The 1,153,433-nt window shown below is 40.8% G+C and overlaps 4 protein-coding genes across 9 annotated transcripts; 3 read left to right on the forward strand and 1 right to left on the reverse strand.

Annotated features, from left to right (window-relative positions):
* The first annotated feature begins 15,739 nt into the window (after positions 1-15,739).
* On the forward strand, positions 15,740-603,495 carry Cdk14 (cyclin dependent kinase 14). Of its 6 annotated transcripts, XM_052720087.1 has the most exons (15): positions 15,740-15,925; positions 22,977-23,008; positions 160,762-161,007; positions 181,306-181,400; positions 220,854-220,933; positions 285,089-285,183; positions 311,849-311,911; positions 322,933-323,056; positions 359,803-359,923; positions 389,322-389,415; positions 456,770-456,833; positions 480,535-480,583; positions 513,507-513,646; positions 519,095-519,238; positions 600,215-603,495. In XM_052720087.1, exons 1-14 carry the CDS (start codon positions 15,835-15,837, stop codon positions 519,208-519,210), a joined length of 1,410 nt encoding a protein of 469 aa, XP_052576047.1. In that variant the 5' UTR covers positions 15,740-15,834; the 3' UTR covers positions 519,211-519,238; positions 600,215-603,495. The 6 variants fall into 6 exon arrangements, with proteins under 6 accessions (XP_052576047.1, XP_052576046.1, XP_052576049.1 ...); XM_052720086.1 differs by lacking the exons at positions 15,740-15,925; positions 22,977-23,008 and adding an exon at positions 136,023-136,145; XM_052720089.1 differs by lacking the exons at positions 15,740-15,925; positions 22,977-23,008 and adding an exon at positions 136,345-136,493.
* A 41,789-nt stretch (positions 603,496-645,284) lies between these two features.
* Fzd1 (frizzled class receptor 1) lies at positions 645,285-649,149 on the forward strand. The gene has a single exon (XM_052721038.1). The coding sequence runs from the start codon at positions 645,410-645,412 to the stop codon at positions 647,336-647,338; it is 1,929 nt and encodes a 642-aa protein (XP_052576998.1). The 5' UTR covers positions 645,285-645,409; the 3' UTR covers positions 647,339-649,149.
* A 458,144-nt stretch (positions 649,150-1,107,293) lies between these two features.
* Positions 1,107,294-1,108,464, reverse strand: LOC128098677 (DNA/RNA-binding protein KIN17-like). Its single transcript, XM_052719997.1, is given in 2 exon segments — positions 1,107,294-1,108,206; positions 1,108,208-1,108,464. Coding segments are annotated over 2 exon segments (1,170 nt in total).
* A 4,140-nt stretch (positions 1,108,465-1,112,604) lies between these two features.
* On the forward strand, positions 1,112,605-1,119,989 carry LOC128098679 (uncharacterized). Its single transcript, XM_052720000.1, has 2 exons — positions 1,112,605-1,112,931; positions 1,118,107-1,119,989. Exon 2 carries the CDS (start codon positions 1,118,583-1,118,585, stop codon positions 1,119,987-1,119,989), a length of 1,407 nt encoding a protein of 468 aa, XP_052575960.1. The 5' UTR covers positions 1,112,605-1,112,931; positions 1,118,107-1,118,582.
* Positions 1,119,990-1,153,433: the final 33,444 nt, after the last annotated feature.

The following is a 1,153,433-nucleotide window of genomic DNA, read 5'->3' on the forward strand; positions in this document are numbered from 1 at the left end:
GTGAAAGTGTGTGTGTGTGTGTGTGTGTGTGTGTGTGTGTGTGTGTGTATGTGTCTGTGTGTTATAGACATAACATAAGCATTCTATAGACTCTTTCTACATTTGGCTCCTTGTGAGCATCTGCCTTAATTGCCAGCCACTGTACAGAGAGACTTCTCTGAGAACTATATTCTTAACATGGGCCACGCTTTAAAAATTGTGCTTCTAGGGACATAAAGAAGAGCAAGGAGGAATTAGAGTGGGTGGATGATTTCAGTAACTTTATCATCCCTATAGAAAAAATACACAAAACCACAACCCAGACTTTAACATTATCTTTGGCCTATAAGGAACCAGTACATTTTTTGGATGACTGTCATCTCAGTAATGTAAGTTATTGCATAATATGTTCTCATAAGACTTCTCAACAGCCCTACACACATTACTCTGTTTGTTGTTAAAGCTTTCTGAGATTGAGAACAACTCATCAACCAAGGGGAAGTTGTCCAGACTGGTTCTGACCAGTAGAAACAGAACTAGAGCCATATATTTAATTTCAAACTTGCTGAGAGCTACATCACACACACACACACACACACACACACACACACACACACACACACACACATACACACACACACACAGAGGGAGAGAGAGAGAAAGAGAGAGAAAGAATGGGTGAAATTACTTTCTATACTAAACGTAACATTGGTAAAATATTTTCATTTCAAACACATAACGAATATAAGCAACTGTTTAATTCTTTTTTTTTGTGCTGTCTTTGAAACCCTGTGTGCTCTGTATACATAAAGCACACTTCAGTTGGACCACTCACATTTCAAATGCTTAGAAGCCACATGACAAGCACATAGGGGCGAAGGTCACAGAATGTAAAGTCTGGACTCTACCACGGCTGGTAGAGTGAGTCACGGTTTATTACCACTCTGCACATAATCCTTCAAATACCCCCCACCATGGCGTGAATAATAACTCAAGTCTTAGAGATGGAAGGTGGTACAACCCTGCCTCCCTGGCTAATTTCATTGCCTTCCGATTTCACTCTTGTCTGCCCCTTCCCCAGACTTGCTCCTGAGACAAGTTCATTCTCACCTCAGGGTTAAGGTACTTCCTGTTCCTCGAGCCCGGATTCCATCTTCACAAGTCACAGACCTTCTGTGAGGCAGTCCTAGCATGGCTTGCGTCTCGAATCACCACTTGTCATCTCCCCGCTCACTTTCTTACCGTTCATTGCCTCAAGCATCGGCACTGCACACACGTTTTAAAGTTCGCTTGCTGATAACTCTTCCTCTGGAGAATCCCACAAAGTCAAGAGCTTTGCTTTGCTCTGCATGGCCAGTGTTTGGGTCAGGCCCTAGCACACAGTAGGCTTGCTGAACGAATGAGTGAGTTGTGTTATTTGGGGCAAATCATTTGGAAGATGAGTGCAATGTTCACGAATTTGTCCTCTGGGGTCAGATGTCATCTGCCCAGCTTTGCTCCTGTGAGCTGAGCCCTCCCTCCTCTGTTTCCTTATCTAAAAGTGTGGACAATAACAACAGCACGTATTTCACGAAAGAGGTTACTTCATGGATTAAATGAGGCAAAGTCTATAGCATCTGATCCACAAGAAGTTCTTGAAATATGTTACTACTCTCTGTGACCACAGTGGCTACTTACACACTCAGCTACCCCAGAACCCAGGCCAAGGTTCCTAAGACCCGTTCCTTTCTGCCTCCGTGCCTATCCCTGTCCCTGCTGGGCATCCCATGTACCTTCAGCACACATCTCTAACTCCATGGTGCACACAGTCTTACTCTCCACTTCTCCCAGGCCTGCCTGTCATTCCCCTTTCTTCCTCTTCCCTTTATACATAAAGGGTCTGTCTTGGATGTTGAGTTCTCTACAAGCTCCACCCCTACCCTTTTTTCCATTTTGTCAAAAATAAAATCAAACCTAACAAACACTTTCATGTGTAGGATTTAGTAGTATCAAATATGGCAATGTTGTACAATCATCATCATTATCTACCTTCATAACTCTTCATTCCATAAAATTCAAACTCTATACTTATTAAATACCTCCTCCAGGTTCCCTCCTGGCGCCCACATAGCTCTACTATTTATCTTTATGATTTTGATTACTCTAAGTACCTCATATATGTGGAATTAAACAGTATTTGTCTTTTTCTGATTTATTTATTGTACTCAGCATAATCTTCTTGTTATCAGTCACATTTTAGCACATATCAGCTTTCTTCTTTTAAAAGATCAATAGTTCTATCATGTATATATACCATCCTTGTGGGAGCCCGTTCTCGGGTTCCTCATGGCTTTACCCAGCAGGTCCACATAGAGGATGATTAGGACCACGGGCCTGAGTGCAGGTGTCTGAGATGGTCTGCACTTGGCTGTGCTGGGGGAGGAGGTCTTTTGCTCCACCCCTTGGCGTCTCTATAAAAACCCTGGGGCAGAGACAGTCGGGGCCCGTTGGAATAGGTTCCAGGCCCTCTCGAGGCTATCCTTTATTTTCTATCTGTTTATCTCCGAGATATTCTCCGCAATAAATCCTTCTATCTAATATTTCCTGCTGCTTGCACTCAAGAAAACTCTGGGGAACTGTGGGGGTGGTGGGTAAACGCCCCACACATCCTTTACGGAAAATACTGCTATGATCATTGAATGTATAGAAATCTCTTTGAACCTCTGTTTTCAGCTCTAGATAATAGATATGTAGACACTAATTTCTGTTTACATGACTCCCGGGGCAATCTCATGCACCTCGAGAACTTTAGCTGCCATTTCTTTTCTTTATTAAAAATTAAAATAAAAATATAATTTTCCCCAATTGCCCTCTGTCCTTCCTTTCTTGCTCCATCTTAAAATCATGACCTCTTTTTGTTATTGTTACACACACACACACTACACACACACACATATACAGCCTGCTCAGTCCCTGTAGTATACTTGTATATATGATTTTGGGGGCTGACCACTTGTCACTGGATAACCGCTTAGGAGCCTCATCCCTGGAAAAGACTATTTCTTCCACTCTCAGCATCCTCTAGTTGCTGTTGTTGTTTGTTTATGGGTGGAGCCCCATGAAATTCTCCCTTCCACACAGCATGTATTGGTACTGTACTTCTTCAGGTCTTATTTAGGTAGCCATATTGTTAAGGTATCATGGGAAAAAACTTGATTATCATTTCTAGAAGACACAATCTCACAGCAGATTTCCTGGTCCTCTAGTACTTACAATTTTTCTGCCTCTTCTTTCTCCATGTTTCCTGAGTTTTAGGTATGGGAGTTGCATTTTAGATGTATCTATGGGAACTAAGTACCAGTCTGACACATGTTCTCTACATTTTGACCAGTTGTGTTTTTTTAAAAATATGTTGCAAAGAGAAGTTTTGTTGATGAGTGGTGAGAGCTACATGTGTGGTTATAGAGATAAATATTTAGAATACCTTTAGGCACTATGTTGGTTTAGTAAAGTGGTGGTAGTAGGTTCTCTTGTAAGATCCATGACTTCACTAGTCCCAAGTGGTTGGCTAGGTTTCCAGTGACAGGTATAATTCCTTTGAGTGGGCCTTAAGTCCAACTAGAGAGCTGCTGGTTACTGCCAAGATATGACGGCCACTACTGCATCGTTAGGGTTGTTGTGCCATGCTGGTCATCATAGCAGTTCACAGGCATTGTGGCTGTGCAGGACTATTGGGTGTTTTCCTCCCTTCAAAGCTTGCATAGCATCTTCGAGTCCTGTGAATGCTAGTCCTCAAGGAGGAGCCTTTCAAGTCCAGTCCAGCTCAGGTTCTCTGGGTCTTGTGACCAAAGTGCGTAGTGTCTTCAGCAATGGGGACTTACTTTCAATCTCTAGGAAGGAACCAAGTGCAATAGCAATAGCTTAATTGTTCTGGGAGTGTTGCACCCACTTCCCAGACCAACAACTGGAAAGGTGGCTTCTTATGCCGGTATTGAGAGTTTTGTTAGGTAGTCTATGGTTGCCACTTCTCATGCTAATTCCAAATCCACTTCTTTAGCCTTGCTGTCTCTCTGCAGATACATTTTTGATGTCCTTGGATACCCAACTCTGAAATCATTTCCTCCAGACTATCCCCCTTCAGTATTCGTTGTCTAAATGAATAGCATGACTACCTACCCATTGTCCAACTCAGCATATGCAGTGACAATCCTGAGTCCCCTTTCTCCCATCCCATATTCCAGATAATCACAAATCTCCTTCATGTAACCCTGTCACCACACCCGAATTCAAGCCGATTATCACTTCATGCCCAGATTCCAGGCTCCTGACAACTAATGGCTTTCTTATATACACTTCAGCGCCCGTTTTCTCCTCCCTTTAATTCTTTGTAATGTCCTAGAGTAATTTTAAGAAAACCCAAATTAGATTGTTCCATCAGATGCTCTCAGTGCCTGGGCTTCTGAGGTAACAAGTAGCTTCCTAGTGCCTTTAGAATCATATTAATTGTGGAGGGAAGTAAATGCACACCACAAACACACAAAATAGCAACTATCCAACATATGCCCCTCACACCACTTTCCACCAGTTCTTATTTCTCAGCTCCTTGGAGACAATAATTTCCAAGTGTCTACCTGACTCCTTATAATTTGTCTTTTATGAGGAAGAGGCTGGCTCCAGCTTTGTTCCAATAGGGATAGCTTTCACTCCCTGTTGCTTCCCATCCCCACACATTTGGGCAACTGAGATACAAGAGCCGTGCAGGCTTTGTCTCTAAGAATCGGTGTGAATTTAAAGCTATTAGATTCGCAACCATAGTGGGAGAATTCCCCAATATTTTGACCTTTTGACCATAATTAAAAACAGCCACCTCAGCCCAGTGCTTACCTTCATGTTAGAAATGAAGAGCGCTCACTGCTGGGAACCTGTATGGGAACTAAATATACTCTATTTATATTCACTGCTGAGTCCATTGAGTTATCTAAGTAAAGTCCCGAGTGGGCAATTACGCCCACCTCTGGGTGAAGGGATCAGAAGAGCTTTCTGGTACTTACTAATATGCCCCCAGACTGTCCTCACCTCCAGCTTTGTAAATCTTCCCAGATGTGTTTTAAACACTGGTCACTCTATTACTGCCACATTTATTTTGGATGAGCTTTCTCCTAAGGTCATCTTCTCTGACCTTGTCCAGTGTCCTTCAGTGCTATGGTCCTGGGTTCTCTTGTTTCTCTCTCTGCCTTTCTTGTATATCAGAACCCTGGCTTTTGGATTCTATTTTCTCTTGTTTGAACAAATCTGCTAAAAGCTGTCTCAGAAATGGACCTGTGAGGTAACTTTGGTTACCTTTAGTGTGTGGAAACAGCTTTATTATTCTTTCGCTTGATGAATAATCTGTCTGGATGGGCATCTAGATTAAAAACCAATCCCTTGTCTTCCTTTCTGTCCTCTAGTGTTGCTGCTGAGAAGTGCAAAGCCATTCTGTATCCAGTTCTACTTAGACGCTTGTGTTTGTTTTTTTGAAAGCGTTTACAATATACTTTGTCTATGTGGTTGTGTGGTTTCATAATGATGTGTCTCAGTGTAGGATTGTTTCCATGCACTGTCTTAGAACTCAATAGGCCCTTTCACTTTGTAGAGTTATGTCCTGTCATTGCAGGAAATTTTTTTGAATTGTTTCTTTGATAATTTCCTCCTTCTGTTTTCCATTGTTTTCTTTCTGGAACTCCCATTATTCAGACACTGAACTTTCTGTACTAGACTGCACCTCTCTTGTGTTTTATTCTCTTGTTTTTTTAATGCTTTAGTCTTGTTTTGACTTATGGGTCAAAACAAGGTTTTTCTCATTACTTATAGTTTAAATTTTCATCTGAATTTTTTTAAACTAATAAGTTTATTATACAAGAGTTCACTTTTACCTTTCATAGCAATTTATAGTAAAACTTAAAAAGTTTTAGTATCTATGTATTGGTGAAATTATTAAGGTCACTCCACATAGTTAAAAGGGAGGTTTATTTAGTGGCATAACTTACAAGTGAAGGGATAGGTAGGTTGCAGGGTCTGGGAAAGGCGTGGCACAGTCTGGCAGTGTTCTCTGGAGAACTCTGCTCTGTCTACCTCCAGCGTTCAGGGTCCAGGAACCAAGAGAGAAGGCGCATCCGGATCTCAGGTCTTCAGGGTCCTCTCTTGGCCCCGCCTTGTAGGCATGACAGTTACAGAAGCCTCAATGGGGGTTGGAAGTTCCAGATCAAAGCTGGAATGGCTACCCACTACATCTCCCCCTTTTGTCTAAATAAGAAGGTTCTAACCTAATACAAGACTATATACAAAGGAATGGTTATCAAATATTGTCCAGGAGTAATGAGGGATAATGACCTAGATAAGATGGAACTACAATCAATGCAAACAATATCAAGCAAGAAACACATACTAAAATCCAGAGAAGTCTAGAGCGTAGGTAAATGGCATGTTACAAAGATCATTCCAAAAGGTGTCCTATCCTAAAGAACCTGAATCTAATACTTAATATGTTCTATCTAAGATTATATATATATACTAAGTTGTAACTATAACTGCTAGTCTTCAATCCCATCAAAGACCTGAGAAGGAATATAATGGTTCCTGAGAAATGGTAGATGGATGCAAGCAACTTTCGGGAATCTTGCAAGAGTAGACAGAGACAGCTGGCAGCCTGGACAGTCACCTAATGTTTTTCAGCATTGTTAGTACATTCAAATTGGCTACAGGTCTAGAGTATCTGACAGACCATTTTAAGAAGCAGAAATTCTGAAAGACCATCTTACCCTGTCTCGGCAGAGTTCAGAAGTCACTTTTCCTTGTGTCCCGCTTGTCCAGAAGGACAGCACTTGTATTGTCAGCAGTTGAGGCAAGGGCAGTTCTTTGTCCAGTAGACCATTTTGTGCCAAGAAGACAAACTTCCAACTGGAAATGTCTTAGAAGTCCAACATTCTCTCGGGATCAAATTGGTGCAGCCAATTTGTGTCTCACATCAACAGAATTCTAAGTTATTTAAATGCCATATTCTCTAGGTCTATGAAGTGTTTGAAGATTACCTGGCCATCTTATTTAGAGGCTATAATATAATATTTCAGTAGCTTTAAATCTTTGAAGATAGTAATAATAGTTTTATTTTCTTCCTCCTGAATAATCTTTACTGCTTTCTAGTTGATTTTCTGTGGTTAGTTTGTTTTGGCCTATATCTTCCTTATGAGGATACTCAACTCAGGGTCTGAAGATCCATGAATGTCTGCCAATATCCAGGAGAGAGGCAATCAAATGTCTCAAGGAAGCCTGACTGATACAGTTGGCTCTGCCATGGGATACACTGTGGAACTTCCTATTGACTAGGACCATGGGAAAGGTGTAAGAAAGACAGGCTGGGATCTCAATCATCACATCTTTCAGAAGGTTCCTCCTCAGCCTAGCCAGTGGCTAGCATAGAGTTTCAATTCTCCTGAGACTGATAATTCAGTTATTATGCAGCTGTTATTTTGTCTTTCAGCTTCCATAATGTTGTTGATTTATCTTTTACATATGTACTTTTAGTCCTTGGGAGGCAGAATCAGGGGGAATCACTGTAAGTTCAAGGCCAGCCTGGTTACATAGTTACCAATTTGAATAGAAAGGAGCCTCTTTCCAAAGTCAGGTGTATGTCTTTCAATATCACATCACACAAGCCACAGCTGTACAACAAGATCCTGTCTTTTAAAATAAAATAAATAAATCCAGTCACTGTATATTTTTTATGAGTTTCCAGAGGAATGTAAAGTACCATGCATGCAGTCTGGTATTTCTCGTAAGAATGAAGAATACACAACCTTTACTGCGTGACTGCCGAGTGCTTTCCACTGTGTGGCAGTGCTGCAGGAGGCACTTCCTGTGAAGGTGCCCCACGTCAGGCATGGAATATGTCTGCACCTTAATCTTGGCTTGGGCTTCCCATCCTCAGAACTGTGAGAAACAAATTCATATTATGCATAATCTGCATAGTATATAATATTTTTAAAGTAGCCCAAAGAAGAACCTGCCTCCATTTCCAGTGTTATTGTTTTATTTTTATTTATTGTTTTGGTCTCTATTGACTGTTACCTCTAGGTTTACAAAATAAAGATTTTTGTAATTCTGCTATAAGTCTCATATTATCAGTATCTGACTAGCTTTAAGTGATTAGTTTGATCTCTGTGGGTGTTAAATTTCTTACCTACAAAACTGAACAATAAAAGACACCTTAGAGAGTGTTAGGGAGATAAGAGGCAGAGCCCTTGGGTGCCTAACATGCAGCAATGACTTAAGTGATAACAAAAACATTTAGTTCATTTATAAGCACCAATTTGAGTAGAAAGGAGCCTCTTTCCAAAGTCAGGTGTATGTCTTTCAATATCATATTCATTTCCCATATGTGGGAAGAGCAATATAGAGTGTTATAATTTAGGAATTTTTAAATTTGACTAGTTACATGAATCCTTCTGTCATTCTATATAATAGGTACAACTATGTTTCAGGTATGGAAATGACATGCTCCATGCTACAAAGGTGGCCTGTCCAAAACTTTCTGGAAACTGAAAAGGTCTCAGTCTAAGACTGGCTTGATCATGTGATGATCTTGGATACTGTGGTGGTTTGAAAGAAAATGCCTCCATATGGAGTGGCACTATTGGGAGGTGTGGCTTTGTTGGAGGAAGTATGTCACTGTGGGGATGAGCTTGGAGGTCTCATATGCTTAAGCTACACTCAGTGACACAGTTCACTTCCTGCTGCCTGAGGATCAAGATGTAGAACTCTCAGCTCCTTCTCCAGTACCGTATCTGTCTGCATGCTGCCATGTCCCATTATGATGATAATGGACTAAACCGCTGAAACTGTGAGCCAGCCCCAATTAAATGTTTTCCTTTATAAGAGTTGCCGTGGTCATGGTGTCTCTTCACAACAATTGAAACCCTAAGACAGACACTTTCTCATGCGATCTTTAGGTCCATTTTCTATGTGTTCTATAGGGTTAATAATGGTTCTTGGAGTAGGATAGGTAAAGATTAAGATTAGAAGAAAATGAGTCCACCAATTCAGATTATAAAAGCATATATTACTTTAGTTACATTTTAAAGTTGTAAGTAGTAAGTCACCGTAGTTAGGGGATGTGTCATGTGAAGACACCATCACTAATTATTTTGTAGATAACCTCTTCTGGCTTGTAGGTCCTTGAATGGAATGGACATGTGAATGCAGACAAATTGTCATGCATCCTGGAAGGAATGACAGAATGTTGTTGAGAGATTTTTAAATTTAATTGCTCCTAAGAGGACTTGTCTTGACAGATAAAAAGGACTTAAGGTTTTAGTTCTTTGAGGCCGCAGCTTCTGACCATTTTCACATCCGTGTTCAGAGTTCAATTACAGGACTGGCTTCTGAAGCATGGTTCTCATGGATGCAACATGAGACACTGAAACTGATGACATTCATAAACAAGGACTCTTAGCTAATGACGCATCTATATACCACACGTGAGGAACACCAGAGGGTAGGACTGAACGAATTGTATCATTGTTAGAAATAGTGGTAGATATTTTCTCATGCAAATTTCTGTAAGATAAATTATTTTAACAATGAAAATTGGGACTAATATGGCAAATTATAATCTTTAAGTACATTTTAATAGAATAGGGGGATATTGCTAGTCTTCAACACATGCTTTGACTTGTGTGGCTTATTACTTTCAGACCCATTCTGAGCTAATTTATATGTAATGTCACTTAGATGCTCTGCTCTTCTGTCAGCTGTTTGCAGTAGGTCATTTTGCTTTGGCCACTGGAATTCTTCAACTCTAGAATGAAAAGCTCAGGACTGTCTATAAAATAATTAGGCAATACTAAATTTCTGAATAAATTTAGAGATTGAGTCAGCAAAGAGTGATTTCTGAAAACAAGAAAAGAATCCAAATAAGGAGTGGGCAGTTGATGGCTGGCAGAATGAGGAGGAAAGATGGGGGAAGATGAGAAGCCTCATTTTATAGAATTGTAGCTGCTCTAGCTTCTGCAACCACGATCCTCCCTTTTCTGGGTTCAAGGTTTCTTTCTTTCTTTCTTTCTTTCTTTCTTTCTTTCTTTCTTTCTTTCCTCCCTCCCTCCTTCCCTCCCTCCCTCCCTTCTTTCTTTCTTTCTTTTTTTTTTGTTTTTGTTTTTTCGAGACAGGGTTTCTCCGTGTAGCTTTGTGCCTTTCCAGGAACTCACTCTGTAGCCCAGGCTGGCCTTGAACTCACAGAGATCCACCTGGCTCTGCTGGGATTAAAGGTGTGCACCACCACCACCCAGCTCAAGGTTTTCTTCATCAAAAAAAAAAGAAAGAAAGAAAGAGGAAAAGGAAAAAGAAAAAGAAAGAAATGAGGAAGGAAGGGAGGAGGGGATGGAACTCTTATGAACCAACTCTATCCATCAGTAGGAATATAAGACAGCAGTAATAGTTAAGTGGTTTGAATTACATGTAGCAATTTCACTGATGACTCACAGACAAATTATACAAACTACCTAAACTGTGTGCTCTTTCATTTCCTGAACGTGTTCAGAAATGAATGATATTTGATCCTAAGAATAATTAACTGGAATAACATTTCAGAGTTCTTGGAGGATATTTAATTCCATAAAGTCCCTCCGCTTTAGTAATTATGCTGATTAGATGTCAATCTTTAAACTTTGACTATTTTATGAAATTTTACATTAATGAATATATCTATTTTTCTATCTCTGCAATCCGTGTCCTTGGCTTCCTGGTTCCATGGGTTTCTTTTCTCTGATTGTATCTTTGCATATTGTTTTGGGTCAGGGAGTCTACTTCACTGGTTCTTTGATCCTAATCAAATCCTGCATTTGCAGCTTATTTGGATTAGGATTTCTCTTCACATCTACTGGCAGCATATTAACCCATTTTATCTTATGCAGAAAAATATTTGTAATAAGACCCACAATATTTTATAACAAATGCTCAGTTTTTGTCTAATAATGGACATTAAATCACATGTAATTTTTGTCAATGGATCTTTGCCTTGTTCATCAATAAAGTGCTCTGTATCTTATATATCAACCGTCATATGTCAAAGGTTTATCAACCTTTAGTATGTAAGCTGAGAGTGGGGTAATTTTGCCTCTAAACTTAGAATCAGATTCTTGTAGCTAATGACCCCAGAGCTTATCAAGCTCAAACCTTTACTTCTACAGATAATGAAGTAGGCAGCTTACTCGTCTAAGGCTACACAGCACGTATTGATGGAGTAGGGAGGAAACTCATGAGCCCTGGCTGCACACTTACTTCTTCAGGCCTACCGCAGCTGCACTGTGAATTTGGTATGGGCCAACACTTGACGGGTAGGCCTTAGATATACACCTTGCACTCAGCTGTTGCACTCTTTTTTTTTTTTTTTCTCGAGACAGGGTTTCTCTGTGTAGCTTTGCGCCTTTCCTGGGACTCACTCTGTAGCCCAGGCTGGCCTCGAACTCACAGAGATCCGCCTGGCTCTGCCTCCCGAGTGCTGGGATTAAAGGCGTGCGCCACCACCGCCCGGCCAGCTGTTGCACTCTTAATCCAGGCCACCCCAAACTACAGCCTTGGGAACGGGAGGGAGGTGTAGACAGAGGGCTGGCACAGATCCATCCCCCCACTGAAAATACATACACCACATAGATGCTGGGTAATTATCTTTGTGTCTGTAAACAAACAACAGATCTTTTCATGGTGACAGCAATCCACTTACACTCTTGGATCAGCAATTAATCCTCTATGAAACGTGTACTGTGCTCTGCCCAGGTTAGGGTCTCAGGCCAGTGAAACCTAGAAGAGCAGACAAAGGCAATGTGAGCCATTTCACAGAGCCCAGTCCTCCTGACCAGTGAAATAGCTCAGCAGGTAAAAGCACTTGCAGGCACCCTGTGTTCAATTCCCAGATGCACAAGAGAGCATTCCAGAGCCAACTTTTGAGAGAGTTGATCTCTGACCACCACATGTGAACTATGGCACACACACACACACACACCACACACACATACACACACACACACACCACACACACACATACACACACACACCACACACAGGCACACACAGGCGCGCGCGCACACACACACACACACACCACACAGGCACACACACACCACACACACACACACACACACCACACACACACACACACAAACACCACATACCACACACACACCACACATACACACACCACACACATACACACACACACACCACACACACACCACACAGGCACACACAGACACACATAGGCACATACAGACTCATACCATACACACACCACACACACAGACACACATACACATACAGGCACACACACCACACACACACACCACACACCACACACACACACACACACACACACACACACACACACACCACAGACACACACACACCACACACATACACACACACACACACCACACACCACACACACCACACACACACACACCACACAGGCACACACACACACTACACACACACAGGCACACACACCACACAGTCACACACAGACACAGACACACACACACACCACACACACACACACACATACACCACACACTACACAGACACACCACACACCACACAGACACACACACACACCACACAGACACACAGACACACACCACACAGGCACACACAGACACACACACCACACAGGCACACATAGACACACACACACCACACAGACACACACACCACACAGGCACACACAGACACACACAGATAGGCACATACAGACTCATACCATACACACACCGCACACACATACACATGCAGATACACACACCACAGACAGACACACACACACACACCACACAGGCACACACACACACACCACACAGATACATACCACACACACCACACAGGCACACACACACACACCACACAGATACATACCACACACACGTACACACACACACACACACACCACACAGGCACACACAGGCGCGCGCACACACACACACACACACAAACACACACACCACACAGATACATACCACACACAGATACACACAGGCACACACAGACACACAGACACACACACACACATAGGCACATACAGACTCATACCATACACACACCACATACACAGACACACATACACATGCAGACATACACACCACATACACATACATACACACACACACACACACAGACACATACACACCACACAGACAGACAGAGAGACACACACACACATTGAATCCTTAAACAGAAGCCACATGTCTCAAAAGTATGAAGGTTATTTCCTTCACAAAAACTAGTTTGTAGTTTTATTGCAGAATTTGCTAGTGTAACACATACCCAAGAAAGGACACAGATAAACATAGAGCAGAGAGCTGGGTATTTGCAACTGCCAAGCTTCATTTGGCCTGTCCTTGGACACAGGTCTCACCCGCCAGATGTACTGTTCGGATTTGGTGAAGAGTTTTGCAGTTGAGGTGGTTGAAAGTTTGTAGTCAAGCAGGGAAAAGGAGGTAAATATCCATTCGTTATGTTGTTAGTATTTTGCTACATAAAACTGATGCATTTGGGCAGTAAAATACTCAGATTTGACTTTTCAGTATAAAGTGCAAAGACGAAGTTCTCTCCCATCTGGTAGATATTCCTGATTTTCCCCTTTTGTTTCCAGAAATTTTGTATCATATAGAAATGTATATATTTTTGCATGTTTTGCCACATTTTAATTTCAAATATGCATTTCTCTACTAACCCTAGACATACCCAGGCAAGTTTATGTTACTTAAAAAAAAATGGTCACATACAAAAGCTTTGTATGCATAGATGGTAATTTAAGCAGAAATTGGCTTTTTAAAAAAATCAGAAATATTGGAGAGGTAAAAGAGAGCACACATGCATGTGCAGGTACATACACACACATACACATAGACAAAGGTTTGAGGGCAAACACCACCGAGCCATGACACTGGGCCTGAGTACTGTAGTGAAACCAGGCATTTCCAAAGTGAACAACACCATAACCACACACAGCACTCTTTATTGGTCTATTTCTTCATCTTTGTTAAGTGGAAGAACCTACCTGTTTGGATAGCTGTCTCTCTGTCTCTGTCTCTCTTTGTGGCTCTCTCTGTATTTCTGTCTCTGTCTCTCTGTTCAGTTGTAACAGCTAACTTTCTAACCAATTTGAGGAAGTGGGAAATGTCAAAAGTCTTTCCTGTATGAGGCCACACTTGGTGCTTTCTGTAATATCGAGATACGGCTGTCGGGATCCAACATCCTCACGTTTAAGTTATCTTGACTTTCCTAATGAATTCCTGGCTCTCTCCTCTGCTGGGGGCTTGGCTTGACTAGCTGCCTTATATCGGTGGCAATCTACCAAAACCCTGTAATGTGCTCAGCACAGGGCGGAACAAATCAGTGTTCTACCTCACAATTTAAGGAAGGCAGGGGGCTAGTTTTTGTTTTAAGATAAAAATCTTTTGACAAAACACAAACTCCCCAAAACTTCCTTTAAACCAAACAGCATTGTCACACCCGCAAAGCTCCTGTTACTTACACAGCCAGATGACTCAAGATTACTAACGTTTCTATTCATAAGAACTTTGCTGGCCCGTAATCAGTACACCAGGCCTTCCCCCATCTTCCTTCACTCTCCCCCGGGAGGCTGACGTTTGGAGTACTACGCTTATTAAAAAAAAATACCCTGTGTTTTCTGCCGGAACTGTTTGTCCCGGGTTTTAGAAAAAGCCACCCTTAGTCATTTTTAGAGTTCCTTCGCTGAGGTGGGGAAAGGAGGTGTACAATGATTTTAGTCTCTAAGTCTTCCAATCCAGAAATGGGGCATTTGTAAAAATAGGTTTAGACCACGGACAGAGTACACTGTTTACCGGTGCCCGGGGTATTCTTCTGAGGAATCACCTACAGTGACACTCCTGAGTTAGGAGACAGGGCTGAGGAGGACGCAGGAGTCCTCTTCTGGGAGTCCCAGGGGCGGCTTCAGCTTTTGCACTTGACCTCAATGCAAACGGGGGGGGGGGGGCTCTCCTTCCTTTCGGAGCGTTCACTTTCTCTGTAAATTAAAACCAACCAAACCCACCAACTCTGTACTAAACCCCAACGGGTCCCCGAGGCCGGCGAGCCCCGGCTCGGACCCTGCCCAACCTTTCCGTCCCGGGGTGCCGCACGGAGCGCACCGGGTGGGCTGGGTGAGCCCAGCCCGCCCGTCCATCCATCCGTCCGTCCGTCCGTCCGTCCGCGGGCCGCGGTGGTGGAGCGCGCGGGAGGAGCGCGGCCGCGGCGGGCGGAGCGCGGGCGGCCGGGAGGGGGCGCGGCGGGTCCGGGAGGGCGGCGGAGGCCTCCGAGTCGGAGGCGGAGCGGGGTCGCGCCGGGGTCCCGCGCGCCAGGCCTCCGGCGACGAGCGGGGGGAGCCGAGGCTCTCCGTGCGGCCCCGCGCCCCGGGCTGGGAACTTGTCCCGCGCGCCTCTCCCGCGGCCGCCCGCCCTCGTCGGCCGCGCCACCCACCCACCCTGCGCCGGCCGCGGCCGCGCGGCTCTCGCTTACAAAGGAGGGCAAATGAGGCGGGCGGCGGCGGCGGCGGCGGCGCGGCGCGGGGGCCCCCGGGCGGCGGGGACGGCGGCCGCCCCCGGCACCACCTAAGACGCCCCCGCGCGCCCGGCCTCGGCCCAGGCCCGAGCCCCGCGGCGGCCACCCGCCCGCCCGCGCGAGCGCTGCGCGTCGCCCGCGGCCCGCGAGGAGGCGGAGGAGCAGGACGAGGCGCCGCCTTCCCCGCGCCGCGCGCCCTCGCCCGCCGCCGCCGTTGTCTGCGCCGCGCGCTGGACCAGTTTGGCGAAGTTGCCGGGGCCCCGCGCCGCCCAGATGTGCGACCTCATCGAGCCGCAGCCGAGCGAGAAGATCGGCAGGATGAAGAAGTTGAGGAGAACTTTGTCAGAGAGTTTCAGCCGCATCGGTGAGTGGGGTCTGCGGTCCCCCGTGCCCTGCCGCCCATTCCCGGGCTCGCTCCCTCGTCCCCGCGCCCCGATCCGTGCTCCGGGCACAAGCCAGGCAGGCAGCTGCCACCTCGGGGTGAGCTGCGGACCAGGGATGGAGGGGATGTCGCTGGGGACCCGGAGGAGGGCAGGGACCAGCGGGAGGGCCACCCCTCTCCTCCAGGATCTGGGCTTCATTCGTGGACGTCCCAAGCCTTTAATTGGGGTTCCTCCTCTCCACCCGCAGTGGACCCGTGAGGGGGGACACCCGGTCCTCACCGCCATCGGGTTCTGCGGCCACCCAGGTTACTTGTTATTTTTAAAGCGCTTTGGTATTAGGTGTTGAACCAGTAATTTAGCTTTGAGAATTGTCGAGACGTTGACATGTGCCTGATGTTGTTTAACGCAGTCAACCTAAAGGAAGTGGGACAGATACCTTGGGACCTTTTGTTCCGTACTTCGGGTCCTATAAATGGAGATTTGGGTGTTCAGTTCTTAGGAGTCTGAACCTTCCAGCTGCTGTAGAGAAATGTGAGCTGTGAAGTTGTGGGGACTTGATGAATCAGTCTCCTGAACTTGCTCTGTTAGCACAGTTCAGAGGCTATTGTCCTTTAAAAAGATCAACCAACTTAACAAAGAACAAACAAACAACAAAAGACATCAAGGCATGTAGGATACTTAAAAAATAAATCCGTGACATCGGGTACAGCAACAAGACGACAATGTCATACGGACTGGATTTGCTAACTTTTGAGTGTTACTGACAGAAAGCGCCTCTTAACCTGGCGGTGTAGCTGCCTCCTAAACTGTCATAACTTTCTTTGATACAGGTAACTGTGCAAGCCCTCAAACAAACCTAGGAGAGTGTCCAAGCATACCTTCTGGCCTCACTCAACAGCCTTTGGTTCGCTGTTATCATGTTAATGAAAGTGTTAATTAATTAATCATAAGCAAGCTAATTCCTTAAAATAAAACGCTGATGTGCCAGTGAGTGTCAGTGGTCTGTTCCATAGTTCATTGTCCATACATGCAAACTATCTTCAAGTGAGAGAAAACACCGGTAAACATTTAGTCAAGCTTATTATTATTAATTTTGTTTGACATTTTTTTCTGAGAGCACTATAAGTTATGTGCAGAAGCCAGATTAGTCCAGCCTTTACTTATTGCGTGTGTTGAGTGTACACAAACTCACTCTTCTGAGTTAGGCATTCGAATGTGGAGTCTTACATTTAAATGAAGTTTGAAGCCAAGAGGAGTGTGAGAGTGAGGTGTGGTGTCCTGTGCATTATTAACAAGGATGTTTCAGTGCTGGACCCAAAACACCACCCAGGCGGGTTCTGGAGTCCATTAGGGCCTGTTCTAAAGCACATTAACTAGATATTTACTAATGCTAATGATTCCGTTGGAGCCCCTCCAGTTTTGTGTTAAATAATTCATTGCAGTTGAGTCTCAGTAAGAAACCAAGGGCATTAATAGAAAAATCCTGTATGTTTAAATAATTTTAGGGTTTGATGGCCAATCAGTAAAATTTGGGTTAACTGCAGTGTTGGCAAATGGGTATTAGAGTTAATTGGGCTTCCTAGGTTACTGAGATTTAGTGATGTGAAAACCCCTTTTGACTTTAACTCTTCTCACAAATGCCTTCTGTGGTTATGTGGCTTTTCAGTCCGGACTTTAGGAAAGAGTACAGCTCGGTAGAGAAGGCTGGTCGTTTCTTGTATTGAAAGAAGACCATGACTCAGAAGAGTGGATCTTAGTGTGGTATTTTTGTGAAAGAAACTAGTGACATTTTTAAATGATTTTAGTTGTGTGTGCACCAAACCCAGGATATTTATTAGAAACAGTGCTGCTGAAAAACATCTTTCTTCTCTGCCTTCCTTCACAGTCAGAAGCACTGCTCATTTTGATGACTGAGGGTTTTTTTGAGGAGCTAGAGGCAACGGAATGAGATTTTTTGCAAGGAATGTGGTGTGTGTATCAGATGGGATTCCAGGTGTTGCTAGTCCTAGCATAGTGACCTTGGATAGATCACTCAACTTTTCTGAGTCTCAGTTTTTGACGTATCATTTAAAAAAATTTGTTAGCACTTAGTGAAGTAATGATTCGTGTGGTATGTGGCATGCAATGTAGACTCAGTAGAGGTTTGCAATGTGTTGTCATTATTAGGGATTAGATAATACTGCAGGACTATAGAAAGGAAGAAAAGAGAAGTGGCCACAGACTTGTAATATAACATCCTGAAAACAGGGTGGGTTTGGAATTGGACCTATCTGGGCCTGGCCCTCTCTTTTCCTGCTTGTCTTGGGCAACCAGTAATCCACTTAAACTCCTGCTTTCTCACCTGCATATATTTGTATGAGTGTTGTGGAGATTAAGCAAGAAAGAATAACACCATCTGATACATCTATTGCGTGGTGAAGATCGGTACCGGAAGCTCTTGCTAGTTCTTCTGATTTCAGTTTGTCCCCTCTTATCTGCTTTTTTTTTCATGGAGAGGTCGAAGAATAAATGGTTTATTCCTGTTGAACAATCCAACAGTACCATGCATTCCCTTCCATTTCCAGTCTAAGAGAGCCTTTTAAATATACATACTGACTTTATTTTCTTTTCTTAGCACGATTCAGGTGTAACGCTATATGGTAAAATGTCCATTATCATTGTTCAGTCATACAAAATCACTACTCATTTATCTAGAAAATGATGACAGTTCACACATGCATATGTTATTCAATAAATGATTATCATTAACAATAATTCTGAATACAAAAAGTAGGAATGCTTAATTTGTCACACATCATACATAGATCATGCTGACTTGGTCACCCTCACCCCAAATGTAACTCCTCTGAGATTACTGCATTATAAAAGGTCAAATAAAACACATTGAGTTTCAAGCCGCGGGGCTCTAATTTATGACATCTACAAGGCAGTGAGTACAGTATAGCTGTAGTTCCCTTATAAGATGAGTGTAATTGAATTTTAAAGTCAGCCATCCGTTTTCACGGTGAGTATTTACAGTTTCCTGCTCAATAGTGTCAGTGTGGTCCCTGTTTAGGAATCACTGTTCTTATCCTATACCTGATTCCTTTCCTTCCCCACTTAAAACTTTTAGGCTAGCCAAGTAAACAGGAACTTAATTGCTAAGTAGCTGAAATGAGCTGCAACCCAATTTCCCCCTGGATTTTACAGGAGCCTCAGGCAGATGAAGGCTGTGAGGTGTTTGTATGATGAAGTCCTGTGACATGTCTGTATGAGGAGGTCCTGTGACATGTCTGTATGAGGAGGTCCTGTGACATGTCTGTATGAGGAGGTCCTGTGACATGTCTGTCTGAGGAGGTCCTAGGACATGTCTGTATGAGGAGGTCCTAGGACATGTCTGTATGAGGAGGTCCTGTGACATGTCTGTATGAGGAGGTCCTGTGACATGTCTGTATGAGGAGGTCCTAGGACATGTCTGTATGAGGAGGTCCTGTGACATGTCTGTCTGAGGAGGTCCTGTGACATGTCTGTCTGAGGAGGTCCTGTGACATGTCTGTCTGAGGAGGTCCTGTGACATGTCTGTATGAGGAGGTCCTAGGACATGTCTGTATGAGGAGGTCCTGTGACATGTCTGTATGAGGAGGTCCTAGGACATGTCTGTATGAGGAGGTCCTAGGACATGTCTGTATGAGGAGGTCCTAGGACATGTCTGTATGAGGAGGTCCTGTGACATGTTTGTCTGTATGAGGAGGTCCTAGGACATGTCTGTATGAGGAGGTCCTATGATGACATTCCTTCATTTTGAATTCTTTCCTAGAGAAAGGAAGTTTGTGCTTGATATTTGAGGTGAACCCATGAGTCCCATTTCTTTAAAGGATGTGGTTGGTACAAAGAGGAAGCTGTGATTAGGCTGAATTCTTGTGGGTTTGTCTCTCTGCCGTAGGTGTGTATTTCTAGATTTGACTGTCATTCGTGAGGCCTTCTGTCAGGAGGGAGAAATGTAAGTTAAAGGCTCTGACACACAGTGTAACTGCTGCTCCATATTCTTTCCCAAAGCAGCTAGAAAAGCTTTTAATTTGGGGCTGGAAGTTTAGCTCAGTGGTGAGAGCTTGCCCAGTATGTGTGAGGCCCAGCTCTGTGCCTAGCATGAGAGAGGGGCAGAGGGGAGGGGATATTATGGTAATGGAATTTGTGTTTATGGTTCTTACATAAAATTGCACATGCCTTTCATTTGCCGAAACTCTAGTGTTTATCAAAATATGAGGTTCTCTCTCTTTGCCAGTGAGGTAGGACTCACTAACGCCACATATTACTGTGTCTCTTCTGGTGCTAGATTTTGTACTGGCACCAAGGGTTAGTGAGCAGTGTGGCTGGAAGACAGGCTAGTGAATGGGCATTGCCCAATGGCCAGTTCTGAAATGGAGATTAGTGAACTTGCCGTTGGAGGACACAGCAGGAGCTCACCTCCGTGCTGGGTGAGGACCTGGAAGCCTTGTAGGAGTGTCCTCTGAGCCGAGGACCAGATAGACTATCTGATCATAGTAAATGACTTAATAGTTATCCTTTTGTTAAGCCCGAGTAGCACAATCTGCCTGTTGTCGCACGATATCCTTGAGGACAATTGTGGTTTTACATTTACATAAATGATTAATGACAATCAGGGGACGTAATCAATAACAAGATGTTGTGTGCATGTTTAGGTCAGAGTTTATTCATCAGTGACCTGATAACTATCTGGCAAGGACACCTTGGTCTTTGTTATACTATTAACCGTGTTTTAGGGCAAGGATGCAGTATTGAGAAGAAACCGTGTCAGGTATCAATCTAACAATGAAAAGGTATCTGTTGAGTAATAGACTTTTTGGTCCAAATCTGTTCTTCCTTGTGGTACACAGGGCCTGAGCACTCCATGCAGAGGAGAGAGTCTGCCTTCCTTTGTTGCTTAGCAAATGCAACTAGAATTTTTTTCTTTATTTTCTTACTTTTCTGACTAATCTGAGACCCACCCTTTAGAGTTTAGGATGGTGGGAATTGTCAGAACTGAGAAGGGAAGAGTGGGCCAGTGTGAATAATTGAGAACCCCCACTCCCCCTCATTCATTCTTCATCTCCTTTCCTTGTTTCCAGTGCGAAGTGGGACAGCATCCGCTGCAGCACAGCTTTGCTGTTTCTAGAAAACACACGTCTAAACTTCCAGCACTTTTGCAATGTCCACGGTAGAGAAAATAGTTTTGAAAGTTTGTCTTCTGAATCACAAGTTTTGCAAGGGCTGTTGTGTGGCTGCGCTTCATTCACCCTTGCTAACTGATTGATGGATGCAGCTGTAATTCCGTGCTCACATTCTTCTACTTGGTGTTTGAAGTCACCGCTATTCTAAAACATTACTTTTTTGAAAAGTGGAGAAACTTGTTTATATTTATGTCACTAATGTTTGGTAATAGCCTCACCAGACAAGCATATTAATTCAAAGACTTTCATTGTTGACTAGGTGTGAGAGTTTCTAGATTAGAAGTTGAATTCTAGTGAAATTAGTAGAATCAACTAGGATCTTCTTCCTTTCCTTCAGGTTTTGTGTAAGTTAATAATTCTGTAATGAAAATATGCATGTGACTGATTTCAGGAGCAGCCGTTGAGGCCGGTACAAGGACTGTCTTTTAGTTTTCCATTCAGAGCGACTTGTTCTCCAGCACCAAAAGTGGACAGTCTGTTTTAGATCGGTGTTTTAGGCTAAAAGGGAAAGACTAAACTAACTGATAAGTGTTTTAGCTGCCTTAGCCTCCTGCACCCTGCTGGCTCACCACCACAGCCACAGACTTCTGGACCTTTGAGAAAGACAAATTTATGATCTGAAACAGAGAGAAAACCCTTTCAAGATTGCTGGAAAGCCAGGCATGGTGGCTCAAGCCTGTCCCAGCATTTGGGAAGCTGAAGCAGGAGGATTACTGTTAGTTCCAGGCCAGACTGGGTTACAGAGTAAGACCTTGTCTAAAAAACCACACCACACCACACCACCACACCACACCACCACACCATACACCCCACCACGCCACACCACACCACACCATACTACACCACACCACACCACATGAGTAGAATATATAAATTATTACTTAGGAGTTTCTGCTTAGACTCATTAATTTCTCAGAACTTAATTGCCAGAATAATTCACTTTCATTGCTTTTATCAGAGCATGACCTTTCAAGCAACAGATACCCCCACCTTTTCATCCATGCTAGGACTATCTAATATAGGCCTGTAAACACGTATGCAGGATTTTGTAGATCTGAAACATTTCTGCAAGTGCTTAGTTTCAGAGAAATTAGCTGTTTTGTGCCTTTTCATCACTATGAAACATTGTAACTGTAGGATTTAATGAACTGATATTTGACAACTACATATAATATTCCCTTTTTCTTTAGAGTGAGATAAAATTCCATTTCCAAGGTTAAGTGTATTTAAGATAAATCTGAGATATTTGTTAGCTCCTGCGAAACACATTTTCAGTGTGTTCTTTTTGGAACCACTTGACTATAAAATCCGTCATGTTAAATGTTTGAATTATGTTCATTTGATGATGCTTGCTTGGTCTTTATTAGCCCGCTCAAACTTTCCTGTGTACTAAAACATCACTTAAACACTGTGCAGAATGTATGTCATCCTAACAAGTGGCTTGGGAGGTCCACAAACCACACAGCAGGAAACACCAGGTGTTGGCGAGGAAACTTGTTTGAGATTACTTTGTGTTCCTTTTATACTTCCATTAAAACATGTTCTGCTGAAGAAGAGGTAGCGGAAGCTATGCGTGTTTCTCTTCCTTATTCTCGAGAATGCTTCATTTACATATTTATGAAAGTGTTTCACAGATGCATGCTGTGCTGTTCTTGCTCTGATTTGCAGTTTTTGTGTTTATATCATGACATTGTTATTCAGGTGGGGGTACAGTTTTGCTTTCTGAGATGAAAACACTGTACTGCGCCCCCCTTTCTGTCTTCTGGAACTTAGATTCTCTGGGATGCTTCACAATAACTGTTTCTTTTCTCTTTTTCTTTCATAGCTCTGAAGAAAGACGACACCACCTTTGATGAGGTAGGCTAAAATTTCTTGCTCTGATGTAAAGGTGTATTTATTTATGTTAGATAGAGTCCATAGGGGCCAACTTTGTGCTTAGAAACAGAAAAAAAATCTTAAGAAGAAAAGCCCCTAAGAAACAAGAGACAACATATGTTTACTTGGTTACCCTATATTAGTCTCCAATCTCAAATAGTCATTTGAATTTTATAGTGATCATCAGAAAAGTGTCTGATCCAATAAACAAAAGACACATGCAGGCCTTTGTGTTGTGCCTTCTTGCTAAGGGTGGTGCTTGAGAAGCCCACTGTGATGCGCATGTGTGGGGCAAGTCCAGAGCTGTTGATAAGTTGGACAGCGAGGCTCTTTTGCAGACCTTGCTGAATCAGGGTGTGATGTGCTGATACCACAGATTGTCTGCAAGGCTCCCAAAGGAGAAGGTGACTTTTTCTGTTCTAGTTTCCCTGTTCTTGGTGGATAAGATGGGTCTCTATTCACTAGCTACAAGGTGTTTAAAAAAAAATGCCTACATTCATATGTAACAAAGCATTCTGAATATGATTTTAAAATTGTACATTCCTGAGCTTTTGTTACTGTTTCCAGGGTGTTATAGAGGGAAGTATTTCATTGTATACATCTAAAGCCAGTTATATGGATGTTGGGAATTGGTTGTGTGTATACATTGTATGTAGTTACACATAAACAGAGATGTTTCTCCACCTTGTGCTTACCCCACAGCCTAATGAATGCATAACATGGTTGGCTTTGGTTGTTTAACAATCTCAAATTCCATGAAAGATGCTACCAATCCTCCCTCCACTGTGGTGAGGAAAGGACACTTGTGCTCATGATTCCCTTTGGCCCTGTGCTGATCCTGTTCCCCAGGGAGCGCCACTCAGGGCAAGCCTGCTGCAGGCTGGGATTTCTGGATGGGGCCAGCACCATTTGGCTCTCATGGTCTGCTGCTTCATCGCTGCACCTGTTCTAATGTTGCTGGTCCAAGCTCTGTAAAGCCGTGTTACTGGACTCCAAAGCACCCTTCCCAGGCAGCTTTCCTGTAGCATCCTCCTAAGCTTAAATCCTCTAGAATGAAGGAGTAGAAGAAAATTTCCTTTCCCATTCTAGTAGATGATACTGGTTTCCTCCAAACCTGTATTTCTGGAATTTCTACTGTTTTGTTACTAAGATATCTGTTTTCAAGAGAGTATTTTTTTTTTTTTTCAGGAGGAATCAGAGTGAGAATATTGGGCACCTTTTCTTTCTTTATAAAGAAAAATCTCCCCTATAATTATGGAAGTAATTTAAGTCTACATAAAGAGAGACTTAGAGAAAGGGAAAATAAAGCTCTTCAATCCTGCTATCCAGATATAACCACTGTTGAATAGTCTTGCTTCTTTCTCCAGGTTTTAAAACCATAACCCATCATTATACCCCTTTCCAACTGTAAACCATGACATATTCCTGCATGTCTTCATAGGCTCCTCCCAGTCATTGTAAGGAATTAAAAAACAAAGCAAATAAACAAGAAAATGCCTCCTTTCTTGCTTATGCACAATGTTGTATGTGCGTTAGTCTGTCTCACAGCTGTGTGTACATTTGTCTAAACCAGCACATAATACTGAGGCTGGACAGATAAGTGGGTAAGGAGTATAGAGGGACGTCACAAGCCCCTAATACTCCTCTAATCTTATTTCTGAAACTCTGTGCAACCAGAGTTTGGCCATTTGAAACAAAATCATCATCAGCTCTTACACCGCATTTTCCTTGTTCCATGGCACAGAGGTTTTTTTTTCAATATTATAAATCAGAAATTCACAGGATGCTAGACCTAGAAAAGTGGCAGAACCCATCATTTCCCTATCCTGGCGATTCACAGATGAGCACATTAAGATGCAGAGGGCCAGAGTAATTTTCAGCTAGTTAAGGAAAGCATGAGGTCTTGATCTGGGAGGGCAGCCGCAGTGCAGGCCTGCCTCGGGGGTAAATGCTAATGCACCTGCAGTTGAGCAAGGCTCCTCTTCCCACAGGTCTGCAAAATGGTGGTATCTTCCTTTTAGGTGACTTGAGCGGATTATATAAATTAGTATATCTAGAGCTTTCAGAAGAATAACTGGAATACGGGAACTGGCAGAGTTTGTGTTATCATCTCCATTTCGGTCTTCATTGATGTGCTAACCATGATAATCTACCTTCTCCAGTTGGTACAAGGGTGATGGAAGAATTCAATTAACAATTAAGGCTGTGGAGGAGATTTCATTTCAGATATACCACTAAACTTCCATATAAGGCTTTGTGTAATTTTCATATTAAGAGGGTGAAAATATTATCTAAAATCCACCCTTTTTTATCCTCTACAAGGGGATGCCACATTCACCCTTGTTACCCTCGGGCACACTGCATGTGGTTAACATTCCATAAGTGTCTGTTAAGTAAGAGCAACTGTCTGTTGCAGAGGAGCCGAGAGTGATGAGCGAGTGAAAGCAACATGGCTTCTCATTTGCTACTTCTTAGCTATTTGGGCAAGTTATTAACTGGTCTTGGTTTTCTCATTTCTAAGTCAGCCATTTAGACTGTGCTCTTCAAAATGCTTTGGGCTCTAGTATAGGATTCTAAGTAGCAAAGTTACCTTACATAAAAGTCTGCTGCAGGAGGTAGGGGGTGGGGAATGTGCCCTGGAGAGGTGGCTCAGTGGTTAAGAGCACTGGCTATTGTTCCAGAAGACCCAGGTTCAATTCCCAGCACCCACATGGCAGCTCACAACTGTCTGTAATTGTAACTCCAGGAGATCTGACACCTTCACACAGACACAATGCAGGCAAAACCACTAGTGTACATAAAGTAAAAAAAAATAAAATAGTTAATTAAAAGTCTACTGAGATCTCAGAGGAGCACTAGATTTGTGCCTGTGCTTATCTAAATGGGAAGTAACAGATTTTGAGGATCATTTTCAGATTGTCTAATAGAAGTTTTCTTGAACGTATGGTTTTCTGATTTTTTTCCTCTCCTTATGTTGGAATCCAATCTCTACAGTCTCTTGGAATTCACTTGAGACTGGAGTCTTGCAGCTTGAGGGCTAGGTCAGTTTCTTAGCTATGCGGCAGGGTGTGTCCACTCTCTCCTCACTCCGATTTTATGAGCTTCAGGCTCCTTATCGGAGGGAGTGCCAGAGGGTGCCTGGGCTGGAGTGTGGGTGCTACTCCAGGATTAGTGTGAAGATTCCTTTCAGGTGTGTGTGAATGTTTGACCTTGAACAGGGGAGGATTAGTTATTTACTTACTCTCTGACTGTGATACTCTGCTGATTTTTACAACAGCATGAAATTGTATTCAGGAACTATGTAAAGTAGATCGTGTGTGTGTGTGTGTGTGTGTGTGTGTGTGTGTGTGTGTGTGTGTTTACGTATGACTAGTTTGCAATTAAGTATAGAGGCCTTCAGGCATTTTGCAGTAATAGGTAGTGAATGTTGCTGAAGCTCCTCATTGTTGGAGAAAGGAATTTTTTTGGTTTTTTGAGACGGGTTTCTCTGTGTGGTTTTGGTGTCTGTCCTGGATCTCGCTCTGTAGACCAGGCTGGCCTCGAACTCACAGAGATCCGCCTGACTCGGCCTCCTGAGTGCTGGGATCAAAGGCGTGTGCCACGCTGTCGGCCTGGAGACAGGAACTTATAAGGATGATTATCAGTACTTCATTCACCGTGCATTTATTTGGACCCTGACTAAAATGGTGGCCAGTTTATGAACTGTGAGTTGAATCTGTAACTTTTGGATGGACTAATCAGTTTTAGGATTTCCAAAGAATTTTTCCCTCCGAGTTTTAAACTTACTTCCACAACCAGCTGAAGTTTGGATCTACAGGGTTTGGTGTAATCCGTGGCTAAAAGGAGGGAAGTAAGTAGTCAAATGCTGGGTGAACAATCTAGCTAGATAGAAGGTAAAAGAAAGTTGGTTTCTTATGCCTTTGTTTTTACTGGGCATGGTAGTAACACCAGGATGCCTCTCCATTCAGTGGAGGAGATTCTGCAGAACTTTCTGAATGGCTTGGTGGCCACATTCTTCCTTAGGCAGCAAAACTACACATGCCTTCATACTGACTCTCAGGCTTATATTTAATGATTTTTGGAATAATTATGATGCCTAATATATAAAAGACAAAAGAGTACAATTATTCTTCACTGATGTAAAACCACCATATACAAAGTCTTTTGCATGTTGGAGACAAAAGCTTCAGCAAATTTGAATGCATACACATAGAAAAAATTGGACACCTCTGAAGTTACAGCAATCCATAAATTAAATGAGAACTTAAACTGTAAAGTTCTGTTTTGTGCTGTTACAAAATGTTGACCCTCTTTGGCTTTTGGTGAGGAGTACAAAAACTTTAATGTTTGAAATAAATCTTTGAAATGTGAAGCGTTTCACTTGAGTATGGTATTAAATAATTCAGCTCTTATTTTGTGGTGAAAAAGCCTCCTAATATATGAGCTTTCTAGCCATGCTTGCTCTGGTCATGTTTCTAACCCCAAAGGATCTCCCACCTATTTCATTCTGAAATCCTAGGGAAATGTATGCAAAATATATTAAAATCTTTATTTAAAAAAATCTTATCTGGGAGTACTCAGAAATGTACTTTAGAGACAAACTTACAATGCATATTTACCTTAATAATTCTTGTAGATAGATGGGGACATCGTACACCTATTTTAGTTTTCAATCTAGAGCATGGCCCCTGTTACTCATATAATGACATAATGCTTGAGATACTGATTGCAGCAGTGATTGGTTTTATGAGACACTGGCTGGGGTGCAGGGATGATCTGGGACCCTGTTTTCCAGTCATTGCAATTGTCTCTCTCGTGGCCTCCCAGTGTCTGTGGGACTATACATAGCATTCAGTAGTCCACACTCAGGGTTCCCTCACTTCCGGAGCTCCAGCCCACCTCATGCTCATCAGGGTTCCAGAGGGATGGGGACCAGTCTTTCCTTTCCATTCTCTCATTTCTGCTGTTCTCACCCGTCTTTGCCAGTGCCTCTGCCCACCCATCCCACTGCCCTGGCTCTGCCAATTGCCTTTCTTTGTTTTCATTCACGACAGGGCCCTCAGTGGCGTACCCCTTTGCACATCATCTGTAGTCTCTGTCAGCATGGATTTTGACCTGCCATCTTTTCCTCTCACCCAGTGGCTGCCAGGAGCTGCTTGAGGAAATCCCTCTGCAAATAAATCTATCAGTTCCTGCTGTTGCTGCACCCTCAGGCGACAGAGCAGCTGTATCACTGGCCTGTGTGCTGCTGACCCCTTCCTGCGCCCCTCAAAACTGTTCCTTGTCTCTGGTAGATAACTTTCACTCTGTATTCATTTCCTAGGACTGTCAAAGTGCAGCAAATTGGGGGCTTCAGCAACACACACTTCTGGAGATGAGAAGTCTGAAATCTGAATGTTGACCAAAGCTAGTGCCTTCTACAAGCTGTGAGAGAAGGATCTCTCCTTAGCTCCCTCTCCTAGGCTTGTAGATGCTGGCTTCTTCCAGTTTCTTTATGTCATCTTCCTTCGGTGTGTCTGTTTATTGCTTTCCCTCCCTCCCTCCCTCCCTCCCTCCCTCCCTCCCTCCTTCCCTCCCTCCAAGACTATCCTTGGACTCAGGACCCTCTTACCTGTGCATAACAAGTGCTGGTACTAACTTTTTCCTTTTTTATCAGGGCATCTTTCAGATTGATGAGGTGCTCGATCACCTCCAGTGTAACCCCCTCTTAATTGAATTATGTCTGCAGCAATCCTTTTTCCTCCTTCCCAAGTAAGGTCGCCTCTGGAAGTATCGGAGTTAAAACTTAGACCTGTGAGTTCTTAGTGGACAGAGATCAACCAGCGCAGCCTTCCTTTTCTGAAAGCACTCATTAGGTCTTCACTGCCTTCCCACACATGCCTCCCACACCAGCCTTTCCCCTCCCCCTGACTTCAGAGGGCTATGCTCCTTTTCTCCTGCTTCAGGCCACTTTGTCTTCCTGTCCCCAGCCCCGTCTCCCACTCTTCTGTTCTGGAAGCTTGCAAAATGGATTCATGTCTATATTTCCCGTCGCTCCGTGTTCCTAGAACCTTCGCCGCAGGCTCTGACCGCACTTCACTCATCCTGGTCTTTTCTTCTGTAACAGCAGCCTCTGTCCTCTGAGATCATTTCGCATGTTCTCATTGAGTGTCTCGTCTGTGCCTTGCTTTTGGCTACCCTCTTATTAAAGTCACACCAGGGTGTCTGACTCAGCTTCCTATTCCAAACTCTGCTCTGGCTATCCAGCTACCCAGTCAGATGTTTCTGCCTTTGTAGCTCCAGTCATCCTGGTCTCACTGTACACAAAATATTAGTAATTCCTGTGGTTCCCAAACCAACACTTTCTCTCTTCTTTAACTTAGAAACTGGCTTTCCCAGCTGTGTGACTTCCAGGCTGGGAACCTGCTGTCATCTTAAATTCTCCAGCCCCTCATGCAGGCACTGGCTTGGCTCTTCTCCCTGTGTTCCCGTGATTCCCACCACTAATTCGGACACACAGTTTCGGCATCTCTTGCTTGGCCTTGTGGTTGTCTACTGACTGGCTATCCCGTCTATGGCTTCCTTCCCCTTCCGACTTGATGTAAGATCTCCCATACAAATTGCGTTCTTATGGTCTTTGTCATAAATTCAAGTTCACTCTCCTGGCTTGACTTTCAAGGCTTTTCACAGTCGATTCCGTTCTGGCCTCGCCGTGCCTGGCAGACATTTATCCAGTGTTGTGGTGCCCTCATTACCGTGGCCTCTGCTGCGTGTCTGTTCGGTGCTCGGTCACTGTCACTGCCTCATCTCAGCTCCTCTTTGGTCCCACGACTCCATTGTTCCTCCATTTCAGCCTTGCCCAAACATCGTTCTTGTCGTGATCTTCCCCTACGCACAGACTCACATTTCTAGTGCTTATGGATGCCTGTTTTCATGCCAGTCTCTGGATATGCGCTTAATCTGCTCTCCGTTTAGTTGGACTCAGAGAGGTAAATGTTGAATTGTTTATCAGGTGGCCTCCCATGGCATTTTTCAGTCTTATTCTGTCTTATAGGAGTATTCTGCATTATCTTGTTTGGTTTTCACTGTGGTCATGCCTGTGTAGACAGATTTTTCTTTGGACTGCCAGTTCACAAATAACGAAGCGGAGACTTATTAATTATGAAAGCTCGGCTGTAGCTTAGGCTTGTTCCACTAGCTCATATTATAACTTAAATTAAGCCAGTGTATAGTAATCTATGTTTTGCCTCATGGCTTTTTACCTTTCTTTCATTTTGTATGTCCAGCTCCTTCCAGGTCTCGTTGGTGTCTCCCTGCATCTTGATTATCTCCTCCAACTTCCTCTCTATGCCCGGAAGCCTGTCTGTACCTCCTGCCTAGCTATTGGCCATTCAACCTTTTATTACACCAGTCACAGCAATACATTTTCACACAGTGTACAAATATCCCACAACATGCCTGCTTACCTTTGATGCTGTGGATCACAGTGTGCTGGCTAGTTTTATGTCAACTTGAAACAGTGAGGGTCATTGGAGAGGAGGGAGCCCCAACTAAGAAAATGCCTCTATGAGATCAGGCTGCAGGCAAGTCTGTAGGGAATTTTCTTAATTAGTGATTGGTGGGGGAGGGCCCAGACCATTGTGGGTGGTGCCATCCCTAGGCTGGTGGTTCTGGGTACTATAAGAAAGCAGGCTGAGCAAGCCATGAGTAGCAAGATAATAAGTAGGACTCTTCCATGACCTCTGCATCAGCTCCTGTCTCCATTTCCTGCCCTGAATTCCTCAGTTGATGTGGAAGCATAAGCCAATAAACCCTTCTCTCCCCAAGTTTCTTTGGTCATGGTGTTTCATCCCAGCAATAGTAACCCTAGCTAAGACACACAGGAACCTACAAACTATTGTTTGATTATATTGGAAGTCTAGAAATCTTTGTATTGCATCAAATGTTGCATCATTTGAAAAAACCTCATTTCTCCTGAATTTTCTTGTTGGAAATTTAGTTTAAATTTTGCATGTCTAAAACTTTCTGTGTTCTTGGGGTTTCTATTCTAAAAATGTTTGATCAGATTTGCCATCTCCCTAATTATGGTAGACATAATTACCATAATTATGTCTCTTCCCGGCCAGTGGCTGGAATGTCTGGGTAGTGCTGTACAGACTCAGAGAGGAAGTACATGCCATGAAATGCAAAATGTATGACATTTGGGGGAATTAGTTACCTTCATTTTGACAAGACAAGAAAGCTAATAGAAATCGAAAGCCCAAGTAGCATCCTGTTTCTGCCTTGAGCACCATCATTCTGCCAGCAGGAGCACCAGACTGCAGCTGTGACTCCTGTGAGGGTGAGTGCTCCCTCCTGCCTCCCTTATTTGTGTGTGTGAATTCATTCGTGGAAAGCTGACCTCTGACATTGGAAGAGTTTCTGTGTTGCATAAGTACTTACATTTTTCTTCAGCAGGTAGAGTTTGAAATACCAATTTACAGAGTGTTAGGTGCCTTGGCTGTGGCTGGGGTAGTCTCTTAGCCGCAAACATGATGATTGGAATTGGCCAGTCAAGGGTGAGAAGTCCGAGGGTTTTCTCAGGTCTTGAATCTGTGATCTGCATTTGATATCTAAAACTAAAGAATTTGTGTCTTTTCTTATTCTTGATGTTTCACGTTCCTAAGGGTATAATAACAAACCATTTGAACTAGCAATTTTTTTTACAAACTTATTTTCTTAAGGCCATATCAATATTTTTAAGTTTCTTAAATGAGCATTTTTAACATTTTATGATAATAATAAAAGTAATACATTCCCCGGTGAGTCTGTTTTGTTTTACTTTTAATATATAGTTGTTTCTCATTTTTTCAATTCATTATTTAGGTTTAGCATTGTTTTTTCTCTTAATATTTATTTAGTTTTATTAACTATTTTGTTAACTACTTCTTTTTAAAGCATATAAGCCTAAGGATTTTTCTTAAATTTTTTTTCTGAATAATATGAAATAATGGAGCAGTAATATTTATTACACAGTAATTTTAAAATAAGGAGATACTTTTCTTTATATATTTTTGTTGTTTAAAGTTTATTTTTATTATTTTGTGATTATAAGTGTTTGCCTACATATATGCATGTGCATCATGTGTGTGCCTGGTGCCCAGAGGGGTCAGAAGAGGGCATTGGATCCCCTGGAACTGGAGTTACAGACAGTTGTGAGCCCCCATGTGGGTCTTGGGAATCAAACCCAGGTCCACTGGAAGAGCAACTGGTGCTCCGAGCTGCTGAGCCATCTCTCCAGCCCTTCACATATTTTTAAATACCTAATCCGAATGGTACAATATTAAGTCCTCTCTCTCTCTCTCTCTCTCTCTCTCTCTCTCTCTCTCTCTCTCTCTCTCTATATATATATATATATATATATATATATATATATAAATATAAAGAATGTATTAAAAATCTTTTTATGGTTTTTATGAGCAGATGGGAGAAAAATATCTCAACAATATGTGATTGTATTCCCAGGAAAGTTCATATTGGTTTTCTCAGTGGTAAAAATGCTTTTTTTCTTTTGTTTGGTTCTGCAACAAGGTCTTGCTGTATAGCCCTGGCTAGCGGTATTTGCTGTGTGGCTTAGGATGGCCTTGTATTCATAGTGTTCTTCCTGCTTCAGCTGCCCAAGTGCTGGGCTCACAGGCAGGCATGTCACAATCAGCTCACAAAAAATATAATCATTTCATGTAGGTGCTGAAAGAGGCAGAGAACTCAGGGATGCTCAGATGCTGGATTCTATGTCCTTATTTGTTCCTTTTCAGTTCTAGGACCTCCATATGTGAGATGTCTCTATGGTGTGAGGTTGGGATGGTATCTTCATAGTCAGGGTTCAGGAATCATAATACTAACCTACTATTCCTCAAATGTGTTATGTAGTTCTGTGTTCCAATCAGTTTAAGTGCTGAAGTGTGCAACTGATTTTCTTTAAAAACTATAGCAGATTGATGCCAATCTTTCAGTGTATTTTAATGGTTCTCTGGGAAGGGAAAGAAAGGGAGAGAGTTGTAATTAGAGTGCCACAAACTAGACACTTCTCGGGGTTTGCCAATGAGAACGTGTCAATCATGATCTTATCCTCCATAGCGTATGTTTTGGTGGAAGTGAACTAAAATATGTCTGTATAATTTAGTTCTTGCTTTAAGGCCAGGCAGTGACTATACCTTAGTTATCTCTGGGTATTTATTTATTTTGTTTTAAAAGAAGAAGATGGTACTGGTGCTATGAAGCAGCAGTGGCCCCTGGGAAAGGAGGAGAGAGTTTTCTACACATCCCCTGAGGATTAGGGTGTAGGCCTCTCAAGTCCTTGCTCTACTCATACCTTGCTGCTGGAGGTGGCCAGAGTCAGTGTTGGGGCTTTTCACATCCTTTAACTGTGTGCAAGTGATAAAAATGATCAGGAGCCCTCTTTAAAATTTCCCACTGCTGACATTGTTGGGGAGAAATTGAAGATGCGTATTGCTACATTCATGTGCAGCCTGAACTTTTTAGAATGGTTCAGTTTTAGAACACGATTTCTGAGTTTTGATTCAGAAAGTGGGGTTTTCTTAGTTCTACAATGTATACTTTTTGATACTAAATTAATATTCCAGGTACCTTAACCAAAAGAAAAGCTAAATCAGTTACACAGGAATTTTTAACAAAGGGAAATTATTCAATGACAGATAACATGAATTTTTGTTATTTTCTTGAGAGCTTTTTCATTAATCTAGATGGATGGTAGATAAAGAAGAAATAAAGATTGATGAGATAAACTTGTTTGTTAGAAATTGCCATTCAGAGCCTGAATTACAGATTCTTTTGTGTTACAGGTGCTCATTTATTTTCCATCTTCAGCGCCCTGGCTCTCTTAGATGGCTTTCAGGTGAATATGATGGAGAACGTCCCTAGTGCTCACTTTTCCCCTCTTAAAAGGCAGACTACTACATCTTACAAATGAGGATCCTTGGGTCATTAGATATTGGGGTTCAGGTGTGCAAAAGGCTGGATAACATATGGCCTGTGCCCAGATGCCTTAATTGAGTTTGGGACTTCCCCCAGGGGGTTTTCATGACTCTGTCTAAATGATGTGTTACATGTGCAACCAAAGGTGGTTTAGTCACAGCGAGAAAAAAAGCAAACATGTGCTTTGCAAAGCACACTGTGGATTTCTGAAGAGTTACTGGGGGATGAAAGCAGGAGAGCCTGTGTGGCTGACGTTACTGTGTGACCTCACCTTCGGCCGAGCCGTTCTGTGTCCTGCATTCCCTGTGTTTCTCTGACTACGTTGTCTGGAGTCCGCCTCTGGAGTAACATTTTACCTGGATGCCCTGCATGAGAAATACTGCATAGGTACCATGTGATAGATGGCATACAGACTGTGAAGGATACAAAGTTCTCACAGAGACTACCTATGTTTGGTAATAATCCTAGCCTTTGAGTAGCTTTTCCTAACAAGGCATAATGACACGGAGTATTACTTTGATTTTCATTTTTGTTTGTGTGGTTTTTTTTTTATTGTTTGTTTGTTTTAAGGAGAAAGAACATAAAGTTATGTGGTTGAGTTGGGATGTATTTAGTGGAAATTGGAAGGGAATACATGAGCAAAATATATTGTCTGAAAAAATTTCAATAAAAATGTTTTTTTTTAAAAAAAGAATGGATTCTGCAGTAAATAGGACATTAAAAAGCTTTCTTTCTTTCTTTCTTTCTTTCTTTCTTTCTTTCTTTCTTTCTTTCTTTCTTTCTTTCTTTCTTTCTTTCATCTCTATGTATATTTGCTTGAATATATGTGCGCCTTGTACATGCAGGAGCCTGAGGAGGCCAGAAGAGGGTGTTGGTACCCTGGAACTGCAGCATCTTGCAGTAGTGAGCTGCCATGTGGGTGCTGGGAAACAAACCCAGGTCCTCTGCAAGGGCATCAAGTGCTCTTAAACACTGAGCCCTCTCTCCAGCCCAAGCTACACCAAGCTTATTGAAAGAAAACCAAGGCCTAAGGACATCAAATAATTACATTAATAAAAATGAAATCAGAGAGAACTTGACTGATTAGTTATTGTGAAATCAAAGCGGTCTCTTCCCTTATTTACTCTTTCCATTTCAGATTCCAGTTTTAAATATATTTTAGACTATGTTCATATTGCTGTTTTTATCTGGATTTAAATGAGGATTATATAGAATTGTTTGGTGAGTCATGCTTGATTCTTTTAGTAATCTTTTTATTTGATAACATTTATGGCTGTGCTATAGAGCTCTGAAGATGGTGGAGGTTATGTTGGGTGGCAGTTGCATGATCTACAGATGGGGTCAAACTAGGAGGCTTGATGAGTGATGCCAGTGTGTGTTTTAATGGGCGAGTTCTGAAAGCAGCGTTGGAACATTTGACAGTGTGTGTAGATTGCCTTCATTGTACAAGGCAGAATGGTTAATATTGAATGTATTTTTCTTCAAGTCCTGAATATATACATGGATTCTTAACTTATGCATATGAAAGGACTTTGCCTTCATATTTATTTCATATCGTGGCAGCTGGAATCTTTGTGAAGGGGATAGCTATAGAGAAAATAAGCAGATATTTTGCAACATTTACATTTAGAAAGAAAGATGAAAGACTTCAGTAGGCAAAGAGGAGAGACATTGAATTCCTTTTTTTTTTTTTTGTTTTGTTTATTTTTTGGTAGCTGTGGGTGCTGAAGAAAGAAATAGACCTTTTTAAAATTTTTCTTCTCCTTTCTCTACCCACTTTCCCCCCCTGGCCCCAGGGTCACTTGGGTGGTCTTCTCTTTTGTTCTGAACACTGCCTGGCTTTGGTGACACACACCTCTGTCTCCTCCATGGCAGACTATAGAGCTGGTGGCTGCTGAGCTTCCTCTGTCCTGAACTCTAATGGGCCAGGCCTGTAGGCTGAAGATGAATGCACCAATGTTGCAGAGAAATCTTGGGTGATTGTCCAGGCAGCCAGCTGTTTCTGTCATAACTCACATTTTTTTGGAAGTCATTTGTTTGCACTTCCTGCTTTCTTAGGTAATATTATTTCCTTCTTGGGTCTTTGAGGGAGTCAAAGATTAGATAGTTATAGTTTTCTTTATTAAAATTCAGAAAAGAAACTCACTAAAGAGGTGTAAAGTGTGTAAGTTTGAAAGACATCAAAAGATAGTTTTTGGTTGGTAATACAAGTTAGGATAAAAAGTGAATTAGGTACAACATTTTGGACTCACCAAAATAGGAAAAATAATGGAGTATTTTCTCTGAATCTGTCAAATGTTTATAGACTGGACATTGTTAATGTAATTCTTGACTGTATGTATTGTATATACTTACTATACTTATTGTATGTAGTTTTTCTTATATTAGTTATAACCTTCTTTTATTATTTTAGACCAAAAAGGGAAAATATGGGATATATTGTGTACCCTAATAAACTTGCCTGAGAATCAGGACAGAGCCAGCTACTACATTAGACATAGAGGTCAGGCAGTGGTGGCACACACCTTTAATCCTAGCACTTGATATCTCAAGCCTTTAATCCCATGAAGTAATGTGGCAGGACACAGAAAGGTACATAAGGTGTGAAGAAACAGGAACTCTCTTTTTTTAGGCTGAGGATTTTGTAGAGGTAAGAACTAGTGGCTGGCTTCTGCTTTTTTTTTTTTTTTTTTTTTTTTTTTTCTGGTAGTGTTCTGCTTCTCTGATTTTTCAGCTTTCATCCTGATATCTGGCTTAGGGTTCCTTTTCTTTCTTTCTTTCTTTCTTTCTTTCTTTCTTTCTTTCTTTCTTTCTTTCTTTCTTTCTTTCTTCCTTCCTTCCTTCCTTCCTTCCTTCCTTCCTTCCTTCCTTCCTTCCTTCCTTCCTTTCTTTCTTTCTTTCTTTCTTTCTTTCTTTCTTTCTTTCTTTCTTTCTCTTTCTTATTAAAAGACCATCTAGCCGGGCGGTGGTGGCGCACGCCTTTAATCCCAGCACTCGGGAGGCAGAGGCAGGCGGATCTCTGTGAGTTCGAGGCCAGCCCAGGAAAGGCGCAAAGCTACACAGAGAAACCCTGTCTCGAAAAACCAAAAAAAAAAAAAAAAAAAAAAAAGACCATCTAATCTAAGATTGAACAGCAGGGCCAGGCACTGGGATGGTGATTTAGGATAGGGGCATTTTTAGTGCCATCCCTCATGGAGGCTAATGTAGTATTTTTGGGGGGGTGCACAATGGGTACAGGCTGAGGAAGAAGGGAGATGTTTCAGGCAGGAGATGGTGATGTTCTGTGATGCCCAGCTTCTGAAACCATATCTGGGCTGCCTTGCTGCTCCCTGCTGTGACCCTGAAGGGCTCCAGTGTGCATATCAGGCCATTTATGTTGTCTTTTGCTTTTGACAAAACACTGGGTGTGTTGAGAAGATGTGGGGGCACCCATATAAGGAATGAGTTAAGATTCTTCTTGGGACCATTTGGGCTCAGACATAGGATTCTTTATTTGTGGATTTATTTCTCCCCCCTCTTTTTGATGAGAAGGAGTAGGGAAGTAAAAAATCTCAAGAGAACAAAATCAGTTTTCCGGTTACCAGACTCATTAAGTTAATATTTACTTTCAAAATGAATGTATTTGCCGCCCTTCCTGCTGTTGTTTGGCGTGAATCTGACACCCACTTGAAAGCTCCAGCTACTTTGTACTTCCACTGGGCACTTGACTCTGAGGCTGGTGTGACGTCCTGGACACTGTTGTGATGTTGTCTTCTTTTTCCTGAAATTTCATGTATCTTGGGTTTCAGGGAAGAAATGAGACCGAGTCACATCTTTTTCCTTTTTCTCTGTGTCTGCTGCCCAGTCTTGGTCCAATGATGAAATGATGCCTTGTGCTTTTAAACCCATCTCTAATAACCCTGTTGAGATGGATATATGAAGAAATATATAAGGCTTCGGATTAAAGACCAACCTTGAGAAACTAAAGATCAGAGTTAAAAATTGTATATGTTTTTGTTATTAATTGCACTGGATCAGTCATGGAAAGATGAAAGCAAGATAGATGATATGGAAATACTGGAAGTTTAGGAAAAGTTTTCTGCTTGATAACAACTCATTTTTTCAGTATTTCATTAATTAGTAATTTAAGATTGATTTTCTTTTAAAATTATATGTATGTGTTTCTGTGCACATGAGTGCCAGTGCCCTTGGAGGCCAGAAGTAGGCATCAGAACCCACAGAGCCAGAGTTCCGTTCCGTTGTGAGCTACCCAATGTAAGTGTTGGGAACTGAGTCAGGTCCTCTGAAAGAGCAATTTGCACTCTTCACTGTGAGCAGTCTCTCCAGCTCTTCATTTTTAATATTTAAACAGAACATTGATTTCAGCCTACAGGTTTTAAAAAAATAAATATGATCGTGTCATAAAGGATTGTTCCTTCCTTAACCTTAGTGACAATTTACTCTCGAAAGTCTACCTTTGATTATTTTCAAGACAGTGTTTAATACATAAATAGTTAAGAGTCAGAACCAATTTTTATTAATTTATTTTGTATTTTGGTAATTTTACTCAATTTTACTGATTCCAGTCTTTTTCAGAGGTTTCCTAGGTAAGTAATCATGTTATCCACAAATTATTTTTTATGTTTTCTTTTTCTAGTGTCCTATGAAACTCATATTTTTAAAATTTTTTTTTTTTGATGCTGTAATTTTTCTTAATGGAAGCTGTTAATTTTCCTTAGGTCTCCGATGAGTATTTTATAGTATCACATTTTTAATGAACATAAAATATTGATTGTTTTAGCCTCTCTGCATTGTTAATGACACAAGCTCTTCAGATACAGTTCATAGCACCATAGATGAATTTTTAAAGCATGTTATGTCAGAGAACTGCCAATTATGTTTCATTAGTAGAGGCTGTTTTGAGGATTATGTCAAAGAAGAAAGCTGTCTGTGCTCAAATTCTCTGGCTGGCACCCCTTGTTCTTCCAAGTATGTGCATCAGCAAATGCATCCATTTTGAAAGCCGCAAGTATGTTCTGCAAGGGTTTGTAATTCCAGCATGTTATTTATGTATAGTTGGAAGTATGAGAAAGTTTTATGAACTGTATTTGGGACATACACTATCATTTGGGGAATTTGGAGGCAGCGACTATCTACAGGTATTATAGATTTAGCAGTCCGTTGGGTGAGGCATTTTCCTTTGAGATTTATTTCTGAGCTGTGCATGGATTGGCACCCACCTCTCAGGTTCTAAGTCTGGTGCTGCCTAGGCACTGGGAGCAATGTTGAGTTCTGAGTGGAAAGCTAGAGCAGGAGATATGGAGGCTTCCTCTTACCTTCTTCCAGACTCTGCAGAGCCTGTGGGAGCCTGCTTTTCCTTATCTGTCCAATAAGGATGGTGATCTCTGCCAGGAGAAGTTGTTGTGAAGCCTATAAATCCCTTCAAGGGTCTTGGCACAGAGCCGGCACCGCCACTTCCCAGAGCGAGCAGCACCCTTTACACTCGTGGTGTGATGTGCGTTTGATTGTGTGAGTCCTCACATCCAGGGACTCAGGTGGTGTGCGTTTGACTTTTGTAAACCCTCACATCTAGGGGCACAGGCTCAGGGCCGCATAATGCCTGCCTGCCTTCATCACAGGCCCCAGTGATCTCATTTTAGAAACTGCCTCATTTTAAAGACTACAGAACCGGTACTGTAAAATCCCAGTTGAGTCTTCCTTCCATTACTGCCTCAACTTCTGAAGTCACACACAGCCTTTTGTTGGTCATATGTTGACTGGCTCTAACTGTAAGGAATGTCTACCAGGTGGTTTTGGTGGATTAGAGTATGTCCAACCAGACAGGAGCCTTTGTGAGCACTACTAATCTTTGCTTTACAAAGAAACAAGGCTCGCATATGTCAATGTCACGTTTACAGTGTGCACGCAGTGACAGGAATTTCACAAAGATGGCGTTGATTATCCTTGATAGAGTGGGATGAAGATAATTCCCATTCTCTCCTGTTCCTTCTTGTGGTTTGAGGTCTCCCAGTATCGCCCTGTGTCTCTCTGGTTCTCTGTTTTTACTGACATTTTTCACTAGAACACATTCATTGTCTACAGAAGCCCTGTTTCCCCAGTTCCCTGGCTCCTGCATCCCTGGATTGAGTAACTGATCCACTTTCGCCATCAGGATATTCCTCTCTCCAGACTCTGTTCAGCACAGTCCTCTGCACTTGCAAACAGAAGAGACCGAAAGACTAGCCAGCCAACACTTTTGAGATCATTTTAGGGAGTTTGTATTATGTGGACTTTCTTCTCACACCCCACCCAGTAAGCCTACGGTGATGGGATAAATTATCTTACATTGTTTTCTTTCTGTATTTTATTTAATTCTTTCAATAATGTTTCCATTAATTTCGTTTTACAGATATGGAAGAATCTTAGTCGTAGAGTAGTTAAACAGCACAGAGCTAATGAAATTTCTAAACTAGGGGTGATTTAGATCCCAGCTTATTAAACTTTGTATTGGGGCCCTATGTCAGGCTGTTTTTATTGAATGTGGATCTTGTGGACAATTTGTTGGTGGCAAAAGATTTTAGAACACATGATGACCAAAAATTAATTCTGCATCAAATGTATGATGAAATCAACATCTTTTCAGCCATGCTTGTCCTTGTTGCATCGTGCAACTTGCTGCATCTTGGTTTTGAACACGTACCATATGCACCACACACCACTGTGTCATGCAGTGCCAAAGCCTTGTGTCAGATTCAGTGTTGTAGAATGTTAGTTACAGATGTGTTATAGTCTTTTATGCTGTGGAATATTTGTTTAATGATGCAAAGATGTGTTGCATTCTTTTATGTTGCATTTGTTTAACTCTGTGAAACTGTGTTAACTTTGCTTGTCTAAAATACCTGATTGGCCTAACAAAGAGCTGAACGGCCAGTAGCTAAGCAGGAGAGGGATAGGCGGGGCTGCCAGGCAGAGAATAAATAGAAGAAGAAAAGGAGAGGAGAGGAGAGAGAAAAGGGGAAGGATGGGAGGACTCTAGGGGCCAGCCACCCAGCTGCCATGGAGTAAGAAATAAAGAAAGGTATATAGAAAGATAAAAGCCCAGAGGCAAAAGGTAGATGGGATAATTTGTTAAGAGAAGCTGGCTAGAAATAAGCCAAGCTAAGGCTAGGCATTCATAAGTAAGAATAAGCCTCCCTGTATTTATTTGGGAGCTGGGCAGTGGGGCCCCAAAGGACAAAGAGTAAAACAGTTAAAAACCAACCAACCAACCAACCCCGACAGTACATGGCTGTGACATGCTTTGAATGAGAGCATTTTAACTGCACACTTAGACGTGGTGTAGTTACAGAAAACAAGGGTTTACTATCTTTGCATCGTCATTCCTCATTTAAGTATCGTATTCGGGTCACTTTGGATTGTGTTAAAATGTTTGATTTTAAAAAAAAAAAAGCTGACTTCAGTTTCATGAGAAACCATTAGAGGAACTTTGGTTTGGGATTAGGATGGAATTTCCAGCACTGTCTGGAATGGCTCTCAACGTAGCCCTCCCAGTTTGCTGTCACATGTGTCTGTGAAATGGTGTTCTCAGCACTGACAGTTATAACATAGAAACACAGGTCAGTTCTGAAAAAATGTGGAAGACACTGTAGGTCTTGCAGCGGTAAATATTTAGTCAAGTTTTCGTTCTTTATGTAGAAACAAGTACACATATCTCATCAGCATGCACATTTGCTTTCTTCTTCAATAAATGATAAAACTTATACATATATACCAAAATTTGTTTCAAAAACATTGCTTTTATTTAAAGTGTATATGTGTATGCCTGCTTGTCTCTACTATATCATGTGTGTGCAGGTGCCTGCAGAGACCAGAAGAGGACATTGGATTCCCTGGAATTGGAATTAAAGGTGGTTGTGAACTCCGGATGTGGGTCCTTTGCAACATCTCTCAGCCATGGTGTCTCTCTAGCCCCCAAACTGTTTTAAAATAAAACTCATAGGATTTATTGTCAGCAAATGTTTGACTCGTATACTCATTTTACGTCGGTGTATACCCAGGGTCACATAAAAATTTGTCACAGTAAAAGGAGTCATGAGTGGAAGGGAAAAGCCATGTTCTAGGTACACCTTAGCCTTAAACTCAGTAGCTCCTGAGAGAGGCTTGCTGGGTTGGCCTTTGGAAAGGAACATTGAAGATTCCTTGCTCTGAATGTTGATTGAATTGCATTTTCTGTTGAATTGTAACTTTCAAGTTGCAAATTAATGCTGAGAGCGTATTGGCTGTGGGACTAATTGAGGAACAAAGTACGAAACAAGAGTGCTGCATACAAATTGATTTTCCAACTGAGAGTACTTGCTATAAATTCTATGGCGTTTGCCTTAAGGAGACTTTCTTATCTAATTAAAAAGTACAGGCCAGATATGCATGCCAGGAACCCAGAACCAATGGCTGTTTTGCTCCTGTTTGTTTGGAAACAATTCAGAATTACCTGCTTATATTTTTTAAAACAAAATGACTGCATAATGAGCTAGTTCTTTTTAAAAGCCCAGTGTGTGAGAGTGTGTGTATCATCATTTGAGCTTTGGAGTTTTCTCTACCAGTCTTGACATTTGTAGAAAAATGGATACAATCTGACTACCATTCCCCAAAGCCCCCAGCTTGCAACTGGATTAAAAAGTCATGATTTTTAGGCACATATGTTGGGAGTAATTCCACTTGGATCAGGCTTTTCTACTTTGGTTCCAAGACATGTAAAAGTGAGCCCTAGAGATTGCTCCCTAGTGTACTGGACTTTTGTCTAGACTTGTCACTTGCGATAAGTGGGGAGGGGGGAGGGGCTGGGGGAGAGCCCAGTGATGGTATTAGTGACTTGGGAGATGTATTACCCTGTTCCCAACACTGCCCTGACTGTTGTGGCTGCAGCCCTTCCTGTCACACTGAGTAGTTTGTGCTGTTTATTTATTTACACAGCGTAAGGAAATTCTTTCTTTGTCCCTCCATCTTATCCTAGATCAAAGTTTCCACTCAGGGCCCTCATCTAAACAGCAGTGTCTGACTCTGCGTATTCTCTTTTCTTTCTAAAAAGTTCACTTTAGTTTGTTTTAGTAGTAATTGTTATTTTGTAGTGCTAGGATTGAATCTAGGGCTTGGCATGTCTCTGGAAAGGTGTATGCCAAAGTGGGATCTTAGGACTACAATTGTCTGAAATTAAAAAAAAAAAAAAAGCATACCAGAAAATGAAAATTCGTAGTGTTCTGAACATTGGAATTTAAGGTGCTAGGATTATTATTATGATGATGACTTTTTTCCCATTTGGCTTTGAAAAAGTAGAACACTTTTTGAGCTCTGAATCTGTCACTGCATTTCAAGTCACTTTATGGTACTGTTTTCCCATCTCATACTTGCTCAGAGCCTAGCAATTAGCACTTCCCTCAGCCTTCCTGGGAAGAGGTGATTAGGAAGGCAGCTGCTAGTACCAATGCCTCCCGGAGCTCTCAAGCCTTTCACTTAAATCAGTGCTTGTTATCTCTCAGGGTCCTTTAAAACAGCTCCCACACCAGCAAATCCAGGAAGGGTTTTATCTGGGAGGTTGAGTTGTTGGGTGTGTGGGATTAGAGTGACAGATATCTAATCATGGACAAATTGTCACTGTGTATTCATAACACATTTCATAGGCCTTTGGAATTTACAAAGTAATTTCTTTTATTTTTTTCTTTTGAACCACTGACTTCTTGTTACAACCCTGTGAAGTATTGCACTCACTTTTTCATCTCCATTTTGTACAGGAGGACACTGTGCCTACGCTTCCTGCCCTCACCCCTCACTCTGATTATTCTGCTTTACCTGGGAAAGCAAGGGCTTAAAGATTTCTATTTACTCTCACCTCAAAGGGTGATTCTGGAGCCAAATCTGAGTGTCCACGGCCCAGGAACACAGATTTAGATTTCATTTTCCAATGTGGAGGCAATTTCATCAAGTTTTTATAAGTAACAGAACAAAGAAAGTCATAAATCGAAACACTTTTCAAATACACTGTTGGAAACACCAGAGAGGTACAGCACGATGGAGAAATCTCCGCCATATGCCTCAGATCCTACCTGACGACATGCTTACTTAGCTTTTGGGTTTGGTGGAAGCTAGTGCACTGCTAAGTTAATGCGTTCCAAAGGAAAACTAGTGCTCTGCCTGTAAATTGGAAGTGATTTGCCTAATGTTTGCAAAGCTGTTAGGTTAGGTACAGAGGAGGGCGATCCATGGCTCCTGAGAGGCCTGAGGAGGCCAGAGATAACTTGCCTCTGCACTTGGAGCATTTGGAACTCTGCAGAGCATTGCAGTTCTGATAGGTAATCAGCCATACAGAGGGTTTGTTCTGGAATTTCTTATCCATAGTTCTCTCTGTTGGCCAAGCATCACATTTTCTGCATGCTGGGACCACATATTATTTATTATATAGTATAATCATGTTCTTCCTTGAGGGTCATTCTTAGATATAGATGAGACCGGGTAGGACAGCAGTCTATCGGAGAGAAGAGATGGCTGAAGCCGTTAAGAAAAACCTCCTGGATTATGAGAAAAACTATTAGCTATTGTATCTGACTTATTTTTCATTTCTTTTGTCCTGTGTATCTGTTGTAACATTTACATGAGACATAGAATAAGAATATTATACTCTAAGTTGAGATAATTGAGAACACTTGTTACTCAAGTGGAGTTAAGGTAACATGAAACAAACATTTTAAACAACCAATATTGACACATTAAAAAAAGGCTTGACTGACTGTATCCCCCACCCCCCGATTTACAGTTTTGGTGTACAATGAACTCTTACTTATATTTAGAGCACTTAAAAAATATATTATCTTTTAGTTTCAGGTTTGTTTTGTTTTGTTTTGTTTTGTTTTCTTCTGTTCAGCTTGACCTTATGCCTATAACATTATGTGGAGTGGCTATCTCTTGTTCTGAGGAAAAGAGGCTGCATTTAATATCTAAATGACCATAAGTCTTATTCGTGGATACTTACTGAATCTGTTTTATTCTGTTGCTATCATGCCAGATTTAGTTTTGAAAAGTAAATGGAAGGCCACACTATAGAAGAAATTAGATAACAACATAATATTCCTTAAAAAATGTTTTGAACAGTGTTATTTTTAAACGTACCATAACAATGTTATCTGTTAGAAATCATAATTTTTTCTTTTTTTTTTTTTGGTTTTTCGAGACAGGGTTTCTCTGTGTAGCTTTGCGCCTTTCCTGGGACTCACTTGGTAGTCCAGGCTGGCCTTGAACTCACAGAGATCCGCCTGGCTCTGCCTCCCGAGTGCTGGGATGAAATCATAATTTTATAGGATTTTTTGTGCTATAATTTTTAAAAATTATTTTGATGGTCAGAAATGGAAATGAATTCTAGAAAGGGTCACCATAGTGTTGTCCATTTTATTTTTATTAGCAAAATACAATACTTTAAAATTCATTTTTCTTTAATACTAGCTAGTTGTAATATAGGACACCTTAAATTCTCATTTAATTAAGAAACACCAGCACTTAAAGAATAAACCATCATGAATGTTGTGATACACACACACACACACACACATATATATATATATATATATATGTGATATCTATATCTATCTATCTATATATATCTTTTGTATAAGTTGGGGAAGAAGAGTTAGCCCAAATCTTTGAGTGTCTGTAGCTTCAGTAAATAGAGCTAAAGTTACTTTGCTGAAGTAACTGAGTATATTATGAGTCCTTTTAGTGTTTAATTTGTTGTATCTTAACAATTCAACGTAAGTAGAAACATAGTAATCTAATTGGTTAGACATACACACACATAGAATGTATTTTCTTAATAGGATAACATTTGTTTTGAAGAATTTGGTTTTAGGGCTGGAGAGATGACTCAGTGGTTGAGAGCACTTGCTGTGGACTCAGATTTGGTTCTTAGCACCCACATGGTGGCTCACAACTATCTGTAACTACAGTTCCAGGGGATTCCATGACGGCTTCTGACCTCTGCAGATACCAGGCATGCATGTGGTGAATAGAAATACATGCATGCAAAACACTCACACATATAAAAGAAGAAGTAAACCTTTAAAAGGGGGGTTTGGGTTTAAAATGTAGGTACCCCAAAATGAATTTCTGTTGGAAGATTTAAAATACGTTTTTGTCAGTTTAAAAAATAGATTTCTTCTATCCAAATTATACTGTATAATGAAAAAAAATTCTTCTTAGAGACAGTGAAAACACTTGAATCTCTGAAATAAACTATAATTATATTCAAGTAAGGTAGGGGTTTGGGGGCGAGCAAAATAGTTACAACAGCGTGATTAAGGAAATGAGATATATCATCCTCATTTTTAACTTCATTGAAAACAAGATTAGCATTATTTTATCACTAGGAATACACTAAGTGAAATGTTCATTAAACAGCATAGATAATTTTAGAAGTATCTATAAGAGAATTTAAGAAATAAAAGTGAGAGAAATGGCTAACTACTTGGGGACTTGATTGTCGGGTGGTTGGAGGTGAGCTTGATTGTCAGGGTGGTTGGAGGTGAGCTTGATTGTCAGGGTGGTTGGAGGTGAGTTCCCAGTGTTTTGAAGTCCCTGTGATGTGCTCTCTCATGAAGCTGGCACATGTTTAAGGTGAGAAGTTGGAGTTTCAGCATTCATCTCCTTGGGTTTTGAGTACGGCAGAGGTTAGTGGTACCTGGAGACAACTCCTTTTCCCTAGTCAGAATGGAATCTTGGATGTGATGTCCTTTCCTATCTTTTTTAGTTGCTGAAATCATCTGGCTTTCTTCATCCTTGAGAAAGACTCTGTAATTACATCTGAATTTTTATTACCATATTTAAGTTTTTGTTTGTCTAAGATACTTTTTGTAAACACCACAAAGAACAGATCAATACTTAAGAAAACCTTATTATTGTAAACAGAATGAAGCATTAATTTCCCCTCTGGGTATTGAATTTTACAGTAAATTTAATAACCCTTATATTAAAATCAACTAAAATTTAACTATATCTACTTTCTTTAACTTTATTTTCACAATCTCTCTTCAATGTACTTTACTCTTATAACATTATTGTCCTCCATTTTCATTTTGTAATAATCTTTATCTTACCATGCAATATCCTTTTCTTACAAAATCATTTTTCTTTTCTTTAACCTTCATTTTTAAACCAAAAATAATCGCATAGGGAGCAAGGGGAAGGTGTGAGAGGTGCTGTAGGGAAGGAAGCAAAGGGGGAACTAAAATATGTATCTTAAACCCAAAACTTTTATCTCCCTCTCTTGATATTTTTATCATCATCATTAATATTACTGTTTTTATTTTAATAAAATTTAAAAAATAGTTTTTTAATCAGATAATTTAAAAGGAGGACTCAGGAGGCTCTGTCTAAAACACAGAAAACGTATGTGGTATTTAGAATATCTAACAGTTATAAATTCAGTTAAAACCCTAATATTTTTGCGCTTTTTAAATAAAATATGAATTAATTATTTCTTAAAGATTTAAATAATTATAACAGACACTTGAAATTATTTTTGTTAACCCAGGATAGCTCAAACAATCCTGAATAATAAAAGAACTGCTAAAGGTATCACCAAACATGACCTCAAATTTTGCTACAGAGCTATAGTAATAAAAACAGCATGATATTGGCACAAAAACAGACACATTGATCAATGGAATGCATTTGAAGACCCAGACGTAAATCCACACACCTATGGACACCTGATCTTTCAAAAAGAAACCAAAATTACACACTGGAAAACAACATCTTTAACAAATGGTGCTGGTCAAACTTGATGGCTGTATTTAGATAAATGCAAATAGATCCACTTCCCACCCTGTGAAAAACTCAGCTTCATGTGGATCAAAGAAAGACCTGAACCTGACAGAGAGAAAGTGGGGAACAGCCTTGAACTCATTGGCACAGAAAGAGTCTTTCTGAACAGAACACCAATAGCACAGGCACAAAGATCAATAATTAATAAATGGGACCTCACGAAACTGAGAAGCTTCTGGAAAGCAAAGGACACCATCACTCAGACAAAGCAGCAGCCTACAGAATGGGAAAAGATTTTTACCAACTACACATCCAATAGAGGGCTAAAATCTAAAATATATAAAGAACTCAAAAAAACCGGGCATCAAGAAAACAACCCAATTAAAAATGGAATACAGATCTAAACAGGGAATTCTCAATAGAGGAAACTCAAATGGCTGAAAAGCACTTAGAGCAATGTTCAACATCCTTAGCCATCAGGGAAATGCAAATCAAAACTACTTTGAAACTTTTATCTTAAACCTGTCAGAATGGCCCAGATTAATAAAACAAATGACACCTCATGCTGGTGAGGATGTAGAGTAAGGGGGGCACACATCCATGGATCAGCCATGGCTGGTGCGACTGCCAGCGTTTGTACCTCTGTGTCTATGTATGTTTCTTCTGCTTTTTTTTTGACTTCTTGTTTTTCTGTTCATTTGTTTTTTATTTTATTTTATATAGATGCCCATTTGTTTTGTAGTGAGAGAGAGCAAGAAAGGATGTTGGTTTGGGTGGGAGGTGGGAAGGATCTGGGGAGGAGTAGGGGGCAGGGAACCATAATTAGAATATAATGTATGAAAAAAACTATTTTCAATTAAAAAACGATTGTTTTTGTTAAAAAAAAAAGGATTCAATTTCCATCAAAGTTTGTGAGACATTCAAAGCAGGATTAAGCTGACATTTTTTACTTTATTCCTTTTCAGCCACCACCTGTTTACTTTTTTATTAAGTATGTTAATTGTTTAATAAATATTTTATATAAACTATTTCTTTAAAACTAAAAATGATGAGTATTTATTCAAATGCTATTATGATATAACTCATTAAGATTATCTGTAAACTTTAGGGTGTTTTTGTAAACCTTGACACAGGATTTTAAAATGACCTATCTTCTGCCGTCTGCTACCCCCTCAAAAAATGTTTAGAGTTATATGTCTTACATTGGCTTGACAAAGATATGGATGTTGAAAAACCTAATTGTTTATTTGTTTGTTTCAAAGAGGCAGTAGTGGTAAAAAAATATCCTTAAAATCCTTGTATGTATACACATACTCACCTACAAGCAAAACACATCTAAAAGCATGGAGATAAATCATCCTAGGCCTTGGAATAAGAAATTAGCATCTCAGAGGAAAGGTTCTATCCAACAGGAAAATGTACCTTGGAGCAGAGGTAATCCTCTTAAAATTAATTTAAATCCTCAGACAATAGGGACCATGTCCTAGAGCCACAGTTGAGTCAAGGATCAAGGAGTTGCCATCTTGACCAGAATTGTATAATTATTGTTATCTTGTCTTAAAACAATAAGACTTCTTACATTTTAAATTAGAAAACTCATGTTACTTCTCTCAAAGGAAGATCTTGGACCGTTGGGGCCACCTCTGTTTGCTTCGGCACAGTGCCACGTGATTGAATGTCCCCTCTTGGTCTTCATTATTCTATTGTTCTATGTACTTGTAGCCAAGCTCACTTAGCTTTTGTGGAAGGTGGAGTTGGCACTTTTCCCTGAAGTTTTAGTTTTTGCACGAGCCTAAGGAACCTAGGCCAGATTGACAACTTTAGTTTACATACTTCCAAATACTCTGGCACTGAGTAAATGATATTTAAACAGTGTAAGTACACGGAGACAGTGCATAGATAAGATAGATTTTTTTTTTTTTTTTGGTTTTTTCGAGACAGGGTTTCTCTGTGTAGCTTTGCGCCTTTCCTGGATCTCACTCTGTAGCCCAGGTTGGCCTCGAACTCACAGAGATCCGCCTGGCTCTGCCTCCCGAGTGCTGGGATTAAAGGCGTGCGCCACCACTGCCCGGCGATAAGATAGATTTTTAAACCCCAAGATTCTGAATGCTGTTAGTCGAGGTTATCCCTCCTGTAATACTCTCATTGAAAAGGAAACTCAGCCGGGCGGTGGTGGCGCACGCCTTTAATCCCAGCACTCGGGAGGCAGAGCCAGGCGGATCTCTGTGAGTTCGAGGCCAGCCTGGACTACCAAGTGAGTTCCAGGAAAGGCGCAAAGCTACACAGAGAAACCCTGTCTCGAAAAACCAAAAAAAAAAAAAAAAAAAAAAAAAAAAAAAAAAAAAAAAAAAAATTCTAGAAGTCAGCCCCTTCTCAGAGCGCTCCAGGGAAGGAAACTGGCAGGTTCCCTTTGTTATTATTAGCTTCCCAGAAAGCTGGGCACAGGCTGAACCGCAAAGACTAGGGAGCATGGGTTGAGAGGGAGTGTGGGAGTGGTTATTCCCCTGGGGAAGGAGCTCCAAGGGGCTCTCCTGGTGGCCAGAGACTGCAGCCCTTCAGAAGCTTTGGAACCAGCTGTGGCTTTGGCCTGTGCTCAGGCACCTTCTCACTTTGTCCCCAGCAACACAGTTGCTGGGTCACAGGGCGCCTCAGTGTGGCCACCCTGAGCCAGGGTGATCTTCCTTGAGAGTGGGGGAAGTTCGTGGTGGGTATATTGAGGTCTCAGTGTCTAGCTTCTTTTTCTTCCATTCACACAGACGTTTGAGGCTAGTCTAATGAAGATAATTGAAAAGTGACTAGAATATCACATTTTACTGTTTGAGTCAGCTTTAATTCATGTACCGACTGGCCTTTTACACCTTGGATATTTTTACCCTATTAATCACTTTAAAACATTGTCTTATATCATGTCTAGGAAATTCATTATAAGCCTCTTTAAGAGAGAAGGCTTTGTGACAAAAGCCAGCTGCCCAGACATTTCCCCTCTCCTCACCCATCCCCCAGCAGGCTGCAGAAGCAGTGTGTTGGCATGGCTCCAGAGTTCCTGAGTGACAGAATTGTTCCCGGGCCAGGAATGAGAGGAATCTGCCCGCTTTGGAAGATGGCTTGAGCTGCTTTGCTGGCTTCCGATTTGAAACCTCCCTCCCAAACCGACTGAGATCCAGTCCTCTCCAGCATGGGGAGTGCTGCTTTAACGTGCAGAAGTCTTACTGTTAAACATGGTTCTTGAGTCTACTTCTTAATTTCAAGAAAGCCTTTCTGTTTTCTTTAACATGGAAGAACTGAGTTACTTTTAAGCTGTCGTCCCACTGATACAAATGAATACCAACCATTGATTTCTCACTGTTTCTCACCTGGAGCTGCTCCCAGGCTCTGAGGCTCGGCTCTTCCCTTCCTCCTGTACTTTGAGGTGGGAGAGTGTAGCCATTTGAAAGGCTTAGGCCAGGAAACGATTGGCCGGCCATTGTCGATGGAATTTGTTTATCTTTCCCACTCCTACATTCCTAGACTGTGAGAGAACTGGGCATCCCTGCGAGCACACTTGGGCTGTGGCAGCCCCTTTGCTGGCTTTCCTTTTATTCCAGGCTTTCTTCCTCCTTTGGCAAGGAATTCAGGGAGCCCCATACAAACATTTCTCAAGGGTTCTGCTACTTAACATTTGTTAAAATAAGTGTTGAGATAATTCTAATGAGCTTCCAGGCCATCACTGTCAACTAGAAGTGTAATGTAAGTGACATTTTTTCCCCCCTGTTAGTCAAATTTTAAAATAAAAGTAGATAAATTTATACACCCCCCCCCCCCAGTGGTTGGGATCAACCTCAGGGTCTTGCACATACACTGTGTCTCTGAGCAATGCTCTTAGTACTGTGTATTCTTAACCCTAAATATCACAGGTAGAATAATCAGAGCATAAAACGAATGTAGAAATTATCCTTTTGAATGTTTTCTTGTTTCTTTTATGTCTTCAAAAACTCACTTGTCTTAACCACCATGCAGGTGTCCTACTGGTCCACATAAAGCCAGTTGGTAACTTACACTGGTGATTACTTTCCTATCAAAGTGGTCCACGAAAGAGTCTGAGTCTGGACCTGAGTGTCCACAGATATGTAGAGAGATTTCTGACTTGTGATAAAAGATCCCTATGAATGAATTCCCACGTCGTGTGTGTGAGGTTACCAGAAGAGAAGTTGGCGGATGGAGTGTGCTCTCTCTGAGGCAAGGGTTGGCAGTGTGGACAAGAGCCAGCACCCAGCACAATTCCGGCTGCATTTGCTCACTCAGAAGCCCTGAAACCCACTGAGAACTGTGAATCTGTATTTGTTTGTGATTAGCACTTGGTTCTGTTTTTCTACCCAATTATTTTTCAAGGTCATATAGTTTTGTGAAATAGGATTGTTTTTTGATACTAGCTCATTGCCTCATGTTTCATATTGCACCTTGATTTTCCAGGTCCTTTCAGTTTTCTTCTTTGGTAAGATTATGAAGTGCTGAGGTCATTGCTGAGTCAGTGTAGGTGGTTGTGGAGGAATTTCAGCCATTGGAGGATTTCTGTGCTGTCTCTGTTCTAGACAGAGCATCTCAAGCTCTGATGTGGAGGTGACTCTGGGGGATCTGGTCAGTGGGTTCGATGCAGGAGGTTTGAGGTGAGCCTCAGCTTTTTCATTTCCCACAAACTCTCAGGGGATGTTATACTGCTGGTCCTCAATCCGCACTGGGAGCAGCAATGATAATGGTGCCATGGTAACAAAACTCTAGGTGCTTGTAGGTTTTCACCAACCTGCTACAAAAAAAGAGTAAAATAAGAATAATATAGTGAGATTTTCCCCCAGGCTAAAAGTACTCTTGTTTTATATCTTTTTAAAATTCAGAGATAATTTTTTCCCTGCCTTGTTACCATGGTTATTGTAAATGGTAGTTATTATTTTTTAAAATGACCTTTCATGGCAGAATTCAAAGCTAACAACACTTCATGCTCTATGTTAATAAAATAAAATAAGTACAGTGCATTATAAACTTGTAAAGTCTGATGTTATCCTCCCTTCTAAATTAGCAGTATGCTTGTCATTTCTTTTTAGGTATTTATAGCATTTTGTATTGATATAGTTACTTGGATAGTTGTTCAATGTCACTTTCTTCACTAGTACTAGGTTCCATTATTTATTATTGTTATTATTATTATTTTAAATCACTTTGTCCCTAGTGTTGTGAGTTAGGTCCTGATATCCATTGATTCGCAGTCAGATTGGACATTCAGGATGGCTTTATTCTGACTAGTTCTTGGTGGGAGGGGTGACATATTTGTAATATATAGAATACACAGACAAGTGAGGACTTATCTGCATTTTGTAAAATCTCAAAACACTCCTATTTGAGATTTAGTTAATGATGATCTCATCTCTGATTGGCCAGATCTAAGTCCATTTACAGTACAAACCTGTGCTGTGTGTGTGTGTATTTTCAATTTTACATTGAAAATTTATGAACTTCTGAGTACTTCAAATGTTGTACTTTTATATAGGTTAGTTTATAAAGACACTTCATTTAGGTAGATTCGGTTGAAATCACAGAATATTGTGACGTTGCATTATATGAACTGCACTAATACATAGCTGTAGGAGGTATGCTGGCTATGAATGTGTGTTTTTACTCATTCCTGCTAGGCCATATTTCCAATTAATCTGTAAGAAGTGTGGTAAATGTACTTTTATTTCTTTAAAACTTAAACTACTTAAAAAGTAATTGCAAACATCTTATGACGTCATTACATCACTTGGTGTAGTTAGACCTAAGCATTTGCATATATATATATGTTGTGGAATATTAGTTGAAGATGTGTTATATTCATTTATGCTGTGGGATATTTGTTTAATGAGGCAAAGATGTGTTGCATTCTTTTATGTTGCAATTTTTTTTAACTCTGTGAAGCTGTGTTATTTTGCCTGTCTAAAAAACCTAATGGGTCTAATAAAGAGCTGAATGGTCAATAGCAAGGCAGAAGAAAGGATAGGTGGGGCTGGCAGGCAGAGAGAATACATAGGAGGAGAAATTTGGGAAGAGAAGATTGAGGAGTGAGAAAAGGAGAAGAGGAGGACATCAGGGGCCCAGCCACCCAGCTACACAGCAAGCCATAGAATAAGAAGTAGAGAAATGTATATAGAATAGAGAAAGATAAACCCCAGAGGCAAAAGGTAGATGGGATAATTTAAGTTAAGAAAAGCTGGTTAGAAAAAAGCCAAGCTAAGGCTGGGCATTCATAAGAAAGAATCAGTCTCTGTGTGATTATTTGGGAGCTGGGTGGTAGGGCCCCCAAAAGAGCTAAGAGTAAAAAGTAAAAAGAAAAAAACCCAACTACATATATACATATATACAATTATTAAAGACAATACAAATTACTTCCTCTTATTTTGCATTTATTCATTAGTTTATGTATTTTACTGTTTTTCTCACTCTGTTTAGATATTGTCTCTGTAGATTACAACTCTCTGTTTTCAAAAGATGGAAGATTTGGGGCCAGCCTGGTCTACATGGTAAGTTCCAAGATAGCCAGGGCTACATAGAGAGACCCTGTCTCAAAAAACAAAACAAACATACAGAAAAAATTTGAGGAGCCTCTCATGTTTGGTAACAAATGCTAATCATGTATGCAGTTTATTTATATAGAATGTTCATTCAACTTCTGTTTACAAGGTCACCCACAATACTAGTGACAAGCTAACAAACTGCTGTGTGAAAAGTCATGGAGAGTGTTTCATGAGTGCCTCTGTGGCCAGGGCAATGTCTTGCCAGATGGCCTACAAGTCATACTCCTCAGGAAGGCCAAGCGTGCTACCTGGGCTGTGTGCTCTATGTCACATTTCTTGTTAGGGCTCACTGACCATCATGGAAGGAGGGGCTTGGCTGATGCAGTGGTGTGGAGAGGAGTGGTAGAGAGGTGAGGTAGAGTTCATGAGTAGAACCTGATACTGGTCAAGTGAATAGCATTACAGTGTGTTTGAACTTTCTAGGAAGAAGTTATGATCCCTAGACCAGGAATTAGTATTGCAAGAAGTTTCTGACAATTTCGTGTTTGCTGTTTAGAATGATTAAATATTGGCATTTATGGACCTACGAGAATGTCTTCCTCAGCATTTACCTTGGGGTTGGACCCAAAGCCCAGAGGCCAAAGGGGTGTGCATAGTGTGCACTTTCTGCATCAGAGAAGGTTCTTGGGGTTGAGTTGGGATAAATGCTAGTAGGTGCCAGAGCAGAAAGCTCCTTCAAGCACAAATAATTTCAGTCTGTTGGATGTAGCTAGAATATGGCTTATTAATTGGAACTGGAAAGACACTCAAGGGTAAGAATAAAAGGTCATTCAAAGTGAATCCACTTATTATGAAGATCAAAATTTCATGGCTACTATGCATAGAAAATTTGATTGAATTTGAGTCTTCTATGAAATAAATCTGTAACCATGAAAAGAAACCAATTCTCATTCTTTACTTGCAATTATTTTCTAATTCTTAGAAAAACAATGATATAAGGATTTGGGGGGCATTTTCTTATGAAAACCACATAACATAATTTGCTGTGCTTTCGCATAATTATAAAGTAAGTTTTATTATTCATTTTTATTTATAGGGTATTAAAAGAATTTTACACATGTGTTTTGATCTTAATGCTTACAACTGTGGATTCTTTTCCTCCCTAGTTGTGAATTACAGAGAATGCTGTCATTCTTATTTTCTGTGGTCTTATGTTATTTAGGCAGTTTCCCAATCACTATTTTCATTCTTGAGTCTTATATCTGTTTTTCAGTATTGCCATGGTCTACGATGTAGTCAGTATGGAGGGAGTATTTGTTGAACCAATTTTAGAAGTGTGCATTTTCTTGAATAATTTTGAATTATGACAATATTTGAGGATACAAATTTCATTGCAAATTTTCTTCATAGCTCTTGGATTTATAATGTATTTTGTGATGATCACAGTAGTTTGAAGGATAATGAACATTTATCTTTCACAGTTTGTATTACAAAGATCTTAAGCAAGGCAAATTTTTAAATACTTGATAGATGAAATTGTCAATATTATAAATTTATATCCCTCTATGATTTAGTATGATTTCTCTGAGTTTTGCAATGCTATCAATTATAAAATTTAGCTCAGTATTTTTTTTTGTTATATTTTATATGGTAATATTTCCATCTAATATGTGAATCATGGTTATTAGGTGTTTGCCTCAAAGAGAACTCTTTGTTCTTCGAAATTAATAGTAATTACAGAAAGCCTCCACACTGGATAGCATCTGTGCAGGGATCTTTCCCCTCAATGTTATGAGTAATTATCAATCATGGCCAAAGAGTCGGCTTGTAAATTATGAATATTCTGCAGACAATGAAGCATCCTTTTCTGATGCAGAGATAATGCTGGAGTTAATGGAAGCGCCATATGCCTAGAGGGAGATGTCATCAAGACAAACATTTAGTTTGTCAAAGTGACATTTAGATGACTATAAGCAATATTAATCCAGTCATAAGCTCCTGTCAAGCTTAGGTCTGATTTTAAAAGTATCTATTTTAGGCTTATTTGGTTATCACTGTCTAAGGGAGCACATGGTATAAAACCATCAAACCTTTAGGGTGGAAAGTAAAAGTGACATAAAATTCATTGGCATTTGGAAATCTTTTCACCAACTGTTGAGCACACTCTTTCTGCTTGATTGTTTTTTCTATTTTATTGTGATATATTAGAGAAAGTTCAATTTCTTTTCCTGTATGTTACTATTTCTGTCCTATGTAGGATGAGGTGTTAGCAAAGAGAAACTGTACAGTATATTAGGAGGTCATCATCTGTAGTCTTTTGATACAGTACAGTCATCTCTAAGGTCCTAAAAGCAGATCTCCTCCAGGGAGGAGCATGGTGTGCAAGAAGACCTTCCAGGAGCTGTGCCAGCCTGGTGGGTGGAAGAGAACTGATTTTTAGGCTGTCAACTTCTGTTCTACTCTTTCCTAAAGTTGAGTTACCTGAGAACATGCTTCTGCCGTGTCCTGACCTTGTGCAGGGACTTCTTCCCCACACTTTCTTCTGCTACACTGCTGTCCTATTTTACAGTGAAACAAACAAATTTGAACTATTTTTCTCTGCCCATGGTCATTTTCGGATATTGTATTTATTTTATATGTATGAGTATTTGCATGAATCTCTGGAATCCTCTTGTCTCTGTGTTTCCAGCACCTGGCTTTTTATGAGGGGGGCGGGTATCGGAACTCTGGTTCTTTTGCTTGCATGGCAGACACTTTACAGACCAAGCCTTCTCCCTAGCCTTACTATGACATACTGACTCAAGGTTTCAAAGCCCTGCTCATTAAATACCAGTCTGTAGTTTTAGCGTCAGGCACATCTTTAGGTCCCATAACCACTCTTCACCCCATCGATTGTGGTGTTTCACATGAAGCAGTACACTTACTATGTCTTGTTTAATTAGATTAGCTGAATACAAAAAAAACACTATTAAATGCAAGATTTTTATTTATTGTCACAGGAAATCAGGGGCATTTAATAACCTTTAAATTTGTGGCTAGATAGATTAAATTTGCTGCTCTTGCAGAGAACATAGGTTCAGGTCCCAGTACTCATGTCATGTGACTCACAATCACCTGTAACTCCAGTTCGAGGGAATTTGATGTGGTCTTCTGGCCTCTGTGGGCACTGCAACTGTGTGCGGGCACACACACAGGTATACATATATAAAATAAGTAAAATTTAAAAATTTAAAAACTGAAATATACACTTTTGTTGTTGTTGCAAAGAAACAGTGTATTTCAGTAAAAACGTTTCAAACATAAGTTTATTTCATTAGGGTAAAATTCAGAGGGAGAGGGAAATGAAATGTGGTTCAAAGACAAAATTATATGATATAAATATTCCACACTTCTCTACATATATTTTGTATGGTTTATGGTAGGAATGAAGTCTCTGTGATATGTAGAATTCTGTGGATACATACCAAAATTCATGAAGGGAGTGAGAAGACAGGCAATAGAATAGGAAACGTTTTTATAAATTATATATTTGTTAAGATGTTCATATCCAGAATAAAAAAAAAGCTATAGCTCAGATATGAAAGGTAACCCAATTTAAAAACAACAACAATAACAACAACTTGTGTGGTAGTTTGAATGTAATCGGCCCCATAATCTCATAGGGAGTGGAACCCTTAGAAGGTGTGGCTTTGTTGGAGTGGGTGTGGCTTTGTTGGAGGAAGTATGTCACTGTGGGGGTGGGGTTTGAGGTTTCCTATGCTCAGGATACCACCCAGTGTCTCAGTCGACTTCCTGTTGCCTGCAAGATGTAGGACTCCCAGCTACCTCTCTAGCACCATATTTGCCTGTACATTGCCACGCCCCCCACATGATGATAACAGACTGAGCCTCTGAAACTGTAAATGAGCCACCTCAATTAAATGTTTTTGTTTATAAGAGTTGCCATGTTCATGGTGTCTCTTCCCAGCAATAAAAACTCTAAGACACCTTATTAATAGATACTTTTATAAAGTAGACATATCGATGATCAGCCAACATACAGAAAGGTGTTGGAGAATAGTGGTCACCAGGGGATTCAGATCAAATCTGAAGTGGTACTTGGAGGACAGGAAATTCTGAGGTCTGGTGGTTGTGCAGAAGATTTGGACCCTTACACCCTGGGATGGAGAAGGTTCCCCTACTTTGTGGAAATAGTAGTTCCTCAAATTTGTGACCATATAATTACAACATGATATGTACACTCCTGATATGTAATCAGGAGAAATGAAAACTTATACCCACACAAAACATCTACATCAATGTTCACAGCAGCATTGTTCATGACAGTGTGGACAATCCAAATGTTCATCAGTGATCTATGGGTAAATGGTGTGTCTGTATGATGGAATATTACTCGTTCATAAAAGAATGAAATACTGCTGTCAAAACAAATGGACTGATCATGTTATGCTAAATGAAGGAAGTCAGATGAAGACAAGTACATGTTGTATGATTCCACTTGGAAAAGTTGTCTAAAATAGGCAAATCTGAGGAGGCAGAATGTAGACTAAAGGTCTCAGAGTTGATGGGTACACACACACACACACACACACACACACACACACACACACACACACGGCACATACACTCACACACACACACACACACACATATATATGGCACATACACACACAACGCACACACACACACACACACACACACACACACACACACATATATATGGCACATACACACACACACACACACACACACACACACACACACACACACACACACATGGGACAAAGGTGTGTTGGTGGCTAGGCCATCCACATACATTTCCTTTTTCAGGTAATCAGCATGTTCTGTGGCTGACTGCTGATGTTCGTAGCTCTATAAACACAATAAAACTCACGGAATTGTATACTCTAAGTGGGTATGGTATATATTATGCAAGTTATATCTGAAACTGCTTAAAGAAATAAAGTAATAGTTTTATCTTTAAAATAGAATGTTTATAAAAGCCCAAATGACATACATTGTGTCATCTAAATAAACTGGTGATGGACTGTTCAGACGTTAACTTGAAAAGTCTAAAGTATGCACCATAGTTCTGTGGTCTTAAATGATTACTTTCAGTGTTTGTACAGCATTTCATTGAGGAGGCAGAAGATGTTGCCCTTTCTTTTTCTCTGTAAGCACTTTGTACATTTTAATTGTTTTAAATAGTGATACTGTTTTTTTTTTATCATTTTATCATGATAATGATTAGTTTTCTTGTTTGCAAGAGCTCCACTTTACTCATAGGAGTTAGTAGCTTGCCAAAATTTCACCTACTTATTTTGTAATGATAGAAACAACCACGGCATGAAACTGAAGCTTCTGGAAGATCCACTTGTTCTTCTGTTGCTCCTTCACTTGACTTGGTGAAGTCAGAGCTACCTAGCTCAGAGCATTTGTTTTATGCATCCCATGGTAATATAAGTAGCAATGTTTTTTCTTTTTTTGTCATTTTTAAGACAAATATTTTCATGTAGTCTGTTCTCTCACTGTTTCTTTTAGTTACTTTACATCTAACTTTCATCCTGCGCACAGTGAGCTATGATGATTTGTTTCCGCATATACTATGTAGAAATTTTTAGTGTTTATAGCTTTATGGATTTCACTGGTCCAGAAGCAGCTTTGAATACGAATCTGGTTGGCCTTTTGCAGGTAGAAGAGTAAGGTTCTAGATCTTATAGAGCAGACATGTAGATTACGGGTTGTATGTATTCATTTTGTGTTTGTTTACACACACACACACACACACACACACACACACACACACACACACACACACACAGACGCACACTCAGTTTCAGTTGGAAGTACAGTATGTGTCTTTTGGGTCTTTGTTATTTTTCTTCATAACCAAGTCTTTAGTTTTCTTGAACAGTGCTGTTTTAACTGTGGAAAATGCCTGTAACTTATGATCGGCTTTTAATATGTCATTATAAAAATGAATCTTATTTTGAATTATTATTAACAAAAGATTTCCCTTTGGACGCCTTGAAAAATGGGTATCCCCTTTAAGAGGTTTTTAAAATCTGGACTTTCCAGGTCTGAATTAAAAGAGGTTTTGAGCGGCTGGAAGGTGTGGGCAAAGTGGTTTGGAGTGTTTTCTGTCTAGACTTGATAGTCTTGCTTTAAATAATTTGTGAGGAAAATTCCAGGTATTTTCTTTGCTTTTAAAGTAGACCTAACACATATTTGGTAGCACTTAAAATAAATGTTTTAGACAGCTACAGTTTACTTATAGGTGAACGGGAAAATGCTACATCTTCTGCCCAGTTCAATACCCAAGGGCCCATCCCATCGTTGACACGTTGGCCAGAAGAGAAAGGGAATGTTCTCTCTTGAAAGCATGTTGTCCTACTTTAATTTCCTTTCCATGTCATGCACACTGAGAGTAATTAACAGGCACTCACTAGACTCCTTTAAAGCAGCCGCATCTGGGACGTGCTCTCTCCATCTCAGAAAGGGTTTGGTCAGTGGAGAAGAAAATCAAAGCTGACATTTATGGGTGGAGTCAGGAGGCAGGAGCAGCCAGTTCTCTGACAGTCTTACTTCTGGGGCCCTGCAGAGAGTTAGTGAAGTGAAAACTGACTTCTTTTTATTTCTTTAACCTTGCCATTCTCCCTAAACACTCAGAGAAAGGCAATTCCATCACATCTCATGATTCGCCAGGCTTTGGCAGGAAGATGAGCAGCTCATGGGCATCTCCTGTTGTTGAGTTTACATTGAGACAGCATTCTGTCCTTAATTAGTGAGAGCACACTGACTGTGAAAGACCTTTTCCTCCAAATGGTGATTTTTAACGCTTGAATGTACACGTGAGTGTCTTAAGCCCAAAGCCAGGCCCTGGCTACTCTGAATTGATGGCCTTATAAATTAAAGAGTAACTCTAATGGAAGCCTGTATTTTTCCCTGTTCTAGTTTCTTTGTGAAGTCTTTTTTTGTTTTACTTTTAAAGCATTAAAAATATAGTTTAAAACAGCATATAATGAAAAATTTCTTGCTGTTTCCTAGTCTACAGCCCCTCTTCCCTACAGGTTACTATGAACAGCATTTTAACGAACACTGCTTCTGTACATTATTTTTTGCTTGTAAATCTCTTCCTCCCTCCTTTCCTGTCTTTTTCCTTTCCTTTCCTTTCCTTTCCTGTCCTGTCCTGTCCTTTCCTTTCTTTTCCTTCTTTTGTGTGTGTGTTTTAGAGATGTGGGACTTACTGTCTTTGATTTTCTTCCTGACAATGTTTGGAAAGATGCTTTATATTATTACATGCACAGAGGCAACCCGTTCAGTACTTAGCTGTTTTTTTTAAAGATTATTTTATATCACGTATATGGATGTTTTGCCTTTATGTAAGGGCACCACATAAGTACAGTGCCCATGGAGTCCAGAGGAAGTCATCAGACCCCTAGGACCTGGAGTTATAGTTGTTAACTGCCATGTGGGTGCTGGGAACCCAACCTGAGTCCTCTCCAAGACATCTCTCCAGCTCCAGCATGTAGCTTTTATATACATTTTGTCCTTACAAATGTAGGTGAGTGGATAGCTTTATTCACATTTATAAATACTGCGTCATGTGTGCTATGGGCATGTAAATTTTAAGGAAATCCCAAATCACTTAATGATAGGAACATTTCCCAAGAAATGCAGGGTGTTGTTAAGCAGTCTCATTGTTATGTGCCTTGCACAAACTCAGATGGCTGTGACATTACTGTGCAATTATAGTCTATGGGGCCACTGTTGTACATAGTCTGCCATTGATGAAAGGCCATTGTGTGCCAGGCACATGCTTGTGTATGCTACCAAAATTGCTTACTCCTACCCTCAATGTTCATTTTCCTAACTTTTCCTCTCCTGTTTTCTGAAACTTCAAGATTTCCCAATTAGACACACAGACACTTGTGATTTCCTAGTTGTTTCAAGGGTGAATTACTTTAGTAATGAAACTGAATGTCTTTCCTTTTTGTTTTTAAACCATTTCCTCCCCTGTGGACTCCAAACTACTTTTACTACTTATTTCTACTTGATAAGATGTGGTGTACAGCTTTGATGGGTAGGAGCATTGAGAGGCTTGTGTCTTCCAGCTCCCTGCTGCTAGGAGCTCTGGAGGTTATCTGTCCCCACCTTCCAGTTGGGTAAGAATGATCTGTGTGGCCCGATCTTTGATCATCTGCTGGAATGTGTCCAGCATTAAGGGGCTTAAAACCCCATGAGCATTTCATTCATGTTGGCTTCAACAGAGAGAGATTTCAAGGTCTATTACAAGAGTAGTTGAACAGATAGAGAGAGTGGAAGCAGCTGGCTTCCTTAAATAAACGACATTAGTGGAGCCATGAAATTCTTTCAGGTCCAACTGTGAGTTGAGGGCTGATGTACGTTTAATGAATCTCATTTAGTCAACTGAAGAACGAGAGAATATAATCACGCAGCACCCCTTGAGAGTACGTTAGTTATGTACTGAGACACGGTAGGAAAGTTATCCCCGAACGTAACGCCTTGAAGCAACTCTGACGTCTATTCTCTCACAGAATCCTGTGTAGCAGGAGTCTGAGAGTGCTCAGTCTAGTGTTTCTGGCTCTGGTGTCTCCCACAAGATGTCAGTTTGAGCTGTAGTGCTCTGAAGGCTGTGGCTGAGCCAGGACGACTGTCTGCTCAGTGACTCACCCATTGGCTGTTGGCAGAAGGCCCCAGTTCCTTGCCACATGGATGTCTCTAGCGGGCTGTCCAAGGATTCTATTGTGGTGGCTGGCTTCTCCCAGAGGGAGTAATCCAAGAGAGAAAGCCCAATGGGAACCATATGTCTTTATGACCTTGGAGATCATGTACTGTCATTTCTTCAATGTCCCCTTGGTCACACAGATGAGCTCTATTTAGGATGGAAGGGGACTCCTGTATCTACTAAATACCAGGAACAGTGTGATCCTGGGGGTTTTCCTGGAGAATGGCCACCATTTCTTCAAAGCCTCACATCTCTCCCGCCTGCCAGACAAAAAACTTACTTTGCTCAAGACACATGTTTAATCTCAGTAGAGTCCAGATCTTTAGAGGGATCAGGAGCTGGTTAAACAGGTTTTGATAACTAGGAATTCATTAAAAATTTTCCTTTGTTGGGAGAAATTGTTGGAATTTGGCAATGTTCTTACTTAGAAATTACATTCTGTCCTGTGGATTTTTTGGCCCGAATTAATAGAAAATATATTTATCATCATGGCAGAGGAATAGATGATTAGTGCAATATTTTAACTTTTAGTCAGAAAAAATGTATAACATTTGTTGGTTCTCAAATTTGTGGCTGAGGTTCTGGAAAACCCATATTGAAGGATTGTCAGGCCAGGGAGTTGGAACCCGTTGGGGAAATATGGACATCCAGCTGTGCTGGCTGGCCAGCTGTGGTTTTCCCTTCAGACCTGCCATTTTAGACTTTGTTGTGAGACTGGGGCTGGAGCTGTGCAGACTATGGTTTCCAGATCCCTCTGCCATCTGGATTCCTAGTCACTTCCAGTAGGACAAGGCACCCCATGAAGACTCAGAAGTAGAAGGAAGGGAACAACAGAGAGCAGACACAAATGCTTTCAGCTCCTGTTTGCATCTAGCTCAGAGCTTCTTTAGGAGCCAATGATATCTCGTCCCCTCACTAAGGTGTGAAAGGCTGCTACACTCTGTTTTGTTCCCACATTGAACACCTAGATCTTGTAATTCCATATCTTCCTTTGTGTTTCTTGAGCTTTGCAACTGCTTCTAGCAGCTGCTAGCATCTGGTGATCAGTGCCCCATTTTCACTTTTCAGTCCCCACACCCACGTGACCACTTTCCTCCGTTAAATGTCTACATTTACAATTGCCTGTCATGTGAGGTTTTTGCTTTCCCACACACCGGAGCAGGTATTGAGATTTCCAGACACATCATCCCTGACAACTGCAGAGGCATGGTTGGTCAGTGTTTCCTTTGTGTGTGTCTCCTGCAGCGGGCCTCCAGTCTCCTTCTGATGGCTCCGGAAATACAGGTGTTCTGTGATGCTGGGTAGCTTTGTTAAATCTATTTAATCCAGGAACCTGAAAAAAAGTCATCTTGCATCACCATGGACACATGAAATAAATTCTGTGTGCCACCAGCCCTGGCCTGAGGGCCTGCTGCTGGGCGTCTTCCTTGTGCTGCACAGTGGCCTCCGGCTCACCAGTGGGCAACTCCAGGCCAGACTCACTTCCTCTCTTCTTCTTTTATTTTCCCCGAGACACTTATCCCTGCTTTGCCATCTGCTTTATTTCCCCCTTCTGTTTGCAAACCCTAATTCCCTCTTTTTCTTATTGTCCCCAGTTGGAATGATTGATAGTTTGTGTATATTAAAATTGGAAGCACTTGCTGAGAAGGTATATCTGCCGAATGACTTGTGCTTTACATAAGGATAATGGCATGAGGAAGCATAATTATATCAACTCATGAATCAGATGAGTGCATTATAGACCCAAGGAAATAGCGCAATGTCATTAATGGTACTTCTGTTCTTCAGGTTAGTGGGTTGATGCAGCCTTTCTATGTCTACCAGAGGGGTTACATGTGTCTTTACTGTGTACTTACCTTTTTGCATGGTTTAAAAGACTCTATTTTAGGCAGGTACATTTTGGAACATGGCAGTGAAGTAAAATGGCCTGGAACTTGCCTGTCTTGAAAGACCTTACTGTGTAACTAGAGAGAGAGGAATCACATATAACATTGAAAAGGGATGAAAGTAAGTAAACCCTGATGTGATAATACTGTGTTTAGGTACATGCTGTAGGGAAGACAATGGTGCTTCCTATACATAGGCACTGGACACTTCATTGTTTTGTGTTTATACTGCAAGCTAATTGTATTTTACAAGTGATGAATCTGAGGCTAAAATGTCAACCATTTGCCCAAAGACAGAGCAATAGAAGTGGATTTTGCCTGGCCTTAGCATGAGGATTGTAGTGAAGATGCCTCCTACCCGTGGCTGCATTTGTTTCTGTGAGTGTTTTGAGATGGTCTGATGGCTTCTCTTTGTGCCTTTTCCATCCTGCTCTGAGCTCTGGGTGGCTAATCTACGTGGATTTCACCAATGAACACCAACGCATAATGTTTTGCAGCCAGATTTGACCAATGAGAAGCATTCAGGAGCTCAGGGGGCGAGTGCTCCTCTTTGTCAGTCCTGTTTTTTTTGCTCTATAGCTCTCCCTGTGTCCCTCTGTGTCCCACTCTCCCAGCTCTCTCCTTTATCACGGGCTTCTTACCTGGAGTAGTGGGCAGCCCATCTCTGACCTCAGCACTTGGGTAGCAGAAACGAGGGAAAGCTGGCTAGCTAGACCAGGCCAGTATCAACGAGCTCCAGGTTCAGCAAGAGACACTACCTCGATATGGAAGGTGGAGACAATCAAGGAAGACACACAGTGTGATCCTCAGGCTCCCATAGGCATGGCATATACACATGAGCATCTGGAAACACATGTAGCTGCACACTTGTACATCTACACACATGTAATACACATTTGCACACATGTGAATATGCACCATGCACATACCACACACATGCAAAAAAATCTAGTTTGTGACATTCGTTGATTACTTACTGGAAAATGCAGATGGGGTTCCTAAATTAATTGCTTACTTTTGCTAACATGTATATTAACTTTCACTTGGCTAAAATTTTGAAAAGTTCCTTTTCTTTGTTTAGGTTGATAAACTATCAAGGAGAATATAAGTTCTTTTAAAATGAAGCAACTAACTGCAGCTTGGTTTTCAGAACTAATTTCACTAGAAAAAAGTTTACCTTAAGTGGTAGCTACCAATAACACTCCTGATTGGCGATTCTGTATTTATGATTCATGAGTTTGTTTGTTTGTTTGTTTGTTTTAAAAAAAAACTTTAAGTGAGACAGGGTTTCTTTGTGTAGTCCTGGCTTTCCTGGAACTGACTTCATAGACCAGGCTGGCCTTGAACTCAGGGATCTGCCTGCCTCTTCCTCCCAAATTCTGGGATTAAAGGCATGTGCCATCAGGTCTGACTTAACTAGAGTTAATCTTTTGGAGCACTTTCAGGCTTATAGAAATTTTGAGCAGCAAATATAGCATTTTCCTATCATTCTTTCTACACCTCTTTCCCTGTGACTAATGTCTTAGTGTGGTACATTTATTTTTGATGAACCAGTATGGTCATTACTGTTAACTCCAGTTCACCTTAGGGTTCACTCTGTGCTGCATAGTTAGGGGTTTGAAAAATGCATGGCATGCCTCTCCCATTGCGGTCAACAGACTAGTTCAAGTGCCCTGGACAGTTCTTGGTGCTCCATCCCTTCCTTGTCCCTCACTCCTGCCCCTGAAGCCCTGCTGACAGCTGCTCTTTCTCTGGTCTCTATAGCTTTCCCTTTTCTAGAATGTTACATATTGTATATTTGAATATTATGGTATGTAGTCCTTTCAGACTAGCTTATTTCACCTAGTGAAAAGCATTTAAGTCCCTTCCATGTTTCTTTGTGGCTTGGCAGCTAACTACATTTTAAAAATAGAATCTCTAAGTGACATTCTTTTGTCTCTATGTTCCACAGTTCATTTATCTGCTCACCTATGGATTGACATCATGGTGGCTTCCAGGTTTGGGCAGTCATGAAAGAAGTGTCTATCAACATTCTTGTATAGGGTCGTGTGTGGACATGAGTTTTGGACTGATGTTCTAGATTTAAGGCGGAAGTGGAATTTGGAAAGGAGCATCAGTTTTTGTCTCTTCAGCTGTGATAGCGGCCTGGCTGGTTGGACAAGTCTAGCAGTGAGCCTACAGTGTAGTATCAGAAGGTAGCATGGGAAAGGAAGTATTTTTTGGAGCAAACTGCCTGTTTTCAGGTGAGAAGTACCATTTCCAATGCTGTAAAAGGGCTTTTTGATCTAGTAGTCAAGGCCATGGGCAGATACTGACTTACTTGCTAGCCACCCTTAAGCCTAATTAAGTTATTAACTAATCAGATATTTGTGTATAAGCTGAGAATTAGAGTTGAGACACATGCTGATTACCTGATATAAATCAGCATAAACGCTTACCTGCTTCCTAATCTTACATGAATCATTTACTTCATAGTGAGAGCTCTATGCGTATTTCACATGCATATCTGGAGTATGACCACATCTTTGGGATGCTAATGTGGCTCTTGCTTGCTGTGGAGCAGGCAAAAGGGCATTCATTCTTCATGATTTTCCGTGGCCATTAGTAATTCTGCCAAGGGGTGTGACATCCTGGGACTTTGCCAGCCCTTCTTCAGAGAGGTTGACTCATGTTGAGAGACCCTTGGAGTTCCTGTGGTCTGTTAAATCTTCTGGTTTGTTGCCTGTGGTTTGAGCCAGGACGTGTACATTCCCAATGGAAAACTCAGCCTGGAGTGGCATAACTCGTAAAACTACTTCAGCTTTTTGGATGTGAGAGAATCGCAAGCCCCTCTTGCTGCCTGGGAATCCTGAAAGCACAGATTAGCCCATCTCTTTAGAACTCTTAAAGTTCTCAGGGGAAAGTGCTTTGCAACCGCTAGACGTAGTTACTGGTATATTACACTGGAAGAAGGCAAACAAAGTGTGCCAACTTGAAAACCAAATGCTTACTCTTTTCTTCCAGGGCCGCCATTTGGTTCCTTCAGAGGGCTAATTCATTTTGAATGGGAAAGCGTTTGAGCTGCAATGGGGGAGTTTTAAAATTATTATCCAATGTTCCATCACAAGTCTGACCTTATTATTTTGGCATCTGAAGCTCAATCTGTCATATACAGTGGCCTAGAATCTTGCTGAACCTAAGATGAAGCAAATACGTTCTCATTCTAGTTTGTGGAGGGCTCTGAGCTTAGGCTGCTCCTGACAGTTCCTGGGAGCATTCTGGTGTTGAGTGCTGTCCGTGTGGCTGAGGGACAGTGAGTGGCAGCGAGGCACAACTTTCTGCTTCCTTGTACTTGCTCAAAGTCATAAACAGGAAGTGTTCTTATACTTATAACACAACTAGAAATAGTTGGGAAAGTCTATCTTGTAGACAAAGACGGGCTAAAAATGAAAGAATTTCATTGCTCTTGGAGCATTAAGCCTCCTGTTGACATCAACCAGGTCATGCCATACAGAAAGAGGTATTTCAAATTGTTTTCTAAGAAATTTATTGATAAAAATTGATGCCATAAACATTTGGTTATTAGAGATTGCTGCCTCTTGCTTACTTAACTTCATCTTGTAGAATGAAGAGACTATGGTAGTTTTACATGTTGACAGAGCTTATTCAGCAATCTGGATCATTAACGATGATTAAGACTTTGGTTGCAACTTTGTTTATTTTTGTTTTCTTGCTCCAAGTCCTCCCCTCCCCCTGTTTTTTTTTTTCTGATACTCTCAGTGAAATTTGTTAATTCAATCTTTTCTTTACATTTTTGTTTTCTTACATACCCTTCAGTAGGGGTGCTAGGAACTTAAGCTACAATAAAGGGCTTAAAGTGAGTATGACATGTGATAGTTAATTTGAGTATCTTCACTTCTCTTAGAGCAGTGATGGCAGAGATGTTCTGGATCCATGGCATTGATCAGACGATCTAGACCTGTGCTGTCTAATAGTGTAGCCCTTCTATGGTTCTTACTGCCCAGTCTATGACAGGTGGCTCTTGGTCTGAAGAACTGAACTTTTCATCTCCGTTCATTTAGGGAACCGCGTGCAGCCACTGGCAGCTTCATCCAACAGCAGAGCTCTGGGGAGTCATTTCCTTTCTCAAGAATGTATTGTCTCTCTAGTTACTTCATGCTAAGAATGTTTCATTTTTACCACAAATAAGAATACCCCGAGCTCCTGCTACACTGTAAGAAAACCAGGGCCCACAGAACGTAAGAAGCTTGGCCGCTGTAGAGCCAGTGTATGTCTTTGCTTTTGTTTTGTGACAGAGTCTAGTTTTTTTTTTTTTTTGGTTTTTCTGAGACAGGGTTTCTCTGTGTAGCTTTGCGCCTTTCCTGGAACTCACTTTGTAGACCAGACTGGCCTCGAACTCACAGAGATCCGCCTGCCTCAGCCTCCCGAGTGCTGGGATTAAAGGCGTGCGCCACTACCGCCCGGCTAGTTTTTTTCTTCCAATGACAGGATCACTTGTTAGCCACCATTAATTTATGCTTTTCTAATATTTTATGATTAGATTACAGTTTCCTGCTACTTTCATCACCCTAAAATGAAATGCCAGATCCGATGTCATTCCCCCCACCCCCTCCACTGGCAACTGTTTCCTTCATTTTTGGCTCTAAAGATTTCCTGGAGTTCACATAAATGACATCAGATTCTACCTTGGCTTCTCCAGGCTGGTGTCGCACAATACTCTATCCTGGTGTCTTAGAAGCATTGTGTATTTACTAGTAATAGTTCTTGAGGAGGTCTGAGATGGGGACATCAGCCTAGTGAAGGTCCAGTGAGGGTGCTATTCTAAGCTGCAGAACTCCTGACTTCCTACAGTGACCTGATACAAGGGATGCATTGCTCTCTATCCATCTAATAAATGCACCAGTGCCACTCATGAGGGTTCTACTCTCATGATTTAGTTACTTTCCAAAGGCCCCATTTCCTACTACCATCCCACCAGCGATTAGACTGAAATGTAACATATTTTGAAATCTATGCCATAAACCTTCAGACCATAGCATTCACTAAATGAGTTTTAATATGAGGTTGTATTCCTGTACCATAATTTCAAGGTTCATGTATGCCATTGCATATATCAGTCCTTCATTCCTTTAGATAGCTTACTAATACTCCTTGTATGGATATTCCATGTTTTATTCATTTATTACTTGATGGATATTGAAGTTGTCACCCTTTTCATGCTCTTAAGAATTGCTGCTATAGCTTCCTCCTGCAGCAGATGAGAATGAATATAGACACACACAGCCTGACATTATGCAGAAAGTGAGAGACCTTGGAAACACTCAGCCCTAAATGGGATGTCTCCATCAAATCCCTCTCCTCACAGCTCAGGGAACCCTACAGAATGGGAGGCAGAAAGAGTGTAAGAAGCAGAGGGGATGGAGGACACCAGGAGAACAGGCCCTCAGAATCCCTCCGCATGATCAAAGCTGATATGAACTCACAGAGACTGAGGCAGCATGTACAGGGCCTGCATGGGTCTGTACCAGGGCCTCTGCAGACATAGCAAGGCTTCCAGTTTAGTGTTTTTATCGAATTCCTGAGCATATGAATGAATGGGTCTCTGATTCTTGTGCCTTCTCTTTGGCTCTTTTTCTTCTGTTTGTCTTGTCCAACTCAGATGTGATAGTTTTTCTTTTATCTTACTTTGTTATTTTATTATTATCCCTTATAAGCCTGTGTTTTCTTTTTTATTATTATTAAGAGATTTTTCTATTCATTTTACATACCAACCACAAATTCCCCTTTCCTCCCTCCTCTTGCCCCCAGCCTTCCCACCCAACCCACCCCCCCATTCCCACCTCCTCCGAGGCAAGATCTCTCATGGGGAGTCCACAGAGCCTGGTTCATTCAGTTGAGGCAGGTCCAAGCCCCTCTTCCCTGCACCAAGGCTGCGCAAAGTGTCCACCATAGGCACTAGGCTCCAAAAAGCTGGCTCATGCACCAGGGACAGGTCCCGATCCCACTGCCTGGGGGCCCCCTAAACAGTTCAAGCTAAACAACTGTCCCACCTATTCAGAGGGCCTAGTCTAGTACCTTGGTGGCTTCTCAGCTATTGGTCCACAGTTCATGGGTTTCCACTAGTTTAAGCCTGTGTTTTCTAATGAGAGACAGAAAGGGAGTGGATCCAGATAGGAGGGCAGGTGGGGAGGAACTGAGCGGTAGAGGGTGGGGAAACAGTAATCAGGATATATTATGTGAGAAAATAAAATATTTTCAATAAAGGAAAAAGAATTGCTTCTGTAAACATACCCACATAGGTATTTATGGAGATTATAGTTTTATTTTGCTTAGTGTATGTATTGTATGTGACTCTTTAGTATTTCTGAGTCAGGGGTATGTTCTCTCTCATGCATGTTCCCACTCTAACAGTCTTATCTTAAGTAGCTTTGCCTGTCCTAGAACTTGCAATGTTGGGCATGCTGGCCTCAAACTCTTGGTGATCCTTGGAGTGCTGGTTATAAAAGTATGCCACCATACCTAGCCAGAGGTACTTTGATTCTGGTAAATGTGACTGTACCTTCTTTCCTTATGGTGACTCCTGTTCAGTGACAGATCAGGGGTGAAGCAAACTGTAGATTTAAGAGAAGAAAAAGAATCAATGACTAATTGAAGAGTACCAGTATCTCTCCATTAGTTCTGGTTAAATTTTGTGCTTTTAACAATCAACGCTTCTGGATTTGTAAGCCACTGTTAAACACTGGTAATTTAAGGAACTACATGACTACTTTCCTTGTGTATTTCTTCATCTTTATGTTTGCTGTATGTGCTGTTTGGATAAGTGACATCCTCACTGTGACATGGACAGCAGGAGTCTGTAGGGAGAATATCAGTTGAAATAACCAACTGCACTTTAGCCGTAAGTATTCGTGAAATCTGGAGGGAAGGAAATTGATGAGCTCAAAGCAGGATGAAAACCCTTGTTAGTTCCCAGCATTTCCCTGTGCCTTGCTCTGCCCTGCCCTGGGGATCAGGCCAAGGGCCTCCTGATGGTCTCTCTGCCACTCGAAGGCTGGCTAGCTTCTGTCTGGTCAACACATGGCCATCTGTTGCTGAAATGACAGAAATATGAAACTGCTTTTAAAAATAGCTTAATAATTCCTTGTGTATTTCCATAAATGATTTTGCTAAAACAAGGATATGATAAACTTAGCCCTATAAGGACATTACCCCAAATTGAAATACAGCTAGCTAAAAAGGGGGGAAAACCCTATACACTTGGATATTTTGATTTACCCTATCTTATCAGGGTTCATTAGTTATACACACAGTGAAATGAAGCAGAAATGAAGAAAAGTGGCCTGTAATGGAGCAGAGGGCTGTGGGAAAGTTCCAGTAGTTCAGAAGGGGCCTGGCTGTCTGAGGCCCTAAGAGGGGTACAATCTGGGGATGATGATGTGGGTGTGTGTGTGTATACATGTGTATTTGTATATGTTTATGTTTGTGTATAAATCTTTTGTATTTATTTTTAATGGTGAAAACAAAAATTTATAAATTAATAAATATGGAGTCTAAAAAGGAAATTCTTATGAAATGGATAAGGACTGAACTTAGAATTTCATAGTGAGAAATCTTTCGAGTCAAGACTAGAATTGATAAGATGCACATACAATTTCAAGAAGGACATTACTGGATTGACATACATGACCACATGCTGAATGTCCCACAGTGGACATTTATAGACTACAGAGATGGGGAAATAAGTGGCCATTCACTCCAAGAAGCTGGAAGCTTTGTCCAGGAAGATTAAGAGGGACTACTGGTGTAGCGCCAGTCTGAGGCTGAAGGATCCTGGAGAGATGCTGGTACAAATCCACATAGGAAGGCAGAACAATCTGGGATGTATTGTCTGTGAGTGGTGACAGCTAGAAAAGGCACCTGCTCGAAAGACATGGACCACGTGCATATGCACAGGCTTCCCTGGTTTTTCACTTTTCATCCGTCCAGGTTCCAGCCCACTGGCTCATGCCACACATGTTCTAGGTGAGTATTTGCTTCTCTTTGCTTATCCAGGTGCCATGTGTCTCTGGAAACAGCCTCACAGACATATCAAAAGTGCACTTTATCCTTATCTCTCAGCCCAGTCAGGTTGGCAACCAAGATTAACTACCACAGAAACTAATGGCATAAATAACATAGGTTCTTGGTGTGTTTAGGCAGAGATAATATTTGTAAGTTATTCTGCAATGAAGGATTGATGCATAATCATTGCAGACAATATAGGGAAAGTTAAGAAAGAATAATATCATGTTGGCTGGGAGCAGAGATTTTAGCATCAGACCTTGGTGTCATCTACCTGCCCTCTCAAGCCTCAGTTTCTCCTTTTGCAAAAACAGGATCAACAATTGTGACTCCTTCTTAGTATGACCATGAAGAATTGATTTGTTAATATACAAAAGAAATATTAGTACCTGGTACCTGATAATGCCTAGCAAATGGTAACTTATATCCCTAGTACTGTGGTACTGGCAATGGAAAGTTAAAAGAAAATTTCATGTGTCCAAATTCTTACACGTTAATAGATAAACAGCATGTACTAGTATATATGTACAACATCAGCAAAGTGCAGTACAAGGTGCATATTTTCTAAAAAAAAAAAAAAAATCATCCTTGCTAAATTCTGGTTGAGAAAGATTATCTGGGCCTTCGCTGTTCTTTTAGAAGAATGCTGAGTAGCGCCATGTAGAGCACAGGTCCAGGGGACACCTTTCACTGATGGCTAATGTAGATTGTGCTCCCTGGAACTGTGAAGCACACAGCCACACATGGAAGTCTGAGTCCTGAATTAAACTCTTTCATGCTCTTAGAACCTGCTATTACAACTTCTTTAGAATGTATGCTGGTCTTATTGATGAAATTGGACCTTTTACTGGACAAGATACTGAACTCCCAGTTTTCAAATAATCTATTTAACTGAGTGCCTATATCCAGTGGTGTTCCCTGAACTCCCACTGTTCACACCCAGGCTATTGTGACATACCTTATCAGCGTGAGTCACCTACAGACTAGTTGGAAGGATTTCTCACCCTCCTGAAAATCTTTCACATTTAAGCCTGGCTTTTGTTAACTACAGCCATAGTTGCTGGCAGTGATAAGCGATCCTCCTGCTGTCTCCTGAAGGTCTGGGAGCTTATGAATGTGTTGATGCTGGAGTTTAGGAGTCTGCTGCAGTGCAGTTTCCAGCAAGGCTGGCTGTTCGGCCAGCTGCTCCAGGCAGTTTCCAGCAACTCCAACCAGTTCTGAGGTCCAGAGACAGAATTCCATCCCCTGTGTGCCTGAAAGACTAAATATGCTGCTTGCTGGGCTCCCTGGCAGGGATCTGAGAGCACCTCAAGATGTAAAAACAATATTGGATTTCAACACAAGGCAAAGAAAATTGACACTGTCCCACAAGGCCACTTCCTCTGGGAGAAAAAGTTTATAAAGTGTATTATTTGCTTTAACTGAAAGCTCTAGGTACTCAGAAGAATACCTTCAGCTTGTGTGTCTTAACTTTGAGGTGAAAAATAACTAATGTCATGTCGGGGTGATTGTAACTTGTATGTGCTGCTTATGTAAGTTATGATTTTGTAAATTAGATGCTAATTGTTTATGCCCACAGTTATTTCTCCATGTTTGTTGGTTAGAAATAGAGGTGTGAAGCAAGTCTGATGATTTTCATCACAGGCATTTGGGATTGATACAGCTTATCTTGAGTTTCCTCTTTTACTGTGATGAAGCCAAAGCTTGTGAAACCAGCTAACTGGGAAATCAGAGTCTAGGCGGGAAGACATGATCCAGTGCCTTGGCAGTGGAGAATAGTGAAGAAAAGTGAAAAACAAATGTAAGTCCTGCTTTACTCTCTTGTTTCTGTCCTGAGCCAGGTGTCCTTGGAGAAGGTAGACTTGCTCAGGGAGTTTAGAATAGTCCTCTGTTTGGTTGGATTGGGTTCCACTTCTTCGCATGTGTGATGGAATGCTTCTAAAGTGCTTGTGACTTACCAGGGGAAGGACCTTTGGCCGTTAAGCTCTGTGCTGCTCTCTCCATTCCCATTTACTCCTCCAGAAGGTCAGGGATGTGGAAAGCTAACACTGGGACTCTCACCAACACTTGGCACACAGTGGTGCCAAACAACCGTGAGCTGGTAGGATTATCTGTTGAAAATTGCCTTTTTTATAAAATCCATATACAAGGGAAGAATTACCCGTGGAAAGGTGTAAGTAGTCGTCAACTTGTAGCCTTGCTTATATCTAGACTATCAAAAGGGGCTGGGCATCGTAGCACATACCCGTACCCCAGCCACTCTGAAAGTCTGAGGCTAGAAAAGCTCGGGCACAGTAGTGAGACCGGTGTCTCTGACAAACAAAGTGAAGGAATATGAAAATGGCAGCAGCTTATTTTGGCAGAGATAATCATGGGTCTGAATCTGAGTTCTGCTTTCCAGGTATGGCTGACATGCTAAGTATTCAGTTTGCACGTGTGTAGAGATGAGACTGTCGATCTCAGTGTGAAGATGGGGGAAGGGAGTGGAAGCCTGTTCTTTTGTCACGCAGGTTGCTTTACTCCCTTTCTACTGACTGTAATGTGACACACACTCTGAAGTGTTTAGAAGCTGAATGGAAACACACACACACACACACACACACACACACACACACACACACACACACACACACACATTCTGTTTCCTACCTAAAGCTCTTTCTAACCCTCATTACCCATCTCTGTGAACAGCAACACCATTTCTTGCATGTTTTCTTGAATTGCTTGACATCATTACTTGGCATTCCTTTCAGTTCTGTAGGCACTTGAGTACTCCTGAGAAGAAAGCAGTGCTTTGGTTACTCTGTGCACCTCTTCCTCACCGATGCTGGAGTCTTCAGGAGAAGCTTCTGACACCGCTGCAGGGCTCTCCTGCCAGTGTGTTCAGAACCCTGCTTTAGTATTAATCCCTTTTTATTAAGGGTGTCTGTTTTTGATCTCTGAGGAGCAGCGGTATTTCCCTTGTTTCCATATTTTCGGATTCAGTTCCTGGGCATTGAAGTATTATTAACCAAATCTGTGCTTAAAGCCTTTGGTCGTATTCTTCTGTTTAGTGCTTCTTTCAAAATCCATTGTACCCTCCAGTCACTTTTAACTTCAATAAAACAAAACCAAATTTCCAGTCAGGCTTATGGCTCAAGAGCTCCTTGGTAATGCTTGCATTTTACAGTACTTTCCCTCTGCAGAGGAGAAATTGTTTTGTAGAAAGTATGTTTACTGTTATAGAGTCTGAAGCCAGTGAAAATTATTTATAATATCAACAAGAACCTTTTAGTAGCTAATATTTGCTAAGGCTAATGTTTACATTCTACTTTTCACATTTTATTTAAAAAAATATTTTTTTTGTAAAATAATGAGTTTCATTATAATATTTTAATATAAATAAGTCATCATTGAACTTTGCTCATACTTGCTACCTTCTGCTTAAAACCTTTCTAAATTGACTTTTTCCCCTATTAACAGTATTTAAAAACATTCACTCTATGTTTGCTGTGCTCGGTGTGCAAGGTGCTGTCATGAGGTCTGGGGATAGGATGATGAATGGCACGGCCTTGGTTTTTACCCTCCAAGAGTTCACAGTGTAGTGGAAAATGGGTTAAAAAATAATGTTCAAGAAAGTATCAAGGTCAAAAGAAATTTCTAAATTTTGCTAGCTCCAAAACGAATGAATATTAACAAACACTATTTGAGATATGAAGGATTGTTGAACTGGGTCACGATGAATGCATTTTCCCCATGATTGTTTTCATTTACAAGAATTATAATACTTTATTTTCTAAATTTTTAAATGTGTCATTGAAATCAAAGGGACTTAGTCATTTTCTCATAGCCATTTGATATCTACCATGCATGCAAAGCCCTGAAACACAGGTTTTAAACTTTCGTGTGCAGCAAATCAAGAGAAAGGACAAAAAGCATTTCTTCTGTAAAATTTAAGATTTCAGGTAGAGACGAGGCTCTCCTCCCGTGTTCCCATGTGTTTTCATCAGCAAATGTCCAGCTCCACATGCAGTAACATGACCTGATGTAGCTTGAGTTTTCCTGACTGGCCCACAGTCAGGACAAATCTCTCTCACCTGCCAGTCCCACAGCCGTCAGACCCAACCAAGTAAACACAGAGACTTATATTGGTTACAAACTGTATGGCCGTGGCAGGCTTCTTGCTAACTGTTCTTATAGCTTAAATTAATCCATTTCTATACATCTATACCTTGCCACGTGGCTTATGGCTTACCGGTACTTTACATCTTCCTTGTCCTGACAGCGGCTGGCAGTGTCCCCCCCACCCAGCTTCCTGTTCTCTCAATTTTCCTCTCTGTTAGTCCCGCCTATACTTCCTGCCTGGCCACTGACCAATCAGTGATTTATTCATTGACCAATCAGCAACACATTTGACATACAGACCATCCCACAGCAACCTGATGTAAGCTGGCACCATGTACCCGGAGTTTATCCGATAGCAGAGATGCTAGGTCATTGCAGGAAGAATCTCCTTCTTAAAGGCAAAACACACAACTTGTAGCTCCTTCAAGCCCCCCACAGCCCATCCACAGTCTGATGCTGCCGTGAAAATTGTGCTCACACCCAGTGCAAAATGGTTTCCTTTTATATTTTTTAAAATTAAAGCAGGAAATGACTATTAGCAACTCAGTATCTTTGTCTTTCTAAAAATAATTTGGAAGCAAAAGCTAATCATTTGTTATCTTTAGAAGTTAGTGGCTTTTTACTTTATATTGGTTTTTAATTATTTTGTTGAGGCAGCAAACAATCTCATGGATTTTTTAGTGGCATTTTTGGATGTGCATTGTTATGCTTTGTTCTTGTTCCTCTCCCTCCTCACTCTCTTTCCTGTTCCCCTTTCTTCTTGCTGGGATTCCGCCTTCCTCCTGAGGCCACCTTTGGCTTTATGTCACTTGTATCTTTGACCATTCTTTTTCTCCACTCCTTTAAGAGCCTTCCTTCCTCCTTTCCTGTTACACACACACACACACACACACACACACACACACACACACACACACACCCGGGCCCTATACTCCGCACCTGAGAGAAACCGGATATCTGACGTTCTGAGCCTGGCTTTTGTTCTTTGACATAGTTCTTTGTGGCTAAATAAAGTTCCATCAGGTATGTATATCATGTTTTCTTTTCCATTCATCTGTTCATGGATATTTAGGCTGGCTCTGGATATTAGTTTTTGTGAGTAGTGTAGCAATAACATTGGTGTGCACGAATCGCTGTACAATACTGGTTTAGAGTCCTTTGGGCATATATCCAGGTGTGGTGTAGCTAGCTGGGTCACATGGTCATTATATTTTTAGGGTTTTGAGAAACCTCTACACTGACCTCCATAGTGGCTCTACCAGTTTACTGATTCCCACTGATGGTCTCAACGTTCCGATTTCCCCATCCTCCGAGCACTGTTGCCCTCTGTCCTCTTGGGGGTAGCCATTTTGACTGTGGTGAGATGGAATCTCAAAGCAGTTTTCATTTGGAAGGGGCAAGGAGGATTGACTATTGCGATAGATGTAGGTAAAGCAAGAGCTAGGAGAATTTAATACATTTGATAATTATTATGATGACCACACATGATTTATGGCTTTTCTTTTTTTCTTTCTTTTTTCCTTTTAAGACAATCTCACTATGTATCCTTAGCTTGCCAGAACTCTGTATGTAGATCAGGTGGTTTTGAACTCACATAGATTTGCCTGCATCTGTCTCTTGCAGGGCTGGAATTAAAGGCTTGAGTCACCATGCACAGCCAGTTTATGGCCTTTAGCTTCTAATGTATATGACCTACATGATAATCCACAGCAAGCCTGTAGCAATGTGGAGGCTCTTCTCTGCTTATAGAATCAGTAGCAATCGGAAGAGCAAATCAGATAGAAGCAGTTCTGCTGCCAAGGTTGGAAGGTTTTCTTGTAAATCTCAGATCTTGGTCAGCTCAGCCCTACCTTGGAACCTTGAAAGTTTTACTGGAAAAAATAACTTCACATTCTGTTTTTCTTTCAAAGCGCAGGATTCAACTGTGGCGAGTAATGTCAACTGCATATCTGGAAGTCCTCTTTGCTTGTTCCTTTTAATTGATTGGTGCTGGCTCATCAATTTTTATGTACATAAAATTTAGGTAAGCCTAATTCTCATTTAATAAAAATAAAATTAGCTGGGCAGTTGGTGGTGCACGCCTTTAATCCCAGCACTTGGGAAGCAGAGGCAGATGGATCTCTATGAGTTCGAGGCTAGCCTAGTCTACAGAGCAAGTTCCAGGATAGCCAGGACTACACAGAGAAACCCTGTCTCAAAAAACCAGATAAAATAAAATAAAAGTAAAATTGGCATCAGAACCAACATTAAATAATGTGGTGTGCTCTCTCTCTCTCTCTCTGCCTCTGCCCCCCCCCCCCCCCCCCCGTGTGTGTGTGTGTGTGTGTGTGTGTGTGTGTGTGTGTGTGTGCGCGCGCGCGCGCGCACCAGGCACATCTGGAAAGTCCATCTAAGGTAGAACATGCATGCGTTGAGGATAAGGAAGCTCTTTTTATCTCCAGCTTTTGTATCCTATTGTATTAAAACCTTAACATTGTCAGATATTCAAACTGTCCAGGAAGCCAAGAAACCCTGATTCCTATAGGTCTTTAAATGCGTTTACACACTTTTTCCTTAAGAGCTCAATGAAAGGCAGCAAACAAGTTGAGAAGCAGACCGGAGGACAGAGCAGGAGTGACTGTTAACCCGAGTCACAGTCTGAGCAATCCCAAGTGAGACACAAAGCACCGGCCGCACTTAGACAGTGACATGGAGTGAGGTGTGTTGGGGTCAGATGAGGGGAGCGGGTGGGGGAAATGAGGGCTAGGCATGATCACAATCCCACTGAATACATGAAGTAAAAATGCTAGAAAGTGCAGCTCAAATAGTGACAGGAGAAAAGCTTCTGAATGACGATGGGAAAGTCTTTCAGGTCTCAGGCTACCCTAGTTTTACCCTCCTTCTGGAAATGTTGCTGTAAGAAAGAAAAGTTAGGATTTCCGAAGTTATTTTAGGGTATGTGCACATATGTAATGATTCCCATACTCACAGCTTTTGCTGCAACATTGTGGAGCAGTCTTCCTTTGGGTCTGTGCCATCATCTGCCATCCCTCATCCCTTCATCTGGGTGCTCCTCCTTTTCTTTTCCTCTGTCAGTTCTTAAGTGCTCCCTGGGTCCTTCCACCTCAGATCCCTGGCCCCGCTATTTCCTTTGCCCTGAATGGAACATTGCAGAGTTCATTTCTAGACTTGGTTCAAATGTGTTTTCTCCATGGAAAAGCATTGTCTCTAAGAATTCCTGTCATAAACTCGGCTTTGGGAGGACTGAAGAGACAGACAAGAAAGAGCTGGGCATGCCCTCTTGTGGGAGACTGAGACAGGAGGATCACTATGAGTTCAAGGCTAGCCTGGGCTACGTATTGAGACCCCTGAGAGTAAAGGAGCATGAGAGAGTGCATAGGGGTGTCGTGGGGAGTTGTGTTCATATCAGCTGTGGAGGTGGTGCATATTCTCTGCTCTGGTTCTCTGAGAAATTACTTCATGAGCTTAATAGATAGGCTGGAGAAGGACGTGGACGCTCATGCTTCCCCATCGAGGCAGGCTGCATCTCATTTCCGGTCCTCACCATACTTGTGAGTGTATGAACGGCCTGAGAGTCAGTGTAACAAATTGCTAACTTTGATGCATTCTTTCCTGAACTTCTTTGATCACTGCTGTTGAAGAACATCTGTTTCTGTCTTGAGTATTGTTTGGTGTTGCACAAAATACAGTTTAGGAAACGTGATTTTAATTAATTAGAGGAAATGTCTTAGAAAGGAATGTTCTAGAAGTAATGAGAATAGCAAGCAAGCTTTGTCCATCTCTGAGTGGACTCCAGGACTTGGCTTCAATGTTTCAATATTTACTTTTTTTTTTTAGAGGATTTTCTTTAAAGCTGGGTCTAGCCTAATTGCCCTGTATGTAGTCCAAGCACATGAAATGCAATTTTTATGTCAGTTCTTAATAATTTTTATTTGAAAAATTTAAAATACATGTAAAAGTTAAGGCAATTCTATTATCCAAATTCAGCTGTTACCAAAATTGCATATTATTTACTACTTTTTTGCCAAACTATTTTTAAATCATAGTGAGAAATAATTTTGCTTTTGAGTGTCTTGAGTGTGCATACTTTTCTTGGGAGGACTTAGGGTATGGGAAATGGAGCAGGACCTTGTGAATTGTATACATGGATTTGCTGTGCCTCTGAACTGCTTGGTGTATTGTGTTCCCCGAAATATTGTGCATACTAATAAACTTATCTGGGGTCAGAGAACAGGACAGCCACAATATTAAACATAGAGGATAGGCAGTGGTAACACACGCCTTTAATCCTAGCATTCCAGAGGCAGAAATCCATGTGTTCAAGGATACAGCCAAGCATGGTGACTCACGCCTTTAATCTCAGAAAGCGAGCCTTTAATCCCAGGGAGTGATGATAGAAAGCAGAAAGGTATATAAGGCGTGAGAACCAAAAACTAGAAGCATTTGGCTGGTTAAGCTTTTAGGCTTTGAGCAGCACAGTTCAGCTGAGATTCATTCTGGATGAGGACTAGAAGCTTCCAGTCTGAGAAAACAGGATCAGCTGAGGAACTGGCGAGGTGAGGTAGCTGTGGCTTGTTCTGCTTCTCTGATCTTCCAGCTTCACCCTAATAACTGGCCTCAGGTTTGATTTTATTAATAAGACCATTTAAGATTCCTGCTACAGCTTGGTCCCAGATTCAGAAGCATCTTCATAAAGGCACGTTACTTTGTCTCATCTCAATGGTATTGCTGTGCCTACCAAGTTATAATTCCCAGGTAATTGTAATACCGTGTCAATATCCAAACTTGAAAAATCAGAAATGTAATCTTATACCATAAAATTTATTCTTCCATGTGCTGCTAGTCAGTGACTGGCTTTCATATAGTCATAAAAATATGTAATCGAAACACATGAACTATGAACCAATGGCTGAGGGGTCCCCACTGGATCAGGCCCTCCGAATGGGTGAGACAGTTGATTGGCTTGATCTGTTTGGGAGGCATACAGGCAGTGGGACCAGATCTTGTGCTCATTGCATGAGTTGGCTGTTTGAAACCTGGGGCCAATGCAGGATTGTTTGGCTCGGCCTGGGAGGAGGGGACTAGACCTACCTGGACTGAGTCTACCAGGTTGACCTCAGTCTGTGGGGAAGGCTTTGCCCTGGAGGAGATGGGAATGGGGGGGGGGTTGGGGGGAAGGTGAGGGGGACGGGAGGGGGGAGAACAAGGGAATCTGTGGCTGATATGTAGAACTGAATTGTATTGCAAAATAAATTAAAATAAATTAAAAAAAAAGAAAAAAAAACATTCATCAGTAACTTTGTGTTAACAAATGTTTTTATTTTTGGCATATATTAGAAAAATTGATCTTCTGGGACATTCCGAAACTGTATGTATAACTGCCAGTGGGACACTTTAAATCCCATCTGCAGTGTCAGGGAATTCTATTTTTTCACATCCTTTCTGATGTCTGTTATCTGATTGATGTTATCCATCACACTGGAGGGGAAGTGTATATATGGTCTAGACTGTCATTGCTGTAATGATCAGTGATTCAACACCTTTTTGTTTTGATATTTGCTGTTGTATATCTTCTGTGGAGAACTGTCTTTTCAAGCACTGGCTTCTCTCTCTGTCTCTGTCTCTCTTCCTTCCTTCCTTTCTCTTTCTGTCTTTCTGAGACAGGGTTTCTCTGTGTAGCTCTGGCTGTCTGAGAACTCACACTATAGACGGGCTGGCCTCGAACTCACAGAGACCTGCCATCCATCCTCTGCCTCCTGAGTGCTGGGGTTAAAGGTGTGCACCACCACATCTTGCTTAAGCACTGGCTTATACCTAGGTTGTTTTATATTATTGACTTGTACTGTGTCATGGGTCACTGAGTCTGGATGCTAGTCTTTCATCAGAGACACAAGCTGCCAAAATTCCTCCCAGTCTTTGGCTTGTCTTTTCATTTTTTTAAAATGTGCTCTGAAGCACTAACACTTAGACTTTGATTGGGTCCAGATTTCCATTGTTTTATTTAGATCTTTTGCTTTTTTTTTCCCCTTAGGTATAATTCATATCTAAGAAGCCATTACCAAATTTGGGATCTTGTACATCTACACTTTTGTTTTATTCTGAGAACTGACTAGTTCTAGCCTTTACATTTAGGACAGTGATCCATTTTGAGTTAATCTTTGTATATGATGCAAGGGAAAGCCACACTATTAAGAATAAAATTTGACTTCAGCTATAGGATGACCTAGACAGGTAGTTATTTTCTCCTTACCTCTATCTTGCCTTTGACCCCTGTCCCAAATCCTCCATTCTTAACTAATAATGACATCATCAACTGGTATTTGTGTAATTCGAAGTAGTAGAAATAGAATGTAAGGGAGGACAAAGTCTACTTATAAATGTGATTATATTGAACTAAACGACTAAGTCACAGTGGACATCTGCCTTTGTGCCTTTCTCCCCACTCTCTATTTCTCTGACAGTGAGACCTGGTCTGTCCCTGTGGATTTCCTTCCTGACCATTTGGTTTATAAATTGTCTTTGCCCAAAGAGTAGGTAGCTCAGAGATGGACACGGACAGAAAAAGGATAATGAGAAGTAACCATAATTGGTGTACAAGAAAACTGGCATAGACTGGAAATACAGATGCCTTACCACTCTAAATGGACATCTGTCTATTTATAAAGCCAACATGGAGATAAGTGGGCTAAGAGGCAGAGATGCACCTTTGGCTATCAGTCAGACATCTGAATCTGGCTGTGCCTGGAGCATAGACCCCCACTGGACATTCTGGATCTATGAGTCTGCACATTCCTGTTCAGGTCTGTTCCTGGAAGGGTTGTGACTGTTAACACAAGGGTAGGAGCTCAGGATACATACACTGTTTTCTGTCTTCATGGATTTGACCTTCCTTTGACCTTACTGTGTGAACTACACATGATTTTGTCAAACTCATCATTTCATAGAGACGAAAACTGGAGCCCAGTAGGCCATAGAATATGCCCCAAGTTGTGATCTCCTTATTCTTGGTTTATTATGTGATTCATGTAGCCAACATGAATTTATGGCTTCATGAATGATGGAAGTTCTTAGTGTTAAAGCAATGTTTTATTAATATGAAAAATGTCTACAGTTGCAATTATAAAAAGTTTTACATTGGTTTTTCCATGTTTTGTAGTATATATACATAACAGAAATGACATTTGAAATATTAGATTCATGTTTAAAACACAAATTATTATTTTACTTACAGATGTATAAACTCACCTACATTATTATATAAAAAAGCTTACACTGAGAAAAACCTGGGCACTATTAATCAAAAATTCACATCTATTAAGTCACAAAAGTATTAATTTCACCTCTTACTTACTGTATAGCATATTTAGATTTTTGTTTTCATGGCTTCCACTAATGATACCATTAAGATAACCAAATAGTATGAGAAATGTATTTTAAGTGTTTTGATACTCTAATTTATATCAAGGGTAGAACTTTTTTTTTTGTATAGATATCAAAGACCCAATAAACTGAGCTAACAGCTGGTGTCTCACTCCACATACACACTTGTACACTGTATCTAATGTTCTGTGTTGATGGCATTGAGGTGAGTGCGTTGCCATGGGAGCATCTGACATCTAGACACTTAACTTAGTTGGTTCTCTTGGACCCTTGCTTCATCTTGAGATAGCTTTATTGTTCATAATGCAGACAATATCAAATTGCACAGAAGTTTTGCATGAATTTTTATGGAAAGTCTGTGTCCAAAGTTTTAAAATCATAGTTGTTTTTAGCAAAAAATATAACGAAACATTTGGAACAAAGTCATTTATGACTAATGGAACCATGGGTCAGTTAGGATAGAGTTGGGAGGGGAGTATGTAGTGTGGAAGGTCTTGCTGGGTGAGGTAGCAGGAGATACTTGGTGGACTTGTCAGACCTTGAGTAACAAGTTTCAGCCTTTGTTTGTCTTATCAGTGTAGAGAGTAGATAGCCAGAGCTTGAGAAGGACCTTTGGCCACTAGAGAAGGTCTCTTAGGAAAGGCCAGTCCACTAGAGATTGTGAAGAGAGACTTTCTACAGATGTAGACATATACTAGATGAGAAGTGGAATGAGCCATAGGTGAACTCAGCAGCGTAATTTGCACCCATGATTATGGGAAAGTAAAACCAATTTTAGACTTTTAGATTTAGACATTTAGGGAAGATTCTCTTCTCAGAAGGATAAAAATTCATAAAGTGCATAATTATGGTTTGTGCAAGTATCTTTTCTGCAAACCATTTCATCTAGGCAACTTTAAAAATGGTGAGTAGAAACCACAGCTGCATGCTTGCTTTTCTTCAGAAAGCACAGCCTCTTCCACACTCTCAGTCCTTCCCTGGCTCTGCTGGGCCGGGTGGGCCACCAAAAGGCGCTCTCTTCTCTCCTAGTTCTGCCTGAAGGTGGAGTAGAGCCCTCAACATTTGAGATGTGGTGATGTATAACCCAGAAGGTTTAAATACTGCCTGCCTGCACCAGCAGTGCATTTTGGGAGCTTTTGTTGATTCTGATCCTTTCCTGTAATGTTACCATAGCTGAGGAGGAGGAGGAGGAGGCTCTCTGGAGGCTAACCCATAATGTATCAGGTTAGTTCAGGGACAGTTTAGGGTTGGAGATGGTTTTGAGAGAGTGCTCAGAGTCGTGTGGGTCTAGCTTTTCCTGTACATTGACTTTTTTCAGATAGATAGGGATCGTTTTCCTTAGGGCACCATCCCGCTTTCCATACACATTTCTCAGTGTGTATATCCTTGTGCAAAACTATTGTCTTATTCATTGCATCCTTGTAACTAACATGTTTGCAGACCTAGTATGCCCCTTGAATTCACTGTTTCCAAACCTGACTGTTTTCATCTATTTAAATGTTTTGCTTTAGAGGTCTGAAGATAATGCTTTGCCTTCCTAAATAAATGCTGGCATAGGCCATGTAAAACTTTCTTTTTGTTGTTGTTAAAATAAAGATTTGGCAGGTCTTAGCAAAGTCCCAGCAGTTAATTTGGGGTATTATGAAGCTGCAAAGAAGAAATGTACTCTGTCAGATAACCAACCAACTGTATCTCTGTTAAGCAGTTTATATGTATTACTTTAAACAGCACTTTCATGAATTTTGATCACAAATAGAATCAATTTAATGTACCTGTGTAATGTGTTCTTTCTACAAAGCAAGACGATATAAAGGCGGTCACCTATTTCCTATATTGATTAAATGTCAGCCTTCTTTCTGGAAATATCTTATATAAATAAGATCTTACAGTGATATGATCCAAAGATTGCAAAAACCTACAAAACTAAGATGGTCGATGCTTTCTGTGGTAGCCTTGACCTCGAGTCTGCTTATTGATTCCCTTAAACCCCACTTACTTTAATGAATGACTTTAGATTGCTTCTCATGAAAGCTCCATTTAACAAGACCTGAAGCTACGCAGGGAGGAAGAAGAAAACTAGAAGAGTATTGAAGACGGTGAGCAAGAGCTTTGGACTAGGCAGGGGCCTGTGAGGCAGAGTCAGCAGATCCTAGCTCATCAGGAAGGTACTGCAGCCCTAACCAACACAGTAGTTTTGCCCACTTATCAAGGAAATGTTGACTGAGCACCTGCCATATGCCTGGAACTCTGTGGGGCACAAGGTGTGCAGTGGTCAGCAGCACAGACACAATTCCCAGCCTTCGTCAACTTTGCATTTTAGTGAAGAGAGGTTGGGAAATGGTGCTGTGTGCTTAGTACATTAGTAGTCATCATTAAGAAGGAAGGGAAGATTAAGAAGAGACAGGTGGTGTTAGTGGTCCAGGACAGCATCCCTGAGAAGTGGATTTCAGCTAAATGTCCAAAGGCTGAGAAGAATGTAGGACTGTCAGAAGAGCATGCCCTGCAGAAGGGTCATCCAGAGCAAAGACCCTGATGTGCTGATGGAGTGAGTGAGGAGATAGTGACCAGATGACGTGATCTCTGCTTGCAGCTGAGGACCAGTCAGAGATACGCCAAGGTCTTTGAATCAAAAAGTATCAACACACAAATAAAACTAGTAAACCAGCCCTACCATCCTTTAAAAAATTCTCCCTCTAGTTGTGTATCAAGTTTGTTTTTCTTTTTAAATGTGCTTCAAGGTTCCAATATTTTAAAACATGAAGTAACAATAATGTGTTGAGGTACGTGTTTATCATTTCTTTTAATTTCTTAGAAGACATTGCAGGATGTGATTCTAAACGTGATGCATTGCTATTTAATTAGGAAGCAGGTAGCAGAAGTTCCCCTAGATCCACTGGTGTGACAAATCCTTAGACGCCCACTGTAACAGGATGAGATGGTGAACTTTGTCTTTTAATCATGTTCCAGCAGTTGAAGCTGCTTCTGCTGACCCCTGAAGCATCCTTCCCTGTGTCTGTCCACCCTGCACCCCAATGTTTTTTGTTTTTTGCCTTTTTTTTTTTTTTTTTTTTGGTTTTTCGAGACAGGGTTTCTTTCTGTGTAGTTTTGTGCCTGTCCTGGATCTTGCTCTGTAGACCAGGCTGGCCTCGAACTCACAAAGATCCACCTGCCTCTGCCTCCCGACTGCTGGGATTAAAGGCGTGTGCCACCACCTCCCGGCCCTGCACCCAATGTTATCAGTTCCTAAAAACTTATCGTGAAGCTTGGGCTGCTTGTAATGGGTAATGTCAGATTCACTCTAAATCTTACTGTTTTCTGGGCAAGTGTGCTTTGAAATCATGGTCCTGAAGTCCTGTGATCATTTTCAAAGTCTTATTGTGTTGTAAACTGTTTCTTATTTGCTTACTTAAAGATAATGGAATGCTGTTTTTAAGATCATGATTTCAGTTCTGTTGTGAATGTACAACCTGCTAGCCACTTAGTGGAGGTTTCTTTTTTATATTTGCTAAAGGGGAAACCACTGAGCGGCTCTGCCTTTGGTAGGTGATGGGAGAGAACACATAATGTGCTTTGCTGAGAGCTGCTCTTTTTAATAGCCCACCATCTGCGCTAGTGCATAGATGCATAGATAATCAAGCCTGTTTCCTCCAGAATCACTGCTAGTGCTTAAGACTGGGTGTTCTCCCATTTGTTTAACATTTGCAAATCTTATGCCTTTGTGTTATGGAAGCTGGGGATGGGACCAAGTATTGGGAAGGTCAGGTCTCTGTGAGTTATGCACCAGTGCCCTACTTCAGGTATTGTAATTGTTTTAGGTTGCCAGGGAAATGGGTTAGGAGGATGCCCACTGGTGCCAGCTGTGTGGCTGGCAGGCAGCTGGTCCCTGGGTGTCTCTGGGGCAGAGTCAACAGTTGGGTCAGAGTGGCTGTGACTCAGCGAGTGTAAACATTTGTTTAGTTTAAATGATTAGCGGAGCTTCTGCCTGGTTATTAGCTGATGATAAGGCTGATGTGGAGGCAAGCCACAGTTCTGTCCCTGCTGGAGAGCAGTGGTGGTGGATGCATTTGACCAGCTTCCAGGGAGCCCACTCATGTTTATAGAGTATCAGATGAAGCTGCAGTCTTATGAGGAAAGAAAGATCACAATGGGTACTAAGAGGGACCAGTAGAGGGGGAGGGGTGCAAGTTGTTTGCCTGACTCATGCTTTGGGAAGGTGAGGTTTGGCTGTTGAGCCCTCTTATCAGTCACACAGGTAGGCACAGGAACAAAAGAACCTGTCCCAAAGCTTGAGAAGAAAGGAAGAGGGAAGCATTACCATTTGTATCACTATTGGTTTGAGTTTCTGTCTCCCCCACTAGACTGTAGATGTCTATGCTTATTCATAACCACAGTATTATTAAAATGAGCTGAAAGACACACTGCATCTCTCTCTTTAATGTCCCTCTTCAAGTTGATGGGAAATTGTTACTTTGATATGTTTTAGGAGCCTTTCAGAGGTACAGGATGGGTATGGGACTTAATGGAGGATTGTAGAACAGTAGAAGCTCTCACTGGTTCCTCACACACTACTCCATCTAACTCATTCATCAGTCTGTGTGCTGGGTACTGCCTTTTATGTCCCAGTGCTCAGGATGCAAACACAGCTTAGTGCCTTGAGAAAGGCAGACAGACTCTGTATTCAAGATAAAAGGGGCAAGAGAATAACAGTCGCTTAGACACAAAGGTCTTGAAAGGAATTACATTAGGAGGAGTTGTAAACAGTTGGGAGCAGTTCTTTAGGGATGTGCCTCAGTGATATGTGATCAGCTCAAAATCTGTTAACTGATTGCAACTTGAATTAAAGTAAGTTGAGCTGTATAGTCAAACAGAATGTTTCAAAGTTTATTACTTCAAATAATTTTTTTTTCTTATAATTTACCTAAAGCATTTCTGTTTATGTTTTCTAATACTAATGGCTTGTTGGGGTAGGCAATATACTATCTCTTTACTGGCCTATAGTGGAGGTTATCCTCACTGAATAAATGTGCATTTTGTTAAATTGCTTAGCAGATATTTCTTCTGAGGACCTCCTGAAACACCAGTCTCCAGAACAGTTTACTTTACAGTAGTGTTATAGGTAAGACAAGTGTGATAGCATACACCTATAATCCTAACACTGTCTTAGTTAGGATTTCTATTGCTGTGACGAACTCCATGACCAAAAAGCAAGTCGGGAGGAAAGGGTTTATTTGGCTTACACTTCAGCATTGCTGTCCATCACTGAAGGAAGTCAGGACAGGAACTCTATCAGGGCAGGAACCTGGAGGCAGGAGCTGATGCAGAGGCCATGGAGGGTGCTGCTTGCTGGCTTGTTCCCCATGGCTTGCTCAGCCTGCTTTCTTTCTTTCTTTCTTTCTTTCTTTCTTTCTTTCTTTCTTTCTTTCTTTCTTTCTTTCTTTCTTTCTTTCTTTCTTTCTTTCTTTTCTCTCTCATTTGTTTTTGAATTATTTTTTCTTTTATTGAAAATAGATTTTTTTCCATATAATATATCCTGATTATGGTTTCCCCTCCTTCAGCTCTTTTTTTTTAAGTACCACTGATTTTTGATGCTTTTATTAATAAAATTGATTTCACTATCAGCCTGCCTTCTTATAGAACCCAGGACCAGCAGCCTAGGGATAGCACCACCTACCGTGTGCTAGCCACTCCCCCCATTGATCACTAATTGAGAAAATGCCTTACAGCTGGATGTCAGGGAGGCATTTTATCAACTGAAGCTCTTTCCTCTCTGATGACTCTAGCTTGTGTCAAGTTGACACACAAAACTAGCCAGTACAGCAGACAGACATGAAGATAGCAAGTTCAAGGCCAACCTGGGCTACATAATTCGTTCTAGACCAGCCTAGGCTGCGTACAGTGTTCTTGTCTCAAAAACTAGAAACCATATTGCAAAGAATGGGAACAATAGTCAACTGCTATAATTTTCTATTTTCTGCACACCGTGAGTGTCTAAGAAATACTCTTCAGTGAGCTAGTAGGTTTTAGGAATCAATTCATTTATTGGCAGCTGTGGTTTATTATTTTCTGTGCAAATCACTGAATCTCATTTTTTAAAAAAATAGTTTTTGGAATGAATTTTTTTTAAAAGTATAGATTCATAATCACTGTAGGCTACTACAGAGACCATTTTAGAATATTGAGGAAGGATATCTCTTACTGAGAGAAAGATTCAGCTCTGGGAATTTTGTTTCTATATATTAAAGATAATTCTGTTGTAAATGATAAGGGATTTATAAACTGATATTTTGTTCATTTATATTTGTGTATCTTTGTGAATATGTGTATGTATGTATATATGTATATGTGTGTATATGGACACATGTATGCTACACACATATATGAAACCTTTGAGGTAATTTAGTACTGAGTCAGAAAGTTTGTCCAGTAAAATAAGTGTATTGTGTAGCATCAGAGTGTTTTAATATTGTGAAATATTTCCTCAGCTAATAGCATTATATTATATATTATGTCTTCCTTAGATTTTGTGACAATCTCTTTCAGATGAAGTTATTAAATAATTTCCACTAAAAATACTCAGTTTATTTGAATGTTATGTTAGATTACCAAATACTCAATCTAATTAAATTTTGGTATCTGCAATACAATTGTGCATAGAAGAGCTCCGTATCTACATTGATTGAAGAAATAAAATACGTCGTGAGTAATAAATTTAGAACCACAGTATAGAAGAGGCTGTGTGAAGGCCGGGGGTCAGATGGAGTGAGTTTTTGTTTGGCACTCAGTGACATGGCACCACATTGGAAGTCTGTTGTATAGCTTAATCTGGCCCCTTCTGATGTTGCCTTGCATGTCTCCTTGTCACGTATTAGATGTGCACAGTGATCCACATCAGCTGCCGGAGTGTTTGCAGACTTCAGTTCCTGTGGGTCTTCGGTGGAGAAGAGCTGATATTATCACTGTTTATCTGCACATTTTTTTTTTTGTACTCTAAACACCATTGTGATCCCAAATTAGAAAACAAAAGAACTCATTTCTCATCATTTGAAACTTTGTGGGGCAAACCAAAACCTGGTTTCATATGTAGTTGTGTTTTAGAACGTGGTTTTGTATACAGTTCAGCATTTTACAAACGCTGTTGAAAAGTTAGTCTCTTTCATGGATTCCGTGAAGAGACAAACTGCATTGTTGTCATACACAGATTTGAAGATGTAGGGTTTTGTTTGTTTGTTTTACAAGAGAAGACAAGCCAGCTCTTAAATTTTCCTTTATTTTCTATCACTCCTTTTTGGTTTTCTTTTTCTTCAGTGCTGGGGATCAAACCCAAGGTACTACTGAGTTTTTAAGTGAAACAATATAACTAATACTTGACCATTTAGGACACACATTTCAAACTACTGTGCATTACTTCCTTTAAGACATTTCTGCCCTGTGGTATGGTGGGTATATAAGAAAACAGGGAGACTCTTAAGTTGAAACTGTTTGTAAATCTGATCAAATGTCACTTTAATCCCTGTGCACGTCTGCTCATCTGAGACAGTTCACAAAGTTCTTAGTAGCTGTTGAGACCAATGTTTTCAGCACATCCTAGGTATGACTCCATTTGGGTGTCTTCCAGTCTTGCTCCCTGTCTCCCCCAGCCCTGGAGACAGACTCTCATATTATAGTCCAGACTATCCTGGAACCCTGGGTGACCTTCCTACTTCAGCAGGTGTGAGCCACCATGTGGGGCTTTCCAAAGACTAAACTGAGCTTCCCTTCCCACACTCTTGGGACTGATAGACCTTCCTCTCCATTCTCTCTGAGAGCTCAGACTGTGATGTGAGTACCGGGGATGCCTTTGCACATCACCCCGTCCAGTAAGTAGCAAGTTTATGCATTATAGTTGCATTTGTAACAAGACTATACTATCACCTTTCACACAGCTCTGGTCAGCTTCAGGAAGGGTTAATTTTGGCTCCTAATTGAGGGGACAGTCCATTGTGGTAAGGAAGGCATGATGGCAGAGCAGTTTGCAGCTGTATTGGTGGGAACTTGCTCACATCTCATTTCATCGGGAAGAATAATACAGGTACTCAATTGGGTTTCTTCATTTTCCTTTGTATTTAGTCAAGACTGCATATACCATGGGGTGGTGTCACCTGCTGTGGGATGGTCTGTATGTCAAGTGTGTTGCTGATTGGTCAATAAATAAATCACTGATTGGCCATTGGCTAGGCAGGAAGTGTAGGCGGGACAAGGAGGAGAATAAAGCTGGGAAGTGGAAGGCTGAGTCAGAGAGACACTGCCAGTCACCACGATGAGAAACAGCATGTGAAGATGCCGGTAAGCCACGAGCTTCGTGGCAAGGTATAGATTTATAGAAATGGATTAATTTAAGCTATAAGAACAGTTAGCAAGAAGCCTGCCACGGCCATACAGTTTGTAAGCAATATAAGTCTCTGTGTTTACTTGGTCGGGTCTGAGCCGCTGTGGGATTGGCAGGTGAGAGAGATTTGTCCTGACTGTGGGCCAGGCAGGAAAACTCTAGCTACAGTCACCTACATTCACAGTGGGCTTTTCTGCTTCAGTTAATTCTGAGAACTCCCTCAAGGACACACATTAGGTGTATCTCTTAGGAGATTCTAAATCAAGTCAACTTGACAGGAAGATTAACTGTCACAGATATAAGTGAGTGATAAACAGATGAAATATTAGTGCTAAAGAGAGGATGTGATTGTTTCTGTGGAAATAAATGAGTTAGAAACATAGGATTCAGGAATGTTATGCAATTTATTTTCTTGTTGACTCAGTTGCAGAAGAGGCAACACTACAGACAGTACAGATTTCAAAGACTAATTTTTTTGTTCCCACTATAGTCTCGGTGTCTCCATGTGTGGTCCAGGCTGGCTCTGAGTACTGCAGCCCTAGAGCCTCAGCCCCAGGGACACTACAGAGCTGAGTTACTACACCTGGCCAGCCCATCCATCTTTAAAACTTCCCTTTTGAAAACTAAGACTGTAATTTATAGATGGTGGTTTATAATTATGGTTAAAATCGGAGGTAGGGGAGCCTAAATTCCTAGACTCTTTGCAGAGAAAAGCTGACCACCACAGAGAGACTGTCAGAGTCAAAGGTCGGAGAGGACTTGAGTGGAACAGTGTCCTTGGGACCTTTGCACTAATGAATTTGTGCAGCTGTGATTGTGGGAACAGGGTCTACATGGGGTCAAGTCAGTCAGCATTCTAGCATGGGAGGGGAAGGAGTCATGGTACAGGAGGGGAAGAGGTGATGAACCTCCACACTTAACTGAAGAACTATGAAGTTGATGCCTTCTTGGGGGTGGGGTCAGGCTTTTCTAAGGGTAAAGCTCCTCATAGGTCCATACTTCCAGTGGATGGCCCCATAGCATGAGCATGTGGGCAGCACAATTGGACTCTATGGGTTAAAAAAAAAGAAGACATGAAGGTTGGGAACAGAAAGAGGAGAGAGAATTTGCTGAGGGGAGCAGGGAGGAGAGGGTGGATTTGTTCAGGGGGACAGGGATGAGAGAAGATCTGTCTGGGGACAGGAGGAGAGGGGATCTGTTCTGGAAGGAATTGAAGAGGGGAAGAATTGGGGATGAATACGATCAAAATACATTATATGAAATTCTCAAGGAATAAAATATTTAAAAAGAAAGGTAAAATGTGATATAATATTTATAATATTCTTTTATTTATATAATTATTTTTTAAAGTATATTAAGCTCTTAAAGTAAAGAGATAAATTGTCATAAGCCCCTTGTGTGTTGCTGGGTCCTAACAGCGCCCTCAGGGGAGTGGTCATCAAGGACACAGACAATGGGAGTCAGGTGAAAGGCAAACAGCAGACGAGAGCCATATATACCCGTCTCCCAGCACCCAGGCTTCGTCCAGATCCAGTGACATTGCGTGGTCGCCCCTCATTGGCTAGGCACGATCAGGACCTCTGACAGTGCCTGTTGCTAGGCCCTCAGGCAGACTCCAGGTTGGCTCATGAGGAAGTATGTTATATGTATATCTTGGCAACTGATTTGAGTCTGCCTACACCTGTGGACAGAATAAAATTACTTATTCAAGTTAAAAAAAGGTAGTCCTTGAGGGAATTAAGTGAAATGAAACATTAAAAAGCATTTGCAACAATCTGGTTTTTAATGTCCACTTTAAATGATCTTTTTGTCTACTCACTACTGGCATTCACTATATTTGTAGTGTCTTATAACTTTATGCCTATACCAATTTGCCTGTAATCTGTTTTGTACTGACTTTATATTTGAGCCCCATTCATGTGTCATTTCTAATAATTCAGTTAGAAGCCTAGGATATTAAAGTTTACATTGACCTATCTAGCAAAAAAAACAAAACAAAACAAAAACCTAGAAAATGATAATGTAGAAAAGTCTTCAGGGGAAATATATGAGTTTTTGTTTTGTTTTGTGTTTTTGAGACAGGGTTTCAAGGATTTTTTTTTGTGTGTGTGTAATCCTGGCTGTCCTAGAACTTGCTCTCTAGACCAGGCTGGCCTTGAACTCAAAGATCTGCCTGCCTCTGCCTCCCAAAAGATGTGTGCCACCATCACCTGGCTTTTTCTTCTCTCTCGTCTCTTGTCTCTCTCTCTCTCTCTCTCTCTCTCTCTCTCTCTCTCTCTCTCTCTCTCTCTCATTTGTATTTGTAAAAGATGAATTTTCTTCCAAAAGTTTTAAGTATTTAAAATTTTTTCCACAAGTTATTTCAACTTGTAGAAAATTTTACAAAGAGCACTAAATTATCCCTTTTCATTGTCTTTTTCTGTTCGTTCTCATTTTTCTTTCCTCTCTTTAATTCCTTCATCTGTCTGCCTACCTGTCTATCATCATCATTGACATGTCTGTGTAATGTGTGTATGTACATAGGTAGACACATATACACACAGTCTTATGAACTGAGAGTATACTGTATATAAGATAGTATTTGTTTGTTAGGATGATTTCTTACATTGTCAACTTCAGTATACTTAACACTGATTCAATACTTTTGCTATTGAATCAATAATATATGGCTTATTTTCTAGTTTTTTTTTCTTCATTTGACCTAAAGAATAGTGTTGCATGGCATCGTTTCACCCCAGGGCAGACCCATGTCTAGAGTCATATATTGTATTTACTTGCTCTGTAGTTTTGGCTCCTTTGTTTTAATGCGGTTCTTTAGCCTTCTATATTTATGACACTGGCATTTCTAGGTGGAGTTTTTTTTTTAATAGAATGCTGCCACATGCCATGTTTGTGTACTGTTTCCTCCTATTTAGATTTAGTTTATGCATTTCCAGCAGAATGCCGTTACTGACATGGTCTTGTGCTTCTGCCTCTGCAGGCACGTGGTGCTCATCTGCACCTCAGACTTGATGCTCTTTGGCCATTCTGTAAAGGTATTCATCAGTGTCTGCAGTATGTGGGTGATAATTCAAAACAGATGCATTGGTCTCCATAAAAACATTTTCCCCAAACCTATACCTAGCATTCCCTGGTCATTACTTGGATGTTTACAAATTGGTGAGATTTACCCTCATACTGATAGAGGCTTCCTTTTTTCCTTTTATCTTTGTCCATTTTCTATTGCTGTGAACTTAGATATTACCACCCCTCAGGTTTATAATTCATTAAAATAATCCTGGCAATTCCAGCAGTCTGACTGACAATAGACTCTACTTAAACCTGGCCCCATGTCTTTGTTACATGACCCCAAATCTTGTTTAAACATTTTCTCATTTCATGGCAAACTAGAGGTTACAGGCTCACATCTTATGCTTTGGCCTCAGCATTTCACCAAGAAGCACCAATTTTTTTGAGTGGGTTGAGAGATTAGGAGATAGCTGTGTTCATTGTAACTATAGAAGCTGCTTTCTGGGCCTTTTAGCAGAGAGGGCTAGAAAATGTAGCCATGCCTGTATACATGTGTATTCATATATACGTCCATTCTTAGGGCTTTCTGTACATAGGTGCATATGTACACACACACCTTGCAACTATCAAATTCATATAAAACCTCAAATTGGATTCTCCCTATAGTGTTTCTGTCTTAATTTGACTATGGTGGGAACTCCAGCTCTCAATGACATCAGGATATTTATTCATTTACTAATATCTGTGGTATATCTGAAGCATTTTTCAGAATTGTGTGCTCCACCACTACAAAATCAAACTTAACAAAAACTGTGCATAGTTGCTTAAAGTCTCTGCCCCTTCTCACCAAGAATGTACTTTAACCAAGTATTATTCTCAAAAATGTATAAAGTTTGCTGTTCATGTTCTTCTGCTGTGTGTAGTTCATGCCATAACACAGTGCTTTGATTTATGTGTACCTAGTGTTTCCTAAGGTGTGTTACTCCCACAAGCAGTCAGCTAGTGAACAGATCAGTCGCCTACCACACACGGTCTTCAATGTTCCTTCTTGTAAAAGAGTGGCTGTATCACTCATTTTGAATCACAGCTTGTGTTTGATTCAGCTTCATTCTTCTTCCTTAACCTTTGAATTTTGATTTTTGAATGTTAGTAAAGTACTTCCAAAAGTAAAAATAACTAAGGAAATAAAAAGACACAGAAAGGCATGTTTAGGAAGTATTACTGTGTCCAGGGTATTTTCTGTTCTGCCCTTACCTTTCAGCCCCCAACCCACATGTAAGTAACGAAGCTCATAGTTTCCTGGATACAGAAAAGGGGAGGGGTGGGATTGGTTTTATGAAGGGAGGCATCAAAGAATTTAGGTATGTAATTTAAAACTAAAACTAAAAATTTAAAACTAAAATTATATTCCTTAGTAATTAACTTACCCATCCACCTACCCATCCATCCGTCCTTCCATCTGTCTCTCAGTCCATCCATCCACCCATCCATCCATCCATCCATCCATCCATCCATCCATCCATCCATCCATCCATCCTTCCATCTGTCTGTCAGTCCACCCACTCACCCACCCCTCCATCCATCTATTGGACAGTGCAAGTTTGCTTTCAAACTCTAGTCATAGTTATAGACAGAGGTATGTACACAATCATCTACATCTTTTAATGTGTTTTTTGTTTACATCATGTGCATATCCATATTAAAGATTCTGAGAAAATATTAAGGATCCTCAACTTGTCATTTCAAAATTACTTGACCATAAAACCCTCCCATTCTTTTCTAATGGTGTTCTGAGATGCTTATCCTCTCATACGACAGCCTTTTTCCTGGTGAGCATCTTCACGTGGAATTATTGGTACTGTTTTCTTAGAGTCTTTTCATTATGTTAAAAGCAAAGTGCTTCCTTTTCATGACTAGCTTACTTTTCTTTTCTCAGTGGGCAAGTGATGGATCCAGGCCTCATGGGCTGGTGCTCTGTGTCCTCCACAGAGCTGAACCCACAGCACAACTTACTTTGTTTTTAAAGTAACAGAACAGTTTGGAAAATTACCAAATGCTACTCTAGATGCTGTGATTTTTTCTGATTGACCTTTTACTATTCTACAGTACTTTATATATTTCCTGAATCTGAGTAACCTTGATCAAACAATCTCTATGTTAAACTTGATTGCTTGTATATTGTAACTTTTGTTTCTAATTAATTTATAATGAGGTTGAATTACAAGAGCAGACTAATCATTCATCATATGTGTGTGTAGTCTGTTTCTATCTTTTGCCAATTACTGTATTGAGAAAGTAATTTTTTTCTCTTGAGAGCCTGTTGTATTGCTAGGGACAATAATCTTTGTTATATACATGTATATAACAAATAATTTTTTCCATTTTTATCACATTTCTTTCCCATATATATGTTTTATATACACATTCTTTTTTCGAATTTATCTAATCTTTGAGTCTTATTATGATTTCTGGGGCTTGGCTTATGTGATAGAAGTTTTCCCTGTATGAGATGAGAACAATATCCAGCTATGTTTTCTTCTGATAGTTTCTTACCTATATTTACACTGTAAAATTTCTGAAATTTGTTATACTATAAAGATTGAGTAGGGAATTCATTTTCCTTTTCTTTCAAATAGATTTTCCCTTATTTTAGTAGCATTTATTGGAGTATCTATCTTTTCTTCAACTGCTTCAAATTGTTACAATTATATCTTACTAATATTCAAAATATGCTTGGGTTTTAACTTACTGATGATATTATTTTATCTTTTGCTGTGGAGTAATGCTTTTGTACACTGGTTTAATAAAACGCTGATTGGCCAGTAGCCAGGCAGGAAGTATAGGTGGGATAAGCAGACAAGGAGAATTCTGGGAAGAGGAAGGCTGAGTCAGGAGACACTAGCCCACCGTCCAGGGAGCAGCATGTACTGACACACAGATAAAGCCACGGAATGCATGGTAACACATAGATGAACAGAAATGGGCTGAGTTTAAGTGTAAGAGCTAGTCAGTGGTCGGCCTGAGCTAATGGCCCAGCAGTTTTAATTAATATAAGCCTCTGTGTGTTTACTTGGGTCTGAGAGGCTACAGGGCTGGGCGAGCACAGGAAAACTTTCAGCTACAGTTTTTTTTCTATGTCAATACTATTCTATTAATTGTGGCAGCATTATAATATGATCATCATACATATCTATCAGGATTTTGATTGATAGAAAATTAAATTTAAAACTTATTTTAGGGGGTTTGATTTATGTAGTAGTACATAGAAGTATTTTTTATTAAAATCACCTAATTGTTTTCTGTTTTTATTTGCATTTTTGGTTTTCATCATACAGATCATATAGATTTCTTATTAATATTTACTGCCTGGTATTTATTTTTTTTTCATATTTTTATTAATTTTACACCATATTTTGATCATATTTACTCCACCACTTCAAGTCCTTCCAGATTTCTCCTTTCCACCTGATCTCCCTCCCCACTTAACTTTGGGTCTTCCTCTTTCTCTTCCACCTCTTCCTCTTCCACCTCTTCCTCCTAAAGCCCACTGGTTCCCATTTCTATGGCATTAATCTGGGGAGTGTGGGGCCTGCCCCAGAGTGTGAGCAGCCTACAAGGGGTCACACCCTTAAAGCACAGTGACTGTCTCTTACTCAGACATTCCCAAATGCCAGTAGTTCCTCCGTGAGTGGTGGGATTTCCTGCCCACTCGTACTGCTGGAATTGTGTCTTGCTGGAGTTTGTCCCAGTCTTGTGTATGCTGTCACAGCTGCTGTGAGTTCGTATAGGCAGCTGCCTGTTGTATTCAGAAAACACTGTTTTCTTGAATTTACCCAAGATTCCTGGCTCTTTAACCTTTCTTCTCTTGTTTGAAGATTCCTGAGTCTTGTAGGGAGGGATGTGACATGCCCATCTCATTTAGGGTTGGACACTCCACAGTTTCCTAGTCTCTGCAGTCTGCCCAGGTGATGTTCTCTGTATTAATTGCCATCTCCTACAAGAAAAAGCTTCTCTGAACAGGATTGAGAGAGACCCTGGTGATTCTTCTTATTTAGTTTTATTTTCTTTTAAAAATATTTATACATAAGAAAGCATAGCATACTGTGTATCTTTGGGCAAATTACTTGTTCCATGGTTTGGCTTTTAAAATGAGTAAGATTATAGCTTTCTCACAGGGAGTGTGTAACACTCAGAGAAGACCCTATTTTAAAGATGTTAGTATGTAGCTCTCAGTTAATGAATAGCATCACTACCATTGAGATCTCCTAAGTGTCCATGAGCTGTTGAATTTTCTTATTGTGTTTAGCAGTGTTTTCAGTTGACTTTAGATATTCATCCATTCATCTCTAAATCAACCTTTGCCTTCTCTTTCCTCTCATATATGATTTTAAAGTACCTGTTAGTACTAGTTTAATTCAGAGAAAAGGTGTCTGGGGTCATTACTAATTTCAGTTACCATTGATGTACTGATCAAAATGTCACCTATGTCCTGATGTGAATGAACTTAGAAAATCAATGTTGAAATTAAATATGCAACAAGGTTGTATGGTCTATAAAGAAGATGTTTTGTTCAGAATGATATAGTCAGAGACAGAAATCCAACAGTGTATCATTAAAGACTCTGTTAGACTTCACAGTGTTTGCTACTTCCTTGTATAAATGCTGGTAAACATTGCCAAATAAATGAACTAACCATAAATTATATGGTGTATGTAAGACAAGACAGGTGTATACCTGTCATTATTTTCTAAAAATAAGATTCCAGAAAAATGATGAATCCAAGTTGCAACTTGGGGCCAGTAATCCTGAGATAAAAAATTTTTGAGATCATCAATAGAATTTTTTTTTGGTGTTGGATTTTCCTATACGTTCAACATTTTGATGTACTTAAGCTTAATTTTAAGTGAATAGTGCGGTTCCATGATAGTGTATGACCAAGAAAAGAGCAAAATCTCTAGCCAAAGAGTAATTTGCGAACTGTTCTTCATGGCAGAAGAAAGAATTAAAAATTCATTCATCATGGCAGTTTCTAAATGAGTGGTGGTCTAATTGTGAATGACTTTTTACAGGAGCAGCTGTGACATATGAAATTTAGAAATATCAGCTAGATCACACCATCAATTTTGCCATCTCCACTCCACAATCCGAGTGGGCTGCTGCAGAGTGCCACGTGAATATGAGAGGTGGGGTTGTTTAGGAGATGCCTAGAGTCAGAAATATTAGTTATGTTTCTACAAGTCAGTGTAGAAGATGGACTTGAGCCAGCCATGACTGACTGAATTAGGCCTGCGCAGAAGGTGTCAAGCAAGGTTCTTTTTTGGACAGAGGATAAGTGGGGATGTTATTACTGAAAGGAGAAATAATTATGAGATGCGGGGAGCAGAACTGCCCTTGATACATAGTGTACAAGGAGGTAGGAAAGGGAACAGGATGCGTTAGGTTGTGGAAGGTTTTGATACTCAGGCAGGAAAGTTTTACCCATGGCCCTTGGGGGCTAAGGGTCCCCTTACCTTTAAGAAGGCCCTTATTTGAAAAAAGGTATTACCTTTAAAAATAAGCTAACCTCATAACTGTAACCCACATTAAGAGGGCCTGGCAGTGGGATCAGGATTTATCCCAGGTGTGTGAAATGGCTTTTTGGAACACATTCCCTAGGGTGGGATACCTTGCTCAGCCTTGACACAGGGTGGGAGGGCTTGGTCTTGCCTCAACTTAGTGTGCCAAACTTTGTTGTTTCCCTAAGGGAGGCCTTACCCTCTCTGAGGAGTGGATGGGGGGTGGGATTGGAGGAGGTGGGGGGGCAGGAGAAGGGAAAAAAAGTAAAAAAAAAAAATAAATAAAAAAATAGCTACCCCCCTCCCCAAAGGAACTTAAACCAGAACAGAGTTATTAGTCCTGAAGAGGCTTAGGTATAACAGCAGTCTCAAGGCATCCTGAGGAATGCCCTTCTGAAGTGGTGGTGTTTTTTCTCCCACTGATGATGTGAACTAGGAACAATCACTGCAGCTCCAGCAATGGCAGCTGCTTCAGGACAAGATGAAGCAGCCAGTAAATACTGGTTTAAGTCTGCTGTCAGAGTTGACTGCTGAGCAATGTGACTTAGAATTATCATCTCTCTCTCTTTTTTCTCAGTCTCCCATAAATCAGTGCACACAGTATATGGATGACAAAATGTGAAGTGAACGTCCACGGCTTCTAGGAAACTCTGTGGAGTAAAGTTGAAGAGATGAAGGTTGGGTTGCAGTGGTCACAGCAGTCAGAGTCCCCAAGTACAAAACACCCCGTGACCCACCCCGCATTGAAAATGAGCGAAGAAAATGATTGCTTCAGAGATTTCCTGAGGAATCCAATATCTGGTTTTGACACCTGGGATCAGTCATAGACCAGTGAATACAGATTTCTAATGGAAGTCAGTAATGACACCTTATAAAAAAAGTAAGGGGTTAGAAAAATGAAAAGAAATAGCATGTCTTGCAATTATATTAAAAAACCTAACTTGAACACTTGGTTTGTTTCCCTAGGACACAATTAGCCTTCCATATATATCACTATTCAATTACACAGTTAAAAATCTGTTTACTTATTTCTGCCTGATAAAGAATTGTTTCTTATTATTTAAGGAATATGTGGAAATGACTTTACAGTCATGTATATTTAAGCCTGGGGTCAGTAATCCTTGGCAGTATAACTGATGTTAACAAAAAAATCCACAGCTAGTAGACTATTTATAAAAGTAAACTGGAAAATAAATGTATTTTTGTGCTGTATTTCAAGTGCCATGGTGTTCTGAATGTGTCTAACGGTGATTCAATAAAGACTCACCTTAGTGTCCCAGTGGGGTTGTGACCTAAACCGAGCTTTCTGGGACTGCACAGGTTTCGCTCTACACTGGTGTAATCAGTGCTGACTTCAGACAGTTTTAAATAGCATTCATGTGAGTAAACAAAGATGCTATCTCTCCATCAGCCCAGAGCCTGTAATGAACTGGCAATCTTTCCCTCTCTTTCCTTCATCCCACATACCCACAACCGTGCTTTTAAAATCTACCTGGCTGTTAAATATAAGACTGTCTCTGGCCTTCCCTCCTTCCCTTAGTGGAGCTTGATCTCTGCCGTCCTCCACTCTTTCCCCTCCAGGGCCTTAGCTCTCAGACAAGTCAGCTGACAGTTGGTGTACAGTACCGACACGAGCGTCTCAGCTATTTGTGTAATTATCTAGAATTCTGATGCTCAAAGACAACCATGTGGTTGGAGAAGTATATAGAGACTTGTGGGTATTCTCAGGACTATAGATGTTGCTGCTGGTGGGTTTCCTGATTACTTTAGCCTCAGAACTTAAGGGCTTTGCTTTTGATTGGATTACACCAGGCCTCATCACCAGCATCGCTTGTTATTTTGTGTATGGATCTAAGGGGTCATCTGGGAGGCTGGATGAGAATAGAGAACCCCTCACATTATTGAGCAAGAACCAGCAGAGTATGGAGAAACATTAGACTTGGAGCATGTGACTGAATGGCAGTGCTCTGTTAACTGAGCTGTGGTCGGTGAAGGCGTGGCTTCCTTTGTGAGAAGGACTTTGAAGGTGTTACAACCACTGTTCCTCATGCTGGCTCTGGAGGAGCTGTGGTGGGCAGTTTGGTTTGTTAACCTGGGATATGTGAGTTACTCTCTAGAAGCTTTCTTTGATTGTTGCGGGGAGATATTTTTTGTATATTCAAGAGTTTATAAAGTTGACCTCAAAATGACATCTGAAATATATATAAAATATGCTCAGGTTATTCTGAAAGCATTAAACATAATTATATACATTTGAATTATCATTTAAGAGGGTTCTATGAGTTTGTAATTGGTTGTTAAATGGATGAAAAAATTTACAAGTTGCTAATAAATTCAAAATAATTTTCTAATGACTCAATAGAAAGGGATGTTTTTAGTCTTTGAAGAAATGTTTATACATTTTAGTATTCCTGATTATCCTTAAGACTGATTTAAGCTGACTTATATAGCCACAGTTTTGATGCCTGAACCTACTTCTTAAAATTTTGCATTAAAAAAATTAAATAAAAATAATGTATTTTGTTTATACACACATGTACACACACAGAGAGACAGAGAGAGAGAGAGAGAGAGAGAGAGAGAGAGAGAGAGAGAGAGAGAGAGAGAGAGAATTAGAAGAATCTGATCATTTATCCCAAAGGATCTTAATTTCTGTTTTGTTGTTTCTGAGACTTGGTCTCACTGAGAAGCTCTGCTGCCTGACACTGTATATAGACTAGGCTGGCCTTGAACTCACAGAAATCTGATTGATTCTACCTCCCGATTGCTGGGATCAAAGGTTTGTGTCACCAAGCCCAGTTTCCAAGGATCTTAATTTCAAATAAAGTAATGTATCCCCCCAAATGTAAGTGTGTGGCTTTAGATTTCAAGTCAGATCCAGAAGTATGCTTTGGAAGGCAAAGTCACTGGTTAACTTGAAATGTGCTGTTTCAGAAAGGGAAAGTCATGGGACAGTGAGGAGTGTGAGCTCTGGGGTCAGGTGACATGGATTTGAATTGTAACTCTAACTGGTTCCTATTTAGATGGTTTTTCTTCTTACTGTCCTAGTTTCCTTATCTGCAAAATGGAATTAACAATAGTGCCTACCAAGCTCAAATAATTACTCTGTCTGTTCAGTATGGCAGTACATACAAAATGCATTCGGCAGTTCCAATTATTATTGGCAATAATTACTAAATATTATTATTTTCTTAAATTTCTGCAGTTTTAGTTTATGAAGAATTTACTAACTATACAAAATATCACAACTTAGTTTATTTTATCTTAAATAGAAGTCTCCTTAGAAACACTAACTACAGTGTCATAGTGTGACTTCTCTCACGCTGTAGCATTCTGTAACTTCAGAATTAGGACTCCTTAAAAACATTGCTTCAAATTGTAGCTGATCCAAAATTAAAACATTGATGCAGCAAATATATGGAATCATTTATATAGTTGTAATTAAACTGCTTTTGTATCCAGATACTTTTAAGAGCAAAAAAAATATTAAAATTATACTGATTGGGGCTCCTTTCACAAAGATCACTTTAGAAAGTGAGAAATAAAAACAAAAACAATTTGTAAATTATAAATATGAGCACTATTCCCTTGGCTCTCTGGTTACATTTAAGTACTCTATACTGTGAATTTTAAAAACTTAATTATAATTGCTTGAAGCTGTCTTTTTAAACTTTAAAATGTACTCTCATTTGACCACATGCAATCTAGTGATTTGAAGATCATTCACAAATGTCATAGTGTGTGTGTGTTTATCTCTATTCTGGACCATGAGGATGCAGCAGTGGGTGAACTTGATGAAAATCCCCCTCATGGAACTCCGCTGTGGCGTGAGGCAGGCAGTAACACCCAGCAGGACTCACAGAAGGGATACTTCTGGAGACAGGAGGCTAGGAGAGGTAAGGCATGCAGATAGATGCCTGTTAGATTAGGATTTCCAGCAGCAGCAGGGGGCCACTGGGAGTGGACCATGGTGAGTGAGGGGGAAGGTTGTAGGGATAAAATCAGAAATGTATCCTACACTGTACATATTTCAGGAAGCTATGAAACAGCATTAACTTAGGAGACAGGAACTGTGAGAAGGTTGGATTATAGCCCGCCCCTTTAAAAAAATGGTTACCCTTAGAAGTAAGACCCCAGAGCCTGGTAACTGTCAGGCCACTTCTCCCTCTACCTCCTGCAACACTTAAGGGACAAAGTTACGAGGCTTCCTGGGCTGTGGTTTTACAGCTCCTGATTTGTTTTCCTCACCAGTACTGGCTCTTCCATGTTCTTTTGTCAGATATGCTATCTGTCTTTATTAGGGTTTCTGTTGCTGCTAAGGGACACGATGACCATGGCAACTCTTTTTTTTTTTTTAATGTTTTTTAATTAGTTAAATTTTTTTTATTTGCATTGATGTTTGGCTTGAATGTGTGTCTGTGTGAGGGTATTAGATTCCCCTGGCACAGGAGTTCCAGGCAGTTGTGAACTGCCATGTAGGTGCTGGGAATTGAACCTGGATCCTCTGGAAGAATAGGGTCCTCTGGAAGAGCAGCCAGTACTCTTAACCACTGAGCCATTTCTCTAGTCCCCTCATGGCAACTCTTAATAAGGAAAACATTTAATTGGGGCTTGTAGTCAGACTTTTTGGTTGGGATTATCGGCTCCCCAATAATGACACAGAGACTTATTGTTAATTATAAAAGTGCAGCTGATAGCTTAGGCTTGTTACTAACTAACTCTTTCAACTTAAATTAACCCATTTTTATCAATCTACTTTTTGTCTTGTGGCTTTATTACTTACTCTGTACTGTCCATGCTGCTTCCTCTCCCTCAGACTAGCAACTTCCCCCTTCTTCCTAGTGTCCTGTGTGCCTGAATATCCCGCCTAACTTTGGCTGTTCAACTTTTTATTAAACCAATCAGAATGACACATGTTCACAATTTACAAAAAGATTATTCTACAACAGGGACTTGCTTACAGTTTCAGAGCTTTAGTTCATTAACATCATGGCAGGAAGCATGGTGCATAGGCAGACATGGTGCTGGAGAAGGAGCCGAGAGTTCTACATTTAGATCAGCAAGTAGCAGGAAAAGAGAACAACACTGGGCCCTAACCTTGGAGACCTCAGAGCCCCTCCCAGTGACACCCTTCCTCCAACAAGGTCACACCTCCTAATAGTGCCACTCTCTAAATGCCTATGGGGGCCATTTTCGTTCAAATCACCACACTATCCCAGGCAAAAATTACATGGTGTAAAACTCCTTCCTAGCCCCGAAAACTTATAGAAGCCAGATACTTTTCTTTGTTCATGGGATTCTTTTGAAGGCTCTTCTCTACTCCCATACACCTCACAGAGGCTTTATCTCTCAATGGCAGTCCTCCCAGGTTTTAAAGGTAAGTTTCCCCTTTAAGGCTGTTATGGTGTTTTTACTGTATTGTTACTCTTTCCACTGCTCTTCTGTCTTAAAACCTAGTCAGGGTCTTGTGGCTTCTTCCCTTGATAAAGCCCATTCCTGAAGTTCAGTTATGTGTCAACTCCATTCTGGAATCATACAATGGCTGCCATTCCATTTGTGTATCTAAGGTTTGGGGTTTTGAGTCAGGGTCAGTATAGCTTGGGTTGCCCTTGAACTTAAGGTCCTCCTGCCTGAGCCTCCTGAGTGCTGGGATGTCAGGTGTGAGCCTGCACACATAGCTGGTGACAGTTTGTGAGTGGCTGGAGAGATGGCACAGTGGTCATTTGCTGCCTGGCAGAACACCCAGGTTCAGTTCCCAGCACTTAAGTGGTAACTTCAGTCCTAGGGGAATCAGCACCGTCTTCTGGCCTCTGAGGGAACCAGAAACACATGTGGGACATATGCACGTATGCAGATAAAACACTCATACACCCTAACTAAAATAAATTTGAATAGAATGAAGTGGCTTCACATCTGTTTTAAAAGGACACTTTATCCGTTATGTTGAGAAAAGACAGCAATAGCAGGAAACCAGGTGATATGCTCCTGCAGACATCTTCCAGAACAATCTTGCAGTGATGTCATTATTGCCTCACAAGGGCAGCTGTCCCAGAGATCCTGAGAGATAATTAGAGTCGTTATTTTGTAAGCAGACTCAGTAAGTAAGAATCCAGAAGATGTAGGTGAGCCGCTTCCAGGGCTGTTGGGGGGCAGTAGAGAAATGTTCTGGTTCAGATGAGTTAGCATTGAGAGAACATGCAGTTTTCATGTCGCGCATGTCACATGGTGTATCTACAAAATAGAGATGAAGGAAACATGGTGTGCTTTGACCTGAGAAGTGTATGATGCATTTTGTGTTTAGAGTTGGTTTAAGGATGCATTTTATTGCAAATACTTGGGGATTTGTTTTGACTTCCCATTTTATGTTGCTGATCTGTCAGGACACTTATTGTGGAGGCCAAAAATGTACTTTTTTGTTTTATTGCTTCAGTTTTTAGAAGATACACACAGATATTCTATTATATGTCTATTTTTGAAGGCTTACTTTCAAATATAACCTATACTGAATAACCATGTTTTATTTGAAAATGGTGCCATGATTTCCCAAATACTTTTTTGAAAAGTTTCTCAAAGTTGATTTAAAATTTGCCTATAAACCATTATAAACTCATGACTTTGTTTTGGCACATGGTACATGGAGATACTCTTTTTTTTTTCATTTTTCTTTATTAAGAAATTTTCTACTCACTCCACATACCACCCACAGATCCCCCCTCCTCCCTCGGCCCACCCCCCAGCCCTCTCTCTGAAGCCACCCTGCATCTCCACATCCCCAAAATCAAGGTCTCCCATGGGGAGTCAGCAGACCCCGGCACACTGAGCCTAGGCAGGTCCAAGCCCCTTCCCACTGCTGCACAGAGATACTCTTAAGAGCCAACAGGTATACTGTAGCACATTGCCTTTCTTTTCAACTTTTTGTTTCGCTTGACTTAGTAAATAACTTTCCCATTTGCTTATTTGTCTATGTCCTTGTCTTCTTCCTCTCTTCAAAGTCATCCTTGTGACTGGATGCATGTAGGTACCTCTGTCCCACAATACCTGCTCTTCCAGATCTAGGCTCCCTGCTCACTTGTTCTTAGTCCTGAAGGACCTCCATCGTCCTGCAGACTCCTCTGTGCTCCTTCCTGTTTCAGCGAGAACTTATGCCTCCTGATCTCTAGGTTTGCCTTTTAAAACAGGATCTCACTCTGCAGCCTATGCTGATGGCAGACTCTTCCTACCTAGGTCTCTCAGGTGCCGTGATACAAGCATGAGTCACCATCCCTGGCTTGCTTCCTTATTTCGAAGAATGCTTAACCAGTGGTTTCCTAAGCACAGTAACAGAGGATGCCTTCTGCCCTTATTTCTATTCTTACATTCAATTGATATGTTGTCTTCATGTAGAATTGTAGTTGAAATATGTTCCCTGAAGAACTTTTAAATCATCACTCTGTTGTCTTCCAGGTCCCTTCATGTATTTTTTTCCTTTTTTCTTTGGTATTTTGAGACAGAATTTCATTATGTAGCTCAGAATAGCCTTGAACTTGCAGCTTTCCTTCTTTCTCCTCCTGAGCGTCGAGATTATAGGTGTGTGGCACCATAGCTAGCTGGTTTCTTACTTTTAAAGTGTTTTTCTGTTCTGTGTGATATCTGTTACATGTAGTCTACCTTTTCTCCTGCTGATCTGTATGCTGTTCTTACATGTTTGCAGCTGTTCGTAAGTGCATGATTTGCATGATTATCATATACTATCCAGTGTGTAAGGAAAAGTCTTGACATGCTCTTTGATTAGCCCTTCCCTATATGTGAAGCTTATTAGCAATTTGCTTTGCTTAATGGTAATGACACAGCAACCAAAATGGCTTCCTCATGAGAGTCAATTGTTGTTGGAGACATTTTTCTTTTGGATGGGAAAATCTGTGTGTGTGCGAACAGATCAAGAGTGTTGATGTGAGGGTCCTAGTGAGCATGGTATTCTGTTGTGAAATATTACTTTAACTATGTAAAGATGTGTTACATTTGTTTATGTTGCATTTCTTTAATTATGTAAAGATATGTTGCTGTTTTACATAGCCTGCATAAAGTACCTGATTGGTCTAATAAAAAGCTGAATAACCAATAGGTAAGTAGTAGAGGGATAGGCATGGCTGGTGGACAGAGAGAATAGGTAGGAGGAGGATTCTAGGAGAGAAGAGAATGAGAGGAAAGGACAAGGGAGAAAGAGGGAGACACTCAGGGTCAGCTAGCCAGGCAGCCACCAGCCAGCAGACATGGAGTAGGACAAACAGAAGGAAGGAAAGATAAAAAGCCCCAAGGCAAAACATAGATGAAGAGAAACAGATTAATTTGTTATGTGAGCTAGCAAGAAACAAGCCTAAGCTAAGGCCAAGCATTTATAGCTAATAATAAATCTCTGTGTCATGATTTGGGAGCTGGTTGGCATCCTAAAGAAAGCCTGCTACAATATTCAGTCCTTTGATTTTAGTGCTGGTCCTCAGTCTGTTTCCCCTTCATGGTGTCCCCCATTTTCAAGTGCATATGGCAGTATCTCCAGAGGACAACCGGGTACATTGGGTAAGGATGTCCAGGGACTTGGAGCTTTAAGTTGTGACCTGAGAGACTTTGCACAGCTCTCCAATTTCAGCATAGCTTCTTCAACCAAACATGGCATAACAAGTTTCAATAAGACCAGGCACATCCCTTATATGTATCTGCTTTTCATCATTAGAGAATTTGGGAAGAAGGCTGGAAGTCAGAATCAGTCTCTGGTGGTGTCTTCTGTGGGAAGGACTTCTCATGCATAAGCACATTTACATTTTCTTTGTTTCAATTGCATGAAAGAATTCTAAAGTCATAGATCTGATTCTTCACAGATACAAATCCAGGCTTCATATTCTAGCTTACAGAATTCATTTATGTTTTTCATTATATTTTGCATAGAGGTCATCACATATTTCTGATGAGAAAGAAAAAAAAACTGCTTTAAATTCGAGCCATTTTGTCTATCAAGCTAAAAATATTTTTCCCCCAGGGAAAAGCCTTTTGCCAGCAGAATTTTGTAGTTTATGGTCTAAACTAGGAAAAGGTGCATAAAAATGTGAAGCACATGAATGAAAGAACTGTACTTTTAGCCTGAGTATGAAAACCCGGATTCCCTTTTTTTGTGCTGTTATAGGAAGTATTTCAGATTTTGTACATATTTGCTCTTTCTCCATTTAAAGATGGTTGTGCTGTGTGTTCTTCGCAAAGGTATTTAAAATGTGACTACTTCTGTGGAATATAAATATTGAGGTCGATGTCTAAAGGTTGTTTTTAAAATTTAAAACATCTATGCTCCTTCATGCTTAAATATTTATTGAACAGAAGTTGTATAAGTCATGGGCACTGGTGGGGGACTCCTGACCTAGAATAGATCCTGGGTTGCGATGCCAACAAAGATTTGGTAGGAGCATACCAAGGTTAGTGTACATGAAGTATGTACTCCTCAAGCAGACAGCTTAGGAGTTTCCCCATTATTTTATAAGGAATCTTTATAAGGAATAGCTTATGTAGATACCTGTCTTTATGGCTCTCCCAGAAGTATTGCTCATTGAGTGTTGTGCTATGTGGAGCATCTAAGAAAGGCTCTCTCAGGGCAGTAGATGGGGAGAGCACTTATTAGTGAGTCTGTTGCAAAGAACAAATGCTGTGTTCCTTTGTCCCTCAGTGCCTGTGAAGAAGCCTCAGTGAAGGAAGATGGATTTTGTCATTGTTTTGAATATTCCACCCTTTTCATTTTAATGATTCTCTTTCCAGATTCCCTCTCTCTTGGCATTATTCATAAACTTGCTAATGAAACCTAGGGAAGTGATCTAAGAAGCTCTGGCATTATATGATGTTCATTTTCTAGTTATTCTGCTGCCCATTCTGCTGCTGGTGGTGGTATCCCTAACCCCATTTCCTTCTTTCCTCTTCTTCTTCCTTATTTTCTTTTGAAATAAGACTCTACACCATAGTCCAGGGTGATCTGAAACTCACTAAGTAGCCTAGGCTGGCCTAAAACGTCTATCAATCCTTCTGCTTGGCTTTTGGAGTTGGGATTATAGTCATGAGTTGCAACACACGTCACACTGCTCTGCTGATGTGGGATAATGCTTTTGTACACTGGTTTAATAAACCTTCCAGTAGCCAGGAAGTAAGTATAGGTGGGATAAGCAGACAATGAGAATTGTGGGAAAAGGAAGGCTGAGCAGGGAGACGCCAGCTTGCCATCCAGGGAGCAGCATGTAGTGGCACACAGGTAAAGCCATGGAACATGTGGCGACATATAGATTAACAGAAATGGGCTGAGTTTAAGTGCAAGAGCTAGTCAGTAGTAAGCCTGAGCTAATTAATGGCTGATCAGTTTTATTTAATATAAGCCTCTGTGTATTTACTTGGAACTGAATGGTTGCAGACTGGGCAGGACACAGGAAAACTTTCAGCTACACTCTGCTTTTCTGGATCAGTAGTGTAGAGATCAATGCAAAAAGGATCATTGAGGAAGAGCACACAGACCATTGGAATTAAGTCTTTTTGATAGGGAAATGAAAGCAAAGAAAAGTAAGCCCATACATTAGAAGAATCCACTTGCCACTGTGGATGCCCAAGAGATGGAAAGGAAGATAATCGGCTGGCTTCCTTGGGATCTTCTTCATAGGGTGATCTTAAACTTTGCTCCCTAGTGCTTGGCATTGTAACTAATGGATAGTAGGTGTTAACTACATTTTTGTGAAGCAGTTGAAGATGAAGTCACAGAAAATGGGGATATAGATAGTAACTATGAGGTATAATAGGAAGTTAGTGATTAAATTACTAATCTTAAGGATATAGAAGAAGCTTAGAAAAGAAGGGAGATATCTAAAACAAAATCCACCAAAAAAAATGCCCATTTCATTTTAATTGAAAGACATTTGACTAAAAAAGAAGAAATACTACACTAAGTATTCAACATTAATATTCTGTTAACTAGTAAATATTAAGACTAAACCTGCTTTTTTAATCTTACGTTGATTTTAATTTTAGTGTGAACATTAAAATGAGTTTCCATTGACTCTTTCCAATGAACACTTGAAAGTAAAGATGTATGGACAAAGGGGTTTACTGCTGCTTCCATGATGAGATTTTTTTTATTTTTTTCACCTCTTTTCTCTTAAATTTTATTTTATTTTGGAGGGCAGTGCAGAGGTGGAGGGCAGATGTGAAGGGATGAGGAAATGATTGAGATCAAGATACATGATGTAAAAGTCACATAGAATAAATAAAAAGAAAGTTAAAAACACAAGTTTAATTTAAAATTAGTATTTAGGATTTCTTATGCTTCTTGTCTAAGCCAACTGAAATTCCTTGCTTTCTTTTATTTTTTAATGGCATATATTATGCAAAATAATGATGCCATTGTGATATTTTCATAATGTCTTTAATGTTCTTAGAACACGGTCACTCTCTCTATCCCCTTTTATCTCCTTTCTTGCTGATCGACCTTCTTTCCCATTAATATTCTCTTTTTTTTGACCACCATCCTATTGCACATTAGAGAGTAAACAGGCTATATTTGTCTGTAAACTCTTAATTTAAGTTTGCAGTGGAGAAATTCTAGATTATTTTGGTGTTTTAATAATCAGATGCCAGTTACTTATGTGTATATATTTTTACAAATCAAGACAGCTGTAATTGAATTTTCTTCCTGAATATTTCACTACTGAAAGTAGAATTTATTAACATTTAATGTTATAAGTAAGTGAACTGATTGACTGTGCACACACAGGAAGCTATGCGTTAATTAAAGATTGTAGTGTAAGTGTTCTTGAGAAGCTAATTGATTACAAGCTGAACATATTTAAAGTAGAATGTGCTGAGGTTTATCATCATTCAACATTGCTTTCTGTCATGATAAACACCATGATCAAAAGCAATTTGGTGAGGAAAGAGTTTATTATAGCTTACAGGTTATGGTCCATCATCAAGGGATTCCAGGGCAGGAGCTCTAGGCGGGAACTGAAGTAGATAGAGAACAGAGTGGAACGCTGCTTACTGGCTTGCTTCCTCTGGCTTATCAGCTGGCTTTCTTGTGCAGTCCAGGCCCAAGGATGGCACCACCCACAGTGGGCTGGATCCTCCATCAATAGCATTAATTAATAATTAAGAAAATGCCTCATAGACATGTCCATAGGCCAGTTGGGTAGAGGTAATCCCTCAATTGAGGTTCCCTCTTCCAAAGTGTTGTCAAGTTAACAACTGAGCTAACTATGACAATCACTGAAAACTGATCAGCAAAAGATGTAACAAGACAGGATGACTGATACAGGGGTTAAATAATCATTCCTAGTTGATGACCTTATGTGTCTTTGTGCTTCTTTGGAATAGTTAGATTGCTATTTCAGTTACAGAACAAACATGATCATATGAGCTACGTAGTTTTATCTATTCATGATCTCTTTTCCCAGATGAAGTTCTGATTAGTGTTTTCCTGCTTGTGACACCCAAGTTGATGGATGCACAGTTCCAGTGCTTGCACAGGGCCTGGCATGATTTCTGTTTGTCCGACTCTCTACCTGTCCCAGCTTTCCTTTCCCAGCTGCACCCTTGCTTTGTTCTCTGGACTCTTCTCAGGTTTTCTTTTGAGAGCTCCCTGTATAGAAAGGATGCTGGAGTTTTTGTCTAGAGGATGGGTTTAACTGGAAGGCTGTTTTGAGATGGAGGAGTCTTGAGAAGAGGAGCAGGGTTTTCAAAGGTTAGGTACTCAGAAATTAAATTTTGGATTTGGTAAGTTGGAGATTTGTGCTCAATTTCTGAAGGGAGTTGTCACATAAATTGACCTGATTCATCTGGTCATTCTTCAGTGGCAGAGTCCTGAGAGAGAGGAGCAGGGGATCAGAAGATAAGGAGACAGGAAAAATTTGGGCCCAGGAGACCTTTCACAAACTATGTCTTATGCCAAGCAAGCTTATTAAGAAATGCAGCATCTTATATACTATTTTCAGAAAAAAATATCAAAGTCAACAAAAAAAAATCATACAATGGAATGAAATCAGTAAGAAGCTAACCAAATAATGCTGCACAAGGGGACAGAGGCTATCTTAAGGACATTAGAGACTAAGCATACAGTAGTCTTAGGACTGATAACCATAGCTCCCTGAAGCCCTGGCCCCAGACCCTTACTGACTTGGCCAAGCATGTTCCTGGTTCTAGAGAAGGAGCTGTGTTTCTTTTCTTCTCCATTCATCGGGGCCTACAGGAAAACCTTGGATAAGCTTAGCTCTCAAAAATAAATAGTGGAGTATATGAGTCTGAAGATGAGGGACAAGTAGGGCCTAGAGATGCAAACATGGACACCCCAAGTATACTGGTGCTGTCTGAATAATGGAGAAGGATGAGCTCACTTGTGGAGAGAGTGTAGATTGAGGCAGGGATAGGTCCAAGGTTCCAGTGCTGGGACATCTCAGTCTTCAGTTGGGAAGAAAGTGAGTTTGTAGCAATTGCAAAGAGACAGAGCTAGTCAAATAGGAAAGACCTAGGCTTGTGTAATTGGAGCCCTCATGAGGACCTGGGGAAGGAGGAGCTGCTCTGTTGTGCTAGGTGTTCCAAGAGGTTATGGTAAGGCTTAGCATTGGCCTATGGAGGCCAAGGATGACCTTGAGTGGATAGAGAAAATAGACCTGATTTTAATGAGTTAAAGAGTAAATGTAAAGAGGAGTTGAGAAAGGCCAAGTCCTCCTTTTAAAAAATTTGGTAGGCCTGGAGAAATGGCTCAGCAGTTAAGAGCACTGGTTGTACTTCCAGAGGACCTAGGTTCAATTCCCAGAGCCCACATGGCAGTTAACAACTGTCTGTAACTCCAGTTCCAGAGGATCCAACACCCTCATTTAGATATACGTGCAGGCAAAAAAACAATGAACATTAAAAAAAAATTGGTATAAAGAAAAAATAGAGAAATGGAGTTGGGATTAAGAAGATTTAAGGTAAAGGTGAACTATGGGATTTAAAATGGTTTCATTCCTCTCTGTCTTAACAAACAAAAAACAGTCCTTTGGGCCACAAGGCTGCGCTATAAACAGGAGAAAACTGTCACCGAACGAGGTGGAGCTCATTTTGTTCTCTGTGGTGCCAGCAGTCTTTATAGGGTGTCAGCCCCTGCTGTCACTGTGCTGCTTTCTTCTTTAGGTTATCGGTGTTAGATGGTGTCTTTGAGCTGCTGTAAAGCCGAACAGCCCTGCGTGAGATGTTCTATAAACCTAGAAATAATTTCAGTATAAAACTATTAGAGAGAGTTTCTAGTCAGAAGAAAAGTTGGTGCAAGCATTTAAATTCTTTTGAGATATTTAATGGGGTTAAAAGAATCAGCCATTATTTTTTAAGTAATAATTGCTTTAAAAGATACATTTTTTATGGACATGCCATATGCTTTTGGAAAGACAAGCTTAAGCACTGAGTGAAAATTAGTTGACACATGCTGCTTTATGTTTATCCCCATAGGTAGGGAAGGGGTGAGGAGTGAGAAAAGGAGGAGGAGGGGAGGACATCAGGGGCCAGCCACCCAGCCAGCCACAGAGTAAGAAGGAAAGAAAGATAGATAGAATAAAAAAGGTAAAAAGCCCAGAGGCAAAACATAGTCAAAGAGAAACGGTACGATTTAAGTTAGAAAAGCTGACTAGAAAAGCCGAGCTAAGGCTGGGTATTTACAAGTAAGAATAAGTCTCCATGTATTTATTTGCGAGCCGGGTTGTGGGCTGCCAAAGAGTAACAAACAAACAAACAAACAAAACCAACTACAGGGCACTGTCTTGGAGAAATGATTTCTGCAGAGTCTTGGGGTAGGGACATTTCACCTGTGCTTATGTACATTGCTTTTGCCAGTAATTGTCTTTTACTGGTGTTTCTATTGTCATTTTAATTTCCTATTAGTTGGAATGATAGTACATCAATAAGTTCTGCTTAACATTTCCTTACCTGTCATAAAAATGCAGGTTCTTAGTTGAAGCAGAACATTTTCATCCATGAGAGGAAGCTCAGCATTGCAGTGGGCGTTCCTCATTGAGATTTAACCCATGTGGGAAGTTCCTGTTTCTGCAGAGATCCATGCATCATGGATGATTCACCTGGTTTTAGTAGGAAGCCAGTTATTTGTGTATGCATTAAAAACCAATACTCATTATTTTAATCCTGCTATGCTCAGATAGAACATTTTTGTTTAGGACTATCTCAGAAGACAGAGTCTGGCTTTCTGAATGGTACCCTCTTTTTCTGAGAACACCCTCTTTTTTTTCTTTTTTTGAGAACTGTGTGCCTGTCAGTGTAAAACTGTTTATTTGAAAAGTTACTTGGCTGTTATTAGTGAAATTAATTCTTGATGAGTTATTTTTTTAATGTTCTCTCATTGAAAGTGTTTTGTGATAAGTACTCAGTTGTGAATACATTGTGCAGCTGATTTTCCTATTGGCAAATGTAAATTTCACCTCTTTTTTGTGTGAGTGTGTGTGGGGCACAGAGACAGGGTCTCTCTCCATAGCCCTGGCTGCCTGGACCTTACTATATAGATCAAGCTGGTCTCAAACTCTGGAAACTCTAGGTTTTCAGTTCTGACTTGAATCTTACACGCTGAAGCTTTGTAGTTAGTTACAATGGGGAAATACAAGGCTGAGAAACGACAGATGAGAGGAATGGGGACAAAGTATAGACTTAATATTGAATTATCAATAGGCATTCCATCTTTAGTCAAAGGAAATTGGAGCCTGTATCAATAAAGCCTGTAGAGACATCCTTATAGGTTTTTTAAAAGGTTTTCGATTTCTTGAAATAGTGTGAAAGGGAAATGCAGGGCAATGGAACAGAGATGTTGGGGAATAATCTGTAGAAACTGATGAAGTTGAGTGACTGAGAGAGAAACCTGGGAGGCCTTTAGCTCATACAGAAGGAAATGTGTAGGCTGAACTGAAGAAGGAGACTAAGACTGGTACCACATTGCATGCTGGAGCACAAGATCCAAGAGGCAGGACATCTGTGTGTTTAGTGCCTGGTTGTTCCTGAATACACATGATCACTAGAGTTGAAAATTGTGTTATTGAGCATTGTTGTTGCAGTTGTTCTTGTTCAGTTTTACAGGAGCCCTTTAAAGCATAGGAATTCGGATTGTTCCCATAAGTAAGGTATCTTACCGAAGGCCTTTGGTAGGAGCTTATCTTTCTCCCATTCTTGATCTTCCTTTCTCCATCTGACTGTTTTGCCTGAGTCTATGTTGGAGTTAGTAATCCAGTGTGCCTGTCTGTGTGGGTTCTATGAGGTTGCCTCCCCGCCCCCCCGCCCCGCCATTGAACTGGTTTGATCTCTTAAGAATTCTGAGCTACATAACCTTGCTTCGGTGTGTCAGTCAGGGTTTGTTTTCTGCAGCAAGGTAGATCTGGGCTGTGTATGGTTCCTTGAAGTCATTGGGTGGTCCAGTTGCAGTTCATTTAGAACTTGCCATAGAAAGTTTTGGTTTTGGTTGGATCTGTTTAGAAGCAGCTCTATGTTTTACATGAGTTGAATCTTCTTGAGTGAGTGGGGAATTAATTAAAGAAGTGGATGCTTTAGCAGTGGGTTGATAAAGCCAACATAATTGATTTGTCTTTTGTATTGTGGTAAGTGAAACCATAATTTTTTTCTGAATTAGAATCACTACTGGAGAGAGGAATTAGAGATGGAAAGATGGCTTCCAAGTTCTTTGAGTCAAACTATTACAATGGTAACCAAAGTTAAGTTTTCTTTAAAATATGGGGAAAAGCTTTGTGTCTGCATCCAGGGAAACTAGGAAAAAGCACATCTTTGAGTCATGGAGGTAGGCAGTGTGCTTGGAGACCCTGGAGTCCATCCCAGCGCTCTTCCACCAGAGGCTCAAAGAACCATTGTTTGTGAGGGTTTGAGTTACAGAACTTGTTTCACTCTTCTAAGCTTTGCCCCTGTGGAATTACAAAGCCTCATTGTACGTTATCAAGTTGCATTCAGATATAGATAACAATTCTTGTGTTAAGCGTGATCACTGCTAGTCTTTGGCTATACAGCTCCCACCTCACACCATCTTACCTATTGGGTTCTTTGTGATTCTAGTATTCAGAATTTGATTACCTAAGCTGGACATATGCCAGTGTTGCTTGATCCCTTTCTCTGAAACCTCCCTTAGCCTGAACTCTCAAAGTATCTTCTGTTATGAGCTCTATGGGAATTATTTTATTTGTTGTATTTATTTTGAGTATTTGTGAGGGCAGCAGTGGTGCCCCATTCATCTTTACCCCTGTGATATGGAATTCAAAACTCAATAAGTGGCTGTTAAAATAATGGAACACAGAGAGAAATATCTTAGGAGTGAAGCACACAAAACATAGTTCACTATAAATATCTTCTTAGCTTTTTCTTTTCATCCTACACATGTCTCTAGAGTACTTCTGTGGCTTTTTAAAGAGTCATATTGCTGTCATGGCTTTCAAAGGCTAGTATTGAGGCAACAGACTGACTTCCCTTTTGCAGTTTCTGTAAATTTGTTAGCTACTTATGAGTAGTAATATTTACCCCCAACATATAGATATTGGACCTCACATTTTTTTTTTTTTTTTTTTGGTTTTTCGAGACAGGGTTTCTCTGTGTAGCTTTGCGCCTTTCCTGGGACTCACTTGGTAGCCCAGGCTGGCCTCGAACTCACAGAGATCCGCCTGGCTCTGTCTCCCGAGTGCTGGGATTAAAGGCGTGCGCCACCACCGCCCAGCTGGACCTCACATTTTTTTTTTTTTTTTTTTTTTTTCAATGTTACTTTTTTTTTTATTAATTTATTTTGCAATACAATTCAGTTCTACATATCAGCCACGGATTCCCTTGTTCTCCCCCCTCCCGTCCCCCTCACCTTCCCCCCAACCCCCCCCCCATTCCCATCTCCTCCAGGGCAAAGCCTTCCCCACAGACTGAGGTCAACCTGGTAGACTCAGTCCAGGTAGGTCTAGTCCCCTCCTCCCAGGCCGAGCCAAACAATCCTGCATAGGCCCCAGGTTTCAAACAGCCAACTCATGCAATGAGCACAAGATCTGGTCCCACTGCCTGGGTGCCTCCCAAACAGATCAAGCCAATCAACTGTCTCATCCGTTCAGAGGGCCTGATCCAGTGGGGACCCCTCAGCCATTGGTTCATAGTTCATGTGTTTCCATTCATTTGGCTATTTGTCCCTGTGCTTTATCCAACCTTGGTCTCAACAATTCTCGCTCATATAAACCCTCCTCATTCTCGCTAATTGGACTCCCAGAGATCCACCCAGGGCCTAGTCATGGATCTCTGCATCCAGATTCCTCAGTAGTTGGATGAGGTTTCTAGCACAACAATTAGGGTGTTTGGCCATCCCATCACCAGAGTAGGTCAGTTCGGGCTGTCTCTCGACCACTGCCAGCAGTCTGTTGTGGGGGTATCTTTGTGGATTTCTGTGGGCCTCTCTAGCACTTTGCTTCTTCCTATTCTCATGTGGTCTTTATTTACCATGGTCTCCTATTCCTTATTCTCCCTCTCTGTTGTTGATCCAGCTGGGATCTCCCGCTCCCCCAAGCTCTCTTTCCCTCAACCCTCGCCTTTCATTAACCCCACTCATGTCCAGGCTGTTCATGTAGATCTTATTCCATTTCTCTGTCATTGGGTGATCCCTGTGTCTTTCTTGGGGTCCTGTTTTCCAGGTAGCCTCCCTGGTGATGTGAGTAGCAGACAAGTCATCCTTGTTTCATGTCTAGTATCCTGCTATGAGTGAGTACATACCATGTTTGTCTTTCTGAGTCTGGGTTACCTCACTCAGGATGATTTTTTCTAGATCCATCCATTTGTCTGCAAACCTCATGATGCCATTGTTTTTCTCTGCTGAGTAGTATTCCATTGTGTATATGTACCACATTTTGTTTATCCATTCTTCAGTTGAAGGGCATCTGGGTTGTTTCCATGTTCTGGCTATTACAAACAATGCTGATATGAACATAACTGAACAAGTGCTCTTATGGTGTGGTTGAGCATTTCTTGGGTATATGCCCAAGAGTGGTATAGCTGGATCTTGGGGGAGATGGATTCCCAATTTTCTAAGAAAGCGCCATATTGATTTCCAAAGTGGTTGTACAAGCTTGCATTCCCACCAGCAGTGGAGGAGAGTTCCCCTAGCTCCACATCCTCTCCAGCATAAGGTGTCTTCAGTGTTTTTGATCTTAGCCATTCTGACAGGCGTAAGGTGGTATCTCAGAGTTGTTTTGATTTGCATTTCCCTGATGATTAGGGATGTTGAGCAGTTCCTTAAATGTCTTTCGGCCATTTGAGTTTCCTCTGTTGAGAATTCTCTGTTTAGTTCTATAGCCCATTTCTTAATTGGACTGTTGGGCATTTTGATGTCTAATTTCTTGAATTCCTTATATATTCTGGATATCAGTCCTCTGTCAGATGTGGTGTTGGTGAAGATCTTTTCCCATTCTGTAGGCTGTCGCTTTGCCTTGGTGACCGTATCCTTTGCTCTACAAAAGCTTCTCAGTTTCAAGAGGTCCCATTGATTGATTGTTTGTCTCAGAGTCTGTGCTACTGGTGTTCTATTTAGGAAGCAGTCTCCTATACCAATGCGTTCAAGACTACTTCCTACTTTCTCTTCTAGCAGGTTCAGAGTAGCTGGATTTATGTTGAGGTCCTTGATCCACTTGGACTTAAGTTTTGTGCACGGTGATAGATATGGATCTATTTGCAGCCTTCTACATGTTGATATCCAGTTTTGCCAGCACCATTTGTTGAAGATGCTTTCTTTTTTCCATTGTGCACTTTTGGCTTCTTTGTCAAAAATTATATGTTCATAGGTGTGCGGATTAATGTCAGGGTCTTCAATTCGATTCCATTGGTCCACATGTCGGTTTTTATGCCAGTACCAAGCTGTTTTTATTACTGTAGCTCTATAGTAGAGCTTGAAGTCAGGGATCGTGATGCCTCCAGAAGTTGTGTTATTGTACAGGATTCCTTTGGCTATCCTGGGTTTTTTGTTTTTCCATATGAAGTTGAGTATTATTTTTTCCAGGTCTGTGAAGAATTGTGTTGGTATTTTGATGGGGATTGCATTGAATCTGTAGATTGCTTTTGGTAAGATTGCCATTTTTACTATGTTAGTCCTGCCTATCCATGAGCATGGGAGATCTTTCCATTTTCTGACATCTTCTTCAATTTCTTTTTTCAGGGACTTAAAGTTCTTGTCATATAGGTCCTTCACTTGCTTGGTTAGTGTTACCCCAAGGTATTTTATGTCATTTGTGGCTATAGTAAAGGGTGATGTATCTCTGATTTCCTTCTCCGCTTCTTTGTCCATTGTATATAGGAGGGCTACTGATTTTTTTGAGTTGATCTTGTATCCTGCTATGTTGCTGAAGGTGTTTATAAGCTGTATCAGTTCCTTGGTGGAATCTTTGGGGTCGCTCAAGTATACTATCATGTCATCTGCAAATAGGGAAAGCTTGACTTCTTCCTTTCCAATTTGTATCCCCTTAATCTCCTTATGTTGTCTTATTGCTCTGGCTAGAACTTCAAGTACTATATTGAATAAGTATGGGGAGAGTGGACAGCCTTGCCTCGTTCCTGATTTTAGTGGGATTGCTTTGAGTTTCTCTCCATTTAATTTGATGTTGGCTGTTGGCTTGCTGTAAATTGCCTTTATTATGTTTAGGTATGTTCCCTGTATTCCTGATCGCTCCAATACCTTTATCATGAAGGGGTGTTGGATTTTGTCAAATGCCTTTTCTGCATCCAGTGAGATGATCATATGGTTTTTTTCTTTGAGTTTGTTTATATGGTGTATTACATTGACGGACTTTCGTATGTTGAACCACCCTTGCATCCCTGGAATGAATCCTACTTGATCATGGTGGATAATTGTTTTGATGTGTTCTTGGAGTCTGTTTGCCAGTATTTTATTGAGTATTTTTGCATCAATGTTCATGAGGGAGATCGGTCTGTAGTTCTCTTTCTTTGTTGTATCCTTGTTTGGTTTAGGAATTAGGGTAATTGTAGCCTCATAGAAGGAGTTTGGTAATGTTCCTTCTGTTTCTATTGTGTGGAACAATTTAGAGAGTATTGGTATTAACTCTTCTTTGAAGATCTGGTAGAATTCTGCGCTGAAACCATCTGGTCCTGGGCTTTTTTTGGTTGGGAGACTTTTAATGACTGTTTCTATTTCATTAGGGGTTATTGGACTATTTAAATAGTTTATTTGGTCTTGATTTAACTTAGGTATGTGGTACCTATCCAGAAAGTTATCCATTTCTTTTAGGTTTTCCAGTTTTGTCGAATAGAGGTTTTTGAAGTATGACCTGATGATTCTCTGGATTTCCTCAATGTCTGTTGTTATGTCCCCCTTTTCATTTCTGATTTTGTTGATTTGGATGCTCTCTCTCTGTCTTTTGGTTAGTTTGGATAAGGGCTTGTCTATCTTGTTGATTTTCTCAAAGAACCAACTCTTTGTTTCATTAATTTTTTGTATTGTTCTCTTTGTTTCTATTTTATTGATTTCAGCTCTCACTTTGATAATTTCCTGGCGTCTATTTTTCCTGGGAGACTGTGCTTCTTCTTGTTCTAGAGCTTTCAGGTATTCTGTTAAGTCTCTAGTGTGAGATTTCTCCAACTTATTTATGTGGGCATTTAGTGCTATGAATTTCCCTCTTAGTACTGCTTTCATAGTGTCCCATAAATTTGGATATGTGGTGTCTTCATTTTCATTGATCTCTAGGAAGTCTTTAATTTCTTTCTTTATTTCTTCCTTAACCCATTGGTGATTCAGTTGGGTATTATTCAGTTTCCATGAGATTGCAGGTTTTCTGTAGTTTTTGTTGTTGTTGAAATCCAACTTTAGACCATGGTGGTCTGATAGAACACAGGAGGTTATTCCAATTGTTTTGTATCTGTTTAGATTTGTTTTGTGGCCAATTATGTGGTCAATTTTAGAGAAGGTTCCATGGGGTGCTGAGAAGAAGGTATATTCTTTTTTGTTAGGATGGAATGTTCTGTAGATATCGATTAAGTCCATTTGAGTCATGACATCAGTTAAGTCCTTTATTTCTCTGTTAAGTTTCAATTTGGGAGATCTGTCCAGTGGTGAAAGTGGGGTGTTGAGGTCTCCCACTATTAATGTGTGGGGTTTTATATGTGATTTAAGCTTTAGTAATGTTTCTTTTACATATGTGGGTGCCCTTGTGTTTGGGGCATAAATATTCAGAATTGAGACTTCATCTTGGTGGATCTTTCCTGTGATGAGTATGTAATGCCCTTCTTGATCTCTTTTGATTGATTTTAGTTTGAAGTCTATTTTGCTGGATATCAGGATGGCTACACCCGCTTGTTTCTTAAGACCGTTTGATTGGAAAGTCTTTTCCCAGCCTTTTATTTTTAGGTAGTGTCTATCTTTGAATTTGAGATGTGTTTCTTGTATGCAGCAGAAAGATGGGTCCTGCTTTCGTATCCATTCTGTAAGCCTATGTCTTTTTATAGGTGAATTAAGTCCATTGATATTGAGGGAAATTAATGACCAGTGATTGTTCATTCCTGTTATTTTTTGGTGGTGATGTGTGGGTACTTCTATACGTTGGGGTTTACTGCTGTGGCTTTATCTGTTGCCTGTGTTTTCGAGGGTGTATCTGACTTCCTTAGATTGGAATTTTCCTTCTAGTGCTTTCTGTAGGGCTGGGTTTGTGGATAAGTATTGTTTAAATCTGGCTTTGTCATGGAATGTCTTGTTCACTCCATCTATGGTGATTGAAAGTTTTGCTGGGTATATTAGTCTAGGTTGACATCCATGGTCTCTTAGTGTCTGCATTACATCTGTCCAGGTTCTTCTGGCTTTCAAAGTCTCCATTGAGAAATCGGGTGTTATTCTGATGGGTTTGCCTTTATATGTCACTTGGCCTTTTTCCTTTGCTGCTCTTAATATTCTTTCTTTATTCTGTACGTTTAGTTGTTTAACTATTATGTGGCGAGGGGACTTTTTTTGGGGGTCTAGTCTGTTTGGTGTTCTATAAGCTTCTTGTATCTTCATAGGCATTTCCTTCTTTAAGTTGGGAAAGTTTTCTTCTATGATCTTGTTGAATATATTTTCTGTGCCCTTGTGTTGGTATTCTTCTCCTTCTTCGACCCCTATTATTCTTAGGTTTGGTCTTTTCATGGTGTCCCAAATTTCTTGGACATTTTGGTTCATGACTTTGGTGGCTTTAGTGTTTTCTTTGACTGATGAATGTATTTCTTCTACTGTATCTTCAACGCTAGAGATCCTCTCTTCCATCTCTTGCATTCTGTTGATTATACTTGCATCTGAAGTTCCCAATCGTTTTCTCAGATTTTCTATTTCCAGCATTCCCTCTGTTTGTGTCTTCTTCATTTTTTCTATTTCCCTTTTCAGGTCTTGGACTGTTTCCTTCATTTGTTTCATTGATTTTTCTTGATTTTCTCTCAGTATTTTATTGTTTTCTTCCAGGACTTTATTGATTTCTTCTAATTTGTTTGCCCTTTCCTCTAGTTGTTTACAGCGTTCTTCACATTTTTTTGTCTTTTCCTCTACGCAAGCCTCTAGCTTCTTCATGATGTCATTCATAAGGCTGTTTTCTTCTGCTTCTTCCAATTTCTGATGTTCAGGTCTAGGTGTTGGAGGAGGGCTAGGGCCTGGTGATGCTGTATTGCTATTCATTTTGTTGTATATGTTTCTGCCTTGACGTCTGCCCATCTCCTTGTGGTTCGTTCTTGGCCTTATCCGCACACTTGGTTCAGACAGACCAGTGTTCCAAAAGGGAAGTCAGTGTTCCAAAAGGGAAGTCCGGAGCAAGATGGGAGCTGGGGGTCGGCCTCTAAGTCTCAGGAAGAGGCTTGGGGCTCAGGCGGATGGGCGTGGGGGCAGGGCGTGGAGACTGCAGGGTCTGCCAGGGGTCTTGGAGAAGGGGATCCTTCCCGGTGGGGCTAGCAGGGAACCTGCCCGGTGGCCAGAACCTGGGGCCGAGTTGGGCAGGTCTTCCCTGGAGTGGCTGGTGCCTAGGGATGGGGTCTGGGGCAAGGAAGGGTACTCACCAGTATTCCAAAAGGGAAGTCCGGAGCAAGATGGGATCTGGGGGCCGGCCTCTGAGTCTCAGGAAGAGGCTTGGGGCTCAGGCGGATGGGCGTGGGGGCAGGGCGTGGAGACTGCAGGGTCTGCCAGGGGTCTTGGAGAAGGGGATCCTTCCCGGTGGGGCTAGCAGGGAACCTGCCTGGTGGCCAGAACCTGGGGCCAAGTTGGGCAGGTCTTCCCTGGAGTGGCTGGTGCCCAGGGATGGGGTCTGGGGCAAGGAAGGGTACTCACCAGTATTCCAAAAGGGAAGTCCGGAGCAAGATGGGATCTGGGGGCCGGCCTCTGAGTCTCAGGAAGAGGCTTGGGGCTCAGGCGGATGGGCGTGGGGGCAGGGCGTGGAGACTGCAGAGTCTGCCAGGGGTCTTGGAGAAGGGGATCCTTCCCGGTGGCGCTAGCAGGGAACCTGCCCGGTGGCCAGAACCTGGGGCCAAGTTGGGCAGGTCTTCCCTGGAGTGGCTGGTGCCCAGGGATGGGGTCTGGGGCAAGGAAGGGTACTCACCAGTATTCCAAAAGGGAAGTCCGGAGCAAGATGGGAGCTGGGGACCGGCCTCTGAGTCTCAGGAAGAGGCTTGGGGCTCAGGCGGATGGGCGTGGGGGCAGGGCGTGGAGACTGCAGGGTCTGCCAGGGGTCTTGGAGAAGGGGATCCTTCCTGGTGCGGCTAGCAGGGAACCTGCCTGGTGGCCAGAACCTGGGGCCAAGTTGGGCAGGTCTTCCCTGGAGTGGCTGGTGCCTAGGGATGGGGTCTGGGGCAAGGAAGGGTACTCACCAGTCGGACCTCACATTTTAATGCGTGTTGTCACAGAAACTTGAATCCTGTCCAAAATAATTTGCCAAACTATCAGGCTTTCTAAAAATCCAGATAAGTGGTTAATAGTTATTGTTCCATGGCTTTCCCTTATAAGTTATAAATATAAATAACAAAAATTTTAATCTGATACTGAATTTAGTGAAGATTTACAGGATTTTACATATAACGTAGTTAGACCTATGAAGTAGTTTTGGAAAATACTTTGATTGGTATGCAGCCCATCTTTTCCTACTATTATCTCAGTCAATATGTCAATCATATATCCTCCTTTACTAGCTCTTAAAACAACACACCTGTTAAATTATTTAGTCCTATCTCTGATATTAGTGCTTCATAGCTCAGCACCCTTTATGTGTAGAGATGCTCATCTATACTAATACTCTGAGTTACAGGGGAGTGAAAGTCAGTTTAAAACATGTTAAGGAAAGAAGGAGATTCATTAGAATGGTAATTATGGCAAAATAGAAAGAAGAACTGATATACTGTGTTAGAGCCCCAGGAGGCCAGAATGCTGAGGTCCTAGGGCTAGAACCCATATTCCGTGTCACTGGCTCTGTCACGTTCTGCGTCTGCTCTCACTACTTGATAGAGTCAGGATCTCTGTCCAGCTCCTTGAAGCAGTTTGAGATACTGCCAGTGGACATTTCTAAGTAGATGCTTTCTCTGCTTCACCATCAAAGCAGAGGGATGCAGTGCAGTTGAGCATTTGCTGGAAGGGCTCAGGGAAGAAGGACTGGTCCAAGTTAGATTCCTTGTCTGGTCCTGGATGGGATGCATTCTTTCCTCGACTGCAGTGAATGGTGCCGAGTGGAGTCATTACCACGGAAGATGGAGTAGCTGTGTGAGCTACTCTAAGAAATCGACTTCTCTTTAGAAATGGGCATCTCTTCTATCTTAATAATCACTCAAGAACATTATACAGGAATGCCAAGAAGCATTCAGCCAGGGTTTGAGTTTGGCTGTTGTTGTATTACTACATTGCTATCCTTTCTCAACTTTCTCCTTTGTTTCAGTTCTTAGGGATAGAAAGTGGGTCAGTAGAGGTAAATCATTTAGTGACTAATTTTTATTTTAAAACTTTAAATGTAAACAAAGCCACATTTATTTATTTATTGTGTGTATGTTGGTGTGTGTGGGGGAGGGCACATATGTGCCATGGCACTGTGGAGGCCAAAGGGACAACTTTCTGGAGTTGGTTCTCTCTTCCGTCTGTTTTGAGGTGGGGTCTCTCATTTCTGATGCTGCACTGTATGCTGAGAGCCATCTGGTCTACAGACTTCTGGGGTTTCTCCTGTCTCTGATGTGTGCTAGCACATCCAGCTTTTTCATGTTGGTTCCAGAAGTGGAACTCAGGCGGGATAGGCTTGGTAGCAAGTGCCTTCACTCACAAAGCTATTTCTCCACACCCTTCCCTCATTTTAATACCTTAAATGGGAGATCAGTGACAGTTTTCTGGATTTAAAACTATCAAATGTAATTAAAAGTTACTTGTCTCTGTCTGTTTGGTATACTTCTGAGATGATTTTCTCCCTTTTGAGATTTTCCTAAATTTTGTTCTGTTTTAGAAACCTGGGATAATGTATCTAAAAGCAACAAAGTTAACTCATAACCCTGAGCTAGAATTTTACTTTGTCTTTTTTCACATTGCAAAAACTTAAGCAAGCTTAATAACAAACCAATGAGCAACAACAAAAAAACAAAATGAGCAGTGGCTCCTTAGGGAGCTGTGTGACAGTCATGGATTCATAGAATCCATTCTCACTTCAGCCCCACCCACAAAAGGAATCATTAGTCTCTTCTCAATGTGATTGGCTTTCCTTTTGCTCCGATCTCAGGAATTTGTACGTGACTTTGAAGTTTATAATTTAATTTTCATTTCTTGCACCCTTTTAGTTCTGAACATTTTGAACTCTAATATGGCTCTTTTGTGAAGATTGTTACAACAAAGTCACTTTTGCATCCAAGTTTTTACTATTGTATATACTTGGTGTATGGCATCACATCAGGACTCTGTGTGTTTCTGCTGCATCATAAATAGGGCAAAATGCACACAAAGCTCTTACATCACTCAAATAGATTTTAAGCGTATAAGTGCACATGCATGTGGATGTAGAAGCCATGTAAATAACAGGTATACAGAAAACTAACGTATTTCAAAAGCAAATACAAATTGGATATGATAAAGATTTAGCAAAGGGGAACAAAAACCGAGATGCAAGCACGTTGTTACCAGGGTAATTGAGGAGGTAATGGGTGAGGGTGGAAAAGGAGTGGACTAAAATCCAGGGAGAAGCATAACTGTCCTGGAGGGGATTGCAGAAAGCCAGGTGAAAATGAGAAAGGCCTGCTGTATTACTGCAGTCTGCACTGACTTGCTTTGTATTAACCAGCACTCCCCCCTTCTTGCTAGCCATAACCAACCAGAGTTCCTCTGCAACAGTTCTGTCTTCAGACTTTCAGTTCCCAGCTTAGATCAAGTTCATGGCTGAATACTTTCTCATGTGGACATGTTTTCTTCAACACAGATTAGTCTTTAGCCAAGAAGCAATGATGAAATCATCACATACAAACCCTATCTACACTGTAGGGAATGCAGATCTGCCTGTATTATGTCTAGGGGTTCCCTAGAAAGATATGAAGTCAACTTTTCAAAACAGTGTTTGTACTACATGCTCATTACAGCTCAACTTATAAAAGCTGAATTATGGAATCTACTTATGTGTAGATGTGTAGATGATAGATGAATGGATAAAGAAAGCATGATGTCAGAGCTTTTCTCCAGTGACTGATGGAAGCAGATGCAGTGATCCACAGCCAAACACCAGGCAGAGCTCCAGGAGTTCAGTCAAAGAGAGAGAAGAAGGATTCTGTGAGCAAGCACAGCAAGATCATGATGAGGAAACCTGCAGAGACGACCAAACCAAACTAGTGGGAACTCACGAAAGTTGGATCAATGGTTGTGGAGCCTGTATGAGATTGGTCTAGGCCCTCTGCATGGCGAGACAGTTGTGTAGCTTGATCTGTTTGGGGGGCCCCCTGGTGGTGGGATCAGACTTCATCCCTGGTGCATGAGCGGGCTTTTTGGAGCCCACTACCTATGATGGGACACCTCTGCAGTCTTGACACAGGGGGAAGGGCTTGGACTAGCCTCTACTGGATGTCCCTCCCCATGGGAGGCCTTGCCTCTTTGTGGGGAGGAGTGGGGGTTGGCTTAGGAGAGGGATGCTGGGGAGGTGGGAGGAGGGAAGAGGGGGATCTTTGATTGGCGTATAAAATGAATGGAAAATTTTTCTTAATAAAAAAATAAAAAAACGAAAGAAAGCGTGATGTACGTACACATTGGAATGGTATTTAGTCTTCATAAAGGAGGGAATTCTGTAATTTACAGCAATGATGGAGAACAGTATGTATAAGTTAAGTAAGCCAGGCATAGAAAGGAGAACACACACTATCATGCATGTGTGGAATCTAAAACAATTGAGCTAACAGAAGCAGAAAGTATAGTAGTGCTCAAAGAGGCTGAGGCATAGGGGCAATTATCAGTGGTGCTCATACAGTCTCAGGTAGGAAGTATAAGGCTTTCTTCTCTCTCTCTCTCTCTCTCTCTCTCTCTCTCTCTCTCTCTCTCTCATATCTTATTTTTAATCTTTTGCAAAGCCTAGTGAATATACTAAACTAATGTATAGTATACATTTTAAAATTGCTAATTCAGTAAATTTCATATGTTCTCACCACAAAAATTCTTATTTGAAGTGATAGATGTGTTACTTAGCTTGATTGAATGCTTTTACAAGTTGTTCATAAACCCTAACATCACTTTGTACTATATACCTACATGCTACATAAATCATCAGTTAAAAAGTTACATAGTTGATAAATTAAAAAAAAAGAAAAAAAAGAAGATAGGGACACTGTGAGTGTGTTTGTTAGAATTGCTGTGTTTTCTTTCCTGCTTGGAGTGCATAAATTCTGAGAGTGCCCTCCATCTTCCTTCCCTACCGTTTCCCTTCTGTAAGTTGAAATTTAACAGACTGATAAAGTTTTTCAAAAACAAATTTTCCATGTCATGATAGAATGAGGGGTGTTCATTGATAAAACTAGCCACACTTGTTTCCCCTCTAGAGTCCAGAGAATACTCAAAGATGAGAGAGTGAACAATTCTGATGTTCCCATGAAATGGTACCAGTGACATGCAATTGTTGGAGAGCATCTATGGAATGGCTTTTAAACAGTTATAGCTCCTTTGGAGTTGCAGGGTTTTGAGGAAGTTGTTTTTTTTTTTTTTTAATTCAAATATAGGAATTGTAGACACTGAATATCATTGACATAGAAGAATTGTGTTGTAAAATTTCCAGGTTTACTAAAAGGTTATGTTTATGTTTGGTAATATAACACCAACATTTACAAATCAGTCAATATAATGAGTATTTCATTGTAAATGCTTAATCATAATAATTGCTAGGGTTATATGGAATTGTAATCAGTTTTAACCCCATCTTCTATCACTTTTCAAAATAACACTAAAGTTTCTCTCATAGGTTTAATGAAATTAATTTGTAAAATGGGCAGAGTTATAATGCATTACGTAACCTTTTCTGGTACCCTCACCTAATCTTTAAACAGTTTTCTTAGTTGATGTTTTCTTTTCCTTTATTTTTTTAATGCATTCTTGCATTCCTATCTTCCATTACTTTGCTTCTTTCTTGTTTCATCCTCATGTTTCATCCTCTTCTGTGTCTGGGCTACCTCCAAGTCATGTGACATGCAACCAGGATATCAGGTTAGACAAGAACCACCACAGAGCTGGTAGGATAAAGACTATACACTGTCATCTCTGTTCCCAGCTCTGTCTTGAAGAGTCACACTTATCCTCTAGCCATGATATTTTCCCAATGCAAATGTGGCTGCCCTGAGACAGGGAGTGGGGATGTTAGAAGCAGCCTGCAGGAAAGTCTGGTGGACCAGAAAGAAGGAGTTTTGAGTGAAGCAGGGAAGCGCTTAGACATCAGATTATTGAGAGTGGGATTCACCTGTCCCTACATGCACACTGTAAAGCTGAATGCACTTCACTAATGTTCAACTGCATCCCATCACCAGCTGAAGTAATAGGAAGATTGTGCTTATAATCTAGTTTTTAAAATGAAGGAGCACAAGATACATTTCAGAATTGGAAAAAGCAATCTGATGTAAGGGTAAGTATTTCAGGGGATTAACTTTGGTTTCCTTGTGGAAATGAATTTACATAGATGCCAGATTCTAGCCATTTTAAAAAATGTCAGTCTCATTTCCCATTTTCCCTCAAATCCAATGAGATGTCTGTTTGCAAGACTTACTGCCTTTTTTCTTTGAATCTCGAACTACTTTTTAGCCTCTACTGTGCTCTAGTGATGTTTCATGTTGTTCACTTTTCTACGGGCTCACAGAACATCAAAATGTTGTTGTTTTCATTCCTTTGCGTGGCCTGCCACCCTGCTCTCAAATAAATCAGACACAGAGGCTTATTCTTAATTATAAATGCCTGGCCGTAGCTTGGCTTGTTTCTTGCCAGCTTTTCTTAACTTTAAGTTATCCCATCTCCCTTTGCCTCTGTGCTCTTTCCTTTTCTTATGTCTGTATATCCTACTTTCACTCTTACTCCGTGGCTGGCTGGGTGGCTGGGTGGCTGGGTGGCTGGGTGGCTGGCCCCTAACATTTTTTCTCTCCTTGTTCTCTTGTTCTTTCTTCCTTTCCTTCCAGATTTCTCCTTCTATTTATTCTCTCTGCCAGCTAGCCCTGCCTATCCTTTCTCCTGCCTCGCTATTGGCCATTCAGTTTTTTATTAGACCATCAGGTGTTTTAGACAGGCAGAGTAACACAGCTTTACAGGGTTAAACAAATGCAACATAAAGGAATGCAACACATCTTTGCATCATTAAATAAATGTTTCACAGCACAAACAAATGTAACACATCTGAAATTAATACTCTACAACAGTTTCAGATACATGTCACTGTTCCTCATAAAGACGTTCTTCATTGCATGAAAACAGTGATTAATTTCCTGATGTCTGGCCCCCACCACTGTCTTTACTGCTGTTTTGTGACCAGCTATACAGTTGTATTTGTTGACACCGTGTTTTTCTTTTCACATGTTCTCCAAGCTCCCTGTTCATTTCTACTCTACCCCGACACACAGACTTTGTTTGAACTCCTGTCACCAGCCCCTATTTATGGAGGTGGTGGGGAGACCCAGGACTAATGCAGAGAAGCCCCTGCTCCTGAGGGGTTTATAGTGAGGTTGGGTGTGAAAATAAACAAATAAATGAAAGAAATTAGTTTATAGAACCAGTGAAGTGTGGTGAGGAGGGAAGGGCCAGACTATGCTTAGGAGGTTGCTGAGGTCCAGTTGTGTAGAGCCAGGGCCAGCTGAATGACCCGGGGATTGGCTGGGCAAGACCATGGGAGACGGAGAGAAGAGCAAAGATCAATATGGCTGCAGCAGGTGTAAGCACTGAGGAAGTGGAAAATGGCCCACCTGACTGAACAGAACTCAGCAGGCTCTGCAAGTACCCCTCAGTTCTGCACAGTCAGTGGGGACCAGCCCTGCCTGGAGCCCTTGCTCTCCCGGCCCACTCAGTGGCTGCCTGCCTACCTGCCTGCTTGAGGTGGACTGATATTGGGTACAAGCATTTTATCTGTGACTGAATATTTCTTTATTTCTCCTTCTTTGTTCTGCTTTCTCCCTCTCTCCCTCCTCACTGAGAAAATACCCTCAAGAAGGTGGGTGGAGTAGTGTCTTGGTTTAGCCCGGATTAGGAAACTCTGACTCGAGGTGTATGAAAGGCAGCACTGTTGAGCATGTACATGTGCATAAGCCGGGACACAGCTTCCTCCCCTCCAGCTGCCTCCCCTCTCTGTCTGTCTGTCTGTTGTTGTTTATGACCCCACTTTCTCCCTGTCATACTGGAAGTCCAGAACTGCCCTAGGGTTTCATCTTTTTATGAGGCCCCCTGTTCACTCACTCAACAGGTAAATAACACACTTCTTTATCTCCCTGTCCCTAATTCCACTGCTTTCTTCAAGTCTTGTCTAAACATTTGTCCTTGCTTCCTGAACATCTTTCCCCTTTCCTCCTGTCCAGGTCCGTTTTCTATAGCATGTCCATGCTGAAAAATGAAAAACCCCATTCTGCCCACTTTCTGCTTTATAGTCCCATAGGACTTCCCTTTCAGATTCCATGGCAACTTCATGTGGGGTAAAATGGCTAACTCTTGGTATGCTTTACAAGACCCTTTATGCTCTGGCATTGAACCTTCTAGCCTTCACCCTGCACAGTTACTACCGCTCTGCTTGGCTATCTCCTCAACCAGCTTCCAACTGAGGCTTCACGCTGCCCCTCACATGCCCTCCCCATCCTGGGCCTCAGATTTATGTTGCTTCCTCTGTGGAGTCTCTTCTGAGCTACTGAAGGGAGGTTATTTGTACCTCAACATGTGCTCAAAAACTTGCTTCTTCGGGGATGCTTGTGTCTAGCACTCAGGAGACTGGGGTATGAGGATTAAATGTTTGAGGACAGCCTCATCGTCATAGACCACTGAAGGCCATCCTGGGTCACATAGTGGGACCCTGTCTTAAAACAACACCACTATACTTGTTTAATTGCATTATAATAACTTGTTTTTATTTCTTTAGCTTTGTCTTATGATAGGTTTTATTAAGTGTTTGAAATCATTATCTAAAGTTTGTTTTTGAGTTTGATCTAATCTGATCTACTTGCAAATTTAATTTTTCACAAACGTACACATTTGATATTTATAGATAATCTCATATCTTGCATGCCTGTGTTTAAATGTCTGTTTATAGTGTTAGCGTGTACTCAGGTCCTTGTGCATAGTAGGCGCTTTATTTCCAATCACTCATTTGGTTCTTTGGATGTAGAGAACAATGCAATATAAATACATACTTGTGGAATAAATAACTGGAAGAGTAAAGGAGAGGGTTTTTTTTTTTATTAACCCTTTGGTTTTTATGCAGAATACCTTTGTAAACAAGAATATATTTCCCACACAGTTTCAGGAAAAATAAACCATAGGGATATTATGGTGAAGTGACCAAGCTGACTTGAAACATGGATTATTTCAGGGAGCATTGAATGATGGGAAGGGAGTTTGCCTAAGATAATTTTAGACCCCAAATATGGAGTTGGGTAATTGATTAGTTATTTTAAGAATTTAATCAGTGTTTTTTAGATGCCTAGCTTTGTGTTATAGGGGAAAGAAAAAAGCCAGTGATTGGCATGGTTTGTACTGGAGGGCTTTAAAATAGGGACAATACCAATAATAAAAGAGTCCTTTATGAGACAGCATATAATTCAATCCTGACTGATTCAAATATGAAGCGATGTTGGCTTTGCCAAAGGGAGCGTTTGTGGGTAGGAGGGGACAACTTGGGCTGGGGAGCCAGCTCTGTCCTCAAATGTGTGCAATGCAAGCATGGGGACCTGAATCCAGTCCCAGAACCCATGTAAAATGCCAGACATGGTAGTCCGTTCTTATAACCCCAGCACTGGGAAGCAAGGTAGATTATTTGTGAGTTCCAGGTTGGTGAGAAACTGTCTCAGAAAATCAGGTGGATGGCTTCTGAAGAGTGACATCTGAACTTGACTTCTGACTTGCAAATACACATACATATGCATGCACTTAAACACGCCCCACCTCCTGAAAGTGTATAACTTATTTCTTAGCTTGATAAAGAAAGGAGTACACAATGTTTTTTTTTATTTTAAAACGTTTGTTTTGGGTAGGATTTTGCAGGGACTTTTCTTTTGTCTTGCAGAAAAAAAAATCAAGGTCATTATGTCTGAGGTGTCTTCAGAGTGATGAGGATGAACTAGCAGAAAGGCGAGGGAGTTCATTTGGGTTCGTTGGGATGGGACGGGCAAATTGTTCTTCCTCAGCCTTATAGACTCCAGCCCAGGCTTTGGGAGTATGACCCACTCACCATTAGCATAGTAGTTACCACCTCTCATAACTAAATTCATCATACAGTTGAACATTTATGAGGTGAGATTACCATGTCACTTTAAAATTTCTTTTGTAAATTATTTGCCAATTCTGTTGTGCCTTACTCTAATTTATGAACCTTAGTGGTTCTGTTTTCAGGCATAGGAAATCCTAAATATGGGGGATAGATCAGCCTCTCTCCTGTAGGGGGCGCTAAGAGAGTAGTAGTTTAGTACTCCTTTGCCACCCAGCACCTTCTGGCATGACTTGGCACAATTGACTTAAAGATTTTGTGCTCTGGTTTGTGTTGGTATTTTATTTTTAAGGGTGTCGTGGGTCCTAAGACCCCAGTAATTCTTCAGGCTCATAACTATGCATTCTATCAGTTTGGTTCAGTAAATGCTACACCTGTGAGATTTTTTTTTTTAACCTCATGTATTTGAGGCATGGTAATTTTAGAGTCCTCATTATGTCTCATTTACATAGGAGAAATGTATGCATATAGACACATTAAACCATTTTCCAAGCATTTGCAACATTAATGATGGTAGCCTAAACTTAGCCATTTATAGGACCTCAGATTATTATTTAATGGGATTGTCACTCAGGACACTTACTGGTTTTCTCTAGTGCTTTTAAAAAACAGAATTGTGCATAATAAGGTGCATCCCTTGATTAAATGTTTTTCTCATGTGCCATCACCATTAGCTGTTTGGCTTCCATTCTCTATGCTTTTGAGCAGCCCTGCATTGCAAATCAATATCTTTCTGGAGAGACAGTGTGCTGTGAATTGCCTGGACAGCGTATGCATGGTTACTTTGGCTGCAATGCTGCTGCAGAGCGCAGTTACTCTGCCTTCCTGGGAACTCCACAGGCAAGTCCATCGTGTTTGGAGGAAAAAAAATAGATTATTTTAGGGGAAAAAAAATGAACTGTTAAAGCTTTTGCTACTGAACATTAGCATGTCCTTTGTGCTCTTCTGATAGCATTTTTTGGTCCTGCTCCTCTGAGATCAGCTTCTCTGAGTGATTTCTGGATTTTCTTCCCCCCTGCTTATGCTTCCCCCTTTCTTGGTTGTAGTACGGCCGTACCATTTCAGCTTGCTAGTGCAGAAAGATGTGAATTCAGTTGCTGTGTGCGGCTGGCCTGGTGCAGACACATTGCTAGAGATATGTTAAAGAGTTCCAGGTGAATCCAGCTTGAGAGAGACAGCAGCAGAACGGTAAGACAGAGCATGCCTGGAATTAGAGCAAGGGCTTTTATTGGGAGCATCTCGGCAAGTCTGAATCCTGACTCACTCATTGACAACTTGAAAAGGATTCATTTTATGCATGTCATTTTACTCACCCCCTTCTATTTAACTGCCCAACCCATCAGAGATTGATAAAGGGTGTTTAAATTCAGGATCTGATGGGGTTACTCAGGGATCTCCGGAGGCTCCTGAGGATATTGCCTGTAGTTTGTAAACACCCGTAGCAGAGATGAGATGAAGAAAATGTTCAGTGACTGCTTCTTTGCCAGAGCTGAGTCTGATTTCTTTGGAAACTAGTCTTTTTTATTGCTTAAAGAGATCTTGCAGATGGTTTGCCTGGTTATGCTCGGCTGAATGCCCTCTGAGTCAAGCAACTGAAGGACGGGAGACCACTTTTCCTCTGGGTAAACTGATGTCTGTGAATTTAGCTGGATTGGATCTGAGTGGAATTGATATGTCTACTGTATTAGAGACTCGGGGCTGCTTCTCTGCCCGTCTCATCCCTCCCCTCCTTGAGCCCTGAACACACCTGGTTTAAGTGTGTGTTGCTGAGTAGAGGTCAGGGAGCTGCCATTTAGCACATTATATCTATAGTGGCTCTGCTTTTCTGCATAGAAGTGATAATTCTCCATTCAGTTCTGCCTCAAGTGCTAGCTCTACTAGTGGGCTGTTAGCGTTGTAGATGCTGATGGAGAACCCCTGCATGCTTGAAAGGCTGGGGTAGTAGACAGGCTACTCCAAAATGAGGCTTGCCTGCTCATGAAGAAGATGAAGAGCAAGGTTGGAATTTGACAAAGAATGAATTTCTATTTGTTTTATTAATTGGGGCATAGTATTAAGTAGTGAGGGGGTTTGAAGTTGAAGGATATATTTTCATATTGTTTACATTGAGACTAATGCATTAGATGAATGTGAATTTGTCTGGGTCCACCTTTTATGTAGGTGCTGAATATTAAGGATGTCGGCATTTGATATTTTGCTTTAAAGTATTTTACTCTGTATGCTTGAACATAGGATTTCTCTTGAAATGTCAATGTTGTAGTCAGTGAATATCTGTTGATCAAACCATCAGTAACTTGCATCTTGGCCAGAAACTAGATTTATATAATTTTGTGATAAAAAAATCTAAGAAAGAATACTTCGTTATTTTATCAGCTTATTGAGAAAAACATTGATGGAATTTAGGACTCGCAATAAGTGATTTATTGGAGGAGGAGCCTCTGTACTAACTAAAATTTAAGTGTAAAACTGGACTTTGATCTCTAGGAAAAAATATTTGGATTTTGTTCAAAGGAGAGTTGGAATTTTCTTATGTTTTGATCACTTATGATTTTCCAAAAGTAAATGGAAACATGAACGGTTATTTTTTTTTTATCTAATTCTATTGAGATGATGCACTGTTTGCTGTTTCTTTTTCTGAGAGTGATATGTTCTAGCTATTTATATTTTTACCTTTGCTTTGTATAAGCTGTGAGGTTTATTTTTTCATCCTATGACAGAAGGAATGGTACATCTGAAAAGAGTAATTTTAAAAAGGGGACTAGTAGAGCAGTAATTCGACATGATTTTACAACCCCACTTCTGTCTTCACCGTGCAAACATTAATTATCTCTAGACTGTGTATAAGACGTTGGGAGACACGCTTGCAGGAAGTAGAGAGGAGATGGAAGAGGCTTCTGGGTAGTAGCATTTCCATTTCCCCCTGCAATCTACATCATTGTGTTCTCTCTCAGAAAGTCACTTTGGAACTTTGCAAAGAGTGTGATGACTGCTGAGGAGCCATTCACCTACAAACATTTGAGCACAGTCTACTCCGTGACTGTGAACGAAACAGGTTAATCTGCTTCCAGTCCTCCTGAAACTTGGAATGTCATTCTAAAATCTGTTTTTAAGGGAAATTCTGTGGGAAATTTTTGTTGGCAATTATGAAAGAGATACTTTCTGTTTCGATTTTTAAAACTGTATTTAAAATGCACATTACACAGAACTCACCAGTTTCACCTTTTTTAGATTTACAGTATGGTGGCATTATTAAGTATATTCAGTATTTTGTAGTAATTACCCCTATCCTGTCCCAGAACTTCCCACCATCCCAAGCAGTTAAATAATAGTTAACATTCTCCCTTCCCTCTACACTTGATAACCTTGATTCTACTTTCTGTGCCTAAGAGTTGGCCTTTGCTAGGTACTGTGTTTCTTGTCAAGGTAAATGACATAGTATTTGCCTTATTTCACTTAGCATGCTTTCACAGTTCACTGATATAGTATCATACATTGGAATTTCATTCTGTGGAGGGTATGCTTTGATTTTAATATGGAAAAGATAGCAGTTTTCCTCCTGAGTATAGGGGTCACTAAATCAAGTTCCCATATGGACACTGTAGTAGATAACTTAGAGCTTCTAAAAATATTAGCCCATGGAGACAGCAAGGAATGGGGACTAGAAACACACCCAGGGAGCCACTGATGCTGAGGTTATTTACGTGCGCCGGTGATTGAGCACAGTACCTGGACTGCTAAGATTTTCTTGTCTATTCTTCGCTGATAAGGGAGTGATGTTCAGCTGGAATATTTATTGTGAAACTGGGTTGTGACTTTTGTCATCATTAACATTAAGATTTCACCTGCTGTGCTTCTCATGCATTGCTCATTCTATTAACAAAACATCACCCAGGTTTCCTATGTACTCTGTGAGCTACCTTCCGCCTCCAATCCTGTTTCTGGTGGACAGTCAACCAGAAACCCCTAGACAACCTCTGCATTAGTCACGAAGAACAGAGGGGGGGTATATGCTTGATACAACAGTAAACAGTTTTCATTAGATAGGCAAGCTTACCTTCATCATTAAAGTTTTTCTTTCTTGCTTCCTTTAAATCCAAGTTAGTTTTCTAATAGTTGATTCTGTTTTAAAAGATCATGTTATGGACCCACCCAGAGCCATCTCTCTGTTTGCCATCAACAGATTTGACAATTTTTGTACTGGATCCCTAGAAATTTTATATCTGCATCTATAACTAACTCACTGCTCAAGGCACCTAAACATATCCAGAGGAGCAATTCACCATAGCAATGTTTATTACCCGAGTCATCCCATCTCTCTAAGTAGCCTTTGTCTAACTCTTCTTGTTTTCTTTGGGGTAGAATCTCATGTTGTCACGCTCACCTTTTCAATATATAGCTGAGGCCTCCTGCCTCTGCTCCCCAAGTGCTGGGATTACAGATGCATGTAACCACACATGGCATCCTGTCCTTAATGATTCTTAATGCATTATTCTCTTCTGTTTTTTTTTTCCCTTTCTGTTATAGCCTGGCTTTTTATATGAGGCAGACTCAGAATTAGATTAATTAAATGAATGTTTACTTGGGTAGTGAGCTGGAAGAGAGGAAGGAAGGGCAGGCCAGAAAACCACATCCCAGTTACTCTGTGTTGCTTTGAATATGCTTTTTCTTTTGTATCAGGAGAGAGGAGGGAAAAAATGGACGGGCAGTATTGCAGGTGAGGCCTGTCCTTTGTTTATGTAGGATGTAGGTTTCCAGGGACATGTGCACAGTGGTCAAGAGCTTCTGCTCTGTAGTTTGGTCCTGCAATCAATCTCCACTCCTATGTTTACTCTCTGCATGGCCTTGGACAGGTTGCTTAGTTCATGTGTGTTTCAGTTTAATTACCTATGAAACTGAGATAATGATGCCCCTCTTGGGACTCTTGTAGAGACTGAGAAATTATGTTAAAGGTAGTTTTCATAGTAACTGTTACAGAAGAGTTACATAATAGCTAGCCATCAACCATTGTCACCTTATCTAGAAACCCTCAGTTTCCATCTCTGTTTTCTAACAACTGCATTTTTAGCAGGTCCCAGATCCTTCTCCAGGTTGCGTCATTAGAGGGCATAGATGAGCATCTCTTAATTTTACAGGATTGAGGAAGATGAACGGAGGTTATGAAGGTTGTTCCATTTTTTCTGCTTATCATCTGCCGGACTTTGGGAGGGTGTGTTCTAAAGATATTCTCTCTGTCCAGTTGACAACTCATTTCAACCAGCAGCCAGTTCCTCACCCAAATGACACCTTGCTGACAACATTGGCAGTGAGGTGCTTCTGGAAGCACTTGGTTTGTTTCAGGCAGCAGACAAACAGCAGGAGATTTACATCCCGCAGCTCTGCTCTGTTCACCTTGGCCAGCTTAGCCAGGAGTCACTGTTGACCCTTCTCTGTTGTGGGAAATGTATACAGAGCAGGTCTTCATGAAGTCAGGGGGCTTTATTATTAAAGGATCACTATCAGATTATTATTGCTGAAATTTTAGCTCTCCACAGTGGATGGACCAATTGTGAAGGCTGCATTGAAAGACACTTCCTTTTTTTTTTTTTTTTTTTTTTTCAAAGACTCATTGTTCCCTGCGTTTCTCTTCAGGAGCTCTGTGTGGTTAGTGACCCACATGTGATTCTCTGAAAATGGTACAAGCTTCAGAAGTCTGTCTTATATTCAGGGATGTCCTATATTTCTCAGAATTCTTTGCTCGGATTTGTATTTTAGATGGATTTTATTGGAAGATAAACATCACACTTTAAACAATGTAACATCACTCTTGGCCGTATTGCTAAGTTATTATCCAAGCACTAATAATGCATTACATTTTTTTTATTAGAAAAGATGTTTGATCCAGGTGAGATGATAGCAATTGTGTTCATTTTCTATATGTTTCAGAATAAGATGGTAGTATGGCATTTTATTCTTCTTCAGGGAAGAATTTTTAAAGCATTTATAATCTTTATTATTACATGTCATTCATATAGTTACCAGGTGAAAAGAATTTAGGTCCATATGGATCAGTCTTATCTCCAGTGGCGTTTTCTTTTCAGTTTCCATTGATTAATGTTATTGTACTTTCTGGATGCTTTATCTTGCATGAGGGACAGAATAGAGCGGTACTTGAGAGGTATACACGTGAAGACAGACCTAGCCTGGCTCAGCACAAACAAGCCAGGGGCGATTCAGTGAAGCTCAGAAGTGAAACAACAGGATTCAAATGGCACCTGGGACTGACCTTTGCACAGCCTTTCTGACAGATGACTGCTTCTGCAGTCTCTTATGATGTCTTTTAAAGAGTGAAATTCAAACAGTAGGCATTCCAGGATGGACACAAAGCCATCCTGGTTATGATATAGCATTGATTTCAATCTCAGCCTGTTTTATTTGCTCTTGGTACTTCTGAAATGGCACACAGTCTTCGTTTTTTAAATTGCTGTGGTTCATGTTAGTCTTCCTGGCCAGGTTACTTCAGTAATGCATAATGGAAGATCTTCTGAAAATATACAGTGACTCCCCCTTCCCTGGCAGGACCAAAGACAGGGCTTAATAAAAAGAAAGGCTGTATATAAACCTGTATATTCTTTAGAGAGGAGAAAAATGTCCTTTTATGCAGGAATAGGGTTTTTTGGTTTTTTTTTTTTTTTTAAAGCTTTAAGGAAACAGTGTCTTGATGAAGAAACTAATTAGCCATGCATTAAGAGCTGGTTTGTATGGCTTAATGTTTCGGTTTCGGTGAGAATGGGCATTCTACTTGTCGAGGTGTGGGGATTTTGTAGGTTGGTAGAGCCTTCACTTTGTGGAACAGCAGAGCAGAGAGACTCCTTGCCATGTGGAGATTCTCATCCTCACACATACTCCTTTTCTGGTCCCTCTGACTGTAGATGTGTGGTCATAGAGAAAATATAGGTATCAGTTCTGTTTCACCTCCCAACACTGGGTACTCATATGGCTATCTGGCGTGAATGCTATTTCCTTAACTCTTTTTTACATGGTGGTATTTTAACCAGACTACAATTGGGGGTATCAAGCAGGAGTCAGAGAATTTGTATATACCTTCTTTGACCATTTGGATTGCTTGATAAAATTTTACAGGGACCAGTGTTTGAAGGGTGTTCCATTCAGTCTTCCACAAAACAGGAATCAGAGCCCATGTACTTTTCCAGTCTAGAGAGGATCATTCCATTCTGCCATGATGCAGGCAGTGGGCTCTCTCCCAGTGGATGGCAGGGCTTATTGTAGGGTAGGTGCACAGTACTTTGTACACATCTATGTCTTGAAAATGTTATTTTCTAGATGTAGGAGTAACTTCTTTCTAAACTTTTCCCCTCCAAAGATGCCAAATAAACCTAGGTAAATAAGCAAAGCATAGTTTTGGATTCAATTCTCTTGAGAAAAGTGTTAATGACATTAAAAATATAGTCAAGATGGTTAATGTTGGAACCTTTACTAGAACATATAAATGTTCATTACTAGAAACATATAAATACATCAACCTAGAGGCATGAAGCATGCTGTAATAATCTGTGTGTTTTATTCATTCTTACCTTCATCTCATTGCTTTTGTTTTCAAATAGAGTACTTACATACACACTGGCTGTATATTGTTAGGAAACTTTATTTCGGTGTTCAAACTATCTAAAATTGCCATCATATTTTGTGGTAAGTTTGAGGAAGTTTTACTCCAAGATGGTGACATGCTTATCACCCCTGTGGTATGAAGAAACTGAAACAAAATTTGTTTCTTAAGGAATTGACTTCTCTCCTGTATTTGACCAAAACAGCAGAATATAACATTACATGGTCTAGGACATTGTGTTTCAAACATCAATCCAGAGGACATCTTGTTAAAATTCAGATTCTAATGTGGTAGTACTGTGGTGGCCTGACATCCTTGTAGGGCTATTCCTTCTGGTCTGTGAGCACCAAGAGAATTATAGAGTATCCTAGATGAAGGGTGAATCCCTAAACAGAATAGCATGATTAAGACCCCATGTAGGCCTCAAGTAATATTAGAGATGTTACTTTTACCCTTGCTATGAGTCATCATTAAACTTTACTTTAAATTTATCATTATAATTCAAAAATGAAGATACTAGAGTTTTGTAAGTAGATGCATATACCTTTATGAGCCTGTAGACAAAACTATATCTCATATAAACCCAGTACTATAATAAGTATTAGAGTAAAGAAAGCTACTTAGAATTATTCTGATTACAGATACTAAAACTTTAGCTGTGGGAAGCATATAAGCATATTCCCATTAGAAATAATAAAACAAATTGTCCAGCTTGTTGATAGGAAACATTGGAGCCCAGAAAGGTTATAACAGAACTACAGTCCCTGAGGCAATATGACATGATTCAACTTTGTCCATCTCCATTCAGCTTTGCTCATTAGTTGGTGAAGGAATTGTCAGATCCAAAGAAACAAGTCAGTAGAGACATACATGTTTTATTACCGTAAAGAAACCAAATGGTAACAAATCCTGGTGAGGATGAAGGAGAAAAGAAGTCATTATCTATGGTTGGTGCATCCATGATTGAAGTCAGTATAGGAATTCCTCAAACTCAAACCAGAACTTCATGTGATCCAGCTATATCATTCCTAGGCATGTACCTCTGGGAATCAAGGTAGGTAGCATTGCACAGAGATACAGGCACATCCATGATTATTGCATTACTGTATGAGAGATGAAGAAGCCTGTTGTGCGGGATCAGTCAATGAGTGGATGAAGACAATGTGGTAAATATATAGAAAGGAGGATTTTTTTAGCTACATAGAAGAAAGAAGTCATGTCATTTGCAGGAAAATGGATACAACTAGAGATCATTACTTTACGCGAAATAAGTCAGAACTACAAGTATCACATTTCTTCCCTTCATATGCAGAACCTAGATTAAGGGAGAAAAGATATGAAAGTAGACTATTTGGAAATAGAAAAGGGGTCAGCAGGAAGGGCGTGGGCAGGATGGGCAATAGAATGTGTGTAAATATGTGTATGAAAATGTGATAATGCAACCCATTATTTTCTATAACTAATATATACAAAAATGTAAAATAACATTTTAAAACACGATCACCTTAATGAACATTGAATTCTGGTGGGTAGAAACAGCTGTTGAAAGCATTTTCATTGACTAGAAAAGACCTCAACTCGGAGGGTGTGTTCTTTTAATGCAGTTTCTGAGGATGATTTTTAAGACAGCCTAATTTTAGTTAAAGGGAAAGACTTATCATTGAGTGATTATTAACATAGCATGTATTTCCTCTCCATAGTTTTATCTTTTTGGACACTGAAGAAACAGAAAACATGGTTTATATAATCAAGGTATTTAAGTTTGGGCCTGAAATATAATTAGTACATGGGAAAGATAACAACAACCAAACAAAACAAAGACAGACTTCCTGCTGCTCAGACAAATATATGAAAGCAGGCTAATTGTAGCTTATATGAGTGTATGGCAGCAGCAGTTATTTAGGATAGATTTTGAGATAGTCTAAAAGTGATATAGTTCATAGTAAGGGCATTTGTGGTTGCAGCAATGACATTGATCAGGGGCAGAGCTACTGTTCAACAGAGCCAAGGCTGCCAAATATCCTACAGTGTGAATTGCTGCACCATACTTTACATGATTGATTCCTTAGCCAGAAATGCTCATGCTGCTATCGCTGAGAAATGATTCTATGATCTCAGAGTTAATGAACATATGAGACCTGGAATACCAAGGTAAATGTTTATGGTGTGTACCACCTTCATCCTTTCTGAATCCTAAATTGCTGAGGTGGAATTGCTTATAAAATGAAACACAAAGAAGTAACTTTATTTGCCTGGCACTTGATCTACTTAAAATTATTCACCGGTTATAACCCGGGGCCCATATTTTCATACTAGAGGCAGGAAAGGTCAAAGGAACTGCTAAGGACAACGGCTGTGCTGTTTAGCAAATCAGAAGACAGACCTAGAGTGTTTAACAGGCTTATTGTAAGTTGTTCTGAGTTATGTATGTTAGCTAATGCTGTTATGAAGAGCTTTATTTTGGTAAAACAAAATGGTGAGTAATATAATGTTCATACATATGTCACCATAACTACATGCAGTTAACACATCCTATATCTTTGTTCCATGTGTTCACAGAACCATCTTTTTCTGCAAAGCTGCACAGACACATGGACATGCAAACACTCACTAATTGATGAGGAAAGAAACCACAGGCTACAACAAGGGAGTGGATAGGTTAAAATGACAGACAAACGTGGCTATCATGGGTATTATTCCAGTGGCCTTATAAATTTCTCATGTTCCCCCACAATTCTGTGCCTAGCTGTCTTTTTATAGCTGAAATTCCTTTTAAACGAGTAATAGTTTTGTTTATAATTTGTCAAATTCAGATATTTTGGAGGAGGTAATACTTTATCTATAAACTTGTAAATGACTAAAGGTGATTTTCAGTGGGAATAATTTTAAGAGAAATTGTTGATTAGGAAAACATACTTAGTCTTCCACGGAGGTAATGGACAATGCAAAAAACAAAACAGCAATAGTACAAATATATGATATTGTCAAGATTACGCTTATCTCATAGTTTGCACTGCCCTCATGAACATCAGAAGACCATGACCTAGTCCCTGCTACATGTGTGGGGCATATTTGACCCGGGTCGAGTTTGCATCCTTGAAAGCCCATCTTTTCTGGCAGCTGCCTTCCATATAAATGTGGGGTAAGCGAGTAGAAAAGGTCACTGCGGGAACGTAGAAACATGCCAATCACCAGAAAATGACTGATTCAAAGGGACAATTTTCAGCCTGAATGAATTAACTTTAAACGAATGCCAACCTTAACCGAATTAAGTTGTGTTCTTTCACATCTATTTATTGCTGAGGTTTCGGTAGACAGTTTTCTAGGTGTTACATAGCTGCAAACAAAAATCAGAGGTCAGACTCTGCCCTTTGCAGCCCCCAACAGTGTTTGAGTATCTAACTTTTCCTTTTTTCAAACCAAGTTAGGATCTACCAACAAATTAGCAAACTTCCCTTAAGGATGAACAGGCCAACTCTATGAGATAGAACATACACCTGATATCATTCATGAGGCTAAATAATTCATGGACCCAGTGAAGATCTACTACAATTATCCTGCTAAACTAACATAGCAGTAAAATGACTCCCAATGGTATTGCTGTACCCATAGAACAGTGCATTACTCAGCCCTCATCAGAGAAGCTTCTTATAGTATAGATGGCAGTTAACACAGAGGCTCACAACTGGACAATGTTCAGAGAGTGAGAAACTTAGAGTACTCAGCCCTGAATGTGATGTTCCTGTCACACTCTTCCCTTCAAGGCTCGGGGATCTATGTAGAAGGGGGTGGTAATGGGATGTCTCCATCACACTCTTCCCTTCAAGGCTCGGGGATCTATGTAGAAGGGGGTGGTAATGGGATGTCTCCATCACACTCTTCCCTTCAAGGCTCGGGGATCTATGTAGAAGGGGGTGGTAATGGGATTTCCTGTCACACTCTTCCCTCCAAGGCTCGGGGATCTATGTAGAAGGGGGTGGTGGGGGAAAGACTGTAAGAACTAGCAGTGCTGTTAGGAAACAGCATTTTCCAGACACAACAGGGCAGATCACATATGAACTCAGACTGTGACAGCGTGCACAGGACCTGCACAACCTCAAGCCGCATGAAATCCCAACATGAAGGAGGGGACGTGGGCACAGAGGCCACACCCATTCACAAATGACAGCTGCTGGGAGAGGAAAAGGCAGTTTTCTTCAGTTGAGTGACACTGGGTATGTCAACATACTCAGGAGTCTTTGGTCAACACAAATTAGACTTCAGCTTTTTAGTGACTTTTTTGTTATGTTTTTGGTTTTGTTTTTTATCTTATTAGAAAGAACATGAAGTTTATTGGAAGGGAAGCAGGGAGGAGATGGGAGAAGCTGGAGGATGGGAAAGAATATGATAAAATATATTCTATGAAATTCTCAAAGAACAAATAAAAAAGATAAGTGGGCCATACTTATGCAGATAAGTACCTCTGTGTGTGGTTTCATCTCTCACATAGATAAAAATTTTAAGTTCTGTTGAATTCACTGGAGGAAAAAAGAAGTTTATTCTGGTATTTGTGATGGTTTCTTTTTTTTCAGTGTTTTCATGAACCACAAGGCATCCCTGCTTATGTAATTCTTGTCACTTCTGTTTTTAAATGAAGTGTGAAAAACTGCAGCTGGGGAAAATAGACCCTTAGTTCCTATTAGTGTTTGCATGTCTTGTTCTCACACAGGGTGATAGTGTGCCTATCTACTGTGATTGGCCTTAGGCACGTGTACCCAAGATGTTTTTTCCTGGCCCCATGATTTGAGAAGAGCACTTTTAAACCATAGAAGCCTCCTGTTCCTCATGACTTTGTCAGCAAACATCTGCTAGATTCTTCAAGGGGACCTTTGAAGACAATGTGCTTTTGAGGGCTGTCAAATGAATATAAGACGAAGTCATTGGCCTGTGGAGGAGATAGATTGTTATGATTGTTAATTAAAAGGAAGCATTGCAATATAACTACACGAAATATAGCAGACTAAATGCAGCTATTGAAGGGACTCTTAATAAAGCTTGTTAAGTGCGATTGAATCATCAAGGGCCTCTGGAGGTAAGTTTTTAGCACAGTTGTGGCTTGCCTTGAAAGGAAGGCCCCTGACAACGTCTATGTAGCAAATGGTGAAAACTGATGATCTATGGAATGGTCTAAGTCTCCTGTGCTTGGAGCAGCTTTAGCCTGTATTCTTTGTACATGGCCAAGTACTCATGTTCTTAAAAGTGTATGTAGCTAATACAATCAATTAAGAATTAATTTGGGGCTGGAGAAATGGCTCAGTGATTAAGAGTGCTTATTGCTCTTGTATAGGGCCAGTGTTTGGTTTCCAGCACACATGTTGGGTGGCTCACAGCAGCCTGTAGCCAGCTTTGAGGTGTCTGGCCTGTGCTGGTACCCACATACTACATATGTGTTCTCATTCTCTGTCTCTCTGTCTCTCTGTCTCTCTCTCTCACACACACACACACACACACAAACACTTGCTCTATCTCTCATGCTCTCACAGTCTCTCTTTCATACTCTCACACACACACATATATAAATATTTAAATCCTTGAAAATTTTCTTGCTCGTTATTTAATCTCTGATTACTGACTTAATCAAATTGCCCAACTTTCACACACGAATTTTCATGATTCTGACATATTTCATATACTCTAAATAAAGAACATAAGAATGAATATGTTTGTTGCAAATATGATTGCTGCATTTATGTGTACCCTGTTCTAAAATACAACACTATGAGTTGGATTAGTTTTACTTTTTAAAGCCTTCCTAAGCATTATAGATCAACTCACTTAGCTTGCCTCCCCAGGAAGTGTGGTAATAATTCTTTCTTGTGTTTTCTTGGATTATGTTATCTTTACAGTTGCATAGTAGCATAGGTTATAGAATCTTAGTTATTGATCATTTGGGGGTCTTGGTTGTCTTGTTTAAATTAGTGACTCAGATTTGAATCATAGAATGGAAATCAAACTGAGTTTCCTTTTTAGGAGTCATTTCACATATACTGTTAAAAGCTAACTTATTTAAAGACTGCCTTCTGTAAGTGGGCATTTCTTTTTGCAGTCTGTTGTCTGTCCACCAGAGGTGCATTTTGGAGCACGTCACGTGGGGAACATCACCTGCCCCTCCGAATACTGCGCTCCTGCAGTGCCCTGTCCTGCCATCCCTGGAGCAGACCATGTTACTCTTGTTTCTACACTGGTACCACCCCGCCTCCCCCAGGTCCTGAACAGCCACCCAAGTCTTCAGTAAACTTCCTACTTGGTGTAGATCACTTGACTGCTCAACATTCTCTGTGTTAAGACTAGCCACGTTGTATTGCATTCATTCTTTCCTGTTGAAATTGCTATTCCTACTTGAGTAGCTTTTGTCATTTGAAATCATATTGAACTCATACTTTTTCAGTAACTCTTTTGATTTAAACACGGTATTATATTTCTTTTTGATAGTTGAATAAGCAACCAGTTCCATCAGTGGGAACACCGAGCACAATTCTCTTATCTTGCTAATATCCTTCCTCGTATTTTAAAAAGGTTCCCAGCTTCCCAATCAATAGCCATATGTCTCCTAGCCTTCATTTCTTTTCTTCTTCTTTGATTCTTTTCTCCAACCCACCCCTGACACTTATGTCCTGTGAACTGGAATCTATTTTTTTCAGTGGGAGGTATAACATCAGCCAGAATCTAGGCATGTAGTCAGGATGGATATACAAGTTGGAAATAGATAAAAGGGTTACTATTTATTGGCTAGAGAAATCACCTTTGTGAGGTACGGGGTTTTGTCTTTGAGCCTTCTTATTTATGAGGTTATATCTTTAACCACGATTCTTACTAACAGGTTATGGAGGGATTCACAGGGAGATGTGGGTGCAGGGGACTAGCACCTACATGTAATCTGTCTTCCAGGCCTCTCCTTCTGCTGGGTCTGCATCACTTCATGGTTTTATGCTAAGAGCTGCTAGAAATTACTGCTTCCAGCAAGAAGTGGACATGGCTATTATTTCACCTCACTGGATACTTTTCTGAACCAGAGTTCTTTAATTCAGGGTCTCCAGGAGAACTGTCACGTGAGTGTCAGGGCAGCAGAGCTGACTACAGGTATTTCAGGAGGACCCAGGCTTGGCTTTCTGTTGTTCTCACAGGCAGTAGATGTTGGCAGATCACATTAAGTCCCGTGTCCTAAATACTGGAAACATGAAACTGTCTAGAAGCGTTACTTCATGTTATGTGGAAAACTCAGTATACATTTCTTCCCTTGATGAAGATGCATGCACACAGGAGGTATGGATGCTGGTATAATCATAGCAGCCTGATTGTACTAGAGATGAGCCTAAATTGTATATAACCTTAATTGTATGGACACACTTGTTCATGAGCTTTAGAGTACTCCTGAAGTTATGGTTGATGGTACTCAATACATAGCCATTTATAGTGACAGCAGTTATGACAACCATTGCTTATTTTGGCCTGGATTTGATACAGTGTATCAAATTTGTTAGTGGTATATGCAGCGGTGTTTTTTAAGTTCTGCTCAGGTATCAGAGTGCTTCAAGCTGTTTCAGTAAAATGCACATATTAGATTTCTACTCTTGGGTAACATAGTACCACAGAGGCACAGGCTTATCGTTTCAACGTTTCAATGGCTTGAAAGTCTGGGTGTGGCCTAGGGTTGCTTTGTCCGGGATCATGCCAGGCTGAACTCAGGTTGCTGTCTCGGTGGCAGTTCTCACATGGAGCTCAAGGTCCTCTTACTTATCGACAGAACTAAGTTTTACTGTGTGTGCAGATATGTGGTTCCCATTTTCCTGACGGTTGTCAGGCAGAGATAGTGTTAAACTTATGGTCCGTAGCATACTCTCAGCATGGTCATGGCTGTGTCTCAAGACTGGTCAGCCTCCAGCTTTCTGACTTCTTTTTCCTGGTTTGGGAGGGCTCTCCGAGCTTTGTTTACCCACCAGGAAATGTTTGCATAGAGAACAACATAATTATATCACGTCATACTTGCATGGAAAAGGGAGGGAATTATTCAGACAAGTGATACTAGGAATTGTTTTAGAATCTACCTCTTAGAAACTTCAAAATTTGGTGATATCTATTCATAAGCATATATATTTATTATTTTTGTAGCAGCATGGCACTTTTTAAATAATAGCTTTTGGATGAAGGTCTCAAAGCCTCAGCTCTTTTGTGTAAAACATATGATGATTAATTATTTGGATGAATCATTTTGTATATGATTTATTACAAGAAGACTGAGCACAGCATTGTGGGAAAAGATACAATAACATAGTATGGCCCTTACATTCATGGACTTAGGTAAAGAATGGTTGAATCTCAGCTGCTGGAGGGAAGGCTCAGCAGTTAAGAGCACTTGCTGCCCTTGCAGGGGATCTGGGTTCTGTTCCCAGCATCTACTTGGCAGCTTACAAGTGTTTACAACTCCAGTTCCAGGGGCTCCAACACCATCTGCTGGGCTCTGTGGGCACCAAGCATGCGTGTGGTGCATATACATATATGCAGGCAAAATATGCATACATATAAACTAAAATAAAAAACCTTAAAAAGATAAGTAATGCCTCTCACATATGGTCTGCCGTAGGGTGCCTGAAAAACATATTACTGCAGAACTAGTATGGCATGCTGACTTATTTTAAATTCACCTCTGAACTGGAATCTAAATTGAAAGAAATATGCTTCTTTTCATTCCTTTGTCAGTCTACTTAGATGTTTGTCAACTTCTAACTTTGTGTTTTAATTTTTATTAATTTTCATTATTGTTTTCTATTTTATTTTCATTTTGATATTGAATTGTTATTTAATTTTATGCTTATTTTGGATTTCATCCACTCTTCTAAGTAAAGTATCTGAAGATTGACTCCAAGGTTATATCTTTATATCTTCTTTTCTGCATTCATTTAATGTTATATATTTATGTATATGTATATATTATATTTACATATATGTATACATATATTAGTATCATATGTTTATGAATTTGTCTTAGAACCTCTTGTGTTTAGGGTTCAGTGTCACTTAAGGCTCACAGGTCTATTGACTGACTCAGTGATGGTGACATTTTCTTATTTATTGCCTTCCGATCTTTAAAAAGAACACAAATCCTTAAAAATATGGAGTACATTTAGCATGCTTATGGTATATTATTAAGTTTTGATCATGAGTAGAAGATTCTATGTTGAATCTTTAAACAATATATATCTTCAGTGCCGGAGAAATGGCTCAGCAGTTAAGATTACTTGCTGCTCTTCTAGAGGCCCCAAGTTTGGTTCCCAGCATCTGTGTTGACAGTTTACAACCATTTGTAACTCAGCACCCTTTTCTGGCCTCTCAGGATACTACACAAATGTGGGGGCGCGCGCACACACACACACACACACACACACAGAGTCAGACAGACCATGCATATACAGAAGAAAAACAACAAGAAAACCCAAACTCTCAAACATCCTCAGCACTTCTGAGGTATGCTAAAAAGGATCTATCTCATTTGGTTTAATTATAATTCAACCTATACTTAACAATGGTGGCAAAGTCTTGAGACAGGATGGATGGTGAATATTGAATTAATTTTTTTCTCTGAGCTTTAAGTACTTGGCTTATTTTATACACACATTTTACTTGTTATTTCTTATCATATAAATTTGCATATTTATTACAAAATTTAAATAAAAGTTTATAAATTTAGTAATCTTACCTTTACTTGTGTCTACAGATATCTGATATTCTGCTTGATGTTTTTTCCCCCCACTGTGCTTATACACTCTGAAACATTGATGCCTACAGATGTGTCTGTGTCTATGTTTACATCAGTGTGTGCATCCATATACATAGATACATTTACTCTCCAGATGGACTCAACCTGTTATGTTATTCCAAAAGTTGATCTTCAAACTTTAGCAATATGAGCTCTTATTAAATGTTTTCCAGTTTTTCTCATTTGATAGCATATAGGGATGCAGAAACTGTTTACTTGAAGAAAACCTGTTAAAGCAATTTCATTCAGAATAATCATTTCTTTAGAGAGAAGAGTGAACTTGTGTGTAGTTTGTTTTCTGTTGCTATAACAAAGTGCCTGAGATGACCTGAAAGCAGGAGAGAGTTACTCATCTCAGCCTCACATCAGTTGACTGTTGTTCGGGGACTATGCTGAGGCAACACCACAGTTAAGGGGTATAGTAGAGCAAAGATGCTCATGTATGGTTGCTGTAAATCATATGGAAACAAGAGCAAGCTAGAGAGAGAGAAGTGGAGTAGGAGGGAGAGGGGAGAGAAGAAGGGGGGAGATTATGTTCTAGAGTCCAGAAGCTAAGGAAATGCACACAACCAATGGACTAACTTCCTTCTGCTGGGCCCCATCTGCTGATTCTTCCACCTTACAGTACTGTTCATGGTGGGGACCACCAAGCCTTTCACACATGGCCTTTGGGGGACACCCAAGATCCTTACACAAAAGCTAGAGATCGTGCAGTAGACTCCAGAGTTTCTAGAGGGTAGGGAGAATGAAAGAGTTGGAACACAGTGTGGTAAGTGTGGTTATTGTTGCTGTTGTATGTTTGTTTGTTTGTTTATGAAGTCGGGTTATCCACTCTTGATGATTTAAAAATATCCATTTGCAGTCAGATGATAAAACCTGAGACAGAGGCCAGAACCTTGTAGGATATGTGGCCTGAGCCATGATTTTTTGTTTGTTTGTTTTAGATAGATAAATTTTCTTTTCTTTTTTTATTTATTTTTTCTTTTTTCTTTTTTTTTAAATTTTATTTTATTTTACAATATAATTTAGTTCTACATATCAGCCACAGATTCCCTTGTTCTCCCCCCTCCCGCCCCCCTCCCCTTCTCCCAGCCCCCCCCCCCCCATTCCTACCTCCTCCAGGGCAAAGCCTCCCCTGCAGACTGAGATCAACCTGGTAGACTCAGTCCAGGCAGGTCCAGTCCCCTCCTCCCAGGCTGAGCCAAGCGTCCCTGCATAAGCCCCAGGTTTCAAACAGCCAACTCATGCACTGAGCACAGGACCCGGTCCCACTGCCTGGATGCCTCCCAAACAGATCAAGCCAATCAACTGTCTCACCTATTCAGAGGGCCTGATCCAGTTGGGGGCCCCTCAGCCATTGGTTCATAGTTCATGTGTTTCCATTCGTTTGGCTATTTGTCCCTGTGCTTTATCCAACCTTGGTCTCAAAAATTCTCGCTCATATAAACCCTCCTCTTTCTCGCTAATTGGACTCCCGGAGCTCCACCTGGGGCCTAGCCATGGCTCTCTGCATCCAGTTCCCTCAGTCGTTGGATGAGGTTTCTAGCACGACAATTAGGGTGTTTGGCCATCCCATCACCAGAGTAGGTCAGTTCGGGCTGTCTCTTGACCATTGCCAGCAGTCTGTTGTGGGGGTATCTTTGTGGATTTCTGTGGGCCTCTCTAGCACTTTGCTTCTTCCTAGTCTCATGTGGTCTTCATTTACCATGGTCTCCTATTCCTTGTTCTTCCTCTTTGTTCTTGATCCAGCTGGAATCTCCCGCTCCCCCAAGCACTCTTTCCCTCAACCTTCGCCCTTCATTATCCCCACTCATGTCCAGGCTGTTCATGTAGATCTCATTCCATTTCTCTGTCATTGGGCGATCCCCATGTCTTTCTTGGGGTCCTGTTTTCCAGGTAGTCTCCCTGGTGATGTGAGTAGCAGTCCAGTCATCCTTGTTCCATATCTAGTATTCTCCTATGAGTGAGTACATACCATGTTTGTCTTTCTGAGTCTGGGTTACCTCACTCAGGATGATTTTTTCTAGATCCATCCATTTGCCTGCAAACCTCATGATGTCATTGTTTATCTCTGCTGAGTAGTATTCCATTGTGTATATGTAGCACATTTTATTTATCCATTCTTCAGTTGAAGGGCATCTAGGTTGTTTCCAGGTTCTGGCTATTACAAACAATGCTGATATGAACATAGCTGAGCAAGTCCCCTTGTGGTAGGATTGATCATTCCTTGGGTATATGCCCAAGAGTGGTATAGGTGGATCTTGGGGGAGATTGATTCCCAATTTTCTAAGAAAGTGCCATATTGATTTCCAAAGTAGTTGTACAAGCTTGCATTCCCACCAGCAGTGGAGGAGAGTTCCCCTAGCTCCACATCCTCTCTAGCATAAGGTGTCTTCAGTGTTTTTTTTATCTTAGCCATTCTGACAGGTATAAGGTGGTATCTCAGAGTTGTTTTGATTTGCATTTCCCTGATGATTAGGGATGTTGAGCAATTCCTTAAATGTCTTTCGGCTATTTGAGTTTCCTCTGTTGAGAATTCTCTGTTTAGTTCTATAGCCCATTACTTAATTGGACTGCTGGGCATTTTGATGTCTAATTTCTTGAGTTCCTTATATATTCTGGATATCAGTCCTCTGTCAGATGTGGGGTTGGTGAAGACCTTTTCCCATTCTGTAGGCTGTCACTTTGCCTTGTTGACTGTATCCTTTGCTCTACAAAAGCTTCTCAGTTTCAAGAGGTCCCATTGATTGATTGTTTCTCTCAGTGTCTGTGCTACTGGTGTTATATTTAGGAAGTGATCACCTATGCCAATGTGTTCAAGACTACTTCCTATTTTCTCTTCTAGCAGGTTCAGAGTAGCTGGATTTATGTTGAGGTCCTTGATCTACTTGGACTTAAGTTTTGTGCACGGTGATAGATATGGATCTATTTGCAGCCTTCTACACGTTGATATCCAGTTATGTCAGCACCATTTGTTGAAGATGCTTTCTTTTTTCCATTGTGCACTTTTGGCTTCTTTGTCAAAAATTGTATGTTCATAGGTGTGCAGATTAATGTCAGGGTCTTCAATTCGATTCCATTGGTCCACATGTCGGTTTTTATGCCAGTACCAAGCTGTTTTTATTACTGTAGCTCTATAGTAGAGCTTGAAGTCAGGGATTGTGATACCTCCAGAGGTTGTTTTATTATACAGCATTCTTTTGGCTATCCTGGGTTTTTTGTTTTTCCCTATGAAGTTGAGTATTATTCTTTCCAGGTCTGTGAAGAATTGGGTTGGTATTTTGATGGGGATTGCATTGAATCTGTAGATTGATTTTGGTAAAATTGCCATTTTTACTATGTTAGTCCTGTCTATCCATGAGCATGGGAGATCTTTCCATTTTCTGACATCTTCAATTTCTTTTTTCAGGGATTTAAAGTTCTTGTCATATAGGTCCTTCACTTGCTTGGTTAGTGTTACGCCAAGGTATTTTATGTCATTTGTGGCTATTGTAAAGGGTGATGTATCTCTGATTTCCTTCTCAGCCTCTTTGTCAATTGTATATAGGAGGGCTGCTGATTTTTTTGAGTTGATCTTGTATCGTACTATGTTGCTGAAGGTGTTTATAACCTGTATCAGTTCCTTGGTGGAATCTTTGGGGTCACTCAAGTATACTATCATGTCATCTGCAAATAGGGAAGGCTTGACTTCTTCCTTTGCAATTTGTATCCCCTTAATCTCCTTATGTTGTCTTATTGCTCTGGCTAGAACTTCAAGTACTATATTGAATAAGTATGGGGAGAGTGGACAGCCTTGCCTCGTTCCTGATTTTAGTGGAATTGCTTTGAGTTTCTCTCCATTTAATTTGATGTTGGCTGTTGGCTTGCTGTAAATTGCCTTTATTATGTTTAGGTATGTTCCCTGTATTCCTGATCGCTCCAAGACCTTTATCATGAAGGGGTGTTGGATTTTGTCAAATGCCTTTTCTGCATCTAGTGAGATGATCATGTGGTTTTTTTCTTTGAGTTTGTTTATATGGTGTATTACATTGCCGGACTTTCGTATGTTGAACCAACCTTGCATCCCTGGGATGAAGCCTACTTGATCATGGTGGATAATTGTTTTGATGTGTTCTTGGAGTCTGTTTGCCAGTATTTTATTGAGTATTTTTGCATCAATGTTCATGAGGGAGATCAGTCTGTAGTTCTTTTTCTTTGTTGTATCCTTGTTTGGTTTAGGAATCAGGGTAATTGTAGCCTCATAGAAAGAGTTTGGTAATGTTCCTTCTGTTTCTATTGTGTGGAACAATTTAGAGAGTATTGGTATTAACTCTTTTTTGAAGATCTGGTAGAATTCTGTGCTGAAACCATCTGGTACTGGGCTTTTTTTGGTTGGGAAAATTTTAATGACTATTTCTATTTCCTTAGGGGTTATTGGACTATTTAAATAGTTTATCTGGTCTTGATTTAAGTTAGGTATGTGGTACCCATCCAGAAAATTATCCATTTCTTTTAGATTTTCCAGTTTTGTGGAGTAGAGTATGACCTGATGATTCTCTGGATTTCCTCAATGTCTGTTGTTATGTCCCCCTTTTCATTTCTGATTTTGTTAATTTGGATGCTCTCTGTCTTTTGGTTAGTTTGGATAAGGGCTTGTCTATCTTGTTGATTTTCTCAAAGAACCAACTCTTTGTTTCATTAATTTTTTGTATTGTTCTCTTTGTTTCTATTTTATTGATTTCAGCTCTCACTTGGATAATTTCCTTGCGTCTATTCTTCCTGGGAGACTTTGCTTCTTCTTGTTTTAGAGCTTTCAGGTGTGCTGTTAAGTCACTAGTGTGAGATTTCTCCAACTTCTTTATGTGGGCATTTAGTGCTATGAATTTCCCTCTTAGCACTGCTTTCATAGTGTCCCATAAGTTTGGGTATGTGGTGTCTTCATTTTCTTTGATCTCTAGGAAGTCTTTAATTTCTTTCTTTATTTGTTCCTTAACCCATTGGTGATTCAGTTGAGCATTATTCAGTTTCCATGAGATTGTAGGTTTTCTGTAGTTTTTGTTGTTGTTGAAATCCAACTTTAGACCATGGTGGTCTGATAGAACACAGGAGGTTATTCCAATTGTTTTGTATCTGTTGAGATTTGTTTTGTGGCCAAGTATGTGGTCGATTTTAGAGAAGGTTCCATGGGGTGCTGAGAAGAAGGTATATTCTTTTTTGTTAGGATGGAATGTTCTGTAGATATTGATTAAGTCCATTTGAGTCATGACATCAGTTAAATCCTTTATTTCTCTGTTAAGTTTCAATTTGGGAGATCTGTCCAGTGGTGAAAGTGGGGTGTTGAGGTCTCCCACTATTAATGTGTGGGGTTTTATATGTGATTTAAGCTTTAGTAATGTTTCTTTTACATATTTGGGTGCCCTTGTGTTTGGGGCATAAATGTTCAGAATTGAAACTTCATCTTGGTGGATCTTTCCTGTGATGAGTATGTAATGCCCTTCTTGATCTCTTTTGATTGATTTTAGTTTGAAGTCTATTTTGCTGGATATCAGGATGGCTACACCCGCTTGTTTCTTAAGACAGTTTGATTGGAAAGTCTTTTCCCAGCCTTTTATTTTTAGGTAGTGTCTATCTTTGAATTTGAGATGTGTTTCTTGTATGCAGCAGAAAGATGGGTCCTTCTTTCGTATCCATTCTATAAGCCTATGTCTTTTTATAGGTGAATTAAGTCCATTGATATTGAGGGAAATTAATGACCAGTGATTGTTCATTCCTGTTATTTTTTGGTGGTGATGTGTGTGTACTTCTCTTCATTGGGGTTCATCGCTGTGGCTTTATCTGTTGCCTGTGTTTTCGAGGGTGTATCTGACTTCCTTAGGTTGGAATTTTCCTTCTAGTGCTTTCTGTAGGGCTGGGTTTGTGGATAAGTATTGTTTAAATCTGGCTTTGTCATGGAATGTCTTGTTCACTCCATCTATGGTGATTGAAAGTTTTGCTGGGTATATTAGTCTAGGCTGACATCCATGGTCTCTTAGTGTCTGCATTACATCTGTCCAGGTCCTTCTGGCTTTCAAAGTCTCCATTGAGAAATCGGGTGTTATTCTGATGGGTTTGCCTTTATATGTCACTTGGCCTTTTTCCTTTGCTGCTCTTAATATTCTTTCTTTATTCTGTACGTTTAGTTGTTTAACTATTATGTGGCGAGGGGACTTTTTTGGGGGGTCTAGTCTGTTTGGTGTTCTATAAGCTTCTTGTATCTTCATAGGCATTTCCTTCTTTAAGTTGGGAAAGTTTTCTTCTATGATCTTGTTGAATATATTTTCTGTTCCTTTGAGTTGGAATTCTTCTCCTTCTTCTACCCCTATTATTCGTAGGTTTGGTCTTTTCATGGTGTCCGAAATTTCTTGGACATTTTGGGTCATGACTTTGTTGGCTTTAGTGTTTTCTTTGACTGATGAATCTATTTCTTCTACTGTATCTTCAACGCCAGAGATCCTCTCTTCCATCTCTTGCATTCTGTTGGTTATACTTGCATCTGAATTTCCTGATCATTTACTCAGATTTTCTATTTCCAGCATTCCCTCTGTTTGTGTCTTCTTCATTTTTTTCTATTTCCCTTTTCAGGTCTTGGACTGTTTCCTTCATCTCTTTATTGCTTTTTCATGATTTTCTTTCAGGGCTTTATTGTTTTCTTCTACTTTATTTGTCCCTTCCTCTAGTTTTTTATAGCATTCTTCCCATTTTTTTGTTTGTCTTTTCCTCTGTATAAGCCTCTACCTTCTTCATGATGTTATTCATAAGGCTGTTTTCTTCTGCTTCTTCCAATTTTTGATGTTCAGGTCTATATGTTGGAGGAGGGATAGGTTCTGGTGATGTTGTATTGCTCTTCATTTTGTTGTATGTACTTCTGCCTTGATGTCTGCCCATCTCCTTTTGGTTCGTTCTTGGTCTTATCAGCACACTTGGTCCAGACAGAGCTGACAGAGTCAGGAAGTCTCTCTCTCTTGTCCAGATTGGTGCTCTCTTGTCCAGATGGGAAGTCCGGGGCAGGATGGGAGCTCTTGACCAGACTGGAAGTCCGGGGCAGGATGGGCACTGGGGGCCGGTCTCTAAGTCTCAGGAAGTGGCTGGGGTCTCGGGGGGATGGGCATGGGTCAGTGCGTGGAGATTGCAGAGTGTGCCGGTGGTCTTTTAGAAGGGGAGCCTTCCTGGTAGGGCTAGAAGGGAACCTGCCCGGTGGCCACAACCTGGGGCCAAGTTGGGCAGGTCTTCCCTGGAGTGGCTGGTCCCCAGGGATGGGGTCTAGGCTGAGCCCAGGCACTCACCTCTTGTCCAGAAGGGAAGTCCGGGGCAGGATGGGAGCTGGGGACCGGTCTCTAAATCTCAGGAAGTGGCTGGGGTCTCGGGCAGATGGACGTGGGGGCAGGGCGTGGAGACTGCAGGGTCTGCCGTGGGTCTTGGAGAAGGGGAGCCTTCCTGGTGGGGCTAGAAGGGAACCTGCCCGGTGGCCAGAACCTGGGGCCAAGTTGGACAGGTCTTCCCTGGAGTGGCTGGTGCCCAGGGATGGGATCCAGGCCCAGCTAGGGCACTCACCTGTGCTCCAGAAGGGAAGTCCAGGGCAGGATGGGAGCTGGGGGCCGGCCTCTAAGTCTCAGGATGTGGCTGGGGTCTCGGGTGGATGGGCGTGGGGGCAGGGCGTGGAGACTGCAGGGTCTGCCAGGGGCCTTGGAGAAGGGGATCCTTCCCGGTGGGGCTAGAAGGGAACCTGCCCGGTGGCCAGAACCTGGGGCCAAGTTGGGCAGGTTTTCCCTGGAGTGGCTGGTGCCCAGGGATGGGGTCTAGGATGAGCCCAGGCACTCACCTCTTGTCCAGAACGGAAGTCCAGGGCAGCATGTATTTTTTTATTTTAAAGTGTAAGCCATGAGTTTATATAGAATAGTTATAAGGAAAATTGTGAGCATAGCTCATGAACGTGGGCTTTTTGGTTATTTCCTGAAATTGAAATGACACTGAAAAAATTAGTGTGTTTAGGGATCATGATGTTTCAGTGAAGTGTCCTCAAGTCATTCCTTTTTCTTTTCCAGATATGTGTCACAAAGATGTCTACACGGAACTGCCAGGGGATGGATTCAGTGATCAAGCACCTGGACACAATCCCTGAGGATAAAAAAGTCAGAGTTCAGAGGACACAGAGCACTTTTGACCCATTTGAGAAACCAGCCAATCAAGTAAAAAGGGTGCATTCTGAGAACAATGCTTGCATTAACTTTAAGTCCTCCTCTGCTGGCAAAGAGTCACCTAAAGTTCGAAGGCACTCCAGCCCCAGCTCGGTAAGCTCCGCCCCTTCCAATATATCACCGGGTAAACCCCAGGCCTAGCCTTCATCATAGCTGCACACTGTGAGGAAGAAGGCAGGTGGTGTTTGCAGTGAGTTTTTATGCATTTTCTCCCAGGGTGGTTGAATGTTTTGGAAGAGAGAAAGCTATTCACAGACTCTTGAGTTAAGAGTATCCAGCAAGCAAATGAATGAAATAATTTAACTTATTTTTAGAAAAAAGCAAACAAACACTTTTTTCTTCTTTTAAAAATAAGAGTGTTTGGATTTAGACAAATTGATCATTAAAAATCCTTTGTATTTCTCCCTCTTCGAGATGATTGTGAACTTTTCTGTGCTTGTGAGAAGTTTTCTAAGTTGGCAGATTCACAAAGCATTTCACTTCAAGAAGAGTGTTGTTCATGTGTGGTCCCACAGTTTGCTTCTGGTGGAAATATTTTAGAATTTAGCAGCAAGGCATTGATCCTCAAAGAAAAGCCCGTTCATTTTTAGGAAATCCTATGCTCTACACCAAGGCATTTCTTGCCTTTTGACCAAGGTACCTTCATTTGCATGTAACAGAATCCAGTAGACTGGGTGGCTTCAGAAAGAGAAATTTACTTTTCATCGTCATTCTAGAGCTGGGAAGTCCTTGCTTAGAATTCTGGCAGTGTGGTGCTGCATGTGGTCAGGACACTGGTCTCACTCATGAGGGTGACAACCAGATTAGCTTCTGTCTTCTCCAGATGTCTCCTCTGTCTAAGCACTGCTTCACTGAGATGGGGCATTTCCAGGACTCAGCTTTTAAAGGAGGCATTCTCATTCAGGATGCTTGCTGCTTTTCACTTACAAAATTGTAATTGGAACTCGTACTTTCAAGGCTGGTGCGCATTTAACATTGTAAAAATATCCTGTGATCTTTGGAAACTGAATAATTTTCAAACTTAACCGACACTTAATAATCTTTTGACATTGATGCCCTAAGAGTTTAAAAAGAGAGAGGGAAATATTAAGGGAACTTACATTCTGTTATCTTGCTAAAAACACATGTCATTTGACAAATTTGAGTTCAAAGTTTTTAATGGGAACAGATCCAGCAAAGCCACTGAACTGCTCCAATAGTATTGGCACTTAAGTTTAATTACACTTTATATTGTAGAATATTATTTTAAGATGTATTACATTTGTTTATGCTGTGGAACATTTGTTTTAATAATGCAAAAATGTGTTGCATTCTTTTATGTTGCATTTGTTTAACTCTGTAAAGCTTTGTTACTTTGCCTGTCTAAAACACCTGATTGGTGAAATAAAGAGCTGAATGACCAATAGTGAATCAGGAGAAAGGATAAGTGGGGATAGCAAGCAGAGAGAATAAATAGGAGGAGAAATCTGGGAAAAGAGGAGCAAGAGAACAAGGAGAGGAGGACGCTAGAGGCCAGCCACACAGCCACACAGCCAGACAAGGAGTAAGAGTGAAAGTAAGATATACAGACATAAGGAAAGGTAAAAGCCCAGAGGCAAAAGGTAGATGGGATAATTTAAGAAAAGCTGGCTAGAAACAAGCCAAGCTAAGGCCAGGCATTTATAAGTAATAATAAGCCTCCATGTGTGATTTATTTGGGAGCTGGGTGGCAGGCCCCCAAAAGAGCCAAAAGAGAAAAAGAGTGAAAGAGTAAAACAAGCAAACAAACAAAGCAAAAAAAAAAATACCCACAAGAAACAAAACCAATAACAGCTTTACGCTACGGAACAGATGCAATGTCAATAAAGCAGAAGTAAATGTTACTGCAACACCTTTGAAAGTTGGTTATATACCCCCAATCTTTGCCCATGATTGTTACATGTTACTGTAAGGTAGGACTTACCTGTGTCACAGCTCTACCATTGACTTCTCATGGAGCCTTCAAATTTAGTATTATGTAAAAGAAATTAAGAGTTGTTGAGAGTGATCAAGCTCCTACCATGTTAAGAGAATAATTGTGTGCATTTTACTCTGTAGTTATCTGGTATCATGTATGTCAGCCTATAATGGATTTGCAGAAATTATCATACTAGATATTACAAGGAGTTAATCTTACACTAAAATGTACAGTCTATCTGAGTTCATTCAAATGATCATCCTGTACGTTGTCTGGAATTCCTAGCTGTGGTGCATGGGTACAATATTCTTCTGGGATATTGTTCTAATTATTCCTATAGGTGTTGTTCTGATTATTCCTATAGGTACAAGCCTTTTAGGTTCTGGTTTTCATTTTAAACACATCCCCATTCCCTTGTTTTGAAAATTTCCATAATTTCTGATTCATGTAATAATCTTGGTTTATAATTATACTTTCTCTGCCTTTGATCTAGAATCAGCCATTTCTCTAGACAGCTCTCATCCTTCCCCTTGCCAATTGGAGAATGAAAATTGGAAACTAAGATGTGATTGCTGTGTGTGCTTATTTCTAATGGAGGTCATGTAGTTTTAAAAGTCAATGCACACATCATAATGTAAATATTAACAATGTACTTTGGATATTCATTTATAAATTTTAATAAGGAATTAGTTTTTTAAAAAATTTTATCAAGAAAAGCTGGGAGCCACCTGTTTGATATGTTTGGTACTTTTCTTTCCTCATGAAGTTTTTTGGTTATTGCAGTAGTATTGAACACTGCTTACAGGTCAAATATGATAGAATTAGGCAGATGGTAGTGCCATAGGTTTTGAAACCCACCGTATAATTAGAGAAACTAGTAGCGTAAAACTAAACCAGTAGATAATATCTCCAGTAAACACACAGCATCTCCATGAAGCTCAGGGTCATAGGGACTGGACAGATTTTGAACAGTATCAAGAACTAGACAGTATCAGGGAAGGGGAAGCTGAGGACCTAGACATTCTCACCTGGGACATGTGGCAGCTCACTGAGAATCCTGCACAGCACTGAAACCTCAAAGAGAAACTCAATGGCTCATGTGAGCAGGGAGAGCAGGGAGAGTTCAGGGAAGTCTCAAGGTATGTGGGTAGTCTCACGTCTTTCTTTTGGGACTTTTCTTTTTCTTTTTTCTTTTCCATTTTTCTTTATTAAGAAATTTTCTACTCACTCAACATACCACCCACAGATTCCACCTCCTCCCTCTTCCCATCTCCCAGCCCTCCCTCCCAAGCCACCCCACATCCCTACATCCCCAAAATCAAGGTCTCCCATGGGGAGTCAGCAGAGCCTGGCACACTGAGCCTAGGCAGGTCCAAGCCCCTTCCCACTGTACCAAGGCTGCGCAAGGTGCCACATCACAGGCACTGGATTTCTTTTGGGACTTTTCTAAAATGACAGATTGAGGCACTTTCTTGCCCTACGTAGAAAGCATTGGAAAAATTCTGCACGGGGTAGATTCAACAGATCCAAGGGAACAGGGAGGCCCAGGAAGAAGTGACATAGGGAAACAGAACTTAGGGATAACTAGGAATTTACGGGATAATAAGGAATACACAAAGAGAATTTTCTCTGTTATATTTGTATCTACAGACACACTTATCTAACATTTTAAGCTTACATTAATATGTATCATTTTATAATATATTATTCATACTACAGAAAGTATAGTATACTATGATTGAATTTCTAACTTTTATTTCTTGTAATTGCATTTTCTTTTCATTAGTCCCCAACTGGCGAGATTAGTAACACCATTTTGCCTTCAATAACAATGTGTTAGTTTGATTATTTTATACCTATGACAACCATAGGAAATCATGACCTATGAAAACCATTGGCACAGGGTTCCGTTATTTTTGGAAGCATTTGATGACATAGTGGTGATTGCTAAATCCAAGAGTACCCCTGCCCTGACACAGCAGCATTAATTTGTACCTTTATCTCATCCTTATTTTAAAATATTGGTTAGTTAGTATTGTCTGTAGGAGTAGAGTTGAGAAGAAAAGACAGCTTGATGAAGTTGGCAATACATCTACTATTATAATGAGGAAATGATTATTCATATACATGCTGTGGCAGAAACTATTTTAAATCGCCACCCCTTGGAATGGGGATGTAACTCAAGGGTAGAACCCCTGTCTATCACGGATATACAAGCCTTGTGTTCAATCTCCAGTATTGCATAAAAACAAAACACAACACGAAACCAGAAACTAAAAACTGAAAACCTTAATCACACCTCCATTTCTTGTACATGTGTGTGTGTGTGTGTGTGTGTGTGTATGTGTGTGTTTCCCAGGTATAGGTTGTTATATGTTAGGAACAGTGGCTGAAGTCCAAGAATCAATAGAAACTTGATATCAGTATCTATTATGCTAGTCCATATTTTTTTTTTCCCTTAGACCATGGTATGTTGAAATTCAGGGGTATTGTAAAGAATAAAATTCATAGTAATTAACATATTTTTAAAAGATATTTGATAGTTTGTTTCTAGCATTTTTTATTATCCACTTTTTTATAGTATTAGTAGTATTTAATGCTATTACTGACATGATAAGCACTCACTAGCCTTTCCTGTTGCCTTCAGCATAGCCCATCACCACACTCTTACTAGCTGTGGCTGTTGGGAGGACTGTAGGTAGATGCTTGTCTTGGTGGTCCAGGTTAGAAGGTATTTCATTGAGTTGGGCTGACATCTGCTGAGCCCAAACAGAGCTTATTTTCAGAAATTTCATATTTAGGTTAGTTTTCTCCATATATTCTCCAAACTGCTATAAATTTACGTCTTTCTATACCATGAACATCTTCATGTCATGATAGTAGTGTTAAATCTGGAGAGAGAGGAGGAAGGTCTGGATTTGCAATGAGAGTCACACATACTCATCCTGGGGTCATGTCTGCTTAGCATTGCTTCCTTTCTGGTGAGAGTGCAAAATCCTCACACAGAGCCAAGCCTCTTTGTCTGCTTGTTTCAATGGCTGGTATTTGGGTCTGTACCTTTGTCCAGCATTTAGATCCTCTTTGCAATTAAATTATCTGTTTACTGTGAATTGCCTTAATGATGGAGTAAAACTGCTGAGTGATAGATCCTGCTCTGGGGCTCAAGGAACAACAGAATGACTGGAGGCAATCTTGAATCTAAGTCTTTGTTTTGAGGTAACAGAATTCTGAGTGAACCCTTCCCTCCCTCAATCTAATACCCATGCAGAATGTAGAGTACTGCAGCCATCCTTAATTGTGGCTTTCTTGCAGTTAATGGAGATATGGTCCTGATCTTAAATGGCTGCCTGACTAAGGCTTCGTATTAAAGGCTTGGTTGCTATGCATGCCTCATGAAGTAGGACCCATAGGAGGGAAACTGGGTCGTGGGAGATGTGTCCTTAAGGAATATTATTTGGACTAACTCGCCTACTTCTTGTTTTCCTCGTCTCTCACTTTTCTGTCTCTTCTTCCTTTCCTTCTCTTTTTCCTTCTCCCTCTTTTCCTCCCTTCTCCCACCCCCATCCAAGCTGCTATGGGGTAACAAGGCCTTCTGTATGCTCCTGTCGTTTGGTACTGGACCATCACAGGCCAAAAGCAGTGGAGTCAGGTGACCATGGACTGAAACCATGAGTCCAAATGAACCCTTCCTCTTGTGAGTTGCGTGTCTTAGATATTTTGTCAGGGGGCATGGAACACTGATTGACACAGGGGCTCTCAGCTTTAAACAAGTAGTTCTTACTGACAATGAGAATGAGTCTTCAATAGAGTCAATGTGGAACTATGGCTGCATCATTGGGATGTACTTTCAGGATACTCATACAGTGCATAATGATACAGTTTAAACACCCATTCCTACTTCTAGGAATGAGATTTCAGCATAAGATAGAGCTAAGCACAATTTAATATTTCCCCCATTTGGGTGAAAGTTAACCCATGGGGACTATTTTACTAGGTTAGTAGTAATAAAGATTTTCAGTTCGCATCAATTTATTTTAATTCTAGTTCTGCTAGTAGCTACAGAATCTTTGGTAAGTTTTGTCATTTTTCCAGCCTTTACATTGTTCATGTCTAAATGGGATGAATAATAGAATCAATCTTATGATGGGTCTATTGGTTTTAAATTTAGATAATAAAGGCCAAAGGCCGGGAGTAAACCTTCAGTATTTGTGGTATTTATTACTGCTATTCAGACAGTGAAGTGGAGCTGTTAAGGTCCTGCCTTGTGGGTGGCAGGGTGACAAGCACTGTTCAGCTGCAGCACCCGCACTTTCCATTACCCAGATCCATGTTCCCCTCCAGTGAGCCAGACAATTGACGGCCCTTTGCGCTTCTATTCTGTTTTTAAAAATGTATTAACATTATCTCATTAAATTCAGTGTCTCCACGGAGTGTCTGTTAGCAATTGCACAGTAGCTGTCTGTATTTCCAAGTCACCATGGTGCTTTCGAGAGTGCATTCTAAGGAGAAAAGTGATAAGAAGAAAACAGTTGTCCCATAAGGCTCTTACCATCCATTCATGCACCTGAGGTCCCAGAGCCAAAGCTAATGTTCAGGGCTGACTGCATCTTGGTTTGTTGTAGTGTCTTCATTTAAACAGGAGAGTATAATAAAATTGTATGAAGAAAGGCAAATGAAAGACCTGAGCCCTAATTTTAAGGTAGGACCCCCCTCCTCTTGCATTATTCTTGGTTTTGTTCATTTGATTGGAGGGGTTTTACTCTTGTCCCCTTTAAATGCTTGGCATTTGGATTCCTTATTTATATGCATGGTAATTGCACAGCAGACTACTTTCCATGCTTAAAATAGGAGACTCGCTTTGTAAGAATCTAATCCTCAAAGCTTAGACTATCTCATACCGTCCATGTTCCAAAGAACCATTCTTTTATAGTCCAGAACTGTTTTTAGAGAGAAATCACATGCTTTTAATTTGTCTAAGGAAGACTGTATGATTGATCTGCAAATTACAGGGTATTTCCACAGTGTCTACATATCAGTTCCACAGGGCAAATAACTGATTGTTTTACTGTAAAACGTGGCAAAATATTAATTTTCTGTCATTGCAGTGTTAATAGAATATACTTTAACTGCAACAGTTAATACATCCAAATCCATTTAGTTAGAAAAATGGACCATATGTGTCATTATTATCTTCTCTTACTTGTTTTTGTCTTTCTTGTAAATAAAATGGAGATTGGTTCTTGTCACGTGAAAAGTTTCACATTTTTACAATTTCCTCTGTTCAGTTTTTAAGTAGTGTCACTATGTCTTATTTGGAAGCTGTTGCATATTCAAGGCAGATTATGAAGAGTGAAACATACAATGCTTAATCAGTTATTTGTGCCTCTCCTGAGAGAGGAAAGACTGCTGTCTTCCATTCTCCCATCAGTTTGTGCAGCTTGTCTTGCCTTCAGTATGTAGGAGCCAGGTAGTCTCTGATAGGAGCAAAGGGGTTGCCGTCTGTAGCTACCTTTTTTCTGTAGCTTAGATTCATTCTTAAAGGGGCACAAAAGCAGACGTGAAGATTTTTCACTCCAATTTAAAATAATTTAGAGAGGAACTGTGAACACAATATTTTCTCCATTGAAGATCATTTATACTAAGTTTAATATAGGTTTTAAAATTTCTATTTAGAACTTGGGCTCAGGAGGGTGATGGTGAAGCGTGACATTCGCAAGCTGTTTCCTGGCGATGAGAAATAAGTGAGAACATAACCCACACAGGACTAGTCATGCAGCTCGGAATGCAAATGCCCATTACATTTTCCTTGGTTCTGATGTAGTTTTTGAGGAAAAAAAGTAAAAAACTCCTCAGTGTAATGTGTAATTTAACATATGTGGAATCAAAATATCATTAAGAAAATCTTGGATCTCCTTTATACATTCCCTTCCTGTCTATGCCTGTCTATGTTAAAATTTGAAGTATATTTGTCTATCATCAAGCTGTCTCTTTTTCTGTGGCCTGCATTGCCCTGCTTCCCCCCACCCCCATCTCTATGTTGATATTCTAAACCACAGTACCTCACACCCTATTTGCAGATAAGATCCTTGAAGAGGTTACTAAGTTCAAATGCGTCACTGGGATGGTTCCTCTAGCTGATGTTCTTCTGAGCCTAGGGAGGAACACCACAGAGATAATTCAGGGAGAGAAGCAGGATGGGGACACCAGCCACAGAGAGCCCTCAGCAGAAACCAAAACCTGCTCTCACCACCATCTTGATATGCTGGCTTCCATAATTGGGAAATACCATTTTTTGTTGTTGATGCTACTGAGGCTTGAGCACTTTGACACCTCTAGCGAACTAATTCATATCTAGAAAACAATGCTTTGTTATTAGTTAGGGTGTTTTCTTAAAATATTGTTCATTACCAAATTTTGCTATTTTTCCCTCGTACTGCGTGCTGAATGGGAACATTAAACAGATGAGTTTTGCTTTGAGGAAAAATGTGTTTAATTAAAACTCAGCAGATAGTCTTGGGAAAGTCATCTTTCTGGGAGACTCTCCTATTTATACACTTAGACTAGCGTAAACGATGCTGAAGTGTTGTACAGCCCTAGTTATTTCTGATTTCTGTGAAGACGAGTTCTATTTTTGGTATATACTTCATTAAAAATTTAGCAACATGTAACTATGGAGCTTCGTGTGACTGTGTGGAATTGTCCTCTCATTGGATACTTTGTTGAAGAAATGGGTTACTATGGTGTTCAACTCCATGGCAGATTGAATAATTGACCCCAAAAGCTTCTTGCAGTCTTTGTTGCTGCCTTTGACTCATTCCTTCTGCCTATGAAGATGCTCAGTCAGCATCTAGAGATATGTGGGTTTAATAATTGGGACCAGAAAATAATTCTCTTTATGTCAGTATTGAAATTAGAAGCTGAGTTTGCCTGTCTTAACTTATTAAGTAGATTCATAACTCCAAGTTACCAACCATGCCATATACACTTGGAAAAGTTGACTTCATAATTGACAAACTGACCTTTTTCCTTTCATCACTGGAATTTTGTTGTTTTGTTTTGTTTTTTGTGACAGGGTCTCATTATGTAGCCCTGGCCATCCTGGAATTCACTCTATAGACCAGGTTGACCTCAAACTCACAGAGATCCCTCTGCCTCTGCCTCCCAAGAGCTGGGATTAAAGGTGTGGGCCACCACACCCAGCCTCTGTCATTGGAATTTTTATTGAGATTGCATTAAACTTGTAAATTCTAGGGAGCTGACACCTTGAGGTGACATTGGGCTGTTCCAACTAAAACAAAAGATGCCTTTTCATTATCAGGTATTTTGTGGTCTTATTTTTATTACTATTTACTTAGCATAAAGTAACAGTGTTCATTATAGCATTTTTGTGAATATTTCCTTTTGGATGAGACTCTTTTCTACTCTTCTCTCTCCCCTCCAGCACCCTATGCCTAGTCTGTTATTGTGTCCTATGTATCTATTATCGTCCACACCCTTTCTTAAAACCCTCTTCCCTGTCTCACGACCCCCTTTCTAGTCTCATGACTGTTAACCACACTGACTCCCATGTAAATATACATATATAAAAATTACAAGCCAGGATCTGCATGAGAGAGCATGTGGTTTTGTCTTTTGAGATTGGATCGACTTAGTTAATACAATAATTTCGAGATCCATCATTTTTCCTTTTGGATTTATAAAGTTCCATTGTATATATGTACCTCCATTTTCTTTATATTCATCAGTTGTTGGATGTCTCTGTTATTGTGTTTTCTTGCTATTGTAAATAGAGAAACAATGAACATGTTTATGCTAGTGTCTCCGTGCCAGTTATAGAATGCTTTGGGTGTAAACTGCAGTGGGGTAGCTGGGTCAAATAGTGGTGATACTTGTAATTTTTTGAGAATCTCCACTCTGATTTTACTACTGCTGAACTTTTTACATTCCCACCAGCAGTGAATAAGGGTTCCTCTTTTCCCATATCCTCACTAGCATTAAATGTCTTTTTCCTTGATGGTAACCATTCTGATTGGGGTGAGATGGAATCTTGTAATTACTTTAATTTGTATTTTTCTGATGGCTAAGGATGCTGAACCTTATTAAAAATATATATCTGTCATTTGTCATTTGTCTTACTCCTCTTTTTTCTTTTCTTTCTTTTTTTTTTAAATTTTGGTCTCCAAACATTTCAAACATGTATATAAAGCATTCTGGTTACTTCCTCCTCCTCATTTCCACCTCTGCAAGCCACCCCCCCCCCATTTCCTACACAGCTCTTTTTATGTATTCATTAATTTTTGTTTTGTGTCTGACAGACTTTGTGAACCTGGATTTGAAACTAGACATTAGAGACTGCTAAGCTCATCATTGGGTACAACTGGATACTGTGCCTCTCCTTCTCCAACAACTAACAGTAATTCACCACTAAGTGGTAGGGCCCTGTGAACACATTCTCTATGCATGGCTAACTGTTGAGTGGACCTGACTTGTATAGACCAATGCAGTGGGCACAAAGTTCGTATTGCCATGGCCTTGCCATGCTGAGAAGACCTCAGTTTGCAATTCTTTTCTTATCTTTCAGATCATATATTCTTTCAGATTCCTCTTCCAAAATATTTTTTGCACCTTAAAAGGGTGCTGTAAATGTCTTGATTATGGTCAATGCTTTAATCATTCAATATTCCTATATCTTGTGGAGCCATGGCTCTCTGCATCCACCTTCACTCACTACAAAGAAAGGCTTCTCTGATTAAGGGTGAGAGTAGCCTGTGCAAGTGGCTATAAATATAGATATTAAGAAGGGGGCTTGAGTCTGTGTCAATTCAGCTAAGTAGCAGAAGGTTTCTCCTCCTCCCAGTATCTAAGTCTTCTTCAGTCACAGGTTTTTGACCAGATTTACAGCATTAGGTCTGGATTTTCTCTTGTGGAGCACACATCAAATCCAATCAGGAAGTGGTCGGTTATCCCCCACAAGAGTTGTTTCACTGTAACATGAATTGCTAAACGGTCATATTAATAAAAAACCAGGAGCCAGGTATTGGCGTGAAAGATCAGAGGGATAGAACAAGCCACAGCCAACCTCACCTTACCAAGTCCTCAGCCTCCAGAGCACTACTTCCTGTATACTCACACCTATATCCTTTCTGTGCCCTGCCATCTCACTTCCTCTCCCTGCTCAGCTACATCACTTCCTCTTTTCGACCAGCTCTATTACTTCTTGTCTGTCTGTATACACCTCCAGTCCTGTATGGTTAACTAGTGCTGGGATTAAAGGCATGTGTCACCACTCCTGGCTCTGTCCCCAGTGTGGCCTTGAACTCACAGAGATCCAGATGAATCTCTGTCTCCCAAATGCTAGGATTAAAGCTGTGTGCTACCACTGCCTGACCTCTATGTTTAATATAGTGGGTGGCATTTTCCTCTGATCCCCAGGCAAGCTTTAGTTGTTAGAGCACAAATAAAATATCACCACATGCCACTCTTGTACTAATGGGTACATCTTGTCTAACAGGTTGGTTTTATGGTTCACAAAGTCCACAGCTGGGTAAGATCATTGATGCTCTTATTCTCTCAACACACTACATTGCCCTATCCAACACCCCTGAGAGCTAGTCAGCAGAAAGCAGGCTTGAAGCTCTGGATTTGGCATCCAAGCTGTGTGATGCCTTTAGCAGTAGGGTCTTAATCATTAGTTTTGTGGGCAACCAAGAGGAATGCCAAGAACCTCTATCCCATACTTGGTACTAAGGTTTTTGTTTAGTGGCCCGCTGTTCACAAGAATGGCAATGTCTGGTCTTGGAAAGTATTTGCTAAATCTTTTATGCTTTTAAATTGGGTTACCAGATGGTGGCTTTTATACCTCCCTTGTTTTGATTATTGCTCCCCCCTTGTCTCCCCACCCTCTGTTTGAACCCATCTGCTCCAGTGTCCACCATGTTCATTTGTGTCCTATTGCCCTCTTCCTGAAGGTGCCCTGTCCCCTGTGCAGTGTCTCCGTTCTGATTTTCTTGTTTCTGGAGGTACTCCTTGTTAAGACATGAAATTAAGGAGTGGAAGCTAGGACACACACGTGGGAAGAAATGTGGCTTTTGTTGTTTTGTACCTTGGTTACTTCTCTCAGTATAAAAATTTCAGGCTTCATATATTTTCATACCAATTTCATGACTTCAGTTTTGTATATAGCTGAATAAAATTCTGTTTTGTATGTATACTCTATTTTCCTTACCCATTCATCTGTTGATGGTCAACATTAACAAATGGGGCTGAGAATCCTAGATGTTAACATGTAAAGAACGAAACTAAATCCCTATATCTTACCCTGTACAAAACTCAATTCAAAATGGGTCGAAGACCTCAGTATATGACCTGATATTCTGAAACTGATAGAGAAAATAGTAGGAAGTACCCTTCAATATATAGACAAAGGTAAGGATATTCTGAAAGGTACTCTGTTAGCTCAGGAAATGAGACCAACAGTGCACAAAAAGGATCTAATGAAACCAAAAGGCTTCTGTAGAGCAAAGGTAACTGTTAATTGAGTGAAGAGGCAGCTCACAGAATAGAAGAAATTATTTCCCTGATATATTCCCTCTGATAGAGGACTAGTCACTAAATAAAACAAAACAAAACAGACTAAACTCCATGAAAACAAATCAACTAATAAAGAATGTGCTTTGGAACTAAACGGAGAGTTCTCAAAAGAAGAAATTCAAATGGCCAGGAAAAGCTTTAAAAAATATTTAACATACTTAATCATCACAAAAATTCAGATTTAAACCACTTGATGTCATATCGCCAAGGATACAAATGGCGGTTCCTGTTGATGTGGATGTGGGGAAAGGGGACCTTGTACAGTGATGGTGAGAGTGGAGCTAGTGTAGCCATTTTAGAAATCATTCTGTAGGCTCCTCAAAAAGCTGGAAATAGAACTACTGTGTAACCCAGCTATACCATCTGGGCATGTGCTCTGAGAAACTTACAGCCTATTCCAGAGGCATTTGTACATCTGAGTTCATCGCAGCTCTAGTCACGACAGCTGGGAAGCAGCACTGTGGTTCGTTTGCCCCGATTATTGACTGACAACTTTTTGGTGATAAGGTTTTGCTGTTCTTTATATATTCTAGCCCCCTGTCTGAAGTGGATGACAGGTTTTCTCTCATTCTTCAGGCTGTATTTTCATTCTGGTGATTGTTTCCTTTGTTCTGTAGATTCTTTTAATTTAATGTCATTCAATTTGTCAATTCCTGGGGATATTTTCCTGTGTTATTAGCATCCTATTCAAAAAGTTCTTGCCTATGCCTATATCTTGAAGTATTTTCTCTTAGCAGTTTAAATATTTCAGGTTTATTTTAAAGTCCTTGATGTGTTTTGAATTGATTTTTCTGCAGGGTGAGAAATAGGGATTTAATTTCATTCCTTGTACAATCATTTTTGCCAGTACCATTTGTTAACATTCAACAAAAAAAGCAAACAACACCTCTTTAGTTACATGTAGAAATTCTGATTTTTTTTTCTCATTGCATAGAATGAGCTTTTGTTAAGAAAGCAGCAATTTGAAAGCTTACTTGCAGGAGTTGATATTTAGTCTTGATAATATTCATGTACACACATACAGACTATACAAACACATCATAAACAGAAATACAGGTTGGGGATTTAGCTCAGTGGTAGAGCGCTAGTAGAGCGCTTGCCTAGCAAGCGCAAGGCCCTGGGTTCAATCTTCAGCTCAAAACAAACAAACAAACAAACAAACAAACCAAACACAAATACAAACAAACATCTGGGTAGATTTTCCCTTCTTTATTTTCAGATATACTCTTTTATTCTGCTTTTGAATTTTCTCAATAGCATATTGTTGATCCCCTCACATCACAATTACGTGAACTTTTATTTGCCAAAAGTGGTTCTTATGTTTATTGTAATCTTTGATATAGTTGAACTTAACTTCCTTCTTATTTGATTTACTCAGTATGCTTTTTTTTTTTTTTTTTTTTTTGTTTTTTGTTTTTTCGAGACAGGGTTTCTCTGTGTAGCTTTGCGCCTGTCCTGGAACTCACTTGGTAGCCCAGGCTGGCCTTGAACTCACGGAGATCCGCCTGGCTCTGCCTCCCGAGTGCTGGGATTAAAGGCGTGCGCCACCACCGCCCGGCTCAGTATGCTTTTTTTTTTTGAGAATCCCTTGTCTAAGTTCTCTTTCCTTATTCTCTTTCTCTCTTGCATTTCCCCTTCATTCCTCAGTTTATTTAAGATGTATACATTCTTACTTATAAAAATGTAGAAAATACTTTTTAAGGTATAAGAAAAATACTAAGATTTGTGACTTTGGAGTCAATCAGTGTCTATACTCTGTCCTAATTAATTCAGGAAATCTCAGCATGATTTTCTCTTTTCTTTGCCTTCTGGTACTTGCGTTAGTCCAGCCAAGCCTTGTGTTGAAGTACTATGGAAGTTAATACCTTGATTTATTTGCCTCAGGTGATAAAAGTTGCAGTGTATCCGTATCTCTCAGTGGGCACACTAACAAATACAGTAGTAGTGAAGTCGTTGTCTCTTTTTTTTTGAGACAGATTCTCTCTACACAGCTCTGACTGACCTGAAACTTACAATGTAGACTAGGCTGGCCTCAAACTCACAGAGATCCCTCTACCTCTGCCTCCAGAGTGCCGACCACACCCAGCCAAATCACTTCTTAACTTTACAAATATTGCTTGCCATTTTGCAGCCCTTGTTATCTTTGATTAACTTTACTATGTAGTCGCAATCTCTCCTTGAAGTTTCTGGTGAGAATTTTGTTCAAACCTGAGTTTATTGCTATTTCAGCTGTATCTTTTCTCCTATTCAGTACTCATTAAATGTTTTTATACTGTTTAAATATTGATCATACAATAACTTCAAAGTCATTTTTACCTTGGTACTGTTACTTCTGTTTCCAGTTTTAGTTCCTCTGCCCATGAAACTCTGCTTCTCTTTGATGGTTGCATCCTTGATGATTGTATGAACTGACTTGTGACTTTAGGATTTGTACTCCTGTTTTTATTTGAGAAACTGCTGTCAGCTTTTTCTGTTTCTGTCAATTGTGTCAAAAAGCCATGATGTAATTATATTTTGATTAAAATCAAACAATTAATAAAAAGCCATTGTTATAACCTTAGGAATAATTGCATTTTCCTGATGACTAAGGAGGTTGAATATTTTTTCAAATATTTATTGGCCATTTGTTTTTCTACATTACACTTTGTATAGATGTTGGCTAATTGAGTTTTTGCTTTGCCCTTGTAACCCAAAGACCACATTCTTAACTGTCTTTCCTGTTTTTATAAAATCAAGTCTCCCCTTACCTTTCTTGGAAAGACTTAGTGTTCTTGCTCTGTTGACCAGTCTAGTGTATACTTAAATGTTTCTGCTATTTTAATCTAATAGTTTTCTTATGAATTTAGGGCCATTTCTCTGAAATTCTATTCCTAATTACATTATACCATTCAAGATTCCTCAAAATGTATGATTAGATAATTTTTTCATGATCATGAATTGTTAGTTTTGAAGAATACAGTTTTAGTCACTATGTCACATTTGGGGTGGGCAGGAGACTAAAGAACATATTTAGTGTTTTCATTTTAAGTTAATTGTTATAGTTGGCATACAAGTAATGGGCTTCATTGTGACATTTCATTTGTCTATATCATTGTATTTTTTTCTTATTTATCCTGACCACTACTCTCCCCTATAATTTCAATGTACAACTTTCTCCCTGTAAATCATCTCCCCTCTGGTTTTATGTGTGTGTATAAGCAAATCTAGATTCTGCTTATGAGAGAAAATATTCGATATTGTGTTTTCTTCTTCCTTTTACTGCTCCCCCACCCCATCGCTGCCACATTTATCCCCTTTCTTTAGCTGGAGTTATCTCCAGTTCTGCTCAGGCCTGCAGCCACTCAGACCCTAATAAACACACAGACGCTTATATTATTTAAACTGTTTGGCCTAATGGCTCAGGCTTCTTGTTATCTAGTTCTTTTATCTTAAATTAACCCATTTCTATTCATCTATAAGTTGCCACGTGGCTTGTGACTTACCAGTACTTTACATCTTACTTCTCATGGCAGTGGCAGCTGGCAGCATCTCCTGACTCAGCCTTCCACTTTCCAGCATTCTCTTCTCTGCTTGTCCCACCTATACTTCCTGCCAGGCTATTGGCCAATCAGCATTTTATTTATCAACCAATCAGAGCAACACATTCACAGCATACAGAAGATATCCATAGCACTTCCCTTTTCTTTTTCTTCAAAAAGTAAGGTTCTAACTATAACATAGTAAAATTACATATAACAAAACAGTTATCAAGCAAGAATTACAGTTACAATATCTAGTCTATTTATAATATCTAGTCTATTTGTATTTGGAAAAATTAAAGAAGATATCCTATGTCCTGTATTTGTGAGTGTAAGGTTTTATATCTAACTTATCTTTTATCATAACTAAGGAAATTATAGCTATCTAGTCTTCAACTACATCAAAGACTTCATAAGGATATAATATTACCTAAGTAAAGAGGAAGAGCATTGTAAGCAACTTCCAAAAATCCAGAGTGACAGAGACAGCTGGCTGCCTGGATAGTCACCCAAATTTCTTCTGCAATGTTGGGATATCCACTTTTCAGCCTACAGGCGTAGACTCTCTCAGTCATTTCTCTCTGTGTCCTGTAGAATGTCTGGCAGTTTCCTCTGTGAAGCAGGAACCTGAAGGACCAGTTCGCCAGTCAAAGTTCAGTGGTCACCTTCCTATGGGTCCTGCATGTCCAGTCAATCAAGCAGTCCAGGCAAGAACAGTTTCTTGCCCAAATGGCTATTTTTGCCAAGAAGAAGATAAACTCCAAATAGAGTGTCTTCGATGCCCATCCTCCTCTCTGAAGTAAATCGGTGCTGCCAGGAGCAGACATGATTCACTATTCAGAAAGTCTAAATTTTTAAAACATTTTAAATGCCATATTTTGTAGGTCTTTGAAGTGTTTGAAGACTACCTATCTGTCTGAAATATATCTGTATATACCTAGAAAACTTAACTAACATGACTATAAGTTTGTTTATCATAGAAGACTAATTATTAATCTGTATTTTTAATTATCCATTACAATCTAAATGAGTTACATAAACATAATACCTCAAACGAAAATAGAAATATATATACAGTATAACAAAATTAAGTTTAAACTTGTATCAATAAACTAAAATCCATAGCAATGTAAAACATTTCTAAACAAGTTGTTGCTCTTTAAAAGTAGGTTACCCTTTTATCCTATCATATCTGTATCCCCTTTTCTTCTTTAGAAAGAGATTGCATTTATAATCAACCTGCTTTAAATAAAAATATTGGTTTTGCTCTGTCCCACACCAAAGGGTTCTTCTGATATGGGACACAAGAATCTCTCAACCTTTTCTTTTAGAAATATGCTTGGGTTTAGAGAAGGAGTGAGCCAGTTCCATCTCCAAAGCCAGCTTGGTATATTTGGGAATTTGGTTGTAGCTTCTCTTACTACTTCCTGCCAAATGAGGGTGCTGTATTCTTATGGGGACACAAAGAAAATTTTAGGATTATGGAGTAGTCCATGAGGCTATATTGTCTGAGCCAGTTGCCTTGAAACCGTTGTGGAAGTTGGATTATCTGGGTCATAGTGTCATTGGAGACCTTTCAGGGGCTCTTTTCTGGTCAAACCTGATATATCTTAATCTGGAACAAATTCATAGCCTCTTGCTTTCTGTGGAAACAAAAGCAGAGTCTCCTTTCCAAAGCAACATATCTTTAGATTCAAATATTGAAGTCAAGGTACCTTTAAAATATACATGTGTGTTTACCTGAGCAGTCTTTACAATCAAATGTCTTTCTGCAGTTAAAAATATCAAAGACAACACAATCCAAATTCTCTGTGTAACATCCATCTTTATGTGGCTTATTTTTTATATTACTTTTACTTTCTCTTTAAATACTTTATTTTTTATAACTATTTCTTTATATAACTTCATGTATTACTTTTTTTTCTCTCTTCCAAGCCTGCGTACATTTTTACACACACTGTAAAGCATTTAGAGGTTTATCCCATCTGAATCGGTCTTACTGTGAATCTGTTGCTTTAAACTGCAGTGGTTAGTACTGAATGACTCCGCCCACCTCAGCTTCCCAACATGGCGGTGGTATGTTTACCACCAGCTCTGGGTCTGGAAGCCATATGTACCATCAACTCTCAGAAACAGTGGGTCTATGCTTCTATCAAAGCAGCCTATAGCCCAGAAACCTCTCTTTTTTTCTCTCTCTCTCTTTTTTTTTATCTGTACTAGCAAAGGCTAAATCTACCATGCAGGGTAATGTGCGGCTTGCCTCATTCCCGCCATGCTGTAGGTCAAGTCCACACACCACGAACCTGCCATAGAGTAGCTCAAGCCCCCAGGCTGTAGCTAACTTGGTAGAGACAACTAGGAAGCTGTTTTTAGCTCCGTTTTAGAATCTTCTTTCTCAGGTTTTAGGTGGAAACTCTAGCTGTTGGGCACCATTTTTAGCTGGAGTTATCTCCAGTCCTGCCCAGGCCTGCAGCCACTCAGACCCAAATAAACACACAGACGCTTAGCTTATATTAATTAAACTGTTTGGCCTAATGGCTCAGGCTTCTTGTTATCTAGTTCTTATATCTTAAATTAACCCATTTCTATTGATCTATAAGTTGCCACGTGGCTTGTGGCTTACTGGTACTTTACATCTTACTTCTCATGGTGGTGGCGGCTGGCAGCATCTCCTGACTCAGCCTTCCACTTTCCAGCATTCTCTTCTCTGCTTGTCCCACCTATACTTCCTGCCAGGCTACTGGCCAATCAGCCTTTTATTTATCAACCAATCGGAGCAACACAGTCACAGCATACAGAACATATCCACAGTACCTTTCCTCCCTCATCGTAGTCTGTCTTCTTTCATGGTATCTGTACATGTCTTATATATGAATTTACACATACCTCACACACAGATAGATAGGTGTGTCCATATATGATAGAAAACATGGTTCATGTATTTCTGAGTCTGACTTGTGGTGGTTGTGTTATTGTCATTTTTACATAACTTTATCATGTTAGTGATAATCTCTATCAATTTTCCTGAAGATGCTATGAATTTCAGCTTCATTATGGCTGAATAAAATTCCACTGTGTGTATAAACCATAGTTTCATCAAGTTAATCTGCTGCTGATGCTCTTGGTGGGTCGCATGTCTTGTATATTGTGAGTTCCTCACTTCTATAGTAAAATTACTAAGTTACTTTCTCACCAGCATTGTATAATGGTTCTCAAGCATTCTCTGTCCCCCCTCTTTCTCTCTCTCTCTCTCTCTCTCTCTCTCTCCCTCCCCCCCCTCTGGTGATAACCATTCTCATTGTGGTGAGATAGCATCTCAATGTTGTTTTAATTTTCACTTTCTTGATAGCTAAGGATGTTGAAATATTTCCAGATACTGGCCATTTGTATTTCTACATTTGAGAAAGTTTCTATTTATTCACCTATTTATTGACTGGATGATTTTTCATGTCTAGTTTCTCCAGACCTTCCTTTTTTGTCTATGTCAGTCTTCTATGACATATCCACTTGGCAAAGATTTTCTCTCATTCTGTAGGCCATCTCTCCATGCTGATGCTTGTCTCCTCTGCAGTACAGACATCTTTGATTTCATGTGCTCTCATTGGTCACTCCTTAATGGTTTTTTCTGACCTATTAGAATCAAGATTAGAACGACCAGTTATCTCTAAATAGTGTACTTTATCTATTTGATTTACTGCTAAAATATGTTGGAGGAGTATTTTTTTGTGAGTGAATATTGTATACAGTCATGATTTACCATAAAAGTAACACAGTATTCCCAGAATTATCCGTTGTACAATTTATGTTTTAATTGCAGCTTTGTTATAACTAGAAAGTCGTAGATAAGATGGCCATTCTAATAAAACTGTGGATAGTAAAATGTGATTTTTGTACAACTTTCATGTCTTTTGTTTCCTCCCCAACTATTGAAACAAGGTAACAGTTATTCTACATACATGGGGTAGGCTATGTTTGACCTGCGTATAATAGATTATTAATGTCTAACTTAGAAGATTATGCCATAATATAGAAGATGTTCATATCACATTGAATATGAGAACACAGATCACAAAACGTATATTGAGTGCGACAACATCTATATAAAAAATCAATTTCCAGCAAGACAGCTTTGGGCGATGCTATATCAAAATATTTACAGTGCTCCCTTGGTTAGATTATGGGTAAATTTAATCCTACATGTGTTTGTTTTGTATGTTCTGAATTTGTACTATGACTGTTTATTGCGTTGTTTTAAAAATATTCTTATATCAGAAAAAGTTATTTATGCAGTGTCAGCAAATTAGTACATTGATACAATCTGTTTTGTTTTCCCTGTTTTATGTTTAGCCGACAAGTCCCAAGTTTGGAAAAGCTGACTCATATGAAAAACTGGAAAAGCTAGGGGAAGGATCTTATGCAACAGTATACAAAGGGAAAAGCAAGTAAGTTAAATGTTTTAAAGAATGTGTCATATGTGCAGGGTATCTGTGCTCTTACTATTAAATAACAGCATATTTAAATAACTCAAATTTACTACATAATAGATTTTCGTGCTGTTTGGTTCCATGACTCCTGTGAATCTGCTTCAAACAAACCTAAAAGCCAATGGAAATTGTTTTCCTGAGGCAAATGGCTCTGCAGACTTTTCTAACTTAGCTTACTATTTCTCAATGGAGCTGGAACCCCCAAATGGGAATTATTTCCCAGGTGAATGGTGGTTTAGTGTTTAATATTATTTTTTCCATTTTTCCCATTTATTGAAAATAGATTCTTTTCTCATACAATATATACTGCCTATATATACTCATGAGATCCACAGAAATACTGAGTTAAAAAGCTGTAATATACACACAGAGAACCTGGTACAGACCCATATAGGCCCTGTGCCTGCTGTTTCAGTCTCTGAGAGCTCAGGTGTTCCTTGCTTAGTTGATTCAGCAGACCTTTTTCTCCTGGCAGTCTCCATCTTCTCTGTCCTCTTCTTCCCCGGGGTTGCCTGAGCTCTGAGGGGAGGGATTAAATGGAGACATTACATTTAGACTTTCTCTCCAATAATGTCTGGCTGTGGGTCCCTGATCCTGTTCCCATCTGCTGTCAGAGGAAGTGTCTTTGCTGATGACTGAATAATGCACTGATCTGTGAGTATGGCAGAATATCATTTTATTGTTTGCTGTTTGTTAGTTTAGACCAGCAGTGTTTGGTTTTACCCTAGGTCTCTGGTTCTTGGCCACCCAAGCAGTGACAGTTATGGGTTCTATCTAGTGAAGTAGGCCTTAGTCAAATCAGACATTGGTTGGCTACTCCCACGAGTTCTGTGCCACTGATACCCTAGCATATAAGGACAGACTATAGGTCAAAGGTTTTATGTCAGGTTGGTATTTATGTTTCTCTTTTGCTAGCCTATAGAGTACCTTCCTGCATCTAAGACATCAAAGAATGTAGGAGTGAAGGCTCCATGTAGGCACCAGCTGGACCTCTCCATGTTCAATGAGTTGTATGGATGTTGTCCTCAGCAATGATGCCCCACTGTCAGATTGCAGAGAGTAATATATTATCTTAGCATCATCCTGGGTTGTTTGAAGATTTTCATGTGATTCCCTTAGTGAATAAGTCATTTGACTGCAACCCAGTCCCTGTACTGGAAGCCTTGTTTAGCAACAAGAGATGGCCAGTTGATTCCCTATCCTCCATTATTAGGAGACCTCATTATGATCACCTTCATATATTTTAGGAAGTTTCACTGCACTGGGTTTCTATACCCTCCCTCAAATGCCCCTCAGTTTCAGCTGTTTCTCCCTGCATTCTCTCCCACTCACCTCCCTACCCTCCCTCTCCCTATCTGATCCTCCTGTTCCTGCCCCACCTGCCCCTAGTTCACTGGTAAAATCTATTCTATTTGTCCCTCCCAGGGAAATCCATGTGCTCACCCTAGACCCTTTCTGTATACCTGACCTTTCTGGGTCTACAGACTGTAGTGTGGTTATCATATACTTAATGGCTAATCTCCATATAGAAGAGAATATATACTGTATTTACTTTTCTGGGTCTGGGTGACCTCATTCAGGATGATTTTTTTTTCTAGTTCCATCCATTTACCTTGAAATTTCATGATGTCATTATTTTAACAGCTGAGTAATACTCCATTGTATAAATTGTACCACGTTTTATCCATTCTGACATTGAGGGACATCTAGGGTTTAGAAAAAAGTATAAGTGATCTAAATCCAAACATACTGTCACTGTTGCATCCTTTTATATTAAACATTTATTCCACTTGCCCCAAGTCACTTGCTTTAAAACTGTAAACTCTCATTTCCTTCCCTTTTATTTGTCTACTTTGGCCTGTGCTTGCACACAGAGAAGCACTTCTTTCCCACAGTTCCTTTTCTCCATTGCTTTCTTGAGATTAAAGGACAGACTTTTTTTTTTTTTTTTGAGCCAGTGGCTTTATTAGGATAAGTTACAGGAGTTTGGGCAATAGATATTTGTTTTTGTTAAGGAACAAGGGTGCCTCAAAGGCAGCTCTATGACCGTCAGCCCCCTCCCCCAGCCTAGGTGACTCTGGAAAGCTGCCTCCCTGGAGGTCTCCAGCAGACTTGTAGTCAGCTGAACAGCTCAGCTCTTCTTCTGCCGAGGACTGTTTATGGCTTTCATCACTCTGTGGAGGAGCCCGGTGAAACAGTGTTTGAGGAGCTTCTGAAGACTTTTGGGTGCTTGAACTGAGTCTTGTGAAACTGCCTCTCCATCCAGAAGAGAATGTTTCAATTTGGATGAGTTTTCTACACAAATATCAGTGACTGAATAATGATACTATATTTTCTCAGATATCAAAGAATGCTTTTAGTCATTTTATATTATATTTTTTCTGTTTTATTGAAAATTTTTTCATATAATATAATTTGATTACTCCTTCCTCGACTTTTATTCCTCCCAAGTCCTCTCCAACTTCCCTATCATTTGGATCTACTCCCTTTCTGTTTCTCATCAGAAAATAAATAGACTTCTAAGAGATAGTAAAATAAAATATAAGATATACTCCCCCAAAATCAACAGCAACAACAACAGAAAAAAAACAAAAACAAAAAAATAAACCACCACACTGGAATAGGACAAAACAGTAGTAGAAGAGCCCAAGAAAAGGCACAGGAAACAGATATAGACACAGAGGCCCACTCATCAGCACACTAAAGAATCCCATAAGAACCCCAGATCAGAAGCCATAGTATATACATAAGGACCTGTAGGATAAAAAAAAACCAAAAAAAAACAGAAAAAATCTTAAAAGATAAAATTAACTAGAAATAAAAAAGGAAGGGAGGGAGAAAGAGAGAGACAGAGACAGAGACAGAGACAGAGATACAGAGACAGAGAGAGCATGAGCACCTGGAGAAAGATGGCCTAAGTTAGTTTTTCTGTTGGCCATCTACTGTTGAGCAGGAGGCCTACCCTTAAGAGTGGTTTGTCTCCCCAGTGAAATTCCCATGGAGAAAACTACATTTTCATTCACAAGTGGTTATCAATTGGAGATCGCTTCTAGCTTAGGGATGGGGGCATGTGTCCACTTCTCCTTTAAACTCTAGGACCCCATCTGGTGCAGACCTGTTCAGGCCCTGTGCATGCCTCCTCAGTCTCTGAGTTCATGTCTTGTAAATCTTGTTGATTTAGAGGGCTTTACTTTCTTGCTGTCCTCCATCACCTCTGGGTCTTACACTTTTTCTGCCTCCTCTTCTGTGGGGTTCCCTGAGCCCTGAGAAGAGGGATTTGATGGAGACATCTATTTTAGGGTGGTATGTTCCATGGTCTCTCACTTTCTGCAAAATGTCTCTATATTTATTCTCATCTGCTGCAGGAAGAAACTTCTCTGGTTCTCTGGTAATGGTTGAGCCAGGTGTTGATGTTTGGGGATAGCAGAATGCTATTTGGAGTCATTTTATTACTATTATTTTTTTAAGAACCATAATATTCGGTTTTACCTTAGGTCCCTGGGCTATCTAGTCTCTGGTTCTCGGTCACCCAAAGCTGTATAAGGTGTGGGCTACATCTTGTGGGGTGGGCCTTCAGTAAAATCACATATCGTTTTCTCACTCCCACAAGCTTTGTGCCACAATTGCACGAGCATATCTTTTTTTTTTTTTTTTTGGTTTTTCGAGACAGGGTTTCTCTGTGTAGCTTTGCGCCTTTCCTGGAACTCGCTTTGGAGACCAAGCTGACCTCAAACTCACAGAGATCTGCCTGCCTCTACCTCCCGAGTGCTGGGATTAAAGGCGTGCGCCACCACCGCCTGGCTGCACGAGCATATCTTGTAGACAGGGCATCATAGTAGAATGAAGGTTTGTAGCTGGGTTGGTGTTTTCATTTCTTCTGTGGTAGTGTGCGGAGGTACCTTCCTATACCCAAGATGCTTGCCTGTAGTCATGAAGGCGCTAGGCAGGCACCATCTAGACTTCTCCATGTTCAATGAATTGTGTAAGTGTTATTTTCAGGAAGGGGGCTGTGCTATCAGTTTGTGGAGAGCAGCTTATAATCTTAGCAACGGCCTGATTGTTTGGAGGTTCTGATGGGACCCCTCTGACCAACAGCTTAATTAGATGTAACCCATTCCTAGATGGCTAGTTGGGGCTATGTCTCACCCATTATTTGGTGTTTTCATTTAGATTGCTTTCATGTATGTATGTGGTGGTTTAAAAGAACATGGCCCCCATAGGCTCATAGGGAGTGACACTATTAGGAGGTGTGGCCTTGTTGGAGTAGGTGTGGGCTTGTTGGAGGAAGTGTGTCTCAGTCTCTTCCTGTGTATTTGGATCTGCATATAGAACTCCCAGCTACCTTTCCAGCACTACGTGTGCCTGTATGCCACCATGCTTCCCACCATGATGACAATGGACTAAGCATTTGAACTGTAAGACAGCCCCAAGTAAATGGTTTCCTTTGTAAGAGTTGCTGTCATCGTGTCTCTTCACAGGAGTAGCAACCCTAACCATGAGAACGTATATATTTTAGAAAGCTTCAGCTGTATTAGGTTTCCATGCTACCCCTCACATGGCCATTAGTTGTAGCTGTCTCTCCCTGTATTCCATCCCTCCCTCCCCTCCCCTTTGCTGCTTGATTCGCCTGTTCCAGCCTGTCCATCTATTCATAACTATCTATTTTTATTTTCTTCTCCTAATATCTGTTTATTTCCCCTAGTTCCTTACTCTATACCTAACCTCTGGCTCTATGGATTGTAGCTTGCTTATCATTGACTTAGCAGCTAATATCCACATACAAGTGAATGCATACCATATTTGTTTTTCTGAGGCTGTGTAACCTCACTTAGTGTGATTTTTTTCTGGTTCCATCCATGTACCTGCAAATTTCATTTTTTTAGATGGCTGAGTTATACTGTATTGTGTAAATGTACCATATTTTCTTTATCCAGTCCTCTGTTGAGCGATATCTAGGTTGTTTTCAATTTCTGGCTACTATGAATAGAGCAAAAATGCACATGGTTGACCAAATGTGTCTTTGGTAGGATGAAGTGTCCTTTGGGTATATATGCTCAAGAGTATTGTACTTAGATATTTGAGGTAATTCAAGTCCCATGTCCCTGAGGAACTGCCATACTGATTTCCATAGTGGGAGTGCAAACTTGTGCACTTTTCCATAGTGGCTGTACAAGTTTGCACTCCATCCTTGCTGTGTTATTGAGCTGTCACTTGGGTAAATTTTTTGTACCCATTTTGGCAGACATAAGATGAAATCTGAACGTAGTTTTGATATGCATTTTCCTGAAGGCTAAGGATGTTGAACATTTCTTTAAGTGTTTCTAAGCCATTTGAGTTCCCTTTTGAGAATTCTCTGTTTGGATCTGTACCCCATTTTTGATTAGGTTGCTTTCTTGATTTCTAGTTTCTTGACTCTTTTCTGTATTTTGGATATTAGCTCTTGTGTGGCTGGTTTTGTGTGTCAACTTGACACAAGCTAGAGTCACCGGAGAGGAAGGAGCCTCAGTTGCAGAAATGCCTCTATGGGATCCAGTGTTTTCTCAATTAGTGATTAATGGGGAAGGACCCAGCCCATTGTGGGTGGTGCCATCTCTGGGGTAGTGGTCTTGGGTTTTATAAGAAAGCAGGCTGAGCAAACTAGGCGAAGCGCATCAGCTCCTGCCTCCAGGATCCTGCCCTGTTTGAGTTCCTGTCCTGACTTCCTTCAGTGAAGAACAGCAATGTGCAAGCATAAGCTGAATAAACCCTTTCCTCCCCAACTTGCTTTTTGGTCATGGTGTTTCATTGCAGCAATAGAAACCCTAAGACAGCCCTCTATTGGATGTGTAGTTGGTAAACATCTTTTCCCATTCTGTAGGTTGCTGTTTTGTCTGAATGATGGTGTCCTCTGCCATGCAGAAACTTTTCAGTTTTGTGCTGTCCTATTAATCAATTATTGATCTTAGTGCCTGTGTTAATGGCTTTCTGTTCAGAAGTCTTTTCCTCTGCTAATGAGCTCAAGGATATTCCTTATTTTCTCCTCTCTATAGTTCATTGTATATGGTTTTATGTTGAGTTCTTTGGTCTATTTGGAGTTGAATTTTGTGCAGGGTGAAAAATACTCACCTATTTTGAATCTTTTACATACAGCTTTTGTTGGGTCTCTTTGTGGTTTGGATATCAGAGTAACTGTGGCCTCACACAGTGAATTGGGCAGTGCTCCTTCTGTTTCTATATTGTGGAATAATTTGAGGAGTATTGACATTAACTATTCTTTGAAAGTCTGGTAGAAATCTATGCCCAAACCATCTGGTCCTTGGGTTTTTTTGTTTGGGAGAATTTTATCAGCTAAGCTGCTTCTATTTCACTAGGAGTTATAGGTCTGTTTAAATTGCTTATCTGATCTTGAGTTAACTTTTGTAGGTGGTATGTATCTAGAAAACTATTCTTTTCTTTTAGATTTTTCAATTTGCTGGAGCACAGGTTTTTCCAGATTTGGATTTTTAAAAAACCTCCTAGACGTGTTTCTGAGGATCCCTTCTCCCACACTTTCCCATCTCTAAATGCTAGGGAGCAACTGTATTTAGTGACAAGAAGCTTGTAGGAAGCTTCTGTTTTAGGATAACTCAAGGCAAAAGCCTTGTTTCACCTTAATAATTTTATCAAATGATACTGAAAATAATTTTGCAAACCATCCCTGTTGTAACATCTTTATGAAATCTATGACAGAAAATTGAAGCAGAACATGTAATGGAAAATTTTGATTTATGTCTAATTTGGGATATAGAGAGAGCTTATTTTTCTTCAGAGTTTTTTGGAGAAAGAAGATTACACATTCCTTATAAAGATTATGTGCTAAGAAACACAGAAATATTCTATTAAAAGTAGTAATTGTGTTAACTCTGAGTGCTACTAGAGGGTTTATTTTTTCAATATGGCGTCAACATGATAGGGCATGGGAAAAAATGTAGAGCCAGATAACTATACTATTTTTGAAAAGATTTAATTTATAATGTATACAGTATTTTATCTGCATGTATGCTTGCAGGCCAGAAGAAGGGCCAGATCTTATTACAGATGGTTGTGAGCCACCATGTGGTTGCTGGGAATTGAACTCAGGACCTGTGGAAGAGCAGCCAGTGCTCTTAACTGCTGAGCCATCTCTCCAGCCCCAGATAATAATACTATTAATGATCTAAGCAGCTTGGGAGCATGGATGGCTAGAGTAATGCTTTGAATGCTGAAGCTAATGTTTACAGAGGTTGCATTCCAAGATTTGTATCTTTCCTAAAGAGAATTAGTAGTCATAATATAAAAACTACTTGTACATTTAAGATTAATAATGTGATGCTAACTTGCCATTATGCAACAATTATTCGGTGTAAACCACATTACTTACTTTTACGTCATTTAACTCTTGCAGTGACCTACATGATAGAGGTGTCACAGTCATCCCCACCTCACCCATCAGCAGCCTTGTTGCATGGACTTTCATCAACTTTTCATGCTCACACATGTAGTTAGTAGCAACACATGTTTAGCTCATGTCTTTTTGGCTGTACTACATTTTTCCCCTAATCACTACGCCATTCCTTCTTATTATACAAGCTGTAAAGCCTTGGAAAGATTTGGTCCTTGTTGAATAATCCAGATGGTTCTCACATATGCTCTGACTTGTTTCAATTGTGATTCAGACAAAAGCAAACATCCTATTTGATGATAAGGAAGCAAACCAAGAACTTAGAACTGCCTGCCACAAAAGGTGCGTTCTGCGAACGTGTAGGTTCATATCCATTGAATGTTTAACGTGCAGATTTACTTGAAAATCCTGGAGAGTGTTGAACGTTTTTCCATTTATTGTTCCTAGATATGAAAAGAGACTTCCCCAGTACCTTTACTCTTTGAGAAAGGTGATTCTGGACAATTGATAGCTTTCATTCCAGTAGGTTTTTGTTGTTGTTTTTTGATTTTTGTTTTTCGAGACAGGTTTTCTCTGTGTAGCTCTGTATCCTGTCCTGGAGCTCACTCTGTAGCCCAGGCTGGCCTTGAACTCACAGAGATCTACCTGCCTCTACCTCCCGAGTGCAGGGATTAAAGGCGTGCGCCGCTGCCGCCGCCGCCGCCGCCGCCGCCGCCGCCGCCGCCGCCGCCGCCGCCGCCGCCGCCGCCGCCGCCGCCGCCGCCGCCACCACCCAGCTCATTCCAGTAGTTTTAAAATGATCTTGTCAGCATTTCTTGAAGTCTCAAGCCTGCTGGTCACATGCAGATTTTTATTTCCTTCAGCAGGAGATGAATACCATTGCCCACTCACTGGATTTAAGAAATGATAGGCTGTCTGGACTCCCTTCCTTTTAGATATCAAGGTCTGGATAAGACAACAGCTATGCACTTGCCCTACAGAAGAATATGAGAGTTTGGTACATTCCTAGAGTGATGCATAATTACGGGAGCCTTTCAAACCATGGGAGCTTGTTTCTCTTCAACATTCTCTCGTAAATGTCAGCATCCCTTCCTCTCTCTTGAGACATTTGTTTAGCATCCTCCTCAGTTTTTCATTATCTTCCCAAAAAGCTGCTTGAACTTTGAGATTTCCGTGATTTCCCCATTTGTGAGGATTTCACACACGTGTTCATTGTATTGATGTATCAGTGTCATGTTTAGAGTTTATCACCACCTGGCCAGGGCTGGCAAAACAAAGAACCACAAATTTGGTGGTTAAATATCAGAATTTTGTTGTACCACAGTTCCGGAGCCGGAAGTGAAAGGTCTAGCTAGTGTTGCAGTAGGGCCTGCGCTACCACCACCATGTCCGAATGAGGGGCTGTGGATTAAAAAATAGAGACAAGAAACAGCGGGTCATTCGTCACAGCAGAATGCCGAATGCCATTTATTGAAGGAGGGAGGAAACCTTAAATACAGGCTTAAAGCACAATGGAGGATCCCCGGAGGGCAGAAGTTCGCTGTCCAATGTTCTACATTCTTGCATCTAAGTTGTTTACACCAAATGCAGGATACACAAACAAGGAACCTCCGGTGAGTGTTCAGGAAGAAGGAAACCTGCAGGGAATCAGCATAGGGAGGACATCTGGTCAAGGTTGGCAAGCAGGCAACAGTTTACTTAATATGGGGAGCCAGGGCCCTACAAGCTAGTTTTCCAGTATCAAGGTATAATTTTCCTCTTATTTAACAGGCCTTCACTCCAACCAGAGATCTGGTACCACCAAAGTATGAGTGCTTCTATTGCATCCTTATCCTGGTCATTGTTGTATTTCATAGGCACCATAGCTTGGTAGGACTGTTGGTTGTATCCCTCCTTGGAAGCTTGCCATGTACCTTCTGGTACCATGAAAGCTAGTTAGTACTCAGGTAGAAAGCTTTCAGGTCAGATCAAGCTCAGGTCCTCTAGGCCCCGTGTCTGAGATGCATGGTGTCTTCAGCAATAGACTAATTTTCTACTTCTGTGGGGCATCCAAGGATGTTATCAATAGCATATAATGTTTTGGGAGTCTCTTGGACAACTCTGACCAACAACTCAAAAGATGGCTTCTTATGCCGAGTTCTGGGGCTTATTAAGATAGTCTGTGGCTCTTGTGGGGGGTAGACAATGCATCTTCTTTTTTAAAGCTCTGAACTTAACCATTTTTCTCTTTTATTGAAAATAGATTCTTTTCTCATACAGTATATCCTGATTACAGTTGCCCCTCCTTCTTTCTCTTCCTCCCAGCCTGCTCCTCCATCCAGATTCACTCCCTTTCTGTCTCACTAGAAAAGAACAGGTGTTTAAGGGATAATAACAAAATGTAATACAGTAAAATATAATAAGAAAAAACAAAACCCACCATATCGAAGTTGGACAAGTCAAACCAACAGAAGGAAAAGAACGCAAGAGGAGGCATGAGAATCAGAGACCCATTTGTTCAGACTCTCAGGAGTCCATAAGAATACTAAGCTGGAAGCTGTACTATATATGTGGAAGACTTGGTGCAGACCAGAGTCAGCCCTGTGCTTGCTGCTTCAGTCTGTGTGAGCTCAAGTGAGCCTTGTTCAGTTGATTCAGAGGGCCTTGTCCTCCTGATGTCCTCCATTCCCCACCCCCTTCCTTTCTGTGGATTTCCCTGACCCTGAGAGGAGGCGTTTGATGGAGACATCCCATTTAGAGCTGAGTATTCCAAGGTCTCTCCTCCCACTGCCCCTCTGTAATGTCTGGTTGTGGGTCTCTGTATTTTGACCTTACCATGTTTAATTAGGTTTTTAAGTCAAGGCCTCACTGCTTAGTCTAGGCTGCTCTGGAACTTGCTATGTGGACCAGGCTGCCCTATACTTTCAGTAATCCTTGTGGCCTTTTGCTCACAAATGCTATGGATTTCAGTTGTGCACCACTTTCCTGGGCCAGGACTCATTAATATATCTTTTAAAATATTTGTTCATTTATTTTTGTGTGGCTGTGGCGTGTATGTGGAGGAGAACTTGTGGGGGGTAGTTCACTCTTTCCACCATGTGGGTCCTGAGATTAAACTCAGTCAGGCGTGGTGGCTATGGACTTTACCCACTGACCTATTTTGCTAGTCCTTGTTAATATTTTTAGAGTTTATTCTACCAATGTTTGTTGTGTTTATTTATAATTATCCCCTTGAGGGGATACAGCCACAGCCAGCCATGGCAGGAAATGGTCACATGGTGACAGTCAGGCAGCTGGGAACTGTGAATGCTGGCGCTCACCATGCTTTATTGTTCTTTTGTTTTTTTTTTTTTTAACTTAGTCTTGGATGTAAGCCCATGGGATGGTGCTGTCCACATTCTGGGTGGGCCTCCCCTTCTCAGAAAGACTCAGGCATACTTACCCAGAGCTGTGCCTTTTAGGTGATTCCAAGTCCAGTCAAGCTGCTAATGAAAGTAATGGTGTAGGAGAAAAGGACTAGATGTGGATTTGCCCTTAGGAAACTTAATATCATCATCATCATCATCATCATCACCGTCGTAGTGCTTTGACATTTTCATACATGTACATAATAGATTCTCATTATTCTCTCCCCAAACAGTTCACGTCCTCTGATTCCCTACGATACTCCTCTCCTCCTCCTGCCAGTCCCTCTCCTAGAGGCGTTACTTCCAATTTTGTTTTGTAACCAATTTGGTTTAGCCACTAGAAAAAGAGACTTCTTTGATCGAGACTGAGAGGAATATTTGTCTATGTGTATAAAGATAAATACTCATTCAGAAGGCAGTTTGATGTTGTGTCCGTTTAGCTGAGAAACAGTATTAAGTCCTTCTGATAGCGCCTATGGCCTCCCCGGCCATGGGATTTTGACTGGGTGTAAGGTAACAGGCATGGGTTTATATTTGTGGAGTGGCCTCAAATCTATTTTAAAGCAATTGGTTATCCCCACAACAGTCATGCTACTGCTGCAGCAGGTGACCACGTTTTGCCTGGCAGATAGGTGCCACAGCTCCTAGGATTCATAGCTCGGGGCACCAGCTGATGTTGTTGAGGACAAAGCTGCCAGCTCCTCCGTTCCATCCTGGTTGCTTTGTGGCACAGTCAAGGTGTAGGGTGTCTTCTCATCCTGAGATGTGTGACTTCTCAGAGAAATGGCAAGAGTCTGTATGACTTTGTGGCTTCTAGAGCCTCCCTGAGCAGCAGCTCATGAGGAGGTATACTGTACTTCGCCATCAGCCTTTTGTTTAGACTGATGGCTTTAGGGTAGAACTTGATCTTGAGGAGAGATGGTACAGGTGCATCAGTTATTTTATATAAGGTGAGATTTCTATGTCCTGTATAAACTAGCATGTAGTTAGACAGGTCTAGCTAAACTGGTGTGGTATTTCAAAAGGGAAAAACGAGAAAGGGTATTGTTGGCCACAGAATTTGAAGTGTGAAGCCATAGCTTCTGTGCTGGCAAACAAAGCCTGCCTCATCTCTGTGTTCCTTGTGGGATTCCTCAGGGTTCCCTCTTGTGGCCGATCTCAACTCCCCATGAAAATACAAGATTTTAATCTTTTGGTATAAGCCTAAATTTGTTGAACCCCGAAGGTCTCAAAATAAAAGCAAATGGATTTATTTTGATATTGTGCAGATTTTCACTAAGCAAAAGTAATTGAGTATTAAAGTGGAATTTGTTTTAAGCTAAGCAGTATAGTTTGGAAGGATTGATGTGGCTTGTGTGGGTACCCATGAATGCATGGTTATTGTAAATAGAGCTAAGGCCTCCTTGCTGTGGATATCATTCTGTATAAGTGAAACACTGATTGGCCAGTGGCCAGGCAGGAAGTATAGGCAGGACAAGCAGAGAAGAGAATTCTGGGAAGCGGAAGGCTGAGGAAGGGAGACACTGCCAGCCTCCGCCATGACAAGCAGCATGTGAAGATTCCAGTAAGCCACGAGCCATGTGGCAAGGTATAGATTTATAGAAATGGATTAATATAAGATATAAGAACAGTTAGCAAGAAGTCTGCCATGGCCATACAGTCTGTAAGCAATATAAGTCTCTGTGTGTTTACTTGGTTGGGTCTGAGCTGCTGTGGGACTGGCAGGTGAGAGAGATTTGTCCTGACTGTGGGCCAGGCAGGACCAGAAAAACTCTAGCTACACCTCCTACCACATCAGCTCCCCAAATGAGATGTGCGTATTCATATTCCGTTTGGTGCTGTTGTCAGAACGAACCTGAATTCTCCTTACACTTACATGTGGGATCCCAAGTGCATGGTAAAGTCATCAACCTCTGCTCTCTGCAACTGAGTAGGCAGGATGGTAAACAGGTAGGACTGTGATTGCTTCTGATCTTCCCAGACTTTGTGTGACATTCAGAGAAAGAACAACAACCTCTTTGTTCTACCTCTGGAACTGAAGTGTGGGGCTGATCTGTCTAAGTCACCCCACAGATGGTCATGATCACCAATCATTTTCTCAGCTTATCCTCAGTTTCTGTGGCTGTGAAGATGCCAAGGCCTCCCTCCTCAGGAGCTTGCTAAGCTGCTTCTGAGGAACCTGCCCACACTGGTTTGTGCCAGCAGTAAATTGTTATCTCAGAGGTCAATAAGAACAATGGAGGAATTTGCTCACTTTATGTAACGTGAGATTTATGTGATTGAAAGTGTCAATCTTCTTTAGCATTTCATTCTGCCAATTTGTGCTGAATAATTGAACTTGAAATTAAACGACCTCATAAATTGAGAGGGTAGCTAAACCCAGACTGATGTGTACTAAATGCATTTCAAAGAGCTCTTCAAAGCCCCAGGGAGAAACAGGGGGAAGGAATGCTTTAATTAAAACAAGCACAGGAAGAGAAAGGCAGCAGCAGCAGCTGACCACCTTTCCAGAATGTGTGAGATTACAGACAGAGTTCTTACTGCTTGCCCTCTGGGTCAACGCCATTGAAACACTATCAGGAGGAGTTGAAAGAACTATAAAAGTCAGAAATCCCTAGATGGAAAACACTGGGTTCCAGGTTTATTGGCATTCCAACCTTAGCTTTTTATACATCGATTGTCCCCAGCAGTTGCCTGTCCATAGATAGGAGCTCGGTGCAGAAGAAAGGCACATTGGATCACATCTTGAGGCTTGTTTGGGATGCTCCTGTCTGTTTTTAATTAAATCTGCCCTGATGCCTTTTAGATTTGGGGTCTATGGGCCTAAGTTGTCTGCAACTTGTTTCAAAGATCAAACTGGGACCAACCCTATTAGTTGTAGGGTATGAAAATGGCACTACAGCACACAACTGTGTATGTTTTGTGACTTAATGCACACAATATGGTATTACAGTGTACAATAGAAGAAATGGGATTTATATAGAGTAGCTATGTAATAAATGAGGTTTGTCATGTGATTTTAGTGTTCTTTGTGTATAGGGGAAAGTTGAAAAATAGGGCTCTTATTCTTACCTATTCCAAGGGGGATAACAGTCCACCCACTCACATCTGCTAATTTTATTTTTCAGAAACATTAAAGCTTTCTCGAATTGCAGATTCCAGCCCCAATTTCCTTTGGAAGAAGAATGCAGACATTAGAGTTTGGTTCATTGGTACAGCTGGTTTCATTTAACTTGCAGCAGATAAAACAAACAGTGCCTAATCTTTTTGACAAAAGCAACAGTAAGGTTATTGTTTAAGCAAGAAGCACGATTTCAATTATTAGAATAACATGAGCAGGAACAACTTTCTATTAGATAGTGCTTAAGTGCAGCGGCCTCTGTTAGCCTTTTTTGATTGGGTTCTTTGATCATTTCATTGGGACAGCCTCAAAACAATATACTGAAGTCAGTGTTAGTGTCTTCTCTAATTCTTTTTGAAAGATTAACTATGGAAAGTCTCGATTATTGAAATGATTACACTTCACAGTGTGAGGGTCCTAGAGTCTCTGTTTAGGGCCCATGAGAGTAAGAGGAAGGCTGCAATGCTGCGATTTGCTTCAGCCATCATCCCGAGTAGCATCCTTATTAGTTTGAATCAAGATGCTAGGTAGCAGCACCTTACTACTGGGAGCCAGTGACTCTCACTTGCCTGCCAGGATACATTTGATAGAGTCTGGAAGTTTATTGTGTTTTCATTGCTTGGGAAGTGGTAGTGGACACAAGACACTGCCATGAAATATCCCATAAATTAATAAGACCATCTCCTGTAATTAAGAAGTATTTGGCAATATGTCAGTAGTCCTGGGATTGATAAACCCTGCTCTAAACCATGGGATGCACAGAGACAGGATCTGTCTAAAAGAGCTCATTTCTCTGAGTTTCTGACTAAGTGTTTACTGTGTTCTGTGTACAATGGGGATATAGTGAACAAAACTCGTAGGCCCTCTTTTCATGGAGTCTGTCATCTAATGGGAGAAGGCAGGAATTACTGAATCAGTAGATAGGCATGTCTATACCTGCAAATAGTGTGAGGGAACTGTGAGCAATGAAAAAGAGTGAGGTGGGGAGGGAAGGCATGATATATATGGGCAGACATTGGGAACCTTGTTGAGAAGGGACATTATGCTGATGGTCTGAAAGAAAAAGGTTTTTTTTTTGTCTTTTTGTTTTCGTTTTTGCCAGCCAGTGTGGAAAAATGTATTTCAGACCAGACCTCAAGGTAGAAAAGCTCTTGGTGAAATAGAATTGGATATGTTCTGCAGACTAAGAGAAAGACTAAGAAAGAAATGTGGCAATGGCTGTGAAATAGTACAGGGCACTTTGAGAAGTCTACAGACCTTGAGTATTATCCTTGCATATTTGTGTTTATGTAACACAAATATCAATCATCCAAAATGAGTCTTAAAACAACTATCATCTATTATCATGTGCCTGCAGTTGGGAAATGGCTGGATATAGAAAGATCACTTCAGGTCATGTTGGTTGTTTGGTGCAGTTTGACTGGGATACAGGAGACCACTGGCATAGTGGTTTACTACGTGGCTGAACGCTGGTGCTGGTTCTTCACATGATCTGGGTTTTCTAATAGTACAGTGGGCATTCGAGGACATAGAGAGACTTAAGGTCTCATTGCTGCCAAGTAAAGAGCTTGAGCATTGTCCTTACAAAGAAAAACAGGCACCTAGAAGTGAGTGTCTTTTCTCACCTCTCAGATAACCAAGAGAACTGTCCCAGGACAAGCCACTGTCCTGATCTCTATAGAGAGAGATATGGGTGTTCAGTTGTTTGTACCAGCTTCTGCTTACTTACAGCACAATCACTGAAGCCATTAAGCCACTAGATAGTGAAATGGTAATATGGACAAGTGGAATGATTGCCATCAATCTTAGAAGGGGTAGGAGATAATAATGTAGTAGGAGATTCTCTGAAATTAGGTTTCTGTACAATATCTGATGTGATCCAGTTATATAAAAATGGCCTTAGATTGGTTAAAACCAGATGTTATACATTTTAGAGCAATCATTATAAAATTTTAAGAATGCATAAGATATGGGAAGGCATAAAATAGGATCATATAAAATTCCCAGTTAAAATCAGAAAGAGAAGAAACATCAGAAGGGCAAATACAATGGACAGAAAATAGTTCCAAACACAATAGATTTTCCTACAACTCAATCAAAATGACTTAATATGATTGGTCAAAATGCACCAATGAAAAGACTCTAAATGGACAAAACCAAAAGTCAGTTATATGTTGTCAAAGACAAATCCTCTGAATATAGAAGCTCAGATGAAAAGTGAATGGACAGAGTGAAAATTTACCTTGTTAACAAATAATAGAAAGATGAAGTAGCCATGTTAGTTTCAGCCTAAACAGAGTGTAGCTAGAGTTTTCCTGCCTGGCCCACAGTCAGGATAAATCTCTCTCACCTGCCAGTCCCACAGCCACTCAGACATGACCAAGTAAACACAGAGACTTATATTCCTTACAAACTGTATGGCCGTGGCAGGCTTCTTGCTAACTGTTCTTACAGCTTAAATTAATCCATTTCTATAAATCTATACCTTGCCACATGGCTCGTGGCTTACCGGCATCTTCACATGCTGTTTGTCATCTTGGCGGCTGGCAATGTCTCTGACTCAGCCTTCCACTTCCCAGCTTTATTCTCCTCCTTGTCCCGCCTATACTTCCTGCCTAGCCACTGGCCAATCAGTGATTTATTTATTGACCAATCAGCAACACACTTGACATACAGACCATCCCACAGCAACAGAGATTTTTTGGTAATTGAGAAGATTTTCATGGATGAAGGGACCATTACATAATGATAATAGGGCCAATTCCTCAAGAAATGTCTATGTGCCAGAAAACAAAATAAATAATATCAAAATATGGAAGGTGGGAATAGATGGAACTTTCAGAGGACAGAATAGTTTCCTGTTGTAGCGATCTTTGCTCTTTTGTCAGTGGTTCATTCCTCAAGCAGATGGAAAAATCAGTGAGGATTTGAACAGCACTGTTAACTGAGGTTGGCTGATAGTTTAATGTATGGTGCCCTGTTTACCCATTCTATTGATCAAATGTTCAAAGAGAGCATATTCATGGGTAGAGATCATAGGCTGCACTCAACGGGGAGCATGAATTAGCCTTGGGGCCATGTTTAAAAGCCTCATATGGATTTGGGTTTTATTTTAATCTGAATTCCAATCTTGCCTCTCCTCTTGCACAGTTTTCTTCTCTGAGCACTTATCCTTTGGGGATTAGCTCCATTAAGTTTTTAGATACTCTGTGTAGAAGAAGAAGAAGGGTCCATTTGCCAAAGATTTGTTGTTTGGAAAGGGACCTGTTTCCTGATTTGTTTGTTTGTTTGTTTGAGTCCTGATTTATGTTTATTGTCTTTGGTTACCAGTAGTCATCACTTCTTTTTTACTATAAATATTGTCTTCATTTGCATGAAAAAAATTATATGATAATCTTACTTATATAGTACTTAATGCTTCTTGAAAATTGGTAGAATATTTTTCCCTAAAACAAAATTGGACTAAAGTAGTTTGTTTATTTTAGGGTCAAATTGAAGATTCAAAGACATTCATTTCAATGACTCTGTAGAAGCATTTTGAATTATTTGTGATTGTCACTTACTGTTTAATTCAAACTTCTCAATTAGTTTGAAAAGTTTTCTTGTACATGGTATACATGCTCAACTTTATGATTTTTGTGAAAAATGACCAGGCTAAAATTCAAGTGACCTCTCATATCATTGATTACTCATAACTTAATGATGTGTCTCAAATAATTAAAGATAGCATCAATAGCTGGACATTTGAAATGAGAATTCCTGAGTAAGCTGAAGCTTAGCTGAACTAGGTGCTATTTGAGTCCATAGCCAATAAGGTGAACCATCAATGAATTCAGTCAAATGCTTACTATCTATTTAGCATGAACTCAAAACCACATATATGTGCTATTAGTAATAATGATAGAAAGATAAACAAGCCCCTGAAATTTCTAGTATTAGTATTTACATTGAATAATCAGTGTAACATTGTATTATGGACATTGTTTCCATCAGAGAATTTGAAATACAGAATATCCTAGTAGAGTAGACGATGAGAGAAGGGAGAGGCTTTAGAGAAAGGAATGACCCTTCTCCCAAGTGTGCATGGGTTTCCAGAGAAGTTCAACTTCAAGGCTGTGTTTGTCGTTTCATCCTGGAGCAATGGGAATGATATATATCTCTGTCTGTAGAATCTGAAAATGGGAAATGTGATATGAGCTTACTGGCTTTGAACCAACAAAATATCTGAGCTTAAAAAGTCTCAGACAGAAAGGAAATTGTTTGAAGATCTCAAGCATAAAACATTTGTCATTTTTTTTTATGGTTGATTCCTGAGCAACTATGTTCTTTCTTTCTAGCATTCCAAGGAAACAGACACTTCCCTGCATAAATGAGTCCTTTGAAGTTTATGAAAGCTAATGCAGTATCAAGTTCAGAATGGCCTCTTTGGGATTGATGTTTTCAGGGATTTAAATCCATGATCTTACAGATCTACAAGCATTGTCTCAGTTGAGGGAAACTGTAAACATTAGGCACTTGGGTTAATATTTGAAAGCCCTGTGTAATCCGGTAGGGAATACCATAGAAGTTGTTTCTAATTGGTCTGATGGGCTAGACTGGAGAATGAATTTAGAGTCAGCATAGAAGTCAGAATCTGGACAAAGGGACTAAAGAACCCCCGAAGAAGCAGAAGAGGAAGCAGAGACTTTTGTTGCATGTCTGATCAAATCTCTTAGGAGAAACACTGGAGAATTGAGATATTGAGAAAGCAAGTAGGTAGCATTACAAATGAAGCCTACTGGGATTCCTTAGCAATCAGAATTCCCAACGAGAAAGAGATACACTACACAGTGACACTTTTAAAAAAAGAAAACAACAATAACAAAGAATTAACTTCCGGATCTTAGGAAGTTTCAGTGCCAAACTCTAGAGGGTTCTGAGGGCACCTGGGAGTATGACCAACTTAAAAGCATAGTGGATTATCTAATTAAAATATTGTTTAATCTGTAAATGGAATAACAAGAGTGAAGTATCAGAGTAGTAAGGAGAGAAGCAGAGAATAGAGGGAACTTAGCAAGAGAGGAGAATGGGGGATCCTAAGTGGGTGAGCAAGTGTAAGAGAGATCTGATGATACAAGTAGTTTGTCAAAGGTTCAGAGGCATCTGAAGGGATGCCAGGACATTTGTCATTAAGAAAGTGTTTTTTAAGTGTGTGTAGGGGACCAGTGGGAATGGAGGTTGAGAATGTGAAAAGAAAATGGAGAGTAAAAGCCACTATTCCGAGGGATGAGACATGAAGACTGAGAGTTGATTCAGGGAGAGATTGAGAGCTGAGGCGTTCAGATCATTTTAGCTTCAAAGCAAATAGGAAAGAAATATAGAGAGAGACTAGAATGAAGGGGTTAGTAGAAAGGAGGGAAGACATGACTAATGAAACCCTTCAGATATATTCGTATATTCTTGATGGAAGAATTTGAACCCTATTTCTGTCAGTTGAACTTACTTCCACATGTCTCAGATAATTGGTCTTCCCTTCCTTGTTCTGACAGTTTGGGGATGTCAGCTTTATCTTATTTAGCATTTAGACCGTATGGAAATTATCCTCATATTTCTGCTGCCTTTGTATTTATGGTTGTTTAAGCAGCAGAGAGGCCATGGAGCCTTAGTGTGTGACTGCACTCTTGGCATTTCTCACATTAATGCTAGTGTGATTTGTTAAAGTATCGTCTACTTTTGTGTGAATCTTTAATCACACAAAAGTAGATGTTTTAACACTGGGTCATTCTTATAAAACTAGAAGACTATGGTTGACTGAGCACGTCTAGAGCGTTTAGAATGCTGTATCACCGTAGTACATGCCCAATGAATGCATTTTTTATTTATCATTAAAAAATCTTAGAAAATCTTTGAAATAAGACAATTTTCCACATTTTACTAAGAAAGAAACTGATGTCCAATTAGTGTCGAAAATCCACTATAACTAACTGACTCCACTATAAATTAGGACAAGTCAGTCCAACTCCAGATATGATATGACTTTTTTTTTTTTTAACATTTATCACTGTTAAGTCTGTGCTTATTCTACCTTCTTAAATTAACAACTTTGGTAATAGTCTCAAATGTTGCCCCTATGTTAATGGTGCAGTTTGTTTTTAGCCATTTACCTATATTTCCACTGCCCTAGGCAACTCTGCAATGACATCATAGCTATTTCCTCACTTATTCCATCCTGGTAATTTGTGAAATTTTGTGCACTGGGGTGGATGTGTGTGTGTGTGTGTGTGTGTGTGTGTGTGTGTGAGAGAGAGAGAGAGAGAGAGAGAGAGAGAGAGAGAGAGAGAGAGAGAGAGAGAGAGAGAGAGAGGGAGAGAGGGAGAGAGGGAGGGGGAGAGGGAGAGGGAGAGGGAGAGCGAGAGGGAGAGGGAGAGGGGAGAGGGAGAGGGAGGGAGAGGGAGAGGGAGAGGGAGAGGGAGAGGGAGAGAGCTGCTCGCTTCTCCTTTCTGGTGGGCTGTGTGTTTTAGAGAACAGTTTCCATTTTATTGCTGCCTTTTTATGTGAACCCCAGCTCAAAATTTCATGGCATCCATTTCTCCTACCGCTTTTCATTTGTTGCCATATGAGTAAATGGCAAACATAACTCCTGGCTCACCAGCACAGTTATGGCCCATTTATACTCCTCACAAATAGAGGAGAAATAGTAGCACAGCTATTCTTCAAAAATAAAAGTCTTTGAAATAGGATTTTGAGTAAATTAGAAATTCAGATTTTTTGACTCTCACCTGAAACATATCTCTGCTGTGTATTGTGACTGTAGTTAAGTGTTCTTTGAAAATGGCTGTGAGGAGAAAATGGCTCTCTGCCTCTATTGTGTGCCTTGAAACTCTTGCCAAAATTTCAAGGTCTTTCTTTTCACTTTTAGTCACTTCTTTGTGCTTTAAGTGGATATTTTTTTTGTAATATATTTATATAAACTGTCATATGGGTCTTTCTTTCTTAAGCTGCTAATTATTTTTTTGATGACTGCTGTGACTTCAACTGAATTAACATTGGTCTAAGAGGGGCTTATTTCATTGATAAGGCCCGAAGAGTACCAGTGTATGCGAGGTTATTTTGAGCAGTAAATGCTAGCAGTCACAAATGTCATTTTGAAGCCGGTGTGGCCAGGTTTCTGCTGAGAAATGCTAGCACCTTATAGCAGCCGTCCTGCATCGCTGTGATTCCTGCAGCACTCTTCAAACACGCTCCCATGTATGCTATGGAAGAGAGATACAGGAGAGGACGCAGAGGCGGTGGTGTTTGTAAGTTGGATAAGCACAGTTGGCAGGTTGAATGATGGGTCTGCATTTACACAGCTGATTGGCAACGACCCTGCCCTGCAAGTGACGTCTCCACTTTTTAATCTGCCTCTTTCTCACTGCACTTCAGAACTGGAGCCATTCCATCTACCGAAAATTTACAGACCCTTCTCTCCCTTTCAGATATATAATTCAGTCACATTGTCTGCTTAGTCACTCAAAATTAGTGGTCTTGTCATATTTTCAGCAGATATATTTATAATCTGACACACTTCCCCTCACTTTTGTAAAGTCAAATTCTGTAAGTTCAGTTGAGTAATTAGTACTCTGGATTTTAAGATCTTGGTAAAGAAAATAAATGGCATTTTCTTTAAAACCTGGGTTTTAAGAACAATCAGAAACATGCTAGAAATGTAGCTCAGTGCGTAGAGAGTGTCTGCCTAAAACCCAGAAAACAGGAAAGATAATCTAGACAGTATTATTTGTTTACCATAGACATAGAATCTTGGTTTTCATAGTATTCACTTGAATATAAAAACTAATAATTTTTATAAGACTGAATTCCATTTTAACAAGAAAAGCATAAAAGGAAATAATGAAGAGACAAAAAGCAGACAATTACTAACCAGTGTTTTAAAACTTTTTTAAACCTTTGCAAATACTTGACTTGAGAAAGTGTGTGTTTATGTGTGAGTGTGCACACGTGTGTGTGTGTGTGTGTGTGTGTGTGTGTGTGTGTGTGTGTGTGTATCTTCCCCGATTACCAACTTTCAGGTTCAATTTCTTTAAAAGAAAAACTCTTTAGTAGCAGGAGCTATGAAGCTATGTAGCCTCATTTTTATTTTTCTGGGCTGGATTTTCACATGGGCCAATAGTGGAAGGATTCCTCAGAGTGACCCCTGGGGATTTCCTTTCTGCTGTAAATGGAGTGTGTCATGACAATTGTACGAGTTACCCATTACATTTTTTTTTTTAAATGAGCAAATATCTAATTACTCTTGAATGTATTGAGCCCATGTGGCCAGAGAATTCTCCTTGATGCTCTCTTTCAACGTAAATGGAAACACCTCAGAATGCTTTCTGTTGGTGACTGTGAAGGCTGACACACACAAAGAGAGACGTTTTGGATAGCTGATTTTGTGACTTCTTAACTAAATGTCTTGTTCTGTGAGCAACAACAAAACAAAACTCTGTTGTAATCTGTCTTCTGAAGCGGTTTGCTATATAACTCTTACTTCAGATAGATGACTTCATTTCAATATTGAAGCTAGGTTGCAAGAAAGAAACCATACAACACGGATTTTTCTCATAGGGGCTAAGTTGTGCTATCGAACATGAAAAGAACTAAGATTTCTTAGTAGAAGCTAAATTTGGTAGCTAAAACTTCATGGAGAAGCTTTTGTGTAAGACCTTGTGGGTCTCCTTCACACTGTAACCCTGAAAGCACAGCAGAACAGCTCTGAGGAAAGCGATGTGGAGACCGTGAGCAGCATGGGTGTGCTTGCCCAGAAAACACCTGGGACAGAGCAGAGGAGAATTCAGAAAGTTGTGTGTTCACGTTTCTTTGTTGTAGTGATCACAATTACGATCAGATATTTTATATTGGATGTGTATAACCATGGTGTTGACATACTGGGGATTTATGTAATATTTTAGTGTGCTTCATTTATATTTATAAAGATATTAATTTTATGATTTGTTTAACCTAGACTCAGCACATAGTATGTTTGGTAGGTTTTTATGAATGTGGCTTATTATCTTTTATTGCTTAAGTTTCAAAATACATATTTAACTTCTTCAGATGGACATTACCTTGGTGGTTGATTCCATCCTCAGTTTACATACATACACACACACACACACACACACACACACACACACACACTCACTCACTCACTCACTCACTCACTCACACACACACACATCCACCCCTGATTGTTTTCTCTAGGCTCTCTGTCTCCACTTTTGAACCCTTGTTTGTGTTAGGATGCTCTCATGCCAGTATTTAAATGTCTTACCTCTCCTTTTAACATGTTTACACATTGTCCTTTTAACGTGTTTACACATTGTTCTTTTAACATGTTTACACATTGTCCTTTTAACATGTTTACACATTGTTCTTTTAACATGTTTACACATTGTTCTGTCTTAGAAGCGAATTTAAAGCAGACACACCATGAAAACCTTTATATATCTGAAATGATCTCTGTGTCAGGCTTCTTTAAGCCTTCTTGCTTCAGCTTTGATCTTGGCCCCCATCTTTCACATGCCCGCATAGGCCCGTTTTAGCGAGAATCCCTCCAAGCCAGTGCATGAGAGCACCCCTGTGCCTAGACAACCAGTCACCTGCTTGCCCTTCGTGTGAATCCTGCCAGGCCAGTTTAGCAAGCATCGTTAACTCCTCCTTTGGTGTCTTAGTATGTTTTCATGCTCTCACTGGCCTAGCCTGCTCCTGGCTGTGGTCCTTGCTGTCCCTGCTTGGAACTCAGCAGGGTTTGCAATGAGGGAGAGAACCTATCGTTAGAGTCTCATTTTCCACATGTGTCAGGATATTTAATACTTATGTCTGTTCCTGCTTTTCTTGGTGTCTCCTTTACTTCATCTGCATTAACTTATTCTTTAGCACCAGTCACAGTGCTATTAATAGTCCTTCAGCCAATAAATGTCACTCTATGGCAATGGAAGAAAATGTTTAGGTGTGCTTTGATCAGAAAGCGTGTGATGATGATGATGGCTTTTTGTCGCTGTGATAAAATACCAGGAATCAATGTGGAGAGGACTGGTTTATTTTGGCTTGTGTCTCAGAGGTTTCTGCCTTGTTCTCTTGGCCCACTTGCCTTTAGCCGAATGGTTGGAGGGAGTACATAATGGTAAAGCATCTGGTAGAAGAAACATGCTCAGCTTGTGTTAGCCAGGAAACAAAGAGAGTGAAGACAGGACTTGCAACAATGCACAATATACCACAATGACATCCTTCCTCCAAGGAGACCCCTGGTTTTCAACAGCCTTTTACCCGATAGATCCATAAATGGATACTTCATTGATGAAGTCAGAGTCTTTATGATCCAGTCACCTCCCAAAGGCCAAGCCATAACAACACAAGGCTCTGAATGATGGCTGTAGGGGATAGAACTTTAGAGCCAGGACACAGGAATTGTTTTTTTCAGCTGTACACTTGGATATTAAGCCTTGGTTTTCACAGGTCTCAAGTCATCTCTCTGTGTTCATGGAGTAAAATCTGCTAGCACATTTGTCCTGAAAATAATTTGATTTTTATTTACTGTCCCTGAGAATGTGATACTCCCATTAGAGTAATATCTAGCCAGGCCATTTCAGAGGCATGCAGTCTCACAGTTCTTGTCCCCACATGGTTGCCAGGCCCATACAGTACGTCCTTAGTCATTCCTTTAAGACTTGTCATGGGAATCCTCCGAAGCCTGTGAGATAGCCACTCAGTATCTGCCATGGTGAATAAGAGCCCTTGTCATAAACAGTGTGGAAGGCAAGGACCAATACCTAAGGTTACCCTTTGATCTCCACATGTATACCATGACATGTACATATCCTCCATACATGAACATACACATCGAGCTCAGACACACAAGCATGTGGGCGTACACACATACAAACACATACACACTCAAACACATAAAGATGAAATAATTTGGTCATGAGTATCTTGGGAAGAAATGGCTGGTAGAAGCAGTGTGCGTCTGATGAGTGAAGAGCTTTGAGTGCTCTTCAGACCTCCCTTGAGAGTTTTGATTATCACTTCCCCAAGTTTACAAGAGGACTGACCTAGATCCAAGGCTCAGAGCTGCACTCCCAATCCTCTGAGCCACTGTGTACCTCGTTTCCTCCAGAAAGTGAGCTCATAGTGTATCGATTATCGATTATTAATATATTATTGAGGGGTTGTAGGGAGGAAGTGAGATGATGGAAGCAGGACCTGCCGCTCTACAAAAGTTAGTGGTGCTTTATAAGTACATTACCAAGGGATTCAGGAACTCGGTGGTTTTTGAGTTGAAGACACTCCCCTCCTGGTTTAGCTTTGTCTTGTTTTTAGTGCTAGAGACAGAACTGGAAGCACACAGGTGCTAGGGAGTGTAGTATCCTGTACTGAGCTGAGCTGCACTACAGGACCTTTATTTCTTTCATTATCTATCTATCTTTCTTTCTTTCTATCTATCTATCTATCTATCTATCTATCTATCTATCTATCTATCTATCTATCTATCTATTTATCGTAACTTCTTGACTGTGTATGACACCAGTTCATCCCAAATCAGGCTAACTTTGTACTCTGGTCCTTTGCAAGGTTTTAGAAGTAAGACAAGCTTCTATCTTTCTTTTTTACCAATGATAGGCATCTTTATAATGGTCTTTCTTTATATCTTTTCAGCAATGTGTGAATTAAGATTAATCTCTGTCTTCAACAGGTGCAGGTAAATTTCTCAGCTTTAGGTTGACACCTAACTTGCTTCTAAACAAACCATTTTAAGGGACACTCTCTTTTAGCTTGAGGTCATTCATGGTGCTGAATAGCACTGTTGTGAAGTCCATTTACCATAAAAGATTTAAACCATAGCAAAAAAATGTGCCTGTACTGGATAGTATTTTAAATTTCAGTTTGAATATATTTAATGTTTTCCATCATAATTATGAAATCAGTGCCTTTTTATTGGAGAAAAGTTCCTCCTCCTCCAGTCCTCCTGGCTTACTCTAGTCTGAAGCCTTTTCACAAGGTTAATGTGAGGTTTCCTGTGCTAGTTTCCATGAGTCTTTGCAGGTAACCACCAGAAAGAAAATATTGGTTTTCTGTGTTGGTAGGAACGTAAACTGCAGGGCTATGTGTGTGTTTTGGTCTTTGTGAGAATGGGTAGAGGATACTCTGAACTCTGAATACCCTGTCATAATGACTCTTCAGGGCTGCATTAATTGCTTTATACCGTGGCTCTAAACTTCACTTAATTTTGTATGGTTCTTTTTGAATGGGAAAAGTAAGGTCTCTGTGGTGAACACCAGTTGGCAATGAGTATTAGGGGACTCTTCAGAACATTGCAATGAATCTGCGATGTGCTTTCTGGTGCATCTCATCTGCTTTCTGTGGGGAGGCTTTCATCCTGAGAGTGGGAACATGCCTTCACACTCAATGTGTGGGCCTGGGCCAGGGCCAGGACCAGGGCACACTATGGCTCTGTTAGATAGTTGGGACTGGGAGGCCAGAAGAGCTGTAAGGTTGAACATCAGGCTCTATCTGCTTCCTGTTAGCCCCAGCTCAGGTCATGGCTCACTATCGTTGTGAGACTGTAGTAATACTTTTCAAAAAGAAAATGATGGATGAATAGATTTGCCTTTCATTCTTTGATAGGATTGAGATGTGATTATTAAGAATTGGCCAGAGCAGAAGCAGCAGCCTAGGTTTGGGGAAGAGATAATATCATCAGGAAGTAGAACCATTTCTTTTGGCTCATTGGAAACATTTTCTGTCGGGGAGCGGGGAGGAATAAAAAAAACTGCTGAAGATGACAATCCGTTTAAAGTGGCCCCTTGACCTCAGAAAGAGAAAATGTGATTTCTCCAGAAGTGTGAAATGTGATGTGTTTCTCCAGACAAGTGTGCTTGAAAACAGGAAGAGGGCAAAACAAAAGAAAACAAAAAAACCCTATCTCTGCTTTTTTTTTTTTTTTCTCTGTATTTGGTGAATCTCTGACTTAGCTTCTCATCACTCTTATTTTTTGGTGTGCATGAGTCCATGTGTGTTGTGTTTTTATGAGTTAATATTGCACAGTAAGTTTCAGGTCTCACTTTGTGGGAATCCGTAAAGTTTCCTGATAAGAAACTATTTCTTTCTAATGAAATTAGACGTTTTCATCAGTCGTTATGGTCCTTTTCTGGTCCGTGGTGGACTCTAACTTATAAGCCAAATAAACCCTTTTTCCCCAAGTGGCTTTTGGTCCTAGTATTTATCACAGCAACAGAGACAAACTAAAATTGTTGCCTTTGTCCGTCATGTGTTTGGGTTGCTGGGTAGTGTCTCATCTCCCCTACTAGCTGGTAATCTTCTCAACAGCCATTTGTGGGTGCTTCTTGCTCTCCCAGAGGGGTTCCTTGGACCTCTGAGACACTTGTCCTCAGAGTCCTGAGAAGTTTACAGTCCTCTACCCCAATCCAGCAGAAAGTCATGTATCAAGGTAAATGATGACAGTCTCTTCAAACTCAACCAGAGCAGACGAGTCCAGATTGCCCTAGTCTGAGATCAGGAAGTCCTTTGAGGAGCTCAGGCCCCAAGTCCACTTACAGAAGATGCTGCTGCCGTAGAGAGGGCAAAGAACAGATGCAATTACTCACCTTTCCTTTTGCTTGTATCACTGCTACCGAGGAGTGTTTGACTCAGTCCTCAAGTGCACAGTAGACACAGGAGGAACTTGTACTGACAGATGTGTGCCGCACGGTGGTGCACAGTCAGATGTGTGCCACACGGTGGTGCTCTAAAGACTTGTTTTCAGACCAGAGATGACAGTTCTGTAGAATTTTAAAGAAGTCTGTACTTGAGATTTTTATTTAACTGTCAACTTTCTGTGGAAATTATGAAAAACTGCAAGATACTAGTAGTCTTGATGTGTTTGAATGTTCAGAACAATGGATCTTGTGAAACAGACCTGAGGTCATCAATCTGGCTTTTCTCCTGCATGCCCTCCTCGAACACTTGGAAAAGAATATTGTTTGGATGGTTTTGAACAATTCTCAAGTAAAATAGAGGTTAAGAGGTTGAAAAAATGGTGCTATACCTGAATAACTTTTTCTCTTGAGAGTGTTAAACTGTGTAGCGCTAATAGGCTAGTGAACTCATGTAGCTAGTAAACATATTTTCTTGCCTGTAATTGTTGATAGATGTATTTGATTATGTAGTGGTAGGAAAGAAAGTTCTGAGAAGTTGGATTTGCTGTAGGCAGGGTGTTTTGATAAAGGCTGGTTAAGTAACCGAAGAGCTGTAGAGACTCCAGTGTGTGCTATTTCAGCACCTCTTTTACAAAGTGAGCAATTGGCTCACTTGTTACTACTGAGCCCCAACTGTGAGTTAAATTGTGCTGTGCACAGATTTTCCTGAATAGTGTAGTAGCAGAGTAGAATATCAGTGTACTTATCGGTGACGGAGAGCTGAGGCCTGACTGTAATGGGAGCATGAACAAGGCCTGGATAGGAGCGTGAGCATCAAACATGATTGGGAAAGTGGAGTTGGGGGAGAGATGACAAAGAGACAGAGAGACACAGACACTTGAAGCCAAGGGCACTGAAATGAGGGTAGTTTGGGTCCAGAGTGCAGTGCCAGAAAGCACAGTGTTGGCCTCCCTGTGTTCAGTGTTTTATTCTTTTGAGGATGAGAACAGAGGACGCTAGGTGGCCAATGCCTGTCATAAGTAGGATTGAAATATAGAATCAATGCTTAGAGGCATGGGCACTGGGTACCTGTTAACAGGTTGAAGTTTATTAGAGAGAAAACATACTCCTGAATCCTACTTTAAAAGGTGAGAGATACTGTAATTTCAGGGTCCTTGAGGACAACTCAGAGGGTATACTCTTTGGTTCAATCAGTCTGAGTTTACAGTGTTCTGTGGCTGTCACAGTTCAATGAATGCTCAGGCTATGCTCAGTTTCTAGAATGGGGTAGGGAGTGTCCTGATCTGCTTAGCACTAATACAGCACATCTGGTAGTTTGTGCGTCCTGACAGCCAAGCTTGAGAAGGAGCAGGCAGCTGAGGGTTAGCAAGAAGCTTTCAGCTGAGGCACAGAGGGACTCACAATATCAGTACAGTTTTGTATGTTTATAGTGACAAGGAAACATCAGTGTAAGGGACGAGGCCAAGGAAGAGCAACTATGAGAAGCTTTTTTTCAGCTATGGTTAGACATTAAAATCACCAAAGGTATTTTTCAAAATACAGGTGCTTTTACCCCTTCCCCGAGCCCACACCGGTTACATCAGAGGTATGACTGGCCACTGTTGTGATGTAGCTCTGTGGTGGGTCTAATATGCAGTGAGGGCTGAGAAAATGTACTTAATCTATCAGCTGCAAAGACTGGCCCCATCCTACTGCATACCTTGCCTGCACACAGAGGGGTCAGCTGTGCTGTCAGTATCCTTAACAGTATCCTCATCCCCATGCTTCCAAGATACTTTCAGGATTGAGTCTCTTGCCTCACATCACTGTTACACCAGATTCCACCCAAGACCTAAATTTAACAGTCTTCCACTCTCAGAACCCATTCGTATTTCTTTGTGTACTCTAGTGGTACCTTCCCTCGCTCTTCAGGCCCTTCCAGATCAAGAACATTGCCCTCAGATCAGCAAATTCTTCCCTACTCCACATCTCTGTTCTAAGTGCTTTCTTAACTCAGAATCCTGGCTCTTCCCGTAGTATAAATGAATCACAAATTTATGTCTGGCTTAGAATTTTATATCAAGATCCAGACTTATAAATATCAGTGTGTCAGTTGCATCTCCATTTAATGTTTCCAGTTCAACATCTTACCAAATAAAATTCTTGGAACACATGTCCATCTATCCAAGTTTTAGTTCCGTTCATGTCAACAAATGGTACCTCTAAATCAGGAAATTAGAAATCATTCTTTTAATTTCCCAAGACTCAGTCCAGTTTGTCCTGACACCCTAGTGGTTTCGTCTTCAGAAGTTTGTTTCTTTTTTCCATTGTTCTTGCCCCAGTATGAATGCTACACATATGTGAAAGATGTTTCACCTAGACTACTACTTCAGCTTCCTGACCACCCTTCCTGTTGGGAGGTAACATATCGGAGCAATGACAGCTTATCAGCAGTTACCACCACTAAGAAATCTCCCCACCTCCTCCAGCAGCTAGTCATAGCCAATAGCTCGTGGGAGTGCAGTGGAGTCCAATAAGCCTCTCCCATCCATGGCGGAATGTTGATGGGTTCCATCTTGTGCAGATTCTGTGCAGATAATCACAGCTGCTATTAGTTCATGAAAATGGGAGCCATGTTATGTTCAGAAGACAGCATTTTATGGCACCCCTTACCATCCCAACTCTTTCCTTCTTTCTGTACCTCTTTGTGTGGAAAATAACTAGTAGAAGTCATAGTTGTAGTCAACCCTTGTCAACGTGTCGCATGGCTTTAAGCACTGTCAGCCCATATCTGATCTTGTTTTGTCGTTTAATTTCTTCTATTAGTTTTGAGAAAAACTCCAAATATAATTGTTTCACAGAATATTTATTATTTAAAAGATGGTGACTTTTTTATTAAAATATAACTATGGAACTGGAACTTAGAGCCTTTGCTGCTTCTGCAGAGCACCAGAGTTCAGTGCCTGTAACTCCAGCTCCAGGGATCTGATGCCCTCTTCTGAGGATATCTGAAGACACAGGACACACACACACACACACACACACACACACACACACACACACACACACACACCTATCATGTTCTAACATGACAACATTAAACAAATATTAATATCTTAATAGCATCTAGAGCTCAGGTAGTGTTACTTTGAAATTGCTTTGTTCAGGCTTATTCCTCCTACAATGTCAGATAGTTTGGAATTTTCAGATTATAACCCAGTGGGTATTATTTACTTTGTTGATTATATTCTCTCAGTAAGCACTTAAATCTAGGTATGGTCAGATTTGGATTGGATTTATTCTGCGAAAGCTTCCACCAGGAGGAACATGCTTTCCAGCAGCACTTCTTATGACCTCTGCAAAGGAAGCCCTTACTACAGCATCTTTCTTCTTTAACCAGATTTTATACTAAAGAGAGGACCACAGAGTACTCCATGTATGATCAGTTCGTTTCATTAGTTTTGTTATATAGCTATAGATTTAAGCATATGTGATGTCTTTCAGTTGCAGGTATTATTTTACAGATGGCCAAATTGAGCCAGTTGACAAGTGGGAGCCTGCTGACTTCCTCCCATTGTATCCCTCTCGTTTGATTTTTTGTCCTGGGCTGGACTCAAGAGCCTTGTGTGCAGGGATATATTATTACTTATTATTTATCCCAAGCACAAACTCGGAACCTCACAATTAGTATTTGTTGAATAAGAAATGAACATTTGAACTTTAATGGAGGGCTGGACCATGGGAGAGCCCTTGGTATTGTCTTTGTTGGTTCAGAACTTGAAGCAGAGAGTAAACTACAGGTGGCAGATTTTCTTTTTTCCTTCTGCAGCAGAAACAATGACCTAATTTGGATGTCTGTAGAGGGGTTTGAGTTCCACTAAGTCTTTGAAGGACTGCTTTGACCATGGCAGTGGGAGTCTAAGGACCCATGGCCAGTGAGGGGTTTGCTCTCTTCTTTGAAAGCTTCATTGTCACTGAAGTTTCTTCTGATAGCAATGTCACTGTTGCCAGATGTTTCCAGGTTATTGGCCTCTTATCTAAAGAGCTGAAAGTTTTCTTTGGAGCAAAGTTATAGTACAGATTCAAGATGGCTGTACTGTCAAACTTGATGGGCCGCATGAGTGAGGATGCTCAAAACCCCAATTATTGTTAGGGTATTCCCTTTATGGACTTGAAGAGAAGGAGAAGTCCTTGTTACTAAGGGACATAATTTGAGTGGTTTTCTATTTTGATTGGTAAGTTAAAAAAATAATTTTCCTATTGCATATGTTCTTCCCACAATATATTTAGTTTCAATCATATGCATGTCCAATTGTGAAGAGGCATAAGATGGTAAATAGGGGATTTCCTCTTAAAAGGTTACTAGAGGCCACTGTGGTTTTTCCAAGCACTCAAAATCAGTTCAGGCCAGGTTGACTCTTCTAGTCTTTAACTTAGATATGTTGGGGGATATACTTGAATAGAGATTGCCTGAATTTGATTGCTACTGGGATGAGAGACTCAAACTGTTGTTCAAGGATGGGTATATGTGGAGTCCATTGTAGATGGGGATTAAAGGGTGCTGATATTTCTTTCCTAGGTGCATTGTTTGGAGAGGGGTGTGTATGCATAGTATATCCAGGTGAAGGAGTTAGGCTGCCAGGTACAGAATTAAAAAACCCTGTGCATAACCCTAAACCAAACTGGAGGGGGGGACTGGGTCCCAGGGCACTTAACTATCTTCTGTGCTTGCCTTCCTTAATAAACTTGTAAAATCCTTTGTTAATTGATTCTAGTTTGGGAATGGTACAAAACTGATCAGCTTAAAATTGTGAAAATGTGCACAGTTCTGTTTTCTGCCATGAACATAATTGTTGTTTGGTTTTGTTCTTTTAGGGGGCCCGCCACCCAGCTGCCAAATAAATCACACACAGAGGCTTATTCTTAATTATGAATGCCCAGCCTTAGCTTGGCTTGTTTCTTGCCAGCTTTCCTTAACTTAAATTACCCTGTCTACCTTTTGCATCTGGGCTTTTTGTGGGGGCCCACAGGGGATCCCTAGTAAGACCTTACTCAGGGTCAGAGAATCTGAGCTTGCTTTACCCAGTAGGGCTGCATAATGGGATGATTTGGCCATGGGCATGGTTCCAAGGTATTTTGAAGGTCTACATTTGGCTGTATTTTGTGCTTTAATCTTGAAAGGGGGGAGGTCTTTTGCCTCTGTCTATCATTTCCTCATTCTTCTCTCCTCCCACCAAGAACTCTTTGACAAGTCAGAGCTGGACTCTGGCAGACTCCCACAGCTTTTACCATTTTTCTTTTTTCTTCTTTTTGTTTTACTTTTATAAATCTTACTCTTACTCCGTGACTTGCTGTGTAGCTATGTGACTGGGTGGCTGGCTCCTGGAGTCCTCCTCCTTCTCTGGCTACTTCTTCTCTCCTAGATTTCTCCTTCTATATATTCTCTCTGCCTGACAGTCCCACCTATCTCTCTCTCCTGCATCACTATTGGCCATTCAGTTCTTTATTTAGACCACCAGGTGTTTTAGACAGTCACAGTAACACAGCTTCACAGAGTTAAACAAATGCAACATAAACAAAAGTAACATACCTTAAAATAATATTCTACAACACATAATGATTCAAAGTGTCCAAACTAATTTTGTTTGAAAGTATCTTGAGACTATATGTTTGATAAAACATTTAAAATTATGAATTATGCTTTAGTAGCAACCATTTGTTTTTATGGGTAATAGTTGCTGATTGAATGTACTCTTTGCTCATTGTATTAAATCCTCATATTTTGTATTCTTAGTCACATCCTAGCAAGTAGACTTTATACTGTTATTTTATTAATCTTAGATTTTATTAAAAAAGAAATCAATTTAACAAGATTTAGTATGAGTCTTCTTCCAATTCTGTCCACATAATTTTAATACATATTACTGCAAGGGGCTGTTAGAGTTTACCTCAAAATTCTAATTATTCAAAATGTTTTCTCCCTTAGAGTAAGGTATGGGGGCTAACATTATCAGGATATGCCAGAAAACAGTGGTTAAGTAGTGCTGAGGTGGCTTCTCATTCACATCCCAATAAAAGATGGATTTAAAGACAGCAGTGCGGCCACAGAACAGCTACCTAACTTCTGAAGCTTTAATACTAGATACTGAACATTTGAACTACTTTTAAAAGAGGTTGTTAATAAATGAAGCCTGACTAGGATAATTTTCCAAATAGTTTTAGTAATTTGCCCCAAATTTATAAACTCAGCCCAAAACACTGCACTGGCTCTGCCATGGCTTGCTATGCCTCTGTGTCAACACAGCAAGGGACAAAAGCCTGTGCCTGGCTTCTCTGGCTGGTGTTTTCCTCAGCATTTTCCCTTGATACAAGGTCATAATGGATGAGGGAGACATTACATATTAAGTTTCCCAGATATATTAAATTTCTTCTAGGTATACTGCTTTAATTTCCTTTATATCATCCAGACATAATCTCTTCTAAGTGTGAACACATGAACAGTACTTTCCGAGATGACCTAGATAGTATTTTTATTTTGTTTTCTTGTCTAGTTTATCCTATTAATTTGAGGTAACTAATGGAAGAGAAGACTTCGCAGCTTTCCTTTGAGAATTACTTATGTGTATGGAAATTCTCTTTGAGCATCACTTTTTGAAACTGGAAACTGTGCCCTGAGCAAAGTGGGACGTCTATAGGTCTGGCAGAACTAGAAATAAACGAATCAAAGGATGGATAAAAAAACAAAACAAAACAGTAGGTTGTTGCTTCTGTTTAAAAATTCTGCACTTTAGGCAATCACAAAATCACAAAAGAATTTTGTATCTACAGGTGTCAAGTGGCACATGGAATTACGGACACAATTTCTGAGTTTAGAGTTTTGAAATTGTGGTCAGAATCTGTTTGAAGCTGGATTCTACTTGGATCTCACTACCTAGTGTCCCAGGGTCTCTATGACTGGACACTATTTATACAGCTCTGCCTTGTGCTGCATTTGGCAGCTCATTCCTTGTGACATACAGACCAGACTAGAACACTGAGTTACTCATCCTGGGGCTTAGATTGTATCTCACAGTGACGCCATGTTAGTAATGGCGGTTGTGTCTGAAGGAAAATGACTCCATGTGTAGGTTATAACAACTGGAGACAAAACTGGCTGTATCTTCAAAAGACTGTTCTACAGCAATATTAACACAAGTTAAAGCATATTTTTCTCACCATGTTATTTATCTGAATTAATGTTTCCACTGGCAATCAAACCTTGATTGCCTTTTATTCATTAGCTTTTGATTTAATTAATATGACTTGTTAAAGGAGAATCTCCAGTGTTTTTCTGTAAACAGCTCTGATTTATTGATTCAATTTGAATTTTGTGTTTATTTAAATCAGTGTTTGAATTACATGTTTTGAGCACTCAAAGTAGTTTGAAACTATAAGATAATTAGAAAATATGACTTTTTTGCTTTTTAATGGATGACATCTTAATTTGATACCCTTAAGAAGTGAAATACATGCATAGCTAGTACCTTAGAATTTTAAGTACTTCAGATAATAGTACTAAAATATGTATTACACAAATTAGAACATTAGACAGTTTCATAATATTATTCTTCCCAAAGATCCTTTTTGAACGGTTGAGCCTGTGACTTAACATTTTTACTGGACTTTGACACTGAAGGACTCAGCACTTGGTGAGTGTCCAGACATGCAGAGAAAATCTAATTAAGGAAGGAGAAAGTCACGGTGACTCAGGTTAAAGAGCAATGTGATGATCAATATGATTCCTTGTGGTAAACTGAGTGAAGCCATTGGCGGGAGAGGTGCTGGCTAGAGCTCTGTGCTTAGATTGTTAAAGGTTGTCAGTGCGTTGCAATGAGTCTTTTGGCTGTAAAAAGGTTAATTAAAGTATTCTACAAATTCTAAAACTTCCGCAAAATGAAAACTTGTCACCATATGCTAAGAATCAGAGAGACTTCACTTTTAATCTGGGGGTGGGGTGCAAAAAACCCACAAAAGACAAAAGGAAAATAAAGAAATCCTTAAGCCAAACATGAATGAAGACGCTGACAGTTTTATAAATTTTTTTATTTCTCTGAAAATTTTGGAAATAATAAGTTTTCTACCTTATTCTAGATTTATTTGGCATAGAGGAAGGGGAAAGTATCCATGAATTAAGTACATCAATACTCATTCTTTAAAAATATATACTGTGCCAGGAAGGTCCTGGATACTGGACATGTAGCAGTGAATGAAGCAGTCTCTTTTTCTCTGGAGCTTATAATATATGAACTTTAAAGACATTCTTAGTTTCCTTTGATATGATATCTAAAATATCAATGTCAGCAGCAACTGAATGATCATAGCCCACAAAATCCACTAACACTTGAGGCTGGAGAGGGGCCTCGGAACCTAAGAGCACTGACTCTTCCAGAAGACCTGAGTTGGATTCCCAGCACCCACACTGGCTCACAGCCATCTGTAGCTCCAGTTCCAGGGAATTTGACATCTCTCTCTGGCATCCTCAGACACGAGACACAGACATGATGAACAGACCTATATGTAGATTAAAAACTCATGCATATCAGACAAATAAAATTTAAACAAACAAATAGATACCTTAACACTTGGAGTTTCAGTTCATGGAAATTGCAGAATCATAATTCCATGAAATTGTCTCTTGTGTTTAGAGAAAGTAAATTCGAAGGAAATGTTTTTTTCATCACCACAGAATGATGTAGATTGATCTTTGAAAGTGCTCAGAGGGATTCTGACTGTCTTGGTCACTGTTCTGTTGCTGAGAGGAGACGTTATGACCAAGGAAACTCATAAAAGAAAGCATTTAACTGGGGGATTGCTTACAGTTTCAAAGAGTTAGTCCATTATTGTCATCATGGTGAAGGCATGGTGGCACTGGAGTAGTAGTTGACTGTTACATTCTGGTCTAGAAGCAGAGAGAGAGAGAGAGAGAAAGAGAGAGAGAGGGAGAGAGAGAGAGAGAGAGAGAGAGAGAGAGAGAGAGAGAGAGAGAGAGAGAGAGAGAGAGAGAGAGACAGAGAGACAGAGAGAGAGAAAGAAAAAGGGAGACAGAGAGAGAGACAGACAGAGACAGAGACAGAGAGAGAGACAGAGAAAGACAGAGCAAACAAGCGAGCGAGCGTGCACACCTGGGACTGGCATTGGTTTTTGAAACCTCAAAGTCCACTCCCAGCGACACACTTCTCCCAACAAGGCTACACCTCCTGATGCTTCTATACCTTTGAAACAGTTCCACTCCCTGATGACTAAGCATTCAAATATAGAAATTTATGGTGACCATTCTTATTCAAACCACCAGACTGACTTCAGTTGCATCTCAGGAATAAGTGTTAAGTCAAGTAAAGGCTCCATTGTTTTCCATGTGCTAAGGACTAGTCATATTTCATGGTCCCAGGGCCTGTTTGAAGTGCATGGCCTTTAGAAGTATGAGATTCTATATTCCAGAATTCCGTTCCTGGTACATACTGTTTAATGCTTCTCAAGGGAAGTGGAAAGCTTTGACGAAAGAAGGTGGTGTGTGTGTGTTTTATGGGTGAGAGGAAAATGTCTGTAAATGAGGGGAAAATTCCAAGGCGTTCCTGGAATCAGTTACTGCCTCCTGTGGGAGCCACTGATGAGCTCAACTGGGCTGAGAAGTCTGTGCAGATGTCAGTTCTGACTGCATCGTGGCCTCAATCCCTGCCAAAGCCTCGCTTAGTTCTCAAGCACTAAGTGAGGATCACAGACTGTGAAGCCAGCTGACCCCCACATGCAGGCATTTGTTGATGCTTGCACCTGGGTACCCAGAGCACAAACAGGCTTAGGAAAGTCAAGGTGACGCACTCAGGAGAGAAAATCGCTGGGCCTGCCTTCCCAGCTGAGATACAGGGAAAGGAGGAAGTCTTCCAGGAGGAAGACTGCACAAGATGTCTGTATCTCATTGCCATTGCCAGAAATGGAGTGTCAGTGGGCTCAGGGAGAAATGCCACCTGGCAGTTGGATTGTGATGAGGACTCTGGCTTCTGGGTTTCCCTTCTGGGGCAGTTTTTTGAACAAACATAAGTTCGTTAGATATTGTGATTTTTTAATTTTTCCTTATTTATTTTAAAGACATTAACATTCATTTTTCAAACTCAGACACAGGATTCTCTGGGTCACATGAGCTGTCTGTCCATTTTGGTTCCTCTGAAGATTTCTGGTAGCAATCACACTTATAATAAGAAACCATTTTGACCTATAAGATTAGCAAACCAAATGTTGGTAACATAGAGGAGACAGAGGAAAGGAATAGGAACTGTCATTGTTGCTATAGGAAAGGTAAATTGGTTTCTGCTTTATAGTATAAAATTTGAATTTTCATCAAAAATACTAATTAGAATTGTATATATTTTGATCTTGTCTTTTTTTTAAAGGAATTTGTTATTCACGTTTTTAAAAATAAGGGTAAAATATACAAGATATCGTATCACTGTAGTAGCAGAAAATTGTGAATAAGCTAGATGACTCTTAGTTGAAGACTAGTATGAAATTAGGAATATTATACAAGGGGTTGCAGTGCACTGTGTATCATATACCAACATTTCTGTATGTGGTTTTCTGCACTGTGCAGGTGTGTATGTATATATATGTCAATTTATATGACATAAACACATATACATAATTTATGTGTAAATATGGAGGACCTAAAGACCAGAGAGTATATCTGAGCAGTGGTCAATGTTGGCTTCAGGGGGTGGGAGCTAGGTGGTGGGAGGAGTATGGCAGGGTGGTTTGTTTTTCACTAACTATCTTTTGTACTTTTTACATTTAGTATCTCCTTTAAAACATTTTAGTGAACAAGGGAACCAAATAAAATATTCCATCAGGCCTAGTAAAAGTAGAAAATAAAGCAATCAAGAGGACCAGAATATATAGTTATACCTTTGATGTTGGTAGTAGCAGAATTGTCTGAATAAAGAATTATCTCCATAGTGTAATCTTACCTTAGAGACACACACACAATGTGTTTCAAAGAAGCATTTTCTTTGGGTATGTCTTTTGTAATTTGTAATTCATTTTTTTTAAGGTTTATTTATTTTTATTTTTTTTATGTGTATTGGTGTTTTGCCTTCGTGTATTCTGGGTGAGGGTGTCAGATCCCCTGGAACTGGAGTTACAGACTGTTGTTAGCTGCCATGTGAGTGCTGGGAATTGATCATGGTCCTCTGGAAGAGCATCCAGTGCTCTTTATTGCTGAGCCATCTCTCCAGCCCCCTATTCATCAAATTTTTGATGATATACAATAACACAAAACAACCAGATTAATTACAGTTTTCAGAAGCTCTTATTTTAAAAATGGGAAAGATGTGTGTGTGTGTGTGGGGGGGGTGTTGCCGAGAGAGAGAGAGAGAGAGAGAGAGAGAGAGAGAGAGAGAGAGAGAGAGAAAGGGAATGTGAGTGTCAACTTTCTGTCCTTGTAATTAAATGACCCTACCCAAGAGTGACAATGCAGTTTGAGAAACAAAGGAAAATATCCCTTTCACTGCTTTGCTTTGAATTAAACTGAGAATCATTGTCAAGTGGTTTTGTTGAACTCTAGTTTTACTGGATGGAAAAGACTAAATCATAGAAATATCAAATTCAATATTAGCCTATTGCAAGTGTATTTATAATGTGAATATTTACAGTGATCTAGGATTCCCAGCCTTGCTGAAACACATATGGCTGTGGCAGAATAATCGAGTCACTGACATTCTCAAGGAAGAACTGCATAGAACAGAAATTTTAGGGTGCATGATCAGAACCATAAAAGATGTAGAGCTCTGCAGAGTCACTCTCGCTGTCTTTGGTTTCCTGCAGGGTAAATGGGAAGCTGGTGGCTCTAAAGGTGATCAGGCTGCAGGAAGAAGAGGGGACACCTTTCACGGCCATCAGGGAAGGTAGGCATCCTGCCCTCTCTTTGATTCTGTATTTATGTGATGTTCATAGCATGGTAAGTATGCTGCATCTCCAGACATGCTAAGTTTTACAGTTTCACTACTAAATGTCTCATTTGATTGTGTAGACTCAAATAAAAAAAAATCAGTACCTTCTACGATCATATCAAGTCATGTTAAGCAAGACAAGACTATCTTTCTATATTCAGATTTGTGGGGGGAAATTCATGGTGGGGCTGTCTAGGCAAGTGGAGAATATTTTTATGTCTGATTCTATTTGCAGCACTACTAAAATACCTCTCTGAGTGTCATTATTCTACATTCATGATTTTTAAAGGAAATTCTTAAAAATGAAGGATTGTCCTTATCTTGTTGCTCCTTTGAATTTCTTTTTTCTTGTTTTTTTCTTTTTTCCTATTTTGTGTTGTTTTAATTCTTCTCTCATATATTACATTCTTGTAGCTTGAGTTTTCCTGCCTGACCCACAGTCAGGACAAATCTCTCTCACCTGCCAGTTCCACGGCTGCTCAGCCCCGACCAAGTAAACACAGAGACTTATATTGGTTACAAACTGTATGGCTGTGGCAGGCTTCTTGCTAACTGTTCTTACAGCTTAAATTAATCCATTTCCATTAATCTATACCTTGCCACGTGGCTCGTGGCTTACCGGCATCTTCACATGCTGTTTGTCATCATGGCGGCTGGCAGTGTCTCTCTGACTCAGCCTTCCACTTCCCAGCTTTATTCTCCTCCTTGTCCCGCCTACACTTCCTGCCTAGCCAATGGCCAATCAGTGTTTTATTTATTGACCAATCAGAGCAACACATTTGACATACAGAGCATCCCACAGCACATTCCAATCATGGTTTTCCACTCCCCTACTCCTCCAAGTCCCTCTTCCCGACATCTCCTCTCCCCCAGACCCATTCCTCCTCTGTTCCCCTTCAGAAAACTTCAGGCCTCCCAGGGATATCAACTGAACATTGCATAACAAATTACTATAAGACTAGGCACAAATGCTCCTATCAAGCCTAGACAAGGCAAGTCAGTAGGAGGGAAAGGGTCCCAAGAGCAGGCAGAAGAGTCAGAGATACCCCAATTCCACTGTGAGGAGTCCCACAAGAACAGCAAGCTATACAACCGTAACATACATGCAGAGATCCTAACTTAGACCATTACAGTCTCTCTGATTGTCACTTTAGTCTCTGTAAGCTCCTATGAGTGAGTCCTGATTAGTTGGTTCTGTGGGCCATGTTCTCTATGATGCCCTTGACACCTCTGGCTCCTACAGTCTCCCCCACCCACTTCTGTGGGTTTCTCTGAGCGCCACCTAATGTTTTGTTTTGGGTCTCAGCATCTGCTCCCATCAGTTACTGGATAATGCCTCTCTGATGATAATTGGGCTAGGCACCAATCTATGAGTATAGCAGAATATCATTACTAATCATTTCATTGACTTTGTGTGTGTGTGTGAGAGAGAGAGGGGGGGGGAGAGAGAGAGAGAGAGAGAGAGAGAGAGAGAGAGAGAGAGAGAGAGAGAGAGAGTGAGAGAGAGTGAGTCAGTCTCTGGACTGTCCAGTCTCTGGTTCCTAGTCATCCAGGCAATGACAGGCATTGGCTCCCTTTTGTGGTGTGGGCCTCAAGTTGGACCAGTGATTGGTTGGCCGCGCCCACAAGTTCTACACCACCATTGTTTTTATCCTTTAGTTTGCCTCGGTTGTCTCAATCCCTTTATACATTAGTATTATATTGTAATATTTTCCCCACTGTTATTTTTCTAAAAGTTCTCTCATAATGCAGTAGATTCTATGTATAAGGCTTTAATTTTATGAAATAAGGTTGAGCTGCCTTTTGCTTTGTTCATTTATGCATAGGAGGTTTTCTATTCTTAATGAAAACCATGTTATTCATGGGAATTTTTCAGTGCACTGTCACAACTCTTAGGATTAGTAGCTTCACTTCTACATCTTATAAAAATGCAAATTATCTTTACCTAAGACCTCAGTTCATTCTCCCATCAAAGGGACCGAAGCTACATCTTCTGCTGATCCAAATGATGTTTCAGTGTTTTGCGACCTACTTTTGTGAAGGTACTGACAAATTAAATATACTCTGTCATTATCTGGTTTGTTATTTGATAATGATGATGATGATGATGATGATGATGTTGTTGATGATGATGTTGATGACATTGATGATGTTGATGACATTGATGATGTTGATGATGATGATGATGTGCATCTTCCTTCTCCTCTTCCTCTTTCTGTTCTTCCTCTTTGTCTTATTTAGAGTTTCTATTGCTGTGATAAAACACCATGACCAAAGACAACTTGGGGAAAAAAGGACTTATTTTTCCTACACTTCCATATCACAGTTCATCGTTCAAGAGGGTTTGGCAAGGAACTAAACAGGGCAGAAACATGGAGGCAGGAGCTGATGCTGCTTACTGGCTCCTTGTGACTGGCTTATTTGCTTTCTGTTATACCCCTAGACCACCTGCCCAGGGTTGGCACCACCCCCAATTGTCTGGGCCCTTCCACCTCAATCATCAGTCAAGAAAATGTACCACAGGCTTGCTTACAGTCCAGTCTGGTAGGGGCATATTTCCAATTGAGGATCCCGCTTCCAAAACGACGCAGCTTGTGTCAGGTTGTCATTAAACCAGCCAGAACACTCTTGTTCTTCTACTTTCTCATCTCATTCCTCCTTTCAAGTCCTTTCAGTTTGACTTTTTTCACTACCATTTAGGTGAAACATCTTAGAAAATGTATCTGTTGCCTCTTTATTATATACCAAACCTTCCCTTTTGTGGGTTCTTTTTCTAACTTTAGCAGATTACACATGTGAAACAGTCTTTCCTGCAACATCAGAGACTCCAGGCAGGTCTGTTTTTCTACTTGCTTTATGCTGCCCTTTAGGTTTGTAGAACCTAAGGAGAGAAAAAAAAAAGCCACCTTTTCTCTAATAAGCACCCATTCCTGGATAATTTCATTCATTTTCTAAGTTTAAATAGCAGTTATAAGCTGTTGACTTCCATACATGTGTTTATTTAAGACTTTGTCTTTGGCCGGGCGGTGGTGGCGCACGCCTTTAATCCCAGCACTCGGGAGGCAGAGCCAGGCGGATCTCTGTGAGTTCGAGGCCAGCCTGGGCTACCAAGTGAGTCCCAGGAAAGGCGCAAAGCTACACAGAGAAACCCTGTCTTTGTGTCCATTTCGTACATCCATCTGCCTACTTGGGATTTCCCCTTGAATTCAACAACCTCTAAGAAGGATAATATATCACCACCAAGTAAGGGTGGTATAACAAATTACCTAAACCTTATATCCAAAGATAGTTCTGGTCCTTCACATCCCGTGCCGTATTCTCTGTACATGTATAATGGTAATGTCCAGCACTGCCTACTGAAATTACCCAAATATGGTTCTGCTGGTTACATCTCTAAAAGGTAGCTCATGTCTGTCCACAGCTGATAGGAGTCTCCTCACTATACTCCAGGAATCGCCAGTTCTTCTTGGATTGTTGTAGTAACTTTTACACTGTATTCTCTCCTTCTTTGTCATCCTTATTGTTTCTTCATTTTGAAACTATTATAATCTAAAAATGTAAGCCATGTTTTATTAATGCCCCCTTTAAAAACCTGTACCCAATACTCTGGCTGCTTTTCTTTCAATCGTTCCATAGTGTCCCATCTCAGGGCCCTCACATACACTCTGCCACTGTCTAGAAAGCTCTTTCCTGGCTGCTTTTAGGTACCAGCTATAAACTCCTATGTTCTCAGAGAAACTTCCTATGGCCATCCTGCCTAAATAGCAGCCAGCAATTATCTTACCCATCTTTGTGCAGCTCACCAGGCCAATAGCCCTTTTCATTTCCTTTACAGTTCCTACTGGAATGTGAAATGTCCTCCCTCCTGACTCAGTTCATATGTAGAATTTTAATGAGGGTTAGTGACCTTGTCTGACACCCTTCTTGTAACAGCTATTGAGTGAATTACAGAGTATCATTAAGCTAGAGTCAGTAAATAAGATGGAGTATTTGATACAGATGGTGCTCTTGAGGAATCTGTCATCCAGGTGGCAGGCAGAAGATTGAAATAATAAGTCAAAGAATAACATACCATGCCATATAAATGCCAAATCATTTCTGAAGTATTGTGAATTCTCAGGAAGGTTCTCCACTAGTGAAGTGTGCTAAGATCGTCTGGACCTTGAGCTAGAAATCAGATGATAAACTGTGGAGACTAGATAGAGAAGTTGCTGTCTAGACCAGAACAGAAAATGAGCAGAGGTCAAAACTCAGTGCCTTGGGCCCAGTGCAAGGAGCAGGGATGATTTTCATAAGGTGGTCTCAATGATTGGCCGGTCATGTGACAGTAGGTGGGTGTTGCTCCATAGCTGTGTTTTGTTTGTACATGTTGAGTCCTGAGTTCATGAGACATCTATATGAAAATATCTAATGATGTGAGGATGGAGCTCACAGAAGTTGAATATAAACAACATATTCAATGAGACCCTTAAAATAATAAACCTTCAGTTTTATTTTGTTAAATTTAGAACAGAGATTTACTTGGGTCAATATTCTGGAGCATGGAAAGTGTAAAAACCATGGCTGTGGCACCTGAGGGGCAGAAGTGTTGCAGTAGATGGTAGAGGAAGAACAAGTGTGAAAGAAAAGGCAAGTTTAATGTTTTTGAGGCCCAGAACTTCCCGTGCCAATGAGAGGTTGACAGCTAGTCAAGGTAATCTATAGAGTAGGCTTTGGAGTCTAGCATTCTGGCTTTTGACTGAGGCTTTGTCTTTCATCACTGTACAATATAAGACCAACCATGTCAGAAGGCTGCTGGGCTTCTATGACAGTGTATTACACAGGAGTAGTTACTGCCTCATAGCTTTGGAGACTGGAAGGCCAAAGCCAAGATACCATGACAACTTTTCTTACAGCTGAGAGAAATGATCTGTCCTAAGATTTCCTCCTTGGCTCATAGACAGGTGTCATGTCCCTCTGTCTCTGGGTTTTTATTCTGTGCCTGTCCATATACAAATATCTTCTTTCTCTAAGGACACTGGTCATACTGTATTACAGCCTACCCTAGAGACCTCATTTTGACTTAGTTACATCCATGCAGACTCACAGCCAGACATATACTAAAGTACTGAGGTTAAGACTTCAGCATACTATTTTTTCGTTGTTTTAGAGAAGGGTACATTTCAGCCTATAATACCACTTAATAGTTTTGGGCCCAAGAAACCTTATTTGCAGAAGGTAGGTGTTAACTCGTGTAATTAATTATGGATTTTCTATATTGACATGATTCTTCTGATTTCCTGAGGATTCTTGAAATTCCATTTTTTTGAATATTCCTATGATGGAAAGTGATGGAAGAATTGTTGAGGCCTGGGATGACCCATCACAAAATGACACTGTTTTCTTTAAATACAATATTTTGAAGTCTTTATAATAAAGCCTGACTTCTAAGTGATATTTTTAAAGTATTTATTTACATTTTATATGTATGAATCTTTGCTTACATATAGGTGTATGTATCATGTGAGTGATTAGTGACGATAGAGTCCCCAATGGAGTGTGAGTTCCTGATTGCAGGTCACAATGTGAGTGCTTGGAACTGAACTTGGGTCCTCTGTAAGAGCAACAAAGTGTTCTAAACCTCTGAGCTGTCTCTCTCTCTTTTTTTTTTAAAGATTTATTTATTTATTATGTACATAGAAGAGGGTGGCAGATTTCATTTTCATTACAGATGGTTGTGAACCACCATGTGGGTGCTGGGAATTGAACTCAGGACCTCTGGAAGAGCAGTCAGTGGTCTTAACCTCTGAGCCATCTCTCCAGCCCCCTGAGCTGTCTCTTTATCCCCTCTGTTGTTAGTAGAAGTAAAATGACATCATGATGATAATAAGAATGAAACAATGGGTCAGTTTTGGATGGATGTTCCTCTCTTGATTTCTCTTCCTGTCTTTCACGGTCTTTTTTTTTTTTTTGCTCTTTATGTATAGGAACAACAGCCTTAGAAGTACAAGTTGTATATGTATCAAGTGGTAGAGGGTGTGACACTTTGGGATAGGTTGATTTTCCATTGTGGAGGGAACATTATGGCTGGGTTAATGAGAGGGAGAGCTGGAATTTGAGTTTACCTCTATTCTGCTATTCTGGCCAATGCTTCATTCACAAAATGTCATCAGCATGAAGATTGAGTCGGGAGAGCACTGTGCTCGGGGAAGTGATTTCAAGTGCCTGCTTTCCACTTGTCGGATTACCTTGGAATTTGAGCATTAACACCATTTCACCAAAGTGGAATTGTTTAACAACTCTAATATTGCTTAGATTTGTGTCTCCAGATAGACTGAATTTTCTCTTGTTAAAATCAAGTACATACAGTGGCTTCTCTTAGGTTCAAGGACTTTGAAACTTACAGTGTCTTTGATGGCAGCCTAAAATAACTGTGGCAAAGGTCAGCTTTCCTGTTTTAATTTAGAATCCTTGTGTGGTGTCTTCACAGCTTGTGGTACCTCAGGTAGAGGGTCAGGAGCACAAGGAAAGGTTTGGAAGGGAGTGCATAAAATGTCTTAGGATATCCTACCTTTCAATACCTTCAGCGCATAGAAGTTCTTTTTCTCTGTATCACTTTGTATATCTAATATCATAAGTTTTTTCTCTGAGGTTTCTATCCATTATGGCAAGGGAAACAGTTGTCATTTCTATGGATTCTTGAATGTGGTTTTCAAAGGTAAACATAAACAGAAATCTAAATACTCTATAGACAAGACAAGCATAAGTTAAAATAGTAACAGTGTTTGGCAAGTATGGTGGCTCTTGTCTGTAATCCTAGCACTTGGGAGGGGAGACAGGTAAATCAGGAGTTCAAAGCTGTTCCTAGTGAGTTCAAAAGCAGGCTGGGCTACTCTTTACAGACACACACACACACACACACACACACACACACACACACACACACACACACACATACACACACTCACTCTCTCTCTCCATATATATTTTTTATTAATTATTCTATGAAAATCTTTTATATTTTTAATATCTAGTTATGATACCAGTAAGGAGAAGGTGGGTAGAAGTTGAGAAACAAATTGGGGGAAAAATGTGAGCACCTTTCATGTTAGATATTTGGAAATTGTTAGCCTGCTTATAAAGTGAGTAGCTAACTTTTGTAGTTAACCTTCAGACCTCTAATTAAATTCCCAATACTGCAGTAAATTTAGTACATGTGATAAGAGTTGTTATTTTATAAACTTGATAACATTATGAAACAGAAAATTAACCAAGCTATTAACAACTGTGGTGTAGTCAGATTTGGTTTTCTTCACATCTTTGTTGTAGAACATTTTAAAAAATATTTGTTACGTTTTTGTTATTTGTATCATTCTTTCACCTATAGACACCTGATATAATTTGCTTGTGAATAATGAATGTTAGTTTTGATATCTCATTGAGATATAATTAAATTAAAAATTAACAAAGCTAAATTTAGTATTTGTGCTGTTGCATTACTTTTGTATAGCTTCAGTTATAGAATACCACAAACTTACCACAATATATTAAACTAGGAGTATAAAATTAAAGCATCCACAAACCAGGCTCCTTGTGAAAGCTACAAGAAACACTTGCTGTTTGCTTGCTTTGGCTGGCTCTTGGCATCCCAGGGGTCATTTGATGTGTATATATGGTTCTCAGTCCTCTGCCTTTGTGTTTACATGGCCTCCTCCTCTGCATCTCACCCTCTTCTTAGAAAGATGCTAGTCATTGCACTTCGGGCCTACCTTAGTCCAGTGTGGGTTTATTTTATTTAATTACATTTATGTGGGTTATTTGCAAGTAAAGCCAATCTCCGAATTTCCAGATAGACAGGAGTTTGGAGAAACATTGTTCAACATACTCCAGACTTATATTCTTGTCATTTTAACAGAGACATTTGAAAGGGCTGCATTTTTCCTTCAAAAGCTTAGCAGAGAGATATGCTATGTAGTGGTGATAATATTTGCTGTTACTTCCTCTTAATAAAATGTGTGTGTGTGTGTGTGTGTGTGTGTGTGTGTGTGTGTGTGTGTGTGTGTGTGTACTAGATGAATGAATTCATTAACATTCTCGAAGGTGATTTGGCTATTTGTTAGTTTTCATTTTTTAAAGGAAAACATGATTTTCCTCTGTGACTAAATGACCTGAGGTCTGTGGCTTGTAAGGAGATGAATGGTGTCATGTCAGTGAGCATGATTAAGACATTGGTAGGTAGCTTGAAGTTGGAAGCAGGGAGAACTGATCAAAATACTACAATATATATGTAAAATGATATAGGTCTATTTGGCAGTTCCTCACATTGATAGTTGTGATTTCAGACATATTAATTCAAAAGATAGCATATGTTAAATCTTTGCTTCCCAGTCCATTCCACAAGAACCTGTTTTATCCAGGTAGAAAGTCTAATGAATATATACCTTCTCTGTTCGTGCAGGACTGGCCTGATATGTATTTAATTATCCTGTGTTATAACCTACATCATTTTGTCAAGTGGCTGGATGCTGGGGCACACCTTCTCCCATCATTCCCCCAGTGGAGAGAAAGCTTTCCACTCAGTCTCTCTGACACAAATGCTCTTGTGCTTGAGTTTCTAGAACTCCATGAGAGAGTGTGCACAGAGGGGAAGAGGGACTCCTGGGACAGTCTCCTTCTGTAACAGAACTGGAGGGCAGTACTGGAGAGGCCAGAGATGACTACTGTGGCTCCATATTTGTGTTTTTTGTCAGCCTTGGTGTTTTGAATTGTTCACTATCTTGTAGTGGTTTCATAATTAATAAGGCGATCATAAAGTGAAGTTTTAGCTGTTTTACTCCATATTAGTACAGCATTTAATATGTAGTAGGTAATAGAATAAATTGTCTCTCTCCTGTCTTAAGTTTAGTATTTACTGTGTCTGAGCTGAGCTTAGGCTACAATTAGCTGTTGTACCGACAGATTTTTTAAAGCCATAATTTGTGCTATGATTGTTTGAGGTTCAATAACCGTACGAGAACTAATTTGGAAGCTAAGCCACACCATAGAGATTACCTGTTCAGATGTTTCTCAGTTGTAGTTTGGTTGGACTCCAGCTTGCCTCTTAGGATTGATTTTAGTCAATGGGCCTAGTGACCAGCAAGAGGCAGATTCATCTAGTATTTTAGTATGAATTCTCAAACCTAACTGTATATATTCCTGTTTGCTTGGATCCCTGCCTGAGTGTATGATTTTGAGCAGGCCTTAAATTTTGCATGCCTCACTTTCCCCTTCTATAAAAGAGGATGAAAATAGTACTAATTTTAGTGAGCTTGGAATATGTATCCATTAAATTCATAATGCTATCAAATAAAAAGAATCATAGAATGAAAATTTCTTGGAAAAAATGCATTAGTACGAAAGAAAAATTCAAGAGAAGATTTGCATGGTGAATTTAAGAAAATTTCCAAGAGAAGGACCAAGAAGAGTTACTTTCTCTAATATCTCTGAGGGTAAATGATAGAAGTATGTGTTTTCTTCTGTATTAGCTGTTTTTGTCTCTTTCTGACTGGAAACATCTCTCAGCTGTCCTGAGATCTTAACTATTGACTTATATTTCAGAATCAGATGTCTTGATTGGCACCGATTGTTGTGTGCTGAGTTATGATGGGAATAAAGTGCACCCCCCACCCCCTGCCTTTTTGCCTCTCATCAGATACCAATTGTAGCCAGTCCTTCTGAAGGAGGCTTTGGTTTCCATGCGAAGGCTATTGACTCTCTGGCCTAGAGGATTTAAGTTTGCTGCTCACAGTGTGAGGTTAGCACGGGTAGCAGGGATTTCCTCTCCTTCAACAAGCAGAGTTATTCTCTTTCAATTTTTGGTTCAGATCATGTAGATGGTATAAGAGCGACTAGAAGGTAATGAAATACTTAGGGAAAAAAAAGTGCTGATTTTAGGAGATGGATGTGTGGTTCTGAAGAGGAACAACACGTAGGGTGAAGTGTGTGTTTAGACATGGAGCTCAGTGGGCATGGAGATCTTCAGGATGACATGCAAGGTTTTTCTTGGGACATGGGCTGGATTATAGAGCCTATGCTAAGAAAGAGCCTGTGAATAAGGATGGAGAATAAGAAAAATTTAGGGAGTTCAGACTCTCAAGTGTCAAATCTGAAACCTGGCATTCATGTGCCATTTGTTTACGTAAGGGCACTGTTGAGACCACAGATCAATTACACCCTAATTGAAGACCTTACTAGTAGTATTCAGATACACCATCTATTTTGTGTTCTGAGGAAGGTTGACTTCATCATCTTCATTTTATCAATTAAGAAGCTGGAGTCTCCAGATACTTTTGTCAAAAGACACCAACAATTAAATAGTGAAACAAGTCTAATGAACTGTCTGTTGCATAGTAGACCCTGAATACAATGACCAAGCATGAATACGTTCTGGATCCTGTCTGCATTGCTGTTGAGGCAGAAATCCATATGATCAAAACTGTACAGATTGTTGTAAGTCAGCTAAGGGAAAGATGAGATGAGACTTGAAACAACAGTGCACCGGTCGGTAAATGTTGGTCCTGTTGGAGGTGGTGCCACCAGCCCTGTGGTCGTGAGCAGACACTTGGCCCACTGCACCTTCAGTTTCTTCATTTCTGAAATGAACTTTCTTCTAAAGTGCATTGTCTTTGAATAAACCCTTCCGTAACAGCCTCCAGTTAAAAGTCTGTTTACTAGGAAAATGTCTTAAAGGACTGTTTATTTATCCTAAGCCTCAACTTCCTTATCTGCACCTTAGAGATAATTCTTATCTGTTTATTAACATGGGATTGTTGTGAGAAGTACATGAGGTTAGAATCTTTAATAGCTTAGCAAGGTAAAACCGAGGAAGTCTTCAGAGAATTTTCAGCAATTAGAAATGCATGCAGGTGGGGATTGATATCTAATCCTTCTTAAATTGTCTTAAACACAAATGCATCATATCTTAACTTACATTACTGGTTGACAAAACAAGATGAAATATAATACTTTTTCAAATTTAACCAGCCAAGAAAGCAGCTGCTTGATTAAAAGACAAACTTTAATCTTCAAAATTAACAAAATGAAAGAAACCTACTATTTTCATAGGTTTTAAAGCCACGTGATCCAACAGCTTTCAATTTTTTGTTGATATTAGCTGGCAGACACCCATTGCATTCCTCAGACTCACAAAGAATTACAATTGGGTCAATTTACATAAACTTACTTAGAATCACAGTCTAGACTCATGGATTTTTTTCCTTCCATTACAAAATTTTGCCTGTCAATTGTAAAAGGCTCTATAGCAATTCATGTTAATTTTTGCAGTGACAGACATAAATGAATATTATTAATGGTTTAAAAGAATTATTTTAGTACAATAAACCCATGTCTCATTATAGCATGTGTGTGTGTAAAGAACACTGATGATACAATTATGGGTTTTTCCAGCTGGTAAAAGATTGAGGCTAGTACTATTATTGCAAATAAAAGTCTCTGAATACTTAAAATTGACTAACAATTCCTCTGTACATCTTCAGTTCTTACCTGGCCATGCTGTTTAACATTCTACCTTGCTGTGGATATCACTATATGTAAATAAACTCTGATTGGCCAATAGCTAGACAGGAAGTATAGGCAGAACTAACAGAGAGGAGAATTGAGAAAGGAGGAAGGAAGAGAGACTGCCTGGAGCCGCCGCCAGGACAAGGAAGATGTAAAGTACTGGTAAGCCATGAGCCACATGGCAAAGTAAAGATTAATAGAAATGGGCTAAATATAAGAGTAAGAGGTAGACAATGACAGGCCTGAGCTAATGGCCAAACAGTTTAAATAATGTAAGAGTCTGTGTATTTATTTTATAAGTGGGATCTGGGACTGGCGGGACTTGGTGGCGGGAGCTGGAGAGAAATTCTCCAGCTACACTACCTCATATATTTCCCTCAACAATTCTGAGTTAATATGTCAGTACAAATGTCTCTAAGCTACAGAGAGGGAGATGAGGCCTAGAGATAAATAAATTGCCTTTGTCGTGCATTTTGCTAGGAAACAAAGGTTTTAACTGAAGTGTTTGTTCATAGATAATGCATTCTTCACTTAAAAGTTTCTTGGCTAATTTAAAAAATATTACATAAATTTACATTAATAAATTTTTATACATAGAAACTTATATTTATTGATTATATGATAGTTGTTAGCAAAGCTAGATTGCTTTAAAATTATTACCATACATTTATTACTTCTTAATATTTGAGAAGCCATTACATTGTTGTGCTATATACCATGTATAATGCCTAGTAATAGAAATAGTCAAAAGATAAATGAACTGTGAACAGAAATTCATGGCCAATGTCATGCTTACTGACAGAATTTGGTGTTTTAAGCATCTTCAGGCTCCATATTAAGTTATATTTTCTTATATGTTCAATGTGTACTCAATGAAGATACCAAATAATGTGACTTTTTTAGTGGTCCTTTTGGAAAAAACAGGTGCATCATGTATATTGGAAAGAGGAGAAAACATTGGGCAAAGCATGATTATAAAATCCCCATAAAATTCCATGACTGCAAACATGTCAGTAGATTACAATTAAAAGAAGCACAAAAAGATCCACTGGTAGATTTATGAAAGTAAAATTGCATAAAGAAAAAGACCAATGGAAATCTCCAAGGTTAGGAAGAGGCAAGCAACTCATTATAGCAGAGAAAACTGTACTAAAAAGATGACCTTTCATCTAACTGCCAGATGTAGGAAGGCAAGGTACTGACATATTCCAAAAAAAAAAAACAAAAGAAAAGAAAATGAAAACCTGTCAATTAAAATTCCACTTCTAACAAAACTATCCTTTAGAAAAGAAGGCCAGAGCCATGTTGAAATCAGGAAATTGAGTGAAATACTAATGGAAACATGTCAGGCTGGATGCCAGTGGCACCAAAACCACTTTTTAGTGGAAAAAATAATAGAATGTTGAAAATGGTAATATGTAAGTAGGTATAAGCAATTTTATAAAGATATTATTCTTTCTTATCTCTTAATCTATAAAACATTAGACTGTTTAGAATAACGACTATAATGTTATTAGATATATGACATTATTAGATATAGATCACATTATTAGATGTAGATGTAATGTCTGTGAAGGAGAGAAAAAGATACATTTTATAAATATTAATTTTATAAATATTAAGCCAATATTAGCTTGGATTAGTGATTAAGTTATAATCACTAAGAAAGTAATATGATTAAAAGTCAACAAAATATGGTTATATTTCCAAGTACATTAAAAAAGACTAATGCAAGTACATTAAAAAAGACTAATGCAAGAGGGCAGTAAGGGGGAACCCAGGAATCATGTGAAGCAACCCTGAAAAAATGCAATGGACAAAGTTAAACTCTACCATACCTGAACTTTGGACTCCAGAGACAAAGTTTTTCAGGCTTGGTAGAAAGAGAAGAGGCAACACTCTACTTCCTGTAAGAGACAAGCTATAGTTCTAGTGACTCAAGGATATGTAAACAGGAACCATAAGAAACCTGGCAAGATAAAAACTACAGTGAACATTAGCAGACACCTTTGTATTTTTCCCACAGACAAAGAGAGGCATTTTATGATGATGAATAAGCACATGCAGATGATTTCACAGTTAGTAATACATAAACCTAACATTAGAGTTCAAATATATAGGAAATATAAACTTGTGGAATTAATAGAAAAAGAGACATTTCATCAATTAATGTTAATCCACAACTATTGGTAGATCGGTTGGAAACAGCCAACTAAGATATGGAAGACAGGAGTTCTATGGTAACCACCTTGGCACATAGACTGCTGTTCACCCAGCTTCAGTAGAGTGCACATTCAGTCTAAAAGCAAACTGAATACTCTTGAAGGTACATCTCAGTGAAACCTTAACACACGCCTGATTGTGCATAAAAGGACTGACATATTTCCAGGTGTGTTTCTGTTTGCTGAGCTATTCCATTGAAAACAAAGTGCAAAGCTAAAATTGGGGAAATTGAGAATTAACAACACATTTCTGGGTAATCTATAGATCGGAGAAAATGAAATTTGATATTTTGATCTCAGTGAATATAAAAATGTTGTGAGAATTTGTGGGATGCAGATAAGCGAGTGTTTGAGAGAAATGCTGAGCTGGAAACATGCATTTTAGAAAAGAAAAAATGTGATCTCAATTTATAAAAATCTAATCTTTTACCTTAAGCCTATTGAGAAAGAGCAACAACTTTATCTTCCAGAAAACAGAGGGAGAATAAAGATCACAGTGGAGATCAGTGGACTAGAAAACAGAAAAGCAATCGAGAAGCCAGTGAAACAGAAAGCTGCTTTGAGTATATTAATTAACATTCAGCCGACTGACCGGGATGAAAAGGGCACAAGTTACCACAACACCTGTGAGAGAGCATCACTATTGACCTTAGAGAAATTATAGGACTTTAAAGAAATATTATGAGCCACTTAAAGTCAACAAATGAAGACAGTTGATCTCAAGTGGACAAATGATAATTTTTACAAAAATTGTTGCTCTGACAATTAGATGTCTGAGTGCAAAATAGATTAATACTTAACTTACACCAAATACAAATTTCAAATCAAACTTTATGTATTCAGTATAAAAACTATAGGACTTTTGGGCATAAACCTGCAGGAAAGCTTTCATGATTTTTGGACTAGAGATTAGCAGAATTTGTGGAACAAGATAGCTCATAAATTAAAGTTGCGATCTTTGAACACAGGCCTAGAAAAACAAAGAGACAAGTTAAAAAAAAGAAAGTATTGCCAAATAATATATTTGATAGAGGATTGATATCTAAAACATATAAAAGAGGCCCAAATTAAATAATGAGAAAACTCATATGTTATAGATTCTAATACAGGGTTACACGTACAAAGCTTGTTGAAGAGTGAGGTAGAAACCATTGGCAGCAAGTCAGGGTCTTTTGGGTGAGCAGCATCTAGAAGTGGTGATTACAAGTCTGCACCTTCAGGCCCAGATGCTGCCAGTTTTTGACAAGCAGATATAATCACAACATACTATTTGTTCATTGCAAGAAAGTAGCTCAATATGAGCAAAAAAAAATCATTATATTTAACTTGTACAACCAAGAAGCTTATTGTTTGGGGCAACTGACAGGTTGAAGTTTTATGGCTTGCTAGGGGAAAAGCAGCCAGAGGAAGCATGTGTTGAGGGGAGGAAGGAATGCAGGTGCCTTTCCCAGGCCTGTGTCCTCCCAGCCCCCAACTGAAGTGTCTTAAGACCTCCTTAAATACTGCCCCTTTCCTGACATTCTCTTGCCTTTCAGAGTGATAGTCCCTTTCCTTTTCCTCCTTTTTTGTTCTTTGCAGTTTGTGGTGTTTGCTTGTATCCGTATATTTCAGTGCTTGACTACATTAAGCTTTCTGGTCAGATGTGCTCAATTGTGACCTGTTAGTAACCTCCTGGTGCTTTAGAGCTTGTGGTATGGAACAAGGACTCCTCAGATGCCCATGATTCCCCTCCTGCTATCAAAATGGAGCTAACCCAGAGTGCAGCTAGTGATTTAATAAAATTTAGGCAGCAGTAAATTGGGCCATGATTGTTTCAGAATTAAGAGTGGCAGGAATCACTGGCATAGTCATAGGATACACAGGAGTTGGTCTGAGAAGTGGGCAGAGGGGACTTGTTGCTAAGTAGCTGAAGTAGAAATATTCCCCCTGCCACCTAACCCCACCAGTTTGCCTGCCTGGAGGGAATTCTACCTCATGACAGTGGGATGTAGGTTGTTCAGAACTTTTCTAATGCAACTTGGCCTATTCTTGTGTCCACCGTAATTCTTTCAAAATGTGAACCTGTGTATTGTTCTCATCAACATCTTAGTTTTTATATTACCATTATGTTTGGGATCTACATGAAGACTCTAAAATTTCAGAAAAAAGGAGGTAGAACTGGGTGTTGAATGCATCCATTTCAGGGGCATTAATGAATAAGGAGAGCTTGACATTGATAGATAGAATCCCTTTAAATTGTATGGTCAAAGTTACTGAATTCATGCTATATTTTATTAAACCTGAGAGCTCAAGACATTTGTCCCCTGAAGGGACTTAATCCTGGCTTGTGAAGGCTGTGAAGAGCACTAGAGATTATGTAATCTACTCCTGTATTTACAAAAGATCAACTCAGTCCTGAGGAGAAATGTTAAAATGATCAAGATCAGATCCGTGCGTTCAGACCTGGAGTGAAGTTCTCTGAGTCGTCCCTGCAGAGAAGACAGACCTGGCAGGGACTCCGCTCTCGAGCATTCTGCTCTCGCCTCACTTTGGATCCCATCTTTGTGTGAAGTGCCAAAAAAATAGGCCATTCAGATTTCTCTGCATTTCTCATTTTCTTGTGACATTTTAGAATGCAATGGAACTCTTCATAAAACCATCAAATAATAATTCCTATCTTAATTAATAAAAAAATCTTAATTAATAGCATATGTGGGAGAAAATACCATATAGAACATCGTGGGAAGTTCAGAAGTGCAAAGTTAAAGGATCTAGTGTGGGATATTTATATTTTTTGGATACATGCCATCTCAGTCAGTTCTCTGAGAGTACCCAAGAGCATTTAGTTGATAGTAGTTCTTTTAAAGAAGCCCTAACGTTTTGAACGGGACCCAACAAAAAGAATTAAAGGAAATACTCAGCAAAAACTTGGCAGTTGTCCTGTTATCTGTGAGCCTCTGTGTGTGTGTGTGTGTGTGTGTGTGTGTGTGTGTGTGTGTGTGTGTGTGTGTGTATCCTGTAGCTTAGGACTAGTGTGAGCAGGATCCAGCAGCAAGGGTCACTTACTGATGATGAATTGGTTTTACAGAAGTATTTATGGTTTATGGTTATAAACTTTTCTTGATAGAAACAGAGATTGTTTTTTCAGTGTACTGGGGCTTTTTTTTTTTTTGTCACCAGAGAATTATGTCAATTTCCATGATAAGTAGAAAAATAGTGACTTAAACTTTTGTTTGTTTAAGCTGACTGTGTAAATCTTTGAAAAAGCTAAATCTAGTCAATAAGTGGTTGTCTGTGACCTCCCTCCTATTTTCCTTTGCTCCTCCCTCCCTCACAGGTTCTTATTATCTAGCTGGTCTTGAACTCACAGCAGTCCTCCTACCTTGCCCTCTTAAACTGAGATACCAGCATGGCCAGGAAACCAGGCCTCTTTTCTGTCCCCTTCCCTTTCTGTCTGTTTTGCAAGGGTTTCCTATGTAGCTCAGACTGTCATCAATCTCTCATTTCTTTTGTCTCAGGCCTCGAATGTGGGGTTATAGATACACACCACCATACCTTGATCTCACCCTGTCATCTAAATGCCTTTGATAACTGTGAAGAGCGCAAGCCAGTGAGGAGCAGTCAGCATTTCCACTGTTGTGTGGCCTTCCAGGATCTGGAGTTTGTCTTTCCTTCTGCTCCCCTCATGTTAATATGTTTTGAATACTGCAGATGGTTTGATAGTGGTGACGGCAAATGACTTATAACTCTATAGAATTGATGACCAGTGGACTCACTTCAACGTCCATCTCACTTAACAGCGGGACATGTGGTTTCACTAAAGTGAAGTCCCAAGCAAAGGTGAAGTTGATCTGTACCATGCTTTGTTGCTCTCTCAGTCAGGAGATGCAGACCAATACCTGGCCCCAGTCTGATATACACAGCCCTCACTATAGGATCAGGACTGTTAGAAAACAACCAAGGTTTGCCTGGCAGGAGTTCACTCATCCCCAATTAAATATTGGAATAATGGATTAGCCAATATCAAAACTCTTGTTATTTTATAAGTCAATTAATATGGCAGAACATACTTACTGTGTTTATGGTGGAACAATTTGGGCAAAAGAAATTTGAGAACTAAACTACATTGAACATGGGAAGACAAGACAGTACAGCTGCTGTATTACAGCTTTGTTTTCAAAGGCATGCTTCATTCAGTGTTTTCAAAATTGAAAATCTGGCAGTTTATCTACAATTTGAGCACCTTACTTCTAGATGGTTCTTATATTTCCTGACGATTTCTGCCTCAGTGGTACCTTATTGAAAACAATTGGGAAACAAGTCCATGCATAATTTTAGTTTTCATATTTACCTAAACTGTTAAAGTCACAAAAACATTCTGATCAAGAAATTAATAATAAACTTGGTTTGTTACTTTGATGTGAAAATTTAGAAGAATGTTGGAAAAATGATCATCATTCATTGAATTTGCAGTACTTATCAGATACCCTGCTTTCTTTAAGTAAAATAGTAATCTAAAAATGTTTTGAGCAAGAAATAATTGAAACCTACAAAGAGCAAATGGCAATTTTTTTATATACATTAACATGCACAATTTTCACCCCAACTTTTATTTGCTGCTACAATGCTGTGTGTGTGTTTCTGTACTTGGAGCAGAATATGATCAGGAAATCACGGGCATACTATTTTAATGACTCGTTAAACCTGTATACTGTTTGGGGACTTTGTGAAGCATGTAGGCAAATCTTCAAGTTCAGGGTCATATTGTGTAGGTTTATGTGTAGAGTTGTTGGTGTAAGCTTTATGTGTCATTGGAGGGCAGTTTGTCGCTTTTCATCCTTCAGAGATGAAATATAGTGCAAAAGCTAAATTAAGGCGGCAGTCACAGTGGAGACTGTCCAAACCTTTGGACTTTTCATACAAGGAATATTTACAGTTGCCATTGCAAGGATGTATGTGAAGTGATTTGTTTTGTGGATGTGGCTCACAGGGAGGCCAGGAAACTTTCCTTAAGGCTTACATTTCCAATAGATGGTACTGTGCGCATATGTGCACATTAATACAGTCAATATATCCCTGAAAGTGTAATGCTTATTTTAGACAACTCATTCTTTGTAGCTGCATTCTGTGTTTTACATTTTCCTGCTGAAAAAGATGTCCTTTACAAATTTCACAGTAATAAATATGAGGGAAACCTTTTAGTTGCTGTGGGCCCTTTAAACTGATACCTAGTCATTAGAGAAGAAGAAGTACATACTTTAAAAATTTTTGAATGATTACCTAAAATGCATATATTAATTTAGAAATCCAACATTTTGAGGACTCCCAGTTTTGTGAGGCAGTCTGTTGACTTCACCCTTAGAAAGAGGAGCATTTGCAGTGCCTGACATTTGTCCTTTTATGGGTGGGTAACAGAATTCTCTTTGAGATGATTTTCATAAAAGAACAACAAGAAGTCACTACATTAAGACAAACACAGCAATTCATGCATGAAGACTAATCTTTTGTAGGATTTTATAAATAAAAATCAGAGTGTTTCCCTAGAAGGTTATAAGAACCCATGACCTCAATTTTTTTTTTATTCTTTCTAACTTTGTTGAATTTGACACCATTTTCCACTGTCATTTACAGTTGTTTTTCCCCTGGGATGCCATTCATGTCAATGCCAAGTATTCCTGAAGATATCCCTCCCCCAACCCCAGTCACCAGGTAAAATATGAGGGCCAGTTCAGATGAACAGTGAACCCTTTTGAGCAAAAGGATGACCTTTAAAGGATACCTAGGCATCCTATATTCATATTTTCCAGTTGGCCATCTTAATTCTGCCTTCCTCTCTGTGGTGATCATCTTTGGCCATCCAGAAATCTGTTGCCTTGTCAAGCTACACTTTCTTATGCAAGTAAATTAGTTTCATGGAACCACCCATTACCTCTCTGTGATGATTCCCAATCCTCTTGGTGATAACTTCCCAATCCACATCTCTACCTTTGAATTTCAGATAGTGAAGTTGAATGTACTGTTTTCTCCATCTTGACACTATTCCAACTCTATTCCAGGTGCCTCAGACCATGTTCTCCACATTGCCTTCAGGGTTAGTATTTTCACTGTCTATTGTGTTGTCAGGACCAGGGTCTCGTTAGATTTCTCTTTCTCCACTTAAGTAATCTCTAAACTTGTTTGTAGAATGATCACCAATATAGCTACTTCTCTGTCTTTTTCAGTGGCAATGATCCCAGATAGAAAGTGGTGATGAGTGTTGAAATGCTATCTATCCTTTCTGAGCCCCCTTTGTTTGTATGTTCCTTCTTTCTGATTCTCCTACATCCTGTCACAAGGGTCAGACTCTTAAAATATGGTCTTAGATCAACCCTGTAACACTCAAGACAGAATCACATGCTGTGATTTTTTGGGGAGGGGGTGGGAAATGACAGTTGGAAGGAAGTCAAGTTGGAAGGGATAGGCAAGGAGAGACACTGACACACAACTGAGTTGTACCTGACGTCTCATCTGATCCTGGATATTCTGAAATTAGGGTAGACCTTCTAAGTAGACAAAAGGCCAGGTGATGATACCATCCCTTGTTCTCCCGAGTGGCTTTGAGCTGATAGGTCAAAGGCCCTCTAATTAACCTCCTTCATGGTTGTTTTTGCTCTGTAACTCATATATTAATTCCTCCCTTTTCCTACCTCAAGTGCCTGAATTTGAGAAAGTCATCCACTCAGAGAAAACATAGAATGGGAACAGGCTATGTCTACAGTCAGAAGCTGTTCCTGCCAAATGGCACAGCTGGGGGGCAGCTGAGGGATATAGATGTTGCTGCTGCTACTGCCCCCATCCCATCCATCCCATCCACTCCCACCAACATCATTATGTTACTTTCCTGTTGGAACCAAAGGTAGTTCCATCAACCACATTATCAAGGTAAACGTTACACTCAGACTTTAAGGGTTCTTCTGTTGTCTCACTCTTATTTGTCACTGTGGAAACCTTTCCTATAGTGTCTGCCCTACTGTCAAGGAAGAATTATCCTTCCCCAGTGGTCCTCTTTTGTGCCTTCAAGCCACTTACCTATATGTTTGCTTCAGGCCTTTGCTTCAGATGTCTTCTTCCTAGGGTGTCCCTCTTTTTTCAGTGTTGACAATGATGAAATAAGATGGAGGGTCTTTCTAGATTGTGTTTGAGTAAAGGAGCAAAATTTCCTGAGTTTCAAACTTATGGGTTTCTATGTTTCAATGGCTCCTGTGTGGGTCTAATGTAGGATCTGATCTCAAAGTACCTGCTGTTTTCTTTTCCTCATTTCCCAGTTCACTCTTGCACATGGAACTGGGCTACGTGTACACTTGGACTTGCTTCCCTGCAATTCCACCCTACATTCAGTAACCCTTTGTGTCTTGACACCCTCCACTATTTCCCTTCCTCACTTTCTCATCAGTGAAAATTCATCCCTTATGCACAGAGAGGCTCCCCTGAGCCCTGATTCCTGCTTTTCCTTTACACACACACACACACACACACACACACACACACACACACACACACATCCCTATGTGAGGGAACTCCATTCACAAATATAAAAACATAATGTTGGTTGAAAGAAGGAAGACCACAGAAGAACACATGATTTCTACAAAATATGAGGAGAAACTTATGTATGATGTTTAAATCAGTGCATTGGTAACTCAGCAATGATATTTAGAAGGGGTTATTTGTAAGGACTTTTAGAATGATAGGAATCTTTCATTTTTTGATGTGATCATGTAGACTTTACATGAATGTAAGCTTGTGATTTATACCCACCTGTGTGTGTGTGTGTGTGTGTGTGTGTGTGTGTGTGTGTGTGTGTGTGTGATATACTCTGATAAAAGTAGTTAAAATGATCACTCTGCTATATAGGCTGAGCCCTTCTGTGAAAGAGGTTAGTGTACTGCTCCTCTCCAAAGCATTGGTTTATAGATGGAATGATGATCATAAGCTTGGGCACCTTTTTTCACCTTCTTCATGGTGATTCTCAGAGAGAAGTTGGAGGACATGGAGTCCATTTTTTCTGCTGAATGTGGTAGTTTGAGCCTATAGCCTTACAGACTTGAATGTTAAGAAAATCCTCATTAGCTCCTCCAGAATATCTAGCAGATGGGGCATGTAGATTTACGTTGAGGCAGAAGAGAAGTTCTTACTCTGTTTTTCCTCTATTTTATTCAGTTCAGATATGCATTTTTATGATGGCGTTGCTTCTAATAACAGTAGGCCCTATTGGGCCTTGTAATCTGCTTGTGTGGGCATTCGTTTGATCACACCTATGCAGTCTTGTGTTAAACTGGCCTTGTTTCTCGTCTGGGTCCCAGCACTTAGTAGGAGTGTGATGTTGGGCAGAATATTTATCCTGTCCTCTAGTAGGCAGGAATAGTGTGTTCTTCCTGTGTGAGGTTCTTGTGAAGATCAGAGAAGTTTCATGTCCCATGATGGTCACTACCATGGTAATGTGAACTTGGGACTGAGAGGTCACATTCTTCCAGATTGTCATTTCAAACATACAGTGCCATGATATAGATGCCAGTTAGCAAGTGCCTTTTGTTTTTTGGGGGGAGTGAAAATAGGAAACATTTCTTGCTCATGGAAAGCAACATTTTGTGAAATAACTAAAAATGTTATGCTATGTGTTAGCCAGTCCAAGACCTTTCATAAATACAAAGGGACTCTATAGCGAGCAAAGATTCTTGTGATCTGTGTCTGGAAGGGATATATACTGGCAGATAGAGGTGTGCCTCTAGCTGAGTTTTGGGAAATTAAGCATAAGGGTAATACACAATATTGCCTTTGCAAAGATGATAAGCCAGGTGTTTGATTTCCTACTTTAGATTCATTATCTCAGCAGATCTACATAGCTGCCCTGTAAAGTGTATCTATTGGCATTATCCCCAGTATATATGAGGAGGACAAAGTTTTCAGGGAAAGGATGTAACTTAGCCACATAATTCCTGAAAGAGTGGGTAGGTGTTTCTGTCCAAAGCTCTTGTGGCCAACTTCATCATCCTGAGTTGGAATGGTGTTGGTAGGGGATGGTGCCAAAATAGTTTTGAAAACAACTGCTCTTAGGGGAGATGTGAGTCAATGACTCTGTTCTAGTGCACAAGGGAATGGTATCCTGTAGCAGGAATCTTAAAAGTTCTTATTAATAAAAACAAACCCAGGGCCAAGTATTGGGGTGAACGCTGAATGATCAGAGAAACAGAAAAAGCCACAGCCACCTCACCTCACCTAATCCTGTTTCCTCAGACTGGATGTCTCTCAGATGAACTGTGCTGCTCAAAAATCTAAAAGCTTAACCAGGCTAGTTCCTGGTCTTCACGCCTTATATACCTTTCTGCCTCCTGCCATTATTTCCTGGGATTAAAGGCTTGATTCATCCATGCCTGCCTGTTTCCAGTGTGGCTTTAAATTCACAGAGATCCAGAGGGATCTCTGCCTCTGGAATGCTAGGATTAAGGGTGTGTGTGCCACCATTTTCTGGCTTCTATATCTAGTGGCTGTTCTGTTCTCTGACCCCAGATAAGTTTATTAGGTTGCACAATATTTTGGGGACCACACTACCACCACAGTATACTTTACTAAAAGATCCCACTGTCTAGTGTAAGGGGTGGGGCTGTGTAGTGAGAACTGGCTTCAAATGGTGTGCTGTGGAGAAGTTACTCAACAGAGTTGGGCTTCTGTCTGCTTCACAAGAAGGGAGTTCAAGAAACTGCTGTTTTCTTTTTGTGCTGTTGAACTATTATACTAACAGGTTGGGTTTGTGAAATTCTCAAAGTCCTAAAAAGCAAATTCTTTTTGTTAATTATCTATTAATATACATTATGATTGTGATATAATCCCAATAATTTGTTGTTTAAATGTAATGAAAATAGACTATGATACTTTAGAATGGCATGACCACACAAGGATTAAATTGCCCTTTACTGGCAATATTTCAGATATTTGCTGATTAAGTTGTTTTTGTTAGATTTTACAGTTCATGTTCTTTTTGGCTCAAAGAAGCAATTAAGTTATCTTCAGGAAATTGTAGAAGGTTACCTTGGGGTGTGCAGCCCATGCTGCCAGAGTTCTGGTTTCAGCTCCAGATTCATGAACAAGTTAACATGTGAATCACTGGGGTCTCTTCATGAACAATGGGTTTATGCCCACAACCAAACCTTACCCACACAGCTGATGGGAGCTTGAATTTAACAATATAGCAGGGGCAAGAGACTTCATCTCTTCTCCTATTCGCTCTGACCTGCTCTGTGTCTGTGGTAGTGTTCATACCTGAGTGTGTATCTGGCTAAATCGGAGTACATCTATTTGCACCTGGGACTTTTAAGGGCCCCAGAGAGCCTCCCAGGAAAAAATCTTCTGTAAGTGACAGAGACAGTAGCCTCATATCAGTCATTTGCAATTCTTCTATTTGAGAAAAGTGCCCCTGAGTATAACTGACAACACAGAACGACTCTCTCTAAACTCTAAATTCAAATGCTCTTCTTTGGGATCTAGCTTCCGAGTCAGGAGGCACTGCAGCCATTGCTCCTCTCTGACTTGTTGTAGTCATGAAGTGAAGATGTGTATGTATAAATCGCTACCCCGAAAGTGATTGTTTTTATCTTTTACTGAAAAAATTTTTTGAAGCAAGATTTTGCTACACAATTTAGACTGGCCTCAGATTCATGGTCACTTTCAAGACTGTCTGATCCAGCAGAAGTGATTGTTTTTATGTAAACTCTTTTTGGGATAATGCTATTTTAGAAAAGGATAGTCTTGTATGCATGTTGTAACAGATTCAGTTTCTCTCTATTTTTTTTTTTTTCTGGTAGAAGGAGCCTGAATATCAGGAACTTGGCAGTTACTTTAACAGACTCTTTTGCTAAGATGACTAACTAGGATTGACATGATTCCTGTACCATGAGTCTGTCATTGTTTACAGATGCTATTACTCACGCTTTGGGAAGGACTCTTCAATGACATATGAATGTAAAAATGACCACATAGAGTGTTTATCCCTCTCCCAGTTAAAAGTCATAGCAGTTTTATTTTTTAAATTAAAGACTTGATTAGTCATCTGGATAGAAATTTCAGAAACTGCTTTTGCAATTACAGTTATCTATCAAGAATTCCTCCCAGAGAAATTTAGTAAGAATGCTAATTAATTCCAGCTGTTGGAGTGAATTACATGTGAGAGTCTGAGTTCAGCTTCCAAAAACTTAGGGGAAAGCTCTTAAGTGCTATAATTAGCAATGACAAAAAAAGCCTTGTAGGCTATTAATCTATTCACTTTGAATTCTTCAATGAAACTTGACTGTTTAAGAACGCAGTGTTCTGGCCTCTTGGCTGTCTCTGTAGAAATAGTGGTGGTAGGAAAGCAAGACCAAAGGGAGATTTTTTTTAAGGGTTACTTTTAAATTTTGAATTTCTCATTATTTTTAAACTTTAATTTTCAATAAAAGTCCATATACAGTTACATGTGTTTTAAAAATTAAAACTATTTTTGACTGATTTAAAGATTGTAGAAAAATGTGTTCAAAGCCCACAGTTTCCACAAACCTCTCTGCTTTGCCATGATACTCGTTAGAAGTGATGAAGAAATACTGGCATGTCATTATTAATTGAAACCATAGTCTATATTCTGCTGTTTGTAGAAGTGATGTCCTATATCCATCATTACTGTATCACACAGAATACTTTCACAGCTTTAAATTTTCCTCTGCCCTATTTATTCAACCTCTCACATTCATTCAGCCTTCGTCAACTCTTGATCTTATTTGCTATTGCTGTAGTTTTCCTCTTCCAGCATATGGCATAGTTAGAACCAGAGAACTGAGCCTTTGATAACTGCTTCTCCTCTCAGCGATATGCAGTTAAAGGCTATGCATGCTGTTTTGTGGATAGGTAGCTCATTTAAGATGGAAGAGTATCACATTGTATGAGTGTGTCATAAGTTATCTACTTGTCTACTCTCAAGTTTCTTTGTTGATTTAAGTTTAGGCAGTTGTGAACAAAGTGGATATGGATATTCTTATTTTTTTAAGATACATTTATATTTATTTTAGATGTATGGATGTTTTGCCTGCACATGTGTAAATATGCCACATGCATGCTTGGTTTCTGTGGAGGTCATAACTGTAGTTACAGACAATTAGGAGCCACTACATGGGTGCTGGAACCCAAACCCAGGTCCTCTACCAGAGCAGTAAGCATTGTTAAGCCCTGAGTCAAATCTCCAGCTATATGCATTCTTATACAAGTTTTTAGATGAACATAAAGTTTCAGTTCATTTGGTACTGTATTAAACTTCATTACTGTCACACTAACTTAATGGAAAAAATATCAAGGAGGAAACTTGTATTTTAGCTCATGGTTTAAAAGTTTTGGTCTGTAATAGTAGTAGAAAGGCATGATGGGTGAAAGCTACTTGCCTTGTGGGAACCTAGAAGCAGACAGGACAGACAGAAAGGGTAGAGGGACAGATAGACTCTTTAAAGGTACAGCCTAGTGACCTTTTTCTTTCAGCAAGTCTTCACCTCCTAAAGTCTCCTGTACTTCCCAGTGTCCCAATAGTGTCACCCACTGAAAATAATCCTTCAGCACAGGAATCTCTAGGGTGTATTTCCAATCCAAACCATAACAGGTACCTACTTTCTTTTATCTGTCACTGAAATGAGACAGACATTGAGTGTGTATGTTAGGGTCAAAACCCAAGCAACACCCCTCCCATGAGCAGATTAGTGCCTATTGAATGTATAAAGATGTGTTAGTAGAACATAGGAATAACCTGGAAGAACATTAAAAAATAACTCTATGTTTGTTTGTTTATTTTTATGTATGTGTATGTTTGTGTGTGTGAACATATGCAATATCACATGTGTGGAGGGCAGAGGACAGCTTGTAGAAGTTGGTTAACTCCTTCCACCATGTGGATCCTGAAGACTTGAGCTTAGATTTTCAGGCTTGACCCTATATGCTGAGCCAGCTCACCAGCCCTGGACAGACATTTTATTAACATTAACAAAGTAGCCTAGAGAAGTACCAACTAATACTTAAGTCCTATTTTAAGTTTCCTTATTTCAATAGCTAAAAACTTTGTAAAAAATAATTTTTTAGTTACATGATTTATGTACTTGTCCATGTTTCTCTCTCTCTCTCTCTCTCTCTCTCTCTCTCTCTCTCTCTCTCTCTCTCTCTCTCTCTCTCTCTCTCTCTCTCTGTGCATGCCAAGTGTGTACAGGTGACCATAGAGGCCAGAAGAGAGCCAGATCCTCATACATTAATGGAGGATTGTATCGGAGGTTATGAACCACCTGGCATAGGTTCAGGGAACCTAAATAGGGTCTTCTGGAAGACTGACAAGCATTCTTCACCACTGAGTTCTCTCCAAGTCTCTATAAACACTTCAAATACTTTGATAAATTTAATATGCTTGGTTCTTTTTAAGCATTCAAATGTTGTAATTTTATAACCAGTACTTCTTCAAGTACCTCTCCTTATAAACCTAGTAAAACATATTTTAAATGTAGGTCATCTAAAGCATTTCAATATTTGTGGGAAACTATTAAAAATTTCCCATATGTTTTCATTTATATAAAGGTTAACATAAATTAAAATTGCAAGCATAGTTTGTTGACATACGAAACTTAATCATAATAAATACATTATCAACTAATTATTAAATTCTGTCCATATGATTATGCCTTGTGGTAGTATGAATGTAATTGACCACCATAACCTCATAGTGAATGGCACTATTGAGAGGTATGGCTTTGTTGGAGTAGGTGTGGTCTTGTTGGAAGAAGTGTATCACTGTGGAGGCATATTTGAGGTCTTATATATGCTCAAGCCATGCCTAGTATCTCAGACCACTTCCTGTTGCCTGTGGATCAAAGATGTAGAATTCTCAGCTGCTTCTCTAGCATCATATCTGCCTACATGCCCCCGTGTCCCACCATGATAATAATAGGAGTTAATTTCTGAACTGTAAGCAACCCAGTTAAATGATTTACTTTGTAAGACTTGCCATGATCATGGTGTCTCTTTGCAGCAATAGAAGCCCTAACTAAAACATACATTGATTCTTAAACTTAGCATCAACGGTTTCAAATATCATGGTTTTGATTTGAAATTGTGATGTTGCTCTTTATAACTAAATATTAACTGTGTTCTGAAACCCATGGTGATCTAGAGTGACCATTACCAGTAATGGTGTCCTTGCTTTATTGTCAGGACTAGCCGACCTGTCAAACAACACCTAAATAGGGGAGTGAGGATTAAGAAAAGACAGAGGCAGAAGATAGAATCAGGAGGGCTCTGCAGCATCCCCAAATTTATTTCTCAAAGCAAGAGGTCATAAAGGCTTCCTTACCATCGTTCCAGGAACAGACAAATGTAAACACCTCCTGTTATTCAGCCTTGAGGAGCAAAAACAAGCTTGAACTCTCTGACCTTATGTCAAGATGGAATCAAACCACAAGATGGAGTTGCTGTGAGCTCCCACAACTCCCCCCCCCTTTTTTTTATTTTTTAAATGTCCCCCCAGACACCACAGATGACTGTGCCTGTCTTAGGTTGAAAGGTGGTAAAAAGCACTTATCCATCTTTGACTACCAGCCTCTGGAAAATCTCAAGGGAGAGTGTGGAGCTTAACTCTATGCAGCTCTGTACCAACTTTCCACACTGAGAGTTCACAAGTAACTTGATAATCATAGGCAAGCAAATAATGCCTAACAATACACATGCTCCTATGGCTACAATACCTCCTAATAAGGGAGTAAAGGATGACCAATTTTAAAATTGGTCCAGGATGTCTTCAGTTTTAGCCATATCAAAATCCAACTTTGCCTTTTTTAAAGCAGTAATTTCCTAATGCAGCTGCATCAAATCTAAGGATTCATTAGTATTATACCAAATTCCTGTCAGAGGAGCTCTAATCTTTTCCCATCCAGTAACACTTTCATGGTAAACAGAAGAGTTTACACACACCCAGTTATATTTAGCACGACACTTAAATGAGCTCTTATCTTTAACCCTTGAATCTCATCTCCTAACAACTGTACTACTTCATCATACCATGGTTCACTAACATTAACAGATTAACACCATAATTCTAGTATGATTGTTAACAATGGACACGCAATTGGTTAAATTGCATTTCTCATAACTTACATTAAAAACAAGGTGCATTAACACAAGATAACACTGATCCATTAAAGGGGCAAAATGTTTTTATGGCGGGTGTGGTAGGAATAACTCCATAATTCTAAACCTTTCTTTTTCCTCTCCTATAATCCAATGAATTGCTGCCACCAACTTCCAAAGCTACATTTGAGCTGCTCCAGTCCCCAAGTATCAAATACCAGCAGCAAAACCTTTATCCCACTCCTCCTCATCAGTTTGGGGGGCCTCTTCAGTACCTCCAGTTTGGTTTCCTGACCAGTCTAGCACATCTCTCTGAATTCCAGTGATATTATACTGAGGGGAGGCTTTAGCCACACATTGCCTCCATAATAGTGTTTGATTGCTCCCATGAGTCTCTTTCTCACAGGAGGGAGATCTCTGAGGCACCTGTTCTCTGGGCCTTCTATTTCAACAGCAGATGAACACTATACTGGCAGAGGTGACCTCTGTGTCCTAAGATATAATGTGGATAAATGGCCAAACACCCAGTCATAGATTCATTTTTGGAAAAACAGGCATTCCTTGGCCGGATCCAGAATAATTAGAACTCACAGAGGTCTGGGAAATTTGTGCAGCTTCTTCTATCAAGAAGCCAGGAATCATTAAGCATCATCATAATCTCCTTCCTTTCCAAGACTGCAGTATGTAATATTGAAGGATCAGGAACATAGGTCCAGTAAAACTCACTCCAACTCCTCTGGGAGATGCATCAGCAGCCACAATATCATCAGGGCCAGCATTCCTCTGCTGTGATGCCCAGGCTGCAGAGCCAGGGCTAAGTCATCCCTCCTTCCTGGAGGCAGGGCATGTGACCTGACATTCCCTGTGCATACCCGAGGGGATGCCCTGCTGCCTACCAGGAGTATCAGCACCAGGGTTTCCACTCCCGTGGGATTCATTTCCCCTCCATTCACCTCCAGAGTGAGAAGCAGCAAAAGAAATGGGCAGTACATGCAGCGCTCCAGGCAGAAAGTGCACTGCCACCACACTCTAACTCCCTAGCTCCAGCCGCTGCTCAGCCTCTTGCAGTACTGGAGCTTGCTGGCAGTGGCCATGACCATTACTGCAGTGTTGGGATTAAAGGCATGCTAGTTCTAATGACTTACTGAAAAAGCAGTGACCATGCACATTATGCATTAAGGAATGACAAATTATGTCTTCTCAGAGCCTATGAGTTATTATGTAACACCTGTATTGTAAATGAGTGACTCTTCTAAGTGCCAGAGTGACTTTGAAATAGAAATACAGCCTTTCAATAACGTTTTCTTCTGGAAAACAACTTTTGGATTGGATTGGTACAGCTGATTGGCTTCTTTCAACTGCCATGTCTAGACTATCATTGAATTCTGTTGGCCTCACCTTAGGAACAAACCTAAAATCTGAAAACACTTTACCAGATTCATGGCTACTATCGTCTTCAGTTTGGGCTCAACAGTTAAAAAGCTCTTGACTGTTTCTTCTCTGTAGCCTTTCTGCTATATTACAGTTGTCATTCTTGAGACATAAGTCAGAATGTTATTCTGTCAATATTGTCCCTCCAGTGGCTTTAATCATGGGGGACTAAATTAGAAATTCTTTGCCTGTATTTCTAGATCACAGGCTTCTCTCTGGCTTCGTATCCTGTCAGTGTGTGTGTCTTTAGCTAGACTATCCTAAGTATTGTTTTGGATCACTAAGCTCTGCTCAGTCCCTGCCTCAGGACCTTTGGACATATGTTGCCCCATCGCCCTCCTCTCTGCCGTCACAGGTTGGAATGACCCTCTCACACACGTCAGTTACATCTGTGCTTAAGGTTCACTTATTCAGAGTTGTCCTCTGACCGTCTTTTCTGAGTTATGCTCCCTCTTGTTCTCTACTGTCTTTCTGCCCCACTCCCTGTCACTTGGAGATCTCTCCAGTAGTAAATTGTGTCATGACCAAGTACTGGTCTTCTCCCACATTTTAATTTATTCATTGTTACAAGTGCATTGCAGTAACTTGGGCTCCTCGAATACTTCCTGGCACTAATGTGTTCAGCAGCATATGTGGCAGATGTACACACAGAGTGGAGGAATGGAATGGCTCCTGTTCAGAAAGGAAGCTCATTGGAAAGGCAGAGGCGTTCCCTATCTGGTTCATAGCTGCATCGCAGTGCCCCAACAATACCAAGCCCCAATAAATCTAACTGAATGAATGATTAACAGTTTTCAGTTCAGATCTCTGGGTGGCATTCCAAATTCTGGTCTTAGATTCTCTTTCATGCTTTCCTGCATCTGGATAACTGCACTTTCATCTCCCCAGTCCTATTGATGGCAAGTTACACAAGGACAGCTGAGTTAAAATAACCGATCACGCCCTTAGCTTGTTGACGTGATTTTTCTTCTGTCTTACATTTTTATGTCAAGGAAAGCCAGAAGACAGTTAATGTAAGCACAAAGCCAAGAATAAGATGGAATGCTTGAAATGATTGGAAGACTTATAGTTGCTAAAGTAACTTGTCATCTCTGGCAAAGAATTGACATTAAACACTGCCATTTATAAAACCATTTTATGTACAGTATAATTTATAGTAAAATTCACAGTATTTAAAGTAAGATAAGTATGTTCAAGAGCAATAGACCTGAAAATCCCCTAAGTAAGATTGCATTTAAAAAAAAAAAACAAAAAACCCCACTGCTCCAAATTGAAGTGTCATTTAGGATGAAATAAACCCTTATGTATGAAGAGCTATTCAGGGCATGAAGCACTTACCCCATTATCGTTAGCATGTGTGGAAGTGAGCTCATATTTAATAAGAATTCTTAAACTTGTGGGGTTGGTCAGGTCTTCCCTGGGTAAAGACACTTGTTGCCAAGCTTAATGACTTTTAAGTTACATCCCCGAACCCAAGTGTGCCATGGCAGTCATCTCTCCTCTCTAGCCCTCACCTTATCTTTAACCTTCTTGTGCTTCTGCTGGTCCATGCCTTTGTCTTCAGAAGAAACACAAAAGTGAGATTGTGGCGTTCAGAATCACCAGGCCTGATACGGTATTAGTTCCATCACATGCTCTCACATGGTCCACTTTCATTTTGAATCTCCCTCATGTTCTTTAAAGATGAGTGCTTGCAACTGTTTGTTGTCATTGCCAACCACCTCTTTGCTCAAGTTGGAGAGTCATTTACCAAATGTTTCCTATGATCTGAGAAATGTACAGCTCTGAGGTTGCATCTTGGGAACATATTGGTATTACCAGAGTCCTCAGATTCCATGATGGTGTTAACTGTTAGCTTGACAGGAATCTAGAATTATTGAGGAGTCCAGGCTGTGGGAAATTATTTTGATTAGGTTAATTGAGTTGGGAAGGCTCTTCCACTATGGGTGAGTGACAGCATTTCCTGGGCTAAGATCCTGGACGGTATAATAAAAAAAGAGATGTTGAGCAAAGCACATGCATTCATTTCTCCCTGCTTTTTTACTGTGGCAACAATGTGACCAGCTCCTTCAAGCTCCTTTGCTGTGACCTCCCTGCCATGATGGACTATAACTGTAAACTGTGAGCCAAATAAACCCTTTCGCCCTTAAGTTGCATTTGTTGATGTATTTTAGCACAGCAACAAGAAAAGTAACTGAGAGACCAGACAACGTTGGGAGGATTCATAAATGTACATGGATCCACAAATGTACATGGATTCATAAATGTACATGAAGGATTCATAAATGTACATTGTTATTCAAAAATAACAATGAGTCAAAATCCTGTGTCTGAGATTCAAGGATCTCATTTTTCAAGTTTCTCAGGGATTCTGGGAATGTTTTCATGTTTGAGATCATTCCTTTAGGAGATACAACAGTTTTAAGTTTCTGCCTTTGAAACTCTTCCATATAGTTAGAAAAGGAAAACGAACACAAAAGCTACAATTAGACAATGTGTTGGTTTGTGTGCATGATCTAAATGTAGGGTAGTCTAGGTAAGGCAGCACAGGGTCAAAGCCTTGGTTTACTGCTGGCTATAGCATCAGAAGGAATGGCTGGGGTAGTGAGGCTCAGCTGAGTGTGCCAGTCACTAGTGCAGCTTCTTTGTGACCTCCTGGTTTATAGGTGACAAGATTTTTCAAGAAGGGCCTCAAAAGAAACCCTGACCTTTTGGTCTAGTTATTTTTCACTGTAATAGTAAAAGCACCCCTCCTTCTGTAAAATGAACTAGCGTTCCTTACCAAGTTCTTTCAAGAATAAATCTGGATATTGTATGGAAGTCCTCATAATCTTTGTTACAGTTCAAAGCTAGGTAGACCAACTTACCTAATTACCTTGTTAGAAAACTATTCTAGCTGCAGTCAAGATGCCTTGGTGGTGATGAAATAAGTTAGCTCTTGTCTTCTTACATGATTATAAGTACAAAAATCAGTGACTTTTAGAAACTTTATTGTAGGGATTTCTATAAGTAAGTGATCTGAAATTAAGATGGACTCCATTATAGACCATTTTTCTCTATTTTTTTGCCCTTCTTCTAGCATACATAATTAATGTGGCTTCCTGGAATTACTTAAAGGTGATTTTAATCAGCATTGCTAATAGGTGTTCTGTGAGAATAATGCCATGGTATCTCATAAATCCAGTCTTTTATAACAGTGGAACTACAGCAGGCATTAAGATTGCATTACATGATGATCAGTGAAAAGCAAGTGAAGCTGGAGGCATAAACTGAGAAGGGAGTGTAGTGAAGAGTAAATCTTCCTGTGTAAATAAGTCACTTTTATTTAGTGTTAGAAGATGCCTTTGCAGTAATTGGGAGGAAACTGGAGGATTATTCGTTTGTTTGTAAAACAATATTATAATCTGATTTAAATTTTAAAAGGCTATTTTGAATTTGGATTTTCAGTAAGCCAGGAAGACTTGTTGATACTTTGAATTAGAATAATCCTGTGGAGATGGGGAAAGTAAAGGGTGTCAAGGTATGGTTTTGGTGACACTACCGCTGGAACTTACTGTGGGACTGACCTGGGAGAAGAGCAGTGGGAATCAAGGTCAGCTTCAGGAGTTTATTTGTAAGCCTCTAGGGAAGTATGAGACATTGTCTTAGGAACAGTTCTGGGACAGATCTTGGGAAGATTAAAGGTTCTTTTTAAGACTAATATCATTCATCCATTTCTAGCTGCCTGCCTGCTGCATATATAAGGCTGGTAGTACCCCAGATAGAGGGAAAATCTGGAGAATTGTCAATGAATTTGGCTAGCTAGTGCTAAAAAAAATTGGAGAATGGGGGGTGGGGAAGGGCACAGCAATAGTGACTGGCAAGTGTTTTAAAGGGACAGGATGATGTGAGGATAGCGGCACTCAAGAAATGGAGACCGACATCTCAGATGTATTTAAAAGACAGAATTGACTGATAGATTGAGAGGGGTGCCAGGTTAGAGTGGGCTGCATACAGATCAGCAGATGACCAAAGGGATAATGTGTGTTGGGCACCCACAGAAAGACAACAGAGGAAGCTGAGAATTGCTAAGGGTGGCAGGTGAGGCATGGAGAATTTGAAGCCAAGACAGAGCCTCTTAAGATTCTGGTAGGAAATACTTGAGAGTGGTTCAGTACAGAGGAAGGCTCTGGAGGGATCAGGTACTAAATGGAAGGCAGTGAAGGGACAGGTGAATGAGGAGCAAGGAGGTCAGAAAGTGCCCAAAAATGTCAGTGCTGTGTGCACCACTGTGTAGACGATAGTGAGGATTGAGGTCAAAGTGCACTGCCAATGTAAACTCTGGATAAATTTGTGATCTATCGTTCTTCAAGTACTTCCTCTATTACTGCTTGCTTTCTTCTTCATATTTTTCATATTGTGTCATATAATTATGACAATACTAGTGTGTGTGTGTGTGTGGGGGGGTATTTGTGGTCTCTGTTTCCTTTTCTTCCAACCACAAAGAAGAATATTTAATTCTTTGGGGCCAAAGATTCTTTTAGAATCCCAATAAACAGTAGACCTTCCCTTTCTCTTCAGGGAAATACAATATCCCAAAAAGTAGCATACCTATTGAACAACTGTTGAATGTAGTCATTTTCAAGATGAGCCAGAATGTGGTAGTGATAAACTAATTAAAATTCGCTTTGAGGCAAGAAATTTGTTCATGGACATTGAGAACGTCTTGTAGAAAATTTGAACAGTAAAAACATTAAGACTTGTCTTAACTATGTACTTAAGAGGTGAAGATGCAAATCAAGTCCCCGAGGTTAGTTAATTGGCTTAACCATGGTTATGTAGTAAACAGCAAAGAACTGAGACTATAGCTCATAGCCTAGTGTTTTTTCCTGTTTGGCTTATATGTCTTAATCTATGCAAATTAGTTAATTAGCCAGAATAAGCAGTTATGTGTTTTCTTTCTTTTTAAAAATAAGTATTTATTTGCTTATATGTGTATGGTATGTTGGCAGCATGTATGCCTACATAACATGTGCATTCTTGGCATCTGTGGAGGCCACAAGAGGGCATCATATGCCCTGGAACTTGAGCTATACAGATGGTTGTAAGTTGTTATGTGGGGGCTGGAAATTGAACCCTGGTTCTCTGGCAGAGCAACCAGTGCACTTAAATGTTGAGCTATCTGTCCAGTTCTGATTTCAGTGTCGAAATCCCAGCAGTATAGCTTTCTGGTCTCTGGTTAATCTTGAAAGCCCTTCCCTCCCTCCCTCCCTCTGCCGAACCTTAATTACAGTATTTTAATGTTCTCCCTTTGCTGCTATGTGTTTGTTTTTTTTCAAGATTCAGAAACAGGGTAAATTTATGGCTCAGAAGTTGTAAAACAGACTCTTGGAAGCCACATATTGCAAGGAAGAAGCAAATAATTATATTTTTTAGTTAAGTTCTCAGACTTCCGAGTGGCATTATTGATATTATGCTTGTCTCCTGTTCCAATATGAACTGTTGGTTATATAAATATTATTTTTATGAGAAATTGAATTTCATGTGCAGTGCTTATTCAGAAGCAAAGTAGAATTGTTTAGTGAGTCTTTATTTTCTTTTTGAAATTACTTCTTAGCACCATGAGGTCCTATATACTTTCTTCCTTCCTGTCCTGACATAGGTGAGTTACTAGAACATCCAGTTTAGCATTTACTGAATGCCTAGTATGTAGATATGAACAAAGGGTGAGACTTGAGCCAGTTGCCCTTTGAACTTTGAGTTGGGAGGGTGACAGCGTGGAAATACCCACTTCAGAGGTCAGATCAACTATGTCTTCCTTCCGAGAGGAACTGGCTCTCTTCTTTCCTTGTCACTGACAGCAGAAACTGCTGGCCAGACTTTTGAGCCCACTTCATTTTAAATGAGTGAGAAGTGAGTGTGCTTTTCTCATTGAGGAGATTGGCAGAGTGATTTTAAGGAACCAGATGATGAACAGAGTTCATCTTATCCCTTGAGATGTGAAGTTGTGAAAATTAATGATCCATAAAGGTAACAACATATGGTTCTATATCAGTTTTCTTTAAATAGAACAACCAGGATATGATTTGGTCCTTAAACTAAGTGTGACACTTCGGTTTGCAGGGAGGAGATTGGAAATATCTCTTTGTGTGTGTAATGGTGGTCTTCGCCATCCATTGCTTTGCTGGGTAGATTTGGTGGGTGGGAACCTGGAAATGTTGAAGTTTCTGGACTGGAGCATGTGGATGTGCTTGAATTCTAACTCAGAAATCATCCACAGCACAATCTCCTCACTCCCCTCTTATTTTACTAACTTGGGTGTTGGTGCTTTTTCTGATATCAAATAACTGAGCTTTATTTTTGGCAGTAAAAGATGAGACAGGTCACTTCCCATAGATATTCATGTACAGAGGAATTAGTCTCCATCAAAACACTTAACAAACAGTACATTTGTGGAAATTCTAGGGGTCTACCTTTTCATCAGTTCAGATCAATAAAGATACCAGAAAGCACACACACACAGACACACACAGGCCCGTACACACACACACACACACACACACACACACACACACACACACACACACACACACACACACACAGAGCCATCAGGTTACATCCATTGTGGACTTGCGAATAGGGAAATAACACTGGCTAGAGGCTGAACTATGGTTTCCTGTCAGCTAGGTTAGAATACACTTTCCTATGTATCTCTTACTTTTACCTTTAAAAATGGTAAACTGTTTCTGAGTAAGCATTTTTTTTTCACAATTAGGTCAAAATCTACCATTTCTGTCTAAAAGAAAAGCTGCTGAGGATTTTTAAGATATTAATTCTGTTACATGATAATGGTGGTCACATCTCATATTTTCCACAACCCACACAATGTACAATATTGACAGTGAACATAAGCTGTGGACTTCAGTAAAAATGATTAACTTATTCATTAGTTCATCAACTGTAGCAAATGTGGTTCAGTAATGCAAGATGTTAATAGTAAGGGAGAATGGAAAGGAGAAGCATTACACTGCTCTAAAGCCAAAAATCTATTAGTTTTCAAGTGGAAGGCACACCGACGGTCGTTAAATTCGCAGTGGTGACACAATGTGTTACTTGGCTGCCTTTGCAGAGACTTCATCACACTGCTTCTGGTGTCATGGCATTTTCTTTGTGTGTCTAGTGACATCCACGTCTCTAGTGGAACATAGGTGAGCTGGGAGGATGGGAAGATGAATTGTGGTTAATTACATGTAGTTCTTATTTTGTTTTTATTTTATCAGTGTGTATTCATTGTCCACAGCAGTGGGATTTGGTATGATGTTGCACATGTATAGAGCATATGCAGGTCAATTCAGGAGAGTGAGCATTTTTCCTCTCCTTGTCGTGTATGGTTTTGGCCTGGAACATCTTTCTCCTGGGTCTGTGCAGATTGTGGAATTGGTTTCTTGACAGCAGTCATTCCTCTATGCTGTTAAACACCAGCATGTGTTCTTTTGGCCCAGCTCTGTTTTGCTACCCCACCATCAGCCTCCCTTTAGACTCCAAAGCTGGCAGTGTCTTTCCTAATTCCTGACAGTTCCACTCACTTACGGTAAAGAGGACGTGGCTTTTTGTGGATCTCCCACTGTCTCTGGGCGCTGGCCGTTTCATTTGCACTCATGTAGCCTTTGTATGTCACTTGTCATATAAGCTCTGTCCTCTTGGATGAGGGAAAACCTGAGCAGGGAAGGTTAGTAGCCTTCAGCAGCAGTGCCTGAAACTCACACAAATGTGACCCTATCTTCTTTTTACTTTTCTCAGGCCATGCATGGTATTGCATACCTTTAGTCCCAGCACTAGGGAAGCAGAGGCATGCAGATCTCTGTGAGTTCAAGGCCAGCCTGGTTTACATAGTCTTGGTCACCTGGAGATACACAGTGAGACTATGTCTCCAAAAAAGTGTCTATGTCTTCAAAAAAGTGTTATGTATTAGTCAGCTTATTATATTATTTTGTGTATTTTCCAAAAAGATACTATTTTGATCCTATGAAACTATCATTTGGCATGTTGCCAATGATTTTTTTAAAATTTTTTCATTTATTTTACATACCAACCACAATTTCCCTTCCTCTTTTCTTCCCATTCCCTCCCCTCCACCTCCCATTTATTCCCCCTATCTACTCCTCCTCCATTCAGAAAAGGGCATGCCATATCAAAGGGGCATGCCATATATCAACAAAGCATATCATATCACTTTGAGCCAGGACCAAGCTCCTGTCCCCTGCATCAAGGCCGGGCAAGGCATCCCTGCATGAGGAATAGGTTCCAAAAAGTCAGCTCATGTGCCAAGGACAGGTCCTATTCCTACTGCTAAGGGCCCCACAAACAGACCAAGCTACACAACTCTCATCCACATGCAGAGGGCCTAGAATGGTCCCATGCAGGCTTCCTAGCTGTGAGTTCAGAGTCTGTGAGCTCCTACAAGCTCAGGTCAGCTGTCCCTATGGGTTTCCCCATCATGGTCTTGATCCCCCCTTGCTCATACAATCCCTCCTCCCTCTTGTAAACTGGACTCCCTGAGCGTGGCCCAGTGCTTGGCTGTGGATCTCTGCATCTGCTTCCATCTGTTACTAGATGTAGGCTCTCTGATGACCATTAGGGTAGTCTCCAATCTGATTACAGGAGAAGGCCAGTTCAGGCACCCTCTCCACTATTGCTAGGAGTCTTAATTGACATCATTTTTGTGGATTCCTGGGAGTTTTCCTAGCACCAGGTTTCTCCCAAACCCCCAAATGCTCCCCTCTATTAAGATATCTCTGTCATTACTGTCTGCCTCCACCCAGTCCCCAAGTTGACCAACCAGATCCCTCATGTTCCCCTCTCTCAATCCCCTCCCCCCACCCCCAGTTTACCCAGGAGATCTCTTCTATTTCCCCTTTCCAGGGAAGTATATGCATCCCTCTTAGGGTCCTTCCTCTTTGTTACCTAGCTTCTCTGTGGCTGTGGACTGTAGTCTGGTTATCCTTTGCTTTACTTCTAATATCCACTTATGAGTGAATACATACCATGTTTGTCTTACTGGGTCTGGGTTTCCTCACTCAGGATGATTTTTTTTTTCTGGTTCCGTCCATTTGCCTACAAACCTCATGATGTCATCACTTTTACCATTGAGTGGAATACTCCATTGTGTACATATACCACATTTTCTTTATCCATTCTTCAGTTGAGGGGCATCTAGGTTGTTTCCAGGTCCTGGCTATTATGAATAATGCTGCTATGAATATAACTGAGCAAGTGTTCTTGTGGTATGATTGAGCATCTTTTGGGTAAATGCCCAAGATTGGTATAGCTGGGTCTTCAGGCAGATTGAGTCCCAATTTTCTTAGAAACTGACATACTGATTTCCAAAGTCATTGTACAAGTTTGCACTCCCACCAGCAGTGGAGGAATATTCCCCTTACTCCATATCCTCTCCAACATAGGCTATCCTTAGCATTTTTGATCTTAGCCATTCTCACAGGTGTAAGATGATATCAGAGGCATTTTGATTTGCATTTCCCTGATAGCTAAGGATGTTGAACAAGTCTTCAAGTGTTTCTAGGCCATTTGAGATTCTTCTGTTAGGAATTCTCTGTTTAAATCCATACCCCATTTTAAAATTGGATTATTTGTTATTTTGAAGTCTAGTTTCTTGAGTTCTTTATATATTTTGGAGATCAGCCCTCTGCCAGATATGGGGTTGGTGAAGATCTTTTCTCATTCTATACACTGCTGCTTTGTCTTGACAGTGTCCTTTGCCTTATAGAAGCTTTTCAGTTTTAGGAGGTCCCATTTATTAATTGTTGATCTCAGTGTCTGTGCTACTTTTGTTATATTCAGGAAGTTGTTTTCTGTGCCAATGCAGTCAAGACTACTTTCCACTTTCTCTTCTATCAGGTTCAGTGTAATTGGATTTATGTTGAGGTCTTTGATCCATTTGGACTTGAGTTTTGTGCAGGGTGATAGGTATGTATCTATTTGCAATCTTCTACATGTTGACATCCATTTATGCCAGCACTATTTGTTGAAGATACTTTCTTTTTTCTATTGTATAATTTTGGCTTCTTTGACAAAAATCAGGTATTCATAGTATGTGGATTTATGTCAGGGTCTTTGATTCGATTCCATTGATCCACCTTCTGTTTTTATGCCAGTACCAAGCTGTTTTTATTACTATTGCTCTATAGTAGAGCTTTACATCCGGGATGGTGATACCTCTGGAAGTTCCATTATTATAAAGGATTGTTTTAGCTATCCTGGGTCTTTTGTTTTTCCATATGAAGTTGAGTATTGTTTTGAGGTCTGTGAAGAATTGTGTTGGGACTTTGATGGGGATTACATTGAATCTGTAGATTGCTTTTGGTGAGATTGCCATTTTTACTATATTAATCCTACCTATCCATGAGCATGGGAAATCTCATTTTCTTATATCTTCTTCATTTTCTTTCTTCAAAGACTTAAAGTTCTTGTCATACAGGTCTTTCACTTGTTTGGTTAGAGTTACCCCAAGATATTTTATATTATTTGTGGCTATTGTAAAGGGTGATGTTTCTTTGATTTCTCTCTGAGCCCATTTATCATTTGTATATTGAAGGACTATTGATTATTTTTTTAAGTTAATCTTATATCCCACCACATTGCCACATTACTGAAGGTGTTTATCAGATGTAGGAGTTTCCTGGTAGAATTTCTGGGGTCACTTATGTATATCGTCATATTATCTGCTAATAGAGAAAATTTGACTTCTTCCTTTCCAATTTGCATCCCCTTGATCTCCTTTTGTTGCCTTATTGCTCTAGCTAGAACTTTGAGTACTACGTTGAATAGATAAGGAGAGAGTGACAGCCTTGTCTTGTTCCTGATTTTAGTGGAAACGCTTTCAGTTTCTCTCCATTTAATTTGATGTTTGCTGTCAGCTTGCTGTATATTGCTTTTACTTTGTTTAGGTATGTTCCTTGTATCCCTGATCTCTCCAGACCCTTTATCATGAAGGGGTGCTGGATTTTGTCACAAGTTTTCTCAGCATCTAATGAAAGGATCATGTGGATAAATTTCTTTCAGTTTGTTTATGTGGTGGATTACATTGACAGATTTTTGTATGTTGAGCATCCCTGCATCTCTGGGATGAAGCCTACTTGACCATGGTGGATGATTTTTTTTTTATGTGTTCTTAGATTCCATTTGCCAGTATTTTATTGAGTATTTTTTCATCCATGTTCATGAGGGAGATTGGTCTGTAATTCTCTTTCTTTGATGTATTTTTGTGTGGTTGAGTTATCAGGGTAACTCTGGTCTCATAAAAAGAATTTGGCAATTTCTTTGAAGTTCTGATAGAATTCTGTGCTGAAACCAGGTGGTTCTGGACTTTTTCTGGTTGTGATAATTTTAATGACTGCTTCTATTTCCTTAGGGGTTATAGGTCTATTTAAATTGCTTATCTGGTCTTGATTTAATTTTGGTATGTGGTAACTATTCAGAAAATTGTCCATTTCTGTTAGATTTTCCAATTTTGTAGAGTACAGGTTTTTGAAGTATGAGCTGATGATTCTCTGAATTTCCTCATTGTCTGTTACTATGTCTCCCTTTTCATTTCTGATTTTGTTAATTTAAATATTCTCTTCTGCCTTTTGGTTAGTTTGGATAAGGGTTTGTCTATCTTGTTGATTTTCTCGAAGAACCAACTCTTTATTTCATTGATTCTTTGTATTGTTCTCTTTGTTTCTGTTTTATTGATTTCAGCCCTCAGTTTGATTATTTCCTGGCATCTACTCTTCCTGGGTGTGTTTACTTCTTTTTGTTCTAGAGCTTTCAGGTGTGCCATTAAGTCTCTAGTGTGAGATTTCTCCGGATTCTTTTTGTAGGCACTTAGTGCTATGAATTTTCCTCTTATCACTGCTTTCATAGTGTCCCATAATTTTGGGTATGTTGTGGATTCATTTTCATTGAATTCTAGGAAGTCTTTAATTTCTTTCCTTATTTCTTCCTTCACCCAGTGGTGAGTCAATTGAGAGTTGTTCAGTTTCCATGAGTTAGTATGCTTTCTGTGGTTTGTGTTGTTTTTGAACTCTAACTTTAACCCATGGTGATCTGATCAGATACAAGGGATGATTCCAGGTTTATTGATTGATTGATTGATTTATTACTTATTTATTTGTGTGTGTGTGTGTGTGTGTGTGTGTGTGTGTGTGTGTGTGTGTGTGTTGAGATTTGCCTTATGACCAAGTACATGAGCAATTTTAGAGAAGGGTCCATGAGGTGCTGAGAGGAAGGTATGTACTTTGGTGTTTGGGTAGAATGTTCTGTAGATGTCTATTAAGTTCATTTGAATCATAATATCTGTTAATTCCCTTATTTCTCTGTTAAGTTTCTCTCTGGCAGACCTGTCCATTGGTAAGAGTGGGCTGTTGAAGTCTACCACTGTTAATGTGTGCAGTTTGATGTGTGGTTTAAGCTTTAGTCATGTTTCTTTTACATACATGGGTGCCTTTGTATTTGGGGCATAAATGTTTAGAATCAAGACTTTGTCCTTCAATAAATAAGAAATGTCCTTCTCCATCTCTTCTGATTAATTTTAGTTCGAAGTCTATTTTGTTAGATATTAGGATAGCCACACTTACATTGGCTTTCTTCTTACATTCATTTGATTGGAAAATATTTTCCTAACCCTTTACTCTGAGGTATTGTCTGTCTTCGAAGTTGAGGTGTTTCTTGTATGCAGCAGAAGGATGGATCCTGTTTTCACATCCATTCTGCTAGGCTGTGTCTTTTTATTGGCGAATTGAGTCCATTGATATTAAGAGATATTAATGACCAATGATTGTTAATTCCTGTTATTTTTGGTTTTGTTAGTGGTGGTGGTAGTGTGTGTGTTTCCTTCTTTGGGTTTTGCTGGTGTGAGATTATCTATTGCCTGTGTTTCCGTGAATGTAGCTAGCTTCCTTGGGTTGGAGTTTTCCTTCTAGTACTTTCTGTAGGGCTGGATTTGTAGATAGGTTTTTTTTTTTTTTTTTTTTTTTGGTTTTTCGAGACAGGGTTTCTCTGTGTAGCTTTGCGCCTTTCCTGGAACTCACTTGGTAGCCCAGGCTGGCCTCGAACTCACAGAGATCCGCCTGGCTCTGCCTCCCGAGTGCTGGGATTAAAGGCGTGCGCCACCACCGCCCGGCTGTAGATAGGTATTTTTAAATCAGGTTTTGTCCTGAAATATCTTTTTTCTTTGTCTATGGTGATTGAAAGTTTTGCTGGGTACAGTAGTCTGGGCTGGCATCCTTGATCCTTTAGTGTCTGCAAAACATCTGTATAGGACTTTGTGGCTTTTACAGTCTCCATTGAGATGTTGGGTATAATTCTGATAGGTCTGCCTTTATGTGTTCCTTGGTCCTTTTCCTTTGCAGCTCTTAATATTCTTTCTTTATTCTATTTCTTTAGTGTTTTGACTACTATGTGATGAGGGGATTTTTTTTTTTTTTTTGGTCCAACCTATTTGTTGTTCTGTAAGCTTCTTGTACTTCATAGTCATGTCCTTTTTTAGGTTGGGAAAGTTTTCTTCTATGATTTTGTTGAATATGTTTTCTGTGCCTTTGAGCTGGGATTCTTCTCTTTTTGCTTTCCCTATTATTCTTAAGTTTGGTCTTTTCATGGTGTCCCAGATTTCCTGGATGTTTTGTGTAGCTGGAGTTTTCCGGGTCCCGCCAAGCCCCGGCAGTCCCTTAGCCCACTTATAAAATAAACATACAGACGCTTATATTATTTAAATTGCTTGGCCATTAGCTCAGGCCTATCATTATCTAGCTCTTACTCTTATATTCAGCCCATTTCTGTTAATCTATACTTTGCCATGTGGCTTGTGGCTTACTGGTACCTTACATCTTCCTTGTCCTGGCGGTGGCTGCAGGCAGTCTCCCCCTTCCCTTCCTGTTCCCTCAATTCTCCTCTCTGTTAGTCCCGCCTATACTTCCTGCCTGGCTACTGGCCAATCAGTGTTTTATTTATCAGAACATCCCACAGCCCTTCCCCTTTTCTTTTTTTTTTAAAGGAAAGTTTTAACTTTTACATAGTAAAATTACAGATAACAAAACAATTATCAAGCAAGAATTACAGTTATAATATCTAGTCTATTTATAATAACTAGTCTATTTGGCAAAATTAAAGAAGACATCCTATCTATCTTGTATTTGTGAGTCTAAGGTTTCATATCTAACTTATCTTTTATCATAACTAAGGAAAATTGTATATAGCTTCAACTACATCAAAGACCTCAGAAGGAAGTGTCTTTCATGTGGAAATGCCATTTATTAATGAACTGTGTGTGTAGCTGGATATTCCTGTGTCCACCCAGCTCCTGCATCCATGCATTTCCGCAGCTGCTCAGACCCAAATAAACATACACAGGCTAATATTATTTAAAACTGCTTGGCCATTAGCTCAGGCCTACCACTAACTAGCTCTTACACTTAAACTCAGCCCATTTCTGTTAATCTAGATGTTGCCACATGTTTTGTGGCTTTACCTATGTGCCTGTTACATGCTGCTCCCTGAATGGCCGGCTGGTGTTTCCTAACTCAGCCTTCCTCTTCCACAATTCTCTTCTCTGTTTGTCCTGCCTATACTTTCTGCCTGGCTACTGGCCAGTCAGCATTTTATTTATGTAGAGAGATATCCATAGCATGTGTGAAAGATGACAGTGATGCTATATTCTGGAAAAGTTTGGTCCTACAACTTGGGAAATTGAAGACAAGAAGAAAGGGGGTTAGGTACAAGTAACACAGATTAGGGAAGGCAAACATCACTGGATATCATTTCTGAAACAAAAGGATATTGTTTTCTCAGAATCACCAGAGTATATTAGAAAAAAATCCAGAAGTTGAACATTCATGTGAATGTCCATATTTGCACTCATCTACATATCCACACATATACATATGCTTATCTTTGCATATATCCACATTCCCATACATATACATGTTTCCATTTATACACACATACATAAACATGTGTTTATATATGAATACATTAATCTGTATCCACATGTGTCTATATATGTCCACATACACACATACATACATACACATGTGTCCACTTAAACACACACACCCATACACACTCACACATGCATGTCCATACACACACACACATACATACACATATACAGATGGCATCATTGCTTGCACACACTGGTGCACAGTTCACAGTGCATGGTAATAGCTGGTAATGAGTACTGTGGGTAATGAGATCATGTTAAAACCCAGAGTTGTTGTTGTTGTTGTTGTTGGTCTTCTTCTTCTTCTTCTTCTTCTTCTTCTTCTTCCTTCTTCTTCTTCTTCTTCTTCCTCCTCCTCCTCCTCCTCCTCCTCCTCCTCTTCTTCCTCCTCCTCCTCCTTCTTCTTCTTCTCCTTCTTCCTTCTTATTCTTCTCTTTTTTTTTCTTTCAAGACAGAGTTTCTCTGTGTAGTTTAGGTTCCTGTCCTGGAACTCACTTGGTAGCCCAGGCTGGCCTCGAACTCACAGAGATCCACTTGGCTCTGCCTCCCGAGTGCTGGGATTAAAGGCGTGCGCCACCACTGCTTGACTCCAGAGCCCTTCTTTATGAAACTCTTTATCAGTCTTTCTCTTGGAGTTAAATAAGGGTCTGAATATGCAAATGAAGAATGGCCTGGCATTTCTTAATGTGTCCTACAGATCTTCCCCTACAGATCTTCCATGGGTATACCAAGCACTTTGGTGCCATTGCTGCTTTTGTTGGAGAGATTCACAGTGTGGTAGGAATTGTCCCACTTGGATATGTTGGGACCCAGGCAGAACTAGTTACTGGTGAAGAATATGCTGCTGTTAAGTTTTTAATTTATTTATTTTAAGTCAGTGAGGGGAGTTCAGAAGTTCCTTAAGAATGGGAGCTAATGACATTTGTATGAGGTCATGTGAATGTGGTATACAAGAAGAAACTTGCCCTAGTAGCACTATTTATCTTTTAATCTAACATTTCAGCTCACCATTCTGTTAGTCTCTGTTTTTCCCTTCAAGAATTGCATATGGCTCAGTGTGACTCATGGACTTGTCCCATCGTGAAATACACATTTCAATTTTAAACAGACTGATTCATCTTCTTTAGATCAATTTTGTGCTTTACCAGAAAGTTGACTAATGACTGGATTAATTTAACTGTTAGAATTAGGTGATGGTGTTACCACTTATGCCACTGAGAATTAACTCTGTCTGCTTTAGTGGGTTAGCATTCTGTATGTGAAAGATGTCAAAGACCTCAAGATCTTAAGATAATGGCCATTAGCAGAAACATCAGATTTAGTCATATTGTTGAATAAAATGCATCCTAAGTGACTGAGGTCTGGCCTGTTTAGTATTGTGGTTGCAGTGGGTTTTCTGGCCTTAGGCCCAGGGCAAGTCTGTCTGGGGCAGAAGCCTTTTACTAAGAAATGATCAACAATACCACAGTGCATAAGGGCCCTAAGGGCAACCTGCAGAGAATTTTCTGTTCTGGAAGTCAATGCTTACTTCCTGATTGGAGGGAGAGAAATCTTTTTGTATGGATGTGGGAGGGGACAGTGCCAAGGATTGAATCCAGGGCCCTGTCTGCGCACGTGAAGCAAATACTTTCCCATTGAGCTGCAGCCCCAGGACTAAGGGAGTTAAACCTTCATAAACATATTGTACACTGGAGTTTAATAGCCTGGGTTGAACTCAGATGGCTTTTGTGTTGTTTCTGCCCTAGGTAGTGAAGTTCTTGATCTGATTTATGTAGTCTAGTGTAGTTTTTCCCGTTATATCCTACCATGATTTATCACTAATACCTTGAACATTTTGCTAGGAAAACGGTAAGGGTTTCTGGTACATTTTTATAGAGATGCTGCATTATGATTTTAGTTTTATAGTTAAAAAGTTGCCATTGCTCCTTGGAGTGCCCTTAGTCTGAGGCATACAACAGAGCAATAAGAGGCTCTACAAAGTTCAGAAAGATTTTGAAAAATTAGCAAAGCACTTTAGTAGCTAATTGCATATGAATACTGGCGCCCAGAGGGAGGTGATCCATGGAAATGTAGTTCTGTCTGGAAATCAGAATACAATCTGCTTTGTAGAAACCTTGACTCTGGCCAAATAACTCCTTGGCATTTCAGGTGATTTTGTGAAGAGGTTAAGTGGGAAATGAAGCAAATTTTAGTCCACAAAGGAAGGGCCTGTGTCAGATAGTCTGCAGGCTTCTTTTTGTTTCCTGTTGTCTTATCTCAGAGCAGATGGTAAAGAGAACCTGGCCACAGACTCAGAAAGTAGTGCTTGTAAATCCCAGTTCTAGGTCTATTCTGTCTTAAAATAAAGGTAGATTATTTTCCTAGACCTTCCAGATAAAAAACTATCTATTTCTGTCTTTGGCTCATCTTTCAGTTTTGTAGGCTAGAAGAGGATGGCAGAGATAATTGGCTTTCCTTTCTAAGCCCCAGGTTTATGATCAATGTGATCTGAAGATTTGAAAAGAACCAAGGAAAAATGGGATCATCTCACCACCATGTGGAATAGCACATCTTTAGCTGCAAGTATTGGAGGTCCTTCTCAAAAATTATTTAGAGGCAAAAGAAAATGTATTGTCTTACAATTAGAAGTCTACCTGAAAGGTGTGTTCCTTCCTCAGCTCTGCAGTCTTACCTGAGTGTTGGGGCTAAAATTGTAAACTTCGGGCAACCGCAAGATAGAAGCCTCAGTCACAGCAGCTCTTGGTTTTCCTCTTAGGCACTTACTATGGTTGCAACAAAGTACATGTTGATTTCTCTGTATATCCCTGGCTGTCTTAGAACTCACTCTATAGACCAGGCTGGCCTCAAACTCACAGAGATCCACCTGCCTCTGCCTCCTGAGTGCTGGGATTAAAGGGGGGGGGGTGCCCCACCACCTGGCTAGAAGGACAGGGTTTTGTTTTCATTTAATATAAACAAGTATTGCCTTGCAATATCTCCAAGCTTTAAATCTGAATCACCTGTTTTTGAGGGTTATCAATCATGGGAAATACTCTAAGTAATTTTGGGTAAATAGTCTTGAACATCAGTATATTTATTTCTCTGGTTTAATATTTCAATTCATTCTTCTTCTTTTTTCCCATTAAGTCAAGAGCTTACACTGTAGACCAAGCTGTCTACTATTTTGTTCTGTAACCCAGGCCAGCCTGAAATTTGTGATCCTCCTGCTCGGCCTCCTACACAGTGAGAATGTAGGTGTATGCCACAACACAGGCATGGCTGGTTTCCCTGTCATCATGAATTTGTCAAAGGAGAGCCATTTTTATTAAAATTTCCTTTAGAAAATCGATTATGTCCCTTATTTAAATTCCTCTTGTAACTCATCTTATTCAAACGAAATAGTAATTTAAAACCAGAATTATAGAAAATGTCTAACTTTGAAATCACTGTATCTCAGGAAGAAAAAAAAATTCCTTTTTAGGGTGGGTTTTAGCGCTCTTTTCCAGGGCCACTCAAGTTTGAATATGTATCTCACAGGCCTTCTCGAAGACATGTAGTAAAGTATATTATTCACGTGACAAGAAACAGGCACAACTCCATGCTAACTTTTTATTGGACAAACACATTTTTATGTGAGTTAATATCATCTGTGTGTGTTTTTCTGAAAGAAGTAAAAGGAGGAAATTGCTTTCTTTTCCCCTCAGTGGCAGTGTTACATCCCTGAGCTAGGACGCCAGCTGCGAGTCTGATTGTCAGCATTCATGGCTATCGAAGGCTGTCTCACAGAAGCGCATTCAGGCTGTTTCATGCACCAACAGTCTGTGCTGTGAGCCTCCCTTGGATGCCTCTCTAGGCACTCATGCCTTGTTCATAGTCTTGACGAGGTGACAAGCTCAGCAGACTGGACATTGTCCTCGGAACCCAAATGGCACACAGTAGGGTTGGAACCCAACCTTCTGGTGGGTCCCCTGGTGTTTCCACTTCCTGTGTCCCCTCACCCTTGTGTGGGGCAGCTGGGTTTTCTGGTTGGTTGACTTATACAGAATATATAGTCAGAAGGAAGAAAAATGCTACGTTATTTCTCACTGCCTTTTTTTTCCCCTCTCTAAAACCCATCAGAAGAATTTTGGTGTGGCAGAAATACTGACTTACTTTTCTTTTAACTGCTTTATCTTACTTAGGGAAGCAGAGCTTGCCATTGTACTTACCAGAATATTTCGCGGCAAGATAAACCAAACAAATCACCTGAAATTGTTCCTGGGTGCTTTCGGCATAGCTACCCTATGTGTAGTATTCCTTATTAATGTGTTCTAAGAGGACTAAACTCCTTTTAAAACCATTATTTTACTTTGAGTGTATGTGTGAGTGTGTATGCTGAGGGTGGGCTGTTTGCAGCTGTACTCAGGAGACAGAAGTGTTGAATCCCTTGGAGCTGGTAGTTGTGAGCAGTCTGATGTGGGTGCTCCTTCCAGCCACAGACATGAATAATACTCTTAAAAGGAACCCCAGCATTTGCTGTACCTTTTCACATTTTTCAAGGCTAGATAGTCACAAATTTAGTATATTTTTAATCAAATTCAATTACATCATTTCCCCCTTTCCTCTCTCCAATCCCTCCCATATTCCTACCTGCCACCTTCTTCTCAAACTGATAGCCTCTTTTTCTTTGGCTATTATTGTTTCATATGTGTGTGTGTGTGTGTGTGTGTGTGTGTGTGTGTGTGTGTGTGTGTGTGTGTATGTGTGTGTATTTATATATATGTGTGTGTATATAAGTATACATGTGTATTTGTGTGTGTACACATGCTATATATACATATATACACGTGTATATGAATCAATATGTATACATATATATGTATAAGTATATAAATACAATTTGCTGTGTCCATTTTTTGTTGTTTGTATGTATATGATTTCAGGGCTGACCACTTTGTATGGGGTAACCAGTTAGGGGGCTCCACCTTAGGAGAGTCTAATTCTTACCTTCTTGCCAGTACTCAGTTTCCTGCAGTTCTTTGTCTCAGGCTAGAACTCCCTAAGATCTTCCCCCTTCTACATTAATGTGTTTGCTGATACTGTTATCATTCAGGTCTTGCTTAGGCAGACATTTCTAGGAGTCATATTCTCATAACAGACTTGGTGGTTCTTTGGCTCTTAGACTCTTTTGATTCCCCTCTTCCATGGTATTCCCTGAGTCTTATATGCAGGAATTGTGTTGGAAGACCTATCTCTTTCGTTCGGTTGTTGTTTTCCATAAGGGTCACTATTTGCTGTAAAGAAAAATCTACATTTGTCTGTGTATAAGGATAAGATTTAGAATACAGTTAGGAGATATGCTGGTCTAGTAAAGTGCAGCAATAAATTCCCTTCTAAGAGCCATGATCTTACTAGCCCTGGGTAGTTGGCTAAGTTTTAGGATCAGCCATGATTCTCCCTCTTAAGTGGACCTTATGTCTAGTTGGATGACTGTTGGTTACTGCTAAGTTATGAGTACCTAGTTGGACATTTAGGGATATCTTGCCATGTTGGTCAGTGTTGTGGTTCTTAAGCATCACAGCTGGATAGAACTATTAATTGCTTCTCTCCCTTGGCAACTTGCTTTGATTGCTTCCTCACTTGGTACCGTGGGGACTAACCTGCAGGAAGGAGCCTTTCAGGTTAGATCCAGCACAAACCTTCTGTATCTTGTTTCCTAAGCTTGAAGCATCTTCAGCAACAGGGACTAACATTCAGCTCCTGAGAGGCAACCAAACAGCAATGGCCTATATTGTTTTGGGAGTCACATGGACTGTTCTGGCAAACAACTTGGGTGAAGGTTTCTCATGCCCAGTACTTGGGTTTTTGAACATCTATAGCTCTTGTGGGAAGCATTATCAGTCCAAGTGTTATAGCTTCATTTAAGCTCTATGTGTATACACAAATACATACACACAGTATATAAGTTTAGATAAACATAAAATAAAATGACTCCTTGAAGCTTTATCAAACAACTTTGGTGTTATTTGTCTCTACCCACTCCATGATTATGCTGCTCACCATGTTTGATATGCTAAATTGTCTAGGGAAACAAAAAAAATGAAAATAATCCCCATGCTACCACAATTCAACCCCTATTCTCTGTCTTTGCACACAGGTAAGCTTTGTTTACAGGATCTAGAGTAGTCCACCCCTTCCTCAATCTATTGTGTTCTAGGTTTCTTCCTCCACCTAATGTATCTTATAAATGTTGCAATATTAGTGCTTTTAGAATTGTTGCACACTGTTAAGTTTCTAGACAGTGTTTCTATTATATGTATCTGCCATACTTTATTAAATAGAACACAATGAATGGTAAATTTGATTATCTTCACTACTTATGAAAAACCTTATAGTGAACATTCTTGTTAATCTAGAGGATAGAGTCCTTGGAGAACTACTGCCTCAAGGGCTATGAACCATATTTTAGTTTTGATAGATGTTGATGAATCTTTTCTCCTATGCCAGTCATACCTTCAATACCATGAGGGTAGTTTGAATCTTAGTCAACGTGATTCTTAGACAATAGCTTTTTGTTTCATTGACTCTGTGCTTGGTCCATTAGTGTTCTTCTCTGATGACTACCTTCTGCATCCTTCTCCTCCTGTGTCTGCTGGGGTGGGGTCTGTCTGGCCATCGTAAGCATTGCCTGTTACTTTCTGAAATGGAAGCTGCAGCTTCAGAAGGTCTTGGAACCAAAGCGTGGCTGCTGACCCAGGTTGACTGTTGGCTTTTTGTTGCTGCCTTGAATTAAGTCCATTTTGTTTCTTTGTTCCTCATTTTCTTGGGGGACTAGTATCAGAATTTTAATGTCTACCTTTTCAAAATCTATGAGAAAAAAATCAGAGAATCAGAGGGCCAGAGAAGGGAAGAGATTTCTGACTATAATGGTTTTCAATACTCTCTGGCCAATGGGAAAGTACATTATTTTAGATCTGTCAGTCAAGGACTCTATATTTAGAGTGAAAAATGAAAGCTAATCAAATCCAGTAAATTCCTGTGCTAGCAACACCAAGAGGCTGGCTCTTCTACTGAGGGGAAGACTCTTGGACTTTGAGTAATGAATGGTCATACTTTTGTTTCTGACTTTTTTGGCAGGAATTATGACCACATTGTAATAGCATCTCCCATATTCTTCCTGTTTTGTTTCTTGTTCTCTTTATGTATTTGTGGGCTTATAAAACTTTATTATGCATTGACTAACCCTGGGTTCTTCATAATTGTTACTTTATCATGGATAGTCAAAATGTTGGTGGACTTTTATGTAACATTCAGATATTCAGTCATGTATCACAGATTAAGCAGTCTGGTGAACACAAGGTACAGTAGTCTTTGTTGCCTGGGGAAGGGGGTGTTGAAAGCTGTGGCAATGATGAGTATTTCAAGGTCAACTATGGAAGGTTTACCTATATCATAAGGCCTGGGTGGCCAAGCTTTTCTAGAAAAAGCCAGAGTTTAACAACTTACATGTAATCCTCAGATCTTTAAGCACTTAACAAAAAAAAAAATTGAAATGTTGTATACTCTAAACAAACTGATCCTTCCTACCTGACTCTCCTGTAATCAATGTGTGGTCAGAATGTCTTCCTTTTCTTGGCTGCCATCTTGTCAATGAGTTTTATCTCCTGCTGGGCAAAATGTCAGGATGATATTCTAGTTTCTGGCAGGAGTTTTAAAAAATAAATGGTATTCTCCATGCTAATGTTTTACTATTTTTTTTATAATTTTAACTTTGAGTAGAAAGAAAATAATCCATTTTTAGTGACTATAGTGGTTTGAATGAGAATTGCCCCCATAGGCAAATTTTTGAATTCTTGGACCCTGACTGGTGGAACTGTTGGAGAAGGATTAGGAGATGTGGCCTTGTTGGAGAGGTTTGTCACTGGTGGTGGGCTTGAGGTTTCCAAAACCCTGGCAACATTCCCTGAGAGCCTTATCTGCCTCCTGCTTGTGGATTAAGATGTGAGTCCTTATCTGTTCCTGCCACAATGCCTTTTTTTCCTCTGCCATCATGTATTACAACCCTCTGAAATGTAAGCCCAAATAAACACTTTCCACACATTGCATCGGTCATGGTGTTTTATTACAATAGAAAAGTACTTAATATAGTGACCATTAGGTGCAGCATTTTCCAGTTCGTGAAAGGAGCACTCCTGTCATTATAGGAGGTTTCTTCTATTTCAGTACAATACATAACTGCATTGTGCTTGCCAACTAATATCAAACTGACCACAAACTTATTTAATCAGCATATCTAGGCTGAATCAAATGCAGTGTACTAAAATGACCAATCTACAGCAGAAAGTAATATCCCTGTTGCTCGCAATGAGAGACCTTCTTTTTCTTACTCATGTCTGTTATTCAAGCAGTACTTCATAGGCATATTCTGTAAGTTTAACTCCAGCACAAGTCTCAGATAGAACAAGTAGATAGAGACTGATCAGGTTGACACTTTGAAGCAGGTCATCAGGTAATTATGATACACTGACAGGGCAGCACAGTGTCAAATAATTGGTAGAAAATGCTTCTGACTTAAAGTGTGTGGGCCAGAGAAGGCTTCCAAATGAAATGGCTAAGTTAAGATCTGAACCTGTGGAGGGAATTTATAAGATCCAGAGGTAATGAGACAGAGGGCATAGGGATAGCTTACCAGAAGTCTGAGAGGCCACATGAGTTGGAGAACCCAGAGAAGCCCTGCAAGTTGGGCACCCACAGCTGGGAGAACTGTGGGAGTGCAGGGAGAGCTCCATTAAGGGCCTCTTGTGCCTCTTATGAGCTCTGGTGAGAGACTGTTGAAAGGCTTTACAAAGAGAAGGGAATTTGATCAGATAAAAGCAATTTTCCCTTCAGTGCTCTTCTTTTCTTCTTATTATCTCTTAAAAAGTCTTTCCTGCAATGGGAATGATACAAGTGAAGTTTTCACAACAATCAAGATACATCGTCATCTTAGCTCGAGGACTTTCTGCCCTCAGCAGAAATCTGGAAACACCTGAAGTTAAAGGGAATCCAAGGCCACAGTGGGGAAGGTCTAGGAACAAAGATGGGAAAATGAAGGCAGGGAGAAGCAGACAATGCTTAATTGGATTCCAAAAGCACCATTATATTGCATCGGGACAGAGAAGGCTGGAGTTTGAGACCTGTGGCCCCATTTCTCAGTTTCAGTGATTGTAACTGTCAAACAAAGGGCTGAATTCAGACGTCTGGGAGGTGCCATTCGCCCGTATAATTTGGGGACGATTACTGTGTTGATTCAGTCAACTTCCTAGAAGCCAAATTATGGATGAATTTAACACAGTATGTATATAATATGCATGAAACATGGTAACACATTTTAGAAAGGGAAATGCAAGTCCATGTAAGTTAGATGCATTTGCACAGGTGGTATTGATGTTAATGAGTGAAGGGTTGCCATGTTTCTCAGCAGCTGTCTCTCAGGTATGTGAAGGCAGGTAGTATGGTTGGTACCAGCCACCAAGCGTAGACTCTGGGATAACCCCACTTCCTCCACTCTAATTGAGACTCACAGTACACAGTAGGGTTATTTTTACCTGGGAAACCAGATATACTTTCAATTCTTCTGTTGCCAGTGGTAGAGACAGAGATGCAAAATTTCTGGAAATTTTGAATTTGTAGCAGATAAACCTATTTTTTGTCTGTCTGATTTCTTGAATAGCTGTGATTCTCTTAAGCTCTCACAAAGTGAATTTATGTTGTGAATTCAAAATCATAAAATATGTAATGTGCAACTTTTTACTCCTGTGGTTCTCATAGTAAATCATACCTTCAAATGTCTTGAGTTAAGCATTTGTAGAGCATTTGTGTGAAATCTAGCACCAGTGTTGGCAGCTTCTGATGAGGAGAAAATGGTTTCTAATGGGAAAATAGGCGCCCCCAATGCAAGCTTTTAGAGTGGCTATTATTGTTTGTAACCAAGTAGATTGCTAGTGGTAACGAGATTTAGAGAATTCTTTTCTGAATAAGTCAGGATCAGCATCTCCCCAAAGCCATTAAATAAGATTTTGCTCTCTGTGTCTTGACATAAACAAGAATTATTTTTTATTGCTGCAGCCTCTGAATGTTGCATTAACAAGAGAGAAATGCAAGCAAAGAGAGCCTGGCACTCTGTAGTCTTTCCCGCCGTGTTTAGAGGGCCAGGCCGAAGCCATTAATGCTCTTATTAGATTCAATGTCTTGTAAAGATCTTGCACATCCTGGTCTGGTGAAAGTGGGCCAAATGTTGCATCATCCGCAGCTGGTTATCTGTGGTCATTGAAAAGGAGGGTGTGTGTAGGTGATGGCGAACCTGATTAGGTTTTGCATGCTAGTAACCTTGCAGTAAGTCACTGGGGCTAGTTGGGGGATTAGGTAAGTGTGGCCTTTCTAGGCCTAGGTACCTTTCATGATGTCTTCCCAGGTCCTGAGTTAGGGGCGATGGTGGTGGGACTGCTGGGAAGTGAGTAGTTTATGAGCTGCACGCTTCAGGACAGTGCACTTTGACCTGAATTGTGCTGTAGTGTGTAGCTTCTTCCTATGGGCGTGTTCTTCAGTCAAATGAAGTGCTGGTGTGCTTGGAATCTGTTTGGCCCCAACCAAAGTCAGCGTTTGGTTTTCATTGTCCTCTCTTCTCCTGTCTGGGCTGCTGATCTGTTGGCGCTGTCTCCAGACAGTGAGGTGTCTGTTTCCCCAAAGTGATGGTCCTGTGGCATTTGACAGCACAGCTTCCAGTTTCCCTGACCTTGGAAATTGTGGTGTGATTTAAGGGCCATATATCCACGATCTTATTAATGTATTATTCACATTGAGATTCTGTAAGTTGACTTTTTTGCCTTTTTGAGCTGAACACAACAGAACTATATGCCAAAATACTATTAAAAGTATAGAACGAAGAATTTCTTCTTCCATCTTGCTCAGGATTTTAACTTTCATTTTGAGTTTGTTACCATGGTCTGTTCTGTCTTTCTTTTTCCCATCTCTGTCTGTCTCTTTCTCCGTGTGTGTGTGTGTGTGTGTGTGTGTGTATGTGTGTGTGTGTGTGTGTGTGTGTGTGTTGGACCATGCTGCACCTCTTGACTGTCTTGCATGCATTCCTTCAGGCTTAGGAACAGGTAATCACCACCAATGAGGTATTGGCCTTGAACTTTTATTTGCTTGTTTGAAAGAATATTAACTACTTTTTAGTTTCTTTTCTTGTTGCTGTGATAAAATTTCCTGACAGAAGCAACTTAAGGGGGAACGGCTTATTCTGGTTCACAGTTCCAGGTTAACTCCCATCCCTGAAAGGAAGTCACTATGGTGGGAGCATGACAGAGCTAGTCATGTTACATTCACAGTCAGGAACAGAAAGCAGTAAATGCGTACTGCTCAGCTTGCTTCTCCAGTTTATACAGCTCTCAGTCCCCAGCTCATGGGGTAGTCTCACTCACAATAAAGGTGGTCTTCCTGCATTGATTAAAATAGTGAAGATCATCCCTCATGGACATTTTCAGAGGCAGTTTAGACAATTGCTCACACAGGTGCCTAGGTGTCAATTTGACAATTAATGTTATCCATTAGAAGCTATTAATGTCTTTTTATATAAAAAGAAGTTGATTTAATTCATGGCCAACAATAACATCATATACAATCTAAATGTTTGTTCTCAGTCAAAAGACATAAGGAGCTTGGTAACCAACAATAACTACATATATGTTATAAATGTTCATTCTTCTCAGTCAGAAGACATAAGGAGACACACAGCCTCCTTATGACATGCTTTGCAGGGTAGTACTCACTGAATTTGTAAAACTTGCATAATAAAGCCTGAAATAAATAAAATGGAATGAACTCCTAAAGCCATTAAAAGTAGCCTTTATAGCCAGATAAAAGCCAACCAACCAACTATCGCATCATCAAGCCTTCTAGAATCCCTATTCCAAATAGCTTCTTTTTGCCGGAAGCCGGTGTCCTGAGCACAGTCACTGTTACTCTCACCCCATTGCTGTGCACGTGGAGTTTCTGCAGAAGTTCTTAGTGACATGTTCACACTGGAGAAGAATTACATTCTCAACATTTATGTACTTCCTGCCTTTGAGTGGCTCATTCCTGTGGCACATGGGAACAAGGTTAACTAGAGTGTGACAGGCCAGCTGATAGGAGATTTATAGGCTGAACTGACCGTAGTCTATAGCAGGAGCTGGTGTTTTGCAATTAATTATAACTTCAGGAAAATCAGTCTTTAGAAAAGGGATGCTTGCAACAATTCATGTGGTGTGAGGAGCAAGCATAATTTCCTATGGGCCCTCAGTGTTCTTGAGTTGAAGGAGTGAAGCCTCCTTACTCTGATCTTGCTAGTTCTGTAGTACAGAGGCTGAGTGGTAAAGACTATCGATTCAGTTACAATGCTTCACTTCTGTAATTGTCCTGTAGTCGCACAGTGATTATGAGTTAAGCATCTGAATGCTTCTTATTTTAGTCAGTCTGCTGAAAGTAAAGAATTTTCCAGAAACATTTTAAATTAGGAAAATAATGCTTCTTTGTCACAAGTAAGTCAAATGGTACAGAAAAGTACACGTAGAAATTTAAATTATTTCTTCTCAGTCAGAGAATTGGTTCAGTGAGTACTTTCCCTTTTTTGTAGTCAATTCTTTGCGCTTTCACAGCAGCTTGGTTGATTTCAATATTAATGGTGGAAAAAGTAGCAATGCATTTGTGAAGATTCTTTAGACACTTTGAGTCAGCTAGACTTCATTAGGTTATACTATGCAGCATTGCTTCATATGTTAACAGTTCTCATGGTTAAGCCACACTAATAGAGGGATCTGTCCTTTGAAGTGATCCAGTAGATAGTCAGTATTGTGTGTGCGGCTGCACTGTGGAAATAACTCCTAGATGACTGATCTTTGCAGGTAGTCAAGTGATGGATAAGTGGGTTATGGATGTTAAAGGGGTAGATGGGAGCTGCAAAGACCAATAGTGTGTTCCACTTTTGTGTCATTGGGGAAATCAGAGAGACCGAGCAGTTGGCATGTGCAGGAGGATTGAATTTTTGCCCATGTCCCTATAGGAAAACAAGGCTAAAAAGCAAATAAAACAGTATATAGACTTTGGGGGCCAAAGCAAATATTATTAAAAGTATTCCTAAACTAGCATTACCTTTTTACATTTGAAGGACATCTGTGAAGCAAAAACATTATTATTAAGCCTGTGTGGGATTTAAGTCTATGTGATGTCATATTTACTTTAGCCTGTGTTTTGGATAAGCTATGATTTCTCCTCCACTTAACTCAGAGAATATGTGTATAGAAACTGCAAAAGCAGGCTGGGGAGATGGCTTAATACAGGAACAGGAAACCTTGAGTCCAATTCCCCCAGAACCTATTTAAAAAAGAAAATCTAGCAATTTAGTGTGCCCGTGGTCCCAGTGCAACGAGACAGAAGGGTGTCTGAGGCTGGCCAGCCAGTCTGACCAAAATGGCCAACTCCTCAAAAACTAAGAAGAACAAAGGAAGATACTCAGTGTTGACCTTTGGACTCCACGCATGTGCGTACACATTCATGTTAACTGGTACACACACATACACACACACACACACACACACACACACACACACACACACACACACACGTACATGTATAAAAGACAAATACAGATTTGAAGATATAATCACACTTTTTAATTAGTCTGAGGTTCTCTGTCTCTTTCTCTGTGTTTATAATATTGGATATCATTAAGGAAAGAACCAGAAATGAGTAGAACTATGACAGGTATAATTATTCTTCAAGCTTGTGTCCAGGTAGGCAGCATGCATTACAGAATGTGGGTGGAGTGTGAGGAGCCATCCACCAGTCTCCAGGGTACATGCTTGCTCTCATTCTGTGTGAATCATGTCTCAACCACAGACACACGAAAACAATGAGTCATCCCCCACCTATTTCCCCCAGTTCATCCTCAAGATTTTCTCATTCAAAATATTTTAGCTTAGAAAATATTCAGAATCAACAAACAAGTCAGATAGGAGCTCTTCGTTGAAAGTTGTTACTGTTTATAGTAAACAGTTTCATTAGAGTGGAGGCTGAAAAAATTGTATCTGTTGTTTGTAGATTGAGATATGACTGGATCCTTAGGCTTTACGGACACTAATTATTATTGTCTGGGAAAAGTCAGATTATCAACTTCTTTATCTCACTCACTGTCAAAGAACACACAGTTGTTCTTTGATGACAGGAAATGGTAAATGCCCTATTTCTTTCCAAACATTGACATTACAGAGAATATGTGTTATGTGTCTTCGGTCTTTTCTTTCCTAGGAGAATTTGACATTTTTAAATTCTAAAGGTGGGTTCCTTTCCTTGTTATAAACAGTTTTTAATCCATTAGATTGAGGATTTAATCAAATGAACCTACTTTAATTATATGTATTGATTCAGATTCTCTTTTTATCATGATGGGATCAAATTGTGGATAAAATTCACCCCCTTTCAATCAGAGTGGAGACTATCTGCATTCTCAAAGTGGGAGATCCTGATATGACTGATGCTGTGTATAAAGTCTACCGCTTGATGTTGGAGGTCCCTGCATCCCATAGTTACCTTTTGAATGGACAGCCTTCCATCGTATTGTGATGTCAGAACCCCAAAACTATGATTTTCACCTTCAATTCTAATTCAAAATGTTTTATCATCCTCAATTATGTCATTTCAAACCTTCCTGAAGAACTGAATTTGAAATGTTGTTGGATGGTTGGCTACACTTTGTACAGAAAGGAAGTCTACTGTGTAACCAATGCAAATGCTTCAGAATTGCATTTGTTTGCAAACTACGAGAAAATAACACATGGTATACTTATGATATAGTTAAGTCTTCGAGGGTGTTATTATGACAGTGTTCCTTGTAGAAAAGGACAGACAGCTCCAGAGCTCACTGCTGTGGGTCCCTGGATGGGCTTGGCACTCAAGAGACTTGTTTGCCTTGATGGCAGCAGGAACTGCAGCCTTGGGCACCTGCTACAACAGTGACTGCTGGGTTGGCAGCCGCAAGTGGGTCCTGTCTGTCACCTGTCCTCGTGTTGGTAGCGTGCTGGCTGTTTTCCACTGGCAAATGCCGTTTTTCTGTCATCACCTTTGGAAATTGTGGCTCTGTCCTTTTCCAGTTACAGACTCATTACGTTAATCTCAAAAAGAGCACTTACTTTCAAATATTGATACTTATTTAGCTGCCAGTGTGTTGAGAAAGCATACGTGAATATATTCTGGAATCTACAACCTGTCAAAATTGAGACCTATGTAAAAGATATTTCGAGGCTTTTAAACATCACATGATATTGGTCAAATTACAGAAATATTTATTTCTGTGACATTTGAGTTTTTCAAGGGAAAAAAAACCGCTTTTCCCCAAGATGAAAATTAACAGACATTTGTTGTTGCTGGCATTGTGAGGAGAGCACAGTGGCACTTCATGGGTGGGAAGGTATTATTCGGAGGAAGCAGTGAAGAAAGAGAGGCAATAATGGGAGAAGTGGGGAAGAAGAAACCAAGCCTGAGGTCCCCCGAGCGTGGGGTTCTTAATGCAGTGAAAGCCTCAGTTCTTTTTTAGAGTTTTATCCATACCGATGGGTCGTCTCTAAACTTGACAACATAAGAGAGGATGAAAAATGAAATTGGACAAGATTACAAATAATGTTACATAATATGTTTCTGAAGGCTGCCTCACACAGTCAGGATCCTTTTGTACATTGTGATTTCCCTAGGTCCTTCATTTGTTTCCTTTGGAGATACTCCTTCTCAGATAGGTGTTAAGCACTGTCCTGGCCATCAACTTCAAATACCCTGCTGTGATTCAAGATAACAGCCTCTTCTGAAGTCAGCCTCAGAAGAAACAGCCGAGGACCACCAGCAAATGTGCATTTGTTCTACAGATTAATAACCAAGTCCTACAATTAAGGCTCTAATTGTAGAAAGCTGATGAGAGAGTTGAATAATTAAAAGACAGATTATAAATTACTAGGATGAACAATAATGATGTAGTTGGATTTTTTTTTTTATAATTTCAAACCATTGCCATATAACAAAAGTTTTAAAAGGAACTACAAGGTCAAATTCATAAGTATATTTACATGTCGTTACATGTGAAATCTAAAGATTGCCTTTAGTCTTAAATGTTTCTAATTACATGAGACAGTAAAGGAATCAGGGCTAGGGAGATGGCCCAGAAGTAGAGTATACACTGCTCCTAGAAATGAATGACAGGTAGTAAATGTGGGTTCCTCCTATGTGCCAGGCCTTGTGTCCAGTAGGGATGCACCGAGAGGAGAAATGTCCTGTTCCTTGTGGAGCAGGAGGTTGGCAGCCTACTCTCCCTTCATCTCCCCAACTCTCCCCCAAAGCACAGGTGACCTGTGCCTTCAGGATCAGTAGAAACCGTAGCAGGCTTTTAAGTGTAGAGAGCAGTGCTGGGGAGGCCTGAGAGAGGGTTGGGGACTGAGAAGGGACAGAGGAGTTGACTCTTTTTGAAGCTCTGGAGAGAAGGAGTCTAGACTCAGTGCACCTGACAGCACTGTCTACAGCCAAGGGGGTCGAGCTGCGAGGCTGCAGGAGTGTTGGTCCTGGAGAACACCCCTTCTGTGCTGCTGATGTCATACAAAGAAAGAGCAGTCCACCTTGAGTGATGCCGGGAAGGAAGAAGGAAGGACGGGGCTAAGAAGGATCATGTGGGATGGAAAAGGACCCCTCACCTCTCAGCTACCGACACACCGATATAAAGGGGGGTGAAAGTGTCAGGAGAGAGGACTCTCAAACTAGGACTCCAGTCCACTAAATAAGCGAGGAAAGGACAAAGGAGTGTGCATCTACAAAACATGAGAAAATAAGAATCTGCACTTCAGCTAATCATACGAACCAGAAACCCACCGTGAAACTAGAGAAAAACATAGAATACTGTGATATGAATTAATTTTTTTTTCTTCAGCCCTTTGGACATATGAAACAATCAAACAGAAAGCCTCATTGGGTTGAAAATACCAAAGCACAGCAGAAAATATGTAAAAAGAAAAGAGAAAAAGAAATAAAGTGAGTGTTAATTGAACTCTTGAGAAATATAGGCGATAAAAAAAACCAAAATAAATGAAAGCTAAATCGCAAGGTGTCCAGGGGAAATTAAAACGGTAGGCAACTGCACATTTAATACCTATAATAAATGTAAGTGGCCTATTCCCATCAAGTAAAAACAAGACATTGGCAGGACGGGATTTTAAAACATATGGTCCAGTTATATGCTGTTTGTAAAACTTCACCTCATTATGGTAGTATTGGTAAGATAGACGAAAAAGGACCATAAAAGTTCCACTGTGTAAACAATCACTTTCAAACTGGATGAGCCATACAAGGTTAACAGCAGAGCAGTAAATACTTCCAATAACAAAGCAATATACAGCCATAAAAGGGTTTAATTCACAAAAATCAAAGCATGATAAAGGTGTGTGCAATGAACATCAGCACTTCAAGGGCTTAGGGAAGCCGGGCTGCCGAGATGTTGCATTAGACAAAAGGCATATGCCCTCAAGCCTGGCGTTATGAGCTCAGCACCTGGGAGCCATGCGGTGGAAAGAACTGCCTCCTGCAGGAAGGCACCCCACCTACACATAAACGCTCGTGTACTTGTGCATACACCCTGGTTTGTTGTCCATTGCTGGGATGAACACTATGCCCAGAAGCACATTCTGTGGGAAGGGCTTTCTTCCATCTTATGGGTATAGGTCCATAACAGATGGAAGTCAGAGGAGAAACTCCAGCAAGGCAGGAACTTGAAGAAGTCACCATGGAGAAATGCTGCTTACTGGCTTGTCCCTGGCATCTGCTCGCCCAGCTTTCTTAATGAGCCCAGCAACACCCGTGTAGGAATGGCACCACTGGCAGGGGGCTGGGCCCTCCTCTGTCGGTTAGCAATTAGGAAAATGCTCCACAGACATGCCCACAGTCCAGTTTGACTGAAGCGACCCCCTAACTGAGATCCCTCAGATAACTGTGGGCTATGTCAGGTTGACAGCTGAGGCTAATTAGAACATAAACACACAAAGTAAATAGGTGTAAAAAAAATATAAGAAGCAAAAGGAAAAGAACACCTAGAGATCCCAAAAGATACTTTGATTTCGCCACCATTGTAGTTAGGGACATTAACATTACACTCTCAGTAATTGTTAGAACTATTATTCTATTCAGAAAGTCAATAAGGATTTAGAAAAACTCAATTATATTGTGAAGCAATATGGTTTAGTTGATATTTACAGGACTTCCTATCCAGTACTAGTAGACTACGTGGAACATATGTTATGGTAAACCATGTTGATAGTAAATAATCCTCATTTAAAACAAACTTCAAGCATGTAAAAGAATTGAGGACTGGTGAGAAGGCTCAGTGGGCAGAAGCACTTGCTGCCAGGTCTGATGGCTGAATTCTGTCCCACAACCTACTTGGTAGAAGGAGAGAGCCAACTCCTGCAGATTGTCCTTGGACCTCCACACTTGTACTCTACACATACATGCACTCACATACACAAATACATTGTAATTCTTTTCATTGGAAAGAATCGACACCACAGTAGGCATGTACTCTGCACTCGGTGGAACCTATCCAGAGACTACTAATGATGGACAGTTGAAGTAAGTAGTTGGGAGAGTTTCATCTAAATGAAAATCGTGTTCTTCCACCCATTATTCTGAATTGTTATTGGCTGAGAACGTGGGAAATGGATATCTTTCATCTGACAATGACCACATGGATAATGAAACATGCTGTTTGGTGGGAACTGATGGTAAATTGTTTCTCTGTCCACTTTTATTTTACAGCTTCTCTATTGAAAGGATTAAAGCACGCAAACATTGTGCTGCTCCATGACATCATCCACACCAAGGAGACACTGACGCTTGTCTTTGAATATGTGGTAAGTGAAATAAATAAGATTTTAGGCTAGCTAAATAGAAATAAAATACAGTGATAGGAGTTGATTTCTAAATTGCTGTACCGAAATGAGTGATTTTTCTGAATATGTGCAGTATTGCTTTGCATAAAATAATGGCCCTGTGAGAGTTTTTTTTAATATGTTCTCTTAAAGAACACCCAGAAAAATGTTAAGCTCCATTTTGTTAGGTATATGATTTATTTATAGCCTACTTGTTACCAGTGTGCTTAAGTTGTGATTTTTAGGCATATCGAAAAGGATGGTGACTATCAAAGGAATTCAGAGGCAACACAATATATTTTCCTTGGGATTTCCAAGTTTTCCTCCCCAGTTATTTTGGCCATGAACTAAAGCTTCCAATTTGTATCACATACCATGTAACAATCTTCTGTGTTGAGGGTGTCACTGCTGGAAGACCTGAACTTCAACTGGTGATTAATCTTTCTTCATTTTCCTCAACTAAAACATATGGTGTTTGTGTAGCACCGTCTCAGCATTTAACTGTGGAATCATGAAATGTAACCATGATAATTAGCATCCCAGTTTTCACAGATGGATCTGAGAACATGTAATTTATAATATACAAATGACACCGGTGCCGACTTTTTAGTGTGAAGAATAGCTACCGGGATTTTGAAGATTAAGTAAGGTCTCATTTTTATAATTACCACACTAGTTTTTTTTATTGAAATAATTCCCATTTTTCCTTAAAAGTGTAAAAGAATGAATATTTGAATCATTTTTGTCTTCTTAATGTCTGCCTGTGTCTGTTTATCATTTGAAAATTGTTGTCACATGAAGAAGCCATTCATCTTGTCTATTTACATATAAATGATAGATACATTTGAATAATATGGTAATGTGGCTACAAGGACAGCTACTACTAGCGAGTTGCATATATTACATGCTACGAAGAATGGAAGCAGATTCACACATCAATGCAAATATAATTTCTTTTGTTTCCTCCATCATTTGGAGTCAATAACGTATTGAGCTGACTTAGGCTTGGAATTTTCCATTCATGTTTTCTAGTATGTCTGATTTACATATTTCAATAAAACCTAGATTTTTCTATTTTTATTCACTATTTCCCATAATGCTTTACAGAAAGAGTATTTAATGATGTACTTATTCTCTCCCTCAAATTGAGCAACTAAACTAAAAGAAAAAAGCAATGTTTGGGGCACCTAAATTAACACACTTCATGTTTATTTCCCTGTACAGTTCACTGGTGTGTAGTTAAACACACACATATGTATATGTTAATTAAATTAATATATACATATATGCATAGATGTACACATAAACATGTGGCTTTTTGGTATGTTCTGAAATCAATATCAAACATTGCAATCGAAACATTCCCAAGCTTTATAATATTACCATTAAAATATAAATATTTTATACCATTAAAATACCATATAAAATCATTTATAATGATTTTAAAGTTGATGATATAAACTTATTTTCTAATCAGCATTAATTCTGTTGCTCCATGTCACTAATAGTATTTCTTGCTGGTCCTGGCGGCACATATCAGTATTCCCAATTTCTCAGGAGACTGAGGCAGGAGAGTCATAAATACCTGGCCTGCCTGTACTAGAGAGCAAATTAAAGGCCAGCCTGGTCAACTTAGCAAGACCCTGTGTCCAAGGGAGTGATATGGAGAAATGCAGCTCTGGGGCAGAGGACTGTGTCCATTACTGCTCTGTTGCTATGATAGTGTACGATAACCAAAGCAATGTATGGAAGGGTTTATTTTGACTTAGGATTCCCGAAAGGGTGAGTCCATCCCGGGGTGAAGCAAGACAATTTGACAGTTTTTGAGACACTAGTGTGTCTTTGCTTTAATAGTAGAATTCCATTTTTAGTTGGGGAGGCATGGCAGCAAGCAGCAAGCACAGCGGCAGGAGCAGGAAGCTGAGGGCTCAGACCATGAACTACAAGCCCAAAGGTGAAGCAAATTGGAGTTGTGGTGAGACCATGAACTCCCACAGCCTGTCATTAGTGATGGACTTCCTCCAGTCAGGCCCCAGTGCTCCATAACCTCTCCAATCAGCGCCACCAGCCGGGGTCCACATGTTCCAATCTGTGAGCCTGTGGGGGGCATTTGTCATTCAGACTACCACAAGTTCATGCTTCCTCAGTAAAAGACCTTGGACTCAATCTCCACTGCCACCTAAACAAACATACAAAAACCAGAAGAAAACAAAACTTTTTTGAAAGGACGTAAGTTATGCAATGTAGGAAAAATCAATATGCCATACTCTTAAAATCCTAAATGTAAAGATAAAGAAAGACAGTTTGACAATTTTTTGGACACTATTCTATCTTATAATGTTATAACATAAATGTTAAAATTGTTTTCAGTGGCTTTCTGAGGTATGCCTATGAGCCTCACTATGCACATATAATGTATTCTGCCCTTGTCTTTGACAGAGAACTCTAATCCTTGCTCTTTTGTTTTATTCCCACAAATGACATTTTAGGTTTCTGAAAGCCTTCTGAGGGCCAGAATAATGAAATAAGTGACTAATTGTTAGTGATATGGAAAAATACTCAAGGAAATGGCTTTGGAGATAATTAGCCCAGGAATTCAGGATAATAGAACTCGGTTGATCCTCTCAAGTACCATGAAAAGTTTCTAAATCATTCTGAAACTGAGTTTCCTACTTACTGTCAAGGTGTGCATATGGAATGATCTGGAAACTTCAAGGCTAGGGCTTGTTGGCCACGGGCTTCCCAGGTGGCTTCTATCTCAGCAGCAGGTCACATGGGCCTCTGAGATGTGTGCTTCTGGAACTGCCTTCATCCAGGAGATGAGAGATGTACAGGGGAAGGATAAGCAGGCTTGGAAAGGAAGCTGCTTCTTAATGGTCTACGATACCGGTGTAGCTCTCCATATTTCAGGTGTGGGTTTAAACTTGAAAGAGGGAGACAATAGCGTTTAGAATCATTGGCTCCAGAATACTTGTAGCTTTGATAATGCTAACAAAATTGTTCTTCTACTTTAACAGAAAGCTTAAGCAATTTAGTTTTTTATGCTCCTTTGTTGTTGTCAAAGACAAATGGGTGCCACATTGTGTTTAACAGTATGATGAAAAATGTGAGACATATTCCATAAGTGGAAATAAGAATATTAATAGTAAACACAATTATATAAATGTATGTTGCCATTAATTTCATAACTATTGTGTTTTGCCTTAAATTGCAAAAGAGCAAGCCATCTGGAGCATCATTTTTCATTGCATATTTAATAATCGTCTACAAAAAGAAGCAAAAGCCAGGCATGGTGGAAAATGCCTTTAAACCCAGCGCTTGGGAAGCAGAGGCAGGCAGAGCTCTCTATCAGCTCAAAGTCACTTGGTCTACATAGAGAGTTCCAGGCCAGCTAAGGCCACTTAGTAAGATCCTGTTAAAAATAAAGAAATAAATCATAAAATTGAATGAGGTTACCAGACATAGACAAAGTTTCGATTTTACAAGATATATAGGTTATAGAGGTTAATGTACAACATGGTGCCTAAAGTTAGCAATATGATATTGTTGGCTTATAGGATTTGGTAGGAGACCAGATATTACCTCAACTATTCTTGCCACCAAAACATGAATGAGCAAATGATGCAAGGATGTAGGAGATGGCCATGTCTATTACCTTCATTGCCTTTTTGTGGTGATGGTAACATGGATATGTACGGGTGTCCTGAGTCCTCAAAATGTGTGTGTGTGGTGGTATAAATAAAGTTGCCTGGGGTCAGAGCTATTAGAGCCATAGCAAGTGCGTGGCAGTGGTGGCGTACGCCTTTAAGGACCTGGAGGGTGGTACATACAGGCAGTGACGAGGCAGTCACATGATTGGGTTTACAACCAATGAGAAGCCAGAACAAGGAGACTATAGAGACAGACACACAGGAAGTAGGGCTCTCTTTCGGAGAGCTCTCTGGGCTGAGGAGGATCCCTGAATCAGGAAGGGTGAGGCTCTTGACTCTGACCTCTTGGCTTTCTTCTCTGAATCGGCTCTGTGTTTCTTGTTTGATAAAACCGTTGGCTACATCTACACTGAATTACATCTACGTGTGTGTGTGTGTGTGTGTGTGTGTGTGTGTGTAAATGTTAGTATATGAGTTAGTGCTCAGAAAGCTGCCAGTGAAAGGAGAAAAGCCTAGAAATTCATAATGAATCACAATAAATTAGATGTGGTCATTTTATTTCTCCTACTATGATGTAAACCACTGAAATAATCCAAACTATTATGGAACATATTTTAAAACTTAAAAATATAAGATTTCTCCTCATGAGAAAAAGACGATGTAACCAAAAATCATGTAAGATGATTGAAAGATGACCAAAAATACCATGATGTGTTTTCATAACTCTATTAATTTTATGAAACACTCTCATAAGTGTTGTCCACTTAAATTGTGAGATTTTGATGGTTGTTACTTTAACATCCTAAGTCTTGGCATAGTTTTTCATGCATTAGTCATTAACTAGGACTCGGGTATAAATTAATGTAGACTGCAGAATAGAGATCCATGAATGAAAACTAGGACATAGCCCACTTCAATGGTCACAGTGCTGAGGACACACCCTTGTATGAAATTCATCCTGATTCTAAGTGAGCCAAGTTAAGGCAGTGACTACCTCTCTAGTGCACACCAGACTACCTGACACATCAGAAATCTAATTAAATGTTTTTGTGTACACACACACACACACACACACACACACACACACACACACACACAGAGAGAGAGAGAGAGAGAGACAGAGAGAGATACAGAGAGACAAAGAGAGACAGAGAGAGAGGAGGGAAAATTTTTATCACTAACTCATAAATCATCATTTAACTCATATTTTGTTTTTCTGCCTAGTTGATCTACATTCCAGCTGTATTCCCTATGTTTAAACATTTTTTTTCTACCAAAGCAAATGTTCTTCTAAGTAGAAAATAGAGAATGAGTGTGATGCTTGAGCAGTTAGAGCAGCTATAGACAACGCATGGCTACAGATTCATAGTTGTGTCCGGGGAATTAAAGAAACTCTCTGTTCAAAATGAACGTGCCAGTCAGAGCTCCCTATTGCAAAACAGAACTTCTCCTTGGCTGACTCAGAAAGGCAGGGCTTGTAGCTGGTATTGTGGCTAGCAGCCCTGATGATTGGACTTTAAAAACAAGAAAGATGTCAGGTGACTCTGGCCAGTGAGAACCAGAGCAAGAACTATGGCAGGGAGGTATGCACTGAGCACCTGCTGCCATCACAAGTGTTAAAAACAGACTCATCTCTCAATTGCTTGCTTCCCCGGCTTCCCCGGGTTAATAGATATCACTGCTTTGCTAATGATGTCAAAATAACCTCTGCAGCCTCATTGCTTCTTTGGGTTGTTTTCATCCAATGATGAGCTAGAATTGTTTCTATAGAGTTGGCTGAAATGAAGTCACATGTCATGTTTTGACTGTACAGGACCCCACAGGACTGTGTCCAATGTTTATAAGGGCAGACAGGTCCTGTTTCTCATGAAGATTCACAGAATAGGCTGATCATAGTGGTGCATGCTTTTAATTTTAGCACTCATGGTGACATAGACAGAGATCTCTGTGAGTTCCAGCCAGTCAGTGCTATATACTGAAACCCTATCTAAAAAAATAAGTAAGTAAATTTACAAAGCACAGCAGTAGTTTTCCCAGCACACAGAGTGCGTTCCAATATAGAACATACTTCCCTTGGCTCCCTGAACCATCTCATAAGCAGACATTAGTTTAACTTTATCACGCAGTTACAGATAAGAATATGAGGTGAACACAGGTGACATACTCACATATCCTCCCTTTATGACCTTTGAGTGATTATCTAAATTGGAGATAGTTGAGAGTGAATCTAGTTTTTAAAATGTGCCTTAAAATAGGTCTCTGCATCTATAGGTATACAGGATAATAAGACCATTGGCAGAATTCCAAACTGTATTTTGAAATTGTTTTGATCATCTTCGTTCTCATTACGTATTATTTGATTGTCCTAGGATTTGATTTGATTGTTCTAAGAGCTCTAATGAGATCTGAACAAATAGAATGGCCATGAAACCTGCTTGTCAGATCACCATGCTTTTCTGTTTATGTCACTTCAACAGCTTTGCCCAAACCTATTGATTAATGCATTGGCATGATTGAGGAGTAAAGTCAATTGGGGAGTGCTAGAGGGGACTGTTCTTGACCTCATTCTCCTTATGTCTGAGTTAGAGATTCTGATAAAGAAGTGATAATGATGTGCTTGACCAATCTGTGTCTGTCATAGGTAGTACCCATAATTAACAGAGTGATGTAATCAAGGGTCAGAAAATAGTCTGATGAAATTATGAGTCCATCTTTCAAGGTAGATTCTGTGTAAAACAGTGTACTTGGCTATTTCCTAAAGGACAGTTTGGCTATATGTAGAAAAAGACAGTGCAAGCACATTTACTTACAAATGATTCATGTAGAACAAGACTGGTAATTTCTTTGCTCCAGTGTGAGCTGGCACCGAGATGTGACAGCAGACGATAGCCAGTGTAGGGTGTGTGTGTGTTGACAGGACCTGGAGCAAAGCAGAGCTGACACCGGTCGACTAATGAGATGACAAGGCAGCAGCAGTAAGAGTGATGGGAACCACGCAGAAAGGAGAGGGGAACAGTGCCTGTGCTCCAGAGAGGCTACAGAAGCCAAGTATTAGACTTCCAGGAGGCCCGTTATAGCTTCATTTTGGAAAGAATATTCCTGTGCTCTGTTTCTAGTAAACTAAACTTGTTGTTTTAGAGTGTAAGGGACACTTTATCACTAAATGTGTTCATTCAACAGGATGAATAGAACCACATCTGAAATTTAGTGTGGGTTGGGGTATGTGTTTCCTAACCTGTCCTGCATGCATTGCACTAAAATTTTATTGAGTGTCTTAGTACATGGAAGTCATGGTCCTACTGGAACCTTGGAGTACTCATAAGATCCCTCTGTTTTGCTGATAAAGAAAACCAGGTTCATTCATGTACTTCCTGCGCTTTCCAGTAGCTGTTTCCTGTCATCTTTCGAGTCTGTATAATGATAGACAGGGCCTACTTGCCATCAAGATTCACGAAGCAGGCTTGTTGCAGTGTTAATCCAGGCATCTCCAAGTTAGTTAGCAAAGGACCAAGTTTCACAACTTTTATGTAAATTTGTCTCATTTGGCACCACCATTTTTCATAAGCAAACTAAAATTTTTATGGTCCTTCACTTGAACAGTGATTAGTTGATTTGTCCTATAGCTTAAATGGGCTGTCTTGACAGACCCTTCTCTTTTGAGTCTAGAGATACAAATACCCAGCCCTTTATCACCCTAGCGTGATGGTACACACTCCGAGCACTTGGGAGCATGATACAAGAGGACCACAGATTGAACGCCACTATGGACTCTATGGCAAGAGCCTCTAAACAACAACAACAGCAAAACCCATACAGAGTAAACAAAATGCATGTTTGTGTCTGCAGTAAGCCTGGTGATCTTACGCTAGGTGATGTAGGTCCACAAGCCATTTGAGTTTAAAATTGCAGCCACACTTCTCCATATTGTGGTAGGACTATGGCATTTTGGCAACTTGGTGAAAACAGTTGACAGCCTGCCTTGGACTCAAAGACTTTCCTTTATAAAAGATTTTAAGGAAGTTTTTATTTTATATATGGAGAACTAGTTATGCTAGTGATTACATATTCTGGCCGGAAAAGCTGTCACTCAGAAGGGAGTTCCGAATGTGGAAGAACAGATGCGGGCCTTGTGGCTGGCCGACTGCAGGCAGTGTGAGATGCAAGGATGGGAACCACAAGGAGAAATTGAGGAAATGAAAGGCATCAAGCTAGCTTTCAATCAGTGCTCTCTGATGAACTCCTGTTTTCTCTAATTGGTAAAACAAAGTCAATTAACTTCTATTCTTTCCTTCCCCTGGTGCCTTTTCTCATCTAATAAACCATTGTAGTTTCTTTCAGTCATTGTCAGCTGTGTGTTCACTGTCGTGCTGGATGTTGGGATTGTAGTGCTTTTTCTTTGTTCTTGTGTCACACGTTCTGCATGGTGGTGTCCTTTCATGTGGTTGCCAGCTGTATTGCATGCCCTCAATCCTAATTCGGGATCTTAGGTTCTATGGTCTAAGATGGAAGTGAATGTCTGATTATCTACAAACAGTTATATGCATATTCCACCATATTTCAAACCATTTTCTTTGAATACATTCTGCCTCTGTAGATGTTTTGTTTTCATTTTGAATTCTCATTTTATTTTATAATTCTATCATTTAAACCACAGGCATTTAGTAGTGGAGAAATCACAGGGAAGATAAGAGCTATATTAAAAAAAAAAAAGAGGGTTTCTTGGGAAAGAAAACAGTTTTAATTTTCTTTTCCTTACCAGAAATACTGTTTTCTCTCTCTCTCTCTCTCTCTCTCTCTCTCTCTCTCTCTCTCTCTCTCTCTCTCTCTCTCTCTCTCTCTCTCTCTCTCCTTCCTTCCTTTCTTTCTTTTTGATTAAGAGATTTTCTATTGATTTTACATATCAACCACAGATTACCCTGTCCTCCCTCCTCCCACCCCCCAGCCTTGCCCCCCCAACTCACCCCCCATTCCCACCTCCTCCAAGGCAAGGTCTCCCCTGGGTAGTCAGCAGAGCCTGGTATATTCAGATGAGACAGGTCCAAGCCCCTCCTCTCTGCACCAAGGCTGAGCAAAGTGTCTCAGCAGAGGCTCTAGGTTCCAAAAAGCTGGCTCATGCACTAAGGACAGGTCCCTGTCTCACTGCCTGAGGTCCCCCTAAACAGTTCAAGCTAAACAACTGTCTCACTTATCCAGAGGGCCTGGTCCTGTACCATGGGGGCTCCTCAGCTATTGGTTCACAGTTCATGTGTGTCCGCTAGTTTGGCTAGTTGTCAAGTACATTTTCCAATCATGGTCTTGATGTCTCTTGCTCATATAATCCCTCCTCTATCTCTTCGATTGGACTCCTGGAGCTCCGCCTGGGGCTTTGCTGTGGATCTCTGCATCTACTTCCATTAGTCACTGGATGAGGGTTCCATCATGACAGTTAGGGTATTCGGCCATCAGATCACCAGAGCAGGTCAGCTCAGGCACCCTCTCGACCATTGCCATTAGTCTGTAGTGGAGTCATCTCTGTGGATTCCTGGACACCTCTCTAGCACTATGCTTCTTCCTATTCCCATGGTGTCTTCATTTATCATGGTATCTCTTTCCTTGTTTTCCCACTCTGTTCCTGATCCAGCTAGGACCTCTCACTCTGCTAAACTCTCTTTCCCCGACCCTTGCCCTCCATTACTCCCCCACTCCCAGTTTGCTCATGTGGATCGCATCCATTTCTCTGTCGCTGTGCCAGCCCTGTGTCTTTCCTAGGGTTGTCTTTACTAGCTAGCCTCCCTGGAGCTGTGAGTTGTAGTCTGGTTATCCTTTGCTTTATATCTAGTATCCACTTATGAGTGAGGACATATCATGTTTGTCTTTCTAAGTCTAGGTTACCCCACTCAGGATGATATTTTCTAGTTCCATCCATTTGCCTGCAAACCTCATGATGTCATTGTTTTTCTCTGCTGCGTAGTATTCCATTGTGTATATGTACCACATTTTCTTTATCCATTCTTCAGCTGAAGGGCATCTAGGTTGTTTCCAGGTTCTCGCTGTTACAAATAATGCTGCTATGAACATAGTTGAGCATGTGCCTTATGGTATGATTGATCATTCCTGGGTATATGCCCAAGAGTGGAATAGCTGGGTCTTGAGGGAAATTAATTCCAAATTTTCTGAGAAAGTGCCATACTGATTTCCAAAGTGGCTGTACAAGTTTACATTCCCACCAACAGTATAGGAGTGTTCCCCTTGCTCCACATCCTCTCCAACATAAGCTGTCTTCAGTGTTTTTGACCTTAGCCATTCTGACAGGTGTAAGATGGTATCTCACAGTCGTTTTGATTTGCATTTCCCTGATGACTAAGGATGTTGAGCAATTCCTTAATGTCTTTTTTGTCATTTGAGATTCTTCTGTTGAGAATTCTCTGTTTAGCTCTATAGCCCATTTTTTAATTGGACTGTTAGGTATTTTGATGTCTAGTTTCTTGAGTTCTTTATATATTCTGGAGATCAGCCCTCTGTCAGATGTGGGGTTGGTGAAGATCTTTTCCCATTCTGTAGGCTGTCATTTTGTCTTATTGACCGTGTCCTTTGCCCTACAAAAGCTTCTCAGTTTCAAGAGGTACCATTTATTAATTGTTGCTCTCAGTGTCTGTGCTGCTGGTTTTATATTTAGGAAGTGATCTCCTGTGCCAATGCATTCAAGACCACTTCCTGCTTTCTCTTCTATCAGGTTCAGAGTAACTGGATTTATGTTGAGGTCTTTGATCTACTTGGACTTATATTTCTTAAGAAAATAACAAGCTTATGTGACTGTGCATGTTAAGGTGTGGGAAGGCAGGAAAGTGACATACTAAGTAGAATAAAACTATCAAAAATGGGAACTAGAGAAAGTATTATTTATAAGTACAAGAAATTTTTTTTTTTTACTGAATGTGCCCAAGATCTTCATGATAAAGATAATCAATGGTTCCAGTTACCTTTGAATTAGGTCAGTAAATACCTGGAGGAAGCATCATTAGCAAATTGTAAGTGGGAATGTGCACATTGCTATATAACACACAAAATGAAGTGGAAATAACATTCCACAAATTTTCACAGTAACTTGAGAAATTTGTATAATTTTAATGTGTACTTCCTTCATCTTGTTTACTATGTATGCATGTGCATGTGTTCCTGTATGTGTGTGAATGTGTGCATGCATTTGTGTGTGTATGTGTTTGCATATGTGCATGTATGAATGCATTTGTGCTTGTGTGTGTATGTGCATGTGTTTGTGCACGTCTCTATGTGTGCACAAGTGTGTGTGTGTGTGTGTGTGTGTGTGTGTGTGTGTGTGTGTGTGTGTGTGTCTGTGTTGACACAAAATCTCCTGTTGCAGGGGCTGTTCTTGAACTGCCGATCCTTCTGCCTCTGCCTCCTAAACCCTGGGATTGCAGGCATATATCACAGTGCCTGGATTTCCTTGTTTAAAAGTAGTTATTTCTTGTTTCTTGTGTGAATATTTAGCTCAGGTCACATAGCATTTTAAATTAGTGTGCAGTCCTTGCTGTGGTAAAGGTGTGTATTTGCCACGCTAGATGTCAGGCATGTATTTGTGGTGACATCATTGTCACACTTGCATGGAGATTAGAGTCCTTTGGTTTTAAGTTCATTAGGGAAACAGAGATCTTCACCTTGTACCTTTTACATTAAGAAAACCAGTTCTGTTCTTTCTAAACATACAATGAAACTTTTTTGTTGTCTCTTAAATATGTCTTTTCAAAAGTTTTATTAAAGGTATTTGTGTGCATGTGTATGTAGGTGTAGTGTGTATACAGTGCCCAGAGAGGTCCTACTGTGGATGATATCTGATCTTAATTTGATTTCTCAGTTGACATACCCTTTCTGTATTCAAGAAGAGGGTCTGTCTGCAAACAGCTAGGACAGGGATCTAAGGACTGAGTAGCTACTGAGGACTTCCAGTTAACCTCTATATGTAGACTTCCTGTGTCTGAATGTCACTGTCCCCACTGACACTTCTGTATGTAAGCAGTATTGCTTCTAGACTTTCCTCACTGACACTGTGATATTTGTGCCTCTGTGTCTTACTGTGGTAATCTAGTTACTGTTTATTTTGGAGCATCTACAATGTGATGATATGTGGCTTTGACAGAATATAAAGTAGATATATATTCTGTTTGTCATCTTTATCTTGGAATCTTAAAAAGTTTAATTATGAATTATTCTTAAGCTTGTGATTATATAAATCACTGCATAATTTGTTAGTTTTGTTCACATTAATGCTGTGAAGCATGTACCATTTTGGTATTCATCAATTGTTACGTTTATTAAATGTGACAAAGGTCACATGAGTGAAGATACTCAAATTAACAGTGATTACATTACCATCAAATCCTTAAAATTTTAGAGACATAAAAAAATCTGAAGTGTGTCTTTTTAGGATTTTTTATTTCGGTAGAAATATTTATCTTCGCTAATTGTTGTTTGTTATGACTTGTCTTAATGGTTGCGGTGGTGGTGTACACGGCAATATGCATTCATGTTGTAGAAAACTGGCTGGTGGCCTGAATTCAAAACAATTATTCAGACTATAGACCCTTTGGGTTTTGCATTTACATCACTAAATCCTCATTTTTTTTTTTTTTGAGACAGAGCTTCAGTATTGTGAGTTAAATTCCAGGTTCAGTGAGTAATTTACACTCTTTTCTAGCTCTCTCTCTCTGACACACACACACACACACACACACACACACACACACACACACACACACACACTCCAGTTTTAAATCCTCAACAGATGCCCATGCTTCATCTCCATTTCATAATCCAGGAACTAAAAAGCTAATTAGTCATGGCAACTATTTGCTAAGTAAGAACTTTCCATATGGGGGATTTTTCATTTTTCCTTGATATGTGACCTGCTTTCTAGCTTGGAGCCCCAGTTAGCCATCTCTGTTTCAGCCGCGATCGGGGTGTCTGGAAGCTCAAGTTGATTCTCTTTTCTCCCCCTTCTAGTTCATTATCTGGTTTACTTGGATAAGGAGCAGAAGCAGTGAGGACAGTGTTAGTAATGTAGATAGAAATTTGAGAATATGTTGAAGGAAGCCATCTAAATCTGACAATAAGACAAAGTCACCATTGCAAGAGGAAAGAGCTATGGGGAGAATATGATTATTCACAGAGTATTTATTAGAAGAAAACGAAAGACCAATGATCTTTATTTATAAAAACAAATCAGATTTCAGCCCACTGAACAGTACTGTGAATTGACAGGCAAATTGTAAAGGGGTCGAAGGACACTTGACCATTCTTTTTTGATAATAGTATCTGTAACAGGTAAATGGGCAGCTTTTCATCCCAAGGGCTACAGCAAGATTCTCATTTTATGTGCCGCATACTAACATTGTAGCAGGCATTTTCCAGTTTCATTTCAACGTTCCACAGAACAGCAGTGTAAATGTGTCTGTGAACATGTGTGTATGTATGTATGCACATGTGTTTCAGAGTACAGTAATCCTTCACTAAACTACCTTAGAGAGTATGTCAGATACAGAGAGAAGGTGACCATATCCTTTTTTAAGTTAGCACTTGTCTAGCTACTGTAAATAATACCTGGAGCTGTTACCACCTCCAAGATTCGTCCCAGCTGCTGAGCCCCTCACTCTAATGGCCGCGCTGTTCCCTTTGTCTGGAGGCCAGGGATCAGGAGGGTTAAAGCCCTGACTGTGTTGGTGCATTGAAAGGCAGCTCTGTGCATTGGACACCAGTGGAGTTGACTTCCTGTATCCAGGCCCATCTCTTTCTCTTTTAGTTGGGTTCCAGTTTTCCTTTTATATTATTTTGTTCGGAATATACTTTATTACTTTCTATATAATAAACCTAGTATTCTTCTATTTTTGGAAGAACCTATCCTTGGCAAAGAACTATGAATGTTAATTTATAAATAGATGTTAACCCTTCATTTTCCAAGGGTGTGATAACTTTTGTTTTTAAAGATTTATTTATTTATTATGTATACAGTGTTCTGTCTGCATGAGTGCCTGTACCCAGATCTCATTGTTGGTGATTGTGAGCCACCATGTGGTTGCTGGGAATTGAACTCAGGACCTCTGGAAGAACAGCCAATGTTCTTAAACTCTGAGCCATCTCTCCAGCCCGTAATAACCTTTTAAGATATAATTAGTATATGGATTTCAGGTTTAAGTATCCAAAAATGTGACATGATACCGAAAAGGCCAAATATAGCAAGAATTGAAGGAAAGTTAATTTTGAAAAAAAAATCTAATAAAATATAGCATTCTCTTAAAGTTACTGAATTTTTATAGTTTTTAAAAATCTAATTCAAATATATACATACAGATTTAATAGCCTTCCTATGTTTTACCATATTACTAGTGAACAAAATATTGAGTAGGATTTGCCTAGTGTCAAATACTTTATTACTCTTTTCAGGAAGAGTATATGCCCTTTCCTATCTAACTTGGGCATGACATATTCCTTGCTTAGTTAATGAATTATCACTTGCTTTTGTGTAACTTGGTCAATGCTTACTATCATGTCCTGTCCATCACCCCAGAGATTACAGTGCTGTGTGGTATTGTCTTTGAAGACATGTGATTTATTCTCACATACATGTAATCTATGGATGTTTATGCATGTACGTTTTTATATATATTCTTATTATGTGTTACCTGTGCTTTTAAATTGTTTTGGACACACAGATTCAAGATCAGTAAATATGATTCTGTACTGCCCATTCTCATTTTTAAATGAACACACCCTGTGCATTAACATAAAAATCCCATAATTGTCTTTGATGTTGTTTCAAATTTCGCATAAATGTGCAATTCTAAATAAAATAAATCTGAGTGATGATCGTTTTCCGACCTTTTTAGTAGTCCCTTGTTTCTACCCTTATTTTAACTTTCCGTAACCTCGTTTTCTCACTGGGGGCTGTGACTTTGCTTTTGTTAGCATGGGCTTTTGTATCATGGGTGGTATCAAGTGTTCACTGTGTGTGCGGTCACCTTCTTTGCCAAATGTGTCTTATGCTCATCTCCTTGGTAGAAATTATAGCCAGTTTCAGATTATGAGTATGGTAATTGTGTGCCAAGCCCACTAATTAGTTAGATGTAAATATTGAGAGATATTTTACTCAAAACTCTCTAGTGTGACTGTATGAGATTATTTTTGGTATAATTGATTCAAGTTTGAATGCCAGTGCTGCCTTTTAAAAATTGGCTGAGGCAAATTTTCAAACGTTATGTTCACCCTAGAATCAGGAAAGTACAACCTGAATTCTTCTGTAACTGAGCAGTGAAGTTTCATTCTTTTCCTTGCAACTTGTTTTCAACAACCTTTTTTTTTTTTTTTTTTTTTGGCAAATTGTACCAATCAAGAAAAGGGAGGGGTATTGTGAACTCCGATTCACTGACTAGATGTTGGCATTAGAACCAAAAGCGTGTTATGGTGCGAAATAGCAGTGGTCTATGCTTCTAGAAACCTCGAGGTTCATACTTAAAGTACCAAGTATTCCTGCTAAATATGTCATGTGCCTGGGAAAAGTTTTATTGTTGGAAGTGTTAAAGTGTCTAAACTTTAAGGAAAAAAAGAATGAAATTGTTGTTTCACTGTATTTGTGCCCTGCCTCAAGCAACACACACACACACACACACACACACACACACACACACACACACACACACACACACACACAAAAAAAAAAAAAAAAAAACCAAAAAAAAAAACAAAGAATGTGAGGGGAGAGGTAAGAGATCTTTACCTACAAGGCAGTATGCTTCATGTACACCGTAGGGACAGCTGTAAGTTCCCTCTACCATGGCCATAACAGACATTTTGCAGACCTTAGTGCTTGAGAAGCCTTTCTCTAAACATGTGCTATTGTACATTGTGTGTTAGTCCAGCCAGGAGAAAGCGTTTCTAACCATGTTTTTCCCAGAGATCTCTCATTCAAGAGAGTTTTGATTGGTACTATTTTGGAGTTTGTGGCTCACAGGCATTCTTCCCCAGACAATCAGGTTTCATAACTAGACAGAAGTATTTAGGAAAATTTTAATATCATTGCTTCTCATACACCCTTCCCTGTTGTCTTGGGAAAGCTTGCCGAAAGTGCTGTAAGCAGGGAAAGGATCTGAGCGAGATTCTGTTTCCTTTTAATTGCACAGAGGAAGAATGCTGTGGCACATGATTGATTTCATTTGTATTTCTCTCAGAGTTGTTAGCAAATTCCTATGTAGTGAAGATGTTTTATTCATCCTTATGACTTTTATAATCTTTCACTCGTTTATAATGCCCTGGAAGATTGATACAGACTTTCAGGTGACTTACCAAAAAAAAAAAAAAAAATCAAACCAAACAAACAAAAAGAAAAGAAACAAAAAACTGAAATGGATCAACAATGTCTAATATTTTCTTTTTCTCATAATGTGTCCTAAAATTAATATGTTTAAAATTAAAAATTATATACACTTGAAGGTTCCTGCAATATAGTTCATTTTCTAAGTCACATGTCTCTTGTATGGCCAGCTCTGGTATGAGTACTATTTTACCCTCAGTGAAAGCTAATGAAGAGGCCCTCCGGTCATCCTTCCATACATGCTGGGCACGCTAGCCAGGTACTGTCACCCCAGTCCTTGAGAAGGTGAAGCCAGCCTAGACTATACGGAGAGTTCCAAGCCAGCCTGAACACAGTGTGATATCTTTTCTCCCCACAACCCCCAACAACTACAAATCCAAACCAAACAACCAAACCAAAATGATTCTAGACTAGTCATGTTATTTACTGCTGTCTTCTTTCTGGTCTTGATCTCTTCTTTCCACCTCCTGATCTCTCCCTGTTTCAAATTCCTTTTGCTTATTGTTGCCCTCACGCCATAATTTTATGGTCTTCCATATTTCTGAGAGGGTGGCTGCAAAAAGTGATTTCAGAATTAAGATATCCTTGAGTACTATTCCAGACCCTTTTGTTTCGTATGTGTATGTGTGTGTACATGTGTTTGCATGTGTGGGCATATCTGTGTGGGGATACATGTGCAACATACGTGAATATGCATTTGGAGGCCAGAGGTTGTCTCCATCAGTGGTTTATTTACTAAGTCAGTGTGTCTCACTGAACCCAGAGTTAGCCAGAGCTGCTCGTCTAAACAGCCTGCTTGCTCCAGGATCCCGTCTCTGCTTCCCATATTGGTACTGGAGATAGGTTTCCAGGCTCCCCTGACTTTGTGTGTGGGTGCTGGTGATTGAGTTCAGGTCCACATGCTTACGTGGTAAACACTTTGTCCACTGAACTGTCTCCTCCTCTTCTGTTTGGTGGTACTTGCAGGGGAGCTGGTCAGGCAAGAGATACATGGCTTGGAAAGTGAACTGTACTGCAGTGAGCTTCAAGTATGTATAATTTTTAATTTTGAGAATAATTCATTTTAGTACACACTATGACAAAAAATATTAAACAATTTTAACTTCTTTTTGTTTTTCAAATTCTTCTGGTAATTCACTGTTTAGTATATTCCATTCTCTATATCCTTCTGTTTTTATTTTTCTTTCAAAACTCAACCTTGTCTCAAAGTACCATGAACGTTTTGAAAAGTGATTACTTGAAGCTGATACTGTTCGCTCTTCTTATGTGGTTTAGGCTTGTGAGTGGTTTGCTGTATGACATCTGAACCACACTAGGTAGCCCTGTCCTCCCTTGACTTTGGAGAGCACATTCAATACAGCTATAAATGAGCTGTAGAATATCTCATAGGTTTCCACAGATTTCCAGAATTGTCTCCAAATTATACATTGAATTTGCTTAATTTCAAAAGGGAAGACTACTTGTTCCCCTTCAGAAGTTTCCTAAGACTCCTGTAGATGTAAATGCATTTGAGTTTAAGAATTAGCGTCCGCAATATTGAAACTACTAGAGACACAAAGTATTGGAGCATGAATGTCTGCATTCCTTTTATGAGTTTGACTCCTTTTGTGGGGCTGTCAAATCCTTCTCTATATGATGTTATTCCCAGAAGTCAAATAGCAAGTATTTTGTTTTAATGGAAGGGATATTTAAGGTTGCTGGTTTTGCATGATGGGAATGTGGTTGGAAATGTCTCCTGCATGCTCACCAGCCCCAGGCTGCTCGTGCATCTTGGATTGAGAAATGACAGCTGCAAGCATTTAGGCAGAATTATGGACAGCCACACATAGGTTTATTATTACCACAAAGGAGGAGAAAATGTTAAATGATTAAAAAGAAATGTGTAATTCATTTAGAAGTAAACTGTTCCATACTGGTTATTGCAGAAGAATTTTTGTGTAGCATAATCTACTTTTGTCTTAATTACTTTTACCCTCCCTAGGGAATATGTGTGTGGTTTATTGAGAGAATTTCAAACATTTCCTGTGTGGTTTAAAACCAGATAAAAATAAAATAGTCTAGAAATAGGCTTTGTAATATTTGAAATAAGTTTGTTTAGAAATAGTGAAATATTTGAGAATAATATCATTGCTTGTGTTAGGATATATAGATTGAAGACTATGTTGTCTCTTGTAGTATCAGAAGCACAATACTTCAGTTATAATTGGAACCTCAGAGGAAAGAGGTGGCACCTCTGTGCTAGTTTAGAAATGCTTGTTTTTGTTAAAGATGCTGGGGAGTTATAATGCATTGGCATTGTAGCCTGAATAACAGTTGATTGCTTGCTTAAAGTTGACCTAACACCGCAGTTTAAAAAAAATAGTTCTTTCTTATATATCCTAGATGCAAACTCCCTACATTAGTTGCCTGGAATGCCTGTGATTTTTGTCTTAAATGCTGTGGGTGGAGCTTTCTTTTCATTTCTCTTCATTAATGAATGATTCTCATATTTTGGAACTTGCAACATTATGATTTGATTAGTTGTGATTTAGGACTGAAATAGGTGAGTGCTGTTAAACTTCACAGGGAAAAATACAATGTCAAAGTCAATTTAAACCTGTGGGCTGCATGTAAGAGCAGTTTGAACATAACTGCTCAGTAATTTGATGTTTTAATTTTTGTAGCAATCTGGGTTGTTTAAAATCAAGCTTTTACCTTGAGGGAAATGCCTGTGATTGCTGTAGAAGAAAGGAGTGTTCAGCTTCTATAAGCTTTCTTCCCCTCTCTGGAGCAGTGACAGTTCCCTGGGGAATTGTGTGATGGTAATGAACTAAGGTTAGATAGATTTAAAAGGTTAGATAGTCTTCCAAAGTTCATAGTCACTATGAAAGTACTGTTTTAATATGATACTGACCTTCTGATGGCGTGCCAAAAAATGTAATCTATCATGTTCTTTTCCTATTGTTGTGAACAAATATCTGTTAGGAAGCAACTTACAGGACAGAAGTATTTATTTTGCAACACAGTTGAAGAGATGCAGTTCCTCTATGGCAGGAAGACATAGCAGGTCTGTGAGGTGCTGATCATAGTGCCTCTCCAGTCAGAAAAGCAGAGAGAAGTGGATGGTAGTGTTCACCTGACTTCCTCTTTTTACCATTTTTTTGTTTAGTTAAAACATCATCCCAAGGTATGGTACCACCCACTTTCAGGATGGTTCTCTGGAAACACGTTCATAACCGTGTCAGGGTATGAGTTTCACAGAGGATTCCTATTCTTATCAACTGACAATGATAATTAATCATCACAGTTTAAAAAAAGTTACATGTGTCATGTCCTAGACATGGTACAATGTTAATAAAGGTAACCTTAGTCAGTTGCTACAGTTACCACCTTTTTCACATTCAGAGTTATTGTTATTGCCATAAATTTGTGACCACATGAGATACCCCTGAAGAGTGAATAATGGCTCTTTTCCTTTAGAAAATTACAGTGTTTTTATTTGCAGTGTTTTGATCTCTTATAATCCAGATTACCATTTAAAGGTTCTCTATAATGGTTATCTTGCCTGGATGAAGAGGGGATACCTAGAATCAAACTGGATTGTGTAGTAAGAGGATTTTCAAACAATCCAAGGGCAGTGAGGGCCTAATATTTGGATGCTTCAATTTATCTCTCTTAGCAGCTAGTTCCTAACATTTAACATATACCATGTTTTTTTTTTACTGTATACTTCAATGTACTTTTGTTCATAAGTTATATTTCATTAATTTCATAATAAAATTATAGCTGAGCTTTGGTGTTTAAACATAAAATTAGCGCAGGTATTAAGAACATAGAAATTGTGAATTAGTTTTTAGTCTCTGTATTATCTCCACATTCTTATGCTTAAGGCTCAGGTTGTTTTTCTTCTCACTATTATAAAATTTTTACTAAGTGTGAGCATATTGTCTTTCCTCTCTCTGTCAAGTGGAAAATTAAATCAACAATGTAAAGACTATGGAGGCTTTTCATAGTAATTTCAAAATGATGGGTTTTGTTGGTTATCCTCTCTAGGATCTTTATTTTTAGCCTAGATGCTTAAAAATAGGACTGTGCTATTTTCATTCCCATATTTTGGCAGTGCTTCTGAAGAACATCAGACGTAACTCAGCTGTGGACATCATACTTAACATTACAAGTGAACAGAAACAGATACATACGTTTGGGAAGGGACTTTGTTTGTCTGATTAGGAAAGTCCCTTCTATAAGCCTAGGACATTCAAAAGCAAAATTACCCCAAGGAACTTGATGATTTTTAAATAGCAAGTTTGATTATTTGGAGCCAACCACTGAAACCTGAGTTGATGAAGAATAAGATAGGCTAAAAGATCCACAAATATATAATGAGTGCTGGGCCATACCTCACAATTGAATAGAATCATTTCTGCCAGTGGAAAATGGGCAAACCTTCATGTCCAAGAGGTTGGCAGAGTTTCAATAATTTTCTCAGCCGCAGTGTTCTGTGGAAGTGTGTTGTTTCTGTCTAAAAAAAAAAAAAAACCAGAAAGTTGAATTTGCCATCCAGCCCTTGCCTGTCTTCCCTTCTGTTGCTGGTCTACCCTTCTCTCACCCCCCTGCCCCTCTGCCCTCTCCCCTCCCTCCCTCTTTCCCCTGGTTCTCTTTTTAAGAGCTATTTTTGCATGGACCTGTTTTAATATTGCCATGCTGTGGTTTTTCATTCATGTCTTGCTGGTTAAGCCTCATGACTGACCGGCACGTGACTGCTGGTGGTCACTGTGGTTTGAAAGCCTGCATGTGACTTAAACTCTCCAAGACTCTACTTTGCTAAAGTATTTATGGGGATGAGGTCTTTTCATTTTCTGTGGTTTCTCCATGCCTTGCACTTTACAAAGCCACGATCCTCTCCTGCCTTCTAATATGATCCAGCCAATAAGAAATTCCACCAGGATGACCAGCAGGTTCAGGACCGTACAGACTCTTTTGTTGTGAATATTTAGTCTTCAGTGGGCTCTCATTTCAGGCATCTCCCCAGACTCCTCCTTCCCCTAGCAATGTTCCCTGAGCAATCAGCAGTAAGGAAGGAACAGATAGCCAGGTGGGGCCGAATCGTTAGAGCCAGGCTTCCTTCCTCTGTTTCTGTGTGGTCTATCAATCTAGCCACACTTGGATCCACCTACTCCAAGGAAGATTGATTTGAAGTTCCTAGGCATCAAATATAAACCCGTCAGACAGAAGCATCTGTAGTTCTTCTAAATGACATTACCCTGAAGACAAACAGCAGTGGTGTGGTGAGTGTGAGGGGGAGAGGTGGGCCCATCAGGGGAGGAAAGAAGAGAGGCCAGTGCACACAACTCTGGAGACTTCAGAGGGTGAGCTGCTTGAAATGCAGTCTTCAGGGAGCTGTGCTGTAAGTACTGCTTCAGGATTAGAAGAAATTGCCAGAGATGAATCCGGACGGATCTGAGAGGATCTGTCCATCACACAGGAAAGTGATCTGTTTGTCACTTGCCACAGAACCTTCTGCTCAAAACTGAACCCAGATTCACATTGAAAAATGGAAGGATCAAGGTACCTTGTGATATCATTGTTTAGCCCCTTATTTCCACACTAGTCCAAATCATAAGGGACACACGATCCAGAACTGAGGAAAGAAGTTAAAGAAAGATTGAATGAAACTTGTAAGTTTGCTGCATCTGATTCAGACCAAGGCAGAATGCTCTGTTTAAGGGGGGGAGGGGCTGTCTCTGTCTGTCTGTCTTTTTTTTTTTTTAAACTACAGTAATAGGAAGAAATCGTTAGAAAACAGGAAGGGGAAACAAACAGCTTTTAGTGTGGGTAGAATTGTTTGTGGAACACCAGTACTATACTGGACAGCAAAGTCTGGCCTTGCACTCCTGTTTGCCCCTCCTGCACCCAAGATTCTTCAGACTCTTGATCCCGAACACTCAGAACAATCTGAGGCCCGTGGTGTATATGCTGGGTCCCTCTTAGTGGTTGAGCATAGAGAGCAGTATAATGTGAAGAGGATGTGTATGAAGATAGGCCTCACGTGGAACCATGAAATGCTGCCACCTAGGAAAGGCTTTTTTCCCCTCTCACTAGATTTTTAGTCTCATTTTTTATTTCAATTCTTCCAAATATTCCTCCCTAATTTAAAAACAAGACAGAACATCATCATCATCATCTCTATTATCTAATGTGCACTGGCATTCTGGAAGTAGTATTAATTTTCACAAATGGACATCTGAGGTGAGTGTGCTGATTGTCAGTCATTACACAAATGAAGCTGATGTAACAGTGAGAGGTGTGACCTACACAAGGTGACAGAGCTGCCACCAGCTCTGTTTGAATCTGGATGGTGTCCCTGCACACATGACCACAAACCATGTGTAAAGAAACATGGAGTCAAACATTTAAAGCCTTGATCAAAATACCAAAGATATATATTGTTTAAAATGTGAAGTAAATATAAAGGCTTGACTTGAAAAGATCTCATTTCCTAAGACATGTCTCTGGGAAACCTCTCTGCTGCAGGTCATGATGCTGGGTCACAGGGCAGACATTAAGCAGGTCATTGGCCTCCCTCAAGAATCAGGACTTTTTGCTTCATTTTTATTATGTTTTTTTTTTCTCCCAGCTTTGTTTTTTTTTTTCAACAACATGCATAAATACTTTATTTTTGAAAAGATGAAAACAATTCAGAAGTAATATACTATCCACAAGAGTTAAACAATGTTAGAGCAAAGACTTTGTTATATTTTTAGTACAAAATCATCATGTGTTGTATATGTAATGTCATAAGAGTTCTTTCTTATCATCCAACACCCCATCCCTTTCCTTGTTGATTTTGGAGGTGCATGTTAACAGATGCTTAGCTCTTCCTTCATTCCTAGGAGTTTTCATGTTTGATCTTACTTTGTGAGTTGGTCATCTCACAAAGTATGATAATTTGTGGAAGTATATTTGTGACTGTAGAGTTTAGTTTCCCCTTCCTTGCCTCTGTCTGGGTTGACCCTGTCCCTTGGAGACTAGATGGATAGCATCTCATCCTTTCCTGTGTCCTGTGGTAATTTGCATATCTTACTTTAACATTTGAAGGACTTTCCATCAAAGTCATCTGAATTTACTTTTTTTTTTCCTTTGGCAGTGGGGGCATGGTTATAGCTCTTTAGTTCTCATTTATAGAATAAAATGTAGTAATTAGCTGGTTTTAGAAAAAAATTATTTTTATCTAGATATCAAATATATTGAATAAATGATGTTTGTAGTAATTGGTCTGTTGTGCTACTGCTGTGGTATATTTTAAAATCACTGCATCTTTGACTTACATAATTTTTCTCTTTTCCGTTTTAAAGAAGGCATTGCTATCTAGTCCAAGCTTGCCTCCCATTGTTCATCCTCCTGCCTTAGTCTCTAAGTGAGGTGGTAGGAATATCATAGGATGCCATCATATGCAGTTCTCCTTTTGTGTCTTATTCTCAGTGTTAATTATATCTTGACCAAGTCCTCTACTTTAAAAGAAGTCCAGTTCTCCAAGGTTGATTTGCTTCGTTGTGTTACTCAGGAACCAGGTTTATTGTCTCATACTTTCAGGGGTGCAAGTACAAACAGCACAGTGCTGCCTCTGGCTAGGACTCTTCTGGCTGCACTACATCGTGACGGATGAGGCCAGGGTGGGGGCACGAAAGATCCTATAGCAATACTGAGCGCCATGAGGAATTCAGTGTCTCCTGTGACAGCTTGTGTCTCCCAGACATGAGGGCAGGTGTTTGTCATTCCAGCACTTTAGAGAATTTCTAACTCAAATCCAGTGTAGGCTACATAGTGTCTCAAACAAAATGAAAAAACCAACCAAAATCTCTCTTGAAAAATTACTCGGGGCCCTACAAGAACTAGTTTTATCCCTTCCAGTGACACACCCCCAATGACCTGATAACCTCCCACTAGACTCCACCTCTTTGAAATCTCAACAGTTTAGCACCATGTCCTTTGAAGCAAACTTCTAACACAGGAGTCTTTTGGTGAGAAGGAATACTGAAAAGACATCCCAACCACAGCAGACACTATTAGTATGATTGGACATATCTTCTGTGCATCATTTTGCTTGTTGTGTGTTAAATATTAAGCCACTTAGCTATCGTTCTTGTCCTATGTATCTATCTTATATCAAACATACCCAGACACAGAGGCACAGACACACACAATGCATGTATTACCTTACACATTAAAAGTTTTCATATACAATTTTATTTGTTCTTCAAAAATAAATGTTCTTAAATACTTATTTGTTCCTTTCTGAAGTTGATGTTAACATAGCTACATTTGAAAGAATGGGAAAGTAAATAATACAAGCTATCAGTTTTAGATCAAAGTGAATCCCTCAGTTGCTTAAATGCTTGAAATAAAACTTTCATATAGTTACTCGGGAAAAGCCCCTGGACCCACTGTACTTATATTTTAAGTTTGTTTTAATGACCTTATCTTATATGTAAAACTCTATACATTTATGTCAGCTGTCTGGTCTCATAGATCTTAATTTTCAAATTAAACAGTTCCAACAGTATGGAGTTTGACTGATTCTTTTTTATTTATTTAATTTTTTTTTCATTTTACATACCAACCACAGTTCCCTCTCCCTCCCATCCTTCCAATTCCTCCCTCCCCACCACATCAAGGCTGAGCAGAGTATCCCACCATAGGGAATGGGCTCCAAAAAGCCAGTTCATGTAAGCGGGTAAATCCTGCTCCCACTGCCAGAGGCCCCACAAACAGATCAAGCCACACAACTGTCACCCACATTCAGAGGGCTTAGGTTGGTCCCAAACATCAATCCAAAGTCTGTGGGCTCCCACTAGCTCAGGTCAGCTGTCTCTGTGGTTTTCCCCATCATGGTCTTGACTTCTCTTGCTCCTATAATAGCTCCTCCTTCTCTTCAACCACACTCCAGGAGCTCAGCCCAATGCTTGGCTGAGGGTTCCTGCATCTGCTTCTATCAGTTGCTGGATGTAGATTCTATGATGACAATTAGGGTAGTCACCAATCTCATTATAGGTTATCCTTTTCTTTGAGTCTAATATCCACTTATGAGTGAATACATACCATGTTTGTCTTTCTGGGTCTGGGTTACCTCACTCAGGATGACTTTTTTCTAGTTCTACTCATTTACCTACAAATTTCATTATGTCATTGGTTTTTGTTTTTTGGGTTTTTTTTAAACTACTGAGTAATACTCCATTATATAAGTAAATGTACCACATTTTCTTTATTCATTCTTCAGTTGAGGGGCATGTGGCCACTTGAGATTCTTCTGTTGAGAATTCTGTTTTGATCTCTAGCCCATTTTTTAAATTGGATTGTTTGTTATTTTGATGTCTAGTTTCTTGAGTTCTTTATATATTTGGAGATCAGCCCTCTGTCAGATGTGGGGCTGGTAAAGATCTTTTCCTATTCTGTAGGCTGCCATTTAGTTTGACTGATTCTTATCCCCTGAGTGGTTCTAGATAAAGGACAGTGCTGTCAGAACATATATGGACCAGCTCTTCTGTCCATTTTAATTTGTCCTTGGACGGGCTAAGCTTTCTCAGAACTGATTTCTCCTGCAGACTTTCTGAGGTGTTGAGAGGACATTCTGCCCCTTGCAGAGCTAGTGCTCCTTACAGGTGCTGTTACAGGATGCTCTCCATGCTGCTGTGATACCTGGCACTCCCAATCCGTAGCTGTGTCAGACCTTCCAATCTCCTCAGAGAGTGACCTGTGTGTAGTGTATCATATGGGCAGCAAAAGCTCATCATGAAGGATGAGGCTATGCTCAGCCATGTGTCATCAGCAGTTGCCATGTGTTGTACAATCAAGTCCCAGGAACAGAATTTGAGCTGTGGACATGATGGTTACAGCAAAGTCCTTGAATGCTTTGTAAAACTTGCATGCCCTCAGTCACCCAGGCCCAATAGACACAGAAACACTTGATCATACATTTTGTCTTATAAATTATGCGATTCCTTACAATAAGAGAACAAAACTTTGGACTAAACTACTGCTTTAAGAAACCTTTGGGTCATTCACCGTATAAACAAAAGTCAGTCAAGGAAAGATACTATTATTGGCATATTAACTTCTCATGCTTGAAAAGTAACTGCATATTACTGTTTTAATTCATAACTGTCTGTCTTTTTTAAGTTCTTACTTTGAATATGTTTTTATCAATTTATAATTTATATTTAAATATAGTCAGTTCTTAAACTAAAAAATATTTGTGTGTTTGCATGTGAAAAATTCCAATTATTAATTTCATTATCATATGGTTTCAGATGTTTCCAACTCACATAAAGTAAACAAGAACTTAAATTCATTCATGGAAAACTTGTGATTGGAGTTTTGTAATGTATCAGAATATATATTCAATGAGGACGTTGATACTGAGCAAACTATAGACGTGTATTCCCTTTAATACATGTGTTTGACATCAAACCTAAAGGTGGAGGGGGTTCTGTTCTGGTTAAAAATGGGGAATGGTGGAGCTTGCAACTGCATACACTAAAATCCACCCCCATGTCCTGTATTTGTTTTGTCCAGAAGGTAATAGTGACTTTGAAGTAGAAAAATATTGATTCATCATGCTATAGCCAGAGGGATATTAATACATTTCCACTCTTTTTTCCAGCACACTGATTTATGTCAGTACATGGACAAGCACCCTGGAGGACTCCATCCAGACAATGTGAAGGTAGGAAAGGGGATTTAAAAGCCAAGGGTTCACATTCTTCATATGTACTTTTGAGCCTAAGATTAACATCTCTATGATCATTTACAAGTTTTAAAAAATCTTTTGTATAAAGGATATCAAATTTAAAAGAACCAGTTTTTATTTTAATTGGTAGAAATTATGGTGTTTTATCATTAAGTAGTTTTACTATAGAAATATTTAGATTTTTTTTCTGTACTTTGTGGTAGCTTTTACATCATATATTTTATACAATACTGTAAATGATAATTTCAGATAACTGAGTTAAAAGAGCATTTGTAATGTATAATAAGCTGAGAGCATTTTCTCAAGTTTTAGCAAAAAATATACAATTTGTTTTTCTATAGATATTTACTATATCCTATTTCTCTTGAGTTTTTCATCTTTGTTTAAAGGATGTTTTCATGAAAAACTAAAGGAAGATAAGAAAAAAACTGACTAGAATTTGTTTATTGTTATGGTCACACATTGATAACTGTGTATTTTGCCCCCATTGCAAGGATTCAATCATTTATACATGAGATTCCTGCTGTACTTAAGAGTTTTATTAATTTATATGACATGTTTTCAACATTGTACTAAAATAAAATGTCAGATTACTACAGAAAAAAAAAAAAGGAAGGAAGAAAGTGCCATGCCAGCAAAAGGGAGATGGTGAATGGTGGTGGAATAACATTTTGAAAATTTTGATGCAAAACTATTTCCAACCTGGCATCACATACGGACCATCAAGTGAAGACTGGGGATAAATTGTATTTGTGCCCATTATAATGACAGCATCACAGAGACGTGGTCTCTTCAGGACCCACATTTCACAGAAAATAAACATCAGAATTTCTGAGAGTGAGACACTTCATGAAGGACCTTGGCCCTCTGTTCAATGTTAACTTCCCTATGCTATGAACTACATTAAATTACTGTGGTCAGCTGTATTATGACTTCATAAGCAACTGGTCACATGAGTTTATTCCCATTTTCATATTGAAGATAGTAAGTAATCTTTTCTCTGACGTTACAAATAATTGGAAACTAGACACAGTGAGTTTGAATACCCTGTGTTTGACATCTGACTTGCAGACCGTGGATACTGACAGCCCCATCTCCTTGGGAGCCACTCCCCTATTTATATGTTGCCTTTTCCTCACTGTTTGCTAAGAGGAAAGTCACTCCTCCATGGTAACATTTAGCATTTTCACTGCAGGTGAAACTATTCTCAAAGATGTCTGACAATGACATAGTGACAGATGTCCCATAGGTATTTCTGTTTGATATGTTAACATATTTTTTCATGTGGTCGTATTTATTGTCACTTAAATCTATGAATACAATGAAGAACATAATGATATTTACTAAATTAACAACTGTTCATGTGCTGTGTTAGATATTGATTAAAAGGAAACCAGTTGAGCTAAAAAGAAGACATTGAACAGTTCTATGTTTTAAGAAGATTTGAAAATCAGGTGAAATGAGTATGCCCTGGGCTGTCAATGGTTCAGTGGGTCAAAGCACTCATCACACACAGAGTTGATGACCTACTTAGAGTCACAGGATCCTGCATTGGAAGGACGGCACCCACTCCAAAGTCTGTCTTCCTCAGTCACGCTGTGACATACATGTGCCCACATTCACATACAAATCACACACAATGATAATGAAATATTTAAATGAGAGCATGTATTAAAAGGCTGTGTCTTTGTCACTCATCTAATGCTCAGTGTTTGGCTAAACATGCCAGATATCATCAAATGGTCATAAGATAATGCTCAATAATTATTATGGTTAAAAGAAAGAAAAGTGAAATGATCAAATTCTTTTGCATACAGATTTGTCTGTTTTGAGAACTAGTTTTCTCAATATACATCTTGACAATGTGCAGAAATAACATTTTAAACATTTATCTTGAATTCACATATTTTCTTTGTTTTTAGTTCATACATACTTGTTTATTATAAACCGTCATCAGAGTAGGGAGATGGCTCCATGGATAAAAGTCCTTGTCACCCTAGGACCCACATGGTATAAGGAGAGAGCAAACTCCCACAGGTTGTCCCCTGACACACAATGTCACACATGTCACCCCCTATAAACATACAGACAAATAATATAATTGATAAAGTCAATGTACTTGTGACTTAAAGGCAGTTTTTAAGTTTGATTTGGGCAGAACTTGATTTCAAGTTCCACAAATATAATGTATCCTGGGAGATTAGAGAGAAAGAAGGCACCTGGACCACCCTGTGGCCTCTGACTCTGCAGGAGCATTTGAAACCTTTTAAGTTAATTTGGTACTAATTTTGGGCAAAATATTTGTGAAAGTTTTATTATTTTTGTGTAGCATTCCTGGGAAGTACTAGAATAAGCTAAAGGAAATTAGTCAGTGTTAACTAAATTTCCCAAACCATGCTGCTACTTTAATTGCTTACCGAATGTGTCTGTTATTCATATGGCATTCTGAAATAAATATTAACTCTTAACTAATAATTCATTTCTAAGTGTTATGTACATTTTTGACAAATGAGTGATTTCAGCAATTAGTTACTTAGAGGACGACATGAAGGCCTGAAGACAGGCCTTATTATAAATATTTATGAGGATTAAAGACATAGCAACCCATTTCTACAGCATGAAAACTGGTGTTTAGGAACCTGCTTAGCTTTCTTGGAGACTACTTGTTTTTCCACATTTTTAAATACTATCTAATTTAAAGCATGTTAGAGTTTGGTCACAATTGGATCACACACAAAACTTGTATCAGTTTGTGATCTTATACCTATTAGTGAGTTGTAGATTGGCTATTGAATTTTTTAAACAACTGAAACAGTTTAAATGTTCCCCTTTATTCAGGTTTCATGTATTTAAAAATTGATAAGCTTGAAAGAATGGAAATTAAGGTTCATGGGGAAAAAAGGAAAGATTAATTGATGCTGTCTCTAGCTGACAGACATAGATGTAGATGATGGTATCCTATTATCATGATGAGATTGAGTCTTCCTGTGTTTTATGTAATGTATTTCCATTTCTGTGGTAGAATGACTTTTCTAGATGATTCTTTGCAAAATTATATTTCCCATTTAAAAAAAAAAACCTAAAAATGACCAGAGTAATTTTGAACTTGCTGCTTTATTCCCTGAAGTATCTGCAATCCTACTGGTATAAAAACTAACTCCAGGTTTTCATTTCAGATAAAAATATGAGGTTTATTATGGTTGAAAAGTTGCTATCTTTCTTTCATAGTTCAGAGAACAAGCAGGTGTATAACAGATAAAATAATGTTATGCCAAATTAAGACTGTCTTCTACAGATGGCACTGAGAATTGATTCCTAAGTGAGACTCTGATGTTTAGAGAGAAAACCAAATGGCACCTGATTTTCTCCACAGTCTTCATTAGAGCTCTCATTGAGCTAGTAATGATGCCCTCTGATGCATTGCCAGGAATATTACAGAGCTTTTCCTAATTCTGTATGTTAGGAAATAAGATTTTTTTCATGAGCCCATTAAATAGTGTTGTTTTTTTTTTTTTTTTTAAATTCTACATTCATTCTTAGTGCCTGACCAGGAATCTCCTGAAAATTTTTATCCTAAGAAAAAATAGTCCTTGTTTAGAAATTCAAGAATTGATGATAAAATTATAGTAAAATTGTGTATATCAGTCCATATTGTATTGACATACAAGGGGCAGCTAAGCAGTGAATTTTAGGATTAGCATGTGGGGCCAGCATTCAGTGGGATCATTTGCTGATATACTTGTTAACTGCTTGGATCTGCCAGAGGAATCAAGGCCAGCTAATTAAACAGTACATTCCTCAACTGTAGTGTTTTAAAACTCATATTTAAAGGATGATAGGATGCAGTCATTGGAGGCATGTTATATGTAGTTGTAAGGCAGAAGCACCCACCTGGAAGTGCCCATTGGGAACAGGGAGATGTCATCTTGGGATTCAGACTTTAAACTAGCTTATTCTCCCCACCTCTTTCCATTCAGCCTTGGATGTTGCACTGGACACCAGTGTTTTATGTTTATCAAGACAGACAGGGATACCCATAAGGGAAATCAGCAGGTGCAGTAGAGTTGCACACTTGCACACTCTACTTATGACTTTTCTGATTGTCTTGGCTGAGCATGGCTTTTGTGTGACAGCTAGGTATTATAATAGGTATTATCTCATCGCTGTGTAAATTTGTATTACTTCACACACCTCTGGGAGGTTATTGAGAGAAATGCATTGGTCATATATACCCAAACTCGCAAGTCTTTGATTATTACATTTCACTTGAAATTATTTTTTTCTCTTTGGTGTAGCTTCCTTTGATGTATATTCTCCAAGAATTTTAGACTTGATTCATTATTTGTCAGCCTTTCAGATTTCAGATTGTATCTTTATCTCTTTCTTAAACAAATTCACATTGCCCTTCTTGATTCATATCAAGATATTTTATGCTGCTTTTTGTCTCTAAGATATTGTTATGGACACAAAAAAAATCATTGAAATATAAATGCTTGTTCATTTTCATTGTGTGAGAAAGGAATTTCTGCTAAGTTTTTAAGTTTGGACTGATTATTTCATTAAACAGAATCCCTGTGTTCTGGTAAGTTTCATGTCAATGTGACACTAGCTACAATCATTTGGGAACATTTCTTAATTGAAAAAATGCCTCCGTAAGATTATCCTATAGGCAAACCTGACCAACTCCTTGATTAATGATTGATATGCGAAGGTCCAGCCCACTGTGGGTGGTGCTGCTCCCTAGGCAGGTGGTCCTGGTTTGTGTGAGAAAGCAGGCTGAGCAAGCCATGAATGAGCAAGCTTTGAGTTCTTGTTCTGACTTCCTTTCATGATGAATTGTGATATGCAACTGGTAACTGAAATAAATCATGACCTCCCCAAGTTATGTCTTGCAAACACACCTGTTCTAGATCTTGCAGCTTCAACCGGCTTACTCTGGGCGTTTCTGTCCAAGAGCATTGTATTGCCTGGTGTCCACCATTATGCTGAACTGTGAAGGAAGGTGGGTGGAAAGCAATTGATCTGATGAGCCCAACTTTTGAATAATATGAAGGCAGTTATTCCCACAAGAGCATGCCACATACCTCAAAATCTCATCTTTAAAAACTATTTCTGTTCAGAAAGCTTTTATCTTTGGGAAAAACTTAGTGTTCCACAATCTTAGAAATGTAAATTAATTTTTATAGTATCTAGGAATTCTGAAATATGGTATTTATCTTTCTCAAGACATTATAGGAGTACTAAAGAAAAGTAGAAAGTAAAGTAGAAAAACCCATGGGCATGGATGTAGTGAGTTTCTACCATGCATGTTTCTTTAAAACTGGATGTAATGCAGTGCAGAAAATGCGTCCATGTAGCCTGATGCGCTGACATGGATCCCTGTGTATTTCACTGTCTGAACAGTGCACTAAATGCTTTCAAGTACATGCAGAGTGACACGTCAAGGAGTAGCTAGTGACTTATGTTATTGAACAGCCAGGTTTTTTTAAAAATCCATTTCACTTGTTATCCTTGTATAACCTTCTTACTATTGCTTAAAATCTGACACATCAAATTCCAGTGATGCTTTGTAAAGTAAAACTATTTGGACATAATTGAATATATTAAAAATTAGGACTCAATATTTACATTAGAATTTTCAAGCTTAATTAAGTGGAATGAGTCATGATGAATCATTCTATAGATTCTCCCAAACTGACGAACTAGCTTTTCAAGAAAAATATTATCTGATACAAGTTATAGAATATTTTGTCAATGTTTCTAGTTATTTTTCTAGAACGATGGACATGTAACAACATCTAGAACAATGTGCACCATAATAAGGTCTCAATAAGTGGTTAATACTGCAGTCATTTTCTTTAGCATCGGTTCCATTGTTATTCATAGAATTGTGAAATGATATAATTAATGGTTCACATAGCTGTTAAAGGTATCTATCCAAGACTCAAGCAGTCCTTCTTAAAATGAGAAACATAAGATACAGAAATATTAAACAGCCTCCAGATGACAGCAAAGTAGATTAGCTTTCTTTGTAGGAAACTACTGGCAGGCCATGGGGTTGTGCCCTGTTGCCCATAGCTCTTATTGTTATATTTGATATTCTTTTTTATTTTATAATTAATTTAATTTTATATATCAGCCATGGATTCCCCTGTCCTCCCTCCTCCCAACTCCCAGTCTTCCCCCCACAACCCTCCCCCCATTCCTGACTCCTCCAAGGCAAGGTCTTATATAATCTCTAATAAACCCTAAATTTACTCCTTAAAGGAAAATTTTTCACACCTTGGAAATTTGCACAATGTTCACCATGCTTAATCCTGTATTAAGGAGAACCTTGTATATTAAAGAATCCTTGTATCCCTGGTTACTCATAGAACCTGATGACTAGACAGTAAGATAAAGTGCGCCTGAAGTTACATCTTAGACACTGGTGCAAGGAGTTACTTTCAAAGCTCGCTGCTGTGTCTCTAATGTGTCTGAAGAATTAATGTAGCATATTAAGTTCCATAATGTATAGCTTTACAAACTCACTTTCAAAGTTATGATTAAAATACCTGCTTTTTATCCTTCTAAAACTTGTTTGACAAGTTTCAAAATGGAATAACATATTAAAAGACACTTTTAAATGAAATTTGTTAAGTTTTATCTTCTTTTTCTTATACATATACAGCAAGGTGATTCTGTATATTAGTAAGTGTTGCATTAATAAAGAACAAAAAAAGGGGGGTATTTCTAGGAAGTATATGCCATGGCACTGAGATTGTGAATTGTTCCCTGCAGAGAATGACAAGATGTGGGGGCTAGAGGTCTGCTCCTGACAGAGTGGTCCCCATTCATCATATCATTGTTTAAGGCCCGTCTCATTTGGTATTTCAATTACAGAAATTGAACATACTCATACTGGGGTGTAACCCTTCAGAGAATGTGAAGATCGGTTTGGAAGAAACTTTTCAGAAGGATTAAGTAGGATATTCCATGACCAGGTGTTCTTGGGAAGACCTCCCGTACACTGCTGTAGAGAGATAGGAATGTGACTCCAAATATAATCTATCAATCTTGCCCATGGTACTGTCTGCTGCCATAGTATTTATTTCTAGGAAGATTTTTTGAATAGAAAAAGGAGACTTGAGAACCTTGAATTCATTATATGCTAATTGGTTCTTTTATGAAGTTGAGTTCATTTAATAATGAAAGCACGTTGGTATCTGTTCAGCCATGCTTGTAGTAAGCATCAGAAGTATGACTGACTACATTAGGGATAATGTGATGTGGTCACGTTCACAAGCATTGTGAGAACTTTGAGGAGGCTTGCTGCAGACTTTCCTTTTTTGTATTCCTTTATCAGAAATGCAGACTTTGAGATCAAAGGGATTAAATAATATAGGTAACAGTACTTGGAGCGACGTTAGCAAGCAGTAAGTCTTTATTCCTTTTCATCTGTACGGTTCCACTGGCATTTTACTCATTTTAATAACCAAGTTGATCTGATTCTTTCTCTTGGCCTGTGTGGGTCACTCTGGTGGTCCTTTCCCCCTTAACATCCTTTATTGTTTTGTAGAAGGTCCTGTGAGAGCTAAATTGTGGTATAGTTTTACAACATCTGAGAGACCTGGCATTCCCAGAAATTTAAATGAGAAAGTTAGGTCCTTGCCTGATTGTGCATAAGGAGAACTCCCCCATGACTGAGTATGGTTACTGTCAGTTAATGTCAGTGACCGTGGTTAATACCCCCGAGTATTGCTGAGGAGTGGCACATAGGGTGTTCTACTTAGCTCACCCAGGGGCAGAGTTCTTAGTGCTTCCACCCTGCCTACCAGCTCCTAGACTGTCAGCCACTGGAAGATGGTATTTGTAAAACATCTACTCTTCTCCCTGCCCTTTTTTCTTTTCCTCCTCCTCCTTTCTCTTCCTGCTTTCCTCTTCTTTACCTTCCCTTTCCTCCCTCCATCCCTTCTCCTTCTTTCCTTCCTTCCTTTCATTTGTTTTTTTGACAGGATCTCATTATATAGCTCAGGCTGGCCTGGAACTTGCCATCCTCCTGTCTCAGTCTTGAGTGCAGGGATTCCAGATGTGCAGTAAACACCTCAGCTTTGGTGAAGTTTGATATTGTCATCTTGACACACTTACATCTATGACACTTTGTTGGAAATTTTACAGTTTTGTACATTATCTTCTTTTTTTATTCTGAATTTGTTATGCTTGTGGCCATGGCCTCAAGTTTTCTCCCCAGAGTAGCGGCAGTTTATCACACCATTATTTCAGTTTCTGTGGCCAGGGAATACATAGCCTAATCTCCTATCACATATTCAGAGTGGTGAATTTCCTGAGTTGTTTTCTTCTCACAGGTAATCTTCATATAACAGCAGCGTCAGCTCTGTTACTTTTTTATTGCTAGATTGTCCTTCCTTGGACCTGCAGGATACTGAGTGTGAACTGTAGTGTGAAGGTCTCCTAAGGGGCAGGGATCTGTTCGTGTAACTGTCGATCTTTCTTTGCATGATGGTTCCTGGCAGTGTACATTTGCTGTCTTGATTTTATGTTTTTTTGGGGTCATGTTAGCCCCCAGATTTTAGAGCCTTTGTGCATTTGAAGCTGAGTGTGTGATCTCTTCCTTCCCTAATACTGGTTTTAATCTTCTTCAGCATGATATCCTAGTTGAATAGCTTCTGGATTAACACAAGGATTATATATTTTCACTAGTTACTGAGGGTATTAGAAGAGGAACCCTTTGGTCCTGCTTAATCTGCCCACTTCTGTTCTTAGCTGTTTGAGAATCCTATTCCAGGACTTACTATCTGTGATCTTTTTTATCTGTCCCTATCCAGATGTCTCTAAATCCATTTGGTAATACCATTAGAATTGCCAACTGTGTATCCAGTTTATGATGAGGCATAAGGGATACAGTCTGTGGGAGCTGGGGTACATTCTGTACTGCGGGTGATATGTTCAGAAACTACACTGGGAATATAGAGTGGGAGTGCTTTATCCAGAGCAGAGGGGCTGGGAAGGTGATGGGAAGATAGTCAGGGAAGGCAGCAAGGACCAGGGTTCAGAGTGGAAAACCAGCACGCCTGTGAGTATGATGTTGCAAGATCTCTTAGAGCTGGGGAATAGAAAATCGTAATGACTGAGCACCTGGCTGAAAGCAGAGTTCAGATCAATAGGTTCAGAGGCCATAATCTTGGATGTTCATATGCTGTCCTATCAGTTTGAGGAAGCAGCTTCTATATCAGCATTCCTACATGTGTTGATCCTTGTCCATAGTTGCCATAGTAGATTAGCAATCGAGCAGTCTTGGCTTGTGCACTGGCTCTTCCACTTAATTGATGAGAAATCTTGAGAAACTACACTGTTTCCTCATCACTGTGATGGGGATAATGATAGGGTGTACTTTGTGTTATTCCTGTCAAGTTGGAAGCATGGCCATAGTTAAACAGCCAAATCCTCAGTCCTATAGTTACTAAGCAATGCCTAGCATCTTGGGCAATGCCAAATTTTTCTTAACAAAATGTTTATTTTTAAAATTTAGTATATGCTGTCTACATACATGTATCTCTTAAAGATATTTAAACTCATTGCATTTTAATTCACCTACTTGGCTTCCTTCTAAACTAAAGAACTAAGGAATTTCATAGAAATCATAAGCCTTAATTAAGTCCTAGGATAAGGAGGGATTAGAAGTGAAGAGTGATGCTAGTGATCATCAACTCTTTCCATCTTCGACATCAGAAGAGGTGAGAGGAGGCAACCTCTGGAAAGATGCTTGTTTTCTTGAGTCTTTACGCCAGAAGTCTCATGTGTTCTATCTCAGAATAGATGTCCACATCTATCTACTTGCACTCTGGAAATAGTAAGCCAAGGCCTTCTCTTGCCCATGCATAGTTATCACTGATAAAGATTTTTTGAGGTGAACTAATTGTACTGTCATTTCAACATGTTATGTCAGTAGACAAGTGTGCTTGGATCTCATAGCCCTGGTTAGTGGGAGCATTCCAGAAATGCTAGCTTCCAATGCCCTCAAGGAGTTGCTAATCATTTCCACTTGAATATTTCAGAGTGATTCAAGCTTTGGTCTTTTAACTCATGTTAGATTTCCTTGGCACAGCCTTTTGATACTACCTGGATTTATGAGCAGGATGTACTTGGTGCATAAATGTAAAAGCATGTTTGTTTGAGTTTTGTTTTGGGAGATTCACTGTTTAAATACTAGGTCAGTGAGAGTGACTTTGGCTAGCAAATTATTTAAAACTAACTTTTCACAAGTGGGCCTTTGGGATACCAAGTGAATCATACTTTTGTTATCAAAATAGAAGCATTCGTTTGATACGAAACTCCAAAGCAAAGGCCACTAGTAATTTTATAAATTATTTGTCACATCCAAACTATTGCTCTTGAAGCCTTGCTGCCTGTGCTAGGCTAGGTTAGCTCTACAATTAGTGAAGGTACACATCTATCTTCAGACAATAGCTAATCTCTACAGCCATATGTATAAAGGCATCCTGATCGCAATTTGCTATTAATTGGACCACGTGACTTTTGTTTTCATTGTCTTAAATCATGTTATCTTTTCATTCCTTAAACATGTTAGTGGGTGGATCCATGGATGTCGATTTTTATAGACTCAAATAGGAATAAATGTTTATCTTTTATAGTGTTATAGATTGCTTTGCTCTCTTAGACATCATTTTAGTCTAGAGAGATCGATACTATAAAACTGTAACCACCCTATCTTTCATATTCTCTGTCATTTATAGAAAGTAGATTATAGAGCTCTGTGGCTGAGGACATGTCTTGATTGACACCATGAAGTTTTAGAAATTCTACAACTTCTTAAAGAACTAGTGGTTGATATGCTAACGTTGCACATTTTGCTTAATCATTGGTAGGAAATTTAGAGGTGTTGCCCATTCTCACTGATGTATTTGGCAGACTGTGTATATGAACTGGCATTTATCTGAATTTGGATTATAACTCTCCTCCCCCTCCTGTCTTTCCAGTTATTTTTATTTCAGTTGCTGCGAGGGCTGTCTTACATCCACCAGCGGTATATTCTGCACAGAGACCTGAAACCACAGAACCTCCTCATCAGTGACACGGGGGAGTTAAAGCTGGCAGATTTCGGTAGGAAAGCAGTTAATTACTGGTTTATTTGTCACACTGTGAGAACGCCAGGCAGATGGCGGCTCTGCCTTTGTTAGGTGCAGTTCTTCTGTCATCGTGGATCATGGTAATTTTTTTTTTCCGGAACAAAGAAATTATTTCCATCCTTTGAAAAATGATGAAGTAAAACATAATGATTGGTGGATTTTTATGAAGTAGAAGGCTGTTTACTGGTCTTCCTTACATGATCACAAGATCTTCACACATGACATCAAACAATATCTCAGTAAAATTTGAACATAGAATATACTCAAGGAAATCTTTTTTTTATTTTCTTAGTTTTTATTATGAAAATAATCTAAAGCAAAATGACAGTATAGCCCACCACACAACTCCAAGAAGTCTAAACATTTTATTAAACTTGAAGAGCTGTGAAGTGAAATCTTGGTACCACTTTTAGGCATCGTGGGCTGGACAGTGTTCAAAAGTGTACGTTACTCTAAGGATATAATAATGTAGGAAAAGTAGTGTAACCTTACCAGAAGTGACTATTATTTTTGGTATTCCTCATAGCTGTAAATGAGAATGCTTTTTAAATTCTAGCTCCTAGAGCAGGCCTTTTAAAAGATGTTCTTAGAAATTTGAAACTTGGCCTTTCACATATTTGCGATTCCAAAGGAGGCAAAACTGGCGTCTCTCCCTCCTGACAGTGTGCTGTGGCTCCGTGGGTTCCCAGCAGTGGGGAATGACACTTGATGGCAGTGTGACGTGTTGACACTTCACTGCCTCAATTATTTTTGAATACATATTCAGATTAGAAATTTGTTCCATTAAGAATGGAATGAAAATATTACCCTTGGGATGTAAACATGCCTGAGGTTGAAGCAGCCTTTTGAGGAAACTAATTATTTTCCCCATTCCAACCCCTAATAAATAAAAGAGAGAAGGGAGTGGGTGTTTATTTCAAGGTCAGGTAGCTGAGTATCACTGGACACATTTACTTTGCTAGCTTTTATGTGTTCCTTTCTTCCAAGGAGGAAATGAAGCAAAAGTTAGCATGTTTAGTGATGAATGTTATAAAACACATTTCCTGATAAGTTACTTTAATATAAATAGTGAAACTTTGCATGATTTCATGCATGTTGTTTATGGCCAGATTTGGCAACAAGATCATATGAGGTAGCTAGATATAAATAAGAAAATGCAGATATATAGACATAAATACAGAAAATAAGTAATGGAGGGGGGAATGGTAGAGAAGAATTGTGTAGTTCTTCAAAGTCAAGGTAATAGCTTTGCGGCAGACATTTTGTAGTTTGTCACTGTCAATAACTTTAAAAGAATTTACATTTTAACGGTGATTTTTTTAAAATCATAGTTTGCTAGTGTAAGATAATCTGTTGAAATACATTATTGTGTTGAACATTTAACCGAACTGAGCTTGTTCCTTAAATTTTGTGTTGAGTATGTCAATAATTACCTGTTTGCACAATTAAAGATACCATAGAATTGTATGATGTACTTTATAATTAGTCTTACATTTTAAGATGTTATTATTATTATAGCAAGGTGAGCTCGTCTTAAAAGACTCTTAAGACTTTCAGTTGTCCAATATCAAACGGTTAGCCCTGAAACTATACATATAGCTAACATTATATGGACTCACAGGCTATATTTAGGAATATATATTTACAAACAGAACACTAGCGTTTATATCAGATTCAGTAATAAATTGGATAGAAGTCTTAAAACCTGAAGTGATATTTTTTAAATTTAGAAAATTTAGGAAAATGAGTAACTCAAATTATATTTTAACCTTTTAATGTATTTTCTCTGTGTCTGTTTTGTACATCTTGTTTCGCTTTCCTTTTACATATCCTCAAAAAAGATACATACTGTTTTATAAGTCTTTGTCTAAAAAGAATGTGTCTTTAATGTTTATTCATGTTAAGAAGTATGACAAAATCATTTGTATCAGCTGGGATTTTTCTATTATTGGCTAAAATACCATTTCTGTTCAAGCCTTTGTCAAGGATGTTTTTATTTTCCTAATTATCTACAATTATGCACATTCCTGAATGTATGTATCTCTCTCTTTGTAGTGAAAGAAAGATGTATGAGAGGTGCGGTGGTGTTTGAAAGTGATCATTTCTTTGGTCCAGGCTGATCTGCAGAGGATGGCCCCGTGTGCTCTCACTGTCCCAGTCAGTTGTCTAGCTAGGAATGTGCAGTTGGCATACGTCCTATGCATAGAGTGTAATGAGTGAAGCTCATTCACCAATTGACAATTTCCCCCCAATTAATTGTGCATTATTTTGTATTTTAATTTAAGACATGCAGTTAACTGTGATTTACTGTGTTTGGGCAGGAGTGTGTGAGAGATGAAGGAAAGGCATGGGAAGGTACAGTGAAGCTGAATAGTCAGAACGGGACAGTTCCAGGCAGCAGGACAGTTACACACTGGTCTGCTTTCAGAGTCTGACACTTGAAGAGCTTTGGAAACCATTTCTTTGTCTTACCTTTCTCTCTTATGTGAACAAATGCCATAAACGTCTGAATAAAAGAGGCAAATGTGTTCTAAATGACTCTATTCCCTATACTATAAATGCTGCTTCCTTACTAGAAAAAAATATCAGCGGATAAAAGCACTAGCATTTATCAGGTTTATTCTGTGTTCTGTATATGCATAAGTCATTTCTTGTTTCCTTACATAAATAAGCTTATAAGCAAGTAACCCAAGTTTTTGAGAGAAGTGTGAAATTTGGAATGAAGTAGACCTTAGGAGCCTGGGCCGTACAGGTGTCTGGTCACAAAGCTGGGATATCAGGTGCCTCTTTCTTTATTTTTATAGACACAGACATTTCCCTTTGGGTAAATTGCTGCGTAATTCTTTAAAAAATTCTTTAGTAAAGTCTTGATCATTATGTGAATGCTGTATATGGATGTGTGTAGATATATTCTACATACAATAAATATACCATTCCTATGTATATAGATCACACTAATAAAATACATTTCAGAATTTACAGAACATTTTTTTCATTTAACTAATTTAACAGTAATTGTTGAATTGGATTTTAATACTAGGGTGATTTTTAGCCTTGGGATAGACAAACCAGGTGTTGCTGTATTTATAGATCCTTCACCTGGGAGCAGAACATAGTTGAACTGTCTTCAGTAAGCCAAGTCCTGCTTACTCTCACCTGAGCATTATTTTCTACATGTTTTTAGAATGAATATATTGTAGTGGTTTAACCTCGACCTTCCTGTTGCAGAGGTTTACTCGGTTTTTATGTGGTCAAATTGAGGGCGACATTTGGACTCATTTCTATTTGTCTTCGCATTATCTATAGGGAAAATATTAATGCAGCCTATGTCCTTACCACCTTGGTGCTGCTGGTATACTGTGGAGCAACAAAATCCCCAACCTGTCCGCTCACCACAGATGCTCATCTTCCTGCTCCCCGTGTAGCTGTCCTTTTCTTTCTCTCTTTCTTTCTTTCTTTCTTTCTTTCTTTCTTTCTTTCTTTCTTTCTTTCTTTCTTTCTTTCTTTCTTTCTTCCTTCCTTCCTTCCTTCCTTCCTTCCTTCCTTCCTTCCTTCCTTCCTTCCTTCCTTCCTTCCTTCCTTCCTTTCTTTCTTTCTTTCTTTCTTTCTTTCTTTCTTTCTTTCTTTCTTTCTTCCTTTTTTTATAGAAGGATAGTTCATGTTACCCTGCCCAGAATAGGACCGTTCTCAGTACTGTCACTAATTTAGCAACTTCAGTCACATTTCTAATGCATTGAAGGTCACTTTTTTTTTTTATTTTTTGCTTCAGCTACTTCTCTTGCTCACTATTATCTGTACTATGTGCACAACCCTACAGTAGAGACTAAACACAAAATATTAATAACAAATTTTGGCTGACTGGATAAAAATGCATGAGTTATCATCTGAAGAATAAGACTCACTTGAATTTACTAATTTCTGTTTCTTCTTTGGAAAACTAGCTATTTATAAAACAACTGTCTGTTTATCAGAGTTGTCCCAGCTCTTGATAGTCAAGAGTACAGGTGGAATTGCTGGGTGAGGTAGTGTGGAGTCTTAGGTTCTTTTGAGTCTCTCACACATGGGCTTCACACAGTGCTTGGTATTACAAGGTCTAACAAGTTGAACTGTTATCAATTGCAGAGTGTATCAGACATTGAATTAAGAAATCATTACTGAATTTAACTTGTGGTTGTTGAAGAAGTCATTCATGTTTTTTGAGCCTTATGCTTGGTGTGTGAAATGAAAGACCACTGGACAAATATATTCCAAAGTCCTATTAGTGTTGATGGATTGTGTTGTACATTTTTTAACGTATTTAACCTGTTTTCTAATGACTAGGGACTTGCTGGAAATTAAAAATCTGTTCACTAAATCTGAGTCAGTGCTCTGACATTCCTCCCAGGAATCTAAATATCTAAATATCAGTTTTTTTCCCTCCTCCTCCTCATCTTCTTTCTCCTCCTCTTCTTCTTCTTCCTCCTCCTCCTTCACCTCCTCTTCCTCCTCCTCTTCCTCCTATTCATTCTCCTCCTCCTCTTCTTCCTCCTCCTCCTCTTCTTCCTCCTCCTCCTCTTCTTCCTCCTCCTCCTCCACCTCCTCTTCCTCCTCCTCTTCCTTCTCCTCCACTCCTCTTCCTTCTCCTCTCCCTCCTCCACCTCCTCCTCCTCTTCCTCCACTCCTCTTCCTTCTCCTCTTCCTCCTCCTCCTCTTCCTCCTCCTCCTCCTCCTCTTCCTCCTATTCATTCTCCTCCTCCTCCTCTTCCTCCTCCTCTTCCTTCTCCTCCACTCCTCTTCCTTCTCCTCTCCCTCCACCTCCTCCTCCTCTTCCCCTTCCACTCCTCCTCCTCCTCCTCCTTTTGTGATTAAGATAATCCCATCATTTCCCCCCTTCCCTTCTTCCTGCTCCTAACTCATCTCATATGTGCCTTCCACACCCTCACTCTCATTCAGATGCATGGCCTCATTTTCTTTAATTATTGTTGCATACATATGTATATGTGTGTGTTTATCTCCAAATATGTAAATATAACCTGCGAAAGTCCATATAATGTTATTTATATGTATATGTCTTCAATAGTTTGGAATTCAAACAGATGAGTATGGTCATACTTTCATGATGTATGGAGTACAATAAAAGAAAAGAATTGAAGCATGGATAGCAAATGCATGAATTCATCAAGACTTAAAAGTTTATTTACTATTTAGTAGTATAAGAACTCAAAGTATTTTCCATCTAAATTCAATTAGAGCAAAGTGGACTATAGATTTCCAATTTTGTGCAGTTTTTGCAAGAGGATGTGGAATCATCCAGGTTTCTTTTGTTTTTAAAGTCACAGTCTAACTATATTGAAAGACATTTAGGTTAGGTTTATGCCTGGGGGTGAAAAGAGATCACCAAGAAGTCTCTAATAAGCATTTGAAATCATAGTTTATTTTACTGGCTAGTCAGTGGAGGAATGAAGTTAAACAGCTCTGTGGTTTTAATCAAGGAAAATCACTTTGTTTTCTTCCTACCATAGGCCTAGAACATAACCTTCCTAGGGTCAATAGTTCTCACCGAGATTTTTAGGGAACTTTTGTAAATCAATTTTAGATTAATTTAAGGGACATACTAGAAATGTGTCTTTGTAGAGGACATATTAAGTGCACAATTGTTCTGTGCTTCTCAGAATTCACATAGGAAATGGTAGAACACAAAGAAATAAAATTTCAGATGCAAAGATTCAGTTGGTTTGATAGATATGAAGTCTCTAGATAAAAGTCTGGTATTCTCAAAGGTATAGATGTCTACCTCTTTTGTATTGTTCACAAATGAACATTAGAGCTATAACAATAAATTTAAAGTTGAACTTCACCAATTTGTCATGGCCTGCAGGATTCTATTTTACTGTGTCTTTCTTGAAGCACATAGTTTGTAATAATAAATGGCTTTATTACTCAATGAAGTATCACTATTTTTAAAAGGCCCTTAGAACATTAAACACGTAAACAATTTTAATGCAAAGTTTAGGCAGTTGCTTTTATGTAGCTCTGCAAACAGGTAATATATTTAGAATTAGCTGCTCCACTCTAGAATGTGGAGAGGGCTATGGGCATATCCTTGCCCTTCCTCTCTCAACATCTGGCACTAAAGTCATGCACCTATGTGGTGAGCTCACACTGATACATTAGCATCACTCAGGTTAGAGACGGGTATCCACCCTTACAATATACCAGAGGAGTTTCATTGGGGAAATCTCTCCTGGAAAGCAACCAACAGGTGGTATTGGATGTGGGAACTTTACTTAGACCAGCCTTGAAGTGATAGAATGGAGTACTGGGGGTGAATGAGGTCAAGAGCCAGCTAAATTGAGAGTCCTCGTTATGAGATGGGCCAATAGATGAAAGAGCAGGAAAAAAGTAGAAAATTCCAGGTCCATGTGATTTTGATGGTTTATGAATAGATAACATTAAACTCTCAAAATACTTAAAATTAGCTGGTAGCATCATAAGAATCACTGATTCTTGTGACTGGAGTTACAAGAAAACTACAAAACAAATGTGATCTGTAGGTACAGAGCGTGGTTTTGTTGTTAATGTCAACATCCAGCTGCCAGTAGACTCAGATCATTGGGAATCTTGTGCTTTGACCTGATCAAAATAGAGGCACCAAATCTATGAGGGAAAAGGAAGGCAAATCAGTTATAAATCTGTAAGAGAAAGGGAAAATCTTTTACGTTCACAGTTTCAGGATTTTTAATGTGCTGTGTTCCCCTGTGGCACTTAAACCCAGGCTCTAACGCACATCAAGCAAGTGTTCTACCACTGTGTTATACCCCTAACCCCTCTCTGCATTTTGATGGAAGTTCAGAGATTATATAAGAGATTCCATAGACTTAGTACTCCAGTGATGGAAATAAACTAGCAGTATGATAGCTAAATCAAGAAGTGATGCCTTAGCTACTATTGGCCCTGCCTTATGACCAACGTCTTCGGTGAAGCACCAAGTAGACAAGTTATTTAACCCATTTATGATCTGTTTCCCAACCACATAGAAGGTAAGAGTGTTAACAAGGTGTCCCTGTCATAATAGTTTTTGCTGATATGGTGACCTGGGTCAAGTTGAGTAGTAAGGTCCCTGTTGAAATATGGGATCCAGAATGTTAGATGTCACTCTGTATGACCCACAAGAGCCAACCGTGTATCCCAAGGAAACTGTAAGAAGAGAGAAAGGAGACATTTCTTACAGATCTAGAGGTCTTACTGGAGTTACCGATTGGGATTGGAGCCTCAGTAACTTTACATTCGTGATATGAATTAAAGCATTGAAAAACCCTATAGGCAATGGAAGGCTGAATTTTTGTTAGCAGTATTCCTGTTACCATTCGGCCATGCTGGGCTCTAACTGAGTAAATGCCAGTGAATCCTCATGGGTGTAGTTTTCTAGTACCTCTCTCTTCTATGGTACTGAACTTCCTTTTACTCCCAACACTCCTAGCACCCACTTTGGGCTATTGCTGCATCTCAATAAACAATTTGCCAAAACCCAAGATAGTGGCTGGTTTTCTGAAGATTCAGTTCAGCTCTGACACTAACTGTGTGAGCACAGTCACTAAAGATTAAAAGCTGAATGTCACATGACTGCTCATACTTCAGCTGCCAATCACAAACCCTTAAATTCTAACCAGATACCTATTAATAGGAGTTCCCACAACTTCCTCCTTAGGTTAAATATGCTAAAATGACTTGCACACAAAACTAAAAGCACTTAGATTTACTAGTTGACTGTCAAAGGTACAATTTGGAAACAGCCAACTGAAAGAAATGCAAAGGGAGAGAGTAGGGCAGAAATGTGTGCAGAGGGGGAGTGCAGAGCTCCCAGCCTTCACACTGGTCCAGGCATGCCAGCTCCACAGCACTTCAGAGTTTCACCAACCAGAAAGCTCTCTCCAGCCCATCATTCAGCTTGGGGCTCCAGTCATCATCAGTCATCTCCTCAGTGTACAAGTAAGATAGTCCTACAGTTGAGAGATTTCAGGGGTTTTACGAGGACTTGTGTCAAGACCTGGAGACTAAGACCAAATATCATTATGATTAAACATGGTCTTTTCTGTAGGAAATCTGCAGAGTATGTTAGGAACCTTACTAGGACCAAAGGCATCACAGTTCTTCCATCATAATGCCACATGCTGGTGAGAGATAATCATGCCCACCTCTAGGCAGAGATATAGCTCTAATAGGTCAAACAAGTGATACAAAAGAGAGAAGGTCTTACACAGATGCAAACACACGAGTATGCGAAGTTAAGATGGAGTAAAGCCTCCCCAAATACAGATTCTGGGGCCAGATGTCAGGGTTTGAGTCCTCCTCTATTGCTTATAAGTGGTGCATCATTTGGTGGGTTACTGAAATTCTGTCTCATCAATGTATTTTTAAATGTGTGTGCTTTACAAAATTGTTACAAGAATTTAAATGGTTTAGTGCTTGTAGTTTATCTCATAACAGTTTCTAGGTTAAAATATAAAAAATATAAATTTCTTTTATTTTTTTTTTCAAGACAGGGTTTCTCTATGTAATTTTGGTGCCTGTCCTGGATCTTACTCTGTAGACCAGGCTGGCCTTGAACTCACAGAGATCTGCCTGGCTCTGGGATTAAAGGCTTGTGCAACCACTGCCCAGCAAAATATAAATTTCATATTTATTATTAACCTATGAGATAATTAAAGTGGTATTTAGTTCAATGTGATATTTTTTTCTAATCTTTGCTCCTATGCAGATAGATTCAGATTTACTCCTTTTGATTTAGTATTTCTGCTGCCTCCACCCAGAGTGGTGTATTGTTTCCTTTCTGCTCTGTGTGACATTATGATGTAATACATATCTTTTGGTCTTCATCACTGGTCCTTACTGACTTCTCAAACCTTGGTAATGAATAGAGTCAGCAAGTTTGCCGCTTGAAAGAGACATGAATACCCCAAGCAGAGGCACATCCTTCCTGCTTCTGCTCTTATGCCCTTTTCCAGCCTTGACATCACTCTTGAATACCAGTTATTATATTTACAGAGATGCCCCTGAGAACTAATGAGCTTTTCCTAAATGGTTGCACTTTTACATCGTTATCTTCCATATTATATGATATAAAATTATTGACTATTTTTAAATGTAATTACTTGGCAAGGGGAGACCTTTTAAAACTTGCGCAGTAATGTTGGCTTTCTGATGTTTGTACTTCCCACCATACTTCCTCCGTCTGACTTCTCTAAGGAGAAGGACTAACAACACCGGGACATGCTGTGGTGGCATCTGTACGACAGATTTGTATCACTGTGCCTTGCTTTCAGAGTAGATGCTCCATGCTAATTCCTTTAAGAGACAGAACACTTCTTAGCTAAGCAAGAGGTCACTTAGCTTTTACACATTCATGTCCTGTGATATGTGGGACCCTGTCAGATGTTTTCCTGAGGAGTGACTTATGACTTGAGTAAATTCTAAAGATCATGAGGAAAACTTGTTCTGAGAAAAGTAGCATTATACAGTTAGATCTTCAGAATGTGTATAATTTTACCTTCCTGTCTCCTGGTTTTACATCCGAGATTCAACCATCCATGAATGAAACAAGTAGGAAAATTTTTTATAGTAAATCATAAAGTTATTAAATTTGAGACAATCCTTTGGTATTCATGTGATTTTACCATGTATCAAAGAAGAGATTAAATTTATATACTGAGATAAACTTTTAAATGAAGAATTATATCTTGACTGAATATTTGATACTGCAAAATGTAGAGTGTCTTCAAAAATTTTTAGAGTTGATCAGTGTTTGATTTTTATAATCATCAATGCTGGGAAAACAAGCTTCATATACATATATAGCCTGAAATGACAGAAGTTTTCTGTCATTATTTGTAGCCAAGTTGCATTCAATGGTTTTTTAAATCAAACTTAAGTCAACAACTCAAATAGCCACTTTTCTAATTAAATATTCTAATGCAACACAATCCAGAGAAATACTGCCTTGATTATTTATATGATGAGGAATGATGATAGGAAAATATTAAGACTTTGCCTTTTTGTAATTAAACCATGATGTTTCTATAAGAACAGAAATAGAATTCTTTTCTATTGAAAATAGATATTTTTCATACAATATATTCTGATTACAGTTCTTCCCCTCTCAGATCCTCCTCACCTCCCTACCGATCCAAAACAGCTCACTCTCATTAGAAAACATACAGGCATGTAAAATAATAATAAATAATAATAATAATGATATAAAAACAAACCAGAAAGGACAAAACAAAAAAAGGAGCAAAGAAAAATCATAAGAAATACATACTGATACAAACACACACACACATTCACACACAGAGAAATCTCATAAAAACAAAACCAGAAGCCATAATATATAGGCAAAAGACCTGTAGGGGGAAATTGCCCAGATGAAGCATTATGAGACGTACACACACACACACACACACACACACACACACACACACACACACACACACTCACACTCACACACACACGCACACACATACACGGGGCCGGGGGGGGGGGGGGGGGGGGGGACGACACCATGGAGTTTGTTTGTGTTGGTCAGCTGTTGCTGACCATGGAGTCTGTTCCAATGTGTGGCTTGAATACCCAGTAAGACACCATTGGGAAAACAAAAAAAACCAACTAATTTTTCTTGTGTGAGGGATTTTCAACTGGGGATAGCTTCTGGGTTAGGGATGAGAGCTCTGGCCTCCTTCCCCTCTCCTGCCTGGACTCCATCTGGTTTAGAGTTGTGCTCGCCCTGTGCACCCTGCCACAGACTCCGTGAATTCACATGTGCGTGATCCTGGTGTTTCTAGAAGACCTTGTTTCTTTGGTGTCTTCCATTCCCACTGGTGCCTAGAACCTCTTGGCGTCCTCTTCTGCAGCTCCCTGATCCCAGAAGGGAGAGATTTGGTGGAGACATCCCTTTTAGGACTGTTTCAAGGTCTTACTTTCGGCATGTGGTCTAGTTGTGGGTCTCTGTTTTGGTTCCTGTCTGCTGCAGAAGCTGAGCAAGACACTGGTCTGTGAGTGCCACAGAATGTCATTAGGAGTCATTTCAATGCTGCATTCCTTTAGCAGAACACTAGTGTTTGGTTTATCTTAGGTCCCTCGCCCATCTAGTTTCAGGTTCTTGACCGCCCAAGCAGTATTGGAGGTGGATTCCATCTCATGGTGTGAGCCTTAAATCCAATCAGATATGGCTTGGTTAGTCCCACCTTCTGGTGCCATGAGCACCAGTCTGTAGAGATGGAGGCTCTAGTTCGGCACCAGTTCGGCTTCCCCACCTTCAATGAGTTATATAGGTGTTGTCGTCTGCAATAGGTAGGGCCTTACCATCAGTCTGTGGGGAGCAAACAATAGCCCTGGCAATAACCTGCATTGTTTGGGGTGTCCAGAGGTCCCCCTTATCCAACAGCTCAATTAGATGTAACTCCATTTGTGCCATGGAGGTTTCACTTGGAGGTGACAGATACCTATGTGGGGTATCATCTCCTCATTATTTGGTGATTCAATTCAGATTCCTTTCATATGTGTATATATTTTGGGAAGCTTCTACTGTATTGGATTTCATAAACCAAACCGGTAACGAACATGGGAGCACAAATCAGTGATCCCAGAACATGAATGCCTGAGTACCAGAAACGGCTAAGAATTCTAGACCAGGTTTAGGTGTAAAGTGAGACCCTGCTTGTCTCAGAGAGAGAGAGAGAGAGAGAGAGAGAGAGAGAGAGAGAGAGAGAGAGAGAGAGAGAGAGAGAGAAAGGGAAAAAAGAAAGAAATATTTACAGTTTTCTCTTATTCTGTAAACAATAATCATACAAATATTTACACAATTGGATGTTATAAGTAACCTAGAGCTTGTTTCAATTATAGAGAAGAATGTATGTAGATTATATGCAAATAGTAGGGCATTTTATGTGACACAGAGCATGCTCAGATTTTGATCCTTGGGGATTCTAGAAAACTACATTGGGGATGTGAGGGGGTGCTAAAGAGTTTTGTTTTTGTTTTTAAATGAGGAAGTCCTTTAGAAGCACACCACTCATTCTACTCCTCACATTCAAGGTTTGTGATGTATTAGGCATAAATCCTGCTGCAGTCCATGTCAGTTGTTCAATAATTTGAAGTGTAATTGCATGTTGACTTCTAATCATCCTTAGTGATTGGCTACACAGTAAAACAGTGAAATAAGTTTAGCTGAGAGCAATGTGAAGAGCATTCTAACTTGTTTTTTAGAACTTTTTAAGGGCCGTTTGTTTCATAATTAAATCTAATTAATTTTGAAAGTTTATTTGACCAATCTTTTTAAACCTCAAGAATAAAGATATATAACTAGAAACATTCATAATTTGGAAAGGCCCATGCTATCTTTAAGAAAAAGTAGATAAAATGTCAAAATGAATGATTTGAAATAGTGGTTGATGGATGATTTCACAAGTTTATAAACCAAGTCATCTGTGTCTTGTACACGTCTCTGCAGTATAAATAGCAGCGTCCTGCAGATTTTCATCCCTGGCTTGGACAGCAAGCAGTGTCACTTCAATGGTGTGCTTTGTCTGTCTGACCGTCTATGTGAATGGCGTGGCTGTGGGCATCTGGGCTGTGCAGTTGAAACAAAGAACGAGCACTTTGCCTGGTACGTGATGGAGAAACCAGCCTGGATTGAGTGTTGTTTCTTCTGAGTATTGACTCCAGTGTTTGGAAGCATCCTCATTATTGAATCCTAAAGACATTTGATCTGCAGCAGTTGACACTAGATTGCTTTTAGGACAGAACAGTGACTCATTCAGTTCAGTTCTTTCTAATAGCAATGATGGCCCTTTTTACATTTTATAAAGTACTTTCATTGCTCATTATTTTATTCTCTATGAAGACAATAGTACCATTCTAATTGTTCTGTTTCAATGAGACAACATCGATACATGCTTGCCATTATTAGCTCAATTTGGGCGTCAAAATGAACAATATTTTAAATGAACTTTTCTGCTGAGTCTGCAGGATAGATGATAATTCATCTTGAAATAATCTTATAAGATCATTTGATTGCTTTCATATGTTTCAGGTAACATGAACAATCTTCATATAGTGCCGAGTCATGTTATGATCAGTGATCTTATAAATATAAAATTATAGCTAAATGAATTTTGCAGTCAACTTACCACTTAATTTTTATACCAATTGAATAACTGCCAATGGGGTCTTTGATCTCCCCCTGTGTTAAGCTTTATACTGCCAATTAGAATCAGTGACTTCAAATTCAATTGTAGTATCAATTTACTTAGCACTGTACCCAAATACAGAAGTTTTGATGCAGACTTGGAATTTTTTGAATCACTGAAGGAAGGGCAGAATAAACATATAATTTTTTTACTCATTAGCTCTAAAGTTTTATCAAGAATTAAAATCCTCCAAAATCTATAAAGGGTTATCTGTTAATTGAACACAATAATGTTGAAGGCACTGAGGCATTCATATTTGCCCTGACTTATCTTTTCTTTGCCAAAAATAAACATGTTTTTGTAGCAATCGGGAAGATTTTTTTTTATCATTTTTCTAAGTGACACTATAATGTCAAGCAGGATGCTCATTATACTTTATTTCCACCTTTTTCTCCCTCTCAGCAAGTTCTTCTGTCTCATCCCAGTCCATAGACCTTGTCAGTGCTGCTGGGAAATTATTTCTACCAGATGATGGTGGCAGGGAGGGGGCAATGAAGAGGAATTACTGTTTTGTGTTGTTTGTAGGTATAAATTGTTTTGTTGAGAAATACAAGTACATAATTTATTTTGCTAACAAAAATACCGTATTTCCTAGTAGAAGATAAAAGACCAGAAATGACTATGGAAATACTTTAAATGAACTTTTCCATCCTTGTATGACTTGGAGGAGGAGTAGGGCAGTCCCCCCGGTTATTTGGATGATGGTTATCTCCTTTGATATCTTTGGATATCTGTGTCTCTTAAACTTACAATTAAAATCTAAAATGTTATTTCTAAAACAGGCATGTACACTAACAAAAAATAGTTTTAGAACAGGATGTGTAGCCTAGTTGGTAGAGTGCTTGACTGACATGTGCAAAGCCGTGGTTTCAATCCCCAGTACCGCAGCATGCAGGTGTGTAGCAGATACCTGTGTTCCCCAGTGGAGGCAAGAGGTTCAGAAGTTGGAGGTTATCCTGGTCTACACAGTCATTTTGAGGTCAACCTGCAATACATGAAACTTCTTCATAGAACAAAACATCTTAAAAATTAAAAAAAAAAATATTACCTTGGTCAAATTTATTTAAGGAGTAAGTTGCATGTGTGTATCCCCTAGCCCAGCACCTTCTTTCTATGGAAATAAAAATGTAAATTAGCTAAAGATTTCAGGCTCCTGACTTTTTTTTTTTTTAATTTAGAGTAAAATGTACCATAGCATTTCCTAGGTTTATTAAGCAAGGATAGATTTGAGACTCTCTTGGACATTAATTTAGAGACTGTTGTATGAGCTATCTATTGTTCTGTGATAAATTTCTACAAATTAACCTACCTAAAAAGGCATGCATTATTGTGTCTGAGTTTCTATGGGATGGGGCCCAGGCATGGATTAACTAGGGTCTCTGTTTCAGGGGCTTTTCAAGCTGCAGTCAATCAGAATCATCATACTGGGGAAGTGGCTGATCTCCACTTACTTGGCTGATGGCAGTTTTAGCTCTGAGTGCTTCTGTGAGGGAGACAGTAGTTGAGTCACAACCACGCTCAGTTGATACCTACACAAACCTGGCTAACAAATGCAGAGGTCAAGGCTGAAAAGAACAAGCCTGAGTTGAATTGTCCCTTCCTCTGAACATGCTGAATCTCATAGCCAAGCTTGACCAGCAAAGACTGATGCTGAGTCATTAAGAGTTGTGTTTCCTCCAGAAGCCTCGCTTTCTCGCAAGGTTGACAGCCCCAAAGTCAGACTCATTTAGCAGTGAAATTTAGTTAAAATAAAACATGATAGCAAGAAATAGAAGAAATGTTTGTTTTAACTTTGACACTAATCAGCTGAGTGACCTAAGACAAGTCACTCAACAAGCTTGATGTCTGTAAATTAAAGAGATTTCAATGATCTCTAAGTTTGAAGTTCTGACTTGCAATATTTTGAAATGTTTCTTAAAATCTAGTTCTTGTGTTGGGACAACAGCTCAGTAAAGCATTTGACTCCCAAGTATGAGTAACTGAATTTGGATCCCTAGAAGCCAGGGAAGATGCTGGATAAGATGATGTGCATGTAGAACCCCAGTGATGGCAGGATGGTGTGCACATAGAACACGTGATGGCAAGATGGAACCTGGAGACAGGCAGCTCTCTGGAGGTCATTGGCCAGTTAACCTCGCTACCTGCAGAGGCCCAGGCAAGTGAGAGATCCTATCTCAAGCAAAAGATGGAAGAAATGTAAGGAGAGATAACCAAATTATCCTCTGTCTTCCACCTACATGAACACACATGTGGGTGTATACATCTACACCCATATTCACTTGCATATGTGCATAGATATATACACATATACATGCACACACACATACACAACTACACATGCAAAATTGTCTCTAAAATAAGCTTATTCCATTGCCTACCAGATGTATATACATTATACATTTTCTGGTCATTTCCCCAAGCATGCTTTTGCCAACTGGAAAGTACTTCTATATTGCTCAGGGGAAAAAATGAAAGAAATATGACAAATATAGACTTATTGTGACTGCCAGCTTCATTTGGAATGAAGATCTCTGTATTTTCAGTGACATTTTTCCAGTCCATTTTGTGTTGCTCTAATAGAATACCCAAATTGTGCAATTTATGAAGAACAGACGTTTACTTCTTCATAGTCATGATTTTAGAAAGTCTATGAAGAACAGACGTTTACTTCTTCATAGTCATGATTTTAGAAAGTCTAAGATCAAGCTCAAGATTGCCAGCATCTCCTGAAGGCCTGTGGTGTAAAATAGAAAGGAGAGTGGTGTGCACATATGTATGTGTTTGAATGTATGTACGTGTGTGCATATTTGTACATGTGTGTATGAATGTGTGTAGGGGTGTGTGTGTGTGTGTTTGTTTCACACCAAGCAGGAAACTGAACTTGTTGCTTCATACTGAACCCACCCCCTTTAACAATGGTATCAGTTCACTCTTGTAGTGTTCTCAGGACCTAATCATCTCATCCTGTTCTAGTGGCTCTTACATGAACCTTGGTGGTCATCATCCAGTCACTGCCACTCCGTAAAAAGAGAAGGAATGGGGAACTTTTGATCCTTTCCTAAAGTGTTATATAAGTGAACAGCGTATTTCCCCCTCTTGGGTGCTGGGAGTTCAGTCAAAGACCTTGGGTGTGATAGACAAGCTTTTGTCCATGAGCCACATCCCTCAGCCTCTGTAGACAATGAAAAGTGTCTTTTCATACACTAAAAGGCAGCATGTAACCCTTCCTCTTTTTCTCCATATTTATTCGTCTTCATAAATATTGAGAATAAAATAATACCCAATAAGAATAATTGAAGAGCCCTTGCTCATTGTCCAGTAAGCAGGCATATGGGAACATTTTATTGCTTTTCAGTACCTTCAATTCTTTGATACTTTCAGACATATCCTGACAAAGTGGCAACTATGCTATTGATAACATAGATTCTGATTTTCCCTAACACAGCAGAAGGTTTTTTATATATTAGTTTTTAAAGCTGTAAATAATGTTTTAAACTAGGAGTTATTAAAGAAGAAAACAGCTACGTTTTACCCCATCCCTAAGATAACATCTGTTAAAATATTTCTCAGCTTTACTGTGAGAATACACGATGATGTATTTTTCTTTTAACATTACCTTTCCACCACTTTTGCAAAATGTCTGTGAACACCTATTTGAAAAGATGAAAGGACCAGGTGTGTTTGTTGGTGCGTGTCTGTGATCTCAGCACAGGAGATGTTGATGCAGGAGGACCGAACTTCAAGGCTGTCCTGGGGACTTGCTAAGTTCAAAAGAAGCCTGGGATGTGTGAGACTCTGACTCGGACCAACAGCAACAATAACAACAACAACAAAAGTGGAGGAACGATTTACTCATGAGGTCTGAGTCTTCAGTCCTGGGTTGGTTGGTTTGTTCAGTTTGGGGGCCTGTGGCAGGGCAGAATGTCATGGTGGGAACTGTGTGGTCTCTGTAGTCTGCTTCCTCCATGGTGACTGTGAATCAAAGAGAAAGGAAGGGATCCAAATACGCTCCAGAGCCACCCGCCCAGAGACCTGATTTTCCCATACTAGACTCTACCTCCCAACTACACAACAGGTTAGTGTCCATGTCCTTAACACATGAACCTGTGGAGCTGTTTATGATCCAAACTACAGCACTAACAGGTACTGCTACCTCTAAGGCCACAGGATGTTTCCATCTGGTAGTCACCAAGTAGCCTGTCCCAAATGTAGCTCATAAAGTCAAGATTTGTGTAAGATGCCAGAAACACTGTCAGAAACAGGAGAAACGTTTTTCTAGAAAGTGGCAACAGTATTGATACAGAAGTCCAGCAACACTGTATTCCAAGGTCAATACTCTGTTGCTCTTTTTAATCTCAATATTGAATGTGTAGTGCAATTTCTCATACCAAGCAAGCTGGAGCTGGGGAAAGCTACATAGTCTATATTAGTCCTATTTCTTTCTTTTCTTTTCCTTGTTTTGTTTTTGGGGTTTTTGTTTGTTTGGTTGGTTGGTTGGTTTTTGTCCTTTGAACTCTATAGTCATTCAATTCTCTTAAGTAATAAATGTTTTCAGAATTGTTGAATGGTTATTGCTTTAATTTCTAAGGTGTCTAAAGCCAAATAATTTGTTTAGATTCTTCTAAAACTTCAGCTTTTATGCCTTCAGATTTAGTGTTTTTATTGTGCTCTATTTTACACACACACACACACACACACACACACACACACACACACACACGCACACACGCAGACACACATACATACACATATGTTTTAGCACCTATATGTGTTAAAATTCAGTGACTTCTTAAATTGCCATTAAAATTAGCTCCACAACCATGTAATTTTTTTAGAACCACTCAAGTTTTAGATTGCTTTATTGCGTCAGAAATATCCCATTGCCTGTTGCATTCCAATAAAGAATATTTTATTGATTCAAATTTGTTATGAAGAAGGAAGTTTCTCTATTTGAAAATATCTTAAACTTCATTGTGAGGTGTCAAATATAGCTTTATTAGAGAAAGATAAGTGATTTAAAGGACAAATTATTTGGCCTGACAAGCTGTGAATATTTCAAACATACTTAACAGGTTCAGGAGAAGTAAGATGTGCCTCAGATGTTAGCTTTCTGTGAGTAGTTTTTTAGAGATAGGACAGCTGTCTGCAATAGTACAGCATGAGCTTCTGTCTTTTTGTTGACAGCTCTCTCAGAACCAGAACTCTGTTCTGAGAACACGCTGGGCCCCCTAAACTTAGCGTGTGTGATGTTTTCTGACAAGTGAGGAAACAGGACCTGTCAGGTTGCTGATTCTGTGTCGGAACTTCTCAGAGTCTCCCATCTATATTGCTATGTCCAGTGGTGGTGTTTGGTTATTTAGAACACTAAGTCTGGATGTAGAAGTGAACCTTTCCTGCCCTGTGTGATATGAATGGACATAAAAAAAAAATACTCCGAGCTGTTTCAAAAACTTTAACACTTTAATCATCTTAGAGAAATTTATTGTAATTTCATACAAGTAAATTTCCCTTTAAGGCAGATTTTATCTGCATGATTCCGATAGTTCCTGCAAACTTATCTCTGGCTTTAAGAGCAAACCTGGCTATTATGCAGAAAGTGAGGTTTGGAAAGCAGCTTGTTTGTACTGGTGAAGATATTTGGATCTTTTCTTTTGACTTCTTCCACCCAGTCGTTAACTCACTTCTGCAGGCTCTAGTCCCACTGTCCAGCCAAGGAAGCCTGCCATTCACAGCGAAGAACGACCACTTTAGGACTGTTGCATCGAGAGAAAAGGCTGGAATCTTGGGGGGGGGGGGGGGGTTACTGAGACTTCCCAGAACTGGGTGAGGAGGATTCATTGATCTTTTCACTTTTTCTATCTAAAACCAGTTATTTTTAAAAATAGATAACATGCACCCAGAGTGATAAAACGAAAGAATAGTGAAAACTAGATTCCCTCTCCCTCCCGGTTAGTCCTCATTGTCCATGGATAGCCTTGTACACTTACTCGTTTCTCTTCCCCAGATAAAATGTGCACATAGAAATTCATAACATGCTCTTACTCCATGCTTTGCTATTTCCCTTCACAGTGTATTATTATTATTATTGGCTTCATATTAGTATTTAAAAATGTATTGGCCTCACTCTCATTTTAAGTACATACCATAATTTGTTCAGACAATTTTCTCCTATACTTTTAAGGCCATTGCAGTCTTTTCCTACAGTGTCACAATCAATGCCCAGACACTTAAGTCTTTGTGTTTACAAACATGTAGATGAACACCTGAAGTTACCATTGGTAACTCCCTGAAACTTTGGAAACATAAGCAGTGACTTCTAAGTAGTTCACTGTCATTCACTGTATTGCTTCTGTGAAGTTCTTGTGTGTGTGTGTGTGTGTGTGTGTGTGTGTGTGTGTGTGTGTGTGTGTGTGTGTTGGGGGGGATTCCCAGGTTCAGACAATCCCCTGCATTAAGTAGGTTAGTTCTACTCTCCAGTGACTCATCCATCAAGGTAGAGTGCTAGATGACAAATCAGATCTGCAGATGAATCTTTTACAGTGACTTGTGACACCGGAATTAAGATTAGGGGAAATTTGAATGGTTTGGCATTGAAATGAGCTATGGAACCTGGTGGAAAAAGGTAAGCAGGAAGGATGCCCAGAAGCATAGGTGCCCCAGAGTACAAGCATGGCACTATAACTCCATCAAATGGGCCTCTCACCAGGTGCAGGGCAGCTTCTGTTTGAGCACATGAGCTCCCAAAACCAAGGCTTGGGAGAAATGATGTTTCTGTTTCTTGAGACCCTATGACTCCTGAGGGGTCCACAATCAGATCTCATGGATCACCCCTTCTCCAAGCCACGAGACAGATGTCTCCATCATACCCAATATTTAAATGAGAATGCAACAAATACCCCAGCATCTGCACTCTTGTGAAATTTAGACTTAATTGAAAGCACACTCCGGATTTACTGGGCTTGTCCTTTGGAGAGTAGAGACTAGCTCTCACTATGTCCCGTTTCTTCAGTTCTCAGGGTTCTGAAAACCTGTCATGAGGAGCTTGAGAAAGCATCCTTGCTATTTTCCTGAGGCAAACATCTTTCTCCAGGAAACCACAATGCTTCAGAAACAGCTCTGCCAGAAGCTGCCCTGAGTTTACCCTAACCCTTTTCCTCCCTGTCAAACAGCAAAATGTAGGTCACTTTCACAGCCTGCTCCAGAACAGTGATGCGGGCTTCCCTTTACATTTACATAACAGGAATTAAGTTAGTTTTCCTGGAACAAACAAACCGTTTTGAAGGTAAGGTCAGGTCTCTTTCTTCAGTGAAACTGAACAGCTGGAGGCTTTGAAATGAATGTTTTATAATTCTGCCCGTCCGTGTTGTCTAAAAACAACAAAACACAACACTTGGTTAACAATTTGTGAGGCAGCTAAGCAAGGCCTGGAAGAATCAGGGAGGCTGCTAATGCTGCTGTTGAGACCTTAGCTCATTAAATACATCTGAGTAGTATGGTTTGTAGCCTGTGAGCCTCCTGACAGGAACACTGATGCCCTTCTTGAACATTCTTTTGACAGACTGGGCATTATGTAAGCTCTGTGTTTTCTAAAGGTCTGCTATTACATTGGAACACAGAAGGTCTAGGTACAGGAGGTCGGAAGTGAGGTAATTACAAGAAATGTCATTATTCCTAGGGGTCTTATACTGTAGGTAGGGAGATAAGCAAAAATTGAATATAGGAACTAAAACAGTTTTAGTTAACGACCTCTGAGAAAATGAGAGGGAATAAAAATCTTTAAGGAAAGATTAATTTTTGAGGTTTTATTTACGCAATCGTGGCTTTTCTCTGGTTATGTTGGGCTTCCTCACTTGTCTGTAAAGGCTGGCTCCCTGCCATTTGGCTACCTGACGCTATATGGTGGACCTCCACGCCAGTAACCAAACATGACTTTTGTCCTTCTCTATTCCCCTCCTTTAGACTATTGATGAGATTTGCCTGTCTTGGGAAATTTTTCTTTATAAAGTCTAATAAAATTGTTCTCCAGCTTCCATTTGAATCATTCTGAACCTTTTATTAATTAGACTAAGAATCCCAAGAGGTAACCCTGGTTTCTCTAGTATCATGTGGCAACCATAAAAAGACTCCCCCAAATTTCAGGAATACAAGAAGTCAAGAGACAGCCTGACCATGAAGCAACACAATAGGCTCCTAAGCTATATTTTCTGTGGGAACCCCTGCTTCCTGTGGATACCCCAACTCTGCCACATGGAGCTGAAATCCCTTCAGAGCCTACTATGATGCTGTCTACATGTCTATGGCATCAATAACTTTTCTAATAACCTATTACCCCAAACAAAAACCTGCCTCAGTGTGCCCCTTGAACCTTAAACTGAAATCTTTAATATTTGGGTTTTTTCTTTCTCCAGGAAGGGATCTTGACTATTTATGAAATTGGACTTTAGTCACAATAGGGACTTGAACAGTTTTATTTGAAACCTCCATTGTGAAACAGGTGCCGGATGAGGTGCCCTGGATGAGATGTGTTGGGTCTTCTTCTCTGTTTGACAGAATGTATGCTTAAGCTTCTACAAAGGACCTAGTATTTCAGACACTCAGGCTGGGTAGCTGCTCCTGCTACATGTGTAAGGCCAATAGTAGACTCCCTGTGGACCAGATACTATGGCATAACTGTCAGAAGCTGGGGCTGCAAGGCAAGCGAGAAGTGGTCCCAACCGATCTTAAGAGGCGGTCTTAGAAATGAGTGACTTGGGTCATCTTGTGCAAACACAGGACCTGAGTCATTCAAAGAACAGTTCTTTGCATGGAGGAGGAGGGGAGGGGATTCATCAGAGCTTCTAGAGGACTCTTTTTCAATAGTTTTTATGGACAAGTTAGGTAGGAGTTGGTCAGTTAAATAAGGCACTGCAGGACATGAGACCATGTTGTGCCACTAAAGTAAAGTAAAGTAAAAAATAGGCAGCTTCATTATTTGCTCAAAATGGGCCTAAACACAAAGGCTACAGGAATAGTGTGGCTTTTATTCCTTAGAATTTACACTTTTACAATACACTCAAAGGATTCATTAAGAGGAATGACTGGGTGTGTGTGAGAGGATATGCTGTTCATAGTATTTGCCAGGAAGCATTGAGTACTTACTTGGGTCAGCTGCACAATTAAGTGTTTGCAATGCTTCCTCTTGTTTAGTCCTCAGGAATGCAGACTGGGTCAGGTGCAGCCGTAGTATCAGGATCCTAAAAGGAGATAAAGGGAGACTCAAGCGGGCAATTGGAGAGTTTAATGAAGTGTTTATGAAACTGGGTGGTTAAGGAGGTGAAACATTTCCAGGCTAGCAACAAGTGCAGTTTTTCCATATCTCTGCCATGCGGTTACAGCAGAGTGGTGTGGGAGCCCCCTGAGCACCATGGCTGCATCCATCTGGGAAGAAGGAAGGGAAGTAAGCAAAGGAACCTTGGTTTTCTCCTTCCCTCTCATTTTGGTCAGTGTATCTCCCTTGACCCAACCTGACTTGAAACCAGGGGTCTCCATTGGAGATCCTTCAGTACAGCCTCTGGGGAGCATACAGTAGGGTGAGGAAGCATACAGAAAGCACATAGGGTAGGTGGATATCCAGGAGAGCTGCCATATGCATTTTCTCGATGACATGTCAGAGGAGCCAATAAGCTGTGTTTGACCACAAATCACATTGATAGTAGTGGTCTCGAGAAGGTGAAACACACACCATAAAGCTGCTGCTTTATCTATGGAAGGAAAAGGAGACTGCGCCTTGTGACTGACAGACCAACCAGGAGCTCTTAAGGCTCAGAACTGAAAAGTAAGGGGTGGAGTGGCATGTGGACAGAAAGATGGGGATGAATTGGGAACAGTGGATGCAGATGGGACCTCAGTGATAATGTTGAAGAAGACACAGGGCTATTTACATCCCATCCAGAATGAAGACTGTGGATTCTTCTCTGCAGTGGTGGTGAGACTTGTATATTTATGCAGTTTTGAAAATATTTCCCCAATTCTTAGTTTTACAGATTTGAAATTGTGACTATTTTTTCTGTATTAGCAACATCCAATCCTACTTTCAGGATAAACAGGATAGTCAAAATAAAGTAAACCTGTATTTTTCTTAGTAGAGGTTTTCTTGTAATTATTCTAAAATCTTGTGTTGAGTGCAGTGTTGGGACACCAATGTATGATTTGACCTCTCCTCAAAAAGTATGATATGGAAAAAGCAAAACTAGTGGATCTCTGTGAGTTCAAGGCCAGCCTGGTCTACACAGATAGTTCCAGGACAGCCAGGGCTGTCAGAAAGGTTGGGGAGCACCAGTAAAATTAAAAAGTACTTTACTCATTCAGTTGCACAAACTTTTCTCCCTTAAATTGCCTCAATAGTTGCCTTATTAATTTGCAAGTAGTTTAGATGGGTGTTTACTGTTATAAAAACATCTTAGTTCATTTAGAGATTATTGGCTGTTTACATCTCATATAACATTTACAAAGTTTAGTCAAAGTATGTCAAAGAACGTTGACTTTCCATGCTGTTGGTTTTATCTTCTTTTGATTGGCATTCACTCCCAGGCTCGAAGTGTCTACAAATAATCCTGTAAGATAAACAAGGCCCACTGTTCTCCTGGAAAGGATCAGGGGCTCAGGTCATTGCTTAGTATGTGTGAGGCCCTGGGGTCAACCAACTCCTGGTAGGGATTTATGTGAACACATGTGTGCTTTGGTGTGTGTGTGTATGTGTGTGTGTGTGTGTGTGTGTGTGTGTGTGTGTGTGTGTGTGTGTGTGTGTGTGTGTTCTGATTCTAGCAAATTAATACTCTCCAAAGCCTTCACAGCTATGAAACAAAACAGCAGACAAAGCAGGTAATAACCACGCACAGCTGACAGTCTGGCTTGCAGGTCCACGAGCATTTCCCAAGAGAAATCCCTTGGTCAGTTTCTCTTCTTGAGGGTGTTTTGGGATTGCTCTGCAGCTCTCTGGGCAATTCAGACGTTTGTTGTAGTCCGTTCAGATCTGTAGCGGGGAGGAAGGGGCAGGGTCTCACTGTGCTTCCTCCTTCTTCCTCCTTTGCCTTCCTTTCCCCGGACTCCTTTCTTCTTTCCCTCACCAGAAAATCCTCTCCAGACCACACACCGTGCACAGGTTCCCAAGCTTCTGGCTTCATGGGAAAAAGGTCACACGGGGCCTTCGAAGCCTGGCATGGCCACTTACTACCTTGTGACCTGAAGCTCATTATTTTCTCAGGGTATTATTTTTTTTCATGATTGGGACACTAGTAATCTCACTAAAATTTTAACTTTTAATTCTTTCTTTTTTTTTTTTTTTGAGATTATATTGCTCATCCCCCCTGCCCTTTTTCCATCTCAATCCTCCTATGTACCTTTCCCCATAGTCCTTCAAATTCATGTCCTCTTTTTCTATTACTTTTTGTTATATATATACATACCCATATATTCACATGTATTCCAAAATACATAAGTACAACCTGCTCAGTTTGTATGTTGTTACTTGTGTGTATGTTTCCAGGTATTTGATATTGGATAACAATTAGTGTGTTCTTCCCTGTGGAGGACTATTTCTCTTACTCCCAGCATTCCTTAGCTTTTTGTAGTTCTTTGTGTAGGGTTGAGGTCTTATGGACTTACCCCTGTTCATTTTAGCATGTCTGTATTTGATATCCTTATTCAGCTCGTGTTTAGGCAGCCAATCATTGTGGTGGAACTTTATGGGTGTAGCTTCGGATGTTCCTAAGAGACACAATCTCATAGAAAGCTCCCGATGCTCTGATTCGTACAGTCTTTCTGTCCCTTCTGCTGCAGGAAGTGCAGGAGTGTGTTGTAGATGTCTCATTGAGCCTGAACTTCACAAGTCTGCATTTTTATTGGTTGTGATTTTCTGTAATGGTCTGTCTGTGCAGTTTCCTTGATGAAGCTTTAGGATAACACTCATCTGTGTGTATAAAGACAAGTATTTAGAATGTAGACACAGAGTATGATGGTTTAGTAAAGTGGCTTCCATAGGTTCTCCTCTGAGATAGTCACTAACCCTGGGCAGACTTGGCTGACCAGTATCAGGCATGATTTCTCTCTTGTTGAGTGAGTCTTAACTCCAGTTAGAAAGCTGTTTATTATTTTCAGAGTGTGCATGCCACTACTGTACCCTTAGGGTTATTACACTGTGCTGGTCACTTTTTTTTATTACAACCATTAAAAAATATAATGCATTCAAACTCCTAAGAATACCCACGTGATTATATATAATTGTTTTATAAGTTCTTAACAGTTCTGCTTGTATAGTATAAACACTAACGTATTCAGTGACTTTTATAATTTGAATTATCTATAATAAGGCCCAGTAAGAACTTAGTCATGATTTGAATGTATTCCTCAAGAGCTAAAACCTTTGGTATTAATCCTCACGTTTCTGTTAGTGTTAGGACCTGGTACTGCCTGGAGGTAATTAGGACTAGATGAGGTCATGAGGGTTCAGCCTCCATGATGTTTTAGCATCTTCTTAAGAGGAAAGGACAGGAACCAAAATTACATATTTTCTCTGTTTTGTCGTGTGATGCTCTTTGGTCTGTTGTGATTCACTGTACAAAGCCCTTACTAGATGCCTAGCTAATTCTAGCATCGTATTCTTTTTTTTTTTTTAATTTCTCTCTCATACATTACATCCCAACCACGGTTCTTCCCCTAGCCTCTGTTAAGGTCCAAGAGAAGCCACCAAAAAAGACCATCAGTCACGTATGAAATTAGCAAGAGCATTTATTATTTCCAACATGTTGGGGTGGCAAATAGCAACCCCAAAGAGAGGTCACAAGCTACTTTTAAGCTTAGGAGAATTCCGGGGAGGAGGGATTAATCTGGTGCTGATTGGTGGAAGAAAGATTAGTCTGCGGGCTGATTGGTAGGAGGCTCTAGTGGTTAGGGACCTTCTAGCTGCAGGGTAGGAAAAGCTATCTTTAGCTAGCAGAAGGCTGTGGGTCTCCTGCTGAGCCAGCAGAAAGCTGTGGGGTGCCTGCTGATTGGTTGCCCCTGAGTTGTGGTCTTCTGGAGAACTGCTTGATCAGCTCCAGCCAGTTCCAGTAAACCGAACCCAAGGCTCAGTCCCTGGCAGGGCTGTTAGAAACCTATCATGGCTCTGGTCTGGCTCCCTGGCCCTCTTCTCCTCCCCTTCAGTCTATTGCCCTACCTTCCTTCTTCCCCTCTCCCATAGATCTACCCCCACTCTGCCTCCCCTTTAAAAAGAGCAGGCCTCCTAGGAACACCCATGAAACAGGGCAAAACAAGCTATGGTAAGACCAGGTACATACTATTATATCAAGGATGGATGAGGCAACCCAGTAGGAGGATCTGGCAAGTAGGCAAGAGTTGGAGACAGTCCCTTTTTGCAGTACTACTAATCCCACAAGCACACCAAGCTATTCAGCCATAGCATATATGCAGAGGACCAAGGTCAGACCCCTACAGGCTCCCTGATTATCTGTGAGCTCTGATGAGTGCTGGTTAGTTGATTCTGTGGGCCATAATCTTATGGTGCCCCTGATTCCTCTGGTTTCTCCAATCCTTCCTCCCCCTCCTCTGTAGGGCTCCCTGAGCTCCACCTAATGTTTGGCTGTGGGACTTGGCATCTGCTCCTGTTAGTCCAGCATCATACTCATGAACTCCTCAGCCATCAAACTTCTATTCTTTGTAAATTAATAAGTCACAGGTATGTTGTTATTGTAACTGAAAACAAGAGCATTGTTTTCCTCTGCTTTAAAAAGAAAGCATTTCAGGAAATAAGTAAAAATGATTCTCTCATAAATTTGTCTTAATTTTTTTACTTCTTTTAAAAGCTAAAAATGAATATATTAATAACTACATACAACATTTCAAGTAAGATAGATAGATAGATAGATAGATAGATAGATAGATAGATGTTTCCCTTGTGTGAAAATCATGCCTTTGGCATAAAATTATACCTTTTTAAAACCTATAGTTATAATTATTTCAATAAATATCTTTTTAAAATTTTCCCCTTTTATTAAAAATATATTATTTTCTCATACTATGTATCCTGATTACAGTTTCCCCTCCCTCTACTCCTCCCAGTTCCTCCTCACTTCCCCTCCCATCCAGATCCATTCTCTTTCCATCTCTCATTAGAAAAGAACAGGCATCTAAGAGATAACAACAAAATATAACAAAATAAAATACATCAAGATAAAACAAAAACCATCCTGTCAAAGTTGGACAAGGCAAACCAACAGAAGGAAAAGAGCCCCAAGAGAAGGCACAAGAATCACCAGTTCAACTTCTCCGTGTTCAATGAGTTGTGTGGGTGTTGTCTTCATCGTTGGGGTCTTGCTATCATTTGTGGAGAGCAGCCTATTGTCTTTGCCAACAGCCTGAGTTGTTGGGGGGTTTCCATTGCACCCCTTTGTCCAACAATTCAATTGGATGTAATCCAGTCTCAGAACTGGAAGCCTCATTTGGTGCCAAGAGATGGCCAGTTGGGACTCTGTCTCTCTCATTATTTGGGGATTTCACTAGGATCATCTTTATATATTTTAGGAAGTATCCACTGCACTAGGTTTCCATACCACCCCTCAAATGTCCCTCAGTTCTAGCTGCCTCTCCCTGCATTCCCTCCCTCAACTTCATATCCCCTCCCCGTCTACACCTGATCCTCCCATTCTAGTCCCCCTGCACTCAGCTCATTCATGAAATCTGTTAAATTCACCGTCCCCTAAAGAGATCAGTGTGTCACCCCCAGTCCCTTTCACTATACCTAATCTCTGTGGGTCTACAGATTGTAGCGTGGTTATCATTTAATAGCTAATATCTACATATACATGAATACATACCATATTTATCTTTCTGAGTCTGTTACATCACTCACGATGTTATTTTCTAGTTCCATCCATTTGCCTGCAAACCTCATGATGTCATCTTTTTTTAACAGCAGAGTAATTCTTCATTGTGTAAATGTACCACACTTTCTTTATCCGTACTTCTGTTGAGGGCCATCTAGGTTGTTTCCAGGTTCTGGCTGTTATGACTAGAGCATTGTGAATATGGTTGAGCAAGTGTCCTTGTGGTAGGACAGAATACCTTTGGATATATGTTAGAGCTGGATCTTGAAGTAGATCGATTTCTACCTTTCAGAGAAACACTGTACAGTTTGTTATCAGAAATGAATGAGTGTTCCCTTTGCTCCACATCCTCACCAGCATAAGCTGTGACTTGTTTATTGATCTTAGCCATTCTTATGGGTATAAGATGAAATCTCAAAGTTGTTTTGATTTGCATTTCCCTAATGACTAAGTATGGTGGTTTGAAAGTAAATAGCCCCCATAGGGAATGGCACTATTAGGAGGTGTGGCCTTTTTGAAGTAAGTGTAGCCTTGCTGGAAGAAGTGTGCCATGGTAGGGGTAGAATTTGAAGTCTCTTGTGCTCAAGCTTTTCTCAGTGTGACAGTCTACTCCCTATTGCCTGCATATCAACATGTAGAAGCTCCTTCTCCAGCACCCTGTCTACGTGCATGCCGCCATGCTCCCTGACATGCTGATAATGGACTAAACATCTGAAACTGTAAACTGCCACCTTAATTAAATATTTTCCTTTTAAAAAATTGTTATGGTCATGGTGTCTCTTCACAGCAATAGAAATCCTAACTAAGACACTAAGTATGTTGAACATTTGAGATTACTCTTTTATGAATTCTCTATTTAGATCTGTACTTCATTTTTAATTGGATTATTTGGTTTTTTGATATCTAGTTTCTTGAGTTTATTCCCCTCTTTCTCTTCTATCAGGTTCAATGTGTCTGGTTTTATGTTGAGGTCTTTGATCCATTTAGAGTTGAGTTTTATACAGGAGGATAAGTATGAATCTATTTGGATTCTTCTACAAGCAGACATCCAGTTTGGCCAGCACCATTAGCTGAAGATTCTGTCTTTTTTTCAGTGTGTATTTCTGGCTTCTTTATCAGAAATCATGTGTCCATAGATGTGTGGATTTATGTCTGGGACTTCAATTCCCTTGATCAATGTGTTTGCTTTTATGCCAACACCATGTTATTTTTATTACTTAGTTTTCTAGTTCAACTTGAAATTGGGAGTGGTGTAACCTCCAGAGGTTTTTATTGTTCAGGATTGTTTAGCTATCCTGGGTTTTGGGTTTTTTTCCCCCCATATGAAGCTGAGAATTGTCTTTTCAAGTTCTGTAAAGAATTGTGTTGGAATATTGATGGTGATTGCATTGAATCTGTATATTGATTTCGGTAGGATGGTGATTTTTTTTTTTAACTATGTTAAATCCCATGAGCATAAGAGATCATTCCATCTTCTGATATAGTTTTCAATTTATTTCTCCGAAGACTTAAAGTTTTTATTATACAAATCTTTCACTTGCTTGGCTAGAGTTACCCCCAACTATTTTATTATATTTGGGGCTATTGTGAAAGGTGGTGTAGTTTCCTTGATTTTTTTTTCTCAGTTTGTATATAGGAGGCTTCTGATTTTTGTGAATTAATTTTGTAACCAGATACTTTGCTGAAAGTGTTTATCAGTTGTAGGATTTCCTGGTGAACGTTTTAGGATCACTTTTGTATATTACCATATCATCTTCAAATGAAGATGCTTTGACTTCTTCCTTTCTGATCTGTATTCCCACTTTTTTACCTTACAACTGTAATTATTTCAATAAATATCTTTTAAAACATGTACGTGTGTGTGTGTGTGTGTGTGTGTGTGTGTGTGTGTGTGAGAGAGAGAGAGAGAGAGAGAGAGAGAGAGAGAGAGAGAGAGAGAGAGAGAGAGAGAATGTGTGTATGTGCATGCACACTAGAGTACTGCATGTGCCAGAGTTGTTTTTTCACCATGTGATTTCTGGGAATCAAACTCAGGTCATCAGTCCTGTAAGCAAGTGCTCTTACCAGGTGAGCCATCCCCTTCTTATTAATAAATATCCTTTGTTCAATATACTCACATGCATACTCAATGATGTTTTAGATAATATTATTAATTAATACCCTTTATAAGCCAGTGCCTCAAAAGTTGTGAGTACTATGTTGTAACATGAATTGCAAAAGGTCCTATTAATAAAAACAAACCTGGAGCTAGGTATTGGGGTATTGGGGTGAACACTGAAAGATCAGAGAAACAGAACAAGCCACATCCAACCTCACCTTGCCAATTCCTCAGCTGATCTTGTTTCCTCAGACTGAAAGTTTCTGAGTCCTCACACAAATGGATCTCAGATGAACTGCTGCTAAAAGCCTAACATATACCTTATATACCTTTCTGCTTCCTGCCATCACTCCTTGGGATTAAAGGCATGTGTCACCATGCCTGGCTATTTCCAGTGTGACTTTGAACTCAGAGATCCAGATGGATCTCTGCCTCCTGAATGCTAGGATTAAAGGCTTGTGATACCACTGCCTAAACCTATGTTTAATATAGTGGCTGTTCTGTTCTCTGACCCCCAGATAAGTTTATTGGGGTACACAATATATCAACCACACTATGTCTTAATTTAAAACTTAGATTTTTAAGACAAGCTTTGTGTTTTTTACATTTAATTTAAAAATGGTAATGAGTGTAGATCAAATCAGATGGTAGGGTACTATTTAGTTCATGAGGCCCTGCGTTTGATCCACAACATCCAATAAGCCAATTCCATGTGTAACTCCAGCACTCAGGAGGTGGAGGCCATAGACCAGAAATTCAAGTTCAGCCTCAGCTACATAGCAAGTTCATGTCCAGTCTAAAATCTTATCTTAAAAAACTAACAATAATAAAAGTTGGTATCAAGCCAGTGTGGACATGGCAATCCATCAGAATTGCCAATCTGCTCAGGTCAAGGCATTCATTTGCTGTGTGGTGCTGTCATCTGGAATTAGAATAATACATCGGGTTTCATGAACTGAGAAGCAGAAACTAGAAACATAAGCCAGTGAGCTGTGAAATGGTGGCATATTAACTCATGCCCCATTGAAAATGCTTCTACACCCTCTGCTCATGCAGATGGGACAGGATCAGTGATGCAGAACTGCTTAGGTGAAAGCTTTGAAGGAACTGGGGTGTATATGATTTTTATACATCTAATGAAGATTTTTTAGGATTACATCTGTAGGATTACTGAAATTGGTTACTTAATGAGCACTAAAATTAGTCTGTCCCAAGTATCAGGAGACCTTTCTTACTCAGTATGTCAGATTCTAAGTAAAGTTGTTTTCTGGGTCACAGAGCATCTGCCAGCTACTCTGTTTAGCTGTTTAGTACAAATACAGCCGTTCTCACATGTGAATAACTGGATCTAGCTGCTTTCCAAAAGAATTTATTTAGAATGACAGGTGCCCATCTATTAGTCCAATTTATGGACCTAAGACTTCCTATCCCTCATTTAAAAAACAAAAAACAAGCCAAAAAACAAACAGACAAACAAAACAAAACAGAAAACATAAACAAAACAGGCTAGAGAACCCTAGGAGCTTGTGCAGATGTAACTACCTGGGTGATTCTGGAACCAACATCAGGCGATTTGCTGTGGCATGTCCGCTGAAGCTTCATTTAATACACAGGCTAACCCACAACAAGGAGTTTGTCAAACAGTATTTAGCCCAATCATTCTAAGTGGCCTCACTATATCTATTAATTTCATTTCAATAAACATCTCTCAGAGAAGCATGTATTTTTATTTTCTATACAAGAGTAAAAATTTATAAGTCCTCTAAATAAAACTCAATGACATGAGCATTTTCTTTTTCTTTGGAAATTGTCCTAGTTTGCTTTATGTAGCTTGGTAAAATACCATGACCAAAGCAACTTCAGAAGGAAAGGGTTTATTTTATGTACAGTGTCAGGTAACAATCCATCACTGAAGGAAGACCAGGCAAGAAGCCAAGCAGGGCAGGGACCTGGAGGCAGGACCCAAAACAGAGACCATGGAGGAAGACTGCTTACTGACTTGGTCCCCATGACTTGCTCAGCCTTCTTTTTTTATACAACCCGGGCCACCTGACCAGAGGTATGTGGGAGCCCGCTCCCACATTTTGAAGGGTTCTTAGGTGGAGAGAAAGGAATTAAGAAATAATAGATAGAAAGAGAGACCTAGCTGACGAGAAGAAAGACAGAAACACAGGATAACTTTGGGAGGGCCTGGATCAATACCCAACAGCCACTTTGTTTATTCAAAAGGGTTTGTTTGTTTGTTTGTTTGTTTAACAATGCCAAGGGGCAGGGCAAAAGACCTCCCCCTGGCAAGATCAAAGCACACCATATAGCCAAGTGTAGACCCTTTCAAACACCTAGTAAACACGCCCATGGTCAAATCATCTGGTTATGCAGCCCTGCTGGGTAAAAGCAAGCTCAAATTCTCAGACCCTGAGTAATTTCTCACTAGGAAGCCTCTGTGAACTCCCACAGTGGTGTCCTTGAATCAATCCATTATCAGGTCAAAGCTCTCATGAGCCAAACTCTTCCTAAAAGCTTTGCTTCCATGCATTGCATTACACACCCAGTGTTTAATGCATGAATTTCCAAATTAGATGCTACTGATTTAAATGTATAGCCCATACAAAACCAGTATGAGACAAATAAGATAAGGTCACAGAGGCATGTCATGTCATTCCTGGTAAACTATTCTGTAGGCGAGAAGTAAAGGAAGAAATTTAAAATAAGGAAAGTAATCAGCAGGGTGTAACTCACTAGGGAGAACAATCAAAGTAAGAGCTGGAGAATGTCCATTGTTTGGTGTTGAAGGTCTCACCTGTCTAGACAAATGTTGAGAATATAGTCCTGGGATTTTGTCTTTGTCCATGCTGGAGGATGGGACCAAACTCAAGGTGGCAGCAGATATTATCTATGAGTTACTTATGTTATAGACATGGGGAAAGGAATTCTTTCATTGGAAAATTGTAAGCTACAAAACTTCTTTGCTTCTGGAAATCTAAGATTCTATCCAGGAATAGTGGTAGCCCAACTCTGAACTGTCTGTCAGCAGTAGTTGTTAATAGCAGGACCTCTCCTCCCAGGTCTGCCCTCATTAGAAGCGGCAACACTAAAGCTGTGTACATCCATTTGTTCGGAAAGCGCTTCTAGGGGCCCACGGGCACCTGCACCCTCTCGGTGCACCAGCTTAGCCGTGCTGCACCGTGCAGACAAGCTGCCCTCATCTGGTGTGTGTCTCACTTTTCTTTTCCACTTTCAATTCAGACTGAACATTAATATCAGAAGTTTTGATAATCGCCCATGAACTTCATGTTTTTTAAAAGGTAGTGTAGCTCTCTTCCTGTAGTGTAACCATAGCAACTGACAGGAACAGAGAGAGAGAAAGCTTTCACACATGCTGTGCTAATTAATCCTGTCCTACAGTTTCCCTTCAGCTGGAAGATGCAGTTTAATAAATTTTGCATGAGTAAGCAGGTTTTGATTTGTGAACTTTACAAAAACATAGTGTTGTCTTTACCAAAAAGATTGGGAAATGGCACTAGAATATCATATTTCAAGGTATTCTTTTAAAAAAGCCATTGTTTAAGTAATTTGGTGTTTTCTGGAAAAAATAGGGTTTACTTTTCTTATTAAATGAATATAAATATCCTTAGAGTGAACACCTTTTTGTTCATTGATGTATGGTACACCTTCAAAACTAACAGCTTTTAACTGACCATATCCCCTCAAGAGATGGAGAAAACCGTATTCTGAAATTAAAGATCCTTATTTTCTATATGACATATCTATGTGCAAACCCTCTTAAAAATAACTCTTTTTAAAAAACTTGGAAAACTCATCCTCATTGCTCTTTTGGGAAGTATTGTCGCCCAGCTGAATGAAGCTGTGGCTCTCTTTGACCTAAGTATGTGAGACCCAAGAAAATAGTGTAGACTAGGAACTTATATTTGTATTTTCCACAAATACTTAACCAACGTAACAACTCACATTTGGTCTGCAATCACATGTAATAGTTGATTTCACATGTAATCTTATTTAGGGCATTCTGAAGTTTCTTTTTTTTTTCAACTTAGACTATCACTTTCTATTTAATAACTAGCCTGATTGTCTGAACTGTCAAAGAAAATCTCACGTTTTTCCATTTTCCTATCTCAGTTTCAGCTGTCTGACAATAAGGCCTCAGGAAAAGCTGGAGGATCCAGCTCGTGTGCTCTGGCATCCCATTTGACTTGACAGCCACATATGGGATGAGTCAGAACCTATTTCCAGACCTGTCCTTGGCTCTTTGGTTTCTATATGGAAATGTAGTCGTGTGGGGAGCAGACCTTTGATGAGATTGCCAATTCCTGCAGACACTTTCCCTGACTTATTGTCAGATTAATAATACAGTTTTGTCAGAACTGAGAGAGGATTAAACCTTGCCGAGTAAAGAACATGCTACATGGAATCCGTGGTTGAACACAGTTCTATTTGTATGTAGAACATTAGGTGTAGTAACGAGTATTTTTGTATTTTTTTTATATCTATACATTTTTGTATGGGATATATGTGAGCTTTAATGAATTCTGTATGTCATCACTTTATTTTAAAAACTAAAGTGTAGAAAAATGACTATAATGATAATTGAATTAATTATCAACTTTTTGTCCTACTAGCTACCCTATTAATTACAAAATTTACATATAACCCAGAAGATTAACAGCTATGGCTAAAAAACAGGAAGAAGTGATGTTCCTAAACATCTCTGATAATTTTAATATATCATTGAAATGAACATGCTTAAAAGTAGCTCCACAGCAAAACTTTGCATTATATTATATTAAGTGTAATACTGATAAGCAATCCTTCATACTTGTGGTGTTGATTTGTTTCATAACTGTGAAAAAGTGCCAGAGGTATTGGTGAAGGAATGGTTTCTTTTTGCTCATGGTCCCAGAAGTTTTAGTCAACACTGGGCTGGTACTGTTGGTTTTGGATGTATGATAAGACAGAATAGCATAGTAAAAAAGCCCATGTTGGAACAAAGCCCATGTCACCTTGTAGCTGTCAGGGAGCAAGGAGAGAAAGACTGTCACCCTGACATCTCCTTCAAGAGCATGACCCAGTGAACCAACTTCCTTCTACCAGGCCTCATCTCCTGGAAAGTTCCATCAACTCCCAGTACCACTGTGGGCCACTGAAAGAGTCTCTAACAAATGGGCCATGAGGGTCCATTTCAGATCTAAAATATTGCATTAATCATTAATGACATAGCCAGATGGTCTGATATGATTTGTTTTACTTTCAAAGCAACATTGTGAGATGTATGACTTTTAAAAGAAGTAGAAGGGTGGGGGGAGATGGCTCAGTGGTTTAGAATGCTTACTGCTCCTGCAGAAGACCTGAGTTCAGTTCTCAGCACCCAAATCAGGCAGATCACAACTACCTGTAACTCCACCCCAGGGAATTCAATGCCCTCTTCTTGCCTCCACAGGCACTCACATGCATGTCAACATAGCACATGCATGTACGTATATATGTATGTGCACACACACACAATTAAAAATAAAAATAAATCTTTTTAAAAAGGAATTAGACTGGGGACATAGCTTGTTGACAGTATGCTTCCTTACCATGTTTGGGGTGGGTATGTTCAATTCTTACAATCCAATGTAAATGCAGTTAAACCGTTTTCAAAAAAGAATTAGTCATCACATACAAACTGGGGGAAAACACTCAGGAAAACTTACTAAATTATGAAAGGGGCAGGGCTTGATGGATGAATCAGCTAGTAAGAGCATATGCTAACATACAGCACCACAGAGGACCATGGCTGCCTTCCAGTGTCCACACCAGGCAGCTCACAGACACATGTAACTCCTGCTCTAGATTTGACCCCCTCTTCTGGCCTCTGTGGGCTGCCATACTCTTGTGCATGTACCACCATACACATAAGTAAAAGTAAAATAAATCTTTTAAAAAATGGATAATCACACATACCAGAGGTAAACCATGCAGGACATACATGAATACATGTTTTGTTTTGCTGTCTGTGTGTGAATATTTTTGATTTCTAGGTCAAATTGCATATTTTCAATTAAAGTAATTTTGCCACTTTTTCCCCATTACAGTTGATGTCAGCTTTCATCATCTATCTGTTCCAGTTTGCTTATTGCTTTATAATTATGTAGCTCATGAGTTTTCAGATAAACCTCCCCAGTGTGTGTCTACTTATGAGTCTTTGAGAAACACTCACCATAAGAATGTTTTTGGCAACTTATTGAGAAAAGTATTGCAATTTCTTCTTATAGATTCAATAGATGTATAAACATTGGTAGCACTGATTGTTTGTAGAGCTGGGAGACGGTAGCTTTCTTAATATATCTTTTCTGCAAGTTATTTGCCCAAACAACATAGAGACTACATATGTTCTCCTCAAACTTTGTGTTAACCTTGACATTGTATTCATGAATCTGAATTACATTAGTGCTGTGTAACCTTTTAAAATGGAACATTTGAATTTAAAGCATGTGTTTTTTTCAAGCCCATTTAACCTCTTTATGTTTCCCATAACCTACAGGTCTTGCAAGAGCAAAATCCGTCCCTAGCCACACGTACTCCAATGAAGTGGTTACCTTGTGGTACAGACCTCCAGATGTTCTCCTGGGCTCTACAGAGTACTCCACCTGCCTTGACATGTGGTGAGAAATGAACACTTCAGCTAATCTGTGTGCCATGCTTGGTCTGGGCCAAACCTAGACAAACGTCTAACAGTTTTGAGGGAGATCAGTTGTGCAGGAGTGTTGCCTGTGTGTGGCAGTAAAAAACCTCTTAAAACCTGCTTGGGAGTGGTATCTCATCAGAGTCTGCTCCAGGTGGAACCTTCTAAGCATTCTTGATGAACAAGGTCAAGGGTTTTTGTTTTGTTTTGTTTTTTCATCAGTACTGTAATTTTCTGTGTAAGGTCGTAATTTATTGTTTTATTTTATAACAAGGAAGTGTGTCTCTCCAAAGAGCAGTAGATTAAGAAGTAACATGTAATGAGTTTATACTTAATACATAGCTCTGGTAATTGGTTTGATTGAAAGTTATTGATAACATTTGTCCAAAATGAAATGCCTTGTGTTTTTAAAAATATGGAATCATTTCAGGAGAGTATCATTTCGTGCAGTAGTTCACCAGCTGCTAAAATATTTTTAGTGTATTAGAAAAATTAGTAACATTTGTTGCATACTTGTTAATACTGACAAACTACTCTGCATTCCCAATTATGTGAGATTTAAATGTCATAATCATCAAAGGGAATGAATCTCATTCTTAATACTCTGGAGAGAGTCACACATGGCCATTGAGCATGGCTTTTCCTTTTCTGGATTCACGATTAGGTTTGAAGTAAAATAATTCTTGTGGTTTGTGTCTGTTTTATAAAAGGGCCATCATTCTTGAAAGATTATGCCCCTGTATTTAGAATTTAGCTACATGATCATATAATGTTTATGGCTTCAGTAAAACTTCAGTATGTATCATTTATCTTCCTCCTGTGTAGTTACTTCTTGGTTCTACCCCCTCAGAAATCTTGGCTCTTAAAAATTAGGGACTTTATTAATGTGCGTTTCAGATACCCCTAGCTGTAGGATTTGATGTTCTGTGTAGCCACTGACATCACCTGCAGCATCTCATGTACATGTAGCTGTCACTGTAGGGTGGAGATATATAGCTTTCAATAAAACTGTAAGAATCTAGGCCATCAACCACCCAAAGACTGGTTATCATAAATTTGTACGCCTTAACATAAATCTAATAACATTTCAAAGATTTTCTAAAATCCCAAGAATAAATATCACTATCTATTGCTGAGTGGCTGAGTTGATCCATCTCTTCATCACACTTCTTGGCCTTGGCTTTTTAATGGCTATTTATTCTTTCCATAGTTAATATCTTTCCCTAAGGATAGGCCTATCTTTGGGCAACATAGATACTTAGATCCTTAATTATAATGAGGGAAAGTTAGAGATAGAGGCCAGTGCACACACTAGGGTACCAGTTAGTTGCCTTCTTAATCACTTCCTACTTTCTGCTGTTAGTTGAGAGTTGCCTATGCAAATAATAATTATATCACCATCTTTTTCTATTAATTTCGCATATGGAAATTCTTGGTTGTCTTTCAATGAGTTCAGCTCAGGTCTCTACTAATAAAATGTGTTTTGAAATATTTGTGGTGTGGAGCCATTTTTGTCTCAGTTGCTTGGCAGTTTAGTCAAGACTGTACCCTCCTCACCACAAGAAGCTCTTCTTCCTGTGCCTCAATGTTGGCAAAAAACAAAAAAAAAAAAAAATGTTTCTAAGGGACTAGGGACATGGCCCAGGTATGAAATGCTTGCAAGTGTGATGACCTAAGTTTAGCATAGTAGTTCATGCATGTAACACATCAGGGAGGATGAGGAGGCAGGCAGAATACTGTGGCTTAACTTAGCCAAGTCAGTGATTTCCAAACTCAGGGGGAGACCTTGTCTCAAAACTTAAGGTAAACAGCAAGGACACCATTGACCTTGATACACATATATGTACCAACACTCATACATACACACACTCACTCGTGTACAGCACACTAACATAATGATGTTTAATAGATTGTGCTTAATGCTTAGTTGGATGGCCTGAATTCAGTCCCCCAAACCAATGTACAGTTGTGAAAATGCTGGGCAGGCAGACCCCTGGGTCGCACTGTCCAGTCAGCCTTATTTACTTGGAGAACTCCAAGCCAGGGAGAGAACTGCCGTTCTCCTGCAAAGGTAGGGAGCTTCCGGAGAAACAACACTCAAAGTTGACCTCTGACCTCCATATGCATACATACTCACACACAGATCAGTACACACGTACATCTATACACATGTGTGCACACTCAGGTTAGGGTAGAGGAAAATGCTCTTTTTTTTTTTTTTTTTTTTGGTTTTTTGAGACAGGGTTTCTCTGTGTAGCTCTGCGCCTTTTCCTGGAACTCGCTTTGGAGACCAGGCTGGCCTCGAATTCACAGAGATCCGCCTGGCTCTGCCTCCCAAGTGCTGGGATTAAAGGCGTGCGCCACCACCGCCCGGCAGGAAAATGCTCTTTATAGTACCAAGTACAGGACGGGCTCTGACTTTGTAATATGTTTGTTTCTGGCATACACTGTTTTCTCATCTGCCCTGCTTCACCCTACCCTGTAGAGGGAAGTTTCTCCAGTCCTGCCTGGCCCAAGGTCTGGACAAATCTCTCCCACCCTTGGTCCCGCAGCCGCTTATAAAGTAATCACTGTATGGCATATGGCTTCAGCTTCTTGCTAGCTAGTTCTTTCATCTTAAATTAACCTGTTCCTATTAATCTATATGTTGCCACGTGGCCATGGCATTACCAGTCTGCTGGCATCTTGTTGCTCCTTCAGTGGTGGCTGGCATCTCTCCCGACTCCACCCTTCTTCTCTCTGTATCTCTGCTTGGAGTTTCCACCTGGCTATAAGCTTTCTTGTCATAGGCCAAACCAGCTTTATTTACTATCCAGTGGAGCCACACATGTTCACAGCATACAGAAAGACATCCCACAGTACCACCCCATGTGTGTGAGAGATGGTTTGGTCACTTGCTGCCAATTTGCTTTGAACAGAGACATAATAGAAGTGTCTGAAGAAGCCTGTTACTTGAGAGGAAGGGGAAATCTGATAGAAAACAGTGGACCCCAAATGCCCTTTTGTCTCCATGCCGACAGTATTCATTGCCAGACACAAATAGCAAATGTGTTAGGTTTGTGCTTCCTGTGCTTATTTTCAGTTTACTTCCAAGCCCTAAAATCTATGTTATGTCTATGCTATGCCTGTCATTCTGAATCTGATTTCATTCCAAGCAATTTTCTAAAAGCTGTTTTGCTATTTTGCAATCAGGTAAAAATGTATGTGTCTTTCCCACGAGAGGGATGTTCACAGGGCACTGATTTTTGCATAATCAATGGCATCGATGCAGGATATGCAGACACCTGGAAATGGGATTGTAATTGAGTCATGGCTCAGCTGCACCAAAAAGAAATACAAATATTAACCCAGAGATAGCAGCAGGGAGGCAGGTGGCAGGAGTTTCGGGCTATTTTTACAGTTCATTTACTGTCCTGGGGCTGGAGTAACTAAAAACTGATGATCCCTACACAGTGTTCAGTAGCCACAGGCACTAAACATATTAATGAAGACACATATGCAATAACACTGTCAGCGTGTGATGAAAATCAGAGCTGGCACTGTTTGGAGCTTCTCCTGGAGGTCGCCAGCACCGTGGCGATGTGTGAATGCAAAGTGCGACTTAAGAACTCACCGAGGTCGTTTTGATACCTTTGTTTCCCTTCATAAATGAAGATTAAATTGAACATTGACTCTTGTAAAACATCTATTAATGCTTGGATGTTGTAGCTCCTTGAAAGTCAAAGCATGGAAAAGCATTGCTAAGTTTCTAGGTCAGAGAGACTTAGGGGGTTCTGAAGAGCACAGGAAGGGAAGCATGGATATGGAGGCAGTGTATCTGTGTAGCTCTTCACTTGCTAGAGACTGCTGCTCTTTCTGCAGAGCTGGTATTTTAAATAAAATTATCTTCCTTTCTACATGCTCAGAGCTGTGTTTGCAGCTGCACACATCTCTAAAGCAGAACATTGTTGAGGATTATTTTACAGGATTAATTTTTAATATCAGGTAACTAAATTATCTGTTGTTAATAAATGATTATCTCATCAAAGGCATTGTGCTTTAGAGGGGGCCTGTGATATCAGCTACAGTGCCCCCCAACACAGTATGCGAAGAATGATGGTATGTCAAGTGCTTCCTATCATCATCTTTTTTAAAGCTAATTAACATATTAACTATGCTTGTCAAAATGTGGGGCAGATAATTTATAAATAAGCCTGTCAAACATAATGAGATTGCATATTAAATCACCCCATCTCTATTACATCTCTGATTTAAGATTAAAATTAATTTATTTAACATTGTAGCAGCTGGGTGGTTAGGAAAAAAATCTGTGCTAGTCATAATGTATAGGAAAATGTCTGCATCAAAATTGATTTTTAATATATTAGAAAGAATATTGCCCATTTATTAAGTATCATAAAGCCATTTGGCATTGCTTCATATTACATAAGCTTAATGGCCATACATACTGGCGACATCCAGTGTTCTGCCATCATCTTTACTGATCTTTCTGTCTTGAACTAAAGCAATTTATACAAAAAAAATTTCTTAAGACTAGGGTTTATTTACCATTGTTTTAAGAGAAAGAACCATAAGTGAACCTTCCTATACCTGCCACCCTGAACATAAGTTTATTCTATGTGAGGTCTATTTTAATTTGAAAACTTGAATAATAATAATAATAGTAATAGTAGATACTTTTATTGACCATAAACTGTATCTAAGCCCTGCTATGCTTTTAAATTAGTTCCCTATTATACAACACAATAAAAAGCACTCACAGAGTGACGTAACCAAGGTCACATGGTGAGTAAAAAGCCAGTATGCAGTCTAGGGCAGGATTCTCAGCACCCTTCCTTACAACAGTCTGTACTGTCTCATAAGATGATATGTAAGGAATTGCTCTTCTTTTACTGCTAATGTAACTTTGAAACACAAACGAAGTACTTGATAATATATCCTGCTTTGATCCATGTTAGATCAGATATTTTGGGTGCCTCTGGTTCTCACACCTGAGCCTGTGTCCTAGCCTGGCTCTCCTGACAGCTTTATTCCAATAGCTTCTACTATATAATTTTATTCAAGGGAGACTTTTTTAAAAAAAAAAAAAAGCCAAGACATGAATCATTGAATTGTACATTTTCATGGTACTGCTATCTACGCTGACATACATTTTCCCAGCTCCTAGTCATTTATCACTTCTGCTAAAGTGAATACATCCATTTTTTAAAGGAGTGCTAAGTAAGAGTGAGAATTGGAATTCCTGAGCTACAACAGAGTCATCTCTCTGTCAGTGTTGCTTGCATGTTTTCTAATTATTACAGTCATAAGGCAAGGAAGATATGAAACAGTCATTGTTAAATTTAATAGTTCTCTAGTAGTTCTTAAGCAATGCTCAAATAATGCATGATCTGACTGACTTGCTGTATCCACTAACAGTGGGATGCAGTGGAACAGAAGAACTGGGATAACCACAAAGATCCACATGTTCTTGGTGGGCAATTCTGAGCTCATTGCAACTAATGAGGCCTCTTAAATTTGTCACATTGTAACTCATCAACATACAATGACACTTTTAAGAGTTAATAATTCTGCAAGGATAATAGGTATGGAGGATCTAACTGTGCCATGTGACTTAGAATACACTACAGCAAAAATTGGTCCTTCATTTCAGTCAGAAGAGATTTGCTAGTGTTTAAATCAAACCTAAGGACCGACTGCTGGCTACAAAAACTTCTTACAGAAAATTTATCATTGCCTATGAGTTTTCTTGGTCAATACAGCCTCTAGCCCTGTCTGGTTGTAAAACTGTGGGTTGCCTGCCAACACACCAAACCCAGAGCTGCCTCTGGAATGGTCAAGGGAAGCAGTTATTATTAAAAATGTGTGGTTATAGTTTTTACATCTCATTGTTTATCAGTGTGTGTTGGTAAAACAAAGAGTGTATTTCAGTCAAGATATTTGGCCACTTAGTAGTAATGATAATATATAGAATGAATCATCTAATGTAGACCTCCCTGCTAAATATTTCTAAAACAAATTAAATTTCACCTAATTTCTTTTTAATCAACATTAGCAAAGTAATTGGCTACCCACAAATGGATTTCTGAATGATTTCAAAATAGCCAGTCACAGAGACTAAGTTTCATGACATTATTATACCTTGGTACACTCCACTGACTCACTATATTGTGAGAATAGAAAGAGATAATCAAAAGAAATTTGGGCAAAGTATAAAATTATATAAATGTTGAAAGCAGTATTCATATTGTCTTTTGGGATTATCAGTCAACCAAATTAAATATCTTGTGTTTCTGTTGGGTTATAGCATCCAAGAGGGCTGTGGAATACGACAGTGAAATGGAGATGCTGTATTTGATTTTCAGGAAACAAACATAGAGGTTCTATCTTTGGAATTAGAGTTTTTGACTCGGGAGAGTCTTACATGGGAGAGTGGGGCATGGGTAGAATATAGTTCTGTGTTTTAATCTAGAAATATGTAAATTAAGGAATATGGCATGTAAGTTAGTACCTTTTTTTTTTTTTTTGGTGTGTGTGGTGTATGTGTTCATCTGTCCAGGCATGCTTGTACATGTGTGAAAGCCAAAGATCATTGTTGAGACATAATTCTGTATCACTCTTCAACCTATTCACTCATTCATTCATTCATTCATTCATTCTTTATTGCTTCATCAAGGCTTCTTTGCCAGTGAGTTCCAGGGTCCTACCTGTCTCCACCTCCCAGCTCTGGGGCTACAGATGTATGCCCTATGCCTGGCTTTTTATGCACAGGCTGGGGATCCATTCCCCACAAGCACTATGTAACTGAGCCATTTCCCCATCCCCCCTTTTATGTTTTAAGATATATATATATATATATATATATATATATTCATATATTTATATTCACATAGAAATCATCTCTGAACATGCAATGCTTTCCTATTTAAAGAAGAGGCTATGTTTAACAAAAACCATACTGAAGCCCACGTCCACTTCCTTCTCCCACTGTTTCCAACTTAGTTAACCAAAGCTTTCAACTATTATTTTCAGTTTCCAGAGAGAAAACTGTGGCAATTTCAAGCATAGCTGGTTAACTAACATCTACCACAGTAGTGTCAACAGCAGGATCAGAGATCCACACACGGCTACTCTCTAATTTCTCAGGAGTGACTGGCCTTTCCAACCCTTCTGGCAACACTATATATCTCATAGGTTCTACATAACTGTTTGTCTTATTATCTATCAATTTATTCTATTGACTGATTTACATTGCTAGAGAGCTAATCTATGGCTTTGTTCCTTCAAGCACTGTTGATATACTTTTTTAGACACTATACTTAGTGGGTATTATGATTGATGAAGACTATTCTCTCCTACCAATTTTGTCCCACTCCACTTTTACCTCATTATCCCTGTGTAGAATCTGCTTTATATTTTTATGCATGAGTGTGTGAAAATTACTAAAAATTAATAAGTCAGATAGTATTCATTATACTCCCTTTATTTTTTATATAACCTTTTGTTTCCTGGATTTTCTAATTATATTTTATTTTTTTAGTTTCATTGCCTTTATTCATATGTTAATTATTTAAAGTTTAAAAACATAAAGTTATGAAACATATTTGAAAAATGTTTTCCAAATGCTCAAATAATATCACCAAATATGTGTCATATATATTAGTTTCTAAGATTGCATTTTAATTACAACACTTCTCCCTTACCTTTCCTCCCTCCAGCCTTCCCATATCTCCCTCCCTGCTCTCCTTCAAATTCATGGCCTCGTGTTTTCACTAATTGTTATTGCATTCATATATGTATACACACATATGTATATTCCTAAATATAATTTGTGGAGTCCATACAGTGTTACTTGTATGTGCATTTTCAGCGCTGACTGTAGGCAATAGACAACCAATTGCTGTGCTCTTCCCTGGGGAGGACCACCTCTTCTTCCAGCTTTACTTATCTATGGTTCTTTATGTAGTATTGAAACCTCTGTTTCTTTCCTCCATTCAGTTTGCCATGTCCCTTGGTGTCGTCCTTTTTCAGGTCACCTCTGGACAGTCATGCTGGTGAGACTTTATGAGTATAACTTCTGATGTTACTAGGAGACACAATCTCACAGCAAAGTCCCTGATGGTCCTTACCCTCTCCCTCTTCCACAATGATCCCTGAGCCTTAAATGTGGTACTGTTTTCTTGTGTACCCATAGAATTTTTTAAGTTTGTCGTCTTTAAGGAATACGTTGTGTTAAATCTTTGTGTGTATACATTTTAAAGACTTATTTATTTTTAATCTCTGTGTATGTGTCGATGTGAGGATATGCCATGGATATGTAGATGCATATAGAGGCCAGAAGATGTTATCAGATCTCCTGGAACTAGAGTTAGAGGCAGTTGTGAGCCACCTGCTGTGAATACTGGAGAGCAAAGTAGGGTCCTTTGGAAGAGCAGGAAGTGCTTTAACAGCTGAGCCATATCCAGCCCCAGTATGCCATGTATAGTAATCAAATCAGGAAACCAACAGTGCCATCTGTATTTGTTACTATCCTTAATGCTGTGGCCAAATCCCTGACAAGAAGCAACTTAAGAGAAAGGGGGTTTATGTCAATCATACAGTCTATCCCAAGAGGAAGTCTGGGCAGCAGGGGCATAAGGTCACATTCCAACTATAGTCAGGAAGCAGAGAGTGACAGATGCGGATGCTCAGCCTGAGTCCTCGGTCCATGACGTTGTGGACACATTTAGGATGGTCTTTCTCATCTCACTTCAACTAATCTAGATAATCCCTCACAGATGGGGCCAGAGATCTGTCTCCAAGGTGATTGTAGATACTGTCAAGTTGACAATCAGTGTTAACCACAAGTCTACTCCTTGTCAACTTGACACTTTGGCATGCATGTAATGAAGTGATATATGAGCATGTATATCATAATATATGTTATATGATAGTATAATTTATAGATGAAATATATATTTTATATAATTGATCATGCCTTCTTTCCTTCTGATTTCAAATGGAAGCTTTCTTCAAGTGTGAGAATAAGAGGGATACTTGGCCCTTTGCTTATTTTTGTAAATATGTTATTATGATTGGAGAGACCAGTTGACCCTTTGGTTCTTCATCTATCGTTGAAGCTTAATCTTCCTTGTAAATTTGACTAGATCTGGGGTCATTCAACAAACACACTTCTGGGCATGTCTTGGAGGTACTTTCCAGAGAAGTTTCACTGAGGAGGGAAGACCCACCCTGAATATGGGTAGTGCCATCCCGTGGGGTGGGGACCTGAAGTGAATATAAAAAGAAAGGAACCCAGTGCTAGCATTCTGTGCTCTGAGGTGAAGAGTCAAGGCCTGGAGCTCCTCTGCCATCATGCCTTCCCTGTCATGATGGATGGCAACCTCTAACCATGAGCCCACATGTCCTCTTCCTTACTGAAGATGCTTCTCGTCCAGTACAGATCATAGTAATCAGAAAAGTTACTAATGAGGAACTGTGTGGGTAAAGCCTGGACTTTCCTGTGTGAAATCCTACAAAATCAGTATTGGAGACCTATTCTTGGTACTTCCTCAGAAGCTGATGATGGTAGATGTCATCCTCAGATCAGGGTAAATTGAGAGCCAATGATCTCACAGACCAATTCACACACTTTTCAATAGATTCCTCTTTGTTCCTCTCAACACCTCCCCATTTTCTGCTCCAAATTTCACCATAAGTCTGAAGCTGTGTTTGTTCAGTTTAACGTATTCTGCTGGTGTGTGTCTAAGAAGAGGAGGTGGGTGGTCAGAAGAAGCCTACTTGGCAGTTAATCTTTTTACAAATTCCTAATCCTGCACCCTATTTCCGTCTGTCAGATCCATCTTCACAATGTTTAAAGCCTGTGTCTCCATGTGCTTAGCCTTTGCTAAGTTGCTAAATGAAAAAGCTCTCACTGTAACTTGGAATTGTTGCTGTCTGTAGTCTGCGAAGATCACCAGAGATTCACGCACGTCTGAAAACAGGTTATCTCTCACCCACATCTCTCACCCACATTTCTCACCCACGTGTGCCTTCTTTTGTGTGTGTATTTAATTTTATTTTTCCTATTCAGATTCATTGGTTTCCTTGGAGAGAAAAGAAGAACTGTACATTTTACTGTATGCCATTCTCTTTTTGATAATTCAATACTCATTGCTTTAACCATGAAAAGTTGGCTGCTAGAGTCCTTGCCCGTGGATAATTGTTAAGGTGGCCCTGGGTCCAAACCAGTGAAACAACATAGCATTGGAGGAAACTTTGTGAATGCCGGCCTCTGGGTGTAATGGCAAAAATGGATAATCCTTACTACTTAATTGTTAGTGAAATAAAAATAACTTTATATAAGTAAGTAAACTTTACAAGAAAACCATATTTTGACTTTTGAGCCAGTTATGAAAGGAAATAAAATGTAAATTCATAGTTTTTAAAAGATAAATATTTTCTGTGAATATAAAGAATCTATTGCAGAGGATGGTCCTTTGGATTTATATCATGTACGAATCCAATATGAACTTGCTGTTTGAACAAGCAAAACTTTCCAAGGATGTAGCTCAGTTGGCAGAGTGCTTCCTAGCATGCATGATGCCCTAGACCTGATCCTGGTGCCATATAAACACAGGTGTGGAAGTGTATAGCTGCTGTCCCAGGCCTTGAGATGTTGAAACAGGAGAATCAGAAGTTCATTCTCTTTTTTTTTTTGTATAATTTCCTTTTATTACTGCTAAGCAATGCCATTAGAAGAATAAGGAAAATAATGCAATAATTCTTCAAGGTTTATTTTGTTTTATGTATATGAGTGTTTGCATACCAATATGTATATGTATCACATGTGTGCCTATTGCCTGCAGAGGTTGGGAGAGAGCATTTGATTCCCTGGAAGTGGAGTTAACAGATGATTGTGGTGTGGGTTCTGGGCATCTCTGCAAAAATATCAACTGTTCTTAACCACGGAGACATGTCTCTAACCCCAAAGCAACAATTTAAAAGAATTGAAGAAAACTTATCTAAAATAACCTACCAGTGGTCAAGAAATAGCTTGCTAAACTCCATTAAAATACTCAGAACTTGGGGTATGTGTTGGGCACTTAGTGATTCCCAGAGGCGGGGTCTGAGTAGTGTTTTCTGGGGTGCATGTGGGTAGTTAATCTTTGGAATGACATTTTGTATTCTTTGTATTCCCATGTGAGATGAGAGATTCAGTGAGTGAGATGCTTATCTAATTACATTTCCTACAGAGCCCAGCAAGGCTTTTTATCATTCTTTCTGATTGATAGTTCAAACAGTTCCTCCTTTATTCCTAGCTTTTACCGTATTTGCTTTTAGAAATTGAATGCATTCATAACCTAATGAAAATTCAACAGATTAAAACTTTATTATAGCAACTATATAAACTTATAAATTTGTCATGTTGAATTTAACACATTTAGCTTAGAAGGTGCTTCTGAGTTAAGAAGCACCGTGAAATCAATTTATAATTTTAGTGTTGTTTTATGACCATTTTGGACCCCCACCCCCATCTGGAGATGTTTGGTTATGTTTCTCACACTGTTTGATGGTGGTACAGAAACAAAACAGAATACAAAAGACAAAAGCATCTCTATGATCCCAGGGTAGCCCCACTCCCATGAAGATCTCCATTCTACATGCGTGAATCTACCCATTCATTCATTCGTTTTGAATGATACTTGACAGAATAGTCAAGAGTGTAAGGAAGTTGACCCTGCTTGTAAACAGCACCCTCCTGCTTAGTCTGTTGTCCCCTGCCAGGTCCCCTCAGCCAATTGCTAGTCTGCATAAATGTCCAGGGGAAATGCTGGGCAATGCTCCAAAAATCTCACAGCTTTTTCAAAAAAAAAGTGGACCGTGACACTTAGTGAAAAGGATTCTTGACTTCATATTTTGTATGTATTTTGTGAATTACTAAATGATTCTTAAATATCAGCTGCCCTGTCACATAAATTAGTATGGCACCATTGTAATATTCATAATCAGAGTGTATTAAAATTCAGCCATGCCATTTGATGAAGGTGCCTACATATCAATATAACATACAACATAAATTGAAGTTCAGCATTCTCCTTGTAGAAGAATAGTTTCCATGAAATTTTTAGTAATTTCCCTTTGTGATATACTAGATACAGTTTCATAAAAAAAAGAGGCTTAAACATGTCATTTGCTTGGATCTTTAAGATGCCCATGAAGAGCCCTCCTGCCCACCCACCCACCCCCATTGCTGTAACTTCCTGTTTTATTGCACAGGAGTTAAAGCATTTGCCGAGAGAAGCCTTTAAAAAATAGCTTCCTTGAAATGGAAGAGATCTACATGAACAGCCTGGACATGAGTGGGGTTAATGAAGGGCTAGGGTCGAGGGAAAGAGAGCTTGGGGGAATGGGAGATCCCAGCTGGATCAACAACAGAGAGGGAGAACAAGGAATAGGAGACCATGGTAAATGCAGACCACATGAGAATAGGAAGAAGCAAAGTGCTAGAGAGGCCCACAGAAATCCACAAAGATACCCCCACAACAGACTGCTGGCAGTGGTCGAGAGACAGCCCAAACTGACCTACTCTGGTGATGGGATGGCCAAACACCCTAATTGTCATGCTAGAAACCCCATCCAACGACTGAGGGATCTGGATGCAGAGATCCATGGCTAGGTACCGGGTGGAGCTCTGAGAGTCCAATTAGCAAGAAAGAGGAGGGTTTATATGAGCGAGAATTGTTGAGACCAAGGTTGGATAAAGCACAGGGACAAATAGCCAAACGAATGGAAACACATGAACTATGAACCAATGGCTGAGGGGTCCCCAACTGGATCAGGCCCTCTGAATGGGTGAGACAGTTGATTGGCTTGATCTGTTTGGGAGGCATCCAGGCAGTGGGACTGGGTCCTGTGCTCATTGCATGAGTTGGCTGTTTGAAACCTGGGGCCTATGCAGGGTCTCTTGGCTCAGCCTGGGAGGAGGGCACTGGATCCGCCTGGACTGAGTCTACCAGGTTGATCTCAGTCCTCGGGGGAGACTTTGCCATGGAGGAGGTGGGAATGGGGGGTGGGCTAGGGGGAAGGTGAGGGGGGTAGGAGGGGGGAGAACAAGGGAATCCGTGGCTGATATGTAGAACTGAATTGTATTGCAAAATAAAAAATTTAAAAATTAAATTAAATTAAAAAAATGGGAAAAAATAGCTTCCTTATTCTTCATCAGCCATAAATGAAGCAGAAGTCAAAGACATTCAGGCTTCATGATTGATTTTTCTTGTTCTGCCTGGTTTCTGCTTAATCCTTTGAGGAACACCATTGTTGGTTGTGTTTTAAATGACTTCCTTCATTAATTGCTCTAAAATACAACATGTATTTCCTTGCTGTTTGATGTAAGGTTTTGCATTTTCTGACTTGCTTTCCTCAGAGTAGGCTGTAATTGGGGCATTTCCCACTCACTGTAAAAGGTTACTGGTTATCAGCAGTCCGATGTCCCTGGTTATCTCTGTGGGTAACCATCATCCATACTCATCTTCTTCAAATACTCAGTCACTGTGGTATGCTGAGGGTACTTCCAGTGGTGGTACACATTATTTTCTAGGCTAATTGTTTTACACTCTCTGCCCCAAACTCTAATTCTGAACGCTTGATTTCAGCTCTGTTTTTATCTAGCTATCATTATGTCACCTGGATAGAAAACAGAATTCTCATCTTAATATCCTTTTGTCTGACTCTGGTGAGCTAATCAAGACATACTGTTCTAACTGGGGTGGCAGCAGAGAATAATGAAGTGATCATCCACCCAGGACTCAGGAGTGAAGCTCCCAGGCCTCACACTGGAACTGGACATGTACTTAGAAAATGCAATTCCTTTATAAGTCAAAGACAATTAATTGTTTGAGGCATTGCTAAAGTTCTTGTATCTCTAAGTTTTAGCTTTCAAGTAATTCTGATTATTAAATGAGAGGTTTCCATGGCAACTGTTGGAGTTCCTTTGGGGTATCTTATAAAGAAAATTGGAGTGGTGGTGGTATTTTGGGAGAAATTTTTTAAACTTTTTATCCTATACTGTAATGTTATCAATCAGACATCTACTGTAGATGTATCCAACCTTCTTATTAAATAAGAAACACAGAACCAATGCAAAGAAGAAAGCCAAGAGGTCAGAGCTAAGAGCTAAAACCTTACCCTTCCTCCTGCGGTGGTCCTACCTCTCCGAACCAGAGCTACCCCTGTGTTAAAGTCTTTATATAGAGTTCCTGTCCTGCCTTCTCATTGGTTGTAAACCCAACCACATGACCGCCTCCTCACAGCCTGTCTGTATAGGCCTCCAGGTTTTCCATGATTGGTATTAAGATTAAAGGCATGTGTATCCAATAATGGCTGTATCCCTGAACACACAGAAACTTACCCAGCTCTGCCTACCAAGTGCTGGAATTACAAGCGTACGCTACCACTGCCCTGCTTTCCTATGGCTTGCTAATAGCTCTGACCCCCGGGCAACTTTATTTATTAACATACAAATAACATTTTAATACAAATAAAATATCACCATAATCTCCTTTGTCTCTTCAGACTCATTTATGTCATTGATTGACTCATCGATCAACTCACTCTTTTTAAAAAGCATTTTCTGAATGTTTTACTAGTCCATGTGCTGGCCTCACAAATGAGGAACGTCCACCTTGCATTCAAGATCATGCATTATTACACAAGAATGTAGTTGGCACAGTGGTAATTCTGAAGGAAAGGGTAAAAAATCTATCCTTGGAGAGTGCTCAGAAGTGGAGGCACAAAGGCATTGCCCAGTGGTCATCCCCAGCTTAACTTAAGAAAGCTGTCTATCTGAGTTAGGTTACTATTGCTGTGATGAATCAACAGAACCAAAAGGCAAGTTGTGGAGGAAAGGGTTAGAAAGTCAGAACAGGAACTCACACAGGGCAGAAACCTGGAGACAGGAGCTGATGCAGAGGCCATGGAGGGGTGCTGCTTGCTAGCATACTTCCCCTGGCTTGCTCAGCCTTCCTTCTTATAGAGCTTAGGACCACAGCCCAGGGATGGCACCACCCACAATGGGCTGGGCCCTCCAACATTGATCACTAATTAAGAAACGGCCCTACTCCTGGATCTCATGGAGGCATTTTCTCAATTGAGGTTCCCTCCTTTGAGATGACTCTAGCTTGTATCAAGTAGACATAAAACTGTCCCGCACACCATCCTTCTAAGTTGGCAATGCTGGGTGCTTACCTGGAAGAAGGAATCACTAGGACATAAAGTGCTAGCTCTTGTGGATAGACATGTCAGGTAGCAACCTAGAAACTAGTGGGGGAAAAGGAGGACAGAGAAGGAAGAGCAAGTGCCCAGAGTTAAGAAGAATTCTCGGACTAGAACAACTGAGAGCTTGACTGTTTCCCAGGACAGGCAAGGTTTTCAGTGATTTTTGGATTTATGGCTGGGAACTCTGAGATGCTAAACAGAAAACTAAAAAGAAACAAGAAAACCAAAATATTTTTTTCACTTGATTAAAAATACTACTGATAAAATACAGACATGTACATGTTCTTGAACATATATGAGGGAAGTTGTCGTTGGAGCATATGGAGCACGTGGCACTTGGGTGCGATGGGGCCCTTGTTTCTTGTTGCTCTTAACTGCATATGTGGACTCTGGTCTGAGACCCACAAAACCCCTCCAGGGTCGACCTGAAACTCCACTCTTCAGAACCCATTCTTTACTTTTGCTTAATTCTTATTCTGATTTGCTTAATATGTAAATACATCTTGTTAGAGGCATAATTTTATTAAATGTTTGGAAATGTAATGCCAAGTTGTCCTTTTTACTAAAACTCTATTGTATGGAATTGAATTTTTCACACAGAGATTTTCCTCACAGTCTAGGGCTTTTTATTTCCATGGCCTGAGAGCTAAGTTTTCCATAGAAGTATTTGACAAAGATATATTGTGCCTTTCGGTGCCTAATGAAGCGCTAACCACAGTAAATGGTGAGTGACACTTTAATCAATTCAGTCCCATAGTACCCACCAAGGGCATGGTGAAGTGTCATTTTTTAATCTTTCACTTTTCAACGACAGAATGCCAAGATGAAAAGATCACATCTGTGATGTATAAGAAATTTTCTTCTTACAGGGTATAATAAAAATAAGTTGATTTTTCCCCTTTTTCTTTTTGGCCTTTTATAAGCTGGTCTTCTGGAGAGCAGAAGTTGGCCCGTTTTGCAAGTAGATACATTTCTTCAGAGAAAAGTGGGATAAATATATGGTCACCTTGGTGCATAAAATAAACCCAGCTTTTATTGGATAATGGTATATTTCAGCGAACCGTAGCTAAATAAAATTACCTGCTAGGTTAATTAACGAGGAAGCTTTCTGGGTTAGTGTTGAATTTAGATTGCTTCACATTTAACCTAATTTAGTTTACTAGTCCATTGTTTGTTGTTTCTTCAGCCACAGCTCTAATACATGTTCACAGGATGTATAGACTCACCCAAACTGCTTTCAAAACAGAATTATGAAGATTATTTTAGATTCTTGCTTTTCGGTGTCTGACTTGAAGAACCACCCCTCATCACTTAGGAGTTTGTTAGAAATTCAGAATCTCACCTCAGCCCTCACCTGGTAAGCCAGAATCCAGGTTCTGATAGGATCCCAAGACCAACATACACATTTGACAAAGCTTCTTCCCATGATGCTTTGGATGGACATATGGGCTAAGGGTGCTGACATGATGTTGAAAAGCAGAAAGGCAAGACGATAAAGTTGCACTGAATTCTGGGCTTGTTCATCTGCTTGCCTCCTTGTCTTGGTCTGAAGTGCTTTTCCCAAAGGTTTGAAGCCGTAGATCATTCTAGATTGCTGTGAATAAGTATCTGGACCGATTTGGGGGCCTCCTGCAGCTTGCAGTTGGAAAAGCCCACATGCAAAGGTGCAGCTTCTCCCTGCTGTGACATGGCGGTTCAGTGGGTCCCCAAGGCCTCTGCACAGAAAAGGCACAGGCCCTGCTTGGTCAGGATTCCTCTTGGCCTTGGCAGATAAACCCAGCCACATGACACTGAAATCTTCACTTCTCCTTTAAAGATCCCCCACATAAGAAATATCAATGTTTGCTAATAGATAAAAGTAGAAACAAAATATGTAACATTTTCAATTCTGAATTAGACCATACTGTAAAATGTTAAAGTCTTTCTGATTGTTTACTGAGATTGAATCAAATACTTGATTTGAAATTTATTGAAGGGGAAAACACTGTTTTAGTTTTTTAACTGTTTGTGCTAATATCAAAATTAGATTAATGTAAAGTAGAGAAATAATAATGTATAAGTACTATGTTTCCTTTCTTTCAGAGATTACCATTTATATTATGCTAGGAATCAAATATGCTGGGTGACAAATATGATTAGGTAGTCCTACCTAATTTTTTCCTTTGTTTTGGGATAGGGTCTCATCGTGTAGCCTAGACTGGACTTGAACTCATGATCCTCCCGGATCAGCCTTGCAAGTGCAGGGAGTGTAGGCCTATGCCACCACATACAACATAAAATCTAATCAGTGCTTTAATAAACAGGTATTTCAGAATGCATATCAGTAGGTGGTTTGGGTAACCTCACTCTATTCCATCCAGTTTTGGAATTTGGTTATATAATTAAACACAAGGATCAAGAGAGACAAAGATGCTCAGGGACAGAATGCAACCTACCCAAGTATAGCTATGAGCTCCTCAAGTGAGAATTGCAGCTTAGTAACAAATATGTTTTTTAACAGAGTTTAAACATGAGAGTTAAGAGAAATGGAAGAATGTGACATAGGCAAGGGTGTGGGCTCCTCCACAGTTGAAAGTGTCTGAGCATTAGTTATAGATGTCATTGCGTAGCTTTCAGTTACATCTCAATAGGTTGCTGAGAAGCGCCCCCCCTCTCCGGTCTTGTCCTTCTTGTTCTGATGGGCAGAGCATTTTGGATCAGATTGTAATCTGATAAAATAAAACCAGAAGCTGTTGAGGTTGCACAAGGGATTGCTGGTGGGATTTCTAGAAAACTTAAGGGTTTTGGCTTGGAAGCATGGCCCTAAGCAGTTGTTTACTGTGCTGGAATTCCTACTTAGCAGCTGTTGAGAGGTCTCTAACCAGACCCTAGGGTCTTTCCTTCTCATATCCCCCTACTTTCCCATCTTCTTCTCTTGCTTCACTATGAGATGATGCAGCCAAGGTCAGGGTCCCTCTCTAGAACTTGTACCTGTTGTTTGGACTTTTAACTTCCCTAACTGGGAGGTAAATAAATCTCTCTCTCTCTCGTTTTTTTATAAGGCTAGTCTACTTTGTGTATTTCATGATAGGACAAAAATAGCAAAAGGGCTGTATATGTTTCCAGTCTCCAGTATTTAGTACAAGGAGGAAAAGTCGTAAGGTATAGTATAAAAACAATGGACCCCCCTTATCAACACAAAGGGTCAGTGATGGAGGGTATAGGCATAGTATAGGCAGATAGAAAAAAAAAAAAACTCGCCGGGCGGTGGTGGCGCACGCCTTTAATCCCAGCACTCGGGAGGCAGAGCCAGGCAGATCTCTGTGAGTTCGAGGCCAGCCTGGACTACCAAGTGAGTTCCAGGAAAAGGCGCAAAGCTACACAGAGAAACCCTGTCTCGAAAAACCAAAAAAAAAAAAAAAAAAAAAAAAAAAACTCTCCTGGAATCGTAGATCCCAGAAATTGTACATTTACAAACAAAATTCAATTTAATAGATGCCTCTCAGCATTTATGTTATAAAATAAATACTAATGTTTTCAAGAAGTGAGATATTTTTCTCCCCACATCTTCTAAACAGAAAACAAAAACTCTTTGTAACAATAATAGGTCATGGAGAAAAAGTCTTTTCTCACTCCTAACCAACTCCGAAGCCTACCATTTTGAGATGAAATCTTCACAAAACTGGTTTTTGAAGCGCATCCCTCTTTGTATTTTCTCTGTTCCTCAGCTGTTAGTAATTTACTCATCTTTAACCAAGGGATGTTGATCAAGGATGCACAGTGACAGAGAGGTGTGATCCAGAGACCTCTCCACTAACATGGTGATGGGTTGATGGCACTACAGTGGATTACTGAGGAATACTGAGTGTAAATATCAAGTTTTCTCACCACGGAAATAGGTGTGTGAAATAATACAGATGTAGATTAGCTAGATTTTGCTATTACACACACCTATTTCAGAGCATCATGTCATATATGTGTATGTGTATATCATATATAACGTATAATGTACAATAAACAATATAATATATAACACATTATAGATATATAATATTTATCATATTATTTATGTATTATCTTTATATATCATCTATAATTATATATTATTATATGTTTTAATATACCAAGAAAGTAAATAAATCTGTGAGGAAATTAAATGGTTCCTTTTCTCAGAAACCACATGAAAATCCACAGCACGCAAGAGTTGGCACATGGGCCTTTACATTATTTTATATACACATACCCTAGCCCCACCCATCCAGACAAGGAGCCCACACTGTCCTCACTGAAATTGTTCTAGAACTGAGAAAAGTGAGGTGAAGTAACAACTAGTGATTGTAATGGGATCTCCCTTGAAAGTTATGTCATTTATTTCCTTTTAAATTTTAATTTATTTGTTTATTTTGTTTTTATTCATATGGATATTTTGCCTGCATGGATGTCTGTGCAGCTCATGTATACAGTGCCTGTGGAAGCCAGAGGAAGGTATCAGATCCTCTGGAACTGGAGTTAACAGACAGTTGTGAGCTGTCATTTGGTTGCTGGGAGTAGAACCCTGATTCCTCTGGCACCTGGATCCCCTGGAAAAGCAGCCAATGCTCTTAACCACTGGGCCATGGCTTCAGCCCCTCTGTGATTTCTTAATTAGCACAAATTGAATATCTGTTGATATGTCCAACTGTCAAGTTTCTTCCTCTGAGAGTAGTAGAAGAAGGGGGAGGAGTTTCTAGCTGAGGAGTGAAACAAAAATGTTGTAGAAATAAATTTGACCTCTGGAAGCATGAACCTAATTAGTCTTATCCATAAAAACCAGGAGTCACATATCAGATAATAACCTGAAAGATCAGAGAAGCAGAGGAGCAGCCACTAGAGACTTCTCACCTCTATGAATCTTTAGACCAAAAGGGCAGAGGTCCTGTCTCTACCCACCTTATCATTTCCTGTCTCCATCTCCCAAGTGTTGGGATTGAAGACATGAGCCTCCCAAGTGCTGGGTTAAAGGTATGAGCTACCACCGCTCAGCTTTTATGGTTAACTAGTAGCTAACTCCGCCCTCTGATCTCCAGGCAAGCTGTATTTGTCAGAACACAAAGAAAATATCACACAGCATTTCTCCCTTTTTGTCTAAATAAAAAGCGAAGGTTTTAACCAACATAGAAAAACTATATACAATAAATACAATGACTATATTAAAGTATATAAGGAAATAATTACATTAACAATGTCTAGTCCATTAGCATTTGACAAATTCAGAGAAAATACTTCATTATCTCTCCTATCTTGGTGAGTCCAAAGTATTATACCTAATTCACTTTCTATCTTAACTTGCAGTACCAACCCTAAGTTTTTATGTCTCTCAACCTTATACACTCTTCACCTCTTTAGTGACTTTCTTTTCTGAGACTGGTAACAAGGAAAACCATAACTATCTAGTCTTCAACTCCATCAGAGACCTGAGAAGGATATATTACCTGAATAAACAGGAAGTGCAGAGAAAACAACTTCCAAAATTAAGAAATGACAGAAACTGCTGGCTGCATAGACAGTCACTCAAGGTTCTGCAACATTGGAACATCCATCTTTGCCCTGCAGGCCTGGAATACCTGACAAAGTTTTCTGTGGAGCAGAATTTTTGAAGGGCTGTCCTGCCTTGTCTTGGCAAAGTTCAGCAGTCACTTTCTTTTCTGTCTTCCTCATCCAATTTGGACACCATACTGTCAGCAGTCAAGGCAAGTGGAGTTTCTTGCCCAGTGGCTATCTTTTGCCACAAAGAAAGTAAACTCCATATGAAGTTTCTTCGATGCCCATCATCTTCTCTGAAGTAGGTTGGTACTGCCAGGAAAAGACATGTCTCATTTCATAAAATAAACAAACACAAACTTTATGTTATTAAAACATCTTGCCGGGTGGTGGTGGCGCACGCCTTTAATCCCAGCACTCGGGAGGCAGAGCCAGGCGGATCTCTGTGAGTTCGAGGCCAGCCTGGGCTACCAAGTGAGTCCCAGGAAAGGCGCAAAGCTACACAGAGAAACCCTGTCTCAAAAAAAACAAAACAAACAAACAAAAAAACATCTTAAATACCATATTCTGTAGGTTTCTGAAGTATTTGAAGACCACCTGCCTATCTAAAATATATCTTTGACCTTGAAAACATTCTTAACATGACTCCAAGTTTGTACAATATGTTCTAACAAAAATAACCTTAAATGTGTATCAAGATACAAAAATCCATATCAATGTAAAATATTTAAAACTAGTAGTTGCTTTTTTAATTTAAACATAGATTCAATAATCACTTTTTTATCCTATCATTTCTATTATATATATATATGTATATATATATATACATATATATATATATATAGTATGACAAAAATAACCTCAAATTTGTATCAATATACAAAAACCCAAACCAATGTAAAATATTTAGGACTAGCAGTTGCTATTTTGGTTTAAAAGTAGATTCAATAATCTACCCTTTTATTCTATTTCTATTACCACCCCCCCATTTTTTTAGAACAAGATCCCTGAATCTAATCTCCTTTGCTCAGCTTTTTTCCTGACTATACCAATAACAACTTGTAACCAACCCTCCTATAGCTTATAACCAACTCCCCTAAATGGTAAACAAATATCCATAACCCACTGAATGACCAAAAACTGCCCACCCCACCTCTTGGGAATATAGGTGTCATGTTCTTAAAATTACTTCCTGCTGTCTGGGGGTGGTAGCATCTTTTGGAGATCCTAAAAAAAAAAAAAAGAGAGGTAATTGTCAAGTCCTGGGAGAGCTAGTTGTTTTATTTTTTTATCCAGTCTTTGTGTAATGGGAAAGTCCTGGCTAGACTAGTCTCTGAAGCTGGATGATCTCGGCTAGCTACCTTGAAATTGTCCTGAGCAGTTTGTACTCCAAAGCTGTTCTTTAGGTTGTATGGGTCAGGTTAGTGGTGTTACTGTAGTGTAGATAGAATTGCCGTATGGGGCCCCATCCTGCTTTTGGAGACTTCAAAGTTCACTGTTAGGTATGGTCATGATTCACTGCAAAAAACTTAAACATTTTAAATGTCATATGCAGCAGATCTCAAAGATGTTAAAGGACCATAATTTGCTATTTACGTCCAGAACCTCTGGCTGTTTCTATCCCCTTTCTTCCACTTTTCCACACAGAGCGATATCAACAGCACTTAGTTTTCTCAAGATTCCCCACTTACTAGATTCTGTTTCCTCTGCCTGGAATGCCCCATGCCCAAACCCATGTTGTTCCTGTATCCCATAATCCAACAGGCTCAAACTCTGTAGCCCTTCTAACCTTCAGGCTCCAGCTCCTCTAGCCTTCCACACCGAGTGTAGTATGTCCTCAGATACTGTTCTACATCATCCTATGGAGCTGTGTAACATATGCTATAGTAAAACTGTCATGTTTGTGTATGGGAATGTGATATAATTTTCCTAAAATTGCCAATGATCCTTAAATTTTATTTGACCTTACCTATGAGTAGTGAAGTGGAAAAAAAAAACACTTTTTTTCTTAAACTATTAAAGAAATTAATGTCACATGATAGAGAAAAGTATAAATCATCTTTTTATTATCTTATTATAAAGAGATATTACTGGATCAGAGTAGATTTCAGTAGTAGAACACTTGCTTAGCATGTGAAAGACTCTGGGTTTGATCTGTAGCACCAAATTGGATGAGAGAAGAAAGGGTATTGGGCTGGGGTATATCTCAGAGATAGTCCATTTGCCTGATAAATACCAGGGCTTGACTTTGAACCCAGCACTATCAAAAACAAACAAAAAAGGAAGGAAGAGAAGAAAGGGGAAATGGATTTTTTAAAGATGTTTAAAGGTATTATGAATTTACTGTAGATTACCCAATCAAACTGGAGAGAGGAATAGAGCAGTTTTTCTTTGACAGTTCAAGATTAATGCTGATTATTCCCACACTGTAGATTAGTTTTCAGCATCTAAAATCATGTAATTTTTTTTGACTAAGTTTATTTGAGTTCATTTTTATACTCTATTTTTATGCCTAATTTCGCATTCCTTCTTCACAGTGAATACTACCAAATTATATCCAGGCCTGAAAGGATACTTTCATTGCTCATTATGGCAAAGAATGATCAATTATGTTTTAATTCCTATTTTAAATTTTTAAAATATATTTTGTTTCTAGTTAGTGTATGTGGGGGTGGGAGTGCCTATACACATGAGCATAGTGCCTGTGGAAACCAGAGGCTTCAGGTGCCCCTGGAGCTGTAGTTACAGGCAGCGGTGAGCCAGACAGTTTGGGTGATGCAACCAAATGCAGGTCCCCTAAATAAACAGTATGTTCCCTTAACTGCTGGGGCTGGAGCCCCAGCCCCCATGTATTTTGGGTAGTGATGTTAACTAGAATCTACTATTTTGCATTTTTGTTGTTGTTGTTGTTTTGAGACAGGGTTTCTCTGTGTAGCTTTGTGCCTTTCCTGGATCTTGCTCTGTAGCCCAGGCTGGCCTGGAGCTCACAAAGATCCGCCTGCCTCTGCCTCCCAAGTACTGGGATTAAAGGCGTGCGCCACCACCGCCCCGCCTATTTTGCATTGTAACTCAAAAAAAGCATCCACATACTGATGACTTAAATTAAATTTGTAAAACATGAGTATCAAAAATTTGAAAGCTGTGTGTTGAGACCTGGTTGACTGTGTCAAGTTACCTTAACCCGTTTTCTGAAACCCGTAATCCTAAAGTCGGGTTTCAGTAAATTGAATCGTGTGAAACCTATTAGCTGAGCCTTTGTCACCAAACTGTGCTTCCCAAATTACCACACAGAGGCTTACATTAATTGTAAATGCTTCACCAGTAACTCAGGCTTACTACTAATTAGCTCTTACACATAAATTAACCCATAACTCTTATCTATGTTTACCCATGTGACTTGCAACCTTTTCTAACTACAACATTCTCAGCCTTCTTCCTGTGAGTCTGGCTGGTGACTCCTGATTCTGCCGTTCCTCTTACCAACATTCTTAGTTCAGTCGCCCTGTCTATACTTCCTGCCTGGCTACTGGCCTATCAGCGTTTTATTAAACTAATTTGAGTGACAAATTTTTACAGTGTACATGAGAATTATTCCACAGCATTTCCCCTTTTTGTCTAATTAAAAAGGAAGGTTTTAACTTAAACACAGTAAGATTATATACAACAAAAACAGTTATTAAGTAATAATTACAGTAACACTATCTAATCCATTTGCATTTGGCAAAAATAGAGAAAATACTTAATTATCTATCTTGGTGAGTTTAAAGTTTTGTATCTAACTTACATTCTATTATAAATAAGGAAAACTGTAACTATTTAGTCTTCAACTCCATCAAAGACCCAAGAAGGGGAAATGTTACCTAATGACAGGGACCTCAAGGTGAGTGCCTAGGCAGTCCCGCAAAATTCCTCTTCAATATTGGGGCATCCAACTCTGACCTACAGGCCTAGCATGTCTGACAGACTTTACTATTGAAGCAGGAAATTTTGAAGGACTGTCTTACCTTGTCTTGGCAAAGTTCAGCAGTCACTTTTCTTGCATTCTGCTGGCCCAGTTTGGACAGTAACTATCAGTAATTAAGGCAAGGACAGTTTGTTTGCCCATATGACTAGCTTTTACCATAAAGAAAATAAATTCCATATGGAGTTTTTTCAATGCCCATCATCTTCTCTGAAATAGATTGGTGCTTCTAGGAGCAGATGTGTCTCACTATCATGAAAAGCCTTAGGTTATTAAACATATCAAATGTCATAATCTATATATCTTTGAAGTGTCTGAAGATCATCTGTCTAAATATATCTGTGTATGACCTTGAAAACATACTTAACATGACTATAAGTTTGACTGCTATAGATGACTATTAATCTATTTCTTAATTATATGTTACATTTTTAAATAAGTTGCATAAACCTAATATCTTAAACAAGAGTAGAAATATACATGTGGTATAACAAAATTAACTTTAAATTTTTATCGATAAACTGAAATCCATACTAATGTAAAATATTTAAGATTAATAGTTGCTTTTTGGATTAAAGAAGATTCAATAACTTACCCTTTTATCCTACCATTTTTATATTCCCCCTTTTTCTTTTCAGAATAAGATCTCTGAATCTAATCTCCTTTGTTTAGCTTTTTTTCCTGACCATTATCCATAACAACTTGTAACCACCACCCCCCAAATGATGACAAACATTCATAATTTATTTTTGGGAATCTGGGCATAGTTCTTTAGACTACTTCTTACTGATTGGGGGCACTGGTAATCTTTGGAGGACCCTGAGAGAATTTAGGATTATGGTCAAGTCCTGGCTGGAGTATTCTGTGAGGCTGGATCATCTCAGCCAGCTGCCTTGAAGCTGCTCTGGATGCAGAACTCAGAGGAAACTGCAACAGAGGCACTCTGAAATGTTGAGTCATCTGTGCCATCCTCTCCCACTGGAGATTTTTCAGGGGCTCTTCCTTGACTTTTCGTAACCCAGAATGAATCCATAGCCTCTCATTTCCTGTGGAAATAAAAGCAGAACCTTTTCCCCAACACAACATATCCCTTGACTTAAATTTTGAAGTCAGGACATTTTTTAAATATATAGGTTGGTTTAATATAGCAGTTTTCATAATTGAATGTCTCTCAGCAGTTATCATTTGCTCATTAGCAGTCAAAATATTTAAAGACAACATAATAACTTACAGTATCCAGACTCTTTGTATATTTTTCATCTTTATGTGGCCTTTTTTTATATTACTTTACTCACTCTTTTAGGACTTTATTATTTTAAAACTGTGTATCTCTTTTTTGACTGTTCATACCTTCTCTTTTCTCTCCCAAGCCTCTGTATATTTTTAAGCACATTGTAAACCTTTTAGAGGTGTTTTTTTTCTTCTAAATCTGTCTTTACTGCATATCTCTATATTTTTCTGACCACATGAGTCTTTAAACTTCTAAGCAGGCTAAGACTAAAGTGTAAGCTTTGGTGGCTGTCTCTGCCCCAATCCTTGGCTTCCTGAGAGTCTAGTTTTATGGCAGAGGTACCTGCAAGAGTCATGCTTAATGTCTCAACTTTGGGAAGCTGTTGGGTCCATCCTGCCACCAAGTAGTATGCAGCCCTCTGCCCACAAACCCCATTTAAGTACTCCATAGCAGGACCTCCCAAAAGAGCTGGCCATGCACGAACCAGGAAGCCGTGTCTTAAAGGAGTCATGCCTCTGCTTGCCACTAGCAAACAGAGCCTACCCAAGAAAATGCTGCTACCAAGAAGCTGTGCTTGACTCTGTTCTTTTGTGTGTTTAGAATTCTCTTTTTTTAACATTTTCCTCAGGTTTTATGTGGAAATTCTTGTTGAACGTTTGGACACCAGACTGTGTTCTTTCTTTGTAGTGTGTATGTGTCTTCATGTGCTGTGTGTGCATGTATACAGGTGCACCTCCCTGTGGAGACTGGAGGAGGACATTGGGTGAAACAGGGTCTCTCACATAACCTGGAGCTAGACTGCTGACCAACAAGCGCTAACAACAACAAGCAATCCTCCTTCTGTCTCAGCCCCAACAGTGCTAGGCTTACAGGAATGCATGGCCATGCCCGAGTTTGTATATGTATGCTGGCGATTTAAACTCATGTCTTCATGCATGCAGAATAAATACTATGAGCCATCTCCCTGGTATTGCCTATCTTATTCTTAATGAAGAATTTAGACTCAGTAGGTAATCATTATAAGAACTGGCAAAGAGGACCATTATCCCTATACAGCATCATTTCTTAAGTGTGATGGTTAACCTCAGCAGACCATTTGGTGCAGCAAGCTTGCTCAGCCTGTTGAAGGGTCACAGAACTAATGGAGCAGAGAATGAGAAGGGCACACAGAGTGGTTCGTTCATGTAAAATTGAAGGACTTTTGTTACTGGTTGGCAGTTTCAGTAAAAACAAATTCCTCTGCATTAGTAATACTAATACACTGCGTAATTCAATTTTTTATTTTCTTGTGCATTCTCTTTCTATATGGTCACTAAGTATAATTGTGTAATTCTATTGTGTAATTCTATTTTGTGCATTATAATTTCTATATGGTTACTAAGTATAATTGTCTAATTCTATTGTGTAATTCTATTTTTTATTTTCTTGTGCACTATAATTTTTATATGGCCACTAAGTATAATTCTTTCAACGTCATTAGCGTACCCTTCAGTGTCTTTGAGAAAGATGATGTCATCAGATATATCCTTTAGGAATGAAAGTCCAAATCCCTTAGCCAGCCAAGTGGTTAAAAGCCTACAGAGTAACTGTATCATTTTGTTCCAACTGAATAGAACTGGAGTGTAGTTTTATCTTCTAAGTATCATATTTTGGAGATGATGTAAACTAAGAAAAGTAGCTGTAAAAGAAATTCTGTAGGCAGTTCTGACAGAGTAACTGTTACCTCCCCATCCCACCAGCCAGCTCAGTTCTGCACAGATAGAATGTTGTTAGCTTCTGCTGAAACTCCTCATAGTCAGTGTTGCAGGGTATGGGGGCAATATGAAAGACAAAGGCAGAGAACAGAGAGTTTATTCTTATGTACAAGCAGGAAGGTGTGGATATTCCAAATCCACAATGTGTAATGTGAGTTTAAATAAGAAGACAATGGAAACTCAGGTCAATATTCTTGGAAAGAATTCTCGACAGAAAAATTTTAGAAAACCACCATACTAACATTTTAAGTAGAAGTAATCAGACATCTGAACTCCATCTGTCTAGAATGATACGAAACAAATTCTCATTCCCCAAGTGAAATTGTTTTAATGATGTAATGTGGGATTTTGTGCAGTCATTTTGGCAGCATATATCCTTATGTGTGTGTTTAAGCTAAAGTTATGTGGCATGCATTGTGGGAAAGGCATTCCTACTAGCATTTGACTTTAACTCAGAACAGCGTTGGTCACAACTGTGATAACAACTGGAGCAGCTGGACAGAAGTGAGTCACTGGTCTGTCTCTTACCCCAAGGGATTCTGACGTAGGTTAAAGATCCCATTGTTTGCTTGCCCTAGATGGAAGTAAATGCAGCATTTGAAAAAAATGACATGGTATGGTGAGTCAGGGAACCTAAAGATGTTCAAGGTAGAGGCATTGCAAATCATAGAGAATGATCATGAAGTAGAGAGAGCTGTCTGCACATCCTGGTCTCCTGCAGGCAGGAACCAGGTTAGGTCAGAGGTGCAGGAATGAGAGTTCTGTACTAGTTCTTTGCCATTAGTGTGACTTCTCTGGTTTATTCCAGTTTCCATCTTCTTCCAAATGACTTGTTCTCCCAAATCTCAGCACAGCATTTGACTAGCTGTTTGCCTGTACTATGGATAGGTGCTGTGAGCACGGCAATTCAGGTAGGTGGCAAGGTTGAGCTCATTGGATGATGGATGCATTAAGAAAGGGTATGACTAGTAAGCTCATGGGGGGGGGGAACTGTCTTGTCTGCTAGGAAGTCTATGGAAGGCTTCCTGGAGGAGATGACATTGACCCAGGATTACAGAGGCTGAATTGGATTTAGCACTCAAGAGCAAATAGGTAAAGAGACGATGTTTTAGGTAGTGAAGCAATATGAGCATTTCTCTTTGACAGTCGATAAATCTAGCTCAGCAACTCTGTGTGTAGATGCCCTGAACCATCTCAGTAGCCTAGGCAGAAGCTTTGGGGTTTGTGGTCAGAGCATTTGTGGGTTTTAAAAGTTTCCCAGATGATGCTGATTCAGAGTGCACTGAGAACCACCAGCAGCTGAAAGTACAGGCCATTATGAGTTGTGAAAACATCAGGGAAGGGAACTGGAAAAGGACCACAGAGGCTTCCTTCCCTATGTTAAGCCAAGGACTTTCTCACCTGTGACCTGCAAGTATAAGGGGACCACTGAAGCCTGCTTCTTGATTGGTTTCTATCATTTTCAGAGTCAGGGTGGCTGCACATGTTTAGAGTCCTTTCGGAGCAGTAGAAAAAGTGGGGTGCAGAGTGTGGGTCTAGGTGTTGCCTCACTGCTTTGGTTGATCATGGAGAGTGTTGTTTATTCATTGCCTCTTCCTGGGGTGGGGACATTTTAATCTCTGCTTTGTGTTTCTAAACAGAGTTATTGAAGTTTTTCTAATGATTCTTTTCTCTTCAGGGGAGTTGGCTGCATCTTTGTTGAGATGATCCAAGGAGTTGCTGCATTTCCAGGAATGAAAGACATTCAGGATCAACTTGAACGAATATTTCTGGTAAGTTCTGTATAAAGTGCTTCTCAGAAAAACATGTTTCTAATTAGTTACTTAATGATCTGCTGGAAATATTTTAAAACATAGTTGTCCATTGTTGTCACATCTAATTATAACATTTTTTTGCCTTTAAGTGGCAAGGAATTATTCATTGACAAGTGTGCCTTTAAATTATCATATGTGAATAAAATGATAACGTAGTAAGAATGAGAGAGATAAGAGAAGTAGTGTAGAATAATGGGCTGTAATTAACATCCAGGCATAATGGTTCCAAATAAAGTATGTAGAGATTGGGCAACTTCCAAGAAGATGGAGCTCATCTAGACACTTCCCTCCATGCCTGCACAGTAGGCTTCCACTGATAACTGTCATCTGTAATATTGAATGTGGAGAATGGGAAGTGCAGGGGACATGGTGACCTTGCAGAGGAAACAGCCAGGCAAAAGTCACCTCAGTCAGGTCTGTGAGACTGTTCTAGTCTATGAGAAGTCACATGGTGGCATGTTTCCTTGAGATGATGTGAGGAAGATGATGTGTCGCTCCCATCATCTTCTTCCTCAAACTGTAAGTCCACTCTGGCTATGAAACCAAAATGCAAGACATTCTGCAAAATTCCCTACTCATACTCTTCAAAACTTGTCATTGTCATAAAAAACAAGGGAAGTCTGAAAAACTCTTATAATCCAGGGGGAAGCTAGGAGCATGTGACAGCACAGAGTGATATGGTCTCATGGATGGATCCCTGGATCAGCAGAACACAATAGAGAAAACCAGTGAAACCCGAATGAAGTATGGGGTTTAGTAATGTCCTTGGACCGATGTGGATTTTTATTTGGTACAAATGCACTGGGTAGAGCTTAAACAAGAGAAGCTGAGGGAAGGCTGTACCAGAACTCTCACTAATATTTTGGCAATCTTCCTATAATTTTAATTTCTTGTTAAAAAAAAAAAAGTTGTATCTTGAGTTTTGGCAAAATTGTTGTGTTGAAGCAGCTTGTCTGTATCTATCCTGTACTGTCTTGTTTTATCTTGGTGGCTTTGGACAGGGTATTACTCACTTTCTGAAGCTGTTCCCTCAAAGATGAGAGAGGAATTCTTCTCGAAGGTCACTTTGAGGAATCACTGACTTAGGAATAAGAAATGCTTCTAAATGCCTAGCACACAGTAAGCATGGGTTGTTCTCATTACATCCTTTTCATATCAAGTTCTTTCATTCAGTGGGATTTTTGTCAGTAGTCAGAAGTACGTTATTTAAAACCCAAAATAATATCTAGAAAAAGTATTTAAACTAAGCACATTCTGATAACTCCTATTTCCATACTTCTCCTTACTTACAAAACTCTCTTGTGAAACCACTGAGGTGGATTTTAGTGTAGACTGTGTCGGGAGATGCATTGTCATTCATTCTAGAGATGTGGGCTCTCCTTTTCAATAGAAGAATGACAGGGGGGGTGCTGTGCATAGATTGAGACTGTCACTGTTGTGTTCCCCTCCATGTCAGCTGTGAAATGATGAGAAAAGACTATGGTTCCCTCACGCAGTGTCCCCTATCACATAGCTGCTGTACGATGGCAGATGGACGAATAGAAGAGTCACTGACTGAGTCTTCAAAGAGTTGTGGTGTTGGATTTTCTCTTTCTCCTGGAGGTTATCTTTATCTGTTTCTTTCAATTGTATTAGAAGTTATGGCTGCAATGCTGAAATGGACTCTCGTGATTACAAAATAATGCATTTTCATAATGGAAAATCCCCATACTGTTCAAAGGTACAGAAGCTGAGTGTTACCTCCATGCCGCCATGACATGACTCACACAAAATCACTTTAGTGTTTTGGTATATATATGCCATTGAATTTTTATATGTGCTCTAAGAATTTAATCATGTATTGTCTACCATTTGTAGGTCCCATTTTCATTTCATAATATATAACTAAGACTTCATTGGAGAAAATTCAGAACCATGTCATCATTTTTAATGACAGAATGTTTCACTATATGGATGAGACGCTATTTACATATCTAATCCATTATTTTTTAAAAGGCTACTAGAAACTACATTGTATCCCTATTAAGACTAATTATTAGAATTGAAAAAACCTTAATGTAATAAAGTCAAATTTCATAAATTTGTTGACTATTCTTATATATCCATTGCTTTATCTAAACACACAAAGCTCCTCATCCCTTTTTACTCAATAAAATCTCTTATATTTTTCATTTCACTGGATTAGGCCTGTAGATTATGTAGGAAACAAATTATATAATATTGAGCTTTTGGGGTGGTATTTATTTTAAGTGTATGAGTGTTTTGCTTGCATGTCTGTCTGTGCACCATGTGATTTCCTGGTGCCCATAGAGGTCACAAGAGAGTGTTGGATTCCTTGGGACTGGATTTCTGGATAGTTGTAAGCTGCTATGTAGATGCTGGGAATCAAACCTGAATCCTCTAGAATAGGTGTTTTCAACCACTTATTGTCTCTCCAGCCCAGTTAGTTTTGTTGTTGTTACTGTTTTAGGTTTTATAGCCTCAAAATCTTCATGTAGATGAGAATGACCTTGACCTTCTGATCTTCTTGCCCCATCTCTCAAGTGCTGGAGTGATAGATGTGGCCTACCATGCCTAGTTTATGCAACACTGGGATGGAGTCTAGGGCTTCATGTGTTGGTCGATTACTCTACCAACTGAGCTATGCATTCATTACCAGCCACATGTATAATTTTTATAAATATATTTTTATTTCCTTTTTCTATACTCTTCACTTTCGTTGAATTATTTTAGACAGTATATCCATAAGAATTCTTTTCCTTTTATTCCTTTTGTCTGTTTATAAATATGATGTGTGTGCATATTCACATGTGTGAGGATGCTTGAGTGTGCATGTGTATGTATACATGCTAGATGTACTCATTTCAGTGTGGAGGGCCAGATTTGATATTGGAGTCTTTCTGGATTTCTGTTCCATCTTATTCTTTTGAGGCAGGTTGCTTTAACCAAACCCAGAACTCACCAGTAAGGCTAGTCTGGATGCCCTGACTCCATTTTCTGAGACTGGAGTTATAAGAATGCCAGTGTGCCTGTCTGATGTTTAGATGGTTTCTGGAAACCTAAACTTAAGTAGTTCATGTAGCAAATCTTTTCACTGAGCCATTTCTCCATGAGCATTTCTACATACTTTGTAATTGTATAAAACAATTGAAAAAATCATTTTAAAGATGTATAGTTTATATATTATCTATATCATGCTAAATCATATCTAAATAATTAGCTGTCAGATTTGTTTAATACCCAAGTATAGTCATTATATCACTCAGTTATATTTTGAGACTAATTTCTTACATTTCTAGTTAGCTTTTAATACTGAATCCTTTCAAACAATAATTATATAACCTTTCCAAATTTTTTAATTAGTTTCATGTTAAAAAATACTTTCTTATATTTAAAATAAGAAAGTCAGGTGTATAACCTTGAACCTCAGCACTTGGGAGGCAGAAACAGAAGAATCAGGATTTCAAGGCCAGCCTTGGCAATGTAGCAAGTTCAAGACCAGTCTGTTACGCAAGACCCTATCTCAAAAACCAATAAATAAATAAATAAATGAGAAAACATAAAAAGGATTAGTTTCTTTTTGTATATTCAGGATGAGTTTAGAAAACCTGAATAGTGATATGAATGAGTTATATGTTATATCAATAGAACTAAGAAAATGAGTTTCACAAAGCAATTCTTCCTGGAAATGTTTGTGTAATGCAAATAATTTATATCAGAGAGCATTTGTTGGCTCTCTTCCTGTATGGATATTTAGCTCCTATTTCTTAATTTTATGGCAATGCTTTTCTAATTTTATGGGTATCCAGAGACTTTGAGCCCTGGCTAGGCTTTTAATAAGACAGGGAAATAAATCATTACAAATTTCCCATGGGATTATTGATGTACCAAGACATGATTCGCTCTTCTTAGAGCACAGAGACCTGTGAATGCAGATAACCATTGTGACTCCTGACAATAATTGTTTCATTTCCCATAGATACTTGATGTACATAATGCTCTTTAAGATAAAATGCCCTTTGATCGTTAAGAGCTGAAGATCATTTTCTGTGGAAGATTGCTGCTTCAGAATTGAATGACCAAACACTTTGCCCTGAAAAATTAGTCAAAATCAAACTAACATCTAGGAACTTCGGTTGTCAAATGTTATAATCTTAAATATTTTATAATCTCCTCTGGATTGTTGTTATTTGCCAGTGGGTTTGTATAACATGCTAAGAAGCCACTTTCAAGACTTAGTGATCACTCAGAGCTTTGTGATCTACTCTCAGGACTTAATGATCACTCAGAACTTTGTGATCTACTCTTTGGACTTAGTGATCACTCAGAACTTTGTGATCCACTCTCAGGATATTGGACAAATTCAGTATGGTTGAATCAATGCGGAAAATGCTTTTCCTCAGTGACCTTTCATATCTGGCCTAAATAAGAAGGCTATTAAATGGGGATTAAATCTACTAGAAACTGCCAAACCTCTTTTCTGAAGTGGCAGTTGTATATGTGGGCTCTAGTAAAGCATTGCCAAGCAGACAATCAACTTTGAAAGTCATGAAACATGAGATTATTTGGTTTGTTTAGTATCTTAATTCTGAGATTAAGTACATTCATTTTTTCCTGTAAACTGTGTATACAAAAGTGGTTAATAACCTTGAAGCATTAAATTAATAACTTGTAACCTAAAATTTAATTAGTTCACACATACCATATCTTTATTAAAAATGTGCAAGGCAGCGAAGACCAGCTAGTGAACGCCTTTCTATTTTTTTTCCTTTGTACTTCCCTTTTTTGGTAGGAGAAAGCTGGTTACATTTTAAACAAGTGTAATTAATTTGTTTTCAGAGCACTATAACCATGTTGGTATACAAAGTGAGCTGCTGTTGCTACAATCTGCAATTTCAAATCGAATCATTTTCCTTGCATTCATGATGCCCATATGCAAGACACAAAGGTGGTAGCATTTGTTGGAGAGCTATTCAAACCAAGTGAGGTTGCATGGGACTAAAGAGCAAGTTCTCTAAGGAGCAGCTTGCTCTGCTGATAGACAGGCAGAGTGATTTGTTTTCATTCTCCAGCATTGCCTGTTTTCAAATATAACATGGTGTGCTCTGTTCACCTCCATTAGCTGCAAAACATAAGCAGAAGATACGTTCATTTAGGTGGGTGAGAAAAATCAGAACTAATAAAAAGAATTTGTATTCTGAACACATTGTTCCGGCTTGAAAAAGAAGCCCACACAGTAGAGCCCTGGGAATATGCGTCTCTCACTTCAAAACAGCTGAGCAAATGGCAGAGGGTACATGCACAGCTGTCAGAAACTTGGGCAGATGCTCCAGGGTTTATGTGGCTCCTGGCCCAGAGTACAGCAGTGGTGACAGAGGGGCACATGGTTCTGTTTTCCAGGCCTGTTCTTTGTCTCCCCTCTTTGAATGCTGATGAACCCGAAAGGCTCCCTCACCTCTGCCTGCTAGGGCTCCTGGCCGGCAGCGGAATTTCACCTCCTAGTTGTCAACCTACTTTACGTTGTTTGATGGGTACATTGATTAAAATATTCCCCTTCACCAGCATATGTGCCATTCAGGATTCAAGTGTGTGTGTGTGTGTGTGTGTGTGTGTGTGTGTGTGTGTGTGTGTGTGTGTGTGTGTGTGTGTGTGTGTGTATGTCACAGGGCACATGTGGAGGTCAGAGGACAACTTTTTGGAGTCAATTCTTTCTGCTGTGTATGACCATCACGCTTGGTGTTAAATGCATTTACCTCTTGTTGACCAAAATTTTTAATTCTAAAAATATATGATATTATAAGAATAGGCCTCAGGCTTGTGGATGTTTAAAGAAGACATTTCTAGGAGAGGTTTTATTGTATATTGAAGGAAGAACAAGGGCTGAAGATAGACATGGAAACAAGGGGGTGGGCATGTGGAGAAAGACAGGAGGTGATGGCTTAGCTCTAGGGTAGGGTGCTGGGTGAAATTTCATTCCCACAAGAGAAGATCATCCGTAAGGAAACAAGCAGATCTATCTTTCATTGCTGCTGTGAGAGACACTGGCTTTCTCACCATGTTCAGGTGCTGTCTATGAAGATGGCACTTATTGACTGGAGGTAGTGGGCGGAAGGCATAAAGATGCTAGGGATGTGAGTATTGAAGGCCGAAGGAATAGCTCATGACCACAGCATTAAAATGAAAGTTCTCAAGAACAAGTCTGTTAAATTAAGGCCATTCTTCCTCATAATCCAGTGAGTCCAGACACTCTTACTGCTTTGACCTGCTTTACTAAAGTGTTTTCCCCTCAGGATGTTTGCTGTGTGTGAATCCCTCGGGTCTTGTATAGATTATTATCAAACATGAAACCGAATCAACAAAGAGACTTTGCAAAGCTGAAATTATGAGAAGCTTGGCCGTAAGGGCTTCTGAGTTAGCTCACCGTGAGAGCTAGCATGGAGAGAAGGAAGTGAGAGATGTTTCTGTCTGGGAGAACAGATGACGGATGCCCAGAGCAGAGCAAGCCTGAGCTCACTGTGCCAGAACTAGAACCTGAAGGGTTTCCCCTGTCTCCAGTCTACATTGAGGTTAATGAAGCTGCTAAAGAAGGCCATGTTTGTAGCTTCTGAGCAAATACTTCTATGATGCTAGAGTGATAAAGCCAGGTTACAGGGGAATTATTATGTGAGTAGACTATAAAAAATTGAAAAAGATAGCCATCTCTGAGAGATGGGTCAGTAGAGAGGGTTGATGTTACCCTATAGGTACTTTTAAGTCAATATTCATGTGTTTTATGATACATCATAAATATTTTTCCTTTTATTGAAAATAAACTTTTTTCTCATAAAATATATACTGATTATGGTTTCCCCACCCTCTACTTCTACCAGTTCCAACCCACTGACCCTCCCATCCAGATCCACTCCCTTTCTGTCTCTCATTATAAAAAAGCAGGCTTTAAGGGACAATAACAAAGTAAAATAGAAACTATCACATTAGAATAGGGCAACACAAAGAAAAGGAAAAGAGCCCAAGAGAAGGCACAAGAACGGGACCCACGCATTCACACACTCAGGAATCCCGGAAAACACCATAAACTGGAACCCATAATATATCCACAAAGTACTTGTATGTCAAAAAGAGAGGAAAATATATGTATAATAAAATAAAATATTATATATTAAAATAAAATTTTAAAATAAAATAAAATTTAAAATAAAAAAGAAAAAGTCTTGACATGACATTGAGACAAGGAACCTTCACAGATGCTGCTGAGTTCATTTTCATACTGGCCGTTTACTGCTGGGCACACAGCTACCCTTAAGTGCAGTTTGTTTCCCCAGTGAGACTCCCTTGGAGGAAACCAAATTTTCATTTGTAAGTTGTTATTAATTGGAGATTGCTCTTGGGTTAGGGATGGGGCATGTGTCTACTTCTGTGTTCAGCTCTAGGACCCCATCTGGTGCAGACCCGTGCAGGCCCTGTGCATGCTGCCTGGGTCGCTGTGAGTTCATATGTGTGTGTCAGTCTTGTTGATTTCAAGGGTCATGTTTCCTTGGTGTCCTCCATCCCTTCTGGATTTTTACACTCTTTCTGCCTCCTCTTCCATGAAGTTCCCTGAGCCCTTTGGGGGAAGAATTTCATGGAGACATCCTGTGTAGGGCTGAATGTTCCAAGGTCTCTCACTCTCGGCATAACATTTGGCTCTGGGTCTCGGTATTTGTTCCCATCTGCTGCAGGAAGAAGCTTCTCTGGTGATGGCTGAGCAAGGCCCTGACCTGCTTCCCTGGCTGAGGTGACATCATCACTATTTTTAAATGATGTAGGTTAGGGTGTTTGTAAATGACGCTGAAGATCAAGGAAGGCATAGTTGATAAAGCACGGCCTCACAAAAAGCCAGAGAGAGTGGGGAGCGGAGACGGTGCCCAGAAAGGAAGATGCTGATGCTGTAGAGAACAGTGAAAAATGCAGTACAGTCTCAGGTTCCTAGAAATGAAGGGAGGGGTGTGGGGCTAGCAGGCCGTGTGAACTGGGGCGACGCTGACAGGGTGTCTAAGACTCTCTCACTGTAGGGACAGTAACAGGTGATAATTTGTGACTATGAAGTGACCAAGGGAGGACACAGTTGCTGGCCACTTTTTGAGGTCCTTTATTGATTTGAGTTATTGTTATAGAAACAGAAATGGTTTTATTTCCAATTTCTAAATAATAGCTTGTTTACTTTCTTATTAATATGGTCATTTTTATAACTGTGATCGCCCCCTTGCCTGCTTGTAGTTCCTGGCTGTGGTTAGTGTGGGGAACCTGCACCTACCTTTTTACCCAGGGTACTCTTGAGGAGTGAGGAATCAGAGATTTAGATAGGATAGAGGGGAGAGAAAAATGACAGAAACACAGGATATCCTTGGGAGGGTCTGGATCCTTATCCACCGGCCCAGAACTTTATTCAAAAGGCTTTTTATAACAGTGCCAAGGGGAGGGGCAAAAGACCTCCCCCTTGCTAGACACAGCCATGTGTAGACCCTTCCAAACAGCTGGTACCCAGGCCCATCATCCAATCATCCTCTTACGCAGCCCTGCCAGGTAAAGCAGGCTCAGATCTCACTAGGAAACCTCTGTGGGCTCCCACAGGTTAGTAGTATTTAACAATGATTTTTTAGTTTAAACTAATATATTCCCATTTTATATTACATATAAATATAATATATAGTAAATATATTAATATAAAATAATGAATATGTTACCATTTTGTCAATACAGGGATATATTGTTGGTGTGAAGCTACCTCACTATTCCAATTGTGTCTCATCATGCAACCAACCTAAAACTGTGTTTCAATACTTAGTTTTAATTAATACTAATAATTTCATAGATGCATCTTTCCTATTTTGGGGTAAGTAATTCAGTGAGGGCTTGCCTGGGAAGTTCTGGGATTTGATAGAAGTCATGGCTAGTGCTGGACTGAGCAGAGGTTGGAGCAGGTAGACTGGCCAAACCCTTCTGTCTCTCTTTGTGGTCTTGGGTAGCTCCAAGGTTCTCTACCTCTGGACTAGCTTGGGCATCCTCACACACGGTGCTTGGGCTCTGAGAGTGTTTTTGTGTGGGGGGTGGGGTGGGGTGGGGGGGTGGTAATCACCAAAGAAGCAAATGAAGCTACTGCCTCTCTCTTACTCGGCCTCAGAAGTCACAGAGTAACTCTCTACTGGGCAAAGCAGTCATATACATCCTTCCCAAAGTCCAGAAGACCCTAATTCCAGGAGGGAGGAGTAGTGGAAATAATCAGACCACTTTTTAGGATTGCCACTCTGGCTGTCTCACTTTTCCTTAAATCCTGTGAGGCTGGTAAACAACTTGGTCAGGAGACATATTCTGCCAACAGTCTGTTCAGACTCCTATTTTTTATTTCCCTTTTGTCAAAGCTCATTGTAGCCCCCACAGTGCTGTTTGCCATGATGAATGTGAAAGTGTGAATTGTCACATGATTTTTTTCAGGCCTTTGGGTGCTTCCTTTGCTCACCCTCCTTTCTTCCCCTTGCACTAGCAAGTTCACAGATGTGTCAGACTGAAAAACTGGTTACATACTGCTGTAGCGTAACAGATCTGAGGCACGTGAGGAGGTGATGACACCTTTTCAGGGTATTAATGGGTTGTCATATGACTGAAATTCTGCCTGTTTTGAAGCCTTTCTTTCATTTGTAAATGTATGTCCACAGATAAGAAAAAGGAGCATTCCTAAGAATAGAACCTCCTTTCTGTGTGTCGGCAGCATCTGAGATGCCTCCCCTTCCCCCCCTTGGGGAACTGGCTTGGATGTAATGAGTTGCTTCTAATAATTAGAATATGGAGATGTGTATCAGTTCTCAGACAAAGCCACAAAAGATTATTACTTCCGAGGCTGGAGAAATGACTCAGCAGTTTGGAGCACTTGTTGCTCTTACAGAGGACCAGGGTTCTGTTCTCAGCATCCATATGAGGGCTCACACCCATCCTAACTCCAGTTCCGGGGGATCTGCGGCCTTCTTCTGACCTCCAATTGCACCCAGCATGCATCTGGTACACATACATGTAGGTAAAATATTCGTACACATAAAATTAAACCAATTTTTAAAATTAATCTCTTTTAGAAGTTGTCACTTTTCCTTTAATGCTATTCTAAAGCTAGTATCATGCAAACAAGGAAATGCAGATCTGTAATCAGCCTGTCCCAGCACCATAACTTCTGATCTCTGGCATTACGTGATTAATAATGTGTTTCCCACACTGATTTTGCAACTCCCTTTCTCTTACACTCCCGAAAAGCTTACCCTTCAGAGTGAGTCTGTCTTGGCTATTAATCTTTTTGTGAAGAACAGCTTCACTTCAAAAGGGACCTTCAATCATCGCCTGCCCAAGCCTCTGTAAGGAAACAAATCTTCCTCAGAATATTTTCTTCTCACTTGATCTCTCAAGTCTCATTATTACGTATCTTGATAAAAGTCTGTCGCTGTTTGATTAAAATTCATCTTATAAAACAATCTCCCAAGGCATCAGAGCATGTCCCTTAGAGAACAGTTTCTAAGTCAAGCTAACAGCTATCTGACCTTGGAAGTGATTCATCCTCCATCTCTCTTATCTTCAGACAATGATGGGCTTACATTCTCCAGGCTGTGTGGAGGCCATGGCAATTTGTATTCTTTCCAAACTCTCTTTGTTTGTAAGTTTACTAGTACTGGAAAAGTGTTAAGTGTATAGCATCAATGTGCCATTCAATATTTTTTCTCTTAGCGTAGTAAGTGATCTAAACAAAGGTTTCTATGGATTTTTTTTTTTTTTTTTTTTTTTGGTTTTTCGAGACAGGGTTTCTCTGTGTAGCTTTGCGCCTTTCCTGGGACTCACTTGGTAGCCCAGGCTGGCCTCGAACTCACAGAGATCCGCCTGGCTCTGCCTCCCGAGTGCTGGGTTTTTTAATAACTGTTTGCATACAATGTGTCCCTGGTTGTCAGTCTCTGCTTGGGAATTCATCATCTCCCAAGACAAGAGCAAAGGTCAGGATTCCACTTTATCATTCATGTTCACCAGGCCCTGGTGACCATGCAAGAAATGGTTAAAGGACTGTATTAGTTACTTTTCTGCTGCTGTAATAAAAATGACCAAAAGCAACTTATAGAAAAGAGATTTTATTTTGGCTTGTGGTTCCAAATGGAGCTCCCATAATAATCAGAAGGAGCAGATAGCTGGTCAGCTGATTATATTTCATCCACACAGACAGAGCAGAGTGGGGAGGGGATGGGGCAATGGAGAGGATGGTACAAGGGTGAAGCTTTAAACCCCAAAATCCCATCCCAGTGACAGATTTCCTCTAGCAAGGCTCTACCTCCTAAAGGTTTCATAACTTCCCCAAACAGAGACACCAACTGGAACCAAGTCTTCAAACAATGCCCCACTGGGAGAGGGACAGTCCTCGTTCACACTATCACAGGTATACATCCTGTGCTATCCAGTCTTTGTGCTTAACACTTACATATTTGTCTAAACATAATTCGCCATTCTAAATACTAGCAATGGCCCCTGTCCCATGGTGGAGTTCCCTGAATCCCCAGCTGGAATTCCCTCTCCTTTCTCACCTCTAGTGTCTGCATTAGCCTGTCTGTTACTTCCCTTCGATTTCAACCCTGCACTGCAGTTAGGACTACTGTTTCTGTTCACTTTCTGGGGTATAGGACTCAGTGGTAGGGCGTAGAAAGGAGAGGGGTACTTTGTGCATTGCAGGCACTGGTGCACACTGCGTCCATAGTAACTCTTAATGAATCGATGCGTGTAGTGGCCATGGGAGTTCCTTTAACTCATTTTCCAGACTTCTGATTGTTTGTGTGACGCTCCATGGCCTCACTCTATAAGATTTAACTGTATAGCCCGTTGCTGTCTCAGACTCAGGTCATCCTCCTACCTAATCTCTTAAGTAGTGGAATTAAAGGTTTGCACTCCTGTATTTGGTGCCCACCTTTATTCGCTCTCCTTGAAATACATACTTTGGAGAATTATGTGGGAATGACTTTAGGAAGCACATAAAAATTTAAAGGTATTTCTTTCTTTCTGCATTAGAAAAATAGATGTGTTTTTGTTTTCCCATTCGTCATTCTTGGTTCTAATAACATCTAATCACAAATAGATTCGATATAGAATAGATAAATTATCATTCAGATGCAGAGTTCATTCACTGAAGTTCAGTGGGACAAATTACTATCAATTTACTCTAAGCAAACTCCAGTATTAAAAATGTTTCCAGTTTGCCAGGTGGAAGGCAGACAGCTGAAAGGTGTTGATGAATCTTTTCGAGGAGCAACATTAGACTCAGTTCTTGAATCTCCTGCCACTTATGACAAAACGAGCATAGTGCTTACATCTCATACAGAATGGTGATGTGTGCACATCTGATCTTGTGCGCTTCTGGCATTAGACTCAATTCATTTATCATGGAGAGGATGCTACTCTGAAGGAATGAAGAAGTTATAATTATGGGGATACTACATATGACTATATATTATTTATAAATTTTCTTACAGTAAAACTTCATTCTAAAGCTACATAATCAGGAAGTGTAGAAAATGGCCCATCTCATAATTCTGATCTTCCCAATATACCATGGTGCTGAACTGGATACAAAATGTTAACAGTATTTACTTTAGGGAAATTACAATCACCTTCCTCACATATCTAAGCAAATGTAAGAGGATGTGTGTTCTTTCCAAATGCTAAGTTCAGTTTTTGCAATATATTTAAAAATAATATTTATGGGGACTCTCTATACCTTCCACTTAGTTTTCTTGTGACCTTAAAACTATACTCAAAGGGAAAGGGATATTACCCATAATAAATTGCAGAAAAATACAGTTCACAGAATTCATTATCTTCTGAGCTGATGTTATCTTCTGTCAGTGAGACATGATATGGAAGGGAGTAGATGCTCTGCCAGTAAAAATAGTTTTTCATGCTAATAACAGCTATGGTAAGGGGGTGCTGTGGGATGTTCTGTATGGCAAATGTGTTGCTCTGATTGGTCAATAAATAAAACACTGATTGGCCATTGGCTAGGCAGAAGTATAGGCGGGACAAGGAGGAGAATAAAGCTGGGAAGTGGAAGGCTGAGTCAGAGAGACACTGCCAGCCGCCATGATGAGAAACAGCATGTGAAGATGCCGGTAAGCCACGAGCCATGTGGCAAGGTATAGGTTAATGGAAATGGATTAATTTAAGCTGTAAGAACAGTTAGCAAGAAGCCTGCCATGGCCATACAGTTTGTAACCAATATAAGTCTCTGTGTTTACTTGGTTGGGTCTGATGGCTGTGAGACTGACAGGTGAGAGAGATTTGTCCTGACTGTGGGCCAGACAGGAAAACTCTAGCTACAAGGGGGTGGGAAGGGAAGGACCATAAGTACCAAGCTCTGGAACAAAGGAACGGAGAGTGTAGTTATGAGTACAAATCAAGGCATTCTCCTGTGCTCAGGGTCAGTGAGATGGTTCTAGCTCCAAGCCCAAAGACCTGAGTGTGATCTCCTAGACCCACATAGGGTGGTGTGGAGCAAAAAAATCACACATGCCTTGTGTGTTCATGTCCCCCCTCCCTTTGGTACACACTAAATAAATGAATGCAATAATAATAATACTATTATAATAATCAGCAATCCTATTCTCTGTGTACTGGGGCATGCTTGGGATGGGAGGATATTACTGATGATAATTCTTCTGTGATTCAGTTGGTATGAATTGGTCAAAAGAGAACATTGGTTTATTTGCCCCAATCTGTATCATCCTTACTTCCAACAGAGGAAGAGATGCTCAACCACACTGTCCCTCACACAAAACTCGGTGATATTAATAGAAAATTGTATCTTGCCTTTGAGTTTTAAGATCAGAATGGTCTATTTGTGCAAACATGAGTAGTTTGTGACCCTTATAGATATTGAGCTATCATTGTTACCACTAAAACATTGTATCTTGGCCATTGTTTTAGTGTTTAATTTTTTTTCTTTTTTTTTTTTTTTTTTTTTTTTTTGGTTTTTTGAGACAGGATTTCTCTGTGTAGCTTTTCGCCTTTTCCTGGATCTCGCTCTGTATGTAGACCAGGCTGGCCTTGAACTCACAAAGATCCACCTGCCTTTGCCTCCCGAGTGCTGGGATTAAAGGCGTGCGCCACCACCGTCCGGCTAGTGTTTAATTTTTGTTGTTGTTTTGTTTTGAGACAGAATCTCAGGTATAGCAGGCTGACCACCAACTGGACTTCTGATTGTCCTGCCTCCATATTCCAAATACTGGGTCTGCAGTTCTGTACCACAGATTACTCTTTTAGCATTTAAAATCTAATAGTGCACCACACTACTCAGATCACTTTGATTTCCCTACAATGAATTGCTTTGACTTCTGCTTTCCAAAGTCGTCATTTTGCTCATGAAAATGCTGTTAAAAAAAAAGCTGGAGGGCTGATGGGGGGAGCATTGTTTCAATAAGCCAACTGCTTGCTGTCAATCCTCTCAGAAAATTAGCAAGCTGAATAGTGTGAGAACTGCCTTTGACCCACTTGTGTAGCACGAATCTTAAAAGGTCTTGTTAAATAAAAAACACGGGAGCCAGATATTGGGGTGAATGCTGAAAGATCAGAGAAACAGAATAAGCCACATTTAACCTCACCTTGCCAACTTCTCAGCCAATCCTGATTCCAAGAATCCTCAGACTGGAAGCCTCTGAGTCCTCTCCTCACCTGAATGGATCTCAGCTGAACTGCTGCTAAAAGCCTAAAAGCTTAAAAGGTTCTAGTTACTGGTCTTCATGCGTTGTATACCTTTCTTCTTCCTGCCACCACTTCCTGGGGTTAAAGGCGTGTGTCTTTCCCAAGCTAGACATGAGATCTCAAGTGCTGGGATTAAAGGTGTGTGTTACCATGCCTGGCTCTTTCCAATGTGGCCTTGAGCTCACAGAGATCCAGATGTATCTCTGCCTCTGGAATGCTAGGATTAAAGGCTTGTACTACCACTGCCTAACCTCTATGTTTAACATAGTGGCTGTTCTGTTCTCTGACCCTCAGATAAGTTTATTGGGGTACACAATATATCAACCACATTTCCCCTTTTTTTTGTTTAAAATAAAAAAGTTATAACTAATATAAGAAAAAGTATATATAATATATACAGTCAAGAATTACATTAACAATGTCAAGTCCATTAACATTTGACAGATTCAGACAAAAAATTTCATTACTTATCTTATTTTGATGAGTCCAAAATTTATATACAATATACAAAAGTCCAATCCAATGTAAAATATTTAAAACAAGTAGTTCCTTTTTAAAAGTAGATTCAATAATCTACCTTTTTATCTTATATCCATATTCTTTCTTTTTTTTTCTTTTCTGAGTAGATTCAAAAATCTACCTTTTATCTTATCATTGCTATATCTTCCCTGTTTTCTTTTCAGAGTAGATTCAATATTCTACCCTTTTATCCTATTTTTCTATATCTCCCTTTTTTTTCAGAGTAGATTCAATAATCTACCTCTTATTTTGCATGTTAGGCCCACAGCTCAAGATGTGAGTTTGACAAATACAGAGACTCCCAGTCAAGGATTTTTGTGTTGAGTGTTCAGGGCCTCACATCCAAATCAAAGGAATGTCTTCAGTAGATTACTGCTGCCTCCACATCAGTGTCTTCCCATCTTTTCTCATGTCATCTTCCCAGAAAGCAGCTATGTTGTGCTTCTCCATGTTCTGCTCCCTCATTCTATCATGTTTCCACTGCTGTCACTGGGCCTGGTGTGCCAGGATTTGTGCCTCCAGCCCTGAGATGACATCCAGGAAAGCTTTAGAAAGGCCAGAGTGTTGAGATTCATAACTGTCACTCATTCTTAAGATGTTGCTATCGTGACAGAATTATTTATTCCTTCCACATCACCTGAGTGATACTATGGCAGTGTTCCTGAGCTTCAAGACAGCCTTTGGCCATACTTAGGGCAAGTTTTAGAAAGAAAAAATAAAAAATGAAAAATTCTTCTAAGAGTCTTTCTCCTAAAGTTACTGGCATTTTTCTGCTAAAGGCACAGTAGCTCTGTATGCCTAACAGGCTCAGACAGGCTTCTGCAGCAGGCTAATTAAGAGATGAGTAATTGTAGAAATCTAGAGGAGAGAGTTAATCAATGTGGTCACACTGAGAAGAGGGACAGATGAGGGGGTCCAGCAGCCACAAGTCATTCTTCCAGGCATTGACACGATCTTGGGTTGAAGGGGAGAGAATTGGGGCAGAGCAAAGATGAATGCTTAGCTTAGCAATCCTGATCATGGTATGTTCTAATTGATGTCTCCCTCTGTCTGGCTCTGCAAAGTGCTCCCCAGGAGTCAGCCTATGTCTGGCTCTGCGGAATGCTCCCCAGAAGTCAGCCCTGGCATATCTGTTTCTCATGAGGTGGTTACTTCCACTCCACAGTGCAGCCTTATGGTGATGAATGCTTGCCTCCGGGCTCCTATTGCTTGGGGACAGTTTGAGCCCCAAGTTATAAACATGTTTATTCATCAGCCTGTCGTTTCTGGAACTGAAGGTAACTCAGGAGGAGCCAGGCTGTGATGCATACCATTAATGTCAACTCTCACTCTGGAGGCAGAGGCAGCAGAATCTCTGTGTGTTCCAGGCCAGCCTGGTCTACATAACAAGTTCCAGGCCAACCAAGGATACTTAATGAGATCCTGTCTTAAAAAAATAAAAAGTAATTTTTAAAAAGGTTGAGGGAACACGGAGCCAGAGAGAGATAAAATAATGTAAGCTTGGTAGGGAATCAGCACCTTCAAAACCCTGAAAACGGCTAACATTTCCAGAGGGGCCGCCATGTTTGGTGATATCTTTTAAAGAACCACACTTACTGACCCAGCAGGCTGCTGTATGCTTCAGGAAGCCATCAGGTCAGCATATCAACCGATTACACATTGAAAAATCAATGGGTTTCTACATCTCTTAACCCAGATTTTTTCAGAATATGTAACTGAATCAGCAAGCAAAATTATTGCTTCAGTCAGTTGGTTGTTATAGATTTTCCTTTTAGTCTTGTGACCTGAAAACTCTTCAGATTAATATTTCCCTTCATGCTCTTCAGCAAGTTTTGGTTAAAAATGTTTCCTTTTCACTCCCTTTTCTTTTGTTCTAGTTCATCTCTTTATGACAAAATTGTATCACAGTGAAATTGGCTTTTAAATATCGTGGAGAAACAGTACACTGTCTAGGATGACAGATTAATTACCTCCTTTCCCCCCATGGGAGCCTGGAAAGAATCTGAAGGCATATCTTGGCTGATAGCTTACCCCTAAGGTCTGTGTGTTCTACCAAAAATAATGAAAAAAGGAAATTTACCCCTGTTACTGCCTCTCAGGGTACATAGCTTTGATAAGACCAGCCTGTCATTTTGTATGATAAGATATAACATTTGCTCAGGAAGAAAAGAAGAAAGGAAATGATGAACTTCTCTTCCTGGTGTGTTGTAGTCAAACCTGCTGGATAAATGATCTAATGGTAATGAAGACAGGACTTGAAGGAACATTCCAATAATAGCCCAACTTTTCTCTCTCTCTCTCTCTCTCTCTCTCTCTCTCTCTCTCTCTCTCTCTCTCTCTCTCGCTTTTGTTGGGAAAGGCAGTATTTTTCTCAGAAATGTGCATAGCGACTATCTTTTTATCTTGTTACTCTCTTTATCTCCTATTAGTATGTAATTCTACTAAACACTCAAGAAGAAAATCAGGATATACTTAGTATATTGTGTATTTATCTCCTGGCCATGTTCATGGAGCAAAGTTGGCTGCCTTGAATATAGTGAGTTATCTCTATTCAAGTAACTCTTGTCATAATATTCCATCCTGCAGAGCTTAAACCAGATAGAGGTATTGAAAGCTCCTTCTCTGTGTTATACCATGTTAAAGCCCAGGGAAAAAAATACTGATGCAATTTAACCATTTATTTTAAAGGTGTGACGATCATGGTTCCAGGAGATGAAAACTGGTAAATGTGGTCCGAAGCATTTTTAAAGAGAAATTCTTGAACAGAATAGCAGGGGTTCACTTTCTTCACCTATAAAATGAAGTTATAGTATCCACAGCTTTCAAAGAAAAACTCTTCAGTAGTGTAGCTCCTTTTTGAAATAAAATTTCACCAATAATCTTAAGTGACTCCTGCCCCTGCAATGCAGCCTTCTGATTTCCTTTAGTTATTAATTATTCAAATTATTTGTGCTACATAGTAGGTATTTTAATCCTATAGTATTGCATTTCACAGTTCATAGCTTGGCATTTATTTTACTAATTCTTAATTGTAAGCCAAATAACAAATATTTACTCAACGTCTACCTCAGGTTATTTCTTGTGATGCAAAGATAAATAAAACATTGTTCCTTTATCCCAGGACCTCATAGTATGGCCAGGGAGAAGAACCAGGAGTGTGTTACTGTAACATGTTATAACAAAACCTCATGTCTGTAGCCTACTTAGTAATCCATCCAGTTAACGTCTAATAGAAATATCAGATGTAACCAATCTCAATCTTGTTTCTTGATGTATCACACACAAAATAACTCACATTTGTTCTCCACATATTCTTCTTTTAGTAAATAGTAGTACCTTTTGAAACCAAAGCCAGCAACCATTCTAAATTCTCATCCTTTCCTTTTCCTAATCTAACAAATAGTTATTCTATATAGATAGTTCTACTCACTCTAGTCCTAAAACAGATACTGATTTGGCCCCCATTTTACAATACCTTTCTCTAAGTGTAGGGAAAGGGGGCTGGCTAAAGAAGCCCACCCTGACCCTAGAGCCTACAACTAGGGAATGATGGCTCAGATCAGGGCAGAAAGAAACACAGTTTGACTCAGTCAGATCAGAGCTATCTCTGCCCCTGGCCAACTGACTTGTGAAACCAACCAATCACAGAGCAGGACAGTAGAACCCTGGGCCCCAAGTCAACCCCTGGTTGACTCCACTCCCAAGACATCCTGTGTAAACCGCCCTGCCTGGTCAGTTAGAAAAAAAAGACTATTCTCTCCACCCTGGTAGAGGCAGCTACTCTCCTGGACTCCTCCTTCCCAAAAAAATCTCTTTCTCAAAAAGAGTTTTGGGTGTGAAGATCTTCATTCACTGGCGTAGAGAAGATCCTTGCTGAGACATCAATCCCTCAGTGGACAAAACAAGGGAGAGCTGAAAGAGCAGAGCAAGGAGGAGCTGAACAGAAGATCTTTGCTGAGATGTCCCTCAGTGGACAGAGCAAGAGAGTGTTGGAAAAGTAACAGTTTTCTCTGAAGCCAGAGGAGATTGCTACATTTCTGCAGGGGTTTCCCCTTTTGCAGAGAGAAGCAGAAGAAGCAACATTTTAGGCCAGAGAAACAGAGCTCTGCTGGTAAGCCCCCTTAAAGGGGGACTGAGCAAAGGCTCTCCAGGAGAGGAGCAGGATTGCTATATCCTGCGGGGAGACCATTCCCCATCACTTTCCCAAACAGTCAGGATACCCTTCCCTGCTGAAGCAGTTCCAGGCCTGACTTTCCCAAGAAGTCAAAAAAATTTCCCTTCCAGGGTTGGGCTGCTTCTTTGTAGTTCCAGCAGCTGTGCTCCAGGTGTCCAGGACACCTTCAGGGCAGAGCTGTTATTCTGAGCAGCTCCAGGTGTCTGGGATACCTCGCCCTCCAGGGCTGAACTGTCTCCTTGCAGTTCAGCCATCAGAGGTGTCCTAAGCAGTCAAGGTGTTGCCTGACTCCCCAGGTAGTCTGACACCTTTCCCCAGAGTTGCAAAACTCATGTTTTGGTGCCAAAATCCGGGACCAAACCCAGAGTTGTTGCAACCAATTTACTTACACTAAAACCCCATTATACCTCCATTGGTTGTTTTGGAATGTCATTCTCTATACTATGAATATGTGTTGCTGTGATTAGTTGATAAATAAAATGCTGATTAGCCAGTAGCCAGGCAGGAAGTATAGGCAGGGTAAGAAGAAGAGGAGTCAGGAGTAGCCAGCCAGACACAGAGGAAGCAAGATGACAAGGCAGAACTGAGGAAAGGTACCAAGCCACGTGGCTAAACATAAATAAAAATTATGGGTTAATTTAAGCATAAGAGCTAGTCAGTATTAAGCCTGAGCTAGTTGCCGAGCAGTGATAATTAATATAAGCTTCTTAGTGATTATTATATAAGTGGGCCATGGGACTGTGGGGGGTTGGTGGGATGCAAGAAAACTTCTAACTACAATTGGTCACTACCACAGCTCCCATCTTGCCTTCATCCTGGACAACACTCTTCTCATTTTCACCAGCAACCAGAATGTATTATCTTATTAGCTTGTATACTTCAGAAGAAACTGTTGGTTATGCCGCCGAGCTGCCCCTCGTGGCTGGTCACCACCCGCGGCGGCCATGCCCGCGGAGGAGCGTGCTGATTGAAAGAATCTTAGCCATGGTTACCTTTTTAGAGCTTTATTGCGGGGGGGGGGGGGGGGGGGGGAGACAAAGAAAGACAGAAAAAGACAGAGAGAGAGAGAGAGAAAGAGAGAGAGAGAGAGAGAGAGAGAGACAAGGGGGGGAGGGAGAGAGGGGGACCGACGGGGGGAAGGAGCGCAAAGGAGAGGGGACAGAGAGAGCCCACAGAGGGCCCAACCGCTTTTTAGGCTGGGAAGCCGGCGAAGGCTGATGACGTAATTAAAGGACGTAAATAAGGACCAAAACCTTACAGAAACAACAATGGTGCATCCTGGGAAATGTGTGATTTATTTCTTCTGTGTGATGCAAACAGGCTATGCTCCATGAGTTATCCAGCCTTGGCATCTTTTATATCCACAGCCTCTTGCTCTGTGGGGTTGGCCATTGTCCACCTAGTTGAAGTACACTAACTAATGCAGCATTGAGGAGCCTTTTCTTAAGGGCATGGCCTAGAAGTTGCTTGCTTTCTTTCCTAAGTTTTGTCTAGAGTCCTGCAATGTGATAAGATACAGAAGCATGATAAAATACTACCACATGTTCAAAAAAAAATTCCAGAAGATTGACTGCTAGTAAAGGAAATAGACAATGGTTATAAATAAACTTTCACATGGTGTGGATATTCAGAGTGACAAATCATATTAAGGCTTTAATAACTTTGTGTTGCACTGGATTAAAATATCAAACAGGTTCTTCCAAATACAACACATCAGAATGTGTGGCAGTCAGCTAAAGCAGTGCTTTGAAGTATTTTATGGCATAAAAGCTTACACTAGGAAATGGAAAAGTTTGACATCAATGATTTATGTGTTTATTCTATGAAGTAGTAGAACAGAAGCGAATTAAATCAAAGCCAACCAGAAAGAAAACAATAATAAACGTCAAAGAAGAGAGATGAAATTGAAAGCAAAACCAATTGAAAACATCAACAAAGTCAAGAGCGGTTAGCACTTAGACTCACTGTTCAAGAAATAAAAGAGAGGTATTGCCAGAACTGGGAAAGAAAAAGCAAGGGGCTGGACGGCAGACAGACGATTGGCCGGAGCTGGTCCACAACTGCAGGTCAGAGACAGGTGGCCAGGAGTCACAGGCCTCTGTCCTTGAGCCCAGGCTAGCTTCTGGCAGGCTGAAGCTGGCAGGCGAGAAATAATGCTGGAGAGGCCTGCAAGGCTGCAGGGAAAGCATCACTAGGTGACCAGTACACTGCTAGGGTCTCCTGGCCCTGCCTAGATCAGGCCAAGATCCTCCCTCCTCCAGAGTCCCTTCCACATCCTTGACCTGACAAAACTGACCAATGGCATGACTTCTGGAAAGAGGGAAATAACACAGGGAGGCGCTTGGCACTTACTGGCATTGCCTTGACAGGAGGGACAGTTGGTAATGTCCACGAAAGTTCACTGAAAATTTCAAAAACTTTTTTCATTTTCAGACACATGAGTATGTATAATGTTATTATTGACTAATGGGTGACAAAATTGGACTTACATACCATGAATTAATGGTGACAATTCCATGTCAGGAAAGATTACAACTCCAGTTCAATGCATTTGTGGTCAGGAAGCCCTGGAATATAAATAATTTAAACTGAATTTGTTGCACTTGGATGAAATGACACATTTTGGGAGAACTCTAAGGTTTAGGATTTCACATTCCAGGGTGTGGCTGCAGTACCATTCTGACACAGAATTAGCATCTCTAATTAATGTTATGTAAAACAGAGGCTGGGGAAACAGAGCATCAGGGACTGTTCCTTGTAAGGCAAATAGTATTTTTAGGACCAAAGTGGATTTTTCTTTTCATCCACATGGCACTCAACAGATGGTGATGTGGGCGGCTGTGGTTTAAGATCTGAAGTAGTTCATAAAGACATCCAGTCTTATCCTTGTCCCACCCAGCTACAGGCCAGTCCAGACAGCTCTACCCAAGATCAAGCCACCCATTCCTGTGGGTGGACCCAGCTGGACCCCGCAGACAGGCAGTACCCTGGAGAGGAGGATGGCTGGAGACTGCTTGTTTCTGCTTGCTGGCTGTGCTCAGAATAAGCATAGCCAGGCCGATTTCAATGTGAAAAAGAATGTGGAGTTTTCCTTCCCATGGCATTCCTTAATTCATAAAAATAAATTCTAATACTGAAATCATAGTTACTTAGAAGATCCCACTTTGAATTATTTTTAATATTTCATTCCACCTGCTATTTATGCTGCATCTGTCCGGAGTCTCAGACTCTCACTGGGCAGGTAAAAGAAGTAGGGGTAGAAAGCCACTTAGCATGTGGTCTTACTTATACCAGAAAGATTACATATTCCCCTTGATAAGAATTTCTTACGACCGACACTTGTATCTCCAAATTCACTCTCTTAAATTTGTCATATCCTATTGTTGTTAATTGTTCTCTGAATCAGTAACCTGATCCACTTAATTTGATTTAATCCTGTCCTGTCTTTTGTTTATTGTAGCCCCCACTGGCCTGGACCGTGCTATGTAGACCAGGCCAGGCAGGCTGGAACTCATGATCAATGATCCTCCAGCCTCAGCCTTCTGAGAAATGAGATTTCAAACACTCAGCACCGTGCCCTGCAGATCTTGTCTTCTTTTATGACTTTCTAAATTAAAACGTACTCCAGTCCCACTAGATTTTGGAAGTTTGTAAGTTGAGATGCCAAGCTTCTCCAGCACTGCTCTAACTGTAGGAGCTCCGATTAAAATGCCATCCTGTCCTTGTTCTTACTCCTGAGTGGTCACTTCCTAAACAGGATGTATTTGAAAGTGGTGTATGTTTCGATTTTTTAAAATGTTATAAACATTATTCCAACTTGTTTTATTTTTTTCAACATAATTCAGTCATGAACAGTTTTCTTACTCATTTCATATAAACCTTAATTTTGTTTTAGCTGCTACATGTCAATCCAATCTATGTGGGTACATAGTTATCCCTGTTTCTCCTGCAGATTTAGATTGTTCTTCAATATCTCACTATCATGAAAGGACAAGCCCACTGGGTCAGCTCCTATATAATTCCCAGAGCTTTCTACACTTACATTTCCTTTGCAGAAATCAATTCTTGAGAGAAATAACTCTCTCAAAGCATGAGCTTCCCTGCACCCCATCTGCATACACTCTCCCCCCCCACCCCGGTGCCAGCATGCTGACTGACGCCGTGTGAGTCAGTAGTCCTGCACGGCCCAGTTTTCTTTTCCAACATGCACTGCGCCCACTTCTGCAGAAGCTTCTTTATGTCTCAGATAATTTGCCATGGTAGCATGATTCCCCGGAGAACAGTGTTCAAGCAGCCCTTCCTGGGACTTAGTTCATCACACACTGTTCTCTAGTGAAGTGTGGGCTACATACTCAATTAAACAGGGTCAGTCTTCTTCATCCTGTGGAATAGGATATTAAGCTATGATAAGCATTTTCTAAATAGACAGAACATGCTAGACACATTTATAAAATGTATAACAACCAGATAACTGTTACCAGTAATTGGCAGTCAAACAAATCCGCCTCAGCTACAACCACCCACCACAGGAGCAAAATAAATGTTATTTTCCCCCACTTTCTCCCAGATGAATAGAAGCTTCAGATTCATTTCAGCTGGATGGAATGAAAAAGCCTTCAAGCTACCACCTGTCAATAATTCTTTTTTTTATTCTATAAAGACAGTATAGCATCAATAAAGATAGTCTGGAGAAACAGGAGAGAGAAAAACAAAACTCCTGACAACTTCTTTATTATCATTTTTACATCTGGTTTTCTAATTTATTGCCATCTGTCAGTATTTTCACGTGTTTAATGTCTCCATGAATATAGTTTTACATTCCGATTTGTTTGTTAATTCCAAGCATTGCATTTTGTTAGACACTCCATGTAATGGTCTCAGCCTGACCCTCTGTGAGTCAGGGATGGGGGTGGCCTCCTCAGAAGAGACTTTCAACTTCCTCATCTGTCCTGTTAGGATTTCAGTTGCCCCTTCTTAGCACAGCTCAGCCTTACAGAGCATCCGAGGCCATGAGCAAGGCTGGGGAGAAGGGCAGAACCATGTGGAACCTTGGAACACACTGGTGGCAGTCCTTCCCCTCAGGAGTCTGGCCTCTGGCATTTCACAGAGCTCTGTTGATTAGAGGTGCAGCCAACAAATGACCTGAAATTGGGAGTGGGATCCTCAGAATAATCAAGGGTGAGAGAAAGACAGGCAGGTGAGGAAAATGAACACATAGTGACCTGTGCAAGCATCACAGCTTTTGTGCTAAGTTTAGAACAAAGGCCAGATGCGAACACTTGAAGGCAGCCTGCATGTAGGTCATTCTTTGAGTTCCTCTTGTATTGTTGTTAGTCCTGCTTCCTCCCCTCCCCTCCCCCTTCCCTCCTCCCCTCCCCCTTCCCTCCTCCCCTCCCCACCTCTTTCATTCCTCTCTCTTTTCTTCTTTCCTCCCTTCCATATGCACTGTGGCCCTCAGATGCCTACTTGACAACATTCCCCCTAAAACCAAGGCTTTTTCTACAGTGAGCAGAAGAGAACTTACAAATACAAAAGCCCCTTTGATTATTTTTCTTCTTTGTTTTCCTGAGCCAGGATGCTGATTCTATAGATGACAGGAGTGTTTTACGGGTAAGACATGGCACTGAGTTTATTGAAGTATATGAAACGCTCTTGAACAAGCATGTAGAGCTGTATTTTATGCTAAATTTTCTCCATTTTAAAGCTATCCCTGTTTTGTAAATTTTAATTGCTTTATTGAAGTATAATTGTCATATTGTAAATTAAATGACTGTGTGAATGTGTATGTGTGTATGTATGTATGTATATATACAATTAAATGACTGTGTGTGGATGTATACCTAATCATTTAATGTACAATATATAATTAAATGATGCAATATAATTTACAATAGTGTGTGTATATACACACACACATATATCCATAAAACATACTCATATTTAAGACAGTATCTATCATCTCCCCAAAGCCATGTGCCTCCTGATCATTTCCACATCCTTTCTCTTTTCCTCCTCCCCTCTCCTGTATTTCAGGCAGCCTGTTGTCACTGCGGATTAATTTACATATTCTAAACCTATAGAAAGACAGCCTATATGTTGTCACTACGGATTAATTTACATATTCTAAACCCTATAGAAAGACAGCCTATCTGTTCTCACTGCAGATTAATTTACATATTCTAAACCTATAGAAATACAGCCTATATGTTGTCACTACGGATTAATTTACATATTCTACATGTTCTCTTGTGGTGGGGAGTTTTGCTCTTTCAGAGAATCTATTTTGACATTCATCTTGTTTTAACTCTTGTCAGTATTTAATTTTTTTTTTGTATGGATAGACCACTTTTTAAAACACTTATGCACACTGTTAGATATTTAAGTTGATTCTAGTTTTATTGTTTCTAGCTATTACACATCAAACTAATATTAATAGTCAAATGTCTATGTAAAATAATTTATGTGGGCCCATTTCCTTTTCTTTGAATAGATATGTAAGATTAAAAAGGCTAGATCACATGACTCAGAGGATAAAGGTTCTTTATTTTTTTTTTCTGGTTTTTTGAGACAGGGTTTCTCCGTGTAGTTTTGGTGCCTGTCCTGGAACTCTCTCTGTAGACCAGGCTGGCCTTGAACTCACAGATATTTGCCTGGCTCTGCCTCCTGAGTGCTGGGATTAAAGGCATGTGCCACTACCACCCGGATGGATAAAGGTTCTTACAGGACCCATGTGGTACATGGAAAGAACTAACTCTTTCAAGTTGTCCTTTGAATTCCACATGTGCAGTTTGGCATGTGCATACCCACACATAAAATTTAAAAAATCCTGACTGTTCATTCTCTAAAGTCATTATGCCTTTCTACATGGTGTAGCTAGAGTTTTCCTTCCTGGCCCACAGTCAGGACAAATCTCTGTCACCCACCAGTCCCACAGCTGCTCAGACCTAACCAAGTAAACACAGAGACTTATATTGCTTACAAACTGTATGGCCGTGGCAGGCTTCTTGCTAACTGTTCTTATATCTTAAATTAATCCATTTCTATAAATCTATACCTTGCCATGTGTCTTGTGGCTTACCGGCATCTTCACATGCTGCTTGTCATGGCAGTGGCTGGCAGTGCCCCCGCCCCCCGTCTCCCCCCCACCCCGCCTTCCTCTTCTCTCAATTCTCCTCTCTGTTAGTCCCGCCTATACTTCCTGTCTGGCCACTGGCCAATCAGTGTTTTATTTATTGACCAATCAGAGCAACTTGACATACAAACCATCCCACAGTAACATGGCCATGAGAAGTGTATGAAAGAGAGTTGTAGTCTACATAATCATCAGCAGTATGTAAGAGTTACAGTCTACCTGTCCATCAGCAGTTTATGACTGTTACAGTCTACCTGTCCATCAGCAGGGTATGACTGTTACAGTCTACCTGTCCATCAGCAGTTTATGACTGTTACAGTCTACCTGTCCATCAGCAGTGTATGACTGTTACAGTCTACCTGTCCATCAGTAGTGTATGACTGTTACCGTCTACCTGGCCATTAGCGGTGTATGATAGTCACAGTCTACCTGGCTCTCAGAAGTATCTATAAGTTATAGCTATTGCACCTCTAATTTTAGAAAACAGGTATTTCTATTTAATAGTGACATTCATTTACATTTTCCTAGGGATTAAAGATGTTAAACAGCTCTTTGTGCCTATATTTGTCAACCATATATCCTCTTTGCTGAAGTTTCTGTTCAGATAATTTTTGTCTCTTTTTTATTGGATATTTGTTTTCTAATCATTGGGTTTTGAGTCTCTATGTGCTCTGGGTAGCGAGCTGCATTGGCTATATAGCTTGAAAATGGCCTTTCCAGTCCCTTCGTTGCTTAATAGCTACTTTTGGAGAGCAAAGGACATAATTATGGTAAATACATATTAAACTACCTATAAATATACACACTTACGTGCACACACACACACACACACACACAGACAAGTTTTGGGATAGGGTGAGTGAGGTGGCTTAGTGGATTAAGATGCTTGCCACTAAGCCTGAATCCCTGAGTTTAATTCCCCATACCCACATGACTCTTGGAATTTGTTCTTACATGTGTACTGTGGCATGCCCCACTCCAGACACATACAAATATTTATGTTTTTGTATATTCACATAAAAATCAGCTTTCTGGGGCTTGGAGAAATGACTTAGAAGTTAAGAGGTCTGCTTGCTTTTCCAGAGGACCAGGTACAATTCCCAGTGCCTACAGGGTGGCTCATTAATATCTGTAACTCTAGTCCCAAGGAATCCAACTCCCTCCTCTGGCCTCTTTCCACACGTCATGCACATAATAAAGTGACACATAATAAAGTGGGCAAAACCCATACACATAAAAATAAAAAATAAAGGTTAATTTTTTAAATTTAACTTTCCATTTCTAGTATATGAAAATACAATGATTTTTGTATGTTCATATTATATCCTATAACCTTAATAAAATCAATTTATTATGGTAGCTTTTTTAAAAGTTTTTATGGGGCTGGAAAGCTGGCTTAATAGTTAAAAACACTTGCTCTAGTGGAGGACCTGGGTTTGGTTCCTGGCACCCACATGGTCACCCACAACTGTGTGTAATTCCAGTTTAGAGGATCTAGGACCTCTTCTGGGCACCAGACGCACATGTGGTATACAGGCATACATACATGCAGGTAAAAACACCTGCACATGTAAAATAAAAGTAAAGCTTTAAAAACATTTTATGAATAAAAATAGGGTTATTTTTCCCTCCTTTCAATGGTTTTGCTCTTTTCTCTCTTTCTTCACTTACTTTACAGATTATAACCTCAATTATAATATTGAATAGAAGTGTTCAGTGTGGGCATCTTTGTCTTGTTCATTTTAGGAGATGATATGGCCTCTAGTCATTAAACCTGCTTTTAGCTTTGCAGTTGGTTGTTGTTTGCAGGTTCCCTTTGTCTAGCTGAGGAAAACTTTCTGTTCTTAGTTCCTGAGTAGCTGCCTTTAAAATGTGTTCTTATCATTGGTTTTACATGGCCTTACTGTAATTTGTTGAGAGGTATTTCCCACCATGCCCTTATTCTTGGTGTTTTCTCAACTTCTTGGATGTTCATGGTTTTCATGAAGTTTGAAACCTTTTAGGTCGTGGATTTCTACTCCACTCCCAGCCCCACTTCATTTCACTCCTGTAGTCGGAAGGTTTCTCCAGTCCCATCCAGCCCCACAGTCTGCAGCTACTTATGAAATAATCATTTAGAAGCTTAATTATCAGTTGCATGGCCTATGGCAGGCTTCTTGCTAGCTAGCTCTTATGACTTTACCCATTTCTAGTAATGTATAAGTTGGCACATGATCGTGGCTTACCGGTACTTTCACATCTTGCTTCTCCTGGTGGCAGCTCTTGTCTCTCTAGACCCCGCCTTTCTCTTTCCTGTCTCTCTCCTTGGATTTCCCACCTGCCTCTAAGCTGCCCTGCCATAGGCCAAAGCAGCTTATTTATTAACCAATCGGAACAACATCTATTCACAGCATACAGAAAGATACCCCCCAGACTCCCCTACAAAAGTTTCAGTGACTGTTGGGTCTTTCGATTCACTGGTTGTCACACAAGTCACTGATACTTTAATTTCCTTTTTACTTTTTGCTTTCCCTCTGATGTCTCCCTAGTGTGTATCTGTCATTGTGTCTTCAGGGGAATTATGCTTTTCTTCTCCAGTGTCTAACTCAATGTTATCTTCATCCAGTGTATTGTTCTTCTCATACATCAGAAGTTTTCTTTCTAGAAGTTTATTTTGTGTCTTCCTTGTGGAAATCTCTTCTATACTTCTACTTAACATGGATAGTGTTTCCTGTAGCTTTTTAAAGTATAGAATGTCTGTAATTTTCCTTTCCACAAATTCTTTTATTTTTTTGTCTTTTCTGAATTGGTATAATTAATTCAGTTTAATTTTCTCTTATTTATTGTATTTTCTTTCTTCTTCAAATGCTGAATCAGTTACTTTGGCATCCTCAGGACTAAACACCCAAGAGAAACAAGTCAAGGTGAGAGGACTTTCTTTTGACTCATTAGCTCAGAGGTTTTAAACATACTTTCTGGTTCTCTGCACTAGGGTGCACATCAGAGCAGCAGGGTGTGTGTGCCAGAGCCTTTTCTCTACCTCTAGATGAACAGAGTCAAAGAGCAAAGAGAATACAGAAAGGACCTAGCTGAGATGTAGTCCAGTGGTATAGCCCCTACAACCTGCTTGGTCTCACTTCTTCCCTGTCATTAACTCCCAATAATGGTGTCATCATATTATAAATCCATCAAAGAACTAACATGTTGTTTAGGTAGAACCCTTACAATCAGATTGGCTCTTAAGACAAAACAAGAGTCTCAAAACAAGTGGGATTTGGGCTGATCCAGAACATTGAGACTGGCCCTTTAAGAAGGACAGGTTCTTTGCTCCAGGGTTGTGCCACTACCCTGCTCCCCCCGTCCCCCGCCATCCCCCCCTCCCCAGGATATTGCAACTGTTACAAAATGGCCTGTGTAGAGAAAAGGAGCCTATTCAAGGGAGGGTACTTTTTCCAGGACCAATCAGGAAGGAAAGGGAATCAGAGGAGAGGACCCCTAGAAGCTGTAAAGTCAGACCCAGAGGTGCATTCCCCCATTCTCACCTCTGGAACCCAACCCCCAGAATGTGAGCTGTTTGTTCTAACAAAAGTTTGTAGATGGATTTCTAAACAGTCTTATTAAATAAGAAACACAGAGCCAAATACAGAGGTAATAGCCAAAGAGATCAGAGAACTAGCGAAGAACCATGACTGCCTTATCTTACCACCATGCTGCCATTGCTTCCCCAGAGAGAACTTCTTCCTGTGTAACCTGTGTTTTTATTGCCTTTCTGTTCTGCTTTCTCATTCATTAGCTCTAAGCCCAGGCACATGACTTCCTCATCACTGCCTGTCTATACAGACCTCCAGGTCTCTATGGTTGGTACTGGAATTAAAGTCTCATGTCACCACGCTTGGCTGTGTCCTTGACCACACAGAGACTCTGCCTGCCATGTGATCGGATTAAGGGCATGTGCTACCACCGCCGGACTTCTGCTTATGGCTCGCTATGTGACCTTGCTATGTGACCTCTGATCTCCAGGCAAACTTTATTTATTAACATACAAATAAAATCACATTTCAGCACAATTAAAATATCACCACATTTCCCTCTTTTATTCTAATAAAAAGAAAAAAAGCTATAACTAATATAAGAAAAACTATATACAATAAGTACAATAACTTTATACAATATATACAAGCAATAAATACCTCAACAATGTCTAGTCCATTTGCATCTGACAAACTCAGAGAAAATACTCCATTATCTATCCTATTTTGGTAAGTCCCAAAATGTACCTGATTTACTTTCTATCCTATCTTATATTACTAACAGAGAACTGTCTTATAATGTCTTTCAAATTTATACACTTACACCTCTTTAGTGAGTTTCTTTTCTGAAATTCTTAACAAGGAAAACTATAACTATCTAATCTTCAACTAACTATAACTATCTAATTTTCAACTAACTATAACTATAACCATAACTATCTAATCTTCAACTCCCTCAGAGACCCAAGAAGGAAATAATATTACCTAATAAAACAGGAAGTGCACACAAGCAGCTTCCAAAAAAAAATGCGAGTTGACACAAACAGCCAGCTTCCTGGACAGTCACCCAAGGTTTTTCCACAATGTTGGGGCATCATCTTCAGCCTATAGGCTTATCGTATCTGACAGACTCATTTGTGAAGTAGGATGTACACAAGGCCTACAGTTCGACCTCACATTTGGTGAGAGTAGTCCATGTACCAGAAACACCTGAATTCCACTAGTGCCCTGTCATGATTCAGGATTTTAAATTCTGGAAATTGTTGATGTTTTTGGAATTCAGCTGTCCATTCTTCTTGGCTTGTGGGTGGCTTCATCTCTTTTTTTTTTTTGGTTTTTCGAGACAGGGTTTCTCTGTGTAGCTTTGCGCCTTTCCTGGAACTCGCTTGGTAGCCCAGGCTGGCCTCGAACTCACAGAGATCCGCCTGGCTCTGCCTCCCGAGAGCTGGGATTAAAGGCGTGCGCCACCACCGCCCGGCCGGCTTCATCTCTTTTATTGAATGCCAGTCTACCATTGAGAAGTTAGACTCTGTCAGCCTAGTTACTCTTTCAAGAATAACTGTTTCAGCAACTGTTCCACTGCCCACCAGAAGCCATCAATTCACTGTACCATATAGTTATAGTTTTCCTTGTTAAGAATTTCAGAAAAGAAACTCACTAAAGAGGTGTAAGTGTATAAATTTGAATGACATTATAAGATAGTTCTCTGTTAGTAATATAAGATAAGATAGAAAGTAAATCAGGTACATTTTGGACTTACCAAAATAGGATAGATAATGGAATATTTTCTTTAATTTTGCCAAATGTAATGTACTGGATATTATAACTGTAATTCTTGCTTCATTACTGTTTTGTTATATGTAATTTTACTATGTTAAAGTTAAACCCTCCTTTTTGATTAGACAGAAAAGGGGAGGTGCTGTGTAATGTTCTGTATGCTGTGAATATGTTGCTCTGATTGGTTGATAAATAAAATACTGATTGACCAGTAGCCAGGCAGGAAGTATAGGTGGGATAAACAGACAAGGAGAATTCTGGGAAGTGGAAGGCTGAGTCAGGAGATGCCAGCCCACCGTCCAGGGAGCAGCATGTAACAGCACACAGGTAAAGCCACAGAACATGTGGTGATACATAGATTAATAGTTATGGGCTAATCTAAGATATAGAGCTAGCTACCTAAAAGCTTGAGCCATGGCATTGCAGTTATAATTAATATAAGCCTCTGTGTGTTTACTTGGGGGACTCGAGTGAGAGAGATTTGTGTCCCAGCAGGCTGGGTGGGACACAGGAAAAGTTCTAGTTACAAAAGTTATTTTTTTCCCTCAGTGCCTGCAGAATCTGTAACTGTTACCTTGTGTCCCAGACCCACAGAACCTCTACTTTTTGCTGGGGTTGGGTATTAGCATAGAAGCTAGTCCTACCTCAGTCTCTGTTACTTTCTATCTAGGACCCTCAGATTATCTCCCTGCTGGCTGCAGCATTAGTATCCCCTGACCCTCAGATTTCAAATTTTCACTTTGTGTCCAGGACCCTAGGTCACTTCCTGTGCTCTCCAGGGGCTGCCATTTTGGTTCCCTCCCTTAGCTGTTACTTTCTGTTCAGTGATCTGCTCATCTCTGCTGCCTTCACTCCCTGGGAGTCTCATCCCTGGCAGTTTTCACACCCCCTGCCTCTTGCTCTCAGGCGGTCAGGGGTCCCTCACTTTCTAATGGTGCCTTCTCTCTGGGTGTGTCTTCTGTCCAAGACTCCTGTTCCCGTGGAATGAACTCAGCAGTACCTCTGGATGACTACCCTCCACCCAAGACACTGGTAACAGACACAGGGAAAGGTTCGCTTCACTACTTCCATGGTTGTTTCTTAGCTGACAATCAGAATTAACTGCCACAAATCCCCAATCATTTTTTATGCAGTGACATAGATCACGAATATTTTCTTATCATATTCTGCTTATTTTGAACCCCACTCAGCTATTCTATGACAAGTTCAAATCATGCCTGAGAGTTTTATCTTTTTAGCCTTGTTTTGCAGCTCTGGAAAATGGGAACTAAGACGCATTTAGTGCAGTGGTTCTCAACTTTCCTGATGCTGCGACCTTTAATACAGTTCCGCACGTTGTGATGGCGCCAACCGTAAAGTTATTTTCGTTCCTACTTCATCACTGTAATTCAATTTTTGCTACTGTTATGAATCATAGTGTAAATATCTGTGTTTTCCGATGGTCTTAGGTAATTCCTGTGAAAAGGGTCATTCAACCTCCAAAAGGGTTGCAACCCACAGGTGAGAACAATTGGTCTAGACTAAGTAAATTCTTCTTTAGTACTGAGCCAAGACCCTCCTAGCTATTTAAGCAATGTCCTGTGAATCCATGGAGTTTTACCTCTTTTCTTTGAAAGGGTCACTTTGGCATTGAAAATATCTGAGCAATCTGGGTGGAGACCTGTTTTCTATGCTGTTTCACTGATGCCAGTAAAAAGAGATCATTCTATTGACCACACAGAGTCTCATTATCCTCATGGGGTATTTTGCTTTGTCCCCTAAATTTATCTTGAAATAAAATAAATTAATAGAATTTAAAAAGTAAAAAAATAACAATAATTAAAAACAATAACAAAAGTTGGTTGGTTCTGAGTTCAGAAAATCTCAGTGTCTGTCATAATCACAGACTTCATGTAACAGGATTATTTGAGGTAACAGGTAATTAAGACACAGTCTACAGTGGTGTATTAGCTTTGTACGTTAGAGAATACAGCAGAGGCTTTCCATCCTGCATGACTCTGTGACTGATGAAAAACTGTTCAGAATGAGCAAATCCAACTACAAAGTAGGTGACCTCATTTTATTATCCTTTATAATTACAGATGTGTCCAGAGTGTTGCACCCAAACGCTGGTGTTAAAGCTGATGGTTTTTTTTTTTTTTTAAGTTGCTAAGGTATTAAGACATCACACAGGATGACAGTGTCTTTTTGTTGTCTCTATCACCAGGCTTCACCTTCAATTTATTTTAATAGCCCAATGATGGTTATTTTCTTGTTCTGAAGACATTCATTAGAAAACCACAGTTCTAATGTGGAATAAGGAAACAAAATTTAACTGCAAAGTAAACTTCCTTTTGCTTGTATTAAACTGTCCACTATTTTTCCCCCTAGCTTTCCCAAATTAGTTTATATTTAGGGATTTCCTCTTTTGCGATGCAACACTTTATTTAGACATGGAAATCTGAAACACAAAGACATCTAGAATAGAAATCAAGAATGCTGTGTGTGAATGTCTCTCTAAGAGTCAAAACATGAGAGCATCTTTAAAATAATAGTCAACCCCATCTTTTTCCTAATCTTTTTGCCAAACATTACAAATTCTTCAGCATGTATTGATAATAACTTCCCCTTATTCCTATCAGGAGACCATATATTGCTACCAGGCCAAATGTGTAAGGAATAGACAAGTTATTACTTTAAACAACCTTACCAGAAGTTAATTGTCATTAAGATGCAGTAGTTGCTGTCTGTGTTGCTTCTAATTGGTACTCTTTGATTTAAGATATGGTCCTTAGTATGTGCCCAGAATGGGTGAGGAACCTGGGTGTGGGGAGCATCTCAACTTCCAGAACCCAAATGACCAGCTATATAAACCCACCATTTGTAAGATACCTGGTTTTCTGGGACAACAGTGAAAGCCCTTTCCATCTCCAAGTCTATGATTAATTGCTTGTCCACATAGAAACCTTTATTCCTTTAGAACTAGTTTTTCACACCTGATGTCAGCTGTCACTCATCTCTTATTCACATACTAAGACCATTCTCCTCCTGTGTCACTGTCTTTATCCACCAGGGCATATCATGCACAATGTGTTCTTTCTTACCGGGGTCTACTCTGCTTCCCCTTGCTACCCTTTAGCTTTAGACGAAGGCCTGACACTGGTCTCTTTGACTCCACCTCACACACCCATTGTTTTTCTTCACCAAATCTAATCTTTCCCCTTAATAACCAAACTCCTTATATTTTTCATTTATTGAGCCCTGGCCCTTTCCTGAAGGCACTCTATATTTTCTGTTTGCCCATGTGCTTTCTGTTTTGCACCACCACTGCTGTGGTGACTGCAGCCTCAGCAAGCTTTCTTAGAAGTAATTGCCCTTTCATTGGCAATTCACACAGGTTGTCTTCATCCCATTTGCTATCTGGGCCGATTATTGCACACAATTGCATGGACACCCTGCAACATTCATCTTCTAACAGGTTTACTCTTTCCTAATATAGCATGGCTTGATTCTCATAACTGCTTCACAGAATATAGGTCAGGTTCAGTTTGGTATATATACATAGATTAAAAGTATCTGATCACACCACAGGACACTTTTTTGGATTTCAAGATACATTTTTAAAAGACAGCTGGTGACTTATATTTTAGAAAACTATGTTTGAAATACATTTCAGAAAATCAATGGAGCATACCAAAATAGTTTCTACTTCAAGTCATAGGGAGTAGGCTCACAGCATCCCCACTTTGTCTTTCTAGAAACTGTTGACCTAAAGTGAACAATGTCTGTCCCACCCTGCTTCTGTCACTGGATGATTTTGTGTGGAGCTGTAGATAGCTGCTCATGAGAAATGTAGCCCATGACTAGTAGGCGCTACAGAACAATGCCTGTAGGTTCGGGATTCTTCTCTTGTGAACTTTGATGGGAGAATATTTGAAAGCCAGTGTGTTTCCTCTGATGGCAGAAACCTAGTGCTCCACCATGTTTCCACCAGTCACCCTTTACACGTGCCTCCTTTGTCAGGGTTTCCAGCAGCCTTTCAAGTGTAGCAGACTTAACTTTGTGTTGCCTGAACTTAAAGGCAGACTGTTCCAAACATGCACATGAGTGTTGTGAAAGCCATCTACCCAGTTTCCCTCAGCAGTACAGTCAGTTAGGTGAACATTCCCATGCACTTTTACTGTCTGTAGACTGTTCTCTTAATTGCCTGATGTCTGCTTAGGGTCCCACCTTGAACTTCAACCGCTTTTGAGAACGAAGCACACTCTTCTGCCTTTCCCTCTTCCTCCCTAGCAGACCCTTTCGAGCCTGCATTCTCATTAGTGTTCAGTGAGTACCTGGAAGGGAGTTGAAGTCTAGGTCAGAAGCTGGTTCAAGGGTGCATCTGAAACTTAAGGAAAGTATCATCTTCCTTGAGCCTTTCCATGGCAAAGCCAAAGAACCTATGTTGCCAGGTGCCTTTCATAGACATTATCTACAGAGAGCCTTACAATTTTAGAAACCAGATTCTTTTGGAGGGATAGGGGAGATAGGAGTGGTTTTTTTCTCCCCTCTATTGAACTTTCAAGCAAAACTAAGCAAATCACTGTCAATGGTAACATCACATGTACTAGTACTACAGAGGAATAGAAGATGGCCTGAACAAGACTTCTGTTAAAGCCTGCCAGGCTTCAGTATACCTACCACGCCTATTCACAAAAGAGGAGCAGGAAATAAGGAACAAAACTATCACATCAAGTCCTGGCACTCCTAGGATGCTCCTTGTTTGTCTGTTCTTAGGTCTCTGGTGATGTCTCTTTTCTTCACTTCCTCTGTTGGGATCCATCGTAATGAGCAAAAATGTTTTAAGGACATAGGTCTATTTTCTCTGAAGTTAATACTTCTTATGGAGGCATATTCCTCTTTTTCAAAAGAAACTGACCTATGACAGTCTCCTGCTGTTTCCTCCAGTATGGAAAGATTTTTTTAAGATATGTAAAAGAAGAAAAAGCTAAATACAAGCTGGGTCTCTGTGCCTTCAGTAGGAGAAGGAGGAAGGGGGCTGAACAGATGGACATGATGTGATGTCCAGGGATGATGGTATGGAGAGTTTCCTGTCGCTCTCCTCCTACAGCACTCACCGTAGAGCCTGTGCCAATAGAAACTCTTTCAATTGAAAACATTTAGGAACTTTTCATTATTATTTTGGTCTTGCAATGCCCTTCCTAGAGACTTTTCAGAGGTCTCCTTTTAAAACAAGGATCTCTTGGTCAGCATTGATGTAAGCTTTTGGCTCTCCAGGAAGTGAGATACTGGAGTTTTGTAGCGCTATTGCTGATCCTTTCTAATGCCAGAAGAATAGGTGTTGTGCCGGACATTAGCAGGGCAAATGGGCAATGCTTTACACCGGATGACTGTCTGAGCTTCTGGAGGACTTGGCATGCACAGCGTTCTGAAAGGAAGGCTCACCATGCATTCTATCAATCACTGCTCTTGTTCTGTGAGTAGCTGCATTTGCCCACAGAGATAAGGTATTTTGAATTACAGGGCCACAAGGGTGTAAGTACACACCAGCCTTCCAGATTATTTCCATAACTAAAGGATGGTGGTGGTGTTAACCACCTTCATGCAATTGCAAGGCTTGAGTGGAATCAAATTAGATTGGCTTTGCATCAACCAGAGATTATGATGGCAAACAGCAGACAAATGAGGCCATGTTTCCTAAAAGAAAAAAGGAGGCATTGGTATTTCTGATAAAATGTTTTATTTAATCCATGGCATTGATGGTGAATAGAGAAAAACTGAATAAATTTGAAATCTTCAAAAGAAAGAAAGCAGAAAGAACCTGAAAGGAAGGGAAGCCACCAGCGTGCTCTCATCAGGGCCTCTGTTCTGTTCTGTCCTCTGCAGTTTAGCTGCTGCTTGTCCAAGTACAGTGAACCACACTGTTGGAGCTTTGTATGTTGTGAACAGGAAGGGACCATCTTGGTCTGTCCCCTGTGTTTGCTGCAACAGAACCCTGTGAAGTGAATAGCACGAACACTAGAACTTGTTCCCCAGAGTCCAGGGGGCTAGGAAGTCCCTGATCAAGGTACCGCTGGCATGCTTGGTGCCTCTGTTCCTCACAAAAGAAATCTTCGCCCTGAATCATCACATAGTGGATGGCAGAACCATGATTTCCTTAGCCACTTCTGAAGACATCATCCGACCATCACGGTGCAGTCTTTACAAGCTCACCACAGCCTCACCCTCCATGTCCTAATACATTAGCACTGGCGTGTGGGCTTCAACATATGAAACTGGGGGACAAGTGTAGGGAATTGAGGAACATAAACACAGCTGGTGTGTGACTTGTTAGCATCTTTGTGATGACTGAAGATAACACAGAGTTTAGCAGAGAGAAGGGATGGGGCAGAGGCTCTAGCAAGCTCCAGTAAACAAGAATAATGTTGTGTTGTTACTGGCAGAAGTAGCAGCCCCATGCTGAGCTGGCTTCCATTTGCAGCATCTCCACAGCAGCCTGGTGAGCATGACTGCCTCTGTATGGACAACTCCATCTGACTCGTAGCTCCATGGGACTTTCATGTCTATAATATTAAGCTTTAACACTCCTGCTACCTCTTTGCCCAGAGAAAATTACACCAAATAGATCTGACTTTGATCTATTTTCAATTTTGGCTGAATTATGGACAATAATACACTATTTTCAAGTAGTTAGAAACTCCAGGCTACAAAAGATCCAAAACCTTTTTAGCCTTTTCAGATCTTGAAAGCAGATGATTAACCATTGTCAGCTCTGCATTGGCTTGAGCTTTCTTTCTGTTGAACTCCTGGCTCCAACTCACACTTCAATTTTTCCTTTAATCTTATATAATACAGTTTTTTGTAATGCCTTAATTTCAGAAGTGGATATTTTTGCATTGGCTTTGTTATTTTATCAAAACCATAAGTTTTGCAATATTCTATTCTAAAGATGCTTTTAACCTAGTGGTTGCAAAGCATCTTATCGTACACAAAAGGACTATCAAGCACTGATTATACCTGCCTATACCATTTAGAACTTCCCCATTGTGTCAGTGCAATGAAATTCGATGGCGATAGGTCTCTGATGAACTAGAAGCCCAGAGAACTCATCCTACTCTGTGCTAATGTTGTATTGGCACGCTGCTGCAGAACTTACTCAGATTGCTCAAGGCAATTGTTCTTGTTCGGGTGCTCATGCACGGGTTGAGGTTGGCAAATCCAAGTTTGCTCATTAACTATAGGTTGAGACCAGCATTGCTCTGCATATTTTTCATCCTCCTTGGGCCAGCAGGCTAGTTAAGGCCATTCTTCTCTTATTGTGGCAGGACAGCAAGAAATGTGAATGGAAATGTGATGCCTCCTAAGTCGTGGGTATATAACTGCCCTTTCCCTTCCAGCCCCGTTCCATTGGTCGAGTGAGTGAAATTGCCACTATGGAAATACATAATCCCACAACAGAAAATGACAGTTATGGAAAATGGTAAAGAATGGGCATCTTCAACATGAATAATACAACTGACCACATCTGGCTTTCCCACTCCACTAATTGTCGAGGGACTCGGAGCCGTCACCAAGCCTCAGCTTTTCAGTGATTACTTACTCCATTTCATCTATCCCACATTGCTTTTTAACATGTGATGGTTTGTGTTTTCAATTTTACAGACTATGGAATCACATAGGCCTCTGGGTATGCCTGTGGGAGATTATCTTGATTACATTAATTGAAGTAAAAGATCCATCTGTCGTGTGTGGCACTGTTCTTAGGCTGAGATCCTGGACTTGGTGAATGAGGAAAGAGAACTGGGCAGTGTGGTGATATATTGTATATCAAATAAAGCTTGCCTGCAGATCAGAGGACAGAGCAGCCACTAGATTAAACATAGAGGCCAGGCAGTGGTGGCACACACCCTTAATCCTAGCGCTCTGGAGGCAGAGATCCCTCTGGATCTCTGTGAGTTCAAAGCCACCCTGGACTATATGAGATTGACTCAGTATAGGAGAGAAACAAAGCCAAGCAGTGGTGGCACACACCTTTAATTCCAGTACTTGAGAGCTCATGCCTTTGCTACCAGTATTTGGGAAGCACACGCGCGATTAATCCCAGCACTAGGAAGGAAGTGATGGCTGGGCGGAGAAAGGTATATAAGGCATGAGGAGACAGGAGCTAGAGCCTTTTGGCTGAGGACTCAGAGGCTTTGAGTCAGGATTCGTGGAGTTGGTGAGGTGAGAAGTGGCTGTGGCTTGTTCCTTTGTCTCTCTGATTTTTCAGTGTTTACCCCAATATCTGACTCCAGGATTTTTATTAGAAGCCCATTTAAGATTCGAGCAACAGGGCAGCAGATATTCACTGATGACTTTTTGCCTCCTGTTTATGGATGTGATGTGACCACTTGCTTCAGGCCATTGCTGCCTTGACTTCCTGGCCAAGGTGGACTTTAACTGTGAGCCAGAGTAAATTCTTTCTGCCTTAAGTTACTTTCATCAGAGTATTTTGTCACAGCGAGAGAAAACAGCACAGCTACCTACCCAGTGCCAGGCCTTTTGCTGAAGTGATGACGGTATTCTAGTGAGCAGGGTTGTCAGAAATCTTTGCTCACTTGGATCACATATTCTAGTCAGAGAGAGAAAGAATGAATTAATAATGTGACATGTGCACCTACATGCATGAGTGTGTAATAAAGATGGAAAATGCAACGCAAAAAGCGGAGCAAGGAGATAGTTCCCGTTGCTCTGCTGCAGAAGTTATTAATGTGTTTTTACTTAGGGCTGAAGGGATGGCAGAACTTAAAAACTGACCATTGGCATTTAAATACTTTTCCTTCTAGATTCTTTGTGATCTTAGATCATTTAGATATATCTTAATGCTTCTATTGAGGCATAAAAAAAATTACAAGAGACTCGGTGTCTTAAAGTCACATGCATTTATCATGGCAGTGTCTGTGAGTAAAGTGTCCAGGCAAAGCTTAGCTAGGCCCTGGCCTCAGGATCTCCCAAGGCTACGGTCTGTGGATTGCATCCCTTTCTGGAAGTTGGCCTTCTCTTCCAGTCTAATGTGGTTTGGTGGATCTTAATTCTTCATGACCAAAGAACTGAAGTCCTCCCCACCCCTTCCTCCTTCCCTCCCCTCCCCTCCCTCCCCTCCCCTCCCCTCCCTCCCCTCCCTCCCTTCCTCCCTCCCTCCCTTCCTTTTTTTCTTTCTTTCTTTTCTGGCTGCTTTTTTCTCCTCAAGCTATTACTGCCAGTCAGCAGGAGAAGACCTCCAGTTTATTGAGTTCTAGTATGCTAGAGCCGTATAGGAGGAAACGCCGCTGTCACTGTCCTGTGCTGTGGACTGGACGGCGTTAGAGTTTCAGCCTGCATGGAATGGCGGAGGCCCGGGCACGGGCATGGCCCATTTGTAGTCTTAGTGTCTGACTGCCACACACAGTGTTTAATCTCTTGTGTTGTGCCCCGATTTTTCTCCTCAGTAAAAGAGATCTTGTTCTCAACCTCGTGGGGTAGTTTTGAGAAGTAAGAGCACTAGATTAAGTAAAGCACTTAGGATACTACCTGACAGCAGAAATCCCTGCATGTTCTCTGCTTTGTCGCCTCTGGCAGGTAAGGACTCTGCTGCAGGACTTTAAAGATCTCTTACACCTCAAATCTCATAGTTTTTGTTTTTTGTACATTAGAATACACAAATGAACAAATAATAGGAAATCCGCTTAGAAAAGAAAGAGCAAGGGAAGGAGGGCGTGACCTGTGGAAGTTAGCCTCCCAGCCCTGCGTCAAGCAAGCAGGATTCACTCCTCCTCCACGCTGCTGTCAGTAGTGCCTCCCAGGGTGTTTCCTGGTTCGATATTTGGGGGAATATCAAGTGTCTGCTTTGTAGCTAAAGCATTCAAATAAATGCTGCTTTGTCAGAATCTATTCTCCTTTGGTTATTATACGTTCCTGAATTGATTGAGGCCTGAAGTCTTGAATAAACCACTGGCAGATGCCACTGGCTTATAATGTAATCGGTTGAGCACAGGTGCCAACGCTTTGTCTGGACTGTGCAAGTGTGAATGGCTTTTGCCACTTTTAAACATGACTACCTGGGGCAGCCCCATCCCTGCATGAACTTGACTGACCACGAAGGTCCACAGGAGAGGGCTCTGTGGTCACCTCCCTGAGGTCTGTGAGGCAATACAGTGAGTCCAGTGCTTGCTGCCCCTGCCGTCCTGTGGAGAGCTGCTGATGGCAGCTGTCCCTTCTGGGGTGTGGAATGTGCTGGAAACGACTGAGAGGGCCATCTGCAGGGTCAGGTGCTTCCACTCCTGTCTCAGTGAATGATAGGCTCTGTCTGGAGCAGGGGGGCAGCCTTGGTTGTTGTTTGTGTTGTCCTGGCTGCACAGGCCCATCATTTAGAGGTTTTTTAACAGCGGTGATTTGCCCTTTGGATCTGCCTCACTCTGTGGTGTGGGGTTGTCATGTGCATGCATGCAGTATGTGTAACAGTAACCCCAGTTTCTTGTCTTTGGTTGCCAGTAGCCCTCCCTACCCTAAACCCAAGCTATGACAATCAGCAGTGTCTAAACATTGCCAGATATCCAAGTGCATTTTCTATTTTATAAATAACATCTTTTTAGTGAATTTTAAAATATGCCATGCATACTCTTAATAAATTCAAGCAGTACAGAAGGGCAATCGTGAATTATGTGTCTTTTACTCCAAACACCCGAGTGACATTCTTCCCCTCCAGAGACAAAAATGCTGTCATCCTTTAGTTTACAAATGTTCAGCAATTGTACTGGAATTTATGGAAATTCACATATGGGCATAGACTTTTAATACACAGGTGTATATTTTTTATTTTTTATTAGCAACTTTTTACATTTCTGTTTAGTATGGCTTGAAATAAAATGGTCAGAATAAATCTGCTTTAGTTTGTTCATATTTCTGTATTGAAATATGAATCTCAAGGATGATTTTGCACATGATGGAGGATCTGCCTCCCTTCCCTGCACTTGCTCAGCTTCTGGAGCCTTGCCTCATGGTCTGTCTTAAGACTGATGCCACAGGGCTGTGAGGAGGAGCTCTTTGGGCCATCAATATTTTAAGCTTTTGAAGTATGCATTTTTCATCTAACCAAACAACCGAATCCTTCAAAAACCCTAACAGCTAGTTTTTTGTTGGGAGTACAGGAACTTTGGTTTTTATTGATTTCCTGGTGTTACCAAGGACACTACATCCATGATAATGCTATATTTTTTTTTACATCAGAGCACCACTTACAATAAAATATGTTGCACATAACAATATGTTCATTTATCAACATGTGTGATTTACTGCTTTTCATAATACATTCATTGCCATTCCATAAATGTATTTTTTATGTTATAGTACCAGAAAACATATAGTTGGGTTTGGTGGGGGTGGGGGTGTTTTTAGTTTGGTTTAGTTTTGTTTGGCTTTTGGGTTTGTTTGGTGATGATAAAGGCAGTGGTATTCTTCATATAAAGTTGATGTCCTTGACTTTTAACAAGATATACAATTATTCAAGGATGTTCTTTCAAAGTGACACCTTCCACGCTTAGAGATGAGCACAGCAGTGCTCCTGACATGATTGTGAGGGAATACAGCGACTCCACAGAATCAATTAGTTTTTGAGTATTCACATAATATGATTCAGAAACTGGATGTCTCAGAATTGCTAAATAATCACAAGGACCTAAGACCTCTAAGTAGAAACGGTGGTGTATAGGGGATAAGTCCATTGGTTTATTGTTAATATTACTATTTCTAGCAGCTAAAAATTTCATGCTAAGCATTTCCATACTTTATCTCATTGTCTCATGATGCTATGAAATGTGTGCATTGCTAGCCCGTCTTCTGTAAATGGAGTGTGTTTCTTAAAGAGGCTGGGCAGTGGGGATGTAGCTCAGTTGGTAGAGTGCTTGCCTAGCATATACTAAGTCCTAGGTTTGATTTCCAGCATTGCATAAACCAGATGTGGGAATAAGCCCAGCACTTGGAATGTAGAGACAGAAGATCAGCAGGTTAAGGCCATCCTCCGTGACATACTGAGTTCAAGAGCAGCCTGGGACCACGGTGCTAACTCTGACGATAGTGATGATGATGATTGTAGCTAAATATTACTGAGTATCATTTCATATCTCACCTTGTTCTCAGCACTTTACATATATTACTTTATTCAGTCTCCTCACCAAATCCCAATGAGTTATCCCTTTTTGCCAAACTGGGAACTGAGATCTAGGGAAGTTAACTAAAATAAAGTAAAATTACAGGGTCCCAAACATTCAAGTTCAGATTGATAGGTAGACTGATTTTGGAAGCCACCACTTTATCATGATTTCTAATGCCATGATTGTGTGAGTGGTGGTGAGTTGCAGTCCCAAACCCAAGTCTAGACATTCTCTATCCACTGAGAGAACTAATGAAAACAGCTCATTCCTTCTGATAGAATGTCATGTAGTGTGGGGTGTGAGTGCTCGTCCTCTTCAGTACCACACGTAATAATTATGTGTCATAAAGTAGTTATTGCAGGTGAAGAAGATTCCTTCTCAGCCTTTTAGCTGAGGCCAGATGCAGAGATGCTGAAGGAATGTGAGGCTGTGCATCACTTTAGGATTGCCCCCACACTTCCGGTACCGCTGGGATGTCTTGGTGGCTTCCCAATCAAGATTCCTAAAAATGCCTTCGCTAAAATAGACAGTTTCGCCCTAGAAGATACAGCCCGAGCTTCAAACTCGGCAACAGTGTCATATTGAACTCAAACTTGCCTTTGAGAGGGCTGGGGAGATAGCTCAGTCAGTCAAGTGCCTGCCATACAAGCACGAAGATCTGAGTTCAGAACACATGTAAAACGTTGAGCACAGTGGGTCACATCTGTAACTAGCACTAGAGTGAGTGTGTATGTTCGGGGGTAGGGAGCTGAGGGACACCGGACCTACTGAGACAGATCCCCAGAGCTCTCTAGCCAATCAGTGAGTGCTGTGAGTGCCAGGTTCAGTGAGAGACTTTGTTTCAAAAATATGGAGAGATAAAGAGAATACCTGGAATGGACTTCTGACCCCCACAGGGGCATGCCTGCCTATAGCCATAGGCATGTCACACACACACACACACACACACACACACACACACACACACACACACACACACGAATTCACGAATCAGCTTTCAAAAGGAGGAAATTTTGTCTCTTGTAACAACATGTATCAACTTGGAGAACTTACCCTAAGTAAACAGGGCACAGAAATACCATAGTTCTCATTTGTATGTGGAATGTAAACCAAACGAATTAATAGAAGCAGGGAAGAGACTGGTGATTACTGTATTTCTGTTCTTTTTGAGATTGAACCCACGGCCTTAAATGTTTTAGGAAAGGACTGAACCACAGAACTATGCCCCTTCCTCTACACATTTATCTGTTGATTGACATTTTTTTCCAATTTGTAGCTGTTTTAATGTTTCAGTGAACATACTGATTTCATGTCCTTATGCTATATACCTAGAAATGGAATTACTGGGTCATCTGGTGATTCTAGTTCAGTTTTGCAAAGGGCCTCTAGACATTTTTCTACTAATATACATTCCCACCAATAATAACAGACCCTCCTCTAAGTCCTGCTTCTTGAGTCTACTTACCCTCAGCCAAATCCCACCATCTGCATCTGCAATGTGGAAGAATCTGGCCTACTTAGATTATTGTAGGGATTGAATGAGGTGCATGGTGGCATGGCAGAGTACCTCCTTCCCCTTAGCCCGTGCTCCCCAGCACATCTTCCTTCCCTAGTAACTCCTCCCATGCACCTAACACCGTGTCTTACAGCTTCCCTGAAGTCTAGCATCCTGAACTTTCTGTGTTCCCAGCTGTGAGTTTTCAACCTTCCTCACAGCTCCAACCTGCCCTTGAATGCAGATGATGCTGAATAACCTTAAATCATCATGGGAACTGGGAGCTATGTCTGTGGGAATCTTTAATCACCTCCCTTCTGCCACTAGAGTTATCTAAAACATGAGGACTTTTTTGGGTGGGGTGGGAGAGGCTGTATATTTTCAATATTAGCTTCTAATCTGGCCACATATCATGTCATAGTACATGTTCATGGCTGCATGTGTGTATGTTCTGTAGTAAGCTCACGTCACCATAAAGCTTCATTGCCATACCCTGCTATAGTTGGACCTGTCTCTTTGTTCAGATCTCTTAATTCTGAAGTCTGCTGTGAAGAGCCTGCTAAGAAAGAGATAGATTCCTCCCCGGGGAATTGTGCAAAGATAGAAATGAAAGTTTTAAAAGGCATCTTGGGGAAACCCTGACGGTCAGTTCAAGTAGGAGGAGGTTAATTCAGGAGCAGCCCAGGAAGGTTTATGACTTCCGCCTCATTAAATGGTGTGCACACATGCATGGAAAGCAGTACGGGAGGGCGATGAGAAGAGGGTGCCTATTCTTGGACTCGGGTCTAATAATTTAAGGGACCGTGGGTGACCTTGATCATATGGTTTCTCTCTCCGGGGACAAGGCTAGTCAGAGAAGGAAGACACAAATGACTGTTTTAATTTCACCATGGTCTGAAAAGGCACCGTTTGTGATGTCGATGCTGCTCTTGTGAAAGCAAGAGTGAGTGCCAACTGCCTGTGCAGTCACTCCAGCTGCGTGGAAAAGTGGTAGAAGAATAAGTCCCTGGGATTTTTTAACAATGAGATGATTGCAAGTAAATCCTTATTTGGGGCAGAAGTGGATACTGGACTTATGTGCATGGATGTAGCATATGTGTGTGGAGGTCAAAGGTCAACTTCAGGGGTCTTTTCTCCATAACTGTCCTGTTTGTTTCTGGGACAGTATCTTTTCACTGGGATGGAACTTCCTGAATAGACTAGACCGGCTGAGTAGGGATCTCCCGCCTCTGCCTCTCGAGTCCCGGGACCACAAGCATTCACCACCATCAAGTCTATTTTTACACAGATTCCAAGGATCCAGCTCAGGTCCTCATGACAGCCCAGTCCTGACAATTCATCTTCCAAACATTCCTCCTCCACACCATCTCCAGTCCTCAACTTGTTTCAGTGAGCAACAGAACTGAAGAGGCAGAAAACTCAGAATCTGGGCAAACTTGTTTGAAGGGGAGACTTGCTGGCTTTTCTGGGAGCTTAGAGCACCAGGAGCCCCTGAGCCCTGGCAGGACTGGCCTCGGCTCCTTTTGCTGATGGTCATCTGTCCCTGTGACCTGTGGAGGGGAGTGCAGTGGAGACAGAGTGAGCCACAGGTTGCCTTCTGCAGCGGTGAGGAGCAGCAGTGAGCAGCAGCAGTGAGGAGCAGCAGCTGAGCTGTGGCCCGGCCGGCCGAGCTGTTGGCTGCCCAGATCCTAACTCTGGGGAAACTATCCCTTACAGAACATGATATGCCAGCTTGGGAGTGTTGTGTGACTGGCTGGTCATCCCAAGAGCAATCAGCTTTTCAAGAAATAACAAGGCAGACTGGTCCTGTGGAGGTGTGATAGAAAGTATCCTGCGAATAAGCTGAGGCTCTTTATCTCCAACTCATCCTGAGAGTGAGGGCAAATTCTCTGTCCAAGGTCAGCATGTGTGTTTAAGTTATTTTTCTGGTGTAATCTAATGGGAATGTCCCCAGAGTTCAGAAACCATCTGCTCTCCCTTCCCCGACCAGTAACCATTAGCCTGTGTAACCTTTGGCAAGTCACTCTGCCTGTCTCAGATACCGTGAGTGTATGTCAGCATAAATCAGGCTTAGGGTTTATTGTTCATCTTGTCCCATTTCATAGCCACATGTGATGAAGCCCTCTCCCCCACCCTCTTTAGAAACTGTCCACATTCTCCTGGTATAGGAGAAGTTAAAAACTGTGTGCCTCTTACCAGAGACACATTTAGGCCAGGTTCCCACTTTCTTTTCCATGGTGTCTTTAAGTAGGTAGAGAGGTCTGTTGGCTGCTTTCCCCATCAGTGTTCAAAGGTATTAGCCGAAAGATAAGGAAGAATGAATATGTATCAACTTAAGCGTCAGCTGCTTAGCTGGTGCATCTGTAATCTGCAATGTGCTGTTACAATTTCTAGCTATTTGAAAATAATTGAGTTATTGATACAGAAGTGCTTCAAAGTATACCATGAAGTTATCTGGGTGTGGTGATACATTTACAATCCCAGCACTCAGGAGGCAGAGGCAAGAGTGTAATGCACTAAGCCAGACCTGTCTCAAACAAGCAATGCATATAGGTAGGTAGGTAGATAGATAGATAGATAGATAGATAGATAGATAGATAGATAGATAGGGATGGAGGAAGAGAGAGAGAGAGAGAGAGAGAGAGAGAGAGAGAGAGAGAGAGAGAGAGAGAGGTGTATTCCTATATATTATTAAACTTAATCAAAAAGCTTATATATAGCTTACAGTAGTAGGATGCAGTGATGTGTCACTTAGCATGGAGAAACACAGCAACTTCAAGCTGCAGCCTAGGCATCATAATAGTGGTGTGAACCTGGACCTCAGCATTGTCCAGAGAACTGCAGAAACCCTGAAATCCAGGTGCCAGTGACTGTGGGGAGCGGCCCATGCTGTCATTCCTGGGAATGCCTCCTCTTACAGTTTAACTTGATTAGTCTTAGATTATGAGTCACAAAACTAAATGCCAGTTCCTGACCCTCTGCTAGGAGCCAGCAACCCACTGAAGGGACCATAGGTAAAGCGGGAAGTGAGTGGCCAGGACAGCATCACACTATGTGTAGAAGTCGGTTCTGGACAAGAACACACCCCTTGGTCCTGGAGTTTATGATTCGTGTCACACACCTAGGCTCTGGCTTTTTCATAGTTAAGACCTAGCTGAGCATGGTCACTGGCAAAAATAGACTCTTGTAAATTAGTGATAAATAAATAAAAATTTAATACTATACATATACTGTTAAAATATTTCAGATACAGCACTTTTTATAAAAAAAAATGGCATGCACAGTGCTAGATTTCATTCTTGTATTTTCAAACCATTTGTCCTCTCTGATTCTCCCCCCTTCTCTTCTTGTCCATCTGTTTGAACCCCCTAGACCCTTCTACATCCCCATACCATCCTTTCAGCTTTCATGTCTCAAGTGTCCTGTTGCTCTCCCCGTTCTCAAGACCTCTTTCCCACTTCTGCTTGTCTTTCTTCCCACAGCCCAGGCACATACTAATCCCCAGTTACACACATACAAGAACCCCATAAGCTAGGATCTACATGCGGGAACATAGAATTGAAGTACATTTTAATAAATGTTTTTAATAAAACTACTGTTGGCATAGATTCCTTCAGCGATTTCCTGCCAGTATGCCTACCATAGGCTTGACGGTAATTCATTCAGCACTGTATACCCCATTCAAAGCTCTAAAAATAACAGCCTCATTTTTTAGAGTGCGTAAATGTATGGATTTTCTTTCCAAACGCAGGCCTTGTCCTACATTTTTGCAGCATAGAAGCAGCCTTTAAAGAGCAGAGCTTGCCTCCTGGGATAGCCCCCAGGCCCCTTCTGCTTTCTGCTGTTCCTTCTGCTCCCAGGAACACCACAGTACAGAGAAAGTGCCCCCTTTCTATATACCTACCTCTCTCAAGAGCCCCATGTTCTGTCTCTCAAATGCCCCATCCCATGTATAAGTAGATGCCCCTATAAAAGACAGGATAGGAAATTTGGAAAAGAGGGAAGGACCCCAAGCCTGTCACCTGCTGGAGATGCATGCTCACAGCCTCCTTGGCCCACCTCGCCATTGGTCCTGGACCTGGTACTAAAAATCCAGGGGTGGGGATGGGAGGGTTGCCTTTGAACACTTTCTCATCCCTTCCACGGTAGCCTTTGCTCCTTCTACATAACAGACCTTTTAGTTCTGGGCCTCTGCCTTTATTAATCTTAGATTATGAGTAACAGAACTAAATACCAGTTCCTGACCCACTACTGCTGCTAGAACTAGTAACCCATTTAAGGAAGCATAGGTAAAGTGTTAGGGTTGAGTTAGGGTTAGAGTTGGGCTTGAAGGTTGGGGTTAGGGTTAGAGGTAGAAGGTTGGGGTCAGAGGGTTGGGTTAAAGGGATGGGGTTAGGGTTAGGGTTACTGTTGGAATCTGTTGCTGGTTAGAGGTGGCAATCTGCCGTAGTCTAGCCGCTTTCTCTCTAAGCTCGGCCATATGGAAACTCCCTCTCTCCCCAGCAAGGCTTCCTGCTCTCTATCTACCCTTATCTGGAGAATGTCCCTGGACCCGCAGGACTGACCTTATCTAAAAGCTGTCTCTAACCCAGATGCCTGTCTCTAAAACCAGATGCCTGATTTATCTTTAACTTGACCCTTGGCACAGATCCCTGCTAAGAAGGCTTGTGCTAGGAGCTCTGCTATAGGACCCTACTGCCACATACCAAGCCTTGTGATAGGAGTTTGCCACTTAATGCAGATTAGGGTTTGTCTCCAGGTTCCCCAATCCTATATATTCCTCATATTCTGAAATAAAGTTGAGCTGATTCCCCGAAGTCTGTCTCCCAGAGGCCTGCCCCTGTCTGTGCTCATGGCTCCGTACAAAGTTTTCTGTCGGTCCTTCTGCCTCTTTCCCCTCTTGACCTGATGGCCAACAGGACGAGGGAAAGAGGACCCCTAGAGGTTAGGGTTGGGTTAGGGTTAGAGCTGAGTTAGAGGGGTGGGGATAGGGTTATTGTTAGGGTTAGAGTTGGGCTAGAGGGTTAGAGTTGGTTAGGGTTTGGGTTGGATTAGAGGGATGAGGTTAAGGTTAGGGTTAGGGTCACCGTGCAAACATTTCCTTCCTCTAAGAGGTCAGTCCATGCTATTGTTCCTCCTTGTGACAATGTTTGCTTCCCATCTCTAGCTTGGAGAAGGGTCCTGGAGTTATGTCCTTCTGCCTGGCTGCCTGCCTCTGAGGAGCACAGAGATGTCCATGGCAGATAGAGTCTTATCCAAAAGACTTTTATACCAGAACACATGATCTTAAGTTTTCTTAAAAAAAAATTTTTTTTCTGTGAATTCAGCCATTTTGTGCACTGGCCTGGAGATTTACTAACATGCAGAGGATTTGATTTTCTGTTTTGTTTATTCTTTCATAAGGTGAGGGGTTTATTATGAGTCTCTCACAGCTTTCTGACTCTGGAAATTCAACTCCAGATGGGTGTCAGTATTTTGCTTTTGCATTAATAGTATATTCTATTAATAGTATATGAGGTCTCCTGGAGCTTTCTGCTGCCAGTTTCTCATGGGATACTTTTTCTTCCTGTAACAGTGTAGAAACCTATCTGAAGTGATTGTGCCCATGATCAGGAGACTGGATGAACCATATTTCATTTACATAATAATGATACCAGGGTTGGGGGAAATTCAGCAATATAACAATAAGTGAAAACAATCTACAAGGTTAGCTATAGTATTATATCTTGTGTAGAAACCTTAAAATAAATGATAGAAAATATTACATATCCTTCATAAAAACAAATTTATTTTAATGAAAGACAATAATTAACATGATTTAGGTGGAGTTCATTTCAGGTGGAAAGCATAGGGCCAGATATGTGGTATCTAATGGCCTAGTTCTTGCCTAAGTGAGTACTTACTAAGTTAATTTAAACAAAATTCCGTGTGTCCAGTCCAAGGAAAGAAATGGATAATGAATACAGTCTTTTTCTCCTTGGTTTAAGCAGAAACGTTTCTATATACAATTTCCAGGTCAAATGAGAATGGATCACAAACGTGGTTTTCTGGGAATACCATATGGGAATGTCACCCTTAACTTTGAAACCAAAGGAAGCATGTCCAGGAGATCCACAGAATGTCAGCAGCTCCTGCAGAGAGGGACAGACGGGGTCACTTAGCTGAGAGGTCGTCTGGCTAGCCACTCAGCTTCAGTCCGCTGGTCTTGACTGTTCTTGCATGCATATCCTGCTTGCTGCAAGTCAGCTGAGGCAAATTACAGTCATATTAATAATGTCTGCCCAATTAAGTCTGGGTGCTGAGATGGGAAGAGACTGAGAGATCAGGGACTATAGATCCAAGCAGGGTCCTGATGCTGTGTGTGACTCTTGCCTAGGGCACTTAAAGGGTGAAGTCTTCTCTTGGCATTCTCCATTATTGTGCCATTTCACTAGGTTGTTATAGAACACATGAAATAATATGTGTAAACTTGCAAGCACCAAGGCAGCCTCTCTCAAGTTACTGCAGCCAAGTAGATGTGTTTCCACAGCCTCTTCTGTTGAGTTCATGTGTTTATAGTCTTCACTTGGAGGATCATTTATAAGGAATACTTTAGAAATGGTGATATTTCACTCTGTTGTAGGCTAAATAACAAATACCCAAGATATTAGATGGAACCTTAATTTTACCTTGTTTGGAAAATGGATGTTTGTTAATGGTATTAATGGCCTTGAAAAGGAGAGTATACCATTGAGTTTCCAGACAGGCCATCAGTTCTGTCATATGAAAGAAATGTATGGAGATTAGAAACACAAGGCAGTATGAAGATGGAGGAAAAACTGGCTTGATGTGACCACACCCCAAGGAATGTCAGGCCTCATCAAAAACGTTCAAACAGGCCGAAAATGGATCTTCCGTGGATCCTGTCCAGGGAGTGAAGCCCTGCTGAAATCTCCTTTTCAGCTCACTGAAACTGTTACTGGCTTCAGGCCCCCAAACTGGGAGGGAATACATTGGTCTTGTTCCAAGGTACCAAATATGTATTTTCATAGTCAGAAGGAAGGAATCTATTCAGGTTTACATACTTTTGATTTTAATATGGTATTATAATGGTTTATTTGGGTCTTCTGGTTCTAAAGGGGTAGGAGGCCATCCCCACCATAGCAGGGAAGCAGGGCAGCAGGCAGGCAGGCACGGCCCTGGAGCAGCCACCAAGAACTTAACAAGAAGTACACAGAGCTCACTGGGAACAACACGTGGCTTTGAAAACCTCAAAGCCTGCCCCCAGTGACATACTTCCTCCAGCAAGACTATACCTCCTAGTGGTCGCCTAGCAGCCACCAACTGCCCAAGGATTCTGGAGGACATGTCATTCGAATCATCACAGATGTATTATTTTACATACTAGTCTTGAGGACGTTGCTGTTTCATAGTTGGTAACTTTGTCCTGTTGGATTTTGAGGTGATCCAAATCAATATGAACTTTTATCATTTAACTAGTCTTAAGTTTCAGTGGGTGGACAATATCACCATTTGTTTCCAAAAGTGGTAGGGTGCGCTGCTTCATAAGAGACTCCAGCTGTGAGACAGTCCAGTGGGGAAAGGAAGAAGTGTGGCGAGCTCTGATGTACAAAGCTCAGAGCCAGTTCATTCTTAAGTCCTCCTCATCGGAGATGCCCATGGCCCTGAACTCCAGCTTGCCTCTACCCCTCGTTTCCAGGTGCTGTCTGAACAAATGTTCATATGTTGGTTCTTCAGAGGAAGGTGAACCCGTGGTCAGGACTTCCTCTGTGTTGCTCAAGCTTTTAAGGTTAAGGGTGGGAGGTCATTAGAATGAGTCTTGCAACAGTGGTTCTCACACCAACATGCTCAAGACCCATTGGAGTTCTTGCTGCGGTGGCTCCTGACTCAGCTCCAGAGCCATCCTGATGCTGCTAATTGAAGGGACACACACTGAGCAGCAGCTCTCCGTCTGCTGCTGCTGTCCCCAGATCCCTCTCTCGGGTTTCTTGAAGCTCTGCTGTGGTCTCCAGTGGGCAAGTTGCATTTGCATGAAGCATTATGAGTGCCCCCACCCCATGCAGCTGTCCCAATAGCTGTTGCCTGCTCCTCTCATGGCCTTGGCTCCTGGGGTGCACAGTTGGGGACTGACAGTCTGAGGCCCTGTCACAATAACTCACTGACTCTGAAAAGTCCCTGAGAAGAGAGTGAGAGGAATGAGGGAATCGGGTTTGGGCAGACAGGGAAGCAAAGCAATGGGAGAAAAGAGAGATGGAGAGCATGAAAAAATCTGAGGGAAAGCGTTTGAAATGAGCTGTTCTCACTGTAGGACTTTCTAGTTCTCCAGAGCATTTTCTGGAATAATTTTAAAGTTGTTTTTTGTTTCTCCTCAAATTTTTCCAATAACTGTTGTTTCTGCAAATCTTTTGTGGCCTCTGGACCCAGGCTGAAAGCAAACAAGTCACTTATCGGAGGAGCCTCTAAGGGTTGTCTAGTTAGACTGGACTGAGCCCTACCCTAGCTGTACATCTGTGCGCTTTAGAATAGTTTGCATATCTTTGCTCTCCTTTGGGCCAGTTAAAGTGACTCTTTGGGGTGGGAATGTCTCAGTCATTATTTCGTGTGTGTGTGTGTGCGTGTGTGTGTGTGTGTGCGCATGCACACTCACGCACAAGTGCACACGTATCAGATTGTACATTGGTACACATGCATGTGTATTCTTGTACACGAGGAAGCCAGAGGAGACCCTCAAGCGTTGTTCCTCAGGCATCTTCCACCTTGGTTTTTTGAGACAGAGTCTCTCGCTAATCTGGAATTCAGCAAGCCCAGGGGTCCTTCTGTCCCTGCTTCCCTAGTGCAGAGGTTATACACATGGAACTACCACATCCAGCTGGGTTCTGGGGTCAGACCCACGTCCTCATGCATAACAAGCACTTTGCTTACTGAGAAAATCCCTCAGCTCTCCTTATTTTCTCTTTGTGTGTGCACATGTGCGTGATTGCCGGTGTACATGTGTGTGAAGGACAAAGGTCTATGTTGAGTGTCACTGCTCTGTTAGTCTCTACCTTGTATTTTGAGACAGGATCTCTCACTAAAACGAGCTCGCCGGTGCAGCTGTACTGGTCAGCAACGCTCAGGGGTTATGTGTCTCTGCCTCCCCAGCTCTGGGTGACAGGTGCACCGCACTGCCTGGCTTTTACATGATACTGCACTCAAGTCCTCGCACTTGCTTACATGGCTGTTGTCCTAGTCTCCTTCTTGTGTTGGTGAATATTTTCTGTTATAGAGGAGTCCCTTGCGTGGCCAGCACCACTGAACCAGACTACTGCTATCTGAATTTGTGCGGAACACTTTCCAAAAGCTGTCCTACTTATTTGGGCTCCTTTTCATCCAAACGTTGGCCATGCTAAAACCACTGCAAATATTTGGAAACAGCCTCTCTTTCAGTCCAGTACTTGCAGTTGAGCAGCCAATTAAATATTCCAGTCCCTTTCTCAGGCAGCTTTTACTTTCTTGGTCTATAGGCTCCCCCTGCTGGCCTTTTCTATGTAATGCGGGTGGCTCTACAAACCACAACCAGAATCCTGGCATTTTAAGAGTCCTGTTTCCTTTTGATTTTAAAGAGACATCATCTCACCTTATCCCTACTTTTTCTTAGTTAACGTTTTTAAAGTTGGCATGAAAAGTAATGGACTTCATTATGCATCTTCCTGGGTACACGTGATGATACTTTGTTCTAATCACTCCCATCCCTTATGTCCTCTACCTCTGGATGGTTCCCTCCTCCTCCCAAATGCTCATCCATTCCACTTAAAGCAGTCTTTATGAAATCCCACATCCAGCCCGCATGCCATTGCCACAGTGGATAGTCAAAACATTACATCATTATCTGTGGTAGTTTAAGTAGGACTCACAGATGAAAGAAGAGAACTGTAAATATATATGCAGCTGGGTAGACACACACATGCACACACACACACATATATACACACCTATATAAGGTAAATAAGTGTACATACAAACACAATTTCTTGCTTATCTGGCTTCCATAAAATATTCTAAGAATATTCACATGATTTGCTGGTCCCCTGCAAGATAATTAGCTTTATTATTCTGTTTAGCAAATGAAGAAGGAATGCCTTTGTGATTAACTTCTCTACCTTTTTTTAATTAGTCATACATGTTTCTTAACTCACGTTTGTCTGTATTTCAAGTTTAATTATAGCCAAATAAAAACAATAGACATATCATCCAGACTCTCTGCCATAGTATTATATCTTGGCCGTTCCATTCTGAGGGCAGAATTTGATCTTTACTCTGTGTGAATGCAAACTGTGATCATGCAACCCTTAGCACTCTGAACTCTCAGAAGTGTGCTTATTGCATTTTACACAGCTTTCCTCATTTCTTCGTTATGAATATCCTACTCCATTGATTCTGGTTTTGATCTGCCTTGGCACAGTGTAACATCTCCTCTGGGGTACAAGGCAGGTTTTCATCTTTAGAGATAAGAGCCCAAACCATTCTTTTTCAACAAGGGTAAACACTTCCAGATGCCTCCATGAGATGCAGGCCCACCATCCTCTGGCCTTTCAGGGTTCTTTCCATTGAAGACTGCCTTATTTTTTTCTAGCCATTTTCATGTGCAGTATCTGCTCCTGGCATAGTAACCCTCACGCCAGCCCCAGCAGAAGCTGCTTGTTGCTGTGTAAGAGTGTTGCCAGGAACTCACCAAGTCAGCGCATGTTTACCACCTCAACATTTCTGTGGGTTGGGAGTTTCCAGAGTTGGACAAGATGGTTGCTCTGCTTCCTGGTCTCACAGGGATGCAATCAAGGACAGAAGTTTAAATAAGGTAACTAGATGAGGATAGACATCCAAGTTCATGTGGTTGTTGGAAAGAGTTTCTTGTTTGCTATTGAACTGATGCCTGACTAGCCGGGTTTTTTTGCTGGTTATTGGCTTAGATCAACCACAGCCTCTTGTCTCTAAACCCTCCCACCATGGCTGTTGGCTTCCAAAAAGCCAGGAAGGGCTTGAGTCTTCCAGCACAGTAGGAGTTAACAAGGGACACAGCATAGTCACAGAAGCAATATCTTACCTTTCTTATATTCCTTTGTTCAGAACAAGTCCCTGGCCACTCGCATTTCCCAGGGTGTGGATACCAAGTGGTGGGCATCAGAGGGCTCCGCAGTGGGTTTTTAAATGTCACTTACTGTCTGCTGGCTCTTTTCCATCGTGAACAATTCAGTAGAACCTGAGTCCTGACCTTTATTCTTACTGCTGCCAGCTTTCTCTGCATTAGGTAGACAGTTGTTTCTGCTTCACTAAATAGTAAGCATCTTCACCACTTTTGGGGGTGCTTAGGATTGAAACTTGGGTCTTTTGCGTGCTGAGCACATACTGTGCACCCTGAGCTACGTCCCTGGCCCCACCCATCTCTTCCTGTTGTGTTTCACCTAAAAGTGTAAGACAGTTCCTCTATGTCTCTGTCAAGTCACGAATTAAAATGTTGAAGAGGATGCTGGTATGCATATATGGCCACACCTACGCTGTATATACATGCACAGACACATTTGCACATTTGCTTGTGTGTGTGTGTGTGTGTGTGTGTGTGTGTGTGTGTGTAGAGGGGGAAAGAATGACAAAAACTGTGTTCCTAAGACTCTGAACTTCATGACTCCCTGGTCCTCTGGGAGCTCCTAAGACCCTTGCCTATCTAGTCAAGTGATCAGTTTTTGGATTGATCCATTTTCTTACTCAGCAACTTTAACCTGTGTTTTCCAGGGGCGATAAGTCACATCAGTGAATAACAACTAATTTTGCTAATGCCTGGCTAAAGTTAACATGCACTGCATAAATTCAGTGTGGCCCCTCTTCTCTGAGTTCAGAACATAGACCCATTTCATTTTCATTTTGTATAAAATTTGAATCAGTAATCTTGCACAGAAACTTGAACGTCATCAAGTTTAGAGTAATTTCATTGGAACTCTTGGCTTCATCTAGTCCCTTATTAAAGGGAAATCTTGGTGGTACTGTCCTGCGGTCCACATGGCTTTGACAGCTGCATAATTGGTGTTCTATGGACAGGTGTGCACATATCAAACCTTCCTTCTTACATCCCTGTACACAACCTCTTACAGCCATCTGGCTGCCTGGCTCCTAGATAAAATTTGAGCATGCATTCCTGTTCTTTAGAAATAGAGTTAAATAGTATAGAAAATATATACCTTGATTATGTGAGACACAGCTTCTACTTTGAAGAATATTAAGAATAACTTTCTTTAATTCAGTCATTGGCTCCCTCTGATACCCGTTAGTCATTCATAAGGATCCTTCAAGTCTATGTAATTTATTCAACAAATATTAAGTGCCTACTTTTTGCCATAGAGTTTGATGGGTAAAAGGAAAAGAAAGCAAAAGAGGAAACAAAGAAGTCATTGAATGTGAAGTAAATATTTACTAAAATTTCAACTGTGACAGTTGCTATGAAGCCCGTGGTGATGCAGTTGCATCTTACAGGAATCCTGACGCAGGTCGTGGGACTTGACCTGAGGATAAGTTGCAACACAGAGCTGAGAAATTAATCAGCAGCTCATTACATGGAGAGGGCACAGATGTCCAGGCTTCAGAAGGGCGTGTGGGAAAATTGTGGTTGGCGAGAGAATGTGCCAAACACAGGCACTGAAGCTCAGGGCACAAAGGGAAAAGAATGTGTGAACAACTAGAGAACAGGGAAAAGAAGTCTGTAGGCCTCAGCCAGGCACGACTTACAGCCAGATGAGGTTTATCCACAGTGAGAAGCCTGTGAACCATCAAAGAATTTTCCTCACAGAGTAACACTTGCTCAAATCTGATTTTGCAGAGACCAGTCAGGAGTTTGAATATATTACTTGAAAGAAGGTAAGAATCCTAAGATCACGGGGAGAGTGCTGGGCTTAGCGAGAGATGGGACCCTGGTGTAGCATGGGTGTGCCAAGAGAAGGAGAAAACGAATGAATTTAAGACCATCCAGGGAAATTAAAATCAGAAACTATAATGAAAAACAGCATTAGCATGGTTGAGACGTGTAAAAATAGCAAGCAAAGAAGTTAGAAATGTTTTAGGTAATCATGTTGCATCTTTATATCCAGCTGCTCTGCCCTGGGGACAGTCCTGAGGAGTCCCCGGTCACTTGCTTTTTACTATTAATGGAGGGTAGGTCCAAATGTGCCCCTTCCTGGCATTTAGTCCTGAAAACAGCTACCCTGTGGCACTTCCTAGGGGTCTCCTTGACACCCTTCAATACTGTATTGCCCTCCCCAGCTAAGACAGTGAATCCCCAAATCAGCTTTTCTGTCTCCATTTCTGAGACCTCTGCTGCAGCACCATGGCCTATTCTCCGTGGTTTAATATTATCCCTTCAATCAACTCATTTCAAGTCATTTTGCTTGTTCATATCACTACAGAAAGCAGAAATCTCTTAAGAGTTCACATAATAGAAAATAAAGTAAAATAAAATCAATGAAAATAAGTAAGGAGTATTATTAAGTTTAGTCTCGCCCACCAGGGATTCTGAACCTAAGGCCCACTTCCCCTTCAGAGGAATGGGAGCCAAGTGCTTGGGAGGTTGTAAAAACAAACACCAAGATGCAAGATGAGATTTTTTTTCTTAATGTTCTCAAAAGAATTGAAAGATAGCCAAAAAAGGAATGACTTTTTCATTAAGAGAGTAAATATCGTGTCATGTTCTATTTGTCAAATAAGCCGTTTGTATCTGGGGTTTCACATCTGCCATTGTTGGGAAGGCTGCCCTAGACCATGGATTATCCCACCACTGGCATTAGAACAGGAAGTTGGGGAGTGAGCTCAGGAAATGGCTCAATGGCTGGGAGTGTTTGTGGCTCAAATGTGAGGACCTGAGTTCCAATCCCAAGCATCCACATAAAAGCCAGGCACGCTCATCGGTGCCAGAACCAGGGAGTGAAGATAACATGTGACGTAAAGGGAAGAGTCTGGCAAGTGAGAACTGAACACAGCTGCTTTAGCTGCTCCCAGTGGTTGTCGTGTAGACCTCCTGTGCACCAGATAAGAGCCCCTTCCTCAGTCTCCTCCTGTGGCCACTTTATGCATCTCCCAATTTCTGGTCTACCATGTCCACATGAGTCTCCAGGAGTTTGATGAGGCACAAATCTGGTGTCATTATGCCTCCACTTTTAGTATTTATCAGAGATGGCCATGTTGTCAGCACTTAGTATGTTTCTATTTATTTTATGCATGGTGTCTTAATTACTGTTCTATTGCTGTAAAAAGACACCTGTAAACAAGACAACTCTTAAGTGTATGTGTGGGAGGGGAATGCTCACAGTTTTAGAGGGTAGTCCATGATCGTCATGGTGGGGAGCAGAAAGACGTAGCATTGGAGCAATAGCTGAGAGTTTTATATCTCATCCATAGGCAGCAAACGGGGGCGTGGGGGCGGGGGGACAGACAGAGACAGCGAGACAGAAAGAGAGAGAGACTGATGTGGACTTTTGAAAGCTCGAAGAGCACCCCCAGTGACACACCTCCTCCAACAAGGCCACACCTCCTAATCCTTCCCAAACAGTAAAACTGGGGACCATGTACTCAAACATAGGAGCCTATGGAAGCCGTTCTCATCCAACCACCACAGGTGATACATTAGCTACTTGTCTTATTGCTATGGCAACTTAAGGAAGGAATTATTTACCACAGCATCATGAGCTTGAGGTGTCTGGTCACAGCACATCCACAGTCTGGAAGCAGAGAGCTATGAACCCTGGTACTGAGCTTTCTTCTTTTTATGCAGCTAGAACTCCAGCCCAGGGAGTGGTACCACCCACATTTAGAGTGGGTCTTCCTTCCTCGACTAACCTGCTCTTAGACAATGCCTTACAGTTAGGAAACCATAATTCATGTGTGAAGAGGTACCGAGTGTGGCCCACAGTTAAAGAGATACAAACATATCTGGTGAAGAGTGAGATTTTTCTGCCTTATTCAGTCCCCCGTCCCAGTGCACGCAGACATTTCTGTTTTGACTCAGTACTCTATAGAAATCCTATGACAGCTTAAGAAGTTACATAGATAAATAGAGAATGGCTGTTTTAGATTCTTTTATTAGTCTGACAAAGATTCCTGTCAGAGCAACTTAAGGACAGAAAGACTTATGTTGGTTCATGGTTTTAGAGGTGGTTGAGAAAGCATGGTAGCTGGAACAGCGTTATCTGTAGGTAGCAGTGTGAGGCTAACCTGGTGACTTACCAGGAAGCAGAGATCTAGACTGGAGCCAGATCCTGGGCTCCATGCCCACAGCTTCCATAACCTTTCAAAGTAGCAGCACCCACTGGAGACCCAAGACTGGGGAAGCTCCTTATTCAAACTGTAGTACTAACTGATTTAAGTGTGTAGTATACATTTCTAAATATTTCCATACAGAAATTTGCCTGTAGTATTTCCTCCTGTTCCAGGCCATCTTTGACTTCCTGCTGGTTGCAGATTTCCCCTTCTTCTCAGCTTAATCCATCTTATAATTGTCTTTGCTAACCCTGCCTGCCATGTATCCTCTTAAGATTTCCATCTTACCACCCTCCTTGAGGCCAGGAGATTTCTGAATCTTTGCTTCTCACCTTCCATCTTCTCCATCCAAGGTACAAAACTGTGTGCAGTTCTGGGCAATATGAGGTGTTCTGCATTCCCACTTGACCATTATTCTAGATGGACAGTACACTATTCAGATAAGTTTTAAATGATCAGCTTTCTTTGACTTTTTTCATTCTTCAGCATCTCTTCCAGAGTGTGGTGTATGATAATCCCATTGAGTTTTGCTGAGCTGGACCACGACTATCCTCAGGATTTCCCAGTGAGGAGCCAGAAACAGTCATGAACCAAGAGTACTATAGCCATGAAGCAGTGTTCTTTTAGAGATGTTTTATACAAGGGTTTTCACAGATTCAGATGAAAAAGCATTATTTGGTCTCTGTTCATCTGGGGTTCATAGCTATACCAGCTTATAGTCATTAGTCCTACTGTGGTCATGGTCATGAAGCCTGAAAACATGATGCAAGAGCCCAGCATTTCTGCCTCCCTTCATTAGTTCACACCCCATAGACCAGAATCACCCTGTGCTGGAGTTTCTGTTAGGGACTTCTAGATCCTATCAAGCTAGGGAGGACTTCTGGTTGTCCTTGTTCTCCTGAAGCCCTGGGTTTTCTTGGTGAGGAAGCCCATAAGCTCCATGTTAGCAGACAGATGCAAGGCTCATGCAGCTACAAGACTGGAAAAGCATAAGCATTCTTGTGATTGTTCATAGACAGTTATTTTCTTCTCTTACTTATAAAACAGATATGTCTTCTTATGCCTGACAAGAGAGGCTGGCGTAGCAAGATTGGTGCAGTACTGTCAGGGCCTAGCCCAGAAAAGCGAGTCTAGTACGACTGTGTTGATCCCCACAGACCTCCTGATAGGGACGGGCTCGGCTCACGTTTGACTTGACAGATGCCAGCCCTCCAGCGTGTCACAGAGACACAGCTCTGGCATGTGTGGGAGCATAGGAAACTGAGACCATTTTGTAACTTGTATTTGACATTTGCTTTCAATTACCACATCCATGCTGAGGAGTTCCAAATAGTTCTTCCTGTCTGAAATTCTTCCCCACGACCCATATCTGATTTCAGTTGCCCTGCACACAACCTCCCTCATGACCTGAAGGCATTCCTAACATTTAACAGGCTCAGAGCTAAGTCCATTGCCCTTCAGCCTAAACTTCTTTTATCTCTTGCATTCTTGATTTATGCTTTTAGCTTCTTGTTAGAAGAAGAATTGGCTTTTAACCAGCTAGATAAACATTTTTTTGCATCATGACTCACTGTATGCACACACAGTTATAACTTGAATATATGCTTCAAAAACTGTTATGTTTTACTGTTGATAACTCTCTGATATTTACTGTCTTTCTCTTTGGATAATGGCTGGCATATATTTAACTATTAATTTATTGGTTTACCCCACCATTTGATCAGCAAGTGTTATGTTCGTCCCAGAAAGTAGTGGGTGAACTTGCACCCTGCCTTGAGAGACTATTCCAACTCTCTACCTAAAATTTACATTTTCACAATGGGTGCTAAAACCCTGAAACAGATAAATACAACCTCCTTGGAAGATTCATTACCTGATCTTAGTCTGAGGCCAGCCTGCAGTCGGAACTTAATTATGTCGTCCAGACACACCATCCATCCATCATCTATCCATCTTCTATTCATCCATCATCCATCTACCATCCATCCATCATCCATCCTTCCATCCCCCATCTATCATCTATCCATCCATTTATCTATCCACCCATCCATCCTCCACCCAATCGTCCATCATCTATCCATCCATCCATCCATCCATTCATCCATCCATCTATCCATCCATCCAGTCAGTCAGTAGTTCAACATTTTCCAAATCTATATCCAGTACTAGACACATGGTGAGCACTAAGACTCTAAGGGTAAACATGGTCTCTACTCTGAGACTTGTAGTCCAATTGGAAAACAAGTCATCTGCCAACCACCGGGTATTCTGTAAGTAGAAGTCTACAGGAAGTGCTCTGGGCTCACAGAGAAGCAACATGGGGCTTGAACTAGATTGTCCAGAGACTCTCTCAGGTAAAGGTGGCCCAAGCACTGAAGCTAGAAGCAGAGGTGGGAGTTCATTTCGGGAATGAACCACCAATAGAGCGCACTGCAGGGCAGTCCAGCAGCTTTGAGAAATGAAATGCTGCAGTTGTTACCGCTGTTGTCTGCTGGTGCTCCCATGCCTTATTGGCACTGCCTCGGTACTCAGTACTCAGTACTCAGTACTCCCTGTCTCACTAACTTCCACTGCACTGAGTTTTTCCCCTCCCCAGGGGAGCCAAGCATAGTGTCCTCTGTGCTCTTAACCCTCCCCCACACCTACCCCAATGTCCTGTAGAGACCCTTTGTCGTTCTGAAGGAAGCTAATGTCTCCTCTATTCACCTCCCTCAGTAGGCCAGGGGTGCCTCCAAGAGAGTCCCAGGCTTTGCATCTTTTGTGGGAAGCTGGGAGGTACACAGGCTTCTTGGGCAGATTTAAAGTGAAGCCAAATAAATGAATGTGTAAAAGGCCCCAGAGCTGACCATTTGGTGTTGGTGTGCTCTTTCCCTGGGAAGACTGTTTGTCCTCTCAACATTGCTTAGTTCCTTGTAGTTCTTTGTGTAGGGTTGAGGCCTCCCAGGCTTCCCCATCCACTTCAGCATATCTGTTGTTGTTACTGTCCTTGTTCAGCTCGTGTTCAGATAGTCATGTTGGTGAGACTTTATGATGTAGTGCTCACCCTGTGTCTACACATTACAGTCTCACAGCAAACTCCTCGGTCCCCTCTGGCTCCAGAGTCTCTCCATTCCCTCTTCTGCAATGATCCCTGAGCCTTCAGTGTAGGAGATGTATTTTAAGACATAATGGTTGGGACTGTGCTCCACAACTCTGCCCTTTGATTGATTGTAGTTTTCTGTAGTGATGTGTTTGTGCAGAGAGTTTTAATAATGAGGGATGAGAACTGCACTCATCTGTGGGTCTAAGGACTAGTGTTTAGAATGGAGTTAGGGATTGTGCTGGTTTAGTGAAGTGGCAGTTGTGAGTTCTCCTCCAAGATCCATGACTTCATTAGCCCTGGGTAGCTGAATAGATTTCCAGCACCAGGCATGATTCCTTCTTCTTCAGAAGTTCTTAAATCCAATTAGAGAGCTGTTGGTTACTGCCAAGGCATGTGTAACCATTAGGGTTATTGCGACATGCTGGTCATTGGTGTGATTCTAGATGTTAAGCCCTGAAAACATACCTGTAACTAAGGTTATACAGACTGAGCATGTAGTACTGAGGTATTTAGGAATACACACATACACACACACACACACACACACACACACACACACACACGTAACAGCAATTAATGAAAAAAGAGACTATGAGTTTGAAAGAGAACAAGGAGAAGTATATGAAAAGGTTCGGAGTGAGGAAAAGGAAGTGGGAAATTTTATTATAACTCTAAAAGAAAAAGTTAAAAAAGACCTCCCAACTCTTGTGACATGTTAGTTAAAGATGGCAGGGCTTCACACACTATAAACTCATTTACTTACGTGTGTAAGACTCTCAAACTCTGATAGCACAAATTCAATTTTCTTTTTCATATTTTATTCACAAAAGATTGTTTCTGACTTTTAGGCAATATTCTTTTGCTAACTTTGAAATGTCTTCTTACCATTGGAACTTATTAATTTGTGCAAATGAAAATCTGACCCAGAGACAAGGCACACACTTTCCCTAGTACACAGATGCCTGTCCTTGCCCGTCATCCACTTAACCCACGCTGCCCCTTCTGAAAAGCCTTTTACTGGAATCAGAATTAATTTTTAATTCTCGCTTTCCTTTGTGAACGTTGTGCGCACTTTGCATTTCCTGAGCAAAGGCTCCAAGAGTGTCTACAGAAGAAATGGAGTCCAGGACCTGATCTCCAAGTCTGTCACCAAAGGACAGTCTTGTGGGTTTTTCGGTCCTGTGAACTTTCATGTGAAAGCTGTACTGTTTACAACTCTCCATGAAACAGAGCACTGTACGAGGATGAAGGTGATGCCTAGGAAAAGGGTTTGCTGATACAGGCATTATGGGAGCATTGACCAGGCCACCAGGACAGTAGTCATTTTTCAGCAAGATTGAGACCCTGCTGAACTTTTGTTTCTAGAACTTCCACAGGCCCATATGTGCTGCAGACTGTGTCCATGTCACAATTTTAGTTGAACGTGCCTCTCTTCAGTAGTTAAAGTTAGTGTTGATGAACTTCTTTGTCCTACATGCAAAATCCAACCAGTGTGAGAACAAAGAGGAGTATCATCCCAGACAGCCGTGTGTGTGTGTGTGTGTGTGTGTGTGTGTGTGTGTGTGTGTGTGTTTGTGTGTGTATATGCGCATCTGTGTGTTTCTGTGTATGTGAGTGATGCCTGAAAACTTGGAAAAATGACTTTCATAGAGACATTGTTACCAGACTTCTTTATTCAGTGCTCTTTGTCTTTCTTCCCTCTGGCCCCCTTGTCTGTCTCCCTCCCTCTCTCCACATAGCACATCAATTATGTAACTTTGTTTATATAGCTCTGTGGTGGTTTGAATGAGAATGTTACCCATGAGCTCATATGTTTGAATATTTGGTCCCCAGTTGGTTGAACTGTTTGGGAAAGACTGGGAGGCATGGCCTTGTTGGAGGAGGTGTGTCACTTGGGGTGGGCTTTGAAGTTTCCAAAGCCCATAACATTTTCACAGTTAGGTCCCTCTGCCCATGCTTATGTAAAAGTGTGAACTCTCAGCAATTGTCCCAGCACCATGCCTTCCTGCCTGCTGCCATGGTCTCTACCATGATGGCCACGTACTCTTACCCTCTGAAACTGTAAGCCCTAAATAAGCACTGTCTTCTGTAAGTCTCTTCATCGTGGTGTCTTATCACAGCAATAGAAAAGTGACTAAGACAAGGTCTGTTTTATTAGTGTCTTCAAAATTAACCAACTGTGATTTCAAAGAAGAATTTTATCATCTTGTGTGTTGATTTAATATCTCAGTGAGGACATGATGCATGTGCTTGATACTGACTCACCAGAGCAGGAAATGTGAGTAAAACACTCACTGTGTGTGCCACCCTTGGCCAATGCAGCTCTGTAACCCTGCACCAGTGACCACAGCTCTTTATTGCCTTCTACCTAGTAGTGCCTGCTAATCCTCAGACAGAATGGTGTATGACTTCCTTGTCTCTGAGGTACCCAGCCCTCTACCTTCCTCACAGTTCTCCAGCCTTGTGTCTCACCCCTCTCACTTGCTGGCTGTCCATGCTTGCCCAGGATCATTTGAATGACAGCATCTGGCTCTGGCTCCCCTGCTATTCAAAAAGGATACCATCTCCAAGTCCACCACATCCCAGAGCCAATCCAGTTTTCTATGGGTACTTATCTGATATTATTAATTTATTGAATGCCATGGAGTATTCTCCACACAGATGGCACAGCGTTTGTCACTCTCTGATTTATAAATGTGGAAAATGAAGCCCCAAGAGGCTCCTTTCTGCCCAAGTTTCCATGATGAGAGGAGAGCAGCAAGGATGTAAACCCAGTGAGCTTGTCTTCACGGCTCTTAACTCGTCAATGCCACACTTTCAATCTGAACTACTGGGTTGTGTTGCCATGATCATTAAGAGCACTGACCACTTTAGTGGAATGTCGGAGCCCTAACTGTCCTTGAATTCCTTTGGCAAGAGCAAAAGTAGGTGAGGAAGAAACAGAAATACAAACAAAGAGGAGACTGCATGCAGAAGACCCTTTGATGAGAAGAAACTGTAAATCACAGTGATGAAAACTGAAGTGTACTGAGAGAATTTGAACATGTTAAACTGTGACTCTTGAGCCTTTGATGATGCTGAGACAGAGGGCATGGGGAAGAAATGTCAGAACTCCCATAACTGGAGTGACATGCTGTGACAGTGCAGTGAAGGACAGCCACTCACCAAAGAGTCGTGAGGGGCACGCTTTATTCAGTTCCATGAGGATGACTGTACTGTGTGATTCTCCACCTACTTATTAAGTTTGAGCTTGATAAAATATAGCAGACTTAACATGTCCCATTCAGCTGCATTTGTTAGAAGCCAGTGTTGCTTTTATTGAAATGAAAACCCTGGCTGGATGATAATGGGGGAAACATCCAGAATTCCATACCATACAGTGTACTGTTTTCTGCACTTGAGAATTTTGAGTGGTTTGGAAATAATGTCTGTTTTCACAATTTCCTGTTCTCTGCTAGGTTCTTGGAACACCAAATGAGGACACATGGCCTGGAGTTCATTCTTTACCACATTTTAAGCCAGGTATGTTTCATTAATTGCCTTTGTTAAGTGCTTCCGGTCTGTAAAACCTGACTCTATAAATGTCCACGTTCAAGCAACATACAGCCTTGAAACGTTATACAAACCTTTGCCAGTGTGTGTTTTATGTATTAATGGAGAGGTCCTTGTATTTGCACAATTCATTTTTTAAACAGAGTTCACTGCCCATCCACCATGAGAGAGTTTCCCATGTAAACTATGTTTGATTCATCTAAATGATCTTGTAGTAACTATTAATTTCATTATCCATGTCCCTGCTTATAGAAGCAAAATTTAGCTGGAGAGATGGCAAAGCATCAGTGAAAGAACCTGGGTCCAAATTCCCAGCATCCATGAGAAAGCTGGTTGTGGTGACTGGTGCCATAATCCCGGTCCTGGGTAAACAGAGACAGGCTGCAGTGGGGAGCCATTCCAGCTTTGACCTGGAAGTTCCAACCCCCATTGAGGCTTGGGTAACGGTCACGCCTACAAGGCAGGGCTGAGAGAGGACGATGAAGACCCAAGATCCAGATGTGCGGGCTCTCTTGGTTCCTGGACCCTGCACACTGGAGGTAGACTGAGCAGAGTTCTCTAGAGAATACCGCCGGACTGCGCTACACCTTTCCCAGACCCTGTAAACTATCCCTTCACTTGTAAGTTACCCCACAAAATAAACCTCCCTTTTAACTACGTGGAGTGGCCATAATAATTTCATCAATAACAGACAGGTTCCTGGGAACATGCTGACAAGGTAAGTCTAGATGAATCTGTCAGTTCCAGGTTCAGTGAGAGACCCTGCCTCAAAAACAGAGGTGGGGAGAAATTGAAGAAGAGACCAATATCAACACACAAACACACATACACATACACACACACACACACACACGCACGCACGCACGCACGCACACACACACGAGCAAAATTTAAACTGAACACAATTCAAACATATCACTACTTTTGAATAATACTAAGAAATTGTAGTAAATTATAAAAAAAGAAAACTTGCATTTTTCCTTTCTTGATTTATGCTAGTAATATATGGTCAGATAATTTGAGTTTAATTATATAAATTGTCCTGATTCTCCAATTGTGTAGCAGTTGACATTTCAGTGGAAATTATTTAGTCCTCTAAACTGGAGGCCTTTGAAAATGTAGTATTTCATGAATGAGAATTGTTGAGACCAAGGTTGGATAAAGCACTGGGACAAATAGCCAAACGAATGGAAACACATGAACTATGAACCAATGGCTGAGGGGCCCCCAACTGGATCAGGCCCTCTGAATGGGTGAGACAGTTGATTGGCTTGATCTGTTTGGGAGGCAGCCAGGCAGTGGGACCGGGTCCTGTACTCAGTACATGAGTTGGCTGTTTGAAACCTGGGGCTTATGCAGGGACACTTGGCTCAGCCTGGGAGGAGGGGACTGGACCTGCCTGGACTGAATCTACCAGGTTGAACTCAATCCTCAGGGGAGTCTTTGCCCTGGAGGAGATGGGAATGGGGGGTGGGCTGGGGGAGAAGGCTGGGGGGGAGGGGGGAGAACAAGGGAATCCGTGGCTGATATGTAAAATTAAATTAAATTATAAAATAAAAAAAGACCTAAAAAAATTATAAAGAAGAAAATGTAGTATTTCAAAAATAAGTTGTCATCTTTTCACTCACCAGTAGATGGCAGCCATGAAATTTTCAGTTTTAATAGTGACAAGAAAATCTGACATGATGTGCCTAATTTTTATTGAAGGGGTGAAAGATTTGCAGTTGGAAATTGACTAAAATCAGGAAAATGAATTATTGTAGAGTAATTCTCTTGTTTTTCTTTTTGAGTTACAAAATGGGGTTCATGAGATGTAGGTCCACCCTAGAGTTCCCAGAGGAATTTCACAGAGGATCCAACATAGCTGTCCTGTCAGGGGAGAGCTCTGAGTAACTTCGGAGGGGAGCCAAGTGTGTTCTGCTCCGCCTCTTCCCCTCGTTGGAGACTCCGGGAATAAATTACCAATTTCAAAGAATGACTGGGTTGGGAAACTATTTTTATTCTTCATATTTTTCCTGAAATTGTACAGTGTACTGAGAATTCTTTTATCTTTTTCGGAAGCCCCAAAGGCTTTTTGTACTTTTACTGAAAATTATAAATGAGTTCTATGTTTGGAAAAAGTTTAGAAACACAGCAACTTATTATAATTGATTTTTTTTAATTAAGCAAGAAGCATCTAGTAAACCAGTGTACTTATTCCTTATGGAGTTTAAATTAATAAGACAGCTCTTTATAAGTGTGATGGCCTCTTATGATTAGTGATCTTGTTAGGATATACAATTTTAAGACCCAAGAAATAAAACAGAAGAGCCTGAGAGGCTGAAGTGTAGCTCACTGCAGAACCCTGTCCTGGTATTCAAAACAAACAAACAAATAAGGTTTGAAATGAATAAAGTTATATACATAAAGGACCAATTCATAGAGTAATTTCACCGGCCAAGGGTCTGGACTAGAAAATATGGGGTAATTTGGTGTGAATGGAGCTTATTTTCATCAAGAATACATGCAAGCATTTAAGAGTTTCTAGAGAGTGTATGATGTAGTCCAAATCAACATAGCAGATTATGAATTTCAGACCAGGGACCATGCACAGTACATATCTGGCATTCAAAACTTAGCTCTTGCTCTAAGTTATGTTGTATATTTAAAAGCAGTATTATTCATGAGACTCCTCTGGTAGAAATATATAAATTAGAGTAGATATAGTAATTACTGTGTAAGCTCTGCAACAGACACATAGTCATATTGGGAGTCCAGAAGAACAACACATGTAGATGGTATAAGGCTAGACTAGGAGAGACAAGATTATAAATTGAGGGGAGACAGAGCCCTGAGGACTTCCACACAGTGCCCAACCAGATCATCGAGGAATCTTAGTCTCTGACTTCATAGCCCTTATACTCCAAGGAAGAAAACAGGGATCCCAAAGGACACTAGCAGTCTAGGGATCACCTGTCCTGCCCTACCTCCCACCTCCAAAGGCTACAGAGATTCTGAAAGGGGAGAAGGAAAGCTACAAGGGCATGTTTCTTTAATGCTAAAAGAATGTGTGTGTGTGTGTGTGTGTGTGTGTGTGTGTGTGTGTGTGTGAACATGCCGTGGTGCACATGTGGAGACCAGAGGGAAACTTGCAGATATTTGCTTTCTCCTTCACCATGTGGGTTGCAGAGGCTGGACTCAGCTCATCAGTCTTGGTGGCAAGTGCTTTTACCCACTGAGCCATCTCCTCGGCTCTTTTCTTTAACAGAATCAATTTAAGCATTTTGGAAGTGAAACAATACCATAGTGCAAAGCTTTCTCCTTGCCCCATCTCCCATCTGCCAGCTTCCCCAGAAACCACTGCCCTCCCTGACACCAGGCTCCTCTCTGACAGTAGCTATTTGTGTTTCTTTCCCTTGGGTAAATGTAACAAATTATGAACATGTATGTATACATGTATATGTATGTGTATATATGTTGTATTTTTCCTGCACAAACTACAGTTGTATCCTGTTTTTCTCACTAGTCTGTACTCTAGGATTTACATGTCACACATGTCACTGCACCTGTCAGTGAAGTCAGTGTGGCTACACTGACTCTGAATGCTACATCATGTTCTGCTCTACAGATTTCACTTGCTTCCTAACCTGGGCATTTGGGCTGTCTTCAGTATGTCACTGTTAGAAGTGTTAATGCAGCGACAGCCATATCTAAACAGCAAATTGAGAGAAACTGGTTCAGGAGTCAACAAGTATCAACGGTTGTGACTGTTAACGCCTCTATCAGTCTGAAGCGGTGGTCTCTTGTCTGTGTGTCCGCAGTGTGTGCTATGCTTCCCCAAGCCTGCTCTGCTCTGGAGTGTGTGGCCAGACTCAACCCGTCACCTGCTGAGAGGAATTTCACTCTAACGTTGGTTTGCATGCTTCCTCTGATGCGAGGCTGGGCAGCTGTTCACCTGTTTCAGCTTTTCCTTACTAGGAGCTATTCATGGCTTTTGCTCAATTTATAGTTGGAAAGTTGTAAGCCATCTCCCTATTGATTCTAGGAGTTTTTATAATTTAGAGTAATTTCTCTTTTACCTATGAAAGCCTTTTGCTTCTCTGGATTTACTGCATAAGAGTATTTTCTAAAGTTTTATTAACTTCATTACCAAAAATGTTGTGCAAAAAAAAAAAAAAAAAAAAACACCATACACTGAAATTAACCAGACCTAAGGACTATATAATTCAGTAAATACAGTTAGACTAGCTATTCAGGATAGACACTGTGAAGCTTCTTGATACTGGATTTTATACTCACTATCAAAACATTTTTATGCACTTATCTACTACCAAAACCAAAAATTCCATGAGAACTAGAAAAACATTTACCTCATATCCCTTTCATAACTCCTATTCATCGCCTACATTAGTCTTTCCTCACCCTCTAATATTCACCTTTCTTGTCCTCTTTTCCACATGTTAGACTCTACCCATATGTGCATATGTATGTGGATATATACATGTATATATTTGACTAGATTCCACATGTGTTCTTTTCTTTCTGATATGTATTATCTAGCTTATTAGTATACATTCTAAGTCCATTTCATTTTCCTGAAAATTTTGTGAGTACATTTTTCTTTAGCACTAAATAATATTTATACACACACACACACACACACACACACACACACACACACACACACACAGACACACACACAGAGACAGAGAGACAGACAGACAGATAGATAGATAGATAGATAGATAGATAGATAGATAGATAGATAGATAGATGGGCCAAATTTTCATTATCCATTCATCTGTTGACTGACAACTAGGCTGATTCCAGTTGTTTTCTATAGTGCATACAGCAGCGGTAAACCTGGGTGCTAATATCTCTACAGGAGGATATGTAGTTCTCTGGCTATGTGCCCAGGTGTGAAATAGTGGAGTAAAATAAGCTAGTTCTATTTTGAATTTTCTGAGAAATCTCCAGACTGACTTCTCCAATGGCTATATTCCCTTGCACCTCCATCTAAAATGAATACGGGTCCTGAAGTGACCACTGACACCTCAGAAACTCTACACCCATCATGACTTCAAAGACCACTAGAACCAATGCCCCAGACTTTCACAGAACACTGAGCACACTGGAGCTGAAGCATGGGCCCGGCACTGAGGAATGAGGCCACTGGACTAGAATTCTGGTCACAGGGTGCTCGCTGGTCTTGCAGAAGCCCGAGCCCTCTAAAATTTAGCAAAGTTGACCATAGTCTTTACTATTAGGTTGTGTCTTTTCTGACTCTCTCAACAATAAAGTTTGTCTTAGGAAAAAAAAAAATCACATGACATTTGTAGAATAGTGCAGGCTTGATTTTTAATACCAAATCCTGTTATACACACACACACACACACACACACACACACACACACAATTTGTGTCTGTATTCATATGAGGGCACTTTGGGTTTTCAAATTATTTTACTGTTGTGTTCTAGGCCATACATAAATCTAGACAGCTACACCTCTTAGAGAAAATTTCATGTCTGTATTTTTCAGATATGTACAAAAACCCTGAACTAATTCTGTACAAAATGGCTTCCTACTCAAATTGCATGTAGACCCCACGTATGGTGCTTTCCTCCAGCCCTTAGACTCTCCCAACAAAGGGGCATTCAGTAGTGGTTAATGATGGATTATTATTCAGAAGCTCAGACAGGAAGACACTGTAAAGTTCAAGGAGGAAACAGCATTGCCAGACTGGAAAGCAATGAGAAGTAATGAAATTTCAAAGAAAATGGTCCTATTTTCCAAAATCAAGCACGGGGCAGGCACATCTAAAGGGGTTGCATTGTTTCTCAGGAAAAGTGAGTCATCCGATGGGAGAGGTTGTTCAATTGAAGAAACACTGATGAAGATGGGATGTCTTTCATGAAAGAATTCACCAGTGAAGAAGAAGGAAAAGTGAGGAATGGTGACATTTTAAACATATTGTACCCCAGACCAAGCATGCAGACATTTGAGTCAGCATTTACATGTGGACTTGGTTACACTAAGTGTTTGTGATGAAGTGAAAATTTTCTTCTTAAGCCCTGCTTTGTCACAGACAGGGCTTCCCAACCCAAGTAGATGCAGGCTTCTGTTTTCAAAGGAAGAAGTAAATGCTTTCAGACTTGTGCCTTGATACCTTACCACTCAGTGGTATCTCTACTTACAAAACAATTTAACCTTATCTCATTTGATATTCACACTGAGTCTTGAGTTACTATACTATCTTCTTAATATTGCAGTCCCATTTTACAGACAGGAATACCAAACTCTGAGTGTCAGCCCCAAACCTGCTACCTCTCTTGAAGAGGGCTTGCCTGTTGTAGCTAGAGCTGTGAAGGACTGTGTCTTATCAAAAAACTGTCTCCCTACAGTACATTTCACCACCCATCACCTGCTCTTCTAATAAGTTGTCAATTCTAAATATATATATATATACATATACATATATATATATATATACATATACATATATATATATATTTCAGATGATTTACTCTCCAATATTTCTTTTGAAAAGTGGTGCAATGAGTATGTTCACTGGGACAATGGCCATGACCCAGGACTACCCTCGAGTGATTAGAACATGATCTTTCCATGTATTGTTCACTTCCAAGCTTCTTTAGTCACATATAATGTAGGAATAAGAACAGACTCTGAGCCAGACACAATCTCTGCTCTGCTGGCAAATACCAGAGCTGGACATATCGTGTAACACAACGTCCACTGCCAGTGCCCAGTCTGGGGCTGCAGTCCTCAGCACCCGGGATAGGAAATGCCACTTTGTCCTTTCCACACCCAAGGAGGTTTGGGTGCTTGGCTGTAGTCACACTCCCAGGTCTTCTCAAGTTTTCTATAAGGTGCTGGGAAAGCTTTGGAGGCAACAAGAATTCCGTGGTGGGATATGCCGTGCAGGAAGACTAGAGGGGGCATCTTGTCCTGGCATCAGAAGATGCCTTTTGATAAAGCCACAACCACACTTGTCTTGGCAAGAATCGGTAGTCCTTTGTTTTGTGTCCTGTCTGTCCATTTTGTCCTGTTTGTCAGCAGTCGATTCGAGGATACTTTGTTGTCCAGTGGCTAACTTTTGCCACAATGAAAGTTAACTCCATATGCAGTTTCTTCAATGCCCATATTTTCTCTAAAGTAGATTGGTACTGCCAGGAGCCGATATGTGTCATAGTCATAACAAAAAAGAAAAATTTTCTGTCTAAACTATATCTGCTCAATCTTGAAAACATATCTAATGTGACTACAAGTTCTATTGTAATGTCTAACTACTAACTTTCATTTCTTTTTATCCTAATAATTGGTAATAACATTCAAGAATCAGCAAATTGCATTACATTGTTAAATGAATGGTATAAGTACAATATCTTGAACAAAATTAGAAATATACATATTATTTTCTAACAATATCAATTTCAATATATATGATTTGTATACAACATTAAAAAAATCCAATCCAATGTAAAGTATTTAAAACTAGTAATTGTCTTTAAAAAAAAAAAAAAGAACCTTAAATCTAACCTCCTTTGCTTAGCCCTTTTCCTAACCCTTAACAACAACTTGTAACCAACCCTTCTAAACAATGAAAATTATCCCAGACCCAAAACCCATTAAAAGACAAAAAAACCACCTGCCCCACACCACCTCTTTGGGGATGTGGGTGTCGTATTCTTAAAATTGCTTCCTGCTGGGTATGGGCAAAGGTATCTTTATTCTGAAAAGAAAAATTTTGGGTTAATTGTCAAATTCTAGGAAAGGTAGCTATATCCTTTGTTGTCCAGTTTGAGCATAATGCCAAAGTTCAGGGTTTATATCAAGTCCTTATTCAAGTAGTCTTTGAGACTGGATCATCTCAGCTAGCCATCTCAAAATTGCTCTGAGCAGTTTGTAGTCCAAAGTTGATCTATAGATGATGTTTGTCAGCTTAGTGATATTATTATTGTCCACGTGGAGTTGTTGTTGTGGGGCCCCATCTTCTTCCTGGAGACTTCAGTTGATGTTAGGCCTGGCCGTGATTTCCTGCAGAAAACTGATGAGACTCAAACACAAAGACATGTATAGGCAGCTAATTGAAGCCTTTTATCTAGAATTAGTTAGTACTCTATATGGCCATTAATATCTTAACAAAGTTTAAAATATATATATATATATATATATATATATATATATACATATATATCAATCTTGTAAATTTTGATATAAAATTCATACTTTAAGAAAAGTTTAAAGAATCAGAATAGAATCAAAGAATTGAGATTAGTAGTAATAGAATAGTCCCTTAATTAATTTGGTTTTTCTCCTGTCCCATGTCAGAAGATGGCTCTTCCTTTTGGCATGATACAGGGAGTTTGCATTTTCCTTTTAACAACATGCTTGGGTTTAAAGAAGGAGAGAGCCATTCTCCAACTCCAAAGTCAGCTTCAAATTTTAATTGAACTGTGACTACAAGAAGACCAATAGTGTTAAATTTCTTTAGAGAAGAGCAGAAACAAACATTTAGGAAGACTTATGAAATTTTATAGATGATATACCAATAGGCCATTTTACTCTTTTTCCTGGGACAGATGATTTGTCCTTTTTCTTCAGTTGTCTCATTTGTCCAGTGCTCTTCAGATTCCTTAGCCTTCATTCTCCTAAAAGACAAAAACAAAAACCTTTCACCAAGACTAATTTTGGGGAGGTTCCCTTTTGGCAAGTTATTATCGGATTAAATGAAAATGCATGTGTTACTGGTATAAGTTAGTTTAAATTGGATGGTCATGCTGGTTGATGAACTATCACCTCTTCTAATTAAGAGGTCTCTCTTGTTCAAATCAAATCTTTATCAATTTTGATGGTACCCACAGCTTATCTTCTCCTGTAGAAAGAAAAGCAAAACCTTGTCCCCAACGTAACACATATTCTAGTTTCCATTCTGAAGACAGCACATCCTTAAAGTATATAGGCTGATTTAATTCTGTAGTTTTTTTCTATTATCCAATGTCTCTCTGCAGCTGTTGTTCCTTTCTCATTGGCACTGAGAAAATTCAAAGTTAATAGAGCATTATGCAGTCTATTTCTGGGGGTTTTTGTTACCCCTTTCTGTTTATTTAGCATATCCTTTAGAGTTCTGTTTGATCTTTCTATAACTTCTTGGCCTGTAGGATTATGTGGTATACCTTTAATATGCTTTATATTGTAATAAGCAAAAAACTGTTTCATTTTAACAGAGACATAGGCTGGAGCATTGTCAGTTTTAATTTGTTCAGGTATACCCATGATGGCCATAACTTCTAGCAAATGAGTGATTACAGAATCAGCTTTTTCAGAACTCAAAGCAGTTGCCCATTGAAATCCTGAATAAATATCAATGGTATGGTGTACATATTTCAATTTTCCAAATTCTGCAAAGTGAAACACATCCATCTTCCAGATTTCATTCCTCTGAGTACCCTTTGGGTTACATCCTGCTGGTAATGGAGTCTGATTGTAAAAGGAACAAGTAGGACATTTTCTTATAATTTCCTTGGCTTGTTGCCAGGTTATGGAAAAATCCTTTTTTAAACCTTTACTTTTGACATAATGTTTTTTATGAAATTCTGAGGCCTCCAGCACATTTCCTATCAATAATTTATCAATCTCATCATTACCTTGTGCTACAGGGCCTGGCAGACCAGTATGGGATCAGATGTGAGCTATATATAAAGGATGACTCCTTTTCCTGATTGTATCTTATATATGGTGATATTTTATTTGTACTGAAATGTGATTTTATTTGTATGTTAATAAATAAAGTTGCCTGGGGGTCAGACCTGATAGCAAGCCATAGCAGAAGCCAGGCAGTGGTAGCACACGCCCTTAATCCTGATCACATGACAGGCAGATCTCTGTGTGTTCAGGGATACAGCTAGCATGGAGACACACACCTTTAATCTCAGTACCAACCATAGAAGACCTGGAGGTCTGTATAGATGGGCAGTGACGAGGAGGTCATGTGGTTGGGTTTACAACCAATGAGAAGGCAGAACAGAAAGTCTATAAAAAGACAGATACACAGGAAGTAGTGCTCTTGCTGAGAGAAAGGACAGCAGCGGCAGCGAAGGGTAAGCTCAGCTCTCAGCTACTGCTCTGACCTCTTGGGCTTTTAACTCTGCAATTGGCTCTGTGTTTCTTATTTAATAAGACCGTTCATCTACAGGTCTATCAGCAGACATTAATGTTACATGGTAATTGAATTAATTTTGACATTTTCATACATGCATACAACATATTTTGATCAAATTCAGCCCCACCCTCTTTTATCTCCCTCACAATATCCTCCCCCCTCGTGTGTGTGTGTGTGTGTGTGTGTGTGTGTGTGTGTGTGTGTGTGTGTGTGTGAACCAATGAACTTAATTGAGATTGTTTACAGGAATGTGGGTCCTGAAGGGTTTTTTCTAGGAGGACAGACAACACAGGAGTGGTTACACTACTGAAGAAAATGTCTCTTCCCTCTGATAGCAACCGGTGACTTCCTGTAGCTGCCAGAGGAAGCATGGGGATTGTGTGAACTTTGTAGAGAAGGAGAATTTAAAAAAATGCAGAAGTGACAGGAAGGACAGACAGACTTGTCTTAATGTTCTGACTGTGGGCAGTCTTACTGGAGGTCACTAGTGAGTATAAATGGAGAGTGAATGCTAAGCTGAGCATCTGTTAATCGAGAAGTAGCTGTGCTTTGCATGTTCATGTGCTCAGGTGTCTGCACTGTTGGTGAGTGCTCACCTGGTCCTGCAGACACAGGTGTGAACCAGGCTTCACATGTGCTCAGGTGTCTGCACTGTTGGTGAGTGCTCACTGGGTCCTGCAGACACAGGTGTGAACCAGGCTTCACATGTGCTCAGGTGTCTGCACTGTTGGTGAGTGCTCACCAGGTCCTGCAGACACAGGTGTGAACCAGGCAGACAAACCTCTCCCTGAGCAGCTCACAAGCCAAAGAGAAAATAGAGAATGACAGATGCCAAGCCCCAAGAGTGGCTGCAGAAATGTGACCACAGGGAAGCAGCAAGAGGCACTTTGAGGGCCCAGGCTTTGGAAGACCATGGGAGGAGTTGAGATTTCATTTGAAGTGTGAGAAATAGTAGAGAGCTCTGAGCAGGGAAGGAAATGGATGTTTCACGATCTCCAAAGGGCCCACTGGCTACACAATGTCACAGACCTAATTCAGAGCTGGAAAAAGGTTTTGTGTCCTGTGGATTTTTCTTGATTTTCTTTCTGTTGGCAGCCCTGGGGGGAGAGTGTCTATAAAGTCTGTCCTGACGCAGAGGGAAATTACTGTCACACCAGTGAGCAGTGACATCACTAACATCTTCCCCCATGTGTCTGCTGCTGGACAAGGATTTGATATGGTATGTCAGGGGTTTAGTCAGTGGTATAAAAATAAATAGAAAGGAGCTCGGTGTCTTGGTAAGCACCAAAATATAATTATCTCCAGGAGAAGATGCTGTCTGTGCGGGTGGTAGCAGTCATTCTATGCAAGCAGAGGCTGTGTGTACCCACTTCCTCCTGTCTGCTTAAAGAATGTCTCGTTTGCTTCCACCAGTAGTATCAATAATGATGGAAACTAACTGTATGTCCAGAAAGCATCAGAAAAAAATGAAATAATAAATTCTTAAGGGGAAGTGAGCTTCTTAAAAGATTATTATTTTTTTAATTCCAAAGAAACTTGGGAATTTTGTAATTGTCAGCATAGGTATTAATCTCATTTCACCTCACCAATTGGAATACAGGGTGTATAACTATTGAGCTGGAGAAGGGCTAAGTGGGTAAAGTACTCACCTGATAAGCATGAAAACCTCAGTCCAGATCCCAGAACCCACATTAAACTGGTTGTGGTAGCACATGTCTGTGATTACAGCACTCCTTTAGTAAGACGGGAGCCAGAGACAGGAAAATTCCCAGAAGCTCATAGACCATCTAGTCTGGTGTTTCTCTGTCTTCCACATGCTCACCACAGCACTCACGCATCTGTACACACACATACACATACACATGAATCATACACATGGAGAATATTTTTTAAATTATTATTATGCTACCACATGGATAAAAGAAAAATGTAGGCTTCCATTATTTATAGCACAGGTAGTGTTTTACTCCCCAAATGTTCTAGTTAGGTCAGTACACGGACAGTAATGGTAGGTGATGTAGTTGGTTTATTTTTTTTGGGGGGGGGGGGCACTACCCAGCTCTCAAATAAATACACAGAGACTTATTCTTACTTATATGAATGCCCAGCCTCAGTTTGGCTTGTTTCTTGCCAGCTTTTCTAACTTAAATTATCCTGTTTCTCTTTAACTATGTTTTGCCTCTGGGCTTTTTACCTTAATTCTATATATCTCTCTTTCCTTCTCTTTTTCTCATCTGTCACTCTTCTCTCTTCTCATGAGCCTAGATTTGGTAGAGCACTCACTAAACATGCTCAAGGCCTTGGTTCAATCCTCATCACCTCCCAAAAGAAAAAAAGCCACAAAATTATATATCAGGAATTAGAAGAACACAAACATGTTCATGGTATTTATTTATTTATTGTTTATTGTTTCAAAATGCAGTTTAACATAGATCATTTTCTCTCTGGAGTAATATCTGCTTTATAATACTGAATGTCTCCCAGACACATACATAGTTGGTTGTAAGATGGTCAATTTTTAAGGCATATTATTAATAATAATAATAATAGCAGTCATGGCTAAGAAGTATAGAGTATTACTGTGTTTATTATTAACTCTGGAGATAGATTTTCTTACTATACATTTTCAGTGTCTCTATAACATAAAAACTGCTAGTATCCTAAACTGTGATCTGGGGGACACTGAGGCACAGGAAGTTTAAATAATATGTCCAAGAATTGTAGAATACTAAAAGTCAAAAGTTATTTCATATTTCCTATGAGCATGAGGAATGTTTGTTCTACCCATAGTAGGGTTAGGTAGTTGGGAGGCAGGTAGACGGTATTGTAGATGAGAAAAGGTAACAGGGTTGCTTATACTCAGGTTTTCTATTGTTGCTGAAGGAGCTTTGATCTGGCTTTGTGACTTCATGATAAAACTTCAAATATCTCAAAACCACGCCACACCTCATGGCATAATGACTGGATCATAGACTTCAACTCTGGACAGCACGTTCAGAGCCCAGCTTTGTTTGTGAGCTGAGTTATGCACAGGTTCCCCAGGGTCTGTGCATCAGTTTCCACCTGTGTAAAATACAGTGCTGCCCCCTGCTCTGGCGCATTGTGAGTGGTAAAAACAAGTTTCTATTTGGAGGCCACATAGGAGGTGTGAGTGTCCTCCGCTCTTTGGTAACAAGAGACTGGAGCACAAAGTCCCACCTCAGCCTCTGCTGCTTGCCTACATCTCAGGCAGCACAGTTCCTGCTCCTCTGTGCTTGTTTGTAAGATGAAGGGGTTAGCGTGCTTGCACATCCCCTGTGCTACTGCAGTCCTGCAGACTGCGTGGATCACCCCTCCCGCTGCTCTCTGCCACTATGGAACCGTCTGCTTTCTTTCTCTCGCCTTCTTTTAGAGGAGTTGTAAGTTGGTTATCTGTAAAGAGTACGCTTTGAAGCTTTCATAAATGCCCTCCAGAAAGAACCGTCGGATGGAAAGAGAAGTGTTCTGTCTTGTGTGGGTGGAGGAAGTATAGATAGGGGGGACACCTCCTCCAGAGATGTTCATGAACCCTCGTGTGCATGTGTACCAGTGAAGGTAGAAATGTTTCATAAATAGAGTGGAATGCTTGAGTCTAGAAGTTTCTTAGAGATTACTGATTTGAAAAAGCATAGCAATGGGAACTGGAGGATGATTGTGGTAACCAGGCAGATGCTGTGTCTCTGTCTGGGGTCTGAGGATGGTTTTCCAGCATTTCACATAGTGCTCTGGGGACGGTCAGGTTCAGAATGCATGTGCCGTGTGAAAGCCTCTAGGTGCTCCAGCTGGGGACCTGTCAACTCTCAACCATGATATATTGGGGGATTTCAAATCGTTTAAAGATATGAATCATACTTACACAGCAAAGATGGTGTTTCTAGAATGCCTGTTGTGATCACTGTGGTATTTTGGCATTAACACAACTAAAATCCTCAGAGTTTGGAATAGACTGGCCCTTTCTATTCAAAGTGAGCTCTCTTCTGGTCTATGTGAATTTTCCTATACTTGTGCTCCAAAGACGGTGGAATCTAGCTTTAAAATAGCTGTATCGGAACCCTAACTGAAATATTCATGTCTTGCTTGGTTTTCCTGATAAATACCAGAACGTAGAATAGTCGTTGTGACTCTCATGAACATTTGTGAGGACAGTTTTCTCCTTTGGAACCCACCATGTTGCTTTGGGTGAGTGCCTGTAGGTGACTCATGTTTATAGCTGTTTTGTTCCTTGCTGTACATGTAGCACCTGACGCACGGTAGACCTACGCTATGTGTTTGTGGAGCGACTGAAAATGAATGGGTCTATGCAAAGGAATTTGAGGGTATTGTCTGTTATATAAACATACAACTAGGAATGTAACCAGAGTGATTCATGACTCGGGGATTATTCACTCTTACAAAGGCCAAGCCATTTCCCTCCACTGAAGCCATCCCAAGAGAAGCACCGGATCACTGTACGCCTCCATACCTCTGTCAGATGAGAGGGTCCTCTAGGATGACCGTTTCTTTCCTTAAGTGCTGGCCACTTTGTTACCAGATTAATGAATGCACTTATTAAAATGTAAAGTAATTCTGAATTCAAATTGTGGAGAGTTGAATAGTCTCAGTTCTAAAGAATGACTAGCACAACAGATGTAGCAGTTTGGACATAATTTTTAAATTATTACTTTTTTCTTTTTGAAATTATAACATAATTACATCATTTCTCCCTTTCTTTCCCTGTCTTCAAACTCTCTCATGCACCTACTCCTTGCTCACTTTCAAATTCATTGCCTTTTTTTCTTTTTAATTTGTGTTTAATTTTCTTCTGTTTTTCTTTATGTTTAATTGGGACTGGGATATATATATATACATATATATATATATATATATATGTATATATATGTATATATATATATATATTGCTTATAACTCATTTACATCGACTTATAAGCAAATTGTCATTCCGTGGTGCTAATATGTTACACAATATCAAATCCACTCCTGAGACTTTTTTATGATCTCTGTGCTCCCCTCCTTGTTCAACCTTTCCAAGAGAAAAATATCCACATTCCCCCTTCTTATCCTTTGCACATACCAGAGGTTTTTTTTTTTTTTAATTAGTTGGTTGTTTTTACTCAATATGTCCTTGTGTTATTGAAGTCCTAAACCCTGCAGTGTCTTGTAAGTTACAGAAGTGTGGGTGAGAAGAGAAAGAGAAGAACAGAATTGAAAATTAGCTGCTGGATAACACAACGTGAACCTATGAGCACATGCATAAAATCCAGTTGAGGCTTTGTCTTCGGGAGCGCTGCAGTTTGCTTCAAGCATGTCAGGTCAGGTGCTTTTAAGCAGTAAAACTTTACATATGTAGCCTCTCCAGTTGCTTTCCTGTGGAATGTCGGGGAGTTGCAGGGCAAAGGCACTGGGTTGGAGAGAGACCTTTCCAGCCTTCTGTCCCCTGAGTCATGTCGCCTAGCAAGTAATTTCTTCTCTGCAGGCTCTTCCCATCTCCTGCTGTGCTGCGATCATCCTCTGCAATGTCCCTGCAATAAGAGGAGAAGGTGAAAGTCAGCCTGCAGGTTTAAATTAATTGCACTCCTTGGTGAAGCTTTAAGGACACTCTAAACCCCTGGTTTAAACATGATGGGGAAGAGAGATCTGACATGACAGAAGCACGTGAGAGAACACTCAGCTGAAGGTGAACAGTGCACCACATGCATATGCAAATGCTCGGGTAGTCAGATACTGTTCTATGCACAGGTAGTGTACTGCTGTAAAGTACACCGGGTTCTGATTCTGGGCATTCATTTAAAGTTTCTGGATACTAGGTATGCTTGCCCTTACAGCTGTGCGTCTCGTTAGTTAAGAAGATATGGGGTGCAGGAAATCCTGTGTGTCCCTGGATTAGCTACAGATTCTTGGGCTTGTTTTGTCTTCATGTGGAAAAGTGATACCTCCGTTTAGTCAGTCTTACTTTAGGAGTTTTGTCTGTATCCATGTGGCAGCGTTTCCTACCCTATATCTGTAATTTTGCACTTACACACATGGGTATGAACTGTAATTAGTTCTGTGTGCCCAGTACATCACCTGACAGGAAAGTACATAGGGAATATTTGCTGACAGAATGGAGATTTCATATACATGGTGATGGAAATGTAACAGGGAAACTTCATATTTTTATTGTTTTTACCCCATGTCATGTGACATGTTTTATTTTCACTGTGTCTCTTATGTACACAGCTGAAAATGACATGTTTCTAAAAAATCCTATTTGCATATCTTGTCAAGCACTAAATGGAGGCTTTGCTTAGAACTAACATTTATGTGTAGTCATTAATTGGTAAGAATAATCATTTACTTAGAAATTCGAGATTGTGTTGGTTTTGTCTGTGATAGAATTCTTGTTCATCTTGAATGATAGCAAATTATTCAAATTGCTTTGTAGGGACTACAAAGTTAAGAGAATCAAATTTGTTTTACAAGGACATTTGATGCCATTAACTTTTGAAATATGTCTTGCTTTCCTAATGTCAGACTTTAGATAATATTTTTCTAAAAACCTTAACAAAGAACTGTTATTTCCATTTCTCCTTTTCTTGTCATTTCATTCTCAAACATAGAGTAATCCTTTAATTGGTTCTACTACACTAACTGCCTGAATTCCACTGTACCTTATAATGCTGTCCAGGAAAGAATAAATCAGAAATTATACACTCTGTTGAAATGAATAGATACTGTTAAGGAGCAGGCCTTCAGGACAATGAATATCGACAATTAGATGGATGGTTGGCTCTGCATACCACTGTAACTTAATGTCTTGTTCCTGTTCTCTTTCTCCTCACCTGTGCCTGACACACTATAAAATGCTGTCAGGTGCCCTGGTTTGAATAATAACTCTGAAACCCCACGAACACTACACTTTAACTACCTTGTGAATCATTACACAAAGATAAACTTATTCTCAAAGCACTGCTTAAGTTGTGCATGAAATGCCAACGTCTTCAAAACCTGCAAAGTTCAGAACAGGTAGGTGCTTTGCCAGTCATCTTGACTCCTGCTTTTCTGTGGCACAACCATGCAAGGCATCAGTAAGCCGTCCTGGCCTTCCCTTCAGAGTGGTTTAGATTCTGACCCCTGTTTTCACTGCATTCAAATCATAACCATAGCCCAAGTCATGTGCTCTCACTCCCAGACAGTTGTGTTCTCACTCTCTAAATGCAAGAATTGAGTGGCCTGTGTAGTCTTTAAAAGAATCAGATCTACCCTTCTTCCTCTTCTCCAGCATTCTTTGCTTCTGCTGCCCTGGCCTCCAGCCCACTCCAGCTTTGCACACCTACCCTGGAGTGCCAGGTCCTGCAAGCAGAAAGCCTTTCTGTTTGGTTCCCTTCTGTATCCTCAGTCCCAAGAAGTCTGCCTGACTCTCCATATGTTATATAAGGGAGTAGCAGTTTATATAAGACAAATGCTAATAAGAAAAAGATGCTTTTTATAGAAAACATGAGGTACTATGGTTACAGAATATGTGGGTGGATGGGTAGGTGAAAAGGTGGCTGGCTAGATGGATGGATGGATGGATGGATGGTTGGATGGATGGATGGATGGATGGATGGATGGCCAAGTGTGTGGATGTATATATGTATGTATGTATGAGTGGATGGGTGGATGTAACATGAATCTTAAAAGGTCTTATAATAAAAAACCCACAGCCAGATGTCAGGGTGAAAGCTGAAAGATCAGAGAAGCAGAAAAGCCAGCCACTAGCTTACCTCTACAAAATCCTCAGCCTCAAGAGAGCAAGTTTCTGTCTTCTCATGCCTTATATACCTTTCTGTGTGCTGCCATATTACTTCCTGGGATCAAAGGCGTGTGTTACCACTGCCTGGTTCTGTTTTTCTCATGTAGCCCAAGGTGGCCTTGAACTCATAGAGATCCAGACCGGTCTTTGCCTCCTGAGTGATAAAATTAAAGATGTGTGCCACCACTGCCTGACCTCTGTGTCTAATTTAGTGACTGGCTCTGTCCTCTCATCCAAAGGTAAACTTTATTGAGGTACACAATATATCACCACAGGCGGATGCGTGGATGAGAGGGTAGCTGGATAGATGGATGGATGGATGGATGGATGGATGGATGGATGGATGGATGGGTGGGTGGATGGGTGGGTGGGTGTGTATGTATGTATGAATGGGTGGCTAGGTGGTTAGATAGATGGATGTGTAGATGGATGGGTAGATGACTGCATGCTGTTTGCAGTCACTCCTTTTTAGTACACTCTAGAGACAGAAAGCTTTTTTTTTTTTTACTGTATTTATTTGCTTTTCTAATCTGATAATATTCTTAGGCATGGAATATCCTATAACAAAAGCAGTATAAGTCATTTAAATTTCCTCCATCACAGCTTATAAGTAAAAGCAGACAATACTGACAAGATAGTACCAGCAAAGGCATCAACTGATGTTAAGCTAAATTAAACCTATTCAATATGAGTCATTAAAAAGAAATCAGTCAGTTCAGAACAATAACTCGTGTGATGTTTCTGAATGATGTGCACATGAACACAGCCAAATGAAGAAGGATTACATATTATCCTAGAACAATACACCCTAGTGGGATTCCATAAAGATTTCCAGTGGGAACTCAGCGTATTTGGCTGGTTCAGTATTTGGTGTAAGCCTGGCCTGCCTTCGGGTGTGCACTCAATTCTGCAGGTCCTTGTTTGACTTAGCGTGTTCATTTTCTTGGTGGCAGTGTTGGTGGTAGTGAAAGACAATGTTGGCATTTAACTGCCCATTTGTCTTGAGCTAGAGGAAATGTAAGATCTAGGAGAAACGATGTCTTGTTTTGCTCATTTCCTGTGTTCTGAGCATCAGAGCCATCTGTGGAAAGTGAGGTGGAGCTGACGATAAAGAAATGTTCAGAGTTTGTCTGATAACTTTTTCTTACTGTAACTCAGGCTCCAGTGTGTGTTTTTGTTACTGTGGTGTTGGTGCCTGTCATGGAACTATTTGAATGAACTTGGGGTGTATAGCTCATAACAACATGGAATCATTTCCTCTGTCTATATCTAGAACGTTTTATCACCCCAAGAGGAAGTTCTGTGCAGTCAGTCCACACCCCCACTCTGCACGGGCTGGAAATGTCCCTCTTCTTTCTGCCTTCACTGATCACCCTAGGAACCTCTTACCCTTTAGACTCATTTTGGCATAATTTCTATGGTTGAAGTAAAGTAGTTGCTTAAGTATTTCATAGCACTTGGAAAACAAGTCAGGATGTGTTTTAACAATAGACCATTTACATATCTAAACTCAAATGACACTTAACATAATTTCAAAAGCAATTGCCTTTGTAAAACATACTTGATACATTATGTAGTTATTTAATACGACATTTAGTGTTAAACTAAGAATGCAGGGAATAATTTTATTTTATCGACACTAATATAAGGTAGTAGCCATTTACATAAGACAAATGCTAATAAGAAAAAGAAGCTTTTAAAAGAAAACATGAGGTACTGTGGTTAAGATAATACAGCACTAACATAAACAGATGAACATGAAAGAATCGGACTCTGGTGTATTTTAGACCTTAGCATAGTGTAAAGGAGTAATTATTCAAATTATTGGAGAATGATTGATAACAGTTAGTGAATAACACATACCTAGCATCATAGTTTGTCATCTTGGAACAAACAAATCAAGAACTGTGCAATGTTTGAAATTTAGTTATAGATCTATACATTTTAATTTATACACATGCAAACACATTCATGTTTAACTACAATAGTATGTTTTGAGAAAAGGTTAGGCAATTTTTGTTGTTATTTTTGCATGACCATCATGGAGTGTTCTTACGTAGACCTAGACAGATAACTTTCTATGACTGGACTATGTGGTGTGGCATATTGCTGCTAGGCTGCACACCTGTTACAGTATGTTACCATACTGAGCACTGCCGGTGATTATAACACAGTATGTGTGTATCTAAGTATACAACACAGAAAACTATAGCAAAAAAATAATATAAAAAATAATAAGTGATGTGCACCTGTGTAGAACACTTTCTGTAAATGAAGTTTGCCAGACTGAACTCTGTTCTACGTGAGTCAGTGAGTAAATGGGGGTGAGTGTGAAGGCTGGTGGTATGATAGTCCACAGTTGTGGACTCACAATACTCTGCACTTAGACTGCACTAATAGAGAGTGAGTGTGAAGGCTGGTGGTGTGATAGTCCACTGTTGTGGACTCACAATACTCTGTACTTAGGCTGCACTAATGGAGAGTGAGTGTGAAGGCTGGTGGTGTGATAGTCCACTGTTGTGGACTCACAATACTCTGTACTTAGGCTGCACTAATTTATAAGAACTAGTTTTCATTTATCAAGAGTAAGTTTTCTTAGCTTATTATAGCTTTCATACTTTAAATTTTTAACTTTTAAAACTTTTAGAATTATAGTAATAGTTAGCTTAAGACATAAGACATCTCCTTACCTTCCAAGCTTTTTTCCTGTTATTTTGTTTGTAATAAAAGTCCCACGTATCCTCGTCTGGCACTGAAATCAGTAGCCTAGAATGACTTTAAACTACTGACTCTCTTCTTACATCTCTCTGCGAATGTAACAGGCATGTGCCCACTGTGCCTGGATTATGCAGTATTGGGAATTGAACCCAAGGCTTTGTGCAATCCAGATAAGCACTGTACCAACTGAACTGTATCCTCAACTAAGAGCTTTTGTCTATTTTGCCTATTTAAAAACATATGTGTTTGGGTAGGGGCATGTGCTGTACACCTTTAATCCCAGCATTCAAGAGGCAGAGGCATGTGGATCTCTGTGAGTTCAAGGCCAGCCTAGTCTACAGAGTGAGTTCCAGGACAACCTAGCCCTGTAGAGAGAAACTTTCTTAATAAGCAAACAAGCATACATACATTTTTGTTTAGGGTATGTGTGGGGAAGGGGTGGAGCACGCTTATGAAGTCCAGCAATGTTCCTCAAGTACCATCTGCCTTTTTTTTTTTTTTTTTTAGATGTAGTTTCTCTCTGGCCTGGAACTCGTCAACTAGGCTTGACTGACCAACCATTTAGCCCCAGGAATCTGCCTGTCTCCGCCTCCCTAGTGAAGGGTTTGCAATTTGGGGCCACCACACCCACACCCAGCTTTTCTTATGTGGGTTCTGGGAATCATTCCCTCAGCCCTAAAAGTCGTTTCATCTTGTTTTGTTGCTTTTCAAGTGTTTCTTTTATGAATTAAGACATGAACATTAACACGGGGCTATACAGGGGCAGGACCATCAATATGACTATCTTCAGCACCACACCCTGTCCCACTGCACAGTCTTGAGAGGCCATAACATTCAAGGCGCTGTAACCTATGATCACAATGCCTGGAATATTTCTTTCTTAATTAGGGTTTCTGTTACTGTGTTGAAATACTGCGACCAAAAGCAACTTGGAAGGAAAAGATTTATTTCATTTTGTACTTCTAGGTAACAGTCCACCAATGAGGAAAGTCAGGGGGGAACTCAGGCAGGGCAGGAGCTGATGCAGAGGCCGTGGAGGAGTACTGCTTACTGGTTTGCTGCTCAAGCCTTGTTCAGCCTGCTTTCTTAAATATCCCAGGACCACCCTCACAGAGGTGGCCACATGCTGGAGCCTCCCACATCAGTTCATCACAGGCTTTCCCACGGGCCAGTCTGGTGGTGTCATTTCCCCCAGTGAGTCTCCATCTTCCCAAATGACTCTAGCTTGTGTCAGTTTATATAAAACTAGCCAGTGCAATTCCCTAGAGATCTGCGTGGATGGACACACAAGCAAGACTGCGGAAGCGGGGCATAAGGGAGGGAGGACTCCACAGTAACCATTGAAAGCACGCCATAGTAAATACATAAACTAATAACACCGTTATTACTACTATTGTTACTGTTACTGCCATCGTCCAGTATTCTGCACCTTATGTAATATATGTGCAGTGTTTTATGAACCGTTAGCACAGTTGGTTTGTGTGCACAGGGTCGTCACAGGTATATGAGTGACAGATACATTGCACTATGGTGTTACATTGCAGCACTGCCAGGTCATAGGAATGTTTCACCTCTACTATAAGTTGACAAGACCACCACTGTATACGTGTGCACAGTCCACTCTTGACCAAATCACCATTATTCATATAGGACTCTGTGTGTATGTGTATATGGGACAACCTGACTTACCTTAAAAAAGCATCTCTAGACTGATAAAGAACGAGTGTCCCCCAACTAAAATCGGCACCAACTAAGATAAGTGAAATTTGTGAAACAGTGTTTGGGCAATAGTATGAAAGCCTGGTAACAGCTAGTACTGAGAAGCGTCGAGAGGACGAGGCATTCTTCCTCACTGCTGGTGGGAGTGGAAAGTAATGCTTCAGTTTCTACTAAAATGTAAGGCATGAGCCCCACATGCCACACAGCCTTATGCAATATGTCTAACAAATGAAATTGCCCTATATAAAGGTAGGTGTCCAGTGGGCCCAATGAAGCATCATGTGTAATGGGCAACTACCTCAGACTTCAACAGATAGGTTGTGGCTCTTTATCCTCTGGAGGGCTACACAGGTTTGAAACAATTATGTGTATATTTTCTTCATTGAAAACTACCCATTTGGTGTGACCAAAATGCCAAACATGTTTGAAGTATTTAGTGCACATCCTATTTTAAAAGTTAGAAACACACACACACACACACACACACACACACACACACGAGAGAGAGAGAGAGAGAGAGAGAGAGAGAGAGAGAGAGAGAGAGAGAGAGAGAGAGAGAGAGAGAGGTGGAAAGGGACATAATCAAATCTAACAATGGTTATATTATCAGGAGTGAAAAAAGAGGGAGTAGTTGAAATTACTAAAATGAATTCTATATCCATTGTTTAACTTGGTATAATTTTTAATTGAAAAAAATGTCATAATTGATTGTGCATGAATGTCCACACCATTGGACACAGCGGTCTGGCTTTGACCATGCGTGAGTACCATGTATCCTAAGATTGGAGACTCAGCATTACTACATTTGGTCAAAGATACTGGCATAGAACCATCAGCAAGTTTCTCTTGTCCAGTGTGCTGATATTGTCTGTAAAGCTACATGTACGGTTCTGAAATTGTACCTTTTACTTCCTTTTTCACTTCAAGTCATTAATAATTAGTAAACAAACTAGATTGTGAAAGAAATAACAGTATTTCATTATTGTCAGCCTTCTGTTCATCCTGTTTCACTATTTTTAAACCACTTGATCTGAGGAGTATGGTCCTTCTAGGCTTATGTCTAGCTACAGTCAAATCAAACACTGTCTCCTGAACAAACTGGATTCCCTTGAGTGTGGTGGTACATGGCCATGGACTCTGAACTTGGGAGGCAGAGGGGGGAGGATTGCTGCCAGCTTGCTACATAGTGAGACTGTCCTTTAAAAACAAGTTATTTTCTTCAATAAACTTGTGATATATACATTTGATACAAAGATTGTTTATCATTTTTCTCTTTTATTTCAGAACGCTTTACCGTGTACAGCTCTAAAAGCCTCAGACAAGCATGGAATAAGTAAGTGTACACAGATGGTGCTCATTCTCTCTCTCTCTTTCTGTTTCTGTTTCTCTCTCTCTCTCTCTCTCTCTCTCTCTCTCTCTCTCTCTCTCTCTCTGCAATTCGCTGAGTGAGTTTGTCACAGCATGCTTTCATTCACTGATGTTGTACCCATCCATTAATTTAAACACAAATTAACCCTTACTGAGGGTTTAGACATGTTCATCTACCATGTTCAGACAGAGCCAGTGTGGGTTCAGGTTCTTAGAGCAATGTGACATTGTATGAGAATTGTGAATTCTAGAATCTGCTGTGGCCCTTCTTGTAACTAAGTTCTGGGAAGTATTTAGTATTAGCAGAATAATACAAAACACACGATAGTAATGGACTTCCTAACAAATGGCATGGATTGCTATTACTGAGTTAGATAAAATGGATGTTTCTTTTTTCTTTTTTTCCAATTTACCTACTTTTCCCCTCTAAACCACACTGGGGAGATAGGTAAATTTATCACTTGAAATATATGTATATATATACACACACACACTCTTTTTCATTTCTCTCATTCCATCTGATCTTACTGTATGAAGGTTGGTGTGGTGGTCTGAAAGGTTGCCACACTGTCCTGACACCTATCATGACCCACATACATGATAGTAACAAATAAATCAAATGGGTTTATTGGTTTGAAAAGTTGACAAGGAGAACTTGTGGAGTCTTCATTGCATTCCAGCCTGTTAGCAGAACACCATAAGTTGGAACACAGGCTGAGTCATCTCTTGTTAGCTTTGCCGTCACATTTCAAATACCACACTGCAGAAAACGTAACTGTGGCTCCTTTGATTAAGTCAGCTCTCATTCATTCCAACATGTTGTCTGTGGAGAATCTGGTGTGACAATCTTTGTACTGTTGTGACATTTTAATTTGGGGTATTGTTGGTTATGACAAGTAAGAAAACTTTTATATAAGAATGTTTCTCATCCATGCTGTCAGCAGACATGGCTGGCAGCTGATAGTGAGACACTCTTAGGATGAATATATTACATTCTCTAATAATTTGAAGGATTGAACCATTTTTAAAATTATGTATTTAGAAAAATAACTGATATGATTATTTTTTCCTTCTACAAGGCATTTCTTAAAAAGGAATGCATGTAGCTCTTTAAATTACTGGGATATGTTCATTGTACAAAGTGATGAATTTCATGATACTGTTCTTAAAATGTATCATGTACTGTGTACTTTATTCTGTTCATTATCCATGGATAAATAAAGCTCCAATGTATGTGTATACCACATTTTCTTTATCTCATCACATATTGATGGACACCAAGGTCCATGTCTTAAGCTGGCTGTTATGGGCCATGCCCTGCTAATCACAGCAGATCAAGCAACTGTGTAGTGGGCTGACTTAGATTCTGTTGTGTGTGTTCCTAAGAGCAGTAGAGCTGGGGCAGTAGAGCTGGATCAGTAGAGCTGGGTCAGTAGAGCTGGGTCAGTAGAGCTGGGTCATACCCTGGCTGTTCGCGCCATTTGAAGGATCAGTCAGTTCCCTGGGAGGCACACCCTCTGCACACTGCATTCTGAAGTTAGTCCTTTTGCAGGAAGATGGGTGGAACTGGGAACATCATACTAAGCAAAATACATTAAAGTCAGAGTGATAAATATGGCACGTTTTCTGTTATATACAGAATCTAGATTTTGTACACACACACACACACACACACACACACACACACACACTCACAAATAACATAAAAATAGAAATGTGACCATTCAGGAAGAAGAAAGTACTACCATATGGGTAAATAGGAGAGGATAATGTAGGTGTATAAGGTAAAGTACATGATATATTTTAATGAAAGTTCACAAAATCCAATCACATTATATAATGCATATATGCTAATAACTTTTTAAGTTGTAGATTTTTTTAATTTGTAACATAATTATTAAACTGAAGTAATTGGTGAAATATCTTGTACTCTAGTAATAGATTCAAAATAATTTCCAAGAATTCAAATTATTTGGTTAATATATGGTGGTAAGGTAATCCAAAAACAAAAACAAAAATAAGTTGCTGTTCAAAATTAAGTAACAGTATTAACAAAGTTAAGTTTCAAAATTAAGTTACAATACCTTTAAAGGTAGGCATTATCTAAGCCCTGGAAACTATGGGGGTTGTTAGCCTGCCAAAGAGAACAGGGATTTCTTGAGAAAGCTAACCTTTAGTCTAAATAGCTATCACAAGTAATCCAGCTCATGTGTGAACCACATCTCTAAGTTACACCAGTGAAAACTACCACTTCTGCCCTGCGTTACACCAGTGAAAACTACCACATCTGCTCTGGGTTACACCAGTGAAAACTACCACATCTGCCCTGCGTTACACCAGTTAAAACTACCACATCTGCCCTGGCTTTCACCAGTGAAAACTACCACATCTGCCCTGGGTTACACCAGTGAAAACTACCACATCTGCCCTGGGTTACACCAATGAAAAACTCACCTGATTTCACTTATATTAATAACCATGAGTATATTTTGGGGGGACTTTATTTCCAGACAGGGTCTCTCTATGTAACAGCTCCAGCTGTCCTGGATCTCGCTCTGTAGATCAGGCTGGCCTCTAGCTCACAGAGATCCTCCCCCCTCTGCCTCCGAGTGCCCCCATGCCCAGTTCCATGAACATAATTTTATCTTCTGCAGTTTTGTAATATTCTATAACAATAGAGCAGTGGTAGAGGAGGATGTCAAAAGATGCAGTAGATATCAAAACGGAAAAGCCTAACATAAAGAAAAATATTATCAGTTTGAAAATAAAAAATTATCATCACTAAAGAAAAGTAAGCCCTTTTCTTCCTTCATACTAAAAAATGCATGATCCAGGAAGCTCTTCCTGCATAAAGGGGATTTGGGGCTAAATGGAGACAAATCTGAATTTCATAAAATATGTCTTGTTTTTTACTGCCTTCAAAATAGTCCATTTTATTTCATTGGAATTATGAACACTCATTCTATTTCTCTTGTAAATCTCTCTATTTATAGTTGTCTGACATTGGCATGTATGTGCAATCCACCAAGAATTTCAGCCACTTAAAAGATCTTTTATTATTTTGGCTGGGGAAAAGGCCTTAGTGTATATTCTCCAGTAGAGAGAAGGGGGAGATTCCAAGAACACATTTGCTTGCTTTGGAACTTTTTAACAGCTGAACCATTTGGGAGGTTTGGAAGTTTTGAAATAAGAACTGAGGATAAACCACTAAGTCACAGAAGACACATCTGGAAAATCCAGCTCATGGTTGGTAAAACGAGGCCCACGCACATCAAATGGGGTCCGGCCAGGCTCGTCCCCGCCCTTCTCTGAGGCCGTTCCTGTGAGCAATCCATCTGCTCGTTAAGCACAACTGGATTTCTCCTAAGAATGCATATACTTGGTATTTTTAAATGTGCAGTAAATGCAAAGGCACTGATGAAGCCACCTTTGGGCATGAGAAGATAGAAAAGAAGCATCCTTGCTGTGCTCTATGTTCTAACACATCCACAAGCCCTAATTTGGAAAATTTAGAAATAACCCAATTTTGTGCACTTGAGCTTTGCTTAAATATGTTATCCAATTCCATGTTTAGCCTCCAGAGCGTATTTTAAAAATGACCTGCTTGTTGTACTCTATATGCATAAAGCATGAAATAGGAGGTAAAGTAATGTTGGAGGAACAGACTTTCACTTTGTGTATTTCTACTGTTTTTCTTGTCATCGTATCTGATGTGGATCATTAATACTTAGATGAACACCTTCTCACGAAACAGAAACATTCCACTCTTCTATGTTCAAAGTTGATTTAAAATTACCTGATAAGAAAATACAGTATAAAGTAGGTTAGAGATTTACATTTCTTCGCCAGCATAGAAACATGATGAAGTTAAGAACACTGTTGATACACTAGGGGGAGCAGTTGAGTCAAGCAGATCTTAAAGTCGTCCACTTGCCCATTTTGTTCACTGTTGATGATTTTTGTTATAATTCTATTTACTTCAAAGTAGCAGTTTTAATTTATTTAGTGCCTGGAGACTTCCTTTCATAATATTTTCAAAGAAATTATTCCCTGCATCATTGATTGGCTTTGGGGAGGGGGGTTGCTTATTGGGGTGATCAGCTCTAAACCAGACATTTTGGAATCCCATCCTCTTAATTTGAGGACGAGCTGCGATTGCCAGCTGCCGATCTCTGTGGATTTGGTTACATCAATAGAAGGATATGTGGAGTGTAGTTCCTCACCACATTCTGTTCCCTTGAAAATGTCAATCTTCAGCACATGAGCAGGCAGGTCTCTTGTTTGGCCTTGGACACACACATGTGATATGGTTTCAAGGCCCAGAAGGCTCCCCTGGTTGCTCAAAGGCAGGTTAGAGCGGTTTCTGGGGACGTTTGTTTTCATACTAATGAATCATTAGTTCAGTTCCTCAAAGCCTTGTGTGGGTGTTTGTTAGGCAGATCCAGTCAGCCCCTTGACACCTTGGAGTTTGCAGATGGGGAGTCCAGAAAAGAAAGGAAGGAGGGCCGAAAAGAAGGATGCTGTGTGGGTCCTGGCAGGTGTCCTAGAACCTCATAAAAGGTAGAATTAAGGTACATGGAAACACACAGTTGGGGCAGTTTCCAAAGAGAAATAGCTAACGGATTTGCCAATTACTGATCAGTAATGGCAATATAAAAACAGGATGGGTAGAGGCGAGTGATCCATGCAATTGAAAAATCACAGCTTAGAATGTATGCCCCGGTGAGTTTTGTGAAAGGACCGTCAGTCCAGTAGTCAGATGGACTTAGGAATAACCCGGTTCTATGTATTCTTAGCACATCTTTGGGTAAAAAGATCTCTTCCAAAACTGATGTCCTTCTCAGTCTGGGCTTCATACAGCAGACGGAGCAGGGTAGAGTGCTGGGGTACACAGTCTGCCAGCTCATGCCTTCTTTGTACCATTACTGGGGAGTGTCCTGTGGTGGGAGGAAGGTTGGACTTAGAACAGCTAAGCTCAGAGGTTAACAGCTCTGCCAACCACCCACTTACTTCCTGCAGATGAAATTCCTTACCTACTCCACAAGTCCTCGCTGCCCTAAGGGACTTACCCCATCGCTCTGTGTCATAGCCAGATTTCTCGTCTGTCTCTTTTTTGGAGGTAGCAAAGATCCGTTGACATTAACTGCTCCTGTGGTGGCCCAGGACAGGCCCCATGCTGTCCGCTCTCTGCCAGGTGGCAGGTTTTGTTCCTCTGACAGACAGGAAGAGCCATCTCCCCTCTTGCTAATTGGCAGTACGTGCCAGGCTTGGGAGTTGGCAGTAGTCATTGTTTTTCATCCTTTGGATTATATGTTGGCCTCTTCATCCAAAAGTACACAGGCCTCTGGTGTGGCTAATGCCGTCCTTCTGCTGGGCAGCTCATTAAGGAGGAAAACACAGCAGCAGTTTCTGAAGCAGCCCGGAGCTCCCAGGGGCAGGTGGGCTGCCAGGAGAGGCCTTTCTTGAACTGTGCCCCGAGCAGATTCCAGCAGGGCAGTTCTGCTTCCGCCAGCACGAAGCGGGTATTTGTGTTTTGTAACCACTGGTTCAAGGGACTATGGATGTATCTATAAATGTTATCTCACACTTCTGTGGGGAAGAAATCTGGATATAACCAGCTTGTTTCTTTGCTTGGAGTCACAGAAGGCAAAAATCACAAATGAACGGGTTTGGGCTCCCACCTAGAGGATCTTGTGGAAAATTTTCTTTCAGGCTCCTTCAGGACATTAGCAGCTAAGTTCCTTGTGGGTAGAGAGCTAAGGCCTCCATCTTTCCTGTTATCAGATGGGAGCCTCAAACAGCTCTTTAAGACTTCCTGCCTGCTTCATCCCACTGCCGCCTCCTCCCGATCAGCTTCAGGTCTCACTCACTTTGCCTTCTGCTACATCTCTCTTCTGGCTCCAGTGGGGAGAAAGTCCTCTGCTTTGAAATGTTTCTATTATTAGGTTGAGACCACCTAGGAAACCCAGGTTTATCTCTCTGAGGTAAGGTGGGTGACTTTGGTCACAGTGGCAAGGTCTGTCTACTGTGGTAAGAAGCCTATTGACAACCTAGAGGATATTACTAATAAAGAGGACATCTTGGGAAGCCATTCTGTTTACATGGAGGTAAAGGATTCCCTATGTAGTCACAAGCCCTGGGTAAAGCAGAGCAAACCCAGCCCTAGCCAGCTCAGACATAATCCACTTTGCCTGGTTCAGAGGAGATACGTTCAAAATTATGCATGAGGAAGGAATCACTGTCTGTTCTTAGCCGAGAGTTTTAAAAGAGATTATGCTCAGGAAGCCTGATAATAACTGAAAGTTTGACTTGACATTTCTAAACCTACTGTCGGAACCATTAGAATGTATGGGTTGGGAACTCAACTTCAATTTAATTTGAATTTACTTAATTGATATGTAAAGAGCCACATGTAGTTAGTGGCTACCATAGTGAACAACACAGCTGTAAATCTGTATGTGAATATTCATTTATTAAATGCATATCAGAGTTACACAAGCAAGATATTATATCTAAAAGACGTTGCATTTTGTACCTAAATGTCTGGAGATCTTTCTTTTTTTCTTTTTCTTTTCTCCTCCATCTTTCGCTTGTAAACACTCCAAGAAGACAGTAGCTCTGGCATGCCCAATGAGTGCTATAAATCTGCAGGGGAAAGAGAATCAAGAAGACATCCTTACCCACCTCTTCTCCCTTCAGGTGCCATGCTGTGCCATCCCCTCCTCCCTCACCCCCACCCAGAGGCCCTGCCTATTGCAAGTGCTGTTTTCCACTCTCCTCCTGTGCCCCCCACCCCCGTTGGGAACTGGTAGGGTTAGACACACAGCTCTCTACCCTTCTTGAACTCCCTGAAGAACTCACCTCTCCGCTGCTATTCTGATTCCCTTGATCTCCTTTCACTCTGCTCAGAAAATATGGCAGAAGCCAGCTTCCTGCTCACCACATAGGAAATGCTATGAAAGAGGGCTCCATTTTCCAAATAAACCCCCTAAATCAAGTGCCAGGTTCCTCTCACTGTGCCGTCTGGATGCATGTATTCATATGTCAGCTTTCAAATGCCGAGAATTACCACTTTTTATAATGGCACACATAAACAGAAATGCGGTAGTTTTTTTAATTACTTTATTTAGAAGCTCCTATAATTTGATTCCTTTCCTCAATACTTATTGGCATACTTTTCTGTTGATTAAGAAGTGTTTATGAATTTAGTGAATTTTCTATCTCAAAATGATTATGAATATGGAAAAAGATGATTTTAAACAGCAGTATTATCTTCTGTAATCACTGGCACCCACACACCCCTTTTTGCCCTAGTTGGCTGTGATGAAACATGGTGGCCCCCCCATTGGGGGACTTTCTCTGGCAGTTCTATAGGGTTCATCTCCCACTTACAGTGAGGATACAGCTACTAGACTGTTCGTGCTGATACAGGTGTCTAGCATCATTGTGTGCGTGGTGGTCCTACTCACCTGAGAGTATACCGTCAACAACTGTTATTAATACGAACCAAGAGGAAGCAGAAAAGAGGAACGGAAGGCTATGTATCCAAGTTTTGGCACAAATGGCAAGAAAATGCCTGGAACCAAGATCACCCTTGGTCTCCTCCATCCTCTACGAGCCTTGTGACGTTCAGGAGGCTCACTGGCCTCTCTGAAGTCTGCTGCTGCAGGTTTGAGTATAAATTACCCAATACCTTAACATCCTTAGTCCCTTGCACACCCTTGTTACCTCCCATTATGCCTTTCAGCACTCCCTGTCCGCCCTACCAGTCAGTTTAATTTAGTTCCAAATAAGCAATTTTCCTTGAACATAAAGGCTACTTTTATACAGGTCCCCGGGCAGCTAGAATGTCCTTCCACCTTCCCAGGGGCACGTGCTGAGCTGCCGGAGCACCATTTTGTTTTTCTTGTAAATACTTGCAGGGAACAAGATTCTATCTCCCCCAACAATTCTTTCCTAAGAGTGATATGTTAACAAATAGCATTGTACATAATTAATGAAAAACTGTGATTTATCCCAAATCTTGAAACACATCTTCTAAACAGTGTTCCCAATTAGACTGAAAGAGACACACATACAAATCACTGTTACCAAGTTCAAATGCCTAGTAGACTTTTTCTATGGTCCCCTGAATACACAAAGAGATGGGTGACCTCAAGTCAGATGTAAAGGTCCTGGGTGTCCTCACGTGATCTGTTATTTCAGTCTTGAAACTGAAAATAATTGTCTTTGTTTCAAATGTTTAAAATGCAGAGAGTAGGTGACTTGGATCTTACAACACATAGAATAATGGCTGGGAGTATGGCTCTGCTGCCTTTGTCATCACTGGAGAGGCAAGCAGACGGGATTCCCAAGGCAACTGGCCTTTCTCATCAGACACTGAGCCAAGTCCATACCCTTAGGCACCAATCCTGTTCTTGGTTTCTTATATCCACCATGCTAATGACTTTATTGGTAGATTCTGTGTCTTTACCACCACCAACAACAAAATACCTTATACACATATATTGCTTTCCAGTTCATTCTGTTTTGTTTTGCTTAGGAGCATCTATATATAATTTCAGCATTTGGAGGATGTCAGAACAATTTACTTGGGGTGTACAATTGATGTCTCGGTGTGTGTGTGTGTGTGTGTGTGTGTGTGTGTGTGTGTGTGTGTGTGTGTGTGTTCTTACTCATTCTGCAAACAGCATGTACGTGAAAAAGGAGTGTAATGGGGAGAGATTGGTGCCTGGCCCTCCCCTCGCTGCATCGCGGCTTATCTTTGTCTGTCTGCATATGAAATCTTTGCCAGTCCTCAGCTGCATTTAATCCCTGAAGACTTGATATACAAACATCATGCCAAACAGAGAACTTCCCTTAAATTATTCAAATCTCCCCATAAGTGATTTCCCACTCTTCCTGAAGTGAAAAACATTTGATCATAAATTCAATTAAATCAGCCATCATCTTTGTGATGTTTGTCCAGATAAATCCTTTAGTGGCTAAACTAATAACTACACCAGCTGTGGGGCGTGGGGAGGGAGGGAGAGGGGGAGGGTAGGAGGAAGAGGGAGAGATGGAGGGGGGGGGGGAGAGAGAGAGAGAGAGAGAGAGAGAGAGAGAGAGAGAGAGAGAGAGAGAGAGCGAGCACATGTATATGGCATGGCTGTTGGAGAAGGATCAATTTAAGGTAGAGGAAGGACTGATCTCCTTTCTTAGGCCAGATTTTCATCACCTTTTGCATATGGGCTTAAAAGCTGAGACACTGAAGGGTGAGGTTATGTTTGTTGCTTTAGATTAATTTGTTTTATGTCCCCATTTAGAGCTGAATTTTAGATCAAAACAGACATTGATACTTTGGAGATGTTAGTACCCACTGTAAAACCATATCAACCACCCTTCCTCTTTTTTCTTGCACCCCATCCTTCCTATTTAAAACAATGGCAGGAATGGCCGTCAACATGCTTACAAGTCTTCTTAAGAAAAAGTCCATGGGACTGTAGCGCTGCTTATGACTTCTCTTACATATGTCAGCTGAAGATGTGAGTTTTTTTTTTTAAGCTTTACAGTCTATGTTGATTGCTTCTCATCTTGTTCCTAAAAGCCTGAAGACATGCAGATACAACCACTCCACCCCCTTTTTTCCATCTTACCTTTACAAATGAGTCCAATTAATTTGGCTCCTGCTGAACCTTATGTGTGTTCATATGGCCTGCAGAGGGCAGCATGTTCTGAGGAAACAAAGCAAAACCATACCAAACACCACAGGGCGACTACTGAATTATCTATGTAAAATAAGAGGGAAATAGCTTTTTTTTCTCTACCAAAATGGTTAAAATTTCTCCAGTATAGAATCCAGGTGACCACCTGCTTAGATTGTCTGCCTTTATTTCCCTAACCCAGCTCTACTGTTCATCTAAAGAGCCCAGGTGTGACAGAGCAGGAACCACCCAGTTCCTTTGAGGAAATTTGGAAATTTCTAGAAGTTGCATCAAGTATTTAAAAAAACTAGAGTGGTCCTGTCTAGTGGGTCCTTATACCCTGATGAAAACACTGTGTATCTCCACATCATGTGGTAGCCACGAGCCACATATAACTATTAGGTAGTTTAAAATGTGACTGGGGTCATTGATCTGAGTGTTTTGTGAGATTTAATTGTTGTTAATTTCAATATTTATGAGTAGTGAGAGTGGTTACTACATTGGATGGTAGACCACAACATAACTTCTGATCAGCTCATAGTAAATGTTTAGAATATATTCGGTGGTGGATTAAGTTTTTCAGCAAGAAAACTACTACCCAGGTTTTTATTTTCCTACTTACTAATATCTCACATAGCTGCAGACTTAAATCCAAATCCCTGACTCTGCCCCAGGATTTAGTTTCTCTCAGAACATCTGAGAGATTTTCATATTTCAAATTCTTCAATTTTGTTGAATATTGAATGTATTTCTCTTGGGTACCTGGAATGGAGTTTCAGAGCGTGGACCCTAACCACACTGACTCTGGGGGTGCTGACTGATTTGCAATCTAAGCTTCATCACCTATTTGTGTCTAGGCTTCCAAAGATAAAACAGAACTTAGAGAATGTGGTAAAATGTGCATAGATGCTTGACATACATTAGCATATTTTATAAGTTGGTTGTGTGTTTATTATGAAACAGCTATTTACAGTGACTATACATAAGGCCTGCTTGTGTATGATTCTGATAGAATTTCAATATTCTCTTGGAAATTTTCTTGCGAGTTCCCGAGTAATCAGATAACATTTTCTTCCATCACATTTTCAAACGCTCCCACACCTTTACAGAAGAGCTGAAAGTGCATTTCTTCAGGTGCCTCCCTTGTGCTGACACTGTGGGCCTTAAGACTTGGATAGACCTTTGGAGCTATGGTGGATGGCATGCCACCGTCTCCTGCCTCGGTAAAAGATGGGCTTCCCTTCAAACATTGTCTCAGCCTATTCTGTGCTCCCCATCTAACCACCCTTTGTAGGTCCTGTACCCTCAGTTTCTCAGTCTGCTCCATGAGAGGACTGCAGGCTTGGCTGGTAGCAAGATTCTGCTTCAGTAAATCTGTGTAGCCCCTTACACAAGCCGTGGCTGAGTGAGGAGGGGAACGATGGGACCCCTGTTTTTCTGGAATAATGGCCTGTCAGGCTGGCCTTCCCTGTGCAGAGCCAGACAGCTACCGTCTGAAGGTTGGTAGGCTTTCTGTTCAGAACGAAGGTCATCTGCAGAAACATCATTCTGTGAAAGTCTCTATGATGTAACAACCACTTCTGTGTTGGGAACAGCATTTTGTAAGCTCTAGTACTTTAGGAACTTGATATTAATGGTGCAGTCAGCTGACGGTTCATAAAGTGAGACCTGAATAGACAAAGATTTGAAATCGGCAGGACAGAAGGTACCAATTCTTGGTGCTTCTCCATAGGGTGGGATTAGAACAGACTCTATAGATATGTTGCCAAAACGGACACCTTAAATTACAGCCTTGTCTTGGTTTTTATTGTTCTGGGAGTGCTTGTAAAATAAATAAATAAATAAATAAATAAATAAATAAATAAATAAATAAATAAATAAATAAATAAATAATAAGATAAGATAAGATAAAGACATTTCTATACAAAATCTTTAGCTCCATTTCTTTTTTGATTGTTTGAGAATTTCACACATGCACATAATGTGTTTTGACAAAATCTGTGCTCCATTCCCTGCCCTTTAGTGTCTCCCAGTCTCCCTACCACTTTTCTCCCCAATTTTATATAATATTTTATGGATACAGTTATTTCTATTTCAACCCTCTTAATTTTGTTTTTAGTTTTATAACACATGTTTGTTTAGTGTGTGTGTTTGTGTGTGTGTGTGTGTGTGTGTGTGTGTGTGCGTGCGTGCACGCACACACATGCTAGGGCATACGTGCAGAGGTCAGAAAATAACTTGTAAGGATTAATTTTCTTGGAACATCTGAGTCCTAGGGATGGAACTCAGGTCACCAGGTTTGGTGGCCAGCATCTTTATCTGCTGATCCATCTTTCTAGCCCTCTGCTTTATTTTGTTTTTTTTTTCCATATTAATTGTAAATTGTCCAGTGAGTTGGCTCCTGTCAAATTACTTCTAGGGAAGTATTATGATTTGAGTAAAATGCTACAGCCCTAAAATACTCTTCTTATATTGTTAGAGGAGCCAACTGAATTTTGTGCATCTGTAAGTATAGTGGAGAGCAGCAGTCCCATAGTGTTGAGATCCATGGCGGCCTTGGGCTGTGGTGGGAGTGGCTTGGGCCTCACGCAGCTATACCTCACAGCACAAACTTTGTCTGAGCACCTCACTTAATTCTGGAAACAACTTTCCAGTGTTTTCCTCATAGACACATCTAAGCCCCTTTTACAAATTTTATTTTTCTGTCTTCAATTATTTTATAGCCCCAAGAACAGATTTCTAATAGATTTCTCATTTGCTGTCTTAGATATGGCAGAACTGAGGCATATAAGACCCTTACTGAGGCTTCAGAATATAAAACGGTATACATGATATAACAGTGGCCAAGATATAACATTTGACTGAAGTGACTTTTAAGCAATTGAACATTTTTAGACTTACCTGGCATGTACAGGGAGCTGGTTTTCCCAGGGTGAGGCTTCGGATGTGCTGACCCCTGCAAGTTCCCCAAGTGCACAAAGCTCGACTGCATAATTTGTGGTAGTGAGGGACTGAATGGCATTTTCCTGGGGGGGGGGGGGGGGGGCGGGGAGATGAACTTTGTGTGTTTTCTGTGCTTTCTACTGAACTACAGCTTTATTAGCTCCACTGCCAGAACTACAACCCTTCTCAAAACCTCCAATTCTGCGGAGGTGGTGGAGAACTAGGCCCATTTAATTCCTGTGTGTGGCCCTGGGGAATGGTAAATGACGCAAAAAACAGTAAGGAAGTGAATTGGAGGCCATGGTTATGTTACAGCACATTTAATTAATTATAGTTATCACTACCTGCATGTGGTTGGGAATATTTAGGAAGGTTCCTGCTCTTTTAGATGTGACCTTCTGGAACAGTAGTTGTCAACCTGTAAGTCGTGACCCCATGGGTTCCCATATCAGATGTCCTGCATACCAGATATTTACATTACAATTCATAACAGTAGCAAAATTATAGTTATGAAGTAGCAATGAAATAATTTTATGACTGAGAGTCACCACAACATGAGGAGCTGTATTAAAGGGTCGCAGCGTTAGGAAGGTTGAGAACCACTGCTCTAGAGTAACACACAGTAATAAAATAAGGTGAGTTCGGAGGGGGATTGGTACACAGTCAAGCGGACAGGCAGTGGAATTAGAAGGACGCACACTGACAGACTGCCGTGAGAAGGCACTGGTAGCAGAGCCTAGCACATAAGGAACTCAGTAACTACGAATTGAAGAAGAGAGATGGCCATAGAGTTAAGGCGGTAGGAGAGGGGGATGGTGGTCAGTGAAAAGAGGGCCAGGTAGGGAATGGCCTCAAGGGTAGTCATTTGGGATTTTAGCTTACTCACCAGGAGGTCTTGGAAGTTGTGTTTTGTCTCAGTAATTTTCCTCCTTGAGTGTTTCTCTTAAGGAAATAAGTAAGTGAAGACTGGTGGCCCAAGACTCTCCTGAGCATTTTGTAGATTAGTGTTTTTAAAAAGACTTGGATCTGGACCAGTGAGATTGCTCATCGTGGAAAGATATCAGCTCCCAAGCCCCATCCTGAGCCCACATGGTGGAAGGAGACAACTGACGCTTGAAAGTTGTTTGTTCACCCCATACCCACCCCATCAGATAAATAAGTGAAATATAATAAACAGTTTTAAAGACATCACACTAGCTTGACCAAGATTAAGAGGATAGGGATATAGGTTTAATATGCCATAACTTATGAGCCCAATTGAATATTATAAAGCATTGCTAGGATAATATGTATAAAAACACAAAAGCAATTTCTCTTTAGGTTTCCAAAAATGACCAAAATAAGAAAGTGCATGCACATTACCATAATAACTGTTATAATGTCTTTGGGCTATCACTAAAATGTTATTTACAGTGAACAAAGTTTTGTCATGATGGTAGAATTCTGAGGGATTTAGTTTATGACTTGTAAAAATTATTTTTATTTTTGTCATTTGTAAGTACAGTATCTTTTTTTTTAACTAGTATAGAGGTTTTGTTCAGGTGGATGTAATGGTTTGGGAAATAACTATTAGAGTGGTTGATTGATACTGTAATTTTAGTACTGCAGTTTTGGACATTTACACATGGTCCAAATGGCAATTTTAGGAGCTATGTGTACACACACACACACACACACACACACACACACACACACACACACACACACAGAGAGAGAGAGAGAGAGAGAGAGAGAGAGAGAGAGAGGCACACACACACAGAGGCACATACATAGAGGGAGACACAGACAGACAGACAGACAATATATCTGGCCACATATCTTGGACAATTATCAAGGAGGTCAGTAGCCTCCATGGTGGCTCTCAGTGACCCCATGGATTTCCTGATCTCCTCACCTGCCATAGTTGGTCCCGCATCATACCACATCACCAAGGGTTGGTCTTGGTGGCCAATAGTGTGCACTGGAAGTTGACTGAATACTAATTCCAAGCTTAGGCCATAAAGGATTTTATCTCCCATGGACTCTGGCTCATCTCTCTCTCTCTCTGTGCTCAGTGGCTCTGGAGAAGCTGGCTGCCGCATCACATGGCCAGACCTGTAGGGAGGCCCTAATGGTGACAAAGGCCTTTGCCATGTAAAGGAGCTACATTGGAACTAGGACAGACAATCTTTCAGGTCATCAGCTTGACCACGGCCTTCTGAGAGACCGAGTCTGAGCCATCCAGATAAGCTGCTCCCAGATTTCCAACCCTCAGAGCCTATGTGACATAACATATGTTTGTTGTTGTGTGTGATGCAATGCCTTCAGCAAACACGGTGACATTGTGTAAAGGGTGGAGAGACTTGTCTTCTGAGTGAGCATACTATACTAACGTGCCTTTTGCCTTACGGGTTTCCAATCCCGCATCTTCCTTACTGTCTTGGGCCATGCGGTCTGTAAAGGGATAAAGATGAAGAGAGGGTTGTGCGAGTGTTAACTGCTGCCTGTTTTTCCTCCTTTTGTCATGCCCAAGAGTCACCAAAATTGATATCAATTTAGCATGCCCACTTTAGAGGACTGCGGCAAAGCATGCCTCCTGCAGGAGTCAGCCTGTGGACGGTGATTTCCTTTCACTCCATTTGGGTTAAGCCTGTAAAAGGCATTAAGTGAAAAATCTGATATATTTGTTAGGGCATTTATTGTACTACTGAGTTATACTTTCTGTTCTCAGTGAACGGTTTATTGAGAACATAAACTTTGAAGAGGTTTTGTTGAGGATTAGAGTTTTTTTTTTTTCCCTTCTCTTTTGGTGAAATAATACCCCACAAAATGAGGCCTTTCAGGGGCTATTTTGAGCCCTGTTTACAGCGAAGGACATGCTGTTCCCTTCTGGTGAGGCAGGTTTCTGCCTACAGAAACTCCTCTGCAGGTGAGGTTTGTGACTTGCAGGGTTTCAGAAGTGGCTACCATTGCAGTGCACTCTTTACCTCAAGCAGATGCACCACTAAATCGCTCGGTTTCTGCAGAGCCTCTCACGATGGAAATGTTCACGCCAACCACGTGATCTGAGCTAAATATTTACAGCTGATCTACCCGAAACAGAAGCCATTTCTAAAGTTCAGTATGGATTGATTATTTTTCATAAATGAACATTTAGATTTGAATTCTCAGTTCTATCTTATTAAAAGTGCTTTAATCAGGTACTTTGAATTCATAGGAATTGGCTAATCTGGTGTAAATACCAAGAACAGCACATGGTTTCACATGCACTGGCAATGTATTTATTCCTTTAAGGGCTGGCGAGATAGGTGAAACAATAAGACATCTGAAATCGATGTAAGCAAGTTAAAGAGAAGAAAATGTCGATCTTTACAGCAAGTCTGTGAAGTGCGAGAAAGCTATTAATCCCGTATTGACTGTATCCAGACGATGGGAAGGTTGTGAGTCCCTTGACGTCCTTGAGGTAGCAGCAGAAGGCCATGTAGTTATGAAGGTCTAGTGTTTATGTTTCAGTATAGAGGTGGTAGATGACTAAAGAAACAGCATTGTCCAAATAGAGTGTCACCAAGTATATGAATCAAACTCGAGAGCAGGCCCCATACACATAGGAGTGGTTGGCTAATACAAAATAAACTATATTTTGTGTGTGTTTTTGTTTTCGTTTGGTAATTTTTTTCTTTGCTTTTTTAAAAGTTGTTTTCATTTGTTTTTTTTTTTTTTTTGAGAGAGAGAGAACATGAAATTGAGAGGGCAGGAAGATATGGAGGATCTAAGAGATATTGAGGGAGGGAACACAACGTGATCAAATGATCAAAATATACTGCATGGAAAAATTTTAATAACAAAAGGACTGGAAATTTGGAAAACAATTCTCTTGCATACACTTCTGTGGTTTTGAGTATCTTCTAAGTTTAGAATTTCCATCTAAGTATTCTACAAGTTTTAACTTTCTGATTATAGAGTTACTATCATATAAAATATATATTATTAAAGCATTTTTTTCTTTTGTGTCCTCCAGTCACAGGATTAAAAAAAAAAATCTTTCAGTGGCTTCTGCTGTTAACTACACTGTTAAAATACTTAACAAAAATTATAGAAGCACACTGGGCTGTGGTGGTGGCGCACACCTTTAATCCCAGCACTCCAGAGGCAAAGCCAGGCGGATCTCTGTGAGTTCGAGGCCAGCCTGGTCTACAGAGCAAGATCCAGGACAGGCACCAAAACTACACAGAGAAACCCTGTCTCAAACCCCACCCTCCAAAAAAGTAAAAGAAAATTATAGAAGCACATAGCTATTAGCCTTAAATCCAGGACCCTCTTTTAAACATTTCTTGAGACACAAGTATATTGTTTGAGAGGTTGGTATTGTCTTATGAAAGAAAAACATTAACACATGGTAAGCTCTATAAATTAATAGTATAACTTAAAATATATTATTTTGGCACTGTAGATGTAGAACTATACTTGAAGTGTATTTAAGTGTTTTGTATATTATTACCCTATATGTTATATACATATATGTAATATGTATCATATGTATGTAATATATATAAAATACACACTCTCTATAGACATATACATACAGTGTTATGTAAAACTTCACAACTCAAAGAAGGCATTTCCACTTGGATTAAAGATGGGGAGAGAAATTAAAATGGATTCCCTGCAAAATCAATGTAAGAAAATGGTAAACAAGTGACTATCCTAAGTGGATAGACTAGTGTGTAATCAACGTTCACGGTAGTTAAGTAAAATTAGTTTAAAACAAAAGGGCCCTTACTGAAAACAATGTAACAAAAATCTGTGTACCTCTGTGGGGTTTGTGAAATGTAACTGTGAGAATAGCTACATACTTGTTCTTGGGAAAGACTAGTTAGTATATTATGTCATAGGATAAGCGGGTTTTTATTCTGTAGTGAACTTAAGCATTTGAAGACCCTTCTTTTTCCAGGAAAAATTACCATTTAAAAATCAATACTCTAAAGTTTGGGATAAGGTTTAATAATTTCCTTTGTCCAGTTCACTGTTGAGCAATGTAGCATAGCTTTAGGAATGCTAGTGTGAGCATTTTAAAGTTTTGATTCATGCAGACCCCACTGAGAATCTTCAGCACTTTCTCTACATTTCCTCCAGGGAGAGTGTAAGGGCCTCTGTGTGCCACGTATGGGCTACATTTGGAGCCTGTGCCCAGCACTGTGGACTCACACACCTAGCTCTGGGGATTGTTCATCTTATCCGTGTTAAGACTAGATTCTTCCTGTTGTTAAACCAGACTCTGCCTATTATTAAATGTATGACAGTCGAGGTGTTCACATTAGAGAAAGAATATCTCTACAGCAACAGAAATAGAGTTAAAGGTAAAGAGAAATAAAGGGAAATATGTCTTTAAGAACTTAATATTAACTCAATAATCTCATTACTATCTGAGTGATGTACAGCTTGCTGAGTTCATATTTTAGCAGTAAATATTTTGCAAGGCATGCAGTAGACATAATGATATAAGAATCAAAAATCTGATGGCAACTCTATTTTATATGAATAAGCCCCTGTTTTAAGATATGTATATACATTTTTTACCCATCCGTCACCTTCCCTCATCCACTTGCAATTCTCAGTGAATCCCTTCTTCCCAACATGTCCCCTTACTATTTTCATGTCTTTTTAAAAATGTTGTTCTTGTTTTGTACACACTGAATTCGAGATTGCTCACGTGAGTAGGGTAGGGTGTATCCACAGAGCAGTGAGCACACCACTGAAAACCAGTGCTTCCCTTCCCCAGCAACCGTTAACTTCCAGTGGCTACTCTGGCTCAGGGAAGGCCTCAACGAAGAAAGAATGTTGGCGGGCCCCACCAGGTGGGTCTCCTGCAGGTAACAGCTCTAGGGAGTCCATGGATGTGATGGTCATGTCATGTCACTGCATTCCTCCCTGAATAGATCTGATCAGAATAACCCTTTGATCATCTGAATCAATACAATGATATTGGTAAAAACAGTTGCGAGACTCCAGATCTTCCTGGGATAACATTGCCATTATAGACACCTATAGTAAAGAGCATTAGTTTTTATAGGGACAAGCATTTGCAAGGAGATTGTCATTAGAATAAACGAGTGAGACGCAAACAATTTTCTGTGCACTAAAACCTGACTTACTTCTGGAAACTACTGTTAACAATGTTGCCTGTTTACCTGGAGGGGAGGAATCTTACTGTACCTTGCTATAAGTATAGCATCAGCAAAGGACGTGTGCTCTCTGTGCCGGACAGCCCTGTGTCTTTGCTATTAATTTGATTAGGATTGCCCCCTGTTCTACTGCAGAGCCTCCCGCCTTGGATTTACTGCACAGCCTGTATTTCCTGTGTATTAGTCTATTTTCTTCTAGGATTTGTCCCAGCATCACAGATTCCATCGAGTCATAGTTGATCAATCATCAAACCCTCTTTAGAAAATAAATTAACTTCAACTCAATTCCTAAAACTAAGGGCCTTTTCAAAAACCCAAAGGAGACTTGTGAGGATGGTTCCCTCCAACAGAAGCTCTGATGGGAAGTGGTACATGAATGCTTTGCTTCTGATGTGCAGACAAGATGGAGAGCTACATCCCACAGTTCTGTTTGGTGCTGAGAAGCACAGAAAGATTGGTCATTGTGGTTAGATCATGAGAGCAGTTTTAAGAGGTCAGGTATTTAACTCACTGGCTACTACCCATGTTGGCATCTTCCAAAGAGCCAGCGTGCACACTGTCAGTTGAGAGGATCCATGCCCTGTGACACTGCTTTGTGGATAGTACGCAGTATGTTCCTAGTGGGCATAAACCTCTTCACATTACTCCAGATAGTTATGCAATGTATGAACCAAACCATGGTAATTGTGCTTCAGACATAGGCTCATAGTTTATGGACTTCTATCCCAAAACTGTATGCAATGCAAGTGAAGAATATTCTAGAACTTTCTGTTCTGATCTATGTCATCTTAAGCTTTTGCGTGAAAATTAGTTCTTTATTGAATTCTGAAGTTAATAAATTATGCCTAATATAACTCACTATATCCAGCTTTCATGAGCAGAAGCATCCAGATATTCCAATGAAGATTAGTATATTACATGTATTAATTATATTAAAAATTACTAATTGATATTATATATTACAACATATATTTTCAAGTCAACTCTAGAGGACAAAATGGAACTTTCCTTCATCATTCTATAAGCAGATCTTTCATAAGTTTTGGAGGGAAGACCCTTTTGGAACCAGAGTGTAAGGCATAAACAAAAACACCCGTTTCTGCTTTATAAGATGACATTAAAAAAACAGGGACTGGACTAGGGGTTGGAGAGATAGCTCAGCAGTTAAGAGCACTGGCTGCTCTTCCAGAGGACCTGGGTTCAATTCCCAACACCCATATGGCAGCTCACCACTGTCTGTGACTCCAAGATCTAACACCCTCACACAGACATACATGCAAGCAAAACATCAATGCACATAAAATAAAAATAAATAAATTTTTTAAAAAGATAAAAATGATTCTTTGAAAAAACAAAAAAGCAAGCAAACAAACCAATAAACAGAGACTGATTTCAATCCCAGTTGGAAAAGAAAAAATAAGGTGTGAAATAACATTCCTCTGAGAATACATATTTTGAAGAGGTACTTAAAGAGCTAGGACTTGACCTTAGAGTTTTTGCTGTTGTTTAAAAATAAACGTTTATTTTTTAAGTTCTTCTTTCTAAGATTACAATGAAACCTTTGTAGGTATAACCTACATTGATATGCTCAGTCCTGACCAAACATTCAGTCATTTCTCTTGGGTAGTCTTCTTTAGGGTGATGGTGGATTCTGGATTTGTCCTGCTCCCTATTTTCAAGAAGGTGCAGTCCCGGCTAGCTTTGCAGCAGATGGGTGCAAGGGCCAATGGAGAGAAACAAAGGCACTGTTTGATCTGTTCCTGGGAGGCAAGGGGAGTTCTGTGGGTCACTCCGGCAGGCCAGCGCTAACCCCATTGCCTCTACTTTATAATCAAGCTCTTCTCAGATTCAAGGTTATGTGATGTTACAACTGGAGCATTGATAAATGTCTGTCCCACTTCTCAGTCTTGTTTCTGAGGCACAAAATTACCCCATGCAACAAAGAGAGAAAACGCTGCCTGTTCTTGATGGTCCAAGTCTAAGGCTGTTTTCACTTCCCAGGTTATCATCTTCTATGATTAGAAAATTTTGGGCCGGGCGGTGGTGGCGCACGCCTTTAATCCCAGCACTCGGGAGGCAGAGCCAGGTGGATCTCTGTGAGTTCGTGGCCAGCCTGGTCTCCAAAGCGAGTTCCAGGAAAGGCGCAAAGCTACACAGAGAAACCCTGTCTCGAAAAACCAAAAAGAAAAAAAAAAAAAAAGAAAATTCAAGGGGAGAGAGAGAGAGAGAGAGAAAGAGAGAGAGTGAGTTAAGAGGAATGCAGAGCATTCAGAATGACCTATATAGCAGCATAGCATGATTTTCAACGAACTTAAGACAATTTGTTTGAAAATTACTCACCATATAAGATTCTGTTCACACACACACACACACACACACACACACACAAACTCTAGATCTAATAATAATTATTTTTCATCCTTTTAACTTATGGTTTTTCAATTCCTAAGATTTTTTCCCCCAAAGAATTCCTACAAACAGCAGTGTCTCTTCCCCTTTTAGAAATATGAATATGTATTGGCCAGCAAAATGACAAGATGGGTAAAGGCTCTTGCTGCCAAGCTTGAGGACCTGAGTTTGATCCCTGGGACCCACAGGGTGGAAGGAGAGACCTAATTCCAGCAGGCTGTCTTTTGACCACCAAACATGTCCTAAGGGTATCTTGGTACCAAGTACCCAACCTCCTGTTCATCCATCCATCCATCCATCCATCCATCCATCCATCCATCAATGTTAAGAATGAACATTGCTCACATACTTCCTAGGTTTCTCTGATCCTTCATAAGCATAGAGTCTCACTGAGTACAGCCTCATTAGCCTGATAGATAGAATGGTCTCCATCAGCCAGAGGTAGATGGAGAGGTCAAGCACCACTAAGGAAATAAAATGCTGCATATAAGAACACACACACACACACACACACACACACACACACACACACACACACACACAAACTCCAGATCTAATAATAATTATTTTTCATCCTTTTAACTTATGGTTTTTCAATTCCTAAGATTTTTTCCCCCAAAGAATTCCTACAAACAGCAGTGTCTCTTCCCCTTTTAGAAATATGAATATGTATTGGCCAGCAAAATGACAAGATGAGTAAAGGCTCTTGCTGCCAAGCTTGAGGACCTGAGTTTGATCCCTGGGACCCACAGGGTGGAAGGAGAGACCTAATTCCAGCAGGCTGTCTTTTGACCACCAAACATGTCCTAAGGGTATCTTGGTACCAAGTACCCAACCTCCTGTTCATCCATCCATCCATCCATCCATCCATCCATCAATGTTAAGAATGAACATTGCTCACATACTTCCTAGGTTTCTCTGATCCTTCATAAGCATAGAGTCTCACTGAGTACAGCCTCATTAGCCTGATAGATAGAATGGTCTCCATCAGTCAGAGGTAGATGGAGAGGTCAAGCACCACTAAGGAAATAAAATGCTGCATGGTAAAAGAAGAGCAGCTCAAGTCAACTTCACATGGCCAGCTAGAGACCCTACATAAAGGAGACCTAAAAGACCTGATTGAAAAGAGGAAGTGGAGGCACAAGGAAACACCTGCTTAGTGATTATTCCATGGAGAAGGATGTAAAACTTACAACTATAGAAGACTCTATGGTGAATAATAAAACTGTGACTGGGGAGTGTGTGTGTATTTATGTGTATGTGTCTACATGACTGGGAGTTCTCTTTACTAACATTAGAAGTTACCTGCAATGCTACCTAAGGTACATCCTTTCAAATTCACAGGTTCATCAAGAAATGCAATCTCTGGCAGGACAAAGAATGAAGGGAAAAAGGAGACCAGAGTAACGAAGTTGCAGTTTCCTTGGAGTCATTGTCTAAAGTAGAAAACGCTGCTGTGGGCCCCAGAAAGATAGCACATGGGATTGAGAGTCCCTACATAGAGTTCTCAAAACACAGGAATGGGCTTTAGAAATCTAATTCAGCTTCAGCCATAGACGGCATTTTTTAATTTTAAAAACAACAACAACAAAAGCCTGCTTCTAGAAAAGAGAGACTGCAAGAAAAAACTTTTCATAGTTTTCTCTCTAGATACAGATGAGAAAATCTCCCCTGAGAATTCCTGCAGATTTGGCCTAAATTTACACAATTTAAGGGGTTTCAAAAGCCAGCAACACAAATCTGGAAAGTCCCTGGGTCCTGGGAGAGCCCTGGGGCTCCTGAGAAGAGTCAAAAGAAAATCCCCATGGAGAAACACATTCTCAATCCCTGCTCCCCAGGGACCCCACTGATCACTAGCACACAAGCCTGAGCTCAAGGACCAGAATTACAAGCAATTAGAGAAAGATCATTTGGACTGAGAATCAGTAGCAAAAGAAACTGGATTAAACTCTCTCCTGACTCACAACTTCAGTTATTGAGAATTGTCAGATATGTTCATATCTGACAAATATATCTATCCAAAAATATAATGAAAGAAAAGGTCAAATCTGAAAGTTGACTAGGAAGCCATAAACTTGAACAGGGAAAACAGTATATTAGATGCAAATAGCTATCGAATGGAATGAAAAGTGGCTCTGAGGTGATTACCTAGCCTGGAATTCAGGGAGCAACAGATGAAAAATAGGAATGAATGAATACAGGCGTTGAAAATTTAGTGAGGTGGCATTGTACAACAGTTACAAAGGAGGAAAGAGAATTCTATAAGGGTTAAAACTGTGGCAGGTTTTCTACAGTTGATGGACATGAACTTCAGAAAACAGTGAAAGCTAAGAGCATACATCAAGCTCATGTAATAAATAAATACATAGGTAAAGCAACCATGAGACTTTTTTAAGGTAGCAAGGAAAGTCTGAAATATGAGGAGGAAAGGGATTTAATAAATTAGTAAGCATAGATAAAGTAATAACATAATAGCAACAGCAGCAATAATAGCATCTAATGTGCATCTTTTTAAGAAAGTAGAAAGTGAAAGCAGATATCAGACAATTATTTTCAAGACGAGACTCGTGCCGTTAGAATTAGTGTATTCTCGTTTCTTTTGAATTATTTGGCAGGCAAGTAAAGATTGCTCTAAACCTTAATTTACAGTCAGATTTCCCCAATTTACAGTCAAAGTTAAATGCGTCAAAGCTAAGGAATGGTGAAGTTTCTTCTGATACTTCTTTGATGGTAAAAGCCAGTCTTTCCCAGCCATTTGGTTGCTGTAGTTTGGGTGGTTCTGAGGCATTTGGTTACAGGTTTGGGGAGTACCTGAAGACCAATGGAAACTGTTGCCAGGCATAGAGCAGGACTCCAATGCCAAAACGTGCCCTATGGAAACCCCTTACTATCTCATCCAGAAGCACTATGGCGGGGGTGAGGGGCACTAACTAGGACACCTGAGAATGGAATTAAAGGCAGGAACAATCTTTCCAAGAGTTCTGACGAGATGGATATACCTGCAGAGTGTGCTCTCTGTTGCTGTTTACTGGATTAAAGAATCACTGCTATGACCTATTAGAATTACACCCAACTTCTCACAGAGACTCTCAAAGTCAAAAGGAACTGGACTGATGTCTTGTAGGCTCTAAGAGACAGTGGATGCCAGACCAGACTACTATAGCCAGCAAAACTTTCAATCACCAGAGAAAGAGAAAATTAGATATTTCATGACAAAGTCAAATTTAAACAATATCTATCCACAAATCCAGCCCTACAGAAGGTACTAGAAGAAAAACTCCAACCCAAGTAAGTTAACTACACCCAGGAAAACACAAGCAATAAATAATCTCACACCAGCAAAACCCGAGGAAGGGAAACACACACACTACAACCACCACCACCACCACCAACAACAACAACAAAATAACAGGAATTAACAATCATTGGTCATTAATATCTCTCAATATTAATGGACTCAACTCCCCAATTTAAAAGAGATGGACATTTCATATTCATCAAAGGAAAAACCCATCTAGATGATGTTTCAACTCTCTTGAGTAATTTTGGTTGGAAGTCAATTTTGTTAGATATTAGGATTTTGTTAGATATTGCTCTACCAGCTTGCTTCTTGGGTCCATTTGCTTGAAAAATCTTTTTCCAACACTTTGCTCTGAGGTCATGTTTGTCTTTGTCATTGAGGCGTGTTTCATGTATGTAGCAGAATGTTGGATCCTGTTTTTTTATGCCTTCTGTTAGCTTGTGTTTTTTTTTAAATTGGGGAACTGTAGTGATAAAAAAAATATGGTATTGGTATAAAAATAGACATGTTGATCAATGAAATTGAAACCTAGGTATAAATCTACACACCTCTGGACACTTGATTTTTTTATAAAGAATCTAGAAATATATAATGGAGAAAAAGAACCATCTTCAACACATGGTTCTAGTCTAAGTGAATGTTGGTATGTAGAAGAATACAAATAGAATGATATCTATCATCCTGCACAAAACTCAAGCCAAAGTGGATCAAAGACCTCAACATAAAACCTGATAGAAGAGAAAGTGGGGAACAGCCTTGAATGCATTGGCACAGGAGACATATTCCTGAACAGAACACCAATGGGGCAAGCACCAAGATCAACAATTAATAAATGGGCCCTCATGAAACTGAAAAACTTCTGTAAGGCAATGGATGCCATCACTAAGACAAAACGACAGCCTCCAGAATGGGAAAAGATTTTCACCAACTGCACATCAGACAGGGGACTGATATCCAAAATGTATAAAGAACTCAAGAAACTAGGCATCAAAAAACAACAAATAATATAAAAATGGGAGAAATGACTGGAATTGTGGGGTGGGCAGGGGGATGTGAGATAGGGTGGAAACCTAGTTCAATGGAAATTCCGTGGAATCCAAGACAGTAACCCTAGCAAAGACGCCTAGTAATAGGGGACATGGAGACTGAACCAGCCATCTTATGTAACCAGGCAAGGCCTCAAGTGGAGGAATTGGGACACCAACCCAGCCACAAAAACTTCGACCTACAGTTTGTCCTGCCTGCAGAGTGTTCTGGAACCAGAACTTAGCAGAATCATCATCAAGAGGACGGAGAAACTACATCCAGCAGCTGACAGGAGCAGATGCAGAGTCCTGCAGCTAAACAAACATTAGGTGGAGCTTGGGAAGTCCTTTAGGGGAGGGAGACAGAGGATCAGTAGATGCAGAGGGGTCAGAGACACCAGGAGAACATGGCCAACAGATTCAAGTGACCTGGACTAATGGGGGCTTGCAGAGGTCAGGGAGCCTGTAGGAGTCTGAGCTAGGTCCTCTGCATATGTTATGGCTGAGTAGCTTGATGTTCTTGTGGGACTCCTAACAGTGGGAGCGGGCTACCTCTGACTCTTTTGCCTACTTAATGGAACCCTTTGCCTCCTGCTAGGTTGCCTCATCCAGCCTTGATGTGATGGTTTGTGCCTGGTCTTATGGCAGCTTACTTTGCCATGTTTGGTTGATGTCCCTGGGAGGTCTGCTCTTTTCAGAGGGGAGGCAGCAGGATCTGAGGGAGAGGGGAGGTGGGAGGAGAGAGGGGAAAGTGTGGTCAGGATGTAGTATGTGAGAGAAGAAGAAAAAAATTAAATTTAAAAAATCCTAGAATCAAACCCAAATTGCATCATTTAATTGAACTAAACATTTTTTTTTTTTTTTAAGAATCATTGCTGCCTTTGGACATTCAGTCTCTTCCTGTTAATTCAACTTTACAGGCTCCAAGGATTTGTTATATTAAGGTTTCTTTACAATACTCCTGCATACTCTATTCAGACTTCTTTTCTAAATGTCCCCCTTGAGAGTTCTTTCACATGACAAGTCACAGCTTGTGAAGTCATACACAGGACAATCCGGTCACTGTGACCTTAAATAAACTTACAGAAAACTGAAAAAGCATGGTGCTGCCATGTAGTGATATATTGTGTACCCTAATAAACTTTCCTGGGGATGGGGGGACAGAGTCAGCCACTATATTAGATGTGGAGGCTAGACAGTGATGGCATACACCCTTAATCCTATCACTTGGGGGACAGAGATCTGGATCTCTGTGAGTTTAAGGCCACACTGGGAACAGAACCAGGAGTGGTAGCACACACCTTTAATCCCAGGAAGTCAGATGGCAGGGCAGAGAAAGGTATATAAGGCATGAGGAAACAGGATCTCACTGTCTCGAGGCTGAGGATTTCGTAGAGGTAAGAACATGGCTGGCTTGTTCTGTTTCTCTGATCTTTCAGCTTTCACCCCAATATCTGGCTCTGTTTTTTTTTTAATTTTTTATTAATAAGACTGTTTAGCAATTCGTGTTACACTACCATGATGTGAGAATGTAAGAAACAAGTGCTAAGGCTGCTTTCCTGAGAGGGAAGGCGCCCAGTTCAGGACTGGCCTTTGATCAGATGGATGATGGCAGGCCGTGACATAGAAAACTGGTTGTCGTCTTGCTGTTGGGGTCGCAGACCTTGGGAGGGTTTCACTGTTTGCTACTCCAGTGTTAACTGAAGGTGGAGTGAAGTTCTGGATATTAAGGAGGATTGGAACTTAACATTTGCAGTAGTAGAAGTACTGTCCTAAAGGGCACCTGCACACTTAGATACAGTTGGCACAGAAAAAAAGTATGGGAGCCAACAAAACTGCCTTCTTCTGCCTTTGAAATGAAAGGAGACAGGGTCAACTTCATCACACGCTGTGAGTAAGCCCAACAGAGCGTCTGTGGGCTGTTGATAGGCCGTGTTGCAGGCCTAAAGCTCGAAGGAATTCCAGCTCAGCAAGTACGCTCCCTTCCTGTCCAGCATCGAAGGTGTGCTTGCCGTTTGTATCAGCTGACTCTCATCTCTGAAGCTGTTCCCCGTCAGAATCTTGTCACTGTAGGAGCCACTTAGAGAGATTAGGTGAATGAGTGCTGAGCAGCATCCTTGAGTTTTCATCATCACTCAGAACTGCAGCTGTGGAATGTGAACAGTGGTCTAGACCGCCAGCTCCCCTCAGTCACGTCAGACGCCGGCAGTAGGGTCTGTACTGGCGCTCTCCCTTTTGTTCTTCCTTCTTGTCTCCCATGTTTAAAGCACAACAGAACTGTTTAGCCATTGATTTCGTTGGCTAAGGTCCAAGTCTTATGGTTTCTTAATGTCTTTCTATAAATTTTATTTTGTGCTGTTGTAAAAACCACTATTTTGAAAAATCACAAATCTCTAGTTAAAAGTTCATGTTAAGTCCACATTATTATTTACTATTTCAGGCAAAAAAAATATAAATTCGTGTAATGTTTGCCCTTTGGGGCTGAAGAAAGAGTTGGAGTGAGTTACTAAGTATTTTTAGCAAAATATATTTGATTTTCCAGGACATATGACTTTGAGTTTTAAGTGTTTTCTAAAGGTGGGCATATTCAGTGGTTGTATGTATTTGTTTTGAAACAGGATTTCACCTGGCCTGCCTGGAACTCACATAGAGACCAGGCTTGCCTCCAACCCACAGAGATCTACCTACCTCTGCCTCTCAACTACTGGGATTAAAAATGTGTACCCCCATACCCAGCTTGTTTTTAAAGTATAGCTCAGGCTGGCCTTGTGCTCCTGCCTCTGCCTCTTTGGTATAGCCTGCCCTCCATGGGATGTGTCACCACAACCAGCATAATTCTTAACCATAAAAAAATTATTAAGTTCTATGAAATATTTTTCATACCTATTGAAAGTTGTTTGCCAAATATCTTTGTGGCAAATGTGCTTTCTTTTCTTCTCTTTACAACCTCATTTGTAAAAAAGAGGAGATTCTGCTAATGAATTAAGAATACATTTAATACTTTATATGCCAGAAGATCTGCATAACTTGATATATTTTATAAATTACATAATCAATAAAATTGTAACATATACTGATGTCACTTCAGTCACAGATGTGTGGTTATAGTCAGGTTCTTTGGTATTTTTCATCTTATGAAAATTTACTGCAGTATCTTAAACATCTGAGGAAATAATGGCACTTTTTTTTTAAAGAGAAAAAGAGATGAGAGTAACCACTAGTACACAGAAGAGCATTTAAATATTTTATATCACAATAAAGCAGAGGGTAGAAGACGCTGAATTTTCAAATTCAATTTGAAAGAAGGTAGGAAAAGAAAAAGGCATAGGAAGATAAGATTCAATGCAAAATTACCCTGACAGCAGCAATTTTAAATTTACCAATACTTTAAAAAATATGAATGGATTAAACTCTTCTTAAAACAAAAAAATATGAATGGACTAAACTCTTCTTAAAACACAGGTATTGCTTGAGTGCATGAAATCTAAGCCTAGCTGTATAATATATATATAAAAAGTAGGCAGATCACAGAAGGTGTCAGAGATTACTAATCCGAAGGCACATGCAGTCATTAAATTAATGAGAGGAAAATGTAACTGTAGCTTAGAATGTCTTAATTAAATGTAGAAAAAAAATCATATGAGGCTGAAAGTCTTACTTTATGTGTGAGGTGTAACATTGCTAGAATGTTATACATTTAATAACCAGCCTTGTACAGCATAAAATAAAAAAATTAAGGGTTTGTAGGAAGATATGAAAAATATGCCATCATAATAGAAGATCAATAGCCACAGTCATAACACTCTGATAAGGTAAACAGATGGCTTCAGGTAAAACTTATTCCCCAAAGAATGATCTCCCACACAACCCAGAAGAGCCAGTGACCAAACCTGTGGTACTAAAAATGCATAGGGAAAACTGGGACACAGCCTACTCTTGAAATACAATAGAGAAAGTAATAAAATGTCCATGCCAGAATTTTACTTATGCATTTAACTTCGTGCATAAGTTTGATATCACAACCAAAATTTATTTCATAGACATTATTAAAAATACAGTCAACTTAGATGGGAAGAATGAGATTGTCTTAAATGTGTGTATTCCTTACATTTAGGTACAATTCATCATATCTAAATGTAATCAACAATCTTCTGCAAAAACAAAGGCACAATTGTCAGCACATAATTCTCCACAGCAGTAAGCCATACTCAAGTACTACATAGAGCTCTCGGAAGTGGGGGACTGCCAACTCACATGGCTCATCCATTTTATTCCTTAGATGAGATCATTAAGATCAGAAATCATGTGTGAAGCCAGTCATGGTAGTTCATGTCTCATGTAATGTAATCTCAGCACTTTGGGAAGCTGAAGCAGGAGGATGATCATGAGTTCAAGACCAGCATTGGCTGCATAAGTGAATGACAAACCAGCCTGGACTGCAAAATGAGATCCTATCTTAGAAAACCAGAAAGAGGAAGAAATGGTGTGCATTGCTCTATATTTTACACATTTACAGTCATGAATTTAGTGTTGGCTACTGGCATACCAAATATTGTTATCACCAGTTTATGTATACAAAATATAGTAACATAGGGTTTGGGGTAATTGACAGCATTCTTTCTTCTTTTAATAAATGTTATTTATTTGATTTGTACGAAATTGTGTCAGGCCCCAAACTCAGATCTGATTCCAATGTGGCTTGATTGCTATATTTTATCAAAGTGATATAAAATTGATGCGAATGGAATGTTTGCTGTGGTAACATGTAAACAGTACTTTCAATAAAATTGTGTCTTGATTGCGAAGTCTGTCTATTTCAGACTTGACTTTTAGAAATATTAATGGCAACTTTGTAAGCATGAGAAGGTCTTGAGACAGGAAGATACAGGTTGGTGACTTGGACTGTCTGTAAGGGGGAGAAGAAGGGCTTTAAGAATGCCTCCTTTTATCTAGAAAAAATCATCCTGAGTGAGGTAACCCAGACTCAGAAAGACAAACATGGTATGTACTCACTCATAGCAGGATACTAGACATGAAACAAGGATGACTTGTCTGCTACTCACATCACCAGGGAGGCTACCCGGAAAACAGGACCCCAAGAAAGACACAGGGATCGCCCAATGACAGAGAAATGGAATGAGATCTGCATGAACAGCCTGGACATGAGTGGGGGTAATGAAAGGCGAGGGTCGAGGGAAAGAGAGCTTGGGGGAGCGGGAGATCCCAGCTGGATCAACAACAGAGAGGGAGAACAAGGAATAGGAGACCATGGTAAATGAAGACCACATGAGAACAGGAAGAAGCAAAGTGCTAGAGAGGCCCACAGAAATCCACAAAGATACCCACACAACAGACTGCTGGCAATGGTCGAGAGACAGCCCGAACTGACCTACTCTGGTGATGGGATGGCCAAACACCCTAATTGTTGTGCTAGAAACCTCATCCAACTACTGAGGGATCTGGATGCAGAGATCCATGACTAGGCCCTGGGTGGATCTCTGGGAGTCCAATTAACGAGAATGAGGAGGGTTTATATGAGCGAGAATTGTTGAGACCAAGGTTGGATAAAGCACAGGGACAAATAGCCAAATGAATGGAAACATATGAACTATGAACCAATGGCTGAGGGGTCCACACTGGATCAGGCCCTCCGAATGGGTGAGACAGTTGATTGGCTTGATCTGTTTGGGAGGCATCCAGGCAGTGGGACCAGATCTTGTGCTCATTGCATGAGTTGGCTGTTTGAAACCTGGGGCCTATGCAGGATTGTTTGGCTCGGCCTGGGAGGAGGGGACTAGACCTACCTGGACTGAGTCTACCAGGTTGACCTCAGTCTGTGGGGAAGGCTTTGCCCTGGAGGAGATGGGAATGGGGGGGGGGGGGGCGTTGGGGGGAAGGTGAGGGGGACGGGAGGGGGGGAGAACAAGGGAATCCGTGACCGATATGTAGAACTGAATTGTATTGCAAAATAAATTAAAAAAAAAAAAAAAAAAAAAAAAAAGAATGCCTCCTTTTCTTACGGGCAAATGTCTCTCAGCCAAAGACACTTAAAACCAGTCCAAGGATCTATCTGTAAATGAAAGAAACAAAGAGACAAACGAACAGCCATTGCAGCAGCAGATCCATTCCTGAAACCTCCGGATAGGAAGGTTTAGCGAGGTCGCATAGAGCTGTCATGTCCTGCTGTTTGCTCTCCGACATCTATCACCCCCTGTCCCCTTCCACAGCCCCCTCCTAGCAGCTTCGCCTTCTGACCACAGAGATACTTCAGAGCCATGCTAGTGCTTAGGGAAGGGCATCTCTCTGCTAATGGCATGCTTGGCACCTTCAAGACTTTGAAAAATATTCCGAAAGCAACTTGGCCCTGAGCCTCGCCTGGCTGCCTCTGAAAGTCAGTGCAGTTAGAAACACAGGGATCCGTGGCTAAAAGCCTTTGGAGAACATGGATTGCTTCACTGAGCATTCCACCACCATTTCCTACCTACTCTCCACACTGTCAAATGGGGGTGGTTTCCTTGTTGGGCTGTAAATACGAGAATGGGAAAGTGCCTGACATATGTTCTCCTCTCTGTAAGGGGGTATCATCAGTGTTATGTTAATTATCCATGTCTGATTGCTCTGACCAGCAGAATAGTTTCCATGGAAAGCAAAGCTGGGCTGACTGAGCATGGCTGCCACCCGTTGGAAGGCTTATACCACATCAAAGGCTGTGCTTCTATCCTTTTCTCCAATAATCTTGAGACACATATCCTCTGTCTACTGTTGTTTTAAAGGTCATCTTGAATTGATTCTGCCCCATATCATTTAGGCATATCTGTTTGTTAACCTGGAGGCTCGTATCAGAGAGTGGCTGGCATTTGGCAGGACACTCGCTTCAGTAATTCTATAGTTCAGGCAAGAAAATATGAATTCTTCGAGGAAAAGTCATTTTAGTAACTAGAGAATTTAATAGCAGCTCTATTTTAATTCTCCTAGTTATTTGGTATTAATTTCCTATAAATGCATCCATATGTGCATGCTGTACAAAGATTCTCTGAGTAAGTGCTGGCAGCGACTTGATAAACTGCCTTCTCTAATTTTCTACTCCTGGACTCACTTTTATCCATTCTGAAATAATCAGTACTTTGCTTACAGTCAAAATATTCTCAGTCAACAATACTTAGGCTATACAGAGAAAAAGGTCAGTTTAATGTAACAGATACTGGAAGGACCCATATGCAGTTGGTGTGTTTATTTCAGCAGGTAATTGAAGTTGTTTTTCTGGCCAGGAGTCACCTCAAGTACATAAAACATGGCATAAGCCTGAGGTCCTGTTTAGTGGGTTTCTTCTTTGGTCTGACTTCTCTGTTTCTACCTGTGTTTTTAGGCTCAGCTATGTAAACCATGCCGAAGATCTGGCTTCCAAGCTTCTACAGTGTTCCCCAAAGAACAGGCTGTCTGCACAGGCCGCCTTGAGCCACGAGTATTTCAGCGATCTCCCCCCGCGGCTATGGGAGCTGACTGATAGTGAGTAGGACACATCTGTAGCGTCCAATCAAAGCACTTTGTCATCAATATGTAGCATGCATATAGACAGATGGGCGCTTTCATGTGTGCATAAACATAAGGTTATGTATGTGTGTGTGTTATGAGTGTGTGTATGTGTGTGTGTGTGTGTGTGTGTGTGTGTGTGTGTGTGTGTGTGTGAGAGAGAGAGAGAGAGAGAGAGAGAGAGAGAGAGAGAGAGAGAGAGAGAGAGAGAGATCCTGTGTATATATATTTATTGGAGTCCTGCCATTCAATTGCTAGCTTACCAGACACAGAAAGAAAATGGATTCATTTTTTGCTATCTCTACTCTGCAGTCTGCAGCTGCACGTCTTTGTATTTGATTATGTGTGTGTCCAAAAAATGATCTGAGCAGTCATAAAGGCAAAGGAAAATATGATTTACATATTTAGTGCTTTCTGCATACAGTGCTATTTTAACTGGCTACAGTACACAGAGGAAAAATGATTCATTTCTGTTTGATTTTCAGAGGCCATCTTGGTTGTGACAATAGCCTTAAAGAGCACGGTTAGGCAGTGAGCTGGAGAACAGAGCTGGCAATCGGCTAATGCACTGAGCTGACATGTAAGAACTGAAGACATGCAATTCATTTTAACGACACATGCTCGTTGTATTTGTACAGACAGCTCTTCTCTAGATCTTTTTAAAACAAAACCATTCCTGGGTGGGTTTTGTTTTGTTTTTACAGAACTGCTCATATTTGCACAGGCTTCTTCAATTACATTTAAAGTATTTGGGGAAGGATTTATGGCTGGGTGGATCTCAGCTTTCTTCCCAAGTGTGAAACAGAATGCTTGTGAAATTTTGAAAAACACTGTGGCAGCAGTAGGAATATTTTTATTCAGTGGTGATATGTTCTTTCCAAAGACCCATTAGAGATATTTCTTAACATATTTTCCTGATTGCCTTAAAAATAGCATACTGCATAGATGCATAAATATTTATAATGCACTTATTAATTCTTGTACATACATCACTTAGAGTAGACATGAAGTTACTTCCTTTGTCTCTAGGAGTTTTTGATTATCCCTGCAGTATTGGATTCTCTATAGCAAGAGTCACAGTCACCCTTTATTTTGGAACTAAATCCAACTCCCTTGAGCCTTCTTAACCTACATTTTATACATATATATATATACATATGTAAAATATGTATATATACTATCTATGTGGGTAGATAGGTAGATATCACTTATTTCTATCCATTTTCTTGTTGCCCTAAGGTAACTATAGATGTTATTGATCTGACACTTTCCTTATGCTTACAGGTCTTCGTTAATATCTCAATTATTCCAAGTCTATATTTCCTTTATCATCCATCTTACTTCCTTTCTGAAGATCGACCACCTATTATAGCAGTGATTCCAAACTTTAAAAGAAATTAAAACCTGTGAAAAAACAAAACAAAACAATGAATGGATCATGCATACCCCTATACTGGAAAAAACAAAAAGTACAAAGGGGGTATTAGTCTATGGCTCCCTGAACTTCTCACCTGGGGTTTGTTCTCCCATGCAGTCTAACTTGCACCTTGATCTCACCCCTCCTTGGCAACATCTCAATCCCAGTCGACTTGATGACTGAGTTTAAGCCAGATTTTGAGGGTCTATGAATTCTGAATTCTGTAGTAGTACTTTCCTGTTAATATGGACTTATTACCCACTTGCCACTTAGTTTATCAGCCAGTGGTTAAATCCAGTTTCTGTTAGGGAGTAAATGCCTACACATTATCACTGAGCAACAGACTGCCAACCGAGACAGCCTTGTCTCCGTCATTAACAAGTACAATGTATGCAGAACACCAGAGGGGAATTAAAACCACAAAAAATACCTCAGGGTGGTATTTTTAATATGAGAATTTAATTTGTAATTTCACAGATTAAGAATTTTGGCTGCATTAATCCCTTTATCAGCTCACAGCAGGCTATTTGCAGAAGCATAACCATAAGGCGATATTCATTGGCAGAAACACGTCTCTGCATAACGTTAAACATCAGGAGCAGTGAAACCTTTTGAAGGGGGGAGAATAAAGATGAAAAATCATTATATTTTTAAAGCGAGATTCTACTAAATGCCTCCGGTAACAATTTTGAGTTACAGAAATGCTATTTCTGTGTCTAGAAGATAATCATTATGAAGGATAAATCCATTCGCAAGAAAGGACAATCCCAGTATTAAATACTATAGTCATTTCCATTTAGAACAACGTGGCTGCCCTTGTAAACATGTTTGCAAAACAAAGAATCCCCAGACTTCTGTGACTTTGGGAATTAGGCTGTGTGACTCTTGTCTGAGTTAGCATTCGGCTGACTGTACTCAGAAATTCTCAAGATTCTTCAAATTGAACTCCAGATTAGTGCAGATTTTTGTAAAATTCACTGTCTGGCAAAAGGCAGAATGTGTGGCAGCAACAGAACCCTCATGCCTTCCCTTTCAAGGGAATTCCAAGGAAGTACTGAGCACCAACAGAAGGATGTGTCCACAAGTGGTGGTGCTGGCCCACCACTGCCAGGCAGCACCTCGATGCCCTGCTCAACTCCCATTGTCAGGAGGAAATAGCTTAGGGTGGGAGGCTGAGACGATAGATATTTATTCTCATAGTTCCAGGGATGACAATTGAAGATGCAGGTGCTGGCTGATTCTGATCCTGGTAAAGGCTGTCCTCACGACTGGCAGAGGCCCACGCTGCTTGGTCATCACAGAGCAGAGAAAACATTTCTCTGTTCTTCTTCTTATAAAGCTACTAATCCCTTCATGAGGACCACCCACTTCCTGAGCTCACCTAAGCCTCATCACTCCCAAAGGTCCCATTCCCTGACACCAACACAGTGAGGCTGGGGCACTAACATCAGCTTGGAATGGGACACAATTCATGCCACAAAGCTCTTAGTCTGTGAAGGCTCATAGCACTTTTTAGAGGAATGCCCACAGAATAGATAGATAGATAGATAGATAGATAGATAGATAGATAGATAGATAGATAGATACTTGAGGCAGAAAGTGAAGTCAAGTTAAAAGGGGAATATTGGTCTCCAGCCTTGACGTGCTCGTGCTTTGATTAATCAGACCCCATGGGTGTACAGTCTACATGGGTGTGGAAATCAATGAAATCAGTGGAGCTGGTTGGGCCTCATAGGGAAATAACCACCAGAGAGCAGATAATATGGCTTATAAGGCTGATCTGGATTCACCAGGTAGGAAGTGTCTAAGTGACCATGTGCTGTGGTTGGCCAAGCCCTGATGGTGGTGTGAGAAAACTCAGCTGACTTCTCAAATAGTCACTGAAGTACATTCGAACATTTATTGTAGTTATGTAATAAGAAAATGCAGAGGTGAAGTATCTGTGTCACCAAAGTAGGAAACAGAATAAACACATCAAGCAAAAGTAATTGTACGATTACCTAGGGATCTGTCTGGCAGTTAAAGCTGACCGAGGATGGTGACAGTGTCATTTCCCTCATATTCCCAAACCCCAACAGCCTTGCTCTACTTCTTCACAGAGATTTAATTGCAGGAAATAAATAGAGGGTTGATTTAGAAGAAATTCATTACTTTCCCCAAGCACACCATGGGGCATTCTCCTGTGTATACTATCAAGTTACATAAATAATTGAAGCTGAACTATCCTTGTCAAAGTAAATGAACAAAATATACTTCACAGCACAGAGTCCTTGATTTTATTACATTCATTTGCTAATTTATAAAACTCAAATCTCCTAAAAGAAGGCCAGCAAATTGGTCCAGTGTGGTGATCTCAGAGCTGGGAACCAGACCCCCAGACTGTAAGCTCAGCTCCACAGGTCCTGGCCAGGCAACTGTGGACCTTTGCCTTCATCCCTCTGTGCTTCCAACTTCTGATTCGGAGAGCAAACTGAGGACAGCATGGTAGTCCTGAAGGACCTTTTCAGATCTAATATTTGTAGCTTTACCCTCATGGCCCTCTATAGCACCTTTACAACGTAACATAATATGCTATTATGTAGTATCATTGCCATCCTCTTATGAATGTAGAAAGCACACCAATTTTTTATTTTATTAATTAATAAATGTATTTATTTTGAGACAAGGTTTCACTATATAGACTGACCTTGAACTCATAGAGCTCCCTGCCTGCCTCAGCCCTCCTAGTGCTGGGATGAAGCTCTTGCATCGCCGTGCTGGCTGGCCAGTACACCCATTTTAAACAGCTTTGCTGCTTCCTTTTCCTGTTGTGTCTTGAATGTTTCCCACCTAGGCAGCCATAACTCTTGCTGTCTTTGGGGGTTTTCCTGGCTGTCACCTTGACCTGTCAGCGGAATTGAACATGGTTGTCTGCCATCTCTTCCTGCTAACACTTCCTTCACTTGGTTTCCTGGACAAGATTCCTTCAGGGTTTACTTTCACCTCCTAGAACTTCCCTTTGCAAACTCTTCTCTCCTGCCAGGCCGGCGTGAAGGCACACGGTCAGTGTTCCGGTGCATCCTCCCCGGACCTTCCTGTCTGGCTCACTTCCCAGAGCTGGGTAATTCCATCCAGTCTCGAGATTTCAATATCATCCAAACACAGCTCCTAAGGTCCCGTGCCTCGTCCCAGCACCCCTGAGTCTCATATTCAGTCATAGACGCTGAAAATTTAGAATTAATAGACTCAGACTCATAACCTTTCATCCCGACTTGCTCCTTCTGAACTGCCCTTGAGAATAAATGGCGGCACCGTCTTTCTGGGTGATCTTTGTGTCCTCTGCTTTTGTCTCACACTTCCACAGAGTCACTCAGTCCTCTGCTCACTTGTCACTCTCCCCCAGTGTTCACGACGGCAGTCTAGCTGGTTTGGCCCCTTCTTTTGCCTTCCTAGAGTCAGCTCTGGCTTTTCCTCTTCACGTATTTTTGAGGTGGCTTTCCTCAGGTTTACCTGCCCTCTCCTGCACGTGGCTGATCAAACAGTCCTTCTCTACCTGGGACGGCTCTGACCTTCTCCCTCCAACCTCCAGTTTTCCTTCTCTACTTCTTCGTAACTTTTACCGTTAATATTAGATTGATTTGGTTGTTTATTTTGTCTCCCCCAGTCAGAAGGTCCCAAGGCAAGCATTTCCTTCTACTCTGATGTGCGTGATGCAGGATTCTGCAATTCCCAGGAAAAGTGAGAGTAAAAAACTACTCCTGTCATGAGTGACTTGTCTCGTGCAAGTGTGTGTGTGTGTGTGTGTGTGTGTGTGTGTGTGTGTGTGTGTGTACACGTGTGTATGCCGCATGGAATATATATAGCTGTGTGTGCGCATTTGACCACTGGCATTTCAAACGCCAACACATACCACAGTGTTCCACATGCTGGACATGCAGACTGCTTTGCAATCTCCATTTTCTTTTTAAATAAAATGTTGTCAACATGTGTATAGCGATGTAAGCAGAACTTTTTCGTTCTCTCTCCAGTGTCTTCTATTTTTACCGTCCCAAATGTGAGATTGCAACCTGAAGCTGGAGAGAGTATGAGGGCCTTTGGAAAAAACAGTAGTTATGGCAAAAGTCTGTCGAACACCAAGCACTGACTGGCCTGGCATTCTCGGGAGAGCACAGGTAAGGGGCCCTGCTTAACTGGGAAGCAATGTTCATAATAGACGTGGAGTAGACCTACTCACTGAAACATTTCAGCCTCATTTCCCCGAAAACTGTCTTGAGTCACATGGGCTATTCTGGCATTTATCAAACATTCTGCTGCGGTAGAGGACAATCAGGAATTTCAGTGTTTTCCGGCACCTCCTAGGCTCTAAGCAAAGTTCCGCTGCATCATGTAGTTAGTGATGCAGTCACATGCAAACCACTGAGTCTTGGGCATCTGTCTTAACTGCTCTTGAATTCATCATTGAAGTTAGGAATGCTCCACTTTGAGCTGCACCTAAACCACAGACCTGTTTTTTTGTTTGGTTGGTTGGTTTTTTGTTGGTGGTGTTGTTGCTGTTTTGGGGGCAATATTTGTTTTTTAATTATTTGCTGTCATTTTAAATTAGGATATTTCACATAAAAGTCTAGATTTCTAGCTTCTCATGAATTATTGGCAACTCCTACAATTCTCCACTTCTGTCCCATCAGAAGATTTTATGTGTGATAAGAGAGAATGCCCAGTCCCCATTTTAAGATAAGCTGGCCATTGGGCCCTCCGGGTTTCTGACTCCTCTCTGGCTCTGGCAGACTTGTCATGGTAAAGTCTTGGGTTTTACAGTTTAGCTCTTCGACCTCTACTGTTTTGCAGGTAGGAACTGTAAACAACCTTGGTGATGTCCAGGCATGTCATTCTATCAAGTCATCGCACATGCCCAGTGACAAGTGTAAGACAGCAATGTCTGAAGGCTGTGTCTTTCTCGGTTACCCGAAAGCAATGTCTGGATTTCTGTGACATCTCACCCTGTTTGTTTGTTTGTTTGTTTGTTTGTTATTTCAAGTAAAGGTTTCTGTGTAGCACTAGCTGTCCTGGAACTCCCTCTGTAGACCAGGCTGGCCTCAAACTCAGAGATCCACCTTCCTCTGCCTCCTGAGTGTTGGGATTAAAGGTGTGCATCACCACCGCCCACATCTGGCTCCTAAGCAAATGGAGAATGAACTTCCCTTGTGAGGAAGCCTTTTTTGTGCTGGTTTCTATAAAGCATGTTCATTTCTTCTCTGTGTTCCATAACTGTCGAGTGGAGTGAGCTGAATGATGTGTACAATAAGAACTGTTCATGTGTGTGTCTGTGGGGGGTGGAAAGAGGAGTATCAGCCGGAGATTTATATCAAGTGCCTCCCTCAATCTCTGTCCACCTTATTTTTTAAGACAGGGTCTTTCACTGAACCTGGAACTCTCTGATTCAGATAGACCAGCTGTCCAGCAAACCTCAGAGATCCTCCTGTCTCTGCCTCCCTAGCATTAAGATTACAAGTATGCCATGCTTGGTTTTTTGTTTTTTGTTTTTGTTTTTCATGTGTTCTGGGGAATGGCCTGGATTTCTCCTTTTTGGAAATTTGGTAAGAAACTAAGTGGGCAGATGGCAAAGACTGCAAATTCAAATGTACACCCAGCCCTGGGAAAAACCTGTCAGCGATTTCAGAACTCAGCTTTTCATGCTCTCAGCATGGAGTTTCATTTTGCTGGCCTAGAACACAGTAGAGATTTATGTTGATTTGGAAGGGGTAAAAAAATAGATTCCTAGTTAAAATACAGCTTGTAAAGGCTGATCAGGAGCTACTGCTCTTAAATCTGCATCTCCACAGGAGAGTACAGCTCTCCCTTTGGGCCACTGGGTGGGTGGTTACCTAAAGGGAACTTGACCTCAGTGGCATCCGGGACCCACTCCCAGTAGCAACTGGTCAGATAGACTGGGGCTATGATTCTGACCAGTTTCTGACCAGGAGCCTCGTGTTTCTGAGAATGGTTTGATTCGTTCATGAAAGTTGTATGTAGCATGCACATTTAAAAGCATTTAGCTCCCAAGTTACAAACTCCTTAGCTGATTTGGTGGAATGAGAACAGGAAGTGGGCTGTTTCCTTGATTCACACACACAAGCAAACCTGAGTTTCCATCACAGGACCGTGTGTGTCCTTTGTTCTTGGCTCTTCTGAATGCTCCGATCTACACAGTCAAAGCTGCAATGATTTGTTTAAGATCAGCTTATTCTTGTACAATCAAGAGCTGACTGGGCAGAGCATTGCCCAGAAAGATTAAAACTTGCTAGTTGCAAAGAGGTTTACAAAGGTGCTTGAGACTGCAGCCTGCAGTGCTCATAAGGCTTGCAGTGTGCTTCCTTATACTGGATCCAGAGTCAGAGCTTCAGTGGATGATTCTCTCTAGAAGTGTTTGATAACAATACAAATGTTTTCCCTGTGCGTGTTGTCCTTATCACGTCGACTTTGAAGGCTTCAGTATTACTGTTACTCCAGCTATCACATCTGAGTCAGTAGGCCACTAAAGAAAGATCTCAATTCTTTTCAGAAAAGCTGCAGGAAAGCTGGATTCTAACATGTTTCTGTCAACAGAAAAAGAAATCATCTTAGTTTCTTACTTTTGAAAGTTAAACTACCAAATATTCCCATGTTAGAGATCAAATAACATAGCCTGTTTATTGGTCCCTACAGCACATGGCATGGCGTTTTTTCTGACCAGTAAATGAATTTCAAACTAGAGACATTATGAAGCTAAAAGCCACGTTAGTAAATGATTCTCAGAAAAAAAAAGATAGAATCCTCTAGTCTTTGGTTTTCTGATTTTTTATTTGTTTGTCACCTGTTCAGAGCAGTCTGTGGCATTATTAAATTTCACTGTAATATCTCAGTTTTTATAATACCCATAGTGATTGGGAAGGAGAAGGAGGGGACGAGCCTAGGGGCTGAGGGAGCCTGAGTCCAGGCTAGAGTTTTAGCCCCTCCCTCTGGTGATGAGCAGGGCTCTCAGTGTGGAACTTGCATTGTGCCGTGCTGTTTTTGAAATGAAAGGGCCTGGGCAGGCAGGAATGCTTCAAGTCCTAATATTTCTCCTATACCTCAATGCCACATTATTTCTTCCCTTGCAAACTAAGGTCACTTCAATTATTTAGTTAATAATGTTGGATTTACATAAATTGGCCTTAGTGGGAAAGCTAATGAGATGCATTTTGCTTTGCAGAAGAAAGCAATTTGGGTTTTAGAGTCTTGTAGCAAAATTAAATGAAAAGAAAATTGCAAGTGCCTGGGTTAAGAATAGGGATATCTGCCAGTGTTGATGGAAGCCCTGAGTTCCCTACACTTTTTTATTCTCTAGAGAAATCCCCCAGCTGGTTCATAGCTTGTTCCCACTCACTTGGTCACCATCGAAGAGTTGAGTAAAATCTAAGGGAGTCCCAAATGCACATAGAAAATGTTCCTTTAGGAGAATACCAGGGACAGTATTGAATACTCACATCCATTAGTAACACTTATATTTGCATAAGGTGATACTGACCATAAGCCTGTGCTGAGCTTCATTTTTCAGTCATTCAAAATTGGCATAGAAAGTGTGTGTCACTGTCTACTTTTACAAAATATAGAGATAAGAGATTCCTTTTCAGTGAATCAGTTGGTCTTTATACTTCATTAAACTCATTGTAAACTTAAAATAGCTTGTCTAGTGTGTGAAGTAATACTGTTTGGTCCAATTGCAAGTGGTTAACTCTGCAAACTTTGGTGATCTTCTGTTTCCGCATGTTATCATTCTGAGTCCACATTATTTAAGGATTACATGGCAATGAAGCCGTGGTTACTCTCGATATGCTTACCGCAGTCAGTAAACAGTTAGTTCCTAACAGTGATCTGGTAGGTAAAGAGATTAGCGTTAATTGCTTGAGGAACTTTCATTGAATAGGATCAAGGGTTTTGTTTTATTTGGTATTTTGCTTATTAGCCATATTCTCTTCATGACCCAGTGTGCTGATGCCACACCCTCTGAAAGTAGGCACCTCACATTCTGGGATACCAAACGCTTGCAGACTTCTCAACACAATTTCTGGGGCCCGTGAATCTGTATTTTAACAAACTCCAGGGGTCATTAATTGATAAATGAGAGAGGGAGAATCAGCCTTCCCCTGGGATGAGCTCCCTGGTTGGTTACAAAATACCTAGTGATCACCCCTAAACACAGATATGTAGGAGCAAAACTAAATGGACTCAGTAGGTTGTATTTATATATTTATTAGGGTGGGATGTGTGTGTATGTAACAATAATAATTAAAGAGGTCATAAATTGGCAGAGCAGGGTACTGGATGGATTGGAAAGAGGAAAAGGAGAGATAAAATGACATAAGAACAATATTCATACATGAAATTATTAAAAAATTTAAGAACTTGAGGGGACCATGGATAGTGAAATCTTCACCAGCTATTCAGGGATTATATATTTATATGGTAAAATAACCAATTACTTGAGTCAGGACAGAGTAAAGATAAACTAGGAAAATAGCATTCCATCACATGACCAAAAATAACTTAATTATCCTTCTCTTCATCCCTCCCTTTCTCCTTTCCTCCTTTTCATAAGAAAGAATGGTGTCATGGTATATAATACAGTAGCTGTGTGCCCATTTAAAATTATCTTTAATTAATTTCAATTGGTCTTAAATGTCTCTTCCTTGGTAGAATTTCGAGTGCTCTATAGTTGAAGCGTGTGGTCATCATGTCTCATGAGACTGGGCAGACACAGAGCTCTCCAGCATGATGCCCCCCCCCCGCCCCCAGACACTAGTGAGGGGTTGCACTTCTCCCATTCACCTCCTTAATGAGAAATCAGGAAATGTGAGCTGGAGTTGGTGCAGTAGAGTGGGTTTCATGCTGGATTAAAATAACTTGAAAAGAAGACTGTGTTCAAGAGAGGGAGGGCCCATGCCAAAGCAAGAGCCAGAGAGTCACAGCCAGGTGACTGAGAGTGATACGAAAGCCTGGTGTCCACGGGAACAAAGATGAAGAGACGCTAGCAAGGGCATCCCTCCACAGTGGCTTCCTCGGTTAGCGGTGGTGTGCAAGAGGAAGGACAGATTGACAGTCTGTATAACTGCACAGACAAGCTTCACAAAGACTGGCCTGTCGGACAGAAGCCAGCAGTAGCCTTAGTCTATCTGCCATATTGACTCTGGAAACCGCTCTAGGTTATGGAGCCACCCATGGCTCTCCTCCGTGCTGTGACATTGTCATGGCTCACTTTTTTGGTGTGTGTCAACTCACACTGTCTTCATCTTCCCTTCGCTTTGTGGCTTCTGCTGCCTGGCTTCTGGTTGCTTGTGGATCCACCTTCCTCTCCCTTCCCGTTGTCCTACTTCTGGAGGACTCTGCTGCTGGACTCTTATTGCCTTGGGTTCTAAAACCCTCCTAGAGAGCAGCTCTGATTTTTATACTTTATAGCCATCATCAAGAAGTAGAGAGTAAAACTATTGGGTCAACCACCCCTTTATGAGCTACAGCCTGATTCCAGGCCACTTCGAGGTCAGGACTGAGCCTGGTTCAGTCCCCTTAGCTGTCAATCAGGTGGCTACCCACTTCATAAGGACCCTTCAAAATGCAGCTCTGATTTTGTCTGTCTCAAAAGCTTCTATGAAGCAAGCTATGTCCCTAGAGTGTGCGTTACCCTGGCTGTGTTAGACAGGGTTAAAATACCGTGCGATATTTCAGATCCTCACTGTGAGATATGTGGGGCTGATGGCTTAAGGTTTTGTTTTTGTTGTTGTTAAGTCCTGTTGCACTTTCTCAACTACGGTTGCAGAGGGAGAGAATGGCTATTGGGATGTATCACCGTCTCTATCCGAGTGGTAACTCTAGGTCTCTTTCAGGAGAAGGAGGAGCGCGTCTCTCTTCTCGTTGCCAGGACTGTTATTCTCTGCATGATCCAACAAATGCTTCTTCTCAAGCAACTGCAGTTTCATTGTTTCTTTTGTCTTGGGTAGTTGTTGATAACAGCTGTGGAAATAGCGGGAACAGAGGAAGGAGCACAGGCTGTATCTCAGGAGAGCCCTGGTTGTTGTCATTGTTCCCGCTGGACTGGAAAACCGAGACAACTCTACATCTGTTCTGTAAAGTTGTGTCATGCCTGATGCATGCTATAAGCACCTAACTGAGAAGATGCTGCAGCCTTGCTCAGTTTCCCACCCACCCACCTCCACGCCCCTTACTGTAATGGGGTGACCACGTGAATTCCAGCACAGCGGGACCACAGTCTGACAAATGTGTAGACCACAGCCACTGTGGCAGTGTCAGAAGGTTGGACAGCCCTGCAGACTTGCCTCTTTCCCATGCTGAGGAGTCCTTTTCCTAAAGGGCTGCAGAAAGGCTGTAGAAGTTTCTCTTCTGTTCCCTCTTCCTCCTTCCTTTTCTTGGGACACCTCTAACCTGCACTCTGCATCATTACCCCCCCAGCTCCACACGTGGGCGAGCAAAGACTCAGCCCTCGACTATCTGAAGCAGAATGAAAGACTCCTCGTGTGTTTCAGGAGAGCATCTGTAAACCACTTCGTTTTGTTCTGAAATAATAGACTTACAGAAAATTTAGGAGAGCAGTATAAAGGTCCATTCTCTCACTTTCCTAAATACCACTCTCTTTTTCTACCCCATCTCTGCCACATATAAATGTGAGCAAACATTTTATTTTTCTAAACTGTGTGTTATTCACCTGGTGACCCTTTATGTTTAAATAATACATTGCATTTATCTTTAAAAACAAGCAATTTGGAGTGAGTTTTAATGTTAAAAGTAACAGTAGCCTTTTGATCTTGCTTTTCTGTATTTCATCCTCTGATTTGTTTTGGGTATTTGTTTGTTTGCGGTTTTGTTTTAGGAATGGCTAAAAGAAAAGAAACTGGTTTGATACTCCACAAACTGGCTCATTAGCCCATGGATCCTAACACAAATTGTCTCTATTTGTGTGATGTGATGTGTGTGTGTGTGTGTGTGTGTGTGTGTGTGTGTGTTTCAGCATTTCCAGATTAGAAGATTTTCAAACTATGAGTTGGACAGAGAAAGTAACACTGGTGCTTGCATCTTCTGGCGCTTCAAAGCCCAGATCAATTTTTTAGGGACTTTGTGTCAACAGCATAATCTGAATAAAGCTTTTGCACAGATAGAGGCACAGATGTGAGTAACTAATAACCAAACTATATTTTACAGTGTGTGGCCCCACCTGTGGCTGGGGTTATCAACAGCTCAGGAACTCTAATTTTCCTTTTCATGTAATGTTGATTCTTATGGATTTGGGGGTACAGAAGGAATTGTCTATGCCCTAAGTGTACCATATTGTATTATTAATACCAGGAGAGTGAGCAGCTGAGTCCCACCAGACCGTCTTTGTGGTCTGTTGGCACTCTAGGAAGTGTCTGAGCATAAAAGGAGGCTGTTTGAGCTGAAGTGGGCTGATGGTCTGAGCTGACATTTTAATGCATGGAGGACAATGTATAAATGACAGTGTTGAGAGGGAGAGGCAGAAAGGAGCTCAAAACCACACCCATTGTCCCACAGATCACCCTCATCCCTCCCTCTGAGATAGTCCTCTCATGCAAGCTTTGTCTGCCTGGGGAGTGGGATCAAAAGGGTTAGACATTGGGGCTCGGGCACAAAACGAGGGCCTTAAGCAGATTAAAATTCTAGCAAATGTAGTGAAAACCTCACCCAAAATGTATTCCAATAAGCAAAGTTAAACATTTTAGCTAAATTATTACAAGTATAATTAACAAAATGTTTGCATTACTATGAGATGCTTCTATGGATAAAGCTTTTAAGAACATGAAATTGGTTGTGCAAATGAATAATTTACTGAGTCTCTTTTGGAACTTAGAATGGCTGCTGTTTCTACCAACTCTCTCTCTCTCTCTCTCTCTCTCTCTCTCTCTCTCTCTCTCTCTCTCTCTCTCTCTCTCTCTCTCAGTGCTACACATCAAAGTCTAATTTTTCAGTAGTCCTATAGTGTTGAAGTAACAATATATAGATTAAAGCCTTACTTTCCACCTCTGGAAATACTGTACAAGGTCTAGAAAAAACTAAAACAATATAAAGTTAGAGAATTTGATGGTGGAAATTTATCTCATAGCTAATATCACCATATAAACTGAATATTGTTCCGTTAGCTCCCATACTTGTGTGAAATTTTTCATTGTGACTTAGCACCATTGTTTTAAAGTAGTTTGTGTTCTGTGTAGTGCCCTTGGAATTTTTAATTGCTCTGGATTATAATTTTCAATGCAATTAGTAAAATGCCCTCAATTACATGATTATTGTAAATGAGGCTATTGGCTTAATTGCTATAAATGGGAAAGATGTGTGATTATCATGTGCAACTAGATCATGTACAGTACTTATTTTATTTTATTACATACAGTGGTGTAATGATAACACATAATTATGTTGTATCTTCCCTTGGCCAACAAATCTCCATAGTGAGGTGCACAGAGTTTTGATCCTTTGACAATAAGCCACCCACTGGACCCTTCTTTGTGAAGTAATTGGGTTATTCTGTGAGTGTAATTGAATACACTGATTCTGTGCAAGCTGGACACATCCAAATGTGAAAAAAAAAAAAACAACTTTACCTCATTGATTTAAAATGCTCCAATTACTAAGTTCTGTGAGTTTGGGGAATTTAATCCTTCCTAAGTGCAATGCCGAGTCCCTTCGTACCTGTTTGCTTTTGTGTTCACACGTCTCGAGCACCATCCGTAGGTAGCACTAGCAGCATTAAAATATGCCCGAGGAGAAAAGAGGGCTTGTCTTGGCTGGGACAAACATGATAATCATCCTTGGTTTACAGATGCACACTTAACAAGCTTATAGCACGTAATTAATTCTGCAAAGGCTGCTGTTCGACAGAGTGGGATTATGAGAATTGCATATTGATAGTGGCAGGAGAAAATGAATCTATTTTCTCTGGGTAAGGTGGGGTATTATTGTGTTCTTTAGAAACTGGCTCATCTCAGAGGTGTTGCTCTCAAAATGATCTCGGGATGGAAAGAGATCAGTAATTACGGAGCCAGGCATTCAGTTGTGTCCTAATTTTCCCACCAGCTTTTCAGCGGTTCAGCTGCCTCACAGACTTAAAGTATTCTCATTAGGTAGCAGCAGAGGCAGCAGCCTCACGGACTCCCTCATCCTCTCACTCCCCTTTCTTTCTCTCCCCCCTTCCATTCCTGCCTTGGGAGTGACTGTGAAGATCATTTGCTGGAATGATTGGCAGGTTAGAGGATTCGATCAGATGAGTTCCTCTTAGTGCAGGTCAAAAAGTCTAGTTAGCAGGAGCTGTCGAAAAATGCCAGCAGCATTCGAAATGGGAAATGTCATGACTTCCAGGCAGGGGGTGCCACCTGGAACAGAAAGCCCTCAGCTCATTAGCTAGTTACAGGATGCAGGCTTAACTGGAGGGAGCAAGGAAGGGAAGATAATACCCAATAGGGACAATGATTGTGAAGTGGAATTGATTTCATGTATAATTTGTTTATCACTAGAGGGGACAAACGCTGTCCTTCTGACATGAGCGGAGGACTGTGGACTATGAATGAAGCAACTTAGCATAATCTGCAGATTGAGCTTTGGGTTTACAGAACGCAAACTTCTTTATTCTTAACTGTGAAAATGATCAGGTCATGTTACGTTAATTAAAGCTGACGGACTCTAAAATGTTTTATCTGTGCAGTTGTGGCGACTCCACAGAAACAGATAGAGATGGACAACTTTAGAAGAGTGTGGTGTGGAGGACTAGCTTAGCTGCATACTGAAGCATGAGGGGCTGCTGTGTTTATGCCCACTGTTCAGTAACACTGCACAAACCAAACCAGGGTTCTCCATTTACACGCAGCTTCGTTGAACAGGAGACCCAATGGCTTCTGAGATATTTACATCTGACCTACGTTAAAAAAAAGGTACACTAGACGATGACTGCATCATATTTTGGTACATGGTTAAATTTTTAATCCTTGCTTTTCTTAAAGGGGAAGCTCCCAATTTCCCTACAGCCTAGATGTCAGTTCACCTAGAATTGATCTACAAACAGAACTAAACAATAAGGCAAATTAACCTACAAGTTTAAAATCAAAGAGGAGAGTGACCAAGCAGAGGATGGTATTTCCTGACTGCACTCCTGTACTAGGCCCTGAATGAAAACACCCAGTGGTTTTTACAATGAATTAAATAGGTCTTAGTGTGGAGTCTTTGCCTACATGCATTCTATTAGAAAGTGTATTTTCTTTTGATAAGAAGTTTCATGCTATCATTCATCTTCTGCTTAGAGATCATTATCTTGGTGTTTTTGTCACAAGGGCCTCAGCTGCAGATCTTCCGGCTGAATACTGACGGTGCTTACTCAATGTCCACATTCTGCCGAGGACATATGTGTTCGAATGGCTTTGCCCCCGGTTTCTCTTCCTCCTTCAGTGCTGAGACAATTTATGAGGCCATTATTAAGCAGCCAGTACTATTTTATCAAGAAGCCTCAGACTGCTGTCTACTGTGAATAGCACTCTTAAACCCTCCCCATCAAAACACCAGGGCAAAATTCATTCCCTTCTGTATCTCACATAAAAGCTTAGCGTTAAGCTACTGTCTGTAGCTGTCGAGTTGTGCTGCATTAGTTCTTTCAAATCAAAAAACTGAAACATCAGTGAGAATCTATTCATCTCTCTATTGGAGAGGTTTATTATATAGTCCAGGAACTGGCCTTGAAGGGAATATATAAATATATGTTTTTCATATTTCTGTATGAGAAATGGTTCACCTAAAATGAACATCATTTATCACAGTAATTCAGTTTGTTAATAACTGGCAGATTTATTAGAAAAATGAATTTTTTTAATTGGGGACTGGAGGTGTGTCTCAGATCTACGAGTTTTGTGGGGATAGATCTTGTATTGTTTTGTATTGTTTTGCTTTTCCCCAGTGCTATGCACAAACCACCACAAAGTAAACAAATAGATAAACAAGCAAATAAATACCTATTTTACATGGTTGGTTGCCTACAGTGGGTTTCTCAGGCTGTCATTCTCTTTTAGGCAGGAAGGCCTAACTTTAGAGGTGGCTGTTGTAGATGGAGGAGATGCGCATGCCTGGTCTCAGTGCCTTACAGCGTCCCCTCACCTCAGTGCTGCCAAGTCACTCTGTGTTCACTGCCTTTGTGGACCCTGGTATTTGAGTTCTGGTCGAGCTTGGCATCCCTATATTGATCATTCCCTTCGTTGAGCCTTTCCAAACTCTATGGACTGGGCGAGCTTTGCTGAAGTCTTACCTTCAGGTTTGATGATTTTTCTCAGACAAGGTCCCTCTGGGTTTCAGGAAAGGAAGTGGCACCCTGTGATTGTCCTCCGTGGAAACAGACATCCCTCGACATGTGGTCCATTTACCACACAGGTCCCCACAGAATCAAAATGGTTTTCCTGCAAGTCCTCAGATGTTGCCTTTCCACCTGTCTTGGCCCTCACACCAGGGAGCTCAGGGTCCAGTAGGTAGCCCTGCTGGCTTCTGGCCATGCCGTGAATCAAGTCAGTGGCCACAGCAGACGACCGCCAGGAGTTCTGTTCTTCACTGCCACCAATTACAACTTTTTAAAGGCTAGTTCCCTTCAATACTGTTCTTAATGAAGAAATGAAAGTTATTTGTTAGTATATTATTTTTATCAAGTCCCTACCCTTGGGTAAACATTTTAAGAATATTCTGCAGTAATCAATGACACATTTGCATAAATCCTGGCTACCGCATCCGTAGGTGCCATGCTTGTCTCAGGAAGGAGGTCACAAGTACTTGTTTGGGGTACACACTGATCTAGATGTTTTGATTTCCAGAATCTAGATTTTAGTTGAAACAAACTTACAAACTATGGTTATTCAAACTTGGGTAGGCATTTGGCTATGCTTTCTCATAAATGGGGGGAAAAAAAAGAGTTTGCCATTCATGGAAAACAGCATTCGTGGAAGGTAGCCAAGAATAGCTGTTGCTGTAGATAAAATTGGAGGTCTTGATAGAAAACTAGAATTTGAGAAAAGTATGAAAAACTTTGATTTGCCATTGTGAGCTAGACAGTTCTCCAAAATCTTTTCAAGCAAGATTGGTGGTACTAGAAGTCAGCGAGGTTTTCTTTTTTGATTCTGTTTGTAGTATGGTGTCCTAATGTTTGAAAAGTCTTCAGGAAGCTTTGTTTGTTTTGTTGTGATTAAAGAGTACCGGCAGCTATCTAGAAAAGCTTCTAAAATGTGTCCTTCCTTAGTTATGTATCTCTGCGAGGCAAGCACACATTTTTATCATTTTCTTCAGCCAAAACAGCATATCATAGCAGATTAATTAAATGCAGAATCAGTTATGAGAATCCAGCCAATGTTTTATTCAGTTAAACATTAGAAAACTTTAAATAATTTTATAGGTTGGTTTTGTTTTGTACAATGGTTACAGTTTTTCCTGGTTTTGGAGACCAATCTCACTGTATAGCCCAGACTGGCCTCAACCTTGTAATTACTCCTAGCACTGCCTCTGAAGGCTGGGATTATAGCTGTGTGTCTCTATATTTCAGTAAAGAGTGTGCCACCTTCTCGCCTGCTCTGTTTGGAAAACACAGTTATTTTTATTAAAATAGCATTTTGATGATATTTTAGTGAGTGAAATGGTGTATGTATGCATATGCATGCTCATGTGCCTATGCTTTTGCGTTCATGTGTGCGTGCCTGTGTGTGTGTGTGTGTGTGTGTGTGTGTGTGTGTGTGTGTGTGTGTGTGTGTGTGATGGTGGGTGGAGGTCAGAGAAGGACTTTATGGAGTCATTTCTCTCCTTCTACTTTTACTCGGGTGCTGGGAAGATTGAACTTAGGTTACCAGATTTGCATGGAAAGAACCTTTACTCAATGAATTAAATATTTTTAAGTAAACAGTCTTAACTTTGAATGTGACAGATATCACTACTACAGTCAATGTAAGACCTTCTTGGGCATCTTACATTTTTAGAGCACAGAGGAGTTCCTAGACCATAAATTAAGAGCTGCTGTGTGAGTAGTGATATGTGTCTACTGTAATGTGCTGTTTATTTTGCTTATATTTTTCCCTTAAAGAATTTACTGTTCTCTGCAAAATTCTTTTTGCCATATAAAATTACTCTAATTCTATCAATTTAATTTTGTCTCTTATTTTCCCTGGGTACAACAAATAAGTATGTGTTCACATAGCTATTACCTGAAAAGTCATGGTAGTGTCATCTTAAATATTTTCATGGTGAGTGGACAGATTCTTAAAGATGTTTGCTGTCCATTCGGTTTTGAGGGCTGTGCCATAGCTCATGGAGATATGGGTACATTTAGAATTCAGAATCCAAAATAGCTGATCATGAGGAGTACTCAGTGTAGGGTTGTAATTTTTTAATTCAGTATTTTAAATACTTCTATATTTATAATGTTGTAAAACAATCCAGTACCCCTCCTTATGGCTTCCTTTATAACCATAGTGCATTTGCCTTGGTATGAAGTTAGCCTGTGTACCATACTATGTACCATACTATTCACGGCACTACAGCTTTGTTTGGAGTTTGTCAATTTTTGCCCTCGTGACCTTCTTTTGCTTCAGCACCCCATCCAGGGCATGCTGCATTTGGTCTCCATGCATCCTTAGTCTCCTCTGGCTGTCGTATTTTCTCAAGCCTTCCCTTTTATGATCTTAATGGATTTGAGGATAATACTTGGTTGTTTTGTAGAATGTCTGTTAGGGTGTTTGTTCATGATTAGACCAGGATTCTGAATTTGGGGGAAGACTGGCATTAAGATGAAGCATCTCAGGACATCTGTCGATTTGCTTGTCTTTTCCATTACAATCCAAACCTCAGAGTAGTGCTAGCATTTCACTGCTTCTCCATCTCTTCCCATAGCAGGAATTCATTTTTTAACATTTTACTGTCAGTCGGTAGCCATCATATTGATTATTTGAGCAAATATTTCTCAAGCCAGCATGGTATTGGTCCTGCACTGGGCAGTAGTAAAGGAGACATTCAGAGGTCTGGGGCACAAATGTGGTCATTTAAATTGGAGAGGATAACGGGTTCGGTAGAAGTTTGCATAAACCCGTACAGGGAACAAATGAGGGAGGAATCAATTTTCCAGAGGGTTTTGCACAAGCCGTGCCAGAGGGAGAGACTTGGAGCAGAGGAAGAGTTGGAATTGCATAGTCATGAAGGAAAGGAATGGTGTTTCTCTCTATTGTTGTAAGTTAAATTTGTTCTTCGACTATTTTATGCATTTATATCATGCGTTCTGATTATTCTTGCCCTTCCCTCTCTTATCTTTCTCCCATTCCTGTCAGACCTGTTTCTTCCCTACAAATATATTTCCCATATTCATGTCTTGTTGTTTTGTTTTGTGACCCACGGAGTTTAACCAGGACCATCTAAGTAATCATGGGTTTTGAACTATTGGAGCCCAGCAGGCGCACCAGTGAGAACACAGCTGAAGACAGTGATTCCCCATCAACCAGACTGTCGGCAGGGAGGAGTAGGGCTGCCTGGTCCCATTCCCCATTCATGACTGACCGTCAACAGGGCCAGTCTGGTGCAGACCTAGTGCAGGTAACTGCAGCTACTGTGAGTTCCTGGTCACGGTGACTGTCATAGCGAGAAGATGGCATTTTAGAGCCCTTGTCCCTGTCTCCCAGCTCTTAAGTTCTTTCTGCCCCCTCTTCCATGAAGAGGAATGGTACTTTAAAACAAAGGAAGCAAACCTCAAAACAAAGCCCTCATGCAAAGTTCAACTCATTTTAAGAGTGTTCTGGAAGAAGGTGGGAAGTTAGAGTAAACTGCAGCAGCTAGCTGGATCCAGGTGGTGAAGGATCTTTTTGTCCCCTAGAACAATCTAGAAAAACTAGGGGACAAAAATTAAATAGTTCTTGGCTGGTGGAAAGTTTTTCAGGTAAATAATGTTCTTACCAGCTCACCTCATCCTACATGTCTCCTGATGGTAGTGTGGTTGGTCTGCCTGCACAAACATAAACAGTGTCAAATGGACAACCACCTACTTGCCAGGACCTGAAACTATTAGTGAGCAGTAAGAAATTTAGATCCATGACCTTATTTCTAGCTTGTCTGCATGTTAAGGATGAGAGATAAAGTCATTGTCTTTTGATTGTACCAGCTATTTGTAGTACACATTGAAACTTAATATTGAGAAGAATCAAACATTAAGAAAATTAATTTGATTAGATGGCTGGCTTTTCTTGGGGTGTCCTTGACCCTCTGGTTCCTACTGTCCTTTCTCCCCCACTTCTGCAGGATTCCCCAAGCTTCACCTAATGTTTGCCTATGGGTCTGCATCTGTTTCCATCAGTTGCTGGATGAAGCCTAACCTGGCTTCATAGGGGCTCACAGAAACTGAACAGACAACCCGGGAGCGTGCATGGGACTGACACAGGCAATCTGCATATATGTTACAGCTGTGTAGCTTGAGCTCTTTGTGGGATTCATAACAGTGGGAGCAGGGGCTGTCTCCAAATCTTTTACTGGTTTTTGGGACCCCTCCTCATACTGAGTCACCTTGCCCAACCTTAATACAAGGGGAGGTGCCTAGTCTTACTGAAACTTGATAGGCCATGGTTTTGGTTGATACCATGGGAGTCTTGTCCTTTCCGGAACTGAAACACAGGAGATGTGGATTGGGGGGGGGGGGCGGGTAGTGACTGGAAGGAGAGCAGGGAGGGGAAACTGCAACTGGGATATAAGATAAATAAAATTTTTAAAAATGTATCCAATCAAAAAGAAAGAAAATGAATTTGTAGAATTTCTGTCTGCAGAGACCAAACATGTTCTACTTACATGGCTGTTTCACATAAATGTATTCATGATTGTGTGTGTGTGTGTGTGTGTGTGTGTGTGTGTGTGTGTGTGTGTGTATGTGTGTGTGTGTGTTTATATGTCTCTGTATTTTGCCAACAAAAAACACTTTGCGTTACTTTAAAATCCCTTTTAGCCTCTTTGTGACTTTTCACCATTCAGTATGTTGCCTTTTGAACGGCCTGTTTTCCTTTAGTTTCCAGTTTCCAACTTCATTCCACCTTTTCATTTGAAATGTTACCAAGGAGGAGCCAAAAAAGAAAGGGTATGTGAGCAAGGAGTCAGAGGGAAGAGGTTGCTGAGGGGCAGAAGATTTAACTGAGAAATGGATGAATGTTTCATTTGTTGGCTTTTAGCACGTTTGCCATACCTTCAGAAATATGCATGGAATAATTAATTAGGACTAAATGAGCCCCTTTTAGAGGAGGTGGCAGGCAGGCCAGGGGTCTGACTGTCAGAGGTGTCAAAGATGCAGAATTGGAAGGCTGGTCTCCAGTCAGGCCATGCAGGGTCTGCTGGGGGAGCCAGACAGAAAAGATACCTCGGGAAGAACAGGCTCAAACAAGTGCCTCTGTGGCATTTGCATATTTTCCTGCAAAGGAGTTTTAATTCAAAGAGAGGAGATTTTAGTATTGTGGGTCTACCTTTGTTCGGGGTGAAGAGCAGAGGGAAATCAGCTCAAGAGGCCTTTCTCCAAGCCTTGGGCTCAGCCTTGAGGCTGTTCCAGTGAAGGTATGTTCTGGAGGGATGTTTGCTCACCATTGTCTCACCATTTGGAGATCTTCTAAACCCAAAGGTCTCAAAGTCTCCCCTTCTATCAGCACACACACAAAAAAAGAAAATCTGTGTGGTGGAGATGGCTGGTGTTGCAGCCTGCACCCAAGCCCTCTCTGTTCTTAGGCAGAATACTCTGAAGCACTGATTGGGCCAGGCCGAATGGCCCCACCGTCCCTTCTTTGCTGACCACAAACAAGGCAAAACCAGCCCACACTCAAGCCTTTCTTTGCCAGCACAATGGAGCTCTCGGCTCACCAAAAATAGGCTCCCCTCCTCAAAATGGGCAACAGATAAAAAGCAGTTCTGATTCGCATGGATCATTTGCTTCCTTACAGGATTTACCAGACTTGTAGGGTCACATCCAAAGCTGAGAGGCACAGTTTGTGCCACCCTAAAATGCAGTTTGTCTTACACTTAACTGGCCTCATCTTAATCTGGTGCGATGGGCTTATGGTTTGAGTCTGTGTCCAGTTTTCAGAATGATGCCTTCCTTTCAAAAATGAAATGTGCTGTGTGGCGTGGCGTGGTCTGTTCTCCACTGTAAGTGTGTGTCCTAATCTACACATTTGTAGTGAGGTGTGTGTTTCTGCAGTCCTTCCCATCCCAGTACTCATGGACCAGGAGTCAAGACTTGTTTCAACTTCCCTAGTGTTTTTGAACCTAAATGGTCATAATCCCTATAAGTTAGGAAAATATGTACTAAAAACCTATGCTCTGAGTCTTATTTTTTCAATCTCTGTATTTGTTCGTAAGAGTAATATGAGCAATTGTGACTACCTTTTAAATTGATGATTTTCCACATAGAGCTTAATGAATAAGTAAAGAAATCTTTATCTGAGTGTGTGTGTGTGTGTGTGTGTGTGTGTGTGTGTGTGTGTGTGTAAAATTTACAACATGTGAACTAAACATTCCTTGTAACTGATCAAGTAGGATAGAAAATAAAACTTGACATTGAAAGTTGGAAAAAAAAAAGACACGCATTGTTTTATGGCACCAAATATAACTTAAGTCTTTCTTTCCTAAGGCTGTTGCCTTATCAGTATCTTTTTAGTTGTTGATGTTTAAGCTAGATTTTTGGCTCACTTTAAACTTTCTTGGAAGACCACATACAAATATAAAATGAAAAATGTTTCCGTATCTCTGTGAAAAGAAAATGTCTGTCTGACATCCACAATCAAGGCAGAGCTGATAGCATGTAAGGAGAGAGATTCACAAACTCTAGCTTGGAGGAAGGCTATGGACTCAGTGGCAGAGAAACACGGGACCTTTCATCAGGAAGGCCCTGTCTGGGGGCTTCTGCTGCTGCTCTGGAGCTAGTGAGAACCGTCGGAGGAGAGGCCCGGAGTTGAGACATTGGCCATGGCCAGTAGGAGCTTTCTGAAGTTCTAAGTGGGAGGATGAAACGGCGCTTGCAACTTGGTTAACTATGTCAGTTTGGTTATGGTGGGGCTGTCTCTGATCTCAGTGAACTCTCTTTGCTGGAAGTAGCGCATTCTGTCTCCTGCTTTGCATTTCCCTGTGAGAAGCATGTCTGAATTGGGGGGGACTTGAATATACCTCTTTGTGCTGAGCTTGTCAAGCATGGCGCTGTGTTCTCTTTCCCACCAGGAAGGTCAGGTCGCTGGGGGCCAATCTGTTTTCTGAAATGAACCCTCCTGCCTGTCCCTGGTGTCTGACAGACTGAAACAGTTGTCTGTATTGCTGTGCTTTCAATGGTGTCTAAGTGTGTTTCTTTCTGGGAAAAAGGTAACAACATGTAGGCTATGTTGAAGAAAAGAAAACCTTCTTAAGGATTCGACTTCGGATGTTAATATTTATCTAAATGGCAAATTTAATTAACTTTCTAAGAACATATTTACAGATCCAGGAAGTTAACTGTATGTACTGCGCACACGCGCGCACACACACATACACACACACACACACACACACACACACACACACGAAGATAAGCCTTCACTCTGGCTCTGCTTCTAAAGGCTGTATGTTTAATGGGAGTAATAAAATTATGAAGTGTGGAACTGTTTCTGTGGTGGACTTGCAGAGGTAAGGCTTTTGTTCACTCAGACTTCAGTTTTGTGTTTTTGAATCAGAGATATGTATAAAGCCTGAAGAAATTTGTACTGTGCTGAGCTTCGCTTCAATACTCTCCAGATAATTGAGCTAATTAAATCTTTACCAACATTAACACAACTCCGGCATTCCTTGGACAGTGGATAATTATTGCATGAACATGGCGAGCTTAAACTAAACAGATGAAAATAGAGTTCTGTGGAATGGGTATTGAGTTTATTCCTTATTCATCTTTTGATAAGGTTTAATTAAAACTGCCTCTCTCCATTGTGGCAAGAATGAATGTGCTTGTTTTCTTAGTGAAAAGCAAATTATTCACTTCAGCCATGGTTCAGTAATCAAAGCCCTTGCAAAGTTGTGGGTTATAGTGTAGCTGTGGGGATATAATTGCTGCAATTCTGTATGAAGGCTTTATCTTTTTTTTTATTACTTAGTCTTATTTATTTTTGTAGGACATAGTTTATAAAGCCCGTTTTATAATGTGGTGTGGAAGCACAGGCGTTTGAAGTCGGTTACACACTCACTGTGTGTGGAGTTTTTAACAAGTGCATTTCTTAGAACCCCTTGTTGACATTGGAGGTGACAAGGGACAGACATTTAAATAGATGACATTTGTTTGTTTGTCTTTTTTTTATTATTATTTTTACATTAGTGAGAAAAATGCAGTAAAACCTTTAAATCCAGTGACTATCTCTGGACCCTGAGAGAAGCAACAGGTACTGGGAATTCTTTTGGATTCTCTTTAATGTTCTGTCAATCCATCAGAAGTATTTTCTACACTCCCCCACAGCGTTGGTGATGATTTGTAGTGAAGTGGATTTGATGTACACTGATGGCAGTCTTATCAACTTTGTCGTGACTGTAGTGGTTTCTTCTCTTTATTAAATGAGACAAGGGGTCACAAGGATGTAGGACACTGTGGAACCAAAGCAGAAGTGAATGGAGATGATGGGCCTGCTGCACATGTGAGGTCTCTCTGGCACCATCATCCTGCGTTCTCGGTTCTGGTTTCCCTGCTTTTCTCATTCATGGGATAGGAACCATGTGAGCTTGACCTGTGATTGGTCAAAGAAGGAACCAGACATGACTGCAAGCATCCCTCCAGCAGGATGGAAGTCCCACCTACCACCTCTTGCTGCATTTTGCCCTTAGTGCTGGTGGAACTGCAGACCAAGCCGTGTTCTTCATCTATAGAATTATTCCGAGTATTGAATGCAATGCTTTTAATTCCCTTAATGGAGCATGATATCACTTTGGTCGACTGAAAATGGTGCAACGGAGTAAATAGGAAAGAAAAGCTGCCTGAGCTGATCACACGTAGGAGTCAGTTAGGTTTCATGAAATGATTCTTTCATGTGCATTCTTGTGTGTGTGTGTGTGTGTGTGCGCGCGTGTTTGCCATACTATACACTAAGTCACTTAATAAAATGCATTTTCTTTCACATTGAGCTGTGGCCAAAACAACTTTCAAAGCAGTGACTGCTCCTCAGATCCCCTTCACTGCTTCTCCTGGGAGGCAGGGGGAGGGGAGTGTTGGGCAGACCTCCAGCCCCTGAACTCGCCCATCAAAGTACCTCCACTTTAATCTGCTTTACACTTTATGCTTCTACCTAAGATGTTTTTTAAACAAAGGATGCAATGGCCAGAAGATTGAAGGAATGGTTTCTCAGGTTCCTCTAAGTACAGTACCCATTATGTTGTTTCTCTGTTTTAGAAAGGATTAGGGAAACCAGCTGGACCTCAGTGTTTGGTGCTTCAGCCTCTCTCTCTCTCTCTCTCTCTCTCTCTCTCTCTCTCTCTCTCTCTCTCTCTCTCTCTCTCTCTCCTCCCCTCCCTCTCTCCAAGTTGAATGTTCTTTCTCTAATTAATCCCATTTTTGAAAAAAGCTCTGCACAACACTAAATATGAGTAGACTGTAAGCAGCTGTAAAACTGAATAAAGAGAAAAGCCATTAGTCCTCCTGTGTTCTCTTCTGTTCTGAGCTTAGATAGAATCAAGCAGTAGTGACTAGTGACGTGAGCGTGGAGGACTTGGGAGCTTCTTCACATGCTCAAATGAGGTCCTTAGAGAGCTGAGGATCGTGGAGATAGAGATTCCTCAACAGAGATAAATACAAAGAGAACAAAGACCCAAGAACAAAACAAGCTGACTTTCTGACTTTCCTCAAAGTGTATTTTATATGACTTCCTTTGCAAAGTTGAAATAGATTTCGAGATTGTTTGTTTGTTTGTTTTTTTCTGCCCTTGACATTGAATGAGGAGATCTGTGTGACACAGACTGCCCCAAAGCCAGACCCTTCAATGGAGCTCTTCTGTTTAATGATGAGTTTTTTCAGCACTTATTCGACAAAAGCCTTTATAAGCTTCTTCCGTATTTACCTGCTCATAGTGAGCCTTTTGTTAGTCAGTTATAATCAGTCCTGTCTGTGGACTTCACTAAGTTGCAGCAGCTTTCTGGAACTGGGGAAGTGCTGGGGAGGCTTATGCCTGGCTTACACTAGCAGCCAGGCCTCTGGGACCTCACCGTATGACTTATAAGCTTGGTGTCCTGGGCTAAGTGAGCTCTTGTGAACCGTGGCTTTCCCAGCAATGAAGTGGGAATAAGAAAGGGACCTAGCTCATCAGCTTGTGGGGATCCAGCAGAATGTAGACTGTAAAGCATTAGGTCCAGTGCTTGGGCAGTCCAAAAAGAGTGCTCAGTAACTAAAATATTCTTCGAGAATTTAGTGGCATTTGTGATAAGCACAAGAGATTTCTTCGAGATCTTTCATGCCAGTTGTGGTCTTTCTGCTCTCTGCTTCCTTTATCTAAAATGAAAATAAAAGATAGACAACCCTTCCAATGCTCCACATCAGTTGCCACAAAAGATAGGATGACAAACGGGGATGGGAAGATCAGAGCTTGGGCTGCTATGAGCTCTCAAAGGATGGAGAAATGAGCTCCATAGCAATTGGGAAAAGACAGTCAAGATCTTTCTCCTTAGCAACAAGGAAGTAGAAATGAAGGGTGGGATGCAGAAGATGGCTAAGGTATGCTCGTGCGAAGCAGAGAAAGTAATAAAGAGGAAACAGTCATTGAAAATGATATTATAACTTTATCCCTAGTGGCCATTGCAAAGAAGTCACCAATGTGGCATGGTCATATGATTGAAATGGGGAGCAATAGGCAGGAGACTAATTAAAATCGTGCCCAAGTGATGAGAGTCGCTCACTGGCCACATGGCCCCCACACAGGTGTCCTCCCGGAACTCAAGAGGGGTGAGCTGTGAAGGACCACTTGGCCAAGTCTGGGAGTGTAAAATTGAACCCGTTAGCAGCAGCCTGAGGCCAGGAATTCAAAGCAAGACTGAAGATTTACTCCTTCCAGACATGAGAGAGCTCTGATGAGATAAACATGAGTGTTTGAAAGCTAGGTTGCTGTTGCTGAGCTGTGGGTCAGCACTGACAAGAAAAAGCATAAGGTCAGACCAGAGGACAGAGAGAAGTGCCAGGTATGTGCCAGCTGCCTGTCTCCTGGACGACCAGCCAGGGCACCCTACCCTGTAACTGTAATGATCTTTCTCTTAGTGTAGAAACACATGTGTAGAACCTGGAAACATGTAATTGCTACTGTTCTCATCCATGTAGCATCTGCCTAAGTTAGTGTTTTAAAATCTTTAAGATTTTAGTCAGTCTGATTTCATGTAAAAATGCAGATTTGCTGCAGTTCATTAAAAAAATGAAAGAAAACAAAACTAGCGGTGTCTGCTTTCACTGGGAGGGCTAGGAGTGAAGCCCCCCATGTCCCAGGTCTCCCCCCCATTGCCCTGGGTCTCCCTGCCACTAGGGCCTTTGTCCTTTGGCTCTTGTTTACTTTGTGGCTGCAGAAAAGAAGAGGCATCTTTCTTGCCTGTTTCTTCCTGGTAATAACCTAGGCACATCTCTCACGTCAGCCATCTTCCAGGCCCTGACTGGGGCTCATCTGAGACGTGGCTCTAATGTTCTGACAGTTGATGATGTTTATTATTACAAAATCTCTTTGAGGTAAACTTACCTGTTCCTTGGCACATGGCAGAATGCTACCCACAAAGTGAAAGATTTACATATGGTTTCTGGGGATCCAGGAGTGAAGGGAGTTTCCAAGGAAGAAGGATCTTCATGGGAACTAGTGGTACAAAGGAGTGAGAGCCAGAAGACAAACCAGCAAACATGTGTCAGATGTCAACAGATCACAGAGATTCCCTGCGAGACACAGGCATGTAGGAGACAGCTCCTGAGTTCCACAGTTTCATAGTAGGTGACCTTCTGTCCATTCCATGTTCAAAGTGAAATGTACTGTCCAGCACAATAATAACTAAAATGAAGCCTCACAGCAGAAACAAACTTCCGGGAGCAGTGACCAGGGAGAAGGTGGCATCTGAGAGAGAGTTGGGACATCAGACCTGGTACTTACAATCAACAACCCATTCCAGGAATGTGTGTCCAGCCCAGAAAGGCTGATGGCCAGAGTATATTTGGAGGTGGAGATGTAATAGCTTTGACAGGAGGTTCTGTAAGGGTTATAGGTTCCAGAAAACTTATCAGAAGAAGCACAAACCACCTTCCATAAATGCTGCTTAACTCCAGAGACTCTGCTGTGCCATATAACCCAATAAGATTAGTAGGAACAATGGTGATAACATCACTTTGTTTCCTCAGTGCTGGGGATGGAGCCCAGAGCCCTGCACATGCTAGGCAAGCACTCTCCCACTGAATCATATCCTGATCCCTTATCTCACTCACAGAGTGCTTGGTGTGTGCTGCAGCCACATGGAGCACTCGGCATGAACCAGCTTCCTGAGTCTTCACCACAGCATGCTCTGGGGTGTCTTTAAACCTATTCTGCAGAGGTGGAGACTGGGGCAGAAGCTCAGAAGCAGTGACTTGCATTTGTAAACTAGTAGTGTATCATGACTGCCTTTATCACTGTCTTGTTATTCTGCTTCCGACAAGCCTGCTTTATTTTAGATGTTTCAATCATAATCAGTCTAGGCCTATGCAATTACTTCATTGCTAATATCTAAAGGAATGCCAGCTACCTCTGGAGATAAAATTAGAGATTCAAGAACTACAGTGCTCCTCAAACCCTGTCCAAATTGAGTTAATTAATCTGTAACTTGAACACCCTAAAGGCCCTATTTAAATACAATTTCACTATGAGTGAGAAGCCCGGGGAACCTTGATTAAAACTGAATGCAGTCAGAAAAAAAAAAAGTGTGAATCTGTCTTTAATCTAAAATTCTCAACATGAAAATGTGGCAGAAGTGTCATTGTTTCAGTTGGTTCTTCAAATATATATCACAGTTGGTTATTAATAAAATGATAATGTTCCATGTAAATTTCATGAAAGCACATTGGTCTGAAAGCACCTGAGATTCCTGCATAAGCATTTGGTGTTTTAAGAAACACGTGTATTAGATATTGTCACTATGGGCCATATTTGGATGGCACTGGCATCTCATAAATATTTCTTTCAGGATAAAAATACAGTTGGAGCAGCAGAGTTCAGTGGAAGCCTTAGTCACTGACAGGTTCTTATGGGTCAGGCGGCTCTCCCTATGTGTGTAGGGAGAATGACCAAAAGAGCAGAAGTCACGTGGTTTGCGGTACTTTGCTCCAGCTGTACTATAATAGTGATTTTTAGCATAATCACCTGATAGGAAAATTAATTTTCATTTTTTAAAATACTAATCGATAACTCCAGACCACCTCGATGCCTTGGAGCCTCTGACAACTGACAGAGGGCTTTTTAAAAATTATTTTAAAAAAAGAAAAAAGAAAAGAAAAGCAAGGTAAAGAATCAAACTAAAATACGCAAAGACAGAAATGATCAAAAGGAAAGCCATAAGCTCTCTAGCACTTGCTTTGCACCCCAAGACTTTAATTGTATACTAAAGATAGCTGTTAGAGATTGCAAAAGACAGGGGATCCTCTGCCACTCTGGTCTAAGCTCCGAACACTCACACTCACTTTCCTTCACTTGTATAAAGAATGACTGAAGCTTGAGCAACCAGAGCCATTGCTGTCTGCTGCCCAGATACAAAGTATTCTCAGAAACGGAGTGCTCACGTACCCCAGGAACTGCACGCCAGAGAAGGGGCAACCTATTATTCTCCTCCATATTTGGGGATTTCAAGTTGATGTAGTAACCCCTGAATTCGCGAAGACCTGTTCTGATCAAGAAGCATTGCTGCACTTCGTAGAGTGCCTTATTTCTCTAGACATAGCGTTTTAGAGGGCTGAAATGTAAATTAGTAAACCAGCCAGGGCTGCAAGCTGACATGTCTTGAAAGCTAACCAGGATTTATTGGTCTGCAGCCTACAAGCTGTCCTATGCCATGCTGCACACAAGAGAGCCGGCCTTTAAAGCTGCCAACAATTGTTTTTAATTACCTCCAGAAAGATCTTTTACATCTTTAGACAGTACTGTTGTTGGTCTGTAACCTGCTCCCCTCCACTCCTCATCTCCCAAATTAGGTCATTAGTGGCTGGTGTTGACAACAGTCGTGGCTAATACAACACTCATGATCACATTCCATTTTCAGAGTTAGTGAAGGGGAAGGAAGAGATGGCTTACCAGGCTAGCCACACCTCATCCCCTGTCCATGAGAAAGTTCAAGACTGTCTTGAGGATAGTTCTGAAAGGTGGAGACAGCTAGACAGTCCTGTTTCCAGGATGGAACCTTCCTTAATTTCCCAAGGTCATCGAGCCTGGTCCAGTGTCTTGAATGGCACCAGATGTGTATATCTGGGTCCTTCCTATCATGTATCCAAAAGAGCCTTTAAGTTTCGAGGGCATTTTTGCCTGGCTTTACTGTGAGATAGTGTACATAACGATGCCTGCTCATTTCCTCTGTGATTTTACAAACTCTCTACCTCTTGTTCCTAACTTCCGTTTTGTCATGTTAAAACACCTTCATTTCCTATCTTCTGTGTGCCAATGTTTTTCTTTTATCACACGAACACACATGCAATTAAACACAACCAATAAAGCTCTTCTCCCTCTATTTAAAAAATAATATTTACAGTATTTTATTTCCCTGTTTCGTTGGTTTATTTTAGCATTGTCTGCTGTTTTTAGCTTTCTCAAAAGTCCCACTGAGAGAGAGAGAGAGAGAGAGAGAGAGAGAGAGAGAGAGAGAGAGAGAGAGAGAGAGAGAAAGACCCATGTTTGGGGGTATCTTACTGTCAGAAAAAGGCAGATGGCAGATGGACCCTGCAGATTTCTCTTTTTATCCCCAGTGAGCTCACTTTGAAGATAATTTCTGTGTTGAGTAGAAAACCCAGCTAATGCTTACATATGAGAAAATACTTTCTCCTAACTCCATGTTAACTGTATTTATAAAGCATTTTTGATGTAGAAATTTGTCAAGGGCTTCTCAAAAGTTTAAAATAAATTATATGCACTGCTTATTTGCCCTCTCAAATAACTCAAAATTATTGGTGCACCATCCTCTCTCTATATATAAACCATATAATCTTTGTCCTAGCAGACAGTGTTTGCATATGTGACAGTTACCGTACACATAACTGTAAATATCCCCAGCATGCATCTATGATGTGAGTTTGTGAGTCTCAGGATCAAAACCATTCTTTGTGGTTCCCCCACACACACATAAAAAAAACTGAATAGGGCCATAAATAATCCAGCATAGCAACAAACTGAAATTATTCCTCTTTGGTATGATAATGCTTATTCTTCTAATCAATGATTCTAATTATGTTTGATCTTCACATTAGCATATTTTAACATTCAAATCATCATCAAGGAATTAGTCAAGAAGCAAATAGAGATCTAGGATTAAAGTCTATATGTGTGCACCTGTCTGTCCACACACGCATGTGTATAAATCTTCACAGACACACGTTTTGCAATAGTTACCTTAAAACTCCAAGTAACATAAATAGTGAAAATAAAAGCTCATTTTTAAAGGTAATCTCCAATCCAAATAATGGTATACATACAAAACTACATTTCATTCATATAAAAAAAATTGCCGTCCACTGTTTCTGGAAGATGTACTGGTAACTTCTTTAGGGACTGTGAAGTTTGTGAGTTAATAGTTAACACCAGTGCTGTAGAGTAGAAAGTGCAGTGACCTTATAAACATAGCCCTGTCCTGGATGTGTAGGCTATGAAGTCTAGAGAACCAGAGTGCCTGCTCCTAAAGACATAGCATTCTTTTTGGAAAGACAGACAGCAGTAAGTCTGCTCTCAAACTTGTAGTAAGACTCTTGGGAGAACTGTGAAGAAGATATAATTAGAGGGTGGCTTATCATCCTTACATGTGTTATTTTATGATTTTATTTCCTTTCTATCAGTATGTGTCAATAAATGCTGGTCTGTTTCTTTCTGTTACCAGGCACAGTATAAAACAAGATAATAGCATCTACCTATAAGCATATCCTACAGGCTAACAGCAACGATTCTTGAAATTTATACAAAAAACACAATGGACCATAGGGGAAAATGTGTGCACCTGCCTCAAAGACCTTATGCTTTAGAACCCTCTGGATAGGCCAGTAGTCTTAGCTTATTTTTTAATTAGTAATTAAAAAATTAATTAAATAATAATTTAATTATTTTTTAATCTTCATTTAGCACTCTGATTATTGCCATAAAATATTATTTCCCTCTGGAAGAACTATTCTATGAATATAAGCAAAAGGGTTGTCTCAAGACACCGAGCACAGAGCTGTCAAAGGAGGGAAATTTCAACAGATATGGAATGCTAGAAAACATCTCCCTACCTGATGAGGTGGTGAGAAACACTAAGAACTTTATTTCAAAACATTTACTTGCCCTTCTGAAACCCTTTGCCGAGCATCCTGGCTTTCAAGTTTTAAAAGCATCCCTTTTGTTACAGTCTCCTTCCTCTTCCCATTTTGACCTTTTACCTTTCTTAAGCACAGACACATACCAATGTGCAGGAGTCTAGGTGTGACGGGGAACTGCTGATGGCCCACAAGTGACAGTCTAATAGTGTTTAGCACTTCAAGCTCTCTTCCCTTAGCATGCAGCTAATGCCTAACATGTTAATACTCCTTCAAAAGAACATACGTTACAACCCCAGTGCCTTGTCAGACACATTCTAATCTGTTAGCAATCTTAGGCTGACAGAAGCTTGTTCTTGTCCATACATCTGTCTTTACAGTTCTCTCCATTATATATCCTGTGCAAGTTCAAAGTCTGATGATGACATTGAAAACACATGTCTTGCTTTTATTAGCCAGCTCAGAACAATTTTATGTGAAGACACTAATCTCTCCATATGGAATTAAATATGCCATGTGGATATGTTACGGCTGCCCTGATACATTCATTGTATTCCACCACGTCGTCTCCTCTCTTTATGGACCCTGTGTATCCAGATCTATAATGGGGGAAAAATTGATTGACTCAGAAAGTGCAGGATCGCGGTGTAGTGATTTCACGCTCAGTTGTTGGCTAACAAGGCACCATAGTCTTTATTTAGTGAGGCCTGGTGGTCGGAGAAGAATGATGTAGGTCCAGCTGGCACTGTTACAGAGCAAGCAGCTTAAAGGGCTGCAGGGTTCCAAGTGTGAGGGAATTGTCTCTTCCCAGCAGGTATGGGTTAGATCTAGACAGGGCCCGTTGTCTTCAGGTTGCTGACTGGCCTGCTAGTTCATAAACCCAAAAAACCTACAAGATCCTTCATCCTAGAGGGCATGGGAGGGATAATAGTAGTTTATTTAGACACTTTTAATGTCACAGTGTGTTATCTCTTGCTTAATGGCTGTTTACAAGAGGTTGGTTTTATGTTTAAAACATTTTGTGTAATTCTCTTTCTATGTCTCCTTTCAATTAAAGTATATTACATCAACCAATTAATAATATCTGTTGAATGAAATCTCCTCAGACAATCCACTTACTTTTGCTCTTCATGTGTGTGTACATTGTTTTTCACACATTGGGAGATTTTTTTTTTTCATGTCATTCTTAAAGAATGAGAAAGACCTAAAGCCTACATACTGTCTGAGTATACAGGTGTATGTGTGTGTGTGTGTGTGTGTGTGTGTGTGTGTGTATGTGTATGTGTGTGTGTGTGTGTGTGTGTGTGTGTGTGTGAGAGAGAGAGAGAGAGAGAGAGAGAGAGAGAGAGATCACTGGTCAGTTCATACAGTTCTTAACGCATTTAAACTTCAGTATGTAACAATTGTTAATAAGTAAAATGGCTTGGTGAATTTGACCTTAAGTCTGTCTCTGAAAAGTAGTTTGTTAAACTTACTCTGAAGAAAAGCACAAAGGCTGGACTTTTTAAGCAAACTGGTTTCCAGTATGGTAGAACTATCATTAATATGCCAACTCCAAGTGGCCCATGGAGGACCGCAGCTTGAAGGGTAGCCTACATCCTGTGTATATTTAAAGAGAGTACAATTTAGATTTTGATTCAGATAAAATTTTTAGGCCATTAATTTAAATTGATTAGGTTTTACTACAATAAATACAAGATTTATTTTTTAAAATGTTTGTCTCAATGCATAAAGTATTTTAATGTGTTAATGTGAAGAACTCTCTATACAGGAGTAATTATTAATATTTCCCATCAAAATCAACAATGTTCTGAGATTGTATATCCCCTGAAGTAGACATCTTTAAATCCAGAGGCCCTTTTTGCTTCTGCTACAGGGCAGTGTCTTTCTCTGTTTGCTCTGTGGCCACACCCCAGCAGGCAGGCTGTCTTATGATTTGAGACTGAGGACACAAAGTCCCATTTTCAAAGTGAGTGTGGTTTGCTAATAGTTGTAAGTCAGACAGGAGCATCTTCATTACAGAATCAGGAACGCGATGGAGAATAGCCTATTACAAATGGCTTAGTGTTTAAATCCAGGCAACTACAAACCTTATCAGGCCCTTAGTCTTTGCAAGACATAACTACACCCATTGGAAGGTTGAGGAAATGTAGCTAGCCTACAGAATGGGATGAAGGGGTCAAATTTCCCCGATTCCAGCATCAGATAGGATTCCACTTACAACTGGGCATTTTATGAAGCTTTGATGTTATTTCTCTGAATTCTTTAAAATGCTATTTAAAATAATGCCGCCTATGATTTTAAGCACTCCACATAAAAACTGGTTTTGAAGAAGCTATATCAGCTGAGACTGACTGACTGGCTTGAATTTCAGTATTGTGTAGAGACTGGAATGTTGCAGCAGGTCCCACATCTCGGGCTAGTTCTAGCCCTGCAGAACGGCCGCCAGCCCTTGCCCACCTCTTGGGAACTGACATCTCATGACTAATGAATACAAACCTTTTGCAACTCATTAACTTAGCTGAATGCTAGCTTCCACCATCCCAAAAGCTGAGAGTGCCATCAGATAGAATTTGGGGCCTTTGGACAAGCTTTCTCCATCTCCCTGTTCCTGCCTCTCTGATATACCCACCAATGTGTTTTTAACTTGCCTTGATTTATGACTTTCTTTTGTTCTGTAAAACTATAAAATTTCATGAAACTGGTTCACATTGAAGCAGAATTTGGGGTAACCTATATCTGTGTTCCCAGGCCATGCTTACTCAAAATGGCTTCAGATAAACTCTTACTCTCTTCAAAACAAAACAAAAAAGCTGGTTTTAAACAACCTCCCTCATTCATTGAATTCTAAAGTAGGTTCTATAAAGTCACTTTTGTTCAGTACCCAGTAGTACATAAGAGTGCTTCCCTTTTCTCTGTGTATGCTCCCTTGGGTCCAGTTTTACACCCAGGTGGATGAAAATGTCACTGGCCACTAGGTAACACATCATGTCACTAAGATGGCAAGGCATCTCAAGTTTGCCCATTTGTGATGGATGTAAGGATCTGGCCTACATGCTCAAAAGAAAGATGTGAAGTCCTTTATGGAAATGAAAACCAAAGCCGACATAAGAGAGTAGTCATTGCGGTATGCAGGCAGAGTTTGACCCATGCATTATGTATAACCAAACCTGTGTGTTGGCATTCTGGTATCCTTAATTGCAACCAGTGGACTTTGCTGGCCATGTATACCCATCACACTCTCCTTGAGTGGTTATAACTTCTCCAGAGCCCCACAGAAAAATTATAGCTCCCCAAAAGACCACTGATTCATACAACACTGAGTCTCATGAGTCATAGTAGACCCTTCTGGTCACCATAGACACATAATAACTTAAGAGTAACTTAGGAATAGTGCGGAAATACCAACTTTGAGAATCATAGTCATTAAAGTTGTTTCTTCCCTCTCCCTTCACCCATCTTATCACTGAATCATAACCTTATAAAACATTAATATGGTGGATGGAAATCCTACTGTATTGAGTTTTTAGGTTTATTTGTATACATATCAACAAAACAAAAGTGAATCTAGACATTTCTTTTAACTATAATATTCCTTTATCTCATTAATCAAATTTTTTTTCTGGTGCCAGTGGTTTGTTCTGTTTATAAGTCATGTGAAACTTGTTTCTAGAATTTTCCCTAAGCAACTTATTTTACATAGGAAGTTATATACTTCCTTTAATACAAAATTTATTACTAAAATGTTTTTTAAGCGAACACTGTGTGCTCTGTGCTGGAGCTAGTAAATTAAATTAAATTAGATATACTGTTGTGCTTAAGGAACTGGCCACTGGGCATGTAAATATACCAGTATAATATAGATAGGGAGTGTTGTTCAGGTGTGAACAATATGTTGTAGAAGACAGAGTAACAACCAAGAGCAACATGTAAATATGTAAAGTACAGCACATAAGTGTGAGAAGCGCCTGTGACCCCATCTACCTGTGACAATGACCTTTGTAGTAAATGCACAACCCATGGGCTCAGTGCCATTTGACACGTGTCAAAATTAAACAGAAGCACCAACCAGTTTGTAAAGAAATCCAAGGTGTGCTCTGAAGTCCCAGTGAGGGGTTGGTGCATCTGTAGCCATGATCTGAGAATGACAGGCAGAGCTCCGACTGCCCTCTACCTGCTGCAAGGCTCGTGGGGCCTGGGAAAGAAAGCCTGACTGGTACATTTGTAGTTAAAGCCTCTCCTGAAAGACACTGAGATTGGGAATGAGGAACCAATAGGACCTCGACAGAGGGGCTTGAATTCAAGTTCAAGAAGAAGTGAGATTCAGTGCTGCTTGAAATAATGTTTATCATGGTGGAGAGTCTGATCTTATGTATCATATAGTCATTGGGAAAAATTGGGAACACATGAAAATAAATCCCTTAGTTTCAAGCCCCAATGCCTCAGAAACAGTTTTGGCTAATATTTAAGTATAAATAGGTATATATCTTCTGGTTTTGTTAATATTTTCATATACATCTTCTGGTTTGGTTAATATTTATGTCTATATCTTCTGGTTTGGTTAATATTTTTGTATATATATCTTTTGGTTAATATTTAGGTATATGTCTTCTGTTTTGGTTAATATTTTGGTATATATCTTCTATTTTGGTTAATATTTTGTTATGTATCTTCTGTTTTGGTTAATATTTTGGTATATATCTTCTGGTTTGGTTAATATTTTGTTATGTATCTTCTGGTTTGGTTAATATTTTGGTATATATCTTCCGGTTTTGGTTAAAATTTAGGTATATATCTTTGGTTAAAAATTTTAGGTATATATCTTCTGGTTTGTTTAATATTTAGGTGAATAATCTGGTTTGGTTAACATTTTGGTAGGTATCTTCTGGCTTGGCTAATATTTTGCTATATATTTCCTCCTTAGTACATTTGAACATTTTCCCTTATGATAGACTTTTCTGCAGTCAGGCTCGATGCCATGATCTCTCCCAACAGTGGATCACAGTATCTTTTACCAGCCTTTGCAAACTAAAGTTATTTCTAATTTTGCCCTTTTATGATTCTTGTATTTCCTTAAGGTAAGTTTTCAAAAATTTTGACTAAATAGGTTTCAAGCCGCAAGTGTGGTTAGTTAATGTTATTTCCATACTTAAAACACTATTTAGGAAAATTAAGTGATGTAGTATGGAGTGGGGCTTGGATAGGAAATTCTGTGAGATTTCAAGATAGCCCTAAATAGCTAAATGGCTTGAGTTCAAATCTTGACTCCTTTTGCTGCAACTAGGTAACTCCCATGAAGCAGTTAGGGCTGTGCCTGGCACATCAAACCTTATGTTGTCCAACTAGTGAAGTGAGTACACAGAGAGAAACCTGGGGTGAGCCAGCAGATCCTGTGACTCATTGGCTGTCTTGGGAAAAGGAGAGAGAGAGAGACCTTAAAAGTGTGGCCAAGTTTTCAGGCCTGCAGGAAGAACTGTTTGGGTGGTGGAGATGGCCTCTGGTTTTAACTATGCTGAAGTAGACGGCAGGAAATGGACACCAGCTGCTGCTGCTGCATGAGGATTTCAGGGCAAAGAGTGAGGAAGGGCGGTGTGCATTTGGGAATGAGAATTGATCTCTGGGCATCAAAGGAGATACGCTGAAAGGGCAGTTCTGAGAATCCTGAGCACAGGAGGAAAGTGAAGGGAGGGAGGGCCAGTGAGGAAGACAGAGAAGAGGCCATCCCTGAGGACAGCCACAGGAAGAGTGGGGCCGATCATAGGAGAGTGGACAGTCAGCTGTGCCAGGCGGCAGAGGCTTCAGAGGCCCCTGGAAGAAGACAGCCTCTGCCTCTAGTTAAGAAAAGCTACAGAGTTGGGATGCTCTTGGAGTTTTCTGTGACAACTCTTCTGTTAGTTTTCCTTCTAGCTTAATTTTCTTAATTTTAATCACTATGTTTCCCTGGGTTGTTTTCAAACACAGCCTAGATACCCTTGCAATGCAGCTCTATTTTAAGGCAGCTTGTGAAGCAGTCCACCCAGTCTCTTGCTTGCTACAGATCTTTGTTTCTCATTCGTTATCGTCTTCAGTATAGTTGCCGAAGCATTTGGTTCATGTAACCCTTAAAAACGCATGAACAAAAATGCTGTAGAATAAACAAGGCTGCAATGTTTTATGCAATAACCACTTGCCAAGTCTTCCCTTTGAAACTGGAGCCATTTTTATGTCATTGGAGTGTAGTAGAATGATCTATAAACAAGATTTCTGTTGAGTTTACATATTAAAACAGATGAAATCATTTTAAATAAAATGTTAAAAAACATTTACTTCCTAGCTCAGACAAAGCTTGGTCCAAAAACATTTAAAAAAAAATCATCGTTCACCCAAAATTCTAAAAAGGAAAGAAGGAAGGAAGGAAGGAAGGAAGGAAGGAAGGAAGGAAGGAAGGAAGGAAGGAAGGAAGGAAGGAAGGAAGGGAGGAAGGAAACTAAGTGTTGATCCTCAGTTCATTTGCTACCTAAACCTGGAAGAATATTTTTAAGATCTAAAACCTCAATCATGGGCATTAATCATTTCTTTCATTCCACTTCATGCAAGTTACCATTTCCCTGTGTTTATGTTTTGGGCTTAGCTTATGAACACTCATTTTTCACCTTCTAGCTTTCTGTGTAACTCTTCTCTGGAAAGGGCTGCCAGGCCACTTGGCACTACTGCTGCTATTAGCATTTCCCGCTGCCTTTAGTGCTCAGTTTGTTCTGTTGGTTTTTAAATTTAGCCAAGTATAATTTCTGTTTCCCTGCTCTACCTGACTCTGCATTAAATTATTCAGAAATTAGAGAGACTGATTTTCTCCCAGAATATGTAGCCAGGTGATTTTTAAATCTCTACAGTAGAATTAACTGGATCCCCCCCCTCCCACTCTCTATTATTTCGTGGGTTCCCTGCACAGCACTGAGCCCAGATGGATTCTTTGTGAGCACTGTTTGACAAGGATTTGGAGGAGGGCGGGAGAAGAGCCTTTTTTCCTCTTTGCCTACAGCTGCTCTCAACATGGCTCCTCATGACTGAAAGGAAATGAATAAAGATGAGTTATCTGAACTGAAAATCAGCCACAGAGCAGAAGCGGTTCACACTCCCCAACCCATGCGTGAATTTCACAAGGAAAAGGAAGCGTCGCCATCATTGATTTATTTGTACATTAATATTTGGGAGGGTTATTTTTTCAATCTTGTACCTTTGAACATTTGGAGCATTTGTGAAAAGCCATATGGTTTTCTGGGAGATTCACCTCACATCCTGTGTGTTGGAAGCTCTTTACACCACACCTATTGGCACGATCCACACTGAGCACCGAACAGAGCTATGAAAATACCATAGACACAGCTGAGAACATGCAAGTAGCATTAAAGGAAATGTGGGCGGTTTGAAATTGCATTTTTGGATCAGCCTTCATTTGGATGGTACAGCCTATGTTTTATTTTAAGTTGCAATTGTTTCCATATTTTGTGTATTATATGTCTCTGGTGATTGATTTCTATCCTTGAAACCTAGATATCTTAAGTGCCCAAAACAATTTAAGCCCTGAAGCATATGAAAAGAGAATTTTGAATTTGGATTCATATTAGGGTAAGGGATAAAGTTCACAAGAAAGGTTGTTTTATCGTATGGTATGTGTTCCCTCTTTCTATACAAGGAGAATGAACATATAAGTCTGAAAGTCAAAATTTAACTAAAATTATCTATTGTTGCCTGAGGTGCTGGTTTACAAGTACATGAACTCTGACCACGGTCAGCTTTTGTCTGCGATGCTCAAGAGGCCTCCTGTGGTTTGTCTGCTATAGACCCCATACTGCTTCTAGCCATGCTTTATATTCACACAGATCTGGGTTCAAATCCCAGCAACATCATTTCTTACTGTATACCCATGGTCAAGTGGTTGAGCATCTCCAAGGCTCAGAGTCTTCATTTCCAACTACTAGTAATACTGCTCTTACAAAGCTGTTGTTGTCAGCTAATGACAGCATTGTAATATTTGGTACATATGAGATTTATATTGTATAGTATATGCCGTTGGCATATCTTAGAGCTTCAGTTACTTAAGAAGCATTGAGGCTCTGTAGCCTGCCCTTTGATAGTTTTGCTTCCAGAATGAACTTTCTGGGTTTGAACATTAGCTCTGAAGCATTGATTTTTGTGGCCTTGGGAATGTCTTATCTAGACTGCAAGGGGCTTCAGATTTATAATCTACAGCTTATGCTGAGAAGTTACTGATGCAACGTCTTCAAACATGTACACTAGTACCTGCTAGATATATACAAAGTGCTCATCACTTTTATTTGCTGAACTTAAAGGGTTGTCGGCAGGTAATATTGATATCTGTGATTTCTGGCATGCTTTTTATAGACAATAAGTGGAGTACTTTTCTGTGAGGAGTAGTCTCTTTCCTCCTTACATATATGTGTAAGAACATATATGTGAAGATACATGTGCATGTACATGTGCACATGCATGGGGGACAAAAGGTCAACCTCAGGTGAGTTCCTCAGATGTTGTCTCCCTCCATTGAGGCAAGGTCTCTCTTTAGGCTGGAGCTTACCAGGTAGACTAGGCTGGCTGACCAGCAAGCCCCAGGTTTCTGCTGTCTTCTCAGTGCTCGTATTTCAAACATTCTCCATCATGTCCAGCTTTTTCACATGTGTTCTAGAGATCGAACTCAGTTCCTCATGCCTGTGTGGTAAGCCCTTGACCAGCTCAGTTATCTCCCCGGCCCCTATCAGAAATATTCTTTTTTATTATTATTAATTTTTAAAATTTATTTTACATACCAACCACAGTTTCCCTCCTTCCTCTCCTCCTGTTCCCTCCCCTACACCTCCTTTCTACTCTGCCCCTACCCAGTACTCAGAAAGGGTAAGGCCTCCCATGGGAGTCAACAACACATGGCATATGGAGTTGAGGCAGGACCAAGCTCCTCCCCCTGCATCAAGGCTGAGCGAGGAGAGGAATCCCACCATAGGGAATAGGTTCTAAAAAGCCAGCTCATACACCAGGGACAGATCCTGGTCCCACTGTTAGGGGGACCCACAAATAGACGAAGCTACACAACTGTTACCCACATGCAGAGGGCCTAGATCCATCCCATGCAGGCTCCCTAGCTGTTGGTCTAGAGTCAGAAAGCTCCGACAAGCTCAGGTTAGCTGTCTGTGTGGGTTTCCCCATCATGATCTTGACCTCCCCCCCCCCCCCCCCCCCCCCCCCCCCCCCCGGCTCCTACAATTCTTCCTCCCTCTCTTCAGCAGGACTCCCGGAACTTGGCCCAATGTTTGGCTGTGGCTCTCTGCATCTGCTTCCATCAGTTACTGGATGAAGGCTCTATGATGACAGTTAGGGTATTCACCAATCTGATTACAGGGGAAGGTCAGTTCAGGCACCCTCTCCACTATTGCTAGGAGTCTTAGCTGGGGTCATCCTTGTGGATTCCTGGGATTTTCTCTGGTACCAGGTTTCTTCCTAACCCCATAATGGCCCAGTCTATCAAGACATCTCTTTCATTGCTCTCCCTCTCCATCCCTCCCTCAACTTGACCATCCTGGTCCCTCATGTTCTCATCCCCTACCCCATCCCTTCTACCCTCTCCCCCGACACCCTCAATTTACCCAGGAGTTCTCATCTATTTCCCCAGGGTGATCCATGCATCCCTCTTAGGGTCCTCCTTATTACCTAGTTTGAGGCATATTCTTAATTAGAAACCCGTGGTTCATCAGCTCTTCAAAGCATCTAAACTGGCTCTTAGTGTATGCTGCTGTTGTACATCCCCAAAGCCATAAAGAGTTCAAAACTCCCAAGAACCTTTATTTCTTATGATGTCCATTTGCCAACCAGAGAATTTTTGACTTTAGGTTAGGCTGTCACATTTCCAGATCCATTAGTGGAGATGCAAAATGGTCACAAGGCATATGTTAGTAGAATTTGAAACATTCTCTAATTTCCTAATGTCCTTCCTAAGATAGAATAAGTTACATGAAAAACTGCTGTAGAAAGGGAAGTCTGTGAGTGCCCATCCAAGTGATCCTGCCACAATGGCAGGCACAAAGAACTGGGCAAAGAGGTGGCATCTTTCCCAGTTTAGACAGTCAGGTAGCAGGGGCTTTTCTATGCCCTGCATGTCTAAAGACAAGTCAGAAATGTTAGGTTCTTAAACACCAGTGTCCCAAAGAGAGGAGAGATCCTGTTGAGTTACGGTGGCATGCCTTGGACAGGGGAGAAGACTTTACAGCTGTGAATACTTTATTCAAGATCATGCCAACAAGTGTGGCATGATCCTGCCATTAAAAAAAAGGAAAAGAAAAGAAAAAAGGCCTATGCCAATTTTGTGGATGTGGAACAATACTTGATACTTAGGTAACCAGACTCTACAGATGCCCTTGTAATGAAAAGTACTGCTTGGGCAAATATTTTCTGGCATCTTTATATTTCCTGTAACTGAGACTAGAGAAGGGTGTTATTGTTGTTCCTAACTGAAAACAAGTTGTAGAGACAATCTTACCAGGAAGAAGTATGCAAAGAACAGAGGGAACTGAGTGCTTCTGGTTGCCCACATATAACTACACTATGACCATAGACTGCTCTACTAAGGACTCTCCATGGTGATGCCCTTATCTGTTGTTATGCTCCAAGATAACACAGCATCCTCTTTCTCTGTATTACCTGCATGGTGAAGATGACAGCATCCTGAGGAGAGGAATAGCAGGAGAGTTATGGACACCAGAAAACTAGAGGTGATGCCTGAAATCTGAAATAAATATGATTACCAGTTCCCATGGCCAGTTTCCATTCAGATTCCATATTACCTGAAGCATCCCTCCACACTTGCTGTTGTAACAGCCCAGAGTAGAGACGTGGAACAGGCCCATAGGCTGCAGAGCATGGTGTTCTCAGTGAGAGGACGAAGGTGTCGAAACTGGGCAGGAGGCAGCAGTGTGAGTTGTACACCTCAGCCAAGAGCGTCAGAAAGCGGGTGACCGTAAAGCTGGTTCTGTCCTTGGGCCAGCTGGAATGGAAGTGTGACTTATGAGAGATTCTGGGATATGTCCATAGTTCTGTTTTCAGGCACTGGCATCTTCAGTCACAGATAATGAGTGAGCTCAGAGATACACCAACAGGTCTGATAAGTTGTGGTAAGCTCTTGCTGTCCAGGTTGTTGATCATGTACCACGTTTGGGAAATATGAGTATACTGACACTTTTACACTGTTTAATAGACAAAATCAGAATTCCCCTCAAGGAAGAGAATGTGTTACCTGAGTAAATGTTTTTCTGTGGATTTAGAAATGAGACTTTCCTTCCCTAGGGCAGAGAATGGGATGTTTTCCTGTAGGAAATCTGAAGTCCTTTTCCTAGAAGGGAGATAATAAAGACAATAGAAAGTGAAAGATAATAGAAAAAAAGCCATCTGGCTGGCAAAGACCACGTGTCTTTGGCTGTGTCTATTTGAAATCTTCATCAAATTACTTTGGTGTAGCATACTGGCAGTTTGGTCTTCATGGCCCTGCTTGAAAGTAGGGGGAAGACGGAAGCTCTCGGCGCATGAGTAGTGTTCCACTTGGAATTTGCAAAGATTTGGGGGACAGTGAATGCCCGTGGGCTAAGGAATTGGCAGAGTCCCCACCAATTTTATCCATACTTAAAGGGCAGAAAAATCCTCAGCCACAACCTGTGTGTAGTATGTGTATAAATAGTTTACTATGAAAGGAAGCAGAAATAACTTCTTAATATATAATCAACTCTCAGAATATAAGTACATTTATGGAGGTGGTAAATTTAGTAGATGTATGGTCAGAATCTAGTCTGTATCTATATGTTGATTTTAATTGCTCAAGTTTAAAGATAGTCAAGCATTTAATATATAGCATATGAATTTTTTGTAAGTACACACATTAAAATTTAATAACAAATCAAAGAAAATAAATTCAAGTCAACTTAAAGAGCACTCCAAGACAAGAAAATGAGACAAGGTGTTTAGAATGCCCCACCCATTTCAGGGACAGCCGATCGCCATAGCCAGTAACACACAGTTTTGGGTAGCATATGTATTTTCAGAGCTTTGTATCTGTTTCAAACTCCTTACTGTATTCCTTGTTTTCTTTTTTGTTTACTTTATGATAGTATATTTACCAACATTGCTTATGGTGTTCACAGAGTACAAGATGTCACAACACAATAACGTAAGTGTCCTTAGGGATCACCAGGAGCCATCTACATTTGTTCTACATTGGCCTCCTTGTAGCTTTATGTGATTGCACTGCAGCCCACTTACCATGTGGTTGAGGGAGACTCACAAAGTCATGAAAATGGAAGCACAGTGTCACCCATCTCTGGAGTCTCGGACCTCCTGGAGTGTCTGGTTGTGGCAAAAGCCATAGAAAGACAGGTAAAGAGAAAAGAATGAGGAGAGATTCAGGCAATCAGGCAGAATTCTAAACCAGGAGACCTTGGCTCTGGCTTGGCCTATTGCCCCTGGAGGTGGCCTTTGAGTTGACTTTGTGCATGGTGATAGGATTGTGGCTACTGTGAGTGGACAGAGAGTCCAGCAAGAGCTACCCACACAGAATCATTGGTGTGATCTCCTAAATTGGTCAGAAAGAATGGGTGTAAAGCTGAATGCCTGAGTTGAAACCTAGGCATTCTCTATATAATTTACAGCATGTATTGAGAAAACCAACTGGGTGGTGTTCCTAAAATGCATGGTGTACTGCTCAGAACAGTACATGTCTCCATAATGCCAGAGCAAACATAACTGTGCTTTGATATGAGGTAACAGCACATGCTATTTCCACACTAGGCTGATCCTGAAATAGGCTGTGAAGTGAAGGTACCAAAATCATTAAGTCACAAACCTCTTCATTACTCCATCTGAGCATCCTTGTTAATATACCCTTAAATTCCTCAGGCGAGCTGGCTCAGTAGTAAAGCTACTTGCTGCCAAACTTGATGACCTGACTTTTGTCTCTGGAAACCATATAATAGAAGGAAAGAACCGATTCCAGAAGGTTATCCTCTTACCACCACAAAGTGCACAAATACATAAACAATAAGTAAATAAATACATGAAAATTAAAACATAAATCCCTTGACATTTTAAAAACCTTGAGGAGGACAACATCTTTGTATTAAATAAAACTCAATGAATCAAAATTTATTTTGAATTGTTTTTATTATACTTATTATTATTATTATTTGTGTGTGTATGTGTGTGTGTGTGTGTGTGTGTAGGTCAGGGGAAAATTTGACAGAGGTCAAATAGTTCTTTATTTCTACCATGTGGGTTCTGGGAATCAAACTCAGCTCTTCAAGCTTGGAGGTAAGTGCCTTTACCTGCTGAGCCACTCACTGGCCCTAAAAATGGCTTTTAAATCTAAGGTACAGTTGCAAAATAAAATACTGTGAACTACTGAAACATAGAAATTCTTCTTAGCATTCAGCACATGGAATAAACATAATAAATAAAATATTAGTTTCCTCCTCAACTTGAGTCAATAATTTGTATTAACAGTTTGTAAAATGGCATGTCAACATGAAATCTAAGTACATGTTTTGTATAACACTAATGTAATAAAATCTTCAAAGAAGTCAAGATAGCAGATTAACTATTCTGCGTTCCCTGAGCTTGATGCTTAGAAAATACTCACTATCCTCTTGAGAAGTCAAATGTTTGTTGTTTTCTAAACCTGTGAAAGAGAGGTACAAACATCAGAACAGTTACTGCCTTCTTGGGTAGGCCAGTGGCCTTGGCATGGACAGACTGGAAAACCCCTCAGGAGAGGACTGTGTATTATCTGGAATGTCACATTATATAAATATGGTGATGCTGGCCTCCTTTCAGAAGAGCATCCTCTTAAAAGAAACACATTATCTTTAGTTTGCACAACACTTTTTTTTTTTTTTGTAGAGTGCTTGCTACAGTCCCAAATAGACCTCACTTGTCCAGTCAAGTAACGTGTTTTTATTTATTGGCTCTTTTGTTTAAGATAGTATAGGGATGCTGTGATCTCTTTAAGTAATACATTTTTTCCAGAAGTATTTTATTTACATTCATGTATACTTTTTCATTTATTTATATTAAATATTTCTTCTTCTGGTATTCTTAGTTGTCATTTAAGCTTTTTGTTGAAAGAAAGTGATTGTTTAGTGATAAGTGTGAGTTCTTTTCACTTTCACAAGAGTATTGTGACAGAGTAGGAAGGCCATCTGAAAGTGGAAGAGATAGGTGAGAGATTTGACTGGCCTGTCAGACTGGGGAGAGGCTCTATGGAGGCACCAGTTTGAGGAGCAAATGGAAAGGATGAATGGAAGCAAATGTCCGTGCTTTAGGTGTGGGAAGAGAGGAACCAAGGACACTTCCGGGCTTAGGACCCTGGGGAAAGCAGAGGTCTTCCAGCCAGGCTGCTGGAGTCAGACACCAGTACTCACAAAGTGATGTGGGGGACATACTGTGTCAGTCAGCTTTTTGTTGGTGTTGTTGTTGTTTTTCCAGACAGGGTTGTTCTGTGTAGCTTTGTGCCTTTCCTGGAACTCACTCTGTAGTCCAGGCTGGCCTCGAACTCACAGAGATCCGCCTGCCTCTGCCTCCCGAGTGCTGGGATTAAAGGCATGTGCCACCACCGCCCAGCGACGGTCAGCTTTTTGCTGCTGGAACAAAAAAGGATGAGAAAATGAACAAGCCAGCTTTAAGGAGGGAAGGTCTATCTTGGCTCACCGTTTCAGAGGCTTAAGCCTCTGCTTGATTGGTCCATTCCTTTGGGACCCAAGGTAAACCAAAATGAGACTTGTGGTGGAGTAAAGCTACTCACCACATGGCATCCAGGAAGCAAAGAGAGAAGAGGATGGGGCCAAGCTATTCCCTGGGCACTGCCCCAGTTCTCGACATCTTTCAACCAGGACCAATTAATGCCATCCAGTTATGACCCTCTCAGTGGGCACCTACTGATGATGACAAAGCCCTCATGATCCCTTTGCTTCCCAAATGTTTATCAGCTAGCTATCAGTCCTTCAACACATGTACCACAACAGGACATTTCACATTCAAACCATAACAGTTTCCCTGTCTGCAGCTTAATTCCTTATTTATCAAACTGAGAAAATTATAGCAATAATGATTATATCTACATCACATGATTATTATAAGGATGAAATTAATATATCTAAAATGTTTAGAATGTTGTCAAACACATACTAAGTAATCAGTAAACTTCAGCTATCATTATTAGTAGTGTTCTTGTTATTGTAGGTCTCTTTGGAGAAGGAACATGCAATCAGAATAGATAGTCTCAGCTTGAATGTGTGACATTATCCCTTTCTCTTGGAACACTAGTGATCTCCAAATTCATAATGCTATGAAACATGAATTTAGGATACTTAACGTAGTGTTGTCTCAGTTAACATCTCTATCTATATATTTAAAAACTGTCTTAATGTCCCTAAAATTATCACCTGTGTGGTTTGTTCATACTATTTCCAAAGATGATAACAGAATGTGCCCCTGACCAATAAGGTGTTTAGCCAGATTTTACTAACTGGGCTAGCCAAGCCTGTAGCAGATGTTAAAACAACAAGCTAGACCTTCTTGCAATGCTGACATGGAATGCTTGACCTCAACAAGAGGTCAAAGATTTTAAACTGAGGAGTTGGTGGAGGGAGGGTCTAAGGAAAAATACCACTGAAATTAGTTTAAATTATTTTCTAAATTATTTGAATTGAAAAATTATAATTATGTCCGCTTAGGGATTTGATGTATGTGTACAATGAGATGAATAAGTCAGGCTAAGTCACTTACCTGTAATTTCTTCATAATGAGACATTTAAGATCGACTCCTAGTTATTTTGAAATATACAATATGCTGCTATTGACTGTAGTTGCCCTATATATAACATATCTAAATGTTCCCCTTGCCTAATGGAAAGTTTGTGCCCTTTGATCAGGAACACCTCCTCACTCTCCCTCCTGAGTTACTGAGAAGTGAGATAATCCACATGAGAAAAAAAATGTATGTACATAGCCTTTGTGAATTTGTATACACAGACTGAGTACCATTATAGCCATTGTTGTAAGAAGATGGCCCGAGAATAGACGAGAGAGCCCAAAGCACAGGGCTGTTTCATATAATGCTTACTGGCTGTGTGGTTACTTAACCATCATGTTTATATTGTCTAAATCTTAGTTTAATCATTTAAAAATTGTGAGGCGAATTAGTATCTACCTCCAGGGGGAAGCTTTTGATTCCTGGAAGTGACAGATATTGTACAGTGTTTACATAGTAGAACATTGGGAACAAACTGTGTCTAGTAATAGAATTGACAAATAAATTATAATGTAACCATACAATGTTCAAGGGTTTAATAAGCTCTTTACTCATTGATGTAAAAGAAATCACTGCCACCTGATACCCAAAACTACAAGGAAGTCTTAATGCTGTGTAGTGGAAATAATAATTATAACAAGTACTGTTTATATAACATCCTGAGCTCTTTATAAATCCTGAACATATTACTTATTAAAACTTCACAACATTCCTCAGAGAGACCTACCATTATTACTCCTCTTTACACATGAGTCTGTCAGGACAAAATAACACTAAGAAATGTGTCCTTGTAGCAAGTTGTCAGGTCTATAATCATTTGAAGAAACTGGGGATTTTGTGACCAGATAAAGAGAGAGTCAGGTCAATGAAAGATCTCCCACCAAACTCTGTGATTTCCTAGGCAAGCATAGGTAGACTTAGCTGTGCTGCTGCTGAAGATTAAAAAACACTTACTATACTAGTGGCATAATCTGATCCACAATGCAAATGGAAACCATCATACTCAGTCGATTGCCAGTCAGGCACCAAGACTGGCTGCACATAACCCTTCTCATCCCACATCCAATCACAGACCATTTCTGCCTCCCTGTTCTATACTGCCTGCCTTATTGAACACAAGCCGTGATGCACTGAAGGAATCCACGATAAATTTGTAAAACATCATGTCAGGCCCTTTCTAGTCCCAGCATCCCCTGGTGATCCATGGTTGGGGTCTAAAGAAACAGAACCACACAGAGGAGAAGCAGACACCAACTTTCCACGGCTGCGTGTTGAGTGAAGCAGACGTTTTTGTTTAAAAGACAGACAGCTGAGAAACAGTTATTTGATCCCTGCTGCTCGAGGGACAGAGGGAAAGACAGGTATTTTTGTAATCGCTCTTCGGTGTTCCCTATGAAGCCTAGTTCATACAGTCACAACAAGAACCCAAGCTCTAATAATACATTGCAGCCGACCACAGATATGTTACAAGCATTATGCACCGTTGTAACTAGCATTCAGCTTCCTTTTGATTACTTCCAGGCCTGTGACATTTAGATTACTACACAGTTCTTCCAACCTCAGACAACTTCCCAGAGTTAGCAGCACACACATCTAATAATCAAATACCAACATAGAAGCTGCAAGCGCTTGGTGTCCTGTCTTCCATCACATTTGTTGTGATGGAGTGAACCAGCACCTTATTATGAATCCAAAGACAAAGGATATAGACTAAATTTAACCTTGCCACCAATTTGCTGTGACCTTGAGAATGTCGCTTAAACTCTGTGAGCCCTTTTTTCTTTTTCTTTTTTTCCCTTTATTTTGAGAAAGAGGCTCCGTGAAGAGCCCAACCTGGCCTCATACTCACCCCATAGTCCAGTCTTCTCTCAAACACTTCATAACCCTTCCTCAGGTCCAGAGCGCTGGCATCCCCTACACCATCAAGCCTGGCCCTCAACTCCCTGTCTGTGAATAAGAATGGAGTTTCACGTTGCCAGGACACCTTTCCCCTCCAGTGTCCTCACTGAGTTCTGCTTCCTAACAGTCCCAAGAGTCTAATGCTCCCAGAAGCGAGAGGATTGTGGTTACAATCCTTCCTTCTGCATTTAAGCCTTGTATAACTTTTCTGAAAGGGAAGCAAGAATGTTTGCTTGGGTGTATTAGAGATGATTTGTCATATATACAAGTAATCTTTATGTTGTTAACACTATCGAAGTTTGTCTTTCTTGTCATTATCAGAAATATAAACACAATTTCTAACTCTCACCTAAGCCTTCCTTTTGCTAAATTTTATTGGATTTGCAGCTAGCTTAAAAATAGTTATTTATAGCCGGGTGGTGGTGGTGGTGCATACCTTTAATCCCAGTACTTGGGAGGCAGAGGCAGGCAGATCTTTGTAAGTTCAAAGCCAGCCTGGGCTACAGAGTGAGTTCCAGAAAAGGCACAAAGCTACGCAGAGAAACCCTGTCTCGACAAACCAAAAAAAAAAAAAAAAAAAAAAAAAAAAAAAAAAAAAAAAATTGTGGCTTGGTCAGCAAACACATACTTTTTGAGTCCACTAACAGGTTATGAGAAAACTGTTTTCAGTGTTTCTACCTACTTATATCTGTGGGTGCCCTTCACTGTTATCGACACCAAACTGCAGAAAACCAACCGTCACTAGTGGACTGTTTGCCGAATGCCTGTTTTCCCAATACTGGCAGCCTTGGGTGTAGAAGGTCTCATGTAGACAGCCTAGTGAAATGCCTATCTGGATTTCTATAGATTTTTCCACAAAAGTCTAACAAATCCATGCAGTCATATCTTGATACAGGAAGTGTATTTGGTAGCTCTGGCCTGCTGTCCTTACAGGCTCTATGTGTCTTCTGTGAAAGGCCAAATACCATCCCAGTGGACCTGACCTAGTTAAATATAAATACACCATTGAGGAGCAACTGACTTCTGAATTAATAAAAGTTATAAATGAATTGGATGCCTTGTGAAGAGGCTGAACTTGAAGTGCCTTTTAATTAATTATTCTGAAAGCAGTACAGAAGCCTATAGCTGCCCATGTATGCAGAGATCTATGAAATGAAGCTGGATAATCCACACTTTTCATGATTAGAAAAATCTAATCAACCTACAGTGGAATTAAGGAAGAGAAAGAAATGAAAACAACCTAATAAAGAAAAAAATGCTGTTCACTTGCCAACGCTGAGATTCCATTCATGGAAACATAAAGGCTTCATCAAAGATCTATTACAACTGAAAGTCAAAGTCAGTAAAGTTGCGTGTTTCAAAACCAGCATACAAAAACCACTCGTGTTTCTATATACAAGTAACAAACTGTCTGAAAGGGAAATGGAGAGAACAATCTTTTATTTGCATACTGAAAACTATAAAACACCAATGAAAGAATTTTAAAAAAATCCAAATGGCAAGGTAGTACATGTTCATGAATTAAAATTAATATTGTAAAAATGGCCAAACTGCCGATAGTGGTCAGCAGATTCAGTGCAGGCCCAGTACAAATTCCAATGTCCTTTTTTTAGAAATGAGAGGGGGAACTCAACAAATCAGTTCTGAAATGCACATGAAACCTCTCCCCAAAGACCTTGAATAGTGAAAACAATCTTGAATAGAAATAACAAAACTGTGGACAACACACATACCCAAAACATATTTTAAGTGATAATACATATGTAACAATAATAATTACAGAAGAAAAACATCATAAATTTGAGAGAGAAAGTGGAGTTAGAAGGGACAGAGGAATGGGTGAAAATGCTACGTATTTATGTATGAGATTCTCAAAAAAATTAAAAATTTAAATATAAAAATTATAGTCAGAACAACAATAGCACTGACATAAAAATCACATGCTTTGGGCAGTGAAACAGGGTAGAAAACCCAGAAATAAATGATTGCATATATGCTCGATTGATTTTTAAGATAATGTGTGTGTGTGTGTGTGTGTGTGTGTGTGTGTGTGTGTGTGTGTGTGTGTGATGTATGTGTGGATGCATGTGCTACAGTTTGCGTATGGAGGTCAGGGATCAACTTTGTGCAGTAGGCTCTCTTTCCACATTTAGGTGGGTTCCAGGCATCAGACTAGGGTCCTCAGCCATACACAGCAGGCTCCTTTCCCTGCTGAGCCACCTCACTGGCCCCATGCTCAGTTGATTTTTCACCAGAGTACCAACAACACAGTGGGAAGAATGGTTTCTTAAATAATGTTGGGAAAACTGGATGTTCATATGCAAAGAATAAAACTAGACCCTTACTACACATCATATCCAAAAAAAAATCAATTCAAAAATGGATTGGAGACTTCAGTTTCACTCTAAGCCCCAAAGCTATTCAACTGTTAGAAGGAAACATGGCAGGCAAAAAGGCTCCACAGCTAAGTCTGGGCAGTGTTTTTTGGGGGAATACAGCTCAGAAAGAATGGACCACAGAAGCAAAGATAGACAAGGGAGATTGTACCAAGTTAAAAAGAGTCTACATCATAAAGGAAATACATGCAAAAAGAAGAGACCGTCCACAGAATATGGAAGAAAATATTTGCAAGAAACACAACTGATAGGTGTCAGCATCCAAAATATATAAAGAGCTCAAGCAATCCAGTAGCAGGAGAGAAAAATAACCCAAATACGAAAAGAGCTAGAACAGACAATTCTCTAAATAAAATATACAAATGGCTGTAGACACATGAAAGAAATGCATCCAGCATCTCTAATTAGCTAGCCCCTGGTGCCAATCGGTGGTCGTTGTAAAGATAAAACATGAGTGATGGAGACTTTGGGAAAGGGGAAACTGTAGCTAGAGTTTTCCTGCCTGGCCCACAGTCAGGACAAATCTCTGTCACCCACCAGTCCCACAGCCACTCAGACCCAACCAAGTAAATACAGAGACTTATATTGCTTACAAACTGTATGGCCGTGGGAGGCTTCTTGCTAACTGTTCTTATAGCTTAAATTAATCCATTTCCATAAATCTATACCTTGCCACGTGGCTCGTGGCTTACCGGCATCTTCACATGCTGCTTGTCATGGCGGAAGCTGGCAGTGTCTCCCTCACCTTCCACTTCCCAGAATTCTCCTCTCTCCTTGTCCCACCTATACTTCCTGCCTGGCCACTGGCCAATCAGTGTTCGATTTATACAGAACGATATCCACAGCACTTCCCCTTTTCTTTTCTTTCAAAGAGGAAGGTTTTAACCTTAACAAAGTAAAATTACATATAATTTGGGAATTTGGGCGTAGCTTCTCTTACTACTTCCTGCTGGAGGGGGGCGCTGTATCTTATGGGGACACAAAGAAAATTTTAGGATTATGGAGTAGTCCATGAGGCTGTATTGTCTGAGCCAGTTGCCTTTAAACCATTCTGGATGTTGGATCATCTGGGCCATGGTGTCATCGGAGACCTTTCAGGGGGTCTTGGCTGGTCAAACCTGATGTATCTTAATCTGGAACAAATCCAAAGCCTCTAGCTTTCTGTGGAAATAAAAGCAGAGCCTCCTTTCCAAAGCAACATATCCTTACATCCAAATTTTGAAGTCAAGGTACCTTTAAAGTATACATTTTGGCATAACTCAACAGCTTTTACAATCAAATGTTTTTCTTTATATACGAATATCAAAGACAACATAATCCAGATTCTCTGTGTGATATCTTTACGTGGCTTATTACCTTTACTGTTTCTTTAAAGACTTTATTTTTAAAAACTATCTATTTGTTTATAAAACTGTATATATTCATTTTTCTCTCTCTTTTAAGCCTATGTACATTTTTACATACATTGTAAACTATTCCATCTGAATCAGTCTTATTGTGAACCTATTGCTTTAAACTGCAGCCTTCTAAGACTGAAACAGCGCTGTGGCTGCTGGCTCTGCCCACTTCAGCTTCCCAACATGATGGTGGTACATTTTCCGCCAGCTCTGGGAACCCTCAACTCTCAGAAATAGTGGGTCTATGCTTTTATCAAAGCAGCGTGTAGCCCAGAAACCTCTTTTTTTTGTTTTGTACTAGCAAAGACTAAATCTACCATGCAGCTTAATGTGTCACTTGCAGAGGCCTCATTCCCGCCATACTGCAGGTGGAGCACGCATGTCAGGAACCCCCCATAGTAGCTCAAACCAGCAGGCTGCCGCTAACTTGAGAGAGACAACTAGGAAGCTGTTTTTACCTCCATTTTAGTATCTTTTTACTCAGGTTTTAGGTAGAAACTCTTGCCAACACGTTGGGCGCCATTTGTAGCTAGAGTTTTCCTGCCTGGCCCACAGTCAGGACAAATCTTTGTCACCCACTAGTCCCACAGCCTCTCAGACCCAACCAAGTAAATACAGAGACTTATATTGCTTACAAACTGTATGGCCGTGGGAGGCTTCATGCTAACTGTTCTTATAGCTTAAATTAATCCATTTCCATAAATCTATACCTTGCCACGTGGCTCGTGGCTTACCGGCATCTTCACATGCTGCTTGTCATGGCGGAAGCTGGCAGTGTCTCCCTCACCTTCCACTTCCCAGAATTCTCCTCTCTCCTTGTCCTGCCTATACTTCCTGCCTGGCCACTGGCCAATCAGTGTTTTATTTATACAGAATGATATCCACAGCAGGAACCCTTGTACTTGCTGATGATAATCTAATTGTGGAAGATCCTTGTACAACAGAACCATGATGCGAACCAGTGGTCCTGCTCTGAGCCTTCATCTACAGGAACTGAAATCGATATGCCAAAGGACACCTGCTCTTCCCTGTTCATTGCCACACAATTCACATTCCCCAAGGCATGGAATCCACCTAAGTGTCCATCAGCTGATGTTTGGGGAAGGAATCTATAGTCTGTTTACACAATGGAATACTGTCAGCCTTAAAGAGAGGGAATCTGTCATTGTGTCCACATGGATGAATCTGGAAGACAGTGCACTAAGGGAAATAAGTCAAGCTCAGAGAGAAAAATATGGTTTAACTTATTTAGCTCATATGAAGAATCTAATAAAATTGACCTTGTGAAATTAGAAAATAGGACAATGGTTATCAGAGGCTCTGTGTGTGTGTGTGTGTGTGTGTGTGTGTGTGTGTGTGTGTGTGTGTGTGTATAGGTGAAATGGAAAGTTTCAGATAGACAGGAGGAAAGAAGTTAGTTCTGAGATCAATTGGACAATGGAGTGACTATAATTGGCAATGATTTAGATATTTCACTGTCACTAAAAAAGTAAATTTCAAATGTCTCACCATGAAAATAAGTAAATGGAGATGATGGATATATTCATTATGATTGGTTTACTCATGCCTCATATAAAATATTATATTATATACAATATATTGTTTACAACTTTGATTTTTCAAGCAGAATATTAGTAAAACATCTTTGTATACTAACGGCTAATAACTTTTCTTCTCAGGTTGAAAATATATAAAAAATTTAAACCCTACAGTGGGATCATGCACAGATCCTTGCATTTTTCTTATGATGCTAACCTAGCCCAGAAGTGAAGTGTTGGGGCTGTTTGCCATCCAAGTAATTTCGCATCTCTGCTTTTTATTCATAAGGTCTGAATATGGGTGAGTGTTGTTACAAATGCATCTCCATTTCCATTTTGTTATTCATGGAGTGTATGCAGTGGTCCTCTGACCAGTCCCGACAGTGTGCTCAATCTGTCTGAATTAATCCCTGTTAGAGGCCAGAGCTGGGCAGTGTTTGTTCCAGTGCCTGCTGGCAAGTTCCTTAGGAATCAGCCACCAGTGGAAGCAACTATGCTCAGAGCTGGGAAGGAGCTCCTGGGCCTCACCACACTTGATAATGTTATCCAGAAAAGAGCAATCTTTTTCAGTTCTTGCTCACCTAAGCTGAATTTTGAGAAGTAACTATAAAGGATGAGACTGAGCATTATAATTGGGTCTTCTGATTTTTTATTTTAAATCCTCCCTTAAAGGTCACTGGATACAAAGACAATCTGTGCATTTATTGAAGGCAAAGCCACAAGCTGCTCCGTGAAGCTCTGTCTGTGCTTGTTTCTGCTATTTCATACCCTCTTTGTCACCCAATAACAGACAAAGGGAAATTTAATCTATGAATTTCTTCTCTGTCTTTTAAAGGTTTCCTTCAAGGACTTATTTCCAAATGATGACAAATATTTCTAATTTAGGAAAAAAAGATAAAGGCCCCGTATTTACTTTATTACACTTCTTTTCTCTAAGCACAACAGTGAGTGTCAGAAAAGCTTTGTGAGGTGCAGTCCACCTAGAAGGATGTACATGTGAGCCCAGAATTCAACTTTCTGGCTCCCTCCCTGGGAAGGTACAGTCTTGACATGACAGATGTTTCTGCATCCACACTAAAAATCCTGCCAACCAATGCCTTGTACTGTAGAAGACAGGGCCAGGGCTCCAATATGAATTTTACTCCTTGTCATGTTGCTTGATTGGCCTATTTTCTGGGTTATTCATTAGATCTTAATTTAGCATTTCAGTTAGGATTTCTAAATAGGCCAAGTAGACATTGCGACACTGACCATAGACAATAATGGGCGTCAGACCTGCTTATGCACAAAGAGGAGGCTATCCAGTGTGGTCAGAACCAGACTTCCCGGGGGCAGGTCCTACACCCACTGCTTGGTTGCTGTGCACTTTGCTTAACCTCTCATCTAAAAAACTGGAAAAAGAATCGTTTCAAGCCCTGCCCCCAAATTCGTTTTGTAGAAAATAGTTGGCTTATTCACATTTTACAAGATTAGAGAAAGTACCTAACTCAACTTGGGACTGTAATGCATTCTTATTTTTATAAACTAATGATCCGTGCTGGGCATAGTGGCTCTTGCCTGTAATCCCCACACTCAGGAGGTTGAAGTAGGAGAGTTGCTATGAATCAAAGACAGTATGGACGATACAGTGAGATCTTGTCTCAAATAAAACTAGCAAATGTAATGTAGGCTAAAAGCTAATTACCGTAGTCATGATATGTATGGTTATGCTAAATAAGTAAATTTTTATAAAGTGATCAGAACTGTGTCTAACTATTGTTTCTAATATAAATTAAGGTGCATACCACAATCAAGAAGTTCCTTGCGTAAATAATAGTAAGGAGCTAAAATGTAAAAATGTTTAAACTTTTTAATATTTTGCTTTCTTTGTCAGACCTGATGCCTTCCACATTATCTATATTTACCATTTTAAAGATCATATTATACCTTGTGAAATATGAATTTTACTAAAAATTGAACAGTAAGAATTTAGAGCAAGTGTTTTTATTTACATGTATACCAAATATGACTTAGCACTAGTTACATTTCAATTTTTGGTTTCTTAAATATCAAACTTGATTTCCAATTTCCACTATAACCTCATACTAAGTTCCTTCTAAACTTTTGAAAGTCCTTTTTTACTTAAAAATTCATTTTTCCCCCTTGAGGGGAGGAAGAGAAGAGTGATATTATTTCTAGTTTATAAATATGCACATTGAAGTTCTGTGAAACTAGGGCAAAGGAAACATCCAGGATTCTGAAGCGGGTCCAGGACAACAGCTGGGTCAGGCACTTTTTCCCTACTCTGGACTGGGTGGAGGGTTTGTGTGCTTCATCACAGGCAGTTTCCAAGAGCTGAATAAAACCACCAGCCCCGCATGCTTTCCACAGCTACCTATTGTGCCCCTGTTCTTCATTCATCTTGTGGATAGTAAATCCATCCATTTAAAGACAAGAAGAATTCAGTGTTCAGCTGTGGTCTGCTGCACACATGTCCACTTTCCTTACACTTCCTTTGAACAGAACACAGTCAAATCTATTGTACAGCTCACCGGCATGATATTGCTTTGATAGACACCAAGTGACCTAATATACACACTCCAGTGTACTCTAATCTGTGGTCTCCCAGCTCCCACTCGGCAGGAATTCTGAGATGTTGATGGAACCCCGTGATTTAACAGAGCAGCCAGACTGCCCTTTGACCCCTCACACTGGTTCTGACAGCTGCCTGCCATGTGTAGAGAAAACCTCACAGGCTGAAACCCCGCCACAGAGGAAAGGGCCCTAGATAAACATACAAGTGAGAGCATGCTGCTACTTTAGAATTAGATTGTTTTTATAAACTGAATTTTCTGTAGGGACATTTAATAGCTAAGGGGCTGGAAGCCCCCAAGGTGTGCCAGATACCTTCCTTAGTTAAAAATAAGATAAGCCAGGCTTGGTGGTACATGCCAATCACCCCAGCACTTGAGAATGTCTAAGTGCCAGGCCAGCCTGGGCTACAGGGTATGACCCTGTCTCCCCCAAATAAAACAAAATCAATTAGTAAATAATCAAATAAAACAGAATGACACACACACAATAAGACTGGACTTGCCCACTCATTTGAGGCACCAGTCTTTCTCTTTTGGATTAAACCAATTTACCCATGCTTGGGGATCGTACTCTCATTTGATGGTACAGAGATGTGCAGCAGCATCTCCTGGGTTGCTTAGGAAACTCCATTTGTGTTTAAGCTGTCAATTTAATCCACTCTGCCTTTTTACTTTTATCAGGATATTCTTCAGGTAGAAAAGAATGGAAGCTTTAGGCATGACTATCATCCTAAATATAAAGTTGGTTAAGGGGGAAAAAAAAATCCCTCTTCGGCCCAAATAGCATTGTGCTTTATAATTCATTCTTTTCACATACAGTACGGCGTGTTATCATGGCTAATGTTCTCCCGCCGAGCTGCCGTCATCTTTTGTGGAACTGTCAGGGTATTAAATTGATGCACCTTCCACATTTGGATAGAGGTCATTATCCTGTCGCCTGGTTGCATTGCCTCTGCTGTGCAGGTTAACTGCTTGAGGTCTTTCATCTAGATAAATGTTTCGCCAGCACTTTTGCTGTGTGATGACATGAGCCATCCTTGGAGGTCGCACAGTGATGCTATGATAAGGTGTCCCCTGTGTGTTCACAGAGCCGGAATGGGCTGGAGCCCCAACTTCACAATAGGCCTAAAAATAAGGGCAAATGCTCTTACTTGAGCAGATGTTTCTAGATTTGGGTCTCTCTGTTAAAAAGTTTCTTTTCCTTTTGGGAGGCTAGGGGTGGCGGGGTCATATGTATCCCAGGCTGGCCTCATACTACTTATGTAGTTCAGGCTGGCATTGAATTCCTGCACCTCCTTCCTGAGTGTTGGGCTTACAGGTGTATACCACTGTACCTTGTTTAAAAAGGAAAACTTTTGCTTTTAAATGTTTTTTTTTAAATATTAGTGTTCTGAATGATCTTACTAAGTTTGTCTGAATCTACCCTTCAGAAATCAGTGTGTCTGTTCAATCAGTAGTTTAATGTGACATGGTAAATGGCTTTGCAATATTAGTATCTTGAGCAACTCAAAGGCCACAGCATTAGTCACTTTAGTACTGCTTTCCACATAGGAAGATGGATTTTAAATAGAGATTCACTTAAGCCCTTTCCCTTCAGTGACAGTTGATTGATTAATTTTAAAAATAATTCCAGATGCTTGTACTGGATTATTTCTGAGGAGTAATATACCAAATAAAGAGGAAATAATTTTAAGTGTTCTTATTTAACCAGGTAAGTTTTATAACAAATTATTTTGAAATCTCAATTTTTGCTCAGTTTTTAAATAATTTTCTAATTGGTGCAGATACCATGTCCGTGTCTACCATCAGTGTCATCATAGGACCTGAAAGATGCTTTTATGAGGATATTTAAGATTTTATAAACCGTTGTCTCTTCTAACATTTAAACGTACACCTAATGCCCCAAGGAACTAAATCTCATGATACTGTATAACTTGAAGCCAAGCAGCATAATTTTAACATTTGATCACCATGTTTCTATTAGGTAACATCTTTTTTAAATGCACACAATAATTTTCAACAGTTGACTAGATTTCCAATTGCTAGTTGTGAATGAAGATCACCTGTGTATAATCCTCCAATTTTTATCATAAAACAAAATTTAAATCCTGCTTAGAGAGTGCTGTCTTCTTGGATTGGAGCTAGAGAGCTCAAACGGAGTGAAGGGTTTATCCATTCCCATAGTGTCTGTTAGTTTGTGCAGAAACAAGCTTGAGTGAGGCAGTGGGTCTTCCCTTCGCTGGTGGATTTTCTGTGCCTTTCTTGAATTACGCGATCATCAACACATTGCCCAACCTAGAAAGCTCAGCATCTGCCATGACCTCCGACCTCCCTGTCTTCTTGACCTGACACCAAGAAGAAGGCACCAAGGCCTGACACTCTGCCTTCCAAACATCATCTTTAGCTCCAGTTTTCTCTTCTCTACTCCGCACCCTCTTCTTGCTTGGAGATCCTTTTTGTCTCTTCTGCTTCCTCGGTTGTTCCCGTTCCTGGTGACTCCTGTTCCTTACCATCATCCCTCCCTTTCACCGTTAAAAGAAGCTTCTTTGTCTGGCATCCATCAGGTGGGTGGATTCCTACTTAGACATAGTCTACTTGCCTCCATTTGCTAGAAGGTTAGAGAATTCCAAGTCCTAGGTAACTGGCTATGAGTCGTCTTTCCTGCTAGTTCCTGAAACTTAGTCTGTGCTCTGGTGAAGGAAGGGCTTGAAGCATTGAACATGCCTGCTGTCCCATTTCTCACACATCTGGAAATGTCTCATTCCCTTGGACTTATTTCTTCAAGGAGTCTTTTTTAAGTTTCCATGAAGAGGTAACTTTTTCTTCGTCTCTTACCTTGCAACTTGCTATTTCATATACACCACATTTTTCTTTAATTTTATGTCTACACTATGAAAGTATGAGCCATATGAGCCTTGAGATAATAAAATAAAAAATTGAATCCACTTATTGGTGCCCAGAAAACCTCCCCCTGCACACATCTAGGTCCATTCTCTTGATGGATACTGTTCTTCCCAGGAGACATCAGCCCACCTGGAAAACAGGCCAACCCACCCTCATCTACCTCACTAGAAGGATGCACTTTCAGGAAAAGTTTAGTTTCATTTTCAATTATTATTTTCTATTTTGAAACATGTTTGATAAGTAATAAATTCTGTTTATAAATGGTAATTCAACCCAGAAGAAAATTTTACTTTGTGTGTGTGCATGTTGCAAAGTGTATATATGGATATTAGAGGATAATTTATAGGAAAAAGTATGTTCTCTCTCCTACACCGTGGGTCCATGGATGGAACACTGGGCATCAGGCTTGACAGCAAGCACCTTTAACTACTAAGCCATTTGCTAGCCCTTTCTTGGAAATTTTTAGTTGGTTTTAAGTTCATGTACACATTTATGATATGGATTATAATAATAATGATTAATTGTATTGCACAGTATCTCCCCATCCATGGTTTTATTTACCTGAAGTCAACTACAGCCACAAAAATATTAAAGAGAATATTCCAAAGTCCTCTGTATTCTTTAAGTTGCATGCTGTTCTGAGAAGTATGATAAAGCCGCATGGCCTCCCACTACCTCTTGCCCATGATGTGAATTGGCCTTTTGCAGTGTTCTCACATTGTATAGACTCCACCCAGTATTCTCTTATCACCCAATTCCACTGTCAGCTCAACTCTGTGGTGTCGGAGTGCTTGTGTTCATATAACACCTCTTTCACTTAACAATGTGACCTAAGCACAAGAGCAGTAATGCTAGCATTCTCATCACAGTGTGTTGTAGTAGTTAATCTCTGTGTCTCATTTTGTATGGAACATTATAGATGTATGTGTAGTAGGAATATATATCTATATATCTATATATATTATGCATATTACATATATGATATATCTATGTATACATATATATCAGATCTGGTACTATTCAAAACTCTAGGCATTCCCTGGGTGTCTTAGAATGTGTCTCTACAGATCAGGAGGGTTGTTATGTTAGGATACAATTCTGTTAAGGGATATGTATTGATAGTATTAATTGAAAGAATATGTGATATAGGTTTTTCAATAAAATAATTTACTCATGTACTTAAAAAAAATGGTGCTGAACATCAAACATGGAGCCTCACACATACCGGACAAGCCCTTTACCACTGAGCTTTTTCCCCAGCCTGGCTACAACTTTTAATATTGGTTTGAATAAAATGTAGGCAGCTCTCTCTTGTTCTTGTAAAACACGGATTTCAATGTTTCACTGTTGAGTGTGTTGACAGCTGGGGCCTTGTTATATATGGCCTCTCTTATGTTAAGACACACTCCTTTTGTACTGAAATTGTCGGGAGTTATCATGACAGGATGTTGAACACTGTTAAATTCTTAAATAATTTTGGGAGGTTTATTTGTTTATATTGTTATGAATTTGGGTGTTTTGTCTGCATGTGTGTCTGTGCACCATGTGCATGTGGTTTCCACAGAGGTAAGAAGAAGCATTGCATCCTTTTGGAACTGGTGTTAGAGACAGTTGTCAGCCACCATGTGGGTGTTGGAACTTGAACCCAGGTCCTCAGGAAGCATAGTCAGTGCTCTTAACCACTGAGCCAGCTCTCCAGCCTGCTGCTAAATTCTTTTTCTTCTCTTTCTATAATAAGGATATGTTTTTTCTTTCACATGTGGTGTGCTGGGACTTTAGGCATGAGCCACCATATAAGTCTATTCATGAGCCTTCTCCTTCTTCTCCTTCTCCTTCTCCTTCTCCTTCTCCTCCTTCTCCTTCTCCTTCTTCTTCTTCTCTCTCTCTCTCTCTCTCTCTCTCTCTCTCTCTCTCTCTCTCTCTCTCTCTCTCTCTCTCTCTCAGACAGACAGGATCTCACTATGTAGCCCTGGCTAACTTGAAATGCGGTATGTGGACAAAACTGGCATCAAACTCACAGAGATCCTCCTACCTCTGTCTCCTGAGTTTTGAGATTAATGGCATGAATGACCATGACCAGCTACTCATACACTTTTAAAATAGAGGAGAATGAATCAAATTTTCTATTACACCTATTTTAAAGAAGTATATAAAAATCTTTGTTTTAAAGTACCAATGTTTTCAATAAACCAAAACTTTACAGTCTTTGCTATTTTACAACTATGATTTTTTAAAATCCTGTTTTAACTAGAAAATATACAGGTACTTAAATAGATGTCTAACAGATTAACAAAAATGTGCACAAAATAGTAAACAATAAAGAATGAGAACTATTAAATGATCAAATTCTAACCCTGGAAGTGCTGGACAGATGTGAGAAATGTTTATCCTCGGTATCCTTTGATTTTAGTGCTATAGATGGATAAGGAGACAGAATTACTCTTTTTTCCCTGAAGTATCAAACCATGCATAGCTAAAGGCTGACCAGTGTCCGACCCCACAGGACTCAAGGCTTCTGTAACTGCGTAACTGCCTGCAAGGCAAAGGGCCTGCTTAATCTCAAGTGGTAGCAAATTTTAGGACTTCTCACCAAAGTATAAACCCTCCTCTTTCTTGCTTTGTTGTTTACTAGAAGATCTAAGCGTGAAAAAAAGCTAGGTCAAGAGGCCAGTGTTCGTAGACTTTGGAATCCTATCACTGATAAATCGGTGACAGCCCGCACCATCCACAGACATGCAAATTTCTGCTCCTGAATTCTTGCTCTTGTACTCTAATACTAAAAGCTTGTGGACATTGTGTTAAATGAACAAGGTTGCTTTTAGTGGATCCAGACTTACCTGAGTACAACTGTATGATTAACACAACAAAGATACCACTCCACCTTGTGTGTGTGTGTGTGTGTGTGTGTGTGTGTGTGTGTGTGTGTGTGTTGTATGCATATTCATGTGAGAGAGCAGAAGTGTGTGTGGATACACACTTGTGTCTGTGCCTCTGGAGGCCAGAGGTCAGTGTTGAGTGTCTTCCTGGTTGCTATCCCACTTTGTGTACTGAGGCATCATCTTTTGCTGACTCGGAGCTCTCCGACTTGTGTGGTCTAGCTAGCCAGCTTTGCCCTAGGGATCTCCTGTCTCAGCCTGCTGAGCTGAGCTGGGATTGTGAGTGGGCTACCATGCTCACCTGGATTTTTTATATGGGTGCTGGGAATCCAGACTTCAATACTCATGCTTGCACAGTCACTGAGCCATCTCCCCAGCCTCCACATTTTTTATTGTAGAAAAACTTTATCCATACAGAAACTTAGAGGAATGGAACCCTGTATACCCAATGTCAATGCTTTCTCCCTATGGCCGTCACCCACTGTCCCCATTCTACTCCAGATGATTTCAGCAAGTGCAAGTCAACTGTGTTTCATTTTAAACTATTTTGCTGTATGTTTTTATGCACAGTTACCCTTTTATTATGAGTAAGGGTATGTGCATGTGAGTGGAGGTGCCCATGAGGCCAGAGCATTAGGACCCACCTACAGCTAGAGTTAAAGGTAGCTGTAAGTTGCCTGATGTGTGTGCTGGAAACAGGACTCAGCTCCCCTGCAAAAGCAGTGTTCATCCTTAACCTCTGAGCATCTCTCTAAGCCTGATACTCACCATCTTACAACATAATCAAACCACAGCAACTGCTCCCGATTTCATCCTAGTCGCATTGAACATTTAACTGGCTTTTACTCTTCTGAATCTGTCCTGTGTATCAGCCTTTAATTTACTCAAATCAGATTTCTTTCTCTCTCCTCTGCCTCCCCCACCTTCCCCTTTCTTATCTTTTCTGTTTGACATTTGTCTGAATAAACAAGCTGATGGTTCTGCAGGGTTTCCCAAGTTGGTTTTGCTGTTTGCATTCTTGTGTCCTTTAAAATATTCCCCTCTCTCATGTTTTTATAAACTGCTACTGAGTTTTGATCAGACACCGATTTAATGTTTTAGCAAAATGCTTGGAGATAATGATATGGTTTTCTTCCATAGCGGTTTGTAATCATCTGGCATTGCAAAATAATGGTATTGTAAGTTCATAATTTCTTACTAGTTCATTAACAAAAATATTTCCATAAATAAAAATTTCTCTTTGTTGATCATTTTGCCACCCTAAGGAACACTTAATATAGAAAAGACAAAAGCGTGCTTCTTTCTCTTCGCAATGAATTACAATGTAGACATGGTGACATACAACCTTAACCTCAGCACTTGGAACACAGAGGCAGATGGATATCTGTGAATTTGCGGCCAGCCTGATCTTATATATATAGTGAGTTCCAGGCCAGCCATGGATACATAGTAAGACCTTGTCTCAAAGTGAAACAAACAAAGCAAAGCAAAACACATGTCTTCCCAGGGTGATCAACATGTTTTGATTTGACCTTGAGGCAATGGGAGAGTCTTTCCAGGCTGTTTTTCACTTATTGTAACAAGACGCTGATTTCCAGTGGCTCCTTTCTTTATTGTAGGACAAGATATCCCAGCCTCATGCTTCTCTTGCATCAGGCCTGGAATCAGCCTTTGAGTTTGGAAGATCCGCATTAACCCTGCGCTGGTCAGGACACAGATCATGATGTGCTTGTGTGTGTTTTGAACGTGAAACAGTGATTGTACCAATAGTTTCCTTCTGACTTCACCTTGCAGACTTTGGGGTGTTCTGTCCTTTCTACATGCTAAATTATAGACAAAGTGCTGCTTACCCACTCATCCCACACTGCAGGGTAGCCTTGTAATAACAATGTGACTCTTACAGATGGCTTAACACTTTCACTTCCTTCATCCCTCATATTATAGTTATTTGTTTTAATTCAGACACACAAACAGAACATACACTTCACAGACAGGTTGTTTGTAGCACAACTGTCAAATTTTTATGTTTTAAAATAATTTGGAACAATTTCCCCTCTATGTTGCCAACTGCATCAACAAGTTTATTAACATTTTTATGATTGCCTTTTATTATTTTTGTTGGCTATTGTGATAGTTTCTCCTTATCCATGGTTTCAGTTTCCCATGGTCAACCATAATCCCCAAACACAGTATTAAATGGAACATTCCAGAAATGATTCCTAAGTGTTAATTCATGTGTCTTGCTGACCAGTATGGTAACATTTTGCACCTGAATTATTTTCTCTCTCATGTTTTACATGGTGACTGCCTTTGTGTAACATTTGTTACAGGTTCAACAGTTGCTCGGTTATCAATCCAATAACTAATTCTTGCTTTACATAAAGTGGTCACAAAACGCAAATGTAGTGAGACACTGTAGTATTAGAGATAACAGAAAAGATGTTAATCCCACCATAAATGGCAAGGCTATCAGAAACAGGACAAATTCTGGTATGTTTAGAATTTAATTGGATCTATAATTTCAGGCATCCACTGGAAGTCTTGCAAACTATCCCTCTTGGGAGGAGGAGATTTCTGTGTGGTGAAATACATTTATATTCTTGAAATCAGAACTATGAAACCAGATAGATTCAGAAAGTCTCTTCATCCCTGGCTCTCCCTTTCCTGTACACTTTTCTTAGATTTTTGTGACATACCTTCCATTAAGTAATACATTCATGATATACCTTCTACTAAGCCATGGATTGTGTTAAAGTTATAGAAGGAATGGAGGGACAAGGAAGGAGTTGGACTTCTTCATTAGAACAGGTCCACCCATCTGTATTTATAACTTTTGCTTAGATAGTTATATGTGTCAGCATGCTTCTGTCCCTGACACAAGAGCACCAACCAACAGCCGCACCACTTTAAGAAGAATTTGAAAAAGGGCGGGGGAGTAGATGGAAATCACTTTTATCTTTGAGGAAATATAAGATTCAGATTGGAAAACCTAACTTTGCATTGAGAGGTTCACCAAAGATTTAGTTTTTGCTAACTTTTTAACCAACACCAATTTGCATGAAAATATTGAGGGATATTTTTTGCCCTGGAGAGAGAGAAGCAGGCCTGTGCTCACCGCCCTTGATGGAGGAGAGCGCTTTAGAGTTCACCAGTTTACAGGCAACAAGTGAAGATGCTAGCCCTAAGACTCATGCCACCAACCTCTACTGCCTAGTTGACTTCTGAAGAATTCCGTCTAGTTACAAGACAGAAGACTCAAAGCTTTAAAAAAAAAAAAAAAAAAAAAAAAATTTAAGAAAAGTCCTTTCTATTGCAAGAAGAAAACAGATTGTTTCCATTAATTTTACGAGTGATTTTATTTGCATTGGCTAAAAACTGGGTATGGTTGGGGTGGCGCACAGTGGGAGGGAGGCCTGCCGAGAAGAGTACAGTCTGTGTCACAGGCGTGCCTCACGTTAGTGTCTCTGCTGCGGCCACAGGGCACACTCAGAGCTGATCTCTTCCTGCACTTCATCTGGCCTCTCTGCCTCTCTCCCCTCACTCCTGTCCCACTGGGCTCTCAGGGGCCCTGCTGCTCCATTCTTCTGCAGTTCTGATTAGCATCCAGGGCTCACCCATCAGCCTCCTGAATCCCTGCTCTGCTCTACATTCTGACATCTCCCTCCTGGATTCCTGTAGAGTTTCTCCAAACTAACTGAACAGCTGATACTGACTCTCAGGTGACTGCAGGCTCTCCTTTGCCCTCTTGTGCCTGAATGGTGGGTGGCACATGAGTCTTCCAAAGTGCTGTTCACATAACGTTGTCCCTTTCCAGAATATGAAAGTAACCCCTCATCTGTCTGACTTCATACCTTTCACAAGCTGAATCTGTTCTAATATTATTTACTCTGCAAAGTCCCACTTCCTCTGCTCAGGCCAAATTCTGTCTCTCTGACTATCATTACCTGAAGTTTATTCAGATTCAAATTATAGGAAGTTCAACTGTTTTTTAATGGATTGCTATAATCCTTCCTATTGCTAGAGGGAAGAAACAAAATAAGATGTCATGGCAGATATAAAGAGTATAGAAGTAGTCTCTTGCTTTGCAAAAATGAAACCTCTTAGCCACATAGTATGAGTTGGCTGGCATCATATTCAAGTAGAAAAAGTAGAATCTGGGACAATAAAATGGGAATGTAAGTCACCGCTTTGTCACTTATGAGAAGTGGGGTCTGAAGGACACTCTGTGATGTCCACTTGTATCTTCCATTAGATTAAAAAGTAGACAGTTACAACACTAGTTGACTTAAAGAGTATGGAAGAAGATGCAACTCTTTCTCTACGAATTTATGAACCCAGTCAGTCATAGTGGGTATTGAATCATTCAGGCAGCCTCGTTTTTGCTTGGCGATGAGTCATTGGTCTATAGTACTCACTGTTTACTAGGAGACGCAGCCACCTCAGGCTCCACCTTCACCGAGTGCTGCCATTGTCCCCTGGGAATGAGATTTACCACTATAGATAGAGCTAACTCTGTCTTGTGTATAAACGCATTTCACTAGGAGGTCCTGTCAGTGTCTACTGCTTCATTTCCGAAAGATGTGGGGAAGGCATTCTGCCAGAAGCCAGAGGACAGATATCTGGGAATTACTGAATGTCATTACTGACCGCCAAGCCATTGCATGGCTTCCAGGGATCTGACCTGACTGGAGTATCGAGGAAAATAAATAAATAGGCAGGTAGGTAGATAGATAGATAGATAGATAGATAGATAGATAGATAGATAGATAGACAGACAAACACACATGGGGATAAATGGACAGAAGATCTGGGTTGGGTGGCCTCGGCTCTCTTCTGGGGAAACCATAGCACTCCAGAATGTCAGTGTGTTTGTTATACACAGTTGAATAGGGAGACAAGGTTTTTACATACAGCTGAACAAGGAGGTAGGGCTATTACAAACAGATGAACAAGGAGGCAGAGTTATTATGTACAGCTGTACAAGGAGGTGGGCAGGACTAGGCCATCTTGGTAAGGAACAGTCTCTGTGGAGAGCAGTCTTCAGCAGTAAATATCTGAGGGGAAAAGTCTATTGTAGACGTAGCTTTCTACACATTCACCGTTCACACTCAGACCCCCGTGGAAGGCTTTGCCATCCCTCTGAGCCCCACTCACAGAAGTCTTTGTGACGCTCATGCGGCTGAGGCATTGGGGGTCTTGGCATGGCTGCGCCCATGTCACACAATACATGCTTACTCCGTGCTTGCTCTGCTCCCCACAACTGACAAGCACAGAACTGTGAGCAGGGATTAGAGATGATATCATGTTTTTCTAGAGATGAGTAGAAAGCCATTCTTTGTTATTTTCTATGATCTCAGAGAGGTCAAGAAAGATTTCCAAGAGAGGAAGACAAATCTGGAGACCAAACCATTAGACTCATGTTCAGGCGTGGAAAAGAAAAGAGCCCACAGATGTCAGTAAAAACAGAAGTGAGAACGGGCAGGATGGCAGCGTAGTTCAGTGAGCAGCAGCCTAAGTGACCTCATCCTCAGGTAGCTGTGGACATCAGAGGTAGGAGTCCCCCCACTTATGTAACCCAGAAGCCTCTTTGACCCACCTTTTGCTCAGTTCCCAGTATTGCCTCTTGTATCTGGTGTCTTGTGTCACATCAGCACTGGGGTGGAAGATGCTTTGAGCCTGTATGGCATCTGGTGCTTCTTCATCATGACCCAAGCCAAGGATACGGAAGCCATGACTGTCAGACTGTACAAACCACTAAAGCAACCAGAGTAAAGTTTTGTGTCCATTCTCCTCCACCCCCGTGCCAGAACGTCTAAAGAGAATGCTGTTTTCCTCTAGGGTTTTGTTTTGTTTTTTAAAACTAAGCCTCCTTCATCATGTAAACGAAAGGCAAGAAAGATGTAGAAAGTTTAGATTTCATTGTGCAAAGTCCATTTCTTTCCTTGGGCTTAATTGTAGAAGGGATTAAAGAGGCCCCTATCTCCATATTTAAACTCTTTCTTCAGAGTATTTCCTCAACAGATCACAAACTTGTTCAGATGACGGGCATGTAGAAATGACTGTCAGTGTTTCAAAGCAAAGGAGGAGGAGGAAGCGTCAAGAAAGACAAATGAGCCTTGGATTTGCTGCATTTCAATTGGGGAAAAATGCTCAGAATCTTCCATATGCTGTGGTTCTGAGAACTCTTAGTCTAATGTTCAAGAGAAGGGCATGAGATAAATTTTTTAAGAAACTGTGGATCAGTGAACTAAAGCAAGTCTGTGTAAATTACCTTGGACACCCAAGCAAGGCGATGGGCAGGAGGGACAAGGTAGGGAAGCACTTAGGTGTGGTTGCTATGGCAACCATATGCTGATTGAAATGTTTGGGAACTCCTGATTCATAGCTGGCTCCACATTCTCCTCCTTCTTGCCTGGCTCCTGAAGGTTTGAGGTCCTTGGAGTCTTGATGTTATCGAGTCACCTCACAGAGAGATGCCATGAGTCCAGAAGTAGCTGTCTCCTAACTAGGAAGGCACAAACAGTACCTGTGCCTGAGAGGAACAGGGTAAGGTGTAGATAAAGTTTATGAGGGAAGTGAAAGTGAACAAGGGTGATCCAGATGCCAAACTTCCCAGCCACATCCTGATACGCCACAGCTCTGGCGTGACAGAACCAATGTAAGACCCTGAAAACCAGCCAAGCCTCTGGAGGCAGATGGGGACCAGAATCTGGGTTTACAAAGGGCAGAGGAAGCCCTGGTGGTGGTGACTGAGACAGAATGTCAGGAGGAGGCATGGGAGCACTTCTCAACTTACATTGAAGCTTTCTGCTTTCTCAGCTACAGGATGGATTAAAAATACCTACCCTGCAGGGTTGCCTGAGGCCTGGAGACACATTCAGCTCTCCCCAAGCCCTCAGATTAGCTGTGTCCACATGCCTCTCTGTGAGGAGGAAAAAGATGGGTGGCCAGATTCAGAACAACTGAAAGGTTTTGGCTAATGTTGAGTCTACCAAAAAAAAAATTGGAAAGTAACAGTTCAAGGTCATTGGCAAATTATGCAAAGCCTTTTATTTTCATAACCATGTAGTACAAAATACAGTTTGCTAAAGAGAGTAATGAAATTTAACATTAGTAAGGACTAATTTCCACTTCTCTTTCATCACTGATACTGATATTAATAAGGAAGAAAAAGAAGGGTGAATGGGGTTCCACTTGAGGAAAGGTGTTTTCTCAGCTTCTGACCTAGGATCGTGTGAACAGGGACCTGTACCACCCATGTAGTGTCCCCGTTTGCTGTTGCCTTCACTGGATAGAATGTTCTAGACTTCTCCTCTCTAGAAGAAAAATGTGCTACACAGCCTGGGATTTTTAAAAATTGCTTTTCCTTGTCTTTGTATGATTTATCATAAGAGAGGGGTGTCCCTAGAGTGTTCCCTTCGTTCTTTCATGTACTTTTCATGGGTGGCATTTCCCTGGCACTGTGCCGTGGGCTGATGTCTAGTAGGAGGGAGGCTGCTTGGTGCTACAGCAGGCTGACATCCTGGCAGAGATCCTTGGCCCGTGGTCCACAGAGAAGGCAGAAGGTCTATGAACTGACCGAAATTGTGTGAAATATTCTGCATGTAGCTGAGCGCACTGCTTTCTGGAGAAAACTGTCTTGTGCTCCTCTGGCTCTCGTGATTGTCATTAACTGAGAGGGTGAGGGACTCCTGAGGCTGAGAGCCCTTCCTCACTACTGGCAGTTTTACTCATCAGTTTATTGCCAGCTGAGGCTCTGGTGACAGTAGAAAAAGGGAGTGATGTTCAAGAATTAAGTTTCACAATTTGGATATGTATTCATCCAATTTGGAAGCAATTTATGACTGGAGGTTAAGTCTGTATATGCTTGGATTTCAGTAGCAAAGAATTTATTGTCCAGAGACTGTTGTGGCACAGGTATGTCCTTAGCATAATAGCCCTCCAAATAGTCACCATGATGGGCTATTTTGTTGGGGTCGTAGTGTTTGTACAATCCCATTGAATGTTCTCCTCACATAAAGCTGTTCTTTCTGTTGTTTCTGAAGCACCTGTATTTCTTTTTCTGCTTGCACGAACTGTTGCTCAGAGCAATGCCCTGACGTTGATTCCTTCTCTTACCTGAACCACTGTCTCTGTCAGTTCCCAGAGGTCTAGGGAAAGTCGCCATTTTCTCCTTCACATTTTACCCAACATAAATCAGAGTCTAAAAACCAGCCTTATTAGAGTTGCTCTTGATAAGGAAGTACTGAGAAGGACAAATTAAACTTTATTCTATTAGTCTAAATACATGTGGTTTATATCCTGTTTGGCCAAAAATACTCCAAAATTGATTATGAGAATTCTATTGACTGCAGCACTGAAACATGGGAGGTTCATTATTAAAATGTTCGAGTTTCTGAGCTGGGATTTCATGCCCAGGTTCATTGCCGTGTGGCTCATGCAGGACAACTGACTCCAGTATTTGCCAAAGGAATAAAACCAATGTGGCTCCCGAAGCTTATTGGGCTCATCCTCTTTTTAATCAATAGACTTTATACAATATACTGCCTGTTTAATCATTATTTTTAAACAGAGCTGTGATGATTTTTCCCTGTGATAACATGAAACAACCAAGCGACTAGGTTCTTTTTCCTTTAATTCCAAATGACACCAAGTATTGAAAAGCTAGAGCTTTTGAAAAGGACTTAACAGAAAGTCATGAGACGTGATAGGTGCTGAGGGTGCAATTTTAATGCCAGCAGACTGGAAAACAAACAGCACAACCCAGACAAGACCTGACTTTGTTCTTTAGCATCTCTGTGAAGAGGAAATAAGATCTTTCTGGGATGTGCTTCCCGCTCACAGGTGTGAAAGACAAAATGTCACATTCTTGCCCCCCAGCTTTGTATGGGGTGCTGGTGTGGGGCAAAGCGAAGGGGCACCGCATCGAGTCTCATAATATACGCTCCATTCAGTTAATGTGCTTGGGGCTTTTGTTTCAGCCTGCCGCTGGTGGACGGTACAAAAGCATGGAGCATCCCTTAATCCACCCCACCAGCCTGGAGCACGCTGGCTCCTCTCACTGCATTCTCCATCCAGCTCTGTTGCTAGTGGAAGTGAGAAATTGACCCCAGGCCTGCAAAGGCTCTTCTTTGCTCTGGCACTCAACCACAGAGTTGCTGGCGTGTCCATTGTTTTATCCCAGGAGGAAACCAGTTGTGCTAATGTGAATGTCTTATTCATCAGACATTACAGGCTTCACATTTGTAATGAGCGGCAACTCCTCGTGCAAGATGCACGACCACAGTGAATCAAGACAAGTGACGATGTTTTCTAATTTAGTACAGTTGCTCTTTCAAGGGTTTGATGGCATTTCAGTACGCCAAATTCTGCAACTGGAAAGTCTGTCTGAGGTTGTGTGTTAATCAAAAACAGCCGATCATGTCTGAATTCTAAAGGACAGCACAGCAATAAAGGGTGGAGTTATTCTTGCATTTTCTGCCTTCTAACTAGACAGACAAATGTAAAGACACGAATGAACAAGCTATTTACCAAGCACCTAATGCATCCTCCCAGGGCATGAAAATCTCCAAATTGTTCCCAAGGGCTAGGTTCTGCAAATTATGGTCCTTGTGAGGAAGCTTAATTTCTATGTCCTCATTCATCCCTGACTGAATATTTCTCATGGGTAAAATAAAGCATTTCAGCATTTAACATTACAAAACCTGGTATTTAGTACTTGCAGTGGTCATTGGAAAAAGCAACTTAACTGTCCGATTTGATGACATCTTAAAGAGAACACCAGTTGCCTACAGCCCTTACAGCAGCACCTCAAGACATCAGAAGTGTGAGGAGCATGTGTCTTTCCCTGGGGTGGGACATGAGACTACCCTGCTCAAAGCACCACTTCGCTGGACGTAGCATAAAGCCTCAACTCCTAAGCAAGAGCTTCTCCTCTGCCCAACTGGTCAGCCTCTCAGCTTCCCTGCATCCACAGGCTGGCGTGCAAGCACACACCTGCTGCAGTACACACACCTGCTGCAGTAGTCACGTGCTGCCTCCCAGTCCTGGATTGGCAAGATCAACCCCTTCCTCTTTCTCTGGACATTGTGTCTGGACTTACCTTTCTTTCTTATTTTTTATGTGTATGTATATGTGTGGTGTGTCTATATGTGTATACATGTTCACGTGTGTGTACACAGATGTAGACACATGTAGATGTTTTCATTAATTGCTGTCTACTTTGTTTTTGCTGAGACAGGGCCTCACACTGAACCCAGAGCTTGCCAATTTCAGCTACTCTAACTAGCTGACTTGATCCAGTGATCCTTGTCTTTGCTCCCCAAGCACTGGGATAACAAGCAGCTTCCACACCTACTCACATTTCACGGGAGCTTTAGGGCTCTCAAGTCCAGACTTGTGCTTCTGTGGCAAGCACTTCATCTGCTGTGCTGTCTTCCTGTCCCCAGTCTTCTTGCCGGAGACCCACTCTGGTGGGGTTCAGGTACCAAAGAGGAGGTGTGCAGTCAGCAGGGGAGAGAGGAGACTGACCGGATCTGAGGGATGACTGCCCATTTCTTGAAAAGAGAATACACCTTTTATACTCTGCAGTTGTATGTAGGATTAAAGGGAGTGTGAGCTGAGGTGTGGCTTGAGATAAGGAGTTGAGGAAGCCGGCATTGACTTTGACAAGTTAATATGTTAATGGAGGGCCACAAGTTCCTCTTGCCAGAGATAAGAATGGCCCTTGTTAGCAAGCAGGAACTTTCTTTAAGCCCCTGAGGGAATGGAGACTTTTGTCTAAATGCCTGATCTTGGAAAAAGGGCTTTCTTGGAGGATCTGACAATTGATTATAGAATATTGTAGTTTTGTAAATGGCTTAATTTATTCAAATAGCTAAAGCTTAAAGCGAACAAAGATGAAGCTAGGCAGTATTACCGTGACCCTGAGTAGACCTTAGGAACTTATAAATTTTGATTATCAAATATACCTTATCTATCAAGTCTGTGTGGCTTCCCTAAATTTTCTATAGGTTTGATGTTAACTTGTTTGGGAGTTGGCAGTTATCATGATCTATGGTTCCACAGTGGCGGGATTTTTTTCCAAAGAATTATTTTGTTTAAAGAGGCTGCCATTGTATCTGTTTTCATCCTTCAAAGCCTGCACAAGATTTCCCAAAGGGAAAGGCATAAGAATGAAAATAAAAGCTGGAGAATTGTGGTTGACAAAGTCGAAGTGCTGGAACTTTGTCGAGCAGCACTGGTCACCATGTAGTACACACCACCTTCTCATGCATAATTGTGTCCACAAGTCCTAGGGTAACACTTGCACATCCTGTTTTGACATGGGGACAGTCCTTGTCCTGGTCAAACTCTAAGGCTCTTTAAGTACCAAACAGCTCTCGTACATGTTTGACAGTCTTGAAAAAACAAGGGAGTCTTGTTTGGCCCTGCTTGACTCTGTCCTGTGTGTAATGTGAAGGGAGAGTACCTAACAACCATTTCTGGAAATGTGAGCTCTGACTCTCTCCTACCAGTTCAAGTGTATGTGCATGTTTCAGATCACCACTGGGACTTGGCTTTACTGGCAAGTCCTGGCATTATTCTGCCCTCTTACACTTTAAGACTCTACTGCACTGAAAACAGGTGCCCAGAGCAGGGTGGTTCCTGTTTGTAGTCCCAGCATTCTGAATGGTGAGGAGGGAGGGACACAAAGTGATACATTTTTTTGTCATGAAAAGTAGATGCTATGGTGGTTTGAGAGAAAATGGCCCCCAAAGGGAGTGGCATTAGTAGTGGGTGTGGCCTTGTAAGAGTAAGTGTGCCTTTGTTGGAGGAAGTGTGTCACTGTGGGGTGGGCTTTGAGGTCTCATATATGCTCAAGCCACACCTAGTGTGACAGACCACTTCCTGTTGTGAGTCAAGATGTAGAACTCTCAGCTCTTTCTCTAGCACCATGTCTGCCTGCATACTGCTTTGCTTTCTACCTTGATAATGGACCAAACCTCTGAAGTGTAAGCCACCCCAATGTTTTCCTTTATAAGAGTTGCCGTGGTCATGGTGTTTCTTCACAGCAATAGACACCCTAACTAAGACAGTATTTCCTCTGTGATTTGGGGTGAGAGTCAGATGGTGGCACTCCCCTGCCACCCCCCTCAGCAGACTCCTCTCCATAGCGTGATCTGGGATCATTTTGTATTTCTTGCCAGTTAAGGGTGGTGTCTGTCCTGTCTGTGCGGCACACCGCACGGACACTCATGAACTCCAGGATATGTGTCTATGGGAAGTGCATCTGTGGACCTGTGGTGAGGCATACGTTCATGACCATGCCTTCAACAGCCTGGGACAGAATGTATGTGACCCATTACAGCCCCAGTAAAAAGAGATGACTTCAGAAACACAGAGTCGAGGTTGGGTCTCTTCTGAGGAGACGAGTGAAGACTCAGTTACATCTGGTGGCTTGGGACGGAGGAAGGCTGTGGAGTCAGTTCCCGTTGTCTTACCGCTGATCTTTTGCTCTTTTCTTTATATTTTTGCCTCATGTTTTTAGGTGGAGACAGCAGCATGTTTCTTATTTTCATAGAATAAAGTACCAATCTTGCCATCTCTCTTTTTCTAATAAACTTGGAGGCTACCACATATTAACCCTGTTGCTCTTGCCCAGGTCCCCAGCTAATTCTGGCTTGCCTCAGTTTTAAAACCAAACCTCGGCCGGGTGGTGGTGGCGCACACCTTTAATCCCAGCACATGGGAGGAAGAGCCAGGCGGATCTCTGTGAGTTCGAGGACAGCCTGCTTTACAGAGCGAGATCCAGGACAGGCACCAAAACTACACAGAGAAACCCTGTCTCGAAAAAAGAAAACAAAGCAAAACAAAAAAGCCAAACCTCACTTTGGTTCCTGGAGAGGTGTGAGTCCTGCTGTCAGTGTTCTGAGTATTTAAACCTGTAACAGGCTTTCTCAGGCAATCTTCTAGAAGGTACTGAGCTGATGAGTAAAGGATCAGAACTTCTGTTTTAAAAACTCAAGTTTATGGAAGCTTTTTCTCCCACCGGTCTTAGTTTCAGATGCTTTCACTAGAATAAATGGAAGAAGAATTTGATAGGAGAGAATGCCATGTGAGTACAAAAAGCTAGTGTTTATTTTTCACGGTCCAAAATTACATATTTTATAGTTTGTCTTGAATCATGAAACTGTAGCAACTAATTGCGCAAAATATTAAAACACTTGAACAATTAAACCTAACAGCTTGTGACTTTGTGGGGAGTGAACTCTGGAGGAGTTTGCAGTTCATGGCTGAGGCTTCCACATACCAGCATTCAGTGGTCTGCCTTGGATGGAGGAAGTGTTCATTGCTACTGCTGCAAAGTAGTTTCATGGTGCAAAATTGGGGAGCTTAGTGACCTGTCCAACGTCCACAGCCCTAAGCAGGGGACCAGCCTTCATCTCTATAGACAGTTCCTGGTTGGGAAAAAAAAAAAGTGCTATAAAGCATTTTGTGACAGTGTCAGAGTGTGCTCCCATAAGAATAGACATATGTAGTATAATGTGATATTCATGTTCCTGTTAAGGAAAATTCTACAGTAAAAGTTATAGGGCCTATGGAGGGGGTGAGGAAGAGGCAGACCATTATATATTTACACAACTTGACTGACAGCACAATGCTCGGTCACAACAGGGACAAACGAGTTTGAGGCCAACCTGGTCTATAGAGTGAGCTCCAGGAAAGGCACAAAACTACACAGAGAAACCCTGTCTCAAAAAACCAAAACAACAACAACAAAAGACAAGTGAAAGGTGCTTGAAGTTGAGGTACCAAAATTGGTACAGAAGGGGGAATACCAGAGGACTCGGGCACATGGGACAATTAACAGTTCATCCCAAGACAGAGCCTCTGGCCAAAGCAAACAGAAACGAAGCATGTGGGCTAAGAGGGTTGTGTGGACAGTGCCATGTGCCTCTTTGGCTGGGTTGCAGCTTTTCTTATGTAGTCTGCACATGGTCGTTGTTACGTCATACTTCACAAGTATAGAATTAGAAAGATAGCCCCCATGATGCCTGTGTACTGACATCATTCTCTGTGGACCAATTATATGTTATCTTGGATGCTACAGAAATTAATTTTAGCTTCACAAGTTTTACTAAATATAATAGTTCATTAAGTGGGTTCAAAATTATAGGTGTTCATACATACTAAATTCAGAACCCTAAGCATGAAAACATTTTTGGACAATAATGCTGTGTGAGCACTTTAAAAAAAAAATGGGTTTACCCAAAATGGGTGCCAAACCTCCTCTCAAATATTTTAATTAAAATTCAACGTGAACTTTTGAGCTTGTCTGACTGATAAATACTATAAGCAGTCTTATGGGATTTGTGTATGTGCCCGTTGTAAGTTGTGAAAAATGCCCACATTGCTGAATTCCATGGTGTTGTATTTAATTTATTTAAATATATCGTAATAGGTCTGTAATGTATAAGGAAGGTTTAAGCATCAGAATCCTGTCTAATTAACTTATACTCGCTTGGGAGCCAGTTACTTGTAAAGGTATGCTGAGCAAATTACAAAGCTTCAAATAATAAGAAATCCTGGAAAAGAATTAGCCACCATTGAAGACTTTTCTATTCGCTTTGTCATTAAAATGGTTCCAGTGATATATTTTAGGCCTCACAGGATTTTATATATTTTACATTTTACATACATACAATTATACTTTAATGTATATGTAATATTTATACTTATAAGTATGTGTATTTAAGACATGAATCGTGTCTTGGTTCTGAGGAGACCGTCAAGAGCTGCTCTGTGCCCCCCTGGCACTCATTAAGGTGGGCAGCCATCCCACAACTGTCAATCTTTTGTCTATATGTGTCTAAAATATGACCAGTGTTTGACATTTGCATAAACTTGATTTAATAAACAGTCACACCATTAAAATAGCACAGTCTTTTCAATCAATACTAATTATACATCATATAATGCCTGGCCTTTAATGAGGACTTCAATAAATGTTTGTTGATAATGATGATTATTAAAATGATATGTTAAACCCATCTCCTCATTTGAAAAATGCTTTGTTTCGAGACGTCAGACTTATAGCTTCGCCTGAAGTTTTTCTAATTAAAATCACCACTTTGGCGCAAAAGCTTAAAATGTGCAGTTGCTGCAATTAGTGAATTGTGCGTCCATATGGATGTTACCAAACAGCTTTCAACTTAAAGGATTTGGGCTATTTTGAATGATGGGCCTTCTGGTAAGCTTAAAACAAAGCCTGTCTTTCTCTGTATTCATTTTAATTAATAGTATCTTGCTGGTCTCAAAGATGTCTTCTCTTCTGGAGGGAAGAAACATGATTGTCAGAAACCAGAAATAAATTACTGAAGTAGGTTAACTAAGTTCATGCTTCTGTCTGTTTTATACACTCTCTCTCACCCCTAAAGAGTCAGTACAGGGCTAGAGAAGCTGGGAAACACTGATTTCAGATGTTCTGAAAGAAAACCTGTAATTCTAGCTAAATCATACAAACTCACTCAAAAAGATAGTAATTTAAACTGTCAGCATATTTTCTGAACTGATTCCAACACTGATAAAAAATGTTCAGAATAAAAGCTGTCCATGTGGTGTGTACGTGCACACAAATGAGAATGTGTTTATATGTGTGTGTGATATCTGGGCCTACCCTGGGGTACATAGCAATTATTGTCTTATTTGTACATTTAATTCTGTGCAATAGCAAATTCTTATTGAAGATGAATTGGGTACATAGATTTACTGTTTTTCTTGGTGCTTTAAACAAATTGACACAGATAGAGCCTTAGAGACCGGTCAGTGGGCGTTCCCAGACAATAGACACCTTTCATGTGAAATCTTATAGACAAGAAAGTCAAGGGAACGATTCTGAACTTTCTTCTCTACAGAACTAGGATAAGTTCCACAGACAGTTATGCCCTGTAATAAAGGCTCTAATTTCCAAGTATTTTCACACCCGTCTCTCAGTACCTTTAGAAAAACAGTCTGGTGGCCATAAGACCCCACTGATGGGAACCCAGATAGTTCCAGTTTTAAATACTGGTTTAAAAGCCATGCAGGTAAAGCAGTTTCTTAGAAATTAGTCATTGAGTAGTTAGGAATTAAATGAACATTAAAAAAAATGACAGTTATTATAATTTCCCAGAGCATATAGGAAAATGAATTTGTACGGCAGTGAGTGGGAAGGCCTCAGTTCAGTGGGTCCTCCAAGGAAGCCGCACCACAGCATGTCCCCTTTGCCTTGGTTTTTTTCCTTTGTCCGTCATGGAAACCCGTGGCCTGAGTCCTCTAGATGTGACACAAAGCCACCCAAGTTTTCCGTATTACAGGGATTGTTTATTTCCTTTTTCCAAGCATGTAATTAAATACTTACCTTTAAATGCCCCCTATGTGCCTCTACTTGGGTCTCTCCATCTGAGAGGGAGTTTAGCATTAGTTTTACTTTAACTTGGAATCAGATCAAACTATACTTGATGAAATGATATTCCATTGCTAAAAGAGAACTTGTTTGATAAATCCTATAGTGGATTTATTGTATGACGGAGCTTCCTTTCTGTCAAAAGTTAGTGTTCCTCCTCAGTTAAGTAGAGCCTTCTTCAGGAATCCCTGTAATGGAGGAAATGAGACACTTACCCCTCAGCCACACCTACACCCCAAGAACATCCTGTTCATAACTCAGGTGGTTAAAGGAAAACACATAGCTGTTTTAATTTTGAACAAAATAACTGCTTTTCTCTGGTAAGGCTGAGAGGGGAATGTGTTTGAAAATGTCTTTCTGTAGAGAAAAGAATACTTTGAGGAAGGACGGTGGGCAGACAAGGGTGGGGTGGTGGGGTTAGGAGAACCCACAATAAAAATAAACACAGCACCGTGGAGAGGCTGAACAGGCCAGCATGAAACACGGCCCATCTGATCACATGGCAACACCCAGATCTGGGGCCTCAGTTCTGCTCTGCCTCCGGCATGTAAACGGCATGCATGTGTGTAGTGGTGTGTGTCTGTACACACAAAGATTTACCAGAGAGCACAGAGGGAATTAGAAAGAGCCTGGCCTGTCTTTAATTCAAGTCTGTTTGCTTGCATTTAGCACTTAAGGGCTTCTACATTCAGCTTGCTCCAAAGAGTGATGGAGCACTCCTTGCTTATGCCTCAAATCAGAAATGCATGAAGTGCAGCTGCGGAGATAATACATTTTCCCCAAAGGCTTTGGCTGAGCAAATTAGGTGTCAATGGGGTGCCCGCGCAGGCAGTACTCTCTCTAATTAGTCTCTTGAGCCTAGTTGGTGGCGGGTATGAGATGATCTAATCAATTGGTCTGTGTCTGATGGTTGGTGTAAAAATCCTACCAGGCAGACTCTCTCCCACAGGTCATCCACCTGCACAGCAGGACTCCTCATTTTCATTTCTCATCTCTTCCATCACATGATGCTGACAGTTGGTTTTAAGAAAATTGAATCCAAAAAATATCTAGTTCATAGGGCACATGGGTCAGAACAAAGTTGCATTATGGGTACCAGTGATCCAATTAATTAATATTTATAGCTGAGAAACTCTATGTAGATACTTCTGAATAAGGATTTTATCAATCGAATCCAATTTCTTCTTTAAAACATTCATTTTAGAGAAAGCTCATTGTGAAAACTGAAAACTAGATAAAAATGGCGCCCACCTGTCTTAGGATTTACATACCTACGAGCAGCTGTGCGCGCCGACCATTCAGCTTACAGTTTGTGTTCACTGTTCATTTGTATTGTGCCTGTGACGTCCTTTAAGTAACAATCAAATGTAAGAGGGAGATTTACATTGGCATCATAGTTTACTTGCCTGTCAAAGCGTATCTTCACTCCTTCAGCCTAAATCCCCCACCCATGAAATACTTGATTGCACTTAGATTTCTAAAAATGTTTTAGGTGCTTTCAGTTAATGATTCCCAAGGTAGGAGGATGAGCATCCTGTGCTCTGTAAAAGCATCAGGCAGGGAAGATGGTACAGTATGAGCTTTTCAGAGTCATCTCACAGAGGTGGGAGGCGTACTGTCATTGGCACTTCCTCTATTTTCTTCTTATTAGGTTCTTCCACTAAATGTCAGACCCCAAAACTAAGTGACAGATTTGCCGTAACCACTGCATTCACCACTTACTAGACAGTTATTGCTAGTGTTTACGGCCCTTAATATTTAATTCTGCTGTACCTTAGGTTAAGCATGTATGATTCTCCTACAGATTGCAGTCAGAATCAGGACAACCCAAGGCCAAATAAATAGTATCAGTGTGTAGAAAACATCTTTAATGAACTTGAGAGGATAGTAAAGTATATGGTGTCAACATAACTTATTGTTATGTGAAGTTACACATATTGTAAATCAAAACATTCTTTTTTAATATAATGTAATGGAGTAAAAAATATATTTTTCCTATACCAAAAAATAAATCCTTCCCACCATTCTTGACTGGTGCTGTGTCTGTCAATAACTTTCTTCTCTATACCAATTGGGCAATGTGGCTGAAATAGCTGCTTATAGTTCCAACTGTCCCAGCCACAAGAAAAATCTGTTTAGCTTCAGTGAATGTGCCATTCCTACCCATCCCTGTGCTTTTGGATCCTTCCTTTTTATTTTCTGTTCCTTCCTCAACTACTTTCTGTGTACCTGAGCTGTGCCTGTGTCCTGTTAGGGATAAGACTTGGTTTAGTCAGTAATTTAATTATTCCACACGCATCTTTAACTTGCTTCCTCAAAGGAAATATATCCAGGGGAACTAAGTGCCTGGTTTAACAAGTCAGCTTGGGCACCAGGTCTCCCTTCTGTTGGTTACAGTGGTAAGAGCGAGGAGAACCAAGGAAAGACTGCATCGTTTGGGGAGAGTCATAAGGGTCCCATGCCTAAACAGCGAACACACACAGCTCTTCTGGATGGAGGGGTAGTCTCCCTGGAAGAGTTGGGACCTCATTCGGCTTCAGCTTCATGATATAAAAAGGACATCTCTGTCATCTGCTTAATAAAATGGTCAAAATTGGTGGTGAGATGGGGACTGGACAAGGATGATTGAAATAGAAAGTGCTGTGGAAATACTGTAGGGACAAGTGTTCTCTCTCCTTGATCTCAAGGACCTTAGAAAGAATTTTCATGTATAGCTCAGAATGTGTGCAAAGTGCAATTTCTTTCTTTTTCTGCAAGAAAGGGGTAGAGGTGGAGCTCTAGGGGTTGTTCCATGTTCTTGCTTGTGCTATGCTTGTGACTTCTTCTAGAAGAGATTTAATAAAGGTGTCTTTGGGGCAGAGGTGAGGGATAGATTCCTGTGGATAGAGATTGCTACCCAGAGCAGCAAACATTTAAAATAACAATGGATGAGTTAGGATTTGGAGGTAGCAAAGGGTTTATGTGCAGTATCTCTCCAGACCAAGACTTCTCCAGGAAACATGATCAGAGGCTTTGATTTACATCCCATCCAGTCAGGTGGCAGAGAAGTCTCAAGAATAGAAGGTGATACCTCCTTCATGCCATAACCAAAATGCATGAAATGGATGAAAGAACCAAAACTATAGGAAATCATAGAAGAAAACATAGGATCAAATCTTTAGATTTCGCTGTGCATTTTTAAATGTGACACCAAAAGCATAAGCAATGAAATAAAAATATTAAATTGAATTTCATCAAAATCCAAAGAATGTTCTCACTGGCAGTCCATATTAGAAAGTTATTTTCAAGTTGTATATTTGATGAGAAATTAATGTCCCAAGTGCACAAAGAACTGCAACTCAGCAGCAACAACAAAATGAATTGAATAGATATTTCTCTGAAGAAGCATTTCCATATGACAAATAAGATCATTAAAAACATGTTCAACACCACTAACTGTTAGGAAAAGGCAGATCAATAGAAGTAAGTCAGTTCACCATAACAGAATAACTATAGTTAAAAAACAAAGAAAAAACAAACAAGTGTTGACCAGGGTGTGGTGAAATTTGAATACTTCTTCATTGTAAGCAAGGAGCTAAACAGTGCTCTCACTATGGAAAGTTTTGTCAGTTCCCCAAAACTTTAAAAGTAGAGTTTCCATTTGACCTGGGAATTACACCTGCAGGTATATAACCAAAAGATTCAAATCAGGCATTGGAGCAAACACTTGCCACTTGCCACATCAGTTTTACTACTGTAAAACTACTACCACAGGGTAATACAATTCAAGCATAAATTAACTGATGGATAAGGATCATGCAATATAGCCATATAATGAGACATTTGTAGCTGGAGTCTCCAGTCCCATCTGGGCCGCAGCCACTCAGACCCAAATAAACACACAGATGCTTATATTATTTAAACTGTTCAGCCTAATGGCTCAAGCTTCTTGCTATCTAGTTCTTATATCTTAAATTAACCCATTTCTATAAATCTATACCTTGCCATGTGGCTCATGGCTTACCGCTACTTTGCATCTTGCTTCTCATGGCAGCGGCTGACAGCGTGTCGTCACCCAGCCTCCCACTTCCCAGAATTCTCCTCTCTCTTTGTCCCACCTATACTTTCTGCCTGGCTACTGGCTAATCAACACTTTATTTATTAACCAATCAGACAGAGCAACCCATTCACAGCATGCAGATATCCACAGCAGACATTACTCAAACATTTCATAAGATAATGAAGTACTGATACATACTACAACATGGTGAACCTTAAAAAAATTATGGTAGTTGAGAGCTGCCAAATGTAGCAGCTCACACATTGTGTGGCTCCCCTTAGATGAACTACTCAGAATAGGTAATACCATAGAGAAAGGAAGATAGTTGGTGCTAGTCAGTGGGTAGGACAAAGGACCATGAGAATGACTACCGTGAATGGTGTCATCTCCTTTGAAAGTGCTGAAATGTTTTGAAACTGGATAGAGATGACTATATAGAATTGTGATTGGACTGAGTACCACCCAAATATACACCTTGAAATGGTTGATTTTGTGTTACATGAATTTCACCTCCATTGAAAAAAAAAGAACTGAAGGTGGGGGTAAAATTCTAAAAATTCATCAGAGTAAGTGATGATCAGTAGAGGGTAGGGATGATGATGTTCTAATGTGTCTTAAGTATAAGAATGGAACGTTTTGTACTCTTGGTTCATGCACTGCTAGTTCACTCCCAGGCAGGGAATGTCCTCAATGCTGCAGCCCATGAGAGCAGTGTCAAGGCAAGTGGATAAGGACTCTGAAATAGTCAAATCTATGGGAGAGCTTTGGCCAACATCTCTTCTTCGGCCAGCAGGATGACAAGATGGTCCTGTAGATGATGGCAGGCAGGCCTGTAGATGATGATGGTCCTGTAGATGATGGCAGGCAGCCCTGTAGATGATGATGGTCCTGTAGATGATGGCAGGCAGCCCTGTAGATGATGATGGCCCTACCGATGATGACTAAGCAGTGACCAGGAACAAGCTTCTAAGCCTAGTTGTCAAGTGGGTTCTGGGATGAAGTGGAACTAATTCATCAACTCCTTCAACCGTGGGACGTGAACTTGGGAGTTCCACACTTCATGCAACTAGACGTTCTCTTTCCTACCCCAAGGTTCAACAAAGACGAATAAGAGCTTTTTTAAAAAGTATAGAAAGATGTACAAGGATTCCCTACATTCTCACTGGTACCCTTACTACATTTTCAAGCCGGGGTCTTTGGAAGCATGGAGGCTTGTGCAGAATGTTGGGAAGGAGGTACCACGCTGGCCAGCTTTCATTCTGGTGATATAATATAACTGATAATAGGCAACCAAGGCAACCATGGCTGGTTTTTAAAAGCATGTGTGCGATCCACTTTTCTCTTTCTCATCCATACAAGCAAATGTGATGATCTGTCCTTCTAATGCTCTGGTGCTCCGGGCACTTAAGACCAGCATTGCTTTAATAGGTTAGGGAAGGAATTTAGCTGGGTGTATTTTTCTCTAAATAGTCTAGGAGGAATTTAGTCCATTTAAATTCACAGAGTTACAGTATTTCAAGGGAAGAAAATGTAGTCGGGACATTTGTTTATCGTATTTAAGAAATGTTTTCATAAAGGAAATTATTCTACCTCCTCCGCTGCGTGTGCCCCGTGTAGCTGTGGATAACAGTGGTGGGCTCAATTTAGCCTGACCAATTTTAGTGTCTCAAGTAATTTAGTAAAAATGAATGATGTCAGTTTTTTTCTTAATGTAACAATTTTCTCTTTTCCTCCTTCCAGGATTAAGTTGTCATCATTCTGGGAAGAAAAAGAAGAAAAAATACAAAAATTAAAAAAAAAAAAAACACTAATGAAGTGGCCAACAGTGCCGGGCTCCTGGATCAGTTCCCTTCTGCCCCCTGTGGTGGATTTCACTTACAAGAAAATTGAAGCTGGCAAGACCCTGTTTTCTCTGCAATTTATTTAAAACCTTGCACGCATTTGGATACCTTGTGATTTCCAAGAACTATGTGAAGATTAAGCTTTGCTTACTGATACATGGCATGTATTCTTTTCAGTCTTTTGTGTTTGATTCTGTTTGATTTCCCTCTGCTGCACAGTGTCTCTGTGAAGCTTTTCATGTTTTCACCAGCCATGTCTTAAATACATGAAGACAACACATTTGGTGTTCACACTTCCTCAGTAATGTCTGCACTTGAAAGCACACAGTGGCATGAGACAATGTGTGTTTTCTTTGGAACAGAGTGCATTCTTCAACCACCAGGAAGGATATTCTTATTGCTAAAACAAACCCCATGCTTTCTGACTGACTAGACACCATGGTCCCAGACAGTGGGGCTCGACCTGTTGCTTACTTTTGAGGACGTTTGGAAATGTCCCCATATTTATAGGAGCCCAGAATCTGCTTAGTATTCCCAATAGTTTCTGAGCAGGTTGTGGGTAGAAAAACAAGCACCAAGAACAAAGACAGGAATGAAGGCTATTTGTTTGTTTGGTTTTTTTTTTTTTTTTTTTTTTGAGTGTTTTTCCTTTTAACCTGTAGAAAGCAAGTCAACTTTTACATGTATTCTGGGTCTTGTCAACATTTTATTTTTTCCATTAGCTCTGTTATGCTCTTTATTTTTTAACTGGAGAAAATAGTGAGGAATATCTTTCTTAAAACTTGGGTGCAAAAAAAAAAAATCTGTCGGGGTGAGTCCTGGAAGCCATCTTGACTGATTAATGCTTAAAAGGCAAATTTAAAAATTATCTACAGTTAAAATTTTTTGCTCACTTACAGCAAAGCACCTTTGAATTGATTGTTCAGAAACATTCCAAGCCATTCAGAAGGCATCACTGGGTACCAGACTTTAAACCACTCTCCCGTAATAACTGTTCAAATTCAGTTCTTAAAAGCAATTCGGGAATTTTGCTTTAAAAAAAGAAGTGGCAAAGGAAGGTCTGGCTTCCCTTGTTTTAAGGAGCTCTGGGACCTTGGAAAGTTTGTGTCACAGGGAGAGAGGACTCTGGCATACACTGCACCTTGATCTGGGGGAGTTGCCCGGTGCCGGCCTCTTCCATAAGCAGCCTCACCACAGAATCCCAGGAAAGCTGGGCCCAAGGGGCAGTAAGGAAACTTCACATAAAGCGTGCCCTTTGCACTTCCTGACACAAATCCCCATGGAATCACATCTGTACACATTGTTTTATGTTTTACTGTTCCTGAGAAAAGAGGAAAAACTAAGAGCTTGAAAGGTGTCACAGTTTTAGGATCAGGACTGGGAATTATGATCCCCTTTGACAAGGGCTTTCTGATTCTTGAATGAGGGGTGGGCTTCTTTGTAGTCAAACCCAGTGTGTCCCTGGAAGTAGAGCCAGCTTCCTAAACTTTCAAAGGCATTGCCTCTGAGTAATAAGCATAGCCCACCCTCTAGCCTATCCAGAGGGAGCAGGAACTGCGATCTTGAAAACACTGAGCAAGAAATTGCTTCCTGTGAATGGTTTGGAAGAAGGCAAAAGTGTCACGCAAGGTGACAGTGTTTACTGTTTGCTGCCCGGGAATAATTTTCATCCCTCTTTCATACATTCCTTCCATGGGAAGTCTTTACAGGTATTTTGATTTAAAGTATAATTAAATTGGGAGTTCTTTAAGTGGGGAGAAAACTTTATGTATAATTAAAAACAGCCTCCCCTGTGATTTGCTTAGAATCCTCCATTCATCTGGGGGGGTGGAGCATCATGTTTATATTTCACTAAGTATAAGTCAGGAGCCCCATGCTAATGTTAAAAGGTTTCAAGTAAGAAGGTAAAGGCAACTAGAGATCCATGTCCTTGTCTAGACAGCTTCTCCTGGGAAGTAAGACATAACACTGCTCGGTGTGGGGTCTGCCTCAAGTCAGGCACCTCTCAGGTTAGAAGGGTTCCAGTTCCCATCCTTGTCATCAAGGAAGGAAATCCAAAGTGTCTGCCCCCCTTCCAGCCTAGCACAGTCACATCCCCCTCCCCTGCTTTTCTCTCCTGCCCTCTCTGAGGGCATCATGAAAATCAGTACAGACCACATTCATTAACCTGTTATTATACTATTGAGAAAGCGCTGGAATGCTTGGTGAGATTATTTTTCTATGAAGGAATAGCTTGAGTTTAGACAGCTGGTAAGAATAGCACGGACACCTTGGCATGGCGATTGTATCCACTCCCCCTCACTGCACACAGTATTTGGAAAGGAAGTATGGTACTTAGTTTCTATCTTCTTAAGGGGATCCGTTTAATTCATTAAGAAATACAAGATACATAGGACGCAAAAATGTGTTTGCTGTACTAGCCAAAAAATTAGAGGTATAAGTCAGGGGGAGCTGCCATGTAAGGATGAGAATGTATTTCTAGCTCTCAAGTGACTAGAAAAGCTTCCAAGGGAGCCTGTGGGGATTTAGGAAAGCCAAGACCTCTTGGTACCCTTCCCTCTCTGTATGTGACAGCCACTATAATCAGTACCCTGTGTATGCGTACGGGGCAGACACGCATCTGTGAATATTATGGTTTGTAATCTTCTGTTATATAAGAGGATGTTTAGGTTGTACATACCGGGGTAGATTGTTGCCTGCCCCTATACATAGAAATATGCTGCATAATTGTGCATAACTTCCTTCTCCTTTCCTGGCTTGTACACAGAGGAAACTGTATGTTAGCCTTCCGTTTCCTCGTACGCCAAACTGAAAATTTTTAAATCTCAAATGAAATAAGCGATTTCCTGTTCTCACTACCCCCTTTCACAGCAGCATATATTAGAGGCACATATAAAATCTACATTCTTTGTGAGTGGACTTTCCATTTTTCCTTGTTTCCTTTTTTTTCTTCCCCCCTTTGTTTCTATGATGCACTGAGTTGTGTACTTTTTAATGGGGTTAGTACCTCAGATACTCATTATGCTTCAACATGACACATAGCAAGGAGAATGGAATACTACATGTTGCCTATGTGTTGCCAATTGTATTTTGTCTGTATTATGAAGAATGTAATGGTTTGTCAGCTGTCATTGTTGTTTTCTGTAACATGATATGGAATAAAGTATAGCCGAATCTGCATATATCATCTTGGTACATATTCATGTGTGTCCAATATAGCTTAAGACTGACCACAGTTCTGAAAGAGTAACATAAGAGACCAGATGCACAGTTTATGGGAATAAGTGGGTTCCTGGAGGGTTCTTGAACTCCTGTCCTTTCTTTCTTTGCTGTGGAAACACAGGGGCCCTGTCAGCCAAAGCTGTGAGCCACGGGGCTTCCCCTGGCCCTATGCTCAGGTTCCCACATGTTCTACCTAGCTCAGATACATTTGGAGCCTCTCCGTTTGTTAACTGCAGTCATATTTTTTCCTCACTCTTCTCTGGCCCTACACACATCCCCATATGAGGTGAGTGGCTGGCCTCCCGGTGCATCTGTGACCCCTTCTAGAGGGCACCTGTGCCCAAGCGAGCAGGATAGTGCTGGGAGCCCTCATGTGGGTATTGACAGCTTGGGAGACACTTCCTTTTCCTTGTGTCACCTTGTTGGAGCTGTCACACCCCAAACACACCCACATGGTTTCACAAGTCATTAATAAGGGTCATGACAAATATAGCTTTCAGTGTACAGAGGATATTTGCTGATTTGAAACTGTTTGCAAGGCTACATTCCGTTTATGAAGCCTCAGGCACCTGGCTTCCTCTCTGTAGATCCCTTCACACCAAGAGCAGCCAGCTCTCCTTCCTTTGTTCTTCTGCAGCCACTGGATTTTCTGTTTTTAAGTCCTCTGCAAAGCCGCATTTCCATAGTTAAATAAAACGGTTCTTAGCCTATGTGTATTCCACATAAAAACAGCTCATGTGAGCCACTGGTCCTCAGTCCCCAGCTGCTTCACTGTGGTCTGTAAAGCACAGAGGTACCTGTGCTAAGGGCAAATTCATTTTGAGACAGTTGCTACATCATCACCTCTGTATGTTGAGATAGGGGACTGTATACAGGTGGCCTTCACAATAACCAAAGTAGCAATAGTTTGCAAAATTGGGCATCCATAAGCCACTGTGGAAAGCAACCAAAGTCACATAAGTGTAAAAAATAACTTGTTCTGGGAAGGTGTTTCAAAGAAGCAAAACCTAGGGTCATCCTTCACTTCCAAACAGCCATGTGGCCTCTGTTGGGAGTCATTCCCAGCAGCCTCAGCAGCTAGCGTACATTGCAGAGCTTGACTGCATGCCACCGTTGGTTTAATGACATGAGCTCTTAATAAACCAAAGGGAGATGGAGGACTGGAATCTACAAAAGGCAAAGAAATACATCTGAGAAATATTTTTAACTTTCTTAAAGTGGTGGCAAAGATGTCAAGCACCCTCTGAGTTCCATAATTACCCAGCATTCCTTCTTTTTCAGCAGGGGCTACTCCACCTCTGGCGGGATGTGATGTGTGCTGTCTGAGCCAGGCAGTTAATCTGGAGGACAGCACTCCTGTCGCTGCTGTTGGCCCCAGAGTGTAGAGGAACCAGAGGGCAAGGTGTTGGAGCAACCTTATGCCACTGGGTTAGCACGTACAGTTGCTGCATAATGGCAGGCATTGTAAATAACCTCAGTGAGAGCCCCACAGTGGCCCAGCAGCCTGCTGCTACCAGTGGGTGGTGGCGTTATGGGCATTAGCTTTGAGCAGCTTATATAGCAGAGGGGCTAGGATAAAGGACACAAATCAGGGAAAAACTGACAAGATTAAAAAAAAAAAATCCAAGGCCCCGTATTTACCGTTCATCCCCCCATGCTCTCTGTGTGCTGTATTGTCTGCATTGAGTCGTGCTGAGAAGGAGCCAGGCACAATAATAGCTCAGAGCAGCCTCGCAGCCCCATAACCATCCTGTGCCAGTGGTGCTGACAGAGCTAGCTGAGAATGGGATTCTGATAGAGTTGTCTTTTCCCCACTTCCCTGTGAGACCACCAATTATTATAGAAGGCATACTGCAAAGACATAGTAAGGGTCGCCTGTTGGGGTGTATCCTGAAAAGTGACCCAGCAGGGATTCCTGCAAAGGTGTGTGCTATGCAGCCCAAGGGGGCCTGCCTGACACGTGTACATAGTCCAGAGAAGTCCGGGGACTTGTCTGAACTGCCAGTTCAAGGGCAGAGAGAAGCTCAGAACTGAGCTTTATAAATAACACTATGGAGAGAAACAATAATTTCTCTCTCTCCTTCAGCCTCAGTAACTGCCTTGCTTTCTCCAAAGAAAGGCTGCAGTTCACTATGCTCCAAGCAGACACAGGTCTGTGACTATCTTGCCCAACCCTTGAGAAATTCCGAACCTCATGCAGTCATTCACTAATCCAGCGGCTTTCAGACCTGACTCTTGTTGGAATTACCAGGAAGTTTTAAAAACACCTCCGCCCCAAACCAATTCATTCCAGAACTATCGAGGGCGGGGACCTGGCACTGATTTGTTTTGGGAACTCAACAGGTGATTTATTGTGCAGCCAGCGTGGGAACTGCTCCACTGTCTTTCCTCCTGCCTGTGGTCCACTGTAGACACAGGTAGCACCTTCTCTGCATGGGCCAGAGAGGAAGAACTTTGACTTGTCAGTTCTATTCAATATGCCACAGCTACCCACTTTACCATTGTTGTGTGAAAGTGGCCATTCACACCACACACACACACACACACACACACACACACACACACACACACACACACACACACGTGCAGTGTTCTGATGAGACAGTTTGCACATTCAGACTTGGGTTTCATGTAATTTTCACATGCAAGAAATATTGTCTTGATTTTTAAAAGGTATTTATAAGTATAAAAATAGGGCCTAGAGAGATAGCTCAGTAATAAAGAGCAATTGCTGTTCTTGCAGAGGACAGGTCCCCAGCACCCACATGGAGGCTCACAACCATCTGTAACTCCAGTTCCAGGGGATGTGACATTCTTCTGGCCTCTGTGGGTATCAGGTATTTACAATGTGCACATATATACATGCAAGTAAAACAAAAGAAATGTTGAACTCTTGGTTTAGGCTGGAGTTAATTTTCTCATTCAGCGGAATAACTGTGAGTCTCCCCGTTTGTACTTGGTGTAGAACATATTAGTTAAACAAGGGCTTCCTAAACCCTTTTCATTTGCCATCCCTTTCTGTGTGAGAAAGTTTTACAGTGCCCTGGATATATAAGTATGTAAAATAGATACACAAATCAAACATTTGCTAATTGTACATCGTTAGCTTATTTTAGGGCTGCAGAGGTGGCCCAGCTGATAAAAGTACATGCAGCCAAACCTGACAACCTGAACTCAATCCTTGGAACTCACAGTGTGGAAGGAGAGAGTCAACTTCCTGAAGTTGTCCTCTGACCTCCAAATGTGGCCCATGGTTCATGCTATTGCACACACATAAACAATAAATGGATGTCAAGTTTTTTTAGTTAAAACAATTTCTAGGTATGAAAATAATTTTACCTTTTACTAAAAACAAAAGGAAATTAGCATGCTATTGAGGTAGGTGTGTTTAGTTATTTTTACAGAGAGAATTAAATTTTGGCAGGATATTTAATACTATGGAACACAGCATCTTCAATGATTTTCAGATCTCAGTGTTTTGATTTTACTATTGCCAATGCTAAGAAAGAGCCAGCTCAGAAAGGGAAAATCTGCCCTAACCCCAAGGCAAAATTTAGCCATTATTCTTGAAACTCAAATTAGCTATGTGGACTGCAACTGTCAAAATCAAACATTCTTAACACAATGCATTCTAAATGTACTCTTTTAATACATACATGTTGGAGAATCATGGCAGGAAATGATTAAAAGTCTTTTTAAAATTTTTTATTTTATGTATATGGCTGCTTTGCTGCATGCATCTGTGCACCATGGGTATGCAGTTCCCAAGAAGACAGAAGAGGGTGCCAGGTGTTCTGGAACTAGAGTTACAAACAGTTGTTGACTACCATATAGATGCTGGGAACCAAACCTGGTCTGCTGGAAAAAACAATACGTGCTCTTAACCACTAAGCCATCTCCCAGCTCTTTAAAAGTATCCTTTCCAAAATGAAATCATGTGGCTGTAAAAACAGCAGAAAGTTTTCTGTGTATAGTAAAAACAGTATAGTTTGTTGTATACATGTGTCTCAAGACATCAGTCATTAGAAGTGGGGGCATAGCGGCATATGCCATACAAAGTGCACATGCATCCATAACAAAGGCTATAGTGGTGTATAGTACAACACAGATGAGCACTGCCAGAAATATCTTGGAGTCACTGAATGTTTTTGACATAATTGTTGGTCATACACTCAGAAAACTAATGCTATTACCAAGTTTAAAGGACCCTACATTTAGTTACAAGATCCCAACTGGAGTTACAGACTGTTAAAGAAGCTGGGATTTAGACGTCAGCCCTGGTATGGGGACAGAGAAGGACTACTTCTAACATTTTCAAGACCTAGGATTGGAGTGAAAATGAAGATCCATGTTTCTAAGTCCTGAAAATACAAACCCAGCTAATGAAATTATTTGTTCCAGACCGTCACTTTGAAATATGTCTTCATAATGACCAAGAAGACCAGATTCTCACTTAGCGTTCTTGGACCTGGAGTTTCTCACCAAAACACAGCACTTCCTCCTCTCATGCCCCACATCATTTCAAAAATTATAGTATTGAGGTTTCTTTTTAATCTTTATGTCCTTCTGACTGAAAATGGTGCCCAGGATATAGCAGATGGTTAAAAGATAGTGTAGCTTAATTAAGACTGAAATGGGGATATCATTTCTCTTTCTATGAAAGGGGAAACTTCAAAGAATGTTAGTGTACTAAATGGATAATATATGCAGTAATAGAGGATTTTATGCAAGGCATTTCCTGGCTATAAGAACTGATCTTTGTGGTACTAAGACCATGTTGGAAGCCATATGGTTAAGAAGAAAGGGCAACATAGAACAATAAAATAATCAAAAAGATCTTTTAGGGACTTTAAACAAGACATAAATATGAACTAGCTGGAAAAAGTAAAAGAGTATACTATAGCAATGTATTTGATAAATAGCAATTAGTGTCTACCATGTATCATGAATGTTCTGAGTGTTGGAAATGGGTTCTGAACAATACTTTAAACATAATGCTTAAAAATACAAAACATGGGAGTTGGAGGGCACATTGCTCAGTGGCAGAATGAATACACAAGGTCACATTTTTTATCTCATATACTGCAAACATATAAAAATACAGGAAACAGTTTTAACCACGGATGGGTGGTGAAAAGGCAAAGTCTGGGCATCCCTACTGTTGCACTGTTTCCATTTTATTATCACTACCTCTTCCTGTGTCCACATGTTCAACTCCACTTTAATGGTGAGTTCTAGTCCTTTTTCACCTCCCCATGTCTACATCCTTGAGTGACTCTTGACCCAGCCTAAGTTTTCAATAAATGTTGTTGAATAAATGAATTCACAAGAGTAAGACAGCAGGGTGATGAAACAGAATCCAAAGAAAGAAAATAAGAAAGGAGGGAACCCTGCTACCGGAAGTACCTGGGAAGACTTCCTGAAGGATGTGTATCCAAACCGATCTTCAGCAAGGGACTACCGTCTTAACAGGAGCTGCTGAGGTAGTACAGAAAGTCATGTAAGCTGAAGAAAACACAGAATTCCAAACACTAGGAGTGCAGGGTACTTGGGGAAACATTAAGGAGCTCAGCTGAGGCAATGTGGAATAGATGATAATCGGGGTACTGAAAGGTAGGAATTTAATCTTGGATTGCCCAGCAAAGACATGACATGATCATGACTCTTCTTCAAAAACTGTCACCTGGCCAAGGTTGCTCAGTGTTACTCCTTCTTCCAAACATCTCTCAAATGCCTCCTGGGAGTCAGACAGTGAACGGGACTCAGCAGGCAATGAAATGGGGAGACACTGTCCTGCCTTCAGTCTCCATGGGAAAAACAACTGCACATATATTGGGTGCCTGCAGTAAGAACAGGAATCAAAGTGCCAGAGAAGATCTGACACCTTTCCTAGGTTCCAGAGCTGGGACTGGGGCTGGGAAAAGGGAGACTGCCTTGGAAAAGACGCAGAGTCTCCAAGGAAACAGAGACAGGGTTTTCTGGCAGAAAGAAAAAGTAAACACAGAGCAGTGCGAGATGCCATGACTTCTTTCACTGCTGTTAATTCAGCCCCAACTCCGGAATTCTGTAGAAGAAACACTGAGGTTTCTGAATTTTCTCTGCCAAAGCTAAGTGTTATAATTCAATGTGACTCTCAATTTTTAAAATAACAAATCTACCCAGGGCCTCCTGCACAGGCCCTCCCCATATCCACTCTACACACACACACACACACACACACACACACACACACACACACACACATCTCTTGTCCTCTAGACCAGTACTTTTCTGATGTTCCTCAGGAAACCAAGCTCCTGAAGGAGTTCACCTAGACTTACCCATTCCATTTCTGTAGCTTGTACCCAGCACAATTCTGTGCTTCCCGGATAGTTGCAGTGCGGAGAATTTTGCATAGGCACACAGGAAACACACAGAGAGGAGCGAGCCTATTGGCAAGGGCCTTCCCGGTATCTTCACAACGCCAAACAAAAAATATAGCTCCCAATTCTCTCTCATTTTCTATGAAGAAATGGCAGCACTACTCAAACTTCAGGCCTCTGCTCTGAACATCATAGTTACATGTATGTTTTGGTACATTAACTTTGCTGGAGCCCTGGACGAAAGCTGTGCCTGGGGAGAGGGACTGAATCCTCCTCCGTGCAGGTGAGGCTTCATGCATTCAGTCACTAGCAAACTAGTGAACCAATGCAGTGTTCTATCAAAGACTATTTAAGGATTCCCATTCCTGACCATCCTGTGTCAGTCAATGCTTGAGTTTTAGCCACATGTTTATTAGGATATTCAGCCCATGCTGTCCTGCAGTTGCGTGTGGACTAAGCTGGTGCTCTTTTTCCTTTGAGGCTCTGACCACCAGCTGCAGTTTTGCTGGAAGGGAGGGCTCACTGGAAAGCCAGGCGCATGCCCACACTCTAAGCCTACATGAGGGCCCGAGCAATGAATTAGTAAGTTCAAGGTCACCATGCTAGTATGTGGTGCAGCTGGCATCTCAGTCTGGTCTTTTGGGGTTAGGCTGCACCATAGAAATGTAATGCAAATGCTGCCACTGCAGCCACAAAATAAATCCCTGAGCTACTAATGACAATGATGTCAGCTTCACATTCAAACTCTGGGACAGAGACTATGAATGGGCACCTTTGTGTTGGTGGCTTAACTCAGGGAAATTATCTACCCTCTGAGGGTTACTTCGAGGCTCCAGGAGGCCTTATTAGAACAGTAATGCTTTTCAGAGATGACAATGGAGTGCTTCCAAATTTAACAGCAGTGGGAAAAAGTGGAAATCAAGCAGCAGTTTCTCAGAGTTGCAGCAACAATAAGCTGTACACTTGAAGATTCACCATCGCACCCGCCTCCCCCAACCATGAGGACAATCCGTCTCTAGCTAAGTTGTCTTAATGATTTCAGAGAGCACTAGACACAGAGCTTACCCCTCGTCTTTGTGGGTGGCATCATCAGGACAGCAGTGCCCGGGCCCTGCACTGCGGAGAGCCCTAATCTAGCTCTCCTGCCACCTGCCCCTCCCCACATTGTGGGTTTTGAAAGTCAAAGTTAAGAGTCCTCCCCAAGTTTGTGAAAGTATCTATGTAAGCCTCATTCCCATCTTTCTGAAAATACACTGTATTTGTTCCCATTATGTACAGCCTGAAGAGCAGAGGAGAGGCGGGCCGCTGCATCAAGGAAAATGGAGCCTGTTGGTAGGGTTGGCAGGGTGCCCTGAGTCCCTACAGTCAGAAGACCTGAGGATGGAAAGATATGGTCTTGTGAGGCCAAAATGTGCCTGTACAAACATCAGGGAAAGTCCAGAAAGATCTAGACTCTCCAAAGAGATTAGCAAATGCAAAGGTCCCAGATTACTGGAGTCGAATCTAAAGCATTGGTGTCAGAGGAAGTACGGCCTGGAGTCCAGTGGAAGTCTCCAAATAGGACAGGAGGAGCCTGAATGAAGCCTGCAGGTGTTGAATGGAATCCACACTGAGCTTCTCTGAGCTCCAAGGTTCTTCACTCCCACAGAATGAAGGATAGTGCTTTGTTTGTTTGGCAATCCATTTCTGTGATAGATCACCTCCCACATTTAGTGTCTTACAACAGACATTTATTATCTTCTACTTTCCATGGGTTCAGAGGGACTGTATCTTGATGGTTGTGACTTGCAACACTTAATAAAATCAGACTGCCATCTGATGGTGGCTAAGGCTGTGCTATTATTTGTACCTGATCTTAGAAGGTCACTGAGTTGACCTTCAAAAACCGAGCACTTGCAGTAATCAGCAGTCTGTGCAGGGGATATTGCCTGTTCCTTAATTAGGGCTCAACAATCCCATGGCTTTTGGCTCCATCTTCTAGGCTCTTGGTTTCTTCCTCTGAGGTTTCCTTCCTTTCCTATTAGTGTACCCCAATATTATGGCTGAATGATTTCTCAGAGGAAGCCCCTCTTCATTTTATACAAACTCTGTTATCATTAGTGTTAATTGGCAATGTTTGGGGGAGTAGCATCACTTTAAAACTCTGTGTTTCCTGACAGTCTTATTGGGAGTCTCTCTCTCCCATGAAAGCCTTAGTCAGCTCCTCCTCCTGATACTCTTTTCTCTGCCTTAGGACCTTCAAAGGCTCCTGTGGGATTGTGGCCCTAATTTAGATTCTCAGAAACATTTTTGCCTAATGGACACGTCTGATGGCCATATCCTTACATTTTTAGAGGAGCTTCCAGCTATTTGAAAACCCATGAGGCACCATCTTCAGCCCAGCTGGGGTAATGGATTCTAGGGTCACACTATTGCATTCATCTTTGTTTTAGTCTCATTTGCCACCTGGAGAGGATGATGTTAAGACATAATCTACTTTTTGAATCACCAAAGTCTTGGCTCTTTCATATTAATTAATGCTTATTTTGGTCTGTCTCTTTTCTCTCCTAATTTAGTAGATCAGCCAGATGAACCAGGGAACACCTTTATCATCCTACCCAGAAGTCTCCTCACTCAATCTTGACTCTTTCATTCTGTCCTTTTCTCTTTTCCATGACACCATAGAAGACACTGGTGTTAGACTTGGCACCTCTTCTCCATCAAGATCTCCTTTACCCTAACTTCAGATATATTTTATTTTCCCCTAATCTCTCATCCACAGCCTCTTCAAAGCCCTCCAGCCCTGACCCTCCACTGGCCCCCAAATCACTGATAGATGGTTTACATTTCCTCATGGCAGTAGCTCACATAGGTAATAAAACAGTTACTTATTGTAAAACAACACCTACAAAATTAACAGCCTATAACATCCAGCACTCAGCTGCTCCTCTACATCTGTTGCTGTCTGATACTGCCAGGATCGGAACCAATGCAAACCTTCTGCCCCATTGGCATATGGGCAGCAATAACTCAAACAGCCAGGGCCAGAACTGCCGAGTCCTTTCTGGCAGTTCTCTGTCTATGTGGTGTAGACAGAGTTTTCTTTGGGCTGCCAGCTTTTTATACCCAATGCCAATGCTTCATATCTAACCATTTTTTTTTTATTATAACTTGTATTACTATCTTAAAATTAGCCTCTAGGACTTAGCACATTTTCTTAGATAAACAACTTAAGTGTGTTTTTGTTTGTTTGTTTTTGTTGTTGTTTTGGTTTTCTGAGACAGGGTTTCTCTGTGTAGTTTTGGTGCCTGTCTTGGATCTGGCTCTGTAGACCAGGCTAGCCTTGAACTCACAGATGTCTGCCTGGCTCTGCCTCCTGAGTGCTGGAATTAAAGGCGTGTGACACCACCACCTGGTGCACAACTTAAGTTTTTATGGCTCTCAACCTTATACACTTTATACTGCTTTTGTGAGTTTTTTTCCTGAATTTAGTAACAAGGAAAACTATAACTATTTAGTCTTAAACCCCATCAGAGACCTGAGAAGGATAAAATATTACCTGACTAAAAGAAAATGCAGAGCAAACATCTTCCAAAACTAAGAATTGACAGAAACAGCTGGCTGCCTGGACAATTACTCAAGGTTCCTCATAATGTTGGAGCATCCATCTTTGGCCTGTAGGCCTAGAATATCTGACAGCTTTTTCTGTGAAACAGGAATTTTGAAGGACTGTCCTACCTTGTCTTGGCAAAGTTTGGCAGTCACTTTCTTTTATGTCCTGCTTGTCTAGTTTGGACAACATTCTGTCAGCAGTCAAGGCAAAGTCAGTTTTTTGCCCAGTAACTAACTTTGTCACAATAAAAACAAACTCTATATGGAGGTTCTTCAATGCCCATCATACTTTTTTGAAGTAGATAGATGCTGCCAGAAGCAAACATGTCTCACTGTCATGAAAAGCCTTATGTTATTAAAACATTTTAAATGTAACATTCTGTAGGTCTTGAAGTGTTTGAAGACCATCTATCTATTTAAAATATATCTCTATTTGACCTTGAAAATATACCTAACATAATTATAAGTTTGATTGTTACAGATGACTAGCTTCTAACCTGTACTTCTCTATTATCCTAAATAGCTCTTAAGGACTAGAAATTTACATTACATTGTTAAATGTACAGTGAAAATTTAGGTGCATAGTTACAATGCCTTAAATGTGAGTAGAAACATATTTACAGTATAACAATAATAGCCTTACATTTGTATCAATATACAAAAATCCATACAAATGTAAAATATTTGAGACTAGTAGTTGTTTTTTAGTTCAAAAGTAGACTCAACAATCCATGCTTTTATCCCATCATTTCTATACTATAGCCCCCTTTTTTCCTTCAGAAAGAGATCCTTAAATCTAATCTCCTTTGTTTAGCTTTTTTCCTGACCATGACCAATAGCAACTTGTAACCACCGCCCCCCTCAATGATGACAACATTCATAACCCACTGAATGACCAAAAACCACCCACTCCACCTCTTGGGAAGATGGGCATCATGTTCTCTAGACTGCATCCTGGTGTCTGGTGGTGACAGCATCTTTTGGGAACCCTGAGAAAATTGAGGTAATGGTCAAGTCCTGAGAAAACTAGTTGTAACATTCATTGTCTAGTCTCTGTGTAATGGGAAAAAGTCTTGGCTGGATAGTCTATGAGGCTGGACCATCTCAGCTAGCAGCTTTGAAGTTGTTCTGGATGCAGAATTTTGAGGTAACTGCAACAGAGCCATTCTGAGAGGCCAGATCACCTGGGCTACTTGTCTTCATTGGTGTCTGGTTCATTTTTTTCTGAAAACACAAACTTTTAAAGGTAACATATATAACTTCATTAACATAAGTATAGAATTATAGGGTGCACAAATCAGTTAAAGATAATTTTTTGTTTTATGTTTGAGCAGATAAAAGGCTTCTGTTAACTTTATAAGTTTGTTTAGATTGTATAACCAATCCTCTATCCATGCCATATGAAAGGATAGCATGAAATAATTAGTCATCAGGACTCTGTAGCCAACAATGTGGTCTCTCAGTCTATGATTTTCTATTATGTGGTTTCCATATTCCAAAGGAATATATGAGTGTGTGTGTGGGAGAGAGAGAGAGAGAGAGAGAGAGAGAGAGAGAGAGAGAGAGAGAGAGAGAGAAGCCACTAGCTTTGATGTCTTCTATAACTAACCTTGAAAGCCACATAGAATTATTTCTATTCCTTCTCTATATTAGAATTGAGTCACCAAGTAAGCTCAACCCCTTGATGAGCAGCATTTTGGAGAATTTACAGATCAGTTCATTTGCAGCACCACACAGCCACATTGAACAAAAATGTACATTATTACCCTTTAAGATGAACTGTGCCAGACTGATGAGAACAAAGCAGATGGAGGTATTCTTGTGCTTTTGGAGGATATGTCTCAAGACTTTCAAATTATCTGCAATTGTTATTCTCCATCATAATTACCTAGTAAACCTTTGCCTGTCTTACTGCTCTTGAATCCTGACATGTAACTGCCTGGTGTTCCACTTGTTTCACAATCAACCAAGTGTTATACCGGGGAGTTCTACCCTCTGTCCTTCTTTGATTCCCAAAGCCAAGTAGCCCCACTATCCCAAAGCAAAAATAATCCTTCCCATAAACTGTGATCACTCTATCTCTAGTCTCTGAGACTTGTTAATAATGCTTGGATTTGCTTAGACTAGGCAAGGAGCTTTCGAGACAAATTCTTAAAAGCACTGCTTGCCAGAGAATTAAACAAGACATCATCTAGCTTTAAACACAGGGCACTAATATAACATCTTTTTGGACAGACAATCAAGTGTCTAACCCCATCCTATCCAAGGCAGTGAAATCCTTATCTATCAGGTGTTGATACTAGGGAATGTACATTTTGTAGCCATTACTACGATAGTAAGAAATAAATCTTCCCTGTATGAAGAAACTCTGGGTATGCAGAGATACTTATTTGCTGACTGACAAATAACAGTGTGTCTCTGAGCATAGGGATGGTTCAAAGGAAGGAAATATTCGACCATGGAAGGTGATTGGCATCTCCTTTTCTATATTTAGACTATGTCTTGGAGTTCAAAGAAATGTATTACATGTTCTTCTCCCCCTTAGACCAGTTTCTCTCTGTCTCCCTTTCTCCAAGCTCTACTTATTTATGTTTAAAAATAAGAGCCATATGTGATTCATTCCTCAAGCTTAAGACTTATTCCTCACAACTTGCTCAAACACAAATCCCATTGTTTGACTTATGAGGGAGAGAAAGTTACTTTGGAGGGGAAAAGAAAAGTAGAGATTTTGTTTACATTTTTGACCCAGTGAATAATTTATACTATTAAAATAAATTGTGCAAAAAAACGTGAACAATCTTTGAATTATCCAAAGATACTGTATTTCAGAACAGAAGGGAAATGACTGAAATGCACAGCTTTGGAGGTAGCTATGAGGGGAAATATACTACGTTCAGAGTGCTTTGGTTAACACTGTCATCGTTGTTTCAGATGCTGAGTACCTGTTATCCTGTTCCAGGGGAGTCCTCCACCTCTCCCCCACTGTGGTGTGTCCTCACTGGTGTGGAGTCCACAAAGCTTTGATAGACACGCAGGCCTGGTAGATTCCAGAGATCGTTTCTTTAGAAGAGCCGGAGAACCAACATGAGAGGAGGAAGCAGGACAGTGGGTTGTGGTGACAAAGCTTCATGTTGAGTCAGGTCAACTTCCGAGTCTCAGTTTCTTCACATCTTTTCTTCCTGAGTATCAACAATATTACTGCTAAAATCCTATAGCTAATAGTATCATCAATGGCAACAAGTATTTCATTTGCTGTTGTTATGTGGTGAGTGGGATATTAGAAGCAATTTTCCACAAAGGTGGAAAGTTATTGTTGTTATTTGTTTGTTTTTTTTCATCTCCCAGAAGTAAAATATTTGGGATTTGATAGTTAAAATTCTTGGAATTGAGCTAGGCAATGGTTGTGAATGCCTTTATTTCCAGCACTTGGGAGGCAGAGGCAGGTGGATCTCTGTGAGTTTGAGGCCAGCCTGGTCTACAAAAAGAGTTCCAGGATAGGCTTCAAAGCTACACAGAGAAACCCTGTCTCAAAAAAACCAATAAATAAATAAATAAATTCTTGGACTTGGAACAGCCAGGGAAGACTCATTCACACTTGTAGGAAAGTCACAGTCACCAACCTCACCACTTCCTTTCTGCTCAGCTGCCAGGATAACACATGAGCACGAGCATGTCACAACTGCTGCCCCCTCTCTCTAAAGCTTTGTTCATGATGGCACCATTTGAAGAGGCTAATGTGTCACCTAATTACAGCAAGAGGAAGACCAGTGGCCAAAGCTTGTCTTTGATCAGGAAATTTTAAAGAATGTTTTGAATCTATGAGTGTGCACTTAACAAAATACCTTTTTCTGAGTAGTCTTGACTTCTGCAATGTCCCATTTTCCTCTTCTATGGTAACCTTTCTTCAGGTTGATTGATCATCATTAAATACATTATGATAGTAACATAATATGATATTATTTTACATTTCACATATTTTACATTTTACATTATATTTACAACACCCATTGGGGTTGATTTTTAAAAAGTAAGTCTACTATCTTCACTAATTATTAATGAATTACCTCACTCCGCCTATCATGAGAGATTCTAAAACCATCACTCGTGTAAAGTGGCTCCATGACTTGATCTCTGATACCAGAATGTTTATAGCTGTTGAACTGTCAGTAAAGACAACAGGGAGCAGATCTACCTACATTGTCATAGGAGAGAGAACAGAGGAAATCCTAGAGTCAATCATGTTACACACACAAAGAAGGGCCAGAATAGACTTCTGACACTGGAAGAGTGTGGGACTGAGGAATAGAGATGGAGATTTAGAAAAGACTGAGTTCCCTAATCCTTGACTAAAGCCTCTTCCTCATCAACTAAATGATGGAACAAATATCTTCTAACTGCAGAAGAGCCCCAACTGAATTTGAACATACCCAAAGAAGTTGTTTTGTTTTGTTTTAATTTTGTGGTGCTAGAGTTGGAACCCAAAATTTTGCATGTGCTGCCTTCAAGGATATCACACAAGCCTCTGAGGATCTGAAAGGAGTCACTGTAGGACCAGCATGCCACACGCTGTGTGGAGAAAGGTAGCTGAAGCTTTCTAGAGATGGAACCAGGTAAATCAAAACACTTGTGTCTCACAGGACACCAAGTATATCCATCATCTCTGAAAGACACAAATTTCAACCCTACCCTCAAATTTTGCTCCATGATGGAGCCAAGAGCACCTCTGGAGGCCAACTCCTGACACCTGCCAGCCCCAAATGGTGTCTTCTGTATTCAGAACCTGTTTTTCCTAAAAACAACAGAGAGATGTTTGTCTCTCATCTGCATCTTAGGTTTATTTTTTAATTTCCCCACTTTTCATGTGTGTGTGCTGCATGATTTAAATGTGTGTGGGCACAGTGTGTATGAATGCATGTATACATGCATGTAGAAGCCCAAGGTTCAGGTTGGGAATCTTCAGTCACTCTTCTACCTTTTCACTGAGGCAGGATCTCTCAACCAAATGTAGGGCTTGCCTATATGTCTAGTCTGGCTTGCCAGCTTGCCCTGGGGATCAGCTATCTCCATCCTCCAAGGCTGGAATTACAGGTGGATTGTTCTGCCCACCCAATATGGATGTGGGGTTTGGAGGATCTGAATTTTAGTCCTGAAACTTGCATGGTAAGTACTTGAACCATGAAGCCATCTACCCAGCTCTTGTACCTTGGGTTTTTGTGTCTGTTTGTTTTGTGTGTACATTTTTTTTTTACCCATCTTTCACAAGGCAGTGGTAGACACACAAACACATGTATTTTAAACTTTAAAATGATGATGTAAAGTGGATTTTTGTAAATAAACAAAGATAAATGAGAGATGGTTTTGCATTGATTCATTCCATCACTCATTCATTCCTTTTATTCATTCCTGAAATATTTTGCATGCAAGGCCTATGTGTACAGAAAATGTGTGGGAAAGAAACAGCTGTAATGCAGTCACATCATTTAAGAGCTGTGGGTGTGCAGCTCTTCTTTCTCTCACCTTCTAACTTAGGTCCTTGTGGACATGTGTTTATTAAGTTAAGAAATACTTATAGAGTGTTAACTCTGTGCTAAGACCTCTGATGGGTATTGAAGACTCAGACATGAACGTAAGTTCACTCACCCAGCATGAAACTTGGGTTTTAATAGAGAATTCACAGAATTTGAAACAGACTCAAAGTGCAACTGAGGAAACAGGAGGTCACAGTGAGAAGGCCTAGCAGGGAGCCTCATCTGGAGGTTTGGATAAACTTCCTTAGGGGGCAGTCTTTTCTCTGAGCTCTAACTGCTGGGAGGAGGTGGACATAAATTGGATGAAGCCAGTATTGAAGTAGAATGGACTAGAGACCCAAGCTGATGAAGCTGAGGAGCTGGGGTGATTTGGCTTATATTATATTTGAAATGTTAAATGAGAATATCATTAACTCATGTTTATACTTTAATGCTATGCACCATCCATCAAGTTGTTGAATTTGAAGGCTGCATCGTACTAATTTTTCCATCTCTTACTTCATCCTGCTGCATGCAGAGTGGCATGGCCATTAACAGGCTGGTAAGAGTGATGTACTGTGGGATGGTCTGTATGTCAAATTGCTCTGATTGGTAAATAAATGAAACACTGATTGGCCAGTGGCCAGGCAGGAAGTATAGGCGGGACTAACAGAGAGGAGAATTGAGAGAACAGGAAGGTGGAGGGAGTCACTGCCAGCCGCCGCCATGACAAGCAGCATGTGAAGATGCTGGTAAGCCACGAGTCATGAGACAAGGTATAGATTTATAGAAATGGATTAATTTAAGATATAAGAACAGTTAGCAAGAAGCCTGTCATGGCCATACAGTTTGTAAGCAATATAAGTCTCTGTGTGTTTACTTGGTTGGGTCTGAGCAGCTGTGGGACTGGCGGGTGACAGAGATTTGACCTGACTGTGGGCAAGGCAGGAAAGCTCTAGCTACAGTGATGGATTTGGTTCAGTGGACATTAGTAACCCCAAACCAGGAGGTGACCCCTAGAATACCAAGTGATTTCTTGTTGACCTTGCAGACCACAGATGAAGAGACAAGGACACTATCATTTTCACTCAACAAGCATTTTAGTTTAGATAATTTTGTAGAAGATAAAGAGTTCTTAGATATCCCCCTTGACTAGATTCTTAGAAGGAAAATCACTAGTCAGACACAATCTTGATTACAAATATCATTGAGCATTCTTCGAATGATTGGTGGGAGGGAGTGGGGTGTTATGGTTTGAAAATAATGTGTCCCTCTAAAAGCCATATATGTTAAAGGTTTGGGCCCCAGCTGGTGACATTGTTGGCATGTGATTGGATCATGGGGATATTTGCTTTTTTAATAAATGAGCAAAACCCATTGGTAACTTTATAATGAACAAGATATTAAGAGGTGGAGTCTAACTAAAAGATGCATGTTACTGGAAGTTTGCCTTCCTCTGAAGGATGCATTTTGTCACTATCCCTTTTCCCATCCCTCTCTCCTAACATCTGTCTAATACACAGTGAGCCAGATGCTCCATGGGAGATGCCCTGCTCTACTGTACATGGGCCCAGAAGAGATGGAACCAAGTACTGTTGGATTCAGATGGATTCTGTCAAAGTATTCTCTCTCTCTCTCTCTCTCTCTCTCTCTCTCTCTCTCTCTCGTATTTTGTTATAGTTCGAGAATAGAACATGGCAGCGAGAAGTGGATTCTTACTTGCCTGATTCCTTATGCTTCTTTTCTTTTACTCAGACAATCTTTGGTCTGCGACTTGGGGCTCTAAATTCGCTGGCTTGGCTCTTTCACATGCTGGTGCCTTTGCTGCTCATTATTTGATCATCAACCACAGGATGCTGAGTGGAATTACAAGGTGTCCTCTTGAATTCTGATTTCTGTGGCATTGCTTTCTTTACTATATTGGGGTAGGGTTCAGGAAATGATAGATGCACCTATTATCTGGCAGAGAAAATGTTACTCACGAGGTCAACTAAAGATGCATCTACTACCTTCTTTAAATACAAAAGGAAAGGCTTTTGGAATAAGAATAAACTGGCCTAAATAGAGGAGACTCTTTGTATTAAGCAATGCCTGCTTTAAAAATGGAACTCGATTTCAAAAATCATTGTCTCCAGAGAAGCTCTTTATCCCTCTGAGTAGACGGTGTGCTAATATGACAACATAGAGCAGTGATGGCAAGACCTGATCACACATCGAATCATTTGATGCCGGCCGTGATCTCACTGTGAAAGCCAGTGGGAAACACGGTTAAGAGCCAAACCACTGACACCTTTTTAAACAGCCTGCCCGTCTGTCCCCTTGTGCCGCCTTAGATGCATCCTTGGACTCAGAGACTCCACGAGGCCAGCGGCTGGACACATGAATACTAAAGACCTGGTTTCCCTAGTAACAATAACCATGAGGCAGGCTCCAAACGTCCTGCCTTTCTGTCTGTCGGACTTTGTTTTCTTTCTATTGATCACATGGAAAAGGCCCCCAACCAAGCTTGCCCATCAAGCGTACCTGTAAGTCTTATAGCTCATAAGCAGGAAGAAGGCTTGGACCCACTGATTTTATATCTTGTTTCTTAATGTGCTCTGTTCTATGTGGTTGAGGCTAAGGCTGTCACCCTCAGAGGTCTGTAGAGTATTTCACACTTTCTTTCATTATGGTGAAAAGTTTGTATGATTTGGGGCACATCACCAAGACGTCCCTTTCACAATCAGTCACCAAGGTTGGATTTTACAAAAGTGAACACATCCTTTCCACAATATTTCAAATTAGAGAAAGATGTTAATGGAGTAGAGAATGATCTGTGGATTTCCAGGTCTTTTATGACTGCCTTTTTGTAGTGATAAATTGTTCAGTTTTTTTCCTCTTGTCTCAATTCTAGAAAGGATGAATCAAGAGACCCTCCAGAGGGACCAGAGGCAGATGCTGCCTGGGGAATCATAGGCTTACTGCCAAGTGCATAAGTCTGCAACCTATTGCCCAGGCTCCTTTGATAGAATTCTGTAGTCTGATCACCTGGTTACATACTGGTCATACACCTGAACCTCTGTAAGTCTGTCACCTCCCTGGATTCCCAGTGGTGGCTTTGGAAGCATCCCTTCCTATGCCAAGTGCAAGTGTGCTCTTCCTTGTCTCCATTGTCTTCTCAAGGGGAGCCATAAAACAGAAGTCAGGCAATGGTAGCACATGCCCTTAATCTGATCACATGGCAGGCAGAGTCTCTGTGTTGTCAAGGACACAGCCAAGCGTGGTGATACTCGCCTTTAATTCCAGTACCAATCATAGAGACCTGGAGGTCTGTATAGACAGGCAGTGATGAGGAAGTGATGCGGCTGGGCTTAGAGCCAATGAGAAGGCAGAACAGGAAGGCAATAAAAGTGCAGGTTAGACAGGAAGAAGCTCTTTCTGGGGAAGCTATGGTGTGGTGGTAAGCTAAGGTTAGTCACTGGGTCTTCGCTAATTCTCTGACCTCTTCGGCTCTTACCCCTGTAAGTGGCTCTGTGTTTCTTATTTAATAAGACTGTTTTAGAAATTTGTCTACACTATCTTTAGGAGGGTCACAGCTGAAGCTTTGCTTTGAGTGGAGCTCAAATATCATAGAACTATATGATAGGCACTACACCCAGATTAAAGATCACTTGAGAAGATTGTTTAATAGGGCTCGTAAAATTGGAGACAAGAATAAGAAAACTTCCTGCAAACTTAGGCCTGATAATGTCTTAGAAACAGATAACAATAATAAAGTAGTCAAATATGTTGCCAACTTCCTATATGTACTGGGGGCTGTATATTTTGTACATTCATTGTTAACTTTCCACAAGAATCCACCGATTGTAGACAATCTGCCTTTCGAGGACTGAGGCTTTGGGTTGCAAACTCACCCCACAGATTGTTCAGGAGCCAGAAGGAAAAGTGGAGGATCAAAGCACTGTGGTATGATGCTGCACGGAGAAGAGGAGTGCCTTGCCGAGTGGGAGGTGTGGTGAAGTATTCAAAGAAGCAGGCAGCGCCTGCTCCTGGAAGCCTTCCTCAGGAGCTTCTCTGTGGTTCTCAGGCAAAAGTGACAACATGAGGAAATTGCCTGGTTTGTCTTTTTCACCCCAGCTGTTATGAGAGTGGGTTTGAGAGGCTGGAACTGGAGGCAAAGAGCCAGTTAGAAGCCCATTGCTGTCAGTAGTTCTCTTATGAGGCAATTTGGGTTTGATTTTGGGCATCATCAATAAGGACAGAAAGAAAGGGACTTCCTAGGACACTCTCCCATATAGTACCAGCTAAGAAAGCTCTGTCATCAAGCACACCTTTAGCTCAGGTCCTGGAGCCAGGGTCTCTTCTCTGATGCCCAGGTTCACAGATATTTTTCAGATCTATCAAGAATTACATACCTCACACATCTTCTACTGCAGTCCATGTTCTTTTCAAGTCCCAGAGCCTAGGACAGCATCAGGACTCAGCAAAGAATACCACATGGAAAAATGAATGAATCTGCAGCTGAGCTTGGGGATGCATGCATGTCATCCCCACACTCGGGAGACTGAGACAGGAGGATGTTGAGGGAGGTCAGCCTGGGCTATATAAATACGACTCTTTCTCCATTTAAAATAATAACAAGAAAAATGAATGGGTTGCAATTGCATCTAATTTTAGTTCCACTTCATTTTACACAATATCCTGACCACAGGAGTCCCATAGCTGCCCTCATCTAAAGGTGACAGGAAACCTGGGAAGGTGCTGTCATCAAACACAAGAAGTGAACAGCCTGGCTGTCACCATGCAGCCACTATTGATAGATATGTAGTATCATTTCCTCTGTCTTAGAAATGACAGGAAGAACAAAGAGGAGCACATGGCAAACTATTTCCCATAAACCCTGCAGCTAGAAAACAGAACTGGCTGGGTTAATTCTGTGCAGTTACTGTACTCCCTTAAAGCAGCCCAGATGGGCTTTCTGTCTCTGCCCAACTTCCTGAACAGTTCAAACCAGGCTAGGCTCTGCCGGCATGGTCCCAGGTTGAATTGTGTATGCACACAGAGACAGACCCTGGAACACTGAGATCACATGAGGACCTCCGGTGTGGGGGTTTGCAGGCACACAGTTCACAGATAGTAATTTTCACAGCTTCTTGCAGATGATAATATTCCTTTGCCCTGGTCCTTGCAGCAGTAAAAATGTTGAAAAGATGAGCAACTGGAAGCAGCGACTGTGGAGTAAAGTTTAGTAACATCAACTGTGGTGCGATGAAGGGCATAGTAACAAGTAACCCAGGGCTTTCCACTCTTTGTACTATCCTCGTAGAAAAATGTGTATGCCTCGTTTTCATTGGAAAAACCTGTGTATATTCCATTCAGATTTTTGTTGGTTGTATTGGCATCTGTTTTAGATACACAGTTAAATGCTTAGTAAACTGGCAGAAACGTACAACTAACTACCAGACCCACTTAAAAATATTTCCATTCCATTTTTTTCTGAAATATTTCAATTTTAAATATTTTCATCAAAAATCCAAAATGAGATTAATTTTGTTGATTAGAAGTGGAAAGAATTAAACTTTTAATATCAACTGGATTATAACTGGAATGATAAATCAATATGATTTGAAAAAAGTAAACCTAGTCTATGTGATATGCTTTAAATCTGAAATAATTTATGTGAGATTGTATTGAAGATTCAGGGTCATAGCCCTTGAAACAGGGTTCAGCATGAGATGAGCAACACATGAATGATGTTAAGAGAGTGCTGGGTGGCAGGGGCGCCTGCCTGCTTGGGTGCCACAGTTATCTTCTTGTTGCATCTATACCACAGACTCTAAGAGGATCCTATCCATAGTCCCATTTTACAGATTGACAGAGATTGAGGACTTTGCCAAAGGTCAGTAAGCTTGAGGTCACAGTCACCTGCAGTCTATCCCAGCCTCCCCGCTGTGGCCCCTGAGGGCAGTGCTGCTGGACAGAAGGCATTGCTGAGGGCTGTGGCACTTGGATTGATGGCCCATCCATTGCCTCTCTTTTCCTGGTTCCATTACTTTTCCTGTACCCGCCACCAGATTTACCACAGAGTGCCAAATTGGGAATATCTAACCAGAAAGGCAGCTATTCCTGCCTGAGGGCACTGGCTTCTGACAAGTGGATCCTGACCTTTAGCAAGGGCACCTTAACAATTGTTGTATATCATGTAAGAGAAACCCAGGAGCTTGGGACTCAGCACAGAGCTGGGCTGAAATGATCAGAAGATTCAGGGTCCCAACTTCTGGGGAACTTTATTCACGTTTTCATGACAAGATTTCCTGTTAGAAAAAACGAGAGTCTACAAGTAAATGCCAGCAGGAGAAATTACTATAGCTGTCATAGTCTATGATGAGGATGAGTTTTATGGCCGCTGACTCAACACCCAAAGGCAACACATCACCAATGACTGAAAGACACACTGGGAAACACAACTTGTTTTTCCAAAACCATACAATATCAATTATCATATTTTAGCATATGGTTCCACACTGAATTATTCTGCAGCTATAATTAGGTTGTTAATGCGATGCAGGATAGGACTGAGTGTTAATCTGGCATATATTTTATCTAATATGATGGACATGCAACAATTAGAGAGCCTTCTCTTTTGAAATAAGCCATGAATATGGACTTCCTTAACTTAAGAACTTTAAGATTATGTATCACATTCCTTTTCTACTATTTTCTACTATTTCTATTTATTTTTAGGATTTTGGGGAGAGAGAGAGAGACAGAGACAGAGACAGAGACAGAGACAGAACGGTTCCACCTCCAATTGTAAGCACAGGCTGAACAGTTCAGATCTCTCTAGCTTTAATTTGGGATTCTCTTTTGTATTTGGCCTTTGGTGAATGAAAACTGAATTTTCTTCTCTAGGACAAGCCTCTGTTGCAGTCATAGTAAATATCAATTTCATTTCCATCCTATTATTTTTCCAATAAAATATGTGTCATGCAGAAGGAGACCCGAGGTGCCCGCACTTTCTCTTATGTAGAGTGCTCAGTTATGCTAACAGATCTGGGATGGCATCCTGCAAGGTGCTGTGAGAAGAAATCAGGGAAGTAATAAAACAAACTACACTTCCTAGGACTTCTTCCTTTCTTTTCTCCTTAACTTGCCTCAAAGGTTGATATTGATCTCTCCCATCATGAGGGGTGTGTACACAATTACCATCCCTTGATAAGGAGAATAAGTATGGCAGTCATCTAAATTTTTCGGAAGGTTAAACATAGACCCTTGTTTCATATCCCCACGGTTCCCCGCCCCCTTTCCCTTCTCTGTTCATATTTATCAAAACCTATACTTCCAGCCCCGATGAATGCATTCTTAGCTCAGATTGTCTCAGAACAAAGCAGGAATATGCCAGGAGGACAACCTTATATTTCTTGAAAATTCTTTCTTCCTTCTTATGACAAAGCCCAAGGGGATAGTCTCTGTGCAAGGAGAATTTATTTTCTGAACCCTTTGAACAGAAAGCTTTTCCATTTTCTGGAGTAAAATATTTTTCCAAATGTTTATAATCATACCTATGTTTAAACACATACTATATTTTGCATATTTACATATGTCTGTATTCATATTTTATCTGTGTATTTGTTCTAAAAATATTAGGTTTTAATTTTCAGTTATTTGAGAAGGGGCCCTTATGTATTTTCTCAAATTGCTACTCTGCCTTGTCGTGTGTGTGTGTGTGTGTGTGTGTGTGTGTGTGTGTGTGTGTGTGTGTGTGTATACACACGTGCTGGGGTACAGAGAGCTATTAGTTGAATGTCACTGTAACTATGGATTGAGCTGATGTTGTTGTGATGGCCCCTCCCTAATCCCCCTCACTGGGCTAGTGTACCCTCCCCCCAGCTGTTTTGAATGTAGCCTGCCAAAGACTTACCAAATGTCCCTGATTCTGGGAAACTAGCCCTGGGCAATTAGAGCCGCCATCTCACCCTGCAAGCTAGTAGGGGCAGACACAACTAATGACCAACTGATACATATTAGAAAAGCCTGAGCCTCTGACCTCAACAAATGGTAATTCTGTGGTATAGTAAATGGGGGCTTCATGGCTCCCTCCAGGATTCAGGCCAAGGCTGGACTTCCCTGGGGCCACATTCTTCCCCTGCCTTCTACAGCCTGGAAATGCAGCCCATGAATGTACATGTGGGTGTACAAAGAGTTAAGCAGGTCTCCATTGGTTTCAGCAAACAGTTCTCTACGTTGTGGAAACCACTCAGCATATGATTCTTTTCCCTAAACAACATTACAGCATGTGCAGACTGAGCTTCTTTGCCTGCTTGCTATTGCACAATATTTCAAAGACAGTAAATCTGTTTCTCTGTCTACTAAACAGCAACAACTACTCTTGACCTGACAATAACTGAAAGCATGTAAAAGTTTTTCCCAAACAGTGGCGATTGGTCCAGATGGAAGAAATCATTTTCCTCTAACTTCTGCTCTAGGGTCTAAATCCCACACTCAGAAATTCGAAAACTTAAAACGGATGTTCTCATTATTCCAAGATGATGTGTCCTTAACTTTAGTTATAATTTCTATTATTGTTAATTGCCTGGTTTCTTATTCCAAAACCATTTTTTCACTAGCAAACGTCTTCTTCAAGTCCAAACTTGAATCTAAGTAATTTTATCTATGAATGTGTAGTTTTATGTACTATATTTAGCTTTTATATGCACACTTATTCAGCTATGTATTGCATAAAATATTTATCTGTGTGTCACCTAAAATCACCTGGCTTATCTGTATTGTTTCGTGTGTAGCAGTTTTTGGAGATTCTGTCCCCCAGAAGTGGTAAAATTTCTTAGGAAGATACATATCTCAGCTTATTAACATCCACAAGCATTTATCAGCTGCTATGCACCCCAGAAAAACATAGGATAGTCAGATTATTAAAGTCATGAGTTCCACTGCACGTGGAGCAGTGTAAGTGGCTAATGAACTCCAGGTAGGAAACTCACTATTCAAATCTTCTGACTATGTTCCTGTGGATTGCATCACAGACAGAAACCCGAGGGAGCCATATTTGGGGAAGTAGTAGACTGGCTTCTCAGGCTGGAACCAAGCAGAAAGCATTGGTGCTGCTCCATGGGAGTCCTGTGGCGCCTTCCCAACCACTTTCCTGCAAAAGGCTGTCTGGCACCATGGTCCTAATGATCCAACCCCCAACATCGTAATTTCTAAGATTGGCTTTAGTCATTTAATAAGATAATAATGTGCGAAGCAGCCTCCAGTGGGATATGAGATGTTGTTAATAATTACAATTTGCATTAGATGGCGCCTCTCCTGGCAAACACTCAGAATTTATGAACGTTATCTCATTTTCATCTTATGACTTCCTTGTCAAGCCAGCATTTTTTTATTGCATTTCTTCAGAAGGCAGCTGAGGCATGGAGAGTTAAATGGTTTGTCTAAACTGAGATCAGATCTGAGATCCCAGACTTTCAAACTAGCATGATGTTGCCTAAAGAAAGCATTTGTGAAGTACTTAGGTGTGGCTTTACACTAAATGCTAAGTGTGCCTCTGAAAGTTTTACATTTGGGTCTATAAATTCAAAGGCCCTTTAAACCTTGTATTCAGCACAAAATTCATAGTGTACACCTTCTTTAATAAGCAAACACGGAGGCTTCACTTCAGAGTCTAGTGCACTAGCCAGCATCCGACAAATAACTCATGAATGAATCCTTATGTAGAATTTGCATGCACACAGTTTCAAGTGTTTTGAAATATTAACTAATTAAATCCCCATAAAAATCCTGGGAAGGAGGCACCTCTACATTCCTCCTCCGTATATAGTAAAGAAACGAAGCACAGAGAAGTTATGAAACGTGCCTAAGATCTCACAGTTGTTAAGTGGCATATGCTGAGACTCAAATCCAGACTCCGGTTCCTGAGTTCATTCCTTTAACAAACATTTTGTAGCCATTAAGTTTTTAAAACTTGCTTGTTGAAAATGTACTATTTCTCTCTTCCTCAGGCTAGCCAAGGGCTTTCCGCTACACCTGTGATGGTTGGAGAGGTGTCTGTTTCCATTCTTAGGAGAAACTTTCCATTCAATTTCTATTTCTATTCTATTTCTAATCTTGCCCATGTTGGGGATTTTTACAGTCTAGTTGATGGCTAGCTAGGATTCTCATAGCATGACTGGGTGGTTTTCAGAGGCCAACAAAAGCTCAGTAATTTCTGGCTTTCCCACTCAGACTCCAACAAAACACCTCTAGAAAGGAAATTATTTCCTTATTCTCAATTTGAAAAAAAAAAAAACTTTGAATTGCAAAGTTCTTCTACCAGTTTGCCCTGTAATTGGGATGAGCTGTCCAAGTGAGCAGAGGTATTTTTCACAAGTGACTTATGCAATGTCCTCAGAGTCGGGAGGGTAGTTTCACTGTAACTTATATTCATTATGTCATTTGATCCTTACACAACTACCCAGTGAGGTCACCGGGGAAGCTATTTTCATAACAGCCATTTCACAGACAAGAAGAGTGAGGTTCAGCCTCACTAAGTAAGCTTTGCCCCAGTCACCCACATAATGAGATGCAGACACAGACCATGTTCCGTGTCATATGTTAATGAAGCCTGTAAATTGCCTCATCTCATATTAAGCTTAATAGCTTCTGGTGATATCATTGCTAAGCTCAAACACTTAAACAAATAAAGTCAGAACGAGTCCTCTTCAAGTCTGTAGACACCCCAGAACTTTCGAGAGCATCCAATGATGTTTGGGTCCAGTTTCCTTTTCCCGTGAGAAAACAGAAAATAGACTGTAGAGAGCCATGAAATAAAGGGCTTCCAGAAGCTCTTCTCTCACACCCAGGGCTTGAAATCGCCTGCTTACTCACAATCAAGCTCACAAGCTCACTGCCTGAATGCAGGGAAGCCCGAGGTTTCAACAAAAGACATCTCCTCTGTGCCAGAAGTGTGTCCCTTCTGTCTGGGTTATAAACCTTGTGCTGGAGAATTCATTCCAGCAAAGAAGGAATAAAAAGGCACTTCTCAGGGATGAATAATGGATGAGTTAGACCATGACCCCTACGGGTCAGAGCCAACCACTTTCACTTCCTTACTAAATGCTTTCCATAAGAAAATTGGTTCTTATTCTCTTCTAGGTGCAGGACAATTGCAGTGAATTAAGATATAATTTATAGATATTTTTATACATAATCTACCCACTTCCACAGGCAACCTGGCATTCCTCCACACAAGTTGTTATTACAAGCACTGACTTTCTTTCCTGTCTCCACTTGACTAAAATTCAATAGTCTGATGTAAACTTCTTTCCTCTCCATCCAGCCCACTTAGGATGCCTGGGTTTTCTCCTCCAGGCTCTTTCCGTGGAGAAGTGGTCTCGTTCATCCTCAGCATCTTCTGTATTCACTAGACTTTCTCACTTGGTGATTTATCTAGTTACACTATTATACTTTTGTGTCTGGTGAAATAGTTGCTTAGCAAGTTTTTGAAACAACAGACCAATTCCTTTTTAGAATAACTAAATAAAATGTAATGGAAATCTAAACTTAAAAAAATGCAGATAAATCAATAAATCCAGATGGCTAATCATTATGAGCAAAAATCTAATGCTTACTTAATGAGGGCATTAATTCACTGCATATATTCATAGACTGAATGAGTTTTCGAAATGGCCGGACTCTTCTGTTGATGCTGAAGGTGGATTTTTTCCAACTAACATCTATCAGTGGTGGGGATGGATGCACACTGATTTTTAACATGACACCATTAATATGTCTCATTTCAAATTTCAGTCTTATTCTTTTTTGTTTCAGCTTTATTTTTAGTGAGAAGACCATAAAATCCTTCTCATTAGCTCAAAGATGAAACAATTATGTTCCATGTCATCAGTATTGGTGAATATTCTTCTGAAAATACTAGCACATACAGGAAGAGTGAAAGAATTAAAATATAAAATAACAATAGGAAGGAGGAAATTATAATTGTCAGAAAATCTTAAGAAAAAACTGCAAAACTACAGCCAACCAAGATGGATTTTGGGGGGGGAATATTTTAACCATGGTGCATTGATGTAAGCACTCTCTCCTTTTGCTAGAAGGTGTTTAATTTAGTACACTTCAGCTGAAAGATTTGGTTTCTGCTATGAAATTAAAAATGGGCATAGCCTTTGGCCCAACAATTTTATTTGTAATATTAGACTCATGTACTTGCAAATATACAAAATGATGAACAAATACATTTGTTACAGCTTTGCTTATTTGTTGTTTTGTTTGGTTGAAACATAATTTCAACTATGAAATTCAAGCTAATCTCAAACACATAATGGTCTTGCCTTTACATCTAGAGTGCTGGGATTACAGACATGTGTCACTATGCTCTGCTACAGTTTATGTATAACAGTGGGATTAGAAGCAAACAGCAATACATAGGAGACCCACTAGATAAATTAGGGTTGGTTGTGCAACAGAATATGATGTGATCATTTTTTAAAGTGAGGCAACTTTCTGTAAATCAAATGTGGAGCTACCTCCTAAGTATATTAGTGAATAAAGAGGTATATAACCAAATGAAAAAAAGGTGATGCGTATGTTTGTGCTTATACTCAAATACCAAGTCTGGTGTGATGGCACATCCCTATAATCCCATCTCTTAGGGAGCAGAGGCAGGAAAGTCAGGAGTCTGGGGCCAGCTTAGGCTACAGTGAGATTCCATCTCAAAACAACAAAACAAAAGCAACTTCCAATAGTGGTCATCCCTGGAAGTAGAACTGACTGACAGAGTAAGAGGAAGGCATTTTGTTTTCTATAAAATTTCTGGTAATAATTGTCAGGAGCAAACGCTTCAAGTATTAAATAAATTTTTAAGGCACAAAATAAAGAAAATAACAATTAGAAATTTAATCTTTCTAAAGAAATGGAAAGGAAACCCACACTGGAGCTTGCTGACGCATTTACTGTTTCGTAACAAGCCACTCGAAGTTAAACAGCTTCTATTAAGAAAACCTTAGCATGTCTGGCCATTCCGCGGGTGGACTGGGCCCATGTGGGCAGTTCTGCACCACAGGATGTGTCTGAGTTCCTGCAGGAACTCCGCTCAGCTGGAAGAGTTTGGCTGGCACTGGGACTCACAAGATAGCACCCCTGCTGTAGGACTTACCGTGCCCCCTTTCTGGGTCAGTAGGCCCTTGGAGATTCTTGACAGTATGACAGCTGTCTTTCAGGACACAAGCATGGGCTCTGCCTTCCTTATGGAGACTCAGGCATGGATCCAGGCCAGCATCGCTTCTCCCTCATTCTCCAGATGCACAACACAGACCTTAACCCCAACCTTCGTTCAAGAGGATGGGAAATAAACCACCTCAGCTTAGAAGAAATGGCAAGAATAGTTTGATCCTATTTACTTCACCTCTGACATCCTGGTGTTCTCAGTTCCAATCACTGCAGCTATCGCCATATCTATTTGGAATTATTCTTTACAGCACTAATAATTATGGGTCAGATTCTCATCTCATATGACTCCTGGTAATTACCATTTCTCCAAAAGAACAAAATGGCTCAATCTCTGGTCTTAGATTAGTAGAAAGCTAATTTTAGGAATTGGAAAGCTGCTTGACAACCATTTACAATTCAGTTGGAATTTATATAGGTCTGCTTTTTAGATAGGGCAGGTAAAACCTCGAGAAAGAAGGTGAAATAAGTTTTAACCAATCTTTTCTTCCCCTACCCACCCCAAAAGAAAAGGCAATATATTTCTTCAAGAAAGTGAGTGTTTCTGGAAGGTAAAAACAGACTATGAATCAAAGCTGTCAACTAACTTCTTCACTAACAATAAAGCAGAGCCAGCTCCAGGTGCCCAGCCCAGGAACTCAGGATTCCCACAGGCCTTCAGAGACAGCAGATGGCAAGGAATTGAGGTTTGAGGCAAGACCACTAGCCTCTAGTATTAAGCCATTGACCAACAGCCTTCTGCTGAGTCCCTCTCTTGCCTCTGAGATTTTGCAGACACCATTTCTGCTTTTCATGGTGTCCTGCTTTTTCGCTGTCGCCCGTGTTTCCTTTTGACTTAGCTAATTCCTCTTCCTCCTTTGGGTTGCAAGATTACCTTTCTCACACATAGTGAAACTTTGACACCACCCTCTTCTCAAAACTCGGGCAGATGCTCTTGAGACAATTCCTCCTCTTCTTGTATAAATAATTTTCCAGAGGCTGCTCGACTCCTCAACCCAGAGGCAGACCCAGACAACCACATTGTCCTCTAAAACTATTACCCCAGCTTACATTAATTAGTCCAAGGGCAGACACTACACTCAAGGGAGACAGATGAAGTCCCCTTATTAATGGCAAGATTTGGAGTTGTTGATAACGAAGTCACATTAATGAAGCATATCAAAAGGAAGAGTCATAAACTACTGTCGAAGAAATTCAGCCAATTTGGCTCTTGAACTTTGTTCTTTCTTTTTTGGATCCTGTTAGACAAGGCCATGTCATTCCCATGCATGCCTTCTTTGATGAAAATATCTAGAGCCATCGATAATTCCCAGCCAAAAGACTTAATTGTGGTGATATTATGTTCCCCAAAATATTGTGCATCCTAATAAACTTATCTGGGGTCAGAGATCAGAACAGCTACTAGATAAAAAGGCTAGAAAATGGTGGCACACACGCCTTTAATCCTAGCATTCCAGAGGCAGAGATCCATCTGGACCTCTGTGAGTTCAAAGCCACACTGGAAACAGCCAGGCATGGTGACACACACCTTTTATCCCAGGAAGTGATGGCAGGAAGCAGAAAGGTATTTAAGGCTTGAGGACAAGGAACTAGAGCTTAGTTAAGCTTTCAGGCTTCTGAGAAGCAGTTCAGCTGAGATCCATTTGGATGAAGACACAGAGGCTTCCAGTCTGTGGAAACAGGATCAGCTGAGGAATTGGCAAGGCGAGGTGGCTGTGGCTTGTTCTGCTTCTCTGATCTTGCAGCATTCACCCCAATACCCAGCTCCGGGTTTGTTTTTATTGATAAGACCTTCTCACAATTCGTGCTACACTTAATACAACTTATATAGATGGGAATGGATTTATGTGTGTGTCAATAAATAGTACAGCTATTTTTGTTTGTTTGTTTATTTTCCTGTGTCATTTGATACAATGAAAGCTCTGTGAAGACAGGAAAGTAACTTATTGTCTGGCATTATTTTTGAAGCACTAAATGGTTGTTGAATGAATGAATGAATATTATGGAAATATGGGACAGTGATAGCTCTTTGGAAGGTTCCTGGGAAAGAATGAGACTTCATGTTGTCTGTTAGAAGAATTAAGGGGACAATGTGGGTTTGGATTTGATGATGGTGAGTAACACTTTGAAATGAAATTTTTCATTAACTCAATTATCAGTTAGACATTGAATTCACTATCTGGGAAACATCCCAAAGGCAGAAAGTCAAGTAGGTAAACCCTGTAGATCTTGGCATAACAAGAATGGCTGAAGGAGTTGGCTTACTGAGTCAGGAAAGGTCTCTAAATTTAGGCAGTACAGAGGCAGGAGACGGTAGCTCTGGGAAGCAGTGAATACCGAAGAGTTGTGTCTTAGTTTGGTTTCTACTGTTGTGATAAGACACCATGATCAAAAGCAACTTGTGGAGGAAATGGTTTCTTTCAGCTTACAACTTTCAGGTCACATTCCATCAGGGCAGGAACTCAAGACAGGAATCTGGAGGCAAGAACTGATGGAGAGACCATGGAGGAATGCTGCTTACTAGCTTGTTCTTCATGGCTTGCTCAGACTATTTCTTATATAACCAAGGACCACTTGTAGGGGGTAGAAGGAAGCTGTACTGACCCTGGTGAGCTGGGCCCTCCCACGTCAATCACTAATTAAGAAAATGCCCGATACTTCTGCTGCAGGTAAACCTGTAAAGGCGTGTTCTCAGTTGAGGTCCTCTTCCTGGACAACTCTAGCTTGTGTCAAGTTGACAAAGAAAACCTAACCAGGACAAGTTGTGACTGACCACAGGAATAGTGTAAGGACAGCCAGGATTTCCTGTGGTCTCTAACGGTGCTAATGTGGGATGGCCAGAGCAGCCATGACAGCCACTTGTAGCAGGGAGAAATGCTTAGAGGTGTATTGGGGTAAAGGGATCAGAGAAATGCCATTTCTTGTCTAAACCAATCCCATATACTAGGAAAATGTGGGAAAAGGCCTGTGGGTTGAAATTTTGGCACCTAAATTGGTTCTAAAGCCGTGAAGCTCCCAGAATGCCATTGTTCTCCAGTCCTAGCCCTTGCATGGCTGGCATCACAAGGGCTATTGTACTAATTCTGCCTGCAAGGTATTTTAGTAAAAAGCAGCCTCCTTCAGAACATGGGCTTTTAATTTATCAATAAATGTGTTTATTTGTGATTTTATGTTTTTGGTAGAAAGTGAACTTGTTAGATAGATAACTTAGTCTGATGTGTGAAATTTGAGTTTGAGAATGGGACTTTGTAATTCTACATGTTAGCTATCTGTTTTCTAATTGCCCCAAAATGTGCAATGACTTTGCCTTCAAATATGTCTCAATAAGAGGCTAATTCTGGATACAAGCCGTCTCTGGACTATGGAATGATATCCAACTAAGAGTCAAGGACAAAAGCCAGAGTTCCCAGCAGTCGCAGGCCAGCAAGCCTCCAGCCTGGTGACTCATCTCATTCTTCTGGGGAAGGGTTCAGCTCCATCAGTTTGAGCTTGCCCAGTCCTGTCGGAAAACCCCTGCCAAAGTACAGGTGTCGGTGTAGAGGTGAGGTGCTTTTGTTTAGTTGTTGTGGGCCCAAAGCCACTAAATCTGTTTTCGTAAGAATTTTATTCAATATTTCTCTTAATAAAGACAGCCGTATCTATAAATTTTTTGAGCAGCTCTTTAATCTAGCTAGCTGAGGAGAAATGTTTCAGCCTACAAAAACTTGGTCGAGCTCCTTTATGCTCTAATCAGGGCTTGTTCTCACTGTCCCTGTTCATCAGGGTGTGGCCAGTTCCTCAGCCTCCCCATGCTTCGCTTTCCTATTCTATGAGATGGTGATAACAAACATTTGGTTAAAAGTTGATAACAACAACACAGTGAGCAATTGACATATCACCACTACAACTGTCTTGAACTCTATCGGATAGTATAATTGTATACTGTAAATCTGGAGTTCTTGGTACTGCAGATTTTCATCACTGCTATCCATCCTACATACACGGTGTTCCCACTGACATGGGATGCATTCCCTGCACCTGCCTTTGCATGGTCATGAGAATGCTTTTGAAGCAACACTATGCAATTTCCAAGCCTCGGTTGTGAAAGAACACACAGCTCCCCCTTGTCTGCTGAACCCCCGAGCTGCTGTGCAGGAAGCACTGGGGTGGCCATGCCGGTGAGGTTACCGGAACTCTCTGGATGACTGTCCCAGGAGAGTTCATGTGGGAAGTGGATCCTGAAACCCCCACCCCGACTCCCGTCCTTCTTCGCTTGAACCCACAACTTCCTAAGACACTCCTCGGCTATTAGTGTCCTCTCAGTTGAGTTTCCAGTAATTTCTGGGTCTCTGTCTACACTACTAATCTCAGCTATTATGAACTATATGAATGGATGCACTGTTTTACTACTAAATTTGGAGCATTTTTCTGGAAAACAGTGGAGAACATTTGAAAACTAATGATCGTGGGGCAATAATGAGATTAAAGAGAAAATTTCAGCATATCAGAGCACCAGGACAAACCTTTACATGTATGCACACTTCTCGATCCATGTGCATTTGGTAATAATTGCAGCTTATTTTCTGTCTAAGCTAAATGGTCTGTCTAAGCCAAATCTGAAAAGCCCAAAGCACACAGTGCCACATGACCTGAGAGGCCTTTCTCAGAAACACCGTCAGAGTTCTCTTACTTCTGTGCCCCAGAGAACTGAGTGGAAATGAAAGCACTTGGTTTAAACAGAGCTCTTATTGCATTTAATCTTATCAGACCAACAATATAGAGAAATTCCTGAAATCAGAAAGCCACAAGTATTCTAGCACATGCAGTTGCCTGTTCAGTAATATTCTGATTTCCAAATGTGAACACACAGACCTTTTTGCTATGAAAGCTAGAAGATAAACAATGCCCACTGAGTTACACATGAAGAAACAGAGGCTGAATGAAACATGGCAGGCTCACCATGATGGAAGACTGCATGCCTCTTACCCAGCATTGAGGATTCTCTACTGTATAGTCCTTTCTTTCAACGTAGAATTAGATGTGAGAACGGAGACAGAGTACCTAAAGGTCTGCCCTCGGCAAATACTGTTCCCGGGAAAACTCTATATTGAACTTACTGTTTTATCTCCTTACAGACACACTCTCTCAAGCTGAGATTGACTCAGTATGGTAGGCTGGTTGTTACCATGGCCATGTGTAATGGCCTTCTGACTCTGCCCTTATCGTCTTGCTATCATTATACTAAAGATTCAAATGACTGTCTCAGAGCTATGTTCTTAGAAGAATTTTTTATTTCCTAATGAGCTTTTTGAAATTAGGCTCCAAAGGCCACGGAATGCATTAGTTTCCTTGGTATGCAGCTGCGGTCAGTGCATGTGATAACATTTGAATCCTTGTTCTAGCTTCTGAAGCTGCAGGTCTCCACCTTGAGTGAGGGTGGTCATCCTGCAACAGACTTGGGAAGACAAAGTCAGACTCTTAGGAACCCTTTCACGGGAGAGTTTCCTTTTTCATTCTCTACTTCTACCCTTTTTAGTACTAGAAAATCTTTACTGTCTCGTAAAGCACAGATAGGCCAGTGCTTTTCTCATAGCGGCCAAAGATCTTTCATATCTGAAATGCAAATGTCTAGCTACACACCCCCTTCACTTTTAATCATAATTCAATCGTAAGATGTCAAGAATTTGCACCAACATTTTAGAAAATGGATTAACTTCCTGTTTACCTTGAGCAAGACAAAGCAAGAAACTACAAATCAAGAAACAGTAAACGATTCATTGGACTACGATTTTTAAAAAAATGTACAAAATTATTTACCCAATAAACTACTAATAGAAGCCAAGTGGTCCAGAGGGAGAGCAGAATGTTCGTTCACAGAAGCATATGTTTTCCTTGTTCTCTTATTTTCTTTCTGTACCAAATGATTGCAAACCCAGCTCCCCACATCTTAACCACCCAGACAGGCCTCTTCAAGCATGTTAGGCATAAGGTTTTAATTTATGAGCTCTCATCTGCATTTCTAGGCTGGAGCCTCACAAAAGACTACAGTATAAATCCAGTAGAAATGCTGGATGTCGTGGGGGAAGTTTTGTCATTTAGTACACACTATTTCTAACTGTACAGTGACAACTGATTTCAGTGGGAGGAGGAGTGAGTAGCCGCTTCAGAGTTGGTCCTTTACAGAATGGCGACACGCACTCAGCAAAAAATCTTACTTGGTAGCTTTATCTCTGAATGCCAAGAAAATCTGAAGTAATTATGGGTTTACTTTGTTGGTGAAAATTCAGTGTGATTTTTACCCTTTCATATTTCATATTTCTATCTTAAAATGTCCTGTGATACTTGTGTGAAACGATTCACACTTAGACCAAACGTACATACCATCTAAACTGATGATCTTACCATATTTAAAATATAAATAGTAATAAGTTATGGATGACTTAAGTGATAAGTTGGTTTAAGATCTTACTATGAATCAACTATGAGTATGCTATGAGGTAAAAGTTATGACAATCTCCTTTGTTTTATCTTGATTTTATTAGTGGGTGTCAGTGCGATATTTCAATGCATGTAGTGTGCACTGACTTATCGAATCCAGGCATCTTTTTCTGCCTTCCCCTTCATTTCCTAACCTTAGTATTCCCTATTCTACATTTAGGTAAAGTTTGTTTATTTGTTTGTTTGTTTAGTTAGTGAATTTTAACTTCCACATATGAGAAAAAGCATACTGTACCTAAAAATCTCTTTTACTAAGTTGTTTTAGGGAAAACTGTGTGTGTATTTATGTTTAAAGAAGGGAATTTTCAAAGAGAGTTATAAACTGAAGTTCTGAGTGTGAATGAATGCAAGAAGCATCTCAATCAATGTTAAAAATGCTGCGTAAAGATGAAAATAGAAGAGATGGTTATTTTTAGAAATGCTGCAAAAATGTACAGATGTTTTGGGGTTGAGGAGATGACTCAGTCAGTAAAGTGCTTGCCATACAAGCATGACGTCTAGAGTTTGGATCCTGGTATCCACACAAAAAACCAGCTTGGTGGCGTGTGTCTGTAATAGACATGTGTCTGTAATGTAGACATGGGGTTCTCTGGTGCTTACTATCCATCTAGTCTGGATGAATCATTATGCTCCAGGTAGAGTGAGAGGTCCTGCCTCAAAAATCCAAGGAGGATAGTGATGAAAGAGGAGAGCCAGCATCAACATCTGGCTTCCACTTGCATGTGCACACATGTGTGCATATATGTATACATATATAATACTTTGAACACACACACACACACACACACACACATATACACACACACACTGTCCATACAGAATAGAGATGTTTTAGTAGATAATTATTCGCTTATGCAGCTGGGTGTATTGGCCCATGTCTGTTATCCCAATACTTAGAAGGTTGAAATAGGTGGATCATGAGTTTGAGGTCAGTCTGGGCTATATAGAAAAATCTCAAAATAAAAATCAAGTTCCAAAATAAAACAACAACAAAAGGCAAAAGGGTCATATGCAGAAATTTCTGGGGTTGGAAATCAATAGGAAATTAGATGGAAATCTATAGTAAGAGGTTAAGTACATTTAAGCTTAGTCTATCTCTTGAAAGATAGTGGAGGGAACTCCTATGTGCTGCTACCCCAAAGAGAGGAGAGCATCCAGTGAGCTCCTGTACACTGTCGCTCCTTAACCAATCAGCATGCTCATCTAGGGCTCCAAAGCACAATGGAGCACGTTTTCTCCTTCTCCTCCTGACACACCTGAGTGATACAGAAGTAAGAATCTAAGCTGATACAACTTTATAATACATAGGCCCACTCCAGCTTTTCTCAAACAGTGTTTTAGAGAGTGTTAATGTCAAGCAGAATATTGATATGATCCCTTTCTGTCTCTCTGTCTCTCTCTGTCTCTGTCTTTGTCTCTGTCTGTCTGTCTGTCTGTCTGTCTCTCTCTCTCTCTCTCTCTCTCTCTCTGTGTGTGTGTGTGTGTGTGTGTGTGTGTGTGTGTGTGTGTGTGTAAAATGCTGAATAGGACAAAGTTTAAAGTGATATTTATTTATTTATTTACTTTAGCATGTCTCAAAGACTTTAGACTATCATAAATCTCCCATAAGGACATAGAGTATATTTTTTTTCAAATTTCTTTGAACAAACTTACTTTACAGAACACCCTTAGGAAGGATCATGTATTACACAGAAGACAATTTAGAAAGTGTTGGTCTAACTCAACAGTGAATCTGTGTTTCACCTCACATGTATCCCAGTATGGGAAACTATGTTAAAGACTAAAGAGTCACCATGATCCTCACCTAGAAACTGTGTTTTCTTCTGTGATGTTTTAGGAGTGGGCATGTTCGCAGATTGCACTCAGTGGAAAACTATGACTTCAGTCAGACTCAAGGCCTACTCTGGTGCTTGCTGTCATTGGGAATTTAGAATTGTTAAGTACTATGAGACTTAGCTTTACCTGTTAAAGGGGATTTAATAATTAATATCCATAAAAAATCACAGTTCAAGCAACACAATGTAGGTGAAGCAATGTCAAGAAAGTATCCAAGGTACAGTCTCAAAAGGATAGTCTTAATCCATGATATAATTTCTGTTATTCTACGGAGGCCATCCAAGCCTGTCATCCAAAAGTAACAAGAAAACAAATCCTTAAACCTGAGTCCCTCGGCTTGTACTTGAAGCATCTTCCTAACTCTTGAGCCCCTATAGGGAACAGCAACCGACATTAGATCGCTACCCCTAGTAACTAACCATCTACATTCAATTGGCATAATCAGTTTGAGAATCTTCGTGCTATTTAAGAAAGATCTGCTAAAATCAGATCTTTGAAATTTAAAAAGAAATGCAGCTGATTCTGATGCCTGCCAAAGCAGTATTAAGGAGGAATCAGATGATATTTATTAGGTTATATTGGAGCAGCTGAAATGTTTTATTACCAAGTCCATAACAGTTCATACTCATTTAGTAATTTTTTGTTTTTGTTTTTTGTTTTTTGAGACAGGGTTTCTCTGTGTAGCTTTGTGCCTTTCCTGGAACTCACTCTGTAGCCCAGGCTGGCCTCGAACTCACAGAGACCCGCCTGCCTCTTCATTTAGTATTTTTTAATCTGTTGATCTCAAAGCTTTCCATGTTCCCAGAAAATAACGCTTTAAATACAGTACTCAAATTTCTCTTCTGATTTTTTTCTTTATTTACGCCTGCATCACAAGCCTGATGGACTTCTTCTATAGTATGAGTTGGTGCTGGTAGCCATGGTACACCATGTATTGATTGTTTGCTTTCAAAAACTTACCTTTTTTTTTTTAAACTTTAGTAGATACTTCTGTGTTACATCTGCTTAGTACATGAAACCTATTGGCACAACAAATAAACAGACTTAATGGACTTAACATTGAAAGGCAGCTCCCAGAAAATGATTTCTTTTAGAATTTTGCATAGCCTTTCCTATGTGATCTTTTTAGAGAAATAATCTATTTTAAAAAATTGACTTTAAAAACAATACCAAGAATTATAGTTACTTGAAAGATTGAAGAAACAGATGAAAACCAAGCCAAACAATCCATTAACCTGAAGCATACACATCCCTTAAATCTGGACCCAGTGTTCCTAATTGTAAACTGGAGAAAAATCTAGTTTTTAGATGATATCTTTGGCAGCCTATGGTTCCATGATATGATAGGAATGGCCTGTTTTCCCTGTAGATGGGAACCCTGGCTGCTGTTCTCAGCCTCCTTTCTAGTTAATCTCACCGCTAGGTAGGAGATGAAAATTCAGGAATTTCATCAGAACAACTTTGGAAACGGAGCTGTTTCTCACTCGGTGAAACAGAACCAAGCCCTCTGCACTGTTCTGTGCTTTGCCTTATTCCTTTGAGGAGAAAGCGAGGCTGTAGGGTGATGGTGGTGGGAAACAATTTGTTTTTTCCATTTATTTATTTATATGAAGAATTTTTTTTATCCATTTTACATACCAACCACAGATCCCCCTCTCATTCCCCCACCACACCAACCCACTCATCCCCTCCTCTGAAGAGGTAAGGCCTCCCTCCCATGGGGAGTCAGCAAAGTCTGGTACATTTAGTTGAGGCAGGTCCAAGCCCCTCCCTCCTGCATGAAGGTTGTTCCAGGTGTCCCACCATAGGTAATGGGCCAAAAAAAAAAAAAAAAACAACAACAAAACAAAAAAACAAACAAACAAACAAAAAAAAAAACCCGAAGCCAGCTCATGCACCAGGGATAGATCCTGATCCCATTATGAACTTTAGACCAACAGCTGTGAAGCTTGCACGGGACTGAACTAGGCTCTCTGCAAAAGCTAGACAGTTGTGTAGCTTGGTCTGTTTAAGGAAATGCTTAATTTATATGATGCTTCTCGGTAGCTAATGTATTTGAATACATTCACCTCTCACCTAGCACAGTCAGCTAAAGAACCTTAAGAGGACGAAACACAAGACAGCTACGTCTTTATAAGGGATGTCTAAGAGAAGGGAGATGGCTTAGCAAAGCCCCTAAGAGTGGGCTTAGCAGAGATGAGCGATATCAGAGCAGAAGGGTAGAGAAACAGTCCCTGCGAGCCTATGGATCAGGAAGCTCTTAGGAAGGTGAAATGAACAGTGAATATGAGTGTTCAAAAGGCCGCAGAGAGAACCTGTGCTCCCTCACCTCCTTCTCACTATGAAAATGTGCCATGAGTTACATTCAGCACTTTCTGACCCCACAACACCTGTTACCTGAGTGTGTGTTTAGTACCTGTTGCTCTTTAAAAATGCTAGGAATCTAAAAAATACCTTTTGCCCTTCAAAAACACTTGAAAACACACCAGACATAGAGACATAGTGGTATGTACCTATGATCCAAGCTTCTCGGGAGGCTGAAGCAAGGGAATAGTAAGTTTCATGAGAGCTTCCATGCAAAGACCCCAAACGAACTTTAAAGTGACTATTACAGTTTCTATGAACATTTAAAAAATAATGACAGTAAATCTATGAGACAAATGGATGCCACTCTGATTTAACAGATAAAGCTGTGGCTGCAGGTTCCCTCAGACACCAACATAGTGACAGACTTCCCAGTGCCTGTTCGTATGTAGACAAGTCTCATCTTGAGTGGTGATCTATATGTGTAGAGGAATGTTGAGGTTTCCTCATGACAGCTTGAGCCCCGGTCCCCTGTCAGTCAGCCTGGAACCACTTCCTGCTTCTGTGGGGGGAAAGCCTCCTGCAGTAGCTCCCTATTGTTTGAACACTTTGGCTCCTGCTAGTTTGTAGGGGCTAAAGAGCCCTTTCTTTCCCCTCATGCCCAGGGCATGCACACTCTCCTTTCCTGCCCTTCAGAAACTTAAGCAGTTTGGAGTTTCTGTCTTCTGCATTTGGCATCTGGCTCTCCTTAGGACCCTCCCACTCCTTGTGGCCTGTGTTAGTTGGCCATTTGTCTCCTGTGTGCCCTTTTGATCGTGGGTGGACACTGCCATCACTGGTCGACATTCCTGTGCCCACTGTACTATGCCCTCCTTAAAATGCACCGGGGCTTCATCTGTGTCCCCTGCCTCCTGAGGCCGTGCCCACTGTAGAATGGCTGTCTGGTAAGTTATCTACTGAACCAATGAATATGTAAACCATAGAAAATAATCAGGGAGTGTCTCTCGAGATAAGGCTAATCAAGAGGAGAAAATCTCGATAGAATTAGTAAAACACAATGGCACTTTATTGATAAATCTGAGTCACACACGTTCTTTAAAATAATCTTTCAAGGAAAACAAGCCAGTGTATCTACTGAGACAGACTGTCTCTTTTCTGAAGTTAGGGAGTGTGGTTGGCCCTTTGCTTTCAGACTCGATTTGGGGAGTGTGTTTCGGATTTCAAACTAATACCATCAACTATGAGCACCTCCACTGAGGAACTTAAATACCGTACAGGGCAGTGTCCGGAGTTCAAAGGGGGGCCCCTAAGGGTTTGGATTGCCCCTCCGTCTGTTGTACAGCTCCTCTGTCTGACACTGGGCACCCAGCCCTTTGCTCTAGCAGCTCATGGACAGCTAGCTTTCCTTTGCTTCTGCTTCTGAGTCCATCAAAAAGAAGGGGTAAAGTATGCCTACAGGAACCACACTACGCATCCGAGCTTACATTTTCCATCCCACCAAACTTTGTGTTCTGTTGTTTTCATTTGACAGTGATCCAGGGAAATGGCGCGTCCAAAAGCCCGCCCAGCCCAGCCCGCGAGCTCCAAGGTTTATTGGAGTCATATTTTAAACAAAACCTCGACAGACTTAGACTCAAAGGAAACCCGACTCTCAAGTCAGGGCTATGCATTCAGAACCAGCGCTCAAAGTAGCTGTTTGTGACCAGAGTCAAGGGTAGGATTTTTAACACATGAAAGTAGATAAAAAGCAAAGCAGAGCTAAATCCCGCGGCCCGCCGACTCCTATTCATTATCTCCAGCAGCATATGGGACCATTCTCTTACTTGTCCTCGCCCTTTCTTCCGCAAAAGCAAAAGTAACCAAGCCTGTCCCGCTTCAGAGCTACTCTTTGTGCCTGAGCGGTGCCTCTGCCACCACCACCACCACCACCAGCAGCAGCACTTCCTCCTCCTCCTCCCCGCCTGCTGCGGGTTCCAGCTCAGGCTTGGGAGGGAAAGGGCTCCCTTTGCGCTGGGAAGCGGGTGCTGCGATTGGGCGACGCTCCCTGAGCCTCCAGCTCCGCGTCGGTTTCAAGGCTCCTCCCTCTCGGTGAAAGACAGACTGCGGGGCGCCTAGAAACCGGTTGGAGGGCGCGCGAGGGAGAGGAGAGGCAGCGAGTTGAGGGATTGACACAAATGGTCAGGCGGCGGCCGAGGAGGAGGAGGCGGAGGCGCAGGGGGGACCCGCGGCGGCGAGGCTGCCGAGAGTTGCCCGCTCCTCTCCCCGGCTGCGGCCACTAGCGCGGCGCCGCGGGCCGAGAGCCACCAGCCCGCCGAGGCCCGGGAAGGAGGGACGCGACCCCGGCGCGCCGGGACCCCTCGCGCTCTCCCTGCCGCCCGCGCTTCATGAACCGCAAGTTTCTGCGGCGGCGGCGGCGGCTGCGGGACTCCGAGCAGAATCCGGGGGAGCCGGCGGAGCGCGACCGCAGCCCGACGGAGGGCACGGGCGGGGACCAGATCTCCCCGAGCACAGTGGGAGCCGCCACCCGCCGCGCCGCTGCCTGCCCCAGCCGACCGGCGCCGAGGAGGGAGCCCAAAAAGTATGGCTGAGGAGGCGGCGCCTAGCGAGTCCCCGGCCGCCGGCCGGCCGAGCTGGGAACTTTGTGCCGGGGCTCTCCGGGGCCGGCGGGAGGCGGTGGGGCGCGGGGACACGACCGGCCCCCGCCGCCCCCGGGCTGACCCCCGGCGCTGGCCTAGTGGGCTGCTGCTGCTGCTGCTTTGGCTGCTGGAGGCTCCGCTGCTGTTGGGGGTCCGAGCGCAGGCGGCGGGCCAGGTACCCGGGCCGGGCCAGCAAGCCCCGCCGCCGCCCCAGCAGCAGCAGAGCGGGCAGCAGTACAACGGCGAACGGGGCATCTCCATCCCGGACCACGGCTACTGCCAGCCCATATCCATCCCTCTGTGCACGGACATCGCGTACAACCAGACCATCATGCCCAACCTGCTGGGCCACACGAATCAGGAGGACGCGGGCCTGGAGGTGCACCAGTTCTACCCGCTGGTGAAGGTGCAGTGCTCCGCCGAGCTCAAGTTCTTCCTGTGCTCCATGTATGCGCCTGTGTGCACCGTGCTGGAGCAGGCGCTGCCGCCCTGCCGCTCCCTGTGCGAGCGCGCACGCCAGGGTTGCGAGGCGCTCATGAACAAGTTCGGCTTCCAGTGGCCAGACACGCTCAAGTGCGAGAAGTTCCCGGTGCATGGCGCAGGAGAGCTGTGCGTGGGCCAGAACACGTCCGACAAAGGTACCCCGACTCCCTCCTTGCTGCCGGAGTTCTGGACCAGTAATCCGCAGCACGGCGGCGGTTATCGCGGCGGCTACCCGGGGGGCGCCGGCCCGGTGGAGCGGGGCAAGTTCTCCTGCCCGCGCGCACTCAGGGTGCCCTCCTACCTCAACTACCACTTTCTAGGGGAGAAGGACTGCGGCGCGCCCTGCGAACCCACTAAGGTATACGGGCTCATGTACTTTGGGCCGGAGGAGCTGCGCTTCTCGCGCACCTGGATTGGCATCTGGTCCGTGCTGTGCTGCGCCTCCACGCTCTTCACGGTACTCACGTACCTGGTGGACATGCGGCGCTTCAGCTACCCGGAACGGCCCATCATTTTCCTGTCCGGCTGTTACACAGCGGTGGCCGTGGCCTACATCGCTGGCTTTCTGCTGGAGGACCGGGTGGTGTGTAACGACAAGTTTGCAGAGGACGGGGCGCGCACGGTGGCGCAGGGCACTAAGAAGGAGGGCTGCACCATCCTCTTTATGATGCTCTACTTCTTCAGCATGGCCAGCTCCATCTGGTGGGTGATCCTGTCCCTCACCTGGTTCCTGGCAGCCGGCATGAAGTGGGGCCACGAAGCCATCGAGGCCAACTCACAGTATTTTCACCTAGCCGCCTGGGCTGTGCCAGCCATCAAAACTATAACCATCCTGGCGTTGGGCCAGGTGGACGGCGATGTACTGAGTGGAGTGTGTTTTGTAGGGCTTAACAACGTGGACGCGCTGCGTGGCTTTGTGCTGGCGCCGCTCTTCGTCTATCTGTTCATCGGCACCTCTTTCCTGCTGGCCGGTTTCGTGTCGCTCTTCCGCATCCGCACCATCATGAAGCACGATGGCACCAAGACCGAGAAGCTGGAGAAGCTCATGGTGCGCATCGGAGTCTTCAGCGTGCTCTACACCGTGCCGGCCACCATCGTCATCGCCTGCTACTTCTACGAGCAGGCCTTCCGGGACCAGTGGGAACGCAGCTGGGTGGCCCAGAGCTGCAAGAGTTATGCCATCCCCTGCCCTCACCTCCAGGGGGGTGGAGGCGTCCCACCGCACCCGCCCATGACTCCCGACTTTACCGTCTTCATGATCAAGTATCTCATGACGCTGATCGTGGGCATCACGTCGGGCTTCTGGATCTGGTCTGGCAAGACACTGAACTCCTGGAGGAAGTTCTACACGAGGCTTACCAACAGCAAACAGGGGGAGACTACCGTCTGAGACCCGAACTCTGCCTTCCCTGCTTCTTGGTCGGATCCCAGCCCTGGCCCCGAAAGCTGGCCCCAAGGAACTCCTGCCAAGCCTCGCCACTCCGGGCTTCCTTGCTAGACACTCACCTTTTGCAGGCTCCTTTCAACAAACAGCACAGCTCCTGCAAAAGCTTCCGTCCCAGGGGTAAAGGAAAGAGAGGGCCCAACTGCCAGAGGGGTGTGTGTGTGGACCTATCTCTCTAGCCCTAGCTCTGATACCAGGACTGTACGCTTTTATGATTGTAAATAGCCTGTGTAAGATTTTTGTAAGTATATTTGTATTTAAAGACTACCGAACAACGCGAATTTTTTTCTTTTTAAAAATGTTTAATTATTTAGGGCGGTTTAAGCATTTGAAGCTTTTCTCACTTGCCTTTTTCGGAAGACTGCAGAGGAGGTAAAACCGAGCACACTTGCTGAGTGCTCTGCCCTGCGCCCTTAGCCCAGTCGTGGGAGCATGGGCCTGGCTATCACACTGCGGGCTGTGACATGGGTTGCCTCTCCAGGGTCATTTCCCACCGCTTCCTTCAGCTTCCCCCCACCTCCCCGCCCCTTGCTTGCGTGGAAACTTTTAAGGTGCAGAACTCCACAAAGTTTCCCCGCTCCCGAGGTGGGCCCCGCCCATTCCAGTCCCCTCCCCCTTTCAGAGGCAGAGTGTGAGGCTTGTCCCTGTGACTTCCAGATGCTGGTTTTTTCAGAACCACCTTCCAGCTTTATAGGGGCCCGCGGGGTGATGATCACTGCCTGTTGACCCAACCTCCCTCTACCCTGATGTTCTCCGCCCAGATGTTCCTACCTAAATTGGTCAGAGAGTAAGTGCGGTAACCAATGCCTAACTTTGGAAAGGCTGACTTTTTATGGGTGAGCTCGTTTACTTTAGTGACTAAAACCTGCTATGGGTTTGGCCATTAGTGAGACTGTGGAAGAGCTTTGTGTGGGTTGGAAGAAACGAAAGAAGGAGATTATAAAGTGTTCTAATTACATTTTGATGGCTGGCAACCTGCTCCCCACCCCCAACCCCTCCTGTGAGGCTGCCTGCTTTTAGATTTTATCCTATGAAATGGAGACTTTGAGGTCGCCTGGAAAGCTTAGTGAAGGAGCTGATCTTTGCTTTCCTTAACAGGATAGCAGAGAATACAGAAAATATGAAAAACTGAAGGAGATCTCAGTGGAGTGGACTTCCTCAAAATGAAATGCTGTTTCCTGGTTTTAATCAAATTATAATTAGACTTATATCAACTTTACAACGGAGAAGTTGTACACTATGAACACGTTATGATTACTCAGCAACACATTCTGAGGGAGGAACCATCCACACCCCCAGGAGTAGCCTGGTATACTTCAGAAGGCACAGGAGGTAAACTAATTGATGGGTGAGAGAAACAAATACAATCTGGGCATGCATGCTGAATCGGAAGTGTGTACATCCCTATTGCATCCTACCGTGTGTGCTCCTGTTTGGATTTACGGCAGTGTGTCAAGTGTAAATCTCTCAAAGCCATTTACAAACATTCACTTTAGTTCTCTATGAAGAGGAGAAAAGCAATCCTCCTGATTGTAGTGTTTAAACTTTTAAGAGTTTATCAAAAATGCCGGCACCTAAGACCTAAATTTATCTATGGCTGTCATTTCCAAAAATGACATTGGTTTTTGAATTTGGTATGCATTTATTCTGTTCATTTATCACAAAACCATTTATATTTATAGAGGAATAGAAGTTTATATATATAAAATGCCATATTTTTAATTTCACAAATAAAAAAGTGAAAGTTTTGTACGAAATTACATTGTTTTGTGCCTGAAAATAATAGACCTATCTGAACTGTCTTCTCAGTTTATAATGCCTCAAACCAGCCCCACAATATCAAAGCCTAAAGAACGGAAGAGAAAGTCTAGTCCAAAGAATACCCAGTCTGCCTTCCTTCTGAGTGGCATCTATGAAGTCCCACGCAAAGACTGTTTTCTTCACAGCAAAGAACAGAAGGCTTCAATGTTGTTTTGAATAATAATAATATCAAACGATATTATTATTAAAAGATAACTCTAATTTTTAACATTGAAGCTTTTCTTTCCCCAAGGGATGCATTTACATGACTTTTATTATGTGGAGGTTTATCATTCAGTCTTCGCCTTTGTGATGTTCTATGAGGTATTGTCTTACCTTACCATTACCTTGCACATTCCAAAAACATAAACAGGCAATCCGTAAGCAGCCACTGACTTGGGTCATAAGCATCTTAAGACAGCAGTAGACTATGGAAGTCTTTTTTGTTTACATCTGAAGATTGCATTTTCATATTGTTCAAAAAGCCTTTCCCTGAGGAATTTCCTAGTTGACCTACTCATCCTCAGAATTTACGTGTATGTGTGTGTATGTACCTGTACACATACATGTGACTATATATACATTAAATTCTAAAATAGAAATACACAATTTATATTTTATAATATGGAAATGGTATGAGAAAGGAACACTACTGGAAAACTTCAAATATCTGGAGATTAAAAATACTTTTACTATATTTTCCCATTACTTTTAAAAATAAAAGGACAAAGGGCTAAGAGAAGACCATCAATACAGTAGCGTGACCTTCATGATTGTCAGAAAATTGTGTTGTAAGTCTCAATTCATTTTAAGACATTTAAGTGTTAATTTAATGGAAAACATATCATTTTAATTAGCAAGAAACAATATTTTCATTTTTTGCAATAATTGAAAAGGTGGTATTTGAGAAGCTTTTATATATAGATACACATGAAAAACAATAATTCTGTAACTGAATTAGAACATGTCTCATTAGGTAATTATGTAACTTCTGGGAGAAAATTTCAAGACAATTCATTAATTTTTGTCCTAGGATTAAATGTCAAAACCAGTCTTATTGTGGGTGTCCTTAAAATGCTGCAGATGTGAACCTGACACAGAAAGGTTTGAGATTCTGTAGTCAAACGTTCAAACAGTATTTTAAAATCACTGTCAGGCTTTGTTTTCCAGAAGTAATTTATTTTAAGGCATAGGAGATACATAAAACCAGGGCGGTTTTTGTTTGATTTGGCTTGGCTTTGCTTCATTCAGTGTTGATGGCAAAATAGAACTTACCTGGGAAACCATAAAGCCACTGATGATATGATCCCATTAGAATGCTGTTTCCATGACAAACCCTATTTTCAAATGATTTGATTTGCTTGGATGTGTGTGTGTGTGTGTGTGTGTGTGTGTGTGTGTGTGTGTGTGTATTAGCCAGCTTTCTATTGGAGTCAATCCCCCCACACACACATACAGTGTACTTGATTTAGCTTTTACAGTAAATGTGATTGTAACATGAAAACCTCTGACGCTCCTATTATTTTTTTCACCGAAATTTTATTTTGGTGAAAAGAATTTATTTAGGAGACAAAGAATTGTATTTTTCATCTCAGAGGCAGGAGTACCAAGCATATGCAAAGGAAGCAGAGGCTCCATTTCAGCTGTTCTGCAATGGTCTCCTGTTAGCCTCAGTTTAGAGCCCTGGTCCTTTTGTCTCCACTGGGAGCACTGAAGCCTTCTGCCGTACATACATGATTATTAAAGAGCCAGCATTTAACTAGGAAAGGAGGGTGGCATGACATTGAAACCCTCGATATATTTCAGATGATGATTTTTTTTTTTATGTAACTGCAGTCCAAAGAATTAAAAACAGAACAAGATCACTGCATATGTCTACATGAGGACACTAGTGACATGGTCATGGAATACTTTTAAAACACACCAGTCTCAAAGTCTTGCAGGATTGACCTGTGGGAGCAGAAATAAGGCATGGGCTTCATGAGAATTTGACGCTTTGTAACATTACCTACATTCAAAACCATTATGTTGAGGCCTTTACATTTGCAATAGTGTCTTAGAAGGGACTTGCCACACCTCCAAAAAGGGAAAATCACTGAGCTTCCTCGTGGCTCAAAATTTCCTTAAAATTTAGGATTGAGGGGATTGAACATTTCTGTGCATGCAGACCACACTTTTTTTTTTTTTTAGCAGACATGTCAAGTTGTAGCAATTATTGCAACAAAGCAGTTTGTTTAGAACCTGACAATAAAAGCATAATCTCTACAATAATTTTCCTTGAGTTTTTATCAAGGTGGAAAGTGTCTTTCTGCCATTGTAGAGTCAAGTTGCTTTATAATAATTTTGTCTCTAGATCAATATGGTACCTTAATAACAGGTTAAATATGAAGGCTTTCTCACAGAAATCTTTCATGTGATAGATTCAGTAAATTTAAGTAGAATCTGTAACCATGTGAACATATGATGTTTTGTGCATCAAAATTAGTTTTAGATTCTAAAGTTCCTTGAAAAAAATAAGGTGCCACTTCGAATAGAAATGAATTTCTTTAAGATATTTATATTCTAGAGAAACAGTTGAGGGTAGATCTCAAGTAATATTGAGCTTTCTTCGTGTTAATATTGGAATACTAATTTGAAAGGAATATGAAGTATTCAAATAGAATTGATTTGCACACATACTTTTTTAAAAAAAGGTGAACTTAACACATGAGAACAATTTTTAAGTTTTAATATTTGTAATATGTATAGTTCATATAACAATCCCAAGAAATTTCATCCACAGTGTAGATTTTCAAAACATGTTCATAGTAATGTAGTGATTAACATCAAAAGACCTGCTGGTGCTGCTTTGAGATAGTTCTTTGTGGCCTGGATTTCTTTTCTTTCCTTTAAGAATACCAAGTATCCATCTAATTTGTAGATATCTCCATGTTTCAGATCTCAGTACCCATTTGAATTAAATTTTCAGGGAAATAACGGCAGCATCCCCTATAGACAAAGGGTGGTCTTTATTGCCTTTCAAGGTGGCAGCATGTCCTTGCTTACACGCAGTGCTCTGAGATACACTGTGCTCTTGTCCTTGGAAATCCTTGTCTTCACAACTGTAACCGCAGTACCCAGAAGTCATACAGTCTGGCTGATACCCTTTCCACATGCCATGTGCTATTCCAGTGTTAGGAGTATGTTTTTCTTTAGAAGTAGATGGGACATGGTGGCATATAACTACAACCCCAGCACTTGGAAGGTAGTATTAGGAATATTATAAATTCCAGATCACTCTGGGTTACATAGTGAGACCCTATCTAAATAATAAACAGTAGCTTTAGAGACTATTCTTGACCTTACATTTCCATCTCTTGATGAATATTTTTAAATGTTAATTTTAATAAAATCCCTGTCAAAAACTTGTAGTTGCTCCAGTAGGATATCCAACCATCCAGATTCCCTCAGGACAGAGAGGTTGCAGTAGAAAAATCAAAAAAGTTCTGAACAAATGGGTAGTTGGAACTCTGTGTCATGGACTAAACTGCCCTCCCATAAAAGCAAAGTACAATGGCAATATATAATAAAAATAAATTTTTGCATTTTTAAAAAAAGCTCATATGCTGGTCACAACATTCAAAGTGTGCCACTGTGACTGTAGTGTTTTTTCACGACCAGATGGAAAGCCAGTGAGTTCAGGCCTTTGTAACATGTCTTCACAGTAAGTGCCAATCAACAGAAGTTGAGTGGAATGAGGAGCTATGATGGAACAAACCACAATAAACACACTGGACAATGAAGAGATGGTGTATGGATGCAGGAGTCTAACCAGACACTGAACCTTGGTCTTGCTAGTCATAAGATCTGGTTAAACATCTATTTTTCGTGAAAGAATCTCATATGTATTCTATTGGAATGCTTTTTGAAATGTTATTAACATTTAGCAGAGTGTGGGGAACTGTTAAGCTTTTGCATGTTTACATTTATTTTATTTTTCTTTATTATAAAAAGCAGTCCATTGGGGTAAGATCACACACTCCAATGGAAATCACTCCTAATGGTTACATACTTCTACACCAATTTACCTGTCTTAACTTTTTCCCTAGAGATATGTAGGTTTAGTACTCATACTTTCCCCAAATTCAAAACCATTTCTGCAAGGAGGAAAAGAGTCAGCTAGGTCTTAGGACTCCACTGCGATTATTGACAGTTGTAGAACACAATGTATGGCTATGCCATCTAGGGCATTCACATTTCCACATAAAGCTCTTCAATCAGAACTGGTCCACCCCCACCCCCAATTTTTATTTCAATGTCATCCTTCATGTAATAAATGTCACATAAAATGTCACTGGCTTTGTTGAAATCAGGACACTACTATCACTATTTCTTAATATAACTCAACATAAATGAAGTTAAAAACATGCACGTTGATGTAAGTATTCCAGAACACATACTGGGTTCTATAACTGATTCTCGGCAGGAGACGCTTTGCTGCCAGGAGATGCTGGACAGTATCTGGACACATATTTGATTATCGTGACTGGGAAGGCAAGTGATAGAGCATGTAGTGTGTGGACACCACAGATACCAATGCACTGAAAAGCACAAGTATCTAATCCACAACCACAAATATCTAATTCAAAGTTTCAAAGCAGAGACTCTTTGCTCCAGATGAATCATTAAAATTGTGAAATATACGATTTTAAAACAGTGAAATAGTTCACATTTATTTAAAATTTTTGAAAAAAAATGTGGATGATGTTGGTATGTCGCAGCACAGTCCTTACTTTTGACATGTAAAAATTTTAAGTTGATGAAAAGCTAGATTATATTGCATGCTAGTCAATGTCTTTCAAACCACCATAATATAGCACAACCAATTTGGTGCTGTAAACACTTTTATTTTCACATTCCTGAAGGCTGAGGAGCCCAGCATTGAGGTACTAGTCATCCGGCTCCTGGTGAAGCTTACTCCCACAGCCTTTCCTCAGTGCAGTTAGGTAGAGAGGAGTTTCTTTGCATTTCTTTTCTTAGAAATATACAATGAAGGCCCCTTCCCATACCTTCACATAGATCTAATTGCTTCTCAGAAAACCTCATCTTCAAATACAACTCTGTTGTAGATTAGGGCTTCAATATGTAAATACAGGAAAACAACAACAACAACAAAAACAAAACAAAGCTATTGAGTCCATCACAGTCAATAAAGTAAAACTACTTTATTATTTAAATCTATGTAGGAATATACAAGATCACAATTTCAGGAGGAAAAATTCTGAATATTAAAGAGTAATGAAAAGGTTCTCCTATGCTTATATTCTCCATTGGCCTTTTCCTTCATGCATTTCACTTCATTGTGGGAGGTGTGCCAATCAGGAAGCCAGAAAACCTGCCTTCTACTTCTTGATTCACTATGTTAAGAGACAATGATCTGAATCATTAAGAGACAATGATCTGAATCATAGAGTCTAAATTTTCAAAAGTGGTGATACTAAAGAAATAACAGATGTGCATACTGTCTTAGTCAGGGTTTCCATTGCTGTGAAGAGACACCATGACCACAGCACCTCTTATAAAGGAAAGCCATTTAATTGAGGTAGGCTACATTTTCAGAGGTTTGGTCCATTATCATCATGGTGTGACATGGTGGCCTGCAGGCAGATGTGGTGCTAGAGAAGGGCCTGAGATTCCTACAGTTTGACCTGCAGGCAACAGGAAGTGGTCTGGGTCACTGGTAGTGGCTTCAGTATATATGAGACTTCAAAGCCCATCTCTACAATGTCACATGTTCTCCAAGCAGGCCATACCTACTCCAACAAAGCCACACCTCCTAATAGTGTCACTCCCTTTGGGGGCCCTTTTCTTTCAAAGCAGCACACACTATTTTACAAAGAGTGAAGTATGAATATGAAGCACTGTCCTTTGTGTTCACATGAGTGTGATTAAAGAAGGTAATTGGTCTGTGTAGCTGGAGAGTTTTCTCTCTGGGACCCGCCAAGCCCCACCAGTTCCTTAGCCCACTTATAAAATAGGCATACAGATGATTATATTATTTAAACTGCTTGGCCATTAGCTGAGGCCTATCATGGTCTAGCTCTTACTCTTATATTCAGCCCATTTCTATTAATCTATACTTTGCCACGTGGCTCATGGCTTACCGGTACCTTACATCTTCCTTGTCCTGGCGGTGGCTGCAGACAGTCTCCCCTTTACCTTCCTGTTCCCTCAAGTATCCTCTCTGTTAGTCCCACCTATACTTCCTGTCTGGCTATTGGCCAATCAGTGTTTTATTTATTAACACATTTGCCATACAGAACATCGCACAGCAGGTCTGAAGGCTTCCGCTCAGCTACAGCTATTGCCTCTCCTTTGGGGAGAAATGCTCCAGCCACTGAAGGGTGCCTTTGAGTCTTTCTGTAGTTTTCATAGCTCCCTAGCCTCTGACCTACCAACACTCTTGGCTTCTGGACATACCCAGGCAAGTTTCCATTTTGGAATTTTTCCAAACTCTATTTCAGTTGAAGGTGAGTTGGCCTGGTATCCAACTGTTGCAATATTTTAGTGGAGTTGAACACTACTTAGAAGGAAGAGGTCTCTGTCTTAGACAGCTGATGTGACAAGATCCTGGTTACATAGGGCTTTGGAGCTAGAGATAGTGGAGGATGGGGGCTGAGAAATATGTTCTAGGTCCAGATGTGGCAAATTCACAGGCAGATATTCTGGGCTGAGCATCCTCATAGCATAGTAAAGGTGACTAAGACTGGTTGTTGTCCATTTGTTCATGGGTGAGTTGGGGTAGATACAAAAAGCAGCTTGTGGATGGTTATGTCCTGAAGATAGGCAGCTGTGATCATTTGTGATCAAGGGAGATGAGAAGGGGTGTTGTAAAAAAACAGTATCAACAATGCTGTCCTTGAGCTGGTCCTGGTGGGAATGGAATGGAAACACCTCTGAAACAGGGTCATAACCCTTGATTGGAAATACGACTTTCTTTCCTCCTCTTCTTCTTCTTTTAAACCAATTCAATTTCAAGATAATAAGGAATTATAGAGGGGAATTGAATGTCATCTTGGAAAGAATGTTGGATTTGTAGGATCTGGATTGTATCCCAACCAGTTCTTAGCTTTAGATCCATTTATCTAAAATGTTAATAATAGCAATTTTTTCTAATTCACATAGCTATTGAGGAGATTACAAAATAAAGTATAAAATGGTACTCTGAGTACTAGAGTCATTACAATCTTAGAATTCTTCTCCACCCTGCATTTTTCTTTTCTCTCTTCTTCACCCTATTCTCCTCTTCTTTTCCCCACATACCTTTGCTCCTTTTTTCTTCTTTCTTTCCAGCTTCCCTTCTCTTCTCTCCACCCTCCTTCTATAGCCCACTGTTATCACTGATGGAAACTGAAAAGGCATGATGTAACTTGATGCCATCTATTTTTCCCTACATCACATTTTTGTAAGCTAAGCATGTTTTCTAAGACTTGGTCACACAAAGATTAAGTTAATGGGCAATCTTAAAGTTAAATGACACAAATAATGCACCATATCAATCAACTAGAGAAATTGCTCTCTCACGGGCACTTCCGCGTACTTATGCATGCTTTGGGATACACTATTTCAACACAATTTCTCTATGTCTGCTGACAATTCTGACCTAATTGGTAGGTTGCACACTAGGGTAACATAGCGACAGCTCTTTGAGGCCATGCTAAGTCACAACCAGGATAAGAACTATAATTTCCTCTGAGAAACATGGCTCTCTACTCTGCTGATAACCAGTTAAACAACTTCAAGGGCTCTTTGCTTGTCCTTGTTGACTATATTGCCCAGTGGAACTCATTCATTGGCAGTTACGGATAGTGTTCCTTTGTTGCTGTTGTTTTCTTTTTTATATAGAAAGAGCAGCTAAGCATCAGGGTATCTGACTCACCTCCAGGGTCTAGTGTATTAGTTCCCTATTGCTGCTGTATCAAATCACTCTCAATTTGAAATGCCTAAATTTATCACATTATCCCCCTACACATTAGAAGACTGACACTGGTCCCCCTGGGCTAAGATTGAGGTGGTGCCTTGTCCCAATTCTTCTTGGAGACTCTAAGGAAGAATTCATTTCATTTTCTAGTTTCTAGGGCCCACTCCAATGGCTCACAGCAATACTCATCTCTCTGGATTCCCATTCTCTCTGTGTCTCAGAAATAGGTCAGAAAAAGATGGCAATGTGCTGGCGTCAACTGTCTTCCCTCATGGTGACCCCACTGTTTTGGTGCAGCTGTAGATGGATACAGAACTGTGTGGTCCTCTTCAAAAATACATCTGTCAGCTAATGTGACTTTGCCCTTTGATACAGGGCTGAATGTGAGAGATAACCGACACATTTCCTCTCATCTCTTACTAACCTAACATGTACTTCTTGCATTGACTCCATATTTTAAATCTGTATGAAGTTGGCATCCTGTTTATAGAGGAAAGTTGTTCTCCTATTTAAACATGTTGTCAACAAAGAATTCCAATTGCCTGGGTTGCATTTTATACAAATTCAGATAATGAATTTGCCTGCCCTAGTTTAAAATGTTACATTGACATTTTTGGAGAAGAAATTTTTCTAGCATTACAAACCTATCCTTAAAATAGTCTCTAAAATGTAATTTTTGACCTATACTAGAAATCAACTTAAAACTTTTTTCTATCTAGACTGCTGTGGCCAGCAGCATATTTTCCCTTCCCACGCACATTTAAATCAGTCTGGAAAAAAAAAACAGTCAGAAGCTATTTAAGAAGGCCCTTGAATGTTCTTATTAACCCCCATACACTCATTCTTTTCACAGGTGAATTTGAAAAGATTATGGAGTTGTAACAAACTTTCTAGTAATGAGCCACAGTTAGTGAGGACAAAGTTACCTCTACCACAGCTAGGATTTATCTTCCTTGTAGCTTCTCTCATGCCTGAAGTAGAGAGAATCCCGGAACAGACTAAAGGTTACATGAATGGAGTAATGCCTCTGTAAAGACGGGTTTTGATAATACACAGCTTGATTAGGGCAAATTTAAATTAATACAGGAGATATAAGGAATGCTTGGAGATCTAGGAGAAGGCAGGCTATAATGGATCTCCATCAAATGCTTTGAAATAAAGCAGATGACCTTCAAAATAAATAGTTTTTACCAGAGATAGTAATGTCACCAGGAATTCTTAAATTTGGGTGTGTATAAAACGTACATCAGGGATTTGTTAAGTAAGAGAATTTCTGGATTTAATCTTTAGAGATTCTGATTGTGTTGGCGAGGAAAAATGATAGTGTTTTTGAGTTGTTCTGAAAAACAGGAATAGAACAAACTTCAGGAAAACCGCTTGCAATGGCTCCCTTGCCAACCAGGTCCCATGACACATTGCATAACCATAAGGACTCCTGCTCAAAACCTTCAGAACGGGGCGGGTTGTGCTCCCCGCCATCTTGGCCTCTTTGTCTCTAAAAGATTAATTCAGAAACAGCCAGGCTCTGGCCTGACAAACTCCTCTCCAGTATTCTGTGTGGTTTGCCTGGATCCATGCTTTTGGCTCTATTTATTTGTTTTTAAGAGGATTGTTTAATTCTGCAAGTAAAGGTTAGCTTAGAATTCTTTCTTGACTGTAAAGACCGCCAGAATAGAATTAGTCTACCCCATCATCAGGTAGAGATAGAAAGGATGCAGATGCCCTCCTAATTAGAAGGGCTTCCAGCTCTGGGCAGCAGGTGTGGGCAGGATGAGACTGCTGAGGAGAGACCCAGAGGGCTCCTGGCTTCTCTTGAGGTGAGGATGCCTTGGGCAGAACAGAGCTCGAATGCTTCCCAGAAAGCTCAGTCTTCCCACCCAGTCAGAGCATTTATTTGCTTTGTTTAGCTTTTAAATACAGCAGGACTTCTTACAAGGACTTTCCTTCCCAGGGAATTCACTAATCAAGGTACAAGTCTATTTATTTACATAAACAAATCTTTATGAAAGAGCAATTCATTCATTAACTAAGAAATGTGATCATTTCCACTGTTGTGCCAGGACTTCCAAGCACCTTCTGCTGTTGCATCAATTAAGCCAGGCAAGTGGGAACCGCAAGTAAGACAGACCAAGATAGATCCCAACTGACTTCCCGAGATAGCAACATCAAACCCAAACTTCAGATGTTTAAACTTGTGTTGTCTTAAGCATTTTAAGAATGCCAGTTCTTTGCAGGAATCACAATAGAAAGGGATCGACTACTGAATCTTTTTAGAATTCAGGAGTTTCAGTTCATAGAAGTAACCTCTTTGTACAGTGGGATACTCTGGAAGGCGGTAGCTCCTCTGGGCACAAAGGGTGCACAACACCAATGTAGCTAGGGAATGTGGAGAATGATTCTTGACATTTAAAACAGGAAAATGTTTGTGTAAACATTATTTGCATATTATTTACATAGGTATGCCAATAAATATGGAAACAAGGTAACCTAAGTAAAGATGGATGGTGAGTTTCAAAGATTAGAATTTATTAGTATTAATTACTAGTGTAATATTTATAATTACTTTGACGACATAGCCTTAATACACAGGACAGACAGTTCAGTCACCTACTAGATTGTCACTTAGCAGTCATTTCTCCTATATATTTCAGCTATACTTCTGAATAACAAACTACAGATTTCCAGGTTGTTAAGCACATTTTTTTAAATGAAGTTTGTAATGAAAGTTGCAGCAGAAAGCATTTGAAGTCATTAGACATGATTGAAGCAATAGTGTAGCAAAATTCCTTGCAGGAAAATCTTCTGCCCACTCCACCTGATCAACTAACTTTTGCAATGATTTCTACTGATGTATATTAATCTTAATAAGTTATAATTCATATTCCATAAAAGCCAGTCTTTTAAATATTAAGATTCAGCATATTTTAGTATTTCATAAATCTATACAATTTTCACAACTTCCTAATCCCAGATAATTTTATTACACAAAAAAGAAACCCCAGCCATTGACAAATCCTTCTTCCTAGACCCTAATAATGATTAATTTACTTTCTGTTAGTATGAAAGGGACTACGCACGAATGTAACTTTTATGTGTCCCTTCATTTAGAATAATTTTTTTCCAAGTTCATCCATACTTTAGTGTATGTCCGTGTGGTATTTCCTTTTACTGATTAAATGACATTCCATTGTGTAAATGCTCTGCCTTTGCTTCCCTATCCATCAATTAATGGATAACTGAGCTGTCAATTTGGAGCTATTCTTAACCATGTTGCTATGAACATTCATGTTTAAAATTTTGTGGACATGGGATCTTGATTCTTTTAAGTATATTCTTAGAGTGGTGCTGGCCCACATAGTAACTCTATTTAATTGACTAATTATTTACAATTCCAACAACATCTGGTGGCTCCATTTCCTCCATATCCATGCAAACACTTGTTATTGCATGTCTTTTGACTGCAGACATTTTAATGCATGTGAAATGGCACATTGGTTTTTACTTGTATTCATTATTTTGAATTCATTCTCTTGTGGAAAGTCAGTGAAGCCCGTGGTGGCCTTTATACCTGTGAATAACAGAAAAAAAGAAGGTGGGGGCTGGGGTGATGGCTCAGTGAGGAAAGTACTTGCTTCATGAGCATAAATACCTGAGTCTGAACCATCAGAGTCATGTGAAGCTATGGGGGATCTGGGCACATCTGTAACGACTCTGGTGCTCCTGTGGTGAGATGGAAGATGGAGTGAGAGATTCCACAGAGGCAGGAGAGCTGGAGAACGTGGTGTGTGCAGCAGCAAAGGAATAAAGAACCTTCTTTAATCAAGGTGGAAAGTGACAACCAACATCTGGGGTTGGATGTCCTCCAACCTTCCCAACCTTCCCACCAGCACTGTGGCATGTCCACCTGTGCTCACAAACGTGAATAGACACACACATGAACACACACCCAGGAAAGTGGTTTTAGGATAAGATTAAAAGCTTATTCATTTATTTATTCATATACTACTCAATTAACAGAAGGATTTGTATGTCTTATCAAAATGTATAATGCGACATAAATGTGGAGAATATAAGATTATGGGTGAGCAAGAAATACAGGTAAAATAGTTTAGAGAGTTGTCTTGGTTAGGGTTCCTATTGCTGTGAGGAGACACCATGACCCCGGCAACTCTTACAAAGAAAACATGTAACTGAGGTGAACGGCTTACAGTTTCAGAGGTTCATGGCGGAGAGCATGGTTCTGGCTACATCTTGACCAGAAGGCAGCAGGAAGTCGACTGACACACTGGGTCGTATCCTGAATATTTGAAACTTCCAAGCCTGGCCCCACCATGACACACTTCTTCCACAAGGCCATATCCACTCCAACAAAGCCACCCCTCCTAATAATGCCACTCCCTATGAGATTATGGGATTATGGGGGTCAGTTACATTCAAACTACCACAAGGGTTGCAGTTTGCTGCTGTTGAATTTCCTAGGAGACAAAGTGACACAGTGAAAAATTCACAATGTATACAAGATTAAAAACAATCAGAGCCCTCTGCTGGTAGGTCTCCACTCTCGATATGAGCCCACCAGTATCAAGGGGATTTTCAAACCTTGAAGCATTTCTTCACACCACTGACAATCCCAGACAACAGAAAAGCTAAAGGCAGCCCCCTCACTTCCATCTATTATTGTATGTCCACTCTTTAGAATTGCCCATTTAGCATCAGTGCAACCATTTGGAGTACACACAAAGCTCTGTGTATCTCAAAGCTGAACATTCACTCTTCTTATGACCACCTGATGGTTCTCATCTCCAAGAGACTCGAGGAGAAACTCACCAGCCTGGACTGACTCTCTACCCCACAGTTCCTCTCAGTTCCTGCTACATCTTGGCAGGCCAGCTTCAGTATTCATTGGCCTGGCAAAGCCTTGTCTACCTCTTCCATCTCTTTCCCTCTTACTGCTAAGAACATGTGAGCTCTGTCCTTCAAGGTCAAACTTAGGCCACATCATTTTGATAGGCTCTTAATACTCCCAGCAGAATCAATTTTTTCCTTTCTGTGCTACCGCTGCTTGTAGGGTTTATCATAGTGATTTGTTTGTGCCTGTCTTCTCCAGTGAACTGTAACTGATTTCACATAAGAGTACCCATTTTTTTTTTTAATGTCATCAGTGCCCAGCACAGAGCTGGTGTCCAAAAGCATAGATTAATATCCCGATCTCATTCACTTCTGCAAACACATGTGAGTTTGCCCCTGTCCTTCTTTAAAAGTGAACACCAGAATGGAAAAACATTGCCCCATCCTAAATAGGCCCCCCCTCTGGAAATCGTATATTATGAATGCCATCTCCCCCTGCACAGCTTTTCTTCACAGACACATTCACTCTAGCACCCAAGAAAATGGAAATAAACACTGTGATTTCTTTTTAACAAACCACTACCAGACCAAGCTTTGTCCTGCTCCCACTTTCTCATCTAAATGCAAACCTTCTGTATCCCAGAAAAGATAACTTCACCTCCACTACCTAAAATGATAAATCTCATCTGAAATTCTGTCCACTGTCACAGCCCCTCTGTCTTCCAGCTTTATGCCAACTGTCTTTGGGAGGATAAAGTGAAATGTGCTCAGTTGCTTTTTCAGTGTTGTTCTCTCTCTAGTGCTAAAGGAACAACCGGTGCACATAATCATGGGGGTGGGGTCTTATTGTTCTTCCAATTCAAGATTCTAAAATGCCACATTCCTTCTCTCAAACATGACCAAACCTTCTAAGAATGGTTGAAGATTCTATTTAGATTGCTATAGGAAAAAAATGGCATTATATATGTTTCATCTGCCTGATGTCCCCACCCCAATGAAGCTATCGTGTCCTGTACCCTTGCTATTTGCTCCTATGGTGTCCTATCCTACCATTTAGACACTGTGTGATCATGTCTGTAATTGTCTCTCTTTTCACATCCTTCAATTTCTATGCCACTCATGTCTTAATAGTTCAGTACATTGTCTAATTGGAGGTACATTCATCTTAGAAGAATCACCCAATGTCTACAGATACTATATTTGTTTGTATGATTAACATTGATTCAATAACCAAAAAGAGAAACTCCCGATGTCTCAAAGGAGAATGGACACTATTTGTTCCAGGGAAAGGCAAGAGTCTCAACAAAGCTAGTTATTTCTCAGATAGAATCATTTCCACTGCACTGAAAACTAATTAAATAATGACTGACAGAAAATTTTTGAATCTCTCAAAATGCAGAGCACTGTATAATAATCTGTAATGAAACAAAGTATCAATCAAATCATTCTCAATTGTTATTATTGCTATTGTCCTATTACCTGAGTTGCAAAGCTGAATCAGTTGGGGGCATTGGAGACACTCTTCAGGCTGCTTCTTTCCTAAAGCCCTAAAAGGGTCTTGTTAGAAGTCACTCAAACCCGAAGGGGGTCCCACAGCAGGGAGCCCAAGGAGAGCATTACCGTGAGAATCCGCTATAATTTAGTTTTTTAAAATTCTACTGTGCAAGGCATTCCCATGGTATACATATTCCTAATTAGCAGAGACTTTTGGTTCCCTCATACAAAATGCTGCAATGAAACTTAAGGCTGCTTAACATTATCTAAACTCGTCCCATTTGGCAAACTAAGCCAGGGTCTTAGTGAGCTGTGGAGTTGTCGTCTGCAGGAACATGGACAGGTTTAGGACCTCCCGCCGGTCCCTGAGGGCCTTTTTGTTGCCCTGACAACATAATCTCATATCTGTTTGTACTATCAGGGTGCAGGAGCCAATGCCTGGCTTATTAGCAAGGGGAACTTCTGAACCACAAAGGCATAAAATGGAAAGAACTGGAGGCAAGATGTAATTTGCTGTCCAAATGAAGATGCCTTTATGACTGAAGACTTTGCTACTAATAGTTATGCCGAGATGACACACATAAACTGCTTCCTAGACAAACTGCAATGCATGGGAACACCACTAGAACCATCACTCTCAACTCTGTTTGGCTGGTTTTGCTGGTTTTGCGTTTTTATTCCACACATGCATTGTTTTTAATAGAATAATACATGCAACTACGAGTCTTACCTGGAGAGAAAAGAATTGGGATGCTATAAAAGTTGCAAGACAAAAAAGGTAACATTTACACACTGATTTGGTGGCCCTCCCATACCCCATATCTCCTCTAGAACTGGAGCTCTCTAAACTACTCGTTGTCCACTGGAAGCCCAAAGCACTTCTCTCCCCATCTTGCTTAGCACGGTTGTACCAATGCTCAGTTCTGCGGTGTCCTGTGTTAGTCACTTGATTTCACTCTCCACCTTGCCTTGCATCCAAGATAGTCGTCTCCCAAGATCTAAAGAGACGTTCTTCTACTGCAAGCCTGGGGTGAGGATTAGAAACACAAGGCTTCCTCGTCACAGCTGGCTACGTCAGTCCTGCCAAGGCTGATGTTGGGGTGCTTCTTTTAAGTAGAGTACCCAATGAGAAAGAGATGTTACTTTAAGGGGCTCCTAAATTATCGAAGAGATGTTGTTCTTTTTCCAGAAAGGGAGTTGAACTTTTGTCTTTGGTGAATTTTAATTCACCTAGAAGCTTCCATTGCAAAGTGCACTTGTTTTATCATGAGCATTGCATGTGGTCCCTAAGTAAAGACTCAGCTTCAGACCACTTCTCTTGTTCATTGGGTGGGTACAGAGAGAATATGGATTCTTCATGCATTATCATAGTACTGTTCTTTGAGCTTTTGTGAGACACCAGACTCAGCTTGTAGTGTCCACTAGGGAATAAGTACAGTAGAACAGGTGTCCTCTGAGAGCAGACAGGCACCATCCCAGTGACTACAGCTTTGATGTTCGCCTAGCAGAAGTAGTTGCTGTCCCGCCTACAGTCTTCCTGTATTCTAGTTGTCGAAGCTCTGGGAGGATGGAGATTCTGCTCATGGGTCTATTCTCAAAGGCTAGAAAAGGACTGGTCCTTTTCTTGTTGCAGTGACAGAAAGTCTGACAAAAGGGAATGTAAAATTCATTTCTAATTAAAATAGAATTATGTTACTTTCCCTATTCCTTTTCCTCCTTCCAGCCCCTCCCGCGTACTCCCTGTCCAATCCTCCCATGTCCCCCACTCTCAAATTAATAGTCTCTTTTTTATCATTATTGTTACCCTCCCCATAACCATATGTGTATGAATGCACAGATATATAAATTATATATATATATATACAGTCTACTGAGTTTGTTTTTGTTTCTAGTGTGTATGTGGTTTCAGGACTGATCACCTTATATTGGAGAAGTATCCTGGGAGAGGTTAATTCTCCCCCTCTCAGCCATCAATGTTGGCCTATAGTTCTTTGTTTAGGGCTGGGACTCAATAAAATTGCCCCTTCCACATTAGTCTGCCTATTGATGTTGCCATTGTTCTGGTCTTGTTTATGTTGTCATTTCTAAGACAGACTTTCACCACAGACCCTCTGATATTCTGACTCTTAAAATCTTCCATGTTGTTCCCAAAGCCATAGACTATGCGATGTAGATGTGTCTATTGGGACTGGGCTCTCCTGTGATCTGGTGTTTAAGGGAGGATGAGGAAGAAACTGGAAAAAAGATGTATTATATCTCAATGTCTAATAGTGGGAAATTCCTGATGGTAGAGGTGTGTAGTAATTTGCTCATTGGGGAGAGGGAGAGAGCAGGGCTGGCTATAACTGTCTAGTGTCACTCCTAGGGCCTTATGTCCACCAGAATAAGACCCATGTCTAAAAGACTCCACAACCTCTTAAAATGGCATGGAACAACATGAACCAAGTATTCAGGCACAGAAGACTACAGGGGCTAGATCACATTAAAATTAAAGTTACAGGCATAGAGTTTCAGCTCAAAAATATTTGTTTAATAAAACAAATTCCCTTAGAACAATAAAAAGAAAGGCCTAATCGGGGCTAGAGAGATGGCTCACCAGTTGACAAGTTTGGATCCCAGCACCTGTGTGGGGCGGCTCTCAATTGCCCCCTCTGCCTTTCTTACATGTCATTCAATGTCATAGAGTTGTGAATGAGGATTGCATAAACATGAAAGCCTTCAGGATGGACCCTGACACCTGGTAAATGGTTAACAGTCATCAGTTGCCATTAGTTTTAAATCCATTCTGAATCTAAGAAGTAATGAACAGTGGTTGGTGCTTAATCCCCACTTGGACAGCTTGCCAAGAATGCCGAAATCCTTGGTTTGTGATCCCAGTTCTGAACTTAACTAAAGGGTGGGGTGAGAACTCAGAAAAGTAGGTACAGTACACCCAAGGTTAATGCCAATTGCCCTCCCTGCTGGGAGCTTGCTTACAACTGAACTCGAGTTGGTTATTCCTTGGGCAGTAGATAGTAGCTCCAGGTCTGTGTTCATTCAGTGGTACTATTCATGCAGGGATAATGCTTTGTAGCTGAGGAGACAGGAAAAGTGTGCAAGAATGTGTCACTGGACAGGTAAGTGGTAACAAAGTGGATAGGTCATCAAGCATGGGACAGTGAACAGCTGAATCCTGCCAAAGAGCACTGTGGTACAGGGAGCCTCAGGTAGCTAAGGAGCAGGATGTGAGCACAATGTGACCAACAGGCCTGTCATCTAGGAATAAATTGTGTTAGAAACATGAGAAGCTCAACTTTGTTGTGAGAATGTATTTTTAATGTAATTTCCCTATTCTTTTCCCTAATGAGAATCTTCATCAATCCAAGATACCCAGTACCTGGCAATCTTTGGATACATTTATTAGTATCTAACAGTTGGACTTAGATTGAATTATAGTTTATACTTGTTGTGCATTGGCAACAACTTATGTTTCAAATTTGTAAAGTGTATTATATGTAATATGGCACAAGCAGATCATTTAAAATCTATAACTACACGTAAATATCATAGCATACTATATATACAACACATAAATATATATAATCTGCTTTGTTACCACATACAATTTGTATCTGTGCAATCTATTTAGGCACAATAACTCTGAAAGGTATAAAGGACATACAGTACTAACTATATTTAATATATGAAACAAATAAGGTAAAAACCATTAAGATGTTGAGTGTAATGAAATAAGTCCCTGGGAAAGCTGGGCATGGTGGCAAGGTGGTGACAGCCTACAATCCTAGCCCATGGGAAAATGAGGTAGGAAGATAGCCAGGAGTTCAAGGCCAGCCTAAAACACACAATGAGTTTCAAGCCAATCTGGGCTACAGAGTAAGACCTTGTCAAACCAACAAACCAAAAAGTTTCCAGGAGTGATACAATGACATTTTGTTGACTGTCAGAGCAGCATGCTGGCTTTCTTATTTCCCATTCCAAAGAACTCTTGTGTTTCAAACTTAGCTTGTTCACCACCACAAATTAATTGAAATGTTCTGCCATTTTCTTCTCTACTAAATACAGTAACTAGAGCAAAATTAGCTTTATCTATAATCTAATAGTTCCAGAGGCTACAAGTAATCTGTTGGGACATGAGAAGAAAGTATTACAGCTTTCCATTTTGTGTTTTGTGTGTACTTAAATGTAGATAAACATCACTGCAGTGGACCTTAATACTTATATACGTGTATAGCAATAAATGTACATAACTTATAACAATGTTCTTTTGCAAATATTTCATTCCATTCTTCTGATCATGTTTATTTTAAACACAGGGCTACAGGCTCAGAAACGCCTAGAGACCATTGATCCAAGTAGCAACTACTTTCCCTCAGATGTCATTTGCAGCTAAGTATACTTCTTTTGTTTCACCTTATGCTACTGCAAGAGTATGGCAGGAGGCTGCTGTTCCCAGAATAACAGAAGCTTGGAGCCAGAAGGGCCTGCGGGGATCAGTTCTCCCAGCTCCTCATTTGACAGGGGAAGAAACTGAGGCTTAGAGGGGTTAAGGGATTTACCCAAGCTGACAAGCCAAGGTTGAGCTCAACAATATGGGAAACGGATGGAAAATCCAGTTAATGCTTAGCTAGCCATGGTAATGTGTCATGGGACTGGCTTGCAGAAATTAAATCCGTTAATAATCCCCAAACCTTATTTTAGCCAGAAGTTTTAAATGCCTTACCTATCAAACCTTTCACTCAAGATGACAATGTAATGGCTTTGTTTCTCTGGGCACCCAAGGATGTCTGTATTGAGCAAAAATGCCACATATAGGGCAGCGTGACTACCTGATAACAATATAAATGTGGGTGACACACATAGCTCTCAACAATATACATTAATTGACCCAAACAAGCAGATTTAAGGGAATATACTTCCTATATGCTTAAGAAAATGGGAGAAACTTACAATAGTTTCTGATGGGCAGAAGATTACTTAGAATTTATTTATTGATTGGTTCACTTATTTATATGTGTGTGGATAGATGCCATGTGAATGTGGGCACCTGCAAAGAGCAGAAGAGAAAAGGAGTTAGAGGTGTTTGTCAGCCACCTGATGTGGGTTTAGTTCCGAATGTAAGGCCAGACCAGCACTGGGCTATTTGTTATATGCTAAATTCTAGTAAATATTCAAATTTATTTCTGGACTCGATCTTGTCTTCCACTGATTTAGCCAAGTTTAGTTGCCAATGTTTAGAGGTATTTACTGAAATTTATGCAGTTAGGAATAAGTACTCTCATATTACTTTCCCACATTGAAAAATTAAATCTCATTACACTGAACTTTAGATTTATTTGCCCATTCAAAAGCAAAGAAGAGCAGACAAAGTCCATCAAACTATCACCATCAACTAAATGCATGAAGATTAACGCCCTATTGTGAAATTCATAAAAATATATATTGAGTTAAGAAGAATTGATTTTTTATGCTAAATCACCTGCCCTGTCAATTAGAATATCTTTCCATTTGATTAGACATTTACGTTCGATTCACAAGTGAATTTTGTTTTGTTTTGTTGGCATTCTATTGTTTTCTGATTGCACATTATATCTAAGGCAAGTTTGACTATTTATTTTCAGGCCACATAATTAGTTATCTTAGTGAATTTTCTTGTTTATAGCCAAGTTGTCAGTTGACTCACTTCCACAGATACATGTCTCTCATTTGTGAATGGTGATACAGTCAATTCTGTCCAATTTTTATGTTCCTCTTTTTATTCATTTGCATAACTATTAACTAGACTTTTAGAGCAGTTACTAATGATTCCTAAATTACAGATCACTCAGGGCTTCTTGACATTCTAGAAATACAGCAGTGAACATGTCTTCAAAAATCAAGTCTAACATAGAAAAGTAAGCTTACTTCCTAAATCACCTGATAACCAGTTTAGAGGTGGAATTCAAGTGTGTTGCAGTGGATCGCCGCATTGCTTACTCTACCTGAGTCAGCCCTACTCCCTTGTCTCATCATTCACATTCTAAATGCCCCTGAGACTGGTCATTTTTACATCTGAACTTCTGTGGATTCCTCAGTGTCCGTCCCCTCTGTCAGGCCCTCACTCAGGACCTTGTGCTTTCTCTTCACTCCCTCGCACCATGTAATGCCAACTAACTGATCTGACTGCTTCAAACCCATCTCTCTTGCTACCCAGAACTCTTTAATGACTAGAAGATTGGGGACACCACCATCTATTTCTCCACCAGTTTCTTCCCCTTCTTCCCCACCCCACCCCAGCCCACCCCCCCCCCCTTTTTTTTCTTTTTTTGGTTTTTCGAGACAGGGTTTCCCTGTGTAGTTTTGATGCCTGTCCTGGATCTCACTCTGTAGACCAGGCTGGCCTTGAACTCACAGAGATCCACCTGGCTCTGCCTCTTGAGTGCTGGGATTAAAGGAAACGCACCACCACCGCCCAGCCCCCACCCCCTTATTAAACTCTGACCCCCGGAGATCACTTTTTGGTGCTCTGGCGTCTATACTGTTTTTGCATGTACCACACAACTGCATGGACTGTCTTCCTTAGCAACTGGGATTCCTCAGCTCCGTGTACCTACAAAATTCCATTTATTTCTTTAAGAACCAACTCAAGGACCACCTTCTTGGTGAAACAGACCCCAGTGTGCCCTCACCCCACCCATACTTACCAAAGGAGGGCTGCCCATTGGAGTACGGAACTATTCTGGGACTTATTTTTACGTTCAGTTGCTGAGGTTCTAATATAAGTAGAACGGAGATTGAACGGAATTGGCACTGCCTGGCATTCTCCCACTTTTGGTGAACCGGATTTGCTTAATGTGACTTGAAGGTTATTCCTACAAATCTTTTTCCGTCAGGATAAACACAAACTTGGCCCTGCAGAAGGGGCCTCTAGCTCGAGGGATGTTTAAAAGGGAAGCGTCAAGTCTGCTTCTCCCCACGTCTCACGCCTCGGGCGCTTGCCTGCTCGACTGCTAATGATCACCTTAGGTCCTGAAGCGCGATGATTTGAAGCCCCCAGTGACTATCTCAACTTCAGACAAAGCTTCTGGTTTCTACTTTTCTTTCTTATTAAATTTTTTGAGGGAGAGATTCAGCATATCTGTAAAATAGTTTGATAGAAAAGCAAAATCTTAGAACGCCGGGAAGGGTGTGTGTGTGTGTGTGTCAGTCCATCATGTAATCCAGATCTTTGCTTCCAGAAAGATCCGAGGAACATACAGCCCCTCCTGTTTCTAAAGGTCTATGGGAATGAAACTTCTTCACTGAAGGCAGCATTTGTCAACCAAGTCTCACTTCCTAGCCTGTTGCTGCTTATCTCGTCTCCTCTAGGTTCATGTCCTGGGACCAGGGAGACAAGGTGGTCAGCGGCCTCCAGGGTTTAACAGCGCTGGTGTGCCAGGATTCTAGAGAGCAACAGCTTACTCTGAATAAAGAGCTTTCTCTGGATAAAATGTGTCACCTCGCTGGTGTCTAATATGACCCAGAAGAGCCTTTTTCTGGGTCCTGCTCGGCTAATATGGGTGAGGGAAGAGCGGTCAGCGTCCACTCTGCACTCATGACTTATTGTGGAAAGGGATAGGGTGGCCCTGCCACACACTGAGGGGTGAGGCTTGCCTTCCATAGCACAGCTGCCCACTCCAAACTGCTCCAGAGCAGACCAAAGCACTCCAGGTTTTACCACCACATCTGTTAATATCCAGGGAGAGGTGCAAAGCCAGTTAGTTACCCATGTACGAGTTAGAGTGTACTTTCCCTTCCATCCACGGTGAGAGAGTCAAAACTGCTAACATCTGTTTCTGTTGCTAGTCCTCAGCCTTATCACAGCTAGAAACTGTAGAAAATCAATTATGTGCTTTGAATCACTCCCCTTCCTGGCACAAAACCCCTTTTTCATTCTTGCGAGATAGTGAACACTTTGCAACATCTACTGCTAACAGCCTGTTAGACTTCTCTGCTAAATGGATGTAGTACAAATAAACCAAACAGAAGGCGCGTGGAATGCTAACCATCTTTTCTGTTCTCTGTTGTGGCCTCCGTGTAGCTTGGGACCGTTCTGCCTTGCCGCTGCAACATCTGGCCAGCATTCCAGGTTGTTTCTCAAGGACACAATCGTGCACCTCCGGTGAATTTCAACTTTCAACATCTCTCTGTCTCTAATCTATATTTAATGTTTCATGACTGGTAGTCAAAGACGCTCCAGCTAAATATCAGATTGGAATGAAAATGATCTTTGGGAGAACATTTGCTTCCAGCATACGCCAGCAAAGTGTCTGTGACAGAGCCTTTCCCTAGAGACTTGTTGCCCATTCTCTAGCAGTAATAATAATTATGCCCTATGATTGCTGTGCCCACATAATCACAGATCACTTCATCAATGCAATCCCGAGGGGAAGCCGCCTCTATTCCTCACTGGATGTCAGTCACAGAGAGCTGCACCCCTAGGGATCCCCAATCTTTCTCTTGCCCTTTTCAGGGCTGTGTTGTTAGCATTGTGTTTCTTCCTATTCTTCCTGATGCAAATGATGTGTAAATCATGCCCTCCAGAAGGCACATGTGGTGAGAGGGAGAGGGGGAAAAGGGGCGAGAAGCCGGGGTATTCTTCTCCCTTGCCCCCTCCCCAATCTACCACAGGGATTTCTCACATGGAACATAATTACATCTGTGCCATATGGGCTCATTTATATTCTATTACAGGTTAAGCTAATACGACTCAGAAATATGCTAAAAATACCTCAAAGTATTCTAGAGCTGTCAAAAACGCCTGCCACTTCTGGCTCATTCGTTTGATTGCTAGTGTTTTTATTTTTGTTGGGAGATTCAGAGAGCTAGGAAAACGTGCTGGCATGCTGCTGTCCAGTCTGTAAATGTGCTTTAATTTCCTGTATTATTGCAATCTTTGGGTGTGTAAAGAAAAGAACATCTTTAAAATCCTGGAATGGCCCCAAGACATGGGCACTGAAGCCCCTACACTTGTGGATTTTAATTTCCCAAGAGATGGAAAATACAGATTTCAGATGTATGGTTTTGTCAGCTTTAGACTATTTCTTGTCTTTGTTTGTTGTAATTATTCACCATAATCGAGGAGCACCTGCAGCCGGCTGCCACACCAGAGAGGCCCGCTGCTTGAGTCAGAAGATGTTGTTTGGATGCCAGACAAATCTTGTCAAGATTTTACGTGTGGTGTGGTAACGAGGAGCACAATCCATAATGAGTAATGAGTTCAGCAATGATTCACAGGGGTGCATGGGTTGCTTTTATGCAGTGGTTAAAGTCCATCCACCCACTCATTTCTACCATCAGTTTGCAAAATTGGTAAGTCATGCTTATGTAGACTTTTCGTCTAAAGGCTTGTTCATGCAATTAACTTTCCCCCATCATCTCTATCTTAACATGTTCATGGAATTTAAAAAATTAGTCTTGGAAACAGAAGAGTAAGCACAAATATTTCCATTCTCCATGCTTGACAGGCAACATTTCCAAGGCTGATAAGGTGATAATCACATTAGCCATCAGTTGTGTGCAAGACCATTTAGATGAGAACTGCATTCACATGGAGGCATACTTTTCTCATTTACTAGTAACTTCAATACGCTATCAGGTTGATGGAGTGGTTAATTCTGCCTCGGTTCTAGTTGTAGCTTAGCCGTTCAACACCTTGCTGTCTTGGAAATTTTATCATTTTTCCCAATGCTCACCTCTCTCACTTATAAAATCAGCCTAGTGTCAGCAACTATCCTCATGGGGGTGTTGAATTAAAAAGATGATTTGGGGAATGGAGAGCTGTCTCAGTGGTTAAGAGCACTTGCTGCTCTTGCCCAGGACCCCGGTTCAGTTTCCAGTACCACATGGTAGCTGACAACCATCCTCACCTCCAATTCCAGGAGACCTGACCTCTTCTGACCTCCAAGGCAAAACACTTATGCATATAAAGTAAAATATATCTAAAACTTAAAAAAAGAACGTAATATTGAAAACTAGCAGGCATGGTCTCTGTCATGTATCAATTACTTGGTAAGTAGTATTTATTTTGATGGGTGTTTATTTTAGTTAGTTAGTTTGTTCGTTTTTTGTTGTTGTTTTTAGAGGCAGGGTTTCTCTGTGTAACAGCCCTGGCTGTTCTGGAACTTGCTTTGTAGACCAGGCTGGCCTCAAACTCACAGAGATCTGCCTGCTTCTGTCTCCTGAATGCTGGGATTAAAGGCCTGCACCACCATGCCTGGCTGGTTTTAGTTTTAACCCCAGTAGTTTCTTTATATAACTATACTACTAATTTTTAATATTTTTTTTGTTTAAGTCATACTAATTGCACAGATTCTGCAGACCAAAGACTTCAGCATTTTTGGACAACATCACTAAGTTCTTAATTTATTTAGAATCCATACAGACTTTAAGAACACTTATGGAAAGAAATTGAAAATCCAAAGTAAATGTCATTAAAACTTTTTCCCCCATTAAACATGTAATTCTGAAATATTTGTACATTTAGTATTATTTAGGATACAAAGTATCTGTACATCCACAATTGAAATGTCACAATGAGATAAGTAGGAATTTCAGTCTATAGGAAGCAAACAATTGAGCCAATAACTATAGTCAAAATTTAAATTTTACTTCTTTATAGAGGTGTGTGTGATGTATGTGTACATGTGTTTGTGTGTCTACCTGAAGCTTTGGAGGTGTGTACACCCCTGTAGATGTGCAAATGTGCCTATGTAAAAGGGAGAGAATCACTATTCTCTCTCTCTATCTCTCTGTCTCTCTCTCTCTGTGAGTGTGTGTGTGTGTGTGTGTGTGTGTGTGTGTGTGTGTGTGTGTGTGTGTAAAAGAGGTTCTAATTTTAAGTTATTTGAGTGTTCCTGCATGGCCCCAGTACTTGGCTGGTGTGTGTGCCTTCCTAGTCTGCAATACTATTCTCTAGACTACCTCTCTGAGTTTCCTATCACCCTTGGAGTCCATTATATTATGGACTATACTAGTCTATGAAAGTGGAATGGATTTCCATATTATCACATATGCTAGGCATTGCCTAGACACTTCAAAGTTTCTGTATGTCAGTGATTAGAAGGCATTTTTTCCTTTACCTCATCTTGGCCTTAGGGTTAGAGAGAGAGGCAATGACAGCAGGAGATAGGCACAACCTTTTATCGATGAGCATCCCCATCATCCTCTGGCTAGGTAGAAGGTACTAGATTTTCAGGCAAGGATGCTCAAGACAAGTTGACAGTACTCAAGGAAGTAGCAGAGTGACTTAGGGAATTTCATACTTAAAAGGGAGTTTTTTCTAGCTTTTTAGAAAACATGTTCTTTTTCTTTGCTGAATCACTCTAGAGACCTTCTATAGAGATTAGACAAACAAGCTTCCCATAGTTCAAGTTCAATCATACTTTCTCTTTTAGCTTTCAAATATATTGTATATAAATGGCTTTCAAACAAAAATAAGTTTTCCTCTCTAACCTTACATGTTAAAAATGAAAAGTGGCCAGGGGAATTTGTCCTTGGAGTAGGTCAACACAAGGTTAATGCTTTTCTAAGTGTTTCTACAGTGATAATATTGACTCAAATATCATGTGACTCAATCTGAAATCTTTTCTTCTATCTTCACTCGCCTAGTCTTCTATGGAGTAATCCTACAGAGGGTTTTAGAGACAAGGGCTTACAGAAACCAACTGGGCTGAGAGTCAGGAGGGGCTCTTTTGACTTTGCCACCCATACAATATCCCTGAAAAGAACGGAAAAATTTAAGAAAAATATGGAAGGAAAAACAAAGCGACCTAAGACAAACAACAGGTTCACAAATACAAACATATGTACTTTATTCTTGGGGCAAAGGGGGAGTGTGTGCATGTATGTGCTTGTATGTCTGTGTCTGTATGTTTGTGTGTGTGTGTGTGTGTGTGTGTGTGTGTGTGTGTGTGTGTGTGTGTATGTGAGAGAGAGAGAGAGAGAGAGAGAGAGAGAGAGAGAGAGAGAGAGAACTTTTGCTTGAATTATTCTTAATTATAAATTGAGAATTGACTATCAAGGAGGCACCCTCCTGCAGCAGATGGGAACAAAAAATAGAGACCCACAGCCAGACATCACACAGAGAGCGAGAAACCTTGAAACTCCCAGCCCTAAAGGGGACATTGCCATCAGATCCCTCCTATCAGAGCTCAGGGAATCCTGTGGAAGAGAAGGCAGAGAAAAGAGCCAGAGGAGATGGAGGACACCAAGAAAACAAGGCCCTCTAAATCAACATGAGCAAAGCTCATATGAACTTACAGAGACTGAAGTACCAAGCACAGGGCCTGCACAGGTCTCTACCAGGTCCTTTGAGTATATATTATGTTTTTAAGTTGACTGGTTTTGTGGGATTCCTGAGTTTTTGTGCCTTCTCTTGGGCTCTTTTCCTTCTGTTGGTTTGTCTTGTCCAATTCTGAAGACATAGTTTTTTTTTTTTGGTTTTTTCGAGACAGGGTTTCTCTGTGTAGCTTTGCACCTTTCCTGGGACTCACTTGGTAGCCCAGGCTGGCCTCGAACTCACAGAGATCCGCCTGGCTCTGCCTCCCGAGTGCTGGGATTAAAGGCGTGCGCCACCACCGCCCGGCCTGAAGACATAGTTTTAATTTCATCTTATTATTTCATCTCATGTTTGGCGGTGGTTTTTGGCTTGTTTGTTTCTTTCTCTTTGTGTGTTTTTAAATTTTCTTTTATTGGTTTTGGGGCAAGTTTGTTGTTGCATTGGGTTTTGGTTTGTTGAGAAAGAGCTTAGAGTTGGGGGGGGTAGGGACGGGGAGAGTATCTAGAGGAACCTGAGGGAGGGCAAGAGTAGGATCAAAATACATTTAAATTTAAAATTGTTTTAAACGTAATAAAAAGAAAAAAATAAATAAAAAATTTTTTGTAAGTTTTATAAAAATTAAAATAGAATTAACTACCATATATTTGTGTATACACACATATATGTAAAAAATATAATCAGAGAAAAAGATACTATCAACTTGAGAGTGGGAGAGAGCATGGGAGGAGTTCAGGGATAGTAACAGGGAGGGGATGGAGGAAGGAAAAGAGGGAGGAGTGATGTAGTTCTATTTCAATTAAAAGAAGGAATTAACTAGCACCATTCTCTTTAAACTTACCTGGTCAGAATGTGGCTCACTAACAGACAAAGACACCCCACAATGGAAGTCCTGATCTTCTGAAGTAAGCCCCAAAGGTAGCAATTAAGCCAGGGTTCTCCACACCAGACCCAAATGTCCCAGGTTCTCCACACCCGACCCAGATGTCCCAGGTTTATTCTCAGAACTGCGGTTTCTGTTGTCCTTCTGGAAAGGGCATGCAGCCTCTCTAGAAGGAAAGAGTCCTTCAAATTTGAACAGTTGTTTACATTACTGTTGGATAAAAAGCAAGTTCCTGGGGTCCTATCCTATTGACTAAAAAGTGAAACAAAAACAAAAGACTTCATGGTTTATATAAAATATTCTTTGAAGACAAAAGACAGTTTAAAACTTAGCCACAACATCATGCCACATTTTATTCAAATTGAGTAATGTATCATGAAGAAGACAATGGAAACTGACAGTGAAAATATTATGTAGTGAAATACGTTTATATGAATAGTACATATAAATATATATGTATATATATTATAAATGCTTTTAGGAAATTTAATGCACTAGAAATAATTTAAAGTTTAATGTGGTACTCTCTGCTGCATTTTGTCAATTTTTTCTCCTTTTTGAGGGAATTTAGAGGATGACAAAAGACGCAAAAGCTAAAAATGCATTTTACTTACAGGTGAGCCCCATTAGCCATTTTGTTTTCTTTCCTTCTAGGTCTTTCTCTGCGCATAAGATATTTTTAAGGTAATGAGATTGACACTGTATATAGAATTATAAATCTTGGATCCTCCCTCTTTAACCATCCCTTCATGTCCCTCCCAGAGTCATGTACCCACTCGGACCATCCTTTCCTGACATGCCCCGCACCTTTCCCAGTCCCAGCTCTCTGACTCTGCTAGGACCTTAGCTCTTCTACCACCCTGCCCCCACCCCTCACCACCCTGCCCCCACCCCTCACCACCCTGCACATGCTGATGCCCCTCTGTTTCCAGCTGGATTCCATTCCCAGAAACCATCTTCAACCTCACACACCTTCTATTTCTTTGTCTGTCTCCTCCTTTATCAACTCTGTCTAATGGCATCTGACACAGTGCAGGAGAAAAGAACATGACCATCTTCTAGTACCTTCTGTACTTCATTTCTTCAATGTTTTAATATTTTCACAGTAGACATCTATAGTGGTTTGAATGAAAATAGGCTCATAGGGAGTGGCACTCTTAGTAGGTGTGGCCTCATTGGAGGAAATGTGTCACTTGGGGTGGGCTTTGAGGTTTCAGAAGCTCAAGCCAGGCCTAGTGTCACTCTCTCTTCCTGCCGCCTGTCCATCCAGGTGTAGAACTCTTGACTCTCCCTTCAGTCCCATGTCTGCTTGTGTGCCGCCATGCTTCCTGTCATGATGATAATGGACTGAACCTCTGAAACTGTAATCGAGCCCCAATTAAATGTTTCCCTTTATAAGAGTTGCTGTGGTATCTCTTCACAGCAATAGAAACCCTAACTAAGACAGAAGTTGGTACCTGGAGTGGGGTATTGCTGTGATAGGCTGGACCATGTTTTTGTTTAGAGGAATGTGGACTTTGGATTAGAAAAGCAGCTGGATGCTTTAAGCGGAATTTAATGGGCCATAATAGAAGGAGCATGAAAGAGAGCAGCGCTGAGGGATGATCTGAACTGTGAGGGCCTGGCTCACGAGGTTTCAGAGGAAAAGAATATTAGTATGTAGCCTAGAGATTGTTCTTGTGATATTTGGTGACGAACAAGGCTACTTTCTGCCCTTGTCCAAAAAATCTGCCTGAAGCTAAATTAAAAAATTATGGATTTAGCAGAGTACATTTCAAAACAACCTAGCATTGATCATGTTGCATGGCTATTAGTGGGAAGTCTTATGCAGATCTATAATGAAAAGGCAACAGGCTGATTAAGGAAAAATACAAAATGTACAGTTGGAGGAGAAAAGGAGCACCAGGAAGTATAAACAGAGAAAATAAAAGCCTGATGTTAAGTAGAATAAAAGGAATGGTGCCTCTGAGCAATACCCCACCCAACTAAGCTTCCAACTTGTAAAAAAGAATTAAAGAAAAGCTTAGGGCCTTGCATGGTTGTACATACCTTTAATCCCATTACTCAGAAGGCAGAGGCTGTCAGATCTCTAGTTCAAGGTCAGCCTGGTCTACAGAGTGAGTTTCAGAATTTCAAAGCTTAGGCAGCAAAGGAAACCATAGAAAACAGAAAGATGATGGAAATTCAGTTGAAGGAGGAGACCATGTTCCAGCCCCAGCAAGCAGAAGAACTTGGCAGCTTGGGCTACATGGTTTTGGCTTTAGAATCAAGCATACAAGAAAGGGGCTGTGGAATCTCCCTCTGTGACTAAGGAAAGCTATTGAGGCCAAGTATGGGTCAGGGGTGTTCTTGCATGGAGGCCTAGAGAGGCCACTATGGGAAGCTGTAAAGGTCTGAACCCCAAAATGTTGGAGATGTCAGAGCTGTGGGATACCTGCCCAGGAAAGCTGCAGATTGGGTATGGAACCAGCCCAAGAGAAAGAAGTGTGTGTCAGTCAACAAAGATGAAAGGAGTTGGAGATCTGAAGAGTGTTTTAACATCAGACATGGAGAAACAGAGCTTTGAGTTTGCCCAGCTGTTTTTTGGTCTTGTTTCAGTCCAGCATTTCCTCATCATCCTTCATTTCTTCCCTTTTGGAACAGTAATACATATTCTGTGCCATTGTATGTTGGAAGTATGTGGTCTGCTTTTCAATTTTGATTTTACAGGGGATCACAGTTAAGAGATTGCATGTGTCTCAAGAAGAGACTTTGATATTTGAACTTTTAAACAGGGTTCAGACTGATAGACTATGGGGACTTTTGAAGTTGGGCTGAATGCATTTCTGCATTATGATATGGCCACAAGCCTATGCCAGGGAATGGAATATGGTGGTTTGAAAGAAAATGGCTCCCATAGGCTCATAGGGAGTGACACTACTAGAAGGTGTGGCCTTGTTGGAGTAGGTGTGGCCTTATTAGAGGAAGTGTGTCACTGGGAGTGGGCTTTGTGGTTTTAGAAGCTCAAGCCAGACCCAGTGTCATTCTCTCTCCCTACTGCCTACAGATCCAGATGTACTCTTGGCTCCTTCTCCAGCACCATGTCTGCTTGCTTCCTGATAACAATGTCAGGCCTAGTTAGGCCTCTAAACTGTTAAGCTATCCCCAAGTAAATGTTTTCCTTTATAAGAGTTGTCATGGTCATGGTGTCTCTTCACAGCAATAGAAACTTAACTAAGACAACATCATTCATTTTGTTGGCTAGATTAATTCTTTTGTATATGTTTTAAGCTATCTTAATTGAGATTTTCAACTGACTTCTCTTTGTATGTGTCCTTAGCTGGTTTTAGCATCAGGAGAGTGCTGCTGAGTTTGGAAGTGTTCTTTCCCTTTTTGTTTTATGGAAGCTTGAAGAGTTAGCTCTTCTTTAAATGTTCTAACAGAAGTCAGCCAGGAGTTCCTCTGGGGCCTTTTTTTGTTTTTGTAGGAATACAAGCCACAGAGGTGCTTCCTACAGATTCCCATGACATTCGATAGAGAATACTTGAAAACTTGCATACACAAACACACACACACACACACACACACACACACACACACACACACACACACACACCCCTGGGAAACCCAGAAGAATATCATAAATTCTTAGACACTTATGACCTATCAAAATTAAATCAAGAGAATATAAACAGCTTAGACAGATCCACGACAATGGAAGTGAAGCAGCCATGAAAATTCTCCCAAATTTTTAATTATACCTTTTTATCAGGTTATTTTTAAACTGAAATTTTACCAGGTTACTTCTCTCTCAAGAGTTTTTTCAGTCTCCTTTGCTCACTCCAAGTCATTTCAATGCCCAGTGGCATGTGTGTTCTGATCCTTCTCTTGCTTCCTGGAAGGTCCACTCCATGTTGGCCTTTTTCTGGTTCCTTCATTATGCTTGGCAAACTACTCTCCAAGCCTTTGTACTAGATGTTTCTGTAGCCTAAAAGACTTTTTTTGTTTTAATGGAAATGTTCTCATCTGTCCTGGCTGCCTTGTAGTAAACTGAACCTCGACAATTCTGTTCTCTTGATTCTCCCAATCTTTTCTCTTCCTTCCCCTTATCACTTGGGAGAGCTTCTGATGTCACATGGGGCTCTCCTACCAAGCACAGAAGTTAATATTATTATGTCTATTACCATCATTTCTTCCTGAGATAAAGCTATCAGTACTGACACCTTCATTGTTATCTCCAAGTGCTGAAAATGATGTCTGGCATGTGGTGGGTAGATGCTAAGTAAATATTTATTTAAAAAGCAATAAATAATCCTACTCAAAGGGAAAGACACACATTTTAAAATTACATTAATCTTATTCCAGTATTTGTTTTGAAAACCCTGCTTTCTGAATTCAAGTGTGATCCCTAAGTTTGGTTCCTGTCAACTTACTTGAAACTTTACCTTTCATCCTTTGGAGAAGATAATGTTCAAAAACGTGTTGATGGACAAAGTGAGATGAGATAGCCAAGCACACTGAGAACAAAGGATCACCACAAACACTGCAGTGAAGCCACAGGAGTTCTGGTAGTAAGTCCCTGTCTTCTGGAGGAATAGCAACCCAGCAGAAACACTGGAGTTTCTGGATGGCAGATGGGTGGAGATGGGTTGGAACAGGCACAGTGGGGGATTGGCAGTGAGAAGGAAGTAGATAGTGACAGGAAATGGCTATGCTAGAAAACCAACAAATGCCAACCCTTACACATACTGTAGCAGACTGAGAAAACTGTCATGAATACTTGCTACACAGTATGAAAAGGGTGATATTTACACTCAAGTCTGCAATGTGGTTCCATCACTAGCTTGCTCAGATTTTAAGTCATGATGAAAACTAAACAGAGAAACAGTGAAAAAAATCTCTCTATAAACCAGAGACTGAGATCATGCAACTAACTCCAAATATGCTCATCTGTTCCAAGGGGTCAAGGTTGATTTCTTTTTACATTTTTAATTGAATTAATTGTCCGTGTGTGTGTGTGTGTGTGTGTGTGTGTGTGTGTGTGTGTGTGTGCATATGTGTACAAGCATGCATGCATGCAGGTGGGTGGGCAGATGGGCAGTGGTGGTGAAAGCTTTTGCTAAGGAGACCACCACCCCCAGTAGCTGAGGGACCAAGACTGCCTCATAGGAAGCCAGTCATGCATGCATGCGCACACAATTTTGTAGCCAATTTGATCATTTTATGTTGATCTGCTTTAATTGGGGTTTCCAAATATTTTTCCCCATCTGGCTTCCAATGTTTGAAAAAAAATTGAAAATAACAGTGAGGGTGGTGAGTGAGGAGGAAATTAAGCAAAGTAACTACCCCACTTCCTTAATAATGCCAACTTTGTTTTCTTTTCTTTTCCCACTTTGGGAGAAGTAACATGAAAGAGAAGTATTTCACTATAGCCCAACAAGGATACTCAGGGGAATGGGTAGGCAAGAGAGAAGGGTATAGACTCCATAAGAGAACAGAGGTACTAGCAACTGAAGGAAGGGAGATGGGGAGTGTGAAGATGGGGGGTGTTAGTGGGGTACCCCTATTATTGCTAATAAATGTCCAAAAACATTTGATTAAGAAGGACTATTCGAGCCAAGTCCTAAAGAGAGTGAAATCTTGAGTGGTGAGCAGCAAAGACTCTGGAATGGGAACACCATGGTGGTTTTGAAGATTATCAAGGATATTATGTAGTAGTGCCCTGTTTGCTTCTCTTCATAGTGTCCAGTACTTCCAAATATGTTTGTTGTCTGCATTTCCAGCTGCCCAGACAGCACCTGGCACATAGTAGGCTCTATGCAGTGTGATGCTTTGTCACTCAGGCCCCGCTTCAGAACGGAAACACTGCATCTCTGCATGGTTTCAGGCACTTCCCTTGCCTGGGGTGGCCAGGGAATGAAGAAAAGACACACACACACACACACACACACACACACACACACACACACACACACACACACACACACACACACACAGAGGGGGGCTGGTTCACACGGAACAGCTGGCATCAGGTGGGCTGGGTTCTTGCATGGAGAAACCACAGCACCTCTCAGTGCGCGTGTCGTATATAGCTGAACAGAGAGACAGGGTGATTGCAGGAAGCTGAACAAGGAGGCGGGGTTGTTACCTACAGAGAGGGTTTGTGGTACAGAGATGGGTCAAGGAGACAGGTTTAGCTAATCTCTGTACAACTGGTGACAGGCTGTAGAGAGGGGAAAGCTATGATGGACATTTTCTGCACACACTATCAACATCCGTACATGGGCCAGAGAAATGAGTTGGCGCCACTCTGAGCGGCAGCCTGTGGGTAAGGCTTTGCTGTTTGGGGTCGAGCTATGGCCCTTGATATGACCATGCTCATGTCCACAGCACACTTCATTCACTCAGGGCCTCCATTCCCCACAATGAAGGTTTCTTGGAGTGCTACCAAAAGACAGTTCTCACTTACCTGCTCTCATTGGAGATTATCTATGAACAACCAAAGTACACAATGCCACCCTTTGTTTCATTCCCAAAGACTGACCACGCAAGAGCATAAAAGTCAGGCTTCTATGCCCCCAACTTGGGAGAAACCCGAAGGGCCACCTGAGTTCCAGAGCTTTCCACGTGGTGACCTAACCATTCATTGGGAAACTCCAGGGCTCAGCTTTCCCTTCTGGTCCATTTTCTTCCAATTCTTCCCCAAATGCTGATTTTCAGAGCACTATTTATTACTCTTTGTCTCTAAATCTGTTCCCCACAGACACCCAACTGACCGTGTCAGGAGGAGTACTGAGAAAATATGCTGAAGTGGGGTTTTGGAATGATCACTCCACATTTAAAATCAAGTTTGGAGGCTCAGGGGCCTTCATGGGAACATACTGCTTTCTGTGAGAGGGCACATAAAACTGAGGAACAGACTCAAGATATGCTCATAAGAGGAGACAAGATCTGAAGAATAGGAAACTCTGGTTATTCAATATCAAGTGATTAACCATAAAAACATGCACATAGAAGCAACACTCAACATATTGTAATATATATATGAGTGTGTGTGTGTGTGTGTGTGTGTGTGTGTGTGTGTGTGTGTGTGTGTGTAAGAATAACAATTAAAGAGAAAGAGGCATGGGGGTATGGGAGCAGTTGGAGAATGAAGAGGGAGGAGAAAATGATGTAATTATATTTTAACTAAAAATAAAGTAAATTTGGGCGGGAGTGGGGAGAACAAGGGAATCCATGGCTGATATGTAGAATTAAATTATATTGTAAAATAAAATAAAATTAAATTACAAAAATAAAATAAAGTAAATTTTAAAAGTTTTTCCTATGACTAAATACAGTAGCATTCTCTTTGTTTAGAATCCAATATACTTACTGGACACACTTAATTTTAGTCCATGTTGTTGTTTGTTGTCCTGTATTTTCTTTTCTTTCTTTTTAAGTAATTCTATTTATTTTACATCTCTGCCACAGTTTCCCCTTCCTCCTCTCCTCCCAGTCCCTCCCCCACCCCCTTCTGTTCCCATACCCCAATCCACTCCTCCTCCATTTCTGTTCAGGAAAGGGCAGGCTTCCCATGAGTATCAACAAAACATGGCATATCACGTTGCACTAAGACTAAACACCTCCCTGTGTATTAAAGCTGGGCCAGGTGACCCAGTATGAGGAATAGGGTCCCAAAACCAGTAAAAGAGTCAGAGATAGGCCCGGTGCTCACTGTTAGGAGTCCAAGAGAACCAAGCCACACAACTGCCACGTATATGCACAGTGCCTAACCAAGCTCTGATCTGTGGTGACCTCTAATTTTAACGGGGCAGGGCCTACCACCACGGTCCACTCAAAGCTACCGATATTATAACACTGAACACAGAGATGAGGAGGTCCACTCAATAGCATGCCAGTGTGTGACATTTCCTCCACACTGATGGGATCAATGGGAACAACTCCAGGAAAAAAAAAAAAAAACCAAAATGAAGTGTCCAAGTTTTTGGTATGAAGTTTGTCTTATTTTCAATTTAATTGTAACTTCACATTATTTTATTATGATAACAACTGCTTTTACAATCCAGTCACAGATTTTCTGAAGTTCAGCAATCAACTTTGAAGAGCCAGACCAAACTGGTATAGAACTCTAAGGAGCACATTCCAGAGGACACAGTATGACATTAACTTGCAAAAACTTGTTGGGAGGACTGGACTGCAGCTCCATTGGCAGAGTGCTTATCTAGCAGGACAGAGCCCTGGGTTGGATCCCCAGTGCTGTGTAAACACAGTAGCACGGGTCTGTAATCCCAGCACTTAGTAAGCTGAGGAAGGAGGATCAGAAATTCAAGATCCTCATTGGCTACATAGGGAGTTCAAGGCCAGCCTCAAATACTGAGACTATCTTACACACACACACACACACACACACACACACACACACACACACACAATTCCATAACCCAATCATCAACAACAAAACCATAATTAGGATCTAAAGTAGGACTATGCAATTTCTTTGTGTAATCAACATTGTGTTGCTGTGGATATCGCTCTGTATAAATAAAACACTGATTGGCCAGTAGCCAAGCAGGAAGTATAGGCAGACAAGGAGAGAGGAGAATTCTGGGAAGTGGAAGGCTGAGGAGAGAGACACTGCCAGACACCACTGTGAGGAGAAGCAACATGTTAAGATAACGGTAAGCCACAAGCCACGTGGCAACTTATAGATTAATAAAAATGGGTTAATTTAAGATATAAGAACAGATAGCAAGAAGCCTGCTACAGCCATACAGTTTGTAAGCAATATAAGCATCTGTGTGTTTATTTTATAAGTGGGCTGTCAGACTGCCGGGGCTTGGCGGACCTGGAGAGAAAACCCCAGCTACATTGTGTCAATGCAAAAGTAAGTTATAAAGATGAGTAAGTTATTTTAAAAACACCATTTTTATCAACATTGGTTTGGAAATCAAGTGTTTAGACCTTCACACAGTATTTTCTTGACATATTAGCATATACAAGGGTCCAACCAGTTCCCTTAAGCAAACACACACAACTATTATCCTCCTGTTCTATGTTTTGCCAATAATGCTTTCTGAGGAGCAGAAACCTCACAGTTGGTGAGGGATTATTTTACAGTGTGACAAGGACTACAATATAAAATTTGTTCCAATTAACATTCTTACAATTTTTGACTGCTGGAGGGAGAACTATGATTGTTTTCTTTCTCTTTTCTTTTCTTTAAATTGGTATGGTCTTTCTTTTAACATGTTCTCATAGTTTAAACCTCCTGTCTCAGCTCAGTGGAGCAGTCCCTAAATAGAGTGGGATGGAGCCAGGAAGTTTTGAAGATGACAGATGTTACCACGGCCATTCCTTGAGCTTGTAAAAACTCCATCTTTTAAAGTGAACACTGGGGTTATTTACTATCACTATATTTTACTTTAACATTCCTTCACTGAGCTACACATAGAATTACCCATTAGATTAATCAGCACTTCGTTCCTCTAACAAATATCGGCAGAAAGCCAACAAGATGTGGTATCACAGATCTAAAACCAGTTTAAAATGAGAATACCTACTCAGCAGCTTCTGGCTGCATGTCTTTCTGCTCTCAGAAGTACAGCCAGGACAAGAAAAAAAAATGCAGTAGAGGTCATTACTCACATTTTCTTCTTTTTAAAAGATGTTTTCCATTTTGGTTTTTGAGACCAGGTTACCATATGTAGCTCAAGCTGGCCTTCCATCCTCCTGCCTCAGCTTCCTGAGTGCTGCTGGGATTCTATACGGGACAAGTCCACTCCTGGCTCCTATTTCCCACTTCTGCCTGGGTCGGGAGGTCTCCAGGAAAGAGCTCCAAGAAGGAGGTTTATCTAAAGGATAAGAAAGAGGAGAGGATGCTGTGGGCTCTTTTTCCTTTGTGACAAAAGGTGATTTGGCGCAGCACAAGTATCAGTGTGGTGTCTGCATACACTTTCCCAGGGTTTCAGGCTCAACCCTTGACACCACAGTTTCATTTGTTTTTCTTTTTTTCAAAACTGTATTATTTCCAAATACTGAGACACAATCTTTCCCCTAACCTCTACATAACCTAGAATATAAGAATACAGTAACTACCACGAGTCTTGAGCTTGTCCTGGCCTCTCTCCCTGGTGAGAGAGTGAAAGCTGGATTTATTACTAACTAGGGGTAAAAGGTGCCACGTGAGGAGCTGACTTTTGTGGCCACATCACACCCAGGGCATGGGCGTTGGAGCTTCTTCCCCGTCGCCTTCCTCAGTATGTTAGCTCGCTGACAGGAGCAGACATCCGGACCATGCTCCAGCACAGCACCCTTCCTTAGCTTCTCTGTAGTCAGGATGGTTTCTCCAGATTCATTTGTTCGTTTTGTTTGCATGTTGAATTTTGTGTCTTGTCTCTTAACCAACTGACAAGAAAACAGGTTTCTTTGAAATTTTATTTATGTATGTATTTAGTTAGTTTTAAATTAGCATGAACAATGTTAGGTTTCATTATGACATTCTCAAACAAAATTTGTTTTTGTTAGTTCTCTTCCTTATCTTTCCTCCCCATCCACTTTCACCAAGTAGTCCCCCCCCCCTTACTGGTCATGAACTTCTTTCTGCTCTGTGTCTCATGAGTCCTATTGCTCTACCCTGATTCCTCCTCACCCCTCTTTCTCTTCTGTCTAGTTTTATAGCCTGCATTCACAATCACTTCAACTTAAATACACATACCTAAAAATTATAAGTTCCTATCTGCCTACGAGAGACACATGTGACTATTGTCTGAATCTACTTAATCTACTACTTTGCAGTCCATCCTGAATCTGCCTTTATTCACTACTCTGTCTTTGTGCATGGCTGCCATGTAGTAGGGGCCTCATCATCTTTAATTGAACATATAAGTGACTAGTTGTGCTTTATTGCTTTGGCGTTCTGGGTCGTGATCTCAGGTGGGAATGCCATGTTGCAGTGTAGGATGTTTGGCTCTCTACATTGTCAATGTGGAGTTAGCTCCTTGTCGTGGTTCATTTGAAAACATTATTTCTATGACTAGATTTGTTTTAGACTTTAATAGGTCAAGATTTTCATTAAATAGTACCTCTGCTAGTTCAGAACATTTATAGACTTTACTGGTACTTAGCACTTATTTGGACTGATAAATTAGAAACTCTATCTTATATAGCTATTTATCTGGTATATAGTTTAGGTTCCATATTTTATGACTGAATGAGTGATAAGTGATACAAGTGACCACTAACTATGTGACTTAAGCTTCTTGTGGGGATGCTAATCTTGTGTTCAAATAAATGCCTGTGGGCTCAGAGGCCCAGGAAGCCACTATGTTTAATCTAATCTCTAACAGAGAAATTATAATTATTCTTATTATTACTGGTGGGAAAACTGCTTGAATTAAACAAACACTAATTATACCTTGCTTCACCAGGATAGAGAATAAATATTACTCAAATGTGATAGCTCAAAGAGTAGACCATACTTGTCTAGCAGAAAACCAGTGTTGACTAGTGTCAACTTAAAATGCTCCTAAACCCCTGAGAATACTCATGAGTTCCACATCCAACCTTACTATGTGTCTTAGTTAGGGTTTCTATTTCTGTGAAGAAATATGACCATGGCGACTCTTATGAAGGAAAACATTTAATTGGGGCTGACTTCTAGTTTCAAAGGGTTAGTCAATTATCATCAGGGCAGGAGATGGCTACGTGCAGGCAGATCTAGGACTTCAGAAGGAGCTAAGAGTTCTACATCTTGATCTGTATGGAGAAGGAGGAGACTGTGTACTATACTAGTTATAGCTTGAGCATATGAGACCCCAAAGCCCACCCCCACAGTGACATACTTCCTCCAACAAGGCCACACCTCCTTCAACAAAGCCACATCTACTCCAATAAAGCCACACCTCCTAATGGTGCCACTGCCTATGGGCCAAGCATTCAAACACATGAATCTATGGCCGCCATACTTATTCAAACTTCCACACTGTGGCTTGCTTTTGTGGACACAGTGTTATTACAGAAGAGTTCTAACATTTTCCCCAAACTATCTGGTGTATGTGATGCTCCTGATTTTCCTTTGCTTATGGTCTTCTCTTAACATCAGCAAGCTCAGCTGCTGTCAAGTAGTTTGTAAATGCCACTGAAGAATTGGCAATAACAGAATGACCCCAGCATCTCTCTCATTCATCCCACCTCTTACTACATCGTGATAACCGTTTACTCTCCCCTATAGGCATATCTTCTTCCCATCTCTCAAAACTCTACTTTGTGGTCTACCAGGGGAACTGCAACCTCAACTCCTTCCTCAGTTTCAAATACATTTCAATGAAGACCTTTCTGGAGTTTGGTGGACTTAATTATTGTACCCAACTCTTCAACTCTTCCTATGTTCATGCATTTTGCCTTGGATGTTTGTATGCTCTCCCTTTGAACTCAGAGTACCCTTCCCTATCGTTTGACTTTGGCCTTGGCCATGTGTTTTGCTTTGGCTGATGGGATATTAGCAGATGTGTAGCAAAAGGTAGCTTGAAATGTGTGTGGGAGGGTGTGTTCACCTCTGGTTGTGCCTTGGCCATCACCCCGGGGAAGAATGTGCCTTGAATAGCCTGGTGGGACCAAAGAGAATGAAAGAGCTGCCAGGAGACCTGACCTGCAGACTTGCAGTAAAGTGAAACCAGGCCAGCTGACTCATAGATCTGTGAGAGAAAAAAAGTATTGGTTTCAGTCACTAAGTTTTGAGGTTGCTTTTTATATACACACCGTTATTATGGCCAAAGCTAATTGATACAAGATGCATCTTTTTCCATAGAACACTAAAATTTTTACATCTATGCAAAGCAGTTTATCATAGAGCTGCTTATTGTCTGGATGTCTTTATTCTCAGAGTAGCATTTTGGCTCTCTTGTTGCACAATAAAATGCATGTTAGAAAGTTGTTGTGCAACAAGAAGAGTCTTCATAGAAAGGTGAATATTCCCTCTGTCTACGGACAAAGAAAGCCAGCAACTATATGCAATATACTGTCATATTTCCATCACTGTAAAATATATTAAAGTCCAGCTGGATGTTTTACACAAAAAGTAGATTTATCAAGAAAACAAACAAAAATCCCACATAACTTAATGATTGGTTTTGTTTCTGGTGAAGTATTTTTCTGCAAATATCCCTTTCCTTCATAAAAAAATAATCCCTTGGAATTATAATTCTTCGTATGCTATCTATTCCTGTACTTTCTGAGAGTGGACTGCATCTTCTTCCCTGTATGTCTCTAGCAGGAATTCCAGTGCCTGGCTTGTTACGATCATTGACTATTTTATAACTAAATGGAGATCCTGTAACAACTCACATGAATAGGAAAAACCCAAGGACCAGACTGACTTTAGGAAAGGTCCAGAGATGTAATGTAAATGGTGATCCTGAAAGACTGCACAGGATTTGAGGTATCAGAGGAGTCATGGGAAAGTACTTTAAGGAGCAAAATAAGATGTGGTGATGGGTAAGCAAAAGCATGAAAGTCATTCAGAACCCATTTGTGTAGTCATGGTACCAGGGCTGAACCTATGGCTTTGTTCATGTTAGACAGGTGCTTAACCATTGAGTCAGCTGTCTTTGGGTTTCTATTGCTGTGAAGAGACACCATAACCAAGGCAACTCTTATAAAGGAAAATATTTAATTGGGACTGGCTTACAGTTCAGAGGTTTAGTCCATTATCATCACGGCAGGAAGCATGGTGGCCTGCAGGCAGACATGGTGCTGGAAAAGGAGCTGAGAGTTCTACATCTGGATCAACAGGCAATAGAAAGAAACAGTTTACCACACTGGCAATACCTTGAGCTTCTGAAACCTCAAAGCTCACCCCCCAGTGACATACTTCTTTCAATAAGACCACACCAACTCCAACAAGGCCACACTTCCTAATTGTGCCACTCCCTATGGGCCTGTGGGGACCATTTTTCATTCAAACTACCACACACATAAGCCCTCCTTCTTGGTTTGTTTTTACAAATACTGTTAAATATAAATGTAAAGATGTTACATATAACATCTGTTATACAAAGTGTAGATCTCTGTGGTGAAGTAAAAAGCCAATGAATGGTAATAGTGCTTTTTCAAGGCACTGAAAAAAAAATTGTAAGTTCCATAGAGCTTTGCAAACAAACCAAACTAAAAAAAAACCCTAGGTATTTCCTTTTCATTGGAATTTTGAAAATTTTGACTTCAGTTCTGCTCCGACCCTAATCCTGTTGCTTCCAGTTATTCCCAAATATGAGAGAGAGCTTTGCCTCAGTCTCCATCGTCATTATGAAGTTATTCTTCTTCACTGCTTAGATATATTCTGAAGCACAGCTGGACCAAATGGGTCCAGGATAGTCACGCCATCTGCCATTTGTCCTTCAGCCTGCCACAGTGACAGGCAGGCACAACACATTGCTGTTGTCACTATTTAAGTAGTAACTTTCTTGTGAGCAGTTCCTGCGTGAGTAATAGCTAGTCATATTGGTGCATTATCTCACTTGAACTGTTGAAACTGGCACAGAACCTGTCATTTTTTTGCTGAGGAAACTGAGGCTTAAAGAGATTAAGTGATTAAGAGATTAAGTACCAAGTCACACTGAGAGTGGCACACCGTGATTCAAGTTCAGATCTGCCCAACACCAACATCATGCTATTTTTGATGGAACTGACACAGACATCTCAGAAGACCACACGAAAGCTTCCATATTTCATTCCTATTTTCTACCTCAGCCCTTGGCAAGACAATCACTGCAATGCAAAGTGATGTGCTCTTTGAATTATGTGAACCCACCTGCAAATGTGTGTGTCTCACCTCTCAGGGATGAAGTTTGCAGAAAACTGTTTTCAAGGGGCACCAATGACACAGTTGCTTTTCCCAGAATGCTCACTGATCTCTTCTCCTCAGTGTGCTTGTTGACAGGCTAGTGAGCCCATGGGTGACACCTGAAGGTCAAGCGCTTGAAGAACCACATCAAAATTGAAATTCTTATCCATATCTAGGCTTGTGAAGAAATTTTCCCACAATCTGCAGTACCTAAGAATGCACTATACTGCGTTTAAATCACTACGAGCGAACACTCGTGTGGTTTCCCAGCTGCAGGGAGAGTCAGAGCAAGCCCTTCCCCATGCAAACTCGAAAGGCTCAGTAATGGTGACACCTCTGCTAGCAACGAAAGCTGGCATATCCTCTGCCCAGAGAGTTAACTAAATCTTTTCATTTTATTTCTCAAATAGAAATGAAGATTTCTTCAGGACACGCTCACTAACCGAGGTAAAATACAAATGTTCCCAAATAGAACTGAGATACTGCATACCCCTAAATGATGCCTTCTCATGGGGAGAGATGAGGCCTGGAATGACGCCACATTAGACAAGGTTTAATGTGATACTAAAGTTGAGTCAGCATTAATCCACAATGGGTATTTTAAGCAAATTCGTTCATAGAAATCCTCAGAGAAGCCACTGAGAGAATACTTCTTAAAACACATTATAAAATAAACAAGGGGATGGAAATTTTACCTATAAAATATCTCACAGAAAGGAAAGAAATAGCCAAATAAAGAATAAGCGAACATAACACAGAGCAAACACATAGAAAGTGGGAGCTATAAATCCTACCTTTTCAGTCATTATATTAAATGTAAACATTAAACTTTTCAGTTAAAAATCACAGATTGCTCATGGTTGGGCAGTCATGTTACTGAGACTTTATGGATGTAGCTTCTGATATTGCTAGGAGACAAAATCTCCTAGGAGACTCCCTAATCTCTGTCTCTAACAATCATGCCAACTCCTCTTCTTCCATGTTCCCTGAGCCTTTAGGTTAAGGAGTGCTTTGTAGATGCGTCTACTGGGACTGAGCTCAAGAGCTCTGCGTTTTGATTGGTTGTGGTTTTCTGTAGTGGTCTCTGTGTTGCAAAGAGAAGTTTCCTTGATGAGGGGAGCTGAACAAGGATCACATCAACAGACATGCCAAACTGGATGGGGAAAAGTCCATGAGGACTCAGAGAACTACAGGCAACTGAGGAAAGCCGAGGGTAAGAGAGGAAAAGTCTTCCACAGAAAAGAGCACACCACATTGGTTGTCCAGCGCCAAATGGTCAGCCTTGAGAACATACATACAAGCAACATTATATGGAATGACTTGAAGTATGAGTCTAATTAATCTTAATCAATAAAAACCTGGAGTCAGATATCAAGGGTGAAAGCTGAAATATCAGAGCAGCAGAGCAGCAGCCACTAGAGACTTCTTACCTCTATGAAATCTCAGACCGAATGGCAGATCCTGTCTCTACAAATCCTCTGACTGAATAGGGGTAAGATCCTGTCTCCACCTACTGAGTGCTGGAATTAAAGGTGTGTGCCACCACTGCATGGCCTCTATGGTTACTAGTGGCTAGCTCTACCCTCTGATCTCCAGGCAAGCTTTATTTGTTAGAGCACAAACAAAGTATCATACGACACTGAACATGTTATATTTAGGAATATATATGTATCTGTATATACCTATATGCACGCAATAACAATTAGTGAAAAAGAATTTGAATTTGAAGGAGAATGGGGAGGGGTTATGGGAGGATTTGGAGGGAGGAAAGGGAAGAAAGAATTTTTTTTTTTTTTTTTTTTTTTTTGGTTTTTCGAGACAGGGTTTCTCTGTGTAGTTTTGCGCCTTTCCTGGAACTCGCTTTGTAGCCCAGGCTGGCCTCGAACTCACAGAGATCCGCCTGCCTCTGCCTCCCGAGTGCTGGGATTAAAGGCGTGCGCCACCACCGCCCGGCAAGAAAGAATTTTTAATTATATTCTAATCTCAAAAATAAAATAATCACAGATTAGGCTATACTTCTAAAAAATTGTCTAATTACTTGCTGTCTAAAAAAGACATACTTTAAAAAATGATAAATAGGCCAAAATTAGATAGATGCTCCTGTTTGACTATGAAATGTCTCCAACAAATTTCTATGTTAAATGTTTGGGCCCTAGCTGGTGGTGCTCTTCTGGGGGGCTCTGGAAACTTTGGAGGTATGGCTCAGCAAAAGGAAATCAGTCACTAAGGGCCTTGGAAGGCCACAGCTGTCCTCCTTTTCCATTCTCTTTCTTGTTGACTATTCAGTGAATGGACTCCTTTTCCCACATTTCCTGCTACCATGATGTTGTCCCTCATCCAAGGCCCAGAATCAATGTATCCAAAGACTATGAACTGAAATCTCTGAAACCACAGCCTCCATTATCCTCACTGAAGTGTTTTTCTCAGGTACTTCCTCAGAGCAGTGCAAAAGTAACTAATCCAGAATGAAAGAGGTATACTATGCAAATAATAATAATAACAATAACCAGAGGAAAGTTGGAATGGCTGGACTAACATCAGATAAAAACTAATTTCAGGCAAAAATTGTTAATAGAAACAAGGGTTATTTTGTAATGGCAAAGGGATTTATCTACCACTTTAATAATCTACCCTTGTGCATAAATCTATACACATTTGATAATAAAATCCCAAATTCCATAAAGTAAAACCCTATAGAATTGAAGAAAACAGAAAATTCAATAAAAATAGAGATTTCAATAGCCTATATTCAATAAATGATGCAATGGACCAAAATAAAAATCATCTTGATCAATACTATAAACCAACCTGATATAATTAACATCTATTAAACACCCCAATTAATATTAACCAAAGAGCAAGTCTCAATGTGTTTAAATGGACTACAATTACTCAAAGTATATTATATAACAACAATGGAATTAAACTAGGAAAAATACCAGAAAAAAATTTGGAAAATTAAAGCATATTATTCAAAATAACCAATAGGCCAATACAGGAAGTTTTGGTGCAAATAAGAATGTGTTCTGAGTATGGGCCTTATTAAAATTATAAGCTACAGTTGGATCAGTGCTGAAAGGGAACATCACTAAGGAACCAAGTTGGAAAACTTCAAACCAACCATTAACTTTCCATCTTAATAAAGAAAAGAAAAAGGGGAAAGCTGTACCCAAACCAAGCAGAAGGCAGAGTGAAAAGCAGATCATTCTCTAAATGTTGAAGAAATTGGTGGTTCTTCTACCTAAAAATATTGTAATTGAAAGGTAAGAGCACACTTAATTGTAAAATTATAAAATCAATACGAGTTTGCTACAGAAAATTAGAAATTGCCAAATTGTGTTTAAAAAAATCTAAAGGATGCATTAAAAAGATCATCCACTATGATCAAGTGGGTTTCATCAGAGATGCATGCACAAATGGTTCAACACACAAAAATCTGTCAGTGTAACCCACCATATAAACAAGATGAAAGAAAAATATCACATGATCATTTCATTAGATGCTGAAAAAACTTTGACAAAATCTAACACCCCAGCCGGGTGATGGCACACCTGTAATCCTAGCACTTGGGAGGAAGAGGCAGGTGGATCTCTATGAGTTTGAGGCCAGCCTGGTCTACAAAGTAAGTTCCAGGACAACCAGAGCTACACAGATAAACCCTGTCTCAAAAAACAAAAAGAAAAGCAAAAAATCCAACACCCCTTCATGATAAAAGTCTTGGAGAAATCAGGGATACAAGGAACATACCTAAATATAATAAAAACAATATATAGCAAGCCAATAGCCAACATCAAATTAAATAGAGAGAAACTCAAAGCAATTCCACTAAAATCAGAAACAAGACAAGGCTGTCCACTCTCTTCATATCTATTTAACACAGTACCTGAGTTCTAGCTAGAGCAACAAGATGACAAAAGGAGATCAAGAGGATAAAAATTGGAAAAACTGTGGTTTCAGGGCCAGGGTGGGTTTCTTTGGCTGGTCCCTTTTCCCTATAGCTATAGTAATAAAAACAGCTTGGTGTTGGCATAAAAACAGACATGTTGATCAATGGAATCAAATTGAAGACCCAGACATAAATCCATACATCTATGGACAACTTTTTTTTCCACAAAGAAGCCAAAATTATACAATGGAAAAAAGAAAGCATCTTCAACAAATGGTGCTGGCATAACTGGATGTCAGTGTGTAGAAGATTGCAAATAGATCCATATCTATCACCCTGCACAGAACTCAAGTCCAAGTGGATCAAAGACCTCAACATAAATCCAGATACACTGAAATTGATAGAAGAGAAAGTGGGAAGTAGACCTGAATGCATTGGCACAGGAGAGCACTTCCTAAATATAACACCAGTAGCACAGACACTGAGAGCAACAATTAATAAATGGGACCTCCTGAAACTGAAAAGCTTCTGTAAGGCAAAGGACCCTGTCAATAGAAAAAAATGTCAGCCTACAGAATGGGAAAAAATCTTCACCAACCCCGCATCTGACAGAGGGCTGATTTCCAAAATATATAAAGAACTCAAGAAACTAGACATCTAAAAAATCCAAATAATCTAATTTAAAAATGGAGTACAAATCTAAACAGAGAATTTGCAACAGAACAATCTCAAATGGGAGAGAAACACTTAAAGAAATGTTCAACATCCTTACCCATCAGGGAAATGCAAATCAAATCAACTCTGAGATCCCATTTTACACCTATCAGAATGACTAAGATCAAAAACACAAGTGACAGCTCATGCTGGAAAGGATGTGGAGCAAGGGGAACACTTCTTCACTGCTGGAGGAGTGCAAACTTAAACAGCTCCTTTGGAAATCAATATGACAGTTTCTCAGAAAATTGGGAATCAATCTACCTCAAGACCCAGCTATACTACACCTGGCCATATACCCAAAGGATGCTCAACCATACCACAAGGACACTTACTCAACTATGTTCATAGCAGCTTTATTTGTAATAGCCAGAACCTGGAAACAACCTTGATGCCCCTCAACTGAAAAATGGATAAAGAAAATGTGGTACCTATGCACAATGCAGTACTACTCAGCTGTTAAAAACAGGGACAACATGAAATTTCCTTGCACATGGATGGAACCAGAAAAAAAATCATCCTGAGTGACTGATGGGGTCTGGAAGATTATGCAGTAGATTCCAGCTGACATTTAGAAGGCCAACCCACCAGAAATATATGTATCTGATGGAGGACAAATTCATACACAGGGCTACGAGGGTTACTGCCATTTAAATAGATGGCTGCTTCTTACTGTAAATTTTTTGTGTGAGGCTTTCACCCCATGCCCACAAGCTTAGCCATGTATTCCTCATTTTCCAGGCACAATTATTCCTGTATGCCATTAGAAGGATGACCTCTACCCACACTGTGTAATTCTGGTGAGAAAAACAAGTCACACAGTCAGATCTTTGTTCCACATTCTGATAAAAACTTAGAAGTCTGTTCTCTATAACTATCTTTATGACAGAACAATAAGGAGACATGACCGGAACAGCAGGCATGTGAGTTATTCTGTATCCCCTCAGATTAAAAATTCCTTTTGCTATGCTGCAGCTTCTGACCTAAACCCTGGAGGTAGCCTTGCAGAGCTGGGCTCTGAGGCTGCCAATAAGTGAGGTAACCCAGATCCAGAAAGACAAACATGGTATGTACTCACTCATAATTGGAAATTAATGGTAAAGGATAGCCATGCTACAATCCACAGACCCAGAGAGGCTAGGTAATAAGGAGGGTCCAAGGGAGTACTCATAGATCTCCCTGGGAAGGGAAAATAGAAGAGATTTCCTGGATGGAATGGGGATTGGGTGGGAATGGGAACTTGAGAGATTGGGTTGGGGGATCAGTGGAGGTAGAGAGTACTGAAAGAGATGACTGGAAAGGAGGGGCATTTCGGGGTCAGGTAGAAACCTGATGAATGGGAAACTCCCGTGAATCTACAAGGATGACCTCAACTAAGACTCCTAGCAGTAGTGGATACATAGCCTGAACTGGCCATTTCCTGTGATCAGATTGGTGGCCATCTCAATTGTCATCAGAGAGCCTTCCTCCAGTAACTGATGGAAACAGACACAGAGATCTATATGCAAGCATAAATCTGAGCTCAGGGAATCCTGCTGAAGAGTGGGAGGAAGGATTGTAGGAGTCAGAGGGGTCAAGGACGTCATAAGAAAACCCTTAGAAACAACTAATCTGGCTTTTAGGAACTTACAGAGTATGAACCAACAACCAGGGAGCCTGCATGAGACCAACCTAGGGCCTCTACATGTATGTGACAGTTGTGTAGCTTAGTCTATTTTTGAGACTCCTAACAATGGGAGCATGGGCTGTCCCTAAGGTTTTGGCTGGCTTTTGGGAACTCCTCATACTGGATTGCCTTGCTCAGCCTTAATACAGGGGAGGTGCTTAGTTTTATTGCAATTTGAAATGCCATGCTTTATTGGTACCCATGGGACTTCTGTCCCTTCTGAACAGAAACAGGAGGAGTGAGGTGGGGGGGGCGTGCAAAGAGAAGGTTGGGGAGGGAATGGGAAGAGAGGAGGAAGTGGAGACTACAGTTGGGATGTTAAATAAATTTAAAATACTCTAAAACCTAGAGTTGTCCTTCCAATCTAAATAATTTTGGAGGTAGGGGAGAAGCTTGAAACATTGTCTCATGTAGCCCCAAATGAAAGCAAAAATGACTTTGAGCTCTTTTTAAACAGTATTTTTATTAATTCTTAAAGATTGTCATATTCACCCTTTCCCTAAGTCCTCCAACAGTGCCCTCCAACCTTCCCACACTTCCCACTCCACTTAAGAGTTTTCTTCTTCCCTTACCTCACTGAACGTGTTGCTCTCCACAGCTCCTCTGACTAGTGGTGGGGTTTTTGTCAGTGTAGGCCCCACTCCCAAGACTAGTGGGGTCTCCACTGGCAAATGGCAGACCTACCAGGAATTATATCAAAACTGACCCTCCCCTTCCTAGCAGCTATTAAAAGCCAATAGTTTCTCAGCTAGTGGTGGGATTTTGCCAGTGTAGGCCCCACTCCCAAGACTAGTGGGGTCTCCACTGACAAATGGCCGACCTACCAGGAGTTATATCAAAACTGACCCTCCCCTTCCTAGCAGCTATTAAAAGCCAATAGTTCCTCAGCTAGTGGTGGAATTTTGTGTCCACTTTCCCCTCTCTATGCTGGTGTTTAGTCTGGCTGGAGCTTGAGCATGTCTTGTGAACGCTGTCACAAACATTGTGCATTCATTTGTTCAATCTCCCTCTGTGTCTAGAAAACATGGCTTCCTCGGTGCTACTCACCACTTCTGGCTCTTACAATCATTCTCCTCCCCCACTTGTATAAGATTTCCGAGCTTTGGGGTGAGGGGTGTGATGTGTACATCCCATATAGGGCTGAGCTTCCCACTGTCTTATTTTCTGCACATTGAGTAGTTGGGAATCTCTGTGTTGATTGCCATGGGCTTCAAGAAGCTTCTTTGATAGGGCTTGGAGATGCTCTGATCTACAGAGATGGCAACATCATTGAGAGTCCTTTTAATACTGCGTGACTTTGCTCTTGATCTTCCTTTTCCTACCAAGTACTAGTCTGCAGGTATGCACCGCCGTGCCCTGCCCTTCTTCCCAACATGTAGGCTCACATGCATGAAATCTATACAGAAGACAGGAAATGAGTAAATTTTTCTATACTTTAAACTCAATATTTACCTGTTTAATTCCTCGGTTTATTAACAGTTTTGTTATTTTTAAATGACGGTATAATGATGCCCCCTGCATATAAAGATTCATCTTTGAAGCCTTTTTCTTCTTTTTGGACATTCAGAGTACTTCAGATACTTTTCTGAGAAGAAATTTCTAGATGGGAGATGACTAGATCAATGACTGAGCTGCTGGCAACCCTTTCTCCTGTTGGGACGCCTCACTGTTCAGAAAAGCTGTGTCAATTTACATTAATACCAATGGTGCTTGGGAACCCCTGTAGAGAAAATAGTATCTGAATTCAAACTGAGTCATACAATTTAATGAATACTAATACATGGAGACAATAAAAATTATTTAAATATAGAATGGAATTTAGAATCCCTATGTCTAACACCTCAGTTTTACATAGTATTTAACTAATGCTATGAGGGACAAATTGTATAGCTCAAGTCACAAAACTTTGTTCATATCTTTGAGTTCAGAATACTTTATTTTTCCAGATACTTTAATATTAAGTGAGACAATATGTGGATAAAATTGTAAAATTTTAGATATTGTAGCTCCATATAAATCTACAGATAATAAATCAAATGTAAGCATATTTAATATATTTAAATATACAAGTACATGCATAGAGATACAATAAACAAACATACAAATGTAAAATAATATTTTACCATTGCTGTTATACAACACTTAACAGCAACATGAAGGAAGGAAGGATTTACTTTGGTTCTTGGTTTTAGAGACTTTGGTTCCACCGATTCTGGACCATGGTAAGACAGACATCATGGGAGTGGGAATAAGTAAAAGAGGGGGCTGTTTACCTCATGGCAGTCAGCCAGGAGATATCCTGAGGCAGGGACTGCGGGCCAGACAGTCATCTTCAGAGGTACCTCTCCCCCAGTGACCTACTTCCTCCAACTAAGCCCTACTCCTAAATTTTCCAGGACCTCCCCAACTAGTACCCCCAGGTGGAGATAAGGCATTCAACACATGAATCTGTTGGGGACATTTTATATTCACACTATAACACTTCACCTTTGCCCCAAAATGTTCATAGTGCAAACTGCATTCAGTCCATCTCCAGAAATGGTACCTGTAGAGTCTTAGCATTTCCAATGCTATTCAAAGGCCCGAGTTCAAAGATTCTTCTGAGATTCATGGTAGACTCTTAGCTGTGAGCCCGTGTAAGGAAAAAGGAAAGCTACATGTTCCAATATAAAATGGCAGAGTAAGCATTCACAGTCTAGTTGGGGAAAATTCAGTGAAAAAGGAAGCAGCTGACCAAAGCTAATGACCAAACATTAGCTCTTACAGGTTCGAGTCTGACATCCAGGTCATGGGGTGTTAATGGGTAAGGTCCAACAGGCTTGAGCGTTCCTGTCCTTGCACTTTGTAGACCAAATAGCTTCTCTCTTGGGCAGTCTCCATTACTGACTGTTGTGTTCCTTGGCACATTTTTTATTTTTTTTATATTTTTACTTAAATATCATTTATTTTCATTTATTTTACATACTGACCTCAATTTCCCCTTCCATTCCAGTCCCCTCCCCCGCTTCCCATCTACTTTCTTCCCCTTCCTTCTTCTCCATTCAGAAAGGGGCAGATCTCCCATGGGACTGAGCAAAGCATGGCACATCAAGTTGAGGCAGGATTGGGCTTCTCCCCTTGTCAAGGCTGGGCGGGGTAATCCAGCATGGGGAACAGGTTTCCAAAGGCCAACTAAATCTTCGGCACATTTTTTTAAACATCCAACACTATTGGGCCTCCATTAGAATTTAGAAATTAGAATTTAGGATTCATCATTGCAGCTTCAGAACTGTCTGAACCCTTTAAGAACTGTCTGAATGAACTCCAACCTTGTCACACATTGCCTGACTTAGACCTCTAGGTGGACTCCTCCTTGACCCCGCATCTTTTGAAGCATGAATGTCTGCAAGACCAGCAACATATGACTAATACAAGATTTTTTGCCTCATTCATGTAGTAGTCAGACCTTCTTGGACTATGGCAACAGGAAGGGTCTAGCAGAAGAGGTAGTTATTGTTGTTGTTTTTAATTATTTGATTAACTAGACATCAGGACATCAGTGTGTTATCAGTCCTGATAGGTCTATCAGCTGATAACTAAAATAGTGAATGATGTCCGGGAAATCCATTCCACTAGGATCTTATTTATTCTATAATTTGCAAAATAAATCTTACAGTCATCAACAACAAATACAAGAGCTTTTTGTAGTTCCTATTTGGTTAATCTGAATTTGTGGAATCCAGATGATGAGTTTAACCACTAGCTCTTACACTCTTCATTTGTCTCTGATATACTTTTCCCATGGAAGACCATCAGGCCAAGAGCAGCAGACAGAGTCACTTCGGCCTTCTGGGGAAAACAATTCTAAGGATAGTTTCAGCCTATTCAGAAGGTGTCACATGCACAAGTGCTGAGGTCTGCAGCATAGCCACCAGGTTGGCCCTGCTGTGGAATCCCTTCTGGAGGCTTCCCCAGGACAAGCTCACATAGAGTCATTACTGTACTCACCCAGGGTCCATTCCTTCCTTTACGGATCTTGTACATCCCAATTTGCTCACAGCTAAGATCCGGTTAGTTGTTTTTTTTTTTTTGTTTGTTTTTTTAAAAAAAATCCTCTTCAGTATATTTCCAGAAGAAATTTACCATTAACCACTTCATTACCAAGAAATACATAACCACATTAGGACCAAATAATAATAGAGAGGGAGAGGAAAGAAGAGGAAGAGAGTGAGAGAGATGAAGAGAGATAGAGGAAGAAAGATGGAGAGGGAGATGGAGATGGACAGGACAGGGGAGGGGGAGGCTCCTGCAAGTCTTAAAAGGTGCCTGCTGAGAAGGGGGCTGTAGGACTTGGAAGCTGCTTGTTCATTGGAAACCCAAATCCTACAGTCCTAGTAACTGTGTTTTAAGTTGTAATGGTATTTCAGTCTTCAAACCAGTTGCTATTAAAGCTGTCGAGTAGGCAGCAAACATAGACTGATATCAGAACCTTTTCCTCTGGGGAGGCCCCACGCCTAGTCTGTGTCCTAACTGTTCTGCATTCTCCAAAATGCAAATAGGAGTTCCATTGGCTAGTGGGAGTGATCCTGACCTCCAGAGAGCACTCTAGAGTGTCCAGGTCCTCCCTGGGGTTCCTTCCAGAACTAGCTGGAAAGTTTCTCTTGCTTGTAGAGGTCATTCTATTTGTAACAGCTGAAGTTAGCTTGCCAGTGGCCACATTATTTTAGCTTTAGGAAGGAGGCAGCTGTATGGAATGAAAAGGAATGAGGACAAAACCCAGGAGGAAGCAGTATCAGTAGAGAGAGAGAGAGAGTGCTACACACAGCATTGGAAGCCTCAGGATCCTGGGACTCTTGAGCCAACCCCACCTATGGGCTCCCACCACATGAGACAAAATATCTCTTTTAACAGAAGCCGGTTTCTGTGGGTTCTATTACTTTTAAGTGAGGCTTTTTGGTAAGATGCTCATCTTTGTATATGCCAAACACCTCTATCCTCTTTCTCCTTTACAAATTAGGATCATTCTGTGTTCACTGCTTTGTGACTTGCTCTTTATTGAATGTCATTGACGTTTTTCCAGGTAGCATTTGTGAGGCAACCTCATTCTGTTTTAGAAAGAGCAGATCAAGCTGGATGAGAGGGCACCATTCCTCTACTTATTTTTAAAGTACCAATTGGTTGAGTAGACAATCTGTTGGGTTCTCAGTTTTTGATATTACAGCACAGTTTGAAGTGTACACCTTGTAAAAATATCTTCAGGCATTTGGGCAAGTGTTTTTAGAAGATAAACGTATGGCAATGCCATTTCTGGGTCAACAATTTCATGGAATTCTTCACAGACATTTTATAGAAATGGGTAAATTGCCTTCCAGGATTAGCAGGGTCAACACCAAGCTTGCAGGAGTTGTGTGTTAGAAAAGGCACCTTCCTCATCCTAACCAATGTGCGGTATTGTGACTTTTAGATTTTGTAATGTGAGAGGCAAACACACACTTTATTGTTCTAAGATGTGAACAATAGATACATTTGTATATCTATATGCATATATACACATACAGAAAGCTATGTAGAGAGACTGAGTTGAGAGCCTTCCCTTCTGTTTATGTTTCTTCTCCTGGGACATGCTTGCACATATTCCTTGCCTGTTTTTCTCTCCTGAGTTGTTCATGTTTCTCCGGGTCATGTGTAATAACTTCATATAGATTAAGTGTGTAAGTGTGCTCTGTGCCATCACCTGTTATTCACCCCCCTGACCTTTCTCATTTTAAAAATTCTGGAGGTAGCAAGTATCTCGGGATGGAGGTTAATGGCGCCTAGGTGATGGGCTCTGCAGAAAGCCGGTGGGTGGCAAGGAGCAGAGCAGGGAAGGATCTCACAAAATCAAAAAGGCATTTGAAGTGTCTGCCATGAGGCAGGTGACACTGTGGATCTGGGGGAGTCGGCAACAATGGGGATGCCCTCAGAATGCAGGCATGGAAAGCAGAGCCATGTGCTCTGACCGCAGAGGCAGAAGAACCTGCCACAGCTGTTGGACTTGAAATGTTTTTCCAGTGATTACTGAAGCAGTCCTGGAAAGAAGATATGTAATTCCAGAAGATGTCCTTTAAGATTTTGAAGCTTTAGATCAAGGTAAGTGTCCTAGTAAGGAACAACTGGTAAGATAAATTACTCAGAGATGAGCCTTTCCCTCGAGAAGAAGCAGAAGACATGTCTGCTCCATTCAGTTCAGTTCCTGACAAGAGCTATAGAACGACAGAGATGACTAAAAGGTGTCTGCAGCCAGCTCCTAATTGAGAGAACTTTAAAGCATTACCGTCCTGCTACTATTTTATCTTGTATTTTCTGTACCTGCATGCCCTGTTGCATACCTGTTATAAGATACTTTGTTTGTAAAGGATGATAATGGTATAAAACAAATATATTTAGTATGTCTAGTCATAAGGACCAACAAATTGCTAATTAGTTAAAAACTATTCTTAAAACATTAAACAATTCTTATTGATATCTTGTTTGCCATGTTGAAAATGTAATTTTCACATACATGTAATATACATATATATATTTTACAAATATGAATATTTTCCTCTTCTTTCATTTAAAAAATTAGTGATGTTATGAAGCTACTTCTAACATCTACTCTTCAAAGTTTTATTTTATTTTATTTCTTCTCTTTGGTGACAGGGTCTCCCTATGTATCCATGGCTGGCCTGAAGCTCCTTACGTAGACCAGGCTAGCCTCAAATTCACAGAGCTCTGCCTGCCTCTGCCTCTTAAGTGCTGGGATTAAAGGCGTGCTCCCCTCTTTCTTTTTCTTCTTCAATGTTTTGCATTTGCTTTCCAGTAATACTTTAACACCTATCTATAAAAATTTCAGTTCTGGCTGGCTTATGATTGCAGCGTTTGGAGAGTGGAGACAGGAGCGTCAGGAACTCAAGGTCATCCTTGCTTACATAGTAAGTTAGAGTTCGGCCTAGTCCTCCTTGACCCTGTCTCAAACACACAGATAATTCAGGTTTTGGGCGGGGGGCGGGCGGGTAGAAGAGAGTATGTTAACCCCTTCAGGTTGCTAAATGTAACTAACAATAATTCTGTGAGGAAATCTACTTTTTTCTTTTAGTACTGTGCTATGTTAAGCACACAGTGATTTTTGACTCTGCACAAACGTTGGTAACCCACCCTTCAACTAAATAATGATTGGCAGCAGTTGAGGGGATGTCCTGCAAGGCCACCTCTTACATCACTTTGGTGAATGGTCTGGCATGAATCAGAGAAGTTCCCCAGGTTTCTTTACCCCATCTTAGAAAAAACATTGGAGATAATAAGCTCTAAGAACTCTTCTAACAGCAAATGTTCCAGAATCTATGAATTCTTTGCTCACATTTTCATTTATTTAAATCTTACACTCAGTGACATATCATTTTATATTTCACTAGTATAAATGCAAATGTATTATGTTTTAAAAGACAGTTTGGGGGTTAATGATGTTGGGTGGAAATTATATTTACTAAGTTTCTATCAGGTCCCAGGCTCTGTATATATATATTATTTTATTTTATTTGATCTCTACAAGAAACTTTTGTAGTGCCTTGTTTCAGATGTGTGAATTTCAGTTTACTGAGGTTTAGTGACATTTCTGGAATTATACATTGGAATGGAGTTGGCTGGGATATCATGTAATCTTCATGTTGTTTGATTGGAGTATTGTAAGATTATTTTCATTAAATACAGGCTTACAGCACAATGGGAGAACCCTGGAGGGCAGAAGTTCGCTATCGATGTTTTACAATCTTGCATCTAAGCTGTTAATGCCCATTATGCAAGATACACAGGCAAGGAACTTCCCTTAAGCATTCAGGAGGGTGGAACCAGCAGGGAATTAGCATAGGGAGGAAATCAAGGTCAAGGTCAGCAAGCAAGGCAACAGTTACCCAAAACGGGGCCCAGGAACCTACAGGTCCCCCTTTTACTAAAAAATGAGCTTCTGACTTAGGTTATGTGGGAAGTCAGCAGGTCACCTTACCTGTCATGGAGACGCCTGCCTAGGCCACACAGGCGCTACATCATTGCCAAATAGTATAAATGTGTTTAAATGTCAGAGTCTTAACATTGCAATACATTTTAATTATACGTAGCAAAAAAAAAAAAAAGCCAAGTTACAACGCAGTAACCAGACTTCATGGGAGAATCCACAACACCCAGCCAGACCTCCTTCAAAAATATAGAAAGTATTCAACATTAGGTAAAACCCTGTAACAATGCAGGATTTTTTTCCTTTTGTTCTTTCTCTGTTGTAGAGTATTATTTTAAGGTGTGTTACTTTTGTTTATATTGCATTTGTTTAACTCTGTGAAGCTGTGATACTGTGTCTGTCTAAAACACCTGATGGTCTAATAAAGAACTGAATGGCCAATAAAAAAAATTATTTTCCTTAAATATTTTTGTTCACAAACAAAATATAAATATTTTGGATTATATAAACTATTCCTATGGCTTACAAATAAGAAAGCATAAAAAAGATACAAAGTAGCATATAGGTGTTTTTTTTTTAACTCTTTGCTCTTTGAGGGCCTGCCACCCACCACCCAAATAAATACAGGGGGTCTTATTCTTCTGGCCTTAGCTTGGCTTTTCTTAAATTATCCCATCTACCTTTTGTCTCTGGGCTTTTACCTTTCTCTATTCTGTATACCTTTCTTTCTTCCGTACTCTCTGGCTGGCTGTGTGGCTGGAGGCCTCCTCTCCTCCTTTTCTTGCTCCTCCATTCATCTATCCCTCTCCTGCCTACCTATTGGCTGTTCATCTCTTTATTAGACCAATTAGGCAGGCAAAGTAATACAACTTTACAGAGTTAAACAAATGCAACATAAAAGAATGCAACACATCTTTGCATCATTAAACAAATATTCTACAGCATAAATAAATGTAACATATTTTAAAATAATATTCCATAACAGTAGCAGGTCAGTATTTTATTTTATTTACTCTGTGGCATTAACTGTTATTTTCTTCTTTTTTATTTTAAGATGGTATTTTAATTACATTTCTCCCTTCCCTTTCTTCACTCTAAACCCTCCCATAGACCTTCACTCTCCTTCAAAATCAGTCTCTCTCTTCACTAATTGTTATCAAATGTATATATGTGTATTTATATACACACACATATACATATACATATACATATACACATACACATACACATACACATACACATACACATACATATACATATACATATATACTCCCAAATATAACTTGTTAAGTCCATACAGTGTTACTTGTATGTATTTCAGGGCTAATGGTTTGGCACCGGACAACAAATTGTGTGCTCTTCCATGGGGAGCACCACCTCTCCAGCTCCCAGCTTTACTCAGTTACTTGTAATTCTTGTGTAGGATCGAAGCCTCATGGACATTTCCCTGTGGAGTATGGCATGTTCATTGGTGTCCTCCTTGTTCAGCTCACCTTTGGGTGGTCACGTTGGTGAGACTTTACAGGTATAGCTTCCGATGTTACTAGGATACACAATCTCAGAGCAAAGCCCCTGATCCTCTGGTTCTTGCAATCTTTTCTTGCAATCTTTTGTCCCCTCTTTTGAATGTTCCCTGAGTCTTAGGTATGGGGTGGTTTGTAGATGTATTCACTGGGACAGGGTTCGACAGTTCTGCATATTGATTGGTTGTGGATTTCTGTAGTGGTCTCCATCTGTTGTGAAGAGAAGTTTCCTTGATGAGGACTGAAGAGTACAGCTGTCCGTGGGTTTAAAGACAAATGTTTGCAGATTGTTGTTAGGGATGATGCTACGTTAGGAAATAAGTGGTTGTAGATTCTCCTACAATAACCATGATTTCACTAGCCCTGGTGAATTAGCTAGGTGACCAGTACCAGGCATGGTATCCTCCTTGTTGAGCAGGTCTTAAGTCCAAATATCCAATTAGAGAGCTATCAGTTATTGCACACATCCTAAATGGTCTTATAATAAAAACCTGGAGCCAGATATCAGGGTGAAAGCCAAAAGATCAGAGTAGCAGAGCAAGCCATAACCACCACCTCTTACCTCACCAACTCCTCAGCCTGAAAGAGCATGAATTCCTGTTCCCCACCACCCCCATGCCTTATATTCCTTTCTCTGCCCAGCCATATCACTTCCTGTGTCAACCTTCTTAGTGCTGAGACTAAAGGTGTGTGATCCCAAGTGCTAGGATTAAAGGTGTGTGCCACCACAGCCTGACCTCTATGGCTAACTCTGTGGCTGGCTCTGGCCTGTGGTCTTCAGGTAAACTTCATTTGCTAAGAGTACAAATAAAATATCACCCCAGTCAGTTACTATCAAGGTAGGTACATCACTTTTGCACTGGTAGAGTTATGGTGCCATGCTGACCTTTGATGCAGTTCATAGGTGTTACAGTTGGTTGCTTCCCTCCTCTGGAAACTTGCATGGCACCTTCCGGTACCATGAAAGCTGGTCCTTAGGGAGGGAGTGTTTGGGTCAGTCTAGCTGAGGAGCCTCTAGGCCCTGTTTCTGAAGTGCACGGTGACTTCAGCAACAGGGACTTCTGACTCTGGAGAGGTAGCCAAGGGCAACAGCAATAGGCGGTATGTTTTGGGAGTCTCTTACACAGCTCTGGCCAACAATTCAAAAGATGGCTTTTCATGCTGGTGTTGAGGTTTTTAGATAGTCTTTGGCTCTTGAGGGGAGTACCACTAGCCCAGATGAGAAAACTACATATGTATATTTATAAACAGAATTATGTACATTATAGGGTATTTGATAAACAGGTAATATCTGATTCCTTGTGGCTTTTTCAGTCATCCATGTTGCTGTTTTATCTACCTCCCTCCTTCTTCTCTGAAGAGCCCCTCTTTTCTCTGTCCCTGTCAGATCAACCATATACTATTTCCTTTACCCCTCCCACCTTCTTCTGGATTAGCCTTCCTCCCCCTCCCTAGGGAGCCCCCTTTTCCCGTTTGTCTGATCACATCCCTTGTGCCTTGTGATTACCCCTCTACTGTTTCCCAGTCTCCCTGTCCTGGCAATGGCCATGTTTTGCTTCCCAGTCTCTGTAGTCCTACAGGCTGTGTGTTCACATCTGAAGACCCAGAGCTCGGAACCTCCAATAAAGGAGAACATGGGGCGTATGTCTTTCTGGGTCTGGGTTACCTCACTCAATATATCTTTTGTACTTCCATTCATTTACCTGAAAGGTTCATGACTTCATTTCTCTTTACTGCGGAATAGTATTCTGTACTGAACATACCACATTTTCATTAGCCACCATTAGTTGTAGGACATTTGGGTTACTTCCATTTCCTACCTATTGTGAATAGAGCAGCAATGAACACGGCTGAGCAAGTATCTATGGAGTATGATGTAGAGTCCTTTGGCATATTCCGAGGCATGATGAAAGTAGACCGATGGTAGATTTATTTTTCATTTCCATAGTGGCAGGAGCAGTTTGCAGTCCCACAACAGTGAAGGAGGGTTCCCTTCCCTCTTGTCCCTTAGCATTTTTTTGGTTCTTCCGTTGATCCCTGCCATTCTGACTTGGGTAAGATGAAATCTCAAAGTTGTTTTATTTTACATTTCCCCAATTGCTAGGGTCGATGAACTGTTTTTTAAAATGTATTTCTTAGTTATTCTTTTTTTTTTCTTCTTCTTCTAAGAACTCCCTATTCAGGTCCTATGCCCAGTTTTTGAATGGGCCATTTTTTAACTGCATTTTTTGAGTTTTTTTATATTTGAATATTAAGCCTCTGACAGATATATAGCTAGCAAAGACTCTTTCCCCCTCTGTGGGCCTCCCCTTCACAGGACTGTTGCTGTTGCTGTGCAGAAGCATTTTACTTTCATGAGGTCCTGCTTGTCGGTTGTTGGTCTTAACTCTTGGAGTAAATAGAGCCCTGTTCAGGAAATCCTTTCTTACACCTGTATCATGTGGAATACTTCTGTGTTTCTTTTTAGCTGTTTCAGTGTTTCTGTTTCAGGTTTAGGTCTTTGATCCATTTGGAGTTAATTTTTGTGTAAGGTGATAAATATGGGTCTAATTTCATTCTTCTGCATGTACATATCCAGTTTTCCCAGGACCATTTGTTGAAGATGCTGTCTTTTTTTCCGTGCATGGTTTTGGCATTTTTGTCAAATATTAAGTGGCTAAAGTTATGTGTGCTCATGTTTGGGTCTTCTATTTTGTTCCATTGGTCTGTTTTTGTGCTGATATCATATTGTTTCTATTGCTATGACTCTGTAATATATCTTAAGATATGTAATTATAATTCCTCCAGCATTTTTGTTTGTTTGATTATTTTTTGTTTTTCCTTCAAAATAATTTTGGCTATCTATGGTGATATTTTATTTGTATTAAAATGTTATTTGTATGTTAATAAATAAAGTTGCCCAGGGGTCAGAGCTATTAGCAAGCCATAGGAAAGCAGGGCAGTGGTGGCGTACGCTTGTAATCTCAGCACTTGGTAGGCAGAGCTAGGTAAGTCTCTGTGTGTTCAGGGATACAGCCAGTATTGGATACACATGCCTTTAATTTCAATACCAATCATACAAAACCTGGAGGCCTATACAGACAGGCCATGACGAGGCGGTCATGTGGTTGGGTTTACAACCAATGAGAAGGCAGAACAGGAACTCTATATAAAGACTTTAACACAGGGGTAGCTCTGGTTCGGAGAGGTAGGACCACCTCAGGAGGAAGGGTAAGGTTTTAGCTCTTAGCTCTGACCTCTTGGCTTTCTTCTTTGCATTGGTTCTGTGTTTCTTATTTAATAAGAAGGTTGGTTACATCTACAGCTATCCTTTGTCTTTTGTTGTTCTGTGTGAATTTTAGGATAGGTTTTTCATTCTTTCTTTTTCTTTTTCTATTTCTGCCAAGAATGAGATGGGGATTTCCACTGAGATTACACTGAATCTATAAATAGCTTTTGGTAAATGGTCATTTTTACAATGTTAATTCTACCAATCCATGAGTATGAAGTGTCTTTCTATTTTCTAAAACTTTCTCTCTTTCATCAGAGGTTTGAAGTTTTCATTGTAGAAGTTCTTTATTTATTTAGTTAGGTTTGTTCTTAGAGATTTTATTTTCTTTGAGGTTATTGTGAATGGGAGTGTGTACATGATCACCTCTGTGTATTTATTGTTGGTGTATAAAAATTATTCTACAAATTGATTCCATCTATACCCTGCCATATTGCTGAATTTGTTTATCATTTCTAGTATCTTATTATCTGCAAATAGGGATAATTTGACTTCTTTTTCTCCTATTTCTATCAATTTAATAATTTAACTTCCTTCTTGTCTTAGGGTTTTGTTGCCATGAAGGAACACCATGACCACAGCAACTCTTATAAAGGAAAACATTTAATTGGGGCTGGCTTACAGTCTCAGAAGTGTAGTCCATTATTGTCATGGTGTGACATGGTGATGTGCAGGCAGACATAGTGCTTGAGAAGGAGCTGAGAGTTCTACATGTTGATCCACAGGCCTCAGAAGGAAACTATGTGCCACACTGGGCATAGCTTGAGCATATAAGACCTCAAGCCTGCCTCCACAGTGGCACACTTCTTCCAACAAGGCCATACCTATGCCAACAAGGCCACATCTCCTAATAGTGCCACTCCCTGTGGGCCAAGCATTCACACACATGAGCCTATGGTGGCCATATCTATTCAAACCACCGCACTGCTCTTGCCTTATAACTCCAGCTGCACTTCGAGGACAATGTTGAAAAGGAGTGGGAATCATCCCCGTCTCATTCCTGGCTTTAGTTTGAGTGCCTTAAGCTTTCCTCCCCTTAGGATGACGTTGGCTGTGGTCTTCTTGTATATAACTTGTATTGTGTTGAAGTATGTTCCCTCTACCTTTGTTCTATAAGACTTTTATCATAAAGCCATGTAGGATTTTGTCAAAGGCTTTATCTGCATCTAATGACATGATCATGTGATTTTTGTCTTTAAGTCCATATTATATGACCTATTACATTTATTGACTTGCATATGTTAAACCATCCTTGCATTTCAGGGATAAAACCAACTTGGTCCTGGTGTGTATTCTTTTTGATGTATGTTTGTTTTCTGTTTGCAAGTAGTTATTGAATATTTTTATAGTTCATTAGGGATATTGGCCTGTAGTGGTTTTTTTTATTGTGTCTTTACCTGATTTGGGTATTAGGGTGATACTGGCTTCATAGAAGAAACTTGGGAGGTTCCTTCTGTTTCTACTTTTTAATAGTTTAAAAGGGACTCATTTTAGAGCTACTTTGAATGTCTGGTAGAATTCTGCTGTGGATTCATCTGGCTCTGGGCTTTTCTTAGCTGGAAGGCTTTTTATTACTATTTCAATCTCCTCATTTGTTATGGGTCTGCTTAGATTGTCTTCTTAGTTTAATTTTAGTGGTTTGGATGAATCTAGAAAATAATCTACTTATTTTAGGTTTTCCAGCCTCATGGAGTACAGATTTTAAACATATTCTGTTATACTATTCTGAATTTCTTTGGTTTCTATTGTAATGTTTCCATGATCATTTCTGATTCTATCAATTTGGATTCTTTCTTTCTTTCTTCCTTCCTTCCTTCCTTCCTTCCTTCCTTCCTTCCTTCCTTCCTTTCTTTCTTTCTTTCTTTCTTTCTTTCTTTCTTTCTTTCTTTCTTTCTTTCTTTCTTTCTTTCTTTCGGTTATGTGGGCCAAAGGTCTGTTAATTTTGTTCATCTTCCAAAGAACCATCTCTCAGATTTGTTGATTCTTTTTTTAAAAATTATTTTATTCATTTCAGCTCTGGTTTTTATTATTTCTTGCTGTTGACTGGGTTTCAATTTGGCTTGTCCTAGTTTTTTTTTCAACTTTTTGAGTTGCATTATTAAGCTATTTGCTTGTGTTTTTTCTGATTTTTTAATGTAGGGACTTAGAGCTATAAATTTCCCCCAGGACTGTTTTTAAATGTCGCTGAGGTTTTATTGTACAGTGTTTTCATTTTCAGGAATTCCAGGCAGTTTTTTTTTTTATTTCTTGATTTCTTTCTTGATCTGATCAATGTCTTATTGATTCTCTAACCATTTATCTCAGTGTTAACAATGTACCTGGAAACTCAGCTCACTATGGGAAAAGGTTTATGTTGTCTCACAGTCTCAGAGGTTTCAGTCTGTGTTCAGCTGGCTTCTTTGGGGGGCAGTGGCAAGACAGCATTTCCTGGTAGCAGAGGAAATTGCTCATTCTATGATAGCCAAGAGGCAGACAACCACTGGCAGGAGGCAGAAATCATTGCAGGGGTAGAGTTACATTATCCTCTTCCAGGGCACAGCCTATTGACCTAACTTCCTCCCACTAGGCCTAACATCTTAAAGATTCATCATCTTGTGGTAGGGTGCAGTCTGGCAACTAAGTCTTTAAACCACGAGACTTTCTGGTACATCAAAACCACAGCACCACAGTCTCTAGCTTTTATTTGTTCTTCTGGAGGTTTTCTATGCACATACATGTAAACATGATTGTTTATCTCAGTTTTGTTTCAACAATAGCATATTTTATAATGGGTACACTTTTAAAATTTAATGTTATTCCTGGGAAAACTTTTCTTCATTTTAACAGGGCAGATTCTGTCATAATACTTTTTAATACTTATTCTTTGAAAAAAATTACATATGCCTACAAGGTAACTTGATCATATCTACCCTTCACTTCCCCCATCCAACTCTCTACAGAACCCCCATCTCATATCCTGTCCAACTTCGTGTCCTCTTTTTATAATTTATTTATTTATTTTGAACCCACTGAATCCAATTAAGGCTGTATATATATATATACATATGTCTGATTATCTACTGGGGAAAGGGGAACCTACCAGTGGCCACACTCATAAGAAAGTCGCTCCCCCCTCCCATAGCAGCCATCAACTGCCATAGCTCCTTAGCTGGATGTGATAATGGCCCCCTCCCCATGCTCTAGCTTTCTCACTGGTTTGATATTGTGCAGACCTTGTGTATGTAATCACTGCTGTTGTGAGTTCGTGTGTATAGCAGCCATGTTCCAACCAGAGGACAGCTTTTCACAGCACTCCTCCCTATCCTCTGGCTCTGAAATTCTATGAGCCTCCTCCTCCACAATGCTCCTTGAGCCTTAGGGTGGGTGGACAGTGTAAATATAGATGTCTTGTCTCTGGCTGAGCACTCACAGTTACTGATTCTTAGCAGTATGAACATTGATGAGTCTCTGTATTAACCATTACCCACTGCAATAAGAAGCTACTCTAACCAGGGCTGAGAACAGCACAAATCTATGGATATAAATATAAATGTCTAGATGAGAGTCTGACAACATGATCATTTAAAAAAACAACAAACAAGTCAGTAAGTTCTCTCTTGAGGCCTATGGCATCATCCATAGTCATGAGTTGTGACCAAGTTTATAAGTACCAAACACACAATCCTTCAAATCCAGAGAATAGAAGTTATCCACAGAAGCAGTCTTTGTACCAGAAGGCACACCTTTCCTGACAGGTCAGTGTTATATGTGGGGTCCAGCCCTGGATAAAACCATCAATACCATTTCCTACCTCAGCGCTCTGAAAGCTAGACAGCAGAAAGTTTCCTAATCAGTTCAAGACTGAATTGTCTGTGTTCTGCAAACACAGGACATGCTGTCTTCAGCAGCAAGGTCTTGCTATCTACTTTTCTTGGACAACCAAGATCAGTGGCAATAGCCTATGTTTGTTTTATGTATCTCTGCTCAACACACAGTTAACATGTTATGAGGAACCTAAGGACCACACGGAGAAGTCAAATGTAAGAGTTCCAGGTTACAATCCTAGACATAGATGTAGAAGAATTTGAAGAGGGATTAAGAGGGATTGAGAATCCCCAGTCATAGGAGAGAACAAAGGGTTGTCCTCACTTGTTCCATAGGCTGAGCAAGCATGAACACATCTGCATTTCAAAAACAGAGTGTAGAGCCAATTTCTCTGGGTGGGGGGATTTATAAGCTGTCTCACACAGTGTTTGACTATTGGGATATACAGTACTGAGTCTTAAGTGGCTCTGAACTCTAGGATCACTCTTATAGACATCAAGTTGTCCAGCCTTCTCATTGGAAAGGGACATAGATCATCTCTCTATAACTGATAAAACTCTATGGCATAAGCCATTCACTTGCTTGGACAACCGCTTAGCATTTTTTAAGATGTATATGGCTGGGCGGTGGTGGCGCACGCCTTTAATCCCAGCACTCGGGAGGCAGAGGCAGGCGGATCTCTGTGAGTTCGAGGCCAGCCTGGGCTACCAAGTGAGTCCCAGGAAAGGCGCAAAGCTACACAGAGAAACCCTGTCTCAAAAAACCAAAAAAAAAAAAAAAAAGATGTATATGTATTATTTTAAATGTGTGTGCACGCAATGCTATATGTGCATATTAGAGCAGGTATCCATGGAGTTCAGAAGAAAGTGTTGGATCCCCTAGAGCTGGAGTTGCAGGCAGGTGTGAGTCACCTGACACAGGTGCTGGGAACTGAACTCTGGTAGGCCCTCTGCAAAAGTAATGTCTGCTCTCAACCACTGAACCACCTCTCCAAGCCCTCATTAAACCATTGAAAAATGTTGGCTGATCTCACCTAAAGGGAATCCATTATACCCTCCTACACAGAAATAAGTCTCTGCCACGGACCCCTGCCCACTCTCTCTCAACAGCTCACCTTCCCTAATTTTCCTGATTTCAGCCACTGCCTTTGTTTGAGGAATTCTCATGGAAAATATTCCTGGAATGAAAGAGAGAAAAGAAGAAAAAGGGTAGAGATGAAATTGTGGGCAGCCATAGAAAATAGAACCTCCACACTGATCCTGTGTTAAGAAAGGGGCCAGGGAAGATTTGCAAGGCAGCTGTGATTAACAGTGTTTACTATTTTAGTGAAGATCTGGGAGTCAAGGAAAGACAACACAGATTGTGTTGGTGGTCTTTCAGAGCATAATAGTGACAGGTTTCCTTTGCAAGGCACTTTTCATGGGGTCAGGAGCCCTTTCCTGTCTTCTTTATTGCCATAACTTCAGCATCTAGAATGTTTCATGTTCATAGATATCCTTAGTTAAGCAGGGTGATGAGGGTTAGCTTGTTAAAAAGGACTTGGCATATTTCCCCATAAAGGTGAGTAGAAAAGAACATGAAGGAAATGTGATGTTTTGAGGTGAACAGGAGAAATTTTGGTAGAAAATCCATAAAAGACAGATACACACAATAACCTGGATGAATATAAAATAAGTATTTGGGGTAAAGGAAGGCAGTATTATGATTATATTGGCATGAAACTATATTAAAAGAATACACTGAAAGGTTGGGAAGAGAGGTTATGAATGGGATGGGGGCATTCTGGAGTTGATGGCTGATTTCAATTCATTATGGTGTAAGTTTCATAGATATTTATCTGGCAAAGCATTAAGTGATACATTTAAATATTTTCATCTTATTTAAAGTCCATTATAACCACCAGGTTATAAAAACAAAATATTTATATACATCCAGAACTTGTTTTTATTTCCTTGATACATAAACATATGCTACTAATATAAAGACAAGTAGGACTCAACTTCTTTTAAAACAACTTGGCCAAGTTTTTAAGTTCCCCCCATCCTTGCTCTGGGGATAAAATCCAGTGTTTCATGCATGCTGGGCAAGTGTTCTAATCCCAAGCCACACCTCTAACATCACCTCTTCCGAAGCCTTTTTGTGGATAACTTCATATAAAGAAAGCACTTACTTAATCATGACATGTATATATCAGTTTCACTGTAATGCACATTGTTCTCATTATTTTAATTAACCTTTGAATGACCTCATTAATATCATGAAGAATTGAGACGCTAATCTTCTAGGTATAGAGAGGAAGGTTGGTGGGTACAATTCTATTTTAATCCAGGAACAAAAAACACCAAAGAGTCTTTGCCCAGATGTGATCTTAGAGTAATTTCATTCTAATAATATTCAGGGGAAAATGGTTTCATTTTTCTTAAAAGAAAAAAGCCGCTAAACTTGTGATAGTCAGATATTCTGAACATGCATTCTTCCCACTCTGCTCTTAAGCTGAGAATTTGCAAGGAACTAGTTCATTATCCTTAAGTTCACATGAGAGTCAAAGCAATCAATGTGAGGACACCAGTATTGTGCCTTGTCCTGCTAGCAATCTTTCTCTAAACGTTTTCTTTTTAAAAATGTATTTAATGTATCCATTATGTGTGTGCTTGTGTGTAATATACTCTTGCCACAGCAGATGTGTAGAAGTCAGAGGACAACTTGCAGGAGTCAGTTCTCTCCTTCAGCCATGTGGGTCCTGGGGATCAAACACTGGTTGCTGTGTTTGATAGCAGGCACCTTTACCTGCTGAGCCACCTCACGGGTCCTCCCTGAACATTCTCAAGCTTTGACCTTGCTGGAGCCATTTCAGTACTAGAATAAGATTGACATTCTTTATCATAGTTACAAATACCTCTGAGTGTTGTTGCCAAGTTTGATAAACCATTTTGTCTCCTAGACTTGACTCCATACCATTTCAGACTATTTCTAAATTCTTCTATGTTAATACCCTCAAAACTGGCAATATTTTTTGGGGGAAATCTACCTTTATTTTACTAATAGGTTCTCTGACCAATTCCCTTGTACAAAGATATTTTTAAATTTTCATAAAGAAAGCATTTTGTTACATTTAAAGTCATCATAAAAATATTGCATGTTTTTCATATGTATAGAATACATATGATCATTTAATGTATGTTAATGACAAACATTCCAGGAAATAAACTATAAATCAATGTCATTCAAAACATTATGTAGACTAATTTCTCACCATTTTATGTGACACAGATTATTCTGGGGTTAATAAAAAAATAGCTTAGTGCAAAAGGTGTATGTTATGAGAAAACCAGTACATAAGCACCATGGTTATGCAGATATTTTATTTACACATATTTGTCTGTTAAAAACTTTAGAAAAGAGCTTAAGTATGTGGCAAATCATGACCCAAAATCTTGAGACCCTATATTTGATCGTGAGTACAGAAGAAAGAAACAAACAAGCATGTAGTTGGAAGTTTTTCTGTGTCCTGCCCAGTCCCACGGTTGCTCAGATCCAAATAAACATACAGAGGCTTATATTAATTATAACTGCTTTGCCATTAGCCCAGGCTTATTACTGACTAGCTCTTACACTTAAATTAACCCATGATTCTTATTTATGTTTAGCCACGTGGCTTGGTACCTTTTCTCAGTTCTGCCTTGACATCTTGCTTCCTCTGTGTCTGACTGGTGACCCCTGACTCAGCCTTTTTCTTCCCAGAATTCTCATTATCTGCTTATCCTGCCTATACTTCCTGCCTGGTTACTGGCCAATCAGCATTTTATTTATCAACCAATCAGAGCAACACATATTCACAGCATACAGAACATCCCACATCACAAACAAACAAAAAAAAATGGAGACACTAAAGATTCTGAACAATCAACACAGTCCTAGTAAACAGGGCAATGCCCTACGTATCAGAAGACTGGATCTGAAGTTCCAGCACAGAGCTGTAGTTATAAAGGGGCATGTAGACCCATGGAGGATGGTTAAAGAGCCAGGGTCTCACCCACCCACCATATCTACCCAGTCTCTTGACAACACTGCCCAAAGCATATATTGGAGAAAAGGCAAACTTTTCTGCAAGTAACGCCATGAAAACTAGACACCCACATGCAGAAGAACACAGATCCCCACTTCTCACCTGGTACAAAATCAGTCCAAAATGCATCATAGACCATAACCTTAAACTCTAAAATGACAAGAGGGAAACATTTCAACGTGAAGACATAGACCATGAATTTTTTAAAAAAGACACCAATTACTTAGGACATCACAGGAAGAATGAACAAAAGAAGCTGCGTAAAATCCAGTCACTGCTGCACAGACAAGTAAGCAGTGAGCCAAGTGAAGAGGTGGCCTACAGGACAGGAAGAAGTCCTCTTTTACAGCTGTGCCTTCACAGGCACTCTGGGTACCCATGTCTAGAGTATGTAAGGACTCAAAAAAAAAAAAAATCCAAAATTCCAGTCACTTGATGAGAAAACAGAATGAGCAGACAGTCCCCCACCCAAATGAAGTACAAATGGCCTCTAAATATACGAAAAAATGTTCAATAGCCTTAGCTAGAAACTTGGCACTGGAGATGGTGTGATTCAGTCCTCAAATCTCCGATCTTCTCCAGAGAGGATTCAGGGTGATCACAGCGAGCCCCTCCTGCCTCCCTCGCTCACCTCATCACAGCCAGTAGGCAGTGAATGTAGGCAGTGTTGCACCTGGGCTCTTCTCCAAGCTCTGTTTCCTCAGGATTGTACCTGGTCACCTTCTAATCCTAGCAGTGACACTTCATTAGCATTTGATGTTAGTAAATATGTATTTTATGCTGAATGAATATGGCACTGGTGACGAGGCTCATTTTTAAGGTGTGTGTATGTGGGGATGGGTGGGAGAGGTTATTGTAGATCAAGCAGTTTCTCAAAGCACTTACCTAAAATTTAGCCTGAATGTGTAAATGCATGTATAATTTGATGGGCCCACTGAATCTTTTTTTAGAATCTTCAGGCCCCAAAAGTCCCAAACCAGGAGACTCCCAGAGACTGCCACCTTCACCAGAATTCTCCAATCTTTATATTATGGATATGAGGAAACAAGGCTATCAGAGCTGTTTCCTGAATGACTGTGTTCTGAGAAATGGCTAGGCACACTTGTTGCTGCCTCTCCCCTTTCCCATGCCAGTTCCCTGATGTCCTCTGGTCGTACTTAGCATCACCACATAGAAGAATAATGACCCTGATAAGATGCTCCTCTGCCCTGAAACAATTTCAAGTGTAGTTTAATGGAGACCAGAGTCTAAAGGGTCTCATTTGTTCCTGCTTATTTTTCTATTCCTCTCTACCCTACCGAAGCCCGTGTGTGTGTGTGTGTGTGTGTGTGTGTGTGTGTGTGTGTGTGTGTGTGTACCAGCATAAACATCAGCATGTTTTACAGCACCTTGCTTCTGTGTCTCCCAGCCTGAGTGGGCCGGACTCAAATGACAGAATAGCCCTTTGGCCACACTCTTGAACCTCTGGGCTTTTCTTGTCAATGTTGTGACAGGGAAATGCCTCAGGTCATGTACCTGAATAGTAAATGGAGCTGCATTCTGCTGACATTGCTCTCTTGCATCTTGTAATTGCAAAATGAAACTTGCTGTGCTCCTAATACAGAGCAGCAACTGAAATGTTTTTTCTGTCTCTGTCAAGTGCCCTGTTAGTGTCATATTCGATTATATGATAATGGGGGAGAGGGTAAAACCGTTGATGAGTTATACCCACCACACTGCACAGTGTATAGTAAGTAAAGCAGAAAGAAGCGAGAGGATTGAATCCATGAACCATGTTCAGTTAAAGGATTGCTTCTGCTGTCCAGTTTAGCATGGCCTCCTACTGAGGGAGCATGCGCAGTATGAGCCAAGCCCATTCCACCCATTCAGACTGAATGTGTAGTTGATTTGTCTCTCTTAAAAAAAAAAAACCACACAATTATGAGGAAATAACTTTATTATTTGCTACCACTGGGAAGATTTTTCCCCACAATGCCACCTCCACTCTTTGTGTCACTCTCAGAGTTTTGTGAAAACTTCAGACAGGGACCTGATGATACTTTTATTCACTTCATGATGACCTATGTTTATTGCCAACAGAACTAGCCTTGGCCAGCACTCTCAAACGGGACTGGTTATATAGAAACAATGCTGAGTTTGGGGATGGAAAGCCTAGGCTCAAATCCACCTACTTTGTGAGCTCTCTAGGCCTCACATGCCCATTATACTACCCTCCTTGGAAAGTAGCAATCAAGGGAGATAGTTTATATGTAGGAAAAGATATAGCAAAACACATGGTATTGTCATCCACCAGTATAGTAGTTCATAATTCGACTGATCATTACCAGTGAGTGTCTAGGAAGCTTACTAAAAATACAAATATGAACCCTTAAGTGAACCTACCAAGTTATCTTTTCTGTAAGTCAGGCCTGTATACCTGTACTTCTAGAGATTTCTGATAATTCTGATGACTATTCAGGCCTAGCAATCACAGAAGATGGATGTTTTTTTAATCTTGACATTTAGAAACCTATGCATCTATCACATGATATGTATATGAGTGACCAGATATTCATTACACATGTATTTACAAAGGCCCCACTGTGTGCTGTATATAATGAATGAATGACCAGATATTCATTACACATGTATTTACTAAGGCCCCACTGTGTGCTGTATATAATGAATGAATGACCAGATATTCGTTCCACATGTATTTACTAAGGACCCACTGTGTGCTGTATATAATGAATGAATGACCAGATATTCATTCCACATGTATTTACAAAGGCCCCACTGTGTGCTGTATATAATGAATGAATGACCAGACATTCATTCCACATGTATTTACAAAGGCCCCACTGTGTGCTGAACACTGTATCAGCCACCAGGGAGATGCACAGTACCACAACCTAAGTACTTGTTACAATGTAGGCATGATAACTTCAATGCCATGTGCTGAATGCTGTCACCGAGGTCAGCCATTGAAGGAATTTGAACAGTTCTTTGATATGATCTGATGTTGTCTTCTCTTTTGTTTGATGTCTGAGAATACTCTATTTTCAATGTTCTGTTACCAGGTATGTTTCTTGCTGAAAATAGCATGAAACTTTAATACAAGCATTTTGTGGATTTTCCCATCAGTCAGATTTCTTGTTTCTTCATAGTCAGGGGTCTTGGGCACACGGAGTATGTTCATTTTCCTTGTGGGAGGAAAATGCTAGCGGAGAGAGAAAGTCTAATCACCATAGGCGGGAAACCAAAGATGCCACAGGACACGTCATGAAACAGGAGGATGGGAAAGTAGACCCTGCGGGGGGGGCGCGAAATGAGATTTTAAACTGTAAAAGACTATGAGAAGTGAAGTTAAACTCCAGTATCTGTATGGAGATAGGAACTGAGAGATGCTCGTGGTTCACCCCCAACGTGGCCAGCTGACCGCAGTGTCTGGCTGACCCACGTTTTTGCCCAGCCCTTGAACTGAACTTGAACCTTATGAAAGCTTTGATGTCATTAGGAAAATTATTTGAAAATATCTTCCTCTCTTTGTTTCCTGCCTTGCTGAGACTGCTCTGAGAAGGCAAGACAAAGGAGAGAGCTCAGTTATCTTCTGTTGATGAGCACTTTTATGATCATTTCCCCCACAAATATTGGCTCACAAGGAAATGGTAAGACTTGAGAGACTCCTTGAAGTGTGCATGGTGGTGGGAGCAAGGCAATTTCCCACTAACTCGATGTAGTAGGAGATGTGGGAGACTCAGCAGTCACAGCTCAGGTGTTCTACCCTGAGTCGCCATTCTAAACACGCTGCTGGGTGGCTGGAATGAACAAATAAAAGAATGCCAGAGAGTTGTCACTAAGACACCTTACCAAACATGAGAGTAAACTGCAGCAGTAACAAAAAGCAGGAATTGGAAGAATACCACTTCGGAACTGTAAATGCTTCCCAGATGTTTGGCAAGAAGCACATTCTTAAGGCACAGCTCTTGATGGGTTTTCACAGTCTGTTTACCAGGCAGTAAATTCTGACCCACATAGGCACTCAGAGAAGGAGAGGTCTGGAATTGGATTCTGCATGAAGGAGGACCTAGGACTAAGCTGACAAAGAGAGAAGGATGTTTGGGTAGGCAGAAGACAGGGATGGATCAATAGTAACAGGCTAAGAAACGACACAGATGTAGTTTGAATCGTGATGTTTGTGAAGTTCGGTTGCCTAAGACCACTGAAAACAGCCCTGGGAGTGACAGAGAAGTGGGTTGGTGCTCTTGAAGTGAACAAGAAACAAGGACTCAATATGGGAGGCAATATGGAACCTGACAGGCTAAAGAATGATATTCTGGGTGGCTAGTCCGGCAGCAGGAATATCTCTCCACCCACATCTTGGAAAACTCTTTGTCAATGAACCACATCCAAGATAAGCTGGAAATTCAGTTAGCGTTTCTGCTCTCCCAGGTGAACAGATCTGCAGCTGTGCGGCTGCAAACCCTTCACACATTCCAGAGTCTGAAAGCCAACCAACGTAATGGACTCTACATCACAAGCTTTCCAAAACAAACCAACTCCCTCTTCCCCCTAATAGGACCTGTCAGATGACAGATGATGCCGATCCCTGTCATTAGCTAGATACTTTAATTGATTTTCAGTGGCACTAATAAGTAACTGGAGTTCAAGCTTGCAGAATTTCCTTCCTAATTGTCGCTGTTAAACTACTCATTATAGGGATAAATAACACCCCACTTTATTTAAACCATTTCCTCCATCCGTGTAAATTCCAGTGGAAGTATCCCAGCATTTGCTGGCTCCTGGGAGGGCTCAGCGCTCAGTAGTGAAGCAGAGAGAAAGCTGCTCAAGCCCCTTGGCTGTTTTGTTTGAATAAGGAAGCCACAAGATCCCAACCCTGACGCACTTCCCAGGGCTTCGGATTTAAAAGCCTGTAGAAAGGATAATTGACCACAGCTTGTCAGCATGAGAGATTTCCTGTCATTAGCACAAATTCAGATGAATTGCTTTAATATCACGGAATATAAAAAATGGTCAGATAGTTTCCTTTCTCGGGACATTAAGGAGGCTTAACCAGCTTTTCACAGTTCACTTCTGCAATTGGATAGAAAGAAAGGAGGAAAGCATAAAAGACCCAGGGTAGAGAGGTAAGGAGTGAGATTAACTTGGGAGAGGTAGGCAAAGGCAGATCTCAAATTCTCAAACCTAATACAAGTGATCAGACATCTTGTGTTTCTTGTTTGCGGGAAGGTACAAAAATAAAATTAAAAAACTCCAGTATTGTTTTCTGCTTTCCAGTGTAGAACTAGAAAAGTCTATGGGTTCTTTGTATTTTTGACTCGTTTGTAGAGAACCAGTCATACTTCAAGGCTGATTCAAAAGCTTTGGTTTAACTATACTTATCACCTTTGGGATCTAATTGTTTCATTAAGACTGGCCAGTGGTTTCTGCTTGCTTTGAACCAACCATTTGTCTGAGGATTGTATATGAGAGGTCCGTGCCCAGACACAAGGAATGCTTATAATCAAGAGCAATTTCATTTCATTTTGCTTCTCTTTTGGGGGAAATATTTGTCTCCCAGCACTTAGAACCCAGTGCAGGTTGCCACTAATAATTCATCTCGATTTTGAGGAGGAAGTCTGCATTCCTTTTTGATTATTAAATCTAGACTTCCTTTGAGATCTGTACATTCCACTAAGATACAAATATATGAGTATGGCTCCCACTGATATTATAACTAAGTGGAACTAATCTCACCTGTTTCTACATGGCTCAGCACTGTGACTTACATCTGGTGATACTGTGGCCAGTTGTTTCTGCTCTATTTGTTCATTTCCGGTGCACGCTGTTTGCTGTTTGGGGGGTTATTTCCCCCTTTTATTTCTCGGGCAAACTTGATGTAACTGAAAGGCTAAAGTCACAGGATTTCCATTCTGAAAAGTAGAGAGAAAGTCTTTAAACTCAACAGTCTGTTTAGTTTGTGTCCACAGAAGGACATGAATATTTCATAAGATAACATCATCAGTGGCCATGTTGTTCACAACACATAAATAATAGCAATAACAAGTGGCACCACAGGCTGAGGCCCCTCCCTTCTCTGGTCCTCATGTCCCATGACTGAAATGGCGTGGACTGGATGACTGAATTCCTGAGACCTGGGGCTACAGCTTCTCCTGAAAGTAAATTGTTGCCCTGCCGTCCCTCACCTTAGTCTGATGATATCCCTTCACCTCTAAGTGCCATAGATTGAGTTTGTTGATTCTATTGTCAAAATTCAAATAGAGCAAAGACTTGGCTCACAGCTGTTCATCCCAACTTCATATTTTTGTGTGTCACAGAGAAAGATATTCTACTTATAGATTAATAGAAAAGAAAGGCATGTAGAAGACAGACTAAGGGGAGATCTGAAGAAGTTGAAACTGAGTTATAAAGTGCCTTCTTTTTTTCCCTCTCCCTACAAGAGAGGCTGTAACAGAACTACCTGTATCATTGCAAAATGTGTGTGAAATGATGACAACCTTCACATGAGGAAAAAGAAAATGGCGAGAAATAACAGTGTACCTGACTTGGCTATATTAGCATAAGATGACTAGTTGTTGCAGCCAAGGGTTCTTTCATGTTCTCCAACAAAGCCTGGATCCAGGCCTGCACAGGATAACAACATTTCCTCTTGAACGGACAGCTATGTATCCTTGAAAATAAAGTCTGCACATGCTGCCTCTGTCATGCAGCTTTAACTGGCCCATTATATGCCTGGTGGAGGGAATCCAAGGCAGACTGGAAATGAGGCGGCACATCAGACAGGAGATGCTTGCAGCTCGCTGGAAGGACCAGACAGTGGAACTGGACATGGGAGGGGGAAGGGAGCTTTTCAATTTAAACGTGCCAGCCTGCCACTTAGGAAGCTCCGTTCACTTCTTTCTCCAGGAATTGCTTGGTCCATATGGCAAAGTATAATGAGTTTTAGAAGAGAGAGAGGAAGGGAGTGAGGGAGACAGAGAGAGAGAGAGACAGAAAGAGGAGGGAAGCAAACTGTTGGATTTCCTCTCTGTGCCTGTTTAAGTCCCTACAGAGGAATGTTAAGTGGCTTGTATTGGCTGTTTCACTTGGCTATTTTCTAACTAGTAAATGTATTTCTGTAGCAGGCAAATGCTTTCATCTGCCTGGTGGAACATGCCCTTCATCCCTTTCACCTTGATTCTCTTGACAGCTCAACATCTCTTGCTGGCGTTGGCGAGACCACCAATATCCAAAACCTCTGCATCCACTGGGGAAAGTGAGAACAAAGAGCAGCAAATTAGACGAAGTGATGTGGGGAACCTTCGGGTCTTCTCTGCAATCACGGTTTCCTGTCTTCACCATCGCACTTAGATGAGCACAGATGGGCTATATAATAACCTCATGGGATCCCAGAAATAATATACATGCTTATGCTATAAATGTCGATTGTTGACCATCAGTTGCCCCATAGTGTTCATGCAAGATTAACTCCATGACAAACCCTACCTAAGGATACCAAAAGATACTCAAACCCATTACATAAAATGTAGTCTTTGCAAATATTCTACACATATCCTCTACATTCACAGTCTTCAAATCATCTCTAGAGTACATAGAATCCCCAATAAAATACAAATGCTATATAAATACATGGTATTGTCTAGGAAATACTGACAAGAATCAGTGTGTAAATATTCAGTAAAGATGAATTTTCTGAATTTTCAATGCAGAACTGGTTGAATCTGTGGATAAAGAACCCAATACAAAAATCTAGTAGACTATATGATTAAATTAGGCATAAATATCTGTATGTCCCTGTATCGTTTATATTGCTTGTCAGTTTGACAGACTCTAGGATCACCTAGGAGATAAACTTCCGGATATATCTGTGAGGAATTATCTATATTAAATTAATTGAGACGGAAGATCCACCCTGAATGTGGGCAGCACTATTCCATGATCTGGGGTCCTAGACTGCACAAAAAAGGTAAAAGATGGCCAAGTTAAAATGTTTATCATTCTCTGGGTTTCTACTTCCTGCCTATGACTACAATGTGACCAGCTGCCTGAAGCTCCTGACCTGCCATCATGATGGACTGCCATCATGATTTCCCTGGACTTGATGGACTATATTCCTGAGCTGTGAGTCAAGTTGAACATTTTTCCCCTGAAGTTGCTTCTTGTTTGCCCCAAGAATGGAAAATGAAAACAGAAAATTGGTACCAAGAAGTGAAGCCATGACTGAGTTAAACCTAAGCATTCTTAGACCATTGGAATTTGTCTGTGGGAGGACTTGTAGAACAATTTGGCTCTTTGGACTAGAAAATCTCTTGAATACTGTAAACAGAGCTTAACAAGCTATTCAGATGGGAGATATGAAGAGCAAAAGGCTGAGAGAAATGGGGACAGTGGAGGCCTTGCTCATAAGGTTTAAGAGGGTAGTGTGGACTATGTCAAAAATTTTGACAAAAAGGCCATTTCGATTATATTTTGGTAAATAGTCTAAATGCATTCATTATTCTAGGGAACTTAGGTGAGGTTGACTTTAAAAGTAATGAACTGATGTTTGATGAAAGAAATTTCAAGACAGGCTAACATTCAGGCTGTAGCATGGTTATTCTGGGTCTACAGTCAAAAATAGCAGAGGGCAGTGCAGTTTGTAGGAAAAGAGCTCAAACAAGTTTACCACTGCAGTCAAGATATATGCTGAAAAAGAGCCTGTGATTATTGGGAAAACATCTCTTGTTCTGCACTGTAACAATAGAACAGGTGTCCCAAGGACGGGACAACATCCATCAAAGTCCCCAACTAGTGAAAATACAAATTCATTTCAAAGGAGCAGGCTTAACTGTATTACTGAAAGGGTTCTGTGGTGATATTGTGTTCACCAATATATCGTGCACTCTAATAAATTTATCTGGGGTCAGAGAACAGTACAGCCACTAGACAGACAGAGGCCAGAAAATGGTGGCACTCATACCTTTGATCCTAGCATTTCGAAGGCAGAGATCCATCTGGATCTCTGTGAGTTCAAGGCCACACTGGGAACAGCCAGGCATGGTGACACATGCCTTTAATCCCAGGAAGGGATGGCAGAAAGCAGAACAGTATTTAAGGCGTGAGGACCAGGAACTAGAGCTGGTTAAGCTTTTAGGGTTTGAGCAGCACAGTTCAGCTGAGAGGCATCCAGTCTGAGGAAACAGGATCACCTGAAGAATTGGCAAGGTGAGGAAGCTGTGGCCTGTTCTGCTTCTCTGATCTTCCAGCATTCACCCCAGTACCTGGCTCCAGGTTTGTTTCTATTAATAAGACTATTTAAGATTCATGCTACAGGGTTCCCTACTCATTGAAAACAATTGCCTAGGAAGTGTTTTCCAAGGGTCAGCAAACAGAAGCAGATCCAACTGTGATCTAAGGAGATCAGGCTCCATCCCGAGCTGGTAGCATTAACTTGGCAGCATTGTCCATGTAGTTTTGCCAAAATGAAAGTTGCAAGATCCGGGGGGCGGGGGTGTCACAAAATCGTGTGCCATCATTCCACAGATGTAGGAAATGTGAGGTAGATTCAGAGTTCCTGCAAGAAGGCCCTGAGAGAGCATTGACTGAAGCTGTAAAGGTAAACTCTGAAAATCGCTTGAGATCCCAGGATGGTGGAGATACCAGAACCATGGAAGAAAAGTGCATGAACGGAGTGAATCCAGCTCAAGAGAAATGTGTGTGTTGCTGGTAATACAACTGGAGAAGAGAGGCTGTGTAATCCCTTTGAAGTCCAGATAATTCCATATGGGCCCTAGATGCCAGATATAGAACTTTAGGATTGGGGTTCAGCCTGCTAAGTTTTGGCTTTGCTTTGATCTGAGCTTGCCTCACTGTGTCCCTATCCCTCCCTTTTGGAATGGAAATGATGATTCTGTATCAGTGTATACTGGGTGTAACTTTTATTTTTTGTTTTTTTTTTGTTTTTTTTTTTTTGGTTTTTCGAGACAGGGTTTCTCTGTGTAGCTTTGCGCCTTTCCTGGAACTCACTTGGTAGTCCAGGCTGGCCTCGAACTCACAGAGATCCACCTGGCTCTGCCTCCCGAGTGCTGGGATTAAAGGCGTGCACCACCACCGCCCGGCAACTTTTATTTTTATTGTGCAAGGGATCCCCATTGCCTGAGTCTCAGAGATGATTCTACACTTAAACTTTTGAACCTGTTGGATCTGTTAAAGATGGTGGGGAGTTGAAAAGCTAGAGTACATGCATTTTGCATTATGAGGTATTCATGAGCCTATGGAAGCACAGGATATGTGAGTATGGCTTAAAAGTGATGTATTTGGGTGTCACATTAACATGGGGGTGGATTTGGATGATTTATATTGATTGTCAACTTGATAATATCTAGAATCAGCTTGCATGCCTCCAAATAGCCTGTGAAGGATGATCTAGATTAGGTTAGCCTCTTCAGTGAGAGGAGAAGACCCACCTAGATCTTGGGCAGCACCATTCCATATGCTAGAGTCCTGGGCTGCATAAAAAGGGAAAGCTAGCTGAGTAAGAGAGTTCATCACTTTCTGCTTCCTGACCACCGATGAAATGTGACTGGTTGCCTCAAGTTCCTGCAGTCATGACCTCCCAAACATGATGAACTATTTGATGGCTATTCTTGGTTGTCAACTTGATTACATCTGGAATTGACTAAAACCCAAATGACTGGGCATACCTATGAGGGATTTCTTTCTTTCTTTCTTTCTTTCTTTCTTTCTTTCTTTCTTTCCTTTTCTTTTTTCTTTTTTTTTTTTTTTTTGAGACAGGGTTTCTCTGTATAGCCTTGGTTGTCCTGGAACACACTCTGTAGACCAGGCTGGCCTCGAAATCACAGAAATCTGCCTGCCTCTGCCCCTGAGTGCTGGGGTTAAAGTCATTCCCCACCACTACCCTGCTGATTTTTTTTCTTAATTGAATCATTTGAAGTGAGAAGACCAACTTTTAATCCAGATCTTTGAGGTGTGAAGATCCACTTTTAATGTGGGCCACACCATCTGCTGGCAGCCTACATAAAGGGCAAGAAGATGGAAGCTTCCCCTCTCTGCCTACTTGCTCTTGCCCTCGCTAGAAAATCCATTTCTTCACTGACATTAGAGCCTACTTCTTTGGGGTTCTGGTATATACAGAAGACCAGCTGAGACACCCAGACTTGTGGACTGAACAACTACTGGATTCTTGGACCTTCCATTGGTAGATAGCCATTGTTGGATTAGCTGGACCACAGTCTGTAAGCCATTCTATTAAATCTTGTGTGTGTGTGTGTGTGTGTGTGTGTGTGTGTGTGTGTGAATGAAATATATAAATAAATATAAATGTACATTAATAAATACAAAATATAAATATATATATTTATAAATATATAAATACATATTAATAAATACATTTTTATTTTTATAAATATCATTCATGTTGTTTTCATTCTACAAGTTCTGTCCTCTAGTGAATCCTGACTAATACAGACTGCATCCATGAACTGTGAGCTAAAATCAGCCCGTATCCCCTTAAGTTGCTTCTTGTCAGGACAATGAAAACAGTAACTAAAACACTCCTTATTTTTTGTGTTTTCTCTCAATTTAAACAACTTAAGTTTTATCAAAAAGGCATAAGTGAAAATCACTTCTAATCTTACCTCTCAGTGATAATCCACTTAATATTTTGTTAAATATCTTTTAAGGTGTTTTTCTATGTGTGTTTATATGTAAGAGCCACATGAAGATTAAAAAAAAGCAAGCAGAAGTCCTTCAAAAAAGAAATCTCTTTTTCACTTGGAAATGTATTCTGACGCCCATTTCCATGTCCTTCATCATTCTCTCAAATGGTTTCTTGCAATGTTTTCTCAAACACAATTGTATCATATTTTGTTGTTATAAATAAGTGTGAAGTGTACAAATTTCCAAATACATCTTTGCATAATTTTATGATATCTTTAGGATAAAAATCTAGAAGTGGCCTCATTGAATTAAAGATAATATATTTGAAATTGAGATGTGTGTTCTTATGTTTTCTTAGAAGGCAACATAAGCTACAGGATGCATTTATGGCAGGGCTCTATTTCCCTGTCCACTTCCAATCTTTTCTTTTCAACTAATGTTTTAATTTCATATTTCATTTAGTTTTCCAGTCACACACATATGTACACACACTTGATATATATAAAATACAATTTATTTTATTCATTATTTGAGAATTTTATGTACACCTACAATATGTTTTGATTAAATGAATTCCTCATCCCCCCCTTCAAGTCTCTCAGATTCCTTCCACTTTATCATCCTTTCAACGTCTCACTCTATTTTCATAGCCCACTGAGTCCAATCAGTGACACTCTTAGGTGTATGGGTGTAGGGCCATGCACTGAAGTGCCATCATTTTAACAGAGGCCACGTTTATGGTGATATTTTATTTGTATTAAAATGTTATTTGTATGTTAATAAATAAAGTTGCCCGGGGGTCAGAGCTATTAGCAAGCCATAGGAAAGCAGGGCAGTGGTAGCGTACGCTTGTAATTCCAGCACTTAGTAGGCAGAGCTGGGTAAGTCTCTGTGTGTTCAGGGATACAGCCATTATTGGATACACATGCCTTTAATCTTAATACCAATCATGGAAAACCTGGAGGCCTATACAGACAGGCTGTGAGGAGGCGGTCATGTGGTTGGGTTTACAACCAATGAGAAGGCAGGACAGGAACTCTATATAAAGACTTTAACAGAGGGGTAGCTCTGGTTCGGAGAGGTAGGACCACTGCAGGAGGAAGGGTAAGGTTTTGGCTCTTGGCTCTGACCTCTTGGCTTTCTTCTTTGCATTGGTTCTGTGTTTATTGTTTGATGGGAAGGTTGGATACATCTACATTTGGCGCCCAACGTGACAAGAATTCATTAAAAACCGATTGGCTTGGCTTGGCGGCAGGTCCGGTTTCCAGCCTGGGCGGCCCGGCTGCCTAGCTTGGGCCCAGGCCTGACTGACCCGCAGCTGGAACTGCTACAAACAACTCAGACCTGCCCCGCTGAACAGGGCCCCTGCCTGTAAAGCCAAGGCTTGACTCGGCTCAAGCGGCTACACTTTCTCTTTCTCTCTCTCTCTCTCTCTCTCTCTCTCTCTCTCTCTCTCTCTCTCTCGCTGGATTCACACCTCGAACACCAGGTGGCTGTGAAATTCCCTGGGATTCTACTGTTCTACCCAGACTTGGTAAGTCAATTAACATATCTATTTAAAAGAGAATTTTTTTCTACATTAAAAAAAAAAATGGGCTTTATGTGTACATTGGAAGAAAATTGGGCTTTGTTTGAAATTTTAGGCACTCTGACAATGGAACAACTATATGAAAAGATTAATATTGATCGAATTATTCAGTTTATTACTTTTCTTATCCTCATTTTACTATTTAAAAAGATCGTCAACTTAAGTGCCAGGATAACAGTCTTAGAAAAACTTGTTAAACCGGTAAAAATGAATTATAGAGAAATTCAAATTCAGACAGAAGAAATAAATAGTGAAGTTGTTTCAAAATTGGATCGTAAGGTTACAGAAAGAAAGCCAGTTTTCACACAATCACCCTTAATTTATCCAGTAGCCGTACAGCAGCTACCTGATGAAGAGAATGAACAAAATACTTGGGTTCCAGTTGAAATGTTAGACTTACGAAGATTTAAGGAGGCAATAGCATCTTATGGCATGCACTCCCCATATGTAAAGCAAATGTTAAACACCTGGTCAACTTGTAATAGGATTCTACCAAAGGACTGGCGGGAATTGGCACAGGCTGTTCTTGAACCCGGACAAAATCTCCAGTGGAAAATGTGGTTCAGTAATGAGGCTAAAAATATAGAAAGACAATGGAGGGATAGCGGAATACAAGTCTGCCAGGATCAGCTTATTGGCGAAGGCCAATATGCTTCAGTACAAACACAATGTTCATATGATGTCCAAACCCTACTTCTATGTAAAACGGCAGCTTTGAATGCATGGGACAGAGTTGAAGAACCAGGAAAAAAAACTGAGTCATTTACAAAGGTTATACAGGGCCCCAAAGAATCTTTCACAGACTTCTTACAAAGATTGACTTCAGCAGTACAAAAAATGGTCCCGAATTCAGAGGCTAGTCAGATAATAATTGAATCTTTAGCCTTTGAGAATGCAAATGCAGCGTGCAAAAGAATAATTAGGCCGTTAAAGGCAAGATCTGCACCTTTGGAAGATTGGATTAGAGATACAGTTAATGTAGAGGCTTATGACCATGATGATATGTGGGTAGGAAAAGCAATTTCAAAAGGTTTGAGCAATGTTAGATGTTTTGGATGTGGAAAGCAAGGACATTTGAAAAGGGATTGTAAACAGGTCATTCCTAGAAATAATGTTTCTTCAAGGAACACTGGCAACAGAATGCCCCTTCCTTCTGGAGTATGCAGAAGGTGTGGTAAGGGAAAACACTGGACCAACGAATGTAGATCAACAAGGGACAGACAGGGTAACCCTCTGCCTCGAGCTTCGGGAAACTCCCAGAGGGGCCTCAGGCAGGCCCCCACAGTAAATCCAGTTCAAACCTTTCCTGCAGTTGTAGAGGAAACCCCTACTCAAAGCAACTAAATAACCAAATGTCTATTGGAATAAATCATGTTAGTCGAGATGATGAAACAGAGAAAATAGGAAATACAGGAAAAAACGTAAAGAAAATTTTTTGGCAAACTTCTATTAATGAACAAAGACCAAAACTAACAATAAAAATAAATGGTGTTTTGTTGTCTGGTCTGGTAGACACAGGTGCTGACATTACCATAATTGCACCAGAATTTTGGCATCCAACTTGGCCTCTTCAGGAGGTAAACATTCAACTCTTAGGAATTGGGACATTATCTAGAGTGAAACAAAGTGTAAGATGGCTTGAATGTATAGGTCCAGAAGGACAGAAAGGAAAATTAAAACCATATATGGCTAACATAGCTATGAACCTGTGGGGTCGAGACTTGTTACAACAGTGGAATACTCAGATTAATATCCCTCCAATCTCAGAAACAAATCATAAATTAGTACATGTTTCTGAGAGAAATATTAAAAGATATTATTCTAATGAGTGCTCACCAGCCATCCATGTCATACAAGAACAGGGCACAACAACTGATAATCTTCCAAAAACATTAACAGCTCTACCTTTAAAATGGTCAACAGACAAGCCTGTATGGGTTCAGCAATGGCCTTTAACAACAGAGAAACTCCAGGCTTTACAAGAGCTGGTGGAAGAACAGTTAAATGCTCATCATATTGAAGAATCAACCAGCCCTTGGAATTCTCCTGTATTTGTTATAAAAAAAAAATCTGGTAAATGGAGAATGGTAACAGACCTTAGAGCAATTAACAAAGTAATTCAGCCAATGGGCTCTTTACAATCTGGAATTCCTTTACCTACTCTGTTACCAAAAGGCTGGCCTCTCATAGTTATTGATTTAAAAGACTGTTTCTTTTCAATACCCTTACAAGAAAAAGACAGAGAAAGATTTGCTTTCACAGTGCCTACTTATAATAATTCTCAACCGGTTAAAAGATTTCAATGGAGGGTTCTCCCACAGGGAATGTTGAATAGCCCAACTTTGTGCCAATATTTTGTAAAACAGCCATTAGAAGTGGTACGTAAAAAATTTCCTAAATCTATAATTTATCATTATATGGATGACATTTTATTAGCTGATTCAAATGCAGATACTTTAGAAAGAATGTTTGAAAAAGTAAAGAAAATTTTGCCTTGCTGGGGATTACAAATTGCTTTAGAAAAGGTACAAAGAGGAGATTCTATTAATTATTTAGGATATAAAATAGAACTTCAAAAAATTAGACCTCAAAAAGTGCAAATTAGGAGAGATCGACTACAGACTCTTAATGACTTTCAAAGATTATTTGGAGACATTTCTCATCTAAGAACTATTGTTGGGGTAAAAAATGATGAACTGAATAATTTGTTTAAAACCTTAGAAGGTGATAAGGACTTAAATAGTCCAAGAGAATTATCACCTGAAGCTGAGAAAGAATTGGCCTTGGTAGAAAAGAAAGTACATGAAGGGCACGTAGATCGTATTGATCCAAAGCTGGATTGCATTTTGGTTATTTTACCTTCTAGGCATTCCCCAACAGGAATATTAATGCAAAGGGAAGATATTATATTGGAATGGATATTTTTACCAAATAAACCAAATAAAAAATTAAAAACTTATGTGGAAAAAATCTCTGACTTGATTTGGAAAGGAAAATTGAGACTTCGTCAATTAGCAGGAATAGACCCAGCAGAAATTGTCGTACCTTTAACTAAGGAGGACATTGAAAAATTATGGATAGAAAATGAAGCTTGGCAAAAAGCTTGTAGTAATTTTTTGGGAGAAATTAACAGCAAATATCCCAAAAGCAATAGAATTGATCTTATAAAGAGAGCTGATTGGATCTTGCCTCAAATTGTGAGGAAAAAACCCATATCTGGAGTTCGTACATTTTATACAGATGCCAACAAACAAGGAAAGGCAGGTTACAAATCAGAAAATTTAAGTAAAGTGGTTCAAAGTCCTTATAATTCAGTTCAAAAATCAGAATTGTATGCTATTCTGTTGGTATTAATGGATTTTTCAGAACCTCTCAATATAGTAACTGACTCTCAGTATGCTGAAAGAGTAGTATTACATATTGAGACTGCAGAATTTATCCACGATGCTTCAGAATTAACTTCATTATTTATTCAATTACAAGATACAATCAGAAAACGGAGTCATCCTTTATATATAACTCACATCCGATCCCATACTGGTCTGCCAGGCCCTCTAGCACAAGGCAATGATGAGATTGATAAATTATTGATAGGAAATGTGCTGGAGGCCTCAGAATTTCATAAAAAACATCATGTAAATAGTAAAGGTTTAAAAAAGGATTTTTCCATAACCTGGCAACAAGCCAAAGAAATAGTAAAGAAATGTCCTACTTGTTCCTTCTACAATCAAACACCATTACCAGCAGGATGTAACCCAAAGGGTACTCAGAGGAATGAAATCTGGCAGATGGACGTGTTTCACTTTGCAGAATTTGGAAAACTGAAATATGTACACCACACTATCGATACTTATTCAGGATTTCAATGGGCAACTGCTTTGAGTTCTGAAAAAGCTGATTCTGTAATCACTCATTTGCTAGAAGTTATGGCCATTATGGGTATACCTGCACAAATCAAAACTGATAATGCTCCATCATATGTCTCTGTTAAAATGAAACAGTTTTTTGCTTATTATAATATAAACCATGTTACAGGTATACCACATAATCCTACAGGTCAAGCAGTTATAGAAAGATCAAACAGAACTCTAAAGGATATGCTAAATAAACAAAAAGGAGTAACAAAAACCCCCAGAAATAGACTACATAATGCTCTATTAACTTTGAATTTTCTCAATGCCAATGAGAAAGGAACAACAGCTGCAGAGAGACATTGGATAATAGAAAAAACTACAGAATTAAATCAACCTATATACTTTAAGGATGTGCTGACCTCAGAATGGAAACCAGGGTATGTGTTACATTGGGGACGAGGTTTTGCTTTTATTTCTACAGGAGAAGATAAGCTGTGGGTACCATCAAAATTGATAAAGGTTCGATTTGAACAAGAGAGACCTCTTAATTACAGGAGGTGATAGTTCATCAACTATCGTAAACATCCAATTTAAACTAACTTACACCAGTAACACATGCCTTTTCATTTAATCAGATAACTTGTCAAAAAGGAACATCCCCAAAAAACCTTGGGGAAAGGTTTTTGTTTTTGTCTTTTAGGAGAATGAAGGTTAACGAATTTGAAGAACACTGGACAAATGAGACAACTGAAGAAAAGGAACAAATCATCTATCCTAAGAAACAGAGTGAAATGGCGTATGGGTATGTTATCTAAAAAAATTTTATGTCTTCCTAAATGTTTGTTTCTGCTTTTCTTTAAAGATTTAACACTATTTAACTTCTAATAGTCCCAGTTCAATTAAAATTTAAAGCTGACTTTGGAGTTGGAGAATGGCTCTCTCCTTCTTTAAACTCAAGCATGTTGTTAAAAGGAAAATGCAAACTCCCTGTATCATGCCAGAGGAAAAGAGCCATCTTCTGCTATGGGACAGGAGAAAAGCCAAATTAATTAAGGGACTATTCTATTACGAATCTCAACTCTTTGATTCTATTCTGATTCTTTAAACTTTTCTTAAAGTATGAATTTTATATCAAAATTTACAAGATCAATATATATAGATATATATACATTTTAAACTTTGTTAAGATATAAATGGTCATATAGAGTACTAACTAATTCTAAAAAGTCGCATATATAGTCTTTGTGTTCGAGTCTCTTATCAGTTTTTTGCAGGAAATCACGGTTAGGCCTAACATCAACTGAAGTCTCCAGGAAGAAGATGGGGCCCCACAACAACAACAATTCCACGTGGACAATAATAACATCACTAAGCTGACAAACATCATCTACAGATCAGCTTTGAACTACAAAGTGCTCAGAGCAATTTTGAGAAGAGCTAGCTGAGATGATCCAGTCTCAAAGACTACTTGAATAAGGATTTGAGATAAACCCTGAATTTTGGCATTATACACAGACTGGATAACGAAGGATATATTTTCCTTTCCTAGAATTTGACAATTAACCTAAAATTTTTCTTTCAGGATAAAGATACCTTCGCCCATACCCAGCAGGAAGCAATTTCAAGAATACGACGCCCACATTCCCAAAGAGGTGGTGTGGGGCGGTTGGTTTTTTTGGTCTTTTAATGGGTTTTGGGTCTGGGATAATTTTCATTGATTAGGGGGGTTGGATACAAGTTGTTGTCAAGGGTTAGGAAAAAGGCTAAGCAAAGGAGATTAGATTTAAGGTTCTTATTAAAAAAAAAAAGAAAGAAAGAAAAGAAAAATGTAAATACTTTACATTGGATTGGATTGTTTTATATTGTATACAAATTATATATATTGAAATTGATATTGTTAGAAAATGTTATATATATTTTTCTAATTGTACCGTTCATCTAACAATGTAATGCAATTTTCTGATCCTTGAATGTTATTACCAACTATTAGGATATAAAGAAATGAAAGTTAGTAGTTAGATATTATAATAGAACTTGTAGTTATATTAGGTATGTTTTCAAGATTGAGTAGATATATTTTAGATAGACAGGTTATCTTCAAACCCTTCAGAGATCTACAGAATATGGCATTTAAAATGTTTTAATAACTTAGAAAATTTTTCTTTTTTGTTATGACTATGAGACATGTCGGCTCCTGGCAGTACCAATCTACTTCAGAGAAAATATGGGCATTGAAGAAACTGCATATGGAGTTAACTTTCATTGTGGCAAAAGTTAGCCACTGGACAACAAAGTATCCTCGAATCAACAGGACAAAATGGACAAACAGGACATAAAACAAAGGATTACTGATTCTTGCCAAAACAAGTGTGGTTATGGCTTTATCAAAAGGCATCTTCAGAGGCCAGGACAATATGGCACCATCCCTGAAGTGGCCTTCGCAATTCGAAAAAGGTACAGTGCCCTTTTCTTCGAAGGCAGCTGAACAGGCAGTGGGCCGATGGCCTCTGATGTGCAATGGAACAGCAGCTGAAACAGTTATTCTTGAAGAGTAACTAAGCTCACGCCTCTCAATAGTAGACTGGCATTTGATGGAGGGATATGGAGAAGAATGGGATGCTGAGATGAAGCCATATATACACAGCCAGGAAGAATGGACAGCTGAGTTGGAAAACCATCATCAATTTCCAGAATTTGAAATCCTGAATCATGACATGACACTGGTGGAATTCAGGTGTTTCTGGTACATGGACTACTCTCACTCAATGTGAGGTTGAACTGTTGACCTTGTGTACATCCTGCTTCACAAATGAGTCTGTCGGATATGCTGGGCCTATAGGCTGAAGATGATGCCCCAGCACTGCGGAGAAACCTCAGGTGACTGTCCAAACAGCTGTCTGTTTCTGTCAACTCACAAATTTTTTGGAGGTTGCTTATGTGCACTTCCTGTTTTTATTTTTGTTAGCTAATATTATTTCCTTCTTGGGTCTCTGAGGGAGTTGAAGATTAGTTAGTTATAGTTGAAGGTTAGTTAGTTATAGTTGAAGATTAATTAGGATACATTTTGGACTTACAAAAATAGGATAGATAATGAAATTATTTTCTCTGAATTTGTCAAATACAAATGGACTAGACATTGTTTAGGTATTTATTACTTGTATATATTGTATATAGTTATTGTCCTTTTGTATATAGTTTTTCTTATATTAGTTATAAGCTTTTTCTTTTTTTTCCTTTTTATTAAAATAGAAAAGGGGAAATATGGTGATATTTTATTTGTATTAAAATGTTATTTGTATGTTAATAAATAAAGTTGCCCGGGGGTCAGAGCTATTAGCAAGCCATAGGAAAGCAGGGCAGTGGTAGCGTACGCTTGTAATTCCAGCACTTAGTAGGCAGAGCTGGGTAAGTCTCTGTGTGTTCAGGGATACAGCCATTATTGGATACACATGCCTTTAATCTTAATACCAATCATGGAAAACCTGGAGGCCTATACAGACAGGCTGTGAGGAGGCGGTCATGTGGTTGGGTTTACAACCAATGAGAAGGCAGGACAGGAACTCTATATAAAGACTTTAACAGAGGGGTAGCTCTGGTTCGGAGAGGTAGGACCACTGCAGGAGGAAGGGTAAGGTTTTGGCTCTTGGCTCTGACCTCTTGGCTTTCTTCTTTGCATTGGTTCTGTGTTTATTGTTTGATGGGAAGGTTGGATACATCTACACACGTTCCTGAAGAAAACTGGTCCCCCTACCCCAGCAGCTTTCAATTGTCGAAACTCCTCAGCTAGGGTGGGACTTCATGAGCCCCTCTCCCCTTTGTGCTGACACTGTGTCTGGCTTGGCCTTGTTTAGGTTGTATGCAGGTAACCACAGCCACTATGAGTTCCTGAGTGCAATGGCCCCTCTTTTATAATGTTCCCTGAGCCATGTGGGAGGTGGCATGATATAGACAACTCATTTAGGGAAGAGTACTCCACAGTAACTCATCCTCTGCACACTGACTAGCTACAGGTCTTTGAGTCAATTGCTATCCACTGAAAATGCAGTTTATCTGATGAGAACAGAAAGCCGCACTAATCTATGGATATTTAAATAAGTTTTTAGAAGACAGTTTTATGCTGCCATCTAGGAAAATAATAACAGGTTCTCCCATAGGGTCTCTAACCTCCTCAGTCATGGGTTCTTGTTCAGGGGTAAAGTACCATGCATGAATACCATCTCATCCCCTTTGTAATATCTAGACCACTGTTGTACCAGTGGGCATATCTTAGCAGGCTGGTCATTGCTGGAGTGCTTAGTGTTCATGGCTAGGTAATGCTGCTGATCGGTTTCCTCCAATATCACTTTTAGTACTAGAACACTAGTCATCAGGAAGAAACTTGACAGGTTAGTTCCAGCTTGCTTTCTCCATGTCCTGTGATCCAAGTGTGTGCTGGCCTCAGTAACAAGGTCTCCCCAGGTAGTTCTTGTGAGTACTCAAGAGTTATAGCAATAGCCTATTTTGCTTAGAGGGTATATGGGACCCTCCCTGGCCAACATCATGGAGGATAGAATCCTAAATCAGGCATTGGACTTCTTATTTGATGACCTACTGTGGGATGTTCTGTATGCAAATGTGTTGCTGATTGGTCAATAAATAAAATACTGATTGGCCAGTGGCTAGGCAGGAAGTATAGGCGGGACAAGGAGGAGAATAAAGCTGGCAAGTGGAAGGCTGAGTCAGAGAGACACTGCCAGCCGCCATGATGAGAAACAGCATGTGAAGATGCCAGTAAGCCACGAGCCATGTGGCAAGGTATAGATTAATGGAAATGGATTAATTTAAGCTATAAGAACAGTTAGCAAGACGCCTGCCACAGTCATACAGTTTGTAACCAATATAAGTCTCTGTGTTTACTTGGTCGGGTCTGAGCTGCTGTGGGACTGGCAGGTGAGAGAGATTTGTCCTGACTGTGGGCCAGGCAGGAAAACCCTAGCTACAATGACCTATTATGTCAGAAGCATTATCCCCTAATATAGAAACACTATTTAACTTTTCTTACACACACACACACACACACACACACACACAATTGCCCTTTTTCCCTTTTCATACCTCCTGTGTTCTACTATCCCCCCTCCTTTAATATCTCCTCCCATATCTCAATGTCCTCTTCCTAGTTTAGTGGCTTCTAAAGTTACTCAAAGTTAATCACAGGTCTAAAGCTTCACAGCTCAGATCTACATGTGAGACAGAACGAGCATGTTTGTCTTTCTGCTTTCCACTCAGAATGGCTTTCTTTTCAGTCCCATCCATTTACCATAGCAGATTTTAAAGGAATGTTTAATATTTATTATTTCCTGCCTTTCTATGGTATATAAAAATATTCAACTACTATGGGAGTCTTTTCAGGAAGGAACAGGTAATATATATATGTGTGTGTGTGTGTGTGTGTGTGTGTGTGTGTGTGTGTGTGTGTGTGTGTGTGTGTGTGTGTATGTGTATATATCTATATATATATTGTTCACAGAACAATTCCTAGATTTTAATTATTATTCACATTTAAAAACTAAAGTTCTTGATGATCAGTTCCTTAAGTTTCTTTGTGATTTCAGTTATTATTTTTAGTGTCTTAAGCTACATTTTACACAGGCATGGTGACTCTAGGGTAGTTTGTGGATGCATATATTTATACTGAATTTGCTTTGGCATTTGCATTTGTCATACAAAGCTAGATGGTTTCTTAGGACAGTTAATGTGAATGTAATTCAAAGGTAGTGGGAAGTTTATCCCACTCAGCCTAAAAATGATGCCTCACTCCTTGGCTAGCGAAGAACTTTTATGCTCAGGACTACATACATGAGAAGGCATGTGCTAGGAGAATGTGCAGGCATAGACAGAACATATCTTGATCAATTACTAAAGAACCAGATATAGTCCTATGAATAAGCAGGACAGGCAAACTCAGAGTGCTGTGTGTGAGTAGAGGAGGCACTGAAGGATGAGAGACCCATGATAGGATAGTCAAAACTGTGGCCACTGTCTGGTTTTCCAAAAATCCCCCATAAAACACCCACAAATAATTGTTTTAAGGCAAAAAGTGCAGTCTCGGGCCGGGCGGTGGTGGCGCACGCCTTTAATCCCAGCACTCGGGAGGCAGAGCCAGGCGGATCTCTGTGAGTTCGAGGCCAGCCTGGGCTACCAAGTGAGTTCCAGGAAAAGGCGCAAAGCTACACAGAGAAACCCTGTCTCGAAAAACCAAAAAAAAAAAAAAAAAAAAAAAACAAAACAACAACAAAAAAAAAGTGCAGTCTCTGTGCCAAACTGAATCTCAGACCCAAAATAAGCAGTTGTGTGGATTGAACCATCCAGTCATAGTGATTTCAATGTACGTGTGCCCAGGTGTGGCAGCAAACGTTACTGTTCAGTAGTAGGAAGACACATATCACACAGAGTGATGTTCCATCATGAAGCCCAGACCCCTGCTACAAACAGAAGGCCTCTGACCTGAGGACTACAACAGCACTACTGATGTTTTTACCTGTTTTAATGGGCCTTCACTAATATTTATGAACTCCCTAGAGGAAGCATAGATCCCTCTATTATAAACTGAAACAACATTGGTCTCTCAAAATAGTGTAATCTTAACTTTGAGTGTAAAAGTAAAGCTTTAAAAATTGCCAAAAGAGTCCCTCCCCCAATATCCCTCAAAGTCAGCTATAGAGCTTTAAAAAATAGCTTTTCCTGAATGGAGAACCTATCTCCTGCTCTAAAGCAATTCCTACAGACAGTTCTGGCTCTCGTCCCTATCTAAATGGTCTGATTTTGAAGTGTATCCCAGGGGAATGTATTTTTTCGTGCTGCGCGGTTTTGATTTCTTATGCAGAAGGGATAAAGGGATGAAAAATATCTTGCAATTTGCTGAGCACCTCATATGTGCCAAGTATTGTGCTGAGTGTGTCAAATCATTCCCAGTTGGGGCTGTGTATATTATCTAACTCCAGAGAAACTGAGTTGTATGAGCTTGCACACCTTAGTGGAGCAAGACTCAAACTTAGTTGAGCCTGATCCCAATGTGTGTCCTTTTTGCCTGACCTGATGCAAAGACTGCAGAGTTCTTGGGATTTTTCATTCTCCTTTGACATGACAGAAGTCACTAACATGGGTAAAATATGGTCCAGAGGCTTTGTAAAACACACATAATTCATGCACTGTGCAGAATGTATTTCTTACCTGCTTGAGTACTGTGCTGTGCTCCACATCATGGGGTATGCAGAAGAAGTAGATTTCTTAGTTTTGCCTGAGGAAACTGTGGAACTTCTGGCCCAAATTGTACCAGTTGTCTATCCCAAAATGCAACATTAGGCAATAAGTACTCGTATCCATAACAGCTTAGATAACTCAAAAGAGAGGAATCTGTAAATATCAGCGGCCTTCTCACCCAACAATGAAAAGCAAATCTGAGACACTAGTTGTTTTTCACAGAGCCATATTTTTGTGAATAGCATCTCTTAAATGGGAACTATATTGAATACATGTTCAATTAATTCTCCTCATATTTTGGAAGAAATGTTTTATTCTTATTAACTTAAAAATAATGCAAAGCCTATTTTCTTAGTTTATACATTCTCTATGCAAGTTATTTGATCAATCATGAGTCTTAAACCAGTCATATCAATATTGATGTAACAATGAGGAGGAAGATAAAAAAATTTGTCATCAACTGGCTAGACATTGAAGACACTGTCTGTATCCTTGCTAGGTGTTCAAATGGAGTTTCATCTTCTTTAACCTGCTAATCTATATTATGTACTTGTCTGTAAATGGTCAGACATATGCCAGACTAACCCAGCACTGGTCTGCTTAGGATAAGTCTGGATTATGTTTCCCAAAGCTAGCTTGACCTCCGAGGTTCTTTCCTGTCGGGTACTACTGGATCCAAACATTTATCTAGACCAGGTAAATTTGGAAGCCATCTCCAGGTGATTGAAACTGGTAGGGGAGAAAGAAAGAAACAGATCCTTCAGGGGACATCCCAGCCTTTGATGACTTAATTCTTGCTGAACTTCATGTGTTGGGAATTTGATTTCCAAGGCAGCAGCATTGTGAGGTGGGCCCTTTCAGAAGTGATGAGGTCGCCAGAGTGACCTGAGTGGGTCAATGTCACTGCCGAGGTAAAGGTTAGCTTGAGAGTTTGTTTTGGATTAGCTGAGTTTGCCCTCTTTTCTCTCTCTCTACCCAACACCTTCCCTCCCTCTCTGCCTTCTGACATGGCATGATGCAGTATTGAGAATCTCAGACTGAAACATCCTGATTTTGGATTTTCTAGCCTCCAAAACTATAATATATGATTTAATTTCATTATAAACCATTTAGTTTTACCTATTCCCATAGGATAAAACAGATGAAAACTAGCTTTTTTTCTGGGAAGAAGGGAAGGAAACATTTAAGGACTGGATAGCTTTACAAATTCAAAGTTCAAAAACATAATGGAATTTTGTAGCTAAGGGAAGCCTTTCATGAAGATAGTCTATTTAGAAAGTATGCAGGACTTAGGGATAATTCTTTGTCTTTGGGATGGTGAAACCCTCTCTGAGATCGAACTTCACATGTTAATTAATATCCATCTCTCCTGGGCTTAAATATTAAGTATGAAAAGGGTAAAAGCATGTATAACATGGTCATGATTTCAGATAGATAAATAGAAGGCAGTTGAATGAGCATACTGGGAAGGTAGCCATATAATTGCACTGAACACTCCCCTGGATTTGTAATGTTTCTTGTAATGCAGCTACACCATCAAACTCCAACCATGTGTCTCTCTTCACATTAGTGACAAAACTTAGGGTAGTTTTTGCCTAGGGTCTGTATGACACCCTCAGGTGCTTTGCTGTGAATGTATTGCTATGATTGATTGATAAATAAAACACTGATTGGCCAGTAGCCAGGCAGGAAGTATAGGCAGGACTAGCACAGAGGACAGTTGGGGGAACAGGAAGGCAGAGTCAGAGAGACGCTGCCAGCCGCCACAAGGAGAAACATGATGTAAGATACCGGTAAGCCACGAGCCACGTGGCAAGGTATAGATTTATAGAAATGGGTTAATTTAAGATATAAGAACAGATAGCAAGAAGCCTGCCACGGCCATACAGTTTATAAGTAATATAAGTCTCTGTGTGTTTACTTGGATCTGAGCAGCTGCAGGAGCCGGGTGGGCACAGGAATACTCCAGCTACAGTGCTTAATGTCCCATCTCCTCCTAAAAACCCTGGTGACTTCTATGGAATGGATTGCAGTGCCTCATACCGGTGTGCTGTCACACCCACTTCCTGACTTACTACTCCTTGCAATCACTAGCCAGAGGTGGCTGCCTACTTTAGCTTCATTCTCTGTTGAATATGATGAGCCTTCTCTACACCTACTGCATTTATCCAAGTCTGTGGTAGGCAGGAGCAGTAAGTAGTTCTGGAAGTAATTCTAGCTCAGGAAAATTTTGCAAAACTTTGTGCCCAAGAAGCACAGCTATGTCTCTTGATAACAGAGTGTAGCAGTCTTCCCAAAGAAGAGCTCCTGATTCCATTTGGGAATGGGGAAGAGTCAAGGTGTCAGTAGAAAATAACTATCCTTTGAGGTCACAACAGGGCTAGCAAGTATCTAGGGAAACATGGAGAGAAGGAGGGACTCTGATGTGTAACAGTTTGTGAGCATTTCCCTTTCAGCTCTGCCCTTGCACACATCAACTAGTCTTCTTTTAAGTCTATACTCTTAATCTTCCTTAAGCCACTGACTGACATGAGATGTGTTCCAATTAAGTGCAGTGGTTGATGCCTCACAATATGGGAAACTCCAATAAAAAGAATTGTTGCAAGAATGAGAAAGCATTTTCAGAGTAACTTTAAAGCAATAACTCATGGAATTTATTTTTCCCTAATGATTTTATTTTTTGTCTGCATCAAACTGATGCTTTATCTGTGCTTACATGGTACCTTTAACTTGCCATGGCTGCTGAAGTTAGTCGAGGATAGCTGGACCTTCTACACTGCAGCCTTTCTTGTCATCATCTTGTCATCATTTTGCTAGAGCAGTCCTCAGTTCCACAGTTGTGCACTTCATAGCCTTCCCCTGTCTTGCTCTGCTGTCATTCCCATCAGGGTGATAACAACAGAGGCAGTTAGGAGCAGTAATGAGAATCACCTCCCCCAGTGTTCATTCTGAACTCAACCATCTTCTAAGCATCATGCTTATTTTAACTCACTTAATGTTTATCCTCATCTTCCTCCACTATCCTCAAGAACTAAGGACAAGAACTATTGGTCAGATCAATGATAGAGGACATTATCATACTGTGGAAACAAAAATTTAATACTAAACAATGGTTTTCAGTAGGGAGCAGTTGTGACAATGTCTACTTGGTTGGGGTAATTCTGATGTCTAGTCGTAAGGACAGGAGTATGTTTCTAAAAGTGTATGATACCCAGACCAATTTGCCATGCCAGAGTTATCCAGTCCCCAAAAGTTATTAGTACAGAGGTCAAGAAACACAGGTACTTTATGATGGGAATATTCCTAATCACACAGCCTGAACTCAAATTCCACTTCTGCAACTTACTTGCTGTGTGGCTTTGGAGCGAAATGCTTAACCTATTTATACTCCAGTCTTCTTATGTTTAAAATAAAAATAGTAATATTACATCATCAGGTTAATGCATGATTGACTGTATTATTATGCTTCCCACACCCATGTTCTTTGCACTCACCACTAGAGAAAGGTCAATGAACTCCTTACATCTTTATCTCAGGTATTCAGTTTCATGTAATTGTTGACTGTGTTTTCATGGTAGGCACCTGCTATGAATGTGTCTTCCAAAAATCCATGTGCTGGAAACTTAATTTCTGAATTTATAGGCTGATGGTATGTAAAAGTGAGGTCTTTCGGCTAATTGGGATTGGATGTGATCATGAGTGAGGTCCCAATAATGCTCCTGGTAGCTTTATTAGAAACAAGACTCATTCACACATTTTCTCTTTCATCATTTGGGGTTTCTTGACATTGTACAATAAGAAGGTCCTTATCAGATGTCACCAGCACATTGATACTGGTCTTAGCGGCTTTCTGAACTGCAAAAAGTAAAATCTATATGCTTTTAAAATTAAAATATAATTGTATCTTTTCTCCCTTTCCCTTTCCTCCCTTCAGCTCACCCCACCCCTACTACCTCTCAAATTCATGGACTGTTTTTCTTTAATTGCTATTGTTACACATGTATAAATATATAAATACATACATCTCAGTCTGTTTAGTGTTGATTGTATGTATATGATTTCAGGGATGACCACTTGGTATTAGATAACCAATTGAGGAGTGTAGTAACATTGTGTCCCCCAATAGATTGTGCACCCTTAATAAACTTATCTGGGGTCAAAGAACAGAACAGTCACTAGATAGACATAGAAGCTAGAAAAATGGTGGCATACACACCTTTAATCCTAGCATTCCAGAGGCAGGGATCCATCCAGATCTCTGTGAGTTCAAAGCCACACTGGAAACAGCCAGGCAAGGTGACACACACCTTTAATCCCAGCTCTTGAGATCTCATGTCTTGCTTGAGAAAGACACATGCCTTTAATCCCAGGAAGTGATGTCAGGAAGCAGAAAAGTATATAAGGCATAAGGGCCAAGAACTAGAGTCTTTTTAAGCTTTTAGGCTTTTAGCAGCAGTACAGCTGAGATCCATTCAGATGAGGACTCAGAGGCTTTCAATCTGAGGGAACAAGATCAGCCGAGGAACTAGCAAGGTGAGGTTGGATGTGGCTTGTTCTGTTTCTCTGATCTTTCAGCATTCACTCCAATACCTGACTCCAGGTTTATTTTTATTAATAACACCTTTTAAGATTCATGATACAGGGGAGCTCATCCCTGGAGAAGACTATTTATCCAGCTCAGAGCATTCCTTAGTTGGCTGTAGTTCTTTGTGGGAAGAACCCCCATGAGATTTCCTCTCTCCTTTTTAGCATGTCCACTGGTGGTGTATGTATTCAGGTCTCGTTTAGACAGCCATAATGTTACAGCATCATGTCATTTTAGGAGATACAATCTCACAGTAGATTCCCTGGTCCTCTGGCTCTTACAAACTTTCCACCCCTTCTTCAGTGATCTTCCCTGACCCTTACTCCTTATAAAAGAAATTTGTCTTTGCAATAGATGGAGACTATTACAGAAAACCATAACTATTCAAAATGCAGGGAACAACTGACTGTGAGGTGGGCAGCCTCAACTAAGACTCCTAACACACAATTCCTACATATATTCTTTATAAATTAGTCAGTCTTACATATTCTGTTGCTACAAAACAAAATGAACCGAAAAATGGACCAAGACAAAGTCCTTTTAGAATGTGTCATAGGTAGATGACTGTGATTCTGGCATGCTGGACATCTTCTAGGCCTGCACCTCCTCCCTCACCAATGGCTTTTCTGAAGGCAAATGGAAGTATGACCTTAAAGAACTTCAGGATTATGATGGTAAGGACTGTCTTGAGTATAGAACAGTTCCTGTTAGTGTCCATGAAGATGAGCCTTCTCTATACCTACTGTATTTATCTGAGTCTTCTGGTAGGCAGGAACAGTAAGTAGGTTTGGAAATAATTCTACCTCAGGAAAATTTTACAAAACCTTGTACCCAAGAAGCACAACTATGTCTCCAGATAACAGAGTGTAGCATTCTTCCCAAAGAAGAGCTATTGATTCCATTTGGGAATGAGAAGAATCCAAGCTGTCAGTAGAAAACTACTGTCCTTTGAGGTCACAGCAGGGCTAGCAAGTGTCTAGGGAAACATGGGGAGAAGGAGGGACTCTCATGTGAAAACAGACAGGAGAGTTTCACTGGGAACTCACTAAAAATCCTTGGGAAATATTTTTCAAGCAAGAGTCTCTGAATTGTGATTTGTAATGTGACCACACTGGTATGTACTGGCCTAAAGAAATGAAAGGCACTTGAAATTTCGTAAAGATTTTGATTCCTCAAGATGCTAATAAATATGGCAGTTTGTCACACTTTTCTTTCAACTCCTCAAATTCATGCTTTCTCCTGGCATGCATTGTAAACTATTGCTTTCAAAATCCTACAATGCACTGCTAAAAACAATATAGTTACAGAGCAGGCTGAAAGCCTGGAAGAAAGGCTCATCAAGTCATTTATGAAATACCTCTCTATCAGACAAGGCATTCACAGCAATCAAAACACATTAAGTTTAAACGACATGCTGTGTTTTAGACCACAAGTACTATATCCATATTGAAGTAGTTTAAATACAAATGAGTTCTACCGAAATGCCAGGCAAAGAATTACTGCCAAAGGTAGAAGATCATGACCAAATGTTTGAATGGCAGCCCAGAGTTAGGTCTCAAAAAGTTGGAAAGAAATTCCCTAAAGAAATTCATACTGTGCAAGCAAAGACAGAGTTTATAATTCTAACCACTTGAAATTCATTTACTCACTATCTTGCCTACCTATGTGCACATAAGACTTGGAAATGGACGTGTTACAAAGCTAACCAGATGAGGCTGATAGCAAGTTAGTGTCTCAGTTTGCTATTCCTGCTGATAAAACCCACGAAGCTTAGAAACTGAGCACTGCCTCTTACTTCATTTTAGCCTTTAAGCTCACTAAGGTTGATTTGACTCAGCTAGGTGGGTTTTCTGCACTTCTACTTGGAGTCTTTTGTATGTTGAGTGGTGGTGGCAAGATCCAGGTCATCCATGATGCCTCCCCTCACTTATCTCAAGTGGTAGCAGGGTTGGCCCAGAGCCTACAGCCCATATTTCTCTCTCCACGTCGCTGGACCATCTTGCAAATTCTTGATTGGGTTGGTGATTCTGAATTCCAAGAATGGCAAGTAATTAGAAGTCAGAGGACACTGGAAGCCATATTTGGAGATAGTCAAGTTAATACCAGTGACAGAAGATAGAGAAACTGAGCTCTGACCTTAGACAGATGAATAAAGATAACTCATAAAGCATATTAGCTAGCATTTAGTCATCAAATACTCCCGAAGTTCAGAAGGGCATAGTCATGCATTAATAGTTATTATGTTTTCCTTTTTACATCCTGGAAGACATATTGAATGACAAAGATTGGATACAAGTGACATTAAGTTGTTCATCATAAAAATGTGTTTCACATAAGAATTGTGTGTTGTTTGAAAGGAGAAATACAACTTTATTTGGAGGGTAAATGGTTGAAGCTTAAGGAGGAGGTTAAAGAAAAGCTTAAAGGGACATAAAATGAAAGCAATGTCTGAACCAGAAAATGAGTTCAACTTACAGCAATGTAGGTAGCCCATTGGCAGAGCTCCATGGGTTTCTTCTTCAGTACACTGGCAACTTGGAAGAAAAATGGAAACCAGGAGTTAGATCCTCAGAAAGAAATGCATTATGAGCATCACAGGCATATTCACATTTCTGTTCTTTATGGAAGATGGGGTAGAGACGGCTTAAATATCTTGGAAGCATCTCCCTTCAGGATCCTGGATCTACTAGCTACTTACAATGGAGCATCCAGTTTCCTCTGCCCAGACAACTGCTGCCCAGTAAACTGTACCCACCAAAACACAGGCAATAGATAACCTCACACCAGCAAATCTCAAAGAAGGAAAACACATACACATTATCATCACCACTAACAAAACCAAAAATAAAAAGAATTAACAATCACTGGTCTTTAACATCTCTTAATATCAGTGGACTCAATTTGCCTTTAAAAAGACACAGGCTAACAGAATGGGTACGAAAACAGAATCCATCCTTCTGCTGCATACAAGACACACACATCAACTTCAAAGACAGATATTACCTCAGAGTAAAGGGTTGGGAAAAGATTTTCCAATCAAATAGACCTAAGAAGCAAGCTGGTGTGGCTATCCTAATCTCTAACAAAATAGACTTCAAACGAAAATGAATCAAAAGAGATGGAGAAGGACATTTCATATTCATCACAGGAAAAAATCCATCAAGATGAAGTCTCGATTCTGAACATTTTGCCCCAAATAAAAGGGCACCTACATTTGTAAAAGAAACACTACTAAAGCTTAAAATCACACATCAAACTCCATACATTAATAGTGAGAGACTTCAACACTCCACTCTAACCACTGGACAGGTCTTCCAGACAGAAACTTAATAGAGAAATAAAAGAACTAACAAGTGCTATGACTCAAATGGCCCTAACAGACATCTATAGAACATTTCACCCAAACACAAAAGAATGATACCTTCTTCTTAGCACGTCATGGAACCTTCTCCAAAATTGACCGCATACTCAGTAACAAAGCAAATCTCAACAAATATAAAAAAATTAGAAAAACTCCCTATGTCTTATCAGATCACTATGGCTTAAAGTTAGAATTCAACAACAACATAAAATTCAAAAGCCTACAAACTCATGGAAACTGAACAATGCTCAACTGAATGACTACTGGATCAAGGAATAAATATAAAGAAAGAAATTAAAGACTTCCTAGCATTCAATGAAAATGAATGTACAACATATCCAAACTTATGGGACACTATGAAAGCAGTGCTAAGAGGAAAGTTCACGGCACTAAGTGCCTACATAAAGAATTTGGAGAAATATCACACTACAGACTTAACAGCACACCTGAAAGCTCTAGAACAAGAAGAAGCAAACTCACCTAGGAGGAATAGATGACAGGAAACAAACAAATTGAGGGCTGAAATCAATAAAATAAAAATCAAGAACAATACAAAGAATCAATGAAACAAAGAGTTGGTTCTTTGAGAAAATCAATAAGATAGACAAACCCTTAACCAAACTAGCCAAAAGGCAGAGAGAGAATATCCAAATTAACAAAATCAGAAATGAAAAGAGGGACATAATAACAGACACTGAGGAAATCCAGAGAATCATTAGGTTGTACTTCAAAAAACAGTACTCCACAAAATTGGAAAATGTAAAAGAAATGGACAATTTTCTGGATAGGTACCACGTACCAAAATTAAATCAAGATCAGTTAAACATACAAGTAGACCTATAACCCATAAGGAAATAGAAGCAGTCATCAAAAGTCTCCCAACCAAAAAGAGCCCAGGGCCAGATAGTTTCAGTGCAGAATTCTACCAGAATTTCAAAGACAAGCTAATATCAATACTCTTCAAACTGTTCCACACAATAGAAACAGAAGGAACATTGCCAAACTCTTTTTATGAGGCTACACTTACCCTGATACCCAAACCACACAAAGATGCAACAAAGAAAGAGAATTATGGACCAATCTCACTCATGAACATTGGTGCAAAAATACTCAATAAAATACTGGCAAACTGAATCCAAGAACACATAGAAAAAATCATTTGCCGTGATCAAGTAGGCTTCATCCCAGACATGCATGGATGGCTCAACATATAAAAAGCTGTCAAGGTAATCCACCATATAAACAAACTGAAAGAAAAAAAACCCCACATGATCATCTCATTGGATTCTGAAAAAGCCTTTGTCAAAAATATAACACCCCTTCATAATAAAAGTCTTGGAGAAATCAGGAATACAAGAAACATATCTAAGCATAATAAAGGTAATTTACAGCAAGCTGACAGCCAACTCAAATTAAATGGAAAGAAATTGAAAGTGATTCCACTAAAATCAGGAACAAAACAAAGCTGCCCACTCTCTACATATCTATTCAATATCGTGCTTGAAGTTCTAGCTAGAGCAATAAGACAACAAAAGGAGATCAAGGGGATACAAATTGCAAATGAAGAAGTCGAACTTTTGCTATTTACAGATGATATGATAGTATACATAAGTGACCCCAAAAATTATGCCGGGGAACTCTTATACCTGATAAACACCTTCAGTAATGTGGCTGTATACAAGATTAACTAAAAAAAAGTCAATAGCCCTCCTATATACAAATGATAAATGGGCTGAGAAAGAAGTTAAAGAAACATTACCCTTTACAATAGCCACAAATAACATAAAATATCTTAGGGTAACTCTAACCAAACAAGTGAAAGACCTGTATGACAAGAACATTAAGTCTTTGAAGAAAGAAATTGAAGAAGATATCAGAAAATGGAAAGAACTCCCATGCTCATGGATAGGTAGAATCAACAGAGTAGAAATGTCAATCTTACCAAAAGCAATCTACAGATTCAATGCAATACCCATCAAAATCCCAACACAATTCTTCACAGACCTTGAAAGAACAATACTCAACTTCATATGGAAAAACAAAAAACTCAGGATAGCCAAAACAATCCTATACAATAAAGAAACTTCCAGAGGCATTACCATCCCTGACTTCAAGCTTTACTATGGAGCTATAGTAATAAAAACAGGTTGGTATTGGCATAAAAACAGACACATGGATCAATGGAATCAAATTGAAGAACATGACATTAATTCACAACCTATGAACACCTGATTTTTTGACAAAGAAGCCAAAATTGTACAATGGAAAAAAGAAAGCATCTTCAACAAATGGTGCTGGCTTAACTGGATGTCAGTGTGTAGAAGATTGCAAACAGATCCATGTCTATTGCCATGCACAAAACTCAAGTCCAAATGGATCAAAGACCTCAACATAAATCCAGTTATGATTTGATAACTCTGAACCTGATAGAAGAGAAAGTGGGAAGTAACCTTGAATGAATTAGCACAGGAGACTGCTTCCTGAATATACACCATGAAGCAGACACTGAGAGCAACAACTAATAAATGGGACCTCCTGAAACTGAGAAGCTTCTGTAAAGCAAAGGACAGAATAAAGAAAACAAAACAGTAACCTACAGAATGGGAAAAGTTCTTTGCCAATCCCACATCTGACTGAGGGCTCGTCTCGAAATTATATAAAGAACTTAAGAAACTAGACATCAAAAAACCAAACAATTAATTTTAAAAAACGGGCTGCAGATCTAAACAGAGAATTCTCAACAGAAGAATCTCAAATGGCTGAAAGACATTTAAGAAAGTGTTCAACATCCTTATATTGGTGAAATTATTAAGGCCACTCCACGTAGTTAAAAGGGAGGTTTATTAGTGGCGTAACTTACAAATGAAGGGATAGGTAGGTCGCAGGGTCTGGGGAAGATGTAGAGCAGTCCGGCGGTGTTCTCTGGAACACGCTTGGTCTACCTTTAGCGTCCAGGGTCCAAGAACTAAGAGAAAGCAGCGCATCTGGATCTTGGGTGTTCAGGGCCCTCTCTTGGCCCCGCTTTGTAGGCATGATAGTTACCAAAGCCTCAATGGGGGTTGGAACTTCCAGACCAAAGCTGGAATGGCTACCCACTACATTCTTAGCCTCAGAGAAATGCAAAACAAAATGACTTATGCCTATCAGAATGGCTAAAATCAAAAACATTGAGGACAGCTCATGCTGGAGAGGATGTGGAGTAAGGGGAACACTCCTCCACTGCTTGTGGGAGTGCAATCTTATACAGCCTCTCTGGAACTCAGTATGGCATTATCTCAGAAAATTGGGAATCAACCTACCTCAAGACCCAGCAATACCACTCCTTGGCATATACCCAAAAGATGCTCAACCACACCACAAGGACAATTGTTCAATTATGTTTATAGCAGCATTATTCATAATAGCCAGAACCTGGAAACAACCTAGATATCCCTCAGTAGAAGAATGGATAAAGAAAATGTGGTACATGTACACAATGGAGTATTATGCAGTGGTAAAAAACAATGACATCATGAAATTTGTAGGCAAATGGATGGAACTAGAAAAAAAATCATCCTGAGTGAGGTGACCCAGACCCAGAAGGACAAACATGGTGTGTACTCACTCATAAGTGGATATTAGACCCAAAGTGAAGGATAATCAGGCTACAAATCCACAACCCCAGAGAAGCTAGGTAAAGAGGAGGACCCTAAGGATCACCTCAGGACGGAAAAGGGTTAAGACCTAGGTAAACTGGAGTGGGAGTGGAGGGGAGGAAATGAGAGGTGAGAGCATGAGGGATCTAGATGTCTGAATTTGTGGCTGTGACTAGGGCTATAGTGACAGACCTAATAAGTTGGTTAATTGAAATATGCTTTGAAGATAGGGCTGGCAGGACTGGTTGGTGGATTGGAAGAGGAGAGAGAAGGACAGAGAAGGCCCTAGGAGATGCTGAAGGCTGTTAGTGAGGCCCTGAGTGAATGTTGGTTATCATATGTTGAGTGGGGAGACTTGGAAAAATAAGCAAGTCTTGGAAGTTCTGGGGCTCCCAGGATTGAATTCATCAGATTTCCCAGGGAAATGCCAAATTGTTGCTGGTCTTTCAAGTTCAATGTCTTAGACAGTTCAGAGAGCAACCGAATACCCAAGACTTGCAAGAAATTCCCCACAGAGCTCACCCTGTAAAACAGCCTGCCTGAAAGTGAAGACTAGGCCCAGAGATAAGCTATGACATCCTTAATTCTGACATTCAGTCTGTCAGCTTTCCCCCTCGTTGCTCAGTTTAAGTTCATGAGCCACCATGTGCCTCTAAAAGAAGTCCGGGTACAAGAGGAAACCTAAATCATAACACAAAACAGGGTGTGTGTGTGTCATAACAAGGAGCTTTCTACACTGATAAAGTTTTTGAAAGCAATGTTTGTAATTCATTTCCTTGTTTCCAAGGAGACAGCCAGGCTTAGAGGTCAGTAGGAGAGGGATACAATATTAAAATATTTCTTAACCAAAAGAATTTTTTAATCTTTTTTTTCCATTAAAAAATGAGACCACAGTGGGCTGTTTCTGAGCTCCTTCCCTTTAGGCAGCTCTCTCCCCAGGACAATACAGCTGTCTCACCTCATGGGGTGACAAGGAGGTAGTGGATGTCCCAGGCATCTGCCACTCTTAAAAGCTGATCACCCCTCAGCTACAGTCTCCAAGGCTGAAGAATCAAGGTTTCTCTCCCCACAGCCAGCTTGTGCCTTGGAGCCAGGGTCCTTCAAGGTGCATCCTTGAGGCTTGCACAGAAAGAGCAGTGTGGTGCTCATTTCTGAGGCTCTGCAGGAAGGGAAGAGCAGGGCCAAGGTGGGAGTACCGTTAGCTTAGCCTTATTAATAAAATAGGGTTGATGATTTATTCATAGCTGGGACAATGCGGCTCCGCTCCGGAGGACAGCACAGGACTGTTACATTAGAGATGAACAGATGCTGTGGAGGAGATGAGAGGCTCCAGAGAAATAGTCTCGGGCTGCTTCTGGAAGGCAGTGAGCAAATTTATCCGACCAAGTCAGAGCTCTCAGCAATTATTTGTGTATTGTGGATGGTGGGATAAGGGCTGGCAGTGGAGGTCCCTGGAACAGTACCCCTTGCTTTTCCATTTCTCATCTAATAAGTGTTTGTTCGCCTTCTTGCTTTATCCTCTCCTCCCCAGTACCTGGAAGATGCCCGAGTTTGTAATTCAAGATGTGTTATCTGGGGAATATCAGGATAATACACATCTGAACGTGATCTCCATCAAAGCCAGATCACCGAGGAAGTCGAAGAGAGTCAGTGCACTGAGGCTTTTCCGGGGCACGGCTGAGCATACAATACTTTCAAAGATTAAATCCTTTAAGATCATATATCTTCCTTACCAAATGAACTGTAGAAATTTTATAGAGAGTCAGAAAATAGGTTGTGTACACTGCAGAATCCTGATAAATAGCAGGAAGAGGTGGCCTTTTTAAAGTGTCAATTGCTGTCCTGCTTGTTAAGGATATGTGTCTGTTCCTGGGTGTGTTGAATGGTTAGTCGGTTGATGCAGCTTAGAGGGTGAGAGGAGCCAGGATTTGACAACCTTCAGAAAAACAAAGGCAGCACCAGCTCACTCCCCAGCAAAACACACCAACCTTGGCTGCAGTAAACAACAACAGCAGAAATCTGATTTATTTACTACCCCTTTGCTGGGTTTCGCTCTGTTAGCCCCATCTGAACTTCCCTCGCCTCCCCAAAGATTTCAGGAGAATTAGATCAGATGTCAGAGAAGAGAGTTAGATGCCCCCTCCTTCTGTGCCAAACTAGAAGAGAGAATTCAAGGCCACAGGAGGCAGCGGAGAAAAATCTCATTGTTGGTATATATGCTTCCACACAGCACGGCTTCTGCAGGGCCTCCCCTCCCCTCTGCTCAGCTTCCTGAGAAGAGATCAAATGTTTCAAAGCATTTCCACCTTTACTAATTTTTAATGCCTCCGCCAGACTGAAGCTTGCCCACTGGAAAAAAAAATAACCTCTGCTTGTTGAAATAGCCCAAAATAAAAGTGATCCTTTAACAGTAGCACATTTAACTTCCTCCCCGTCTACAGCAGGAGCCAAGGAATATTGCTTTTGCCCAATATATTAAGCATTAAAAATGTCTCCGGGAAATGATTGCACTGCAAATCAGAATATGTTTGAATATTATTCTCAAAACTCAGAGTCTTCTCATATAGGAATCAAGAGTGCTTCACCTTGGTCCTTTCCTGCCACTCCCTGGGCTCCCAGCCCCACCCTGCTCATTCCTTCACTTCTTCTCCCAATCCTTCCTACCCAAAGCCACCCACCAGGATCTATATGGGAACCAGGAAGGTAACCCTAGCATTTGGTTTCCCAGGCCATAAGCAGATAACACGGCCTATCAGCCAGAAAATAAAGCTCCCCGACTGTAGTTGCAGAAATTACAGCTAATTACATGCTCCATGCTTCCTGCAAAAGATATATATTTTAAGCGGCTGTGCTGACTTTTTCCCTTGGCTGTATTTAAAGGTTAGTTTCTGACCTGCTTCCTGGTTTAATGGAATAGTTTAAATATTACAAATCGTTACTTGACTCTAATGAATTATATCTCCCCTGGCACCTCACAAAATCCTTATCGTGCCAGAGGAAATCATTCGAAGAAACAGGGGAGTCTCCATGATCATAAACAGAAGAGCACACCATAGGGTTGCTGAATTCGGGCTGGGGCTTCTTGGGTGGTAGAAAGCTTTTGGCCCTGGCCTCACACTCACCAGAGCACCTGAGGCATGTGGCTGAGCAGTGTGAACTCCCACTCCCTGGCCTCTTACAATTGTTCACTCAGCTTAATTGTCAGCTCCTGCTAAGAACCTGTAACATCTCATTTTGCCAGAGACTATGGAAGTGTTGAGCTTTGCTCGTGGCCAATTCGAGTAACTGAATGTGTAGGGTTCCCCCCTTTAAATGTGCAGATGCTGGGACAGGCTAACCCTGTCTCTGCACATTGAAGCCTTTATTCTTTCTTTCCTATTCTAATGAAGGTCTGGACCCAAACAGTTTCTCTTTCTGTACAATTGTGCAGGTAGATGCTCTCATCCCAATATTTCTAATTATATACATCATCAATCTTTTTAAATAGAAGAAAGCCACCTAAACTCAAGACTTCAACAGCTAAAATCACACTGGAGGCACAGAAAAGAAGGGGGTGTTTCTCCTACCTTATTAAAATCTCCTGATTGCTGCAAAGTGGCATCATGGAATGGTGACGTCCATCCGCTTAGACGGCTGCAGGGCAGATTCCTAAGCCTTTAGCTGCTTGACTATAAACACGCATGTGGAAAGTGAGGAGTCCAGTCCCAGGCACAGATGACTTTTCTGTGTGGTTCCCAATGTCCTGAGTCCCTTTCAGTGCCAAGCAGATGTGATAACACAGTGTACAACCACGTTAGTTAGTTTTCCATCATTAGAAACAAGCACCCCACCCGAGGTGACCAACTTACAAAGACAAAAGGGTCCTGTGGGCTCATCATTCTAGCAACTCAGGTCTGTGATGAGTGGTCCTCATTGCTTTGGGCCTGTGGTGGAACATTACAGGGGAAATGCATGGCAGGGTCGAACCACTAACCCCTCCTGGACAAGACACAGAAGAGGAAGAGACCTAAGTTCCTGAATTTCTCTTCAGGTCAAGCCTCCAGTGCTCTTAAGATCTCCCACAAGGCTCCACCTCCTAAAGAAGTCACCACTTTTCACTAACACAAACTGGAGATGAAAATTTCAACATTTTAGCTTTGGGGATGGACATTTATAACCTAAAATAGAGTATTCACCACAGAAGTATCAGCCATGTGTGATATTTCATATGGAATCAAATTCTCTCACAATATATCTGAACTGTAAACAGTAGAACCCTTGTAGATGTTAACAGATAAACTTTGTAAAAGATTTAAGCTGGTTAATGGTTAAGGGATTTGGCCCCCGATTTGTTATCCAATACCAAGCAGCCAGTCCTGAAGACAGATACTTATGAGCAACATTAAATGGAGTCACCACATTGTATTTATATATGTATATGTGTGTATGCATGAGCAATAATTGAAGACAAACAAGAAAGGAAAAGAAACAATGGAGATAATGCATGAAGTAGAGAGAAGGGTAGATGGGCAGCAGGCTATGAAAACAGAGGGTTGAAGGTGATCCGAGCATACTATATATCTGCATTAAATGTCATAATGTAACTCAGTACTCCGTTCAGGTGATAAATGATAATGGAAAACAGAAATGAGAAAATTTTTATGAAGATTTAAGCTGCTTAAATGGCTCAGAGGCCTCGCTTACAGGACAACCTAATTCATAGTTCTTACAGTGCCCTGGGCAGGAGTTTCCACCTCAGAAACACTGATTTCCTTCTGAGGGTGTCCCTGATTAAACTCAAAGACCCCTAGAAGAGATCATTTACTGTAGGGGCATAAGCTTATCTGATTGTTTGCTAAAATGATCCTTAAATAAGGGCATTATGGAGGGACTCAGAGAGAGGGAGACAGAGAGGTGGAAAGCCAAGCCTGTATCAGTAGGGACCTTTTTTTTTTTTTAATCTGAAAAAACAAAACGAAAGTCGGCGAGACCAAAGCTTGAGTAGGGACTTTGCTAAAGTGGATTGAAAGCAAAGCCAGTTTAGACTTAGCATCATCTGAAAGGATGGGTGTCATCAAAGTTGGGCTTTCAATTGTCCAAAACAGAGAGAACACAGACAACTCAAGGATTCTTCTGCTTACTTTTCCATGATGAGAAACAAAAGCCCATTTTGCTCTAGAAGGGGATTCATCTGATGGATGTTTCAGGATCTTCCTACATAGCACAAATGCCTTTAGCTAGACGGTTTCTCATGGGCAGCAGAGACGACAGTAGAGAGGAGAAGGATGGGGAAGTGCTCTGGGGTGAGCGGAGGGTGACAACATGCTGGGAAAATCCAGCTTCACCAAATATTTATTCAGGCTTCTATAAACCTCAATTAGCGATCTGAGAAAGCCCGGTCTGCCACGGAGAAGGCACATGTGGAAATGCGACTTGGAAGTTGTTGGTGTCACTTAGGCTGCCGCATTGTTGATTAATGTAATTGAAGTATATATTACAGAAACAGAAAAGGAAATGTGACTTCTTCAGGGACCCATTAATTTCTTAGGCATAAAGTGTTTGAAGGTTCAAAGGCTTTGTCGAAGCTTATTTTAAATTTAAAATTTCCATTGCCAAGGGATTGATTACCATTCTTATATTAGCTTTGTCAAACACAAAGTTGATCTCAGTTCTTTCAAAGTTTTGTGACACTTAATTGTTTTCAGAGCTTCCTTTTTTTTTTTTTTTTTGAAGATTGCCTTACAAGTTCTCTCAAGGACAGGCTTGCTCTCACCTTACAAGAATAGCAAGATAAAAAGGCCTAAACCCTAACAAGCAATTCCCACTCTCCCCATCTTTAGGGTCTTGGAAATCATTTCTGCAAGTCTGGTGTTACATCCCCTAACTCAAACATGCTTCCTATTAATCTGTGTTCAGTTTCCCATTGACTTCAAAGCACAAACTTATTTAAGGGTCTTTGTGCATGTGCGGCTTAGCTATGCTGTGCAGGGACTTCTCACATTTTCCTCATCTCTCCACCCCAAAGGACCGCATGAGGTTCTTTTTATAGCCCCCTCCCGTCCTCCTCAGGTCTCTGTTTAAGGCACTCTCATAAACAACACACTCTGAAAGTCCGTCAAGATGTCCCCAGCACCAGGCTTTATTTGTGCTGTCCTGATAGTGAACTCAGTCCTTCAAGAAGCCAGACAGCAGTATTTCCAGCTCCATTTCACACAAGGGTGAGAGCGGAAGCATGTCTTTAAGAAATCGGGTTAAATGGCACTGCCATCTACCTGGGCTCAGGCCTTGTGTGAAGACTGTGAGGCTGCCTTTGAAACAAAGGCATCATGACCTGAAGCTTTGCCCAGGAGATCAATAATGAGATTGCTGAGGCTAAGGGCAGCTCAACAGAAAATCTCTTTTTTCTGATGAGAAAGTATTTTCTCATTTCTTGCTTGCCTTCTAGCTTTGCCTGGGTTAATGTGCATATGTGTGCATACGTGTGCATGCATGTGCATGTGTGTGCATGTGTGTTCATGTGTGGAGGCCATCAGATAACTTTTTCATAGATTGCAACCTGTACATTGAGACAGGGTCTCCTCTCTCTGATCCTAGAGTCATGCCCTCTTTTCAGCTAGTCTGACTAGTCAACTTACTTAGGGGAGTCCCTGTATTTGTCTCTTGTGTTGGGATTACAGGTAGACTTCCATTTGTGTGAGCTCTGGGGACTCAAACTCTGCTTGGCAAACCCGAATGCCCAGTGCTTTCTGCACTGAACCATGTCTCTGATCATTACTTGCCTTTGTGCCCTTACTGCAATGCTTCTGGAGACTCAGCTTCCTTCAAGGCTGACTATAAGGACACTGGGAAGAGTAGGCAGGTTGGACTCAGAGCTCTAGATCAGCTCTCTAGCTGCACAAAACATTAGCACCAGAAGGTCAACCAGAACTCCGTGGCCTTGGTAAACAGAGACACATGTCCCATCTGGGAGAAGTACTGTCATTCACAGTGGCTTTTGCTTCAGTGGGTTTTCTATTTGGAGGCATGTGTGTGCCGGGATCCCATTGCTACTATTTGGAAGGCAGACATAAGATTGAGTTGGAGTGAAGAAGTGTGTGACTTTGACAATACTCTGCTCTGGTCCTTTGAGTGCTGTACTCTAGGCCTGGTCCATCTTCTTGGATCTGTGCCTCTTTTTCTTCCTTCCTATCTGTACCCCAGAAAAAACCATAGTCCAAATGCCTGCTTTGAATCCTCTGCCCCCAAAGAACTGGTAAAGGAATCAAACCTGAAACAGCATAATGCATTCTCAATTTCTAGTAATTCTCATTTATTAACTACATAAAATTAGTGAATTGTGATGATCACACTAAAATCCACAGAGGTTATATAAGGAGGAATGGTCTAGAAGGAATACATGGATCTCCTTGAGAAGAGAAAATAGAATAGATTTTGTGGGTGGTCTGGGAGCAAATGGGGATGGGAACAGGAGACATCAGGTAGGGGAGGGATGGAGGGAGAGAAGACTGGAATGGGCACATTTAGGGGGCAATGTGGAAACCTAGTGCAGTAGAAACTTCCTGAAACCTGTTAGGGTGACCTAGTGTGGATTCCTAGCAATGGAGGATACAGAGCCTGAACCAGTCATCTCCAGTAACCTGGCAGGGCTTCCAGTGGTGGGATTGGGATACCAACCGAGCCACAAAATTATGGATCCACAGCCTGTCCTGCCTGAAAGATGTGCCGAGGCTCAGAGCATGTGAGAATGGCCAACCAATTACTGGTCTAACTCAAAGCCCACACCAGGAGAGGAAGTCCACATCTGGCACTTCCTGGATTGCCAGGGTTCAGAAGATGGATGGCTCAGAGACCTAGAATAGAATCAAACATGGCTGACAAAAAAAAGTCAATGAAATGATTCCTAATGATATTCTGCTATACCCATGGATGGGTGTCTAGCCCAATTGTTATCAGAGAGGCTTCATCTAGTGACTGATGAGAGCAGATGCAGAGACTCACACCCAAACACTAGGCATAGCTTGGGGAACCCTGTAGAAGAGGGGGAGGAAGGATTATATGAACAAGAGTTGTCAAGGACACCAGGAGTACATAGCCCACAGAATCAGTTAACCAGGTCTCATAGGAGCTCACAGAGACTGATGTAGCAGTCACAGAGCCTGCATGGGTCTATGTCAGGGGCTCTGCATACATGCTGTGACTATATATATAGCTTGGTGTCTTTGTGGGACCCCTGACAGTGGGAGTGGAGATGTCTCTGGCTCTTGCCTTCTCATGGGATCCTTTAATCCTACTGGATTGCTTCACTCAGCCTTGGTATAAGGGTTTGTGCCTAGTCTTATTGCATCTTGTTATGGCATGTTACATTGATATCTCTGGGAGACCTGCTCTTTTATGAAGGGAAACAGAGAAGCAGTGGATCTGGAGGAGAGGGGAGGTGGTAGGGGGAATTGGGAGGAGAGGAGGGAGACTGTGATCAGGGTGTATTATATCAAAGAAGAATAAAGAAAAAGGAAAAATAGTGAATTGTGAATGAAAACATGTGTTCATGTGTGTGTGTGTGTGTGTGTGTGTGTGTGTGTGTGTGTGTGTGTGTGTGTGTGTGAAGAGAGTTGCAGATGGTGTAAAAACCAATGGTGAAGACATGTAGGGTCTAGGGCAGTGGAAGAACAGTTTCTTGTGTCAGAACCTTCTGTTTGCTGTGGTACATGGGCAGCTAAGGCCAGGTAGATGTGCTCTCCATAAAGTCAATGAATGATGAAGATGTGGACCAGAAAAGAAGAGCGGATGTGAATTGCAAACATAAAACCTCAGGCTACAGTTTTGTTAATGCCAGAAAACATCCCCAGGGCCTGGCTAGTAGATATCCTGGAGAATCACTTATGGAGGCTGGGCTTTGCCATCTGGTCAACCTAAAACTGCTCCTAGGTATAATATTCTGTTCTGGTGAACATCATCGATGTGGGGACAGGCAAGCTCTGCAGTGAAGGTTCAAAAGTGCTGACTCTGTGTTTTATTCAAACTCTGCAAGCCAATTTCCTCCAGTCCTAAAAGAATGGAGACACCCCTCACATCCTCTACCTATGTAGAGTCTTCTCCTCTGAGGTGCCTCAAGGCTTTCCCAGTGAGTGCTGGAAAGCAGACTTCCTTCTGTATGTCTGTTTATCTAACAGAAAAGAGGGGACTTATCCCCACCCCTTACCCACCCATCATTTCTTCAGCATTCAACAGGCATGAAATTAAGTTCTAAAGGGGAAACTACAAAATTTTTATTCACTGATGTTTGATGTGTTTGAGGTTAAAACAGGAGCAAACAATCAAATATCTGGCTTTTATCACCTGTAGGACGTTTTCTTCTGATTTCATGCTTTCTGGAAGGTTTAAGTTTATGAGTATGAATGGTTATAGCATAAGAGGATTTAGAACTCAGTAGCAAATAAGTTAAATTATGTTGTTTAACTTTAACAAAAATATACTGTCCTAAGCATACAGGATACAAGGGTATGGGGTATGTATTATCATTTCCATTTTATAGATAAGGAAGCTGAGAAACAAAAATGTTAGTAACTCATCTCGCATTGCAAAACCATTGAGTATTGGTCCACGGTTCAAATTTAGATCAGTGTGACTCTGAAACTTTTGTTAATAATGGTTTTTAAAATATGGAATTAAGATAGAAACCATGTAATACTAGATGTTTAGTCTGTGTGGGCTGACATAATAAAATACCTAAGACATGATGCTCCAACAAAGAATCTTTGCATCCTCACAGCTCTAGCAGCTGAAGCTTGAGGCGACCGCAGGACTGGCCTCTCTTGAGGCTTCTCTTCCTGGCTTTGCTGTGTTCCAGCTCTGAACTTGTATGGTCTTTTCTATGCAGATTCTTGGTGACTTCATCTTATGAGAATATGACTTAGCTGGTGAGGGCCTACCCCCAAGACCCTGTTAAGCTGCTTTCCTGTATAAAGTAAAAGCCCTGTTTTCTTTCCTTCTTTCTTTCTTTCTTTCTTTCTCTTTCTTTCTTTCTTTCTTTCTTTCTTTCTTTCTTTTTTTTTTCTTTCTTTCTTTCTTTCTCTTCCTTTCTTTCCTTCTTTCTTTTTCTTTCTTTCCTTTCCTTTCCTTTCCTTTCCTTTCCTTCTCTCTCTCTCTCTCCCCCTCTCTCCCTCCCCCTCCCTTCTTTTCTTTCTTTACTCCAGACAAGGCTTCTCGGTGTAGCCCTTGAACTGTGTCCTTGAACTCATTCTGTAGACCAGGCTGGCCTCAAACTCACAGGGGATCACCCATCTCTGCCTCTCAGTGCTGGGATTGAAGGAGTGTGAAGGGTCCTGTTTTCAAACAGAGTTTGTCTTTCAATGGCAGGAATCAGAACTTCTGCATGGGAATGGGACAAACACAAAATGCAGCCTATAACATTAAGAACTTCTTTCAATGTTTTTTTTTCTGATTTTGTTATGTTTGACAAGTAAAAACTGTATATATTTAAGTATAGAACAAAGATTCATTGCACATATACAGTACAAAATAATCCCCCAAATCAATTTGATTCACATCTATCACTTCATATAGCTACTTCTGTGTGTATGAAGAAAACATGTCATCTACCTTCTTAACAAGTTTAAATATACAAGACAGTATTATTAACTATAGTCACTGGATGTACATTGGGTCCCCAGACTTTACTTAGTATATAGCTGAATATTTAACCTTTCACGGATATTTGTCTTGGTCCCTAGTATCCACTATTCTCTGTTTTTGTGAATTATGCTTTTTCAGGGATATATATATATATATATATATATATATATATATATGTAATATATATATATATATATTACAAATATATATACATTTGAATGAATGAGATAGTATATTATTTGTCTCTCTGGGTCCTAGCACAATGTCTCCCAGGTCCATCCATGCTGTCACAAGTGACAATTTTCTTTGTATATACATGTATGTGACATACATGTGTGCATGTGTATGTGGGGGTGCACTCGCCTGTGGACACATATGTGGCCAGAGATTGATGTTCTCTTTCTTGATGTCTCTCCACTTTCACTTTTGAGACGGGATCTCTGACAAAGCCTGGAACTCACCAGTTGGCTAGACTGGATGGCCAGGGAGCTCTGGGGACCCCCTGCCAGCCCCAGCCCTGTACCAGGTTTACAGACGGTGCCATCTGCACAGTCACCAGTGCAGGACGCAACCTCAGGGTCCTCACGACTTTACCATGACCTCAGGCGTTGTACCAAGTGAGCCGGCTTCTTTGTTTGATTTTATTAATTAATTTTTTTCATTTATTTTATATACTGACCACAGTTTCCCCTCCCTCCTCTCCTCCCATCCCCCACCTCCCACCTACCCCCCCCATCCACTCCTCCTCCTTCTCCTTCTCCATTCAGAAAGGGGCAGACCTTCCATGGGTGTGAACAAAGCATAGTGAGCCATATTTTTAACCTTATTTTTTATGGCTAAAATAAATAAACATATATAGCACAATTACATACATCATAGACTATACATAGATGAATGTATTATAATTAAATGTATAATATGTCAGTGTGTATGAATATAATAAATGTGAACATATCTATATGAATGTTTTGTATTAAATATATGTGTGAATATATATGTTCATGTATATAGTGGTATCATTATTATATGTAATATATGTATGAATATTACATCTATGAACCCTTTAAGTAGCTTTCAACTTGACTATTTTGAGTAATGCTGCAACAACCATGAGAGTGCACTTTTTTTGCTTCTGAGTAGATATTAAGAAGTAAAATGTCTGGGCCATATGATAATTCTTTTATTATTTGAAAACACCCTTACTGTTTTCCATAATAGCTACTCCAAAATACATTCCCACCAACAGTGCAAAATGTCCCTTTCTTTCACACAAGCAAGGGTACTTGAATAACTCCAGTGTTTATTTATTTTAAGATTTGACAGCTAGAAGGGACCTGCAGATCTTTGTTATGATTTGGGTACATGCAGCCATGGAAACAATGTCTTAGCCTAAGGGAAAGTTCCAGATTAGCAGAAGTGGGCAGAGTCATTTTTCTGTCCCATAAAGTCAATGGAGACGCAGAATGATGGAAGAGGATTTGCCACCTTCAACCAGCACTTTTAGAGCCGCCTGGAGGCCGCCAACAAATGAGTCAGAGGAAAGAGAGAATGAGGCGGTACAAATGGGTAGCTTCTGCAGGTCAGGCCTGTGGGATGTTGTAGCTAGAGTTTTCCTGCCTGGCCCACAGTCAGGACAAATCTCTCTCACCTGCCCACAGCCGCTCCGACCCGACCAAGTAAGCACAGAGACTTATATTCCTTACAAACTGTATGGCCATGGCAGGCTTCTTGCTAACTGTTCTTACAGCTTAAATTAATCCATTTTCATTAATCTATACCTTGCCACATGGCTCGTGGCTTACCGGCATCTTCACATGCTGTTTGTCATCTTGGTGGCTGACAATGTCTCTGACTCAGCCTTCCACTTCCCAGCTTTATTCTCCTCCTTGTCCCGCCTATACTTCCTGCCTAGCCACTGGCCAATCAGTATTTTATTTATTGACTAATCAGAGCAATTTGACATACAGAACATCCCACAGCAGGATGTGCACTTCGTTTTTGCCTCTTTTTGATGGGAAGTGGGAGAAGTTAGATGAGCTATGTGCATGTTGAGTTTGATTCTGAAATGTCTCCCTACACTCAGGTGTTGAGGACTTAGTTAGAAACTGATGAAGTTTGAGGAAGTAGGTGAATTGTAACAGTTCCACTTCATCATTGGAATCCAATAATTCAATGGTATTTGAGGAAAGTAGCACTGGACCGGTTGAAGGAAGTAGGTCACTATTTGAAGGGTATATCTTATTACAGGCTCCTTCAAATCTCGGATTCCCAGTCTTAGTGAGGTGAGCAGTCTCCTCATCACATGCTCCCATGACCACGATGCTCTCTCTCTGATCACAGGTCCATTGCCATGGGCCCAGCAGGCCATGGGCTGAAACCTTTGAGACCTTGAGCCAAAGTACTCTTTCATCCCAGAGATTTTTTTCTCATGTATTTGCACAGAGATGGGAGCTAACTAGTACAAGAAAAGAAGACTGGATTTTAATTTACGGTTCTCAGTCTACTTCCACTTTAAGCCCTTTCTACCTATTATGAAACAATTGTACCTATGTCACTCAGCCAGTGAACTTAATCTAGGTTTTCTAGGGAGGTAAAACCTTGGATGACCCTTATCCCATCTATATTGATCATTAAAAGAGAGGACAAATTAAATCTGATCAAGCATAGAGCCCCAAAGTTTAAAAGCAGTCATGACCATCATCTTTTGTATTATATCACCTTCATATAGAAATTTTTAGCAAGTTAGATGTTGAAACTGTTCCATGAAATTAATATTTATAAAAGCATGTTTTGAATGATATTAAAATGCATACATTATTATTGAAGATAGGAATAAAGTTTGGGTTTTTAATTTCTATAATTTTATACATTTTAAGTATAGGTTCATTAAAACAATTATATATCAAAATTTCAAAATACAAGAAAACACATTACATTCCTTTGAAAAGATTCGTTGCAAATATTCATTAATTTGTACACTGTATTTATATATATGTGTGTGAGTACATGTTTGTGTGTGTGGACACATGTATGGTTGCACATATGTATATATGTGTATGTGGGTGTCTTCATCAATCATTTCACCTTAGTTTTTAGACAGGGTCTCACTCTAATACTGGAATTTGCCACTTATCTAGACTAGCTGACCAGCAGGCCCAGGGATCCTCTGGTCTCCATCTCCCAACACTGGATTTACAGATACATGCCCGCCTTTGACATGGGTTGCAAGGATCAAACTCAGGTCATCATGCATGCCTGGTGAGTACTTTACCAACTGAGCCTCAGTTCCATTTACATGAACCAGCAGAGATTCCAGACCCAAGTAAACCAGTGTGGACTCTACCGTGCTCTGATGGTCCAGCCCTTTGGCACTTTTGAACCATACTTTGTACCATCTGTGGATGGCTATTTCCACCTGTCTTCCGAGAAAGACTGAGGACTAAGTGAAGTACTGGAATGCGTCTCTTTGTTCTCTCTTCTCTCCCTTCTTGCAATAGTGCCCTCTCCCCGTCCCTTCCCATCTCTTTCCTTCTTTGCTCTTTCTTTCATTTAGACATGGACATTGGACTGGGGTGGAGAGGACAGCAGAATGTTTTCATAAAAGCATTTGGCAGAGGATGAATTACAAGTCCTGAGGTCTTTTTAGGGTGTTTTGGCAGCAGCAATTAATAAGCTAATGAACATATAATAGGTAAAAAATAAAATAAAATAAATTAGATAGGGAGGAAATCACTGGGATCCAGTAAGGGGCTAAGGCAATGGCTCAGTAGAGAATAAAGCTTTTGTAGAGCAAGAGGACTTGAGGCCAGGTCCCCAGAAACAAAGGAAAAACCAGTTGGAGTTACAATCCATCTGTAATTTCATCAGAGAAGAGAAATCCCTGGGATAATCTGTCTAGCTAGACTGGCTGACTTGGTGAACTATGGCCTTAGCAAGAGAGCTGGCTCAGAAAATAAAGTGGGGAGCAATTGAGGGAGAAAATTGACATCAACCTCTGCTCACCACAGGCACACATGTGCATGTGCATTAGCTCCCACATGTGCCTATACACATGTACACCACACACACACACACACACACACACACACACACACACACACACACACACACACACACGAATAAAACATTTCAAGAGTCTATAGCATTGCAATTTAATCTCTCATATGCATCTCATTATTTTAACAATCCCAAACAACAGCTCTCTGATGCCTTATACAGAAGGAAGAGGGGAAATAATTTCTGTGGACAGAGTACCAGGCCCCTCTATCATACTAGTTATTATTTCCAAATGTTGACTGTCAAGGGTGTGTTTCCCATTCTCCTAACTATTAAACTATTTGGCTCCCTTTGAGGGAAGGGATGGGTTTGGCAACCCACAGAACTTCATGGAATTCCAGAGCTCCATCAGAAATCCAGGGCTGTGTGTGAGGCCTCCTCAGGAGCACACTGCCCAGGGCGCTTCCTCCTCTAGAAGTTCTCTACATACGAAGCTCAGTGCAACCGGCCATACAGGATCTACCTTACTTTGTTCTCCTGGGAAAGTGAATGTTTTGTCTAGTGATTTTATTGTGAAATATTTCTAACTTGTAAAGGAATCACAATAATAGTGCAGAGGATCTCACAGACCTTTCACCTAGATATCTCAAATGCTAATATTTTCAGCAATTCTGCTTTCTGCTCTTTCTCACTAATTACACAGAATTGTCACCTTCTTATTTTCTGTTTGAGAGCAGGTTGCAGACCTTATCTTTCTTTACCCCTAAACACTGCAGTATGGGCACTAAAGAGGGAGACACAAATATAGCAAAATGAACACAATAAGATAGGTAACACCACTGTACTTAAAGCCCCACTTCTTCAGATTTGAACACTGTCCCGACAATAAACTATGACAAAAGGATTTGATAAGGACCAGACATAGCTCCTTTAACCCTGATCTCTTCCTTTGTAATTTTTTCTTTAAGACCTTGTACCCCTAATTTGAGCTGGCTTTATGTTCTCTCATTCCTACATTCAAACTATGCACATTTGTTAGAAATATCCCAGAAGGCATTGCAGGCTCTTTTCCATGCTCAGTGTCCATTTCCCCAGTAGACCTTCTTAATCTTGGTGCTATTATTCTCTTGGCAATTAATACAAATCTTGTGGGGAGGTATACTGAGGCTGTGTAACTACTGTATTTCTGTTCAAGTTTTCACCTAGTAGTTTAATATTTTAGAGTATTTTAGAACTTGAACTTCTTGTGTAATTTTTGACTAAAAATAAGAAAGATAAACTCTTCACTGAAGCTCATCTCCCCCAGAAAGCCGTACGCTGGAAGGGTGATTTTGAGGCAGTGAAAACAGCCAGGCCGGACACCTGCTCGACACCGGGTTTTTCCTTTCCTGAACTTCAAAGGCCCCGTCCACTGTCACTGGGAGGGAACTCTCTCAGCCATGCTTCAGGCTGGAAGTGGGACAAATGGGCCCCAGTGGGTCTCTAGTCTTCCTCCATCCTGAAGGTCCGCTCTGGTAGTCTGTGTTGCAAGGTGTTTTTAATGAATGTTTTAGTTAGCATACAAAATAATGGATTTCATTAGGACATTTTCATACATATATACCATTGAGCCTTTCTATGTTCACACCTTCAACTCCCTTCTCCCATCCTGCTTTCTACCTTTCACTGATATCCTTTCTATTTGTAAATATTTCTTCTGTTGCTTTTATGTAACATATATAAGAAAACACACACACACATACACAGAGAGAGAGAGTTTTATTTAGTCATAAAAAGAATAAAGTGATGTCACTTGTAGGAAAATGGATGGAATTAGAGTTCATCATGTTACGTGAAATAAGCAAGACTCACCACCACCCCCAATTACTTTTTCTCTCATATGTAGAATGTACATAAATACATATATGTGTGCTCATATGTGTAAAAGGAAGACTATGGACTATGATGAGGAAAAGACTAAATGGGAAAGGAAGAAACCAAGAGAAGGTAGGAAAGAGCATAGATAAAATATTGCATATTTTCTCTCATAGGTTGAGAGCTCCTGCCTCTCCTCTCCCATCAGTGCACAGGAGCTCAGCCTCTGCCTCTGAGACCCTGTGGAAATGCAGACAACTTGGGAAAAGGTGTGCCATGGGTGGGCGAGATTCCTCTCTTCAGGAGCAATCCTTGCTCCTTTGGGCATCTGCACACCACAGCTCCATGACCAACCTCCCTGCCCCCCACATCCCAAGCTGCCCCTAGAGATCTGACCACAGGGCTGGGACACACACTTCAGGCAGGACACCGATTCTCCAGCTCTTCTGTTTTTCTTTATAAACTAACGACAAGAGGAAGAAACTGTCTTTCTTTTCCTGTTTTTCCAGGGTCCCATGGGGGTTTCAGATAGCTCTGCAGGCCCCAACAATCTCCAAAAAGTCGCCCTGGAGCCATTGACTTCAGCCTGAGGAGCAGCAGCCACGCTCTACTCCAGAGATGCCAACTGCATTCTCTTTTCCTCTCTTACTTATGAATTTTTAAAGAGAAATATGGAATATGAATTGAAGCAGGAGGACAGTTAAAAATACAACTTCAATAAGTTATATTTCACATGCAGTGATGTTCATCCAGTTAAAAATATACAATTTGACAGAATTAATGTATTTGAATTTATGTAATCACCATCACAATCAATTTTATATTTTCATCACTAAAAAGAAGCCCAACTCCATTAGCAGTGACTCTCAAGGGAGGTTTCAAAAAATGGCTCCATGTGTTTCTTGAGCAATAGCTGCCCATCTTTTGTTCTTTTCCTGGGCTTAACTATTCATTCACTATCTTCCAGCTGAGCTGTGCCTACAATGGTCTCTCTGTAAAGACTTAATTAATTGATGACAGTTGGGTTTTCTTCCCTTGGGGGCACCAACCTTACATTGTTCTTGGTAAATTTGATTTTTGAATTTCTTCTGTCTTTTCCCTGGAGAATCGTGAATGGGTTGTTCTTAGGAAATTGTAGGACGTTGTGCATCAGTTTTTCAATAATTTACAATTTAAATCCCACGTTTAGACACATAATTCTATTTTATCCTCCCAAACAACAATTAAATGAAAAAATGGCAGTATCTATAAAGTGCCTTTCTGGGCCAGGCAGTCCTAAGTGCTTCTCATATTTACAAAATTAATCTAATACTCTTCTAGTCATAATGGATTCCCAAACTGAATATACTAAAACATACTCAGCAATGTGATAGTGTGGGGGTGCAGAACCTTTAGAATGTGATTAAAGGAGGAGAGATTATTGCCATAGACAAGGGCTTCTGGAAGCCAATCTGTCCCTTCCATCTCTCCCACCTCCAGAGGACTCAGCAAGAAGACCCTCATCAGACATGGAGGGTGGGCTTTGGTATTGGATCTTTCCATTTCTAGAACTCTAAGAAAGAAGTTTCTATTATTTCAAGTTACCCAGTGCAAGGTAGTTTGCTACAGCAATACAAACAGAAGGCAAATTCTCACCATCTGAAGAGACAGGTCTGATTAAAATTAACCAGAAGCACAGAGAAGTTCCGTGATAACAAGCCCGAAGGTCATGGAGCTCTGAAGGCAGAGTAGAGGCCAGGGGTACACGCCGTGTTTCTTGTCTTGGCTTCAAACATTGCTCATTGCTTTCAACTTTCCTGTTTCAGCAGCAAATTCTGACAGGGGCCTAGTTAGAACTTGAACGCAAGTACTCACAGCCCAGGCCCCATGCTATTATCAACTAAGAGCCCCCACAGATCACTTGCCCCCAAATCTCGCAAGGTTCACAGAACTTGAGTTCTTTGGCTGGGTCTACACATTGCATCCCCCTCCCCACATTGTGGACAACATGACTGAAACTTCATGTCATCAAATACATTGTTACGGCACTCAGAGTGTTTAGAGAGACCCTTCAAATGCTAACAAGTGTGATTGTATTGGAGGAGGACAAATAATTTTCAAGTCAATTTCCAAGGCCAGTTTTCCCTTATTGTCCACGGCCCTCCGTAACGTCTCTCTCTGTCTCTTTCTCAGTATGTTCTATCTCAAGCATGGAACACAGCACATGGATTTAATCACCACAGCAGTGGTTTGAGTGTGTGCTCAGCTAATCAGAAAGAGCAGTGGCAAGCCCAAGAATCCATTTCAGTTGTATATCATTTTAAAAGAGTTGACACACGTGTCCTTTAGAGAGAAAAATAATCAAAGTTTACAAAGCGAAAGCCAGTTCTGACCTGCCAACTGCAATGATTGGTCGCACACAAGAGAGCTGTGGAATTCTGAGGCCATTTGGGTTGTGTTAAGTCTGCTGAAACAGCGTCGAGTTTGATGTCTGCCACTTTAAACGGTTTAATGACTTTTGGATAAGCCTTCAGAGGTAAATGGTTAAATCACCAAATGCTCCATAAAATAATTATACAAACAATTTTCTGGCTAATTATCTAACATGAACAGAAGCACACAGCTGCTAAGATATATAATTGCTGTTTCATCAGGGCTAGCTACTGTATTTACATAATTCCTTTACTGATCTTGGTGTAGTTTGGTGGAGGGCATTAACATAATATCCCATGAAATGAAAGAGTTAAAGACACAACTCTGGTCCCAGCTGCTAGATAAGAGCAGTGACTTACTCTGATTTTTTTTAAGGCAATGGATTATAATCTTCAAATCTATGTACATTTGTATGGCATATGTAAGTCCTTAGGTGGTTATATTTAGATTAAGTTAGGGTAGAGATAAATTTTGACTCTGTTATCTGTATAATGTACATACAGAGAAATAAGCATGTAATTGGACAGTTCACAAACTGAACTCCCTCGGGGAATAAGTGGAGTAAGAAATAGAATATTATCAGAACCTCAAAATCCTGCCTTGTCTCCCCTCCAGCTCCTACTCCCTCCAAAGAGAGATGCTATCGTCATTTCTAGCTGGAGACGCACTTGGCTTGTGTTGTACTGAGTTTGAATGTGATCACAGAGTGCGTGGTTTCTCATGTCTCTGCTGTCTTTGATCATGTTTCTAAGTTTCACTCTTTGGCAATTTGCTCACTATCACTAGTAATATGATATCCCATTGTATAAGTGAATCATATATTGCTTATCATTTTACTATTGAGAAGTTTTTGAGTAATTTCTGGTTTAACAATATTACGGATAATGATGTTTGTGTCTCTTAGTGAACATATGTCTATGCCTAAGAGTGGGGTGTGTGTGTGTGTGTGTGTGTGTGTGTGTGTGTGTGTGTGTGTGTGTCCACTTTATTAGATACTGTCAAACACTTCTCCTGAAAGGTTGCACTGATTTGTACTCCCTTCAGCACTGGATGAATGGGGATAAAATTGTGAAGCATTCTAACTGATGCACGCTAACCCTAAAGGGCAATGCAAGGTAAGAAAGGCAGGAGCAGTTGCTCTAAAGGAAAGGACTCCAAAGCCAAGGCCTAGTGAAGAAAGGGTCATCTGAGAAGGTAGCATGGAGGAGGAATCACATTCAAGATATTCTGGTACACAGCACGCACGCTAGAGAACACCCAACCGCACGCTCCCTTTTCTCCCCAGTCTACTTGGAGCATGCTGAAGTGCTGCCTGGGTCTGAAAGACCACTCTGGAGACTTGGGGCTGCCTCTTTTCTTAATACATAGCTGCCTTTGCTAGAGTATGACAAATACCTAACACTGATGTAGCATGCGTCTGAAACTGAAGTGTCATGAGCTACATACTGTGTTCCCTAAATTCCATACACTGCAGTCCTAACGCCCGGGCCGGTGAGATGGCTCAACAGGGCATGCTAGCAAGTAGGACAACCTGAGTTCAGTCTCCAGAACACACATGGTAGAAGGAGAGAACCAAACGCACACGTTGTCCTCTGACCTCCTCATGTGTATCATGCGTGAGCACCCTCACTCCATACAGTAACTAACTAAATAAATAACATGAAAAAATCGCAATATCCAGTGTGATGGTATTGGCGATAGGACTTCAGTTAGGTGAGTGGGTCAAGTGAGCAGTCTTTATGAATGGGATCAGTGTCCTTAAAAGATATCTCAGAGACCTCTCTTGCCTTTTCACTATGTGCAGGCATAGTGGGAAGACAATATCTGCAAGATACAGAAAGCAGGTCCTCCCCAGAACCGGATCACACTCATTCCCTGGCCTTGCTTTTCCAGCCTCCAGAACTGTGAGGAATGAATTTCTGTTTCTAAGGGTACCATACTCTTCGGCACTGACGTAGAGCAGCCACACCAAGATGAAGGGAAATGGTGGGTGGGGAGGTAAACCAGAGAAGAGAAAAATCACACAGATTTCTTCATGGCTTGGCCCTCCTAAGATGGGCAGGAGCAGTGGGGTGGGTGGAGAAAGAGGGAAAGAGAGGAAGGAAGGAGGGAGGGAAGGAAAGGAGGGAAGGAAGGAGGGAGGGAAGGAAAGGAAGGAAGGAGGGAGGGAGGGAGGGAAGGAAAGGAGAGAAGGAGGGAGGGAGGGAGGGAGGGAGGGAGGGAGGGAGGGAGGGAGGAAGGGAGGGAGGGAGGAAGGGAGGGAGGAAGGAATATGTTTAGAATTCTTGAAAGACGAACAATGGTTACCTTTTTGGCTTCTTGATAAAACTATTATTAACAGTCATACAGTCTCTTTAAATAGAAACACACCTCTAAGAAGTAACTCACTGTTTTCCCAATTGAGTTACATCTGCATTAGTAGATTAGGAAAGGGTCCTCCTCAGTCACGTTGAGGAATGCCAGGCAGGAGGTCATGTGGCTTTGCTATCATGCCTCTAGATCTATTTACTGCCTCACCTACCCAGATTTAAACTCATTCATTGATTGAGTTGATTTTTTACCATTTTAGAGTAATTTTAGGCAAAAGTTCTTAACCAGATTCACAGACAGACTTCAAGGGGTTTCTGGTTCTTCTGATCTCACATGCCTGGATGGTGGGTTGACCTCTGCTATAAGGTTCTCACGGGAGTCTGTCAAACCCACTCTTTAAAAAAGCATACTCTGCTATAGGGATGTGCTGCATAAAGGAATATGACCATGGATTCAATAACATGCAGTTTCTGAGATAGAAAATGCCGAATTAAATATAGCAATAAGATGCCTGAAAGAATAATATCTTCAAAAATGTAGAATAATGTGCTGTGCTTGATTATTAAAATGTAAAATAAGAGGCATGTTCAGAGAAATAAAGATTGAAACAGTTCACCATCAAATTTAAGTCCTTGCCAAAAGAACTCATTAAAGATTGTGGTGATTTGAATGAAAACAGACCTCACAGACACACAGATTTAATGATTTGGTCCACAGTTGTTGAACTATTTGGGAAGGTTAGGAATTATGGTCTTATTGGAGGAGGTGTGTCACTGGAGGTGGGCTTTCAGATTTTAAAGTCTGTGCCATTTCCGGTTAGTTCTCTTTGTTTCCTGCTGGTGCCTAGGGATGTATTCTCTCAGATACTGCTCTAGCCTTGTGCTTGTCTGCCTGCTGCCGTGCTCTGCCATGATTGCCACTAACTCTAACCCTCTGGATCTCTAGCAAGTTCCAGATTTAATGCTTTCGTCTATAGCTTTCCTTGATCATAGTTTCACAGTGATGGGACTCTAACTAAGACACAGATATGCTTCAGGAAATGATCATTTTAATCCCAAAGAAATGGAGATCAAGAAGGAAACATGAGCCCAAAAATTTATAAACACGTTTGTTAATCTAAGAAGTATTTTTTTAAAAGACAACTAAGGGATTTCCAAATGTAAAATTAAAATCCTAGAGGACAATAGCATGGTCACAGAGAGGATGAGAAACTGAAGTTAGAAAGTACAAATTCATCATATTATAATATTTAGGATGAAGATGGAGACCTGCTTCACTCTGGACTTTAAACAGGAATTGTTTAAAAGTGAGTGAGGGGAAAACACACACAGGAAAGAAAGGACTGGAGAATACTGTATCACCCCAATAATGAACAGAAGTAGAAAAAAGTGAGACAAGAAAGGGTACTGGACAGAGATTGATACGATATAGCAGTAATCTTAGTAATTGTGAGCAGATTGACTTGCTCAGGGTGGAGATCCTTAGGTTCAGATATGAAACCCATCTCCACGCTGCTGAGGGAGAGAAGAGCAACACGGTGAAGTCTGGAGGTGGAGAGGGTGGAGGAAGTCCAGGGAGTAAGACAGCCACGAGAGAATGCTAAGGGTGGCTGTCAGAGGCAGCCGCCACCGAAACCGGCATGTCTTCACCATTTCAGGCTCCCAATGTGGTCAGTGAATGGAGCCTAGAGAGCTTATGGAAGGCATTTCTCTATTCTCCATTTAGAAACGGATCAAGGAGTAAATACTGAAAAAAAGTAGGTATTTTGACTAACACAATTAGTTCAGATTAAAGTAAATCTGTAAGGAAGCCCATATTATTCAAATAGAGAATTTATTCCTTTCAAGCAGAGTATGGTAGTAATCTGAACAGCAAAGAATGGAGAATACAGACTTCCTTCTCCTTCCACAGTACAATATCAGACACAGACAACAACCAAAGAGCCAGGCAAACGCCTTATGTTCAGAACCTAAAATAATCTTATTAATATTTATGAATCAGAGAATAAGTGGTAATGGAACTTATGAAATATTTAGAACTCAATGACCACAAAACAGTACCTATAAAAGCTTTTTGTGTGGCTTCAAATTTGCATTCATTAAGATGATGTGGTAACTGCAATTATAAAGGTTATTTATTGTTGAGGTTGTGAAGGGAGATGAGGATTAGCTTCCTTTGGAGGCATGTTCATCTGAGAAGAGCTAGATGCAGAGGACTAGGGGCCTAACTCAGTGGTAGATCATTGGCCCAAAGAACACAAGGCCTGGAGATCCATTCTCCCAGCACCTCAAAGCAAACAAACAAACAAACAAACAAAGCCAGTTGATAGAAGATAGGAAGGAAGAAGTAGAGGAAAACTTAAAGGAAAATGCCCATGAGAAGAACTCAGTAGAAATCACTACAGGAAATGCCTGTGTTTCTCAGACCTGCCATTGGAAAAGTCCCATTTCAAAGCAAGAAAAGGCACAGTGGTCTTGGTCATATGCTAATCTCTCACAAGCAACATGGAAAGTACATTACTGTTTAGGTCATGACTCTCCTGTAATTGCTAGGGTTTCCATTTCCCACATCCTATTGACATCACTGCTAAAATTTGTACTGCTCTTATGTAGAGTCATTGTGCATTTTAAATGGAAATGTATGCTAACATTTTAAAACGTCAACCAAGATGAATATACTCCATCCCCCAAAAGTAAACTTCAGTCTGTCTTGGCAATCTAACAAAGAGCAGGCACTTCCCTTTTATTGATTATCTAAATGATATTTTCTCTGCAGTTCACTTTGACAGACCCGTGTCAGATAGTTCTTATGCGTTCCCATTTCACATGAAAGAACTGACTCTACAGCATGACTGAGACTAGCCCCACTCTCTAATAAGTAGGTAAAAAAGGCTTGGGGCCCTTTGGGACCTTCCTGAGGTCACACGCATCTAAGGAGTGGAGCCAGAGTTTCAGTGCATACTGTGCAGCAAGCACAATTAAACAAAATTCAGAATTCTCTTGTCCACTTTGACTGCTCATGCATCCTTAAGATGCACAAGGGATTGTATCTGTAAAGCCGTTCTGACACAGGCAATCACTCCCCTGCTCCCTGTCTCTCTACTCGACAGGACATGTTCAGGGCCCCAGTTCTTAGAAGGATGGGGTCCTTCTCTTAGGGTCATCTCTCTCAGACCAACAGTATGAGAAGACAGTTGAGGATAGGGAAGAAAGAAACTAAAAATCGCATGGATTTTCTGCGACAATTCCACAAGGAGCAGAAATGTGCTGGAAATAACTGAGGAAAACAAAGTGTGTGTGTATGTGTGCGCATATATATATTTTAAAAAGGCAAGAACTAAATACATGTAAATCTTGACAGATAATGATTGATTGATTTTACCTTGGAAACAAAAATGGTCCAAGCTGACTAGTTCAGTTAATCACTGTAGTAGCTACAATGTACAGCAGCCAGTTTTCCCCACAATTTGGTTTTCTATCCAATAGACACAATTCATTACAAAAGACAGAAAAATTGGCCAAAACCAACCTGCATGGGGGGAGGATGAACCAAGTTTATTTTAAATAGTGTTTTAGAAAAGACTACCAACAGCCAGACCCGTATTTAAACAGTCATGGACTGATAGAATCTTCCACAGACCCTTCCAGACACCCTGATGTGTGTGGGTGCAACTAGTGTTTTTCACTGGGAGAGTTCTGTGGCTGTGGGGCACTTAGTCATGGCTTTTCTGCGACAATTCCACAAGGAGCAGAAATGTGCTGGAAATAACTGGGAAACTTCAGAACCAGAACACTGGTTGTGTTTTCCCTCGAGTCAGCAGAAGGTCAGACTTCAGAGGCAGAGAGAGTGAGCTGGATGCAACAGAATTTATGTAACTCTTGGAGGAAACCGAACCCGACATTACAGAAATGGTACAAATGAGCTACTGCCCAGTCTAACTGAAAGTCCATTATCCAAATGAACTGGTGTCGTTCATCAAGGTACTGATAACCTTGCTTATCCAAGATGGGTACTTAATTCAGTTTTTGTTTCAGTAACAAAACACGTGAAGTTGGATATTTTACAAAGAAATGAGTTTTATTTGACTCCTGATTCTGGAGACTGGAAAATCCAAACACGGTTCTGGAGTCTGGTGAGGGGTCCCCGGGGCTATAGCATGACACTGTAGAGAAGTAGAAAGGGAAATTGGTGCATTCAGAAAAGGCTGAGAACATCGGGGGTGGCTCTGCTTCAAAACAACCCACTCCACTAACCTGGTCCAATGAGCACTGTATTAGTGTCTTCAAACATGGCGTCTTTCCATGAGCCTTGCCTCTGAAAGATCTGCCACCTCTTATATTATTGCACCAGGAGTCACATTTCCAGCACATGAACTTCCGAAATCCCCACCATAGCAGGGGCCCATCATACCCTCAAGTCACCTCCAGAAAAGATCAGCCTGATTGTCCCCTACGAGCCTACAACATAGATTTTAGGACGGGGAAGACGTTGCTAATAAAAACCATACACTTAATGCTGAATAATTTGCAAAGTGATTTCACATCCATTCTTCAATTCCACCCTCCAAAGAACCTTGTAAAATATTCTCTGCATTCTTCAGGTCAGAGAAAACAAGATTTGAGGAGGATGACATACGTGTATACTGTTAAGGGACCTAGATCACAGCTCATGGACTATCAACTGCCATCTCTTCTACTAGAGTCCCATCCTATCTCAGCCCAGATCAGTCTTTTTTCAGATGACACTCTAGTCATAGAACAGCCAGGACTAGCAGCATGACCTTCCCAATCCTGCCCCTGTGAGGCACTTCCTCTACAGTTATGAAAGAGACAACAGAAAGTAGCGTGGCTAGAGTCGTGTACACTCCAGTTTCTGGAGAAAGTCTTTACCCCACTGGGCCCAGGCTCAGCCTGAAGCCAGAAATCTGCTAACTGCCATCATGTTGCCTTGCTTCCTCAGTGGGAAAGACAGGGTGTTTACTCTCTTCCAAAGAGTCATGGGAGATTTGGGCTCACTGTTCTTCCCATTCTGCTCTGTGAGATGAAATAAAAATGTAAACTCATAATTGAAACTGTTTAAGTCCTGAAAAGGGCCTGTTGTATGCAAAGACATTGGTATTGGGTTTTCTGCAACTTTGCTTCAGATGCAGACTCTGAATTTTAGTCTAAAATATATTTCCTCTATAATAACAAGAGAAACTATAGTATTGGTTGCTTGTTGTACAAAGCCATAGGTCTGAAAATAACAGGGAGTATAAAGGTGGTTCAAACACCAGGAGGTAACAAAATCTAAATGGGTAGCAGAAAATGGCACCTGATGAAAAATGCTCTAGAACAGAGGTTCTCAACCTTCCTAATGCTGTGACCCTTTACTACAGTTTCTCATGCTGTGGTGACCCCCAACTATAAAATTATTTTAATTGTTACTTCATAACTGTAGTTTTGGTACTGTTGTGGATCTTAATGTAAATATCAGTGTCTTCTGATGGTCTTAAGTGACCCCTGTGAAAGGGTCTTTCAAACCTCCAAAGGGGTCACAACACACAGGTTGAGAACTACTGATCTAGAGGAGTCAGGATAATGGATGTTAAACGTACATATCAGAGAGTCCCAGTTTCTACAAGGAAAGGTTTTACTGGAGTGGTGCACATGCAGATAACAATGATCCTGGATAGAACTTCAAAACAAAACAGAACAGTTGATGGGACTGGAGAGTTATCAGCAGTAGGCAGAGACAGGGGAGTATGCGCCCCATGACCTATGAAAGAACACATTTATTCTCAGAAGAGAATTCCACGTCTTTGTGCAGCACATAGTTTATGAAGACAAGCAAAACACCACACTCTGTTTGAACTGAAGGAATACAAAAGACTAGGTGGACAGACAGAAAGACTAGAAACTCCTCAGAAAAGATGGAACCATGGCACTGATAGAGAGTGCTGAATTCTGTATATCAATTTTTTTTTTCAAATCCTTGATTGACTTCTGTTTTAAAAGATAGTCCTATCTCAGATCACTGCTGGTGTCCCGGCCAGTGGGATCTTCAGCAGAGACCCTAGAAGGGGGAATGGCGAATGAAGGGACAAGAGACACAAAGAATTGACAGCAAGACAGTATTCTGATCAAGCTGCAAAATTTTATTTTTCGCAGGTGGGTTTCATAGTAAGCAGAGCAGGAAACTTTCTTTGGGAAAAGATCAAGGGACTGTTGAGCTGCCAAGCAACCCAACCAAGCAACCTAACCACAAAACATTGTTACTAATGGTCACTGTAGCAGAAAGATAAGGAAATGTTAAGTTATTTTCTAATAACTCAGGACTTGTCCAGGCATGTCAAAAGTTTCTGGTTAGTGGCTCAATACTGGACAACAGAAACTTAACTCAGGCAGGCAATATGGCATGGCTCTTAAAATTGTCCTCGGCATGCTGGGTGTTTTTTCTAGTGATGTGACAAAGCACTATGACCAAGGCAACTTATAGAATTAATGCAGGCTTACAGCATCACTGGTGAGTCCCATGACCTGGTGGTAGGGAGCACGGCAACAGACAGGCAGGCATTGGGCTGGAGCGATCGTTGAGAGCTTACACCTTATCCACAAACAGGAAGCAGAGGGAGCTCACTGGGAATGGCCTGGGTTTTTGAAATCTCAAAGTTCACTCCCAATAACACACCTTCTCCAACAAGGCCATACATCTTAAGCCTTCCCAAATAGTTCGACCATCTGAGGACCAAGCATTCAAATACACGAGCCGATGGGAACCATTATCATTGAAACTACCACCTTGGGGATACCTGGAACTTATAACAATATGCTGTAAGATACAAACAAGATATTTACTGTAGAAGATAATTAGAATACTTGTCATCTCACACATGTTTCACACAATCAGTGACAAAAACAGCTAAAGACCACTTAACACATATCTATTGTACAAAAAAAAACCAATTTAATTAACTTTAGTTCTTATGTTATACATGATAATCTAAACTTGTTCACCCTACACATCTGGCATTTTGCATCATTTAATCTCCCCACTTCTTAACCACTTATCCACATTTGTAGGCTCATTCTCTACTCTTTGTATTCGAGTTCTTTTTAAAGCAAATATTCCTTATGTAGATAAGACTCCACATAATTTTTCTATCAAAAAGGTGATAACGTCTCTTAATATCAATGGACTCAATGCACCAATAAGAAGACAAAGGCTAACAGAATGGATATGAAAACAGGATCCATCCTTCTACTGCATACAAAAAACACACCTCAACATCAAAGACGGATATTACCTCAGAGTAAAGGGTTGGGAAAAGATTTTTCAATCAAATGGACCTAAGAAGCAAGCTAGTGTAGCTATCCTAATATCTAACAAAATAGACTTCAAACTAAAATTAATCAAAAGAGATGGAGAAGGACATTTCATATCACAGGAAAAATTCACGAAGATGAAGTCTCAATTCTGAACATCTATGCCCCAAATACAAGGGAACCCATATTTGTAAAAGAAACATTACTAAAGCTTAAATCACACATCAAAACCCACACACTAATAGTGGGAGACTTCAACACCCCACTCTCACCAATAGACAGGTCTGCCAGACAGAAACTTAACAGAGAAACAAGGGAACTAACAGATATTATGACTCAAATGGACTTAATGGAGTTAATAGGTATCTACAGAACATATCATCCAAACACCAAAGAATATACCTTCTTCTCAGCACCTTGTATCTTATCAGACCACCTTGGGTTAAAGTTAGAGTTCAACAGCAACATAAACTACAGAAAACCTACAAACTCATGGAAACTGAACAACTCTCAACTGAATCACCACTGGGTCAAGGAAGAAATAAGAAAGAAATTAAAGACTTCCTAGTATTCAATGAAAATGAGTGTACAACATACCCAAACTTATGGGGCACTATGAAAGCAGTGATAAGAGGAACATTCATAGCACTAAGTGCCTATATGAAGAATTTGGAGAAATCTAGCAGTTTAACAGCACACCTGAAAGCTCTAGAACAAAAAGAAGCAAACTCACCCAGGAGGAGGAGACGACAGGAAATAATCAAACTGAGCTGAAATCAATAAAATAAAAACAAAGAGAACAATACAAAGAATTAATGAAACAAAGAATTGGTTCTTTGAGAAAATCTACAAGACATACCCTTATCCAAACTAACCAAAAGGTAGAGAAAGAATAACCAAATTAACAAAATCAGAAATGAAAAGGGAGACATAACAACAGATACTTAGGAAATCCAGAGAAATTATTAGGTCATACTTCAAAAATATGTACTCCACAAAATTGGAAAAATCTAAAAGAAATGGACAATTTTCTGGATAAGTACCACATACCAAAATTAAATCAAGGCCAGATAAGCAATTTAAATAGTCCTATAACCCCTATGTAGATATAAACAGTCACTAAAAGTCTCCCAACCAAAAAAAACCCATGGCCAGATGGTTTCAGTGCAGAATTCTAGCAGAGTTTCAAAGAAGAGCTAATACCAATACTCCTCAAATTGTTCCACACAGTAGAAATAGAAGGAACATTGGCAAATTCTTTTTATGAGGCCATAGTTACCCTGATACCCAAATCACACAAAGATCCCACAAAGAAAGAGAATTACAGACTAATCTCCATCATGAACACTGACGCAAAAATACTCAATAAAATACTGGCAAACCGAATCTAAGAACACATAAAAAAAATCATCCACCATGATCAAATAAGCTTCATCCCAGACATGCAGGGATGGTTCAATATATGAAGATTTGTCGAAGTAATCCACCATATAAACAAACTGAAAGAAAAAAAACACATGAACATCTCATTAGGTGCTGAAAAAGTCTTTGACAAAATTCAACACCCTTTCATGATAAAGGTTCTAGAGAGATCAGGGATACAAGGAACATACCTAAACATAATAAAAGCAATATTCAGCAAGCCAACATCAAATTAAATGGAGAGAAACTCAAAGGGACTTCACTAAAATCAGGAACAAGACAAGGCTGCCCACTCTCTACATATCTGTTCAATATAGACCTTGAAGCTCTAGCTAGAGCAATAAGGCAACAAAAGGAAATCAAGGGGATACAAATTGGAAATGAAGAAGTCAAACATTCACTATTTACAGGTGAAATGATAATATACATAAGTGTGTAGATGAATTTCTAAACAGTCTTATTAAATAAGAAACACAGAGCCAAATACAGGGGTGAAAGCCATAGAAATCAGAGTGATAGCCACTAACTAAACTTAGCTCACCACATTGCCATAGCTTCCCAAGAGAACCTCTTCCTGTCTAACCTGTGCCTTTATTGCCTTGCTGTTCTGCCCTCTCATTGGCTCTTAATCCAGCCACCTCACTTCCTTGTCACTGCCTGTCTATCAGACCTCCAGTTCTCTATGGTTGGTACTGCAATTAAAGGCGCGCCTCAACACACTTGGCTGTGTCCTTGAACACAGAGACTGTGCCTGCCATGTGATTGGATTATGGGTGTGTGCTACCATTGCTTGACTTCTGTTTATGGCTGGCTATGACTTCTGATCTCCAGGAAAACTTTATTTATTAATGTACAAATAAAATGTCACCACATTTCAACACAAATAAAATATCACCGCATAAGTGAACCCAAAAACTCAACCAGGGAACTCCTACAGCTGATAAACACCTTCAGTAATGTGGCTGTATACAATATTAACTAAAAAATAAAATCAGTAGCCCTCCTTTATACAAATGATAAATGGGCTGAGAAAGAAGTCAGAGAAATAACACCCTTTATAATAGTCACAAATAGTATAAAATATCTTGGGGTAAGTCTAACCAAACAAATGAAAGACCTGTATGACAAGAACTTTAAGTCTTTGAAGAAAGAAATTGAAGAAGATATCAGAAAATGGAAAACTCTCCAATGCTCTTAGTTTGGCAGAATTAACCTAGTAAAAATGGCAATCTTACCAAAAGTAGTCTACAGATCCAGTGCATTGCCCATCAAAATCCCAACACAATTTTTTGGAGACCTTGAAAGAACAATACTCAACTTCATATGGAAAAAAAAAACCCAGGGTAGGCAAAAAAAGTCCTGTATAATAAAAGAACTTCTAGAGGTATCACCATCCTTGACTTCAAGCTCTACTATAGAGCTATAGTAATAAAAACAACATGGTATTGGCATAAAACAGACAGGTGGATCAATGGAATTGAATTGAAGACCCTGACATAAATCCACACACCTACAAACACCAGAGTTGTGACAAAGAAGCCAAAACTATACAATGGAAAAAAGAAAGCATCTTCAACAAATGGTGCTTTGCATGTAGAAGAATGGAAATAGACCCTTATCCCTTGCCTTGCACAAAACTCAAGTCCAAGTGGATCAAAGACCTCAATATAAACCCAGTTACACTGAACAGGATAGAAGAGAAAGTCGGAAGTAACCTTGAACGCATTGGCACAGGAGACAACTTCCTAAATATAACACCAGCAGCACAAACACTGAGATCGACAACTAATAAATGGGACCTCCTGAAACTGAAAAGCTTCTATAAGGCAAAGGACATTGTCAAAAGATAAAATGGCAGCCTACAGAATGGGAAAAGATCTTCACCAACCCTACATCTGACTTAGGGATGATCTCCAAAATATATAAAGAACTCAAGAATCTAGACATCAAAAATACCAAATAATCCAATTTACAAAATGGAGTACAGATTTAAACAGAGAATTTTCAACAGAAGAATCTCAAATGGCTGAAAGACATTTAAGGAATTGCTCAACATCCTTAGCCTCAGGGAAATGTAAATCAAAGCAACTCTGAGATACCATCTTACACCTATTAGAATGGCTAAGATCAAAAACACTGAAGACAGCTTATGCTGGAGAGGATGTGGATCAAGAGGAACACTCCTCCACTGCTGGTGGGAGTGCAAACTTGTATAGCCACTTTGAAAATCAGTATGGCAGTTTCCCAGAAAATTGGAAATCAATCTACCTCAAGATGCAGCTATACCAATCTTGGGTACATACCCAAGGAATGTTTAATCACACTACAAGGACACTTGCTTAACTATGCTCATAACAGCATTATTCGCAATACCCAGAACCTGGAAACAACCTAGATGCCCCTCAACTGAAGAATGGATAAAGAAAATGTGGTACATTTACACAATGGAATATTACTCAACAGTAAAAAAACAATGACATTGTGAAATTTTTAGGCAAATGGATGGAACTAGAAAAAAATAATCCTGAGTGAGGTTACCCAGACCCAGAAAGACAATCACAGTATGTACTCACTCATAAGTGGATATTAGATGTAAAGCAAAGGATAACCAGGCTACAATCTACAGCCCCAGAGAAGCTAAGTAGCAAGGAGGACCCTAAGAGGCACACATGGATTTCCCTGGGAAGGGGAAATAGATGAGATCTCTTGGGTAACCTGGGGATGGGGACAGGTGTTAAGGGGAGGGGATGGGGGAAAGGAACATGAGGGAATGGGTTGGTCAAGTTGGGGTTGGACAGAGGGAAAGAGTTAACAAAAGAGATAGCTTGATAGAGGGGGCCGTTTGGGGGTTAAGAAGAAACCTGGTGCCAGGGAAACTCCCAGGAATCCACAAGGATGACCCCAGCTAAGACTCCTAGCAATAGTGGAGAGGGTGCTTGAACTGGCCTTCTTCTGTAATCAGATTGGTGAGTACCCTAATTGTCAACAGAGAGCCTTCATCCAGTAACTGATAGAAGCAGATGCAGAGATCCATAGCCAAGCACTGAGCCGAGCTCCAAGAGTCCAGTTGAAGAGAGCGAGAAAGGATTCTATGAGACTGGGGTGGGGGTGGGGTGGGGGTGGGGTCAAGATCATGACAGGGAAACCCACAGAGACAGCTGACCTGAGCTAGTGGGAGCTCACAGACTTTGGACTGACAGCTATGGAGCCTGCATGGGACTGACCTAGGCAACTGTGGGTGATAGTTGTGTAGCTTGGTCTGTTTGTGGCCCTTAGCAGTGGGACCAAGATCTGTTCCTGGCAAATGAGCTGGCTTTTTGGAACCAATTCCCTATGATGGGATGCCTTGCCCACCCTTGATGCAGGGGGAGGAGCTTGGTCCTGTCTCAACTTGATGTCATGCTTTGTTGACTCCCATGGGAGGCCTGCCCTTTTTTGAACAGAGGAGAAGTGGATGGGAGGTGGTGGGGGGAGATAATGAGAAGAGTGGAGGGAGGGGAAACTGTGCTTGGTATGTAAAATAAATGAAAAAAATTGATAAAATAAAAGGTGAAGCTGCTTAATTCAGTTGTGAACAGTAGATGTATGAATAGGATTTCAAAGATCCTAAGGAGAAATGGTCTTATGGTCTTTTGAAAGAAAATGACCCCAAAAGTAGGAGCACTAATGGGAGGTGTGGCCTTGTGGGAGTATATGTGGCCCTGTTTAAGTGTTTCACTAGGCGGGGCAGGGACATTTTAGGTCTCATATATGCTCAAGCTCCACCCACTGAGACAGACCATTTCCTATTGACTGTGAGTCAAAAATGTAAGAACTCTCAGCTCCTTCTCCAGTACCATGTCTGACTGCATGCTGCCTTGCTTCCCACCATGACAGTAATGGACTAAACCTCTGAACTATAAGACAGCCACCACAATTAAATGTTTTCCTTATAAGAGTTGCTGTGGTCACAGTGTCTCTTCACAGTAGTAGGAATCCCAACTAAGACAGACTTCTAGGAGGCTGAAAGGCTGAGAGAAGTTTGCAGATGCTGAACCACGTGGGCTATAGAATTAGGAGTCTGGGTCATTGGTAAAAGATTTTGATAAACACTTTGGAATTTCCACCAAAATACCAAAGAATCCTCAAGAATAAAAGACATGCAAAAATGAATATGCTTACCTGGAAGCTGAGAAAATGAAATTGATCCAGTTTAGCATGAAGTCAAGCTGATGGCAATTTCTCAATCACTTGATTGTTTTCTTGGATAAAGTGTGACACTCTTCAGAGTACAATAACATGTTACAATCTTTACATTCTCTACAATGTACATATAGCATCCAGCATACAATTAAAATTGCTAGACATACAAAACTGGAAAGATGCAAAGTAGGAAGAAAAAGCTATAAGAGACAGTATGGTTTTGGACTTTATGATGGCTATCACATTTAAGTTAAAGATGTTAAAGGAAAGTATCGTGTGTGTGTGTGTGTGTGTGTGTGTGTGTGTGTGTGTGTGTGTGTAGCACATGCATGTGAACACATGAACATACACAACTTTAGAAGAGATTTAAGACGGAAATGAAACCAATGGAAACCTATCTGAAACTTTTAAAAAATTAACAGATAGATGAGCTTGAAACACATTTTTTGTTTGTTTGTTTTTTGTTTGTTTGTTTGTTTGTTTTGTTTTTCAAGACAGGGTTTTTCTGTATAGTTTTGGTGCCTGTCCTGGATCTTGCACTGTAGACCAGGCTGGCCTCGAACTCACAGAGATTTGCCTGGCTCTGCCTCCTGAGTGCTGGGATTAAAGGCGTGCACCACTTCCACTTGGCAAAAACACATTTTAAAAAACAGAATAAAAAGTTAATGAGCTTGAAGGCAGATCATTCAAATTGAAATACAGAGAAGGATGTGGGGAGAAATGAGCAGCCACAGTAACATGTGAGTCAGGATTAAGCAACCTTACATACAAGTAAATCAATTTTTCATAGAGGAAAGAATAGAGGAGAATTTTTAATAATGGCTCAATATATATTTTTAAAAAAATCAAAAAATAAACCCCACAGCCCATAGATCAAGGTTGTTCAGTAAACCCCAAAAGGATAAAAACGTGGATAGCTACATCTAGGCACATCATAGAAAAACTACTGGTAGTCAACCATAAATGAAAAGAATTTGAGGAGGTAGAACACAGATAGCTAAGCACAAGAGGCAATAGAATAAGAAGCCCCAAGGACATGGAAGCCAAAACACAATAGAAAGATGCTAAAATCAAAACCAAACAAACATTGTTATGGTTCGAATCTGAAATGTCCCCACAGGCTCTGATTTTAAATGCTTATTCTCCAGCTCAGAGAAAGAGAGATATGGAAGACTGTGGAGCCTGTGGGTGAGCGTCCCCAGGGATAGACTTCTGAAGCCCACTGTCTGCTTCCTAGTCCTGTACTCTGAGGAGACTGCTTCCCCTGCCATGGCCAGAGCTGCCCTACCATGCCTTCTCCACTCCAATGGGACTGAAATCTCCTAAAACCAGGAACCTTCCCTCCATTAAATTGTGTCTATGGGGTATTGAGGCCCCAGCAGCTCAAAGGTAACAATAAGTTCTGGAAGTTAATATCAAGTGAAACTGAAAGCCACCTCAGATCAATGTGAGAATCTTAGTACTACCAGAACATAATGTAAAGTATGCCAAGGATCCTAAACATCTGATTTTTAAAAACTTTCTGCCAACTAAATACTAAAAGTTCCTCCAAGAAGGAACATACAGGCCAGAAATTCAGATCTCCAGGAAGGCAGGGGGAGCAGTGGAAATCGTAAATGAGGTCATGTCTCCTGTAATGACAGGCATGTGTTCTGAGAAACTTTTCTTCACACAGCTGTAGCACAGGGGAAACATCGCAGCTCCTGCTTATACTAGTCCACCAGTATCGCTTACTACATCATAGGCCCTAGGGAATCATCTATTGCGTCAGGCTACAAACTTCCAAAACCCAGTGCAGTATTGAAATGTATAAGCAATTGCAACCCACGGGTAAGTATTGATACATCTAATCATAGCTAAGCATAGAAAAAGCATGGTGATATATGGATAGAAGATTAAAAGTAGCATGCCTATTTAGAACACTTACCATGAATGTGTTCGGGAGGCTTTTCTAGGTGAGTCAGTGAGTAGCTGTGGAGTGGATGTCAAGCCTCAAACAGGAGTGCAAACCACTGGGGACTTTATGAACACTGTGCCCTTAGCTACAATGAGTGCAGGAAAATATTTTTCTTTCTTCAATAATAAATTAACTAACTATAGCTTGTAACAACTTTTTAAACTATAAACTTTCTCTTCTTTTTCACGTTTTTGATCCTATTGTAATAACATATATCTTAAAACAAAAACATATTTCTTAGCTGTTCAAAATATTTTCTTTCTTTTTATCCTTACTTGCTAAGATTCTTTTGTATTTTAAATATTTTTTCCCCATTCTGACAATATCAAGTACATTCAGGGTAATATAGCTATAAACCCTTTTCTGGGCTAAACTTTCTTTGTTTTTAAAAGCAAAACAATTCACACAAAAACACACATTGGTCTAGGCCTACAGAGTGAGGGCCATTGAGCACACCATCTCCAGCTCCACACTGTGCTTTAGAACAAAGAGCACAGACAGAGCTATGTTCTTATAATATATCAGTGTTTTCATATTAAAGATCTTCTAAAGGATCTGCATTCTACAATCAACTGTAAAAGTATTTAAGTAGAAGACATATGCTTTAAAATAGCAACAAAGGGTGTACTTACTATTTCAATGAGTAATAAAGTCATTCATTGTTATTATCAAGTCTGAACCATACATAATAGTGTACACTATACTTTTATATAATTAAGAGCTCAATGAGTTTGTTTGCACTAACACCATCATAATCTCATGAGTAATGCATTGCACTACAATGTTATGGTTGATACAGTAGATATGAATTTTGCCGTTCCATTGTAATCTTCTAGGATCAGTACATGCTTGAGGTCTGTTATTAATCAAAACATCATTATACAGGTCACAACCATATGTGCAAGGTTATAAAACACCGTATTTCAAAAGCTATTTGTCAGTGAGTTGATAACAAGAATAGTTTATTGTAGACAATTTTAATGTACGTATTGTTAAAATATATGATAACAACAGCACAAGGAAAGGTTACTGTATCAATGAAATTGTACTTTATCCATGAGGAGTAGAACATTAATTGATCATAGATTAGGATAGTCTAAGCACGTATACTAATTGCTAAAAAGCAATATGGAGGACAATAAATAAAAAGCCAGCAAGAAAAACTAAATGCAACACTAATAGCTAATTTATTGCTCAATATATAACAGGAAAAAAGAGACAAAAATGTAGAGATTACAAAGAAAAAACAAATAGATGGTAGACAAATCCAATGACACCAATAATTAGATCAAATGTGAATGAACTCTCCCTCCAATTTATGGACTCCACTCTCCCAGACTGTCAGAAAAACAATGACAATGAGTACACAACTACATACTGTGTACAGGGAAGGTATTCTAAATAGAAGTACACAGATTGACAGTTAAATGATGGGGCTTGATATACCATGTACATGTTAAATTAAAGAAATCTAATACAGTCATATTAATCTGTTATGGTTTGGGTATGAAATATCTCCCAAAGAGTGACAAAAGTAGCCTAGTCTCCACCACAAGTAGTGTTCATAGGTAGGGCTGTGGGAAAGGTTGGGTCCTGAGGGTTCTGCTATCATCAATGTATTAATCCATTGGCTGATACAATACTTTAATAAGCTTTCAGGAAGTGGGAAAAGGAAGACCTCATTGGAAGAAGTACATTAACTGGAAAGGTATTGTCTTAGTCATTGTTCTATTGCTGTGAAGAGACATCATGACAAAGGCACCTCTCATGAAAAAAAGCATTTAATTGGAGAGTTGCTTACAGTTTCAGAGGCTTCATCCATTATCATCATGGCAGGGAGCATGGCAGCGGGCAGGCATGGTGCTGGAGCAGTTGAAAGCTACATCTTAATTTGGAGAGAGAGAGAGAGAGAGAGAGAGAGAGAGAGAGAGAGAGAGAGAGAGAGAGAGTCTGGGCCTGGCATGGGCTTTTGAAACCTCAAAGCCTATCCTCATGACACACTTCGTCCAACAAGGCCACACCTCTTAATCCTTCTAATCCTATCAAAGAGTTCCACTCCCTGGTGACTAAGCATTCAGATATATGATTCTATGAAGCCATTCTCATTCAAACCACCACACTCCACTCCTTACTCCGCTTAGGCTTGTAGCAATATCATAAGCCAAAAAATGCATTCAGTCTAACTTCAGAAATCCCCATAGTCTATCACAATCTCAACACATTTAGTCTGAGACTCATGCAATCTCATAACAGTAACCTCCTGTAAAATCAAAATCAAAAGCAGATCACATACTTCCAACATATAATGACAAAGAATATACATTATCATTCCAAAAGAGAGGAAAGGAGGCATAGTGAGGAAATACCACACTAGTCAAAGATTGAAAACAAACAGGGAAAAATTCAAATTCTGCAACTCCATGTCTGGTGTCAAAGTGTTCATTAGATCTCCAACTCCTTCTGGGTTTATTGATTGCAGCATACTTCTCTCTCTTGGACTGGTTATACATCTGGCCTTCAGCTTTCATACCATCACTCTGGCATCTCCAACATCTTGGGTTCTCCAATACAATCCAGTCTTCACCTTCACAGCTTCATACAATGACCTCCTTGGCCTTCCATTCAGGAACACTCCTGATATATGCCTGGTCTCCATGACTTTCTGTAGTCTTGGAAAGAGATTCTACAACCCCTTTCTTTTATTCTTGATTCAAAAACCAGAAACATGTAACTGAAGCTGCCAAGTTCTGCTGCTTGGTGGAGCTGGAACTTGGCCCCCTCATTTAATTATATTCACATCAGCTCTCTGTAGCTGATGGTTTCCTTCACTGCTTAAACTTTCCTTTAATTATTTTATACAAGAAAGCTTAACTGGGTGGGATCATGCCCTGAGGTTACCACTCTTTTTACTCCATTTAGCATCAGACTTTTCTTTAAATTTTATCTCCTGAGGACTGTACTTAGCTCCATTACATTCCCTGGTGCTCATTTTCTCCTCAAACTATACAATTTATATTTCTTTGTCCAGTTTGTTCCTTTTCATTATAGATCTGTCCAAGAGTGATTACTCATAACCACAGAACAGAGTCAATATTAGGCTATCTTGAAATGTCCTCTGGCAATGCCATTAATCCAAAACTGAGGCAGATTTTTAAGACTTCAAAAAGAAGCCACATTCTTTGCCAAAATATCACAGGAATGATATCTGTGCCATTTACTAATATTCTTCCCCTTTGAAACTTCTTGAGCTTGGCCCCACAGCCCACATCACCCTGAGGACTGTCTTCCATGCTCCTACTAGGATGGCCCATCAAGCTCTGCTTAAAGCATCCAACCACTTTTCTAGTCCAAAGTCCCAAAGTCTTCCCCATTCCTCCAACAAACAGCATGGTCAGGCCTGTTGCAGCAACAACCCAGTCCCAACGTCTGTCTTAGACACATCAACACTTGCTAGCATCATCAAGTCTGAACTATGTATAATCATGCATTCTTTCTATCCACATTTAGATTAGCAGTTTTTCTTCATCATTTGCTCCCAAACATGATGTTAAACCTTGCCTCAGTCCCTTATCAACAAACAACTAGCCAACAACAATCTGAAACCTTTGAAATAATTAGTCAAAATAAATATTTTTCTCCTTTAAGTTTATTTTTCTCAAGTATTTGTCACATTGGTAAAAGTGACTAACCCATAATACTAATATTATATATTATAGGTAATATAGAAGAGGGGTCATGGCTGTCACTTTACAGATGATGTGGTTCAGAAGTCTTCCAAGTGGTTTGTGAGAAGAATTTGAAAAGGTTGGTGGTGTGAGGTAGAGAAGCCTTAGGATGAGGCAAAACTTAAGAGGTAGTTTTGCTGGGATCTCAAAAGGCCAGGGTGCTGATGGGAATGTAGGCATGAAAGTCTGTGAGCATTTCACATGGGAATGAAGACTATTGAGAATTTGACTTGGAGACACATGTATGTAACAGTCTGGCAAGGAATGTATTTGCATTTTGTTCATGTCCTGAGACTTCGTATGAGGGTAAAATTAGATGAAAGTCTAGCTAGCACGGTAGATAAATTTCAAGGCAGCCTGACACACAGGCTGTTGGATGGTCATTGCTAACCACTTTCCACCAGTACTATGACAAAAAAATAAATAAATAAGAATAAAAAAGGAGCAGAAACATTTGAAAAACTTGAAATTTTTCCTGCAAAGAAGCACGCCTTAAGTTGGAGCCAAGGAAAATGAGGCTAATAAAGAGGGTGGGGCCACAAAAAAGAATGGCTTTTCATTTGCAAAACGGAGTACCTTTGGTGTGGGCTGACCCCACCCATGCAGACTCAAGAACTGTAAGGGCTTTAAAACGTTAAAAAGCCTTTTCCCCAAGGGAGTGGCCCAGAGCTGCCTATTCACGTAGGACCTCCTGGGAATGTTGCCTCATGCTCAGCCATACACACCTCCAGAGACCCCTGCCTCTGGTATCCTAAGGGGCTGCTCAGGCTGGCAGAGGATGGTGGTGTTACCTGTGCAGAGCTGGTCTTGCAGGCATGTGCTGCATAAGAGTTATGGGATCAAGAGGCCCCCAACTGAATTTAAAAGCAAAGCCTGTGTCTGGCTTGTGAGGCCAGATAATGGGGTGCAAGGCCAGGATCCCTGCAGGCACCTACCGAAAAAGTGCTGCCTAAAGCTGTGAAGGGTGATGTCAAAGCTTCAGTGGGAACTCCAGGAAGTAAGCAGCATCATGAATTTGGAACATTTGTGGAGGAAAGTTGAAGGCAGTGTAGCTCCATCCATCCCAAAGGAGATTCCATGTGGGATACAAGGCACAAGGCCACAGGGAGTGCCTAAGTCCCTTGGAACTCACATCGCTGTACCACAAGACCTGAAAGACAAACAGAGGTCTACAGGCTTCAATCTTTGCCCTCCAGGCTTTCTTGCTTACTTTGGTCCAGTCCCCCCTTACTGTGGCTCCATTTATCTCTTTATGAATAGGAGTATTTACTCTGTGTTATTGTGGGTTGGACACATCGTTTTCTTTTTTATTGTATGGCAGCTCACAGCTAAGAATTTACTTGCGTCTCAGCAGATAGCTTGGCAAGGAACTTCTAAACAATGCAGGATACTAAAACTACAGGGACTCTTGGAGATGGAATAAATGTACTTTACATTCATTATGGGATGGATGTGAGCCTTTTGGAGAATAGGGGTGGATTATTGTGGTTTATATATAATAATTGACCTCCAAAAGGTAGTTTTATATTGAAAGCAATGTTCAGAAAATGGGCTTTAGGGATGAAATTGGATTTTGAGGGCTCTGTCTTCAACAATCAATTATTTCATCAGATTGTTCTTTGACTTCAAGTCAAAGAATATTGCCAGACCCACAAATTTAATTTCATAATGATAAAAGATATCAACATTTGCAGGGAGCTAATAACCCTAAATATTTGTGTATTTACTAATTTAACTAAAAGTGAATTTGAGTGGATTGTCCAAGTCATTTCTGGTTGTGTGTGAGAGGATTCATCTTCTTCCTGATGCTGCCGTGTAACCTAGACACAATGGTGATGGAAATGACCTAAAGGGTGTTTATGAAGCACACAATTGCATGTACCATGTGGCTAAATCACGTATTTCCTCCTGCCATACAACTATATTTGGGTTTGGGTTGGAAATTATTTGTTTCTTATTTAAACTTGAAAATTAAAAAAAATGCTTTTATGGATATAATCACAAATCCATGAACTACATTTAAAAATCTCCCTTGAAGACTTCTTTCTCCAAGGATTGTGACAGAAAACAAGGATAACAGAAAACCAAAACCAAAACCAGAGGCAGGTCTGACCTGCATAGCCAGTCCCAGGACAGGACAGTCAGGGCAACAGAGAGAAACTGTGGCAAAAAGCAAAACAAACAAGCTATGTCAACAGCCTCATGGAGTCACGGCATGGCCATAATGTCCCTTGAGGTAGTCTTCATCCAGGTATTTCTTTCTGAGGGGCAAGCTGCAGCTGGTCCACAAGTTGCTGAAATTCTGCCAGTAACAAGAAGACAGCAAATCTGTATGCAGTCTTGATGCTTTGCCGTGATAACAACACACAATTGTAACCCATTGAGCCATTCCAGAATCAAACGTCTCCTAAGGTATGTTCCCCAGCATTTCCTTTTCCATGAGTTATTTGGAACATGAGGTTAATTATAGGAGGACACTCAGGTTTGCCCAACAACATGGATGATATAAGAACTTCAGAAAAGGAAGGGGAGAATCAGACATTCTTTTTTCAAGATGGGGTTGGGTCCCCTGGAGATGGAGTTACAGGTGTTTGTGAGCTGCCTGACATGGGTGATGGGAATTGAAGGTGAGTCCTCTGCCAGAGCAATTCACTGTCTTCACCATTAAGTGACCCTTCCAGCTCCCTCCTCCTGCTCCCTCTCTTCCCCCTCCTTTTCCTCCCCATCTCTTCCTCTTCTTCTAAATTACGTTAGCCCGATTAGTCCATTTGCCTTCCCATATAAATTTATAATGAACTCATCTATACCCACAGAAAGCAATTCTGGGATTTCTGTTGGTACTGCTTGAAAGCGTGGCTCACTCTGAGAGCCCTGACATCTTCCCTGTGTTCAGTCGTCTAACCCATGAATACCCTATACCTTTCCATCAATTTAAGTCTTACATTTCTCTGTCATCTCTACAATGATAGCTCTTTGTTTGCAGCTGTTACGTAGCTGGCTATACTTGTTAGATTTATAGGAAAGTATTTCAGTTTTTGAAACTATTATATATATATAATCATATATAGTAATACAATTGTTTTATGTGTGTTGGCCTTTTACTCATGCTCTTTCTTTACAGAGTCCATTAGCAAAGACTAAATAATTTCTCACATTGTTTAGTTTTCACCAAAGAAGACATAGTGTGACATCCCTAAGGCTAGGATACAATACACAAATATGACAGGAAGAAAAAGTGTGGATGGTGTGAAATAACTCAGGCATAGCTGAAACAGCTCGAGAATCCTAGCCCGTCTTCTCTATTGCTCCTTGAATGCATCACTAAGTGCGCACAACTACCACAGAACAAGCTCTCAGGAAGCCTTAGCTTTCTTTAATGAACAGCAGACAGAAAAGAGGAAAGCCATCATTTCTATGTTTTCTCCCACATCTTTATTATTTTTTTACTGCATTTTGATTTATGCATATGTGCATGTGTGTATATGTGTGTGGTGTGTGTGACATGGCATGGCACACGCGTGGCATGTGTGGAGATGAGTGGAATCAGTTCTCTCTTTCCATTGCATGGATCCAGGGAAGGACCCCAGATCATCAGGCTTGGCAGCAAACACTTGCCCTCTCCAAGCCATCTCACCAACCCCATCCTTCCTTTTTGAATATAGAAAATGTTCCTTTAAGCATTGGCCCATGCTGCCCCTTAAATGGAACCTCTCTAGCTCAGCACACGTATAGTGTCCTGGCCGTCTTTGTGAGTCTGTTTCTAAATCCTAGCCTACTCCCTCAGCAGTGCTTGTGACTTTGTAAAATTTCCTGGAGCACTGCTTTGGTGGGAGGGGGAGCATCTTCATTATGGACATAGGAGACCCTGCAAACGTGGCCAGACTCCACGGCGTCAGAGCACAGAAGTCACTACACAACCTTACTGTTCCACATGCTCTGTTGGTCCCTAGACCACCAGCAGCTCCCAAAGCCTGGGCCCAGCCTTAACCTCTGAATCAGAATCTGCATTTTGACAAATGATGCTGCTTATCGATTCATACAGAAGTGCAGAACCCTGACACACAGGGGCATAGCTCAGGGGTAGAACATTTGACTGCAGAACCCCAGAACAATGTGAAGATATGGGGGAGAAACACATACTCGTGTTCAGAACTCCTGAGACATATGCCAAAAGAACAAAACTAAATTTTGCCAAAAGCTAATTCCATTAGTCTTCTGTAAATTTAATAATCTGTATAATATAATTAGCATTTTCCAATTTCTTCAGGAACTCTGAGCTGATTAAAAAGGATTATACATTTATCTTTTCATTTTGATCCTTCAGACTTTTTGGATTTTCCAAAGTATCTTGTGATTGTGTCAACAAATTCCCATCCCCATGAGGATTAAGCAGCTCATAATTATTTTGATTTAAAACAAACAAATAAATGTCGAGGGCTGGGAAGATGGCTTAGCAGGTACAAGCCCTTGCTGTGCAAGCACAAGTACCATAGTTCAAATCCTCCAATCTACATTACAAGCTGGCATGCCACTGCTGTGCAGAACAGAGACAGGAGAATCTCTGGGGCTTGCTGGCACCAGCTTAGCTCCAAGTTCCGATGACAGATTCTTTCTCAAGGGAATAAGGCCGAGAGGGAGAACAGCTGTCTACTGAAGACTCAACTCAAAGCCATCTCCTCTCAGGAATCCTGGGTCCCTGTCTTTCCCCAAAACCTCTCCACCTGATTCCCAAACTATTAATCATCTCACTAATTAATATCATATCATCATAATATGACTATTGTATTGAAACTAATTTGTATTTATCTAAGTGATTCTATATTTATTCATGAGAAAAGAAACGATCCACAAATTACATGACCAAGGGGAATTTCTGTTAAAGTAAACGGGATATGGCTATTACTGGGTGACATCATGTCTAATCGGTATCATCAGTTCCATCCATGTTCCTGCAGTTCCCACGGCCACAATCCTGACTCCAGCATGCCTGGATAAGGATGATAATCTCCCAGGGGATCTACCTCTCCCTGCAGCACTTCAGGAGCCAAGGCTAAGGTTCATATACACCAAGCAGGCATGATATCCTGCAGTTGACTCACAGTACATTATAAGGACCCACAGCTGTAGTGAACCATCCCAGAGCCCCAGTCTGGCTTGAAGAATTCTCCACTACATGGCTTCTACTGAGGTTTCTGTTTTTTACTGCTTAGTCTAATCAATAACACATTCTCTCTCTCTCTCTCTCTCTCTCTCTCTCTCTCTCTCTCTCTCTCTCTCTCATTTTCACTCTGTCCTTGCTTTCAAGAATCCCTTTGTCTAACATGTCTTATCTACCCTCTAAACAACAGCTGCCCATGGAAGGCTCAGCTAGAATTCCATTTCTTCCCCCAAATGTCAAACCTCTGCCTCTCCCAAAGATCCCTCCACCTGACTCCCAAACTGTTAACATCCTATTATTCAGGATGCACATGGACACCACTACAAGCCTTTACTCCATTCCAAGCTGAGTTACAGCTAGTTCATATGCTATTCTTGGCAGTTGCTGCCCTTCTGTTTGGCTCTAAAAATGGTAAAATATATCTTCTTCAATTCTTGATCCTTCAGACTATCTAACACATGTAAGTTACTTAGGTATTTAATGAACAAAATATGTTCTGTCTGCCAGAATATAGTTAATGTCACTGTGGTTTTAATGGGGAAACCAGCAGATTCTGGCATGAGACTTAAGGCTGCAAGAATATTATCCTTCTGACATGAATTTCGGCTACTAAGTTTTAGGGAGCTAGAGAGATGGTTCTGTGGTGAAGAGCACTTGTTCTTGCAGAGGATCAGGGTTCAGTTCCCAGCATCTACATGGCAGTTCACAATCTTCTATAATTCTAGTTCCAGGGAATCCAATGCCCTCTTCTGGTCTTCACTGGCACCAGGGATACACATGGTACATAGACATATCTGCAAGCCAAACACCCACACACATAAAATAAAATAATGAATTAAAAATAAACATTTAATAGCCCTAATTATTTTTATAACTATACAGGGGCAAGTAATGTGGGGTAAGCACAAATCCTCAAGCCAACCCAAGTGCTTGCTTTTAACTCTCCCACTAGGAGCATTTTGATCTCCATTATGTACCTAGATCCGGAACTTGGGCTTCCATTACAGCACAGTTCCTAACTAAACTCAGTGAATCAAGGAGGGGGAGTTGCTAAAAGATCAAGAAGCTGCAAAGATGTCCGCCACCAAACTCAACAAGAAATCTCTGCTTTACACCGAAAATATAAAGTTAGTGCTACAGAAAGAAGACTCATTGTTCTCCATCCCACTTCCCACTTTGGTTGGCATCCTCTCTCTCCTCTCTTGAGGATTGCTGGGGGCCTCTTCTGGCTCTTAGCTGATTCTCTTCTCCTCTTGAAAGAATCCTGGGACTCTGGTCAAAAGCCCATACCATCCATGGGCTGTGGTTGTAACTGGGCAGAGTCAGGATGCTACAGCTCACAAGCTTTTTCTGCTCTCAGCTCCACAGCTGACTGGGTATGAAGATTTGGAGTCTGCCTTTCCACTTTGATTCCGATGTATCAGGAATGCAGGATGAGAAAGACAAATTGAAAGAGCAACTCTTCTTCTCTTGACCCTCTAACTTCTACGTGACAAGGTCTAGTTTTGAAATCTATAATAAACCCAGAGTACTCTAGTATATTCTTGAGGCATCTGGAGAACCATAAGGCCATTGGGAGGAGCCAATGACTACAGCTGATGCCCTTTAATTAAAATATAAACAAACTACTCTCCTATTTGTGCTGTGGGATGGTCTGTATGTCAAATGTGTTGCTGATTGGTCAATAAATAAATCACTGATTGGCCAGTGGCCAGGCAGGAAGTATAGGTGGGACTAACAGAGAGGAGAATTGAGAGAACAGGAAGGCAGAAGGGAGATACTGCCAGTCTCCGCCATGACTAGCTGCATGTGAAGATGCCGGTAAGCCACGAGCCATGTGGCAAGGTATAGATTTATAGAAATGGATTAATTTAAGATATAAGAACAGTTAGCAAGAAGCCTGCCACGGCCATACAGTTTGTAAGCAATATAAGTCTCTGTGTTTACTTGGTTGGGTCTGAGCGGCTGTGGGACTGGCGGGTGAGAGAGATTTGTCCTGACTGTGGGCCAGACAGGAAAACTCTAGCTACATATTTGCTTGATTTACTCTCAAGACATCACATATTGGTAGGGTCACCTATGATACAGAGAGATATAAACGCTGCTCAAGCCAGTTTTCCAAAGGCATGAGATCATCTGTGAAATTGCTGCTTGGCACCTTGAATGCAAGTATTTCCATCTGTACATAAGCTTCCAAGTGGAAAGCCATCAGTGAGGCATACAAATCTTTTAAGGTTAGCTTTATAAGCTCTGCCTGCTGATTCCTGGTGGGCACCACATGGTATTCACCTTGTTCCTTGACAGTCTGGAATTTACTTACATGACTTTATTGGGTTATTGGCATGTATGTAGACTTCCCATACAACACCCTAAGGAGGAAGATGATAGAAGAAGAAAAGGAAAGGTAAATGCATTGTGTATATATCATTTTTCAGGCCAGATGCCACACAATTTACAAAAGTATTCCATTTACCACCAGCCTTTCATGGGAAGCCAAGACATCAATGGCTCCTTACATTTACAAAGCAGTACTCAGTTTATAATTTATATAAGTTATCCCCTCACGTAATCGTCTCAATCATCCTTTTATACAAAGGGATGCCCCATGGCTTAGAAATAGAAAAATTAAGATTCAAAGAGGTTGACCAATATGCAGGGAAGGTTTAGACAAAGTTCATGCATGTGTTCTTATTAGAATCCATTTTACTAAGTCTAGAAACATTATGAAGACATAGAAAAAAATGTAGGCTTCTGAATCATGCAGAATTGAACACAAATCCTGACTCTGGCACATCCTAGCTTTTGAAACCTTTTAATCTTGAAAAGCTCTGTCTTTCTCATCTGAAGCCGGAGGAACAGGGAAATGCCGGAGGAACATAAATACATGAGTCTAATGGCAAAGAGTGAACTTGGGTTGGCTGTGAACATCATCTGCTCTTCTCACAAGAATCACTGAAGTGCAAATCCTCGGGTTCTATATCATGCTCATGTTTCTAAGCAGTCTGTCCTACAACAGCAGGATCAAAACAATAAATGATAAAGTCTTAAAGGAAACCTTTAAAGCTATTCCACAAATAGCACCCCTGCCAGTCTCTCAGGGTGTACTTGGGGCTAGAGTTTATGTGTCTCTCTCAGCTCTTGTTATCTGGTCTTGAAAGTTAGCCATCCCTAATGTCTCTAACATAGCTGTCTCATTAATGGGTCATAAAGTCAATTTCGCAGGTCTTGAACAATAGTTTTTTAATTAAAATGACTGGACTAGGGGCCAGAGAGATGGCTCAGTAGGTAAGAACATTTACTGGTCTTGCAGAAAACCTAGATTCTGTTCCCAACACATACATCAGGCAGCTCACAACTGCCTGTAACTCAAGTTCCAAGGAATCCAATGCCCTCTTCTGGCCTCCAGGGACACTATGTATGTTGCAATACAGAGAAACAGGCATACAAACATACACATAAATAAATATAAATTTTTGAAAGACTAGATCAGATTATTTAATATGTCATTTATACCCTTAGCAATGTCTTTTTTCTTTCCTGTAAAATATTAACTTAGGTAAAATTATTTTTAACTTTTATTCTCTCATACATTATACCCTAACCATAGTTTCCTCTCTCCTTTCCTCCCAATCCACCCCCAATCAACTCCTCCCCTGTTTCCCTTAAAAAAAAAAAAAGATCAAGCTGGTCAGGAATATCCACAGAAAGTGGCCTAACAAGATACAATAAGACTAGGCACAAACTTTCAAACTCTCATATCACAGCTTGACGAGATGATGTAGATGGAGCACCTGGTCCTGCCATTCTTGTCAAATCACATTAGACTGGGTTCTAGACTCTGTTCTCTATATACAGGCACCTGCACAGTGAACAGTCAATGCACCAACACTGAGTCTTCTAAAACAAACGAACAAAACCTATGTTCTTAGCTTACTAAATTATGCCTAGATCAAAGTTCTTTAAAATACAGATACACACTAGCTGCCCCTAGAGCTCTTCCCTGGATACTGAAGGAACTGTTGTTGAGGGCTGGAATGATGACAGGGTTTTATAGAATACATGAGAGACTGAGTCAAGATGGGTAGACAGAACTTGTGCAAGGGAAACAAGGTAAGTTGGGCCTTCCAGGCAAACAGGACAAAGAGTTGTGCAGACAGGATTGGAAGCTACTGCATGACTGGAAGTCAGGCTGGGGAGTTGCGGGAGAATTCTGTGAGTCCTGTGAAAATGTGGAGCAAGGCTAGATCATCATGAAATAGTAGTTAAATGTTGGAAAGAGGTACAACTCTGAAGACTATTAAGCAAATAAATATGGTGCTCTGGGGATTCTAGTTAGTGGAACAGGATTTGGGACAAAGAGACATCTGACAAAGGTAGATTATATGAGTCTCTGCAGTCATCCAGTCTTTAGACAACCAGGGTGCCAATCAAAATGGTATAGTGGGAACCCAGAAGGAGGTACAGCTGCAGCTGTGAGGTTTTTACAAGACAGTGTGCCATCCATGGAGGGGGATCCAACCAGTCGCATTATGTTTATGTGCTCTGTCTTGAATTAGTTAATTTGCTTTTCAGATGTGTCTTTCCTGAATATGAAATCTCTCTCATTAAGATAGAAGCCATATGTCTGCTTTGAAGCTAAGCCAGACCCCACCTAATGCTGGCCTTTACCTTGGTCTTCTCATTGGTAATCAGCTCACTGCAGCAGATGTTACTTCCTGACTCCAAGGATGCCAATCCTCTCAGTAAGAAGTAGAGTAGAGGACTGGGGTCTGCACTCAGCATGATCCAGATGTGGCAATCAAGTAGAGGCTCCCTTAAGCTGTGTGCTGGGCAAGTAGAGGGGGAAAGTCCTAATACTGGACCTCAAAGACACTGCGGTTACCAAGGCCATAGTGGCCCACTTACCGGCTCACAGAAGGTCTCACCAATAGAAAATATTAACACTAAGTTGTCCTTTGAGTTTATCCTCATGGATTAATTTGACAAATATTTGTCACCCATGTCTTAGGCACCAAACAAGGCTGTGGGGATTAAAAAAAAGGGGGGTGCAAACATCACATTCTTGCCTTTGATAAAGTTTCCAGCTGTGTAGGGGGGCACAGTTGCAAACAACTAAATGTTATTGCAATGGGGTGTCCTGCTCTGTTTGGCCTCTGAGTACCAAAAATGAACCAATACTACAAAGCCCAAATGTTTTCCAGAATTCTCTTTCCTTTTCCTCAGGTTTGTATTTAAGTGGCAATTGTTATACTGTCTGTCCCTCTTTACTTTATAAAAGCCTTAAAATTCATGGTGAGAAGAGCCCTTTTCTCGGTGCCTGGGCTGAGACAGACCATTAGTTCTTAGCAGTGAAGGCTAACTGATGGAGAGAGGCAGACCAGGAGCTGGAAGGAGGGTGGGGGCGGAGGGGACCTCTCGTGCAGGAGCCCTGAAAGTATATGCTAGGAAATTTTGTTTAGATGTTTAGAAAGAATGAAAATTTGTTAATCGACGTTTAGCTGCTCTGTGTATTGTGATCATTCCTTTACAAACAAAACCCTACCACTCAATAAGTACTGCTTGGCAATAATGAAAATACATTTTTAAAAAAGCCAGCTAAATAAAGGACAGAACACACTGACCATCCTTTGTATCCTGTAGCTGCTTAGGTTCCTCTTTACTAAGAGTTGGGACTGAATATTATGAGAACTTGCTTTGCTTTTTGCTTTATAGTAATTTCTTCTTTATTAATTTAAATGAAGTGGTTTCCAACGGGGGGGGGGCAGGCAAAATGGAGGTTGGAAAAGGCTAAGAAAATAGATGTTGCCTGGAAATAGATGCTGTAATTATATTGGCTTTAAGGATTATTTCAGATCTTAGGAGAAAAGGGCATTGAGAACTTTTTAAAATAAAAATTATAGATACCGTGTTTCTAAATAGCTTCAGGCTAGTTTCCTTGGAAAGTGTACTCCCCAACCCCCACATCCTTGTTAGATTTAGCTTAATAATGATGTGAGGGGCCAAAAAAGCTTTTAAAGCTTATTTCCTTCAGCTTCTGATTCCTTGCCAGGAACCAGAGGACTAATTGGCCAGGCCCCCTTTAGTCTCCTGGCTATTTGTGAAAATATAAAATGAAACACGAAGTGCACAATGCTTACCCACATATGCACCCAGCTCAGAGCAAAATAACACGACAGAAAAAACTATTACTCACATTACTTGATCTCAGTACCCCTGGAAGTGGTACGAGCAATAATAAATCCCATTAGGACATTATTTTCTTGTCCTCAAAGGGAGGTGCATGCCAGTTAGCAGTCCTTTATGGAGAGTAAAGTTACACCTTGCAATTTGGCCTCATGAAGACATGGCCTGGATCCTTGATTGGTAAAGGACCAGCTGAGGTCTATTTGTGGAGGCAGGAACCTGTGAGTGGAATCACAGGACTTGTGTGTTCTCTGATTTTAAAGTGAACATAAATAACTCAACAGCTGTGTTTCATTCCACTAGAGTCCCGTGCATACCCACCCACTCCAATAGTCATTTATAGAGGTACACGCCAAGGTAATTAGTGAATTATCCAGTTCAATTGTAAAGCCAGGTGCCAGACTGAGTCTTATGAAGATTTCAAGTCATTACTTAGCAGATTAAGTTGGAGCAAAAATACATGGTTCCCTTTCCTGCTGATGTATGAATTTTTCTTATTAATCAGAAGGTTCCCAAAAAGTTGGATGAATTACAAAATCACATGCAAACATCAGTACAACATATGTTAGGCATGTTAGACAAAATCCAATTTGTCTTATGTTTAAATTATTCTTCAGCAATAATGTCTTCATGTAGTTTAATATAGCATTAAAGCAAAATTTACCAGCTTTCTAATAAATCTAACCTGCCTCTGAAGAGAAATACACACACACACACACACACACTCACACGCGCGCGCACGCACACGCACATGCACATGCACACGCACACACAGAGGGAGGGAGAGAGAGAAAGAGAGAGATCTGCCTTTATTGTAATTGAAACATAATGGGATTAATTCTCCATCTATTAGAAAGAGAGTAGATTTTTTAACTTCTTTTTCTAGTGAAGGCAACTGTGGGAAAGTAGACAATTTGTTCATTCACACACACACACACACACACACACACACACACACACACATATACATTTCAGGCACTGCTAGTTACTGGTAGACTATGAAAAATAAAGCCTTTGTTTTCATAGTCTAGACATCCCCCAACCTGAGATGTTCTTCTAGTAAAAGAGAAAGATTCAAACTATGAGCAAAGGGTTGCAACAGCATGGAGTGCATATTAAAAAGGAGACCAAGGTAGTAAAGATCCAAGAATTATATAACATGAGCAAAGTTGAAATACAAGTATTTAAGCAGTGGTTCTCAACCTCCCTAACGCTGTGTGACCCTTTAATACAATTCCTCATGTTATGGTGACCCCCAAGCATAAAATTATTTTTGTTGCTACTTCATAACTGTAATTTCGATACTGTTATGAACTGTAATATAAATATCTGTGTTTTCCTATGGTCTTAGAGGACCCCTATGAAAGACCCCCCCAAAGGGGTACAACACACCGTTGAGAACCTCTGGCTATCATTCTTTGTGGTGGAAGAGGGTGTGTCCAAAGTCAGCAGGAGTAGACTTCAGTTCTTTGAGAGGATATACTATCTAGGGTCATCTCAGAACAGAATGGGCTTCTGTGGAGGTGCAGGAACTCCATGTCCATGACACCAAACAATTACCCTGTCAGGTACCAGTGCTCACTGGTCTGATAGGGGCATTTTTGCATCAGGCCAAAATTTGCACCAGAAGCCATCTGAGACTTCTATGACTCTTTACAGCCCATGGCCCATGACTGTAGGAACCACCATCTTATTTAACAATTCATACTCCATCTAGGAATCCTTCAGTCAAGCAGGGACCTGGGAGCGCTGCCCTGTACTTTTGCTCGAAGGGTAGCCATTCAGCAGTTTCTGTTGATCTTTGATTATCCTTGAAGACCATCTCCCTGGAACAATGGCTAAATGCTGATTTAGACCCGTGCTTCTGAGAGCAGACCCTTAAAATCATATAGCGACTTGTGCAGTTCACCTTCTATCCTGTCCAAACAGAAATAGAAGGCCTCGGGTATGTTTTAAGGGAAATGGTTGCCTGTGTCTAAGTCATTTGCTGGGCCTAGGACACACATCCATTCAGTCCAACTTTCAGTATTTATTCAGTTCTATTATGTCCAACTCAGTCTGAACAGTAAAATCCCAATTTCTTTCCCTTCATTTGCAATTCTCCCTGATCTTCAAGCTTAGAGGTTTTCTGTTTAAATAATCAAACACATGGCTTCACGAACAATATAGCCTTGTCATTGTGAGGAAAGGCCCTGCAAATGCTCAATACTTCAAATCAGTTTTCAGGTTTTTTTACTCCCCCCCCTTTTTTTTCGCTAAATTGAGAGAACAATTAAAGAAATTGTAATTTCTTTCCAATGGGAGACTCTGGTACGTAACACTCTCAACCACCTTTTGGGGTATTTTGTTTGGAGGATGTAACTATAGCTGTTCAAACTTAAAAATTATTTACATTGAACAACAACAACAACAACAAAACCCTTGGCTCCAAAAAGTCATATGGCTTTATATAAATTAAAAATGGCCAGGAATCAAAACTTGACATTTTTTTCATGGGCACATTGCTGACTGGGTGCTGCCCCACAAAGGGCACTTTTGGGGGCCTTGGGTGGGTGGGAAAGACGAGCACAAACTGGAGACTGACACTCTTGCCTAGTGATTCACATTGGGGTACAGCTGAGTTTGCAAACAGCAGGTAGTCATCAGAAAGGTTTATGTGAAATCTAATGAATCAGAAAGAGAAAGCAGGGGAAGTGGTTTCTTTTCATACAGGGCCAGATTCTGATCTGATGTAAGTCTCAGAGAATTAGCCGACATATGGAAATTATCCCCATGTGGTGCTGTGGGATAGCAGTATAAGGAATCGTTAAAGGAACAGGAATATTTAGCTTGTGAAGAAAAGACCTGGGTGGGAGAGAGCTCTTTTCAAATATTTGAGAGGTCAGCATGTGAAAACGGAGTATTGTACATTGCTCCTAAGGGAAAAACAGGGTCAGCAGATAGACTGGAAAGTCAGGCGGTGGTTTCACATTCTCTTGTCTCCTCCTAGGTCATCAGAGCATGGCCATTTGCAGAGCATGGCCGTTTCCTCACAGCAAGATGAGCTCATGCGGAAAGACAGTCATTTGTAGAGCTGTCCCCTAGGAACTGGTCTGGGACTCAAGAACACAGACAACTCTGGCACTGACAATAAAGCTCACGCCGATCAGGCATGGCGGGACTCCAAAGGCAACATCCAGATGCACTTTAGGCAAATAGAAATAGAGACAGAATGGACGATATATGAGTCTTAGCATCAATGGGGTCTTGGTCAAAGGCATAGTCTTCTTATTGTCTTTGCAACCATGGAAGAGTTATTTGACTTTCCTGTGCTGCAGTTTCTTGATCCATACAATGAGGACAGCATCACCTGTGTTAATGGGCATCTATTGTTTCTATCTACTCAGCATTCTCTTGCTCTACTGCAGTAAAAGTCTTTTACCAAGCTAAATAGAGTCCTGGTGTCAATAGAGGTCCAGTGGTTCTCCGTGAAACCCTTCTGCTGCAGATGGGTACTACAAAACCATCTAGCATTGTGGACTGAGCAACTATGGGGTTCTCAACCTGTCCACCGTGAAGGTAGCTATTCTTGGACTACTCAGACTATATCAGCCAATCTATAAACTCTCTTTTAATATATATCTATTCTATAGGCTCTATTCATCTAGAGAACCTGGACTAACCCAGATTGTGGCACCCAGAAGTGGATCTAGAGAAATACAATTGTAAGGATGAATTTCCTTCATGAGTTGGTGGCACTGGAGTTGATTCTCCAACTAGATGAAACCTGCAATGCTAACAGTCCCCCTGTAGCATGGAGAGCATTGGAAATCCATAGTGTAAACTATCTTGCACAGTTAAAAGCTGCAAGATAAATGCATTTGGTGCTCCCAACTCTCCTCTTATGAGGAGTAAGAAATTTGGTGACTCTATGTAGAAGAACTTTTAAACATTTGTGGAAAATCAATGAAAATAATGATCTCTGGAACAAAAGAAAAGAACAAGCTCAGTGGTAAAGTTACCCAGTTCCAGATGTGCAAGAACGATCTAAAGGTTTCTAAGTGTTTCCTGGAAGAGAATCTTCTCCCTGGCATGGGTAGAGCTCAAGGTGCCAAAAGTCAAAATCAAACCATCATCATACAATTGCCTGACTTACAACATAGATTTATGTCCCAGATTAAAAAGCTGTCTTCAGAACTGGAAATGACCTTCTCTGAAGGATATGTTACAGTGACAAGGCTGATCTTTGACCTGTACAATCAGATTCAAGACCAAGCAGGCCCCTAGAGGTAAGGTAAAATGTGTGATCCGTGAGGAGGTATGCTACATCCATAGAGATCTTAGTGAATTTTATAATTTACTCAAGCAGAAATTTTGGGAATACATGTGGGAATAGATTTTTAAGAGTGTTGGATAATGGTGGGAAAAATATAAAATTGGATCAGCCTGAGTTAATCCCTATGGACCCATTGAGCAGAGATCATAAATTTAATATTACAGCTCACAGATTATAAACAATGCTGAGTTTATTTGATCTGTTGACTGAAGGATTTGTCAAAAGATGGCCTACTGTGAATGAGCTGGAGATTCCTGGTATCCCTTGGTTTAGTGTTAGTAAAGGCATTCAAAGGCTCAGGAAAATCAGAATGCTTGAGTAGATTCAACATTTAAAACCTAATCCTCCACAATGGGAGGGCCCAGAAGACATGGTCTTCACTAATACTATACTACAGAAATTTGGGACCACAACATGTGAAGACTATTGTGGTTGCTCTTCTTCTTGTGCTAGACCTGAGGGTGGGAGATGTCACTGCTCAATTGGATGAATTAAATGCATTGGATCCTGGAGTAGCAGAGGCCAAGTGGTAGCACTGATTTTCCAAAGTCAGAGACAGCACAGGCAAAGCAATGTCTACAAAGGCCTAACTCACGTAGAAGTTTGGCATTAGCTAATAAATTCTTAATTGATCGGTATAAACAGAAAATTTAAGAATGAAATGAAAGGAAAGAAAGAGTAACAAATCATATCAACAGAGACTCATGACCAACAACCAGTTACCAGACTTCTTAAATGAAGGAAAGGCCAAATCTCCTTGAAGAAAGACTTTGTTATAATAACAAAAAGTTTTAATGTTATCCTTTTTCAAATTCTTGCCCCAAGCAGCCTATGGCCTAAGTGTGGTGATTTGAGTGAGAATGGCTCCCATAGACTCATATATTTGAATACTTTGTCCCCAATTGGTGGAACTGTTTGGGAAGGATTAGGAGGTGTGTCCTTATTGGAGGAGGTATGTCACTAGGGGTGAGCTTTGAAGTTTCAAAAGACTTACACCATTCTGAGTCTCAGTCTCTCTCTCTCTCTCTCTCTCTCTCTCTCTCTCTCTCTCTCTCTCTCTCTCTGTGTGTGTGTGTGTGTGTGTGTGTGTGTGTGTGTGTTTCCTGGTTGTGTATCAAGATGTGAGCTCTCAGTTACTGCTCTAGCACTTTGCCTGCTGCCATGCTCCCCACCATGGCCCCTAACCCCAGAAAAGTAAACACCTAATAAACTCTTTCTTCTCTGTAGTCAGTTTTCCTGTGTCCCGCCCATCCCACAGCTGCTCAAACAAGTAAACCCACAGAGGCTTATATTACTTACAAACTGTATGGTCTAATTAATCAGGCTTCTTGCTAGCTAGCTCTTATAACTTGACCCATTTCTATTAATCTATAAGTTGCCACATTGCCATGGCTTACCGGTACTTTCACATCTTGCTTCTCCTGACAGTGCTGGCATCTCCTCTCTGCCTGTGCTTCTCCTTTTCCTGTCTCTCTCCTGGATTTCCTGATTGCCTATAAGCTGTCTTGCCATAGGCCAAAACAGTCCATTTATTAACCAACACATATTCACAGCATACAGAAAGACATCCTCCAGCACTTCCCCTTTTCTATCTAATCAAAAAGGAAGGTTTTAGCTTTAATACAGTAAAATTATATATAACAAACAGTTATCAAGTAAGAATTACAGTTACAATATCTAGTCTATTTGTATTTGACAAAATTAAAAAAAATATTTTATTATCTATCCTATATTTGTGAGTCTAAAGTTTCATATCTAATTTATCTTTTATCATAACCAAGGACAATTATAATTATATCTAGTCTTCAACTACATCAAAGACCTCAGAAGGATATGGTATTACCTAAGTAAACAGGAATTGCTTCCAAGCAACTTCCAAAATCTAGAATGACAGAGACAGCTGGTTGCCTGAACAGTCACCCAAAGTTCCTCTGCAATGTTGGGGCATCCTTCTTCAGCCTATAGGCCTACAGTCTCTCAGTTGCTTCTCTCTGTGTCCTGTAGAATGTCTGGCAGTTTCTTCTGTGAAGCAGGAACCTGAAGGACCATCTCGCCTTTCAAAGTTCACAGGTTACCTTCCTGTGGGTCCTGCATGTCCAGTTTATATAACATCTTGTCAAGCAGTCCAGGCAAGAGCAGTTTCTTGCTCAAATGGCCACTTTTCTGCCAAGAAGATAAACTTCATCTGGAGTGTCTTCGATGCCCATGCCCATCTTCCTCTTTGAAGTAAATGGGTACTGCCGGGAGCAGATGTGTCTCAGTGTCCAGAAAAGTCTAAGTTTTTAAAACATTTTAAATGCCATATTCTGTAGGTCTTTGAAGTTCTTGAAGATCACCTACCTAATTGAAATATATCTGTACCTAGAAAGCTTAACTAACATGAATATAAGTGTGATTATCATAGATGACTAATTATTAATCTGTATTTCTTAATTATATATTACAATTTTAAATGAGCCACACAAACATATCTTAAACAAGAGTAGAAATATATATATATGTATATATATATAGTGTAACAAAATTAACTTTAAATTTTTATCAATAAACTAAAATCCATATCAATGTAAAATATTTCAAATAAGTTGTTGCTCTTTAAAAGTAGATTCAATGATCTACCCTTTTATCTTTTCATATCTATATTCTACATTTCTATATTATATCCCCCTTTCTTCTTTTAGAAAGAGATTGACTATCATCAATAATAATTTGTAACCAACCTCCTAAACAAAGACAAATATCTATAATACAGTTTTGGGGAATATGAGCATAATTTTCTAGGCTACTTCCTGCTGATTGTGGGCACTGGTGGTCTTATGGGAACACAAAGAAAATTTGAGGATTATGGTCAAGTCCTTACTCGAGTAGTCTATGAGGCTGTATTCTCTGAGCCAGTTGCCTTGAAGTTGATTTTGAATGTTGGATCATCTGGGCCATAGTGTCGCTGGAGACCTTTCAGGGGGTCTTAGCTGATCAAACCACATTAGCCTGGAAGCAATCCACAGGTTCTCATCTTCTGTGGAAACAAAAGCAGAACCTCTTTTCCAAAGCAGCGTATCCTTAGACAAATTTTGAAGTCAAGATACCTTTAAAATATACATATTGGCTTAACTCAGTAGCCTTGACAACCAAATGTTTTTCTGTAGTTAAAAATACCAAAGACAATATAATGCATATTCTCTATGTAATTTCCATTTACGTGGCTTATTTTTATATTATTCTTATTGTCTCTTTAAAGACTTTATTTTTTAAAACTATCTATTTCTTTATATAACTGTCTATCCTGCTTTTCTTCTCTCTTCCAAGCCTACCATAAAGGTCTGGAGGTCTGTACAGACTGGAAGTGACAGAGCCTGGCAGAAAGAGGAAGTGATGTAGCTGAGCAGAGAGAGGAAGTGAGATGGTAGAACAGAAAGGGATGTAGGTGTAGGTATACAGGAAGTAGATCTCTTTGGATGCTGAGGGCTGGTAAGGTGAGATTAACTGTGGCTTTTACCATTTCTCTGATCTCTCTGTTTTAACCCCAATATATGGCTCTGGTTTTTTTTTTAATTAATAAGGCCATTTAGCAATTCATCTTACACTTCTCTAAGTTGTTTTGTTCATGGTGGCTTATCACAGGGATTGAAAAGTAACTAAGACATAAGAGTCCCTGTATATTGGGGGAAAATAAATACTCAGACCTTTGAGAGCCCACTATACTCTGGTTCTGAATTGAATCCAGAAGACCCCATAAATCATTGTAGCCCTTCCTATAGAGGTCAGGTGATTGATGGAGTCTTAGCTAAAATTCAACCAACAGTGGATCCACTGGGTCCCCAAACTCATCCTGTGGTTATTTTCCCAGTCCTGGAATATGTAAATGGGATAGTTGCACTTATAAGTTGGTAGACTACCCAGATTGTTTCCCTGATCTGTGGAATGAGGGCTTTTGTGGTTGGAAGTGCCAAATGGAAGCCAGTGGAGCTGCTTCAACCAGAAAAATTTGTGAACCAAAACCAATAGAGCATCCCTAGATGGATTACAGAAGTTAATGTCATTACCAAGGACTTTATAAATGTAGAGGTGGTGGTTCATACCACATCTCTTTTGTGGTTGTTTGAATGAGAATGGCCCCCATAGGCTCATCTCTTTGAATGCTTGTCCCCAGTTGGTAGAATTGTTTAGGAAGGGTTAGGAAGTATGGCCTTTATGGAGTAGGTACAACCTTGGTGGAGGTCATATATCACTGGGGTGGGGTTTGAGGTTTCAAAAGCCCATGCCAAGTCCAGTCTCCAGTCTCTCTGTCTCTCTGTCTGTAACTCTATGACTGACTTTTCACTAGCATCCCTGGTTTCTATTGTCTATCTGTCATTATGAACATCTCCAGTGATGAAGAGGGCACTTCAACACAACCTGCACCGTACACAGGAATATCTTGGCCACTTGAAGTTATTCTCATCAGTTTTTATTCATGTTTGGTCTTGCACTAGAGAAAAATAAACTCTGCTTAACCTCTAAATTGTGAACCTTGGGACAGACTCTGTGATGGCAGAAGCTTGGGCATTATTGCAGTCAGTCTGAGGCATCACACTAAGTCTCACATTTATCCATTCCCAAGGGTAAGGACAGCGCAGCACACAGGGGTACACTTACCAGAAAAGATACCTTCGACAGCATCGAATAATTTTCATTAGGCATTCTGATTTGACTGCTCTGCACAGAGTGCTGATGTAGGTATTGGAAGAGTGACAAGATGTTCATTGTCCAAGGAGAGTGTAATATATCTTGAGAAAGACATTTTTACTAACCCAAAACTTAAGATCAACATTGAGAAAATTTTGAAAATGTTCACAACTGAAAGCAAACAGAACAACTGAAGAGAATCCCAGCTCTAAATTAAAGGGCTGGACTACTGGATCCCTTCCATGCCTGTGTGCTGATGTGCTCCCCAAAAGAGACCTGCCCTGCGACAGTGCGCATTGTCTCATTCATCTCTTGGACCAGTGAGGTTTGGGGTGAAATGGGAAGAACTCCGTTGGTTCTTGGTGGGGCTCTCACTTTCAATTCGGTGGTGTTTGTGAAAAATAGTTTTGAAAACTCAGCTTCACATTGTGGATATATTCTGTTTTTTTATTTCTGTGTGTGGCTTCCCTGACACTTGGCATCCAAGTCACCAGCCAGGTGGAGGGAGCAGTAATGGGACACGTGGGGAGAGGGGACCCGGGGAGACAGAAGACAATAATTTCCACACCCCTCCTTTAAAGCTTCCCTATTAATTTTACTCTGTAGATGATGGTGAACCTCACAGTGTCAGGAGAGCTGCCTCTAGAATGCCAGCATCCCAAACTTCTCTGTGCCCAGCACCTGATGGAGGTGAGAGTGTGGGTAGATTTCCATTCAGATTTGGGAGAAACAATGCTTTGTCAGGCGTTTTTAAACCAAATGCTAGAGAACATATATACAACTAAGAAACAACTGCTTAATTCTGTGGACTTTTAGATCAGACAAAGAGAAACACCAGTACTCCATGGCTTAGATTACAGAGAGGAAGGTGAGGAGAAAGGAAGCTGGAAGTCAGGAGGAACACCTGACAAGCAATTTCAATGGAGCTTGGTGTTTTCAAAAGCACCTTTAAACCACGAAGCGGCCCACCCAGTTCTCCTGCAGAAGTAGGTCAGCACAGTATTTTCACAGGTGAGGAAACAGAGACATAGTGTTTAGCGGCTCCCCAAGTACAGCCAGGGAACACACTTTCAGATTTCCATCGAGAAACTCATTCAGGAGGCCTTCTTCCAAGAAAGAGCAAAACACACGGACTTAGCAATTTTTATTTGACATTTTCGTTTGCTAACTATGCTGGAAGATTGCTGCTGTAGACCAGGAAGTGTTGAGGTAATACAGCACACCAAAGGGGCAGATTGGAAGGCAGCCATTCTTCTTGCCCTAGCTCCCATGCTGTGTTCTAATGATATGGTGGCCACAGAAATTGCTAGAGAACCATGAGGCTGCATTCTCTGATTGAGCTGCACGACTTCACAAAAGTCATTTTCTGAGGGTCGTATTCACATCTTTAAAATAAAGATAATATTTTTTTGAAAACTTTTCATTTTAAAAATATAATCCCAGCACTTGGAAGATGCAGACAGGAAGATCACATCAAAGCTAGTTGGGGCTACACAGGAGACTGTGTCACAAGACAAAATGACACAAAACATAAAATAGTATACTTTATAAACCACCCATAATCCCACTTGTCCTTTTTGAAGAATGTCTGCAAAAGTGATGGTGGTCTACCTCCAGCCTTTCAATGTCATTTCAGAGCCCGATGCATATCATTTCAGGCTCAAACACGTTATTGAATGTGTACATGCCTGCAAAGTAAATTTTAAAATGGAGCCAAGCTGTACACATTCTTCTGCAATGTCTTCCTTGATTTATGATCACTCCACTTCACATTGATCAAGCTTTAAGGGTTGTAAATATTCTAGTGTGTGGATATTGCATAAATTATTAAGTGATTTCTTTTTCAGTGTTTATCTGGTAAGACCCAAAGAAGAAAATACATGAGAAAGTGTCTTGCAACCATATGTATAACTTAAATGTAGGGGTTTATTTTGATAATTCTCACTCACAAGGATGTGACCCTATCACATTCAGTTGTACTGTCACTGTTTCTCATCAACAAAAGTCATCAGAATGAGGAAAAGTGACACAATCATTGGGATAATTTTTAATAACGTTAATATACAGTACTATAGTATAATGTAGTATGCTGTTTTGGTAATTATATGCCCATTTTACTCTTGTAAGTAAAACAAAATTAAATATTAAATAAATTAAGGTGAAGTGTGTGAAAAGAGCACATTGATGTCATTCATTGACAACACATCATTCATTGACATCATCTGATGCATGGATGAAGATAGGCTTTGAGTTTTGTTTGGCATATTTATCTGTTTGTTATTTTGTTCTTGTTTTTAATGATTCCTGGAAAAGAAGTAAAACCTCAGTAGGCATTTTATTTCCAGGAAATACAAGTTTTAATGTTTATTAAGAAGATGGAAAGCCGGGCGGTGGTGGCGCACGCCTTTAATCCCAGTACTCGGGAGGCAGAGCCAGGCGGATCTCTGTGAGTTCGAGGCCAGCCTGGGCTACCAAGTGAGTTCCAGGAAAAGGCGCAAAGCTACACAGAGAAACCCTGTCTCGAAAACCAAAAAAAAAAAAAAAAAAAAAAAAAAAAAAAAAAAAAAAAGAAGATGGAAACTGAGTTTCCTACCCACAATATGTTTTGTATAAATTTGAAATAAAGTTCTGTGTACTTAGATCCCACAAGCCTACTTAAAACAGAGATATGTGGGTCTTGCACCCAGTTTTCTGAGTTCCTTGTGTGCACTGAATAACATTGGTTAAGACCAACCTCTGCTATGGGATGTCTTTCTCTATGCTGTGAATATGTGTGGCTCCCATTGGATAATAAATAAAGCTGCATTGGCCTATGCCGGGGCAAGATAAGGTTAGGCGGTACATTCTCTAGCTAGAGTTTTCCTGACTGGCCCACAGTCAGGGCAAATCTCTCTCACCTGCCAGTCCCACAGCCGTCAGACCCGACCAAGTAAACACAGAGACTTGTATTGGTTTCAAACTGTATGGCCATGGCAGGCTTCTTGCTAACTGTTCTTTCAGCTTAAATTAATCCATTTTTATAAATCTATACCTTGCCACATGGCTCGTGGCTTACCGGCATCTTCACATGCTGTTTCTCATCATGGCGGCTGGCAGTGTCTCTCTGACTCAGCCTTCCACTTCCCAGCTTTATTCTCCTCCTTGTCCCGCCTACACTTCCTGCCTAGCCAATGGCCAATCAGTATTTTATTTATTGACTAATTAGCAACACATTTGCCATACAGAACATCCTACAGCACTTCCCCCATTTTTTTTTCAAAAAGGAAGGTTTTAACCTTAACAAAGTAAAATTACATATAATTTGGGAATTTGGGCGTAGCTTCTCTTACTACTTCCTGCTGGAGGGGGGCGCTGTATCTTATGGGGAAACAAAGAAAATTTTAGGATCATGGAAAAGTCCATGAGGCTGTATCGTCTGAGCCAGATGCCTTCAAACCGTTCTGGATGTTGGATCATCTGGGCCATGGTGTCATCGGAGACCTTTCAGGGGGTCTTGGCTGGTCAAACCTGATGTGTCTTAATCTGGAACAAATCCATAGCCTCTGGCTTTCTGTGGAAACAAAAGCAGAGTCTCCTTTCCAAAGCAACATATCCTTAGATCCAAATTTTGAAGTCAAGGTACCTTTAAAATACACATTTTGGCATAACTCAACAGCTTTTACAATCAAATGTTTTTCTGCAGTTAAAAGTCCCAAAGACAACACAATGCAGATTCTCTGTGTAATATCCATTTTTACGTGGCTTATTTTTTATACTACCTTTACTGTCTCTTTAAAGACTTTATTTTTTAAAACTATGTATTTGTTTCTATAACTCTATATATCATCTTTTTTTTTCTCTTTCAAGCCTACATATCTTTTACACACATTGTAAACTATTACATCTGAATCTGTCTTATTGTAAATCTATTGCCTTAAACTGCAGCAGCTGTGGCTGCTGGATCCACCCACCTTACTTCCCAATATGGCATTTTCCACCAGCTCTGGGAGCTATCGTGGGTCTATACTTTTATCCAAGCAGTGTGTAGTCCAGAAACCTCTTTTTTTTGTTTTGTACCAGCAAAGGCTAAATCCACCAAGCAGCTTAATGTGCCACTTGCAGAGGCCTCATTCCTGCCATACTGCAGGTCAAGCGCACACACCAGGAACCCGCCAGTAGCTCAAACCGGCAGCTGCCGCTCATTTGAGAGAGACAATTAGGAACTGTTTTTAGCTCGGTTTTAGAATCTTAGGTTTTAGGTGGTAACTCCTGCCACCACGTTGGACGCCATTTCTAGCTAGAGTTTTCCTGACTGGCCCACAGTCAGGGCAAATCTCTCTCACCTGCCAGTCCCACAGCCGTCAGACCCGACCAAGTAAACACAGAGACTTGTATTGGTTTCAAACTGTATGGCCATGGCAGGCTTCTTGCTAACTGTTCTTTCAGCTTAAATTAATCCATTTTTATAAATCTATACCTTGCCACATGGCTCGTGGCTTACCGGCATCTTCACATGCTGTTTCTCATCATGGCGGCTGGCAGTGTCTCTCTGACTCAGCCTTCCACTTCCCAGCTTTATTCTCCTCCTTGTCCCGCCTACACTTCCTGCCTAGCCAATGGCCAATCAGTATTTTATTTATTGACTAATTAGCAACACATTTGCCATACAGAACATCCTACAGCAACATTCAAATTGAAGACAAGACAAAAACGGTGGAGTTGGGAGAGACACGAGCCCCTGTCCAAGGAGCAACAAGATGCCAGCAGACCGGTAATGCCACGACCACATGGCAACACATAGATTAACAGGAATGTGTTGAGTTAAGTTATAAGATCTAGCTAGCAAGAAGCTTGAGCCATAGGCCATACAGTTTGTAATTAATATACACCTCTGTGTAATTTTATAAGCGCTACAGGACCAAGGGTGGGAGAGATTTGTCCAGACTGCAGGGCCAGACAGGACCAAGAAACTTCTGCCTACAAACCTCTATCCTATTGCCTATGCATAAGATGAGCTCATCAGAATTTGCCTTCCTTTGGCGATCCTGAGAAATAGTGACAACCATCTCTCACAGACAGACTTGGATGTGTGGGTTGAAACCCCACCCCCAACAGTCATTTTTCTTGTCTAAAGGCTGAAGACAGTTTTAAAAATGTTAGTCCTGCTGCCACCTGCCACTCTGTAAACGTACAAGATTTCCAGCTACCTGTTAGATCTCTGAGGACATACCCTGAAGGGAAGGAGTGCTACCAGGTCTGGAACACAGCCTAGACCATGTCAGTAGCCATCTTTTAGATATGATGGAACTCAACACTAACAGTAATGTGGTTCTCCACATCTCTCCCTTTTATGTCATATTGGGAGTGTACCATCAACAACACAGCTCATGGTCAGAGACAAACATGGGCTCTGGGAAGTGTGGATTCATAGGTACTACTCCTGGAATACTTGGCCACAAGGTGAGGCAGGTGCCATAAGGAGAAAAACCATACATTAATGTGCCTTCACTGGGTCCTTTAGTTCAGGTAAAACAATTTGGGAAAAATCAAGTATGGCCAGAGATGCCCCATTCAAATTTTGATGCTACCTGGGCATTCTCGTCTGTCTACCATTTTAACCAATGTTTGTTCCATGTCCTTAAACTGAGTGTTCTCCAAAACATGCCTTCCGCCTTTCTTCCTTGTGCCTTCGCTTGAGCTTGCCTGAGAATGCACTTCTTCCTGAGTGTGCCTGGGGCTGTGCTTCCCCTACAGAGCGTCCCTCTTTCAGTATGTATGGTCTTCTCCAACACATGCTTTTCTTGTTCAGGGAGACTGCTCTTTGGAAACGGCTCTCATCCCTCCTACCTGCTGTACTTAATCAGACTTTCCCCACTCTTAGCTTTCTTGGTGTTCTGTTATTATAGTCTTACTTGGCTTCTCAATAGAAACGCCAGAATGAGGAAAGGGGGCATGGACATAGAGATAATTGCTAATCCCCTCTGACAAGCAAAGCCTTAGACATTTTGTTCTCAATTGATTATGAGTCACCAGCTCACCCCAGTGCAATGACCACTGGACAAGGTCAGGTCTCTTTCAGATCTGAATATTTTCTCTCTCTAGAGATACTGCATTGCAGCCACAACTAAGAAGCCAATCGTCACAGGTTTCTCATCAACGCTTGTAATTTTGTACAAAAGCATCCAGAAGGCTCACTTAGAAGTGGGCTTTTCTCTCCAACACATAAGAGGCAACATTTCCTAGCATGTCGCCTAGACAAAACTTCCCTCTACCCATCCTCCCATACTGAGTCCACAAACTCCAAAGCACTTACTCCCCCTGGACAAGATGGCATTTTTGTGAGATGGATACAGACAATAGGTGGAAACCCAGGCCTGTATCATCTAAGACTGCATCCAGGAAAAGAGCAAAAGAGGACAAAATCCAAGAGAATCAACACGGTATTGATATTCAATCAGCATTTGAATATCACGTAGGTCTTATTAGTTCCCGTTTCTTCAGTTCTGACCTCTGAATGAAGTTCTTTTACAAATAGTCTTTTCTCTCTATTGACATTTACCCAGAGTCTGTGCTGAAAACATAATTCCGAAGGTTTCCAGTGTTGCCCTTACCCTGGGAGAAGGAAGGGTGAAGTTTGTTCCACTGAGCTCCCTCACATCAGTAAATACACTCTTCCACAGCTGATGGATGTATACACCTCTGCCAAACAGATCATGGCACTTAAGTGCCAGGCATGCCAGGGAAATGCTGCTGAGTGCTGTGGCTTGCTGAGGTGCCATTTTAATACAGAAAGAGCAGTGTCGTAAAGGCCCACAGAACTAACCTTCACACAAAAGACGGTTCCGCTCACATCGCATTCCTTGCGGAATGTTTGGATTTAACCTCCTACTTACGAAACATGAAGGCACATGTCAAAAAATGTTCTGCATATAAGTGAAATAATACAAAGCAATTATTACACTTGTTAAGAATGCAACAATATGATTATGAAATGTTAAGTGTTAATGAGTAAAATCCGTCTTAACTTGTTCAAAATTATTTGCCTCCTTACTAGATGTAGTGTTCGCAACCAAAACAAGATGGCATATCCAAGTAGTGTACAAAGGACAGAAACCTAAACACAATGAAAACAAAAGCCAAAAGTCAAAGAGGCAAGTTCAATTACCTATCCACTGGCTGTCCACATTGTTCAAAAGAAGGAGATAACTTCCAAATCTCCAATTCTCTTCAAAGAATATAGATGGGCCTTGTGTCTAAATTAGATGATGCTTGTAAGTGACTCTTTTGATGTTATCTTCAAATTCATCTCCTTTCCAAAGAAGGGCTATTAACAGGCTTCAACAGTAGCAACAGCCTTTCCAGGGAAAGTAATGCAGTTTCAGTGCTTAAAAGGTCCAGTCCTTGGCAGAAGTTACTGTTCGCCAGCCCCACCCTGACTCCAGGCAAAGATGCTGGAAACTAGTACTTAGCAACTTCTGTACTGAAGGGATGCTGGTGGAAAGGGAAAGAGGTGGGAGAGAAGATATGCATTTTCCCCTCCTATGTCTGGGACTCCCAGGAATGGCTCTGGGGACTCTGCATGAAGTCACTTCATTCTTATCCTCACAACTTTCTCCCTGTGGGGCCGGCCTGCGCTCTTCATGAGGTCATGTCTCCATCTTTTCAATCCCCAACCAGAGCCCTCCTCACACACTTCTTTCTGCCTTCTGTAACAGGAAAGCATCAGAGACCCATCCAGGAAGTATTCTTCTTCCCCCCATCATTCCCATCCACACCCACAACCTCTCCCTTCCACTGTGTAGGGCTGACCCCTCCACCTCTACCAGGTCTTTGCATCCCTTAAACGCAACCTCCTTTCTATTTTGTTCGTATTCTAGTGGCCCTTTAAAATTGTAGGGTTCTCTCTGAGATTAAACATTAAGTAATCTTGTTAGACAAACACAGAACACCCAGTTAAATTTGAATTTAGATTAAAAAACAAATATGAGGTATAATTGCATCCGAAATTTCGGATGGGATACCATCACACTGAAAATGCCATATACCAGAGTGTTTTCTTAATCCCTTACTATATAAATCAGTATGTACTCTAGCCCACTTGGACATTTGCTGTCTCCAGTATATTATACATATATGTGTTTGTGGAAGAGCACTATCCTCCAAGAACAGACAGCATTACCAACAGACTGTGACTATTTTTAAGAGGACTCTCCACCCCAGAGATGTGATGCTTGTTGACTATTGACATTCCCTCTGTAGAAGAGTATGGGGAGGGTCACTGGACCTCCATCTGAGATTCCATTCTATACCTCTCAGCCAGTTACACGCAATTCAGCCCAAATGGCTTGAGGCTTCATCGTGTTCAGGGGAACTTGAGTAGACAGACTGTGTGAGATTGACATGAAGAGGAACTCCATCTATGCAGCTATGAGGAAGTTGTCATCCACACTGGGATGAGACTTTCCAGCTGCTTTGGGGTCTACCACACTCCTGTAAGGAACCCCTTACCCTTGCTCTATAAGTTAGCACAATAAGCTCATCAGTTTCCCCACGGGTGAACTTCATTGGAATGAACTATGACTTGCTGCCTGGTCCTTATAAGGAGTGAGTAAACGTTTGTGTATGTCTTCCCAGGGAGGGAATTCTCTCAACAGACCTCCCTACTGCAAGGTTCCACGCAATTGTGAAGTTCTCTGCCTCCCTATTACCTTATGCTTTTCCTAAGATAGTATTCAATGAATATTTGTCATTTTAAGAAGTAGCTGTCACTCAACCACACAGACACTTAAGTCTGCTCCTTCATCTCTCCCTTCTGCAGAACTGGGTGTCCGATGAGGTCTTGGTAACCTCTGGCCCCCTGCTTACTCTTTCTGTTCTTTCTTTTCCTACCTCAACCTGCCTCTGCTCTTAAGCATTCCACCAAAACAGCTTCAGATATGGTCACATTTTATTACCCTTAGCCTGGTCTCTGGCAGAAATTGGATGCTACTTGCTGAAGTGAGTCTCCATTTCCTGACCCTGTCGTCTCCTGGCTTTCCTCCTGCCTGTGCAAACCAATACCCAGTGTCCATTTCCATGGTTCTCTCTGTGAGCAAGAAAATTTGGAGGGAGTCCTAGGCCCTCTTTTCTCTTCACTCTTTTCTCCTTCATTTATGCCCCTTACTTCAAGCACTATTTGTTTTTGTTGGTGACTCCCAGGTTTACACATCCAGTCCACACTGACCGGTTTGTTCTATATCTATATCTCCAAATTGACACTGGATGTCTCAAAGGTAGCTCACTCTAAAATGTCCCTTAAAAATCCTCTAAATTGGGGCTGGAGAGATGGCTCAGAGGTTAAGAGCACGGCCACTCTTCCAGAGGTACTGAGTTCAATTCCCAGCAACCACATGGTGGCTCACAACCACCTACAATGAGATCTGATGCCCTCTTCTGGCCTGCACACATACACGCAGGCAGAATACTATATACATAATTAATAAATATGTTTAAAAAATCCTCTAAATGTGTCTTAGAAAACCAAGTTTACACACTCTTAGGCAATCAGGGGGTTCAAGACAGTTTTGAGACATCCCTTTGACATATCCAGTGGTAATTTGGAAATGTAGATATGGGACTAAAATGATATCAGGTATTTTCCTTCATATACAGAATCTAGACTCGTGTGTGTGTGTGTGTGTGTGTGTGTGTGTGTGTGTGTGTGTGTGTGTGATATGACATGAAAGCATAAGACTAATCCGACAGAAGAAGGAGACCGGGTAGGAAAGATGGAGCAGGATAATGAGATTAGTCAATATGAGCCAAATACAATGCCATGTATATGAAAATGTGATGAAACCTGTTGGTTTGGACGATAACAAAATTAATTTTGAAAACATTTTTTAAAATAAATAAAACATTTTCTGCTTACTTCAACTCTGATCCTTTTCTGTTTTTCCCTATCTCAGTGGTGATGCTTCCATGCAACTAACGGAGCGAGCTTGAAAAACAACGGTCATCCTCAACTCCTGTGTAGCTCACTCCCCACATAGCTCTTACACCCATTCCTCTTTCCATGACTCCATGGCCACACGGTACAAATGAGTTAGCTTTTGCTTATTAGTCAAAAGAGGTATATCCACTGTCTCAGATTTCCTTCCAATGGGCTCTCCACATTTACAGCTGAAATGATTTTCCCACCTGTTGAAAAAAAATTTGGGTTAGTTTCGTAAGAGGCTCCCCCATCTCTTCTCAGTATCTCTAAGCACTGTCTCCCACATTCTCCCAACTATGGCAACAGTGAACAAAACTTGGTTTCCTAAATGCACCTACACACTCAAGAGGATTTGATGAGGACTGACAGCAGAATCACTGGCTTACAAGAGAGACATCTGCTTCCGCCAACATTATTATTTAAATCTTGAATCTAAAAAAGTTTTGACATATCATGCAGTCCATCCTCTTCTTTCAAATAGAGGAACTGGACTGTCCAGGGAGGAGAAGAGACTGGCCGATATCATGCAGTGACAGAGCTCAAAGTGCCTGAACCCAAAGTCACACCTTTACCCCAGCAGAAGACAGATACTAATAAGGAAGAGAGTGACCTGAGAGCTTCAGTAGTTCTAAAGGCATGGAGGACATCAGTATGGGGGTGAGTATAGAAAAAGAGTGTGAATCCCATCTTCCAATCAAGCATACCCACAAGAGAACCAGCAAGCCTTCAAGTCATAAGAATCAGGAACTTTGTCTACAACCCATTCAACCAGGTTGAATCCACACATCCAGTCCACACTACCATGGTAGTTCCATACCTACATATCCAAATAACTACTGGATATCTCAAAACAATCTCAAACCTAATTGTCTAAAACTGTTCTTAAAATATCCTCTAAATGTAGGCTGAGACAATGGATTAGAAACCAGAATTGTAGAGTCTTAGGCAATTGGTTCAAGATCATTTTGAGATATCCAGTGGTAATTTGGATAAGTAGATGTGGGGCTAATAAAATATCACACTTTTCCTCATATGCTTTATATGGGTACTAACATTATCATCATAGATAGGGAGGGATTCAGGGCTGGTGAGTTGATGAAACAACTTCTCGAGATTATAGAAATAACAAATAGGGCCTAACCAATCTACCAAATTAGACTCCTCTCTGAGTCTACCATACACGCCACCTGTTACCATCTGGGATTTCCACAGGGAATCCTTTCCTTCTTCCATGAGGCCTAAAAGCAAGCAACTTTGTACCATTGGATGCCACAAACGGATAGCGATAGATTCAAGGCATTTTATTTCCTAACAGTTCCCAAAAAGTTATCGTCTGCAAGATCCTAGACTCTTGCCTTTCAAAGGCAACCCAAACTCCCCAGCACAAATCATACTTCAAAACTGAAGTTGTCATTCAGTAGTCAGGGGAAGCTTTCTGGAGGACTCTTGTCCCGAGATCAAGGGAGGCTGAGTAAATACCCCTTGTGTGCTTATCACTGTGGGCACTGAAGTGTAAATGAGTGTGAAAGTTGCCTTTTGGTGTCAAAAGACTTGACAAGATTGTTTTCCAAATGGGATTGGAATTATTAGTAAATTTGTTGAGCTGAGAGGTGCTCTTTATCAGCTGTAAGTATTTTTAATTGGTTTCCAGGGAACACCTGTGTTGGGGTTATAGCATCAAAGGTGATAAACAACTTAATTATCCCTCAGAACCATTAGGAAAAAGTATCACTGTTGGTGAGTTTTCTTTGATGCCTTCTTTTGAAATGCCATCCTGCTACTATTGTGGGGCTATTTGTAGTTTGTTTCCTGGAGCTTTGAAGCTCCCTCCATAAGCAGAGAGGGCTGTTAGAAGTAGATTAATGTCATTAGTAACATTTGCACTGGTCCACTGTATCACTTTAAAATGTACTTATTTATTTTACTGTTTTAAAATAGTCTTGTTCTTTTATTATTGTTATTATATACATGAGCATGGTACATACATCACTCCTACCTTTCATTCTTGCCCCTCCCAAATTTGTGATCTATTGTTTTATTACTTTTGTTATGTGTATTTTCTTTCCAGTCACTGTCTTTGTTTTCCTTTTTATGGCGATAAGCTGAGACAGAATGTGGTAGAATTGTCAGTAGGCCAGACATCCATTGCAAAACACTTTCCTCTTAATAGTCTACCTTTGGGTAATAGATGTTTTAACTTTCTAGAATCTTTTGTCCCAAGATAATGTCTTTGGAGGGGGAGTCAAAATTCATTACTGTAACAGAGAACATCCAAACTATAGAAAAAGAACCAACAGGATTCAAGTACAGGCTAGAGTTGAACTTCCAAAGTTCACAACCGCTCCTGACCTACCCTATGTAATGCAACACTCACTTATTTCTCTATGATATAGATGGATTTTCTGGCTGTCCCCTTCCCTCTTCAAATATCTTTTTATTCAGCAAAAATAAATGAAATAATTTGTTTTGAACTCTACAAGAAGAGATGCTATGGAGACTCACAGGAGTAGACTACAGTTATTTTTAAACATTTCTCATGGTAAAAACTGCTGACAATGTTGAAAGTCAAAGTTGTGGGTTAACAGCAGGGAACCTATTCCTTTTCCCCCTCTTGAGTGAGGATGCTGAGGCCCATCCAGGAGAGGAAGCCAGAAGTCCAAGACTCCTGTCAAACTACGCTGAGGCCTTCTGGTGGGATCTGCAGAGGGAAATCTTCTGCCATGAGGGAGATTAGACCCATGTTCAATGATTGTCCCCACCAGATATCCTCAGCACTGCATTGAATTAAAGGGAAATAAAACAGCAACTCTCCTAACTTGTCCAAGATGCGCAGTCTGCTAACCAGGCCACAGTAATTTCCCCAAACCATTTTGAAGCACAAAATATTGCATTGGATTTAAAGTGAGAATAAGCAACTGAGTAGTCTAACTTAATCCAAAAGCATGCTACTTGCCTGCCCGCAGGGATGACTATATTCTAAAGAGACTTGAGCTCCTAACTTGGCTACCAGCCTACTAAAACAATAGACTATAGGAGATTGGGGTTTCCCAGGGAACTGCTTGCTGCAGGAATAGAAACCCTGAAGCCACTGGGATAGCCGGAGGAGGGACCTCTCTTTGGAATGGATTCACAGTTTGTCAGATGACATGGCAGGAGAGATGGGGCTGAGACAGTGGTAGACTTGGGACCACACCTTAGCGGGATTGCCTCCTTACGCAAATCTCTTAGCTCCTATTTCAACTTTACCCACAGGCCAGGACCTGAAAAAGGACTTGACAGTTGTTGGCTCTCTTTGTTCCCGGGGTGGCCACATTTAATAAATCTCTGTTTTTAAATTTTTCATTACTAATTTGGTCCTTTTAACTGGCCTATTGAGGATAGGTGGAGGAAGCTGGCTTGTTGTGACACAGTGGTGACCTTGTTTGGTGACGGGTAGATGGGTCTATTAGCATGGAGCTTGCAGCTGGCTCAATTTCCTTTCTCATTTAACTACACCACCCTCCATTCCCTCCTCTCTCTCTCTCTCTCTCTCTCTCTCTCTCTCTCTCTCTCTCTCTCTCTCTCTCTTTTACTCAACAGGTCATTGCAAGTAATTTCTGGAAGTCGGTGGGACTTTTTTGTTGGAAAATAAAATGCCCAGCTGCATCTATTTATCTAAAACTTTAAAAGGAATGTGTATGCTCTCCAATCTTACGGTTTTATTGGACATGCAGCGTGCGGTTGGCTGCAAGAAGTCACTTCAGGAATCTTAGTTATCTCAAATCGAGTGGTTGCCTCAGTATACAACAAAGGGCCAAGCAGGACTTGCCACGTGCTGCACAGACCTGAGTCCTTTGCTGGTTTCCTAACCATTTCTACCAGCTCTACTTCTAGGATCTGTCTGAAGAAAGCCAAGGGAGACCCGTCCTCTAGAGTTCCAGCTTCATAGCAGAGAAAGAGGCCTTCTTGGTTTGTTCACAGGAATGCATGCAGTTCATAAATGAGTCTTACAGTCTTTAACTGGCGATCAGTACAGGTTTTGGAAAGGCTCCAGTGTCTCTGCACAAGGTCCGTTGGGATAGGTTGGTCCTGAAGGGTGATGCTATTGGGTGGTGGTACACTCTTGAGAGGGTTGGGAGAGGGTATGCCTTCTAAGGAAATTGTGGGTCTCTTTCTCTGCTTCTGGCTTCAGGAGCCTTGTTCAGACACGTATGTCACCATCTGCCATGGAGCATGACACAACACAGGCTGAGCCAATGCAGACACCATGCCTTTCAACCTGCAAAACTGCAAGACAGATAAACCTGTTTTTCTTCATAAGCAGCCTATGTCCGGCATTTTGTTATAGTGACAAACAGACAAACAGAGTCTGTGAACCTCGTTTGGCTGCCCTTGTGTTGATGGTGGCCATGGACACATTCCCAGGAATACAGAAAAGTGATATTCACAACTAGCAGAAATGATGGTTTTTAGAAATGAAACAGTATTTAAGAAGTCATATTCCAATTTTTCCCAAGCCCCTTTCTGCTCTGAATATGACAAGGAAGTATCATACACGTAGCTGTGGCCCTCTGTGACGGAGATGCTGCAAATGTTCCTAATGTGGCCTTTGTACCTTTGGAGTCTTTCCATTGATTTATTCTTGACAATAGTTTATAAAATAATTCTATCTGTGGTCATTAAATTTATTCACATCAGTAGACAGATTCTTATACCAACATTCCAGCCAGAATAGATGCAGGAATCTGGCTTCAGGTCGAGCCTCCATCTTTGTGGAAGGCGACGCTGACACCCAGTTGGTTTCTGTCTCTGTATTAGAGGGAGAATTTTCATCTCTACATCCTATTTCTCAACCTACTCCTTTTTGCTTCTGTCCTTGAATGGCAGATAACACCGCTATTGCAGCATCTGCCTAGTCTCGGGCCTCTGAAATGGTGTATCACACTAATGTCACTTACTTCCTGAATTAAAATTGTGATTTGAAATTTCAGATGTCCTAGAGCCCTTCAGAGAGTGTGCTTCAAAGTTGAACAGTGACACTTTCAACATTGCAAGAACTTGATCCAGCGTGCGCACACACACACACACACACACACACACACACACACACACACACACACACACACTGTGCTGTTATTGTCATCCACAGCAACATTAGCACCTATTAGGAATGATTATTGCTATGATTGTCGTCTCTAGTATTATGGTTCTTTTAGGTGCTTTTTAATAATTTTTACCCTTTAAAGTGGGTAGGATGAGTGAATGCTTGTTTCTAGTTCCTAGCCTGGACACAGTCTTACTGAGTATTTTAACCTTTCTCCTTTCCTGCATGGAAGCCTGGGCCTATCCATGACTATAGAAGACAGCCAGTCTTGATCAGCGACAAGTCACAAACATGTGTGTGGCCACACATCACAGAACTGGCCAGATAAGGTTGGAGAGACTTGAAGTCTCTCACTTCTCCTCTTGGGAGTCACAGAGCAAGTTCTAGTGCTGAGACTCATGAGGGACCTTCAAAGTAATGCAAGACAAGCAGGTAAGAAAAACATGACAAGATTTACTCTGTGTGTGTGTGTGTGTGTGTGTGTGTGTGTGTGTGTGTGTGTGTGTGTAAGAACTAATAAAGGTGTGCCCACCTCTTCCTCCCCTAGCGTGCACAGGAATAAGTAGCACCAGCAGAAAAGTGTGTTTTGAGCGAACCATAACGCCCCTTGCCGAGCCTGACATGGGCTTTCCCACCTCTGCTGCAGAAGCAGGAGAACTGTCATCCGCAATGAGGCTGAGGCTGAGCCATGTGCCAAACACCGGTACTTCGCCCTTGGCTGCTACTTTATGGTTATGCTGGTTGTAACAGAGAACATATTTCTCAAGTGAGTTAATGCCTATTTACCACTTTGTTGTAATATGTAATTATCATAAATGACACTTAATTGTTTAATTACTAGACCAAAGGGTAGATAAGAACTTGCTATAAGAATGATATAAGACTAGGTTTCTCTTTATATAAAAAAGCGTATGTTATATGCACATATGAATCATACATGTTCATATCTAGAAGTATTTTATGTATTTATACATTAATTTATATTTGCATGTATTTTTGACACCCTGGATTGCGATAGGCAGATTCATACTTATGGAAAGATGCAGCTCAAATAAACACGTGGTTAGATGCTCAAAACGCAGAGTCCTTCAAACAAGGCACTATGCTACTGAAGACTTGTCCACTGAGGACCTTTGCCTTGTCCCTTGGGAGCCCTTGCTTTGATAAAAAAAAAAAACATTCACCAGGTGTACGTGCTGACAATTCAGTGTACAGAGGGTGAGCTAATCTCTGCGACATTTCTTAGCTGGAGCCTAGCACTTACCCCACAGAAGGCTGAGCTTTTCAGGAAATAGAAAAAGGGATATTAGCTTTGACCCTCTCTGTGACAAATAATTCCTTCAAGTCTTTTTTTTTTTTTTTTTTTTTGGTTTTTCGAGACAGGGTTTCTCTATGTAGCTTTGCGCCTTTCCTGGAACTCACTTGGTAGCCCAGGCTGGCCTCGAACTCACAGAGATCCGCCTGGCTCTGCCTCCCGAGTGCTGGGATTAAAGGCGTGCGCCACCACCGCCCGGCTGCCTTCAAGTCTTAAAACAACTCTGATTTCCATTTGTATTAGAGGGGAAAACATACAGAACTAAACATTTTTAAGGCAGATCCTGTAATAAGTTTGTCTTACAAACAAATTTTTTAATGTTCCTGTTCCTTATGGACACTTTCCCAAACATAGTCACTACCAACTTTGGACAGTTGTCCCAGCCAACAGTGGCTAATTGTGTTAATAATTGTTAGTAACTCCTAGCAGGGACTAAGCACAGGTACTAAGTACTCAGTTAAGCTAAGTGTTTTACATGGTTTCATTAATTATTTCTCACAGTGATTGTATTGGGTATATCTTATGTTTCTCTGCATTCTACAGATCAATAAATGATAAGTCCATTTGTTGTTGTTGTTTTTGCTCTTTTAGGGGCCGGCCACCCAGCTCCCAAATAAACCACACACAGAGGCTTATACTTAATTTTAAATGCCTAGGCTTAGCTTGGCTTGGTGCTAGCCAACTTTAAATTATCCTGTCTAGCTTTTGCCTTTGGGCTTTTACCTTTCTCTATTTCTGCATACTTTTCATTATTTCTTACTCCATGGCTTGCTGTGTAGCTGCGTGGCTGACCCGTGGAGTTCTCCTCCTCCTCTGGCTACTTCTTTTTCCTCCCAGATTTCTCCTTCTGTATATTCTCTCTGCCTGCCAGCCCCACCTATCCTTTCTCCTGCCTTGCCATTGTCTGTTCAGTTCTTCATTAGACCATCAGGTGTTTTACACAGGCACAGTAACACAGCTTCACAGAGTTAAACAAATGCAACATAAACAAAAGTAACATACCTTAAAATACTATTCTACAACATCCACTGACACACAAGAGTGGCAGAAGCGGAGTTAGAATCCAACAGCCTGAAGCAGGATCCATTACTTTAACCATTAACCTATGTCAGTACGTAGCCTTTGCCTTGGGTGAGGATTGTTGCTAAAGGTTTTAAAACTCAGAATGCCAGTTTCCAAAAAGTCAGAATGCTTTCTTTTGGTTCATGGAACATATCTACTACCCCAAAGGAAAACAGTATCACCCACTACAGACATCCTGGCAAAACCAATGTCTCATCACAACTCAGCCTTCAGGAACAACTGAGGATTCCTGGTTCCCCCTGCCTCATCCTAGCAGCTGCAGATGAAGCAGGAGGCGCAACTGAGGTTAACTGTCTAGTGAGTGTGTTTAGCAGCTCCTATGCCTGGGGCTCATTATCTGCAAAGGTGACGGACATCACAGAAACAGTTCAAGTCACCCTGGGAAGAACTGGCTAATGATTCCAGGCAAACGTTCTTGAGCCCGGAGGTAAGCTGCATGTCCCCTCAGCGGCTCTTCCAGTGTTGTCACAAAAGTATCAGAGCCCTTAGGGGAAAGAGAGTGAAATCTTCTATCTCCTTGGCTGGTACCATTGTCTGTGTACTTAATACTTTGAAAGGAGGCTTGCTATGTCATGAAACCCATGTAGGATTTTATAATAATCTCTCTTTGCACAAAGTCCTCCTTAATGGTCTTGCTAATGCCTGAGATAACTCTATTCATTTGGAACCTGTTTCTCTTGGTAAAGGATGTTTCAAAAACCTATGTGGCCTGTAAAGCTAGGCTTGACACTGAGCAGGAGAAGGGAGGGTGTGTGTATATCTGGGAAGGGAACATTTACAGATTCCTTCAACAAAGTCATCTAAAAGAGCCGCTGTTTTCCTGGACAAAGACTGAGGCTCTTACAGGCACAGGTGACACGGACTTTCCTTGAAGACGTTGGAGTCATGTTTGTGATGACCAGGGTGTTGAATGTGCCTCTACCGTCTTGTCTGGGTCACCCTCACTTGGTGTCCTACTCAAATCTCTTCTATCCTCAAAAGAAACAAGCAAACACAAACCAAGGAAGACAAAACTGAAAATAGAAAACCGTGTAAAAATGGTATTCTAACTTAAACTTACTTTTAATTCAGTCTTTCCAGATCACTTGGATTTAGGAGCCTGTCTTACAGAAACATGTTCATGAATGTCAGGGCCATAAGAACCAGAATTTGAGAGAGAGGGAAATAATTGGCTATGTGGTATGCCCTCCACTACACACCTTGCTCCCTAAAAGCTCTTTCTGGGTAAATCTATTAAGTTATGGGTACAGACATGACACATTGACTTGCTACCTCCTCCCAATAATTCATAGCCACTCTCAACTTTAGTGTGCTTCATATAGGACTAACTACAGCTTCTGACTGCCTAGAAGAGTAAGTATAAGAACAGAAAGAGATAGAAACAACACACACCAAAGCTGAACTCCTTTTGAAGGGGAAACAGAATATAGGCATTTTGCTTGTTTAGATAACAGAGAAACAGATTTGGTTTTGGTTTTTACCTGAAGACGCTGGGAAGACCTTTGTAGCAAACACCTGTCACATACCACACAGAATCCAGAATCCTTTCTCTTTTGTTGTCCCCAACTTTTGTCACTGCTGTGGTGGCTGGTTGTGCATGGGTAAAATGCACCCAAGATCAACCTCACAGTGAAAGCATAGGCCTTGACTTTGTCATTTCTGCCCAAGGTTCCTCCTGTTGCTTGCTACAGAAGTTTGTAATGCCAAAGGACCTTCCTGGGCATTTGGGCAAGGACACTTTCTCAAAATGTGATGACATTAATACTCTCATGGGAAGAAAATTGGATGCGTAGGGAATAGGCGCCCATGAACTGACTTATTTCCCGTCCCCTCCAGAACCTGCCCTGAGAGGTGGTTACACCTCAGAAGGTGGTTTTGCAACATTAGGAAATAAGCCAGGCCTGGTAGCAGCCAGTGTGCTCAATGTTCTTGTATTTTTTCCCATCTCTCTCTGCTTCATACTCTATTCTCATTCTGGACTATATTCCCTGATAAAATAGTGCACTGCAGACCTGCAGTCCAGGCTCTGCTTTCTTAGGAACCAAAGTGAAGACACTTGATATCACAGAGACACCAGTCCAAAGTGAAGACATTTGATATCACAGAGACACCAAACCCATTGAAGATAATTGATATCACAGGGAATCCAGACACAGGTGAAGATAATAATTGATATCACAGGGAATCCAGGCACAGGTGAAGATAATTGATATCACAGAGCCTCCAGAAAGATCCTCAGGAAAGCATTCTGGATCTGAGTCATAGAAACCACACTACTGATGCAAGGTATACTGATAGCATTACACTAAGACTTTCCTCTGTAGCTAATGAGGCTGAGATGCAGATGGTAGACGAAGGAGCTACAAGGGTTTAAAGGATGGTTTAAATGGTTAAAATGTTGCTCACAAACCTGCGTATGTTATTTTTCTTAGTGCTGTGACCAAATTCCTGAAAAGAAGAAGCTTAAGGGAGATCGGATTTATTTTGACCCCTGGTTTAAGAAGGGATACACGGTGAGGCAGGCCTGGCAGTAGGGTGTGAGATGGCTGGTGACATTGAATCATCAGGATGCAGGAAGTGATGATGTTGGTCCTTAGCTGGCCTTGTTATTCAATCCAAATCTTCAGATCAGGGGATAGTGCCACCTGTATTCAGGATGTGTTTCCATTACCATCACACTATAGAAGTGAGATGATTGTTGTTTACACCAGAAGCCTTGGAAAATGAAAGGAAGATTTCAGTAAAACCAACTATTAATCACATCAAGCAATGTTGGGAGAGTCAAAGATGCCCCACGACAGCAGGAAAAGTGGTCGTCATCTCATGGAACTGTAGTGCAGAACATTTGAGAACCAAGTCCAGGACCTACCTGCCACAGTAGTATCACAAAACAGAGCGAACATACAGGTTCAACAGATCTATGAAATGACTGTGTAACATTTGGGAGGAAGAGAATAGGTGGGGATATCTGAGTGAAACAGTCCGATAAGCTTGAACTACTGGACTCCACTGCTGCCTTTATAACCTTCACCAGAGGAAAAAAAGTAGCTACCTGCCTAGAGAGGGTTGAAAGCCTTCCCTCAAAACAGATCCACTGAAGATGATCCTTTTTCTCCTTGAGATCCATCACCCATCTTTAGACTATTGACTAAGTTGAGATCTTGGCCCAGCTATAGATTACTCATAGAAGAACTAACTTACATGCACAAATAACTATAGAAATGTAGTGAGGTAGCAGGTAACTGTTACACCTGCCTATGATCTTGAAGTACATGTCCCTGGAGCATGGCCACTCAGGACCCTTAAGACCTGGGATGTACATACGCGCCATCTCTCTCCTCTTGTATCCCAGGTCATAAGGGTCCCAAGCGGCCATGCTCCAGGGGCATGTACTTCAAGGTCATAGGCAGGTGTAACAGTTACCTGCTACCTCACTAGAGGCAGTGCTTCAGGGCATGGCGAGAATAGCTACCCACGACAGAAATGTGTTCATGGGATCTGGGAAGAGTAGAGGCTCTTTATGCAGGAATGGAACTCAAGGTCTTAGAATGGAGGGAGGAACTCAGAATAGGATCCTAGATAGAGAAAGTTTACTAACAGGAGGACACCCATCCATGATCAACATCCTATAGGGAACCCTTACTTCATATGCATTTTTAAACTTGGTGAAGAGAATGCTAACATCAACTACAACGGCAGAAAATCTCTACCTCACAACCCAATTTCCAGATCAAAATCAGCTCCTAGAGCCAGTGATTGGTTGGGAGGTCAGAATCCTTTGGGGAAGTATCCTTCGATGGTTCAGAAGATATATGGTAAACATTCCTTTGATTCCTGCGTCAAATATACCCATGGTAGAGAAACTACACACTGTTAAAGGGGGAAACTCTGACGTGTTAAAGCCTGTGAGATAAGTAGTTTGGGTTGAGATGATATCAAGGGACCAGAAGTACTTTCAAAGGTCTCCAGTCAAGTGGAAGCACATCCACACAAAGTGATAAGGGACTTGTGACCTGGGACTGTTTCAAAGTGTGTTAAGTATTCCCACACACAACCTAACATTATATATACCCTGAGTATGTGGCTGAGATAAATATATCTATCTTCTTTTGAAACCCTCACAGTTCGTTAGACTATGATGAGTGGAGAAGGAAGTTAGAAGCCCTAAACTCTATTCCTGTTCCTTCTGTGATTTGCAAGCAACACCAAGAGGAATTTCAAGATCAGTGCCACAGAGTCAGGGGTTATAAGAGGACAGTCTCCATTATGTTCCAAGATGATTTCTCCTGTATATTCATACTAGGTGCCTCTGGTCCTGAACAGTTTTAAGACTCATGATAAATGTCCTGACTAGTGTGTGTGTGTGTGTGTGTGTGTGTGTGTGTGTGTGTGTAAGATAGAGTTATCTTAGAAGAAGAAATCATAAATGAGAAAATGCCTACATAAGATTGGCCTGTAATCAAGCTTTGGGGGCATTTTCTTAATTGATGATTGATGTGGGAGGGCTTGCCCATTGCGGGAGGTGGCATCCTTGGGCTGGTGGTCCTGAATGGTACTAGAAAGCAGGATGAGCAAGCTAGTAAGCAGCATTCCTCCATGGCTTCTGTTTCAGTGGCTGCCTCCAGGTTCCTGCCTTGAGTTCCTGTCCTGACTTCCCTCAGGGATAGACTTTTGTTACCTATAAGTGTGAGATTAAATAAAAACCCCTTTCTCCCCAAGTTGCTCTTGGTCGTGGTGTTTTACCACAGCAATAGAACCTTAAAACAGTGGATAATAGTAAATTATCATAAAAGTAACCAGATGTTATCCCAAATGCAGCTGTGATTTACTATGAGTGAACTAGCAAATCTTCTGATAGAAGTTATGTGGAAACAATTTGGTGACTGTATCCTTTACAGTGCTCTTAAATGTTGCTGAACGTTTTCCTGTGTCCCACCAGTTCCACAGTCAAGACAAATCTCTCTCACCCACCAGTCCTGCAGTCGCTTGGACCCAAGAAAACACACAGAGGCTTATATTAATTAAAACTGCTTGGCCATTAGCTCAGGCCTACCACTGACTAGCTCTTTTTTTTTCCTGGAGTTGTGAGTAGCAGTCTAGTCATCCTTTGTTTTACATCTAGTATCCTCCAATGAGTGAGTGCATACCATGTTTGTCTTTCTGAGTCTGGATTACCTCACTCAGGATGATTTTTTTCTAGATCCATCCATTTGCCTGCAAATTTCATGATGTCATTGTTTTTCTCTGCTGAGTAGTACTCCATTGTGTATATGTACCACATTTTATTTATCCATTCTTCAATTGAAGGGCATCTAAGTTGTTTCCAGGCTCTGGCTATTACAAATAATGCTGCTATGAACATAGCTGATCATGTGCCCTTGTGGTATGATTGAGCATTCTAAGAGTGGTATAGCCGGGTCTTGGGGAGATTGATTCCCAATTTTCTAAGAAAGCTCCATATTGATTTCCGAAGTGGCTATACAAGCTTGCATTCCCACCAACAATGGAGGAGAATTTCCCTTGCTCCACATCCTCTCCAGCATAAGCTGTCTTCAGTGTTTTTGATCTTAGCCATTCTGACGGGTATAAGGTAGTATCTCAGAGTCATTTTGATTTGCATTTCCCTGATGATTAGGGATGTTGAGCAATTCCTTTAATGTCTTTCAGCCATTTGAGATTCTTCTGTTGAGAATTCTCTGTTTAGCTCTATAGCCCATTTCTTAATTGGATTGTTGGGCATTTTGATGTCTAATTTCTTGAGTTATTTATATATTCTGGATATCAGTCCTCTGTCAGATGTGGGGTTGGTGAAGATCTTTTCCCATTCTGTAGGCTGTCACTTTGTCTTGTTGACCGTGTCCTTTGCTCTACAAAAGCTTCTCAGTTTTAAGAGGTCCCATTGATTGATTGTTTCTCTCAGTGTCTGTGCTACTGGTGTTATATTTAGGAAGTGATCTCCTATGCCAATGCATTCAAGACTACTTCCTACTTTCTCTTCTATCAGGTTCAGAGTAAATGGATTTATGTTGAGGCCTTTGATCCACTTGAACTTAAGTTTTGTGCATAGTGACAGATATGGATCTATTTGTAGCCTTCTACATGTTGGCATCCAGTTACGCCAGCACCATTTGTTGAAGATGCTTTCTTTTTTCCATTGTACAGTTTTGGCTTCTTTGTCAAAAATTGTATGTTCATATGTGTGCGGATTACATTGGTCCACGTGTCAATTTTTATGCCAGTACCAAGTTGTTTTTATTTCTGTAGCTGTATAGTAGAGCTTGAGGTCAGGGATTGTGATGCCTCCATAGGTTATTTTATTGTACAGGATTCTTTTGGCTATCCTGGGTTTTTTGTTTTTCCATATGAAGTTGAGTATTATTCTTTCCAGGTCTGTGAAGAATTGTATTAGTATTTTGATGGGGATTGCATTGAATCTGTAGATTGTTTTTGGTAAGATTGCCATTTTTACTATGTTAATCCTGCCTATCCATGAGCATGGGAGTTCTTTCCATTTTCTGACATCTTCAATTTCTTTTTTCAGGAACTTAAAGTTCTTGTCATATAGGTCCTTCACTTGCTTACTTAGAGTTACCCCAAGGTATTTTATATCATTTATGGCTATTGTAAAGGGTGATGTATCTCTGATTTCCTTCTCGGCCTGTTTGTCAATTGTATATAGGAGGGCTACTGATTTTTTTGAGTTGATCTTGTATCCTGCTATGTTGCTGAAGGTGTTTATAAGCTGTATCAGTTCCTTGGTTGAATTTTTTGGTTCCTCATGTATACTATCATGTCATCTGCAAATAGTGAAAGCTTGACTTCTTCCTTTTTAATTTGTATCCCCTTAATCTCCTTATGTTGTCTTATTGCTCTGGCTAGAACTTCAAGTACTATATTGAATAAGTATGGGAAGAGTGGACAGCCTTGCCTTGTTCCTGATTTTAGTGGAATCGCTTTGAGTTTCTCTCCATTTAATTTGATGTTGGCTGTTGGTTTGCAGTAAATTGCCTTTATTATGTTTAGGTATGTTTCCTGTATTCCTGATCTCTCCAAGACCTTTATCATGAAGGGGTGTTGGATTTTGTCAAATGCCTTTTCTGCATCTAGTGAGATGATCATGTGGTTTTTTTCTTTGAGTTTGTTTATATGGTGTATTGCATTGCCGGACTTTCGTATGTTGAACCACCCTTGCATCCCTGGGATGAAGCCTACTTGATCATGGTGGATAATTGTTTTGATGTGTTCTTGGAGTCTGTTTGCCAGTATTTAATTGAGTATTTTTGCATCAACGTTCATGAGGGAGATCAGTCTGTAGTTCTCTTTCTTTATTGCATCTTTGTTTGGTTTAGGAATCAGGGTAATTGTAGCCTCATAGAAGGAGTTTGGTAATGTTCCTTCTGTTTCTATTGTGTGGAACAATTTAAAGAGTATTGGTATTAATTCTTCTTTGAAGATCTGATAGAATTCTGCACTGAAACCATCTGGTCCTGGGCTTTTTTTTGGTTGGGAGACTTTTAATGACTGATTCTATTTCCTTGAGGGTTATTGGACTATTTAAATAGTTTATCTGGTCTTGATTTAACTTAGGTATGTAGTACCTATCCAGAAAATTATCCATTTCTTTTAGATTTTCCAGTTTTGTGGAGTAGAGGTTTTTGAAGTATGACATGATGATTCTCTGGATTTCCTCATTGTCTGTTGTTATGTCCCCCTTTTCGTTTCTGATTTTATTAATTTGGATGCTCTCTCTCTGTCTTTTGGTTAGTTTGGATAAGGGCTTGTCTATCTTGTTGATTTTCTCAAAGAACCAACTCTTTGTTTCATTAATTTTTTGTATTGTTCTCTTTGTTTCTATTTTATTGATTTCAGCTCTCACTTTGATAATTTCCTGGCGTCTATTCGTCCTGGGAGACTTTGCTTCTTCTTGTTCTAGAGCTTTCAGGTGTGCTGTTAAGTCCTAGTGTGAGATTTCTCCAACTTCTTTATGTGGGCATTTAGTGCTATGAATTTCCCTCTTAGCACTGCTTTCATAGTGTCCCATAAGTTTGGATATGTGATGTCTTCATTTTCATTGATCTCTAGGAAGTCTTTAATTTCTTTCTTTATTTCTTCCTTAACCCATTGGTGATTCAGTTGAGTGTTATTCAGTTTCCATGAGATTGTAGGTTTTCTGTAGTTTTTGTTGTTGTTGAAATCTAACTTTAAACTATGGTGGTCTGATAGAACACAGGAGGTTATTCCAATTGTTTTGTATCTATTGAGATTTGCTTTGTGGTCGAGTATGTGGTCGATTTTAGAGAAGGTTCCATGGGGTGCTGAGAAGAAGGTATATTCTTTTTTGTTAGGATGGAATGTTCTGTAGATATTGATTAAGTCCATTTGAGTCATGACATCAGTTAAGTCCTTTATTTCTCTGTTAAGTTTCGATTTGGGAGATCTGTCCAGTGGTGAAAGTGGAGTGTTGAGGTCTCCCACTATTAATACGTGGGGTTTTATATGTGGTTTAAGTTTTAGTAATGTTACTTTTACATATGTGGGTACCCTTGTGTTTGGGGCATAAATGTTCAGAATTGAAACTTCATCTTGGTGGATCTTTCCTGTGATGAGTATGTAATGCCCTTCTTGATCTCTTTTGATTGATTTTAGTTTGAAGTCTATTTTGCTGGATATCAGGATGGCTACACCCGCTTGTTTCTTAAGACCATTTGATTGGAAAGTCTTTTCCCAGCCTTTTATTCTTAGGTAGTGTCTATCTTTGAATTTGAGATGTGTTTCTTGTATGCAGCAGAAAGGTGGGTCCTGCTTTCATATCCATTCTGTAAGCCTATGTCTTTTTATAGGTGAATTAATTCCATTGATATTAAGGGATATTAATGACCAGTGATTGTTCATTCCTGTTATTTTTTGGTGGTAGTGTGTGTGTACTTCTCTTCTTTGGGGTTTATTGCTGTGACTTTATCTGTTGCCTGTGTTTCCGAGGGTGTATCTGACTTCCTTAGGTTGGAATTTTCCTTCTAGTGCTTTCTGTAGGGCTGGGTTTGTGGATAAGTATTGTTTAAATCTGGCTTTGTCTTGAAATGTCTTGTTCACACCGTCTATGATGATTGAAAGTTTGCTGGGTATATTAGTCTAGGCTGGCATCCATAGTCTCTTAGTGTCTATATTACATCTGTCCAGGTCCTTCTGGCTTTCAAAGTCTCCATTGAGAAATCAGGTGTTATTCTGAAGGGTTTGCCTTTATAAGTCACTTAGCCTTTTTCCTTAGCTGCTCTTAATATTCTTTCTTTATTCTGTACATTTAGTTGTTTAATTATTATGTGGCAAGGGGACTTTTTTGGGGAGTCTAGTCTGTTTGGTGTTCTATAGGCTTCTTGTATCTTCATAGACATTTCCTTCTTTAAGTTGAGAAAGTTTTCTTCTATGATCTTATTGCATATATTTTCTGTGCCTTTGAGTTGGTATTCTTCTCCTTCCTCTATCCCTATTATTCTTAGGTTTGGTCTTTTCATGGTGTCCCAAATTTCCTGGACATTTTGGGTCATGACTTTGTTGACTTTAGTGTTTTCTTTGACTAATGAATCTATTTCTTCTATTGTATCTTCAATGCCAGATATCTGCTCTTCCATCTCTTGCATTCTGTTGGTTATACTTGCATCTGTAGTTCCTGTTCATTTACTCAGATTTTCTATTTCCAGCATTCCCTCTGTTTGTGTCTTTTTCATTTTTTCTATTTCCCTTTTCAGGTCTTGGACTGTTTCTCTCATCTGTTTCATTGCTTTTTCATGGTTTTCTTTCAGGGATTTATTGTTTTCTTCTGCTTTATTTGTCTTTTCCTCTAGTTTTTTATAGCGTTCTTCCCATTTTTTGTTTGTCTTTTCCTCAATTTCATTTTTGATTTCTTCTTTAAAAATCTCTAGCATCTTCATGATGCTATTCTTAAGGTCGCTTTCTTCTGCTTCTTCCATTTTGTGATGTTCAGGTCTTGCTGTTGGAGGAGGGCTAGTTTCTGGTGATGCTGTATTGCTCTTTATTTTGTTGTATGTACTTCTGCCTTAACATCTGCCCATCTCCTCGTGGATTCGTTCTTGGTCTTATCAGCGCTCTTGATCCAGACAGGGCTGACAGATTAGGTGTTTCAGGAAGCCTCTAGCCCAGATGGGAGGGGGTGTCGGGCAAGTGTGGGGCAGGGTGTGTAGATTGTAGGGGGGCGCTTTCTAGGAGATGGGGAACCTTCCTGCTGGGGCCCTCCCGATGGCCAGAACCTGGGGCTAAGTTGGGCAGGTCTTCCCCGGAACAGCTGGTGCCCAGGGATGGGACTTAGGGGCAAGCCTCTCAGGGTATGACCCCAGGCACCCACCTCTGATCCAGATGGGAGGTCCTGACTAGCTCTTATGCTTAAACTCAGCCCATTTCTGTTCATCTCTATGTCGCCACATTTTCCATGGTTTTACCTGTGTGCCATTACATGCTGCTCCCTGGACAATGGGCTGGAGTCTCTTGACTTAGCCTTCCTCTTCCCAGAATTCTCCTTGTCTGTTTATCCTGCCTATACTTCTTGCCTGGCTACTGGCCAATCAGCATTTTATTTATCAGAGCAACACATATTCACAGCATAGAGAATGACATTTCCATCACTTAAAGACAACAAGTCAGAATTGTTTACCTTCATACTGGAGGGCTAGTAACCCATTTGTGAAAGTGATGCTTTCTGTCCCCGTGACCTGAATGTCCTGGTTTCTGTTTCAGAGTGGAGAAGAAAAGGAAACTTCGACAAGGCACCCAGAAAAGTTCCCACTGAACTTGAAGCTTCAGCTATGACATTTTAGCTTCCTTGTGCTGGTGGACTAGATGTTAAAGAAATCAGTTACTGTAACTAGAGCTGCTGATAGACAGGGTGGGGAAGTACGGCCTGTGTCCCATAGTGAGGAAATGGACCTGTAGCGTGTGTTTTGCTTACACATCTGTCTGGGCTCTGTCTGCTGCTCTGCCTCCCATTCCTTGTCACTCACTGTTGTCTCCCTGGGGTTGTACCTGCTATCAAAGTAACAGCACAGCCGCTTTGCTCTGGCAGCACTTTCAGGGGAACCCAGCATTATGGTTTAACCTCTAAATGTCCTGCAAAGGCCTATCGGGTGAAGGCTGGGTGCACAGCACAGTGTAGCGATGTTCATAGGTGAGGGCTTCAGAGAAATGACTGGATGATGAAGTCTGTGACTTTATCAGTGGCTCTCTCCATTGATAGAATCATAAGATAATGGGCTCCTCGGGGGTGATGGACACTTAGGCAGTGGGACCTGGTTGAAAGGAGGGGCCTGGAGGGCCTCTCTTCCTGCCCCACCCCTTTCTTCCTCTCCCTTTCCGGCCACTGTGAGGTGTCCAGCTTCGTACTGCCATGTGCCCCTCACAATCATATCAGCTTCTGCAAGGCCCCAAACGATGAGGCGAACAACTGTGGACTGTTCCTAAGTCAACGCAGACTTTTGCTCCTTTCCCGTTGATTCTCGCTCGTTGTATCACGGCCTTGCTAACACCCAGGCTTCCAAGGCTGGCCCACTGGTGGGTTCAGCTGTACCTAACTCCAGGTAGAGAACACATAGCCAACATATTTCACTTCACTTCATCTTCAGGACCATCCTGAGAGGTAGAATTGTTTCTGTATTCCAGATAAGGAAGCAGACAAGTGCAGACGAGTCAAGGACTTGCCCAGGAACATGTAACAGAATGGCAGACGCAGGCTCGGAACCAGGAAGGGTCTAAGTCTGAGGCCCAAGCTCTTTCCCCACCCCTAATGGGCTAGAGCAGGGCGACATATGCACCCCAAAAGAATGCATCTCCTTCTCTTGTCGCCTGATGGCCCTTCGCACTATTGTTGTTTTTCACCTGAAGACGTTAGTGTTCTGTCGTGCGTGTCAGACTGCGTGCTCACCCAGGGGAATACTGCAGAAATACAAGAGAACAGCACACTCTTCTCCGAGAACTTTCTTGGGGCTGCAGTGTTCTGAAATGGGATAGAAGAAATAGAAATATGTTCTTTTAAGTAAAACTCGGGGCCTAGGCCTGAGGAAGTGGTTGGGGGAAAGAGCGCTCACTGCACAAGTGTGAGAACCTGAGTTCTGAACCCACAACCCACATAAAAAGCCAAGTGGGGCTACCTGTGCCTTAACCCCGGGGTGCTGTGTGGAGACACACACAGGAGGACTGCTGGCAGAAGGATAGCTTGCTGCGAGCTAACTCCAGGTTTAGAGAAAGGCCCTGTCTGAATATGACAGAGAGTGACAGAACAGGACACCACTTTCTCCTCTGGCCTCCATATGCACATATATATGCATGCATCCACATACCCATATGCACATATATATGCATGCACCCACACACCCATATGCACATATGTATGCATGCACTCACATACTTATATACACTTATATCATATGCATATACACACACCCATATGCACATATATATGCATGCACTCACATACTCATATACACATATATCATATGCATATACACACACCCATATGCACATATCACACACACACCAAAGAAACAAATAAACAAACCCTTGGGATCTAAAAATTGAACTGAGAGATAAAGAGAAAGCTCATAGTTTCCTAAAAATAATTTGTTTTAAAATAAATTCAGCACAATAAAAGGAATAAAACAAGAAAAAATGTAAAACTTCATTATGTAATTTCAAGTTTGATTATGGTAAAGTGGTTTTATATATATATATATTCTCCACAAAGGAATTGAGAAAGGTTAATGAAATCAACAGCAATGAACTGGTGGGTGAAGCTGCTTGGAAATTGATCTGCATTAGCTGAAGGCCATTCCTGTCTTCTTGAATGTTATGCTTCAGTGAAGAGAGGGAAAAGAAAGCTTCTGTTATTTTGATATAAAAATGTCATTTTTTTTAAAACCATAGTTGCTAATTCAAAACAGCAGTTGATTCTCAGTACACAGACTCTAATAATCCATACCTGCTGTCAGTATTAATACAGATAAGATCCTCTAATAAGGCTGTGTGGGGCCAGGAGTCATCAGAGCGTCACTGGTAACTGCTTATACTGTGGAAGCTTGAGGCAGAGTAGCCCAATACAATGCAAACAGAAGTCCAGCTTGTGGTGGACAGAATCTCTGATGCCTTATCATCTGTTCCCAGTGAGTCATGTGCTTTAGAGGGAGTCAGCTGAGAGACAGAGGCCAGAAACAGTTGTTTTCTAATTAGAATTCTGCAGTGGTGTCCAATCCAGTTATCTGTGCTTTCTTGTTGACTTCCAGTAGCATGAAGCAGTACTGAGAGATGTGTTTGTTTGTATAATAATTGCATATCATTAATAAACCATTACTACTCAAAATGATGATGACAGTGATTGCCATTTATAAGGTGCCTCCTTAATTCTGAGTCTTTCAGATATAGATTTCTGTATTTAAAACTCTGCAGAGTAGGTATTACTGGTGTTATTAAGTATTAATAAAAATAATTTTATGGTTGGAGTCACCACAACATGAGGAATGGTACTAAAGTGTCGCAGCATTAGGAGGGTTGAGAACCATTGGACTAAGCCATTGTCTAAGGGAGAGGTTGAAGTAAGGAGACTGCCATAGGCTCCTCTCTGTTCCTCCATATATGGCATAGTTGTTGGTCCTCACCTAGGAATCTACCTAGGCAAGGGCAGGCTTAAATAATATTTTGCATTTTATCAGGAATTGAATTACAGAGTGGAGGGATATGCACTCTTGAACTGTTGACTATGTAAGATCTGGACCACTGCTGTGAGCACAGAACAATGAAACAACAGAAATAGAGTTGATTTGCTGCACCATCTCTGCGGCTTGATACAGAAGATCCATGGTCAGTCCTAGAAAGCATTCATCATTCAGCACATTTTCCAAAGTTTTTGATTGTGTTTCTTATAATTAATTTTTGGTGTACAAAATATGGGTTTTATTTTTATATTCATACAAATATATCATCGTACTTGGCTCTTACTCACCCTTTTATTCCACCACACACACACACACACACCCTTTCCCTTCTCCCTTCACTGGCCCCCCTTCTCTTCCCAATAGTCCCTTAGTCCCTTCCCCCTTCAGTATTCTGGATACTCTCTCTTGTTCTTCCCTCCCCATTCCTCTCTCTTAGCCCCTTTCCTCTCTCCTCATATCCCCACTCCATTTTCCTGGCCCATTTCTGCATACATGACTACAAACATGCATATTTATTCAACCTTAGCGTCTACATTATGGGAGAAAGTGTGATGGTTTTGGTTCTAAGTCTGCCTTATTTTACTTATCATGATGATCTCTCCTTCCATCCATTTTCCTACAAAGGACATAACTTAGTTCTTTTTTTGTGGCTGAATAGAACTGCATTCTGCATCTATATACCACCTCTTCTCTATCTGTTCATCTGTTTAATGGGCATCTAAGCTGGTTCTGTATCTTGACTGTTATGAACAGTAGTCAGCATGGATGAAACATGAAAGCTGAGTGAGTTCTAGGCACCAGAATTATTATAGTTGCTGAAACTGAGGAAAATTTAAAATGTGAATTCTTGGATAAATAACATAGCTCGAAGGAGTTTTGATACTTTAATATACTGATTATATCAGATTGCTGTTGTGTTCATGGCGATTCCTTTAATTTCTATCGGCCAACTACAGATGTTGGTCTGGATCAGGTATTTCAGTCTGAATACATTTAATGTGTCTACCTTTTGATTCTTGAGATGGTCTCAATTGCAATAATCTGGAAGTCAGGGTTCTTATAGACTGCCTATTTACCACCAAGCATGTTTCTTCTTCTTCCCAGGTAACAAATTTAGAGCACACTTCTCAACCTTTTTTGAAGTTGGATGTGGCTTATGACTGTTAGCCAAAAGAAAGGTGATGGGCACCATTTCTTCCCTTGGTCCACAGATAATCTCTCCATGGAATATTTTCCATGCTTCTTCCCTTTTCTCATCACAATGCAGACAAATGTAGTGACCTATAGCTGCATTTTAAAGATATCAGAGATAAGCATGGAAAGAAATCATGGTCCAGAATGGCACATGGAAGGCCATCCTCCTGGGAACCCAACACTGAAGAATCTTGTGAGCAAAAAAATAAACTTAAGACACTAAAATTTGGGGGTGGGGTTTTTATTACAACATCTAGTACTGCTGAAACACAAGTGTTAACATTGGTGTTAAAGAAATATTTTTGAGTACTATTATATATCTAAGTCTATATTGCCTAAAAGTATTTCTACCAGCAGATATGCTCCCATTGTAACCTATGTCTCTTCATCTCAATTATTAATAAATCAAAGTCAAAATCATTAATGCATGAGGTATTTTAACTTTTATTTCTGAGTTTCCTTATGACTACTGTTTTATGTACTTACATGTCTTTGTCCTCCACTGGGATATTCTACAGCACAAATAAGTTAGTAAAGCATTATTTGTTAACATGAAAGGAAAATATAAAGTTGTAAACTTAAAATTGATGGTTTATGAAAGAGAAAAATTCATAGCCTTGGAAAAGACTTCCTAGCGGCACCCTGTTTTGACTGCCTCAAGCTAGCAAATGGAAGGAGTGATAGAGGGGCCTAGTGAGGCCTGGTCCAAAGGACACCTGTGGATTCCTTAACCCAAATTCTGAGCATCCCAGAGTAGTGGCATCATTGCATCTATTCATCAAAAGATCTGAAACAAAGGGAGCTGAAGTGAGTCAGTGAGTCCAGAGAGACTCCCTGGCCCCTCCCCGGTGAGAGCCAGCAGCGGCAGAAGAGGGTGAGGACTGGTGTCTATCAAACCCTGCTTTGAACCCTTACTCTTGCATCTGCTTTGGGTTCGTTTAACCACTTTAAACTTTCAGTATTTTCCCCAGCAAACAAGGGTTGATCATACTCACCTTTCCCCCCAGGACTGGGGAACGTTACAGAAGATGGCATAGACAAAGTGTAGGAGCGGGAGTCTGTGGGCAGACTACTCGGAGACCATGTCTTCTGAGAAAACAGGCCCACTATACTACTCATAGTGTCTGCTATCACCAGCGTAAGATCAAGCCGGTCAAAATTCCAGTACAGTTGGGGGAGAGGCTCAAGTAACCCCACTCTCAGTCAAGAAGCCATTCACAGTTGATGGCTGTGGGGGCGGGGGGGGGGGGGGAGGAGGAGGGGGAACAGTTATCTTCAGAGATGCCGTCCCTGGTAGATTACCTGTGCTCTGGTGGGACACCCTATACCAATGCATACAGAGGCAGCACTAACTGGGTTCAGTGTATTTACATAAGACGACAGAAGTTGGAAGATATGAAGCAGGGTAGAGAGTTGGGGGTTTGAAGAAAGGAGATGACCAAAATACTTTGTAAACATGCATGAAATTCTCAAAGACGAAAATAAAAAAATATATTTTCATAATAGCTTCTCATTGTGAGACCACTGATGTTCCTTTTTCCCTTTGCTAAGTCATTATTGAGACTCTAAAGAAAGTGAGGTTAAGGAGTCACCCAATGACTCCTTGCCTGCTTCAAATTTTGGTCCTTCAATTTAAAAATATGTAAAATAACAAAAGGTGTAAGGATTAGAAGTAAAGATTTCAAAGTGCTAATGCATTGTGTCTCCCTGTGTGGGAGATGTTCCTCGATTTATCATTAATTATGTTTATCATACTTGTAAAGGGTACACACAGTAAGTTTGGGCCGTTTGCACCAAGGCACTGGTAACAACCAAATGTTCAGGGCACTGCTTTTGCAGTTTTTCTCATTGTGCCATGGCAAATTAAGTCAATCCCACTCCATGTTACTCAATAATTAAAACACAATCAAAGCAAACATTTCTAGAGACTTTGGAAATGGGATTCAACAAATGCCTTTCAAATGTCGAAATCTGAAAAAGTTGACCGTGGTTTTGAACATGTGGAATTCTGCATTTTCATCTGGCCCTCTGTGCTTCTTTGTGAGCTGTGTTGTCATCGAATGAGAACTACTGTGTCTTAGCAGAACTGAGGATTTCTTCTTTCCTTTTAAAGAACTTCTCAGGGGACTGGGAAGACGGCTCAGTGAGTGAGAAGACCTCTCCTGTGCAAACCGGGGGGCTTCAGTTCAGATCTCATTCCTACCTGTAAAGCCGGCCAGAACTGTTCACAGCTGGGGAGTGGGGACAGGATTGCCAGGGCTTGCTGGCCTCTAGCCTAGCTCCAGGCTCCTCTCTGTGTCTCTGTGTCTCTCTACCTGTCTCTCTCTGTCTCTGTCTCTGTCTCTCTCTCTCTCTCTCTCTCTCTCTCTCTCTCTCTCTCTCACACACACACACACACACACACACACACACACACACACACACCACAAAAGAAATAATTACCTGAAGTACCGTTGAGAGAGAAATGCATGTGTTGCTGTCACTGCTCTAACCTTGATGCTCAGTATCCCAGAGGAACGTCTGGTGCACAGAGTAAATCCACCTTTTACACAGATTTAGAAGCAGTGAGCAGAAGTTATTTACAGAATGTGTCTACTTCATGTTTTGGTATTGTAGAATAGCATTAAATAAATTACTGAAACAAGGGCAAAGTGTAAAGGCCCGTTCTTTTTATTGCCATGTGTCATCATACAAATATATTCTAATCTTCTGTCATATGAGCTAGAGCTCAATACAAGACAGGGAACATCTATATTTAGTTTGTGTAAATGATTTTGTTTAGAATACCAGACTTCTCAAGGTTGGGACTGTCCAGTCTTGCAGATACTCTAGTTTTTAGCAACCAAAGATTATTCTTTTATCATCCACAATACCTGTAGATCATCTAGCCTCATGGTGCACTGTCTCCATAGTTACCACTAATCATTATTATGGAGAGGACCAGCCACCTCTCCTCCTCTATCTGTCTGAATCTCCCTGTGACCTGCTGAAGAGCAGTGAAGGTATGGACCTCATGTGGACAGGTTTATAATGCACAGGTAATACTTCATATTGGCCACAACAGAAATACTGGCTTTCCTGCCCCCTCCAGTTCATCTGGAAAGGCACTTAGGTGGTACCTCTACTTAGGAGAGAAGTGGTGATCTAAGACATGCTTCCTCTTGAAAACACTCTTTATATTCACAGTAGAATACTTTTGAATTTTGCAGGTCGTCAAACACACAAAAAAGTTTTTTTTAATAGTTGAGGAAATAAGCCTAAAGAAAATGTGTATCTAATCCTATTAGCTGACTTAATATAGAATTATTAAAAGCCTTGATATACAGGATTTAACACAATCTTTCTAGCAGGGTGTGATGTAATCTGTTTTTGTTCCTCAGCTAGCAGATGGCTTACCTTTAAGTAATTTCCAATATGTTAAGAGATCAAAAGCCATCCCCTCACCACCGAGGCAGTAATCGTTCGTCTCTGCTGGGGGTTGCTTGGTACTGTGGTAAGGATATGCAAAGGCTCCTGGCATTTCCAAAGATAGAAGGGCGACATTTCTTCAGACTTTGAAGTTAATAATCCTTCAGAAGTTGAAAACTGAGGGATTTTTCGAAAGCCTTTTAATGTTCTATATGCCATGTGCTAAGTAAATATCTGTAAGAAATCACCAAGGGCTGGTGTGAAGCGCGGAGGAGTGTTCTTCAACCTCAGGTAGCATGGACAGAGCACACTCTCCTTGCTGTGGTGTGGACACGCTGTGCTTCTGTCCGATAACAGCCTTCGAAGGAGGCGCTTTCTCTGTTGCCTGTCTTGAGCATGATGCTGGAAACAGCAGTGGGATTTGTTGGACAGTCATTGGCAAGCAGCTTTATTGACAGCCCATCCCTGCCCTCAAGACACACTGGCTCTTCCTAAACTGGGGAGCCCTCAGGGGGCTTCCTCCAGCATTTGTCTGGTTGTTTGAAATGATCTGTTGGTGAAGAGATGAGGTAAATTTGTGTTTCAAATTCACTTCACTACCAGAGTGAAAACAAAATGTTTGTATCTCCGTGGTTTAATGTGCTGCTAATAGTGTGCACTCTTCACTTTTTAATACACTGATTCAGATGGCCCCAATGTGCTTGCTGAGTGAGAGAGCCCTGCTGAATTTTTACTTCAGAAAAACCAAAGCATCTTAGGATTTGTTACCCACCTTTGCTTAAGGCTCTTGCTTTTGATTTGGACAGGTTTCATTTTATTCCTTGGACCAGTTATTTTCAGGCTACTTAAAATAAGAGTAGTCTCTGTAGGAAAATATATTCCTAAAGCATACAGGGGGCCTAAGGTTATATCTTCCCTTCGAGATAAAACACGGTTTTAACTTAGATCGCAGGTTCTTCTCCCTGCCCCCACTTCCCCATTTCAAACTACACATTTGATAGCTGGGAAGTCGCCAGGCTACGGGCGGATAAATGAGCATCTAACAGCTGTCAGGACCTAAAAGAAGACATGAAATAGAATTTCAGAGAAATATGCAAGAAGCTAGCAAGTTTCAGATTTCACTTGGGAAGGGATCTAGATAAATGCCCATGGCTGTGAAAAGAATACTATAGGAACTTGAAGTGCCATGATGCCATTTACCTCACACAGAAGACCATATCTGGACCAATCTCCAAAAACAGGCTCACATGACTGTTGGGAGCTGTAACACTGCCTTCTCTTCTCTCGGCCAGTAAGCACTAGCCATGGCCAAAAATTCTCAAAATAATTCTACCCTCGTGGCTCTGCAATGAGCTTTCATTTGTGTTTTGATATTGTTTAAAAATATCTTGAAATTATTGATCCAGGAATAAGATAAAACTTTCCCATATCAAAATTAAGAGGTGATGAGATTTAGGGGGATGATTTGTAAAACCCTTAAATCTCTTCAGGGTTTTTGTTGTTGTTTCTTGTTCTAGAATGATCTCACAATGGCTTCCCACGTGCACTGTGTTGTCGCTGCATCTTTTCTTCAAAATAAGACGACTCGGGGTGTCTTAGTTTACCCGAGGCCTCTTCTTTCCCAGGAGTCTCCCCAGGCTCACTGTGAGACTGTAGAATGTGGGAAGTCAATTGGAAGCAGAGCTATGGCAGCCACCAGCTTGCTCTTCCTTCAGCCACATATACAATGAGAGTCTATCTCTGAAGACAATGTCCAAAATGCAATTGTACGTAAGCAAAGAATGCGTGAAAGGTGAAGTTTGGTGAGTCAGGGATCATATGTAAATGTCGGTCAGTCCATTGGGTATAACTGCTCATTCTCAGAGACTCAGAGTTTGGAAAAGCGGTTGTTGGTCAGCATATGAGTAAGGAGCAGAAAGTGAAGCAAACATAAACATAAAAGCACAGCTAAGGAGCTAATGTTAAACTTGCTCTAACGGTGGGTAAGAGCCACAGTGGAGCAGGGAGACAACAGTGGGGAGGGGACTGTGCTGTGGGATGGTCTGTATGTCAAATTGCTCTGATTGGCCAATAAATAAAACACCGATTGGCCAGTGGCCAGGCAGGAAGTAGGCGGGACAAGGAGAGAGGAGAATTCTGGGAAGTGGAAGGCTGAGTGAGGGAGACACTGCCAGCCGCTGCCATGACAAGCAGCATATGAAGATGCTGGGAAGCCACAAGCCACATGACAAAGTAAAGATTAATAGAAATGGGCTAAATATAAGAGTAAGAGCTAGACAATGATAGGCCTGAGCTAATGGCCAAGCAGTTTAAATAATGTAAGAGTCTGTGTGTTTATTTTATAAGTGGGCTCTGGCACTGGTGGGATTTGGCGGGAGCTGGACAGAAATTCTCCAGCAACAAATGGTGCCCAACGGCTCAAGTTTCCACCTTAAACCTGATAATATTTAATAAACAATTCTGAACAGAGCCAAAACCAGGTTCCTACTTCATGTCTCATACCGCAGCTAGACGCCGCAAAACATGGGTTTGAACTACTGGCGGGTTCCTGGCGTTCGCGTTTGACCGGCAGTATGGCGGGAATGAGGCATCTGCCAGTGGCACATTACGCTGTGTGGTAGATTTAGTCTTTACTAGCATAAAAAAAAAAGAGGTTTCTGGGTTACACGCTGCTTTGATAAAAGCATAGACCCACTATTTCTGAGAGTTGATAGCTCGCAGAGCTGGCGGAAAATGTAACACTGCCATGTTGGGAAGCTGAAGTGGGTGGAGCCAGCAGCCACAGCGCTGGTTCAGTCTTAGAAGGCTACAGTTTAAAGCAATAGGTTCACAATAAGACTGATTCAGATGGAATAGTTTACAATGTATGTAAAAATGTATGTAGGCTTGAAAGAGAAAATACATTTATACAGTTAAATAAACAAATAGTTTTAAAAAATAAAGTCTTTAAAAAAACAGTAAAGGTAATAAGCCACATAAAGATGGCTATCACACAGAGAATCTGGATTATGTTCTCTTTGATATTCGTAACTGAAGAAAAACATTTGATTGTAAAAGCTGTTGAGTTATGCCAAAATGTATATTTTAAAGGTACCTTGACTTCAAAATTTAGATATAAGGATATGTTGCTTTGGAAAAGAAGTTCTGTTTTTGTTTCTACAGAAAGCCAGAGGCTATGGATTTGTTCCAGATTAAGATACATCAGGTTTGACCAGCCAAGACCCCCTGAAAGGTCTCCGATGACACCAAGGCCCAGATGATCCAACACCCAGAACTGTTTCAAGGCAACTGGCTCAGATGATACACCCTCACAGACTACTCCATAATCTTAAATTTTTCTTTGTGTCCCCATAAGATACAGCGCCCCCCTCTAGCAGGAAGTAGTAAGAGAAGCTATGCCCAAATTCCCAAATATACCTTGGTGGTTTTGGAGATGTGTAAAAGTTAAAACCTTCCTCTTTAAAAAAAAAAGAAAGAAAGGGGGAAGTGCTGTGGGATGGTCTTGTATGTCAAATTGCTCTGATTGGTCAATAAATAAAACACTGATTGGCCAGTGGCCAGGCAGGAAGTAGGCGGGACAAGGAGAGAGGAGAATTCTGGGAAGTGGAAGACTGAGTGAGGGAGACACTGCCATCCCCGGCCATGACAAGCAGCATGTGAAGATGCCAGGAAGCCACAAGCCACGTAGCAAGGTATAGATTTATAGAAATGGATTAATTTAAGATATAAGAACAGTTAGCAAGAAGCCTGCCACAGCCATACAGTTTGTAAGCAATATAAGTCTCTGTGTTTGCTTGGTTGGGTCTGAGTGGCTGTGGGACTGGTGGGTGACAAATTTGTCCTGACTGTGGGCCAGGCAGGAAAACTCTAGCTACAGGACTAACTGAAGACAAATTAGAGGAATATACATATGAAAATGCCACAGTGAAACTGGTTGCTTCATATGCTGACCCAAAAGTATAATAAGGAAGGGAATATGCCATTAAAGAATGGGCTTCAGCAATCTACAGATTCAGTGCAATCTTCATCAAAATCCCAACACAATTCTTCACAGACTTGGAAAGAACAATACTCAACTTCATAAGGAAAAAAAAAAAACCCAATATAGCTAAAGGAATCCTGTACAATAAAGCAACCTCTGGAGGCATCATGATCCCTGACCTCAAGCTCTGCTATAGAGCTATAGTAATAAAAACAGCTTGGTACTGGTATAAAAACTGACATGTGGAACAATGGAATTGAATTAAAGGCCCTGACATTAATCAGCACACGTATGAACACCTAATTTTTGACAAAGAAGCCAAAACTGTACAATGGAAAAAAGAAAGCATCTTCAACAAATGGTGCTGGCATAACTAGATGTCAACATGTAGAAGATTGCAAATAGATGCATATCTGCCAATATGCACAAAATTTAAGTCCAAGTGGATCAAAGACCTCAACATAAATCCAGTTACACTGAACCTGATAGAAGAGAAAGTAGAAGTAGTCCTGAATACATTGGCACAGGAGATCACTTCCTAAATATAACACCAGTAGCACGGACACTGAGAGCAACAATTAATAAATGGGACCTCTTAAAACTGAGAAACTTTTGTAGGGCAAAGGACATGGTCAATAAATGACAGCCTACAGAATGGGAAAAGATCTTCACCAACCCCACATCTGACAGAGGGCTGATCTCCAAAATATATAAAGAACTCAAGAATTTAGACATCAAAATGCTCAACAGTCCAATTAAAAAAATGGGCTACAGAGCTAAACAGAGAATTCTCAACAGAAGAATCTCAAATGGCCAAAAGATATTTAAAGAATTGCTCGACATCCTTAGTCATCAGGGAAATGTAAATCAAAATGACTCTGAGATACCATCTTACACCTGTAAGAATGGCTAAGATTAAAAACACTGAAGACAACTTTTTTTGAGAGGATGTGGAGCAAGGGGAACACTCCTTCACTGTTGGTGGGAGTGCCAACTTGTACAGACACTTTGGAAATCAGTATGACAGTTTCTCAGAAAATTGGGAATCAATCTTCCTCAAGACCCAGCTATACCACTCTTAGGCATATACCCAAGGAATGCTCAATCATACCACAAGGACACATGCTCAGCTATGTTCATAGCAGCATTATTCATAATAGCCAGAACCTAGAAACAACCTAGATGCCCTTCAACTGAACAATGGATAAATAAAATGTGGTACATATACACAATGGAGTACTCCTCAGCAGAGAAAAACAATGACATCATGACATTTGCAGGCAAATGGATGGAACTAGAAACTATGACCCTGAGTAAGGTAACCCAAACTCAGAAGTACAAACATAGTATGTACTCACTCATAAGTGGACACTAGATGTAAAACAAAGGATAACCAGACTGCAACCCACAGCTCCAGGAAGGCTAACTAGCCAGGGAGGACCCTAGGAAGGACTCATGGATCACCCAGTAAAGGAGAAATAGATGAGATCTACATGAGCAAGCTGGGGGTGAGGGGGAGTAATGGAGGGCAAGTGATGGGGGATGAGAACATAGGGGAACAGGAGGTTAGAGCTGGAATAGGGACAGAGTGGGAGAGCAAGGAAAGAGATACCATGATAAATGAAGACATCATGGGAATAGGGAGAAACAGAGTACTAGGGAAGTTCCCAGGAATCCACAAGGATGACTCTACCATAGACTACTGGCAATAGTCAAGAGGGTGCCTGAGCTGACCTACTCTGGTGATCAGATGACTGAATACCCTAACTGTCATCATAGAACCCTCATCCAGTGACTGATGGAAGCAGATGCAGAGATCCACAGCCGGGTGCCAGGCTGAGCTCCAGGAGTCCAATTGATGAGAGAGAGGAGGGATTCTATGAGCAAGGGACATTAAGATCATGATGGGAAAATGTACAGAGATGACCAGCCAAATTAGTGGAAATGCATGAACTGTGGACCAATAGCTGAGGAGCCCCCATGGTGCTAGAGTAGGCCCTCTGGATAGGTGAGACAGTTGTTTAGCTTGAACTGTTTAGGGGGCCTCCCAACAGTGGGATTGGGACCCGTCCTTGGTCCATGAGCAGACTTTTTGGAGCCTACTGCCTATGGTGGGTCACTTTGCCTGGGTGCAGGTAGAAGGGGTCTAGACCTGCCTCAACTGAATGAACCAGGCTCTGCTGACTTCCCATGGGAGACCTTATTTTGGAGGATGTGGGAATGAGGGTTGGGTTGGGGCGGGGGAGGCTGGGGGACAGGAAGAGAGAGGAGAGGGGAATCTGTGGTTGGTATGTAAAATAAATAGAAATTCTCTTAATAAAAAAAATGAAGAAAAAAAAAAAGAATGGACTTCAGGCCCTGGACTTCCTATTGAAGAAAAGGAAGAACCTGGGTGTGGGGATCCTGCCCCTTCTGCTTCTGTGGTCCCTTGTAGCCTGAGCTGCTATTCTAATCCCATGTTAACCTTCCAAGGAAGCTACAATTAGCCATGGCCTGATTACTCAGACCCACTCCACCATGAACATATACTTCACAACCCTGCTTCACTTGAACCATGGGTATGTGTTGCAGCCAGCTCAATGCTAGATAATGTCAAATTCTGTAGAAGATTCTTGTTGGGGGGACTAAAGAGATGGCTCAGCTGTTAAGAGTACATTTACTTTTTCAAAGAACCTGAGTTCAAATCCCAGAACTCATGTCAGGTAACTCACAAATGCCTTTAATTTCATCTCTGGGGAGATCCAAGGCCTCCAGTCTCTTAAGGTACCTGCGCTCATGTGCACTTACTTACTTATACACACACACACACACACACACAATTTTAAAATGACCTTTTAAAGTTTTTAAGGCTTTTTAAGTTTTAAAGAAATTTGTTGGATAACTGGGCTTCTCATCTGGAAACAGAAGAAATTTTAGATCATGTATCAAGGACATACTCAATTCTCAGACAACTGTGATAATTCTTAGGGACTTCAGTGTTTAAAAAAAAAAAAGACTACAGATCACAGACCCAGACCCTTTCTCCTGATTTCTCAGGTTGTGATAACATTGCTCTGAACCCAGGATGAGAGAAATATGTCCTCCTCAAGGCAATGGGCTACAGTGTGTTGACAGCCTCCCACCACCACCTCCCCACATCAGAATGTGGGTTCATTTTCTATATCTTGAATTCTGATTTCAGATGCCCATTCTTATCTCTTTGTTAAAATTACAGGGAGTTAGGGAGCCCTGTCTGATTGAATGCAGAAGGACAGTGTAATGAAGGATCTTTGGAGGTCAGTACATTTCATCCCTCTGCTTTTCTGCAGGACTCTGCTCCTTGCCACTGAATCCAGAGCTCCAGGGATTTTGAGGCTGTACAGGGTGAATGCAGGAGATCCATCCCTACAGCACAGTCAAAATCTCAGCCCAGCGGTGAATGTGCAGCGCTTTCTATATTCCTACTGTGCCATGAGTAAAGACTTTTCACTTCATACATCATTCACAACTTGCTCTGGGGATTTCAAAAAGCCAGTACATACCAGTCACACAAAGAAAGAAGAAAAAAAAAAAACCTATGAAAAAAAGGATAAAAGGTACATCTGCCAAGTGTGGCACTGTCAACAGGGACACGGACAGGGCATAATGTACTTGAGGTTTTAACCAATTAAGCAAATGGTCTCTCATTCTGTTCACGTGTTTGAAGACGAGAGAATTTCAGAGCCGAACATGGCTGAGAGTTTCATTTTCTTACTGAACGCTGCTGCCATGAAGAGCAAAGCAAAACACAATGGAAATCCAACCCTGCTTTCCTGCCAGAGAGGGCTGGTAAAACAGAGTGAGTTAGGCTCATCGCCTGCCTCACAGAATCTGAGCCCCAGAGGAGGGAAGCAGCCTGAAGATGCCGGGGTGGCAGCCTCCACTGACCACAGGGCCAAGCACAAGCCAGAAAGGGGTGCTTCTATCATCTGGATTGTAAATGCCCCTTCAAAGGCTCCTATAATAAAACTTCATCTCCAGGGTGGTGCTATTGACAAATGACGGAACTGGGAGCTGAAACCTAATGGGAAGTCGAAGTCACTGGGGGAAGTGCTCTTTAAGGGGGAGGGTCCTCAGGCCCTCCCCCTCCTTTTTCTTTTGGTTCTTGGCCAGAGTGGAAGTGGCTTTTCTCCTGCCATGAAGAGTTACCCTGCCACAGACCCAAAACAGTCAAGCCAAATTATGGAAAACACCTTCTAAAATGGAGGCAAAGCAGCTTCTTTATAAGCTGATTATCTCAGGTAATCTTTTCCTTCTTATAGACTAAAGATACAGATGACTTCAACCAAGTCCTCAAATAACCCAAACCAGGACTTGGCCCTCCATGGTATGAAAAGATTTTGTTGATGCTGGAGGGAATGTCTTTTTATCCACATGAGGAGTTTTGTCAGTTGTATTATTGTTTTCTGAATAATAAACATTTCTAATAAGCAATAACTGGGCCCACTGTGTAATGTTATATGCTGATCAAGCACCAGAATAATTTGATGGAAAGATTTGCACAGTAGAAACTGAGCTATAGAGTATCCATCAGAATTCATCATAGATGGACACATTAGTTTGCAAGCAGTAAGTTAAGCTGGGAAAACTACTGGGTGTTTCACTATCATGATCTTCTCTAAAGGAAAAATAAAGACAATGTTTATTTTTGAAGATTAGTCATGAGACTTAGGGCTATGACACTAAGTATCCACAATGTATTTCATTCTCTCCACCCATTCTTGTCCCATCTCCTTCTTGAACAAATGAAAAGCAAGCTGTTTTTCACATTTTGGTCCTGGAACTTCTGGGTACCTACATCCCCTGAGTCAAGATTACCATTCAAGTTACTATAAACTTTGTGCTAGACACTCATAGCCTGTCAGAACAGTAGCCACTCAGCACCACAAGGAACCAGGGGCACAACTGATCTAGGGATCTGTCTGTGACCCCCTATTGCTGGCCGAGCTCTGCCCCTTTCTCGACTCTGGTTGCCTGATACCTGCTTTTTCCAAGCAGACCACACACTCTTCTACTTCTGGATTTGATGCTGTCTTCGAATTCCTTTTCTAGATCGTTAGAAAGTATCTTAGCGCTTACCCCTTACCACGGCGCCCACTCTGTGCTTAGCCCAGTCCTCTTATTTCATACCCAACTGTATCAATCAGGATCCCTCCATCAGATCAGCCCTGTGGGGTCCTATTGTCTTGGCTCATTTGTCTAGAAAGTATATTGGGTGTTTTTAGCTTGTACCAGAGTAGACTAGAAAACTTTCTGAGAAATACGTGTTCGTCATTCCTTTCTCATGCCAGAGGATAGTCCGGCAAGAGCAATCTGAGAACTCGATGATCTTTGAAGAGATCCAAATTCAGTCATTCATGTACCAAGTCACTCATTATTCAATAACCAGTTTTCAAGTTTCTCTGATGACTTGGGTGGGGCTGTAAGATGCTGCTAGGTCCTGGCACTGTGCTGCCAACAAAGAGGGAGCGAATGCTGGTCCATGCTAACAGACTTAGAATAAAATCACTGTGAAGTGCTGTGATTTTTATTTGGCCAATCAATAATCAAAATGTCATTTAGTTTCCACGGCCCACAGCATGTTGTTTAAAAGTTAACTGTTGCAAACTGCTTATAGGCAATATTACAAATAAATCTAGGTCAGAATGTATTGTCACAGGACAATAATGTTCCCATTGTCTCTTTCTGGGGCTACTTGTAATGTTTACTCTGAGATCTGCCTCCTACATGAGATGACCCCAACAAGACTTATTGACTTATTCATCATCCTTTCAGTTCTATATTCTGATATTCCTCATGTCTTTGATTCACCCATCTACCTCTTGCCTGGAAATTTAATGAAAGGAAATGGAAAAAAAACTACCAGATGATGAAGCAGATATTTAAATTTCCTAGCAGAAGTAGATGGCTAAATCAAGGCATAGCTACGCATCTTGTGGATTAGTCTACAGGGGGCCCCATACATTTGTTATTCTCAGATTAAATAGGGGTTTTCACAGTAAGGAATAAAAATCCATGAGAAAAAGAGAGTAACAGCATGTGCTCACATGAAAACAAGTTTGGGTGTCTAGCTGGTATCTTTGGAAGGCGACAAACAGTGTAAAGCTCAGAAATGAATAGGAGTCTAATAGTGTCACTGTGGAAACAGTACAATGGTTTGTTTTCGATGGTATTTCATGGAGAGACCAATTTAATGGTGCTTTCTCATGGAGGTGATGTAGGCTGCCTAGCTTGGAACTAAGAGAGAAATCCTGTAGATTTTATTTTAAAGATGTAGTGTATTATGAGCAGCTTTGTTTGATCAGTTATTATTCTTCGGAAGTCTTTAATAACTCTACGCTGCCTTTAATGAAAAGCTTTCCTTGGCAAAGGTAGAGCTACTTTTAAAAGACAACTTTTTAAATACTGCTTTTAAAGGGAAAATTAATTTTAGCAAAAATCAATCGAATCAATGTTGTCTTCCTAGGATTTCTACAGATTTGGAAGAATTTCTGCCTAAATTGTGATGGGTTTGTAAAGATTTCCATGACAATGTTTGGATCCAAACTAGCTTTTGCTCCAAGCAGTGAACAGTACAGGGGGGATGGATACGGTGGAAGCATGTGATGAGAATGGGAGCAGACTTTGTCATTTCCTTGAGCCTGACCTAGGGAAAGCGTGGACATTCCATAGTCCTAAGGCACTGGTGTCCATGACAGGGTGTGCTCATGTCAACAATGCACATTCACTCAAGACTTCATTTGCACTTCATGGTATCTAAGCTGTTAAAAACAATGACATCATGAAATTTGCCGACAAATGGATGGAACTAGAAAAGATCATCTTGAGTTAGATAACCCAGACCCAGAAAAACAAACATGGTATGCATTTACTTATAAGTGGATATTAGCTGTAAAGTAAAGGATAACCAGGCTACAATCCACAGACCCAGAGAGGCTAAGTAACAAAAAGGGCTCAAGGGGAGGAGGGTGAGGATGCATGAATCTCACTATAAAGAGGAAATAGACATTACAGGTGGACAGTAGAGGCAGGGTAAGGATGGGGGATTGGGTGGGGATGTGAACGGAAGAGATCAGGTGTGGGGAGGATGGAGGGAGAGAGTACTGGGAGAGACAACTGAATTCTGGAGGCATGTCTGGGATGAGCTAGAAACCTAGTGCAATGGAAACTCCCAGGAATCTATGAGGGTGACCCTAGCTAAGACTCCTAGCAATGGGGAATATGGAGCCTAAATCAGCTATCCCCTGTAACCAAGCAAGACTTCCAGTGGAGAGACTGGGACACCAACCCAGCCACAAAACCGTCCCCCTACAATTTGTCCTGCCTACAAGATGTGCTGGGGTAAAAGTCACACAGAAATTGTGGGAGAGGCCACCTTGAGACCCAGACCATGGGAGGGAGCCCACCCCTGATACTGCCTGGAGGGCCAGGACTCAGAGACTGGGTAACCAGAGACCGGGTAACCCAGAGACCTAGTGCTGTGGGATGGTCTGTATGTCAAGTGTGTTGCTGATTGGTCAATAAATAAAACACTGATTGGCCAGTGGCCAGGCAGGAAGTATAGGCGGGACAAGGAGGAGAATAAAGCTGGGAAGTGGAAGGCTGAGTCAGAGAAACACTGCCAGTCGTCACGATGACAAACAGCATGTGCAGATGCTGGTAAGACACGAGTCATGTGGCAAGGTATAGATTTATAGAAGTGGATTAATTTAAGCTGTAAGAACAGTTAGCAAGAAGCCTGCCACGGACATACAGTTTGTAAGCAATATAAGTCTCTGTGTTTACTTGGTTGGGTCTGAGCAGCTGTGGGACTGGCAGGTGAGAGAGATTTGCCCCGACTGTGGGCCAGGCAGCAAAATTCTAGCTACAACCTAGGATAGACTCAAACAAGGCTGGCAAAAAAAAAAAGTCAATGAAATGATTCCTAATGATATTCTGCTATACTCATTGATTATTGCCTATCCCAATTGTCAACAGGGAGGTTTCAACCAGCAACTGACAGAAACAGATGCAGAGACCCACAGCCCAACATAAGACAGAGCTTGGTGATGGGGAATTCTGAAGAAAGGGAGGAAGGATCATAGGAGTCAAAGGGAACAAGGACACCACAAGAAAACCTACAGAATCAACTAACCTGGGCTCAGAGGGGCTCACAGACTGAACCACCAACTAGAGAGTTTACACGGGACTGACCTAGGCCCTCTGCACATATGTTATAGCTGTGTAGCCTGGTCTTCTTATAGGACTCCTAACAATGGGAGCAGGGAATGTTTCTGGCTCTGTTGAAACCTTATTCCTCATATTGGATTGATTCATGTCCAGCCTTAATAGGAGAGACGGTGCCTAGTCTTACTGCAACTTGATATGCCATGTCTAGTTGATATGCAAGGGAGGAGTGGATGGGTGAGAGAGGGAGATTGCAGGGACGAGCTGGGAGGAGGGGTGGAAACAGTGATCGAGCTGGAAAATAATTAAATAATCAATCAATCAATCAATCAATTAAAAAGAACAGGAAAGTGAAAATGAGTTTAAAAAATGAAATAACTACTATTGTAGAATATTATTTTAAGGCGTGTTGCTTTTGTTTATGTTGGATTTGTTTAACTCTGTGAAGCTGTGTTACTTTGCCTGTTTAAAACACCTGATGGTCTAATAAGGATCGAAACGGCCAATAGGAAGGATAGGTGGGGCTGGCAGGCAGAGAGAATATATGGGAGAAATCTGGGAGGAACGAAGAAGTAGCCAGAGAAGGAGGAGGATTCCAGGGGCAGACACCTAGCTACACAGCCAGCTATGGAGTAAGAGTGAGATTTACAGAAGAGAATGGGAAAAGCCCAGAGGCAAAAGGTAGATGGAATAATTTAAGTTAAGGAAAGCTGGCTAGCAACCAGCCAAGCTAAGGCCAAGTATTTATAATTAAGAATAAGCCTCCATGAGTGATTTATTTGGGAGCTGGGTGGCAGGCCCCCCAAAAGAGCAAAAAGCAAACAACAACAAGCTACTGTCCCAACAGAGCCCCTAACTGAAGAAAAAGTAGAGACAGCTGGATAACTTTCACCGGCTCAATACTTTATACAAAAGGAAGCTTTTTTTTTTTTTTTTTTTTGGTTTTTCGAGACAAGGTTTCTCTGTATAGCTTTGCGCCTTTCCTGGAACTCACTTGGTAGTCCAGGCTAAAGCTTTTGATAAGCAAATGATTCTTGTAGTAATTAGAATTACACCTAAAAATGTACTCTAGTAACTACTGACTGAAGAGTCTAATACAAGAGGGTGGAAAACAAGCAAAATGAACTGAAAGAAAATAAAAAGAAGGAAAATGTAAAGATAAAAGCAGAAATCCAAAAGAACAAAAGCACCAGACAATAGAGTGAAGAAACAAAGACATTCACCAGTCTTGGGAAAGAATAACTGTGTTGGCTAGTTTTATGTCAACTTGAAACGAGCTGGAGTCATTATAGAAGGAAGAGCCTCAACTGAGAAATGCTCCCACCAGACTGGCTTTGGGCAAGCCTACAGTACATTTCCTTGATTGATGGTTGATGTGGAAGTGCTCAGATCACCATGGGTGGTGCCACCCCTGGGCTGGTGGTCCTGGATGCTACAAGAACACAAGCTGAGTGAGCCAAGGAAAGCATGCCAGAAAGCAGAACTCCTACATGACTTCTGTATCAGCTCTTACTTCCAGGTTCCTGCCTTGAATTTCTGCCCTGACTTCCCTCAGCAGCAGACTACATGATGTAAGACTAGATAAACCCTTTCCTCTCCAAATCGCTTATGGTCATGGTTTATTGCAACAATAGAAACCCTAAGACACTAACGAAATTAACTACCTCTGGAAAGACTAGAGAATAAGAAGGAGAAGAAGAGGAGGATGAAGAGAGAATAAGCAACTATTGATTACAAGGAAAAACACTGCAGATAATAAAGCGTTAAGCCAACATAAGGAAAGGTGGTTATCATTTTACTATCAGAAAAATAGAAACAAATAGTTTTACTAAGAAGCTACAGTGCATATTAACCACCCCCAAACAAAACTATAGCAAGCCATTATAATTACCAGTAAACACTGGACACTTTCCCTCTGCAATCAGAAACAAAGCAGTTTCCTTTCTCAACTATTTCTGTTCAGTGTTATTCTGAGGCCCTATCCTGGGCAGTAAGGAATGAAGACGACAAATATTTTTCTTGAGTACTTTTATTAAATTTACAGAAAGATTATAAAATAGAAAAAGCATACAGAGGTGTGTGTGGTGGTTTGAATGGGAATCACACATAGGCTCATGTATTTGAATGTTTGGTCCCCAGTTGGTGGACTGTTGGGAAGGCTGAGGAGGTGTGACCTTGCTGGAGGAGATGTGGCTCTGGCAGTGGGCTTTGAGGTCTGAAAAGCCCACACTAGGCCCAGTCTTGCTCTTTGCCTCCAACTTGCTGATCAGCATGTAAACTCTTAGCTACTACTCCAGCCATGCCTACCTGCCTATCACCATGCTTCCCACCATGACAGTCATAGACTCACCCTTTGAAACTATATGCAAGCTCCCAATTAAATGCTTTCTTTTATAGGTTGCCTTGGTCATGGTGTTATTCACTTCACAGCAATAGAGCAGTGCCTACGACAGTATCATTTAAAAATAAAATATTTGGCTATGTGTGATGGTACTCATCTTTAATCCCAGCACTCATAGGTAGAGGCAGGTGGATTTCTGTGAGTTCAAGACCAACATGGTCTACATAATGAGTTCCAGGAGAGCCAGGGCTACCTAGTGAGACTCTGTCTCGAATTTTTTTAATTAAATAAATAAAAATAATGACCTATTGACATATAACACAGCCCAGCAATCCAGTTAAATTTTTTTAAGATAATATTTGAAATACCATTAAAAACATACAGTACGTGGAGTAGCCTAACACAAAATGTGCATAATGAAAACATAAATTTTATACAAACAGACATTAAAGAAAGCCTATGCAGTTATAGCAAAGTAATGAACTAGGTTTAATATGGTAAAATAATGAATTAAGTTCATTATTGTAGAGTGCTATTTATATATGACTATGTTACCTGACAAACTTCATGTGCATATGTATGTGTGTGTGTGTGTGTGTGTTTAACTTGTAGAATTGATAATAAAAACCATCAAAGTTTGATGATCTAAGGAAGACCTCCTGAAGCAGCATGGTGTGAGTGAACGTCCTAACAAAACGTGATTGGACAATGTAAGTAGACTTATTTACAGACTACTATAATGAAGGCTGTGGGATACTGGAGAGAGTGGGACAAAAGGCAAGCCAGAAACAAAGTCATGAATAAATATGAACTTGGATTATAAGAAAAAATGCTAAATAAACAGTGAGGAAAGATAGTCCACCAAGATTTAAAAGCCTGAGGACATGGAATAGAGCACAGGTAGTAATATGCATTTATTTCACCCCTGTAACTGCAGTCCTAGGGAAGCTAACCCACAAGAGTCACGAGATAGAGGCGCATCTTCTGTCCACCTAGGGTATGTAGAAAGATGCTCTTCACTGACCCCAAAACAAAATAAAATACATATAAGTCAATAGTTTGTGACATCAATGCAGATATGGATTACTAAGCACTGCCAAGGATGTATGACTATAAAGGAAACTACTGAGAAGTTTGATATTAAAGCTAAAACCATAAAACTCTTGCCATTAGAAAATACTATAAAGAATGGAAAGAGACATTACAGAGTGGTAATGAAACACATAGTATCATTATAGGGGCCATATACAGAATTTAAACATATAATGCAATCCTAGAAAGAGTAAGACAAAATATGGCTCAAAAAAAATCAAGATGTGTGGCCTGGAACTTTATTAAAGGAAAAAAACCAAGACTGCGATACAGCTCAGCTTACAAAGCTCTTGCTTAGCATGCACAAATCCCTGAGTTCAGTCCTCACCCATGAACACTGGGTGTGAGGATACCCTTGTAATCCTAGCACTGGGAGGTGAGGGCAAAGGATCAATATCATGGACCCTTAAGATGGCTCACTTAGTAAAGGCACTTACCACACAAACCTGGCAACTGACTTGAAATTCAATCCCCAGAATATAAGTAAAAGTGGAAGGAGAGAACTGACTTCAAAAGTTGTCCTTTGACCTCCATATTCATGCTGTGGCATGCACACACACACACACACACACACACACACACACACACAGAGAGAGAGAGAGAGAGAGAGAGAGAGAGAGAGAGAGAGAGAGAGAGAGAGAGAGAGAGAGAGTGTTAACATCAACACCAATAATAACAATTTTAAGATGTCCAAGGTCATCCTCAGTTACATAGCAAGATTGGGGTCAGCCTGGGCTACAAGATACCATGTCTTAAATCAATCAATAAGTGAATCCAAATGTCCAACAAACAGATGAACAAGTACACTTAGTAATCAGAAATATGCAAATTAAAACTATCATGTGATTAGATAGCGCCAGAGTAGCTCCATTGTATGGACAAAATTTTCAGGCTTTGGAACAACTCAAAATTTTGCATACACTGCTGATGGGAAGGCAGATTGGTCCAACTGCCTTAGAACTCTCTTTCACAGTCAGGTGGAGCGCCTCTGACCTGGAAGTTCAGAATCTGAAATGCTCTAAACCATGAAACTTTTTGAACTGACCAAACGATGCTAGAAGTGGAAGAAAATTTCACACCTGTCTTCATGTGAAAGGTTACAGTGAAAAGTGCACACAGATATGGATGCTTACCTCGGCAACCCCAGCACTCAAGAGGCAGAACCAGGAGGACCAGTCGTCCAAGGCAGGGAGTCCTCAGGCAAGCTAGATAGGTAAACCATTTGAACCTCTGAGGTAAACCATAGAACCTTTCCTATTCAACTGAGAGACCTTGCCTCAGCGAATACAGTTGAGAGCAATTAGGAAAGACTCCTGATGTCAACATTTGGCCCCCACACATGCACACATATGAATGTGCATTTGTACACACACACACTCTCACCTGCAGACACACATACACATACTCAGTTAAAGAGTAGAAAGGAAGAAAGAATAAAAGGAAGAAAAAAAGGGGACATGCAAGCCCATTAAACATATTGATAAAAAGTACCATGAGTGGTGTGTATTATGTTTATATAAACACAAATGAATTCCATGCTTAGGCTGGGGTCCTGTCCCCAAGGTATCTTGTTATGTATATGCACATATTCAAAACTTAAAAAAAATCTAACATCTAAAGCACTTTTGGTCCTGATCATTGTGGATAAGGGATTCTCAACCTGTGTAGAGAGACCCTTAGCTTATGCATTCCTCAACACTTGGACACTATGCCCTTAACTACACACCCAGCAGAAATACCCACACATGTTCATATTACATGAGCATTCTTAATATCATTACTGGAAACTCTTCATATGGCCATTAAGAGTCAAATGGACAAATGGGGGTAAATTTGCAGAAGACAATTTTGTACAGCAGTGACCACTGCAAGCTCTTGCAACAACATAAACTACCCCTGGGAACACCTTGCTGAGTGTGAGGGGGTAGACAGAGGCCACGCTGAAGGAGTGCATTTACTTATGTTCAAGTAGGCCAGTTTCTTTCCTGGTGTGGGAGTTACGATACTGGCTACTGTTGTTGTTTGTGTTTGCTCTTTGGAGGGGCCCGCCATCCCAAATTAATCACCCATGGGGGCTTATTCTTACTTATGAATGCCCGGCATTAACTTGGCCTGTTTCTTGCCAGCTTTCCTTAACTTAAATTATCCCATCTACCTTTTGCCTCTGGGCTTTTCCTGGTCTCTTACTTCTGTAAATCTTACTCCTACTCTGTGACTGGCTGTGTGGCTGAGTGGCTGAGTGGCTGGCCCCAATGTCCTCCTCTCTCGTTCCTTCTTCTTTCTCCCAGATTTCTCCTTCTACTTATATTCTCTATGCCTGCCAGCCCTGCCTATCCTTTCTCCTGCCTCGCCATTGGCCATCCAGTTCTTTATTAAACCATCAGGTGTTTTAGACAGGCACAGTAACAAAGCTTCACAGAGTTAAACAAAAGCAACACATCTTAAATTAATATTCTACAACAGGTTACAGGGAGTGTAGGAGTCCCATAAGCTTTGTGTTTCTTGATATAGGGTCTAGTTAAAGGGCTGCATGGGGTGTGGAAATTTGTTAAGCCAGAAATTTATCTTTTCTACACTCTTATATACAAATTTTTTTCTTTAATTGGCCATCCACCATATTTTTGTTATAAAAATGATTAACTTTTTCATACAACAGAAGTAGTGAGTTTGAATATATAGCAAAAAGATCATGTTCAAAAAGTATAAAACATAGAAATAAACTGTAAGAAATTTTCAAGCTATATCTGGGATCAAATTACATTGACAAAAAAAGATACTATATCCAGTGTTCACAGATGAGCAAAATCCCCTGCAGTTCAGTAACCAATCATACAGCAACATAGCCTCCAGTCTGCACAACCTGTCAGAACAAATGCATCACATCATCAGAGCAGGGCCTATTCCAGGGTTCAGACCCAGTGAGACTCAGGCTGACAAATGCATCCTACCACCAGAGCAATGCCTATTCCAGGGCTCAGACCCAGTGAGACTCAGGCTGACAAATGCATCCCACCACCAGAGCAATGTCTGTTCCAAGGCTCAGACCCAGTGAGACTCAGGCTGACAAATGCATCCCACCACCAGAGCAATGTCTATTCCAGGGCTCAGACCCAGTGAGACTCAGACTGAAGGAAAACTTCACATTAGAGACTGCTGGAAGCTGAGCAGTTAAAACCCGACACTGTGCGTGAGAACAACAGAGGAGTGAGATTCTCTCGTCAATGTTTGCATCATAAGGGTATCTAATTTCCACTTCTCTATATTTAAAAAACAACATGGGCCTGTGATGTTGTCCTAAAAGAGGAAATAACCCACATTTCAAGCAAAACTTAAGACATATGCATAGATACTGTGACAGACATAAAACTCTGATTGCAAAACCAGAGTGGAATAAATAGATCCATGTAAATCATTGGAGTTAAACAAATCCATAAAAGTGATCAAACAGCATGTAATACTTGTCTTAACAGACCATTCATTTAACTATACTTCCTTGGTTATATATTATAAAGAGTCATGAATACTATTTCTATTCTTTCTTTATTGCCAGATGGTAGAGTTGGAAAAGTAAGTTCATCTGAAAGAGAAATAAACATATTGTTATAGTCTTATTTAATCTTATTTCATATAAATATAATATATGCTTGGTCCTTTTCCATATTGTAATGTTCTATTGGTTTACTGTATTTACATAAATTAAATTGAACTAATGTTTCATATGATCCATAAGAAACTAACCTCTCAACTCTATACTCAGATCAAATTGCCAAATCAAGTACTGAGTCTGACAGTAGGAAGTGTAGATGATGATGTGCTGCAAAGACAGCTCCTGCATACTCCTGTGGGAGTTTAATCCAGGCAACTACCACAGCATCGTATAGTAACATTAAATATATGCACAACCTATGATTCATTAATTCCATTCTTAACTAATATTTCCCATAAATAGTATAAGAATGCACATAGCAAAAATATTCCCAGCATGTGAAAACTACTCACATTTCTGTTGGCTGAAAGATCATTAATTATAGGATATCAAACAATAAAGTACCATATAGCAATATAAATAAGTGAATCTCTATTATGGTCAACTACAGGCTGCCAAATGATGAAGGGCAGAAACAAAAAAAATACATACATATGATTCATTATAAGAAGTTCAAAGTTGGGCATAACTGCACTCTAGTGTTTAAAGACATAATTAGGTGTCAAAAATAAAAATGAGAAGAAAATGGCAAATGGGTTGTGATGATAAAAGCCAAGTGGAAACACTTGAAGGATGGAAAGGGTTTGGAACTGGGAATAAACAGGAGGAAGCTTGTAGGGTATTGGCAATCAGTTTCTACATCTGGTTCATACCCACACAGGTGATACTTCACTTATTAAATACGCATCTAGATTTATTAATTTTCTACACATGTGTTCCATTTCACAGGTCTTTGAATTGTTTAAAAAATGGGCCCAAAATGTTGGATGCTTCTCCAGCTGCTGAGGACATATGTCTCTACCCTTCCTCTGTTGTTAGGGCTTCCCTGGGGACTTGGGACCCTTGCAGTCCAGGTTCACTGTGGACCACGGTCAGTCACTAATGGCCCTGAGATGTGAATAATACATAAGGCTGAGCTGGCTCAGTGTCTCTAGATGTAAACCCTGGATTTATTTCTCCTCGTAGGAAAGACTGTGAGTCTGTAACTGACCTTTTTAAAATAAAACCAGACTGTTTCCAAGCATATTTTTGATCTGGTAAAGTAGAAAGTACTATCAATTTGATATTCTGAGGATCATCTGTTTGTTATCATGTAGTAATGTGTTATGCCCTGTGTATCCACCTTGGGATCTTTTTATTTCTGTATTCAGCATTGTTACAAATATCAGTCAGATGTGTGCAGAAGCAATGCACTAGGAATGACCCACACTGGATCTGAGCCACCAAACAAAAGTAGTAAAACAATTTTACTAGTTCTATTGATTGCCAGAAAGGTAACAACACTTACCAGCTTTGTTTAAGTGCGTTTCTAGAAGGTCTGGGGATGTGACTATTGAAATACAGGTTGTGAAGAACTCAGCGTCCACTGGCTGTCCAACAGATGCGAATTATCTCAAGTAGAAGCACACGGGGATGCTGCAGAGAGACTCTGACATTAGCAGTATGCTGCTGCCTTTGTAAATGTTGGGTCAGTCTGTTCATTCTTCACAATGAAGAGCCTATGGTTGAATTCTTCCACAGATGGTAAATGATTAGGTGAGAATTACCCAATATACCAGCCAATTATCCATGCTTCCTGCCAAGAATGACATTTTGAAGGGAGACAGATAGAGATTTTTTTTTTTTACTTTACATCATTTGGGGACTTTTTGATTAACTATGTATTTTGTAATCATATGATACTTTATCTTTAAGCTTTATATTAAAATCAAGATAAAGATGGAATTCATTATTCTGGTGTGTTATCCTTACCTCCTCTCCATCTTCACATAGTTGTCTCCATTTTGCACGTTATGTATGAGATTAAAGTCTATCTCTCCCTCTCTCTGGTTTTCCTGTTATTTTCTCTTGTGGTAACGTACTTTTTCTTTTCAGAACATTTTTCTCAATGTGTAATACATCTTTATTCATTCATTTATTACCTTAACTGCACCATTAGATTGGAGATTCTATCATGATGTGTGAAGTGACTATTTCTCTTACGGCTGTATACCTACGTCTAGCACAGTGCCAGACATCTAGTGTTCACTCAAGAATGTGGTGAAAGAATGACTGAAATAATGACTTAATTAAAATTATCAGATTGAAATTACCAGCTGGAAACTATGATGTTGTGATTCCACATATGAATGCATCCTTGCCTTATTTTGCAAGACACTTTGAACTAACATTAATGAGAACTCAATACTTGGAGTTGAGCATTACAGACTCCATCTGTCTGTCAGAACAACTCACCAAGTTATACAGCAGGTTTCACCTGAGGTCAGAGATGCCGTCTCTCCCCCTGGCTCCATCGTCACACATGTCAACATCCATCCCCATCTTCTTCCTCTAAAGCCAGTATAATGAAGATAAATAGGTATTTTGCAGACAGGTAATCTCATGGTAACAGATCCCTGTTGTTTGCACAGCAAAGCTACCTCCACGGTGTTGGGACTTGCCTGCACCCACCAGGGCTGGATTTTGCCAGGAGGTGATCTCGAAGGGTTCATTAGGGCTAGAGACCAGCTGCCCCTGTCTGCTGAGGATCTAGGATCTGGTTACAGGATCTCATTAACTCTTTCCCCTTGCCTGCGTCAAGCCTTTTGTTGGCCAGGGCTGCTTATTTCTGGTATCAAGCGAGCCAGGGACTGGGGTTTTTGTTTTATCTGTTGCTGTTCAGCATCATTTTAAAGTGCAGGGAAAACCAATAATAATAATAATCGTTATTGCAAATGTTACTTTAAAATAGAGAGTTGAGCTACACAGAGAAACCCTGTCTTGAAAAACCAAAAAAATTAAAAATAAATAAATAAAATAGAGAGTTGTTTCATACTTATGCACAATTCCTTACTTGAAAATTCCTAGTTACTAAGAATAAGATAGTTTAAATTTTGGTTAATTTACAATAGAATGTTAAATATGGGGAATTTTACATTGATTTTTTTTAAGTTTGATTTGAATACTTACTCTTTAAAATAATTTAAGAAAAATAGCAGGAATATTATCAGGATATGTATGTTTAGACCTGTTAGTGTTGCTTAGTGGAAGAATATTATTCAGTCCAGCTCAAGGTCCTGAGTTCACGCCCCGACACCAGGGGAGACATGCATGGCTACTTGGGAGTTCCCTCAGCCTAGCAGGCATTTGCATTCCTCCAAGTACTAACTGCCATGGCATGCTGATCTGCAAGGATCTGCTGTGGCTACACAGAAACAATAAAGCAACCTATAAATATGAGAGTCCTTGCGTTCTGAGGAGTGACAAAAACAGAGACAAACCTTGGGCTCAGAGGACAGGCCTCCCATTATTATTAGTAGTTCAGGCTATGAACATGGATGAGGTGCCCTGCACAAGAGGCCAAGGTGAGAACAGAGGGCTCCGAAGTGACCGTAAATAAACAAGCTCTAATGTATAGTGCGGGCCAAGAGACTGAATGAGAACAGCTGGAAAGACAGATGAAACCTGAAGAAAGGAGAGTGAGGGGACAAGGGAAGCCAAGAGAAAAGTATTTTAAGATACAAAGAATGATCGATGGCCAAAGGGTGGGGGGTTAATGCTCTGTCTGTCAACTAAGACAAGACCTGGAAATTGTCTGCTGGATTTAGAAGCATGGTGGTCACAGGTAATTCAACAAGAGCTGTTTTGTTAGAGTGAAGGAACAAAGGTCAAAATGAAATGGGTCTCTAAGGGAGCTGGTGGAATGTGAGGAAATGGAGAAAGTGGATATAGAATTTTGACAAATTCCACTGCAAAGAAAAAAGGGAGGGCTGATAGATGAAAGGAAGCAATACCGGTGTTTCTTTCCTGATTATTAAATAGGAGAGATCGGGGATATTTAAACGCTGACAGGAATGATCCCGCTAGGAAAAATGAATAAATAGAAAAACACAGAGCTAGTTGGCTAAACTGCCACTGCTGGTATCACCCACCCTACCTACTATCCAGTTTTAAAACAGCAACACCCTTCTTGGGTAGCACAGAGAGGGGTTCTTTCGCTGTCAAACATTGTCTTCAAGTTAGGCCTCCTCAGCTATCAGCCTCCACTTGGGCTTAGCCTCTTCTGAGCCTCAAAACTCTAGCAGTCCTGTTCCCCATTGCCAGCTCAGTCCAGCCCTCTAACTGTCCTTCCTCTCTGTGCACCCAGGGTCACTGCCAAGTACCTCACTGTAGATCTCAGGGGTCTTACCCTAGGTCAGAATGCCAGGGAAGGAAGTAAAGAAACCAAACACTAGATTCACAAAAAGTCAGCACCGCTAAGTGGTCAAAGGTCTTTTCCCCAACCCTGTAGGAAGAGCTGAGGACCATTCTCTCCTGTTGTATTTAAGAAGACCCAACTTTAAGGACCAGCTGGAGGATCCGCCTAAGGTTCCAGGCCAGGCAGAGTCCTCCTCGTGTGTGCTCCCTGGATTTCTCTCTCAGACCTCCCTCTGGCCGACTTTCCATTAATTCAGGATGACCCTCACTTCACACAAAACCTAGTTCCATCTGTTTCATGTTTCTTTCTGGACCCTTTAATGTCCTACCTCACTTCTTCGGAGGAAATATTGAAAGCTGAAAGTAGCAGATAAAGATTTGTGTGCAGGAAGCAAGCTGTCAGCGCAGATGTATGGTATAATTTTTACCAAAAGTTCAATATCACCGTAATGTGTATTTGGGAGGAAAGCTATAAATATAATGTTCCCTCTAAATGGGATCATAAAACAATAAGAGTATTTTCATATGTTTTTTTTTTTTTACCCAGTCTGGGGCAGTTTTATACTGCATGTCTTCTGAGTCTATGCCATTATTATTGTGATTTCATTAGAAAGGGAGGAAAAGGAAGGGGGGAGGAACCAGGAAAGGAAAAGGAAGGGGGAAGGAGGAAGAGAGGGAAAGGAAGAGAGGGGAAAGGGAAAACTGATTCTGCTTTAATGCTCTTGCTGGTCAGTTAAGAAGCACACAGGCATCTGGCTTAAGATTCCAGAAGCCAGGCTTGTCAGTGGCACAAGTCAGTAATCCCAGTGCTCAGGAGATGGAAGCAGGAGGATCAGAGTTCAAGGGCAGCCTCAGCTACACGGTAAATTCAAATCCAGCCTGGGCTACATAAAATCCTGCCACCAAAAATAAATATAAATAAATACAATTTTAAACTTTTTAAAAGTTAATTTTCAGATTCCTACAGTATTTCCACTGTTATCATCTCTACCTGGATCTGCACAATATAATGATAAGATGGTAGGATTTGGAGGCAGGTCTGGGGTCAGACGTCAGTCTCATTGTTTGCCATCTGAGAGGCCTTGGCTGCAGCTCTCGAGGCTCCTGGCCTTCCTTGATGAAATATCCAATCATTTTAATTTTGCTGGGTTTATCATGAGGATTTCATAGAATTATGTTGGCAAAGTGAATTACAGTAACTACAACTATTAATGCAAAATGAGCTGAGACCAATGCATCCATGCTGGCCTATCTCCTCCAGGAGATGGTAATCTAACTGGAATTAGAGCCACCTGCTGCTGGTGGATGCTGCCCCACAATGCACTCCTTCACACTCATATTCTGACTCTTACTGAAGAGTCTAAATGCTCCTTGCATGATGATGTCAGAAGGATTATTTCCCATGAAACATGCTTACAACAGAGCATCGCACTGTACGTTTACATGACCAACCTCCCCCGCCCATCTCTGCTGCTTGCACTCCTAAGCTTTTGTTCTGTTATGATCCCAAACCTTGGCATATTTCCTAATTTCCACTCAAAATTCCTACATTTTCTAGGTATTAATTTCCAGGTGTCTGACATGTGTTTTATACTTCATTTAAACAGGTATATGCTATATATACTTCCTTCCAACTTCCCACTGGGAGATATTTGTCAATCAGTAATGATTTAGTGTGTGTGTGTGTGTGTGTGTGTGTGTGTGTGTGTGTGTGTGAGAGAGAGAGAGAGAGAGAGAGAGAGAGAGAGAGAGAGAGAGAGAGAGAGAGAGAGAGAGAGAGAGGGGGAGGGAGGGAGGGAGGGAGAACCGTTTTCTCACCATAATTGACTAGAGATCTATAGAAGATACATTTTCTACTTTGTAAGAGCCATTTATAAGATAAAATAACCAAAATATACTTGAATCTGTACTACCAAAATTACCATTTTTATGCTATAGAGCTGGCTGGTTAGGAAGTTGTTTCTCTGTTTGTGACCAACAAGAGAGAATTTCCTTCAGTTTCTAGGATCTTAGGGTGATTGAGGGAGCTGTAACTTCTGCAGTAGCTCTCAATGAATCAAGGGGAAAACTCACAAGCCTCCTTTACTATTTTGAGGCCATTCAAATGTACGAACAACTTTGGTAATTTACAAAGTGATTGTTCCCTTTGTGTATTACCTAGGTGCCTTTTACCTTGTCCCTTGGTTGCTTGATCATAAGTTGTCCATTTCTCTTTTAGAAAAGAAACTTGAATGCCTGGGGGTGGGGGCGAGTATCAATTGTATTTAAATCTATTGTTTACTTGGCAAATGTCTTAGTTGCTTTTCTATAGCTATGATAAGACACCATGACCAAAGCAACTTATAGAAAAAAAGGGTTCATATGGGGCTTACGGTTTCAGAGGGTTAGAGTCCATGATCTGTGGCAGGAAGCATGGCAGCAGGCAGGCAGGGCTTTGAGGAGTAACTGAGAACTCACATTTGGATACACAATCACAAGGCAGATGGAGACTCAGAATGGCATAAGTATTTTGGGACCTCAAAGCCTGGCTGGCCCCAGTGACACATCTCATCTAATAAGGCCACACCTCCTAATCCTTCCCAAACAGTTTCACCAACCAGGGACCAAGTATTGAAATATGTGAGCCTATGGAGCCCATTCTTATTCAAACTACCACAGCAAATATCTCTAATCATGGGAAGAAAATAAAAATTCCATTTAAATAGAATTTACAGAATTATCATAAAATCTTCAGGGTCACGCTCTTCATATCTTGGTTCTGTTGGTGTGTGTGTGTGTGTGTGTGTGTGTGTGTGTGTGTGTGTGTGTATGTATGTGTGCATATCTGTCTGTCTGTATCTGTGTGCATTGGGTATATTATGGTGTCTGGGTTTGGGGGCAGTTTGTGATACTCAGTAGACTCTTTTAACAGGTCAAAGTAGAAAACTGTGACTAATTCTATTTTTAAAAGCTGTTATTTGACAAAGTAGACTTTCTACCTATTCAACTTGCTATGCCTTCATTATAGGGAACACAAGCAGATGTCATTTTAAAAAATTATCCCAATGAGGGCAGTAGGAGTCTTGGGAAAGAAAACCTACACTTGGTACAAGAATGTATGGTCCAACAAATTCACAACTGAGCAACTTTTCTTGCAGCTGTGGTTCAAATCAAAGATTTTTTTCAGGTGTTCCGTGGTGACATTACTGTGAGGAATGTATGCTGACCATCTGGAGGGGCACGCTTTTACTTGAATCATTTTGATTTAGATGACAGTAATAGCAAGTATCATCATAGTCTGTAGAAAATATTGACTTTTCTATTGCCTGCCAGAGCCTGTGTTCATTCTACCTGGGCATTTCTTTTCTTGGACCAAGAGGGGTTAAGTCACCATTCTGAAAGTTCCTTCACAGGTAAGTGTGTGACGTGAGCATGGAACCATAATAATGGAACAAACCGATGAATCTTCTTAGTCAACCTGACTATAGGTTAAATGATTGGGAATTGTGGCATTTAAAATAACTAAGAAAAAGTGTTAATTTGCTCCATAAATTTTATATAAGTATAGCAACTTGAGAGACCTTCAAGTAATATCAAATGCTTCTGTTCCTACTACATGGGCAATCCTGGGGAAATGTCCTCATGGTGCACAGCCAAAAAGGCATTGGGAATAGAATGAGCTGAGCCTTTGTGCTTGCTATTCAATCATTTTATTTTGCTCTAATATATAGGATAGAAAGGGTAGAAGACACTTGACTGTAAATATAGAGAAGAGATTTAAATGCAAGACAACATTTCTCAGCCAACCAGAGCACTTTTTAAACCAGAAGGAATATCCAGGATACATAAATGAATTGCCTTGGTATGAAGAGCTCCTGGCAAGTACTAGGTCCTCAATAATAGTTATTGAATGGATGGAATGCCAGATGAAACTTTATTTGAAGCTATTTGCACAACATTTGCTAGATTCTAAGTGTTTCTCTACAAAAGAAACATCTGGAATGTTTGAAAAGTAATTGGAAACTCTAAATATTACACTTCCATTTTAAAGACCCAACTCTGTTCCTGGTTCTGCCCATACTGTTTCCCATCTCTGAATTCTCTGTGCATTGTCTGTAATATTAAAGCTGTGTCATGTTTTTCTTTGCATCATCAGGTGACAGTAAGGCCACACTGGCAAATAGCAAAGCTTTCTAAATTAAAGAAAGTTTTAAAATGCAGCATTCTCTACATTAGCATATGTATACTTGCCATAAAATACCCTCATCTCCCCTTGTTCCTCTCCTATATATACTGGCAACAGTGCTTAGAGTACAGGCAGAGTGTTTCTTCTGGGCCTTATAAATAGCAGGGATTACTCAAGGAAGGTATATACAATTATTCCAGAGTTGATCGATGCTATTTAGTTGGTCTTACTTTTTCTTTGAAGGACTTTCTTTCCTCAGAAGGCTTTACTTCTAAGGAAATATAGCAAAAATTAAAGAACACCACATCATATTTTCCTAGAGATAAAATGGGCATTAGTGACCCTACTGCAAGTCCTCATGTTACCAAAGCCTTAGGAAACATGGAGAAAAACTTCTTGATCACGAGAAACCATCCACAATTGCACATAGCAAAACTGGATGTTTCCGGGCCCCTTGCTTTGGGCTTTGCCCATTCCTTTAGCCCAGTTAATTTGGCTAGTAAAGATACCTGGTTAAAGAGGCTGGGGGACTTAGTTAGAATGGAGTGGTCCTTTGCCCTGCCTTCCTTGTTGCCTTTTACCTGCCTTGGGATTTGAGAAGTGACATTGGATGGGATGCTCCTGAGACTACAATGATGATATTCAGAGTGACAGACACTTGTTTGGTTTTAGTTTTATTTTCCTGTCCTTTAGTTTAATCCTTTAGACTCCATAAGACACAGATTCTTAGGAAGAATTACTACTATTATTGGGCACCATTAATGGTTATGTTATAAAAAAACATTCTCAACATCAAGGATTTATTCAAATTAGAATACATTTGGGGTTAGTAGATTATGGAATTAATGTATAAAGATGTTTATGACATAAAAATTTGAACTACATACTGACCAGGCAAGGGTGTCATGTGGTATTCTCAATTGTTCCCCAAATGGTGAGCCTATCAGCCTGTTGATTGTATCTCCCACACTAGTGTGTGACTGAGGACAAGAGGTCACCTGAACTAGCAGTAATCCATGGAGGAAGGGCTGGTGCATGGGTCACAGGGAATGCTGTGCTTGCTGCTGAGAGGTCTATAAGGAAGACAAAGGACTCCATTTTTCTCTCTGATAGATTTACAAGAGATTCAGATGCCCAGATCTGACATAGCTATTTTATGTCCATTTGAGAACGAAGCCAACATGTAGGCATTTCAAATCCAAGACAAAGACAGTGCCCTGTCCCTGGGAGATAATCAACTTTTTAATATTTCTCTCAGTCTCGGTCTCTTTGTCTCTGTCTCTGTCTGTCTCTCTGTGTCTCTATGTCTGTGGGGGGTGCGTATGAAGGTATGTGTGCCTATGCCATGGTGCATGTGTAGAGAGCAAACAAACGAGCAGAAATGGCTCTCTCCTCCCATCGTGTAGGTTCTGGGGAACAATCTCAGGTTGTCAGGCTTGCCAGCAAGCACCTTCGCCAGCTGACCCATCTCCACAGTCCTGTGGATTGTAAATTATTTTAGCCTGTTTACTGAGACTTCCTGTTCCCAAAGCTGAAAATACCTTAATTAAAAACCGAGGCAGCAGAAACTATCCTTAATGTCCCTTCATCATGCTCTTGTCTCCATAAAAATGCTTTCAAGTGTGTAGTTTACTGATAAAAGGCCACTCTACAAACTTATCTAGAAGGAAATATGGATCTTAGAGCAGAGAAATAATTATTTGTAAAGACTCTTTTGGTATAATCTATTTTGACAGGTGATTGGATAAATAGAATTAACCAGATAATCAATCAAGTCTTTAATGAATGTCTATTAGCATCTAGCATCTTCTGGGATTTAAGGAAAAATAGGTCCATTATTTGTATTATTTTCATACGAAAGACTACTCATACTTGACTGTCAGATTCTAAACAAAATGTGTGTAACTCTAAGTCTGATAGTTCTCATGTGTTTAGAATCTAGTGTGTAAAAATGTACTTGATGAATTCTCTTGACTTTCTTTGCTAGTCAACATGAAAGCAGCCAGTCTCTGCCAAACTAAAACTATTTCTCGTGAGTAGAGAACAACATTTCTTTCCTTTACAGCACCCAAGATTCTTAAACCTATATAAACATTCTTAAACTCCAAGATTCTTAAACCTATATAAACATTCACCTAACAATACACTTAAAATCTTAATATTTGGTTGATGGGGAAATGCAACCAGCAGCATGAACACAGATAAAGACAAAAGCTAGAATTTTTTTTTTTGTACTAAGAGTGAAGAGTTGAACATCTCTTCATTTTTGTTAATAAAAATACTGTCATTTTACTCAATAGGGGATAAAGATAGCAGTCAATATAAACAGTAAATAGCCTTAGCAAAATATCAAAACAATGATTATAACAAAAGAAAGAACAAATAAACAGCAAAATCTCAAACCATAACAAAGAAAACCAAAAAAACAAAGCAAACACAACCCAACCAAAAAAACAAACAAAAAAATTAAGGTCAGCAGCATTTTTCTTGCTGTACATTTAGCAGCACAGACCTACAGCCTGTGGCTGGCCTTGGAAACATGGTAGGAAGGCAGTCAGTGATTGTAAAAAGCCTTTTCAAAGCTAGTATAGCCATGCCTCTTTCGGGCTTTGTAGGTCAAGTCCTCACAGAGACTAAGGATGAGACATTTCCTACAGCTTTCTTTGTGGCCTGATGGGAAGCTTTTTTTGCTTTTTTTATGTCCATATATATATTTATTTTTTATTAAGAGATTTTCTATTCATTTTACATACCAACCACAGATTGGCCTGTCCTCTCTCATCCTAGAATCTTGACTCATTTCTCTCTTGGTCTTTGTCTCCACCTTCTCATTCAAAGAAAATAAAGCCACATAGGCTTTAGGAGGACAAACAAGCTTTGCCATGGATGGGTGAGTCACTATTTTTCTTTCTCTATGATTCAAGATCACTATTTTTCACTTAGAGTTGGCATTCTACTTTTTAGTGGTCATTCTGCAGGCCAAAGGATAGGCCAGTTAAAGTAATGAAGGCTATCTCAATATCTTGTATCTGAAAAAAAGAAAAGAAAAGAAAAAATCATCAAAAGCTGAAGATTTCTTCAGGTATTTGTAGATTTCCCTATTGGGCAAAGTATGTGAGAAACAACCATATTCTCATGGTTCTGAAATAATTCTGTTTCTGAATTGAACAGCGGAGAAAAACACAGAACCCAATTTTCAAAGGCTAAAATCTGATGCTGCCCTAATTTCCAATATTCTGACATTTACTATCTAACAGGCAGAGCTTCAGACTCTACTTGGGACTTAGAATAAGTCCACAGAAACTAAATAGGAATTGATCTTTAACAAATAATAAATTTTGAAGAAAATTAACAGTAAAACTGAGATTTCATAATTTATATTTAGTAGACAATGACATTTTGGCTATAAATGAAAATTAAGAAACTGATTATAAATTAGCCACTTACACTAATAAAATAGTCCTACCTGTAGGTGAAAGTTTCTCTCTCATCTGCTTGTTTCCAAATACCCAGCAGCTACCTCCTAAATAGTTGTCTTGGAGACTTAATATTATTTATAAATGCTCAGCCAGTAGCTCAGGCTTATACTAGCTCTTATACTTAAATTAACCCATAATTCTTAACTATGTTTAGCCACATGGCTTGATACCTTTTCTCAATACAACATTCTCTTCTTGCTTCCTCTGCATCTGGCTAGAGACTCTTGACTTTGCCCTTCCTCTTCTCAGAATTCTCCTAATCTGGTTGCCCTGCCTATACTTCCCACCTGGCTACTGGCCAATCAGCATTTTATTAAACCAGTTCAAGTAACAAATCTTTACAGTGTACAAGAGCATTATCCCATAGCACCTACCAATACTTCAACTCAACATTTTAATGAATCCATTGACCAGTGATTAGTGATTACTCTATCTTGATCCAGATGAAATTGAACTTAAAACTTCATTTTAGAAAGTTTTAAAATTCCGTATTCAAAAATAGTGCTTAAATTACTCAATATGAATATGCTTCTGTTCAGGAATCTGTTATTTATGAGTCTGAATAGGGCCATGAAGCATCCCCTGAAAATGGCCAGTGACCTGTAAGGAGACAGCTTGTCAATGAACACTCACAACATGAAGTCTCCTGTAGCTGAGTCAGACACTGTGGAGTAAGACGTGGGTTTCCCTTTGGCTTACATTTTGATCCTTCCTGCACTGAAGCTGTGATCTCATAAGCTGCATATCCCTTAACGCTGGAGCTGATATGGAGACTCTGGATGCTACAGGAAAGATTCCTAGACTCAGCGGGTGGCACCATTACCCCTATACTATGTGCTTTATTGGAGGACACACTTCTTTCTTAGATTAGGCAATGTTCATCCAACCATTAATCTTGGATTGTTGAACTTGCATTGAAATAGCAATCAACTCCTGATTTTCAAGGGTCTTTGGATTACTTAATACATTGATACAATACCCTGCTCTTCTGAAGTAAGTTGGACAGGCATTATTATTGCCACCATCATCACTTATTCTTGGTGGCCAAGTTGTTCAATTCTGCCTCCTGAGTCACCCATCAGTATTTACTTCCCACCATTGTTATTTCTTATGATCCTGAGATCAGTAAAGAATCACCTTGTAGTCAATATAATTTCTGTTAAAATATTGTCACTGTCTTATTTTCCTATACTCTCTCCTTATGAGCTAAAATCATACGTAAGTCCCCATGTCTGGGCATCATATCTCTTAAGTGTTAATTCAAGTTACTCAGTGTATTTATCCTGCCTCTCAAAGGCTGATGAACTTCATTGCGGAGAGTATATCTCCTCTACATGCTGTTCTTGCTATCCTATTGAACCAGGTCTGAAAGATAAAATCCTCTGTACATTCTTTATAATCTGAAGTTCCTATGAGTAACTCCATCCAATAAGAAGGAAACAATAAAAAGAATTCATGTATCCCAAGGTTTTTGGAATTTTAAAGCCAATTTTATAAATCTACTATGGAATAAATTTAAAAAACCAACAAGCACAGGCCCTCTGTAAGTCTCTTCAATATTATGTTCTCATGTACAACAAAGCGCTTTATCTGGTAGCAAAATAGCAATAATGCCATATTTACACTGCTTTCTAAAGAGACAAGCACTTCTTTGTGTGTGTGCTTTGTACATGGCTGCCCTGATAAAACATATGCTATTGCAGGCATGGAAGATGAACATCCTAATATGAGTAAAAAGGAGAAAATTAATTCCAGAACCTAGTTAGAGATAAAAGATGCCATTTTCTTACTTTCTTAAATGCAACACACTCAAAACATCATGCTGGGCATTATTAGTGGGGGGAAAAGATCTGCCACTTTACAACAGACCATTTTCCTAGTTTGACATGTTGAACTAAATTGTGGCAACATCTTCCCACTGCTTTTGACTAATCCATTCAGTGACTCTTGGGGTTATTTCTGAGAATGAATGAACCACCCTAGGTTTTAGAAGCTTAATTCCAGGAATCTCTATGAAAGTTCGGTACAAACACCAAGAATTGAGTTCTGAATTTTCCTGGATCAGCAAGCCTGCTCTTTCTAGGAGCACGTGTAGTACTTCCTTTTTGAGCCCAGCCCCCCCTAACCCTTCCCTAAACATTGTGGTACTCCTGCCAGAACTGGAGAATAAAAGGAAGAAACCGGAACCCTTTCTTAAGGGTTATCTGGAATAATTATCAGTAAGTACACATTTCGCTGAGTGATTACTTCCTGGAACACCTGGCCCAATAGGAAAGCGGTCTTTAAGAAAAAAACTGAGACGTTTTTTGCTTAAGCAACAGAGCTTCCACATCTCAAACTGAAGCTGATGTATCTTTTCCCCAATGGCTACCTGAAAAGACAAAAATTAAAACAAGAATTCGAGGTGAAGCAGAACATAAACCCGATGAGCATGAAACATGTGTGCCTTTTCGTTTCCATGGAGCTCAATGGTCAGTCTGCACAGTTAGAAAGAGGCCTGGATGGCTTCATAACTTCTTCCAGAGAGAGCATGCTGACCCTGGATTCTGCTATGCCATTCAGTCTTTGAAAATAATACACACCTCTTTCATCACCATGCAGCCCAGTTCCTGATGTATATAGGGCAATTCATAAATAATGGATGAATGAATAAATAGGAATAGAGTGTTTTCTGTTGGGCAAATGATGCCTTCCTTCTCTAGGGAGGCATAACCATTCATTCTCACACAGTGTGCCCTTGGGAAAAAATAATTCAAGCTTGATGCAAATGGTCAGGTGTGAGCTAGAAAACGTGGGAGGGAGGAAGCAGTATTAGTCAGACCGTATATGATATGACTAATAATCATTTCCTAGTCCCACTTCAGGATTTATCACCATATCAATTTTATTTTAGGAAAAATAAAGAGAAATTCAGCCTTTAACTATTATTTTAAAAGAAAAGATTCAAAACATATAAGCAACTCTAGACCATATTATACCTCCCCTGGAACTTTAAGGTTAGTCTTGAAATACATTGGTGCACAACATTTTGCAGCTGAACAGAACCACATTGACCTTGAGGGAGAGGCACCTTTGCAGATTTGCAACAGGTTTGATTGTATGCAAGAGCTATCCTCCCAGTTATAGAATCTCTGCCTGTATTCAGAATTCTCGCTGGCTTCAAAGAAAGTTTAGTTAGAAGTAGGATATGAAATCCCAGACCCTACATAACACTTAAAAGAAGGGAATGTACTTCTCTTCAAAGTTGGCCTATTCATAAACATGATTTATCTTTAAAAATCAACTAAACTGTGTCATGGTCTAATACTAAACTGGAAGAATCTAAGGGACCTGAATATCAAAACCAGTCCCAATTGGTTATAGGAATGAGTCTTCCAGTCTAGTTTATGTTGGTGGTTAGTTTTGTCAAGCAAGAATGAAGGGGGTAAACTAAAATGTAAATAGCTCCAATACACTAAAAGAGATAAATTATAAAAGTCTAGACTTATAGCTATAGAAAAGGTGTGAATGAAAACATGGTTTTTCTTTACAAAAAGAATTAGGTTTGGATCTTGTCATAGCTGATAGGAAATGAAATTAGAAGGACTCAGAAGAGGGTTGCTAAAAAAAGAAAGAGAGCCTTGATCAATTTACTGAGAATAAATCGAAGTAAGCTTCGAGTCTTCTTTAGGTGATGTGCTAACAGTTCAAGTACCAATTATACAAAAGCATTACTGTTTGTATACATGTTCACCTCTGATCTCTAGCCCATCTTAGTTTTGAATGTCCTATCCTATTGGTACTTTGTAGATGCATAAATCTTGTCCTTTGGGTCACTTGTCTGTGGGTGACTGAGAATTGTTTGGAATTCGTGGGCACAGCCCCCATGGCAAGAGCATTCATTATATTCCATTCCTACAGCCTCCAATGTTCATGATTAGTGTGCAACTCTAGTTGACATGGTCAGCTGGAGCCCCTGAGACCTCACACTTACCAACTGAGGTTTGGAAGGGTCTATTTTAGAAATCAAACATGTTGCTTTTGAATAACTGCTTCTAATCCATTCAAACGCCTCGCATAAAACCCTAACAAATGTAGGACTTGATTCCTGATATATTAATAATTGAGGTTTTGGAAATTTTTCTTCCCTGCCAAAGTTAATTAATTTTATAAACTCTATTATAAAGTAGCTAGAAATATAAACTCTACTATAAAATAAATAGAAATATCACACATCAAAATTAACTAGATCCAAAGTCTATATAACTCTATGATTCTAACATACATTTCTATTCCTAAAATACAGCTTCCTTATCTAGAAATCATCCTTGGGAACTAGCCATGAAAACACTGACTACAAAAAATGTTCACCATGGTATTATTTACAATGACTTCTAAATGTAAAAATACCATAAATGACTACAAAGGTGATATTTGTCAAATATACATAGGTTAAAACACAGTATAATAGGAGGTATTTGATTTTACTTGAAAATTGAAAACCTAGTGGGTACAAGATAATGTTATAATTTATTAATTCAATGTAGAGTGCATCAAGCTTATTAATTCATCCATTAGTTCAAATATTTATCATTTCATAATGATGAAAACATTTAAAATTTACTTTCTTGGTGATATTGAATAGTATAATATAGTATTTTTTTCAATACACATCATGCAGTGTACTACATCTCAAAAATATCCCCTGTGTCTAATTGAGGTTTTATAGCCTTGATCTATTTATTTTATCTATTTCCTGCAAACCCCGGCCTCTAGAGACTATAATCCCACCCTCTGCTTCTTTGAGCCTGACTGAGAATAGGTGGCATTTGTCTTCCTCTATCCGAGTTACTTGGGAGATATTTTTAAAGAACGGAAAGAATACAGAAAACAAAGAGTAGAGTATGAAGCTCCCAGTGCCCATCCCTCAACAGAACACTTGAATAGACTGGCAAAAGCTATCAGAGTCAACTCTGTCAGAGCTCTGGAAGATCATCAAATATTTAGAGCAGGCACATGAATGGTTAATGGAGAGAGGACTACAATTGGAACATGGTGGAGAGCTCTACGGCAATCGAAGTTACTTTTAACCACTCCACCCCTTCTGGCGTATCGGCAATCTGATTTGATCAAGCAGAGGAAGAATTAGTGAACTTGAAGCTAGATTTGCTGAAAGCATCCAGTCTGTACAACAGAAGAAAAAGAAGCAAGGAACACAGAACTCCACCTTAGAGCCCCCATGGGACACCATGCGTTCACCAACATACATGCGACCATGATCCCAAAGGAGAGGAAAGAGACAGAAATAACATTTGAAAAACAATTGCTGGAAAATGTCTGAAATTTGATAAAAGACAGATCTATACATCCAAGTTGTAAAAAAAAAAAAAAGAGTAAGCTCAGAGTTCCATGCTGGGGAGTGTTATAGTCAGACAGTTGTAAGGCAGAGACCAAGCCAGCCTCTTGAAAACAACCAGACACGAGCATTTTGATTTGTACAAAAATAAATCAGAAATATTAACAGCTAACACTTCAACAGAGACCATGGAGGCCAGAGGTGGTAATATGTCATATTGAAGTTATTTAAAAGAAAAGAAAAAAAAAACTATCATCCATGAGTTCTGTAAACGGCAAAACTATCCTTCGAAAGTGAAGGCTAAGTATTAACCACTGGTCCATGGGCCCTAAAGCATCATGATGGGAATTTCTAGGTTGAAATGACAGAGAACATACTGGACAGTAACTCAACACACATGGAAGAAAAGAAAGAAATATGTAAAAGTACATTTCAATGTTACTTTATTTTGTATTAGTAACTGCTGTATGATTTAAGAGGAAAATGCACAAAGCACTCATTATAAATCTATGTTCATGGTATAAAGATGTCATTTATGACATCAACAAGCAAAGGAGGGGAAGACAGCTGTTTAGGAGAAAAACTTTTATGCTATTGATATCAACTCAAACAAAGAAGCTGTAGAGTGCGCTTGTCACCCCAGTGTGACCAGTGTGAAAATAGTTTCATGAATAGAGAAAGGGAACAAAAAGAAAAACACAACAATGCACTAGAAGAAAATGTTAACTAAATGCAGAAGTAGACAGGGAAGGTGAAAAAAATATGTATATGTATATATGTATGTGTGTGTATGTGTGTGTGTGTGTGTGTGTGTGTGAGAGAGAGAGAGAGAGAGAGAGAGAGAGAGAGAGAGAGAGAGAGAGAATAAAATGGCCCAATGGAAACAAATACTTCCTTACTTAATTACTTTAAGTATAAAATACAGAGATTGAAGAAAATTATTTTCAAAATTTGTTCTGAGCAATTTAAAAATGATGCAACTATATGCTATATACTGCAACTATATACCACAGACTCACTTCACATCCAAAGACACAAACAGGTTGAAAATGAAAACATGCAAAAATTAGATATTTTTCCATGAAAATGGCAACCAAATAAATACATGGGTTGCTGTATTAATAATAAATAAAATGGGATTTACGTTAAAATCCATCATGGAAGACAAAGAAGGCTGTTGTGTAATGAATGACAAGCATCAATCCAACAGGAAGATGCAATAGTTATAAACAAAATGGCCGAGCTGCAAGCTACACATGGCAAATGGAGATAAAACTGAAGAAAGGAACGGGCTACAGCGGTAGTTAAAGACCTAAGTACCCCATTCCATAATAGATAAACCTACTAGTTTAAAAATCAGCAAAGAAACTGAAGAACACCATAGGCCAGCTGGACCCACCTGGTCTCAGGGAACCTACCTGTCACCTCACGACAGTGGGATGAAGACAGCCTTTGCACATGCACACAGCATTCTCTAGGTGCAAACATATGTGAGGTCACATATTTTCAAAGACTAAAAGTGTGCAAAGTGCTTTCTCAGACCACAATGTAATGAAATAGAAACCAACCACAGAGGGAAATCGGGAACATCTATGTAGACACCAGTACATCCTTAACTGATGGATCAAAAGAGAAAATGCACAGACCATGGGAAAGTACTCTGAGATGAATGAAAACGGAAACAATGGACACAAACAAACAACATGGGGGAAAATGACCAAGGATTCTGAAAGATAACACAACTGGACAAGATACAACACAAGTACCACAACTGGACAAGAGTCTGAGAGGTGGCTCGGTCTGTGAAGAGCTTGCCCAACAAGAAGGAGGACCTGAGTTTGGGTCTCCAGCAACAATGTAAAAGAAGTGTGCTTCTGTGATTCCAGTGGTGGGGACAGTGTACTGATGGTACCTGCAGAGGGCCAGATCCCTGGATCTCACTGGTCAAACAGCCTAGCCAAATCTTGCGCTCCAGCTTCAGTGAGAGACCCTGTATACAGATATAGATATAGATATAGGTGGTATGGTTACAGATATAGATACAGATAGAGATAGCTGTAGCTAGAGATATAGCTAGGTATAGGTATAGGTGTAGATGTGTATATATATGTGTATATATATCAAGTTTAAAAAGTGCACACACTGTAGTCAGATGAACAATAAAACACCCAAACAGATAGAAAAGTCTACTGTAGACCAAACTCTATTGTGACCACCTTTAGTTTAGTGCTGTTGCTATTATATTTACCTTCTATTTTTGTTTATCTGTACTTCTCACTTGTCCCCAGTGGATATGTATTACTTGAGTACATTTTAAAGGACACAATAAAAACTGAGAATATGTCATTATAGGAAAATCACTGGGCATGTGGTTTTGGAAAGAGTTATTTCTTCCATTACTATTTTAATATATAAAATCAATGAGACAAGCAGGCGAACAAAAGGAAAGTGACTTTTAAACCAACAGAATATGCCTGCATACACAACAGAGATCAATAAGATTTTTAATAATATAGGCTTGGGGTGATTTGGGGGGAGACTATTTAGCTAGCACACTGATCTCCCTTTGATGTGATTTATAGTTGTCTAATTTAGGCTGCAAGAAGACTGTGAGCACACCCTAGCATTAAGAAGCACTGTCCCACTGCCTGGAGCACCAAGACCCACAGGTTGAATGACCCAGAGACCTAGGATAGAACTAAAAACGACTGGTGGGAAAAAAAAGTCAATGTATGATGCCTAATGATAGTCTCATACATTGATGCCTAGCCCAATTGCCAACAGAGAGGCTTCATCCAGCAGATGATGAAAACAGATGCAGACCCACAGCCAAACTTTAGGCAGAGCTCAGGGAATCCTGCAGAAGAGGAGAAAGGATTGTAGGAACCAGAGGAGTTGGGGACACCACAAGAAAACTCACAGAATCAACTGGGCTCAGAGGGTCTCACAGAGAGTGAACCAACAACCAGGAAGCTTGCATGGGACTGACCTAGGCACTCTGCATAACTGTTGTATAGCTTGGTCCTCTTGTAGGACTAACAGCAGGAACAAGGGCTGTCTCTGACTCTTTTACTGGCTTTTGGGACTCTACTCCTCATACTAGGTCCCCTTGCCCAGCCAGGGAGATGCTTAGTCTTACTGCAACTTGACAGGCCACGTTTTGTTGATACTCATGGGAGGCCTGCCCTTTCTTAAACAGAAACAGAGGAGGAGTGGATTGAGGGGTGGGAACAGAAAAGTGGTGAGATTAGAGGAGAGGAAGGAGGGGAAACTGCAGCCCAGACATAAAATAAATAAATAAAGAAGTAGCACTGTCCCAGGTGAACAGTTTGTCACCGCTAGCTTTACTGGGAATAGCTGCTTCAGAAGGACTGATCCTCTGGGGGAAAGCAAGGAGTTCCCTGACGATTCCAGACTCCTTGCCGCTCTCCCTGGGACTCACTTTATTTTCACACTGTTGGAAATCTGTCTGCCTTCGATTAGCTTCAAGGACTGAAATGTGATGGAAATAAAACATCCTAACGTAGTTAGGAGCATGGTCTTTACTCTGATGAGTTGTATTATCTCAAAAATCATCTGCAAAATCGGTGAGGAAAAGCTCTGATCATAAAATGAAAGTCAAGTCAAAGAGGGTGGACTTAAGTGAGAATGGAAAAGCAAAAAGAGACTGTTTAAAAACTTTCTGACCTTGAAGCCAAATAAGAATCTTCGTTATGAAAGAAACACACTTGAGGACTATTCTGCCCCATCCTATAGGGCAGAGAACACCGTGCTGGTGGCATTGCCCCATTATTTTCTTTAAAGCAAGGAGCAATTCACTAAGTATCTAAAAATCCAGATTAAGCACACACGCATGCACACGTGCACACACACACTAATATGATGAGAAATCAATTTGCAACACACTTTAAATTTCTCAGACAAAATCATGTTCCATGTGGCCCTTGACACTTGTGAGCCCCACACCCTGTTTCCCACTGGCTTTGTTATTAGGAACATGACTTCATCTTTCTCTTAAACCCCACTCAGTACGCAGCCTTTTTCAGTTTACCCCAGCAGCTAGCTAAGCAATGCACCTTCCCTGTTTTTGTATGTCAATTGTGTCTTCCTCTTGGGCCACAAGCCACAATCTTTCACATGGATTTACTGTAAATTTAGGTCTACTTTACGCCAAACAGTAACACACGATGTTGAGTGTTGAATTCAAGGAGCGGGGAGAGGAGAATCTACAATGTACTTCGCTAGAGAAATTCCTGGCTTTATCCCACAGAGGGGGACCCTGGAAAACCTAGGCAAAAATGAACTTGCTTTCTCAGAATTCCAACAGATGTTCAGGCTCCTGCTAAATAAAGAAGGGCTGCTTGGCTGCAAAGTTTTCCTTGTCTTTATCCCTTTTCATTCGATGGGTGCTTCATAGAAACATGTCTTCAATCTTACCCCGGGGCCTTGCATGCGCTAGACTCAGTGAGCTTTGGGAATTTGTGTTTCCAAAGATTCCCTGCAGATCTGGGGATCCAGGAGCAGAGTCCAGCCACCAAGCCAAGTGGGTGAACACAGGTGTGGCTGGCAAGATGGGTAGCCAAGTCAGAGAGCCTTCTCCAAGAGCCGATGCTGGCATCACCCACCTGCGGGCCATCAGTGCTCTATTGCTTAAACCATCAGGTTTTACTCTGTTTCGGTTTCTACCACAAGTGGTTTATATAACGAGATTAATGTCTATTACCTTTCTGGGAAACCACACATGATAGTACTTTGCAGAGCTGTTTTCCAAGTAATACAAACCAGTGGAAACAATTGAAATATAGATAAATAAGGTTTGGGAACAAAAAACATTCGGTCCCATAATAATTGAACATTTATGAGAGAATATAGGTTTTAGTGTAATTTTCCTTTACTGAATATGTTATCTTAACATGTGAGTTTGGAGATAAACTAAATATTGAGACAGAATGAAGGACAAATAGTAACTTCACACCCTTAAAACTCCTAAATTTAAAAGTGTGTGTGTGTGTGTGTGTGTGTGCTGGTGGGGTGCTTGTTAGTATAGTCACACGCATGTGTGTGCACGTGGATGCGGAGGCCAGAGGTTGGTGCTGGGTATCTTCCTTGATTGTTTTCTGTCTTACTTTTTTATTTAAATACCTTTTTCATACAATATATTTTGATCATGTGTTTTCCTCCTCCAACTCCTCCAAGATCCTCCTCATCCCCTACCTTCCCAATTTCCTGCTCGCTCTCTTGTTCTCTCAAAAATGAACATCAAACAGGAGTGTTTGTGTGTGTGTGTGTGTGTGTGTGTGTGTGTGTGTGTGTGTGTGTGTGTTGATTTTCCACTTTATTTTTTGAGACGCCTGGTCAATGTGCTTCAGGAATTCCCTAAGGCCCCACCACCTAGCATTGGAGTTACAGGCACACACACTGTTCTTGGCATTGACATGGGTTCTAAGGATCTGAACTTGGGTCTGAGCTCCTGCAGCAGGCATCTTACTGGCTGACCCATAGACACAGAAACTAAATGTGGGTTTTTTTTTGTTTTGTTTTGTTTTTGATGACATCCAATTTACCTACTCTACTGATTTCTACTTAATGTTCTAAATTCTGTTATCAACTACAAAATATCCATGATTGTTATATATATAAAACACTGTATATGTATATATGTATATGTATATGTATGCTTGTTTGTTTTATTTTGATTTTTTCAGACAGTTTCTCTGTGTAGACTGGGCTGTCCCGGAACTCACTTTGTAGACCAAGTTTTAAACTCACAGAGATTCTACTGCCTCTGCCTCCCAAGTGCTGAGATTAAAGGCATGCACCACCATGCCCAGCTTGATTTTCATTTTATTGTTTTTAAATAAACTTGAAAAAATACCATTTTTAATTCTCTTAATGCCTTTCTTCATTAAGTCTGTCTAATAATATTTGACTCTGGGCTTTTTTTTGAGAATTTTATTTTATTGAGAATTATTGTAAATAATCACTATTTATTTCAAAATAATATTCACAAATACGTGATCAGAATTAAAGGTGAAATAAAATGGGTGCAATCACTTCAGCATGCACTATGTAACTCTAGCATCTGTGAACACTAGTGCTAACAAATAAGACTTCCATGTTCACTAATAATTGTAGTTCATTGACTATAAAGTCCAAACACAGTAAGACTATATATTGATGTATATTATTGTTCAATTACCCTTCACATGAGAAGGCCGCAAAATTGCAAAATTTTATTCAAAATGTGAAATAGAAATTAGGTTCTTGAACCAATCTAAAAGCTTGCCTTATGCTAGTCTAATCATACAGGAGCCTAACTGCACAGAGATGGAATCAGTTGTGGTCCTGACCATACACTTGGACCTCTGGGAAGCCCAAGCCTCTCTCCATGCTATTCCTAAAATTATGAGGGAATAAGAGTCATACAGTTAGGCCATGGTGTTCCAAGAGTTTAAATGAGGTGTCGCCCTTTGTCTTTGCTCTTACAGCACTTCTCTTTTTATGATCCAACTTCTTGCCTTTCAACCTTCTATGATCCCATAATTAGCATGGGACTTGGAGGCTCATTGGCAACCAAGGTGCTGATCTGAAGACAGAGGCATGAATGAATGTAAGCTAGCTCCCATGGAGGCCTGACAAAAAGCACATCTGTCTGTATCTCGTTTTCAGTCAACAATAAAGAGACACAGTCAGAACCAGGGCAAGATAGGCTCCTTGGAAGAAAAGCATTAGTGAGTACCTTGGAGCCTTTGTCTGATCTGCCACTCCAATGGCCATGTGGCAATCACTTCTTCCAAGAGGTTTAAGAACTTACTTACTGTTTTATCACACACTCTTTCAATCTAAACTTCACAATAAGACTTGGCGCTTACATTCCTAAGCTCTGATTGCTTTAAAAAAAATCGCATTTATTTTTGTGTACGTGTGTGTGCGGGGGTCATGACACTGTATGCATGCGGGGGTCAGAGAACAGCCAGCAGGAGGAGGCTGTCTCTACAATGTGGATGCCAGGCCTTGAAGTCAGACTTGGTGGCAAGCACCTCTACCCACTAAGCCACCCCACCAGCCAGCTAAGCCTTGTTATGAATAGGTGAAGGAGGACTTCAGACTGTGGAAACCCAGTTCTTTTCACCAATGATCCTAATTTGAGGCTAAGCAGTCACTTTCTTGTTCCAAAAGACATACTTTGGTTCTAAAATACTGAAATCCATTTCTCATGGACAGGAAAACACAAGCACAATGATTTTAAGGGCAGTAAAATGCTGTTGTTACAGAGGGTTACAGGTTGGTTAGGTGCCCAGCTAACCCAATGGAATCTCCTTGCAGCACCTTTGTCCCCAACTGTGGTGACAGTGCTCGCTGTTCCTTCTGTGTTCATCCCCCCCGGCCAGATGCTTTAGTCACTGGCGTGGAGTTGAGACAGGTGACGTGCTTTGGCCAATGGAATGTTAGAGGACCTAATCCAAATGGCAGTCAACTAGAGGCTTTACCTGTGTGTGTGTAGTTCAGTTGGCCCTCTTGAAAACCACATGGAGAGATCGCTTCAGAGAACCACGGCTTCTTTAAAATGAGTCTGAGGATAAGAAGATGCATGTCTAGCTAAAATTAGCCCAGCTGAGTCCCACCTATTCATAGACCAATGATCCATAGACCTATGAATAAGTAAAAATGTTTCCTGCTTTTTTTATATCTCAACTAAGATTTAGGGAGGTTTTTGTTACACAGTTATTGTAGCAGGGAGCTGACTACTACATCAGTCTTACAGTAAGTTATTCTTGCATACTCTATGTTTTACAAAGTTCACAGTAATGGTTTAGCTCAAATTGTGTGCCTAAATGCCCAATTTAATTGGATATCTGTATTATCAAAGAAAAATCATTTGGACTACATGGGGTTTTTTTTCATTTTTATTTGTTTTTGTTTGTTTATTTGTTTGTTTTGGGTTTTTTGCTGAATGCAATGAAACTCTTTCTGTGTCTTGGCCCTTGTCTGCTTCTATAGCAAAATCCTACAGGCTGGATAATTCATAAACAAGAGCAACAAATTACTTTTCTTCTTCTAGAGATAATAGTCCAAGCCATCAGCAAATTCTGTGTCTGCTAAAGACTTGGTCTCTGCTTAATAGGGACCCTCTTATTTCATCTAACATGACAGAAATGTCAAAAAGAAAACAGTGTTCCCACATGTCAGAAGACACAGAAAGGCCAGGGAGCTCTCTGAACTCTTACTTAAAAATGAATCCATCCCATTCACAAAGGGTTAACTCATATGACTCATCACTTTCCCAAAGGCTCTATCCCTTGATGTTGTCACCTTGGAATTTAAAGTTCCAACATATTAGTTTGGATGTAATCATTAATTCAAGCTGTCACAAGCTGCACCTCCATAGTACCTGAGATTTCAGTTGCTCTCTGTCAGTGGGTCTGGAACCTAGAAAGGTGTTCATATATTCAGGGCCTTCCAATATACTTCGGAGCATAGCTACTCTTACAGACTTTATGGTGGCAAAGAATAGGACGCCATCCAGTGGGAAAATAAGCACCCTTGTTCATGACTTATACAGCTAGAGAGCAAGGTTGCATCCCAGAACACGAGGGAAGAGTAAACTAGGGACATATTTCAGTCTTTACACATTTCCACAAATATCTGTCTTCTCCCCAGTATGTTGACATCTGCTGCAACCTTTCTAAATAACTCAGGACATCAGAGAATTGCTCTCTCCTGTAAGCCAAGATAAGTTTGGCAAACACATCTGTACAACGTATGTACCGGGCACATTTCCTTGTTGAATTATTCAATTAAATCTGATAATGAGAGCACATTGACACAGTTAAACACTCAGGTGAATAAAAGATTCACTTTGAAGTGCAGAAATTTCTGGAGTCATCTGTGTGTTAACAAGGAATGATTCCATGACTACCATCATCCAGGGAGAGAGAAACTTTAGAAAAGGTAAGCTAGAGAGGAATGTGCTGGAGGCTTTTTCTGGCATGATTTGAAGGAGATGAAAGGTAGAGACACTCTCCAATGTTCATTTGAGCCATCAATCTTTCTAGAATAAATGTACTGAATTTTAAGAGACAGAAAAACAAGACTCAACTCTCCAGTGAATCTTATTCCCCTGAACCCCAATTGGACACAGAAAGATGAACATTAGCATAGGTATCAACACATCTGATTTCTGATCTTCCCTCCACAGAACTCAGCACAAACAACCCCACAAACACATCAGACTTTTCTCATCTCAACACTCACACTGTAAAACTGGAGAATTTGACGGTTCCCCATCATTGCCATACCACGTATCACAAAACAACAAAAACATTTTGCAAATAAAAGAGGCATCTATGAATGCAAATTTAATAATGATTTGTATTTAAATATAACAAATACATTATGAAGCGCCTGCTAGTCACACTGCCAGTGTCGGAAGGAAGAACATCCTCACTAGCCCTGGCTCCACTGCACTTGTAAATACCAGCCTGTGCTCACATTAGCATTCCCTGCACTTCAGCTAGCCCCCACACTCCTTATGATAAGGACCATTTCTTAAGCCTCTTTTAATCTTCATGACTTAGCATGATACACAAGTCACAAGGCAGGGTATCAAAACCTAGATAAGCAAAGTAGTTGAGTCCTGCCATCTATTGATACACATACAGACCCTGTACCAGGCATTTCCCATACACCGTCTCTAGTTGTGCAACTGCACAAAAACTCTAAAAGAAAATACTATCCTCAGTTAACAATCAAGAAAACTGAGGGCCAGAGGGAAAGCCATGACCACCTTACTGGTTTAATAGGGATAATTATGCATTTCATTGAACAATTACATGTTTGTGTTTAGCAGTATAAAACACGAGAGCTCCGTGTACTCCTAGTAGTCATTTTGACCTCATCAACTCATGTACTCAGTGTCTGCTAGGCTTGAGGAGCAGCCTCTCACAGCACTTAACCTCTGAACCCAAGGCTTTTGCTTTGGCTTTTGCTTGCACATGGGGTTCTAGAAAAGAAATGAAACTTAAGTGAATGCTCATTTCTTGACACACCGAGGTACTGGTTCAATCACCAGTCTGTCTGACTTCAATCCTTCTTCCAAATCTCTAGATCCAATGGACACAGGGGCAGATTTCTGTCACAGTTAGCAGTCCTGTAGCACTAACTCTGTTCATCCACAGCCGTAGTTTGCCCACTGCATATGCCCACAATAGCTCAAGAAGAAAATGTGAAAGGACTTTCAGGGAAAGAATTTGAGGCAAATGATGCAGCACAAAAGTGTTTGGGCACTTGATTTATATACATGCAAACAAATCATCCCCTGTAGAAGTTAGAAACTGATGACTTCCTCTTGAATTGAGAAAAGATGTTCATTGAAATTTATATGGGTTGGGTGCTCTTCTCCAGTGACCTGCTCCTGATTGTAATCCAATAATGTGGGTGAGTCCTTTAGCTGAGTTTCTCCACAATATCTCCTTCATGATCAGGAAAGAACCATTAAGCTAAGCCCTCCTTCTGTCTCTGAAGAAATTAGAGCCCAGACAGATGAAGTGACCAGATTGTGGCCACTTTCTTTCCATTACCCCAACCCCCACTTCCAAATTGCACTTTAAAAAATCTATGAGCTTTCTTTCTCCCATGCAATAATTAAGAAATAGAATGTTCACTTAAGAAGTGCACATTTTCTTCAGTCACAAAGTCTCTAATGACTTGAAAAGTGAGGCTTCGAAAATATGTAGCCGATCTAATTAAACAAAAACAAAACTCAGCTCTGCTTATCCAAGGCAGCAGGAGCAGCGCCATGCCTCCCTTTTCTTGTTTACAAAGAAGCTCCCAGTTAGAACTATATTTAGTCCTTGCTGCAATCCTGTAAGCTGTTATTATGAACTTGACTTTGTAGATGAGGAAACTGTTGATCAAAGAGACTAAATCATCCCGCAAGAGGGTGGCAGTCAGAACTCAAAAATGACTTTATAAACTCAACTCCATTGCTTCCCCTATGTCAACACAGCCCCCAATTCTTCTCATGGAACACTTGCCTAACAGTGGGTTCAGAGAGTTTGGGCCAGGCCCTGGCTTCCTGAACAGTGATCATAGCCATAGCTCTGTGACTGTCTGGGTGAGGCCCTGTGCAGAACACTCCTCCAGTGGAATATGAGCAGAAGTGTGTGTATCAGAAAAAGATATGCCCCCCTCTCTCCTTTCTTAATCAGCCATTACCCACACTGATTTTTCAGGGAGTGCTTGAAAGACACATGGTAAAGGTAGGGAGACCTCGACTTTACTCCCCACAGAACAGCGGGGTAACTAAGCCTTTACACCTCCCTTTTATTAACTACCAATAGCCAAAATGGATAATTACATGAGGGAAAAAAGCTTCATGTGAAAGGCACAGAAATTATAGGGCTTATTTGTTATAGCAGCAAATATATCATGATCAAAATGTCCATTTTTATTGGAGACTAGTGTTCCTATTCCTACTATTCTCAAACAAGTCTCCATAATACATGCTTACTAACTAACTCGCTCATTTTACTACATGGGAATTAATCACTTTTTTTCAGTGATTTCTCCTTCTGTCCCTTGTTATTCCATCATTTCAGGGTTAATGATAATTGCTGTCCTGTGTAGCTATTCGTGCTACTCAAACAAGTATCATAAAAAGTTTGTGGTGTAGTTCATTGTCAAACCTGCCAAAGCATGAAATTAGAAAGACTTGCATTTTTAAAACCCTTCCAATCACACCCATCTTCCAAACGAATTTTAAGGAAAACTTACATCTCAGACTGGGAAGGGAGCAGTGGTCTGGAGTTAATCAGTGACGATTTATTGAGTCTCCTAAGTGCGTGGCTTATATATGGGTTTCCCTACCAGTTGGAAACTCTTAAAGCCCTGGACCTGAGAATGTTCCCTCGAGAACACACAGGGCCTTGTCTGGCCACTAGTTCCAAAATGTGGCTTAAACCGGCATGCTGAGGGCTCAGACCTCCTGCATTTCCCACCACAGAGGCCTGAGGTCTCCACTCCTCATGTCTCCTTGATGTGGTTGATGCAGGAGGCAGAGTAGCAGGGATGCTTTTGAGAAATAGACCAGAGAATATATTTTATGACTCCTCCATCATAAGCTTTGTACCTTTTTCTCTCCCCAGAACTTCAAAGTATTACTCCTTTTAACATCTCAAATCTTAAACCCAAATCCAAATCTTAACCAAAGAAAAGCCTTGCCCTCAAAGCAGTCTCCATCACAAATGATGAATGCTTTAAGTGCTTTTTTGGGGGGAAAACCCCTGACAGCAGTTTGGTCACTAGAGTAAATCCCCATAGAAACAGAAATAAATCTCTGTGACATCTGCTAATGTACACCATTTCCCTTGAACACCTCTTCCTGTCCAGCTTCCACACCACCTTCCCGCCTTCCCAATGCCCCCTTTGTCCTGGTTTTGGCCCTGGGGGATGACTTAGCCAGCAGATGGTACCAGGAAAACCCACACTATAGCATCCAGCCGAGCATGTGCAGGCTGGTGAACTAAAGCCGGGTCCAGGGACTGGACTAAAAATGTCAAGGAAGCAAAAAGATAATGCCTTTCTTTTGTTCAAGTTCATTTGTTCATTTGCCCAAGAAACATTTGCCGTTCACCGATGTGGGGTTAGCACTGCTTAAGGCAGTAGAGAAAGGCACTTAAGAGAAGCATCCTTGCTTCCCAGGTACAGATTACACATTTACACACATCTAAAATTACGCAGCTAAAGCATGAAGGATGGTGGATTCCCCAGCAATCAAATGGAAAACATCCCACAAGTGGATTCACATGAGGCATGTGAATCAGGGAAGATGTATTCTTGGTTTGTCTGTCTGTCTGTCTGTCTGTCTGTCTGTCTGTCTAAGAATCGCCACAGGCTAAATTACCAAAGAACAATATTAGCACATAAACCCTGGAGAGCCTCTTCGGCTCCATCCATTGTGAATCAAATTACAGAATGGAGTCCAGGTTCATTCTCCTCAGTTTCAGAAATGGGAATCCAGGAGGAGTCAAAAGAGACCCATAGAGCTGCCAAGTTCTGGAAAAAGAGGTCTGAAGGAACTGGTGGGCTTTATGCTGGGCATTTAAAGGCATCAATACCACCGTCAATCCCCAAATGGCTAGAGAACTGCCAATATGGAGCTTCCATTCTTTCACGCCTAGTTTGCTGTCAGAATGGGCCAATCCAGAGCAGCCACATGAGTCACCTTGAACCCTGCTGCTTTGCATTACTGCCTCTCCAGCCTCTTCCCTGGAGGTTCTTCACACAGCTGGACTGCATTGTGGTATGGCATGCTTCTCGTTTTCCCCACAAGAGTCCCTGATTGAAGGCAGATGACACACGACCTTAAGCTCACCTTTAGGAAACACGCTCAGCCTGGCTTAGCACTGCCAGGTTGTAGCATGGATATTATTCCTGTCTTCCAACCCTGTGAACCATGGGTTATTTTAGAGAACTCCAGCTGTTATGCATTGCCAGAGGGATCAGAACCAGATTGAAATGGTGTGTAAGTTAAGCGTCCAGATAATTAGACCCTGAGCCTAACAATTGAGAAGCCTTGAGAGCAGGAGAGGTACCTGTCATAGATGTTTACACTTGACTCCTCACAAAAGATGCTTTATTGATGTCCCCCCATCCGAGTGACTGCGGACCTCTAGGACGCAAGTACTGCCATCTCCCCTGGCATCTATTCATCTATGTGCTTGGGGGCTGCAAAAACAGCGTCGAAGAGGAAGAGATCGGAACATAAGCTCTGGAAACCCATCACCCTTTCATGGGCCTGCACTGTCCCAGCAACTCTTAGACCTGAGTGGCGCTTGTCTCCTGTCAGTGAGTTCTGTTGGTTTGATTCTATGTCATTCTCTGGTGGTTTTTTTTTTTCTCCTAAACTACGCTGGACTCTCATTCTATGACAGGCCTTGTCCTAATTATTTTACATATCCCACCTCTTATAAGCCTCACAATAACTCATCACGTGTATGCTTTGTGTCCCTATTTGTTTTTCCTGTTTTATGTATTTTGAGACAGGGTCTAACCACATTCTAGGATGGCCTTGAACTAACTGTGATCTTCCTGCCTCTGCCTCCCAAGGGCTGATGTCTCCATTTTATTTTTGCTCATCCCAAAATGCCAAAGTATTATTCCTATTAATATCTAGAGTCTGAAACCTGAATCCAAAAATCCAAACAGAAGGAAGGTCTTGCCCACAAAGCAGCACCCACCATAAATGAAGAATGCTTTGTGAAGAAGAAAAAAAAAAAAAAACCTGAAAGCAGAATTTGACCACTAGAGTAAATCCCCAAGGGAATAGAAACAAATCCCTGGGTTTTCATACACAGAAAGAGACTAAAGAAGTCATGTGACTTTTCCACCGGTGAGGGTGGTCTCTGTTCCTTGGGCTTCCCTTAGGTATCTTATAGAAACCACTCTGAATTGAGGCCTTATACTTATGGTTTCAGTTTCTTTTTTTCTCTGAGGCACTATGCTGCCCAATCAGTCCCAAACCCTGCACTCTAGAGAGCCTCAGCCCCCAGGTAGATGGGACCATAGGCACGTGGACACCACTCTGCTTTTCTTGAGTTAATTTCAGATGACTAAAGGACACTGAGCAATTTGCTCTCACAGTCTCTCAGTCAAGCTATCGCATCTATGCAGTTGGAATCTGCTATCTTACAGAGGAATAGATAATAGCTCTACTGCTCTATCTTACCTCTGTTCTCGCCATCCCCAGTCCTTCCACTTACCTCTTCCCTCCTACCTATGTGACGTCAGGTCACAGGTCACAGGTGCACAGGAGACCTCACTCACGCTGGCCTGTATTAGAGGGGCTCTTACAAAACCCTAGAGGCTTTATGACAAAGGAAGAATTTTACCTACTCTGTATATTTGGCAAGTTTCCAGACTCTAAAGGGAGTAATTTCTTCCATATGAAAAACAAAAACAATGCCTATCTCAAGGACTTCATGCAGCAGATACCATCCCATCCAAGGCATCAGGTGACATGTTTAGTGAAGACTTCTGCCACATGCTGTTGCAGTTAACCACATGGGAACATGCAGGCCAGGACCCCTCACAGCGGCTCGGTGACACCATGCAACACGGAACACTGAAAACTGAAAATGCGCTTGGAACAGAATTCTGTCTCTCATTAGGAAATGAAATCGTGACTTTCCTGGGAACGACAGCTCTGGCAGGAAGAGATGGCAGCCTGGATTTCTACTTATCACCAGGGTAACGACTCTTTCATCCTCCAGCTTCATGTCAGGTCTTTGATAAAGAAACTCCAAGAAAATCACAAGGCAGTTTGACAGGAATGGCCTGAAACTGTGCCTATACATTTTAGATGCAGGATCAACCAAGAGAACCCAGTTGGAGGTTGACTTAGGAACTACGTTAGTTCTTAACCCAGATAACGTATCAAGACCAAGAGGGATCGGCCCAGCTGGAAGTGCCTATCCCAAGATAACTAAAAAGAACACCTATGAATTCTAATTCTGAAACTTTTCAAGAACCCTGACACTCTAGAGTTCCTCCCGCACTGCTGGGGGCTCCCAACCACAGGAATTCAGGTCTGGGCTACCTCCTCTCTCCATACTCCCCACCTCCTGAGAGCTTCTTTTCTGATACTGCCTCTGATTGGTTTTTAGAACTGTTACTGACAAGGGAAACAAATGTGGAAGAACTTATCACTTTTCTCATCACTGAGACCAAAACGCCCAAGAGATCAGCTTAGACAGAGGGATTATTTATTTTAGCTCACAGTTTCAGAGGGTTGTATCCACGACCACTTGCTTGGTATTTCTGGGTGCATTGTAAGGCACAGCATCTAGGTGGTGGGATCATGTGGTAGGAGAAGCTATTTGTGTCCTGGCTAACAAGAAGAGGGGGGCGGATGGACATCAAGTATCTACCCCCTGTAAACTACTTCCTCTAGCAAAGTCTCATTCACCTCCTTGAGTGCCCAGAACCTCCAATATTAGTACCACTAGATGGGGACCAAATACCCAACACATAAGCCTTTGGGTGGGACTCTTCACATCCATACCATAATGTGGGCATTATTTTATGACTAATCTTTGCTATCTTAAATTTTAATTAGCATAACATGTACTGACTGCTTAGTGGCGTAGTGTTAAGCAGTGAAGGAACAAAATTATGTAGAAGTCATTTAATAGAATCTCAAGTCCTCACTCGACCAGCTAAAGATTTGGTATAGCCCTTTAAATATGTATGCTTTTAATAGTTCACAGGAAATCTGTGCTGTGGAAACATCTATGTAGCTAGCACCAATGGCTACATTGTAGGTTAAAGAATCAGCATTGGTCATGAAGATGGCATAAAAGGGTTGGTCCACTGTCTATAATTAACATCCCAGAAGCCACACCAGCACTGCTTGGGAAGCTCAGCAGGGAGCACACTCTCCTCCCACTTGTCAGTAACTGTTTAAGTGCCTTGTTGAAGATGGGGGTCACGTGACGACTGCTTGCTGCTGTACACTGTGACAGACATGGTGTGTAGAGCGTGTCGTCTCTCTTCCTTTTTTGGGTCCTAGGCACCAAAGTGGATCCCCAGAAGTCAACTGAAGCTGCAAGGCTAAGTTCTGGACAGAAGAACATGGAAAGAAGTGATGCTAAGGCACTTCTCAACCTAGCCCTTGGGTCTGCTTGTGGTCTTCCATGAACTCTCTTTGTCTCCGTTTATCAGCCCAATGCAGGGAAGGACATACCCAAACCCATGGCAGTGACTCTCTAGAAGATTACCTGAGTAATTGTGAAGAGAACATTTATCACGACCCCTTCTTCTTCCTGTCACTGGACTGTAACATCAGCAAGAAGTTAATTTTTTTCTCAAACATCCCCAGTTATCCTGCGTAACATTCCTCCCCTGTATTGGGGGAGGCTCATTGAGTACCAAGAAGAGAACTGGCCTAGCCAGCGGCAGGACACCAAGGAAAAAGTTCATTACCATGGGGTCTGGCTTCATGGTGGATGCAGATGACACCCTCTGAATTAGGAAATTAGGGGCAAGCGGTTGAGAAATGTCTATTGTTCTTCCCACCTTCCTGTTTTCCTTACTGAATACTAATGCAGCATTCCTTGTGGGCTGTTCTCTCCACCCACCTCTGTAGCCCACTGTGTGCAGGGCATCTCACCACCGCTCAGCGGTTTTCAGCTGAGTGAACTCAAGCAGAAGGAATGTAGTGATGCAGGCAGCAATCGCAGCCCCTCGGGTTCTTCGGCCTTTCACCCAGAGCATATGTCTACAACCAAAGCACTTAGGACACCGTCCTGAGTGAGTATACCGTGTATGGGAGGGGGTGACTTAAAACAGAGGAGGGTTTTAAGTTCAGCCTGTGCTCAACACTTAAATTCAATTTAGAGACTTCCCAAACCCTTTCTGAAATTACACAAGGGCCATGAGAAATCAGCTTCTTTCTTTGTGGTTGCAGATTTAATTCTGTAGTTCAAGAAGCTGCGTCACAGAGCTTGCACAACACTGCAAGCTGCTGCTGGTGGAAATGAAGACGCTTCCTTCTTTGTTGCTAAATGCCTAGAGTTACTCCACAAACATTTACCCGGGACCCTCCTGTTGGGAGTATGTGAGTCCTGCCCCCAGAGAGAATTCAACCCTGCAGAAGCATCCATTGAAAATGCCTCAGGAAAGATGCTAATGGCGGATCTGGTCCCTTAGAAGTGAAGCTTGAAAAGCCCATCCTTGGAAGTGAAGACGAGAAAGTCTGGGGGAAATACTCCAGTAAAGTCATAGGACCAGAGCGGAGCTAGGGCTGAAGATACTTCCTGCTGAGATCACAGTCCCCGCCCTGTGTGGTCAGCATGGGCCATCTCAGCACTGCAGAGAATCCACAAGCTTTGAAATTGCTCCTTGCAGATGAAAGGAAGGTTTAGGTTTCCATCCTGAGAGGCAGCGAGCTCTAGCATCCTCAATCCCATTAACTCACTTGGTGCTGTGTACTTTTTATACTGAATAATCCAAACACTGAAGCAGGAAATATGGTTCCCATTGTGTAATTAATTGGTGAGCAATGTGACTTTGAACAAGTCTCTTCCTCCGATTTGTAACCATAAATTAGAAAGTCTATTATATGAAGGCATATAATAAATATTAATTTGAAATTCCCTAACAGCTTCATCATTTGTAATACTATTTAAAATGGAAATCTCTGTAGAACAATCCCCAACCCCCAATCTGGATATCACAAAAATCTACAGGGAAGAGTTTTTCTTACTTGCCTTTGTTTCAAGATTTAGTTTCCATACAGTAAAATGTACAGGATGCAGTCAATGTGTTTGCCAAACATATATACCCTTGTGACTATCATTCCATCAACATGAACACACTGAATACTATTACATGAATATGGTATGCCGAGAACATAAACCTGCCTGGGAGGACCTTAAAAATCAATGTAGGGAAATAGGACAGATACCTTAAAAACACAATATGATAAAGTAGGGTTTTTCTGTTAAGGTTTAGTGTGTGTGTGTGTGTGTGTGTGTGTGTGTGTGTGTGTGTGTGTGTGTACGCATGCAGATACCCAAAGAAGCCAGAAGAGGGCATCAGATCCCTTGGTGTTCAAGTTGCAGGTAGTTGTGAGCCTCCTGACCCAGATATAGGAATCAAACTCTAGTCCTCTGAAGAGCAGCAAGAGCTCTTCACCACTGAGCACCTCTGCTAATGTGGCCTCTTTCTTTTAACACGCCAAATGATTGGGGCCACCCAAACACGTGTCCATATGAAGGGAGTTATTAGAAGGATTTAAAGTACGTGAGACGGGACCAGGGAGGACTGTGAGAGAAGGGACATCCTGAACAAAACGTGCTATACAATGATAAAGGAGAAAAATGACCAAAAATATAAAAGGAGATATATTTAGTTCATTTCAGAAGCTGGCTTCAGTACTCACAGTCATTAATTAATGAAAAGACAGATACAAATGATTGATGTGCAAGCCGTACTTGAAAACACAGGTCTTGCAGCAATCCACAGAAAGGGGCAATGCCTTCTTAGCTTCTGATTCGTTTCTGCTTTATTTTCATGTTTTTGTTCTTCCCTTGTTCTGTATTATGGTGTGGCTAACCCCACTGCTTCATTTGACCAAGACTGAATAGTAGCTAGACAGGAAAAGCCAGAGGTTCTTCTTGTCCTATCCATGTAGGACTTCCTCAGCATGAGTGGCATCACTCCCTTGGGAGCCTTCCTAGCCATCCCTAAATGACCTATTCCCTGAGCTCTGCTGAGACTGCCTTTCCCCTCCTTCTCTAGCTTAGGAGCAGAGAAGCTTTGTGGGTCTTGAATCACTGGGTTATCTCACCAGGTCCTGATAAACTCCCAATCCCTTCCCTTGCCTCTGTAATGAAGCTCCTGTGTCAAATTCCTTACATTTTAAAGAACTATAGAGGTTTCCATTTCCCTGGTTACATCTTGGGTGTGATTTCCTCTTTTATGAATCATGTTTATAATTATTTGTTTTTTAACTTTGATGAAAGCTATAACTTTTGTAATCATAATTAAATCAAGTTTTTCCAAAAGAAACTTAGCATGAATGTGGGTTATAAAGTAGACTGATATGAGAAGATGCTGGACCAAAATATGAAAGAGAGAGAGAAAGAGAGAGAGAGAGAGAGAGAGAGAGAGAGAGAGAGAGATTGAATGTGCATGTGTATGTGTGTGTGTGTGTGTGTGTGTGTGTGTGTGTGTGTGTATGTGCGTGCGCGTGCACACATGCGCAGAGGCCACACTACAGTACTGATTCCAAACTATGGGCTCACAGACCCATCTGAGGATCTTCATAAAAATTCACATTTGGTGGCCACTTGGCTCCATCCTTCCTATCCATTCGGAACAATGAAGAAGAAACTTCAGCCAAAGCTTTCTGGCTAGATACTGAGCAAGACCTCACAGTGCAGATGCCATGCTGCCCATTTCTTATGATAAAAAGGATCATTTACACCAACAAATAAACAAATATAAAAATACACACCAGAGTCTCATCCCAGTCCAACTGAATCAACAAAGGGGATGACTAGATCAGGTATAACTATTGGGAAATGGTTCCAGAGTGGTCCTCATAAAATTTATCCCATCCTTCATCCTCACAGCACTGTTGAGAACCTCTAGAAACATGGAGAAGGCAGAAAGGGAGAGATGGGAAAATGGTGTTAAAAACAAAGTCGGTCTACTGACAGTTTATGTCTACAAATTAACATTGAGTAGAAAGACTACATAAAAATGTTTCCTGTTTGTCTCACCTACTAGCTCTTCTGAAAGCACAGCTTATAAATACATTGAGCTACATACTTGGTGGAAGACTGTTTTAAAAACAAAGCCTTTGTCAAATAAAAAATACCAACTAAAAGAGAGGAACTTTATGTAGAGCAGCGTGATTTTCTAAACCACAAAACTGTGAAGAAGATCCAACAGCAGGATTTTAAGAGCCAAATCAGCATGAATAAATAAATAAATAAATAAATAAATAAATAAATAAATAAATAAATAAATAACCTTCCCAAGGGGAAGCTGACTCTCTTGAAATCTCAGCAAATGAAGTTTTAATTGCCAGATTTCCTTATTTATGGAAAACTAAGCTTCTTTAATAATGAACTTACCAGTAATCTACAGAAAGAAGGGATTGTTATGAAAGGAGAGCACAGTTAACACTTATCTCTTCATTAAAGCTTAGGAAATGATGAGACAATCATTGGCTTAGTCTTGAATTCTACAAATATAAAAATCATTTTTTTTTTTTTTTTTGGTTTTTCGAGACAGGGTTTCTCTGTGTAGCTTTGCGCCTTTCCTGGTACTCGCTTTGGAGACCAGGCTGGCCTCGAACTCACAGAGATCCGCCTGGCTCTGCCTCCCGAGTGCTGGGATTAAAGGCGTGCGCCACCACCGCCCGGCAAAAATCATTTTTTATCAGAACACCATTCATGGACCCCTCAGTAAACATCTTACTAAACTGTGTCACAAGTGAAACACCCCACACCACCCACAGATCTGACTGCGAAGGTGCCACAATTGCCAGGCCAGACAAAGAAGCCGCATAATGACTGAGGGTTCTCTATGGGGACTGACCAGTAGGCAAACTTTTCAGGAGTCCACATACAGCTCCCAAGGGTCACCTCCCCTGCTGTGGTCACTGTGATGGATGTCTGCTCTTCCCAGCTAGGCAAGAATGGTGCCAGCTCTCTGTCCCTGTCCCAGTCAGTGCTGTTGCCGATGATGAAGCCGCAAACCTGGTAGAAGGCTAGAAACCTGGCCGTCAGTGAATAAAATGATGCCAGAAGAGACAGATGGGAGCCAATAAGGGGGTACAGTGCCTGGGAAGGTGAAAATGAAGAAAACAGGGAGATTTAAGTACATCTAAGACAATGGCTCTCAAACTGCCAAGAACACCTACTGTTCTGTTTAATTCTAAAACATAAACTAGCATCACTTGAGTAGTAGGAAATGCAATTATTATACTGATATACATGTCTGTGTGCATGTATAAAAAATGTACATGCATATACATACATGTAAAGAATACTAAATCATTACCACATGTCTAACACAACAAGTTGTGCATTAAACACAAGACACACTGCTTTTCAGTTCAGTTCCTGCTAACATTTCCCAGCATTCTCATTTGGCCATCTGCGAGTATTCACAACCATGCAAATGGTTACAATTTCCAATGGTTTGGGAAGTAATTTATTGGAGAAAAACATAAAATCAAGGAGATTATTCATTAACTTAACGTTTTTCTGAGAACTGGAAAAAGAGAACTATAATTGTATTTGGGAGGAAATTAGCTTAGCCCATTCTAAGAAACACTCATAATTGCTAAGACCCTTAAATTGCAAACAACTAAAAGCAACTTGAGTCAAGTAAAACAAAAAAAAAAAAGAGAGAGAGAGATGATTTTTATGAGCTTATACGGGAATCTCTTCAGATACAAAGGCAGAGATTAAGTAAAGGCCTGCAGAGTGTCTGAACCCCAAACAGCACAAGGCAGAAGGACCCGTTCTTTGTGTCTCTGCTTTTGTGTATGCCGGCCTCCCCTCCCTCCTCCATGCTTGCCTTCCCTCCCACACACTTCCCTTCCTTCCCTAACTCCCTCTCAGGTTCTCCCCCTCTTCCCTTTATAAGCTAGTTCTTTCTGCTCCATCTAGGGAGTGCTTGTGTGTGGCTAAATTTACATCTCTCCAGGCCTGGAGGTAGAAACTGTTGTTTGTATGTCTGCTTACTACACTCAAATTCCCGATCACTTCTGAAGGCCTCTCCTCCACACTGTCCTCATCCCATCGTTGAGAAACAGTGAAGGACGGACATTACCTACTTACCCATCATCAAATAGCCATCACTCCCTTGTGCAAAGAGCTTTTCCTAAGATGTATGCTACTGCTGTGCAGTTTGTATTATGAATGAGGAGTGGAAACAGGTCAGCAAGGATTTAAGGTTGATATGTAGTATGTAAAGGGAAAGACCAGCCTCTTGGCAGTGACAGTAAATATACAGTAATGTATAGTCCCCAGCACACCCTAATACAGGACCCTACATATTTGGACTTTTCTTTCAACAGGCGAAGAGCCAGCGTCATCAGGATAGGACACAGAAAGTCCGGCACGTGATGTCTAATGCCTAGACGACAGAACCAAGCTGTCTCAGCACAGATCCAGGAATGAAACTGCTTCTGTGGCTCTGGACTTGTCTGAATTCACAAAGAAATTTTAGTAGAAGAGTGACCTGATGTTGAACACTGTAATCCATATAGTTCACGCTGTAACATCTATCCTACCTATGGGCACTGAAGTGCCTAAACAGATATGGTAGCCATCATGTTCTGCCAGTGAGGAAAACTCTAGCCAACCATGAGACCCATGACTGCAGTCCTTACACAAGGAGTAGCCTTGCTTTGCTCTATTTTTTATTTTGACTGGAGAAGGTAGTAAAAAAAAAAAGATGATTGAAATGTAAAAATTAATAAATTTTGTGTAGAAGAGAAATAACTCAAGATGTACATATGCTACATGTCAGATGACTCTTGACTTCATGATATAGTTGGTCAATGTGGCAAATGCCTGTAGTGAGAACTGAAAGATTGTAGGTGCATTCCTCACAATACAGGTTTGCCAAACATGGATACTTCACTGTTGTCACAGAGTCCCATAGGGACATATCTTTTGACACCAAACCTGCAAGTTCTACATTTACATGTGTCATTCTGAGGTTCTCTTCTTGACACTGGACTCAAACTCTGCTTTTTAGTGTATTTCCTCTATTGTCCACAGTTATGCTCATAAATATAAAGATAAGAGATAACAAGCTTACTTACCTGCCTAAAAATAATTTGATATTAATCTTCCATATACACAAATTCCTGCATCTCCTTGGTCAAGACTAGAGGCAGCATCTACAATAATTTTTGCAAGAGTGCTTTGCCCAGTGAAACCTTTGATTGCAAGAATAAATTCTTTGTCAGGTGAACTGCCCATTCAACAACTTGTGTCTCTTGACAACTAAATAAAACTATTGGAAATCAATATTCCAACCATTCTTTTCTTAGTTAAAATTCCAAAGAAACTATTGTCCACATCAAGGAAGGACTTATAAGTAGGAAAGATTATATTAAGTGTTTTTAAAGTAAAGATTATTTTTTTTGCTATGAAAGTGTTCAAGTATCTAATAAAATAAACCATAAAAATATCAATAAGATGAAACCATGTGAAGTCTACAGCTCATTCTAAAATTGTGACTATTAAACTTTGGCAGGTGCCACATGCTACTCTAGAACTCATCTAAAGTACACATGACCAGGTCTTATGTAGCTGGCACCCAGGGTTTACAGGGTCTTATGTAGCTGGTACCCAGGGTCTACCAGGTCTTATGTAGCTAGTACCCAGGGTTTACAAGGTCTTATGTAGTTGGTGTCCAGGGTTTACCAGGTCTTATGTAGCTGGTACCCAGGGTCTACCAGGTCTTATGTAGCTGGTACCTAGAGTACACATCTAGCTCCTTTTTACTAAGCTCCAAGGTGTATGAGAACGAGCATCATACTTGATCCTTCTCTCATTCAAAAGAAAAAAGGGCAATGTTTAAAGATATGCTTTAAAAGTGCTCAGAGAGTGTTTTATAAAAGACTGTACATACCCTAATCCTTTCTGTCTTTGCTACAACCAAGAAGAGGTAAGCAGAGGGTGAGGCTACTGGGTCCCCACTTGTCATTTGGTGCATGTATTTTCAAAGCTAGACATGCAAAAAAATGAAAAATGGAGTTGGTAGGTCAATCATTCAATCATAGATGACCAGGTATTGAATAAAATGGAAAAACCTCTACCAAAGAAGTCATTATTTTATGCATGTATTGGTGCAAGGGCTTTTCTGGCTATAGAAATTTGTGACCTACACTCTGTTATGATTAAGACAACCCTGGAATCGCACAAAAGGATGCTCCATGAATATCCAGGGGTAGGAAAATGGGCAGCTGAGTTGACATTTTATATGTTTTGGGTACTATGTAGAAGTCCTGTGATTAATAGCCCTTTCCAGCTCCCATAGAGACATTCAGCAGTGATGAGAATATACAGCTGGGTTTTACATCAAGTAGAGACTGTTTTATAGACAATTCAGGACAGTATTTTTTAATTAAATACATGAGCTAACCAAGACTCCTAAAGAGTAGCATAAAGAAAACCTCAATATATTTGAACCAGTTAATTGTTTACAAATAAATACAACTAGCTGCATTCTGAAATGAAAACTTTTGCTTTAAAAGAAGCAAGATTCCAAGGTCCCTTCTAATGGTTTCCACTCAGACATTACTTTAGAGGAATCATGATACTGTGCATGTTTTAAAATGATTTCAAAAGTATTCAAATCATTTACCAAATTCAATTGCTTGTTTTCATTTCCTACACCCACTCATCTGAATTTGTAAACTTCTGCTATAATTTGGTTTTCCATGGTAACATTTGAAGTCACTAGTGCACAATGATCTGGCACTCCATGCACACAGAGCGTAACTCAATCATATTGACAGATTCTCCACTCTTTAAATGCTCAATGCAATTTAAAGTTGAAAAATACCTGTTGATATCTAAGTTCAGTGATGGTTCACTCATTTTATGGCTTAAGAGTGCTTGAAGACCATAATAATATAAAGCAGAAACTGAGTACTCCATCACAGCTAAAATAACACTTGGGCCCCAAACCCTGTATTTAAGCAGAAACTGGAGGAATTGTTGTTATAGTATTATTGATTTCCTAAAATGCCAGGCTAGAAATTGATGATGTTACTTGACTTGACACACACCAAAAATATATAGTTTGGTTTCAAAACAAGCTAATAACTTGTAATGGTGTTGTGATGCCCCCATGTTTTGCAGTTAGAATTGCAGACTAGGTGCAACATAAGTTTGTTTCACTCATAGTTATGGAGATGTGGAAGATCTAAGAATATGGCACCAGCTCCTGGCATGTGTCCTGTCCATGTTACATCACAACATGTAGAAGTGAGCATGTGGAGGGCAGAAAGGGAATCCAGCCAACCTACTCTTTCATTAAGAACCTGTTCTCACAATAACCAACCCACTCTCAAGATAACAGCATCCATGCCTCCAATGATGTCAAAGCCCTCAAGACCTAACATCTCTCAAATGTCCCATCTCCTGATGCTGATTACTAACAATGGCAAGTAAATTACAACAGGAGTTTGAAGGGGACGTCAAAACACAGGAACATATGAAGGGTGCTTTAGGTGAGAGTGCACTTGAGTTGGTAAGTTCAAGCTGATATCAAAGATCTGCCTTCCATGTAGAAGAACATCATGAATTGGCTGGGGGCACTGTATAGAACAAGAAGACTCACATTTTTATATGTGGATAGTGCTCAAATGCCCATGAAATTTGCCCATTTTTTCATCACTACAAACACAACCATCAAGAATGATCCTTTTCCATTTCAGATTACTCCCTGTGTGTCCCAGAGATCATTTATAGATTGATGAAGACCCCACTCAGCTTCACTTCTCCCTGCTCTTCTTCCCCCGCCTCTGCACACCATGGACAATAGAGACCTCAGGCTTTGTTCGGGATCTTGATGAAGAGAGGCTTTGCTGTGGACAGTATGAAAGACTGAAGACAGACAGATGCCCTCCTGCCAACCAGATTCTAGTGAGTGCTAGTCTCAAAAGCATATCAGAATCCTGAATAAAGAGGTGTGGATCCTCTCTTACAGATAGATGCTTCTTGATCTAAGAGGCCAAGGGGAGATAAATAGACAAGAAATGGGACTTTTATTTTACATTGTTGTTTATTTATATTTCTTAATTAATGCATATATCTATAGAATATCATGTGATGTTTTGATACATGTATATAATACATAGTGCTCAAATCATTTTTTCTTTGTAGCAAAGACATTCAAAATCCCATCTCCTAGGTTTGTTTAATATATATTATTTTATCACTTTTAAAAATCATCCTGCCGGGCGGTGGTGGCGCACGCCTTTAATCCCAGCACTCGGGAGGCAGAGCCAGGCGGATCGCTGTGAGTTCGAGGCCAGCCTGGTCTCCAAAGCGAGTTCCAGGAAAGGAGCAAAGCTACACAGAGAAACCCTGTCTCAAAAAACCAAAAAAAAAAAAAAAAAAAAAAAAAAAAATCATCCTTTTGTGCCACAGAACACCAGATTTTTATTTCTCCTAACTAATTATAATGTTTCACCATTAATCAATCTTTTACCAACCCTCCTTCCTCTGAACCAACCCTCTGGAAATCACCATTCCATTCTCAATTTCTATGAGATCAATCTTTTGAGATTTTACAAGTTATTATGTTCAAAAGCCTGTTGTCCTCTTGTACACAGTTTATTTTGTTTAACATAATGATCTCTAGTTCCATGTCGTCACAAAAGAAAAGAATTTACATGCTCTTGTGGCTGAGTAGTAGTAGTCCATTGGGTATATTTATCACACTTCCTTCCCTAATAGGCAGTTGACAGAAATTAGGTTGTGTCCAGTTTTTGCTGTTTTATTATGGTTATTGTGATGGGACTGCAATGGATGTGAGGCTGAAGATGTCTGCCCTGCATGTGGCTTCTATAGTCTGAGCCTGAAGGAGTATAGGAAGAGTGGGGAGCTGAGATTAATTCATTAGGAATCTTACTGCCTGCTTTCTTCTTTAGAAATGACTTTCTGGGGGAGAATCTATATCACCTCTGACTGCTTAAAGAACAGCTTTATGTTCTGAGTTCAAAGTAACGATGAGAGAGAAAGAGAGTGGGAGGGAGAGAGGGAAGACAAGGGGGGAGGAGGAGGTGGAAGAAGAGGAAAGGAAGAGGAAGAGGAGGAGGAAGAAGAAGAGGAAGAGGAAGTGGAAGAGGAAGTGGAAGAGGAAGAGGAGAAGGAAGGGTGAAGAAGAAAGGAGGGTAGGGGAGAGGAGAGGAGGAGGAGAAGAGAGGTCTGCTTAATGAAGGGAAATCAGCTTGGGCAAAAAGAATATGTGTTAGAGAAAAATGTTATTACTAGATGACAAATACCCAATTAAAGAGGTGAGGCAGGGAGAGGGAGGAGGAGGAGAAAGGAAAGGAGAGGGAGGGGAAGACAAAGGAGAGGACATAGAAGGAAAGAGAATAAAGAGGGAAGGGGAAGGGGCGGAGAGGGGTGAGGTGGGAAAGGGCAGGATGCGTCTGAGGAGCACATACTCCATCCCTCAGGGAAAGCAGCTCTGGCCAGTTCTGCCCAGAGGATTACAGAATTATGTATTTCCAAACCTCCCCTTTCTAAATGTGAATATCTTCTGAGTTCTTTTATCTCCATTTTTACCTTATACATCATGTACAGATGAAATATAACACATTTTTAAAATTCTTTGGATTCTTAGACCTCTGGATTAAGAAAAGCCAAGTCTTGATATGCTATACAGGCTACTTGCCTCTGAATTTCATGTTACCCATGAGTAGGATCTAGGGGCTGTCTCTATAGGAATAGGATGTGAATAAAATATAGTCATCTTTTGTACCTATCATAGTTGTTGGAAATCATGGATTTTCAAGTTCCTTATGTTAAATGGCCTAGAATTTGTATAGACCCTTCCCAGGACAATCTATATACTTATATCCTATCTAGATTTCTTGTAGTATATAATGCAATATAAAAATGATATAGATCGCTATTAAACTTCATTGTACACATTTAGGATAGATACAGTTCTCTTCTCAAACATTTTCCACCCTTGGTGGTTTTGCTGGTTTGAATGAAAATGGCCCTCATAGGCCCATAGGGAGTGACACTATTAGGAGGTGTGGCCTTGTTGGAGTAGGTGTGGGCTTGTTGGAGGAAGTGTGTCACTGAGGGTGGCTTTGAGGTTTCAGAAGCTCAAGCCAGGCCCAGTGACTCTCTCTTCATGCTGCCTGCTGATTCAGATGTAGCTCTAGGCACGATGTCCGGCCTGTGCCCACCATGTTTCTCACCATGACAATAATGGACTAAACCTCTGAACTATAAGCCATCCCCAATTGAATGTTTTCCTTTATAAGAGTTGCCATGGCCATGGTGTCTCTTCACAGCAACAGAAACCCTGACTAAGACAGTGGTGAAACCTACACATCTGAAGGGTCAACTGTGCTAACAGCCAGAGAGTGGGCCTTTCACAGATATGCCCAGCCTTCCTCCCTCCATGTACATGGGAGACTTGCTCATCTCTGCCCTTTGAAGTTTGCTGTGGCTGTGGTACTTTCCTTAAATAGGAGAATGTAAAAAACAGTGTGTGATGCCTTGAGCCAGGCCAGGTCAGGATCTTCACACTCCCTATGCAGTACTATAAAGATCACCAGAAGCATATGTCAAGATAAAGCATCCATTGGCCCTGATGTCCAGTAACTGGTAACTGTTACCAACAGACATGTCTGTGTTGGACAACAGAGAAAAACGTATGAGATAAACTTTACTTGTTGTGTGTGTGTGTGTGTGTGTGTGTGTGTGTGTGTGTGTGTGTGTGTGTCTGTGTCTGTGTTAGTTGTTTGCTACCATAACAAAACCTTCTATATATTCATTCTTGCATGTGCCAAACTGAATTAAAGAAAATCTTACCCTTGCTAGTGCAGATATTACCAAAAAACACCCAAGAAATAAGACCTCATATTAAATGTAACTATACTTCAAAATGTGTGAAAAAATTTAAAAGTTATAGCTATGTTTCTAAATTCTTAATGATACCTGAGAAGAGTGAAGAAAAGGCTGGTGTGAGGATCACAGTCTGTCCTGGGGTCATGGTAGGAAGTAAATTCTTAAACATCTCTTTGAAAGTCTTATTGAAATGGATGCATGCGCTCACACAGCCTCATCTTCCAACTGGAAGAGGATCACAGGTGGGTTTCTGTAGCCCTTTGAGTTATATAAATGCCTTCCTAGTGAGCTGAAGTGGGACAGTCAACCTTGAGCTTTTGTTTCATTGGGGGACCTTCTGTTACAGGATAGTGTGCTGTTTCTAATAGAAAGGGACAAGAAAAAAAATGAAATCTACAATTCTTTCACATCTTTCTAAACTAGAGTAAGTCTCCTCTCCCATGAAATTGAACATAAATCACAAAGACAAAGATAAATAATTATAAAATATAATGTCAGGATGACACATGGATCACAACCATAGGTTTTATATTCTAACATTTGCTAAAAGAGGTGAAACAAGATAAACCGACTCCTCTCCTGTCAAAGGGGAAGTGTGATGTGGTGTGTACGCACGCTGTAGAAGAGAACTGCCTGATAGCCTAACTTGACTGCATGGCTTGTGGGTCCTGACCTACCTGGGCTGAGCACTTCAACCAGGCAACAGCATCTGATCTATAAATGTTTGCTCCCACACTCATCTGAACAGCACAGTAACAGTATGTGTGGGGTCCCCAGGTCAGAAGCTTTCCCCTATGGTACTTAAGACCTTTAGCTCAAAACGAGCAAGAAGTAATCTATCTCCATAGATGAGCTGCATACAGTTCTCCCAAGCTTTGCACTCACAATCCCCCACAATCAAACAATTATAAGTAGTATTTTTGTTGATCGCTCTACCATTCATGCTCAGGCCTAGAAGAGTTATGCAGCTTAAGGACTTTCCACGGGGATTCCTGAAAGTCCCCATAAGAATTCCATGTGTAGAATTCCAGGGCAACATGTACTCAGGTGGGGGAATAGTTCCTCCTCATTTTCATTAGCCTCTGCTTAAATTTACAGTAAGAGATAACAAGCTATGAGAATTTGTCATATGTGTGATTTTGTTACCGACAGAAATCCCACACATCTTCTGGTCACATGAGAGCTGCTGTGAATATCCCAAAATGTAATTGACTCTTATCATTACTTTGAAATCAGGTTAGTTACTAGATCTATCTGCAAGCCTTATTTTACATTAATCTTACATTAATGTAAAATTATCTTTATATTAATAAACCATATCTATTATTATATCACAAACATTTTTATCACTGTGTTCCTATATAATCTATTTTAATTGAAAATGTAATCAAAAGTGTATCTTTGATGGTATCTTTAAGATAATCTTAGAAAAGATCGGCTGGTATCACTAGATTGCCAGATGGGGTTCCTGTACAAAAGGTCCTGAAGACCCTGCCATGGTAGAAATTTCAGTGTTGGCAACATGGGCTGCTTGATTCCAACACACTTTGTTCTTCCTGTGTTCTATCGACTCAACAAACACTTCATCATCTTCTGTGTGCCAGCAGCGTTCTAGGTGCTGAAACTAAGAAGTAAAGAATGGAAAGAAGACCATGGCCTGCAAGAGCACAGTCCTGGGGTTGAGAAATGGGCAATTTCCACGGATGAAAACTGCTGTAAAGCAAACAGTGAGAAAGTCAGGCAAGAGGGCTAAGTGGGGAAATAGGGAGGCTGTCTCTGAAGGCTGAATCTAAAGAGTAAGTGTGGACCCAGCATGGGAAGAGCGGGGCACGTGCTCCAGGCAGTGGAGATGCACGTGATCAGCCACCAGGACTGCCGGCTTCAGCACTGGTCAGGGCTGGCACATTCTGCTCCACTTGAAAGGAATCTGGGACCATCCAGAAAGATCCAGAAAAGCATCTCTCCTCTGGTTTATGAAAAAAACACACAACTTCTGACTGAATGTTCACAGCCCATCAGCTACATGCATATGACTCTCAGACTACATTCTTATTCATGTGCACAATTCTCATAAATGCCTTTGAAGGCCAAGGAGGAAAGAATGACCATCTCCTAGACAGGTACTGCCTGGAGAATTCTCTAATTCAGCTCTTCCTGTGGGGCTAGTTTGGTTTATTTTTGTTTTTCAGGGTTACTTGTTTGATTTTTCATTACAAGTACTCCTGTTCAGGGTGGGAAATGTGAGAGCTACTAAAAAGGTACACCGATAGACTTCCATAGTAATGTCTTTGTACCTAGTTGAAAACACCTTCTAGAAACACTTTAAGTCCTCCATTACAGCAAATATAGAAGTCTTTAGCTACTGTATCTCCTCTGAGGAATGTGTATGATTTTTAAAAGATGAACACGTAAGGCTAATACTCATTCATTGGGTTATGGCATCATTTCAAGGCTATCTAAAATTTTTGTATTGATAAACTTTTCCCTTTATTGCTACTACTAATGACTATGGTATATATAGTAGATGCTAGATTTTGGCTCATTGTCTTCCATTATCTACTCCCTTTACCAACTTGCCATATTCTGATTTAAGTACCCACTTAATTGCACAATCATAATGGAAGAATTGACTCCACATGCTAAGCTATGAGTATCATGTGACTTAAACTGGCAAATCAGAGCTAGAGGATCTTCTGGTTGCTTCAGAGAAAAACAGCAGGGACAGTGAGATGCCAGGAAACCACTTCTTAGGCGGAGGGTGTTACCCAGTGATAGAGCACTTGCCTGGAGTGTGTGCAGCCTTAAATTCAATCCCTAGAACTGGAAACGACAAAAATAGAAAAGAAGATGGAGGGACAATAAGGAGGAAAAGAGAGAGGGGGGGAGATAGAAAGAGAGAGGGAGCAGGGAGAGGTTGTTCATTTGTCTTTTGAAGTAAAGTCTCACTATACAACCCAAGCTGGCTGTGAACTCAACATCACCCTGCCTCAACTACCCAGGTGCTTTACAGGTATCCTTGTTTGGCAAGCATTTTACCTACTGAGTTCTATCCCTAACCTTTATGATATTTTCTGACATGGACATCACTTTCGTTGTTCATATCCGCCCCATTTCACTGGTCCCTTCCTCTTCCCAAAGAGCCCCTCTTGGTACTTTCTTCTTTTTAATCTGGTTTCCACATATGAGAGGAAATACGATATTCTCCTTACAGAATCTATGGTACCCAGCTCTTAATAAAATATATTAACCTTAACTGAACATATTAGGAGTAAATAATTGCTATAACCACCTGTAAACCCCATGAAGCCTCAGAACTAATCCAACACACCCGAGAGTGAGTGTAGATCCAGGCCAGAAGACACTCAGACTGGCTCCTGGTATCCTGTTAAGCAAAGCTTTACCTGAAACTAGACATGGCTGGAATGTTTCGTTACCTCCAGAGACAAGTTTCCTCCTGACTTAAACAAATGTGGCTTGAGTTTTCTGTCACGGTAGAAGTATTCTGATACTTGATAATCTCTGAAGGCAAACTCATTCATCAACTTGCTCAATGGCTCTGCCACAATTCATTAGGCGCTGCTCAGCACTTGGCCATATGTATTCATCCACAGATGGATTTATCATCATAGCACATCAGAGTAGAACCCTCCCAGCCCTCTCTTACCCCCTGGCTCTCTCTATTTGTTCACAGGGTCCCTCTGGATTTAACAACCAGCCAGCCCAGCTTTCTCCACACCGACTTACTGATTTGTATATCTGAAGATAATTTCTTAAATACAACCTCTTCAATCCCTCAGTATGATTCAGAGAATTAAACTCAAAAGCCAACGGAGCCTTTAGAAATCCCAGTCAGGGGACAAATAGTAGCTGACTTTGTGACTGTAGTACAGAGATATACATGCCAAATAATACTGTATATTTAAACTGCATGATGTTCTTATTATAAAGGGTAACCAAAAAAGTCTAATAAGACCAACCAGAGAGAGAGAGAGAGAGAGAGAGAGAGAGAGAGAGAGAGATACATGTGTGCACACACTCTCATACACCTATGATCACAAATGTCACGAAGTACATTTTTTTTTGACAATTTAATGAATGGATTTACTCCATCCCAAAGACTTACAGTTCCCTGGTACACTTTGGGCTACACTGTTAGTCCACCTGGCTGATGCCTTCTCATCAGTGGAATTCTCTGTCTTCCTTTACTGAAAATCTCTGGCAGGTCCTTGTGTAAAGGGAGCTTGCCATTCCCCACTGAATCGGAGTTAGACTGAGGTTGGATCAGCAGTAAAACCTGGAAGCTTCAACACCAGGACAGGTAACTGATCCAACCTTCAAACTGTCTCCTGTCCTGTGTCAGGAGAGCTGGCAACTCACTTCTCTCGAAATGTAACTTCTCTCCTTAGAGCTGAGAGAGAACAAGGCCAAAGCCACCTCGGATCAGTATAAGAATGAAAGATGATGCTGGTCTATTAATGAACCAACTTAAAATACTTATGGCAAAAAGGAAAAGATATACTGCCTTTAGTCTGTTACAGATTTTAACTTTTTTGAAATACTGTATTGTAACAAACTCACAAATAAAAACATCACTCATCTAGATTAAGGTAGCCATTCAAACAAGCCTTGCCCTGTTCCTAACTCTATACAACTCTTTACATCTCTTCTACACAGTCAGATAAGCTATTCTGTAGCCATTACCGATTTTTTTTTTAAATCTTCTAAAATATGTCAAATCAGTAGTTTATCTTAAGAGATCATTTTCTCATCAGTGAAAACAGACAGCTATTTGAATATCTTCCTCCTCTCTGCCTCTGATAGAAGGTCTGGAGCCCTGAGGCCTGGAGCACCTGACTGAACAGACACCCCCAGTCTTCTGGGGACATAGATAGGCACCATCATCCTGTGCAAGGAGAGTTCATTACTGAACAGTGAGTGCTGTGGATGGAAGATAAAAAAACAAGAGGCCCCAAATAGCCTCCAGCTGAATTCATTACCTGTGGACCCAGTGCTAATGATTTAGGGAACGCTCTGGTGCTTAATATTTTATCTGTTTAGCCTGATGTAAGGGCTCTGCTTTAAAGCAAGCCTGCCCAGAGGATCTAGTGCCTGAAGTGTCTGCGCCGGAAGACATAGAACCAAGCAGAACAAGGCACACTGTAAAAACTGTCCGTCCAGATTCTACTCCTCCTGTAGCAAAAAAGTGCAGCCCTTTGGGGACCAGGGATCTCTGCAAGGGCAGAGCCAACTCACCGAGGTTCATGAGAGGGAGACCCACAGCTGCCTTTCGGGGGAGGTTTCTGGCTTGATGCTCACAGCCCATTATTCACAGGCTGCTAGGAGAGTGGCGCAATAGCAAGAATCCAAGTTTGCACTCTGGGTGTGGTTGGTCCTGGATTTCACTGCCATTTTAAAAATGCCAGAGGCACTCACTATAAATAGGATGGGGCCAGGCTTCACCACTGCCACAGCTCAGGGGGCTGAGGGAAGTGAATAACACATGCAAGGCCAGCCTAGACTTTGTGTGGAAATGAAAAGTAAAAAGAGGGCCGTGGGTGTGTCTCAGTGCTAGCTTGCTTGGGTAGCCTGTGCGGGAGCCTAAGTGCAACCTCCAGCGTCAGAAAAAGTGAAGGCAGAATGGAAAAGAAAGGGTACCAAGAGAGGCTCCCAAGTATTACATCATTCTTATCGTTCATCCTAACATTAAGCCACAAGTTACTTCAACTGCTTTATCTCTGAGCACAATATTTAAATCAAGAAATCGGGATTTGGCTGGGGAGGTAGCTCAGTCAGTAGAGTACTTACCTATCATTCAGGAAACCCTGGGTCTCAGAGCATGAGGCATGACGGGTAAGCCAGTAATCTCTGTTTGGGTACATCTGAGTTCAAGGCCAGCCTGAGCTGCATGAGGTCCTACCTCAAAAAGAAAAGGAAAAGAAGGAAGGAGGAAAGGAGAATTCGGAGATTCTGTTCAGGTGGAGTAGAGAAATGGCTATAACTATCCAAAACAATACAGGCAAAACAGCAGTTTTTTCAAAAACTTCAAGGAAGTTAAGTAAAAATTAGAGTCTTCAAGTGTCAATTAGAGTGGAATGGATAGTCACCTTGGGTCTCTATTTAAATTTTCATATTCTAGAATACTTTTCTATTCCTTCTCAAAGCAATCTAAAGTGGCTAATTAAAATGTACATAACAAAAAAATAATTTCTGAAAAGAAACTGATCAGGCTAATAATACTAGCTTTCCTTTCCTTCTATAATATCTTAAGTGCTTTATATTCTTCTTTCTTTCTTTTCTTTTTTCTTTTCTGTTTAATTTTTGAGACAGTGTCCCAGAAGGTATTCCAGGCTGGCCTCAAACTCAAAATCTCCTGCCTTGGCCTCCCACATGCTGAGACGACAGGTGTGCTCCAGCACACCCATAGCACTTTACGTTTTAAAGCTCCCAGTCATCCTAGGCATTTGGATCTGTTACTGTCTGTATTAACACAGAACTGCCTTGAGGATGGAGTAGAGTAAAGCAGAATTCAAATCCGGGCCGTCTGGCTACAGCCATCCTTTTGCTGCCTGTGGAAAGAACAAGGTGAAACTGGGTGGGGCTAAATACCAATGACAGTCACAAGCAGTTACCAAAAGTGGCCACCAGACAGACAGACACACACACACACACACACACACACACACACACACACACACACACACACACATTGAACAGGGAGAACTGAGCATTCTTCTAGGGCACAGATGTGATTTGTCAGAGGCGGCCACACTTCTAACAGCTGCAAGTTACTCAGAGCTATTTACTGGAAAGGTGTTCAAAGCAGATTGAAGGCTTCCTCACAGCAAAACACCAAATTTGCATGTATAATTTTGGTAAAAATGAGTCTTCCAGGGGAGCGAAAAACCAGTAAGATGCAAACAACCATTTCTCTGGTGACCTGGTTGATCCAGAGATAAAAATCTACCATTCTCAGTGAAATAAAATAACTGCATCCCTTCTAGCATCTATCAGAAACTGATTTCTCATAGGAACCTCTGGGCAAATGCTGGATAATGGGTGGTTTGAGCCTAGAACAAGGGAAGCAGAGAACTGCTAATTAAAAGGAAATCTGTGGGCTTTTGAGCTTTTGAACTAATCAGGCAGAGAGAGGGGGGAAAGAGGTTCCCTTGGAGACCGTGAGGGTCTACCCAGAGGCTTGCTGCAGATCTGCCCACCTATCCCGTACCATCAGCACAGCCTCTGATGAACCCGGATTTCAATCCTAGAAATAGAATGGATCTAGAAGAAGGTTCCAATTTTCAAAGCTAATTAAAGTAATACATTTTTCAAAGTTTGCGAGAGTTAATTCATATCTGAAAAAGCCAAAGTGTAGAAAGACAGAAAAAGAGAAATACAAGAAGAAACGGAAGGAAAGGAATGGTCAGGTGGGCCGGCAAGGCCAAGCTAAATCGTAGAAGGTGGTGTGAGTTTTCACAGGGCCTACGACTTCACAGAAAACAAGACGCAGGTAATGAATGACCCCTCTGTTACTACCCACTTTAACTTCACAATTGACTGTGCTGCAGCTTCTTCTACTGTAGAATTCCCAAAGAAAAGCTCTGCAGTCACATGGTATAAAATGGGTGATTTCGGGTTTTGGAGCTGTTAATAACTCTCGTTTGTCCCACCCCCTACTTCCTAGGCCTCCAAATCAATAAAATCCCAACATCTGAGCCAAGCCCAAGTGCCGTTTCAATCACCTTTATACACTGGGGTGCTCGCCCACTCTTTTTCCTTAGCATTCCCTAGGTTTGACCCCCGGCTATGGTATATAATTTTGCTCATGAATGTCTCATGCTGTTCTTAAAGACAAGATTTATTTGCTCTCCCTGCAAATGGCTATAAATCAAGACCAGCCTCATCCCTGTCTTCAGGTGGACCTCATCGGTTGTAGGCATCTTATCAGCAAGAAACAGCTTCTCCTAATGGCTTGATAAATATTCCGGCCTCCCCAGAATCAGTTATCGAGAGATTCAAATCGCGGTCAGTACTTATAGCAGCTATTACCACAGACTTAGTGCCAGCAACCCTTTGTACTTATCTCTGTAACCAGAGAGGCTGAAAAGCTCCTTTTATGTCTCCACTCCTGGTCACTAAAACCTGAGTTCATTCAAAATTCTCTCCTGCCTACAGAGAGCTCAGAGTCCTGCAATAAAGACTGAAGGAGAGATTTGAGCGAATATAATATGAACGTCTCCCCGGTGTCCATTCTCTCAGCCCCCATCCCGGCCTGAATTTGGCACAAGGCAAAGGAATGTAAGTCTTAAGTGAAGGGCAAAGGGACATAGAAACAAACTTCACTGCCTTTGTATTTGTTCAGTAGAAGACAAAAGGGTTTTAGGGCAAATCAGCCTTTTTTTCCTTGTGCATCTTAGTTTTAATGAAATTGATCTACAGAGCCTGAAATCTGAAGGATATAGGGCCTGGGATTTATGAAATTTCTCAGTGGAAATCAAGTGCTTTTTTTTTTCCAGCGTGGCCTTACCGACATACCTTTGATGGAAGTAATTATAAAATCTCAATTACTGGGAGGAATAAGAGGGGCTGAGAGTTAACCCATCACTGTCCTTCATGGAAACTAGGCATCATGTGATCCACAAAAATGGCCCAGGGAATGCTTTTCCAGGAAGAAATAGCAGAATGCAAGAAGCCTGGTGCCTCTTAAAGAAACCTAAAAGGACTCTAAAACTCGTAAACAGGCCCCTTGAAAAGCAGAAATGCGAAGACACTCTCAACAGGCCCTAAAAGTGCCATCACTTATCTCGTTACATCTTTACAGTCTCTGGGCCCCTCTGTGTTCTGTGGAATGCCAGCCTCATGCTGGGTTTTAGTAGAACTCGGAGGAAGTCCCTCCCTCTGTGCTTCCTGTTGATCTTCACAGGCAGACCTAGCATTGAGAAAGGAAGAGCACCCCTTTCACTAACAAGATCATTGGGGTTTTACATGGGCAAGCCACTTTCCCAGAGTCACTTAATGCTAGAGCACATACTAACTTTACAAGCTCAGTCTGCAAAATTTCAGCCCTGCCACCAAACGCCGGAGTGTGGGATGGGGCCCGGCCATGAAGAAGAGATGTGGGCTGCTCATGAGTTGCCATTTCCAAGGCCTCTGCTTCTAATCCAGGCAGAACTTTGATTCATCTGCCTACTTGTCATTTTTTTTTAAACGAACTGAAAAAAAAAAGTCTCAAATTCTATATCGAGTATAAAAATAGCCTTTTCACAATTATTCATTCCTTTCTTCATGGGTCATGCTCTCTCCACAGTAAGAAGTTCCAGCCTGTTGGTAGCTTGTCAATCTATGTGGCTGACCTGCCCTGGGAAAGTTTCGGTGTGAGGCAGCCTTTATCGAAAGCCCCAGTGGTATCTCAAGTGGAGAGGATAGGTAAGAACTACAGTAGAGAGCTGGACGCACTGGGTGGTGGCCTCCAGATTCCTTGTTCCTTCCCAGGCAAAGCCCTGAAAACCTTTGGATCAACTGATCCATTGTGAAGCGAGGCCAAAAAGTATGCCCTATCTGAGGTAGTCTGTGGCCTACAAGGATTGTTCTATCTTTGGGCAGCAGGTGGGCTAGAGACTAGAATCTGGCCTCAGAACACTGAAAACCATAATAAATATTCCCTTAAAAATCTCTTTAAGAAGATAAGGGAGGAGTCCTGTAAAATGCCATCTTCTGGGCATGGCAGAACCATCGGAGAACCATACATCACGTCAGGTATGATCTCACAGGAGCTGTGGCTGCCTGCAATGGGCCTATAACAAGACAGGCCTGTCAACAGTCAGTCATGGATGAGGGATGGACTCACAGGGGAGGGAGGGGTTCACAGGATCACACTGCTTCCTGATGAACTATTGCCTTGCTCTGGAGTACCTCAGACTCTAGTGGACATAGTTCCAAACCCGTGATCATGCAGATAATCCTAGTTAAATTCAGTGGGCCTAAAAACAACACAAACAACAAAAACCCCATAAATCTGGGAGAATTGTGGGGAGGTGTGAGGGAGGAATAGAGATGGGAGGGAGAGGGAAGTAATTGGAATAAACTTTATACGTGTATGAAATTGCCAAAGAGCAAATTCAATGAAGTTAGAAGAAGAAAAAAGCTCTCAAAAAGGTTAAATTCCTCTCAAGCAGTTTTCCTGTAAGTGGAAAAGCTTGTTAAATCTATGACCTCACATTTGACAACTGTATAATTGTGGAACCGAATTAATAGCAATAGAAGATTTTCCTGGTTTTGTTCAGCACCTTTGAGTGCCACACTCATGAGGCAAAGGTGCCATTCAGTACCGTCTTTCGACTTCTAAGGTTTGGCCCAGAATCCATTCTTCTCTCACTCACAGAGATTATCTGGTCAGATAGAGTCCATAGGCGCCACATCCCCAGTCCTTCTGAGGCCGTGTAGAAGAGTCTCATTATGGCAATTGGTTTAGTTTTCATCTGCTTGGGTCTTGATCCCACCAACAAGACTTGGCCTGCCTCATTTCTTTTCTCTGAAATGTTTTCCTCACAACAGGCCAAAATGCTCTCACCTCCTCTTACACACCGAGGCACTAACAAAGGAGCGTGTCTTAACTCGGTAAAGACTACTTCTACCCTTCACCCCCACCCAAGCTTCTTCAACAATCAGACTCTCATCCCCAAGTGAAGAATTTTCCCATAAATATTTTATGACTTAACTTCCTAACTCCACAGAATACCTCACTCCAGCTTTATTATTACATCTCGTTTTTTATCTGGCACAACATTTTCCTCATTGAAACACATTCCTCTTGTGTGGCCCTGTGTCTGTGTGCCAGTTGCCAGAAGTCAGCATGCTGTGACAGAAAGCTCCGGACAGTGTATGTCAGCCAGGCTTCGGGGTTTGTGTTGTTCATTTCCTTCTCTGGGTCGTCCCCTGGGCGCCTTTGTGGGGACTGTCGAACCCTGGCACAAACTGCAGCTCCGGAATGGGATGCTCTTCCGACAGGCAGTGTGTTCCCAGCTGGCCCAGCCAGGGCTTCCTTGGCAGCCTGGCAAGGACACCACTGGAGACAAGGCAGCCCCTGTCGACCTCCACAAAGGCAGTGGCTCTGACTCAGTCTTGAAGTATTTGCTGTCAGTGGTGCATTACAAAAGGCGGGGCTTCCGAAGATGGCCTTCCAAGTAGCCACCTCCTTCACCTGGGTGATGGGAATCAAAGCCGAGTGAAAAATTAGGTTTACATATCAGCCAGCGCTGCCCCGACGTGTGAACAGGTGGCGAAGAGGCTAGCAAGGAGCTTGAAAAAGTCGGAATGGCTGGGGGCCGCGGGGGTGTTGGACAAGGAGACTTGTGACTCGGCCTGGAGAGGACGCCCTTGGCCGGTCCTGCTCTGCTCCCCTGCTTCCATGTCTGGAAATGATTCCTGCTCCTTTCATAGGATTATTTGTAATAGGCCAGTTCAGACAAGGTAGGAACCAACACAAATCCAACTGGAAAGCCCTCTCCAAGACTCACTCTCCGGCAGGGTGTGGCTGAGCAAACTCGCCTCCCCCGAAGACCAGGACTTGGAGGTAAATGATTCCGGGAACACTTTAGGCTTTTATTGTTCTCTAAGTCATCAGGAAAGCTGAAGCTAGACCTCGCCTGGGAGATGAAGTTCTTTTACATTTCTGAGCCCTACCTTGCGAACAGATATTCTCTTTGTAACTAAGTGTGTGGGATAGTATTTTCTCTCTCCGCATTTTCCTCTCACCGTGCCTGTCCTACTTAAGAGCTCAGCTCTCACCCGCTCCAGGGAAAGTTCCTTTTTTTCCCCCCTACAAAAAGTAGGAAGTCTCTAAGGATTTCTGGCTTTTGCTTTCCAAAAGTCCAAACTTTTAGAGCACAGTAATTTTGCTGGAGAGGAAGAAGGAAGGAAAGGAGTCTGTGGGTAGAAAAGACGGAAATAAAAAGGCATTTTTTTTTCTGTATGTTGTGTAACAATTTCTCTGAGATTAATCACCCGTCTTGAAGAGAAGGTCTTCAAGACAGGAGGTGAAACATCCCATCTTACAGGGAAATAAAAACTCAAAAGCTTCAGGAAGACCCTGAAACTGACCAGATTCATTAGGCCTCTCTATCCCCAAGCATGTATTGTGAGGACTCCTAAGTCACATTCTCAGATAAGCATGAAGGAGGCTCAGATCAACGTGCGAAGGACACTCTCCAACCGTTGAGATGCCTTCAGTGTGTGCAGTGTGCTCCAGTCCCACTCTTATGAGCTGTCACCCATGTTGTGGTGGGGTTTGGAGAACAGCTGTCCGTGAATCCTTTCCACTCCCACACGTAACCTTTACCCGTATTCCTTCAAGCAACCCAAATAAAGCTCACTGGCCCGCCAACTCGGACTCCGGTGCAGCCGTAGTTTGCCTTTCGTGGGTTCCCTGTCTGGGGTGAGTAGACATTTACAAATGACATCTCCTCAGGAATAGTGTCCTACAACACAGTTTCTAAACACAGACGCTAAAGACCTTAGCTGACTGCAGATCTTGGGTCGGCTTCCTGGCAACGCTGTAGAGTGGTCCAGGTGGGTGTGGCTCTGAGATGGAGCTGAGACTATGCTGCACTGAGCGCTCATAGGTGCTCTGCACTAGATGCTCCTGCACTCTGGTGCTCCTGCACTCTGGTGCTCCTGCACTGAGATTCTGCTGAGCTCTTCCTGTGCTGAGAGCCAAATTACTAACTGTTTGCAACGGAGCACATCTGCTTCACTCACAGAGGTCAACGCCAAGCTTAGACTCAAAAGACAGAAGAAGCGAAAGAGGAGAAAGGAGGGGAGGGGGAGAGAAAATAGGAATAGTAAAACAGAAAGGGTTAAGGTTTGTTTTCCTAGGTGATAGACTAATTGGTCAACAAAATTGTTGGTTTGAACTGTATAAAATTGCTGCTAATCAACCATTTGTTGGCCCACAATTTTTAAAAAAATGGCAATTTCATAAGGTTCAGCAATTAATAAAAAGCTAGTTTCTCTACTTGCAGGTGGTGACCCTGCAAGATCCCTGGGGAGACTCTGCCTGTCAAAGGGCTTCCCTCTGTAAAGGTCCCTCATGTAAACTCTTGCTGTTCCCTGACATACATGGAGCATTCCCTGAGGGCATTGTTATGATTCCTGACAGAGGAAAATCAAAATAGGGTGTGAAAGAGAGTTAGGTGGCGACAAGCTGGGAGCAAGAGGGATTACAAGTTAAAACACAAGTCTACTTGGCAGCCTCTTGTCTTCTCTTTGGGAGGCTCGGCTTTCCTAAACAGGGTGCATTTCCCTGTCTTTGTTTCCCATCTTCAAATGTATCTGTGTTTGTCAGCCCATCTCTGAACAACAGTGACGAATAAACTAACATCAGTCCCTCTGCTGGGGAAAGAGCAGTGAAGTGAACTCCTTTCATTGATGCCAAGGGAAGGGAAGGCTGGGACTTACGATGCTTTAAGAGTAAACCATTTAAAGAGATGTACAAGTCAGAACTGAATCTGTACCCAAGGGATCCCTAGGAGACGGGGAAGAAAGAACACATCTCCAAACTAGAACCTAAATCTATCTATTCATGGCACAGGAAGCCCATTTTTTCCTTGGGTATGGTTCCCTTTGAAGTGGTCAGTCAACTTCATAACCACCTACTCTATGAAGTCTTTCCTCAGTCCCCCAGTCACAGTGGGTTTTTGACTTCTCTGTATCTCTGGGAAATTTTATGTTGCAGAATAAGATTCTCCCTTGGCTAGTTCAAACACCAGTGATTGTGCTCTTATTGTATGCAAAGAACTGCCTTGAAAGATAATGTGTAGAAAATACAATCTTGGGGGTGGGACGCAATAGAGATTGCTCAATGGTTAAGAGCATGTGCTGTTTTTGCAGAAGATGAGCACATACTATTCTTGTAAAAAATAAACAAAAAACAAAGTTTAGTTCCCAGTATCCATGTAGTACAACTCACAGGCACTTATAACTGCAGCTCCTGGGAAATCTGATGCCTCTGGCCTCTGCCAAAACCTGCATTCACATATGTTCGTGCATGTCACACACACACATTGAAAATAATTAAAATAAATCTTTAAAAAAGGAAAATGCAATCTTGTGTTAAAGATGCTTGCAGTCTGGTTGGCCTTCATACAGCAGCAGGTAGGGGTGGTTCTGGCCTGTGCCAAAGGTCTTAGCACACTTTATGTTCTCTACTAGACTGCCAAGTTCCTTATGGACAGAACTTATGTCCCCTCTGTTTCTAGTCTCTCATGAAGGGATGCCTAATGCCATGCTTAGCACATATCAATGAAGATGTCTATAAATGACGAATGCAGAACTGAGGTCTCAGATATTGAGAATACCTTCAAAACTTGATTGATGGATGAATAGTACCTGCTCCATACTATGTTTCTACTCATGGCCATTTGCTTCTCTTCTAGCCAGCCTCCAGCAAGCTTCTATAGCCAAGGTCAAAACTTGAGTTCTTGCCCATCCTGCATTCAAAGCTCCCTAATGCAAAGTCCACACTCCACTGCAGATTGTTAGGAAGCATGGACACTCCATTTTGTGCCCTCTCCTTCCACTCTGCTGACATCAAGGACATACCGTTTTCGTTTTCTGTTCAGAATAATCTCTTTAAAACAGTTTTGGAAATCTCCTTGTCATTGTAAAATTCCCAGGTGACAGTTTCACTTCCTCTCTTCCTGTGGGGTGATTTGTTCACATTTGGATGTTAGCTGACTTGTAAAATAACTCTTCTATTCAGGAGGAATGTCACATAGTGCCCAAACTAGATTGAACGTGGGGTGTTGTATCATCAACAGTTAGAATTCCAGCACAGAATCCCAGTGTCCCAGTTGTCATTTTTCTGAAAGTAAACTGAGAAGCTTCTATAGGCAAGGATTTGGAGGTTGGTCCTAGGAGACACGAAGGAGGAGTGAGAATATGCTTAGTGATTAGGCCTCTAGAGCACAATGATTCACAGTGGGTAGCTCTTATAACCCTGGGTCTGCTTCTTGCCATCTTAGAGTCCAAATCTCTTATCAAGATGCTTGGGTTCAATCATTCTAAGTTGTGAACTTCCTCTCTACAATCCCATATAAAGGTACAAACTCCATTCCAAAATCCATCATGTTCCAAAAGCTCTCTCCTAATACTAACATGTGGGGTATGAATTTTTGAGACTTAAGTTTTAGTCCACAATTGAAGGTAAAACAAGGACAGAAGGTCATCGGCAGAGGGTTTGCTAACAAGCAGACCACTCTAGGCAAGAGCAGCTCAGTCCTGCTGAGGGCCTTGTGGGACACTGTGGGGACACAACTCAGAAGGAACCCACCCACAGGCAAGGGGCCTGAGAGAATCGTCTACCAGCTCCACACCACTGTCTTTGGTTAAGATCTGCTTCTGGGGGAGCCCTGCTTTGTTCTGCACATCCCTGAAGCCATTAAAATGTCCTCAAGCAGAGATGAGCAGGAGCTGGAGGTAAGGAATCTTGGCTTGCACAGAAACCTGAGCACTAACGCTGCAGAAAACCTCCAGGACGGCTGAGGGGATACAGCCAAACAACAGCAATGTGAACCACATGCCCTGATGCGTTATGGATCTTACCACCCAGCACAACTCACCTTCTACTAAGAGAGACTATTGTGCCAGGGACTACACAAGAGCATCCAGCAAAAAGTAAGAATAAAACTGAAATGCAGCTTGAAGTCTCTTGACCAATCTCCACGTTCTGATGAAGAGAATCTTTCTTCTGATTTATTCTGTAATGGCAAATGGACTGGCTCACAGTGACCCAATGTCGCAACAGCTCTCAACTTAGGCTCCGTAGGATATGATTTTACACGTCACAGTTTCTTTAATGTACAGAAGAAAGCATACAAAAAAAAAAAAAAAGACAAGAGAAGGCAGCCAGGTTTTGCAGTAGATTAATGAGGCATTTCTGACATAAAGAGACACCTAATGCAAATCTCATTGTTATACTCCATCCACTTCTGCCTGATGCTTTGCAGAAATAACTCATCTGCGCTTATCACGAGCTGTTGCTTCTAAATCCAGAGGCAGTTTCATCCGCTTTGTCTAACAGCGAAGTGAGACCATCAGATTGTGTCCACCACTGTGTCTTACCTGCCACTGACATTTGCCATAATGCCTGAATGACACAGAGGGGATTTTGACTTGACCAGAACCCTCTTCTCCAAGGGTCACCTCTGCACAGGAGGGAGAATTCCCCAGTGCTTCTCACTGGAGCAATTGGCCTGCGAGTGGGGTCTCTGGCTTTTCAGCTTGAAATTTCAGTTAGGATTGAGGCGCTGCGTCCACATTTGTGACAGCTACCCTGCCTCCGCTGAGTGTGTTTCTGCACTTGCCTCTGTTTCTGGGCCAGGGCTTTCAATGTTCTTTTTCTCTTCCACAGACTGTGGTTTGCATGTTTTCCATCTTACTACTTAATGGCAGGATTCCTTTCTCCACCTCAGGGACGAATTGAATTTTCTGATCATAGGTTATTTACTTTGTCTTTGAAACCCTGTAGCTTGTCCTGGTCATGAATACTGAATGAACAGCAGAATGAAAGGCTGGGGTAGTCTCACGTAACCACGTCTAAGTCAAGCGCCCTCTGCTCTCTGACAGCTATGACACATTAAGTGGGTACCCTCCAAGCCCCTCTGTCTTAACAATTGTTAGTCTCCTGGAATCACAGGAAAACGAGGCTAGACAAGGTCTTGGAGGTTACTCTAAACTACCACTTAATGTCTGTGGTGTCTAGTCTACAGCATCATGTCATGCCTTGATGGAAAGGGTTTCAGATATGCAGAAATCCACTACAAAAGATACTGTTTAACTGACTATGACAGAGGTGAGCAGCATTTGCTTTCATGGTCAGTAAAACTTAACATTAGACAAGCATTGGATTTTCTTGGGATCTAACAAAACCATGTCAAGAGTCAGTAGATCTATGTCAGTCACCAAGGCTTATCTCGTGATTTGATGGATAGGACCAAATATTCGTTCAGTGTCTCATTGTGGTTTCACTTGAAATAGGAGGAGAAATACAGATGGCGACAAACTCTCCTCCCAGTTGTCCTAGCATGACTTGGAGTTTCCTTTTGTTCAAATGTCCTTCTTAGAGCAGTTACAGCAGCTTTCCCTCCAGCACTGAGTGTCGGGGAGATCATCCAGGAGTGCTTGGGCTCTCACATCTGCTTTTTGCACTTAATGATTAAAACAGTGTTCAATCCCATTTTTTTTCCTTACATGAGAAACAACCTTGTTTGAAACCATGGTTTTCTTTAACAATACGTAACCTGATACCACAATGTCATCTATGTTCCCAAGTTGAAATTTGATTCTTCTACTCCCAGAACTACTTCTGAGATTTCAATGAGTCAGTCACAGAGGCAGGCATGTGTGTGTGTGTGTGTGTGTGTGTGTGTGTGTGTGTGCGCGCGTGCAAGTGCTCAATGAGCATATAATTATAAACATTTAAAATCGTGGGGGAGTAGCTTTGGGCTCAAAAAGTCCATTGACAAGCCTTATGGCATTTATCAAATTATTTCATCCTCCAGTATTTGATTTGGAAGATTTGAGCTAATAATACCTCATAGACATATTGAAAGTATTAAAAGAGATATACTCATATATAAAAGATACCTAATATCATAGCTGATCTAATCATACTAAACATAGATGATTAATAGATATATAGATAGATGATTTTAGGATGGATAGATAGATAGATAGATAGATAGATAGATAGACAGATAGATAGATGATAGATAGATAGATTATAGATGATAGCTAGCTAGATGGATGGATGGACGGACGGACGGACGGACAGACAGACAGACAGATAGATAGATAGATAGATAGATAGATAGATAGATAGATAGACAGACAGACAGTTTAATGACAGGAGAGAAAAAACTTTTTAAGATTATATTAGGAACTCACAAAACTAGTAAAGCACTCAGTATTTCTGAGTTCTTTTCTTAAGAATGCCTCTGAAGATGGCTAATGTTTTGCTTATCTTCTTATAAGATAATATTCTTGTTCTTTGTAAGTCAGATACTGAGGCTTATCTTTTAAGTAGGTATGAGTAGGCCTATTTCCACACCCTGGAATCCTCTAGCCTTAGATTCTACTCTGGTACAAGAGTTCCACAGGATTTGAGGCTCTGATCAGTCCAATGACCCATTGCTTCCAAACCTGAAGGGTCCTCTGCATATCCTGAGGTACTGTCTAAATTTGCCTCTTTGACGTTTACAAGTGTCCAGTCCTGCAGTCGACTCCTTAAGAGCCATCACACCATGTTGTCTGATTCACCATCCCCCTCGCAGACATTCTGTCTTCTACTTGGTGCAGAAACTGACAAAACCACTCATCTTCATCCCATCTTTTCTTTTATCAACGGTGATTCTGTGGCAAAAGTTCTCGGCTAGCATCTAGAGACTTTCTTTTCCTTTCAATGAAACTAATTTGGAGCTCTGCTGCGAAGCACTGGAAAGAAATGCAAAAGTTCCCTTTGACATATACATGTGATAAACACATCTAAAGGACAAATAAGTCAGAAGTCCCTTCGATCAGTCCTTGATTGTGTCTGCACACACATGCTTGCTTTCCCTTGTCTCGCCCATGTGTAGAGACCATGCAGCCAGTTCACTGTGGAATTCCCTATGCAGGGTCCAGTGAGCACGCTGTCCTAGAGTCTAGGGTCACCTCAAGGCCTGCTAAATGACTGGACCAGGGGTCCTCCAGCAAAACGGCTGTGTGGTCCACATACCTGTTCCAAGAATAAACTTTCTAGAAGAGGAGGAGGAGTAACAGTATATAATACACCAAAGGCAACCAATTATATTTAAATGCAGTTATTGAAAGTATTTCATTATGATATGTGCTTGTTCACTATGTACAAAAATAACAAGATATTGTAACAAGTCTATTAACCACTGTAATTCTGAAGTAGTGATGACTTTAAATCATCATTGAAATGCTGCCAAAAGTACTCTTGATTTTTACCCATGGCCAAGTCATAATTATTACTAGCATAAATGTGGTTTGTATGTTACATTAGAATTGAAGGAATGCTGAGCTTCAAAGATTAGTAAAAAATAAAGTTGTAAATTTGCCCCTTCAAATCTGTAGCACTCCCCTGAATTCCACCTCCCCAATCCCCAGAAGATGCTGGCTAGCCACAGTGTAAGACTTCTGGGACCTCTATTCACTCTGTGAACCAAATTCTAATTTGAGATTCCCACCCTCTGGCCTCTGTCATAGCCAATATTGTAAGAATTCAAGAGTCAGTTTCCTGGCAATGACAAGCAAAACACGAGCATCCAAGGCCGAAGCTATCCTGAAGAGAGGGGCCTTTGTCTTTCCCGACAATGGAAGGGATTCACTTCGAAAAGATTGCTGTGTACCTTTACTGTTCGTTCGGTTCATGGGCTTTGAAGGCTCTGGAACACGCCACCGGGAGACTCCATGCCCCTGCCACATAATGAACTTTACCATGGAGGAGGCAGCCCAGCCCAGAGTCTCTGCAACAGAGGATAAACACTTTCCTAGTGTGTCTCTGCCGCAGCGAAGTCCTTCATGCTAGATCATGCTGGAGGCTGGCCTTGGGGGAGAGGACTTGGGGTTTTCATCCAGGACTCTGACTGGGTGTTCCCAGCATTACCTTCTGTCTGTTTGTTCTCTAGTGTTTGGTTTTCTACCCCCAGCCCTCCTCCTTTTCAGCCTGGCTCTGATTCAGCTCTGAACTGGAGTCCCAAAGCACTGAGGCTGACTTCCTCTGTGAACCCCTCCTGAAGCCATCTGAGGGCTCTGCCAGGGGGAGACAGAAGTCACAGCAACCGGCACAGTCCCCACCACCTGCCTCCCTCCTTTCTGCTCCACACCAAAGGGCTCACCTCAGCTCCTGCCAAGCCCTGACAGCTCTGGAAGCTAAGGCTTCCTTTGACTCGTGCACAGGTCTCTGAGCTGAGCTCAGCTGCCAAGCCACGGGGCCAGCTCTAGGAATGTGTTTTTAATACTCATTGTTCACTCGGTCTGTTACCGATGTGTGCACTGCAATTATTCTAACTCTTTGCACATGTGTCGTTATGCAATGGGGCCTTTTAAGCTATGCCAGGTTTTTTTCTTTCTTTCTTTTTTTCTGAAACCCAAATATATTATTTCTACCTATGTTACAGTTAGTTTGCCATGCTTCTTTATTTTATTTCAAAGATCTGTCTGGGAGGCCAAGAGAGAGCGGGGTGCGCAGAAAGGAAGGGCCTCCTGCTCTCCCGTGGTAGACCAGTTGCTTTTGATTGGGGTTTGTGTGTTTTCTACCTCGATCTCTTGTTCACTTCTTTTCATGAGCACAAGCAAGCTGACATTCAGACCTCCATGGCCCACATGTGCTCCTCCTAGGGTAGCATCTGCACCCCGGGGAAGAGCATGTATGCAGAGCCAGAGCACAGGCGTGCACATGTGTGCAGCCTGCATTTGGGCAGAAGATTCCTTAGGTAGTAATTTATTTTTTCCCTCTCACTAGTGAGGCAAGAAAGAAGGGGGGAGGGACCCTTTCTTCCTTGTTTTCCTATCTTTCTCTCATTTCCTTTTAAATTTTAATTGGGCCTTTTCTGATACAATATAAAACTTCCACCACTGGGCCACACAAAGGATTACATTCTCTCATTAATTCAGATTGTTTTATGCTTGTTTAAATTTTTTTTTTTAATCAAGGAAAAACAGCCACTGTGAAACCAGATTCTAAACTCTGCTATTACTCTTGGAGTTTCAGAGGAGAGCGAGGCAAACTGAGCAAGTTAAGAATGAGCGTTGTTTACCTCCGATAACTTTGTCTAAGCCCCCAGAAGCTAAGCTGAGGAGACTCAAACAGGGGACGCGTCCACCTGGCAAGCATCTCCGGCCAGCCCGTGCATGTGCCTTTCCTTAGAGTCGGCTGGCTGCTCTCTGTCTTGCCAGGCAGAGAAAGCTGACACGGTCGCACCCCTGCCTGCTGAGCATTTTACTTTCATTGTTAACTGTATCCATTTGTCACCATGAAACATTATTATTTTAAGGTAGCAGGGAAGCAGGCCTGCTTGCTCTGTAATGGTGCTGTAGCTCTCGCTGCCAAGAAGGAATCAAAGAAATGGACGGAGCTAATGTGGGAAATCACACTAGACAGAAAGAAACGTGCAGAGAAAGGAAGGCAGAGGCAGAGAGTGGGGGAGGGGGGAAAGATACTGAGAAACAGAAGAGGAAACAGACCTGCACAGAAAAGCTGGAATTTCCATGAAAAGATTTAGAAAAGGAGGGTACAGCTGTTGCTAGGGAGCTGGGAGGAGAGGCAGCAGACACAACATCCACCAGATTTTTAACACAGACCTGCGTCTTTGTTTGCTCCGTCTCTCAAGTGAGGCAGGCGGCTGGGGAAGGAGGAAAAGAACTATGGTTTGAAAACCAGATCATTTTAAAGGCATACTTGCAGAGTGAACTTGGGCAGCTATGCTGAAGGCATGCCCGAAGTCAAAGGGCACAGCCTTGTTCCCTAAATTCCACAGCTGTCTCATGATGGGGAGAAACCTACTCTAATGTGGCACACCCTTGGAGGGTTGACGCAAAAGAGGCCTCTCTTTATAACCTACCTGCGTGGTAACCAGGTGGTCTTGCTGCCCCTCAGTCCTAGGCAGGACAATGCAGTGCTGTTGAAAACCCACGATGGCTACATGAGCTGGGCTCCAAAGGAGCCGATGGAGTGAAGCAGGTGGAATGGGCTGGGAGCCCCAGCTGCTACAGAATCACCTGAATAGCTGCTGTATTGGTCAGAGGGGTGTGTGTGTGTGTGTGTGTGTGTGTGTGTGTGTGTGTGTGTGTGTGTGTGCCTGTGAGTGTGTCTGTGTGGTTTACTGTGCAGGTTGGTGTGTGTCTCTGTGTGTATCTGTCTGTTTGTGTCTGTGTGTCTCTGTGTGTGTGTATCTGTGTGTGTGTGTTTGTGTGTGTGTGTGTGTGTGTGTGTGTGTGTGTGTGTGTGTGTGTGTGTTTACTGTGCAGGCTGGGAAGCTCCACGTGGCTCAGAAAATTCTGTCAGGGGTTGACATTGCAGTCTTGAATGAAAACTCAGTCTAGAGGCAGCAGAATTCCTCCTCTTGAGTAACCACATCCCATTCTCTGAAGGCTTCACCAGATTGTTTGAAACTCACCCACATTATGCAGAGTGATCTGCCTTATCCAAGGTCTGCTGATTTAAATTATAATCACATCTCAGAAAATAATTTCACACCAACAACCAATATCTAGATTCAGATTAACCAAACAGTTGGATACTCTAACTGTAACACACCCCTATAAGATAATGTGGCAAATAATACCCAGTCACCCACTCAACCAACATACCAAAGATCCAGAGCTTGCTGATCAACCAATATGGCCAACTGGTAAGCTCCAAGCTCAACCCATCTGCATCCAGAGAGAGCGGCTAATGCTCACAGATGAGTTTTTCTTCTGCAACTCAAAAGGGCTGGAGGAGACAATTCTAACCTCTGTGTAGAAAAGCAAGTAAATGTACCCAAATTCATGTTCAATTTTCCTAAAATTAAAAAAAATTAAGTAAACAAAAATTTCAATTTGAATTTTACATAATAGATAACATATTAACGTAAATACTATACTTAGGAAAACATACTTCAAAATTTTGCATTGTTGATCAAAAATGGAGTCCCAGTTGAATATGAATTTCAAATGAATAATATGCATCTTTAATATAGCTCTACCTCGTGCAATATTTGAGATATATTTCTTGTATTGGTGAGGACTTTCTAGAGGAGCAGGGTCAATTGAATGAACGGGTGTCACAGTAGGGACTTATTAGGCTGGCTTACATGATACGTCCTCAGCAGTCCAACTATGGCTATCTGGAACCTGATACCTAGCTCTTCAGTCCATGAGGCTGGGTGCCTCAGTGGTCCAATGCAGCACTGACGGTCTGGCAGATTGCTGGAAGCTCGCTGGCTTTCAGTCCATGTTGGAAGGTTAACGAGGCTGGGTTCTGGTGCCAGGAGGAGATGGTGACAGCAGCAGCAGCAGTGGCCGTAGAGTAGACGCACTTACCAGCAAGGGGCAAAGGTAGGCAGGCAAAAAGCAACAGCTCTTCCCTCTGACCTCCTGACATCTGAGCTCTCACCAGAATGTGCTTCTGGCTCTGCAAGAAGGGCCTTCCCTTCTCAGTCAGTCCTTCCAGGAAGTGCCCTCATGGACCTGCAGAGCCTGGTTTCTGTCTAATAGCAGACTTTCCATTGCAAGGCTCTCCCTGTGCTTCTTGTCTGTTGAAAGCTTCTGACTGCCTCTCTACCCATTGCTGACCGTCCTGGACAGGTAATGCTGCTTCAGCTGCTTCCTCCTTCTGACTGGGTTGAATGTAGAAGGATTATTTAGTTAATCCTGCCAGACCTATTGTAAGGGAACAAATCTTTGACATCCCAGTCATATGGCAAAAGATCCTATGGGCCCCCCAGCCTTCTGTTTTCATACTTCTTTTTGCAGCATCTACAGCCCTAATCTAGCCTCATTGTTTCACTTAGATGACAATGTGAACCTCTATTGACAGCATGCCTCTCTCACCATTCATCTGCCATACCCACTGACCTGAAGTTCAGGGCCATCCAATCACTCATACACTCCCGAGACTAACAGATACTTTGCTTCCAGAGTGCTTAATGCCTTAGTCTAGCTTCTGTTACAATAACACAACACTACAGGCTGAGACAATTATTAAACAATTTAAGTTTATCCAACCCACAGCTCTGGGAACTAAGTGTTCAAGATGGAGGAGCTGCATCTGGTGATGACCTCTTCGTCGCCTCCTAACGCAGAGAGTACAAAATCATTCACGTCTTTCTTCCTCTTCTTACAAAGCCACCAATGCTAATATGAGCTCCTCTCGTGATTCCATGTAACCCTAATTATCTCCTAAAAGTCTTACTTCCAAATACCATCCACATGAATTTGGGGGTGAAATTCTCAACCATGAAATTTTAGGGTGCACATTCAAACCATAGTGTAGCACAAATTCTAATCGGTCTTCATAATAAAGACCCGGAGCCAGATATTGGGGTAAATGCTGAAAGATCAGAGAGACAAAGGAACAAGCCACAGCCACCTCTCACCTCACCAACTCCTCAGCCGAAAGGACTGAGCTCCTGTCTCCTCCCACCTTATATTCCTTTCTCCGCCCAGCCATATCACTTCCTGTCTCAGTCTCCCTAGTGCTAGGATTAAAGGCGTGTGTGCCTCCCAAGTACTGGGAGCAAAGGCATGAGATCCCAAGTGCTGGGATTAAGTGTGTGCCACCACTGCCTGGTCTCTGTGGTTAACTAGTGGTTGGTTTTGCCCTCTGATCTTCAGGCAAGCTTTATTTGTTAGATCATACACAAAGTATCACCACACCATGGCACCAGTTAAAGAGAATGTTCTATTTTGACCTACATGAAGTCCAAAAACTGAAGGCATTTATCAGTGAGTATAAAGGAACTCTATGAGTTGAATGGTTGTCAATTTGGAGGACTGAAAAATACAAAATGTCCATAAGTTTGAATTTCAGAACAACAAATAATCATTTTTTGCATAAGAGTGATGGTTATCATTTAAGCAGATAACATAAACCCATGTCAGATGTTTTCTGTGGAGACAGATGGTGGTATTGTCAAGGTGTGGGAGTCCCATGGTCTCTTTTATATCCCTTACTCTGCTCTTGTATGAAAGCAAACACAGCAACAGACAACACATCCATGAATGGGCATAACAGTGTCCAGTGTGGACTTAGCCCAGAGTCTGTAAAATAGCCAACAAGACTGGTTCTCCAAGTCCCAGGTGTTTTCTGTGAAGCTCTCCCCAATCCTCTCAATTTGAAATGATTTCTTTCTTATCTCATACCTTATGCCCTTCTATGGCAATGCCCATCATCTGCCACATACACAGTCCTTGCCTCACCTCTCTGCTGACAAACATGGCATGAAATTCCTTACAAAAGCATGGGTAATCTTTTATGCAAGGTATATATTTCACAAGAAAGTACTTACAGGAAGAATAATTCAGTTTCTGTAGAGCTAGTCTGTGCAAGGGCGGACATTGACTAGCTACAACTTCTTGGTCCTCAATCAGGGAAAATGTCAATTCTCTTGAGAACCACAGACCAATATTAATGCCTACTGGAGAAGCCCAACTTCTAGGACTATCATCTATCACTTAAAACACACAGAAACTCACACATCAAAAATGATTATCTGACCGTTCAACTCCCCAGCCAAGAATGTTGGTAATGCATATGCATCTGGGCTGAAGCCATTTCCTTTTTGAAGCACACTCAAAATAAATAAGTAGTTTTATCTGATCTGAACTACCAATACATTATTCCAAAATCCTTCCCTTGGGAGAACCTCATTACCTGCCTCAGCTCAAAAGCCACATGAGTCGGAAGAATCTGAGCTTCCTGTGGCAAGGCTAGAAAGAGCCACCCTGTGCATCTCTGAGGAAGTTTCAGACCTGCGGAGATGAGAGAAGCCAAATTACAAACGTTTCTCCCATAAAACAGTAACACTTTCAGATGACCTCAAGTCAGCAATTACCGAAAACTGGGGTCAATTTTATTTTTCCAGTTCTGTAACATTCTTATGCATGGTGGCTTTTGTTCTGTCAGAGTTTGGGTTCGACATATTATTTGTTAATCTGGAACTGGGGTTTAGTTTGCTTACTTTTATTGTTGCTGCAGTTACATTTCTACACCTCTGATTTTGCCTCTCCACCCACTGCAAATGCATGTCATGTCTTTGTAATCCCGAGGCTTTTCAAGAGAAGAAGACGTATTCCCTGCTCATGCATCTTCTAGAGCATTAGACTTCCCACAGCCACGGCACGTTCTCAGCAAGTGGTCAATAAAGGAATGCACACGTGATGCATGTTAGCCGCCTAGTGTTCAAGTCAGTTTTTCAAAATTAAAATGTCTGTTCCTTAAAAAGCTTATCCAATGTCCTTTTTGATATCAGTTATTCTCTATTTTAAGTCTCTTGCAGTTTGCATATCCCAAAGAGAGAAAACTAAAATTTTCACTTGCAGCTGTTTTTTTAACATTTAATGTTTCTTTTAATTTAATTTAATTTATCTATTCTTTGAGAAATTCATACATGTATAAAATATATTTTGATCATATCCATCCTCGACTCCTCTCCCTCCGACTTCTCTCAGAACCCCTTCACACCCCCCACCTTCTGACTTCATATCTCCCACACACACCTTTCTAACCCACTGAGTCCAGTTAGTCCAATTAGTGTGGTCCGTGTTTGCAGAACCATCCGCTGAAGCATGAGCAGCCTTCAAGAGGCCACACTGCCTCTCTAGCAGCCATTAACTGCCAGTGGCACTCAGCAAGGGGTGGGGTCTCATGAGCCCCCTCCACCGCCTGCTGGAATGTCCACTGGCTTGCTCTTTCACACACCCCATGCAGGCAGCCGCAGCCTGTCACTTCTAGAAAACATTATCTCCCAGAGTCCTCTTCCACATCTGGTTCTCAGTCTTTCCCCTTCTCCTCCACAATGTTCCTGAGATTTTCACTGATAGGCCACGGCAAGTCAATACTCAGAGACAAACAACACTCCAAAGGACAGCATGGTTCCTCCTAAGGTCCCACAGAGGTGGCCCCTAGGGACAGTAAGCCAGAGCTATGGAAGCAGAAGACTTCAGCAGGTAAGGTGGCGTTAGAGATCCTAAACTCCTCTTGTGAGTATACTAATTCTACATTTACTAATCCCATATTTCTCAGCTCCAAGAACAGGGCTGTTCTAAGCCTGGTAGCCTGCCCTGGGCTGGTTCTCAGAGGCCCAGAGTGTGCCAGTCTGTGGAGGGTGTGGCCTTCCTTAGCTGCTTTCAAAAGGGAGCTGAAGCAGGAATGGTGGCCCCTGCCTGGGATCCCAGCACTTAGAAAACCTAAGTCAGAACAGCTTTTAAACAACCCTAAAAATCTGTGTGATAAACGGAAAGAAATCACTACTCAAAACCTTATCCTAGTTTATTTTATGATAGCGTGGACATGTTGCCCCGACCCTTGTCACTGTGCCTTGATGCCTAGCATGAAGAGAGACTCCGTACACTTTCTTGACTAAATTTAATAAATCCAGATGGCCAACCATGTGCCAGAGAAGCAAGGTGGCCCGCAGACTGCTGACCCTGAGCTCTACACAGCAGGGAAAGACAGTAGTGATGCTACTCAAAAATAAAAATGTGGTTATGTCAGTCTGCCAAGAGATTGCATCCGTAATCCAGATGAGTTTTGTTATTAGACTACAGACGTGGATAAAAATAGATGCTACTCTTCGTGCATCTAAGAGCAAAGTAACATTTGGGGATAAGTGCAAGGAGGGTAAGAAAAATAAAGACACGAGTCACATGTCAGCGACACTTCAATGGCCTGCTGCAGAATAGAAAAGAACCACGTTATAAAAATAAAGAATAAGAAGACAAGACGCAAACTGCTTAACATGCTGCTGGGCTCTGGGAAGAGTGACAGTCATGGATTTTATAAGACTATGTGGCACTTCCAACATTTGGAGAGGATGGCAGAGAGTAAGTAGAAGAGGGTGGTGGGGGGAGGGTGACTCTGACTAACCTACATTATATATATGTAAGGATATTTGCTTTATAAAAGAAATAGCAGAAGTGATCTAGATTAGCATACATAACAGGAAACGGGTCTCAGGCTGTATAAATGGATCCAAGGAAACAGACTTTAAAATATCATCACGACCATTCTAGTGTTTCTCCAGAAGTACTGCAGAACAGAGATTTTATGACTAACAGCTTTATAAACTCCAGGTTATATCAATCTAAGCTCTTGTTGGACTCAGGAACAATGAGTCTGTCTACTACATCAGCTTGTGTCTGGAAGCTTCAGGAGGAAAGCATGGCATGAGGATGCTGGCCATCAAAGACTTCTTGTATTGGACAGTTCCCATAAATCTGACCCATAGAACACTCTTTGACAAAGCTTAGGAGAATGTCGTTTTATTTCCCCTTCTACTCCTGTTATTTTTCTAGCAGCACAAGTTACTTTATTCCATTAGAGAATTTAGAGACTAGATTCAAGAACATACAAGGCTATTTCACCCCTTGGGAACCAACCAGAAAATTTCCTTCCTGTCTAATACAGACATCTGTGTCCTTTGAGAAAATGCAACTGTCTGATCCCTCTATGACATTCTTGGAAAATATATTAGCTCTCTTCTGTGCTGGGAAAAAATAGCAACAGAAAAGATTTGAATCAAGCTATGGTGAGCAATGAGAAATAATGTTCTGACACTACTGTTAACCCCTATTCCAACATGCTCCCAGCATCCACTTAATTAAAAGCCTAGAAGCCAATCAGCCAAAAGCTTGGAACCAAGGCAGCAAGCTAAGAATGGCATTAGCAACTAGATTTGAATTTCTGCATGCCTTTGCAAAATTCAGCAGTGACTTGTATTGAATGAGCATCTAATTAGAACATCAAGTACTATCGACTATCAGCATTTAGCTGCTTAGCTGGACCTGACAAGCAGAGGCAAAGTCCGTAGTCAGCATTCCAGGAAAAAGAGAATATGACAGGCAGGTCTTCACCCAGGGATTCGCAGCAATTCTGAGATAAGTGATCAGTCTAGCTTTTGTGTGGGAAACCTTCTTGCAAAATCTGTCGAGTCTGAGGCCTTAACAAAGAAATGCTTCTTTGACATTTTGAATGATGTAAGGTCATTTTACGATGACCTTCAAGATGCTACTGCTACTACATTTTGATTATTTAAGCTTCCTTAAATATCCAATCATAAACACATAATCAGGAAGCTAATCTGAGATTACTTAATGTTAGAAGAAGAAAAAAAAAATGCAGCCCCAGGGAAATTGTTGGCTTTCAGTAACACCTCCAACACTGACTCCTTTTATTGAAATATTTATTGAGTGCTATTATGGTCTGAATAGGGAATGTCCCCCACAGGCTCACGTATTAAATAATAGTCTCCAGATGCAGCACTGTTTTGAAAGCTGGAGGAAGCAGGTCACTGGGAATGTGAATTTGGAGGGGATATGTGGTTCCTAACCCCATTCTCTCTCTGCTTTCTGACTCTCACACCCTCCCCAGCGGGATGAACTGGAACTACAGTAATATATGAATATAGAAAGCTGTAATTTAGCCTCCCCCCCTTGAGTTGTTTATGTCAAGTACTTTCTCACAATTATAAGAAAAGTGCCAAGACATGTGCCAGGTCTTCAGTCTCCTCGTATGGTCAGCTCTATTCTCATACTAAATGGGCAAGACAGCTGTGCGTGTCAACTTGTCACAAGCTAGGACCATAGGGAAAGATCAGTCTTAATAAAGTGACTCCATAGAACTGGCCTGTAAAGCAAATATGTAGGGCGTTTTCATATTGATGACTGATGCATAAAGGCCCCGCTCATTGTGAACAGTGCCATCCCTGGCTGTGGTCCTGGGTGGGATAAGAAGACAGGCTGAGCAAGCCATGGGAGCAAAGCAGTAAGCAGCCCCCTCCATGGCTTCCACTTCAGTTTCCGCCCCCAGGTTCCTGTCCTGAGTTCCTTGGATAACGGACTACAAACTATAAACAGAAACAAGCCTTTCCTCCCCAAGTTGCCTATAGTTGTGATATTTTATCACAGCAGCAGAAGTCCCACAAGAGCAGTTTGAAAAAAAAAAGTTTTAAAATTACTTTCAATGGCAAGAGGAATACGTTGATGGTTTATAAAGGCATCAAGTGGGTATCTAGTGTTCATGTATTGTCACTATCTAAAACAAGCCTAAAACTTCACCTTAAGAAAATCAGATACATACATAATGTAGGTAAAGCTAAGAACATAAATCCTAAAGGCAAAAGAAGTAAAATCCCCTTACTTTCCATAGCTATGGTGAAGAAAATGTAGAATGGTGTGTTTGCTGCCTAGTATGCCAACTAGTTGAACATTGTCCCAGAGTTTTCATTTTTAATGAAGAATTATTAATAATATTAGTAGGCTTTTACTTCAATTTTCAGGGGTGTGTGTGTGTGTGTGTGTGTGTGTGTGTGTGTGTGTGTGTGTGTAGGCCAGAGGTCAACCTTGGGCATTGTTCCTCAGGATAGCTATCTACCTTATTTTTTGAGGCAATCTCTCACTAGGACCTAGGGATCACCAATTAGGCTTGTCTAGATGACCATTAAGCCTTCCTGGATCCACTTGTCCCCACTGCTCTAGCGCTGGGATTATAACCACGTATCAGGATATCTGATTCTTCCTGTGGGTCTGGGAGTCAAATTCAGGTCTTTACGCTTGCTCTGAGCTACCTCCCCAGTCTTGTGTTTTCAGTTTCTGACAGGCACTTAAAGCATGGGAGGTGTATGTGCAATGTTTACTACGACGTGTGACGAAATCTAAAAGACGTTCAGCAATGACCTATCCCTCTTTTAACTACTTTATCCAGCCTCAGTAATAAACACCTTCCTTTCACGGACAACAAGCATGGCCCTTGCTGATAAACAGAGTGCACTCAGACATAAGAGAGCTCATGAAAATATTTTTCAAAGGCCCAGTGAATATGGAGGACTGAAAACCCTTGTCAATGGTAGCCATTGGTAGCCATTGGTAGGCCAGCCAACAATGGCATGTATGTTCTACAGCCTTCAAAAGGCATGTAAACACTGAATAGCTCAAATAGTGTCTATGTCATAGTATTCCATGTCTATATTTTTACTGTAAGGTTTGCACAGTGGTAGAAATATGGAGAATATTGATTGATTGGGAAATGCATGAGAGAACTAGAAGCTGAGCTTTCCTGTCGGAGAGTTTAATGTGGCTGCCTAAACAACACATGAACAGGAACACCACCAGTTAATATGCCAACATGGATGGGGGAAAACTCGCAGGTCACAGCGCTATATAAAGAATCTCCTCCATGGATGAACCCCCTTAATTTGTTATCCAATACTAAGTGGTCAACCCTAAAATCATATACATATGAGCAACCCCCAATAGACTCAGCAAGTTGTATATATAACTTTATTCATTCATGTATATTAACAATAATAATTAAAGAAAAAAGAGGTCATAGATTTGGGAGAAAATGGGGCTTGGGAGGGATTATAAGGAGAGGGAAGTAGATAGAAATAACATAAATAAATATAGCATACATGTGTGAAATTTAAAAAATAACTTTAATAAAAAAAATGACCTGATGCTATAGGCATGTGCCAACATGAGTAATTCTAAAACTAATTACAGTAAGTAAAAAGAAAGCCAGAAAAAAATATTAAGTTGATAATTTATAGAAATCTCTAACCTATTGTGACAAAAAGTGGATCAGTGACTAGAGACAAATTTCTAAATGGTCTTATTAAATAAAAAAACATGGAGCCAAATATAGGGGTGAAAGTCTTAGATCAGGGAAATAGGGAAAGCCACCAGCCAACTTCACCTTACCAGCTCTGCAGCTTCCAAATGCCACAACTTCCTGTCCACCCACACCTTTATTGCCTTGCTGTTCTGTCCTCTCATTGGCTATTTTAGCACAGTTACCTCACTTCCTCTTCCTACACAGCTCTGTCACATTCTGTCTGTCTGTACAGACCTCCAGGTCTCTATGGTTGGTACTGGGATTAAAGGTGTGTGTCATCATGGTTGGCTCTGTTCTCTAGTGTGGCCTTGAACAGAGACCCTGCCTGCTAAGTGATAGGATTAAGGGCGTGTGTTACCACTGCCTGAATTCTTTGTTTACTTAAAATAGCTTGCTATTTCCTCTGATCTCCAGGCAAACTTTATTAAGCACAAATAAAATATCACCACATTTCAGTACAAATAAAATATCACCACAAGTGATTGTCCGGACAGTAGCAAAGATGGACAGCAAAAAAAAGGTCCAAAAGGATGCCTGGGAGCTTTGTGAGGAATGAGTACGTATGTCCCTTAGAGGGTCAAAATGCATCAAACTGTACATGTTAAATTTACATTGTTTGTAGTATGTCAAAGACTTCAGTCACACTGTTCACAACAAATATGGTAGCTTGCTTTCTAGAAAAAAATAGATTAATAGTGTCTATGTCATAGTATTCCATGTCTATATTTTTATTGTAAGGTTGAATCAGATGCTCTTCCACTAAAAATGTGGTTATAGTCCAATAAACATTATATCTTGAAGATCCCTACTTCTAAATGCATTTGAAATGCTAATCTTGAAACATCACAGTTTAGGGATGAAGTACCCTTCGAAGTGTTATTTACTTCCTCTCCTGATCAAGGTGTCTACTGGAAATTGTGGATCACCTACTACTGCACTGCACCATGAAGAGTTGCTGTACTCCTTAACATTATCACACACACACACACACACACACACACACACACACACACACACACACACACACACAAAATCAAAATTCAGACTATAATTTCTCCTAAATGTGTATTGCTTTTGTATTGCTATAAAATGGAAAAAATAAAAACCAAATTGTGGTGATATTTGTAATCTAAGAAATAAAGCTTGACTGAAGATCAGAGGACAGAGCCAGCCATAGAGCTAAACATAGAGGCCAGGCAGTGGTGGCACACATACCTTTAATCCTAGCACTCAGGAGGCTGAGATCCATCTGGATCTCTGTGAGTTCAAGGCCACACTGGGCTACATTGTTAGTTATTTAGCGGCGCTCTTATCCTTCGAGGAAATGTCACAAAACACAACAGAATCCACTAACAAGAGTGCTATTAAGATGAAAGAGACAGATGAGTGCTCAGGCCTGCAGAGAGACACGTGTGTGGAGAAGAAGAAGGAGGAAGCCAGGAATATGGCGCCGGCTTATAAAGGCTGGGTGGCACATGTGTACACAGGTCGATGTGGCTACTCCACGCATGTGCAGATCACATGATTGCGTTGCGCGCTCTTATGTAACCATGCAAAGCCACAGGGTCCGGTCATTCGAGATGCCTTGACCCGGAAATGGCTATTTTGACCTGGAACTGGCTAGGCGGAAGTGTCTAGGTCCGCCAGGCATGCACAAACATGCCAACTGTGGGGGCGTGTTGTGAATCCATCATCCATGAGATTGATCCAGTCTAGGAGAGAAACAGAGCCAGGCAGTGGTGCACACATCTTTAACCCCAGTATTTGGGAAGCACACACATCATTAATCCCAGTAGTAGGAAGGTTGAGATAGGAAGTGAAATGTCTGGGCGGAGAAAAGCATATAAGGTGTGAGGAGACAGGAACTAGAGCCCTTTCAGCTGAGAACTCAGAGGCATTCAGTCAGAGGATTCATGGAGTTGGTGAGGTGAGAAATGGCTTTGGCTTGTTCCTTGGTCTCTGATCTTTCAGCATTTACCCCAATATCTGGCTCTGGGTTTTTATTATAAGACCATTTAGGATTCATACAACACCAAACCATGTTAGAAACTAGCCACATGGTACATGTGTTCATGTGTGCGTGCATGCGTGTGTCTGTATCTGCATATACATACTGAGGTTGTTATTTAACAAGGCTGGCATCAAGATGTTTTAGCAGCAGAAACTTCAAATGTTCCCAAAGCATATATTTAGTGAAAAACCAAGTTATAAATTTTTATTCCTAGTGAGTTTGATGATAACTAGGGAACTCACAAAGAATGTTACCAACAGCTTCCTGTCTGCTGTGAAGGTGATTGAACTGACCACAGGAATACCAGCAGACATAGCCCAGAAGAGTACCAGAACCAGGAGTCACACACTCTAGAGGAGCACCAGAACCAGGAGTCACACCCAGCAGGAGCACCAGAACCAGGAGTCACACCCCAGAGGAGCACCAGAACCAGGACTCACACCCCAGAGGAACACCAGAACCAAGATTCACACCCAACTGGAGCACCAGAACCAGGAGTCACACCCAGCAGGAGCACCAGAACCAGGATTCACACCAAGCAGGAGCACCAGAATCAGGAGTTACACCCAGCAGGAGCACCAGAACCTATCCCAAATACATTGCATACCTGAAATTTTGGGGAGACTCCTTCATAGTCACCAGATGATACCAGAGGGATACAGATTCCCATCTTGGGGCTTTTAGTCTCGTTGTTAAAAGAACTTAAGGATAGACTCAAGGATAATTTGATTAGAATTTAAAAAAGAAAAACTCCAGGGCAAGCAATCTGTAAATGTTGGCAAGTGCCCAGAGGAAGAGGATGGTGAAGAGAAGGAAAACGCCATAGTGTTTAAGTTAAGCCTCTTAGAGGTCAGCTGCAGAGCAATGGGCAGGCACATGGCAGGCGTTGAGGTGGGGAGCTTTAGAGAAAGCGTAAAGAGGCCTTTGTCCTCTCCTCAACACACATGCTGGGACTCTGGCCAGAATCCAAAAGAAAGAGACAAAGAAGAAGAAAAAAATAAACAGTCCTTTCTGAGTCAAAGCTCAAAGGAGGGAACTGATCCACCCAAACCGACTGGCAACACAGCAGGGATTGCAGTTGGGGCCGGGATTCTGGGAAGGAAAGGTCCAGTATCTCATTCAAGGGGTAATTATTCCACCTCTCTTCAGCACGGTGTATAGTGGGTCTGCTTTCTAGGGGTGTCCCATGTTCTGGAGTGGTGGTCCCTGGGCAGCTGAATGACTAACGCAACTAGATTAGCTCTTTCACTTTTGGTAGCTTCTAATGTTAGGGCTCCACCCAGCCAGAGATTCTGTCCGCTGAGCAGGAGTTTTCTCTTAATGATCCTTGCCTTCTGCTGTGTCGGGTGGGAGCCACATTGAGTCCCGTGTTCTCCTGCAGAAGGCAGTTGCATATCACTGGGTGGTTAGAACGCCTTGCTTGCCTCAACTGTTTGTTCTTCTACATTGACATCATTCTCTCTGCATGCCAAGCTTTTTTTCAGTCATGTAGAAAGGGACTTGGTAACTGTGTTGGTTCTCATAGCAGAAGAACAGATAGAAAGCTGAACAAGGAGATGGTGCTCTAGCTACCTCAAAGATAAAATTGGTCTGTTCTACATCTTTTTATTCACTTATCTATCTATTTATCTATCTATCTATTATTTATTTATTTATTTATTTATTTATTTATTTATTTATTTATTTATTTATTTATTTTGAAACAGAGTCTTACTATATTGCCCTGGCCTAGAACTCACTTTGTAGACTAGGCTGGCCTCAGACTCACAGAGATCCACTTTGACCTCAGTGCTAGGATTACAGATGCGCATCAACCACTTCTGGCAAAGAGTGTTTTTTGTATGTTCATTATATCACAGAGAGATATCTGACGTTACTATGGATACTATTACAGACTGAAATTAAAAGTTCAGTGTTAAAGACAAAATTATCTATTGTGTGATATTTTAGTAAAGTTCGGTGGTATGGTAAAAACTATGTGTTCATGCAAAATTCAGAAACCTTCAGAACAGAAAGGTGCTTGTGATCCTGCATGGTCTATGCACACTTAAAAATGGCTTCCTAGAAACCTGCTGCATTCACCAATCAAAATGGAAGCTATCTGCCAAGATGTGTAAACGTTAAACACACACATCTGCACAGTTAGAGTAACTGGATTACAAACTTTTATGGGGAAGTTGGTGTTAAGCTTCACTGTGGAAAATAAATGCTTTTTATTCCTTCTTGCTGCTGGCTAGCCTCTAAACTTTCAGACTCCTCAGCCAGAGTGCAAATGCTTGCCCACACCCAGTTAGATCAAAGGGTGGCACTGACATGATCATGGGGTTTTAGAAATGCTTGAGTTTTAAAAGAACAATTTTGACAATCAACTTAAGTGCCTAAAAATAGCATGCACACATATGCACACTTTGCCACATCCCTGGGATTTTAGAAATGGAAGGAGCAACATTATAAAGGCAGAAGAAGAGAATAATGGGGCCCTCCATGGCTGTAGTGCAGGGCCAGTTTCATGAGGATGTGACCTGTGCACTCACACAAGGCTCGGAAGGCTCCACACGTGGTTTCCTTCTCCATTATCTTCTTGACGTCTTAGTAATTGACAAGAGACCCCCTGTTTTTGTGTTTGCACTGGTCTCTGAAAATTAGGTAGCCAGTTTTGTTCTTAAGAACCTTTCATTGGCAAGAAGAATTCCCAGGAAACTTCAGCCATCTTCACTTTGAGAAAAGTCAAGACAGCCAGCATCTCACTTCCAATTATTTCATTTTCACCTCTGAGGCTGGGAAGAAACAGAAGGGCAAGAGGGGGAAATGGTTTTTAAAGGGCACTGGAGTATTTGAAAACCTCAGCCAATATTCCATTAGGCGGTTCAAGTGGTCCTTGTCATTCTGCAATTGCCTCACCCATTTCCTGCCTAATCCCTGATTAAATGCCACCATTTTCAGCGCAGTATCTTCTGGTCATTATAAAATGTTTAGTTTTGTTGTTGTTGTTGCTGTTGTTGTTGTTATTGTTGGTGGTGGTGGTGGTATGTGTGTGTGTGTATGTGTGTGTGTGTGTGTGTGTGTGTGTGTGTGTGTGTGTGTGTGTGTGAATTATTTTTAATTCCCCAATGCTCTCTAAAGCTCAGGGATAATGTTATTAAAGTATTTTCCCAGGCACAGGTAGGAAGCTCTCAGCACATCACTATTAATCCAGACCAAGTCCATTTTGAGAAAAAGAGAAAGAAGATTTGTAAAGGGCAAGAGCTGACCTTGGCAGATCCTCACAGTGGGGACAAAACCTGATGTTCTGCAGACGTGTCTGCAAAGAAACACAGGCTGAAATTGCCCTCAGCACAAAATCCCCCCAGTGACTAATTTTCCCTTAGCCATTTCCATCACTCAGCTTTCTATCCCAGGAACTGTATCTTGAATTTTTTTTTTTAAGACAGGATTTTAGGTATCGTAGGCCAGACTCCAACTCACTATGTAGTTGAAGAACTCATGATCCTCCTGGCTCTACCTCCCACCCCCACCCAAAACTTCTTGGGTCATCTTAGTCATTTCAGACTGCTATAACAAAATGCCATTACATGGGTAGTGTTGTTGGTTGTTTTGCTCTTTTGGGGGGGGCCTGCCATCTGGCTCCCAAATAAATCACACACACAGAGGCTTATTCTTAATTATGAATGCCCAGCATTAGCTTGACTTAGTTTCTACCAGCTTTCTTTAGCTGAACCTGTCTGTCTTTTTGCCTCTGAGCTTTTCCCGTTCTCTTGCTTCTGTAAATCTTACTCTTTTTCTGTGGCTTGCTGGTTATATAGCTGGGTGGCTGGCCCCTGATGTCCTCCCCTTCTCTAGCTCCTTCTTTTTTCACTCCTTCCTCTCTTTTCTTCTTCCCTCCCAGATTCTCCTTCTATTTATTCTCTCTGCCTGCCAGTCCCCCCTATCCTTTCTCCTGCCTTGCTATTGGCCGTTCAGCTCTTTATTAGACCATCAGGTGTTTTACATGGGCACAGTAACACAGCTTCACAGAGTTAAGCAAATGCAACATAAACAAAAGTAATGCACCTTAAAATAATATTCTACTACATTTCCCCCTTTTTGTCTAAATGAAAAAGGTTTTAACTTTAACATAGTATAACTACATACAACAAAAACAGTAATCAAGTAAGAATTAATTTACAATATTCAATCCATTTGTAGTTAACATATTCAAAGAAAATAATGCATTATCTCTCCTATCTTAGTGAATCCAAAGTTTTATACCTAACTTACTCTCTATCAAAACTAAGGAAAACTGCAACTAAAGCTATCTAGTCTTCAACTCCATCAAAGAACCATAAGGATGTAGTATTATCTAACAAAGACATTTGTCTACCTGGCCAGTCACCCAAAGTTCCTCTGCAACTTTGGGGCATCCATCTTCAGTCTACAGGCCCATAGTATCTGGCAGACTTCTCAGTAAAGCAGGAAATTTGAAGGACTGTCAATTTTGTATTGGCAAAGTTGCTTTTCATCAGTTGCTTTTCTCTATGTCCTGCAAAATATCTGATAGACTCTTCTGTGAAGCAGGAATTTTGAAGGACTGTCCTGCCTTGTTTTGGCAAAGTTCAACAGTCACTTTCTTCTGTGTCCCGCATGTCCAGTCTGCACAGCACATTGTGAGCAGTCAAAGGCAAGAAAAGTTTCTTTGTCCAGTGGCTAACCTTGACACAATGAAAGCAAACTCCATAAGGAGTTTCTTTGATGTCCATCATCTTCTCTGCAATAAATTGGTGCTTCCTGGAGCAGATGTGTCTCGTTGTCATAAAAACATTTGAATTAACAAAACATTTTAAATGCCATATTCTGTAGGTCTTTGAAAGGTTTGAAGACCATCTATCTATCTAAAATGCATCTCTATATGATTTGGAAAGCATACCTAACATCTACAATTTTGATTATTATAAATGACTAACCACTCACCTATGTTTCCTGATTATCCTATGTAGTTTATAATAATAGCTTTCAAAAACTAGAATTTTACCTTACATTTTAAAATAAACTGTATAGGTGCAATACCTTAAACAAGAATAGAAACATATATAGTATGTTGTAACAAAAGTAACCTTAAATTTTTATCAATACACAAAAATCCTTTAAACAAGAGTAGAAACATATATACAATGTAGCAAAAATAACTTTAAATTTGTATCAATATTCTATATTACCCTGAATGATAACAAACATCCATAACCCACCAAATAACCAACAGCCACCCACACACCCCCAGTTCATGGGAATGTGAGCGTAGTTTTCTCCATACTTCTTCCTGCTGACTGTAGATGAAGTATCTTTAGGGTCCCAGAGAGAAATTTTTGAAATAATGACTAAGTCCTGGAAAGACCAGCAATAATCCTTTGCTGATAGATATCACCTGTCAAGTTTCAGGAGGTCTTGCCTGATCAAACCTGATCCATATTAACCCTGAAGGAATCCACAGCCTCTCACCTCCTTTGGGAAAAAAACTGTAAAGCATTTTTGATTTCCATTTGACAAATGTATTTTTTGACTTTTTAAAAGTTAAGGCATTCCTAAAGTATACAGGCTGATTTATTTCAACAATCCCTCTTTCATTTCTAGGTCTCTCTGCAGCTGTCCTTTGTTTTTCATCAAAAACTTCAAAATCAACACAATAACATACAGGATCCAGACTACCTGTGTATTTCCCATCTTACATGACTTTTTTTCTCTTACTCTCTCTTTAAAGACTTTATTTTATAAACTATTCATTTTTTTCTATGACTATATCCTTTTCTTTTTCTTAAGCCTACACACATTGTTAAATATACTGTAACCTGTTTAGAGGTTCATCTGTCTGGATCTCTCTTATTGTGTATCTCTAGCCTTTTTTGACCATATGAGCAAACTTTTAAACTGCTAACCTACACCTGGATTCTCCATGAGTGGCTCTCAGCCAGCTCCTCCCACTTCTCAGGTCTGAAAGCCAAGCATGAAACTAGCAGCTGGTCAGAGGTTTGTCTGACCAGGAACTACATTCAACCTTCCTAGAGCTCTAGACTGCCAATGCTTGCACTATGGCAGGCATTTTTACTTGGTTTTTTGTTCCTACTTAACATAGGAGCTGCTCAAGGGCTCAGTGACTGGCAGAAACTGTCCTGCAGAAACTCTTAAAGGAGCTGTATACTCTTTTTGTTGTTGTTCAGCTTTCTCAAGCTATAGATTGATATTCAAGCCCCAAGTTGGTACGCCAAACTTTTGTTGTTGTTTTTTTGCTTTTTGGCTTTTGGGGGCCCCACCACACAGCTCCCAAATAAATTCACTTTTTAAAAATTACTTATGAATGCCTGGCCTTAGCTTAGTTTCTGGACAGTTTTTCTTAACTTAAATTACCCTGTCTACCTTTTGCCTCACTATTGGCTGTTTAGCTCTTCATTAGACCATCAGGTGTTTTAGACAGGCACAGTAACACATCTTCACAGAGTTAAACAAATGCAACATAAACAAAAGTAACATACCTTAAAATAATATTCTGCTACAGGGTAGTTTATAAATAACAGAAACTTCTCACAGTTCTGGAGTCTGGGCAGTCCATGATCCAGGTGCTACCAGAATTGTTATCTATGGGAACTGGTGTTGTGGTTTGTAGACAGTGTCTTCACAGTGGATCCTTGATAGGAGAATGGGCAAGTTAGCAGTTGAGAATATCTTTTATAAAAACACTAATTCATTCATGAAGGCTTGGCTCTCTTATCTAATCACTTCCACAAAGCCCCATTCCCTGATTCCATCTCACACAGATCGTTTCAGCACCCAGATGGGAGAGATATTCTGATTGTGGAAATATCTGTTCTTCGGGTTTTCTTCTTTAAATCTACAAAATCCTATTCAGTCATGGGGAAGCCCAAGATCCCAGACTCCATCAGAGATGGAGAGTACCCAGGAAGACAGGGACAAAAGGGCGTCTCTGTCAGCTCAGCCACACATTCAGAGCAGTCAGTTTACTCTTGATGAGACATTAGTCTAGAACTACCTCTTCTGGCTAAAGCACAGAAATAAAGGCAACTGTCTGGACACCTAGAAGCCAGTGCAGCAGCTACCCACCACCACCGCCTCAAACAGTTCTCACCCCTGTGGTACCCTGGTGAGGCTCTTCTGAAAGGACCCTCGGGACTTAAGGTTGAAGTTAGAGGTGCACCCAAGGTTAGAAGGTGAACATTTCACAGAAATTCACATCCATTCTACATATCCCCTGGAAGTTCATCTCTCCAAAGAAACCAGCCAGGAGACAGAGGCATAGAAATCTAGGGAACTTTCAAATTTTATTTTTTGAGCATTTCATATATGAGTACTGTATTGACACCATTCCCACATCATTTCCCCCTCCAGCTCCTCCTATGCCTCCCACTGCTTCTCAAACTCGTAGCCTCTTATTCTTTATTATTATTGTTACAGATATGTTTATGTATACAAAAACATACAAATTTATAAATATAACCTGCTGAGTTCATTTAATGTTGCTTGCACACCCATGCATGCAGGGGTGTGTGTGTGTGTGTGTGTGTGTGTGTGTGTGTGTGTGTTTAGGTCTGCCTGCTTGGGATTGGGTAACCTATTAGGGGGTTCCCTAGAGAAGACTGATTCTTCCTCTCTCAGCATTAATTGCCTGTAGCTTTTCATCCAAGGTGGGGCCTTGTGAGATTTCCCCATCCACACTGGCATGTCAACTGATGTTGTTTAACTATGCAGGGCTTGTTTAGTCAACCATATTGCTGAGATTTCATGGGTTCAGCTTCTCAGTCAAATATAGAAGACAGTCTTGCAGATGTTCTGGTCCTCTGGCTCTTACTTCTTTCCACCTTCTAAGCCTCAGGTGTAAGGCTGTGTTGTGGGTGTATCGGTTGGGTCTGAGCACCCCACAGTCAGTTGTTTTCTGCAATCTGACCAGGTATGGCTTTCTGCAATGGTCACTATCAGCTGCAAAAAGCAGCTTCTTTGATTATGGGTGAGAGTTATGGATATAAGGATAAGTATTTAGAACGCAGTTATAAATTATACATGTTTAGGGTCATGTCATCTAGGGTCTATGGCCTTCCCAGCCATAGGTAGTGGGCTAGGATTACAGTACCAGGCATAAATTCCTCTCTATTGAGTGGGTCTTAATTCCAATAGATATCTGTTGGTTATATCCAGAATAGAAGTTCCACTATTACACTTTTTTACTATCTTGTCATTCTAGTAATTGAGGTTCATGGGCATTATAGCTGTGTAGGACTGTTGACTACTTTCCTCCCTTGGCAGCTTAGGTAGCCCCTTCCAGTACTGAGAGCTAGTCCTCAGGGAGAGATTTAGAAGTCAGTTCCAGTTCAATTCCTTCAAGTCATCTGACAGATGTGGAGTCTTCAGCAATAGGGTCTTCCCTCCAGTTCCTAGAGGTCAACCAAGGGCAATGGCTTTAGCCTATATTATTTTGGAGGTCTTTTGAATTCTCCTACCCAACAATTCAAAGGTAAGTTCACCATGCCTGGCACTGGAGTTTTTGTTAGTCTGAGGCTCTCCTGCTGGGGTAAATTTTTGCAGTATTATGCAAACACCCAGATCGCCCTTACTGTTCCTTGTAGCTTCTACTTTACTTCTCTGAGAGTGACTCTACAATTCCTTTGCTGAATTTAGTTCTAGTCATGAATTCTGAAAATTAATGGCCAAGAACCGATGTGTCCATAAAACTCATGAGTCAATGAGAACAGTCCCGTCTTTGACACTCAGAAGGAGGGTGTAGACAGGATATGTGCAATCAGCCATTCACCAGCTGGAAAGACTTCCACACTTTGACATTAAGACGTAGGATACTAGCACTGACCAACTGAATGTCACCCTTATTAACAAGACTTCTTTGCCTCAAGTAAACCTGGAATTAACATATCTATGTTAGAATTCCTCATAACCCGTTTAGTAGAGTATTTAAATTAGTTACTTAACTCCTGGCCCTATGCTTCCTCTTTGTAAGACTGGAAGAATTCTTCACAGTTCTTTACATGAGAGAGCGCATATGAAGTACTTCTCACCAACCCACTCAAATCAAACTGACTGTTCCCACCAAATTCAAGAGCATGTTCTAGGGAAATCCCACACTGAAAAGAGCAAGAGGGGTGCTTACGCTTTGTTGAGCAGAGTGTCAGACAAGTAATCCTCCAGTGGCCTTGTGAAGAGGTGTGTGTGTGTGTGTGTGTGTGTGTGTGTGTGTGTGTGTGTGTGTGTGTTCAGAGAGGTTTGCAATCATGGAGACTGAGAAATTCCATCATCTGCCATCTTGTGCAAGCCAGAGGCTCAAGAAAGCTGGTTGTGCAATTCAAAGCCTGGAAAACAGGAGAGCAATTGTACACATTGTAGTCTGAGTCTGTAGGCCTAGGAACAAGGATGCAGAGGGCAAAGGAGGCAGCCATTCCAGCTGAGAGAGAGAGACAGAGAGAGACAGAGAGAGACAGAGAGAGACAGAGAGAGACAGAGAGAGACAGAGAGAGACAGAGAGAGAGAAGGAGGGAGAGGGAGAGGGAGAGGGAGAGAGAGAATATATATTTGCTTTCTTTTCAGCCCCTCAGTGAATTGGATGGCACAAGCCTACACTGGGAAGGCCATGTGCTTTACTCAATCCATTAATTCAAATGTTAATCTCTTCCAGAAACACCCTAAGACACACCCAGAAATTATGTTTAATCAGATATATGGGCATCCTGTGCCCAGTTAAGCTGACACATAAAATGAAGCATCAGAGGAATTTTTGGACTGACCTATTGCAAATGGGGAAACTATGATTCAGAAAGAGTAAGTAATTGGTGTGTCGTGTACAAGCTGTGAATATTGCCACTGAAGTCAGAGACCTTGGCTTAAATCCCAGCCCTGCAGAAGTTACCAGATCTCTCCAAGCCTCAGTTTCCTCGTGCATGAAAGAATAACAAGGGTATTGAATTACCCAGAGTTCTGAGGGGAAACAGATGGCACGGGAAACAGAGAATGACTTACAGAGCTCTGGGCAGGATCAAGGGAAAATATGAAAACTGGTAAAGCGCATGGGAGCGGGATCAGGATGCAAAGGTCTGGCAAGTGTGGGCCCTCCTGCCAACCCAGCCTGAAGAGCAAGGAAGGGAGTGGCCCTGGGAACCTCCTGAGAGCTGAGGCTGCAGCTGCCTCTACCTGCGGCTACAACTGCAGGGGAAGCCAGGGAACTGGAGCACCAGCCCCAGGCAAAAGAACACGGCCACTGCCGATGGGCAGCCAGAAGGGAGTGTGCCAAGAGGATCAGTACCTCACCTCACTCCCCTCCTGACTTCTGACCTCCCACTGGCTCAGCTGGGGACTAGAGAGCAAGGAAGTCAACTGTTGTGCCTTCACAGGCACCAACAGGATGAAAGAGATAGGATATCCATCATGGATGCTGTGATAGTGTTCTCCAGAGAAACAGAATCAACAGCAAAACGTATTCACACTTGCAGAGGGTAGGGGTAGGGGAGACAGTCCAATCGACAGACAAAAGGGGAGATACTTTATTTATTTTGAGGAATTAAACATGATCAGGGGAACTACTGAGTCTAAAATATGCAGTACCAGCCAGAGGGAGGGAAATTCAGGCAAGAGCTGATGCTGCAGCCCTGAGTCCAAATTCTAGAAAGCATCAAGCTGGACACTCAGGCAGGACCCTATGTGATGGGCCTTGAGGAGAGTGCCCTCTTCTTCAGATCATGGCCTTTGCTCTTAGGTCTCAGTTGGTTGGCTGAGGCCTGTCTACATTATGGGAAGTAATTTTGTTTAACTCAACTCACCTAGACTAGAGATACAATCCAGTGGTCGAGTGCTTACCTCGTGTGTGTAAGGGTCCAATCTCCATCACTAAACAAAAATTTTAACTCATTCAAATGTTATGTTAGTGTGTGAGTTATATAATATATCATATTCTTACACAAAGCACACTGTTGGGAGAGAGGAAGTCGTGAGTGAGGGAAGCATTAAATGAATGTATTTTATTGACATCATTGAGTATGGCCATGCCAAGGACCCCAAAGCCTCAGACTCATGGGAAAATGGCAAAGCCTTCCTTGAGGATCCAAGTATGGATGTTGATAGTGTGTGAAGAAAATGTCTGCTGTAGCTCCGTCCCCTCAGATATTTACTGTCAGAAGACTGCTCTCCTCCGAGACTGCTCTGTGTGTTTGCTTCATCCAGTTGTATACCATACACCCTGCCTCCTTGTTCAGCTGTATACAATAACCCAGCCTCCACGTTCAACTCTATTCAACAAACAGGCTGAGAGCCCTTTCTACTAGAAACAAGCTTTTCTGTGTGCCTGTGTTTATCTTTTCTTCATTCACTCACTCACCCAGGCAGGTCTATCCCTGGAACCACATATGGACACCATGTATGGACACAGCAATAGACCTTCACAGCCGTGTCTGTTCTGGTGTTGGGCCAAACATTTAGGCACCATAGCCTATCAAAGTTGGCATTTAGTTTTAACCATGACAGATATCTACTTCACATTCCTGGCATGGATATTGGTTCTATGTATTTTAGACTGAGTATTCTGCAGAGAGTTGAAAGTAAAGTGATACAGTGTTGCCCCTGGTATAATAAATATCCAGTAAATGTTAACGTTATTGACTGTACCTAACTCTTGAGTAGTAGGCCATAAATTACTGTTAATGTTGCAATGGTTTAACCTGAGCATTTGCTCTTGTCTACATCTTTATGTAATAAGGCTTTCTGAGGACCTGTTGACTTAGTTATCAACACTGTGATAACTAAATGACTTGCTGCTGTTAAGGAGGGAGTCAGTGCTAGGGAGCTGGGAGATTCCTCCTCCTTCTTGGACTGGGGAACTGATGCATTGTGGAATAGCACTTCCCTACTGGGTGTCAGGGAAATTACTGCAGGATTAAGAGATGTGTTCAAAAAATTCCTTCCCCTGCACAAATGCAGTTGTTTATTCAAAAATTAAACAAAATTAAGTACTATCTTATTTACTGGGGAGGCTTTCCACAACCTTTACTGTGTTGCTATACCTTGTAAATCTGCTGGTGGGATTTTAGGTGTTAGTTCCTAAATTTAGGTGCCCACTAATTCTTTTACCCTCCAAGCATGTGAGAACGTCTTGAGGACTGGGACTGAAGAGGACAACGCTTGGGAATACCTGGGACCACCCTGAGCACTGCTCTAAGAATACTGTGAGCCTGTTCTCTTCTTTCCTGTCCTTCCTTTCCAACACGGTAGAATCTTGGGAAATCAGAGACCCAGGTTCCGGATGGACAAGCTTTATAATTTGCAGGGCCCAGTGCAAAATGAAACGTGTGTGGTTGGTGTGTGTGTGTGTGTGTGTGTGTGTGTGTGTGTGTGTGTGTGTGTGAGAGAGAGAGAGAGAGAGGAGAGAGAGAGAGAGAGAGAGAGAGAGAGAGAGAGAGAGAGAGAGAGAGAGAGAGAGGTCTGTAATTCTGCAAACCCTGTATAATTTCCACAGTTCTGCCCTCTGAACCTTCCCACTGGGAGTGATCATGGATCTCACAGCTGCCCCTATCCAGGCACTCAGCAGGCTTCTTATGTGTAAGGGAGGACCTAAGGTAAAGAGAAAAGGGGGAGACCATAAAGCCTTGGGCTATTAACAACACTGTGGCTGCTCTAACTCTCTCCTCCTTGCCTCCAACTCTGCCCATGTGCCACTCTGAGATACAACTGGGACAAAGGTACTCAGGCCCCGAACCCTTGGAGGAAGCCACGATGCGACCAGGACTCCCCCTGGGAGAAACACTGAGTTCCTGTCTTCCGGCATCTCAGCTTTTCTCTTGTCTTCACACCCTCCAGGGTCCCATCAGCGCAAATGCGGGCCTCTTGTCCAAGAGCATCACTTCTCTGTGAACCTTGCTCACCTCCCCTCTCCCACTTTGGTTTGTTTGTTTGGTTTGGTTTGGTTTTGAGTTTTTAATTAAAAAAAAATTATAAAAACTGAGAATTTGTGTCTTCAGCCAAGTGGTTCATGAGGGATGATTGTCAACAGCTCTTCCCAAATCTTAAATACCTGTGTCTCCTTGGATAGCTTGAATGCACGGAGTCATCGCAGCAGAACTCGGAAACATCACGAATCAGGGCTCCTTTACTGGAGAGCTGTTTGTTGAGCACTTACAGTACACCACTGCTCTGACTTTGGGCTCTGCTGAGGACCCTTCGCAGGGTTCATAGCAGACTCTGATCTCCTGGTGCTAACATAGCTAATAATGGGAGCAATAAGGAAAAGAAGATTCCTAAGTATTAATATTCAGAGGGAACCACACACAGGGCAATCATCCTGTGTTTCCTGACTCCATCCCCTCCAGTCTCCATCTTCCTGTAACTGTAACCTGGGGTATATTTCTCCTTTTGAAGAGAAAAATTAATTTTTAAAAAATCATTAGAGTCTAGCACCTGAGACTTTTCATATAAGGCTATATGAAATTTCATCTTTTTAAAAATCAGGAATGCTTATGGGTTTCCTTCCTGGAGCACCACAAGGGATTCTGATTCTATTAGAATACTGGCCAAGAGCTGCAGGTGCAGCGGGTGGTTAATTGATGGATCAGACACTGTAGGAAAGTTAAGCAGGTAAGTTCCAGGACTACCCAATGCAATTAGGGTGTAAATTTAGTGATGTACAAATTAAACAAAGATTGTGGATGATGTTTGAAAACTAGATCTTGATTGTGTCCTATTAACAAGAAATATAATCCAATGAATTCTTGTCTCCCAAAAAGTTTTATGTCCCATATTATAATCTGCTTAGCTAAATATATTTACTATCATAAATTTCAAGCAGATTTAAAAACCCTTTGGATGTGTACGTGTGCATGTATGGGTATGGTGTGTAAATGTATGCCACATCTGAATGCAGGTGGAGGCCAGAGGACAACTTTGTAGGACAAAGCTGCGTAGGAGTGCTGGGGTTATAGACACATGCCACTATTTACAGCTTGACATGCGTTCTGGGGAGTCTAACTGAGGTTGTCACACTAGTGTGACAAGCATTTTACCTACTCAACCATTCCCAACCCCCAAAATGGAAAATTTGAAGTTCTTTTTATTACATTATCAGCCTTATTCTGAAATGTTCATTTTTTTCAGCAGACATGTATTGAGTCCTTCTAGGTACTAGCCATGGGTTCTCTACAATGGGAACACAAACGTGCAAACCGTTAACCGTGAATAATATCTCTGCTGCCTGGGGGCTAGTATCTCAGTTTGGAAGAGATGGCCCATGTGCCTAAACACAGACCTAAGACAGGTACATGTGGTAGAGCCTGATTAGGCGGATCCAAGTTAGAATGTGGAGGGGGGCGGTGGTGGGGGTGGGGTCGGGGTCTGCCGGGAACTGATATTTAAGTTGAGATCTGAGGAACAGTCTGCAGTCAAGGGAAAAGCCGTCTGGCAGAAGCAGTCAGTCAGCATAGCAGAAGACCCAGAAAAGAATGCGTTTGTCATTTTCAAAGGCCAAAACGCTGGCTAGCATGTGTGCAGAGTAGAGTCTGTACAGAGAGGGCCAGAAAGAAACCAGAAGCCAGGTCCTGGAGACTTCAGGCTAGACTAAAGAGTTTGGAAATCACTGTGCATACGATTAGAGGGCATTGGTTGGTTTTAATAGAGGAAGTGATGTAATATAATTCATATGTTTAGAAGATCCCTCTGGCTGCCTCTCTGAGAATGCAGTCAAGTGGAATGAAGGGATGGCATAAAAATCAAAACATCTGTAAGGTGACTAACTCAGATTTCAAAAATGTCATAAAATGTGGTGACCACAGGATCTGGCATAGACTCCACCATCACACCATTTCATTTTTTTAAATTGATAGAAATATGATGGTTTGGATGAAAGTTATAAAAGGGGAGATGGTGGCTTCCAGACATGACTTACAGTGATAATACAAAGATTTACTAATGCATTGATTATAGAAGGGAAGAGTCAAGAAATCAAGGCTTAGTGTTTTGTTTTGCTTTGCTGTTTTTGTTTTGTCTTGTTTTTGGCTTAAGAACCTGTACTATGATGGTATGGAAAGTGATAATCTCATAAGATGAGAACTCTCCGTGGAGAGATACCTTTAAGAAGAACAAAAGAGTTCTGCCTTATCCACACCAAGTAAGGAATGTCGAGTTATCATTTTTATGTTTTGAACCTGTTTTAAAATATTTCACAACAACAGTTGTTATAATGTTTATGAGTATGATTATGCGCACACATTAAATCACACCCTAAGGACAGCCTGTTATCCTAATTCTGAGTTGAACCTTCAAGGGTGATTTAATAACATGATATCAGAAAATCTACCCTCCAGATGGCACTGTAATAGGCATTTTAGTTATTGTTATTTCTAAACAACACTAAATCATTGGCAAATTAGCATAAAGAATGTTATAAATGGATTTTTATTGGAGTAACTGTGAATGCTGATTAAATTGGTGAAAATATATACATTGGTTCTTGTGTTCTAGAGAAACCATTTAGCCTCTAATAAGCATGATATAGTCAATTTAGAAACTATTTTACTCAGTGCACTGTGACTATAGCCCAAATCTTGGTCACTTAGTGATGCTCTTCCCAGTATTGATTCTGAGGACTCCATGCCAAGGCCAGCAATGAGGCAAAGTGTCATTCCTCTACAATAATTTTGGGTCTGATCCAAATGAGCATTTCATCATCATTTAGCTAAACCACCTGGAAAACAAAGAGATAGGATTTTGTCAAGCTTAAAACAACATCAAAAAATAAAAAAATAAAACTATCTATATTACAGCATGATCTTGTGTGTAGAAAATTCTAAAAGTCCATTAAGAATACTATTAAAACTAATAATGAGTCCTGCATAACAGAACACAAAATCAATATACAAAACAATCAATTTTTTTACTTGCAATGAAAAATTCAAAGATAAAATTAAAGAATTAATTTCATTTTCATCAAAAAGAATAGAAATTCTCCTTAACACAGAAGTTCCCAACCTGTGGGTCATGATTCCCTTTGAGGATTGAACAACCTTTCATAGGGGTCATTTAAACCACTGGAAATCATAGAAGTTCCCATTACAATTCATAACAGTAGCAACATTATAGTTATGAAGTAGCAACAGAAATAACTTTATGTTTGGGGATCACCACAACATGAGGAGCTATAAAAAAGGGTTGCAGAGTTAGGAAGGTTGAGAACCAATGCTATAACAAATTCACTGAAAGGAGTTTAAATTTTATACTCTCAAAACTAAAATGTTGCTGAAAGAACACCAAGGGTATCCTTAGTGTGATGGTGCACACCCATAATCCCAGGATTTGGGAGGTAGGGGCAGGAAAATCAGGAGTCCAGTCATCCTCAGCTACATAGTTTGGGATCAGCCTGGGTGTTGTGAGACACTGTTCCTGGAGAGATGTGAACAAATGCCCACTCACCACAGATAGGGAACTGAGGACAGACCAAAGCACAGATACCACCAAGTCTGACCTGGTGCACCAATGCATTTTCTTGGGGTTACTTACAGGAATATGGATGAGTGGTTACACACAGGAGTGTAAATGACCCAAAGACAACTGCAACACCAGAGCTGGTACCAGCATGGGTGACAGATCACAGCAGCTGGAAACCTGTAGTGTGTTGTACAACCTACAGGCAGATCATCAGGTTGGAGAATGTCCTTTCCCAGAGGCTCAGTTGACTGACTCTCTTCTAGGCAGCTCCGCTACTCTTTGTCTCTCCTAGTTAGTTCTGCCAGTCTCTGTTTGTTCCAGGTAGCTGGGCTTATCTGGGAGTCTCCTTTAGCTTGCCTGAGCGTGGCCCTTGGCATTCTCTCTGTTTATATACCCCTGAGGAAGGAGGCACCGAGTGAATCTGGTCAGCTTCAGGGACTTCCTGAAACTATTTTGAGATGTTTACTTCCTGTCTTAATGAACTTCCCTGTAGGATGGAATGTTTGAGTCTAGAAAGAAACTGCTACACAGTGCTGGGCTACATAGATTTTGTTTTTATGTTTTAAAAGGGAAAGACATCCCATGTTCAAAGATGAGAAGACTAAGTGGTTTAAAAGACAATGTTCTTAAAACAACTTTAATATAATCCCTATTGAAGACTCAACTGAAATTTTATTCTAAAATTGGTATGAAAATGTGAAAATCCCACAATAAAAAAAAATCTTTTAAAAAATGTTAAAAATGAAGAATAGAGTTGAAAGATTCACATCTCTGGATTTCTCCAAAAGAAAAGAATCTTGGCATGATAAACAACAGCCTTTCCACATTGTAGAATGAATTTTAAGTAAATCCGGTCCAGGCAGCTGTGTGTTCTCTTAGTACATCCAGGCAAGAAAAGTGATAGAATAAGAAATATTTGTAAAGGAGTGTTAAGAGCAGTTATGGCAAAAAGAAACAAAGTAGAATGATAAAAATGATTGTCAGTTGATCAGCAAATATTCAACTTTTCCACAGTACTTTGGCCCTGTGTTTTTCTTTCTTTTTACTTCTTCTATGTTAGAAAAAAAGTCATCTCTGACACTCCCTGATCCAAGCTGGATGCAATGGCATTCCCAGGAAACTCTGCTTCTCTCTCCTGTCTTTCAGGTCTATAGATAAAATATCTTCCAACAATTCAGCATCAAGTTTGTGTCGCGTTGTGTTTATCATCTCCATTCTCTTTAACAGAGGACCCTTTCCCTGCCACATCAGACATGAACCCTATGCCCATCTCACTCAGTCCAGCTCCATAGTAGCCCTCACCCCGGTCTCCTCGAATCCTGATTTCTCATTATTACAGGACTCCACTCTTATGTTCTAGACAAACTTGGAAGTTTCTACAGTATCTAACTGAATCTTGCATCTTCCTTCCTTCTTTCAAAACTCTCTTTTCAGTTCCTCTCAATCTCACCTTCCTGCTAATTGATCAGCTCATAGAGGCTCTGTGCCAAACACAGGCAACTTCAAACAAAAGCCAGCAACTTGGAGGAGGAGATAGCAGACTGTGATCGAGCATACTCCATGCTGTCTCAAAGGGCTGGCAAGCTAAGGCTGTCAGTGCAGATGCCTGTGTTTACCCAACTGTCTAATACAGTGGCTATTCACTACAGAGTCCAAGTATGGATCGACCAAAATGCCCAACCCAAAAATAAATTCCACATGTAGACGTGTGGGTAGAACTCTGATGCACAAAGAAATGTTTCACCACAGAGATGGTGAAAAGGCAAGGCTCGACCACATGAAATAAAATCCTCCTGCAGTAGACAGGAAAGTTCTACAATAGAGACAAACAAAGCCAACATGCCATCAAATCTTCGAATGCAATCAAATTCAACCACACCTTCACTTAGGTTTGGGGAAATCTGTTGGCTTGTTTTTTTATCTTTCCTTTTTTTCTCATGTCCTTTCAATGCGAGCTGAATTGGTAGTGGATCATCCTACATTTGAATCCCAGCGCTCAATAATCCCCAGCCAATAAGGGTGGCCAACCGTTTGTCCACCACCAAGTCAGTTTCCTCACCATGTTCGCTCTGATACTGCTCACTGCCCTGCTTACCTTGTCCATTATTGAGAAACAAAATAGTGTGTGGATTTATTGTAAAGGTCTACATAATCACAAAATCTTACTATATACTCATTATTAAAACAAGATAGACTTTTAGAGTAATACATTAAAAAAATGATTTGCAATGCAGCATGCTCACTGTGCCTAGGGAGACTAATATAGTGACTTTCACATCATATATGTTCAATAAATAACCACATCTCTGATTTTATCTCTCCTCATTCCTTGGTACCTAAAATTTCAACAAACACAGTGTTTAACTAGAAGAAGTGGTTAAAGTCTAAGTAACTGAAATGGGAAATCAGCACTAGAACTCATAGTAAGCTGTCAACGACTTTTGCTAAGCCAGATATTGTTGCGAAGAGCCATCACTGTGTTTAGAACTCGAAGTGGTCCACTGTAGGAGGAGAACATGTCATTCTTTCCAAATTCATGATCTTTCCATGGCTGATGCTTTGGTAAGAGCCAGATGACAGGAGAGCACTGCAAAATGCTGTTTTATGTGCATGACGGAACCATTGCATCATGAACTCACGGCAGTGTGGTTGTTGGCTATCAACAGTCATGGATATGGAAGAGTCTCAAGTGATTATACCCCTTCTGAGGAGTTATGGGCTATCGATGGCTGTTAGGGGAGGAGCATTCACTGTCTTCATCAATCGTGTACCCCCTGGTGGGCCCACCAGCCTCCTGTGGCTAGTTGAACATCCATGGTCATCGAGAGAGCCCTGGTGAAACTCAGTGGCTCACAAAACAAAACAAAATGTGGAAGTGGGAAAGGGATTTGTTGAGAGATTAGGGGACGGGGTCAATAGGTCTGGAGAGAATAAGAAAGAGTGAAGAAAATTAGAAAGCATTATACACATCTGTGAATTGTCAAAGACTACATTTTACTAATTAAAAAAGTAACTACTACACTTTGTACACCTCAAAACAACATAAGGAACCTTAAGGTGAACAAAGTAGAGAAATACAGTCTGTATAATAAAAAAAAAATCAAAGTGCTTACATCATTATGAAAAAGGTAAGTACTTTAATGGAAATAGTTGGGACATGGTGAGATAACTCTCTCATAAAATATTTGATCAATAATCACAAGGGAAATAGTAAATACCTGCAGAAATTGTTTCAAAGAAATGAAAATTACCTTGGAATACATTGTCACCAGTAGGATTAACAAAATATTATGAGTCCTTGTTAAGGATTCATGACTTGTAAATCCTGACCAAAAAATAAAATCAATGTATTCTTTCCTCAGGATCTTTGGAAATATGCAGGAAATTACCTATAAGAGTATATTTTAAGCAAGCAATCCCACCTCTAGCACTCCTAAAGAAGTGTTCAAACTATGCATAAAAACCTGTGGTCAAGGAGGTCACTGCAGGATTGAGTCATAAATTGAAAGGCTACATTTTTCAAGAATGAAAAGCAATAAAATTAATTATAAGATCATATTTTCTGTAGTCTTTGAACATTAGTTCACAGAAGATTATTAATAAGGGAAATTTCCCTCACCAAATTGCTAATTTTAGAAAGCATACAAAAATACATGCATAGTGTACTTTGTTTTTACATAAAACTCTGAGGAGATACAGTAACTGCTGAGGTGATACTGGAAGATGGAATTACAGGTTCCCTTTTGCAAACTTCTATAGTCTATTTTTCAAAATGGCTGTGGTAAATATGTATTGCTTTATAACATAAAAGTAAGAAATTTTCCAGTAAAAGCATTTTTTCTTAATAAAAATGTCTAATCTCAACTTGGAGGCTTTTTGAGCAGTTTAGTTATTTGGTTCTAAACCCAACACTGTTTCAGCCACTTATTTGCTAAAAGCCTCACAATGGCGACCTTGCCCTTTATTTGACAGGAATACCATGTGTGGTCAAATGGCTCAGCCCTTCATGCAATGGTTCTCAACCTGGCCACCTGCCAGAGCTGCCCTGGTGCTTTGAAAACCTACACACTAGCCTTCATCATGTATAAAATCCCTCTTCTGAAGGTATAAAGTAGATAGAACTTATCAATCTAGTGTGAGTGTGTGGGTATGTGTGTGAGTGTACACATATATGTATGATTTGCCTAAAATTCTTTGTAGTTTGTGGTTTCCCAAGTATTTCCCATATACTTAAGCCCTGGCTTTTCTACAGTCTTATTCTATATTTACTCCATTTGTTCAACTTACTTGGCTCAATTTGACTATAACTCCGGGAGTAGAGTTGACAGAATATTTTTTCATGCAACCAACACATTTTACTATCTTACATAAGAATTGGATTTAACAGATTACTGCCTCTGCAGGCATGTACCACCAGAAGCTACTGGCTTGGCAGACTTGTTGTTCTACAACATACTTACTATTTCCAAGTTCCTTCTTTCTTTTAGTAAGTGGCCATACTACAGCCCATTTCCTTACTTGGTCAGTTACCAATGCAGTGGGAGATTAGGTACAAAATCAGCATCTTTCTCGACGGCCATTTGTTTGCAGGTGTGCCTTGCTGCAGGTTTATGGTGGTTTTCAAAAAGCAGGCATGTTCAAGCCAAACCATTTTGAGCACACTATGGAACAATGGGACTTTAACTATACATCATTTGTTCCCTAAATAATAAATAAGACTCCAACTCTTTTCTCTTGAGAAGCTTAGCTAAGCTGAGTTTTCACTGAGGAGCTGGATAAGCTTCCACCCAGACATTATTTCTACACCCATGGGTTCATTAGCTTCAAAAGAAATATTAACCCTATCTTTGTCTTGAGGGCTAAGGCAGTAGCCAACTACATAGATCAGATGCACTTCAAGGAATTGCCATAGAATACAATCTAAGGTTCAGTGTGACTCAATATTTTTCCTAAAATTCAGTTAAAGAAACAATATTAAATAAAATAGTTTAAACATGCATACATTTAAAAATCCGGAAGTTGATTTATGAGTGAAAACACACAGAAGTCAGTTGTGCTGGCATATTCCTATAATCCCAGCATTTGAGAGAAAGAGAGAAAAAGGATAATTGCCATGAGTTCAAGGCCAGCCTGAGCTACACAATTAGACTTTGTCTCAGAAGAAGGAGAGGAGGAGGAAAGTAAAGAAGAAAGAGAAGGAGAGAGAGGGTGAGAGGAGAGAGAGAGGAGGGGAAAAAGAAAGAAAAGAAGGAGTTAAGAAAAGAATAAAGAAAATGAGATCAGCTATGCAGAGACAAGAAGAACTGTCTAAAAATCTCTCAATCATTCATTAAGGAAATACCATATGTCATACTGAGGACTGCTAAAAGGCACAACATTGAAAATGTATTTCTGTGCCTAGAATGTAGTCATTACTCATCAAACTGCAAGAGAATTTTCCTTAAATATTTTTGTTTTAATGGTACAATCTGTTTCTAAAGACAACATATACCCAGGGAGTAAAATTTAAATAATATATCATAAATTGAGTATAAATATATTATAGACATTAATAACAAACTGTCCTCTACAGATATAGACTACTAATATTACCACTAAGATTACCATGCAAGATAATTATTGCTCACCTGTTGCAGGCTGGAAAATTATCCCCAGGTCAAGAGAGCAGGAAAGTTAGCCCTGCCCTTTACTGACTGCAGCACTCAGGAGAGCTGGTCCTGCCCTTCACTGACTGCAGCACTCAGGAGAGCTGGTCCTGCTCTTTACTGACTGCAGCACTCAGGAGAGCTGGTCCTGCACTTCACTGACTGCAGCACTCAGGAGAGCTGGTCCTGCCCTTCACTGACTGCAGCACTCAGGAGAGCTGGTCCTGCCCTTCACTGACTGCAGCACTCAGGAGAGCTGGTCCTGCCCTTCACTGACTGCAGCACTCAGGAGAGCTGGTCCTGCCCTTCACTGACTGCAGCACTCAGGAGAGCTGGTCCTGCCCTTCACTGACTGCAGCACTCAGGAGAGCTGGTCCTGCCCTTCACTGACTGCAGCACTCAGGAGAGCTGGTCCTGCCCTTCACTGACTGCAGCACTCAGGAGAGCAGGTCCTGCCCTTCACTGACTGCAGCACTCAGGAGAGCTGGTCCTGCCCTTCACTGACTGCAGCACTCAGGAGAGCAGGTCCTGCCCTTCACTGACTGCAGCACTCAGGAGAGCTGGTCCTGCCCTTCACTGACTGCAGCACTCAGGAGAGCAGGTCCTGCCCATCACTGACTGCAGCACTCAGGAGAGCTGGTCCTGCCCTTCACTGACTGCAGCACTCAGGAGAGCTGGTCCTGCCCTTTACTGACTGCAGCACTCAGGAGAGCTGGTCCTGCCCTTCACTGACTGCAGCACTCAGGAGAGCTGGTCCTGCCCTTCACTGACTGCAGCACTCAGGAAAGCAGGTCCTGCCCTTCACTGACTGCAGCACTCAGGAGAGCTGGTCCTGCCCTTCACTGACTGCAGCACTCAGGAGAGCAGGTCCTGCACTTCACCTGAGCAGCACAGTAGAACTGGCCCTGTTGGCAGGGGCACAGGCAAGCTGGCCCTAAGGCATGACAGCAGAAGAGCTGACCCCATGCCCCCATCTGCCAGGTGGTAGTGTGGGCGAGGGAAAAATGCCCTTCCCCCTGTCCCTCACTGCCTGTGCAGGCTGGAGAGCTGACCTCAGGGGCATGAGAGTAGGAGAACTGGCCCTGCCCCTCACCAGCTGCAGCACTAGGGACAGGGGCCCCTGTACCTCTCCTGGGCAACACAGTAGAGGTGACCCAGATGGTACAGGTGTGGGTGAGCTGACCCCAAGGGTGTTGAGTGCAGGAGAACAATCCCCATCCCTTGCTGCTTGCTGCATAAGGTTAGCTAGCCTGGGTGGAGCTGGAGAGCTCAACCTGGTGATGAGGATTAGGGAGAGTTTGTGGCCTGACCAACCCAGCTATCACCCAGGCCCACAACCTGGTCTATGAGTTCTCTCACCCCTACATCCACCCCATCTATGATCTGCCAAAGCATATGAAGGGGCTGGTCCTGCAGATCCAAAGCTGTAGGATCTCCATAACACAGGCCAACAGCAGGATATCCAAGAAGAGTCCCAGTAAGGGCCCAGCAGAAGCTGGGGCCCTGGAACCAGACCAATGACTCATTGCAATGAGCACTTGCAAGAAATGATATATGGACTAAAGGGTATACTGTGTGACTCACTTTGTGACTTCCATGATGAGACTTTTTTTTTCTTTTAAATTTTATTTTATTTTTTTTTTGTTTTGGGGTGAGGTTGCAGGTGTGATTGAGATTCATGATGTGTGTGTAATGGTTTGGAAGAAAATCATCCCCAAAGGCACTATTAGGAAATGTGGCTTTGTTGGAATAGGTGTGGCCTTGTTGGAAAAAGTATGTCACTGGGAAGACTGGCTTTGAGGACTTATACATGCTCAAGCCACACCCAGTGTCTCAGTTCACTTCCTGTTGCCTGTGAGTCAAGATGTAAGGACTCTGATCCTTCTCTACTACCATGTCTGCATGCATACTGCCATGCCCTGCCATGATAAGAATGAACCAAATCTCTGAACTGTAAGCCACCCAATTAAATGTTCTCCTTTATAAGAGTTGCTATGGTCCAGACACTAGACCAACAGCTGGGGAGCCTGCATGGGACCAAACATGGACCTCCACATGTGGGCAACAGTTTTGTTGCCTGGTCTGTTTGTGTGATCCCTGGCAGTGGGATAAGAATCTATCCTGGAAAATAGCCGGGCGGTGGTGGCGCACGCCTTTAATCCCAGCACTCGGGAGGCAGAGCCAGGCGGATCTCTGTGAGTTCGAGGCCAGCCTGGGCTACCAAGTGAGTTCCAGGAGAGGCGCAAAGCTACACAGAGAAACCCTGTCTCGAAAAACAAAAAAAAAAAAAAAAAAAAAAAAAAAAAAGAATCTATCCTGGCTTTTGAAGTGCATTCCATATGGTGGGATGCCTTGCTTAGCCTTGATGTATAGGGGAGGGCCTTGGTCCTGCCTCAACTGAATATGCCAGGCATTGTTGACTCCCTCATGGGAGACCTTACCCTTTCTGAGGAGTGGATAGGAGTGGGTTGGGGCAGGTGGTGGGGAGCAAGAGGAGGGGAGGAAGGGGGAACTGTGGTTGGTATGTAAAATTTAAAAAAATAAAAATAAAAGAGTTGCTGTGGTCATGGTGTCTCTTCACAGCAACAGAAGCCCTAACTAAGACAGAAGTTACTGCAGACCACAGGAATATATCATAAGAATTCAGCTGGTTATGGTAAAGTCACTACCTGGAGGGATCAGGGAATCCCTCCAGAGGAAGCCAAATTCCAAGGAGTTTTTGGTGTTATTTGGCTTGTTATATATCAGTTGTATTTTGTTATGAAAATCATATGTGCCTTCATAGTATTCCCAATTGACTTCTCCCTAAGAAGGGCTAACAATGTGGACTGATCACTCTCTGGACATACACATTCCAGGACTTTTGGAGAACAGCCTCAGAAAAGGCTTTCTCTGGAATCAGATATCTCCCTTAGCCACTTTCAAGGACTAACAGGAGACACCACCTAGGTTGACATCCAACTTTCAAGGACTAACAGTGATAACAGCCCACATGCAAGTCTCCTGACTTAAGGTAAATTCCACAAGGAGACACCTCGTAGGTGAGGTGGACATTAAGTAATAGCTTTACACAATTTAGCTTGGACCCTCACCCCTTCATATACTGGGACTTCCAGGGCACGGGACAGAGAAGAGAAACAAGAATGGAAGAAATAGATGGGTAAGAACTTGAGAGGAACAAACTGAGATGGGGAAGAACTAGATTGAAGGGCTAGAAGAAGGTACTAGAGGAACGAGATGGAACATGAGGAAGAGCCAGATGGGGAAGAACAAGGTGAGGAAGAACAAGATGAGAGAGAAGGAGATGGGAGAGGAGCTGATATGGGAAAGAACTAGATGGATGAGAGCCTAGAAGGGGCAGAACTAGATGAAGGAATTAAGATAGAACCTGGAGGGGACAACAGATAAATGTAAGGAGAAATTGGGCAAGAAAGGAGCTAAAAAAGAGAGCAGAGTATAAGCTTGTAGAGAGGGAACTGACAGAATAATAAAGTGTATGGACTAAGGAGTTTCATGTACATAGATTCATTTCCTTTCTTCAAATATTAATTATCAGCTGGTTGTAGATTCTTCCCGGACCCTGGGCGGGGACTATTGAGGTGCTGGACCCCCATAGTCCCCGATAGCTGTGATAGACGGGACTATGTTTTTGTTTGGAATACATGGACTTTGGGAATTTGGGATAGGAAAGCAGTGGAATGCTTTAAGTGCTGCTTAATGGGCCGTACTAGTAGGAGCCTGGAAGACAGTGGTGCTGAGTGTGATTTGAAATGTGGGGTCTGGCTCAAGAGATTTCAGAGGAGAAGAATATTCATATGTGGCCTAGAAATCAGCCTTGTGATATTTTGGTGAAGAATGTGGCTGCCTTTTGCCCTTGTCCCAAGAGCCTGCCTGAGACTAAAGTGAAGAGTTTTGGATTAATTCCATTGGCAGAGAAAATCTCAAAACAGCCTAGTATAGACCCTGTCGTGTAGTTATTAGTGGTAACTCTAGTGAAGATTTATAGTGAAAAGGAGCAAGGTGAGCAAGGCAAATTACAAAATTTAAAACTTGTGGAGAAAAGGAACACCAGGAAGTGGAATGGAGTCCTGTGTTCAAGGAGATAAACAGATTAAGAAATGGAATAAAGGGAGTGGTGACCTCAGGGTGATAGCCCATCTAGCTAATTTTCCAACTTGTGAAAAAGAATTAAAGAAAAGCTTAGAGCTGGATATGGTGATGCACACCTCTAATCCCAGTGCTCTGAAGGCAGAGGCTGGCAGATACCTGGTTTTGAGGCCAGCCTGGTCTACAGAGTAAGTTCCAGGACAGCCAGGCTTAGACAGTGAAGGAAACCATGGGAAACAGAAAGCCAGTGAAGATGAAAATGCGGGGGCCATATTCCAGCCCTGGCAAGCAGCAGAACTTGGCAGCTTTGGCCATGTGGTTCTGGCTTTAAGGATAGAAAAAAGGTGTTATGGAATATTCCTCCTCAACTAAGGAAAGCCGCTGAGGCCAGACAAGCATCAGGGGTGTCCCTGAACGGAGGCCTAGAGAGACCATTGTGTGAAGCTGTGAAGGAGAAGCCTGGACTGCCTTGGAGACCCCAAGACACTGGATATGCCAGAGCTGTGGGATACCTGCTGAGGAGAGCTGCTAACAGGGAGTGGAACCAGCCCAAGAGAAAGAAGTGTGTGTAGTCAAAAAAGATGAAAGGAGTTGGGATCTGAAAAGCATCTTGACATCAGACATGGAGATGCAGAGTTTGGAGTCTGCCCAGCTGGTTTTTGATCTTGCTTTGGTCCAGTATTTCATCACTATCATCCCTTCGTTATGTTTGGAATGGTAATGTATATCCTGTACCATTATATATTAGAAATATGTGATCTGTTTTTTTTTTATTTTGATTGTATAGGGGATTACAGTTAAGAGATTGCATGAATCTCAGAAGAGATTTTGAACTTCGGACTTTTAAACACCATTGATATTGTGATAGACTATGGGGACTTTTGAAGTTGGGCTAAAGGCATTTCTGCCTTATGATATGGCTACAAGTCTTTGGAGGCTAGGGAGTGGAATGTGGTAGTTTGAAAGAAAATGACCCCCAAAGGGAGTGGCACTATTAGGAGGTGTGGTCTTGTTGGAGGAAGTGTGTCACTATGGAGATGGCTTTGAAGTCTCAATCCACACCCAATGTCTCAGTTCACTTCCTATTGCCTGCAAGATGTAGAACTCTCAGCTACCTCTCCAGCACCATGTCTGCCTGCATGCCACCATGTCCCACCATGATGATAATAGACTAAAACTCTGAAACTGTAAGCCACCCAATTAAATGTTTTCCTTTATAGGAGTTGCCGTGGTCACGGTGTCTCTTTATAACAATAGAAACCCTAATTAAGACAATGTGAAATCAGCAAAGAATCAATAAAAAGTAGGAAAAAAAGAAGAAATAATTGTTGCTAACATTTAAGCAAGAATCCTCACACCTATCTATTTCTGGAGTCACAGACTATCATTGAGCAACAAGGATGGCCAAGTAACTTCTTTTATATGCTTGTGGATACAGAGAAGAATATGGCATTATTCTCTTTACATTATTACATTATTCTCATTATACTGAGAATATATGAATGCCATTTTAGCTTGATTTTGATGAATAATCTCATAATGAATAAATATTGTTGCACATTTTCTGAGAGACCTCATATAAATGTGTAATTTTAAAATGCTGTTATAATAAGCACATGAAAGTTGCATATATCCAAATTGTGAAATGTGGTAGCTTAATGTCTTTATTGTGAAATGATTGCCATAGTTGAGCAAATTGATAGATCCACTGCCCATATGGCTACTTCTCATGCTGAAGTTTATCCACTAAATATCTACATTAGTCATTGTTGTATTGCTGTGACGAGATAGCTGACAGAAACAACTTACATGAAGAAGAAAGTCATTTTTGCTCATGGTTTCAGAGCTGTCTGTCCTTCATAAGTTGCCTTCGTTGCTTCTGGGATGTGATGAGGTAGATCACCATCAGAAAGAGAGTTCAGTAGAGCTGGTTGCTCTTCATGGCAGTTAGGAAAAGAGACAGCAAGAGAGGGACAGGATATGGCTTTTAGGAGTTGCTCCCTGTGGCCTACTTCCTCCAACAAGGCCCTACCTCATATGTTCTACCACTTCTCAAGAACGCTGTGGTGGTTTGAACTCACCAAAGAATCAACCTACTGATGCAGTCAGAATCCTCTTAATCCAAACACTGCTCAATGACTGGATATACCAGCTGATGAGCATGCCTTCAGTGCATGAACCTGTTGGCCTCTCATATCCACCACAGCAATAGCTGGCTAGAACAATACAGCAGTAAGTCTAACTTCTCACAGTAAATGTGAAGGTCATGCGGAACATCTTTACATATGCTGGCAGCTTTGTAAGATGATCTGATTAAAGAATAAGTTTCTAAACATTTTTTTTAACCAAAGAAGTATATGTTGTTATGACTCAGGATTAATTTACAAAATATGCTAACCTAGTGTATTCTCTCCTACCAATAGCTTTCTACCTATTTTTACCAGCTTGTCCAAGTTTCCTTCACTTTTTAAATAAACAAATAAAAATTTAAATAGATGAATGACTACACATAGTTTCTCTTCTGTCAAGTGCTCTTTCACACCTTCAGTTCAATTTTTTAGAGACATGTATCCTTCTCTTAGCGATTTACAAAACCCTCTACATGATAAAGCATTTAACACTTTATATGGCCAACAAGTTGTAAGTTTATCTTTTATCTTTTTTATTATTACAATTATTTTGTCGTCCACATTTAATATCTTATCGTTTGCAGATTGGAAATGATGGAAAACATTGAGTGCCATTCCATAAACTGAAATTTCCACTTAATCCTTCATGATCCAACTTGAAGTCCACATCTTCTCCTAAAGCCCCGTCTCCTTCCTCATGGTAGAATGGTCTCTCTCTCTTCCTAAATTCCTACTCATTGTTCAGTTTATTGGGCAATTGATCACACAGTGCCTGATAACATAGCTGAGAATTACCTCCCACAGTCAAGCCTCATTTGTCCACATGAGCAATCAACTCTGGAATTGTATCATAGTCTACATTTTCCTACTCACTCCTTTAAACAAGTAAGCGTTCAACAAACAATAAATAACAAAGGTTTGTTCAAGTAAACAAGTTCTAGGGGAGAAGGTGATGGACGGCACTGACTGGTTCAGGGTGTGATGGCGTCCAGCTTACCGTTCTGCCAGGCAGGTTGTTGACCTCCATTATATTTCATTCTGACATTAACATCGAGACAAATCTATGTCTTAATTAAAAGGTCAGACATACATCCCAGTTTAGTCAAAGTACTCCCAGTTTAAGCCAGTTATGGGTGTATAATTATTAAACGTGCCCCCTTTGCACTCTTGAGAGACGTGGAGGTAAATTATACCCTCAGCATGTTTATTACTCTTGCATCTCATTTACTTCTTAAACTCACCGGCTACCTCGGCATTTAAGAAGACTTAAAGATAAAGATCGCATTTTCCAAGTGGAATGCAACTTTTGGCCCCTCTTCATCTTTTAGTTAATTAAATTTATATAAAAGCCTAAACTCGAAAGGAATCAAGGACACATTCAATGTACAGATGAAACATTTGCTTCTTATAGGACATTTTTAAAAGCCAGACAGACTTTTTTTTTTTTATTGTGCATGTGTTTTCTTCAAATAGACTGAGAACTTTCTGTGGTGCTATTATCCTTACGTTTTCTAGCCTTTCTCATCTCACTTAAAACAGTCTTCATTGGCCATGCAATAAATTCTGCTGTGAACCCATGGGGTAGGGGAGGGGGTACTATGGAGGCTTTAATGTGCTTTTTGATGAAGGCTCTCCTTCCCCCGATTCACAGCGAGTCATCACAGACACAGGAAAAGAAAATATCCCTGAGAGTGCCCAGTGTAAAGGGGTAGGAGGCAAATGCTGTCAGATTATAAGATTCACTTTTCTGTCCTTGGCTCAGTTGTTCATGGCTACAGCTCATCTGAATTAGATGTGTCTGAAAATTCAATTACCCCAACTGGAAACATCTGGATCTTTTCTTCTCTCTTTAATCCTTTGTCCTGGTGACTTTGCCAGAAAGTCCATATCCCTTGTTGGTTTGGCAGGAAAATTCCAAGGGCACAGTTAAAAGTGGCGTAGCTGGTGGAGATGTTTCCTGATCTGTTTTTCTCAGTGTATGTGGCTTCTTTCCCTATGTAGATTTCAGAGTCACAGAGTTATATCTATGTAGAGACCCGGGAAGAAAGTTAACATAACTCTGTGTTTTATAAAGGGAAATATTTGGAGCCTAGCAAAATGAAAGGAGCTGCTCCAGGGTGTAGCAGGACTCTTAGAGGGTCTTATTAATAAAATCAAACCTGAGCCAGGTATTGGGGTGAATGCTGGAAGATCAGAGAAGCAGAACAAGCCACAGCTTCCTCATCTCAACAGTTCCTCAGCTGATCCTGTTTCCTCAGACTGGAAGCTTCTGTGTCCTCATCCCAATAGCTCTCAGCTGAACTGCTGCTCAAAAGCCTGAAGCTTAACCAGCTAAAAGCTTCTAGTTTCTGGTCCTCATGCTTTATATATCTTTCTGCTTTCTGCCATCAGTCCCTGGGATTAAAGGCTCACTTTCTGGGATTAAAGGTGTGAGTTACCATGCCTGGCTGTTTCCAATGTGGCCTTGAATTTACAGAGATCCAGAGGGATTTCTGCCTCTGGAATGCTAGGATTAAAGGCGTGTGCTACCACTGCCTATCCTCTATATTTAATATTGTGGCTGTCCTGTTCTCTGACCCCAGATAAGTTTATTAGCGTGCACAATATTTTGGGGGAACACAATACCACCACACAAGGGTACATAGTTAACTGTAGCAAACTTTTGTTTTCAAAAACATTTTACCAATTTTTTTTTTAATGATTCTAGATCTGGAACCATTTCAGCATACCTGAATCCAGATATCCTGTGAATATTACAAGTATCTTGTTCCAATCTGTATTATCAGTGTTAGGCTGATGTTAAATATAAGAAGATTATTATGCATCTAAAATATATTTTAATGTTTTGAGAAACATAGTAAGTTTTTTTTAATATTGGTATTTGTAGTGATATTGAGTCATAAAATTAACTTTTTTAGATTAGAAAATTTTAAACAAACTCAGATAGACATGTTTGTGTATTCCATAGCTAAGAGAAGCACAGGAATTAGGAGCTGGTATGGGAGATTATTTGTTCAATCGTGAATCATCATGTACATCTAACCTATGCCCTATGCTCCTTTTCATGGAAAAAGAAAAGTTCTGAAAACACAGAGGAAAGAGAGGTAGAAATATATTTGGCCCACAATTCTAGTTTCTAATTAGGAAAAAACAGGAAATGAGCTTTTAGTATGATTGCATTGTAGGGGACAGAGACAGCCCATTCAGATAATCCGGGCATCTAGTTCTCTACACTGGAGATGAAGGGTTATGATTGTATTGTAGGAACATAAACAGCCCATTAAAGATAAACTGGATATCTAGTTCTCTACACTGAAGAGAAAGGGTTGATCCTTTAGTCCAGTCGTGGCCTCATGCAGTAGAGAGGTTATAGAATTCTGAGGAGCAGAACAAGCAATCTTAAAATAAGATACCACACACTAAGGGTACTAAAAAGATATTTTAAAATATATTTAATACTATCTGGGCATAAATTCTTATCTTTCCTTCCCCTAAAAGTATTCAAAGTGACATCTCTGTTTTGTTACATATGTTATGAAGTCCCTGGTTCTAGAAAAGTGAAGGTTGTCTAACAGTCCTAATGATCGTGCAGCCACCATCTACCGACCATTGGCACGGCTACCGTCTACCGACCATTGGCATGGCTACCATCTACCGACCATTGGCACAGCTACCATCTACTGACCATTGGCATGACTACCATCTACTGACCATTGGCATGGCTACCATCTACTGACCATTGGCATGGCTACCATCTACTGACCATTGGCATGGCTACCATCTACTGACCATTAGCACAGCCACCATCTACCAACCATTAGCACAGCCACCATCTACTGACCATTGGCATGGCTACCATCTACTGACCATTGGCATGGCTACCATCTACTGACCATTGGCAAGACTACCGTCTACTGACCATTGGCAAGGCTACCGTCTACTGACCATTAGCACTACTGACCATTGGCATGGCTACCATCTACTGGCCATTGGCATGGCTACCATCTACTGACCATTGGCATGGCTACCATCTACTGACCATTGGCACGGCTACCATCTACCGACGATTGGCAAGGCTACCATCTACCAACCATTGGCATGGCTATCATCTACTGACCATTAGCACTACTGACCATTGGCATGGCTACCATCTACTGACCATTAGCACAGCCACCATCTACCAACCATTAGCACAGCCACCATCTACTGACCATTGGCATGGCTACCATCTACTGACCATTAGCACAGCCACCATCTACCGACCATTAGCACAGCCACCATCTACCGACCATTAGCACAGCCACCATCTACCGACCATTAGCACTACTGACCATTGGCATGGCTACCATCTACTGACCATTGACTTTCATTCCAAGTACATGACTACAGATTTGCCATTATTATTTTGAAATTCAATGGATGGGAGAGGCAAAGAAAGAGAGGAGCCAAAGAACTTGGGACCAAGTCACAAGGAAAACAAATATACCCTTCTCAAAACCAGGAACCCTGGGAAGGCAGGCTTATTTCAAGGCCAGGCCAGCTCTGGAAGTTTTTTTTCCATGGATCACTGTGATAAACAATATCACCTGCCAAATTTTCCGTCACGTCTTTTTCTACCCAGTTGTTGTCCATAAACCTGTGTCACCTCTTCTGAAGTCAGATAGCACCAGCACCCCTGCTGTGGATGCATCTTGATTCTCAGCCTGTTGACTTAGAACATATACCTGGCCATAGTCTCCTAGCTACTCTGAACCCTCAAATCCATCTTGAATCCATTCTTCTCTTGCTTCATCCCCCTTATCCTTGGCCATGAGCTTCTACCTCTGATCTGTTCCAGGGTTTGTCTCTGAACTTTGTGATGGCCAGAGCAGTTTGCTTCCTCACACCAGGCTGCCTGTGCTACCAGCTCAGCTGGATGTCTCAATGTCTGGGACATGCAGCATCTAATTTGATTTCTAAGGAATTCCATCTCCTGGCACCTATGCCTGTCTTAGTTCAGGTATCTATTATTATAAGATGACATGACCAAAAGCAAATTAGGGAGAAAGGGGTTATTTCATCTTACAATGCTCAGGTCACACTCTATCACCAAAGTCAAGACAAGAACTCAAGGCAGGAACCTGGAGGCAGGAGCTGAAGCAGAAGACATGGAGGAAAGCTGCTTGCTGGCTTGCTTCATATGGCTTGTTCAGTCTGCTTTTTGTTTACTTGTTTTGTTTTGTTTTTCAAGACAGGGTTCCTCTGTGTAACAGCTCTGGCTGTTCTGGAACTCACTCTGTAGACCAGGCTGGCCTCGAACTCACAGAGATACAGCTGCTTCTGCCTCCTGAATGCTGGGGTTAAAAACCTGTGCCACCACCACCCAGCTAGCCTGCTTTATTATACAAGTCAGGACCCCTTGTCCAGGAGTAGTGCCACCCCCAGAAGACTGGGCCCGCTCACATCAATCATTAATCAAGAAAATGCCCGACATATTTGCCTATTGGCCAATTGTACAAAATGTTTTCTCATTGAGAGTGCCTCTTCCCAAATGACTCTATCTTAGGTCAACTTGACTTAAAACTAACCATTACAGTGCCCCACACAATTTCTTTCCTTTTACCAGCTAGACCTGGTGACTAAGTTCCAACCCACTGAATCTAGAAAAAGTATGGGATATAACATCTGATACTAGATTACAAGAAATACTGTGGCTTCCATCTTGGGTAACTTTCCTTCCTCTCACTTATTCTAAGGAGTGGCAGTTGCAGCATTATAAACTGCCCCCACAGAGGTACCCTCTTGGAGAATTGAGGGACATACCGTGTGAGGATCTGAATTCCACCAGCAATCCTGTGACTTCAGAAGCAGTCACATGCTCTCTTTGACAACCCTTCATGTGAGACCTCAGCTCCTCTCCATGGAGCGCAGCCCTGGAAACTCACTGCCTTGAAGCAGAGGCATCTAGCCGAGCTCTATACAAATTTCTCACAGAAACACATGTGAAGCTGCTAAATTCTGTAGTTAATTTGTTGAAAGGCAGTAAATAACTAATGCAATATGGGCTCCTACATTTGTATACAGAAAACTCATAGAAAGTATCCTAGCAGAAATTGGACCTGAATACTTGGAGTGATTACAAGCTATTCAAAACAAAAATGTTCACAAGGGACTTGGTAAAAGCAGACTTGGGCGCCGCTACAGGAGAGAACAGTAAATCTTCAGAATCAAAGGTGTAAAGTCATAGAACGGAACAACTGGTTTTGAAGGCTTTGTCAAACAGATATAAAGAATAATCTCTTCCCTTACCAGTCTCGCTTACCAGAGAGTGGAGAGGTCATCAGAAGCATTTGGAAAGGTGTGTAAACTGCTGTGGTCTTATCTTACCCTTCACCCCAAACTGTGATGTACCTGTGCAATCCTTTACCTTTGGGTTTCTATTGAGCAGACTTTCTTCTCTCTTCTCTTCTCTCTCCCCCTTCCTCCCTCCATCCCTTTGTTTTTCCTTCTTTTTGCTTGCTCTGTTTTTAATCTCTTCAATTAGTTATGGACACTACCCCATTTTGGGTCTTTCAGTTCATCTCTTGACTTCCACCTTTACAAGTTTGCCCTGTCAAGTCCATCCGTTCATCCTCCTTTTGTACAGCCAGGCCTTGGCAACAGATTAAAGGAGAGCATCTTTGCTTCAACGTTGTAAACAGACTCTTCTCCCGGAGTTTATAGGGGTTGGATGGTGAAACCATTAGACCACTGGAGCTTATTTTTGACTCTACTGTGAGTGAGATCGAACTTTTTTTTCCCTCTAAAGTGTTGCCCAATCATGGAATCTGTTGTTTAAATTTCTCTTTCATTTTAAATGTTCTGTTATGACACATTAAATATCCACACTAGTTGCAAGTTTTAGGCCTTTTTTTCCACCTTCTTCATTTAAAAACAATGTCACAGTCTTACCATAGATTTAGAGTGTGTATTGGTAAGTTTTAATGCAATTCCATTACTATAATCATTATTATTCCTCTATACTTTCTAGATATTCTTTTGCATTGATCTTTTTTTTCCAGATAAGCAATTTGGTCATATTTTTAAGATGAAAGAGATAGCTAGTAGGCACAGTTGTTTTGAAATTAGATTAAATTTAATTTGGGGACCAAATATACAATTCTTCACTTTCCTATTCAAGAGCAAAAAAAAATTATTAGAAATTGGGTCGACTGCACAAAAATCAATTCAAAATAGATCAAAGACCTGTGTGTGAGACCTGACACTTTGAAACTGCTAAAGAAAAACACAGGTAAAACACCTCCAGTCACAGGCAGAGGCAAGGCCTTTCTGAGCAGGACTCCAGTAGCAGAGGAAAAAATCCTCAACCCTGACAAGTGTGGTGACATGAAATTAAAAACCTATACAGCAAAGGGGACAGTCCCCAGAGTAAGGGACAGCTTGAAGAATGGGGGAGGGGAACCTGAGCCACCTGCAGGACAGACAGAGGTTCAGTGTGGAGGATATATTAAAGAGATTGCAAAAATTAAACACCAGAAAACCAAATTACCCAATAAGTAAGTGGGCTAGTGACCTGACTAGTCAGTTCCTGAAAGAGGAGATACAGAAGAGCAACAAATATGGCAGGAAGTGTTCAGCAACCTTAGCCACAAGGGAAAAGCAGATTAAAACTGTGCTGAGATTCCATATCTCCCTGACCCATGGGCGACGGCTGTCATAACGAAAAAAATGGCAACAAGGGCTGGTGAAGATGTGGAGGAGAGGGCACGTTTATTCTCTGCAGGTGGGAATGCAAGTTTACGTAGTCACTCAGGAAATCAGTATGGAGGTTTCTCAAAGACTGGAATACACTGCCATGTGCCTCAGCCACATCACGCTTCATTGTGAAGGACACTGTCAGCAGACCACAGAGATGCTGTCTTTATTACTACTCTAGTCACAATAGCTAAGAACTGGAACCAGCCTAGATGTTCATCAACCGAAGAATGGATAAAGAAAATAAGCCATGCGTGCATAATGTAATCTAATGCTGCCATAAAGAAAAATGAAATTATGACTTTTACAGAAAAATGGACACAACTAGAAATCATTATATTCAATAAAATAACACAGACTCAGAAAGAATGTTGTTGTATGTTCTCTCCTGTGCAAAAGTTAAAATTGTGTGAGTGCCTGAGTGTGAGTGTGGTGTGTATGAGAGTGGTGTGTGTGTAAGTGTGGTATGTGTGTGGTTTGTGTGTATGTGTGTATGAGTGTGGTGTGTGTGAGTGTGAGTATAGTATGTATGTGACTGTGTGGTGTATGTATGAGTAAGGTGTGTGTAATGTGTGTGTGAGTATGGTGTGTGTGGTGTGTATGTGTGAGTGTGGTGTGTGTGTGTTATATGTGTGTGAGTGTGGTGTTTGTATTGTGTATGAGTGTTATGTATGGAGGCCCACAAAGGTTTCCTAGTGAGTTCTGAGCTTGTTTTACCCAGCTGGGCTGCATTACAGGATTACGTGACCATGTGTGTAGTTACCAGGTGATTGGAAGGATCTGCACTTGGCTGGGTTAGGGGGAGGTCTTTTACTCCACCCCTTGGCATTTCTATAAAAGGCCCTTTAGAAGATACAGGAGTGGCCAGTGGATAAGGATCCAGGCCCTCCCAAGGCTATCCTGAGTTTCTATCTGTTTCTCTCCCCTCTATCCTTTTATCTCGTATCTCTTATCCCTCTCTCCTCAAGAGTACCCTGGGGAAAAGGTGGGCGCGGGTTCCCTCATAGTTACGTGTGTGTAGGTGTGTGTGAGTGTGGTGCCTCTGTATCTATAAATATGTTTGTAGATCATGAAAACTAGATAGAGGATCATGGGAGGGGAGGCAGAGCTCTTAAAGGAAGTGTGGACTTGAGAAGTAATACATTACATACAGAAGGAGAAGGGATGGAGTCGGGGAAGGAGAGAGTCAGGTGGAGGAAAAGGTCTACGGCGGTGGAGGGGGGGGGTGCCGTGAGAGGGGGAGCAATGAGAACAAAGCACAGTGACACACACATGAAGAGCCATGAAACCAAATACTTCATCTGTTAACCTGCAAAAAAAAAAAAAAAAAAAAAAAAAAAAAAAGGAAGGAATGAAAGAAAAGAGAGAGAAGTGGGAGGGGGAGAGAGAGAAAGAGATTGGGCTGAGACGGTGGTGGCCATTCTTGGGGCTGGTGAGATGGCCCAGTGGAGGAAGCACCCGCTGGGGAGCCCAACGACCGGGGTTTGATCCTCAGGACCCACACAGTGCGAAGGAAAACTCCCACACGTTGTTCTTGACCTCTACACGTGCCATGGCAGGAACTAGCGCATGCGCGCTCACACACACACACACACACACACACACACACACACACACACACACACAGAAAAATTAAAACTGAATTAGCACTTTTTAAAAAAAGAATTGCGTTTGTCCTTTGCAAAGTCTACATTTTCTCTTTCATTTCATAAAGAAGACAAAGTAAGGAGAGCGATACTTGGTGAGTAGCTAAAGCTTCGGCCGTATTTAGGCCTCTGGTGACCCAGTTTGGATGTACCATGGATCTCTCTGTTATCCTGCGTTGCTGTGCGGCCCTAGCATCCAAGAAGAATCAGCTATCTAACCCATCCTCAGCCCCCTTCACCTGATCCCACCCCTCCCCAACCCCACCAGACCACAACAAAACTTGCAGAGTCTGAAGTTTCAGTGGAATTAAAAGCCGCCCTCTCTGGCCCTAGAGGGAAGGACTCAGAGAGATACTCGGAAGGAGAAAATACATTTGCCACACAGGAAAAGTAATGTATGAAAAGCTGGATACAGCGAGCAAGAGCCGAAGGAAAGAATGAGAAAGTAGCCAGCCTCAAATGGAGGGGGGTCACACATATATACAAAAATGCACCTCATCCTAGAGCCGAAGTGGCCCCACCATTGGCTTTGGAGTGCAGATGTGACAGAGGTTCAGAGCGAACTTTCAGTGGGAGTCACATGCATTCAGAAGTGCATACCCACCGGCAGCACTCGGATTTGTCATGCACAGGCTACAGAGTCTTGACCGGGCTGAGTAAAAATAGTATTTGTGATTCAGGATTTTTTGTTTTGTTTTGTTTCGGGTTTGTGTGTGTGTGTGTGTGTGTGTGTGTGTGTGTGTGTGTGTGTGTGTGTGTACATGCATATGTGTGTCTGACAGTAGACAGCTAGAGAGATTCAGTTCTCTTCTACCATGAGTGTCCCAGGGATCAAACTTGGACCATCGGGCTTGGCGGCAAGCACCCTTATCCAGAGCCATCTAGCCCAGCCCACATGTTGATTTTTCTGTCATCTCATTGTATTTAACACTTTTAATCTCTGTGACCTTATAAAATAGTCATATTCTCTAAGAAATAAAATGACACATAACTTGATCCCTGTCTGCTTTTGAAATTTATTTTGAACTCGATTGTGCATTAAAAAGAGTATTATGCGTAAAAATGGTTTAAACCACATTAAAGAGCACCTATGTGTTCCCTAAGCTAACAGAACACCCGTTCCTTGCACATTGGTCTATGTTCCTGCCAGAAGTCACTGCTGCCCTGAATTCTACACTAGTAATAATTCACTTACATTTATATGTGTAATTTGACTTTTAATTGTATGTGAAGGGAGTCTTGCTCTGTATTCTGTTACTTGGCTTTTTTGTCTCTTCATCAACCCTCTGAGAATTGTCCACGTGGTGGTGAATAAATAATGCTGATCACTTACCCTGTCGTAAGGTATCTTTTGTAACAAGACAATACAATTTATTCGGTCTGCTTTTCGTGGCCATTTGGATTTATCTTTATTTTTGTTTTGTTATTAGAAAGGAAGCTGCCTTGGGCATTTTTGTATACATATTCTAATGGACATATTCTCTGGGGAGCTGGGAAGCCCCAGGCCCTGACTGTAAGTCCCTGTATGTGGCAGGGAAAGAAAGAAAATGGTTTCTCATAGGCAAGGGCTTGCTGTAAACAGAGAATTACACATTTCAAATGTGTGTGTACATCTACCTATCTAAATCTAGACATCTCTACCTATCTATCTATAAATAGATAACTATAGATAGATAGATAGATAGATAGATAGATAGATAGATAGAAGATAGATAGATAGATACTTTGTGTATATACGGGGTGTTTTTTTCTATTCCATTCACAGAATAGCATGATTTTCAAAGATACATATGCTAAGTTATTCTTTGGCACCCTATCCTTCTACATTCCCATTGTCTCACACTTGAGTACATGCACACACACACACACACACACACACACACACACACACACACACACACACTCACATGCACACGCACACGCATATGCACACACAAATGCCCCTTTCCAGAACCCACACCCAAAGGAAGATCTTCAGAGCACTGGAGACATTTTATTCTATTTCAAACCTTTGCTTTCCATGTGACAAAGCCGAGTCCTGGGAGGACTAAATGCACACTGAGGCTCATTCCCTCTTCTTCCCTTGCTAACATTCTCAAATGGAAAGGGAACAGACCCTGTGGGAGAGCGAGTGGAACCATAACTGGAGAGAGGGGGCTGACTGGACACTTCATTACAGTCCTCAGGATGATGAAGGGGACTGAAATAAGCAGTGACGAGCTGTCCTCTTCAATGATCCTTCTAGAAAAGAGAACTAAATGGCTTTAATTAATTCAAGAGGGATTTAGGCCAACAGTAAGAACTTTCTGAAAGAATGACTTCCACGATGGAAGGGTTGCCAAGGGCAGCAGCAGAAGAGCCTTCCCTGAAGGGAAGGGAAGTGTGGGCTGCAGCAATGTCAGTAATGTTGGGCTGAACCAGACTAGAGTGCTGATGTCCAAAATTATAACTATAAAACCAGTGAATTTATCTAACTCAGTCAAGTGTTTGGAAGCAAGGAGGTGGGCTTATCCCTAGGAGACATCTTGTCTACCATTTTAGCCTTTATTTATCTCCATCAACAGACTATGGTGGAAATAGACTCGTGGGAGGCTAGGATTTAAAGCGTACGAGAAATCCTTGCCTAAATTAAACTCTTGGCATTTAAAAGCCAGGATCACCAATGTTCTAGTTTGTATAACCAGTCATTCCAGAACTGATAAGCTATCAACTGTGTATAAAATAAAATGTAGTTGTTAAGCTCCCAGATGTCTTTACGATGCTGAGATATTCCATCTCAGGGGGACCTTTGTCTGTCAAAGCCATCTAGCCAGTGTCTGTTGTGGTGCATCTGCCAATACTATAAAGGATTCTTAGGAAGGCTGTCACTCGGTCTCAGTTTTGGGTCAAACAGCATCAGACAAGGATAGGAACTTGTTGAATGGTTGGTAGCCTTGGGTCAATGTTTATAAATTATTGCTAAGTTCTGGAATCACTTTATGAGCTTTTTTTGTCCAGGAAGCTGGACTGTCAGCTGTGTGTGATGTCACCCTCTGATCGGATTCTATTTCCAGAAGTGTTTGGTTCCCCAAAATAATGAAAAATGTCAAAGAGCAAAATACTTAGTATTTGAAAGGAATGGGATTTTCTCTCAAATAAGAATGTGGCCTGTCTATTTTTCCCCAGAATACATGCAAGTCAGAAAGACCAAAAACAGCTCTCTGGTATTATTCGCACATCCTGACTTGAGATAACACATCGGAGGCGACTGACCCCTGTGTGCTTTTGACATGCAAACGAGGTACCCCACTTTTGCTACTTGCAATGCCCCAGGGTCCTGGGCGTTGTGGGTAGCATCGTTGCTATCAGACTCCTCTCAAAATTGCCTCCTGTCCTACCCTTTCTGGTGTTTTCCCATCTGCGATGGTTTGCAAGAAACATATCCCCACAGGCTTATGTATTTGAAGACTTGGTGGTGCTGGCCGTGTGTGTGTGTGTGTGTGTGTGTGTGTGTGTGTGTGTGTGTGTGTGTGCGCGCGCGCGCGCGCGCGCGCGCGTGCGTGCGTTATTAGGAAGGAGAGCCTTGCTGGAGGAACTACATCACTGGGGGAGAGCTTTGGGGGCTTAAGGCCTTCCCACCACTTCATGTTTGCTCTCTCAGCTTCCTGTGTGTGATGAAAATGTAATGGGCCAGCTTCCCATCCCTGTCACGTTGCCATGCCAGGCCTTCCCTGCAATGATGGGCCCTCATCTTCTAGAAACATATGCCAAAGTAAATCCTTTATTCCTTAGTTGCCTTTGGTTATGTTATTTTATCATAGCAATAAAAGTAACTAATACATACTATTTTAACAGTCATATAACCTAGCATTAATACTATTTGATCATTTGTATGGGCACATTAACTTTTCCCAAGCCATAAGTTCCCTTATAGCTCACAGACATCCACTTTATCGTTATGTGCATAATGACCTTTCACACAAAGACTTGAAGTCTCTGAACAGTTCAATGCTTCATCTGTAAATGAGATTTGAAGTTCTCATCCACGGCATTGTGTGAGGAAGGCGTTTGGAAGAATAGGATACTTTGAAGAAATTAGATATTTAGGGACCAGTCGTCTTTTGGCTCTTCTGTTTGAAGTGTGATTTCTCCACTGTGCTAGTCACAGAGATGCTGAACCCATCATCCTCTGCACCCTTCATACACACCCCAAATCTGTGTCCTCCATCCAGCCACTCATCCTAGAAACCGCAGTTTAAACCTTGCCTGCTATATCTGATCAGCCATCAGAAATCTGCCAATCTTACAAGGCCCATTCATTTGCATTTCTTCTGCTCCAGGCCATCTTATTATCATTACCCCCACTCAAGGTCGATCTACTGCAACCTCCTTCAGGGTGGAAATGATTTGGTTTGTAAATTACAGATCAGATAACGTCATTCTCTAACTTAAAACCCAATCACTCAAAGTCACACTGGCCTGTGAGCTCCTGAAATGTCCCCCCTCAAGGCCCACTGAAATCTGTCTTTAGCCCACTCCATCAAGCCACTTCACCTCCTCTTTCACATTTCAGACTTCAACAAAGACAGCACTTCATGTGCGCGCGCGCGCACGCGCGCACACACACACACACACACACACACACACACACACACACACACACACACGCATATGCACACACACGCACGCACAAGAGCACACATTAATTTTAAGTTCCATAAGGAGAAGAATCAGGCATGGGTTTTGTTTTGCTTCTAATGTCCACAAATATGAATGAATGAACTAGGAAATAAGTGACCGAATTAATTGCAAGGCCAATATTTTTTGTTTTATTGAGTTAGTTCCTTAACAATTTCATACATAGATAATATGTATTCTGATTATTATCACTCCTCCCTCTCTCCCCAATAGGGGACGCCCCTTTTTCCCTACAAGTCCCCTTATCACATTCAAGTGTTTTTAATTTTTTTCATTTTGTTTCTTTTGTTAAGAGACCCAATGAGTCTAGCCAGAATCATCTGTGTGACTGTGGATTTAGAAACATGGAGCATGATGAGTTCACCAGTGGGCCCCATACTATTTTGAAAATATCTGTGTAAATTTCTGCGTTGTGGAATATTAGTTAAAGATGTGTTACATTTATTTATGCTGTGGAATATTCGTTTAGTGATGCAAAGATGTGTTGTATTCTTTTATACTACATTTGTTTAACTCTGTGAAGTTGTGTTACTGTGCCCGTTTAAAGCACCTGATTGGTCTAATAATGAGCTGAATGGCCAATAGCTAGGCAGGAAAAAGGATAGGCAGGCCAGCAGGCAGAGAGAACAAATAGGAGGAGAAATCTTGGAAGAAGAGATAGAGGAGAGAAAAAAGGAGAGGAGGATGCTAAGGGCCAGCTACTCAGCCACACAGCTAGACACAGAGTAAGAGGGAAAGAAAGGAATACAGAAACAGAGAAAGGTAAAAGCCCAGAGGCAAAAGGTAGATGGGATACTTTAAGTTAAGAAAAGCTGGCTAGAAACAAGCCAAGCTAAGGCCAGGCATTCATAAATGAGAATGTCTCCATGTATTTATTTAGGAGCTGGTGGCAGGGCCCCCAAAGAGAAAAGAGTTTAAAAAAATCCAACTACTATATCATTTCCCTTATTAGGTGATGTCCTTTATGGGACACAGTCAGTGTCACCTAGCAATGGTAAACATATTTTCAAAGTAACTACCCAACAAATGTGTGTTGACTTACTGATTAAGAGCTGATTTACTATAATCTATAGTTACTCAAGAAATTTTAAGCTTCAAAAATGATGCATTTGGGGCTAGAGATGTAATTGAATCAGTAGTGCACTTGCCTAGCACATATGAAGCGTTGAGGTCAATCCCCAGCATACCACACGCCTACAAACTTAGCACTCAAAAGTTTGAGGTAGAAGGATCAGAGAAGTTCAAGGTTACCCCTCAGCTATATGTATCAAGTTCAAGGTCAGCCTGGGCTATGTGTGGTAACTGACTTCCACTCTTCCAAAATTAGCCTAAAATGGTAGTTTTATCCAAACTTCCAAGAGAGAGAAAAATATACACCTTTTGGGGGGAAATTACCCCCAATATCTTCAGTAAGCTTAAACCTCCATGCTCTATCAAGACTAGCTGAACCTACTTAGTCCCTTCAACTGCTTCTTAATAGACTTAATTAACAATATCCCAAATGGAGAGCCCCACTGATGTCCTAAGCCTCCTGCTACAACTGTGTTATATTAAAGAAAATTTTCTACTGTGCCTCTTCTGAAATGTCTCATAAATTAACTAAATTATTTATTGTACACTTTCAACTTTATTATTGCAATCAAAATTGTTTATAATATCTTTTTGAAGCTGCAAGATGGCATACTGAAACCCAGATACTATTCCAGGGGATGATCTGAGACCAAAGTTCAAAGACAGAGGCGGAAAGGACTCTCCCTAGAGCTTTTTACTTTGAAAGGGGAAGAAAAGCAATGCATACTCTATCAGCAGATTCTTAAAGCCATACACACAACTAAAGCTTGACTATACAAACAAAACGAGAAGTCTCTGGGATGAAACAAAAGGGTCCATCTAGCTAAGTGTCTTCATGCAGCTGGAGTTACAGCCTCCCATGGTCATGTCTGCAGCTGTTACGATCTACTTTCCAAAGAAGCACTGATTCATCCCTATTTCCTGTCTACCCTGTGTATAAACTCTTGGCTCCACAGTAGTCTCCTTGGGAATTATGTCCATTTGGGGAAAATATCTAATGGTTTCTGAAACTCAGGGTTCCATTCCCATTGCAAATCCTCATTCCACTCTGCAAGCCTCTTGCTTTGGTTATTCATGGTGTGTATGCTTCATAGATACTTTAGAAATGTGTCAGTTCAGAGGGCTTTATCAATTTCCTACTTCTTTGTACCTCTCTCTTCAAGTGAAAATGAAATAATTTTGAAACTAATAATGTTTCAGATTTCAGAATTACTGGTTCTCCAGAAGTGGGACAGCTCCCTAATTATTCATTTTGAAAAAAGAAATTGATATTAGTTAAAGAAGATAGAATTGATAATAGCTACACACAAAATTTATACTATATGAAGTTGTTGTTACTTAATATTATCAAATACAAAGTGTTTTTGTTTGAAGCAAAACATTCAGTCTCTTTACTAATGGAATTTATCCTGCACACACACAAAAAAAACCCAAACCAATTTTTCATTGGAATATCCAGGAAATTGGATTTATTATAATATAATTACCATTTTGATTCAGAATACTGTAGAGGTACATCTATAATTGCATAAGCACAAGTATTAAAAATCTGTTTTGTATTTTAAATTATTAACATTTTTATTGCTTGCATTAATAAAATAACAAAAATGAAGAACTCTAGGAGCCTGAGGATATAGCTCGGTGGTGGATCATTTGCCTAGCATGTGAGAGGCCTTGAGATATACCCTTAGCCCAGCACAGAAAGAAGAGGAAGGAAGGGATGGAGGGAGGGATGAAGGAGAGAGAAATGGGAAACAAAGACAGGAAGAAAAGGGGGAGGAGGGAAGAGAAGAGAAGGGAAAAAACACAATGACTCTCAAAAGACAAAACATACAAAATGAACAATTCACAAATCACCCAGAATAGACCCAAAATGACTGTGCAAAGTGATGTTCTCCAGAGTGCTCAGTCTAAGAAAGGGAAATGAGAGGTAGGCAAAGCAGGAGGATAACTGTTGGGGGCAGATGGAACTTATTTCTGAAATCCCCATTTCCCTCTTATGAAGATTCAGGTGTCTGCATTTAAAACCTATCTGGAAAAGCCAGATGGAGGCCCATCCAGGGAACTCTCTCCATCTAGGATCCTAAAGTTAATCCTGCCCACAAAATCTTTTTCTTTTTTGCTATATAATATAGTATTCACAGTTTCTAGAGTTGAGGATGTAAATTTCTTTTGGGGGTGCTATAAACCAAGTGTATGTGTTCCTCAAAATTCATATTAATGGATGAAGATGAACAGGAAACAACATACACAAACAGCAGAATATTATTCAGCCTTAAATAGAAAGAGGATCTTGGCACATGCTACATCATGGATGAACCTTGAAGACATTGTGTCAAGTGAAATAAGACAGTAACAAAGTAATAGGTTAATCCATTTATATTAGTTGAGTTGTTAAGAAATGCAAATTTGGACTGGGTGGTGGTAGTGCATGCCTTTAATCCTAGCACACAGGAGGCAGAGCCAGGCGGATCTCTGTGAGTTCGAGGCCAGCCTGGTCTACAGAGTGAGATCCAGGACAGGCACCAAAACTATGCAGAGAAATCCTGTCTCAAAAAACAAAGAAAGAAAGAAAGAAAGAAAGAAAGAAAGAAAAGAAAAGAAAAAGAAATGAGGGTATGGTTCTTTGTGATTTTTTTTAATTATTAAGATTTTTTTCATTCTTTTTACACACCAATCAAAGATCTCCCTCTTCCCTCCTCCCTCCCCCAGCATCCTCCTTCCAACCCACCCCTCACTCCCACCCACAAGAAGGCAAGGCCTCCCATGGGGAGGCACATCCAGTAGAGGCAAGTCCAAGCCCTTCCCCCTGCCTCAAGTCTATACGAGGTGTCCCCTCATAGGTAGTGGGCTCCAAAAAAGCCCACTCATGCACCAGAGATGGATTCTGATCCTACTAACAGGGGACTCCCCAAGCAGATCAAGCTACACAACTGTCTCACCATGTAGAAGATTGTAAATAGATCCATAGCTATCGCCATGTACAAAACTCAAGTCCAAGTGGATCAAATACCTCAGTATAAAACCAGTTACACTGAACCTGACAGAAGAGAAAGTAGGAAGTACTCTCGAACACATTGGTACAGGAGATCACTTCTTAAATATAGCACCAGTAGCACAGACACTGAGAACAACAATTAATAAATGGGACCTCCTGAAACTGAGAAGCTTCTGTAAGGTAAAGGACACAGTAAATAAGACAAAACTACAGCCTACAGAATGGGAAAAGATTTTCACCAACCTCACATCTGATAGAAAGCTGATCTCCAAAATATATAAAGAACTCAAGAAACTAGACATTAAAATAATGAACAATCCAATTTAAAAATGGGCTATAGAGCTAAACAGAGAATTCTCAAAGGAAGAATTTAAAATGGCCTAAAGACATTTAAGGAATTGCTCAGCATCCTTAGTCATCAGGGAGGTGCAAATCAAAACGACTCTGAGATATCATCTTACACCTGTCAGAATGACTAAGATCAAAAGCACTGCAGACAGCTTTTGTTGGAGAGGATGTGGAGCAAGGGGAACACTCCTCTACTCTTGGTGGGAGTAAAAACTGGTACAGCCACTTTGGAAATCAGTTTGGCAGTGTAGCTGAAGTTTTCTCCAGTCCTGCCTGGCCCATGGTCAGGACAAATCTCTCACACCTGCCAGTCCCGCAGTGGCTCAAACCCAACCAAGTAAACACACAGAGACTTATATTACTTATAAACTGTATGGCCGTGGCAGGCTTCTTGCTATCTAGTTCTTATATCTTAAATTAACCCATATCTATTAGTCTTATAAGTTGCCATGTAGCTCGTGGCTTACCAGTACCTTACATCTCACTTTTCATGGTGGTGGCTGGCAGCGTCTCTCTGACTCAGCCTTCCACTTCCCAGAATTCTTCTCTCTCCTTGTCCTACCTATAATTCCTGCCTGGCTACTGGCCAATCAGTGTTTTATTTATTAACCAATCAGAGCAACACATTTAGCATACAGAACATCCCACAGCATGGCAGTTTCTCAGAAAATTGGCAATCAATCTACCTCAAGACCCAACTTTATCTCTCTTGGACATATATACAAGGAATGCTCAATCATACCACAAGGACACATGCTCAACTATGTTCATAGCAGCATTATTTGTAATAGCCAGAACCTGGAAACAGCCTAGATGCTCCTCAACTGAAGAAAGGATTAAGAAAATGTGGTATACATACACAATGGAGTGCTACTCAGCAGAGAAAAAAATGACATCATGAAATTTGCAGGCAAATGGATGGAACTAGAAAATATCACCCTGAATGAGGTAACCCAGACTCAGAAGGACAAACATGGTATGTATCCACTCATAAGTGAATACTAGATATAAAACAAAGGGTAATCAGGCAACAACCCACAACTCCAGAGAAGCTAATTAACAGGGAAGACCCAAAGAGAGACACATGGACCGCCCTGGGAAGGGGAAATAGATGAGATCTCCATGAGTAAACTGGGCATGAGGGGTGGTCAATGGAGAGCAGGGGATAGGGGATGAGAACATAAGGGAATGTGATGATTGAGCTGGAACAGGGAGGGAGGGGGAAAGCAATGAAAGAGATACCATGATAGAGAAAGATATCATGGGGATAGAGAGAAACCCAGTTCTAGGGAAGTTGCCAGGAATCCCCAAGGATGACCCCAGCCTGGGCTACTAGCAATAGTGCAGAGGGTACCTGAACTGAACTAGCTTGTCCCAGAGATCAGCCTGGTGAATACCCTAACTGTCATCACAGAGCTTTTCTCCCATGACTGATGGAAGCAGATGCAGAGATCCACAGCCAATCACCAGGCAGAGCTCCAGGAGTCCAGTCAAAGAGAGAGAAGAGGGATGTACTATGAGCAAGTGCATCAGGATCATGGTTGGGAAACATGCAGGGACGACCAAACCAAACTAGAGGGAACTCATGAAAGTTGAAGCAATAGTTGTGGAGCCTCCATGGGACTGGACTAGGCCCTCTGCATTATCATTTTTTTTAAATAGCAAAGTTCTATACATTAGATTTGGTGCATTGATCATCAGTTGCCTTGTCTGATCCACCTTTAGTAACTGCCATCTGTCTCTACTCAAATGCAAGAGTTCAGGTTGCGTACTCTCGGACCTTTATTCAGAAACTACTTTTTTAGTTCACCTCACCATACTCATCTTTAGGGAAATGGAAAATAGTCTGCATTTAAAAAAAAAAAAAGCTGGGCTTGGTTCAAGACATCAGTCTCTTTTTTTGAAATAATTCAAGCTCCCCAAGAAAACAAAACACAGAAGGACCGTTAAATGTGTTTTAACCATTAAAAAAGGTAGGCGGATGTTCCTTCCCTTTATCTATATGAGAAATTTCCCTTCCTGACATTGAGTCGTGTTCACTTCTCCCAAGAGGGAATAAAGTGTTCTCTGTGAAAGCGCAGCCTCTCTTCCCCAGTGCTCTGGCCCCATGCCGGCAACAGATACAGCCAAATAAAGGGCTCAGAGAAGTTCCTCAGGTGCCAGGGGAGTGTTATCAGAGGAAACCATCTTCCTCCCTGTGACAAGGCATGTGGATCCCCAGCATACTTACAAAAAAATGGGGCCCCCAAGGAGTAGAAATTCATCAAATACCCAGTGGGGAATTTTGCACAGAACAGCAATGGAAACCAGTGGGAACAGAGTTTTATTAACTCCAAAAAGTTGTACCAATTGGGTTCTTAGGAATACCACTCAGAAATACATGCCTGGAGACAAAGGACTTTCAGTGACAAGTATAATACAATGTGTAAGGAAAAAAATGTGTTTCTTTGCCTAAGATTCCAATATTAAATATGGGGACTGGTTCAGTTTACAAAATATAATTATCCACAGCAGGAAATAGTGGATAACTAGAACACCAATGTAATACACGCTACAGCTTGGATGTGCAAAATATTTGTAAATATAATCTCTCTTACTAGTTTAGCATAATTAAATGAGTCTTTATACCATGATGGGCAGCAGGGGATTAAAAAAACAAAACTGTCTAATCTGGTTGAGGTGGCATTCAGTCCTCCAGAAAAGAAAGCACAGTCTCAGATTTCCCAGGTGCCTCCAAGTCCCCAGGAAGACCGATAGAGTAAGGCAGATGCCTTGGAACTTTAGAGACCTTTGCACTCTGGGGTGACACGTTTCTCCTCTGGCTCCTGTGTGAAGCTGAATCTGGCTACAGTGTCTCAAGGTCTGCTTCCTCCCTCCCTCCCTCCCTCCCTCTCTGCCTCCCTCCCTCCCTCCCTTCTTTCCCTGCCTTTATCCTTCCTTCTTTCTCTCTCTGTTGGTCATTGATGAGGGATTCTTTCATTGGAAGCTCAGCCATGATCATAGAACGAAATACAGACTATTCTAGCTGGAAGGAACTAACCTCCATTTGGCAGGACTGAACACCAATGTGGGCTTAAGTCAAGGCCTCCCACGTACTTTCTCACTGAAGAGGAGTTTGCATCTGAACCACTGACTCTTTTTTGTTTTGTTTTGTTTTGTTTTGTTTTGGCTTTTCAAGACAGGGTTTCTCTGTGTAGTTTTGGTGCCTGTCCTGGATCTCACTCTGTAGACCAGGCTGGCCTTGAGCTCACAGAGATCCACCTGTCTTTGCCTCCTGAGTGCTGGGATTAAAGGCGTGTGCCACCACCACCTGGCGAACCACTGACTCTTAATCATAATATACAAATTTAAAGGTTTTTGTTTTTGTTTTTAAAGTTCATCCATGTTGTTACTCATGTGCCATAGTCTAAATTTGAGTCTGCACTGTTACTTAACAATTAATTAAAACCTTAATATACAAACCTTTTTTTTTCATTAGCCAAATTGGCCATTAACAAATGGCTTCCATTAATATGAGCTTACTAGATGTCTTTAACTTTCATACAAATATCTATTTAAAACCTGGCAGCTCTGAGCTGATGCAAGGAACAGATGGTAGGGTTTCCCGAGTCTCCATATTGTGTCTTCGGAATGCTTTATGTCAAAGAAAGGTTTTTAATGTCACCAAGTAAACTGTTGTAAAGAATTCTTGTCATTCTTAAAAGTTAGACAAAAGACGAAAACACCCAAAGAAATACTTCAATCAATTGGCAATTGATTGTTTCCACATCACAAGTACACTTTATAGCATCATAGAGAGCCAAGACCAGAAGTACCTGACTCCAGCACTCCATCCTCTGGGAAAGCTCCCCTGCAGAGCCTCTTCTTACAGCCATGTCTGCACATTTGCCTCTGTGCACAGTACATTTTCCCCACTCACAATAGAAGGTATTGTTCTATAAAGCTAGTCAAATTAATTATTTGAGCACCCCAGGATGTACAACATGAAAGAACGCCTTTATAGATATTCAGGGCACTATATAATATGCCATGGTGAATTATTGACTCTAATGAGAACATCTCTCAAAGACTGAACTCTCAAGGGTGCTGGCTAAAGGGTGGGGAGGAGGGGCTCACACGCTAAATCAATAATTAGGAAGACAGAAGGAAGAGAAACAGACTGAGGAAGAGATTTCTGAAAATTGAACACTGTCATCTGACCATCTCCCTTGCTGATGATTCATTGAGTGAAGATTAACTTCAGTAACTTATTGACCAGCATACCAATAACTTCTGAGATCTGTCGGCTGTGATTCCTGGAGTAGACAGACATGGCTATATGTTTAAGAGTGTTGGCCAAGAACAAAGTAATAGAGAAAAATGTTTGAGAATATTTAAACATTCTGTTACGTGTGTTTCACATTTATATTAGCCAATCCAATGGCTGAACAGTTATCATACTGATCATTGTGTTGGGTTGAAATAGGGTACAAAAAGAAGTAACTAATGTTTTTAAAGTAGTTTTTTTATTTTAGTCTACACAAAAGGTTACTTTCATGTACATACAGAATGAACTTTGAGTTATGCCCACTAGAACCTGCTCTCTTTTCACCCCCAGTTCTCCCCACTCCTCTCATGAGGTCTCTGCTCTCCCATCTTACCACATGGTTTTATGCCTCCATATAAAGTCTGGAGTGCCCAAGTGAGAGAAAGTATTCAGTATTTGTCTTTCTGAGACTGATTTAATTCACTCACTATAATTCCCCCAGTTGTGTCCATTTTCCTGTGCATGACATCACTCCAGGCTTCTTTAATGTCCGAAAACTTTCCATTGTGATGCATAGCACATTGTGATATATAGTCTCTTTACCCATTCCTCTGCTGCCCGACAGCTTGGCTGTTGCCCTAACTTCATAACTGTGAATAATGCTGGGATAGCATCCCTCTGCAAGTATCTCTGTGATGTTCCCTTGGAGTCCTCTGGCAGATGCATAGGGGTGGGAGAACTAGGCCACACAGTAGGTCTGTTTAGTTTTTAAAGAGTCTTCATACTGATTTCCATCATGGCTGGACTAGTTTCTCTCCAGTATTGTCTAGGGATCCCTTTGTCCATGTCCTCTTCAACGTTTAGTTGTTTTCTTAATGACAGGCATTATGACTGGGATAAACGGAATCTCAATATAAGTGTTTCGGGGGGAGGTATGTGCACACACTCATATGTGTGTAGGTGCATATGTGTGTGTTGCTGTATGTTCTTGTGCATGTGGAAGCTATGGAATAAATAACCCTCACATGTGGATGATTTGTTTTTTAGGCAGGGTCTCTTATAGCCTGGAACTCACCAAGTAGGCTAGGCTGGCTGATCAGAGAGTCCTAGAGATCTGCCTGCATCCGTCCTCCCAGGACTGGGGTTACAAGTGAGTCCATCACATCCAACTTTTTTAAGTGGTTCTGGTATTACATTCAGGTCCTCATGCTGGCAAGGCAGGTAATGATCTCTCCAGCCCTTAATGTAGTTTTAATTTGCATTCTTCCAATGGCTAATGATGCTGAGCATTTTTTCATGTTTACTGGACATGTACATTTCATCTTTTGATAAGTATACTGATTTCATTAACACATTTATTGGTTGGGTTGTTTGACTTCTTGTTGTTTAGGGGTTTTTGTTTGTTTGTTTTAGTGCTTTGTGTTTTCCAGATATTAATTCTCTATCAGATGTATAGCTAGCAAAGATTTTGAGATTATTTTATGTATTTATTTATTGAGGTTGAGGCGGCATATACCATTGTGAACAGGAGGAGGCCAGTGGCCAGCTTTGTGGAGTTGATTTTCTCTTACTATCTTTATATGGACTCCAAGAATCGAACTCTGGTCACTAGTCTTGTGTGGCAAGTGCCATCTCACTGGCCCAAGAATTTAAAGGAGTTTAGAGTTTATCTATAGATACCAAAAATGTTTTTAATGCAAAGAAATTCCCTGCGTTTCTAAAAAACCATTGTGCTTATGGTTAACACAGGATTGTCTCTTTGACTGCGTCCCTGACTTATGCTCACGCCATATGAAAGTGAACATTTCCCCTTCCCAAGTGTGTGTGTTCACAGGTGTGCAGGCAAATGTGGGTGCGGCACATGGAGGCCAGGGTAGGTGTAGGGCTCTTCTTCAGTCTCTCTTAAACTTTGAGGCAGGGTCTCCCAGTCAAACCCAGCCTCCACGGGTATGGCTAATCTTACTAGCCAGCTTGCTCTGGGGATCCCCAGTTTTGAGATTTCCAAAGCTGTAATTATAGGCAGGCCTCCATGCACACTGAGCATGTATGTGGGTTCTTAGGATCCAAACTTCAGTCTTCCTACCCAAACAGCAAGCACTTTAGCTGCTGAACTAGTCTCAAAGCAAGCTTCCTTAAAAGATAGTTTTAGTTCTTGCCATGTATCTGGCAAAAAAGCAAAGGGGTGGTGTGGGTTTCCTGAAACATGACTGGCAGAAGGAAATGTGTAAGTACAGCCTGCAGCAAATCCTCGGTTATTTCTAAGATCACTTCTGAATATTGTATTGCACATTTTCCAATTTTTTAAAAAGAAGACAAAAATCTCAATATGCAGCCCAGGTTAGTCTCAGACTAGCCATTCTCCTGCGTCCATCTCCTGGAGTGTTAAAACGGCATGCGTTACCATGCCCAGCTCACAAAGTTTTTTCTGACTGAATAAGTACCACGTGGAAGAATGGTGTTGCAAGCCCTCTCTCACGGAGATTCAATCCATGATGGTCCTGAAGCATGGGTGAGATCTCAAAATTCAGCTCCTGAGACTAGTAGAGAAATCAACATATATTTTACTTTACATGGTAAATATTCAGAAATAACGGGTATTCTTCCACTTGTCTGGCCGTACTACAGAGGTTGGGGATCGGTTTGCAGACACTCAGGGCTTGCTGATGTTGACTGCTCAGCATTTCCTGTGTATCTGCCACATGAAGGGACTCTGACCAGCCCTGTTCCAGTCCTCACAGCTCTCAGCCAACAGTGGACCGTATAAAGAATCCACTCCCTCTGGTAGGGCTTCAGATGAAGTTACCTTTTCACTGAGGCATGTCTTGTCCAGGACCCATCTTTCTATTGCCACAGCTTCTAGAACCTGAGTTCTGCTTCCTTTGGCCCAGAACACTCATGACTGGAACTCCTAACCCAAGCTCAGGATTCTTCTCACCCACCCAGCCCACCCCGCCTACCTCTTCTGGATGAGTACACAGACACTTCCACATTGTTTCCTCATTCTGAGGCTTTATGAGAGGGTGATGGTAACTGTGGCAACCCTTGTGATTTCCCTATGGAGCTTTTGGAGACACTGATGTTCTGTATTGTTTTATCATCATAGGAAACACTGGCCTCAAAAGGCAAAAAAGTCACTGGTGAAAGAAATCTTCCTCAAAGGCTGGAAACACAATCTCCTTTCATGATAGTGAGCAAATCTCTTCTGTTGCTTCTGGAGCTCTTGTTGCCCCTCTGTGCAGTATTCATAGCATTCAAGTATATTAGGCGTTCGCATCATTTATGTACGGCCCAGGCTCTGTTCTCAGCCTATGCATTAGTACAGCTAACCGCAGTTCACTTGGCATTGCTGTTTGCACAGCTGGACATGTCGGATAGAATGAGTTCATCTCTTCAATGATGAGCTTAAAACCCCCATCTAGAAGTGTGGTTCTTTTCTGCACCTACAACCATCCCTCATTGTTCTCACAAGCACAGTGAGGTTTAATGAAGTCATGTCTTTCAGTGTTAACGCTGCAGGTGCACAAATGCTGATAAACCCCCTTAACTCACTGTCAGATCAGCATGTTTATCTGCAAGCTGCAGAATGTATTTAATTATAAGATAGGAAAAGGTTCTTCAGATTTGTTCTCTGGGCCCAGAGCTAATGACTCATCTGTGAAACACTGTGTCTTCCCAACGGCTATAATGACTAGCTACAGATCATCTTAGGAACTCATTCTTGGAAGATTCTGAACTGAAAAATATAAAACATTTCTATATGTTTTTTTAAATCGCTTCTAAAGAATGAGAAAACTTGACCAAATACAGATTTAACACAGTTATGTGTGTGTATTTATAAGGTGGGGGGGGTACAGAAAGGAGGAGGAGGAAGAGGAAGAAGAAGAAGGAGGAGGAGGAAGAAAAGAGAAGAGGAAATCAGCTTTCAAAATGGTGCTGTAAGGAATTCACTCAAAATGACCTGTGTCTAGAAAATTACTGAGCATATTGTTTTAGTTTTTATGCAAAAATTCCAAGGGAATGAGATTCTAACATGGAGATTGCGGAAGGTGTTGGGGGGAAGGGAATAGGTGTTCATAACAGGGGAAGAATATTGAAGTATAGAATCCCCCTAGGAAGACAGGACTGAGCAGGGCTCTTCAAAAAGAGAACCCCTCATATTTAGAGAAGCACGAGTTGCTGAAGGAAGGAAAAAGGCAAACTATGGAGAGGAAAGGCGCCAGCAGTGAGTGTGGACCCACGGAGCAGGGATGGGGGGGACAAACAGGAGAGAAGACAGTCTCAAAGGCAAGTAGACTTGGTGAGACGTGCATTTAATTGAAGATTGACGGGAGCCCCGACACTGGCCAAGGTGCTGAGACTGGGAGACCGTGGAGTGCCGGCCCTAAGTGGGGTATCTATATCACACCCCTCCTTCCAAGGCTCAGGAATCACTATGGAAGATGGGGCAAAAAGAACATAAGGGCCAGAGGCAGTGGATGACTCCAAGGAAACAGTGTCATCAGGACACAGCAGGGCAGCTGCACACTGGAATTGACAGCCATTGTAACAGCATGCACAAGACCTGTGCAAGCTTGAGTCAGCAAATCCCACCAGAGAGAGAAGGAGGACACGAGGTCCCACCCCTTGACGAGCAGCTGTTAGCAACTGATAGCTCTGGGAGAGGAAGAGGCAGTTTTCTTAAGAGCGTAGGCCCTGGTACGTTCACCACATATCCACATATCCAAGGCCACATATCCAAGAATATAGAGCCAGTACATCTGGACTTGATGGAGGAGGAAAGGGGGGATGAAGTTAGATTGGAGTGGAGGTGGGCCTGGGAGGGGCTGGAGGAGGGGAGGGGAACAAGGCACAGTGTACACAGAACCAATTTATAAAATAAAATCTCCACAACAAAGTCCAGTGAGTATCTTTTCTGCCCCGCTGCAGTACCTTGGTGCTGACTATACTTTACACGAAAACTGTTTTTAATGAGTACTTGTCTTGGGCATATGCATGACTTTATTTTGGAAATACTTTCAGTCATTCCCCCAAAGTATGCAAAAAGTAAGAAAATGTTATGATAACTGAAAATATTTCGCAAATATGTGCACATTAAATGAGCTTCAAGATTAATTTTTAAAGTTTTGGAAAAAATAAAGCAAAAGAAAACTGACAGATGGCTTCACCTCTGAGCAGGTTCTCTTCTGACAGGCCAACATACCAGCCTATCTCACCTCACCATTACTGGTACAAGGTCATGGTTTATGAATTATTTTCCAGGAAGTGTCTTATACAAGACAAAAACAAAAACAGGCCTTTATAAAATCATTTCCACTAACCAGTCCAGTAGTTACTGAACACCGGCCACTTGTGTGTTCTACATGATAGAAAGTCTCTTCATTCACATTTCTATAGTCATTGAACAGTACTGAAGTAACTAAGTTGCCACAGCACAGGAAGCAAAATACTTACTGTGCATAACAGGCTGCCGGTGAGGAAGTGGGACCTCTTCTGCCCTGGGGAAACTGAGGTGTAGTGGGAGCTGTTTGAGCCATGCCCTGAAGCCCCGCCCCTGGTGAAGCAGCTGCAGCTGGTACACCTGCCTATGACCTTCAGGTACCTGCCCCTGGGGTGTGGCCACCGGGGACCCTTGTTAAGACCTGGGATGCACGTTTGCCCTCGCTCTTGGCTACCTCGTGGTTTGGGATGATGAGATCTTGGACCAAGCTGTTCAGTGTGGGACATAGCTCAGCCTTCCCGGATCCTACAATAAATCTCCCGTGGTTGTGAGTTTACTCCCAAATAAATTCCTTTGATCATTAAATCGACTCCATGGAGATTTATCATAGGGTCCGGGAAGGCTGAGCTATGTCCCACACTGAACAGCTTGGTCCAAGATCTCATCATCCCAAACCACGAGGTAGCCAAGAGCGAGGGCAAACGTGCATCCCAGGTCCTAACAAGGGTCCCCGGTGGCCACACCCCAGGGGCAGGTACCTCGAGATCATAGGCAGGTGTACCAGCTGCAGCTGCCTCCCCAGGGGCGGGGCTTCAGGGCATGGCTCAAACAGCCCCCACTACACTGAGGAATGCTTTTGAGAACAAGGCTAGTGGAGTTGGATGGGAAAAAGCCAGAGGGAAACATGGGAGGTCAGGGGTCAGGGGTCAGTCTGTGCTGCTGCTCACTGCTGCTTGGCCTAAAGAATGGAAAGCACAGGGGTCATTGAATTAGGAAACTACCTTCTGGCCTGATTCCACGCACACCAACCTGTCCTCTGACGATAATGCAGCCCCACCCTCGTTTACGGGCACCTGCTGGTTGTACACCTACAGGGAAGCACATGCTGGCCAAGGACCTGGAGAATCCAGGTACATCTGTGATTGTGCTTCTCAATATACATTAATAAATCAGCATTCTGGCTGGTGTGTATGTGTGTGTGTTTTTTAATTCGGGACTGAAACCATCCCTTCTAAAGAAGCAGCAAAGAAAATTAGGTGAAAAATCACCGGGAAATCAGCCTTCTGGCTGCTGATGAGGACAATGACGGAACAGCTGTGCGAACACCGCAGGTATCGTCTGGAAACGGGCTCCTGACAAAGCCATATTACACAGCACGTTTTCTCCTTTCTCCCCATGGAAAGTGCTCCCTCTCACATGCTCCTCGTTATAATCCCCTCAAATGGCCTAGCCAAAGTCTGCTCCAAACGTCAGTCATCTTTGACTCCTAGAATCGAGTCTGGGGGGAAGGATGCTCCCATTGTTTCAAATCACTTGTATTTCTATGGGTGGAGCTGTAGCCCCATAAATTTGTATATTGAACCCCAAACAACCAGTATTTCAGAATGGGGCTACATTTTGGTACAAAACCTAAGGAACTAAGGTTAACTAAGGTCATTAGGGGCCGAATACATTATGACTGGTATTAGCAGAGATTAATTAAGACATAGACAGGCACAGAGAAGAGTATATAAGGTCCCTGTGAAAGAATGGCCATCAACAGGGCAAGGAGAGAGACCACGAAAGAAGCGAATCCTGATAATCCTTTGACCTTGGACTTTTTGCCTCCACACTATGAGGAAGTAAGCTTCTTTTGTTTAAGTCCCCATGTTGTGACACTTTGTTCAGGAAACCCCAACAACCTAACATCTTTCCTTTCAGGTCCTTTCCCCAACCACCCCAAACAGATCTTAACACCCCAGAGTTTTACATTGCAATGCACTTTACTGCCATGAGCTCATATTCACCCCAGCTACTGTGGCGTGTGAGTTTGGAGTCTCCTGTGCTAAGCACTGGCTGATCTCTCTAGAGAAACCATTTTGAGGCCAGAGGACCTGCGGTTGTTAAGCTTGTACAAGCTGTACAATGTCCTTGGCACTGAGCACAGGCTTTACCCAACACAGGCACGGGGAGTTGTGATTGTCTTCATTTCTGCCCTAATTATAAAAATCAATATCGCTGGATAGGTGAAGCCAGGAAAGTCAGACTGAAGTCCAGCTATTTGCTGAGGAATCATACCACAGAGTAAGCACAGCTCCGAGAATTCCTGTGTCTCTTTTATGATTCATTCTGAGTAGATGAGCATGGTGAGGCCATTTCAGATTTTCAGTTTCAAGATTTCCTTGCACCCAGGGGTCAGTTCTTTTGTAGGTAGGTTCAATGAAAACTACTTGTAGCACTGAAACTCATCTACATTTGTAACCAGAAAAAAAGAGTCAAATATTCCCCCAATTCTCATTTGTTTTTACTACTTTTTTGACCACTTCTGTGAGATGCAGAAGCATTTTCTCTTGTTAAAATCATCATTCAACATATTTCTTATCTGGCTCATTGATACAGGTGGCACTCTTGTGTGTTCCTTTTACTTTGAGCTAAATTTTCCTGCACACAGGGACAAAATCTTCTTAATTCTAAAGTCTAAATGCCTGTTCCCAACCAACCATAATCTTCCATCAATGCTCTTTTCCAACAATAATTATGTCATGTGAACTGTATACACCTTTGATGTGATGGAAACGGCACTTTAGCTACACAATCTTCCCCCACAAAAACATATGGTCCCAGGCTGATCATGATAGAAGCAAGAGATAAATCCTGCATCCCCAACTGAAGGGCATTTGACTCAAACCTTGATCAATACTTTGGAAGTTGTCAAACTCATCAAAAACAAGGCAAGTTTGGGAAACTGTCCCAACCCAGAGAAGCCTAGGAGATATGACACCAGGTGTCATACAGATGACCTGGAACAGAAAAGAACATCAGTTGAAAATAAGGAAATCTAAATGAAGTATGGGCTTTTAGTTTATATTAATGCATAAAGTACCTTTCTGCTGGGGTAACATAATACTATGACCAAAGGCAACTTTAGGAAGAGAGTCTCTTTTGGCTTATAGTTCCAGAAGTTAAGAATCCATCATGATGGAAACAAGTGGACATGGTGGCAGGATGAGGGTTCACATCCTTTGTCACAAACGCAAATTAGAGAGCGAACTGTGGGATGAGGCTATGAAGTCTCAAAGCCCGCACCTAGTGATGTAGTTTCTCCAGCAAGGTCCACAGGTCCACCTCCTAAACCTCCCCCAAGTGAGCACTAAGTGTTCAAATACCATAGCCTACAAGGGACAGTTCTCATTCAAACCACAACAAATGATTGTCAACATAGGTTTATTAATGGGAACAAATGTACCATACTTATACACCATGTTACCAGGAGGGAAAACTATATACAGGGCACATGGGAATTCTCTACTATCTTCATGATTTTTCTGTAAATATAAAACTGTTCTACAATGAAACTTTATTTTAAAAACATGTTTCCATTAACTCTCCCTAAAGGCCCTGGTTGTCTGTACCCAGCTCTAATACACAGTCAGACAGACTTCTCTAGAGTTATAACGTGTGGCTCCCTCCTCTTCCTATTTCCTCTCCCGGTGCGACTTCTGTACATATTTCATATAAGCATTTTATCTTGCAGCTCCCGGTAACTGTCCACAGTCATTTGAAGGTGGCTAGTCCCTTTTCTCTTTAAAACAAACGCTATGGTTCAGGTTCTGTATCATCGTCTCATCCCTTGGTGCATCCCCCACATGACTTATCTGGATGTTTTCTCCATCGGGATGTCTCCAGCTTCAATTCCTGAGGCAAGCTTCTCACAGTCTAAGCCCTATGTTTCATTAAATAAAGCCCTTTGGGGCCAGAGCCGAGCTGCTAGCAGCAGTAGAGAAATGTCAAGAGGCCGACACTAAATCAGTGTGAAGGAAATCGATACCAGGGAGAGCTGGGTAGACTTGTGCTCAGTCCTTAGCATCAAAGTTCTGCAACACTAATGGCATCCAGATGCATACCACCTGGGACCCAAACTCTCTAAAGAGAGTATTCTTTTACGACTAAGCCATTTGGGGTTTGGGTTATTTTTGTTTGTTTTTGCTTGCTTTCATTTAGTTGGTTTTTAACTAATCGAAAAGCAGTCCATGCTTGCAGGAAAAGCTTGTTGGCCTTCATATTTAACTCACACTCAAGTTAGCTTGTATTCAGAGCCAAACAGACCTTGATCTTCATTTATTATTCAATAAGACAACTACAAGTAGCCTGGAGTTGGTTTTCAGACTCAGACACACACAAAAAGGCCCGCGTATCTGAGCAAGGGTAATTCTATTCTTCCTACAAGTGATGCGATGATGGAGCAAGAAGCAGGCAGAAAATCGATAGAGCATCATCCTCTCAACACCGGGCTTAGAAAGGCCTTTGCTCTGCTCAGAAAGCAGGGGAAGATGGATCTCCCTCACAAATATTTACTGAAAGCACTCCTTTTTACTTTGCAAATCATTGATTTTAAAAGTATATGGGCGCTAAGAGGAAGAAATCCTACAAAAATTCTGATAGTGTATGCTCAGCACAAAAGCTAATAATGGAGAGAAGTGAACTTCCAGCACTAAACTTAAGCCTCCAGAGGACCACGCAGAATCCCCGGAAACCCAGCAAGAGAAAAGAAGGCCCAAGGAAGAATTCTTAGCAGGGGTGTGTGTGTGTGTGTGTGTGTGTGTGTGTGTGTGTGTGTGTGTGTGTTTCCTCTGTCTGAGTGTGTGTGTGTGTGTGTGTGTGTGTTTGTCTGTTTGTCTGTCTGCCTGTGTGTGTGTGTGTGTATGTCTGAGTGTGTGTGCATCTGAGTGTATGTGTATGTGTGTCTGAGTGTGTGTGTGTTTGTCTGTGTGTGTATGTATGTCTGAGTATGTGTGCATCTGAGTGTGTGTGTGTGTGTGTGTGTGTGTGTGTGTGTGTGTGTGTGTCAGTGGGTCTGTGCCTGTGTATGCCTGTATATTCCATGAGCCTTTATGGAAACAGAGTGTTTCCAATTATATTAGGTAATTATTAATGCCAACCTATCCACAAATACATTCCTCCATTTTTTTAATGATACAAGCATGCAATCTACCACTCTTTTCAGTGCTGACTATGTGCTAGGTTCAGTTATAAGGACTCCCACTCATGATCTCAATCAAACCACACACACACACACACACACACACACACACACACACACACACATACACACACACACACACACACACACACACACACACACACACACACAATGAAGCAGAAATCAAAATATCACTAATATTATCTCAATTTTAGAAAGTAAATAATCTTTCTAAGGCTTCATTACAAATTAGAAAGAGAACTGGGATTTGAACCACACTAAGTATTTTTTATAATCCTTGTCTACGCCCAGAGCCTTCCCAGAATTTCTGAACAGCTACTGGGAGCGCACACTTAAGGTTTAGGGGGCTTTAGGAATCTGGGGTGTGTGTGTGTGTGTGTGTGTGTGTGTGTGTGTGTGTGTGTGTGTGTGTGTTTTCTTTTGTTGTTTGGGTTTGGGTTTGGGTTCAGAACTGTGTCTAACGAGGTGCCCCTGTCCTCTCTAGTATTTGTTATGTAACCCATGCTAACCTCAGAGTCATGAGAAGCCCCCTGCCTCAGCCTCCCACGTACTAGAGTTATAACAGACACTATTGAGCCAGGCTCAAATCTGCTACAAAGAGACTTTCTCACTAGAAGAGAATAGGCACAAATAGGGAATATCTGTGTGGTCCATATTTCAATGTGACTGTCATCGCCAAATAATTGTTAGGAATTCTGAAAGAACAACTTACGATCCACAGGAAACATTTGTATAAAGTCACTCTTAGAACCACCCACCAATTGACTCTCAAACACGGAAGACTTTACAGCCTCTAGAAGACAGGCTAAGGATGAAGCTCAGTGGGTAGAACTTGCCTAGTATATACAAGGCCCTGGGTTGTATATACTAGGTTCAAATCCCACTACTGCAAAAAAAGGTCAGGGAACAAGAATGTACCAGATGAGTTAGTAAAACCACAGGCTTCTGGATTCCGCACCTTAGACCTGCTCCCCCTGTGGGGCAGGGAACAGAAATCTGTCCCCAAAGGGATCTCAGGTGCTGTTGCTACTGCTGATGTTCAAGGTCCAGAACTGGAGAAGCGCTTTGTTAGACCTTAGAGTTAGCACCAGAGTGATTCAGGTTTGCAGACAGACAAAACATACCAAACTCTGAATAAACTCCCCAAATGCAAAGATGCCAAGCAGTGTTGAGAGTCAAGTCTGGCTTCGGGGGCATGTGACCAGAGAGGTTGTACAGGGCCCCATCCTCAGGAAGGTCCTGCACTTCAGCTCAATGCTGTAGTCCTAAATTCTTCTAATGGTCTGATATTTAAGACTATGAGCTGTAGGTGAAAACCAACGTGATGATGAATCATGCTCAGCAGGCATGAAATCGTGGCAAAAGTCCTGTCTCCTGCCACCTCCCTCTCTCAATCTCTACTCTTCTTGTCCTTTGGGACCCTAGCAAACCCAAGTTTATCCTACTAGGGCCCATTCCAAAACTTCTACCAGTAGGGCAGCACCCAGTTGTGTTGAGACCCACATTCCTCTGCCGTCCAGAATGGCCTAAACACTAACACAGGAAGGGTTGGAGTTGGGTGTGAGCTTCAGCACATCTCTGGGAGGGCAAGGTGGTGGTCATCCCCAGTCTGCTTGAGAGCATCATACTGCATTCTAGAAGTAACTAAGAACACAGCACTCTGCCATCTAGAGATGGAGATGTCAGTGGGAAAGACTCCGGTCTCTTCCAGATTCTAACTGTGCCAGACCCTAACGGAAGAACAACTGGAGTTTTGCAATGAAAATATTATACAAATTTTGCAAATAAGCTTTGAATGGGGTCATATCAAAGACTTTTTCATTAATTGAGGTGATCACAAGTAAAATAAATATTTAAAAGACTTGAATAAAACTTCTAGTAAGGACTTTATGTTGTGTCTATCTTTCTTCCCACTATAACCAATTTGTTTATAGTGTGTTTAATGATGTATATGTATCTTCATGTTTTGAAGAATTGTGGAGTCCCACAGAAGTTTCCTAGTGAGAATTTACTCAGGGTCTGAGAATCTGGGCTTGCTTTACCAATCAGGGCTGCATGAGGGGATGATTTGACCACGGGTATGGTTACCAGGTATTTGGAAGGGTCTGCACTTGGCTGTGCGGTATACTTTGATCTAGCAAGGCAGAGGGTCTTTTGCCCCACCCCTTGGCATTGTTATAAAAAGCCCTTTTGAATAAACAAAAAAGGCCGTTGGGTATTGACCCAGATCCTCCCGAAGCTTGACTTTCTCCTCTTCACTATCTTTATATCTAATATTTTCTTATCCCTTTCTCCTCCTCCTAAGAACCCTTGAAAAGGTGGGAGCTGGTCTCCCACAAAGAATAAACTGAACTAGTATTTCTCAAAACACTATAGTGCACATTAAATCGCTAGGACATTTTGCTATAATGTAGATTCTGGTTAGATAGTCCTGGAGTCAAATCTAAGACTGCATTTCTAAAAAGCTTCTTGGTGATGGTGACAAATCAAGTCCAGATCCTCCTATTCACAATATAGTCCGTGCTGATATGGTAAGGTATGCCCCCGGGTGCAATAGCTGCATGAGTGTATTGGGAGTAACCAAGCACTTCCTGATTTAATTCAAGGCCTGCTCCACAAGATGAAACAACACAGGCCAGGACTGTTAACCGGCCCAAGAACCCACTGTTATAGCACATGGGCCTTATGAAAGAACCTGTCACCATTATTCAGCTAAATGCAAATAATATTAAACTGTACCATAAATGCCTACCTTTATAACCCCAGACTAATGCAGCTCTCAACCTGCATCAGAGAAGCTTCTTTTTGTAGTAGGTTGTGATTAATATAGATAGATAGATAGATAGATAGATAGATAGATAGATAGATAGATATAGATATAGATATTTATGGCTAGTCAAAGTACAGAGAATAAGAGACTACTGATTCTTAGCATTAAATGGGAGAGCTATAGCATTCTCTCTTCTCTGGAGGCTCACAGAAGGGATTGGGGAAATTGTGAGGGCCAGAGGTAGGAGAGGTCTGCTATGAGACATTGCACATATGAACTTGCAGAATCTATCACTATGCACAAGATCTGTACATGATCAAGCCAGATAACATTCCAGCATGCATGGAGAATGGGCTCACAAAATCCCAGCCTGAGCTGAGCAATATGGAAACTGATAGCTACTGGGAAAGGGGAGAGTTGGTTTACTTCAGATGCAGCCCCTGATAGACTGACCATGTTCCAATGGATTGCCCTATCCCCAGGAAAGACACTTTCCACGTTAAGTGGACTCAATGGGTTTTAAAAACAGCACATGAAATTGAGAGGGAAAAGTGTAGGAAGTATGGGAAAAGTTATAAGGAAGGGAGTCCGGGATAGATTTGAACAAAATCATTTAATCATTTAATTAAATTTTTAAATTTCCATATATGAAATTAAAAATAATCTTTTAAAATTTAAACTCTTAAAAGTCAGAAAAAGACTTCCCAGTCCCACTCTAGACCTAGAAATGAGATTCTACATTTCAACAAGGTCACTGAGAGATTCGTAAGTACATGAAAGTTCGAGACTTATCCTAGACCTTCTGACTCCTCCTCTTCCCATTTGCCCTGCTTCCCAAAGCCACAAAATGAAGATCTGTCAACTGGTGATGGTCTCAAGTCTCCCATTCATGTGCCAGGGTAGCAGAATTTCAGGCTATATGCAAAGACTCACCTGTTGCTTCAATTTTCACAAACTAGTGGTAGTGCCACAAAAATAATACTGCAGTTGCTAAATGTGAGGGGAGGGAGTTTGTGGAGAGACATGGAGGACACTTGAGTCAGACCAAAATCTTTCTAGTCCATTGGGACTTCTCTGTGGGCAGCTGCAAATTACTCATAGGCTTTGATAACAGAAAAAAAAATGTAAGAGGAGAACCCTACAAAGTCTCCAACTCATGGGGTCCGTTCTTTCTGCTTGCTTCGAGAAGGAATGCAGCATAGCGACAGGAGCACACAAACGCCCCAAAGATACCCTGGGTTCAAATTGTACTTACACCTCTCATGAGCTGTGTGACCTCGGGCAAATTACTTAGCTGCCCCCATGCCTCTGTTGGCTCATTTAAATCAGGTGTAACGAGAGGACCTCCTCCGTAAGATTTTATGAGTATTAAAGTCATAAAGCTCTTGGAACCATGCCTTGCACACAGCAAGCTCTGCACCGATGTCTCAATACAAATTTGAAAATATGACTAGCTTTTAAGTTTTCCATTCCAGAGCCTCGGGACTTGCATAACTTGCTTAAGTGAGTCAGTTGCAGTATAACTAGGGACATAATCTGCCTTTCACAAGAGAGGAGATACTATCTCAGGTGTCAGGACACTCTCCGCAGTTAACTAGAGCAATTACTCCATCTACAAGACACTTGAGAATTCCACCAGTAGCCTTGGCCCCAAAGCCCTAAGGAGAAGCCCCTGATTCTCGATGCGTGTTTCACTGTTATCCACCTGCAAAAGGAAAACTCCCACACGTGCAAAAGTCTCATTCGCTTCGAGACTGATTTGTTTTGCCTCCATACCTAGAGTCTACTACTTTCCCAATGGCTCAGCGTCTATCAAAAGCTGCTAAGACATCGTGTAAAATGCAATTTCAGATGAGTGTTTAACAACTGAGTCTCTGTGAATTGGCTAGTATCAGTGCAAGAAGCGGGCAGTGCAGCCACGGTCACTCTGCTTCAATGAAATCCTGCGGGGAAAGCCCCTGGGACAGAGACCTTCAGGTTTCTGCAGCACCTTCTTCACCCCTATAATGAAGACACAATCGAATACGCTGCAAGACAAACTCTGCTGTGAGCACAGGTTTCTCACATGTCTGATTGCCACAGCCTCCAGTTTTCCCTGTGAGCCATCCATTACTTTGCTTTGCCTGGACGGTGCTTGTAAACTCCTCAAGGTGTGCTCCCGGGCAGTCATGCACATCTAAGATTTCCCCTTCTGATCCTTCTTTGGCTGTCTCTGGACCCAAACTGATTTGCAGGACAGGGAAAACTGATGAAAATTTCATGACATTTAGATTTTTAAAAGCACGTGGTGGTGGCTCAATGTGCTTGCTTACCTTGGATTAAAACCTATTAGTGCTGGGGCTCTTTCCTCTCTGGTGAGATTCGTTTCTGACTCACATGTGGTGGCTTGCAGAGCGCTTCATTACAGCTCAGGGGCATAACTGATGCCACACAAGCCATTAAAAATGAGTTTTTGAGAATACAAAAAAGAAACCTTTGTAGGAGAGGGCCAATTTGTTTCGAAGACGACGCTCTGGGAGAGCCCTTCACAAAGCGCAGAGCATTATCTCAGATTCAAGCTATGCGCGTTCTCTCCTATTTTTAAATACCAAATAGAGAATGGGGAGAGTTATTTCTTTGTGACAGCAGCTTTGGTTTCTGGCCTTATTTTCTGCCATTTATAGCTCCAGTTAAGCTGTGTGAATAGCCTTGTGTAGTTTTTTTCAGGGGCAGTTGTTGTTTTATTTGAGGTAAAAAACAAAAATCTACAAACCTGTGTTTGGATGGTGTCTCTAAGAGAGTCATCATATTCCCTACATCTTATTTCCTTTTTATTCAAAATATCACTACTATTATATTCACAGAGCTGTTGGGAGGGCTGGGAAATCTAATCAGTATAATTCTGTAAGTGAAAATTAGTACATTTCTTTTTGCTATTAAAGCCAGTACATTTGCTATTTACCATTTTCAGATATCTTTGCTGTTTTTCCTAATTGATTGCAATTTATTTTCTTTTTAATTAATCCTATTATTTTTAGATTTGTCTTGGCTGCAAACCAAAACAAATACCTCTGGATCCAGGTTTCTCAGTCTAACAATGTTGACATCTCAGGCTGGACGACTCTTTTGAGGTGGAAACTGTCCTGTGTGCTTGTAAGAATTTTCACAGCACCTTGACTTGTGCTGCTAGAAGCCAGCATCCCCTCTTTTGACCCAGTTGCAGTGACCAGAAATATCTGCAGACTTTGCCAAATACCCCTCAGGCACAAAATCACTGCTCTGGAGTATATCAAGCTGGTATGGTCTTTGTTTGCATTTACTGTACTGCAAGTGGAGACAGAACAGTGAGAACAATTCAGCCGCTGAAAGCCAAAGGAAGCAGTAGGCAGAGTCTAAGAGCCTGTCACAGACATTGACAGGACTGGTAGCTAACAATGACCACTAAAGCCAAGAATGAGATTGTATCAGTTACTTTTGATATCAGACTGATAGTTTTGTATCAGTTATTTTGGATTACAGTTTACAGTTTCAAAGGGAATTCAGTCCATCATAGCAGGGAAGTTATGGAGTTGTTCATGGAGATGTGGAAGAGATGCCTTGTGTCATGGCCAACCAGGAGACAGAGAGTCATCCTGGAACCAGGGCTGGCTATAACCTTCAAGGGGCTACCATTAGTGACCTGCTTCTTTCAGTTAGTCCTCACTTCCAAAGGGCCCCATGGCCTTTAAAACAGCACCACAAGTTTAAACATTTAAACTATGAGCATGTGGGGAGCAATTAAGATTCAAATCATAATGAAGACTGAGGTCATCATGAGAAATATTAGAGTGATGTAAGTCAAGAACAGCTCTGATACTGTGGATGTCCATCCACCAACGGCAAAGTCCCTGATACTGTGGATGTCCATCCACCAATGGCAAAGTCCCTGATACTGTGGATGTCCATCCACCAGTGGCAAAGTCCCTGATACTGTGGATGTCCATCCACCAGTGGCAAAGTCCCTGATACTGTGGATGTCCATCCACCAACGGCAAAGTCCCTGATACTGTGGACGTCCATCCACCAATGGCAAAGTCCCTGATACTGTGGACGTCCATCCACCAATGGCAAAGTTCCTGATATTGCATATATGCATCCACCAATGGCAAAGTCCCATAGACTCTGCCCTTTCTCCACCCAATCTAATTAACTCCATGGCTCCTGGTTCCTTGCACTGACCCTGTCCCCATACCACTGGGTTCTTCTGAAGCACAAAGTGGAGGCATTAGTGGTGTTCCGTGGTCAGTCTAGCCATTAAGGCCCTCCAGGTTCTGTCTTCACCCACCCTCCAAGATTGTGCATTCTCATTTGTATGCTCCCAACTGTGTTCATCATAAACTTGTTCTGGGAGATGCTGAATCTTGTTGTAATCACCCAGCCAAGAATCATTTCTCCTTTAAGAAGGCTGTGGTGGTTTGAAAGAAAATGGCCCCCAAAAGGGAGTGGTACTATTAGGAGGCGTGGTCTTGTTATAGGAAGTATGTCACTGTGGGGGGGTGGGCTTTGAGGTCTCCTATGTTCAAGCTATGCACAGTGTCACAGTTCACTTCCTGTTGCCTGCTGATCAAGATGTATTAACTCTCAGCTCCTTCTCCAGCACCATGTCTGCCTGCATGCCACCATGTCCCACCATGATGATAATGGACTAAACCACTGAAACTATAAGCTATCCTCAATTAAATATTTTCCTTTATAAAAGTTGATGTGGTCATGGTGTCTCTTCACAGCAATAGAAACCCTAAGAGAGAGGCCTAACATTTTATATTTGTGTATCATTTAATAAAACAAGTTGTGTTTGGTTATGGGATTTGTGTACATTTTGTCCTTCTTTTCTAGATTAGAAGCTCCTACAGGGTATACCTAGAATGTAGTCAGTGCTAACTAAATACCAGAGAAAAGACAGAAAGGAAGTAGTTGAATCTAATGAGTCTAAATGCTAATAGAGGGGAAATTGAAAGAAGCATAAATAGAAAGTGGAGGAGGAGAAGAAGAGGAAGGACTTGATATACTTCCTAAGAAAAGTATAATTCTTCTATATGTCCTCGTGAGCTATATTTCTGAGCATTCAAAATAATAATATAGCCGGGCGGTGGTGGTGCACGCCTTTAATCCCAGCACTCGGGAGGCAGAGCCAGGCGGATCTCTGTGAGTTCGAGGCCAGCCTGGGCTACCAAGTGAGTTCCAGGAAAGGCACAAAGCTACACAGAGAAACCCTGTCTCGAAAAACCAAAAAAATAAAAAAATAAAATAATAATAATAATAATAATAATAATAATAATATAAGCATTAGTAACCTGATTTTTTTAACACCTAAAGAGGAGAAAGAAATGAAATAATTGTCAGCATTAAGCATGTATTTTTGAGACAGGGACTCACAATGTAGCACTGGCTGGCCTGGAACTCACTATGTAGACCAGGCTGTCTTTGAACTCACAGAGATCTGCCTGTCTCTGCCTCTTGAGATCTGGGATTAAAAATATTGGCCATTGCTCACACACAGCATAATATTTATTTTTAAAGACCCAAGGACATCTATCCTTAAAACAAGAATATAAAACTTTGTTAGACATATCTAAAAAAACTGACAAAAATCACTGCAGTGGTAGCTTTAGAAATTGCAATAGCTCATTTATCTGTAAGTCATATACTTGGTGACCTCAAATAATCAAGAGCCAAGCAATATGGAAAGAACTTGAAAAGAAGCACTATGAACTCAGTAGACTGAAATATGTGTGGTTTGCTAAAAGACCCACAGTCAGCATTAAGCTCTTCTCTCTTCACATAGATGGCTACCAAAATAGAAACTATCTTCCGGCCTGCAGGTAATTATGGCAGCACTAAAATGAAGAGTTCCCGGAAGAATTTTGGAACCGCAGGGAAATGGTGACTGACATCAGATACTCTTGACCATGGCCTCACCCCTACCTGCAGAGATTTTTCCTTAAAAAAAAGGTGCTTCCTGCAGAAGATGAGAACATTAAAAGTAAGGACCCTTAAATCAAAAGGAGTGGTTGGACAGATAGGATGTTCAGCAAGCATCATACACCTTTCTGTTGTCTACATGTGTCTTCATGTTCTTCTGAGTCTGAAGCTTATAAACCTCACTATCCCTTTCCCCCAGTGTTTGCTGGTCTTCCTAAGACCCTCAGAAGAAAGTCTGCACCTCTACAGTCATGTTCAGCACCCTGGACTCATCTTCTACATGGCCAGGCTCTAGATGGAATCTTGAGATCACAGTAGTCAGGCAGCACAGCAGTTCTCAATCTGAGGGTCGTGACCCCTTTGGGGGAGTCAAAAGATCTTTTCATAGGGGTAGTCTAAGACCATCAGAAAACACAGATATTTACACTACCATTCATAAAGTGGCAAAATTACAGTTATCAAGCAGCAATGAAAATAATTTTACGCTTGGGGGGTCATCACAACATGAGGAACTGTGCTAAAGGGTCACAGTATTAGGAAGGTGGAGAACCACTGAGCAAGCACAACCTGATGGTTGTTGCAGCATGACAGAGGAAGAGAAGGTGGAAAAACCCGAAGGGTATAGATGAGAACTTACAAGGGCAAAGGGCAGGCGTGCAATGCAAAGATAAATACCTTGTATTGTTTGGCATCTCCAAGGCCAGTTTTGCATAGTAACAGCATTGTACAGCAATTATGACTCAGATAATCGATCTTGGGACCCCTTCACCAAACATGTGGTAAAGTAGTTAATAGGCGTTGATTTAATTACATTGTGAATTAGTGAAGAGTTTGGTATCTGATACTGTAGGCTTAAGGAAGTAGAAAATTGAGTCATTATTTTAAAGAATTTTTAGTGAATATAACTAAAATGAAGATAGTTTGGGAACCTAAGTAACAAGCTTCAACTCCATTGAAAATTCACTTAACTGGAGCCCCTTGTAACAGAAGTGAGTAGATATGGATGAGAAGTTTTATTTGTAATTGACTAGCCTAGCTATAAACAAGAGTTTAACTTTGATATGCTTACCATTAAATGGGGAAATGTGGCCTATAATTACCAGACCACACTGTTATTGTGTGGGTGGACAACTGGATGGAAAGCCTTTCTTGGCTTAGTGTCCAGGAAGTAGACATGAAAACTAGTAAATTATAAGAGCTGAGATAATATATATCAATGTTTTAGGGAAAGCACAAATAGTCCTTAATTTTCACCATTCCTGGAAACCAAGTCATAAAGATGATTATGTTTGCCACCACAAAAGTGAAATAATTGGCAGTTACATTCCTAACCAAATATTCAGAATCAAGGATGCCACAGATATCAATGGCAAAATGTCTTGACAGTCAACTAAAAACCATCCTAGGCTGGTGGTAAAAGCTGGGTGGGGAAAATAGGCTGATGTTTTGCTTTTTCTAAACAAAAAAGTGTTGTACTCAAAACCAACAATACAGAATAGATCAATGAATCAACTAATACCCTTCATGGGAAGCATTATGATAGTGTTTTTAAAAACTCAGAAAATGAGTCCTACCCTCAAGGAGGTAACAGTTGGGTCAAGGAGAGAGATTATATAAATAGCAACAATAAAATGTGACCTAGGAGAGGCTTTCATCCAGCAACTGGTGGAAACAAATGAAAAGAGCCACAGTCAAACAATAGGCCAAGTTGGGGGCGTGGAATCCTGCTGGAGAGAAAGGAAGGATTGTAGGAACCAGAGGGGTCAAAGACACCACAAGAAAACCCACAGAATCAACTAACTAGGGCTCACAGAGGCTGAACCGACAACCAGGGAGCCTTCTTGGGACTGACCTAGGCCCTCTGCATATGTGTGACAATTGTGTAGCTTAGTCTTCTTGTGAGACTCCTAACAGTGGGAGCAGGGCCTGTCCCTGACTCTTTTGCTGGCTTTTGGTACCCTATTCTTCATACTGGATTGCCCTGTCCAGCCTAATACAAGGGGAGGGGCTTAGTCTTAGTGCTATCTGATATGCCATGTTTTGTTGATAGCTATGGGAGGCCTGTCATTTTCTGAATGGAAATGGAGGAGTGGATGGGGAGGGATGGGGAGAGGGAGAAGGAAGAGCTGGGAGGAGAGGGGAAACTGTGATCAGGATGTAAAACAAACAAATAATTTTTTAAATGTGAGCTAGGTTTTATGCAAAAAGGAAGAATGACAGAAGCCATCATTCACTGAGTATTCAATTATGTATGTGCTCAGTGAGTTGTTTTGCCCGAGAGAACTCAGTGTGACAGTTAATCCTGGTTGGCAACCTGACTGGATTGAGAGACACTCAGGGAATTAATAAAAAGCACTTCTGGCTGTGTTTCTAGAGTAAGTTAGAAAGAGAGGACAACCAGTCCCAAGTACCATCCAGTGGCTTAGCCATCTAGATAGGATGAAAGCAGAAGAGGCAGTCATGCCCAGCAGTGCAAGCTTGTCCTCGCACTTGCTGCTTCCTGGCCGCCATGCTGTGAGCAGCCCTGCTCTGCCTTGAGATCTCTGTCATGACAATTCTGTCTTGCCACCGGCCTACAAACAATGGGACCAAGTGACTGGATTGAAACCATGAAAGTTAACCTTTCCTTCCTAGGTTGTTTACCTCAAGTATTTCATCACATAACAAACAGCTAACACATCATTTAATACTCAATATCTTGTAACACGGATACCAATATTACCTTCTTTACAGATTGAAACATAGGAGTTAGGTTCCAGTTAAAAACCACATACTCTGACTCCAGATTTCACATTTTGAAAACAATCCTACATCCTATATATTTCTGAGATGAAGAAAGCTGGGTGAGTGAGCTGCTAAACTAATTAGTTCAGGCTACTGGGGCATTGAGGGGGGTTTCTGTAGCTCCTAAGTTTACAGAGACACAGAAGAAGGCATTCCAGTGGATGACAAAGCAGAGTCTTTGAGATGGGAAACTGTGAAGTACATGACAAATGAATGAGAAATACATTTACTGACTTTATTCAGAGAGCAAATCATATTTCAGGGAAAGCCCTCACCGTACCTGCCATGTATGCAAGCCTGATGACCTGAGTGTGAGCCTCAGAACCCACATGGAAGAGGGAGAAGAGAAGAGATTCCCTGAAGTTGTCTTCAGTACTCCATACACCCAGACACGTACAAGCACACATACACAAATAAAGAAGCATAATTTTTAATAACTCTAAAATTCTATCTGGTCTAGATGTTCTTGTATCTAAAAGATAAAATCAAATTTGTTCTTGAGATATGAGACTCAACCTGTGATGTAGTCACTGCCTATTTACCATAGCAACCTTTAACATCCCCTCCCAGGTGCCCATATTCCAGCCAGCGGACCACTTGTCCTTTGATGGAGACAGGTTTTCTATCTACATCCTAATCATCAGCCCCTGACTTTACTCTGAAAAGTCCTATTTGGGTGAGTCAGCCTGCATTCTTCTCTGGAAGTATTCAACACAGTGCAGGCTCAGTATTTGTCCTCAATTCTCACACATAGCATATGATCTGAGTCTCTAGCTCACCATGCCTGCATTGTGTCAAGTTGTTCCCAAATGTCGTATAACTCAGTAGGTCAAAACCTCTGTACGGAAGGAGGCTCCTTCTTCCTTCTGTTTCCTAGAACTCACTCTGAAACTGGCAAGTGACTGTATGATTTCCTGGGACTCTAAAATCCTGAGGCTGTGGATAAGCACCCAGCTCCACACTGCCTTATCTACCCACTTCTTTAATGGAAGGCTCACACATCTTTCCTGGAACTGTTCTTAAATCAAATCATGACAGTAAGAAAAGAACACACTACTGTCATTGCTACTGGTACGTTTATGTTATCAAATTTTAGAGTCACAAGACAGAAAAACTGGTTTCAAAGGTTTAGGAACTGTTACGGCAGATAGAAGAAAGATGTTTACACATTTAATTTAAGCGTGTTGAACACTTGAACTGGTAATGACATCTTTACCTCAAAGGAGCACCGCGGATGCATTTACAACACCACAACATGAATTTACACACTGATTGTTTTCTTCATATATCATTTCATCCCAATTTTATATTTCCAATGATTTTTCTTTGGCAGGTGTTTGCTGATTCCAAGTATCTTATCTCTGCCAAAGTAAGACGTTAAGAAACCTGTCATCGGCCGGGCGGTGGTGGCGCACGCCTTTAATCCCAGCACTCGGGAGACAGAGCCAGGCGGATCTCTGTGAGTTCGAGGCCAGCCTGGGCTACCAAGTGAGTTTCAGGAGAGGCGCAAAGCTACACAGAGAAACCCTGTCTCGAAAAACCAAAAAAAAAAAAAAAAAAAAAAAAAAAGAAACCTGTCATCAATATCATTTTACAAAAGAAACAGCTTACCACCATGAGAAACACAGTCTCCAATTAAAGAATATTTATTCAAATAGAATAAATTTACTTTTATGAAAAAGTATAGACTAGTTCCATGCCTAGGAAAACTCCCAGTGTTAAAGCCATGTATCCTCCCACACCCTCAGTGCTTAGATCAAGAACTTCAGCTTGAGAGCTGAAGACGGCTCAGGAGGTAAAGGCAATTGCTTCATGAGTCTGATGGCCTGAGTTCATTTCCAGAACCCATGCAGAGGTGAAAGGAGAGATCCAACTCCACAAAGCTGTCTTCTGGCCTACATGAATGCATCTTGACTCGTGTTTTCACACACACACACACACACACACACACACACACACACACACACACACACACACACACCATCCACATATACACATCATCATAATAACTTTAAAACTTGTTAAACGAACTGGACTTGATATCAACACACAAGCTCTCTAGTACTGCCACAGGTTGCCGCCATTTGTGCGTGAGTGGTGCCTGCATCAGACTTCTCTATGACCTCAAATTCGGGAGAGGCTTAACATACCAACTCTTCCCCCAAAGCGGGGATGCTTAGCTTGGGCGGCCCCCTATTCCCTTTATCCCTTTATTTCTCAGGAAGTTAATAGCTTCCCCCAAAGCGGGGATGCTTAGCTTGGGCGGCCCCTATTTCCTTTATCCCTTTATTTCTCAGGAAGTTGACAGATCTTTTCTAAGCCTCTGCTCTTGTCACATTGCTGAACACGGTTCTTGTCACACGGGTCTGGTTTGTCTTACCCTCCGTACTCTGAGCTCCTTGTAGTCGAATGCTTGTCTGTCTCTTTTTTCTGTCTCCGTACCTAGCACACTGTAGGAATTTCATCTGATTGTTGAACATAGCTGACCCCTCATGATAGAGAAACTGGCTCACTAAATTAATGGGAGGAACAGAGCTCGATGAAGAGTTTTGCAGAATAACTGTGTTAATAATATAAGATGGCAATCATTTTGAAGCACAGTTATTAAGTTCTTGAGTCTTCTTTTAGTGAATAGATAAATAAATTCAATATCTACTGCTCTCTATTTCCAACTGATGTCACAAATTAACAGAGCTAGAGATCACAAAGAGGCTATTGCCCTCCTCTGAGAACAGTAAACATAATAGAGTCCCACCTATTACAACACCAGTTATAAAATTGTTAGTCGTCAATATTAAATTCCATTTAGAGCTAAAACAATGCATTATTTACTTTGGGTGGCCCCACTGATTAGTAAAATCAAATAATATATATTAATATATATAGGAGGTAAATTGGTTAATTTTGGCAGAACAATCAGTGTCCAGGTTTCTGAAGCTGGAACAATACCCTCTCTAAGCATCTTGCTTAGAGACAGCGGGCAGGAGGGAGGAAGAGGAAGGAAGCAGCAGGTTTAGTTGATGCTCAGTGGTCTCAAAGAGCAGAAAACACAGCCTGCCCATCCTCTTATGCAGGTTCCTCAGACACACCCAGCTTGGCCAGAGATTGTCCAGACTTGATATTTTCTCAACCTACCAATCAAGATAACGTGAACAACATGCAAATTGTGATTTGCCTCCCTCTCTATTCTGTGACTTCTACATTTTCTGCTTATCATAATTATAGACACCCTCTTTATCTGAGTTCTTTAATTAAGTACCATGTCTGGAATCTCACTGGATGCATTTGTAAGTGCCTGCCGCACACCATGCCAGGTCCTAGTACTGGCATTGAGAGTACTGTGTGAAGAAAACACGGCCATCTAATTGTGTACAATTTATTACTGGTCAGGAAGACAAATAACGAATAAAGAAACAAATGTGTACCTAAAGTTTCAGAAGATGGCAAACACTATGAGGACAAACGTGGGCAATGGAGCAAACCCTCACCAGGGCAGTAGGGTAGAAACACTTTAGAAATAGAGGAGGTAGAGAGGATATCTTGGAGGAGATCTCACTCCTGAAAGAAACAACGATTCCTCCCTATACAACCAGAGTTGCTCAAAGGCATTGGTTAATCAGAGTGTCTCCAGCTATAAACCCCCTGGGGAAGCTTTCTGACAAAGCACAGGGACTTACATCTAGAAGATGCTCTGTAAATGACCATTAACTAATGAAATTTCCTCACATACTCACTTTGAAGTACGTTCACTAGAAAACCATTGGGTTGCTCTACTGATCCTCTAACAATGGGAAAGAATTTTATTCCTCATCAAAGATTTACCCAAAGGACCAGCGACCACCTGAAGACACAGTCTTTCACCCGAAACGCTCTCCACCTACTGGGATATTGTCTGTTGACATCCAACAGCTGTTGTTCGTTTTTGAACACTGATCCCTGCAGTGTGTCCTTTGGGTGATCAAGCCCACACTCGGGCTCTCTATAAAATATTCAAGACGATTTGGACTCTCCTATTTTTCCATTGACATTTTTACCCTGCCTTTGATCTCAACTTGATTTTACTTTTCCTTTGCTTGCCCTCCACTATTTCACTTTTTTCTTCGAGTAGACCTTTTCCATTCTTCTATGTATGCCACACGGCATCAGCCACATGTTCTCAATGTCATAAAACCCACAGAACTCAAGCAAGTTCCTTTTTTTAAAGAAAAAGTCCACATACTAGCATTATTTTATTAGAAAATAAAAATTTAAAGGTCAAATCTATTTTGGTGAGAAAGACATGCTTTTTGATAGCTAGGGGCTATCAAAATTTACACTTCCTGAGGTCTACAACATATCCCTGGGTGTTAGGGACATCCCCCCATCCCTGACCTTTGAAGTATGGAGTTTAAACCAAAGATATTCAAAATAGCCACATATATTTATACTCATCTAGTACCATTCATTCCAAGGCATAAAAATAACCTTCAGAACAAATGAAAACCCCACAATAACCCTTTCCGCACAGATAAACCCATGAGAACAAAGTACTGGCAAGGGTTTGGTGAGCTTCTAGAAAACAGTGAAGGCTACCTGGAAATGAAGATGGAGATGTCTTCCTGAACCATCCCTATTCCAGATTGCTCTCAACTGGCCAGTTCTGATATGAAAGTCCTTCTCCCTCATATCATTTTGGTGACTGAAATTGTTAGTCAGTTTGTTACCCGTGCGAAAGCTGCAGCCATCTGGTTTCTTAGGAAAGTGAACTTTACTTGGCATTTCCATCTTTCCAGATGTTAAAGTGTCTACTTGCCAAACCAAGGGACTGGGGAAGAGGTGTGGCTTTGAAAATTTTGAGATTTCAAAAGAGTTTGGAGGAATCAAATTCTTTCCCTGAATCATTCCCAGTGCGCATCCATCCAGGTTTTCTGAACCACTGACATTTTCAGAAGAGTTCCTCTGAAGAGCTCAAAGGATAAAAATTTCTTCCCTACTTTTTTATTTCACACAGCACAAACAAAAGTACTGTTTCCCTAAATATTCCAGATCTCCTGTCCTGTGACTGATGAAATCATCAGAAGCTATGCGCCATCTGATGGGCGTCACTGTCATGTCCTAAAGGGATTCTTTTGCCTTCGACTTAGGTGCCCTAACACAAACGTTCAAGGGAGAGGGTGGGATGAACTGAGAAGCCAAAGCCAGGCCGCATCCCGGTTCCTTTCACTTCAACCCTAGTCACTTTGAGCAAAGTCAAATTTCTTCCTGTGGTCTTTTCTTCAGGCAGAAATGGAATAAAAACATTTTTGACACCAACTCTAATTTTCCTCTCCACCTAAGAATTATGATATATTTGTTTCTTGAAAGTTGTCACTGGAGAAGAGCAGACAAAGAAATAAAGAACAAATAAGTCACCCATATGTATTAACTAAGGCCTCCGCCCTACAACTCAGGACAGCTGGGTTCATTCACGTCTCAAGGGAAAAGCATTTATAGAACTGTCTGAGTCTGCTTCATATTGCTAGGACAGAATGTCACAGACTGGAGACTTAGAAAGAGAATAAATTTATGTAACAGTTCTGTACACTGAGAAGTCCAACACCCATGTCCTGGGCAGGGTTTTCCTTCTATATGATCGGGAGAGAATAGAGAGAGAAAGCTTCTTCCTTTTATAAGAAAGCCACTCCTGAAGCGATGGCAATGGCATTACCTCACTCATGAAGTGATAGCCCTTGTGACATTATCACCTCTCAAAGGTCCTGCCTCTACCTCTCAACACTGCTGCACTGGGATTTAAGTTCCTAGTACATGGAATTTGGAGAAGAGATTCACACTCATCACAAAGGAGAGGCTACCACATTATGCAGTGCACAGCATCCACTAACTCCAAGAAGTGGCCCAGAAGCCTGAGAGATAACCAGGTTAAGGTCTCCCTAATTCAGATATCCAGCTCTCTCAGTCACTAGAAAGTACTTCCAGTTGGGAAGACTTAGGTTGTATTTCTCTCCCAGTGGAGCCACAGTTCTGTAGGTAATTCGGTAGGTCCTAGAGACTAACCAGGGCAAGGGATCTCCACTCAGCTGCACAGTGATGCCTGTGCAGCAAACACTTCCCAGCAGCCTACCCCAGGGCTGCCTCCAGGTCTGTCTGGCACTGCTACATTCTGGTGTTGTCCTTGATACAGATACCCTATGTTTCTGATTATTTTCCCAAAGCTGGCATGAACTAGCCGTGAGTAACACATTGCAAAACAGCTCTGCTCTGGGCGGCCATGCAAGCTGCAGCCTTCAGATCCAGGGCGACAAAGCCTGGAAAGGATCGGGCCCCTTGAAACGCCCTCAGCAGAGAATGCAGTAGGGTCAGCTCACACAAGGCCCTCCCACCTGGCCACGCTGGTCTGTCAGGGCTGACCTCTGGCTTTGCAGTGTCTTCCAGCTTCGTTCACACTGCAGACTGCATCTCATTAGCATGTGGCAGACTCTCCTAGATTATTAATAAAGATGTGAAGTAAGATAAAGCCTGATCCGCAGTCCCTCAGCTGTGAAAGCTCAAACCCAGGCTCATTAAATATATCTGTCAACGACGGATTACACCACCATCAGGCCCCAAATTGATTGGAAGTCAAAAGGAGGGGGAAGAAGCATTTGATTGCACAATATATTCAAAAGAAGGGACTCTGTTTAAGGTGTGGCCAATTAAATCTATTCAAGGATAACTACAGACCATACAGTTTTATAGATTCTTTTCTCCAGTTGTTAATGGCAGCCAACAAAATGGTAAAACAGATGTAGTGCTGGGAACCATGTGTGTGAAAAACTGAAAACCACTGAATTGGGAGTAAAGCAATATGCCATTTTGGAAGCAAGCTTGTGCATTCCTGCGTGCACTCAAACACTATTTCCCTGTGTTGGAAAGAAAAAATACATGTATTGAATTCTGTTAAAGTGCTTAAAGTCCCATTTCACTAAGGTTCTTATCTGTCACGCTGTCATTAGCATCCTCACACCATCCCATAGTGATATGCTTTGTAATTACAATGGTCTTTTCAAGTTCAAAGCACAGAGCTGACACACAGGTGATTAATCACTGTGAGGGATCTGAGATGGACAGAAAGCTTTCCTAGCAAACACACTCCTAACATGTCACTGGAGGATCCACTCAACAGGAGTGTTCCTGCCCACATGTGATGTCCTGTGTTGGAGTTTTAGTCAGACTTCGGCTGTTCATGTTCACCTATGAATCTGAAAGCCCTGCTAACTGTATCAAAGGGAAAGCAATCATTCAGCCTCGAGAATTAGTCCTCTCTACTGAGTGTTTCTGGGTACTGGTTACCCTCTAAACACATCTGAAAGGGGTTAGGGATGGGGAAAGTAAAATGAAAGAAATTAATTGTTTTACAATAAGAAAATGAGAATCAAATCCTGGAGCTTCATAATGAGACACAGATGAGGATGTGAAAGTGATTTGACATGACCTAGAGCTCCAGGCAACTTCCATGATCATGGTTCAATACAAAAACACCTAATAGCACAGCAGTCAAACCCAAATGGCCACCCTTCGAAACTCCACCTGTCTTCCGAGATCGCTTTCCATTCCCTGAATTTAGAGAGGCCAAGGAGGTGCCCCCATCTTTGAGCAGTGTCTGGGTGATTCTTATTTTTGATAGACAATGAAAACAGGCACATGTGCATGGCAGGTTTCGTGTTCTGCTTCCAATTCCCATGCCCCTCCCCACCTCCACCCGTACTGTTCTATTTAAATTCCCAACGCAGAAGAGGAAATGGCTTCTAAAATACTAAAATCCTGTTTTCATTGACTTCCTTTATGCTCTGTGACTCCATTTCTATTCAGATCAGGTTGCACAGCCTTTCATGTTTCCAAGTCTAACTGAAGTTAGAGCAGCTTCACGGTGCATCTTAACCCAATGGCTCTTGTAGCAAAGGGGAAAACAGGCTGTGAACCTCCAAGAGCCAGGCCAGTGGGATGGTCTTCACTGTGTGTGTCAAGATGTTTAGTTCAGACTTCAGACTTTTTGAAATCATTTTGAATTACAACTTTATTTCAAGACACGGGCTAATTTGGAGCAAGACGCCAACCTGGTAAAGTCTCCAAGAAATAAGCTTAGCCTAGATTTACTTCACAAGGAAAACTGTCTCCCAACCCTCTTGCTCCTGGGTTCAAATCATGCTTTGCCTGAATCTCAGTTCAACAAAAGAATCCTTGTTCTTACTCTTTTTTTTTTTTTTTTTTTAATTTATTTTAATTTATTTTGCAATACAATTCAGTTCTACATATCGGTCACGGATTCCCTTGTTCTCCCCCCTCCCGTCCCCCTCACCTTCCCCCCAACGCCCCCCCCCCATTCCCATCTCCTCCAGGGCAAAGCCTTCCCCACAGACTGAGGTCAACCTGGTAGACTCAGTCCAGGTAGGTCTAGTCCCCTCCTCCCAGGCCGAGCCAAACAATCCTGCATAGGCCCCAGGTTTCAAACAGCCAACTCATGCAATGAGCACAAGATCTGGTCCCACTGCCTGGATGCCTCCCAAACAGATCAAGCCAATCAACTGTCTCACCCATTCAGAGGGCCTGATCCAGTGTGGACCCCTCAGCCATTGGTTCATAGTTCATGTGTTTCCATTCATTTGGCTATTTGTCCCTGTGCTTTATCCAACCTTGGTCTCAACAATTCTCGCTCATATAAACCCTCCTCATTCTCGTTAATTGGACTCCCAGAGATCCACCCAGGGCCTAGTCATGGATCTCTGCATCCAGATCCCTCAGTAGTTGGATGAAGTTTCTAGCACAACAATTAGGGTGTTTGGCCATCCCATCACCAGAGTAGGTCAGTTCGGGCTGTCTCTCGACCATTGCCGGCAGTCTGTTGTGTGGGTATCTTTGTGGATTTGTTCTTACTCTTATATGAACCCTTTACCTATCATTCCCTAAAAAAGCAAGCAATACAGTGTAGAAAAATGAAGGTAACCAGTCCTTAGAGAAAATCCTCTTGCAATTCCTAGCTCTATTCCTAAAGAAAAACTGAGGCATTGACCTCAGGGCATCAGAGTCTGCTCACAAGAATACAGCCTGTCCCCACCCCCACCCCACCCCCTGCCCAAGAAACCACTCTCACTATACTATTATAGTTCTAATAATTAGTACCTCCACCATATTTTTTGTTGTTGTATCTGTGTAAGAGCCATGTGACAGAAGGAGGGCAGGTTTTGTTTTATCTACATTTTATGGGTGGAGCTTTCATTCCAAGAGATTTTGTGGATTATCTAAGATCACACAGGTAATTAGTAGGAAAGGCAAGGCTCCAACTCAGGTCTTCTAGTCCCGGGTCCTATTTTCCTCCTTTCACAAGGTGTGTGCAAAAGTCATTCCCTTTGTTGAAAGTGGGGTCATTCTCAGAAGTTTCTGTTTTCTTAGTGCCTCCCTTTCATCCCAAGTGTACATGGACCCTAAAACACTTGGGGAATTCATTCAGGTGAGTCACAGTCACACATCTTATGTGCAGAGGAGCCTGCCTAAAGCTCATCTCAACTCTCCCCTGGGATCTAGAGCAGGTTATGTTTTGTAACTGATGGTTTTCAACATGACTGTGGTTTATAGAGTCCCTCCATTCAAGGCATAAGGTCTAAACACAATAAAGAAACCCAGTCTCAACACGGCCATTGCTGACCAGAACCTTTCCAGTGTGTGGCAATCCCATTTCTACATTTGCTCTTTGCTGTCTGAGCCTTTGAAGGCCAACTCCCAAAGCAAGGATGAAAATGATGTTTTCTTCTAATAGCTTCATAGTTTCAGGTCAGGTCCTGTGTTCAAATCTTGAATACACTTTGGTGGTTTACCATGTAATATAAGGGTCCAATTTCATCCTTGTCCGTGTGAATCGCTCTTTCCCATTTTTAACAGTTTGTTGTTAATGTATAGGAATACTACTAATCTTTGTGTTTTCTGTTAAATATGGGTGGTGGAAATAGGTATCCTTATTGTGTTCCTGACCTAGAGGGGAACTGGTTTATTTTTAACATTAAGCTTGATATGAGCTGTGGGTCTGTCAGAAGAAGTCTTTCTTGTGTTGAGGCACGTCCCTTCCACACCTAATATGTTGAGAAAGAGTGTTGGATTTTTCACAGTGTTTTTTCTGCATCTAATGAGATGATTACATGATTTTGTCCTTCACCATGTAAATGTGGCATGTCAAGTTTATAGGATTGGATGTGTTGAGCCTTCCTTACTTCCCTGAGCTAGAGTTTGCCCGATCACATGGTGAGTTGATCTTTTGCTGCTGGGTTCAGTTTGCTGGCATTTTGGTGATGACTGAAACTCTCACATTCTATGCAATACTAATTTCTTGGGTGGAGTGATGGGGATGCAACTGTATGCTCTGGCAAACGCATCTGGATCTTTCAAAGGGTCCTTATAGAGTAACAATCCAATTAGCTTAGCAGAGGATATGAGCTAATGTAACAAAAATTAACAAATTATGATTTACAGTGAGCATATGTTAATCTTTCTTTCAAAATCCCAAAAAGGTGTTGGAGCCTGTATTGCTTTTAATCAAATCTCATAAGCCATGACTAGTCTCGATCCCAGCACTCTGTCAGCTAAGGCAGGAGGGAACAAGTTGGAGGCCATGACTAGTCTCGATCCCAGCACTCTGTCAGCTAAGGCATGAAGGAAAAAGTTGGAGGCCAACCTGAGTAATAGAATGAGACCCTGTATCGAAACAAAACTCAAAACCAGTCTGGGAAATGTGGCTTCTGCTCATGTGCGCATGTGCTCAGCTACAATTTGGAAATCTGGGTTTCAAAATAAAGGAGGGGAAAACAGATGTTGGAAAGCAGTATACCCCCTACACACACACACACACACACACACACACACACACACACACACACACACACACACACACACTTCTGTACTCTGTATGTGGTACTTCCAATGCTTATTGCCCCAGCCTGGATAACTCCCTCTGTCTTTAAGTATGAATCTCAACATCATCTCTCATAGGAAATAGTTTTTTCACTCTCAGGTCATCTGTAATTTTTTTTTCCCTTCGTCTCAAGACTCATACCATTTTTATTGTAATTATAAACTGCTTATCATCTTTTCTGCCAGGTCATAGGCTCACAAGAATGGGGAGTATGTCTCTGGTTTTTATACTCACAGGCCTATGCTAGTTCATGGTTTCTGGTGAGAACCCATCGTGATTGTGGAATGAATAAACAAAATCTGACAGGGCAGATCCTACCTGAGAAGTCTAATCGGAGTTAGTCTAATTGTGGCAACTGATCTGGAGACTGACTGTTTCCTAGAGAAGAAGCCTTGGTTTTTATAACAGTTTCAGTGTGACTGTGGTTTCTAGTCTTGTACATAGTCTATATTAATTATGATATTTTAGGGAAAGTAAATTTTTCCAAAAACATTAATAAGATAATCCAGGCAGCAAAACATAGGCACTAAATTAACCAAGAAATCAGTTATTTAGACTTTGCAATATATTTGCCACAAAATATCTTCTAAATAGCAGTTGAGCATCTAAACAGGCCACAAAATGAATTATCTAATTCATATTTAGCTAAATTCAGATTCGTTTCATGGTATGGGTCCTGCATCATGCAATTCTCTGGCAAACTTTGAATTCCTATTTCTCTTGCATTCAACTTTGCCCTTCAAGATGGTTTGAGGGTACCACTATTTAGCTGTTACCAGGAGTAGATTCTGAAGGAAGGTATTTTATTGAAGTGGTATCTTTTGGGGGTATGGTAAGGTATGCTATTTAATCAGCTACCATGGAAAGCAACTACCTGAAGCTGTAAAAGTTGCTCCAAGGAAAACTCTAGAAGTAGAGTAAATAAAACATGGTTTTGAATAACCTCATCCAAGGAACAAGCATATTTATTTATCAACTCCTAACAGTCATTAAAGGGAAGATGGTTTAGCAGGATACACCAAGATATGTGTGTCAGCAGTAGAAAGAGATCCCAGAAGATTCCCAGCAATGAACAGCAGAAGGAAGGGGCCAGCAAATGCCCTAGCAGGTAAAAGTACTTGCCACCAAGTCTGATAACCTTAGTTTGGTGAAAAGAAAGAAACAACTCCCATATGTGTTCTGTGGCGTGAGTGCACATATGTGTGTATGTACACACACACACACACACACACACACACACACACACACACACACAAAGTACCTGTAAAAAATTATCTTAATGTAAGGGAATGTTGTTGCATATTATTTAGTGTCTTAGTTTGGGGTTCTATTGCTGCAATGAAACACCATAACCAAAAAAGCAAATTGGGGAGCAAAGGGTTTATATGGCTTATACTTCCACACAGCTGTTCATCATTGAAGAAGCCAGGACAGGAACTCAAACAGGGCAGGAACCTGGAGACAGGAGCCAATGCAGAGGCCATGGAGGGGTGCTGCTTACTGTCTTGTTCCCCATGGCCCACTCAGCCTGCTTTCTTATAGAACCCAGGACCACCAGCCCAGGGATGAAAACACCCACAACAGGCTGAGCCCTGCCCCATCAATCACTAATTAAGAAAATGCCTTACAGCAGGATCTTATGAAGGCGTTTTCTCGGTTTTCTCCTTTCATATAAGTCTAGTTTGTATGTCAAGTTGACTTAGAACTAGCCAGCATATTTAGTAACAACACAAAAATATTGTCACATATTATTTGCTTATAACATTAAAAATAAGAAGCGACTCCACCTCCATCAAAACAAAAATCCCTAAAAACACCCTGAGAAATCTGAAGGCCCATGTCCATGATCTACCTTCGGTGTAGACGTCTATTCTGCATCTGACACCTGTCTTCTCTGCGCCTGTGCCACTCTCACGTGATTTCCACAGTCGACCATCGGTGTAGACATTTGTTCCACGTGTGATGCTGGTGTTCTCTGCACCTGTGCCAATCTCACATGAGGCTGAAGTAGGAGGTCAGCGCACGTAAGTCAGGACCACAAGCTTACACAACAAGATCAAACCTTGATGAAAACTAACAGCTAGCTGGCCAACAGAAAGCATGTTCTCCTTTCCTGTGTAAAAGTGGCTCTATGTGGGTGCCTTGCGCTGGCAGTCGACTCCCTCCAGGGAGCTAATATGGCATCTCATTAACGAATTCAAACATTAGGAAGTCGCTTTACTCCCCTCATCATTTTATGCTATCAGTAAAACAAGTCTACACCGTTCCAGTTAGCATCACCTGCTTTTGTAGGGCAGTGTTCACTGCAACTGAAACCCTACAACTAGGTCTGTTGCAACAGGAAGGCATCGGGAAAGGATAGGGTCCCACCTTGGGTATCTCCAGATTCTCCTAGTGTCTCAGACAGAGAGCCTGCTCTGGCTTTCTCATGCTTCCTCCTCTGCCTGGACCGTCAGACAGTCTTATTTGTCTGTTTTGTCAACAGAGGCCAGGAGTGCTCAACCTATCCCTAACTAGCTAGCCACCCAATAGTGACTAATGTCACTGTAAATGGGCTAAGGAACTAGAGAGCTGTAGCTGAAGTTTTCTCCAGTCCTGCCCAACCCCACGGACCCCACAACTGCTTATAAAATAATCACTCAGAAGCTTATATTAATTAAACTGCTGGGCCATTAGCTCAGGCCTACCACTGACTAGCTCTTACAGTTAAACTCAGCTCATTTCTGTTAATCTATATGTCGCCACGTTTTCCATGGCTTTATCTGTTGCCTTTACATGCTGGATGGCAGGCTGGCATCTCCTGACTCAGCCTTCCTCTTCCCAGAATTCTCTTCTCTGCTTGTCCCGCCAATACTTCCTGCCTGGCTACTGGCCAATCAGCATTTTATTTATACAGAGTGATATCCACAGCAGAGAGCAAAGAGATTTTCAGATTTGAAGAAAACTACTTCCTAAAGGAGAGTGTCCACTGGAAGTGTCACATGAGCTCCTACTCAAAACTAGCCCCTTCCCTACATACGAACTCAGGTGTATGTTCTCCACCAGAAAAGAAAACATCCAACAGAGGAGTGAGTGCCCCAAGCCCTGTGACTCAAGGGGCACATTAAATGAAATCGCAAATATTAGTTCAATAACAGAAGTGACAGAATAACTTTAGAGCAATCTTGGATACTTTTTTTTTCTTAAAGAACTATTTAACATAGCTAATCCAAACATTTTCTCACAAATCCAAACAACGTGGCGCACACACACACACACACACACACACACACACACACACACACACACACACACCTTCTACTTGCATATATTCTCTTCATCTATTACATTATGTGGCTTTTTACTGACCCAATGCCTGTCTGGTCTTTTGAGCTGTGTTAAACTACGTATCATAAAGTGTACAATAGAAGGCTTTTTCACGATGTTAGACAACTAACATAATAATCCAGTGTTAGAACTTGTATCACCACAGTGAGATCCCTCGTGTCCACTGGCAGTTGACTTTCATCCATCTCCAGGCCCTGGCCAACACTAAGCTACTTTCCTTTCTCTCCCCATGAATTTGCTTTTTCTGGTATTTATTCATTCTGTTTGAATTTTAAATGCCCACCAAAGACCCATTTGCTAGAGGCTCAATCACCACCCTGTGGTGCTACAGGGCGATAGTGAGACCTTGGAGAGGCAGGAAGGGCATAGTGGAAGGAAGTTCAGCCATTAAGGTGTGCCCGTGGAAGAGATATTCAGGTCAAGTTCATCCCCCACCTGCCAGGAGGTGAACGGATTTGCTCTAGTGTGCACTCTCCGCCATGATGTTCTGTTTAATTATAGGCTCAAAGGCCATGGAACCACACAGTTATGGAACCTTCTGAAACCAAACTAAAACAATCATTTTCTCCTTAAAGTTTGATGATACCATCTGTCTGGTATAGCCATGAAAAGCCAACCCTACTCAGGCATCAGGTACTATGTGGTTTTTTGCATGTAGCTTCTTTTACTGAGTATAACACTTCTGAGGACCATCCATATTATAACATACAGAACGATCTTACTCCTTTTTATTGTTGAATGGCATACCATTGTAAAGATGTACTTTTATCAAATCCATTCACAAGTTGACAAACTTAGAGTTATTTAAGCCTTCTGGCTACTATGAATATACTATCTTAAACACTCATATAGTAGTAACAATGCATCAAATACCTGGACCTGTGTCTATCTGTATATGTATATGAATGAGAATAAGAATGTTCATGTTCCTGTGTTTGCCACGCAATGTGTGAAGCAGTCAGAGGACAAGTTTGGGATCAACCCTCACCTTCCACCTTGTGAGAAACAAAGTCTCTTGACTTCCCCAATGTGCACACAAGGTTAGCTGGCCCACAGGCTCACAGGGAGTCCCGAGTCTCCCATCTCACTGTAGGAGCTCTGTGATTACAGACAGGACCGACTGCGTCTCACTCTCAGTGATTTCTATCTGAACTCAAGTCTTCACGCTTGGACTAGCAAATGCTTTACCTTCTTGGTTATTTCCCCAGCCTCTCAAAATCTCTACAAAAGTAGGTTTTAAGTATTCTTATCACAAACTAATAGTTATTTAAGGTAATATCTACATTAATTAGCTTGAGCTAGCCATTCCACAATTATCTATATTTCAAAGCCTCATGACACTGATATACTGTAAGCAAATCCAACCTGGCCAACTGAAGACCGAGTCAAAGAATAATGAAAATTAACACTCCCTCTATAAACTCACACCCAACTCTCCTTGTGTACAGAGGGTTTTGTTTCACTTTAACTCATCTTGTTTGCATTTAAATAAAATTAATTTGTATTTATTTTAGCATAGTAATTTTATTGATTATCTGAGAATTGGATGCAAGCATATAATGAATTTTGACCATATTTAACCCCTGTTGCTCCCCCTAACTCTTTCAGATCTACCCTATACTCCCAACATCATATACTCTTATTTTAATAACCCACTGAGTTCATATCCTCATGAGTGTTGACCTGTCAGAGGCCACACCCTTAAAGAAAACTGACTCATTCTATGAAGCTAATATCACCAGAATATCAGAACCAAAACACCATAGAAAAAAAACTACTCACCAATATTCCCTAGGATCATCAATGTAAAAACTGTCAGCAAACCACTGGTAAGGTGGATTCAGCAATGTACTAAAAAGATTACATATTAAATGGGATTTATTCTTAGGATTCAAGGACAGTGCAACATAAGAAAATCAATCAGTGCAATATAACCTATTAACAAAACAAAGGATAAAAACACATGGCCTCAACTGGTGTGTAAAAAGTATCTGACATACTCCAAACTCCCTTTCATTTAAAAATACCCACTGGTCTTGGAATAGAAGCAAGTATGGAATTTTGACACGATGCACCCTATATAAAAATTCATACTAATGGTCAAGACTAAGAGCTGTTTCTCTGAGATCAGGAACAAAACATGGATGCCTGCTTACACCATCTCTGTTTAGACAGTACTGAGAGCTCCAGCCAGAGCGGTTACATAAAGAAAGAGAAGAGGAGAAAAAGTAGAGGTGGAGGAAGAAGATGAGGAAAGGAAGGAGGGGTGAGGGATGGAAAGAGAGAGGGGGAAGGAAGGAAGAAACTGAAAGGAGAAAGAAAAGGAGGAGGAGGAGCAGGAGGAGGAGGGAGGGGAGGAAGAGGCAGCATCCTAACTGAGAAATAAGTGGAAATGACCAACACCTATCTGAAGACTCTGTCTTCTATGTAGGAACACTGAATACACACACACACACACACACACACACACACACACACACACACACACACATCACACATCACACACACATCACACACACACACACATCACACACACGCATACACATACTAGATAGATAGATAGATAGATAGATAGATAGATAGATAGATAGATAGATAGATAGATGATATATAGATGATAGATAGATGATGGATAGATAGATAGATAGATAGATAGATAGATAGATAGATAGATGATACACTGTTTAAAATAATTAATAAATTTGGTTAAGTAGGAGGGTATAAAATTAACACATAAAATAAGTTATATTTCTGTACACTGACTATGAACAAACTCCAAGGAAATTATGGAAACAATTTAATTTATAATAATATAAAAATACTTATTAACCAAAGACGTGAAGATTTGCAGAATGAAAATCATAAAACATTACCAAAAGAAATTGAAGAAGATGTAGTGAATGGAAACATATCCCATGTCATTAGTTAGAAGGATTACTACTGTTAGAACGTCAGTGGTCAGGTTAGAGGTGTAGCTCAGTGGTGGAGAGAAGAGAATACATAATGCATGCAAGGCCCTGAATTCCGCAGCCCTCAGCCCCCAACTCTACCTGAAGCAATGTACGTAGTCAGTGAAGTCAAAATCACCATGAAGCTGGAGGCACAGGCAGGGGGATCTCTGTGAGTTTGAGGCCAACCTTGTCTGTAGAGTAAGACCTTAACTCCAAAAAAAAAGGCCCATAAAGACTTTTTCAGGAACAGAAAAGCTGACCCTGAAGTTCATATGGACTCTCAAAGGACACTAAATAGTGAGAAAATCTTGAGAAAGAATGAAGCTAATAGCCAAAGCAGTATTGAGTCAAAAATAGAGGCATCATAGTCTCTGATTTCAAAGTATATCATAGTATGAAAGCAGTATGAGTACTAGCATAAAAATAGATGCATGGTCCAATGTGTCTCTCTGTTATACCAAATAGACAGCTCATGTATTTATGGTCAACTAACTTTACAAGGGCAGTAAGAATACACATGGGAACTGAGTGCAATAGTACAAGTCTGTAGTCCTTGCACTACAGAGGCTAAGGCAGGATGATAACAGGTTTGAGGACAGCCTAGACTCCACTTGAGTTCAAGGACAGCCTGGCCTAACTCTTGGGCACACCGTGTGTGCATGTGTGTGTGGGAGGGGGTATGTGTGTGTACATATACACAATGGAAAAGCGACAACTTCTTCGACAGTGTTAAGAAAAATGGATATCCACATTCAAGGTAATGAAGCTGAACCTTCATTTTATGCCATCCACAAAATACGAACTTGGAATGAGTTGAAGCCTAAAATATAACACTGGAAATAATGGAATTTCTAGAAGGAAACAAAGAGGATGAAATTCCTTGCTTTTGTCGTGGATGATGATTTGTAGACATGGCCCCAAGGGTGCAGGCCACCAAGGCCAAATCAAACAATCAGGGCTATATCAAATAGCTCTGTACAGCAAACAATCAACACCATGAAAAGGTGACCTATGGGATGGGGGAAATGTTTGCTACTCATATATCTGCTCTGGAGCTAATAGCTGAAATGTACAAGGAGCTCATACTACTGAGCCAAGAATCGCAAAACTCAATTAAAAAATAAGAAAAGGGAGTGAATAGACATTTTTCTAGAAATAAGGAAATACCCAGCAAGTGTCTAAATAGGTGCTTATCCGGGAAAATGCAAATCAAATCACAATGAGCTATCAGCAGTTAGAGGGGTTATTACCAAAAAGGAGAGAGAGAGAAGATGACCCGTGTTGGCGAAGATGTGGAGGGAATGGAACACTACATTGCTGGTCACAATGTAAACTAGCACAGGCACTATGGAAATGGTATGGCAGTTCCCCCAGAGTTAACAATAGAGCAACAATTTGATTCAGAAATGTCACATCTGGACACATAGACAAAGGAAACCAAATCAGCCTCTCAAAGAGGTCCCTCTACAACATCTCATTGCAGTATTCTTATTTATGTCCTCAGTGGCTGGGTGGGTAAAGGTGTGTGTGTGTGTGTGTGTGTGTGTGTGTGTGTGTGTGTGTACGCGCGCATGCGCGTGCACACGCGCGCGCTTTTGGTATAAGAAATAGAATAAAATTCTGCCATTTTGTTATGTATGAACCCAGACGACATTATGCTAAGTGAAATAAATCAGACACAGAAAGATAAAAACTGCATGATTGTTCATGGGTATGGAATCAAAAAACTAAAATAAACAATTCTAACATAGAAACTGCAAACAGAATGGTAGGTCTGGGGGCCAGGAAGGATGGGGCTCAGGGAGAAAGAGATATTATGTAGCAAAAGGTCCAAGTACCTGTGTATTAGATGCGTATGCCCTAGGGATGTAATGTATAGCATGCTGTCTATAGTTATATTTATTATGTGACTGAAATTTGCTGAGAGTAGACTTTCAGTATTCTCATCATACATGTATGGAATAAGGGGACTGACGGATGCGTTAATTAGTTTGATTGTGGTAGGTAATATTCATTCTCTCCCTCTTCCTTCCCACTCTCTCTCTACCAAACCATCTCATTGTATACCATAAAACTATAGAATGTTTGTCAATTATATCTCTGTAAAGCTAGAGAAAAACAGCGATATTCCCAAGTAGTTCCTCAGAAAGCACAAATTTGCATTGTGATTGGCAGTGTGCGACAGCCATCTCACAATTCCCCTGTGGTGCTGCATTTTTAACAAAGCTTCTAGCAACTTCAAAACCCTTTGGGAAATGGACAGGCATATTTCCATAGTAATAAAAAACAACTCACCTATCTCCCGTTTTCAAATTTCTATTTATCCGTTACAACAAAGTCATGTTCATACCCTACAGCTGTTAATGTAGCTACAAAAAGTTTTGATGACTAGCAAATCTTGTATAGTGATGGATGTTTTTCCAAAATGCCTGTTTATGTTGTAATTTATTTTCTTAATAAAGATCTTTCCCCTATGGTGATATTACTTACATGTAATACCCCTAGTGTGTTAAATAATTTAATATAATTTTCAAAGCTTGCTGGTGAACGTTTGGGGATGCCTCTTCTCTAAGACTGGAATTTGGAGGCAAGCTCTAGACAATTATCCAAATAACTGAGGGAGCATTTTGAATGGCTTTGTAAGCTATCATATTGGTGCAGATATAATCATTTGCAAAGCAGCCTAAGGCAATTTTGTCTTCAGCTATGAAGGGGCTTCTCTAGTATCCTGACTGAATTTTATTTTTGATACTTCATGATTATCTATGAAAACAGTAACCAGCTTATGGGGATCAGGGAGAAAAATTATTAGGGATATTGCAAGTTAAATGTAATTGAATTAATTTATAGGCATAAGAAACAAATACAGGGTAACATGCCTCATTCCACCCTTGAAAGACAGAGTAGTATATCCTATGGATGTTTATACATTTGTAGGTTGGAATTTAAGGAAATCTCACAGATTTCTAACAGTCTTCTTGGCTTGCAAACAAAATGTGTCAAAAGTAGATGACATTACCTGCCTGCAATCCCACAGTAATATGTGGAAGAGACCTCAGCCAGAGGCCTTTATCCATAGTCAGGTGTAGTCATTGAGAACCAACCTTGAATTTCCAGGTTGGTAAATGGCACTCTGCCCAGACGGGCAACAGTAAATGGCACTACCCACTTTTGCTTGGGTGAACATCTCCCATGAACCAGGCTTTTGGCGTACATTTTCTCACTTGATCTTCTAAATTCCCCTGTGGTGTGGAGCAACTGAAGGAAATGAACTAAGGGTGTTTATTAAGTGATTTGCCCAAGGTGGCACAGCTAACTAGTCCCAAGTCCATGAACTTGGAGCCGGATGCAGTTCTCAGAGTACGGTCCACAGACTGATTAGGGACACAGAACTTCATGCCCCGCTTCAGACCTACTGATCATCATTTCTCCTTCAAAAAAAACCCCTTCCAGTTCTCACACACCTTCCATTCAGAGCAGCACTGGAAAAACCTAAAGCCAATTTCCTTCACTGCCTCAAATCTCTGAAAAAGTCAAGGGACCCATTCAAAATAACTGTGTAGATACCACACAGTCAAAAATGAACATAGCCCACCAGCCTTCAGGACATTTAAAGATCACCACTGAGACCTGAGAAAGTCCAGCATGGAGGCACATACTTTAATGTGCTCCTTGCTGTCTCACATCACAGCTGACAGGACAGAAGCAAGCAGATCCCTGAGGTTCCCTAGAGAGCCTGCTTGGCGTGATTGACAAGCCTCAGACCGAAGTAAGACTGTGTCTCAAAAAATAAGGTGGAAGGCACCTGATGATGAGACTCCCAAGGTTCATCTCTGGCCTCCACATGCACGGGTACAAACATGTATGTACACCTGCACACTCACGAGTGTGGTGGTATTTTACTTATACTGAAATGTGATTTTAATTGTATGTTAATAAATAAAGTTGTCTGGGGGTCAGAGCTATTAGAGTCATAGCAAGTGCGTGGCGGAGGTGGCGCACGCCTTTAAGGACCTGGAGGGTGGTACATTCAGGCAGTGACGAGGCAGTCACATGTTTGGGTTTACAACCAATGAGAAGGCAGAACAGGAAGACTTTAAAGACAGACACACAGGAAGTAGGTCCTTTTTTGAGAGCTCTCTTGGCTGGAGAGGATCCCTGAATCAGGAAGGGTGAGGCTCTTAGCTCTGACCTCTTGGTTTTCTTCTCTGAATTGACTCTGTGTTTCTTATTTGATAAGACCGTTGGTTACATCTACATTTGGCGCCCAACGTGACAAGAATCCATTAAAAACCGCTTAACTTGGCTTGGCGGCAGGTCTGGTTTCTCGCCAGGGCGGCCGGCAGGTCCCGTTTTCCGCCAGGGCGGCCAGCTCCCTAGCCCGGGCCCAGGTCGGCTTGGCCTCAGGCCGGACTAACTTTGAGCTACTTGCTTAAAGCCGGTGCTACAGACAATTCAGGCCTGCCCTGCCGAACAGGGCCCCTGCCTGTAAAACCAACACACGTGGTTGGGGCTTAAGGTAGCCAGAGCCAAGGCTTGACTAGGCTCAAGAGGGAACACGTGGCTGGATTCAAGTTCTTAGGCAGAACTTGTGGCTATGGTTCTTGCGTGTTCTCTCTCTCTCTCTCTCTCTCTCTCTCTCTCTCTCTCTCTCTGGATTCACACCTCGGACACTAGGAGGCTGTTTTGAAATTCCCTCAGATTGGTACTGTTCTACGAGGACTTGGTAAGTCACTTAACATATCGAATATTTTAAAGGAAACTATTTAAAAGAGAAATTTTTTTCCACATTTAAAAAAAAAATGGGTTTTCTGTGTTCATTGGAAGAAAATTGGGCTTTGTTTGCAATTTTAGACAGTCTGACATTGGAACAGCTATATGAGAAGATTAATGTTGACCGAATTATGCATTTTATTACTATGCTTATTTTCATTTTACTATTTAAAAAGATAGTCAATTTAAGTGCCAGGATGACAGCTTTAGAAAAACTTGATAAACCTGTAAAAACTCAGACAGAAGAAACTAATAGTGAAGTTGCTTCAAGATTGGATCATAGGGTTACAGAAAGAAAGCCTGTGTTCACACAGTCACCCTTAGTTTGTCCAGTAACCGTACAGCAGTTGCCTGATCAAATGACTACACAAAATATTTGGGCTCCAATTGAAATGTTAGATTTACGAAGGTTTAAGGAGGCAATAGTATCTTATGGCATGCATTCCCCATATGTAAAGCAAATGTTAAACTCTTGGTCAACATATAATAGGATTGTACCACAGGATTGGCGGGAGCTGGCACAAGCTGTTCTTGAACCCAGTCAAAGGCTTCAGTGGCTAACTTGGTTCAAGGATGAAGCTAAAAACATAGAAAAACAGTGGAGGGATAAAGGAATACAAGTCTGCCAGGATCAGCTTATTGGAGAAGGTCAATATGCTTCAGCACAAGCACAATGTTTATATGATGTCCAAACCCTAATTTTATGTCGAACAGCAGCCTTGAATGCATGGGACAGAGTTGAGGAACCAGGAAAAAAAACTGAGTCATTTACAAAGGTTGTACAAGGCCCAAAAGAATCTTTCACAGATTTTTTACAAAGACTGGCTTCAGCAGTAAAGAGAATGGTCCCGGATTCAGAAGCTAGTAAGATAATAATTGAAACTTTGGCCTTTGAGAATGTGAATGCAGCATGCAAAACAATAATCAGGCCATTAAAGGCAAGATCTGCACCTTTGGAAGATTGGATTAGAGACACGGTTAATGTTGAAGCTCATGAGCATGATGATACGTGGGTAGGAGAAGCAATTTCAAAAGGTTTGAGGAATGTTAGGTGTTTTGGATGTGGAAAGCAAGGACATTTGAAAAGGGACTATAAACAGGTCATTCCTAGAAACAATGTTTCTTCAAGGAACAATGGCAACAGACTGCCCCTTCCTTCTGGAGTATGCAGAAGGTGTGGTAAGGGAAAACACTGGACCAACGAGTGTAGATCAACAAGGGACAGACAGGGTAATCCTTTGCCTCAGTCTTCGGGAAACTCCCAGAGGGGCCTCATGCAGGCCCCAATAGCAAATCCAGTTCAAACCTTTCCTGCAGTTGTAGAGGAAACTCCTACTCAGAGCAATTAAATAACCAAATGCCTATTGGAATAAGTCATGCTGGTCAGGATGATGAAACAGAGAGAATAGAAAATTCAGGAGAAAACATAAGGAAAAATTTTTGGCAAACTTCTATTAATGAACAAAGACCAAAATTATCGATAAAAATAAATGGTGTTTTGTTGTCTGGTCTGGTAGACACAGGTGCGGACGTTACCATAATTGCACCAGAATTTTGGCATCCAACTTGGCCTCTTCAGGAGGTAAACATTCAACTGTTAGGAATTGGGACATTATCTCAGGTGAAACAGAGTGCAAGATGGCTTGAATGTATAGGTCCAGAAGGACAGAGAGCAAAATTAAAACCATATGTGGCTAACATAGCTATGAACCTGTGAGGTCGAGACTTGTTACAACAATGGCATACTCAGATTAACATCCCTCCAATCTCAGAAACAAATCATAAACTAGCACATGTTTCTGAGAGAAATATTAGAAGGCATTATTCTGAGTGGTCACCAGCCCTCCATATTATACAAGAACAGGGCACAACAACTGATGATCTTCCAAAGACATCAACAGCTCTACCTTTAAAATGGTTAACAGACAAGCCTGTATGGGTCCAGCAATGGCCTTTAACAACAGAGAAACTACAGGCTTTAGAAGAGCTGGTAGAAGAACAGTTAAATACTCAGCATATTGAAGAATCAACCAGCCCTTGGAATTCTCCTGTATTTGTTATTAAGAAGAAATCTGGTAAATGGAGAATGGTAACAGACCTTAGAGCAATTAACAAAGTAATTCAGCCAATGGGCTCTCTACAATCTGGAATTCCTTTGCCTACTCTGTTACCAAAAGGATGGCCTCTCATAGTTATTGATTTAAAAGACTGTTTCTTTTCAATACCCTTACAAGAAAAAGACAGAGAAAGATTTGCTTTCACAGTGCCTACTTACAATAATTCTCAACCGGTTAAAAGATTTCAATGGAGAGTCCTCCCACAAGGAATGTTGAATAGCCCAACTCTGTGCCAATATTTTGTACAACAGCCATTGGAAGTGATACGTAAAAAATTTCCTAAATCTATAATTTATCATTATATGGATGATATTTTACTAGCTGACTCAAATGCAGATACTTTAGAAAGAATGTTTGAAGAAGTAAAGAAAAATTTGCCTTGCTGGGGATTACAAATTGCTCCTGAAAAGATACAAAGAGGAGATTCTATTAATTACTTAGGATATAAAATAGAGCTACAAAAAATTAGACCCCAAAAGGTGCAAATTAGGAGAGATAGACTACAGACTCTTAATGACTTTCAAAGATTATTTGGAGATATTTCTCATCTAAGAACTATTGTTGGGGTAAAAAATGATGAACTGCATAATTTGTTCAAAACCTTAGAAGGTGACAAGGACTTAAATAGTCCAAGAGAATTATCACCTGAAGCTGAGAAAGAATTGGCCTTGGTAGAAAAGAAAGTACATGAAGGACACGTGGATCGTATTGATCCAAAGCTGGATTACATTTTATTTTACCTTCTAGACATTCTCCTACAGGAATATTAATGCAGAGGGAAGATATTATATTAGAATGGATATTTTTACCAAATAAACCAAATAAAAAATTAAAAACTTATGTGGAAAAAATCTCTGACTTGATTTGGAAAGGAAAATTGAGACTTCGTCAATTAGCAGGAATAGACCCAGCAGAAATTGTTGTACCTTTAACTAAGGAGGATATTGAAAAATTATGGACAGAAAGTGAACCTTGGCAAAGAGCTTGCAGTAATTTTTTGGGAGAAATTAACAGCAAATATCCCAAAAGCGATAGAATTGATCTTATAAAGAGAGCTGATTGGATCTTGCCTCGAATTGTACGGGAAAAACCCATATCTGGAGTTCGTACATTTTATACAGATGCCAACAAACAAGGAAAGGCAGGTTACAAATCAGAAAATTTAAGTAAAGTGGTTCAAAGTCCTTATAATTCAGTTCAAAAATCAGAATTGTATGCTATTCTGTTGGTATTAATGGATTTTTCAGAACCTCTCAACATAGTAACCGACTCTCAGTATGCTGAAAGAGTAGTATTACATATTGAAACTGCAGAATTTATCCCTGATGCTTCAGAATTAACTTCACTATTTATTCAATTACAAGATACAATCAGGAAAAGGAGTCATCCTTTATATATAACTCACATTCGATCCCATACTGGTCTGTCAGGCCCTCTAGCACAAGGCAATGATGAGATTGATAAATTATTGATGGGAAATGTGCTGGAGGCCTCAGAATTTCATAAAAAACATCATGTCAATAGTAAAGGTTTAAAAAAGGATTTTTCCATAACCTGGCAACAAGCCAAAGAAATAGTAAAGAAATGTCCTACTTGTTCCTTCTACAATTAAATGCCATTACCAGCTGGATGTAACCCAAAAGGTACTCAAAGGAATGAAATCTGGCAGATGGACATGTTTCACTTTGCAGAATTTGGAAAACTGAAATATGTACACCACACTATCGATACTTATTCAGGATTTCAGTGGGCAACTGCTTTGAGTTCTGAAAAAGCTGATTCTGTAATCACTCATTTGCTCAAAGTTATGGCCATCATGGGTATACCTGCACAAATCAAAACTGATAATGCTCCATCATATGTCTCTGTTAAAATGAAACAGTTTTTTGCTTATTACAATATAAAGCATATTACAGGCATACCACATAATCCTACAGGTCAAGCAGTTATAGAAAGATCAAACAGAACTCTAAAGGATATGCTAAATAAACAGAAAGGGGTAACAAAGACCCCCAGAAACAGACTGCATAATGCTCTATTAACTTTGAATTTTCTTAATGCCAATGAGAAAGGAACAACAGCTGCAGAGAGACATTGGATAATAGAAAAAACTACAGAATTAAATCAGCCTATATACTTTAAGGATGTGCTGACCTCAGAATGGAAACCAGGGTATGTGTTACGTTGGGGACGAGGTTTTGCTTTTGTTTCTACAGGAGAAGATAAGTTGTGGGTACCATCAAAATTGATAAAGGTTTGATTTGAACAAGAGAAACCTCTTAATTAGAGGAGGTGATAGTTCTTCAACCAGCATGAACATCCAATTTAAACTAACTTATACCAGTAACACATGTCTTTTCATTTAATCAGATAATAACTTGCCAAAAAGGAACATCCCCAAAATTAGTCTTGGGGAAAGGTTTTTGTTTTTGTCTTTTAGGAGAATGAAGGTTAAGGAATCTGAAGAACACTGGACAAATGAGACAACTGAGAAAAGGGACAAATCATCTATCCCAGGAAACAGAGTGAAACGGCATATGGGTATATATTATCTAAAAAATTTTATGTCTTCCTAAATGTTTGTTTCTGCTTTTCTCTAAAAATTTAACACTATTGGTCTTCTAATAGTCCCAGTTCAATTAAAATTTAAAGCTGACTTTAGAGTTGGAGAATGGCTCTCTCCTTCTTTAAACTCAAGCATGTTGTTAAAAGGAAAATGCAAACCCCCTGTATCATGCCAGAATAAAAGAGCCATCTTCTGCTATGGGACAGGAGAAAAGCCAAATTAACTAAGGGACTATTCTATTACTAATCTCAACTCTTTGATTCTATTCTGATTCTTTAAAACTTTTCTTAAAGTATAAATTTTATATCAAAATTTACAAGATTAATATAGAGATATATAGATATATATACATTTTAACCTTTGTTAAGATATGAATGGTCATATAGAGTATTAATTAATTCCAGAAAAAAGGCTTCAATTAGCTGCATATATATGTTTTTGTGTTCGAGTCTCTTATCAGTTTTCTGCAGGAAATCACGGCCAGGCCTAACATCAACTGAAGTCTCCAGGAAGAAGATGGGGCCCCACAACAACAACAATTCCACGTGGACAATAATAACATCACTAAGCTGACAAACATCATCTACAGATCAGCTTTGAACTACAAGGTGCTCAGAGCAATTTTGAGATGACTAGCTGAGATGATCCAGTCTCAAAGACTACTTGAATAAAGACTTGAGATAAACCCTGAACTTTGGCATTATACACAGACTGGATAATGAAGGATATGGTTACCTTTCCTAGAATTTGACAATTAACCTAAAATTTTTCTTTCAGGATAAAGATAACTTCGCCCATACCCAGCAGGAAGCAATTTTAAGAATACGACGCCCACATTCCCAAAGAGGTGGTGTGGGGCGGGTGGTTTTTTGGTCTTTTTAATGGGTTTTGGGTCTGGGATAATTTTCATTGTTTAGGGGAGTTGGTTACAAGTTGTTGTCAAGGGTTAGGAAAAAGGCTAAGCAAAAGAGATTAGATTTAAGGTTCTTGTTTTAAAAAAAAAAGAGAAAGAAAGAAGAAGAAAAAGACAATTACTAGTTTTAAATACTTTACATTGGATTGGATTGTTTTATATTGTATACAAATTATATATATTGAAATTGATATTGTTAGAAAATGCTATATGTATATCTCTAATTGTACTTATACCATTCATTTAACAATGCAATTTTCTGATCCTTGAATGTTATTATTACCAACTATTAGGATATAAAGAAATGAAAGTTAGTAGTTAGACATTACAATAGAACTTGTAGTCATATTAGATATGTTTTAAAAATTGAGCAGATATATTTTAGACAGGTCATCTTCAAACCCTTCAGAGATCTACAGAATATGGCATTTAAAATGTTTTAATAACTTAGAAAATTTTTCTTTTTTGTTATGATTATGAGGCATGTCGGCTCCTGGCAGTACCAATCTACTTCAGAGAAATTATGGGCATTGAAGAAACTGTGTATGGAGTTAACTTTCATTGTGGCAAAAGTTAGCCACTGGACAACAAAGTATCCTTGAATCAACTGCTGACAAAATGGACAGACAGGACATGAAACAAAGGACTACTGATTCTTGCCAAAACAAGTGTGGTTATGGCTTTATCAAAAGGCATCTTCTGAGGCCAGGACAATATGGCACCATCCCTGAAGTGGCCTTCGCAATTCGAAAAAGGTACAGTGCCCTTTTCTTCGAAGGCAGCTGAACAGGCAGTGGGCCGATGGCTTCTGATGTGCAATGGAACAGCAGCTGAAACAGTTATTCTTGAAGAGTAACTAAGCTCACGCCTTGCAATAGTAAACTGGCATTTGACAGAGGGATGTGGAGAAGAACGGGATGCTAAGATGAAGCCATATATACACAGCCAAGAAGAATGGACAGCTGAATTAAAAAATCAACAACAATTTCCAGAATTTAAAATCCTGAATCATGACATGACACTAGTGGAATTCAGGTGTTTCTGGTACATGGACTGCTCTCACCCAATGTGAGGTTGAACTGTTGACCTTGTGTACATCCTACTTCACAAATGAGTCTGTCAGATATGCTAAGCCTATAGGCTGAAGATGATGCCCCAACACTGTGGAGAAACCTCAGGTGACTGTCCAGGCAGCTGGCTGTTTCTGTCAACTCACAAATTTTTTGGAAGTTGCTTGCATGCACTTTCTGTTTTTATTTTTGTTAGCTAATATTATTTCCTTCTTGGGTCTCTGAGGGAGTTGAAGATTAGGTAGTTATAGTTGAAGGTTAGTTAGTTATAGTTGAAGATTAATTAGGATAGAAAGTGAATTAGATACATTTTGGACTTAACAAAATAGGATAGATAATGAAATTATTTTCTCTGAATTTGTCAAATACAAATGGACTAGACATTGTGTAGACATTTATTACTTGTATATATTGTATATAGTCATTGTACTTTTGTATATAGTTTTTCTTTTGTTCGTTATAACCTTTTTCTTTTTTTTTTTCCTTCTTATTAAAATAGAAAAGGGGGGCCGGGAGGTGGTGGCGCACGCCTTTAATCCCAGCACTCGGGAGGCAGAGCCAGGCGGATCTCTGTGAGTTCGAGGCCAGTCTGGGCTACCAAGTGAGTTCCAGGAGAGGCGCAAAGCTACACAGAGAAACCCTGTCTCGAAAAACCAAAAAAAAAAAAAAAAAAAAAAAAAAAAAATAGAAAAGGGGAAATGTGGTGGTATTTTACTTATACTGAAATGTGATTTTAATTGTATGTTAATAAATAAAGTTGTCTGGGGGTCAGAGCTATTAGAGTCATAGCAAGTGCGTGGCGGCGGTGGTGCACGCCTTTAAGGACCTGGAGGGCGGTACATTCAGGCAGTGACGAGGCAGTCACATGTTTGGGTTTACAACCAATGAGAAGGCAGAACAGGAAGACTTTAAAGACAGACACACAGGAAGTAGGTCCTTTTCGGAGAGTTCTCTTGGCTGGAGAGGATCCCTGAATCAGGAAGGGTGAGGCTCTTAGCTCTGACCTCTTGGTTTTCTTCTCTGAATTGGCTCTGTGTTTCTTATTTGATAAGACCGTTGGTTACATCTACACACGAGCACCCACAGGCACACACACACTTGCATATAGACACATGCACAGAAAACAAACCTTAATCCACAGCATAGAGATTCTGACACTAATGGGATCCCACAAACATGTAAAGCAGGAAACCTAGTGAGTTTCAGGGAGACACCTCCATTATTGTGTCTTTATCTTAGTTTCTTCCCTCCTAAGGAGCAGAAGGAGAGGAACATGTACACATGGGAAAAAAATCCTTAAAGATCAGCGTGTTAATTCTGAGAAAAATTATGGCCAATATATACCAAGATGACATTCTCATTAGGTAGTAAAAACTGAACAAGTTTTAAAACCTGACATAAGTGAGGTGTAACAGTGTCCACATGTCCATGGAAACAGACTCCGTTACTCTTCTAGCCAGAACTCCTCAAAAAGACATAACATTCTTGAATCCATAAACAGCACATAGAACCTGTAAAATACAGCATAAATAATAAGTAAAATTTATTTACCACAGCCTTCAGAGAAAAAACGACTTGGGGGTAGGGGACATTAGCTGTACAATTAATGTTACAAAGTCACATTAGCACATAAATAATTTCCGTGGCAGGTCATGGGATTCACATGCATATTTTATCACTCTGTAAGAAATAATTTTTCACTCTGACCCTGATCCTTCTGTGTACTTTGAAGTCTGCAAATCAGCAGTATAGCCTATAAGTTTAAAGAAATTTAGAAAGAATTGTGGAGTTAAAAGGTACTTTTGATGTCTCTGCTGTTTCTCCTACCACAAGGACATCTGATACAACTGAAGAAAAGTAGAAAATGTTAATGCCCAAGAAATCTCCATAGCAGGCATATTCAGTTAACCCTTTGTGACCACTGCCTTTCTCAGAGGTCGAAGGTCAGCACACGTTCTAGGTGGGACAATATGTTCCTAGGCTCTGTGACCCTCCTCCTCTTTTCAGTGACCCTCATTACCGCCCCTGGTGCTGTCACACTCAGCCCCTAACTTCTCTCCATCTTGTCTCCTTCATTTCACAGCATTCCAGCCTGAATCTTCTGCAGCCCAGCTCCGAGCACAGTGCTCCCCACTGAAAGTCTTCAGTGCCCCCTTTTTTCTGCCAAAGGAAATTCCTGCTCATAGTCTGTCAAAGCCTTTCACAGCATGGCCCCCCAACTCCTTTGCAATGCATTTCCCACAGTTCCCCCACACTGTTCTCCTTGCTGTCTGCCACCCCACCGTTCCCCCACTTTGTTTATAAGGAGGCTGACAGACAGCACAGACTTCGGAGCCGCACTGACCAGACTCTAGTTTCAGCATGAACCCCCCTGGCTGCGTGGCTCTGGGCAAATCACTGGACCTGTCTCTGCTTCCTTTGCTCCTACATAAAATGACAAGAGGGTCCACCTCACAGACACGTCCTAAGGAACTCTTCTTAGGTTAACACGGTGCGCTGAGTTTTCAGAATGGTGGAGCAAATGCTACACCATGTCAGCAGGTGTTCTGACGACTATTGTCCACCCTCACTCAGAAGCCAACACTTCCTCCCCTCATCCGGTGTTCAAATCCACCCCCACCCCCACAAGTCCAGATCAAATGAACACATCTCAGCCGCTCCTAAGAAATGTTTGGCTTTTAGCACAATGAAAATTCTTTGTTTTCTTACAACAGGATTCAGCACTGACCCTTCTACGTGAAGAGCTGATTACAGGCCTCTGCTCTCCACCAGACTTTCCGCTCAGCGTGGGTAACGACAGCCTTGTCCTGTGTATCATCACAAAGCCAGGTCACTTGTATCCCTCAGCAAATGTTCATCGTACAATTTTAAAAGTGAAAATTGAGCTCCTCTAGCATATCAACTCTTGGTTTGTTTCTAACCTGCTTTATCACTGTACTAATGAGGATGTAATCAGGGAGTCTGTTAATATAATGAAGATCCATATCTGGCTTGTCTTTATCTTCCCAGCCACCAGCACGGACTCATATATAGAAGATATTAATTTAAAATGAAAAGGGCTGGGAGGAAATGAGAGACAGGAAAGAAGATCACACTCGTGAACTGCTTGAAGAATTTCCCTTTGCTGATTCCCACAGTCAGAATGCTTTTCTTCAGGCCAAGAAAAGGTACTAGGCCATAAAAACCACCTTTGTTATTCAAGATTTCTCCAAAGTCCTAAGAGTATGCCAGTCATATTGCCAAAGCCTTTTTTAAAAATTTTAACAAATTACTATCTCAATTTAATATCTCAAATAAAAAGGTGAGTACAGGGAATAGGTACACGTGAATTGGGAGACTTACCAAACAGGTTTTATCTGGTTCCCTCTTCCTTCTGGACAGTCCTTCTGGTTTGCATCAACATTGTTCCTCAAGGCTGAAGCAGAGATTTCTCCTGTGAAATTCTAGCCTCCTGCTTATTTCTTCATCTGGAATTATTCTGGAGTCTCCAAAGTTTAGAAAAGACAGCAAGCCAACAAGGAAAAAAAAAAGTATGAGATGGAAGGTTCTAGAACGCTTCTATCCAGCATTCATGATCCTCTGGTGTTGCCATCTCTTTCAGAAATATCAGAAGACAGAGCCTGAAAACACACCCAAGAGCTTCCAAACAGTTCTCCAATCAAAGCTTTCTCAGGCCCTAAACATATGATCCTGACGGACTAGACAAGAAATACGCGAAGAAGACACGGGGGATATGTGGTTTAACATCAGTGGCTGACCTGTGTGTTGAGAGGAAAAGTGGTATATTTATGGAAAATGTCTGCCACGAGAACTGTAGACTGAAAGTTCTGTGTGACAACGGTCAGAATGGAGCATGGAGGACCTGTCCCCAGACATGACCCAGCTCCGTCCCCCACTCACTGTATGGCCTCCGGAGTTTTACATAAACTTCATGATCCTCTGAAATGTATAATGCTTTCATACAATAATGTTTGCAGTATGCCCAGCACACTCAGTGCTAACTCCAATCAAAACTTCAATGTAAAATAATGATTCTACTTTTTTGACATTGTATTAGCATAAATTAACTGTACAAAAGAATGGGTCTCATTATGAGAGTTTCATACATTTATATATAATGTACTTTGGTCATATGTACCCCTTCATTGACCTTCCTTGTCCTCTTCCCCACCCCTCATTCCACCCCACCTTAGCTGGTCCTCTTCTTCCCAAATAGTCTCCCCTTAAAGAAAAAAAAAATCTACTTTCATAATATGAACAAGAATAGGTATTTGTCCTTGACTAATTCTAGCATTTTTAAGTAAGGTCTTATTACCTTATTACTTATCATAAATATATATATATATATATTGCATATCATACAAAATATGAGATATTCGCAGATGCTTATCCCTATTACTTCCTTCTCCTTCCTTATCCTGCACCCAAAAAGTCCCTCTTCTGTGTTCATCACACACACACACACTTGGTATATTTTTCTTTCTAAGTTTATATTATTCTATTTAATATTATGATCTCAGTTCCACCCACCATCCTGAAAATCATGTGATTTGAATTTTATTTATGGATGAATAAAACTCTGTTGTGTGCTACATTTTTTATGGATTCATTTGTTTATAGACTTATTCTATAACTTGGCTACTACTAATAGTGTCATAGTTGCCATGGATTTGCAGTTCTCTCTGATAGGCTGACTCTGAGCCCTCCAGGTATATACTTAGGAGTGGTATAACTGGGTCACATGTGATCCCACATGGATTTCCAGAGTGGCTGGACTATTTACACTCCCCTCAGCAGTATATAGGGCCTTTTCCCCATACAGCTTTTCAAGCAGTTGTTAATGGTAGAACCATTATTCTTGAAAGTCAAGTGTTTACAAGTCATAAAACACTATCCTCACCAAGAAAGATTTGGTTTGGTGTTCTGACCATTCCTAATTAGGACATTAGGGCTGATCAAGCACTTAATCGAATGAATTAATCAAATCTAAAATGTTTCTAAAATGTAGTATATAGAGTCAAATAGAACCTGGTCCATGAAGGGGCAAGTGAGTTTAATCCTATGGAAAATTTAATTTACAAAAATTTTAAATTAAAGCCAGGTATGGTGGCACACACCTTTAATCCTAGCACCCTGGAAGCAGAGACAAGCAAATCTCTGAGTTTGAAGGCAGCTTGTGTTGCAGAGTACTATTTTAAGGTGTGTTACTTTTGTTTATGTTGCATTTGTTTAACTCTGTGAAGCTGTGTTACTGTGCCTATCTAAAATACCTGATGGTCTAATAAAGAACTGGCCAATAGCAAGGCAGGAGAAAGGATAGGCGGGGCTGGCAGGCAGAGAGTATATACAGAAGGAGAAAACTGGGAGGAGAGATCTAAGATCTAGGAGCAGCCAGAGAAGGAGGAGGAAGGACTCCAGCTACACAGCAAGTCACGGAGTAAGAGTATACAGAAGTAAGAGAACGGGAAAAGCCCAGAGGCAAAAGGTAGACAGGATAAGTTAAGGAAAGCTGGCAAGAAACTAAGCTAAGCTAAGGCCAGGCATTCATAAGTAATAATAAACCTCCGTGTGTGAATTTATCTGGGAGCTGGGTATCGGGCCTTCCTCAAAATATTTTGAGGAAGACTAAAGACCAACCAACAACACTTTGGCGATCCAACATGGCCCATATTCCCACATAGGGCTTAAGAAAGCTGAAGACAAAAAACGTTGTATATGCTACTTTAAGAGTTTCAGGCCAGACAGTTTCTGAGTGTCACTGAGCCCTTAAACAGCTAGTACATTAAGTAGGAACAAAAACTAAGTTAAAATGCCTGCCATGGTGCAAGCATCAGCATTCTAGAGCTCTAGGAAGGTAGAAAGCAGTTTCATGCTTTGCTTTCAGGACCTGAGAAGCAGGCGGAGCCAACTGAAAGCCACCCACAGAGATCCCAAGTGTACCTTAGCAGTTTAAAAGTTTGCTCATGCAGTCAAAAGAGACTAGAGATACGCAGTAAAAGAGGCCCAGACAGAAAAATCTCTAAGCAGATTACAGTGTGTTTAACAATGTGTGTAGGCTTAAGAAAGAGAAATGAATAGTTTAAAAATAATAACAAAGTCTTTAAGGAGAGAGTAAAAGCCATTTTTTAAAAAGCCATGTAAAATGGGAAATATACAGATCCTGTATGTTATTGTGTTGATTTTGAATTTTTTGATTGTTGAAAAGCAAAGGACAGATGCAAAGAGATCTGGAATTGAAAGAGGGACTGCTGAAATAAATCAGCCTATATACTTTAAGAATGCCTTAACTTTTAAAAAGTCAAAAACTATATTTGTCAAATGGAAGTCAGAAATGCTTTGCAGTTTTGTTCCCACAGGAGATGAGAGGCTGTGGATTTCTTCAGTGTTAATATGGATCAGGTTTGTGTAGATGTAATTTTAAACGGTCTTCTTAAATAAGAAACACAGAGCCAAATGAAGAGTTAAAAGCCCAGAGATCGAGCAGTACCCAAGAGCTAAGACTATCTTATCTTACCACTCGCTGCTGTCCTTCCCCTGAGAGAGAGACCTTCTTCCTGTGTCCTGTCTTTTTACTGCCTTTCTGTTCTGCCTTCTCATTGGTTCTAAACCCAACCACATGACTTCCTCCTCATTGCCTGTCTATACAGACCTCCAGGTCTCTATGGTTCGTACTGAGATTAAAGGTTCGGGTCACCACTTGGTTGTGTCCTTGAACACACAGAGACTCTGCCTGCCATGTGATCAGATTAAGGACGTGTGCCACCACCGCTGGACCTCTGCTAAATGGCTTGCTCTTAGCTCTGATCCCCAGGCAACTTTATTTATACAAATAAAATCACATTTCGGCACAAATAAAATATCACCATAGGTTTGATCAGATGAGACCTCCTGAAACTTGACAGGTGATATCTATCAGCAAAGGTTACTGCTGGTCTTCCCAGAACTTGGTCATTATCTCAAAATCTTCTTTCTGAGACGCTAAAGATACTTTGTCCACAGACAGCGGGAAGAAGTATGGAGAAAACTACGACCACATTCCCAAGAGGGGTATGGGAGGCTTTTGGTTATTTAGTGGGTTATGGATGAGTGTTATCATTTAGGGGATTATAGAATACTGACACAAATTTAAAGTTATTTTTGTTACACTGTATATATATTTCTACTCTTATTTAAAGGACTTTTGTATATTTATACAAATTTAAGGTTATTTTTGTTACAACATACTGTATGTATGCTATTTTTGTTTGAGGTATTATACCTATGCAGTTCATTTGAAGTGTAAGGTAAAATTCTAGTTTTTGAAAGCTGTTATTATAAACTATATAGGATAATCAAGAAACATAAGTTAGTGGTTAGTCACTTATAACAATCAAATTCATAGATGTTAGGTATGGTTTCTAGGTTAAATAGATATATTTTAGATAGAAGATCTTCAAATACTTGAAAGATCTATAAAATACGGCTTTTTTTTTTTCCAGACAGGGTTTCTCTGTGTAGCTTTGGAGCCTGTCCTGGAACTCACTCTGTAGCCCAGGCTGGCCTCGAACTCACAGGGATCCACCTGCCTCTGCCTCCCAAGTGCTGGGATTAAAGGCGTGTGCCACCACAGCCCAGCAGAATATGGCTTTTTAAATGTTTTATTAACTTAAGGTTTTTCATGACAATGAGACACATCTGTTCTTGGCAGCACCAATTTACTTCAAAGATGATGGACATTGAAGAAACTCCTTATGGAGTTTGCTTTCATTGTGGCAAGGTTAGCCACTGGGCAAAAGAAACCACTCTTGCCTTTGATTGCTGACAATGTGCTGGCAGGCTGGACATGCAGGACACATAGGAAAAAGACTGTTGAACTTTGTCAAAACAAGGTAAAACAGTCCTTCAAAATTCCTGCTTCATAGAAGAGTCAGCCAGATATTCTGCAGGACACACAATAAAGTGACTGACAAACTTTGCCAAAACAAGGCAGGACAGTCCAAAATTCCTGCTTCATAGAAAAGTCTGCCAGATACTCTAGAGCTGTAGGCTGAAGGTGGATGCCCCAAAGAGGAACTTTGGGTGACTGTTCAGGCAGCCAAATGTCTCTCTTGTTAGGCAATATTACATCCTTCTGTGTCTTTGATGGAGTTGAAGACTAGATAGTTATAGTTGCAGTTTTTCTTAGTCATGATAGAAAGTAAGTTAGGTGTAAAACTTTGGATTCACTAAGATAGAGTAGATAATGCATTATTTTCTCTGAATATGCTAACTACAAATGGACAGAATATTGTGAATATAATCCTTACTTGATAATTGTTATTATATATAGTCTTACTATGTTTAGGTTAAAACCCTTTCATTTTTATTTAGACAAAAAGGAGAAAATGTTGTAGAATATTATTTTAAGGTGTGTTACTTTTGTTTATGTTAATTTGTTTAACTCTGTGAAGCTGTGTTACTGTGCCTGTCTAAAACACCTGATGGTCTAATAAAGATATAAACAGCCAATAGAAAGGCAAGAGAAAGGATTGGCAGGTCTGGCAGGCAGGAAAAATATGTAGAAGAAGAAATCTGGGAAAGGACAAAGATCTAGGAATGAGAGAGAAGGAGGAGGACTCCAGTGGCCAGCCACCCAGCAAGCCATGGAGTAAGAGTAAGATTTAAAGATTTATTTATTTATTATGTATACAGAAGGGGGTGCCAGATCTCATTACAGATGGTTGTGAGCCACCATGTGGGTGCTGGGAATTGAACTCAGGACCTCTGGAAGAGCAGTCGGTGCTCTTAATCTCTGAGCCATCTCTTTACGGGGATGGAGAGATGGCTCAGAGGTTAAGAGCACCGACTGCTCTTCCAGAGGTCCTGAGTTCAATTCCCAGCACCCACATGGTGGCTCACAACCATCTGTAATGAGATCTGGTGCCCTCTTCTGGCCTGCAGGGATACATGCAGACAGAACACTGTATACATAATAAATAAATAAATCTTTAAAATGGCCGGGCGGTGGTGGCGCACGCCTTTAGTCCCAGCACTCGGGAGGCAGAGCCAGGCGGATCTCTGTGAGTTCGAGGCCAGCCTGGACTACCAAGTGAGTTCCAGGAAAAGGGCAAAGCTACACAGAGAAACCCTGTCTCAGAAAACTAAAAGAAAAGAAAAGAAAAAGAAAAGCTGACAAGAAACTAAGCTAAGGCCAGGCATTCATGAGTAATAATAAGGCCTCCATGTGTGAATTTATTTGGGAGCTAGGTGGCGGGCCCCTAAAAAAGGGGGGAAAAAACAACAACAACCATGGTCTACAGAGTAATTTCCAGGACAGCCAGGGCTACAAAGAGAAACCCTGTCTCAAAAAAACCAAAAAAAAAAATTTAAATTGAATTATTTGTAAAATTGCTTTCTTACTAATGTCCACTGATATCTATCATAAATACTAGATGATGAAAGAAATTGCATGGTGAAGGAAAATATTTTGTCTCAGATCATTAAAGTAGCAACCACTGAAATCAAACAAGTGAGAGCGAGGATTCTGCTCATCTATTCCCAACTCATCATTTCCATATAATAACTCCCTATTCTCTCCTATTGGCTACCCTGTTTTCCTTTTAGGCTTCCTGAACTATGGAATTTTCCATAGTCCCCAACTTTTCATCTACTGCGTCTGTCTTCCCAGCCTCGCCTTCTTTCACTGCCTAATAATTCTCTATAATACCTTCACACTTCACAAGCTAGCATGTGGCACGCTAGTTTTGAGGATGGAAAATGCACAAAATGAGATACTTCCCTACTTTATTAGGCTTAAAGTACTGTTTTTACTTTAAAAGATGACTAGCCATGCCACATATAACTTCCAAAAATGTATAAAAGCCACTGTTGAATTTGTATAGTTTTTCTTACACAATCAAATCATCATACAATAAATTTGTGATGTGCAAATTAAAAGGATATTTCCCACATCTCATTGGTACTGCTCCTAATATTCACAGGCTTAAAAACAATTTTCCACATTATGAATGAGAATAACAAATTAGAAAGCAACAAGCGAGACTACCAAAGCAACAACTCAGCATCCCGTCTTTCCTTATTCTGCTGGTTATCCGGAGGGACCAGAAGTTACTAGAAGACTGGTACAGATCACATTGCTTTCACACATTTGCCAACATAGAAAGAGCCATGTTCATTAAGACTAAATTCTTCCTGGATGATAAAGATGATCTTCAAATTATAAGACCAGAGAAAACTGATGGTATCTCAAGATATCCTCCAAGGTCTTTCAGGAAAGACACACCATTTATTCCAAAGTCCTTCAGTCATGTTTTGCTTGGAAAGTTCGATCCTGAGGCCTCCATATTATTCCCTTCTATGTCCAATGAAACAAAAACAACTCAGCTTCTGTGGTTGCTATTATAATTGGCACTTCGGCCTTTCTACCCAGTGAGCACAACTTCCCATGAAAGATATCGAATCTACTTGAAGTTATCAAAAATCCTTCAGAACATATGGGTCTTGGTGGAAGCAACCTGCCAATAATATTGAGCAAGCTAAATAAAGAAAAAGGGCTAAGTGAGGCTGGCTGACATCCAAGCTCTGAACACACTGTCGATGTGGCAAGGCATCAGTTCAAAAGATCATCTCCTCAGTAGCAGGGAAACTAAGTTCAAAGTGAATGTTCCAGGGAAGCTAATTTCATGTTTGCGTTTAATCTCCATATTAAAGAAACATCAGACAAGAGGTGTTTAGAGAAACTCTGAGGCTAAATCCGAATTCTGGAACTCAAACTATGCTTGCCTTTTGGAAGAATAGCCATTTGGAAGGATGAACAAGAAGTACAGGAAGGATTTCACAAAGACATTAGATGTTGTTACACTCTGTGCTCCCAGGAGAAGGAAATGAGGGAGTGCTCCTTTCTGAGCGCCATGCTCCCCACATGTTCCTTAGTTGCTGGAAATCACTGATGCCTCTTCTTTCTCAGGCTGCCTGGCTCAAATTGCCTTCTGGGGTCCCAAATATGCCAAGCTGCCACAGCCTCTTGTCATCAAAGGATAAAATAATCCTGGACAGGTAAAGTAGTAGCTGTCACATGCCTTCTAACTTGAATATTTGTGTCCCATGTAATTTTAATGTAACTATAAGCCCAAAAAAGCATTTACTGGAAGCAAAATGTGGACCTGGAGTTGGCTGATATTTTGCAGTTCTGCATTTTGGAGTTATTAATGTATGTCTATGAATTTCACATCTTTGAGGCGACTCATATACCACATGAATCTAAGTTTCCAATGGCCACCATTGAGCTACATTTTATGCAGAGAATTTTGATACAACAAAATGACTTTTTAAAAAATTTTTTTGAGAATTTCATGCATCAGCACTGAATTTACATCATTCCCGCTCCCTCCCTCTCCCCATCCAATTCCCTTGAGGTTCCCTTCCCAAATTCATGATGTCTATTATTGTTACATGTATAAACATTTATAAGAATATACCCAAGAGCTCTCAAATATGTTTTTACTCATCTATATTCCAGTGTACGTACAAATACATGTGCACACATGTATATATAACCAACTGTGTCTGTTCAGCTCTACTCTATGTCCGTGTGTACGGAGCTGACTCCAGGGACTAAACAACCTGTATGAGAGTTCATCTGCAGAGGCATCTGATCCCCCACTCTCAGCAGCTATTGACTCCTGGGGCTCTTCATATAGAGGTGGGAGCATGAGAAATGTCCTCTGTCTAGACTGGCATGTCAACTGCTATTATCATTGTGCTGGTCTTGTTTAAGCAACCATATTGTTGGGCGTTTGTAGGTGTATTTTCCCTACAAAAGAACTTTTCTAAACACGGGCTGTCAGGTTGAAATAATAATAAATCGAGTTAATTGGGTTAGTTAAGTTGAAATAATAATAAATCGAGTTAATTGGGTTAGTTAAGTTGAAATAATAATAAATCGAGTTAATTGGGTTAGTTAAGCCCAGCCGATATTCTGCTTGATTGTCTCTAGGTTCATCTACTGGTCAAGTCTATCTAACCAACCTAAACACCTGAGGGCTGGTCCAGTCACGCTTCACAGGGTGTAAGTAGAGAGGTGGCCCTCCTAAAGACAACTAAACAAGAAGCCATCACAATAACAGGATATAGAATATTCAGGTAGAAACAGGAGGAAAGAGAGTAGAATTGCTTTCATGGCTTTCTGGTCTTTAGGAAGAAGGAAGGGGAAGATTAATCTTTGTTCAGTGAGAGAAAAGAAGGAAACAGTCACCCTAAAGTTAAAAAAAAAAAAAAGAACAAAACGTAGACAGTAGAACCACCTTCCTTGTATCTTGTCCTTTCCCACAAAGAATTAAGAAATCTCACAGATAGGAGAAAAAAGAGAAAAATTTAAGGGAAGTGACAAATTGAAATCAGGGAGAAGACTGTAATTCTGCCCACATGAGGGGAGCTCCAGGCATCTTACCAAACACTCTGAAGCATATTTTATAAAACTTGAGTGTAAGTGCTGAGCTTGGTGGTGCACGCCTTTAATCCCAGCACTCAGGAGGCAGAGGTAGGTAGATCTCTGTGAGTTTGAAGCCATCCTGGTCTACAGAGTAAGATCCAGGGCAGCTAGGGCTGTTACACGGAGAAACCCTGTCTTGAAAAACCAAAAATCTTGAGTGTAAGCAAATATTTTCCTATTAATATTAGGAAAATTTAAAACAGACTTCTTGTGGGCAGTTTAACTGATGAGATAGAGAAAAGGTACCCTGCTACAATCTCAAAGCAAATGTGACAGATTTCATCTGCATGCCAACTGTGATTCATCAGAGAAGTAGGTCTAACAGGTGGTATATTTTATTTTAAGGAATTGCCCAAAGCCATGGGGGAGGCTAGCAGGACTAAAATCTTCAGGGCAAAGCTGCATGCTGAAAACTCACATAAGAAATGATGTTGCCATCGTCAGGCTGACATATGTAAACCAGACTGGGAAGCTGGAAGCTAGAATTTCTGTTACAGTCTTGAAATGGATTTCCTCTCTCTTCCAGAAAACCTACGTTTCCTCTTAGAAGGCCTTCAATTATTAGTGCCTACAATAATCTCTTTTACTTATAGTCAATTGATATAAATATTGATCATATCTACAAATTAACCTTCACAGAAACATCAAAATCAGGGATTGGTGAAAGCAATGAGGCACCATAGGTTATATAAATGGACATATAAAATTAACTGCCATAATAAGCCTATGTTTTTTATAGCATCTCCTATAACTTCAGAGCACATCAGTAAGAGACAGTTGCATGACAGACTAGGTAGATTGGAACCATCACTATAAAGGTTTGTTTCAACAAATTATGATGTAGCCATGCAATGAAATTCTATAAACCCATAAATGACACAATTTCAAATAACTGAAAAATTTAAAAGGTAAGAAGATATTTCTGACATAGAATAAACAAAAAGTTAGAATTTTAAGAATATCTAGAATGATATGCTCATTATAAAATGAGCAAGTTCACAATGTGAAGAGTTGGCAAGAGAAACAAATATGTCAGATCCATAATCACCATATCTGAAATGAGTGACCTTTATTGTCTGGTTTTCTGTAGTTTTTGAAAAAAACTATGAGTAGAAAAGTGTCATTTTTTATAAATAAGAACTACCAAATTACAAACTTTAAGACCTCATTTTTGACTCTGCCAAGTGGCAAATGAACTCAGCCATTCAGACAGAACTAAATAGCAGCTGAGGCAGAGCCAAGATGTAACAATATGTGGACAAGATCTGTACCAGACCTGAGCAGACAGTAAGTTAAAGCTTTAACGCTCTTCACCATGCACCGTCTCCAGAATTAATCAGCATAGTCATTTGCAGAGCAGGGGCCATGACAGCACTGCTCCTAAGATGCCTGCTTTGGAGAAGGCTGCCTGCCAGGACTCATCCGGATCCTCTAGCTTCTGACTAGGATGCAGCCAGCAAGCCCACAGAGCCAGGCAGTAGCAGATCAAGGGCTACTCAGGCCTAGAATAAACCAACTCCCTTTCCTTTATTCTTCGGGCTCTTCCAAAGACAGGGAGGTGACCTTCTCCCTTCCCCAAAACCTGCTATGTGGCACTTCATGGGATAAAATCCCCTGATTTCTTCCCTGCCATAAGCCAGACATCCCAGGAGGATGTGGTTCTCCATGATGAGGTTTACACATATTCTTCATAATTCCTACCCAAGTACAGACATAGGCAGGCAGTCCCCACTGGAGTTGAGGTTGTTTACTAAATTCTTTCTATTTTGTTATTATTAAAAATAAAGTAATATTTATTTCCGCGCAAGTTTAGGACAGAAATCTATACTAGATCCAAAGTGCACACCTAGAGCTTACATAACTGAAACCTGAACATGTCTTTAGAACTGAGAATACATTTACATGCAATGCTGGTGTTTCATGCTCACTGTCCCCGTGTCCTATGCATCTTTCACCCAATGAATTCTGCCAGCCGGTCCACAGTCGTACATTGAATGTTCTCTTGCTTTGTAACAGTTACATTTCAGTCCAGTGTTTAGAAGGACCAGACTGGATCCCTTTTTATTAACAGATTCTAATGGCATCCACAGTAAAGGGTTCCAGAAGTAACTTTGGCAGTTTATGTTACAGTATAAATTAGAGTTACTGATTCACTGGGAGACTGGAGCCTTTCTACAAAGCACATTCACACTACACACACACACACACACACACACACACACACACACACACACACACACACACACACACACACTTCTTCCCTACTGCTATGTCAAAGTGGCTGAAAATCCCATTATACGATTTTCTCCTTTGGGTTGATACTCTCTCCAGGATACCCCCCATTAAAATGCAAATATGGTTCCTGAGAGGCAATATAGAGGTAATTTATTAGCATCCTTTATACTTGGAAGAAGCAAAGTTGTCCTTGGTATCAGAGAATGACCAAGCCTTTGAAATGCTACTTAGGCTTATCACTAGCAACCCATTCATGGCAGCTCTGTGCAGTCGCAACGTTTCCACTTAGCTCTTCTATCACAGAGATTGGCTTTAAGAGATCGAATCTTTTCTTTCTCCCCAGACAACTCCAGAAATTCTGGAGAAACATCTTAGGACTGACAGCTTCATCCTTGCTGGAGGCTAGTTTCACCTGGGTTTGACTCTGTGTGGTCTGTCTGGATATGCAGGCTAGAACTGGGTCTTTCTCAGGGAATGAAAAGCATGCCTCCTAGATTTTTACAATGTTCTCCTATATTGACTGCCAGAAACCCCAGCAAATGCAGGAAGGGCATTCCTGAGAAGTATATCTTTGATAAGTTCTCAAAAATTTACAATAAAGCAACTTTGGGCCAAAGGTTTGCAAGCTCCCTGACTATTCACAGAATCTCAAAATCAAACTGAGGCAGGTTCTAGTACATGCCTTTCAAGTTTGGCTATTTTGACTCTGTAGGAAAGACCAATGTTGCCATGGACTGAAACAAGCTTCAGGAAATGTCGAGAGAACTGGATTTCTGCTTGTCTTCAACACATGCCCTTTAAGACTCCAAGGGAGTCACCTCAGTCTTGTTAAAAATTGAGAAGCTTGGGGACAACAGAAAACCAAGGTAGGTTTCCATGTCCCCAAGATAAAGTCATGACCCACAAGGTGTGTAGAGAACTGTATGTAGAGAACTGTGTATGTAGAAAACTATGTTCTTATCATGCCTTTTAGCCAGTGATGTAGATCATATATGCACAGGAAGTAGGCAGAAATTGACCCTACCTGGGCTAGAGAGATGGCTCAGAGGTTAAGAGCACTAACTGCTCTTGCAGAGGACCCAAGTTCAGCTCCCAGCACCCACATGGCAGCTCACACCCACCTGGAACTCCAGTTCCAGGGAATCCAGTGCTCTCCTGACTTCTGCGGGCACTTCACACACATGGTGTATGGACAAGCGTGCAGACAAACATTCATACTCATAGAAATAAAATGTATTTTTGAAAGAAAAGAAACAGCACAAAATCAACCACAAGCTTTACGCTTTTGTCGGAAATCACACTGTCTGAACCGTAAATATGGCCAGTGTGGCACAAGTTTTATTAACCACCAAAGTAAGTCTGTCATTATCTTCAACTGAGTTACTTTGGGGCACTTCTTCAGTCTTCTCCCAAGTTATACCATTAAAAGTATTCACTTTGGGAAATGTGGCAAAGGAGGTTAAATGGAGATGATTCAATCAAAAGACTCAATGAAATTATGATTTTTCAGAACATTGACTTTTACGATTAGAAGTTCAGCTGGAATGTGTTAACAGTTGTTTGTTTGTTTGTTTGTTTTTCCCCTTGGTGCTAGGAATCTAAGTCAGAACACCATGCATGCTGGACAAGCAATCTACCCCTAAGCTTCATCTCTAGCCCTTGGAGCACGTTAACTTCTGATGGTGGCCATGACGCCCATCACCTCCTCAATGGGTAAACTGAAGGAGATCTGGGTCATGGTCTGTGAAACAGTGATACAATCAAAATTATGTAGTGGTCAGCCTTGAAATCATATACACATCACCAACAAAAATGGACTCAGCAGGTTGTGAATATATATATATATATATGTGTGTGTGTGTGTGTGTGTATATATATATGTATACATACATACATATGTGTGTATGTATATATGTGTGTGTGTGTGTGTGTGTGTGTGTGTGTGTGTGTGTGTGTATATGCTCACGTATGCCACAATAACAACCAAAGAAAAAGAGGCTATCAAACTGAGAGCTGTGGGGGAGGGACATGGGAGTTGTTTGAGGATGGTAGATAGAAGGGACTGGAGCAAGGAAAGGGAGAGGTGAAACTGATGTAATTCTATTTCAATTAAAAACATTAAAATAAAATACAATATAAAAATTGTATATGGAGACATACATGTGTAAAAGCACTTGTGTGTGTATATATATGGTTTGTCTTCCCCCTAACGTATAGTTTCTGAAACCCATAGACGCTTCTGAAATCAAAAGACTGTATAAGACAGGGCCTCCTAGAGAGCCTCAGGATGGGGGCTAGTTGCCATTAAACCCAACCTTATGATCAGAGACTGCAAGCTAAGGGAGAAGAAAGGAGTACAGGCTGAGCCATGCCTACATTTTTTTTAACCACCATAAAGTCCCCAAAGGATAAGTATTGGGAGCCTCTGAGTGGATGAACACATGGGAGGTCGTGTGCCTGGAGAGGAGCATGGATTTCCACAGTCCTTCTCCTTTACCGTGTCTTAAGCATTTCTTCTGTCCAGTTGTTTCGGAGTTGAACCCTTATATTAAAAATGAGTAGCCATAAGGAAAACACTTTCCTGCGTTCTGTGAACCATTCTAGCAAATGTTTCGACTCAGGTTAAGTGTCAGGGAACCTTCCACTGACATTGATGTACTGATGAACCTTCTAGACTTGTCTGGCATTTTAAGTAGGGGCAATCTGTGGGATGGGACCCTTTACCTGTGGGCTGTGTGCTAACAACAGTGTCAGAATTAAATTGAATTGTGAGACATGCCTAGGTGGAGTTGGAGAATTGCTTGGCATGTAAAAAGCACACAGCTGGTATCAGAAGTGACGTTGAGGATGGAGACCAGGAGAAAACAGTTCCTTCCTTCCTTCCTTCCTATCCAGCGTTCATCAAAGTGATTTGCAGCGGAATATGCAAACCCTCCCTAGCCCAGCTTCCTCATTTCTGAACAGCAGTTTTACTTCCTAGCTAATTTGGCTTTTATTAAGACTAATCTGAATTCTAAATAAACTCTCGGAGTTGCTTAGAGATAAACACTATATAAATAAAGAGCAAAGAACACTTGGTGTTTGGAAGTGTATTTTGGAACTTTGTGTATTTTCCCATGCCAATTGCAGACCTCCTATGAATGTGTGTACACAGTGAACTTCTGTGTTATGACCTTGTTACCTCCTCACCTTTCCCCTACATCAACTTTTTCTTTTTATCTTAACCACCCATTATCTTATCACTCCTAAAATTGCTCCATGAAGCCCCTTTCCGTAGCCATCTCCATCAAAGTTTCCCTTGGAGCCCTGCTCATACTCCCTTGGTTGTCTTAAATAATTCATATACATAATTTTAAATAGATTATAGTTTTGCCCCAGTAAAATAAGCTTTAAATCATTTTCTTTCTCCTAAATAAGAATCCAAAAACTGGATGACTCTTTTCAAGATTTCTATCCCTCAAAACACTTTGGCATGGGTCCCCTGGACCTGCCACAAAAAGCCACACTTGGTGGATAACCTCTACGTGACAGATAGCATAAGGGTGTGCTCTCTCCCGTCCCAGCATGGACAGCTCTGCCTAATTGGCTACAGTGTCTGGCCCTTATTAGAACCAGTCAGTACTATACATGGTAAAGAATGCATTTCTGATAATACTTAAGTTAGGTTTGGACTAAGGCCAAGAGTCTCTCTGGCAGACTAAAGCCACTTTTCCAACACTCCACTTTTAGCAAGATACATGATAAGGAAATAGAAACAAGACATCATGGGTCACGTGGCCACATGCCTCCACTTCCTCACCCGCCTTCCCACCCTTTTTTCGGGTGAGGAACCATTCCCAGGCAATTAGTCACAATCTTTCTTCTACCTAAGTCTCTCTCTCCCTCTCTCTCTCTCTCTCTCTCTCTCTCTCTCTCTCTCTCTCTCTCTCTGTCTCTCTCTCTCTCTGTCTCTCTCTCTCTCTCTGTCTCTCTCTCTCTGTCTCTCTCTCTCTCTCTCTGTCTCTCTCTCTCTCTCTCTCTCTCTCTCTCTCTCTCTCTCTCTCTCTCTCTCTCTCTCTGTTTCTCTCTCTCTGTCTCCTGCACTTTTTTCCTAAAAAACTTTGCTCCCAGTAACTTTGAAATTCCGGACCATCTTTTAGAAGATACTTTTAAAGATTTGAATTTTAACTACAAAATTTAACTGACTTAACACAGTTCTTCACCCTAAGATCAAACACTTTTGTTAAAGAAAATTTTAATTTAAAATACTTCATCCTCTGAAAATAGGAGTGAGGGGATCTCAAAATTAAAGAGAAAAATGTACAAACAACTGGGATTTGACCCAACTAAAGCCAGTGTTGGAAAATTCTGGTCGTGTCCCTCTGGGTCAGAATGTGGTAACTGGGCCTTCGTTTGGTACTGCTCACCTGGCATCACCAGCCCTGATCTGAGAGCTGTGGGTAGAACAGCTCTTTGCCCTCTTGGACCTAGAAGTCAGTATTTATGAAAGGACATTATTTGAAGTTCTAACAATAATTGTATAAAGTATGTAAAAACAATAATCAGGGCCAGAGAAAATGGCTCAGTGGGCAAAATGTGTGTTGTACAAAGATGGAAACCTGAGTTCAGATGCCTACAACCCACATATAAACTGGTGTGGCAGTATACACTCATAACTCCAGTGCTGGGGTGCAAGACAAACAGCTCCCCAGGGCTCCCTGGCCAGCTAGTCTAACAGAAATGGTCAGCTCTGGTCTCTCACTAATAATGTGAAGGGCAGTAGAGGAAGACTTCCAGTGTTGACTTCTGGCTTCCACAAGCACGCTCATGGATGCATTCACCCCATTGACACACAGAAATCATACAAAAAGCATGACCATCAAGACCACACAGTCTCATATACATTCTCTGTTTACTTGTGCTGCCTTCCAGAAAGTTTCATGTGTAGCATATTACTACACAGTTGAAACTCCTTTCAAGTATGTGTAAAGGAAGAAAGAAAATGCTCAGACAATACTTACTAGTAAAAGAAAATACTCCAAAATGTAAATAATAATACTTGATTTGAAATAGCTCCAGTAAAGAAAATAATCTAATTTTTTGTATATTGTTTTGCTTGGCTACTTAATAAGATTTTTGGATATCCAAAGGCAACAAGAGACAGACATCAATTCTTTAATTTAAAATTATACTGTGTCCAGGAGTGAGTGAAGAACCATGACTCCTAGAAATAGCAGGCTCTAAGAATTAGAGATGGACATGATGTTAAAAGACATTTTAGCAATTCCCTCACTTTAGGGATGGAGAAACCTAGGTCCACTAATGCTAGCACCCTTGGACATGAGCATCGAGGGGCAGACAGCTTCTCATTCAGATGATGTTTCTTGAGATCTCACTAGGAATCAGACCAGCGAGAAGATACAGAACATCTGGGAGCCTCAAGCTCTTCATTAGTGAGGTGAAAGCACCAAGCATACTCCATGTGGGCATCAACAATCAGAACTTAATACCCAACACTCTCAGCCTGGTGCAAAGGAACTCAAAATCTATTAGCTGCTTTCATTATAAGTGGCAGGTTAGAGCAATGAACAAAAGAAAGCTAAGCCAATGGGTTCCTTTCTGGTCATCTTCCTCTAAGAGTTCATCACTGAAATAGTGAGAACACTAATCCAAACATACAGTCCAGAAAATTCTCTAACATAATCTATATATGTGTATAAACTGGAGCTCCAGTGTTTATTAGAGAGACAGTAGGCATAATTGTTAAAAAAAAATCATGAACTCTTGAATTAATCAGCCTGTGTTCAAACTTAGCCCACCCATTTTCCCACTGGGTAACAATAAGCAAGTTATTTAATGTCTCTGTGTCACATTTTCCTCTTCTATAAAAGGGAATAGTGCTAGTGCCTATTTTGTAGGCACTATTAGGAAAAAGAATGCAGATATTTGGAAAGCACTCAGAATGGTATCTGGGCCAATATAGAGTATCATCATCATCATCATCATCATCAACAACATCATCATCATCAACAACATCGGCATCAGTGTCATATTACAACACTATCTTACACACCAGAAGTTATTGGTTGTTTTTGCTCTTTTGCTCTTTTGGCTCTTTGATCTTTAGGGGTCCTGCCACCCAGCCCCCAAATAAGTAACATATAGAGTCTTATTCTTAATTATAAATGCCCAGCCTTAACTTGGCTTGTTTCTTGTCAGCTTTTATTAAGTTATCCTCTCTGTCTCTGGCCTTGGGCTTTTATCTTTCTCTATTCCTGTATACCTTTTCTTTCCTTCTTACTCCATGTCTGGCTGTGTAGCTGGGTGGCTGGGTGGCTGGGTGGCTGGGTGGCTGGGTGGCTGGGTGGCTGGCCCCTGAAGTCCTCCTCTTTGATTCCTCTCATTCCTTCTTTCTTTTCCTCCTAGATTTCTCCTTGTATTTATTCTCGCTGCCTGCCATCCCTGCCTGTCCTTTCTCCTGCCTTGCCATTGGCCATTCAGCTCCTTATTAGACCATCAGGTATTTTAGACAGGTAAAGCAACACAGCTTCACAAAGTTAAACAAATGCAACATAAAAGAATGCAACACATCTTTGCATCATTAAACAAATGTTCCACAGCATAAACAAATGTAACACATCTTAAAATAATATTCTACAACAACCAGATAAGATATTTTTTGTAGTGGAAGTCCCTAAAAAAAAAAAAAAACCTTTCAGAGCCCTGGATCCTAATGATGAGGTTATGCTGCAAACCATCTACTGCTCAAATTCCAACCTCAGAAATACTTAAGACACTTTATACACTGGACTTAAAAAATAAAAAAATATTCTGAGATAAGAATAAGAAATAATAACAAGATGAAGGAGGAGGAGGAGGAGAGGAAGAAGAAGAAGAAGAAGAAGAAGAAGAAGAAGAAGAAGAAGAAGAAGAAGAAGAAGAAGAAGAAGAAAAGATAAAAACAAGCAATGATTCTGAGAATGCCAAGGTAATGCAATGAAATACTGTAGGTAAATAGAAAATGACTTACACATATCTTTGGAGTAGAGTTTGTCAGCTGCTCTTGGCTTACAGCCATGCAGATAGACTGTTGGAAGGACTTTCTGTTTAGTGGAATTTACTTTTTTGTGCTTTGTACCTGTGAAATCACAGCACTTAATAGAGTTTGGAGGGAGTCATATATTCATCCAACCATTTTACAGATAAGGAAACTGAGATCCAGATGAGTACAGTGATAAGCCAGCATGTGGCTTGTAAATAATGAAGCCTCTGAAGAAAAATGTTTTCTGAACCTTAGCCATCACTAGGCATCAGAGAACATTCCCAGCTTCATACTATAAATCTGATTAACTAGATCCATATTTTATAAATAAGTAGCTTAAGGAGCAGGAGTACTTCACCCAGTTGAACTTCAAATTACTTTAGATCAAAGTAATGTATCTTTTTGGATATCAGACTCTCACTTAAAAATTTATGTGCTTTAAAATTCCTGTTACAGAGAACATAAACAGTACATTGAGTTTGATCAGTCAGTAAAAAATTAATCTCAGGGGGTAAATGTTTCATCTTTCAGGGCATTGGAGAACTACATAGCAAGCATTTTACTAAATTCCATTCTGGCCCCAAATCATCTGCCTATGTCATATGGACGAGCAGCTTCCTGAGAAGCTGCCTGTTCCTCACAAGGCCTCCCGTACAAGATGGAGGCTCCTCCGGAAATAATCCCACCATTCAACATCTTCCACATTTGCCATGACCTAGACGTACAAATGTGGCCTGTTCATGTCTGTGTTTAACTTACGATTCAGAGTTGAATGAATTAGATCTCTTAGCTCCACTGTCTACTATCAGCCAATGTCACAAGCCCTACATCATGTTTTATTAAGTGGACTGATTTTCCTTTCATGCTTTATCCTGACTCCCAATCCCTTCCCTGCTAGAGTCATATACTCTAATGTTATAAAAAAAAAAAAAAGGTGTTGTGGTGGTTAATTTTAAGTGTCCAATTAAGAAATACCCAGGTAGCTGGGAAAGCGTGATTGTGTGAGAATGGGAACACTGGATCTCAGTGGACAAGACCTGGTTTCTCTAAGGACTACCAGATAAAATTCTTGGAACATCTCTATGGGGTTAGACTTCCACTACTAATGCAAGAGGGGTTCCCAACTGCCTCACTAACAGTTGGCACGAGCTGCCTTTCTAGGGTCATCTGTCTAGTGTAATGGTTCTTAACCCATGGGTCTTGACCCCTTTGGGAGTCAAACAACCCTTTCATGAGAACCATATCAGATATCCTGCATAGCAGATATTCACATTATAATCCATAACTGTAGCAAAATGACAGCTATGAAGTAGCAACAAAAATAATTTTATGGTTGGGGTCACCACAACCTGAAGAACTGTATTACAGGGTCACCGCATTAGGAAGGTTGAGAACCACTGGTCTAGTGGATAGTAGAATGTTAGTGAACCTCTTCAGGATCACCAGCTCTTAGAAATGTTTCAATTTCCCTGCTTCGATAACGTGAATTTCTAAATTCCATACACACCATGCACGAGTCCTGAGCAACCAGAAGTGGTATCTTGGGACCATGCATATAGATTCTTTCCACACCAATGTGTTCCAATATTTCTGTTTTGCAAAGCCATTGATCTCAACATATTTCTCATAGGCCTTTGCTCTCCAGAGGATGGCGGAGGTAGCCTCTCTTAAAGGCTTTCCGAAGGTTTCTAACCTCGACCTCTGTGGGTTAGTACACTAGGATTGTGTTCATTCTCACTCCCTCTTCCCTTTTTCATTTGCTCCCTCCTTCCCTCCTCTTCCTTCCTTTCCACATCTCTCCTTCCTTTTGGCCACCTAGATCCTGACCTGCTCTTTCTTTCTTACCTCCTCCCTCCTCTCTAGGGAGAACTCAATGCTCTTCCTCCAAACAGAGGAGAGGCAATGGGGAAGCCTGGGGACACAAGATTACATGGGGAAACACCATCTGCCTGCACTCACGTTTCCACAGGAGTACACTTAAGACGTCCTAAAGCACTTTACACATCACTTAACCTTCTTGGAAACATACAGAACTCATTACCATTTGTAGATAAAAATAGAAACCAAGACAGAGAAAAAAGAAAAGCATTTTGTGAAGTAACAAGATGGGTGACCTCCAGGTGATCTACTTTAGAGAAATGTGTGTCTTTTCAGTTGCCCCTGCCTCCCCACAGCCTCAGGAAACCTGGTCGGAACAGCAGCTCTCCTCTGTTCTCCCGGTCTCCTTTTGTAGGTCCAGTCATCCGAGCAGAAGATTCTGGCAAAAACTGAAAACTGTCATCTCTGCTTTTCGACAATGGCTTCTGGTTGTTCTTAAGCGCTTGCAAGAATTCTTATCTCAATGTCAGTGACTCTATAATAAGAAGCATTTGAAATCCTCGGCTATTACTGTACTATTAACAACCACACAAGCAGCAGTTCATTTTTCAGACGACATTGTGCTTCCTGATTGTATCTCATGTAAACAATCATGGTGAGTTAGAACTCTTATGTGGAGTCTCGATTTTAAATGTTAAATCTCTAGGTATAGACACACACAGTTTGTTTTAATTCTTTAACTATACCCACTTGTTGGCAATTTGAGCTTTATATTGTCATCTATCAGACTCTGAAAACCAATGTGTGTGTGTCTATTTTTATGATCAAAATAGGTTAAATATGCTTGAAGAACACTTTTTTCTGCCCCACGTGAGCAATGGTCAGCAAGCACCATTTGTGAGCGAGGTCAGGCTGTGAGGCCAAGTGAAAAAGACACTCTCTCTCCACAAGCCACCAGGATAGGTTTGGACGAATGGTTTAAATCCTACGTCTTGGTTTATTTTCAATAATACATACATAGGGCTGGTATATAACGTAGGGCTAGCAAGCTTGCCTGGCATCTATGAGGCCCAAGTTAATATTTCCAGGACTGAAAAAGAATGTAACATGGAAGTAACAACATCTGAATGTGTATGTTTAAGAGTTAGCATGAGGATTAAATTAAATCATGGATATATAACACCTAGCATATATTAAGCATTGAAATGCTACTTTTCTTTCTTTTTCCTCTAGAAAAATAATAGAACCACCATGAGCACCATGTGTAGCAGGAAGTATGAGAATACTGCAGAGATTTGGACATTTTCATCTTTGAAATGAACCCAGCAACAGTCATGTGAGCACTTGTTCAAATAAGAGGCTTGGCTTTTGCACACCACAGGAACTTTGCATGCTGGTAAAGAGGCATTGCCACTAAATAATTGTAAACGCCACATGAGCTTGAAGCAGAAGCTTTTAGCACAACAGCCAGTGCCATTCAGATGAATTGTTTCAGTCAAACAAATATATTTGGGGCACCATCTATTTCCTTCTATACTGAGTGTCTCTTACATATACAAAGTACCCTTTGAATCAAGGAGAGCATCTTGTGTGGATGAGATACCTAGGGAGTAAAGAATCATGAGAGAGTGCCCTAGACCCATGCATCTTTTAAAGGAAAAAGCAGGTATTTAGCGTAGACATCATTCTTATAGGGCCAGGACCACCTGCTGCTGTGGTTGTCTTTTGTTTTTATAATCATCCAAAAAAGCACAACCCAATTGTTGTATGATATTTTGTTTGTGTTCTGGCAAATAAAGCTTGCCTGGGTGGAGCTAGCCCTAGTTAACCATAGAGGCCAGGCAGTGGTGGCACACACATTTAATCCCAGCACTTGGGAGGAGGAAGCAGGAAGATCAGGAGTTCAAGGCCACCCTGGGCTAGTGAGATTGAACCAGTCTAAAAGAGCAACAGAGTCGGGCAGTGGTGGTGCATGCCTTTAATCCCAGCACTAGGGAGGTAGAGACTGGAATACAAGGTGGGTGGGGACAGGATCTCAGCCCCCATTCAGTCTGAGGATTTGTAGAGGTAAGAAATGATAGTGGTGTCTCTGTCTTTCAGCTTTCACCCTCAATATCTGACTTTGGGTTTTTATTGTTAAGACTAATTAGGATCACACTACACCCAATGACCTCATATTAACCTCATTCAATCCCATTTATCAGCAGGTAGTCATCTTTATTGTGGCCTTCCTTGTGCAATCATGCTAAATTGCTTCAGAATCACCTTTGTTTATAACTTACACAATGCATTCTTCCTAGAAAAAAAATAATGTCTCACATTTATTCCAAGGAAATAGAAGCACACACATCCGAGTTAGTAATTAGCCAAATAAAAGCTTCCCTCAACAACTGTCCATCTCCTTGCCCTGTTCAAGAAAGCACAGGCAACAGGCCCATGAGGAAAGAGCAAAACTTTGAAACAGTGTGCAGTAGCATATAAGGATTTTTCTCTACCCCAGCCCAGAACACAATTAGAAGAAAGAGAATACAAACCTAATATATAGCTGAGAACAAAGGATTTATTGAAGGGCCTTAGGATGTAGATCATTCTAGCAGGCCTTGAGATTCCCTATTAGAGCATGGCAAACTCTGTCCCTTCAGTGTCATGACTTTAGGCAAGAGAGTGAGCAGCTTGCTATAAACCTGCCTTGAGCAGCCTATAGATTCTAACAGGAACGAGGCTGAGCTACGCCTCAGCTATATATATTATGCAGTGTCCAGTGAACTAGGCTTCCCTCTTATACATGAATCAAGTGTTTCTCAGCTTAGATCCAGGAGACCACCAGCTTATAACAAAACATAGTGGGCAGGGGATTAAAGGCCCAGACTCAAATGGGAATTAGGACAGCATGAGTTAGGTGGCTAAAGACACAAAGCAGCAGAATGGAATGGCGACTTTGGATGAGGAAGACAAGGAAAGACTAAAAGACACTGTCATAATTATCATGCCTGAGGTATGAAATCTCTCCCTAAAAAAAGAGTCTTCAAATGTTGCATTACTTGAAGTCTAGAAAGATTTTCTAATCATCACCATAACCATCATTTATTACCTAATACCATGATCCAGGTGCTCTTCCCAGTGCATTATATACACAAGTGTACTTTATTCCCACAACAACATTACAGGAGAGACATCATTATCCCCCCTCTTCTACATATCCCCTCTCTTCTATACATGAAGAAACTGGGAGACAGACAAGCAACTAGAGAAGCAGGGTAAAAGGCTCAGTTCAGCTTAGAGACCATTTGTGTCACTGCTCCACACATTGCCTGTCAGTGGGGAAGGGCAGGAGCCTGTGGCTTGGCCCATCCATTAATAACAGTGTGTCGCAGTCACTGTTCTACTGCTTTGAAGAGACACCATGACCAACGCAACTCTTTGCAGAGTTGACCTTAGGAAGAAAGCATTTAATAGGTGACTTGATTGCAGTTTCAGAAGCTGAGTCTTTTATCATCATGGCAGGGAGCATGGCAGCACTCAGGTGTAGGGCTGGAGAAGTAGCTGAGAGCTACATCCTCATCCATAGGTGTAAAGAGAGAGAACTTGGCCTGGCATGAGCTTTTGAAACCTCAAAGCCCACCTCCAGTGACAAACTTCCTCTAACAAGGCCACACCTCCTAATCCTTATAGTCCTTTCAAATAGTTCCACTCTCTGGTGACCAAGCATTCAAATACATGAGCCTATGTGGGACATTCAACCCACTACACATTGCATGTGTCTCCATTGTTTGATTACCATGAGGAAGCAAAGCTCCCAGGGTCACATGGTGGTCTTTGGAGCCTTCTCAGCTTCTCATCATCACCCATCACTACACACAAGCTCATTCAGGCCAGGATAATTGTTATATGGCTTGTGACAAGAGCCTAGTTGGCCTTTTTTCTTTGACCTACTACTAAGCTCCATAAGAAAAGCTTTCTTACTGATAAATTCCCTTTGAGGGTCAACATGTCATTCTCTCAGGCCAGACTGTCATGAAAACTTTTATAAAGAGGATCCCAATACTCCCTTCTTCATACGGCAGAAGAGTCTATGTAGTTATTCTTTTGTAGAATTATACAGATTTATTCACCGCAACAAGTGAGGCAATGACATCAGCTCATTTAACTAGCAAAAGGCAGAGCCTACTGAGAACAGCACAGTCAGGGTTTACCAGCCTTCATGCCTCCTAGCTAACCCAAACAATCATTTCAAAAGTAATAATTACAAAGCCTGAATTATAAAACAATTATGAGTTAGGAAAAATGTGTTCACAATGTGGTATGGAACAAAAGTGTACACTTTGTACACTATGAATATGTATTACTCTCATTAGTTCATAAAAAGCTGACAGGCCAGTAGCTGGGCAGGAAGTTAAGCAGAAAAGCCAAACTGAGAATGATGGGAAGGAGAGGAGAGTCTAGAGAGATGCCAGCCAGTTGCCAAACAAGCAGGATGTGTAAAAAAATGAGGTAACAAGTCATGAGCCACGTGGCAAAGCATAAATAGAAATATTGGTTAATTTAAGTGTAAGAGTTAGCTATTAACAAGCCTGAGCTATTGACTAAGCATTTATAAGTAATATTATGCCTCTGAGTGGTTATTTGGGAATTGGCTGGCGGGTGAGAAATGTCCATTTACAACATTGCATTCAAAATAATTCACAGGCATGTAACTAAACAGGATCTTATATTCTAAAGCAAGGTCAGCATGCTATAGCTCGTGGATCTAATCTGACTCATAGGCCAATTTTTATATGATCCTAAGCCAAACATAGCTTTTGTCTCCTACCACTCCCACATCAACATAACATTGTCTCATTATGTAACCCAAGATGGCTCCAACCTGAAATCCTCCTGCCTCAGCACTCTCAATGCTGAAACTGCAAGCATGAGCCATAATACCTGGCTTTTAAAGAGCTGGGGGGGAAACAGATAAAACAGCATGGAATACATAAGCTGTTTTTAAATATTTAATTATGTGTTTACATGTATGTTGGTATGTGAGTTTGTGCACATGAGTGCAGTATCCATGGAGGCCAGAAGCTGGAGTTACAGGCAGTTGTCAGCCAACCCATGTGGGTGCTGGGAACTGAGCTCTGCAAAAGCAGTCTGTACCCTTAACTGCTGAGCCCTCTCTCTAGCACTTACCTTCTTTTTATAAATTGGAACTCATGAAGTTGAATTGAAACACAGACACACACATTTGTTTACTTACTGTCTGTGGCTATACCCATGCTACAAAGGCTCAAAAACCATTTGTTCATTGACTCTTTACAGAAAAAAAATGTGAACTCTTTGTAAAGTGATAGATTATAAATATGGTATTCTGACAAGTTTTTCAATATTGTAGTTTTTAACCTTTAGAAAACAGTGATTAATATTTTTGAACCTATCCTAAATTGACATTGCAGCTTATTACTCATTCTAATAATATGTTGTAGGTCTTAATTGTTTCTCGAGGCATGTTTTCTCTTACACTAAAATAATGTATGACTGATACAAACCAGGGCATTTTCTTCAAATGCCTGGGTAAAGCTAAGCACGCACTCTCCTGGCAGGAACATTTAGCTGCTAAGCTCAAAACCGAGACAATTAAAGCCAGTGAAGACAGAGCACATGGGCTTCTGTTCCTGCTTCTTGCCTACTTCAGAATCTACACATCCACAGACAAGTTTTGAGCAGCTTTTCATGAAGCATTTCACGAGAAGAGCAGGGTACAGGCCTTCTTTTGAAGGTGTGCTGTTTGCTGTTGTTTGTGACCCCCCTTTGACAGCAGCTGGGTGTTGAATTGAAGGTGTGTTGTTTGCTGTTGTTTGTGACCCCCCTTTGACGGCAGCTGGGTGTTGTATTTACATTTCTCTTGAAGGGGGTGATCCATCACAGGACTTGACTGCTGCGTCCTCCTTTTATACTTCTTGTGTTCAATACATAGTTGTCATGTCGGGCAGTCTGCAGACCCAATCTGAGCCTCCTCCATGCCATGCCCCAAATACATGCCTCTAGAATGCTTTCTAAATCTGGCATCGTCATTGACTTCAGAAGTCATTCCCTGAGCAAGGGCTTTGAAAAAGACACAGAACAGACTCACCAACTATTACAATTCCATCATTTCCTAGGACTTCATAAATATAACGCAATAAACAAGTTTGTGATTTCCCTGAGTTACATAAAAGTTTATTTGTATTCAAATGATAACCTAAGCAATAACTTCTCTGTGGGAGGTACCAACGAGAAAGTCCTCCACTGAGGTCCCAGTACTCTGTGGTCCAGTCCCAGGTTCTCAGCATACCCATTCCATGAACTACAACATGGGAGGAAAGGTTCTGTTCTCAAGACAAATCTCCTTGTTCAAATACACTTTAAAGTCCTGTAGAAGCCTATACAAACTTCCCTCCTGTGATCAGAGTAAGAAAACAACCCACAACTCATAGTCCCAGAGAGTCTTTTAACCAAGTTTGGGAGCCTGCTGCTGCTCAATCCGTGGCTTTGAAATCTACTCCAAAGCATCATTTCTATCAAATGCCCCATGTTTCCCAAGCAAAAGGAAGACTGCACTTCTGAGCCCCAGTTGATGACTTCAAGATGTATAAATTTACTTTCACCTAGAAATATATGAGTTAATTTTCATAAGTAGCTTTTAAAAGAAATAGGCCCTCAAAAAAAAAAAAAAAACTATGTAGCCAATAATAGTTTTGACTAGTTCTGATGAGTTACTGATGGCACTGCCTGCCTCTGCCAGTTATTACCAAACCCTGCCTAACACAAAGATAAATATCTCTCTACCACAAAACCAGATTTTTTTTTGTTAAAAATCAAGTCAAGGAGGATAAGAAAAAAAGGGGGGGGGGTGTAGATGGAGGCAGTACATATTTAATTAGGCCTAGGCTTGTTGCCTGATTTTCATTAGGCCCCAGCCTGATTCTGATTTGGCCCACTCCACGTCCTTTTAGGCCACTGGGTACCGAGGCCAGTGCTTGTTTTCATGGCTGTTTCAATTCATCAAGAAAACCCTTTGAAAGATGAAAGAAACTCCACATTTTTTCACCTGTTGTTCTTTCTTGTGTGCCTGTCACTTCGCTAGCCAAACTTGCTCCAAGCCAAACCAAATGCTTTCCAAACCTCTACAGTATGCCTTTGAAGATCTCAAGTTAAGTATTTTCTTATGCTGGCCAGTATCGCTTCCAAATAAGGAATAAAAACATAACGTAGTCCTTAAATTATTTTTTTAAATACCAGAAATGCAAACTCACATTCCAGCATGTGCATAAAAGCAAAATTCCTCTTCCCTCAGTTTAGAAGCATTGATCCAAAGACACCTGATGTTCATTACCACACCCACAGCATATTGCTTATGTACGACAACACTCCTCAAAGACCATATGCTGTTTTTATTATTGACACTTCACAAGTTTTCCCAGACTCTCTAGAAAAAGTATTCTGTAGGCCAAGGCCACTGAGTGGGCTCATCTTACTGCTCTGGTGAAATTCAGGTTGCTATTTACAGGATTAGCAATAGCTTCCTTATTTCCAACAGCACAGCAATTAGGAACCTAATCTGTCACCACTGGCTACAAGTTTTGGCTTTCATCAAAAGTGAAGGAATTTTCCAGGGAGGAAAAACACAGTGCTACCTTCGAGCTAAAAATAGCGCTGTCTTCCAGACAATACACACTTTCACATGGCTCCACCGAAACTTGCTTCAAGCAGCTTACAAAGGGACTACAAGAAGAAAGCCACGACTAGACACTAGTTTGGGCCACTGAGTTAGCTGAAAAATATTCAAATGAGGAAAAGCTAAAACAGAAAGGAAAGAGCAGCACAGCTCTTATAAGAATAAATGAGGCTCTAATCTGTGGACACTTTTCAAGAGAGTCAAAAGAGATAAATAACTGAACATAATGAATATAGCTAATTTTTTAAGGTTGAGTTGGGATGGCTGAAAATCAACAAACTAAAAAGTAGAATTGAGGCCCTTGATGGAACTTTATATCGTAATCATAGTTTACCTAAAGGTAATAGTATTGATAATTAGTAATATTATCATAACTTCTTATGAAGTATTTTCTACATCCCAGGCAGTATTAAAAATGTACCTTATTTTCTTTAATACTTTCAGTAGCATCATTAACTACGTACATGATATTCATTTGACAGACTCTAAGGCTCAGAATATTAAGAAACTTACTCAAAAACTATTATCCAATGGTGTTAAAGTGATGGCCATCAGTTAGACTTACTTTATAGTAAGTTATTCTCTCTGAAGTTTGCAAAGTCAGTCATTTAGTCATCTATTAATAATTTTCATACTATGCATTTATTTATTGACAGACATCAAATAGGAAAGAAGTAATAACTCTGTTATCCCAAGGGAGCTAGAAACCATCTCAGATTGTGTGATAGTTAGTGTTCATTGTTAACGTGACTGGACCCAGCATCACCGAACCTACCCCAGGTGTATCTATTAGGGTGTTTCTAGGAAGGTTTCCCTGAAGAGGGGGGACCCACTTTAAATGTGGATGGCTCCATTCCATGGGCGGGGATTGTAGCCTGGAAAAAAGAAGAAAGCCAGTAGAGGACTAGCATTGAACTCATTGCTTCCTGGCTGTGGACACAATTGGACTAGCCACCTCATATTCATGCTGCCATTTCTTCCCTGTTATGTGGACCGTACCTTCAAACTGTGAGCCAAAGCTGGCCTGTCCTTCCTTGCATTGCATTTGCCAAGTGTTTCATCATAGCAATGAGAAAAGTAAGAGAGATCAGTTCCCCAGTTCTTGTTCATTTGGGTGGTTATCAAGGCAGTGTACATCTATCAGAAAATAGACTGTGATGAGTGTGGAGGGCCCCAAAACAGCTTGACCACACAGCAGCCATGACAGGTTTAGGGGCCTAGACACAGCTTCTGTGACAGGCTTACTGGCAGGCAACACCCAGATTCAGGAAAAGCCTTAAGCTAATACCACCCAGGGATCTACCCAGGGATGAGGAAGCATCTGACATCCCAAACATTCCAACCATTAGATAAAGTGGCCAAATGTCCTTGAGTCTAGCACACACCTATTTTTTGTTTTGTTTTGTTTTACAGATACCCCTAAACAATTGTCAGCCAATCAGGGTCCTGGACCCTGGAAATCCCCTCACCCCAACCTCTGCTATGATAAAAATCCCACCCTGCCTGGGCTCAGGGCTCTCTGCTCTCACTGCTGTATTGGACAGATAGAGGGAACAAGCTCTGGAGCTTGAGATAAAGGATCTTTGCTTTTACATGCTGGATTTGGTCTCTGTGGTGGTCTTTTGGGGGTCTCCGTGATCTGGGCATAACAACAAGAAATGAGATAACTTGTTGCTACCTTCCAGAATGTTCCATCTACCCTGTTCCATGGGGTTTTGTTAATCAGATAACTTGGATTCACATCTTCCTCTCTCAGCTCATCAGGACACAGCTATCCATCAACCACTAACGAACCCCTGGGGCTACCTCACCCATGTTAGCAGACAAGCTTTGTCAGAGATCTGTGGCTTCCAAACCCTGCCCTTTTCCAGTTCTCCTGCAAGAGATCGCCCCTCTCCTGTGATGGATAGGGACCTTCAAGTAACAGTATTTATAGATTCTTAGTCTTAGCTGGACAACTGTTAGCACTTGTTTTCAATTTCCCTCTCAACTCTCTGAAGAACTAAGACATGACCTCAAGGGAGGCCAGGGCTAGAGAGAAGCCTGAGTCACTGACACCCAACTATTCTCAAAGTGACCCTTCTGTGATGACTAAGCCTTGTTACTGTATCAATGTCACCCCTGGATTCCTCACCCGTTATAATAATTATCTCCCAGAATCATCTTCAATTCTTGGGCAAATTGCCTTCTGAAAGCACCCACTAGTAACTATAATGTGCCCAGAGCATGACTGAATCCTGATAGGAACCAATGCGTAAATTTATTGCCAGGTTCAAACATTCATTCACCCACACACACTTCTCATTGAGAAACAGAACCTTGTCGATAAGAGTGCTAGATAGAACTGAATTGCTAGTGTATTCTGATGCAATTTATTTGGGAAGCCTAAGGAGACGGGGGTAATAATACCACCAGAAGATGAAGATCAGAGTCAACACCAAGCATGGTGCTAGAAAATGGAACGAAAAAAATTAAATTGAGTTCAGGCAGGAGACCACAATACAGGGATCTAAAAATGTGTTCTTGTGCTCTCTGACAGATTGAGTTAGAACTTGAGAGAACCTAAGTCCAACATGCTCATTCCTGACTGTCTTCTGGTACAGACAGGTGGTGACCTATCATAACACCCGGTCCCTATGCCTGTGGCTTTAACAGACAGTTCTCTCCAGGAGCTAGTCAGTTCCTAGCTCAGGCCTCTGTGTCTCTTCCTGCGGGCTGCTTCTGCCACAGAGCAGGCTCTGCCCACCTCTAGGGAGGCCAGGATGGTGGTGAGGCAAGACTTCCAAACAGTCTCCAACTCCCAGGTGGCACACAATAGATGCCCAGTTTCCCTGGCAAGGAAAAATCTCTCACAGGGTCCCTGTCAGGATGGAATCCAGCTTCCCAAGCAATAACCACCCCCGAATGCACTTTCTATTGATATTTGCCAGTATCCTTAGTCATTTGTGGTACTCCTGGGGCTACTTCAAAAGATAAAATACCCCAAACATCAGCCTTTTAAATTTTTAATTAAAATATAATTCTATCATTTTCTCCCTTTGCTTTCCTCCCTACAACTCTCTCATGTCCACTCAGTTCACTCCCTCTTGGACTGTGAGACCAAAATGAGCCATGTTAGAAATAAGACCAAAATGCTTTCACCCTAAAACTAAGGCCTAAGATTTCTCCTTTTAGGTACAGGCCATGAGTTACTGAAACCAGTCAGTCCAGATTCCAGAAACCAGGAAGTGTAAAAGTACAGAGTCACAATGTAGTCACGAGGTAATGACTGCAGGACTATGGAATGTCCTCCCCCTGGTTCCCTAGGTAACTGACCATAAAAATGTCCCCACCTGAGGGCAGCCAATGAAAAATGGTGGCAGGCAACAACCCCTTAGAAATAAGATTACACCTTGATTTTTAGAAAGTCCCTAGAAGTGAGCCAATCAGAATTGTACCCGCACTAGCACCCCTAAATGATGTAACCTTGTGGTGTTTGCCTTTAAAAACTGAGCTTGCAGAGAGGTGGGCACTTCCTCCACTGTGTTGGATGTATTGGACAAAGTCCCTGCCTAGGCTTGTATTGCTCTTGGGTATCCCAAATTAAACCTTGCTTTTGCATTCCGGCATGCTCGTCTTCAGTGGTCTTTCTGGGAGGTCGAGATCTGGGCACAACAGGACCTCTTCTCATTTGATTATTATTGTTACATACACAACATAAATATATAAACATAACCTGCTGAGTCCATTTAGAGTTGCTGTGTGCATACAATTTCAGGGCAGACCACTGGTATCAGATAACAGGATTACCCCCGGGAAAGACTAATTCTCTGTATCTCAGCAGTCTTTAGTTGCCTATAGTTTTTGTTGAGGCATGGGTGATAGGAATCCCAACCACACCCCCATGGTCGCATGCCCTGGCAGGACACTTAGTCATTTCCAGGTCATACGTCGTGTGTAACCCATGCCCCATGCGCTGCATGGTCACATAATCGCATGACATGACCACATGATCTATGTGCGTTCATGGAGTCTGTGTGCGCAGGTGAGAGCTGGCCCTTAAAAAGGCAGGCCCCATGTCTCCCCACCCCCTTCTCACACACGTGTCCTCCAGGAGGCCTGATCACATCTATCCCTTTCTCCTTGTCTTAATAAAACTCTTGTTAGTGGATTCTGTCGAGTTTTGTGACTTTTCCTTGCAGGGTAAAAGCCATCGATGGGGAGCCCTGAGAGTTCTCCCTTCCCCATTTGAATGTCTATGGTACTATCATTGTTTAGGTCTTGTTTAGGCAGCTATGTTGTTGAGGTATCATGGGTGTAGCTTCCCCGTCATTTCTAGGAGATGCAACCTCACAGCACATTTCCTGGTCCTCTGGCTCTTACACTATTTCTGCCCCCCCCCCCAACACTTCTAGAATGTTCCCTATTTAGGTGTAGGAATTGTGGGCTAGGCACCCACAATCAGTTGATCTCTGCATTTTGACCAGTTGTGGTTTGCTTTAACAGTCTCCATATGCTGCAAAAAGAGGCTTCTCTGATAAGGGATAGGAGCTACACTTATCTGTGGGTGTAAGTTTTGAAAGCAGTTAGAAATTACATTGGTCTAGTAACGTGGCAATAGTAGGTTATTTTCTAATGCTCGTGACCTCACTAGCCCTGAGGAATCTGGCTAGGTTTTCAGTACCAGGCAAGATTTCCCTCCTGTTGGGTGGGTCTTAAGACCAATTAGTTGGCTGTTGGTTGCCACCAAAGATAGGAGTTCCGCTGTGACACCTTTAGAGCTATCTTGCCGTGCTTGTCATGGTTGTGGTTCCTAGGAGTCACAGCTGGTTAGGACTGTTGAGTGCTGTCCTCCTTTGGCAGCTTACACAGCACCTCCTGGTGCTATAAAAGCCAGTCCTCAGGGAGGAGGCTTTCAGGTCAGATCCAGCTCGGATCCTCCAAGTCCTGCATCCGAAGTGTGTGATGTCTTCAGCAAATAGAGACTTACCTCTGAGAGGCAAATGATACTGCAATAGCAATAGCTTGTATTGTTCAGGGAGTCTCTTGGGCTACCCTGACCAACAATATAAAAGGAGGTTTCTCAGGCCTGATACCGGGTTTCTTGTTAGCCTATGACTCTTGTCGGGAACACTGTCAGCCCAAGTGACATAACTTCACTTAAGATATACACACTATATACACACTTATATAGAGATATGTAATTTTAGAGAAATATGAAATAATATTGTTCCTCAAGGCTTTTCAAACATTCCTCAGTGTTATTTGCCCTTTCCCCTCCTCTTCTCCCCTAAATTAAATCCCTCCTCCCGTTTTTCCCATTTCCCAATTCACACTCTGGGTTATAGTCTCACATCTAAAGATTTGGACCCAGAGACCAGATGAGAGAGAGCATGAGGTGCTTGTCTTTTTGAGTCTCAATTGCCTCACTCAATATAATGTATTTTCTAGTTCTACACATTTACCAGAAAATTTCGTTTTTCTTTACAGCTGAATAGTATTCCATTGTTTATAAGTAGCACATTTTTATTCTCTGTTCATCTGTCGAAGGATATTTATTTAGGTCATTTACAACTCCCAGCTATAGTGAATACAGCAGCATTATACATTGCTGAGCAACTTAGGATTTCCACATTTGGGTGGGGGTATAATTTAGATCCATTATAGATCTAGGCCTACACTCTGTCGAGATCAAGCTATATGTAAATAAGCACACGTAAAACCTTCCCCCGTCTTTTAAATCTTGTGTTAAACTCCTGTTTTATCTGGCAGCAGATATGCTTCAACTCCTTCTCTATAGAATCAAGTGTTTACTAAATGCTCAAGTGTGGCTTGTATTGTGTCAGGAGCTGCTCAGCCCGTGAAGATGTGCATGGTGCAGCTACTGCAATAATGCAATGGCTCATCAGAAAGAAATTAGCCCAGAGTCACAAGGACAGCACATGGTAGGGTTTCTGAAGGCTTCCTGGCAGTCGCCAGCTTCTCTTCCAGATACTAGGTGACTAAATTAGCCCCATTAGAACTGAATTTCCATTTGTGCTGGATTTCAGTTTGCTTACACACAGTGCTTGGAGCTGCCTCAGCCCAATGGCCTCCCAATCAATTATTTTAGCACCCTGAATCAGAATCTCGAGGGGGAAGGCCATAGGACTCTGTTTTTAACAAGCACCTACTCAGCTGTTATATGGATAGTGTAGAACACTTGTTCCTGCCCTCCATGAACTCTCACGCCTTTTTTTCCCCCGTGAATCTGGTTCACACAGGTCTTTTCCTAGCTGTGTTCCTAGATGAAATGCTTTCTCCGGCAGTGATTTTCAGATCTCTATGCTTATGTTGCCTCAAATGCCAAGCCCACCCACAACTCCTTAAACAGTCCTTAGTGACAATGCATATTTGGCCATTTAAGTCACCACCTTTCTTACACTGATTCCCTTTTCCATATCCAAATGTTTTGTTGCTAACAGACCATTCAACTGACTCACTACATGCAAGCGTCATTACGGGTGTTCAACCTTTTTCGGTTTTAACGATATACCGCTTTCAACAGCAATTACTTCGTGAGGTCAGCTGCAGTCTGGTGGAGCGAGACAGACTTTTGAAAGGGTTCGGAAGTTCTTAAAATACTCAAAGTCTCTGCTCTGTGCATCCACTGGCCTTAACCTTCAGAGAAGCCTAGCCAGCCCGTTTTGCACCGGCATCCTTCCCAACACATTGTTTGTATTTACTGCCAGCCGTGGCAAATTTAGAATGCAAACAATTCGTCAATTGTCTCTGGTGGCAACAAATTAAGTCTTTACTCAGCCAGGACACACCCCCTGTGCTATCTTTTAAAGGCTGCCTGCTGTGAGGCGCTTCAAGAGCTAGCTAGCTTCAGGGAGGCAATGAGATGGAGGGAGCGTGCCTGGGGAGATTAGATGCTTCTCAGGTGTCTGTTTTCCTCTCAGATACTGTGGTCCCTGCAGCAGCGAGTGCGGCCATTTGTTGTCTCTCTCCCCTAAAGGCCGTTTTGTCTTATCTGATGTTGAAATTCTTCCGCAAAGCTTTGAACAAAGAAACATAAGGACAAACACTCAGTTGGAAATGTGTTTGTGTCTTTGCTATGCTTGGCATTTCCGCAAAAGGTACAGATAAGTACTGACTGACTTTTTGGTTAAGTTCAGAGTCAGTGTCTGGTCCACAGTGACGGTGGACCATTATCTCCAGTCTTCCTCAGGGCACTGAGCTCTCTTAAAAACACAAAGGACAAAGACGGGGAAAAACAGTTGTCCGAGAAAGTGCTGTCGGTAATTCACTGGAGGTCTTTCCTGATATAATGAAAACTGACATTGACTTTTGGGACACGAAAACATTTTCTTGGGCTATGGTATTGGTGAACAATGGGACAAATGTGGAAATCAGACTTTTGTGATGGTAGATTCTTCATGTCATTAGACTCTCCCACCAAGAAAAGTGTTAACTGACTTTAGTTATTTTTCAGGTAAATTTGCAGCACTGCCCTCCTGAAGCAATGGTGAAGATTTCTCTTCTTTTCTCTCTCTCTCTCTCTCTCTCTCTCTCTCTCTCTCTCTCTCTCTCTCTCTCTCTCTCTCCCTCTCCCTCTCCCTCTCCCTGTCTCTCTCTGCTCTGTGTAACTATGACTGTCCTGGAACTCTGTAGACCAGGCTGAGCTCAAACTCAGCCTCCCTTTTGCTGGGATTAAAGGTATGCGGCCGCCGCCGCCGCCGCCGCCGCCACCACCCAGCAGTGAAGATATCTTAACTCAGTTTATCCAGCATACACCCAATAAGGCATAGTAAACTTTATCTGACCATTTTGCATTTAACCATAAAAGACCACCATCCACATATGCAATCAACAAGATCATTTATTACCACCATGCTGGAGCCATCCTTCCTACACAAAGGCAAAATGTCAACAACCCTGAGAGAAGCTCGAAGCGCGCAGACTCCTTTTAAACACAGCTAAGGGGAGTTCCTAGGGCAGTTAGGTCATTTCAGATATGATTAGCCTAGGCAAGTGGCAACATATTAGTACATTCTAATTGGCTAGGGCTAGTCAGGAGCTGGTTAAAGCTATAGCTGTTCCCTTTTGGGACAAGCCTGGACAAGTCCCAGGCTTTGTCTTTAGTTGGTTATTACCTTGAGCTGTTATGGAGGCTGGCCAGCCTAATGCACACTGACTTTGGGGGCTGGCTCAGTGTCCCAGGCATGGTACATCCTATCTCCCTTGTCCCTGTTGTCAGTGGTGTTGAAGACTGATTGTCCTTTGTTTGTGGCTTCCTTGGAAACTGTCTGCCCAGTTTTAAGAAACAGGGACTGAGGTCTAATTCTTAACTGAGTTATTAGAAGCCTGTCATGGTATTTGCCTCTATCTCTCTCTCTCTCTCTCTCTCTCTCTCTCTCTCTCTCTCTCTGTCTGCCCCAATAAACCTCTTGCACTAACTGTTGCATGTGGCACTTTTGTTTAGTGGCATACCTTGGCAAGGCCCAAAGGTACCCACTCTTTTTTAAAATCATTACAGGTAGGAGCTGATACAAGTTAGTCACTAGGGAGATGCCTTTGAAAGCTGTATCTTGTCCCTATTTCTTACTCTTTTTTTCTCCCTCCCTCCCTGTTTTTGTCCCAGTTTCCCCCACCTGATAGTGTTCCGCCTCAACTTAGGCAAGTGGTGGAGCCAGTCAAAGTTTCCAAAGCCTCTAATACCGTGAGCCAGAATATCTCCTTCCTCCCTTGAGTTATTTCTTGTGTATTTTGTCACTCTGATGAAAAGTGGGCAACACAACAGCTTTCACGTAGACTCTGAAAGATGAAGGATGAGGCATTCCAGAGCGTCTATGAAACAGGACATGCCTATCGTGTTGTTTTTCCTACCACCCCTCAAGATTAAAATATTTTTATCTAAAAAAATTCTGTTGGGCTGGAGATATGGTTCAATTGTAGAGTACTACTGTAGACCAATTTCTAAACAGTCTTATTAAGTAAGAAACACAGAGCCAAATACAGAGGTAATAGCCAAAGAGATCAGAGAACTAGCGAAGAGCCACGACTACCTTATCTTACCACCTCATCGCCATCGTTTCCCCAGAGAGAGCTTCTTCCTGTGTAACCTGTGTTTTTATTGCCTTTCTATTCTACTTTCTCATTGGCTCTCAGCCCAGCCACATGACTTCATCACTGCCTGTCTATACAGACCTCCAGGTCTCTATGGTTGGTACTGGGATTAAAGGCTCATGTCACCACGCTTGGCTGTGTCCTTGACCACACAGAGACTCTGCCTGCCATGTGATCAGATTAAGGGCGTGGGCAACCACCACCGGACTTCTGCTTATGGCTCACTATATGTCCTCTGATCTCCAGGCAAACTTTATTTATTAACATACAAATAAAATCACATTTCAGCACAATTAAAATATCACCACATACTACTTGCCTAGTGTGCACAAGGCCCTGGATTCAATCTTCAGGACCCTCTTAATAGTGTTAATAGACCAGTAAACTGGCTTGAATGTTGTTTTTTTTTCTTTTTCTTTCTTTTTTTTTTTTTTTTTTTTTTTTTTTTTTTTTGGTTTTTCAAGACAGGGTTTCTCTGTGTAGCTTTGTGCCTTTCCTGGATCTTGCTCTGTAGACCAGGCTGGCCTTGAACTCACAGAGATCCACCTGCTTCTGCCTCCTAAGTGCTGGGATTAAAGGCATGGGCCACCACTGCCTGGCTTGAATGTTGTTTTTTAAGAAAAAAATTAAACCTATCTGTTTGGTGACACATCTAAATGTATGAAATATATATGTGTGTGTGTGTGTGTGTGTGTGTGTGTGTGTGTGTGTGTGTGTGTGTGTTTGTGTGTGTGTGATAATGCTAATATCTTCCTTTTTACTATAGAAATTATAATTTCACATGATTCAATCATGTACATAAACAAACATACATACTTAATGAAAATTGCTCACCTTTTTGAAACAAAATTCCTTAACTAGGCTAATGTTTTGGTTGTGTTAAAAATCTTTTAGGTAATGATAGCTACTCAACACTATTAGCACATATTTAGCCATGAAGTCTGTTTTCAGTATCTGTGTGATGATCCTACCCTGCCAAAAATGTAGACTCATGTTCAGATAGGCAGTTTGTTATCCCTTCGTCTAGAAGGAAGCCACATCAAATTTACCAGAAATCAAAAATGAGCAAAATCGGGGGTGCTGAGTCATCCTGACTATCTATGACATCCATGTGACAAAATCAAAAACAGACTTGAGAATCTCAGAAAATGAGCCAAAAATTAAATTAAGAAAACCATGGTTGTGTAACTGAACTTGAAAGAGAAGGGAGACACGGGGAAATCAATGACAAAGTGAGGCCACCACATAGCAGAGGAGAGCATGGCAAATCTTGTCTGCTCCTCTCTCTAAAAAGAGGCCCCAGCTGGATGCAATCCTAGACACGCCCCCCCAAAATCAGTTAATTCCAGATATCACGTTAGAGTTTGTGAGCACCTTTGAACTACACATCTATAGTTTTACATCAGAATTTCTATCAGGTTTTCAAAGTTCAAATGCACATTCTCTTTGAAATATATTACTGACAATGTTAATTTGAGATGACTCATTTCATTGGTAATTTAACTTAGTCTGGATTGTTGGGTGACCACTGGCCATGAAGCACTACCTTACAGGCCCAGTTTGTCTTTGTGTCAGCAATCCGGTCACTGCAGAAGAGCCCCAATTAATTCACCATGAACTGAGGTAGACTGCAGGGGGAAATCAGGCCAATGATTTCACAGGGCACTGGAGGGACAAGGGTGTGTCATTGTTTGAAATAGAAAAGAACAGTGAAACACAGCACCACGTCATGCCACCCACACCTGAGGGAGCCTGGGCCACTGTCAATCAGGATGTAGAGCACCTTAATTACCTATGTTGATTCAAACTTTTATCATTTTGCCGAGGAGATAACTAGTTAAATGTGGGACCTTTGTTTTGATTAGGATCTAAAAAAATAAAAGGATTTAAATCAACAATGGATAGAACAAAAATTACAGGGTCTATTAACATGAATTATTTTAATCATATGAATGAAAATATGCCCCCCATGCCTACTAATATGAAGTACAAACATTAAAGTCACAGTGAGATACCCTCTGCCACCTTACAGCAGGTCTCCAGACTTTTCACATATCTGCTTCCCACCATCTGCCCTGGTTTTATTCCTCCAAAGCACTTGTTACTATCAAACACAATTACATCTGTCATATTCGTTGCCTACTCTCCCAAACTGCAGATTCTTCCAGAATGCAACTTTCATGGAAAGAGGAATCTTCACTGCACAGACTACAGCTGCCTAGAAGAACACCTGACATCGCATTGCTTACTGAATAGACGAAAAAGACCTGTCATCCCGAGAGACCCCTTCTAAGAACAAACCCCAGAGAAGTTCAGGGGTACATGGAGACATACATGAGGCACTGACATCAGTAGTATCAGCAGTAGAAGAACCCAGAAAGCCCTAAATGTCCTAAATAAAGGACTGAGTGAATGTATCGTGGTGGTGTGTTTATACAAGGGAATTTAGTAATTAACATGAATTAAGTTGACTTACAGATAAAAATCAAAAACTTTGGCTGAAGAATAAAGCCAACTATCAGATGTGTGTAGTAACGTATCCCATATCAGGACAGGAAGGTCACCCAGGACGAGGGTAGCTGGGGACAGGGAAGAGGTGGAGAGAATATGAAGTCTGAAATGAGATCTGTCATTTCACCTACTTTAAAGTCTTTACCTGAAGGAATAAAAAACATTTGTCAAGTTTTATGTTTCTCTATATTGCTGTATTTAACATGTTTTATAGGTCTCAATCATTTTAATATAATCAAAAATAACTCAAGGTCTTTCCCTGCATTAATAAGTAACTATACCTTCTCTCTACGATAATCATGATGACAATGGTAACGATGATTTTCCCCATTTCTGTCTCTTTCTTGTATTATTAACATCTCCTATTTTATTTCTCTTGTACCCTGCTTCTTTCCCAAAATAATTTTACATAGTTTACAATAAAGAATAAGTAATAATCTTACACAGACTTTTTAAAAGGCAAAAATGCAAAGAAGGCAGGTAGTAAAGTAAACTTTGGTGCCTCCATTGAGCTTCAGATTTTGCTTCAAGTTTCTTGAAGTCCAAATGACAAGCAAACACAACTGAGAGAGATTCCATTGCTCTTGATATTTAAGAGGGTATTCGAAGAAAGACAAAGTAGTTCCTTGGATTCAATTTTCAAAGCGATCTCTCATAAAAGACTTGATGTTGGGGGTACTGACTGGGACAATGTCTTCAGGCTCACTTTCCCTAGAATCAAAAGTTGGTTTCATATTTTATTCCTTACAACCTCAAAAAAGCTAAAGACATAACATCTAAGTTCTGTTTAGAAAGAGCATTCATTACTTGGAAGCCAAAGCAGCACATACCTTTAGTCATCTAACTAAATCCAAAGATAAAATCGCCAGTGCTTAAGCAGGGAGCATGTCTCTTAGATAATTGCCCCAAACTATAATTCACTTGAAACAAGCTATTGATAGGTGAAACAAAACATCCATCAATTAATTATAGTGAATGACGTATCTGTCTGTAGCTGAGTCACTGAGCAAGGAGGGTAGTTTTATTTCCTTTAGAAATATAACTTGAAAAAGAAAGTTATAAAAATAAAGGTCTGATTCATCATAGACTCCAACTGGCAGAATCCTGTTTTCTTTTATCTGTTCGTTAAGTCCAAAATACTTGTTATTTACAGCCCCAAATCTTAAGTTCATAGGCCAAGAGTTATGTACTACAGGAGATACTGTGGTTTTCTGGTAGCATGTTCTGTAATTTTCTGATGTCTGTAGTGTAGGAGTGTGTCACAGGGATTGAGGTTTGAGTTAGTTCCAATTAAAGAGTGTAATGGAAAGCCCACTTATCTGTTAATTATTTCTGTTACTGCCAGCAAATAATGAAAGACAACTAACATCCAACAACATGGAATTTTAGGGAAGAATTTCAGAGCAAAGATCAAAGAGTTTGAGGCAATGATCACTTGCACTGGTATCTCCTTTTCATCCGTTCATTCCTCCCACATCTAATCACACAACAACCCTTCAATTAAAGCAACCCTTCGATTAACGCTTCAGTTAAAACAACAAAACTTGACAGCAGCGACAGTGATTCTTAGGAAGACTTGGTGACCGGACTCAAGTCACAGAGCTAGTCAGGACACAGTCACAACTTGAGCTCATGAGCCCTAGCTACAAAACCAGATGCCCTTCCGTAGCTTTGGGGTCACCATGCACCCTTGATAAGAGAGCTGAAGTATGAGACTGCTTGTCTCTCTACAAGGCTCTGGAGCTTCATCCAGCCTGTGACATGTCAAGAGAGCACTATGGTTTGAGCAACTCCCTTAGAAGTTTATGTGCTGGAAACATAGTTCCAAAATTTATATTAATAGTCTTGCAAAGCAGAGCCTGTGGAAGATAAATTGAGATTAGATGATGTCATATGTGTAGAAAACCCCTATGATGGCATTTTGGCTCTGTATTAGTATGACACCCTCCTTTTTTAACTAGCATGCTTACTCCATCTCACCATAAGTTGACTTCTGCTACACTATGAAGTACCAAAATGAGCTGTCACCAGAAACTCAGCAGACACCAGTGCCATGCTCTTAAACTTCCCAGACCTCAAAACAGACTTCCTTCCACTGGGAGTCTGCAGGGCTCACACCATGACTAACAGCAGAATTAAATAAGATAAAGTGTTCTGACATTAGAGAAAAAAACTGTAATGACAATAAAAGGGAATAGATTTGTCACATACACATAAAATAAATAAATAAAATAGAAAAAAACTCCTTTATATATTATCTGAACTCTATTTTGTAATAGGTGGGAATGGAGAATAAATAGGAGGAGAAATATAGGACGAGAAATCAGGGAGCAAAAGGAGAAGGAGAGGAGGACTCCAGAAGCCAGCCACCCAGCTACACAGCAAGTCACGGAGTAAGAAGTAAAGAAATGTATATAGAAAGGTAAAAGCCCAGAGGAAAAAGATAATTTAAGTTAAGAAAAGCTAGCAAGTAACAAACCAAGCTAAGGTAGGGCATTCATGAGTAAGAATACAGCTCTGTGTATTTATTTGGGAGCTGGATAGCAGTCCCCCAAAGAGTAAAGACCAAAGAGAAAATAAATAACCCAACAACAATTACCATCCCTGATTTCAAGCTCTACTACAGAGTTATAGTAATAAAAACTGCATGGTATTGGCATAAAATCAGACAGGTGGATCAATGGAATCGAATTGAATACCCAGTTGTAAGTCCACACACCTATAGACACCTGATTTTTGACAGGGAAGCCAAAATTATACAATGGAAAAAAGAAAGCATCTTCAACAAATAGTGCTGGTCTAACTGGATGTCAGCACGTAGAAGAATGCAAATAGATCCATATTTACCACCCTGCACAAAACTCAAGTTCAAGTGGATCAAAGACCTCAACATAAATCCAGATACACTGAACCTGATAGAACAGAAAGTGAGAAATAATCTCGAACTCATTGGCACAGGAGACAACTTTCTGAACAGAACACCAATAGCACAGGCACTAAGATTGACAATTAATAAATGGGACCTCATGAAATTGAAATTTTTCTGTAAGGCAAAGGACACTGTCAGTAGGAAAAAATAGCAGCTTATAGAATGTGAAAAGATCTTTACCAACCCCACATCTGACATGGGGCTGATTCCCAAAATATATAAAGAACTCAAGAAACTAGATATCAACAAATCAAATAATCCAATTAAAAAAGGGGTACAGATCTAAAGAGAATTCTCAACAGAAGAATTTCAAATGCCAAGAAACCTTTAAGGAGATGTTTAACATCCTCAGCTATCAGGGAAATGCAAGTCAAAATGACTCTGAGATTCCATCTATGCCTGTCAGAATGGCTAAGATCAAAAACACTGATGACAGCTTATGTTGGAGAGAATATAGAGTAAGGGGAACACTCCTCCATTGCTGGTGGGAGTGCAAACTTGTATAGTCACTTTGGAAGTCAGTATGGTGGTTTCTTAGAAAACTGGAAATCAATCTAACACAAGATGCAGCAATACCACTCTTGGGCATATACCCAAAGGATGCTCAATCATACCACAAGGACACTTGCTCAACTACGTTCATAGCAGCTTTACTTGTAATAGGCAGAGCCTGGAAACAACCTAGATGTCTCTCAACCAAGGAATGGATAAAGAAAATATGGTTCACTTACACAATGGAATATTACTCAGCTGTTAAAAACAAGGACACCAGGAAATTTGAAGGCAAATGGATGGAACTAGAAAAAAATCATCCTGAGTGAAGTAACCTAGACCGAGAAAGACAAATATGGTATGTACTCACTCATAATCAGATATTAGAGGTAAAATAAAGGATAACTATCCTGCAATCCACAGACCCAGAGAGACTAGGTAATAAGAAGGGTTCATGGGGGGACACCCAGTTATCCCTGGGGAGGGGAAATAGAAGAAATTTCATGAGTGGACTGAGGGCAGATGGGGAGGGCAATATAAATGATCAGGTTAGGGAGGAACAGAGGGGGAAAGGGCTGATGGGAATTGCTGGGGGGTAGCATTTCAGGGATGGGTGGAAGCCTGGTGCAGGGGAACCTGCCAGGGATCATCATGGAGAACCCCAGCCTAGACTCCTAGCAAAAGTAGCCTGAACTGGCCATCCCCTGTGACCAGATTGGTGTCTGGCCCAATTGTCACTAGAAAGGCTTCATCTAGCAAATGATGAAAACAGATGCAGAGACCCACAGCCAAACATTAGGCAGAGTTCAGGAATCCTGAGGAGGAGGAAGAGGAGGAGAAAGGAGTGTAGGAGCCAGAGGGGTCAAGGACACCACAGGAAGGCTCACACAAAAAAACTAACCTGGGTTCATAGGAGCTCTCAGAGATTGAACTGACAACCAGGGAGCCTGAATGGGACTAGGCACTGTGCATTTATGTTATAGTTGGATAGCTTGGTCCTCTTGTGGGACCCCTAACAGCAAGATCAGGGGCTGTCTCTGACTCTTTGGTGGTTTTTTGGACCCTACTCCTCATACTGGGTCACCTTGCCCAGCCTCAATACATGGAGAGGTGCTTAGTCTTACTGCAACTTGATATTCCATGTTTTATTGATAGTCATAGGAGACCTGCCCTTTCCTGGATGAAGACAGAATAGGAGGGGACTAGGGGGTGGGGATGGGTGGAGGGACTTAGAGGAGAGAATGGGGGGAGGCTGCAGCCATGATGTAAAATAAATAGATGAATTTAAAAAAAAAAAGAAAGAAAGAAAGAAAGAAAGATCTCCCGTGCTCAAGGATCAATAGGATTAATAAAATAGAATGGCCATCCTACCAAAAACCATCTACAAATTCAATGCAATCCCTATCAAAACTCTAACACAATTCTTCACAGATCTTGATAGGAAAATTCTCAGCTTCATATGGAAACACATACATAAAAAAACACCAAAACAAAACAAAAAAACAGGATAGCTAAAACAATCCTGAAAAATAAAAGAACTGCTGGAAATCTCACTATCCCCGATCTCAAATTGTATTACAGAACTATAGTAATAAAAACATCATGGTATTGGCATAAAAACAGATACACACACATCAATGGAATCAAACTTAAAACACAGATATAAATCCACACATCTATGGACACCTGATTTCTTTTAAAGGAGCCAGATACACACACTGGAAAAACAGACACCATCTTCAACAAATGGTACTGGTCAAACTGGATGGCTGCATGTAGAAGAATCCAAACAGATGCATATGCCCTGTACAAAACTCAATTCCAAATGGAACAAGGACCTCAACATAAGTACAGACACACTGAACCTGACAGAAGATAAAGTGGGGAATAGCCTTGAACTCACTGGCATAGTAGAAGACTTTCTGAAGAGAACATCATTAGCACAAGCACTAAGAACAACAATTAATAAATGGGACCTCATGAAACTGAGAAACTTCTGTCTGGAAAAGGACACCATCATTCAGAGAAAGTGGCATGTTACAGAATGGGAAAATATTTTTACCAACTACATATCTGATATATGGCTGAGATCTATAGAGGCTGATAGAGGGTAGATAGCTTCAATGTGAGTGCTGGGAATTGAACCTGGGTCCTTTGGAAGGGCAACCAGGGCTCTTAGCAGCTGAATGATCTCTTCAGTCTCCAAAGAGACTGAAAATGGTTGGTGTAGTGAGTTTTCTTTTCTTCATTCCTTCCTATAATTTTGTGCTTTCATAATGGATTATTTTCCCTTTTGTACTTATTACATTTTAGATAGAGTTTAAACTTTGGGTTCTTTCTCTTTTAAAAACCACACCCTTTTTCTTTCATTGTCATTGTAAAGAATTCTGAAAAGGTGGCTTCTGCCTGTGAGCATTTTGAAGATGCCGTACCATGGCTTTCTGAACATCAGTGTCTGTGTCAGAAGTCAGCCATTAATGTTATTGCTCTTCTGATGAGAATGTGGTGTTGTTTATCGGATTTGTATGGTTTTCTTCCTTTATATTGGCTTTAAGCAGCTTCATTGCTGCTTTGCATTGGTATTTTTCCTCATAGACTTCTGACTTGAAGTTCTGAGCATCTTTAATCTGTCCCTCACATTTGGATTCACTGCTTTTGGAAAATTCTCAGCTACTACCTTTTCAAATACTGTATCTATCCTTTCTTTCACATTGGGAAGTCCGGGTACACTCCTGTTAATCTACTTACCCATGTCTTATGTATCTCCTACCCTTTGTTTTATTTTTTCTATGCCTTTTGTCTATAGGATTCATATTGGGTGGGTTATTTAAACATTTTTAATGTGTTTGAGTCATTTTTTTTTTCTGTCTTGGGTTGTATCAAGAATAAAGTTAAACTTATTCAGTAATTTGCCAGGTTCAGATATTGTATTTCTATGTTTAAGCTCTGGGATGGCCACTCTATTTTGTACAGGTAGCTATTTTCTACTTGAATCTACCAATTAAAAAGCCATTTGTCTTGTCTATCTTTTCCATTATTTCTGTAGCATATTTGTCCAGACTGTTTTAAAGTCTGAATCTTTTACAAAATATATTTACAATTTACAGACCCCAGCAAATGTCTCATGGGGAAAGCAACTGTGGTTTGGCTTATTTAGATTCAAATTCATCATCTCTGTGCTTGTCATAAAAAACCTCCAAGGAATTCTCTTTCTCCCAGTAGAGACCCTCTGTCTAGATTAGCCATACATAGTCATACAATCTCAGATTGAGAAAATAGCCTCATGGAAGAAAAAGGCAAGTGATTTTTGCTACCCTCAGAAGAATTTTTCCTTGTATGGAATTTCAGTCGGCCTGGTCCACTTGCTTTCAAATATGATCTTTTTAAAATCTAAAATAGGTATATCTACTTTTTTCTAGATGTTACGTCAGGAGAAAGTTACTTTAGTTTATCTAGAAACTAAAGATTTATACTCAGAAATTCTCATTATTATATTGGACTGGGCGAAGTGGGGAGGGACAGGATGGCAAGAAAAATCTCTAAATATCACAAAGAAAATCAAGGTCTGAGCTCCATCTCACAAAACTCAGCATAAAGACTATTAGAAATTGATGGTTCGACCTATAAGACAAACAAAAATAGTTCAATAACAGTATTCATTCAAAAGACATCCAAGGAGACTGAAAAGATGGCTCAGCAGTCGAAAGTACTTGCAGCTTCTACAGAGGATCTGAGCTTGTCTCCCAGCACCCACATGGTGGCTTGCAACTGTCTGTAGCTACAGTCACAGCAGGTCTGATGCCCTCTTCCGGCCTACACAGGCACTAAGGACACACGTGGTATAACAGTTTTTACAAAAAGATATTAATTAAAGACCTGTTATGTGAAAAGCACTATACCAGCAACAGAAGGAGCCTGGGAATAAGAAATAACATAATACTACCCCTATTCTCCTAAAGCTCCCATGAGAAAAACATAATACAGTTATGCCAGTAATTGAAATACAGGAAGTGATGGATGCCACAGTCATTTAGATGAGCTCAGTTCATTCCTGTGTGTTTGTGACAGTGCCACTAGTCCATTCGAATTCCAGATGGAAGACTCTGCAGACTTCCTGAGGTTGTATTGCTTGAATTAGAACCAGAAGAGGAGGGAGGTTTTTGATGGAAAAGACATTCTGCACCTTGCAGGGAGGGGTGCCTCACAAAGACTCAATGGCTTAAAAGGAAAAGTGTTTGAGGGAGTGCTGGGGTTGTATGTGAAGTGGAATGGCAGCCTGAAGGCCTGGCTGCACATGTGAAATACCAAGACTCAAATTTGGGATGAGTCCCAATACAAACAGAAGTAAGAGAGCAAATCAAAATGATTCTGGTGAGAAAATAGACACAAAAGTGAATCAACGGTGAGCAGGTCAGAGAAAATGGCCTGTGAATGCTTCCAGGCTTCACTTTAACTGCTACACCATGATTGAGAAGTTGAGAGGAAAGGCTGGGATTAACATGGAGGGCCGGAAAACTGTGGCTTGAACTTGGGGTCTTGGGGACATGTCCGTAAGACAGATAGAAATGAGAGATAAGCCGGGCGGTGGTGGCGCACGCCTTTAATCCCAGCACTCGGGAGGCAGAGCCAGGCGGATCTCTGTGAGTTCGAGGCCAGCCTGGGCTACCAAATGAGTCCCAGGAAAGGCGCAAAGCTACACAGAGAAACCCTGTCTCGAAAAACCAAAAAAAAAAAAAAAAAAAGAAATGAGAGATAAACATTAATATTACACATCCACAAGTTTGAAAGAAATGCTTGAGAAGTGCTAAAACTTGAAAAAAAAAAAAAGCTTGAAAACACGGCTAAGACGGAATATAAAAACGGAAGGGAATGAGTCTCCTCCTGCCAATCCTTCTGTGTCCTGCCCCAGAGCACCGCCTGCCGCATCAGGCAGGCACAGGTTGAGAAGGAATAACCACAAAGGCAATCATTGTCTTTGAGAAATAAATGGAGAAAGATGAAAAGAAATAGAAAGGCAATCCAAGCATGTAGAAAGGAGAATGTCCTATGCAACCCACTGGCACCAATGAGATGGTTAGTTACATCCAGATTAAGAAGTACACATTACTAAACATTCATAATTTGTGCTAGCAGGGAGGTTGCCCATACGCTTCAAATAATTTTGAAAATTGAGAGGTGCATCCTAGCAGTGAGATGTTTCTCATTTATATTTTTTATTTTTCTAATTTCTGTACAGTCAATTGTATTACTTTTCAACAAGAAACATCTACACATTTTAAACTCACTTTCCTTCCCTCTCTGAAACACTCTTCTGAAATGCATTTTAATATTAGTTAGAATATTAGCTCTGGTGTATGTCAATGCCTAACACCAGGTATCAGCAGAAATTTCAGCAATAAGAACAGCACTTTTGTTTAACACACTCCAGAAGCAGGCATGATCAGAGAGTGGAGAAAGTGTGTCATGTGTCGGGGCAAGGAGAACATGAGCATTACTGAACGCTAAAAAAAATTTGAGCGATTTTTATTAATTTTCCCTATTTCCAAAAAAAGGCTTTCTGTATAACATTTCAACATTACAGCATAAGAGAATCCCTCTAGAGAATTGAATAACTAAGGCATCTGGGCAAAAAGCTATATAAACTCTTGAAGATATCCACAACATCCCTTGATAACCCATTCCAATATCCTAAGGCTGCACTATTTCATATCACATATTTCAATATAAAATAGATATGATAAGGGCAAGGAGAGGAGACATACTTCAAGCTAAGCGTGAAGTCTCATCTAAGTCCCAATGGTCATGTTGCTGAGAATGCAAAATCATGTCCAAATGGTGTGACATACTCTAAGAAATCTTCATTCAGAAACATGGGGAAAGGAAATTTTTTGTTATAAGAGTCTATCAGAGCCGGGCGGTGGTGGCGCACGCCTTTAATCCCAGCACTCGGGAGGCAGAGCCAGGTGGATCTCTGTGAGTTCGAGGCCAGCCTGGGCTACCAAGTGAGTTCCAGGAAAGGCGCAAAGCTACACAGAGAAACCCTGTCTCGAAAAACCAAAAAAATTAAAAAAAAAAAAGAGTCTATCAGAAGGTATTAAAATTGTCAAAAACAGAGCTAAAATATAAAAATGAACAGCCCTGAAGTATCCAACTTATTGTCAATTAAAGAAGACACTATTTACTTTTTAAAATCTTTTTGATATTTTATAAAACAGTTTTCCTTATTAGAAATAACAGTACAGACATGCTATTATCTTCCACATAATTAAAATGTAACTTTACAGTGATAATTAAATCACAAAATTAGGTATGTTATATGCCACCACAATACAGACACATGAACTAAAATGGTGGATTCTGAGTACACCACCAAATAGTATTGGCTTACCAGACAGAAAACAACGAGTTATTAATAGACATCAATAAGCATGGAGAAATGGTGAGACCACTTAGCAACCATCTTACATCATAGGCAGATCATCTTTTCTATGACAAAACACAACAGACCATCTTTTCTATGACAAAAAGCAAACACTGAACCTTTTCACAAACTCCTGTGACATTTCCGATGAGCAAATGAAACTGAACGGGCCCCACTCCATTCTTTTAAGGCTCACTGATGGCAATGGGCCGTTCGTGTTTTTTAAATTTTATCTTCTTCCTCCTCCAAGGGGAAGACTTGAATTTGCTCATAAATAGCTGGCATCACTCTTAAATCAAACATATCCATAAATAGAGGAGGTGCCTCTGGTGGATCAGCTAGCACAGCCTAGCCTACAACACCGAGTTTTATTTAGCCTTCTCCTTGTTTACTATTCATTTGCCACTGTTACCGTGGTGGAAGGACCCCTATAGGCCAGCTTCTATAGGGCTAATTGTCTGAGGACACACTGGTTACTCTTCGTTCTTCTAGCACCAACCCCTAGACACTGACATGGACACCTCTTTTCACTTGGGGGGCAGGGAAGGAGTAAGGGGTGGGTAGAGAGAGAAGAAAGGCACAAAGAAAAGGGAACGAGCCTATTTATGTCCAGCTGTGCCTCATTCCTGTGTTGGCTTTTCCCTAAGCATAGACGCCATTTTCCTTTCAGAGGCTTGCAGAAGGACTACAGGGCAGATAGAGTGTTTGGAACAGACGTCCCCTGCTGGTTTGTGCACAACAGTGGGAATGGTTTCATCGACGGGCACTACAAGGATTACTGTGTACCTCAGCTCTCCAGCTTTCTCAAACGGCCTTAAGGCTTTACGGTTTGGGGAATTGTACGTGTCCATTTTCTCCCTTGACCCTTTTTGCAGTTTTCCTCAGCTCCAGCAACTCAAAACAAATCCAGATGTTAGGGTGGTCTAAAAGGCCTCAAACCCACCTGAAGAAAATAAACATTTGCAAAGAAGGCTCAGGAGTTTATACTCAGATGACGTGTGTTAATCAAGGTGATACCCAGGAAGTGGCTGGTGAGTCAAGCTGCCAGTGAGACCAACCCCAGGAGCTGGTGTTTACTGTGAAAATCCATCTAACTGTTGAATGTTAGTACACAGGAGGGTCAGTTATGAGACTTCAGGTGAATACTGACAATAAACAGGGGACATTACTTCTTCGTAGCTGCCTCATAACAGAGATCTACACTGAACTCCTGTGCTGCAGGGACAACCCTGCCCAAACTAGAGATACATTTACGTGCCAAACTCGGAGTAACAGTTCTATAGAAGAGTTCCAGAGAACTGTTCTGTGAAATCAATCTCTTACATGTAACTCGGGTGACCAACCTTGAAAAGTTGATGTTTCAACATTCACCACTTGTAAAAGTAACTTTGTCAGTAACTGTCATATGTAATCCCTCTTGAGACCAGAAAAAAAATGTTGATTTATTTTCCATTTTAAATGAATAACCAACCTTGGATTTCAAACAGGACCAGCAACTTAGTGAGGACAGTTGGCAAAGAGCAGCTTTCTCCCTAGGTAAGCCTGTTTATTCTTTAGGGGATCCCAGGAACAACTTACAACTTGATATTTAGTTACATACAGTATGAACAATTGAGACCTCAGCCGACTAACAATGATCTGCTATTTGTGAGACTTATTAGCTATCTTTTGGTCCCGTGTAGCCTATGTTCACAAGCTTGGCCCTAGTAACAGTCACACAGTTACTATTAAACCAATTCAATTAATTGTGAATTTTATCTTAATGAATGGGAAAACTTAACTGAGAAAAACAAGTCTTAACTGAGATTATACCTGAGTTACAAGTTTGTTTTTTTTTCTAAGTTTTAAAGACTGTTTTAAAATGACTATAAACTACGTCAGTTTTCTTTAGGGTAAAGACTGGACATGCAAAGGGCTGGAGAGTTGGTACAGCAGTGAAGAGCATTTTCTGCTTTTGCAGAGAGGGTCCAAGTTCAGTTCTCAGTACCCACGTGTCAGCTCACAATCATCTGTAACTCTAGTTCCAGATCCAATGCCCTCTTCTGACCTGTGCAGAGTCCTGACATGTGTGGTACACACACAAATACTCACACACACACACACAACATAGTTCTTTAAAACCATAAATGAAAAAAAACCCCTAAGTTAATAGAATTAAGCAGTATCTTATTAAATGTGTGTGTGTGTGTGTGTGTGTGTGTGTGTGTGTGTGTGTGTGTGTGTGTGTACAGCTGTGATAAAGATGATTGACTCTGGAGACAGGCTGAAACTGGACCAGACTCATCTAGAGACTGTCATTCCAGCACCAGGGAAAAGAATTCTAGTTTTGAACGGTGGCTACTGAGGGAAGGAAGGCACCCTGGAATCCATCAATGAAAAGGCCTTTTCAGCCACCATAGTCATTGAAACGGGACCTTTGAAAGGACACGGAGTGGAAGGGATCCAGTATGAAGACATATCTAAACTTAATTGAGCTTGGAAATTGGTTAACAATACATTGAAATCGTGGAGCATCAAATTGATGTTAGTCAAGGTACCATGCAACTCCATTGTGTTAGGGGACTTGTTTTGTATAAGAAGTGGATTATACATAAATATAAATTGTAACCTGATTGCCTGTAGATGAAATTCTAAACAGTCTTAGTAAGTAAGAAACACAGAGACAAATACAGGGGTAATAGCCAAAGAGATCAGAGAATTAGTGAAGAGCCCCTGACTAACCTTAGCTTACCATTAACCATAGTTTCCCACATGAGAGACCTTCTTCCTGCCTATCCTGTGCCTTTATTGCTTTCCTGTTCTGCCTTCTCATTGGCTCTAAGCCCAACCACATGACTTCATCACTGCCTGTCTATACAGACCTCCAGATCTCTATGGTTGGTACTGGGATTAAAGGCTCATGTCACCACACTTGGCTGTGTCCTTGACCACACAGAGACTCTGCCTGCCATGTCATTGGATTAAGGGTGTATGCTACCACACCTGACTTCTGTTTATAGCTCAATATGTGACCTCGTTATGTGACCTCTGATCTCCAAGCAAACTTTATTTATTAACATACAAATAAAATTACATTTCAGCACAATTAAAATATCACCACAATTGCCTGGTTCTCAAGCATGAACTTTGTAAATGACAACATCATGACTCAATTGTCATGGAAAATAAAAGCACAACCTATGGGCCACCAGTTAGGCACCCTTAGACCTAATGAATGTTCCAAGGCAGTTCTTTCTCCAATATGGTCCAGAGGAACCAAAGGTTGGACACAAAAGCGACGGAAGGATTTCTTTATGTGTATAGGTATTTGTCAGGCACGGACGTCTGTTCAGCATGTCATGCCTGGCCGTAAGAGGGCACAGGATCCGGGACTGGAGTTACAGATGGTTGTGAGCCACCATGTGGGTGCTGGGAATGTGAAGTGGGTTCTCTGGAAGAAAAGTCGGTACTCTTCACTGTTGAACCACCTCAACAGACTCTAAAGGACTTCTTAATACAATAAGGTGACATCTTTCACTGGTCTTTTTCTAGCAAGAGATACGTGACTCTAATGAGTCAGCTGAATGAAGGTCAAGCTTGCCTGATTAGAAACACACAGACACTAATGTGGTAAACGAATTTGCTATTTTTTCCAAATTGTCTTACATGAGACACTTTACTATAGTGTTCTTTAATGATGGCAAAAAACCATCATAGGAGTATTAGAAAGGAAAAAGGAACAAAGATAAAATGACAGTTTTGACACTTAAAAATCACTAGATTTTATTATAAATTTATCCAAACAACTACCCATTGGTATTTAAATAGATCCACTTCTTATACAAAACAAGTCCCCTTAGACAATAGAGTTACACAGTACCTTGACTAACATCAACCTGATGCTCCACGATTTCAACGTATTGTTAACCAACTTCCAAGCTCAATTAAGTTTAGATATGTCTTCACACTGGATCCCTTCCACTCCGCGTCCTTTCAAAGGTCCAGTTTCAATGACTGTGGTGGCTGAAAAGGCCTTTTCATTGATGGATTCCAGGGTGCCTTCCTTCCCTCTGTAGCCACCGTTCAAAACTAGAATTCTTTTCTCCGGTGCTGGAATGACAGTCTCTAGATGAGTCTGGTCCAGTTTCAGCCTGTCTCCTGAGTCAATCATCTTTACCAGAGCTGTGTGTCTGTCAATCACTTCCTTAACGACACCCTTCTTCTTGTGGTATTTCTCTCCGAGTTTCTTGGTTATAATTTTCACAGCGATTCCAGGCTGTAGCCAGGCGTCTGTTCTCGCAGTTCTCTTTTCCTCTTCAAGCTCCATGATTTCGTCCAGTGCGGACTTCTTTTTCTTCTTTGCAGGCTGAGCCGAGCTCTGGGAAGACTCTTTCCGTCTCACTGAGACTGCACTTCCCCGGGTCTTCAGTGCACTCGGTCCCAAAGAGCTTGACTTGGACGATGTTGCTCCCGCTGAGCTGCCTGCTCCTTTATTCAGATTGAATGTGACTTTTTCTTCATCATTTTCTCGGCTCAATTCTGTAAAAACGGGCGTCTCCTGCTCTATCCCCTCCAGACCTCTTCTCACCTGCTCCTCAATGAACTTGGCAGTATTTTCCTCATCGTCAAGATCCTGCTTCTTCTTTTCTAACTCCAGTTGGCGGCGAATAGTTTCCGGGTCTCTGTCTATGTACTGAATGTACCAGCCTTTTGGTGTCTCGTCCACTTTACACAAGCCCTCTCTGCCCAGCCACTTGGTAAAGTCAGTCAGCGTTTCCCACTGAGTGGCGTTCATATGGATGTGCTCTCGATGGCTGATGTATTCATTGTAGACAATATTGTTGTGGACTCTTAGTGCCAAAGCATCTCCTCAAAAGTTCCAGAAAGTCATTTCGGAATTCCTCTGAAAAATAATCCGTAAACTGCTGAGGGTTTTCTGAAGCCAGCAACAGTTGCCTTTGATGAGATTCAGACACACAGTGACACTTAAAGCCATTCTCATCACGGCACTGTTTCTGGCACATCTGGCAGTACCAGCGAAGCTTCTGGAGTCCTTTGGACTTAATTCTATTTGCGATGGCCTTGGGGCTCAGAAAATCTGACTTGCCCATGGCGACCCAAAGGGCTACACCGCTCTAGCAGCAGGAAGCGATCAGTCCACGTCTTGCAAAGTCTTTAGAAAGGTCCTCAAGGTGAAGGGAAGACCAGAGAAAAAGCCTTATCTAGAGAGCCACTATTTGCTTTTTAACTATAGTTATTCTCTTAGCAAATACAGAGTATCAGACAAAATTCACAAGTTACCTATCTGCGGGGCGTTTACCCAGCAACCCCACAGTTCCCCAGTTTTCTTGAGTGAGAGCAGGAGGAAATAGAAGGATTTATATTGCGGAGATAAACAGATAGAAAATAAAGGATAGCCTCGAGAGGGCCTGGAACCTTTTCCAACGGGCCGACTGTCTCTGCCCCAGGGTTTTTATAGAGACGCCAAGGGGTGGAGCAAGAGACCTCCTCCCCCAGCCCAGCCAAGTGCAGACCATCCCAGACACCTGCACTCAGGCCCGTGGTCCTAATCATGAAATGCAGTATTCTCAATCTAACCATTAACACTTTGAAAACTTTTAGCAAAACATCCAAAAGCAGTTTCATAATAAAACTCTTTACACTTTAAATTTTAGTATACTCATTTGCATTTCTTACTAACAACATAACATTAATCCACTCAAATAAGAAAATATTTTTTAAATTAAATAGACTAAGGAATATTAACTCTCCCTTTTCTTTATAATTTTTTTAAACAAAATCTCAAGCCTAATTAAAAAACCCAAACTTTTCCTTTTAAACAGTTCCATTTGTAACACAAAACCAGTTCCATAAGTAATTCCATTTTACATAAACAGTTCCATAAAACAATTCATGAATCACCAGTTAATAAAGCATATATGCATACACAAAACTGCATCTTTAGTCTAGGTAGAAACAATAAATTTCTTCATTTAAACAGTTGCATTTTTTAACCCAATTCCAGAAAACAGTTCCTAGGTCATTACTATAAGTAAACTCAAAATTGTCCCATTGCAATGAAATCTATTGTTCATTTCATTAAGTCTTGTTTTAAGGATTTTAAAGTGGCTTGTTTGCACTTATAGGTAGCTTTTTGTCTGATCTGAGTTCTCAAGAGGTAATATTAAGCTTTCTAGCATTGCTTTGAGAAGAAACTTCATTCTGGGCTGAAAAGTTTTTGGACAGTATTGTCATCTTTAGTTGAAAAACTACATTCCCAGAATGCATTTCTCTTCATCAGCTCACTGTTAAGAGCTAGCTTATGGACTCCATTTCCCATAGTTCTTTTTGGGTCCGAGAGTCAACCTCCAGTTCTCTTTTACCGGACTTGCTTTAGAAGTTTTTGCTTTTGCAACAAGAGATTTGAACCAAGAGTTTTAAGTTTTCAATTATGGGACATTGAGAGATCTCTATTCTCTCCTCAGCTGGCTTCAACAGGTGTCTCTCCTTCATTTGACACTGGCCTGGGATCAGTACTGCACCTGCCTCATTAGCTGGCATTGAGGCTGGAAATTTCTGATAGCAACTTTCCTCCGGGCTTGTGTTTGCCTTAGCCAGTCAGTGAAAAACAAAGACATTTACAACAGAGCTTTTCCATGGCTCCTTCAGAGAGATTTTCTCCCACTGATATTATTTTCATTTTGCTTGTTCCTTTCCCCCCAGATGCAGAGCTTCAAATATCTCAGGCTGCTCTGTTCCTCTGTGAGCTGTCTTTGGAGGTAGGGGCTTCCCCCCACCCCCAAAATCTGCCTCAAACTCTAGCAACTTTGTCAGGTCATGCATTTTCTGGGGAGGAATCTGTCCCTTCCCTGTTTCTTCAGAGAGTTTCTCCCCGACAGTTCCCAGTTCGGTCTCAGTTTATCCCTTCTGCCCCAGAAACAGTTTCCGACACTACAGTGGTGGCTTTCCTTGCTACTGAAGGTAGGGGGGTTTTGTCTGTTTCTGTTTTCGGGATCTGTGGAGTTTGTGTTCATAAATCAAGCTTCCGCTTTTCTAACAGGGGAGGTTTTTGCCATTTCTGAACTCCCATTAGGACAGGTGTTTTGCCTCATCAGGCCTTCACCTGGCCCAGTCCCCCAGTGGGTTGCATTTGCTTGTCTGGGTGCTCAAGGACAGCGCTTATGCCAGAGGCAATCACCCCTTAGGGCTACACTCCCTCATCTCAGGGAGTCAGTTGAAACAAAGCTTTTCTCAAGGAGATGTTTTCTCTGATAGAAAAGAAAGGTTTACTCCTGGATAGTTCTGTTCTGCCCTGGCTGGGCTCTTTCCCCAGACAGCGTTCTGACTCAGCAGCACAACTGCTTCAGACACAGTTCAGCTTTACTGTTTTCCCAGAAAGGTCCTTTCTCTGATAGGAAAGCTTTTTTCTCAGATTTCTTTTTGCAGCTGTGAACCTATCAACCCGGGACTTGTAGGAAAATGGACAACTGTGCTGTTCCCACTGGCTTTAGCTTTCGTTGATTAGCAATCTTCCCCTGGGTCCTGCACCTTCCTGCCTCAGCTCTGTGCTCCAGGAAGTTTACCACTGCAGGAACCCTAGTATCCCTGAAATGCACCCCAACTCAGAGACGCTGGCCAGTTGCCTCTGGGTTTTTGGTCAGAAGCGAGGATACAATGCTGACAGTTTGCATTGCTTCAGGGGATCTTTGCATTAGGACGATTAGGAGCACCTTTTTATTCTGAAATGCTCACTCAAACAAAACCCTTGATGCCTCAGCTGGGCTGTAACTGAAAAGCTTGGCTTTTTTGCTTTTCTCAGGTAAGGTTTCCTGCCCTTTTGGGCTCTCTGTAGCTCTTTACCCACACTCTCCCAAGCGTTTCCCTCAGGGTTCTCTGACCCACTGTCTTTTACTAGCTTGAAGAGACAGAGCTTAGAAGAGGTTTTTAGGAACTTGTCCCTGCCTCCTGCATTTCAGGGAGGATTTTTAAAGCTTGAAAGAGAACTTAGAGGTTTTGCTGTCTTAAGAGGTTTGTTGTTTTCCCTTAGAGCTAATCACAGGTGGTCCCCATACTAATATCTTCAGGTGATTCTAATTTTTGTCCTTCTGAGAAAGTTAAAGGCTTTAGTTTTTAAGAGAGCTTTTGAGAAAGATTAAGGCTTTTTAGAGATTCCCCCCCCCCAAATTTTTCCAAGAAAAGCTTTTTAGTTTAAGAGAAAGATTTTTTTCCCCAAGAGAGAAAGACCAACTTTCCCCAAAACTTCTGAACTTTAAACTTTTTGGCTTTTTACACCTGCATTTTTTCCTCAGGGAGAAAACACTTTCTCCTGCCGCTTGAACTTAGCATTTCAGCTGTCCTCAGGTCAAAAGCTTCCATGGGAAACTTTTTCTTCCCCATAAACTCAAAGAAGAGCTTTTTTACTACCCATAAAGCTCAAAGAAAGATTTTTTTCCCCAGTTTGCGTTCATAGCCCCCAAAATTATAAAATTGAAGAGTGTTTCTGTCTAGTTGCCTTACTTATTTTTTCCTACACAATCTTACACTTCTAAGTTTTTCCTACACTATATTACTACCCTATACCTTATACTTATTTTTCACAGGTAGAAGTTGAGAAAGGGATAGAAGATAGAAATTTTTGACAGAAGAGAATTTTGCTCTGCAGCATCGGACATCCTTCCAGTCCGTTTTTCCTTTTCTCTCAAGGATAAAACCCCTGCCCCTCAATTATATATATATATATATATATATATATATATATATATATATATATATATTCCATAACACTGGCATGTCACTTTTCACTGGCAGAGCTGACTCACATTTTTGCCAAAAACTCTGTAATAAAACTATTATTTTCCTTTTTCTTTAGTCCCTATTCATTTGTCTTTAGTCCCTTTTTTTTTTCTTTAGTCCCTGTTCATGGCGCCATTCTGCGGGGTGTTTACCCACCAACCCCATTGTTCCCCAGAGTTTTCTTGAGTGCGAGCAGCAGGAAATATTAGATAGAAGGATTTATATTGTGGAGATAAACAGATAGAAAGTAAAGGATAGCCTAGAGAGGACCTGGAACCTTTTCCAGTGGGCCCCGACTGTCTCTGCCCCAGGGTATTTATAGAGACGCCAAGAGGTGGAGCAAAAGACCTCCTTCCCCAGCACAGCCAAGTGCGACCATCTCAGACACTGCACGCCCGTAGTCCTAATCATTCTCTCTATGCGGACCTGCTGGGTAAAGCCAGAAATGGGCTCCCTGTAAGGAACACATGTAAGGCCTAGGGTGAACAACCCTGGTCAGGAATGATAAGCAATAGAATGATGTAAGTAAACCACAAATGGAGTAGTGATAAGCTATAAGCTATGTGTGGAAGTAGGGATAAGACTAGAAACCTAGCCAGGAAAGAATATAAAAGATGAAGCCTCAGACCCAACCAACAGAGCTCGTCAGGCCCTCGCGCGAGACGACTCTCCTCTGCCAGAGACGTGAGATCCTGTCCCCAGTGCAGACGTGGCTGACCTGAGGAAGGCTGACCCAAGATCCAGAGGAACAGACGTGGCGAGTCCGGACCTGTATACCCGGAGAGGTACTCCTGCTTCCATTTGGAAGACAGGATGAATATTGCTTGTAATCTTACTGTGTGAATAAATGAGTGTTATACCAAGTCTGAATCAAGAGTGATTATTCCTCCCCCGTAACTGGGGTATGTGCTCGCTACAGTTGGCGTAGTCGGCAGGATTTTGGGCTTAAAGCCTCCTTGACCACTGAGCACTGAGGAATGTAAAATAAGTAATACAAAAGAATTGGCTATTACTCTGGTGGAGTAACAAATTACAGGAAACCAAATAAACTAGCAAGTGACCTCAAAGCCGCTCTGAGAAATCAACTCCTCGAAGTCAACTCTGAGGACCTAAAGAAAATCTGAAGGTCCAAGGAGGAAGAACTGGTAGGAGAGAGAGTATCAGAAGCAGACGGGAAACACCACCCTCCCTAAGGGTGCGGAGTACCGAAAGAATACCGGACACCTTGATGCCAACCCAGACCCCTGGGGAAGAGCGGAAGGTGCTGGGAAAGAGATAAATGAGGCGCTGGCTGGCCAAAAGGATAGAAAGGATTGCGGATTTGAAATTTGAAAAATTGATAACTGATTCTTTGAATCAGTCTAAACGAATTAGTGACTGGGAGTGGTACCGTAGGAAAAAATTAATTAAATTTTTGTACGGCTTGGTATACCACTTACAATGAATAGATTAATTAAGAAATTTAAGAAGACTAACATCTCCCCAGTGACAGGTAGAGAATACCAAGATGAGGTTGAAGAACAGTGGGGAAAAGTAGCCTCCAAGGTTAAAAATAAGGCCGGCATGAAATCAGTAAATGTAACTAACACATTAACAAATCCGGATGTGGTAGAACAAGAATTAGAGGGATGTAGCAAGGCACAAACTACCGCACTGCTTATGAAAACGGTGCAGGATATTGATAAGGACAGATTAATGGGCAAAAGGCTAGCCTTAAACATAGTGAGGAAGGAACAGGAGCGTAGCGCTACTCCTGGATGGAATGGATGTAACACCGTACCATCATTTCCTGTCTCTACCCAAAGTAAGAGAACTCCTATTAGAAGTACTATATCAGCTCTGAACCCCTTCAGCACTGGAGGAGGTAGTAATCGTCCCAAATTTGAAATGGGAACGAAGTTTGAGGAAATCAGGCCATATACTCCTCAGGAGATCTCAGAATTACGGAAAGATTATGCCCAAAATGGACAGAAAGACGCAGAATATATGTGCCGACTGTGGGAAAAGGGAGCTGACACAGTCATGTTAACTGATCTAGAAATGAGAAAGATCAGAAACATAGTAGAGAACCCCTCAGTATCAGAAGCTCTAGAGCATGTAATTGAGACATCAAAAGGCGATACACATCCACTATTAGATTGGATTACTGCAGCTTGGAGATTTGCATTTCCAACATTAGACCTCACTCAATTTGAATCAGCAGCACAGTGGACAACATATGCACAAGCCATAAAACAATGTAGAAAATTAGGCATATTGTATTTCATATACAACCAGGTACCCACACCTCAAGCCGCACCTTTTACACCACAATTTAAAAAGATCATTATTAAAGGAGCTCCAGCACACCTTAAAATGAGCCTAGCTGGACCCTGCAGCCATGTCAAACCATCTCAGATGCCATGGAATTCTTTAAATCTTACAGGGAAATGGACATAGACAAGGTAGTATCATTCAATGTTAATAAGAAACAGGACAAGAAGAAATTTACACCGCGGTTTTCGAACATAAGACCATTTGGGAAAGCTAATCAAATGCCCATAAGACAGAATGCAAATAAACCATGGAACCCAATTAGAAGGTTGACAGGAAGGAAAAATATCCCATGGAGAGAGACACAGAGCAACCCATGGAGACAGACATGCCAACCAAAACCTTTTTTAGGCAATCGAAATTTCAAACCAAATTTCAGACCAAAATTTTTCAATCAGAACAATCACAGGCCCCCAAGAGCAGGACCCCCCAGACGCTACATACCAAGACGGACTTGATCAACCCGGCTGGTAGACCATTCGTAGCTATACCTATAATAACTAACAAAGGGCCGAGAATAGTAAAATGGCTAATAGATACAGGTTCTGAAATTAGTATAATAACGGAATTTACAGAACATTTTAAAACTGATAAAAGGATTATAATACAGGGAGTAGCAGCAGAAACAGAAGTACCAGTAATAAAATTAAGACTCAAATTATATAATAAGGAATATGAGATTGAAGCAGCTAGCTTCAATGCACCCTGTAATATCCTAGGCATTAAAGAAATAAGAAAATTATTCCCAGACTTTCTAAATAATAAGAGAATAGCTAAGGTCAGATGTAATCTAGCAGAAGTAAAAATACAACCTATTAAATTACCACACACACCCCCGACCTTCACGGCACAATACCCTATCAAAGGAGGTATTAAGGAAATAACAGAGACTATACAAACTTTGCTAAAAGAAGGCATTATAGAGAAATCTCAATCATTCAATTATAACAGCCCAGTATGGCCGGTGCTGAAACCTAATGGCAAATGGAGATTTACAGTTGACTTCAGGAGAATAAATGAAAAAACACCTAAACTTCCAGGACAACTTCCTGATGTGGAAGACATCTTTCTTAGAATTAAAAATTCAGCTCCACACTGACTGCTCTTCCAGAGGTCCTGAGTTCAATTCCCAGCAACCACATGGTGCCTCACAGCCATCTATAATGAGATCTGGTACCCTCTCCTGGCGTGCAGGCATATATGGAGGCAGAATGTTGTATTCATATAAATAAATAAATTTAAAAAAAAAAAAAAAATTCAGCTCCAAAGGCAATGGCAACTATAGACTTAAGTGATATGTTCTTTGGAATCCCATTACACCCAACATCTAGGGAACTTACTACATTTACATGGCAAGGACAGCAATATCAATTCTTGAGACTCCCTCAAGGGTATTTGAACAGTCCTATTATTGCACACAACACCTTAACAACTACATTAAAGAGCTTCGAGCCAGAATCAGACTGTAACATATACACCTATGTAGATGATATAATGATAGTAGGACAAGCCATTGACAAAGTACAAAGTACATTAGAGAAACTAATTCAACATTTAAGAAATGAAGGATGGACTATAAACCTAGAAAAAGTAAATAAAGCAGGAACAGAAGTAAAATTCTTAGGGGTACATTGGACTACAGAAGGACCAACAATACCCGAAACAATAATAGATAAATTAAAACAAATTAAGCGACCCCAGAATAAAACTGAGGTACAACATCTAATTGGCCTATTTGCATATTGGAGGCAACATATTCCATACTTACAGATCATATTACAGCCTTTATATAAAATAACAAAGAAAGCACAGGATTTTGAATGGGACCAAAACTGCGAAAATGCCGTTAAATTGGTACTGGAATATATAAACCAGTATAGCCACCTATATTATATACAGCCCGGTGACCACGTATTTGTGGACATCTTGTATATGCAGGGTTATGGTAATTGGAATATATTTTCAAAAAATAAAGACAGGGAAACGCCAATAGGCTTCTACTGCAAGAAATTCCCATGGTCAGAGAACAAATATTCGCTGTTCGAAAGAACCATATGGACAGCCTACGAGGCATTCAGGACAATCCACTCACTGCTCAAAGAGAACCATGTGACTCTCCGATCACATATACCCATTTTGGACTGGGTAAAGGCACCAGGAGAGGCGTGGGCTGGACTACCCATGGAAGGAAAGGTACTTCAATGGAAATGGTACCTTCAGGAGTTCCTTCGATCAACACCTCTGTCAGCAAAGGGGTCGGTACCAGCGGTATCGGAGTCGATACTTCAGTCCGACAGGCCCATGACTCCAGAGGGATACATTTTCCCAACCTCAACCCCTCCCCAGAAACAGGTACCAATGGGCCATTGGGGGACTAGAGAGTACGATCCCTCTCTGGTTAATGCCTGGTTCACCGATGGATCAGCAACCACGGTGAACAACAAAGTGAGATGGAGAGCAGCCGCTTATAGACCTGGGGATGGAATGGTCATTACAGACCAGGGCACTGATAAATCAGCCCAACATGCAGAAGTTATAGCTGCACTATTGGCGATAAGACAAACTATAAAGGACAATTATAAACAAATTTATTTATACACCGATTCATGGTGTGTGGCAAATGGCATAGCAGTATGGTCAGGTAAATGGAGAAATAATGGATGGAAAATTAATGGTAAAGACATATGGTCAAAGGCAGCATGGCAGGAATTGGATGCAGCAAGCAGACTAATCAAAATCATAGTATACCATGTAGATGCACATACCAAGAAACAGGATGAGACAAGTAAAAACAATGAAGTAGTAGACAAACTAGCTTCAGCGTTAAGTATAAAGTTAAAAGGTACATGGAAGGCAAACATTAATCCAGAAACAGGAAAAGGTAAAATACAGAGAGAATGGATACAGGTAAGACCATCAACTAAGGACATACCTATAAGTACAGAAGAGATACTGAAAATCCATGAGCAGTTAGGACATATAGGTACACATGCACTAAAAAGTTGGTTCGATAAAAGAAATCTTAAGATAACATGGCAGACAATAAGGAAAGCAATCAATAGTTGCAACAATTGCCCAAAGGCTATTACAAGATTAACACACAATTACCAAGGGATAATAGGACACCGAATGGATTTTAATAGAATCCTACAAATAGACTTCATAGGACCGTTAAACAGCTTCAAGGGAAAATATTGCTGCACCCTAGTAGACATAACAACAGGTCTCGGGATGGCCCGAGAAAGCACACACCCAGACCAAAACACAACAATACTTACAGTCTGGGGATGGTGTGCAGCATATGGAATACCTGATATAATACAATCAGACCAAGGAACTCATTTCACAGGAGCCAAAACACAAAGAATGGCTAGAAACTTAAACATTCAATGGGACTTCCATAGAGCCTATACACCGACAGCAGCTGGAGCAATAGAAAGATGGAACGGAATGATTAAAAAACAGCTAGAGATGCATAAGGGAATACCACTGTCATTAGCAATAAAAATAGCAACTTATGAATTGAATACCAGACCCAGAATAAATAGGAAGTCACCAATAGAAGAAGCTATACAAAAACAACACACAATAGATTATCCTACAGTTATAGATAGAGAAGTAATAAGGAATCCTAATTGCCTTTACAGGAACCGGAAGAATAACAAATTATCCCCAGCAGAAATAATAGCACCAGGAACAGGAAACAACGTGTGGATAACTCAAGGTAAAAAGGACTTGAAATTAGTCAGGCTGGAGGATATAGCATAAATGTGTGTCAGGGAGGTGATATTCATAAGGGCAACCCTCCTGACGATTTGGCTAATAGCTATTGCAGTATACATAGTACTGCCAATCTTAGAATTTGTTTTTCCCTTCTGTAACATCATTTACCAAAGAAGCTACTCATACAACATAGTCAACAATACCAATCCTGGATACGCTTCTGCAGCATCCAGAACAGCCAACTTCACGGTATGCTGGATACACTATCTGCACAGGAGGCAATAAGAATAGCAAAGGTGATGTGCACATTGAAGGCAAGCAAGCTATATGCTATTGGAGCCTTTGTGTGCTCATTTTTCTGTCTCAGGTTAGCAGATGTGATGGCAATAACAGCATACCAATGCCAGCCCTATTGGACAGTACACCCACAACAAACAGACCCACCACCACACCACATGTTATACAAGTGGGCACTAGGAAACAGAATACCGTTGCTACACCAACAATTTATGATCTAGAAGGCAAATTACCGCTATATTGGTCAGCAGAGAGAAGATTTACACATTACATAGGAAAAACACACAGTTTTTGGCAAAAATATGCAGCATGTTTAACATATGCCTGGTATAAGGGTTGCGATCAATATAGAATGGCACTTAGCATATACCATCCAAACAAAGAATATATGTTAGAATCAGGGGATGATGTTAACACCAACATACATGAGCAGAACCCGTTAAAATGCCATTACAATGAATTATGGACCAACATTACCAATCACGCAGCCATATACAACATGTATTGGACAAAGAATTCACATATCAGAACAAACACATTAAGGGTAAACTCACACTATAGGACCAATACAATGGGAATAGAGACAGAACCAGAATTTGACTGCGAACTAGGCATGAATAGCTCCTTTGTGAGACAATATTTCGCACCAGTAATAGCACAACAAATGGAGGAGATAGGTATGCTATATAATAAGACATCAGAAAGGTGGGAAGAACAAGTGTATAATTACAATGATGACTATTATGATGGTGATTACCCTGCTAGTACAACACCTAAAGTAACTACAACACCTATAAACCCATGCAACCCTATGAATTGGACAGTATGCAATGATGGTGAAATGGTAAAACCATGGCCAGTAGTATCTGGAATAATACCATTACCCAAACCCTGGGGAAATAGATGTCCCAATAACTTATGGAGATACATTCAAAAACATAAGCTAGATGTACCAGGACAAAATAATACTAACTGGTTATGCGTAGCAGACTATCCCAATTTACCATTCTATGGTAACTTCTCTGTATTATATAGCACAGATAACCCATCAGTAAAAGGAAAGGAATGGAAATGGGATGACTGGACAAAAATATTGCAATTAGGAGTAGAACATTGGAGATTCCCAATCATACTTACAGATATTATACAACAACCTTGGGCTTCAATGAGACACACAATGAAACCTAAATATGATTGCAACACAGACACCATAACACATATTTGCATACTTACAGTAAATTCCACATTACACAGGGAAAAACACTCTTTTGCATATGCATGTATAAATATGTCCGAAGCAAATACAAACATTAGACAAAACAACAATACAAAGACTATAGTGGACCTACATGTAGGACCTTTATTTACTGGAAGAACATCAAGGTCAGTACAAGATTTAATAGCAATCACAGATATAATAGGCCAGAAAATACCATGGCTAGGAATTTTTGTGGACAGTACTGCAAATATAACAGCTACTAAAACAGGTCCAGGCAATAATGAGATTTAATGACGACCAACAGTCATATCCAACATATTTTACGCAAGCAAGTAATTTGGGATTTTTTAACCTAACCTTAGCAAAATCACTAACACAAGGTACCACAAGCTTGAGAAACAAATTATCATGCTTTACCGAAACAAATAATACAGCGGTACGGACTAACTGTACCACAAATAAAGCAACCACAATAATAAATTTGAATATATATGGTAAAATTACCATAATAAACAAACATATGTCACTAGTAAAATTTGACAGCACACCAATATTAACCATAGGCATGATACATGAACCAAAACATAAAATACATAACATGCTAGGTGGCAGTAAGATATCAATTTGCTGGTTTCACGAATCTAAAGACTTACTGGACATGCCCATACCCTGGGAAGTCAGTGCCAATGTTACTACAGATGAAGTAGCAGCAAAAAATATTTTCATATTTAATAGGGCAATTGAACAAAAGGCATACAATTTCACAGGTATAAGGGAGGTAGAATATATCCCACCATATGTACAAATGACAAAGGCTATGAGAATCAATAAGGTTATGGATCCAGATGACCTAATGGTACATTATAAAAATGGGATAACTAGATCAGGGAGTTTTTGGCAAACTTTGGATTATGAAATGGATAGAGTAATTGAATTACAGCACCATAATCTCCCATATTATTTCTACATGTTAATGCCAAATCCACAATATAAAGAATGGAATAAGGCTGAATGGGTAGCACACAAACCTAGAGGATCAATGAAATCACATACACAATATTGGGATAAAATATATTATCTCCCGATATCAAGAAATAAGGATTTTCTCAGCGAACATTCCAACACACCATTAATTATATTTAGAGGAAATATGACCAGACCAAATAAAGAAAATATTGGATTATATACAGCTCATTTTCCAAAAGGATACCTAATACCACCAGAAGGAACCCCAACAGTAGTCAAGGCACCAGCTATTATACCAGACCTAAAAAGTCCAGCTAAATTAGTTTTATACCCTAGGATTAGAAAAATTGAAATTACAATAGATTTGACAGCACTGAAACCACCTATAGAATATTGTAGTGATGTGAATTTTAGATTTGATTTAGACTACTCATCACCAACAAGAGTAGGAAGAAAACCACTACAAGCAATGGCAGTAGCAGCCTTTATGGCAGGAGCAATTTTAGGTGGAATAATGGGTGGAGGAGTATCAGCAGCAATGATAGAACCAATAAAGGCAGAAATATACCACATACAAGAAGTAAATAAGAAAACAGCAGAAGCTTTAGCAGCTATATCAAATTCTATAGATGGCATGCATACACTAATACAAACTATGCAAGGCGAGATAAAAATGTCACAAGACCTTTATAAGGAACAATTCTCCTATCAAGCAAAACTTATTAATACTAACCATAACATGATGATGTGTCAAATGTATCGAACTCAAGTCAGTAATATGAATAATGAATTAAATAGTTTATTTAGCACAGGGTTAGGGAGAAGAACAAGAGAATATCAAAGTATACTAAACCCTGAATATGAAAGCTCATGCACAGATGGATTATGCAATATACATTTAGTACAGATCTTCTCACAAAATTCATTTTCAGCATATCATTCCAAGGCGATACCACAGCTATATACTGAAAGAACAGGAGTATCAGAATGGAACCACCAATACTTAGTACCCATAGACCATTACTTATGGACCAATATGAATGACACACCAGTGTACATACCATTAGAAGACTCCATATCATTAGGAGCAAATACATACGTTTATCCACATTTACCAGAAAGCACACTTGAAACTAGTCAATTGGCAGTAACTACTATCACACAGTCACTAGAAGATACGGGAGATTACACTTTCTTGATATGTGCTAAATATTTACCTACTTTAGTTAGCTGCATAAATCTTAATGAAACCACAATGAATGATGATATCACAACATTCAATATTACAGAATCAGGATGCTATATGGTTCACAACTGTAGCATCCTACAAATGAATTTCACTAATTATGATGGTAAAAACATAACCAAACAAAGAGTGACCACATTAACACTAGAAGAAAAACATTATTTTGATGGCTCACACTTATTTAATGACCCAACAGAATTAGAACATCACCAAACATTTGTAAAACAAGCAATGGAGTTACAGCACATTGCAGATTTCAATCAGAAACAACTGGAATCCATACATAACAAAATTAAAGAACAAGATGCAGCCATACATACATCACAAGCACAAACGCACAATCTAGTGAATCTGTTAAGAACAAATACATACATACATAAAGACTGGGCAAAACAGATGCAGAAATGCAGCTTTTGGGATTATTTAGGCAGACTAGTCAGATTAGATCTAATATGTACACCAATTTACACATGGTGGCACTGGATAAAGTTAGCAACCTTTTGGTTTTTAGTAATTTTAGGGATAAGTATTGCTTTATGTTTGTCTAAAAAAATCAAATGCTTGATAATAACTCCATGCTTAAGATGTCTTACAGGAATCAAGTAACAGGAAACCCACTTTGGAATCCGTCAGGCAGACGCTTCGATTTACTTAGTAAAAATGGAATGAGTAATTTACTATATACCACATACCAAAAATATATGGAACCATTGTCTGATATTTTCTATAGAATAGGTATATTATCTATGGCAGGAACGATACAGGGATGCAAATACTGCACCCATAAATATGCAATGTTCTACCTATCAGAACCAGGTGAGGTAGACAACCTCCCAATGCTCTTGATGCACTTAACGTTCCACTTGACAATAGAAGGAGGTATACATGATATGAGATTAATTGGAGATGGATACATGAGATATTATGGAACCATACAATCTAGTGTATATAAAGTGAATGGAATGTACAAAATACACAGAAATAACATGGATGCAGCCCTACATATAAGCGCAGCTTTAGCTGCAGCATATGTGGGCCGCGGTAATCACAGAATATATGAAACATATAGAACATGGCTAAAACATAATCCTGATGAAGCAATAATAAGCATTGATAAAGATTTCCTGAATGACCCACAGTGGGAAACAGGAGAACCAATGTATTTACAAAGCATATGTACTAGAATATTGTGTAGAGATTTTGTTATAGATGTGTTAAAAGAATTTGCAGCTTATAGCACTTGGTTGAAGTTATATAATGCATATATAGAGAAAAAACATAAAAATAAACCACCCAGAATGAGAAGGATAAGAATGCTAGGATTAACAAATTAGGATAACATATTGTAAATCTCCAGGCTGCGACCTCATGTGATGCCTTTTATGTTGAAGACATTTCAGGCATCAGGGGATGGAATGTAAGGAACACATGTAAGGCCTAGGGTGAACAACCCTGGTCAGGAATGATAAGCAATAGAATGATGTAAGTAAACCACAAATGGAGTAGTGATAAGCTATAAGCTATGTGTGGAAGTAGGGATAAGACTAGAAACCTAGCCAGGAAAGAATATAAAAGATGAAGCCTCAGACCCAACCAACAGAGCTCGTCAGGCCCTCGCGCGAGACGACTCTCCTCTGCCAGAGACGTGAGATCCTGTCCCCAGTGCAGACGTGGCTGACCTGAGGAAGGCTGACCCAAGATCCAGAGGAACAGACGTGGCGAGTCCGGACCTGTATACCCGGAGAGGTACTCCTGCTTCCATTTGGAAGACAGGATGAATATTGCTTGTAATCTTACTGTGTGAATAAATGAGTGTTATACCAAGTCTGAATCAAGAGTGATTATTCCTCCCCCGTAACTGGGGTATGTGCTCGCTACACTCCCACACCTATCCACCTCTTTCTACTGTGAAGCAAAACTTAGGAACTGTAAGGATGTGTTGAGTTGCCAAGTCCCATTACCATACACAAAGCCAAATAATTGTGAATGGACTGATCAGCCATCACTTGAAAACTTCAGAATTAATAGAAACCCTCATCCAAAGCAACTTTGCATTATAGTTATGTTTGTTTCTCCCTGGGAACTCAAAGCTGTGCTCTCTGGCTGACAAAGAGTAGCTATAGCCAAGCATTAGGTAATAAGGCTACATACATATCGATGTCATTCATAATTTAATTCTGGAAAATTCACACACCTCTGCTTGTAATTTATAATTAACTGACTGTATTATAATCCCTGAAAAAAGGCAAAGCCATTTGCTTGTTATCCCTTCATTCTTAATTAAGGCATATGATTACTTTTGACACATCATTTTGTGTTTCCCAACAGTGAAACAGATGAAATCACACTTTTTTGTGAGGTATGCAGATATGACTAGTCCCTGGAAAACTTTCTAAGTGCGGTTTGTAACTAGCATGTAGTTCTTTGGAAAGTTGCCCTCTAAGAATTCAATAACCTACCATATCCTCAAAGCTCTGCCTTTTTATGGGCATTAATTAAATGTTTATCCAATGCTGACAATCACTTTTTCTTCTTAACATTGCTAATGATTGCAGAATAGTGATGTTACAGATTCCATGATGGTTTACAGAGTATACATTAACACATTCAATCACAGCAGCTACAATCCCATTACTTGAGTAATTACATCTGAGAGAGGCAGAAACCCCTTCAGCTGCTAATAGTGGTGGCTTATTTCACATTTATGTTTGTCCCATAGGCATAAAAATCCCTCATATTTTTTACATTAGCAAGTTGGGAGGTATAAGGACACCCTTTGAGTGTCTCCACATAGCATTATCATTTCTCACAGTGTTCAAAAGGCCCTTTCCAAGGACTTCTTTCTAAACTGTTGAGAGCCCGGATTATTTTCAATCCAAGAATGTATAATAGGAGTTACATGGCACGGCCTTATCTAGCATTCCTAATAGTACAGCCCAAACTATTTAGCTAGGATTTGTTAGCTCGTTCCCCTGACAAGGCAACACAGCTTAACCTAAACAGCTCCAGCATTCAGTTCAGAGAAGTACTCAACACTCCCGGGTGTAACGTATGGCCAGACCGTTCTACAGCATGGAAGAGAATCTTAATGAAATTCATTTGTGGCTGCCAATCTGGAAGCCGCAGGCAGGAGCCTGTGAAGGCTCTTAAGTGAACTCTCAGACACATTCCCCCATGATACTGCTTGTATTTAGATAGCAGATGGACATATCACAAAACGTGCTCAGGATCTGAAAATGTGCCAAAAGGAACAAGCAAGTCCTGACTTCTGGTAGGAATGTGGATATGATCCAGGCTAGTGCTGTGCTGAGCAGAAGAGAGAGACATTAATGATTCATGGAACCAGTTGGCTTTCACCAGGGCTGGATAGGCAGCACCCTGGCTCATCTGAAGAGCTCTGCCTCCTGCCCCCAGCACTGCAGAAGCACTGTGACAAAAAGCACGGAGCCATGAGTGAACGATGAGACAGGAGGAGAATTGTGCTGTTACTTGGGCACGACCATGTTCTTCTTCCCTGAGGTGACAGACTGTTTCCTTGGACTCCATAAGCTCATCGCTTTAAGTTACATGCAGCGCCAGAAGACTGCACTGTGAATCCCCTTCAATAAATCTCCATGTCTGAACTTTCTAAATTCCATCCCAGAAACTCATCCTAAAATTATGAAAAAGGACTTTTCTTAAACACACACACACACACACACACACACACACACACACACACACCTCTGCAATAAATTGCTAACCAGGAAAATTATGTATTTTTTTCCTCCCCAAGTACCTTGTTAGCAGTGATAATACCAAGTAATGACTTCACTCACACACACTCACAGACACACATACACACATAGACTCACACACAGATACATGCACATTCACACATACATACAGACACCCAGAGACACAAACCCATTCACACATAGGTACACAGACACACACACTGACACATGTATACAGACACACAGAGAGACACAAACATATTTACACACAGAGACTCACACACAGATATACACACACACACACTCACACATATATATACAGAGACACAAACACATTCACACACACACACACACACACACACACACACACACACACACATGTCCAGTAGCTCCTTCCTGTCCACTCCTACTGAACACACACTCCCAAGTAAAACCACTGAAAGACCCTAACCCTTCAGGCTTACACTCCCAAGCCCCAGGAAATAAGGAACTAAAAAGAAAACTAGTTCCAAGGGCCACCTGACTCAGCCACTACTCAATTACCCCTGCCACAATGTAACAATGTAAAGAGATCTCTGTTAAGAGATGCGCTCAACTGTGACTGGGATAGTTGCAAGTGTTCCAGGAAGGACCACTGTGACCTTTGTGTAAACTCCACTCCCGCCCTGATACCCCCCTTGAGGTTTCAGGAAGAATGTGCATGTGGATGTGACTGTACCCACTCTGTGGGTATGAAATTGTATGGGAATTGTAATCTTATGGCTTTTGTGGGTTTTTCCTTTAAAAGTACCCATGTGATTGCAATAGATGCGACTCTTGCTCTTTGGAGCTGAGTTTGCCCGACTGTACAGTTGCTTCAATAAACCTCGTGCTGTTGCATCAACTGGACTGGAGTCTGGGTTCTTGGGGCGCCCACTTGAGACCCTGAACTTTGGGGTCTAACACCACCAGCCTAGAAGTTGAAATAACCACTACAAGAAGCTTCCCTGAACGAATTGAAGACCCATAGGATTTTTTTTTTCTTTACCTTCTTTCTCTTGTTTCTGTATCTTCTCATTTCTTAGGAATTTTCATTCCAGGCAGAGAACTCTGGTTTCCTAATTGCTCTAACTAGGTAGACATTAATAAAGAAACAAACAGCTTAATTATATATTTTCACACTCTCGTCATCACATCTCAGTTAGGTCCCTCTTTGCTTCCTTTTTCCTTAGTCGCTGTCCTTGGTGAAATACATATTTCCGTTGGTGTCACTAACATTGCTCACTGAGTCTAAACCGGTAGTCAGTAGGTGGAAACAAAAATACACTTGCCAGAACAGACCCCCAGCCTTTCAGAGAAAAGCCACCGAATGTGCTTCAGCTGTTGCCTCCTGTGGGCAGCCTTGTTCAATCCCTCTCTCCTGAAAGAATGAAGCTACTCTGGGGGTTGCTATGGCACTTCGTTTTTAACAGAAAGATATCACTTCAAACATTCCACCAGACTCCTAGGCCATCCCCTACATGAGGACAAGACCCACATTTACCATTATAAGATCGTATCTTCATGCAAAGTTTACCAGAGAAAAATGCACTTGTTTATGCATGAATGAAGTGGGGACAACCTAAAAAATTAGGAAGCCCCATATCCAATTTGACAACCTTGGCACCTGGTTGTCTTTTGAAGGAGCATAAGTAGAGCAGAGATCTAATTTAAACTGAAAGTTGGGGCAATGTACAATTAAAAAGAAGAAAAGAAAAAGGATATATAGTCTTTTTCCCGAAATATTGGAGTTTTGTAATCATTCAATTTGTATGTGTGGAGGCACCAGATAATTTGATTACTGTTGTAATTGAAAATCTGTGTCTGGAAACCCTGACCTCCAAAGGCTGCAGTTAGGAGAAGTAGGCAGAGTACAGAATCCAGCCAATAGATGAGATGAACTGGAGGAATCCAGACCATCCATCTTCATCCTGGATCTCATAACAGTGAGCTGCTGGGCATAGCAAGGATCTCCCGAAAGGAAGTGAGAAGCTAGCAGAATTCTCCAGAGAAGCTAGTCTCTTCTGTAGAAGTCCCTGCTCCATTTCAGCCTCTTTCTCCGACCCTCTGCATGTGAATACAAATAACCATTCCTGAACAACAGTGATTTCACAGCAGGCAAAAAGGGAGATGGTGCCTTCCCTGAGAGCTATAAAATATAATTCAATTAGATGACTATAGGATAATGGCAAAGGGCTGTTGTGAGAAGTCACATGATGGGACAAAATGGCTTCAACTGAAACAATCAGGAATGGACTTCAACACATGAAGCACCCAGACAACTCATTAGCTTCTTTCATCTGCCAACCTTGTCTTACTGCTGCTTTTGCTACTTGAGGATTGACTTCACCTTTATGTGAGAGGAAACTAAAGGGCTTTTTGCCTTTTGTTATCAAGAAGGAAGAGCACAGGGTTGGTGAGATAGCTCAGTGTCTCGGGGCACTTGTGCCGCCAAGGCTGATACCTAAGTCCAATCCCTGGGACCCACATGATAGGAGGAGAGAACTGACTCTTGCACGTTGTTCTCTGACCTCCTATGGCATGAGCACCCATGCACATACATGCATAAACACACACACACACACACACACACACACACACACACACACACACACACACACACACACAAAAGGAGAGAGAAACAAGCATAATTTTAAAATGTTTTAAAGTGTGTGTGTGTGTGTGTGTGAGAGAGAGAGAGAGAGAGAGAGAGAGAGAGACAGACAGAGACAGAGAGACAGAGAGAGGGAGAGAGAGAGTTTCTCCTTCATATATGTATGTGCACCAAGTGTATGCCTGGTGTCTGAGGAGGACAGATCTTTTCAACTCAATGAATTGAGTTGAATTCTCCAAGTAAAGAAATCCAGTGAATAGAGTTCAGGTCACCAGGTGGACACAATGCTGGGCAAAAAGTCCTGAAGAATATCTGAATCCCGGCAAAGTATAAACTTTGACCTACTAACACAATGTTAGCGAACAGGAAATAATCTAAAATAACTCTAGAAGAGATGGAAAGTGCAGTCAAGCTGGAACACATGGCTACTGAAAAAGGAAGTTTCAGGGCCTGGGGATGTAGCCCAATTAGTAGGGTTCTTGCCTAGCATGCATGAAACCATGGGTTTGATCCTCAGCATAAACTAGTCATGGTGATGCATATCTGTAAGCTCATTACTCAGGACATACAGTCAGGAGCATCAACAGTATAAGTTCATTGTCAGATACTCAAGGCCAGTCTGGCCTGTTTGAGGGCAGCCAGACATACATGAGGAAACTGTCAAAGAAGCAATAACAAAAAGAGAAGGAAGGAACTGACTTCCAAGTATATATCTAGAATCAGAGGCAACTGTATTCTAGCCATGAGAACAATGGTTTGTCCAGCATCTTGTAATGGCAACACACTGAGAATAAACACTAAGTGTGAAAGAAAATTTTTATGCTGATTTCAAATCCTGGGCATATGTTGGCTGGGAACAAAAATCCTGAGGAACAGACAGACACTTCAGAGGAAAAATCCCTTAGAAATGAAGTCACCACACTGCACCCACAGCCTGTTAAATTGTGTGGCCAAAAAGACAACTTCCCGACCCTCAGCTTTCTACCCAGCACCCAAAGAGGAACACTAGGAAATAGTCCTTACTCCATCACATCACCTGTGACACCACCTCTTTACTATAATACTGGCCAAACAGTCCAACTCTCTAAGCAACTAAAATATAAGGGGCCTCTTTTCTTTGACATCCCCCTGTAACTTGGGCTCCTCGGAATCTGGCACCCTCTTCTGGCCTCTACACACACACACACACACACACACACACACACACACACACACACACACACACACACACACAAAAGGCACAGGCACAAGCACACACACATGCACATACATGGGGCATTGCAAAAATAAATATAAACCACATGACAAAATGTCTGGTTTTTGTTCACAAATCAAGTATATATTCAATTCTTTGTATTTTTTACTATCTTTAGATAGAAGAAAGACAATAGAATATGAAAGTAAATCTTATTTGAAAAGATTTTTAAGAATCCTTACACATGTCATAATGTAAACCATCCATACAAAGATATTTTCAGTTGGAATATGAATAATACATGTAAACATGAATTATGTAGAAAAGCTATTGTATACAATATACATGTGTGGTCTGGGTATTTGTGTTCCTAATAAAGACTATGAAAGAGTATGATTCCCATATATCTAAGTGTCAGCAACATTGAAATATTTGGCAATAATTGTCAAAAGTTTTCTAGAATCAATCCTTGTCTATGTATTTTATATTCACTAAGTTAACTTTTATTCATTTAATTATAAACTTAAAAAAATATACCTATGGACCAAAAAGAGTTGTCTGTGTACTGAACAATCTGTCATTTCCCACAGATAACATTTCTCTAACTCTTCACTGGTGTCTAAGTGGAAGCCTTCTCTACAATCCTCTTCCCCCTGCTCACTCATCCATCCAGATGGCTGTTTTCTACACTGCTCTCTGGCACATGAAGAATTTCAAGACATGGAAAACAATAGCAGAGAACCTCTAGTAGCCATAGTCATGCCCCTTGTTTTCAAGAAGCACACACTTTGGTACCCATTTGTCTTGAGCATCCAGGGCATCAAGGAAAGAAGGGTCCAAGTAGCCAGTTCACTGTATGCTCAGCATACAGCCCCTTCTATCAACTTCCATGAGTCATAGTGAGGGACCCCACACACCGCTACCACAACCACCTTCAGACAACTGTCTTGGTTTTTCTTCTGGATTAGTTAACATAATCACCTTCCTGGAATTCACCATCTTCTTCCTTGCTTGGATAACTGCTGAGAGGATATCGTGACAGAAGCTCTTTGTGAACTCAGTGCAATCATGTAGTGTATTGGTTATGTTTTCTCCAGATGACATGAAAAGCAAAAGAGGGATGAGGATGACATAAGACATTACCACCTTCCAGGACTGTTCTGATTCTCCTGGATTACAATATGGCTCCCAATAATAAAAACGTATTCTGTTACCAACCATGACACTCAAAGGTTATCACTATAGGCCAGTATTAGTTCTGTTTGTAGTAGAATGTAAATGTCTCTGATGTGTAGTTTTCAGAATTTTATAAACTGAAACCATATTTAATCTTGAAGGAATGCAGATAAAAACTAAATGGTAAAAGAAACAAGTTTGGCAGACATTTTCTTCAGGTTAGCATTCATATCATCATTCCTGTTAGGAAAACCTCAGAGAAGCTCTTACAGGACCCCTCTTCTCTACTCTGACTCTTTCTACCACCTAACTATAGTCTCAGGTTGGAAGGAAATTCATTCCTCTTAGCATTTTGTTCGAATGCTTACCACTTTCTGCTATAGATACACTGTAACTGTGTATGTTCCATACGTCCCACTGAACAGTGGTTGGTTAAGATCATGGAATGGGTATCAATCCACTTTTTTTCTCTCCAGTACTCCACACACACACACACACACACACACACACACACACACACACAATGCTTGTTAAATTACATGGAAGATAATTAAAAACACTGAAAACATACGAGTCCCTGTTGCATGTATAGGATGTTTGTGACAACTACCTTTAAGCTGGAAAGTGACGATGCATAAAGAATGGAGAAAACTGTAAGAGGCAAACGATCCTGTCTTAGTCAGGGTTTCCATTCCTGCAAAGAGGCACCATGACCATGGCAACTCTTTTTTTTTTTAATGCCGAATGCCATTTATTGAAGGAGGGAGGAGGTCTTAAAGACGGGCTTACAGCACAATGGGAGAACCCCAAAGGGCAGAATTTTGCTACCGATGTTTTACAATCTTGCATCTAAGCTGTTAACGCCTATTATGCAGGATACACAAACAAGGAACTTCCCTTAAGCATTCAGGAGGGTGGAATCGGCAGGGAATTAGCATAGGGAGGATATCAAGGTCAAGGTCAGCAAGCAAGGCAACAGTTACCCAAAACGGGGGCCAGGGACCTACAGGTCCCCCTTTTACTAAAAAATGAGCTTCTGACTTAGGTTGCGTGGGACGTCAGCAGGTCAACTTACCCATCATAGAGATGCCTGTCCAGGCCACACAGGCGCTCTGTCTTAGGTTGGTGAGCGCCCCCCAGGTATTACCCGTCTCTGAATACTCATTATCATACAGGCTCAATCGTGTGTGACTATGGCAACTCCTATTAAGGAAAACATTTGATTGGGGCTGGCTTACAGTTCAGAAGTTTAGTCCATTATCATCATGGTGTGAAGCAAGGCAGCAAGCAGGCAGGCATGGTGCTAGAGAGGTAGCTGAGAATCTGCATCTGGACCAAGAGACAACAAGAAGAGAGAGTGACACTGGACCTGGCTTGAGCATCTGAGACTTCACAGCCCACCCCCACAGTGACACACTTCCTCCAAGGTCACACCTATTCCAACAAGGCCACATCTTCTAATAGTGCTACTCCCTAAAGGCCAAGCATTCAAACACATGAGTCTATGGGGGCTACAGATATTCAAACTGCCATAGAACCTGAAACTGTGGTTTGGTTTTGTTGTTTTGAGACAGTGTAGTGGGTAGCCATTCCAGCTTTGGTCTGGAAGTTCCAACCCCCATTGAAGCTTTGGTAACTATCACGCCCACAAGGCGGGGCCAAGGGAGGGCACTGAAGACCTGAGATCGGGACATGTCATGGTCTCTTGCTGTTGGGAGCCCAGACATTAGAGGTGAATGGAGGAGAGTTTTCCAGAGAACATCGCCAGACTACTGTTGTGTTTTTCTCAGAACCCTCAACCTACCTATCTCTTTATTTGTAAGTTATGCCATTAAATAAATCTCCTTTTAACTAGCCAACCTGGCTTTAGAGATGGAATTGGCTCACTCCTTCTCTAAACCCAAGCATATTGCTAAAAGAAAAAGTTGAGAGATTCTTCAGTCCCATATCAGAAGAGCCCTCTGGTGTGGGACAGAAGAAAACCAGTAAAAAGGGACCATTGTCTTCTAGATTCTAATTCTCTCTATGCTTACTCTTGATTTCTCAGAATCCTTTCTTACATGTTATGTCCTCTTTAAAGCCAAACCTTCCATTTTGATAACAAATAAGTTTTTCCAATAGCAATCTCAGAAGTCTCCAGAAGGAAGATGGGGCCCCAACAACAACAACTCTACCCAATCCAGAATGATGCCATGGTAATCATCATCATACTACACTTCTTGCCAGAATTTCAGACAATCTTACCCATTACTCTAAGACTTGCTGTGGAACCTACAGTTAGTCTAACTGAGATTTAACTATCTGAGCTTTCTCACAGTACCCAACAGAGATACTATCACCCCCTAAACAGCAGGAAGCAATTCTAAGAAAACAGCACCCCTTCTCCCTAAGGTTTCATATTTCTCAGGGTTATGGATGATGGTTATAGGGTTGGGGATGGAAGAAAATATTAGACTCAGTATTCTCCTAAAAAAAAAAGGGAAAAGAAGAAATGGAATGGATAGGTATAAGATATTATGGTAGATTATTGTATATACTAGTAAACAAATTTAGTAAAATAGCAGCCTTAGGTAATTTGTACTGTAATTTACACTGTTATGGATTCTTATATGTTGATACAAATGTAAACTATTTTTATATTCCTGTTTAAGATAATTTGTATATTGATACAAATACAGAACTATATTTGTTATAATGTACATATATTTCTACTCTTATTTGAAATATTTGTATATTGATATAAATGTAAATTTATATCTGTCATACTTTATGTATGTTCTACCTATGTTCAGGATATTCTGTATATTGATATATATTTAAGATTATTGTCATATTACATATTACATATTACATTCCTACCTCTGTTATAAATATCTTGTGTATTGTCACAATTTTGAAGTCATTGTCCTTTACCATACATTTGCTTATAGACAGTTTACCTTGTTTACATGAAGCCTTAATCCTTAGGTTATTTCAGTAGATAAGACTTATAGATTTATAGTCACCTATTCTTGTCATCTCTATAGTTAAGTTAGTTAGGTTATCCAGATTTACAGATACATAGGTCAGATGGATAGGTAATCTTCAAACACTTCATAGACCTAGAGAATATGACATTTAAATAACTTAGAATTCTGTTGATGTGAGACACAATTGCTCCTGACAACACCAATTTGATCCCGAGAGAATGTTGGGCTTCTAAGACATTTCCATTTGGAAGTTTGTCTTCTTGGCACAAAATGGCCTACTGGGCAAAGAACTGCATATATATATATATATATATATATATATATATATATATATATAAAATATCTTAGATAGAACATATTAAGTATTAGATTCAGGTTCTTTAGGATAGGACACCCTTTAAAATGATCTTTGTAACATACCATTTACCTACGCTCTAGACTTCTCTAGATTTTAGTATGTGTTTCTTGCTTGATATTGTTCGCATTGATTGTAGTTCCATCTTATCTAGGTCATTATCCCTCATTACTCCTGGACAATATTTAATAACCATTCCTTTGTATATAGTCTTGTATTAAGTTAGAACCTTCTTATTTAGACAAAAAGGGGGAGATGTAGTGGGTAGCCATTCCAGCTTTGGTCTGGAAGTTCCAACCCCCATTGAGGCTTTGGGCTTTGGTAACTATCAAACCCACAAGGCGGGGCCAAGAGAGGGCCCTGAAGACCTGAGATCGGGACGTGCTGTGCTCTCTTGCTGCTGGGAGCCCGGATGCTAGAGGTGAATGGAGGAGAGTTCTCCAGAGAACATTGCCAGACTACTGCTGTGTCTTTCCCAGAACCCTCAACCTACCTATCCCTTCATTTGTAAGTTACGCCATTAAATAAATCTCCTTTTAACTATGTGGAGTGGCCTTAATAATTTCACCAATAAGACAGGGTTTCTCTTTGTAACCCTGGCTGTCCTAGAACTCACTCTGTAGACCAGACTAGCCTCAAACTCAGAAATATACCTGCCTCTGCCTCCCCAGTGCTGTGATTAAAGGTATGGACTACCATCGCTCGGGCGAAACTGTGTTTTAAAAAGATCACAAGACTGAATTCAAGAGCTAACTGTGCAGGATAGTTTTATGTCAATTTGACACAATATAAAGTCATCTGAGAGGAAGGAACCTCAATTAAGAAAAAGCCTCCATAAGATCTGGTTGTAGGTAATCCTAAAAGGCATTTCTTAATTAGTGATGATGGAGGAGGGCCCAGGCCATTGTGGGTAGTGCCATCCCTGAGCTAGTGGTCCTGCATTCTATAAAAAAAGTATGCTGACCATGGTAACATCCTGGCCTGGGCTGCTGCCGAGGACAATGTCTATGCCCATGGTCTAGCTTTGGTCAGAGTCTGTGTTGATGTCCTTGACCCGTGTTGCCTCCAGGGTCCACAGGGATGCCTGGGGTTTAGGCCATAGCCTGTGATCATGTTGGTGTCCAAGGGCTATGCCACCACTGGGGCATGGCCAATTTGGGTGACTAGTGCTGTCAACTGGGGCCATGGTATTGTCTGGAACTGGGCTATGGCTGAGGCCATATCTGGGTCCGTGGCCCTGCTGCAGCCAGAGTCTGTGTTGATGTCTAGCTCCTGAGCCCATCAAAGACCAAGCCAATGCCATGGGGTCTGGGCTGCCACCTTTGTTGATAGCCCAAGGGCCACACTGCCCAGGGGGTCATGCCAGTCCCAATGGCCTCTACCATCACCTGGGATCATGGTGACATCCGGCCCTAGTTGCTGCAAAGGACCATGTCTGGGTCCATGGTCCTATCACAGCCAGGGTCTATATTGATGCCTGTGGCCCATGCTGCCACCAAAGACCACATAGATGCCCAAGGTCTGGGCTGCAACTTGTGGCCATAAGAGTGTCCAAAGGCCATGCAGTCACCAGGGACATGCTGATGTGAGAGTTCTGCACTGTCACCTAGGACCATGGTGTCATCCAGGCCAGGACTGCTGCCCAGGGCCATGTTTGGGTCTGTAGCCCTACTGCAGCCAGGGTCTGAGTTGATACCTGTGGCTCCTGTTACCACCAAGAGTTACGTGGATGACTGGGGTTTGGTCAGACACCTGAGACCATGTTGGTGTCTAAGGACCATGCCCCTACTGGGGCCATATTGATCTAGGTGGCTGATGCTGCCACCTGGGGTCATGGAGATGTCCAGGCAAAGGTCACTTACCACGGCCATGTCTGGGTCCATGGCTCTGCAATAGCCAGGGTCTGGGGTAGTGTCCACAGCTCCTGTGACCACAGAGGGCTCTTAAGATGCTCAGGTCTTGTCAGCTACCTTCGACCATGTTGGTGCCCAAGAACCATGGTGCCACTGGGGCCATACAGAACTGGGTGGCCTATGTTGCCACCAGGCCATGGTGACATCTGGGCCTGAGTTTTTGCCAAGGGCCATAACTGGGTCCATGGTCCTGCTGCAGCTGTGGTCTGTGATGATGTCCATGGCCTGTGTTAGCACAAGGGATCACTGGAACAATGCTGTACTGAGCCAGCTCTGCCCTTCACTGGCCCTGAGATAGCTGGCCCTGCCCTCTCAGGGGAGAACTCATCCCCCCAACCCTGAACTTGGGGAAAATGGCCACATGCCTCACCACAGGCATGCACCTCACCTGGGCAGCACCCTAGAGCTGACCCTGTTGTGAGGGACACAGGTGAGCTGATCCTGAGGGTATGAGAGCAGGAACGCTGACCCATGCCCCCTCCTCTGCCATGTGGTAGCATGGGTGAGAGAAAGATGGCCTCCCCCCTCACCCATTACCTCCCGTGACAGATGAGAGAGCTGGCCCCAGGGTCACAAGAGTGGGAGCGCTGTCTGTCCCTGACCCTTGCCTCCTGCAGCACACAGGAGAGCAGGCCCTGCACCCCACCAGGGCAGCACAGTAGAGTTGACCTTATTGTCTGGCACAGTTGAGCCAGCCCTGAGGGAGTGAGAGCCAGAGAACTGACCCCACCCCACCCCCTGGTATGTCCCCTACAGCAATTGGGAGAGACAGCCCTGCACCTTACCTGGGCAAAACGGTAGAGCTGGCCCTGGTGATATGCGTGTGGGTGACCCAGATGTGAGGACCTGAGAGCAGGAGAACGGGACCTGCTCCTTGCTGCGGGCTGCACTGGGTGAGCTAGCCGAGGCAGTGGTGGAGAGCTTGCCTGGGTAATGACCATGAGGGCAAGCTGGTAGGCTCACCAATCCAACTACCATCCAGGCCCACAACCAGGGCTATGAGTTGGCCCACCCCAACATCCACCAAATCCATAAACTGTTGGAGCATTTGAAGAGGGCAAACCTACAGATCCAAAACAGCAGGATCTCTATGACACAGGACAACAATGGGATACCCAAGAGGAACCCCAGTGAGAGTCCATTATATATACATATCTACGTATACGTGTGTGTGTGTGTGTGTGTGTGTGTGTGTGTGTGTGTGCCAGATATAGCAGAAGCCAGAGACCTTGAGCCAGGCCAATGACTCATGGTAATGAGCACTTGCAAATAAAGATGAATGGACTAAAGGATAAATTGTGTGACTCAACGGGCCACACCACAGCTTCCATAACAAGATTCTCCTTTTTTTGTTGTTTTGTTTTGGCTTTGGGTTTCTTTGTTTTGTTTTGTTTTTTGTTTTTTGCTTTATTTTGTTTTATTTTGTTGTTTGTTTGGTTTGGTTTTTGGGCTTTCTTTTAAATTTGGTTTTGATTTTGGGGGAGGTTGCAAGGGCAGAGGGCAGATGCAAGGGGACAGGGAGATAAGTGGGATTGGGATACATGGTATGAAATCCACAAAAAAAATGAATAAAAGTTTGAAAAAAAGAAAGGAAAGAAGGAAGGAAGGAAAAAAGAAAGGAAGCCGGCTGAGCAAGCCATGAAGAGCAAGCTAGTAAGGAGTACATGGTCTCCGCATCAGCTCCTGCCAACAGGTTCCTACTCTGTTTGGGTTCCTGTCCTCACTTCCTTCTAATATGAACAGTGATATGGAAGTGTAAGCCAAATAAATCCTTTTCTTCCAAAGTTGCTTTGGTCATAGTGTTTCATCATAGCAATACTAATCCTAACTAAGACACTAAGAAATGCCTCTTGTTTCCCATATGGGATTGCTACTGTTGATTGTCAACTTGACAGGATCTGGAATTGCCTAGAACTTACATATCCTGGCACACCTGTGCAGGATTATTTAGATGAGGTTAACCTCTGATTCAGTTGAGGTGGGAAGACCAACCATCAAAGAGGACTGTGCCATCCGGTGGTCTTGGGTCCTGGACTACATTAACAGGCAAAATCTAGCTGAACAGGAGCATCCACCACTCTTTGCTTCTTGGGTGCAGATTCAAGGTGACCAACTGCCACCTCCTCCAGCTCCTGCTGCCTTGGCTTCCCCACTCTGATGGCCTGAACCTGTGAACTGTGAGCAAACACAAATCCTTCCTTACGTTGTTTTCACCAGGGTATTTCATCACAGCAGCAGGGGCTGCTTAGTTTTTTGTCAATTTGACACAAGCTCAAGTCATCTGAGAAGAGGGAACCCCAGCTGAGAAAACTGCTTCATCAAACTGGCCTGTGGGCAAGTCTGTGGGGCATTTCTTGATCAATGATAGATGTGGGAGGGTCCATCCTCCTGTGGGTGGTGCCATCCCTGGTCAGGTGGTCCCGAGGTGTATAAGACAGAAAACTGAGCTAAGCATGAGGAGCAAGCCAGCAAGCAATGTTCCTCAATGGCTTCTGCTTTAGTTCCTGCCTCCAGGTTCCTTCCCTACTTGGGTCCCTGCCTTGGATTCCCTAGATGACAGACTGAGATCAGGATTTGTAGGATGGAATAAACCCCTTTTCCCAACTTTCTCTTGGTCATGGTCTTTATCCCTGCAATAGAAAACAAACTGGGACATTATAATTGTTTCAGGAAAACACTGTAAAATGCTAAACTCTAGTGTAAAAGTGTGATGAAAACAGAATTTACACAGTCAGAAAAACATCATTTGCTAGCAAATGAATGAGACTTCTTTAGCAACAAAACTCCTCATCCAGTGACTGTCTTGAAGTACTATCTTGAGAGACTGTGTGTGCTATTCTTTTTGTTGATTTTACATTTGTTTATTTACTTGTTTATTTATGGTTCATGCATGTATGTCACTGCCTGTGTGTGGTGGTCAGGGGACAGCTCATAGGGTTCAGTTATTCTGGGGCTTAAACTCAGGTCATCAGTTCTAGTGGCAAGATCCTTCACTGGCTCTGTGCATGCTACTCTTGATCAAATCTTGTTTTTTTAACTAAGTTTTCAAATGTCACAATCAAAAACAATGCATTTGGGAGGCTGAGAGGTTAGTTGAGTTGGTAAAGTGCTTGCCTCATGAGTGCCGGGGCCTTAGTTTGAGCCTCAGAACCTAGCCAGCCTGGCCTACTTAGTGAGACCTTGTTTCACTGACCATGTTTCAAAAACAAAGTGGGCGCTGGGAAGATGGCTCAGCAGGTAAAGCACCTGTCTCTCCAGTATGAGGACCTGATGGACACTGTCTTAGTCACTGTTCTATTGTTGTGAAGAGACATCATGACCATGGCAACTTGTAAAAGGAAGCATTTACTTCAGGGCTGGCTTACAGTTTTAGAGAGTTAGTCCATGATCATCACCTCAGGAAGCAGATGGGCATAGTGCCAAAGCAGTAGCTGAGAGCTTTACACCCCAATCCTCAGGCGGAAAGATAGATCCTCGCCTGGTTTGGACTTTTGAAGCCTCAAAGTTCACTCCCAGTGACACACCTTTTTCAACAAGGCCACACCTCCTAATCCTTTCCAAACAGTTCCACTGCCTGGTGACTAACCATTCAAATATTTGAGCCTATGGGGGCTGTTATTGTTCAAACCACCACAGATGTTGTAGCACATGTGTCTATAATCTCAGTGCTACTCCAGTAAGAGGGCAGCTGGAGACAGCAGGATACCCAGAAGCTCAAAAGTCAGCTAGCCTAGCTCGTGCAGCAGACTGTGTCAAAGTAAACGGAAGATGAGGAGCAGCACTCAGGGCCCTCTGACCTCCGCATTCCATGGGCCCACATTCATACACACAAATGCTCATGTGCACACACATAAAACTTAATAATAAAATAAAAATTTCAAATGTTGAAAATTGAAAGATAATGTAGAATCTAGGACCATATATTTAGAATAGTGGCCAGTAGCCACAGGTTACTATGAGTTGAAATATATCTATCCTAGTTTTAAATGTGTCATACTGACAAAACACGGACTAATTTTAAATACTTATATCTTAAAGGAATTATATGTGTTTACATTTTCTTTTACATATTTTTTCTCAGGAATCCATACTAGTCCCATTACTCTGTAAGATATGAAGGTTTTGTTTGGGGGACTTTTGATTCTTTTTTAAACTTTTGTTTTTAATACAAATTGACAAATTATATACATTTATAGAATATAATATATTATGAATTGTGAATTATGTGCTTAGTTTCTTGTTTTTTAATTGAATGTCCCCACATTGATCATGTATCTTACTTTCTAGGCAGGGTTCTTAATAACTGAAGACTTTTCTGAAAATCCTGACACCTCCCAAAAAAGGTTCAAAGGGATGTGCTTTGGAATCAGAAAGGGGAAAAAGTTGTTTTCAAAAGGTTCTAAAAATACTTGATGGGTGTTAAATATGTAAATCATTTCCTAAGAAAGGCATTTTCAAACACAACCATATTTCAGATGCATGGATTCTGGATTTAGTGTTCTTCAAGTCAGATTACATTTCAGACATACTTTGTCCTGGTTATAACCCAGGAAGCTTATGAGCCAGACAAACACCAGTTTTTACTTTATGTTCTTTATACACATTGGGCTCCTTGTTTAATTTAAAGACACACCCATAAATCCCACTCCTCACCACTTTCAAAGAAGTATTTCATTTTATTTGTACATATATTTAAATTGAATGTGTTGCCCTGTTAACTGTGTATAGTATCTCTTGAGTTCATGGCAGCATTTGAAGGTTTCACAGATTCTGAGCTGGAAATTACAGTCCTGAGCTGAGACTCTGGCAACACAGGATTATAGAAGGAACTGGTATTATTTCAAGTCAGGATTTTCTCCCATATCCAATTTCACCCAAAGTCGAGCATTAGTCACCGTGCACCTTTCATATAGCAGAAAGGAGATTTGATTAATGTGATTTCTTTGTAGAGAAATCTAAGAAGATTAAGGCACAATGATATAGGGAAAGCATACCCTTTCTCAACCTCACACTCAAGTGATGTAGAGAGGCTGCCAAACCTGCTTGGGAGAAGTGTTAGCTGCGTCTGAAAGAGGGAAACCCATCATTGGGGAAACTCAATTTTCACATAGCTTCTGTCTCACGAACAGATCAGCAGATCTAGAGGCTGGTATTGATTCTGTTCTGTATACAGGCAGGAGAAGACATCATTCAGGGAAACCTTTGCAGATTGTTTCTCTCACTCTCCTCACCCTTCATTGTGGGGCTGTGTTTCCTGATGGGCCTTGGGGACAAAATTAGGATGTGCCACATGTTTCTGTAGTCGGTGAATCACAATGAAAATAAAGCCAGTTGCAATGATTGGTGTTCTGATAACTACTTTCCATCTGTGTGTTCTGAAAAATCTAATACTAAGAAGCATGTTTTTCTGATATTAGGAAATCAATTCAAAACTGATAAATATACATACATATCCCGAAGCATATCAGACATCACCCATCTCTTTCGCTGATACTTTACATATGCTTGTATGAAAAAGGAATACACTGGGAGAAGAATAAGATTAAAATAGCTTTCCCCAGACCCTAACTTTCAGAAAGTGGGTTATTTCATTCCCACTACTTTGCTCAAATGAAGGGCATTTGAGAATGCATTAGATCAGGAAGCAAATTACTTTCAAAGACCAGTCTCAAGGTTGTTTTCTCCTTCGACTCTCACAGCAGATCTGAATCTAAAGATTCTGTTACAATAGAAAGGGTTACAGGGCAGCTGCTTTCTACCTCTTAGCCACCAGCTAAGACACCTCAGAGCTCACAACTTAAAAACTGCCACCACACCGGCGAGGGACCTCTTGATCCCATGCTTCTCTTCAGAAATCTGACAGCCCACACAAGGCTACCTAAACAGACAGACGTAAAATCTACCTTACTTCAGATTGGGGGAAAGAAACTCATAAACCTGGTGTTTCACAGGATGACCTCAAATACAATGTATACTCTCATATCACAACACTGAACTCCTGGTTTTTAAAATAAGACAGACTTTTGGTAGTCAATTGCTATCATTTTCATAGTCGATTAGAGCACACGGCTAGTATGTTAGCTAGTAAGTTACATTAAAAACAACTCAGTTTTGATGCATGAATCCTACATTAGTCAAGTGTGAGAAAAAGCTCAAATGCTCATCGCAGAGAAAGCAATAGAGCTATTATAAGGGAATAGAGTCACTAAAAGTTCAGTATTCATCCTTAGGTAAAATCCTAAGATTTTACTCTTAGATTACAAAGAAAAGGTAAATATGTATTTATAAAGTGGGTGTGTGTGGTAACACATGCCTTTGAACCTAGCGCGCACGCACGCGTACACACACACACACACACACACACACACACACACACACACACACACTCACTTCCAGATTTGTCATATTTAATGAAGAAACAATAGAGTGAGTCATGGGTATCCTTGTGATCCATTCCTAAAAAGGTGAACCACATAAAATTTTACTGAAACCAATAGTGATCAAATATCCATCTAATTCTTAATATTTCACTATAGTTCACAGCAGATCGAAGATGTGTCTACTTATACTCACTTCTGCCACCACCCTACTTGAATTATTAATACATGTCATGATTGTACAATTTGATGTATTTTCACAAACTGGGCACATCCATGTTTCAAGGACATAATTCAACACTAGTTTATTGTCATAAATGGTCTCATACAATGTGTTCTTTGGGCATTTAGCTATTCTCATTCAACCTTATATTTGAATCAACATGATATTTCATGCTGTTTCGTACAGCAGCAAATCACCCATTCTCTGGTGTCTAACATTCCTTTGCATGACTCTGCACCCTTCATTCCACCGTGGATGAACGAAAGCAATCCTTTTTTGAACTGTATATAAGGTAAGTAGTTACCCTGCTTGAAACTCTGCAGTCACTTTGCCTCAGTTTAAAACTCACAAATCTGCTGGGTGGTCGGTCAGACTGCACACCTTCAATCTCAGCACTCAGGAAGCAGAGACAGGAGCATCTCCATGATTTTGAGGTTAGCCTGGTCTACAGAGTGAGTGAGTGCCAGGACAGCCAGGACTGCACAGAGAAACTCTGTCTCAAGAAAATAAAACAAACCACAGATTTTATTACCATGCTCACCTGCCCGCTCTTCCACCCACTGTGCCCTTTCCTGACCCACTCTTGGACTCCACTGCCTCCCTCTCTCTCCCCTCACACTCTCTCCCTCTCTCCCCCTCCCTCTCTCTCTTCTCTGTCTCTCCCTCTCTCCTCCTTGTCTCTATCTCTGTTATAGGCTAAGTGTTTTTTAAACTTCTTTTTTTTATTTTTATTTATTTATTTATTTTTCTATTATCAGCTTGATACAGTACAAATTCTTATCCTAACAGTGAAATGTTTCACTGAGGCTTACCCAGTGATTGAGTGAAACCAAAACTTATTATAAGCCACAGTCATCCTAGGGTCCCCCCTGCTATGTAGCCTCCCTGGTTCTGTGGGTTGCAGTCTGATTGTTCTTTGCTTTATATCTAGAATCCACTTATGAGTGAGTACATACCATGTTTGTCTTTCTGGGTTTGGGTTACCTCACTCAGGATGATATTTTCTAGTTCCATCCATTTTAGGCTAAGTGTTTGGCTAGTCCTGAGATGCTCTCCATGACTACTGTCATCTCATCCTTGACATTTGACCACTGTTAGTCTAATGTCAATCTAATGTGGTTCCCTATGTTCCTAGAAATGGATCAGAAGGGAATCTAGGGCTTGTTCTATTGTTTCAAAGCTGTGAAACAATGTGGGGCTGGTTGTGTCTCCTGCATTTCACTCTGAGACCATCTTCTCCGAGATGGATTCATCGGCCATTGTCCTCCGAATAGCCTTCCGCTCTACATCACAATGCCCTGTTTGTTTCTGTTTGGCTTTTCATTTTGTCAATGAGAGAAAAATCTGACGTGTAAAATACCAACATGATTGATAGCAGAGAAATATAATTTGATTCTTTTTAAAGCAAAGCTCCATCCAGGAAAAAAGGGAGATTTAGTACCTAGGGTGTAGCCAAACCTCAGTTCATTGAATCAAGTAAACCAATTTAATAGAAACATCATTCTAGCTGGTTTATACAATGTAAAGTTATTACTGGTTTTTGCATGGTTAACATTTCTTCACTTTTTAATCTGTTGCTTTGGCATCATAAGCACTCAGTGTAAGACTTAAGGGCTCCAAGATGTTCCCAATGAGAGAAACATTAAGACCAAAGTCTTATGATTCAATCTCCAGTTTGCTAATGAGATTTCTAAGGTGCCCTACAACATGCCTTGTGGGAGTATTCCCTACAGGGAAGTGACACAGACTTCTCACAAAACTATAAAGAGTTCCAAGAACAAAACCATTTCATCTGAAGAAAGGACAGTTTCATATGGAGAGCATTTGCAATGTTTTCTACAAGGTACAAACTGTTTCTGCAGAGAAAAATGAAACAAATTTTACTCTGGTTTTCAAAACTAAGCCAGAGTTCTCAATCAAGCAACCAAAGAAAGTAAGCCAGCATGTTTATCCAATTTTCAAGTTCTGGACATTTCTAATTAAGCAAAGGAAAGTGGTATATAAAAAAGTAATGTATTTTTAAAGCATAGCAGAGAAATTAAACGACTTCTGTTGAGGTTAACTTCTCTATGAAGTGAGTTTCTTATCTTGGTAAGAAATGGGTCACAGCAATAAAAGTACGCTGTAAATTCAACTTGACAAATGAGAAAATTAATTCCGGAGGGGAAGGCCTATTAAAGGAATGTTTTAATTTAATCATGCAATGAATATTTTGAGTCACTTATATACATGCAAGAAACTGCCTTGCATATTTTAATAAGGTGAAGCATAGTATTAGTTAATATAGTAATAATTTGTTCTATTGCTAACATCTCAATCATGATATAGAAAGATCAAATCTAAGGAAAAAAGGTTAAGTTCCTATATAGACACGTCAGCTCCTAATATTTGCTTATAAACTTCAAATTTCAATGCGTTATACCCATGACTTATGACATGTGCAGAACATTAATCACTTTGGTTAGCAGAAAGACTGGCTGCTTCTTCAGCATAAAATGTGATATGATGCCATCTTATGGTTGAAAAGTAAACCTGAAGGCTTGGGATGATGAGCAATGATGAGAATGATTGAGGTGTGCTCCCTCAAACCTGTGGAGAAGGATGCTGATTACTACCAAACCTATCAAATCAAAACACTCAGAACCCAAAGAATCCTGGGAAGAAAACACAAAGCGGTTGCAATGCAAGAGTGCCACATCTGGCTTACAGCTGCAATGCAAGGGTGCCACGTCTGGCTTACAGCTGCAATGCAGGTGTGCCACATCTGGCTTACAGCTGCAATGCAGGGGTGCCACATCTGGCTTACAGCTGCAATGCAGGGGTGCCACGTCTGCCTTACAGCTGCAATGCAGGGGTGCCACATCTGGATCCTTACACAGAAGGAGTGACTTATTTGGATTTTTCATAACCTTTGTCACTTGAGTTTTCTACTGTAAGCAGCATCTTTGTGACTGGTTTTTGCTTGTTTGTGTCTGTTTTTACATCAGCATTCATAAAAACAACAAAAATTAAATGTGCTATCAAATTAAATTTTTGGAATTAACTATATGTAGTTTACTAAGTTTTATGTTGAATCATTTAAAAGTGTTATTCTTGTAAGTCAAAAGTTACCAGATACTGAGATTTTTCTGTTTTGTTCCCTTTGTAGTTACCTTAAGAATAAATGTCAGTTGGGGCTGGGAAGATGGTAAAGAACCTATACTGCTATTCTAGAGGACCCAAGTTTAGATCCCAACACTGGTGGAGAGCAGCTCACTACCTACTGTTACTCTAGCTCTAGGACATCAGACACCATCTTCTGGCACCCAAGGGCATTGCAGTCATATGCACGCACGCGCGCACACACACACGCACACACACACAAATACACACAATTGACAGTAATATGTTTTTTAAAGAGAACGCAGCTTTTTATAAGTCCATCAAAAACAGAAGTATCAAAACTCAAAGGATAAATAGATATAATGGAAGCATAGTCTAATGTTAGTGTCAATCCCACCTCCCTAAACAAGCATCATTTACTCTTAGTACTTCTCAATGGCAGGTGGCCCTCTCCCTGGGCACCAGCCTGTCTCCATTTGTTACACTGATATACTTCTCACTTCCTGTTTTGTTTTGTTTTTGCTTTTTGAGATAGGGTTTTTCTATGTAGCCCTGGCATTGGGTCTAAATGCATTAGTACAAAGTAAAGTGCAGAGCGGCTAATTGGCTGTGAGATTTTCTGACCTAAAGGATCTATTAGGATCTGCCTATCTATTCACTTTGTGATCCAGCTCCTAAGTGCTTTGCAAGCAGTTGCTTTTGTTCTGTCCTAGAACTTGCTCTGTACATCAGGCGGGCCTCAGATGCAGAGATCTGTCTGCCTCTGCCTCCCTAGTGCTTAGACTGAAGCCAAGTGCCATCTGGTCCAGTTTCACTAGTTACTTTCATGTAAGCAACGCTGAAATTTCTCTCAGTTCCAACTTTAGCATCAACATCATCAACCAAATTTTCATAGGGCTGGTTACTTTTGCTTCTCTTTACTGTGGAACTCACCAGGGACTCTGGAAAACACCAATCCTTTAATGAACATTCCAAAAATGCCATTTCTAAGATTGTCAATCTCAGCATTGCTATAACACCTCCCGGGAAAACAACACAGCTTCCATCCCGAGTATTGCCTAAGGTTTATGTGTTATTCTAGACTGTTCTTTCACTTTTCCCAACAAGCATGACTACAGTTAAGACTCCCCAGTGACTTTTCATAGATACTGTCAGTGCTCAATTTTTGAACCCCTATCATGTATGAAGATTATTCCATCTTAGCAATAAACCTTTGGAAAAAGTCAAAAGAATGGTATAGAAACAAGCACAGTTGTAAGCAAGATTCTAGGGAGGACCCATTCATATAAAATTAGAATGTGAATTCAAAAATTTAAACTATAAATGTTAACATTAAGACAAAGTGGAAGAAGGGTATATGGAAATTCTATATTGTCTGCAGCTTTTGTATATCTAAAATTATTCTTAATAAAGGACTCATTTAAAAAATATTATTGGGGGGGCTCAGAAAGAGCCATGTGCATTAATTTTTCTGCCTCTGATAGTTTACCAGATCGAGGTCTTTCCCTCTTTTGCACACTTATTACACATTGTGTGCAAACAGGCTTTCTTATGTCCTAAGGGTTTGAAGCTGTTCTCTGCTGAGGAGAAAGGCCAGCACGATGCTTCCTGGATTGAAATTCCTGTTCAAAGGCCAGTGTGACTAGAGACGCGCTTGCTCTGTGAGCTCCGCCAGGTCCCCTCCGTCTCTGTGTGTTCCTTTCGTCTTATGATGGCACTCCAAAAGAGACAACAGTGCTTACCCTTCACCTTGTGAGAAAACCAGGAAGGGTTAAATATAAATCTGGACACAATTTTAACTGCCTGTTACATACACAGTACGGAATATTTATATCAACTGGTTGGAGGGGGCAGTCTCAGGCAGTAGGCTCCTCAGGGCAGAACCTGCTCTTTGAGTTGCGATAGACACCCTGGAGCCCCTTCGTAAATAATGACATCCGTCCATCATGAATCCCAGTTTCAGCCCAGAAATTTAGGATGTGTATAAATCAGCTTTTCAGTTACTGATGATCACATCGATGCGAAAAATACACCCATTTTCGTTTTCTGAATGTTTATTTTACTTTTGATAGGGCACAAAGATCCAAAAATCTACTTTGAGAATGCTGTTTACAGCCTGAGAAAGAACTTCTGCCCAGAATTTCATAAGCACGAGCTATCTGTTCAAGGGCCGGCGCTCAGACTCTCCCGTTTGGCTGCCATTTCACTCCCGCGGTTCTCTCTGTTTAACCTTTTGGCTCCTTGAGAGACATAGCAGAAGCCACAGCATGGGGAACGGAGGTTCTCAGAAGTCGCTGAGATCAAAGGGCCCAGCCTGCACGAACAGCATCTCTCTCTTCCCGGGTAGTTTTTGCTACTGCTGTCTGGTGGGGAGAGGAGAGAGGTTTTGTTTTTTTTCCCCCAAGCTGACAACTGCAAAGGAAGAACTGAGAAGTTTCACAACTAGAAAAAAAATGCTTAAGTTTTTGGCTGCTGGTGATGTACACAGCTTCCATGAGAAAGAGTTACAGTGCCTTTCTTGAAGCAAATGATATACCCAGCCTGTGCATGAAGAAGAAATGTGTTTATCAAATGCTACCTTCCTGTCTTCCTTTTTTTCTGAAGATTTTTCCCCCCTTAGGAAATGATGGCCTTTCCTTGCTGTAGGCTTAGAGCATACATCCTTGAAACCCAAGAAATCCCACTGCACAACCCAGAGACCCTCTTGACCCTCACAACTCCACAAGACAAGCCTCCCCTACATTCCAGAAAGTACTTAAGGATGGATACCAGCCCCTCCTCAGAGGACCCAGAAGCAGAACGGGCCTCTTACCTTAATGCAAGAAGACATCTGGGACTATTCCATCTCTGCTCCCAGGGCTGCCTGGACAACCTCCTCATGGAAAACAGTGAGCAGTGTACACTATATGAAGGTTTACTATATCACACTAGATCCCGTGCATGTGTATGGTTAGGGCATGCTAATAAAAATGATTTAAAATTCTAAAAATATTTTTAAAGAGCTCACTGGAAACCATCAGCATATTGAAAGACCAAAATTCCTTCAGGATTTAAAGATTTTGCCGAGCTCAAATATATGAAAATCTGGAGCTTGCACGTCTAACACTCTAACTACTAGCCTCGTGCCGCTATTTAAATTGAAGTTATTTGAAGGACAATGAATCTGATAGTCAGTTCTCAGTCCCACTAGCCACTAGGAGGGTATCTCTGTGGGTAGAGGTGGCACAAGGAGGTACATTCAGACTCCGGAGCTCCTCCTGTGTAATCTTTAGTTCCTTTCAACAAACATTCATGGAGCTGTGAAACATGGAGCAACAAACATCTTCATGTAAGACATTGCACGGGAGCAGAGGAAGGTACACTATGACAATATCTAGCCTTCGGAAGTGAGGATTTGAGATTTAGAAATAGACATGTAAGTCCTCTGGACACGACACAGCCAGTGTACTCACAAAGAGACTGCAGCTATAGTGATCGGCACAAAACCTGCACAAGCTTGGGCCCATCAATGTCTTATCACGAATGAGAGAAGGTCTCACGAGGCCATGCCCCTACCAGAGGGACTATCGGCTATTAACATTTGCTGGGGAGGGGTCATTTCTTCAGTGGAACAGCCGCAGATAAGTTGCCCTTTGTTCACTGAATTTTCCCACCCATTCCCAGGCAAGTGGCTTTAAACTCAGTGGCCACACACACTAAGAGGACATGGAGGTAGGAGGGGACGTATCGAGAAGAACGATGCCAGCGGGAGAGGAAGAAAGGGAAGGGAGGAGAACGGACTGGGGTGAAAACAGCTAAAATTCAGTATATAATGCATGAAGCCATCAGATAACAAACGCTTGGGCAGGGCGAGAAGCAGACGGGTGAATAACTGCAGGGTGAAAATGCACAACACTGCAGGAATGAGCACATCCTTGCACTCACAGAACTGGAGAGGTTTGGACACCACTTCACAGCGAGCGCTGATGGTCCTGATGGAGAAGCTGAACGTTTCCAGGCTGTCAGCCCCGTGGAAACAGCATTTGGGTGTGTGATGCCACAACTGCTTTTGAAAAATGGCCTCCCAAATATTCACTTTGGTAAGAAGAAAACACAAGACAAAGAAGAGGCACCCATGCAAGGGAAAACGCAGCACTCAGCATCAGAAGGCCTGTTAGGTGCTACCTCTGTGCTTAGCTGTGTAACTCTGAGGAAGCCACTTAACTTCTCTGGGCCTCGGGGTCCTCATTTTCAAAGTAAGGAAAGGAATCCCTTCCCCATCTGTCCTGTAGAGAAACTTTGGAAAGAAAGGAGGGAGGGACGGAGGGACGGAGGGAGCGAGAAAGGAACCTCAGAAGCAGTAACCAGTAATGTGTTGTGCTATTGTTATTTCTCAACGTGACATGAGACTTTGGAGGAGGTGGAAGTCCATGCAGGCATAAGAATTCTAAACTGCATTTAGAAGGCTCAAGTTCTGCACAAAGAATGCAATCAAATTCCTGGCCTGAAAATCTTTGTTTAGATTTGGAAGCAAAAGGACATGGTCTCTCCAGGCATTCTCCTCTCTCCTACTGAGGCCAGCCCAAGTTCACTACATGTTGCTCCCAGAAGACAATTTGCTCCAGGCCAGGTCAGAAGAGGTTATGATGTCAAGGGTGAACTTAGCTCGAATGACAAATCATTTCTCATTTCCTAGGTAGGGTAAGTCGACCAGCGATGGGAAGTGACATAGGTCTGCTTTGTACAAAGAAGAAAGCGTTCTGTGGCACCCTGGCCACACTGTGAAAAAGGGAGACCAGCCTTTAAACAATGGCTATATGTACATTCTGTTGATTTCATGGGAATTTTATTATGGATTTCACACTTTGTAATCACAGGCTTAGAATCCACCTATGAAAATGTTAAATGGGTCTGGAAATGTAAAAACACATTGCCTTTCCCTCCTGCAGATCCCAGCAATGCCCTGGGATGATTTCTTTTTCAGCAGTTGGACTAGATTGATTTGTTGTTGTTGTTTTGTTTTGTATTTTTTCCCCAGATTTTTGGGAAATGGTTTCAATTACCTGGTGCCATGCCTTGATTTTTGAGCATCTCCACAAACTCATTCATCTTGGCAGTTCCTACAACAAAATAAAAATGTGAATGGTAGGACATACCATCTAAGCTGTGGTTTCACCATGCTTACCATGTAGCTGGCACAGACACACATGTAATAGAAGAAAAATGCTTGTGCCGTGGAACAAGGCACCGAACAGCATCAATTTCAAACAAAGGGGTCTAAGGTTAAAATAATAAACTTTAAATGATGTGTGCCACATGCAACATTTGGTTCCAGATGTAACAAACCCAAACCAAAATCTTTTACTTGACAATTCCAAAACAATATTAGTCTCCTAGGTTTCTGACTTTGATTTTTTCCTCGATTGCTCACAGATTACACTCTGACAGCCCTGGAGACAGCACAGTACTGTTTAAAGTGCACATGTCAGGAAGCCTGGATGATGCTCTGCACTACATCATTCCTGACTCCTTCGTTACTGTGGCCACTGGACCATTTCTACAAATGTACCACGGACTTCTGCTTTTTGAGAAATATTTTAAATCATCACTCTAAATAAGTGGTGCACTGGATTCTTTTCCTCCTGGAAAAAAATAGACATTCTTTATACTATAATTAGCAATCTCTCCCAGATCTTAGCAACTGATAGCTCAATTGTGTAAAATTGAAATTGCAACATTTTAATAGCAAATATAGACATCAGTCATGGAAAAGTTCAGAAACTGGCTCCCAGACACCCATATTTTGGTATAGATTTCATAACTCAGTTGAAGGAGCCAGTAGTCTTTTCATTATTTTCTGTTTTTGAAGTTGTGCTTTGAATTATTTTGAAAACTTTGAAGCATGTGTTTTATCTTTAAATGCTTTAAACTTAAGCACTTAACATGTCCCTAAGTTCCAGAATATAAAACTATCATGCAAATCACTTGGTTTCCTCTTTGTTACCATATCTTTGTGAATAAGTCAAGTTTATTAATAACCTGCCCTGACTATATTATAATAAGTTTACAAAGATTTAAAATCACAAATAAAATTAGCAAATAATGAAACAAAAAATTAGTAAATCTCTGGGAACTTGAAGTCCAGAAAACACAAAAATACAGTGATAGTTAATTTCATACTTTATAAAAATAGGTAAATTTATAATAGAAGTATAATATAACACAACAACAAAATATTAAAACAGCAGTGAGAAAAAATTAACCAAACTATTTGTAAATCATGGAGTTTACTCAATGTGGGGTAGCTAAATGGTAGATTCCATCTCATTAGTAACACTACAGTCAAAATAATATATCTTCTGTCTGAAAAAGTTATAAGGAATCACACTATTAATGATCTACCACAAAAAAGAATCTTATAACACACATAAGTCTGTATATACATATACATATGTAGTTTAAATGAAATTTTCTCACCTGGATTGCAAATAATCCCTCCAGGAGCCAAAGACCACCTAACAAAAACACCAACACCAGGCATGAGAAGCCCTTTATTGAGTAATTGGTTGGGGTTGTCCAAGAGACTCCCAAAACATTACATACTACTACTATTGCCCTTGGATTGCCCCCCAGAGATGAAAAGTAAGTCCCTATTGCTGAAGAGACCATGCGCTTTAGACAAGGGCCCAGAGGCCCCTGAACTGGAACTGGAATTCCTTCCTAAAGACTAGCTTTCATGGGACCAAAAGGCATCATGCAAACTTCCAAAGGAGGAAGCAACCAGCAGTCCTATCCAGCTATGACACATATGAACCACAACAATGGCCACTGTGGCACAGTAATTCTAAGGTTACAATAGTAACACTCATTCCTTGGTGGTAACCAATAGCTCTCTAACTGGACTGGAGACCTGTTCCACAAGAGGAAAATCATGCCTGACAATGGAAACCCAGCCAACTACCCAAGGCTGGTGAAGTCCTGGATCATGGAGGAGAACCTGCAACTCCCACTTTACTAAATCAGAATAATCCCTAACTACATTCTAAATATTTGTCCAGCCCATTGTCTTCACAAGATGATTGTGCAACACCATTATATAGACAATTATCACAATAAAGTTCCACACTCAAAAGAATAAAGAGGAAACATCAAAGTGGTTTGTTTTTTAAAGATTATTTGAAGTAACAAATGGGCAGGAAATTCTCAGAGCTCAAGGCCCTAAAGAAGACTGCAGCCAGTAAATTCACAGACCAGTCATAAAACAAAGATGTTTTATCTTCTTTCAATGCTTTGCCAAAGCTATCAAGTTGAAATGATTTCAGAGAAAAAAAGAAAATCATGGCACCTGAATTAATAGGCATTGAGATTTTTAAAACAATGAACTGCAATAAATGTGAAAGTATGAATTTGGGGATTTTTCTTTGTGTACTCATCATCATTATTAATGATACAGGCAATATTTTGCATTTGCAAGCACTGTTAAATATTCTTCACTGATGCCAGCAAACATCTTTGTAGCCAAAAGTTACTAATGAACACCTTCTCACCAGTGGTCCCTACCTCCTACCAAGAAGAAAAACTAACTAATTATTTTGGGGGATTTTTTTTTCCAATTTTACATTATCTTTTACATACTAAGCAAAAAAAAAAAAAGCTAAAAATCTATGTGGCTTTAAACCACACAGTCTACTGCAGGAAGAAAGAGACCATCTTTTAGTATGTCTTTATGAAATGTGCTAATATATGATCACTTCTCATTTCAAAGAACAATTCAGAACATTAGCATAGAAGTAATATATTGACATATTTCATTATAATTAATGTTTTTCGTAGGAAAATAAAATAAAGGTTGATGAACCTATATTTATGAGGATTCTTTACACATA

The sequence above is a fragment of the Peromyscus californicus genome, unplaced genomic scaffold (genome assembly GCF_007827085.1).
Source record: "Peromyscus californicus insignis strain IS unplaced genomic scaffold, ASM782708v3 Scaffold_6__1_contigs__length_162567912, whole genome shotgun sequence".
In the NCBI taxonomy this organism is placed as follows: domain Eukaryota; kingdom Metazoa; phylum Chordata; class Mammalia; order Rodentia; family Cricetidae; genus Peromyscus; species Peromyscus californicus.

Excerpts from the sequence above, each read along its gene's own strand:
- Cdk14 (XM_052720087.1), top strand. The coding sequence starts at position 15,835 with ATGTGCGACCTCATCGAGCCGCAGCCGAGCGAGAAGATCGGCAGGATG. Across the intron at positions 285,184-311,848 it reads CGCTTGTCTTTGAATATGTG|CACACTGATTTATGTCAGTA; the intron begins GTAAGTGAAATA and ends TCTTTTTTCCAG. Across the intron at positions 480,584-513,506 it reads CTCAGACAAGCATGGAATAA|GCTCAGCTATGTAAACCATG; the intron begins GTAAGTGTACAC and ends CTGTGTTTTTAG.
- LOC128098679 (XM_052720000.1), top strand. The coding sequence starts at position 1,118,583 with ATGCCAGCCCTATTGGACAGTACACCCACAACAAACAGACCCACCACC.
- Fzd1 (XM_052721038.1), top strand. The coding sequence starts at position 645,410 with ATGGCTGAGGAGGCGGCGCCTAGCGAGTCCCCGGCCGCCGGCCGGCCG.